Source organism: Grampus griseus, assembly GCF_964374135.1.
Source record: "Grampus griseus genome assembly, chromosome: 4".
In the NCBI taxonomy this organism is placed as follows: domain Eukaryota; kingdom Metazoa; phylum Chordata; class Mammalia; order Artiodactyla; family Delphinidae; genus Grampus; species Grampus griseus.
In genome coordinates, this window is record NC_138997.1 from 63,084,722 (window position 1) to 64,238,154 (window position 1,153,433).

Below are 1,153,433 nucleotides of genomic sequence, written 5' to 3' on the forward strand. Positions count from 1 at the left end.
AGACAATGAATGACTCAACAGAAGTCAGCCTGGACAAAGCACACTTAGGAGTAGATGCCCAGCCAACCCTCCAATGACTTGGGACTATGTAAGGACTGTGGAACCTTGATACAGAACCTAGAAAAGGAATGGAGAGGCTGAGAAATAATTTGGATTACAAGTTTTGACACTGTGCTGGAATAGGGCTCCAAATAAAAAATAGTTTTATAAAAATAAATTTCTATTTATTACACACCTGAATTAATAAAATGAGATTTCTACCTGTGACTTAGCAAATAAAAATAATTGAAGATTCTTACAAATTTTCAACTCATGTCAGGAAAGTAAGCTCATGCTATGGGAAATTTTATAAAGTACTGCATTGAGGATATGAATGAATCTATTTTTGGTAAAAGTAGCCAAGCTGGAAAAAAGTATCCTTATTTTATAATGCTTAAGGAATATTTTGAATAATTGGTTGAAAGACTGAAATCAACCAGAATGTTCCCTTGAACTTTTATGAATGAATAGTCAGCACTTTGGATATTTTGTTTTGTTTTATTTTTGTTTTCCCACACACAAAAATTATATGTGTGAAGACAGATTTAATTGTGAAATTACTTGTAAAGAATTTTTCAAATATTAATTTTTTCAACTGGGAAGAAATAGAAATATATGCTTATATGGCACAAAAACTTTAACACGTAAAATGCAAGACTGGGAGTTCACACTGCACCCATCGTTTATCCTGAAAATCTTTCAGTGTGATTTCTCAGCTGGTTTTCTCACCTGATTTTCTCAGTATCTTCATTCGGTGCTCAAATGGTAAGTTAAAATAATAATTTAAACCCTTTTGGCCATACTTATAATGGAATTTGAAGTGACTTATAAGTTTTCTTCAGGTACAGTGATAAATTCTTACTTGGCATGTAGAATGCATTAGCCAAAATTTATTTGCTGCTTTTCTTAAATAAGAAAAATAATGATGCCCTGGCAAAGGATAAGGTGAAATGATTCATTGTTTACCTAACAAGTTGCTCACAAATTCAGATTATTTAGCAGCTCTTCTTCTAGCCTGAGCATTCACGTACCACAAGTGTAAGCTTAACTTCGAATTGTTGTAAGGTACTTGACAATATCCATAAAATTGAAATACAGTTGGAACTGGAAAGGGAGACTTGATTATTGGTAATACAAGTAATTCTTTATCTTTCATTACATGTGACAAAAATTGTAGTGTTAGTGGTTAAAAAGAATGCATGAGTTATCTTTCTTTACTAAACATGTCTAGTCTAGTAAAATAGACTGAAGAATAAGTCAGTGACACTTTCACTGACATATGACACAATTAACTAAGCTCCCCAGTAATAAGATTCATTTACTGAAAATTTCAGCATTGGATGGAGTCTCCTCTTTGAAAATATTATTCCAGCACTTCTCTTCAGGGATTCCTCATTCAGCTGGGGAATATCAGTTCACATTTGTATCTATCTCTCTTTCTCTCTCTATATATATATTTCTAAATATTTTTTTTTTTACAAAAGAAAATTGCCCAGATAAGGAAGCTGGTATGCCATGATGTTTCTCCATTCAACCTAGATTTTTAATAAATAGACATTTATTTTAGCCATTAAGCAAAAGAGAAATCAAAACATCTCATATAGTGAGTAATATATCTTTTTTTTGCGATAAAAATCTGATGCTTTATAGAGTTGAATGTAAACTTCCCATGAACTTTTAAGAATGGGGCAGGCAGTGGGACACCAAGCAGTCCACAAGGTGTCCCTGGTTTATTACCCTATGCCACTAAAGACACTCTGCAAAAGCTTTGAGAAACAGCTATGACTTCAAGACTTCGGTCATTGATATTTTACATCCTTTCGATGACTTTGTCCATCAGCAAACAGTACCTCCTTGAGGAACCACCAGCCCTTACCCCTCATAATGATCCTCTTACTCTAAAAATAGGGACCCTTGTCCTGGTCCCAGATCCCAGTGAAAAGGACCAGAAACTCTGGCAGCTGTGTCAACTACTAACTAATAAAGGCCTTAGTGGGCACTTTGGAAAAACCAACAGAGACTATCTAGGACTCTTTTTCCCATTGCTGTCAGTAATCTGGCTCTCACGGAAAACAGAAAAAAGTCTTCAAAAATGTCTGTCTGCAGTATAACAATAATAGTGTGGAGTCAGTAGTTTACCTCAAAACACTGATAAATGGTGAAAATATAAAGATGATAGTAATCATAAAGGGCAAAGAGAGAGAAAAAAACAAGACTGAGGATGGCTTTTACTTTCCAATGAAAAGCAAGGAATATTAAATATTTCTTCTCCAAGAACCTCGAATACAGAAATAACTTAGAAGGTTTTTTTTATCTTGTTTCTCTGACCTATGCTTCCATAAAAGGTTAATATTTGGAACATTTGACTGGCTTTTTTGAAACCTAATACTAAGCACTTCTACAGACTTAACAATTCCCTGGATATGGAAAAACAGCCTGGCCTGTCTAGCCATCTCCTTATATTCCTGCAGCCGAGCTTGGTATTTCAGGCCTGTTTTGCATTCATCCCCATAGCATTTGGTGAAGCCTGTTCATGAAAGAGAGCAGTACAGGATTTCCTGCAGATTTCAGTGTCATTGATTTATTAACTGATTTCTATACAAGGGTTGTTCTAATACACGCATCACTAGTGATGACACAGAGAATAATTACCATCCCGTAAATGATCAGAAAAGTCCTTTTCAATATGAAAGTAATAATCTTTTATTATTAAAAGTTTACACAGACCAGTTCTCTCTTTTCTAGGATACTGCGCTAACAGACTTTATGAAGCAGTATCTTACTCTTTCAGGGTGTTGAATGTTATTGAAATCAGTGAGAGGATCAAAGCAAGTGCACATTTTATAGGGCTAATTTTTTTCTTAAGTTTCTTTGATGCACAGCTGAAAGAATATCACCAGATCTTGCAACACAAATGACAAAAATATTCATTATAAGGCAATTCTAATAAGTTGTATATTTTTAAGAATGCATTAGGGCTAAACAGAGACATATTAAACTATAGTTTCAGTGAAATAGTCTTAATTGGTGCTATAAATAAAACAATATAAAAATACTACCTAAAATCAATTTTGAATCACTTCATGGGTAGATGAACTCAAATTAGTATTGGCATTGTGTGCTTCACTCTTAACTAAAAGAAAAATAACATTTCTAGAAAATGTTCATATAATGATGTTGCTCTGATTGGCTTTCTGCCATTTAAGCAAATAACAGTGGCTTTTTGTTGGGCTGTTAAAATTATATTTTGGTGTGCAAAATTATATTCTTTAATAACTAGTTTCATTATACAGAATTTTCTAATAGGTCAAAGTACATTTGAAGCTTCTTCTGTAATTTTTTTCCTGGATTAATAATATGTCTGGAAATTAGATATTCTCAACAGAGACTTTTTCTGTCTCTTGATTTTTCTTTAACATATTATAAATACCTTCTTTTTCTCTTTGGTGGTATAAAGGAATGATACATGTAATATGTATTTGCATTTTCCAATTCAGCATTCTAAAACAGTTATCTGCCAAATCATATAAAGTTAAGAATGTTCACTATTCCTACATCACCATGATATTATCATCTACACCTCTCTGTCCATTTTCTTGAATATGGCCACTGTGACAGCATGGACCTTTTAATGGCAACACTGCTGTTCACACCATCATGGTACACCCTGAACCACACAGAGTTCTTCCCTCACTAACAGGACATTTTAATAGTTTTCACTTTTGTAATTCATTTTATCATGAATCCTTTGTTTGGATATTTTAGTCATTTGGACAGTTGAAAAAACAATTTTCTTCTGTAAGAATAAAAGAGCTCTATAAGAATATAAGAGCTCTATTTCTTTTTCCAAATTGAATTAGAATTTATAGATTTCTGTTCCCTTTTTCTTTTTCTTTCTTTCTCTTTCTTTCTTTCCCTTTCTTTCTTTTTTGACAAAATCCTCAGAGAAGCAACAAATAATTGCATTATATTCTAGTTCACTAAATATTAATTTAGTTATGTTGTGTGAAAATTCTTTCTTCTATTTGTATATCCTCAATGAATGCTTTTATACTTCTTTAAGTAAATAGCATCTTTTGTGCAAGTATAATATGGATGAACTATAATAGTATACTTTAATTTTACCCACTGTATCAGTCAGGGGTCACCAGAGAAACAAAACCAATAGGATTGGCTCACATAATTATGGAGGTTAAGTCCCTCAATCTGTTGTCTGCAAGTTGGAGACCCAGGAAAGCTGGTGGTATAGATCAAGTCCAACTCCAAAGACCTAAGAAGCAAGAGATCTGATGGTATAAGACCCAGACCAAGGGCAGGAAAGACCAATGGCTCAGCTCAACAGTCAGGCAGAAAGAGTAAATTCTCCCTTTCTCTACATTTTTGTTCTATTCAGCCCCTCAATGAATTAGATGATGCCCACCCACACTGGGAAGGGCAATCTATTTTACTCAGTCTGCCAATTCAAATGTTAATCTCATTCAGAAACAACCTCACAAACACACTCAGAAATAATGTTTAACCAAATATCTGACCACCCTATGACCCAGTCAAGTTGACACATTAAAATTAACTATAATATTCACATATAATTGTTCTATTTGACTCTTTTCCCTTTGCTAGTACTGGTAAAATATATTACCTCATAAAATTATGTCAAAATACACTTTTCATAATTATTTTCTTCCCAAACTATGACATGTGTCTTATTTGCTTCCCTTACACTTTTTTTTATATTGGAATTTAATAATTAGGTATATTATAGGAACTCAAAAGTAATGCCTTGCCAAAGCAGGAGGAGGTGGGAGGAGATCAAGATGGCAGAGTGGGGGACACTGACCACGTCTCCCCCCATGAACACATCAAAAATAGAGCTACATGTGGAGCAATTCTCACAGAAAGCAAACTGGAGACTGTCAGAAAGACTCTTCTACAACAGAAGCTATAAAGAAAGAACCACATGGAGTCAGGTAGGAGGGAAATAGATGCAATCAGCTCGGAACCTGGACCCCTAGGAGAGGACACAGAAGAGGAGGATTACATGGGCTTGGAGATCCTCCCTGGTGAGCGAGCTTTTTGAACCATGTTTTGGGCACCATAGCCCTGGCAACTGGGAAAGTGAGTCCCCTAGCTGGTTTGAGAACCAGTGGGACTAGCAGAAGGGCTGAAAGAAACTAGACTCTACTCATGTACAGTGTGCATATGCTTGTTTACTCCCAGGAACAAGGTGGAGGAAGCAGACTGAAACAGCCTGGGACTCTGGCTGGCTTCCCACAACTACCCCAGCACATGCTCTGTCCCATACCAAGTGCCCCTTCTGGCACTTCTAGCTCCAGTGCAGCTCTCTACTAGGGCAAAAGCTGTTGTAGCTGGGAAGGATGCACAGTTGGGGGGAATGGAGCTGGCTCAGACCTGGCAAAGCATCTAAGTGGGGCAAGGTTGGCCATTCGGATGTTCACAGATTGGAAGAAGTCTAGAGCTCTGACTAGGCAGTCAAGACCATCCCAGCACATGCACTGCCTTACACTGGGCACCCGCTCCAGGCCCTCTTGCTCTAGCACTACTCCCCTCTGGGGAGAAGATGCTGTTGCTACGAGCGCACACACTTAGAGAGAACAGAACCAGCTTGGACCCTACCCTTAGGGCTTCTGCTATAGCACCTTGGGACAAGACCCCCACCCCTGATAGAGCAGGGACAGCCACTGAGAATATGAGAAGCCCTAGCTCACACCTGGCTCTGTCTCTAGATCCTCCACCTCCAGTCCCAACTCCCACCAAGGTGATAGCTGCCAGCACACCTTGATGTGACTTGTGCTCACTTCAAATCCAGCTCTCCCAACAAAGCCATGGAGCACATATAGACTGCATAGTGATGCTTACACAAAAGGACACCCCTTCAATAACAGGATAGGTAACTGTTTCACCTAATTTCACAAAGACAGAGAAAGCGAAGCAAAATGAGAAGACAGAGGAATTTGTTCAAACCAAAAGTGAGACAGAGATAAATAATTTACCAGATAAAGTGTTCAAAAACTGAAATGAAAAAACACACTAGAAGGAATTAACAGCAGACAAAGTGATACAGAAGTATGCATAAGTGATCTGGAAGATAAAATAATAGAAATTACCCAATCAGAACAGCAAAAAGAAAAACAAATTTAAAATGAGATCAGTTTAAATTACCTCTGAAACAATATCATACATACTAACATTCACATTATAGGAGTTCCAGCAGGAGAAGAGAAAGAGAAAGGGGCCAAAAATGTATTTGATGAAATTGTGGCTGAAAATGTCCCAAAGCTGAAGAAGGAAACAGATATCCAGGTACAGGAAGCACAGAGAGTACCAAATAAGATGAACCCAAAGAGAGCCACATCAAGACACATCATAATAAAAATGACAAAAGTTAAAGATAAAGAGAGGATTCTAAAGACAGTAAGAGAAAAACCAAGAGTCACATACAAGGTTATCAGCTGATATTTTTCTGCAGAAAACTTGCAGGTCAGAAGGGAGTGGCATGATATATGCAAAGTGCTGAAAGGGAAAAACCTACAACCTGGAATACTCTACCCATCAAGATTATCATTCAGAATTGAAGGAGAAATAAAGAACCTCTTAGATAAGCAAAAACTATAAGTTCATCAACACTAAACTGACCCTAAAAGAAATGTTAAAAGGTCATCTCTAAGTGGAAAAGAAAAGGCTACAACAAGAAGAACTGATAGGAAAGAAAAAATCCCACTAGTAAATACAAATGTATGGTAAAGGCTGTGGATCAACCAATAAAATAAACTACTATAGAACTTAAAAGTCAAAAATTATAAAATCAACTACAACTACAATAAACAGTTAAGGGGTAAACATGAAGATGTAAAATATGACAACAAAAAACACAAAACACTGGGAAGAGGAGTAAAAGAATGTAGATCTTTTAGAATGTGTTTGAACTTGAATGACTATCAGTTTAAAGCAAGTAGATATAGTTACAGGTCAACATACATGAACCTAAAGGTAACCACAAATCAAAAACATACAATAGATTCACCAAAGCCAGAAAGAAAGGAACTCAAGCATACCACTAAAGAAAATCGTCAAGCCACAGGGAAGAAACTAAAAGATGAAAGAGAGAACAGAGAACTACAAAAACAACCAGAAAACAATTAACAAAATGGCAATAAGTACATACCTATCAATAATCACTTTAAATGTCAATGGACTGAAATATTCTAATCAAAAGACATATAAGCACCTAATATGGGAGGATCTAAATATATAAAGCAAATATTAATAGACAAAAGGGGAGAAATCAACACAAGTGGGGGACTTTAACACCCCACTTATATCAATGGACAGATTATCCAGACAGAGAATCAATAAGGCAACTGTGGCCTTAAATGATATAATAGACCAATTGGACTTCATAGATATCTACAGGACTTCTATATAAATACAGTACAATACACATTCTTTTCAAGTGCACCTGGAACATTCTCCAGGACAGATCACATGCTAAGCCATAAAACAAGTTTCAGCAAACTTAAGAGGATAGAAATTATGTTAAGCAATTTTTCTGATGACAAGAGTATGAAACTAGAAATCAATTACAGGAAGAGGAACAGGAAAAACACAAACATATGGAGACTGAACAACATGCCACTAAAAAACCAATGGGTCAATGAATAAATTAAAGAGAAAATCAGAATATACCTTGAAACAAATAAAAATTTAAACAACTTTCCAAAATCTATGAGACAAAGAAAAAGTAGTTATAAGAGGTAAGTTTATAGTGATACAGGCTTACCTCAAGAAATGAGAAAAATCTCAAATAAACAACCTAACCTACCATGTAAAAGAATTAGAGAAAGAAGAACAAAGCCCAAAGTCAGAAGAAGAAAGGAAATAATAAAGTTCAGAGAGGAAATAAAGAGAGCACCCCACCAGAAAAATAGAAAAGATCAGTGAAACGAGAAGCTGTTTTTTGAAAGGGTAAACAAAATTGATAAGACTTAAGCTCATTAAGGAAAAAAGAGAGAGGACCCAAATAAACAAAATAAGAAATGAAAGGGAAGAAATTACTAATGATGCCACAGAGATCAAAAATATCATAAGAGACTACTATGAACAGTTATATGTTAACAAATTGGACAACCTAGAAGAAATGGATAAAATTCTAGAAACATACAATCTTTCAAGGCAGAATCAGGAAGAAATCTGAGCATACCAAAAACTAGTAGTGAAATTGAATCAGTAATCAAAAATATTCCAGCAAAAAAAGTCCAGGACCAGATGGCTTCACAGAGGAATTCTATCAAATATATAAGGAAGAGATAATACCTATCCTTTTCAAACTATTCCAAAATATCGAAGAGGAGGGAATACTCCAAAATTCACTCTAAGAGGCCACCATTACCCTGATACCAAACCAGACAAAGACACTACAAAAAAATATTATAGGACAATATGTCTGATGAAGATACATGTAAAAATCTTCAACAAAATATTAGCAAATCACATTCAACGATATATAAAAAGATCATGCACCGTAATCAAATGGGATTTATGCCAAGACTACAAGGATGCTTCAATATCTGCAAATCAATCAATGTGATGCATTGCATTAACAAGAGAAAGGATAAAAATTACATGACCATCTCAATTGACACAGAAAAAGCATTTGACAAACTTCAACATCCATTCATGATAAAAACTCTCATCAAAGTCAGGAAACGGGAAACATCTCAACAAAATAAAGGCCACATCTGACAAACCCACAGCTGAAATCATACTCAATGATGAAAAGCTGAAAGATTTTCCTCTAAAATCAGGTACAAGACCAAGATGCCCACTCTCACTACTTCTATTTAACATAGTATTGTAAGTCCCAGCCAAAACACTCAGACAAGAAAAATAAATAAAGGGCATTCAAACTGGAAGAGAAGAAGTAAAACTGTCACTACTTGCCAATGACATGATACCATATATAGAAAACTGTAATGCCTCCACCAAAAAAACCATTAGAACTACTAAATGAATTCAGTAAAGTTACAGGATACAACATTAATATACAGAAATATGTTCCTTTTCTATACACTATTAATGAACTATTATTAAAGAGATAGCAAGAAAACAATAGATCAAGATCAAGCAAGTCTATAGATACATAGATCAAGCAAGTAAACAATTTACTTCACATTAAAAAGAATAAAATACCTAGGAATAAACTTAACCAAGGAGGTGAAAGACATATACTCAGAAAACTATTAAAACATTGATGAAGGAAGTTGAAGATGATACAAAGAAATGGAAAAATATCCCATGATCTTTGTTTGGAAGAATTAATATTGTTAAAATGACCATATGACTCAAAGCAATCTAAATATTTAATGGAATCCCTATTGAAATACTCACATTTTTCACAGGACTAGAACAAATAATCCTGAAAATTATGTGGAAACACACACTCCTTGACTTCAGATATACTACAAAGCTACAGTAACCAAAACAGTGTGGTACTGACACAAAAACAGACACATAGATCAATGGAACAGAATAGAGAGCCCAGAAATAAACCGTTGTGCCTATGGCCAATTATTCTATGACAAAAGAGGCAAGATATACAATGGAGAAAAGACAGTCTCTTCAATAAGTGGTGCTGGGAACTCTGGACAGCTACATGTAAAAGAATGAAATTAGTACACTTCTTCACACCATATACAAAATAAACTCAAAATGGATTAAAAATCTAAATATAAGACCTGAAATCTTAAAACTTCTATAAGAGAACATAGGTAGAACTTTCTTTGACATAAATTGTAGAAATAGTTTTTTGGATCTGTCTACTAAGGCAAAGGAGACAAAAGCCAAAATAAACAAATTAACTTCAAAGCTTTTGAGCAGCAAAGGAAATCATTGACAAAATGAAAAGACTACCTATTGAATGGAAGAAAATGATATGACCAATAAGGGGTTGACATCCAAAATATATAAACAGCTCATAAAACTCAATATCCAAAAAACAAACAACACAATTAAAAGTGGGCAGACGATCAGAATAGACAATTTTCCAGTGAAGACATACAGATGGCCAACAGGCACATGAAAAGATGCTCAACATCACTAATCATCAGAGAAATACAAATTAAAAGCACAGAACATTCTCTAACACCATATATGAAAGTATGCTTGAAATGGATTAAAGACCTAAATGTAAGGCCAGATACTCTAAAACTCCTAGAGGAAAATATAGACAGAACAGTCTTCGACATAAATCACAGCAATATTTTTTGGGTTCATGTCCTAGAGCAGTGGAAATAAAAACAAAAATGAACTAATGAGACCTAATTAAATTTAAAAGCTTTTTCACAGCAAAGGAAACCATCAACAAAACAAAAAGACAACCTATGGACTGGGAGAAAATATTTGCAAATGATGCTACTGACAAGGGATTAATTTCCAAGATACAGAAACAGCTCATGTGGCTCAATATCAAAAAACAAAAACAAAAAATCCAATCAAATAATGGGCAGAAGACTTAAATAGACATTTCTCCAAAGAAGACATACAGATGGCTAAAAAGCACATGAAAAGATGCTCAATATTGCTAATTATTAGAGAAATGCAAATCAGAACCACAATGAGGTATCACCTCAAACCAGTCAGAAAGGTCATCATCAAAATGTCTACAAATAATAAACGCTGGAGAGGGTGTGGATAAAAAGGAACCCTCTTGCACGGTTGGTGGGGATGTAAATTGATACAGCCATATGGAGAACAGTATGGAGGTTCCTTAGAAAACTAAAAATAGAACTACCATATGACCCAGCAAACCCACTCCTAGGCATATACCCAGAGAAAACCATAATTTGAAAAGATACATGCACTCCAATGTTCATAGCAGCACTATTTACAATAGCCAAGACATGGAAGCAACCTAAATGTCCACTGACAGATGAATGGATAAAGAAGATGTGGGGGGTGTGTGTGTGTGTATATATATATATATATATAATGGAATATTAGCCATAAAAAAGAATGAAATAATGCCATTTGCAGCAACATGGATGAACCTAGAGATTACCATACTAAGTGAAGTAAATCAGAGAAAGACAAATATCATATCACTTAAATGTAAAATCTTAAAAAAAATGATACAAATGAATTTACTTACAAAACAGAAAGACTCACAGACATAGAAAACAAACTTAAGGTTACCAAAGGAAAACTGTAGAGAAGGGATAAATTATGAGTTTGGGATTAGCAAATACAAACTACTATATATAAAATAGGTAAACAACAAAGACATACTGTATAACACAGGGAACTATACTCAATATCTTGTAATAACCTATAATGGAAGAGAATCTGAAAAAGAAAAAAATAAACACAATGAGGTATTGCTTCATACCTGTCAGATGACTGTCCTCCAAAATACCACAAATAACAAATGTTGGGAAGGATGTAGAAAAGTGTACCCTAGTACACTGTTGGTGGAACTATAAATTGGTTCAGCCACTATGGAAAACAATACGGAGGTGCCTCAAAAAACTGAAAATGGAACTACCATATGATTCAGCAATTCCACTCCTGTATATATATCCAAAGAAAATGAAAACACTAATTTAAAAATATACACACACCCCAATGTTCATAGCAGCACTATTTACAATAGTTAAGATGTAGAAGCAACCTAAGTATCCATCAACAGATAAATGAATAAAGAAGATATGGTACGTATATATATATATATATACAATACAAGGAATATTACTCAGCCATAACAAAGAATGAAATTTTGCCATTTGTAACAACACAGCTGGAGCTGGAGGGTATTATGCTAATGAAATAAGTCAGACAGATAGACAAATACCGTATGCTATCACTTATATGTAGAATCTATAAAATAAAACAAACAAATGAATATAACATAATAAAGAGAGACTTACAGATATAGAGAACAAACTAGTGGTTGCCAGTGGGGAGAGAGAAGACAGAGGGACATGAAAGGGATAGGGAATTAAGAGATACAAACTACTATGTATAAAATAAATAAGTTACAAGGATATATTGTACAGCAAAGGGAATATAGCTAGTATTTTATAATAATTTTAAATGGAGTATAATCTATAAAAATATTCAATCACAAAAAAGTAATGCAAATCATATTTGTAAATTACAAATTATGTAATTGGTATATCAAGTTGGTTAATTGCACATTATAAATATTGGGCTGGCCAAAAATTTGTTCATATTTTTCCATAAGATGTTACTTATTAACTATAATCTTCTTAAATGAATGAATTATTTTTATTATTTCAATTACATATATTTCCCAGTATTCTGAGTACCACATGATGATACCTGTAATGCCAATATTGAACATGTTTTTGTTAATAAAATTGGGATTACAAAGAACTAAACATTAAAAAAATAACCTGTTCTCACCTCAATTAATATTAAATTTCCATTTCCTCCTAAGATAATTTTCTTCTTCAAAAGTAAGTTATGGGGGCTTCCCTGGTGGCGCAGTGGTTGAGAGTCCGCCTGCCGATGCAGGGGACACGGGTTCGTGCCCCGGTTCGGGAAGGTCCCACATGCCGCGGAGTGGCTGGGCCCGTGAGCCATGGCCGCTGGGCCTGTGCATCCGGAGCCTGTGCTCCGCAACGGGAGAGGCCGCGACAGTGAGAGGCCCACGTACCACAAAAAAATAAAAAATTTTTTTAAAAAGTAAGTTATGTAATATATCATATATTCATTGAATTTTTCACCACAACTCACATTCTCCTTGATTTACGAAGGAAAAAGTATAATTAGATAAAAGTAGACTTTGGTCTATTTCTCCATTTTAAGATTTTTTTGGTTGTGTGAGAGTAAACCATCATATTGTGCATTTTGGGGCATGGGGCATAAAAATAGTTACTCTGGTAAAACAACTGTTATCTATTAGAATTAACTCCTAATAATCAGTATTTATTTAGAAATATTTAATTTGAGTGACATTTGAAACCATTGTAACTTTATTTTTAAGATAGTTTCATTGTTTGATTGTTCTATGATATTAAAGTATTCAATTCTCTAACAGGTTTAATCAACTATATATCATATATATATAGACACACATATATATGCATCTTATAAGTAACTGTCATTTTTATAGAATATGTAAGGAAATTAAAAAGTTAAACCAAAAATAAAATTGTATTTTTCTACTACTAATTGGGAATTTTTAAAGGCTTTGTCATGTTATTTATGTCATAAAGGCACAGATTTTTATAAATTTAAAGAAAACTTAGACATGATATATATTGGTTGTCTTCATTATACTGCGTAATAAATGACTGAACAGTTAACACCTGGGCATTGCTTTCAGTAGGAAGACAGAAACAGAGTAATAATGATTCGGTAGGATGAGTGATTCTTTTTCAGCCTGAAATACAAGTAGCAAGTTAATGCTTCACAGTCAAGGAGATTTTAGGTGTTCTGACCTTGGTTGCAAAGGGAAGACTGTTAACTATGGCTAGGAAGAAGAGCCCAGCATAGAAAAATGGAGAGAATTCAGGGTATGGAAACAAAAGGATAAAATATTTGATGATATTGACACTCCCAAGGATTAATGTATTTGACAATATTGACACTCCTAACAGATGAATCAAGCACGAAGCTGTGCAGAGCTCCTTGGACAGAGTAGGCACAAGAGGCTCCACTAGAGGGAATTACGCAGAAGTGCGCTGAGAGTGAGATAACAGCAAGCAACTGCCCATAATGAATACAGCACAAATGGTCATAATTGAAAAATATTCAGCAAAAAAATTGAAAATCTTGACTGATTCAGAATATATATGGTTTTCCTTCATTTATTAAGAATTGTAATTTGACTATCAGAATACAGTGAACAATGATTTTATTTTGAATATTTATTCTTATAATAATGTACATTAAATAAGTATATGTCCCATCATAGAGTATAATTGGTTATTCTCTGTGAATCTATTTGTTAGAAATAAGACAAGAGTTTTTCTTTTTAAAAAATCCTTAATAGTATCTTATTATGTAGGCAATTGGATTAAATGTATTATGAGCTTTAAAGTCAAGTGAGCAAAAAGAAATGTGGCACCACTTATAAAATCCCATCACTATAAGACTCACTTCTATTTGGGTATCTTACAGCTCCTATTTTAAAAGTATGATTGATTTTGGTAAAAGAAACTGCAAATAAATGTATATACACATTGACAACAAAAAGTTTAATCATACTCAAACCTAATTATTTTTCATCTGCCCCCCCACAAAGTAATTGTGTATATATTTATTTTTTCCTTCTCCCTATGGAGTCTCTCCAAATTGATTTAGTAAGTAACACCACATTACACAAAACTGTCTGTGAAAAGAAGAAAAATAGTTTAAGGAATCTGCCTGCTACGGTGGTGAATTAACTCTTTTCACATAACTATTGACAAAGCCACCAAATATAAACTGGCTGAATGAATTGTGTTATATGATATGTAGCAAGTAATTCACTTTCCATCCTACTTGATGATCTTTTCATTCTTGCCCATAAAAACTAATGGCTTGATAATTAGCATCTCTGATACCTTCCTGGAACGAAACAATATTGTATCAATAAAAAAAAAAAAGACCTGGTGCATACCTAGCATTTAATGATCTCAATTAAATGCTCTTTCCCACCCCGCCACCCCCAAAATACATTTTTTTCTTGTTGTAGGGAAGGAAATCAAACCTAGTGTTCAGCTCTGGTAGTCAACTTCCTACATAAATTCTCACTGCGCTGAGGTTCCCACTCTGGCAAAGTAAAGTTACGATCCTTTAACCATTTTTGCTCTCCTTTCCTAACAAAAAGATACACAAAAGCTGAGTTCAGATCTCCTGCAGTTTTAGGAAAAAGAAGCATTCTCTTTATGTATGATTAAAGGAGTTCTTGAAATAGAAAACTATCATGGAAATTTTAACAGTTACTATTGTGCTACTATGGCCATTATTAAATTCAAATTATTAAAAAGTAAAGAAGAATTATTAGATAAATTAGAAAACCATGGGAATTCAAGTTTGTAAAAAAAAATTCTAGGAAGAAATTATAGAAGAGGCTTGAATATATATGTTTGAATTTATTCTAGACAAATTTATTGTAGACAAGGTTATGGAATATTAAAGTGGAAAAATAAATTATAAAGTAATGAAGCTTGACAATGTTATTTCACAGGCACTGCATGTCTCCACAACAGAGGGTCACCAAAGTGATCTGAAGTGCTTTGAAGAAGAACTGATAAGCACATCCTGTTGAGATAAGATGGGCTTTAGAACAATAGGAGGTAAAAGAGATAATCCAGAAGTTATCAAGAACAATGCAAATAAACATGCACAATATTATTTTGGAAAAATGAAATTTTGGGAAGCTATTGCATCAAACTATCCCTCATTATGTACTACTTATTGTACTAAACTTTAGCGATAAAATGTAAGCAAAAGAGAAACAGGGCTTCCCTGGTGGCGCAGTGGTTGAGAGTCCGCCTGCCGATGCAGGGGACACGGGTTCGTGCCCCGGTCCGGGAAGATCCCACATGCCGTGGAGCGGCTAGGCCCGTGAGCCATGGCCGCGGAGCCTGCACGTCTGGAGCCTGTGCTCCGCAACGGGAGAGGCCACAACAGTGAGAGGCCCGCGTACCGCAAAAAAAAAAGAGAAACAAAGTTTATTATTTGTTGTCCAGTAAAAGGAGAAAGCATATAGATAATCACTGAAATAAATAGTCATGCTTAGAAACTGATACTGTATATGAAGTAAAGGAAATTGATGCTCTGAGATTACTAAAAAAAGGAATTTATTTAGATTAAAGAATCATGGAAAGTTGGTTTGAGAAATTGACGTTTAAGCCAAAACCTCATTAAAGAGTATGAATAGCTTGGCAAAAGTATTTGGAGCACGGAGTAGAGGGAGTCAACTAATAGGTGTGCTTCAAGCAATGCGAGATGAAATTATAAAGGCCTAAAAGCCAAGGCGGCCTGAAAGCAAATGTGGAAAGAGTAAGTGATACTGAGAGTGACTGGAGATAAAACTAGAAAGGTATCATGAGGGCAAGGTGAAAGATTTTTTGTTTTCTCTTGAATGCAATGCAGAGCTATTGAAAAATTTAATCAGATAAGTGACATCACCTGATTTATATTTTATGATTATTTTGGCTGCTATTAGCAGATTGGATTGGTTAGGAGCAAGAGTAGGAGAGCAATTGCTATAGAAGATAAGGCAAAATGACTAAAACACGGTGGTGGGGTGGAGATGGAGATAAATTGTCATATTTGACGTATTATTTTTGAGGCAAAATTGGCAGGATGTGGCGTTCAGTTATATGTGAGGGTTGTCCTACTTTCTTCCTTGAGCAACTAGTGAGTGGTGGTGTCACTTACTGAAATATTGAATACTGGAAGAGGAGCAAATTTATTTGCAGAGTTAAGAAAAAATTAATTTTGGTCATCTTAGGACCAAGATGATCGAGAGATATCCAAATGTAGATGTATAGTAGATTGTTACTTATGGGTTCTGAAACTCAAAAGTGAAACCAGAGCTGGTGATACATTTTGGATAGAGGTAAGCGTATAAATGGTTTCCAAAGTCAGGGAGATGACAAGATTTAGACAAAGTAAGCGTATTTAGCCTGAGAGAAGAAACAAACAAACAACAACAACAAAAACCCCACAGTGCAAAGACCTGAGGCTCGATGAAAAAGAAATAGCCAGCAAAAGAGACATAGAAGAAAACATAATGAAGAAAGAAAAACCCAAAGTTAAAGAACATATCATGAAATTAAATTAAAGACTATTTTTAACACAAATAAATCAGTCAATTTTTAACATCACATAAATCAAATAATGCTGAGAAGTCAAGTAAGACAAAGAATGAGAAATGCCCATGGATTTGACAACAAGGAGGTCATTGGTGACTGTCACATGACCAGAGGAGTTGGAGACAATAAAACTTGCTATATTTTCCTATGAAGGGAAGGAGCTGTCTGGATAAATCAACATAATATCCCTGAATTATCTTATAGGAACAAATGAATTATGGACTTTTATGTATAAAAAGGAGGTCAAAGTATTTAATTTCTTTCTTAATAAATCAATTAAAATTAGAATCCACCTGGTTTACTTTTCCTAAACTTTTATGCCTAATATATTTTAAAATACAATCTACTTTTAATTTTGCAGTGCCATATAACTGTCCCTGGAAAACACAATTACCAATATTCCAGTAATCTTAGAGGGGAAGAAAACAAGGATAACATGAAACTGACAAGCACTGATTTCAAAAGGTAAACAGAATAAAAATCAGTAAATATTTGAACTAAAGGGATTTTAGACAGTTTGAAGTTTACCCCAAATTAAACAGATAAGAAAATTAAACCACTAAAGAAGAGCCTCTAAGTCCAGAATATTGCAAAACATAAAATTATCTGTGCTAGTCTAGTAAAAAATATGCTTTGAATTCAGTAAATACTGATAATGTTACCCAGAAATTAGACTTCAGCTCTTCAATAAACAAAGATGAAAAATAAGTATATGCCATCCAAAACAATTCTTAAAATGCTGATTTCAAAATTGGTCTATACCATAAGGAGCAATTATCTAATTACCTATTAGACTATAAAGTATAAAATACATTCTTTTTCATATTTCAGAGAAATTTCATAGCCAGCTCAGGTGACCTAGAATTTACTAGATTACTAAGCAGGACTATTCTTTTCTGATTTTCATTCATTGACCACAGGAGTGCTAGTGGTGAAACCTGATGACATTCTATGGACTGTAGCTTTTCAATAAACTGTACTTCAGTTTTAAATAAGATCATGTTCTGTGCTTTACTTGTCTGTTCTCACTGCTGATATCCAGATTGGCTACTACAGTTTGATGAGCTCTTAGATGGACTCTCAATAACCAAATGAGAAAACTTATACAAAAGTACATGCTTAGCCTCATGAAACATGTTATTTCTATACATTAATTTTCACTTTAATAATTTAATGTAAAGAGAGTCCTCAATAAAATTCTAATTTTCTAGCACACACTTGGTAGTTTTAAGAAAAAGTGCTAACAAACAAGCCTATCAATATTAAGGATAAAAGTAACACAGTTTTCACAAGAAGTTAATTTTTCATAGCTTTAGGAAGATTGCTATATTGAAATAAGAAGGAAGAAAGGAGGGAGGGAGAGAGGGAGAGAGGGAGAGAGGAAGGAAGGAGAAGGAAGGAAGGAAGGGAGGAAATGATAACGTGAAAAATACATATTTCTCAAAAAATTGTTTTCAGTGCCCCTTCCTTTTTGATCTCTTTAATGTAAACAAACAAAAAACAACCAAAACAAAAAAACTATGAGATACATATGAAGTAACCTTGATGATACTGGGAAACCTGTGTTAAAACACCTGGCCCTGCCTTGGTAGCTGGAGAGCAACTTAGAGTAACTTAGAAAATCTCTCTTCGATTCAATTTCCTTGAAGGCAAACTGTAATTAAAAATCCTTGTATTCCTCACATTGTTATGAGGAGAATAAGTACCTTATAAACTGTTATACTCGTGTAAGGTACAGTTTACCATTAATTTAAAAAAACTCTATTGATTTTAGAAAGATGGTAACAAGACTTTTTAAAGCAAACCAATTAAAACTGAATGTGAGGTAGCCCAAATATAAAATATTGTCATGTGGATTCATTATTGGTCTAATAAATTTTCAACAGTTTGGGAATTTTTTACACAGATTGAGCCAAAATTTCTGTTCCAGGCAATGTTGATATAAAACTAGATTTTTAAACTTTATTGTTGCAAATATAAGTTGATATGATTATTTTTAGCTGTATTTACTTTCAAACTATTTGATGTCTTCAAAGGTGGCTGTGGTGTGTAGACTTTCAGGTGGCACCCAAATATAGCACCACTTCCTGATATCCAGTACTTATGCCGTATATAAGCTTCTCTCCTTGAGTGTGGCTGGAACCTGTGACTTTCTTCTAATAGAATATGATAAAAGTGATGAGATATCACTTCAATGATTAAGTTACTGTGGGAAATAAAACTTTCCTAGATTTCTCAATGTTCAGATAAAAATCCCTAGTCTCCTGGTAACAAGTTGACATACTATGAGAATTAGATCTATAGCCATTTGTCTAGTTAATTGCTCTAATTCAAAAGAATAGTGGATACGGCCCAGGATCCTGGGTTAAGCCCCCAAGGTGGCAGGAAAACTGCAGAGGTTATCTTAAGTATTTTAATTTCAAGGAGGAATGAGGCCCAGGAACTTGGAGACTTCTCTAGGTTGTAAACCAGACACAAGGGTTATCTGTTTCCTGGAGAAATTTTATTTACAGAGCAAAGGGCTAGAGTAAGGAAGATACCATTCCAAGAGGGAAAGAAAAGAAAGGAAGAGAAGGTGTCTTGGCCCTTTATAAACATAGAACAATCATTTTTCCTCACCCCTCACTATGCAGGTCAAGCTCTTCTTCCCTTGGAACAATAACATGCTTCCATCTTACAGTCCCAAGGATAAAGACAGAACACATGGATGATGGATGATACTATTATTTACCATGAAACACCTAACAAAAAAATTTGTTTCTAATTCAGAACACGTTATGTGGACATGTAGGATGAAATCAGTAAAGAGGAATATCAAAAATCCAACAGTTACAATCTTACATTGTACAGCTGAACTTAATATGTTATATGTCAATTATATCTCAACTGCAAGAAAAATCTAGAGTAAAGATATTGAATAATTTCATTGGTGAAAGTTTTCTCACATACATTATTATACAATGTGAAGTGTGTCCTGTATTTTATCATTTTTTCTAATAAATTCAGGAAGTTATCTCTTGGAAAGGGTATTTATTTCTCACTTTTAAAAAAGTTTCTATGAAATGTAAGGTTTTGATATGATCATTTTTAATGCAAACCAATTTGAAAAATAATGTTTCAGAGTTGAGGTCATTAGAAAAAAGTCTGAAATACACGGGATAAAACATCAGATTTTTTAAAAATCACTACTCTAAAGAAAAAGCTTTATTAAAGTAAGAACACTTCCCCAAAAGTTGTTTATTATATTAATAACTTAAATGTAAAATACCTCCTATTAAACTAAAATAATCCACAAATTCATGAAATTGCTAAAGAAATATTAGAATACTGTGAATTGAAAAGAGGTAAAATCCTACCAGTAAATTTAGCATATCTGTCCAGTTTTTGATCCAGCAAAACCATCCAAAAAAAAAAAACCATCCACATATTGCTTAAAGGCATACATTTATGCCCTAGGTATACACAATACATGCTCTTTCAAAGTTTGGAAGAAAAATAAAAGCTGTCACTATGAAGACTGCCACTAGCAAAGGAAAAAATAAAAGAAAAATAAGCCTTTATAAAATATAAATTACACTGTTTTCAAGCTCCTTGTGTGAATTTCATTACATAAAATATGCAATGGCTAAAGAAAAAAAATGTAACAATTTAAAATTCTTGTCAAAGAAGTGTGTGGATAAATATATATAAATGTTATATATTTTGTATTATAGATTACAGATTATAGATTATATGTGAAGAGATCATTTTTATTGGGTAGAAGTACTATTGAGTGTAAGGAAAATCAAGCATGAAAAGCAGATAGAATACAAAGGATATTGAGAAATGCATTTTTAACTTATCTAAAATCCTATTACTTTTTATCCTCAGTTGATATAAAAATGTATTTTATATGAACATGAAGCTGCATAATAGAAACAGTAAATAATGTATAAACAGTCTGTGTCTTTTCAAGATGGTTGTTTGCCTTATGTAATTATATGCTGGAAACATTTAATAGATAGAAAATTAGAGCTCTAGGACCTAATCCAAAATGGTGATTAAGGAAAGAAAAAGAGTTTATGGCCCATATATTCATTTATGGGAGAAAACAATAATATACTTTTTGAGACATAAGAATAAAACATATGATGTTCTGGGAGTTTAAAAAACCACAGCTAATCTTTTCTTTATTTATCATCTCAAGGCAGAAAGCAACTGAATATAAACTCCACTAATCTTTAAACAATCAAAGGTGATTGAGACATATTTGTTACTCTTTTCCACCATACACAACTCTCACGATTGGAATGATTCATATACCCATATCATATTTCCATATAAGAAAAGTTTATGTGTGGCTGTTTTAACCAAGGAAGTGATATCAGCTAATTTCTCTTATTAAGGGTAACGAGTATATGTGGAGAAAGGATTGGGCAAGGACAAAAAAGTAGCAGGTTTTGTGTTAGGAGTTTACTGGTGAGTTTTAGGAGAAGGAAAAAATACGTTGGGATTGGTAGGGACAAAGCAAAAGGATAGGAGGAAGGGAATTCAAGATTAATGATATGGGTGATAATACCAGCTGGACTTACTGATGTGAGAGTGAAAGAAAAGAATAAAGTAATGCTGATTCCTTGGTTTGGGGTTTGAGCAGATAGAAAGATGACAGAGACATTTGCTGAAATTCGAATGACTGATAAAGGAATGGTACTTTGTTACTTGGTCAGTGTAGCAGATTATATCAATATTTTCCCCAAAAAATGGCAATGCAATATTTCTGATCCTACATCCACTTCTACCTCTAGCTAGGGAGACTATCTCCCCTCCTTTGAACCCAGCTGGATCATTTTGGCTACATTACCAAATAAGAATGCAAGGTAAGGGATGTTACCTGACTTCTGAAGCTAGGTCATAAAAGGCAATCTCACTCTCAGGAGGCTCATCCTTGGAAGCTAGCCATCAGGTTGTAAGGAACTGAAGGCTACCTAGGAAGCAAGGTGCTCTAACCAACAGCCCCAGTTAAGGTCTTAGCTGAAAGCCAGCACCAACCACCTGACATAGCGGAGGGGCCTTGAGGTCGTTCTGGATCCCAGCTGACACCAATTGCAGCAGTGACAAGCTATCACGAGCAAGCCCTACCTAAAAGGCAGACTTGTGAGAAAAATAAATGTCATTGTGCTTTAACCTACCAAGTTGTGGAGTTATTTGTTATGCAGCCACCGTAACTAGAACAGTTGCTTGATTAGTGATTTTGGTATTTGTGTGTGTGTGTTGGGGGGGGTGCTTTTGGGGGAAAGCAGTTTATCAATCTGATCAAGAGTTCAATTTTGAACATTCACCTGAGATATATGCAAGTTGATATATCAAATATGCAGTTGAATGTGAGTTTGGAACTTAAAGGAAAACTTTAGCCCTGAGATAAAAATATAAAAGCACTAGCATAGAATCATAAATAAAATCACCTAGAGATATAGTGTAAATAAGTTAATGTTTTTTAAGTAGCTAGAAAAGTTACATAGAATAATTGAACTAAGTCATCAAAATTAATGCTATGGTCTGCAAATTATCAGGCCTCAGGTGTTAGGGATTGGCACTCAGTGTATTCTGCAATGAGAATAATATAACAATAATAACAATAACCGATCATTAATTCACTATGTGCCAAGCATTATACTCTAGAACTAAGTTATCTGTACATATGATCTAATTCCATCATCAGATTAAAACCATTAATTTTTTTTATTTCCCTCATTTAAGAGATGTGGAAATTAGGTCTAAGGGAGGATGGTAACCAACACATAGTCATGTAAGCAGTGACTAGCAAAATCTTAATTTTGGCTGAATTCTGTATGACTACAGCTAAATTATGCTGATCTTTTCTTATAAAATTTTTCACATGTTCATATCTAAAATAGTTTCTATTTCTTATATATGTATATATTTTTCACTCCATAATTTTCACATATTTGAAGCTAATAAAAACAAAAAGTATTTTTAGAATATTTTATATCTGATAGCTTGCTCAGAGACTGCTGAATTTTCATTTTCTCTCACTGGATTCATCACTTTGGAACTTGAATCTCTTTAATGACTGATTTTTTTTTTTTAATTTTGAAACAATACATTTTAGGAAGTTTGGAAAAAATATATAAGCATTTTTCAGGCAATAAATAATAAAAATACTATTATTTCTTCCTTGACATTATGTTGTATTTCTCTTTAATTACTTAAAGAACAAAATGTAATCTTATATCTTGAAAACCTGAGAGTTTAACAGTGATAAAAATTATAAAATATAGGGAGAAATATAATGCTCTGAAATAAGACAAGCAATTTATGGTCCAACACAAAAATGACAAATTTGATATTCAACCACTATGTCAACTGCAGTAGTCTCTGTTGTGTTAGTTTGAGGACATTTTAAACAAAACAAACAAACATCTACATTTTTCTCATCCTTTTAAAGAATCCAATCTCTCACCACTTTAGAAGCACCGCAGCTTTGCAGATTCTGTTATATCTATCACTGTTTCCATTGCTGACCACTGAAGCTGCCAAGGACTCAAGGAAAAATATAACTGCTTTTTAAATGTAGAATTCCTTTTTATGTCTTTCTTTCTAAACCCCAGCTTCATATTTTGATTCATGGTGAGTTTTAAGAATTTATAGGCCCTATTCATGTTGTGTAAATGTAACGCTTATTGACATTCTGATGACAATCAATTTCTGCTTCAACACTTTTGCATTTCACCTCTCTTTATAAGGGAATATCAAGGTTAAGCTGTAAATTCAGCTCCAGTGGGAAGGGTTCAAACCTCGAGTTTGGGCTTCCCTGGTGGCACAGTGGTTGAGAGTCCGCCTGCCGATGCAGGGGACGCGGGTTCGTGCCCCGGTCTGGGAAGATCCCACATGCCGCGGAGCGGCTGGGCCTGTGAGCCATGGCCGCTGGGCCTGCGCGTCCGGAGCCTGTGCTCCGCAATGGGAGAGACCACAACAGTGAGAGGCCCGCGTACCGCAAAAAAAAAAAAAAGTAATGAGCTACAGGATAAACCAGGAAATAGATGATAAATGCTTTTGAAGCAATGAATCCATCAGTGTGCTGGAATGAATAAGTGCATTTTTAGGTGTATTTAAAGATAAGCCAGGAAAGGTAAGTAGTAGCCAGGTTGTGAATGATCAGGTTAAAATGTTGGGATTTTTCATTAGGTGATTGGGAACAAGAAAACATTTGAGCAGTAAAATGGAGAGTTCCAGTGGTATTATAGAGGTTAAAACTGGCAGCGGTGCATTCTATCAAACAGAGGAAAGAGAGCCTAAAGGCTGAGTTTTTGCTATACAACAAAGATCCTCAAAATATCAGTGGGTTACAACAATGGACATTTATACCTTGTCTTTCATAGTTTTGCAAATCAGTTGAAGCACTTGGCCTTCAGGTTGCCAGTTGTCTAGGCTTGCTATAGATTGCAGGTTGGATTCAGGTCCCCAGGCCCCACGATGTCTCATTCTGGGATCACGGTCTACCAGGGACATTTCTCTTGGCAATGACACAAGCACAAGCAGAAACACCTGCTGACTCTCAAGGCCTCAGCTCAGAACTAGTTTTTGTCATTCTGCCTCACATTCCACTGGCCTAAGCAAGTCAATGTCCAAGCTCAAGATCAGTAGGGTGGAAACATATACTTTGCACATTCTAGTAGTACTGCAAAGGCATGTGGCAAAGGGTGTGGCACTGTAATTGTAACTTAGGGAGGGAGTGAAGAACTGGGACCAAGGACTAAATTTACCATGTAGAAAGAGACTATTTGGGGACCTACTTGAGTAATCTAGACTTATGGTGACAACAACCTTCACTAGTGTAATAACAGAAAAATTGCTGATTATATGATGGGAAGAATTCAGGAGACATTCCTAATGAAGAAGGAAGAAGATTTGCTGACTGACCTGATATCAGGAATCCTGGAAAAAGATTCAAATCAACACAAAGGACTCAGTGGATGACACAGGATGTGTAATTTTTCATAAACACTTGAAATTTAACAATCATCATGAACTTGAAAACCAAGTAGGATCATAATAAAATTCATAATCCCCACTACCATTCTGTGTTGTTACCAGTAATATTATTTCCAGAAATAAAGCACAATATGGGTTGAATGTGTGGAGAACTGGTCAAGTCACCATTGCTCTTAACTGGATCCTTTGCTTCAGTCCCTCCCTGTACCTACTGGGATCTGAACATATCAATTTACATTTTTAAGAACGAAATTCACACATTCTCTTCAGAAATGACTGTGATCATAGATAATGCAAAATAGCTGGAGGTTATGAGAGCTTCTTCCAAGAAAATTTTGGCTTGCTCTGTTTTGGCCAAATTCTACAGCATGCATTTCAAATTAGACAACTTAACTCATTTGTTGGCTGCATGGATTATTCTTTTCTTAGAGCTTCCTTAGATTGTGATTTTGGATATATAAATTTTTTCATGACTCCAAGCTAATTGCTTCATGTGTATAACTGAGAAAAAAATTAAGGAAGGTGATAATATGTGGTATGAAAACTTATTGAAAGGATTAATGCAAATAGGAGAGTAATCTTTTTATTGAATGGATCTTAGAATATGACCATGATGTATATATAAAATAAGCTGTGGAAAAATTTTTAAATGTTAAATGGATCTTTAGACTTAATGTTTGATAAAATTTTAAAGAAAAATAAAATTGATTTGACTGAACTTTAGTTATATTTAGACATAATTATTATCAGTTAAGGATATTTACACCAGTTCTTTATAACATAGAAGCTATTATGCCTGTAAACAGAAAACAGATTATTTAGTGAAAAAAAAAGCTATCAATATTATCATGTGACATCATGTGGAGAGATCAATAGGTTTCTTGAATGTGTTACTACTTATTTTGGTGTTGTATTGCTACAACCTAGCAAAAACTTTTCTGTGTATGTTTCTCTTCTCTTTCAAGTCATGCTATCTTCCAATTATTAAAATAATAAAAGAAAAAGTGGAACATCATGTCATTTTCCCACAATATCACATCTATGACCTTTCTAAATTTACCTTTTTCTATCTCACATAAGGGAAGACTGCATATGTGATAAGCATAAATAAACCATCAAAGAATGGAAAAGAATATATTAGAATAAAAGATAATTATAAAAATACTTTGTTTAGAAAATATAATTAAATTAAATATATTTACCATTATTTGCATTATTGTCATTAAGTCAAAATTTGGAAGAATGAAATGCAGAACTCAGTGAAATTATAACTGGAAATCTAAATATTTTCTGGACAATAGAGAACTTAACTTAAGTAAAAGTAAACTTTTTAACCCTACAGAGCTGTTGAAGAGCAATAAACATTGCTGAGTGTGTGGACTTAAATTCTAAAGTCAAACTCGAGGTTTTTGTTTTTTTTTTTTGAGGTACGCGGGCCTCTCACTGTTGTGGCCTCTCCTGTTGTGGAGCACAGGCTCCGGATGCGCAGGCTCAGCAGCCATGGCTCACGGGCCCAGCCGCTCCGCGGCATGTGGGATCTTCCCGGACCGGGGCACAAACCCGTGTCCCCTGCATCGGCAGGCGGACTCTCAACCACTGTGCCACCAGGGAAGCCCCTCACCTCCTTTCTTAAAGTATTCTTCTTATTCTTTTCCTTGAGCAATAAATATTTGAAAGTTTAAAAATGTTTACAGATAATAGCTGCCTCTTGTGCAGAACATCAAAAGTATTTTGTAACCTTGTAAAAGGATTAGGCTGTTGATGTCCATATGAATGCCAGGTGAAGATGGTACCCAGTACACTTCACTCCTGAAATCCTGTAAGCCACAAATGTTAAGTGACCTTTTAATGTAATTTAAATAGCTTCCACATATCTGGCACTTTTAGGCTGCTCCAAATTTTGTTTACTATGTTAACTAAATGTTCAAAAAGCAATTGCATGGCTATAGATCTCAAGTGTAAACATAAATAAGAGAGAAGAAGACTTTGTTTTTCCTTAGCTCTGGTGATGTCAATATGATATTATATGCTTCTGTTTTGACTTATAATTTTAACTTATAATTCTAAATATTTTTTGTTGTTGTTTCTTAGTGTTGGAATCCACTCTTGAGACTTTCAGGCCAGCCCAATACTTATTACATATCTTAATTACTTCCTCCAAATCATAACTATATACTCAACTGTCCCAGTCATGAATATTTTCTCCTATGAAGTTTTCCCCCTTATTGGAATGACCTCTTTCATGGACTATCTTTAATACAAATTTGCTGTTTAAATTGAAGTATCCAAATCCCCTAACTAGACATTAAACCTTGAAGAGTCAAACAAGACCTCTGTAACTCCAAAACCTAAATGATATCTTACACACTGTAAGCAGAATATAGAGGGGAAAGAACACAGGATTTGTACCCATAAAGACCTAAGTGCGACATATGACTCTACCAATTGATAGTATAAGTTATTAAACTCTCCATACTCCATATTAATCATGTTTAAAAGAGTGGGAAATGGAGAAGTGGGTGTGTAGGTACTAGTACCTAATAAATTGGGGACAAGGTATTTACTTAACAGCTCTTAGTTCCCAATCCCACTTCAGTGACCTCAAACTCTAAACCATGAAGGTTTTCACATGAGAGATTTTTTTTCTATTCTGGGAGCTCCCATATCTATCACATTGCTTCAATTTATGATTAAGAGTCTAGAATGTTTAGTATTTTCCGGAACTGTTTTTCACCAAGATTTCAGTACCCCATTGCTATCTCCAGCAAACCCCAATCAGAACTCAAAGAACTCACATCCAGTTAGACTGTCCCTAAAAATGCAGAAAAGATAACCTAAGCATCATAGCACAGAGCTATGCCATGTATCTTCTGGACTTAGAGGGTAAATTATCTGTAACATTGGGAGAAAAACTGAAAGGGAAATGAGCACACCATTTCTGTTTGATTTTAATTTAGATGTTCTTTCCTAACACAGATTAAAATTGACAAAAGTTATATTTTATATAACTAGGTAACAGCTTAAAAGCCAAATTTAAGTATGGCTGCTTAAAGAATGCTCTGTCAAATATCAAAGCTCTGAAATTCATAGTGAGATGCCACAGTGGAGGTTTGATAACTCAGACCGCCTGGTAGGCACTCAATAAATATGTGACAACAATTGATTAAACCACAGATGCAGTTTAATGATTAAGTACTGCACACCTCTTATGTCGTATCAGTAACAAACAGCTGTTTATTTGCTTTATCAAAAATTGCCAACTTCAGCATCAATATGATGACTGTAGAATATATGTCATTGTCTGAAAATTCCATGTAAGGTTTTCAGTTTAAAAATGGAGTCTGACCAGTAGTAGTCTCTGATCCGACTTTTTAAAGTTCCTCCTAGGTGCCCATAAATGGAGAGGATAACATAGTTTTATACAATAATGTTAAAACCAAGTCATAAACTTACTGCCAAAATTAAAGAGAAACTTTAAGTAACAAAAGCCATGAAGCTACATGGACAAATTCAATTAATTTAACCATATTTTCCTCTGTCTTGCAAAACAAAGCAAACAACTGTTCTTGGAAGTAGGTGGAAAGTGGCTCCAATCCACAATCAATTTCTTAATCAAAAGGCAGCAGATCTATACTTATTAGTGTGGATACTCTTTGGTATTGCCTAGTATACTTCATTCTTATTTCCTTTTATCAGAATCTTGTTAGAAATTACACTAGAATTTTCATAATATAATTTGCCTTCTTGTCACGGCAACGAGATGGCAAATCTACCAAGATTGCAAAGAACACTTAGCAAAACTGTAGATCACACACATGCTTCCTGGGTAAATAAGTCCGTTCTAAACAAAGAATAATTTCAAAATAAACAAAATTTGCGGACAATGAAAAAAACTGTCTTACAATGCAGAATAAAAAGAACTTCAGGGCTTCCCTGGTGGTGCAGTGGTTGAGAGTCCACCTGCCAATGCAGGGGACACAGGTTCGTGCCCCGGTCCAGGAAGATCCCACATGCTGCGGAGCGGCTAGGCCCGTGAGCCATGGCCGCTGAGCCTGTGTGTCCGGAGCCTGCGCCCCGCAACGGGAGAGGCCACAACAGTGAGAGGCCCGCGTACCGCAAAAAAAAAAAAAAAAGAACATCAGCCTGAAATTCAAATGAAAACTGTATCAGGAAAGATTCTGTAGTGTAACCGTAAGAAATATTAGAAAATGTTCTTCATTGTCCTCAATAGGTTATAAAGAGATCTGCTATGAAAGAAGAGTAGGAAGCAGGAAGTGTAATACACAAAGGAGAGCCAACACCTGAGATGCTCTGGACTAAAATGTTAGCTGTCTGTCCTGAGGAAGGCCGAAAATTCAATCTTAAAATACCCATTGAAACAGTAAGAAAATTATTTGCAGGAAATAATCTGCAGAGATCTAGAGTAGATAACACGGAGGAAATGGACACGGAGAAATTATAAAAGAAAATATAAGAACTATGAAAGACAGAGAATAGAAACCTGAAATGAAAAAAATAGGTGCTTCTGGGGAAAGTACCAGAAATATTGGATTGAAGAATAATTCAAGATATAATTAGAAAGAGTTCTACTAACACTTAAGATGTGTAAATCTGCAGCAGAATGTCACTCCAACCCTAACAATGAGAAAAATCTGGATTTTTTTTTTTTTAACTCAACAGGGAGCTGAGGTTACCACGTAATAAGGTAAACCTAATTCTAATGGGAGATGAACACTTCCGTGGGCCCTAGTGATGGTGTAGATTACATGGGAGCCTCATATACAAGGTAAGTTTGCCCCTATCCAGCAGCTCTTTTCTATAGGCCTTCACCAGGTGTTCATGAGAAAGACTGGGTACAGGGCAAGAGAAATGAATGAGTTCCCCTTGTGGCACAGGCTTGGAAGGAGTATTGAGAGTGGAATATTCATACTTAGAGAAGCACATCAATGACGCAGGCTGTGTATAAATGCAAAATGATGATCAGCTGCTGGTGGGGGACAGGGCAAAAACCCACCAGATCGTTTTCTGAAACAAAACAAAAGCAAGCTGCTTCTGAGGGAGTGGCAAAAAATCCACTCTTGTCTGGGACCTAACCCTGCTTTGACAGGAAAAGCTGAACACCAACTTGGACTTCACCAGGTCCAAGGCAAAGATAGGCCTGCTACTGATTTTGGTGGAATCTAAAGCTATTTTTAGGGGGCTATATTTATGTGGGAGTAGAACAAAATCCTCTTCTATTCCCTGGTTCCAGCAAAGGTTGGATGCCTCTGAGGGAGGGACAGAAAACTTGCCACTTCCTCCCAATTCCACTCTGCAGTAACAAAGCCATCTGCCACTGGGGCAAAGGCAGGAAATCTGCTCAGGCCTAGAACATGCACTGACACAAAACTAAAAACTGTTACTACTGCAGTAAGAGCAGGACATTCACTCACAGCCAAGACTCCTTACCAACACAGGGAAGAGTTTGGTTGCCCTGTGGGTAGAGGAGGAGGAACACACCAGCCCTATAGACTCTGCACCATATATGAGATAGAATTTGTCTGTGGTGAGTGAAGGACCAGGAACTCAGAGAAAGCCTCACTCCTGAGTCTCAGAAAAACAAAGCCTGCTTAAGACTGACAAAGAAGCACATCTGCCCCCCCACCAACCCCCGGCAAAACAAGCCTTGCATTAAATAACAAGCAATAGCAGTCTGCCACAGCTAAAGGGCCAAGGCAAGTCACCCCTTTGTGATACAGGTGTACAGGATCCGGTGAAAGGAGAGGATGGAACACCAAGTAAAGCTGTTCAGCACTCTCTTATTTATTCTTATGGGTTGAATTTTGTCCCCTCAAAAATTCATAAGTTGATACCTGCATAACAAAACAATGGTGGATAAAATATCCTCAAAGTGGCCAACAAGTGCCCCTGGATTTGAAGGACAAAGACCTTCCATCAATTGCTCATGTGCAGAGACAGAAAGTATAACAACGATAAGAGGATCTTCACATTAAATAAATATGGCTGCAGGATTCTGTACAAAAAACTAACCTGTGGAACTTGGACTTCTTGGCAACCTTCTATCAAACAATCAAAACTTTAAGTACTGTATCTCTCAACTGGAGATGGCTACTGTGAGTACATCTCCCAGTGATAATGAAGACCTAAACAGAAATGTGTGCACGTGTGTACAGTAGATGTCCATATGTGTAGTCACGACATTAGATCAGAACTTTATGGCTAACAAATATTTGAATTGTCAAATAACAACACACAGAGAACTGACCAGTACACCCCTTCTAAACTGGATACTATCTTTGTTTTTTGTTGTTGTTTTAAATAAATTTATTTTATTTTTTAAACAAAAATTAAAAAATTCATAAGTTGAAAACATAATCCCCAATATCTCAAAAGTTGAACTTATTTGAAATAGGGTCATTACAGATGTATTTAGTTAATATGAATTCACACTACAGTAGGGTGTGCCCCTAATCCAATGGGAGAGGCCACAGCAGTGAGAGGCCCGCGTACCACACACCAAAAAAAAAAAGACTATTATAAAGCTGGGCATAGCAGTGGAAAGAATCACTGAACTTGAACCACTTAACCTGAGATATGTAAATAGAAATGGTCCAAACTGAAATACCAAAAACAAACAAACAACAGTAACAAGCAATTTTTAAAAAGAAGAACAGAGCATCAAAAACCTGGGAAAATATGAAAGGCCCTAAAATATATGTATGATTGGAATCCAGGAAAGAGAAGAAAAACAAAGTAAAGCAGAAGAAATATATGAAGATATAATGGCTGAGAATTTCCTAAATTAAGAAATGAAAACAAACCACAAACTCAAGAAACTCACAGGACCCCAAGCAGAATAAATACGTGTATACAAAGAAAAATGCACTAGGATACATCAAAATACTGAAAGCTAAAATAAAAAGAATACTTTAATGACAAGAAGAAGAGGGAGGGGGGGGAAGGAAGACAGAGAAAGAGAGAGAAGATGGAGGAAGGAGAAAAAAGACGTCCCAGTAATAGGAGTATACAAATTCTTTTCAATTGTACAGGAAACATTCACCATTATAGATAATAATCTGGACCACACAATAAATCTCAGTAAACATCAAAGGGTTAAAACTGTACTACGTTCTGTGAATTAGAACACAGAACCATAGAGACACCTTAAATGTCCCCAAATAGTTGGAAATTTGTCAACGTACTTCCAAATAATCCATGAGGCAAAGAACAAATCACGGCAGAATTTGGAAAATATTTTTGAAATACATTTCACTCAGTGAAAACACTACATACAAAATATGTGAGATGCAGCAAAACCACTGCCTCAAGGGAAATATATCCATTAAATGTCTGTTAGAAAATCAAATCTCAAATCAATGATCTAAGCTTCCACTTTACAAAACTAGAAAAAAACAGCAAACAAAACCAGAAATAGGCAAAAGGGAGGATAGAAAGATAAGACAAGAAATAATGAAATAGAAAAAATACAGTCAAGAAAATCAATGAAACCAAATTTGGTTTTTCTTTAATGAGTCAATAAGATTGATAAATCCCTAGCAAATTTATCCCCCCAAAATAACCAATATTGAGAATGAAAGAGAGATGGACATCACTACTTATCCTGCTGACATTACAGGAAAAATGAGGAAATATTGTGAATAAACTTATGCTAATACATTCAACACCTTAGATGATAAGGTCAAATTCCTTGACTGACACAAAGTACACTAAGTAAGAAACAGAGAATTTGAATATAACTGTATCTATTAAAGAAATTGAATTTGTAGTTTAAAAAAGAAACTTCTCATAAAGATAGAATTTGGAAAAAAAATTCTAAACCTCTCCAAACTTTCTGAGTATACATATTAAAAACATCCTTTATGGTTCATGTTAAACCATGCAAAAGATATACATTAACAAAACAGATAAAAATTTTTGCATTGCAAGTTAATAAGAAAAGGAGTGAACATAAAAATAGTTATCTAAGAGGAATAAAATCCAGGCTAGCCCTAGACTTGTCATCTGCAATACTAAATATTAGGATTATATGAAACAACTTACACAGAATTCTAAAAAGAAAATAGCTCATGGCTTAAGAATTTCACGTACAGCTGTGGCTCAGATTCCTCATTACACCCCGATACCCATTGTTTCCTTCCACTACAGTGTATTAGATGGCAAAAATAGCCCAAAGTATTCACCCCTCCCTACAGCCTTGCCCTTCACCGTGTAACTTTGTAGGGCCCTCCCACTCTTACTCTGGGGTCACCATGACTTGGGATTTTCGAGCATTGTCCAAAGAACTCAGAACTATGTCTACACAGAGTCATGTCCAAAAGAATTGTGGATATAGATTTTGGGCTCATGGGATGAATTCAAGATAAATAGGATACTACAATATTTTTGAAATAGCTATAAGGCAAAAAAAAGCATCAGCAACTTGGACTGAAAGGAACTGAGACTATTACAAATATAAGAACAATCTCGCACTCCCAACTTTCTAACAGCAGGAAGTAGACTTAGAAATCTACTCATATGCCCAAGGGAGTAATTTCTTCTAAAGTAGCCAAGGAGGGTGATAAAGAAAGGAGGATGATAAAGAAAGGAGGATATATCAGCCAGTATAGCCAAGGGCAATAGAGCACAACAGACTGGGAGGTCAATCTCAGGCAGCAGAACTAGAGGTTAATTGATAATGGTATGGTTAAAACAAAAAAGACAGTCACACATTCATTACATGGTGTGATTATGCATTTTGGCAATAAGTAACAAGACCTTTAAAAATGGTTATATCCTTTTATCCAATAATTTCATTTTTTAATATGTATGCAAAGGTAATAATCAGGTGAAGTGAATTACATGCAAGATTTTGAAACAAGATGAGTCCTATAATATGAAAATGTTTAAACTACAAATCATCCATATAATGAAATATTATTCATTTAAAACATCTTTTAAGTGGTGAAATGCTCAAAATCAATGTTAAATGATAAAAGCAAAATAGTATATGAGATATGAGCTTAACTTTCTACAAAGAACATCATAGTAAAGAAGTTCAAAGGACCAGAGAAGAGTATTTTTTATGTAGCAGCATTGAGTTGGTGATCTTTACCATGTCTATTTGTATAAGTATCTATCAGAATGATCACAACACTTGTGATGTGCTACATTTGTTTGCTTAAAATCCTATGCTTGATATGCCAGGGGCAATGAATTTTAAAAAAATTTATATTTTAACCACTTTATGGTGTGAATATCTAGAAAAAATAATTTCATATGTATCAAATATATAATCTTCTAAGAAACAATTTTAGTTCAGCTAGGATTTAACCCATTATTCTTAATCTCCTTGTTAAAAGGTTTTTAATTGTTTTTAAGAGTTATCATTAAAAGGATGGAGAAATCCACTGGAAAAAGTGGAGCTGTGGCTTACTCCACTGTCAGATAATGGGAAGAAAATGAACAAAGTCTTCTGTATATGGGAAAGGAACTCTATATACTAACTTCTCTGTAATCATATCTCATAATCATAAAAATTCAAAATTTTTACATTAAAAATTGAAATAGAGAAGAGGATTTTTAAAAAACTAATTCAAAGAGGACTGATTTTGCTTTAAGATTAAGATGAAAAGAGCAACAACAACAAAATGGTGATATATTGAAAGAAAAAGAATTGAGTAAAAATTGAAAGAAGCTTAAAGTTCTAACAATGGTAAACACAAGATAGATAAAGTTTTTAAAAAGCTAGGAAAAAATAAAGATGAGAAGCAAAAGTAATTTTGTAAAAGAAAAAGAGTTGAAGGTTTGAGATACATAGATTAAAACATGAATTAAAAGTTAAAACTAAAAGGTTACTTTTTAACTAAAAAAAGAATTGCACTCCCTCTGTCGAGAACACTGGAATCACAACTAACTGCTGAAAAATCATTGACAGGAAGACACTAGAGCTCACCAAAAAAGATACCCCACATGCAAAGACAAAGGAGAAGCAGCAATGAGATGGTAGGAGGGGCGCTATCACAATAAAATCAAATCCCATAACTGCTTGGGGGGTGACTCACAAACTGGAGAACACATACCACAGAAGTCCACCCACTGGATTGAAGGCTCTGAGCCACATGTCAGGCTTCCCAACCTGGGGTCCAGCAATGGGAGGAGGAATTCCTAGAGAATCAGACTTTGAAGGCTAGCGGGATTTGATTGCAGGACTTCAGCAGCACTGGGGGAAAAAGAGACTCCACTCTTGGAGGGCACACACAAAGTAGTGTGCATATTGGAACCCAGGGGAAGGAGCAGTGACTCCATAGGACACTGAACCAGATCTACCTGCTAGTGTTGGAGGGTCTCCTGCAGAGGCGGGGGGCAGCTGTGGCTCACCAAGGGACAAGGACGCTGGCAGCAGAAGTTCTGGGAAGTACTGCTTGCCATGAGCCCTCCCAGAGTCTGCCGTTAGCCGCACCAGAGAGCCCAGGTAGGCTCCAGTGTTGGGTCGCCTCAGGCCAAACAACCAACAGGGAGGGAACACAACCCCACTCATCAGCAGACAAGCAGGTTAAAGTTTTACTGAGCTCTGCCCAGGAGAGCAACAGCCAGCTCTACCCACCACCAGTCCCTCCCATCAGGAAACTTCCACAAGCCTCTTAGATAGCCTCATCCACCAGAGAGCAGACAGCAGAAGCAAGAAGAATACAATCCTGCAAGCTGTAGAACAAAAACCACATTCACTGAGAGATAGACAAGATGAAAAGGTAGAGAGCTATGTACCAGATACAGGAAAAAGAAAAAACCCAGAAAAACAACTAAATGAAATGGAGATAGGCCATCTTCCAGAAAAAGAAATCAGAATAATGATAGTGAAGATGATCCAGGACCTCAGAAAAAGAATGGAGGCAAAGATCGAGAAGATGCAAGAAATGATTAACAAAGACGTAGAATAATTAAAGACCAAACAGATGAAGAACACAATAACTAAAATGAAAAATATACTACAAGGAATCAATAGCAGAATAACTGAGGCAGAAGAACGGATAAGTGACCTGGAAGCAGAATGGGGAAATTCACTGCTGCGGAACAGAATAAAGAAAAAAGAATGAAAAGAAACAAAGACAGCATAAGAGACCTCTGGGGCAACATTAAATGCAACAACATTCACATTATAGGGGTCCCAGAAGGAGAAGAGAGAGAGAAAGGATGCAAGAAAATATCTGAAGAGATTAGAGTCAAAAATTTCACTAACATGGGAAAGGAAATAGCCACCCAAGTCCAGGAAGCACAGAGAGACCCAGGCAGGATAAACGCAAGGAGAAACACACTGAGACACATAGTAATCAAACTGGCAAAAATTAAAGACAAAGAAAAATTACTGAAAGCTGCAAGGGAAAAATGACAAATAACATACAAGGGAACTCCCATAAGGTTAACAGCTGATTTCTCAGCAGAAACTCTACAAGCCAGAAGGGAGTGGCATGATATATTTAAAGTGATGAAAGGGAAGAACCTACAACCAAGATAACTCTACACAGCAAGGATCTCATTCAGATTCGATGGGGAAATCAAAAGCTTTACAGACAAGCAAAAGCTAAGAGAATTCAGCACCACCAAACCAGCCCTACAACAAATGCTAAAGGAACTTCTCTAAGTAGGAAACACAAGAGAAGAAAAGACCCAACCAAAACAAACCCAAAACGATTAAGAAAATGGTCATAGGAACATACATATCGATAATTACCTTAAACATGAATGGATTAAATGCTCCAACCAAAAGACACAGGTTTGCTGAATGGATACAAAAACAAGTCCCATATATATGCTGTCTACAAGAAATCCACTTCAGACCTAGGGACACATACAGACTGAAAGTGAAGGGATGGAAAAAGATATTCCATGCAAAATGGAAATTAAAAGAAAGCTGGATTAGCAATACTCATATCAGATAAAATAGACTTTAAAATAAAGAATGTTACAAGAGACAAGGAAGGACATTATGTAATGATCCAGGGATCAATCCAAGAAGAAGATATAACAATTATAAATATATATGCACCCAACATAGGAGCACCTCAATACATAAGGCAACTGCTAACAGCTCTATAAGAGGAAGTCGACAGTAACACAATAACAGTGGCTGACTTTAACACCTCACTTGCACCAATGGACAGATCATCCAAACAGAAAATTAATAAGGAAGCATGAGCTTTAAATGGCACAACAGACAAGATAGATTTAATTGACATTTATAGGCCATTCCATCCAAAACCAGCAGATTACACTTTCTTCTCAAGCGCACATGGAACATTCTCCAGGATAGATCACATCCTGCATCACAAATCAAGCCTCAGTAAATTTAAGAAAATTGAAATCATATCAAGCATCTTTTCTGACCACAGCGCTATGAGATTAGAAATCAATTACAGGGAGAAAAACATAAAAAACACAAACACATGGAGGCTAAACAATACATTACTAAATAACCAAGAGATCACTGAAGAAATCAAAGAGGAAACCAAAAAATACCTAGAGAGATGTGACAATGAAAACACGATGATCCAAAACCTACGGGATGCAGCAAAGCACTTCTAAGAGGGAAGTTAATAGCTATACAAGCGTACCTCAAGAAACAAGAAAAATCTCAAATAAACAATGTAACCTTACACCTAAAGGAACTAGAGAAAGAAGAACAAACAAAACCCAAAACCAGCAGAAGGATAGAAATCATAAAGATAAGAGCAGAAATAAATGAAATAGAAACAAAGAAAACAATACCAAAAATCAATAAAACTAAAAGCTGGTTCTTGGAGAAGAGAAACAAAATTGATAAACCATTACCCAGACTCATCAAGAAAAAGAGGGAGAGGACTCAAATCAATAAAATTAGAAATGAAAAAGAAGTTACAACAGACACCACAGAAATACAAAGCATCCTAAGAGACTACTACAAGCAACTCTATGCCAACAAAATGGACAAACTGGAAGAAATGGACAAGTTTTTAGAAAGGTATAACCTTCCAAGACTGAACCAGGAAGGAATAGAAAATATGACCCGACAAATCACAAGTAATGAAATTGAAACTGTGATTAAAATCTTCCAACAAACAAAAGTCCAGGACCAGATGGCTTCACAGGTGAATTCTATCATACATTTAGAGAAGAGGTAACACCCATCCTTCTCAAACTCTTCCAAAAATTTGCAGACGAAGGAACACTCCCAAACTCATTCTATGAGGCCACCATCACTCTGATACCAAAACCAGACAATGATACTACAAAAAAGAAAATTACAGACCAGTATCACTCATGAACATAGATGCAAAAATCCTCAACAAAATACTAGCAAACAGAATCCAACAATATATCAAAAGGATCACACCCCATGATCAAGTGGGATTTATCCCAGGGATGCAAGGATTCTTCAATATATGCAAATCAATCAATGTGATACACCATATTAACAAACTGAAGAACAAAACCATATGATCATCTCAATAGATGCAGAAAAACCTTGGACAAAATTCAACACCCATTTATGATAAAAGCTCTCCCGAAAGTGAGCATAGAGGGAAACTACCTCAACATAATAAAAGCTATATACGACAAACCCAGAGCAAACATCATTCTCAATGGTGAAAAACTGAAAGCATTTCCTCTAAGATCAGGAATGGGACAAGGATGTGCACTCTCACCACTATTATTCAACATAGTTTTGGAAGTCCTAGCCACAGCAATCAGAGAAAAAAAAGAAATAAAAGGAATACAAATTGGAAAAGAAGAAGTAAAACTGTCACTGTTTGCCGATGACATGATACTATACATAGAGAATCTTAAAGATGCCACCAGAAAACTACTAGAGCTAATCAATGAATTAGGTAAAGTTGCAGGATACAAAATTAATGCACAGAAATCTCTTGCATTCCTATACACTAATGATGAAAAATCTGAAAGAGAAATTAAGGAAATACTCCCATTTACCATTGCAAAAAAGGAATAAAATACATAGGAATAAACCTACCTAGGGAGACAAAGACCTGTTTGCAGAAAACTGTAAGACACTGATGAAAGAAATTAAAGATGATACCAATAGATGGAGAGATATACCACGTTCTTGGATTGGAAAAATCAACATTGTGAAAATGACTATACTACCCAAAGCAATCTACAGATTCAATGCAATCCCTATGAAATTACGAATGGCATTTTTTACGGAACTAGAACAAAAAATCTTAAAATTTGTACGGAGACAGAAAAGACCCCGAATAGACAAAGCAGTCTTGAGGGAAAAAAACGGAGCTGGAGGAATCAGACTCCCTGACTTCAGACTATACTACAAAGCTACAGTAATCAAGACAATATGACACTGGCTCAAAAACAGAAATATAGATCAATGGAACAGGATAGAAAGCCCGGAGATAAACCCAGGCAACTATGGTCAACTAATCTATGACAAAGGAGGCAAGGATATACAATGGAGAAAAGACAGACTCTTCAATAAGTGGTGCTGGGAAAACTGGACAGATACATGTAAAAGAATGAAATTAGAACACTCCATAACACCACACACAAAAATAAACTCAAAATGCATTAGAGAACTGAATGTAAGGCCAGACACTATAAAACTCTTACGGGAAAACACAGACAGAACACTCTGACATAAATCACAGCAAGATCTTTCTTTATCCGCCTCCTAGAGTAATAGAAATAAAGACAAAAATAAATAAATGGGACATAATGAAATTTAAAAGCTTTTGCACAGCAAAGGAAACCATAAACAAGACGAAAAGACAACCCTCAGAATGGGAGAAAATATTTGCAAATGAATCATCGGACAAAGGATTAATCTACAAAATATATAAGCAGCTCATGCAGCTCAATATTAAAAAAAAACGAACAACCCAATCCAAAAATGGGCAGAAGACCTAAATAGACATTTCTCCAAAGAGGACATAAAGATGGCCAAGAAGCACATGAAAAGTTGCTCAACATCACTAATTATTAGAGAAATGCAAATCAAAACTACAATGAGGTATCACTTCACACCAGTTAGAATGGATATCATCAGAAAATCTACAAACAACAAATGCTAGGGAGGTTGTGGAGAAAAGGGAACACTCTCGCACTGTTGGTGGGAATATAAATTGTTACAGCCACTATGGAGAACAGTATGGAGGTTCCTTAAAGAACTAAAAGTAGAATTACCATATGACCCAGCAATCCCACTACTGGGCATAAACCCTGAGAAAACCGTAATTCAAAAAGCACATGCACCCCAATGTTCATTGCAGCACTACTTACAATAGCCAGGTCATGGAAACAACCTAAATGCCCATTGACAGACGAATGTATAACGAAGATGTGGTACATATATGCAATGGGATATTATTCAGCCATAAAAAGGAATGAAATTGGGTCATTTGTAGAGATGTGGATGCATCTAGAGACTGTCATACAGAGTGAAGTAAGTCAGAAAGAGAAAAACAAATATCATATATTAACGCATATATGTGGAACCTAGAAAATGGTACAGATGAACCGGTTTGCAGAGCAGAAACTGAGGGACAGAAGTAGAGAGAAAACGTATGGACTCCAAGGGGGGAAAGCGGCAAGGAGTGGGGGTTGTGGTGTGATGAATTGGAAGATTGGGATTGACACGTATACAATGATGTGTATAAAATGGATGACTAATACAAAAAGTAAATAAAGTAATTAAAACAAACAAACAAAAAAATAATTGCCGAAATTATTTTCAAAGAAAAATAAATGTAACATCTTAACTTGGTTGGATGTTGGGCAAGAGATAGTACTGTAACATGAGAAAGTATCAAATTGTTGGTTAAATCCTGCACTTTGCTCGGTCAAAAGTCTCTCCTTCAAGCTAAGCAGTAACTTTTTGAGTAAGGTCTCCAGGAACATTAAACCATCGAGACTTTCCTCACTTCTCTTTTGCTACCCTGAACTTTCTCATTGAAACATGATTTAGTTTCTCCTATCATCATCCCCAGACCACTCACCAAATTTCAATTAACTGTGCATCTCTTTACTCCTCTTCACCATCAGCCTTCATAACAGAGTTGTCAACAGTTGGAATTTTTACTTCCTTGATCCATCAAAATCTAACTACTTTTGCCCCCATTAATCCACAGAATTTATATTTGTTAAGTTTGCCAAGAAATAAAACATTAATAAATCCAATGGACAGTGTTGGTTTTCCTTCATTAAACTCTTAACAACTTTCAACCTAATTAAAAAATCTCATTTTTAAAATATTCTCATCTCTTGGCTCAACCTCCAGGCTTCTTTCTGTCTCTCCCTAGGATAATATTTTATCACCTTTGTTCTGCTTTCTCTTACTCCAGTAAATGTTGGAATTCCTCAACTCCTTTCTTTTCTGAATCTATATTATTTCCCTGAGCGATACCCTCCACTCCATTGGTTTGAATTATGATGTGTATGTCTATGAATCACAAACACATCATCCCCAGTCTACTACTCACATCTGTGCTCCTAAACTGTGAGAACAATTATCTTCAGTTGAATGTACCTATAATACCAAAACAGAGTATTTCTATAATTAAACTCAAGATCTCCCCTCTCCCAGTTTGCCGCTCATCCAGTTTATCCTCTGTTTATGGCCTACATGCATGCCAGGGTTTAATAGAAATCATGTTGCCCAAGCTTGTTTGCTCACTTATCTTTCCAATCACTCATGAATTCTTTTTAATTTTTCATTGGAAAATGTTCTTGAATCTATCCACTTATTTACATCTCTATTCCACTACCTTCATCCCAACCATCTCTCCTAGCCTCTGAATTTATCTCCTAATGACTTACATCTAGTTTGTTCCTCACAGGAAGGTCAAAATTACCTTTACGCTTAAAAAAAATAATAGATGAATTTCTAGGAAATCTTCTAGGTGCTCTTGGGTAGAATATAATGTTGGGCAACATCTGAAACCTTTAACATGGTTTAAGATGCCCTTCGTAGTTGCTTATCAGTTAAGGCTGTATTTTACTACTCTTTCCTCATACTCTTGTTCTTGAGACATCACAAGCATTTCCATTTCTTAAACTCACTGTGGCAGGCACAATAATTCACCCACTTGTCCACATCTTAACCCCAGAAACCTGTCAATATTTTATCTTACATGGTAAAAATTACTTCACAAATGTGACTAAGTTAAGGATCTTGAGATGGGGAGGTAAGCCCACGTTATCCCAGCAGACCCAATGTAATCCTTGTAAGTAAAAGAGGGAAGCAGGAGAGTCAGAGGAGAGTTTGGGGTGATGTGATTGCTGACTTGGAGGCACCCACAAGCCAAGAAATACAGGCAAATTCTAGAAATGTCAAAAGGCAAAGAAATGGATTTTTCTCGGAGTCTCCAAATGGAACATAGTCCTATCAACACCCTGATTTTAGCCTAGTGAGACTGATTTTGCACTTTTGACCTCCAGAACTGCTACATAATAAATCTGTTAAATCAGTATGTTTGTGGAATCTGTTATAGAAGCAGTAGGTAACTAACACACTCACCATGTTCTTTTTGGCCTCAAATTCTTTACATGCACAATATGACCCTTACCTAGAATTTTCTGCGTCTCTTTACCTGGCTAATTTTTGGTTTTTCTTTTTACCTCAGATTAAATATCATTTCCTGTGGAAAACCTTCTCTGCTTCTCACCTACAAACATTAGGTGCCTGTATTAGTTTTCTATTTAAGCCACTTAATGGCTTAAAACAAGACACATTTATTATCTTACCTGTTCTGAAGGTCAAAAGTCCAAAATCCTTTTCACTGGGCTAAAATCAGGATGTCAGCAGGGCTTGGTTTTGCTAGAGACTCTAGGGAAAAATCTGTTTTCTTTCATTTTCCAGTTTCTAAAAGCCACCTACATACTTGGCGCATGGCTCCTTCCTCCCTTTATTTCAACCTCTTGCTTCCATGGTCACATCTCCTACTAGTAACTTTGGTCTCCTGCTCTTAAAAGGGCTCTTATGATTACATCAGACACAGCATAGTAATCCAGGATAATCTCCCTGTCTCAAGATTCTGAACGTAATCACGTCTACAAAGACTACTTTGTCATAAAAGGTAATATCCAGGGCTTCCCTGGTGGTGCAGTGGTAGAGAGTCCGCCTGCCGATGCAGGGGACACAGCTTCGTGCCCCGGTCCAGGAAGACCCCACATGCCGCGGAGCGGCTGGGCCCGTGAGCCATGGCCGCTGAGCCTGCGCGTCTGGAGCTTGTGCTCCACAACGGGAGAGGCCACAACAGTGAGAGGCCCGCGTACCGCAAAAAAACAAAAACAAACAAAAAGAGGTAATATCCATAGGTTCTGGGGATTAGGATGTGGACATATTTAAGGGGCCATTATCCATTCTATCGTAGCCCCCATTGTACACTCCATATATACCCTGTATTTTCATAATCAAAAACTTTTTGTAAGTCTTTGCAGAATCAAAATTATTTATTTGTAATAACTTGTATTTATAATATTTACTTTTCCTTCTTGGCCGTATTCTTTACAATTGCATTGAAAAAATAAAAATATACACTGTTATATGCCAGACATATTTTGACAACTACGACTTCTATATTTTGAAGTCTTGACAGTATTCTCAAATGGCAAAAATAAACACTTTAAAGTATATTTTATGAAACCTGTACCTCTAGATGACCCTTGCAGATTTGTGCCTACCTTTTGAGGCTAGTCTCTGAGAGGAAGCAAGTATTTAGGTAGAGCCATGTCAAATCTAAGAGAAGGTGCAAGTTACCAGGGATGGTTTTAAGTTAGGGGTGATTTTTAGTTCACTGAGGGAGGCTAAAGTGAGACCTGGATTGCAAAATTAGACATTATCTTTTACTTCATAGAAGTTGATAGGAGTAAAGTTAAAGGCTAGAGCCCAGAATTAGGACAGGATATCAGAGAATGCTCTAGAATAGTGCTTTTCAAGCTATACTTAATGAAGGACTAGTTTTATCCTTTTTAAATTAATAATCTGTCATGGTTAGATAGCTTTATAAAATTTAACAGTAAATTACTAGCAAAAATAAAATGAAAAAATACATATACACAAGAAAAGACCAAATTTCATAGACATCGGGAAAAAGAGTTACCAGAACTACACATGTTGTTTACTGAATGTTCAAAAATGCTATGTAAGAAATAACTATTACATTCCCACATTTATGGAATTTCAAACTATAGATTACTGAAAAGTTGTGAATGAAAGGGCTATTTTCCACATGAAATCTCTTACAAACATTTTGATGAATATTATGCATGTCAATTCTTAAAGATTTAATGTGACAAATGAGCTTGCTTCTTGCTTGTTAGTTTATCTAATCTAGGTGAGATTGATGACAATGGTGCTTGCTTGGGATAATGTATATCTACATGATATTTATATTTTGTTTTGATAATATGGGTAGAGAAGCCAGTCTCAGAGGCATTTGTTGAATTGAATGAAAAATCAAATTTAAAGTGATTTCAGTCAGTCTCAGAATGTTCATTTTTAAACTTTTATCCAAAATGAAGCAAATTGTGCTGCTTTTCAAAATTCAGTTTTAATTACTCATCAATAGCAATTCCAACAACATATTCTATATAATTATGATTAAATTTAAATTATTTTATGATTAAAGTAAGGAATCCCATATTCATAGATCTGTCATATGTGAAACTTATCTTCTTGAAAAACTCAAATCAAAATTTTCCATAAAATTCTTGTTTTTCAGTGATAACTTTCCTCAGATATGTAACATGAACATCCTCTACCTAACTGATAATTATTCTTCAATTAAGAAACACGTCACAGAATCTGTGGAAATGGTTCTTCTAGACTTCTAACTTTTGTTTTTGTTCTTTGACCTTATCTGCCTTTGAGAGCCATGTTGTATTGGATCATTTGCATGCAAAAATTTTAAATATTATAAAGGCTGAATATATGCAATATGAAAACTAGCAGCCCAATTTATAGCTTTAAAAAGTTGGGACCAAACTGATAGTTATTTTGTAGAAATACTAAGTGTTCAGTAATTAAAACATTTTGAACAGAACTTTTGATTCCTGTTTATGATCTGTTCCACATTATCACATAATAATAATCACAACTTTCATGTTTTAGCCTATGTAATTAATAAACGTTACTATGTCACTGGGCACATATTTTTTCCACAGCAAGTCTTTCTCCGTGAAGCAAGAAGTGTATCAATTTATATTCTGGCACAATCTCACTCTTTAATCTATATAACTACTTCAGAAGGTTTTCTGATATCACAGCTATTTCTTCAGAACACACTTCTACCAAACTTAGACTCCAAACCACATTTTCAAACTATGTAATCTTTTATATTTTTATAAAGTATAAATTTTGTTGTGTTTCCAGCAATGAAGCTAAAAAAAATTATTCTTCCTTCCCTTCACTACTATGTTCAAATCACAGAAACATTTTTTAAATTGTCATGTTAGCCGTATCTGGGCATTTGCCAAGTTGCAATGAAAAATACCTTGAAAGCTTTGTTTTCTGAGATGGTCCTTCTTATTGCTAGCCTGTTCTGGAATACATGATATGGTATCAGAGCAAAGTGGTATTTTCACTACTTTCTCTGCTACAAATTCACCACTATTTTTAAGCCAATATAATAGCATGGCAATTGTATCTTTTTAGTCTTGGCTGTTACTTTATTAGAATCCTGCAAAGCACTAATGTTCATAGGTAAACTATGAAACATCTGTTTCTAACAGCCTTTAATTCAATGCTTTTTCTTTCAAGTATTTTTTGTTTTGAAATTGTTTCTTTATGATTTGTTCATAACTTTTGCTCGGATTTTGATGGTTTTCTTGCTTCATTAGCCATGTTATGACCACACAAATAAGATACTATTCTTTACATTCCTCCATTAATTATGTCTACAAAACTGAACTTGGCACACAAGAGATCATGCTTCTAGGTAAAATTAGTAGTACATATTTGGGATTTCTTCAGAGTTACTTCCATTGCCATCATTTGGTTTACAACCAACAGAGTTCATTTTCCTTGGGCTCCGTGCTCCTGAAACAGCAACAGTTAAGAAATCTCCCCACCCAATTGTGTTCTGAGATATGGCTTACTGCAAAGAGCCAAACTTCCGTACCACAGGAATTAGATAAGACTCAAGGATGCCCCTTGTTTACCTGTCTCAAGGCCAGACACAGATCCTCCAAAATTTCCATTCTTTGTCTCATACATGATTAGTTGAACTATTTATAGCCACTAACCAATCTGGACAAAATACCTGCTAACTTAACCTAAATGTGGTTGAACCTCTCTGCTACTTCTAAATGTGGAACAACCCTCCATAGAAGCCCAATAATTGGCTGACCACAGGGAAAGAAGTTCCCTGATCCAACGTCTGATCACATACCTGCTCAACCTGCTCCCCAAGCCCAATTCTTTCTAACCTTACTTACCTCTCCCTATAAAAGAAAATTCATTTCTGCCTGACATTTGAGACACTTTTAGATATTATGCTTGGAGAGTTTTTCCTAATGCAGTGGTCTACCTCTCCTTAGTGCAACAGTCGTTTTTAGTAAAATTTCTCCTTACCTAAGTCCCAATCTGTTTTTACTTGAAAGTTTTTGGATGCTGACACTAGAATGGAGTGCTGACCACCCTCAGACCCTCTGTCTTCCTCTGTGTTCCTTCCAGCTTCTCTGATCCTCTGTTCTTTCCTGGCTGGGCTTCTTAACCATGGTGGTAAGTCTCAACTCTTCACCCATTTTCTGGATATTTGTCTGTTGTGACACGATAAAGGGTTACTTTGATTCTCTCATGCATAGACAAATTTCTTGGCCCTTCTGTGAGGCCTTTTCTGTTTCTTCTTGGATCCTCTAGCTGAGGATCATTTGAGGGAATTTCTTTAGCTCCTTAACTGGGTATTACATGGAGAAATTTCCTTGGTTTTGTGGGGACTGTGTGAGGGAATGAATCAGGTGGGCCTTTTCCCAGCTCCCTTAAGGTTTTATCTCTGATTTAATTATCTAGTCCCATGTGTAACTTTCACCCGATTAGGCACTCTGCCTCATCTTTTCCCATTGACTACATGCTTTTCCATAATTGCACTGTCTTGACCTGCTTGAGCTGCCATAACAAAATACTATAGATTGGGGAAATTAGAATCATAAAATTATATTCTCACAGTGCTGGAAGTCTGGGATCATGGTACCAGCATAGTTACGTTCTGGTAAGAACTCTTTTCCTTGCCTGCAGATGGCTGCTTCCTTGCTGTGTACTCACATGGCTTTTCTCATGTGCATGCCCATGGAGAGAGAGAGAGAGTGCGTGAATGGGTAAGCTCTCTCGTGGCTTTACTTATAAAGGCACTAATCCTCATGTCCTTATCTAACCATCATTCCCTCCTAAAGGACCCATCCTCAAATATCTTCACATTGGTGGTTACGGCTTCAATGTATGAATTTTGGGGGCACAAATGTTCAGGCACTAATTCTGTTCAGTACCTTGAGAAATGGAAAAATTCACCATGGAACCATTTAAAACTTCAATATTCTGGACTTTTTGGAAAATTTGGGACTGCCCCAAATTTTGGGCCATTTAAAGCTTCCCTTTCCCATCACCCATTCCTTCTCTTTCTTTCTTTGTACTACCTTTGGTCTTCCTTCAGCTTCTGTGAATCTTTTATCTCTCTTCAACATCTCCAACTCCTCCACCACTCTGTCCACCTCTGCCAGACCTTTCCCTTCTCACTTTGGCCCTCAGCTCCTTATAGTAACTCCATACTCCGGCTTTACCTGGGCTCTCAAAAGGCGCAGGACCCTAAAAACAACTGCCTGAGACTGAAAAAGCTAACTGGAAACAGTCTGGGTATCATATCACTCATATGAGCTTTGGAGACCTCAAGATGGTCACTTGTTCTCCTCTTTTTCCCTTGTCCAAAATTTAGTCTATAGGCTAAATAAGATTACATACCAGAGCAAAAAAAAATTAACGCTCTCCTCCACAAACGTTAGTGGGTATCCTTTAAATCCCATATTAAACAGGCAACCTTAAATTTTCCCATCTACCAGAAACATAATCCTGGTAAAAATATAAAGGTGGGGATTAGAGCCAGACCTCTACAAACCAGTGAGTTTTGTATTTCTGTGTTTATGTCTGACTCATAGCTGAAATTTTAGAGTTGAACCTATAAGCTCTGCATTTGGGTCTGTTTGGTCTGTCTATGCATGTATGTATATGCATATATATGTGCTATGAACTGAATTATGCCTCCCCCTTAATTTATATATTGAAGTTCTAAACCCCAATATGACAATATTTGGAGATAGGGCCTTTAAGGAGGTTAAATGAAATCAAAAGGGTCTAATCTGATAAGGCTTATGTCTTTATAAGAAGAGGAAGAGACACTAGAGCATTCCCCCTCTCTCTCTCTCTCTCTCTCTCTCTGCACACACAGAAGAAAGGCTCTGTGAGAAGCAGTCATCTGCAAGCCAGCAAGAAAGCTCTCACCAGAACCTGACTATGCCAGCACCTTGAACTTGGACTTCTGGCATCCAGAACTTTGAGAAAATAAACTTCTGTTGTTTAAGCCACTCAGTCTGTGGTCTTTTGTTATGCCAGTCCCAATTGACTAATATGCAAATTCGGGTACTGTGAAGTGTGGTACTGCTGTAATGAATACTTAATAATGTGAGATTGGTTTCAGAACTTAGTGATGGGTAGAGGCCAGAAAAGTTTTGAGGTTCATGCTAGAAATAGCCTACATGATCTTTGAAAGGAGTGTTGTTAGAAATATGGATATTGAAGGTGATTTTGGTGAGGTTTCAGACGGAAATGAGGCCAACAGGTTTTTGGAAACTAGAGGAAAGACAATCCTTGTTATAAAGTAGCAAAGAACTTGACTCCTCTCTAGTGTTTGGTGGAAGGTAGAACTTGGGAATGATAAATTTATAATTTAGCTGAGGAGATTTTTAAGCAAAGTATTGAAGGAGAGGTTTAGTTTCTCTCTACTACTTATAGTAAAATGCAAAAGAAGAGATAAACTGAAGGAAAAAGGAACCAGAACTTGAAGATTTGGAAAATTCTCAGCCTATCTATACTGTAAAAAGTGAAGGAGCATGTTCTGAAGAGAACACGAAGAGTATGGCTGAACAACCATTTGATAAAGAAATCATGGGTGCAACTCATGGATCAGCCACCTCAGCAGAAGCCAGGTATAGAGATGGAATTATACCAGCAGAAATACAACTGGAACTAAAGGGGAGAGAAAACACGACAGAATGAAGGAAGGCTTTCAGACTTCTGGGATTCTACAGGACAGGATCGTAAATCTATTCAGCTGTGAATATATATACATTATGCTTCAAGAAAAGGGAAGAATAACTCCAAAGACAATTCAGAGATCATAGCGGGAGGTGGAGGTTGCCACTCCCACCATAGGCTCAGAGGATAAGGCTGATTGATTCCTCCTTGATTTCACAGGATAGAACCACCCCCTTGGTTTCACTGGACCACACTGCCCTTATAAAGAGCCACAGGGCAAGGCCCGTACAGAGAGCTATGTGGAAGGAGCCATTAGAAAGAGCCATAAGGAGTATTCTGTTCTGCTAGCTTGAGCAGACTAACATAGTATGTATATATATATGTAGGTAGGTAGGTAAGTTATGTATGTGTAATATTTTCCTAACTCTGGATGGTATTACCAAGTTACATTATAAAATTCCTCAAAGGAGCTCTATTTTGATTGGCTTAGAGACCAATAAGAGTTTATATAAGTTGAATATTCCTAAAATTGCCAGAAATTAAGACTAATACAATCTTTTTTTTTTCCTGTTTGGATATGTTCCTCCTAAACTTATATTTTACTGACTAACTTTACATTATATCTACTAGATGTTTAAGATATGAAAATGTAAATTTATGATTAATCAAATTGAATATTTTGACAAACTTTATTTCAACAGTAATTATGTTTTATAGTTCATCAATATGAAGATATAATCTCCAAGATGTTTTGATAACTTAAAATCTTAGACTCAGGAATCTAACCCCTAACCCTGGTGGTCCAGTGGTTAGGGCTCTGCACTTCCACTGCAGGGGGCATGGGCTCGATCCCTGGTCAGGGAACTAAGATCCCACATGCGGCGGCATGACCCAAAAGAAAAATCTCCTAGACTTATGTTACATTAGGTTAACTAATGACTATTCTTTCAATACCTAAACCATTTCTATGTAAGATGAAATACTGAAATATAAATTACTAAGCCTAATTTTAAGACTTTATGTATTTGGGTCTGTTAATGTTATTCATTTTTGGTCACATTTACAAGTTATATTACAAGGACATAAACGGTTATAAAAATTGGGGTATGTATATTCTTAAGCTCTAAGACAAACCCCTGATCTATGACAGAGTTCACAATTATCCACTTTATACTTTTCTCTGTGAAATGGAAGCTAATATATTTAAAATTTATAACCAATATATGTTAATGAGACTCTACCAGAAGAAACAGTGGCAGAGAAAAACAAATTTCTATACAGGGTATTCAGGAATTGTTTTCGTTAGGGGAGAAAGCAGTAATTTTGTCCCAGTGTAAAGTGATTAGTTATTCCACGTGAGAAAGAGGAAAGTGTAGAACAAAACCTGAATGGGTATAGAAAGTTGTGAAGTGCTACAGACAGGCAATTTTATTTTTTAAGTTTAAAGCTATCAAAGGTTTATTTATAAGAACTGTTTGAAAAGTGCTTTTGTGTAAAATAGTACATTGATGCAAAACTAACATCCGGTTTTCTCTCTGTTAAAATGACAAATTTTCTTGAATTATCAGTTTGTTATTAACAAGAGGTCGTAAAATGTGTATCTTTACCTTCTGAATAATCTGCCTAGGAGGCAAAAATTCTGTGTCATATTGGAATTGTTTCTTGTGTTTTGACTTTAGCATGACCATAATTAGTTAAGAAAATAAGTTTTCTCATTTTGTGCTAAGTTCTTATTACATCTTATGTATACTTTAAAAACCTCTTATTGTCACAGTGATTTTTTTTTTTTTTTTTTTTTTTTTTTTTTTTTTTTTTGCGGTACGCGGGCCTCTCACTGTTCTGGCCTCTACTGTTGCGGAGCACAGGCTCCGGACGCGCAGGCTCAGCGACCATGACTCTCGGGCCCAGTCGCTCCGCAGCATGTGGGATCTTCCCGGACCGGGGCACGAACCCGTGTCCCCTGCATCGGCAGGAGGACTCCCAACCACCACGCCACCAGGGAAGCCCTGACACAGTGATTTTTGATTGATTTTGTTTTGTGTGCCAAAAACAAGCAAATTTCCTTGTCAGTTGCATTTATATTTTAATAAACTCTCATTAGATCTTTTGCTTTTGAAAATTATCAATGATAAATTAATCACAAGTTTAAAGTCTTACATCCTCTACACAAAGTTTTTTGTTTTATTCTCATGCTTCCCTGAAAGCACTTGCAAATTAGCTATAGACCAGAATGCTGTCTTCAAAAAAGGACTGTCTTAGAGACCCTTAGAAAATGACTATGCCAGGTACTCTTGGGCATAGGTTTCTGATGGCATTGGTTAAATAACTTTGAGATCATACCATTGGACTGAGTCAGGATTTTCATAACTCTAATGTAGAAGCAAATGAGATCACAAGACAACCCTGAATCTATCAGAACAAGAATTAATTACATAGGACAGAAAGAACTCATGAAGGATGATTATGGATTTTGCTTAGAATACTGCTGATTTAACATCCTATTTTCTGGATATGAGGAACCCCTTTTTCTTTTCTCTTTTTCTCTCTATAATTCCTAACAATTTAGTAGACTATGTTCTTATAAACAGAAATGAAACATTTATCCTGATCCCTTCATATTTTGGAAAGTCTTACGGATTGAATGTTTTTATTTTATGGCAATATAACTTTGGCTTAGGTTCAATGTGTCTTCCTTTGTTAGCAGGACATAATTGGAAACACTGGTAATAAACCAAGGCTTTGACTGGAATGTCATATTTGAGAATGATGCTTTAAATCACGTATGACTAGACACTATCAAGCTAACTTTATGGAGCCAAAATTCACAAAGCCTTATTAGGAAAACTAGTGAAGTACCTAGCTTTACAGAGCTTCCAGGCTTACAGTTGATAAGGATTAGCATTTCTTTGCAGGCATAGGGAATTCAGGATATTTTAGGGACCTCTAGAAGACAGAAATTCATCCAGATTTATAGGTACTGAAGGTGAAGTATAATGATGAGTTCTTGGTTTGGCTTCCTAGCCTTAAGAGGCTTTTGAAACGCTATCTGAGATTCCTCATGAAAATTTTCAGCAAGTAAATCTTAGAAGGCCTCTAAGGGCAAATCACCATTCTTTACCTATGAAATAATGAGGCCAAATCTAATGAAAGAAACCTTAATTTATGATCTAGAATAACATTTCTTTGACATTATCTTTGATCAAAGGAAAGGTGACTACAGAAAGAAATTTTGTGTATCAGTGGACAACCATAGCACTCCATGCAGGTTATCATATTCTGGCCCTCAATTGTTTTTGAGCTATTTAGCATCACTTACCAAATTGTAAGTAACTAATGGATATGAAAAACCAGTTTTGTTACCTATATTTCAATTGGACTGGATCCTTTCATCTGTCATGCATTGTCAACCTTTACAATATTTTCAATTCTTCTGGCTTCCTTCAATATTTGACTATACCCCCAACTAATGTTTCCAATTTTTCTCCCTCCTTCCTTACTTGGTATTACCAAGAGCTAAAACTTGACTAACCAGACTCTTATATGGACTCTAGGTAGCCATGTAGCAGACCCTTTCCTCCAACATGTGAAGAAAAAATGTGAGCTAAATTCTGAAAACTTGATAACCTTGAAGGACTTATCACCACAGTAGACTATGCATGGGGCAAATTTCTTCCTGTGCTATCTGCTGACTGGGAGATAAAGTGCTCAGGTCTTGCAAGCTCTTAGAGGAGAGATAACTGGAACACTGACATCTTATTAGCTCCAAGAAGCTCAACAAGCACTGCTACATAACTGAAAGATTTTCATCCATCAAACTCTTAGAATTCACTGAATACCTTCTGGGGTTCAACTTCTGGCTTTTTACTTTAATACAATTTTTTCTATTAATAATTCTTATTTTCATTTTAAGCAACTTTCTTTTAAGATGCCTGAACCTAATGCAACTGACCTTTGCTACTATCTCTCAACAGATAGTTTAACTGATTTTACAGGAACAGAGCCAACAAGAGTCCTCAGGTGTCTACTTCTTAGAAGCTACTTTTCCCCACTCTGGTTTACAATCCCCTCTGAGTTACTCAGTAATGAATGATATTCATTTGGCTTAAGCAAATGGGGGAGCTGACAGTGTTAAACTCTACCAGATTCCTGTGCTCCTAGCAAAGAGTGACAGGTAAGAAATTCCCCCTTAATCATTTTGTATTCTATAAAACAACTTACTGCAAAGAACCCTCTTCCTCCATGACTTAGATAAGAGTCAATGATGCCTCCTACCTTACTCACCTATGACAAGGCTAGACACAGACCAAATTCTCATTCTTTGTCTCATCCATGATTAGCTAAACAATTTGTACCCGCTGACCAATCTGGACAACATATCTGCTAACTTTAGTTGAGTAAACTTTAGTTTCATTTCTTTTCTTCCTCAGAACACACAAAACTGAATTTTGACGCATGCCCAGTCTTAGCCAGTATTGGAAAGTGAACCAACTTTCATAACAACCCTGCCGGAGAATCAAGAATCAGCTGATCTTAAGGAAAGACATTTTCTGTTCAACTTTTTGTTCACACCACCCAATCATTCCCCTCTTACTCACTAAGTTCTTTTTAGCCTTGTTAGTCATCCTATAAAATAAAATACCTTTTTGCCTGATATTGAAGAGTCTTGCAGATCTTATTATGGTCAAAGTGTTCTCCCTATTACAAAAGTCTCCCTCATCCTATGGCAATAGTGCCCTTCCTCCTATTGCAACTGTCCTTTTTAATAAAGCTTCTCTTTACCTAAGACCAGAATTTTTTACACTACCATTCTGCAACAGTTAGAAAAGTTTTATCTTTTCTTGAAAAAATAGTTCAGTGAAAATGTTTCATAATCTGTAAATTAGGAGTGAAAACAAATAATATATATGTCACTTCCTTATTTTTCTAAGTCTTGTTAAACTATAAATTAAAAACCAGGCTTAATTAAAACACAAAAGACAAGAAACCAATGACACATTTTTCTGATATATCCTTTTGAGTTATACTTAACAAGCTAACTTTAAAATGCTACATGTTGTGTTGTGATCCTACTACACATAAGCATCTCACCCTACGCCAGTTTACTCTGCAAGATGAACTTTACCAAAACTAGTCTAAACCTTCTCAGTGATGTGAGTCCACTGATCACATGCTTGTATGCAGTAGGTTGTCAAATTACTGTAAAAAAACTTCCAAATTCTTCTTCTTAGTTTCTATATTTATCTTTTCATGTACCAGTACCAAATATTTTGCAGTCCAGCCCTGCAGGCCATGGATTTCATAACACTCACTATGAATTCATAGGCCTTGGGGGTTGGCTCTAAAGCAGTTCCTGGTGCTAGAGACAATTTTGTCACCTATTGCAACAATGGCTGGATTTTGGACTAAGAGTTCCCTATTGTTCAATTGTTCCTCCACTCTGCTGCTCCCCTCTGTGAAGTGTGTTGCCTTCAGCAAGACAGGAAGTCAGTGGATAAGAAATCAACATTAAGATTGAATATTAAAAGTACTCCTACTTTCAATATGGCTATAAAATTAACTAAGGACCATCGAATTTAAAAATATTAATTTTCTCAGTTAATTTTAAAGATGAGAGAAATGCACATGCACCCTGAATCTTTGAAGGTCAATGGATAAATTTCTAATCCACTCTATGTTAGATTCATTTCTAGAATTCTTTTTTGCATGTTCTCTTACCATGTTTTAAGGTGATTTTTAAGTTCACTTGATATATCTCTTGATGTATTTCTTCAACAAGCGAAAAATATAATCAACCAATAGGAAATTAATCAAAGGCAAAGAATTTGCTGCACAATTAACTTTAGAAATCTTAATGTCTAATCTTCAACATTGAATATTTTGTCATTTCAGCTCTGAAGGATAGGCTCAAGTAATTTAACATACTCAATATATATGGTTGATATGCTAGTGAGGAAATTACTTGAAATATGTGAATATTATTTAGGGACAATATTAGTGTGTAGGCAGAGCACATTAACCTGAACAAGATTTTCAAAAAGTCACGTAGGTACCTTGCCCAGCACAGAGAGAGTACATTAACACGGAAAAGCAGATTCTTGAACTCGCTGCCCACTTTTTCACTAAGCAGAAGATTCTGTGGCCACAATGGGAGTGAATTAACATTTTTACTGTTTCTTGATACACGAAATCAAAGTCAGGAAGCATATCAATGTTCACAAAATATTTACTATGAATGAAGGTGTACGTAGATTAGTATCAAAGGACACTCAGACTGGTCCACAAAGTAACCCCTTTCCCTCCTCCCAACTCTTCTTACAAGCCCACAGCTACAAAGACCAAGATCACAAAATAGGTGGTAACCAAATAAAAAATCTCTTATCCTTGTAGCATGACTTCCTCATTGATAAACAGAATAAAAAGTCATCAACTCTGATTCTCTCATATCTGTACAGTGCATGGGCCAAGAATTTATTCATAATCTGCAAAGTTGATTTCAATCAACTGATTATTAAAATATCTACAGGCACCTACCACGTCGTAATTATTTTTCTTCATTTGATACATAGTTAATGTTATGCATCATCTTGAAATATCATTCGATAAAAGATTTTTGACAATAACCTCCTCTACTTTCTCTGTTTGTAATATTTGTCATTAATATTGCAATTGGCTATATAATTTTTTAAGTAGTTTTTGCTATAAAGTCTGAAATCTTAAATGCTTCTCTTCTGTACATTTCACAAAAAAATTAATCACTTTTACTGCATAGAAATTATTTATGCATGTTATTTTTTTATTTTTTGCATGTTATTTTTTAAAAAATCTCCCTTAGTTTACTGGATCAAAAATAAAAGAATCAATGACAATTTCCAACTTATTATGTCCAGTTCTTCTGCCTCCCACTCCTGCAATGACTGAGTATCATCACCACCACCACCAGCCCACCAGACAACTCATGTCTAAGTTCCCCTCTGCTGAGGAGGTACAGAATGTATCCCGAACTATAGGATGGTGGGTTAGTCACAGATAACTCGACATTTGGGAGTGGACAAAATGAAGGTAGAGTCTTCAGGTTATAGGACAATTACAATGTAACTGCGTGTTCAAATCAAAGAGCTGCAGTTTCTCTATTTGGGGACCTCTCCATGGGAAACAAAAACAATCGCTCCACAGTTAGCCGGGATCCATGCAGACTTCTGGTACCTAACAGTGAAGGTATTTTCTACCTACTCCTCAGACAAGATAAGCCCTTCCTTTCCTGCCTCCTTTCTCTTTCCTTCCCTTCTGTGCCTACTCCTTCCTTTCTTTCATCTCCCGGCTCCGTTTCTTCCCTTACTCCTCTCTTTTCTTCTCTACCTTTATGATGTTAGACTTCCTGTGGATGATTCTGTAGTGGGTGATTTCCCTTACTCATGCGTCTGAGAAGAGTGGAATATTTCTCAGGCTATAAACTGAATATTTCACAAGGAAGCAGGGGGAACACATCAATTAATCCTTCAAGAAATGGTCTTGCCATTTCTTGTGCCATTTCTTGCCATTTCTTATGTCCTTGTTTGACAAGGCTTTATAATGGAAAATAAACTAGGGAATACTGGTAAATTAATCTCTAGTCAAATATAACTCAATTTTTTAAAGATATTCATAAATGTACTTCCTATTTGTATTTTTCTTTTCCTGCTGCATATGTGAGATCATGACACTTGCAGACTTATGTGTCCCAGCATATACAGATTTGCATTCCATATTCAGCACTGGAGACCAGTTCACTCTTTGTTTATGATGTTATCTGTGGTTATACTATTTATGTAATTCTTTCTATCACTTTTCAGGCTTCAGTGAATCACATTTCAGTCATGGGTCCATTTTTGAGAGCTGGGAATATCATGCAGCACAAGCATAAAAACAAAATTACAAATTTAATAATGTTAACAGTAGCATGAAAATATATTATTAGGTGAGACAAACGTTATCCTACCAGCTAGATATTTTCAGACAAACAAACCAATGCAGTCCTGAAAAGGACATACATAATTTTAGAGGACATGTATAACTTTAGAGGACCTAATTATCATTAACTGTATGAGTAATGGGATTTCTATACAAATAAAAATTAATCTTACATTTCAGATTTAAGTCTGTGAACAAATCATTTCAGGGATTTTGGATTTTTCCTCTTCAAACTGACGAACTTCTTCCAACATGGCCACAAACCCATACTATAACAAAGACTACTCTGTCTATCATATAAATACCACTATGACCCCCTTCACATTTCTTGTCTCTAAATTCATTATATATTACTTTTTTTTTTGCCTTTTCCTTTTGAGACATCATATGTGTACACACACACACACACACACACACACACACACACACATAATAATTAGGAAATAAATTAGTAGGACCTCTGTGTTTTGACCTCTTATCATAATTTAAAGCAGTTAATAAAGAACACAGGAGCATAAAAACTTAACTTGACCTTAGAATGCTTATCTCTAAAAAGCCAGATAAAACACAGCAGCAGCTTTCATTTGTCCGCAGCTTATGTCTTCTCCACAGAATGTACAATGACTGCATCCTTACTCAAGAGGGATGCGCTTGTAATCTCAGGAGCACAAAGAATCTGAAGGAAGGAGGCTGATACCAGAGGGAAAATAAATAAAGCATTGCTGATTATAGCAATAATGATATTGCACATCCACTTAGAAAAGAACCTTCTGGAAAGATCCAAAATTTACTTCTCTGACACACACTCAATGCTATGGTGAATAAGTATGTAGTGTGTGTGTTTATATACAAAAAAATACTTTGATGAATTTTCTAATAAATATTTGGAAAATTAATTTTGTTGCAAAAATAACTATTCACTGTGCTACTACCAATAAACTGGTTCAAATTAACTTCAAACTTCTTCTCCTTACTTGTAAAATAGAAATAATACCTAGCTTTCCTTTCTGCAGATACACTAAAGATCAAACGGGAAAATGTTTTTGAAATTAATTTGTAACCTGAAAGCAGCCACATAAATATAACGTTTTGATATAAATAGAGCTCTGTTCAAATAAATGAATAAAAGATCATAGTTGAAGATAAAAGTGATTATCCTAACTAACCCATGATTTATTATTTTTAAAAATAAGTTTAAATATATATTTAAGGGAGTACTTTCAGTAGCACTGACATGTAATCATATATATTAATACATTTGTGATTATGTAAAGATCTAAAGTGATATAACTATACATAGGTTGATTCAGTCAGCATGTATTGAACTCATACCTTGAGTAAGACCCATTCTAGAGGAACAATGCTTAGTCTTGACTCTTGCCCTCACCATGTGTGGGGCATTGGAGCACGTGCTCCTGAAATAGTCATTTCACTAAACGTTATAAAAGCAGAGGAAAAGACAGTATTAACTGAGTCCACAACATGTTGGTTTACATTTTATCATTAATTGTAAAAGTCATATTGAGTGAGATACTTTATCATGTAGAGTTTACGGAAGGATCAATTATACACTGTGAAAGTAAATGGGAGAAAGGAATAAAAATGCTGCAAGAGTTGCCTTTACAGTAGGAATGGTATAGTGAGTCTTGAGTTGCTACATATACAAAGCAATGCTGATAGCTTCTGACCTCGGTGACAGACTATTCCTAAGCAAAACTCGCTTTCTACTCATGGCCAGGTATATTTTTATAAGATATTCTCATAAAGAAATAGAGATTACCAAAAAAGACACTGATCCTAAGATCAGTTATAAGCTCGTTAGTGTGTTTAGTTTTATCCATTTCAGGCCTGGTATAAACAATGAACTTTTTAGCCCTTCTTTTATATTGACAGAACTAAGAATTCTCAGTTCTATTACGATGTTAAAATGATGTCATCTTGTCAAAAGTCAGTCATTACAACAACTATATTTCATATATCTGAGAAGAAAGCCATATTTAAAACTTCTTGGCTATTATTTTGAAGAACTAGAGGATTCCTAAGGCAGTCAGGCCAAAGAGTACATGATCTGAAAAGGTGGATAATTTTTGGAAATTCAGAAAAAAATAGCATAGAAGGAAAAAATTGCGGTACTTTTATAGGGGCAACTGAAAAATATAGACTCCCTTAACAAATCTGGACTGATAAGAAGGATGAATTATATATATATTTTAATAATCATTATATTTCTTTGCATAATATACTTGAAGTAACTTTAAGGCGTTCTCTCAAGGCTATTAGATATAAGCAGTTATGATCACTTTTGTCACCTAATATTTGGCAGATATTTTCAAATTATTCACTTGCATTCTTCACAACAGACACCAATATAAGAAGGAGATGAAGTTACATGTTACCAAATACCTCACTGGAGTTCAGCTGAAGGCTAAAACCCAGTGATCTCTTCTTGATATAAAGTCTGACCTAAAGACATGTAGATTCAAAAATAATAGGAGATTTAGAGACGACGAAAAATGGTTGAAATATGTCAACATGTTTAAAAGAAAGCAATGAGTCAAATAAAGGTTTAAAAAAAATCTAATGATCATATATGAGACAAAGTTTTGAGGAGACAAGTTATGGCTTTGCCTTGTATAAGTTGATTTCCTTAGACCAAATTTCTCCTAAAAAGAGAAAGTTGACATAAATTACCCCTAAGGTGCCTCTAAGCATGGATCCAACATGATTAGAGACAGTATAGATTTTAAGGTTATTATTTCCTGGATTTTAATCTGAAATTCACCACATATTGTCTGGGTGAGCAATGAGTCTAAATTTACTCTTAAAATAAGTATCTGCCTTTTAAGACTGTGTAGGGGAGGGACTTATATAAAATAATGGAAATTAAGTGCTTGGCACAGAACCTCACATTGTAGTCAGCACCAAAATCATCTATTCCCCTTTATTAATCTAAAATTCTATGAATTATAAGAGCCAGATTACTCACGTTATGACCTAAAGATTATTGTCTCTAGGTCTTACTAGCTAAATGAACTTGGGCCAGTAACTATGCTTCTTCCTGTGTAAAATTAGGGTGTAAATATAAGCTTTGTTTCCTTTCTGCTCATTATTATAATGAAGAAAAATAACATGAAAACATAGTCACAAAAATAGTTATACTCATGGACAGGGAAGGAATTAGCACTTCTGGGTGCTTACAGTGTTCTAGATGATTTGTTTGCAGTATCATTCAACCTTCATTACAATCCTGTGAAGTATTTCTTTATTTCACAAGTAAGACACAGCAGAAAGGGTAAGCTGGCCAAGGTTGGCCCAGGTCACCCAACTGTTAAGTCACAGAGCAGCAAAGTCAGTCCATGTATTCTCACTTACCCACTCCACACATGGCTTCTGAATAATAATAAGGCTGTTAGTAAGAGGAAAGGATTTAATTTTAAATCATAAAGCAAGAATGATGAAGGGAAGGGTGAAAAATAGGCTAATAGATGCTATGAGCAACAATTTAAGTGTTCGTTCACTTAATAGAACAAAATAAAACTCACTAAGCTGATGAGGAGACATAGATAATAAGTGAACAAATCACAAAGGAAATGGAGAATTATTAAATACAACAAGATCATTTAATGTATATGTCTAATAGTGTATTTTTCCTATTTTTATAAAACTGACAGTGATAAAAGGAAGAAAAATCCATGTTAATTTATCATATATTCTAATACACTTCAGCTGCAGATTAAAGGAACCACACCAGTTGCTGCAACTCCAGACAGAGAGTAGAGAAATCCTCTACGAGCCCCGTGAGTTTATAGAAGTCTTATCAATCACCCTGTCAGTCTTCTGGATCATTATTCAAGTTGCTATACCCAGTTTTGCTGGATATATCAGATCAACTCCAGCTCCATAGGTAATTTTTCTCCCTAATGGGTTTGGAATTTGTTCTTTTTTTTTTTTTAATTGTCTTTGGGCTAATGTGCTGCTCAAAATTTTTGAAAATGGTGGTAAGAATGTCAATCATTAGCTGTGTGTGTGTGCGCGCGCGCCTGTGCATTTATTCACAAACTATTACCTTACTATTAATACACGGGGAATTTAAAGGTATAGACAGAACAGTTATTTACTGTCAGTAATATTAACTGAATATGCTTTATAATGTTTCTATTAATATAATTATTTTCTATATTCCTTTGTTTATTTCAAGGAATCTTAAAGGACAGGGAAAAACATGTTTACATGGTTCCAGGTTGATGCAGAAATTTGGCAGATATCTAGTCATTTGATCAATAAAAACAACATCTGGGAAAATTTAACTAAATATTTACCAAAATTCAATCAGCAAACATATATATATATATATATAATTTTTATTAATTTATAATAATTATTATAGATAATATTTATTATTAATATTCACATTTTAATTAATTATAAGTAATATAATATTTATATATTTTTAAATATAAAATTAAACAAGGATAGTTCTTGGACACATTCACAAAGGAAGTTTATTCCTATGTTAAGTGTTAATAGCAGAGGCACATAGAATTGGAAATATCATCCACATGACAAGATTCAGGAAGGTTTCCTAAAAGACATGAGCGCTAAGCAGACTACTAAAGATTACCTAGGTGAAGAGGAAGGAAAGAGTACTGCAGAAATCCATAAGCATTTTACTATTTCCAATTACAATTTAATCTTCATGGGAGCAGGACTTTTCATCTTTTTTGTTCAGAGATGCATCCAGTATCTAGAATAGTTCCTGATACATAGTAACTGTTGGTTGAATGAATGATTAAATTATGATCTCCAAGTCAAGGAACAGAGAAAGGTGAATTTGGAATAGAACCAAATCACAAAGTATACTTAAGGGTTCCTTAGTGACACTTTCTGTACTACTTTTTCTCACTTAGGCCCTTACAGCCCACAGATATCTGGTAACAACACAGATATCTCAGTAATCGACACTCGTATTCACACTTGCCCTCTGGACCTTGTCCTTGTAATGTGGAATTTTCTTGGTGTAACTTCCCATCATAATCTCCCTTTGTCCATTTACCTTGGAATATATCTTTGCTGATAGAAGCTAATGTAATTTGCCTTAAATTGTTCATGGGAGAAAACCTTTCCAGATATCATTTTCAGTCATCCATAGCATTTTGAAATGACCACTATTCATTGGACTTAAAAGGACTGAGTTCATATCTCTGGTCTGACATGGACCAGGTCTACAACTTCCTTTCCCATCTATATTAAAAGTGGCATCGGGCTTCCCTGGTGGTGCAGTGGTTAGGAATCCACCTGCCAATGCAGGGGGACATTGGGTTCGAGCCTTGGTCCAGTAAGATCCCACATGCAGAGGAGCAACTAAGCCTGTGCACCACAACTACTGAGCCTGTGCTCTAGAGCCCACGAGCCACAACTACTGAGACCACGTGCTGCAACTATTGAAGCCTGAGCGCCTAGAACCTGTGCTCTGCAACAAGAGAAGCCACCGCAATGAGAAGCCTGTGCACCACAATGAAGAATAGCCCCCGCTCGCTGCAACTAGAGAAAGCCCGTGTGCAGCAATGAAGACCCAACACAGCCAAAAATAAATTAAATAAATAATTTTTTTAAAGTGGAATTAAATTATACCACAGGCATTGGAGATTATGATTTATTCTCAAATAACTCAATCTCTTTGTTCCTTAATCTCAATTTTGAGAGGAATAGCATCCTCTGATCACTATATAAATACTTTTCCAATTCATCCTCATAAAAACTAATGCCACAAGGTAGCAATTACCATCACCATCCAAACTTTATATAGAAGCAGTTATAAAACTTGTGCAAAGTTAAATATACTATGCCTGGCTCCATAACTGTTGGGCTTTCTAGTATATATTTATACATTTCTTTAAACTTGGTTAGTCAATGAATCTGAGACAAAGTTATTGAAAGATGTTACTCTTTATTATAATAAAACACTCTTTATTATAATAAAAACAAGCATATAATAACTGCTTATTTTTTTTGGCCATTGAAATAAGACAATATTTGTCTTACAGGCAAAGTGGATAATTGTTTATGTGAATTATGCTTAGTTCATTTCTCTTATACAATTAATTTGTATGTTTGCTATTCTGTGTGTATATATACATATGTAATATAACCTATATGTTTATGTATAGACATATATACACGTATGCACACATATATACATACACACACACACACACACACAAAACAAACACTCATTCCCATCCTTCACTACCCCCATGGACACTTGCATTTTTTTCTCTTTGTGAAATACAGTGCCAAATCAATCTCTTACATATCCTAAATTTACTTGTTCCTGTCCTTATGTATGTTATTAAAATGAGAAGTAGTTTTTCAAATCAGACACATAACACGTTAGATGCAACAAACATGCTAACCTTAATTAACATAATATTTGGTGGAATTGTCCTGAAGAGAAGAACAACTGTATTGGTCTGGCATAATTAGTGAGGCAGAAGAGTATCAATATAAAAAAGATACTTGTCATCTACAGATAACCTGAGGTTTGGGAGACTGTCAGAAAAGAAAGCCATTACCAGGACTTCCCTGGTGGCGCAGTGGTTAACAATCCACCTGTCAATGCAGGAGACACAGGTTCGAGCCCTGGTCCAGGAAGATTCCACATGCCGCAAAGCAACTAAGCCCGTGTGCCACAACTACTGAGCCGGCACTCTACAGCCCATGAGCCACAACTACTGAGCCCGCATGCCACAACTACTGAGCCTGCACACCTAAATCCCATGCTCCACAACAAGAGAAGCCACCTCAATGAGAAGTTCGTGCACCGCAACTAAGAGTAGCCCCCACTCACCGCAACTAGAGAAAGTCTGTGCACCGCAACAAAGACCCAATGCAACCAAAAATAAATAAATAAAATAAGTTAAAAAAAAAGAAGGCCATTACCTAAGTTGCCATGGTTTCTTACAGAAATACAGTCATAAAACCTCAAAATCATCATGTTGAGTGGTAAGTACATCTGAGATGTCATGGATTTTGCCATGAGTTTTCAGACTAGTATTATACTATAAAATACATCTTTTACTATTTTTGAACATGATAGCACCCAGTAAAAATGATTGCATTTGTTATTTCAAATTATATTTGATATTACCTTCATTATTTTTTCTTTCCAGATGGGCAGAGTGTTTTCCTTCTATTTTAAAAGACAGCAAAGTGGGAAACTGGTGAATATTATAAGGACACACTGAAAAGTGCATTGTTACTATGGCAATAAAAAAAGAGAACAAATGCCCCAATTCTTTTTGGTAAAATTCCATTTCTCTATGTGAAATGTTATAGTTCCCTGCATTAAGTGTAAGCAAATAGTCTTCATGTAACATTTTTAATTGAACTAAATATATCCATATGATTTAAATGTATTTAACACCACTATGTTCCTGGGAATTCAGGAACATGACTGAAGCACCTTTTCTGATCTCTTTGCAATCTATATGGGAAAACTGGTAAACTGTTAAGTTCAACACAAACCAACAAGTGGTACAGAGGAGGTCTGCACAGGAAGTGAAGCATCTAACACTGTCCTCTCCTTCAACTTAAAATTCCACCTTCAATAAATTTTTCTTCAAGGCAAATGTGAAAAAGTTGCTTTCTTAAAATAAAAAAACAGACTGCCAGCAATAAATCATGGCAAAAATCTTTTAAACCAGTAGAAATACAGAAGGTAGTATGAAAAATTACTGTGAGATAGACTAAAAGGAACTATCAGGTATTTTTAAAAGAGAAATGTAATTATGGTGATTCCCTTTCAAACCTAGATATAATCATGATAATTCACTGCTTAAAACCAATATTACCAGTGAGAACCAGTAACATGACTAAAAAAGCCCTTTGAGATCTAGCCCTTGCCTACCTCTGAAGTCCCATTCCATGCCATTCTCTGTTTTCTCCATACTTAGTCATTCGGATCTTCTTTCAGTTCCTTAAACATTTTTTTCCCTTCCCAACCCCTCTATATATACTATTTTCTCTGTTTGAAACATCTCCTGAATTTGAAGTATCAATTTAATATCCTTGTAAAAGTCTAAGCTGTCCCTAACCTCCACCATTGTTATCACTACCACCACTCCTGCCCCCACCAGACCAGCTCAGTTTCACTATTAAATTCATATAATCTTATCTCCATTAAGTCTATTGCATATTATAATTAAATAATTTTGTGATCTGTAAGCTCCATTAAAATAAAAAAGGTGTTGAGGTGGAGTTCTCAAGATGGCAGAGTAGAAAGACCTTGAGATCACCTCCTCACACAGACACACCAAAATCACAAATATCAGCCCCAGCTTCACCCACTGGTGGATGGGCACCAGTCCCAGGATCTCTTGGACCCTGACTCTGCCCAACAGTGAGTCAGCACTAGCCCCAAGGCCTCCTGGGCTTCCACAGTCAGCCACCTCATGACCCAGCCCCACCAACCAAGAGCCAGCAAGCTCTGCACAAAGCATATCCTGGCAACCAACCACAGTGGGGGCCAGCCACACCTACCAGACTGACCATAATTGTCAGCCTACTGCAACAAAAGGACCCACGCAGCCCACAAAAGGGATACCTTTAGAGCATATAGCCCTGGTGACCAGAGGGGAGTGCACTGCTGGGATGCATAGGACATCTTCTACAAAAAGCCATTTCTCCAAGGTCAGGAAGCAGAACCAACTTATCAGAGACATATGAATAAAAACAGAAAGTTAGATAAAATGAGGTGATAGAGGAACATGTTCCAAAAGAAGGAACAAGATAAAACCCCAGAAGAACTAAGTGAAGTGGAGGTAGACAATTTACCCAAGAAAGAGTTCAAGGTAAATATTATAAAGATAATCAAAGAACTCGGGAGAAGAATGGATGAACTGTGAGAATTTAGAAGTTTTTTAAAAAAGAGTTAGAAAAAATAAAGAACTGAACATAGATGATGAATATAATAACTGAAATGACAAATACACTAGAAGGAATCAACAGTAGAATAAATGATACAGAAGAACAGCTCAGTAAGCTGGAAGGCAGAGTAGTGGAAATCACTAAAACTTAATAGAAAAAAGAAACACAGTAAAAATAAATGAGGTCTGTATAAGAGACCTCTAGGACAACATCAAGGGCCCTAACATTCACATTATAGGGGTCCCAGAAGGAGAAGAGAAAGAAAAAGGGACAGAGAACAACTCTACCGAACATATAGAGAACAGTTAACGCCCATCCTTCTCAAACTATTCCAAAACTTTGCAGAGGAAGGAATGCTTCCTAACTCATTCTACAAGGCCAATATCACCCTGATACCAAAACCAGACAAAGATATCACATAAAAAAGACAATTAAGGCCAATATCAAAGATGAACACAGATGCAAAAATCCTCAACAAAATATGAGCAAACCAAATCCAACAATAAATTAAAGGGATCATACACCATGATCAAGTAGAATTTATCCCAAGAATGCAAGGATGAGCAAATCAATCAGTGTGATGCACCACATTAACAAACTGAAGAATAAAAATAATATGATTATCTCAGTAGATGCATGAAAAGCTTTAACAAAATGCAACATCCATTTATGGTTAAAACTTCCAAGAAAGTGGATACAGAGGGAACATACCTCAACATAGTAAAGGCCATATATGATTAGCTCACAACTAACATTATATTCAATGAAGAAAAGTTGATAGCTTTTCCTCTAAGATGAGGAACATGACAAGGATGCCCTGTCTCACCACTTTTATTCAAGATAGTATTGGAAGTCCTACACACAGCAATCACACAAGAAAAAGAAATACAGGGAATCCAAATTGGAAAGCCAGAAGTAAAACTGTCACTGTTTGCAGATGACATGATACTATACAAATAAAATCCTAAAGACTCCACCAAAAAACTACTAGAGTTCATCAGTAAATTCAGTAAAGTTGTAGGATACAAAATTAATATACATAATCTGTTGAATTTTTATTCAATAACAATGAACTATTATAAAGAGAAATTAAGAAAACAGTCTAATTTACAAGTACATCAAAAAGAATAAAATATCTAGGAATATACCTACCTAAGGATGTAAAAGACCTATACTCCAAGAACTATTAGACACTGATGAAAGAAATTGAAAACAACATAAATAGATGGAAAGATATAATATGTTCAAGGATTGGAAGATTTGATATTGTTAAAATGACCATACCACCTAAGGCAACCTACAGATTCAATTAAATTCCTATCAAAATACCAATGGCATTTTTCACAGAACTAAAACAAATAATTTTAAAATTTGTGTGGAAACACTAAAGACCCCAAATAACCAAAACAATCCTGAGAAAGAAGAGAAGAGATGGGAGTTATCAATCTTCCTGTCTTAAGACTATATTACAAAGCTACAGTAATTAAAACAGTATGGTACTGTCACAAAAAAAGACATGTTGATCAATGGAACAGAACAGAGAGGTTAGAAATAAATCCACATGCTTATGGTCAATTAATCCATGACAAAGGAGGCAAGAACATACAATGAAGAAAAATGGAGAAAAGACAGTTTCTTCAATAAGTGGTGCTGGGAAAACTGGACCACTACATGGAAAAGAATGAAATTAGAACATTTTCTCACACCATGTACAAAAATAAACTCAAAATGAATTAAAGACCTAAATGTAAGACCAGAAATCATAAAATTCCTTAAAGAGAACAGAGGCAGAACACCTTTTGACATAAATCATAGCAATATTTTTTTGGATCTCTCTCTTAAGGCAAAGGAAACAAAAGACAAAATAAATAAATGGGACCTAATTAAACTTAAAAGCTTTTGTAAAGCAAAGTAAACCATCAACAAATAAAAAGACAACTTACTTAATGGGAGAAAATATTTGCACATGATATGACCAATAACAAGTTAATACCCAAAATATATAAACAGCTTATACAATTCAATAGCAACAAAAACAATCTGATTAAAAAATGGGCAAAAGGTCTGAATAGACATTTTTCCAAAGAAGACATACAGATGGCCAACAGGGACATGAAAAGATGCACAACATCACTAATCATCAGAGAAATGCAAATCAAAACCACAATGAGACATCACCTCACACCTGTCAGAGTGGCTACCACCCAAAAAAACACAGATAATAAATGTTGGTAATGATGTGGAGAAAATGGAACCCTGTACACTGTTGGTGGGAATGTAAATTGGTGCAGCCACTGTGGAAAGCTGTATGGAGGTTCCTCAAAAAAACTAAAAGAAGTACCATATGATCCAGCAATTCTATTCTAGGTATATATCCAAAGAAAACAAAAACATTAATTCAAAAAGATACATCACCCCAGTGTTCATCACAGCATTATTTACAATAGCCAAGATATGTGAGCAACCTAAGTGCCATCAACAGATGAATGGATAAAGATGTTGTGTGTGTGTGTGTGTGTGTGTGTGTGTGTGTATGTGTGTATATATATATATATACACATATATATATGTGTATATATATATATATATATATACACACACAATGAAATGCTTTTCAGCAATTTTAAAAAATTACCATTTGTATCAACATGGATGAATCTGGAGGGTATTATGCTTAGTGAAATGACTCAGACAAAGACAATTACTGCATGATGTCACTTATATGTGGAATCTATAAAATAAAACAAACTAGTGAATACAATGAAAAAAAAAGCAGACTCACAGATGTAGAGAATAAACTATTCGTTACCAGTGAGGAGACGGAAGGTGGATGAGCAAGAAGCAGTAGGCAGTTAAGAAGTACAAACTTCAATGTACACAATAAACAAGCTACAAGGATATACTGTATAGCACAGAGAATATAGGCCACATTTTCTAATAACTATAAATTGATTATAATCTATAAATATTTTTAATCAATATGTTGTACACCTGAAACTAACATAATATTGTAAATCAACTATAACTCAATAAAAAATTAAATTAAGGGCTTCCCTAGTGGCGCAGTGGTTGAGAGTCCGCCTGCCGATGCAGGGGACACGGGTTCGTGCCCCGGTCCGGGAAGATCCCACATGCCGCAGAGCGGCTAGGCCCGTGAGCCATGGCCGCTGAGCCTGTGCGTCCGGAGCCTGTGCTCCGCAACGGGAGAGGCCAGAACAGTGAGAGGCCCGCGTACCACAAAAAAAAAAAAAAAAAAAAAAAAAAAAAAAAAAAAAATTAAATTAAATTAAAAAAAGAAGAAATTTTTAGATTTGCAGTTCTAGTCAATGGTAGATATGTTTTTAATTGTTTTCCCCAAATATTTTCCCATTCTGAACTTGGACTCATAATTCAATCATTGTCTATGTAAGCAATACATTTTATCCCCAAAAAAATAAATAAGAAAGATGTCTCTTTCGCTTACTATATTATTCTTAGTGCCTATCACAGGACTTGACATATAATAAGAGTACAGTAAATATTTGTTGAATGAATAGTATTTTCAAGATCATATTGTTATGAAAAAGAGGAAATATGATTAAAAGGAAGTAATACTAAGGAAAACAAGAAATAAAGTTTTAAGTGAGTCCAAAAATTTTAAACAAGTCAAGAAAAATAAAAACTGTATACAGGAAGGAGAAAACAAATCTTATTAAGTGGTTCAGAGATATTTCACCATGCAAGTGATATATCAGTTGAATTAAAAGGAATATGGAAGATTTAATTAGAAAAGATGAAAGCAAGGAAGCTTACTGTGGTTGAAAAAATAAAGGCTTTCCAAAGATGCTTAGGTCCTAATCCCCAGAAGCTGTAAATACGTGGCAAAAGGAACTATTAATGTGTGATTAAGTTAAGGATCTTGAGATGAGATTAACCTGAATTATCTGGGTGTGTCCAATATAACCACAGGGGAGTTTATTATAAGGGAGGCAAGAAGGTCAAATTTAGAAAAACTAGGTGCAGCAATGGAAGTAGAATTTCGATTGATGCACTTTAAATATGGAAGGCCAAGAAATATAGAAAGCTTTAGAAGCTGGAAAAAGCAAGAAAATATATTCTCCTCCTGGAAGCTCCATAATAAATAGAGGGGAACTTCTTCAACTTGATAAAGAACATATACCAAAAAACCTATGACTAACATTATATTTGATGGTTAGAAACTAGATGCTCTCCCCCTAAGATGAGGAACATGGTAAGGATATCCATTCTCAGATATCTGATTGAACATCATTCTGGAAGTCCTAGCTAATGCAATTAGACAATAAAGGAAATAAAAGCCTTATATACTGGAAAGGAAGAAATAAAACTGTCTTTGTTTGTATATGACATAATTGTCTATGTAGAAGAAATGAAGTTCTACAAGGTAAGAGAGTAGAAAATCAAGGTGACTTTCGGCTTGGCAATGAGTTTCTAGATATAACTCTAACCACATAATCCATGAAGAAAACACTTATAAGTTGTACTTCATTAAAATTTAAAACTTCTGCTCTGCAAAGACATTGTTAAGAAAATGAAAAGACAAGTCACACACTAGAAGAAAATATTTGCAAAATAGGTATTTGATAAAGGATTTATATCCCCTAAATATGCAAGAACTCTGGAAACTCAATAATAAGAAAACAAGCAACCCAGTTAAAAAGTAGACAGGCAATCTGAACAGTCACCTCATGAAAGAAAATATACAGATGGTAAATAAGCATATGAAATGATGCTCGATACCATATGTCATTAGGGAATTTCAAATTAAAATACGGAGATGTCACTACACACCTACAGAATGGCTAAAATCCAAAACACTGACAACATCAAATGCTGGGAGGATGTGGACCAACAGGAACTCTCATTCTTTGCTTGTGGGAATGCAAAATGATACAGCCACTTTGGAAGATAGTTTGGCAAGGTTTTTGTTAACAAAACTAAACATAGTTTTACCATATGATCGAGCAATCAGATGCATAAGTATTTACCCAAATAAGTTGAAAACTTACATCCACACAAAATCCTGCACACAAATGTTTATAGCAGTTTTACTCATAATTGGCAAAAATTGAATGCCACCAAGATGACTTTCAATAGATGAATGGATAAACTGTGATAAATCTATACAATGCAATGCTATTGTGATAGAAGTGACATATTAAACAAGGACAAGACATTGAGGAACCTTAAATGCATACTGCAGAGTGAAAGAAACCATCCTGAAAAGGTTACATACTATATGGTTCTAACTGTATGAGATACTGAAAAAGTAAAACTATAGAGACAGTAAAAAGATCAGTAGCTGCCAGGATTTGGGGAGGAAAGGATATATTGGTGGAGCACCAAGCGTTTGTAGGACAGTGGACCTATTCTGTATAATATTGACACTATCATTTGTCAAAACCCATTGAACTGTACAATAGGAAGAGTGAACCCTAATGTAAACTACTGACTTTTGTTCATTACAATGTATTAATATTGGCTCAACAACTGTAACAAATGTACCACATTAATGCAAGAAGTTATCGTAGAGAAACTATTGAGAGAGGGGGTATGCAGGAAGGAGAAGAAAATATACAAGAACTCGCTGTAGAGCTCATTTTTCTTTTGTAAGTCCAAAACTTCTCTAATAAATAAATTCTATAAATTAAAAGAAAAGAATTTGGGAGAAGTATGTTTAAAAGATACAAACTTGCTGCCTAGTGTTGCATTGCCACTAGGCAAAAGTAGAAAAATTAAAAATGGCTAATGTTCTACTTTTTTTTGTTTATATTTCTATTCTAGTTTATTTCTCCAATTCAAAAATGTTCTCCAAAAAGATGTATTTTGGAACAGTTGTCAACTTATTAATAGAGGTAGCACTTCTGACATCAAGTGAGAATCAGTTCTATATTTCAACAACAGAACACAAAAGGCTTGCATTCTTTAAGGATTCCACAAACTGCTTATTAAACTTTCACAGGCTACTTTAAAAAGTAGAAACTGGAGTCAGGTAAAAAAGCCTCAGAGGAAAAATCCACATAGAAGGCCAACTCCTGTCTTATTCTACACACAAACACAGCTTCTATTGAAAATGTTTTTTTCTTTTATTCAATGGCAGACCCCAAGCATTATACAGAGAAAGAAATCTATTCCCAAAGTGTACATAGCAAGTATCATCAAACAGAAGGCGATATCTAAAGGTGAAGTTGACCTCTTTATCATGAAGAAAACCGTGGAGAACCAAAAAGTCCTTTCATCTGGACACTTAGGAACAACAGTGTGGGACTTGTTAGGGTTATAACTATAGATGATACTCAAAGCCTGGATTTAAACACAGTCTTCCTGAGTACAACGTTAGCTTGGCCCAAAGTGCCCGTATTATTATTTTTTATTTTCTGAAGAGGGTCATTTATTAAGATACTGACAGCAATCGAAAACTTGGAATTTTTCTATGTGGTTATGAGAATATATAATCTTTTTTCTCTCCCAGAAGATGTTCCCAGTAATAAAATTTCCCCAAGAGCTCAATTTACATGACAAAATTTATTTATTCCCTATAATTATAGTATGTAGCGTAAAAAACAAAGTTGTATGAGGATTTACACTACTAAATCAAAAATATAGAAAGGGGCATAATATGTAATAGATTTAAATGTCAATGTACACTTTTTCATCTATATGAAATACTGCTGGTAATTTCATACAGGTACCAAAATAGAGGTGATATTTTTCATCATTACGATTTTGCTTATAACAGGAGGCTATTTCATAGCTGCAATCTTTTATAAAAAATTATATGCTTTAAATGAGTGGAAGCTCCAAATATAGCCTAGGAGAAAGGGCTACTGTACTAAGATTAAATTTATCTATGAAAGTTTTGCTCAAAAAGTCTGCAGGAAATTACTCCATGTTAATAAATGATAACTTTTCAAAATTAAATTTATCATAAAGGTTGAGAAAATGTATATAAGGAAGGTACTTTAAACGGCTGGTAGGATTTTGCCTTAGCTGGCAGATAACAGAAAAATATTTGGGAACTACTGATTTCTAACTGTACTTTCTCCTTCTCTCCTGCTAAAAGCAGTTGAAAACTCATCTCATTCAAAAGTCTTGGCTAAGTAACTCTCTCAAAATTCACATTTATCCTGCATTTTTACTCATTATTTGTAGAGCCCTAATATGAATCACATTCAGTGTATCTTCACAAATAATATTAATTCTTTATTCCACATACAGTTTTCTAGAAACCAGAGTTTTTAAATTTTATTATTTTTAGACCCCATAACATTTTACAAATGCAAAATATGCAGTGAACACTTAGTTTTAAGCCACTGGGAGGTGTCATCCTTTTCTGCATATTAATGACCTAGATTATGAGAAAATATTTGAAATAATTGTTGTATAAACACATCAGCAAAATTTATTAAAATTTAAATGTTCCTAAACTTCGATGGGGCATTTATAATTCTTGGAATCTAAACAGACAAAACAAAACAGGATAAACTTTGAATGTCCAACCATAAAAGAATGATAGAATAATGTAGTTAGCCCAGTATTATAGAAAATTATGTGATGATTTAAAAGAATGCATTTGGTCTAGATAATTTTCTTAATTATATCACTCCCTTGCTAAGAGTCATTTAGCATCCAATGGCCTAGTTTCCTTATTTGTGGAGTAGAAACATTATTCATTCTAATACAAGCAAAGTAGGAATAAGTGAATATACTAGTACACATTAAACAAATGAATGTATAGTTATATAATTTTATGTATTTTTTAACATCTTTATTGGAGTATAATTGCTTTACAATGGCGTGTTAGTTCCTGCTTTATAACAAAGTGAATCAGTTATACATATACACATGTTCCCATTTCTCTTCCCTCCTGCGACTCCCTCCCTCCCACCCTCCCTAACCCTCCCCTCTAGGTGGTCACAAACGACCTAGCTAATTTTATGTATTTTATGCAATGTATATATCATTTTTAAATGAATGTACAGTTATAAAAATTTAATGTATCCTCATTTTTAAACATTTAATATATTCCTTGAAATACTAGTTTAATAATTATTTAATAATTCAATGTGAAAGTTAAAAACTGTGGACTCTGTTTTATTAGCTTGATGTCTTTGCTGGACAAAGTGCTTCCGGTATATTGGTACTAGATGGACCTACAGGAATAGGCCATCTGTGCCTCACTTTTCCTAGTGCTTAATGGGCATATAAAAGTCTGATGTAGGAGTTACTTCAACCCTAGAAATAATTTGGTTAGAATACTTATACTTTTAACTACAGAGGAACTCTCAATTTATTTTATATATATATAATAAATTATATATATATATATACATACATACACATATACGCATATGGATTTAGATACAGGTACAAATATAGATATGTAGATACAGAGAGATAATTAGATAAGGAAATTAATGTAGGTGTAAATGTGAGTATGTATGTGTGTGTGCAGGTGAACATATCAAAACAACAGCAGATGACATTAATAAATCCAAACAATTAAGCCATGTTGATGTAGTAGCCTCAGTTTTCAGGATCTATGTGTGTATATCTATCTATCTATATATGCATATATTCCTTAGTTCCTTAACTCTGACAACTGAGATGGCCATCAAACAGTGACTCCTTATAAGCAATGAGCAAACTTAGCATCCAGATTTGTATTTCTAAGTACAGATAGTATTCTCCACTAAAACAAAGCAAGGGTTCTTGGAGAAATCTCTGATTTCTGAGCTAGGCTAGGGAAAATACAAGATGGGCCTGGACCTATATGGGAAAAGAAACTAAAAAAGAGTGAATATATGGATATGTATAACAGATTCACTTTGCTATACACCTGAAAATAACACAACATTGTAAATCAACTATACACTCATAAAAGAAAAAAAGGGCCTGGAATACTGTATGCCACAGAGCAAGTAATTGCTCAAGGAATTCTGAAGATATGTCAAAACGATATAGAAGCTCAAACTGAAGAGACTTCTACAAGACAATATGGGGCAACTGAGTATTTAATTAAATAGTGGTAGTCATCAGTTATAACCCATTGAATAAAATAGGTATCAAAGTACTTCCCAACAAAATACAGATAGTCCAGATGGTCAACTTACTATTTTTCAACTTTATAATGCTACAAAATGAAACGTATTTAGTCAAAACCAAACTTCAATTTTTAAATTTTTATCTTTTCCCAGGCCACTGATTCATGGTAATATCCTCTCTCATGGTGCTGGGCAGTAGCAACAAGCCACAGCTCCTAATCAGCTGCATGATTGCAGGGATAAACAACCCATATACTTGCAAACATCTGTACCCACACAACCACTCTGTTTTTCACTTTCAGTACAGTATTCAATAAATTACATGAGATATTCAGCACTTAGTTCTGTTCAACTGTAGGTCAATGGAAATGTTCTGAGCACATTTAAGCAAGGGTAGTCTAAACTATGATGCTTGGTAGATTAGGTGTGTTAAACTCATTTTTGACTTATGATAATTTCAGCTTAGGATGGGGTTGTGGGGGCATAAGCCCATCATAAGTTGAGGAAGATCTGTAATGATCAATTACAAAGGGGGAAAGGTTTACAATGGGAGCTGAGCAGACACCACCTTAATCAAGTTATCAAAGTAAACCTCAGCACTAAATGGTATAAATCAAAAATGTTTGTTACCTAACAGTATGCATTAAGAACACAGCATCATGTGTGTGATTGTCTTGCCAAAGATGCACAACCAAATCTAAGCATGAGTAAATGTCAGATAAATGCAAATTACAGTGCATTCTAAAAAATAACTGGCGTGTATTCCTGGTTTGTATACTTCAAGTGTCAAGTCCATGAAAGTCATGAAGAAACAGGAATTCTTCAGACTAAAGAAGTATAAAGAGTATACATGCCAACTCAAGGCAATGAGAAATTCTGGACCAAATCCCTCGGCTACAAAGAAATTTATTGGGACAGTTGTTAAAATTTGTCTGAAGAAAGTTAAGGTCTGAGGATTAGATGGTAGTAATTTCCTGATGTTGATCATTGAATTTGTCTATGTATGAGAATGTGCTCGTTTATAGGAAATATACAATAAAATATTTAGGAGTAATGTAGTAATGTCAGCAGGTTACTCTGAAAGTTTTCAGGAAAGTTATCTGGAGAAAAAGATGAAGGGAGGAAGGTAAGAAAGAAGGAAATGGAGAGTGAGAAGAAGGGATAGAGAGAGGGAGGTAGAAAGTTATTTATACTGTACTTGAAACTTTTCTGTAAGCATATAATTGTCTCAAAAATATTTCTGAAGGTTTAAAAAATCAGTAAGGATGGTATAAAGTATTTTCAGATATGCAGGAATCACTCTCCTGCCCACCCTGCATTACAGCAAAATGAGGTATAGAAGAAAGGGAGGACCATGAAATCAGAAAACAATGTTTCCTTCTTTGAGAAGGAGAGAATGGAAAGGAGTTCAAGATCAACCACAGAGGAAACTGCCTAAAGTAGATGCAGATAACCCAGAGGATGGGGGCTCTAGGAAGGAGGACTTCAGAAAAAAAAACAAACCCTCAAATATTGATATAATGTGTTTGAAACATACACACACACATGCGTACACACACGTAAAGATTATTAGAAAAGAGTAGTACAAGAATAAAGATAACTGAAAATCTCAGAATAAAACAAAAACTACATGTGGGAGAATTTCCTGTCTCCCAACATCTATTCTCATTTATGCTAATTTGGATAAAAGGTGATAGAGAAGAATGAATCAGGGAAGATAATAATCGTGATATCCATGCAGGAAGTAATTCAAAAATGTCCCAAATGAACACATCAAGTAATAGCAATAGAAAGTTAGTTAGAGATATGGAAGTAACAACCAAAAGTAAACATAGTTCAAAGTGATGGACTCTGTAAAGTAGGATGTAGAAATGAGAATGGGTGGAGGATAGCAGGGATTTTTAAAAAATATTTTATTAAAGCGCATGTATCACTGTGATTTTTAGTGAAGGGTTTTGATCCAAGTTAATTGATAATTTTATGACAAGTCATTTTATTTAGATATTCTGAGGGAAGATGTTTGAGACAGGAATCCACTAGAGGTCTGTCCCTTGAGTTTCCAAGATCCCTGTGCCAATGGTTGCTAAACTGTGATTTATAATTCATTACTAGATCATGAAGTCATTTTAGTGAGTCTAGTTTTATGTTATGCTTGCTTGAAATAGAATATAATAAAATGGCATGGCATGGCATGGCATAGCTTAGATCAGAATTAAACACACATACACAGGTGTGTGCATGTGTACACATGGTGTGTGGGTGTCATGCTACAAAAGATATTTTTTATGTTGGGTCCAGTGAAAAATTTTGAAAGCTACCTAACAGACAATTACATTTTTCCTAATTTTTGAAGCTTCTTCCTTTCCTTTCCTCCAAATCCAGAATTACATTAAAAAAGAGAGACACACTAATGTATGCAACAGTGCCAATTGATAAGACAGGTCGTCCTTTTTAAGTAAATAATTAATGTATATAGTATTTTTAAATGTTTAACTGTGCATAAGTACAAGTGATTATATGTATATATGCTGAATAACAGTAAACATCAGTGATTATTTATCAGTAATTTATATCAGGGGTAGCCAATTATGGCTCACAGGCCAAATACACCCACAGCTTGTTTTTGAAAATAAAGTTTTGTTGGAGCTCAGTCATACTTTTGGTTTACGTACTATGTGTGGCTACCTTTACGTTACAATGGTAGAGCTGAGTAGTTGTAACTGACCACATAGCCAAGGAAGTCTAAAATATTTACTTCGTTCCTTTATAGAAGAAGTTTGCTGACCCCTGAATTAGACAAATAGTATAATTCACTGGCTATTAGATTTGAGCATTTGGACAGTCTGGGAAGAATGAGATAGTGAGTTTGGAAAAATGTAATATATTTTATTTTGTTGTAAGAAAATGAGATGTATAAGAGAAAAACAAATGCAGCTTGGCCTTTGACTAAATCAAGTTTCTGAAGTTTAAAAATACTAATGGATGGGGCTTCCCTGGTGGCGCAGGGGTTGAGAGTCCGCCTGCCGATGCAGGGGACACGGGTTCGTGCCCCAGTCTGGGAAGATCCCACATGCCGCGGAGCGGCTGGGCCCGTGAGCCATGGCCACTGAGCCTGCGCGTCCGGAGCCTGTGCTCCGCAGCGGGAGAGGCCACAACAGTGAGAGGCCCGCGTATCAAAAAAAAAAAAAAAAAAAACTAATGGTACCATTAGTTAAATGCTTACCTTTTGCTAGTGTTTTCTTTAATAATACCTTTAATTATAACCGAGGTATTATTACAGCTCTTTTCCATGTGAGGAAAATGTGGTTTATATATATTAGGAAACTTAGCAAAATTTACCTAGTAACTTTACCTAGAAGTGATGTGACTGATACTTGATTTCAAGTCTGTTGAATTCCAAAGCTATATCTTAACAACTATGTTAAATTGTTGTACTTTGTTCCTGAACACTGAAGTGTCTCATGAATATGCATTACGAATACTAGGAAATAAGTTCAAACTGAATGTCCCACTAAGAATGAGTCAATGGATACTTCCTTTAGAAAAAAAAAAAAAAGTATATGTACATTTTCCTTGACAAGAAAGAAAAAATGGCTGGGAACAGAGTTCATATAGGAAGATTCATTAAATGGTTTTATACAACCATTACCTACTGTAACTAAGAACAGAAAAATGGTAACTCATCAGCAGTGAAACTCTGCCTTGCCATCCACCAGTTGTGCTTTCTTAGCCCAAACTGTTCAACTCTCTGAGCTTCGTTACTCTTCATCATTAAAACAAGACTAAGAAATTTGCACCCCAACGTTCATAGCAGCATTAATTACAACTGCCAAGATACAGAAACAATCTAAGTGCCCATCAACAGATGACTGGATAAAGAAGATGTGGTATATATCTATACAATGGAACACTATTCAGCCATAAAAAAGAATAAAACTTTTTTGCAACAACATGGATCAACTTGGAGGGTTTCATGCTCAGTGAAAAAAATCAGAGAGAAAAAGACAAATACTGTATGATGTCACCTATATGTGGAATCTAAAAATAAAACGAATGAACAAAACAGAAACAGATTCACAGGTATAGAAAACAAACTAGTAAGAAGAGGGAAGAGGGAAGGGGCAAGATAGGTGAAGGGAATGAAAAGATACAACTACTAGGTGTACAATAAATAAGTAACGAGTACAACACAGGGAATATAGTAAATGTTTTATAATAATTTGTATGGAATATACTCTACAAAAATATCAAATTACTGTGTTGTACATCTGAAACTAATATAATATTGTAAGTCAACTATACTTCAATTAAAAAAAAAGAAATTTGCTGTAAGGAGCTAATGGAATCTTGATACAAAAGTGCATAGAATGTAGTAGTTAATAAATAAGTTGTTAGTTATAAAGTATGTTGGTTCTATAGGAAGGCTGTTTTTCTTGCAACAATGTTTATTTAAAAAATTAACTAATGGTCTAAAGGTATTGAAAAACTATGTCTTTATTTCTCTAAGACATATAGATCTGGTTTTCTTGTCTGAGTAGGTAGGTTCTATGAAAGCAGGAATCAACAGTCTCTTGAGATCTTTTTACTTCCAATACCTTAAAAGTAGTATTAGTTTACTGGATACAAATTAGGGCCCAGAGCTAACCTCAGACACAGAGGATGTCAGGCATGTTTACCCTTGTCTCCCACCAAAGGAGTTTGCCTGATCCAAATATTGTCTACCTAATACTTGTAAGGACCCTTGTCACTAACCTCACCATTTCCAGAAGCCCAGTTCTCTTTCCAGTCATTTACCACTGTTCATTAGAAAGTACAATAACATGCAGAAAATAAGAGTTTTATGGCAAAGATGTTATCTTAGTTAAGCATGATCAGGAAACTGGTAAAAACTGAGAATTTTCTATTACTAATAAATCTGTGCCACATATATATTATGCACATATATAGTAAAAAAAATTCTGGCTTTCTGGTTATTCTTTCCAACCTATTTTAAATTCAAGAAAAAGATCATTTTCTAAATGACAGTAATAGGCAACAAATACTATTCTACTATTAAAGGCAAGCAACTCACTACTTTATTACTGGCAGTTTTCCTCCTGTTCACTAACATTTACTAAGTATTTACTATGTGCTACATATGCATCTTATTTAATATTCATTAAAACTGCAAGAAGTAGCTACTAAGTATATATGGAAACTGAGCCTTAGAAACCATAAGTTACTGAAAGTCTAAAAATTAGTTAAGAGGTGGAAATGGAATTCAGAGACAGCCCTTTCTAATACTGAAATGTGCTATTATTCATTAGGGAATTATACTTGCATTTCAAATTGTGGTCATTTGGGATAGTGTGTTCTTCACTTGCAAATAACTATTATTATAGTCAATATGTGAAGGATTAGAAAATATAAAAAGGCCTATTATGCTGACAGAGGGACCAAGTGCCAATGTATTTATGACTTACATTTACTTCATTAGATATGCAAAACAAAATATGGTTTTAGGATGAGATTCTTATGACAAATTCTTTTGTACATTGACAAATCTCTGGTACAAAAATGTCATTATATGAAGTGAGACTGGTTAAAAGCAAGCAAAAAAAGTTATAGCTAATAAAGATCTGTCTGTTTTGCTTCTAGAAGGCACAAATACTTTCAAGTTTGGCTTTCTATAGATCTGTTGAATTCCTATAGGAACTCAGTTGTAACTGAGTGCGACTCATCCTTTATATACCCAAGCTCTTCCTTTACGCAATTATGCCTCATTTCATGCATCCAATGTATGTCTGCCCCTCACCCCCATTTACCTTAAGCTTTGAAACAAAAATGAATCTAACACCAACCAGTACTTGTGGTTATTATCTCTGTTAAAATCAAGTTATATAAAAGTGCTATCTTTCCTGGGAGTATTTGCATTTTAAACCTGTTAACTCTCATTTACAACAAAAGACTTTTAACCTTTCGGCTGGTGAAGGAATTTTTTTACAAGGAAATGGCACATATATCAGAGAGGAGAATAAGCCATGTAACTCATGCAGTTAGTCATTTTACAATAAGACTAGTAGTATGGCCATACAGAAGATCAGTCCTGAGGAATGACCCAGGTACATTATCTAGACTCCTAATCTTAGGAGCTATTAAGAGTGGTGGAACCCTTTCACTCCTACATCCAGAGTCTAAATTGCACAGCCCTGGAACCTGTCCCTTCCCTCCAGTTTTCCTCCCTCTTTCTCTTAACCCACAATTGCATCTTTAGGTACCAAGAAGCCCAGATCTATAGATTAAATTCTTTCGATCTATAGATGATATGTAAATTTTTTTTATTAGAGTATAATTGCTTTACAGAGAATGGACATGTAGATAATATTTTTTAAATGTTGTGACAATTTATAATACGTTATGATTGATTTCTGTGTTTTCTACTTACAATTGGTTATGAGGGTTATAGTGAATAAATATAATAGCATATACTGGTACACAGTCCTTATTAATAATGTTATTATTGCTGTCTAATCTACTATGAAATGCTGCTTCTAAGAATAATCATTTCAAAACTCAAATTATTTGCTGGATGTATATTTTAATACATGGCAAAAGTAAGATTTCTATTTCATGCTTAAGTGTCATTTTGTACTTCATACTTAGAGATAAAAACAGATCAAGTTATTACTCTTCATAAATCATAACTGAACAGTTATAACCTCAAGGAGATCAGCCTGACATACATAAAATACAGAACTGCAGGCTAAGTGTGACAATCACATTGAACTCTATGAGGTCAGAGTGTAATTCTCCAAAGTAATTATTTTCTAGCCCTATTCTGAGAGAGGATTAGTGATTCAATATATCCGTCAATACTTATTTGTTTCTGTTACTTCTGATTGTGGGTTTTTTCAGAGAATTCAGATTGCTATTTAGCTCAACAGTAAAATCTCTGCATATCAAATGAAAAGGAAAATACCTAGAGAAATTGAATTCTACAAAACGTTAATTTTACCACTTAAAAACTTAGAAATAATCCCCAATTATATTCTCAAAAATACCGCTGGGTACTTCCTTTTTAAAAGATGAATCATCTTTTGCTTCTTCACTTGATTCCAATTTCTCCCTCTTCAATCCATGCCACCTCCTTAGGGCCTTGATCAAAAAAGCACCACTTCTTGACTCATTATCTTTCTCCCCACCACTCTGCTACCTCCCAACACTTGCCAAACAGAATGCTAGAGTCTCTTCAGACATTAACAAAATAGACAGTCTTAGTGTTGCCTTAACGTCCTCCCTTTTTTCATTATCAAGAATAAATATTAGTCCCAAGTTCATCACCTTCACTTCCTTGCCTTACATTTCCATCTCAGTTTTCAGAAATCTACATAGGTACATTATCCTAAAACTGTTCCCCTATGATCATCAATTATTTCCTAGTGGTCAAGTTCACTGAACCTTTCCTTGGTTGACTTCTCTTTGACTTCAATACCATGCATGATCTTCTCCATTAATAACACCTCTTCTCTTCACTTCCATGAAAAACCTTTTCTCCCTTCTACTACTTCTCTACCATTTTCTCATTCTCTACCAGTAACTTTTCCTCTAATTATTCCATGGGTCCACATCAACTGTATATAGGTGGTTCTCTTTCTCCTGAGCCCCAGATTTTGTATCCACGTTTATATTTACTTATCTATTTGAATGAAACATAGACCACTCAGTCTCCACATAAATAAACGAATCACATATACCACACCAGTTCCTCTTCTTCAAACATTCGTTGTGAAATAAAAAAGCTGAGAAGAGCAACAGTCAGCTCTACCCACCACCAGTCCCTCCCATCAGGAAACTGACACAAGTCTCTTAGATAGCCTCATCCACCAGAGGGCAGACAGCAGAAGCAATAAGAACTACAATCCTGCAGCCTGTGGAACAAAAACCACACTCACAGAAAGATAGACAAGATGAAAAGGCAGAGGGCTATGTACCAGATGAAGGAACAATATAAAACCCCAGAAAAAAAACTAAGTGAAGTGGAGATAGGCAACCTTCCAGAAAAAGAATTCAGAATAATGATAGTGAAGATGATACAGGACCTTGGAAAGAATGGACGCAAATATCGAGAAGATGCAAGAAATGTTTAACAAAGACCTAGAAGAATTAAAGAACAAACAAACAGAGATGAACAATACAATAACTGAAATGAAAACTACACATGAAGGAATCAATAGCAGAATAACTGAGGCAGAAGAACGGATAAGTAACCTGGAAGACAGAATGGTGGAATTCACTGCTGTGGAACACAATAAAGAAAAAAGAATGAAAAGAAATGAAGACAGCATAAGAGACTTCTGGGACAACATTAAATGCAATAACATTCGCATTGTAGGAGTCCCAGAAGGAGAAGAGAGAGAGAAAGGACCATAGAAAATATTTGAAGAGATTATAGTCGAACACTTCCCTAACATGAAAAAGGAAATAGCCACCCAAGTCCAGGAAGTGCAGCGAGCCCCATAAAGGATAAACCTAAGGAGAAACACGCCGAGACACATAATAATCAAATTGGCAAAAATTAAAGACACAGAAAAATTATTGAAAGCTGCAAGGGAAAAATGACAAATAACATACAAGGTAACTCCCATAGGTTAACAGCTGATTTCTCAGCAGAAACTCTACAAGCCAGAAGGGAGTGGCATGATATACTTAAAGTGATGAAATGGAAGAAACTACAACCAAGATTACTCTACCCAGCAAGGATCTCATTCAGATTCAATGGGGAAATCAAAAGCTTTACAGACAAGCAAAAGCCAGAAGAATTCAGCACCAGCAAACCAGCTCTACAACAAATGCTAAAGAAACTTCTCTAAGTGGGAAACCCAAGAGAAGAAAAGGATCTACAAAAACAAACCAAAAACAATTAAGAAAATGATCATAGGAACAGACATATCGATAATTACCTTAAACACGAATGGATTAAATGCTCCAACCAAAAGACACAGGCTTGCTGAATGGATACAAAGACCCATGTATATGCTGTCTATAAGAGACCAACTTCAGAACTAAGGACACATACAGACTGAAGGTGAGGGGGTGGAAAGAGATATTCCATGCAAATGGAAATCAAAAGAAAACTGGAGTACCAATACTCATATCAGATAAAATACTTTAAAATGAAGAATGTTACAAGAGACAAGGAAGGACACTACATAATGATCAAGGGATTGATCCAAGAAGAAGATATAACAATTATAAATATATATGCACCCAACATAGGAGCACCTCAATACATAAGGCAGCTGCTAACAGCTATAAAAGAGGAAATCGACAGTAACCCAATAATAGTGGGGGACTTTAACACCTCACTTACAGCTATGGACAGATCATCCAAAATGAAAATAAATAAGGAAACAGAAGCTTCAAATGACACAATAGACCAGATAGATTTAATTGATATTTATAGAATATTCCATCCAAAAAGAGCAGATTACACTTTCTTCTCAAGTGCACACAGAACATTCTCCAGGATAGATCACATCTTGGTTCACAAATCAAGCCTCAGTGAATTTAATAAAATTGAAATCACATCAAGCATCTTTTCTGGCCACAACTCTATGAGATTAGAAACAAATTATGGGGGAAAAAACGTAAAAAACACCAAACACGTGGAGGCTAAACAATACGTTACTAAATAACCAAGAGATCATGGAAGAAGTCAAAGAGGACCTCAAAAAATACCTAGAGAAAATGACAATGAAAACACGATGATCCAAAAGCTATGGGATGCAGCAAAAGCAGTTCTAAGAGGCAAGTTTATAGCTATACAAGCCTACCACAAGAAACAAGAAAAACCTCAAACAATCTAACCTTACATCTAAAGAAACTAGAGAAAGAAGAAAAAACAAAACCCAAAGTAAGAAGAAGGAAGGAAGTCATAAAGATCAGAGAAGAAATAAATGAAATAGAAACAAAGAAAACAATAGCAAAGATCAATAAAACTAAAAGCTGGTTCTTGGAGAAGATAAACACAATTGATAAGCCATTAGCCAGACTCATCAAGAAAAAGAGGGAGAGGACTCAAATCAATAAAATTAGAAATGAAAAAGGAGAAGTTACAACAGACACCACAGAAATACAAAGCATCCTAAGAGACTACTACAAGCAACTCTATGCCAACAAAATGGACAACCTGGAAGAAATGGACAAATTCTTAGAAAGGTATAACCTTCCAAGACTGAACCAGGAAGAAATAGAAAATATGAACAGACAAATCACAAGAAATGAAATTGAAACTGTGATGAAAAAACTTCTAACAAACAAAAGTCCAGGACCAGATGGCTTCACAGGTGAATTCTATCATACATTTAGAGAAGAGGTAACACCCATCCTTCTCAAACTCTTCCAAAAATTTGCAGGGGAAGGAACACTCCCAAACTCATTCTATGAGGACACCATCACCCTGATACCACAACCAGACAAAGATACTACCAAAAAAGAAAATTACAGACCAGTATCACTCATGAATATAGATGCAAAAATCCTCAACAAAATACTAGCAAACAGAACCTAACAACACATTAAAAAGATCCCACACCACGATCAAGTGGGATTTATCCCAGGGATGCAAGGATGCTTCAATATATGCAAATCAATCAATGTGATACACCATATTAACAAATTGAAGAATAAAAACCTCATGATCATCTCAATAGATGCAGAAAAAGCTTTTGACAAAATTCAACACCCATTTATGATAAAAACTCTCCAGAAAGTAGGCATAGAGGGAACCTACCTCAACATAATAAAGGCCATACATGACAAATCCACAGCAAACATCATTCTCAATGGTGAAAAACTGAAAGCATTTCCTCTAAGATCAGGAACGGGACAAGGATGTGCACTCTCACCACTATTATTCAACATAGTTTTGGAAGTCCTAGCCACGACAATCAGAGAAGAAAAAGAAATAAAAGGAATACAAATTGGAAAAGAAGATGTAAAATTGTCACTGTTTGCATATGACATGATACTATACATAGAGAATCCTAAAAATGCCACCAGAAAACTCCAACAGCTAAACAGTGAATTTGGTAAAGCTGCAGGATACAAAATTAATGCACAGAAATCTCTTGCATTCCTATACACTTATGATGAAAAATCTGAAAGAAAATTAAGGAAACTCTCCCATTTACCATTGCAACAAAAAGAATAAAATACCTAGGAATAAACCTGCCTAGGGAGACAAAAGTCCTGTATGCAGAAAACTATAAGACACTGATGAAAGAAATTAAAGATGATACCAACAGATGGAGAGATATGCCATTTTTTGGATTGGAAGAATCAATATTGTGAAAATGACTATACTACCCAAAGCAATCTACAGATTCAATGCAATCCCTATCAAATTACCAATGGCATTTTTTATGGAACTGGAACAAAAAAATTTTAATTTGTATGGAGACACAAAAGACCCCAAATAGACAAAGCAGTCTTGAGGGAAAAAAATGGAGCTGGAGGAATCAGACTCCCTGACTTCAGACTATACAAGACAATATAGTACTGGCACAAAAACAGAAACATAGATTAATGGAACAAGATAGAAAGCCTAGAGATAAACCCACACAACTATGGTCAACTAGTCTATGACAAAGGAAGCAAGGCTATACAATGGAGAAAATACAGTCCCTTCAATAATTGGTGCTGGGAAGACTGGACAGATACATGTAAAAGAATGAAATTAGAACACTCCCTAACACCATACACAAAAATAAACTCAGAAAGGATTAGAGACCTAAATGTAAGACCAGACAGTATAAAACTCTTAGAGGAAAACATAGGAAGAACACTCTTCGACATAAATTCCAGCAAGATCTTTTTGATCCACCTCCTAGAGTAATGGAAATAAAAATGAAAATAAACAAATGGGACCTAATGAAACTTCAAAGCTTTTGCACAGAAAATGAAACCATAAACAAGAAGAAAAGACAACCCTCAGAATAGGAGAAAATATTTGCAAATGAATCAACGGACAAAGGATTAATCTCCAAAATATATAAACAGCTCATGCAGCTGAATATTAAAAAAACAAACAACCCAATCCAAAAATGGGCAGAAGACCTAAATAGACATTTCTCCAAAGAAGACATACAGATGGCCAAGTAGCACATGAAAAGCTGCTCAACATCACTAATTATTAGAGAAATGCAAATCAAAACTACAATGAGGTATCACCTCACACCTGTTAGAATGGGCATCATCAGAAAATCTACAAACAACAAATGCTGGAGACAGTGTGGAGAAAAGGGAACCCTCTTGCACTGTTGGTGGGAATGTAAATTTATACAGCCACTATGGAGAACAGTATGGAGTTCCTTAAAAAACTAAAAATTGAACTACCATATGACCCAGCAATCCCACTACTCGGCATATACCCACAGAAAAGCATAATCCAAAAACACACACGCACCCCAATATTCATTGCAGCACTATTTACAATAGCCAGGTCATGGAAGCAACCTAAATGCCCATCGACAGATGAATGGATAAAGAAATTGTAGTACATATATAGAATGGAATACTACTCAGCCATAAAAAGGAACGAAATTGAGTCATTTGTTGAGACGTGGATGGATCTAGAGACTGTCATACAGAGTGAAGTAAGTCAGAAAGAGAAAAACAAATATCGTATATTAACACATGTATGTGGAACCTAGAAAAATGGTACAGTTGAACCGGTTTGCAGGGCAGAGGTTGAGACACAGATATAGAGAACAGATGTATGGACACCAAGGGGTGAAACCCACGTGGGGGTGGGGATGGTGGTGTGCTGAATTGGACGATTGGTATCAACATGTATACACTGATGTGTATAAAACTGATGACTAATAAGAACCTGCTGTATAAAAAAAAATAAAATTCAAAAATAAAAAAGAAACTAATACAAAAAAAAGCTGAGAATTTTTCTCCCATCCCACCCCCCTCACACCCTCAGTCAAAAAGTTCTCTCACCTCTACATTCTCATTCTCTTTCCACATTGACCTACTGACACCACTCTAATTCAGTTCATCAAAATGTCTAGATTTCCACCTTTTCCTTCAATCTCCAATATCACCTCTCTCTCCTTTCCTTTACTACCTGCAAATTCTTTATTCATCCTTAAGCTTGATACTTATTTTAATACATCATTATCTCCCCTATTATCCTCAAGGTAAAATACAAATCTCTTAACATACCTCTATCAACTCAACTCTCTACCTCTCACTTCCCCGTAGATGGGCTATAGTTCAGCCACGAAAGGTCACTTGATTTTTCCCAAATGAATGTCAAAATCTCAGGCCCCTGTGCTTTTTATACATTTTCTGTTGGAAACTCCTTGGTCCTCTGGCTAACTACTCTTTATTATTTGAGTTCAGAAAAAAATTACCATATGTACAAACCTATGTCTGGTACCCCTCACTGCCCCCAGAGCACAACACAACTAATATCACAGCACTTATTAGGCAATATTATAACTTTTCATATTCTTATCAATCTCCTTCATGGAAAAATTTTTGGACATGAAATATATCTTATTCTTTGTATCCACTATGCCTAGCAGCTTTAGCTAATCTTAAACATTTATGGAGAAAAAACGATTTTAGTCTATAATAAAATGAGATAGAAATATCAATTAATCACAGATTAATGCATGAATGATACAACCAGAATGTTATTTATCACCCAGTATGGTAACACTAAATTATTACTGACAGATATTTACGCTTTGAAGAGGAATTTTGAGAACCCCCCCAAACATTTATGGGCAGGATATTGCTCAGCCTTTAAAGGGGGCATATTCTTCAGTAAACTCCTTAGATGAGGCCAAGGGGCATAATAGAAAAGGAAAGAATTCCCAGAAGGAGAATCCAAGAGCCATGAAAAAAAATGAACTGGAAAGCTAGAGCAGATGCCAAACTGTGTCCTAAACAGGGAGTATTTGCTATCACCAGGGCAGAGGTGCAACACATTTATCCAGCAGGATTTGGGAATTACTACTGTAGGTCACTCATTCTTCCACTTTCTGAACGGTAGTGTCTTTTTCAAAGTATACTAGACGTTGTAATATATAGTGACTAAAGATTTTACAATATATTTTTAATTTATGTTATAGATATAATTATAAATATGTATTATATAAATATTGTATTTACATATTTAATCAACAAATATGCCAGGAAAAACAAGCCAAAATTCTGACTCTTCTTTCATGTTTTCTGGCAAAATGAAGGAAAAAATATATATAAAAATTACCATCCCCCACCACCACTGCATTTACACTTACAGTGGCCCTCTGCCTGGAATGTCCTTCAGATAAATATTGACTTATTTACCCCCTTATTGCCTTCTAGTTTGTGCAAAATGCCATATAATCAGAAAATTCTTGACCCAACCACTTGTATAATTTAACAAGACACACCACTTTCTATCTTATTCTCCTGCTTTATGTTTAAAATGAAGCACTTATCACCATCTGATATTTGTGGGTATTTATTTTTGTATTCCTGCCCTCACTTTGTTATATTCACTGCTATTTCCTCAGCGCCTAGAAGAGTGCTTGGCCCATAGTATGAACCTGATGTTGAATAAATTATTGAATAAATCATAGAACATTAATCTCAATAGATTTCCCATGAAATTCTTCATGTAGCAGTTAGACTCATCCTTGAAAATATACTAAATATATCATATCACTTAATACTACACTTAGAATACATCTAAACTACCTAATATGCACCACATGATCTGATCAGACATACATGATCTAACATCTGTCTACAGCTCCCCCAAGCAGACACCAGGGTAGCTTGTGCATGTCGAAGTGGGAGCTTTAAGATCCCTGTAATTTCTATCTGCCCTCTCAAAGTTGTCCCAGAGAAATTTGTAGTCAAAGTAAAAACAATGTGCTTGTAAGGCTCATGATAACCTCCCAACCTCTACTTCCAAACAGATTTATTCCTCAGGCCCCTTCCATGTAGAAAATTCTAAGCCCCACTCTTCACTGTCTTTTAACCATATTGGCCTTAATTCTATTTACTCAAACGAACCAAACTTTTAGACACCTCAGGGACTTTACGTTTTCTGAAACACTCTGATGCCAGATTTTCACATAGTGTTCTTGTTATCATTTGAGTCTCAAATATTACCTTTCCAGGGACATCTCAGTTTACAGGTCATATCCTCTGGGTGGGTCTTCCCTCAAGTATTCCACATACACCTTCATGTGTGCACACACGCACACACATTCACATCCCTTAATCTTCAGGCACTTTTCATCATTGCACTTATCAAAATATGAAATGTATCTTCATTTGTTTGTTCTCTGGCTTGTGAATTGTTTTCCCTTCCACTAAAGAATAAGCTCCATAAGAGCAGGGACCTTACCTATTTTATTTATCACCAGGCTTCCATTACGTGGAACAACATCTGACAATGGAAGGCATTTAATGAGTACTAAAAAACAAATGAACCTAGCATTCAACCTGAATTTTAATGCATTCAGACATTTATCTCAACTTTCTAGGTGGACACCATTTATATGAATAAGACCCATATTCTACTCCTAGTTCTTTGCAAATCCTCTGGGACTCAATCTTGACTTTGAACTAGTTTATAGTGACCCTTGAATTCTAAAGTTCCATAATTCTGTGGCAAATGAAATATCAAATGCCATTCTCATTATATATATTTGAAGTCTTAGCTATGCTGTAGTATTTATGCAGTTCAATTTTCCACAGATTTACTCTTTAAAGGAGAATACAGAAATATCAATGTATCTTGGCTGTAATAATTTGTTTTTGCTGAGCAAAGCATTTAAGCTCTACTGTTGTCAGCAATATCCTAAGAAAAGAAAAACTGAGTCAACTGAATATTCTTGTAAAAACAGTAGCACAGAACAGATTAAGCAATATTAAGCTATTTCTATGTTAAACTTTCCAAATGCAGGTAACACAGATCTAGGATTAGAAGTCTGCATGTATCAGTAGGCTAGTTGAGCCTATCCCAATGAAAGATGATGCCTGCATTTCTAGAAAAATCAGGAGAGCAGGAGTCAGACAAACCTGTAGTCATTTCATGTTTTGGTCACTTTGGACAAATTACATAACCTCCTCAACTCTCACTTTTGTCATATCAAAACTGAGATAATATTTGTGTTGTAAGGATTAGCAATGATATGGTTATTATGTGTAGCATAGCATTTGCAATGTATTGGGTTGGCTGAAAAGTTCATTTGGGTTTTTCCATAATGTCTTATGGAACCCAAACGAACTTTCTGGCCAACCCAATAATAGGTGCTAAATAAAATCCATCTGCTGTTAAGACAATAATAGTGATAATGGGCAAATTTCATATTTATCTTTCTTCAATAATGAGAATTGTCCTTCTTTAAAATATAAATAATGACAAGGATGGAAATATTTTTTGATGGAAATAAAGTTATGTAGAATTTTCCTTAAAATATATTAAAATCCGATGATGGCCATTCTGATCAGTGTAAGGTCATACCTCATTGTAATTTTGATTTGCATTTCTCTAATAATTAGTGATGTTGAGCATCTTTTCATGTGTTTGTTGGCCGTCTGTATGTTTTCTTTGGAGAAATGTCTATTTAGGTCTTTTGCCCACTGACTGGGTTGTTTTTTTGATATTGAGCTGCATGAGCTGTTTGTATATTTTGGAGATTAATCCCTTGTCAGTTGCTTTCTTTGCAAATATTTTCTCCCATTCTGAGGGTCGTCTTTTTGTCTTGTTTATGGTTTCCTTTGCTGTGCAAAAGCTTTTGAGTTTAATTAGATCCCAGTTGTTTAATTTTGTTTTTATTTTCATTACTCTAGGAGGTGGCTCAAAAAAGATCTTGCTGCAATTTATGTCAGAGTGTTCTGCTTATGCTTTCCTCTAAGAGTTTTATAGTGTCTGGCTTTACAATTAGGTCTTTACTCCATTGTGAGTTTATTTTTCTGTATGGTGCTAGAGAATATGCTAACTTCATTCTTTTACATGTAGCTGTCCAGTTTTCCCAGCACCACTTATTGAAGAGACTGTCTTTTCTTCATTGTATGTTCTTGCCTCCTTTGTCATAGATTAGGTGACCATAGGTCTATGGGTTTATCTCTGGGCTTTCTATCCTGTTCCATTGATCTATATTTCTGTTTTTGTGCCAGTACCATACTGTCTTGATGACTGTAGCTTTGTAGTATAGTCTGAAATCAAGGAGTCTGATTCCTCTAGCTCCATTTTTCTTTCTCAAGATTGCTTTGGCTATTCATGGTCTTTTGTGTTTCCATACAAATTGTAAGTTATTTTGCTCTAATTCTGTGAAAAATGCCATTGGTAATTAGATAGGGATTGCATTGAATCTGTAGATTGTGTTTAGTAGCATAATCATTTTCATAAACAATAAATGCTGGAGAGGGTGTGGAGAAAAGGGAACCCTCTTACACTGTTGATGGGAATGTAAATTGATACAGCCACTATGGAGAACATTATGGAGGTTCATTAAGAAACTAAAAATAGAACTACCATATGACCCAGCAATCCCACTCCTCAGCATATACCTAGAGAAAACTATAATTCAAAAAGATACATGCACCCCAATGTTCACTGCAGCACTATTTACAATAGCCAGGACATGGAAGCAACCTAAACGTCCATCAACAGAAGAATGGATAAAGAAAATGTGGTACCTATATACCATTTAATATTACTCACCCATGAAAAGGAACAAAACAGTGCAATTTGCAGAGACATGGATAGACCCAGAGACTGTCACACAAAGTAAAGTGATACATAAAGAGAAAAACAAATATATAATATCACTTATATGTGGAATCTAGAAAAATGATACAGATGAACTTATTTGCAAAACAGAAATAGAGAGACATAGAGAAAGGACATATGGATACCAGTGAGAGAAGGAGGGGTGGGATGAATTTGGAGAATGGGATTGACATATATACACTACCATGTATAAAATAGACAACTAATGAGAACCTACTATATAGCACAGGGAACTCTACTCAATGCACTGTGGTAACCTAAATGGGAAGGAAATCCAAAAAAGAGGGGATATATGTTTACATATAACTGATTCACTTTGCTGTACAGCAGAAACTAACACAACATTGTAAAGCAACTATACTCCAATAAAAATCAATTTAAAAAATATATTAAAATCTGGGTCATACTAGTTGCTATTGATATATGTACATATTTGACCTGCACATGAGATTGAGTTCCAAAGCTCATAATTAGTGATTGTCAATAAAGAAAATATTTTTGCAAAACAGCAAGAGATTTTTTTAGATAATAAATACTTTAAATGTATGTATTAATGCAACAATGACAACATAATTCTACCATTTACTGAGTCCCTGCAATTCCACCAAGAACTCTATGAGAGGATTTGTCAGCTTGATTTAACAGATGAAGAACCTGAGGGTCTCATTTTGTGACATAACATATGCTTTCTAAACATAATCATAAAACTAGTATAAAAGATAATCAAACTGGAACAGCTTGCACAGATTTTTTCCTGTTAAATATAAAAAGCAATAGATGCATACTTATGACTATGTAAGGGATTTCATAGTTCATTATAATCTGTGCACAGATTCAATATGGTACCTGAAATGGTGTTATTTAGTAAATTTTAGATGATTTGTTTAGGATGTAATGTTTGTATTGAAAAGTAATTGGAAACATATAATATGTATGTTTTGCTGTTCTCTCTACTGCTTTGGGTTAATTTCAGTACAGCAATCTGTGGGATTCATTGGCTTCCTCCTTGATCCTAAACGATTCTATTCTAAATCTGATTATAGCCCAGAAGTTCTAACTACTCAAGGATAAGAAGAAGATTAGATGCCAGCTTGATTTAGAAACACAAGGACCTCAAGGAGCTAACCTAAACTCTAAGCACCTAGAGTAAGGAGATTTGAAGTTTATCACAACCATGAAAAATATATCAAGAAAATATATGTGTCAGGATTTAGGCAAAGAGAAAAACAGACATTATCATTCCTTCTGAGATCAAAGGGTCTTCTGAATAGAATATATTACACTTGTAAGAGATGAATATCACTAAAATAAACAAATCAAATAAAAACTTGCAAATGAAATGTTAGTGTCAAAAATGAACACCTATGCTTGAGGAAATATTTTAAGCCCTAGAATACAAAATCACGCACAACTTATTTATAAGCTTATGGATATCCACTGTAACTAAAGTTATGTTAGCAAAACATACTTTTACTAAACATATCTTAATGCTTCTAAAATCACAGATTTCTAAAAGTAAAATTGTATGAACTATAGAGTAAATCCCTTTATATTTCTACTTAAAATATATAGCAAATGAGTTCGTTGCCAGGGCATTAATTGATATCATTTTATTTAAATTCCATAAATAATGAAGCAGATGCAGTATTCTTCAAGGCAGAAACAATATTCACAGGTTGTATTCCAAACAGTATTCATAGGTTGTATCATTTATATGACATTACATGTGGTCTGAACTGTATATAGAGGTGAACCAAATGTTTCCCATTTAAAGCTGGCCACAGCAAAGATTTCATCTCCATCCATGTCATATAAACATGCTATGGGCAAGAGCTCAACAAAAGCTTATAAAAGAGGCACCTGTGGTTTTTAAATTAAGTCCATTTGCTGTAATTAACCAGCTTTGTTTTTCATAAGTCAACTTTTTTCATTGTTTTTTAAATCATCCCTGTGGTGGTAATAAACACCATGCAGTTTTAACGGGGGTGGATTTTGTTTCTTACAACTCCAGGAGACTTGAAATCAAATCAGTCAGGCCACTTCTAAAAGGGAAAAAAGAAATTGAGGGCTCTGGTTAACTCAGCTCTAGTTGTAGGCAATTCAATCCAAATAAAATAAACGGGCATTAGTGCAGTTCCGTCTTGTACAGTCACAGTAGATTTACCTTTCCCTTGGAGTTTAATCCCCAGCATGGTTATTCTTGAGGCACAACTTACTTTTCTTCATGGTTAACCTTTTAAAAATAACTGTGCATCCGAAACAAAATATATTTTGAAATAAAATCTCAGGGAATTTCATAGAAAATATGTGGCTACTAAAAAAATTAAATATGTTTGAGAATAGCCAATACCATTTTAAATAAACATAGAACAACTGCAGATTTGATATATATTTGAGGACCTTTTTAGAATTATTTGAGCTTTCATTTTTATCCAGGTATACTTCAATATTGGTAGCCCTAAAGATTCACCTACAAATGCTGTGACTATTTATAAAAACGTATTTTACATCTATTGCTTTGCTTAGCTCTAGTGAGAACAGAAGTGCATGACTCTTTGGTACATCAGAACAGGATGCTCAAAAGTTTTGACATGAGCCTTTTTTCTTAAACAAAAGACACTCCCAAAAATCATGTATATATTTTTTAAAAAAGTGTTTTCAGGAACATAATTTCAGTATCCTAATGAAAAGAATTTGAGTAGGAAAAGCATTTCTACTATTCTAGGAAACACCCCTGTTTATAAGAAATAGGTGATATACATAAGAAAAGATATAAATAATATATTCGATTCTGCCACATTTATACATTATTTCTTCCTCAATGTTATTGTAAAACTGACTTTCAGTAACAGCACTACGCTTCACAAGGTGGCAAAGGAATAAAGATATATGCAAATGGTCCCAAATAAGAGTGTATTTAAGCACAAAAATTATATCAAGAACCACAAAAATTATCAACTGTTGACCAAAATAATTTCATCTGTTGATCAAAATAATTTCAAATCTAAGAATTGATTATAGGGAAAGAAATAGAAACTTTGACATAGTATGTAAAGTTCACGAAGAAATTCATTGTAGCATACGTAATCATAAAGAAAGGAAAACAACCTACATTCCAAGCTAAAGAAATGGATACACACACCACAGAGAATCTATTCAAGTAAGAACTTTCCGAGGACTACTAAGCATTGATTTGGTTTGTCCAATCTATTTGGGAAATGGTTTGGCATTCCTAATAAAGTGGAAAATATGCATACTCTGTGATACAGCAATCCCACCCGTATTATATAGTCTAGAGAAATTCACACTGTTAAGCATAATATGTATATATACAAGAATGATCAGAGCAGTTTGGTTTGTGACATCAAAGTAGTGAAAATAACCTACGTTACCCATAATAGAATAAATAAAACATTTCTGATATAGTCGTACAGTATCATTGGGTACCTTTAAGAATACTAGCTATAGCTTCCTGCAATAAAATGGATTACATATTTAATACAATGTTGGGTTAAAAATCAGGATACAAAAATAATTTGTGCAGGGCTTCCCTGGTGGCGCAGTGGTTGAGAGTCCGCCTGCCGATGCAGGGGACACGGGTTCGTGCCCCGGTCTGGGAAGATCCCACATGCCGCAGAGCGGCTGGGCCCATGGGCCATGGCCGCTGAGCCTGCGCGTCCGGAGCCTGTGCTCCGCAACGGGAGAGGCCACAACAGTGAGAGGCCTGCGTACCGGAAAAATAATAATAATAATAATAATTCGTACAGTGTAATCTCATTATATAAAGCTCAAAAAAAGCAAAACTGTACCTTTTTTTTTTTTTTTTTTTTTTTTTTTTGCGGTACACGGGCCTCTCCCCGCCACGGCCTCTCCCGTCGCGGAGCACAGGCTCCGGACCGGGACACGAACACGCGTCCCCTGCATCAGCAGGCGGACTCCCAACCACTGCGCCACCAGGGAAGCCCTGTACCATATTTTTAAGGGAAATTATATAGGTGATAAAGTGTACATAGCAGTAAGAGAATAATTTTTATAAAAGTCTGTTAGTAAATACCTAGAGTAGGGAGAGGATTATGACTAAGAAGGAATATATAGTAGGCTTCTGAAGTGTGAATTTATTCCATAACTGTATGTTTTATAATTAGTTATGTTATATTTCACAATACAAACATAATGCTTTTAAATGCATAGTTTCAAACAATTCTTGAAAAGAGAAGATAAATATGTTATAATATTAGAGTAGCAGGATTTCCTTTGTGTGTGTATGTCTGTGTGTGCATTCACATATATATATATACTTACATAATTATTTCAATAGATGTATAAACATTTAATCACATATTTTAAACTCTGCTGTGTAATGGAGCTTAAAATTTACTTATACCAATGTGATCTTCTTCCCAAGTCCCTACCCCTAAAGTAGCAGCTAAAACTATATTTACTTAATTCTGACTTAATCTTTACTCAAACCAAATATTTTTAAATGTAAAATGTAATGAATTTTAGATAATGATTCAGTTTCTCTTATTTCCGTTCCTCCCCAAATTCCTGCTCCTTTTCAAGATAATGTTTAGATAAATGTAGGCAACAAGGTGTCTTTGTTGGCTACAAGAAGCAGGTCATTGCATCAGCAGGGAGGCCAGTGGCTGCTCTGAACTCTACTGCAATACCCCTTGTGTTCTTGGCTCTTCCTGTTGGTATGTAAGGCTGATGTCAGCAGATGACACAACTCAAGACCCTTTTACTCCTTTAGTCTTATCTCAGTAGCTCTTCCTATTGGCATGGCCTCCACATAACTCTCACTGGCTACAGTCATTTTTGAAACTTTACCATATTTTCCTTCTACCTGCTGATCCATCTGTAGCCTCTGTTTTAAGTCTAGTTCATTGATACAATTGCCTGGCCCCCTTGGCATAGTGACACTCAATTCAGCACAGTACTGTATAGAAACAAAATGAATCTTATACATCAACTAACTACACTCCCTCTCTTTCTCTCTGCCTAAGTTCACAGCTCTGTCCCCTTTAAATGACCGCCTCATCTCATTTCAATTCCTTTCTGCCCTCAGTGCTTTCCTCAACTTTGTATTTGTATTCAAGTTGACCCTTGAACAATATGGGTTTGAACCTTGTGGGTCCACTTATATGTGGATTTATTTTTAATAAATATATTGGGGAAATATTTAGAGATTTGTGACAATCTGAAAAAATTCACAGACGAACCACAGAGCCTAGAAAAATTTTAAAATTAAGAAAAAGCTAGGTACGTCATGAATGCATAAAATAGATGTAGATACTACTCTGTCCTTACATAAGCAAAAGGTGAGCAATATTTAATTTAAAATTAATAATGTGTTAGTTTTCTTACTGTTTTGAACTTTGCTTTCAAAGAAGTATATTACCATACAGTACGCCTCTCTCTTGTAATTGGAGAAACTGAGTATCAGCCTATCATCACATGTGTTTTTAATGTAACAGTGTTTCCAGTACTGTACTATGAATATGACTATAATAACGTAGGCCATAAAGATTTTATAATGATCCATTCATTAGTCTATAGGCCAGGCTATCTTAAGGCAATTATATTGCTGCTTCTCTGTTATCAATGCATGAATTATACGTGTAAATAAAAGTGAACTTTTTTCATATTATCTTTTCATTTTTGATGTCTAGAGTGAGTAATATATATAACATCTACAGTATTTTGTATCATACGAGAAAATATTGATATAGGTACTGACAGAGGATTCGTCTTGTAAACAGACAACACAAACTTACAGTATTAATAAGTACAGTACAGGGCTTCCCTGGTGGCGCAGTGGTTGGGAGTCCGCCTGCCGATGCAGGGGACACGGGTTCGTGCCCCGGTCCGGGAAGATCCCACATGCCGCGGAGCGGCTGCGCCCGTGAGCCATGGCCACTGAGCCTGCGCGTTTGGAGCCTGTGCTCCGCAACGGGAGAGGCCGCGACCGTGAGAGGCCCACGTACCACAAAAAAAATAAAAATAAAAAAATAAGTACAGTACACTACTATAAAAGCATTTTCTCCTTACAATTTTCTTAACATTTTCTTTTCTCTAGCTTACTTATTGTAAGAATACAGTTTATAATACATATAACACAAACAAATATGTTAATTGACTGTTTATGTTATCAATAAGGTTTCAAGTCAAGAGTAGGCTATTAAGTTTTGGGGAGTCAAAAATTGTATGTGGATTTTTGAATCTGTGGAGGTTGGCCCCTAACCCCCCATGTTGTACAAGAGTCAACGGTATTTTTAAACCAATGCCTTCCCCCTCCCCCCACTGTCTGCCCCCATGCATTTTGAGCTTAGCCCCTGCCTTGGATCAGGGACAAGGAAATAAGGGAACATAATTATCCCTAGATTCTTACCACCTCAATCTCTCTTTTCTGTTTTCTTCCATGTCCCTCTCAGGTTTCCACATTTCCTTGGTCACATTCCCAACTTCTCCCCAATTCAAACATCTTAAGTCTTAACTGAAGACAAAGTATCTTCTCTAAATTATTAAAAACTCTACAATCTGCCCCTTGATAGGTTAAATGTAAGTTAAAATAAATTTAGAAAAATTGTTTGCTTTATGAAGACTGGCTTTGAAGATGTTCTGAAAAATCTTATTTTGAACTCAAAAGTTTGTCACTCTTTCTTTTTCTATATATATTCTGTAACAATCCATACAGTTCCCCCAGGTAAAAGAATGTGTTGGGCCAACTAAGAGAAAGATCTTATGATAAGAAAGGCATTAAAAAAAATGGTACAAATAAACTTATTTACAATACAGAAATAGAGTCACAAATGTAAAAAACAAACTTACGGTTACCAGGAAGGAAAAGGGGGGCAGATAAATTGGGAGACTGGGATTGACATATACACACTACTATATATAAAATAGGTAACTAATAAGGACCTACTGTATAGCACAGGGAACTCTACTCAATACTCTGTAATGACCTATGTGGGAAAAGAATCTAAAAAAGAGTGGATATGTGTCTGTATAACTGATTCATTCTGCTGTACAGCAGAAACTAACACAACATTGTAAATCAACTATATTCCAATAAAAAATTTTTTAAATCGTATCAATTTTCTTTCAAAATATTATCTCATTACATATGCATAATAAAAAGTCTTAAAATAAACATCACCCAAAATATTAATATTTTGATGGTGTAGTCATAGGTGATTTTTCCTGCCTTCTTCATAAAATTTTCCCCAAACTTTTTAGAATGATGATGTATTATACTTATAACTAGGTTAAAAAAATATGAGACACTTTATAAAATCTAAAAACATAAATCATAACTATTTAGTATCTGTGTGGGGCAAAGTGCTTGGTTTCTATTAACCTGAATCATGGAGTTACAGCAGGAAAGCACTAGCTCCAGTTAAGATGGAGAAATTCTAAACAATTTGTCCTGAATTAAACAGAGCAATAAATTATTTATTTATGTGTGATTTTTTTTTCTTTAATCGCTGAGATAATCAATGGTGTAAGTTCTGGAATCAACATGATATAAAACATACATATTAAAACATGAGAGTTATTCTCAAAACAAATTAGACAGACATAACCTAAGTCACTAGAATTCAGTTCAGCTTAACAATCCCTATAACTCTGTTTTTACTTAAGGTTAGGCCTGTAGCACTTTAGATTCTATGTTCGTTTCTCTTACTGTCATGTTAGAAATACAATTGCCAAAACAAAAACATTTCTATTCAACATAGTTTTAGTTATCTCAGTGTAAAAACAACAAAAAGCAGCTAATCAACAAAAAAAAAATCTAATTTAAATTCAACCAAGGAAAGAAAATACAGCCTCTACCCTAAGCTCAGCAATTTTGCTTATTATTTTCCTAAATTTCAGATGAAACTTTGTTTAGGATAGAATACTTCTTTTAGATACATTTTGCACTTTTGATATTTAAAGAACTTATTCAAAATTTAAGTGTTGCCATGTCTGTAAATATAAAACTAAACAGATTAATGGTAAAAAGAGAAAAGATGGAGTATCAACATGAGTATTGTCTTTAATTAAGCAGTTGTTTTTAATCCTCACAATTAGATCCACATGAGGGCAGTAGACCACGATAAAGCCTGGAATATGAAAAGTGACAGAAAGATATACCAAAAGGAAATGCATATTCAATGCTGGAATCCTTTCCCTTGGCAAGAGGCGTAGCCTCTTATTTTAGAAACCACAACTAACCTGAGTTACCAATATCTTTCTCATGACTAATACATCTTTTCTTTTTATATACCAGCAGGAAAAAAACTGTTTTCTCTCTTCCTTCCCTATAAAAATCCATAAAGAATAATAATCCTTTAGATTATTATCTCATAGAACTCTCATGATCTCATAGAACTCTCAAAGTAAGCAAAATTCTTGTTCCACTGTTTTCCTATAAGTATTGACTAAGATAAAAATATCCCAGTTAAATGAAAACTCTTGCTGTGGAGAGAGGGAAAATGAATAGAGTATCAATTTAATTTACCATTTTTAAAGCACTTTAAGGAATGATAACTCTTTTACTTAAAAATCAAGACAGAAAAAAGTAGAAATGTACCATTTTTAATATCAGGCTCCTGAGTAATCTGAGAAAAAGATTTTTGGAGTGTTTATATGCATCCCCATTATTGTCAGGATTTGAAGTGAGGAGTAAGGAAAACTGATAGAAATGTTACCACTACTTGCCCTTGCCTCTTCCATAGTTCAAATACAATATTCAGCATATCATCTGTATTAGTTTTCTATTACTGCTATAACAGATTACCACAAACTGGTGGGTTACAACAAAACACAGTCATTTTTTCACAGTTTCTGCAGGTCAGAAACCTGAGATGGGTCTCACTGGATGAAAACCAAGGTGTCAACAGGGCTGTGTTCCTTACTGCAGGCTCTGGGTAAGAAACCAGTCTAAGCTCATTTGCATTGTTGGCAGATTTCAGTTCTATAAATTCGTAGGATTAATTCCCTGTCTTTACTTGCTGTCAGCCAGAGACACCTTAACTCCTAGAAGCCTCTTTCTAGTCCTCACTAATGGGACACTTACATCTCAGAACCAGCAACAGCATAGTGAGTCCCTCTCAGGCTTGGGACCTCTCTGATTTCCCCTTGTGTTGCATCCCGTCTGGCTTTTGCTGCTGTTGCATCTCTCTGGTTCCAACCAGGGAAATTTTTCTGCTCCCAAGGGCTCATGTGATAAGATTGGGCCCACCCAGATAATACAAGGTAAACTGCCTATTCTGAAATGCATAATCTAAATTATATTTGCAAAGTCCCTTTTGCCATGTAACAACCTATTCAAAAGTTCCAGTTAGGATGTGGGCATCTTTGGGGAGTAATTAATAAGCCTGTCACCTCATTTAATTGAGAGGAGGCCCTGAAGGGAATAGGGAAGCATGGAAACAATAAAGAAAAGGAATGGACTTTAAAAAGATTTAAAAAAATTTTTTTCTGAGACTATTTTCATCCACGTCCTTAGTGTCCCTATGTTACAAGCTCATTGCTGCACTAGTGTCTTTACTCATGCTCTTTGCGCTGCTCAAATGCACACCTTTTATGCACTGCTTATCCAAAGCATAATCTGTTTTCAGGTTTCTAGCAAGATCCTTCTTCCTACAAGCTAGCACCAATATTTACTCTAAGCATTACTGATTTTTTTTATTTCTCAGAATCCCTAAGCATTTAAGAACTGAACCATTGGCACTTACTAATGATGTACTAATGTAAATCTCACCTCCTCCAAGTAATGTGTATGATGGTTAAGAGCATAGATTCTATAGCAGAATGCCTAGATCATATCCCATATCTGCCACTTAATAGCTGTATACTCTTAAGGAAGCTAATAAATCCCCATGTGTCTCAGTTTCCTTCTCTGTAAAATAGGAATAACAGTAACATCATGGGTTTAAGTGAGTGAATACACATACAGTGCTTAGAACAAGTGTCTAGCACATAGTAGGCGCTCAATAAATGTTAACTTTGATTACTATTGTTTTGTTTTGCTTTCCTTTCTATGCTTTTTTTTTTTTCTACTGGAGTATAGTTGCTTTACAATGTTGTATTAGTTTCTGCTGTACAGCAGAGTGAATCAGTTATATGTATACCTATATCCCCTCTTTTTTGGATTTCCTTCCCATTTAGGTCACCACAGATCACTGAGTAGAGTTCCCTCTGCTATACAGTACGTTCTCATTAGTTGTCTATTTTATACATAGTAGAGTATATATGTCAATCCCAATCTTCCAATTCGTCCCACCCCTCCTTCCCCCCTTGGTAACCATAAGTTTGTTCTCTACATCTGTGACTCTATTTCTGCTTTGCAAATAAGTTCATCTGTACCATTTTACTAGATTCCACATATAAGTGATATTATGCGATTGATTACTATTGTTAATAACTGTTTAAGTGATTTGAGTATATGTCTTATTTTTAGGTTATATTCAATAAGGCTCCAAGTTCTTTAGCTGTATATAATTTTCCCCTATATGATTTGTCTGTATATACCAGTAAAATATAGGTGAAAAGTAATAAAGGTCACACATATATTTATGTTCTAACAGTCATTATACACACTTAATTTTATGTCAATAAAATGTCCTATGTGCATTAATTACAGTTTGAATGAGAGGCTATACTTACTTGACTGTTTTAAAGTGAGGAAATTTTATTTGATTGTCCTAGACTGCTATTTTCAAACAAAATAAGTGAGAATACACACATTTTATTTTGGCTTAAATCACTGAAGCAAAAGACATGTGACTAGTGCTGCAATGTAATGCAGCATAGAAAGTCCATGAGAAAATGGAGAATAGATGGTATCCTCCCAGGGGTCTTAGGTTCATGAACATTTTAACAATTTTATTTAAATTTTAATAACTGGTTTTTAAGTGAGGCGTTCTAAAATAAATTTTGTTCTGTTCTTTTTAGAAAACTCAACTCTAAGAAAAATATGTATATCATTATTAGGAAAATGAGAAAATATACCACTTACTCATTCAACGATTATTTATTAAGGTTAGAGATTGTACCTAAATAATAAGTGATAACTGTGAAATAAAATTCATATTTTATGGTAAAACAAGAAAAATTTAAACATAAAAAATTTTCTCTGCCCTCTGGCCTCCTCTCTCCTCCTATTGTACATTGTGTATCTGTATTATGCATCGACCAAGCCTCCCCCATTGGCAGCAATACCTGCTTAACAATAAAGAGTAGCATTCTCCTAGCACCAACAAAACAACTTCTTAACAATAATAACATTCTGTCTCAATCTTGTAAGGGGCCACACGACATTTAGATCTGGATTGTGTAAACTGTCAATAATACATCATTTCATGTACAGCCCTCTGTCTCAAAAAACTTACAGAACTGTTCCTTGACTTCTAATGGGTCGAACAGCTCTTGGAGTTTTCTGAGATGCTCTTCCAGGGTTATAATACTCAAATTTGGCTAGAATAAAATTTTCCATTTCTTTCTTAGATCGACTGATTAATTTTTCGACATAACTTTAATCACCAATATATGAAGCAATGTTAGAGGTAGGGATCATTTTATCCTCATTTTTCAGAGACTCTTAAGTACTGTCCTAAAGACCATAGAGCTTGCAATTGGTAACACCCAGATTAAAACTCTGTTCTGTTGTACTTCAAAGCCCATGGCATTTCAATACCAGGTGCTGTTGCTCATTAACTATGCTAATTTGTTCAGTATCCCCCCCATCCAGTGTGTAATAAATGTTTGTTTCACTCTTTGAGCTTAAGAAACATGTGTTGAATAGGTGAATACATAAAACATATTAATTATTAGATTAATTATAAGACTTTTCATTTGAGACCTCCCAAAGAAAGAATTTAATAAAATCATGCATTTTAACTAGAGCAGCAGCCCTAAAATGCTTTTGGCTTCAACTAACAACATACCTACTATCAGTGACTTAAACATATGGTTATATTAATAAATCTTGAATAACAAGAAGTTCAGAGGTTAATTCAGCAGCCCAACCAATGTCAGCCCTCTCAATCATTTATGATTCTCCTGTCTCTTCCCTCACCATTGCCCAAAGCTGCTGCAAGCCTCACTCACATATAACTGTTGAAAGGCGAAGGTGGGAAGAAAACGAAGGGCCCCCTTATGCACCTCTCCTTTTAATTAGAGAGGAAACGTTTTTCCCAAAGTCCCTCAGCCGTGTTACTCTTATGTCTTTTTAGCCAGAACAGGGTCACATGTTCAATCCTTAACCCGACGAAAAGGATTCGTATAATTGACTACATCAATCAATAGTCATGCCCTGAACAGAGCACAATTCTTCCCCTAAATGTGAATAAAATCAGCATCCTGTTTGCAAAACTGAGAAGAATGCCTAATTGGTAGGCATCTAGCAGCAGCAGGTACTATTTCCTTAGTATACTCTCTCTGCCACATGGTAGGCAGAGTGCTGTACATTCTTTGAACACCTTAGAGACGGAACACATTTTCAATAATGTAATTGCTTACATAGACATCATGAAAAAAATACATAACAATGATAATAAGAATTCAAACAAGCAAATGTTATAGGTATTTTTGGTTTTCCCATTCATCAATGAAGAAAATAAGATTTAATTACCTTGCCCAACATCAGCAAATCTCAGCAGAGAAGCTGGGACTCAAGCTTCTGTTTCTCTGACTCTGAAGCTGGAGTTCTTAATGCCTAAGATACACTACCTAAATGTCACTGGAGGACTGCCATTTATAATAATTGAGATGAATTCTTGTTCCATGCATTTCCCTTCTTTACTTTGTAACAGTTTTAATATCAACTGCTGCTCCTTTGGAATCAGAACTAATATCTATAAGAACGTAACGCTGTGCAAAGTATTACATGTATTATAAACGCTAAAATCTAGTTTCTACCTTCTTAGAGATAGCAGTCTAATGCAAAAAGCCCACAGGGCTGTGGGGCTGGGGTAGAGGTTTTCATTTCCAAAGTCAAAAGGAAAAAGGAACTTAGCGATAAAGTTCTCTCTCTCTTTCTCTCTCTCCCCACCTCCTTCAAGCACACAGACACACACACATAGACATGCACACACGCACATTACCTTGACCAATAGACAGCCTTCATAAAAATCTCAGCAAAATGTCCTAACCACTGTCTTGGAAATGAATAAACACCCATCTCTCCAGGCTACAACTATAAATATACAAGTTTTATTAATGACAGCAAATGCCTAGAAAATGTCTAATAAAACCAAGGTATCTTTCAATCAATGATAGATTAATTGAATTTAATATGGTGGGATTGGAAAAGTCACTGTAACTAATTGTCCTTACAGTCTGTGAATGCCTCTGCCTGTAATATACAGTATCACACTTCAGTATTTCAGTTAAGGGTCTTGATATTAAATTACCTTGAAACATCGATGTTGGAGGTTACAGAGCTCATTTACTTTTCATCTGTGTTCTAAGCTGGAAGGTCACCTTTTCTTTTAACATTTAGTTTTTATATTTTGCATGTTCCTGCAGCTAATGATATCAACCTTAAAATAATGCAATGATGTTACCTAATGGAACAATAGCAATCAATCCCTACAAATACCTGAAGAAATTAAAAATATGCTCCAAAATTGACTGATTGCCTAAGCTACATTTTATCATCCAGTAGCTAATAAGCATAATTTAGCTAAGTGATGAGTGTTACCTATCATCTCGTTTCTGGTTTCAAATTTAGCAGCCTCAGAAGAAGCATTTTTCACTTGTTTGTAAAATGTCACTGACACATACATTAGCCCTTATGCAAGGATAAAAAAAAATCCATCTGGGGCTTCCCTGGTGGCGCAGTGGTTGAGAGTCCGCCTACCGATGCAGGGGACACAGGTTCGTGCCACGGTCTGGGAAGATACCACATGCCGCGGAGCGGCTGGGCCCGTGAGCCATGGCCGCTGAGCCTGCGCGTCCAGAGCCTGTGCTCCACAACGGGAGAGGCCACGTCAGTGAGAGGCCCGAGTACCACCAAAAAAAAAAAAAAAAATCCATCTGTCTTCTAAAAGCTCTGTGACTTTCACAAAGAGTTATTATTTACCAGCTTTCCCTTGAAAGCATTTCTAATATTGAAGAATTATGTCTGTCTCACACATATGTGCATGTGTGTAATTCTCTCCATGACAGTTCATTTTGGGTCAATAACAAGCATTATATTAGGGCTTTACAAATTTACAAATCCAGAGGTGGACACAAGAAGGACAAAAACCATAGAGGTAGAAAGCATACCTAATACATACCAAGTACTTACTAGACCCTTTGACATAGTCTATGTTATAGATGAGACTATCTCAGAGTAGCAGTGGTGGGGATGGTAGTAATACCTTCATGGTGTTAGAGGTAAATAAAAATAATTACAATAAAAAATACTACTATAATTATTGAATGTCTATCATGTGCCAGGCACAGGTACACCAGACATATGCAAATCATTTCAAAGCCTTACAAAACCCATACAAATGTAGTTGATATCTAAATTTGTCTAGATTGGACTCTCCTATGTACTGAATGTTAGCCAGTTACATCCACATTTTCAAACCAAATTTTGCTTTAGCTTTGGGACTTTGGTCTCAATTGTCTAATCAATTAGCAGAAAATTAAACTCAAATAAGAAATTCACTTCCTCTTGAATTTCTAATGCATAATTACATTTGGAATTATAGATTCCAACAGAGTTTAGAGGATTTTTCCGAGTTCTTTTTCCTTCCTTTTTTAGCCATTTTCAGAGGAGAGATTTTAATACTGTGTTACATACATTTCATGTTTTTCAAAAAAATACATTGGAATTATATCTGTATTAACAAAAACAAGTCCTATATGGCCATGACTTTGAACCCAATTACTATTCTCTGCAGCAATACCATGTGCACTCAGCACCCAATTAATATCATTATAGTATTTGGCACATTTTAATGACACTTTTGGTCTCCTACACCCTGAAACCCACAACTTTCACCCAACTGACAGTGACTTTGTGATTTTTAATTAGTACAGGTGTGGAAACCAGATAATCAGTATGCTAAAATCCACTCCCCCATCATCAAAAGAGGAAAATGTTCTGAATGATAGCTTAAGACAGAAGTTGGCAAACTGCTTCTGTAATAGGCTGCATAGTAACTACTTTATATTTTGTGGCCATTTCCATAAGGTCTTTGTCCCAACTACTCTATCCTGCCCTTGTAGAAGGGAAGCAGCGAGTCAATATAAACTGGTGTGGCTGTGTTTCAAAAACTTGGCAGTGGGCCACATTTTCTTATATTGTATTTTCATTTACACATGTTTGAAATATTTTATAAATTCATATGTGATTCCTTCTTTGATCTATGTATTTAGAATTAACTGTGTTATTTAATTTCTAAATGTTTTGAGGTTTTCCTAGGCATCTTACTGTTATTGATTTCTAATTTAATTCTTCTGTGATAAGAGAACATACTGTATATAATTTGAAATTATTTATTTTTATTATATGTTTCAGGTATACAGCATTATAATTCAACACCTGTATACATCACAAAATGATCACTACCGCAAGACTAATTACCATCCATCACCATATGGCTGACCCCTTTAACCCATTTCACCCAACCCCAACCCTCTTCCCTGCTGGTAATCACTAATCTGTTCTCTGTGTCTATGGATTTCCTTTTGTTTTATTTTGTTTGTTCATTTTCTTTGCTTTTTGTATTCCACATATGAGTAAAATAATATGGTATTTGTCTTTTTCTATCTGACTTATTTCACGTAGCCTAAATACTTTAAACCTATCTATGTGGCCCACTATGGTTGGATTTCATTGTTTTTTATGACTTAATAGTATTCTATTTATATATAAACCACACCTTCTTTATCCATTCATCCATTGGTAGATAGTTAGGTTGTTTCCATAACTTGGCTATTGTAAATTATGCTGCAATGAAGATAAGGGTGCATGTATCTTTTTGAATTAGCGTTTTCTTTTTCTTTTGATATACATCCAGAAGTAGAATAGCTGGGCCATATAGTACTTTTATTCTTAATTTTTTTGAGGAATCTTTATATAGTTTTTCATAGTGGCTGTCCCAATTTACAGTCTCACCAACAGTATTTGTGGGTTTCCTTTTCTCCACATTCTTGTTGTTTTGTTTTGTATTTTGTCTGGAACTTATTATTGTTATGTCTAGGAAATTCCTGTCCAATAGGAGCATTAATGGTCATAAAAATTTATTTTTTTAAATGTAAATTCAGGGCTCTACGTTTATCTTTTTAAATGTGAATTCAGGGCTCTACATTTGCCTCACTATATTTCATTTTATTGGTTTTGGACTATTGTTTATATTGATTATAACTTTTTCTCAACACATATCAAAATGCCTTGGACTCATCAATGAAATACCTAGACTTACACTGGATGAATGAGATAATTTCAAATGTTGTTTTCAATATTCATTATCTATCTCTCCCAGTTGTGTTTCTATAGAAGCAACAGCTTATAATTGTAGTCATGGCTAAAATATTTACAGAAAATTAGTAATTTAGACCTAAGATATACCATTTCAGACTTTCTCCTAGGTTGCCACTAATTCTTCTCCCATTATTTAAGCAATGCTGCAAAATAAATACATATCTGTCTCTAAGTTATATGTGTGTGTATGTGTGTGTGCATGTGCATGTGTGTGTATACTCATTGAGTTTATATTTCTTTATTTTTTTTGACTCACACTTGTATCCTTTCCTTTGAATCTCATCATCTTTGGAACTCCCATCTCTTGGGTCTTTCCTAGCCAATGACTCCCTAAGGTGGAGTTATAGCAGCCCTGCCCTCATGATGAAGTATCGGTGGGATCACACTCCAGAACACCCCATAAGATCAAGCTGAGGCTATACTTCTCTGATAGACATCTTTGCCCAACTTCTTCCTCTGCTCTACCCTGCTGTCATTATAATATTACATATTTATTCTAAGAGAACTTCCTGAATTAATCCCTTGTACAATAACCTCTTTCTCATGGTCTGCCTTTGGAGAACCTAAACTAAATTGGTCTGCTTTAGCTCCTGCCCCACCATTTGATTTTACTTTCTCTTTCCAGTGAAGGAAGTTTGAAAGAATAACTGTGGAAAACTCTGGAGATTAACCCAACAAAATCCTTCAACCTCCTTCTACTATACCTTGCTGTACACTGGAAATTAAAAAGCTAAAGATTAAAATTTTAATAACCCAGTCACAAAACAACAAATACATGATTCCACTTATATGAGGTGACTAATGTAGTCAAATTCATAGAAACAGAAAGTAGAATGGTGGTTTATCAGGTGCTGGGGGGAGAGGAGAAAGGGAGTCATTATTTAATAGAGTTTCAGTTTTGCAAGATGATAAAGTTCTGGAAATCTCTTTGATAACAATGTGAATAAACTTAGCACCATGGAACTGCAGACTCAAAAAATGGTTAAGATGGTAAAAAAGAAAAGAATAATATATACATATAAACATGGAAAATTTCCATGTAAATAAATTCCATTGAGGGTGGGCTTTTTTCTGTTTTGTTAACTAATATAGCATCAACATCTAGAAAAGTGCAAAGATATAGTAAGTGCTCAATAAACAACTTTTGAATAATAAACATATTTCTTAGCCAAGAAAAATATGCTACAAAAGAATATATGCCAATCTTTATTTAGTTTGTGTGAGTGTATCTGTGTGTGTGTATGTGTATAAATGCATACACACACATACATATACTACTCTACTATAGTCAGGATAGATTAGGTTATGCTGCTGTAACAGACAACTGTAAATAAAAATGTGCTATTTCTCAAAAGAAAAATTAAATTTTCTAGAATTTTTCTGTAGCTCAGCGTTCACAAATGACTTAGGTTCTACTAAGAAAATGTATCTACATGGGAATTAGAAGGCAAAAAGATTAGTGTAGTCAATAACCAGAGGCTCTTCTGATGAGCATTGTGGAAAGGTATTTAATTATTTTGCAACAGTTGTAACAGAGGTTCCTTTGTCCTTCCAACCTTTTCCATTTCTCCTCTCCTAGAGTCCCTCAAGACAGTAATAAGATTTTGTCTGAATAACCACTTGACAGTTGGATGCTTTCTCATATCTACACTTCTCTTGCATCTTGAATATTTGGTACCCTGATACTCCTAGAAATTTTATCAGATAACTCATGTTTTCTGGTAAATCCCTACTTGCAAAACCAGCTACAATGGATATGGCTGACTGCAAATAAAATACTAACCAAGAAGACAATTAGGAACAAAAGTGCTTGTCAACAACAGATCATCAAGCAATGAGAAAACTTGGATTATTTTTCTAACCTATTTCAGTTTGAAGATAGAATCCAGTTGACATTAGAAGATGAGGCTATTAACCAATGCCATACAAGAAATAGCTATTTAATTTCATTAAAACTGTGGGCACATAGAAATAAATGACTTAAAGGAAAGCTTTGGCAGAATGATGGCCATAATGACAGATAACTAAGAGAAACAAAGAATTCAAAAACCCTGGAGAGGCAGGCTGCTTCTAACTAAATTCAGTATACAAACTCAAGGAATAGGATTTTATCTCTTGCTTGGATGGTTGGCTGATACTTTTTAGATCTATTGTAAATGAATTTGAACACCCCAAATTCCTTGCAAGGCTCGAAGATTTAGTGATATAGAATTGTTGGAGTATATGTATCATGAACAACACACACAGACAGCCATTAATCCTTTCTCCAGAGTGGCTGTATCTGGGGCTGAAAGTCGTTATTCCCCAAAATTCATTTGTTGTAGCCCTATACCCCAGTGTGATGGTATTAGGAAGTGGGGCCTTTGGGAGATAACTACGTTTAGATGAGGTCATGAGGGTGAGACAAGAGCTCGCTCTCTCTCTCTTTTCCTTCCTTCCTTCCTTCCTTCCGTCCTTCCTTCCTTCCTTCCCTCCCTCCCTCCCTCCCTCCCTCCCTCCTCCCCACCCCCATGTGAGGATACAGTGAGAGGATAGCTGCCTGCAAACCAGGAAGAGAGCCCTCCCAGATAGTGAATCTGCCAACATCTTGATCTTGGACTTCCCAGCCTCCAAAAGTCTGAGAAATATCTACGGTTTAAGCCCCCCAGTCTACAGTATTTTATTATAGCAGCCTGAACTAAGACATATGACAGGCCATATTAGACTTTGTTTCACGAAGTCATTAAGAATCACATTGATGGCATTCTTGAAAAAATATCATGGTGGCCCTCCAGTGTAGACCATGGATAAAAATGGGAGATAACATCATTGCAATGAGTTCCATGAGGATCATGAAGTCCAGGGATGATACTAAATAGCAACACTTAGCTGGCAAGACAAAGGAGGGTACTAGTACCACAAAAGGGAGCAAGGGCAGAGTGGTAATCAGAATTGTTTGGCATTGTTTGGTGGTTTCTAAAATCATCCTAGAAAAAAAGCTCAAGAAGGTCCCACTGTTCCAAAACATACAAAAAGCCTCTAGTTCAGATGAATAAGGCCTGACTTCAGCAAACAAAATACAGAACTAGAACCTTTAGGTACGTTCAAAGACCTAGAGCTCCTTGAATGAGGAGAATGGGCACCCTTGAGAAAGAAATAAGCAATAACATCACAAGTCCCTGTTATAAGTTTTCTTTCACAAAAGAACTTGGTGCTATTAACCAAGATAACTGTGCATTTGGGAAAGAGAAATGTCCAGACTTCTTGGGATTTATTGACTCAGGCTCTGTATTACTTTTCTACTGCTACTGTAACAAGTTATACAAACATACAGTTCTGGAGGTCAGAAGACTGAAATAGGTCTTACTGGGCTGAAATCAACATGTCAGTAGGAGTTCATAATTTTCTGGAGGCTATAGGGGAGAATCTGATTTCATGCCTTTGCAGCTTCTAGAAGCTCCTACATTTTTGGTCCCTGGCCCACTTCTATCTTCAAAGCCAGTAAAAACTGGTCAAGTCTTTTACATTACTCTGACACAACTGTCTCTGCCTCCCTCTTCTATTTATTAGAACCCTTGTGATTATATTGGACCCTCTGGATAACTGAGTATAATCTTCCTATCTCAAGGTCAGTTAATTAGAAACATTTATCCGGTCTACAACTTTAATTCCCTAACACATTCACAGGTTCTAGTAAGGCAGGGGCACATTTGGGCAGGTGGTGGGGTCATTATTCTACCACCAAGCTGTAAACTTATCACATAGAATATTATGGTGATCCAGCCATGAAAGTGGGAATTTATGAGGGTCAAATAATGAATGGAGTTTGGTCTTACAGTGATCTTAGTGGATTAGCAATATCATGACATTGCTTTCCTAACCAATGAAGTGAATGTTATTTTAAAAGAAAAGGGAAAGTGAAAACTTCTGAAACCATACCTCTATGCCAGAGTAATAAAGCAAAAACAATGCCCCATTTTTGGGAGAAGTTTGAAGATCAGGGTCAACATCAAGGACTGGAAAGATACACAGATGAAGATACTTATTATGTCCCTCATTTAACTTGCTTCTTTCCCCTAAAGGAAGAAGAGTCTTACAGTTGCTGTTTCAAATTCATTCTCCCTTACTGAAACAAAGTAACACATACTTTCGTTCAATTAAAACAGACACATATATACACATTTACTTTACGTGTATATTAAATACATTTACATACATTACAGTCAGCACAAATTATATAATATATAGAATATACACTTCTTTTTTTTGAAGGTTTATTTTTATTTCACTATTAATGGTAATCCAACTGGGGAAAATAAGCACATATCACCCACATGACATTGGGGTTAGAACTTGCCCTGTTTCTAGTACAACAGAGTTGCTTTCAGTTTTATAATTTTTACTTCATTCTTTTTTTAACATCTTTATTGGAGTATAATTGCTTTAAAACGGTGTTTTAGTTTCCGCTTTATAACAAAGTGAACCAGCTATACATATACATATCTCCCCGTATCTCCTCCCTCTTACATCTCCCTCCCATCCTCCCTATCCGACCTCTATAGGTGGTAACAAAGCACTGAAATGATTTCCTTGGGCTATGTGGCTGCTTCCCACTAGCTACCTATTTTACATCTGGTAGTGTATATATGTCCATGCCACTTTCATGTCGTCCCAGCTTACCCTTCTCCCTCCCCATGTCCTCAAATCCATTCTCTATGTCTGCATCTTTATTCCTGTCCTGCCCCAGGGTTCTTCAGAAACTTTTTATTTTTTTTTAGATTCCACATATATGTATACACTTTTTTCCTTTCTTCTTTTTTGTTGGTGTTAGTAAATGATATAGTCCAGACGTTACTGGATATCAAAACTCGATTATGAAGATGAAACTTCTACAGTTCACCCCCCGTAGTTACCACCCATTTAAATTAGAAGTCTTCTTAGATAGCCTCATCCACCAGAGAGCCGACAGCGGAAGCAAGTAGAACTACAACCCTGCAGCCTGTGGAACAAAAACCACATTCACAGAAAGACAGACAAGATGAAAAAGGAGGGGCTATGTACCAGATGAAGGAAAAAGATAAAACCCCAGAAAAACAACAAAATGGACTGGAGATAGGCAACCTTTCAGAAAAAGAATTCAGAATAATGATAGTGAAGATGATCCAGGACCTTGGGAAAACAATGGAGGCAAAGATAGAGAAGATGCAAGAAATATTAACAAAGATGTAGAAGAATTAAAGAACAAACAGAGATGAACAATGCAAAAACTGAAATGAAAACCACACTAGAAGGAATCAATAGCAGAATAACTGAGGCAGAAGAAAGGATAAGTGACCTGGAAGACAGAATGGTAGAATTCACTGCTGTGGAACAGAATAAAGAAAAAAGAATGAAAAGAAATGAAGACAGCCTAAGAGACCTCTGGGACAACATTAAATGCAACAACATTCGCATTATAGGGGTCCCAGAAGGAGAAGAGAGAGAGAAGGGACCTGAGAAAATATTTGAAGAGATTATAGTCAAAAACTTCCCTAACATGGGAAAGGAAATAGCCACCCAAGTTCAGGAAGCACAGCGAGTCCCATACAGGATAAACCCAAGGAGTAACATGCTGAGAAACATAGTAATCAAATTGACAAAAATTAAAGACAAAGAAAAAATATTGAAAGCAGCAAGGGAAAAATGACAAATAACATACAAGGGAACTCCCATAAGGTTAACAGCTGATTTCTCAACAGAAACTCCACAAGCTAGAAGGAAGTGGCATGATATACTTAAAGTGATGAAAGGGAAGAACCTACAACCAAGATTACTCTACCCGGCAAGGATCTCATTCTGCTTCGATGGAGAAATCAAAAGCTTTATAGACAAGCAACAGCTAAGAGAATTCAGCATCAGCAAACCAGCTCTACAACAAATGCTAAAGGAACTTCTCTAAGTGGGAAACACAAGAGAAGAAAAGGACCTACAAAAACAAACCCAAAATGATTAAGAAAATGGTCATGGGAACAGACATATCAATAACTAACTTAAACGTGAATGGATTAAACACCCCAACCAAAAGACACAGGCTTGCTGAATGGATACAAAAACAAGACCCATGTATATGCTGTCTATAAGAGACCAACTTCAGAACTAAGGACACATACAGACTGAAGGTGAGGGGATGGAAAAAGATATTCCATGAAAATGGAAATCAAAAGAAAGCTGGAGTACCAATACTCATATCAGATAAAATAGACTTTAAAATGAAGAATGTTACAAGAGACAAGGAAGGACACTACATAATGATCAAGGGATTGATCCAAGAAGAAGATATAACAATTATAAATATATATGCACCCAACATAGGAGCACCTCAATATATAAGGCAACTGCTAACAGCTATAAAAGAGGAAATCAACAGTAATACAATAATAGTGGGGGACTTTAACAACCTCACTTACACCAATGGACAGATCATCCAAAATGAAAATAAAGAAGGAAACAGAAGCTTTAAATGACACAATAGACCAGATAGATTTAATTGATATTTTCAGGACATTCCATCCAAAAACAGCAGATTACACTTTATTCTCAAGTGCACACAGAACATTCTCCAAGATAGATCACATCTTGGTTCACAAATCAAGCCTCAGTGAATTTAATAAAATTGAAATCATATCAAGCATCTTTTCTGACCACAATGCTATGAGATCAGAAATGAATTACAGGGTAAAAAATGTAAAGAACATAAACTCATGGAGGCTAAATAATACATTACTAAATAACCAAGAGATCAGGGAAGAAATCAAAGAGGAAATCAAAAAACACCTAGAGACAAATGACAATGAAAACACAACGATCCAAAACCTATGGGATGCAGCAAAAGCAGTTCTAAGAGGGAAGTTTATAGCTATACAAGCCTACCTCAAGAAACAAGAAAAATCTCAAGTAAACAATCTAACCCTACACCTAAAGGAACTAGAGAAAGAAAAACAACCAAAATCCATAGTTAGCAGAAGGAAAGAAATCATAAAGATTAGAGAAGAAATAAATGAAGTAGAAACAAAGAAAACAATAGCAAACATCAATAAAACTAAAAGCTGGTTCTCAGAGAAGATAAACAAAATCGATAAACCATTAGCCAGACTCATCAAGAAAAAGAGGGAGAGGACTCAAATCAATAAATTTAGGAATGAAAAAGGAGAAGTTACAACAGATACCACAGAAATACAAAGCATCCTAAGAGACGACCACAAGCAACTCTATGCCAACAAAACGGACAACCTGGAAGAAATGGACAAATTCTTAGAAAGATATAACCTTCCAAGACTGAACCAGGAAGAAATACAAAATATGAACAGACCAATTCCAAGTAATGAAACTGAAACTGTGATTAAAAATCTTCCAACAAACAATAGTCCAGGACCAGTTGGCTTCACAGGTGAATTCTATCAAACATTTAGGGAAGAGTTATGACCCATCCTTCTCAAACTCTTCCAAAAAATTGCAGAGGAAGCATCACTCCCAAACTCATTCTATGAGGCCACCATCATCCTGACACCAAAACCAGACAATGATACTACAAAAAAAGCAAATTACAGACCAATATAACTGAGGAATATAGATGCAAAAATCCTCAACAAAATACTAGCAAGCAGAATCCAACAGCACATTAAAAGGATCATACACGATAATCAAATGGGATTTACCCCAGGGATGCAAGGATTCTCCAATATATGCAAATCAATCAATGTGATACACCATATTAACAAACTGAAGAATAAAACCTATATGATCAACTCAATAGATGAAGAAAAAGCTTTAGACAAAATTCAACACACATTTATGGTAAAAACTCTCCAGAAAGTGGGTACAGAGGGAACCTACCTCAACATAATAAAGGCAATATGCAACAAACCCACAGCAAACATCATTTTCAATGGAGAAAAATTGCAAGCATTTCCTCTAAGATCAGGAACAAGACAAGGATGTCCACTCTCACCACTATTATTCAACATAGTTTTGGAAGTCCTGGCCATGGCAATCAGAGAAGAAAAAGAAATAAAAGGAATGCAAATTGGCAAAAAAGAAGTAGAACTATCACTGTTTGCAGATGACTTGATACTATACATAGAGAATCCTAAAGACACCACCAGAAAACTACTAGAGCTAATCAATGAATTTGGTAAAGTTGCAGGATACAAAATTAATGCACAGAAATCTCTTGTATTCCTATATACTAATGATGAAAAATCTGAAAGAGATATTAAGGAAAAACTCCTATTTACCACTGCAACAAAAAGAATAAAATACCTAGGAATAAACCTACCTAGGGAGACAAAAGACCTGTTTGCAGAAAACTCTAAGACACTGATGAAAGAAATGAAAGATGATACCAACAGATGGAGAGATATACCATATTCTTGGATTGGAAGAATCAATATTGTGAAAATGACTATACTACCCAAAACAATCTACAGATTCAATGCAATCCCTATCAAATTACCAATGGCATTTTTTACGGAACTAGAACAAAAAATCTTAAAATTTGTATTGAGACACAAAAGACTCCGAATAGACAAAGCAGTCTTAAGGGAAAAAAATGGAGCTGGAGGAATCAGACTCCCTGACTTCAGACTATACTACAAAGCTACAGTAATCAAGACAATATGGTATTGGCACAAAAACAGAAACACAGATCAATGGAAAAAGATAGAAAGCCCAGAGATAAACCCACGCACCTATGGTCAACTAATCTATGACAAAGGAGACAAGGCTATACAATGGAGAAAAGGCAGTCTCTTCAATAAGTGGTGCTGCGAAAACTGGACAGCTCCATGTAAAAGAATGAAATTAGAACACTCCCTAACACCATACACAAAAATAAACTCAAAATGGATGAGAGACCTAAATGTAAGGCCAGACACTATACAACTCTTAGAGGAAAACATAGGAAGAACACTCTTTGACATAAATCACAACAAGATCTTTTTTGATCCACCACCTAGAGTAATGGAAATAAAATAAAAAATAAACAAATAAAATAAAAACAAAAATAAACAAATGGGACCTAATGAAAGTTCGAAGCTTTTGCACAGCAAAGGAAACCATAAACAAGACGAAAAGACAGCCCTCAGAATGGAAGAAAATATTTGCCAATGAATCAATGGACAAACTATTAATCTCCAAAATATATAAACAGCTCATGCAGCTCAATATTAAAAAAAACAAACAACCCAATCCAAAATTGGGCAGCAGACCTAAATAGACATTTCTCCAAAGACATACAGATGGCCAAGAAGCACATGAAAAGCTGCTCAACATCACTAATTATTAGAGAAATGGAAATCAAAACTACAATGAGGTATCACCTCACATCAGTTAGAATAGGCATCATCAGAAAATCTACAAACAACAAATGCTGGAGACAGTGTGTAGAGAAAAGGGAACCCTCTTGCACTGTTGGTGGGAATTTAAATTGATATAGCCACTATGGAGAACCGTATGGAGTTCCTTAAAAAACTAAAAATCGAACTACCATATGATTCAGCAATCCCACTACTGGGCGTATACCCACAGAAAACCATAATTCAAAAAGACACATGCATCTCAATGTTCATTGCAGCACTATTTACAATAGCCAGATCATGGAAGCATCCTAAATGCCCATCGACAGATGAATGGATAAAGAAGATGTGGTACATATATACAATGGAATATTACTCAGCCATAAAAAGGAACGAAATTGAGTCATTTGTTGAGACGTGGATGATCTAGAGACTGTCATACAGAGTGAAGTAAGTCAGAAAGAGAAAAACAAATATCGTATATTAACACATGTATGTGGAACCTAGAAAAATGGTACAGATGAACCAGTTTGCAGGGCAGAAATTGAGACACAGATGTAGAGAACAAACGTATGGACACCAAAGGGGGAAAGCCGCAGGGGAGTGGGTTGGTGATGTGATGAGTTGGGCGATTGGTATTGACATGTATACACTGATGTGTATAAAACTGATGACTAATAAGAACCTGCTGTACAAAGAAAAAAAAAAACAACCAAGACAATTTTGAAGAGGAAGAAGAAGATGTGGTAATAATAAGGTGTGGAGACTTATTTATGCAATAACAAGACTTTTAAAATAAAACTAGTGTAATATTTGCATGGGAATAGGCAAGTACTGTATGTCAATGTAACAGTTCAGAGTGCTCAAGAAATTACCCACATATAATGAGAACTTGGTGCTTTTATAAATTGGCATTATATTGATTAATCAATATATTATGCTAGATAATTTTGTATGAAAAAAATCAACTTAATTCTATATCTAGTACTCTTCTTGGAGTTTCAGACTCATGCTCAATGTATCCAAAACTGAACTGATTGTAACTTTTCAAACTATTCCTTTTGTATTCTGTGTATCACTAGCAAAGAAATGTGAGAGCCAGTAAATAAATAAATAAATAAATTAGAAGTCTTAAATCCAAAGCATAGTAATTCCTCAGAGTTCTGAATATGCTGGATATACTAGGCAGATTTAGCTCTCTATGTAAGCTGCAAAGTGAAGGTGGGCCTTACTCACTTCTCTCTTTTTCACCACTGGTTCTAGGAGACTCTTGGGGATGGGGATGAAGATGCAGATGGGGATGGGGATGAATTTTCATTCAAAATGGACATACGAATTTAAACTCTTAGTTATATTGTTTAACTTTCCTGCCATGTAAGTTTTTTGAAACTAAAGCATATCATCACTGATAGAAACTAATCAGTTGGCTTCATAGTTTGGGCTACTGAAACAAACAACTCATGATTAAATGGTGTGAGCATTTTCCTTGAAATGTTAAATAAAACAATTCCAGCAATGAAATTAGCAACATTTGCCAATTGTTTGCTTGAGACTATTCAATCTTGTATGTCTAAAAAGTGGAAACAATAGTAAAATTAGAGGACAACCCATAGTTTGAAACAGTTTAATATAATCCCGCTTTTAGCAGTTATTAATGCAAGTGTTAGGGTATAATATAAGCAAAGACTTGATGCCAAAGAAAGGCATTCTTACAATAATATTTAATATCTTCGTGGGGTTAAAATAAAGCAATACAAAAGGATTAGGTTTATTATTCCCCAAAACATCAACTTCTACATGATGTTTACCAAAGAATTTGCCCTCCCTTAAATCTTGAAGTTGTAGAACAAATAAACCCCCAGGATGACAAAATAAGATTGTTTCATGGTTGCAGTCTTCAGAGAATTCTTTGTACAACTTTTGAATGTGTAAGATAAATATTCCAATATTTCTCACCTTACATTGTTTTTCTTTTCCCATAAACTTTGTTACAAACGATAGTGTAATTGATATGTAACTCTTAAAATGAATGTTTAATTTCAAAGAGGCTACATCATGAAAATGATGATGTAACTCATAGAATAATTTCAAACAGCTGGGAGTAGACTTCAGTGTATTATCACAATACACTTCCACCTTGAGACAACCATTGTAATTGCATCTAGGGGTCTTTTTAAAAGAAACCTAAGTTTACAAAAGGAAACTTGAACTTTGCTAGCTTATTTTGGTGGCACTAAGAATTAAATTTCTTTAAATAAAATATATGAAACTGGTAACACTTTGCTTTTGTTCACCATACTTACCTCCTGGCATGAAATCAACTTTTGGTAATATAAGAAGTACACAGCCTAGAGAAACATATATCGTGCTGTCGAAGAGGATTAAGACAGATAAGAACCCATCCTGGCTCCTAAGGTCTACCTTCCTCACTTGTAGTAGCCAGAGGGAAAGAAATGTCTAGTTATTACCCAGGACTACTCTGATTTCTATTGTTTGTTTGTACTGTCCTCTCACACCCATGGCCACTGTAGCACTCCAAGCATTAGGCTGAGAAACAGCAGTTCTGAGCCTGCCATGAACAAACTAGAAATGCCTGGTCGTCTCTAGCTGGATGCAGGGCACAGAAAAATTCTACTCTGGGGTAGATGCAGGTTTAAACACTATTAAAGGCAAGTTTGGAAGAGAGAAAATTCACAAAATGGAACACATGGCCACAGATCAGATGAAGACTTGGCTTGGCAATAGAGAATATATTTATGAACCAGCCCTAAGTATATATACGTCAGGTCTTTTACTTTATTAGGACCAACTGGCAGAACATCTCCTTTTCCCTCCATTTCCCATCACTGCCAGATAACAGTAAAATAGTACCTTCTTCACCACCCCAAAATTGAATTTATAGTGTGAGATAATCCCCCAAGGATTGCTTTGACCAGGTTGAGAAGTGAAAACCCCCCTTCTTAATTTGGACCTGGACAAGTCACTTAAGCTTCTAAACCTCGAGTTCCTCATTTGAACAGATAATACTTACCTAAGGATTAAAATAATGTCTACCATCTGCCTAGCACAGTGTCTGGTATATGAGCTCTCCATATATGGTAACTATTTTTATCACCCCACATGTAATTTTATAAAAATAATGGCACTTGTGGTTCAAGACATATCTTTAGTGGTAACTCTAATCAAACTGATTATAACTCCCTTCCTACACATAATGCTCTCTAGTATTCCATCCTACAGCAAATCTACTAAGCATTCAATTTACACACACACACACACAACTTACAAGAAAGATCAATCTTCTAACTAAATGATATCACACATTATCCTTCTAATACAAAACTTTGTCTTAGGATGGTATAAGAATCCAATGGTTTGCTATCTTTCCCCTGAGGGTGTTGTACTCCTTAGGTGTCCATTTATTTTGTCCTATGAGGACATACTTCCCAAGGGTATGAATTATTTTATCTGGTCATATATATTGGGAAAGATCCAAAGGCCAGGCCAGTGTGTATTAGTACTGAGGAGTTTAGAAAGAGAGAAGGGATGAGTTCAGAGCAGAGAGGCCCAGGACCTATAAGACATCTTTGATCACTCCTTTTGGTTGGCACTCATGAGGCACCTCCTATATTCAAAAACTCTCTGTTAAATGCTCAGGAAAAAGCAGCATTGGGAAGAAGCAGCCTCCTTAGGTTATAATTCACCAGTAATGGAGATTTGGAGGGAGAAGTGTTGAAGACTAAATTCCCTAGGAAAACTGTTGTGATTGTACTGCTTTCATCAACTCCTCACAAATGCAGGACTTTTGTGCTATCTTGATACTATACTTGGTTATCTGAACCAGTGGTAGAACTTGTTGCAGTGGAAGCACAGTCACTGACCACTGACCATCTAAAAGAAGTTGTGAGAGTAGAGGGGAAAAGAAGAGAAATCTTAGTATGGAAACAGTTTTTCCTCCACTCATTTCCCCCACCAAGGCCACTGTCAGTTACTTTCTCTAAACCTGAAGTCAACCTTTGGTCTCCGCAGAGGTTTCTCATAGTTCTTTATGTTGTAGATTTTAATTCCCAGAGTCTACACATCTGTTTTACTTCTTTAGTTCCCCTAGTGATTTTGATGGAGGAAACCAACAGCTCATGCCAGTTTGCCATCTTGACATCACACTGCTAAATAAACATCTGATAAATATGTATAATTTGTAGAGACTTGTTTAGTTAATTAATAATCCAAATGTAAAGAATTGATTTTTTTAAGTATTGTTTTATTCTTGCACTGACACTTCTGGTATTGGCAATATGGCATATTGAGCTATCACAGTTCTTATTTCCTCCAAACAAATATAAAAATTATGGACAACAACAACAAAAGCAAAGGTTGAGTTGAGTTAAAAAAAAAAAAAAGCAGGAAAAAAGGAAGGAAAGAAAAAGAAGGGAGAGAGAGAGGGAAAGGGATGGAAGGGAGAAAGGAGGGAGTGAGAAAAGAAAGAGAGAAAATTCCCCTGTGAATAAATAAGGAAGGACTATAAATCAAGAAAGATAAGTTCACTGGGTGATGCTGCTGTAGCCTTAGGGGCCTCAAAATCTGATTCTGACCCAACAGTCTGTCTGAGGATAGATTTTAATTGCCCATGGAGGCAGAAGTTAAGGTCTTACATACAGATACCCAACAGGCACATGAAAAGATGTTCAACATCACTAATTTTTAGAGAAATGCAAATCAAAACTTCAATGAGGTACCACCTCACACCAGTCAGAATGACCATAATCAAAAAATATACAAATAACAAATGCTGGAGAGGATGTGGAGACAAGGGGACCTTCCTACATTGCTGATGGAATGTAAATTGGTGCAGCCACTCTGGAGGGCAATATAGAGGTTCCTCAAAACACTAAAAATAAAGCTGCCATATGATCCCTAAATCCCACTCCTCGGCATATATCTGGACAAAACTATAATTCAAAAAGATACATTCAACCCTATGTTCATAGAAGCATTATTCACAATAGCCAAGACATGGAAGCAACCTAAATGTCCATCGATGGATGGATGGATAAAGATGTGGTACATATATACAATGGAATATTACTCAGCCATAAAAGAAAACAATGAAATAATGCCACTTGCAGCAACATGGACGAGCCTAGAGATTATCATATTAAGTGAAGTAAGTCAGACAGAGAAATACAAATACCATATGATATCACTTATATGTAGAATCTAAAATATGACACAAATGAACTTATCTATGTAAAAGAAACAGATTCACAGACATAGAGAACAGACTTGTGGTTGTCAAGGGGGAAGGGGAGTTGGGGAGGGATAAATTGGGAGCTTGAGATTAGCAGGTGCAAACTGAGTTGCAAATTTTATAGCCTCACAGAATTAGGAGAACAAAAATTTTGATCTACTTTCTCTCTAGGGTTCATCAAGATGGGGAAATGCTAAATTATTCCTATCACTTTGGGCTGATACTGAAATAGTTATACCCTAGAAATAAGATTAACTGAAACTAAACTGGCTCTATTGTAGCCAGTCTTAAAATCATCTGGACATACCAGAAAATCTTAATATTTGAAATAAGATTAAGGAGTAACTGAAGTTTTAGTGTCCCCATGTATCTAGCATAATCCTTGAAGGGAGAAAAAAATACTCTGTCGTCAAATAATTACTATAAATAATTTTTTTTTCAAATAAGCAGTGGGGCAGGGGGAAAACACAGAAATACAAAAGACACAGAAGTACTATGACACTAAAGTTATGAGTAAAACTGTAAAACTGCTATACTTGTTATGTCCAGAAATCAAATGCTTAACTTGAATATTTAAGAAGGGGATCTGAAATTATATAAAGTGATGGGAGAGGAGGGGTCTAAAAATATGGCATTGAAAGACTCTAAGGCCACCTCCTCCCACTGACACAGTGAATCTAAACCTATACATAGAGCAGTTCTTCTTGAAGAAGACCTGAGGGCTGATTTAACAGCTTCTGCACATAGAGGAACCACATAGAAACTGGATGAAAGATGGAGAAATGGTATCCTTGGGAAACCCACCCCCTACATAGTGACCTGCAGTAGAGAGGGGTATCATTGAGGAGCCCAACCACAGACTCACCCACCCTGAAACACAGCAAAAGAACAAAGTTTAAATAGCACTTGAACTATACAGAACGATATCCAAATACTAACCTTAGAGCATCTGCCAAATGAGAGAGGAACTGCTGCAACTCTGTCTGGAGTAAGAGGCACTAGTGAGCACCAGTGTTGGAGTTCCCTTGGAACAGCCTTCAGCCCACACCAACTACAGCTCCTAAACATCCTACAGAAGCAGCCACAGTGCAGTGCCCCCTGGGACAGCTCCTGACCCACATCTGGTCTTGGTCTAGCCATCTCACCAAGACAACCACAGCATAGCATGCCCCAAGATACCTCCCTGCCCATGCCTGCTCCAGCTCCAGCCATATCATAAAGGTGACTTCTGCCAGGAGTACCCTGGGACTCCCACAGCCCACACCCACTCCAGCTCCAGGAAGCCTAACAAAAATGCCCAGCACAAACAGGTACATGGATACTTCCCTGTACCAGACCATTCCTTCAAGACTGGGAGAGGTAGCTCTTTACTTAATTCATAGGGGGAAAACAAACAAACAAACAAACAAACAAAAACAGAAAGGCAAACAAAATGAAAAGACAGAGAAATATGTTCCAAACAAAAGAACAAGATAAAACCCAAGGGGAAAAACAACAACAACAAAAACCTTAATAAGATGGAGATAAGTAAATTTCCTGATAAAGAATTTTTTTTAATGGTCTAACTAACTAAATTTGGGAGAAGAATGTGTGAAATCAGTGAGAACTTCATCAAAGTGTTAGAAAATATAGAGCTGAAGAATATAATAACTGAAATTAAAAAGTACACTAGTGAGTCAACAGCAGATTATATGATCCAGAAGACTGGAAAATCAACTTGAAAGAGGACAGAAAAATCATCCAAATCAGAACAGCAAAGAAGAAAAAAAAAGTTAATGAGGATAGTTTAAGAAACCTCTGAAATAATATCAAGCATACGAACAGAGCTAGAAAAAGAAAGAACAATCAAAGCCCAAAAGGAGTATAAGGAAGAAAATAATAGAGATCAGAACAGAAATAAATAAAATAGAGACTAAAGAAAAATAGAAAAAAAATCAATGAAACTAAGAGTAGGTTCTTTGAAAAGGTAAATAAAATTGACAAACCTTTAGCCAGACTCATCAAGAAAAAAAGAGAGGGAGGCCAAGTAAGTAAATCAAAAATGAAAGAAGAGAAATTAAAACCGACACCACAGAAATACAAAGGATGGTAAGAGAATACTGTGAACAATTATATGCCAACAAATTAGACAACCTAAAAGAAATGGATAAATTCCTAGAAACCGAAAACCTTCCAAGACTGAGTAATGAAAAAAATAGAAAATTTAAATAGATCAATTACAAATAGTGAAATTAAACCAGTAATGAAAAAATATCCAGCAAACAAAAGTCCAGGTCCAAATGGCTTCACAGGTGAATTCTACCAAACATTTAAAGAAGAGCTGATATCTATCCTTCTCAAGTTATTCCAAAAAACTGAAGAGGAAGGAATACTTCCAAACTCATTTTATAAGGCCAGTGTTACTCTGATGTCAAAATCATACAAAGACACCATAAAAAGAGAAAACTGCAGGCTATTATCCCTGATGAACATAGTTACAGATATCCTTAACAAAATATTAGCAGACCATATTCAATAATACATTAAAAGGATCATACACCACGATCAAGTGCGATTCATTCCAGAGATACATGGATGGTATGACATCTGTAAATTAGTCAATGTGAAACACTACATTAATAAAACAAAGGATTAAAATCAAATGATCATCTCCATAGATGCCGAAAAAGCATTTGACAAAATTCAACATCCATTTATGACAAAAACTCTCAATGAAGTGTGAATAGAGGGAACACACCTCAACATAATAAAGGCCATATATGAAAACTCTATAGCTAACATCATATTCAGTGGTGTAAAGCTGAAAACTTTTCTTCTAAGATCAAAAACAAGACAAGGATGCCACTCTCACCATTTTTATTCGGTATTGTATTGGAAGTCCTAGCCACAGCAATTATGTAAGAAAGGGAATAATAAAAGGCATCCAAAATTAAAATGAAGAAGTAAAACTGTCACTCTTTTCAGATGATATGATACTATATATAGAAAACCATAAAGATTCCACCAAAATTTATTAGAACTAATAAATTTTATTTAAATATTTTATTAAATAAATATTTCACTTATTTAAAGTTGCAGAATACAAAATTAATATACAGAAGTCTGTTGCATTTCTATACACTAATAACAAAGTATCAGGAAAAGAAATGAAGGAAACAATCCCATTTACAATTTCATCAAAAAGAATAAAATACCTCTGAATAAACATAACCCAGGATTTGGGTTAAGTATGGGTTAACCCTATACTCTGAAAACTATAAAACACTGATAAAGGAAATTAAAGGTGAAACAAAGAAATGGAAAGAAATCCTGTGCTCTTGGATTGGAAAAATCAATACCATTAAAATGTCTATACTAGCCAAAGCAATGTACATTTCATGCAATCTCTATCAAAATACTAGTTCACAGAACTAGAACAAATAATCCTAAAATTTGTATGGAACTACAAAAGCCATCGAATAGCCAAAGCAATCTTGAGAAATAAGAACGAAGTTGGGGTTATCATGCTCCCTGATTTCAAACTATACTATAAAGTGACAGTAATATAAAAATGGTATGGTAATGGCACAAACAGATCAATGGAACAGCATAGATAGGCCAGAAATAAACCCACACACTTGTGGTCAGTTAATCTATGACAAAGGAGCCAAGAATATAAAGTGGGGGAAAAAACATCCTCTTCAATAATTGGTGTTGGGATAACTGGACAGCTGCATGCAAAAAAAAAAAAAATCAAACTGACTACATTCTCACTCTATATATAAAAATAAACTTAAAATGGATTAAAGACTTGAATGTAATAACTGGACCCATAGCATTCTTAAAATAAAACATAATCTGTATGTTCTTTAATAGCAGTCTTAGCAATATTTTTTTGGATGTATTTTGTCAGGCAAGGGCAATAGAAGCAAAAATAAGCAAATGGGACTACAGCAACCTAAAAAGTTTTGGCACAGTGAAAGAAGCCACCAACAAAATGAAAAGGCAATGTATTAAATTAGAGAAGACATCTGTAAATGATATATATAATAAAGAGTTGATATCTAAAACATATAGAGGACTCATACAAGTCAATTTAAAAAAAAAAAAAAACCCAATTAAGGAATGGGCAGAGGACCCGAATAGACAATTTTCTAAAGAAAATATACAGATGGCCAACAGGTACATGAAAATATGCTCAACATCACTAATCATCAGTGAGATGCAAATCAAAACCAAAATGAAATACCATTTCACATCTCTCAGAATGGCTATTATCAAAAACACAGAAAACAGCAAGTTTCGGTGAGGATATGGAGAAAACAGAACCCTCAGGTATTGTTTTGAGGAATGTAAATCAGTGCAATCACTATGAAAAATATTATGGATGGCCTCAAAAAACTGAAAATAGAACTAACATATAATGCAGTAATTGCACTTCTGAATATTTATCTGAAGAAAATGAAAACACTAATTCAAAAAGATATATGTATTTCTCTGTTCATTACAGCACTATTTAAAATAGCCAAGATGTGGAAGCAACCTGTGTCCATCAACTGATTAATGGATAAAGATGTGGTGTGTATATATACATATACATATTAATGGAATATATATTCCATATATATATATAATGGAATGTTACTCAGTCATAAAAAAGAATAAAGCCAGCCATTTGCAGCAACATGGATGCACCTGAAGGGTATTAGGTAAAGTGAAATAAGTCAGACAGAAAAAGACAAATATTGTATGATTTCTTTTTTTTTTTTTTAAGAGTTTGACATACTTTATTTAAGGGAAACAATCCATGGATTAGAGAAGCACAATGCCTGCAAGCAGTGGAGCATTATTCCAGAGGGATCTTGGACAAAAGCAAGTTTTTTTTAATTTAACAATTTTTTTATTGAAGTACAGTTGATTTAGAATGTTTCAGGTGCACAGCAAAGTGACTCAGTTATACATATATATGCATGATTTCACTTATATGTGGAATCTAAAAAAAACAAAACAGAAACAGACCATAGATACAGAGAACAAACTAGTAGTTACCAGAGGAGAGTTGGGCAGAGAGACAGATGAAATAGGTAAAAGCAATTAAGAGGTAAAACTTCCAACTATAAAATAAGTAAGTCACAGGGTTATAATGCATAGCCTAGGGAATATAGTCAATAATATTGTAACAACTTTGTATGGTGAAAGATAGTAACTAGTGTTATTGTGGTGATCATTTCATAATACATAAAAATATTTAATCACCATGTTGTACACCTGAAACTACATAATATTGTATTATATTTTAACTATAATGCAATAAATAAATAAAGTCATTGGACAGATCTGAAAAACAAAAGAATCAAATAGAATTTCTAGAACTGAGATGGAAACAACTGAGAATACACAGTGAATTTAGGAGGGAAAATAAGAAATTAAATAAAATGAAGCACAAAGAGACCAAAAATAAGGCTAGAAAATATAAAAGACAGAGAAACACATAGGATAAAAAGGAGAGCTATTACAGGGGTTTAACTAGAATATCAGAATAAAATTTGGTATGCAATTTATGATGAGATTACGGATGAGAAATCTACTGCATCCCAAAAAGTTAAATGAAACAAAATCTATACTGATCACATCATAGTAATACTACAGGAAAAAAAGAGACAAAGACAATAATGTTAAAAACAATGAGAGAAAAAAATTACCTCCAAAATAAAACAGACTTGTAGATGACTTCTAAAAAGCAACAGTGGGAATCAAAGGTAGTAAAATGATACATTCAAGAGAATGAAATAAAATAACTACCAACATAAACTTCTGTATCTGGGGAAGATACTTTTCAAGGATGAAGACAGGATGAAGACATTAAAAAAAAAACATTTAAAAATTTAAAAAAGGACTTGGCGAATTTACCACCAGCAGACCCAAGCATCACAAAATATCAAAGGAAGTTTTACAGACAGGAAAACAATCAGAGAAAGAGAGAGAGAGAGAGAGAGAGAGAGAGAGAGAGAGAGGGAGGGAGGGAGGGAGGGAGGGAGAATAGTATATAGTACAATCATGTCGAGGGTTTTAATGGAAGTTAAAGTATTCTAAAGTTTTTCTATTATCTGAGAGGAGAGTAAAATAATTGATTAGCCCAAGTTTTGATGAGTCAAAAGAGCACAGGATAGTATGTGTGACAATAACTAAAGAGAAAATGATCATATAACTTTACTCCAGTAGGGAAAAAATAATAGTAGAAGGAGAAGGAGGAGGGGGGAAGGGGGAGGGGGAAGGGGAGGGGAGGAGTGGGGGAGGGGATGGGTGGGGGAGGAGAAGAAGAAGAGGAAGAAGAAAAAGAAGGGAAGTAAAAAAGCTACAATAGGCAGAACAAATGGAATCATATTGTAACAAAAACTATAAAGTCTACTATGAAAAATTACATTTTATATAAGAATTTAGTGTTCCAATTTTTTAAGATTGTCAGCTATATTAATTTCTTAAAATCTTTATTGTTTGTAGAATATTTAAATATTAAAGTAATATAAACATAAGGGATAGAGTCATACGATAAATGCTAGAAAAATATATTTTTATACAAAGAACAAAAAACAGAAAGCCAACATAGATATATTAATATCAGTACACATCTACATTAAGGCAAAGGAATTATTAGAAATCAAGAGGACCACTTCATAATGATAATAGTTTAATTCACCAAGACTATATAAACAGTTTAATTTTTTAATCTAATAACTGTCCTTGAATATTAAAAATCAAATATTGACATGACTACAAGAATAAATGGAATAAATCTATAATCATAGTAGAAGATTTTAAAGTTCCTCTCTAGGTACATAACCAAAGAACTGGAGAAAGCACATTATTTGAACAACATGATAATGGAACAAATGCAGAATATATCTGCTGTGCAAGCACACATGAAATTTTTTTTTTAAATTGACTATATACTGAGCTATAAATCAAGTTTCAGTATTTCAAAGGATTGAAATATAGAGTTTATTTTCTGACTATAACAAACTTTTGCTAGAAATCAATAACAAAAATAATAACTAAAAAGTGCCCAAATGTTTGGATGTCATAATAGAAAAATTAAAACATACTCTGAAATTATTGAAAATAAAAATACTACATATCAAAACTGTAAGATGAATCAAAACAGTACATAGAAGAAAACTCATAGTTTTAAAAGCACACATGAGGAAAAGGAAAGACTGAGAAATATGAGTTAGGTGTCCAACTCAAAATTTAAAAATGAAGAACAAAATAGACTGAAACAAATAAAAAAGAGGAAGAATAGAGTAAAAATTATAAAAAAAATTATTATAGGATCCACAAAGCCAAAGTATCTTATTTGAAAAAGAAGAAAAGCCACTAAATATAAAATTGATAACCCCTAGTGAGACTACAGGACAAGAAAAAGAGAAAAGATATACAAATATTCAGTATAGTATTGGGCTTGGAAAGTCATCACTACAGATCTCACAGACATTAAAAGATAATGAGGAAATCATCCCAAGGCAAAATTTCTAAACAAAAAAAAATTATCAAATTGAAAAAAGTAATATAAAAACTGATAATACATCACAACCAAGCTCATATAATTCCAGGAATGTGAAGTTGGATCAATAATCCATTTCCCCCATTAATAGATTAAAGAGAGAAATCATATGACCATCTCAATACATGTAGAAATATTTGGTAAAATTCTAATCTTAGCACACTGAAATAGAAGGAAACTTAATCTGATAGAATGTCTATAAAAGTAAAATCCTGCAGAAAATATCATAGAAAATCATAAAAACTTAGTGTTCCTCTTGAGATCTGGAAAAAGGCAAGGCTAATCTTTATTACCACTTCTACTTAACTTAGTTTTGAGGGTTCAAAGCAGTAAAATAAATGAGAAAAATAAAAGTTATTGAGCTTGGAAGAGGAGGAAAATATCTATTCACAGATAAAATGATTGTGTACATTGGAAATCTAGAAAAACACTCAGATAAACTATTAGTATTATTAAGAGGATTTAGCAAATCTGCAGGACATAGTTAAATACAATATAAAATCAACTGTATTTCTATATACCAGCACAAAATACAGTATTATCTTTAAAAGATTTAAATAGCATAAAAAGTCAAGTATCTAGGAATAAATATAACAAAAATGCACAAAACCTATATTAAGACAACTACAAACCTCTACTGATAGAAATAAAAGAAGAGCCTAAAACAGCAAGACACACTATGTTCGTGTACTACTAGATTTAATTTTGTAAAGCTGTCTATTCCCCCCTAGGTTTTACAGATTTAATACATTCCCAAAAATAACATAATGAATGTTTGTGTGTGTATTTGTAGAATAGGACAAACTGAATCTGACATTTAAATAGAAAGTGTAAGGGCCAAAACCAGTCAGGAAAACCTTGAAAAACACAAATGAATAGTAAAAATTATATTTCCAGATTTTAAGACTTATAAAGCTGTACAACTGAGTGTGCTATTGGCACAAGGATAGAAAAATGGAATGGAACGGAACAGAACAGAATAGAGCCTAGAAAAAGAGCCCTATGAATTTTTAAATGATCACTTGAGTTTTTATAACAGCAGCACTGCAGAGTAATGGAGAAATGATAGTCTTTTTAATGTGTGATGCTGGGAAACTGGATATTCTTAAATAGGAAAAAAATAAATGTGACCTTTACCTCTACAAAAAAAAACAAGGTTTCATGGAGACTATAGGCATAAATATGAATGAGACAAATAAAAGCCTTCTGAAAAATAATATAAAAATATCTTCAGGGCTTCCCTGGTGGCAGAGTGGTTGAGAGTCCGCCTGCCGATGCAGGGGACACCGGTTCGTGCCCCGGTCTGGGAAGATCCCACATGCCGCGGAGCAGCTAGGCCCGTGAGCCATGGCCACTGAGCCTGTGCGTCCGGAGCCTGTGCTCTGCAATGGGAGAGGCCAGGACAGTAAGAGGCTCACGTACCGCAAAAAACAAAACAAAACAAAACAAAAAAACTTCATATTCTTGTGTAGGAAATATTTAAATAATTTACAGAAAGCACTAACCATAAGGGGGAAAATGATAAATGGGTCATGTTAAAAATAAGAACATCAGTTCATCAAACTAATTAATTTATTTATTAAAAAATAATTAAGGTAATGGAATATCAAGCCATAGAATGCAAGTGTATATAGACAACACAAAATTTTAAAAGGGCTCACATTCAGAATACATAAAGAGCTCCTAGAAATCAATTAGAAAAACACACATAAATAAATAGTTACAAACCACATGAGGGAATGACCCAAACAAGGAAGAATCAAGAAACAAATAGCAGAAAGGTGGGCACTCTGAGAACTGAGTCCCTTCCTCTAAGGTCCCTGATCCCTTAGATCCTCTGGTTCCAGGTTTTCTGGAGTCTGGATTCTTTAACTAATACTCTAGCTCTATAAACTCTATAATGGGCAGAGACAGTTAGTGCCCAGTATTTCGTGTGTTCGTTTGCTCTCCCCAGCGTTTTTTTGTGTGTTTAAGTTGCAGCTATTTAACCTGTTCTGATCCATGGACCACAAGCAGAATAATGAATATTCTTTCCTGCCCAAGGCAGTTCACCACTGGTATTCCTCTTCTTTCTTTCTACAGCAACCAAGTGTTCCACATGGTGTAGTCTAAGATGAAAAAAGGCTGCTCAACTTGTATCTAACTTTTCATAAGAAGAAAAAAAACAACTGGGGTTTTGCAGTTTAAGTTTTACTATGGCTAGCCAGAGTGGGTATCTGCCCTAATTTATATGCCAAAAAAAAGTATAATAAATTTGTTAGGTCTAAATATGAGTATATAATCTTATTTTATGTAGTCCCTTAATGCTTCCTGCAAGAAAGAGGAGAGAGGTTTTTTTGTAATATATTGAAGGAAATAAAAATATTAGCTATTCTAAATAGCAAAACAAAATATTAATTTTCAGTGAAAATACTTGTCAGAATCTCATTACTTTCACAGATTAGTTCTAGTTGATCTTGTTGCTGTGCCAACTAATCTGAAAATACAAGTGTCTTCATCTATTATACATTTATGAGAAATGAAAAATTCATGCCTAATTCTCAGATAAAAGAAATAATAATTCCTTTGATTTAAGCTATGATAGTACAGTTTGTTGTCATCCACAAAGCACATTTCAAAAGGTAAACTGGAAATGTAAGATCAAAGTGTAAATTAAAATTTAAAAACTATTTGGAAGACTTCGCTTTTCTTCTTTCATATGTTAAAGCAGGTCTCATCTTGAAGTGTAACATATTTTGGGAACTAGGACTTTCATCAGAAAACTTAAGTTTCTATATATTTCCTAACAGCATTATTCTCAAAAAATGGCACAACAAAAATGATTCTACAAATAATCAATGCTGGAGAGGATGTGGAGAAAAAGGAACCCTCCTACACTGTTGGTGGGAGTGTAAATTGGTGTAGCCACTATGGAAAAAGTATGGAGGTTCCTTAAATATCTAAAGATACAGTTACCATATGATACAGCAATGCCACTCCCAGGCATATATCTGGAGAAAACTAATTCGAAAAGATACATGCACATGCGCCCCAATGTTCATTGCAGCACTATTTACAGTAGCCAAGTCACAGAAACAACCTAAATGTCCATTGACAGATGACTGGAAAAAGAAGATGTGGTATATATATATATATATATATATATATATATATATATATATATATATATATATATATATAATGGAATATTACTCAGCCATAAAAAATGAAATAATGCTATTTGCAGCAACATGGATGGGCCTAGAGATTATCATATTAAATAAGTCAGACAAAGACAAATATATGATATCACTGATACATGGAATCTAAAAAACATGATACAAATGAACTTATTTACATAACAGATAGACTCACAGACATAGAAAACAAACTTATTGTTACCAAAGGGGAAAGGAGAGGGGAGGGATAAATCAGGAGTGTGGGATTAGCATATACACACTATTATGTATAAAATGGATAAACAACAAGGATCTACAGTATACCACAGGGAATATTCAATATCTTATAATAACCTATAATGGAAAAGAATCTGAAAAAGAATATATATATTATACATATATGTATATATATAACTGAATAATTTTGCTGTACACCTGAAACTAACAAAACATTGTAAATCAACTATACTTCAATTAAAATTTTTTTTAAATGATTCTTGGGTTATGATTATTATTATTTAAAAAAAAATATATGTCACTGAAGAATGATGATTTTAAAATTCACATATTTTATGAAATTTTAGCAACAATGATAAGAGTAAAGAGCAAAAATTCCAATTTCTGTTTTACAATATTATGGTCAGATAAGGGAGAAAAGATGAAAATCTTGGTGGTCATAACTTTTAAGAAAATCATTCAACTCCTTATATAGGACTGACCAAATCTCTGAAATCTGATGCCTGATGGCTTTGCTATCATGTTCTATCATAAAAAAAAAAAGGCACAAACTCTTTAGACATTAACTACTGAAGTACTGAAACCACATCAACAGAGGTATGAAATTGATTTTGTTATATGAGAATTCCAGATTCAGTATTTATAAAAGTTCTACATAGTTTCTGAAAATATAGTACCTGTGGGAGAGGAGGACATCAAACTCATCTGCCAGGGAACCATTAGGATTATTCCTTTTAAAACATGAGTTCAGTTCATCACAACATGCTTTCTGTTCTGATCTTACATCATAGACATAAACTGATTTAGCTTATGCAATTCTGTTTCTCCCTGTCTCTAACTGATCCCTCCCTGTCTATCCCATTTGTTGCATTCTGTAGAAGTCTCACCCCATAACAAACAGATTTCTCTACATGTCCTAATTCTTCTGGAGTTTTCCATCTTCTATTTTTCATTCCACATTCTGGCTTTTCCTTTTGGAGATACACTTTTCTAAGTTAGATGTTTTCTCAAAGAAAGCTTATGCTGAGCCTTTTCTTTCTGCATACTAAGAAATCTCACTCATTCCTACAATTCCAGTTCATACTTGAAGGTTATTGTCTCTCAAAAACATAATCCTTGACCAAGAAATGCCAATAAACATCAGATCTTACATGCAAATGCTTAGATCCTATCACAAACATTTGCCTTCTACTCAGTTTTTATCTTCTCCCATAATCTTCTGCTCCAATGATTTTTACCTCATTAAAGGGCATCACAATACTGTATTCCCACTTACTTAATCAACTTGGACATTATTCTTAATTCTTCTTACTCCCTATCAGCCTCATCCAATTAATGACCAAGATCTGTCTCAACTATCCCTGAAATCTGTCAAAACTGCCTACCGCACTAATGAGTCACTACTCTTGTCTAGATTTACCTGGACCACTGAAAGCACACCCACCCCTGTCTTCATTTGCACCTTCACCTAATCCATTCTCCACAACGAATCAAAGCTATCTCTCTAAATCCCAAGTCTGATCATGCCTGGTCTTCAATAACTATCCACATTTTCTATAATAAAATTCAAATATCTATCATTGCATGATATATCAGCTATGTTTCTAACCATTCTCCTTTGAACTCTATCAAAGCAGACTTCTTTTAGTTAATACACATATTATCCTTATTACAGGTCTTTGCACGTGCCGTTAATTTTACCAGGAACTTTAACTCCTCGTCCCCTCTCTTTTAGCTTAACTCCCAGCTTTCTTTCAATTCTTCATCTAGTTATCTCTCACTGACTGGCAAACATTTCCTGACCCTCAAGCCTGAGTTAAGTAACTTTCTTATATGTTCCCATAGCACCAATAATTCCCCTTCATTATCCTTACCATGGAATACTATAATTGGCAGTGGCCTCAACTGTCTTATTCACCTCTCTATCTCCAGTGCTTCATACAGATCCAGACACTTGTAATATTTAATTAGTAGATTAATGAGGTCACAACTTTTGTCAGTCCACAATTGAGAACCGTCTGTATAATAAAAGAAAATGTGTAATCACCTTATTTTTCTTCTAAAACACTTCTTGAAAAAATGATTCTGAATTAAAATCTCCCTTACGTTCAATAAAGAAGATTTGATTCTATTTTCCCCCACTTTTTCATTCTAGGTGCTTAATAAAGGATACACATACTAATGTTACAATATTCTAAGCATGGCTAGCAGCAATGTTGTGAAATTCTGTATGCTTCTATTAGCATTAATTGGCAACATTGCCCCTGATGGACAAGCTATTATCTATTCTAGCCCCAGTTGTCTCATTTTGAATGCTTATCTTTATGCAATTGCTAGAGCCAAAATCTTTTCTATTGTTGTCTCCCTTAGAGGGTGATTTATTTGATAGCTCAGTTGCAAACACAATTTCTTCCCAAATTATCCTATCCATTCCATTATTCCCCTTCTATTATCTTGAGACTCCAAAAGACTAAGTAAAAAGATGACGTGCCAAATTCACTGTAACTTTTAGAAACAAAGAGTGACATTGGTTTTTGATGAAATTTTGGGAATGTATCTCTGTCTTTCCAATTAACTCTGATTGATGCCTAATTGATGAAGGATGGTGGTGAGAATCTCGTGTCAATGTCAATGAAGTCTCATGTAAATACACATGTAAGTGTTTAAGATACATCACTTGAAATTTTCTGGCAGAGTCGCAAAGTTTATCTTCTAAATTGTTTTCTATCATTAGTACCACTGTATGAAATGAATCCACATTTTGCTTTAGGACACAAGGACAACTGTATAAACACTCATATAATCAAAGTATACTGAACCAGTTGGTTTTGGTTAAAGAGAGACCAAACATTCAATGATTAAGGAAGTTAAATATACAATACAGTAAAGATTTCAATAAGTTTAGTGAACTCTCTGAAATTAGATACCTTTCAGCGCTTTCCAAGAATCATTAATTTACTTAGATTTATACTTTTATATTCTACTTTAATCATTTCTACTCTGAAATCCCATCGATGGTGCTTTCCATATTACACTCTCTTTATACAGCACATTAAGATCATATTCTCTACATTTAGTCTCTGAACTGATTAATGGTTTCCAAAATGTTTCTGGCCATCCTTGACGTCCTATTATGTATCAGCATTGTGTTTTATTCACGTAAGTGTTCCTTAAATTTAATTTTTAATATGTTATCTTATGCAGCCATCACCATTTAATTGGCCCCTTTTCATTTGTGAATTGAAATAATAGATGTAAAGTTCGTAGTTCTCTCAACCCTGAAAACCAATGTGAAATTAAGATCCCAGTATTAAAAGGGAAAATATACCATTAAGGCTATATTTTAAAAGGTTACTAAAAAACTGACTTGCTTAGGTTGTCAGATTTGATCCTGAGATGTTTACTGCTCATATTCAATACTGAACCTCTAGCCCAACAAACCAGATATTTTAAATGTAAATAAACATTGTATATTAGTTTGGGATCTGACATTAATCAAATTTCCCAAGTCTGTTGGAATATCAGAATCATTTAGGGTATATATATTCCTGGCCCCAATCTCAAAACATTCTGAGTTAATAGACTGGAAAAGGTGCTCAGAAATCCATACTTTTTAAATGCTCCCATAAAAATATATATTGGTTTTTTGTTTGTTTTAGTAATGTTTACAGAAATAGTATTAAACTATATGCAAATTGCTACAGTCTAACTTTTTAATATACACATAAAAATATAAATGCATACATAGGCAGGACATGTGCCAACTTCTTAATGTTTACCTCTGGGGAGGGAGGGAAGAAAATGGGACTGGGAAAGAGAATTCTTTAATTCTGTGATATTAACTTTTTCTTTTTAAGGAATAAACAAAGAAAATAATGGCAAAATGTTAACTGTCAAGTTTTGACTGTGGGTATACAGGTTACTGTTATTTTGTTATTTTTTTATATACTTAGGATATTTTATATTTTTAAAAAATTCTGTCCCCAGGTAATACAGATCACCATCCATGGTTGGGAACTATTGGAATAATGACTGAACAATGTAATTTATCATCCAAACTGGGACACTGTTGAGAATTAAAGAGAGAGCTATTAATAACTTTACCAGAATGAGAGGCAAACTAGAATGTATGGTCACCCTAGGAATAAACTATTTTAAGTCCCACTTAATGCATGGACTTCTTAACAGGAAATTTTATTTTCTATCATTTTCCCTAATCTTCTTCTTTATAAGTTATCATAGAGGTTATTGATCTAATTTGCCCAATTTATTATCCATTTTTCACTGAAGCACTTTAGGGTAATACATAATTTTCAAAAGAGTCATAATAAATAGTGGAAATACAGGACATTTTTGAAGTTAAAATATTTCTAAGATGCAATAAGACATAGTTAGTCAAAAGTATTTAACGAACACAGTATTTCAAAGTAAGACATCAGGTGATGTGAGGTTAAAAACCTAACAAAAATATAGTCTTTAATTTCAAGAAATTTCTATTTAAACTAACTCTATAGACAAAATACATAAAACAAACCAAGAATACAGATTCTATAACTGTGTAACAATCGAATGAAAAGTAACTACTATTAGAAGGCCAAGTACTAATCAATAGTAAAGTTAAACATAGTAAGTAATGTGATCATCACCAGTGCCAAGTCTGAGAGCTCAGTTTCTCTTTTCCACATGTGTGTCCTTGCTGTCACCACACACTCTTTCTGGACTCTTTCTTCTCCAGTTTGTAAATTATCTCATCATAGAAATGATCTCTGCTTTATACTATTTTGACCAAGACACAAGTCTCAATCTGTTTCAGTTAGAAAGTTTTATATAACTATGCATAAAAGCCCTCCCAAATGTACTTAATGAAAAAAAGCAATTTTTTGACTCAAGAAGGTGAATAGTCCAGATGTAGCTTAACCTAGGGCTCAGGTGATACAATCAGGACCCACTTTACTTTCTTGTGTTCTTAGTTCCTTTTTCAGTTTCGGCTTTCTTCTCAAGCCATCTTTTCTTTTAGCCACTAAATTACTTCCAGCAAACCCTAAGCTATTACCTGGGGAGTCACATCCAGAGGAAAAGAAACTGACTATTTCCTAGGCCTTTAAAAAAGAAATCCTGGAATTTCAAGCAGAAATTTCAACTGTGTCTAGCCTGACTTCAGTCAAGTACATTTCCCTGAATCAGCTATGGCTGAGGGTGGAACTTGTGGATGTCTGGATTGGTTTACCCTAAAATCCTATGCTCCACTGAATCATGTCATCCAAAGTAGACAGGTTGTTAGTACCAGTAGGTGGTTTTCAAAAGCAAAATGAACATATTGTAGCCATAAGAAAGGAAAATGAATGCTGGATGCGAAAAAAGGAAAGAAAGAGGGAACTGAAGAACAGAGAGAAAAAAAAAGGAAGGAAGGGAGGGAGGGAAGAGGAAGGCAAAATTACAAAGAGGAAAGGAGAGATGGAAGGAGGAAGGAAGGAAAAATGATAGAAAATAGTCCACTAAGACAGTGGTGTATAGGTAAATATTTAACAATCAGTTTTCAAAAAAATAAATAAGCAAACAAAACAAAATACAAGACTTTCTCTGTAGTGTCTGACAATTTTTATACTGCAAATTCTCCCACCATGATGATTTCAAGATATCAGGTCACTAAATGAAGAGTTTGGTAAAGATGCACAGTAGTATATCTATATACACATACACACACACAGATACAATCAACATCAATAACCTCAAAAACCCAATAGTACTACATAGTAAAATAATTAGAAAGTGATATGTTTTCAGTATTTATTAACTTTGTTTTTAATGTGATTTATTTGCTTATAAGTTTACATAAGATAATTTTTAATAATGGCCCTGTTTAACAACCATCTCACAAAATCACTGAAATTTTAAAAATTGGCTTTTCCAAGCTGCTACAGTCTGCCTCCAGCACATCACTGACAGAGCACCTTTCTCATTTTCTTAAAAAAAAAAAAAAAAAAAAAAATGCTCACACAAAGCAGACTGTGCTTGTTCAGTGGTCTCCACTAAAGAGCTGGTGGAGATTGAAGGATTTTTATTAAAACACAAGAACTTCAAGTCAACCATCATATATTTTGTTTTCAGAAATTCTTCATCCTCTGCACTACTGTGACTTTCACAGTTTTTTTTTTTTTCCTTTCATTTCTCCTCAGGAGGCACTCGCCCTTCTTGTATTCTCAGAGATTTCTCTTTATCCCGGTTACATTACCATAAACGTACTTTCATAGCCTCTAACCACTGCACCCCGAACAATCCTTCTCACTCTCACATGAAAACTTGTTTAACTGTACTGACCCCTACACCCCAAAAACAACCGCAGCTATATCATATTTGCAAAGCAAATGTAGAGAGCTTATAAAACTATGGTCCCTAGACCAGCTGCTTAAGAAACAACCAGGGTTGTTTAAAATGCTGATTCCTCCATCCTGATACAAATCTTTGGGGAGAGGACTTAGATACCTCCTTGCTTATTAAACACTGCAGATGTTTTTAATGGACACGACAGTGTAATACCATCAATAATAGGCTGGACAGAACTAACAGGCTATCTATCTGAAAGAAAATCCTCATTTGCACAAATAATTTTTTCATTTGTATTGTGTGCTGTAAAGCCATTCTCCCCAAGGTCTCCATGTCCACCTGAGCAGTCTATACATCCTTACAGACTCAACCTAAAAGAGAGCTCTTAGCAGCCCTTTTGACCCTCATCTAGCCTCAGGACTTTCCCTGACTCTCATTTAACCCCCTCTATTTAAATTTAGCTGTTTCCTTCCCTAGGCAATTACAGCACTCAGCCCATTACCTCAGTAAGTTAGTGATTGCTTTTTCAGTCTACTTCTCCTAAAAGACTGCAATCTCCTTGAAATTCAAGACCGTTTCCTAGTTATCTGTGAATCACCTGTACTTAGCATAATGCCTGACAAATGGTATGCGTTCCATAATCCTTGTTCACTGATGAAGCAAATGAAGACAAGAGGAGAGTAGGAAGGGGGGGACAGCTTTAGATATAAAAACAAAAAAGTAGAGAAGGAGAAAAAAATGAGGAAAGAAGAGAAGTAGAAAAAAATGAGGAAAGAAAGAATAAAATGGAAGTTTTTGTTTTAAGTTCTCATTTGGGCTTCAATTCCTGTTTCATTGAATAATATATTATTGTGTTCGCAGGTAATTCAGATCTCTAAAAATAAAAGACTCTGAACTTCTGTTAGAATAAAAAATTCTATTACTGTAGGCGTCCACCAGAGTTTCAGGTTTTAGCATTGTCTGTAACTTCTAAACTTAACAATGCCTGCTCAACAAACATACTTTTCATGTTTTCATGTGTATTTCAGAAAATATTTCATGTCAAATATGCATAAAGATTACAAATCAGGTGCAATAAAGTGCCAGGACATGGAAATGAAGAACTGAATTCCAAGCTGGCTTAGATTACACATAGCCTCTATGGATCAAGAAATAGAGCCCTGTTCTATGTCTTCTGTAGAGACGTTTACTCATATTTCTTTAAAAAAAAAAAAACAAGTTAGCTACAGGCATACCTCAGAGACATTGTGGGTTCAGTTCCAGACCACTACAATAAAATAAATATAACAATAAAGTGAATATCACAATAAAGTGAGTCACACAAATTTTGGGGGTTCCCAGTGCATATAAAAGGTATGTTTATATTTTACTGTAGTCTATTAAGCATGCAATGGCATTATGTCTAAACAAGGTACATATCTTAATTAAAAAAATACTTTATTGGTAAAAATGCTAACCATAACTGAACCTTCAGTAAACTGTAACCTTTTTGCAATAGGAACATCAAAGATCACTGATCACAGATCACCATAACAAATATAAGAATGAAAAAGTTTGAAATATTGTGAGAATTACCAAAGAAACACTGAAACACAAAGTGAGCAAATGCTGTTGGAAAAACGGCACCAACAGACTTGCTTGACACAGGGTTGCCACAATCAATCAATTTGTAAAAACAAATGCAATATCTGCAAAGTGTAATAAAGCAAAGCACTATAAAAACAAGGTACGTCTGGTTTTCTCCTGTTTTAAAGAGCCCACCCCCTAAGACATTGCTTATCAGTTTGTGGACAGGACCCTATATATCCCCAGGTATTTGTAGAAATCTGTAAGTTCTACACTAAAAAGATATTCCTAACATTTTGAGTTCTGTTAGACAGTTTCAGTGCCCATGATTGCAGTTATATTTATAATTAAGCTGCCTGCAGTCAATGCTACTTTAGAAGTCACAGGGAATAGAGACAAGACAGAGCCCAACTTAACGTGTAAATGCTGTGTTTGCACCAAAGCCACATGAAGGCCAAATGATACTAGAAAGTGCTGCATGAAAAAATGTTTCCCACTTATTCAAACAGGAAAAAATGGTAGGAAATGTGAGGCCACAGAGGGTAACCAGCACTTGAGATGTGCCAAAATCAAAGGAACAGCAACAGAGCAATCAAAATCATAGACACAATGGGAACTGCAATTTAGATTCAACAAAACAATCTTATATGTCATCTTCATGTTATTTGAATTGTATTGGTTTTGCAGATATATTTATATTTCATGTGTAAATTTTATTTTAAAGTTGAATAAGAGAAAAGCATGAAGAGTTTATCCCCCTTTTTAGGTTAGATATATAAACAACATTATAATAAAACTACACAATAAAACTGGTAAGCCCTAAGAATATTCTTTCCTTTACAAAGAAACACTGTGTCAGAACAAAGTGCAGCACTGACATGCCATCTTGTTCATTCAGAAGGACAAATACCAACCTTCAATGTTACATGTGATTTTGGTATGAGTTTGATGAGGACTTGCTAACTACTAAGTGCCCTCTTTTACTCTCCCATGTTGGTTTGGATTTTTTCTGCTTAGCTCTATTTACCACATTGCAGTATAAACATTTCTTCATAAGGAACACTTAGTGATTTAAGAGGGTGTGCCCTATAAGTCTAAGTTGAAATCTTGACTGTGCTACTTAGTAACCACGGTATAGACTTGTTAGATGTGCACCAAACCATTTCCTTCTGCGAGCACATAAGATAACTATATTATCCAGGTTTCTTTATACTAAGCTGGACCCACATGACTGGTATGGTCAATGGATATGAGGGAAGCAATGTGGCCATTTTGAGGGTTGGTCATTATCCCCCTTGTGCAATCCTTACACCCCTTAATCTCTCTATGATGACTTTGAGAGGTAGGTATTTCTGATGTTGTGACTGTAGTGTTGTAGCTGCAACATGGAAGCAACTTGGATCCCGGGGCCACCACTTTGAGGAGGGCTTCCTGAACCATATAAGACTAGAACATGGTCAAGAAATAGACCTGATAGACCTTTATTCTGTTAACCTCTAACGATTCTGGTATTTCTTTGACATGTACCATAGCCTCAACTTTCCTGACTAATAGAGTAACCAAATAGCCCTGGACAATTTAACCTCAGTGATCAGTTTCACAGTTTCCTTATATGTAAAACTGGAGTAAAATATCTCATAAAATAAGTATGAGAATCAAATCAAATAATTCAGGTAAATTTGTAAGAAAATACCTGATGCTGAGTAAGCATTACTATGAGTCTTTCTCCCCCTCCTCTTCTGTAGTTCACCTTCTATTTCCAACATCTTTTTATAGTGTTTGACACATAGTGGGTCCTAAATAAATGTTTGCTTCATTGATAAATCTAATACCTCCATAAAATTGAAAGTCTTATCAAGTTCATCTTTGGTTTGTGTTCAGTTTATATTGATGCTCTGGCTTCATAATAAGTATTATGAATTCACTGCAGCAAACATACAAGTATGTTTTTTGTAATCCCTTATCCCTTCCCCCATCTTCTTTTTCTTCATTGTTCTCTACCCTCAAGCATTTAAAATACTGATCTACATTAGAGAAAAGCCATTAAAAGAGCTGATTTAATCTTAATTTAAATACCTTAATTTAAATTAACTGTTTTTGAGAGAGGGGGAAGATGGCGGAAGAGTAAGACGCGGAGATCACCTTCCTCCCCACAGATACATCAGAAATACATCTACACATGGAACAACTCCTACAAAACCCCTACTGAACGCTGGCAGAAGACCTCAGACCTCCCAAAAGGTAAGAAACTCCCCACATACCTGGATAGGGCAAAAGAAAAAAGAATAAACAGAAACAAAAGAATAGGGACAGTACCTGCACCAGCGGGATGGAGCCGTGAAGGAGGAAAGGTTTACACACACACTAGGAAGCCCCCTCACGGGCGGAGACTGCGGGTGGCGTAGGCGGGAAGCTTCGGGGCCGCGGAGGAGAGCGCAGCAACAGGGGTGCGGGGGGCAAAGCGGAGAGATTCCCGCACGGAGGATCAGGGCCGACCAGCACTCACCAGCCCAGGAGGCTTGTCTGCTCACCCGCAGGGACGGGCGGGGCTGGGAGCTGAGGCTCCGGCTTCGGTGGGAGAGGGCTGAGGTTGGCGGCGTGAACACTGCCTAAAGGGGCTAGTGCGCCACGGCTAGCCGGGAGGGAGTCCGGGAAAAGGTCTGGAACTGCCGAAGAGACTTTTTCTTCCCTCTTTGTTTCCTGGTGCGCGAGGAGAGGGGATTAAGAGCGCTGCTTAAAGGAGCTCCAGAGACGGGCGCGAGCCGCGGCTAAAAGCGCGGACCCCAGAGACGGGCAGGAGACGCTAAAGGCTGCTGCTGCCGCCACCAAGAAGCCTATGTGCGAGCACAGGGCACTCTCCACACCCCTCTTCCGGGTAGCCTGTGAAGCCCGCCACTGAGAGGGTGCCGGGATCCACGGACAACTTCCCCAGGAGAACGCACGCACGGCGCGCCTCAGGCTCGTGCAACGTCACAACGGCCTCTGCCGCCGCAGACCCGCCCCGCACTGCGTGCCCCTCCCTCCCGCCGGCCTGAGTGAGCCAGAGCTCCCGAATCAGCTGATCCTTTAACCCCGTCCTGTCTGAGCGAAGAACAGATGCCCTCAGGCGACCTACACGCAGAGGAAGGGCCAAATCCAAAGCTGAACCCCGGGAGCTGTGCGAACAAAGAAGAAAAAGGGAAATTTCTCCCAGCAGCCTCAGGAGCAGCGGATTAAATCTCCACAATCAACTTGATGTACCCTTCATCGGTGGAATACATGAATAGACAACGAATCATCCCAAATTGAGGAGGTGGACTTTGAGAGCAAGATTTATTATTTTTTCCCCTTTTTCTCTTTTTGTGTGTATGTGTATGCTTCTGTGTGAGATTTTTGTCTGTATAGCATTTTTTTCACCATTTGGCCTAGGGTTCTGTCCGTCCGTTTTTTGTTTTTACTTTTTTAAAAATGTTTTTTCTTAATAATTGTAATTTTAATAACTTTATTTTATTTTATCTTACTTTATTTTATTTTATCCTTTCTTTCTACTTTTTCTCCCTTTTATTCTGAGCCATGTGCATGAAAGGCTCTTGGTGCTGCAGCCAGGAGTCAGTGCTGTGCCTCTGAGGTGGGAGAGCCAACTTCAGGACACTGGTCCACAAGAGACCTCCCAACTCCACGTAATATCAAACGGCGAAAATCTCCCAGAGATCTCCATCTCAACACCAACACCCAGCTTCACTCAACGACCAGCAAGCTACAGTGCTGGACACCGTATGCCAGACAACTAGAAAGACAGGAACACAACCCCACCCATTAGCAGAGAGGCTGCCTAAAATCATAATAAGGCCACAGACACCCCAAAACACACCACCAGACGTGGACCTGCCCATCAGAAAGACAAGATCCAGCCTCATCCACCAGACCACAGGCACTAGTCCCCTCCACCAGGAAGACTACACAACCCACTGAACCATCCTTAGCCACTGGGGACAGACACCAAACACAACAGAAACTACGAACCTGCAGCATGCAAAAAGGAGACCCCAAACACAGTAAGATAAGCAAAATGAGAAGACAGAAAAACACACAGCAGATGAAGGAGCAAGATAAAAACCCACCAGACCTAACAAATGAAGAGGAAATAGGCAGTCTACCTGGAAAAGAACTCAGAATAATGATAGTAAAGATGATCCAAAATCTTGGAAATAGAATAGAGAAAATGCAAGAAACATTTAACAAGGACCTAGAAGAACTAAAGATGAAACAAACAATGATGAACAACACAATAAATGAAATGCAAAATACTCTAGATGGGATCAATAGCAGAATAACTGAGGCAGAAGAACGGATAAGTGACCTGGAAGATAAAATAGTGGAAATAACTACTGCAGAGCAGAATAAAGAAAAAAGAATGGAAAGAACTGAGGACAGTCTCAGAGACCTCTGGGACAACATTAAACACACCAACATTCGAATTATAGGGGTTCCAGAAGAAGAAGAGAAAAAGAAAGGGACTGAGAAAATATTTGAAGAAATTATAGTTTAAAACTTCCCTAATATGGGAAAGGAAACAGTTAATCAAGTCCAGGAAGCACAGACAGTCCCATACAGGATAAATCCAAGGAGAAATACACCAAGACACATATTAATCAAACTATCAAAAATTAAATAAAAAGAAAGCGTATTAAAAGCAGCAAGGGAAAAACAACAAATAACATACAAGGGAATCCCCATAAGGTTAACAGCTAATCTTTCAGCAGAAACTCTGCAAGCCAGAAGGGAGTGGCAGGACATATTTAAAATGATCAAGGAGAAAAACCTACAACCAAGGTTCCTCTACCCAGCAAGGATCTCATTCAGATTTGATGGAGAGATTAAAACCTTTACAGACAAGCAAAAGCTGAGAGAATTCAACACCACCAAACCAGGTTTACAACAAATGCTAAAGGAACTTCTCTAGGCAAGAAACAAAAGAGAAGGAAAAGACCTACAATAATGAACCCAAAACAATTAAGAAAATGGGAATAGGAACATACATATCAATAATTACCTTAAATATAAATGGATTAAATGCTCCCACCAAAAGACACAGACTGGCTGAATGGATACAAAAACAAGACCCATATATATGCTGTCTACAAGAGACCCACTTCAGACCTAGGGACACATACAAACTGAAAGTGAGGGGATGGAAAAACATATTCCATGCAAATGGAAACCAAAGGAAAGCTGGGGTAGCAATTCTCATATCAGACAAAATAGACTTTAAAATAAAGACTACTACAAGAGACAAAGAAGGACACTATATAATGATCAATGGGTCGATCCAAGAAGAAGATGTAACAATTGTAAATATTTATGCACCCAACATAGGAGCACCTCTATACATAAGGCAAATACTAACAGCCATAAAAGGGGAAATCGACAGTAACACATTCATAGTAGGGGACGTTAACACCCCACTTTCACCAATGGACAGATCATCCAAAATGAAAATAAGGAAACACAAGCTTTAAATGATACATTAAATAAGTTGGACTTCATTGACATTTATAGGACATTCCATCCAAAAACAACAGAATACACATTTTTCTCAAGTGCTCATGGAACATTCTCCAGGATAGATCACATCCTGGGTCACAAATCAAGCCTTGGTAAACTTAAGAAAATTGAAATTGTATCAAGTATCTTTTCCAACCACAATGCTATGAGACTAGATATCAATTACAGGAAAGGATCTGTAAAAAATACAAACACATGGAGGCTAAACAATACACTACTTAATAACTAAGTGATCACTGAAGAAATCAAAGAGGAAATCAAAAACTACCTAGAAACAAATGACAATGGAGACACAACGACCTGAAACCTATGGGATGCAGCAAAAGCAGTTCTAAGAGGGAAGTTTATAGCAATACAATCCTACCTTAAGAAACAGGAAACATCTTGAATAAAAAACCTAACCTTGCACCTAAAGCAATTAGAGAAAGGAGAACAAAATAACCCCAAAGTTAGCAGAAGAAATCATACAGATCAGATCAGAAATAAATGAAAAAGAAATGAAGGAAATGATAGCAAAGATCAATAAAACTAAAAGCTGGTTCTTTGAGAAGATAAACAAAATTGATAAACCATTAGCCAGACTCATCAACAAAAAAAGGCAGAAGAGTCAAATCAACAGAATTATAAATGAAAAAGGAGAAGTAACAACTGACAGTGCAGAAATACAAAAGATCATGAGAGATTACTACAAGCAACTCTATGCCAATAAAACAGACAACCTGGAAGAAATGGACAAATTCTTAGAAATGCACAACCTGCCAAGACTGAATCAGGAAGAAATAGAACTAGGAACAGACCAATCACAAGCACTGAAATTGAACCTGGGATTAAAAATCTTCCAACAAACAAAAGCCCAGGACCAGATGGCTTCACAGGCAAATTCTATCAAACATTTAGAGAAGAGCTAACACCTATCCTTCTCAAACTCTTCCAAAATATAGCAGAGGGAGGAACACTCCCAAACTCATTCTATGAGGCCACCATCACCCTGATACCAAAACCAGACAAGGATATCACAAAGAAAGAAAACTACAGACCAATATCACTGATGAACATAGACGCAAAAATCCTCAACAAAATACTAGCAAACAGAATCCAACAGCACATTAAAAGGATCATACACCATGATCAAGTGGGGTTTATTCCAGGATGCAAGGATTCTTCAATATATGCAAATCAATCAACGTGATACAGCATGTTAACATATTGAAGGTGAAAAACCATATGATCATCTCAATAGATGCAGAGAAAGCTTTCAACAAAATTCAACACCAATTTATGATAAAAACCCTTCGGAAAGTAGGCATAGAGGGAACTTTCCTCAACATAAGAAAGGCCATATATGACAAACCCATAGCCAACATCATCCTCAATGGTGAAAAACTGAAACCATTTCCACTAAGATCAGGAACAAGACAAGGTTGCCCACTCTCACCACTCTTATTCAACATAGTTTTGGAAGTTTTAGCCACAGCAATCAGAGAAGAAAAGGAAATGAAAGGAATCCAAATTGGAAAAGAAGAAGTAAAACTGTCACTGTTTGCAGATGACTTGATACTATACATAGAGAATCCTAAAGATGCTACCAGAAAACTACTAGAGCTAATCAGTGAATTTGGTAAAGTAGCAGGATACAAAATTAATGCACAGAAATCTCTTGCATTCCTATATACTAATGATGAAAAATCTGAAACTGAAATTAAGAAAACACTCCCATTTACCATTGCAACAAAAAGAATAAAATATCTAGGAATAAACCTACCTAAGGAGACAAAAGACCTGTATGCAGAAAATTGTAAGACACTGATGAAAGAAATTAAAGATGATACAAATAGATGGAGAGATATACCATGTTCTTGGATTGGAAGAATCAACATTGTGAAAATGACTCTACTACCCAAAGCAATCTACAGATTCAATGCAATCCCTATCAAAATACCACTGGCATTTTTCACAGAACTAGAACAAAAAAATTCACAATTTGTATGGAAACACAAAAGAGCCCGAATAGCCAAAGCAATCTTGAGAATGTAAAATGGAGCTGGAGGAATCAGGCTCCCTGACTTCAGACTATATTACAAAGCTACAGTAATCAAGACAGTATGGTACTGGCACGAAAATAGAAAGATAGATCAATGGAACAGGATAGAAATCCCAGAGATAAACCCACACACATATGGTCACCTTATCTTTGATAAAGGAGGCAGGAATGTACAGTGGAGAAAGGACAGCCTCTTCAATAAATGGTGCTGGGAAAACTGGACAGGTACATGTAAAAGTATGAGATTAGAACACTCCCTAACACCATACACAAAAATAAGCTCAAAATGGATTAAAGACCTAAATGTAAGGCCAGAAACTATCAAAGTCTTACAGGAAAATATAGGCAGGACACTCTATGACATAAATCACAGCAAGATCCTTTTTGACCCACCTCCTAGAGAAATAAAACAATAAAAATAAACAAATGGGACCTAATGAAACTTAAAAGCTTTTGCACAGCAAAGGAAACCATAAACAAGACCAAAAGACAACCCTCAGAATGGGAGAAAATATTTGCAAATGAAGCAACTGACAAAGGAATAATCTCCAAAATTTATAAGCAGCTCATGCAACTCAATAACAAAACAACAAACAACCCAATCCAAAAATGGGCAGAAGACCTAAATAGACATTTCTCCAAAGAAGATATACAGATTGCCAACAAACACATGAAAGAATGCTCAACATCACTAATCATTAGAGAAATGCAAATCAAAACTACAATGAGATATCATCTCACACTGGTCTATATGGCCATCATCAAAAAATCTAGAAACAATAAATGCTGGAGAGGGTGTGGAGAAAAGGGAACACTCTTGCACTGCTGATGGGAATGTGAACTGGTACAGCCACTATGGTGAACAGTATGGAGGTTCACTTAAAAAACTACAAATAGAACTACCATATGACCCAGCAATCCTACTACTGGGCATATACCCTGAGAAAACCATAATTCAAAAAGAGTCATGTACCAAGATGTTCATTGCAGCTCTATTTACAATAGAAAGTAGATGGAAGCAACCTAAGTGTCCATCATCGGATGAATGGATAAAGATGTGGCACATATATACAATGGAATATTACTCAGCCATAAAAAGAAACGAAATTGAGTTATTTGTAGTGAGGTGGATGGACCTAGAGTCTGTCATACAGAGCGAAGTAAGTCAGAAAGAGAAAGACAAATACCATATGCTAACACATATATATGGAATATCAGAGGGAAAAAAATGTCATGAAGAACCTAGGGGTAAGATGGGCATAAGGACACAGACCTACTAGAGAATGGACTTGAGGATATGGGGAGGGGGAAGGGTAAGCTGTGACAAAGTGAGAGAGTGGCATGGACATATATACACTACCAAACCTAAAATAGATAGGTAGTGGGAAGCAGCCTTATAGCACAGGGAGATCAGCTCCATGCTTTGTGACCACCTAGAGGGGTGGGATAGGGAGGGTGGGAGGGAGGAAGATGCAGGAGGGAAGAGATATGGGAACATATGTATATGTATAACTGATTCACTTTGTTATAAAGCAGAAACTAACACACCATTGTAAAACAATTATACTCCAATAAAGATGTAAAATTAATTAATTATTTTTATATAGAATAGGTCTCCCTGTGTCATCTATAGGATTATTCTCAAATTATAGGAGAAATACAAAATTGAAATTTCATATATCTATAAGCTAAATACTTCTAATGAATCTTATTGTTAATCAGTTAGGGTGGAGAAAGATGAGTTTATTAGAATTAACCTTTCCTTTGCCTCGTCATCACAGACCTATGACATGCTTTTCTGTCCTACAGCTAAAGTGAGATGCATCTAGCTCTTTATTATGCATGGATGCATCTTCCGGTCAGCGGTTGCTGCTGCTCTCCTTTGGGAACTGCTCTTTTGCTTATTTACATATTAGCACCTATACCAGGTGCTTAGGGACAAAATTCAACGTTACTCTGTTAGTATCTCTAGCAAATAACTTAATCAAAGAGATACTGAATTATTGAATAAATATATTAATTCATCTGTGAATTTCCAATATGCATACCACTATCCCAGTTTCCATAGCAAGTTGAATTGAGAGTATCAAATGAACAATCTGAGATGTAAGGTGAGGGGATATTCAGATTAACTAGATAAGATTTTGCTCAACTGCTCAGGAAAGAATCACAAATACTGCAGCATATTGTCCAGACAGGAATTGCCCGAGCAAGGAAAGGGTAAAAAAAAAAAAATGACAAGCCATTAATTTGCTGTATTTACCAATAATCCCCCAAATCCACATAGAGTCCAATTCTGGAAGACATCTTTTAATAAATAATTCTATGTTTTCTGACAAGAGAGGCAAGTGGACTGCTGAAAAAAAGACTAATTTCTACTTGTAATCATAATTGGACAATGATAAAAGCATACTGCAAATATAACTTCCTACTCTGCTGCAAATTTTTGAAATAGTAACTAGTATTTAAAAATTAAATATTGTTAGTACTGTACTACTGTATTGTACATTTGAAAGTTGCTAAGAGTAAATCTTAAAAGTCCTCATCACAAGAAAAATAATTCTTTTGTAGCTATGTATGGTGACAGATGTTAACTAGACTTACTGTGTGATCATTTTGCAATGTATAAAATTATCAAAAAATAATATAAAATACATGACAATAAAAATACTAATTAAAAAAATAAAATAAGCGGAAGAGATGATGAAGGATTTTATAAATGGTTAGATTATGTTCAATTTTAAGTGTTCTCTTTAAAAGCCATGTCTTAAAATTTTTCCTTCAAACCAATTCTAATTTTAACTTTAAAGTTTATCTGAAGAAATTGTCAATAATATAAACAGAAGTATTTCCTTTTTTTGCGTTTGTAAGATAACACTAATATGAATCTATTTATTATAGTGCATTTATCAGGGATGCATTCAGATAATCAAAGATAATCTTTCATCATATTTTTTCTTGCTTATATTAATCTACCATACTGGGCACTAGGGAGTAGTGTGGAAAAAAATAGATAGGTAGGTAGTAGGTAGATAGACAGACAGACATATAGAGGATAGGGATATTCCAATTTGATAAACTTAATCCTATCCAATAACGTAAAGAGTAACTATGGATAACTCAGTCTTTTTATTTTCTTGATAAATTTTTTGTGCGTGTGTATGTGTTTAGACTCTTTATTGACTGAATTTATTCCAACGGGTGTTTATTAGTATCATAATTCAACTAACTGGAATAGTTACAATAAGGCTTTCTTATATTATTTGAAAGATAAATATACTAAGATGAACACTTTGGGGCCATAGAAAACAAGCTTTGTGCGACAACTTTTTTTTTTTAACGTCTTTATTGGAGTATAATTGCTTTACAGTGGTGTGCTACTTTCTGCTTTATAACTGATACGTTTTTAATCTTTGAGGCTTCCTTTCCGTTTCCATATTACTACCAGATGGCATCTGCAGTATATGTAGAAAGTGGGACCTTAAATAACTTCCTATGTTGGAGCACATGCATCCAATCTATATGAGTGAGACCTTGTGCTATCTTATGGCTCCTCTGATTTCCATGATGATGCCTCCTGTCACCTGGACATTAGGTGTAATGCTGGCTTTTAATTTTGAAATCTGAGTCTGGTTAACAGGTGGGATGAATCTTAGGTAGATTAGAACATGTGATCACTGGCACCCCCAGTACCCCTTGATCCAGTACTTGTTGGCACAATTTGAGTACTGGCTATAATTTTCATTTTTCCCCAGGAAAACTGGTCATCCATACAGACCTCAAGAGTAAGATTACTCCCCACCTCTCAGGGATTCCCTTTGGCCATCTACCCACTCAGATTCAGCAATTGCCTCAACTCTCCTCGGGGAGTAGAGGAATTTCCAGGTCCTTCACACTACATGGCATCCAAGGGAGGTTTGGGAGTGCTGTATCTGTGTGTGAGCTGACTGCCTCCTAAGTGCCCCAGGCTGTGAGGGAACAGAGAGCTGGTCTCTTCACAGAGCCACATATGGAAAATAAAATTTTGTCCAGATCTGAAGGATCATGACAAAAATGTCTCACTGGGTGCTTCTCCTCTGTATCCAGTTCTTCCCACAATTATAAGAAGATCAAACAGTGCCAGTTTTCTGCTCTTTCCCTCAGGCCAAGATTTCTTCTAAGTCCTGCCATTCCTTCTCATGGTGGCATATACGTACACTTCTGTTGGGGACATTACAGCCTGTTACAGAGAGAACTGCTTTCCACAGTCCAACTTCCTAAGAAAAGAAAATGAATTACATTTTCAAAAAATATTTTCAAAGTATTGAATTACTTATATTTTATCACCCATAAGTAATTTTTTTTTCCTTCAAAGACTACTTTGGATCTGTTCTCATTCCCCTTTCATCTCTCTCTCTCTCCTCTCTCTCTCTTCTCTGAAATATCAGGCCAAGACTGTTGTTTAAAATGAGGTAGATACATAAAATAAAACCTTTTATTAATCAATTAAAACTTTTGCTTTACCTAATAACCTAACACTCACCACTATAACAAACTTAAATTTAAAAATTAATTGGAATGCAATGTAGTACAAGGCATGTTAAATGAAAACACAACATCTTATAGGAACAAAACACTGTTACACACATTGTATCTCACTTGATCCTCATGCAAAATTACCTTGGAGATTTGATGCTTTCTTTTCCCTGTTTTTACAGATGATCAAATGAAATCAAGTTTTAGTTAATTAAAAAAAACTATAAAGTGGTACATAAAGAGCCACTGTACCATATTATGATGTTTTCTGCCACATTATTTGAGTGATATTAAGAGGACGGTTATAAACATACAGTGATTTATGAGATGAACATTTAACTAATGATGAGCAAGTTAGAACTCTAGTAGCATTTCCACTTAGATGCTTGCTAGGCACACTCATATCTCATCCTTCCCATTACACAGTAGTCTAATTCAGTTCTGGAAGTTTGCAGACTTGGAGAAAAAAAAAAACAACCCTAAAATTAAGTAATTTCTATCAAGATATTGAGAGAAGAAAATAAGATTTGATTATGAGGAATAAATTCTGTCTATTCCTAGACAGTTTTGTTAAGATAGTGTGGCACTTCTATGCGAAGAAAAAAAACGTGGAATTCAGTTCTACTTACACTCCCACTCCTACCCCTGTGAATAGCATTTTACTTATTGGAAGTTGAGAAGTAGGAACAAGTGGACCCTTAGAGATGCAGAAGATCCTAAGACCCTACCCAGCACTAATACCTGTGATTCTACAGTATTCTTATTAATGTCCAGCAATATTCTGGAGTGTATTCAGTCATCGAAACAACAGAAAAACCGACCTTCAGTTTTAAATTGATTTCTTTAATCTGATTCCAGAGAAGTTATTTATCAATGCCTGTTCTATTTGATAACTTAAAATATTCTATAAACTGGACTGTCCTATTGGCCAACTGTTCTGTATAAACATAAGTCTACCCTATCTAAAAATACTTAAATGTTTGACTCCATATAAAAAAATAATGTTTGATATTTTACCGATATGTTTGACATAACCTATATATGTCTAATTGAACTATCTGAAAAATAAGACACAAATTTAAAGCTACTGTGGCATAAAAATAAAGTAATGAGTTACATGTAATGGATTTTTTAAGGTCACAATCAATTTGTTTTAAAAGAAAAATAAATTCAGCTATATGATAATTTCATGTTTAATTAAAGGTTTTTGTCTTAATTCTCAATCCAGCCAAATGTACTGAGCACATAACTATGTCCCAAAGAATTCAGTGGTAAACAACCAATTTATTCACTACTCTCATGCAGTTTATAATCTGATGCAAGTCACAAACAACAGAAAGCAAACATTATAAAAAATAAGTAATCTCACATGATAAATCATATGAAGAAAATAAATCTAGTTGATGAAGTAGAGAGTGGTAGAGCAAGTCCACAGTGGGCCAGGGATAAAGAGTCTTTATGAGATAAGAGAGGTTCTAACTGAAGAGGGAAGAATTGTGGTAAGACCTGTGTGTCTAAGGAAACAGCCATGAAATCCAGGACCAAAATATATCAGGCTGGAGAAACAGTACTCTCAGCAGGAATGATCCTGGCATGTGTAAGAATGAAAAGTAAGGCAACGTGCTTAAGGAACAGGGATTGAAGGAAATGTGTCAGCGAATTGGGCAACAAGCAAAACAGATAGCCCCTATACACTATGGTCCAGGAGATTAAATTTTGTTCTAAAGGCATTAAAGGGCACTTGGAGAGTTTTGAGAGAGGATTGTCATAATCTAATTTGAGCTTTTAAAATATGACTGCTGTATGGAGAATAGATTGAAAGAGAGACAAATTTCAGCCGTAAATTTTTAAAAGAATAATTAGGGTAACAAAATTTCCTGTAACTGATGTGTTGGAATACCTGATTCATGAGATGAAATCAACACACTGTTTTTTTTTTTCTCTCTGACTCTTTAAAACTTACTCAGTGGGGGTAATCTTCTCCTCCCGTGGAGGGATGCATATTTAGTCAGATTCCATGAATTTTCTGTTTCATCTTAGTCAAGAGGCATTTCTCCAGTTGTGGTACTACTCAGCTATGACTCAAATGCTTTAATCTCCATTCAAAATTAGAACTTTTCAACAACTTCTGAACTAAGATTTATAATAGATACTGCCTGTCTTTGGGGTATGGGGTGAGGTCAGCATCTACACTCTCTCCCTGCTCTAATGTTCTATCTTTTCTTAGTCAGTGTTATGGACTTTGGCTAAGGTTGAAGGAAGCATGGAAGGGAAGTGGGAGGTTGGGAGAGATGGTAAGAAAAGGTAAAGGATGGAAAACCAATTCTTACTTCATCCTCATCATTTTACTTGTATGAGTGGCTTTATGCTCTTTGGACATGGTAGATGTTTGAATCTTACACCTTCTCTTGTGGGGTTTCTTAGGTCCTTCAGAGAGTTCCATGTTTAGGTAGGTACTCTTCTCCTGCTAATTCTTTGACCTGGGTACAGGTATCTCTATTCTAATTCTGGATGATTGTTTGTGGCTCCTTTCTAAGCCCCAAGGAATATGTGTTCACCTCCAGCAATGAAAATTTCTGAGAATGTAAGTCGCTCACAAAACTATCATTTTTATCCTACTGCCCAGGAGCCTTTGGATTTCTTTGGCTGAGTCAGCTCCAGATTTATATATTCTCCAAGTCTCATTCTGATCTTATTTCTATCACCTCTGTATGTTTGAGAAGGTTGAATGAAGTGGGAGGCCAGGTGACCAACAGCACAACTTTCCCCAAAGCAATATCTTCACAAAGTTTTCTTGCCTCCATAAAATATGACCCTTGGGGCTTCCCTGGTGGCACAGTGGTTGAGAGTCCACCTGCTGATGCAGGGGACATGGGTTCGTGCCCCGGTCCGGGAAGATCCCACATGCCGCGGAGCGGCTGGGCCCGTGAGCCATGGCCGCTGAGCCTGTGCGTCTGGAGCCTGTGCTCCGCAACGGGAGAGGCCACAACAGTGAGAGGCCCGCGTACCGCAAAAAAAAAAAAAAAAAAAAAATGACCCTTTCTTTTGTATCCTTGTCATGGACAGAGGGTCCAAAGTTGTAGACCATTTCGTTTTGTAAATTCTGTGTATGGCCTTTTATTTCACACATACTTAGGAGTATGATGTGTATCATTATTGACATCTCATTTAAAATAAAGCAGAAAGTATGATTTTATTATATACTCAACTTTTTCTAAGAAACTTACTTTCAAGAACATTTTGCTTGTCATGAATACATTGTTTTGTTTCCAGTGTTTTGTCAAGAAATATAAATATGTTCACATTTTCTGCTGAGGATGCAGCTGTGAAAAAAAAAGACAAGTTCTTTGTTCTAATGAAACATACTTCCTAGTGGGGAAAACAGACTCTATTTGAGAAAATAAATAAGCAAAATAATTTAAGATTACAATAAATAATCTGATGGAAATAAAGAGTGTACTGCAATAGAGAGAGGAGGACCACAGATGAGAAATGGGTGGTGAGGAGGCTTACTACAGCAGGATGGCCAAAGACAGCTTCTCTTAGGAGGTGAAACAGAAGTTAAGACTCAAAGGATAAGGAAAGGCAAGTCATGGGAGAAACAGGAAATTAATTTTCCAGGCCCAGTTGGAACTGGAAATATGAAGACCCTAAAATGAGGAAAATCTTGAAAAATCAAGGAACTTGGAGGCCAGTGTGACCAAAACACAAATAGCAGGGAGAATAGTACAGGATGAGATAGAATTCTAGAAACTTTTACCAGTACAAATTATTTGGAAGGTATGTAACATTCCTTTACGAAATCTAGTTTGACAGTGTGCCTCCTGTGATATTCACATTAATACGTATAAAATACATTAATTTCAATAGGAGAGCTAATTAATGTCTAGCTTGATTTGTCAATGATCATTTAAATTAAGCCTTGAAAGAAACAGATCCACTTTCAGGAATATGATTCAATTCTTTGCTGAACAAAGATACTCTAAAACCCTTAGGGTGTAAAACTCTTTTTCTAATGCAGTGTGCTGGAGAAAGAGAGCCCACTGTGCTCAGAGTGAATTTAGCTGCCAAAACTCTGAAACAAAAGAAAAAAAAAACACTTTGCAATTTGCTGAAGCAAAGATTCTACTATGAAAATTTCATATGGAAAAACTGCATAGCTCACAGTCTAAAGCAGTTAAAAACAGTCTTCCAAAAACTCTGCACATTTATTCAAACAAATAGTCATATACAATGCTTATAAAATAAAATCTATCTGGGGGAATGAGATTTTTAAAGACAATGCCTCAAACTAAGAAAGATCCCAATGCATATTAAATTTCACTATAAAATCGAATCCCAGCTTAAGTTTGCAAATATTTTGGAACTGAGCCTAGAACAAGTTCCACATTAGCCCCAAGGTAGAGATCACACATCTCTTTAGATTTCTCTCTGACTAGAGCAACTGCTCTTCTGGGCCAAATATATGGACAAGAGGAAGGCATCTTGAACATCAATGCATCTTTTTTTTTTATTCATGAAAAATTCTTCACTTCCTACTCTCAGCTCCCTTGACATTTTGTAAGTATCTGTTACTTTGCTTCTTCTATTGCAATCCAGTTAGTTAACCCTGTGCCTGTCCCTCACCTTCTTTTCCCTCCCTTCCCATCTCTACCATGAGGTTATGTACTGAACAGATTTTTAGGCTTTTTGTATTTGAAAATCAGTGATGATTAAATGTGTGTGTTAACTTGGCTAGGCTGCAGTACCTAGCTGTTTCATCAAATGCAAGTCTTGATGTTTCTGTGAAAGGTATTTTTTAGATGTGATTAACATTTAAATCAGTAGACTTTGAATAAAGCAGATTACCCTCCATAATGTGGGTGAGCCTTATCCAATCAGTTGAAGGGCTTAAGAAAAAAAGACTGAGGGCCCTCACACAGGAAGGGAGCCTACATTCAGACTGTCTTCAGACTGATGCTGAAACATCAACTCTTCTCTGGGTCTCCAGCCTGTCAGGATGCCATAAAGATTTTGAACTTGCTAGCATCCACAATTTCATGAATTACTTCCTTAAAATCTCTCTCAATAGATAGGTATATGGATGGATGGATGGATGGATAGACAGATATATAAATATAGATATATATATACACATAAATGTGTGTGTGTGTGTGTGCATCCTATTCTGTTTCTCTGGAGAACTCTGAATAATACATACAGTAAATTTTGATCTACCAGATGAATAAACAAATGAGTGAATAAGTCAGTCATCAATCTAATAAGTTATGGAGAATGTGAGTTGAAAATGGTTAATAATAAAAGGGGATATACCATGTAAACATTTATAATTTCATATTTCTCCAAACTCCACTTGCAATTTCAGATTTCTCCAATTCAAAAAAATTTTTAAACTATTATTTGCTGGGCCTAAAAATTAAACAGTGAGTTTTGTGCTTTGCTTTTAACTGAGCTCCATAGCGGCCCAGATTCCTTTGTGGTATTTGTGTTGGAGAGAGGTGGGAGGATTTAGGAAAGTCAGGGTTTCATCATCAAAGGAACCAAGCCAAGGGGCAAGTCTCTGCAGGGCCTGTCCAATTGTTTGGTTGGGAAGAAGCTGGTACAAATAGCACAATCCTCTGACAGCTTCCAGGTTTTACTTTTACACACTTCCTCTACTTTTACAGTTTTAATAACTATCCTGTCAACATATTACTTTTGAAAGTGTTGATATGTGGCACTTTGGGGAAAGGCACTCAGGAGAAGAGCAAATCAGTTCTGCTTTTATCTGTCATTCAGGCTGGATGTGACTGGGATAAAATTTTGTTGTAAAAATCTATGTTTTTCCATATTTCCCCTTTCCCCTGTCCATTTAGCATCATAGTACATGACGAGGGTGTGGGATCAGGAGGTGGTAGTGGTAGAAGCCATAATATCTCTAGGTAGGGTCCTCAACTGAACCAGCTTTAGACCTACCTGTATTGAGACTGTGACTAATGATATCCCAGGAAAGGAAGGATTCCATTTGCTTTAATACTATTTTATACTACTAAACTAGAAGATCAATAATGTCTAGACATATATTTTTTATTTTAGAAAATTCCAAGTTTCATTTAAAATCATCCTAATTGGATGAAAACATAGTTCAAAATGATAATCTATTTAAATGCTCAGCTATTCCCTAATTTGTCTGAATTGACCTTAGCAAACAGCACATTGGTAACCCTTTAATTATATATATATTTTAAATTTAATTTGAAAACTAATGTAAGAATGAATGCATTCCAGCATAGATTGGAAAAAAAAATCCTATGTAAGTTAAACATCCTTTTGTCATGTAATTTACAATAGCAGCATATGTGTTTAAATGTTGACACTCAAATAGTTCAATGGAAATGGCCAATTCATGATAGAATTGTTAACTTCCTACTTTGTGAGAATTTTTTTTTAAATAAAATGTACCAATTTAGGGACCCAAAACCATGTGTTTATAATAATGATAATTTTTAAAAAATCCTTTTTGTTTTTTCATACTTATTTACTTTGATTCCAATTGTCTTTTATTTGCACATTTCTTATATTAAATTTGTATTTAATATTTACAACAGTAGAAATCTATTCTCTGCAAACATTTAAACAATGCATAAAGTAAGTAGTTGTTCTAGAATTCCTAACCTTAAATTCCCTCTCCATCCACTAACAGATTGATATAAATATTTCCTTCCATAACATTAATACACACACTCACACTTAAGGCATTTTATTGCTATTTTACCAAAATGTAATCATACTTTTCAAATTTTTCCCATATTTTGGGGTTTTTTTAATTTATAGTATATCAAGTCAATAACTATAGAGCTACCTCTTTTTTTAATAATAGTTTTGTAGCATTATGCAATATCTTTACATGACACTAATGATTTCTTCATGGTAAATATTGATAGACATTCAATTTTTTGCCAATATCTTTTCAGTAAACCAATGCTGCAATATATTTCTATATATCTATCTGTATATATGTATACATATATTTATATCTACATCTCTCTAATTTGTATCCATATATGGATACTCCTTCTATGTAATAGATCCCCAAAAGTAGGATTTCTGGAAAAATGGTAGGTCGTGGGCTTATTCTTTTAATGTTAAAGGTAGAGGCAATTTACATTTCATAAAAGCTATAGCAACGATTGTTTCTATTAACAATGTATGAGTGTCCATTCCTCACATTCTCACCAAAATTAGAGGCTGTAGTTCTATTTTGTCTTTCAAAATGATGTATAAAATAAATCTCATTAATGCAGGCATTAATCAAAAATGGTTTAGATTCCTGTCACAATTTTTTTGGCTGTTAGGTTTCCCTCTAATTTAAATTGATTACTGAAATATTTTGTCAATTTGGGAAGGGCTTGGTCTTTTTCTGATCACTTTGAGATATTCTTTGTACTAGGTATATTAATCATCTAACGTCATATACATTTTAAATATTTACTCTATTACTTGCTATATAACATTTTATGGTAGATATTTCTGATACCAAAATAAAATAATAAAATTAGTTCTATATAGTTTGTTAATTGTGTCTACCTTCCCTAAATTGCTTTTGATTTTTCCATATTAATTCTTGTCACTTACCAAAATCATACAAATTTTCCACTAATGCTTCTAGTGCTTAAAGATATTTAATATATTTAAATCTTTAATCCAATTAATGTGAAACACTTGATTTTAAAATTATAAAGTTAATGTTAAGTCATCTTATTAACAAAAAGTATTAAATTGATTAAAATTTTAAAAAATTATAATCTATTTTGACTCTAGAGCTAATTCCAATTTAAAGTTACAATAATAGATTACAAGTCACACTTTAGTATTCCATATTTGACAATAACATTTATTGCATAATTTACTAGCAGGTAATAAGGGAATAAGTACTTTTGGGATGTTAAGGAATTCCTTATGCTTGAATAAGTCAGAATTATTGGTAAGTGAGCTACAAATAAAGTAGAGCATTATGTTTAAAGCTGTTTTGGAAATCAGAGCAAATTGAAACAAAAATAGATACAATCTTCCCACCACTCAGTGTTAAGGAAAACACAACCTATTATCTGCCTTTCCTTCTACATTACACAGAAGGAATCTCTCAATCTTTTGAATCATCCTTTTTTAGAGAAGCTTATCAACTCCTCCCTATCACAGATACTTCTGACCCCTATGTTCTTCCAAGAGTTCTTTGTTTATGCACTCTCTTTTCTGCATTTGTTTTTGGCTTTTTTAGCAGCTTAAGTTGACTCAACTTACTTCACTTTCTGCTGTCTCTGATCCATCTTCAAACATTATTCAATTTTTATAGGAAGGAAAATTTGAAAACAGTCAGGCTTAATACATCACCCCACTTCCCCATTCAATGCAGAGAAAATTGTGGGAGTAAAGAAAATGATAGCTATTGTATAATTTTGAAGTGGATAGAAAAAAAGAATTTTCTAAACCTGATGTTCTGAAGCCATAAAGAAAAACAGTAAGCAATTTAAATACATAAAATCCAAGAACAAATGCATGTTAAAGATACATAAAGAATGTTAAAAATAAAGGACAACTTAAAAAATACTATTTACATACATATGCTGAGAAGGAATAAAATTCTTCAATATAAAAGAAGTCTTTACAAATAAAGTTTTAAAAAGAAAAATAGAAAAACATGTTATAGGATATAAATATGAAATTTACAGAAGAATAGACAGATGACAGTAAATATGTGATACTTTGCTCAACCCTATAAAAATAGAATGAATAATCAACTTATCAGATGTCATAGCAGAAAAAAATCACTTAACACATTATTGTTGTGAGTATAAATTAGTGAAATTTTAGATAATCCTTGGAAATATCTATAAAAATTTTAATGTTCAAAAATATTTGGCTCAGTGATTTAAATTTTAGAAATTTAGCCTAAAGATAAAAATCACACAAATATGCAAAAATATGGCTATAAATATTTTCATTACTAATTTGTTGTAAACACAGAAATCTAAAAACAACCTAATTGTCCACTGATAGTTTAAACAAATGATGATTCATTGAGGTCTTTAAAGGAACCTAATAATTAGTTAGGTTCCTTACCCTTTCCCTCACTGTATTCCTGAACAGATGGATATTCGAGAGCAATATTGTTATCATTAACATCAATAAGGGGTAAGTTAGGACACATAGCCTAATTTGAGAGTGAAATATTCAATCCAACAGTGAATCCCAGAGTTAGATAGACATATTAGTCTACTATTAGATAACTAATCTCAGGCAAACTTCCCCCTGACGGCTTAACAGATGACCTGGGAAGACTTAGAGCATGAAGAAGTAGAAATTAACTCACATTCTCTGGAACCAGATGAGTTTTTCCCAGTTTTACCTGTATCGGGCCCTTCTTCTATTGGGGAGAACTGGGCAGGAGTGGGAGAAATGCAGAAGGAGATTGGAAAACAGTCAGATGATTTTAGGGAAAATTTCTCATCAAAATCAATATTGTGGAATCTTCCTGAATATGAAGTTTTTTCCTTTTTTAAAGAGCTCATATTTAATGAGAGTAAATACAGTTTGATAAAAGAAAAAGCAATATACTTAATAGAATGGCACATTTTTGACTTTAGAAAAAAACAGAAGAAATAGAGAAAGAAATGTAAATGTTTATGTATGCATACAGACATAAATATATCCAGAAAGACACATACAGAAATATAACAGAAGCTATTTGTAGGGAGAGAAATATGCAGGAGATGAATATGGTTAAGAGAAAACAGAGTCTATGACTAAAGATAAGAGAAAAAACTAGAAGGAAGTAAAATAAGTAAACTTTAACAGTTATTAAAGAGATCAAAACCTAAAGTAAATGGGAGGAAGTTGTAATAGTATTGAAATAGATGAGTGAAAATTAATACTTTGAGTTTTTCCTTTCCTACCTCTTTACACTTTGTCCAAACAAAATGAAAAAAAAAAAAAGCTAATGGCTTTTTTATTGTAATCCATCTTCCACAAATTCTAGTAAAAATTGAATTAATTTATACTTAAGTTTAATAGACAAATAATTTTTAGAGTGCATTAACTATTGGATTCTTAAATAAAGGGTGAATTTTAATGACATTTGTGCCTAAGACCAGGATCCTATCACTTTCCCATATGCTTATATTATAGCCACTTTAAGTGGTTATAACTTTGTATTTTTCATCCAACCATATAATTTTTAAAATATTTAGTCTGCCACATAGTTAACCTAAAATATTAGATGTATACTATGATAACACAAAAGACCAGATTGTCAAATCTCACTCACATGAATCAGAGCTCTGAGCCAGTAACACAGTTTTACTAATAGTTTTGATGACATGAATAATCTCAAGGTACAGGCCAGCAAGGAGAGATCTAGGATAATGCATGCAACTACATACCTTACACAGTAGAGAACTGTCTGGATCATAAGACATCTGCACCTTCTAATCAGATAGTTAAATAGCTTATAAGACATTTTTCTTCCAGAGAATTGCCCCATAAGTTGAAAGCTTTGAATTTTTTTTCTACCATAACATATTATAGTAACCCTGGTCCAACCTGCTAAAAGCATCCATAGATATGAACTATTCCACTAGCAAGTATCATTGGTTTGTTTGCCAAAATTTTTGTCATTAACCTGTTTAAAGGGAGATTAGACTGGGTCAGCTTCTTTCCTGACCAGAAGTTCTCCCTAAAAGGAGAGAGTTGATTGCAGACCTACTGCTTAACCATTTGTACACCAGATTGCTAGATGGATTCCATAAAAGACCTCTTTGCAAAAAGACAGATATGCAAACATCAACAACTCAGAAATAGGTATTCACAATAACTGATTTTTACCCAAATCAGTTAATAACTGATTTTAGTAGACCTCCTTTTTAATTATTAGTGTCTTAAAATATATGTATTTGCTAATTTGTAAATTTGCATCATCTTTCAGTATACTAGGGTTATAACTAAGACCAAAGAGCTGGAGTGCATTAAGTAATAACAGTCTTGTGGGCCAGATTGCAATTTCACAATTTATACAAGTTTATAATTGAGTAAAGCTATATTTCTTTCTATTCTCTCCTGTTTGGCCCAGGGCTAGAGAACTATGCTAAACAATATAAACTTTTGTGCTTAACTAAAATAATCTTTAAATGTGGTAAGTATAGTCAGATGAAAGCATATTAACCTAGCTAATGTAGCTGATGTAAGTGTAGTAAGTTGTTAATATAATTAAGCATTTTATAGTCATTTTATAGAATATTTTCTTTACTACAAATATATATCTATTACACTGCTAAGATTTTATATGTTTTCTTTGATGTATCTCCAATATAGTAAGAAAACATCTGGCAGTAGAATTGTTCACAATATTTGTTAAAAGTCAGTAAAAGGAAATCAGTATTTGAACAATTTTCGAAGTCCAGATGTAAAAACCCAATGAAAACTTTAAAAATTATAATTTCATTTACATGCCTCTGGCAGAACCAGTGCACCCTCAGCTACTACCCACCAAAAGGTATGTAAATCACTAACTGCCAGATGAAAGGACCATATTTCTACAAAGTGTTCTTTGAATATTATTAATATATTTTAATCTCTGTTTGTTCTTCTTATTAGAGGACTTAGATTATATGTCTTCAAAAGCACGATTATACATGTCTTCCAAAGCATTACTCATCTCAACTCAAACTTTGGACAATTCTGAATTCAATTACCTCTTGTTTATCCTAGTACTTTTCCTATATTTCACAGACTTGAATTGAACTGTCACATGACTTTTTACTAACTTGACATATTAAATTTAAATATAAGCTAATGATTACTATGCCAATTAGTAAAATATACGTAGGCTTTGCAAAATGGACTGAATCATCTTAATTCACATGTAATCCATTAAGTAAAAACTGCTATTCTAATTAGTATTGGTATAACAAATTAAGATATAAAGTTTGATTGGTACTTTGAAATTTAACTTAATTGGTAAGTGCTAATCTAATTAGCAAATGCAATAAACAGTGAAGTGTTTCATCAGGGAAAAGAGAAAAATGCAATAATGCCAACAAAAGGAAAGAATTATAAAGAATTTAAATTGTGTTCACCTAAACACCTAGGGCTTGATCTTATAAATAGGAAGCTCCTTCTAAGTGAGAGTTTAACCTATGGTGATTCCAAATCTGTCTTGTAGCTCATGAACTACCATGGGGGTCAGCAGTTTGTTATTTAAGAACACACCAGATATACAAATCTGTGTTTGACAGTAATAATAACTGTTAAAGTTTATAAATAAAAAAGAAAAGAGAGTAGATATTGGAGAGCAGCCATTCTCTGATAGGGAATAACTGTTGGGAAACCCTCTATAAAATTCTTTACACAGGTCTTAAAAATCCTGACACCATCATTCTCATGAAACATATGACATTAATAGTCTGTATCTAGTGTGTTAAACAAAATATAACAGCTTATGTGTGCTCTTTCCAAGTGATAGGTTGCATATCTGCAATGAAGGGGAGAAAAATGCAATGCTTACACATTCTTTTTTTTTTTAAAGCCCCTTTATTTAAACTTCAGGCTTGATTACTTGCTCTTTGATCTAGGAAGTAATACCAATTTATCAGTGTCTCAATGGTCACAGAATTGAGAAGATAAAGTTTCCAGAGCAGGAAAATATTTAGTCATTCATGCACTTATTTATTGACTGCATACTATCAACAACACATTGGTAAAGTTTCTGGGAAAGCAACACAAAGCAAAACAGATAAGGTCTCTGCCTTCAATGACCTTATGTGGCAGTGGCGAAGGAATACAATTAATAAACAATCAATTGAGGTATAATAGGATGTCAAAAAGTGACAAGTAGTAGCAGAAAGATAAAGTAGAGTGGAAGGATTGCTACTTTAGGTAGGATGGTTGTGATAAGCCTATTTGCAGAGCAGAAAACAGTGATATGAGGGAGAGAACCATATGAATTTCTGGGAAGAACTTTCCAAAGAAAGTGACTATCAAATATAAAGGCCCTATGGTAGGAGTACATTTGATTTGTTAATGGAATAAATCAGTGAGATCAGTGTGCCTATAATAGAGAAAGCAAGAGGGAGAGTGATAGATAATAAGGTTAGAAAAACAGATAGGAGCTAATCACCTGGGTTATTAATCTTACTAAAGTTTGGCATTTTTTTTTTCCTAGGTACAGTAGGGAAACATAGGAGAGTTTTGAACAGGGGAGTTATGATTTATATTTTTGAGGGATCATCTGACTGTTGTACGAAGAGACTGTTAGGGCTGGGGAGTAGACTATAAACAGTAGACTTGTTTGGAGTGTATTGTAGTAATCAAGGTAAGAGATTTTGGTGATTTTGCTCCAGAGTGGTAGCTCTGGAGGGGATTAGAAGTGGTAAAATTTGAAATATATTTTGAACTAGATCCAACAAATCTTGTTGCCTTAGGGGATTCAAGATTGAAAGCAAAGATGATAAGATTTGCTTATCAGTGTGATGAGTTGTAAAAGAAATACGTCAAGTATTTCTCTGAGTTTTTAGCCTGAGCAACAGAAAGCACAGATTATTTACTACAATAGGAAAGACTCAGGGAAGGTAAGTTCTTTTGTCAGGTGGGTGAGGGAAGATTATCAAGAGTTCATTTTGCACATGTTAATTTTGATTTGCCTCCTAGTCAAGCAAGATAATATGCTGAGTAGAGAATTAGATATATTAGCCAAAAAGTCATGGAGAGAAACCAAGGCTCAAGAGATGTATTTGAACATGATCAGTATTTGAGCGTAAGATAATGTTTGAGCCACAGGACTGAATGGATTACCTTGGCACTGCATGCAAATAACAAAGAGAAGGGTATTTGTGCTCTGACAGTCTATATACTCAAAAATACATCTTGTTGATACCCGCTAAGATTGCATATGGAAAATAAAGCTTTTCAAGTGATCCAACTCCCTCACACAAATTACATTCCCAAAAGAAAGTCATCCCTTCTATTATGTGTGTGTGTGTTTAATCCAGTCTGGATAATGTGAAACAAGTATGCACTTGTTGGTACCTATCCCTGGTATTCTTTTTCTCAGATATTTGCATGGCTCATCACTTTATAAATGCACTTCCCATTGTTCTTCAAGTTATGATAGAATAACTGGAATTAGACTTGCCCTCCTGAGGTAAAGAACTGAAATACTAAACAAAATCCGTGAGTCAACTGTTTTCAAACATTTTGCAAAAGGCAGTACAGCAAAGTGATCTTTGAAGGGAGAAGAACGTATAAGGTAAACACTACATTTGCATCAGCTTTCTGCCTGGTGGTACTTCGCACACCATGGTGCAGAGAGATGGAGTATAAGCACAGCATGGGTTTCTCATTGGGTGAAGAAGCTGGGATAGCAGAATAGGGTGGAATTTTAAGGGTAGGGTATCAGAGAGAAAGGAGATATATAGAGGGTGTGATAGAATACTACAATGGCAGCAAGATCCCTGTCCTTAGTATACATATCTCTATAGACACCAGGACTGTGAATATGATAGATTTTACTCACATGATTAGGTTATGTTATATGGCACATTTAACTTCGAAAAAAAGAAATGATCTGGGATGAGCCTGATCTGCTTAGTTGAGTCCCCTAGTTTTCTCTAGCTGGTCACAGAAGCAGCAGTCAGAGAGACAATCTTTCCAGTTGGAAAGAAAAGCCACAGCCATGTTGTAAAATGCCTATTGTGGGTACATGGTAAGGAATACGGGCAACTTCTAGCAGCGGAGGGGTCCCTGGCTGAGACAGAGCCAACAAGGAAACAGGGACCTTAGTCCTGCAACTAGTGTTTTAGTTGCAAAAAACTAAATTCTTCCAATGATATGATTGTGCTTGGAAGTGGATTCTTCTCCAGAGCTTCCAGAAAGAAATGTAGCCCTGTCAAAACATTTTGACTTCAGCCTTAGAAGACCCTGAGGAGAGAACCCAGCCACTTTGTGCCTGGTCTCCTGAACTACCGAACTGTGAACTAATAAATGGGTGTTTTTTAAGCTGCTAAATTTGTGGTAATTGGTTACCCAGCAATAGAAATGCAATACAGAAGAAAACATCAAAAATCTGTGTGGGGATTTACTGTAAGTCTTTTGACATGAGTGTAGCTATAAGCAGGGTAAGATTCTATGAGCATTAAGAGCACTAAGTAAGAAACAAAGTAAGAACTGATCTAAGGTAATGCAGTGCTGTGAGGTACTAAGTTCTGGCCCAGCCAGAGTAGAGAGAACTCCCTGAGCACCTACGCTTTCAGCTGAAACCCCAGAATGGTCACACGTCAAGAATGAGAAATGCTTCCTACTTTAACGGGCATGCTTTAGTACTAGGCCAAAACTGCAATTATCATTCACGAGGAATAAAGTCATGTCTGATGACATCAAAAGGTTCCCCTGTAAATAACTGCCTACTAGAACTAAGTTTAATACCCTTAAGAGAAGACAAAATAAGCAAGATTCCCTACAACATAACTGATAATATATAGCATACAACAAAAAAATCACTGAAGAGCAAAGAAGAATGAAAATATGACATATGATTGGGGCAGGGGTGGAGGAAGCAGCCAATAGAAACATACCAGAAGGCCCAGACATTAGAACTGGTAGAGAAGGATTTTGAATAGCAATTATCATTATCTGTAAGAAATTAAATGAACAGAAGAACATATGAATAAATGAGGAACATTGGCAAAGACATTGAAAATGTAAAAGAGAACCTAGTGGAAATCTTAAAGATGGTTAAGTGCATTATCTGAAATAAAAAACTGCACTATATGGGTTTAACAGCATATTGAAAACAATAAAATGAATGCTCAGTTAACATGAAGACAGAACCATAGCAATTATTCTATTAAAGGAGAGGAAAAAAGAGAAAAAATAAACAGGTCCTAAGTGACTTGTTGAATAATCTCAAGTGATCTAACATATACTTACTTTGTATTTCTAAAAGAGAGAAATAAAAAAATTGGGTGAAAAATTTTTGAAGAAGTAATTGTCAATTTTTTTCAAAATTTGTTTAGAAAATTCATACTACAGATACTAAAACCTAAGCATGATAAATAAAAAGAAAACCACACCTAGGTGTATCATAGGCAAATTGCTGAAGACCTATAATAAAGCAGACAGAATAAAAGCAACCAGGAAAGAAAGACCATTATATACAAAATACGACTGACTCTTTATCCAAAATAATGGAAAAACTACTTTAAAGTGTGCCAACACAGGAGTATACATCCAGTACAAATGATACTAAAATTAAAACATTTGAGATGAACAAAACAAAACAAAAAAATTGCCAAAATGCTTTAACTAAATGAATGCAAATGCTAAAGAAAGGTCTATCAAATTAAACTAAAAAAAAATAGGAAATATAAATTTGTAGATAATATAAAAATTGTTTTTCTTCTTTTAATTTAACAGTTTCAAGGAAAAACTGATAACATTTTCTTATATGGTTATACTGCACACAGAAGTGAAATTTATGATAAAAATAACAAAAAGGTTGAAAGGTATAAATGAAATTATGCTTTTATAAGGCTCTTACATTTCACATGAAGTGGTACAATGTTAACTCTAAGTAGACTTTAGAATGTTAAAGGTGTACATTGTAATAACTAGAGCAACTACTAGAAAAAGGAAATTGAAGAGTTATAGCTATAAAGGTTTTAGAAGAGTTAAAATAGAATTAAAAAGGGTTTTTTTTTTGGTTAATTTGAAATAGTGAATACAGAAAGCAAGGAAGAATCAACAAAATTAAAATTTAAAAAGATGGAACAAATAGAAAATAAATACCAACATGATATTTTCTAAACCTCAATCATAAGAATAACTGTATTAAATACAAATCTACTAAACACTACAATTTTAGGACAGAGATCATCAGATTGGATAAAAGAAAAGAAGACCTAACTATATTCTCTTGTCAGTAAACGCATTCGAAATATGAGATGAAATATAGAAAGAAAAAATATGAAAAGAAATCCAGTTTGTTTAGCTAAATTAATACTAAAGCACAGTTCAAGACAGCAAATATTTTCAGAGATAATTAAGTATATTTCAAACTATAAAAGGAAACTATCATCAGAAAAACATAAGTTTTTTAATAACATATGGACCTAAACAATAGAGTTTCAAAACACCTGAAGGAAAAGCTGACAGCACTAGAGAGAAATAAAGAAATTTAAAATCTTTATTGGAGGCATTATCATTTTCTAATAATTGTTAGATCAATTAGACAAAAAAATTCTGTAAGGATACAGAAGATTTGAATTATCAATCAACATAAGTTAATGGATAGTTCTAGAACAGTACATCCCACAACTACAGGATACACATTTACACACTTTTTACCTGCACATGTAACATTCACCAAGACAAACAATATACTGAGCCATAAAATGGATCTCAATAAATTTCAAAAGACTGAAAATGTACATAGCATGTTTTGTGATCAAACTTCAGGAAGGACAGATTTTTTTTTTAATCAACTGTTAGCAATAGCACTCAGATTTAAAATTTAAATTGTATACATGTGTGCATATATATGTATATATCGGGCAAAATTTAACATACATATGTACATATACACATATTTATATATTCACACACACATATGTAGATATCAGTCATAGTTACTATGAAACAATGCAATAGACAGTCTCCCAAACCCTAAGGATATTCAAAATTGTTCTTCTAAAGCAGAAAAAAATAACATAACACATTCGTAAGATTCTCCTACATTAAATTTTCTATAACCTATAGGTTACACTAAAATTTGTCATTTAATACGTATTTTTTCATATCTGTATAACACCAAAGCATACTATAAAACCTAACTTAGTAGAGAAACCTTTTTTTAAATAAAAAAGAAAATATAAACCCATCTTATTCATATATGGTATATTTGGATATTCAGTTATGTTTTTTAATTAAAACCACATATAGGAAAATATTGGCAATATATTATACAGAAGTCCTGTAATCATTTAGGAAAATCTTGGGTGAAAAACAAAAAGAGGTTATATAAGATTTAAGAACAACTAAGAATTAAAAGATTATTCCAAATATTCAATTTTTTTAAAAATCTTAGGGTGTGCTAGTATATAACAGAGTGACAACTTCTTTAAATGTTCAAGTTACAAGAGATTCTTCTGTCTAATGACTATTTTTTTTTGCATTTACTTGACACCAAAAATTTTATTAATTTAGTTTAAAAAATAGTCAAAAGTACTTCTTAGGATCACATAGCCTTTGTTACTAAAACAAAAATTTTACCATGTATTATGTTGGGATTGGTGGGTTAGGATTCTTTTTTTCTTTTTCCAGTTTTACTGACATATAATTGACATACAGTACTATATAAGTTTAAGTTGTACAACATAATGAGTTGACATATACATCATGAAATAATTATCACAATAGGCTTAGTGAACATTCATCACCTCATATAGATACAGAATAGAAAAAAAATTTTTTCTTGTGATGAGAACTCAGGATTTACTCTCTTAACTTTCATTTATAATGTGTAGCAGTGTTAATTATCTTTATCAATATGATATAGATAACACTGAAGTCACAGCTTTTGAAAGGAATTACTTGACTCCTGTTTTACTAACTGGAGAATCCAATTAGAAATATAACTATGAAGACAAAAGGCTCTGGATTTGAAAATGGAGGGTTAGATTATTTAGACAACCCCTCTTGATGAAAATATCCAAAAGTCTTCTATCTCCAACTTAGACAATTCAAATGGTGCCATCATTAATTCATGTATCCCAGTTTCTAATCACAAGCTCTTATTGTTTTAACATGCTTCATTACTTATCATATCACAGCTCATTTTGGACTTACTCCATTGGCCTCTGCTTTCTATACATCATCCCCCTTCTTGTCTTCACTTATTTGCCTCTGTCATTTTTCCCACCCTTCGTTCAAAATACTAACCCTATTTCATTTAATTATCATCTCCCAGGGCCTCTTGGCATTGTTGGAGTAAAAAGCCTAACCAGGAATATTAATACTTGTTCTCCAAACTCAGCTGGATCCTCAATAGCCCTGGCAGGGCAATCATCTTTTTCTAGTCTTTTCATCCTCCAATCCTCTGCAGCAATGATATTTCAAAGCTTCTCTACTCTCCTCAACGCTCTGACAAGCTTTCTTCATTTTTCAGTCTCAATAGATGACCCTTTCTACTACAGAGAAGCTAGAAGCTACCAGCTCAGAACAATTCTTAACTACATTTGCTGTTCTTTGTTACCTTTGTCTTTTTATAATGGAGTAAATATGCAATCCCGCCCACGTGCCCTAAGCTTATTTCCTTTAGAAAAATAATATATTCAGTTATCTTCTCTCTCCTATATTATTAACCTCTCCCTGTTTAATGTCTTCTTTATATCCACCTTAAAAAAATTCTTTGATCATATTTCCTCACCCAGCTACTGTCTTTTCTATTTCCCTGCATTTTGTTAAAAGTTGAGGTGTAAAGTGTAGTTGGGATTGCATAGTATTCAGAACAGGGACCCAGGATTGCTTAAATCCTAATCTGTCTGTTAACTCTCTTCAGTAGGGTATCAACAGAAAGATCTAAATATTAGGAACTATGGCAAAAAGAATCAGCATGTTACTTTATTAAGAGTAAGCAAGAATCTGATAACCTAGTTAACTCACAAGCTCCAAAGTGGTTTGGAGAATCAACTTTATTACTAAAGTTCTATGTGAGGCCACATTCGTATTTTCTGCTCAATAAGAAAAAGCAGGTATGGAGAACAGGCACTGTCCTTACCTTATATCCATTTTATGTCGTCAGAACTTAGAGAACAAATAAAGATTGAGCATGATTTGCCCTAGTATGTAGAGTCTGCCTAGGACGGACATTAGAAAAACAAGGCTCTGTACAGAGATGCTAAACTTTAAAATACAGTTTTAAAGTTAAATCATCCCCCTAGTAAAATGTAACTCAATTAATGCCCTGGGCTCTAACCAATTAAAGACCCTTCTTTACATGAGGGTGGAGAGAGAGAAAATGGTAAAAAGATGCGTAGAGGCAGATTAAGGAAAGAGAGATTCAACCGACCAGGTTAAATTCTTTCTTGTCTACATTTCTTCTCCTTCTACCACTCCTCAATTCTTGCCAGAAAATTTTCACTCTGTTTCTTTAGACTTTTATGTCAGTCCATCTAATGGTCATCTTTCAGGCCATATCTTATATGACCCTCCTCACCCCACCCCCAGTGTCATTTGATATGGTTCACAACTAGCTAATTCTTTCAATTTCAATTCCTCACCTTAGCTTTCATAACAAGCTATTTTCTTAATTTTTTTCCTATCTTTCTGGCTGTTTCCTCTCAAAGACATTTAACAACTCTATCAGTTATTAATATTAATATTCTTTGGCTAAATGTATAATTGTCCCTTAAAACTTGCTCCTATTCCAGTTTTTCCTGTTTACTGCATGTTCATACTGTCTACCAAGTTTTCAACTTAAATCCTGATCACTGTTCTTGTCCCCTCCCTTTCTAATGTTCCTTATCACTCATATCCTCTAACCAAGTCTTACTAACACACTCTTGCATATTACTTATAATCCTCCCTTTCTTTCCATTCCCATTACTTCCTGTGGAGAGAAGCCTTACTTCTTACCTAAACTCTATTTCTTTCAGGTTTCCATGAATCTACTTTTGATCCTATCTAATCCATCCTACTACCATCAGATTGAACTTCCTAAAAGGCATGTCTGATTTTGTCACTCTTTTCAGTAAATTTATAACATCTTTTGGATCAAGTTCAAGAACTAACAAAGCTCTACATGCTCTAGATGTAATTTACTCTACTGTTTCATCTCACACAATTTTCCTTTTGTTTATTATGGTGCAGTCACAATGCTTACTCAATGAATGGTGATGAACTATCTAGACCAGGGCACTATTTATCAATTAATTACTATATTATTCTATCAGGGACTCCAGTGTTTTTAAACCTTGTATTAGTGTGTTAGAGTTGCCACAACAAACTATCACAGTCTGGGTAGCTTAAAAAAGAGAAATTTATTACCTCACAATTCTGAAGGTTGGAAGTCTGAGATCAAGATGACAGCATGTTTAGTTCTTCTGAGACCTCTTTCCATGAATTGTAGATGGCCATCTTCTTCTGATGTCTTCGTATGGTCTTCTGGTGTTGGTTCATGTGTACAAATTTCCCCTTCTTTTTAGAACACCAGTCATATTAGATTAGGGTCCACTCTGAAGACCTCATTTTAATTTAATCACCCTTTATAAAAACCTTATCTCCAGATACAGTTACTAGAGCTCATCAATGAAATTGATAAAATGGAGGATACAAAATTAATACACAGAAATCTCTTGCATTCCTATACACTAACAACGAAAGATCAGAAAGAGAAATCAAGGAAACAATCCCATTTACCATCGCATCAAAAAGAAGAAAATACCTAGGAATAAACTTACTTAAGGATGAAAGACTTGTACTCAGAAAACTATAAGATACTGATGAAAGAAATAAAAGATGACACAAACAGATGGAGAGATATACCATGTCCTTGGATTGGAAGAATCAATATTGTGAAAATGACTACACCACCCAAAGCAATCTACAGATTCAATGCAATCCCTATCAAATTACCAATGGCATTTTTCACAGAATTAGAACAAAAAAAATTTACAATTTGTATGAAACACAAAAGACCCTGAATAGCCAAAACAATCTTGAGAAAGAAAACTGGAGCTGGAGGAACCAGTCTCCCTGACTTCAGACTACACTACAAAGCTATGGTCATCGAAACAGTATGGTTCTGCCACAAAAACAGAAATATAGATCAATGCAACAGGATAGAAAGTCCAGAGATAAACCCATGCACCTATGGTCACCTAATCTATGACAAAGGAGGCAAGACTCTACAATGGAAAAAAGACAGTCTCTTCAATAAGTGGGGCTGGGAAGACTGGACAACTACATGTAAACAAATGAAATTAGAACACTCCCTAACACCATACACAAAAATAAACTCAAAATGGATTAAAGACCTAAATGTAAGGCCAGATACTATAAAACTCTTAGAGGAAAACACAGAACACTTTTTGACATAAATCACAGCAAGATCTTTTTCAATCCACCTCCTAGAGTAATGAAAATAAAAACAAAAATAAACAAATGGGACCTAATTAAACTTAAAAACTTTTGCACAGCAAGGGAAACTATAAACAAAAAGAAAAGACAACCCTCAGAATGGGAGAAAATATTTGTAAATGAAGCAACCAAAAAGGGATTAACCTCCAAAATATACAAACAGCCCATTCAGCTCAATATTAAAAAAACAAAAACAAAACCCAATCAAAAAATTGTCAGAAGATCTAATAGACTTTTCTTCAAAGAAGACATACAGATGGCTGAAAAGCACGTAAAGATGCCCAGCATCACTAATTATTAGAGAAATGCAAATCAAAACTACAATGAGGTATCACCTCACACCCGTCAGAATGGCCATCACCACAAAATCTACAAACAATAAATGCTGGAGAGGGTGTGGAGGAAAAGGAACCCTCCTACACTGTTGGTGGGAATGTAAATTGGTACAGATACTGTGGGGAACAGTATGGAGGTTCCTTAAAAAACTAAAAATAGAGCTACCATATGATCCAGCAGTCCCACCCCTGGGCATATATCAGGAGAAAACCATAATTCAAAAAGATACATACACCCCAGTGTTCACTGCAGCACTATTTACAATAGTCAGAACATGGAAGCAACTTAAATGTCCATCAACAGAGGAATGGATAAAGAAGATGTGGTACATATACACAATGGAATATAATTCAGCCATAAAAAGAATGAAATAATGCCATTTGCAGCAACATGGTTGGACCTAGAGATTGTCATACTGAGTGAAGTAAGTCAGACAGAGAAAGACAAATATCATATGATATCGCTTATACATGGAATCTAAAAAAAGGGTACAAATGAACTTATCTGCAAAACAGAAATAGAGGTACAGATGTAGTAAGCAAACTTATGGTTACCAGAGGGTAAGGCATGGGGAGGGATACATTAGGAGATTGGGATAAACATATATGCACTACTATTTATAAAATAGATAAGTAATAAGGACTTGCTGCATAACACAGGGAACTCTACTCAATACTCTATAATAGCCTATATGGGAAAAGAATCTAAAAAAGAGTGGATATATGTATATGTATAACTGATTCACTTTGCTGTACACCTGAAACTAACACAATATTGTAAATCAACTATACTCCAATAAAAATTAAAAAACAAAACAAATACAGTTACATTCTAAGGTACTGGGGCTTAGGACTTTAATATGAATTTGAGAGGCTATAATTCAACCCCTAACAAACCTGATCATAACACTTCCCAAAATTCAAACTTTGCCATCTTGATTATGAAGGTTTGAGTTTCTCTCAACAAGAAAGGTAACCCTAATTTAGAATTTCACCAATATTCATGTGGCATAATTTTCTTCTCAGTTTACAAATTCACAATTAGAAATACAGACTTTGCATGAAAAATTGCCTGTCTGCTAGAAAATAATTTATTAAAAAAATATGTATGTGGAGGGAAAATGTTCATCTTCTTTGTCTGTGAATCACTGAGCTTTGGAAGATCTTTATTTGCCAAAATTAATTCATATAATACAGGTTTTATTAATGGATAAAATATATTTTCTTATTATTGATATTTTACTTGTTCCCTCTGGAACTATTTTAATATTGTTTTAAATAAAATTAACTATAAACAATCTGTTCTTTTCAGAACACTTATCTGTTCTTTATAGCAGTACTTTAGAGTATATGTCAAAGGTATTTTTAAATGAATACATAGACCGTATTTAATAGGCAATGGCATTTTAAAACGTTACCTACGTAATACAAAGGAGAATATTTGGAGCATTTAAATGTAGATAATTACTGGAAGAATTGTAATTGCTACATCATTTTCAAATATTTCTTTCTTGATGTTGGAAATCTTTTTTGCTTGGGACAATTACTGAGCTTTAAAAATATATTATATCATGTATTGAACACCCAAAAACTTCCTATTACATCTTTGTCTGTCTCAAAATCTCAATGTCCAGATCATTCTATGCCAAGTTATCTTTTTTTCAAATACTTGCGAAACTAAATATTCCCTATGATGCCATCTTTTTCTATTTGGGTCATTACGTTTTTCAACCCATTTCTTTCCTGGATCTTGCCACCAAGATGAGGGAGACTACGTGAACATCTGTTGTTTTTGCTGCCCAGAACTTTCTGATAACCACATTCTAATTTTCTTCTCAGTCCATTTGCTTCTGTTAGATTGGAATCCATCTCCCAATACTGTGTGATTTAGACCTGGAAATTTGGAGTACAGCATTTGCCTGGCCACATCAATTGTTAAGGAACAGACACATAACCTAAGCTGAGCTTGTGAGATGGAAGATGATTTTACTCTAATCTCTGGAAAGGATATTCCTACCCTTTCCTGTGAGGCCTGAAATTACATCGGAACTGGAGATCCTGCAATCATCTTGTTACCACTTGGAATCAAAAATGTAAAAGCAAGGCAAGAAATGATGGAAAATACAATGAGTTCTAATGACATTGCATTGTGAAGCCACTGGACTTCCTAGTTATGGGACCCAATAAATTTAATTTTGCTTAAGCCAATTTTGGTTGGGATTCTGTCATTTACAACATTAAGAATATCGACTAATGCAGAGAAAGATACTCTTTTAACCTAAAAATGTATAGGAGATGCTCCAGCAAATACATCTGCTTTTGGTTATATGTGTAACAGATAAAAATTCTATGATATGCAGATACAGGGTCAGAAGCTGCAAAAGGACCTTGAGTCTCACAAAAGAATTTCAGCAGACAAATGCAAATAGATCCACATTTTGTATTAGAAGAGTTAGAATTCTTTCTAGTATACCTTGTAAATTCTAAAGCCATAACTGGGAATGCTAAGGCTGTGTACAGAAATATCTTTCTACATTTTCATAAAATAGTTCAGAGGAGAATGTATGCCACCTCACAATCTGCCAATAACTGTGGCATATATAACAGATAGTGAAGGGTGTATATTGAGAAGGAAGAGAATGAGGGACCTAGAAACCTGTGAGAGGCCCTATATCCTCTCAAGCATGGATGGCAATGGAATGTTTTCTGTCTCAACATGTGCCAGGGCAAGTCCTCTTTGGTAGAATACATTCAAAGAAGCAAGTAGGAGGCTTTAAATGAAATCATTTAAAACCATTGTATCTCAGGGAAGAAAAATTAAGAATTCCGAACCACTGCAGAAGAATGAGTATATACAAAGGTGAATTTATAAAGTAGCCAGTTTACAAAGCAAAGCGATAAATGACAAGTTCCCACAGGACGTAAACCAGCTAGGTAAGTGGGCAGGGAAACTATTAACTCCTTGCTGTGCGACAAGCAGTGTTTCAAGTGAATTCTTTTTTATCTACTATGAAGAGAGGGAGTGTTCAGGACTGAAGGGATTCTACCAGGGCAGCAGGTGGTAGAGCAGATTTTGGTCCACCTCCCTGCTGTCTTCTTGGCCACAGACAGAGAAAGCCATCATTTTCCTATCATAGAGGCAACATGAAAGCAGGAATTTTCTGGATACTGAGAACTTGGATCATCTTTTATCTGTTCCACTCTGAGTCCAGTTCATGATCAGAGAACCATTTCCAACCTCCCTTCCACCTGTCATCTCCAATCAGCAATGGAAGTAGAGGGACCCTAGTGACTGAATATTGAAGCAGAAAGTAGAGCCAGTAAAAGATTCTCAATGGGACAGAAAATCATTTAAGGGGGCTGAGAGTTAATAGGGCAAGAGAGGAGAAAGGAATCTAGAAAAAAAAGCAGTTTTGCTTACTAAGAAGGTATGGCCAAGTAGGTTTGAAGGTAGAGTATAAATGTCTTAAGTTTTACGGAGAAAATGAGCCTGGTGGGGATGTGGGTGTGGGACTGTTTTATGGTGTAAGAAACTGTTCCCCCATCTCCAACACTCTGTGGACTTTATGGATAATATTTTACCATTTGCACCCAACATAAAGGAATTTTTTTCCTTTCCCACTCCAGAGCCTAAGATTCATTTTCAATTGTTGTCTATCCTTACTTACTAAATGATATATTATTCTTTTTCCTGATTGTCTTTAATAAATGGTTTTATCTGCCTATATCAGTCTTATTTAGCTTAAATTATCAGTTTCTTGAAGCTTGAAATGTTTGCCATATGACTTATATTGTCCAGATTCTAGGACCAGGGATATATAGCTGTTCTTGGTGCTAATTTTGATAAAAATTAACAAAGTAAAAATTCCTTTTAGCTTCAGGAATAAAGTGATGCTCATTCTCTAAAAGAAGAATAAAAAGAATAAGAATCAGTCTGACAAAGGTATTATAATTTCCTTTTCATTTCACCTTACTGAAAAATTATCAGATAAATTCCAGTGAAAATCATGTCTGCTTAGGATTTTGATGACTTAGTGAGGCAAGCTATTGTAAACAGATTTTGTTTCAGATATTGTTATTCCTGCTATCTTATAAAGTCAAACTCAATAAAGTATAAGGCTTTATCTCATCATACTCTGGATAAGGAACAACCAGTTTCTTTAATACAATTCACTGAATTGTATTAAATAATTTAGACTTTGCTTTTGCATAAAAATAATAACATTTATATTTGTTTAGTGTATAACAGTTAATAAAAAGCACTTGTATATAAGTAATAAGGTTACCATGAATGAGTTTTAACCCCAAGGTTATTAAATCACTGGTGAAATGAGACAAAAGGAAACTAAACTATGTCTTATTAGCCCACAGGATAAGACTGTTCATGTTTAAAACCAAATAATCTAGGCTCTGAGAAGTATACTGATGTCTTACTATTACGTTATGGTTTTTTTTGTTGAGGCCTTGGGAACAGAACAGAAAACTGTGAATGGAGATGAGGTTTCTCCTGAAGAAAAATGGACATACTTGTTATCATTCAGGCTCCAGAAATAAGTCACAAGTCAAGGGTGCAAGCCTTAATTAGGTGTGAGGAAAAAGTTTATTTTTCTTTTTCGAGTTGAAAGTAGATTTGGTCTGAATTCAAGGTGTGGAGATCTTGGTAAATTTCAGTGCAGGAGTTCAGTACTCCTGACCACATGAAGAGTGGTGGGCAATGAGGCAGGATAAGGAATTCTAAAATGACTTGGAACCCACATATTGTTGTAAATCAATTTCTGTGTTGTATTTCCCTAGAATCTGGTTCCTTAGACCTTTGGGAAAATATCCTTAAAGTTATGGACTGGTCTCAGCTGCACTTTGTAGAATTAGCCTCCCCAAATCAGATGCTGAGCTATGCATCTATTACTGTAACAGAGGTCTGAACCATAGATCACAGGGCTCTCATGGCTAGGATGGGGAAAGCAACAACCAATCCATTAGAAAATTTGTGTGTCTAAAGACAGACTATAGGTTGACCTGCAAAACAGGCAGTCATAGGGCGGCATGACAGAGGGACAAAGCAGAAGGACTTCAGGACCTTGTCCTTGAGCGCATAAGAGGCAGCACCTTGGAAATCACCTCTGGGGTGAATGTCATTTTAAGGAGGATGGATCGCTAACAATTAGAACCAGTGAGAGCTCAACACATGCTAATCTGGGCATTAAAAATAATTTTGTAACTATAGGCTTGCAAGGTCTAGGAAACTGATATTAATACATTTTCTCAGTCATATCCTATTCATTTCCAAATGCCATTTAGGCTATAACTTTATCATCTCAAATCTCTACTTCTTGCCTTATCCCAAGTTTAGGTCATCATAACCTCTTGCCCAAATTATCACAATGACCACCTAGATGGACTCCTTCTCCATCTTATGTAATATAGCCAATTAGTCTTTACAAAATATCCATCTCATTGTGCCAATGTCTTTTTAAAATTCCGCACTGGTGACTTCACATTCCACACATTATGGTGTGTAAAGTCCTTACTAATTTGGCTGCTGTTTACATGTTCATGTTCATCTCTCGAGACTCTTACCTTTGCCTCAATTAGCACATCAACTACTTACAGTCCCATTAATGATCAATGCTCTGTTATCTCCAAATTTTTCCATGTTATTCCCTCTACCCAGAATGCTGCACCCACCACCCACTTCCATTATAGAATTTTTCTTCCTACTTTACTTGCATCTTTCTCTGAACAGAACATCCCCTGGAAAAGTCTTCCTGATTCTTTCCCACCATATATACACAGAATGGGTTATGTTCTCACCTTACCCCCCAGAAGTACTAATACATTTGGTATCATCTATCGTTTCTTAAGGGAAAAGACTATTTCTTGTTTACTCTATCTCCTAGCACCATTCCAGACACAGTAGGTGATCAAGAAATGTCAGCTGAATAATTAATTTTTTCATTAGTAACACAACCACTCTATGAGTTAGAAGCAATTACTATCCCACTTTACAACCATGAAAACTGAGTGTAAGAAATAATAAATAACTTTTCCAATGTAGCAGAAATAGTCGATGACCCAGCCAGGATTCAAAATTGGATCTTCTGTCTACAAACCTCATACTTTCTCTGCTCTATTGCAAAGCCTTATAGTATTCATGTATAGTGTACTATACATTTCTCTACAAATATAATGCTTTGCTAGAGGACTATAATCTAGGTTTGAAAATTCAATATTGCAGAGATGCTATTATAGAAGAAAGAGTAGATATTTGAATAAGGTAAGTCTGTCCACATGGTTCTCACACTTAAATGTGTATTGAAATTACCTGGAAAACTTGTTAATACACAGATTGACCAAAGGTGGTAAAGAGAGGTTAAAGTGTAGCTATACAATTCTACTTATGTGAAACCTATAAGAAAGCTTCTCTACATCTTTTCTTTTTAATCTTGTTTAGTTATTTTAAATGTATTTCTGTATTTTCCTAGTACACTAGTGATAAGAAGGAAATTCTCAATCAACCAGATATTCAGAAAATTGGTCCAAACAAGGCTTAATCCTAGTACTGGAAGAACCCACCTTGGTAGTGCCAAATTTATTCTGGTAGTCCGAAGACTCTGGAAGGCATGGCCACAGTGACCACATTTCAGGCTCTGCTACATTCACTCACCATCTTGAATAGTAAATGTCCAGAAACCTTGGATGGGTGGCAATATTCCTCCCACACCCAGGCTTGCATGAGGTCTAAATGTAGGAGAAACTCAGAGCTGGAAGCTAGTAGTCTTTATGCTGATCACAGATGCCTAAAAAATGATATTTGCCAAGGAAGCTGATGGAAGACACTTCACCACACTAGATATCTCAATTTAGGAACATAGTTCCTTTTTAATTCATTTTTTAATTTAAAAATTCTGATTTCAAATGTTTGTTTGTTTTACTGGTTTTGTTTTCTTACATGCATCTGCTCATTTAAGTAAAATTGTCTTTTTTTTGCTTCTGTTTCCTCTAGTTATAATGTCACATCTGCTTACCATCTTTATTTTTAATTGATGTGTGATAAATGACAACTTCATGCCTAACCCTTTAGCTCACAGTTTGGAGTAAGTATAATCAGAAAACAAAATTGTACCCTCCTGCTTTTGTCTAAAATTCTAGGGCCACAAAAAAACTTAATATTTTTATGTGTATGTGACTTTCTTCTTTTGGCTTAGAGCCCCAACTAAGACATTTATACTGTTTACCTACCACCTAGTCTAATATAGACCTTCAATATGCATTTGTCAAATAGTATTTACAGTGTAGTAGGCTGCCATCTGTAGCCCAACTTGCAAGATGCTGGCCACAGTGGATTCAAAGTAAATTCTATTAAAAGTTGATAAAGTAAAGAAACAAATCACAGCTACCACAGTGCCTCATAAGTCAAATATTTTCCAAAATAGTCTCTGAAGAATCTTTTTCTAATAAGCGTTAGAGTCAATAATTCCCAGAGGGTCAGCTAAAATATCCTCTGCTGAGTGGTCTTCACAACGTACAATCTTATGATCTCCCCACTGGCCTGATCCATCTTTCCCCTGTACCAATGTGCTCCTCTGCTGGAAGTCCTAATTCAATGAATTCTCCCCATCCCAGTTCTCTAGAGGTTTCATAGATATTATCCAGGGAAGTCCCCTAGTTTTCTGCCTGATCTAGCCTGTGATTACAATGCCTTCAGAGAAGTGTCATCATAACAATAAGTGCCAAGTTGGAACCGCATACCCTTAATACCTATTTCCTTCTCAAAACCTGAAATAATATAATATAATGGGATAGAGAGATAATATAGTGCAAGGGGTCTCACTCTTTAGTGTGCCTCAAAATCACCTGGAGAATTTGTAATACACAGATTGCCAGGTCCCATGCCCAGAGATTATGATTCAGTAGATATAGGTTAGGGTCTGAAAAGTCTGTATTTCTTAGAAGTGGTATCAATGATGCTGGGCTGAGGACCACACTTGGAGATCCACTGTTATAATGGAAGGAGTATCAAATTTAGAAGTCTGAACTACAACTGCATTATTTGCTAGCTGTGTGACATTGAGCAAAAGCCTCAATGTCTTAAATCTTCAGAGTCCTCGTTTGTACATATGAAAGATGGCAATCAACACTACTTAGGGTCACTGTGGGGATTCACTTAAAATTAGAAACATACACACACAACATTAGGCCAGTATCTGACTAAAAGAAGTGTTCTATAAATGTTCACTCTCTTTCTTCCCCTTTTCTCTGCTCTTTCCAGCTCAGTTGGCTTCTTCACAAAGAAGCAGCAACCTCTCCACTCTGGGCTACAGCAAAGCCAGTATCACTGACTCAATCCCAAGATAGGTGCTTTTTCTCCTAAATATAGGACTACTAGTAATCCTTCCACAACCCTTCCCTTGTTTCTCTAAGAGCTGCCAAAGGGCACCAGCTGCCTCCCAATTAATTTTATTTCATTCTCTGCGAAAACAGCCAAATAACAAAAGGTTTCTTTCTAATGACAGACACTGATCACTGGCTATAAACTCACTTGAATGAGGTCTGCTTAAAAGTTCTCAAGCCCTGCCTATCTTTGAAAGTCTTCCTAAATAATGCAAAATTAACCTGAGCCAAAGGAAACTCAGATTCATTAATTCTCAGCAGAGGACAACATAGGCAAGAAAGCCTTTCTGTTAAATTCTTTTTTTCCTTTTCAGAGCAGTTTAAAATTGCATTAAGTAAAAATATGTTAACCAACAGAATTAGACCTTCTCCAAACTTTTCTTCAGATTTCCATTTTCAGTCTTAATTTGATTTAATGTTGACTGTGCGTATGCAATGCCTGAACAGTAGAAAGAGGGAGCAGTGAGGCAAGGATGGAAAGAGATGACAAGTACCTAATAAAAATTTCACTTTTTCCTGAGCACTCACTTTTTATGAGGGATTAGGCTGAAACATTTTGCTTATACTCTCTCATTTGATCTTATAGTAATTGTGTCAGGTTGAAAAGTATTTCATCCCCATTTTATGTATGACAAAACTGAGGTTATAAGAGGTAAAGCAGTTTTACATAGATAGTAAGTAGTAGGGTCAGGATCCAGACTTAGTTCTCTAATGCTTTTGCTCCTAATCATTACATCAAACTCTCTTCTAATAGACATTGAAGAGTCCCTAAAGAATCCGTTATTCCTAAACACACACACTAAAATACTCAAGGGTGAATTAGAATACACACATACATACACACATGCACACACACCAATATGGCAAACATTAACAACTGCCAAATCTAGATGAAGAGTGTCAGGGGTTTATTGTATTATTTTTTGTTGTATATTTTTATAATAGTAAGCTGGATTAAAAGAGGCTTCATAAGGTGATAGCATGGAGATGAGTTCAAGATATGGATATAAAAATAATAGAAGACAGAATGCAAACAGTATAGAGAAGAGGTCACTGAGTGAATTGATATTCTTTGAATTAATTCCCTTAATGCCCTTGGCCTTGACCATTCCATATCTCTATAGCTTTGTTGTCTAAATATCTTCCTACACTCTCCTTAGGTGTCTGCAATCATCACAAAAGTTCACTTACTCATTTCAGTAATAAAAATCATCTTCTAGCAGTCCTAAGAGAATACCCAGAGTACGTCTCTCTTTTTTTTTCTTTTATATATAGCTTTGCAATTTACATGTTCTGCCAAACTGATGATTATTTCAGAAAATATAATGAACTTTTCTGTTCCATCCAAGCAGTGATCTGCAGATATTTTTTTCTTTTTAAGTAAAGCAAAGTCAAAATAAACCAAATTTAATATTTACATAACACTATTTGGGTCCTAATTTCTCAATGGCATAATTAAGATAAAATGACCTTTATCCTGTACAGTCCCTGATTACAGAAGATCCTGGATTTAAACAGTCACTATCATAACCTACTTAAATGAATGTGAGATACATCACCCAGGAGGCTTGTTCTATAATGATTATTAAATTTAACACTAAAAACCAGGCCTGTCGTTTTCCATATCTATCAACAACATATCTTACATGTAATTGATCCACAAAATGCAATAATTCACCAGAAAATTTTAAATGCCTATAATTATACTCCAGGCTGTAGGCCCAGTCATGTAATTAGAACCAGAATTGTCTGGTTACAAAAATGTTTAGGGCAACCAGAAGGAATTCAGAATTTCTGAAGACAATGCCCAATTATTTCCTTTTGAGAGCTGGTCCTATAAGAACAGTGTGGAGGGGAGACAGGAAGCTTGAGCTTTGGAAACAGACTGTTTATGTTTAAATTATTATATCAAAATCACTCTATGCCCTTCGGGAAAGTTATTTGACCTCGAGACCTCCTCAATAATTTGACCTCCTCAAATTATTCATTGTTTAATGGAAATAATGATAGCAACTATTAGATAATGTTGTCACGAGAATAATACAAAATAATTCATCTAGGCTGCATCAAAGATGGCCTATTGATAATTAAACAGTTAATGCATGCTTCTTATTATCATTATATATCATATATATCATATATCATTATTTTCATGCAGATGTACCAGGGCATCTCAAATTCAGAATGTCCAAAACTAAACTTATTCTTATCCTCTCCACTTTCACTCTTTCTTCTCTAGTCTTCACCCTAATTAACAGAACCATAATCCACTTCATTCCCTCAAGACTGGAATCCAGGAGAAATCTGCTTATTATTGAATCACAGTATCTACTCAGCAATCACGTTGTATCAATGACTAATAGCTCTCAAATTTGCCTTCTTTCCTCCATATCCTTTGATACTGACTTAATTCAGGTCCTCATCATTTTTCATCTGATCATTGCAATAGCTCCTTTCTTGTAGTCTGGCTCCCTCCAGTATGTTCCCCACAAGGTTCCCATATAGTAACTCTTTAAAATAATTACCTTTTTACTTTCTTTTAAAAAATTATATCATGACTTCTAATGAAAAGTCTTCAGGTTTTTGTTCAGACATGACAAATCAAACGCATGGGATACTCTCTATTCCTTCTTAAAAATCTCTCTATATTTGTTACCTATGGTTATAAAATAAATAATATCAATTTAACAGTTTAAAACAACAAACATTTATTATCTCACAGTTTCTGTGGCTCAGTGTCTTAGTCTGCTCAGGCTGCTATAACAAACTACCATAAACTGGTTAGCTTAAAAACTACAGAAATTTATTTCTCACAGTTCTGGAGGTCAATAAGTCCAAGCTTAAGACACCAGCAGATTTAATGTCTGGTGAAGGCCTGTTTCCTGATTCACAGACACCTTTTCACTGTATCGTCACATGGTGGAAGGGACAAGGGATCTCTCTGGGGTCTCTTTTATAAGAGTACTAATACCATTCATGAGGGCTCTGTCTTCATGATCTAATCACCTTCCAAGGGCCCAACTCCTAATACTATCACCTTGAGTTAGGATAGCTTGGATGCAGCTTATCTGAGTACCTCTGCCTCACGGTTTCTCACAAGCCAAAAACCAAGGTGTCAAAGTGTCAAGTCTTCTTACCTGAAGACTTGAATGGGGGAGCATCTGCTTCTAAGCTCATTCATGTGGCAGAATTCACTTCCTCCCAGCCTATTGCACTGAGGGCCTACATTCCTTGATGATTATTGACTAGAGACCTCCCTTTGCTCATTGCCATGTGGGCTCCGTATAGGGCAGCTCACAGTCGGAAACTTGCTTCCCTCAGAGCTAGTGAGAGAGCAAGAATGAGAGTGAGAGCACGAGAGACAAAGTAAGACCAAAATCAAGGTCTCTTTGTAACCTAATCTTAGAGGTAAAATTACATTACATTTGTCATATACTATTCTTTATAAGTGAGTCACTAGGTCCGGCCCATATTTAAGGGGAGGAGGTTACACAAGTGCATGAATGCCAGGAGGCAGTGACTATCAGAGGCCATTTCAGAGACTACCTACCAAACCCTTTAGATAGATAATAAAAGGATAAAACAGGAATTAAGCCAGCAGGACAAAGTGAATGGAAAAAGTAACAATAGCAGACAAGAAACCAAGAAAGTAACTGGACTAATAGTACATGATTTAATAGCTCAAAAAAAGCAACAACCTAAACCCTTAAGATGATTTAGTAATTCAGAGAAACCTGAAACCTAAACCCCAGAGAGATAAAGTCGAACAGAAGCTAACCAATGGATAACTCAGGAATTTTCCCCAGAAAGCCAATAGTGAGTGTAGTCCACCAAACTAAGGGAATAAATCAGTAAAGAGGAAACAACAATTCAAAAAATAATAGATGCTGGTCAAAGAAAGGGATTTTCAAGATGATAGTGTGAGAAACAAGTTACAGAGCAAAGAGGTGAAACTAAAGCAGGAGGACAAAGTGTTCTGAGAGTCCTGTCTGCTAGAAGAAAATTAAATGGGTAGAATATCTGATGTGTTTTAACATATCCAGGAGTTATTTTCAATTCTATCAGATAACTTAGGGGTAAATTATTGATAGGGTGGACAGAAAGCTAAGCAAATGAAAATATATTATTGACTACTTTTTAAAAAATTGAAACGTAAAATAAAGGGAAAATGATCATAGTACATAGTACGTCTTGGCTGTAAAAAATATCCAGTTACTTTAATGACTATTTAACCAAAAATTGTAGTATAAGTATATTGGAACAATAGAAGGAAGTAGATTTGTATACATGAGGGAGGGAGGATGAAAGACATGATTTATTTTCTTATAGGATATTAATATCTAAAATTTTTAAAAATCATAAATAAAATTATAACAAATATTGGGAACCATATAAGCACATGCTTCAAACTCTCCTGAAATCCAATTTGAAAACTAATCTCAGAGACTGAACACTGATAAATCCACAAAAGCAAAAGTAATTTCAAATAAATTCCAGTGCAAAATATTTTGGTATTTTGTTCTTTCAAGAAGGAATTCTTTATTAGGTGCAACATATCATACTTGCAAGTTTATATAGAATTCATCATGAAACACAAATGGCACTACTGTCCTACAGAAAAACAAACACACACAAAAAAACAAGAAACTCAATGATGGTATAGTTCTCTTAGTTCTTATCATATTACCTCCTATTTGCTTTGTGTGGAAAATTACCTGGCTTTACTTAAAAGATTTGTTAAGACTTTAGGCAAATGATTTAAATTTTTTATGTCTTTATTTCTGCAAGACAAGGTGGGGGAATATGCAACTCAAACTTGGGGAAGTATTTTTAAAACATGACCAAAAACTTAAATACATAAGTTTTAAAAAGAAAGAAAAAAGCATTGATATACTCATGCTATTTAGAATAGATGTCAAAAAAACACCATAAAGTGGAAGCTTCCAGATGGAATTAGACAGAGGCCTGCTCTTTTTATAATTCTTATAGTACGAATTTTACTTTTTAAACTTGATATATTATTTTGGTGGAAATAATACTTAAATTTTGAGAGGTCCTTCAGAATTAAGCCATTAAAGAAAAGATTGACTTTCATCATTTTTTCCAACTTAACTCTTCCAACTTCACATCTTGCACCAATGTCCCAACAATACTAAATTGTATGCAGTTTCCCAAAACCTGTCTTCCTATGCCTGTGCGGCTTTTCCCGGGCCATTTCCTTCCCTGCACACTCACCTTCCCTCTGCCCTGCACCTTCTCATTTGTCTGAATCCTGCTCCATGGGCTGGACACAGCTTAGATTTCCTTTCTCCTGAACTGCAAACTGTGCAGTGGAGTTGCCCACTTATGTGTCCTGTGCATGCCACAATGGTAATATTTATCACATTATGTTGAATTATTTAACTTATTCATATTTCTTCACCTTTGTCAGAAAATGGCAATTTCTGTTGGGTTTTTTTTGGTTTGTTTTTTCCCCACATGGTTGGGGCAAAGCACTGTAGAGAGACAATCAGCTAAATGAGACGATGGGGAAAGGGATTAAGAACTGACTCAGAAGCAGGAATTCTGAGCTAGAAGTATGGACTATTAAGAGGAAAATGTAACATTATTCTGGGTTATGTGGGATGGGGTTTGTTTTATTTTATTCTATTTTATTTAGATTTGGATATCAAAGGAAAGGACAATTCCCAAATCTAGGAAGCTTCACAGAGCTCAAAAATCTCTAACTGGTTTCCCTGCCTACCTCTTGCTCCACTCTAATCTATTCTCCCACATAGTAAGTATCCTGAGTGAGCTTGCAAAAACACCAATCTGATTAAGTTACTTCCATAACATAATCACAGTTTTAATACTTCAATTGGTCCTCACTGCTCAATGATATAAAGTCTGTAACATGGTTAATTAGACCTTTTCTGCCTGGGCCTCTGCTACCCGCCTCCAGCCTCATTGTTCACATTCTTCTCTCCTACTTTATAGCTCAGTGGTACTGAACATTCAGCTCTTCTGAAGCAAGTCATTTCCCCTTGCCCCTCCCACAGTCTCATGCTCAGTCAACAAGAACATTCTTCATCATTCCCCTCCTCCATCTCTTTGAGTCTGTGAATTCTTTACCTGATTATCCTACTCCTTCAGGTCCAAGCTTACATATCATTTCTTCTGAGAAGTCTTCCCTGATACACCTGGTTTGAGATCTTGAACTTTGAACTTGTCTCATGAAAGCACTCATCACCACAAATTAATTTGTTTGCATATTTATTTATATTCTTTACTAGGCTAGAGATGCTGTGGGTAGAGGGACCTTGATTCCTAGCTTACAATGGAATCCTCAATGCCTAAAATAGAGCTTGGCATCATGCAGTCAATAAATACTGGGTTGACTGATTGTTTAACCGAATAATGGAATCACCAGAGTTTCAATTAATTACGAACATTTGAGTCATCTTAAAACTGATATTTCTATGAGGAAATATTGTTTGAGAATTAAGTGGCATCCTAAGAGATTTCACAATTCTTACTTGGCTTTTATTCTGTGATTTTTGGGGGTTTTGGCAGGAGAACCACTTTATAACTAGCTCAGAAGACCTGGATGCCAACTAGAAAGACAGGCACAAAGGAATTCATTGTCATGGGACAAATGAACAACTTCCTCCAGCAGAGAAGAACCTGGAAAACTCTAAAACAGCAGACCCAGAGGTTAATGCTCTGTGGATTTCAATTACAGCTAAGATTAATAGTCACTGGGACTATTACAATAGTCACTAATACAATCTCCTGTCTAATACTGTCAATTTTTTAGAGGACCAGAAGGAGCTCCCTCTCACTTAATTTTCATAAACCTCTTACTTGATCCAGCCACGTGCGTAGTTCTGAAGAAGGAACTCTGATCTGACATTGACTTCACCAGGAATTCTTCCCTGACCTCTTCTTTCATCTTATTCCTTGCTTATCACTCCTGGCTGAGCCAGAGTACCTCTGTTCCATGCTCTTTCCACATGCATGTTTACCTGTACCTCCCTCTCTCAGCTAGGAACTCTTTTCTCTTTTTAATATAAGTTACAGGTGTACAATAGAGTGATTCACAATTTTAAGTTATGCTCCATTTATAAAATATTGGCTATGTTCCTTGTGATGTACAATGTATCCTTGTAGCTAATTTTATACCTAATAGTTTGTACCTCTTACCCCTCTATACCTATATTACCCCTTCCCCCTTCCCTCTCCCCACTGGTAACCACTATCTTGTTTTTAATTTATTTAACTTATTGAAATTTGTTTATGAAATGATCTTTAAATATATCTATTGATACTTTAAAAAGGTACATTTAAATGTCTGAAGATCATATTTGGGCTATGTTACTTATAATTTTTATAATGTAGTAGACAAGAGTGTAAATTCTGGAGTTCAGTTGCCTAGATCAAATTCAAGCTCCATGACTATTAACAGTGTGACTTTAAGGGTGTTATCTAAACTATCTCTGTCTTAGTTTTCTTATATGAAAAACTGGGATAATATTACCTGAGAGAGCTGTTATAAGGATTAAATAAATGTATGCAGAGCACTCAAAACAGTGCATGGCATATAGGACATTTAATATTATTTTTGTTTTAATTTTACCTCTGCCAGCCATAAAAGACTAACATTCCTTAGCAGAATAGCGTTTCTACCTCTTTCTCTACTATTTCTCTTTCCCTTTATATATTTTTATATTCTATTATGTGTTGCATAGTGGTTCATAGTTTCATGAGAGATATAGCTGATTTGTGGACTGTACTGTTTATAAATATGAATGGCTGTCTTTTTTCAAGTTAACTTTTTCTATTTTAATTTCTACTTTGTCTCCTAAGAATATACTGACATCTGATTTTTTTAAGTTTTTTCTTTATTTTTCATTTTGGATTTGCTTTATGCATTCTTTGCATTTTAGCTTTCTGTATCATCTTGAATGTAGCTCTGCAAGCATCATATAGATGGATTGTGATTTTGAACCCATTCCAAGAAACTATTTGCTGTATAAACAAGTAAAACAAGCTGTACTTGCTGTTTTTTGTTGTACTTTCTTGCTATTCCTTTATTACATATATTTTATTCTGTGTACAATATTTTCTTAGATATTCTCATTCTTATAATTTATATAATGTACATACTATTTTTACTTTTACAAGGATGTTAAGGTATTAAATTTATATTTAGACTTATAATTCTCAAATCATCATCAAGATGAAAAAGCATCCTGATTCACTGGGAATTATAAAGAAATTAATAGCCACTTCTTGTTTTTTTGTGTATATTATTTAGAATTTTATTATTAACATTTTACGTATTTTTATCTCAGTAATTAGTCACTGAAATTTTAGTTTTTAGCAGATATGTTTTCTCATAACAAACTGATGTACACAAAAATGTTATTTTGAAAATATCCTTAAAACTAAAATTAGTCTCACTTCAAACTCCTGTTTCATGCAATTGCAAAAAACTGAATCTAGACATTTTCAAGTAAACTCAGTAACTTCTGAGGTTTACTAATAATTTCAACTTTAAAATATGTTAATAGAGAATTGGCCTTTACTCTTCCTTTTACCTGTGATGGCATCTAGGGGTAGAATTTGAGGAGGGCAGCAGGTTTATATAGCATCCCTGCATCAGGAACAAGCTGCCTTTGGGAGTCACTGAAATCCATTTTTTGTTGGCATCAGACCTTTTTTGTAACAAAACCACAAGCTACCATGTTTATTCTCCTGGAAGCACCATGCTAGAGCAATAAAACTCAATTCCAGAAGACTGTTCACCTTCTGTGCACCACCTGAGAAATGAGAAAATGTCTCCCTTCTGTCCTCAAATCCCCACCATCACAAAGCTGCTATCATAGACCCCAGCCCTTAGCCTGGGTGAGGATGCAAACTTCTAATGTTTGCTATCTTCTCCAATCTTCTCCTTTTCTTTATTACATCTACAGCAGGAAATCATATACTTATTAATGATGCATTTTTCCCAAATCTATTATTAAGGTATGTATTTTGACTCTGGATACTCTAAAGTCAAACTGTTACCTACACCAGAAATTTCAAAAGTCCATCTTAAAATGCAAATCTGAACATAAGAAATTTAATGGTCTGCTCTCTCCTCCACAGAGGCCTAGGTACTCAATCTTTTCTAGAAAACATGACACAATTATCACATAGAAATGTACATACTGGGAGCAAAAAATACAATTTAACATTAAAATATTAACTCAGTTACCATTTTTATAATAAATATATTTACAAACTATTGATTTAAGTCTATTTAACTATTCAGTACTTACTGTAAGGCCTTTTACACAACAATTTTTATTTTATTTTTGTTCATCTCTCAATTGACTGGAGTTTGTCTCTCATTGACTTCTTTGGAGGTGACTGAGTGCTATATTTGACTATTTAAGAATTTACTTATCTTAGAATCTTTCTCTGCTAGATTCACCCAAAACAACCATATATTTTTTTTCTTTTTTTTCCCTCCACATGATTTCTGTAGTCTGCTAATTTTGTCTTTTAGAACTATATGCAAAGTAACCAAGGTCTCTGAACCAGGTAAATTGTCACACAAAAAATGAACAGAGGTCATATAGTTTTTATGCATTTACAGGCCAAATAAAAAGATAATTTGTTTAAAAATACATTGGATAATTGTTAAGAAAAGCCGAAAATATAGACTCTTCTTAGACAATACCCCTTAATTAAGCTTGAAGTACACTTAATAATTGAATACAGTTAAAGCTTTCCCTCTGTTTGAAGAAAAAGGTTTAAAACTATATGTTGTGACTATATTAAGTTTTCAAATTAGTTCCACTTATATCCATGTACACATTTGAATTTCACACAACTGCAGAAATAAATTGCAGAGATTACAAAGTTCCTAGTGAAACTTTTGTCCAAATATTTTTTTCCATATAGTGCAATGAAAAGTATTCAGTATAACTCAGTGTATAATGTTGATAATAAAAAATAGAGATAAGCCTGCTCATTAAACCTGTCCTAAATAGAGTCATGGAGTTATGATTGAATGCTATCACTGCTATCATTTTCAAAAATGTGTCAGAACACTTTCCTCTATTTGAAGAGCACAATCATAAGCAAAAACCCATTCTTTACCTTTCACAAAGGTGAAAGCTCTGCTCAAATCCAGATCTGCTCAAATATATAAGGAAGGAAAAATGGGAAAGAAAAGGAAAAGCGTTTACAGAAAACTGAAAATAATGTGATAATGCTTCACTGTTTTTAACTTATCTGAATACTTATAATGTTTTCCTTAAAAAAAAAACCTCCAAAATAAATGTAAAATTTTAAATATAAAATGCTGTGTGATTTCCTTGTAAGAGGCTGAAATGGACATAAACATCTACTTTCCTGAGTTTCTTATGCAAATGATCAATAAAATGCAAAAAAAAAACACCCCCCAAAAAAAACACTGAAAATTCAATAATAGATCCATTCATATGTGTAACAATCAAACTATTATTTTCATATGTTGCGATTATAAAACAATTATTATTTTATAATACAATGTACTATGAGCAGACCCTTTATTTGCCACCAAAAACATACATATTGTTTTTAACAAAATAACCTGTTACTAAAAAAAAAATTAATTAATTAATGGGTCTAATATTTGAATCAGAGATGCTATTGGTTGTAAGTTATAGAATAACCTATTCAAATAATAAGTATTTATTATAAACAACAAGTCTAAAGGTAGGTACTTTAAAGGTTAGTTCAATGTCTCAGTGTCACCAAAGATCCAGATTGGCTTCTCTTTTCAGGCTGTGGTTTCGTGGTTTCAGGATTGATGTTGCATGTCTTTGTATCACATGCTCAAACAGTACTCAAAGAAGAAAGTAAGTTAAGGTTCTATTCTATCCTCCCTATTTTTTTTTAATCAAGGAAAATATCAGATACGCATTTGCATACACGCACGCACGCACACACACACACACACACACACACACACACAAACACTTCTGCTTTTTTTATCTCTTTGGCCAGAGCTATGGCCTAGCCTTACTGTAAAGGAGGCTGAAATGTCAGAATCTGACATTTTCGTTTTTTATGATGAGAGGCACACTTTGGCAGGAAGTGAAAAAGAGGAAATGCTTAAACGTCAAGGCACGGTGTCTGACACCGCTTCATTACCTCATCAAATTATAGCATTGAATCAAATTTTTAGGTTAATCACTCAAATAATTTAATGGATTAAGTGTTAAATCATCAAAATATAGATTCTTTGGGTTTTTACTTAATTTATTTGGAAGACAAGTTTAACTGAGGAAATGAAAACTAAAATACTCAAAATGATATGTAAATATATCAAATAGATTATTCCTAATAACATTAACTTTCATAGTTTAGGTGTAAAATGTATCAACTGTCACATACCCTAAAAGAACATCAAAAATCTGTCTTTCCAGTGAAGTTAAGTTTCTTAGAGTTTGGACTGTAAGAGAGAATACCACATTGACAGTCCTAGCTGCACCTCAAAAGAGAGAGATCAAGGAAAGATTCTTACAAAATTTGGGAGACTAGGTTCAAAGTTCAAGACAAGAACTTGATTGATATTCAGCATAGAATATGACATAATTTAGAACTGATGGACATAACACAGTGAGGGTTTTGATGAGTAAACTCTTACATGACATGTGAGTTTTTGCACCAGTGATCATTCTATTTTCCTGACAGGAGAGTTGTTTGCCCAGAGGAGAAAATTTTTTGCCCAGATAAATTGATTTATAGCAATTTCCTGAAGTAAACAGAAAAGTTATTTTTTGGTTTACACCCTTACCTTCCCAAGAAAGAACTTCCTGGGACAGAGTTGTGTCATATTATCATATGTAACCACAGTTCTCTATCCTCCCTTGTAATTCTTATATTTGTGCTGAACAATAAATCAGTATCATCTAGGGATGTGATCAGTCCAAGTCTAGACCATGCTTTGTGGAGTGTGATCATGTAACAAGTTCTAGTTGTGGTCATTTCAGTCTCTACAAAGTTTAGATTTTCTCATTCTTTTTGGTATATGATTGCTTGGGGCCAGTAGCTGTATAACAGCATTTAAGACTCTAGAGATCATACATTTGAGTACTGCAGCATAGTAAATACTAAGAAAAGATTATGAACAGAGTTTTTAGTTTTCTTCGAGACTAGAGGATAAAAGTGCCCAAATTAAACCAAGAGAACAATCCTTTTACCAATCTAATAGAAAGAGATACTGGGGTATTTACCAAAGCATATTTATCATCTTGTGTGTGTATGTGCATTTGTGTGTATATGTATTATGTTTGTATATGTAAATATATATTATGTGTATATGTTATGGGCTGAATTGTATCTCCCCAAAATTCATATATTGAGATCCTAACCCCTGGTACCTCAAAATGTGATTATATTTAGAGATATGGTCTTTAAAATAGTAATTAAGTAAATGAGATCATTAGAGTGGGCCCTAGTCAAAAATGACTGCTGTCCTTATAAGAAAAGGAGATTTGAACACAAACACAGAGTAAAGAACACATGAGGACACAGGGAAAAGATAGCCATCTACAAACCAAAGAGAGAGACCTCAGAAGAAACCAATCCTGCTTGACACATTGATCTTGAACTTTTTGTCTCCAGAATTGTTAGAAAATAAATTTATGTTACTTAAATCATTCAGTATGTAATAGTTTGTTATAGCCACCCTGGCAAACTAATACATTGATATTTCTCTGTAACTCTTGAACCAAGTGTTACTTAAATATAGTTTATTTTTAATTACTATCTTTATCCAAAGTAACGAAATTTTGTTTTTCCAAAGTCAAAAATAAAGGCAGAAGGCCAACAAATATTATTTCATAAGCATAAATCTATCAGATTAATAAATTTTAGGTTGATCATTCAAAGGCAATTGTATATACTTTTACTATACAACCATTCTATAATATATAAAAATAAAGGGTAAATATAGACAAGGACTAATGACCAGTGTTTTTCATCTGTTTCTTCTTAGAAATTGTCCAAGTAACCAAAGATTAAGTTATTAACTCAGTAAGATATTAGTCTAAGACCTTAAACTAACAGTCTAAAAATTACAATTAAGTGAATACATTGTCTATATCATTGGTAATATTGTAAGTATTCATAGGCTTAACCACTTTTGGCAGTTATTCATTAAAAAAGTTATTCATTATTACAAGCTCTTTTAGTTAAGTAAAATTGCATGCCTTTGTAATATTGAAACAATTTGTGGGGGACTTCCCTGGTGGTGCAGTGGTTAAGAATCTGCCTGCCAATGCAGGGGATACAGGTTTGAGCCCTGGTCTGGGAAAGATCCCACATGCCACAGAGCAACTAAGCCCATGTGCCACAACTACTGAGCCCGCATGCCACAACTACTGAAGCCTGCACACCTAGAGCCAGTGCACTGCAACAAGAGGAGCCACCAAGATGAGAAGCCCGCGCACTGCAAAAAGTAGCCCCCGCTTGCCGCAATTAGAGAGAAAGCCCGCACGCAGCAACAAAGACCCAACACAGCCATAAATAAATAGATAAATTTATTTTAAAAAAATGTGTGGAAACACTGATGGCTCAACCCATACTTTATATACAATATATAGTATAATAAATGTTACATAATACAATACAAAAATTTTTAAAGTTTAACTCATAAGAAATTAGACTCAAGGCATGTCCTAACTGAAATATTGTGCTAAGATATGGTAGTAAATCAGGGAGACGATAATAATCTTGAGTTCTATGTCTTGTTTTGGAATGTCACATGAACTCAGGATTTTACAGTGGCACTAGCAATGCAAGAGAGATTTGCTTTCTCTGCATCCTCATCAGCATTTGGTATTGTAATTATTTTTTATTTTAGCTCTTCCAATAAGTATGTCATTTTGGTTTAAATTTTTATTTCCCTAATGGCTAGTGATGTTGAACATTTTTTCACGTATTTATTGCCATTCTTACACCCTTTTCAGTGCACTATTTCTTCATGTTCTTTGCCCACTTTCTATTTGGAATGGTTTGGGTTTTTTGTTTGTTACTGTTGAGTTTTAAGAGGTCATTTTATGTTCTAGATATAAATCTTTATCAGATATGCAGTTTACAATTCTTTCCTCAGTCTGCAGCTTGTCTTTTAATCTTCTTAACCATCTTTCTCAGAGCTAATGGTTTTCATTCTGATAAAGTCCAATGATCAATTTTTTTTATCATGCTTTTGGTGTTTCTTTCTAAAGAACACTTGACCAAGCTCTAGTTTTTCTCCTATGTTATCTTCTGAAAGTTTAAATAGTTTTGAATTATCCATTTTGAGTTAGTTTGTGGATAAGGTGTGAGGTACACATTGAGGTTTATTATTTTTGTCTGTAGGTGTTTAATTACTTCAGCACCATTTGTTGAAAAGACTACTCTTTCTCTTGCTGTTGCGCCTTCATCAAAAATTAAAAATCGGTATTTGTCGGGGTCTATTTCTGAGTCTAAAGTTCTTTTAAATAAATTACTAGAATTGGTCATGTTAATTTTCCCACTAGTTTTGTGACTCTGGTATAAGTTTTTAGTGTCTGCATTTTATTCATATAACCTTTAAAAACTAGTAAAATTACAAAATATACATTTTCTAATGTAACCTATTTCACATTAATAAAAACACATTTAAGCATTTGAACTTATTTTAAATGTTTATTCAAACATTTCTTTCTTGATCATTCTCCTATCTTCTTTATCTAAATAATAAAATAGAAATTATATTCTACAACATTAGATTATATTCACAACATAAAAGTTCTGTCCTTTAATTGGATGAGATATTCCAGTGATTTAGAAAGTTTTCCTATTCTACTGGTATGATATATCATTTGGAACATCATGTAATTAAATACTAGAAATGAGCTATTGTTGAAATGAGAACACTGTCTAAAAGAATAATCTTTACTTACACAACTCTTTACAATGAAAAACATTGGCCAAAAGGTTTTGGCCTTGTTATAATGATCTAGAATATTTTTTTTTCCCATTTAACTCTCTATACAGCATGAACTTAAGAGGAAAGAGAAATTGTTTCATTGATGCTCAACATAAGGCAACTTTAACCGAATTACTCTAGGGAAACAATAGCCAGTACCATTAAAATCATCAAATTTTATCTCTATTCCTCAGTGATTTATAAAGTTTATTCTCTACAGAGAAAGAAGAGGTCGATGTGTAAGCACTGGCCTTCTCTTTTCCACCAAGTACATTCCCTGAATATATTGTTTAATTGATGTTCAGGTTTAAAATTCTCCTTATAAAGAGTTCAAACATAGCAAATAGCTGAGTCACTACAAAGCTAAATTAATAGTATATAAAACATGAGTGATATTTACATGAGTCCTTCATTTCATATGTCAGGATTAGAAATATAAATAAATTGGTACTATTCCTCCAGTTATCACCGTATTTACCTGTGATGGTTAATTTTAACTTGACTGGCCATGGTGTGCCAGATTAAATGTTCTTTCTGGATGTATCTCAAGAGTGTTCCTGGGTGAGATTATATTTGAATCTGTGGACTCAAAGTAGATTGCACTCCCCAATGTAGGTAAGCATTATCCAATCCATTGAGGGCCTAAATAGAACAAAATGTGAAGGAAGAAGGAATTTGCCTTCTTTTCTAAATTCCTGCTTGAGCTGGGACATTTCATCTCATCTTCTCCTGCCCTTGGACTGGGATTTATAAACCTCAGCTTTCCTGGTTGTCAGGCCTTCTGACTCGGACTGAATTACACTGCCAGCTGTCCTGTATAAGGCCAGCTTACAGATGGCAGAGTGTGGGAACTCACAACATCCACAATCACGAGTCAATTTCTAATAATCCTTTTCTTCTCTCTGCTCTCCTCTCCCCTCTCAGAACAGGATTCTATTTCTCTTGAGAACTCCACAAATACACTGCCCTTCTCATATCACCTCCAACTGTAGCAAGTTCCAAGCTAAGTTCTGTAAGCTATTTCTTATATTGTAAATACATATGATAAAAAAGAATTGAAGTTTTTACTTCATTAAGGGCTCAGATTCTTCAGTGTCATATGGCTAAAGAAAACCTTAGTATCTTCTTTTAAACAGACATGATTATTGTTTCATAGAATTATAGACCTGGAAGAATCTCCATTATTTCATTACAATTATGGTCATTTTAACTGTGCCAAGCACTGTCCCACACCCCTTACATATACTTGACAGATGAAGAAATGGAGTGTATAACATCACACTGTTAATAAATGACAAAGCCAATTTTGCTTAGGCAGACCATCTCAAGAGCTCACATTAGCAAACCATAGACCTCCTATATTTTTTTAACATATTTATTGAAGTACAATTGATTTACAATGTTGTGTTAGTTTCTGCTTTATAACAAAGTGAATCAGCTATATTATGTATACATATATCCCCATATCCCCTCCTTCTCGCGTCTCCCTCCCAATTTCCCTATCCTACCTCTCTAGGTGGTCACAAAGAACCGAGCTGATCTGCCTGTGCTATGTAGCTGCTTCCCACTAGCTATCTATTATACATTTGATAGTGTATACATGTCAGTGCTACTCTCTCACTTTGTTCCAGCTTGCCCTTCCCCCTCCCTGTGTCCTCAAGTCCATTCTCTACGTCTGCATCTTTATTCCTGCCCTGCCCCTAGGTTCATCAGAACCATTTTCTTTTTTTTTAGATTCCATATATACGTGTTAGCATACGGTCTTTGTTTTTCTCTTTCTGACTCACTTAACCCTGTATGACAGAGTCTAGGTCCATTCACCTCACTACAAATAATTCAATTTCATTTCTTTTTATGGCTGAGTAATATTCCATTGTATATATGTGCCACATCTTCTTTATCCATTCATCTGTCAATGGACATTTAGGTTGTTCCATGTCCTGACTATTGTAAACAGTGCTGCAATGAATATTGAGGTACATGACTCCTTTTGAATTATGGTTTTCTCAGGGTACCTGCCCAGTAGTGGGATTGCTGGGCCACATGGGAGTTCTATTTTTAGTTTTTTAAGGAACCGCCATATTGTTCTCCATAGTGGCTGTATCACTATGGAGAACATAGAATTTACATTCCCACCAACAGTGCAAGAGGGTTCCCTTTTCTCCACACCCTCTCCAGCATTTATTGTTTGTAGATTTTTTGCTGATGGCCATTCTGACGGGTGTGAGGTGATACCTCATTGTAGTTTTGATTTACATTTCTCTAATGATTAGTGATGTTGAGCATCCTTTCATGTGCTTGTTGGCAATCTGTATATCTTCTTTGGAGAAATGTCTATTTAGATCTTCTGTCCACTTTTGGATTGGGTTTTCTGGTTTTTTGATATTGAGCTGCATTAGCTGCTTGTATATGTTGGAGATTAATCCTTTGTCAGTTGCTTCGTTTGCAAATATTTTCTCCCATTCTGAGGGCTGTCTTTTTGTCTTGTTTATGGTTTCCTTTGTTGTGCAAAAGCTTTTGAGTTTCATTAGGTCCCATTTGTTTATTTTGTTTTTATTTCCATTTCTTTAGGAGGTGAGTCAAAAGGGATCTTGCTGTGATTTATGACAGAGTGTTCTTCCTATGTTTTCCTCTAAGAGTTTTATATTGTCTCCTCTTAAATTTAGGTCTTTAATCCATTTTGAGTTTATTTTTGTGTATGCTGTTAGGAAGTGGTCTAATTTCATTCTTTTACATGTAGCTGTCCAGTTTTCACAGCACCACTTAATGAAGATGGTGTCTTTTCTCCATTGTATATTCTTGCCTTCTTTATCAAAGATAACATAACCATATGTGTGTGGGTTTATCTCTGGGATTTCTATCCTGTTCCATTGATCTATATTTCTGTTTTTGTGCCAGTACCATACCGTCTTGATTACTGTAGCTTTGTAGTATAGTCTGAAGTCTGGGAGCCTGATTCCTCCAGCTCTGTTTTTCTTTCTCAAGGCTGCTTTGGCTATTCAGGGTCTTTTGTGTTTCCTAGCAAATTGCAAAATGTTTTGTTCTAGTTCTGTGAAAAATGGCATTGGTAGTTTCATAGGGCTTGCACTGAATCTGTACACTGCTTTGGGTAGTACAGTCATTTTCACAATGTTGATTCTTCGAATCCAAGAACATGGTATATCTCTCCATCTGTGTGTATTGTCTTTAATGTCTTTCATCAGTGTCTTAAAGTATTCTGCATACAGGTATTTTGTCTCTCTCGGTAGGTTTATTCCTAGGTGTTTTATTATTTTTGTTGCAATGGTAAATGGAAGTGTTTCCTTAATTTTCTTTCAGATTTTTCATCATTAGTGTATAGGAATGTAAGAGATTTCTGTGCATTAATTTTGTATCCTGCTACTTTACAAATTCATTGTTGAGCTCTAGTAGTTTTCTGGTAGCATCTTTAAGATTCTCTATGTATTGTATCATGTCATCTGAAAGAATGACACTTTTACTTCTTTTCTGATTTGGATTCCTCTTATTTCTTTTTCTTCTCTGATTGCTGTGGCTAAACTTCCAAAACTATGTTGAATAATAGTTGTGAGAGTGGGTATCCTTGTCTTGCTCCTGATTTTAGAGGAAATGGTTTCAGTTTTTCACCACTGAGAACAATGTTGACTGTGGATTTGTCATATATGGCCTTTATTATGTTGAGGTAAGTTCCCTCTATGCCTACTTTCTGAAGAGTTTATATCATAAGTGGGTGCTGAGTTTTGTTGGAAGCTATTTCTGCATCTATTATCATATGGTTTTTATCCTTCAATTTGTTAATATGGTGTATCACATTGATTGATTTGCATATATTGAAGAATCCTTGCATTCCTGGGAAAAACCTCACTTGATCATGGTGTATGATCCTTTTAATGTGCTGTTGGATTCTGTTTGCTAGTATTTTGTTGAGGATTTTTGCATCTATGTTCATCCGTGATATTGGCCTGTAGTTTTCTTTTTTCTTTTTTTTTTTTTTTTGCGGTACGTGGGCCTCCCAATGTTGTGGCCTCTTCCGTTGTGGAGCACAGGCTCCGGACGCACAGGCCCAGCGGCCATGGCTCATGGGCCCAGCCACTCTGCGGCATGTGGTATCTTCCCAGACTGGGACACGAACCCGTGTCCCCTGCATTGGCAGGCAGACTCTCAACCACTGCACCACCAGGGAAGCCCTGTAGTTTTCTTTTTTTGTGACATCTTTGTCTGGCTTTTGTATTAGGGCGATGGTGGCCTAGTAGAATGAGTTTGGGAGTGTTCCTCCCTCTGCTATATATTGGAAGATTTTGAGAAGGATAGGTGTTAGTTTTTCTCTAAATGTTTGATAGAATTCGCCTGTGAAGCCATCTGGTCCTGGGCTTTTGTTTGTTGGAAGATTTTTAATCACAGTTTCAATTTCAGTCCTTATGATTTGTCGGGTCATATTTTCTATTCCTTCCTGGTTCAGTTTCAGAATATTGTGCTTTTCTAAGAATTTGTCCATTTCTTCCAGGTTGTCCATTTTATTGGCATATAGTTGCTAGTAGTAATCTTTCATGATCCTTTGTATTTCTGCAGGGTCAATTGTTCTCTTTTTTCATTTCTAATTCTATTGATTTGAGTCTTCTCCCTTATTTTCTTGAAGAGTCTGGTTGGTGGTTTATCATTTTGTTTATCTTCTCAGAGAACCAGCTTTTAGTTTTATTGCTCTTTGCTATCATTTACGTCTTTTCTTTTTCATTAATTTCTGATCTGATCTTTATGATTTCTTTCCTTCTGCTAACTTTGTGAATTTTTTTTTCCTTCTTTCTCTAATTGCTTTAGCTGTAAGCTTAGGTTGTTTGAGATTTTTCTTGTTTCTTGAAGTAAAATTGTATTGCTATAAACTTCCCTCTTAGAACTGCTTTTGCTGCATGCCATGGGTTTGAGTCATCGTGTTTTCATTGTCATTTATTTCTAAGTATTTTTTGATTTCCTCTTTGAATTCTTCAGTGATCTCTTTATTATTTAGTAGTGTATTGTTTAGCCTCCATGTGTTTGTATTTTTTACAGTTTTCTTCCTGTAATTGATATCTAGTCTAACAGTGTTGTGGTCGGAAAAGATACTTCATATGATTTCAATTTTCTTAAATTTACCAAGGCTTGATTTGTGACCCAAGATATGATCTATCCAGAAAAATGTTCCATAAGCACTTAAGAAAATGTATCCTGTTGTTTTTGGATTGAATTGTCCTATAAATATCAATTAAGTCCATCCTTTCTTTCTTTTTTTTTTTTTTTTTTGCAGTACGCGGGCCTCTCACTGTTGTGGCCTCTCCCATTGCGGAGCACAGGCTCCAGATGTGCAGACTCAGGGGCCATGGCTCACAGACCCAGCGGCTCCGCAGCATGTGGGGTCTTCCCAGACCGGGGCACAAACCCGTGTCCCCTGCAGCAGCAGGCGGACTCTCAACCATTGCGCCACCAGGGAAGCCCAAGTCCATGTTTTTAATGTGTCATTTAAAGCTTGTGTTTCCTTATTTATTTTCATTTTGGATGATCTGTCCATTGGTGAAAGTGGGCTGTTAAAATCCCCTACTATGATTGTGTTACTGTTGATTTCCCCTTTTATGGCTGTTAGCATTTGCCTTATGTGTTGAGGTGCTCCTATGTTGGTGCTCCTATGCATATCTATTTATAATTTGTTATATCTTCTTCTTGGATTGATCCCTTCATTGTTATGTAGTGTCCTTCTTTGTCTCTTGTAATAGTCTTTATTTTAAAGTCTATTTTGCCTGATATGAGAATTGCTACTCCTGCTTTCTTTTGATTTCCATTTGCATGGAATATCTTTTTCCATCCCTTACTTTCAGTCTGTATGTGTTTGTAGGTCTGAAGTGGGTCTCTTGTAGACAGCATATATATGGGTCTTGTTTTTGTATCCATTCAGCCAGTCTGTGTCTCTTAGTTGGAGCACTTAATCCAATTATATTTAAGATAATTATTGATAGGTATTTTCCTATTCCCATTTCTTAATTGTTTGGGGTTTTTTTTTCTAGGTCTTTTCCTTCTCTTGTGTTTCTTGCCTAGAGAAGTTCCTTTAGCATTTGTCATAAAGCTGGTTTGGTAGTGCTGAATTCTCTTAGCTTTTGCTGTGTATAAAGTTTTTAATTTTCCATCGAATCTGAATGAGATCCTTGCTGGGTAGAGTAATCTTGGTTGTAGGTTTTTCCTTTCATCACTTTAAATATGTCCTGTCACTCTCCCTTTCAGCAGAGTTTCTGCTGAAATCTCAGCTTTTAACGTTATGCAGATTCCCTGTATGTTATTTGTTGCTTTTCCCTTACTGCTTTTAATATTTTCTTTGTATTTAACTTTTGATAGTTTGATTAATATGTGACGTCACATGTTTCTCCTTGGATTTATCCTGTGTCGGACTCTCTGTACTTCCTGGACTTGATTGACTATTTACTTTCCCATGTTAGGGAATTTTTCAACTATAATCTCTTCAAATATTTTCTCAGTCCCTTTCTTTTTCTCTTCTTCTTCTGGGACCCTTAAATTCAAATGTTGGTGCATTTAATGTTGTCCCAGATGTCTCTGAGATTGTCTTCTGTTCTTTTCATTCTTTTTTTCTTTATTCTGCTCTGCAGTAGTTATTTCCATTATTTTATCTTCGAGGTCACTTATCTATTCTTCTGCCTCAGTTATTCTGCTATGGATTCCCCCTAGAGAATTTTTAATTTCATGTATTGTGTTGTTCATCATTGTTTGTTTTCTCTTTAGGTCCTTGTTAAACATTTCTTGTATTTTCTCCATTCTATTTCCAAGATTTGGATCATCTTTACTATCATTACTCTGAATTATTTTTCAGGTAGACTGCCTATTTCCTCTTCATTTGTTTGGTCTGATGGGTTTTTACCTTTCTCCTTCATCGGCTGCATATTTCTCTGTCTTCCCGTTTTGCTTAAGTTACTGCATTTGGGGTCTCTCCTTTTCACAGGCTGCAGGTTTGTAGCTCCCATTATTTTTGGTGTCTGCCCTCAGTGGGTAATGTTGTTTCAGTGGTTTGTGTAGGCTTCCTGGTAGAGGGGACTGAAGCCTATGTTCTGTTGGGTGGGGCTGGATCTTGTCTTTCTGGTGGGCAGGGTAGCATCAGTTGGTGTGTTTTGGGGTGTCTGAACTTAGTATGATTTTAAGCAGCCTCTCTGCTAATGGGTGGGGTTGTGTTCCTGGTTTGCTGGTTGTTTGGCTTGGGGCTTCCTGCACTGGAGCTTGCTGGCCATTGGGTAGAGCTGGGTCTTAGCATTGAGAGGGAGATCTCTGGGAGAGCTCTCACTAATTGATATTACATGGGGCCTGGAGGTCTCTGGTGGTCCAATGTCCTGATCTTGGCTCTCCCACCTCTGAGACTCAGGCCTGACACCAGGCAGGAGAACCAAGACCCTGTCAGCCACACAGCTCAGAAGAAAAGGGAGAAAAGAAGAAAAAAATTCTAAAATAAATAATTTTTTAAATTATTAAAATTTAAAAAATTAAAAATTAATTTAAACAAAGAAGGGAGCAACCAAACCAATAAACAAATCCATCAATGTAACAAGCACTGAAAACTATACTAAGATAAACATAAAAATCAGAAACAAGTCAGTTGCAGACAGCAAACCCCAAGTCTACAGTTGCTCCCAAAGTCCACTGACTCAATTTTGGGTTGATTCGTTGTCTATGCAGGTACTCCACAGATGCAGGGTACATCAAGTTGATTGTGGAGTTTAATCCACTGCTCCTGAGGTTGCACAGAGAAATTTCCCTTTCTATTCTTTGTTCTCACAGCTCCTGGGGTTCAGCTTTGGTTTTGGCCCCACTCTGCAAGTAGGTTGCTTCTGTTCCTTTTGGGAAGTCTGAGGTCTTCTGCCAGGGTTCATAAGCTGTTCTTTAGGAGTTGTTCCACATTTTGATGTATTTTTGATGTATTTGTTGGAAGGAAGGTGATCTCCACGTCTTATTCCTCCGCCATCTTGAAGGTCCCCCCACATATTCCTCATATACTTTAAACCATACAATCTCTAGTAGAAACTTCTCCTTTTACAGATATGAACCAATCCCTATAAACATTTTCAATTTTTAGTCTTTAGTAGCAGATTTTATTAATATCAATGTCAAATGTTTGTTGTATTTTACCTCAGTATATGTTAGAAATTATTTAATATAGTTATTTGTGTTATAAACAACTATAATTATTAGAGTTCAATATCTTAAGTATTTTTGAGTCTTATGAAATTTAAGATCAGAATGTTTACTTACAGTCTACAAGTTACTGTAAATCAGAAATCTGCAATGATTTAATCATTCCACTGCTCTAAGGATAGACACACACATCATTGCCATGATTGTATCTGTCCCTGTGTATGCCATGTATGTAAACATGTGCATGTCAAATATATGTATGTGAGTCTACACATGTATATATACATGTGTGTATATGTATGTACATATATGTACATATATAATGTATATACACCAAAATACATATATATATACACACACACTTATATACACACACTCACCCACATAGAGAAGTAGTACCAATGAACCAATGGTCACATATTTTCCATTACAGTTGTCCCTCAGTATTCGTGGAGAATTGGTTCTTGGACCCCCCCTGTGGAGACCCAAATCCATAGATGTTCAAGTCCCTTGTATAAAAAAGCATAGTACAGTTGGCCTTCTGTATCTGCAGGTTCTGAAGAGATTGGCATATGTGGCAAACCCAACTGGGGTACGTTTTTTAAAGAGAATTGTTACTTCTGTAAATATAGCACTTAATCTTAAACACCCTGTGATTAACTTTAAGCTCAGTGGACTATAAACTTGAGATCTCAAATTTCCTCCCAGCCCAAGAATTAGCAATAACTGACTGCTAGGTTTTCAGTAGGTAGAGTGTACTTGGCTGTATTTGAAAATTTGTCTAAATTTCTCATATAGTAGCTTAAAATGAAGCAAAGCATATTTGTTTCAAGACTATGCATTAATGATGATGTTTCACAGATATAATGGATTTTAAAGATAAACTTCCATATTTTGTAAGTGGATAAACTAAGATCTGTAGCTAGTAAATCATCTATTTTGGATGCACAGCTAATTTGTGGCACAAAAAAGATTGTATGGCTAAACAATTGCTTATTCCACTAAGCACTGTCTTCATCTATCAAGAAAAACAGGAGTATATATGTCCGTGGACCTCTAGCAGGATGATCAGGGAAGATTATCTGCATTTAGCCTTAGGGATGGAACTGGAGATATTAGAAAAATGAAGAGCATATCCATTTTTTTTGTTTTTACAGGGGCAAATCAAAGATGAGATCTATTTTAAATAACTATACTCATATTAAGTATTCACTAGGTACAAAGTGCTATTTTAAGCATTTTACAAATATTGTCAGTTACTATTAACAATTTTCAGATGAAGTAACTGAGTTACAGTGAGGTTAAATAGCTTGCTGAAAAGTCACCCAGACTTAAGAATATAGTTCCAGAATTCACATGTTTAACCACTGTGTTCTAATGCTTCTTTGAGTAGATTACAACCTTTTTCAGAACAAAGGTCTTAACATTTTATATCCTCAGAAACTGGTTCATAACCTACCATGTGATAGGCACACGGAAGACATTAATTTTGCTTCCATTGAAAAACAACAGCTGGGAAAGCCAAAGTCTAAGCCAGCAGTCTGATACATTTTCAAGTCTTTGAGGGAGAAACACCATGCAGCCCTTTGGTCCCAGAGTGATGAGTGATATCTTAGCCTTGTGATCTTCGAGTATTCTTTTCTACCCACTGAGTTGTTCAAATTAAAGTAGGTCGAGCAATACCCTTATCTGCTTTCTCCTAGGTCAAAACCAGGCTCTGGGATCTACTACTCTATAATTTATTATAACATACTTGAACAAAGTTTTCCTAAGTTGTCAATTCTGTACCTGATTTCCACTAGGCCTCACCCTGGCTTTTCCAGGCTTCCATGGGACTTCCTAAAGGAAGGAAAGTGCAGTTTACCCTTGCCACACATGGAAAGGGGAAGAAGAGGAAAAGCCAAATCTAAAAAACATAATGTTACAAAACAAAGAGTCTTTCAGACATTTTAAGAAATACCAAAAAGGCATTCCTTTTGGAAGAGACAGCTTTTAACTTCTTAGCTTCCACTTCTGCCTTTGCCCTCTTAAATCTCAGACCCACTGTGTATATTAAGTATTCCATTTTGCCTATTTAGCCTTTCATTCTTGAGATGGGAGAAAAAGAAATACTTTCTTTGCTTTCTCACATCCTATGTTTCAAAGTGAGCCACTATTGCCAGATAATTAACGTTTGCAAAATTAAAGAAACCACAGGCCATATTAAAATATCAAGAATTAAAAAAATCTAAATTTTACTTTTTCCAAGACAGAAAAATATTTGACGGACTATGAGTGCACCTTTACCAATTTTTCCATTTATCAGATGAAAATCATTCTACAAAATACTTTCAGATATACCACAATTGATTAAGTTGCAATGTTTAGATTAAATTAGTTATTTCCACAATATTTTGTTTATCAAAATCATCTTAACATTTAATATCCAAATAAGCCACTCTAAAAGTAACTTTTTAGGCTAGCCACTGCTTTTATATTACATATATATATATATATATATATATACACACACATATATACATACATATATATAATTTTTTAGTAAAAAATTATTGCTTAATGCCCTGACAGTGCAAAGTTATCTCGTCTGTATATTTAACCTAACTTATGGTAAGATAAATGCAAAGAAAAGTTATACTTCAATGGCATTTCTCAACTATTAGGCAAAAATCCAAAAGTTTGACTACCTACTCTGTTGGCAAAGTTGTAGGGAAACAAGCATAAAACATTGCTAGTGGAAATGCAAATGGAACAACTCTAATGGCAGAGAATTTGGCAATGTCTAGTAATTTCATATGGTTTACTTTTTGACCCTATGGTTCCATGTCTAGCTACCTATATGAAATACACGATGGCAAAAATACAAACTAAGTATCCACAAAGCTAGTTATTACAGCATTATCAAAATAGTAAAGTGTGCATACCACTCAGAAGTCTATCCATAGCAAATTTGTTGAGTAATATGGCAGTATTACTCAAAGTCTAGTTTATGCTCTAAAATCAGCAAAATTCAGGCTGCAGGTAATTCTATGGGACAAACACCCTGGTCTCTTTAATAGCAAAATTATAAAGAAAAAGTGTTCGATGGAGATGAAACCCATTCATCAAAAAGACTCAAGAAACATCAGTCATTCAACTACATGAATGGAGCTTATTTCAACCTTGAATTAAGCAGACAAACTGTGTGTTCAAAACAATGATGAAAATTGGATACTAACTGGATATTTGACAATATTGAAATTATTATTATTTAGATGTGATACTTGATTTGTCATTTTTAAAGACTTTGTATTTTAAAGATCATACTGAAATATTTACAGATGAGCCAATATAATGTCGGTAATTGCTTCAAAATAACCATGTGGGAGACAAAGGATGGAGCTATAGATGAAACAAATTGGTTGTGCCCTGATAATCATTGAAAGTGGATGATGGGTATTTCATGTTCTTTTCACTACTATCTTTAATATTACATGTTTCAAATTTTCTATATTAAAAAGATTTTTATCTTATCTATAAATATTTATGCAACTCCAAAAAGTTTCTCATTATACACTTTTATTATTCTATTTTAAAAGTATGCATATATTTTCAAAACGTTGGGAATTTTTTGGTTCATTAGTTTTTTGTTTTTTCAGTTTCACATCAAAAATCCCATACCCATGAAATAATTCAGAAATACCCTGTGATGAATAAATAAACAGTACTGAGCATTCAGCCTTCAAATATTTATGATGAGATAATTGTATGACAGAATATGAGTCTTAAAGAACCCTTTGGAAAGAGAATCTTCAGCAACCTAGGAAATATCATACAAAGGACAAAAATTTTGTTTTATATTCTCTCTTGTAAGGCACAGGCGAGTATTAGAATAACTAGAGTAGATTAAATAACAGTAAGCAAGGCTGGTGGTATACCACCGACTTTTATTCTTAATGAGCTCAAACAGAGCACATAATCTAAATTTATAGAATTTAGTCGTATCTTTGCATTGTTACTGGAGAACAGGCTGGTATAGATTGCTTGAGACTAGCATTGTTTAACAAAATTATTTTGTCATAGGAAATCATGAAGTACAACTAAATCATCAATGAGGTGTAGTAAATAGTCTTGTAAATAGCTAAGTAAAGGTTACAAGCAAGCCTATCTATCTATACAGTGATCAGCTAGCAGTGGCCAAAGAAAAGTAGTTGTTAGGGACTTCCCTGGTGGTGCAGAGATTAGGAATCTGCCTGCCAGTGCAGGGGACACGAGTTTCAGCCCTGGTCCGGGAAAATCCCACATGCTGCAGAGCAACTAAGCCCATGCACCACAGCTACTGAGCCTGCGTTCTAGAACCCGTGAGCCACAACAACTGAGCCCCTGTGCCACAAATACTGAAACCCATACACCTAGAGCCCGCACTCGGCAACAAGAGAAGCCACCACAATGAGAAGTCTGCGTGCTGCAACAAAGAGTAGACGCCGCTCGCCACAACTAGAGAAAGTCCGTGCACAGCAACAAAGACCCAAAGCAGCCAAAAATAAATAAATAAATTTATAAAAAATAAAAATAAAAAAATGAAAAGTAGTTGTTTACCTTTATAGAGACAAATATATCCATGTACCTTAGATATTGCACCATCATTTTTAACAAAGAAGTCTGAATCAGCTATTTGAGGCAATAATGATAGTGTGTACAGTAGTCACTAGCTCCATGTCACTTTAAATAAAATTTTAACTATAGTTAAATAACATTAAAAGTTATGTTCTTGAGTTGCACTAGCCACATTCCATGTGCTCAGTAGACTCACATATCTAATGGCTATCATACTGGACAGCACAGATCTAGAATATTTCCCTCATTGTAGAGAAGGTTCTATTACACATTGCTCCTAGAGAGACTTCCCACTAACCAAGCACCATAGTACTTGTAAGCTACTTTTCATTCTTGAAACTAGCCTAACAGCTGAAATTACTATTTACTCCATTTTATTGTTAAAAACCTGATTTGCCAATTATAACTCAATAACAGCCATTTGGGTGAGCAGTGTACTTATTCCTTTTTCTTTTTTACAAGCATAGCATTTTATTTATAACCATTTATACCACTTTCTACATTCTGCTTCCATATATGTATGTGTGAGTGTGTTTAAAAGAAATACATATTTTTTACAAGCAAAAAATCACATCCTTGAATCTCCTTTACTGCTCTAAAATCTTCCCCATCCCAGCTGTGGTTTCCTTACCCACAAGTTAAATAAACTAACACTGTCAACTCATTATGAATCAATAGCCCTTAAAAAATTAAAGAGGTAAGAGAAAAAAAGATTATAGTTATGGAAAATTACACTGAATAGATTACTGAAGAGAATTAAATTTTGTAATTTTCTCACATAACCCGGGAAATTACTATGGCAATGGCTACTCAGTATCAGTACAGATTATTAAGGTTAAAAGATTTCCTAAAGCAACTGGACTACAGGGGATTTTAAAGGCAATTATCATCAAGTGGATTACAAATAATTATTTCCTGGTGTTTTCAATTTGCAATTGTCACAGATTCACTTTACCTTCCTCTAAACAGAATATACCTGCCCTTTAAATTCCTATCTGTGCTCTTCTTCAGCAGTTCTTAAACCATTCTGATTTCCAGAGTCAACTGGGCAACTTTAAAAAATAATTTATAGAGATTAAAAAGTTCATTCTAGAGTGGAAAGTAAAACATGCAAAAATAGCCAGGAAAACAAAAAACTAGGAGAGGTAACTAACTGCACCAGAAATTAAAGCATGCTATAAGACCTCGGTAATTAAAAGTGTGGTACTGGACTAGAAATAGAAAATAGACGAGTGTAATTGAATAGAAAGCCCATAAATTGGCTCAAGTATACACAAAAATCTTTTATATGATAAAGGTAACATCTCAAATTACTAAGGCCAAAAAACCCAACAATAATAACTTCCAATTCACCTTCCATATCTGAAAACACTCTTATTCTCTGAGGGTAGGAACCTACAATCTTTAAAACTCTTCAACAACCAACCTGACACAGCCATCCTAACACAAATCCTGTGTTAGTTTCCTATTGCTATTATAACAAATTACTACAAACTTAGTGGCTTAAAACAATAAAAACATATTATCTTACAGTTCTGGTGGTCAGAAGTCTGAAACAGGTCTCATGAAGCAAATCAAAGTCGCTTTCTTTCTGGAGGCTTTTGGCAAAAACGCATTCCTTACCTCTTCCGGCTTCTAGAAGTGGCTCACATTCCCTGACTTTGGCCAAATCACTCTGGCCTCTGATTCCATCCTCACTTCTTTGACGTTGACCCTCTGCGTCGCTCTTATAAGGATACCCGTGACTACATTGGGGCCACCTGAAAAATTTCTCCATCCTAAAACCCTTAACTTAATCACACCTACAAGTCTTTGATCCACTTAAGGTAAAACATTCACAGGTTTCAGGGATTAGGATGTAGCCATCTAGCAGGAGCGAAATTCTTTGTGATACATTGTTTTGGTTGAAATAGGTTAAAAAAGAATCTGGCCTCACACAAATATGCAGTTAAAGAAGGGACCACATTTTGAAATTCACTGGTGTAGAGGAATTTCAAAAGAATTAAGATTAGGATTTAGAATTAAGAATTAAAATTAGGAATTAAAGGATTGCTTTCATTTAGAAGGGAAAAGAACAAAAACAGGAGAAGAAGGAAGATCATAGCAGAAAATAAAAAAGGGGAAAAATATAATCAGAAACAAAAAGTAAAAATGGAAGAGTAGAGATAAGGAGAAAGAAAGTGAAGATGGAAACAACTGGTGAAAGAGAGGAAAGGGGGAATGAGAAAGGACAAATAGAAGTGACAGACAGTAGAAGATAACAATTAAGACAGTAAAGATATTGAAAAAGAAGCATGATATTGTAGGACTATATTAAAGTAATGGAGAGAGTTATGAGCAGATTTCAACAGTATTAAATGCTAAAGAAAACTCAAGTGTTTTTATGAAAGGCCAAGTGATTTGGGATAAATACACAATGACTATTACTATAATAAATATTTATTATTGGTGACCCTGAGATGTAAGTTCCTAAAATGGAATCAAAATAACAAAAAGATAAAGTTGCATTCTGCAGAGTTAAGATATAAGCGTACGTAGATTTTAAAGCTATATTTAATTATATTCTAATTCATTTAAAATCTTTAGTTTCAATTAACGAGTTATACATTGCAATTGCCCGGTGAGTTAACTGAAAATAATTTGCACAACTTCAATATCCAATAATATGGGTTTAATTGGAAAGTAAAATTAAATGTCCAGCAAGAGGAATTAATTGGAACAAACTGTTTTTCACAACTAAGCATAAAATTAAAACATAACAAACCAGCAGAAGTGAAATAATTGGTTTATAATGAATTATAATTTTTAATCACTGAGATCCCCCAAACCTACTCATTTTCCTTTTACAGGAAATTTTATTTTTAGATTAATTTTAGTTTTCCTATTACAAATGCAATACTTACTACAGAATAATTGATACAATTAAGTGAAAAAAAGTCATAGGAAAATCACATGCCTCCAGATATTTTCATGTATCCAGATACCACCACTAATAAAACCTTGATGTTTATATTTCCAAATCCTAGTCTATGTTTAAGTAAGTTTTATTGACTTTAGGCACACTATCATAGTTTACACAAGCATCCCATCAACTGTGAAACCCTAAAGGATTCCAACTAACCCATTCTTGTTAAAATTGCTCCACACAGTATATTAGGGTTAGATAATTTCAGTTTTCTAACTAATGTTCTACTGTTTGGTATTAAAATTGGCACAAGTTTTTTATGTTACAAATAGTGATATGTATATATAATTGACTTAAAGTTGATTATAAAACGTACAAAATTGAGAGAAATCTAAAAAAAACAAAGCAGAGATCCAAAATAATTTACAAAAACTACAACATGATACACCAAAATTGCCAATGCTCAAAACACTAGTAACTGAGACTCAATTCTCAACAATAATTATCATGTTGATCAATTTGTTTTCTCTTAAATTGCTTTAGGCAATTAGCAAGGGAAGGAGTTGGGAGGTTGGAAGAACAGCAAAATTAACTTCACAATACTGTTCTCTCCCCGGGACTGGAATAAATGATTTCTCCGGGAAATAGATTTATAAGGAAATAAGTTGCACTCTATCACTTCCCAGATTTTATTATTTTAACCTATGGGTCTTAACAATTAACCCTTAGTAATTAAAAGCAGGGATGTGGCCGTGCCCCTGTGTGGAGAAGATCATTATTCTCTCAGGCTGGTCCTACTCCCACTTCCTAATATCATTTCTCTATACCAAATACAGCTTTTTTGGAATATCATCCTGGGACCACTGGATGTGGGTTTAGCTTTTGCCTCAAGAAAATATTAGATTAAGTCAAAATATCACACAAAATTAATTTCAAGGCCACACTACCCCCACCGGCCAATAAAGTTGCTTTCTAGAATAATCCCCAGCCTAAATATTATATCTTGTCCCAAGGACGGATATAGCTTACTAGAAATTTGGTAGTCAGCTCAGTGATGGCAGAAATACACCTCAAAGAACACAAATATTCAAATTTCTAACATTTAAATACTATTAATTCCTCTCCCATTTATCAAAGTCCAGGAAGAAATTAAAGTCCAAAATTTAATTCTACTTCAAAATTATGAAAATCTCAAGAAATGAAATCCATAATTACCATCCTCAATTTCTTACTCAGTTAGAGGGTTCTCATGGAATCCCAGGTAATTAGTCTCATGACAGTTTTCCCAGGAATTATATATAAAAAAAAAAGCTCTTTTAGGCTTTTAGGCTTTAAGGTTGAATTAATTGGACCCTAAGGTTATTTATGTTTTAAATTAAAACTTTAGAACAGTGTCTGGCACATACTAAGAATGATCAATAAATTGTTATTATTATATGTATGCATATATGGTTGTTTAAAAGGCCCTTAATAATTACAAGGACATGTCTTGTGATTGCAAAAACAGCCAATGCCCACAAAATTTAGAGAACACAAGAAATTCCCAAGTGTCCATAAGCAATCTTTCATTCTTAGTGTTTTTGTACTCCATACTAATGTTGTAAAACCGTCCTTTTATCTGAAGGAAGTTTCAGACCACAAAGATGCTATGAGAATAAAGGAAAAATTCTCTTGGCTTCATTTCAGCAGGGTGCCAATTAGCCTGTGCAAACTGATGTAGCTTACAACCTTTAAATTTAATCTCAATGGATAAAACAAGTGGTTCATTATGTCACCATGTTTACCCTACCTCGGGAGGTAGGGAAGGAAGGTGGGGCAGCAGTCGGCACCAACCTATTCTTTCTGCCTCCTTTCCTGGCAAGTGACTACCAATTTTCATGTAAAATACAGAAATCTGCAGTGGTGATCCCCAGTCCCTGAGTCTTACATGGTAAGTTTCCTGCTAAGCCTTCTGGCATTGTAACCCACTTACTTGCCTTTGCTTCTTGCTCTGAAAATTGTCTTAGCCCTGGGAAATCTGCCTACTAAAGAAAAGCCTCTCAGCGTATTATTTTTCCCAGCTGGAAAGTTATCCTCAGCAGAATCTTGAGTCAAAAGTACAACTGATCATTTTGAAACATGTGTCTCGGAATTCTGAAGAGGGCCATAAACCTACCTCAAAAACTGTCCTTTTGAAAACTTTTCTATTTTCCATACCTTGAGTAATTCTACTACTTCGACAACAGCTGAAACATTTTGTTTTGCCAATTATGTTTTTCTGCTTTAATAGGATTACCCTCTTGTGTTGTTATCTTCGGTTTCTTCTTCTAGGCAGGCTCAGCAGATTCTAATCTTCAATTATCCCTTTTCTTCTCTCCAAAGTGTACATATTTTACTTTTTTTTTTCATTTTGCTTTTGGGTCAGGTTATTAATTTTTTCTAAATTATTGTTAGTATTGAATGCTCAACTAACTCAGGATTAGACTTCATCTGTTAATGTCTTGCTTGGTTTCCCTTTAGTATAGTTCACGTTCCCTATGCCTTTCCTTTGAGCCCTAACTACATATATTTCCCTGGTGTGCTATCTAAGGATAAATGTCCTGGTGAAACTAATCTAAAAATGATATGTCAAGGTTGTCTTCTCAGGCTCCTTTCATATCTTTTTTCTTACCACATTAATGTGTCCCATTCCTCAATGAACAATTAACCCAAGAATGTTTTAATTACTGATTTCATGTCTGAAGTTTAACAGGGAGCCTCTCAAAAGTGTACTTACTTGGATCCAGGATTTTTCAGGGGTATGACTCCAGTTTACTCCATGAGCTCATGCCTCTTGTTTTCTTTCAGGTTTCTCTGACCCCAGTCAATCTAGTAATAAGTCACATATAGCTGCCCTTATAATACCATTTTAACAGCAGTAAGTTCTGAGTATATCTGCTAAAATATGAGCTCTATAGAGCACAGGGATTTGTGGCTTCTTTTTTCCTTTTTTTTTTTTTTTCTGTGCAGTATAGCAAGTGCTTAAGTATTTTTTAAATAAGTAAATAAAACTATTTTTTTAGCCTGTCAGATGGATCTACTTTGGCTTCAATGACCTTGCCTCCTTTTAAGTATATTTCTCCAATACTCCTTGATACTTCCCCAATGTGCTTGCTGCTATTTCCAGAGTTAAAATAATTCCCCGAGCTTCATTCATCTAACATCTTGAAACTTTTCTGATGTCCAAAGTTCTTATACGCTTTTGGTGCCACCAGATTTTACACAACAAAGCACCCTACGTACAAGATTTTTTTTACTTTGATCTTGGGATGTGTAGTAATCTCAAAGTTTCTTCTACCACTTTCAAAAAGAATCAATATTACCATTAAAATGGAGCCCCCCCTATTTATCTATCTATCAATAAATATTCACCACTCCTCTGTGGTTGTATATGCTGACTGGCTCCCGAAGCCAACGTTCACAGTCAAGGCTTATATAATCAATAAATCAAACATGATTTGAAGGATGTGTTAGAGGAGGGGATTCGCCCTCCAACTAATGGACAGGCCTCATAAATACAGTAAGTTATCAGCTCTGCAATGTTTTTTTCTTTGGTCCTGAATACAGCTAATAACAAGATAAAGTAGAACAATGGTTTTGGCTATTGATTTAATATGCCAACTAATGATCAATGCTAAAATTATAAGGCAAAAACCACATACTCTAATGCTCTGTAGCCCATGTGACACATAGCTTGTCTTGAGGTTTAAAGTCACAGCCTGTAGGTTCTGTTGAGAAAATACAGGGAGGAAAAGGTCTCCCAACAACTTTTGTATATAAAGTCTGTATACTGCTCCTTTTGTGGTAAGCTTCAGTGAGACTAAAAGACTCTCTTTTCTTGGTTCTCTAATCCCTGGCTTGGTGGCACCTACTTAGGTTAGGGCTGTTATTCAAGGTCAGTCTCTGAGGTTTGAATAGTCATGCAGACTGAAGTCAGCCACCATCTTCTCTCCCATTGACTAAAATCATCTTGAATCTTACCACTTAGTACTTAGAAAAGTTGAGCAAATTTACTAACTGTTATTTATGGAATACATCCTAATGCCTGAAAATGCATAAGATGCTAGAAATCAAATGGTCCACAGAAGCCACATGGCTTTCAGTCTACTCAACAAGCAGATGTTAAATAAATAATAGCACAAAAAATTAAGTGTTATATATCATTAGTTGTTTGTTTGGTTTTTTTTTTGTGGTACGTGGGCCTCTCACTGTTGTGGCCTCTCCCATTGCAGAGCACAGGCTCCGGATACACAGGCTCAGCAGCCATGGCTCACGGGCCCAGCCACTCCGCGGCATGTGGGATCTTCCCGGACCGGGGCACGAACCCATGTCCCCTGCATCGGCAGGTGGACTCTCAACCACTGTGCCACCAGGGAAGCCCTATATCTTCAGTTTTAAAACACAAGTTTGTTTTGTTTTTTACGTTTTATTGTGCTTCACCATTCTATTGTGTCTTACAATCAATGGTGTTTTACAATTTCTGAAAGCCAGGCAGCGCCCATGGTTTAGTTGTCATTGTCAGTATGTAACCAAGCTGTCCATTGTTGTCACTTAGGTTTAATTGTGTGTATTGTTGGAAACACACTGGTGAATTTCAGTGACATTTTAAATACCTCTGAAAGATAACGCTTTGATTTGTCCTGAAATTTAAAATGTTATTTTCTACACAAAAAAAGAGAAGCAGGTAGGTCAATGTAAATGTAATATGAGGGAAGAGGTAGTCAGTAGCCAAATCATGATAGTAGCCTATAGGCTATATGAGTGAATTTTAATTTTATCCAAAGTGCAATGGTAAATTATTGACATATTTTAACCAGGTAAATAACATAATCCAGTTGGTATTCTAAAAGATCAGTATGAATTGTGTAAGCTGATTGAGAAACAATACTAGAAGGGGAACCATTTAAGAGCCTATAGTAATATAGGATGGTGGAGTGGAATAGAGATTGTCAAAAGTATACAATTTGGGATACATTTGTAGAATCCACAGGACTTGATGATGAATTGAATTTTAGGTGAGAGAAAAAGGGAAGTGTCAAGGATGACTCCCAGATTTCTAGAGAAAAGAGTTGGTCATGTGATTTTTCACATGGGTATGTTTTAATGAGATGGATAAAAGTGGAGAAATGGTTAAGACTAGAGTCCACTAACATTGAAAATTGAGACCAAGAATACTTGTAGGAAATCTTATTTCTCACTCATTGCATTGTAGCAGTTAGGAGACAGGAACTACACTGGTTATTCAAAAAGAGAAATTTCAATATAAAGAATTGTTAACTAGTAAAAAATGGTTTAACTACTAAGAGTAAATAAAATGGACTTCAAGGGATCTAGAAGCAGTGGGTTCAAAAGGGCAACTACTACCTCTAGAGGATGAGAAACAATAAAGAAACTAAGAACCAGGAGAGACCACTGTCCAGCCAATGCTGAGATTCAGACTTCAGCAAAGAGAGCATGGCTGCCACAGGGATACACAGCCTGCCAGTGGTGAAGAAACTTGTCAGAGGGCTTGGCTGACAATAGTTCGTAGAAGCAATGAACTGTTGGGGTTTGGGAGCCTTCAGAAGGGCTGCTGGTGGGGAGAACATGGCATGAGGGCACAGTTGTTGCTTGTCTGTAGAGGCCCCTGGAGTCCCCAACTCAATAATGCCATTTGCAGCAACATGGATGGACCTACAGATTGTCATACTGAGTGAAGTAAGTCAGACACAGAAAGACAAATGTCTTCATATCGCTTATGTGTGGAATCTAAAAAAAAAAAGGGTACAAATGAACATATTCACAAAACAGAAGTAGAGTAATAGATGTAGATAACAAACGTATGGTTACCAGGGGTTAAGAGGAGGGAGGCATAAATTGGGAGATTGAGACTTATGTATACACACTACTATATATAGAAATAGATAACTAATAAGAACCTGCCATATAGCCCAGGGAACTCTTCTCAGTACTCTATAATGGCCTATATGAGAAAGGAATCTAAAAAAAAAAAAAAAAACTGTGGATATATGTACGCATAACTGATTCACTTTGCTGTACACCTGAAACTAACACAAAATTGTAAATCAACTCTACTCCAATAAAGATTAAAAATGATAATAATAATAATAAATGGGGACTTTGAACCTGGAAAGAAAAGTGTCTTCCTACTGCTATCACCTTGCAGTCACTCCAGTGCCCTCTACTGATGAAGCTTAACGTTCTGCCAGCTAGCAAAGGAGATTACAGAGCACAGCTCCAATGTCAGGAAGCAAGGTAAACAAGGGTAGATTTGGAACTTAAACACAGTAAGTTGATAATTGGCACAGTCATTTATGTGTTAATTCTTTTGATAATAATCTACTGTAAATACATTAGTTACCTTATTTAATCTACCATATTTAAGGCACTAGCTGAATATAATGCTATATCATTAACTAACAAATATTTACAGATTTCAAATAACAACTCTGGACATTGCTAAGGAAAGTCTTTATTAGGAAAAATTATTGCAAGAGAGGGAAAGGGACTATTGTAATTGGGGGAGGGGACTGTTTCAGGAGGGAGAAGCTCTGACCATGAGATCAGCCAGTGTCTCAGAGGTCAGGCAGAAAACGGTTCTCTTCTTCTTTCTTTCTTTCTTTTTTTTTAAATAAAAGGGTTTTCTTTTATAAGGAGTAAATAAGGCTAAAATAGGTGGGAAAGTGAGGTGACAGGATAGTAGGTAGTAGATCAGAAAATGTTTTATCCCAAGGCCTGAAATACAGCTTGGGAGAGGCTGTTAAGGAAGGTTCTATGCTGCTCAGGCTGGGGGTGTGTTAATGTTTAGGGGCCTGAGGGAAGGAGAGAAGCTTAACCAAGGTCTAGTTAACCAGCATTTTGTTCTTATTGACCAGTGGGGCAAGCCTTTCCGCTAGTCATTTAGAAGCCAAAAAGGGGAATTTGGTGGGTCTGTGTCTGGCTTGTCATCAATAAAGTAGGAGGCCTGAGTCTTATCTATGTCACCTGGGAGGGATGGTTCTTCCAAGTAAGGCCTTTTCAGGAACACAAAAGTGTTGAGGGATTTCTTTAACCTTCACTCTTCCAGGATCACAAGGCTTAGTTCAACATTGTCACTACTGATCTGTTTGGAAAATACTGTCCTTTTCAGGATTGTTTCTATAATAAACAAGTAAGCCAGGCTAAACATCTGCCCTAGTTCTTCCCAGTACGCATATACAAAATTCTTAAAATTAGAGTAAGCAAAAGGGCTCCATTTCAAATTACTTGAAACTTATAGTTCAAAAAACGTTAAGAGAAAAAGAAAAGCTGGAACAACAAAATTATACAATCAGGCTTTCATATACAAGCACATTTTTATACCAGACTTTAACTAAAAGAACCCTAATATAAAGTATCCCAAAGTGCTTGGAAGTCAGGACAAATCCCAACATGGCTTATACGAAACAATATAAGAAAATAATTCCAGAATTAGAGCCAAGCAAAAAAAGAGAAGATAAAGTGCAAAGGTCAACAAGGATCTATTTCACTTACTGTTTCCCTAGCTCAAATTCTGAAAAACATCTCAAAGGAATGGTTGTCCTTCTGCTTTCCAGGCCTCTCTTTTTTACTGTGTTTTCACACATAGACCAGAACAGAGAAAGCCTGAACTGCAACTATTTAGAAGTGGCCTATCATATACTGTCAGTATCTGGAGAGTGTTATTAAATATTTTAGTATGAAGTGTTAATGTGACTAGTGGTGTAATAACAATGAAAATAATGATAATAATCTTGTCGTTGATGATGATGATATAAAAAGATACATGCCTTAAGAAGCCCATAACTCTAAAGGGCATTACCTTTAATAGGGAAGAAGAGATTTTTATCATCAGACCAAAAGGCCAATATAATGTTAATCTTGGTCTTTTTCTCTGTGTTAATTTATTTATTTTAACTACCATTTTAACTGCCATTTATAGGAGGACAATATTTTTCTACCGAGAAAGTCTGTTGCAAGGGAGAATTAACTTAATTTGTGAAGCCCTTTGTAATTTCCAGTTATCCTTAAATCATTCCTTTCAACTACTCCAGTAAGGAGATATATCCAATGTCATGCTTTAAGAGCCAATTAATTTTTAAAGTCAGAAAGATATAAAATAGGCATGTACCTGCCCTGAGAGAATTTTGTTTATTACTCTGCCTTATAGAAGTTTCCAAGCTTAGAATTGAAGGTATGCCTGCATTACTATCAAAATATATTTAAAGTCACAAACTACAAATTAGCCAGGAAAATGATACTACTATTTACCTGTCTTTGTCTAATCCTGGGTAGTAGGTTTTTATTTTGGGTGACCGCAACCATAAAGAACTTCTCTTCATTTTTTTTATCATTGCAATTAGCCATATAAACTCACATGCACTAATGAATCAGAAGCAAAGGCTGTGCCCTGTTCCTGTTTTCATCCACAGTGCCCAGAACATAGTCTGTCCTCAGTGACTGGACCTCTGCATACTGTATACTCACACTGACAATACTCAAACAAGAATACTGCTGGGGTCAATTTTTGAGAATCCAATTAGCTTCCACACTTCATTTACTGGTTCTCCCAGAGAACATTTCAATAACTTCTCTTAATATTATTTTTAGAGAGGCAGCACTTATTTCTTAATGCTTTCTTCACTATTCAAAACAAATCATCCTCTGAATAACACATCTTTCACATATTTTCCGTGTATTTACCCAATCCCATTTGCAACTAATTCATGTCCACACAGCAACAACACACCTTGAAGTTATTTTTAATTACAAATTCATCTTGGTTTGAATATACAGCCACTATGTAAGTTTCTATATTTGACACCTGTAGAGAAATTTATTTTTTCACAAAACAAAATGAATGAAGAGATTAGGGTGTTACTAATATAGGGAGGATGTAGGACCAGAGTGAGATCTTAGAAAAGCTGGATTTTATAAAATACAGGGACAAGAGCCCCACCAAATAACTGGAAACAACTGCAGTTTGGTGAAGAGAAAGTTACAATAACCGTATCGAATAGAAGTTCTCACACTTCTGATTGAGATAGGGGGAATGAAGGGAATTATGCTTGAAGCAAACAAAAGGTGAGGTGGTGGTAGTAGGTAAATGTGTCAAGTCGTGGTTACAAGATGGGAGATATAACAGAGGGAAAACAGTTATTTTTTGGTCCCCTAGGCCCAGTTATCGCCTTTCCAATCCCAAAGTTTTGGACATGTGCACATTGAACCACGCTGATGTAATTTAATTATCTCAAATGGATCATCCATTCTTTTATATTTCTTGCCTTAAATAATCCATAACAAACTTTATCAAACAGACGCAACATTTCATCATGAAAACAACTTCAGAGAAAGGAAAGAATATACTATGCCTTCAAGAATAGTCACAGTTGTTAAGTATCTAGTAATCTATTTGGAAGAAAGGTGCTATACACATGTTAACCCGTCATTTACATAAATAGATGACATCTACAATTGGTTTGCAAAAGTTTCTTAAGAGATTTCCATCTCTTAATTATTTTCTCTGAGCCCCTTTTTACAATAACCATTCATTATTGACAGTACTGGTATGCAATTCTTTCTGTAAATACAGGGTTTCATGGATTTAACTGGCAAAACACAGTAACTCAGAGACCCAGAGAGAAACTTCCATAATGATGAAGAAAGATAAAGCAAGCAAAAAATAAAAACTCCAGAAGATAATGAAATGCTGGGAGCACCCAAACAATCAGGCTTTCTCTAGTGTATTTTGCACAGAAAGAGAAGCCCTCCAAAAGCAGATAAACTGAGAGGAAAAAGATGTTCACTTCAATACCTCCTTTATTTTCTTTTATTTTATTCTGTATGGTACATTAGCAGGGACTACAGGCACTACTAGTAGGAGAACTGATCGGAAATGAAATCTCTTGATGGTACATGTTTGTACACATGGACTGCAACTTTGAGATTTTGAAGCATGGGGTTGTTGAGACAAAAAGCTCTCCAAGAGTATTACTGGGAAAATTACACTCTTGAACAGATCTCATTAATGGAGGAAATCAAGCCTAGCAGCTACTTCTAGTAGCAGTGACAGACTCAGAAAAAAAAGAAAGTCAGTAGTATTGATGACTAGGGTCTGTGTCTGTAGGTGTGTGTGTGTGTGAGAGAGCTTTAGATAGAAAAAAAATTTTGTATTGATATTTCAAAGCTTTCTATCAGCTTTTTTGGTTTTCTAAGAGTAAAAGCTTTTTGTTTTTCTTCTTTTACTATGAATTTTCAGTGCAAATCGGGTAAAGAAGTGGGGGGAAAGAGAGTTTTCTCTGAGAGATTCAGATTAAAGAAGGATATTTTTCACTAACGTGAGATATTCCATGAAATTTGTTTTTTGTTTGTTTTTTAAGAATACAGAAGGTAAGAGTTAAGAGAAAAACTAGATTTAAAGGAGGACAAAACCTAAATCCATTCTTCTGTTTACTATATAATTAATCTCTGTCTTACTTATTCTTATTCTGAGATCTTGTATTTAGTGTATCTGCTATTGTATAATTTCACTTCAGAATATTCACCTCTTACTGATAATTTATCATGCTAATTTGCATTTTTTCTATATTTGATGTTAGCATGCTTAATTTGTAAATAATTTGAGCATACTGATGTTTAATATTATTTGGAGAGTACCTGGATTTCAGAAAAGACCAAAACGTGGGATATCTCCTACAAAAGCTATTTATTTTGAGGTTAACAAAGTATAAGGAAATATTTTCTATACTTCTTGCTTGAAAGCCCAAGAACTAAAAGCACTCTTATATAGGAGTTAGAAGATTTCCTCTGGAGTTTAAATTGATATGCCCTACAACATAAGAATGACCTATTCAGCTTAATTGACTTTTACAGTATGCAAACAAATTTGAATGAATGTTGATGTTGAAAATCCTATGTCAGTTAAGAAACACAAATTTAGATCGCAATAAGAACAAATTTATTTAACATTGTATGCTTTGAATTGAATTTGGAAATCTTTTTTTTCCCCCAAGATTTCCATGATTGGAATTCAAAGAACATTCTTTCTAATATAACTTCATGTAAATTAGTATTGAATTTATATCATCTGTTTTTTGTTTTTGTTTTTACATCTTTATTGAAGTATTTTATTCCCTTAATTTAGGAACTATGTTGTTCAAATTCAGGGGACAACAGGACTTACTACAGTCATAAATACTGATACATTTTTTAAATTAAAAAGGAATTCAAGAGATCTATAACCTTCAAATGTAACCAAATGTGAAGTTATCATAAAAATATCTATTTAATTTGGCTATCTTTGGATATCATGTTTTCATATGAGCTTAGAAAAGAACTCAGGTCCAAATTAATATCCCTGTATTTGAAAGTATTTTTCTTAGCCCAATCCTTGTCAAAATTCAAGAAATAGATACTACTACCTGGCTGTCACGTTCTGATTAATGGAGGATTGCAAATAAAGGCTAATAAAATTTCCTAGAAGAAGCCAAATGGTACCAGGTTGCCAATGTGATTCTACTGTTGCAGCTGTAATTTTCTTGAGGACAGGGATTCTAGAAAATAGTTTTATTTACATTTAATATGGCCTTAGTACAGTACTTTGCACATAGAAAATACTCCACAAATATTAGTTGAATGAATACTTTTGATATTGCTGTAGTTTTCTATTGTTGCATAACAAATTACTGCAATCTTTGTAACTTAAACTAACACACATTTTATTATGTCACACTTTCTATGTACCAGGAGTCTGGGCAAAGCTTAGATTGGTCCTCTACTCAGCAATTCGCATGGCTGCAATCAACATTTCAGCCAGGCTGTGCTGTCATCTGGAGTCTTGACTGGGAAAGAATCTACTTGCAAGCTAATGCAAGTTGTTGACAGAATTCATTTCCTTGCAGCTGTATTACTGAGGGTCTCAGCTTTTTTCCAACAGTTGGTTAGAGGCTGCACCTAGTGGCTGTCCACAGTTCCTTCCATGTAGGTTTCTCTAATATGGCTGCTTACTTCATCAGGTCCATAAGGAGAATCTTTCACCTCAGGAAGAGCCCAGTCCCTATTTTAAGCATTTTTGTATGATTAAGTCAGGCCCACTCAAGATAATCTCTCTTTTGATTAATGCAAAACCAACTGATTTAGGACTTCTATTACATCTGCAGAAGCCCTTAATGTTTGCCATATTCTACTGACTAGTAGCAAATCATGGGTCCCACCTACACTCAAGGGACATGAACAGGGGGTAGGGAACCATGGGGGCTACCCTAGGATCTGTCTGCCACAGAGGTAATCTGATTTACAAAACATATCATGAACTTTGTAGTTACACACACATACCCTTACTGTCACTTTCTGTATGACTTAGAACACATCATTTCATCTCTTTAGCCCTCCTCTCTTTCTCTGTAAAAAGGAAGTGATAACAATAGTTTTGCATTATCAGTATGAATAAAAAATTATAAATGTGTAGGGATTCATAAATGGCTGGTAATGACATTAGTCTAGCCATTGTGTGAGGAATCAGAAAAGATCAGACTTGATTTTGTCTTCAGTAAATTCATTAAATTTGTCAGACCTAACTAAACCAAATGTATCTGTCACTGATGCATATCAACTTCTTGCTCTCCTCTCTGGGTTCAGTTCAACATTAGAGTAGGCACCTTGCACAAGCAAAGAAAAGATGAGCTAGAAGAATCAATATTGTGAAAACGACTATACTACACAAAGCAATCTACAGATTCAGTGTAATCCCTATCAAATTACCAATGGCATTTTTCACAGAATTAGGACAAAAAATTTTACAATTTGTATAGAAAAACAAAAGACCCTGAATAGCCAAAGCAATCTTGAGAAAGAAAACTGGAGCTGGATGAACCAGTCTCCCTGACTTCAGACTATACTACAAAGCTACAGTAATGAAAACAATATGGTGCTGGCACAAAAACAGAAATATAGATCAATGCAACAGGATAGAAAGTCCAAAGATAAACTCACGCACCTATGGTCACCTAATCTATAACAAAGGAGGCAATATACAATGGAGAAAAGACAGTCTCTTCCATAAGTGGCTGGGAAAACTGGACAGCTACATGTAAACAAATGAAATTAGAACACTCCCTAACACCATACATAAAAATAAACTCAAAATGAATTAAAGACCTAAATGTAAGGTCAGACACAGTAAACCTCTTAGAGGAAAACATAGGCAGAACACTCTTGGACATAAATCACAGCAAGATCTTTTTTGATTCACCTCTTAGAGTAATGAAAATAAAAACAAAAATAAACAAATGAGACCTAATTAAACTTAAATGCTTTTGCACAACAAAGGAAACCATAAACAAAATGAAAAGACAACCCTCAGAATGGGAGAAAATACTTGCAAATGAAGCAACCAACAAGGGATTAACCTCCAAAATATACAAACAGCTCATGTGGCTCAATATCAAAAAAACAAATAACACTATCAAAAAATGGGTGGAAGATCTAAACAGACATTTCTCCAAAGATGTACAGATGGCCAAAAAGCACATGAAAAGATGGTCAAGATCACTAATTATAAGAGAAGTGCAAATCAAAACTACTATGAGGTATCACCTCACACTGGTCAGAATGCCATCATCAAAAAATCTACAAACAGTAAATGCTGGAGAGGGTGTGGAGAAAAGGGAACCCTCGTACACTGTTGGTGGGAATGTAAATTGGTACAACCACTATGGGGAACAATATGAAAGTTCTTTAAAAAACTAAAAATAGAACTACCATATGATCCAGTAATCCCACTCCTGGGCATATACCCAGAGAAAACCATAATTCAAAAACATACATGCACCCCAATGTTCATTGCAGCACTATGTACAATAGCCAAGACACGGAAGCAACATAAATGTCCATCAAAAGAGGAATGAATAAAGAAGATGTGGTACATATATACAATGGAATATTACTCAGTCATAAAAAAGAACAAAATAATGCCATTTGCAGCAACATGGATGGACCTAGAAATTATCATACTGAGTGAAGTAAGTCAGACACTGAAAGAGAAATATCATATGATATCATTTATATGTGGAATTTTTAAAAAGCATACAAATGAACTTATTTACAAAACAGAAGTAGAGTAATGGATGTAGAAAACAAACTTATGGTTACCAGGGGATAAGTGGGGGTGGGATAAATTGGGAGATTGGGATTGACATACACACACACACACACACACACACACACACTACTATATATAAAATAGATAACTAACAAGAACCTACTATATAGCACAGGGAACTCTACTCAATACTCTGTAATGGCCTATATGGGAAAAGAATCCAAAACAGGGTGGATATATGTATATGTATAACTGATTCACTTCATTGTACAGCCGAAATTAACACAACATTGTAAATCAACTATACTCCAATAAAAATTTTTTAAAAAGAAGTTAATTTTAAAAATAAAAAAAAGAAAAGCTGAGCTACTGTTTATTAGCAATGTATCACTGGTCAGGCTTTGTGCTAAATGATAAGGTAGAGATAAAGTTAGAGATAGAGATAGAGAAAAAGAGATAAAGAGACAGAGACAAGAGACAGAGATAGATATGTCTCTATGAATATATATATACATATTATATATATAAAACATTCATATATGTGAGGAGGAGGAAATTATTATTATTATTATTCCTATTTTACATGAGGAAACTAAATCTAGGACTCTAAGGAAAGCTAAATAACATTGTCACACAAAGTGACTAAGAACAAGAGAATTTAAGTTAAAAAATGACCACTCTCAACTTGAACAAATTATTTAATCTCTCTGTACTAATAATAATACAGTTGGCCCTCCTGTATCCAGGGGTTCCACATCCATGGATACCAAGTGCTGACTCCACTATGTCATTTTATATAAGAGACTTGAGCCACTGAATTTGGGTATCTACGGGGGTCCTGGAACCAAATCCCCTGCAGATACCAAGAGACAATGATACTTACCTCCATGGGTTGTTACAAATATTAATTGAAATAACACATAAAGCATTTTGCACTGCCTAAAACACAATTAATATTGGCTCTTATTATCATGATTTTTATTTTTGGTAATAGTAGTATTAGAACTGTTTGGAACAATTAGAACAATATTAGAACCATTGGGATTCAACTTCAAGTTCTGACCACTAATAATTATCTTTTCTCTATGCCATTGCAGAAGGTGCTAATTCCCCTTGAAACTAAAGGTAGAGTACCTAGCCCAGAGGTGCAAGTTGCACCAGCAACTAAGTAAGCAGTAAATTGCACAGATCCACAGGGTGAGCCCACTCCATCCCAAGGGCAGCTAGGGAGTTCCAACATAGAATAGGCTGAGTTCCCAGGGTACTGTGGCCTGGAAAAGCTCATTCTTATTCACACAATGAAATAGGGAATTGCAAACAGCCTAGGGTGCTCTTTGTTTCAGCAGCTGTCACAGAGAAAAACAAGGACTTGTCAGTGGCCTTGAGGAGACCACATCTAGCCTGGCACTCATCCACTAATCCTCCCTCCCCACTAATCAAATTATATTTTCAGGTAATACATCTCCAAAAAACTATCTAATAAAGAAAATCCAAATAATAAAAAGTAAGGGATGTAGTATTATCTCAAAACTTACCATATCTCAGTACAAATCTTTACAGGAAGGAAAAAAAAACACATTAAATTAATATTAATCAGCCTCTCTCATATATGTTAAATATTTCATCATCTAGTACATTAATTAAAAATGGTAAATTTTATCTCCAGATTTTGCCCTAGAGATCCATTTTGATATCTTAAATTCCAGATTTAAATAGAAATGGAAAATACTAGGACAAGGAAGAAAAACACAGAAGTTACATCCATTGGGCCAAGCTGGTTTCTGTGTTTGGTGTGGGAATAGGTGTCTGGTTGTCCAGGTTGAACATTTGTTTTAAACTGGTAGCTGTTAATCATATAATAGAGAAGGCAATCTCCCTATGATAGGAAAGGAAAATTAGGAACTGATAGAAATACATTTGCATACATCTAGCTCATTTTACTTTCTTCATAAAACTTACCATCATGTGAGATGATTATTCCTTTATCTGTTTACTAATTTGCTAATCTATTCTTCATCATCCTCCTCTAGAATGTAAAATAGGTCAGATCAAATATCTTGCTTTTCTTGTTTATCACTTTATTATTAGAATCTAGAATAGTTCCTTGCACATAGTAGAAGCTCAGTAAATATTTACAGAGCCTACTTTAAAGACCATTAGGTCTAAGGAAAGAATTTGTTAAGAACTCCATACACATTTGCTTCATGGCCATGTGAGTACTTGAGTACATGTGAGTAAATATCTGATAGCAATTTTGATGATATTGAGTTCTTTATTTGTAAAAATGGATCATGAGAAATAACTATCAAACCAAGTGCTAGAAAAATAAGCAGCAAAAAATACATATAGAGAGAGTTGTGGCCATTTGTATTTCAATTACAATTTCTACAAGTTAAAAAAGAAAATTTTATTTTCATCTGAAGATTGTTAAGCAAGAATTTGAATTTTCTTGTCTTCTTTCTAACAACTACAAATCACTAAAAACTCATCAGATTTTGGCTTTGGAAGGAAGCTTGGAAATCATCCAGTCTGCCTCCTTATTTTCTAAATTTGTGCAGGGAAGCCTGGAGAAACTTAGCAATTTGCCTACATTACCCAGGTTTTAGCTCCCATGGAAAGAGTAGAAGTCAGGTCTCCTGACCACTAAATCCAGGCTTTTTTCCACTATATTTTTGCCTTCTTAGCAAAATTATTTTTCTAACTTCATTCCTGCTCTTCATGTTTCGGGGGTTTGGTTTTGTTTTGTTTTGCTGGCCTTTTGACAGTTTTATGCATATTTCTTTTCACAACACATCATCACGGATGCATTTTTATTACCACGTATCTTGATGTTTTATAGTTGGCCTCAAATATTTAAGGCAGATGCATTTTGTAATGCTCTGTCAGTTTTTCAATAAAGGAAAAGACAGGAGCTGAGGTATGTACCTGTTCTATTAAAAACAGGGTGGCAAGACTACCAAGTTTTTTGGTTTTTTTTTTTTTATTCTCTGCAGATTTATTGTTGAGTAATCTTATCTTCATATACTACAGAACAATTAAAGCCGACCAAGTGCGACAAATAAGCCTGCTGATTACACACATAGCTATATACCAACCATATAACGCAGCCAGTTGTCAAAATTCCCAAAACAGAACATCCAAACTTCCAACATACTAATGATCATTCAGACCAGTTAATAAACTTGAGGCAGATCAGTATTCCCAAATTGTAAAGTTATCCAATAACTTTGTTTAAAAGCATAAGAAACAAGGGCAGACAGCTGTGCCACCAGCACTAAATTTTTTTGCACCAAAAGCTTGACTAGAAAACTCAAAATTGTTACTGCCCTATGATACTTAAGATATTTAAAGTCCAAATAAAGAAACTACTGGCTCTAACATTCTAAAATTTACCAGATGCTACCAAAAAATAACTACATGAGGTGTTGCTAAACATAGGTCGGATTTACAAAACTACTTTAGTCTTTTTAACATTTCTGATTGACATCTTTAATTACTTTGCACCAGCCTGGCAGAATAAGATAAAGTGTGTTGGTGTTCGGGAACTGCAAAATCTAACTTGGGAATTAACAGATCTCTGCTCAGAGTAAGGCAATCCATTTGAAGAGACAGAGGAGAATATCTGGGCTGGAAAATTTTGCAAAGCTGGTTTACATGAAGATGTTTTGTCCCAAATTCAGACTATTCTTCAGACATGCAAAAATTTTGGCATAAAATTGGTTAGTGTTTGAAAACAAAGGAACATTGAGTATAACTTCCTAGAATGGAGAACTCTAATTTGACACCATCTTATCTAATAGGCTGAAAACCTCAATTAGTTACTATACTTAAATAGGCTTCAGAAAATTCAGTTTCTCCAGCATTAAGTCCAGCTACTCTTGCTCAGGTCCTGTTGCGTTCACTTTATAGCAAGTCAGTGGTCCCTACAGCCTGACAAAAGAGATCGTTAGCCTGATGACATCTAATAATGCCAACTCCAATAGATTAATTTAGGGACTTGTCATGATGCATTCATGCTACTAAGGGGGACTCACTCGAGTTCTTACCATCTTACCCAAAACTCTAAGCATAGAAAGGAATCTTCCAAGTGTATATATACTATTCAGTGATGTTCAAGACTTAAATAACACCATTAAACTTTGAATGTAGGTCTGTATGAATATGGTTAATATCAAGGTTGACTCTTGAAGCCTACCATATTGAGGAGCATTAATACTGAACACAAATCAAAAATCTAATTAGAAACATTTTATTTTAAATGTGCCAAATAAAACCTACATTTTCAGACCATAGGATTTAATACATTCAACAAAAATTTATATTACCTTACTGCTGTGAATTTACAGAGTAATAGTCCAGATCCGTTTTGATTAGATGGTTAAATTACCCTTCCCTAAGTTACACTTTACAGACATCACAAATCCCTTATAATAATGTAAACAAAATAACTTTTCCCTAAAAGGTGAACCTGAGTAATATTCCATTGTATATATGTGCCACATCTTCTTTATCCATTCATCCGATGATGGACACTTAGGTTGTTTCCATCTCCTGGCTATTGTAAATAGAGCTGCAATGAACATCTTGGTACATGACTCTTTTTGAATTATGGTTTTCTCAGGGTATATGCCCAGTAGTGGGATTACTGGGTCATATGGTATTTCTATTTGTAGTTTTGTAAGGAACCTCCATACTGTTCTTCATAGTGGCTGAACCAATTCACATTCCCACCAGCAGTGCAAGAGTGTTCCGTTTTCTCCACATCCTCTCCAGCATTGATTGTTTCTAGATTTTTTGATGATGGCCATTCTGACTTGTGTCAGATGATATCTCATTGTGGTTTTGATTTGCATTTCTCTAATGATTAATGATGTTGAGCATTCTTTCATGTGTTTGTTGGCAATCTGTATATCTTCTTTGGAGAAATGTCTATTTAGGTCTTCTGCCCATTTTTGGATTGGGTTGTTTGTTTTTTTGTTATTGAGTTGCATGAGCTGCTTGTAAATTTTGGAGATTAAATCTTTGTCAGTTGCTTCATTTGCAAATATCTTCTCCCATTCTGAGGGTTGCTTAGCCATAAAAAGAAATGAAATTGAGCTATTTGTAATGAGGTGGAAGGACCTAGAGTCTGTCATACAGAGTGAAGTAAGTCAGAAAGAGAAAGACAAATACCGTATGCTAACACATATGTATGGAATTTAAGAAAAAAAAATGTCATGAAGAACCTAGGGGTAAGACAGGAATAAAGACACAGACCTACTAGAGAATGGACTTGAGGATATGGGGAAGGAGAAGGGTAAGCTGTGACAAAGCGAGAGAGAGGCATGGACATATATACACTACCAAACGTAAAATAGATAGCTAGTGGGAAGCAGCCGCATAGCACAGGGAGATCAGCTCAGCGCTTTGTGATCACCTGGAGGGGTGGGATAGGGAGGGTGGGAGGGAGGGAGACGCAAGAGGGAAGAGATACGGGAACATATGTATATGTATAACTGATTCACTTTGTTATAAAGCAGAAACTAACACACCATTGTAAAGCAATTATACTCCAATAAAGATGTAAAAAAAAAAAAAAAAGATGAACTTGAGAGCTTCAGTCCACTCTTTCAGGACTTGCACTTCTTCGCGGACTTCCTGATAGGGAAGGACTTCTTTTCGGAGATAGAGATCTGGACTTCGATCAGCTGCTTCTTGGTTGTGAAAGAGACCTGGATCTTGATCTCGACCTGGATCGGGATTGGAAATACCTCGATCCTTTTATAGAACCAGACCTAGATCGTCTGAGTGAAGCTGTTCTTGATCTACAAAGAGACACAGATCTAGATCGCCGAGGCGGTGCTGATCTTGACCTCCTTCCCCTGCTCCTGCTGCGAGAGCGCGAGTATCTCCGACCTCTGGATCTTTAATGTCATCTAGACCGTGACCTGCTTCTTCTTCGGCGGCTATAGAGATGACAATCATAAGCATAATGTCCCTTTTCGCCACACTCATAGCATCTATCATTGGGATCAAAGGGACGTCGGGCAGGTGGTCTATCAAAACGAGATCTCCGAGGCATGCCTGTTGATAGTTCAACTCTCACTGGAGAACCACAAATCACTTTCCCATCCAGGCCTCGCACTGCATCTTCTGCATCTCTAGGATCTTCAAATTCCACAAAGGCAAATCCTGGAGGATTTCTGGCAATCCACACAGTTCTTAAGGGACCATAATAACTGAAAGCCCTTTCTAACTCTGCTTTGCCAGCACCAGTTCCCAGGTTACCAGCATACACCTTGGTTTCTCTTCCGTACCGCCCGTAACGTGACATGATGACTGGCCGGCGAGCTCGGCTCTTTCAGCTCGCAGCGCCCAGAGATCGATTACTACAAAACCTACAACGCAGCCACACTCACCAACGGTCCCGGCGGCACTCAAGACTACCAAGTTTTAAACTACTTTTGATGGCTTATATTAGGAAGCCTTGTCAGAATAAAGGGAACTCAAACTCTGATTGATTAGTGTTGTCTGGTACATCATAGTCAACTGCCTTAGGCCAAGGGTTGTGTTTTTTTTTTCTGTTTTGTTTTGTTTCTTTTGCGGTACGCGGGTCTCTCACTGTTGTGGCCTCTCCCGTTGCGGAGCACAGGCTCCGGACGCGCAGGCTCAGCGGCCATGGCTCACGGGCCCAGCCGCTCCGTGTCATGTGGGATCGTCCTGGAACGGGGCGTGAACCCGTGTCTCCTGCTTCGGCAGGCGGACTCTCAACCACTGCGCCACCAGGGAAGCCCATACCTTATGTTTTATTGATACATGTACATTAGGGAAATGCTGCTGGATTGATCAGAATTTATGGGATTTAAGCCATGATTTAATATAACTCAGGATGATGAAGTTATGAACATGTCATAGATGTGTCCATATTGAGAAAACCTATCAATATAATATAAAAACCTGCCAATGGTAAGTCTTATATAAATTGAAATTAAGGCTTTTCTGTAAATCCTGGTGTTTAGTTATACTATGCTATCAACAAAATACTTGCCAGATAGTTATTTCTATAACTTGTACACCATTGCCCAGTGCTGGGCTTCAGTTATGTCTCTACATCCTCTTTCTTTGTCACTTTTACTTTAAATATGTTTCCGACTGTTCAATGTTTTCTATGGTATTTTACCATCAAGATGTTTCAAAATTTTAATCTAGCAAATTTATCAGTTTTTTCCTTGTGATATAATTTTCAGGAACTAGAAGGCTCAAAAAGCCCTTTCTGATCTGAGATCAGTGTTTTCTAGATTTTTAATTCATTTGTTTATTGTTCATTTGTTTATGAATTTTACTTTCAACACTTTAATTCATCTGGAGTTTGGGTGTTTTGGATACAACCATGGTCTGATTTGATTTTTTATTTTTAAGTACACTTTTTTCATATATTTGTTGAAAAGTGTATTTCATTCCTAATAGTTTATGATATCTTTATTATATACTAAGAATATGATAAATACAATATATGTATATATTTTACTTTGTTTTGTGACAATTCGTTCTGTTTTACTGATCTGGTTTCTAAACCTTGCTCAGTACTATGATTTTTCATAATTGCATTATTTTGTTTTTATAACATGATGACATGTTTTTATGTTTGGTAGTGCAAATCTATCCTTGTTACAATTTAAAAACATCTTAATATTCTGTTCTTACTATTTGTCCTGTTAATTTTGAGAATTGAGTTGAAGATGGGAAAAAATTGGCATTTCATTGGCTTTACACTAAGCTAATAAACTAACTTGGAATTAACTGATATTTTTAAAACATTCTATTTTTATCCAAGAATATGTCATGTGTCTCCAATCATTAAAATCTTTTCTCACATATCTCAAGAAAGTTGTGTGAAGAGCTTCAAATAAATATTATGAATTTTTTAGAGTAATTTCCAAGTATTTACAGTTTATTTTGGGTAGTGACTGTTATTGTTTCTACATTTCAACTTCTGGCATACAAAAATGCATTTTGATTTTGTGTATCTGTCTTAACCACAATCCACATAGTAAATGTTCTCATTATTTCCAAGAATTTTTGGTTTCTTCTCTTTGGTTTTCTAATGTTTAATTGTGGCAGAGACTATTTTTCTCCTACCCAATGGTCATCCTCCTCTCTCTTACTAAAAATTCTCTAATGTTATTTAATATATCAATGCAGCTTTCAAAACTGTCTTTCAGCCTCACTTGGAGAGTAGAGATGATCATGGGACATAGTCTGTATAAGTAGAAAATTTTAAATGCACTTTCCAGGAAAAAATAGTTAAATAGCAGGGCAGACTCACCTAGCCATGTTTTTTTTTGTTGTTGTTCTTTCCCTTTGTCCTGATCCTTCCTGCCCATTAGCTATCTTGAAAACATTAACAACAATCACATACTAAGGAAGATGGAGCAAAAACTAGAAGAGGCCGCATTCTCTGATGATGTCAGGAAAACTCATATCAATAGTGAAGTTCCTACCCCTAGTATTCTTTTATGTGCAACAATAATAATAACAATAATAAATATTAATTTTGTGTAATCCATTGTTTTTCAGGACTCTCAGGTGAGATGCAATTTTGAACAAATATAATACCTATATTATTTGGAAATAATGACAATTTTTTTAACAACTTACTGTGTACAATCTTATTATATTGGCAGGGCTTTACAGACCCTGTTAAATAAAAATGGTGACAGCCTCTTGGATCTAGAACTCAGTTCAAACACATTTCCAAATCTATTTGAGTCTTGCTGGCCTATATACTGATCCACAATATTTAACATACTCTGGCTCACTTATTGGTGGGCATCCGTAGAACTAACAGGTCCCTGTATTTGTTGCCATACCCAAATCCCAAGCTTTGGCTCTACCTTGCAGAGGTCACTATTCAGTCATATTCAAAGCAATTGCAGTGACCTCACTTTGACCCTTCTTTCATGTGTAACTGCAGCCAGTGTGAAAGAAAGTAACAGAGAATCATGATGGAGAATGAGGTGTTATTTACAATAGCCTGATCAATGGTTTAGAAATGACATAGAATTCTACTACTATTTGAAGTTTAAAAATAACGTTGCTGAAAGAAAAGTAAAACCTGTGATAGAAATGTGAAAAATTGTATCAAGAAAGTGAGATAAAAGCTACCATTTAGCCTTTTATAAAAAGGCTTCAGGAAATTATATATGGTCATGAAAATACGGTGTTTCAAAAGACACTTTCAAAAGAAATAGTACAAAACTATTTTTGGAAGCACTTTTGTGGTTATGAAAGAGAATTATTCCCTACAGAACAATGCACCTAGCATGGATGAAATGGGAAAATTATTTTTTACATGTAACTTCTTCTATGATTATCAATAAGAGCAAATATTAAAATATAAAACAGAAAAAAACTCAATCAGATAAGTTTATTAAGAGCAATGGTCTGAAAAATATGAGTTTCAATATCTGATATGTTGAAACTCTTAATCAAATACCATAAAATAAATGTAATAGTAATTTTATGAAAGCAAAGAAATATGATAAAATTTATAAGAACTAACAGAAATTACATAAAACAGAGTAAGATATGCATGAAGCCATAGTTTGGTTAGAGGAATAATGATTAAAAGCCAATAATAATAAGAAAGTATAATGGCTAATGATATATATAAAAATATGGTACATGGATCATTCATTTGTGGCTGTTAGAAATTTGTTACTTCAAAACCTGGTTTACTTTCATTTCCATTCAATACTCTTTTCTTGTCCCTCAAAAGGACATTGGAGAAAAAGAACACTACATTGTAATCTTCAATACTGAAATAATTCTATACCTGGAATCAGAAAGAGAGAAAAAAAAAAAGACCAGCAATTATTCATGAATTAAGAAAACTGATATCTCTTTTCTCAGCTAGGGAAGAATTAAACTAGGCTGAAAATTAATGAGAAGAGCTGTAATAAAAAACAAGTGAGAGCCCATGTCTTTTGCTCAAATCTATTCTATCCCACTACCCCCCCTCAACTCCTGCCAGGGAAGGAAGGCAAGAAAGATATGCAAGGTTAGCCCAGGAAAGATATCTGCTGAGTACAGAGTGACAGAATTGACATCTGGTGATTTCCATCTTGCTATTTCTAAGTATATTTTGGCCTGTCTACAGGCTACCTCTGTGTATGGTTGAAGATGGCTACTATATTTCCATCCATCTTCAAATGCCCATTCCAGACAATGCCCACAGGAAATGTGTCTCTTTTTCAGAAATCCTCAGTCTCCTTCCTTTCATATCTCAACAGCTTGAATTTTTTCTGATGTCCAAAACTAATGCACTTGTCCTGAAGAATGAAACCATTGAGATAAGGCTTAAGCCAATGGGGCAAATGATACACTAGACACTGGCATCCCAGGGAAAGGATATTAATGGGTTTTGTTGCTTTTTTTTCAGTCAGATGTTAGTAAACAACATAATGACATTAATATTGTTTAATTCTGTGCCTACCACAAAATCTTGTAATGATGATTTGTCTTCCCATGTTGCTTGTCTACAGGGAGATAATGTATAAGACAGAAGTGTCTTGGCCCTTTCACAGTTATTCCTCACTCTAAAATAATAAATTTTCTTGTTGATTTCATTAAAAGAGAGCAAAGAATAGAGTGTCGCAGCCAAAAATTCCTAAAGCCAGCTTTCTCAGACAAACCTCCTCCAAGGAAGTTTCCCAGGAGACTATGTACAAGGTGGGAATAGAAAGAGAAATAAAAGTATGAGTTGATTAGGTGGGCCAGTATCAAATGCTTTCCAAAGCAGAGCTCGAGTAAAGCTAATACGGGGTTTCTCTCTAGGTCTAATTCTAAGTGAAAATATTGGGATTATACCATGTTCTGGTCAGCTCTGTGCTGTAAGAACTTGAAATTTGACAAGATTCTTAGAGAGAAATTGTGGATGCCATTGACTCTATTCATGGTAAGTGTAGGAATATATATTCAGATACTACATGTCATTGAATCCAAGAAGCCATTAATTTTTTAATATACCATTACTTCATGTACCACTAAGAAAATAAAGCTACCAGTCAAATCATGGCATCATTGCCAAGAACTGTAAAGGGTGCACAAGTTTACTCTATTTGGAACCTAACAAGTTAGCTTTCCACAGCTTCATGAAAGCTGGTAGAAGACATGAGATTCCTGGGTTAGAGATGAAGAGTTTATTACTCACAACATTAGCAATAGCCAGAGTACCCTCATTCTTGTGCCAATTCCCCAGCTGCCAATTCCCATAGGGCAACATAAGAGAGTCATATGACACCTGTTTACACAGTGGACTGCATTACCATAGAGGAAGATGTTGCATTCCAAAATTACAGATATTGTTAATAAGTTAAATACTTGCCTTATATAAAGTGGCTAACAAACAGCAGAACAGGTGGGTTTGAGGATGCAAGTGCCAACAGTAAATGAAGGGAATATGGACAAACAGTGAGAAAACATTCAGAAAGTGAAACTGTAGTCCCAAAAGGCAAATGTATTTTAATTTTCAACCTAGCATTTAGATGAGCCCAAACTAGTAAACAGACATATAACCTCTTTTATAAATTAAGGCATGGAAAATTTTGGTCCAAACCCAACCAGGAGCAATTAAGAAATTCCTAACTTAGACTAAACAACTAATTAATTCAATTGGCTAACCAAATGCTCTGTTAACAAGCACAATGAAATTATAAGTGAATGAAGGATCAAATAAATGAATAAGCATATAGACAATTAAGTACAGTTCTGTAATTTAGCCTGTAAATCTTTTATCACAATTGGTGAGATATGCTGTACTGCTGTCTGAATGCTACAAATCTTTTTAGTATTTTTACTTTCTATGTTTTATCAAATCCAGTAGATTTCAAATAATTATATAACATTTCAAAGTAAATATAGATCATTTATGGTTGAATTTTAAAAATTTTATAATTAAGTTATTTCTCCATAATTTCTTTAAATGTTCACCCAAAATTGGTTATATTTTGAATGCACCAGTGACACATTTCCAAGTCGTGAGCTTATTAAACCAAGAGCATTATGTTGGTTATTTGTTTTATCCTGCTTTATCATTTACATTAAATGTAAACCCAAAATATCATTGCTTAAGTTACCTTTTTCTACAATGTTTTCTTCTAAAGGAAAATATCTTTAACAGTTTTAAGTATTGCTAAAAATTATTTTTATTTTTTAAATGTCATCCAACATCCATCACAGATAGTAACCTTTTATATTAGGTGACAGCTGTATTGACAATCTTCACAGTACATTTATAAAAATATGTCACCATAACATATACCTGAACATATATAAGAGTATATACACATTGGGAAAATATTTTTAAATAAAAATTAACCCAATATTCAGTTTATCATCATACTTTATAGAATTGTTTTACAGAAATTTTAAGGACATCACTAATAGCCATAAAAAATGGCATTCATAACTATAGAAACTTTCAAAGATAAGATTATCTTTTCTAAATATAACGGTACCCTCAGCATCTGTATGTCAGCTCTTGTCTTTGGTTGTAGATATGGTCTTACTAGCAATCAAGAAAATGATGCTTCCAATTAAGGTTATTATTTAGGAAGTCAAAACCTCTTGGCATGAGTGTGTCTCAATATTTTTAATGTTTGTAACACTCAGATCTCTAGTAATTTATCATCTGTATTCCTTTTCTTTCCTACTAGTGGTTTCCATCTCCATCAATTATTCTTTTTTTATTTATTTTTATTTTTTTCTGCAGTATGTGGGCTTCTCACTGTTGTGGCCTCTCCCGTTGCGGAGCACAGGCTCCGGACGCGCAGGCTCAGCGGCCATGGCTCACGGGCCCAGCCGCTCCGCGGCATGTGGGATCTTCCCGGACTGGGGCACGAACCCGTGTCCCCTGCATCGGCAGGCGGACTCTCAACCACTGAGCCACCAGGGAAGCCCTATCAATTATTCTTTAAAACAGCCGTTTCGAAATAGATTGCTTTCTATTTCGACATTGTACAGTCCAGAAGGGCACAGTCCTGTCAATACGACAAGAAAAGAAAAGGAGCAGGAAAACAGACACACATACACACACAGACAAACACGAAACACACACATGCATCCACACAGAGTCACAAGACAATATCAAAGGTAGCCACAAGAAAAAATTTAGTTTTGCTAATTCCCCACTCCCCAATATTAAAAATTCATACTTAGCTGCCTTCCTTCCACTAACTAAATACCCTGAGGAATAAAATGATCCTTAGGCAGGGTTTTTATCAGATGGAGAAAGTGGTAAATTGACAGCTTCTAAATCAAAAGGTGAGAGAAGGCAATGTGTATACCCTGGCCTAGGGCAATAGTGAGAAACTCTTATGCCAGCCCATGTAGACATCTTCATGAAAATGCACTTAAGGTTTTCCAAATGAAATCCACACTAGCCTGACAACTCCCTGCTGTGAAAGCCACAGCCCGCACAGTCTACAATTGCTACTCACAAAGTCACTGCCTCATCTGTCTTGTCAGAAAGGCAACACTTCATTGAACATAGGCTTATTGAGCACTACACTTGAGCACAAAGACAAGTGATGCCTTTACAACCAGTTCCTTAAGGAAGCCATGGTGTTAAATATAAAAAATTCAGGAGGATAATTTCAAATGGCACTCTTGCGTGAAAGAACTTAGAAGCTGGTGGTGTAAAATAAACCACTTAGTAGCGTTTAAGGCTAATTCTTACAGCACTATCTCTGTGCATGCTATTCCCCTCCCTGGGAATACTCTTTCTTCTTTTCACCTGTTCAGAGGCCATTTTAAAGCTCGCATCCCCTATGAAGTCTTCCCAAATGTTTTTAGCGGTATCGATTTCTCTCATCCTTGAACCTGGACTGATGGCTCACAAGGTGCATTGTACTATTCAGTCTTTTTCTAGTTATTCCACTCTCTAATTAAATTATAACTTTCTATGAAGATAAAGATCTAGCTTTATAAAAAAATTTTAGGGGCTTCCCTGGTGGCACAGTGATTAAGAATCCGCCTGCCAGTGCAGAGGACACGGGTTCGTGCCCCGGTCCTGGAAGATCCCACATGCCGCGGAGCGGCTAGGCCCATGAGCCACAACTACTGAGCTTGCGCGTCTGGAGCCTGTGCTCCGCAACGGAAGAGGCCACGACAGTGAGAGGCCCGCGCACTGCGATGAAGAGTGGTCCCCGCTTGCCGCAACTGGAGAAAGCCCACGCACAGAAACGAAGACCCAACGCAGCCAAAAATAAATAAATAAATTTATATATATATAAAAAACTCAGTTATACACCAATAAAAAGTCAATTTAAAAAAAAATTTGTCTTTTCTTTAGATGCCAGTGATAGAGACTTCAAAGAAAAACAAGAACCTTGTGCACGTGGAGGTTACTTTTTATTTGAAGGAGACAACCAACATGTGATGACATAAAATATATTCAGATAGTCTCAGGTGACATACAGAAACTGAAACATGGTGATGTGATGTAAGTGATGAAGGGGCATTATTTTATATTGCGAAATTAAGAAAAGCTGCTCAAAGAAAGTAATTTATGAGCTGAGTCCTAATTTATGAGAAACAGCTGAGAAGGTATTGATCTAGAAGAGTGTGTACCAGGCAGAAGGGAGAACAAGTTATTAATTGGTGAACTGAATTTTGTTTCCTTCAGAGAGAAACACATTTAACTGTATCTCTACAATTCAGTCCCCATTAGACTTCTGGCTTCTTTAGCCCTACCCCTAGCTCTCCAGTTTATCTTTTTAATCTCTCCAGTTATGTTTGCTTACCTTTTCCTCACCTCCAGGAGCAGTGAATAATATGAGTGGAGTTGATCTAATCTAAAGAAAAATCAAGAGGGAAGAGATTAGTGGGGGAAATGGATGTTAATAATTAATGAAAAAACAAGAAAAGGAAATAAACAGATCTGACAAACAAGGGAGGTTTTCTATGAATATGGAAGAGCAAAATGATCTGAAGAAAGCTATATCTGCCCCATTTAACACACTCTATGTTCATTGTGACTTGTTGAGCCAGAAGTGCAGCAGAATGTTTGAATCATACTGTCCTATACAGACCAGAGAGTAGTTCAAACTTCTTTTTTAGCAAGAAAAACACTAAATTTTAATAGTAAAGATATTACCTAATTAATTAGGACACAAAGTTTGCTTTAAATATTTCTTTGGGGGAGGAGATACTACATTCTATTCAATTAAGAAAAAAACAAAGTCCTAACTTTTACAACTTTTACAATCTGTGAATTCATAGGGAATAGGTTCCAGCTGTTCAGGTTCCTTTCCATTGGTGCTCACAAAGTGTGCTCCTCTGGGTGGAGCAGACTGGGGCTTCAACTGAACCCAGGTACCTTTCTCCTTGGCTTCCTTCTTTTCTGATCATTTTCCTTCATGAGTTTCAGGAAGCTATCATGGCTCTTAGAGTGTATATGCCTAACACATACACTAATTCTCTTGGCAAGAATCTTCCCCTTAACTTCTTTCAATAGTGCCAACAGCCTGCTGGGTACACTTTAGACACTTCCAGTTTTGCCATGGTAATATTTGTGGCATATTCCTTTTTGAACAGTGCCCATTCCCTCGATGTCTATAGTATCATCTTTCTTGTATATTTACATGTATGTTGCCAAAAGAAAAACTCGATGTTTTCTAAAAGGCCTAGAAGACATATAGCAGGTGTCTCTCCTCTTTATCCTTGTGTTAGTCATTTTGGCAAATTACTGGAAGATGGCAGTTCCCATGAAAAGGAGCTCAAAGGTTTTTGGTTTTCTTTTTTTGAATTTTATTTATTTTTTTATACAGCAGGTCCTTATTAGTCATCAATTTTATACAAATCAGTGTATACATGTCAATCCCAATTGCCCAATTCATCACACACACACCCACTCCCCCACCACTTTCCCCCCTTGGTGTCCATATGTTTGTTCTCTACATCTGTGTCTCTATTTCTGCCCTGCAAACTGGTTCATCTGAACCATTTTTCTAGGTTCCACATATATGCGTTAATATACGATATCTGTTTTTCTATTTCTGACTTACTTCACTCTGTATGACAGTCTCTAGATCCATCCACGTCTCAAAAAAGGACCCAGTTTCGTTCGTTTTTATGGCTAATATTCCATTGTATATATGTACCACATCTTCTTTATCCATTAATCTGTCGATGGGCATTTAGGTTGCTTCCATGACTTAGCTATTGTAAATAGTGCTGCAATGGACATTGGGGTGCATGTGTCTTTTTTTTTTTTTTTTGTGGTACGCGGGCCTCTCACTGTTGTGGCCTCTCCCATTGCAGAGCACAGGCTCCAGATGCGCAGGCTCAGCGGCCATGGCTCACGGGCCCAGCCGCTCCGCGGCATGTGAGATCTTCCTGGACCGGGGCACGAACCCGTGTCTCCTGCATCGGCAGGCAGACTCTCAACCACTGCGCCACCAGGGAAGCCTGCATGTGTCTTTTTGAATTACGGTTTTTTCTGGGTATATGCCCAGTAATGGGATTGCTGGATCATATGGTAATTCTATTTTTAGTTTTTTAAGGAACGTCCATACTGTTGTCCATAGTGGCTGAATCAATTTACATTCCCACCAATAGTGGATGAGAGTTCCCTTTTCTCCACACCCTCTCCAGCATTTGTTGTTTGTAGATTTTCTGATGATGCCCATTCTAACTGGTGTGAGGTGATACCTCATTGTAGTTTTGATTTGCATTTCTCTAATGATTAGTGATGTTGAGCAGCTTTTCATGTGCCTCTTGGCCATCTGAATGTCTTCTTTGGAAAAGTGTCTATTTAGGTCTTCTGCCCATTTTTGGATTGAATTGTTTGTTTTTTTAATATTGAGCTGCATGAGCTGTTTATATATTTTGGAGATTAAACCTGTGTCCGTTGATTTGTTTGCAAATGTTTTCTCCCATTCTGAGGGTTGTCTTTTCATCTTGTTTATGGTTTCCTTTGCTGTGCAGGTCCCATTTGTTTATTTTTCGTTTTATTTCCATTACTCTAGGAGGTGGATCAAAAAAGATCTTGCTGTGACTTATGTCAAAGTGTGTTCTTCCTATGTTTTACTCTTTAACATCTTAACATCTTTATTTTAAAATCTATTTTATCTGATATGAGTATTGCTACTCTAGCTTTCTTTTGATTTCCATTTGCATGGAATATCTTTTTCCATCTCCTCACTTTCAGTTTGTATGTGTCCCTAGGTCTGAAGTGGGTCTCTCCCACAGCATATATATGGATCTTGTTTTTGTATCCATTCAGCAAGGCTGTGTCTTTTGGTTGGAGCATTTAATCCATTCACATTTAAGGTAATTATCAATATGTATGTTCCTATGACCATTTTCTTAATTGTTTTGGGTTTGTTTTTGTAGGTCCCTTTCTTCTCTTGTGTTTCCCACTTAGAGAAGTTCCTTTAGCATTTGTTATAGAGCTGGTTTGGCGGTGCTGAATTCTCTTAGCTTTTGCTTGTCTGTAAAGCTTTTGATTTCTCCATCAAATCTGAATGAGATGCTTTCCGGGTAGAGTAATCTTGGTTGTAGTTTCTTCCTTTTCATTACTTTAAATATGTCATGCCACTCCCTTTTGGCTTGTAGAGTTTCTGCTGAGAAATCAGCTGTTAACCTTTGGGCATTCCCTTGTATGTTATTTGTCATGTTTCCCTTGCTGCTTTCAATAATTTTTCTTTGTCCTTATTTTCTGTCAATTTGATTACTATGTATCTCGGCGTGTTTCTCCTTGGGTTTATCCTGTATGAGACTTGCTGTGCTTCCTGGACTTGGGTGGCTATTTCCTTTCCCATGTTAGGGAAGTTTTCGACTATAATCTCTTTAAATATTTTCTCTGGTCCTTTCTCTCTGTCTTCTCCTTCTGGGCCTCCTATAATGCGAATGTTGTTGTGTTTAATGTTGTCCCAGAGGTCTCTTAGGCTGTCTTCATTTCTTTTCATTCTTTTTTCTTTATTCTGTTCCACAGCAGTGAATTCCACCATTCTGTCTTCCAGGTCACTTCTCCGTTCTTCTGCCTCAGTTATACTGCTATTGATTCCTTCTAGTGTAGTTTTCATTTCAGTTATTGTATTGTTCATCTCTGTTGTTTGACTTTAATTTTTTTAGGTCTTTGTTAAACATTTCTTGCATCTTCCTGATCTTTGTCTCCGTTCTTTTTCCAAGGTCCTGGATCATCTTCACTATCATTATTCTGAATTCTTTTTCTGGAAGGTTGCCTATCTCCACTTCATTTAGTTGTTTTTCTGGGGTTTTATCTTGTTCCTTCATCTGGTACATAGCCCTCTGCCTTTTCATCTTGTCTATCTTTCTGTGAATGTGGTTTTTGTTCCACAGGCTGCAGGATTGTCAAGCATTTATATCAGTAGATGTAGTAAAATCCACAGTATCATTTCAGAGAGTCTGCTCCAAGATCTCTCTGCCATGAAATTTTAGCAAATAGATATTACAGCATGGTTCTTTCCATAGTCTGGTATAAGTAAAAGTGTTCTTGTCTTGGAGGCAGAAAGATGGCATCAAATCTGGTTTGTCCACTTCTGACCTGGGTGTCCTTGGTCAAATCACTTGAACTTTGGGAGCTTCACTTCCTACACCTATGAAATAAAGACAAAAACATCTATCTCCCAGCATTGGGTAGGAGGGTGGATTATAAACGTGAATCTCAAATGTTTTAATACATGTAAATGTTTCAATACATGTAAAAATACATGTAATTTTGAGGAGAGACACATGGAAATCTAGCCATGAGTGATGCCTCATTTTAGAGAGATAGGCCAAGCAAAGATGTTGAAATGAAAACCAATGCTCTTGTTTGTACAAGACAATCATACAGGTGGCCTTCATAGATTTGACTATATCCTTTGACTGATATAATTGAGGATTATCATCCACTTAACATTATGTACTGTCTCTGTAGTGCCTCAGGAGACTGACATTCTTCCAATACCAAATCATGTCTCTTTATGTGCCACTACCCCTCTTCTTGATTAATTCATTCAAGAATACTATACACACATATATTTTAACCAGCTCAGGAAAAAAAAATGAGTCTATGTTGTGCTAGCTGAATAGGGAAGTGAAGTGTCAGGAGGAGCTCCTCTGATTATAAGATTACTTATGTTTTTGGCTTTTGGTTTTTGTTTTTCCTTTGTGTAGCTTCAGATCTGGCAAGCCCTTTCAGCAAATAGTTTAAATTGCACACTTTAGTATTTATGTAGGAAAGTGCCTGCAAGATTTATAGCACAATAAAATATCAATTGGTACCATACTGTGTTGGTAATAATTATTATTAAGAACTACTTAACTAGGTATTTCACTTTTCATATCTTCATTAAACACTTGTAGTCCTTGCTCTCTCCTAACTCTCCCATGTCTCTCAGGTGGAAGAATTGGTTAATAATATTTTCATTTTATTTCCTAGAAGCATGAGGGCTATTTATAATTGAAGTTCATTGATATGATTTAAAGCTTTCTTCAAAGAACAAAAAAGACATGAAGATGTCTTTAAGAATTTAAATAAGGGTTCATGTTAAAAACAAGCCTGTTAAAAAGGTTAAATGTACACCTTAAAGAGCTTTTACCCATTATGTTTCTAGAAGTCTTGATTTTTTTTAAGTAGTCGTATCACTTATGATGTGATAGTTATATATGTAAAAGCACAATTGTATCCTAGGTAGATTCCAGCCAGTGAATTATCTATTTTTTCTGTCTTTTAACCAATTGGAAAAGTAATATGCGTCCCCTTTTCTCTTTCTTCCCTTCTTTCCTACTTACTTCCTTTTTTTATTCTTTCTTTCTTCCTTCCTCTCTCCTTTCCTCTCTTCCTTCTTTCCTTCCTTCCTTCCATCCTCTTTCTCTCTTTCTTTCTCTCTCCTTTCTTCCTTTTTCTTTCCCCAAATATATTTTATCTAAAAAACAATTCTTTATCAGTTCTTCTGAGGGATGCTGCATCCTGCAGTCTCCCACTGCACATTCATAATACATATAAGCATATTAAAATCTAGTATTTCCTGAGGTGACAACTTTTATTTCACCTTGTTTAAGCCAGCAGTTTTCAATCATATGTGACCTGAGAATTGTTAGTATATAATAAGTCAACACCTAACTAAAAATAACCCAAGAAGTGCACTTGGGGACTATTATCAGAGAACTCTAAAGATGATTTGCTTATGAAAATACCTAAACAAATAACAGCATGTTGTTGGTAAATGTTCTCCAAGGAGAAAAGTGTGGGCGTGGGCGTGGGCATGTGTGTGTTCATGTATGTATATGTGAGAGTATGTGAATAGACAACTTTCTATTATTTTCTATTTTGTGGGGACATAAAAACAGATTAATTTTAGTATAGAGTTAAGGTATTTCTGTACATTTTAATGTAAGGTGTCACCTGTTTATAGTAAAAACTATTGTAATCATTATTTTATCTACTTTATTAACTGTTACATAATTATTACACTGCATTTAGCTGGAAAAAAGAAAAATTCTTATATTTGTGTGTATGTGTGTATGATCATATGTCTGCATGTCTCTATATATATAAATGCACATTGAAGTTTAGCTATGAGAAAATGGTAGAGATAAAAATACTGATGCTCCTATATATACAGAAAGGCTGTAAAAAATTGGGAGAAAGCTGAGGCTGCAGGCTGATGCTTTGAGCCATGGAGGTGCTAGTTATATAAATAATGTTGAAAGATTTCTCCTTTTGTACAAATAAAAGGCTCAGTGATGCTAGAGGTCCCTGGTACCAGAGCCATAATATAGCAAGGCCATAAGTGAAGGATTGATATCAATGGCCTCTGACAAATGAAAACCATACCCATGTGGATGGACCAGAAGGATCAAAATATGTCATTTCAAAGGGCATTGGTATAAGCTTGGAATGTAAGGACAGCAGTCTTGAAGATCAAGGCTGCTGCCTCCTAACCAACCTGTCTACTGCTGTCATTTTGAGGCAGCCCAGATCCAAACAGAACTAAGTTTCCTCTAGGTAAACTTTCTTATGCAAGAGGGCTAGAGCAGTCACTCTGGCTTGACTGTCTGAACTTTATCACTTTAGACTAAAGTTGGGCAGGTGATTTAGGAAACTAACTTTTGAAAAGTCTAGAGTTTTAGGACAAAATTACAAAATTGACATACATTAAACATATTTGATGTGTCCAATTGGCCATTTAAGAGATTTATCACAATGCAAAATCACATTTCTCCTCAACGTGATTATTTTTACTCTTTGACTAGTGAGAATGACAACTCTCATAGTCTAATCCGATTATCCCTAGAAAAGCAGGGAGGGATTTAAGAGAGGAAAGAACTTTACAGTAATCAGTAATGTTATCCTTAGGTAACATATCCCTAGCATGATATTCCCATGATATCATGTGATAACGAACATTTATTATGTCATGGTTAGAGATTCAAGAGAACTTAGCTGAGTGTTTATGCCTCAGCATCTCTCACAATGCTGCAATCAATGTGGCAGCCAGGGCCGCTGCCACCTCAAGGGTCAACTGGGAAGAATTGTTTCCGAGTCGACACACATGGCTCTTAGCCCTGAGAAGATCTGTGTCTAAACTCACTCACATAGCTCTTGACAGAGCTCAGAAGATCTGCTTTCAAGCTCACTCATGTGGGATCCTCCACAGGGCTGCTTTGGGACATGAAACTTACTTCCCCCAGAACTGGCAAGGTATCAGAGAAAGGGAGAGCACCCGAGACAGAAGCCATAGACTTTTTATAACCTAACTTCAAAAATGACTACCCTTCATTTCTTATATTCTATTCATCAGAATTAAGTCCATTTCACAGTCAAGGGGGCAAGATTAAACACGGGTGTGAATACTAGGAGGTGAGGATAATTGAGGGCCACTGTAGTGGCTGCCTACCACATGAGAAAAACAAATTAACTGCATCCTCAAAAAGTTAACTGACTTGATCATTGGACTCCAGTTCTCTTGACAAGTTTGCATTCAAGTATCTATTTCTAGAAATAATATATGGCTGCTTACATTATCTGGACAGTATTTTTGGACAGTATTTTTGACTTGATCTTAAAACTAATTTTAGAAGCAATACCTAAATATGCGGGGACTATGGAAATGATTATAAAGCTAATTTTATAAGTAATACCTAACTAAGTGAAAACTACAGGAAAGACTAAAATGAACACAAGACAGGATTCCTTGAATTTATTAGAGTGAAGATTTTAAGGTTTGTAAATTTTAACAAGAAATGCAATTTTTAAATTCTTTGCTACATGGTATAAGATAGCAATGGTATCCTTATCCTATAAATATTGGTTGTTGAATGTATGCTATTTGTAATTACTTTGGTATTGACATTAGTGGTCTAAAATTCCCCTATCAGGAGACAAATAGACATTTTCGAAATTGACACCGTAGAACTGCATAACAGAGACAGAGTTCTTCACCTTTAAAGAGTTTTAAGAGAACATCTCGTTCAATTCCAGGTATTCCAATGCATAAATTTTTTTATAATTACAGAACTAGTTATAAAAATGATTTTGTAGAAATCATTGGGTCTAGTGGTCATTAAACTTACTTTTTAGTGCCTGCTCTGGGGCAAGGGTGGGCTAGTCATAGTGAATAGAAAATGCAAAAACCCTGAAGTTGATGAATAATTAGCATGTTTGTGCACATAGTGATGCTGAGAAGCCAGCTGAACAGAGAGAATAAGAAAGTGTGGAAAAGGATAAGATCAGAGAGATAGTAGGTAGAAGAGGGCAGCTCAAATAGGGCCTTATGATAGGAGATACATTAAGGGGCATGTCATGTAGGGCCTAAGTGATATGGGATACTGTTGAAGAGTCATGAGCACAGAAATCACCTGATTTTACTTATCTTTTTTTTTTTTTTTTCCCGGTACGTGGGCCTCTCACTGTTGTGGCCTCTCCCGTTGCGGAGCACAGGCTCCGGACGTGCAGGCTCAGCGGCCATGGCTCACAGGCCCAGCCGCTCCGCGACATGTGGGATCTTCCCGGACCGGGGCACGAACCCGTGTCCCCTGCATTGGCAGGCGGACCCTCAACCACTGCGCCACCAGGGAAGCCCTACTTATCTTTTTAAAAGGATTATTCCAGCTGCTCTGCTGAGAATAGACTACTGGGTAATACAGGTAGCAAAAGGGAACAATTTGGGAGGTGCTTGCATTAATCCAGGTGAGAAATGATGATGGTTTTGAATATGGTGATTAACAGTGGGGATAGTAGGAAATGATCAGACTTTTGAAAACAGAAGCAGTAAAACTTGTGTTGTATAGAGGCTGTGAGAAAAATAGAGGAATAAATGTTATTCTAATATCGTTGTATTAGTAGCAAAATCTTTTCTTCAATTAAACCTTTTGTAACAAGTAGGAACAGAATCAAACTGATTGAAGCAGGGGTGGTGAGCTCAGATCCCTCCCCCGCATACCCTATTGCCCCTGATGTCGCTCTGAGGACCTGTAGAACATCTCAGAAAGCAGTTTGAAAAATACGTGTAGCTGGTAACATTCCTCAATCTATATATTACTTTTTCCTTTTTAACGATCACTGAACTAAGTTTGAACTTAGTTTAAAAACATAGACAAAAACATAATCTTATTCAATCTCAGATAAACAGCCATTTCAGGTTATAATCAGTCAATTTATGCTCCTTTATCCAGGAATTTGACAGTACCATGGTGACATTAATGGACAGGGATAATAATATTTTGTTATATTGTTTACTATGCTGCCATTTGTATCTACAGCCAAATAAATTTTTACATCGTCGTAGGCACCTCTCTATTCATCTAGGTGCCCCAAGTTAAATGCAGTCTCCATATGTATACCTCGTTCAACTGTTGTGTCTCCTTAAATAGACTGGGACACAGTAAAATGCAGCTACATTCTTATTCCAATCTAGTGCCATGAGAAACTTCGTAAGGCTACTTCAAACTCTATTTGCCACTTACAGCTAGAGTGATCATCTAATTTATCATCTGAAACTGGGACATGTTGTCTGAGACAAATGCTGTTGAAAAGCAGATGTAAATCAGGACTGTCCTGGGCAAACTAGGCTATGTAATTACCCTGTGTCCAACTCCAGTAACCATCTATCTTCTCTTGTTCTCATGTCAAAATGGCATAGTGAATGCCTGTAAGGCTGCAGTTTTCCAGTTTTACAGACAAATTTGGAGAGCACAGCTCCTTTAAACTCTTAGCTGCCCAAATTTAACTGGCAGTTTTATTATCCCAAACTTGAATGGTAAGACTCAGGGGTTGAAGTGTTAGAGCACACAGCCTCTGCTTTTACTAGAGTTTACTTTTGCTTCCTCTCATTGTCATGTCTAAAATTCAGCCAGGAATTTTAATCTCTTCTAGTGTGGGAGCAACATACCCAGGGCCTTAGAGTGTTTGGGATGCTATAACAAATACCGTAGGCTGGTGGCTTACAAATAACAGAAATGTATTTCTCACAGTCTGGTGACCAGGAAGTCCAAGGTCAAAACAAATTCAATGTCTTGTGAAATCCCACTTCCTGGTTCACAGATGGCTCCTTCTAGCTGTAACCTCACCTGGCAGAAAGGACAAAGAAGCTGTCTGGTGTCTCTTTTATAAGGCCACTAAGCCCATTCATGAGGGTTCCCCTCCCATGACCTAATCTCCTCACAAAGATCTCATCTCCTAATACTATCACATTTAGAGTTAGGATTTAATATATGAATTTGGAGCATTATAAACACTCAGTTGGTAGCATTCAGGAAGTATTCTTCCAGATCTCTTAATGTCATCCATGGACTGCTACTTAAAAGTCAAGCATGTACAGTTCCTATTTACTGGTTTGGCAACTGTGACCATGTGAGCAACTGTGACATCCTAAGTCAAATGGGCTCATGTGTGGGATTAAAGCAAAGAGTGGGATGGAGTCAAAACACAGTAGCAACTTATATTACATTCACTCAATATTGATCAAATAAAATCACTTTATTGATGATAATACTTATATCTCAGATCGCATAGCTAGATAAAGCAAAGTTGGGACGACAAATCAGTTCTCCTGATGCCTCCTCTACTGGACTTAATTCTTTGATGATACTTTTAAAAGCACTGAACTGTCTTGTTTTTGTTCTGGTTGTTGTTGCCTCCAAACTCCTACCAAATAATATTGTTTCAAGGTTTTAAATCTCTAGGCTTTATATGCAGGACAACTTGAGATAAACTCAAAGTGTCTGCTTTCTCTCGGTATATGTCAACTTCTTGATTTAATGTGCTATATTTTTAAGTTATCTCACTATATTGTAAAGGCTACTATAAAATATGTAGTGAAATAATTCAATTAGTTTAAGTGAAAAAAAGGAAATTTTTATATACGTTAATATTGCTATAAAGACTATAACGATTTCAAAAATCTACTCAATTCCAAAAATTATAGAGGTTTTATAACATACTGGCTATAGTAAAACATATCTACCACCTTACACCAAGTTTTAGAAGCCTAAAAGTGCAAAAGGTTGACATTCTTTAAATGGATGGCATATTGGGATAGTTAAAGATTATACTGCTCCATTTGTAAAATGACTATTAACCAGTAGGGAGCAATTAGAAAACTGCTATGTTTCAGAGTATAGGTATATCATCATATTTAAGTTTAGAACACCCAAGATATAGGTTATCAACATAAAAAGGAAAGAACTCAGTTTGTAAATTTGGAAAAATAATCTAAGTTTAAAAATAGCTTAAACTTAGATTAATATAAACTTCTAAATTCTTACTTATGAGTTTATTTAATTTTATTCAAAATATTTTCTTGATCCTATTTGAATCTACACATACAATAAGAATAGAAAAAAGTATATGTTAAACTGAGCTACTAAATTTCCCTTTAGGAATAAGTTAACAAACTACTCAATAAAGAACAACAAAATTTAAAGGTAAATGAATGCCAACCATTTCAAATTCATTTGCTTATTCACATGAACAATTTATTGGAGTATCTACTATTACTTAGGTCCTATTCTGTCTGAGCTAAAGTAGTGAACAGCACAAAGTATCTCAGAATAGCTTAGAATCTAATTAGGGAGTTCATTTGAATACCTTTAAAAATAATTATTTAGAAATATAATGTGAAGTAGTTTTGAGGTATGTAAAAAGTAAAATAAAATGGGTGAGAGGATAGAAAACGAAAGGTGGTAGGGAATGGACGATGTTATTTCAAATATTATGGGTTCCTCCTCTTACACTGTTAGTGGGAATGTAAATTGGTATGGCCACTATGGAGAACAGTATGGAGGTTCCTTAAAAAACTAAAAATAGAGCTACCAGTTGATCCAGCAATCCCACTCCTGGGCATATATCTGGAGAAAACCATAATTCAAAAAGATACTTGCACCCCAATGTTCATTGGCTAGTTACAATAGCCAAAACGTGGAAGCAACCTAAATGTCCACTGACAGATGAATGGATAAAGAAGATGTGGTACATATATACAATGGAATATTACTCAGCCATAAAAATAATGCCATTTGTAGCAACATGGATGGACCTAGAGATTATCAAACTAAGTAAAGTAAGTCAGACAGAGCAAGACAAATATCATATGATGTCACTTACATGTAGAATCTAAAATAATGATGCAGGTGAGCTTGTTTACAGAACAGAAACAGACTCACAGACTTAGAGAGCAGGTTTGTGGTTGCCAATGGGAAAAAGTGAGGGGAGGGATGAATTGGGAGGTTGGGATTGGCATATGCACACTACTAAATGTAAAATAGATAATCAACAAGGACCTACTGAATAGCACAGGGAGCTATACTCAGTACTCTGTAATAACCTATATGGGAAAAGAATCTGAAAAAGAATAGATATAGGAACATGTATAACTAAATCACTTTGCTGTACACCTGAAACTGACACAACATTGCAAATCAACTATACTCCAATATAAAATTAAAAAATTTTTTAATCTTCCCTAGAGAAGAGCCTAAGTCTGGAATTACTGTTCAAATGACTTATTGGGAAGATCTCTCAGGAGAAAGGGAGAACTCAAAGTGGAAAGAGCAGAGGAAAAAATCATAGTAAGAATGTGGTCTCAGCCAGAGACTAGCTTCAATCTGATCCCATAGGGAAGCTTGGGGATATCATTGCCCTGCAGAGGTGGCCCTATCTCCCTGCCAGTTAGAGAATAGCCAGTGCTTTTTCATTTACTATCTTGAAAAAAGCATAGCTTTCAAGACTTCTAGTCCTTTCCTTCTAGCTGTTACTTGACAGGTCAAGAAAGAAGTATGAGGGTTGTGCCAACAGCTAAGAATATCAGTTTAAGTACCAGAGACATGAGCATAGGCTGGGCCAAAGTTGATCCAGTGGACCCACTGTGAGATGGACTTGAGCTCTATTACCTGATCTTGTTCATGCCTCCTTTAACAAGGGTGCCATGACAACACTTTGGGTCCCAAATGTCAGTGTCAACTCAGATCCTACATCCAAGGGTCCTCTAAAGATCTATTATTCCCCATTCCCCAGTGTATGGTTACCCTAACAAGTGGCCCTAGGTCCTTTCAGGGGAAGGAGTAGGAAGATCACTGCTGTTCAATCCATGATTTCTTGGTGTGAGAACTGGCTCACATCTAGGAGCTAAAAAGCAAGAGATCATAACTTTCTATGGAGGCAAGTGACCTCCACTTCTACATGCCCATTGTTGATCTTCTAATTATATATATTAAGCAGTAATCTGTGGCCACTTATTGATTTTGCTCCAAGAACAGGATAAATCCCATCATATCTCATCAAGAATCACATGCCATCTAAATTTATTGTCAATATTTTTATGTTTTACCAATAATATATAAGTAATGTTATTAAATTATATTCTTCATGTTATAATTTTAACATATCACTTGAAATTTTTAACATTAAACATATTTCTCTTTAATGTAAAAGAAATGAACATCTACCCTATTTTAGGTGCTGTACTGGGCCCTGTGTTGACTTAGAACTAGAAGTATTGCATTCAATTACTGTGGCAATTTTGGAGAACCACAGACAAATTCTCACAACGTCAGTTTTCCCAGTCTGTACTATGAAAACAAAAATATTTGCCCTATATTACCTTTCTATTTTGAAGTTCAAATTTTAAATTAAAATTTTTTTGAAAAACATAAAAGCCCTATGTAAATATCATTTACATAATTATCCTCATTTGAGCAGATGTCTCAGGTGTGTACTATTTTAGAATATATATGTGTACATATATGTATACATATATGTACATATTCAGAGAGAGGAATTAATACATAAATTATAACACAAGTTGGAACATTAAAAGAATTTGGTCTCCTGATAATTTTCTACTCATAGCCATTTTGTTAGCTCATAGAAGAATGCTACTTTTTTTTTTTCACTTTTTAACATTCACTCTACTATTCAGGTCCTAAAATAAGAATTTTTTTTTTTAGTTTGAATTTAAAGCTGGCCTTTGTAATACATGACATTTCTTGCTTCTGAAAAGGCCTCCTCGTAAAAGCTACAAAGGGCTCTCACACTTCAAATAGTTCCCTCAGACATTTCGATAAGTATAAATGAATTTTTTAATCTTCTGGCAGATTCATAATGCCCCACAGATGTGTCCCTGGCTAAGAAAATCACATAGACGTCTATAAGAGGAATGCTGTCCACTAACAGCTGCTATATTGCTTCCAGTGCCTAAAATGCTGTTCCCAGCTGCCATTTCATCCTCCCTAGAGAGATTTTATGTTGCAAACTTCAAGTTAGGAGAGCTTCTCTTATTACAGCAATTCAGGAGTGACTACCTTCTGACAAACTCCACTGCATTTGACTTGAGACTTGAATGAGAAAACAGTCATTGAGTCACTTTTAAGGTACTTGTCAGGAAGGAAGTTTGAGGAGACAGACAGACTTGGGGTGTGGGGGATGGGTAAGGAGGTGGAAAAGGGAATGAGAGAGGTTTATACAGAAGCAACTTATTTAGGTGTTATAGGTGGAATATATTTTTCCACTCAGAAGTGACTGTGTTTCTAAGGAAATATTACTGAGGTATGTTCTTCAACAACATTTGCTCTGAGGAACCTGAAGGGTAGATGGAAAATGGAAGAATTCAATCTGAAGGTTTCCCAGTGGTACAACTCAAAACTTATCATGTCCACGAATCATGTCCTCCCCAAAACTCAGTTTATAATATCAGATTTTTTAAGTTAACTCAAAGCAATCTACAAGACTACAGTTTAATCATATAAACTAAAATAACATAATTACATACAGCAAAAACCTATCTTGAGCATGACATTTACCATTTCATGTTACCTCTACTGTTATCTTTTTTTTTAATGAAGCATGACTCAAAAGGTAAATTTTACATGTTACCCAGTTTCATTTTTCCTTCAAGCATCAGGCATTTTATTTCAGTGCTTCGCCTTTCAATTTCTTTTTCTCATTATAAAATGTATTCATTTTAAATATCTTCTAGTTTAACAGGTATTCACTTCAGAGGGTTTCTCTGGAATGGATTTTCTACCAGAAAGGTAATTTATCATATTGAGTACTGTCTCTCAAGCTAAAAAGGAAACTGGTAGATAATAAACATTCTCAACGCACCCTCAGTATTTGCAAGTGCAGTCTTTAAAATAAGAGGGATGCAGTTTAAACAACATGTGGTTCAGGGCTTAACATGTGTGTACGTTTAGTCCAAATTGTTTTTTGAAATTGGCTTTCTTGACACGCTGTTGTAAAGCGTTTGTAAAGTTTGCAACCTAGCCATGCTTTAACATAACCAGAAGTGCCACTTTAATTTTACAACATATATACCTATTACAGATACATTCTATGTTAGGAAATTCTGATATGAAAACACAGCTTTCTAAATATCTACATATTTTTATAAAAATCACATTTAATATGAGATCTATCTACCAAAACTCATTACTTTCTCAAAAAATTATTTTGTAAAAACTGATTTTATAACCAAGTTTTTAGGAATATATTCAAAAATGAATGTTAAGGACTTCATCTGATGTGTAAGTTCATGGGAAAGATCTCATGTCTAGATAAGTCTTTCAGTATTGAGGTCTTAACTGAGGGGAAATTCTGCATCTCTTCCTACATCTACGTGCCAAATTATATTTTATAAACATGCATTTAAAGGGAGACTGGAGAAAACATTTTCCATAAACGTTTTGATTGGCTCCCTGAGCTTTTTCCACTGTTGCAGTTGTGTGGAAACTACTGCTGTGTGGAGGACTGTGGCGCCCTATGCTGAACTGCCAAGTCCTGTCCAGAATGTCATTCATTCGCATAACACATACTCATCAAGCACCTTCCGTGAGCCACACGTTTATACAATGTGAATTCAGCAGTTACCAAAAAGTCTTTTCCCCACGGAGCTTAATTTCATTGGGGTTTTCTTAAGGCAACCAAACATTTCAGGTAGTGATAAGTGCTATAAAGAATATTAAGCAGTGAGAGGGGATAGACACTGACTTAGCGGTGTGGAGTGGGAAGTGATTGTTAAATATCATGGTCAGGGAAAGTCTCGCTGAGGAAGAAACATATAACAGAGAATAACATTGTGAGAAGCAGTGACCATGTAAAGACCTGAAGGAGCACAGTGAGGGTTGAGGAGATGGTGGAAGAGACCAGAAACTTAGACTAGGTCAGTTGCACTGTTGTGAATCGTGGTGTCTAGTTTTAGTTTATTCCAGGCGTAAAGGATAGATATTGAAGGCTTAGAAAGAAAGGATCATGATGAGATTAAAATTTTGAAAACATAATATTATTGAGAAAAATCATGAGTTTTCCAAGTGGTTGTGAGCAAGTTGAGGACAAGAATCTTTATTTTTGCATCTCTATTGCCCTGCACAGTCCTAGACATCATGGTCATTACTCAATACATGTGTGTTTAATTACTGATATCAAAGTAGTTGTGAAAAGAGTACACACAAGGCAACCTACACCTACTCCTGGTGATGTTGTAATTCTTTGGGGAAAGATTTAAACTGTTGGTCTGTTACTTCTGACTGGATAAATATATTCTCTAGTCATTTGTACTTTGTTTACCAAAGATTTCCCTTTCTAGAAGTAAAATTCCAGTAACAGGGCATTACCTCAGTCCACATAGCCCAACTTTCCTCTCAGGAGCAACAAGGCAGTTTCTTTATACTCTCAAAAGCAGCAAGATGTATAAGTATGATTTTCTACCATTTTCACTCACAGTCCACAGAGGACTTGATATGTTCAATATATATTGAGCAATATACTCAATACTTCATTTAAAGGGATACAATAGTAATATATCATAATGGTTTCTAAAGAACTGAGGGCATGTAAGACATAAGGAACAAAGGCTACAAGCATTTCTCATAGTAATCAAATAGTCAAAGTCTTTATCAAAAGTAAAGAGTAATTTTATTCTGAAATTTATTATTTGACTAAATGTTTACAAGCCTGGACCCAATTCCTGGTGAAACTGATAGCATATACTTAGAAATGATAACGTTTTTAGCACAGTCATTGCACAGGCATTCTCTCTTCCAGGAGTGTTTTGCATGTGAGTTCCCTTTCCATGCTTCACTCACTTTCAATCACATTTCAGTTTCATTGTTTGAAGAATAAAGCTCTAATTCATTGTCACACACAATTTACAACCTTGATGTTTGGGTGGACATTTCTTCTCTTAAAATGCACATGCGCACACAGCGGCAGAGTCTCCTGTCTTTTGAAAGCAATCTAGTGATGAGAGCTACCAGCTCTGTTACCAGGCAGAAACTTGACAGCAGCAGCCTCAGCTGCCCTAAAGCATCCCCCGTGTCACACAGACTATCCTTTAACTTTCTTCCTCTTGGTTAATAAGGATGCTGGGCTTCAGTTTTTCAATTCATCCCAGTTGTCAGTTTATACACTATATCAGCATCTTTCAAGCTTCTCTTTGTAACGTGCAAAGTGAAAAAAAAAAAAAAAAAGTGATGACCTGATTCTTGGGATCAAAAATATAGAAAACGCTTCAGTACAGAAAATGATAGAAACAGAAGAAGAAAATATTGAAGACAGCAAAATCATATAATTAAAGAAAACTTATAATTTTTGAATTTTACCCTGCCATTAATCCCTGACCTATTAAAAGCTGATATATGGGGCTTCCCTGGTGGCGCAGTGGTTGAGAGTCCGCCAGCTGATGCGGGGGACACGGGTTCATGCCCTGGTCCAGGAAGATCCCACATGCCGCGGAGCGGCTGGGCCCGTGAGCCATGGCCGCTGAGCTTGCGCGTCCGGAGCCTGTGCTCCGCAACAGGAAAGGCCACAACAGTGAGAGGCCCGCGGACCACAAAAAAAAAAAAGCTGATATATGTTAGAAGAGCTTCCATAATCTAATCATTCGTTCAGTAACTTCATCCTGTTGAAGGCCTACTATATGCCAGGCTCAACAGTAATACTGGGATTAGAGCAGTGGGCAAGGCAGGATTGCTATTTCTCAAGGAGCTTATATTGTAGTAGTACATATGCTAGTAAAAAAATGTAATTTTAATGTACTGAGAGAAATATTATCATGGGAGAAGTATGGATTACTTAATGACAAAAAAAAATAGGTTTTTGTGATAGCTTAAAAGAGCATCTGACCCAGATTTGAGAGTCAATAAAGGTTTCCTGTATAAAATGCTGTGTAAACTAAGACCTTAAATATGGACAAGATTCTTGGCAGAAAGTGCTTTAGGCTAAAATTTCCACATGTACAAAGTACCAGAGGCAAGAGGGAACATGATCTTTCTCAAGAAATGCAGCTTAGTCTGGCTAAAGCATAGAATGTAAGAGGTGAGTGAGAGAAGAAAAGAGAAGGAGACAGAGGACAAGGGTAGAGAAGTAGACAGAAGCTTATTAAATCATGCAGAGAATTTCACTCAGTTCTGTGTTCATGGGGGAAACATCAAAGAGTTTATACAAAGATCACTCTGGATGTTAAATTGGGAATGAATCGGAAGGAGTTAAAATTAGGAGAATGACAGAAATACTAATGAGGAAATTTCCATAGTAATCTAGCCAGGATGTAAGTTAGCATATTCATACTGAGACTGGAGGAAAGTTGATGATCTGGACAGATCTTCAGGAGACAGAACAGATTTTATTCTCCTAAGTAACTCATTAAATATCAGGAGAGTGAGGAATAATGAATGAATCCCAGATTCTTGACTCAAGCAACTGTTGCTGTTCTTGATGGGTAAAACAAGCAGCCAGTAAATATCACATAAAGCCTCTTTTCACAGCATATACTGTTTCCTTAGTTACTCAGGGTACTTTTTAGAGCTTCTCATTGTTCAGCAAATCTAAACCCCTGTAACTCTCTTATGGACTGAACGTTGTCCCCCTCAAATTCGTATGTTAAAGCCCTAACACCCACCCACCATGGGACTATATTTGGACACAGGTCCTTTAAGGAGGTAATTACAGTTAAATGAGATCATAGGGTTGAATATGACTGGTGTCCTTATAAGAAGAGGAGATTAAGACCTACATAGAGAGACACCAGAGAAAAGGCCTTGTGAGCACGAGAAGATGGGCATTTGCAGGCCAAAAAAAGAAGTCTTAGGAGAAACCAAAACTTCTGACATCTTTGGTCTTAGACTTCCAACCTTCAGAACTATGAGAAAATGAACTGTTGCTTAAGCCACCCAGTCTCTGTTATTTTGTTATAGTAGACCTAGCAAACTAATACATGCCCCAAAGCAGAATTTGTCTAAAGAGCAAATTCACCATAAGCATGTAGGAAATGTATCACATTTATCAGAGATCATGTTAAAGTTCAGGTGAGGTGTACATATTAAAAACATACCTGTTAAGGAAGAATAGCAAATACTATGCTGTAACAAATATTTTTTTTCTGTTAATGCCATTGCATTTCAGTTGTTCAGGCCAATGGAAAATTCCCCCAAGAAACTAATCATAAGAAATTAGGTTATTTAACACAGTAAAATCTTTCAATTAATGATCTCATGGTTATGACATGGGTTGCTGTGAGGATGGGGTTTGCCACCCCCTGTTCTCTATCAGCCTCCAGCCATCCCAATATACCTACACTCTAAGGAAAATAATGTGCTTCCTAAATAAACACAGCTACAAGGTAAGTTCACTAACCAGATTTCTGGCCCTAAGACTCTACTTAATGAAACTTCTAGTATTAACATGAATCTCCTGCAGGCTTTTCAAGTTTTCTTGGTTTCTTGGTAGCTGTAGTAGTTTCAATACCATTGGGTTTCTGAAAATAAACACATGACTCAGCATCTCATCAATGAGTCATACTATTTTTCAGTGGGCTGAAATAATTTATACCAGTGATTTCTACCTTTACCAATTTATAATAATTTATGTGGAATTAAAGCTCACATATTAGAATTTTTTCAGAGTTTTGTACTGTATCTAAGATATTCTACAAGGTTTTCACTATTTGCTAAAATCAAGTAAAAGTAACTACTGCATATTCTTAAATCAGAAACACTGATTTTACAAATAACTTTTCTCCAAGAATATTTTGAAAGTAAGAACGTGGTAATTTAGTAAAATTTGAAGAGGATGACTTTAAAATGAATTGCCATACCAAAACATCAAATATTTTAGGGCTACTCATGTGTTATTACTTAGGAATAGAACAACAATGAAAAAAACTCTCCTTTCTGTACTCCTACCTTGCATTTTACCATTTTTAGAACATTTTCTATGTTTTATTTTTAATACAGTTATTTGCAATTGGCTTATATTCCCTAATACATTATAGTAACTTGAGAAAGTCACCTTATATCTTTTTGTTTTGATTCCTACAAAGCATCATTCAAAATGGCTCAAGCACAATATATACTTCTACATTGAATGACACCAAATATACTCACTATATATACTCTCTGAAAATCAAAAGATTTTCTGTACAGAGCCTGATGATTCCAGAGAGACTACAGAAACATACTTAGTATTATTCCCAACAGTTCAAAAATGAACCACAAATTCCAATTAGTCTCTATCATTGATGTAAATCTTATCAGATAGCTACTACTGAGAAAGAAATGAAGCTTAACTTACATTGAAGAAAAAATCCACAAGGAGTATTTATTCTCTTTTAATTATTAACATCAAAGGGCAAATTCAGTGGCATTAATCCAGGCTTAAAAGAAGGCACACCACCCATGGAAAAGATAGCTCCACAGGGATCGATTTATAAAGCCAGTGCAACTAAAAATGTAATAATATTCAACTAGTCTAAAGCAAAAATAGTTGAAAGCTGCTAGCATTAAATACTCTATCCTTTTTCTAAATTAGTGGTTCAAGAGGCTCATAGAAAATAAATTCAGGCTCCAAACTACGGTTCAGTGGTGGTAGGAATTTTTGTTCTCTCCTATACAGCATCATAAGGGATCCTTCCCCAGGTTTAATTCAATGAGGGATTTTGGAGATGTGCCTCTGTGTGTGTGTGTGTGTGTGTGTGTGTGTGTGTGTGTGTGTGTGTATACAAAATGATGGTGGAAATAAAAATGGGTCACAAGGCAAAAAGATAAAGATGCAAACAGTATTTTACTGTTAATGTGACAGTTGTATGACAACATGTTCAAAGTACTGAATTTACAGATATTTAATATGCAAATCATAATATAAACAGCATGTCAATCAAACCAGAACTTATGAGCGCTTTGGTTGATGGAATTTAGATCCTAAGATACAGAGCAGACTCAAATAGTGCCCCTACACATCCAGATGCCAGGTTTATTTGGTCCTGCACATTCAGTTGAAGGGAGAAGAAAGCATAAAATAGAGCAAGAGGTGGAACTGGCATGAAATGGAACACTCGATAGGTAACAAATGGGGATAATGACCCAAGCCACAGAGAAACCTGAGGTGTTTTCATGAGAGAGAAAGGAGCTCTACTGACACTGAACTAGTTACTATTAAGAAATGTGTAAAAAAGTATAACAAGGGATCAGGAGATAGAAAGCAAAATCAAGGTTATGGACTTTCAAATACCAGATTCCTCTTGCTCCAACCAAACTGGACAGACATGTTCTAGTATCATTTTAACTTGCAGACTATTTCTTGTAGCATTTCACAGAAGTTTTATATTGATGGGAAATGAATTTGTGATTTTATTTCTAAAACCAGCAGGCTCTTAGAACAACGAATGCACATACGCCCCTTATCAATAATCACTCTTATTTTTACAATTGAATATTACATAATGCATAAGATTTTCCAACATCTCAATGCACTATATTTCTTTGTCTTTTATGAGTATCAGTAGCTCACAAGAGCAATGCCACACAAGAAAATGGCAACAGATAACACTTTCAATGTAAGCAGTTAGTGTTCTAAAATAGGAGTGTTACAGATAGCTAATTAGCCAGCACATGAGCATCTAGAATAAATCAGTAGAATACATTCATGTAAAAAAAACCCAATATGGCAATGGCATTCTCTTTTTACTCTTGTATATGTGTTCAATTTAGGACTGGAGGTATGAATAGTGAATCCTTCACTAATTCAACTGTGGGTTGTTTTTAGAAAGCCAACAAATACATGACCTAAAGAAATCAAAATGAATCCCTAGTTTCTAAAATTAAGATAGTTTAATAGATTGTAATCCTTGAACTACAAAATCTCTTTATTTTTGGCTGCCATCACACAGCTGTACAATTGGCATAGATTCTTCTCAATGAAATGTGGTACCATCACAGATGGAAAAGTTTAAGGGTTTGTCTTGCACAGAGAGTAGGTGTTAGAATCACAATGCTACAACATTTCGGCTAAGCAGCATGACACTTTTCCTTCTTGCAAACAAACCACGTGATAATTTGAAATTTTTGCACCTGTCTTGGCACCTGCAGCAATATTTGTCACAAAGTTTGAATAACACTATGCTCCTACTTTGCATCTCTCTAGATGGCATGGGATGCTTGGGCTTACGGTACTTACTACATTAGTAGCAAAATCAATACAAGGTCTAGTACAAACACACACACAAACACACACACACAATACATATAAAGGAATATTTTGGTTTTCTTAAGTAGATGCTAACTTTCAGTTGTTTTCATTAGATTTTTTTCTTATAGATTCACAAAGGAGATTCACAGCTTCTATCAAATGTTTGAAAATGACTCGGAACATTTTACTTCACAAGAAAAGTTACACTTGGGATTTGTTCCTAAATAACTGTCACTTAAGTTTTATTTCAGAGGTTACATTTTTTCCAAATTCATCATCTTTAAGTTGGGAGAACTATTGGATTTTATGTAAGTGATAGGGTGTGCCACTATAGTTTCAGCTCTAGAATGGACAGAAGGCATACATTTTTATTCCTTTTGCTATGAGAGCATAATATACAAAAATGTTGCATTTTGTTGGATATCATGGCTAGCTGCAGCATCAACACACTAAATAAAAAGCTGTATGATTTCTGTGATTGCTTTAACAAACTAAAATTTTTGAACTCAATATTTCCTACTTCCCTCAGGGCAAAATTTATTTACTGACTTTAAGAATTCTCCAAAAAAATAAAATAATATAAGAATTCTCCTATCAATCCAGATGCACCTCCCATAATTCTCTAATACCCACTACTGCCTTGGCTAAGTAATTTTATCTTGCTGTCACTGAAATAAGTTCTCTTCAACGGAAAACACTACTTCAAAAAGATATATGCATCCCAAAGTTCATGGCAGCATTATTTACAATATCTGAGATATGGAAGCAACCTAAGTATCAACCAACAGGTGAATGGATAAATAAGATGTGATATACATAAACACACACGCACACACTGACAAAACACAATGGAATATTACTCATCCATAAAAAAGAATGAAATTTTGCATATGTAATAACATGGATGGACCTCCAGAGTAGTATACTTAGTAAAGTAAGTCAGAGAAAGACAAACATTGTATGTTTTCATTTATATGTAGAACCTAAAAAAAAAGGAAAGAGTATAACAAAACAGAAACAGATTCATAGATACAGAGAACAAACTAGTGATTCCTGGGTGGGGAGGGGCAAGATAGGGGAAGGAGATTAAGAGGTAATAAATAAGATATGGGAATTCCAAAACAAATAAGATATGGGAATTCCCTGGTGGTCCAGTGGTTAGGACTCAGCGATTTCACTGCCGTGGGCCCAGGTTCAACCCCTTGTTGGGGAACTGAGATCCTGCAAGCCACACAGCGTGGCCAAAAAACAAAACAAAACAAAACAAAAATAAAATAAATAAAATACAAGGATGTAATGTACAGCACAGGGACTGTAACCAATATTTTATAATAAACTTAAATTGAGTATGATCTATAAAAATATCAGACCACTATGTTGTACACCCAAAACTAATATAACATTGTAAATCAACTATACTTCAATTAAAAAAAAATAACAGGTTCTTTTCTACCTCTGACATTGACCAGTGTTCCACTTCACCTTGAGAATGTCAAAACTACCCTCTCCAAGGGCTCAAACATCATTCCTTTGATAATCCACATGTGTAAGTGATACATTTTTTCAATGAGTAGTGAATAACCAAATCAAGAAATATTATTAATGATAAATTTTGTAATTCTCTAAGCTTTCTATACTACCTGATTATAGAAAGATTAAAAGTTTATTAAATAAAATATCATGTACGTTCAAAACTTCTTAAAGAAATAGCTTAATACAAAAATTTCCTAGTATTTTACTGCATATTAATATTGTGTTAGATATTATGAAAACACAAATAACTTTACTTTAAAGGAAAACATTGGGTAAACATAAACGCATACATGTGCTTGTGTATCAGTTATCATCTCGCTAATTTAAGTTGATAGCTGCTCCAGGCTCAGTTGTTTCCTTTAACTTTAGTCCAGCACACCCAAGGCAGCCTCGGGATGAATTCCTAACTCTGGGAGAGCTGGGCTTATTAGGCTTCAGAATTCCTCGGCATGTTTATTTACCCTGACAGAAGTTCCCAGGAAATTTCCTAAGGGCAATTTTGCAGAACGTTTGATTACAGAATGTCCCTTTTTTTTAAATCTAACTTCTCCCCTTCTTCAGATGAAAGATGAACTTGGAGAGTTGGTAGGGTTGCCAGACCAGAGGGGGTCATGTAGAAATGGAACAGGTGGGAAGGAGCTTGTAGGAACTGTGTGGAGACAAATAGTTAAGGATCTGACAGTGAGAGTACCAAGTTTCAAGTGTGAAAGTGTCAGAAAAACCAAAAGTTGGGGTGGTGGGCAGCAGAGGAAAGGGAAAGAAATTCAAAAAGGGAATGGAGGTGCTGACTGATATCACACCAACTACAACAATGTGTATTTTTTGTACTTAAAAGTACCATGTTATGGCAGATATTAGAATAATGAAGGTATTATAGCAATCACTACTTCAGAAATAATCCTCATACTTGGACAAGTAGTAAAAAATGGCTTAGTTAGTGCTAGTTTTAAAGAGATGGGGCCTGGATTACAGAACTTCTCAAAGTGACTCTCTTTGAGGGTAGGTAAACTGAACCCAGATGCAAGCTGGCAGAGTAGAGGTCAAGAAGCTCCTACTTCAAAAACTCTGTGAATATATTTGAATATATGGATTTTACAAACACTTAATTCCATTAAGGAATTCACAAAAAATTACCGACCCAGCACCTTTATGTGTCAAACTCTGTGGCAGGTGCAGGAGGAACCGAGCTGATGCTGGCTTGTACTGAGAGTGGTTCTGTAGAGCATCCTTTTTAAAAGTTCTTTGTATTATATTATATATTTCTATTCTATTGTTCCCAAGTCTTCAGCAAAATCTTGTTAAATATTACAACCTGTTCTCAGGGATTCATTCCTGTGGGGAGCTGAAAAGCCAGCTCTCTGCCCAAACTTAAAATGAAGCAGTTTGGACCAACAAGAGTCACCTGAGAGAAGTAAGTCTTAAGACAAAGGGTGAGACGACAAGCCACAGAGCACATGGTAAACTGAGCAGAGTGGAGAGCTGGATTCTAGAGGCAGGTGGCTACTTGATGTGCCAACAGGGATCAGAACTTATGTACATGCATTCCCTGGAGATTGCCAGAAGTAGGGTAATCTGGTAAAAGCCTGGACATAACATAGGTGGAATTCCAGCTGTATGTACACTATGCATTAGAGGGAAAAATCATGTGACTTGTCGATTGAATTCTAGGATATTTAGCAGGCATTATCATTAGATTAGTAACTATATACATAATAATTATATATATATAATGAATATATAATTTTTTATGTTTTAAAAAGAGTAAATGGGTCCAAGACATTTTCATTCTTGTGCACTTTACCAATTAAATATCCCAGGGCTTGAAAAAATTTAAAGGATATATACCTCTCAAATTAAGTAACTTTAATTATGCATTCACCTATTAATTTCAACTTCTAAAAAGTCCTCTAATTCAGAGCTAATGCTTTTTCTTAGTAAAATCTTTAAAAATAAAATCATTATTTCCCAAATGCCTAAATAGTTTCCTGCGGTTTGCTCACTCAGTGGCAGGGAAACTGATTCAATTCAGTTGCAAACCTAGAAATGAATCTGCCCATCAGTCTTGGACTATATGTGAATCCGGGGTGTGCATCGGTAAACAAGTAAGGGAGGAAGACAAGAATCAAAGAGGAAATAAAATGAAGAAGAGAAAGAATTGTAATGACAATCTTACCCTTCTCCTTTTCTCTACTTTAGACACTAATGCAACCCTAGGTGCATTTTAAACATTAATGGATTCTACTCTGGACACCTCTTCAGATGTGTTTACACATAGGAAATAAGTTAACACATTATATCCCCCATCTATTAAAAAGAAGTTGTATCTTCTTGGACCCATGTAGCTTACACACTACTCCAGAAGGAATAGAATTTCAGAGGATATTTTTTAGTTAAGAAAAAATGATATGACAATTCTTACCTAAAATTTTTTCTTAGGTAAGGACTGTGATACCATGTATTTTTTTCCCTTTGGCCATAGGGTGTTCCAAGAAAATGCAATACATTTAAAATAAGAAAGTATATAGTCCTATCCCTATCATATATATTTACTAATTTTGTGTTTCAAGATACATTGTCTAAATTTATATTTTAGGAATCTTGAAAAGCAAGAAGCCAAGAAATTAAAAACAGATATTTCTGTGCTTGTAAAATAAAAATATGATCTACTTATAATTATTAATATAGAGTTGCTTCACAGATGCTAAAAATAAAAACTGCTGGTGACTGTTTTAATAATACCATAATTATTACACTGTGTGTAGGATCTTATATTGTGACAGCTTTACAGCTATTTTAACTTAATAGAATATAGTTATATGTTCACAGGACTGAATTTTATTCTAACTGAAAATTTTTCTAAGATTCGGTGTAATTATGATCTTTCCAAGAGTAGAATAAGTTGTAAAACTTTAAAAGTTGTGAATCTTGGGGCTTCCCTGGTGGCACAGTGGTTGAGAGTCTGCCTGCCGATGCAGGGTACACGGGTTCGTGCCCCGGTCCGGGAAGATCCCACATGCTGCGTAGCGGCCGCGCCCATGAGCCATGGCCGCTGAGCCTGCGCGTCCGGAGCCTGTGCTCCGCAACGGGAGAGGCCACAACAGTGAGAGGCCCGCGTATCGCAAAAAAAAAAAAAAAAAAAAAAAGTTGTGAATCTCACATTTAATCCTTAAATTCTTTTCATCTAATTTACCTCAGCAAGTCACAAGGTAGTTAGTTCTTTTCATTTACAGAGACTGAATCCATTAAGAAATTTGGGTCTGAGTCGGGTCAGAAGGACATGGATTCAAGCAATATGGAAAATGAATGAATGACTATTATTATTTCCAATTGACAGTGAGATTTTCTAAATCAAGAGAGATATAGAATTCTAATTTTTATCTTGTTTCATTCATTTTTTAGTGGTAACTCAGATATTTAACTTCAAAACTTTGTTGAGAACTGAAATTTATTTGCAATTTGAAACTATTTGTTGTTTATAGTCCCATTGATTCTAAATATATAATTCAACAAATAACTTATATTCTACTCTATCATTTACAAAAATGTCTTCCTTGATTCCTTGCAATTACATTCTTTTGTAATTATATAGTATTTATCATTTAATCCACAACTATTCCAAAGTCAAGCTGTGTGCTCCATTGGTTAAGAAAGAAAACATTATTATATCCAATTTCCCTTGCTTACACAAAGGTTCTTATTGAATTTGATGTTTCAAATAACACACTTGACAATTTTATTGTTGTCACTGATAAGAGTGCAGCTCAAACAAAACAAATGTCCTTTGCTGTCAAAAACAAGGATATCTCATGCCTTGAATGCCAACACAGACAGGAAATTGCTAGTACTGGTTTGAAACAGGGATTTCAGGAAGGAAAAGGGAAAGGCTTCTTGACAAACTGCATTCTTTACAAATTGCCCATCAATCAAAGAAGAAAAAATTTCTTTAGATTAGATGTTAACTTTCTTAACAGATGCATATGGTTATGCCAAATATTCTCCATGCAAGAAAAACCTAGGAACTGTAATAATCAGAAGGGCATATTCTGAAAAACTTAATGAGTTTTATTCATTTTGTTGAAATACTGCTAATTAAATTATAGGTAATAAAATGAAACTGTATGGAAACAGACATGTTAACTATAATTTTAAGTCATGTTGGTTAAATGCAATGGCAAAATGTGTGAAATTTCTGAAAAAACATAAACCTTCACTTCTAATTTTTTAAATGTATTCAGAATGTATAATACATGTATTTTAAAAGAAAAAATGCAAATGATAAACAAATCACCCAAATATGTTAAAGATCATGAACTAGGAATCAGCTTTGGGTATATGTCTTGTTCTGTTACCTAGGGTGAAATCTCAATTGACTGGCAACTTATTATCCAGGTACTTTTGCTTCCACAACACAAGGCCTTTTAATGCATTTTCTTTCCCTTGTGCACGGCCATAGTATTTTTTATCAAGATATACTATTACAAGTGGGTTCAGCACATTTTGACGAGGAAAAATCTTCCCTTTTCAATTGCCTTTGGGATGTGGCAAGAAAATTAATTAAATGTATTATATCATACTATTGACTGGAAAACTTCAATGTCATTACTTACGTTTCTCAAAATATTGCTACATTTCACAAAGGCATATCTGATTTATGAAACAAATCTTAGCCCATAAGAAATGCGGTTAAAATGTACTTGTTCACAAATGAATAGGATTTAATCAATACTCCTTGGTAACCTATCTTACCAATAAGTTATTGCAGAATTCATAAATTTCATGATAAAAAGATATAAAGTAAAAACATCACATTACTTTGTCTCTGAAATTAAGAGAACAAGAACATAAAGATTTAGGAAGCATTTGTATGTTTTGGGCTCTGTGTGAGTGAGGTATTGGATGCATTGGCTAACAAAGAGCCTATGCTTAAACCTGTAACTGAACTGGAAAAATATTTTCACTCATGGAAAAAAGGGCAAAGGCTTTACATCTTTCCTGTATTCCATCTCGCTGTGAAATCAGTGGGGTGAGAAATATAGGCAAGTACAGGACAAAGATTCATGACTGAAAACTCACAGAGAAACAGTTTAACGTCTTAGAAAGAACAGAGAAGGCATCCCTAGTCATTAATTACTGAAAAGTCACAATAAAAAGCATTGCATTACATTGTGAAAATGATTATACTACCCAAAGCAATCTACAGATTCAATGCAATCCCTATCAAATTACCAATGGCATTTTTCACAGAACTAGAACAAAAATTTTTACAATTTGTATGGAAACACAGAAGACCCCAAATAGCCAAAGCAATCTTGAGAAAGAAAAATGAAGCTGGAGGAATCTGACTCCCTGACTTCAGACTATGCTACAAAGCTACATTAATCAAGACAGTGTGGTACTGGCACTAAAACAGAAATATAAATCAATGGAACAGGATAGAAAGACCAGAGACAAAGCCACGCACATATGGGCACCTTATCTTTGACAAAGGAGGCAAAAAGATACAATAGAGAAAAGACAGCGTCTTCAATAAGTGGAAGTGGGAAGTCTGGACAACTATATGTAAAAGAAGGAAATTAGAACACTCCCTAACACCATACACAATAATAAACTCAAAATTGATTAAAGACATAAATGTAAGGCCAGACACTATAAAATTCTTAGAGGAAAACATAGGAATAACACTCTTTGACATAAATCACAGCAAGATCTTTTTGACCCACCTCCTAGAAAAATGGAAATAAAATCAAAAATAAACAAATGGACCTAATGAAACAAAAGCTTTTACACAGCAAAGGAAACTGTAAACAAGATAAAAAGACAACACTCAGAATGGGAGAAAATATTTACAAACGAAGCAACTGACAAAGGATTAATCTCCAAAATATATGAGCAGCTCAGGCAGCTCAATATCAAAAAAACAAACAACCCAATCCAAAAATGGGCAGAAGACCTAAATAGACATTTCTCCAAAGAAGACATATAGTTTGCCAACAAACACATGAAAAGATACTCAACATCATTGATCATTAGAGAAATGTAAATCAAATCCACAATGAGGTATCACCTCACACCGGTCAGAATGGCCATCATCAAAAAATCTACAAACAATAAATGCTGGAGAGGGTGTGGAGAAAAGGGAACCCTCTGGCACTGTTGGTGGGAATGCAAATTGATACAGCCATTATGGAGAACATTATGGAGGTTCCTTAAAAAACTAAAAATAGAACTACCATATGACCCAGCAATCCCACTACTGGGCATATACCCTGAGAAAACCACAATTCGAAAAGAGTCATGTACCACAATGTCCACTGCAGCAATATTTACAATTGCCAGGACATGGAAGCAACCTAAATGTCCATAGACAGATGAATGTATAAAGAAGACGTGGCACATATGTACAATGGAATATTACTCAGCCATAAAAAGGAATGAAGCTGAGTTATTTGTAAGGAGGTGAATGGACCTAGAGTCTGTCATACAGAGTGAAGTAAGTCTGAAAGAGAAAAACAAATGCTGTGTGCTAACGCACGTATATGGAATCTAAAAACCGGTACTGATGAACCTAGTGGCGGGGCAGGAATAATGATACTGACGTAGAGAACGGACTTAAAGAACACAGTGGGGGAAGGGGAAGCTGGGATGAAGTGAGAGAGTAGCACTGACATATATACACTACCAGATGTAAAATAGATAGCTAGTGGGAAGCAGCCGCATAGCACAGGGAGGTCAGCTCCGTGCTTTGTGACCACCTAGAGGGGTGGGATAGGGAGGGTGGGAGGGAGGGAGAAGCAAGAGGGAAGAGATATGGGGATATATGTATACTTATAGCTGATTCACTTTGTTGTACAACAGAAACTACACAACATTGTAAAGCAATTATACTCCAATAAAGATATAAATTTTTTTTTTTTAAAAAAGCACTGCATTGAACCTATTATCCACCAAACCAGTAACATTTAGCTGGAGGCAAAATTATGTAGGACTCTGAACTGAGATTTGGGTGTCAGACAACTCAGGCTCTTCTTCTAGTTTTGTCACTCCAATGTTTTGTAAGCTTGGCAAACCTAATTAATCTTTCTTAGCCTTCATTCTCCATTGACAAATGGAGCTAATAACTACAGTACTGAAGTACACCCATGCCTGCAAGTGAATTTCTGCTGCTTTAGCCAGTGGGCTGATGAACCTTGTATAACGACTTACTGTAACTTTCTACAAGTCATTAATGGATAAAAATCCTGTTGTACTCCATCAGTTATTGATAGTCTTAAGATCTTAAAATAAAGATCTGCTCAAAGTGATCACTTTTAAAGTTTTACAGTAAGTTAAAAAGTATATACTTGCCAATTCCTCTAGGCAAAGGAAAAGAGATATGTGATTTGACCAAAAAAAAAAAAAGAAAGAAAAATCCTACCAGATAACCACGTTAGGTGAACAAGTTCAAACTGTCCAGGATAGCTGACATGAGGAATAGATAGTATTTCCTTTTATATTCAAACAGAAGTATTTGAATGCTATTGACTCTTTCATTTCTCACTATAAAGTGCTAATAGAACTTTATATAAAATTTCTAGATATTCATGTCTATAATGAACAATATTTCTTATGAAAACAAGCCCCATTGTACATTTAGAACATATGACTCGATCTTGCAAAGAGTATCTAAGAATCATTCACAATTTTTATAATTAATTATAATAATTCAAATAAACACTGAATATAAAATTAAGATATATTTGTTATTAAATAAGAAATTGAAACACTGAAAAGGCCAAATAATTTATAGTCAGATTTATTCTAGCAAATACATTAAAATCATAATACTAACTATTCTGCTCTATGCCTCTCAGATGCCCATTGACCTTTCTGTTCTGTAACCACCTCAGACATGTTCCAACATCCTGACCTTTGCACTTGTTCCTTTGGATACTCTTCCTATGAGTATTCAGGTAGCTGAATCCATCTTATCATTCAGATCTCAGCCCAACTGTCATTTTTTCAGAGTCCCTTGTGGACCATCCTACCCAGAGTTCCTGTCGCAGTCACATTCTATCACATTCAGCATTTGTATCCTTCAGAACAACTATTGCTCTCAGAAATTACCCTTATTAAATCACTAGTTACATATTTATATTTGTCTCCAATACAGTCTAGCCAATATAGGAGACATGCCTCAAGTTTAATATCCAGGGATAAAGAGTGGGAAGCGTGGGAAGATTCTAGACTTAATTGTCAGTGGCTTGTTTTAGAAATTGGGTACTTAGAGCCCATTTATCTTTAGCGTTAAGCCTCATACTCAATTTTGAGACAGCAGAGAAGCTTCACATAGCTTACACTGACATTGCTATTTGACAAGAGTCTAACATGTAATCATGAATAGGTGAGCTAGAGGTGGGGTACAGGGCATAGTTTGCCTCGATTCACACCTGACTGAGAAAATACATCTCATTCCAATTATACATTAAGTACTGTTTGCAGAGAAAAAAATGTTTTTTCTGAACTAATGGCAAAGATTTAAAAAAATTTCAGATAAACTAAAGACAAAGATGGATGAATAACTGTATTACAATCCTGTTAATGGTTTCCTTATCTAACTTTAATGTTCAATACTATAAACATATATACATTTATATATATATAATATATATATAGCTTTTTATAGAGATATAACAAATTTCAAATCTCTGTTAATTCTTTGTGTGTTAAAATTGAACAAACTTTAATAAAATTATCCTTCTCATATGTTTATGTATTACTGATTCACTTTGTTATAAAGCAGAAACTAACACACCATTGTAAAGCAATTATACCCCAATAAAGATGTTAAAAAAAAATCAAAAAAAAAATTATCCTTCTCACTTAGTAATTAGCAGAATTACTTGTATCTTCTGTTTTTCCCCAATACCACTAGATTCATTGGCTTTTTTTTTTTCATTTTTTCTTTTTCCTTTATTTTTTTTTTCTATAGACAAGTAGAAACCCACATCTCAGGATATCAGCAACTAGAAGGTTTCAAGGGACCTGGGGAGCAAGCTCTGTAATCTTTCATATGTGCTTCTTTCTGATAACATGTTTAAATAATTTTTCTCAACATATCTACTTTCTCTACTACTCAGGTCACATGAAAGAAGGAAGATGACTGCCAACAGTTCCTTAAATTTACATGAAAGAGGTCCAGTCATAAGGAGAGAGACCAAGTTTCAATCTTTATTTTTCTCTCTCTCCATTTCTGTAGCCCAACTCCAAATTTTCTCCTCCTGTCACCCCATAAAAAGGGTTTTGGATTGTTTGCATTGTCCTTTGCCCATCTCCGGACCAACCAAATGCTACCAAGACCCTCAGTAATGGATTCTCTTTACAGTTAAGGGAATTCTTTTGGATAGCAGTGCAATCCCCAAAGATATATGGGGTCAATGGGATAAAACTTGCATGTCATCCTGAGGTATCTGGACTTCTAACGGTTGGTAATTCAGTGCCATTTGAGATTTTCTATCTAAAATTTGGAGGTATTATATCTGTGTTTTGTAGTAAAAATTAATGGAAGTGGAGAGAATAGTTCAGAGCTAGACAGATTCTGAAGATAGGCACAAGAGTCAGGAAGCTATTTTAATAGATCAGAACACAGCTGTGGAGTTTCTGACTTAAAGCAATGTTTGGGAGGTTGTGATCAGAGAGGACAAATTTGAGAGATATTTCAGGAAGAATCTTGACAAGACTCAATGAATGATTATGAAAATGAAGGGGCAGGCAAATGTTAAGGACGGCTCTCGTTTCTATATTGAGTCATAAGTTAGATGGTATTTCCATGCATTGAAACAAGAGTCAGAAGAGCAGATGTGGACTGTGGATAGGATGAGTTCAGGGACGAAGAGAGATGAAACAATAGATAAAATCTATGTAAAACTAGGTTAGCATCCTCTAGCTGTAAAATCCGGGATCCACCACAAAGAAATAAGAGTCTAGTTCTTTGCACACTGACCAGTCAGAAGCATTTGACTATAGGTTTTCTTGAAAGTGTGGCCAAGGATATCATAAACTGTGCCATCATACTGGTAAGCATTTTTAAAAGTTTTCCTTTAGACCCTCCTGCTTCCAAGTTTCATTTTCAGGGTATTAAGAATCTCTCTTTCCTTCCACTCTGTCCCAGCACTACTACACTGTCACACTGCTCACCTCTCACTACATCTCCTCCAAATCTTGACATATTTTCAACCATGACTAGTCACTGGAAAAGTGTCATCCATCATCCATTAATTGCATTTTTTTGAAATGAGCGTTTTTCCTAGAATCCTAGTAAATAAAGCCTTCTTTTTAACATGTCATTGATTTGACAGTTATTGATATATGTAACTACTATAAGAAGTAATAAAATCAATGAAAAATTGTGAGAAATGTTTACTAAGTCAAGCTGGGTCTAAGGTGGAAGGAGACAACATAAGGGCATAAATACCATGAGGCAAGGATCATTAGCAGTCACCAAAATAGGCAAACTAGAAAAATTATTCTCAAAGATTAGAGCTATGTTAAAATAAATTTGAAGAATCAATATAGCAATGTTAATATATAATAATGATAGGCTTATTTCACTCTCAGTTAAAACTGAATATTATCAAGACACATTCAACTCATTACTAAATTGCAGTGTTTTAATAAAAAGAATATTTCCAAATGACCTTGTATTTGTCAAAGATATCTTTACACATTAAAATATAAATGAAGACCATATTCACAATTATTCAAATAAACTCAGTGGAATCACATAGGCTTTGTAAACAGCCTCAGAGGATATGTTAGAAAAAAAGTCATGTAAATTATAAAACTTTGCCTATTAACAGTCAAATTAAACAGACTCCTAGTTATAAATATGTACAGTGAAATTATCTTAGGAAATTTCCATAAATTCAAACAAATTTACTTGCCATGCCAAAATTTAGCACACATTCTTGAAACTGTGTTATTTCTCCCTCTTTCTTTCTCTCTTTCTCTCATGCACAAACACACACACACAGAGCTGTTATTCATCTTTAAAGATGCTTTAAATCCTACCATTGACCTAAGAAAGAGCATATTTGCTTGTACTTTTTCCAAGTGGAGAAATAAATGAAAACAAACAAAGCAGTTTTTTTTAAAAGAAAACAGAGTTGATAGAATAACAAACATTTTCCATAAATACAAAAAAAGAACTTTTTAAAAATCTTAATCCCAACAGAAAATTAATAAAAAATGAGCACAACCTTATGGAGTTGATAAAAATAACTACACTGAGAGGAAGTATTTGTTTCAAGTGATTTTTAAAACACAGTAAATCAATTGTTCATTCTTAATAGGATATACACTAAAAGGGAGAAAACTGAAAATGAAAAAAATTCTCAAACTATTTTCAGTAATCATATTTTTGAGAGCTAGCACTGTTTCCCTGAGTGTGCTGTACAGAACAGAATAAATGAATAATAACAATGATGTCATTGAAAACTGGAATTTTGGTCATGAGGAAAGAAGGCTCACATGTAAATGGAATTTGGTTAAGTAAAAGTCCTGAATTCCTGGGCTTTCCTGGTGGCGCAGTGGTTAAGAGTCCACCTGCCAATGCAGGGGCATGGGTTCAAGCCCTGGTCCGAGGAGATCCCACATGCTGCAGAGCAACTGAGCCCATGTGCCACAGCTGCTGAGCCTATGCTCTACAGCCCGCAAGCCACAACTACTGAGCCCGTGTGCCACAACTACTGAAGCCCATGCACCTAGAGCCCGTGCTCTGCAACAAGAGAAGCCACCACAATGAGAAGCCCGTACACCGCAACAAAGAGTAGCTCCTGCTCGCCGCAACTAGAGAAAGCCCACGCGCAGCAACGAAGACCCAACGCAGCCAAAAATAAATAAATAAATAAATAAATGAAAAAATTTTTTAAAATCTTGAATTCCTAAATTTGTTTAAAATTTGAATTGGAGCATAAACATGAATATATGATTTAAAAATATATATATGTCCTACTTCTTTTCACTAAAAAGACCTACACAGGGACAATAAATATCACTTTTAACCAGATTTTGGCTTCCAGATATCATTTATCACAAAGGAAATGGAGCCCCTCAAAAAATTTTTAAATTTCAAGCTGGGGTAGAAATTATGCAAGATGAGCTGAGAACATGTTATCAAACCACACAGTAAGGAGGCAAACATTACTGAAATCATGTCAAAAGGACTCAGAAGCCAACTGGGAAACACTCCTACTATCCAAATCTGGGAAAATCCAAACATAAATAGTAATAATAATTTCAATTGTTTAAAATACATCAAATATTTAAATTAATAAGCTCTTTAAAAAATATATTCTATAGAACTAATTCATGATTTTGCAAGGATGCTAGGAAGCCAACTCATTATCTAGAAATCTGGTAAATAGGGAAAAGACTCAAGCATCTACCCTGTAGTTCTATCCCTACATGCTCTGAGTTCAGATAAACAAAACGTTGATGGGGGAGAATTTTTTATTCATCTAAGTTTTTTCAGATAATAATTGAAAAGGAATGATTGAATTAGAATATCACCCTTTTACAACCCTTTATGAAATAATGGAACTAGCAGTGATCATCTGCTAAATTCACAAAAAATAGACAAGCAGATATAATGACGCTTCTAATGGAAATATTGCATCACCCATCAAGTAGCTTTGTCCAAAAACATCAAGCCTCAATCTGATCAATTTATAGGAAAAAAAGTAGAGGACCAATTTAAATATATCACAGGATGCAATCAGCAAAATTTAGACTGTGGGAAATTCTATAACACAAGCCATAACAAATAACTGTGAGAAAATAATAGTGAGATAGAGATAGAAGCTATAGATTAAAAGAGACGAGATATATCCACCAATTGCTGTACATGGAATTTATTTGGATCATGATTTGAAGAATTAAATTGTTTAAAAAAAGTGAGATACAGTTATGGGAATTTAAACAATCTTTATATGTTCCATTATATTAAAGAATCCCTCCTAGTCTTTTATGTAATAAGAGAGGTTCTATTTTAAAATGAGCCATCTTTTAGAGATACATTGAAAATACAAACAATGTAATATGATATGTGGTGTTTTCTCCAAAATAACCCAAGAGAAAGGAAGAGGAACAGGCTAGGAATATAGATAAATCCAACTGACATGAGTTGATAATTATAGAAGCTGGGTGATGAATATATGGGGATATATTATATAATTTTCTTTCTTTTAAGTAGGTTTTTTTCATTAAAAAGACTTGCAATGCGAATTTTTTTTAAAATAAAATAAACATTTGCCTGAGTCTTGAAAGCCATATTCAATCTGAACAGAGATCAAAAGAGAGAAATACAGTAGAGGCTCTAAGGAAGTGAATGACCAAGGGCAAAGTTTCAAGGAACACTCTATTTCCTATGTCCTTCTCTAGTAGCTTCTTGGCCAGAGACCTCAAGTTCTGCTATCTCTTGTATCTTCTGCCAGGAAGAAATGATGAATTCAATGAAGCTAATGAATTGAGTGGGGAAAAAAATAAAGAAAATATGAAAGCAATCTTAAGATCATGAGCTGTATACACTCAGGCAGTTGAACTGAACCTCAGAATAGAACTTTTAACAAAATTACAAGAAGATAAGAGCAGGGATCAAATCTGTAATCATCATTTCCCTGCAACCCTGTCTGAAAAGAACTAAGCATGTCAGAAACAGACATGCTGGACTGAGTGGCTACTGGTATTGCCTCTTCATGCCTTGAATCTGGGAAGTGAGCGAGGGCGCAGCCGCTCCGCCCTTCCCACCATGGAAGCCCCCGTGAAGCTGTGGACGCTCCTTTTTCTGATGTGATTTAGCAAAACCCTCCCGCCCCCTCCCGTGCACTAGGACATGGCTGGTAGCATTTGTGAGAGAAGCAGCTCAAGAAGCAGAGAGACTCTGTTTTATAATTAAGGAAAAAACAAAGCCAGAACACGGACCTTTGTAAAAAGAGCTTTCTATGTTGGTGTTCTAATTTTGCTAAAAGGTCTTAAATCCAGAGGATTCCATGCTCAATGGATGAATGTAGACACAAAACCACAAAACTTGTATGAAGATGTAAAGTGCTGAAAATATTTTTCCTGTTTCCTTTTGTCTTTATTTTTCTATCTGAATTGTGCCCTGTACTGCAGTTTTTTAAATAAAAGTTTTATTTATTGCCTCGAAAGAAAAAAAAAAACAAAAAAAAAACCCTATCTGAAAAGAAGAATGAAGGAGGGGACACTGTGTTTCAAGAGAAAACCAGATCCACAATTGTTCTGGCTTGTATCTATTAATTCAGTAGTGTTTAATATCTATGAAAACCAACAAAACTACCAAATAACTGGAGTGGCCATAAAGAGAGATGAAGAATGATAAATGTACTATTTTAACCATTATAGTAGATAGTCAATAGAAGACACTCTCTAAAGCCTATGAATCAGTATAGATGTTTAAGCATATAATATAAATTTATAAAGTTACCTCAATGAGTACCAAAATAAAAGTATAAACCTCCAAAAATAGTAGCAATAGAATTTATAAAAAAACAAAAGTATTTAAACTAAATAGCAGAATTTATAAACAAAGCACTAAAACAGAAAATATAAATGACAGAAGTATAACATACAATCATATTGAATATAAACATACTACTATGATAGTAGAAATTATATTATATTTTCTTTTCAACAGATGGTGGAACATTTATACACATTGATCATATGAAATCCTCAATAATTTGCAAAATATATTTTAAACTACAGATTCTATTAGCTAACCATGTAATCATTCTGAAAAGTTTTAAAACTTAGAAACAAAAGTATCTAAACAATTGGAAATTTTATTTTAAATTACTCTTAAGTTAAAAACTACTTAAGAACCTCTGATTATTTAGAATATAATTGTAGTGGTAATTAGGATTCTTCATGAATATTCTATTTTTGGTGGGCACAGTGTGTATTCCCCTCCTTTTGATATTTCTATGTCAATAAGCATTTTTACAATTTCACTAACTAAATGCCCTTCAATTCTTCACTTACTGATCATGTCATGTCTGTCATAAATTGAAGTGCAATAAATGCATGTGTCTGTTTCCAAATCTTCTGTTTTGTTCTATTCTATTTTATTCCTTACAGGAGTGCCTGTTTTAATGATTGAAGCTTCAAAATAAGTCCTGATGTCTTGTAGGACTCATCTTCTATTCTTAATTTCATTCTTCAGAAACATCCTGATTATTCTTGGCCTTTTACTCTTTCATGTTAAGAAGGACATATAAAGTTTTATTTTCTGCATTTATATGTTTAGAATATATAAATGGTATTTTGCTGGGAACATTATGTTTTTCTTTCTTTTTTTTTTCCCATGCAACACTGTTCCTAAGAGCGATCAAGTTTTATGTGTATATCTAGTCATTGTTTCTAGCAGCTTCATGGTATATTTTGAAGTGTAACCACCACATCACACGCGTCCATTCTCCCAGTGAAAGACAATTGCCTCTAACTCTCTGCTACTACAAATCATCATCAATGTCTCCTTACGTCCTTTGTAGAATTTCTCTGGGATATACACTTAGGAGCTGGATTGCTGGGTTTCGGTGTGGGCATACATAATTACACCAAGTGATATAAGATATCTTGACAATGTGGTTGAACCAGTCTGTACCTTCAACATCAGTGCACAAGATTTCTTTCTATCTAAATATCTTCCAGTACTTGGAATTATAAAACTATATCATTTTTCCCCAGTCTGATGGGTACAATTTATATGAGCATCTCTTCATATAACTGTTAGCCTTTTAGGTTTCCCTTATTTGCATTTCATAAGTTGGCCTTTTTTGAGGGGGTGTGCTTTTTCTTTTAACATAGGATGCTTACAAAGAATGAGAATTGGGCTTCCCTGGTGGCACAGTGGTTGAGAGTCCGACTGCCAATGTAGGGGACACGGGTTCGTGCCCCGGTCCGGGAAGATCCCACATGCCGCGGAGCAGCTGGGCCCGTGGGCCATGGCGGCTGAGCCTGTGCGTCCGGAGCCTGTGCTCCGCAACGGGAGAGGCCACAACAGTGAGAGGCCCGCATAGAGCAAAAAAGAAAAAAAAAAAAAAAAAGAATGAGAATTATATAAATATCTTTTCATCAATAACATTGAATCTTGGAACATAACACCATAAAAGGAATGCTTTTTTTTTTTGAACTTTGAATTCAGTCAAAACAACCCCTAAATTGAAATGTTTTCAGATATACAAGAAAGGGAATTAAAAGATGCAAAAAGAAAGTAACAAATCTTAAAGCACAAATTCTGAAACTAGAAAATAAAAGAAGCATGCAAACTAAACAGAGTAAAAAACAGAAGACAATAAAACCAAATTGGCTCTTTAATGAAAATAAGTATGTATAATTAAAAAAATGAGAATTATCATTTTTATAGATGATACAATTTTCCATCTAGAAAATAAAAATATAAACTGAAACACTCTTAGATCTACTAATTATCATTTGCCATATACTAATCAGGTGAAAATCAATAGTCTTCCTATAAACAACAATAATCAGATGTAAAATAAAACATACTCTCAGATTAGCAGTTGCCACACCATCCTAACAACAAATAAAAAGCTGAACAGACCCCAGAAATCAACAACTCTTCTAGGATTCTTAAGAAAGGGGATGACACAGGGCAATCTGCAGCCCACAACATTGGCGAGACAGGTGAATACAGGAAATGGCTGCTTCCTGGAGTGGAAGACTTATGCTGCAGGAAGCAGTGCTCTGGTAGGAAAATGTGAACTATGCTTGACAAACTGCAGACAACTCTGACAACTAAAAGCCCCTAGGGGATCCTGTCACAGGGGAGTCCCACAATACTGTGAGATTTACCTCCAGGAGCTTGACCAGATTCCCATGGTATATATTGAAATATTTTAGGAAAATACCCTTGGACTTCCTGCAGAGGGAAGGGAAGGGAAGCCATTTTGAAATACACCAGAGCACTCTGTTCTTCTTAACAAGGCCTGCCCTCAGAGGAAGCTAGTTAACCAAAGCCTAACGTGATGTAGTATTATCAGAGCCTAATTGACCTGGGCAAGGAAAATTTCTAACTGCAGCAGCTCTGGACAAGCTGGAAAAGAAAAATACCCAAATCCAGTCCGCTCTAGCCATACTATCCCACCTAACAGGAAAAAAAAAACAAAAACAAAACTGAGGCACCCTTGTGAAGTACACAGTCCAGAAGTGCAGGCTCACTAAAAGACTGAGACCCAATCATAGGACTATACACTTCATGTTATATATAAACAAGAATTTAGTACATTATTGAGTTGACCTTTGAAATCAGTAGGGAATGCACAGTTTATTTAACGAATAGGTTAGAGATCACATAAATAAGGGGTTTTTATCTCTTATGTAATACTATGTAGTAATTTCAAAGAATAGTATAGCTATTCTAAATACAAGGGTTTCTCTGCATGTATTAAGTTTAAAAATCAGATTGCAGAAAAAAGATGAAAATTATTATTAATTTTATAAATAAATGAATCAGATGTGTGAGAGAGAGGCTATGTGTATGTGTGTAAACATGTTCCTTTGTGGTTAAATACAGAGGGCTATGTCTGAAATGATTCACAGCAATCTGACAAGGTTACAGATAGAGAAGAAAGGTGACTTCCTAACTTTTGCATCTATATGATTTAAATTCTTTACAATAAAATGTATTTATAAATTCTTAAATGATTCAGTAAAGCTTAATATGAGTCCATTTAAGCTATGATCTTGAACAATTCAGAAATCTTAAAAATGTTATTTCATTATATATAAAATGATAGGATTACCTAAATATTCTCCAGGTCCAAAAAGGCCTAGAATCAAGTCTAGGTCTGGTTCCCACAACCAAGGTGACCTTTAAATTCAGGTTCCACATGAGTAACTGGAATTATATAGAAGTGGCTAATTTGCAGTGTCTCTGTGAAAAAGCATATCCCTGCAAAAGCTGCAAAATTCAATGTACTGTTACTACTATAATCCTATAACCCTATAAATCTATTAGTGGCATACCATATTGTTCACAGAATAATACAGTTATATATATATAAATATATATATATATATATTTCTTTACTCTTACTATATCAACTTGCTTCTATAAGATGCTCCTCTATGCCTTTTCAACCTAAGTAAAAGAGCCTTATCTACAAAGAGGAGTCTGTACTGGTAGTATGTATAAATATAAATTAGAATGAAGTTCTGTCTCTCAAGAATCTCCATATACCTTGAAATCATCTTACATTTATTCATAAGTGGAATGTAAATTTTAACTAAAAGTACTGATTTCTCTCTTTTGACAGAAAAAAAGGAAAAAGAATCAATTTCTTGGGATAGTTTTTACACATCATGGAGTATTAAATAGATGCCAATTGATTTCCCCTCACTTGATTGTCTCCATGTCAAAGTAACTCTAGCTAGCCTCCTCTAACTTACTCATTCCCCTAAAGCTTTAAGGAACTGATTCTTCCTAATAAAACAATTATGCCTTTGTAACTAAATCAATCATTCTTCATGAGGCATGGGCTTACATTTACTTGTCTGGAGCAGGAAGGCTGAGGATACTAAGCCATTAAGAACTATGCTTTCCTAGCCACAAAAAAATCATGAGGCTTACTGGCAAAGAATGGGTTTTTAGATAAGAATGAAAATCTTAAGAGGGTCAATTTGTTTATAATTTGCTTGGAAGACTACTCCCCCTTTTTTTTGAAGTGTCACAGTGACAGAGTTGCTTATTTTTACTTCAGAACAATTATGTTAAATTAGGACCATACACTTATGGAATTACTGACACTGGAAATCTTTCATGAAAAACAAATAAAATCATCTCAGATTATAAACTTTAACATCAGATTAAATACCCCAAACTATTTTGAAACAAAGAAAATGTGTCCTTGTAAGTTAATGTTCAGTCATTTCTGAACATTAAAATCTGGAGGGCTTCCCTAGTGGCGCAGTGGTTGAGAGTCAGCCTGCCGATGCAGGGGACGCAGGTTCGTGTCCCGGTCCGGGAGGATCCCACATGCCGCGGAGCAGCTGGGCCCATGAGCCATGGCCGCTGAGCCTGCGCATCTGGAGCCTGTGCTCCACAACGGGAGAGGCCACAACAGTGAGGGACCCGCGTACCGCAAAAAAAAAAAAAAAAAAATCTGGAGAAAGAGTAACTAAATATTTCAAGGAGAAGTCTACTTGATTTTTCTCTTTCCCAAACTAAGAAGTATGTTTAAATTGATAATTCGCCGAACAACAACAACATAAAAAACAAAAAACCACTTCCACTCCCACTTAAACTCAGTCATTTGCAATATGAAAAATAAGTTCCCAAAAAAGGCAAATGTGAAAAGCTTTCTCCTCTGTAAGAGGTTCATCTCTAAGGTTCCTTATTATGAAATACTATAAACAGTGAACTTAAGATACTGCAGAGATACACAAACACTCACTGATTCCTTATCAAGAGAAAAGTGTATATGAGAACGGACACACTACTCCATTGAAGCACATAGAAATCATGCCCTTTGTTCCCCAGACCAGCACAAAGGCTCAGTCCATGGTGATAACCTATCTGGGGAACAACTTCTCTCTGATCACTTTTTCCGTGTTTGTAGGATGATGCCACTCAGAAGGAGCAGTATAACACCTAGAAGCTCTTTCTCAGAGAGGCTCTTTATTTATGGACAGGAGGGCTAATGACACCGATGGGAACAGTTGGTAAGAGATTTGCATCTACCAGGTGTATATTAGCCTGGCAGAATCATGTTTCTTTGTTTCTCAACCTGTCGTCCACCTGAAAAGTGACTCGCATTTTGACAGACATTCTTTCAATTCAAACCCTCTAGCAAAAAGCAAATGCCCTTTGAATACAAGGCAAAAAACAAAAGACATTCAAAGGTGCCACAGGATTAGCTTTCATTGTTCTTTCCATTGTATATTGAACTTGATACAGTTAAAAAGAATAAAGCATTGGATGAACTCTGTAGCAATTTAGAAGGCTTTTTGCTATTATTGGTAAAGGAGATAGCCTTTTCAATATCTCATGATTTTTTTTAATTGATAGTGATTCCTTTAAAAAATTATTAGCTAATATCAACTCTTTGTTAATGAGCTATTATTATGTCTAATGGGCCATGTCTTATCAAGAACTGCATTTCTAAGCCCAGATTTATGCTTTTAAATTATTTTCAAAAATATTTCTTTCCCAATAAATCCTTATTTTTATAATTTCATAAATATAAAGTGACACACAGATGGTAAATATAGGACCGTAATTTTGCGGGTGAGAAAGCTAAATCCTATGTGCAAGTTAGGGATTTTAGAATCCCAGCTGTTGATTCAGCTGCCACAGCAAAATCTCCCAAATATGGTATTAGTGGTAGCTACTAGGTGCTGAGCTCACTCACCACTCCTGCTTCCAAGAGTGAACTGATGTGACCCCAATTTGAAAACCAACTTATTTATAAAGTATCTGTTGCCTGAAGAACAAGATTATATCATCTTTCCACACCTTGGTCTCACTCAAACCCTGGGCCAACTCCAAGGAAAAAGCACTTTTCCAAGTCCCTCAGGAAGGCATATAAAAAATACTGCTTAAGCTAAAATCCCTTAAGAATGTATAAGGTCCCTGAGAGCAAGGACTTGTCTGTTTTGTCTGATGCTCTATCTTCTGTCTAGACTAGCAATACCTCAAAATAATCATGAGTTTTCATCAAAAAGTAAGGAAACTATATTCTGCCTGACCAGTGGGATAAAAAGGACAGTGGAAGATGAAAATAAAGTTGCATTTATGATTATACCCTATAAATTTTTCTTGTTTAATATACCCACTACACATGGAGTCAGTCCTACTTTGAAGGAAATACTAGGTTAGTTAGTTGGCTTGCATGGGTTTCCTGTGTACATAGAGGATGATGAGATAGAGATAGAGACAGAGATGGTATAAGATGATATAGACAGATGATAGATAGATAGATAGATTTTTTTCCTCTCAACCAACAACATTCCTTGAATGGGGGACACTAATTCATGGTTTCAGGTTATTGTTGGGCTGGGGCCTAGTGACAGTTTTGCCAGTAGGGTATACAGATAAAGAACCACTAGTTAGGCAACTGGAAACTCTCCTCCCCTCCAACAACATTTTACAAATTAAAGAGGGTACATAGTTTGTGGGGTTTTTTTTTGGTGGGGGGCTGCGAGGCTGAGAATAGAGGAGTCTTTTTCTTGCATTCATTGTTTAAATCTGTTTACCTCAAATTCCACTGTGCTTCTCTCTCTCTCTCTATCTCTCTGTCTCTCTCTGTCTCTCTGTCTCTCTCTGTCTCTCTGTCTCTCTCTCTCTGGACCCAGTAAATTCACCCCTGAGGCCAATGACAAACTCTTTCGAGAGCAGTTCCCTGGCTTGAGCCTAAGGGTAAAAGTCATTACTGCCAGCCTATTTATTTAAATGAGAAAGAGGCAGCTCTGTAATGAATTCGCTGTGCTGGTTGCTCCCTGACCCATTCCCACTTGTACCTGTAGATTATGACCTTGGAGTTTCTAGAGAAGATCTATGCTTCTGTCTAGTGCCCAGGGCCAGTTTTCTTTTCTTCCTCCTTCAGTCTCATCGCTTGCTTTCTAACCTCCAGGAATCCTTTTAAGCTTTTGTTGTTCTGGTAAAACCTTTCCTTGATTTTTAATGACAATATTATATCTTTGTTGTTTTTGTTAAGGTTTTTCTGTGATTTCAGAAGAATCCTCAGAGGAGAGGAAATAGTTGCCTGAGATTAATATTTAGAGACTCCTTTAAATGGTTGAATTCAGCCAGAGAGATATTTTTCAAACAATTGCAGTAATTCATAATAATATAACTGGATCTATGACAGAATTTGAATGGTTATTTTTCTAGATTCAGTTTAAATCATTTAAATACTTTAGAATTTTAAAAGTTTCTTTGGGTGGACATGTTGGAAAGAAGTAGAGCTATCTTTCCATCTTCTGAAAATTAAAAAAAAATTTAAAATGCCTTTTGAATCTATTACCTACTGGAGAACATCAGATTCTTATGTTGTTATTCTTCTTATTTCTTTCAAAAAAAAATAATAACTGTAGAGAGGAACCTCATGATTCAGGTGGGCCACAGACTGAAGCTACAAAATAGGAAACCAGGGCCACCTCCCGTCTTGTTGGAGACACTTCCTCTCAATCACTTCTCCTCTGCCATAACTTCGGTTTATGTGTGGCGCAGATTCCAGCTCTACTTAAACTTGCCACCCTCACAGACAAAATCTACCTATTTCCATATTACTCATTGTGTTTTCTTCTGTCTCTTGAAAAAGCCTAATCACATGAGGTAGTTGTGGTGCACTGGAATGAAAAATGGACCAAAAGTCAGAATATCTCAGCTTGAGAACTAACTCAGATGCTCAGCCAGTCACTATACTACTAAGACTCCTTCATTTCCGGTAAAATGAGATTAATAAGAAATTTCACGGGGAATTGTTAGGATCACATGTGTATTAAAACAAATGGGGAGGGCATTATAAAATCCATAGAAAGCTTGGTTGTTACTATTAATTGGAAAACATTATCTTTTATAGTCAGAGATGACATCATCTAGCCATCAGCTTAACTTAATGTAAATTACAAACATAAAAAAAGAAAATTTTTTCTTTCCCAGTCTGAACATAACAGGACACAGTTCAAAATAGGTATTCACCACCTTAGGAAAAAAATCTGTCATTTTCTGAAATTGATGGTTCTAGTTCCTTTGTAGTAAGCTGAGTAGAAAAGATATATACAGGTCAGATGTAGCAGGCTAGACTGTAAAAAAATATATAAATAAATCCTGACCAGACCAAAGGATTTGCTTTCACTAAAAGAGTCTTTCAAGCACTGAAGAGTAAGCTTGTTCAGAAGTTCAGAAGTTCAGATCAGCTAAGCACTCCCAAAATCTGGCAGTCGATCCAAATGTTATTTGAACCTTTAGAACACATATAATTAGACTGAAAATCTTATTAAAACAAGATCACTGTCTGGTACTATTTCCACAAGTTTTGCCTCTTGATATAGCCATAACAGAGGACTAGAAACATATGTAAATGTAATTGATGAAAATTACCCACATTTTTTTGAAATACAGGACAAGACTAAAGCTGGATCATGCTCATGTACAAAGTTCAAGTTGCTTTAAATGCATTCCCATGTGGCAGTTCAAGTGGGTGAAAAGTGAATGGTTTAGGTGATAGCTTTCTCCTAAACAAAATTGTGAAAACAGTCAACTTAAGAAAGCCACCAATTTCTTCACATACAGTGAAGCAACAATTGTTATTTCCCATGTAAGATACTGAAGAGCATTTTTTTTTTTTTAGGAATACCAGTCTTCTTATAGGCTGATAAGATCTACTTGGTCAAAGTTTACAAAATTCTTGAAAATAGAAATTGTACTTTTAAATGTCACCAGCTAATTTGATTCTTCTCTCCACTCAACTGAGGACAACATGCTTGCAAATGTAGGATATATATGTAATCCCCCCCCCTCCCCAAATATTATTCTACAGCATAATTATATGTTACTATCAGTAATTTCAGGATAAAACACATACAAGAATAACATGACCTTTAAAATGCGAAAAGTGCTCTAATCCCTATGTGAACTCTGTGAATTCTGACATTGCCTCATTTCCTAAAGGAAGGAGAAAGAAGAAACAACATTTTTTGACTGCCACTCTGTGTCAAGTTTTGTTTTCTTATCTTATTTCGTTCATCATCAGTCTAATCTTGAATAAAATAACAGCAGGGGGCTTCCCTGGTGGCGCAGCGGTTGAGAGTCCGCCTGCCGATGCAGGGGACGCGGGTTCGTGTCCCGGTCCGGGAAGATCCCACATGCCGCGGAGCAGCTGGGCCCGTGAGCCATGGCCGCTGAGCCTGTGCGTCCAGAGCCTGTGCTCCGCAACGGGAGAGGCCACAACAGTGAGAGGCCCGCATACCAAAAATAAAAAATAAATTAAAAAAAATAACAGCAGGATCATGCACATAAATGATAAATACTGTTAAAATATCTGTGCAGTAGCGAAAACAAGTGTGAATACAACTTCAAATCAAGCTTTATTTCCTCTTCATTTGAAGTGTATTTTGGCATGTGTATGACTATGACACCTCACTTCCCAACCCAAAAGGAGAGGGCACAGGAGGGAAAGTAAGAGAGAAAAACAGAGAGATTCATGCATTTTCCTCACCCCAGTTTGCTTGAATAAATATTTCAGTTAGTATTGCGTTCACCTTTATATAAAAACAAAAATAAACAGGGCTTATAGGGTTTAACAAAAAAACTGTCATTCTCTCTAACAGATAGTCCAGGGTGAAGATGGCAGCAACACAGTCATCAAGTCCTCAAGTTTCCTTTTACGGAAAGGAAACTTGAGGACTGACTGACTTACTTACTTACTTACTTATTTATTTATTTGTTTATTTATTCCAACATCCTTGCTTCTGAGATCTTGAGGCTGCATGCTTCCTGAAACCCAAAAAGTCTCAGGGACTAAAATTTCTTATTAAAATTTTTCTTTTCCATAAAGTAAGTGTATGTCTATTATTTTTTATTTCAAAGAGCTTTTCTTCACAAGCCAAGTTTTCAAGGTAAACATCCTGTATATTTTGATTACCACCTAATTCAGTAATACTTGTTATTTGAGTTGGAAACCAAAAAAACAGAACCTTGGAATGCAGATTCACAAGGTGCTTCCAACAGGAAGAGTTAAAATCTGTATTCTAATACATCAGCTTCTTAGGCAGGCAGGTGACAAACATTACCTGACTCTCAAACAATTTGCTTCTGAATCATTTTACACAACTTGGTCAAAATGCGATGTTTGTGCAATAAATTTTAAATTTAGTACCTTTTTTTACAGAAGGAAAAACCCATGAAAGAAGAAATCCAAACTAGCTTTTCCAAAATCATGGAAAACATAAAAACAAAGTAATCATGGAACACAAAGAGAAACAACCTCACACCATGTAGTCTTAATCCTGAAAGCACACACCTATAAGACCACCAGTATGCTTTCAGAAATACACCGAGGTATGTTCTCAAGGCATATATTAAATGGGCATTTGGCTCAAAATTTATGTGTAGTAGAAATCGTATTCCATTTAATAATTCCTCAATGTTTTTCCAGCTGTCAAAGTAGTTCACATTTAGTTTATATTCATAAAATTCCTTAAGAATAAGGCAATTACCTGGATGTTGTTATTCTTTGACTCATAGCATCACTGAAATTCTTAGATACAGTTGGCTGTCTCTCTCTTAACACTAACAAAAAGGACCCTAAGATTTGAGACAGTGAATATACAGCCAGAACTGGCCCTTAAGAGAATATGAGCTGTCCCATCCTGGAGGTATGTTTTTACTCATATCAATACCAAATAAAGGAATGACTTAAGAGCCAAATGCCATTTAAATTTTCCAAGTCTAATAGTCACCTTTACGTCACTGTAAGACACATCAAATGCTATATTCAAGACCCTGCTTCAAGAGACCGTGAATTTCAGTTACTTATCATTGTAAGTACAATTATTTAAACAATCATCTCACCTTAAAGCTTGCTCAATTATTTTAACTGCATTGTTTTCAAAAGAAAATTTTAAACTTCCTTAACTATTGAACACAGTCTCTGAGGAAGTCAGATAATGCTTGCGCATCTTCATTTCAAAAACTTACTTCATATTGAATTTAGCTACAAAAAGTAAAAAAAAAAAAAAAAAGCTAAGAAATTGTATGACAAAAATGATGTTTTCTTTTCTATTTTGATTATTGATGTCTTCTTTGCAGAATCCTCTGACATCCTACTGGAGTACAGGTCTTAAACTGACACCTGTCAGAGAGAGCCAGCCCCACCAATTAACAGCAAATCTTTTTTTGCTCCTAAATCCTGGCAGCAGACCTGTACTTCTATAGAAAAGAGCCTCCAGAAATCTCATGAATTGCTATTTCCTCAGAGGGCAAGAGAAATGAACCTTTATATTAGCAGAAAGACAATATTAAACAGCTGCTCACAAGTCTCTCTCCAAAAGCACTTGATTTCTATAATAAACGGAATTAAATTGTGTCCATTTCTGGTCCTAAACAACAGGGCTGGGCTTTAAAATGTAGACCAGGCACATAAAATGCCACCGTAAAATCCAGCCTCTATCATAAATAGGGTAGTCTAGGGAAATTCCAGATTGAAATTGTAAGCCAAAGCTTATTAACCAACTGCTTTAAAAGGACATAGGCAAGTTTCAATTTTTTTTTTCTTTATACCTGTAAACCAAATTAAAAAACAGAAAAAACCAGAAACGAAAAACAAACAAAAGAACCCTTTTTGTTTGACAAACAACAGGGTTTTTCCTTTTTTTTTTTTTTGCCTTTCTAATTTGGAATGAAGATAAAATTAAAATTGCCATTCTTGTTTAAACACCAACGCATGTCATTTGTGCCAAAATGGCTTTATTCTGTGGACCAGCCCCATCAATTAAAATTCACAAGTAGAAGGGACTTGGAGATTTAATGCTTTGCCTGTTGAGCAGCCAGTGAGCAGAAATTTCTTTTCTTTTACATTTAATCCCTGCTGATGACAGGAGTACACACGAACTCTGATGAAAATAGCTGGATTGTTTCCAGGCTCCTTACACCTCCCCAAAACCTTTCTAGGTTCAGTTGTTGTTTTGCTCTGTGTGCCCTCAAGACATCAGAACTGAGCTCTTGAATCTATTTACCTAGAACAGAATTCCTTTGGTCTGTTTAAGTACTTCCTCTTTAAATGCTTGAATAAAAGGAAGCACTAGAAACCAGAGGAAATAGAGATAGAAAACCCAGAAGAAATATTTAAATGGAGAGAGACCTGAAGGTAAACATTTTGGAAGCCCTCTCTATTGTTTGGAGTTTTTTCCCCTCTTTAAGTGTGAATAGATTCCACTCTAAACTGCAAAAGAAATACAACAGTACCTTAACCTTATAAACCTGCACAGACTGTGTGCCTCTCAGATTCCTAACTCAGGTGTGAGAGTCTAGTAAAGGCTGAAGAAGCAGAGCATCCTGAATGAGAACCTGGCCATTCAGAGACAAGCACCACACTGGAAAATGACCAGTTTATTAGCTTGGGCTGAACAAATGAAAAGAATGTCTTTGACATGATCTACTTGGTTAAATAGTTAAAAACTTATTGTTTTAGATGTTCCTTAATTCACTCAAAATGTGTTCAATTCAGTTACTGAGTAACTCGGGCTTGATTAGCAATGAGAAGAAATCATAGTAAACATTTACAAGAGTATTTTTTAAAAATATAAATTACTCTCATAAAATATGTATGCATGATTGGAATAAAAAAAATTAGTAAGTGCTGGGTATTTCCAAATCACTGAGCAAAGAATAAAAATAGTAGCCTCAAACTGTTAAAAATTATTTTAAATAAGTAAGAAATAATGTTCTAAAAGTTATATATCTGATATATACCCTTTCATATTATTTAGTGAAGTTGTGAATTTTCCCTTGCCACTGGATTTATATGAGTAGAAATACCTTGAAATTAAAAAAAAAATGCTGTGATACTATTTCAAAAGTTCAATTGGGTGATATTGAGAATCTCATAATCTATTTTTTTCATAATCAAGATACTTGGAAAATGAATAATTTATTACATCAAATAAATATAAACATGGGAGGTAGTCTGAAAACTTACATACTAGAAATATTCAAATTGAACTAATGCTATTTCATACACACACACGTGCACACACACATATATCCGTTGTTCATCCAGACTGCCTTTTGAGTTCCACTATGTTTAGGGAGCATATTATAAATAAATAGACACATATGGAAAAAAATGTGTATTATGTGTCTAAATGCATGTGCATTCATGTACACACATGCACACAATACACACACTCAGGTGCCATATATTTCAATGTAAGTTTCAGTCAGGATTGCAAACAATAGAAACCATTTTAGCAGGTTACGTAAAAAGTGGCCTTTAGGGGCTTCCCTGGTGGCGCGGTGGCTGAGAGTCCGCCTGCCGATGCAGGGGACACGGGTTCGTGCCCCGGTCCGGGAGGATCCCACATGCCGCGGAGCGGCTGGGCCCGTGAGCCATGGCCGCTGAGCCTGCGTGTCCGGAGCCTGTGCTCCGCAATGGGAGAGGCCACAACAGTGAGAGGCCCGCGTACCGCAAAAAAAAAAAAAAAAAGTGGCCTTTAGGGCCTCTGCTACTTATGTCCCCCCCAAAAAAGAAATGTCTCCACCAGGCTCTGCCACAATTGCCAGAAAGATCCTATGAGTACGTCCTTCTTCAAGCCACTCTCTTCCAAACAGAATTCTTGAGTGGTATGTCTGATTGGTAGCACTTAGGTCACGGATCTATATTTTAGCCATAAGAGAACCTGGGGAAGGGGACTTCCACCTTGGAGATGTGGGGTTCCTAACACTGGAAATTCAGAAATAGAGGAGGAATGTTCAAAACATGCTGATGGCCACAATAGATGACAAATATCCACTATTATCCATTTCTTGACATCCCAACATCACCACATATTTTCCTTTCATATTTAAATTTCCAACAAGAAAATGTCCCAGGCTAACATATTGCAATTTTCTTCATACAGATGAAAATACAAGTGCCCTCACTCTAAACAAGTAGCAAATCCAAAGCTCCATAGATTTCCCCATTCAATTCCAAATCTAAGGTATCTAGGTGGTAGTCATTATTTTTCTAAGTCATAAGTCCATATTTATATTCTCTTATATACTAAATTGTGAAATAAAAATATATAAATATAAAATAATAATAGAATGGGAAAGAGAGAAAATATTTTAAATTATGTAAATATGTGTAAGACACTGCAGGGAATATGAGTAGTACTATATTCTTTATTTCTGGAATGGCTTATTATGTCAAGTTTTGATTTTCTTTCTCTACTACATATTCTAGGCTTCTTTTCCCCTCGACTAGTTCCTCAACTGTTCAGGGTTCTTACCTGACATAGTACACCACATTTTATTCCTTAGATACAGGGACCTTGGTGGTCCTTCCTTTGTGTACCTATCTATGGTAGCCTTCCATTCACTTTATCACTAGCTATAATAGTACTATGAAGCCCAGCATATCCCCTATATTTTAAATATTCATCCCTGTACCCATTATGTAGTCCCCTATCACCTCTGATAATCAATCACTCTAGCAACACTTTAACCCCCATTCTTGTCCTGTTTATAAGAAGCTTGTAACGGTCATGAAGCAGTCTCTGATCCCAGTTATATGGAAACACAGTTGTGTGCCAGGGTGAAAGCAATCTTTTCTTGAGTACTGAGACTTCCAAACCAACAAAGCCAAAAGTCATGGACCATGAACTATAATTTTTGTCAATAGGTCATGAGGTCTAAAAGTGAGAGGTTATATTCTGACTCCCAATCACTTTGTTCTCAGATCTTTGAAAGAAAAAGCACTGTATATTATTGAATACTATATAACATATGCCACATTCTGCAGGATGGCATTCTAGCCTCATAAGACTGGTGCTGTAATGTGTCTTCAATAATCTTATACACAGCAAGACCAGCAACTTTTGGGTGACAGGGTACAAAGCTAGACCTCTAAATCCAGTGAGTATACACCTATGCCTTAATTTTGTCCCTGTAAAATCAGTTCCAGGATCAGAAGCACTGGTACATGGATATCATAATGGAACACAAGGCATTCAATTAGTCCACAGATATTATTCATGGAAAAGAGAGAAAGTAAATCCAAATCCAAAATAGTAATTTATTCCTGTAAGCCCAAATTATTGTCCAGTTCATGGTAACTAGTTCACACTAGTTGACTAGCTCTTGACTAGTTCATACTCTACCCACAGGTATGGATGGTATCTATATTCCTCAAAGAGCTATTTAGATAGAAAATAAAATATACCTAGAGTGTGAGTTTATTTGCCAGCCATCTACCATTCTCGTTCCTTCTAAGTAAGTCCAAGCCAATCCAGCCTAACTATTAATCAGCATCTATGAATGGGTGTGAAAGGTACCTAGTGTCATTTTTCCTTCCGAGACAAATAAACAATGAGAGGTATACCCCCTAATTCTCCCCATTAGGATATTAATTCTTCCCCACTGTCTTTTAGGAACATCCCTGAGTACTATTCTAACACTGCAGAGGTCCACATTCCTGATATACCATGCAGGACGGTCTATAATCCAAACCAAGCTCAATTTTTTTCTTCCTCCATTAATTAACTGCTCATGAAATCATAGGCATAAATTAATGGAATGGATGAACTCACGTTATGGTGGAGGTTTACCGCACATGTCCAAATATATGGTTTGGTACACCAGGTAACACCCAACGTGAAATGATAGCTCCTATTCCAAATCAAACTCTTGAATGGATGCTTCTAATTGGCAGAACCCTCTAATTCCATAGCCTAGTTTCAAGGGAGGGTGGGAAAGTAAATTCCTGGTATTTTCCTTGAGAAGACAAGACTTATAAGGAAGAAAATTCCCCCAAAGATGAAAAGGAGTGTTCAAAATGTGGCAGACAACCACTGAGTATGAAGAACAGTCATTGAAATATACTTGTAGATCCTAGATGCAAATGGAATTGGCCTTCTAATTGAAGGTAATGGAGGCTAAGAATCAAATGAGAACATGTTACCTATTTTTTTGTAGAATATAGTAGTAAACAAAACAAAACAAAACCCAAATTGTCTCATCTAGACTCTCTCAACCTAAGTTAAAAAAATCTGCTGGAGGGAGTAATTCACTTATCCATGTTATTTATTCATAACATATGACATGATGGTTTCATTGCTAAGCACTAAAGTTACAAGAGTGAGCATGCATTCCACTGGGAAAGCTTAAAGAATCACATAATTTGAAGTCAGACAGGGCTTTATGATCAGACCCTCAAAGTACAGTCCCAGCAAATGAGACAGCTCTATTGCTAACTGAATAAAAGTGAGCAATGACAGCAAAATTAGAGATAAAAAAAATTCTCTTCAAAAAAATGGAATTTTGACGTCATTACAAAAATGTTTATTCAGAAATTCAACGAGTTATATTGAGTGACCCTAATTTCTAACTAACTCATTCTCTAATAATAATTAAAGAGCTTAAGGAGATTTCTTGGTCCTTTCTAGCCTTTACTATTTTCTATGCATTGCTTCCACAGGGATTAATAGCCAGGAAAGGCAAAAGAGTAAAATGAAAATGACAGAGTCATTGATTTTCTAGTCAAAAAATTCCAAGTTGACAAATTATTTCCAGGTTAGGCTTCCAGTCAGGCTGTAAAATGTTTCTCTGGCTAAAGTTTTTTAAAAGGCACATTATGAGACATCACCTGTCTGTCTGTCTATCTATCTATCTAAGAACATTCTTTGAATCAACCATATGGAGGACTACAACTTACAAACCGTAAAAAGCACTTATTTTAAGAGAATAGCTCTATGAGTTTTGGCAAATGTTATACACACATTTAACCAACACCACGATCAAGATACAGACATGTCCATCACTCTAAAATAATCCTTTGTTCCCCTTTCCATTTGATACCTCCCCCAACTCCTAGCCATCATTTATTTTAATCTAAAAAAGCTAACATTTGGGCTTCCCTGGTGGCGCAGTGGTTGAGAGTCCGCCTGCCAATGCAGGGGACACGGGTTCGCGCCCCGGTCCGGGAAGATCTCACATGCCGCGGAGCGGCTGGGCCCATGAGCCATGGCCGCTGAGCCTGCACGTCCGGAGCCTGTGCTCCGCAACGGGAGAGGCCACAACAGTGAGAGCCCCGCGTACCGCAAAAAAAATAAATAAAATTAAAAAGCTAACATTTGAATTATTAGCTTGTAGATACGAATTTCCTGTCTCTGCTTCTCTCTAACCTTCCTGATTTTGTCTTCTGGCTGCTGACAACAGCCTTCTCAATGCACAGCCTTCATTCTGCATTTGGCCAAACTTCATGTGTATATCTGGTTGTGTACTGTTGTTAAATCTGTAAGTGTAGGTCACCTTATGTCTGTATAGGAAAAATTCACTTAAATCCTCATACTCATTGCCAGGCATTATATTTAGCATCAGTCTCAGACTATGGTGCTAAAAAAGTTAGACAAGATCCCCACTCTCATGTGGATTACAATCTAAGTAAGTTGAATAAATTTACTGTAAACCAAACCCAATATTAATTCTATTGAATCTAAAACGTCCTGTGCAATTTTAACACCACAAAAATGACAAAACTGTTTCAGCTGATAGAAACTCCATATATTTTACATGTATACAATTAAATGCATATAATCAATAAGTATTTAAACAAATAATCATTGTACACTAAATAAATAAATTTTGTACTTTTCATTCATTTATTTCATTCAATATTTGGTTGGTTTGTCTAATACATTGTAAATCAACTATATTTCAATAATCTTTTTAATTAAAAAAATATTTGGTTGGTTTGAAGAATTATATCATTATATATACATAAGACAGTTTTGAAAACTAGTTCTAAGAGTCTTTCTTTCATTAAAACTAATTAACAAAATATATTATATAGCAACAAAACTCTTCCACCAACATCTGTTTTTTTTCCCCAGTATCTATCTATCTTCAATTTGATAGTTGAAATGACTTCCAGACTCCTCTGTTATTTCCCATAATGTTCTGACATTTAAAAAAAAAAAAAAACCTTTTCTACACTAAACTTTATATGAATGGCTTTCTTCTCTGAGTAAAAAAAAAAAGTTAAAATCAATTCCATAACAAAATATAGAAATGGCTCAACTGAATGTGTGCAAGCTAGGGAGCAAAACAGGCACAGTCTATATTATGTTACTCGATGAAACAGAAATGGACAATAAACTGAATGAAAAAAATATACAAGCAAAGATGGAATACAGCCAAAGAGCTAGTAAATGGAAGGTTGTAATTAAGCAGGCACCTAGTGGATTAGAGGAAATTAGACCACTGCTGCTGTTTCTGCTGCCAGCACAGAATGCTTTTTAACTCAAAATAGTCAACAGCTTACCAAGAGGACTGTAATTATATATGTTTAATTTTATTTCACAGCTTATGATTGAAGACAAGATAAAATCAACAAAAACTGAGAAAAGTGCCTACTATCAATGACATTAAGATTAATAAGTATATCTCTGTGAGAAGAGTTATTAAATATTAAGTTTAAAAACTGGATTGCATATTTCTTTTAATTCCTGTCATGTGGCATTCAGTCAAAGCCTCCCAGATAAAGATCAAAAGGTAAATATATGAAGAATTTCATTGCCGGCATCCTGCACAAGAAACATCTGGCATCATAATCCTAAAATAACATGTATAGAGAGCAAATGCCTTGAGCTGAATAAATAGATTCAAAGCATTTCAGACTACAGAATCTACATTTTGAATTAGCCCAGTTTCCCTAGGAACTTTGATTGGGGGGCCAGCTTTCAGGGAAAATTAAAATTCAAAGGAAGTTTTCAGAGAACTTGTATATTAGCAAGTTTCTCTTCCCTCTCTGCGCCATTCTCTTCATACCAACCCTGCCACCCATCAATGTGTCTATAATTCTCATTCAGTTATCTACTTAATATGGGCTCTCCCAACTCTAGATTCCCACAGTATTCCACAAAGTTGTCTCTGTTTACTGGTCCTGATGACAGAAACAAGCAGGTTAGCTTAAATACCAATAGTTAAATGAATAATGTCTTTATGTGCTACTCATTCTAAAGAACATCTACCTACAGTGAGTTATATTACAACTGCAGATTGGGTGGTAACGGATAACTAAGGCAAAATCTATAGGAGGTTGGAGAAGAAAAATTTCTAGAAATTATTGCTTTATTTAGTGTAATCTCTGACTAACCCTTTCTTTTCCTTTTATTTTCCCCAGATTATGTTATAGATCTACCTGCTTCCTTTTCCACTGTCACCACCAGTTATAACACCAGTTGTTATAAACTGGTCATTCTGATTGAAGGTTCTTCAAAAATAGGTAGGGCAAGCCAGTCTACCTCCATCAAATGGCCTCCAGTCTACTGAGACTGTCATGTATACCTGCAGCCAGGTAGATATTAGATTAAAACTCAACCTCTCATCAAATCTATCACGATTAAAAGAATGAAGAGGTATGTAAATAAATACAGTGGAGATGTAATACTACCCCATACAGAGAAAAATCATTAAAAATCACATTCTCAGTTACTCTAAAGTATTTAGACTTGCGACTTGTTTGGTGAAACCTAGAGGTTGTGGACTATGGGCTATTGAATCACCATTTTCAAAAAAGAAAAAGGAAATACTTGCTTTTAGAAATAAAAGTACTTTTGTTATAATCCAATCAGCCAAACTGCTATTGAACACTTAAAATTATATAATTTTAGATGTGGAAGGTGATTTAGGGAAGATTTGCTAAGTACTTTCATTTAAAATATGATGAAATTGAGTCCTTCATATATGAAGCAATTTACATAGAATAATACAAGTTAAAACCAGAAGACCTACTGTAACTGAGAAGGACCCTATGGGGTCTTCCTGGGACAGACCCCTCCCCCATATCCTCTGCTTTAGCTGCTCTCTCAAATACCTAGATAACAGCTTTTACAGATGCTTTAACCAATACCAACTGGAAGATATTAACTACTTGATGACCAGGAGCACATAGCCCCCAGGCCTAATGGAACCTAGCAACTGACAATGTTAACCCCTGTGACACAGCCCTGTTACCTTGCCAACAACCAATCAGAGAATTGTGCATGAGCTGATCACATACCTCGGGATGCCCCTCTCTCACCTGGCCTTTAAAAATGCTTTCCTGAAACCCACCAGGGAGTTTGGGTATTTTTGAGCACTAGTTGCCCTGGACTCCTTGATTGGCACCCTGCAATAAATGCCGCACTTTCCTTCACCACAACCCTGTGTCAGTAGATTGGTTTTACCACACACAGGTGAGTGGACCCAAGTTTGGTCCACTGTGCCTCCCAATTTTCAAGGCAGCATCTTACCTTGAATGCAATGAAAACACAGGGGTATTTTCACACTGGTCAATTCAGGGAAATGAAAATGACTGTTGGGCACTTATTTTTCTTCCTTCAAAAGTAAAATAAGGGCTTCCCTGGTGGCGCAGTGGCTGAGAGTCCGCCTGCCGATGCAGGACACGCGGGTTCATGCCCCGGTCCGGGAAGATCCCACATGCCGCGGAGCGGCTGGGCCCGTGAGCCATAGCCGCTGAGCCTGCGCATCTGGAGCTTGTGCTCCGCAACGGGAGAGGCCACAACAGTGAGAGGCCTGCATACCGCAAAAAAAAAAAAAAAAGGAAAATAATTTTATTAAGACTATGAAAAAAAAAGTATATTCTGTACATCAAATTCACAACAAAGAGTATTTCTGAGGAGCAAGATGACTGGGATATTTCACTTTCTATGTTGCGTATATAACCAGAACATTTTGAAGTTATGCAGCCTTCCAGAGTTACCCTTTATTAATAGCCTTATAAAGTCGACCCAAGCCTCCATTCCATGAAACTGGAGCAGGTTCATTCCTCTACCAACTATTTCTGAGTCTTCCTGAGTTACCACACAGAATCAGAAAGGGCACTTGCAGAAGGGACTCTTAGACTTGCACAGACGCTTTTCTCTAAATCCCTGTTCCCGGTTCAATTTTAAGATACTTAGTAAATCTCAATGCTACCTCACGGTGCTCCAGTTCTCTGTGTGTGATTTTACACGAAAACTTGTATTTAATTTTTACACTATGCCTAGAGGTGGTATAAGAACTTCATATGCATTAACACAGGGGTCCCCAACCCACCACCCCCCCAGGCCACACAGCAGGAGGTGAGCTAGCAAAGTTTCATCTGCCACTCCCCATCGCTTGCATTACTGCCTGAACCATTCCCCACCTCTTCCCACCACCCCCCCCCATGGAAAAATTATCCCTCGTGCCGAAAAGGTTGGGGACTGCTGCATTAACAGATTTAATCCTCAAACAACTCTATGGATTAAGCACACTTTACTCCCATTTTGGAGCTAAGGTAAATGAAGCACAAAGAGGCTGGTAGTTTTAGACCTTAAAAAAATTTATCTATCCCTGATCAATGCTTCTTTTCCCTCTAAAATTAGGGTGTGAATATAGTTCAATTTTGTGAGATATTTTTTCTTCCCATTGTATGTATTTTACCAAAAATACCATTTTTTTAATTAGAAGAAATTATTCTACATTATAAAGTTTGATTTAAACTTATTTTTAAATTGTCAATATGAAAATTGACACTTTTCTAGACATTAAAATGTAATATAGGGGTATATTTGATAACTCGAATAGTAGAGGATCCTTTCTACTTTTTCTTCCTGTGTATAAGTTACGGACTCTACTATAAATTTAGGTGGATTCATGTCTGTTAAGCTGTGTGATATTAGGAGAGTAATGAAGAATCAAAAATGAAAAAAATGCTACTATGTAAATTGTTTAATGTAATCATTAGAAAATATCTACTATATAATCATTATTTGGAATACTAAAATTAATCATCTTAATTATTTAAGATGTTTTTCAGTTTTTGAATACTGACTTAGAATTAGATGAGAACTACAGACTCTTTATGGAGCAAAATACATGTACACATATACAAAAAGAATTGTGTACAAAATAACAGAAAGTTGACCCTTGAAAGGGGTCCACTGAGTTCTAGGTTTGAATTGTGAAGTATTACGTTAAATTTATTTTAAAATGTTTATTTTGTACAGTTTATTAATCTTAATTTTGCTAATGAATATCTGTATCTAAATTTAAGGCATATTACTGTATTTAATCAAAGCAAAGTTAACTTCAATTGTAACATGCCTCATTATTTTAAGTTTCATGAAGAAAAAACATTATTCAATTTTAATTGTAGGATGCCATTAATTGTAAGATGCTTCCAGGTTCCAGAGGTGTTAAGAATGTGAAAAAGTACATCTTAGAATCAATGAATTATGGTATTTCTTTTTTATTTTAGATATGAAAAATTGCTTTTACTTCAGATAAATGAATATATGAAATATTAGGTCTTAGAGGCTTTGCCATTTTTCTTTATTATTTTCCAAGAACTAAATTCACTTTCCCTCAGAAATTCATATACTTGTACCTAATTTTATCATAGAATTATTATTTTCAAAATATTATTTTAACATGTCTGACCTTATCCTGCAAGCTTCCGACCTTTCTTGCTTAAAGTGATATCTCAAGACCTGAGCCTACCCACTCTAGGAGGTAGTATAAAATGGAGCAGAGGCCAAGCAGCCTGCAATTTCTAGAATCAATCATATTCATTCTCTGATTTCTTAGATGTTCTATCTGATATATTTCAGTCTAGAACTGAGGTGTCTGCCACACCACTCCTACCTATTGTGATTTTTTTGTTCAACCTCATGTTGATGTAAAAGTTTACTATACCCTTGATCTAAACCTTTGCTTCAAATAAGTCCTAACACTATCCTTCTGATCCACCTTTGCCAGAGTTATCAACAATGCCAGCATTAACTATAGGACTGGCAAGGTTTTCCATCTGGAACTTGGTTTTTGGATCTGATAGTTATTTCTCCTCATTTCTTCATAAAATATATTTCATATTATTATCTTCATTGACATAAACCAAAGGTCAAAAGTCAGTGATCCAAGAAAAAGCTGAGAAAGATTGAAAACTTTAAGGTACTGAGAGCACTAAGCCATACTGACTTTCTGCTAATGTCCAGAAAGAAACCAAAGGTGGGAATGTTGACAGGAATTAGGCTTATTTATGTTTTGATATCTTTAATTTACCAGATGCTCAGGGAAGTCATTTGACTGATGAGGTCTATCCAACTCATCAGATGTGTAAGTAAAAAAAAAGTATTTCAATCTGAGTATCCTTGAACAAAGGAGAGCAATTAATTATTTAGATGATTACCTTTAAATGTAGTTTAGAAATTGAAAATAGTATACAGAACTTTGGTACTAGCTTTTTGTAATGGATACCTGACTAAGAGATTTTGACATAACTGAGCAAAACTAAAACCCACAAGTGATAAGCAAATTCATAGATGTAAAAAGGTTTTCAAAGTATTAGCAATTAACCTGGACAACCAAATAGAGAACAGATATATAACTTCTCACATTATCACATTTATCTAATAATAGAAATATACTAGGAATTTTAAATGTTGAAAGGTTTCAGTGCCGATACAGAATTTTCAGGTATGTTAGATGATTAACTTACACTACTATGCTTTCAGTTTTATATGCATGTGTATGATTTACAGTTTGCAAAAGCACAGCACTATTTGTTAATTCCAAATATATATATGTATACATCTTTCATATTTGTTAATTCAACTACTTGCTGAAATTTATTTGTAACCCCAAAATCAATACTTGTGGCATTTTTGCTGTCATTTGCAGACATACTCAAGCACAGAGCAGCAAAAAATTTCGGCTGCCAGCACTCACATTCCCTTTGGAAATTGAACAAGGCAACACTCTACCTTCCTGTTTTAGCTCTCATACTGTAAACAAGTGTCCTTTTCACAGTTTATTTAGCACTACACTTTTTAAATTTTTGAGCTTTTTGTTGATGATTTTGGTGTTTAAAATGGCCGCCAAGCATAGCGCCAATGTGCTATCTGGTGTTACAAAAGTCAAGAAGGCTGTGATGTGTCTTATGGAGAAAATATGTGTGTTAGACAAGCTTCATTCAGACATCAGTTGTAGTGCTGTTGGTCATAAGTCCAAGGTTAATGAATCAACAATATATGTTAAGTAAGGTGTCTTTAAACATAAACACAAATAAAACAAAGTTATACATTTGTTTTGGCTGATGAAAATGTTGTAGCCAGTGGCTCACGGGAACCTAATTCTGTACTTTTCCCTAATTGCAATGCTTAGCATTGGCTAACTCAGTGTTGAAGGAGACTTTATAGAACATAACAAACGTGAATAACAATAATCAACTGTCTATATATTATAGAATGCCTAGTTTAGAGGATATCTGTCTGTCTTTAGTTTCCTTTTATTCAAGGTTTCTTCTAATTTAAATGGAGGGTACGCTTCCATTGTTTAAACCTTGGTTGGAGTGTAAATTGTCAAGCTGAAGGGTATCAGATACTGTCTCTCCATAACCTTGGCAGTAAGGGTCAGGCACTTAAGTATTATCAGTCAAGTGAATGTTATTACCTATGACACTGAACCTCAAGATGGACGTGAAAGCTTGTGACATGAAGACAAAGGCATAATTTTTAATATATTCTCAGGGGGCAACTTTCAGCAGCAGCAGCATTTTGTCATGGAGACCAGATCAGACAACTTTGTAACGTGACCAGAGCTGGAAATCTTGATGTTGATTCTTCCTTGTTTCCTATTCATTCTCTGAGCCTGATTCTCCAGTTTTCCCATTAAGTCTGTGAGTGATGGCCTGATATACTTCCAAGAAATTTCTTTTCTGATAAGTTAGCCAGCTATTGTTAGTGTGGCTTGCAACCCAGAATCCAGACTGTTATAACCATGATATGCCAAGTGTTATGCCACGCCCTGTCAGATTATATTGAAAATATATATAAATTTGGGATTATTTTGGAAAGTAGAAAACCTATATGAAGTAAATATATCTTCCTTAAAAGGCTTATCATCTTATGTCTATCTTCTATCTAATAATTTAATATAATAGAGATAACTAGAGTTTTTAAAAGGTGTTTTAAGATATTTTAAAAGATTAATACGTACTCAATAAAACTATTAAAATATATGTTAACGACTTAGACTTAACTAAAATTAGGCTCTAGGATAAATCATTTCACTGATAAATTGATCCTAATTTTTACTTCCTTAGAAAGAACTTTCACGATATTTTACCTTTTTTCAATCTTTCTGAATTTTAGGGTGTGACATTTTCTCCTGCAGAAATATTTTGTAATTATAAAGCATAATTGAATTGCATTTCCACTCCATCAAAACGTGTAAAAATATATCTAACAAAGAATTAAAACTTAAGGAAGCCAAACAACTGTTCTATAAATATTTCTTACAAATATAAGTTTAAGAAATTTGCCAAATACTGCACATTGGTTAGATACAGATAATACAGCATTTATAGGGTTATTTTCCTGGCATATTGTCATGAAGCCATTTTCTTACACTCTCGTCCATATTGCCTTCATGTTAAGAATCTGAAGCCACCAAAAATATGCAGGCTTTAGTTAATTCTTCCATCTATTTTACAAACTATTCTGTCCCACGGTGCTTTTGGTTTTGTTTTATTTGTTTCATTTTCACATTTCAGATGTGTTGAATAATGAAACTGTTTTCACAGATTATATTTCTCCCAAATTGTTTAGATATATTTGCAATTTCTCTCACTTCTTAAAAAAGACAGTTTCTGGCCCCACATGTTGAAGTGTTGAAGGGCCCCAGGGGAAAAAAAAATAAGATTTTTGTTACTCCTAGATTAAGCCTGATACTAAAAACAATTAGAAACACTTTTTGCATACTAGAAATACAACTGTCAAGTTCTAGAAAGAACAGCCATTAACCCCACCTGAGAAGCAAAGCTGACACAGAACAAAAAGAGTCTCATGGGTGCTGAATATCTTGGCAGCTTCTAAACCCAACATCCCTGGGTGTTTGTAAACCAAGTGAGCAACTCCAGGCCATCACAGAAATATGTGCACATGACATCTATTCAAATAAAATCTGTTAAAGTTAAAAAGGAAATACACCAACAGTAACAGAGTGACCAACCAAATTGACAAGGGTCTTCTTCATGTACACTGTAGAAGATGGAAAAGCCAGATAGCCAAGAAGCTATTCTAAATTCCATTATTTACACTGTCTGGAAAATAGCCCCTTTCACTTGACGTAGATATTTTTAGAAACCTTTTCCTGAAAATATATTAACACTAAATTTTATATAATAGGATATTGGAATTATTTTTTCTAAATCTTTTTAAGCATCCCTTAAGACATTTAACAAATGTCTTACTAATTCTATATATTATTAACAAATATTGTTTAAATGGCCATACTACTCAAAGGCATCTATAGATTCGATTAAATTCCTATCAAAATTCCAATGACATTTTTCACAGTAATAGAAAAAAACAATTCTAAAATTTATGTGAAACCACAAAAGACCCCAAATAGCCAAAGCAATCCTGAGAAAGAAAAAAGCTGCAAGCATCACACTTCCTGATTTAAACTGTACTAGATACCTATAGTAATCAAAACAGTAATGGAACTGAAATAAAAATAGATACATAGACAATGGAACAGATTCAGGAGCCCAGAAATAGACCTTCATGTATATGGTCAACTAAAATTTGACAAGGGAACCAAGAATAATCAATGAGGAAAAGATAGTCCCTTCAATAAATAGTGTTGAGAAAACTGGATAATCACATGAAATGAAATCAAACCCCTACTTTATACCATGCACAAAAATTAACACAAAATTAATTAAAAATTTAAATGTAAGACCAGAAACCATAAAACTCCCAGAAGAAAACCTGAGGAAAAGCTCCTTGACATTGGTCTTAGAGATGAGTTTTTGAAACTGACATCAGAGGCACAAGCAAAAAAAATAAATAAGTGAGGCTTTTTACAAACAAAAAAGCCTCTGCACAGCAAAAGAAACAATCAACAAAATAAGACTTATGTAATGAAAGAAAATATTTGCAAATTATTTATCTGATAAGGGGTTAATATCTGAAATACATACGGAACACATATGATTCAATAGCAAAAAATAACCAATCTGATTTTAAAATGGGCAGAGGATCTGTATAGACATTTAATCAAAAAAGACATCCAAATTGCCAACATGTAAATAAAATATGCTCAACATCATTCGTCATCAGAGAAATGCAAATCAAAACCACAAGATAACATCTCACACCTGTTAGAATGGCTGTTATCAAAAAGACAAGAGATAAGAAACGTTGGCAAGGTTGAGAAGAAAAGGGAACCCTTGTGCACTGTTGATGGGAATGTATATTGGTTCAGCCACTATGGAAAACAGTACAGAGTTCTTCACAAAATTAAATTTAGAACTACCATATGATCCAGCAATCCCACTTCTGAGTATAAATCCAAAAGAAATAAAATCAGGATCCCAAAAAGATATCAGCACTCTCATGTTCATTGCAGCATTATTCACAATAGCCAAGATATGAAACAACCTAAGTGTTTATCAATGGATGAATTGATAAAGAAGATGAGGTACAGATGTACAATGGAATATTATTCAGCCAAGAGAAAGAAGGAAATCTTACTATTTGTTACAACATGGATGAATCTTGAGAGCATTATGCTAAGTGAAGTAAGTCATAAAGAGAAAGACAAATACTGCATTATATCACTCTTATGTGGAATCTAGGGGGAAAAAGTCACACTCATAGAAAAAGAAAGTAGAATGATAGTTGCCTGGGGCTGAGGGTGGAAGAAATGGCAAGATGTCAGTCAAAGGGTACAAACTCCCAGTTATAAGATGAAAAAGTTCTGGAAATCTAATGTACAGCATGGTGACAATAGTTTAAAATACTATATTATAAACCTGAAAATTGCTGAGAGAGTAGATCTTAAATGTTCTCACCACATAAAAGAAATGGTAATTATGTGAGGTGATGGCAATGTTAAGGAACGCTACTATGCTAGTTTTGCAAAATGAGTGTATCAAATCATATGTCATACACCTTAAACTTACACAAAGTTATATGTCAATTATACCTCAATAAAGCCGAAAACAACATATAAATTCAATAATATGTTAAATGACAATACCTTATATGAAGAAAATAAATCAAGGTAAGATGAATAGTGAATTTCAGGTGGTAGGTGTTGTCTCCTCTCTGTCTCCTGAAAGTTAAGAATCAACTGAGAATAAGCTGTGCAAATATCTTGGTGAAGAGCATAATGAGAACAGCACGTGCAAAGATTCTGAGGTTGGAACATGTTCTACATGTTCAAGAAACTGCACATTGGCCAGCATATCTGGACCTAAGTGAGCAAGGAGGAGCCCAGAGTTGGAAAGCATAAAAATGTCATGGAAGCCAGATAATTAGGACTTTAGATTTTAGCCCTGTGGAGATGGATAAACATTGTAGGGCTTTGTAGGGGATGACATAATCTGACATGTTAGAAAGAATCACCCTGACTGTGGGAAGAGACTAATCTGTAGTGAGAGAAGGGTGATAATGGAAACCAGTTATAAGGCTATTGCAAAAGCCCAGGCAAGAAATAATGGTGTTTTGTATGTAGACAGTAGCAATGAAGGTAGTAAGAATTAAATTCTATATTGGACTGCAAACAGAGATGATAGAATTTACTATTGGTTTGGATATAGGGTGGGAACTATAGAGAGAAATCAATGATGACTTCAAAGTTTTTGTCTGAACAGCTAGAATAATGGAATTGACTTTGACTAGGAGGTGGGATTATAGGTGAAAAAAGTTAGTTTAGGATGGGAAATCAGGAACACAATTTTTGATATATTAATTTGAGAAATCTAAGTGGAGATGTCTATGGCAGTTTAACATACATGCCTGGATTTCATGGAAATGGTTCAGGCTGGAGATATAGAGTCATCACAATATCAATGTTATTTGAAGCCATATATGTGATCTGATGAGATCACTGGAAGTGTGTAGATAGGCTGACAGGACAAAAGCTTCAAGACTGAGCCCTGAGCACTCCAACTTGGAGACATTAGGAAGAAAGAAACTGACAGAGCAGACTCAGGAGGAAGAACTCATGAGGTAGAAAAGAACCAAGAGAGAATTGTATCCCAGAATTCAGGAGAAAGTGTTTTAAGGAGACAGGAGTGATCAAATGTTTCCATTGTTGCTGCTGCTGGGTTTCAGGACATGCTACCCCCAAATTTGTCACCTTGGCATATTGAATATTTTAAGCTGAAGGAGTTTGAGAAGCAGGAAGTTCACTCTGACCTCCAGCCCCAAGCTTGCCCTTCTTCCCTGAAACAGACCATGAAATCCCTATGTGAGAGGTGTCCTCCCTATACCCGGAGGAAATGAGCATCCTTATCTCCAAAGACAAAGGGACACCAAGAAGAATCTGAACAAATAGGCCTTGCTAAGTTTCCCCAGTTTGCTATACTTACCTCATGCTCTCTGACCTATCCTATATCTACACGACTGTGCATTCTTCATCAAACCTAGCATTAAAATACTCAGGTATATTTCTTTGGGTCTTCATTTCCTTAATAAAATCTCCCATGTCACATAAAACTTATATAAATTTGTGTACTTTTCTCCTGCTAATTGCTTTTTGTTAGTTTAATTTTCAGATGCAGCCAAGGACTGCAAGAGGATTGAGTAACCCTCTGTCCTCCCCTACACTGCTGATAGATGAAGTTAGCATCTGACGGCATGAAAGTCACTGGTACTATCTAAAGCTGCCAGGAGCTCAAAACTCTATGAGGGCATCTTCTCTCCAGAGACTATAGGGTGACTTCTAGGGAAGGGTTGTCTTATGTGAAGAAGGAAGCCTCCTCTTTCCTGAGATCATGAAGCAAGGTATTCCTTCACTTCTATAGTGAAGGCAGCATGTCAATAAAATTATCTGCATATCAATAAATTATTTAAATTATTTAATTTTAAAATTAAAATTATTTTTAATTCTTCTCACATCCAAACATGGGACCACTAACTGTACCATGCAAAGCAAGTCCTGCCCCAGGTGCACCTTCCAAGAGTTAACCAAGTTCCAGCATCTGTGAAAAACTGAAATGGCATAGGGATTGGATTAAATGGCAGTGAAGGTAATCAAAGATATGCCTCCTGAATCAAGGGGATATGTTGCAGGTAGAGTGGAGGACTGGAGTGATTTCCAAATTGATTAAGTAAACAAATTATAATCACTCAAGGAACTTCATGATTTATATAGGTTTTTATAATTTAAAAATCAGTTATTTCAATGCCACCTGTTGAAGAAGGTACCTCTCCCACAAGATTTTTAATTCCCTGGTGGTTGGTTTCTGTTGTGTGTATATCTTTAGGGCCTAGCATAATGCATGGCCAATAGGTGGGTGCTCCATAAATGTGTTACCAAAACCCAGGCTCAGTTAGTATATGAATAGTTGTAATGACCTCAGTTTCCCTAGCTTGAATCCCTGCTCTGACACCTCTAAGTTCACTCCTGGTTTGGGCTCCACACTATCTCTTAATATTTATGAGATCTTAAGTTGCTTGTATTGTACCATATCTCCATAATACACTTCCTGATGCTGTGGGATTCATCTCCTGCTACCTGTCATTTAGATCAATTGCCACCCAAACAATGTGTCCTTATCATAATACCACTAAAGACGTAGGGAAAGACATATTTACCACCATTTGATGCTGGAAAGTTGAAGAAAATCTTGTTCAGCATTGTATTGAAAAGCAAAGGAGAGTGCATTCTTTTTGTTTTTTCAGGTTGACACCATTTGTTTCCAATTCAAAGGATAGGAGAATCGTGCTTTCCATAAGATTACAAGAGACCAGGGTAAGATTAACTATGAAGCTAATATAGCTTAAAATTTGGGACCCTCACTAGACCACACCCCTTCCAAGACCCTAGGAGAGGTCCCTCGTAGTTATGTGTTTACAATTTTGTACTTCATTCCTTTAAAAATTTTAGAAACTTCAGACACCACAAAATCTGTATCTGCCCTGACTAAAAGTCTTCTGTTTGATGGACCAGGAATGAAGCAAACCTAGTCACACAGTGCTTAATACCATTAATTAATATTTGTTGAATAAATCAGCCCTCATAATAGAAAGAGACTTGCTTAAAAACATAATTTAACTTTGTTGAATATGGAGAATAATCTCTTTGCAGGAGTAGAAAAAGGATGAAATTTATTATGGTCAAAATGAAAGTCAAAGCTATAGGTTTATATAAACGTTTTCAAAGTTCTTTCAGGACTGTTGTGTCATTTTAACCTATTAGTTCCCTTTGAGTAGGAAATTATATGCTTCACTTATGTGGTAACAATATATAGACTTTATGTTTTGGTATATTAGCCTTCAATCATAAAGTCTTCTTTAATATTAAGAAATTGGCATTTCTTAATATTAAAAACTTAGTATTAGTTTTTATTTATCTCTAAGCCTAAGCAAATAACATCTATGAATACCTATATGTTTTTCAATGTGTCTGCAAAGTATAGTAACTCATTTTATGGGGAACCTTTCATGGTGAAGCAATAGATTATGTGAAACCTGCATCAGCCTGCTCTGTCTGCAATGGCTTGTCAATCTTTGATGCACTCACAAATTCTCCCCTGACCATCCGGTAATTTAAAACTGGTCACTGGGATTGAGACAGAGCTTGACTAAATATTGTTCAGTTTGTTCAGGGAGGATAACTAAAATGAGTTTTAGAAAAAAGTGTTTGTGGTTTTTGTGTGTTTAAATTCAATCTCTTTTTTTCCACATTCTCCAAAACCCAAAATAAACAAGTGGAATTCAACTTGATTCTGGTTCTTTTTCCAAACATTGTCTGTCCGTGCATCTGTTTTTCTTTCTCAGTTCCACAGTTGTTAAATGAAGTAGGATTGCAAGCTCAAAATGAAGAAAATCTAATTCTTGTTTTATATGAAGCTTCAGTCCAGGAAAGTAAATATCCCATCCACATAGGGAATTAAGTGTCTGTAAAGTTTGTGTATGATGGGAGTCCTTTCTCTTCAGTTATATTTTATTGCTTCATCTATCGACTAGAGCATATTAATTCTCATGCACTTAACTTCTTGCACAGATGACAGCATTAGGCTGAAAAGAACAATGTGAAAAACTACTTGCACACATAAAGTATAATAAAACCAGGCTCTCTCACTTTCTCTCTCACCTCACCATTTTTTTTCCCAAAGCCTAAGACCAGCAATGGAAAGAAAATGTTATTAATAGGAAACATAGCACATACATGGGCTACCCCTTTGTCTTTAAACAATGTGAGACCGATGTAAGAAATAAGATTCCTATTAGTCTTCATAGACCAAAGTGTTGAACAGAGCTGAAATATTCCTTTGTATAATATTACAGAGTTTCTGGCTTTCAGTTCAATCTTCTTTTTGACTATGAACTGAATTTTTCTTGGTTATTATTCAAATTGTGAGAATATTCATATTAGTATTATTCCATATTATAAATGTAAAATTTAAAAAGAAAATTTCAATCACTCATCAAATGTATTAGTGACCATTTCCATTATCATAAATAACTGTGTATTGCAAATGACATCTGTAAATCTCTGATATCTCTGGCTCTTTCTCTTGCAATGTATCTCTGTCACTCTCTCTGCTTTCTGCAAAATCACTTAGAAATTTTAGTTTAGAAAACTAAATTTGCTCAAAGCAGCAAAAAAAATATTGGTAGAGATGGGCATATAAGATGTGCCATCTGAACTATGAAACTTAATAAATAATATCAAAACTTAGTAGGGGAAAAGATTCGAGTCAGCTATCCTGGCAATTTACACCTCATTACCCACAATGCCCAGTACTTGGAATAGTATTTAAGAAATCTTCATGATTTCATAGGAAAGAATAAAAAGTAAACCCTGACAAATATCCAATCTAACTTCTTGAAATCAAATGTGTGATAATCACCTATTAAGTTGTGCTGAGAAGTGTTTTCCATGCTGTTTGTAAATAAATTAAAAAAAAAAAGAACGTGAAACAAAGGTAATTTTGTCACACAATAAGGGATTGCATTTGAGAGCAAAAGCAGGTCTCTGCAGGGCCATCAGACAGCTTCCTGGAGTGGAATAATTAAGTTTGAGATTGCTAGAGGAGACTGCAATGGTATTTTAGTTTATAGCCTCAAGCCAAGGGGACCCATTAAAATGAAATAAGTGAAATTGTGCTAGTTCCTTGTAGGCCAAATACCTGAGTGACATCACCGTCATCAAGGTAACATACTTAAATGATGCTGGGCTACATTTAACAGTAGTGGAATCTCAGACAGCCTTTCTGCCCTATGGGTGGTGAAACAGTGCTCTAGGACCTGACAGAAAATGAGCCACTAAAGGAGAAACAATTAATTAAAGACTCATTTGGGAGCTTAGAGAGCTGATAAACGGTCATGAGAAAGTCACTAAAATCTGATATTAAATGTGATTTAGCTGAATTTGTTTAGAAGGCAGTTTCACATTATGACTTCCAGACAGTCTGTCTCTAAAAGTCAGAGTTTTCTCATCTCCAGTGAGTGAGGTGGGAGGCAAGGCTGTATGGAATCATGAGTATTGACCCTGGATGACAGACACACTCTCACTAACATAAGGGACACCCAGATTCTTCTGAGAATCACTAAGTTTGGAAATGAACTATATCATGACCTGAAATAGTATGGAAAACACATCAAGGATTAAACATGTATGACTTATCATTTTAATAGTGAAAATGATGGAGACTAAAACATATCAGTTGAAAACTAAGTACTATTAGACTCTACCCATCTATTCATCTATGGTACTGTAAAAAAAAAAATAGTATGTTGCATTAAAAAAAAAGAATCAGTTATCAGTATGAGTACTAATTGCCTGGATTCCATTTAAGCAGTATAACCAGTATAATGAACAAATAGAACTTGAGACATGAATAAAACACAACTTTCTTTTGCTCTAACACCATTCCTTTAAACTTTCTACAATAAAGACCATCTCCCTGTAGCCCTGGATGGAAGTTCAGTGGGTCCCAAGGCTTTTTTCACATTCTTGGTGGTCATTTCAGTTTGCAGATACTATTTCATTTTAGTAATTAGAATATCCACTATCAGATGCTCAAAACACTCCAGTCGATGTTGTTTGAAATCTCTTTCTTGCTCAAGTGGAAGCTCAAGGAAGGTGGACGAGGGTGGTGCCCAGGGCTTCTGCTGTCTACCAGCTTCTCTTTCTACTTGCAAGCTGCTGTTTGGTTCCTTACCAGATTTACTTGACTGGGTGGCTTTGCGCTATCTGAGCAGAGGAGATGGGTGAACCTCTGGGTGCCTTCAGTGCACCTAGCAGATAATCAAAGCTGACCCTTTCTCTCATGATCTTGATTTTATAAGCCTCAGAATCGTTCTGTGCTCCTCCTCTTGCCTGAAATGCCCTTGTCCCGGGTTGATCTGTCTCTACAACATGTGGCCTCTTGTGACTCTGCCCTAGTCCCAGAGCATCCAGAGCACACTTCCAGCCCTCATTGCTTCCTCCTGAGATCCCTAATGGACACCCCCACGCCCCCAAAATCTTCAAAGCGCATCCACGTCTGGTTCACCAGGAACAATTACACCTCTTTTTCCTTGACAGGATTTGAGAGGGTGGGTTTACCCCGGTGCAGCCACCAAAACAACAGCTTTTGGTCAGAACTTCTCTCTTCCTTTGGGTTTCCTGGGCAGGAAAAACCTCAGAATTCATTCTGCTTTACCTTGCTTTATTTTGGTCAGGCACAAATAAAGTTTCCTGACTATTTCAAAAGTCACCAATTGTGAGTCTAGAAGCCCACCCTCTTAAAGCTTGGGGTTGGAAAGTAACTCCCCTCTTAATGCCTCTTCCTCAAAAGAGGATGGAACAGCCCAGCAGGGCAACAGCTCCAAAGAAACATCTTTACTAATCCTTTTCATAAGATCCTCTCTTTACACCGTGATCCTCTGGTATAGTCTCTAAGTAAGTGAGAGTGTTCAAGAAATAAAAGAGTAGGTTCTTAATCAGTCTCTTCTAAAATCTTCCTGGGTAGATTTGTTTCACACTCACTTTGGTATCTGATATTATCAAAATAGAGTCTACATTGAAACTGAAACAGGAAGAATCCAGTCCTAACACACACCCTAGAGTCATATAAATGTCATGTTATCTTTGACTAGAGATAAGCTTATTAAGCTTACTAAATTAAATGATTAGAATGCACAAATGAAATGTACAACTTTCAGGAATGTCACTTGGATAAAGCTGAATGGCTTAAAAATGAAGTGGAACTAGTCTTTATTTGAGCAGAGCCTGTCAAAGCCAATAGTGTTAGTGGATTTTTTTTGGAGGGGTGGGGCTGTGTTGGGTCTTTGTTGCCGCGCACGGGCTTTCTCTGGTTGCAGCGAGTGGGGGCTGCTCGTCGTTGCGGTGCGGGCTTAAGGTTTTAGAATCTGATGATAATAAATGGGCCATACCCTCCCCCACCCCTCAAAAATCGCAAACACACACACACACAGAAAAATGCTTAAAATATTGCATATAATTTCAGCCATGAACTCTGGATTAAGCACCCCTCAGGGACATGACAGTTATAGGTTCCTTCAAGCTGGTTGCTACCTTGAGGAGTAATTTGTGTGTTACATAACACTGTAGTTATATCCTCTGCCAAACAATCTTCTGTTAGCAGATTCCCTTAATAATTATAGTTCAAATTAGAAACAATTATGAACAATATAAAGGTATTCCTTTTGGATTATACTACTGTTCATATATACTGTCAACCTGGGCTTTATGTCAATCTGCAAATTTAGACATTATATCACAGATATATAAAACTTTATGAAGGAAATGAAAATAATATAAAAATAATGAAAATACAAACTAGGGAAAAAGAAGATACAGAAATGCTTATCCTAAAAATCACTTTATTTTTGTCGCCCAATTTAATAAATGTAACAAATTAAAGAATATGTAAATTTTTAAAAATGTAAACTATCTTTTTCTATAATTGCAGAATGGGGAGAAATAAGAGATATAAATTGTCTCCCACACTTTCTATCCCTGACAACATCTACGCTATCTTTTAACTGTATCAGGCGCTCACCACGTTTGCAGAATGAGCAAACTTTTAGTTTAAAATTGTAGTAGAAATTGCTCTCTCACTCTCTTATTTTTTAGTGATAATTAAAGATGTGAGCAAATAGGAAGATTCATTTATGGACAAAAGGTAGTAAATAACAGAAATGGGAAAGATCAGATAAATGGCTTCTTGCAATTTTATGCCACCTGTAATTGCTATGGAAAATTTTTGTGACAAGTCACAATTATCTTGCATAATGAGAATTTTCTCTGTAACATATATACAAATATATATATATATAGGTGATAATATTTGACTTCATTCTATGAAACATCTATGAATATCTCATTAATATTTTCACCTTTTTTAGCATGTGCTTACTAATTAGATTCAATTAGAAAGGAAAAGTGTCTGAAAATAAAATGATCCATCCTCATTATAATGTTGAAAATGCTTTGCCATTTAACACTGAGTTTCCAATTTATTCGTTTGAATTTTAAAATTCCTCAGTTTCATAAATATTTTAATCATGGTAAAAAAAGAATTCTGTAAAAATCTAAAAATAACCATAGACAATATTTAGGGATCCGCACTTCTCTCATATTAAATCTACAACTGAAAACTGCCTCTATTCGGGAAATCATCAAATGAATAATTTCTCTGGAAGTTGGAGTCAGGTTGAAATTTTTACTATGTTACAATAAGACCAAACTATTTTAAACCCCTCTTGACTCTGAAAAGAATATCATAGTGTGAGGATAATGACATACTAAAAGACATTGCAGATGTATATACCAGGAAATAGGTGAAGATCCATATATGTACATACATGGGTACTCTGGAATTTTTATGAACTTTGGAATTTTATAGATCTCTGAAAGTAGGTATAGATCAGTGTTATCAAACCATCTTTCCCTTTTTATAGCAAATAATTTGTAATACATGGTTTACCACCCAAAATGAAGACCACAGATATGAAGATCTACCTACACATATTTTTTAATATCTATATAATGCCCCATCTGCTATTTAAGTATAAATAATAAGAAAGCAGTTTATTAGGGAAAAAATCTGAAGTTCAGTATGTACACTCTTAGGCATAGTTACACAAGAAGATTTCATGACATAGTCAGATGCTGGCCTCTACCCATATAATTACATAAATGCAAAACTACAAATGCTACCTGATTCAGGTGTGAAGGATTGGGGACTCAAATTCTATGAATAACTTCCTATTGCTGAAATGATTTTGTGAAAGAGTGGCTGATACTAAACAATGCTGGCTAAGACTTTAAACAAAATAAAGTGCAATAATCCCTCAATATACACAGTAATGTGTATTTCAGGAAAAATATCTCTATAAAATTATGCAAGGAATCTTTATATCTCTCTCTATAAAAAACAGAATTGAGTTTCTATTCAAATAAATAAGAACAGATTTTTTTTCGTTGCATGAATGTCCTATGTGCCATTTGAAAATCATGTGGAGCAAAGGAGAATTGCATATATAATATTTCTGGTCCCTTATAACTAAAAAGACTAGTAACACTCACTTCCAATCATTATGACAAGAAATATATGGTCTCATACTGTCTAAGTGGCATAGAGAACAGATGCATGGACCATTAAATGTGGAATAGACATTAAAGGCCATCTAGCAGAGGTTAGGAACTGGCTTCCAGAAGACTTGCTATGATTGGCTTGGCTAACAATGTCAATATCTCAGGTAAGTATTGACACTTTTAAGTTGATTGCAGCCCCCATTCACAGTGACTACTCTGCACATTTATTTTCCCTTTTATCTCCTAAAAACCAGTTACGTAAGAAATACCTGATTTTTGTCCAATTCTCTTACTTTACAAAGAATTAAATTGAAGAGTTCAGTTGGACATCATATAAATAGTAAAATTAAATCTTGCTAACTGCTTTTTCACATTAAAGATTTTAATCCACAAACTTAAAGATAACTAGTGGAGGGATTTCACATAAAGTATATGTAACGTTATTGAGTGAAATGGCTCCCAGTGCGCCCCAAATCAGTGTCCAGCATCCAAAGTTGAAGACAAAGAGGCACTAATTACCCAACATTTAAAGGAGAGCTGGTCAACAGCTAAGGGCAAACATTGTCTACCTCCACCCTGACTCCTGAGTTAATTATGGGTTTGGAGAACCAGCCTCAACTATAGCACCAGCTGCAATTCCATCTTCTTTCCCAATCTAAGAAAGAGGTTGGGTCCATGTGGAGTAAGAGAGAGAAAGACATTAGGTTATTTTTCTTGTAAAAACTGTAAGTTCTTAGAGAAAATATTATTAATCCCCCTCCCCACAGGGAAGGGGGTGCTGCTTCTCAAAAAATCTGAAACCATGCTGTACTCTTAGAAATGAGTGTCCTTCAGGAGCAAGAGCTGGCATACCCTTCCCTAAGTTAGTTGACTGTTAGGCATTAGACTCCTCAGAGCAGGACAAGAAAATTAGGGAGAGGTACAGAAGTGAAAGGACTAGAGTTACCTGTTTTCAGTATTTGTCGTGTTGAAAATGTGTGGGTTTCTCAGAGATCAGGGGAATACAACAGAATATCTGAGCTATCTTGCCAGTGAGCCATAAATGAGAATTGACCTCAAGGCAAGAGGATAACAACAGCACAAACTTTTGGATATACTGCTTGCTACAGGGGTTAAGATGAAGAGGGAAATTTGAGCTCAAGGCTGACTTTTCAGATCAGGGAAATGACAGTGGGAGACTGCCTAAGATTCTCTTAAGAACTCGAGTATACAGCCCGACAGGGCAAACATTTAGATATCTGCCACACACAGGTATCAAGAACAAGACTGTATTAGTTTCCTATAGCTGTCATAACAAATTACCACTAACTAGGTGGCTTAAACCAATAAAAACTTACTACCACACGGTTCTGGAGTCCAGAAGTCCAAAATCAAGGTGTCTGAAGTGTGGGTTCCTTTTGAAGGCTTGAGGAAGAATTCATTCCATGTCTCTCTCTCCTAGCTTCTGATGGCTGCCAGCAATGCTCGATGTTCCTTGGCTTGTAGATGTAAAACTCCAATCTCTGTCTCCATCTTCACATAACTTTCCTCTCTGTATGTCTCTGTGTTTTCTCCTTTTCTTTCTTTTATAAGGATGTTCATTGTTGGATTTGGGGACCATGCTATAAAAGCAGGAGGATCTCATCTTGAGATCCTTAATTACATCTGCAAACACCCTATTTCCAAATATGGTCACATTCACAGATACCAGGGGCTAGGACTTGGACATATCTTTTTAGGGTGACTATTCACCCAATTGCTATCTGTCCTTAGAAGCTTTGTAGCCAAAAACAGGAGATTCTATCTCTTCCCTCTGAAAAGATAAGAGTAATCTTGTCCCCTAAGCTGAACCCTCAATTCCTAATGGAAAAAATTTTGGACCTGGAAGAGAGAAGTGGTGGATGTATTCCAAAGCCATGCTCCTCAGCACTCCCTTCATGTGTTGGAGCCAGGAATCTGGTCTGTGCTAAGTAGAGGTGAGGAGATGAGATTTATAGAGTTTAAGTTTCAATGTTTTAACTGGGCTGGTTATAATAAGTGAGATTGACTGGGAATAGGGAATCTCTCAAATATTTTTTAAGGGACCAGAAATGGAGATAAGTTACAGCATAGTTAAAGGCAGTGATTGAAGAAAAATAAAACTGCTTCATTTTTTTTTTAAAGCAATTGAATTTAGACGGCTCAACAAACTGATTATTTAAACCTTGAATGGTTTTAAATATATATATTTTTAAATGTTTGAAGAGAGTAGTCAAATTGTGGGTGAAAGGGGCAAGACACAGTAATCAGATCCCCCCATCCAGAAGTTATCTTCTTTATTCAGTACTTAAATCTGATCTGATACATTATCATCTCTTTCTTGAATAATATGTTTAAAATGTTTTCAATATGTTCTTACTCCTATATCTAATGTTTTTCATAAATTTATAAATATACGGTTTCTTGTAGAACAAGGATTTATAGTAAATCTGAGCTGAGACAATTGCATGTTATATTTTATGGATAGAATTTGTAGATGATGAATAGAAAAGTGATTAGATGAAGAGCCTATGAAATGTATCTCAAGACTGCAAAGTATAACAAGTCTTAGCTCATCCTTTGGATAAGTGTGAAGGGCTAAAATTAGTAATAATAGCATATCTTTTAATGGATAAAAATCCCAAACCATCTAATTGGAAAAAAATCCATTGGAATCTACATCGAATTAAATTAAATTAAATCTTAATTACTTACATTTTACTGTGAGCAGTACCAAGAAGTCAAAAGACACAGATCTTGTCTTGATAGAGATTAAAAGCTAATTGGGGAGATTAGACTTGAACAATGAAGAATTAAAATCACAGTGAGGAATAATTTATAAAGAGTATTTGTAAAACAATAGTAATATAAGATTTCAGAGGAGAGAGGGTTAAAGAGGGTCAGTCAGGAAGTCTTCTTTGAAGAAGTGGAATTTGAAGAACAGAAGAACAATTGTAGGGAGATATTGTTGGGTGAGAGAATCACATCTGTAGATGCAGATTTATTTTTCCAAACATTGCATTAATCAAAAATTGCAGTATTTGGAAACACAAATTAATAAGATAAATACCTTGATAATATATTTGTCTCATTTTAGAGTCTGACATGTTTACCACTATTAAAAAATGTACACAACACACCATGCTTTACCTAGGAAAAAATGATTATGACCAAGTTTCCTAGAATTTTTTGTTTTCTCTTGGAAAACTATTATAAGAGAATTTCTGTTAACAAATCTCCGGAGCTATCTCAAAGGTACTGACCTCTGAGTGTTGATGAACCCTGATGAAGAAAAATTATGAAAGTCAATTTTTTCGAATAAGATGATGCCTAAGACTTCAAATAATTATATTTTTATAGATATCAAAGTATTTTTCCTGTACTAAGATTTTTCATGCAATGTGTGGCAAGTTTTGTGTACATCATACAGTGATATTCATAACACTTCCATTTTTATAGCTTTTTTCCTATTTATCTAATGACCCTAACAACTAACTTCTCTGCTAGCTGCAGTGGCCCCTTCTGTCATTTGTGAGTCAGTTAATACTTATAGGCTCACCATCACAAGCTTGATAGAAAGCTATGTCAAAAATATAACTTACATCTGGTTAAGTGACTAAGAGTTCATGCTTTTAAACAAATCTATTTTTAAAATTATGATTGCTAAATATTTATAAGGGATGGATAAAAGTTTTATGAGGTCTAAAACTCACACAATTTGGAGGACTCTACTGAAGAAAAATAAACTAACATCTTTTAAAAAACTAACATCTTTTGATTGTAGCACAAACATAAAATTGAGGGGAAAAAATATCTGTATTAGTTAACTGCCTGACACTTTTGTACACCTTTCCTGTATATTCCAAAATACATATAAAATTAATGAATCTAACACATATAAGTGCAACTTAAAATTTCTTCTAGGTCATATTGACCTACATAATTATGTAAACAATATTCTTCTATAAAGGACAGCAGAATATACACCCCAAAAATGCCTCTTTGGCATAAGCATTATTTTGAGCTGATTATTTTGAGCAACAGCACAACAGGAAAAGCTCTCAGAAAAGTAGAAGGTACCCTTTAGAAAGAGAAATTTACATTTATAAATGAAATCTTCATTTGTAAGGGTGTCTCCTTCTCTGTATCAGGAAGAGAAGGATGACTCTAAGTCACAAGAGAATCTTAATCAGTAGAGAAGGCACTCGCTTAAGTCTTCATAACAAACCTTATAGTTATTTACTAAGCTTTTCCTAGTAACCTCTTCATAACTGGCCTCTGCCAAACACACACATTTCTTTCTTTTATCTTTAGGTTAAAATGACATTCAAGCCTGAGTTCTAAGCCACGCCAGAGAGTTTTTCACGTTTTCCTGGGTATCTCCCAAGTATACCTGAGTTGTACATGTTAATAAACTAGCTTGGTTTACTTTTGTTAATCTGTCTTTTATTACAGGGATCTCAGGCAAGAACTCAGACAGATAGAGGAAAAATTATCTTTCCTCCTCTATATTCTTCATTTTTCTACATTAATATATCCAAGTGCAATTGAGTTAAACAGAGATTATCAAAAGGTCATCTTTGCCAACCCCTATGCAACCTCCCCCTCCTCCCATTCTCACTTCCCATGTTCCAATATTTAGGAGGATGTGGTGGTGTCAAAAAATACTGAAGAAAGGAGGTATGTACTATTGTGCCCACTCTGGTGTTGTCTCCCATCCTCAAATGAATGAACGAACGAATGAATGAATTCTATTCAACATTTAATCATGGTCAATACAGTCTAGGCACTGATAGGCTGGATCTCAGAGATTTCAATTGTTCTTGGTTGTTGTTTCAGATTTTATTTCTCAAGGAAGATAGTTTGTTGTTTCAGAGTCTTAACTGGGTCTTATGGTTTATTTGTAGCCCACTTCCTTACCTGGCACACTGTCTCTAGCATAATAGTTGAAGATTGCTGCTTCAACTACCCCTAAGAGCCCTTTAAAAACTCAAAGACCATAGAAATAGTATATTTTTGTGAGTACTTCTTATTCTCACCTCAGTCTTAGTGTACTAATGAATTTAATATCATTAAAGAGCTGCAACTGACAAAGTGATTTAGACTCCTCCAACCGTGGTCAGCCTTATAAGATGTTCTTATGCATGTTTCAGACATAGCAAGCCTGAAATAGCACACCAAATTAGGTATTTGCAATTATCAGAGGTCTTGGAATGTGCTGTCACATTTGAGCCACACTCTACTACCACATCACATATATTACCCGTGCCCATATCAGATTATGCTTTTCATCCTCTTACATGTTTTTGGTAATCCACATACCCACAAAGCATTCCTTTATTTGACCCATTCATCTTCTGGCTCAAGACTAAAACAATGTAGAGGGGGTATAATGAAAAGAAAATTGGATTTATAAACATAAAGTCCTAGGTCCAGGGCATTCTCCAAGTTTGATTGTTTTTCCCCTCTGCAATGACAAAAAGAGTGCTTATAATCAACATGCATACATATTGAACAAACTGAACTTGCCTAATCTGACTGTGAAGTTTAGTCAGTTTTAATGAAGACTCATGACAATAATACAGCTTCCTTTATATATCATGGACTCAAAATACTGCCAACTGCACTTTTACTGAGCCTTGAAGTCATGTGCTGAGCATGTGAAGATGAAGGATTCTATCAATTTTATTCCACTCTTCCCTTGCCCTCTCCATTGCACCTCTCTGAATAGATTTTTCAAATAATTTCACTGAAATCGAGACTCTTAGAGTTCCCTCTGGCAGACCTATAAATCACATGTTTTAATAGTGACTTCTATTTTCTGGGCCTTCTCTATTTTTCTATTAGTTTTCACATTGGGTTTTGTTGTCTACCTCTCAACTTCCATGGAATACAAAATTATATCCTTAAGCATGATGTTCTGATTTACTTCTGGATCAGCTAATTTAGCTCTTTACTTTTGTTATGAGAGTGACAGTAATTTATCTTGTACTTCTGTCCACAGCTGCTTCTCAACTTCCAAGATTTCTATTGCTGTTACAGACTGCATGTCTATAGACAACACCAGTGATCAAAAAACTTTTCTCTGAGCCGGCTGGCTAACAAAGCAGTTGCTAAGCCAAAGAATCCAATTTATGATAAATGGTTAAGTGCTTTAGAGTTGTTTTCCATATATAAAAAGATCCATTCAGATGACCTTGTACAGGTCTTGTAAGCAACTCTTTTGCTTCTTTCCTATTGGCCCATTCCTGTTCCCCTTTAACCTTAGAAGAACCTAACTACAGAAAGGAGACCATGAGGCAGTTTAACCTAACTCCTGACTTATGCTCTACTGAATGCACACCATGCCTTGTCTAACCTGTTGATTCTTTTCCTAGATTAAATAAGGATGAAGAATTAAGTAGTTAAGGAATGACTAGCTCTATACCCCCCAGGAGCTCCCTTAGCAATCCTGCAGGCAGATCACGTGGTCTAGATAAAATCTGAAGAAAGGTAATGAGAAGTCAGCCAGTCTTCACACAATGGAGAATGATGCAGAACCTAACCTCCTGCCTCGATGATTCACCGGGATTCTTTCACCCTTTTCCCTTTAAAAACTGTTATGGACAAGCCGAATTTCGGAGTTGGTTTTGGAGACATAAATCCACCTTCTCCACAGATTATTGGCCTTCTGATTAAAGCAACATTTCCTTTTTACCAACACTTCCCTCTTGAGTATTGTCTTTTGAGTGACAAACAGCCAAACCTGAGTTTGGTAACAGTCTCAACACCTGGCATAGGAACAAATAAATTTCATTTCCAAAGACTTAGGAAGATAAAGTGGGTAGAGGAGATTGAACCATACAAATAACACTACAAACTTCATTTAGTCATTGGAGTGAACCTCACTCTTATAGTTTTATCTCCTCTCCTTTTTCTACAATGAAGGTTCTGAAATGTAGTGCAGCAGGAAAAGGAAATCTGCAGGAGAGAGTGGAAGGGAAAACGAACATTTTGAATAGTCCACAGATAACATGAGTGTCTTAAAAATATATATATCGGGCTTCCCTGGTGGCGCAGTGGTTGAGAGTCCGCCTGCCGATGCAGGGGACATGGGTTCGTGCCCCGGTCCGGGAAGATCCTACATGCCGCGGAGCGACTGGGCCCGTGAGCCATGGCCGCTGAGCCTGCACATCTGGAGCCTGTGCTCCGCAACGGGAGAGGCCGCAGCAGTGAGAGGCCCACGTACCGCAAAAAAAAAAAAAAAAAAAAAATATATATATATATATATATATATAAATTGGTGGCTGGTACATAGCTTTCAGTCCTGAAATGATGGCAAAGGTCTATTGTTGTGACTGTTAAAAGCAATGAGAAATAAGTTAAAAGCAAATTTGAACTAATCCACAGCAAAGGAAATAACAACTTTTAGAATGATTTATTTGAAAGTCCATTTAAATACATGATAAATTAGAAATCTAAAGGAGTATTATTTGGCAGCATTTCTGGGGAAAAAAAAAAACGAGTATGAAGATTAAAATGTAGCCAAAAAATAAATGAACTAGAGACAAATTCATATCTAAAAATAGAACCTCACAATTTACAACTCAGAACAATTATTTCTAAATTTAAAAAATACAAGCACAAGGTCAATTTGAAAAGATACACTATCTTAGTAGTGAAATTTATGAAATGCTTCAAGAATAGGACCTGGCTTCTTTTTAAATGTTTATCCAAAAAATTTTGCACTCGAATGAGTTCAGAACAGCACACTATCACCACCCCATTATCACTGGAACAATTTCCTGTGGCTAAAGAATGTGTCCTTTTAGAATTTTCAATGCAACACAATTGTTTTAAAATAGTTAATTCTTCTCCATTCCTACTCCAACCACCTTCATTGTGTATCTAGAGGATTCATGTGGTGAAATTCTGTGTTTCAGTTTCCATCTTAGTCACAAAAGCAAGCCTTCTAATTCTGTCACCATTTAATGATAGACAGACGATTTTGCACTCATTTGACCTTTTCCATGCTTTCCACGCTCTCTTGTTTGATTAGGAGTCCATTCCTGCTTTCTTACAATAAAAGGTAGAACGGATAAACCAGTCAGAATTCAGAATATTTAAGTAGTTAAAGCATAACAACAGACTTCTGCTGGCATGTAATGCTGACGTTAAAATTCTAATGACTCATTCCCCTGCTACAGAGGAGGAAAGGAATAGAAATAGACATAACATGAATCTGTTCTTCTGAAACTAATTATAACAGGAATTTGAGATGGTAGAGACTTCATCCACTCATGTAAATAGTGTTTTTCTTTAGCTTGATGGGGAACCCCTTGGGATTTACCAAAACTCAGGCTTTTGGGGGTATAGAATCAGGTTAGTTTAGGGTTCAGTATTAAAAGATATGTTTTAAAGATAAAAGAATAGAAGGATGTGAAAGAAGGTAGAGAGAGAAGTTATAAACAAAGGTAGAACCTCTTTATTGAGGCATAATATAAAAGAAAACTTGTTTAAAAAAGAAATCAGACTCTAAGGAAAAAACTTGGAATCATTCTATGACAATAAATGAATATCTATACAAGATATTTCCTTTTTTTCCCTTGTGCTACAATAATGTAATCCCAGATACTATAAACTATCCTTATCCTACACTATAAGAAATAATAGTCAAAATAATCCAATAAATGTATTTCCTGAATTTGGGGAGGTGGTTTGCATGAAATTAGTGATATCAGTGACTGAATCCAGCATGTCTCCTGTCCTCTTGGAGCCTATATTCAAGTTCATAAGAGAGACATTAACTAAATGATCACACAAAGAAATATAACATTGCCACTGTAATAAGTAATGTGAAGGATACAGGAATATGTCACCCCAAAATATGCCTCTTTGGCGTATGGATTATTTTGAACTAAAGGCCACAGAGAACCAGCAGATGCAGAAAAAGTGTTAAAAACAGGGCACAAGTTTTCCACTTGTGAAGGAAATTTACATTTATAAATTTACATTTATAAAGGAAGTTTCTATCTGTAAAAGGTGTCTCCTTCTACCATACTAGGAAGAGGAGGACTTTTAATACCTCTTATCAATGGAGAAGGCACCTACTGACTTAAAGCTGCATAACAAACCTTATTAAACCTTTGTTTACTATGCTTTTCCAGGTTACTGTCCCCTGCCTGGAAGCCTAAAACTTCTTTTTCATTGGTTTAGCTTAAGATATTATGTTAATTTAAGTTCTAAACACCCTTTTGGGTTAGTCATCACTAGGTGTTTTTCTGTGTATATGTGTGATGCACATGTCTATAAATTTCTATTGTTTTTCTCTTGTTAATCTGTCTTTGGCCAGTCTAATTTACAGAGCCCCAGCTAAAGAACCTAAAATAGGTAGAGGAAAAGAAACTTTTCTTACCCTACAAATGTTTCAGGAAGGAACACAGTGATTATGAGAACTTGTAATGGAGGAAATGACCAAGGTGGAAAGTCCTGGAAGGCTTGACTAAGGAAGTGGTGATTGACCGAGACATGAAGGAGAGGGAGAGTTTAGTGAAGGCAAGAAAGGACTCCTGGTAGAGGAAACAGTCCCCGGAAAGGCAAGAACAGAAGGTAGTTTGACACTTTTAAGGAAATATGAGATTGATGTGGCTTTTGTAAAAAGATCAAGGGGAAGAACGTTGCAAGACATGGAGGAAAATAGGGATAAAATACAATGCAAGCCTTTGTATCTTGTATCTCATGTTAAAGATTTTGACCTTTTTAAAAACAATGAAACAATTGTTTGAAAAATAAATAAATAAATAATAAATTCAAACAAAAAATAAAAACGAGACGTGTGTGTGCGTGCACATGTGTGTATCTGTACGTATGTATGAATAAGAGTTGATTTCTATTTACAGTACCACATTAGTACACTGTGGAGTACACTGTGGAGAATGGGTTGGTGGATAGTAAGGCAACAGGAGATAGTGAGGATCCAGGTTAGGAAACTATTGAGACTCTCTAAGTCTGTGATGGTTGCAACCAGGATGGAGCAGGAGGTGGTGAGGAAGAGAAGTATTTGGAGAATACAGGTTATAAAGCACTGAAAAGTTTACAACTACTGTCTAAAACAGAAGGGAGTTGAATCGATTTTAAAAGGCATGGCAGGGCTTCCCTGGTGGCACAGTGGTTGGGAGTCTGCCTACCGATGCAGGGGATGCAGGTTCATGCCCTGGTCCAGGAGGATCCCACATGCCGCGGAGCGGCTGGGCCCATGGGCCACGGCCACTGGGCCTGCGCATCTGGAGCCTGTGCTCCGCAACGGGAGAGGCCACAACAGTGAGGGGCTCGAGTACCGCAAAAAAAAAAAAAAAAAAGAGGCATGGCAGTTGTGAAATTTAATACACAGATGATACTGGTAAAAAATAAACAAGACCATATAGAAAATAGATTATTATTTAATCATTCATATTATCTCTTTTACTCCTCACCACTTTTCAGTGAAGTAGAATCTATTATTCTTTATCTTAGGTTTGCATATGAGGAAGCTAAACTTTAGAGAAGTGGAGTGTCTCACCCATGGTCACTCAGATAAAGGATGCCACAGCTAGCATCTGACTCTGAGTTTGAAGCCTGGTTAATGACTTCATCATTACTTGTTTGAAGTAAGTTTGCTTGTTGTTGAGGTAAACCATTAGAACTTATCTCTGACCCAGTAGACAGTTTATTGTCCACTTTTTGAGAATGGTCTAGAATAACATTTCCCAAAGCACCTAGGATTTTATTACGTATTTCATTTTAATAAAAATAACTTCATGGCTATATATATATATATATATATATATATATATATATATATATATATATATATATATATATATATATATAAAGTTTGCAAAATTTTCATCAAACAATGTTATTTCAGATTAAATTGAATTATTTCCCTGATTCTTCTCCCTTACAATGCATCCACACCTTGCCATGGCCTCATCATGGGTATATTTCACCACCCCTTGACTTTGGCTTAGTCAAATGACTGACTTTGATTAAAGGTCTATGGGTAGATGTAACAATGTGCCAGTGCCAAGCCCAGACCTTAGAAGGATGCATGTTTGTGCTTATTATCTTGCACCTGTGTGCCAGTGCTATGAGAGGAAGGGACATCTCTGGCTACCTCTCTGACACAAGGAAAATAAGAGATACTGAATATGCCCACTCTGACTTCAACCTTTAATTAGAATCAGGATCTGAGGCATCACTGTCTGCAGAGTGCCACCTAGTCAAGTTCAACTGAGATCAGCCAAGCCCCACAAGACAAACAGATACACAAGAATAAATGTGTTATTTCAATCCACTGAATTTTGGGGTGGTTTGGTACAGATCATTGTTGTGATTTCTCAGAATCTTTATTATGCTGGGAGCCCGAGGATCCCTCCATTAGAAGAGTCTTTCTCTGCAGCATTAGGAAGTGCTAGATTAGAATAAGATCAATCAGAAATAATAGTTTTCCCTAAGTCTATATTAGTTTAATACTCTTTAGTTTTGGGGGGCAGCAAATGAGCATAGTAATAAATGTCATATGTTTTAGGATGTTGAATGGGACGTTTCCTATCGACTTGAAAAATTTGGTGAAATCCCCAAGCTGCAGAAAGTAGGTGATATATAACTGCCTCATCCAAAGAGAACTACAAACATTCCCACAGAACTTAATAACATGCGATTAAATTGGTTCTTTGACTATCAATGACCATCATCCACTTCCAGTCTTTGTTAAAAATGACTGGAAGATTCATAAGGAGATTACTTAAAGGAAATTCATAAGAGTAGAGAAACCTGTGCCTCACTCTTTCCTTCATCCATGGAAAGGAAAGAGTGTTTCCATTGTCCCACCACCACCAAGTGAAGAGAGGTGCCCCCCAAAATTATTAATATAAATAAGAGTTTTCTGTAAGAGGGAATATTAGCATCTCTCTCACTATTTGTATCTTATGCTTGTGAAGCTACAGATCTAATGACGTAAAGCATGAGAGAATTCTTAAGAAAAACTGATGTGAGTCTTCCGGGTTTGGGGGTAATGTGAAGAGAAGACTGTACACACTTATCTTGGGAACTTCAGAGGAGGCAATGATGCCAGCCTTGGTAACATTAACTGACAAGGTGAAGGGAGAGGACAGTACAGCAAGCAGGCAGCCATATGCCTTAGTTCTTCTGGGCAGCAAGTGAGCATAGTAACATATGCCATATGTTATGGGACATTTGATGGGATGTTGAATGGGACATTTGTTATCAACTAAAAAATTTAGCTAAATTTGGCATTTTGTAGAGCCAGGAGGCATGAGTTCCCTTGGGCCACAAGAATGCCACTATGGGTAAGTGGCTTGACCTGGAGCTGTGGACTAGGGGACAGAACCACTTGGATGAGAAAGAATTAATAAAAGAGTAGAAAGAGGTCAGCCAAAAAGTATTATCTGTTGTGTATAAGCCTACATAAACCCATGCATGCCTGACATGGCAGAGTGTATTGAGAGTCAGTTTACACCGGTATCCAACCAATGAAAATATTTGCTCTATTTCTCTGTTGAATTATTTCTCTGTTGAATATAAACCTTACCCTGGCAGTATCAGAAGGATTGGGAAGGAGGTGGAGGGAAAGAGAAAAAGAGACTAGGTCTCATCCCTACTGCAGGTACCAGGCCACAGATTCAGTGTGAGGAAAGGGAGAAGAAAAGACTTAAATTTTATTTAAGATTAAAGAAGACTGTTTTTATAGTTGACAGTGACTGTGTACAGCCACAGGATCTGCCAGAGATACTGTCATCAGGTAGGGAAAGAAAAGCCTATATCAAAACACAGAAAAAGGGAAAGAATAAAGAATAAAGCTGTTCCCTTATTGCACTTTACTAAGTTAACCTGTTTTCTTAAAAAAACTAGCCATATATATACATATATATGGCACCTGTGTGGTGAAGAATTTGACCTTGCCCCACAAGAGCTTGGCCTTTGTCCTCAGCTTCTGCCAGGTATTCTATGCCATTGTTTAAAGGTGAGGGCTCTTGCCACGCTGGACCTTAGTGTGGAGCTGGTCCTGCTAGAAAGACCAACCATGTGGATTAGAGTGGGGGCTTTGAATCCCGTGGTATCAACTGACCTGGTTTTATGGGTTGAGTGTTGGTGTCCTTCCAAAATTCATATATTGAAGCCCTAAACCACAATGTGACAGTATTTGGAGAAGGGGCTTTGGGGAGGTAACTTTGGTTAGATGAGCTCATGAGGGTGGGGCCCTGGTCTAATGAGATTGGTGCTCTTATAAGAGACACCAGATAGCTCTTTCTCTGTGAGCCCACAGAAAGATGGTGGCCATTGACAAGCCAGGAGAAGAGGCCTTAGAATAAAGTCTACCTTACCAAGACATTGATCTTGGACATCCCAGCCTCCAGAACTATAAGAAATAAATTTTTGTTGTTTAAGTCCAGTCTGTGGTATTTTGTTATGGCAGTCCAAGCAGAGTAATCTACCTGGTGATTGAGTTAAACCACATAGGCAACAAATCAATCAATTATTCCTATGTAATAAAACCTCAGTAAAAACTCTGGACACTGAAACTCAGGTGAATTTCTCTGGTTGGCAACACTTCAGGTGTATTGTCACCACCAATTCCAGGAGAGTAAATCACCCAGAAGTCAATAGAAGCTTCACATCTGGAACCCTCCCAGACTTTGCCTTATTCATCTCGTCCCTCGACTGATATTTTCATATATTGTCTTTTCCTGTAATCATCTGTAACCATGAGTATACTGGCTTTCAATGAGTTCTGTGAATACTTCTAGCTAATTGTTTAAATTTTGAGTGGTTATGGTAACCCCCAAAACTTGCAGTTGATATCAGAAGTCTTGGGCACACTTGGCAGTCTAGAGGTATGTATCCTCAAACCTCACAATCTGGCAAACTGGTAACATCTTATTATATCTGTGAGAGTAAATGTTTAAGTCTAGCTAAATTCACAATATGTGAATTAAGTCCTGCTGCTCATACAGTTGATCAAATTAATTAACATACATTAATAATGTATATATTTCTTATTTATAAAGGTAATACAAAAAGATAAAAATTAAAAAACAAAAGTAATAAATGTCATTTTAGAAGAATTTAGGAAATAGAACATGAAAAAGGAAATTAAAATCATTAGTAATAATATCAACCAAATATATGCAATATGAGTACATTAACCTTTTACTGTATTAACATATATTCTCGGTCATATGAGCTAATATTATTAACATATTGTTCTGCAGAAAGGTTGTAACTACTTTCCAAGCACAGAAGAATTTCTAGGCTCTAAACAATGTCATTCTTTCCTAGTCTCCTTATTTGTTTACTTGCTGTACTCTTCTTTCTTCTACATGTAAACTTTATTCTCAGGTACCACAGAGTGGCAGGATGGCTGCAGTAACTCCAAAGTCGTATATTCTTGGGTTCAAGTTCAGTGGGAAAGCCTCTTTACAACTAGCCCCCAGAAAGAGCCTAAGATCTGAATGGATCCTCTTTGGACACATGCCCAGCTCTGAACTACTGATTGCCTTGAGCCTAGATTACATGGTTCACCTCTGGGGTCGGAGGTGGAGTTCCCAAATGAATTTCATGGAGTTATGTCAGAAGAGAATAACTGCTGGAGAGTTCAAGGAAAAACAAATGGTCATCACAGTACACTTACAGGCTATTGGTATTTCTCTGTGAGCTATTTCCAAACTTTGTCCTAAAGTAATTAAAATTTCCTTGTGAATTTGTTTTTTTGAAAAGCAAGAGGTTAAGTTTCTAAACTATTTTTCTGTCATATTTCTTAACCATATCCGTCCAGTTTGTCATTACATTTGATTCGATTAATATTTCCATATAGATATTTTTCTAAGGGACATAAACTGTCTCTTTTGTCATTTCTTTCATTTGTTTTGTGCTTTTAAAAGTCCTCCCTGTAATACAATCCAAAGTTATCCACATATTTATTCTTGTATTGATTTTTGTTTTGTTTTGTTTTGTATTATTTTTGAACAGTAATTTTATTATTTTTGCTCATGGTCCTCCATAGAGCATACAAAGAAAAACACATTGGCATGCCAAAAGAGTACTGCATATCTTTCTGAAATTTGACCTGTCTGGTTTTCTCTTAGAAAATTCAGACAACTGTGTAAACTGTTCACATCCTTTAATAAAAAATTAAAGGATTCTGTCAAACTCTAGAAACCCACGAATTGTGCTTCTCCCACATTGTTTGCAAAGGCTAGCCAACTGTATAGAACTTTGCAACCACAGATCTTACCAATTCCTGTCATAACAGGAGATGAATTCCTAATGGCTGCATAGTGTGTATTGTGGTCATGTTGGATATGATTTGTCAGTCTAAGGTCATTTTTCAGAAGGGAGAAGAAACAATCCATTGGATAAAGTTTTTCTCCCATCTCTTAGTTATAAAAGCTTTTACTCTGCCTTATTGTTTGGATTTACTAATAATTCAGCACCTTACAACATTCTGGAATCACACTAGGAAATGACCCTAAAAATAGACAGGAGGTGAGTAGGAAAATTTTGCCTCACTGTCTCTAATAAGACCATTGCCTCTGATACCTCCTAAAGAGCAGAAGGAAACTGTCAAGATATTTCAGCTGAAAGATTCCCAGGGGCTTCATCAAAATGTCTTCGTCTCCTAAACAACAAGACTTTCTGACTAATCTGTAGCCATATGTTTCCTAACTTTTTCTTGATTTATGGGGCTTGTGAAAATCAGTTCCATCTAATTCTATGGGAAGGTCGCAGAAATGAATCCCATGCAATGGTTAAACAATAATGATTATAATAAAAAGTATATGTGCAACAGAGGCCTAGTTGAAGGGCAAAATCTGTGAGTGTGCCATGAATTCTAGCTTGTCAGTTCTTTTCATGCAAAAATGAAGTGTTTCCTTAGAAAAACTGTGAAAGGACCCTAAAGTCTGACAGTTAACCTCAGAACCAAGAATCTATACATGACAGGCACCAGGAACTCCTCCCTCTCATTTCACTCCAACATTCACGTTCAAACAAGCATAAAATACTGTGAGGTTTACCTCCTAAGTAGTTCTTAAACTTTCCACCTTATTCTGTCACGATCACCAGTTAAAATGAAGCTCAACTGTATTACTGCAATAGGTTCCACTCTGCCCTACCCAATCAATCTCCAGTCTTGCCATTTTCCCTTTTTCCACTGCAACATGAGTCAAAGAATGATCTTCCTAAACACCACTCCTAAAATACCACTCCACTTCAAGAATTCCTCTTCGTCCTTTATATAAAGTCTAAACTTCTTAAAATCACTCTCAAAGTCCTCAGGATCTGGCTAACCTCTCCAGTCTTCTCTCTTCCTATTCTCCTGTCATACCAAATGCTTCAGACATTCTGAAATCACTCAGAACTTTACACACACCAGCCTCTCTTAATCTCGAAGTATCTGCTTTAGGCTTTTCTTTTTCCTTCGAAAACTGTATTCTCCATGCAGCCATCAGTCCTATCCTCTCTTGTACTTCATTTGTCTAAGGAGTGTTGATCCTTTAAGTCTCATCCTACTGAACATTTTCTCCAGGAACCATCCTCTAACTCTCCAAATCAGAATTAATTGCCTCTCCTATGTGCTCCTGTAGCACCCTAAATGTCTAATATTCTCCAGCATATCACTCTGGAATATAATTACCTGTTTCATGTTTTTTTTTCCCATACTTAATAAACTTCTTAGGCAGAGATTGTGGCTTTCATGTTCATCAACACAGGTCTGATGCGCACTAAATTTTTAATCATTATTCACATCCTAGATCGACAGAAAACTCACTCTGTGCTTGGCAAAAAGAATGCCTTCATCTTGAACATCTTCTGTCAATGAGACAGTTGATGTTAATGTCCTCCATTTTAGCCTAGGAAAACTGCTTGAAGTGCCTTGCAAGAGAAGGCTATGAGAGACCTACAGACATCAATTAATAAAGGAGTATACAATACTCAAGTTGGTAGAAGAAAGAAAAAAGAAACCTAGGGGAAGAGAAAGGGCCCAAAATGGCCTTGAATCATCAGAGTGACAAAGAGAGAAAAGGGTGGGGCATCTCACCCATGATTGAGGATTCATGGTGAATGGAGCAACCCTGGTTGGCAGGGACAGAGCTAGGATGCATCAGCAGCAGTGTCAAAATGTCACTGACACAGGAAACGCAAAGGTGGACATCTTTGCAGCTCAAGAGTGAGAATCAGGAAAGAGGTGGAAATGCAACTGCCAACACCTTGACTTTAACCAAATGAAACTATGAGATTTGTTTAGGACTTCTAGTCTAGAACTGTAAGAAAATACATGTGTGTTGTTTTATGCCACTATGTTGTGGCAATTTGTTACAGCAACAGCAGGAAACTAATACACCACTTAGTTCTCACAACTACTCAATGTACCAACTATTATTGGAAGCACAGTTTACTTATCCAATCCAGGTAGTGTGGATCCAATCCTGGTTCCAAACCCCTTATCCTTACCTGCTACACTGTATTCCATGGGAAAGCTGACTGACTTGCCCAGTATGTATCTATGATCAATCCAACCATATTTGCATTTTTGGTTAACCAATGTCAGAAATTCAAAACTGGAAATATGCATTTTGGGAAACTGGAAATTTTTTTCAGCTTTTTTTAAGCCTCAATTTCCTGATTGTTTCCCATAATGGAATAATAATTCCTTCTATTGTATTAAAATTTTTAAAAACTCTCAAAAGACATTAATTTATTGGCTATTGTAATCACATTATTATTGTATTCACACAAATAATATGCTCAACTGTAATTAATGCAGGATTCCATTCCAGAGAGGAAAAGGTATAAAGAAAATTCATAATGTGCATAGTTGACTATTGAAGATTTGAATGTGTGCATAGTTGACTATTAAAGATTTCAACTTACAAGTTAACAGGACATAAATTTCAGCTGCAGATTTGCTCCTTAGAGTATAACCTTGAACAAGCAATTTAACCTCTCTTGATTCTCTTATCTATAAAATGTGGAGTTTTATCTGTCAGCCACCTTCCTTCTCTAAGGTTCCATGAGTCTGTGATTCAATTCATTCCTCAAACTTGTTGGTGACACTGTATTTTTCCATATAAAGTTATATTTTGCTGGTCCTGAACACTCTGCTCAAAGTTTGATTCTAAACAGAAATCCATCCCTTTGGCTTATTTACAACCACTTTGGCTTGTTGGAAACTCTGATTTTGTAGCAGACTGAGGCATTTTTAGTGCCATTACCTGTTGAGCCAAAATTTGGGGGAGCATTTACTGAGCACGTAGTATCTGTCAAATAATTTTGCATATTATCTCTTAAATCCTCACAATAACCCTTCAAAATAAGTGTATCATACTAATTTAATAGGTGAAGGATTTGTCAGAGACACTAAATAACTTAATAAGGACTTTTAAGTAGCAAAGTATTCTGATCTCAAATCCTTGCCTTTTCCACAATTCTATACTATATCATATAAAATAATAATAGCTTCTATATGTTGAGTACTGTAGAAATTTTATTTTCTAAAAATGATCAGAGAATGTATGTACCCCATCTCACATGTACTTACAATGTGACTGAAAATCTTTCCATCAAGAGGTAGGGTTCCATTGTGTCTGGGCAGGTGTTTGCAAGTGCTCTACCCAACGGAGTATGGCAGAATAATTTTACTGACTGCTTAGGTTAGGTTGCATAATGGTTGCAGCTTCCCTTGGTGCTCTCTCAGGACACTCATCCTTGCAACCCAGATACCATGCTGTGAGGAAGCCTAAACTAGCCCTCACACAGAGAGGCTTATGAGAAGAAGTACCTGTTAAGGTGAAGGACATTGTAGAGCAGATAAAAAAACATTCCCATTGTGCCCTGGCTGAATTCTGGACCCACAGAACACTTGGACAGTTGTATACCATTAACTTTTGGGTGATTTGTTATGAAGCCTTAGAAACTGAAATAAGTATATGTCATATACACAGCACCTTAAAATTATCCCATTTTACAGAAGTGAAAACAGGCTCAGATTATATGACTCACTCCGACCCACACTGTTAGTATATAAAGACATTGGGATTAAAACTCAGGCTGTTGTTTGGGGGATATTTGTTTTTCCAAAACCCATGCCCCATTCACTTTACTACAGTATCTCCTAAAATGTATCCCAATTTGGAAGTTGTTGAACTTTATGGATACTCACAAGCTTACAGAATAAACCACATTTTAATATGACATTAAATTTATGACATTTGCTAAGTCAAAGACCATTCTATGTATGTAATCTGGTTTATCAACAAACAAGGCTTTTAGGGGACCACATTATTCCTAGGTTATTTATATCTTGTACCCATATTATCAGTTTCATTGACTTTAAGGCATATTTTTATTCTGTCATTTACACTGGAAAATATAAGGATTTTTTTTTTGAGAGCTTTAGCTTTCACAAGAAATACAGCAATTAATACATTAATGTATAATGCAATAACATACTTCAAGTACATTGAATAATTTGACTACATCAAAATTGATTTCATATAAGCCCTTAGAAGCATATGTGGTTGATTGCCTATCTAAAAACCATTCTATCTTTATCCTTGTTCTCAGAAATATGATTTTGTTTGATATTTACCACCTGTTTTCCAGGCTTGTTCTAGACTATTTTTCAAAGTAAGATGAATTTTGCTAGTCTAAAGTTTTTTGTCTTTCAGGGAAAACATATTAAAAAGAAATTATGAGGCAATTGGTTTGGAGGAGGAAGCTCTAAAATAATATTATAAACAGCTCTTTCTTTTAAAAATTAAGTCACTGAAAACACTAGGTTAGCCCCAAAAGAATACTTTGTTCTGATTATTTCTTTTAAATGTTCCCCTATGTCTTTTGCATTTCCTCTCCTAAGCCAGACAATTTAATTTTTTTTAACCCTCTGTGGAAATAGGTCAATAATTTCACTGTGAGAGTAAATATTGACCTTCTTTTCTTTAAACATGAAACAATGTAAGTGGTGGTATATAGACTCTCTAAATCTTTGCTATGCCTTCTCAACTATAATACAGGTGTTGTGTTTTGGGGGTTTTTTTTAAAGAAGAGAATGTTCTCTTTAAAGTAAATCAAGTATTGATTGGTGCAACAGATATTTGAAACTAGTTTTAAGATGTTGTGCCTTTTAGCAGTAATTTAATAAATTCAAGTGCTAGCCAACTTCCTGAGAAATTTTTGTCACTGATAGAATCTGGCTCACAGTGAATGAAATGGAAGATGTTTTTAAACCAAACATATGTTTCTAATAACACACTTGTGTATGCTGTGTAGTGCTCTCAATGTAGATGAGGTACTCTGATGACATCATCCTTTAAATTCTCTTTAGGTAAACCAGATGGTTGAAGTGAATACAGTAAGAGTGCTGTTAAATTGTCCAGAGAATAGTTTAATCATCTTTAAGAATGTAACTAATACCCAACATGTGTATTTTGAAATGGGTGTTTATATTGAAAAAAATGATGTCCCAAAATCTGTTTCAGACAATACTCAATTAAATTAAATGATAAAAGTTGCAGGTTTTTAAAAAACAAAAACAATAGTCTTGAATTCTACAATTAAAATATAAAAAAGGAAAAGAGAAGCAGAACTTCAACTTCCTTGTCCACTCATGAAACCTTAGAGCTAGAGATGTGACAAATAAATCTTGTCTCTGTGGCTTTCTTATGCATTCCATATACACAATGTCATGGGAAGAGATTAGCTTCTTATGATGATGTAATGAGTGAGGTTGGAGCTGGAGGAATCAAAGTAAACTGAGTTGATCCAATGAAGAAAAAAAGTAAAAGTAAATTTTAAATTCGATGTTTGAGATTTGTATCATTGCAATTGCATCATTATTAATGGTTTGCCTTGGATCCTACCCAGTGAGCTTCCTCCCACCCTGAAACTGTTGGTATACTAGAAAAAAAGTTGGGCAGAAGGAAATGCATGAAGTTAGAAGAGGTTTAGTAAAGAAGGTGCACCCTTTAATAGTCAACGGTAAGAGGAAATCTACAGCATTTTTACAGCTTAAATTCATAGCTCCAAAGATTGGCCTAGATTTTACTTTTCTGAGGGTATCACAGATCTCTATTTAATCTTACACAAACTTAAAATGATAATACATTTAAGGTGAACAATCTATCCTTAGGTTTTGAAAACTACCCAGAATGTTAGAATGCTATTATTTACCAGTGCTTAAGATGTCTTCAGTTCCATAGTAATATTAAAGTTTTGTGTTATTTCACTGTATTACCTTGAAAAAAAAATAAAGTTCATATTACCTTGATCGTAGAAGGAGGAATGATTTTCATGATGATGATGGTGCTAGAAGAAAGAATTAAGCATAAGTCTCTTGGCAACTTCTGTGCTTCTATTTTGTCTGCAGGAGGCATCTATTCTGGTCTGTTTACTGTCTTATTTGTAAGGGGAAAAAAGTCTGGTATATCCACTCTGGGATTATACAGTTCTCCCATTAATGGGGTGAGTTAGTCTGATACAGAGATGGATTATTAGTAAGCCAATTTAGCTTTACATCTAAATTTACCTTTCCAATTACTCATGAGAGAAATGAACGTGACATTTTGGTTTTTGTCTGGTCTTCAAGTCTATCTCTCAGTTGCTTCCAAACCCGAAAAAAGATAAACCTTGAGAAATGAAAATTCAACGTGTTTTTATGTGAGATACATTCTACCTGAATTTTTCATCTCATGAAATATATGAGAAATAACAATATTGAATCAGAATAATATTATACCTAACCCTGTGTCATACAGAAATATTAAAAGGATATTTGCAAAGTTCTTCAAAATAAATTTTTATGAGATCAAGGATTGCCTTTATGATTATAGGAAAGTATAAATTTACCACAAAACTTCTAACCTGGAGGTTTCAACCTCTAAAATGTTGTATGAATTGTCTGTGGCAAATCTAATATTGAATCAGGAGGTAAGGAAGCTAGAGATCTATTTATGTTTAAAATATATATAAACATCATCAAACAATGCCTTTCATGTTGACTTTTCTCTGCTTACCTGTTTCTGACACAGTATATATACAATGGTATAAGATTACATGAAGTCAACCTAAATAAGGATCCAGTTGAAAACTCCAGTGGAGTTTATAACCAAATACAGGCAACACATAATGTATGACCAAATATAGGCAACACATACTATTTTCAAGTTCCCATTTAAAAAGGAGAGCTATTGGCCATAAATCTCTAGCCCAAATTAGCCACATCTGGCTTAGTGAAAATAATCTGACCAAAGAAGAAAATTTCTTTTTCTTAGTAGTTAGATAGAGTAAAAATGTTTCCAAAAGCAACATGAAAAAACTTCCTGTCAGGAACCAAATGAAATTAAGTAAGGGTGACTATATAAGTAAATAATAATAATAATTAATCCTTACTGAAGTATTGGGCTGCACGCCACAGGCTTGCAAGCCTTGTAGTAGCCCAGCCTCAAGACCAAAGAAAGAGCTCTGAGATGGAGACAGAGACATTGATGGCTTACCAGACAAGGAATCTTACCTGTCTGAAGCAAAATGTCCTGGAGCGACATCGCACTGTGGACAGCAAGTAGCAGAGAGGACAGACAGCCATCTTCACTACTCAGGGGAGAAGGAGGCTACCATTTACGGGAGAAATTGGCATCAGGCTGGCTCATCAGTTACCAGGGAAACCAGAGGCTGGGGCATTTCCCTCACAGCCCCTCAGGTTAATACCATCACAAGGGCTTTCCCTTTAATAACTAGCAGGTGGACCCGTTCTGGCCTAAGGATTAGGGCAATCACTAGCTGAGGCTGAGGGCAAGCATGTTCACGTGAGTAAGGCGTAGGGGAAGCAGGGACTGGTCAAGCAGGGAATGTACAGAGAGCAAAAGCACAGCCATCTTGAGTGGCCTGACCATACATGATACTATCTGCCAGGACATATACACTTTCTCTTTCAAGTCTCACAACTCTATAAAAAAATTGCAATGATTATTTCTACTTTATAGACAAGGAACTGAGCCTTAGGGAAGTGATGTAAATAGCCCCAGCACATACAACCAGTAATAAGTTGAACCTGAATTCAAATCCAATATCAGTCCAACACCATATCCCAAGCTCAAGTTAAAATGTATACTACCGTGATAAAGAGAGAAAAGAAAACGTAGCTTTTAAAAACAATGATATTCGTAAAAGTTCAATTAATGGTAGATCACAATCTGAACACCACCAAATATAAACCATAAAATCTGTGTAAATTATTTAGGAAGGTTTTTGGCATGTAATAAACATTAATAACACTCAGCTAATAATATTTTACTCCATAAGATATGCTTACATAAAAATTAAAGCATATGATAACCTAAGACCTGATGATTTCCATGATCTTAAGCATCTTCATAAAGGTTACCTGGATTTCTTCTTTCCATCTGAATTGTCCAACCAGTTATTATTTTTTTGGTAATTAATATAAATGTGTCATACTAGTAAAATTTTAAAATATTAGGAATACATTGTCAATAGATATATTATGCTATCCTTCATATGTAAAATTGGGACTATTGACCCAAATTATTAGGATCTAAATCTTAAAATGTTTGATTTTTCCATTAATGGAAATGAATTTGCAGTGATCTACACACTCTCAAGGTTACCTTTATATTATAATTAAATCTATACTTGTGTCTATATATTAAATGTATATATATCAGTTGATGGGGATTCTGCCAGGATGTAAAAGGTTAAGTTGGGAAGCTAAAGGGTTATGTCTGATTAGGAGTAAAAGATACCTTGAAATAGCATCAATTTTTATGCACCTGGTTCTGACTTTTTAACAGACTAGAACCGTGTTTAATTTTTAACCTGCATTCAAATCACCTGAGGATCTTGTTAATTGCAAATCCGAATTCATAAGAGATAGAGTGCAGCTGAGATTCTAAATTTCAATCAAGCTCCGTGATAATACCAGCATTATTATTCTATTGACCACACTTTGAGTGGCAAGCGGTTAGGGAATGCAGCCTCTAGCCAAATACAAGAGATACTACTAAACTGTTGTCCAGCATCTCTTTTCTCAGAATATTCCCTTTTCTCTCCATCAACACTGATACAGTGGAAGCCCTCAAGATTCTATTTGATTCACACCCCAGGAGTGAGCCCTGAACTCAACCAATCAGTTCCTTGTCCAATAGTGAGAACTGAGACCCAGGGAGAGTCAATTTAGTATTTCTCAATTACCTCATGACTTTACTTAAATTCCAGAGCAAGTGTTGGTGGTCATTTTCTACCCAGGGGACAGGGAAAGAGAAAAACTGTCTTTCAATGAAGAAGAAAAACAAAGCATGATATTCAGAGAAAAATAGACATAAGAGGAACCAAGAGACTAACAATGTATTCGTTAGTGTGTTCCCATTCTTGTTCTATTCCTGAGGCCCAGATATATTGTTGCCCTAATAAATTAGCTTTTTGCTCAAGCTGAGTGGGTTTCCATTTCATACAACCTGAGTGCTAACATTATACTCTGAAGTGTAATGTACTTTATCAGAATACATCTAAAAGCACATGAACTTGGGAATCATAATCACAGCCGCCTCATTTATGTGAAGTGCTAGGAATCTGTGCTAAGCAGGCACAATTATGTATATAATAATATATATTACATACATGCATATTGTTGTAATGAATTTTTGCATCAAATATATTATTTCAGTACATCTGTTGCTTTAGAATTTGGTTCTAAGTAAATAAAGAAAGAAATAATTAAACTTAAAGATGTGCAGTGATAGAAAAATCTATTAAGTGATGTATGAGTGAATATTATATCTTTATAATCTAGGCAAACTGCTTTTTAAAAATGTGTGCATTTCTCCTTTCAGAAGCTCAGTAGTTAATAACGATGATGAAAAATCTTACATTAAATACATATGCTGATTGCTAACAAAGGCACCAGAATGGTATTTTCCTTTAGATAAAGGTATTTTACTACTTTACAACTACTCTGGTGCTTACATTATTATTCATAGTATCTATTCATATTTAACTGCTTAAAAGCTTAGCCTAAGAAAAATGTTTACAAATAAGCAATGCCATAAAAACATCTCCACATTTTGGCCTCTGGCCAAATCAATTTCCTGTAAACATGCAATGATGAATTCTATAATTAAATAGCTATTAAACCCATCTAACCTTAATCTTAAACTGAATCCACACATTTATAGCAATCAGATCATTTCAGTAACACAGGTGTTATTAAGCTATCATAAACTAGGATCTGAAGGCAATATCAAATTTCCTGTTTCTCAAGTGTTTAGACTAACTGCAATGCAAACTCAAAGTATGGCTGTTAATCCTAACACAATCAATAAAATTGTTTGAATAAATCACCAATAATTAAATTCCCAGAGCAAACCTATAACATAGAACTGACTTTGTGAAGTAGTAACTCAGACTGGTCCCAAGGCGAATTTGTTGCCAAAAATTCACATTGTACTGTTAATACATGAAAACTTGTCATAAATTTACAGTAAAGTTGATGGAGATTGCTAGTACTTCCAGGGATCTGGAAGAAGCAAATAAAAATCTTTTCTAGAGGAGCAAACCTTCATCTTAGGACTCAAAGAACTCTCATGGATAATTTCCCCAAAACATAAGCAGTTATAAGAAAAATAAATCAAAAAGCATTCAAGGAAATAAGCCACTATATGTAAGAACCAGCAAAAAAGAAAAAAAATAAATCAGACCACAGAAGTAAACCATGAATGCATCAAATATTCACATTATGAAAATAAAAAGCAATTATGCTGGCTAGAATTAAAGAAACAAAATATTAGTTTGACTCTATCTTCAGGAAACTGGAAACAATAAAGAAACAAGCAGCTTTGGGAAAAAAAACAAAGAAAACTTATAAAAATTTAAAATGTTAAAACTGAAAATAGAAGCTCAGTAAATGATTATAACATCAGATTAGACACAAAAGAGGGAAAGAGTTAGTACAATGGAAGCTAGGTAAGAAGAAAGCACACAGAATGCAGAACAGAATGTAAAACTTAGAAACTATGAAAAAGGTTAAGAGATGGTGAAAATAACTGAGAAAATCTAACATAGTTCAATTACTGATCCAGCTAGAGAGAAATAAATTAATTAGTAAAAAGAGTGAGGTTGAGAACATTCTATAACTAATGGAAGAGGCCAAGCAAAAGACTCAAGAAGTCTGATGTGTCATTTATAGAATAGATTAAAGAAATCCATACATGGCAACATTTTAATGAAATTATAGACAGCAAATAAAAAGATAAAATATTAAAATGAGATAGAGGAAAAGTCAGGTTATTTTCAAAGGAATGTACGCTAGACAGTTAACTTTTTAATAACAAAAATGGAATCCAGAAGATAGGAGAGTTCTATCAATTTTTCACAGAACAGATCATGCCAAATATTATAGACAATAGAAAAAGAGAAAATCTTCCCAACTCATTCTACTATTCATGGACATGCCTGATATTAAACCCAGAAAAATAAAAGAAAGGAAACTTACAGAAATATTTCATTCATGAATATAGATGCAATATCCTAAACAGAATATTAGCAAATAGAATCCAAGTGTATTTTTCTAATAATATATTTGGCCAAAATGGTATCCCAGTTATGTGAGATTAGGTCAATATTTTCAAATTCATACATTTAATTCATCACATTAAAAGATTAAAGGGGAAAAAAGTGATCATCTACTTAGGTTGAAAAAAAACATTTAATAAAATCCAATACCCATCATAATAAATGTTATTAGTAAACAAGGAATGTAGAGTAGAACATCCTTAATCTTATAAAGAGGATAGACCTAAGGTTAATACCATCCTGAAAGGGGAAACTTTAGAAGAGTTTTCTTTATAATCAGGACTAAGACAAGGATGCACAATACCAGTGCTTTTATGCAACACTGCTTTAGAAGTCTTAGCAAGTGTAATAAGAAAAAAATGAGACATAAGGATGTGAAGTAGGAAAGATATAATTTACACAGAAAACCAAAGAGCTTATAAATTACTAAAAATAACTTAGTAAATTGGCTATATATAATTATTATTTAATTAAATAGTAATACAAAATTTACATCAGTTGCATTTCCAATTGCCAGTAATAAGCATTCTGAAAATACAATTAAATAGATATCATAATTTACAATATTATCACAGAAGATCAAGAATCTTTAAAAATGTTCAAGACTGCTAAGATGACATTTTTTAAAAGCTTTATTATCAGATATTAAAAGACATCTAAGTATACTGAGTAATGTACCATGTCTCTGGCTAGAAAGACTGATATTTGGAAATAGTATATCTTCTGATAATGATTATATCTAATACAATTCCAATGTATACCAATGTTATTCATGAAACATAATCTGATTCTAAAATGTTATGTGGAAGAGTAAAGGGCCAATAGTAGCCAGAGATGAAGGGGAAAGGAATTGCCCAAAGAGTGACCAGGAATTATTATAAACCTATAATAAGTGGGAAGTTAAACTGGTATAAGAATAAACAAAATGACAAGTGAAACAGAGAACTAAGACACATACCCACACTTGTTGATACATGACAGAGGTGACATTTCAGATCAGTTGGGAAAGGAAAGATGTTTGGGGAAAAAAATCACTATCCATATGGAAAAAAGATTTAAAAAAAGGAAAAAAAAAAAAAGGAAGCCACTTCATCTCATATATAAACATAAAGTGCAAAGATTTAAAGACTTAAATGTCAAAACTGAAATGTCTTAAGTGTCTGGTAGAAAAACCTATTTTAAAAGATTTTAGAATTAGGGACATGAAAGTTCTCTAAAATACATTTAGAAAAAAGAGTTGACCATAAATAAAAAGACATAAATTTAACTATATCAAAACTGAGAGCTGTTATTAATCAAAAGATGTATTAAAGTGAAAATGTTACAAAGTGGGAGAAAATATTTGCAATATATATAACAGTAAAGATGTAGTAAAAAATTAATATGAAAAACTTTTAAATAATAAAAGAAATGGTCAAAAGGGATGGAGACTTTTCAAAGAAAAAGAAATTCACATGGCCAATAAAAACATTAGTAGTGGGCGGGGAAATGCAAAAAAACCCAATAAACCAAGAAAACAAAAAGCAAACAAAAAACCACAGTGAAATACCATTTTATATGCACTTAATGACAAAAATTAAAATAAGCGATAGACACAAATCCAGATTTTGTAAGAATCCAGGGGTTTAATTTGGGGTTCTCTCTCTAAGAAAAAAGAAATAAAGAATAACTAATAACAAATTAGGTATACAATTTAATATTTATTTAAAAAGAGAAATCACAACAAATTACCAATTTTGAAAGCTGATAAATACCACAAACACAATAAGCCAAAATAAATAAACAAGAAAACTTAAAAAAATTTCCTTTTGGATATATCTTATAATGGTATGTCCCAGAACTTTTTGTCTGCATATTCCCTTCTACCCTTTTGTTTGTTTGTTTTGTTTGTTTTCTTTTTTGGCTGGGCCCCAAGGTATGTGGGATCCTGGTTCCTTGACCAGAGATTGAACCTGGGCCCTTGGCAGTGAGAGGACAGAGTCCTAACGACTAGACCACCTGGGAATTCCCCATGGCTGCAAATTTCTTTATTGCTCTTCATATACTGGTAATAACAATTTTGGAAAATTTTTAGTGAAGGGAATAGAAAGATAAGTCCAATTTTTAACATGATTGAAGTTTGTTTCTAATATTGTTAGTGTAGAAAAGTTTCAGCTTTATGACATATTATTAGTAATATCATTTAGATTTTTTTAAAGATTTTTGTCAAAATTAGGAAAACCTCTGTAAGTTTGTTTCATATATGAGCTAGGAGATTTCAGGGCATTTAAAATTTTCTGGTGCAGGGAAATATATTAAAGAATTATGTATTCTTTAACCAAATTTTTTTTTTTTTTTTTTTTTTGCGGTACGTGGTCCTCTCACTGTTGTGGTCTCTCCCGTTGCTGGGCACAGGCTCCGAACGCGCAGGTTCAGCGGCCATGGCTCACGGGCCCAGCCGCTCCGCGGCATGTGGGATCCTCCCGGACCGGGGCATGGACCTGTGTCCTCTGCATCGGCAGGCTGACTCTCAACCACTGTGCCACCTTAACCAAATTATTGATAGCCTTATTGTGTGGTATATTTTATGGTATATTCATCAGTGTTAGTATTTTGGGTCACATCAGCAAGAAATCTTTTTTTTTTTTTAGCATGAGCCATACATCTGGAACTTAAAAGACAAATGCATTTAATATACTAAGATGTGTTCCCATATGTTGAGATGTATAAAACAAGGTTGAACACGCTGGTGTACTTATTTGCAGTATGTCTACATGTTTGTGCCCTACAAAACATTGGAGGTTTAATAGATTCTACTGTATAATTTACTTTTTAAAAAGTGTGTATTTATAACTGTACCTGTGAATTATTGGGTGTGTATCGGACAGGACAGAGCTTCTGTTCTGAATAAGCATTGAGAATAACCACACCTTCTGCTTACCATTTTAAACCTCTTTGGAAGAATTTTCCACAAGTAAGTTCCTGCATTCATGCTTTCCAAAACTTATTTCTCCTTCACTTCACATATATTTCTGTTGCCAGGAACTGTAGGACAAGTTCATTTGGCAGCTCAGTTTCAGGGCCATAAGTTCTGTGCTGTGATGCCAGGTGAGACTGCATGATGCGCGGTTGGAGAACTCCTGGAAGGCTTTCCTACCCCAACACAGCAAACAAGAATTAAAAATCCAGGAAAGTTAACTCTATAAACCGCATAAACGCACTTCTCTACACCTAAAGAACTTATCCCCTTAGCTGAATCCCCAAAAGTTCCATGGCCACTCTATTGCCATCAACCAGGTAGGGAAGTATGACTGAGGAAAAACTGAGTGGAAAAAAAGGAGCAATCAATCAATTACAGTCAAAATATCTTTTACTGCAAATTTAACCAAAACAGATGGCCAATGAATATATTGATTAAAGCCTTTCCAAGGGCTTTGCTACTTGTGAGAGAAACATTTAGAATTGAAAAATAGAGAGTTGAAATTAAAAGCATTCTTAAAAAGTTATAACACACCATATTCTTATCAAAGAAAGCTGTTGTAGCTTTAAAAACAATAGACAAATAGACTTTACGTCAAAAAGTACGGTGAAAGATAGTTATTAAAGAGAATAAGTACAATTTCGCAGGTCAGTAGAACCCTTCTAATTTTAATGAATTTTTATATTCAGGTAAAAAAAACTTGAAATGTAATAGGAAAAAATAGACAAATACATAATGAGGCAAGTACAATTTTCTTATACACTTCTATTGGGATATAATTCATATAATATAAAACTCACCTATCTGAAATATAGAGTTGTCTTTAATGTTCATAGAATTGTGCAAACACAACCACTATCTAATTCCAAGATATTTTTATCACCCCCCCCCCCCAAAGAAACTCCATACACGTTAGCAGTCACTCCCAATTTTCTCCTTCCCCCAGTCCTTGGCAACAATTAACCTACTGTCTCTTTCTCTGGATTTGCCTATTCTGGACATTTTGTATAAATGAATGATCAAATATCTGGTCTTTCGTGAGTGGCTTCTTTTACATAGCATGCTATTTTTGAGATTCATTCAGGTTGTAGCATGTACCAGTCTTCATTTATTTTTAGAGATGAATAATATTCCACTGTATAAATATATCACATTTTGTTTATACATTTATGTTTGTGGAATTTGATTTGTTTCCATTTTTTGACTATTATGAATATGCAAGTTTTTGTGTGGACATATGTTTTTAGTTCTCTTGGGGATATCCCTAGAAGAATTGCTGCCACATATAATAGCTCTATGTTTATTTACTTTTTTGAGGAACTGCTGAACTGTCATCCTTAGTGCCTGCACATTTTACAATTTCACAAGCAGTGTTTAATGGTTTCACTTTCTACACAATTGCCAAAATTTGTTATTCTATGTTTTTTTGTTTCAGCCATTCAAGTGAGTGTGAAGGGGCATCTCACTATTGTTTTGATTTGCCTTTCCCTAATGGCTAGTGATACTGAGCATCTCTTTTCATGTGCTTATTTGTCACTTGTGTATCTTCTATGGAGAAATGTCTATTTGGTTTTTTTACCCATTATTTAATTAGGTTATTTAACTTTTCCTGGTTGAGTTGTAAATTTTGTATAGATTCTGGATACAAATCCCTTATGATTTGCAAATATTTTCTCCCATTCTGTGGTTGTCTTTTCACTTCCTTGATGGTACACATAAAAACATATTTTTATTTTTGAAGAAGTTTAATTTATCTATTTCTCTTTTGTTGTTTTTGCTTTGATCATCATAACTAAGAAACTATTTACTAATCCAAGTTCATGAAAATTGGCTACTGTGTTTTCTTCTAAGAGTTTCATATATTTAGCTTTTAAATTTAGGTCTTTGACTCATTTTGAGTTAGTTTTTACATATGATATGATTTAGAGGACCAAATTCTTTCCTTTTCATGTGGATGTCTCGTTGTTTCTATCCTCACCACCACCCCCCCCAACTAAATTGACTTGGCACCCTTGTCAAAATCAATTGACCATAAATGTAAAAGTTTATTTCTGGAACTTAAATTCTATTCCATTGATATGTATGTCAATCCTTATGCAAGTATCCTACTGTCTTGATAAGCAGCATTGTAGTAAGTTTTAAAATCAGGAAGTTTAAATTTTTTTTTTTTTTTAATCTGCTTTGGTCATTTGGGGTCCCTTGCATTTCCATATGAATATTAGAAGCAGCTTGCTAAATTCTGCAAATCAGGTCGCTGGGATTTTTGACAGGATTTGAAATAATCTTTAGATCAATTTGGAGAGTATCACCATTATATATATATGTTTTATAATCTTAAAATGTGTTGAAAAAAATCCAATAATGGGGACTTCCCTGGTGGTGCAGAGGTTGAGAGTCCACCTGCCGATGCAGGGGACACGGGTTCGTGCCCTGGTCCAGGAAGATCCCACATGCCATGGAGCAGCTGGGCCCGTGAGCCATGGCCGCTGAGCCTGCGCGTCCAGAGCCTGTGCTCCGCAACGGGAGAGGCCACAGCAGTGAGAGGGGACGTACCGCAAAAAAAAAAAAAAAAAATCCAATAGTGTGTGGACTAGCAAAAAAAAAAAAAAAAAAAATCCAATAATGTGTGGAGTAGCATTAGTCAGGAAATGTCTCTTAGGAAGGCATATAAAATCACTAGTTGAGGGGCTTCCCTGGTGGCGCAGTGGTTGAGAGTCCGCCTGCCGATGCAGGGGACACGGGTTCGTGCCCCGGTCCGGGAAGATCCCACAGGCCGCGGAGCGGCTGGGCCCGTGAGACATGGCCGCTGAGCCTGCGCGTCCGGAGCCTGTGCTCCGCAACGGGAGAAGCCACGACAGTGAGAGGCCCACATACCACAAAAAAAAAAAAAAAAAAAAAAAAAAAAAATCACTAGTTGAATGAGTTCAGGAATAGCAGTGATATACAACCTATTTTCAATGAATATTCATTTAATAAAGTGACTTGAATGACAAAATGGAGTGGTTTCGGGGCTAGAAAGAAGTTCATTTGGATAGGCAAAGAACCTGAGTATTATGTTTAACTGTTTAATTTTATTGATTAAATTTATTTCATATTAAATGTTTTAAAGTTTTCTCAATCTCATCACTCACTGAATACAAAAGTAACCTTTGACAATGTGTATTTGTTTGACTCCCCCTCACAGTTTAAAAGAGTGGGTTATCTAGTTCATTCTTGATATATATTGGAATGGATACCAAATTTGCCCAGAGAGCTCTATTGTATAATTGCTTTCTATCATCACGTCTCTTTTACTTATAGCTAGGCTAGATGCACAGGATCATCTGAAATCATTTAAAAAATTATTTTGTTTTAATAAAGCTGGTTAAGTGAATGTGTCCTTTGTGCTACACAGTGACTTCCTGCCAAAAGCATTCAATTCACCTGGGAATAAAGACACTTGACACGTCTTCCTCCTGAAGGTAGCACTCACGTACCTGGGCATGAGTACCACAAATTCAATTCTATTAAAAGTAATGAAGTAGGAATGTCAGCACAATTATCTGCAAAAGGTTTGTGTCTGTTCAGGTTTTTTCAGGGTAAGTTCAGGTAAGTTCAGGGTAATAACTGCTGCAGGCTTATAAAATTTCTGTGCAGCAAAGCCTTACTGTATGATATTTATGTGAACTTTAACTCATAGCTGACTTTTTTTTTTCAAACAAACACCCAAAGTCCTACTTAGAAGATGATTTTGGTCTCAGCATTAGTTACTAGCAATGCAGTTTACAGAATTTAGAGAGACTTTAAAAATAAATACAACTTTTGTTTACAATGTAGTGGTGGCATTCATGAAGTTGGAGATAGGCTGGCAGGTTTTTACTAGTTGTATGACTTGGGACAAGTTACGTAGATTCTCTGTGCCCCGGTTTTGTCAAATACAACAAGGGGACATAGTGATCACCTAACTTAAGATTGTGTTAGTAATCTTATGTGAATACTAGAGGAGATAAAACTTGTACAAAATTTAGTTCGGCACTGGCCATACAGTAAGTGGTTAATGGATGTTAACTATTATCAGTAAGAGTAAAAATAAAGAAAATATTGACAAAATTTTATTCCATGAATATCTAGATTTAATTTTATTGATAATAATTTGTAAATATATTTCTTTTCTTCTCTGACTCTCTATTACACAGACAAGCCAAGGTAGCAGAATCAGTACAGAAAGGAAAGTTGTAGGCAGACTTCTAAGATGACCTGTAATGACTCCTGCCTCCTGTTATCATGTCATTTTATGATCCCTTTCACTTGTATGTGGGATGAACCTAGTGACCTACTTCTAATGAATTGAACCCAGCAAAGGTGATGGGATGGTGTTACCAAGACTAGATTCAAATCTGACTGCCATTTGCTAGCACAGCTTTCTCTTGTCTTCTTGCTTGCTTGCTCTGATGAAGCAAGTTGCCATGTTGTGAGTGGCACTATAGAGAGGTCCAACTGGCAAGGAACTGAAGGCAGCTTCTGACCAACAGCCAGTGAAAACTGAGGCCCTAAATCCTGCCAAAAATTTGGTGAGTGAGCTTGGAAGTGGACCCTTAGTCAGTTGAACCTGATGATGACTGCTCTCCTGGTTGACATCTTGATTGATTGTAACTTGAAACAGAACACCCAGCCTAGCCTCACTTGGATTCCTGACCTACTGAAACTGTGAGATAATAAATATTGTTGTTTTAATGTAGTGTCAGGGTAGTATTTTATGCAGCTACAAATAACTAATATAAGGAGGAATGATTTGAAACCTGAGCCATGTTTTCCAATAGCTCAAACAATCTTTAAAGGGGAATTAGAGAACATGAATTAGGATCTTCATGTATAAACTGTAAAGCAACTGTTTTGTAGAAGAGATTATACTTACTCTGTTATTTTTTGAAATATAAAGCTTGCTTTTTTTAAAGTAGTAATCTCCTATAAAAACGAATCCAAAGAAAAATTATTTTAGAAACTGTCTCTGGGTATAAATGACATACTTATGATATTTAAAATGGCTACTTCTATGGTTTTAAAAGGCTCTGTAAAGATTCATATATGATTTTTCTTGAGGGAAATTGGCAATAAAAAAGGGTTACAATAGGATATTAGTCAATAAGCTCTCAAGTTCAAAAACAAAGTAATTTATCTTTGTAGCCTTAGTGGTTAACAGAGAATCCGGCACACAGTACACACCACAGATTTGTTTTTCTTGATGAATGAACTGAAGTTTTAAGAAAGAAGAACCATGTATATAGAGCATAAATTTTGGAGCCAGGCAGATTTTATTTCAAATGCTGCCTCTGCACACCACTAGTTATGTGTCTTCAGGCAAGCCACTTACTTCCTTAAAAAGTAAAATTTATAATTAAATTTCATCTAATAGAAAGAAAACATTAAGAAAAATGTGTTGAGAGGAAAATAGTCCTAATAGATATTAAAATATACTGTAAAGATAATAATTTTAAATGGATTGTGATAGAAAAGATAGGCAGACGCTTCAAGTGAATCAGAATTAAATGCCCATTGATCAATCCAAGTACAGTTTTGTAATTTAAGAGTGATAAATGTGGGATTTCAAATCATCGAAGAAAACAGAATATTTGGGCAACAATGTTTAAACGCCAGGCTGTTTTATGAAAGGCAAATGACATGGAATACTTAAGACACTATGAATCACTACATTAAAATTCTCTAAATAATTTCACCAATTTATTAATATATTAAAATAATAAATCAATACTAACAAGACCACCAACCCTGTTAGAAATATGTTCAAAGGATACAAAATATTAGTTCCTAGGAAAACATACATGATTGCCCAGTATATCCATGAAAACAACTCAAATCACCCTTTCTTCTTAAGCTTCTTTCATGAAAGGCAACATAAAACAGTGATCTACAACTGTTCAGTTGATAGACTGCTGAAGATGAAAAGTAATAATATCTAATGTTAGCCATGGGGTGGGGAAAGAAACTCTCATAAACTGTATGTGAGAGCACAATGACTAAGACTTTGTTGAGGGAAATTTCCCCCTACCCATCAAAATTAAAAAGCCACATACCCTGTTTTCTAGAATACTCTGAAATGATTGTTGTAGTGGTATAACGTTGGATCTTCCAAAATCCCACCATAAAAAGACATGCAGAAACTGCATAGCAAAAACCAAAACCTCACAGCTAGCAACTACAATAAAAATGGCAAAATATCTCCATGGACTCCAAAATACGAGCAGATGGGGGTAGACCACCAATAATTATAAAACTGCAATTCATAGCATTCATTGGAGGGATAAAAATGAAGCAAATGGAAATCTGAATGATCTGAAAGGAGGAGAACTCCAGAATTCCAACAGATTTTTACCAGAAAGCACAGGAGCTGAAAGTGGGAGAGTTTTTGCACATTCCAATTCTTGGGTGCACGAGTTCCATGGTAAGGTCTGACAGGATGGAGCAGTATAGTCTCTGTGAACACTCAAAACTAACCAGCCAAAGCTCCCATCTAGGACAAAGTCCCCCAATGAGAAGAAATTGTTGGGAACAGGTTGCAACTTGAGCAAGACAGGGACAATATAAAATATAAGAAAAGAGAAGTTCTGAATAAAAACAGAAGAAGGGTACCAGATCAGCAGAGTTCAGAAAATATAAAACCGTATTTTTTAACGCTTTATGAAAACAAGAAGGATTCCTAGAAATATGCTAAAAAGATATTCTGATCGACCTCTCCTTTCTAAAAGTTCAGAAAACTAAATTCAGATAGAACTGAGCTACAGAAAGTGATTGGTTTGAAACCCATACAAAGTTTTTGGAAGCAAGAAAAGAATATGGAGCAGAACTTCCTACACACATGAAAGCAGACCAGATGTCCTCAAAAAAGATAAAAATTATCAAATAAATTTTAAAATGAAATAAAAGAAATAATAAAATGATAGAAGTTATGAAAGAACAATATATATCAGAATTTTGAAAGTTTAGACAAGGTGATTGAACAAAAAAATTAGAAATAAAAGAAAAAAATTAATTCAGTAATGAAAAATTATTATAAAGAATAAGTGCTATTCCCTCTGTTGCCATTGAAATACTCAAAATGTAAAGAAAAAAAAGCCATTTGCTGAAAATAATTTCTCATAAGTGACATAAGTAACATATTAAATGTGAATATATAAAAGTGTCAGTGTAAAATATATAATTATATAAAGCGTGCCTATATATGCATATCAACATAGATATACGTGTGTGAATGTATACCCAGGCACAAATATACACTGGCATATCCCTAGAAACTTTTTAGAAGGATATGCACCAAACTGATATCAGTGGCAAATTTTATAATACGCTATTTTAAAATTTTCATTATTGCCTATCCATTCATTGACTCCTTTATTTAACAAATACTTATTTAGTGCCACTATGTGCCATATATGATTCCAGGAACTGGGAATACACTAATGAATAACACAGACATAAATCACTACTCTCATGGGTAGTGATAATATGCCAGATAAATAGGTAAAAATTTTAGCATATCACAAGAAAAATTAAACAAAGAAAGAGTGGGAGGGGGAGATTGATGAATTTTTAGATAGGTTGGCCAGCACAAGCCTCACTGAGGAACTGTGGGCAGTAACTCTGGAGATTTTCTTGGGAGGAAGCCCTGCAGCAGAGAGAATAGCAATTGCAAGGACTTTTTGCAAGAGCACACCTATCTTTGAGGACTGGCACTGAGAACAGTGTGGCTGAGGGGAGAGAATGAAGGGAAGAGTATAGGAGATGAATTCAGAGGGAACTGGGTGCCTAATCTTGCAGGTCTTAGTAAGGACTTGCTTTTTTGACACTGAGTGAGATGAGACAGGCTATCAGACATTTTTTTATTGTTTTTTGCAGTACTAGCTTTGAGGATTTTTCTTATGTAGTTATTTTGTTGTGATTTATAAGTTTGTATCATTTGCACATGAAAATACTTATAAAAAGATATCTGTGGTTGTCTTCCCTTAATTTGGAAGTATGACCATTTGCAGAAAAGGAAAGCATTAGCCTGGGTGCCAATTGGCAGTGATCTATTTGAGAGCCTATCAAATCAAACCTTGAGTCATTTTTAAATACTTATGTGTTTAGCTCTAAAAATCTTCACTATTTTTCCTCGTAACTACTTGTTGAAACTAGTTTCTTCACTTGCCACTACATCTAATTATACTCTTCCTGTTTGTTCCTCTTAATTTCAAATAATGGAGGTATCTGTATATGTGCAAAAGATGGAGAATGCAGAAATATTCAGAAATGTCCATCTAAGCAACACTTATTAAGTGTTTTACCAACCAATTGCTTATCAGCTTGATTATATTATGCTAGTCATGTGTGCCGTGTTATTTGGACAGAGAGTTGTATCTTACTGACATCATTGGGTAAAATAGCATGGCCTTATCAAGAGGAAAGTTAAATCACATACCTGGCCATCATTCCCCCTTCCCCAATAAGATACTGCAGCATTTGTTAAATAGCCATCTCATGGTGTGTTTGCCATTATGGCCCTTGCTATACCTTACCTAGTGCTCTTTTTTAATTGAGTAGTTAAGTGTTGACATAGACAGCTTTTATACATGAGTCAAGAAAGAAAAGAAGGATTTGTGTTGCTATCAGGTTTTAATTGAAGCATACTTTACTATCTTTCAACTAAATATTTCATTGCCATTTTCATAATGATTGCAACTTTGAGAGGAAACTCCTCTGATAACTGTAGGTTAGTAATGAGAAATCATGCTGTGCTGGAGCTAAATGATAGCTGAGATTTTTCCACAATAATATATAATCCATGAAGAGATTAGAATTAAATGGAATCATCCTGTTTTAAGCGGTCTAAAGTGAGACCTTGATGCAAAGCTATAGTTTAATGTTGAAGGGTAAAGCTCTGCCACTCTTTCCTTATGTTTAAAAAAAGGGGCATTATTACCTTTCCCACCCCCATCAAAAAAAGAAAATAATAATTTTAATTGATTCACTGCTCTATCAGTTAGGAATTATGTTTAGCTACATGTGCTAGTAAAGTCTAAGTAACAATGACTAAAATAATTTTGTGATTTATTTTTGCTCAGGTGAAAGATGTCTGAAGATGGACAATTCAGGGTCATACAGAAGCTGCACAGTCACCAGGGACTTATGCTCCTACAATCTCTTGCTCTGCCATCTTTAGCATATAGCTTTCTTTTTCAAGGTTGCTTAATGGTCCAAGATGGCTGCTAACATTCCAACCATCACAGTTATATTCCAACAAGGATAAGGAGGAAGAGGAAGAAGGATGAAGGACACACTGCCCAGCTGAGGCAACTCCCATTAAGGAGTCTTCTTTGAAGTAATATCAATAATTTTCAGCTATATCTCATTGATCACTTCCAGCTACAAAAAAGGATGGGCAATATTGATTTGTAGCTAAGCAAACTGCAATGGTATATAATATCAGGGTTTTATTAGTAATAGTAATAACAGTTTAGTACTTATGTACACTTTATGTGTATCAGGCATACACGTGTATCACAAGTTCTAAGTGCTTTTCCTAGATTAACTTATTTAGTTCTTATAACAACCCTATGAGGGAGGTAAAGTTATTACTCATGTTTTGCAGATGAGGTAACTGAGACAGTGAAAGGTTGTGTAACTCACCTAAGTCAGGAATAATCCAAGATTTGAAGCCTGATTTATGGTTCCAGAGTGTGTACCTCTAACTAGTAATGCCAAGGTTGACAACCTTTTTTTATTTTTTTTTCAACACTGCAAAGTCCAAGAAGTGGTCCTTCTTAAAGACCTTCTTAGACCTTTTTTTTTTTTTTTTTAACATCTTTTTTGGAGTATAATTGCTTTGCAATGTTTCTGGTGCATAACAAAATGGATCAGCTATACGTATACATATATCCCCAACTCCCCTCCCTCTTGAGCCTCCCTCCCAACCTCCTTATACCACCCCTCAGAAAGAGAAAAACAAATACCACATGCTAACGCATATATATGGAATCTAAAAAAAATAAAATAAAAATGGTCCTGATGAACCTAGTGGCAGGACAGGACAATCTTTTTTTAAAAAGGGCCGGATACTCAACATTTTAGGCTTGCCAGCCATAAGGTCTCTATGCAGTTATTGAACTCTACCCTTGTAAATCAAAAGCAGCAGCAATAGATGAAACTAAATGAATTGGCATGGCTGTGTTCCAGTAATACCTTCAAGGCGGACTTTGTTTATCCCCCCACAAATAGCTATCCCACCTCTCTCAGTGGGACAAGGATGACTGGGTAAATAACGTGCAATTGCTTATTCACCAAAGAGTGAGTCTATTCTGTCACTCCTTTCCAATATCTTCTTGCAAAATAGTGCCTGATTGGGTTTCCCTGGTGGCGCAGTGGTTGGGAGTCCGCCTGCCGATGCAGGGGACACGGGTTCGTGCCCCAGTCCGGGAGGATCCCACATGCCGCGGAGCGGCTGGGCCCGTGAGTCCTGGCCGCTGAGCCTGCGCGTCTGGAGCCTGTGCTCCGCAACGGGAGAGACCACAACAGTGAGAGGCCCGCGTATCGAAAAAAAAAAAAAAAAAATAGAGCATGATTGAGGTCCTGTTGATCAAGAACTAGGTTTAGAAATCAACGGATCATGGACTTAGTAATGGATTTCTAATGTTCTTTCTATTTTAATTTCCTTCTTTTATATCCCATCATAATCTGGAATATTATCCTCTTAGAATAACTTCTTAACGCTTCATTGCTGGAGAAATGTCATCATGATAGAGATTATTTTGAAGGCTTAATAACTTTTCCAAACTCTTTGAAAAAGAGGTGTAGTATAAAGATTCATTTACTGGAGAAACACTAAGCTTACTTTGAGATCAGTAGATTTTTTTTTTCTCTTTCTTCTTTTGCAGAACTACAACACAGAAATAATTATTCAAAGGCTTTATCTCTAGTCCTTTGTGTCTCGGTTCCTAACACAGTAAACATTCTCTTGCCAACCTGTGGTAGCTTTCGGCAGAGAAAATAACCTTAGCAGGGTGTGTTTAAAAAGTTACTTACTTGTAAGTGACCCTATACATTCTTCCATTTCTCTGTGTTACTTTCCTTCCCCAAGCCTGCTTAATGTAGTTTGAGACTCAAAGTTCTAAGGGGATCGCCATAAGGTTTATTGCAAAGGAAATCAGATAATAGCAGCCAAATAACATGCAAGTCAGGTCATCCCTCCTCCATCCTCTCATTTCCAAAAATTATTTATTAAATGCCTATTCTGGGAAGAGGATTGTTCTGGGGATATTGTTAAATATTAGTGAAATAATTGGAAATAATTATTTGGCTAAGCTGTTTCTATCTAGCAGTAGTTATGTATTTATTAGTTCACTGACTCTAATAGAGTACTGTAACTTAATACGTAGTAGTAAATAAATATCTAATGGGATAATTAAATCTCAGTAGGGACATAATTGCTGAATAGCATTCTAAAACTCTGGAGACATCAGAGCTTCAGCTCATTTAATGAGAAAGGTTTTATTATTTGCATAGACAGCTTGTATTTTCCCTTTAAAGGATGGTCTTTACAGCACCTATTTTCTGTAACAGTCACATCAGGATTTATTTGTAGCACAATGTGCTTAGTTACAATAGTCTTGTGAGTTATAATCCTTTTAAGCCCTCCCTTCTCTTGAAAGCATTTTCAAACACTTTGGGCATGTGACTCTACAAGCCCCAAGTGTGATTTAATCCTCAGTATTTTGGTTTGTTCTTGAAGTTGATATTCCTCTGAGAAAAGTGAAAGTATATGTTGATTTTTTATGTTGTTAGCACTTATGTAGGGTGACAAGAAATGGTTGAACATTCTATCATCTTAAAAAGTTTAGTGTCCTGAGATCATGCAACTGCTTTAATGTAAAGCATATATAGATAAAGGAAGAGGTCTTTTTTAGTAATCAAAATGCCATAATTCCAAAATGTAGCCTTTTAAATCTAGCAAACCTTCAATAAAGCATTAACATTCAATTGAATTTTACTTTTAAAATTGACAAAATTTAATCTTATCTGTAATTAAGTCACTATTAGACTTTAATTATTTGAATTAAAGATTTGTATCATTTTCTTATTATGGTCTCTCCTGTAGCTTGTTTTGAATTAAATCTACTCGAAATAGTAATTTCTTCTGACATAAATCCAAGTTTTTGCAGATTTGTAACACTTCGAACTTTTTTTTTAATGAGACCACTCAGTTTTTTAATTTTTGTCTAGCTTTTAACATTTCAGTAAATGCTTCAAAAGAAAAATCAAAATTTAGTAGCACTTCTAGTTTGTTTATTCACAAAAATCTCAATAACCACTTCCACTTAAAATAAAACTGAAGATACTAATAAATAAAACACAACTCTACAGTCATATGGGTCACTGCGCAGAAGATGCAGGACTGTAATTGTTTTTCACTTCTGACTTTGGAAATCCTATGGCACTATACTAAGGGCTGGATCTTCTCCTTAACTCAGAGAATGTGGAGAACCCCAGAATATGCTGTATACATATACATCTTTCGTGAAATTGGGGGAAAACTGATAGTATTCACTTTTGTTTGCTAGAATTGTATATATATATTTTTCACTTGTTTTTTCCTCCCAATAGTTGCGTGTGTGTTGAAAAGTAAGATCGGCAACCCATGTTCAAATAAAGTGCTTTTCATGCAAGGCATACCTTGGGAAAAGTTCCGACAATTTTACCTGAAAGACTTTCTGTCTGGTGGCAGCATTCTTTGTAAATATAACTGTTCTTTTATTTAGATGTACCATTGTGGTAGGGTGTATCCTCAGCTCTAAGCCTTCAGGCTTAGTAAGAATAACAGCTTTTCTGGATATCTCTTGCTAATCCTGGATTAAACCTAATAGCATTTTCATTTCTACCTTTTTTTTGAGAAAGAGTTTTCATCAAAACCAATTTAATTATCTTTTCAAGGACACATAGTATTTAGAAAAAGTAGTATTTCTCTATTTGAAAATTTCAGACTTACAGAGTGGAATTCAAGACCTTGATCTGAGAGAAGAGTGAGAAGAACAAAACATTCGTTTCTGATTTTCTAATGTTTACAATTAAGGCTTATTAAAGAGAGGAAAGAAATGAACTGTAACTGATGGAAATGTGTCACTTTGTAGTGTTGATTGAATTATTGGGTGCATTTGATTAGCAGTATACTGGTGAGATAGAACACGGAACTGAGTAAAGATAAACAGTTAAGGTCAGTCAGACGTGAAGCATGATTTAGATAAGAAAGAGTGAACTTTGCAAGGTTCATGTCTCAGATGGACTCGGTAAGACATAACACTGTAAGAACTGATTCTACTCCAAGTGTGTACTCAATCCTCTGGGCGAAACTGGTCCAGGGTAAGGTATAAGAACCAAGCATGGTGAATCTGAATGCTTCCTTGAGATTTTTCTAACCAAATGCCCTTTCATATTTTCATGGAGCTATTTGATTCAAAGTCCAAAACTGCTGCCAAACATGACTCTCTATAAAAAAGAGACTGTCTTGTTGCAACAGTAAGAAGAGGGAACAATTCTTAAGCATGTATTATGTGTAAGGCACTGTTCTAAACACTTTATTAACTCATGATTTTATCTCTATTATCTCAATAACTCTATTCAGTAGATTTTATTACCTTTTTTTTTTTTTTTAATAGAGGAGGAGACTGAGCTATAGAGAGGAACTTGCTCATAATCCCAAGACTAGAAAATAGAGAAGCAGGCTTTTAACTCAGAGTCTAGATTCAAAGTCTGGAAACTCAACCATCAGATACTGCTTCTCAGTAGGAAAAAATATCAAGCTAGCACGCAGGGAAAAACAGGAAAAATAAGACACAGAGAAAGTCTTAACTGTGTTCATTGTCCTGGTTCCTAATTAACCTTGGCCTCACACATTTTCTCCATGATTAGAGAAATTAAATGGGATTAAATCCCATTAAAATATTTGACCTAATGAAACTTAAAAGCTTTTGCACAGCAAAGGAAACCATAAACAAGACGAAAAGACAAACCTCAGAATGGGAGAAAATACTTGCTAATGAAACAACTCACAGAGATTAATCTCCAAAATATACAAGCAGCTCATGCAGCTCAATATCAAAAAAAATCAAACAGCCCAATCCCAAAATGGGAGGAAGACCTAAACAGACATTTCTCCAAAGAAGATATACAGATTGCCAACAAATACATGAAAGGATGCTCAACATCACTAATTGTTAGAGAAATGGAAATCAAAACCACAATGAGGTATCACCTCACACCAGTCAGAATGACCATCATCAAAAAATCTACAAACAGTAAATGCTGGAGAGGGTGTGGAGAAAAGGGAACCCTCTTACACTGTTGGTGGGAATGTAAATTGATACAGCCACTATGGAGAACAGTATGGAGTTCCTTAAAAAACTAAAAATAGAGCTACCATGTGACCCAGCAATCCCACTACTGGGCATATACCCCGAGAAAACCATAATTCAAAAAAAATGCATGTACCACAATGTTCATTGAAGCACTATTTACAATCGCCAGGACATGGAAGCAACCTAAATGTCCATCGACAGATGAATGGATAAAGATGTGGCACATATATACAATGGAATATTACTCAGCCATAAAAAGAAACAAAATTGAGTTATTTGTAGTGAGGTGAATGGACCTAGAGTCTGTCATACAGAGTAAAGTAAGTCAGAAAGAGAAAAACAAATACCATATGCTAACACATATATATGGAATCTAAAAATATATATATATATTATTCTGATGAACCTAGGGGCAGGACAGGAATAAAGATGTAGACACAGAGAATGGACTTGAGGATATGGGTTTGGGGGAGGTGGAGGGGGAAACTGGGATGAAGTGAGAGAGTAGAAATGACAAATACACACTACCAAGTATAAAATAGATAGCTAGTGGGAAGCAGCTGCATAGCACAGGGAGATCAGCTCAGTGCTTTGTGACCACCTAGAGGGGTGGGATAGGGAGGGTGGGAGGGAGGCACAAGAGGGAGGGGATATGGGGATATATGTATACATATATCTGATTCACTTTGTTATACAGCAGAAACTAACACAACACTGTAAAGCAATTATACTCCAGTAAAAATGTAAAAATAAAATTTGATGTTTTTCATTTGTTTAGCTTAAGCAAGTTTGAATCATGATTCTATTGCTTAAAATCAAAGGATCCTGAAATACTCATCTAGTAAGAGAGGAGAAACTAGATCACAGGTGAGGCAGACATGTTGCAGTAGAAAGGCTTAGCCAGGAAAATATTTTAAAAATAACATAGTAGAAAATATGCTGATCAGGAAGCCCTGCTTCAAGAATTAGCTCCAGCATGAATGAGCTATGACATTGAACAGTCACATGTCCTCTGTAGTCCTCAGTTTACTTATCTGTGAAGTAAAGGGATTGAACTAAATGATTTCAAGGGTTTTTTTCAGATCTGCGATTCTGTCAATTTACACTGTACATAGGAAGAACAAACGACTTAGAGTGATGAATGGAGAAGTTCAGAGAGATGGATGAAAATGACCTAGAAAAAAAAATGTGGTTGAGGGCTAAGACAAAGGTGGGTCTGGGAATTTTGAGAGAAAGAAGAAACGAAGAAAAGGACTATCTGATGAGTAAATCTCTAGACTGAGTGAGAGAAGATGCTGCTGATTTTTGGAGTTAAAGAAACATCAGATAAGATAGAAATGACTTGTGAAACACAGACATAAAAGGGGAAAATGAGTAAAACTAAGATTAAACATAAGAGGGAGACTGAGAATGAGATTGATAGGTAGGAAAAGATTAAAGAGAAAAGAGATCTCATATTCTATGACAGTAGATGGAATTTAGCCTGAATCTGAGGGAGACTGGTCAGGGATGTGGTCAGATGGAGGTGATGACTGCATAGAGGAGGGGAGGGCTTAGGTATAGCTCTGTGAAAATAATGGGAAAGAAAGCTTTCTAAACATAGCCCAATAATTTATATAAAGCAAACATGAGAAAGAAGTGGAATGAATGATAGAAATAATTTTTCTGCTCCCCTTGTAAAATATCAATATTTTCTATCATTGCATAATTGAAGTAACTATCATCCAAAAGGAGTTAGGGCACTGGATTCTTCAAAAATATATGTCAGAGGTTCTTCCCTGGTGGCTCAGTGGTTAAGAATCCACCTGCCAATGCAGGGGACACGGGTTCGAGCCCTGGTCGGTGAAGATCCCACATGCCGCGGAGCAACTAAGCCCGTGCGCCACAACTACTGAGCCCATGTGCCACAACTACTGAGACCCACGTGCCTAGAGCCCGTGCTTGGCAACAAGAGAAGCCACTGCAATGAGAAGCCTGCGCAACGCAACAAAGAGTAGCCCCTGCTTGCTGCAACTGGAGAAAGCCCTCGTGCAGCAACAAAGACCCAACACAGCCAAAATAAATAAATTTAAATAAATAAATATAAAATAAAATATGTGCCAGATATTTGTATTAACAATTTGTATACAAGAGATAAATATATATATAATTTATATGTAAATTGCATGTGAGTTGATTATTACCCCTGCGGTTCTTTTCAATGACCATAGCAGACATAAATAATCCATCATGGAATTCTTTCTTACTAATCTTAGATGCAGCCTTCTGAAGACGTGCTCCAAACAGGCATTACCATTGGATTAGCGGTCACCAGAGTAAAAACTATTTGACACCCTATCACTTTATCCATGAAAGTTATGCGATAAGTATCTTGGTAAATTAGATGTATTAATTCTATATATTATTACTAACCATTGAAGGAGAAGACTAGTGGTTGTGAGAACCCAAGAGAAGTGGTAATTTCTATCTAATGAATGGTTACTAATTTTTCTCTTACCTTCCATGGGATCCTCCATGCTATTTAGAGAAACTTTTAGGAATCAATATTAGTTGTTTACTAAAACTTAAAAAGAAGAATGTGAATTGGGTGGCCAACAGCTAAATATAAGCTGGGAGTTATCCTGAAGAAACTCGATTTACTATCATGCATCTTAAATAATAAAAAATATATATCCTTCATCAATTTACAGCTTTATTCTGTGGAATTACAGTCAATTCACTTTTACAATGAGTAGATTTTTGAATAGCTGTGACACTGTGCTAAATACCAGGTAGATATATGGTCTGATAACAGTCAAATTTCCAGGAAAAACTTGAAGAGGCTTTTGTTCCATGTAAATAATTCTGATATTTATCTGTGAATTCTGCATGATTTAAAATTAATAACTGACTTATTTCTATATGATAATATTCATGGACCCTGAAAATGGTGATAGAAATCCAGATATTCTGAACAAGAGTTTTTGTTCTATGAATTAAAAAATGAAATATATATTTAATAATCCAGTTGATTTTTATTTTGAGAAACACAATTGTTGAGTAAAAACTCTTTGTCTCCAGCTGCTTTAGCCAAGTGGATATTTGATATTGGAAGATAGGAAGCTATACTAAAATCAAGGGATTCTATGATTAGGGCAGAATACTTAAGCCATCATTCATCTTATTAATTGCTATTTCTCTACCTGAAGATTGGGACCATACATTTAGTGGAGAAACTTTTGTAACGTTATTTTATGATGAGTTATAAAACCAATTAATATTGGAGGAGTCACACCTCCAGCAACTCATTGATGTAAAATACTCGGGGAAACTCAGCTGCAACAAAAATATTTGGGGCAGTGTTTTACAAACTGAGTTCCATGGGTTAATAGTTTTAAATTATTGCTCTTCAGGTTCCTTGAGGATTTCAGGGCCAAATTAGTTTAGGAAACAGCACGATAAATACTCTTCTACTTTGCAGCTCATTCTCTGAAATCTTGTAATAAAAAAGCTATTTTACTTTAGCCTGACATCTGCCAAACGTATTTAAACTCAAAAACATTTTTTTTTGCATCAAATGAGACCTGCTGAAAAACAAGACACACACACAGAGTCTATTTAGTACTAACCAAAAATCTGTTTAAGAGTTTTCTCGAGAATTTCATGTGTGCCAAGTACATTATGTGTCACATACAAATTAGGTATTGAATTTACTTTAGAGATGAGAAGCCTTATTCTTAGAAAAGTAATTTGTTCAAAAGTATAGAATCGGTGACACTTCTCTTTTTCTCTCTCTCTTTTATTTCTCCCAACTGCCTGGTAAAATGGAGTTTGCATAAACTTCAAAAGCTCTTTAAAAGCAGGCTGCAGGTTTTTTTAAGGTTTCCTTGAATGCCTGTTTCACCCGTTTATTTAAACGAGATGGGATGGGTTAATCTCTTTTCAACTATTCATTTAGTTGATGCAATGTAACATGGTTAAAAAAGAATAAAATGGACTTTAGACTGAGAGATTTTGGTTCAAAACTTACTAGCTTTATGACTCTGAGATCTGAATTTCAACTTCCTTCATAAAGCAAGTATGAAAAAAATCTATTTCACCATATTATTGAAAAGATCAAATGAGGCAATGTAAAGTGTCAGGCACATACTAGCCACTCAGAAGCTGCTGATTTCTGTTTCCTCTTTGGAATATTCCTTACGAAAATGTGTTCTCAATATTATAAAGTAGACGCATCTAAATTAGATTACTCTAGCTGATATTTGTACTCATATCACTGATGCTAAGAGTTAGTAAACTAAATAATCAGAATCCCTGACACTACAGAATGATGGTTAAATAATGTCTACTTTTGTGATCCACGTGTATACTAATATTTATTGTGCTCTTTATTCAAAAGATAGAGTTCCTAACTCTCCTTTGGATCAAAGGTTCATTGGTGACTGACTCTCCTACTACTCAGTTTAAGATTAGGAGAAATAAATTGATCAGGCAGCAGATATAGGACTACATCTGATTATATCACATCATTGGCAAACTTTAAGGGCAAACTGTAAGTTCTTAATTTAACTTCCTATCTTCCTGGAAAGAACAAATCGACTTACAGACACCTTGGGTGGCAGCAGTTCTCTGGAAACATAAAGAAAAAAGCCTCACATTTTATTTTCAATATATGAGAGGAGGTTGAAGGGTGCGGGGATAGTAAGAAAATATACAAGGAGTCCATGTTTCAGTTATTATCCTGCAGTTTGAAACACTGTCCCCAAACCAATGTTTGAGTATTACCATATAATAACAGTGACTACATCACTTATTGTTCACTGATATTTTTTATTGAGGTTTGTAGCTCATGACTTTACATGTGATTGTACAGAAGATTTAAGGGGGAAAAAAAGAGGTTGGAAAGGTTGTACAAGGGAAAAAAATCCAATAGATTGAAATCTGGTGGGTGTATATGGTAAGAGTAATGCCATGTGTAATATATGAGAATGTAAGAGACCAAAGCTTGCAATAGCTATATTCTTGCTCCTAAAAAATGATTTTTCTTATCAATGAGAAATAGCCTAATTAGTTGTTAGTTTTTAAAGTAAACTATCATTTTTTAAAAAGATGTATCTTGAATTAGATTTAATGCTTGGCAAGTGGGAAAACAGTATGAAAAAACTTTTTCAATTATCCTTCCATTTTCCAATACATTCACAGAAGCCATTAAGGGAAATCAAGTTGACCCTTTCTACAATTCTTGTCTTTGTAGTTCATAGGCAAAGAGCAGTGTTAGAATATACAAATAAGACTTGTTTATAAATGAAAACATTCTGATTGCCCACAGCTGTTTCAAGACATATCATCTTTTATTACTTAGGATGGTAAAGGAAATCTTTATTTTCAAATGTGGCATGAAAACCAACTTTAAATGTTTTTTTCCTCATCTCTTGATTCATGATGTCATTCAAAACGTAAGATATTGTGACAAGTTGAAATTCAAGGCATTAAAAATGTTCTAGAGGACTAGGCAGTGGTCTGCATAAGAGGACACTCTGTTCTAGTCAGTGTATCCTGAGTTCCATCCCCAAAGACCTCTACCTACTATTAAAGAGTTGATGGCATTCATAAATTTTGCCATTTTTTTAGGTCAACTAATACGTTTCATTTTGAAGTCAGGACTATTTTGCCAGTTTCACATTAAGAAGAATCAGGAATTTTTAACCTTTAAAAAGCCACTTTGGGTATGGATTTTAAACACATTTCCTTGCCAATGTACTGTGAAATTCTGCAGTCTTGGGCCACTGACACAAACTTAACTTCTTTAAAATTTAGGGGCTTCCCTGGTGGCGCAGTCGTTGAGAGTCCGCCTGCCGATGCAGGGGACACGGGTTCGTGCCCCGGTACGGGAAGATCCCACATGCCTCTGAGCGGCTGGGCCCGTGAGCCATGGCCGCCGAGCCTGCGTGTCCGGAGCCTGTGCTCCGCAATGGGAGAGGCCACAACAGCGAGAGGCTCGCGTACCACCAAAAAAAAAAAAAAAATTAAAATCCTCCAATACTGGACTAAGTGTAATCTTTAATAACCTCTCCCTCAGACCACAAAGTGGAACGTTCTCATTTCAAAATTTTTCATTCTGAATGACAATATTTATCTAAATTAGATACTTAGAAGACAGCTTTACTTTCTCTTCTTTCAAGCTCTTTCCTTTAGCATTCTAGAATGAAAGAAGCATTGGAATACTTTTAGACACATTTGGATTATGGAGCACTTTGATAACATATCATGTGTACAACTGTCTGCAGAATTTTATGAATTGACTACAATAATTGAAGAGAGAGAAGGACTTGAGAGTAATATTTTCAGCAGTGTAATTATTTGTTCAGTCTCAAAGTAATATATATATATATATAATGAATTATCCTATGACTATTGCTTGGTTATGAATTATTTTGCACAACATACATAATTCCAATTTAATATTAATTTAATGTTTATTAGAAAGATTCATAGTAAAGCTTTAAAAGGTACAAAGCTACTAGTAGCATTAACTGCGTTGGCATACGACAGAGTAAGCAGATTAGAGAGTGAACGTGAATTGAGGCAACAATACTTAGACAAGAAATGCCTAAAGAGTGTTAAAAGTGTTTTAGTGTTTTCTGTGGAATCAGCAGGTTAAAATTATAATATGGTAAACTTCAATTTTATTTTTTTCAACACATCAATAGCATTGGGTACAGTGTTTAAGATTTTTATCACTCTAAGGAATTTTATTATTTTTATCCTGGATAATTTTTCTCTGTATCTCTAATTTAGGTCCAGTTACCTAACCATGAATTTGCCAACTTGGTTCTGCTCTCCTGTTCCTATTGTGATTGAAAAGACTTTGTTATCTCAATAGAGGTGTTTTCCGTGTATAGTCTTCCTAGACTTCTTCACGCAAATCAAAGTTCTCCTTTCACATGCCTTCTTAAAAATCATAGTTTGTATTTACCTAAATGCAATAAATATTCTAAAGGGACACAAATTAAGAAAAATTTGAGTGATGTAATATTAAGAGAGAGAAAGAAACATCACAACATAGTTGAAATCAAGACATTTGAATAATAACAAAGATCCTAGATGTTAAAGAAGTGCTGACTTTTAACTTTTAAAAGAGGGACTAGCAATAATTTTATTTCAAATGAGAATATGCAAAACCATAACTACCTGTTTCATTGCAAAAATCACAAAGTTTGCAATAATGTAAACAAGCTATTTCCTTTGCAGGCTGGAAATAAAAGGAATGGAGTATGTAAGTATGTGTATAGGTGAAAGTTGAAGATTGATTTCCCTTTTAAAGCAAAGAAGTAATCAGGTTAATTAGTAAACAGGAAAGATTCCTCTTACAGCCTAAGCAGGAAAGAAGCAGCTACCAACACTTTAACTTCTTCTAGTCTAGAAATGAAAATTTAGATATTTAGCAATATTTTCCAGATGCTTTAATAAGGACCTATTTGCTGATTACAAAATTGAATTTACAGTTTGGATCCACCAAATCTATTTTATAAGGTCAAAGATGCGTCTCATGTAGAATTCATTTGCACAAAAATTCTTCCATAAACTATTTTGCAAAGCTGCTGCTTCACTCTTGTGCTTCCATGTTCCTAATTTACTGATGTGCAGAAATCTAACATGAGATATATTTAAAGTATTACTTAGAAATGCGTAAGAATTATCTACGTGGTGAGTTATGAATTGCTAAACGTGAACTAATTAATTCTTAATACCTTGATACTATAATATACTGGGGAGATCATACATATTGTTATTTTATCTAAAATATTTTTGTTAGAGAAGAAAGGACATTCATGTCAATATTTTCAGAATTGGTCAAAATCAAATTAGGGTTTGGGTTCTTTTTTTTTCCTCTCTCTAAATTTCTCTCTCTCCAAATTTTAATTGACTGCATTGTAATTCTGCAGTGTTTTGTGTTTTTTGAAGAATGCCCCAAGAAGTAGCACTTTGGTACACTACTGATGGACAACTTCTAAAAATGAATTATTCTTTCACTAATAGGAGGTGATGATTGATTAATTTGCAGTTGATCCTTAGACAACCCAGAAGAAATATTTTTTCTCTCCCTTTTGGTCTCTATAATTGAGCAAAACGTCAGTCTTTGAAGTTTTTAATGCCATTTTCAAAAAATAAGCAAATTAGTCAATGGATCTGAACAAGCATGAGGGGAAAAACTGAAGATATTGCCTAAATTTATGTCTATGGGTTCTTTATAAAATTACTAATTCACTTACATGCTTATCTCCATTATTATGAAAACGTCACACCAAGTTAATATTAAAAAATTACAAGATGAAATTTTAAAGACCTTTCATCAATATGTCAACATTTTTAGATTAATGGGGAATTTAAAAATACACATAATAAACTACATTTTAAGTCATTGTGAATTTGTATTACAGGAAGTTAAGGGGTTTCCATTACCTGAATTTGATTACTACATTTTCCCCACTATTTTTATCTCAAGAAGATTGTCCTCATGTCAGTTCTTTTTTGTCATTATGATTATTTTAGCATAGCAATTATTATTTAAGTATAGTATTTTTAATTGTAGTAGAGTGAAAACAAAGAGGGATGTTCAGAAATTGAATTGGAATTCCAGCCTATTCTCCTTCACAAAATTTATATTTCTCCATAAATATTATCAGTTAGGAATGTGAGCTGTGCAACAATCCAACAGCTTCTGAATCAAATAACATGAGGTTTGTTAGCTAGTGTCCTAATAAAGTATCAGGTGAAATAGACCTCAAAGAGGGAAAAAAAAGTGTAAAATGTTATGAAAATATTATTTTACTTGGAAATAATAATTTGTTTCATTGGCATAACTTTTACTTCCAGCTATCCAAATAATGAGCTATGTATGTATAGTATATTTGATGAAAATTTACTTCTTAATGGAAAATCAGATAAACACATCAGAAATATGCAAATAAGGTCATGAATGTCACAGGGTATTGCAAATATAGAGACAGCCAAAATGGCAAAAAAATGAGAAAATTTTAAAGTTATTAATTTATCAGTTGCTACACATGAAAATGCATGTAAAAAAAAGATTCAAGTTCAGGAATTCAACCCTTGCTAGTGTAAAGAGGACTAAATGAGTACATGTTAGACATACACAAATTTCTATTGAAATGTATACATAATTAACTTTCATCCAGTTTTGTTTTCATTATAGTCACATTGAATTTGGGGGAATAATATCTTCATGTGAAAGTCTTTGGGATCTTAAGTCTTGCTGAAAGCACACCAATTACGATGTATGCGAGTTCAAAAATCTCACCCTTTCATCTTGATGTAAGAACTTGGTAGGAACTAACAGGACTGAATGGCTTTCCATACCAGTTTACGTATTCAAGTGATTTTCTTCAATTTGGACTATGTAGAGCTGGGAAGCTACTGGCTTCAAATTTCCATATAATGAAACACAAAAGATAATGGGCAGGGAGGTAGCAATAGCAGAAAATCAGAATCGGCAGCATCAGCAAGCTGAATTGAGGTAGTTTCCCCATTATTCTGTGAAACTAGCTTCTTATTGATGGCGCTGCTTTCACATAGATTACTGTTGGATTGGCAAAACTAGCATAAATACTCATAAATCCACAGACTACATTTGTGTTTCTGAAGTTACCTTAAACATGCCTAAAAAGGATTCTTTCATTACCAAATGTATTCTATGTAACAGATAGGCTAACCACCTTTCAGGTGCTAATATTGCCATATGTGGTATGAGAAAACCTAATTACTATTAAAGCTTGTGGTTCTCCTGCAACTTAGAGAAAATCTGTAGACTTAAAAAATACTTATGTCAAATGACTAAAAAGGAATGGTGCATAAGATATTTTGAGGTGATATTAATTTAAGGTTATGATGTACTCTGGCCCAGCACAGAATTTTTTCTTTTGTTATATATTTTAAAACTGTATGTATAGATTACTGGCTATTCTCTAAACTACTCCTTCTAATCTTAAGAAATTCATTTATAAGTGGTTGGTGCTTAAATTTTTTTTGAAAAAAATAAAGAAAAAGAAATTGCCAAGATATCACATAATATAACAGAAATTACAATTTGGCAAATGCATTCTAACTTTGCCCTAGGAGGATCTCCATGCTTGGACACTGCTGGTAAAGATTCTTCAGTAATTGGAGATCTAGAAAGTTTCTTTAAAAGGACTTTTTCCCTCCCATTTTATCCATATATAGAAAAACAAAGAATTAGCAAAAAACTGTCTTATAGTACCATCTTTATAAAATGGATATTCTCCTTGCCATTATTCTTGCATTTTTAGCCAATTGAGTGAATTTAATATCCAACATCAAAATGAAGCATACAAAGGAGGAAAAAATATGATCCCCCCTTCCCCAGTTCAATACTGAAATCTCTGACTGAAGCTGACTTATTTATAATAAGCCGTGTGACTGCAGTTGGCTTATAAATAAGCACATGTTAACCTAGATATTAACCTGCTCGAAAGTACGTTATGCATCTTATTTCAGCCAACATAAACATGCCCATCCCATTTTTCTGGATTACTTTGCAAAAACTGTATAATTTTGTGCTTAGTTTAAGCAGGTTGATTTCTTTTGCATGGCTCATTTGGGCCACAGAGGATTAACAAAGTTTATATATTGAGAACAGAAGGAAAGACGAGAAAAATGAAAAGAATAATTAATCATATAGTACATACATCAATACAATATCTTCTAAATCTCAATCAGTTGTTTATTGGTTGGCAAACAAGTTTCACTTTTACAACAAATATTAGTAATGAGGTCATCCAACTTTGAGACCATACAAAATGGATCATAAATTTAAAAAAAATTATATGTGCTGCTAATTTACCTCTTGTATTCCTACATTACTTAAAATCCTGTCAAATAAATAAATTTTCCTGTTAATAAACAGAAGTTTTTAAAAAAATCACTTCAAAATAATTGACCTTTCAATTCTTTCTACGAGGGAGTGAATTTCTTTTAAAAATTGGTAGTGCAGGTGCCCACTTGGGGAACAGACTGAGCATTCAGCACTTTCACACCCATGGGATACCATTTCTCACATGCAGAAGCCCCACTAGTTCTATTGACACCTCTTTACTTCTAGAATCATAGCTACTCTCTTAGTGATGAACTGCTTGCCAAATATGTTTTGCATTATAACAGATGTGCACCGTAAACAGAAAAGTTCTTCCTGCTCTAATTGCAAAAATGTTCCTGGAAATATTCTGACTGAATAAAGATATATAGTGAGGGAAGGAAGTCTAATTTTATTTATTTTATTTTTTTTGTAAAAAATAATTTGTTTGCATTACTAGAAAATGATTCTTATAAAGTGATAGCTTCATTTATTTATTTTATTTATTTATTTATTTTTTGCCATGTGAAATTTTAAAGAAAAAAAAGGCAAAAAAAAAAAAAAAAGAACGAAAGAAAGAAAGAAAAGAAAATGAAGAAAAAAAGAAGAAAGGAAGGAAACTTTGCTCTCTTACTGGTAGACAAACTTGCAAGACCAGCACGAAAGAAAAAGAAAATTTCTTTTTTTTCCACTACATTAACAGGACTCAAATTCTGGAGGAACAGAAAGCAGACTACATGTGCAATGCTAGTATCTGTACATTACATAGAATTGTTCAAATTTTTTTCTGCCATTAGTTTTATCATCAGTTAATACAGCAAATCATAAAATATGCATTTAGCATATAATTCTAGAATTCCCCTCCATTTCATTATCGATTTTGTTGTTTTATTTTGTACACCTCAGCTATTCCTGCTGTGGTGAATTCAGGTTGTGAGCGACTAAAAACCACTATGTGATAGTTTGCTTTGATTTTATGTTTGTGCAGCACTCCAATCTAGATGCAGCATTGTTACTAATTTTCAAACAAGTGTTCTGGCCTTTTAAAAAATCAGGTCCTTGTAATTATAGTAACAGAGCATCAGAGATGTTAGAACAAACACAACATAATTCAACAAGGCCACAATGAGCGCCATCTTCTTCAAATCTCGTTCATTAACATAATGAAGTCTCCATCTGAGGGGGGAAGGACAGGAAAGAAGCTGGCACAGGGGAATTTCAGCAATGATCTTTCTCCCCTGGGCTGACCTAAAAAAATCCCAGTTTAAAAAAAAAAAAAAAGAAAAAAGAAGTCTGAGAGTTTGTGTTTGTCGTTTAAGAACAGCATATTTAGGAGTACACACATTATTACCACTGCTTATATCAACTCAGAACAGTCAACCAGGTGTTAGCAGTTTTGTTGGCTTAAATTTCTGTCATCTTCTATAGGCTAGTGACCAAATGAGCAGGTCCTTTTGAACTCCCCTCTGGAGGGGTCCCATCTTTGTTTGGAGGAACTATAAATCCATCACTGCTACCGCGGCCTAGCTGGTAGTAGGTATGCAGCTGATGGATGTGGTTTCTGGAGCCTAGGTTTGGCATGCTTTTGTAGTAAACATCTTCGGCATCACCACATTTGGCCAGTGGGGGTTCGGTCTGGGTGCTGGTGGTAACGCTCTCTGCGGCGGGCACACCAGCCAGTGCCGGCATGCTGGTGTAGAGAGAGTCCCTATGGGGTGACTGGAGATCTTCTGTGTGCTCGTTGGTTAGCAAAGGGAAAAAGCTCTCACTGTGGTCTTGGGGGATCCGCCTTCTGGTGTAATGATGTGGCTGGTGGTTCTCTGTGGAGTAAACTCTTGGGGGCAGCAAAGGAGCATCAGATTCCTCATGAATAAGTTCTAGGCCCAGACTCTCCTCATGGTTAAAGGAGGTGGCATCATCCAGGACAATGGCATCATCTTCACTCCCACTGCCCAGGTTATTCACCAGCTTGTTCATCAGATTCCTGTTCTGTTCGCTGGAGCGCTCATGGTTATTCAGGTAAGACGGGATATAGTTGGAAGTGAGTTCCTTCAGAATCTTTTTCTCTAGGGCGGTCTCGTTATGGTTATAGCCACGGTCTATGATTTGCACACAGTTGCTCAAGTATTCGCCACTGGCAATGCTGTAACTATTGCCATGGTTACCATTCAGTGGTAGAGTATCCATGACACTTGTATCCCTGGCATTGTTCAGAAGCCCCTCTGAAAAAGATTACAAAACATTATGACATTTATATCCAATTGGCCATAGAACACACACACAAACACAAAAGTGAAAACACCCGACTATGAAGTATGTATAAATTGCTAGCAATTTTAATTAAGTATAAAATGTTTGGAAATAAAAAAATATTAAATCTGTATGTACATATCTATATATATATATGATACTTGGACAATTGATAGAAATCTTATAAACAGAAAAGAAGTATTTGAAGTAAATCTTTAAAAGAATTTAAAAAAACCCTATAAATTTGCAATTTCCACACAAACATTGTTTGACAGTATTTGAAACATATTTGGTTATAACTTAGGGAAAAAAACGCAAAATTTTGCTGTAGTCGTTCATAGCTTTCAATTTATACACACCAAAGTCAATCCAATAATTCATTACCTTTAATTTTATGTGCTGTCTTAAAATTGAAATAGGTATAAAATTAACATAATTCATGTGTGGTACTTTGAATATACTGGTCAAAGTAAGATTTGAGCAGGCTCTAATGATCTGATACGTAATTTATAAGATTGAAAATAATCCCTACACACAAAACCACAAAAGGATTATGTTAAATCCGTCAGAATGATATAGTCATGAAATAATGCCTAGTCAAATAAATGGCACTTCAAAGTAATTTGCACATAGGAACTTTCAAAAAAAAATATTTGGATTTACTTTCCAATTTTTTTTTCTGCTATAAGTACTTTCGTTACTATTATATATTAATCCATTAGTAATTGTTTAGGGTCATTAGATAATTCTACAAAAGACTGTGTAAAGACATGGGGGATCTGATTCCTAAAAACACAGTGTCAGTATTAAAGGTTCCATTTCATAACGAGTGATGACTTTGTGTGCATATTAAACTTTGGGTTTAAAAGAGATTAAATGTCTTATTCTGGGAAGAAACAGCTGCAGTGAAATAAATTTGACCACATGCTTCTTCAAGGTTTTTGCATTTTCTTGAACGAACAGAAATCCAAGGATCTATAATAATTCCATAAATCTCTCCAAATGCAAACACAAAAGAAAATAAAACACAAACATTTAACAAATACTGCTAAATAATAAAGGGTATTTCTTTATAGAACAATTAATTGAAGAATTCTATTAAACTTGTCAAAACATCACTAACTTGTGAAAATATAGCATTCATTCTATATCTGTGATGCAGTTATGTTTACCAAAACAACTAGTTCATTACTTGTTTAAATAAAGTATCCCAAATGTAACAATTTTTATATGGACTTCTGATGCATACTCTGTATTCAAGTAACACAGTTTTCAAAAATAGCAATGCATTAACTACATTAAAAAAGCAGCCATCACAGACATAGGGTGAAGCGATTTATTTTCATGTTATAAGATATCTTGTAGACAAATCCACAATGTTAAGAAAAAATAAAAGTAAATGCTTTTTAAAGGGCCATATGTGATGGGTGATTGCTGCTGCAGAGGCTGCTATGGTAGGCTTGATGGTTATGGTTGAGCAACTGATGCATTGAAACGTGTTTATTACTTCTGTTGTCAATGCATTGGGTATGGCTTGAAAACAGCCATAGTTAAATAAACTGGGTATGTTGCATGTATTTGTATGATGGAATGTAGTAATGAAAATTAAAAGTTTATGAATTACTTAGCAAAAATAAATGCTTAATTTAAAAACAATTTAACTCACACAAACATTACATGAGACTTAACAACTATGTTATGTGACACAATAAAAGAATCAGACAACAAAAGCGTCTAATCTCTATTAACATATATTTATATAAGTTGATTCATAGGTTCTTTAGTTTTTAAATTGTGAGATGAACTGTTTTTAATAACTACATCATCTATATGTGATGCAATAAAAGTGAACTAAAAAAAATTACATTTGATATGCAATGTTTAGCTTTACTCCCATACTTGTCTCTCTGTAGGGCTCTAAACGACAGCATGAAGAAAAGGAAAGAAAAAACAACAAGTAAGCTTACAGCGACAGTAGAAGAAACATGAGTAAAAAGCAAATTGATGATATGCAGAAAAAAGAGTCAAAGGAAATAGTTCCACTGCCCCAAAATTCATGAGTCTGTGTTACATGGTTTATCATAATTAAAAATACTGAAATGTTAGTCAGAAAATAAGAAACCCCCATAATACATGCTAATGAGTCTTTAATAAGCGTTTCTGCAGTTTGTAAATTTCAAACAAATACACACTTATTTTAAAGTTAAAATTATCACACCAACCAAAGAGAGTAAAATCTTGAGGGCAAGCTATGACTATTTCCACAACTAAAATTCAGTATTATGTATATATGTGTGTGTATAGGTTAGGACATAGTTGCTCCTAAGGAATGTCATTTAACTTTAAAATTTTTCAGCAAGATTATAAATAAATTCTTTTGTTTATATACAGAGAAAAATACCACAGTTTGAACTTTTCATAATTGTGTTTTCTCTTATGTATCTTTTTTTTCATGTACAAAGGTTATTTTTCTCCCACTGTACCTATACAAGTGCTTTTTATCATTTGTAAATTATACTGATCGATACTGTCATTTCTGGAGCTCATATTCAAAAGTTGTATAACTATGGAGAAAGAAAAAGGCTAAATGCAACCATTATTCTGTATCAAGAAAATGTGAGGGGGGAAAAAATACCACCAATCAATATCAGGTTTTCTTCTGGACTGTTGCACAATCATATGCAATCTAACATTTTAAAAGTTAATCCTTTAAAAACAATAGTAGCAAAATTATTTAAAAAAAGAAAACCCTCATATTTTAATGCTGTCAAAAAACCTGCTCTTGCTGATTTTGTTTATAAGAAGGTTAAATCATCACAAAATAAAAACCAGCGATGTCATTGGGCTGTATCATTTCAAGAGATTCCAACTTGTTATAATTTAGCCGTTGCTTTAGAGATACTGTTTTTGTACTTTAAAAGTCGACTTGCTTCTCAGCAAAAGACCAACAATATTTCAAAATGCAGAGAAAATTTCTTCTAAAGTTTCAAAACACATTTAGAAAGAGAATTGGAAATAAAAAGCCAAACTAGTATAGTAACAGATGGAAATTGCTAGTAGGCTCATTATGGCTCCTTCCGTAAATGATAACATTTTAGAACTGGAAAGCACATAAGAGATAACTGAAGTTCAGCTCCTGCTTTTTAAGATGAGGAAGCTTCAACCAAAAGAGACTGAGCCTTATCTAACGCCACTTCTGCTAACAGTGGCAGAACTGGGATCATAATGGGAATCTTCTAGATTGCCTCCGTGCACTACTGTCTACCTCCTTCTCCTCACATCTGCCTTAGGCTTTGAAAGCTATAACAGAATATTTATTTATATACTTTATACTATAACCTTGTATTCTTGACAACTATAATGTATTCTTCTCTATATCCCATCCTAGAGATATGTTTTTCTTTAAAGTTTTAGAATTGAATTCAGTTACTTTAAAATGTAAATTAACTTGTAAAAGCATGACTTCTCTATATTACATTTTGTTGACAGGTTAATCTATAATGAGATTTATCTAACAAAAACTAAATTCTCCAATACTGACAAGAAGATAATGGTCCAGAAATACTATGCATGAAGTTTTAAATATTTCCACAGATAGAATCTGAATCTAATATAACAAAATTATATTATTTATCTTTATTCCTAACTCTATATGCATTAGTAATACTGTAACATATCTTTACATATTTTAAATAAAGGCATCACAAACAAAAATGGATACTTTAAATCTGAATGCTTCTTTGCTTGAATGGCATTGGTACAACAGAATTAAAGGACCAACAGAACAGAACCAAGTGGTAATTCAACATAATCCACTCCAGTACATACCGAGCCACCTATATTTCATGTAAGATTTCACCTTGCCAGTAAGAATATAAGTGCATTCATCTGAAAGCATAAGATTAGTAGCAATATGACAATCACCAAGTTTTTTGTTCAGTGGTAAAAAAATTATTTTAAGCACTACCATAGTTTCTTAACATCTCAAAAATATTAAAACATAAAGTAGTTGAACAATTCCATTTCTGACTCTGAAAACCAATAATAAAATTATTTACTTTTGTTTTTAAGAAAAGTCAGTAGAATTTAATTTACTGGCATAAACATCAAATCCATTCTGAAGAATCCTTTGTATATTTTTTTATAATCTTAATAGCAATATTCAGTAATAGGCTCGATAGGAATAAAACTTTGGATTTATATGGTATTATTTTAAATTTTGTCGTGAGAATTTCTCTTTGATAGTGTTTATAATAGTGTTCCATCCTTAGAAAAATCTCCTAATTTAGGATACCAGAAGTAAGATAAGACAAGAAGGCAGATACTGAATTAAGGAAAACATACAGATTAATGATTGTTAGTTTTTCATTATTTAAGACATTAGAAATTATATCTGAATAATCAAAAAAGCTAAACAAAATATGATCTAAACTATTATTTATTTTAAAACAATTTCCAACAACTCTTTGTATAAGGTGAATAATGTAGAATAGATTTAATATGCAAATATGGTATAAATCTTCATTTAACATCATTCAAAACTTATTAATATGTCAGAACAATTTAAAATACTCTAATGACACACTTATGTCATTTAGCCCAATGAAAATAAAGGGAAAAACCCAAACAACTCTATAAGGTCTGCAAAATTGTTCTGACAAACCACATTTAGTGCATTATGTAATATACACATCATTGAGTGCTACAATGAAATAGGGACATTGACAAATGGTAGACAATGTAAAGGGGGACAACCATGAAGAAACGTTCTCCTCCTGATAGCACTGAGGTTGCTTTACTAGAAAATGGAGGACTAAAAGAAGCCAGATTAACGGCCTTCAAATATTTAAAGGATTGCCACAGACAGCAGAAAAATGCTCTGCTCATCTTTGTTCTAGAAGGCAAACCTAAGCATCACAGCCACAGGCAAATTTCGACTTGGTGGAAAGAAAAAATATTTATAACGAATGGAGCACTTCAACAATTGAATATATAAAATCCCGAGGTAGGAAGGGCCTCATTAGAGGAAATACTTAAGCACAGGTTGACAGAAGGTGCACAATGTGGTACAGAGGATTCAATGAGTTCTATCTCTTCTTTTGATTCTAAGTCTATGATTCTTAGGTGTAGGTCCTTAAGAAACTGGATAAAACTGACAGTTTGCTTAATTATTTAATCCTATTGAAAAACAACTTGACTATTCCTGAAGTCACTTCTGACTTACTGGCTTTGGTATTTTTGAAATAATTTAAAATTCTCCTTCGTATCTGACAAGGTGTCACCTGGGAAACTCAGATGGTTTTAGACACCCAATGACCATGTTGCAACAAACATGCTTTTCTGGAATAAGCATGCACACCAAGTTTTTCGCACTCATGCCACTAATCTTTTACCTCTGACTGAGAACACACACACACACACACACACACACACACACACAGATTCCCAAAGAGGATAATAGAAATTTTATTCAAGATTGCCTGGGAAAAATTTAAAATATTGCTAATCTGTCTCATCCAATTTGAAGGAACCACCAAAGTCTCTTTGTTATTGTGAATTTTCTTTCAAATATAATTTTAAATAGGTGTATCACTGACTAAAATTTTTCTTTTATGACACTTTTACTTGAATAAATTTTTCCTGTGGTCACTTTATTTATGATATGAATATTTTAAATTTCTTATACCCCAATACATTTTTTAGCTTAGAAAAGGTAAAAAGTCATGTAAAAATGCTTAGATTGTAAGTGGTTTTAAAGAGATTTATGCTTATGTGTTTGAGATACAATTAAATTTTTAAATCATTTAAAGTTGGAGGATATACAGAGGAACCATATTCAAAACCTTTGTTTTTAACATGCAGCCACAGTAGAAAAAGCATTTCATGAGCTTCCTGAGCCAGTTCATAGAGGCAATATCAAGCTATGGTAGAACCTGATCTGCTACTGTTCAATTCACTGTTCTTTCCACCACAGCTTATTTCAGTGTTTTCCATGGAGTTGATCTAAGTGCTTTCATCTGTAGTGATGTTTGTGCCTAGAGTGTGATTCATGGTATAACAGAGTAAGATTACTTTCTTGATCTTAAGATTGCTGAACCAAGTCTTCCTTTATCTTACTTACCTTAGGCAAATATCTCATTTCTTAAAATGAATACATAGGTATTTAATATAGAAATCAATCAACAACAAGAAAAGTACTGACAAACCACAATACACTTTACAACATTACAGAGAAACAAAAACATATTGATGAATCAAGTATTTGTTTATCAGAAGGAAGGAATCCATTTCTTACTAAGGAAAACCTAAGGAAAATGGAAAATAAAAGCACCAAGAGGGGTGGAAGGCAAAAAGAGTCTGTGCATCTGCTTCCAAAAGAAAGAGAAGGCAGGAAGAAAGAAAGAAAAATAGAATGTGGCCACAAAAGCTACATAAACTGGGACTCTCACTTGAAAAAATTAAAATAAACTCCAGCACACCTTGTGCGTTGTACATGCTGACAGAAGGGTTGTTACAGACCGCCGGTTCCCCAAGCAATGTATTATAGGGATTGTTAGTACCATGCGGACGAAGCAGAGCATTGCTTATAAGATGATTAGCCATGGCTCCTGGAGCAGCCCCATAGAAAGACAGAGAAAAAAAAAAGGTCAATCAGGCAAATGTGTTTGAAAAAAAGGAAAGGAAACATTTAGAATGACAACAGTTGATATAGTCCTGATTACAGGCAGGTAGCTAGTTAGACTCAAAAATATATGCCACTAAAGCACACGTTTCCATCAAGGCACATATCCAACTCAATGGGAAAGAAATTAAACGATTTACAATGTTGATTAAGCCACATTTAGGGTCTTCTCTTTCCCAGAGTGTAAGCAAAAATATATTCCCATGCTTGCTAAAAATGAAAAATTTTTTAAAAAAGCAAAATATAGTCTTCCGTATAAACAAAACATATAACACAAAACAAAAGCTGAAAGAAAAGTTTAAAACACAGAAAGAAAAGTTAAAATTAAACAAAACATTCCCTCAATCACGGAAACCATTGGGTTGTTTTCAATGAAATAATAAAAGGCAACATTTATGATAAAACACTCATTTGGAGAGCAGCTGTTGACACAACAGAAGATTTTGACATTACTTAAAATTCTATGAAGAAGAATTCTTTAAATTGAAATAAACTAAAATGCAATCACACTTATTAGTACACCATAGTAAGCATACTAATTAGGTGAACTTACAAATCTGATAAAATAATCATAAGGATATTATTTTTAAATATTTTAAATAAAATATTAACTTCATGGTATCAAGCAATACATATAATTCCATTTTCCATTTTCCAACTGGTTGTTTGGACTTTGGCATAGCAAAGTAACAAAGTTAAACTCTTTCATCTCTTTATGAACCGATGTACTTAATCTCTAACATACTGTCAGTATGCTTACAACCTCCCACCCTCAAGAGTCATTTAACCAAAAAAGCAAAAAATTGAGAATGACAGTTTTATTAAATATAATTAGGCCATGTATGGAAATGATAGGCAGAATGTATGTTTACATTAGGTGATAAAGAAAAGAAAAATGAAGAAAGAAAAACACAAATTATATAAGGATAGGTTGAAAACACAGGTATATATTAATTTAAATATATATATTAGAGAATAGAAATATATAGAACAGGAGAAAATACTTGCAAACAAATTTACAAATATTTGCAATCCAACAAAGGAATAGTATCTGGGATATATGGGACTTTGGACAACTCCCAAAGGTCAACAGTAAAAAACAATCAACAAGAAACAAAACCAAAAACAATCTAATTAGAAAATGGGCCAAAGGTATAAACAGACATTTTATGGAAGAGGGTATACAGGTGGCAAACAAGCTCATAATGAGAAAATAACTGTTATTAGTCATTAGGAAAATACAGGTTAAAACCATAATGAGATGTCATTACACACTTAAAAATGGTGGTGACAAAAATGCTGGCATGGATGAAGAGAAACTGGATCACTCGTACTTTGCTGGTAGGAATGTAAAATAGTACAGCTACTCTGAAAAACAGTTTGGCAGCTTCTTATAAAACTAAACGTGCAATTACCATACCACCCAACAATTGTACTCTTGAACATTTATCCCAGAGAACTGGAAATTTATGTTCACACAAAAACCTACAGATGAATGGTCATGGCAGCTTTATTTGTAATAGCCCGTAATGGGAAAGAGCCCAGATGTCCTTCAACTGGTGAACAGTTAAACAATCTGTGGCACATCCATACCATGGAATATTACTCAGGAATAAAAAGGAACAACTATCAATACACATAATGACCTGGATGAATTTCTAGAGAGTTATACTGGGTAAAAGAGACAATTCAAAAACTGAATGATTCTATAAATACATATATTCTTGAAATGACAAAATTATAGAAATGGAGAATAGATTAGTGGTTGCCAGGGTTTAAAAATGCAAACGGAAGGGAGGTGCGTATGGTAATAAAAGGGCAGCATGAGGCATCCTTGAGGTGATGGAATGACTCTGTATCTTGGCTATGGTGGTGGATACACAAACTTACTCTTGTGATAGAATTGCAGTGAACTAAACACACACACACACACACACACACACAATTAAATACAAGTAAAATAGAAGAAATCTGAACAAAATTGGAGGACTGTTTCAATGTCAATATCCTGGCTGTAACACTGTAGTACAGTTTTACAAGATATTATTGAGGGAAACTGGGTAAAAGGTACATAATCTCTGTATCATTTCATACAACTGCAAGTGAATCTACAACAAAATAAAAAGTAATCTATATTGAATGAATATGACAAGAACATTCAGTCACTCATAGAAATGTTAAAAAAATGAAAATCTTGGCCATGGCAGTTTTAATTTTTTCTTAATCATAGCTCTTTGTTTTATAGTAAATTACCAGTCAAATAAATATTTTAACCTCAAAATTGGGAAAGTGAACTATTGATTTAAAGGACAATAAAGCTTGTCTGATTGCTAGAGCTAGAAAGTTTCAGTTTTATCAGGAAATAAGCCATATGTTTGCATCCTACACATTCTGCAAAGAACTAGCATAGAACTAGCACAGAAGTTTTCCGTGTGCTCGATGAATATTTGCTGAAATTGTACTTCATATACATTTAAATGTCTTTACACAGTGAGATGACAGATCTTCAATTTATCATATAATGGGCATATCAGGTTATTGTTTCCCATTGATGACTTAAATACATGGTATATTAGTATGAAAAGCTAAAAAGAGTTGGCTACGGTGCCTTTCAGATAAAAAATGGAATATTGTTAATCTTAAACATGGATATTGTTGATGTTACACAAATTTAAGATTAATTGTTTGAGACAGGATTTGGTCTGCCCAACATTTTTAGAAAGCAAACTACCTGTAAATTGTATCTGCTACCTAATATTTATTATTGCAGCCTTTTCTCAAGTAAAAAGGAAAGTTAGTCTTCTAACACAAGTAGCTGTCTTCTAAAGTTACTCTAAATAAGCATTTAAATAAAAAATGAAAGGTGTAAGCAACTTAAAATGAACTAGGGTAAAAACCTTAAAAATATAAAATTGCTCAAACTCTTTACACTTCCTTATAGATCAAATAAGGGTAAGATCTTTATGTCTGGGACTTATATGTACATCTCTACACATTCCCTTTATTCCTACACATTATGTAATTTAAACTAACTGGAAAACAAACAGTAGGCTGGAAAGATGGCTCGTCACTTTTTTCTCTGGCTTCATATAGCTTATAAAAGAAAATATTCCTTTTTTTTTTTTTTTTTTTTTTTACCTGCTGATGTAAAAGAAGATGATCTGCTTAAAAGTTCTCATCAGAAGAAAAAAAAACTGTAATTATTTATGGTGATGAATGTGAACGAGACTCATTGTGGTGACCATTTCATAATATATACGAGTATTTAATTGTTATACACCTGAAACTAGTATAATGTTATATGTCAATTTACCTGAATTCAAAAACTAATAAATAAATGATAAAAGAATGTAATTTAAAAAAAGATGATCTATACGTTAGAATAAGGAAACAATTGAGTTGGGAAAAATCAAGCATAAGCAAGAAGAAGGTGACTCAATATTTTGGTTTCTGTTTAGCGTTCAGTTTACAAAAAAGCTAATAATGTGAGAATAAAAAAAGTTTAATCATACAAAAATGGAGCTCCATGATGGAATTCTAACAAAGCTATCACAATTTGTATAGATAATCTGGTTCTAGCTTTCTTAGCATAAAGTTCCCTTTCAGTTTTTCTTAGTGTTTTTCTAATTTTTGAATGTACTTTAAATTTAAAGTACTTATATCAGTGAAATCTACTAATACAGGAAGACTGAATTTTAAAGTTCACTTATTTACCATCAATTCCTGCTGAGCTAGAAAGGCAAGCAACAATAGCAGAAATGGATTGGTATACAGCTGTATTATGACACAATGTTGGTGAAATGGAACAATATTCAGTCCCCGCCACATGGCTTTGGTAGGGTGCTTCCTCAAATCCGGGTGCAACACAGAATCTGTTACTAATCTACAGCCCTAATGAGTGACATGATTGGAGATCTACCTGCCATTAAATCTAAAATCACACAAACACATTAAAACAATTTAAAACAAAAATAAAGTCAGTTTTCTTTTTATCCTTGGTATTAAGGACATTTTTTCCTGATAGAAAAAGAATCACTATTTAAATTAAGTTGCTTTTTAACTATCGCTCATCTTTATACTTCATATACCATTTAAAACTAACATAATTAGTGTCACTGAAACTGATTTAGTCCTGAAAGTGGAGAGTTATAACACAAGTGAGGGCTCAGTCACAGGAACTACAGAGCAGGATGTAAAGTTTGGTGATTAATGTTTTGCAAAGAATGTAAGGTTATGGGTAAGCTCTATGAGTTTGCTAGTTTGAAAGAATGAGGGAGATGTCTGAATAACTGAACAATTATCCTTCATTTGATTCACCTAGTGTAAGAAGTTAATAATTTTTAATGGACACTCAGAGTTTGCTGTGACCTCAAGAGGCCATTTTTCCTGTTGGCATGCCAAACAAGAGCAATTTTCCTAGAAAGTGTTTCCTACAGTACCCACTCACATTTAGGCATTTCAGTTATACTTTTTAAAGGTAGCACCATCTGTGCTAAAAAAACCTGCTTGTTGCCAATGCCTAGATCTTTTCCTAAAAACCTGCACAGAACCTGTCTACCTTCATCTTTTATGTGCACAGTTACTTTTGTCTTTTCTCTGTAGCTGCACTGCATTTCACTTGTCTTTGCCTAAGTCTATTCTGTTTGCTTCTAGCTGCTTCTCCAATTTAATAGGGTCACTTTGAATTCTGATACTATTTTCCAAGGTTCTGTCCATCCTGCCTCTTTCTCTTACCTCCAACTAACTTCTGATTTGTAAACTTCCCTTCTAATAGCTGTGAAATTGCTGAAGACTTCCAAGAAGATCAGTGTTTACAGACCATCTGTCACTGTTTTTCAGCTGAAAAGTTAAGCTTACTGGTTAGTCAGTTTGAAGACACAAATCAGTTGATGCTGGGAGGTAGTTACAGCCTATGTATGTGAAAAGCATGTTTATGTGCTAATTTCACTGGAATGTAAACCCCAGGAAAACAGGGAATACATAGGGTTTTTGTTTTTTCACTGCTCTATACCGCATGTCTAGGTTAGTTCTTAGAGCACAATAAATATTTCCTTAATTAAAGAAAAAATTTATGTGAAATCCATGGCATCCTGAAAATATGAAAACTAAAGTCATTTTATCAATTATGAATAGTTTTATATTTTGAGTAAATTTTTGAAGAGTGCCATTTGTCTAATTTCTAATGTGATTTATTTCCTTCTAATACTACACCAGTGGCCATAATACTGAAACTTTTAAAGCAAAGATAAACATTCATATAATTACTTGGAAATAGAAAATGCTACCTGAATACTAACTGAAGATATTAATTAGAGGGGAAAAAAACAGTACAACCTGCCATGACTCAAAAAAGCTAAAATAGGGTAAAACAGCTCAAGGTGGCTGTGAAAAATAGCTGTTCTTTAATTCTCTGAGTCCTTAAATCCTGGCTACAGTCTAGTCATACCTGCATATTTGCTATCAGAAACAAGGGTCAGCTCTTTCATAAAACCATGGAAAAGGAATTAACATTGAATTTCAACATATGCGAATCATTAACAAGGCTATCGACAGAAGACCAAGCACAAAATCTTTATTTCTGGTGAAAGCATGATAGAAAGCAAAAGAGAATTTTCATATTCCACATTGAAAAACTTAGGGAAGTTCAGTAAGTTACTGAAAAAAGACTAAGTTTAAAATCACAGATAATCATTTTAAGAAGAGTTTTTTTTTCTTTTAACTTTATACCTGAAGACTGATGTTTTTGATATAAAAGTTTTTAAATGAGTGAAATTTGAATGGAATAATGAGTACACTTTTCAAATGTGTAGTTTTTACCACAAAACTGCTACATTTCTTTCCTTATGAAAATAAAATAGGTGTTTTGACATTGGGAGGCCCTGAATGACAGCACTGCCTAGGTCAGTTCAATGTGAACATGTAATTGAGGACTGAAACTCCAAGGCAGATCTGCCTGCTTTGAAATTGTGAAGTAAAGAACAGATCTGAAACAAGGTGACAGTTGGATCTCACTTGAATCTATATTATATCATTCAGAAACATAATTCAAACAATGTTTCTTCTTGACAGCAGGCTAACAAAAGTATACTGAAAAGCTCTTAAAATAACTTGAACTATCACTCTGCTCGCCCCTCACACTTCATTTTTTAAAAAATGTAGTTACATTCTTATTTTATCATATCGAATGGCCAAAGTTTTATAAATTAAGACCTCGGTGATCTAATGAACCAAATGAATACATCATTCTCTAATAGTTACATACCAATATACGTCATTTTCAAATTTTTATGTATAAACATGTAACATGGTAAATGTTCTGTTTTATTTCAATAAAATAGCTTCACCTGGATGATTCTCTCTTTCTTAATGTACCTCATCCTCCACTTAATTCCCTCATGGTTCTCTCTCCTTTGGTTTGACATATTTTTCTTTTATGAAGTCATTTTCATTATATATATCGACTGAGCATACAAGTCAGAGTTATACACACAGCAGAGTTACTACTGAGTGATGACTTTGTGCTTTTGTTTTCAGCTTTGTGCTTGGGTTTTGTTTTGTTTTGGGCCACATTAATTTTGGCCGAAAGCAGAGACTTCATTTTGTAACAAGTAAAAATAATTTCACTAATGATGGTATTTTCTATAGAATTAGAATATTAACTTCAGTGGAAGGCAAGGAATCTTTCACCAGGAGATGGTATCTATGAAGTTGTGAAACCCTTAAAATTGTATGTAAAATGCTTTTGGTGTATGTTTGTGTGCTCCGTTGTGCACACACATGCCTGCACTTCTTTCCGGTGAAAGGGTCCTGAGGCTTTTACTTCCTTTTCAATATTTAAGAAAAGAGGTATACAGGAAAAAAGACATGTCTCTTTCTTTGGCGAGTGACCTATAATATAAACAAGAAAACTGGAAAAAATGATTCTGAATACCCAAAATATATCTTATGTATGTAAGTATCACCTAATCAATTGCAGTATAACATAATGGAGAAAGGTTATAATCCAGAATTTACAATGGAATAAGATTTTAATCTTATCTAATCTACTATCATCACTCAATATGTAAAGAAACGCAGGTCCAGAGATGTTCATAATTTATTCAAGGTCACACATGACTCTGATAGTTTTTCTTAAACATATTTATATCAGCGATTTTCAAACATTTTTTAGCACCCTCTCCCAAAAATATGTTTCAACAAAATTTTATTAGGAGCCTTATAGGAGTGCATTACATTTTTATAATATGCTTTTCTGTAATGTTCAATTATTTTATTTTCATATTCACATATTAATTCACATAACATAAATAAACAAATAAAAGTAAATAGATAAAAGAGACTTCTAGAACTGTGGAGAACTGACTCAATAGGCATTTTCTATTTTAAATATTTTGTTTCCTATTTTTTGCTTTTCTATGTAACAAAACAATATCAGCACACATGCAATCTACAGAAAGCCAGTGTAAGCAATGATTAGTTCAATTTTAAAGGGCTACTTTATAAAATAGAGACAGCCATATTAATCAAGACCAAGTTGTTTATAATAATAAACAAAGCTAAAATAATCTGCATACTATCCTTAAAAGTTATACAAGTTTTAAAGCCATAGAAACCATAATTTTATATTTTTTACTGTTTTTATTCAAACAATTAATGAAATTACAAAGTGTCAAAGAAATGCTTTATTGAAAGCCAAAATCTTTTTCATCATTTTTTTCTAAAGTCATAAATTGAAGAGCTGACATCTTGATTTATCACACTGTGCACTTTTAATAGCCAACAAGTTAGCTATTAAATTTTAATCAACCTGCCTATTAAATTTCTTTCAAATGGTTCAGGGATACTTCAGTTTCTTTTAATAGCTAATTCATTCACTGGGAATCTATTAATATGGATTTCAATGACATGTCTTCTCCAGAGTACAGATCGGGTCATTGTTAGTTCAGTATAAAATGAAATATTCTGAATGTAGAGGTGTTGCCTCTATTTCAATATGTAAATTCAAAGCTTTAGAGTTGGGAATCCTAGAAATTACGTATTCTGTTCTCCCTTATTTTGCACTAATTGGCTTTATACATGTCTTCTTCATCAGATACATGGGTTTTTCTACAATAAACATTTAGAAGTAAAATTCCTGGGTCATATGTGGTCCACATTTTCATTTTACAACATATTGCCACAATGCTGTCAAATATGTATGTATCAATTCACACTTCCCATAAGCAGTGTATATTTCTTAAATTCTTGCTAGGACATGGTATTGTCAGGCTGACATTTTGCCAATTTGATAGAGTATGAAGTATCTCATATTACTGTTATACTTTGCATTTTCCTGATTACCAGACAGATGGAATAATTTTTCATATATTTATTGGTTGTAAAGGTTTCTTATTCTGTGAATTGCCTGTTCTTATCTTTTGCCCACATACATATTAGGTTGTTGAATTTTATTTATTGATTATTTATTGATACAATATATGCATTAACATTTTGTTTTTTATATGTATTGTTTACACCTCCTTCCAGTAGCTCACCTGTTTTGAGTACTGTTTAAATTTTGAGATAGGACTCTTATCTGTCTTTTTCTTATAATTTATGATCTTTGTTTTCAAGAACTCCTTTAACCTAAAATCTAAAGTATATTTTCTTCTAAAAGCTTTAAAGTATTATTTTATGTATATACATTTTTTTTGGCCCTGAAATTCAACACAACCCGGTTGTGCTGCAGTGGAGAAACTGATACCATTAGATACTCATTATTGTTTTTTATTGAAAAAGAAGCTTCTCAGAGCTCTTATGTTTTCTGACTGCTCTAGACAACAGTGGTAGGCTTAGAAATCATAATTCTTGACGAATCTTTGCTTTACAGTATAGAGAGTGGCTGATTTGCAAGTAGAAATGATGAATCTATACTACTCAGTCATTCATCTCTAAAACTCATTTTTTGTGGTCAAAGTCATGTATTTCTGTGTGCTTTTAACTTGGACATTTTCAATATATTGGCATAGTACTCAAAACAAAGAATACTGAGCCCAAAGATAATGGGTCAAGTATGCTTATCCACAGGTAAAATAGCAGTAAATTCCATTTCTTTCTAGTAAGAATGTAGTCATTCCCACAGCTGTGTTTATTTGTAAATCACACACTGCTTTACATTTTATTTGTAAATTCACACTGCTTGTGAAGTTTTGCTGAATAAAACAAACCTCAGAACAAAGGAAAATATAACTACTTAACAATATAAAATAATTTACCAATTTGAAGAAAATATGACTTTTCATATACTTCTCTGCCCTCTATTGGTATACTTTCTTATATTGTACAAATTTTACAAACTCGTATGCAGAAAGTCTATACCAGCTAAAAATCTGAATTTTATATTTGGAAATTTATTTGAAAAAAAGTATGTGAGAGAAAAGTAGATATGAATTAAAACAAGATATCTATGAATAAAGAGATTCTTGATTATGTTGTTCAGAGAAGGCTTATTTTGTCACATAATCATAACCAGCTCTGTTCTGTTTAGACTGAGACTGTTTCAGGAAACATATTGTTTCTATTTTTCTACATCAAGACTAACTGTCTTCCTTCAATCTGTATATCCTCTTAAATCTTTCTTAGTTCTCCAGTGATTTTCTGGGGTTATAAATTACTATCTATGAATGTGATGGGTAACTTGTTTTAGTTTTTAAAGCACCCACATTCCTTATAATAATAAACTATGAGGAAAGTCTATTATGAAGATTATAGGAGAGCCTATCACATAAACACTTATTTTTAAATGGCATGCAGTATATAAGGCTGAACTATATAAAGTGTAAGCCTCAGTGTGCAATAAACAGGGGCTATCTTGGATAATACACAATTATTGGTATTTAAGTATCTTTTTTTTCTAAGACCTCCTTATGCTAAACATATATCCCATTTCCATATTTTAATTTTTCATGTAAATGAACTAACTTCTATTCACTTTCAAATAGCAGATATAGGTTAATACAATCTATTTCTTAGAAAAAAATAATCTGAACAAGTGATGACTTTTAGTTAACTTTGGTTATTATATACCGCATTTATAGCATCACAATTTTATGCTTATAATACAGTAGGAATATTTTTCCAGATGAGAGGTACAGTCCAGTTTTTTTTGCTTTTAAAATTTGAATTATAAGGCATTTCATAGTTTTTAAGAAACTGGAATTAGCACATAAAAGTAATAAGAAGTTTAATTTATAACATTACCACTACCTATTTGAAGTCAACTCAAATAAATTTCCTATCTGTTCTAGGCATTATTATATTGCCCTGACAGAGGACACAGTTTCAAGGAATATCAAATTCAGGAGTATGGAGATTTGGGAAAGTTATATCTTTGGTTCTATTACTAAATGATTATAGGCAGAAGCTATTTACCAAATTTTTTAAACACAGTCTTTGCTCTGACCAAAATATTTATCCTTTTACTGAAATATAAGAAATTAAAAATTAAAGATAAAAGGATTCTACTAATAAAATATCTTGAGATTTTTGGTATTTGAGAACTTCCAAGAGAAAAGAATGATTATAAAATTCTTGCAATCTAAGTCCTACAACTGAACAGTTATGTATAGTAATTCAGCATATTTGATATCAAATAGTTTTGTAAAAAAATGTTATTGGTCAATACATCTCCCCATATATTCACAATATTTTAAAGCTTCTCCTTCCCTAAGTAAATAGGATGAATGAATCCACTCTAAAGAATTGCACTTATAACAAAATAAAGTGGAAAGAAATGAATAGTACATCAAGGAAATTAAGAAATAAAGATGTGAATAATTGTTCTTTAAGAATATCTTATTTTCATGAGGTGATAAAAATCATTCTGAAATACATTCTTGGAAACTTAATTCTAGTCTTCAGCAAGTTTCATGTAAAACTGTCATCATAAGAAAATAACGAACATTTTTATTATTGTAAGTAGGGCTGTGTGGTCAGAAAGCCCTCGTTTGGAATTTAGATTGTGTTCTTTATTAGCCATGTGATTTTGGACAAATTGCCAGAAAACCCAGGTTCTTCATGGATATAAAGATAATGGATAATAAATAATGAACAGTGTAAAACAGGTAAATGATAGTTACACACACTAAAGGAGAAAACCCAACTTCACCAAGAGTATAAAGAGGCACATTGTGTTCTATCAGAGAAAAGAATACCACTAATTTCTGAAGATAAGTTGTAGTATTCACATTTAGTTCTCAAAAAAGATAGTTTTCTAAAAAAAATTACATTCTCAGCAACTTATACAAAACAGTAATATTTTAAAACCAATTGGAAATGTTCTATAGCACCATATTTAGAAGTTATCAAGGTAACCCACTGTGGCTTGTCTGATTTATAACAAAGAGGTAAGAGATACTGCTAACTATATATAAAGGCAGTAAGATAATAAATCATAAAAATGAGAAATCTACTCTACATAAATAAGCCTTTGTGAAGGGATCTTTGAAAACTATAATAATAATAATAATAATAAAATCATTTTTAATATTGTGTAGTTGACTGTGAGAGGCTGGATGATTTCAAGGATTCCGAACAAAGAGACAAAGTTAAGAACAAAACATAAGAAGGACTCACTGGGCAAGCATTTTAAAAGTTTTTCTTTTTCAGTTCCTGCTAAAAATTTATAGAAAGAACATTTGCCCCAGATTGACTAGAGATCAATATTTAATATATTCCATTTTACAATGAAAAGTTCATTCGGAAAGTTACTTGGTCTCCTAGAATTAGGAATCAGGGTATTAGTAGTATTGTTTAATTATCTATTTGATGCAGCAACTCACTTTTTAAAATCTTTACCTATTTTGCTTTTGTATATTAAACTGATTTTCCTGAAACAGAAGATATCCTTATTTTATTGTACATTTTCTGATTATTGAGGACACATACAAAGGAAAGAAATTAACACAGAAATCACTGTTGCCTCATTTACAATCAAGAATATAAAGGTCAAAAAATACTAGATATAAATATAATGGCGAATGTCAAATGAAAAATTTCTCCATGCCATGGGACACTTATTATATTTGTGCTCATATCATTGTAATACTTTCTCAAAACAAAAAATAATTTGTTATATAGCCTGGTCTGATTTGTTAGCTATGCAAGAAGTACTCTTAGGCATATGATTAACTGTTTCTGCAAATTTGACAAATGTCAGATTATATTAGAATCTGGTTAATATTTATAACAAATGATTTTATAATCCTTCAAAACAGCAAGGCTTTGGGGCAATATGACACTTTAGGCATATAAACCAAATTATATTTACTAACATTAATAAAATGGAGTGAATGAGTTTGCGTGTTCACCCTAGTAGCTTTAATTTATAGAAATCATTAATCGCGGTGAACACCACTTATACCTTTTCACTTGTATTTTTCTTTAAAAACATAAAAACAAGATATGTTTAGTAGCCTGAATATTAATGAGACAGCAGGTGATTTATTGTGAAGTTTCATCCGTGCCAGTGACCAGCCTCCTGGGAAAGACAATACAGGCTCTGAGAAGATATGAGTTTAAAAAGGGAATGAGTCACATCCCTACTCTGCTACATAACTGGTTATTTAGCAGGCCTGTCTAACTAGTGTTCTCTAAACCTCTGAAGGGTAGGAGGGCTTGGAGGAAAGAGAAGGCAGTGCTTGTTTATATCATTATCTAAGGTAGGGAGAAGAAATATTGTACCTTTATTTCTTCATTGCTAAAATACAGTTACAAATCAAAAATGGAAAGTACAACTACGCAGATGTAATTTGCATTTAATTTCTAATTTAAAAGAGATAATTCAGTTTTATGAGTTTATTTCCTTTTGTTAGCATCAAGGGGAGCACCATTTTAGGTAAATTATTTCTTTTACTTGACATTCAGGTAACCACTTAATTCCTCCCACCTATTATTATTAGGAAATACAAAGGAAAAGAAACCTTTGGTAGTGAATGATGAATTTTAATAACATTCTTGAGAGCACCGGCAAGGACCAGTTTTCATTTGTTAGAAAATATAAGTGAACTTCTGAATAGAATAATAATAGTACTTATTACGTCCCTGGCATGTTGTAAGCAATTAACACATATTAACTCAGTCCTCTCAGAGTCCCTCTGAAGTGGGTACTGTTTATATCCCTATTACATAGAGACTGAGAAGTTAAGCAATTTACCCAAAGTCACTGGGTTAAAACTCCTTACTCAAAACTTCTATGCAAAAAAAACTACAGATTAGACATTCTTCTGCTATATAACACTTAAATATGGCTTAAATAAATATAGCTTTACTGGTCAGATCTCCATGAATAAAAATCTATATTGCATTAACTTGTGTGGGAGGTTGGTAAGATGGAGAATGGGAGGTAGGGGAAATAAAACCCCACAATGCCGGCCAAGTCATTGTTGCAGAAGGAGAAATGCCTTTTTGCTAATTCTGCCACTCAGATGCGGCACATTTTTGCAATCCACAGCTGGGAGGGGGGCCACCTTTTGGTAATTCATATAGCAATACCATATTGGTAGCAGCTACCTAGCAAACCTTGATTTTAAACTGAAATTTCTGATGTCAATTCAACTTATTAAAAAAAAGAAAGTGGGAAATGCAATTATATTATTCATGATGATAAAGCCTAGTAAAGTCTCATTTCAGAAAAATCCCAATTTCCACATAAATCTACAGAAAGAGTGGAAATGTTTAACAATTAATTGAACTAACAGAGAAATTTCTCGCCAAATGCTTCATTTTTGGATCAAACTCAAGTTTTATAGGTATTGTTAATCTAAATCGCTCAGAATGCTGTTTGGCTAGCAGAGATTGTGGGTAGGGGATACAGGTGAAAAAGATTACCTTAGCTGCAAATCGTTTCTACTACTATCAGGAACTTAGAGCTTCCAGAAATTTGGATTAGAGTTCTATTGGCCTGGGAGGAGCTTGGGGATTGAGGACTGTCTTCGAGGTATGTGCAAATTGTATATGTTTAAATGAACAAATGAATAAACCCTCCTGTGGGGTTTGTGAAACTTGGGTTTGGATAAGAGTTAACTTTCCTTGAAACTCTCTGTAATCAACCATCACCTTAGGGCTCTCAAAAAGCTCCTTGTACCTGTGTATACAGCGGCATCGGTGAAGTTAACTTGATGGTAACCCTGGAGTATTGGGTATTGCCCTCAAGAAATTCTGGCTTCGTATGAGTGTGTAGCATTGTAGCAAACAAGTCAGCAGAAGAAAAATTTTTGAAAATATATAGAGAACACCTGGAAAACATTTTCATAAATATATTCAAAGGGCAATGTAATGAAAGTTTTTAAAGAGATGAGGTGACCAAATAACAAAATCCCAAAGAGAATATATAAGAATGATTACATAAATTGAAAATTATCAACAAATGTTCCAAGGTCTTGCTTGATTACAAGGAGTAAAATCCCAATAGTAATCAAATTTATCACATTGGGAAATCTGGACAGGTAAACTGATACATAGGATGTAACAAGCTGGTTCAAGAACAGAATATTAGAGATGATTTGAAAAAATAAAAACCACTGAGAAAGATATCTGCACTGCATGGTAGATGCTTTATTCTTAATGAATCCCAAAGATGATACCGATGGATTCTTGTTTGGAAGAATAGGTGATAAGACGTACAGAATTTTAAAATAATTATTCTTTTGATGAATTGAGCAGTGATTATGAATAGGAAAGAAAACCTGAAGTGAAAATAGGACTAATTTTTAGACAACTTCTTGTAGTTTTCAAAGGTCAGAAGTACTCTAAAAGCAAACATAAGAGATTTAATATATCTGTTAGAAAGAAAGGAAAATGGAGTTGGAATTAAAAAAAAAAAATTGCAGCTGTAAGAAACTAAGAATGAATGGGAAGTTAGAATACTGTACATGAAGATATAAAAATGCAGTGCCTAATATTTTATTTTAATAATAGGGAATATAATTTTTTGAATAAATAGATGTGAATAATTATGTTGCTGAGGTGACTGAACTGTTTATCTGGAAAGGTGAATCTTGGATGCCACCTACCTAAATATGATACACACGCCTGAATGCAGGGAGGATAGGACCCTGGGAAATAAGACAAGATTAAAGAAGGAAGTTAAAGACTAGCTTCAGAGATATAATATGAAGAAATAAAATTTTAAAATACTGCACTCATCTAAGATAAAAAATAATGAGATGAGAATAAAATGAGAAGTTTCTGACTAGGGGAACTAGGAAATTAATATAGGAGATCAGGAAGATTACTATGATGTCTACCACCATTAAAGTCACTGAGTGAAAGGAAGAATATATATGCTGAAGGAAAAGATTACTGCATGAACATACAAGTCATAAATTCAATTTAACCCCCTCCCCAAAGCCATCATCAAAGTAACTTATTGGATGTCACAAGAAATTTTATACCCTTTCTTCAATAACTTTAAGAAATATCTTTTAGAGCTAAAGATTTTAAAAACAGACTTAAACATATAATCAGACAATATAAAATATTATTTTCTATAAATATATTTCAAATTGACCTAGTCATCCTCATAGCACATATTCCAAGTTGAACTTTCTGAGAAGGAACTAAAAAGGGCACAGCAATGTTATATAATGTGATTGACCTTAAAAATCAAGGTCATAAAAATTATTCATTTAAAATAATTTTTAATAAAGCTGTATACCTTATTATCTTTACATAAATTTAGATCATAATGCTAAACCAAATAGTTATTTTACATATTTTATCTGTCTTCACAGTAGGCAAATAAACAGTGCATCATTAAAATTAAATCTCATCTTTTGTTTAAATGACACTTATCCTATGGCTGCTGTGACCGTTAGATGCAAGATACTTCTAATAATAAATCTTATTAATAAGGATAGTTTTCTTAAAGGAACATACTGTAAATTTTCTATGTATTATTTCTATGTATTATTTAAAGTAAAAAGAAAAATCTGTCACTATGAAAGCAAATTTGTTCCTAAACTTTGGAGGCATGTGTAAGTAATCTGTTCTCTGTGGTTTAGGAAGTATGTCAGAAAGTTAAAAGTATTCATATTTAAATTTTCACAAACTAACCAGTAAAACTAAACTTAAAATGAGAAGAATACTTAAGAGATATTATGTAAAATAAACTAAAAATGAAACAAAATAAAAGGTAATTGTTTTATTTTAATGTATTTTCTTCAGATTTGGAGGAATATTTGCACTCACTGTTTTAACTTAAGCAAAAGTGATGTAGAAAATTTAATATCATTACTAGCTTATAGTTAACTATATCACTACCACAAATAAAAGTATGTAAATCAATCAAAATTAAATATAATATGGATGAATCCCTATATCAAATTCAACTTAGACACTACTTGTTGTAACTTCTTTTATATAAATAAGATGCAACTTACTTGAGTAAAAGTAATTAACAGCACCAGCATCTGAATCTTTCTTAATCGTAAACCATAATTATTAAATTGTTTCTAAGTAGCATTTAATATAACAGAAAGCTCTCAGAAACAGGTTTAGAACAAACAAATAATTCTAGCTTAGAGGCTAAAAAAAATAACAATGTCAATCATAAAAATAACCACTGAATATATGCATTAAAAAATGTCTCTTTTAGGACAGTGCAATTAGAATGTGCTCATAGAAGCACCACCCCCCAGATAAAAGTGTATTCTAAAGATTTCCCTGTACAGAGTGTAGTGTACTCTAGCTCTCCACAAACATTATATCTACTCATTTTTACTGCAGTCAATTTAATTTTAATCACACACACACACACACACAGTGGGGAGGGGGAGAAGAGGGAGAAAGAGAGAGACAGAGGCAATAAAAAGATCAACCACAAACAAAATAGTAGATTAAGGGAACTTCATTTTCAAAACCAAAATGATACCCCAGAAGCATTTTAACCAGAAGCACATACACACCAAAAAATCATTTTATATATATATAAGATTTATATATAGTGGGTTTTTTCTTCTGTATCTTTAAATATCCAATATTATCTGGACACATCTTTTTGATATTAAGATTAGGTGGGATTTTTCCCCAAATACACAGGTTGCCTTAAGTATGTATTAGAGAGTATAATTTTACTTCCACAAAGACTATGAAATTGCTCTATACGTGGGGTAATGTGGAACTCTATGATGTTTAGCAGACTATATAGCTACATAATTGCCCATTTTCACTGCTTCCAATGAGGCCTGACAGCTCACCAGTTTATAACAGTGGCAGATGACTAGAGAAAGAAGTTTCTCACTTTTTAACTTACTTTCAGAAAAGATCTCCTGAAAATTCTGGATTGAAAAAACAAAAAGGCTTATGAATAATGGAACACACTACTACACTCAACCAGGTTTTATATCCTTGCAATATTCCTATCACATGGAACAAGGTCCAGAAGTTGCAAATACAGCAATGCATTTAAGAACTTCTTAAAGTAATCACAAAAAAGAGTGAATATGAAAACTTATTTCTAATTACCTCTGTTGAGTGATGCTGAACTGTTTATATCTCCAGTAATGAAGGAAGACTCTGACTGCTTTCGGACCGTGTCATTCCACATCCTACGAATTCGGCTCTGGAGGAGGGAAAGGAAAAAAAGGAAATGCGCTCACCACACTGTGAATTTTCACACATATGTTCTTTTTTGTTTCTATTACAGTATGAGGCTTATATTTCTGGCATCTGGCAAATATACAACTTCTACATGCTTGTAGTACAGTAGCATAAGAACATCAGGAACTAAATTAATGATAATAATTGGTTCTCATTAAGTGTGTTCTTAAATGCCTATGCCAGAAATAATTATAGCTATTTAAAAGGAATAAATGTAACATACTATACCAATTTAAACATGAAGATACATAGAAATGTACTCTAGATAGAATTTAATAATTTAAATTTCTAAGGTAAAACAAATTATTTTCATTGTAACTTTTATGGGAATGGGATATTTAAATATGCATTAATTTGTAAGTTTTATTAACAAAAGATTTACTTATGAATTCAGAATCTTGCAAGAAGAAACAGTTTGGTAAGAAAAGAACAGAGTATATTAAAATATTACTAAACTTAACATTTTCCATAAATTTTGTAAGACCAATGTAATTTTACAGGTTACATACTATCTCAACTTCTTTCTTTTGAAGGAGATAAAGGAAGTCGATTCATCTTCATTCATTTCTAGACAGTAGGAAGTTTTATAGAGAACTGAAAATTCTTACATCATTATATATATTCTCAAATTCAATTTTCCAAGTGTCTGATAATTCAAGAAAGCAGTGTAATATTTTTCCATTGAGGGGGGACTTTTTTCTGGTTTACTGCTTTGCTATTTTATTTGAGTTAGGGATCAAAAAGTATTAACAATCTGTGAGCAGGAAACAAAATATTTTCAGAAGCTTTTCCAAGGATGAAAAACTTCTTAGAACTATTACTAGTACTAATGGTGAAATCAAGCTCACAAATGGGTTATGTTCCAAATATATATGAATTCCTTGAATAACAGGAGTACCTAATCTTAAAATACTAGACAGTTGGTTTTATGAATATTGGGATATGTTTATCTTTTAGAAATGTCTATATTGTTATATAGGTCAGCAAATACATACATACACATACACATACAGCAAAACTAATAAAAGTACAATAAGAAAACCGGTGCAGTAAAACCTGCACTTGAAAAATGTTTCTATTGAAAAATACTTCAAAACTTCAAGCTGAAATACTGAAAACAAATCTCTCACATTTGTTTTATTAGTTAACTAATTAAAAATATTAATTACCCTTTACTGCATGCCAAATACTAATCTAGGAAATACAAAGGGGAAAGGCAAACACAAACATCTTTGCCTTCATGGAGTTGCTAGACTAGTAAGTGACAGACTAATTAAATATAAATTAACAAAAATTAATGCAAAAGTACAATGTACCCACAAATCTCCATAGAAGCATTACTTATAGCTGAAAACTGTGACCAACGCAACTGATTATCAATGGTAGAATGAGTGAATAAATTATAGAACAATATACAGCGATGAAAATAAAAGAGCAACATAGCCTCCTGAAGCAACATACATGTCCAAAGAAAGGAGGAAAACATAAAAGAATACGTATTGGATGATTTCATGTGGATAAGTATCAAACACATGCAAAACAAAAAGTACTGTTAAAAGTTAAGATAGTGACTATGTTTTGAGGTGAATGATTGAGAAGCGTTCAAATGGTTTCTGAGGCACTCTCAATATTCTAATATTTGGTCTGGGGAAGGGTAATAAATCACCGTGCCATATGCTTATATTTTGCATGCTTTTTTAATGTTTTTTATACTGCTTAATTGAAATAATTTTTAAGTGCACATAACAAGAGAACATGTTTAGGAAATCTGAGAACATTGCACTGAAGAAGTGACATCTCAGCTGAGAGTTGATGGAATTATGATCATTGTTAGGTGACATTTATTTGAGCTGCCCCATTATCTTCTATTATTATTTTCATTAGTCTCCTCTACCTGGGCTAGCCACACCTGTTTCCCTGCCATTCCTTAACACACCAAGCACAATTCTGCCTTAGGTTTTTTTTTTTTTTTTGCCGTACGCAGGCCTCTCACTGTTGTGGCCTCTCCCGTTGCGGAGCACAGGCTCCTGACGCGCAGGCTCAGCGGCCATGGCTCACGGGCCCAGCCGCTTCGCGGCATGTGGGATCTTCCCGTACCGGGGCACGAACCCGTGTCCCCTGCATCGGCAGGCGGACTCTCAACCACTGCGCCACCAGGGAAGCCCCTGCCTTAGGTTTTGTATGATTATTTCTTCTGTCTGGAGTGCTCCTTCCCCAGATACTGGTATGGATATATCTTTCACCTCTTCAACTTTCGCTCCTGAAAGAGACCTAACTTGATCACCCCATTTAGAACTGTATTGCACCCACCCACCTCTGCAATTTCTGCCCCCATAGCATTACCATCTTCTACAATATTATTATAATATAGTTTTCTTATATTTAATGTCCAATAATTAATGTCCAATGTCTGCCTTAGGTTTGAGGCTCTAGAAAAACAGAAATTTTGGGAATTCCCTGGCGGTTGAGTGGTTAGGACTCCATGCTTTCACTGCCGAGGGTCCAGGTTCAATCCCTGGTCGGGGAACTAAGATCCTGCAAGCAGCGCAGTGTGGCCCAAAGATAAAAAGAAAAACAAAAATTTTGCCTTTTTTTGTTCAGTGATGTATCACACACCTGAAATAATGCCTGGTACACAGTGATTATTATATGTGTATATACATAAAATATGTATTATAAATATAATATTTAAATATTTCAATTCTTTCTATGTTCTAGGTTTTATGCTATGTATTTTTCATGTATTCACTCTCTTATTCATTACAAAATTGAGGTTTAGAGGTTCACATGTCCAATATCACAGACCAAATAAATGGCATAACCAGTATCTGAATTCTGATCTAGGAGATTAACAACTCACTACATTATATCAAATAATTTCTGAAAAGGAAATGGAGAAAAGGGTAAAGTATTGCAGGCAGAAGAAAAGTATACAGTATGTGGCACAGAGCCAACACTTAAATGTTCATGGAACGAACCAGGACAAGCTTTAGAATATGGCAGTGAATAAAGCAAGTCACAGAAGACTACATACAATAAGGTACCATTTTAAAGAAAGATTTTAAAAAGGTGAAGTAAACAACATCTTTTCTGGAGGTGAAGAAATTATTAGAAAAGTCAAGGAAATGAAGAACAGAAGTTAGTAGCTGTCTCTGGTAGGGAGGCATAGGGATTGGTTAGGGAGAGGTTTCAACAAGGGAAAAACATATGGAAAATATTGTTTTCCTAAGTTGGTTGGTGAGTTCACGGGTATTGATTTTATTATACTATGCTTCACAATTTAATATATGCCACATATATTTTTTTATGTTTCAAATATTATGTAACAAAAGTAAATACATTTACAAAGTCAGTAAAACAAATGAAAGATAAATGACAGAACAATTAATGGAAGGTCAAAGTGGAAAGGACAATACTTCAGCTCATAGTTTTTAAAAATACACACACATACCAATCCTGTACACATCTCTGTGAATATATGTTTGTGTGTGATTATGGATATTACCACCTTTTTATAAGTGATTAGCACCAGGGGATCAACAGGTGGAGAGGATTTTTAATTTTTAGTCTTGCCAGTCACACTCTTTCATTACCTACATAGTAGCCACATGATCTTTATTACATGTGGATGATTTCCTGTCACTGCCTTTTCTAAATGATCCCATTACCTTTCTAAAGTAATCAAAATAAAATGTGAACTCCATACTCTTAAAATACCTAAGGATCTGTCTCCAGCCTTCTTTGACTTCATCTCCTACTCACTCTCTCACCACTTTAGCCAATGACATTCTTCTTATTCCCAAAGTTGCAAGGTCTCACCCAACTAAAGGGTTTTGTATTTGATGTTCTCTCACCTGGAATTCTCTTTCCCTGAACTCCCTTCATGTCTTTCCCCAAATAGTCTTTGCCTAGCACTAATCTAAGTAACTACCTGGACTTTCTGTATCACATAACCATATTTGGTTATCCACCAGCTCTCATAATCTGATATTCCCTGTTGGTTTATTTGTTAATAAATTTTCTGCCTTTCACAATTAGAATGAAAGCTCCAGATCATGGGGAAAGTTATTTGTCTTTCAACCATTTTATCACCAGAGCTTACAAGACTGCTTGGCATTTAAAGAGAAACTCAATGTTTCTCAACAAAAAATATAACAATTGTGATTTTAGAAGTTCTCTGATGTGGAAAAAGGCATCTATACTCCCAAAAGTTTACCTTAATATCAGTGACTGTTTTAGACTTTGCTCATGGAAGTTCAGAGTTAATATGAAATATTTATTATTTTTACCTAAACAGACTAGGTTTAAGTGACTATCATTTTATGTAGGGTTGGATTGTTGTAGTTAATCAGAATTAGTATTATATTAAGCATAATAAAAAACCTAATGTTGGGTTTTTGTTCCCACTATTAGAATTGTGATGTTATAACTGTAAAAGTGAAAAAAATGACACAGCTTTAAAATATATACCTGAAATTATAGTCTGCAATAATGACACTAGTAAGTGGTACCTGCTCCAGTTTATTGAGCAAGTACAGTATGTTGTGTTTGGTATACATTAGCTTGATCTTCCTAACAACATAAGAAATCAGAAACCACTTTACTTACGAAAAAACTGAGGGTCAGTGAGATTTAATAACTTGTTTTATGTCACAGCTGGTAGGTACATGGCAAGGCTAGAATTCAAACCAAGGTCTCCCCACCCACCAAGTTTATGGTTATTCTATTAAGCTGCACTGCCCTATCATGTAGCTTAGAAGTAATGCTAAACACTGCACAACTCTGTTTTAACATAATAAATGAAGCTCCAAAGTATTGTTTCATTAAGGGCATATGTCAATAAAATAACTATGGGATAATGGTTGATGCGTTCGGTTTTATGAGAAGTATGCACAAACAAGTCAAGTTAAATGACATATAGAATCTCGGCAATTTAAAAGCTGTGGAAAAGACTGTTACAAAAAAGAGAGTTAAGCATTATCAGGTTGAAAATAAAGTAATGGATTACAAGGAGGTCACGCTGGAAGCATCATCCAGGTATGCCCCAACTCTTATGTGAAACTTCAGATTTCTAACTGACAAATTTAGTAGTCCTAGGCTAAGAAATCTCAGTCCACCTAACTTGGAACATTTGCTTCCCCTAATTTACAACTTTGCAACCTCAGTAAGGCATAGAAATAATAAAATAAATTCAAATTATTAATAGCTGTATATTATAGGCAGGAATAAGTTTCATGATCATTATGATAATTAGTGCTTGTTAAGTGTTGAGATAGTCTGATAGGTTTGACAGTTACAGGTTAGTTTTAAAATTTTTAGTTGGAAATATTAGATTGATATTAGATATGTAGTTTTATTTGTAAGATAAAAGAGAACTCCTTTAGTGTGAGAAAGTGTTTATTTCTGACAATATTGTTCATTATCTTTGGTTTATAGAGTTTTTCAAGTGCTAGTTAGGTGTGTACGACAGTCCAGTCTGACAGTGAATGTGTTTGAGAGAATCAGATATATTAGATTTGTTAAATATCATTAAATGATATTTAAAGGTTACGAGGATATTTAATTTTCTAAGCCTATGAATGGAATTGTTTAGGTGAATTTAATGGATTAAATTTACAAGCTGATTGGAAATTAGTCAAAGAACAAATGTTCTTTTTTATATTATATATAAAATTACCAAGTTAAAAAAATAGATTTATAGGTTGAGCTGAGTTAAAAAAATGTTATTGATTTATAACTTTATTTAGGAATTAAAATTCAAGTCTTCTTCAGAAAATTGCTATTAACAACACTGAAAAAAATGATTGTTTTTCCCACTGAACCATACAATCTTAAAAATATTAGTATGCTAGTTGGAACCCAAACTCATTCATGTATGACCCACATATGTCTTTTATTTGACTGGCTCATTTTAGTCATCCTAGAGTTGCTGAACTTTCTACGTAATAATCTTTGGACTGACATTGTGGCCTAGGAAAAATGGCAGACAGGTTACCTAAAAGTTTAAAATTTCCTTGATGAGGGATAATGCAGCTACTATATTTAATGCTGGACTGATGGGAGTAGCAATTAGATCAGTTAAGTCAATGATGCTATTATGGTAGTCTTCACTACCTGAATTGCCCTTTGATTTACCAGCATACAATATGGTATGAGTTAGAACTGTTTTTATTAAACATACCATCTAATAAGTAAATATAGTATATGATAAAGAATTATTACACTAGTTAAGTGAAGTAATTAACTCAAGAATCATATATATGTAAAATATTACTTTCTTAGAATTTTGGGTGAAATGCAAAATTCCTTTCCTTACCTTCTATATTCATTCAACTGGGAATAATCTGAAATCATGAATTATAATGCAAACTTAGACCCTAAACTTCACTTTTTTTGCAATTTGGTTTCTTAAATTTCTGTCATAACCATTTTCATTTGAGACACACTAAAACAAAACAACAAATTTGATATGTTAAATACTTGGGATAGAAAATAGATCTCACCAAGAAAGGATAGCAACCCATAACAGAAGATAGGTAAGAGCTATTTCATTTTAGTTAACAAATATTGTTTACCTGTGAGCCTGTGGAGTACCGCCCAGGAGTTCGAGAACCAGATGTTTTCCCTGAGCCAATGGAGCTCTCTGTACTTTTGCCACTACAACAGTGTGTTCGCAGACATTTCCCATACTCTTTTCGTACCTAGCCAAAAATATTAACTTCTGTTAGCAAGTAATTCATTTCAGCTAGGAAATATAAAATGCATGTGTTTTATTTTAGATAATTAATATAAAATTTTTTTGCCCTACAGATATAAAAAAGTCTGTTCAGTATATATTTTATACATTTTTCACAATATAAAATAATATTCATACTGTCAAGATTGAAATTTTGCATAACTGGAGCCTTTTAAAACACGCAAACACACATATATCCAATCACACTATAATGATACAGTCTCAGTTGGAAAAACAAAAACTTAAGACTCTTCAAGACACTATTTTTAGCTTCATAGATTTGATATGAAGTAGCCTATCTAACTCTTTCTCCATTCCCTCTTCTCTCTAACTTCCTCACTAGAACAGTTGTACTGTTCTTTTTTTTTTTTTTTTTTGCGGTACGTGGGCCTCTGACTGTTGTGGCCTCTCCCGTTGCGGAGCACAGGCTCCTGACGCGCAGGCTCAGCGGCCATGGCTCACGGGCCCAGCCGCTCCGCGGCATGTGGGATCCTCCCGGACCGGGGCACAAACCCGTGTTCCCTAGCATCGGCAGGCGGACTCTCACCCACTGCGCCACCAGGGAAGCCCAGTTGAACTGTTCTTTAGGCAGAAGTGTTGTGAGGAAGTTAGAGAGAAGAGGGAATGGAGAAAGAAGGAGAGGGAGAAAGAGAGGAGAGAGAATATTTAAAGACAGAACAGAAAAAAAAGGAATGTGTTGGGCTAAGCACTTTTTAAAATTTTATATTTCTCTGGTTTATTTCTCTTAAAAGAGGTCAAATCTGCAACTTGAGACTATAAAATATTCTCAAAATATTTTAAATTCATTCCTTCAAAATAGTTCTATTCAATAATTACAGAGAAATATGATTGCCTTTCTATATAGCATTGTGACTACATTATTAATCCTTGCTGTAGTATAAAAATCACAGGATAAAAGGAGATAATCATTTTTAGCTGATGTTTTCAAACAGGAAAATATATCAACAATTTTGGGGAAAATTTTGATCATGTTTATTTAAAAATTTTTATTACTGCCTATTTAATCAAACAAGACATACAAAAATAAACAGTAACTGTTCTAAATCTCACCTCCACTAGCAACATCAAGAAGAATAATTACCAACTACTTGTTCATCAATTAAAAACACATTCTAGGATAACTTACTGGTTTTATACTCACAAATTTTATATTCATTATGAAATAACACTGTATATATGTTATTCTTAGCACTTTATTGATTTCACATGAGTTCATAGTTTCCAGAAATTGTGACAATGTAATATTATTTAAAACAAAGTTATAAAAACATGCTTTTTTGAGAAGTGTTATTTAGAATCAAAAACAAAAAAAAAGGAGTGTGAATGACACATCAAAATTAGTATTTGAAAAAAAACATATCTTAATATATTAACATTCATTCTATCAAAGATACAGCAAAATCAGAGACTGACTATATTCAGATTTGTTTGAAGAACTCACATTCATTAAATCCTTATTATGTGATAGGAACAATGATACAGAGTGAGGTGAATCAAAGCATGGAGGAGGAGAGCCTGATAGGAAGTGGGCAGGCAGACCAAGGAAGGCTTCTCAGAGAAGAGGACTTCTTCAAGCTATCTTTAAAAGATAGGTTGGAATGTGTTGGTTTAGAAGATCAAGTTGAAAGAATGGATAGTTAAGAGAAAAAAGGCATTCAGTGAGAACAAAACAGAGAGGCATGATGTACTAAGCTTTGAAGCCTTTCTCTGATTTGTAATGTCAAAATTACATATTATTTAATATATTTAAGTTATATTAATGTTTTCCAACCAACCTCTTCTATGCTATATTTCTCAATAATTAGAAATAATTATTTTTATTCACTATTTACAAGCCAATTCATATTTTGTTTATTTTTTAGAAGTAAGTTTGTGCCCACCTGTGTGTGTCCAAGACATGTGTAAGTTTTGGGAGGGTGAGATGAAGAAGCTTCTACTTTTTAATCACTATTTGCTAGGAACTATGCTAGGCTCCTCCCTCAAAATGATTCTGGGAAGGGCTTCCCTGGTGGCGCAGTGGTTGAGAGTCTGCCTGCTGATGCAGGGGACACGGGTTCGTGCCCCGGTCCAGGAAGATCCCACATGCCGCGGAGCGGCTGGGCCCGTGAGCCATGGCCGCTGAGCCTGCACGTCCGGAGCCTGTGCTCCGCAACGGGAGAGGCCACAACAGTGAGAGGCCTGCGTACCACAAAAAAAAAACCACCTCCTATAGGAAATATGATTGTTAAATGTCCATAAGAGCCAATACTGTCTATAGATTCAATGCAATCTCTTGAAAAAATTTCAATGATATTTTTCACAGATACAGGAAAAACAACACTAAAATTTGTACAGAACCACCAAAGACCTTAAAGAGCCATAACAATCCTGAGAAAGAACAAAGATGGAGGTTTCGTGTTTCCTGATTTCACACTATACTACAAAGCTAGAGTAATCAAAGCAGTATGGTATTGGCATAATAGACACATAGACAATGGAACAGATGGAGAGCCCAGAAATAAACCCTTGCATATATGGTCAACTAATATCTGACAAGGGAGCCATGAATAATTAATGGGGAAAAGACAAGCTCTTTAATAAATGGTATTAGCAAAACCGGTTAGCCACACGCAGAAGAATGAAATTGAACCCCTATCTTATACCACCCACAACATTTAACTCAAAATGTATTAAAGAATTAAACATAAGACCTGAAACCACAAAACTCCTAGAAGAAAACAGGGGAAAACACCTGGACATTGGCCTTGACAATAATTTTTTGGATATGACATCGAAAGCACAAGCAACAAGAGCAAAAGTAGTAAGTTGTACTACATTAAACTAAAAAGCTTCTACACAGCAAAAGAAACAACAGAATTTATTGGCAATCTACAGAATGGAATAAAATATTTGCAAATCATATATCTGAAAAGGGGTTAATACCAAAAATATATAAAGAACTCAGAAGCAAAAAACCAAACAATCCAATTTAAAAGTGGACAAAAGAAATGAATAGAAGTTTTTTACCTAAGAAGACATACAAATGGCTAACATGAAGATATGCTCAACATAACTAATTAGAAAAACGCAAATAAAATCACAATGAGATATCACTTCACATCTGTTAGAATGGGTAGCATCAAGAAGACAAGAAATAAGTATTGGTGAGGATATGGAGAAAAGAGAGCCCTTGTGCACTGTTGGTGGGAATGTAAATAAGTACAGCCATTATGGAGAACAGTATGGAGGTTCCTCATAAAATTGAAAATAGAACTACCATATGATTCAGCAATCCCACTTCTGGGTATATATCCAAAGGAAATGAAATCAGGATCTTGAAGAGATGTCTGCACTCCCATATTCATTGCAGCACTATTCACAACAGCCAAGATATGGAAGCAACCTAAGTGTCCATCAGTGAATGAATGGATAAAGAAGATGTGTTACATATATCTAGGAATATTATTCAGCCACAAGAAAGAAGGAAATCATGCCATTTGCAACAATGTTGGATGGACCTTGAAGGCATTACGCTAAGTGAAGTAAGTCAGACAGAGAAAGATGAATCCTGTATGGTATCACTTATATGTGGAATCTAAAAAAGCCAAACTCATAGAAACAGAATAGATTGGTTGTTACCAGAGGTTGGCTGTGTGGAAATGGGGAAATGTTGGTCAAAGGGTACAAACTTCTAGCCATAAGATGAATAAGTTCTAGAAATCTAAGGTACATGATGATGATTCTAGTTAACAGTACTGTATTATACAGTTGAAAGTTGCTAAGAGAGGAGATCTTAAATGTTCTCACCACAGAAAAAAAAGATGTTAGATGATAGAGGTATTAGCTATTCACACTATGGTGGTAATTATTTCACAGTACATAAGTGTATCAAATCAATACATTGTATACTTTAAACTTACACAATGTTATATCTCAATTATACCTTAATTTTGAAAAAAGGAATAAAAAAAAAATCTCCTAAGACTGTTTCTGCAATTTCAAAGAGAAGTATCTGGATTTTTTGTAGGCAAAAAAAAGGTGAATGATAATTCGATGTCCATATTCTCTGATGTTGGGCCATGTTCTTGACACCCAATAAAAATGCCACCAAAATCGAAAAATTCAAAACACAGAATGCATGAAAGAAAATATGCTTATGACTAGTTATTATTAATCATAAAAATAAGCTTCTGAATCAGGGCCTGGCACTTTTTTTCATGAAGGGCCAGACAGTCAATATTTCAGGCTTTGTGAACCAAGAAGCAAAACCAACAATGCTGTGTGTGTACTTATTTTAAATTTTAAATGTATCCATTTAAAAATGCAAAAACCATTCTTGGCTGACTGACTGCAAAAATTAAAAGCAGCTGGACAAATCTGGCCCACAAGCTGTGGTTTGCTGAACTCTGTTCTAATGAATCACAAAATTGAGCTTGATGACATATATTTTTAAAAATTTCACTTCTGTTAAATATGTTCAATATACTAAAAATTCTAGACTTGCTTTTGGATCCTGAGGTCTGGTATCTCTACCTGGACATCAAAACATTGACATGTATTTGTAATACAATAAAAATAATAATTGGGAAAACTAATAGGTACTGGCTAATAAAAAATAATTACAATCAAATTCATTCATGCACAAAGCACAAAACTATTTTCTGTTCTGTAGAAAACTTCAATATAAACATTAAAATTTAAAAATGTGTTAGTCCAATTTCCAGCTAATACATAAAATAATTGATAAAGCTGGTTCCCTATATTTGAAGATGTTAGTATGACTAAATATGATGGCCCAATATTTCCTTATTTATATGGACAAATGCCACCCTTTCCCTTAATCTCCTGATTTTGCACCCATCATTCTACATATTGCTCTTGACAATCAGTTATAGCTTTTTTCTACCAAAATCTAGAAATCCTTCCAAGTGCTTAGTCTTTCTGACTTCTCTGAAGTGTTTTATAATACTGACCAGTGTCTACTTCTGGACATTTCCCCCTTATCTTTCATTTAGGTATTACCTTCTCATTCTTCTCCTCAAACACTTTCTTCCTTCCATTTCTATTCTTACTCATTACTCATGTCTCCTACTCTTCATAATCATCAAGTGTGGTAGACTGTTAGCTGTTTGTGATACCCAATTCCTCATCTTCCTGGGGTACAAAAAGTAGAGTATGTTTCCCAGTTTTCCTTGAAGTTTAGTTGGTACTATTTATAGTGTCCTATCTGATGGAAGGTGAGTAGAAGTGATGTGAACCACTTCCTTTTTATACAAGATCCTCTCTCTCTTTCTCAGACTATCTGCTAGATGTCAACACCCAAGGTGGTTGTGGAAATCAAACAGTGAGGTTGACTGAGCTTTCATTGGGCTGTGTCCCTCCATGAGGCACCCTCATCAATTGTGCAATGAGTAAAAAAAAACCTTTATTAGGTTAAGTGACAGCAATTTGGGGTGTGTGTACACTAAGTATTTGGGAAGATTCATCCCTTCCAACACAACCTCTTTTCTAAGTTAATTCTAATCCATTAGATTAGAATCCATCCATTCTAACATCATAAACTCTTCTCTGTAACTTACATTTACAGGTCTGAGTCATAAATACTATTCTAGCCTGTATTTAAGATCATGCCAACACATTTTTAATACCTACCACCACATAAAACTGAAACAGGATAAAACTGGATGCATCTCGACAAGTGGACACCTTTCTCAACTTTTATTTGAGGTTCCCTTGGTCTCTCAAGCCAAAAATCGTAGAGGTGGATATCTTAACTCTTTATCTTCCAAAACCAATTTTAGGTCTTATAGTTTCTCTCTTAGAAAAAAAATTTCACTTCTTGCCATTTCATTTTCAGAGCCACCTCTCAATATCTCATAATTATTTTTATTACCTCCATTTTACACATGAGGAAACTGGGGCATATAAAGGTTAATTAAATGGCCCAAAGTCACATAAGCCTTTAAGTAGAGGAGCTAGGATTCGGACCCAGTCTTGGCTCAGGGGTCTATATGGTCAAGAACTACAAAGACCACATTTATAATAGAGTTAAACAGTGTAAAATGAGAAAATCACTCTTGAGATTAAAAAAAAAATGCAATGTAAGTATTTAGTTGCTAAAATTAACTTTGAAAATGAATATTTTCGTCCTTATAGATGTGAAAAATCATAAAAATAGACCAATATAAAAATTAAATATTGTCTTCTAATCATCAAAATCATAGATTTTATAAAAGATGCTTTTAAAGACATACAGAGATCTTTACTAAGTTTCCACCATTCATTTAAAAAATAAATGTTTTTATCATGAAATGTTTAGATAATTATATTTTCTAGAATATATCAATACAAATTAGTTAAAAAAAAACAAAAATATATATTTCCTATGCCATGCCATATATGTACATATATATACATATATCCCATGCCTCCATAACATCTTAGAAAATCTACTCCCTAATACACAAATTCCATGTGTCTGCCAATAAAAATATTAAAGACTATAAGGTCAAATCTATAAGAATATAGTTTTTGTACATTGTCCAAATCAAAATATTTTGATTCTGTTTTTGCTGTCAAGCACATTTGCCAACTTTTATGCTTTCATTTTATGTCTGTTTTGTCTTTACTATTATAAAAATGAAATCAAATAAGTAATATATTTATTTCTTAGAGACAAACACATCAAGAATGATTTATGTTATGGGTACTTTGCTGTCATAGAATGTATGCTATTTATTCTTGAACAGAGAATTCTAGCTTACCTTCTTTTGTAGAACACAATGGAAAATGAATATAAACATTCCCTGTAGAGAATTGAAAATGGTGAAGAGATACGCCATGATGACTGTGCTTTCATTAATATACATGAGTCCAAAGGCCCAGGTCAATCCTAATAGGCAGAGAAGAGCTATTGCACCTATAACCCATGACCTGCAGAGAGAAGAGAAAATTAAGGTTATCAAATAATTTGTCTTTAATTAACACAGTCATATTATATCAACAATACTGACACTGAAAAAAATGTTACAGTTTTATTGACAGAAAATGTAAGACAGGTGGTATAAGTACTTTAAGATTTTAATGAGAACTTACATGTTTTCAAGCTTGAGGAGATATACATGAATGGAAATGCTATAAACACAGAAATTCACTTATGCAAAAGCAGATTTGTACTATTAAATTATTCATGTATTTGCAGCACATACGCAAATGGTATGGAGATGTAATTATGGTGAATGGCAAGGGGGAAGAGTCTGTAAAGCTATGTTAGTCTCCACTGGTCTCATTGGTATGATAACATTTGTTTGATTGGACTCTTTCCATTAATCAAACACTTGTTTGATTGGACTCTTCATCTGATACACTTTTACCCCATTTTTCCAAATTTCCTCTTTTTCCATAAAAAATTTAGTGTTTACAGACAAGAACAGAAGGAACCAGTATATGGAAGATTGTATAAAATTTTAAACTTCTATTTGTCTGATTCTATAGTTAAGTAGAACAAGTGTGAGATACAGTAAATGGGAAAAAATAGTTCCCCTCTAGATCACCATCTACTCTTTCAGCCTTTGGATTGCTGTGTCTTGGGTTATGTTGGACTAGACTTTGGATATCGGGCAACTGGCAGCTTTGTTGAAAAGAAGCCCAATAGCTCAGGACACCTTCATGTCTTTGAAGTGTCTGCAAACTCACAGGAGAAAATGAAGCTGAGAATGGGATGGAGAGGGATGAACAAAGTAGTCCAGAATGGAAGACAAATTCTCACTCTCACTCCATTCCCTTAGTTTCCTCCAAGCTGCCATTCACAATAGTAATAAATGGGTGACAAAAGTCCATATATTTGTAGTTATGTATTATGTATTTACTATCAAAATAAAATGAATCTTTCCAATAGACGGGAATCCAATAATTGAAAATGGAGTCTTCTCAACTTCTCTCTAAGTATATAGAATAGGACCAAAACAGTCTAGATCTCTATACTCTTATGAGCCCACCTTTTCCTTTCCCAGTATACCTTCCTTAACATGGTAATCTAATATTTATTTTTAGCAGACTGCTATCTGCTACTTACATTGTCTAAGGAATAAATATGGGGATTGAAACTTTACAAAATGAAGGGGAAAAATCACATATGTTTACTGTAATCCGAAGCTGGGTTTAATAAATTTTTCAGAGAGAACTACGTCTTAAGAAAAATATGTCCCAAAGTAGTCAAATATTATTAAAGTCTTATTAAAATTAATCTCAAATATTTACCATTTTCCTTCTACAACCATCAGCCACTATATTTCAGATGTAAACATCCACTAAATTTAATGTGCTTAATTTAAAACTTTAATACTCTTGAATAAAGAATCCCTAAAGGAAGCTTGCCATTGTATGTGGCATGTTTGCTTATACAAATTAGAAAACATCTTAGATATTAATATCTTATTTTACAAGCAGATTCAGAAGTATGGGAACTTTCAAAGTAAAGCTCTTATTTGTTTACAGGTATTGGAATAAGGAAAAATGGGAAGAGTCGCCATTAAGTCAAAATTGCTATTTAGATTTAGAAATAAAATGATAGGATAAAATACTCAAGCCAGCTATTATCCACTAGAAAACACATGATGGGTCCAAGTGTTAATGATATAAAAGAGTGATGAGCCCAACTTCAAAAGAAAAAAATAAGCAAGAGCATGAAGAAGTAAGTGAAATGGTATTGGAGAAAATGAAAACAAAGGACTCTTCACCAGAAGAACAAACTGAAAGTCTACAGCAAGGTCACCCAAAGGTTGCCAATCTTAATTACAGGACATGTTATTTTAAAATGTACAAAGGAAAAAAAGCCCAAATATTAGCATTTGTGTTTATGCTTATAGATTAGTACAGACTTGTAGCTTTGTTTTAGAAATTTAAAAGATACGTTCATAAACAATTGGATCAACAATCAAGTGACATATTGAATTTGAAAGAGACAATTTTGCATATGTAAAGTTTAATTTTTGAAGGAGATATTTTCCCCTTTTGGATATTTAACCTAAAAATTCATTAGTTTCATTTGCAGTTGGGTAGTTTCATACCCCTGAGATCATTTGAAGATATAACACTAAATCACGAAATAATTTTAGATGAATGATGTCCAAACAAACAACAGAAATGAGGACATATGCAACACAGAGGAGCACACCGAAATGAAAGGAGAAATCTATTAAAAGCAAAACAAGTCTGTACCACATGAAATTGCTATTACTGTGGCACTAAATTCAGGTGATATCCAATTAAAAGAGGTGAAGCAGAATTTTTCCGGCAATACACCTGCAGCATATTTATTCTGCATAGAAGTTGTATGCCTGATTATTTTCCTGCACAGTTTGCTCTTCTGCCTCAATGTGAATGACAGAAGCTCTAATGATTTTTCAGTACTGATCTGACAGCTGGTTCATGGGACCACACTGATAAATGGAATTTATCAGCCATTCAGGTCATTCTTACTTGATGAAGGGTCTGTTATCCTCATAGCTAAAGAATGCATAGACATAAAGACAAGAACACCAACATTAGCATTTTATGACAAAGAATTTCATATGAAAAATATTCTCCTGGTCCCCAAAAAGGCCTCTGTCCCCCACCTCCCTAAAAGGCATCATAAACTTCCCTTTATATCTAAAAGGTAAATGCTAAAATGACCATGAGAACTTAAATAACGAGGAATAAAATCAATTTTACAATACTGCAATATCCCTTATGAGACTAAAAAAATCCATTTTTTCATCATATGCTCATATTACTTGTGACTTGACAGAGACATTTATTTCTAAGAGATCACATTTCTCTAGAGAATGAGAAATCTTATGAGCAATCTGGAAAAGGCTTGGGGGCATACTTAAAATGACAGATTTCATGTCACCTAAAGGTCTTCTTATTGTATAATATTAGTAGGTAAGATTACTTAATTATGGACAGTGCACTTCTGAGTAATGTTAACTTGCAGATGATTGACCTGAGTTAAATCTGAACATTATAGCTCTTTAAAAATAATCAACCCAACTACTTTAAAATTCTTTCTGATAGTGCACTGAGAAAAAATTTTGAATAATCTTTTGTAGTAATACGAGCAAACAGATGGCACCTGTTCATTATCACTTATATATACTAATCTATTTAGTATCATCCTGATAAAATGAGATCCAAGCACCAAATTAGTAAAGACTAGTTAGGGGATATTTTGGATATTTTTTTACAAACATAGTTGCTACTCAGTGAATTGTGATAGGACAGAAAAGAAACAGAAAACTGTGTCCTCTTTTCTCTTACCTCTTGCAAGAGGCAATAGTTTCTGATATTATGCATATACAAGTAAAGCTCTTAGAAAGGCTCCAACTGTGATGCATTTTGAACTAAGAGAACCACTGATAAAAAAAACCTTACTCTCCAGGGTGATGAAAGGGTAAAGAATACAGTGAGAGCCTGGGCTTTGAAGCCAGTTTGCCTGAGGTTTACATCCTAACTTAATTCACTTACTAGCTATTTGATCTTAGGCAAAGATTAATTAGCCTGTGGTTGTGTCATTTTATACATCTATAAAATGGTGGTAATTTTCTTGTGATAATGAAACGATATACTGTGTATCGAGTGCTCAGAACAGTGTCTGACATATTGTGTTTGATAAATATCACATAGTTATTATTAGACTATTTTCACAATGAAAATACAGAATTTCTTTCCCAAAGAATAAAACATCAAATAATAAGGGAGAGGACTGGAAGCGTGAACACAGCCTGAAGGGGCTAGTGCACCACGGCTAGCTGGGAGGGAGTCCGGGAAAAAGTCTGGACCTGCCGAAGAGGCAAGAGACATTTTCTTCCCTCTTTGTTTCCTGCTGCGCGAGGAGAGGGGATTAAGAGCGCTGTTTAAAGGAGTTCCAGAGGTGGGCGCGAGCCGCGGCTAACAGCGCGGACCGCAGAGACAGGCATGAGATGCTACGGCTGCTGCTGCCGCCACCAAGAAGCCTGTGTGAGAGCACAGGTCACAATCCACACCTCCCTTCCGGGGAGCGTGTGCAACCCACCACTGCCAGGGTCCCAGCACCCAGGGACAACTTCCTCGGGAGAACGCACGGTGCGCACGTGCAACGTCACGCCGGCCTCTGCCGCCGCAGACTCGCCCCACACTCCATACCCCTCCCTCCCCTCGGCCTGAGTGAGCCAAAGACCCCGAATCAGTGGCTCATTTAACCTCGTCCTGTCTGAGCAAAGAACAGACGCCCTCCGGTGACCTACACGCAGAGGCGGGGCCAAATCCAAAGCTGAACCCCGGGAGCTGTGCGAACAAAGAAGAGAAAGGGAGATCTCTCCCAGCAGCCACAGGAACAGCGGATTAAATCTCCACCATCAACTTGATGTCCCCTGCATCTGTGGAATACCTGAATAGACAATGAATCATCCCAAATTCAGGATGTGGACTTTGAGAGCAAGATTTATTATTTTTTCCCCTTTTCCTCTTTTTGTGAGTGTGTATGTGTATGCTTTTGTGTGAGATTTTGTCTGTATAGCTTCGCTTTCACCATTTGTCCTAGGGTACCATACGTCTGGTTTTTTGTTGTTTCTTTTTCACTTGTTAAAAATATTGTTTTCTTAATAATTTTTTATTTTAATTATTTTATTTTACCTTACTTTATTTTATTTTCTTTTATCTTCTTTCTTTCTTTCTTTTTCTTTCCCTCCCTCCCTCCCTCCCTCCCTTTCTTTCTTCCTTTCTTTCTACTTTTTCTCCCTTTTATTCTGAGCCATGTGGATGAAAGGCTCTTGGTGCCGCAGCCAGGAGTCAGTGCTGTGCCTCTGAGGTGGGAGAGCCAACTTCAGGACACTGGTCCACAACAGACCTCCCAGCTCCACGTAATATCAAACAGTGAAAATCTCCCAGAGATCTCCATCTCAACACCAACACCCAGCTTCACTCAACGACCAGCAAGCTACAGTACTGGACACCCTATACCAAACAACTAGCAAGACAGGAACACAGCCCCATCCATTAGCAGAGAGGCTGCCTAAAATCATAATAAGTCCACAGACACCCCAAAACACACCACAAGATGTGGACCTGCCCAGCAGAAAGACAAGATCCAGCTTCATCCACCAGAACACATGCACTAGTACCTCCACGAGGAAGCCTGCACAACCCACTGAACCAACTTTAGCCACTGGGGACAGACACCAAAAACAAGGGGAACTACGAACCTGCAGCCCGCAAAAAGGAGACCCCAAACACAGTAAGATAAGCAAAATGAGAAGACACAGACACACAGCAGATGAAACAGCAAGATAAAAACCCACCAGACCAAACAAATGAAGAGGAAATAGGCAGTCTACCTGGAAAAGAATTCAGAATAATGATAGTAAAGATGATCCAAAATCTTGGAAATAGAATAGATAAAATGCAAGAAACATTTAACAAGGACCTAGAAGAACGAAAGATGAAACAAGCAACGATGAACAACAGAATAAATGAGATTAAAAATACTCTAGAAGGGATCAATAGCAGATTAACTGAGGCAGAAGAACGGATAAGTGACCTGGAAGATACAATAGTGGAAATAACTACTGCAGAGCAGAATAAAGAAAAAAGAATGAAAAGAACTGAGGACAGTCTCAGAGACCTCTGGGACAACATTAAACACACCAACATTCGAATTATAGGGGTTCCAGAAGAAGAGAAAAAGAAAGGGACTGAGAAAATATTTGAAGAGATTATAGTTGAAAACTTCCCTAATATTGGGAAAGGAAATAGTTAATCAAGTCCAGGAAGCACAGAGAGTCCCATACAGGATAAATCCAAGGAGAAATATGCCAGACACATATTAATCAAACTGTCAAAAATTAAATACAAAGAAAACATATTAAAAGCAGCAAGGGAAAAACAACAAATAACACACAAGGGAATCCCCATAAGGTTAACAGCTGAACTTTCAGCAGAAACTCTGCAAGCCAGAAGGGACTGGCAGGACATATTTAAAGTGATGAAGGAGAAAAACCTGCAACCAAGATTACTCTACCCAGCAAGGATCTCATTCAGATTTGATGGAGAAATTAAAACCTTCACAGACAAGCAAAAGCGGAGAGAGTTCAGCACCACCAAACCAGCTTTACAACAAATGCTAAAGGATCTTCTCTAGGCAAGAAACACAAGAAAAGGAAAAGACCTATAATAAAAAACCCAAAACAATTAAGAAAATGGGAATAGGAAACATACATATAGATAATTACCTTAAATGTAAATGGATTAAATGCTCCCACCAAAAGACACAGACTGGCTGAATGGATACAAAAACAAGACCCATATATATGCTGTCTACAAGAGACCCACTTCAGACCTAGAGACACATACAGACTGAAAGTGAGGGGATGGAAAAAGATATTCCATGCAAATGGAAACCAAAAGAAAGCTGGAGTAGCAATTCTCATATCAGACAAAATAGACTTTAAAATAAAGACTATTAGAAGACACAAAGAAGGACACTACATAATGATCAAGGGATTGATCCAAGAAGATGTAACAATTGTAAATATTTATGCACCCAACATAGGAGCACCTCAATACATAAGGCAAATACTAACAGCCATAAAAGGGGATATCGACAGTAACATATTCATAGTAGGGGACGTTAACACCCCACTTTCACCAATGGACAGATCATCCAAAATGAAAATAAATAAGGAAACACATGCTTTAAATGAAACATTAAACAAGATGGATTTAATTGATATTTATAGGACATTCCATCTAAAAACAACAGAATACACATTTTTCTCAAGTGCTCATGGAATATTCTCCAGAATAGATCATATCTTGGGTCACAAATGAAGCCTTGGTAAACTTAGAAAAATTGAAATTGCATCAGGTATCTTTTCTGACCACAACACTATGAGACTAGATATCAATTACAGGAAAAGATCTGCAAAAAATACAAACACGTAGAGGCTAAACAATACACTACTTAATAACAAAGTGATCACTGAAGAAATCAAAGAGGGAATAAAAAAATACCTAGAAACAAATGACAATGGAGACTGTATAGCTTTCTCTGTATAGCTTTGTCTGTATACAGCAAAAGCAGTTCTAAGAGGGAAGTTTAGAGCAATACAATCCTACCTTAAGAAACAGGAAACATCTCGAATAAACAACCTAACCTTGCACCTAAAGCAAATAGAGAAAGAAGAACAAAAAAACGCCAGAGTTACCAGAAGAAAAGAAATCATAAAGATCAGATCAGAAATAAATGAAAAAGAAATGAAGGAAATGATAGCAAAGATCAATACAACTAAAATCTGGTTCTTTGAGAAGATAAACAAAATTGATAAACCATTAGCCAGACTCATCAACAAAAAAAGGGAGAAGACTCAAATCAATAGAATTAGAAATGAAAAAGGAGAAGTAACAACTGACACTGCAGAAATACAAGAGATCATGAGAGATTACTGCAAGCAACTCTATGCCAATAAAATGGACAATCTGGAAGAAATGGACAAATTCTTAGAAATGCACAACCTGCCAAGACTGAATCAGGAAGAAATAGAATATATGAACAGACCAATCACAAGCACTGAAATTGAAACTGTGATTAAAAATCTTCCAACAAACAAAAGCCCAGGACCAGATGGCTTCACAGGCGAATTCTATCAAACATTTAGAGAAGAGCTAACACCTGTCCTTCTCAAACTCCTCCAAAATATAGCAGAGGGAGGAACACTCCCAAACTCATTCTATGAGGCCACCATCACCCTGATACCAAAACCAGACAAGGATGTCACAAGGAAAGAAAACTACAGGCCAATATCACTGATGAACATAGATGCAAAAATTCCTCAACAAAATACTAGCAAACAGAATCCAACAGCACATTAAGAGGATCACACACCGTGGTCAAGTGGGGTTTATTTCAGGAATGCAAGGATTCTTCAATATATGCAAACCAATCAATGTGATACACCATATTAACAAATTGAACGAGAAAAACCATATGATCATCTCAATAGATACAGAGAAAGCTTTCGACAAAATTCAACACCCATTTATGATAAAAACCCTGCAGAAAGTAGGCATAGAGGGAACTTTCCTCAACATAATAAAGGCCATATATGACAAAGCCACAGCCAACATCGGCCTCAATGGTGAAAGACTGAAATCATTTCCACAAGTTCAGGAACAAGACAAGGTTGCCCACCCTTACCACTCTTATTCAACATAGTTTTGGAAGTTTTAGCCACAGCAATCAGAGAAGAAAAGGAAATAAAAGGAATTCAAATCGGAAAAGAAGAAGTAAAGCTGTCACTGTTTGCAGATGACATGATACTATACATAGAGAATCCTATAGAGGCTACCAGAAAACTACTAGAGCTAATCAATGAATTTGGTAAAGTAGCAGGATACAAAATTAATGCACAGAAATCTCTGGCATTCCTATACACTAAAGATGAAAAATCTGGAAGTGAAATTAAGAAAACACTCCCATTTACCACTGCAACAAAAAGAATAAAATATCTAGCAATTAACCTACCTAAGGAGACAAAAGACCTGTATGCAGAAAATTATAAGACACTGATGAAAGAAATTAAAGATGGAGAGATATAGCATGTTCTTGGATTGGAAGAATCAACATTGTGAAAATGACTCTACTACCCAAAGCAATCTGCAGATTCAATGCAATCCCTGTCAAACTACCACTGGCATTTTTCACAGAACTAGAACAAAAAATTTCACAATGTCTATGGAAAGACAAAAGAGCCCGAATAGCCAAAGCAATCTTGAGAAAGCAATCTTGAGAAAAACGGAGCTGGAGGAATCAGGCTCCCTGACTTCAGACTATACTAAAAAGCTACAGTAATCAAGACAGTATGGTACTGGCATAGAAACAGAAAGATAGATCAATGGAACAGGATAGAAATACCAGAGATAAACCCATGCACATATGGTCACCTTATCTTTGACAAAGGAGGCAGGAATGTAGAGTGGAGAAAGGACAGCCTCTTCAATAAGTGGTGCTGGGAAAACTGGACAGGTACATGTAAAAGTATGAGATTAGAACACTCCCTAACACCATACACAAAAATAAGCTCAAAATGGATTAAAGACCTAAATGTAAGGCCAGAAACTATCAAATTCTTAGAGGAAAACATAGGCAGGACACTCTATGACATAAATCACAGCAAGATCCTTTTGACCCACCTCCTAGAGAAATGGAAATAAAAACAAAAATAAACAAATGGGACCTAATGAAACTTCAAAGCTTTTGCACAGCAAAGGAAACCATAAACAAGAGCAAAAGACAACCCTCAGAATGGGAGAAAATATTTGCAAATGAAGCAACTGACAAAGGATTAATCTCCAAAATTTACAAGCAGCTCATGCAGCTCAATAACAAAAAACAAACAATCCAATCCAAAAATGGGCAGAAGACCTAAATAGACATTTCTCCAAAGAAGATATACAGACTGCCAACAAACACATGAAAGAATGCTCAACATCATTAATCATTAGAGAAATGCAAATCAAAACTACAACGAGATATCATCTCACACCAGTCAGAATGGCCATCACCAAAAAATCTACAAACAATAAATGCTGGAGAGGGTGTGGAAAAACAGGAACACTCTTGCACTGCTGGTGGGAATGTGAATTGGTACAGCCACTATGGAGAACAGTATGGAGGTTCCTTAGAAAACTACAAATAGAACTACTATATGACCCAGCAATCCCAGTACTGGGCACATACCCTGAGAAAACTACAATTCAAAGAGTCATGTACTAAAATGTTCATTGCAGCTCTATTTACAATAGCCAGGAGATGGAAACAACCTAAGTGTCCATCATCCGATGAATGGATAAAGAAGATGTGGTACATATATACAATGGAATATTACTCAGCCATAAAAAGAAACGAAATTAAGTTATTTGTAATGAGGTGGATGGACCTAGAGTCTGTCATACAGAGTGAAGTCAGTCAGAAAGAGAAAGACAAATACCGTATGCTAACACATATATATGGAATTTAAGAAAAAAAAATGTCATGAAGAACCTAGGAGTAAGACAGGAATAAAGACACAGACCTACTAGAGAATGGACTTGAGGATATGGGGAGGGGGAAGGGTAAGCTGTGACAAAGTGAGAGAGTGGCATGGACATATATACACTACCAAATGTAAAGTAGATAGCTAGTGGGAAGCAGCCGCATAGCACAGGGAGATCAGCTCGGTGCTTTGTGACCACCTAGAGGGGTGGGATAGGGAGGGTGGGAGGGAGGGAGACGCTAGAGGGAAGAGATATGGGAACATATGTATATGTATACCTGATTCACTTTGTTATAAAGCAGAAACTAACACACCATTGTAAAGCAATTATACTCCAGTAAAGATGTAAAAAAAAAAAAAAAAAACACCAAAAAATAAATGTTGGATAGTTAAATTCATTTGAGGATGTTTCAGGAGTAATATTATGCTGTAAAATAGATGTGGTAGAAATAAGTTTGTAGATGGAGCAGGGAGTGACTAACCATGATGTCTGATATGGAGTTACTGGCCACATGGGCTTGTTTAAATTTAAATTCATTAAAATGAGATAAAGTTTAAAATTCAGTTCCTTAATCACACTAGTTACGTTACAAGTACTTAAAAGCTTCAGTAGCTGCCATATTGGACAGTGTAGTTCTAGAACATTTCTGTCTTCATAGAAAGTTCAATTGGGCAGTGCCAGACTAGAGAGAGTTTTAAGCCAGGAAATGAAATTCCAAGAGAAATTTAAATAAAGCCATGGGTATGTGAAAAGATAAAGAGAGAAGAATTTCTAAGCATTGATCATATTTAACAGCTGTAAACTGTGCCAAAAAAGAAAATCCTGTACTTCTGCTAACACTGAAAAGTTACAGAACTTAATAACATGATATTTATTCCATTATATGCATTCCCATTGCATCAATATGTTCCATCTGTGATGCCAAGTTCATGATTGGAATGACTGTAACTTAATCTGTATAGTACAATGTTAAGTAAAGAAAGTTTCAGACATTAGCATGTAGGAAAACATGCAAAAATACTCTACAAAATTTTATTAAGCTATCCAAATGTTTCAAAAAATAAAATATAGAACTTGCACTGTAATTGCTGGAGTGAGATGTTTGCGTTTAATGAGAACCACTAAAGAGAGATATCAGGGTGCAATTCAGCAGTTTTGTTGGTAATTGTGGGGATCAGCCGCTTGCTCTAGTCAATAACAAAGATAGCAATTCCAGCTTTACTTAGAGTTAGCTATAGCTATGTGTTTAAGTAGTGTCCACAGGAATGTGAACAGAAGTGAACTGTGACATTTCTGGGTCTTGCCAATTAAAGGATTGGAATTGGCCTTCCTTTGACCATTTTTTTTCCTTCTCTTTTGCTAGGAGAAAGTGACAGACCTAGAAAGAAAGCTGTTTATTGATGTGGAGCCACTGTATTAGATTTAGACCACTTATTCTAGACCCATATAAGTTTAAGCAACTATAATTTAGAGTAATTTTTATAGTGTCTTAGCCTATGCAATAATTGCTAAAGCATTTAATTTGTATGTTTTAGCTATAAGAATCCCTAGTTCATATTCAGTATAGAAATTCATGCTAATGGCAAAGAACTATTCATTAATTTTACTTCCAGGATGACATGAATAATATACAATGGTTCAAAATCTAAAGATCACTAAAGATTATCTATAATATTTCAGTGCCTTCCATCATTTTGTCAGATATTCTATTGGCTTACAGTATCTAGTTTTAGAATGTCTCTCCATCAAATCTAAATTAAATTGATGATAATGTTGCCACCAGTTATGGTGCTAAAGTGTATGCTATAGATTCATTTTTTTTATTCTAAAAAACATATCTATGTAACTAGTTTCTAAAGCTGAATAATTTTCATTTTGATTTACCAATGAAAGTCCATTGAAACAAAACTTCATTCCAAGGTGTAGGACTGAAACAATTTTACTGCAATTATTTTAAGGTTTTATGAAAATATGGACACAAAGGCTTAAGATGTTCTTGGAAGACATTAATAGGAACTTACAGATTATCTTAGAATTTATAAATGGTGACACTGAAAATGAGGTAAAACATATTGTACAAACAATTTTCAAGGCACAGTAAGAAAAAAAAGACCCTCCTTTCTTTAGCATATCCACTTTTTTTTTTTTTTTTTTTTTTTTGCAGTACGTGGGCCTCTCACTGTTGTGGCCTCTCCCGTTGCAGAGCACAGGCTCTGGACACGCAGGCTCAGCGGCCATGGCTCACGGGCCCAGCCGCTCCACGGCATGTGGGATCCTCCTGGACCGGGGCACGAACCCGCGTCCCCTGCATCGGCAGACGGACTCTCAGCCACCGCGCCACCAGGGAAGCCCCCCACTTTTCTTTTATCAGACATTTTATCATTTTATTCTTACATCTAAATTTGAAAGCGTTATTTAAACATTAATGTCATAAAATTATCTTTAAAAGTGATCATTAGAATCAAGATCAGAATTGTTAGGGGCCTCTGCATAGATTGATAATAATTATGCATATGCTTATATATTCTACAATTCCAAAGAACTTTATAATCTAGCCCCATAGAAGCTTAGCAAAAAATATATCTTCAAGAGGACAGATTTCTTAATGAAAACATTAATTATAAATAAATTAATGCTATGATATAAAGACTCATAATATAGTATATCAGTATAGACAGATGATAAATGGGCAGAAACAATATGAATGAATCACATTAGTTATAGGATATTCTTTCTCTGACCTTAACAGTTCAAAGTATAATGTTTTTTGACAAAAGTTTTGAAGGAAATATTACATAAAATTCAAGATATAAAGAACATTAATTTAAAAAATAGTTTTAAACTTTCCCTTTTATTATATAAAATAGTACAGAATTGTTTAAAATAGTGGCATGGGTAAGGTTTGGTGTGAAGAAAGATGGAGTCATGAGAGCCATATTTGAGAATTTAATCCCCAAGCCAAAAGATCTGGTCATTGACAAATCACAACAGGTAAAGGAAAATGAATGCCTTTAGGCAGAATTGTTGATCTCATCAACTTCAAGACTAATACATTCTGGGATCCTCTGGAATTGTCGAATTAGCTAATTGCTGTTGGTGAGTGAACTGTATATTTAACAGTGAGAAGGAGTGCAATCATGATGTATATATACATTCTGGTTAGTGCTCCAGTATTTCCAGGTTCAGTATGCAGCTGAATTAACTTTCCCTGATATAAAACTAATTATATCAAACGAATAAAGACTTTTCCCTTGGATTTGGTTTGGGTTACTGTAGGAATGATAAAGGTAATATGAGTACGTTTCTCAAAATGAAAGTATTCTTCACTTTTCATTGAGGAAAAAAAAAAGTAATAAATACTTATGTATCTGTATGTTGAGTGGGCTTTCCCAGTTGCCCCTCATCGATAATAAGGCTCTCAAACTGAGGATAAAAAGGATTCAGTTACCCATATTCTAGCAACCCAAGCTAACAGACTTCATTTACAAGTGATCTGTGAGACACTGCTTTGTCATACTACCAAATCCAGCGGTCCCTAGTCTTTATTTAGTTAGTTTTAATTAATTTTTATTGGAGTATATTTGCTTTACAATGTTGTGTTAGTTTCTACTGTACAGCAAAATGAATCAGCTATACATATACATAATCTCCTCTCTTTTGGATTTTCTTCCCATTTAGGTCCCCACAGTGCATTAAGTAGAGATCCCTGTGCTATACAGTATGTTCTCATTAGTTATGTATTTGATACATAGTATCAATAGTGTATATGTGTCCCCAATCTTTAAAACTGGAATCGTAAAGACATGGCCTTTTAAGATTGCAATGTTCATAGAATACATAAAATAGTGCCAAGAGGAAGGAAGAAAACCCCTTTACTTATACGAATTCCCCAGCCACAAATCTTAACAGGCAATGAAGGAAGTATGTTTTAAATGGGATGTGATTTAAGTATTAAATTGGTTTAAATTTAATAACCAGAATGGACTGGCAAAGCATCAAGATCTGTCTAAGGTGGCGTAAAGATATCTGTTACCAGGTTGGTTAAGGGATATTTGAGATAGCATAGTTGGAAGAGTAGTGATCGGAGAAAAATCTAAACATATCAATGTTTATACCTCACTGTATTGAAAATGCTCAATCAGTTAGTAACTCTTATGATAGAAATCTTGACAGTTTTATATTTCTTTCAAATATACTTTATACTAGTGGGACTCTACCATCCTAGAATTACATTATTATTCAATTCTCTCTCTTGTTTTCAACCAGTCTAGGAAGATTAAAAGGAAACATCATTTAGAATGTAATTCAACATTTTTGAGTAAAATATAAGCAATGTTTCCTCATGGTCTTATGTTTAAATCACTAACTATCAAAGACATTAAAAATCCTTTCAAAATATTTAAGTTATATAATATAAATATAAAAATTATAAACAGCGAAGATGATTTTATTTCAACTGTGGATTTTACTACTATTAAAGTAGTACTACTAAAAGCTATATTTCTACATTTTGTTCATATAAAAATATTGAGGAGAATGAAATGAACCAAATAACTAAAATAAATGGTTTTGAATATATCATAAACATTTTCATTCCCATGCCTCAATTTCCTTACAATAGTATTGGAGATTTGAGAGCATACACCAATATTAAATTTTTAATCACAGATTTCACACTGCTGATGAATTGGGTAAGTTTGAAATTAGGCAGAACTGAGTATAATAAATCAGGATCAATAAATATTAAATCAATGACTAATAAAACTTTAATTATATTATCTCCACAACTCAATGTTATACAAATTTTTATAACTCAATATAATATGGTCAAAGAACTAATATATGAAAGAAATTAGGAGTATCAATTATGAGAATGAATAATGAATTAGTATATTGTACACAGACAGCTACAAACTTATTACAGTTTAGTATCTCCATCTATCAGATTTATAAAAATGAATTGGAAGATTCCATGCAAATATAATATAAAATTCTGGAATCATGTTGGAAGCAAATAAGATCACTGTATGATTACTTATTACTATTAATATATGAAAGATAGTATATCATAGTGAGTGAAAGGGGGGATTTGTGAATCAGCCTGCCTGCATTTGGATGCCAGCTGAGCATTCTACTAATGCTGCAACCTTGGGCTAATTATTCAACTTCTATGAGCCTCACATTCTTCATCTGCGAAATGCGGATAAATACAGAACTCTGTTCATAGGGCTGTTGTGTGTATTAAATAAAAAGGCTTGGAACTTTTATTTAATATACAAAAATTATTCAAATACACAAAATTTTAACATACAAAAGTACTATATACAGGGCTTCCCTGGTGGTGCAGAGGTTGAGAGTCCGCCTGCCGATGCAGAGGACACGGGTTGTGCCCCGGTCCGGGAAGATCCCACATGCCACGGAGCGGCTGGGCCGGTGGGCCATGGCCGCTGAGCCTGTGCGTCCGGAGCCTGTGCTCCGCAACGGGAGGGGCCACAACAGTGAGAGGCCCACGTACCGCAAAAAAAAAAAAAAAAAAAAAAAAGTACTATATACATATGTGCTATTACATTTACTGTTGTGTATTGACCTTCTGACCTCAAAAAACAAGCTATAGGGAAAAAACACAGTTTTCCTTTTATGTGTTTTGGAAATTCATATATTAAGTAGAAATCCAAAGAGGAAGAGGGAACCACTGTCTCTTTCTGAAATGATCTCTATTATTTGCATTTAGAAAGCTTCAGTTTATCCAATATTTCATTCTAAGATTTCTTTAGGCTTAGTAAATGCTATGAATTTTTACATTCTTATTTGAAATGGGTTATATTCAGATGCCTAATGAACATTAAAATAGAAACCCAGAGTCCTCTGGATTACATGAGAAATCCAAATTTATTTCATAAATATATTGTATCTTCAGTGTCAAAAAGTCCATTAAGTAACTGCAGTGTTTCACTAAATGTAATCATTTGATCGTAAAGTAAGAAACAAAGGACATAAAATTATGTGAAATGTTCATGAAAATTCATTGAGATATATGTTCTAAAATTGAACTTTATTAATATTTTCTTATGATTTTTTGAAAACTTGAAACTTTGAATAGGAAAGATAAAGTAAATGACAAAATATATAAAGAGAAATCTGTATTTCTAATTAGTAATTTTTATCTTGTAATCTATGAAAACTGGTTTTAGTAAGAAACATCTCAAGATCTATAAAATAATGGCAAGTTATGTATTATTTATTAATACTTACAGTTAAAATCCTGTTTCCTGGTTCACTATTGAAGGGCCAGTGTTTTTCAGACTTACATGAGTCTTAGAATTCACTGACTCTTTAGAACAAGAGAGCTGATAAAATCTGGTCATTGGAATTCAAAGAGAGGAAGTACTTTAAAGAATATATTACTTTCAGGGTTTTTTTTTTTGCAACTTAGAAGATACACAAACTTTTAACTTAAGTAAAATAAGTCAGGGAATTCATAACTTTTTGATATTCTTGCCAAATGTGTTTTGACAGGTTGAATGGCTGTTATACTCTTTCTCATACCATATGTTATCATCACCTCTCATTTCAACAACTTGCAACAGAAACATTCATCATAACCCTTCTGTGAATAAACACCTTATTATAAACTGCTTGTAAGAACAACTAAAACATAAAAAAAGCACAACTGAGTATTTAAAACATGTTTGTACTTACTAAAGAGGCCAATAAATGGAACAAAGGGAGGCCTTGAAACACAGTAGGAAGCAGACAAGTTTTATTTAATTTTGGTCAAGTAATTTAACCTTCATTACTTAGTTTACTCACCTTCACAATGAATAAAACAGTCTTACTAGGATCTTTTTAGAGTTTAATGGACCAAGAAAAGAACAGTCTATGCCCCAGCTAGTTACCTAGACAATGAGTAGACCTAGTTAATGACACAAGATCTCCACCACAATTCTGCTTCTAATACAGAAGCCCTGTAAGATGCTGTTGTTCCTAATTAAATTTATTACTAAAAATCTAAATATAATCTTAAATTTATGTCAGTGAGAAAAATTTTTTAAATGTTATAGAAAATTTAAGCAAATATAGTAAATAAATCCAATTTTATAGATACACAAACTCCAAATACCAAAATAACAATTCTTAAATCAATCACATTTTAGGCCAAAGGGAAGCCTCAATAAAGTACTAAGAATCAACATCAATCAGAATGTACTCTCTGATGATCATGATGTTAAATTAGAAATCAATAACTAATAAAATACGCATAGATGCACATGAACAATTATCCTTCTGTTGCTACATCTCCAAAAAGCCTCTAGACCCCAAACATTTTACAAATAAGTTCTATCTAATATTAAACTAACAAATAATCCTTTTTTCACATAGGACAGGCCTAAACAAAAAGGAAGAAAAACTTTATGGGACTACTATAACTTACTACGTAGGGACAGTTTAAGAGAATAAAAAATAAATAAGAACATTTTATTTAAAATCTTACATAAAAATCCTAAGTAAGCTATTAATTAACAAAATCTAATGGTGCATAAATATCTTGATCAATTATTCCAGAATGGTAAGGAATATATCAGAAGAACTTTAGAAACTGATTCTGAAATTTATGTGAAAGAAAATGAAAGTCTATGAGTAGTTAAAACAGTTTTGAAAGAAGATGATCAAAATGGGAGGGCTCATTCTACCAGATACTAAGCAAGTTTTGGTAATAATGTGGTAATGCTAGAGGAACGAAGTGTATGTCCTCAGAATAGAAGAGAGCACAGAAACAGAGATTTGATATGGAATAGTGTAGCAGCACAAATCTGGAGGAAAAGGATGGATTATTTGGCAAATGATGTTGGAAATTTGGCTCTTTATATAAGGAACACAAAATGCCCTCCAAAGACCTCAAGAGCTATAGAGGAAAAAAAAAAATGATGATTTAAATATATATATTGCTCTCTGTAACAAAGGCAAAATCAACAGAGACATGATAGGCTGGGAGAAGATACATGCAATTAGCCAAAGCATTCAAGTTGTATGTTAGCAAGCAAAAGGGAAAGTTTACCGAAAAGCTAACAGAAAAAATTCGGAAAAAATTATAACATTTTTTAAAACATTAAAAAATCTAATAGAAATAAATGAGCATAATCATTTTACCAATAGGGTGCCTGTGGGTATTAACTGAGATGTTACATTTTTATTGTTTTATTGAATGAATGAAAGTTACTGAGTGGGAGATCTGGCAATTTTAGAAATCTTTCTACACCTAACTGAGCACGATGTGGTAAATTCAAAGAAGGCAGGAAAATGAGAAAAGTGCAATGACAATGACTATTGTAAAGAACATGTGCCATTTTTTTAACTTACATCTTGGTATATGTAATATATTAATATTCAATCATGTCAATACTTTTGCTGATAAATTATTACTTTTCATACTGATTGCTTGTTTTCTTTATCTCATAATTAAACACTTTGAAATTATAACCTTACACTATCAATCTCAGTTCTGGAACTGAGAGAATTTTTGTATTAGCACGTTTCAATGTCTGAGTGAAAATGTTAACTTCTACAGACGACATTCCGTAGTATTCTAGAATACATACTCAAATAGCACATTTATAAAAGTGCCAGGGCCTTTGTTGACAGATCTTTTAAAAATACATAATTGTATGTAGCGGAAGAATCCAACAACAATTGGGATTCAGCCAAGAGGAAATCAGATTAGGAAATTTTCAAGTGTGGACTGAGTAGCTCAAGACACTTAACATTCCACTATACTGTCTACACGTTTTAATTACAAATCCAATGATTTACTACACAGTCCTTTATTTAAAATAACTATGACTTACATGCTTTCACCACTTTTAATATGAGGTAAACTTTTCTAAAACAAAGTAACACTCCTGTTAAAAAGCACTCATGGAGAGTAGGAGAATGAGAAAAGCTGAAGTCTGAAAGAGTGCTGTTTACCTTAATGTTGTTTTTATTTAAATAAGAGGTATTCCCTTGGAATTAGGGAAAACTGATATGCACCCAGAGTGTGTTCGTAAGTTTTTCAGTCCATTTATGTAGCACATAACCTTTGAGATGATTAATTTGCCAATCAGTGATCATCTATTTATTACCTTTAATCATAGAGCATTTTAGCCTTCTTTTATGTAATTGGAATATAGTTAAATAGCCTGAGATGTGATTCTTAAGATTATGTATCTTGGTATTTTCTAGAATTTGGGGAGAAAATGTATGTATGTATCTAAGGCAGAGTGTAAGTAGTGTTCTCATCTATCTAGGGGGATTTTCCATTGATACTGGGTAGGAACTCTATTGCCCAAGATTGTAAGTGACTGCAAGAAGATAGTAAGTAATGAATTTGGACAACAAAAATGGTTCCAAGCTTGTTCCATCCACTACTCTAAAATTTCTTTGTATATCCCTTAATCCAATCCAAATTTCCACATTTCTCTTCCCACCCCCAAATTCCATACTGTCCTCTGAAATTCAGGGTCCAATATCAACAAATTCCCCTACATTCTAATCTTCATCCCTGTGTGTTTTTGTCACCTTCATGCTTTAAGTAAAATTGTTGCCTGCTGACAGTGCCTTCCCTGAAGACCACACAAACTCAAATATTGGTTCTCTTACAACTCAGGCAGTAGAAGTGGCACTGCCAAACTACTATTTCTCTTCTGTCCAAACCCCCAGATCCTTTGAGGTTCTTGCCATCAAATATTTACTACCACCATTTATTTCCTCTTGTTTTTATTATCCTAGTAGCATCTCCAGACCTCCCATTTTTCTGTCTCTCCACATTTTCACTATATATCACCCCTTTTGTGTCCATCCTTTCCTGCTTGGCCAGACTAGATTCTATGACCTTTACTTTCTTACTTCCCCTTTCATCCTTAATGATTTGAAAAAATATGCAACCCTGGATAGGTGAGCATTGATGGAAAAAACACACAACCATGACTACTGAAGACATGTTAAATTCATGACAACAAATGTCTAACAGCCAATATCCAAAAGCCAACTAAACTCCCCTAGCATATATGCTTTCCCCCTTCCCCATAAGGAATATTTCACATCTTCCTTCAACCTCAAACTTCCTTTTCATCCCAACCCCCTTAGCTGAATATTGCCTCCTATTTCCTTAAAAAAAAAAAAAAAAGAAACAATCTAAAAGTTACAAATGCACTGGTACACTGTCTAGACCTCACAATCGCTTGCACAGCTCCTGAATTTATCACTCATCTGCTGCATGTTTAGCTGCTAAACACTTGCCCCTGTGACCCACAGATGACTGTTTTGGGGCACCAGAGCTGCTATGCCCATACAGCCAGTAGTGTCTGGGAGTTTACGTTCCACTCTTACAACCAACCCCCACCCCCCTTTGGCAAGCCTGTAATCAATTATTAACAGGTGTGAAGTTACAGAATTCCAGCTCCTATGCCTTATGGTTGGACAGTTCCAAAGTGTAATTTACACTCCAGAGCTCCCTTTAGGATCAGGGTCAGTCTGAGACTTCACCCAAAATGACAGCCTTGCATAGCTTCTTCCTCTTATCTATCCCCTTGCTTCCCCTTACTTTCTTACTGATTTTCTCTGAAAGCACTTCCTTAATAAATTGTTTGAGCTGAATCCTTGGCTCAGAGTCCACTTCTGGGACAACTCAAACAAGACTACTGACAGAAATATTCTCATCTTTCCAACACCACATCTATCAACTACTTTCAACAGTAGCCACACACACTGTCTTCCCTCCTATTATAATGAGAGAAGGGCCTCTGCTCTTATAAAGCCAACATATCCACTCATTCTGACGTTTCTCAAGAACTGTGCCCCTGTCTCTCCTGCTTTTATCAATATCTCCTCCTCTATTGGCTCATTCTCATCAGCAAACATACTTTAGTATTTCTTACTTTAAAAAACAAAACAACAAAACAAAACAAAACACCTTCCAGATCCCAGAGATTCTCCAAGAATCTTTTGTGTTATCCTTTCCTGAAAAATTTATCAAGAGTTTCGTAATTCATACTCAGTCACTTCTCATTTTCATAAAAGCCACTCTATTTAGGCATATGTTCCTATCTCCACAATGCCCCTGTCATTGCCAAATCCCTTGTCAACTTTTTCCATCTTATCATGTTTGAGTACTCAGCAATATTCTATAGTTGAATAGAATAGAACTATTCAACTATACTTCTTCTATTCTTGGGTTATATGACATAATTTTTTATTTACCTTATTGACTATACTTTCTAAGTTACCTTTACCAAAATAACATTCTTCTTAGGCAGTTTCATTCAGTAATTCATTTTGAATACTAGTAACTCTGAAAACTCTACCTCTAATTCTGACAAGACTGCTGTGACATTGACTCCTGAAAATTGAATGTTTCTAACCTGATTTTACAGTTCCTAACTTAAAATATTAAAATAATCACAGGATTTTAAAGACGGGGCTCTTAGGTCATGTATTCCAATCAATATTTGAATTTAAAGCTTCTTTAAGCATGTATTCAATCTAAAATTATATTTACTAAAAAACTCTTAAATGAAGCACAATTTAATTTATTTATAGAAGTACAATGTGATATAACAAGGAATATATGGTAATGAGTAAAAAAATGGACACTGAAGCCAGACTGCCTGTTGGAATCCAAGTTTTGGCACTAACTAGCTGTGAGGTCTTAAGGTGAGCTAATTACTCTTTTAGAAACCTCAAAGGGTTATTGCAAAGATTAAATTTACACATGTAGAGGATTGCAGAACTGTACCTACCACATAGCAAAGCTTCAATAAGTTAAGTATCTGTCTTGTTATTTTGCACATAGTTTCAAATAGACACAAACATGAAATCTCAAATTGATGTTGGATCAAGTGCAGCCATTATAGTTGATTTAAGGGCAGAACCAGAGAGTACAGGTTGTTTATTTCAGAATCTATGACTAAATTTTAACCTACAGTATGTGACTCAAAATAGGATATAATATTTAACTTAATATTACCCATAAAATTTTACTTTAAACATCTCCAAGAAGCATTTGAAACATGGGTTGATTAGGATTTGCAGGCTAAAAGTCTCTCAGCCCAATTTATAAACATATAATCATTGTACTAAATAAAAATTTCAATTTAAAATAATTTGTGTCATTTCAAACAGAGCTATATTAGGAAAAATGTAATTTCTAGTTGGTTCTGACTATAGCAACCAAGACAGCTCTTAAAAGCCACCAGATTATGATATCCATGAGATTTCATATGTACTTCATTCAGCCTTTGTAAGTAATCCTATTTTCCACTTTATACTTTAAAGACCTAGGACCCTAAGTATTCACTGGGGTAAAAATTGGCTTATATATTGAAAAGGAAAATTATCTGCTTGAAAATAATTCAAAAGTGATTCAAATGCCTTCATTTAGAGTTGAAATCTACAGTTCCAACTCTATTAATTCCTTGTATAATTGTTTATAAGCTGAAACTATATTAAAATAAATATCTTAAAAGTGAATGAAATCATTTTAGGATAGGATTTTTGAGTTTTCTCCAGAGTATATATAATTTAATTTTACAAGACAGAATTAAACGAGATATTGCTAAATACATGTACCTGTTTTTGAATCTTTATTCAAATGTTTAACATTCAAGGAAAATACACAGCAATTACATTTTTAAAAAATGAAGAAACGGAGATTGGTTCAAGATGGTAGAGTAGGATGTGTGCTCACTCCCTCTTGTGAGAGCAATGGAATCACAACTAACTGCTGAACAATCATCGACAGGAAGACATGGAACTCACCAAAAATGATACTCCACATCCAAAGACATAGGAGAAGCCACAATGAGACAGTAGGAGGGGCGCAATCTCAATAAGATCAATTCCCATAACAGCTGGGTGGGTGACTCACAAACTGGAGAACACTTATACCACAGAAGTCCACCCACTGGAGTGAAGATTCTGAGCCCCACGTCAGGCTTCCCAACCTGGGTGTCTGGCAATGGGAGAAGGAATTTCTAGAGAATGAGACTTTGAAGGCTAGAGGGATTTGATTGCAGAACTTTGGCAGGACTGGGGGAAACAGAGACTCCACTCTTGGAGGGCATACACAAAGTAGTGTGCACATCAGGACCCAGGGGAAGGAGAAGTGACCACATAGGAGACTGAACCAGACCTACCTGCTAGTGTTGGAGGGTCTCCTGCAGAGTTGGGGGTGGCTGTGGTTCACCATGAGGAAAAGGACAATGGAAGCAGAAGTTCTGGGAAGTATTCCTTGGTGTGAGTCCTCCCAGAGTCCACCATTAGCCCATTCAAAGAGCCAGGTAGGCTGCACTGTTGGGTTGCCTCAGTCCAAATAACCAACAGGGAGGGAACCCAGCCCCACCCATCAGCAGACAAGCAGATTAAAGTTTTACTGAGCTCTGCCCACCAGAGCAACACCCAGCTCTACCCACCACCACTCCCTCCCATCAGGAAACTTGCAGAAGTCTCGTAGACAGCTTCATCTACCTGAGACAAGACAGCAGAGCAAAAAGAACTACAATACTGCAGCCTGTAGGAAAAAAACCACATTCACAGAAAGATAGACAAGATGAAAAGGCAGAGAGCTTTGTATCAGATGAAGGAACAAGATAAAATCCCAGAAAAACAACTAAATGAAGTGAAGATAGGAAACCACCCAGAAAAAGAATTCAGAATAACGATAGTCAAGATGATCTAGGACCTCAGAAAAAGAATGGAGGCAAAGACAGAGAAGATGCAAGACATGTTTAACAAAGACCTAGAAGAGTTAAAGAAAGAACACCTACAAGAATTAAAGAACAAACAAACAGAGATGAAAAATACAATAACTGAAATGAAAAATACACTAGAAGGAATCAATAGCAGAATAACTGAGGCAGAAGAACGGATGAGTGACCTAAAAGACAGAATGGTGGAATTCACTGCTGTGAAACAGAATAAAAAAAAAAGGAGGAAAGGAAATGAAGACACCCTAAGAGACCTCTGGGACAACATTAAACACAAAAACATTCTCATTATAGGGGTTCCAGAAGGAGAAGACAGAGAGAGAAAGGACCCAAGAAAATATTTGAAGAGATTATAGTTGAAAACTTCCCTAACATGGGAAAGGAAATAGCCACTCAAGCCGAGGAAGCACAGAGAGTCCAAGACAGGATAAACCCAAGGAGAAACATGCCGAGACACATAGTAATCAGATTGGCAAAAATTAAAGACAAAGAAAAATTATTGAAAGCAGCAAGGGAAAAATGACAAATAACATACAAGGGAAGTCCCATAAGGTTAACAGCTGATTTCTCAGCAGAAACTCTACAAGCTAGAGGGAGTGGCATGATATATTTAAAGTGATGAAAGGGAAGGAACTACAACCAAGATTACTCTACCCAGCAAGGATCTCATTCAGATTCAATGGAGAAATCAAAAGCTTTACAAAAGCTAAGAGAATTCAGCACCACCAAACCAGCTCTACAACAAATGCCAAAGGAACTTTTCTAAGTGGGAAACACAAGAGAAGAAAACGACCTACAAAAACAAACCCATAACAAATAAGAAAATGGTAATAGGAACATACATATCGATAATTACCTTAAATATAAATGGATTAAATGCTCCAACAAAAAGACACAGGTTCACTGATTGGATAAAAAAACAAGACCCATATATATGCTGTCTACAAGAGACCCACTTCTGACCTAGGGACACATACAGACTGAAAGTGAGGGGATGGAAAAAGATGTTCCATGCAAATGGAAATCAAAAGGAAGTTGGAGTACCAATAATCATATAAGATTAAAAAGACTTTAAAATAAAGAATGTTACATAATGATCAAGGGATCAATCCAAGAAGAAGATATAACTATTGGAAATATTTATGCACTGAACATAGGACCACCTCAATACATAAGGCAACTGATAACAGCTATAAAAGAGGAAATCTACAATAACACAATAATAGTGGGGGACTTTAATACCTCACTTACACCAATGGACAGATCATCCAAACAGAAAATTAATAAGGAAACACAAGCTTTAAATGACACAATAGACCAGATAGATTTAATTGATATTTATAGGACATCCCATCCAAAAACAGGAGATTACACTTTCTTCTCAAGTGTGCACAGAACATTCTCCAGGATAGATCACATTTGGGTCACAAATCAATTGGTAAATTTAAGAAAAACTGAAATCATATCAAGCATCTTCTGCGACCACAATATTATGAGATTAGAAATCAATTACAGTGGGAAAAAAAGTAAAAAACACAAACACATGAAGGCTAAAGAATACATTACTAAATAACCAAGAAATCACTGAAGAAATCAAAGAGGAAGTCAAAAAATACCTAGAGACAAATTACAATGAAAACACGACAATCCAAAACCTATGGGATTCAGCAAAACCAGTTCTAAGAGGGAAGTTATAGCAATACAAGCCTACCTCAAAACACAACAAAAATCTCAAATAAACAATCTAACCTTACACCTAAAGGAACTAGAGAAAGAACAAACAAAACCCAAAGTTAGTAGAAGGAAAGAAATCATAAAGATCAGAGCAGAAAAAATGAAATAGAAACAAAGAAAACAAGAGCAAAGATCAATAAAAGTAAAAGCTGGTTCTTTGAGAAGATAAACAAAATTGATAAACCATTAGCCAGATTCCTCAAGAAAAAGAGGGAGAGGACTCAATAAAATTAGAAATGAAAAAGGAGAATTTAAAACAGACACCTCAGAAATACAAAGCATCCGGAGAGACTACTACAAGCAACTCTATGCCAATAAAATGGACAACCTGGAATAAATGGACAAATTCTTAGAAAGGTATAACCTTCCAAGACTGAACCAAGAAGAAATAGAAAATATGAACAGACCAATCACAAGTAATGAAATTGAAACTGTGATTAAAATCTTCCAAAAAACCAAAGTCCAGGACCAGATGGCTTCACAGGTGAATTGTATCCAACATTTAGAGAAGTGATAACACCCATCTTTCTCAAACTCTTCTAAAAAATTGCTGAGGAAGGAACACTCCCAAACACATTCTATGAGGCTACCATCATCCTGATACCAAAACCAGACAAAGATACTGCAAAAAAAGAAAATTACAGACCAATATCACTGATGAATATAGATGCAAAAATCCTCAACAAAATACTAGCAAACAGAACGCAACAACACATTAAAAGGATCATACACCATGATCAAGTGGGATTTATCCCAGGGATGCAAAGCTTCTTCAATATACGCAACTCAATCGATGTGATATACCATATTAACAAATTGACAAATAAAAACCGTATGATCATCTCAATAGATGCAGAAAAAGCTTTTGACAAAATTCAACACCGATTTATGATAAAAACTCTCCAAAAAGTGGGCACAGAGGGAACCTACCTCAACATAATAAAGGCCATATACAACAAACCCACAGCAAACATCAGACTCAACGGTGAAAAACTGAAAGCACTTCCTGTTAGATCAGGAAGAAGAAAAGGATGTCCACTCTCACCACTATTATTCAATATAGTTTTGGAAGTCCTAGCCATGGCAATCAGAGAAGAAAAAGAAAGAAAAGGAATACAAATTGGAAAAGAAGGAGTAAAACTGTCACTGTTTGCAGATGACATGATACTATACATACAGAATCCTAAAGATGCCACCAGAAAACTACTAGAGCTGATCAGTGAATTTGGTAAAGTTGCAGGATACAAAATTAATGCACAGAAATCTCTTGCATTCCTATATACTAATGATGAAAAATATGAAAGAGAAATTAAGGAAACACTCCCATTTACCACTGCAACAAAAAGAATAAAATACCTAGGAATAAACCTACCTAGGGAGACAAAAGACCTGTATGCAGAAAACTATAAGACAATGATGAAAGAAATTAAAGATGATACAAACAGATGGAGAGATATGCCATGGTCTTGGATTGGAAGAATCAATATTGTGAAAATGACTATACTACCCAAAGCAATCTACAGATTCAATGCAACCACTATCAAATTACCAATGGCATTTTTTACAGAACTAGAACAAAAAATCTTAAAATTTGTATAGAGACACAAAACACCCCAAATAGCCAAAGCAACCTTGAGGGAAAAAAACGGAGCTGGAGGAATCTGACTCCCTGACTTCAGACTATACTATACTACAAAGCTACAGTAATCAAGACAATATGGTACTGGCACAAAAACAAATATAGATCAATGTAACAGGATAGAAAGCCCAAAAATAACCCCACGCACCTATGGCCAACTAATCTATGACAAAGGAGGCAAGGATATACAATGGAGAAAAGACAGTCTCTTCATAAGTGATACTAGGAAAACTGGACAGCTACATGTAAAAGAATGAAATGAGAACCCTCCCTAACACCATACACAAATATAAACTCAAAATGGATTAGAGATCAAATGTAAGACTGAACACTATGAAACTGTTAGAGGAAAACATAGGAAAATACTGTTTGACATAAATCACAGTGAGATCTTTTTTGATCTACCTCCTAGAGTAATGGAAATAAAACCAAAAATAAACTAATGGGACCTAATGAAACTTAAAAGCTTTTGCAAAGAAAGGAAACTACAAATAAGATGAAAAGATAACCTCAGAATGGGAGAAAATATTTGCAAATGAATCAACAAATTATTAATCTCCAAAATATATAAACAGCACATGCAGCTCAATATTAAAAAAACAAGCAACCCAATCCAAAAATGGGCAGAAGACCTAAATAGACATTTCTCCAAAGAAGACATACAGATGGCCAAGAAGCACATGAAAAGCTGCTCAGCATCACTAATCATTAGATAAATGCAAGTCAAAACTACAATGAGGTATCACCTCACACCAGTTAGAATGGGCATCATCAGAAAATCTACAAACAACAAATGCTGGAGAGGGTGTGGAGAAAAGGGGACCCTCTTGCAGGGTTGGTGGGAATGTAAATTGATACAGCCACTATGGAGAACAGTATGGAGCTTCCTTAAAAAACTAACAATAGAACTACCATATGACCCAGCAATCCCACTACTGGGCATATACCCAGAGAAAACCATAATTCAAAAAGACACATGCACCCTGATGTTCATTGCTGCACTATTTACAATAGTCAGAACATGGAAGCAACCTAAATGCCCATCAACTGATGAATGGATAAGGAAGATGTGGTACATATATACAATGGAATATTACTCAGTCATAAATGAAATTGGGTCATTTGTAGAGACGTGGATGGATCTAGAGACTGTCATACAGAGTGAAGTAAGTCAGAAAGAGAAAAACAAATATCATATATTAACGCATATATGTGCAACCTAGAAAAATGGTACAGATGAATCAGTTTGCAGGGCACAAATAGAGACACAGTTATAGAGAACAAACATATGGGCACCAAGGGAGGGAAGTGGCGGGGGGTGGGTGGTGTTGTGATGAATTGGGAGATTAGGATTGACACAGATACACTAATATGTATAAAATGGATAACTAATAAGAACCTGCTGTACAAAAAAGTCAATAAAATTGTAAAATTCAAAAAAAATTTTTTAATTAATAATGAAGAAAAAATAAGTTAAAAAATTTCTTATCCCAAATTATAACTAGATTCTTACATTAATTTTTTCAATGGTATAAACAAAAGCAATTAAAAACCTTAAAATGAGTTCCATCTGTCAAAGAATTTGGAGATAAATGAACTACAGTAATCTAATACTCCGTTTTCATCAGACTTGATTGAATTTTCATTATGTCGCTATATCCACAGTAAACAATTAATAATAGACAATTAAACATGATTTTTTGGAAACTTTTTTCAGAGGTTAGAAATATAGAATGAGTTGCAGAAAAATGACATTTTAAGATTATTCTATTACTAATATGTTTATGGACATAATGTAGGGCAAGCAATTTTGAAGAAAAAATTGTTTATGAGTACTATATATTCATAATACCAACTTCAAAAATTCAGATTGCTGTGGTACAATAAAGAAACAAATATTTGGTCTTTGTCCTGGTTCCTAGTGCAGGGTTCCTAAAACCCTTGTAATCTTTGGAGTGGTAACGGTGTCTTTTGTATGCTCGTGAGATGATGGGGATGGGGGTGGTGCCTAGAGGTAATGGAAGACAGTAGTGGAGGCTAAGTAGCTCCTCAGTGGGAAGTGGTCTGAGAGAAACAAAGCCAAGATTAGAGGTTTGGAACTTTCAGTCCTGCTCTCACCTACAACCCCATGCCCAGGGAAGGGAGGTGGGTGGAGATTGAGTTTAACCACTAGTAGTCAATGATTTAATCAATCATGCCTTTGTAATGAAACCTCCACTAAAACTCCTAACAGATGTGGTTCAAGGAGCTTCTAGGTTTGGCAAACACTTTGAAGGGCTAGGAGGGTGGAGCCCAGAGACGCCATGGAATCTCAGTTCTCCACCTCTCCCCGTGCATTGCTTCCATTTGTTTTTTCCTAAGTTTTATCCTTTTTAATAAAGCTGCAGTTGTAAGTAGAGCAGTTTCCTGAGTTCTGTGATTTGTTCTAGTGAATTATTGAACCTGAGAGTTGGTCTTGTGAAGCCCTATATTTGTAGTTCTCCAGGCAGAAGTGTGGGTAGCCTGGGCATTCTGTTTGTGGCTGGCATTTGCAGTGGGGAGTCCTTAACTTGTGGGATCTGCTCTAATTCTATGAGTTAGTGTTAGAATTGAATTGAATTGCTGGAAATTTAGTTGGTGTTGGAGAATCAGCTGGTGTGTGTAAAAACAACATGAAACTGGTGTCAGAAGCGGTGTCAGAAAACACCACTCAAATCCATGAAAAAGAACATTTTAAAGTACACGCAATCTTGCCACTAAAAGGTGACCATTATTAACTTTTTAGTGCATTTCCATTTAGGTTTTTTTCTGCATATATAATCAGTCATTTATGAGGAATAAGAATGTTCATTTTATATCCCAAAAGGTATATTAGCACTCAGCTATCCTGTAAAGTATATTTGATAAAATTTTATAATATATATATAACTCTGTATTTTATTTTCAGGAAGATAGCTAACTAAAAGATTGTCTCAGGTATAAAAATGTGTATCTTATTATTTCTTGAAGGAAAAGGAATTTTGTTGCTTAAGTAATTTTTATTGATGATTAATCCTCTCCAAACTGTATGATCTATTGATTTTGTTTCTTAAATTAATGAAAAATACACATAAAAGTTACTAAATATGTTCAAAATATAAACTATTTTTACTTATCAACAAAGTATTTGGACATTTGCATTTTATATAAAGTATATAGGTTATATATAGTGTATGCATAGTACATAATATACATACATACACACATACCTACATATAGATATAGATTTTATAAGCAGAATATTAAATTTATAACAGTATATACATTAATATATATTAATGTAAAAGGGAAAATAGAGGATTAAAGAAATCTTGTAACAACATTGTATTTTTCAAGATGATATAACTTTCTTTCCAAGTAGATGAATGTTTCTGAACACAATGAGTCGTTACTGCGTATGAGTCATGATAACTTATTGCATTACTTTAAAGGAAAGTATCTGCTGGTCAATAAGTTAACAGAACTCAGTCATAAAATTCATCATATAAAGGATGAACTGTTTTGCCTGTATTCCTTCTTACCTTCACCTGTACACTAGAGTCCATCTTCCCTTGCCTACTCAAATGCAGAAACCACACAATTTTCCCCTCTCTTGCCTGCATCAATTAATTGTCTATTCATACCAGATTAAAAGGAAAAGGCTGTAATCTCTATCATGCTTAAAAACTAACCAATCAACAAAACAAAACAAAAAAATGCCCTTGATCCAACATTTCTCGCCAGCTACTATATTTCTTAGCTCTTATTTACAGAAAAAGATCTGAAAAGAGATGTCTTTACATGTGGTTTTTAACTCCTCTCTTCCCATCTGCCTCCAAACCATTTTAATAAGCCTTCATCAAACAACTTTTGTCAAAGACACAAGAACCTCCAAGTTGCTAAATCCAGTGGTCAAGTGTAAGTCCCCATCCTAATTGAAATGCTTCATTGCCTAGCTTCCAGGATTTCTAACTTTCTTCCTATCTCACTGGTTGCTCTTTCTAAATCTACTTTGTAGACTCTGCATTTCCAAGATCTCAAAAGTTAGAGTGACCCAGGGTTTCAGTCCTTGGTCTTCTCTTTTTATATGTCTACATCAATCCCTTTATTTTATCCAGTCACATGGGTTTAAAACAAAATCTACTGTGACCCGTTCTCCCAAGATTGTAGCCAGTACCCACACTCCTACATTTGAGGGGTGGCCAAGCACTGGCTGTTTGTGGGAGAGACAGACACAAGTTGGATGTGCTGGTTGCAGTATCCCCATGCCTGTGTGAGGCCCCACATGGTGTGGGATGGAAGTCGAGGTAGGAAGAGAAGGAAGATGGGTAGTGAGTCAATGGCCATATCCCGACATGGAACTCCAGGGAACTGAAGGATTCTAAATTCAATCCTGGCCTTCCAGGTGGTTTTCAAGGTATATCTGTTAGAGTAGGAGGTTAGGATATGTTTGATTTATCATTTTGTACTCTTGCCCTGAGCTCTGCAAATGTTGAAACTGGCCTGTTCCTGCCCACAGGGTTGATCCAGTCCCCTCTGCCAGATCCCTGCTTTCCCAGACTCTCTTGCATTAAGAGGTGGTCATGTGATATGAGCAAGGAGCTTCTGGGAAATATCTTCCATCCTGACCATGAGAGAGAAAGGCATGAGAAAAGGCTTCTGAGGAAAGCATTCTTTTCTCCCTTCATTTTTGCTTTTGAACACAATTGCTAAAGGATATGATGATGGGAGCTGAAAGAGCCATCTTTGGACCACACGTTGACACTGTGAATGACAACAGCCAACATGCTAAGGATGATAAAAGATGGAAAGAGCTTAGGTACTTACTACCATTACCGAGCTATTAAACCAACTATGGAACCACCTACCTCTGGATTTTAGTTTCTGTAAATCATCAGTATCATTATGATTTAGGCCCTATACTGGTCAGCATTTGCTACTCATAACAAAGCTATCCTAACAGAAACATACAGTGACTAAGTGACAGAAACCAGTCTGGTTGGAAAATCACTATCTCAAGTTTTTGTCATCTCTGCATACCACCTTTACATTATTTTTTTTTTCCCCCAAAATATCTCACTTTGCTTAATGTTTTAAAATGAAATATATCATTTTCATAAATAAAAATACAGGATCATTTACCATTATAGAAAGTAATAAAGATATATAAAACAAAATCAATACTGAAAATAAATAAAACCTGAAAACCATTAAATGCAAAAATAAAATAAAATAAAATCTATATACCAATGAATCCAGATTTAAATCTTCGGCTTTCATTATTTCAACTGCCTACTCAGCATCTACACTGTAATGTTTAGTAAGTCTTTCAAAGTTATGCTGTTAACCACTTCCCCCAAAGCTCCTAATCTACCCCTAATGTGATTTTTTTCTACAGTTCCATATCTCAGCACCACAAGCCAAAACCCTTGGAATCACACTCCACTCCTTTCTCTTATAGTCTACGTAAAATAAATGAGCAATTCTGTAAGTTCTATCCTCAAAACATATCCAAAATTTTAGCACTTCTTGGTTATTAAATAAATTAATGAATAATTAAAGGACAAAAAATCATATCAAAGTTTATACATTAAAAATTAAATAAAATCTGTGAATAATATGGAATACAAATATTATTTAATTATAATTATTCTCAGATTTCTTCCACTCTTACAAAAGTTTAAGTGAATATTTGCTCTGAACTATTTGGGGGGAAAAACTACAGCCTTATTATACTACTTATTTTAGATTAATTTTGCTGTTGTGTGTACGATTACTTCAGAAATTTTGGTTTCATAATACAATTCTGATTACCAAGCTTTCCCAAAGCTGACTGCACATTTCATATAGGATACAAAGGAAATCTGACTCCAGCCACATATAAAGAACACAGGAGCTGCTAAATTTTACATTTTTCTCATAAAGAAGAATTATTTTTCCCTTAGGTAGTCTCTCATCCTTAGGCTGCAATTGACTGTCCTAATTCTGATATAAACCTAATTATTTTGGGGGAAAGTGAAAGAATTATTTGATTTCAAGGTATAACACTTAACAGTTCCAGTGTGTCTGTGACAGTCATCCTTCAAACTGTTTTTTTCTCAAGTGTCAGCTCCCAGAGTATGAGGTATGCCAAATACAGTGATACATAAAACACCTGGTTCCTAGAAAGATCACATAGGGATTTGAATACATTTTAAAGAGAAAGCCTCAAAACAGAGACTAACACTTTTAACATTTCAGAAAAGTTAAAACTACAGCATAAAACGCATAATACAATGAGATTGGCAACAATACTTGGCGAATGTACAGCTTCGTGAGCCAGTGGCTACATACAGTTCATTTTCCATAGAAGTGATTGTTAGATGCTTGTTAATTGAAATTAAGTTAATCAGCAAAGGACTAACTAATACCTAAGAAAGGTCTTAACTTATTTGAAGCGACTCTAGTGGTGTCAACAATACACAGGGCTCCAAACAGTGCTGTTTAGATTGTATTACTTTTCAAATACACCTGGATCATTTATGATAATGTTATGGCACATTTCCAGTGATATTTAACCACAGAACAAGGAAATGGAGGAAAGGTGGGGAAAATGAGATAACAGATGATATTCCTTTCAGAATTTCTTAAAAAGTATTTTATAACAATGAATAAAATAAATCAATTATTAGTTCTGACTCAAGAACTAAAGTGTTCAATGTGTGTGGGTGTTGAAAAGTATATTTGATTAAAAAGGTTTGGAAGAAAACACATCTTCAGTATAGTGTGTTGGCCCTGGAATCTTTTTATAAGACGTGACAGTTTTTAAACACATCTCTAAATATTTAGAAATATTTTAAAATAATTAGAAATTTGTGATGTTTTCATTTAAATTGAGTACTTTTGGTGGTGGAAGGTAAACAACGAATAAAGTCAAGTGAATGGAGACATAACTTTTTTTTTAAAAGTCGGCATGGACGATATAAACTATACTGAGCTTCCTGTTTAAAAACCCAAAACAATATTTCAACCTTTTTACATCACTAGCTAATATTTTAAGAAGAATGAGAAAGTACTATAAATATTTTCCTCAAAACTCATCCAGAAAACATTGAAGTGGATGAATATTTTTATTAAGTATAATTCAGAACTAGGTTTACTGTTCTCATAAAGGATCAAACTCTTTTTAAGATATTGCTCTGACTACGGTATCAAAATGTTACCATTTTGAAAAGCAGGCCATATATATATATAATTCCATCTTAATATATTAATATAAAGAAGAAAAATTAAAGCATTGACAATTATTTGTGATGTTGTTGCATTTTTCAGAATTATATCATTCTGCTTTTTCACCTTCAATTTTTTAGAACCCTACCACATTTAACTCCATGAAGTACTAATGTAATACTAGTCAAGCTAAATTACTTAACTGTTTCTACCAATATCTGGAAACACAGTACAAAGCAAAAGTTACCTTCTTAAGGAATAAATAAGTTATTATGGATACTGGTAAGGCAAAACATTTTTCTATTCATCCCTGAAGCTACTCAGAAGCCTTCTTAGATTTCATTATGTATGGCAGGTGCCCAAGTTCACTGAGACACTTCTTTTTTTTAATTTAGAGCTAACTACAGAACTTCCTATTTATTAATCAAATGAGCATTTCACTCCTAGAGCCAATTCTTTCATAATAGGATAACTTTGGCTTAAGAAAAAAAAAAGGATCATATCAGGCAAATTCTTTATGACACTACATAAGAAACAAAGCCAGTCAAATTCTAATGAGATTTTGATAAGAGGTTGAGCAAATTTCACTAAGGAAAACACAGAGAACCAAAGGCAGCAATATATTTCCACGTAGAGTGGTTAAAAATAATCAAACCATACTGTATGAATACTGAATTATGAGCTGTATGCTATACATATATGATTATATTTAATTATAGCAAAACTCTACAAAGTAGAATCAATTATTCCCAATTCTGAGGAGATACTGAGACTGAGAGCCATAATGTAACTTGCAAGATTATATAACCATCACAGGACTGAACTGAAATCCAAATTGAAATTGTGTATGACACGAGTTTTTGCTCCTCTTTAGCACTACACCTTCCTTTAGCAATTAGAGCACAGGGAGGAAAGAAGGAAAGTGAAAGGTGTTTCTTTAAAAGATCTGACATTGTGTTTGCCAGCCCATCACTCATGTAAAACCCAAGTTAAGGGGAGATACCAGAAATTGGAAAACTGGGCTAGGTCAAAATCAGAATCTTGGATGTAGAAGTCTGTCCCTGGAAAAGGGCAAAGGGTCAGACATAGGAAAGGGAAGCTTAGTAGATTCCTTGTCTCTCCATACGGGCACCAATTTTCTTTCTTAGCCCTAAAAGCTTCTATTATTTCTTTTAATTCTGCAAAGTACTTGTGATGCTGTTAAATATTTTTTCAACAAGAGAAGTAGTTGATAACTACAGAAGTGATCAATTTTTATTTCTAAGTTAAATGTCAAGCGTGCTATAAATGTTCCTCAAGAATTAAAGTTCTAACTGTCATAATACTACAGCGATACTATAAATTAATTTTGTACTGATAATTCATTAACTGTTTTATTTATATTTATATTATTTTTTAAGAACTAGATTAGATTTTTGCTATGATTACTGTAAGCTCCAATTTCAACTTGTTTGAAATTAAATCAGAAAATTCAAATGACTGGAATTACTTTTTTCCTCCAAATATAATTACCTATTTTGATGAAAAGAAGACAAAGGACAAGTAAGAAAACAGCAAACCGAAATGCATTATTTAGTTTTAAGTACTTTTGTAGTTAAATCTGACACTTGGAGTACCTCAATTCCTCTGTAATCACGTTAACTATAGGAATTTACTCTATTATTATTTTTTCCCAGAGTATATCATTAATATAGTAATGAGCCAACGAAATGAATGTTTTATACTAATATCAAAAGGTGTTTATTATGATGAGTGTGAAGTAAATTTAAAATATAATTAAATTATTTAAAAATAATAATTAAATTAATTAGAGTAAATTAGAGTTAGCCATGCAGTGTTAGGGAAAAGAAAATCTGTAGAGTAGCAGCAGATAAGACCTGAAGCACAAGTGATTACACCCAGAATGGCCAGAGGGACACATGGCTTAAAAAGGGACAACTAGACCAGGAAGGCTAAGTAGGCCATGGTAGGAAGTCTGGACTTTAGTGTAAGAGTAACTGGAAATCACTGAAGAGTTTTACCCAAGAGAGTTGCATAATCAGATTTAAACTTTTCAAGAGATCACTCTAGCTAATGAAGGTAGGAGCAAGAATCAGTATGGGGAAAACTGTCAGGAGACCACTGAAGCAGCTTTGCAGAAGTTCATGGTGGCCAAAAAGGTAGTGAACATGGGGAGAAGCAAACACATTTTAGATAAAGAAGATATTTCTATGTGAAAGAATGTGTGTAATTAAAGTAACAAATATTTGATAAATGAATGGTTTTAGAAAGACACTGACCAGCAAAAGGCCTTATATGGTGAGTTTATTTTCTCAATAAACTGCCCAAGGTGGTGCATCTTATTCATCACTTTACAAAAAAAACCCCAAGAAAACATTATTAACTTTTATGCCCTTTCCCTATACTAAAAAAAGAAGACATTGCAAATAAATGATGCTATGTCTTTAAAATACTCTCACATCACCCAATATCACTTAAAAATTCATATTATACAGATCCTTATTTTTGTTAAAAACAAAAAGGATGCCAAATTTTGTGTTCTGCTTAAACCTTTCTTAAATTCTTTCCTTATCAATTATGCCCTGGTGATTTTTTTACAAGCACTTATTAAATAGTTAACATATTTTAAATGAAATAAAATGTCCTTCAGATTCTGGAAAGTTCTAAGGATTATTTTCTTGAGATTTCTCTCTTATTATCTCTCTCCTGCATACTCTCATATCCTGTAGATGATCATTTTTCCTACTTTGTAGAGGAGAGTAGGCAGAAATCCCTCAATTTACTGCTCTACCCTGGTTCCACCACATATCTACATCACGCCTATTATTTATTTTATCTAGTCTGAGTAGAAAAGGATCCTCCTAGCTGGCTTCTGTTATCTCAGAAGAAAAGTGTCCTTCATGAAATTGAATGGAGTGGAATTACTCTCCTGCTATTCTGGATCTCATTCCCTATAGTTTCTCAGGTCATGACTATAACACTGATTTCCTTTCCTCTATCTCTAACCGCTTTTTTACTGGTTCCTTCCCATCAGCATATCCATATCCCATTTTTTTTTTTTTTTTAATGGTACGCGGGCCTCTCACTGCCGCGGCCTCTCCCCTTGCGGAGCACAGGCTCCGGACGCGTAGGCTCAGCGGCCATGGCTCACGGGCCCAGTTGCTCCGTGGCACGTGGGATCCTCCCAGACCGGGACACGAACCCGCGTCTCCCGCATCGGCAGATGGACTCCCAACCACTGCGCCACCAGGGAAGCCCTATATCCCCTTTTTTTCCATCTTAAAACCACGCTCCATATTCTTTCTAATAGCTACTTAATTTCTCTCCTTGAGCCTTATTGATTTTTCCTTAAAAAGCATCATCAAAGGCTGATTACATACCTCTGTGCATTTGATGGCTGGGTATGTTTCATTATTATACCCATTTTAAAGAGGATAGGAAGCCTGAGCAAGGTTAAATAAACTTTCCAAAGGCTATAAACTATAAAGCAGTTTAGACAGAATTCAAATCAAGACAGTCTCATTTAAGGCTTTAGTTTGCTTTGTAATATAAAGTTTGATGCCATCAATATCATTAAATGTATTTATTAGCTTTTGTGTGTTTGTTTTTCTAAATAGTAATATCACAGACATTCAACCCATATTACCTAAAGAAACACATACAAATAATGAGAATACAAATCTATCTCTTAAATATGTGACTGTACTAAGTACAAGGCCTTTTTGAAATTTTTAATCTGGCAAAAGCTGTTACATAAAAAAGTATTATTCACTTCTTTCTGATAGTACTTTAAAAGCATAACAAAAATGATAATAGAGTATTATATGCATTTTGTTTTATATTACACAATAATAGACATAAGGATGCAATTTATACTAAAGTGAGTAGAAGTATGATAAGATAAAGAAATTATATTTTATGTGCCTATTTAACAATCCAAATTCAATATTATCAGGAGCAAACGGCCCAAGGAACTAATACTGCATTTTAGAAGGGCAGTCTAGTCGTACATAATTCAACAGTATAATGACTCAACAAAGCAACATTAAGAAGTACAAAAGGCTATTACTCATAGCAGATAACTTCTAGTTTGCTCCATTACATTATTTTTTCTAATTCCTTAGCTACCTTTTCAACTAATGTAGACAGATGACCCCTTAAACAAAATTAAATACCTAATGTCAATACACTTCTGTCACTACAGTCTTTAATGTATTACTTTAGTCTATAAACATTCATTGAGGGCCTACTATGGGCAAGGAACTATGTCAGGCACTGAATGTAGGAGGATGAAAAATGGGTGACATAGTTGCTATCTGAGGTAGTTCAAGGAGAATGTCAGTAGCACATGAAAGTCACAGGAGACCTCATGAAACTTCTGAAAGTGCATTCATTTAAATAAAAACATTTAACCAAGTTAACACATAGCACAGGCAAATCATATACAAATGCTACTTAATATAGAATATATATTAATGACTAAAGCACATGTTCACATTACTCTTTCTCAAGTGTCACAGCCTCTAAGGGAATAAGACAAAATTTTTGGTTACACTAAAGAACAATTTTTTTTCCCCAGAAAATGTAAATTGTCTTCTTTTTGCATATATGTAAAAGAAGTACTACTAGTGAGGAAAGGATTGTGGATATTTTCATATCTCTCCATGGTTCAGGATAAAAAGGATAAAAAAGTAGAATTTGGGTTAAAGGATAAACCTTAGGAATTAAAAGATGATGGAATAGGTAGTGACAGTCTTATGGAGAGATTTACTTCCCAAGAGGTAAATGTTAACATTTCAAAGGGGGTACAACCTGGAGCCATATATATGTATACAATAGGATTTTACATTAGGGAGCTGAGGTCTCCTTTTCTCTCTCAGGAGGAGAGGAGGGCAGCTGTACAACAGCTCCTCTGCAAACACCCAGGTTAATAATTTCAGGGTTCCTCTCTTCTGGTGTAAAAATCCCCCTTTTGGTACTTGCAGGTGCCACCATCTCACTCTCTTCACACTGCTCTGAAGGGAGAGATGGCGTGTTGAGTACTGGTGTGGTTATAGCTCTAACAAAATAGTCTGCCCAGACACAGCAACTTTGTTTCCTGGACAAAATAAATAAATGCATCTAATAAAAACTTATCATACTGTAAATAAGAATTTAGGGGGAAAAGTTTCTTTGAAGACAGAACTTCACTATACTTAGTTTCAGGCAGATCAAGTCACCTCAATAGTCAATAAATGATCTTATTCAGCAAAGACAACACACTGATCTTTATAATTTTGCCATAAGATTTCAATACAATGAAAAGTAGGGATAGTTTAGTGTATCAAAGTAAGGTAGACTAAAGAAAAGAAAAAGAAAAATCACTTACTTGATATTATCAAGACAGCCCGATTCAGGTTTCAGAATGGCAGTGTGATGAAACATTTTATATAAAGCAATCCCAAGGAAGATTACATTAAGCTGGAATGTAAAAGGTACTGTTATATTGCATAACTGGAGTAGAAAAAAAGTAAGTGTATTCTCTATGACAGATGAGTTGTTCTGGGAAATTAGCTCTCCTACACTTATAAAGGAATTGGATCATAGATGACTGCCTAGTATTTTAGTAAAAGCAAGAGGCCAGTTTGGGAACTCGGGATACCAATGAGTTACAAAGCACTGCTATGCCAAATACACACACATACAAAATCAGCAGCAGTTGGAATGATGATATGGAAACTGCAAGACAAAGCCAAGTCAAGTATATATATATTTTTTTCAAGTATATATTTTTTAAAAAGACAGTAATTATTCCAGGTATGTTACTATATCTACCCTTTAAACATGGCCCTTAATTTACTGTTCAAGTGCTACATTAAAAAACATAAATAAAAAAATCATAATATTTTTGAATAGCTAGGTCAAAAGGATTATAAAATGCTGGTTAAATTTTGATGCTACAACAAATTAGGATTAAAGTAGAGGGAACCCCCACTGACATTGTTATATCACTGGACCAAGAGAGAACATATGATTTGAAACAAAACAAAATAAAAGCTCCAGTGTACATTTCAAATATCACACATATGTAAACTGTATAGAAAAGCACATGTTGAATTGCCCTTGTCACCTGCTTCGTTTATATATTCCAGAACTTGGGGCTATTTTGTATTTTAAAATGGTAAGTATATAAATAATATACTACCAATAGTATCTCAATTAGGATAAATAATGCATATTTGAAATCAAGATATTATGCATTTAAAAATAAAAAAAAGAAAGTATGATTCCAGAATGTTTACCTAACTTACTTATCATTCTCAAGTGAAATCCTCTTAAATTTTAAAGCTTTTGAGATTTATATAAAAACAAAACTGGAAGGAACAGGAAGGTTATTTTGCCACATTTCCAATTTCTGTTTCCATTCATAATTCAAATTATCCAAATGAAAAAGAAAGAAAATGTACTCTTTGTCAAACAAAGTCATCACTGTTTAAAACCTATAAAACGAAATGGATTATGCTAGATCAGGCCCCTGAGGAGCCACAGTACTGCATAAGCTCTTGCAAATGCATGTTTTCTTCTCCCAAGGGTTTTGATTAAGTATTTTACAATATAAAAGTAGACTATAATGAGTGTCTAATTGCTTGAGTTATATAGGGTCAAATAAGTACATGCTTTCCCAAAATTACTCTATGTAAATTAAAGATAGACAGCACAAGGATAGTGAAAGTTTTATTTCTTGACCTGGGAAACACATAGTTAATTAGGAGTTCTTACCATAATTATCAAGGTCGCTGGTCCTATAAAACTCCAAATGAAGTAGGTGTCAAGTCGAAGCCAACATCTGCAATGAAACACAAGGAAGAGAAGGCATTCAAGGACTGGATATGGGACATACATCAAGAGTGAGCGAGTGACAGAGAAGAATGTGAGCTGCAAAGCATTCCACTGGGAGACAGGAAATATTACATTGCTTGTTCATTTAAATGCTGAATTATGTGCCCAATTTCTGACAGCACTATTGATGGAGTAAGATAATCACCCCTAGAGGAAGCAGGAAAAAAATGGCACTGGGCCTATTTGCTAGGGCCTTTTGTGTCTGTCATAGAAACCTTAAAAAAAAGAAAAAGAAAGAAAGAAAAAGCCATACATATAGCCATTAAATCGAGTAGCTTTAAGCTATCTTTTTCTCTCCAATTATGGTGCTACATAACCTGTCTATCAGCTGTCAGGTAAAGTGACATTTTCCTGTCAAGAAGATCTGAGGAAATTCAGGACAAAGAAGAAATAAATTTGGTATCAGAAAACTGAAGTTTAATTAGGTTGGGCAGCCAACCTTTGAGAGTTCTTAAGTCTTAAAAAGTGCATTGTTACTGCTAGTGCTTCTGGGGTTGCAAATTATCCTTAGCATCCCATGAAGTTGATTCATGACCCAAAAGTAAATTATTAATCACTTAATTTCAGTTACATTTAATACTCCCTCAATTCTTAAAGCCTCTGGGAAATTACATTTTCATTCTTCAGGATGACAGGGAGACAAAATGGAAGTGACTAGTTATGAGAAAGATTAATGTAAATTTTGAACAAATTACATTTGATGTTAAAAATCATATCTTGAATTATTTGCCATTTGGCTATATTTGAGGCATAATTAAAAAAGAAAACATCTCCAGTGGAAAACAGTAGAGTGCTTTGCTAAGTGGTCTAAAAGAGCAAATCCAAAGTATGTAAGTATTTCTGATTATTATGTAACTGTTACTTAAACCTCAGCAATAATGGAATACCAGAAAAGCTATGTAGAAAGAACTTTATATATGTCAATACAGGAATAAATAAATAAAATGTTCCCTATTCATATGATGAAATGTTATAAAATAGTCAAGAGGGAGGAAGTAGATCTTTATATGTCAATAGAATAGACCACAGTAACAAAGTTTAGTGAAAAAGTAAAGTGAAGAATCTATACATCTTTGAACTATAATACACATATTTTTGACAGATACATATATGTATGCAATTTTTTTAATGAAAAGGGAAAAATCATCAAACTCAGATTAGTGATTGCCTCTCATATGTGAGTACAGAGGACCAGAAGCAGATGAAAGAGGCTTTAGCCATGTGCTTTATTTTAGTAATTACTGAAAGCTATGTGCCAAAATACTAATAGTTTTAACATTTGAGTGATAGAGGCAGTGATGTTTGTTATGTTTTTTTTTTTACTTTTATGTAACTTGAATTTTTTTGGAAAAGGTTAGAAGCTAGATTTTTAAGTAAAGAAATAACCAAATGCCCTGAAAAAAAGTGATTTCAAAACAAGAAAATCTGGCCTTATTCTATTAAGTTAAATATATGTAAACTAATTTCAACTGGAGTATAATATTTGCAGTCCAATAAGAAACTGACTACAAGTTCATATTTTTTACATAGACATATAATTTCTCTTTATTCAAAATAAACATAATAATCCAATTTGAAAAAATGTTATTAGGGAGGCAATCAATACTTAAACTATTAACCATTAGTTTGTTTGAGTAATTGGTTATCTTTTTGTTGTGCTGTTGTTCAAAAAATTTGGTCATGGAAAATAAGAGTGTGGTATTGCCAATAAGGAGAAACAAACCAGAGAACACAAAGGTTGAAATATGAACATTGTCTTCATTCTGACCAGAGGCTAGTTTGTTACCGCCCTAATAACAAAGGAGTGTGTGTGTGTTGCGTGGAGACCAGAGAAGGGGAAATATTTGTGGGTCTCTCTGCGTCCTCAACAAAGACCACATTTTCCCTCAAGATAAGGACAATAAAGGACAAATCATGGACACATTCCCAAATTAAAACATACAAAAGCATACACATACACACAAACACATACACCAGAGTCCAAGAATGTTGCTGAAATTGTAACAGCATGATATACTAATAATACATTTAAGAATGACTGTTAATAGTACAGCCCCTGTTCTTCTGTAGGTCAGACGAGTTTTAGAGAGCTAATGTGAGAACCAAAACACATTTTCAGCAAGCTGTTTTCAAAGGAAAATGTATTTCAAGAATTTATGAAAACTGTTATTCTACAGGTTAATGACTTCTTAGACAAACAATTTTAACTACAATATTACAGAATGTCTTGGATAAAGTAGAGAATTTAAAAAATTTACATAATTTCACCAAATGTGTTGTTAAAATAAAATAATGTCATTAAATTTTAGCCTTACAAAACTTTTATATTTTTCGAAAAGGTCTTTGTTTTGCAAATGCTTTATTTGGAAATAAATGTGCTTTTGGCATAGTGATCTCTAAATGTAGAAGTGAAATGACTTTAGAAGTTATTTTTTCTGTAAGAAAATTCTTCAATATCTATTCGGTACAACAGATTTCAATTCTCTGAGGAACTGAACAGTGAGAGAGGCGATATGAAACACTTAACATGTATTAAATAAATCCTCTCTCCTTGATGGCTGCCTGGGCTTGACTACCTTCTGGACCACAGTATGGCAAGAATCCCTTTTCTAATTCAATGGCCATATGGCCATACCTGCTGTTTTTGGCCACATGCTGGCTTTCTCAAAACTGTCTGTATTTCCTCTTTCCCATTAACTACCTTAAAAGTTTGTGTGATTTGTGCCCTGAGTTTCCTGTGCCAATGTTGAAAGAATTCACCCTGGCTTTAAGGTGAGGGAGAGTACAGACCAGAAACCATGGGGAATTGTTTCCAGCATCCCCCGTGGATACCAAAATCCATGGATGCTCAAGTGCCTTACAGCTGGTCCTCCATATACATTCACGCTGAATGCATGGATCCGGAGGGCCGACTGTATTATGTGTGTGTTTTTACATGCCTGGGCACATACATCCTACCTCATAGTATTCTCTAAGTCTAGGCCATTCAATGTCACTTAGATACAATGCAAAACCACTGATTAAGGGGAAACAAATGCTATAAAGGAACAGCTTATTGTACTAAACATAATAAAGTCCAACTTGCAAATGGCCAGATAGACCTGCCATTGAAAAATACAATTTATCTGAAAATTGCCTTTATCCACTAAGCATCATTTAATTTGTGAAATCATTAATTTTAATAGGCTACTTTTGTTTAATTTTTAAGATATATCAATTCTTTTTTTAAATGAACTTCTGTCATATACATAAAATCTATAAATTATGTTTATATCAGTACTGTAATAAAAGAGATAACCCGCTGTTGAAAGAGCAAATGCATTCTGATGACACTACATGCTTATTTGAATCAAGACTGAAAAATCTTACAAGACCAGATACATTCTGGAATTCAAAGGAGAACTTGTCACATACCATAAACCTTTACTTTTTCTCCCATTTACCTATACAAAGATGTCACTGAAATTCTTTTTGTAGCAATTTTTAAAAAATCATAAAATCAGCATATATTGCCATATATTTGATAAAGTCTTAGTACATTAATTCAGGTTTATTGGTTTAATACTCTAAACAACTGATACTAATCTGCATGGATAAATTATTATGCTCTTCCAGAATTATTTTCTTCCAAAATATAAGAAACATCACTGCAAATTAAATAATAATAAAGGTGTTGAAATCTGGATCAGTCTCCTGTAAAAATGTTAATTACCAATTAAGCAAGTACTACCTTTAGGTTTACTCAGAAAACAGAAAAATAAAACAATGAAATAAATTAATTTCTCAAAACAGGACAACAGAAAACCATACTTCTAAAGCTAATTCTCTTCTCCTACTAAAATACTCCTCACCATTTTTCTATCATCAGTCATTTAAAAAAGGCATGGCTCTGTATTCTAAAAAGTAGTAAGACCAATTGCCCAACATATATAAATGTCACCTAAAACATATGTTTTATAATGTTTTTAGGTACCAGTAACACTACCAGAGTGTAGTTCCTTATTCAAAGTTAGTTTAACATTGTTCCATTAAGATGCCTTGGGATATTGTATTTTTTTGCCTGTTTAATTCACTCTTATCAAAGCGGACATCTGACCATTAACCAATTTTTTGAAGTAATGTAAATTAACAATGATATTTGCTTCATTTTCTACAGGACCTAAATCACAGACTAAACTATCCTTGTTGAGTATTAAATGTAACCAGTAAACAATCTTTGTGACTGATAGACCATGAAATTTATAGGGTTTAATTATATCAGGTTGTTTATGAGAGTTTGTAAACTACACATTCTTCTTTTCTCTGTAGCATATGTAGATCTTTCTATATTTGTACTACAAATATCTGGCAAGATTGAGAGAAAAAAGAAGGAATAAAGAGAATTGGGGCAACAAAGAAGGAAGAGAAGAGGAAAAGGGACAGATACACACTTCAAGCATAATAACTCTAGTTCTAAGCTTACTGCATAATACATCTGTTAAGGGTTTTAAAATGACATTTGTATCACAGCACACTCATGCATCTAATATTGAAATACTTTGTGAGCAAGTGCATGAACTGGAAAAAAGATTGGCAGAGTAATGCAGGAATGGAGTGTGATCACTGGTACTCAAGACTGGCATTTGTGGTTTAGCTACAATTTTGAATTTTAGAACACAAAACTAGATCTCATACATCAAATAAAGGTTAGGTTGTCTTCATGCACCCAATATGTTTTTTTTTTTTCTTTGGCCGTGCCACATGGCTTACGGGATCTTAGTTCATTGACCACGGATTGGACCTGGGCCCTCAGCAGTGAGAGCATGGAGTCCTAACCACTGGACCACCAGGGAATTCCCCCCAGTATGTTTTTAAAAAATAAGTGTTTCATTATTTCTTCAGCAAAATACATCCTATAAGTTTATGGTGGACTACAAAGGTAAGAAAAGTGCTGTGTTATAATTTATTAATATTAAATGTTGGAATAATTCCCATGGTCCCATGTTGCTTGAAATAACAGGAGGCAGTAGCATAAGAATTGTAATCACTACTCTTATAAATGAATGCTTTTAATATAATTTAATTTATAATTAAAACAATGTTGCTAATCATAAAGTTTGTATTCCTTCATTTTCATCAGCTAAATAATAGTACCAGTAATAATAATAGTTATAATTTAATAAATGCTTATACATGCCAAACATTTTACATGCATGTATACTTAAATATATATACATATTTATGCACACACATACACATACATATGTATTTACTCATACACACACAGTTTAAAATATTGCAGTAGTTTTGCAAGGTACTTATATAATAACCACCATGTTACAGATTAGAAAGTCAAACTGACTTGCCCACAGCCACATGGCTAATAATTAGTTGAGCCTGAATTTTGTTCTAGTCTACCTGACTCCAAAGTCCCTGAACCTAATATGTGTTTCTCAAAAAGAATGAACATACAAGTTATAAAATAAATAAAAGCTATAGTTTTGTTGACAATGATAAATTCTCAATGAGTAGATGAGAAATTTATATGCTGTACATAAAGCACAGATTGTTGAAATATGTCCCAAGTAAAAATATTAGATCTTTCCAAATATAAGGTGATCTCTTGAAAAGTTAGTAAAAATTTTAGTATTTTTAAACAGCTTTATTGCAGTATAATTTATATACTCTGAATCATCCATTTAAAGTATATAATTCAATGCTTTTAGTATATTTAAAAGTTGGGAAATGATCACTGTAATCTAATTTTAGAATATTTTCATGGCACCAGAATGAAAACTTGTACCTATTTACAGCCACCTTCCATTGTCTCTACCAATTTCACTCCCTTGGTATGGTAATGGCTTCCCTACCCTCTCCCCAGTCCTAGTAACCACTATACTTTTTGTCTCTAAGAATTTGTCTATTCTAGACATTTAGTACAAATGGGATCATACATGTGTAGTCTTTTGTGACTGGATTATTTCATTTAACATAATGTTTTCAAATTGTGTTCATTTTGTAGCATGTATCAATACTTCATTTTTATTTCCAAGTAATATTCTATCATACGGATATACCACATTTTGTCTATCTTCTCTTCAACTGATGGATATGGGGGTTTCCACTTTTTTGGCTAATATGAATAACGTTGCTATGAATATTCATGTGAAAGTTTTTGAATGAGCCTATGTTTTCACTTTTTCTTGGGTAAATCCCTAGGAGTGGAATTGCTAGGTCATTCGATATCTAATGTTAGCATTTTGAAGATCTGTCAAACTCTTTTCCAAAGTAGTTAGCTGCACCATTTTACATTGTCACCAGAAATATATGAGGATTCTGATTTTTCCACATCCTCACCAATATGTGTCATTAGCTGTCTTTTTGATTGTAACCTTCTAGAGGGTGAAATTATGATGAAAGGTAATCTCTAGATGTGGAAGTTATTATAAATACTTCTTTGGTTCCAGTAAGAACTTAAGTTCCATATTTGACTTCAATTATATTTTCTAAATAACAGGACAGCAGTCCTGATGTTCTCTTATATAGGCTCTGGAATGGATAACTACTTAACCAAAAAAATTATGCTCAACCCCAAATTCTTATATACGGTGATAATCTTACGCCAGTCATAGGGTTCCTGGGTGATGAAATTATGATACAATAAGCCCTCAGTCTCTGATATACATACACATAAAATGTGCTCTTGGCTTTAACGACAGAACATATAACATACAGAGCATTCCCCATACACATATTGAATGACTATCTTGATATATGTCAATGATAAATACTTCTTAATGATCTGTACTATTTCTCACTGGCCAACCTAAAGTCAAACGTGTCTGGTGATAAATATTTAGTAAGGTAAATGCTTCATGTCAACACAATGTTACAAGTAGGAATATTTTACATATAATAACATGCTTAGAGAAATATTTCAGATGAATATATAATGTTCTATGAGTTGGATGAGGTGCTTAGGCATTGCAAAATCTATTGAATAAAACTACGCATATAACTTTCAGATACTATCAAGTTTAATGTTCCTTGGCTCAGCTCCTTCTTGGATAATAATATAACCTAGTATTTTAAAAATCAATAATCACTCTTCTACCCAAATGATTATGCTGGTTAGAGAATGAAGTGGCAATAAAGAAATTGGGGGGCTTTTAACTAGCAGAGGAGAGACTACTCCTTTAGGAGCTGTTGTTAAGCTAGTGAGCTAAGAAGACAAATCTAAGACTTAGATGATTTATAATAATTTTCAGATCATAAAATTGATTTCAATTATTTTTAAAAGCTCAGTTATGCTTTTAGAACTCAAGGATGTTCTTTCTGGTCCATTATAAATGTTCATGACCTGATCAACATCTTTCAGAAAACTTTTACCAATTTTTGAGCCCACATTTTAATTTCTGGGCTATTCTCTGAGCTTTACTCCTTCCCAGCACCCTCCCTTCTCCTCTTCTTGGAACCTACTTCCAGTCCTTTTCCAATCTACCCATGACTTTAACCACTGCTTTTTCTGTCATAAAGTTAGATTTCAAGGAAAGTGCTATAAACTATAAATGCAATTTTTTCCCTTTGAATAAAAATTAACTGTTCAAACAGTTTGCATTTTTGGAGGTAATATTGCGGTAATTAAAGGTTACATGAACTAATTAGTTTCAGGTCATAAAATCAAAGTACTTAGCACAGAATTTCCGTATCAATTGTGTTTGAATTATTAAGTCAATGCCAGCCTTTATTTTTTGACAGTATCATATTGGACAGCTTCACCAAAGTCAAATGCTCTCCCTTTGAGCTATAACCCCATGGAAGGCTTCACTGAATGTTCATATGAATAACAGTATAAGAGACTAATGGTAGATAGAAAAACAGAGAGAAAATGGAAAACACCCCATAGTCAGTGCAATTTAGACCTGTGGTCCACTAGCTGAATTTTTTTTTTTTAATGACTGTATTGGACCTTTAATCTGATTTTTTAAGTGTCTGATAATTGTGACTAAATTTAATTCTAAGTAAATTATCTCGAGAATAATGTCAATACAGATAAAAAGATTTCATTCAATAACATCAGAAAATAATGAGATTCTCTTATAAATATTGCAAATTGATGGCAAACTAAGCAACTTCTCAAAATCAAATTATGTATGCTTTATGTGTGAGTATGTGTTTTCTACATAATAATCAATTCAATAGCCCTAATAACATTTCATAGAAAAACACATCATAATCCTTCAGCCAAATGGAATATGATAGTTACCTCTATCTGTATCAAAATAACATTTATTTAACCTACAAAAACAATTCTGTCTCTAATTTTATCTCCTACCATTGATACGATTCTCTACTTTTTAGAAATGTAAGCTATTATTATTATTAAAGGTTTCAGAAATAAAACCTCATTGTTATTATAATAAAATACATTAAGAGGAGAGAAAAGAAAGATAAATTTGTTATTTGGATTACTGTAATATGTATTCAATGGTTTTAGTCTTGATGTAATCCAAGTGGTTGAGACTAAGAAGTAAAAATGAAATAATAACAAAATTCCAAAAATAAGTAAAATAGACTTCCGAGAAATACAAATTTACTGTATTAAGCTTAATAAGAATTTACAGAAAATGAGTGACAATATGTCTCTGAATTCTGGCTAATTCCAGTTTATTTATGACTGTAGACTTTACGTATTTGTATTTAAAAAAATCAATGTAGCACATAAGAAGGTAACACTGACAAAAACAAGCAAACAAACCAAAAAGCCCCCAAATGTGATGAGCAGGAAGTAGGAAATGCCACTTGAAATAAAAGAAATAAACAATAGTAACAGAAACCAGAAAACAAAAACAGATTTAATAATAAGGAACAAAATACATAATTCTATATGCAGAAATCCTTCCAGTGTATAAAAATTCATTGCTTATATTTTTATTTGAGACAATATCTTGATTAAACTCCTGACGGAAACATGATCTCTTCCTTTCAGCTTATCAAGTAAATACAAATGACTGAATAATGTTTCTTTTACAACACCTGCTTCCTCAATGGGCAAAACAGCACTGTATAGATGTTGAGTTGGATGAATTCCCAAAGGAAGAAGTTAAATCTTTTTTCCATGTATTTTGAAGTTTTGTCTCTCTGGACAATTTATTGAAAATGCACAAATGAGACACTAAATGCTCTATGCCCACCTGTGAAAGAATTTTAGTGCAATTTTCCCTATCCTTTACTATCCCTCTTTCATTTACCATTTATTTTATCTGTATCTGTTTTTCTTCTCTTTGTGTTGGGAAAAATCATAATGGTGAAACTGAACCATTATTAAGGCTTGTTTTAAATCAATGCCTGGGAAAAAAATTAGCCTCCTTTCTCACAAAGTGATAATGTCAGTAAATGAGATCTTCCAGTTATGGTGCAGGAAATTAAAGCAATGATGACCGAAACTTTAAAAAAATCACAAGAGACTACATAGTATTGATTCTAAGAAAAGATAGATTCCTGCTATCCAGAAAATGACCTCTCTTTCAAAATAAATGACTATAACATAAAGCAAACAAGTTTTCAGTTCAGTAATAGGAAAATTTGCAAATATCTAAAGAGAAAAAACAACAGGAAACAAAAATAAAAGCAAGTCAAGAACTGTAAGAGAGCAAAATTGAACTATATAAGGACAATATTTATAGTATAGGTCACAAATAACAATATCAGTCAATTTAATACATTAGAGAGAAAATGCATTAATTAAAATGTAAAATCCTATGATCTAAGGGCAGTAACTGCTAATGGGCTTCTTTTAGAGGGGATAAAAATATTCTAAAATTAGATAGTGGTGATGGATGCCTAAATTGAATGTACTAAAAACAACTGAATTGTATTCTTTAAAAGAGTGAATTTTATGGTATGCAAATTGTATCAATAAAGGTGTTTTTTATTAAATTCTATGATCTAATCCCCCTCCCCTAAAATGTCTTTAGGAGCAAATACAGGCAATATTTTTACCTAATCCTAATCTGGTCCATGATTGCCACTGGGATACACAAAATGACCTCAGATTCGACCACAATTCACAAATGTTAGATTAAAAAATAATTACTATTAGTTACATTTAGACAAATTGTTTTATGTAGCTTGTCACTGTACTCAAGAAAAAAATTCAACAGAAGCGAAATGGTCTTCTTTTTTGTTTGTTTGTTTGCGGTACGCGGGCCTCTCACTGTTGTGGCCTCTCCCGTTGCGGAGCACAGGCTCCGGACGCGCAGGCTCAACGGCCATGGCTCACGGGCCTAGCCGCTCCGCGGCATGTGGGATCTTCCTGGACCGGAGCACGAACCCGTGTCCCCTGCATCAGCAGGCAGACTCTCAACCACTGCACCACCAGGGAAGCCCGAGATGGTCTTCTTTTAATCGTATTGTTGGTGCTTCTACACCAACGTATATTCTATTTTAACTATGCTCCCTATAACTCTGGAGTCCTCTTTTGGTTGCCTCCTTCTGAATCTTCTCTTCTGGGAAATGAGCTGCTTTATTGCCAGCATATTCAGGCTGCTGACTGCTGGTGAAAAGTCATGAAATTTGGCTTACTAACTTCTGTACAATTGATGTTGTCTAACCTCATCTGAGCCTACACTACTGCTTGGAAATTGTTTTATTAATGTCTAATTGGCTCCTTAACACATTTTCCATAGTGCTCATTTCAGAGCTTTTCAAATCTGTCCTCTCAGTGTGACCTCACCTATTCACTCAAAAATCAGCATCTCCTATTTGATGGAAAAATTTCTCCACTTCCAAATTTATCTTTTCTGTTATTTCCTTCACACCTCAGAAGACAGGGGTCATCTCCTATTTCAAAAACATCCTAGTTTTAGTGGAAATAAGCCTGACTTATTTCATCACATGTCTGCCACTATCTACCTCCATCACCATGGACAAGGCAATTAATTTATCTGGTTCTTGATTTTTTTTCATCTATAAAAATAATGCCTTGGGGCTTCCCTGGTGGTGCAGTGGTTGAGAGTCCGCCTGCCGATGCAGGGGACACGGGTTCGTGCCCCGGTCCGGGAAGATCCCACATGCCGCGGAGCGGCTGGGCCCGTGAGCCATGGCCGCTAAGCCTGCGCGTCCGGAGCCTGTGCTCCGCAATGGGAGAGGCCACAACAGTGAGAGGCCCGGGTACCGCAAAAATAAATAAATAAATAAATAAAATAATAATAATAATAATACCTTGGACTAGGTGAATTCTAAGGCCACTTTCAGTACTAAATCAACATTTTTCTCATCTTATGTCTAATCTTATGTCTTTCTATCCCCCTAGGACCTTTTCTTTTCATTCAGCCTATATATATATTTAATACAAATGAGGCATAAGACACTTTCTCTCTACTAATCTCCTCTTACCAACTTGAGTCTTCCCACCCTAGATATTTTGGGACTTCATTTTTAAAAATCCTTCTTCATTACTGTTACCATGAATTAATATTTTCACTATTTCTCAATCAAACTTTTTCAGGCTGTAGATAACACTTGAAGACTCTACTTCGTTGCCACTGACTTATCTCTTCACACTTTCCAATTTGGCTTCTGCTTCCAGCACTTTGCCAAAATAGTTGTTGCAAAGGATAAATGGACAGAGAATACCACCTTGAAACTTTCTTCTCACTTTCCCCATGGTTCTCTTTTAAGGCTCTGGTCATCTCTTTTCTTTATTTTTATTCTCCCTCCTCAATCTATGTTCTAAATGTGAGTATTCATCAGAGATCTATTTTGGTCTTCTTTCTAAACTTTTTCTGTTGAAACTCATTCATTCTCAGGATCCTAACTATTATATTGATGTGGATTACTGAAATATTTTTCACTGAATTTCTTTCCATAAGTATGCTGATCATCTCTATGGGTATGTTTCACCAATTTGAAGGTATGTTGAAAATAAAGGTCATCACTGTACCCCAATAGCCACCTAGGGGAAAAAAGGAAAACACAAGCTGCCCCTGCTCATATGCTCTATCTTTCTGTTAATGATACTTGTTACTTTCTAGTGACTAGAATTGACATGTCAGGAAGAAGAGAAGCCATTAAAGTCATGGACTACACTGTCCTCTGAATACACATCTTTAATACAGCTAGCTCTTCATTTGACAAATGTCTCAACGCTCTGAAAGATATTAAAAGTATCATCCTTTTATAATTACTCAAGGTTGTGATGTAGATGTTCAATCTCAGGAATATTTTTTCTCTCTTTACATCATAACAAAAGTACAAGCCATGAATTGAATTATCTCCATTTGCTTCTACAGTTCTGTTGTTTATTGCTGTGAAGTGATATAAAGACCTTAGCTTCTGAGAAAATGCAAAGTTTCAATTTCAACTAGATTTTAAAAGAGGAAGAAAAGGAAAGAAAACGTAAACTCACACTTTATCTGTTCCATAACTCCTATAGTCTACTGCAGCTGACACAGCCACAATGAGTGCAGGCATCCCATAGCCGACCAGGTAAAAGTATTTCCTTCGTGAATGTTCACTCTCAAAAACCTCCACCAGCATGATATAGAGCTGCACTCCCTCCAGGAACATCCACGTGAAGGCAGCCAAGAAGAAGAAATGTAAGAGAGCAGCAAAAACGGCACAGGCAATCTAGGGAAAGGAACAAATGAGTCAGTCAAATAACTACCAAATGAAATATCAACGGCCATAAAATTAAAATAAATATTTATCAAGACTGCAATAATAAGATAGGTCTGCAAAAAAATAATTGAGACAAGATTCTTAAAATTCAGACATTAAAACCTAATTAAATATAACTTATCTGTGAAAACTCTATTTAACATTTTATTAATAATGGCTATGGATGACAGCAGAGCATTATAATAAGAAAAAAGTATAACATATAGGGAAAAGTTCTAATAAGATTCTATTGATAATTATTACTGAGATTAGTCTAAAGGTTTTAAAATAGATCTCATGAATTTTTTTCTTGGTCATAATCCTGTGTTTATTAACATATTAAGTTCTTCAATGTAAGTGAAAGAGAAACACTAAAATCAAGGAGAATAAAAGCTCTTAAAATAAAAAAATATAATAATTAAAGTGTTTTATAATGAGATTATTAATTCATTATTATTTATTGTTTATTTCTTGCTTGCCTTATTTCAGAAAGGATTTAAGATGACATTGGGAAGTTCATACTGCATAGCTGTAAATGTAGATCTGGTTAAAATAAAGTGTTCCAGAAGTGCTTTCATTCTCTCATTTTTTTGTTATTTTACTAAATGTTGTGCTATACAAGCTTGGTCACAAAAGGCAGCTAGCCCTTACTTTGGCATATTTTCTAAGGTACTATAAGTTTCAGCTGACCATATATTAATTATCTTATGTCAGTTCCTGAAATTCTCACTCCTTTGGAGGGGAGGCCTTCATTTTTTATAAGAAGTCTTAACTAAACTCTACAGTTCCTACTAGAAAAGGCAACAAATTTATAGAAATTAACTCATTAGTATGGATTCAATGGCGAGTATGATCCTTGAGAAACGAGACAAAGGGCAGGTCTATCTCCTTGGATTAGAGAGATGACGATGAAGGGGAGATGAGGCAATCAAGTGTCAAAGGGGCTAGAAAGAGAAAGTAGAGCCTGACTGCCACATAACAGGCAGGAAGAGAACACATATACAGCAATAAGAGTAAAGACAAGTTGGGCTGAGCTGCACTCAACCCAAATTTTTGATACCAATCATTGTCCTTTATGCTACATGTCAGAAGTTTTGTGCAGTATGCAACACTTGGAGAAGTTTATCATACCATATGTAACATCAAGAAGCAAAAATAAGAATAAGGTTTCTAAATGAAAAGAAATCACAGAGCATTTGAATTGCAGGTTAAAAAGAGAATGAAATGATTTCTTCTTGGGAAATAACATCGTTTTCCATTTCTTGCTTTGTAGAGTTAGAACTTCAACTATTAATTTTTGTTATCAGAAGGCTTTACGTTTTTGGAGAAAGAATGTGTACTTTGATTGCTTATTCATCTGTATGCATTTATGGGAAAAACTGTCACATTTGTATATGATAACCAGTTAAAAGTATAATCACTATAATTGTACCCTTCACAGCCATTAATCATGAATGTGTAATCACAAACATGAATCCAACTGCATTTTCATTGTAAAATACTGTATACATATGGACACATACCAGAGAACAGCATTAAATGAATGAATTATTTATTATGCCTACAAGTCTTCTAAAAAATGAAAATTTTCATTTGCAGTTTTACTCATGAGAACCAACTTGCGTTATGTGCATAAATCTTAAGTTAGTAGAAAGGGCCTCACAAAAATTACAAATGTGCATAAAGTCTGTTTACTATATTAGATATTGTCTGTTGATCATATTTTCTGTTTGGGTTTATCAAGAACAGTTGGCTAGTGCTATTCATTTTTTCCTATTTCTTTCCTTCCCTCCTTCCTTTCCTCCCTCCCTCTCTCCCCATCTCTCTCCCTCCTTCCCTTCCTTTCTTGATATGGCTAAACGTGGTTAGTAGTAAAGTATGAAGTTAGCACTTAAAGATGTAAACAGAATTTAAGAAAATATAAAGTGTAAAACAAAATTTGGGAAGAGTATATAAATTATAAAAATGACATTGAGTTTGAACTATTTTCCAAAACAGGTCAATTAGAAAAACTCATGTTAGGAGACTTTCAAGATGGCGGAGGAGTAAGACGTGGAGATCACCTTCCTCCCCACAAATACAGCAGAAATAGATCTACATGTGGAACAACTCCTACAGAATGCCTACTGAATGCTGGCAGAAGACCTCGGACTTCCCACAAGGCAAGAAACTTCCCACATACCTGGGTAGGGTAAAAGAAAAAAGAAAAAACAGAGACAAAAGGATAGGGATAGGACCTGCACCTCTGGAAGGGAGCTGTGAAGGAGGAAAAGTTTCCACACACTAGGAAGCCCCTTCGCGGGCGGAGACTGCGGGTGGCGGAGGGGGGAAGCTTCAGAGCCGTGGAGGAGAGCACAGCAACAGGGGTGTGGAGGGCAAAGCGGAGAGATTCCTGCACAGAGGATTGCTGCCAACAAGCACTCACAAGCCTGAGAGGCTTGTCTGCTCACCTGCTGCAGTGGGTGGGGGCTGGGAGCTGAGCCTCGGGCTTTGCAGGTCAGATCCCAGGGAGAGGACTGGGGTTGGCTGCATGAACAGGGCCTGAAGGGGGCTAGTGCACCACACCTAGGCTGGAGGGAGTCTGGGAAAAAGTTTGGAACTGCCTAAGAGGCAAGAGACCATTGTTTCAGGGTGCTCAAGGAGAAGGGATTCAGAGCATCACTTAAACGAGCTCTAGAGACTGTCGTGAGCTGCAGCTACCAGCACGGATCCCAGAGACGGGCATGAAACACTAAGGCTGCTCCTGCAGCCATCAAGAAGCCTATGTGCAAGAACAGGTCACTATCCACACCTCCCCTGCCAGGAGCCACTACCAGAGTCCCAAGAAACAGGGAAAACTTCCCCAGGAGAACACATGGCACGCCTCAGGCTGTTGCAACATCATTCCAGGCTCTGTCACCTCAGGCTCGCCCCACATTCCGTACCTCTGCTCTGCCCAGCCTGAGTGAGCCAGAGCCCCCTAATCAGCTGCTCCTTTAACCCCGTCCTGTGGGTGCTAAGAACAGATGCCCTCAGGCAACTTATATGCAGAGGCGGGGCCAAATCCAAAGCTGAACCCCAGGAGCTGTGCGAACAAAGAAGAGAAAAGGAAATCTCTCCCAGCAGCCTCAGGAGAAGCAGATTAAATCTTCACAATCAACTTGATGTACCCTGCATCTGTGGAATACGTGAATAGACAACGAATCATCACAAAACTGAGGCAGTGGACTTTGGGAGCAACTGTAGACTTGGGGTTTGCTTTCTGTATCTAATTTGTTTCTGGTTTTATGTTTATCTTAGTATTTAGAGTTTATTATCATTGGTAGATTTGTTTATTGATTTGGTTGCTTTCTTCCTTTTTTTAATATATAGATTTTTTTTTCCTTTTTCTCTTTTTGTGAGCGTGTATGTGTATGCTTTTTTGTGTGATATTGTCTGTACAGCTTTGCTTTTACCATTGTCCTAGGGTTCCGTCTGTCCGTTTTTTGGTTTATTGTTTGTTTTTCTTTTTCTTTTTTTTAAGTATAGTTTTTAGTGCTTGTTATCACGGGTGGATTTGTTTTTTGGTTTGGTTGCTCTCTTCCTTCTTTCTTTCTTTTTTTTATTACCTTTTAATTTTTTTATTTTTAATAATTATTTTTATTTTAATAACGTTATTTTATTTTATTTTATTTATTTATTTTACTCCCGTTTCTTTTGAGTCGTGTGGCTGACAGGGTCTTGGTGCTCTGGCCGGGTGTCACACCTGTGCCTCTGAGGTGGGAGAGCTGACTTCAGCACATTGGTCCACCAGAGACTTCCCGGCTCCATGTAATATCAAAAGGCAAAAATCTCCCAGAGATCTCTATCTCAAAGCTAAGACCCAGATCCACTCAACAACCAGCAAGCTACAGTGCTGGACACTCTATGCCAAACAACTAGCAACACAACCCCACACATTAGCAGAGAGGCTGCCGAAAATCATAATAAGGTCACAGACACCCCAAAACACACCACCAGATGAGGTTCTGCCCATCAGAAAGACAAGATCCAGCCTCATCTACTAGAACACAGGCACTAGTCTCCTCCAACAGGAAGTCTACACAACCCACTGAACTAACCCAGACCACTGGGGGCAGACACCAAAAACAACAGGAACTACGAACCTGCAGTTTGCAAAAAGGAGACCCCAAACACATTAATTAAGCAAAATGAGAAGACAGAGAAATATGCAGCAGATAAAGAGGCAAGGTAAAAACTCACCAGACCAAACAAATGAAGAGGAAATAGGCAGTCTACCTGAAAAAGAATTCAGAGTAATGCTAGTAAAAATGATCTGAAATCTTGGAAAAAGAATGGAGAAAATACAAGAAACGTTTAACAAGGACCTGAAAGAACTAAAGGGCAAACAAACAATGATCAACAACACAATAAATGAAATTAAAAATTCTCTAGAAGGAATCAATAGCAGAATAACTGAGGCAGAAGAACTGATAAGCACCCTGGAAGATAAAATAGTGGAAATGACTACTGCAGAGCAGAATAAAGAAAAAAGAATGAACAGAATTAAGGACAGTCTTAGACAACTCTGGGACAACATTAAATGCACCAACATTCAAATTTTAGGGGTCCCAGAAGAAGAAGAGAAAAAGACAGGGACTGAGAAAATATTTGAAGAGATTATAGTTGAAAACTTCCTTAATATGGGAAATGAAATAGTCAGTCAATGCCAGGAAGTGCAGAGAGTCCCATACATGATAAACCCAAAGAGAAACAAGCCAAGACCCATATTAATCAAACTATCAAAAATTAAATACAAAGAAAAAATATTAAAAGCAGCAAGGGAAAAACAACAAATAACATACAAGGGAATTCCCATAAGGTTAACAGCTGAAACTCTGCAATCCAGAAGGGAGTGGCAGGATATATTTAAAGTGATAAAAGGGAAAAACCTACAACCAAGATTACTCTATCCAGCAAGAATCTCATTCAGATTCAATGGAGAAATTAAAACCTTTACAGACAAGCAAAAGCTAAGAGAATTCAACACCACTAAACCACCAACAAATGCTAAAGGAACTTCTCTAGGCGGGAAATGCAAGAGAAGGAAAAGACCTACAATAATAAACACAAAATAATTAAGAAAATGGTAATAGGACATACATATCAATAATTAACTTAAATGTAAATGGATTAAATGCTCCAACCAAAAGACATAGACTGGCTGAACGGATACAAAAGCAAGACCGATATATATGCTGTCTACAAGACACGCACTTTAGACCTAGGGACACTTAGCGACTGAAAGTGAGGGATGGAAAAAGATATTCCATGCAAATGGAAATCAAAAGAAAGCTGGAATAGCAATTCTCATATCAGAAAAAATAGACTTTAAAACAAAGACTATTACAAGAGACAAAGAAGGATACTACATAATGATCAAAGGATCAATCCAAGAAGATATAACAATTATAAATATTTTTGCACCCAACATAGGAGCACCTCAATAAATAAGGCAAATGCTAACAGCCATAAAAGGGGAAATTGACAGTAACACAATCATAGTACGGGACTTTAACACCCCACTTTTACCTATGGACAGATCATCCAAAATGAAAATAAATAAGGAAACACAAGCTCTAAATGATATATTAAACAAGATGGACTTAATTGATATTTATAGGACATTTCACACAAAAACAACAGAATACACTTCCTTCTCAAATGCTCATGGGACATTCTCCAGGATAGATCATATCTTGGATCACAAAAAAGCCTTGGTAAATTTAAGAAAATTGAAATCGTATCAAGTATCTTTTCTGACCACAAAGCTATGAGACTATATATCAATTACAGGAAAAAAATCTATAAAAAATACAAACACATGGAGGCTAAAAAATACACTACTTAATAACCAAGAGATCACTGAAGAAATCAAAGAGGAAATCAAAAAATACCTAGAAACAATAACAATGAAAACACAATGACCCAGAACCTATGGGATGCAGCAAAAGCAGTTCTAAGAAGGAAGTTTATAGCAATACAATCCTACCTCAAGAACCAGGAAACATCTCAAATAAACAAACTAAACTTACACCTAAAGCAATTAGAGAAAGAACAAAAAGACCCCAGAGTTAGCAGTAGGAAAGAAATCATAAAATCAGATCAGAAATAAGTGAATAAGAAATGAAGGGAACAGTAGCAAAGATCAATAAAACTAAAAGCTGGTTCTTTGAGAAGATAAACAAAATTGATAAACCATTAACCAGACTCATCAAGAAAAAAAGGGAGAAGACTCAAATCAGTAGAATTAGAAATGAAAAAGGAGAAGTAGCAACTGACACTGCAGAAATACAAAAGATCATGAGAGATTACTACAAGCAACTCTATGCCAATAAAATGGACAACCTGGAAGAAATAGACAAATTCTGAGAATGGCACAACCTTCTGAGACTGAACCAGGAAGAGATAGATAGTATAAACAGACCAATCACAAGCACTGAAATTGAGACTGTGATTAAAAATCTTCCAACAAACAAAAGCCCAGGACATGATGGCTCTACAGGCAAATTCTATCAAACATTTAGAGAAGAGCTAACACCTATCGTTCTCAAACTCTTCCAAAATATAGCAGAGGGAGGAACACTCTCAAACACATTCTATGAGGCCACCGTCACCCTGATACCAAAACCAAACAAAGATGTCACAAACAAAGAAAACTACAGGCCAATATCACTGATGAACATGGATGCAAAAATCCTCAACAAAATACTAGCAAACAGAATCCAGCAGTATATTAAAGTGTTCTACACCATGATCAAGTGGGGTTTATACCAGGAACACAAGGATTCTTCAATATTAGCAAATCAATCAGTGTGATAAACCATATTAACAAATTGAAGGGAAAAACCGTATGATCATCTCAATAGATGGAGAAAAAGCTTATGACAAAATTCAAAACCCATTTATGATAAAAACTCTCCAGAAAGTAGGCATAGAGGGAACCTACCACAACATAATTAAGGCCATATATGACAAACCCACAGCAAACTCTCCAGAAAGTAGGCATAGAGGGAACCTACCTCAACAAATTAAGGCCATATATGACAAACTCACAGCAAACATTGTTTTCAATGGTGAAAAATTGAAACCATTTCCACTAAGATCAGGAACAAGACAAGGTTGTCCACTCTCACCACTATTATTCAACATAGTTTTGGAAGATTTAGCCGCAGCAATCAGAGATGAAAAAGAAATAAAAGGAATCCAAATCAGAAAAGAAAAGTAAAGCTGTCACTGTTTGCAGATGACAAAATCCTATTCATAGAGAATTCGAAAGATGCTACCAGAAAACTACTAGAGCTAATCAATGAATTTGGTAAAGTAGCAGGTTACAAAATTAATGCACAGAAATCTCGTGCACTCCTATACACTAATAATGAAAAATCTGAATGAGAAATTAAGGAAACACTCTAATTTACCATTGCAATAAAAAGAATAAAATACCTAGGAATAAAGCTACCTAAGGAGACAAAAGACCTCTATGCAGAAAACTATGAGACACCGATGAAAGAAATTGAAGATGATACAAAGAGATGGAGAAATATACCATGTTCTTGGATTGGAAGAATCAACATTGTGAAAATGACTATACTATCCAAAGCAATCTACAGATTCAATGGAATCCCTATCAAACTACCAAGGGCACTTTTCACAGAACTAGAACAAAAATTTCACAATTTGTATGGAAACACAAAAGACCCTGAATAGCCAAAGCAATCTTGAGAAAGAAAAACAGAGCTGGAGGAATCAGGCTCCTGGACTTCAGACTATACTATGAAGCTACAGTAATCAAGACTGTACAGTATGGGCACAAAAATAGACACACAGATCAATAGAACAGGATAGAAATCCCAGAGATAAACCCATGCACATATGGTCAGCTTATTTTTGATAAAGGAGGCAAGAATATACAATGGAGAAAAGACATCCTCTTCAATAAGTGGTGCTGGGAAAACTGGACAGCTACATGTAAAAGAATGAAATTAGAACATTCTGTAACACCATACACAAAAATAAACTCAAAATGGATTAAAGACCTGAACGTAAGGTCAGACACTATAAAACTCTTAGAGGAAAACATAGGCAAATCACTCTATGACATAAATCACAGCAAGATCCTTTTTGACCAACCTCCTAGAGAAATGGAAATAAAAAACAAAAATAAACAAATGGGACCTAATGAAACTTAAAAGCTTTTGCACAGCAAAGGAAACCATAAGCAAGACGAAAAGACAAACTTTAGAATGGGAGAAAATATTTGCAAACGAAGCAACTGACAAAGGATTAATCTCCAAATATACAAGCCGCTCATGCATCTCAATATCAAAAAAACAAACAGGGCTTCCCTGGTGGTGCGGTGGTTGGGAGTCCGCCTGCCAATGCAGGGGACATGGGTTCGTGCACCGGTCCAGAAAGATCCCACATGCCGCAGAGCAGCTGGGCCCGTGAGCCATGGCCGCTGAGCCTGCACGCCTGGAGTCTGTGCTCCGCAACGGGAGAGGCCACATCAGTGAGAGGCCTGCGTACCGCAAAAAAAGAGAAAAAAACAAAACAAAACAAACAACCCAATCCAAAAATGGGCAAAAGACCTAAATAGACGTATCTGCAAAGAAGATATACAGATTGACAACAAACACATGAAAGGATGCTCACCATCACTAATCATTAGAGAAATGCAAATCAAAACTACAATTAGGTATCACCTCACAGCAGTCAGAATGGCCATCACCAAAACATCTGGAAATAATAAATGTTGGAGAGGGTGTGGAGGAAAGGGAACCCTCTTGCACTAATGGTGGGAATATAAATTGATACAGCCACTATGGAGAACAGTATGGAAGTTCCTTAAAAAAACTAAAAATATAACTACCATGTGACCCAGCAATCCCACTACTGGCATATACCCTGAGAAAACCATAATTCAAAAAGTGTCATGCTCATTCCAGCTCTATTTACAATAGACAGGACATGGAAACAATCTAAGTGTCCCTTGACAGATGAATGGATAAAGAAGATGTGGCACATATATACAAAGGAATATTACTCAGCCATAAAAAGAAATGAAATTGAGTTATCTGTAATGAGGTGGATGGACCTAGAGTCTGTCATACAGAGTGAAGTAAGTCAGAAGGAAAAACAAATACCATATGTTAACACATGTATATGGAATCTAAAAAAAAAAAAAAAGCTTCTGAATAACTTAGGGGTAGGACAGGAATAAAGATGCAGACATAGAGAATGGACTTGAGGACACAGGGAGGGGGAAGGATAATCTGGGACAAAGTGAGAAAGTGGCATGGACTTATATATACTACCAAATGTAAAATAGATAGCTAGTGGGAAGCAGCTGCATATCACAAGGAGATCAGCTCAGTGCTTTGTGACCACCTAGAGGGGTGGGATAGGGAGGGTGGGAGGGAGGGAGACGTAAGAGGGAGGAGGTATGGGGATATATGTATATGCATAGCTGATTTACTTTGTTATAAAGCAGAAACTAACACACCATTGTAAAGTAATTATACTCCAATAAAGATGTTAAAAAAAAACCCAACTAATGTTAGACATGCAGTTTTCAATATAATTTCCAGTGTTTTTTTTAAAAATATATATATTATAAATTTCAAAGAATAACAATTACATGTTAGAAAAGATACTCCTCCATTCCCCAAATGATTTAAGTTTTCTCAATATTCAGCTTTGTGATTAAAAAAATTAAAGAAAAATACTAATGAAGAAACACAGTTGTTTAGAAAGGCAAGTTTTTGAACAGAATTTCTGAAGAAATGTACATTACATCCATATATTCACTGCATCTTTATGGCAATGGATATGAAAAAGGGAATACCGAATAAGATCTCAAAATTAGTAACTATCTTAGACAACTGGAAGAGAGGATACTTTCAAACAAGAATATTTTGTGTATTGGAAAGCTGGAAGTGGAGAAATTCTTTTCTAATACCAAAATAAATTGCTTACTGGTTGATCTGTTCGGTTGATCCCAATCAAGAAGAGCAGTTCTGCTACAAAAAGGCTTATGCAGAGGTTCTTATGGATGGTGTTACGGTCACTCTGGAGCCCACGGAAAAAGCAAAATGTGAAGATGCAAATCAGGAGACAAACAAGGGACAGCAAAATTCCAACCCATGTGATCACATCCAGAAGAAGGTCATGGACCGCATCACTGTGCTGGAAACACAATAGAAAAGGCATAAGTTGCAATTATGCATAACCAATTACAAAGTTTATAAGGGCCTGGTTCTATGAAGCATGATTTTAATAATGTACTAAATATCCTCCACACATGCAATGAATAAGATAACTTAATTATTTGGGTTTTCTAATCCACAGGTAAAGCATGTTATCTTTTCTGTGAGGTGTAAATCAGTTTGTCAATAGTGTTTGCACCTTTCTTAGCTATGTACATTTTCAGTTGCACATTTTCAACTATGTACATTTTCAGTTGAAGCATATCAACTTAATTCTGGCCAAAGATTTCAAGGTAAAGCTTTTCGTTTTTCTACCCCACATCACATTTTTAGGTTAATATTTTTACAACTCTTGCTAGGGAATACTCTATATAAAAATTAAGTTATACACTTAGGAAAGTGGTATCACAACTGAAATTTATTTGAATCTCTGAAGAATTTTTATTAAAAAAATACAATTCCTCTGTCCTATAAATCCTTTATCAGAATTTCGAAGGTTGAGTTCATAAAAGTTGTAATTTTATAAAGATCCCCAGTTAATTCTGACGGACAGCCACATATGTGTACCATTTATTTAGTGGAAAATCTAAAAGAATGAGGATAGTCACTGGATTTATATTCATATTGAATGGCTTAAGGAGATCAAGAAGTTTGATCACTGAAAGGTTTTGCATGAATAGAACCTGTTATACACAGATGGAAAATAAGTATTCAGAATTACTATACCCGATAGCAGCCCAAAAGAGATAGTAGAGCCATGAAAAAGAAATACGTTCATGAAAACTTCTGCATTGAAACTACATTATGTGTCTCTGTTACAGTCCTGTGAGTTCCATACCTGCCACGTTCCTTGGTTTGTCCACTATCTCATTTCTGTCTTTGTTCTAAGATTCAAAACTCCATTTCCACTGTATGATAGTTTGCCTCCGTCGAAACCACTTTTGTGAAGCTTAGAATGTATGGTAGCCCAACACATCGGTATGCCAACATGTTGGAGCAGAATCGAGAAACTGTCTATGACTGTCAATTCCTCTTTTCTTCCTAGGTTTCTTGAAAATTCTTAAAGACCTAACTTCCAACAGTAGGGGAATACATAAATAATGGTTGATATTTATGGAATGATATTCAAAAAAGGAGTAGAAAATCAGTGTTCTAGATTTATAGTCACAAACATAGATACTTCTCAAAAATCTAATATTACGTTTAAAAAAATGCAAGTGGCAAAAGTATCTATACAGTATGATATCATTTATGTAAAAATTTAAATGACACAAATCAATGACATTGATTTTTATGGATATATGCATAAGTAGTGAAAGCATAACATGTGCATGGGAAATTTTTTAGTTGAAAACAAAGATATGTGTTTCTAATTGACATCTTTTTCAACTGTATAGATCATACACATTGATTTTTGTTTTAGGATGGAAGTTACTACATTTAGTTGTCTCCCACATTGTTAGCTCACCTTAAAAAATTCATAAATATCCAGGTTTTCTATTTTTATTCAAACTTTGTACCTTTATGTTTTATATAAACTTCATACAAAGATTATTCTGAATGTGGAAATTCTCCTTACAAGTGAACCACCATGCTGTAACCTGAATCACAGCACTTCGCATATTGCTAGATACAACTTCACAGTTGTTATCTGATAAAGAACTCTGCTAGGACACTGCCAATGAAACAGTTTCAAACTATTCCTGCATAACTCTAGATGTATTTCTCAGAAGGAGCTCAAATCATGAAAGAAAACCACATGAAATTTTGCTTTAACTGCTTTGTTCTCCAGGGGACACTGCTAAAGTACTGTTGGGTCTCTGATAGCTTAAATTACTTTTACTATCGGAAAGTGGAGAGTGGTTAGTGCTACCCGGTTCCCTGAACAGAGAGCTATTTGCTCTCTTCTTTGACTCAAAGGAAAGATGCTGTAATTGAGTATCAAGCACCAGCGTTCAGCACAGCAGTCTTCCATAATGGCAGGTATAATACATTCTCAAATATATCCTAAAGACCTAAAACACTAAAAAAGAAAGAAAAAAAAGAAACCAAATAACTCCAGCTTTTCCTGGGTAGTTGCATTATTAGAAATGTATTGACTTTACTCAGTGCCTTTGTAGGTCTTTCAAAAACCCCATGCAGAGTTATTAAGAGAAGAATACCAAATGTCAAAATAACAGTACAAAAAGTACATAACGTTCAAAGAAAGAACAAAAAAGTCTAGCAATTAATTAGCAATCATCTTTCGGGTATTACTGTCTAGTTCAGAAAACATAAACACGAACTACCTTATATGTATTATACTGTGATCAAATGTAACTCACCACTTGAATTTTATCAGTAAGATGAAAGAAAAAGAACAATGAACATTAAATGTGAACAAGACCTATGAGTTTAGCCTTCTTTATAGTAGTCTGTCATAACAGAACTTTCAGGAGGCCAAACCATGATAAAAACCAACCCCCCTTCAAGAGGATGGTCAATTGAATAAAACTCCTAGGTATAGTTTTTTTTTTTTTGCGGTACGCGGGTCTCTCACTGTTGTGGCCTTTCCCATTGCAGAGCACAGGCTCCAGACGTGCGGGCTCAGCGGCCATGGCTCACTGGCCCAGCCGCTCCTCGACATGTGGGATTCTCCCGGACCGGGGCACGAACCTGCATCCCCTGCATCAGCAGGCGGACTCTCAACCACTGCGCCACCAGGGAAGCCCTCCTAGGTAGAGTTTTAACAATGTGATAATGGAGCAAGTATTCCTATTTCCAAGGTTCCACGTTTTGAGTACTCTATAACTCAATCACCCCTGACATGAACTATATACCATTATGTGACTTGAGATCTTATTAGTCTTATATCTTATTATTATATCCTAGCACTTAGTATTGGGCTTGACACATAAAAAATGATGAATAGGGCTTCCCTGGTGGCGCAGTGGTTGAGAGTCCGCCTGCCGATGCAGGGGACAGGGGTTCATGCCCCCGTCCGGGAAGATCCCACATGCCGCGGAGCGGCTGGGCCCGTGAGCCATGGCCGCTGAGCCTGCGCGTCCGAAGCCTGTGCTCCACAACGGGAGAGGCCACAACAGTCAGAGGCCCGCGTACTCACGCCCCTCGCAAAAAAAAAAAGATGAATAAATATTTGTTTTTGAATGGTTATAATAACACTATTCCACTTAAACCAAATGTCTAAGAGCTGAACCCTCTTACATCAGTATAGTTTTAGTATCCATTTAATCCCCACTGGATTTTAAGAAGTATCAATATCAAATATTACATGTTCAAAACTGAGCCCCTTCTTATCCTGTTTCTCCCTCCGGTCCCACCCGCCACTCCCAAATCTACCCTTCCTTCTGTTTTCCTCATTTCAGTAAACAGCAACTTCATTCTTTGAAGTGTTCTGGCCAAGAACTTAAGAGTCATATTGATTCCTCTTTTTCACACATTACTCTTAATCCATCAAGAAATCTTGTAGCTCCTGTCTTCTATCTGACAGCTGCTCCTCACCTCAATTGCACTAAATTGGTTAGAGCTACCTGATTTTTTTTTTTTTTTTTTTGCGGTATGCGGGCCTCTCACTGCTGTGGCCTCTCCCGTTGCGGAGCACAGGCTCCGGACACGCAGGCTCAGCGGCCATGGCTCACGGGCCCAGCCGCTCCGCGGCATGTGGGATCCTCCCGGACCGGGGCACGAACCCGTGTCCCCTGCATCGGCAGGCGGACTCTCAACCACTGCGCCACCACGGAAGCCCCACCTGATTTTTTTTTAAACAGCCTCCTAAATGGTCTCCCTACTTTGACCCTCATCCATCCACCTTTCCTCTCTGTTCAACAACATGGAGAGATTCTCTTTAAGTACAAGCCAGATAATAAGATTCATTGATGGAGGCATCCAATGTCTCCTACCTCAATAAAAGTAAAAACCAAAGTCTTTACAAAGGTCTACAATGTCCTATAAGATCTGCACTCTTGTGAAACATTTCCTATTCTCCCCTTCATTCAGTTCACTCTACCCCAGTTGGCCTCCTCTAGCCTTTGAATACATCCAGCACATTCCAGCCTCAGAGACTTTGTACTTGATGTTCCCTTGGTCTGGAATTCTCTTCCAATAAACAGCTGTGTGACTTACTTGCTAACTTCCTTCAGTTCTTCATTCAAATGTCACCTTCTCACAGAGGTTTTCTGAATCACCTCATCTAAAATTGCAAACATCATTTACCCACTCTGACTCTCTATTGCTTTTCCTGAATTTTTTTTCCTCTTAACATTTACCTAGACTATATATTTTATTAATATATCTTATTTATGTTTTCTACATAAACAAGAAATATTAATAAAGTACATAGCCTAGAATCTATTGTATAGCACAAGGAACTCTACTCAATACTGTGTAATGGCCTATATGGGAAAAGAATCTAAAAAAGAGAGGATATATGTATACGTATAACTGATTCACTTTAATGTACCCCTGAAACTAACACAACATTGTAAATCAACTGTACTCCAATTAGAAAAAAAAAAATTTCTTGTTCATCATCTGTGGCCTTTACTAGAAAGTACACTGCAAGAGAATAAGTTGTTTAATCACCAATGTATCCCCAGGTCCTAGAAAGCTGCCTCCCATAGAGTGGATGCACAATTAATGTGTGAACTGAATAAATGAATCTCTCTTTAATTACCCCCCCTTCTGCAATGAATTTAGATTATAAACTAAAAGTTGTATCATGCTGCCCATTGCAACCTTTGGGGTTCTTTGGTTCATAAACTACTTGCTCTAAAATCTTGAGTAAAAGATAAAATTAAAGCTGGAGAATGAGAAGCTCATTACACCATAATATCTTAAAATGTGTGGAAGTAAGAGGACTGCAGAGTAAGTATGATTAGAGTCTGAAGATGTGGATTTAACCTTGTCACTCCAATTTTGCAATTGGACAATTTTAACAACTACTTACCCTTTAAAGTATCAGACACTTCATACATATAGAGATAAAGCAGATTCACTTTATCGTATACCTGAAACTAACATGATATTGTAAATCAGTTATACACCAATAAAAATTAGAAAAATAAAGAATCAAAAACTTCAAGGAAATTAATTTCTTAAAGAAGATGGGGAGCTGTGAGAGAAAATCTACAAGCAGAACGACGGAATGATTCATCAGAATATACTTTGAGGAAATTCATTGACTCTATCCACTCTAGAAAGAAATTTTTATGAAAACAATACTCATTTTTCAGGCTTTCTGTGAAGCTTACATTCACATATGAAATGCCAGATATTTTGTAAAAGCTACAGAAAGTTTCTGATTTTTCCTTTTATTTTCACCTCAATGAATCTGCTTTGTCTTATCACTGTGGGGTTACTGAGTAATTCAAATACCACAAAAGGGGTGAGTACCACAATGAAGGAAAAAAAGGTGGCTTAAACAATGATGTTTTGTGAAACTCACTCTGTCAGTATAAAACCCTCAAATATACCAATAGGTACATTTAATGAAACTAAGCCCAAATTCATGGAATAGGGAAATGTGACTTCCGCTTCATGATTTAAGAATAACTCAACCTGTGTACACTAAAATCTTCATGTAAATCTTGATATTTCTAACTTTATTGTCCAAAAAGCATCTTGTCAGCAAACAAGATGGAGAAATAGATTTTGAAATGTTTTCCATTTTTACTGCCTAAGTATTTCCAGATATATTGTATATTTCCAGATACACAAACTATATGAATTAATTCTGAACCCTCTGGATGTTTTTTTATAATTTTAGAAAGTTGCATTTTCCAGACATTGCTTGAACAATCACCCTATAATAATTATTAATTGTGGGCAGTAATTTTCAAGAACCTGTTTTACTTTCTGCATTAAAATGTATTATTTTAACGTTGAGTCGGAGTTGTTAAGGCATAATAATATGATTTTTAAATTGCCTCAAACATATCTTGTTCTGAAATACTTGTAATATAGCTAAATGAGTTTTATTTTTTCCTCTTTGCAAATGTAGGAGCACTCACTTTGCTACCAATGTATCACATCAGCATAAGGCGTTGCTTTGACTCAGGAATTTCACTGAAGCTAGTAGGGTTATGAAAGGCCTATTTTCTGATAAATATGGCAAGAACTCTGTGAAATAAGTTCCTTGCATTGCTCTAACAGATCATCAAACACATAGGTCACCACACGAATGCTTGGGAAAATAAAGGGCTCAATGGTCTGAGGAAATTAGAATTTTTTTTTGCAGTAATAGGATGAAGGTCAAAGTTGAGTAACACAGTAAGAAGAATGATATGATTGCATTTCTTATGATTTTTATAGTAAGTTAGTCAAAATAACTCAGCAATAATTTCCAAATTTGTATCAAGTTGAAAAAAAAAATCAGTCATATATTTTCAAGCTGTAATTGCTGAGAGAGAACCACTGGCAAGTAAAAGCACACAAAACTATTCATATCCAGCTATCCTTTGAATTCAAGAGAACTTATTCAGAATATCTCTTTGGTTTCAGAAGCACAGCGTTGTATACTCTAAGTTATTTGAAGTTTTCTTGCTTTGAATTGAAAAAAAAAATTTTTAACCTCACCATATTTGGTGAACCAGATTCACAACTACCTTAATAGAGGAAACAGAAAAGGAAATAGTAGAAAATGTGGAAATTAAGTATCTTACAGTAGTTGAGAATTAAATACAGATATAGGTTTTTAAAAAGTAAAGTTGATAAACAAAAAACAATTACTGACCAATTAGAAATTTTTAAAGTAAATGAAGTAATCAAGCAGTAAATAAGAAAAAGATTTTAGGAGTATCTGGGGTGAGGGTAGAAAATGAAGCTGGGAAGATAGAAAATTTCATCTTTAACATTTCTGAGTTAAATACAGTGATGATGATAATGGTGATGATGATAGCTAACACATAACTTTCAAGATATCAGTTTCTTTTAGGAGTGCTTATCTATTTTATTAGGGTTGTCACTTAGTCCTATAAAACACTGTGATGTGATACTATTATTATTTCCAATTTACAGATGAAAAAACTGAAGCACAGAGAAGTAATTTACCCCAGATCATTCAACTAGTAATGCAGTAGATATAGTATTAATGGTAATGTGACCAAGTATCCAGGTTCGCTCAGGAATGTCTTAGTTTTAGCATTAAATTTTTCTATCCTGGGAAAATCTTCTCTCAGACATGAAACTATTCCAGAGATCAGAGATGGGTTCAGAAGTTTGAAAGCAAAGTACAAAATCCATATGATAGTCTAGAAAATAGAGGCTGGAAGCAACATTATTTTTAGTATCAAATGTCTGTGGCATTGAATATCCACCTTCCTTAGTGACTCTTGCTGTCCTTTTCCCTGACTACTGATGCTGGAAACCATGATTTGCAGTTCCTAGTAGAGAATCAGACATTGTTGTATTATTCTGAGTGATGAAACCTAAGTATGCAAATTCAGGGCCTTGTGATGCTAAATTTCTCTTTGATTTTGGATTAACTGTTGCGCTTTGTACCAAGATTCTGCTAAATTAATTTTTAACATTGTTACTATTGTGACTGTTTTCTAAGAGTTCATTGATGAAACTGAGAAAAATATAATCTAATAACATGACAATACTGAAAAGGAATGCTAAACAACTGTGTTATTTTAAAGATACATGGAAGGATACATGAAGTTAGATTAGAGAGAGAACCAAAACAAAGCATACTACACAAAATGTGGAAATGAATTTGGGGCCAGGCACGAGAAAACTGTGAATGTGCGTATGGAAGCTGAATCTCACAAATCTAGGATAAGACAGGCAAGTTTTTGTAGGATAAAAAGTGGGGTTTTTTGTTTTATGTTTTTTTTAAACCTCTTCTCAAAAGGTACCAATGTTCAGTTGAAATTAATGGTAGTGGAGTAAGCCTGAGTATTCCAAAAGAATAAACATGTATTATTGCTTTCTTCCCTTTATTTGTCTTTGCACCTGAGTAAAGTTACTTTTCTTGATTCAGAGGTTGCAACTGAAATGTCCTGTGGGTAAACAAAAGGAGAAATTTTGATAACCAATGTTTTGCTTCCTCACAGTGTAGAGCTGATTCTGTCAGATCATGCTTTCTAAAGTATATAAAGTGAAGTGTTGGATCATAGCAACAAAATAATGTTTCCCCCAGCTCTTATGCATTTTGATTTGAAAAATGGAATTTCAAATTGTCTTCTTGATTTCCATAAAGGTTTTGATTAAACTTCAGAAGACACGAAACAAAAGACTGTTGATAACCTTGCCCATATATAAACTAGACTTTGCTCATCTATCTGCATATTTGATGGACAGTGCAAATGTAAATTTTGGAAAATGCCATTCAGCCTATAAACTTCTTACAAAAGAAAATGAACAGTTCTTACCCACTAAATGTGCTGTACACCTTGTAGACAAGGCTGCTAGAAAGGAAGGTGATGTGCTTACCTGCGATAATGAGGTTTCATAATGAAATTATTTGGTCACTTTTCAGTTTCTTCAAAATGTGTAGAAGTACTTAATGAGCCTTTTAACTTTCTAGAAATGGAAGGAGATAGTCTCCTGAGACATGTGCCTTCAAGATGGCTATTACAGGGGCTGGCCATAGACAAGATGTTAAAATACTGACCTGTAAAATCATATTTCCAAAGTGTGGGACAAGAAAAATGTCTTTCTCTAACTTTGAAATATATGACAGATGAGAATGGAGAAAAATATTACAATAAGACACATTTATATGTTTCTCTAAAACTGTTTGATGAGCTCTGAAGAGGCTATAGGGAACCTGGAAAAAGATGAACTTATTCTACCCGAGTTGCATGGACTTCTGCATAGGTTAGAACAAAAAAATCACTACAGTGAAAAACATGATTTATTTTGGGGATTTAAGACTGTTTCCAAAATAAAATGTCATCAGAAAAGGACAGTCATGTTAACAGGACTTTATCATTTCTTTATTAAAACTTTAACTTGCTTGGGATCCAGTCTTTACTTCATAAAGTACAACTATTTCAGTGCTCTAAAACCATTATCCTTGATAGTGTTTAAGCTTATGCTGACATCCAATGTGCTTGGAAATGTTTATAAATCATGAACATTTTGGACATGGACAGCTCATATGATGAATTCATAGATGCAAAAGAACAAATTGACAAACAGCTGGTTTACCAAAACAAGCCTGTACATACAAAGTGGATGGGCATTTCTGGAGATCTGGGAACTAATTGCCACAAGTCTAAAAAGCTACAAAGTAAAGCTATTAATTAAAATCCTAAGTACTCCGTGCTGAACACTTTTGTTGAGAAGATATTTATTTTGATGTCATCTATTGGATTGACACCAGGAATCAATGTAATATGGGCTTGATAAAATCAGAACTTCAGGTCAAAGTGAATTTTACTTTTGACTATATTCAGTTTTAACTTTATTTAAAAAAAATGAAAAATACACATAGAAAAAAAATATCATAGTTATTTTTATTAAATATAGGTCATATCTGTTTAATTACTTTGTTGTACTAACTTCTCACATTTATAAAATGTGTGATAATATAGCCTGAAATTTTAAATATTCAATAGAGACTTTTGCTGTATCAGAGGATGGAAAGAAGCATTTTAAAAATATTGTTATAGGTATTCACACTATTAGCACTACTATTAATTAGCATTAAATACTTCTAATTGTCACTTTTATGTAGTAATAACACATAGGTGCATAATTACTTATTGCATGTTAAGTATATTTTTTGATCTGGTAGTGCTGTTTCCTGGTTGGCTCTCTAAAAGGTTGATCACCCTAACTGATGGCCAAATACTCCATGCTCTTAACAATACTGCTAACAGTGGGGAGGACCACAGATCCTCTCCTATATTTCTTTTGAAGACTCAATTGTACTAAGCCCCTTAGAACTAAACAGAGGTAGGTTTCACGGGTGAAAATTTCTTGATTATCCTTTAAATACAATGATTAAATCCAGTGGTTTTGTTAAAACAAAGTTTGCTGGGGATCATTCAGCAAATTTCCTGATTCTCAGACAAAATGGGTAACTTCGTTTAAGATAGTTTTCATTAAAACACATACACACACACACACACACACAATTTTTGAAAGTACTTCTTAAAGGGTTAGGTGAAATGGAATGGGATAGAGGGGCTGAAGTATAAATGAAGGGAAACCATAGAAATGCCAGACTTGAATTACTCAGATATGTTTACTATTTTTATTTACTTGTAATTTTTTCTTTTTTTTTTTTCGATGCGGGCCTCTCACTGTTGTGGCCTCTCCCGTTGTGGAGCACAGGCCCTGGATGCGCAGGCTCAGCGGCCATGGCTCACGGGCCCAGCCGCTCCGCGGCATGTGGGATCTTCCTGGACCGGGGCACGAACCTGCGTCCCCTGCATCGGCAGGCTGACTCTCAACCACTGCGCCACCAGGGAAGTCCCTACTATTAGTATTTAAATATCATTCTTCTCATAGAGCCATTTCCTTTGGCATGTAAGGAAAGATAAATTTACCACAATGAGAAAGAAAAGTTTTAAAATAGAGACAAATAGAATTAGGCTTAACAGAGAAAGTAATTTTGCATAACTACATTATAAAAACGAAATAAATAGAAACTACACCAAGCCAAAAACATCTAATAAAATTTGGTAGTTTCATCCTAACATTGGATGCCTACAGTGTGTCAGGTACTGAATAAAACAGAATGGAAATATAAATATATACACACGTACACACACACATATATCTCATTTTTACTTCATTATTCATATTCATTTGGTTTTCTTAGCTATACCAAATTCAGGAAAAAGAAAAAGGAGATGATGGTTATTAGGCTTTCTTTTTTCCATTCTCATGAATAAGTTTATTGCATTTTAAACAGAGTAGGGGTCTTCCAAATAATAACCCTGGGGACAAATATCCCACAGGCCTCGAGTCAATAGCTTGAGCTAACATTAAATTTTACAGAATTAACAACTTAAAAGTTCCATGATTGGCTTTTTAAATCAGCAAGTAACCAACCATAGAAGATCTTTAAACCATAATGCTTATGCTGTGAGGATACACAAAGGAAACTGGCAGTCCCCTGAATGGTCTATAACAAGGTAGGAAAAATGATTTAGTTCAGCCATATTTTTGTTCACATGCTTTTAAAATCTTACACACAAGTTGACCTTACTGCCTATCTTAGAAAGCTATAAAACTCTTCTGGAAAATCTAGCCTAATTCCTCTAGAGTTCAATAGTTCTCTAGCTTTATTACTTTATTTACTAGACACAGTAGAATGAAATAGGCAGGGAAAAAGAAAAACAATCACAGAAGAGTTTGAATGTTAAAAAAGAAGGGTAAAATTTTACAACCCAGAGCAAATAGACTACAGTTAGTAAACATATCAACTAATTCTTACCAAGAACAGTATAAGCAATTAAGGATAGTTTTAGAATATTAGGATGGAGAAAGTTTTCATGCTTGCTTCTTTTGCTTGGCTGGTTGATTATACTCTCTCAAGCATGGGTAAATTGGGTGAGTAGAGCCAATATACTAAACAAATTTGACAATTTCATTGTGATAAAAAGAAGCTGTCACTGTGAACAGTGATGCAAAGTACTGGGCTAAATGTCTTTCTTTCAGGTACAGGTAGATGATTATCAGTTATTAGAAACTCAATTAACTATTTGGGTCTTGATAGTTAACTACTCCCAGGATCAAGAGCTCAAAGGTTTTGAGGACAGTTAAGCATATAGTGAATTAAAAAATTATATTTTCGGGCTTCCCTGGTGGCGCAGTGGTTGAGAGTCCGCCTGCCGATGCAGGGGACGCGGGTTCGTGCCCCGGTCCGCGAAGATCCCACATGCTGCGGAGCGGCTGGGCCCGTGAACCATGGCCGCTGAGCCTGCGTGTCCGGAGCCTGTGCTCCGCAATGGGAGAGGCCACAGCAGTGAGAGGCCCAAGCAAAAAAAAATTATATTTTCAGAAAACTTTATAATTCTCAACATGATTTTAATAGATTTTGTTATTCAATTCCCCAAAATAATCCTGAGATAACGTTAGAAATAATTTTATTACTCTCCGTTAACTGATTAATAATGGGAACAGTGAGTCCAAATGATTTGCTAAAGATACAGGCAATTACCTAAAGAACTGGAATCAGGACCCTAAGCCTCCTAACTGTTCTTATTCCAACTTCCCTGCAAATTATAAAATGGGAAAATAAATTATGATGACAATTCCTATTCTGGTTCTGTGGATCAAATGAGATAATGTATGTAGACACTAAAGAAATGATGTTAATTCCTCTATCATTGAACATGCTGGGCCTTTCTGAGAGTTAAGTCCTCACCAGATCTCTACTTTTTGCAATCTCCATAAACTTTATTACTTATATTTCTCACTAGAATTGCAGATGCATCTCCAGCTGCTATTTTTAGGCATGCTTATTTACTGAAGATGATAAAGAACCTGAAAATTGTAAGGGTAAGGATCTAGTGTGCATATGAGAAGATTGCAGGTCTCTTTCTGCTTAAAAATTCTACTGCAACTCAGAAATAAAAACAATCAGAAGAAGAGTGTAATTAATACTCTCTTGAATATAAATTTTACTGAAAATATACACTTCAAAACCACAAAAATGCAGCCTTACTTCATGTTACTTCAAGCCTGTTGCTCTCATTTTGCTTAAAGTTATGTCATTTCATCTAGAGCATCTTCTCTGACCCCTCAAGGTCAAGTTAAGGCTTTTCCCCATGTGTTTCTATAGCACTCTCTACCACAACAATAAGACATTTCTTGTAAGATACAGATTATGCTGATTACTTATCTGTATTACTAATTAGATCATAAACTTTGCCTGTCACAAAGACAGTATTTAACTATTTGAGGAACAAGTAAAGGGTAGACTTAACAGATTAAAATGAAAGAAACTGAGATTAATAAAACAAACTTTCCAGATATGTTTCCACATGTTCCTCTTAATTACAAAAACTTCAATGTTCCTGTACAATGTAACTTTAACAAATGATCAAACTTAGTAACTCCAATAAGGGGCTTCCTGATACAATGGGAAGGATACTGCATCTCCTACAGGGTATTTTTGCCAAAAATGTTTAACCTGGATCTAATTATGAGAAAACAATCAGAAAGACTGAGATTGTGAAACATTCTACAGAATGGCCTGGACTCTGGACTCTGCAAAGTGTCATTTTCATGAAAGACAAAAACAGGCAGGGATACTTCTAAAGAAGAGCAAAGAAATGTCACAACTAAAGGTACTGTGATCTTTGATCAGGCCCTAAGTGGAAATACAATGGCTGTAAAGGACATTATCAGGATAATTAGAAAATCTGTGTATGAATTATACAGTAGATGATAATACTTAGTCAAAGTTAAATTTCTTCTGTGTTTTAATGGTAGAGCATGTTCTTGGAACCTATTTGCTGGAAGATTTAGGAATTAAATATTATAAAATCAGCAATTTACTTCCAAAGAGTCAAATAATACAGCAAAATATAGATGCATGTACATACACATAAGAGTGACAGTCAAATGTGTCAAAATTTAAATATGAATTCAGAAAAAGGGGTATATGAGTGTTTATTGTAATACTCTTTCAACTTTTCTATAAAAGTTCTATAAAAAGAGTGGAGAAAATAAGTAATAAAATAATTTTTCTTTCCACTCCAGCTACACTGTTCTTGCAGTTTATCAGAATCACAGAATCACCCCTGCTTCAGGTTCTTGTTCTTGTTTCATCTGCCTGGAAGAGCCTTTCCCCAGATGATCTGCAAGACTGATTCTCAGTTCTTTCAGGTCTCTGCTCCTAACACTGAGCTTGGGTCCAGTGGAGGAGGCAGAAAATAAAACAGCAAATAAATAATTTCAGATTTTAATAAATCTAGGAAGGAAACATATCATTATAAAACTGTTTGATGAGAAGGTCCAAGAATAGTTCTTGGTTCTAAGAGGTTGTCAATTTTTTTGATAGTTAATATTTAAGATAATATAATAAAATCTTACATTTTTGATCATTTTTGAAACCATTTTGTTTTCATGGAATTTTACACATTTGGAGGGTATTCAACTTGTGAGTTATCTAGGTTTTTTTTCCCTCTAAATAAATACATTGTTTAAAGTACTATGTAATATTTATGATTTTTAATCTCTACCTTCACCTCAATCCCACTGCACTATAGATGGCAAAATACAAAAAAATACATAAAAATTTGGGAATGGAAGTGTACAACCTTTAGCATCATACATTAAACATTTTATTTTTCACTAATAAAATCATTTTTTAAACTCTTAAATTAACTTTTCTTTTGAACTTTAAAAAAGTAAAATTACTTTTTTGAAAAGCAAGTACTTTTCTTCATATGCAACTGCAGAACCTTACAGTGCATTTTCTTCTAACCTAGAAAAAGTGTAGTTATAAAATATTTGACACACAGAATCCATGGTATGAAGTTAAAAATTTCCAAATTGTCATTGTTTTAACTCAATACTAAATTTAAAAAGAAACACAATGATTTTAAATAGCAAAATAATGCCTATACTTGGACTGGGGTAAAGTTGGGGTAGGGGCAATAGGATATACTAAGCTCAAAAGAAAAGAGAGGGAGAAAGGGAGAGATGCAAGCATCTAACTAAGGAAAGTGAAGCCTTTTAAAGATAATAAAAATCAATGTCAAGTTGAACTGACAGAAATGAGTAGTGAGACTTTTTTTTTATTATCCCCAAAGAATTATAATTTGGGTAGAGGAAAAAGCTATAGGTGATATAAATTGTCAGACCATTTTCTAAAGCATTTGTTACTGTGCTCTACAAAATCATAGTAGAAATGTTAATTAGTCAATTAGTTTGAAACTTATGATCCTGCAAACTAAAATACCCCTCCCACAAAGAGTGTTCACAAAGAGAATCACTGGTATGAGAAGAGACAGACATTTGTATTTAATGTATTCAACACTCTACTGAACAACAGACAAATAAACCTGCAGGTGATTCCAATAATGGAAAAGTTTTTAAAATGCCATGCATACTACCACAGTTTGATATAAAATTATATAACTTTCCATAATTATTACTTTTGTATCTAAAAGAGAAGACAACCAAATGTTTCCTTAGACAAGAGAAGTAGAGAAAACTCGAAAGTAGTCAGTCAGCTGTGTTCCTGAAACTGAGCAGGACCCTGTGGGGCTCCTAGGCACAAAATTCTTTCTGTGCCCCCCATTTCTTGTTTGTAGGAAATAGGCTTCATTCAACCTTCATGACATTCCCCTGAGTTCCAAAGGGCAGGTTCAAACAGTTGCTAATCAGGGAAGGGAGGGGATGCAGAGACAAGGGAGAAGCAGTCAAGAAACAATAGGGACGCCTTGGGGCAGGATCCTAGTTCCTCCTCAAGAGATACATATAACAGTATCTTTGAGCTCTTCTGTAGAACCAACCCCCACCCCCCTGCCAAATGGAGGATGTTAACTACTTGATGAAGCATTCTTCATTGCAGAGAGAAGGTCATAGTTCGATAACCTGCAGAACCACAGAAGCCTATCACAAGACCACCAAATGATTTCTGGATTGAAGGAGTGCAGGCCCTGCATGCACACTGATTCTTATCAGCAACACTGCCCCTTGAACCATTACTATAAGACTCCTTACAACCCCACCCCCAGGTGGGGACACACACTTTTGAGGGCATTAGTCCACTGTGGGCCCCCATCCCTGGCAAAAGAATAAAGCTATTCCTTTCTACTTCACCCAAAACTTAGTCTCCGAAGTTTAACTTGGTGCCGGTGCACTGAGGCCAGGTTTTGGCAACACTGCCACCTTGGGGCATTCCTTTCCTTCTTTTATCTGCTCAAATTGACCTATAAAATTGACCTCAGATTGACCTCAGAGCTATGAAACCTCTCTGAGCACCCCATTCAAAAACCAGCCTGAATACTTCTCTCCATTGATAAAGTATAAATTGACTGAGGCCAGGGACATGTTTTGCCTTATTTCCCACAGTATTTTGTGGGAGTGGGATAATCTGAAATTTTAAAAGGGTGGACAGGGAAAGCCTCTTTGAGAAGGTTACACTGGAACAAAGACTTGAAGGAGATGAGAAAGCTGACCTTGTGGCTATCTGAGGGGGTGAAGGGTAGGAGAAGGGAAACTTTAAGTCTAACCTGAGCAAGCCTGATGCGTTTGTGGAAAGGCAAGGAAGCCAAGTGAGCAAGGGGAAGAGTAGTAGGAGAGTAGGTCAAGAGTTGCTAAAGGGGTCAGGATTTGGGACTTTGCTTTTATTGAAATAAGAAAGGTGTGAAGTACTTGATCTGCATTTTAAAGGGATTACATTATGGCTTTTTGAGAATAAATCAGAAGAGAGACTCACATTTTAAGAGTATCCCTCTGGCAATTACGCTGAGAATAAATTTAAGAAGGACAAGAAATAAAGCAAGGAGACTAATTAAAGGGCTGTAACAAAACAGCAGAGGAGGGCTTCCCTGGTGGCACAGTGGTTGAGAGTCCGCCTGCTGATGCAGGGGACACGGGTTCGTGCCCCGGTCCGGGAAGATCCCACATGCCACGGAGCGGTTGGGCCCGAGAGCCATGGCCGCTGAGCCTGCGTGTCCGGAGCCTGTGCTCCGCAACAGGAGAGGCCACAACAGTGAGAGGCCCGCGTACCGCAAAAAAAAAAAAAAGAAAAAAGAAAAAAAACAAACAGCAGAGGAGAGAGGATAAGGGCTGGAATCCAGGTGGTAGCAATGAAGATGCTAAATCTGGCAGGATATGCTCATGAGATTGGGTGTGCAGTGTGAGTGAAAAGAAACAAATCAAAGATGGTGTATGGTTTAGGGCTGGAGCACCTGGAAGAACAGAGTAACCATTTACTAAGAAGGAAAGGACAGATGGGAAAACACCAAAAGTGTAGTTCTAGGATTGTGACCCTTATTAGAAATCTAGGTGGATATATCAAGTTAACTGTTGAATCTAGGAGTCTGGATTTAAGAAATGGAGATAGAAGTCTGGGAATCATGAGATGATGTTTACAGCCATATGGACATATGAGATCAACTACAGAGAAAGAATGGATAGTGCCTAGACTACATCTAGGATTACGCTCCGGGTCAGAGCAACAAGAGGCTGTGGAGATGAGGAACGAGCAAAAGAAGCTAAAAAGGACCAGCTGCTGAGGAAGGAAAGAAGCAAGAGGGGATAGTGTACCCAAAGCAAAGTGAAGAAAATCTTCCAAGAATGTGCTTGATACAAATTCTCCACAGGTTACCTTACTAAATTCATCCTACTCATCCTTCAGAGAAGGTCACTTTTTTGATAAGCCCTCTCTGACCAGTCCTGCTTTAGATAGACGGTCCCCCTCTGTGTCCCTAAATCACAGCGTGGGCCTCAATTATAAGACTTATCACATTTATGACTGCAGCTCCACTTCTCTGCCCTTTCTTTCCCCTCAGAAATGCAAGTTCCATGAGGGCCAGAAGCTTCACCAGAATGCTGGAATCTAGTGATATCTCTGGCAAATCAGGAGGAAGTTACATTTATTGACAGCTTATGGTGTAGCAGGCAACATGTCAATACCTTTACTCAGGTGTTTGAAAATTGTTAGTAAAAAAAAAATGAAGGAAGTACTGAATGAATAGCAGAGGTAACAGATGATAGAAAAGGCAACTCAGTACACAGGTAGAACCCTGGAGTGAAGACCCATGCATTAGGGCACCACAGCTTAATAGCAATAGCAACAAGACTACTCAGCTAATCCTTCTTGCTCTCATCAAGCAAAACTTTTGAATATAATTTTGTTTCCTTTATAGATTTTCCTGTGGAGTTAGGAAGTGATAACTAGCAAGCACAAATATCTGTTCTAACTGGCTGTTGCATATCTCACTGTGCATGAATAAATTAGCATACATTTTTAGACATTAGTCTAATGTAAATTTGGTTGCTTTGTTTCCTTTTGGACTTCCAGGGATGATCATTCTGCTTGTTTTTCGTTTTTCAAGTGCCAAAATCATGTTGTGTGATCAAGATGGGAATGACCCAGGCAATTGCAAGAGATTGTGATACAAGAAACCCAGGGCATGCTTACTGTATGACTGACTGTCAAAGGAAAACATTGATTGCCATCTATTTTTATCTCTTGTTGACACACAGTAATGGTCACAGTCAAGATTCTTGCATGGACTGGGTAGAGATTGTTATGCAATGAACTGAGCAAAAAATTATTTTTTGTGGTTGCTTGAAATATGATCCATTTTTCTGTTTGAATTTATTCCCTAAACTGAAAAGATAGAATCCTAGAGCCATACGAATACATTCCAGGTTTAAACCTAACATTTGTTAGTGTAGCCAATCTTACTAAGCTTGATCAATGCGTGAAGCTCTGACAAATTACGGTTTGTAGTCCTTTAAAGATCAAACTTGACTGTGTTGACACAGCTAAGGTAATTTATTCCTAAGGTCCTGAGTGGGCTTGGATTTGGTCTCCCTCTAAGATACCTGCATCATCTCTGAGTTCAACAGAGTCAAAGAAAATTTTGGATGAAATTATTGGATAAATGGTATCAGGTGGATAAAACCTTTGCCATGGTTTTCATGTTTTAAAATGTATTGGACAGTGATACTTTCTCTATTTTTATTGACATCAGGAAGATGAGAATTCACAAGTATATAATTTCTTGTTACTAACCCATCTATCAATTTCTATAACCAAGCTAATAATCCCTTTGTATTTTTATGTCCTAAGTATATCCAAAATCTAAATCCTCTTCCTGCCTTCCAAGACAACCAGTCACCTGGCAAGAGACTGATGCAGCCAAGTTAGCCACGTTTCTGATTTTGGAAACAACCTATCACCTAGATTTTTCTTTAGAATAGTGTCTTCTTGAATGGACAGAACGATTACATTATGTTAGAATTTGCCAGGCTCTATGTATTACAATGCTTTGTGTACTGTGTTTAACAGCTATTTTCCCAAGACTCATTTTGAGAGTATTTGATCCCACGCACGGCTCCTTAGTCTTCAGCCTACCAGATCCCAGCTTTCTAACCCTATCACACTGGCCTTTGGTGCTGGGGTCCTACCTTGCCCTGTTCATGAGGACATGGTTTGATATTTACTCACACAAAATAAAAGCAGGGAAGAACATGGGAAGTTTTCTTAGCAAAATTTTATTTTATAAGCAAATTTCAATTTTATGAACTATATTGATAATAGAAAAAAAGGGTTCCTTGACTCATCAATAGGATATGGGTTGAACAACAGAGAGTTCTTGAATAGAATTACTGTGAAAGTAGAAACACACTCAAGTTGGACATGGAGTTAGGACTTTTTACAGTTAATGTCTTAACTGTATGCTAAGCCATTTTTATTTTATGGTATGTATCTTACCTTAACTTCCACATGTGCCATCAGTACTGCAAAATTGGTTAGGTGGTTACAAGAGCATGTAGTATGTGTCTTATTTGTTGTCAGGAGCCGACAGCCTTGGGTTGACCAATAACCTGTCATTGTGCGCTTGGAATAGCTCCAAAATGAACAGTTAGGATTGAAGTTTTCCTCAGACTGCTACAGGAAAAAAACATCAACAAAGCCAATAACTACTTTTTGATCATGTAAGTTAGGTAGGCATTTTCTTTACATCTAACACAACTTCACACTATGTTTCAATTTTTGTGGAGAGGTCTACCAGAGTTTTCATATTAAGTGGGGCTTATCAATTCTAAGCAAATTTGAATATACGTTATTTATTCCCCCTGATTAGAGGTGAATTCATTTCTCAAAAGTAATATTGAAGGAATACTAGTATCATTGTCTCAGAATCACATCAATTAATTTATACTGCAAAGCAAAGAATTGCTCTATACAATGAACTTCTGATAGCATGGTTTTAAAAAAATCTTTGTTCAATTTACAATACAATCCTTGCATATACATAAAAATATATCTACACACAAAGACATAACTACTTGTAACATCAGTTGAGCTATGCTGAGTTCCACCGAACATATTGTTAGCTCTTTTTAATTATAGAGAAGCATTTATAAATCCATCTATGAATGTTGTTACCTTAAATATATACATATACAAGAATTATTCTCCTCCCTCATTTTGGAAAAAAAATCACTAATCAGTTTATAGACAATGAATTGCTATGTGTCAAAAAATAGGGAAAAAGAAAAAGGAAATTAAGACACTTCATGCTCTTGTTATAACAAATATAGATAATGTGGACAAAAAACTTCACATGCCATTTTTTTTTACCTTGATGTGTTTAACAGTGAACACCACAGGATCAGCCAAATAAACCTTATTACTGAATTCTTTGTTTATTGCTGCTGTAATAACTGGGGAATTGACGATAACAGAATGATTGGTGGACATAGCCTCTGTTCCCAACTTCATGCTGGCATTCTCCGTGGACAAATAAGGACCCAAGTTGTTATACAGGACAAAGGCCACTCTGATCTCTCCTAAAATAAGTACATATAAATTGGGAAGAAACTGATTAGCTTGTACATCCCACTTAAATTAGAGAGTTCTAATTAGATTGTAATCAAAATGTATAATATGTATATATTCACAACAAAATTCAAATATTCATTTCAACCAAAGTGCCAAGTCATTAATGAGGAAAGTCAAATGATACTGAAACAACTAAGTATCAGTATTTTAAAAAAATATGAACCTCAATCCCTAACTTATTCCATACTCAGAACTTAATTCAAGATGGATCACAGTCCTAAATATAGAAATCAGAACCAGAGAGCCTCTGGAACAATATATAGGATACCTTTGTGATCTTGGGAAGGCAAAGGTGCCTTGGATAGGACTCAAAAAACACTAACCATAAAATAAAAAATGGTAAACTAAACTTTATCAAAATTGAAACTTTGTGCCTATCAAAATACAGCATTAAGAATATGAATAGGCAAGCCACAAACTAGGAAATATATATACACATATGACTCAAATATATAAAGCATTTCTGCTACTCAACAGTAAAATTATAAATAACATACTAAAATGGAAAAAGACATAAAAACACCCTTTAAAAATAGGTATATAAAAAGCTAAATGGGACTTCCCTGGTGGCACATTGGTTAAGAATCTGCCTGCCAATGCAGGGGACATGGGTTCGAGCCCTGGTCTGGGAAGATCCCACATGCTGTGGAGCAACTAAGCCTGTGTGCCACAACTACTGAGCCCGTGTGCCACAACTACTGAAGCCTGCATGCCTAGAGCCCATGCTCTGCAACAAGAGAAGCCACTGCAATGAGAAGCCCGCATGCTGCAATGAAGAGTAGTCCCTGCTAGCCACAACTAGAGAAAGCCCATGTGCAGCAACAAAGACCCCACACAGCCAAAAATAAGGATATAAATAAATAAATTTTTAAAAAAGCTAATAGACACATAAAAATTAACATCATTAGTAATTAGGGAAATAAAAATTAAAATCATATTGAGATACCATTTCATACCCACTAGGATCTCTGAAATCCACACTATAAAATACTAGCCACACTAATGTTAGTAAAAATGTGGAACAAATGAAATTCTGCATACTACTGGTGAGAGTGTAATATGGTTCAACTACTTGGAAAAATGTTTGGCAATTTCTTACAAAGTTAAACATATATCTACCCTTCCTAGATACATGAAAATATATATCCACAAAGAAAATATGTTGTATAAGAATGTTTATAACATCCTTATCCAAAACAGCTCCAAACTAGAAACAACTCAAAAATCTATCAATAGGAGAGTAAATAAATTATGGCTTATTAAAATAATAGAGTTACTATACATCAATAAAGAACAAACTAATGATAGATGGAGCATCATGACTGAATCACAAAAATATTATACTGAGATAAAGAATACAGACAGAAAGAGTACATACTGTATGATTCCAGTTACATGAAGTCTAAGAACAGGTAAAATTTGTCTTTAGAAATAGTAATGAGAAGAAAGTAGTTCATCAGGTGGGGAGATGGGGTGAGAAGAGTGAAAAGAGGTATCAGGACATTTTCTGGGTAATACATGAGATTTTCATCTTAGTTTATGTGGTGTCACAGAAGAATGTACAACTGTCACATTCATCAAGCTAAACACAAGATATGTGCATTTTATTTTATGCAAATTATAACCAAAACAAAACAAAGATTCAAAATCTTTACCTGTGGTTGCCAAGGGGGAGATGGTGTGAGGGAGGGATGGATTGGGAGTTTGGGATTAGCAGATGCAAACTATTATATATAGAATGGGTAAACAAGGTCCTACTGTAGAGCCCAGGGAACTATATTCAATATCCTGTGATAAACCATAATGGAAAAGAATATAAAAAGAATGTATATTATGTATAACTGAATCACTTTGCTGTACAGCAGAAATTAACACAGTATTGTAAATCAACTATACTTCAATAAAATAAATTAAAAAAAATCTTTGTCTTAAACTTCAATTATCATGCTCTTTTAAGATCACTATCTCCATACCTCCTTCTACCTTATTTTTTTTCCCTTATGGCGATCTTTTACAAGTAATCCTCTGCAAAGTTAACCTTCTTTTAGGATGTTTTTAAAATTTTGTGTCATTTCCTTTCTTAAAATAAGTCAAGCCCTATGTTTTACTTCCAGTATAAATTCATTTTGGCGGATCCCCAAGAGACAGGAACTGCACTGACCACTGTGGTAACTAAGACGAGGAAGCCCCAGTTCTTATCCCTGAATCTTAGAGTCAAGTGGGAATAAAGACAATAAATTTTTTTTACTCCATTTTTTTGAGGAGGAAGGGAGCTGTCTTGCTCTTGCTCTCATGGAGATCATCTCCTAGAGAAAGAGTCAGACAATAAGCAGGCAACTTAAAAATAATAATAATAATAAATAATAATATAATTTCATATAATGGTAAGTAAAAATGCTATGAAGAAGCGCTGGCAGAAAATGGCTAATGGGAAAATAGTGATTGGGAAAGAGTAGTCCACCTTCGAGGAGATAGGAAAAGCTTTCCTGAAGGGTTAAGATTTATAATGAGCAGTGAATGACAGAGAAGTTTCTATAAAACGAAATATAAAATATGCATTCCAGAAGCAAGAAAATGCAAACATCTGATGAAGGAACACTCTTGGTGTGTTTGAGGAATAGAATCAAGACTGAATTAGGGAACCCTGTGCACTGTAGATAAAAATATAATTGATATAGCCACTATGGAAAATAGTATGGAGAGTCCTCAAAAAATTAAAAATAGAACTGCCATATGATCAGCAATTCTACTACTGCGTATTTATCTGAAGCAAACAGAAACACTGACTTGAAAAAACCTATGCACCCTCATTTTCATTGCAGAATTATTTATAATAGCCAAGACATGTAAACAACCTAAATGTCTACTGATGGATGAATGGATAAAGAAAATGTTATATATATAATTATACATAGAGATATAAAATGGGGAATGGAATATTATTCAGCCATAAAAGGGAAATTTTGCCATTTGCTATAACTTGGATGGACCTTGAGGGCATTATGCTAAGTGAAATAAGTCAGATAAAGATAAATATCTCACTTACATGTGGAATCTTACAAACAAACAAAAAAATAAAGAAAACAGACTGCTAGTTGCTAGAGGTGAGGAGTGGGAGTAGGCAAAATGGGTGACGAAGGTAAAATGTAAAAACTTCCATTTATAAAGTAAACAAGTCATGGGGATGTAATGTGTGGCATGGTGACTACAGTTAATATTGGGTTGGTCAAAAAGTTCGTTTGGGGTTTTCTATAACATCTTACGAAAAACTCGAACAAACTTTTTGGCCAACCCAATAATACTATGTTGTCTATTATGAAAGTTGATATAAGAGTACATCTTAGGGCTTCCCTGGTGGCGCAGTGGTTGAGAGTCCGCCTGCCGATGCAGGGGACGCGGGTTCGTGCCCCGGTCCGGGAAGATCCCACATGCTGCGGAGCGGCTGGGCCCGTGAGCCATGGCCGCTGAGCCTGCGCGTCCGGAGCCTGTGCTCCGCAACGCGAGAAGCCACAACAGTGAGAGGCCCACGTATCGCAAAAAAAAAAAAAAAAAAAAAAAAAAAAAAAAAAAAAGAGTACATCTTAAAAGTTTTCCTCTCAAAAGAAAAAAAAAATGTAACTATGTATGGTGATGGATGTTAACTAGACTTACTGGAGTGATCATTTCACAATATATACAAATATCAAGTCATTATGTTGTACACCTGAAACAAACATAATGTGATATGTCAATTATATTTCAATTAAAAAAAAAGAATCAAGACTAGACTGTCTGGATCACAGAGAGCATGCTAAAAACAGACATGAGGGCTTCCCTGGTGGCGCAGTGGTTGAGAGTCCTCCTGCCGATGCAGGGGACACGGGTTCGTGCCCCTGTCCGGGAAGATCCCACACGCCGCGGAGCGGCTGGGCCCGTGAGCCATGGCCGCTGAGCCAGTGCGTCCGGAGCCTGTGCTCCGCAGCGGGAGAGGCCACAACAGTGAGAGGTCCACGTACCGCAAAAAAAAAAAAAAAAAAAAAAAACAGACGTGAGGTGGAGCAGCTGAGGCAGGAAGGAAGTGGGCTGGGGAGCATGTGGTAGGCCTGTTAAGTCACTTGATTTCATTCTAAGCATAACTGAAGGTGAACTGGTCAGACTCATGTTTCAGGAAGAACACTTTGTCAACAGGACACACTGTTGTGGGGCAAGAGTCAAAGAAGGGAAACCAGTCAGTAAGCTAATGCAGGAATCTGATTTCGTGTTACAGAAAATCTTATTCCACACTCATGTGTATAAAATTGATGACTAATAAGGACCTGCTGTATAAAAAAATTAATTAAATAAAATTCAAAATTTTAAATAAATAAATAAAGAGCAAAAAAAAAAAGGAAAATCTTACTGCTGCCTCAAAATTCACAGTTAATTTAGCAACATAGTACCATTTATAAATTCAGTCTTATAAGATTTCCAATACTTATAAAGAATTTTGTTCTGCTGGTAACAAACATAATTTGTTTTTCTTGATATTATTTAACAGTCTCTTCTTTTTTCAAAACTATTTACCTTGTAATATGAAAAATCAGCTTTCAGTTGGTTGCTACAACCTGAAGTCATCTTCCTATCGCCTAGCAGGTTAAAGGATCTCACTTCCTTAGCAAAAAATATGTTTAAAAAATTTTAGGGACTTCCCTAAAGTGGCACGGTGGTTAAGAATCTGCCTGCCAATGCAGGGGACAAGGGTTCGAGCCCTGGTCTGGGAAGATCCCACATGCCACGGAACAACTAAGCCCGTGAGCCAAAACTACTGAGCCCACAAGCCACGACTACTGAAGCCTGCACGCCTAGAGCCTGTGCTCCGCAACAAGAGAAGCCACTGCAATGAGAAGCCCGTGCACCGCAATGAAGAGTAGCCCCCCTTCACCGCAACTAGAAAAAGCCCACGTGCGGAAATGAAGTCCCAGGGCAGTCAAAATATAAATAAAGAAAATTAAAAAAAAATTAGTATTAGTGTGGCTTCAGACATACTTTCTCTGTGGGATTATTTATTTACTTAATTTTAATCATATTCAATGAATAAAACCTAGTATTAAATCAATCGATATCTACCAGTTCCATTCCCCAAAAGCATCTCCTTACATTTATATTTTTTATATGCTTTGCAAAGGAAAATCATAGAAACACCCTCAAAAAGAAGTTAATAAAGAAAAAACACATATAATTTTAAAATTACAAGTAAAATTTCCATTTGAAATTTTAGAAATAAAATCTGTCAACTTGGTGAGAGTTACTCCTTTTAAGGAAAAAAAGTCAGAACATCTGGATTTTGTTGTTTATTAATTTCCCTTACATTCAAGTTTCTGATATTTTTCTACAACTGAAAATTAACAAAAATTTCAAAATCTAATTGAGAATTTTGTAGAGCAAATATCATTGCAATATTGTTGGTGCAGGAGCTAAGAAAGAGGAGGAAGAGGAGGTGAAGAAAAAGAACAGTGTAGTGAGAGGAGAGGAGAGCTTTTAGATAGCAGATCTAAAATTTGAAGCCAAGATGCAATGAATTAATGACAAGTTCAATTCCATCAAGCTTAATAAATAAATTCTAACCTACCATTTCGGCCATTTTGTTTTAGAGTATTTGCAGAGAGCTGGATAGTGCTTCCATGACCCATGTTTTCTGGAAACTTTAGGTCTTCTAAGTTTCCTTCAGTGCTCAGCCTTGCAACCTCCAATTCTATTAATGGCAAAGACATAATCAGTGGTCGTTGAGAAACATGACAAATTTAAGATAATCTAATTATTGAAATATTTCTGAAATCAAAACACTGGAATTAATGTTCTGTCTGCCATACTTTATAGTACTTCAGTCTTCTATTTAGAAGTTTTTTTGGTGTTTTAATTTTTTTCAAAATAAAGCAAATAAAAGCTATTAAAATCAGGTAGATAAGAATACAAGGATAGCAATTATAAAGTCTAGACTTTAAAACTCAAGCTCAAATCCTTACAATTTGTCATTGACTATAAGTTTACTTTCAAAATGTCATCTTTATTTTATGAATTAAGTGAAAATCCTTTTATAATCTAGAGCTGTACTATTATGTCAATATTGACTTATCTTTAAATGTAATAAGTTTGAAATAGCTTTATCAAATGTTCTGAAATAAAACTGTCAGCTACATCCTTAGACACATTAAAAATAGATTTATACTCTTTATGAGCCAATAACACAATTATCAAAAATTGTTTTATCACCTTCATGTAAATGACTGGCTTCTTTATAGTTTATAATTCAGAGACATTCTTATTATAACTGAAGTGACTCATAAGGATAAAATTTTAAATACTACTGTACATACATAGTATGTATAGTATGTATAGTATGTATATACATACATAAAAACTGAAAAAAAAATACACGGACCTCATTGTAAGTGATCTCAGGCTAATATATTCAATATTGGAATGTCCTTAGGAGGATACATACATGATTATGAGGATACTTCTAAGCTAATGATAGGTGATACCCTCCTAATTATAGAAAAAGGATAACTTATCTCCACTGAAATAAAGTATCACTCATGATATCTGGTCCGCTATCGATGATACTTTTTTCTTTTCTCTCTTCTGCTGAACAAGATGATAGCTTTTTCTTGTCCCTCTCTGGCCCTTCTGTAGAACAAAGGCCACTTACGAATATTGTCTGTGTTCTCCCTGACGATGTCAGTCTTCAAAAGGTTATCAGCCAGCACAAAAGCACTTTCCTCCACAGTGTCAAGCAACATGGTGGCTGCACGTAGCTGATCACTTGTAGTCAGGTCTCTCCAGGCATTCAAGGCTTGTGGCTGGAGGAGGTTGTTAACTGTCTCGACCATTGCCTACGAAAGGATGAACAGAATGACTGAGGTCTCCAGTGAACCCGCAGGGCTGTCAGAAATCCAGGCATACATGTTGCCCAGCAAGTAAGGATCAGTGGTGTGCATGAGTTCAGTATTGTCCCAGCCTCCCCTGTGACATGCTGCAGTGGAAGCATTCATTATTTTGCTCTGTAAGACCCTAGCTGAGATTTTGCAAGGCAACAGGAAAAGCTGCTTTTGTTCTGAAGGACAACAAATAGATCCATGGTTGCTTCTTAAAATCAATAGCAAAGGCTTCAATAAGACTATAATTACATAGTTAAATTATTTGGTTGGTGAACTGTCGGCAAGTAATTTAAACTAATACTTTTATCACATCACCACAAAAAAAATGATTTTCTCTATACATCACCATAAAACTAGATGCTAAACATAACAGAAATCAAAAGGATGACTATAGACAGGACAATACAAGAATCTGTCGCCTATAGGTTGAAGGACTTTGAGCAAACCAATTTTTTTTCTTAGTCAGCTAGTAAAATGTCAGGATAGGGAAAATATCAAAGCATACATACTCCCAGGGGCTTTGGATGTGTTATGTGTGGAGAGAAACCTTCGTGCTGTTTATTACTAGGAAGGGGAATAAACAGTTGGAACTTGCTACCTATGGCCCTCAGGTGTTTTTCCTTAAAAAAAAAACAGCAGTAGGTACACTCACACATAGAGATAAGGCACCACGTTTCTCTTTGCTTCATCCAAAAGAATCATCTTTCTAGTTACAATTTATATATTTCCTGTGGTTAGCTCAATACTCCAGGTTACAAGAAAAGACAGTTCTTCCAATAAGGTCTTCTTAAGGTTTCACTCAAACATAGAGAATTGCAAAACAGAAAAATACAACACCGGCAGTTTGAAAGTGATCATCCTTGAACCTGTTGATTATCAAATACGCATCTAATCTGGAAATGAAGTTGAATAAACAGCCAACACAGGCAATTTCCAGGCAGCACATAGGTGTTTAGAAACAGGACTCACATTATTGACACTGTTGGCAGAGGGACAGGGAAAGACTGGAGAAATATCCATTACAGCTGCAGTGTTTTCTTCTGGCTGGTGTTTTTATAGTAACTAAGTAACAACTGTTAAAAATTCAGCTTCATAATGAAACACCTTGGCTGCCAATTAACACCAGCTTCAAAAACTAATTTGCCTTTTGATAAAAATTGTTTTTCTTGATATTTTTCCCAGCTATTCCAAGTTCTGGCCAAAAATCATCATCACTGGACTTTTATGTAAAATAGTTCTACTTGCAACTTGAGTATTTTGCATCATTTAAAAAAAAACCTCTCGAGTTTAATGACTGGTTATTTTCACATAGTATGCTTAGCTCTGTCACTTGTTCTGGGTTTAAAGCATGACCTAGAAGCCAGACAAAAGCATTTCTGGATCACAACAATCTGATCTGCTTTTCAGGAAGTTTTCTATGGGGTGATGCCAACAGGATATGCCAAAAAAAGGAGGTGCCAGATAGAAATCAAACAAAAAGAGGTTTAGGTATTTTCTGACGCCAAACAGAGGACACTGACCTCTTGAGTGTAAGGAAGTATTCTTTCTGGGATTAGATGATCCTCTGAATTCATTAGAAATGCTCTGAAAACCCCATATGAAACAGAAATTATGCCTGTGCTTTATGGAGCAGCCATTTTAATGTTAGTGAATAATCTTACATTGATTAATTTAAACCTTACCTCAGGGAAAAATTTTTGGGAATAATGCAATGTTTCTGTTCTGCTCTTTATTGCTTTTAATGTTTTAAATTTTAAAAAGGCAAAAGGAGGAAAGAAAGAAAAGAAAAAAGAAAAAGAAGCAACTATGGTCAACTCTGGGAATGTTCTAAATAGAAAACTGTTTACAACAGACTGCTTTAGCTAAAATACTGTCTTTAAATTGACAGCAAATAAATCAAACACACCCCATTATCTTAGTTTTGCAACTGAAAATGTATAAGGTGCAATATTTTTTCATAGTTAAACATTTTGTATACATTTCAACAACTGCATCTTCCCAAATAAAATATAGTCTTTAGAGAAGTTTTCTATTAAAGGCCAAAGGATTTCCAAGTTCATCACAGAAACGACAGACTTAAAATATGGCCCTAAATCCTGGGTGGCTTAAGACACAAATCTAATATTTATTTATTCATAAAACAGCACCTGTTATGATTGCCCAAGTACAACTGAAAGGAAATGTCAACACAAGAATTGAGAGAGAGAATTCTCTAGTGCTAAAATCAGTGTAGGATTTGGAACTACACCTGCTGAGTTTGTAACTGGACGCTGCCACTTTACTAATTGTGTGCTGTTGGGCAAGTTACTTCACTTCTCTGTATTCACCTATAAATTGGAGATGATAATATAATCATTTCATAAGGCTGCCTGGCTCATAATAAGTGTTTAGGTGCAATCTTTACTTCATTTGATATCGAAGTCCAGTGTGGGAAGAAAAGAGGTCTTCACTGAATAAAGCACAAGTCATACCCGATAATTGCAAAATATTCACACTGAAGTGAGATCTGGAAGGAATACCTCTTCTACAATGCAATCTTCATAAACAGACCTGTCACACAACTTTACTACTAAGGAACGGGAGGAACATGTGTATTAAATAGTTCATAATGTGTGTTCCAGAGGCTTGAACTAACTGACCCGTTTTCTGCTAGTGAGACAGCACAATTAAGTCAATCTTAATAGCTTTATAATTGATACAATTTGTGTAAGCTTTCCAAAGGTTGCTGATGTGTCCCTGTTACCAATTTAATGAAGGCCAATTAAATAGGCACAACTCTTCGATGGTAAAAGAATATATTTCGTTTTCCCTATATATTTTGCATTTATATATTTACCCATAAATAATGACATTTGGTAATTAAGTTTTCCATATTTTTTTTTCTTTTTTGGTCAAACTACTTATTTCCATTGCTTTCATTAGCTCAACAACATTTCTTTAAAAAACAGGTTGATTTTCATTGTATTTGGTTACAAAGAAATGAGCTTGACTACACTTAGAACCAAAGTTGAACAGGAAATATACAATGAATTTGATTAAAGTGAGGTGCTGTGGCATTACTTTAATGTCCAACAGCTCTCATTAATTTCTGTTTTCTGCTATAATTTTTTTTTGACCTAAAATTTACATTCTATAGTTGGACGGAAATAAGATTGGTTCTGAATATATCTTAAAAAAATTTATATTCTCACCACAATGCCTTGATCCAGAAGGAAAAAACAAACAAACAAAAAACACCTAATGGTTTTGACATGTATAGACTGAAATAATCTAAATTTTGATAAGTTAATTTAGTCAACAATATCTTTGCCAGAAGCTAAATGTTAATTCACTCCATTATCTTTTTTAAAACACTAGAAACTGAATAGGAGATGGACATTGGAAATGTACATTCTGGTTCTGCCACTAAATTTGTGTGTCTTTGAACAAATTGATGTCTTCTAACCAATCAACAACGTGTGAACTACAGAAGAAAATAAAACTCATCGTGTTTCAATTCGAGGGTGGTTAGGGGCATTCTACTATTAGATATTACTCTCCTCATTATACAGTTTATGGACTAGACTCTAAAGTCACTTTTTTTTTTAAGTCTTTATTGAATTTGTTACAATATTGCTTCTGTTTTATGTTTTGGTTTTTTGGCCAGGAGGCATGTGGGATCTTAGCTCCCTAGCCAAGGGATCGAACCTGCTCCCCCTGCGTTGGAAGGAGAAGTGTTAACCACTGGACCACCAGGGAAGCCCCTAAAGTCACTTTTGACTTTATAAAAATCAAATATAAATTAGGAAGTGTGAAAAGTCACTTAGATTCATACCAGGATCATGTACATAACATACCCTTCTGGACATATATTTGTATTACACAATATTATTGAAACTCTTAAGCAAATTCATTTGACTAATTTTACTCAGAGCATATAATTGTAGTATGTTTGTTAAAAGATGTTATAAACTGTATAATCACACTTTATATATTTCAAAAGGGAAGATGTACTTATTTGTTATAACTACTGTGAAAAATTTTGGAGAAAAACAGCTATATACCCTTCCAATAACAACTTTTGTCATTTTTCCAGGAGAATGTGCTTGTGAAATAGTCTAGGATTCCTTGGCAAGAATACATAAAAGGGAGCTTCCCTGGTGGTGCAGTGGTTGAGAGTCCATCTGCCGATGCAGGGACACGGGTTCGTGCCCCGGTCCGGGAAGATCCCACATGCCGCGGAGCAGCTGGGCCCATGAGCCATGGCCGCTGAGCCTGCGCATCCGGAGCCTGTGCTCCGCAACGGGAGAGGCCACAACAGTGAGAGGCCCGCGTACCGCACAAAAAAAAAAAGAAAGGAAAAGAATACATAAAAGCGTCCGTGGTTGAAGTAAGTCAGAAAGAGAAAAACAAACACCGTATACTAACACATATATATGGAATCTAAAAGAACCTAGGGGCAAGACAGGAATAAAGACGCAGATGTAGAGAATGGACTTGAGGACACAGGGAGGGGGAAGGGTAAGCTGGGACGAAGTGAGAGAGTGGCATGGACATATACACACTACCAAACGTAAAATAGATAGCTAGTGGGAAGCAGCCGCATAGCACAGGGAGATCAGCTTGGCGCTTTGTGACCACCTAGAGGGGTAGGATAGGGAGAGTGGGAGGGAGGGAGACGCAAGAGGGAAGAGATATGGGGATATATGTATAGCTGATTCACTTTGTTATACAGCAGAAACTAACCACACCGTTGTAAAGAAATTATACTCCAAGGATCCATGGTGAAAAACATATCAATTGCACTTCTTACTGAGGTGAGCTGTAGATCTTAAACTAGGTAAGCAGAACCACCTGGGAAACTTAGTTACCCTTCTTCCTTTGCTTGAAACCACTAGAATAAAGATCCAAATAGAACGAATGTCTTGTGAAAAGATATACAACTATACCACCATGGTATTTTTCTGAAGACAAGCTTTTTGATCATGATCTCATTCAGGTTTTAACTCAGGTATCAACTGCTCAAAGAGGTCTTCCACTATCAGCATATCTAGGCAGAGTCTCCCACTCTTAAATCCAAGATCTGTTTTGTTTTCTTTGTATCATGTATCATTATCTAAGGTATGTCAGATATTTATTTACCTACAGGACTCTCTCAGTCAAGATCTCTCACTCAAGAAAAGGCAAGCTTCATGAGGGTGGTGACTGTGTCATCTGTAAGTGCCAAAAACTCTGCCTGGAACATAGTAAGTGTTCAATAACTCTTTGCTGAATGACTGCCATCCAGTGAAGATTCACACATGAGTTTTCTCCCTTTTCACACCAGCAGAAAACAAATCTCTGATTTTATAAGAGCAAAGATTATCTAAGCACAAATGAAAAAACCTATTAGCTAGCCAATGTTATCTGAATCATTATCATTTCAGAGACTCAATGTCACAACAGGCTCCGATTTTAGTACTTATTCACCTCTAACAGAATTATCCATATTTGGGTCTGGCATTCTCACTAGCTTATGATGTCCTCAGGGGATACATCATGTTCATTTGTATTTTTCCAGGGTAAATTTTAGCGCCTTGAGACGTTTTGGGTATTCGATAAATGCCCATTAAACAAAAATAACCTACTTTTAATATCAAATCATGAATAAAATAGGGAAACTGAAAACATCTTCGTTTAGTTCTATAACTTTTTGTTGTGTCTCCCGAGAAGTCTTCTGAGTGCTCAGATATCAGCATGGTTTGGAAGGAAGGCAGGGTGAATTACAGGGAATTAAGGAGAAAAGCAGAAGCACAGGTTATTGTAGTGAATGCAGATCACTATGCATAATGACAATATATTCTATAAAAAGCTTTCCACAATGTTTTATTTATTTATTTTGGGTTTTTTTTTTTTTTTGGCTGAGCCACGTGGCCTGTGGGATCTTAGTTCCCTGACCAGGGATTGAACCCACGCCCTCTCAGTGAAAGCTCAGAGTCCTAACCACTGGACCACCAGGGAATTCCCCCAAATGTTTTAAAATGTACCAAAGCTCACTTTCAATGCAACTCAATGAGGTTTTATTAAATATGTATGATATGCAAAGAACTAGGGAAGTCACTGTTGCGTGAGGTTAGGAAAAATAAGGAAAACATGGAATCTGTTCTCAATTTGCCTATACTCCAAAGCAGAAGGTAAGCACGTCACATGGGACAAAAAGTAATGAATTCTTGCTGAGGAGGATCAAGAAAAGACCCCAGAGGTGTTTGGTTTTGAGTGGGATACTAAAAGATGAATAAACTTTCTTTAATTATGATGAGGAAATTTGAAGCTAAGGAACATAACAAGCAAGTTGATGATTAAAAAAAAAAAAAAAAAGAAGGTACCAAGGCAAGCTATTTGTTTGGTTTGAGGCGAGGAGCATGTATGGTGCATGGAAAGATAGTTTAAGAGATGAGTACAGTGAGAGAAATGGTAAGTAGAAGTCAGGTTTTAGAAGATCTGCAGTAGGATGGAAGTTTGGTTTTTATTGTGTAGAAAATGTACAGCCGTTAAAGATATTTAAGCAAAGGAGTTATAAGCTTAGATCTTAAGTTCTTCAGTTCATTTATTATATTTTTAAGTTCCCTTGTGTTAAAATAAAGGAAAGATTTATATATATGCAGATTATCATCAGGCAGCCCATTAGAAAGTTAAGAGCAAAGGTTTCCTACTAGTAGATAAATTTAAATTAATAAATTGCTGACATCCTTTTGAAAAAATGCCTAGTAACATGAAATTTTATTTTACTCTTTACTTCCACATCTTTGTTTTTTGATGTGTTCTCCTGAATGCAATATTTCTTTATCAATATATACAGTAATCATGCTGAACACTGTTATATTCTCACTATATTGTACATATGGTTATGTTTAAATATATTTCATGTATAAATTTCAGGATATATAGAGAAAGAGAAATAAGTCTTCAGGTCTTCTCTACTCTCATTTCTTGCTTTCTCACTATATATATATATATATATATACATATATATATATATAGAGAGAGAGAGAAAGAGAGAGTTTACATTGATTTATAATTAAAAAAATAAAAACAATTTTTCTTTCATTCTTCATTTTTGACTTCTTGATATAAAGTTTATTAGTTGAGAATAAAATAAAATAGAGTAAAAGTTTACAATCATTCCTGAATAATGCACATTGTACTCCAATTTATGTTTAGACATTGATTCGAATCGAAAATTTAAAGGTCAAATGTTAGAAGTCTCCAAAACAGTTTTAAACTTGCAGGTTTTTTATTAGAAGTCAAGATGAGTAACTGATAATTTACACATCTGATCAATAAACCTAAGGTTCTTTTTATAATCACTGTCATTTAATATTACTAAGCATATAAAAACCACTAATCTCTGAACTCCCTTTTACATTACAGTGAAGTGTTGGTATCTTCAAGTCTTAAATTAGATTGCATAACACAACTGACCTTAATATAGTAATAAGAACATTTAGTAGTAGAACAAGGTGAAACTAAAATTTCATAGAAATGGCTCTGCCTCTTCAAGAAACCCCTTGTTATTTAAAAATGTATTATTTTTTAGCAAACTGTAATTGTATTATTTTTAAAATCTTATTTAGAGTTAAATGATTGAACACTGTCAAATCTATGATGTTTTATAGGAATTAAATGGAGCTATAAACTTGACTCAAACTTTCTGCTAACTCAACATTCATTCAACAAATATTAACTAAGTACCTTCAATTGGGATACTGCAAGAAGGACAGATATTCTCCCTTCCCTCAAAGTGGTAACAATATAGTGAGACCGCTAAATAAAATACGACATGACAAGCATTATAATAGTGGAAACACGGGGTTCAAGCGTTGTATTAGGCTCCATGAAGTAAAATTTCAAGCTTCAATACAACATTGACCAAACAGGCAAGGGGTAAACATGTGTTTATACATACAGAAGTGAAAGAGAACAGGCATCTCAGAGGAATTGAAAAAAAATTCCTTACAGTAGAGCAGAGTGCAAAGGGTTCAGTGACAAGATTAGTAAGTGAAGGCTAGTTTTCAAAGAGGCTTGCAAACCTTGTTAAGATAATTTGCAATTCTTCCAAAAGGCACCAATAAGTCACTAAAAAATTTAAGGTAGGGGAGTGATATAAAATACAATGGTTAATATTTACTGAGTGTGTTCCAGACTGTCATCTAAATGCTTTTTATGCATCAGCTCCTTTAATTTTGAGAATAACCCAACAGGTAGATGTAGTTATTATTCTCATCTTGCAGTGAGAAAATTGAGACTCAGAGAAGTTTTTTTTTTTTCTTTCTGTCATCCTTATGCAGGGGCCATGCTAATCTTCTCTGTATTGTTCCGATTTTAGTATAATGTGCTGTCGAAGTGAGCACGAGACTCAGAGAAGTTAACTTGCTAAAGGCTAATTAGTTAACATAGGGCAGAACCAGGGTTCAAATCCATGCATTCTGGCTCTGGGAATGGAGAAAAATAGAGATTCCAAAAATATTTAAAACAATTTGTTGATTAATTTACAGTTGGAAAGGGAAATGAAGTGAAATGCACAGAATTTGGGGGTAGGCAATGAGGTGGTACTCACTTAAAATGGGAATAAAGGAAACGGAGCAAATTTTTGGTTGTTAAAAGGTAGAGGATGTAAGTACATGTTGGGGGAAAGTGTGCAAAACATGATGAATTCAGGTTTGTTTATTTTGAATGCAAAGTACTTGTATTGAATTAATTTAAAAGGTCTAGAGAAGACTTGTAGGGGAGAAAAGTAACCTTCCACTACCCTCTTAGGTTCGGTGACAAGACCTGAGAATTAAACTGACATAGAGTAACAGGAAAAAAGCACACAAGTTTTATTTAATACAAGGGATACTTCATATGAAAAATAAAGACCTGAAGAAGTAGTTAAGACTGAGAGTTTACCTGCTTTTTTAACCAGAGAATGGTAAATTTGTGATGAAGTGTAAACATAAAGGAAAAGGGATTAAGCTACTAGGGGCACTAAATTGTGGGAAAGTGACTAGGAAATACATGGGGGAAACAAGTGGAAAATAAGGGTTATTTTCATTTTTGTACATTTTTTTGCTCAGATCCATTTTGGCATTGACTCCCACTCTCTGGTGATAAGAATGTTCTGCTCTTCCTGGCACATGGAAATTTTACAATCTGCTTTTAGATAGAAAGGGGGGGGATCAGAAAGCCCTTCTTCATCTGCTGTTTCTCAATTGCCTTTAGTTCAAAATAATGTGCCAAAGTGACAGGTTTTGGGGTGGCATATTCTTAACCTCTTCAGTCTGCAGTTTACTAAGATATCTGCTCTTGGCATACAGGTTTAGGCATCATAAATTCAGGAAGCTCATTGAAGCCACTGAGATGTCTGACATTACCCAGATAAACTGAGTAGAAGGAGAAGAACTGATGACCTAGAAACACTAATGATAAAGAAGAAAATGTAGAAAGAATAGTCGACAACTGAGATGAAGCAAGAGTAAGTTGACAGAAGAGTGTGGTATCACAGAAGTCAAGGGAAGATTGTTTCCATCAATTTCAAAATGAACTCAATCATAAAAGTATCAAAAAAGTCCTTCTTGGGCTTCCCTGGTGGCGCAGTGGTTGAGAGTCCGCCTGCCGATGCAGGGGACATGGGTTCGTGCCCCGGTCCGGGAAGATCCCACATGCCGCGGAGCGGCTAGGCCCGTGAGCCATGGCCGCTGAGCCTGCGCGTCCGGAGCCTGTGCTCCGCAACGGGAGAGGCCACAACAGTGAGAGGCCCGCGTAACGCAAAAAAAAAAAAAAAAAAAAAAAAGTCCTTCTTGAAATAATAACTCTAGATTTTTTTCTGGGTAACTAGTAAAATGGTTGTACAATAAAGAGTAAAGCTATGGAGAAGCTGCTTTTGAGGGATAATCAGTTCAATTTTAAGTATCTTTACTTTGAAGTAGGACATTTATTCATTCAATAAGTATTTCTTGAGCATTTAATATGTCCCAATACTGTTCTAGACTCTTGATATACATCTTAAACAAAGCAGAAAAGGGGAAAAAAATCCTAGAACTAAATGTTCTGGCAAGGAAAGTAAACTTAAAATTAGATAGATTTATCTATCTATCTATCATCTAACTATCTAGTAAAATAAAAGTAAAATATACATGATAGGGGGATCTAGAGTCAGGGGTAGGGTTGGGGACAGGGTAGCTTGTGATTTTACCTAGGATGGTCCAGTGGGCCTCCTTGAAAGTGTAACAATTTAAAAAAGGCAAAGTTGATGAGAGAGTTACCCATGCAGATACTTGGAGGAGATATTCCAATCAGGGGGAACAAACAGAATAAAAGTCCACAAGTGGAAACATGCTCTGCATGTTCCAAAACCTTAAGGAGGCCCATATTTGGAGCTTTTTACAGAAAACAGGAGGGGTAGGACTGAACCACATCAATTGAGTAGGCAAACACTGCACAAAAATGTAGTTTTCAGGTGAAGACTGGGAATTCAGTTATAAATGGAGGTGTCAGAAAAAAAAAATGTGAAGATGTTGAGAAGTTAGCTTGAAATGAATTTTGGAGTTCAGGAAAGTGGTCTGTGCTACAGATAACATTTGTGAGTCTTAGGAACATAGGTGGTATTTAAATCAATGAGCTCACCCAGGGAGTGTGGGGACAAAGAGAAAACAAGAATAGACTGAGCTAGGAGGCACTCCAACCCAAGGGTTTGGGAGAAAAGGAACCAGCAAAGGAGACTGGAAAGAAGCATCAAGAGGAGGAAACCCAAGAGAATGAGCTGTCCTGATGAGAATGTATCAAGGAAAAGGGAGTGGGGAGTGATCAACTGTGTTGGATGTTTCTGATTGGTTAAGTACGATGGATTGACAATTGACTACTGAGTTTAGCAGCATGAAATCCTTAATGACCTCAGCAAGTGCAGTTGCAATAAGGTAGTGAGGGCAAAAGCCTGATGAGGTGAAATCAAGAGAGAATACGAGGAGAGGGATTGGTGATAGTGAGTGTAGACAAGTGTTTTGAGAATTTCTACTGCAGTGGAAATACCAGCAAGCAATAGGAAACATTAGCCAGAAGGCTCAATTGAAAGGTAAATATTTAGAAGTCACTTTTTGTGTGCTAAGTAGAATTTAAATGGTATTGGGGATATAGAAATAAAAGTGGCACTGCTCCTTTCCAAGGAGCTCCGAAATACAAAAGTGAACAGATATTAAAATATAGCTTGACAACATTTAGAGAAGAGCTAACACCCATCCTTCTCAAACTCTTCCAAAAAATTGCTGAGGAAGGAACACTCCCAAACTCATTCTATGAGGCCACCATCACCCTGATACCAAAACAAGACAAAGATACTACAAAAAAAGAAAATTACAAACCAATATCACTCATGAATATAGATGCAAAAATCCTCTACAAAATACTAGCAAACAGAATCCAACAACACATTAAAAGGATCATACACCATGATCAAGTGGGATTTAACCCAGGGATGCAAGGATTCTTCAATATACGCAAATCAATCAATGTGATACACCATATTAACAAACTGAAGAATAAAAACCATATGATCATCTCCATAGATGCAGAAAAAGCTTTTGACAAAACTCAACACCCACTGATGATAAAAACTCTGCAGAAAGTGGGCATAGGGGGAACCTACCTCAACATAATAAAGGCCATATATGACAAACCCACAACAAACATCATTCTCAGTGGTGAAAAACTGAAAGCGTTTCCTCTAAGATCAGGAACAAGACAAGGATGTCCACTCTCACCACTATTATTCAACATAGTTTTGGAAGTCCTAGCCATGGCAATCAGAGAAGAAAAAGAAATAAAAGGAATACAAATTGGAAAAGAAGTAAAACTGTCAAACTCTATACACTGTTTGCAGATGACACAATACTATACATAGAGAATCTTAAAGATGCCAGCAGAAAACTACTAGAGCTAATCAATGAATTTGGTAAAGTTGCAGGATACAAAATTAATGCACAGAAATCTCTTGCATTCCTATACACTAATGATGAAAAATCTGAAAGAGAAATTAAGGAAACACTCCCATTTACCATTGCAACAAAGAGAATAAAATACCTAGGAATAAACCTACCTAGGGAGACAAAAGACCTGTATGCAGAAAACTATAAGACACTGATGAAAGAAATTAAAGATGGTACCAACAGATGGAGAGATATACCATGCTCTTGAATTGGAAGAATCAATATTGTGAAAATGACTATACTACCCAAAGCAATCTACAGATTCAATGCAATTCTTATTAAAGGAAACCACAAAGAAGACAAAAAGACAACCCTCAAAATGGGAGAAAATATTTGCAAACAAATCAATGGACAAAGGATTAATCTCCAAAATATATAAACAGCTCATGTAGCTCAATTTTAAAAAAAAACAACCCAATCCAAAAATGGGCAGAAGACCTAAATAGATATTTCTCTAAAGAAGACATACAGATGGCCAAGAAGCACATGAAAAGCTGCTCAACATCACTAATTATTAGATAAATGCAAATCAAAACTACAATGAGATATCACCTCACACCAGTTAGAATGGGCATCATCAGAAAATCTACAAGCAACAAATGCTGGAGAGGGTGTGGAGAAAAGGGAACCCTCTTGCACTGTTGGTGGGAATGTAAATTGATACAGCCACTATGGAGAACAGTATGGAGGTTCCTTAAAAAACTAAAAATAGAATTACCATATGACCCAGCAATCCCACTACTGGGCATATACCCAGATAAAACCATCATTCAAAAAGACACGTGCACCCCAATGTTCATTGCAGCACTATTTACAATAGCCAGGTCATGGAAGCAACCTAAATGCCCATCGACAGGCAAATGGATAAAGAAGATATGGTACATATATACAATGGAATATTACTCAGCCATAAAAAGGAATGAAATTGGGTCATTTGTAGAGACGTGGATGGATCTAGAGACTGTCATACAGAGTGAAGTAAGTCAGAAAGAGAAAAACAGATATCGTATATTAACGCATATATGTGTAACCTATAAAAATGGTACAGATGAATTGGTTTGCAGGGCAGAAATTGAGACACAGATGTAGAGAACAAACGTATGGACACCAAGGGGGGAAAGCAGCGGGGTGTGGGGGTGGTGTTGTGATGAACTGGGAGATTTTGATTGATATGTATACACTGACGTGTACAAAATGGATGACTAAGAAGAACCTGCTGTATAAAAAAAAATTAAATTAAATTAAAAAGTATATATAGCTTGATAATTGCTGTAATAAGAGGAAAAGCGAGGATGTATAAGAGGGCATTTATCCAGACTAGGTGGGAGAAAGAATGCTTCTTTACAGTCACTGGCTTATAATGTAGGTGTTGGCAGATAAGTCAAAGTTACTGAGAAGAAAGGATGGAGAAAGGAGAACAAATATAGAAGTAATCCAAGCAGAACATAACTGTGCCTTAAAAGGCACAGAGACATGAACTGCAAGTACTTAGGTGGTTTGGGAGTGTAGAATCTAAGAATATGGAAGGGGTCAGCTAAAGGTATGGGAAATCAGGTATGGGAAAAGAGGAGTCAAATTCTCAAACACTGTAGTCCAAAACAGGAAATTTTTTTCTTTAGTGAAAAAGAGAGTAATGGACAGTCTTTGAGTGGGATCAAGTCTTAATCAGATTTGCATCTTTAAAACATTATTCAGCAGTAGGGAGAATGGAATGACAAATTTCTAAGTGTTTAAAGTGGTTGATTAAGGTTTTTTGAGAATTACCTACATAAAGGTGATAACTGAGCAGCAATAATGAATATCAGAGGAAAACTAAATTTGCAACCAAATTAATCTTGCAAAAATCTACTGTCACAACCCTAGTTAAAACTCTTCAATAGCATTCAGAATCTTGACTCCTTCCCATAGATTTCCTAGCCCTGTATTCTCCTTCAACCCATTGCTTCAGGCATATTATCCTTCTTTCTATTTCCAGAACTCTCCAACCTCACTTGGCCATGATGGGTGACCTCTGATTCTAGAATGCTTTTTCTCTAGATAGGCACATGGCTGATCTCTTACTGCCAGGAGTCAGCTGCACTGTCATCTCCCAGATACACACAGTCTAAAGTAACCAAGCAGTTACTTTAACTTATGATTCTGTTTTAATTCTCTGCATAGTACATCGGCCATTATCTTCTTTTATTATTTTGATTGCTTTACTGTCTATTTCCTTCCCAAACTCCAGTTTGCTAAACTAGGATGTGAGCTCTGCAAGAATAGTAATCCTGTCTGTCTTTACCTTTGAATCACTGCACCTGGTACAGCGCCTGAAGCACAGGAGCTCAACAAATATTGTCTGAGTGAGTAAATGAATGAATATTTCTATGCTCCTTTTAAGTATACACACTAATTATTTTAAATGGAAAATGTATTTTCTGACTTTAAAAAGGACAACCTTGCAGGAAAGTCTGAAAAACTGTCACAGCCTAGAGGAGCCTAAGGAGATATGATGTTTAAATGTAATGTGATATCCTGATAGGATCCTGAAACAGAAAAAGGCATACTTAAAAACTAAGTGAATCTGAACTATGCATTTTAGTTAATAATAATATATCAATATTGGTTCATTAATTATAATGAATGTACCATACTAATGTAAGGTTGTAATAGTAAAGGAAACTCTGTGTGTAGGAGGGATATATGGTATTGGAACTCGATACTAACTGACCAATTTTCTGTAAGTCTAAAACTTTTCCAATAAATACTCTGTACTAGTAAAAAAAAAAATTAAAAAGTATACGTTGTGGATTAATCTCCAAAATTTATAAGCAGCTCATGCAGCTCAATAACAAAAAAACAAACAACCCAATCCAAAAATGGGCAGAAGACCTAAATAGACATTTCTCCAAAGAAGATATACAGATTGCCAACACACACATGAAAGAATGCTCAACATCACTAATCATTAGAGAAATGCAAATCAAAACTACAACGAGATATCATCTCACACCAGTCAGAATGGCCATCATCAAAAAATCTAGAAACAATAAATGCTGGAGAGGGTGTGGAGAAAAGAGAACACTCTTGCACTGCTGGTGGGAATGTGAATTGGTACAGCCACTATGGAGAACAGTATGGAGGTGCCTTAAAAAACTACAAATAGAACTACCATATGACACAGTAATCCCACTACTGGGCATATACCCTGAGAAAATCATAATTCAAAAAGAGTCATGTACCAAAATGTTCAATTCAGCTCTATTTACAATAGCCCGGAGATGGGAACAACCTAAGTGTCCATCATCGGATGAATGGATAAAGAAGATGTGGCACATATATACAATGGAATATCACTCAGCCATAAAAAGAAATGAAATTGAGCTATTTGTAATGAGATGGATGGACCTAGAGTCTGTCATACAGAGTGAAGTAAGTCAGAAAGAGAAAGACAAATACCGTATGCTAACACATATATATGGAATTTAAGAAAAAAAAAATGTCATGAAGAACCTAGGGGTAAGACGGGAATGAAGACGCAGACCTACTAGAGAATGGACTTGAGGATATGGGGAGGGGGAAGGGTAAGCTGTGACAAAGTGAGAAAGTGGCATGGACATATATACACTACCAAACATAAAATAGATAGCTAGTGGGAAGCAGCCACATAGCACAGGGAGATCAGCTCGGTGCTTTGTGACCACCTAGAGGGGTGGGATAGGGAGGGTGGGAGGGAGGGAGACGCAAGAGGGAAGAGATATGGGAACATATGTGTATGTATAACTGATTCACTTGTTATAAAGGAGAAACTAACACATCATTGTAAAGTAATTATACTCCAATAAAGATGTAAAAAAAAAAAGTATACGTTGTGAACAGTTGAAAATACATAAGTATATACATTAAAACTGGAAAGTCTATGTATGGAATAACACCCACCTCTCCCAAAAGGAATTTCTTTGACAGTTAGTTGTGGACCCCTCCAGACTTGTAAATATTTACACATACATACAGATAGATGTGATCACCATAATAACGTTATTTGTTTGGTTTTGCTTGCTTGCCTTTTTTTTTTTTTTTAACTTGCTACTGTATTATACCCATCTTTCTAAGTCAATACGAGATCTACCTCATTCTTTCTGTGGCTAAAGATTATTCCACTATTTGGTGTAGCATTTTATTCAACTGGTTTCCTACTGATACAGTTAAGTCTTTTTGCTGATATAAACTGTGATACAAGTGTACCTTGTGATCGTCTCTATATGCTTATTCTTCTCAGTGGTGGAATGCTACCACATAATGTGGGTCTGCCACAGCTACTCCCTAAGTCCTAGTTGTAGGTAAAGAGAACAGCACTGTTTTGTGATTGTATGACAAAATTTATAAAGGAACATTACAGAAACATGGATGTGAGTAAAAATTGTCTTTCTGGTAGGATATTTAAGAGGCTGATAACAGTAAGGAAGGAGATCTGAATGACTGGGCAGAGAGGCAGGGGAGAGGCAGGGCTGCTTGCACCACACAACTCCAAGGGGGTACCACTGAAATAGGTCACAATGTCAGTGGCGTGCCCCAGAGTTAGCAATGCAGCAGGCTCAGTGGGAAGGAGCCATACCTATTATTCTACTTTTTGAATTTTAAACCATATACCTATATTAGCTATTCAGAAATAATCTGAAATAATCTATTTTTTCCTTTTAACAAAAATGATTGCTTTCATACTATAACTATAAGAGAACAATCAAAAGAACATTTTAATCTATACTTAGGGCTTAAAAGTAACTATTGGTATTGTCATAACTCTATGGTAGATTAAAAACTGGATGAATATATCAATATGTACCATTAAATGAGAAAAAGTATTTTTGGTTGCATCTAAGAACACTGTTTGCCCAATAATTCTCTTGTTTTAGATATAGAATCACTGGACATTAATAGATATAGTTATGCCCAGCTGCAAAAGTATACCTTTTAATGAAGCATTTAGCTATGCAAAGCTAAATCCCTTGGGCTATCCCTGAGTAGCCCAAGGGATATGGTCAGAAGTAGGGGAGATGGTCAAATATAGTTGGGTGAGACATTTGGAAAGTTCTAACAGAGATGAATATTTTAGTTACCTGTCCTTATGCTTCTTTCTATGTAAAAATTAGCATGGATGCTAAGTAACCATCTTGTCATTTTGAGGATGGAAACCCATGTGCTAAAGACAATAGAGCAGAAAAGCAGATGAAGCCTTGGTCTCTGATACGGAGTTTTCACGCTAATCCTGAACCGTTTCGGCTGCATTTCCTTTTTACTTAATGAAAATAAAACCCTAGTTTAAGTTGTCATAGTTAAGTTTCTGTTACTACTGGCTGATAAGGGAAAATATCAGAATTATAACTCTGTTGGGAGCAGTATTAAAAAATCATTTGTTTGGTTCCAAGCCATCAAGGAACTACTCTACTGCAAATGACACCTTAAAACTTCCATTGCTTTCCTGACCTGTACCAGAAAGTAGGACCTTAAATCTGTAATTCTATTTTAAATGTATTTTTTTCCTTCTGGTTAGGTACATGATTATAATGCTGTTAAAGAAATAGCAAAGTAGGGCTTCCCTGGTGGCACAGTGGTTGAGAGTCCGCCTGCCGATGCAGGGGACACGGGTTCGTGCCCCGTTCCGGGAGGATGCCACATGCCGCGGAGCGGCTAGGCTCATGAGCCATGGCCGCTGAGCCTGCGCGTCCGGAACCTGTGCTTCGCAACGGGAGAGGCCACAACAGTGAGAGGCCAGCGTACCACAAAAAAAAAAAAAAAAGAAATAGCAAAGTAAATTGATGTCCATTCTCTTGTGTTTGCGTAGAAAGTATATCTATTTATATTCTATGTATTTAAAACTTTTCTGAAAGTAAACTCATGCTCGGAAAGCCAAGATGCATTAGAATGGACTTTAAATAAACAATTTTACAATTAAATAGTTATCTAGGCTTTGATCAAGAAGTTATAAGACAGAAGAAAATAAAATTTGGTGAAAAGTGAGAAAATACTTTTGTTTTAAGTGAAAACATTTTATTTAAAAACAAAAGGGCTTTTTTTTTTCTCACCCTTATTAGAATTACTTCCTGAAGCATTTACAAGCCACGTATATACAAACAGCAGCTGGAACATTTTGTTTACTTATAGGAAATGTGCAAACTGGAAGAGTCAGAAATGACTTTGTAAAGTGGCCATCTCTGCCTGACCTGACACATTAGCCATGGGAATTTTGAGAGATTCCCAAAATGATGTTCTTTGCACGTCAAAGCAGGAACTCCCTCATCAACATCTGTCATTATCCTTTGGAGGTTTTCAAATTATTAGATTTATGAACTGACCTACCTATGCTCTTAAATAATAACCTGAATAATTTACACTGCTTACATTACATATGGTTTTACTATCTTTTGATTCAACAATTGCTTTACAACAGTATTTAGTGACTGCAACTTATAGAAAAGAATTCTTATATCTTCTTTATCTAAAGAAAACTACTCTGCTTTGTAGATGGAAGTTACTTTCTTTGATCTCAAAGTCTTTTAGAAATAGGTTCAGGGCACCAGAAACATGCAGGGTGCAGATTTATATTTTTTCTCTTACTGACTCAAATCAAGTGCAGATTTGTCAAGCTGTGAAATATATTAAGTTCACAAGGTTTTAACAAAGGGTTACCAAACCTGAAGAACCTGGTGTGATTCAAACTACTTTCAGATGTCCTTTTAATTATATTAAATGAAAGTTTGGGTTGGCTTTGATGCTTATGGGCAAACATCGAAATCTCCTGAAAGAGCTGCTAAAAGTACTCCCCGTTGCTGCAGTTAATATACTACATTGTATGCACACCACTAGCCAATTTATTCTAGCCACTTTAACAAGGATATCCAGCCTGACAGGCCACACAGAATAGTATCACAAGTCAAGCAAAGCACAAATCATTAGAGGACTCAGAAAGTCGTTTGACATGCACCATGGAGCTCTTTGTCACACAGCCAATTAAGTGACCAAACAAGAAACTTGAAAATACTCATTAATTTCTTCCTAGCAGTATAAATGGAGGTTAGAATCTTTCTTGTCTCATGCACCAAAGGCACACAAGTAAAACTGGCATAATTCAATCTGCACTTTGTCAAAGGTGCAAGTAGCAACTTTGGTTCACAGAAAGTCTGCATTACAGACAAAAAAATGAAAGCAATAGGTAAAAATGTTTATGCAGTACATATAATAATATAGATATCTGGGCTTTGGAATTTTAAAATTCATCAAAAGTTGACGTTACTTTTATCACTGAAAAGCTGTAACAGCATTTTCTTTCTTCTTTTTTTTTTTTTTTTTTTTTGCGGTACGCAGGCCTTTCCCTTTGCGGAGCACAGGCTCCGGACGCACAGGCTCAGCGGCCATGGCGCACGGGCCCAGCCGCTCCGCAGCATATGGGATCCTCCCGGACCAGAGCACGAACCCACGTCCCCTGCATCGGCAGGCGGACTCTCAACCACTGCGCCACCAGGGAAACCCCTGTATCAGCGTTTCTGAGCAGATTCAGCAGCACTTGACATCATTTCCTTCTCCATGAAACAAGAACTTGAGTTGACTCCCCGATGCCATACTCTCCAGGTCCTACTCCTTCTTTAAGGCTGGTCATTAGTCTCTACGGCTGGTTCCTCTTCCTCTCCCTGACCTGGGGACAGTGTCCTGGGGCTCAGCTCTAGATTCTCTTCTCTTTCTACACTCATTTCCTTGATGAATTCATCTAGTACATTGGCTGAAAATGCCACTCTAAGTGAAACATTACTAAATGATTATGTCTAGTTTGACCTCTCAGGTAAATTTCAAGCTCGTATATCTAACTGTATATTTACCATCAATATTGCATACCTAATAAGAATCTCCAACTTAACATGCCCCTGAGTGAAGTTCTTTTCGTGCTCCTCCCAAATTGGTCACAGATTGACTATCTCAATAAATGGTGACTGCATCCTTCCAGTTACTCAGTCAAAACACTTTGTGTCATCCCAACTCCTCTCTATCTCTGACACTTCACATACAACCCCTTAGCGAATCCTGTTTGTTCCACTTAAAAAAATTCCCAAAGCTGAAGAATTATCTCAGCATCCCACACTCATATCCTGTTCCAAGTGAATGTTGTTATTGCCCAAATGGTCACCCTGTTTCAGCCCTTATTTTTCCTGCTATAATCTATTCTCCAGTTTTTTTTTTTTTTCGCTATGCGGGCCTCTCACTATTGTGGCCTCTCCCGTTGTGGAGCACAGGCTCTGGACGCTCAGGCTCAGCGGCCATGGCTCACGGGCCTAGCCACTCCGCGGCATGTGGGATCTTCCCGGACCGGGGCACGAACCCGTGTCCCCTGCATCGGCAGGCGGACTCTCACCCACTGCGCCACCAGGGAAGCCCTATACTCCACTTTTAAAACACATCACGTCATGTCATCCTTCTGCTCATAAACCTGCAGTGGTTTCCTGTGTGTCTATGAGTAAAAGTTGAAGTCCTTACGATGGTCTATCAGATCTGCCCCAGAGATTAATGTCCTGTTACCCTCTTCTCTTTCACTCTCCTCCAGTTGCATTCGCTTCCTGGACAACACGGGCATATTTCCACCTCAGAAACTTTGTTTTCTCTGCTGGAATGCTTTTTCCTGCATATCTTCACAGTTCACTCCTTCAGAGTTTTTCTGAAATGTCACGTCAGTGATGCGTTTCTTGCTCTATTTTTCTCCGTAACATTTATCATCATCTCACATACCATATATTTCACATACTTAGCATACTGTTTATATTCTGCTACTGGACGTTTCACCCTAGGAGAGAGAGCAGGGATTTTGGCCTGTTATGGGCACTGCTATATTCCCAGTACTGATAAAATTACTGGGCACATGTGCTGAACTAGTAATTCTTGAATGTTTTTGTCGTTCACTACTATGTGATGTTTTTTACATAGTTTTGAATATAGAGATTGCTTTCACACTGATGGTACCTAGGATACAGATTTCTAGTGGATAATGAAGGTGAAACAAACAAAATAAATAAATAAAATAAACAAAAAAAGCAAACTATAATTCCAAACTGAAATAAAAAGAGACCTTATTACAAATACTTGGTAAGATTTAAAGAACACATAGACTATCTGCCTTTGAAAAAAAAGGAAAGAAAAATTTAAGGAAGGATGAGGAAGGATGGGAAGAGGGAGGAAACCAGGTATGCATATATATGTGTCTTTTAAAAAAAATTTGCATCTATTTACCAATTTTTTCTGATCAGTTCTCAGCCCAACTATGCAAATAATAGTAGGTTCCAAAGAATGACTCAAAAGATTCACATCAAATACTGTATGTACTTATATTTCCCATTAAGCAATCGACTGCAAACTCTAGGGAGTCCATGCCACCTCTGAGATTTGGAGGACAAAAGAAACTGCTGATAAATATCAAAACATATTTCTTAACTAGGAAAATGTCCTGCTTTTAAAGCAGTAAAAAATGAACGCTAGTAATTTTTAATAGTTCCTGCTAAAGAGAAGAACAATGTTAACAAACATTACTATTTAAAAGATGGGAACTTGGGATTGAAAAATGAGAAAAAAATATAAGTTCTGGTTACATTTATAGAACATGAAGGCAGTTGTTCTTAAGCTATTTGAGGTCACATTCTACTCTCAGATTCTCATGAAAACACAGACCTCTCTTTGGAGCCATATAATTTTTTTATTCATTCATGGATTACCCTCCTAAAACTTCCCCTGCCCCCATTCCACCACTAGAGTTAAGAACTTATGCAATTCACATGTACTTGGATGGTTATAATCAAAAAGAGAAAATAACAGTGCTGCTGTAGATGTGGAAAAACTGGAACCCTCACGTATTGCTGGTGGACATGTAAAATGGTGTGGTCACTTTGGAAAACAGTTTGACTGTTCCTCCTTTAACATAGAGTTAGAATATTTTCTACTTGCTTTTTTCTTCTCTCAATATGATAATTTTTAAATCACAGTCTCCTCTGAAAACCAAATGACCTCAAAGTAAATTATGTTTGTATTTGACCTGGCTATAGGAGTACAAAATAATCACCACACAGCCATTTGAGCTCAATCTCAAAAAAAGGAGAAATTTAGAAAAAATTGTTATACTTTATACCATTCCTGAAATACAGTACCATAAATCAATAAATATAAACCAAATAATATATCTTGACTTCTAACACCAAATAATGTCAGTTTCGCAATCACATTATTTTGGCGAATGAGAGCATGAGTTTCTGAATCAGGAAGACCTAACTTTGAATTCAGGAGCCCCTCAATTATTACTGTGTAATTTTGTGAAAGCCATTTAATGCTTCCTGTGCCACATTTTCTCTAAGTTAAGAATAGCAATAACTTATATCATAGGGTTGTTTTGAATATTAAGTAAGAATTTATGCAGAATGCTTTGCACAATTATGGCCACAGTGCCTAATGAACATATTTATTCTTCACAATAAATCACTGTTATTCCTTTTTCTTTCTTGCGGTACGCGGGCCTCTCACCATTGTGGCCTCTCCCGTTGAGGAGCACAGGCTCCGGACGCGAAGGCCCAGCAGCCATGGCTCACGGGCCTAGCCGCTCTGTACGGCATGTGGGATCTTCCTGGACTGGGGCACGAACCCGTGTCCCCTGCATCGGCAGGCGGACTCTCAACCACTGCGCCACCAGGGAAGCCCTATTCTTAATCATGGTGTTGAAGAAGCACTGGATGCACATCAGGACAGCAGCATTAGTGCCATTGGTGCTAGTTGTGTGACCTTGGTCCAGTCATTTCATCTCTCCAGATCTCAACTCACTCATCTTCATCTCTAAGGTCCCTCCTGGTAATATTACATCATGGTAGCTACTTAATATGCATATATAACACAAACCTTATTTGTTATCTCTGGCATAAAACTTAAAACCCTCTCCTAAATGAAGGTATGTATTATGCCCGCAATACGGTAACGCTATTCTTACTATGACATGTCAATATCTATCTTTTGATAGTCAACAAGGATTTTAATGTAATCTAAAATTACAACTAAATAAAGAAAAATAAAATATATTTGACCCAATTTTTTGTTTTTGTTAAAATCCTTGAGACAAAAGAATAATGGGTTTTAGGAGATTCACATATTATTTAAAAAATCAGAGCAACTATCTTTTAATTGTTCACCTATAGATGAGTTATCATAGCTGACGGCTGACAGTCCAGATTTCACTTTTTTTTTTTTTTGTGGAATAAAAAGTGAGAAGCAAGAAATAAAAAGTAGATCTAGATAATTCATAAAATAGACACTGTATTTCTTAAAAATTAAAAGCTAAATGTGTTTAGATGGTCAAAATCAAACCTAGGAGAAGCACTGCTTGTGCCCATAGAAAGGAAATTTTTTTTTTTAAGAATCTTGTGATAAATAATTATCTTTTTTCAAATTTAATGCATAAAACATTTCAAATGTATTTCATACCTATTTCATAGGTAGCTCAGAATGTGCTCTGAACATAGAAATAATAGGGAACATAAGCCTTTAAAATTCAAATAGACTAAAGTTTAAGGTATTATTCACTCTAGAATTTCATAGAATAATGACCTACAATAAAAGGAATAGAAATAATGCTGTGTTATAGTGAGCACAGCATTTCTGCTTCACCAATATTCTGTTTGTATTTGGTCTTATCAGATGTTTAGTCAATAGCTGAAACATTTATTCATAGCCAGTCAATTACAACACCAGGAAATCAGCTACTGAATAAACTGTGCTATTAATTTTCCATCAGAGATTCATGTTTGAATGACCATGCATTTCATAGATTTAAATACTGAAAGGCTAATTATCTCCAAGGCCCCATTAAAGGGATAACATAGATTACAATAAAAAACAATCTTAATATTGCTCAAAAATGATCCTCAGGGGCGTCCCTGGTGGCGCAGTGGTTGAGAGTCCGCCTGCCGATGCAGGGAACACGGGTTCGTGCCCCGGTCCGGGAAGATCCCACATGCCGCGGAGTGGCTGGTCCCCTGAGCCATGGCCGCTGAGCCTGCACGTCCGGAGCCTGTGCTCCGCAACGGGAAAGGCCACAACAGTGAGAGGCCCACGTACCGCAAAAAAAAAAAAAAAAAAAAAAGATCCTCAGCTTTCAATGCTGAAGAGTACTTCATTTCTCTGTCTATGGCACACACTAAGCAATATATATACATAACCCCCCCCAAGCAATTTCTTTCCCAAAACCTTAGAAAAATAAACCTGAATAGCTTCTTAAATACAAAGATTCATTAATTTATAAAGTTAAATGCAGATTAAAACCTTTTCTTCCTAATCTCTGTTCAATGTTCAAATTATTATTTTTTTCCTTTTAAATGACTGTCTCACAAAATGCCCTTATTGTGAATAAACTGATACTGTGTATTTTCTGGACTACTAATCTGAGAACCAGTGATTTGGGTCTTGAAGGTATCTCTCTTCATAAATGTAGTTGGTCTTCCCCTTAAAAATGCTATGATATATACACATAGGGAATAAAGTTGACAGTCACACAGTTTCATATTTTTTCTTCCTTCTGATAAAGTTACTTTGTATTTTGGGACCCACAAAATGGGGGCCACCCAAGTGGCCTGGTCCACATCACAAATCTAAATCTGTACTTATGGGAAATGACTGTCAAGGAAACCTCACATACACTGATCACAATCCTCCAACTCAGAGTTAGCTAGCTCACCTTACCTTAGAAAACAGGACCTGCTAGCCTTATAAGGAAATCCCCAACCTCCTTGCCAATCGCGCCCTGATTAGAGTTGTCTCTATAAAACTCACTCTTGTCCAACATCCCTCAGGGAGAGTGCACCACTGATGGTGAGGCACTTACTGCCTCAACCCATGGATTGTTTTCCCTTGAATATAGCACATCAAAGTCATTACTAAATAGCTTTGTCATTTGAATTTGTCATTTGACCTTGTCTGCCTTTGTTCCTACCTCCTCCCTCCCCTCCCCTCTCCTCTCCTCCCCTCCCCTCCCCTTCCCTTCTCTCCTCTCCTCTCCTCTCCTCTTCTCCCCTCCCCTCCCTTCTTTCCCTTATTCTAAAAATAACTATGAAGCTTGCTTCTGGGATTCTTTTTCACAAAGAACTCATAAACAGTAGAAATGTTTTTTATCTTGTTTAGAAACAAATTACAACATGTTAACTGGAGGAAAAATTACACTTACATTCAGATTCATGTGTTTATAATAAGTGGAAGAGTAAGATCGTTACAGCTTGTCTTGATTAATTTGGCACAGAAGCATGATATTCCAAGTATCCTGGAATTGTTGTCTTATTTGATTGAGTGTCATTTCTGGATGACTTGCTACTCAAATATTAGCTAGACCAACATAGGAATGAAATGTTTTCATACCCACCTCTCTGAAGAAATTAGAGATTTATTATATATTACACCCAACTCACCTTTCAGTGATGATCAAAATTCTCACACCCAAAGTTGCACCTCTATGCTGGTCTGTGCTCCTCTTATATGATAGAGCACTGGCACTGTCAAATTTCTTTTTAGCACATACGCTTTCATATAACTTTCCATTCCCACCCTCCATGCCCTCCCTGAAATTCTTCTAGCTCAACAGGATACATTATCATCTTTCTATCGGATGCCCATACATGCTATCACCAACAGAGACAATTCAACAACTTAACACATTTATAAAAACGCAGAAAGTACCTGGACATAGGCTCTGCAAGAGCGCTCTCTTTTCTGAAGCTGAATCCATTAAGACAGCAGATTAAACACAGAATAGAAAAAACAAGTTAGTGACAGAAGAAAACAAGAAAAATAAAAGAACACATCTACACAAACACCTTATTTTGTTGTGCACTACTTTCAAGAAGAGAATGAAAGCTAAGCAGCAGCAAAATGTCAGCAACAGTTTGAAAAATAGTAACTAACAGCTTTTCAGAACCCAAGTGATAACTGGATGGTATAAAGCTGTTAATGATGGAAAGAAATCTTAGACTAAATTTAGTAGAAATTAGTAAGAATCAATATACTTCATTCATTTGACATGATTCATTTGACATGACGTTAGTTATTAATTCATGGGCCACAAATGAACATCTATGAAGTTAAGTAAATTATGTCAAAAATTTGGAACCCATTTTTTAAAGATAGTAAATTGTCTGTGGTTTACAGATTTTTAGGTGGTTTATGTGTCCCACAAACCATTTGTTCATACATACAAAAAGTTCTATTTATTGAGAAAATAGAAGTGCCCATTCATTTGACTATTTGATTCTAAGGGACAAATACCAAGAGATAAGTAACTTCTGATTAAAAGAATGCAATCGATATTGTGATTTATCTTGTTTTTATTTCTTGAAGAATTCCTTTTGATGGTTTTGACGAAAAATTTTATACATTTTAGAAACTTCTGTGGGATAAGAAGCCTGTTTCTGTGTGTTTCTTTGTTTGCATACAGAATGATGTTTTTCTGGGCAAAGGTTAACAGCAACTCATACTCAGTCCCAAACATTTTTTCCTGGTGATAAAATGAATAATTAATACATATATTTGCTCTGTTTAAATAAATGACTACAAATTTTATAAATTAGATTGTAGTTTTCCTCCTTTTCCCTATTATTTTCCTTCAGGAGCCTCGATTGTTCAAGGAGAAAATTACCCAGTTTTAAGAAGCAGTTACTCTGATGCCTTTTGTGTGGCTAATACTCTCCCACTTTAATTCATGCATTCTTCAATAAGCATAGAGCAGTTACTCCTCTAAAGAATTAAGTGAGGAATGAGTGCAAGTAAATTGTCAGCACTGTCATTTGGATCACTGACTCTCATTTTGGTTTAGCAGGTCTCTAAACCCTCCAGAATTTCAATGTGGAGCACAATTGATTTGTACCAAGTTGACTTTGCAAATCTGATGGGTTAAAACTGCTTCAGGGAACAGTGGGAACCACAGGAAATGAGAGCAAGCCAGGAAGCATGTGAATAACCTCTGCCCTCCCATCTTCTTACCCCATCATGCAAATTAACATATAACAAACCACGTTATATAAACAGCTGAAAAGAGCCAAATAAGAAACAAAAGAGAGCATTAAAAAGCTTCACAAATGAAAATTTGTCCATTATGCAGTTATTTGATATTCAGACTAGGCAAGCTTATTAGCTGTAGCTAGTTAGAATGTGACATTAATTGCCAGGTTTACCCGATATTGTCAGACATCGACACCATTTTTAAATAAAGATACAAAGTATTGCTATAACAAGTAATGGTATGGATACGTAACATTAATAGAAATTACTATATCCAGTACATTATGATAACAATAGCTGGCAGCAATATTCATTAATAGCCTCCAGTCAGCCTGGGTAACGACACATTAAAATCACAGCATGCCCAGACTACATAGGCAGCTGTGGATTATATTCTGCCAGCGGCTTGGTTGAGATTCTATCAGGAATATGAATGACAAAAATAACTCCTTTTTGCTCAGCATGAAAAAAACTTTAGTAATAATTTATATCTAATTGATAAAACTGAATCTATTTTCTGAGGATGAAATTGCAGGAAAAACTGACAGATAAAATATCTAGCTTTTTAATGTCGAACCATTATTATTTTAAAAAGTTTCTTCCATCTCATGAGTGAGACTCCTAGTCTAATAAGACAGAAAAGAAATAAACATAATAAAGACCAGTCTGCAAAGTTATTTTTTCATTCTAAAGGGGAATGTTCATTTAGTGAATTTCATACAGGACATTAGAGGGTCACTGCCAAATTCTTGCTTTTTTAAGTAATAAGATTATCACTGATATTTGAGACCTTAAAATCAAGTTTCAATAACCGATTATCTTTACTACAAAAATGCCATTCAGGGAATACATGTTATCTGATGGCAGCATTCTAGTATCTTTTCACCATGTGATATTTTGTTACATAAATAAATGATATTCTTTATAAATATATTAAATATATTTTACATACTTATGTAAATAAAATGCTTATATGTGTATAGATTATATATAAAATGCTTATATATGAGTATATAATGTATATAAATATATAGTAGATTTATAAGTATAAATTAAAATACATAAAATTCCTTAAAATTAAAAAAATAAATTATTTTTATTAGTTACAATTCAAAGTTGCTGAAACACATTTAAATCTTTTAAGTTATAATGGTAATGATACAAAATCAGTAATTTAAAAATCAAAAGGAAATAAAAATTAAAACAAATACTTGCCCTATGAGTTTTTTAATGTAATATTAATTAGGTTAAATTATTTTTAAAAAATCTATAATGTATTACTAATATCCTTTTTCATTGTTATTTTCTAAATTTCTGCTTGTTGATTAGACATTTGTTTTACTGTTAATTATATTAATATAAAGGTTTGAAAGGGAAAAAAAAAAACCAAAAGAAATGGCATTTATCTATAGTAACCCTGTCCGAATTTAGCATACAAAAGAGTACTATGGAAAATAGAATTGTAAATTCAAAATACATATAGAGAGATCTCATTTATTGTTCCTTAGATTGAAAGTCAAATAAGGTCATTATTATACTGCAGTAATGAAGTGAATTGAATATAGCTAGCAATTCTCTTTAGAATGATCTGATTTTATGGAAAGAAAGAAATTAATCAGGGAAGTCTCACTGATTTTACAACTTTAAAGATACATGTAACAAAGGTCCTTACCTTGTTCAAACTTCGTGCAGCACTATCTTTTCCACCTGGGGTCAAGTTCCGGAGCTGTACATCTAGGAGGCCTACCAGCTGATCCATGGCCCGGACTGAATAAGTGATATCTCCAGCATTCAAATGATTTCTTGTCTGTTCAGCCAGTTCTCTAGCAATGTTGGCAGCTGTCTCTCCAGATTTCAACTACAATTTTGAAAACAGAACAAAAAGGAAAGAGATCTTAAATAAGTAATTTTATTGGTTTCTTTGGACAATTGTTTTTGCATATGTTTTAATCATTGAGGCAAGAAAGTTATTAAACCCCATCTTTACTTGGTATACATTCCTTAAGTTTTCCTGCTAATCCATTATTTTCTTCAATACCTAACTTGAAATTCATGCCTTTAGGAAGCTCCTCTTGAGGAATTTAAATTCTAGAAATTGTTCTTAGTTTACCCATCTGGGTGGTTAAGTCTAAGGTTTGCCCTATGACTTTTCTCTATGCGTTTCTAAATTGGATGCTGACAGAGGCCAGTACAAATTTTCCATTATGCCTAGTTTAGCACTTAGTTCACAACGAATACTCACTGGCTGCTAAACTCTGTGAAAATTTAATTCCAAATAAAATCCCTGCTTTTCAAAGTGCTGTTCATCTTCTTACTAAGTAAGAGATTTTGTTCCCAATGTATTAGGTAGCAAACTATTGCTTAGTTTCTAGCACTTTCCTTTTCTGAAAGTACGTGCTGCTTTTTCAAGTATATTCTACAAGAATTTTTCAAATTGTCAACAATCCAAAGATGTTAAAAGAGATAGACTAATACCCTATGATTACTTGAGCAAATTTGATAGCTCTGGGTAATAAGACAGGAATATATATTAGCTTATAAGGAAGGCCTGGGGAACTTAAAAAAAAAGTAAGTGTAATTTCCCAATTTATCATGTCCTTTATCATTTTTAAACTAATAGACTAAAATAAGATTATAAAATATTTACACAATACAGATATAGGTATGCAATGCAAAATCATGAATGTCTCTTCTTTTGCCTCTATATATTCCCACTTCCCAGAGATTGTTAATGGTTTGGCATGGATCTTTCCTGACTTTAGCCTGCTCTATTACTTCTTAAATATATAATAGTGTCATTATTTAGAAAATTTTCTTTTCTTCTCTTTTTCTATTTTTAACACAGTCTAATACAGAACTTAGGATCCTGAACAGAAAGGTCCTCTCTTTGTAAGGCTATCTTCCTAATGGATATCCAGAAAGCTATAAGGGGCACAACAAAAACTCTTAGTCAAATAGGTTATCACTATCTATTCGGGGATGCTTAATAAATGTTTGTAGCAGTATTGAGTGTTAAAGAAACATGAATAAATTGGAGAAATTGGAATAACTAAATTGTTAACGATCACATTCTCAAGTATATAGAAAAATCCTAATTCAAAAACATAAAAATAGTTTAATAACAAAGTGTTGGCAAAGATTTGTAAAAATGTATATGACCATTATAAACTACTACTGAATGTGTATATTTGCATACTTCCTATGTAGAGTAAATTACTAGTGTCTATTAAACTCTGAAATGTGAAGACTGTATAAGACAGAGATTTCTCTTATCACTATCAACCATAAAAAAATAATCCCACTGTTACGAAAGAGATATGTTCAAAGATGTTCATTCTAGCTTGCTTATAATAGAAAACAAAATGGGCTATGACTGTGGAAAACTGCTTATGTATATAAATACTATGGAATATTAATCAACAGTTTAAAAGTATGAAGGAGAACAATATTGTTAACGTTAATCTTCAACATGTAATATTGAGTTAAAATAAATGCAAGTATAAAAATTATTTATATGCTAATATATATAGGCATGTTATTTGTGAAATAACACAACTTGAGTAGCATATAAACATGTTACCTATGAAAAATAAATATTATATGTAAATATTTTACATTTATATATATATGTGTATATGTTTAAACACATAGAACAAAATCTGAAAGATGGAAATCAAAAAACAAATCCTTTTCTGCAATGTTTAAATTTTACAAGAAGAATATTAATGTATTACAAGAAGAATATGTTAAAGTATTATTATATAGTTAATTGGTACTTTTTAGAAACGCTTAAAATAAAAAAAACACTTGCACTAAATTTTTGAATTTGTAAATTATGGTCAGGACCTGAAAACCTGAGATACTTATAAGACCAAATGGAATAGATTGTAAGGTTCAAGGATAAGGGTGTAACAAAGTCAACGTAGACCCACTGATGGATCATGAAAGTACTTTTAAGTGGTCACAAAGTGACGTAAATGTGATTATAATCCATACATTTAATCATTGCGTATAATTTAGGGCTACTTACTGGTAATCTAGTAAATCAATTAATGATTTATAAAATTCGGTATTCATTAATTAAATTGGTGAAATGCTAGTACTCATGAAGTATTCAAATTCAATATTCCATCAGTAAGTCTGAACACCTGATACAATTGCTTGGCAATGTTGCACAACTCCTGTGCACGTGAGTATCCAGATAGCTGGAATTCCTATAATTTTCCAAAGGGGTATTCTTTTAATCAATGCACCACTCATAGAGTCTTTTTTTTTTTTTTATAGAAAGGCAGACTGCCAAATACAGCACTTCATTTGGATATGTCTAGAGTCTTGGAAGCTTGACTACCCTATGTTCTCCTACAAATGGACCTTGAGAGCTTGATTGGAGGTTCTAGCAGGGGAGCGTACCTACTCATATACCCTTGACTGAAGGATGGTCCTCCTCTATTGGGAAAGGTCATCCTCTTCAACCAAGCGAGCAGCTTTGGAAGGGATGCAGGTGGAGCGGTGAGGGAGGAAGGGGACACCTGCCTAGCCAGCCAGATCAGCCGAATCAACCCTGGAGATCAATGGGGTGACAGATGCCACATCCACCATCCATAGAGTCTTGCATTTGTTGTAGTTTCCCACCTACGCTATTCTTATAAAAATGAATCTATTTGTGGAATTACTATTGTTTTACTTTGTTAAGCATTATGCACTTGTATAATTGTTTTATTATCATTATTACTGTATTGTTTTCTTCTATGCCTTTATTACCACCATTACCAATACCATTATAATATTTTTTCTATGAGAAAATGTCAAGGCACATGGACCTCTGGAGTCTTTTGATTCACTTAAATGGGCGCTGTTGGAAAAAGGCTGAGATCTACTAGATAATAGGCTTTCTTTCATACATTATCTTCAAAACTAAAGATGCAAGTACTGACTTTCATTACAGCTATCAGGGAACATTATAAAAAACAAAATTACTTATCAAACAGAAAAAAATAGGTATTTTCACATTGTAATTCAATTTCTTTTCTTTTTCTGTGTAGTTGTACAAACATAGTCTTCAATTATTAATTATTATAACATTGGGGTAGGACATGATAAGATGAAAAAGGAGGCCTATGTAACTCCCTAATATAAAAATTTAAACTTTTTCTTTATGAACAGTAATGAAAAAGTTGAAAATGTAAATGACTAATAAGTCAAAATATTACTGCTCTCAACATAAAAGATAATGATGCTGCCGATATATGTGTCAAAGCAGATAGTGTAGTGTTGTAAAACCATGAGTCAAATATGAAAATCTCTAGTGGATTATCTTAAAAATAGTAACTACATTTTAGCACTCAAGTGTTTATTTATGAAGAATAAATCTAATTAACCCCACAAAAGAACTCTGGAACTCAATGTTCACCAACAAGGAAGTTGTAAGAAAAAAACTAAAGTACAAATAAGTTATAAAAATGTTTATAATAAAAATGTGATAAGCATGTTTTTAAAGTAAAATAAAAACTAATATAACCAGTTATTCATTATGGTCCTCTCTTCCTCTTAAAATTGAAGAAATCATAGTAAAATTCTTTCATTCATTCGACAATCATTTGGACACTGGTTATTTCTTAAAGAAATAAAGACAAATGTTATATGTGGCTCTTGCGCTCAGGAATCTCACGTTCTACTAGTTGGTATTGCGGGGGAGGGTGCATAAAGGCAGATAATACTAATTCAACAATGCAATCATAATAACAGAATGTATATGAGGTGTTATTGGACTATAGTACAGGGGTAATAAACACCTGGAAATTAGGTGGGAAAGCAACAGAAAGTAACAATAAGTTGAAAGTTAAAAGATAAGTTGAGGGTGACTTGGTAAGATAAAATTCTGGTGGGGACTGGCGGGGAGAGACAGCCAAGAGGATGCTATATAAAAAGCGAAGTCTAAATAATCATGGTTTGGGAAGACAGGGCACTAAAGGCAGAACAGAAAGAAAAAGCACATTTTTCTATCTTCAGAATTCAATTTGGTACCTACATAGCACAAATTGTGTGTCTGTACGTATTAAATATATATATCTAGTTTTTAAAAAATAGAATATCTCTACCTCTACTTATAATTTCAACAATTGTTCCTTCAGTCTAAATGTTCATTTGTTATTTAACCAAAATTTGAATTTCTAATAGTATTATGCTAAAGTCTGGGGATAAAATGGTTCCCAATAACAGGACCTTACGTACTAGAAAGCGAAGGGCTATTAATAAATTAACTGCACAAGAATTTGATTTCAGTTTTTTTTGAGGGCAATACAGAATCCCAGTGCGGTAGAGTAGTTTAAAGGCATTTTAACCTGGTATATGAAATTAGGGAAAAATTTAGGAAATACTTCTCTGAGAAAGAATGTGTAATCTGAGATGAAATAGAAAAGAGGGAATTAGGTTGGGATGAGGGCTGGAGTTTCCGGGCCCAGACAGCAGCTTTTAGGAGAGGGGGCGGGGGGGGGGGCAGGGAGTCTTAAGTGTGCTGCACAAAGGGCACTTGTGACTGGGGTTTAGGCAGCTGGAGAGGTAAGCAAGGAGCAGATTGAGTAGTTTCACTTTGGAAGTCATGACGACGATTTTGGAAAATTGTGTTAAGAGTGATGTGAATGGGGCTTCCCTGGTGGCGCAGTGGTTGAGAGTCCGCCTGCTGATGCAGGGGACATGGGTTTGTGCCCCGGTCCGGGAAGATCCCACATGCCGCTGAGCGGCTGAGTGGGTGAGCCATGGCCGCTGAGCCTGCGCGTCCGGAGCCTGTGCTCCGCAACGGGAGAGGCCACAACAGTGAGAGACCCGCGTACCGCAAAAAAAAAAAAAAGTGATGTGAATGTACTGAAGAGTCTAAATAGGAGTGGTCTAATCACTCTTATATTTGAAATCAAACTCAGTAGAATGGATTTAGAGGGTTCGGGAGTCAATGAAAGGAGGCCTGCTGTGAGGTCTACTGCCACAGCAGTAGAAGCAGCTGTTGTGGATTAAGGGTAGTAGCAGTGGAGAAAAGTGACAACTGGCCTGATGTGGGAGAGATTTACAAGTACTCTGACAGGCCTATTATCTGATTGGACGTGTGAGGGGAAGGAAAGGGAGGCACCAAGAGTCATCTCCAATTTTCTCGTTGTTAATGGCAGTGGTGGCATCAACTGGACTCTCTCATAGTCACTGTGACCTCAAGGTTCAAGCTCAGTTCAAAGGTTGCCTTCTCAGACCAGGCCTTCACGAACCATATTCTTTCCACGGGCATCCAGAAGCTACTCTTCTTTCTGATTATCCTATTTATTTCTCTCACCACTGTTATTATTATCTTATTTCCATACAAAAATATACACATATCTTGAATCTGCCTCAAGTCTTCTGTGCAAAGAGGCAGGATTGAAATAGTTATTTCATATATTCTAGCTTAAAGACATCATTACAATGTCTATCTCTAACATTTCTTTTATTCTGCTTAAGTTATTTCTCAGAAGTAAGTACATGCACACTGAGAAATCTTATGAGTTTTGTGAGGATTAGTAAATTAATGCCTGTATTGAAATGGTGGGATTATACCTAGGGCTTCAATAGGGGAGGGGAAACCCTGCAGTTAAAGATAATAATTATGAGAGAGATGGATACTATTTGCATTTCAAATTTTGACACAAGGAAAAACAGTTTGCTTTGAAATAAGCTTTGACATTTTATGGGATTTATTATATCAAACATTAATCAGGTGTCAAAACAATTCATGATGAAGTTACTCATATTGTTTAAGTACAAAGCTACCATTTCTTTGAAAGATCTGCCTATTTTTTCTATAAATCTGAGTCAAGTAGGTATATAAACAATAAAATGCTTCTAGCTTACAACTGAATGTAGGCTAAATGAGCCTGAAGATGTGGAAATTCCACTAACCTCTGATCAAATTAACAAGCAATTTACTTTCATTCCATAGTAGATCTACAGAGGCTAAAAGAATGGAGAAATTAAGATCTGGGTGACAGGATTCAACCAGTCTTCCAGAGCAAATCACCGGCTTATTTTATACTGTAAACAGAAACATCATTTCTAGATCTTCACATCCTTCTTTAGAAAATGCAGGAAGAATCTTACATTATCTCAAAAGCTGTCAGTAGTTTGTGTGCAAACAGACGAAAAGATATTTCAGTTTGCTAGAAATAAGAAGACTATTTCCCAGTAACAATTCAGCATATCTTTTTCATATAATAGTTGGACCAGGTAATGAAGTAGGAAGCAGACCTTACTTTACATGTAAATAAATACAGAAAGTCTTCACAACTTTAATTTCACAGTTTCCAATTGAAAAAAAGACAGGAGGGATTATAAAGTGCAATGAATTCTTTAAAGGTATGCAAAATAGAAAGTATAAACTCCTTTTTGATAACATGAGTCCAAGCTAGAGGTCAAGCTGAAGCCAGAGACTATGATTTCAGCAAACAGTCATTAAGAAATGTGAGAAAACAGGATATTTTACCACATATGTTAGAGAAGGCAAAGCTCTAAACTAATTTGTTGGCTTCCAGTATGACCAGAAACATATTTTTAAAACATTAATTTGAAGACATATGTACCTAATCTCACTATCTATTTAATCTATCTTTGTATCCAATCATCTGTTTATCTTTGTACCTACCTTTCTGTCCACCCATTCATCCACCTACCCACCCACCTACCAATCTCTCTTTCCCTCTCTGCCCCTACACTCCACCACTGCACCATTTTGTACAACTTTTGCTTTTCCCCTTCTATACAAATTATTAAATCTCATGATTATGAAAGTATTCTGGCCAGTTTGTAACAAATTTCTTCTGCCTTTAAAGGCTTAGATTTTCTCTAGTGAAATGTAATCTATTCTTTAATATCACTCAAAATTTAATCTATAATTTCACCAGTATGCAAGGGGCCTAAATTCATTTGTGAGTCAGAAACCATCAAAATTCTCTGCTTGCTTTCTCCCTCCTGGCCTGACTGTAGGGGAAAAAAACATTACTCATTTCTTAATGAAAATGAAAATTTAAGGTTTGCTTTTTCCAACTAAAGTAAGCATCCTGATCCACTTATTTGTGTATACTTGCTGTCTACAGTGGTGCCTGACATACAGTGTGTGAATAGTACCAATAACAAAATGAAAGATCCTCCCATGGGAAAGATGCAGTGACTGCGATCCAGGGTGGTCTTTTCTTTAAAGCCCTCAGGAATTCCCCACAGGCACTATAAAGCCATAAGAGATGGGCCTCATGTTCCAAGGTACGTTCACCCACAAACTTGCAGAGGGAAAACTGAATACACTGTTTAAATGAGAGAATCACCCCTTCTTTTCTTTTTTCATCTATGCTTTTATTGCGGGTAACAAGTGTTACTCTATGTTGAAAGTCTGAACCACAATGAGCAGAGGAGGGAAGGAACAAATCATTCCGGATACCTATTTCACTTTTATTTTTTCACACTGGCATTAACAAACAAATTAAAGAAAAGAAGGGAGGTCAGAACAGAGGAAGGAGGATGGAACAAGGGAAAGGGAGGAGGGGTGAGAGAAGGGAAGCAAAAACTGTGAACTCTGCTGGTTACTTTCCATTTGCTAATTCAAGGAAGGCCTCTTTCCATCCTCCTCCATCCTTCTCTCTGCCCTAGGAAGTGGACTTACATGATGTTAGTAAGAGCACCCCTCTTCTCTGGCTTTTGTTTGGGTTTGGCCAGTGGTGAGGCTGGGCAGGTGAGGAGGCTGGAAGAGGTGAGTGGGTGAGATCAGAGTATTTATTCCCCTAGATCTTTTCTGAAGAGTTGCCTGAGGCTAGGTTGTGTCTCTTGTCTGTATAGGTCATCTTTCCTCTCAAGGATACCCTGTTACCAGTTTTCCGTCATTCCACTGATCTGGCAACAGAGGCCTGGGGTTGGGAACAGCTCCATCCCTGTTACTAGCTCTGGGTTCCTCTCAAGCCCTTGCAGTTCACCTCTGCTCCCACAAATGCCACTGTAAACAAACCCTCTTCAAAGGTTCCATCTGTTTGTTTTTGGGACTCAGGTCCTGAGGGAGTAAATGAGCAAAGGGATGAATTCTGTGGAAGATGCTTTGGGGAGGAGGGAGAGAAAATAGGGACAAATAACTCTGTGGACAGTGCATACAAATTCTCTCTCAGAAGCTTACGATGTGAATAGTTAAAAGTGTTAGAGTTTTGTGGTAACCTGTTCAACTATCATTTATGTTTAATGAATAGCATAAATACTTGGAGGTATAAGTACAAGACTGGAGAAAAGTGAAGAGAGACTAGGTAAGTGGGTGTGGGATATAAAGGCCATCATGATCTATTCACAGTGTAGCCAGTGTTGTGGCTAAATGTGACATGTTGATAAAGGTAGACCCAGCTAAACACCAGCTCCAGCACTGACCTGGCAATAGTTACATAAGCCAATTCACAGGGCTCAAACACCTCCTGTTATACTTTTGACAATTCTATAAATTTATAAGTAATCAAGCTAAGGTATTATTATAAATTCCAACTCTCTAAATTGAATAATCTTAATATAATTATAATACAACATAATTTTACAGGTGCTACAGGATTACACAGAAATGCTCCAAAAGAACGGAACATACTTGCTATAAAACAAAAACATTCCATCCCTAAATCAAATGGGCAAGAGCTGTCTGCTCTTTGCAAGGAATTGTGCCTTTTGTCACAAGATTAGCAGGTCTGCAGAGGAAAGAAAAGAATTAAGCATCATTATCAGTTAAAGTCACCAGTAATTTCTGCAATGAAATAGGCCAACCATATTCAGGAATTATCATGAAAATACTCACTTTCTAGGTGAATTATTACTGAATTAATATTAACCCCCGGGCTTAGTATGTAGGGAATATCTTTTAAAAGGCGCTAATGTAAGGAGAATGCTACTGATCTTTTAATCTGATCACATCCAGGAAGAGTTACTTGCCCTGGGGTCTGAGCTACATTGTAATAAAATCAAAGGACATAAGAACTGTGGCAGGAACAGTACTGAAATTGGAGAAGCATCATTATGAATAGCAACAAGTATGGAGATGCACATGTAAGAGGGTAACTGGAGTCAATATAACCACTGTTCTTCCATGATTTAGGGTAAACAGATGGTTATGGCTCATCTGCTAAAGAATCTACTGGGTAGATATTTATGGATTATTGAACAGTATATTATTGAGGATAAGCCTGGTTAAAAACAAATAGAGAAAAGAGCAAATGGCACAGAGAGGCTTTTAGTAAGGCCATCATTTGTAATACTTCTCAGGAAAAATCTCTTTCAGAAATTCCTCAGCATAGCTAATGTAACATAGAAGGACTCTCCATTTTAAGAGTGCATAAATCCGCACAAATTGCTATAATAAGGATTCATCCCATAGCCCTTTTGGCATAAATGCACATCTGGTCTCTGTTTGCAATGAAATCAATTCAAAGCCCCACAGTGCATTAATAATAAAAATGTTCAACATATTGCAACCAAATAAGCCCTGCAAATTTGAGTCTGCAAGATTCTGTCACACGTGTGTATACTTTTAACACTGATAAATGATTAGGTTACAGAACAGTTATAAAATGGATTAAGATTCCAAAGGTAGACTTTTTTTTTGTAATTATTATTTCAACAGGAAAATCCATATGTATATATGCTAGAAGCTTCTGCTTGCTTGATTTATAATACCTCTTGGACTTTTATATCTGTAGTTCACAATACCATAAAAATTTTATTAATAATAAAATTATCATAAGCAATACTGCCTGGCTTAGAGGAAGTACATGGATTTCCCCTTTAAGAACAACAAAATTCTAGAATTAGCTCATAGCATAATAGGCTTGTCATTAAATCTTAAATTAAAATAAAATGGAGACTTTTTTCCACATTAATTTAAAAATTATTGACTATTTTGTTTTCAGCAGTTATAATCAACAACAGAGGATCTAGATCTGGCAAAGCCTTCCTTGTCAGTGACACGATTTACCTTCTGTGTTATACGGCTGACCCAAGGAGAAGAACAGTTGCTAAGGTCTGGTCCTTGGGGATCCCAGATTCCATCAGGAGCCAGGCATAGGTAAGTTGATACTCCTAAAATAATGAGAGAAATAGGTCTGTTTCAAATGTTCAAACCATCTTTCTTATAATGACTTTATATCCCTAATATGTTCAAATATGAGTAAAGGTAAGACTATTATCATTAAACTGAGGTAATGTCTATTAAAACACCATGTACAGTGCCTAGCAAGCAACTAGCATTACAGAAACATAATACAACAAACACTCAATGTTTTTAAAGCATTTGCTGACAACTATACCAGGTACAGGGAATAACTTCATGAATTAGATGAATGTGGTACCTGACTCCATGGGGCTTACTGCTTGAGTTTTCAGAGGCAAGGTAGCGGTTGAGTCTTAAAGGAATCAGTTTGCAGGTTTTTCAGGAAAACAAGGTGGGTAAGGGCATTCCAGGCAAAGGAAAAATATGCTGTCTTTGGGAATCATCAAGTGTTTTGAATTGAGGTCTACTGGGTAAGGGAGTTGTATTTAATGGAGTTGGAACGGCTGGCAGAGCCAGATCATAAACGCCCTTGTCTGTCATCTGTAGGTGATGGAAAATCAATGAAGACCATTACGGAGAGGAGACAAATGGGCTGATTTAGGCTGTAGAAAGATAACTGTGGCAGGAGCATGGAGGATGAATTTCAGGGAGTGATATGGAAGTTGTGAGGAAGCTATTGCAATAATTCAGGTGAGAAAAGACTGTGTGGGCCTTGAACAGGGGGCACAGCAGAGGGGACAGAGAAAGGGTAAAAAGAAGACCGCAGAGTAAGCACAGTCACCTGGGACGGAGGGCTTCCGAAGGTTTCCTGTAAATCCCTTTCTCAATTTTCACAGAACAAGAACAACATATTTCTGTAGTGCTTTGCAGTCTGCAAACTGCTTTCAAATAAAGTATTTCACTAACCTCTACAACAAACATCTGAAGAAAGGGGGGCTGTTGTTATTTCTCTTTTAGAGATAAAGGAACTGAGGTCCAAAACTAAGGGGACAACGCTAAGAGATAAGTTCAAAATGTTTTCTGATTCCAGTACCACAGAAAACTCTGGAACTAAGTATTGTGCCCCTTCATAAAGGGAAGGAAGATCTCAGAATATTTTTAAACACTTTGATGAAAACAAATTAAATGTGCACTTTTATATATCTTCTTATCTTCCCACCACTTCATATACCATGGAATTCAGACGGACATTTCCACATTGAAACTTTGTTAAGACAAACCTATTGAAGTAACCAAATCAATAACACCCAAAATCACAGCCCCCAACAATGCTAGTCTAGTGACGTCTATTATGCATTTGTTTTATTTACACATTTTATGCAATAATGCAAATTTTATGCAGGGTGTCAAGTATTAGTTTTATGAAGATCAATATCTGTAACAATAAGAAATCAAACTATTTCTGGCTTAAAATGGTAACTAATAATATGGTTACCATTGGTCATATTATAAATCACATCAGTGAAAAGAAAAAGGTGGGGGGGCAGAGAGCTATCTAGTTCTTGACTACCTCCTAGAGAAAACAATGCAGGATTGATCTCTCTAGTGGATGCTGTGTAAGAGGAGGTTGGCTCCTGCCAGCATCATCCCTGACTATGTATGTCAAGAGGCTCCAACTATTAAAGGACAGCTATGATAACTGGTAATAAAGGATAGTCAAATCTTCTCTTTTGTTAAATGTTAGGTAGCTTCAATGATCATCTAATACAGAAGTCCTTGATCTAGTTTTCTGCAATAAACATTTGACAGTTGGTGACAAGCATGAGAACTAGCTCCCACCAATCCAGTGATTCACTGTGGGCTGTTGCATAGGTGAGCTGGCCCTTTGGAGTAGCTGGGACATCCATAGCTTAATTGTAACTTGACCTCACAGCATGGGTGAAAACTATTGATCTCACAGGTATTCCCACCAAATTCTCACCTGTGATTTCTTCAGGTTGCATTCTCAAACTCTGAAAATACTTGGCTATAAATTGTAATTTAGCTGAGTCCAGAATTTAATCAAATGTTAAGTAACAAAACTATGTTGTGACCAAAAAAAAAAAAAAAAAAAAAAACTAGGAAAGCAAGCCAAAGTAACAATACACTTTTAGCTCAGCTTTGTAGGACAGACTTACCTATAGTTCCTGCAGGGCACGGCTGCTTTGCCATCTGTCCTTGACGGGTCTTAAACCACATGATTTCTCGAGCTTCCACAGCCTCACAGCTCTCTTCCAGAGCTGGAATTTGGGACGATCCTGACAGAAGGTGTGTGGTAATGTCGTCAGGTACCTCAGCTGCTGCAGATGGGGTGCTGGTATTCCGGTTTCTTCTTCCTGACACCGATGGGGTGGTACTCCTGCCTGGGTTCCAAGTTGTGGTCCGAAGGGTGGTACTGGTGGTGGTGCTTCCCGTGCCAAGAGGTCCTGCGGTAGAGATATCTGAAATAAAATTCAGAAGAAAACGCCTACATTGCTTGTTCACAGTAGGACCTAAAAATGTCCTAAGACTTCAGAAGTCATTTTTGTTTGACAATTCAACGAGCCTTAAACATGGGAAAAATAAGCCAATATCAAAATATCAGAGTGCTACTTGAATATCAAGACAGTCATTTGACTAATGCTAAATGTAGGCTCGTTTCTAGTTTTTCTCAACTTCAATTACAGAAAACAAAGTTACAGCACAATTCAACTCTTCAGTAAGCTTTAAGAAGCTTCAGGCCTTTTGGACAATTAGGGGATTAAAACATTTAAAGCCCTCTCCTTAGAATCTTCAAATTCGGTATAGGAAGGGAGAGAGCTATATACAATATTTTTTCCACATTAACTATAACATGAATTTCTAAAGATGTAGCAAAAAAAAAATCAGAAATTAAAGTGCTCACAAGCTAAAAGGTAAAGAGCAATTCTGAGTATAATATCCTTAACACGAATTCGAGTAGCGTGATGTACTCTGATGCTCTTAAAACAGACCCATTGTATCCAAACTTTCAAACTTCACATTAGTAACTTCCAATTAGTGTTCATAAATTATTTTCTAACTAGATTTTTAAAGTGGCATTTTCCAAGTTCCAGATAAAAGTGGTTAGGCTCATTGATCAGATATTAACAGGTTATTAAATCTATAATGTATACAAAGGAATGTCTTAATGATACTATAGAAATAATCACTGCAGAGAATTATCCTTCTGGTAAAATATATTCAGATTCCCATCATAGGAATGCAAGTGTGTACCAGGCCTCCACATACATACACTGCTTTCCTAACTGTAAGATTAGAAACTAGTCTTAACCTCACTTACTGGCAATAAACAGTGGGGGAACTGGCTCTGGTCAGATTCAAAGTAGCACAAGTTTAAGAAACTGAAGGGAGAACTGTGCTGAGCCTCCTGTTGTTTGTCATTCATGGTCTGCTTTACCATGTCATCAATTAGACTTTGCTGCCCCAGAAGAGATGGGAAATCCATCACAGTGTATTTGGTGCATAAAATAGAATAGAGATGGCAGGGGGAGGGTCTATGAATTTTTCAAACACTTATTTATTTTTTTAACATCTTTATTGGAGTATAATTGCTTTACAATGGTGTGTTAGTTTCTGCTTTATAACAAAGTGAATCAGTTATACATATACATATATCCCCATATCTCCTCCCTTTTGCATCTCCCTCCCACCCTCCCTAACCCACCCCCGTAGGTGGTCACAAAGCACCCAGCTGATCTCCCTGTGCTATGTGGCTGCTTCCCACTAGCTATCTATTTTACATATGGTAGTATATATATGTCCATGCCACTCTCTCACTTCGTCCCAGCTTACCCTTCCCATGTCCTTAAGTCCATTCTCTATGTCTGCGTCTTTATTCCTGTCCTGCCCGTAGGTTCTTCAAAACCATTTTAAACACTTATTTAATCATTGAAATTGTAGCATTTCTGAAATGATACTATTTGCTATTTTGTCTTCTTGCTTGTTCTTCTGTTTCCTCTCCCCTTCTTCCTCCATTTTCTCTCGCGTTCCCTCTCCACGTGAATGATAATGTTCATAACTACATTTACTCAAAGTTCATACAAGAAACCACAGTATCCTTCTTTCCCCTTCTTTTTTCTGTATACACCATATCACCCAAATTGCCAAATCTGGCAGATTCCGTCTCATTTAAAAAATTTCTTGGAGACCTTCAACATGGCGGAGGAGTAAGTTGTGGAGATCACCTTTCTCCCCACAAATACATCAGAAATACATCTACATGTGGAACAACTCCTACAGAACACCTACTGAATGCTGGCAAAAGTCCTCAGACCTCCCAAAAGGCAAGAAACTCCCCACATACCTGGGTAGGGCAAAAGAAAAAAGAATAAACAGAGACAAAAGAATAGAGACGGGACCTGCACCAGTGGGAGGGAGCTGTGAAGGAGGAAAGGTTTCCACACACTAGAAAGCCCGTTCACTGGCAGAGAGAGGGGTTGGCAGGTGGCGGGGAAACGCTGGAGCCACAAAGGAGTGTGCAGCCACAGGGGTGCAGAGGGCAAAGTGGAGAGATTCCTGTACAGAGGATAGGTGCCAACCAGCACTCACCAGCCCGGGAGGCTTGTCTGCTTACCCGCCGGAGCGGGCGGGGCTGGGAGCTGTGGCTTGGGCTTTGGTCACAGTGCAGGGAGAAGACTGGGGTTGGCTGCGTGAACACAGCCTGAAGGGGGCTAGTGCGCCACAGCTAGCTGGGAGGGAATCAGGAAAAAGTCTGGAACTGCCTAAGAGGCAAGAGACCATTGTTTTGGGGTGCGCGAGGAGAGGGGATTCAGGTCACTGCAAAAATGAGCTCCAGAGACAGGCGTGAGCCGCGGCTGTCAGCGCGGACCCCAGAGACGGGCATGAAAGGCTAAGGCTGTTGCTGCAGCCGCCAAGAAGCCTGTGTGCAGTCACAGGTCACTATCCACACCTCTCCTTCTGGGAGCCTGTGCAGCCTGCCACTGTCAGGGTCCCGTGATCCAGGGTCCCGTGATTCAGGGACAACTTCCCTGGGAGGACACACGGTACGCCACAGGCTGTCGCAATATCACGACAAAGAAGAGAAAGGGATATTTCTCCTAGCAGCCTCAGGAGCAGTGGATTAAATCTCCACAATCCACTTGATGTACTCCGCATCACTGGAATAGCTGAATAGACAATGAATCATCCCAAAATTGAGGCAGTGGACTTTCGGAGCAAATGTAGACATGGGGTTTGCTTTCTGCATCTAATTTGTTTCAGGTCTTATGTTTATCTTAGTTTAGTATTTAGAGTTTATTATCATTGGTAGATTTGTTTATTGATTTGGCTGCTCTCTTACTTATATATATATATATATATTTTTTTTCTTTTTCTCTTTCTTGTGAGTGTGTATGTGTATGCTTCTTTGTGTGATTTTGTCTGTATAGCTTTGCTTTTAACATTTGTCCTAGGGTTCTGTCTGTCTTTTTTTTTTTTTTTAGTATTGTTTTTAGCGTTTATTATCATTGTTGGATTTGTTTTCTGGTTTCATTGCTTTCTTTCTTATTTTTTTTATTACACTAATTTTTTTATGTTTAATAATTTATAATTTTTAAAATTTTAATAACTTTCTTTTCTTTCTTTCTCTCTCTCTCTCTCTCTGCCTCTCTCTCTCTCTCTCTCTCTCGCTCTCCCTCCCTTTTCTTCTCATCTTTGTGGCTGAGAGGGTCTTCGTGCTCCGGCCAGGTGTCAGGCCTGTGCCTCTGAGGTGGGACGAAAAGAGATCTCCCGGCTACACATGATATCAAATAACAAAAGCTCTCCCAGAGATCTCCGTCTTAACGCTAAGAGCTGGCTCCACTCAACGACCAGCAAACTCCACTGCTGGACACCCTATGCCAAACAATTAGCAACACAGGAACACAACCTCACCCATTAGCAGAGAGGCTGCCTAAAATATAAAAAGGTCACAGACACCCCAAAACACACCACTGGACATGGTCCTGCCCACAAGAAAGACAAGATCCAGTCTCACCCACCAGAACACAGGCCTCAGTCCCCTCCACAAGGAAGCCTAGATAACCCACTGAACCAACCTTCACCACTGGGGGCAGACACCAAAAACAATGGGAAACATGAACCTCCAGCCTGCAAAACGGAGACCCCAAACACAGTAAGTTAAGCAAAATGAGAAGACAGAGAAATATGCAGCAGATCAGGGAGCAAGGTAAAAACCCACCAGAACAAACAAATGAAGAGGAAATAGGCAGTCTACCTGAAATAGAATTCAGACTAATGATAGTAAAGATGATCCAAAATCTTGGACATACAATGGAGAAAATATGAGAAAAATTTAACAAGGACCTAGACAAACTAAAGAGCAAACAAACAATGAAGATAAACACAATAAATGAAATTAAAAATTCTCTAGAGAGAATCAATAGCAGAATAACTGAGGCAGAAGAACAGATAAGTGACCAAGAAGATAAAACAGTGGAAATAACAGCCACATAGCAGAATAAAGAAAAAAGAATGGAAAGAATTGAGGAAGTCTCAGAGACCTCTGGGACAACATTAAATGCACCAACATTCAAATTATAGGTGTTCCAGAAGAAGAAGAGAAAAAGAAAGGGATTGAGAAAATATTTAAGAGATTATAGTTGAAAAGTTCCCTAATATGGGAAAGGAAATAGTCAATCAAGTCCAGGAAGTGCAGAGAGTCCCATACAGGATAAATCCAAGGAGAAACATGCCAAGACACATATTAATTAAACTATCAAATTTTAAATACAAAGAAAAAACATTTAAAGCAGCAAGGGAAAAGCAACAAATAACACACAAGGGAATCCCCATAAGGTTAACAGCTGATCTTTTGGCAGAAACTCTACAAGGCAGAAGGGAGTGGCAGGACATATTTAAAGTGATGAGAGGGAAAAAACTACAACCAAGATTACTGTACCCAGCAACGATCTCATACAGATTTGACGGAGAAATTAAAACCTTTACAGACAAGCAAAAGGTAAGAGAATTCAGCACCACCAAACCAGCTTCACAACAAATGCTAAACGACCTTCTCTATTCAGGAAACACAAGAGAAGGGAAAGACCTACAATAACAAACCCAAAACAATTAAGAAAATGGTAATAGGAAACATACATATAGATAATTACCTTAAATGTAAATGGATTAACTGCTCCAACCAAAAGACATAGACTAGCTGAATGGATACAAGAACAAGACCCATACATGTGCTGTCTACAAAAGACCCACTTCAGACCTAGGGACATATACTGACTGAAAGTGGGGATGGAAAAAGATATTCCATGCAAATGGAAATCGAAAGAAAGCTGGAGTAGCAATTCTCATATCAGACAAAATAGACTTTATGATAAAGACTACTAGAAGAAACAAAGAAGGACACTATATAATAATCAATGGATCAATCCAAGAAGAAGATATAACAATTGTAAATATTTATGCACCCAACATAGGAGCACCTCAATACAGTAAGGCAAAGGCTAAAAGCCATAAAAGTGGAAATCGACAGTAACACAATCATAGTAGGGGACTTTAACACCCCACTTTCAGCAATGGACAGATCATCCAAAATGAAAATAAATAAGGAAACACAAGCTTTAAATGACACATTAAACAAGATGGACTTTATTAGTATTTAGAGGACATTACATCCAAAAGCAACAGAATACACTTTCTTCTCAAGGGCGCATGGAACATTCTCCAGGATAGATCATACCTTGGATCACAAAACAAGCCTTGGTAAATTTAAGAAAATTGAAATCGTATCACGTAACTTTTCCAACCACAATGCTATGAGACTAGATATCAATTACATGAAAAAATCTGTAAAAAATACAAATCCATGGAGGCTAAACAGTATACTACTAAATAATGAAGAGATCACTGAAGAAATCAAAGAGGAAATCAAAAAATACCTAGAAACAATGACAATGAAAACAAAATGACCAAAAATGTATGGGATGCAGCAAAAGCAGTTCTAAGAGGGAAGTTCATAGCAATACAATCCTACCTAAAGAAACAAGAAACATCTCAAATAAACAACCTAACCCTAAACCTAAAGCAATCAGAGAAAGAACAAAAAAACCCCAAAGTTAGCAGAACAAAAGAAATCATAAAGATCAGATCAGAAATAAAATAAAAAGAAATGAAGGAAACAAGAGCAAACATCAATAAAAATAAAAGCTGGTTCTTTGAGAAGATAAACAAAATTGGTAAACCATTAGTCAGACTCATAAAGAAAAAAAGGGAGAAGACTCAAATCAATAGAAATAGAAATGAAAAAGGAGAAGTAACAACTGACACTGCAGAAATACAAAGGATCATGAGGGATTACTACAAGTGACTATATGTCAATAAAATAGACAACCTGGAGAAATGGGCACATTCTTAGAAAAGCATAACCTTCCAAGAGTGAACCTGGAAGAAATAGAAAATATAAACAGGCCAATAACAAGCACTGAAATTGAAACTGTGATTAAAAATCTTCCAACAAACAAAAGCCAATAACCAAATGCCTTCACAGGTGAATTCTATCAAACATTTAGAGAAGAGCTAACATCTATCCTTCTCAAACTCTTCCAAAATAGAGCAGAGCAAGGAATGCTCCCAAACTCATTCTCTGCAGCCACCATCATCCTGATACCAAAACCAGACACAGATGTCACAAAGAAAGAAAACTACAGGCCAATAGCACTGATGAACATAGATGCAAAAATCCTCAACAAAATACTAGCAAACAGAATCCAACAGCACATTTAAAGAATCATACACCATGATCAAGTGGGGTTTATCCCAGGAATGAAAGGACTCTTCAATATACGCAAATCAATCAATGTGATACACCATATTAACAAATTGAAGGAGAAAAACCACATGATCATCTCAATCGATGCAGGGAAAGCTTTTGACAAAATTCAACACCCATTTATGATAAAAACCCTGCAGAAAGTAGGCATAGAGGGAACTTACGTCAACATAATAAAGGCCATATATGACATACCCACAGCCAATATCGTTCTCAATGGTGAAAAACTGAAACCATTTCCACTAAGATCAGGAACAAGACAAGGTTGTCCACTTTCACCACTATTATTCAACATAATTTTGGAAGTTTTAGCAACAGCAATCAGAGAAGAAAAAGAAATAAAAGGAATCCAAATTGAAAAAGAAGTAAAGCTGTCACTGTTTGCAGATGACATGATAGTATACATAGAGAATACTAAAGATGCTAATAGAAAACTACCAGAGCTAATCAATGAATTTGGTAAAGTAGCAGGATACAAAATTAATGCACAGAAATCTTGTACACTCCTATACACTAATGATGCAAAATCTGAAAGAGAAATTAAGGAAACACTCTCATTTACCATTGTAATAAAAAGAATAAAATACCTAGCAATAAACTTACCTAAGGAGACAATAGACCTGTATGCAGAAATCTATAAGACACTGATGAAAGAAATTAAAGATGATACAAATAGATGGAGAGATATACCATGTTCTTCGATTGGAAGAATCAACATTGTGAAAATGACTATATTACCCAAAGCAATCTACAGATTCAATGCAATTCCTATCAAACTACCACGGGCATTTTCACAGAAGTAGAACAAAAATTTTCACAGTTTGTATGGAAACACAAAAGAGCCCAAATAGCCAAAGCAATCTTGAGAAAGAAAAACGGAGCTGGAGGAATTAGGCTCCCTGACTTCAGACTATACTACAAAGCTACAGTAATCAAGACAGTATGGTACTGGCACAAAAACAGAAATACAAATCAATGAAACAGGATAGAAAGCCCAGAGATAAACCCACACACCTATGGTCACCTAATTTTTGATAAAGGAGGCAAGGATATACAAGGGAGAAAAGACAACCTCTTCAATCAATGTTGTTGGGAAAACTGGACAGCTACATGTAAAAGAATGAAATTAGAACACTCCCAAAAACCATGCACAAATATAAACTCAAAATGGATTAAAGACCTAAATGTAAGTACAGACACTATAAAACTCTTAGAGGAAAATATAGGAAGAACACTCTATGACATACATCACACCAGGATCCTTTTTGACCCACCTCCTAGAGAAATGGAAATAAAAACAAAAATAAACAAATGGGACCTAATGAAACTTAAAAGCTTATGCACAGCAAAGGAAAACATAAACAAGATGAAAAGACAACCTCAGAATGGGAGAAAAGATTTTCAAATGAAGCAACTGACAAAGGATTAATCTCTAAAATTTACAAGCAGCTCACGGAGCTCAATATTAAAAAAACAAACAACCCAATCCAAAAATGGGCAGAAGACCTAAAAAGACATTTCTCCAAAGAAGATATACAGATTGCCAACAAACACATGAAAGGATGATCATTACTAATCATTAGAGAAATGCAAATCAGAACTACAATGAGGTATCTCCTCACACAAGTCATAATGGCCATCATCTAAAAATCTACAAACAATAAATGTTGGAGAGGGTGTGGAGAAAAGGGAACCCTCTTGCACTGTTGGTGGGAATGTAAATTGATACAGCCACTACGGAGAACAGTACGAAGGTTACTTAAAAAACAAAAAATAGAGCTACCATGTGACCCAGCAATCCCACTACTGGGCATATACCCTGAGAAATCCATAATTCAAAAATATACCTGTAGCACAATGTTCAATGTAGCACTACTTACAATCGCCAATATATGGAAGCAACCTAAGTGTCCATCAACAGATGAATGGATAAAGAAGATGTGGCACATATATACAGTGGAATATTACTTAGCCAGAAAAAGAAAGGAAATTCAGTTAATTGTAGTGAGTTGGATGGACCTAGAGACTGTCATACAGAGTGAAGTATGTCAGAAAGAGAAAAACAAATACCATGTATAATGGAATCTTAAAAAAAAAAAAAAGGTTCCGAAGAACCTAGGGGCAGGACAGGTATAAAGACTCAGCTGTAGAGAGTGGACTTGAGGACATGGGGAGAGGGAAGGGTAAGCTGGGACGAAGTGAGAGAGTGGCATGCACATATATACACTACCAAATGTAAAATAGATTGCTAGTGTGCAGCAGCTGCATAGCACAGAGAGATCAGCTTGGTGCTTTGTGACCACCTAGAGGGATGGGATAGGGAGGGTGGGAGGGAGACGCAAGAGGGAGGAGATATGGGGATATATGTATATGTATAGCTGATTCACTTTGTTATAAAGCAGCAACTAACACACCATTGTAAAGCAATTATACTCCAATAAAGATGTTAAAAAAATATATTTCTCTTTCTTCCCAATCACCATTATCTATGTTCAACCTGCCATCATCTATGAATGAAAACAGCATCCTTTTAACATTTTTCCTAATAAAAGCAACATCAGAGCAAAATGCCAGTACTGGTATTTCAATATCTACTTTTGCAAAATAGAAATTCAAGATTTAGTAAACAAAATTTTTGACACTAAGCATTTAACACAATTCAAATATAATATTTAGCAGCACATTTTTAAACAAGTGTAATTGAATTCTTAACATTATAAACAGTAAAAATTATAATATATATTGTTTACATATAAAATTACCAGAATTTCCAAAAGGAAAACATAAAAGTAAGAAAATTTAATAATAAGTTGAAAATCAAATATTATTTATTAATGTTAATTAATGTTAAAAGTAAATAATATAATTGTATTAATATTTAGCATTGGCTTTTAAAAAATATGTGTCAACTGTGTCATTGCTGGGAATATAAGGACATTTTTTGTGCAAATTTTTCCAGGTGATGGAAAAATTATTTTTGATCTCATACTACTTGATGGAGTAGTAAGGCAATAGTTAAAAGCTAACTTCAAGTTATTTTCTCTGACTCCAATTTCAGTAATGCCATCTCTCGTTTGTACTTTTGAAGGGATGATTTTTTTTTTTTTTTTTTTTTTTTTTTTTTGCGGTATGCGGGCCTCTCACCACTGTGGCCTCTCCCGATGCGGAGCACAGGCTCCGTACGCGCAGGCTCAGCGGCCATGGCTCACGGGCCCAGCCACTCCGCGGCATGTGGGATCTTCCTGGACCGGGGCACGAACCCGTGTCCCCTGCATCGGCAGGCGGACAGTCAACCACTGCGCCACCAGGCAAGCCCAAGATATATTTTTTTAAAGTTCAATTTGTTATGAAATACATTTCAAAGACTTTATTTAGTTTAATACAGAAACACTACTGTTAAGGATCAGTATAGATCTATTTTCCTTGGAACTGTGTCGCAGAGAGATATCTACAAGCATGGTTGTACCTTTCTGTTTGACTTTATGCAGAATAAAAGTCCATTTTAAAAGCTGTCCCTGATTCTGCATCCCTTCCCTCCCATTTACGGCCATGTACGACTCCCAAGAGCTCTGCTCAATGCCAGCTTTTGGCAGAATAAGTACTACTAGTGCCATACATGTTGTCACCAGTGCCCAGGAAAGAACAGGCCTTACTTCTAGATACTGTGGAAAAAGATCTAGATTCATGAAAGAGTTCTAGCAACACACTTTGGTGAAGTTCCAGCCTATATCATATGCTATAAGGAGTTTGTCCTTCTCTATCTTCCAATAAGGTGAAGGTGATATGACACTTTTCCAGAGTACACTGTTACTGAATTTTACCTGATGACATAGCCAGCTTAATAAAACTATGTGTTTTTAGTGCCTCATATGCTTGAGGTTGTGTATCAGGGAAGGTTACTATGTAAAAGAAAGTAAGTTTGAGTGACTGTTTATATAAAACACTTTATCAAAATTGTGCAGTTTTCCTTATTATTTTGTCATTGTCATTGTGCTTATTTTGCTTATACAGATTAGTATTTGGTTATCAGAAATGTAACCAAAAAAGTCCTTCATATTAACATTTTCCCCTCATAATTAACATTTATTTCCCAAATAAATTTTTAATTCTCTTGCCCTCTGAAATTTATTGTCCATGGGTTATTTCACTCTTATGATTTATTTTGCTTAATTTTTTTTCTTCAATCTGCCTTGAAAAGAATAAATATTATTTTAATTGTTACTACAGATTATACTCTGTGGAGTACACTATGGAAAACTGAAAATAAACGACATTTGTATAGTGCTTTACATTTTGTAATGCTTTCCCTTATCTCTATTATCTCATTGAATTCTTTTTTTTTTTTTTTTTTTTTTTTGCGGTACGCAGGCCTCTCACTGTTGTGGCCTTTCCCGTTGCGGAGCACAGGTTCCAGACGCGCAGGCTCAGCGGCCATGGCTCATGGGCCCAGCCGCTCCGTGGCATGTGGGATCTTCCCAGACCAGGGCACGAACCCGTGTCCCCTGCATCGGCAGGCGGACTCTCAACCACTGTGCCACCAGGGAAGCCCTCTCATTGAATTCTTATTTTAAAATGTGCAGAGTAATTATAGCTATGAATTCCTAATTTTACAAATGAGAAAACATAGGCTCAACTGGTAAGTGAATCATAATCATGCAAGTAGTAAGTCAGTGTCCTCTAATTCCATATTCCATATTTTTCATAATATGCTTTTAAAAGTGGCAGCCTGAATTATTTCATGCCTTCTACAACTACAAGTCTTCCATAATGCTTTAAGAAGAGACTGAAGGAACTAAAATGATTCTAATAAAACATTACTATTTTTGATCACAAAACACATTTATTATTTGGGATTGACACTGTTAATGGACTTAGTTGTTTTCCCCCAAAATTCATATGTTGAAGCCCTATTCCACATATGACTATATTTGGAGATAGGGCCTTTAAAGAGGTAATTAAGATTCAATGAATTCATAAGGGTGGGGTCCTAATACAGTAGAACTGCTATCCATATGAGAAGAGAGATACCAGGGATACAGGGGTACAGAGTAAAGGCCATGTGAGGATATAGTGAGAAGGTGACCATCTTAAGTCAAGGAGAGAAGCCTCAGGAGAAACCAATCCTGCTAGCACCTTGAGCTTGAACTTGAGATGAACTTTCAGCCATCAGAACTGTGAGAAAATGAATTTCTGTTGGCTTAAGCCACCTAGTCTGTGGTATTTTGTTGTTGCAGCCCTAGCAGACTAATACAGGCATCTTCTGAAAAATGTAATACTTAAAATAGAATATAAACAATGGAATCAAAAATAGGATAAACTTCACGATAGAAGAAATGTTTTCTTTCTACTCATGAAATACATGGACCTTCTTCTTGATTCTCCATTTTTTCCTTTCCTCTTTAAAATATGTACCTCCCCTCATGGTTTTCCCTTTACAAGCCTTTCGTTTGGGCTAACTTCATCCCAACATAAAGTATTTTGGTTGACTACAGAAGCATTTCCTTCTCCCCACCTTCCAAGCATTTAATCCAAGGTCAATTATTGAAGAAATCCTCCCAAGGGCCTGATAAAGGAAATATGAAAAACAAAACCATAACAATGCTGCAAGTGGCTTTTGGTTGCTTGTGCAGTGCTCTGGGCAGAAGAAGGAAATTCTGCCTGACCTCTATGAATGTCAGCTGGTGGCAGAAGATTTGATTACATGTAGTTTTTAAAAAGAAACATTATCAGTCATGAAATCATGAAATTTTCCAATTCTTTTCAGAATCCATCTATAATATTTGGCTCCATGGCCCCTTGAAATAGTGAAATTCCACATACTATCAGCCATGTGGGGGTAAAGTTATTTTTGTAACTTGATCCATTTATATTTTCTCATTCTCTCATAGAATATATTCTTACTGTAAATAAAGAAAATTATCTGTTCCAATAAACATGAAGTTGTAATGGCCTTATCATGTAAGATATTAAGATAAAATAAAGGATTTGGGGGGCATCTTATTAGAATTATCTGCTACATATTTAGCCCTTACCATGCCAGGAACTGTGCTGTATGTATTATAAGAAATACTAATTTAATATTCCTGATAACCTTAGGGTAGTTATACTGATCTTCATTTTGGAGATGAAAGAAGTCAAATTAGGCAATTCTCCCAAGCTTATATAGCTGGAAAGTGATAGAACCAGGATTCTAATCCAAGTCTATCAAAATCTCTCCCTTTCTATTAGGATTATCCTATTGTTAAAAATTTAGACAAAATTTAATGACACGAACATATATATAAAAACTCAATAAATTTGGAAATTAATATGTCCCCAATACTGCTCACATATGCTTTCTTGGTATTGCTATGGCCTGGACCTATTGGGTAGTTTTGAGTACTTATTATGCATCTGGCACTATTCTAAGCACTTCACAGGAACTCGCCCATTTAACTCTGACAGCAAATCTGTACTGTTAATTATCATGATTTTCAGATGGTGAAACTGAAGCACCAAGAGATTCAGTAATTTTTCAAAGGTTGAAAGTTCATAACAGAGAAATAACCTAGGCACACTCTTAACCACACTACCTTGGAAGGAATATTGATAACCTGAACTTGATCCACAGGAAAGTACCTGCCCACTGATGGTGAGACTGGAGGAAGTAATCCTCTTTGAGCTCATTTCTTTCTGTTATGGCATGTCTAAGTCTCTTAACGTAAGGACCCCCAAGAAAAAACTATAAAGTCCAGAAAATTGAGTACAGTGTTGGGCACACAAGTAGGCAGTAAACAATCAGCAAACAATAATGTGAAATATAGCTGCTTTTTCATGAGCATATGTTATGTACCTGGTAGTGTGCTAATGCTTTACATGCATAATTGAGGTACAGAGAGGTGAAGAGAATTTCTTAATTTCACATAGTTCAGAAGTGGTAAATCCAGGATTTTAATACGGATAGTTTGACTCCAAAACCCATGTGTAATCCATATTATCTGACAAAGATTTGAAGTCAATTTTTAAAGTATCAAGTCTAGAATATATTATTTGTCTATAAGAGAGCTCATTTCTAGGGATTATAAGATTAATTCATCCCATCCATATTTATTAATCATCTACCATATGACAGGAGTAGTACTGGGAATAAAACATTGAATATCATTATCATGTTCCTGCCCTCATGAAGCCCTAAGAAGCTTTATAGAAAATCTACTGAAGAAGTTAGGAAATAGAAAGAGGAGAAATATACTAAAAATATTATTTATTCAGTAAATATTTATTGGTGTTTGTTTTATACTAGACATTGTGATGGGTATCAAGGATTCAGAGATTAAGCACAAGAGCACTGCCCTCAAGAAGATTTTAATATAGTGTATTTTGTGGAAGGTACAAGATCAATTAATTTTTCTTTGTGCCACTTAGAAAAATATCTCTGCCAATTAAACTGTGACATATCTTCAAGTGTTAGGTACATTCCAACTAATGAAATTTTAAGAGGTGAAATCATGATAATCCTAGAGTTGATAAAATACTGTAGTAACAGAAATGTCTCTTTATAATACAATGAGATAAGTAATCATTTAAAAGAAATGTGACTTTGGACAAATTATAATACCTTTGTACTTTAGTTTTCTTTTTGTGTTTTTCACTAAATGGAGACAATAATATATATATATATTTTGAGAAAAAAGTGTCAATATGGGTTTAAAGTACTTAGCAAAGTAAATGACAGAGAATAGATTAATAAGCATTTACTAGCAGTAATAATGTTATTTATTCCCTAATCGAACCAAGAATTATTGATTGCTTACCATGTGCCAATTGCTATTCTAAATGCAGGGGATACAGAATTGAACAATAAAAACAAGAAAAAATAAAAATCCCTGCCTTCATAGAGCTTACATTTTATTAGGATAAATAGGACAAAAATTTAAAATATATAGCATATTAGATATTAAAAAGTGCTAAGGATAAGAAGAAAAAAAAACAAACCAGGGGAAGGGAAAATAATCAGAAGTTTTAGTAGAGGAAATTGCAATTTTTAATAGGGTGTCAGGCATTGCCTAGCTGTTATGGTGACAAGGAGGACCTGAAGGAAGTGGAGGACTGAGAGATGTGAATAACTGCAGAGCATTCCAGGTAGAGGGAAGAGCATCCGCAAAGGTCTATATGCAGTGAGATGACCAGTGTTGCTGGAGCAACGTTAAGGAAAACAAGTATGGAATGAGATCAGAGATGTGGTGAGGGACTGAGCATATAGCACTTTATAGTTATAGGGAGGACTTTGGCATTTACTCTGCCTGGTGTGGGAAGCCACTGTACGGTCTGAGCAGAGGAAAGGTATGATCTGACTTAGGTTCACTTGGGTTGCTGTGTTTAAGAGTGACTGAATGGGAAGAGAATAGAAGCAGGGAGAACAAGTATCTATTTGACTAAATGTCTGAGGTGTCAGTGGTGATCATAATGACTAGAATGCTATGGGTCATGTGCATATATACAAGAGCATGGGGGTGTGAGAGAGGTGATGGCTTTTGAGTATGGAAACTATGATCCTCATTGGTACATAGTAGGCCTTGAACAATGTTGGTGGAATTGAGCTGATGTTTGATTCTTCATTTTAACAAAAGAAGAGTTAGCTCATCTAATGTCAATTCTTCTTCAGCTCCATCTCAATTACTATTATTTATTTAAAATTGAAACAACCACGTAGACATATTGACTTCAAACAGTATGAAAATATTCCCAGGATTCCTGAGTTACAACCAACAGAGTTGTGTTGGTTTTCTCATTACTGCAAAATATCTAGAAGTTTTGATTTATGAGAATATTAAGTAAACTTTGGTGGCAACAAAACCATGCAAACAAAAAAACTGGGAGAATAAATTCAACTGAATTTGAGTTTACTGGTTTCTCAACAACCAGCAAAGCATTCAAGGAGTGTAAGTAGTTAAATTGGGTTAGGATTTAGAATAATTCCTTACTTCTAGCCTTAATATTGTATTTTATTCCCCTACTTTTGACATCATTGTTATCCAGTTACTAAAATTATTGCCTAATATTTGCAGTGATATATGCTTTATTATTAACTTGTGAATTGTAGTTTACCTATGAAGACAAAGTGATTCCAAACTGTAAGGCTTACACATGATTTATTTGTAAGTATGAAGTTAAAATAAATTCAAGAAAAATAAAATTATTCTCTGTATTTAGAAATGAAATACTCAAAGTGAATAGCAAAGAAAAGCTCATAATTTAAGCTCCAAGATTTTTTTTAAAGAATGCAATTTTAGTAACTTTGATCTATTGCAGATGCTTGAAATAATATATATGTGCTCGCCCCTGTTACATATACACAAGTTTCCAAGAAACTGGTAAAATGTAAGGCCCTTTTTCAGGGTGGCTAGAGTTCTTGGTTATTTATTTTGCTGTTTACGTTTAGAGTCTGGAAAAAAGAAGGTCATTATATTGCTTTCTAAGCACTTTCTTAAAAGCAAACAGTTAAACTCAAGCATTGATTTTTATTTTGTTTAACCAATTAAACCTAACAGTGACACAAATGGGAAATCCAACTGCTAGGATCCTAGCTGCTAGGATGGGAATACAAGTTTGAATATGACGTGGCCCCTCTCCTCAAGGAGTTTACAGGGTGGGCAGGCTCACTCTATTATGGGTTGCAGAGAGTCACATCTTGGTGCTCCACTGTGCCCATCATCTTTCTAACACTGATGAGACCGCTAAACATTTCATTTTTTTCAGGTAATTTAAATTACCAAAAAGAAAGAGAGCTGTATAATTGTCATATAAATGATTCTTAATTTCAAGTAAAACCATATATATTCTTCTAGTCACTTAACAATCAGCTTATAGATTACAGACTTCATAAATTAAGTCATTCTTCTAAAACCACATTTAAACTCTACAACTCTACAGCTATTACTGAGTGAAAGGAAATTTGATATTCTACTTTGTTTTCCATGCAAATATACTACCTGACATATATTAAATACTCAATAATGCATGATGGGTGAGTGATAGAATAATTATGCTTTATTTTGAAAAGTATTTTCAGATCTATGAACATATGTTACTGAATCTTATTACATTGAGATTTTAATAAAGTTGGATTAAATAATTTAATCACCCACTCCAGATTAAATTTTGTAAGATTTAATATACAGGAGTTTCAAATTCAAATTTATATAATATCCAGCTATAATACAAGTATCAGAAAATACAGATCTAGACTCTCAAGAAACATAATATTTATAAAGATACTAGTAATTAATGATTACTTTCCTCTAAAATAAAGGTAGAGGTAGAAACTGTCTATGTTGAGAGAATTAAGTGGTTGAGTGATTAGGCCAAGGTATTTTCTGTTACACATTCAGGAATAGAATTCAGGACATTTATCTCTAAGGCAATGTTTTCTTTGTTTGTTTGTTTTGTTTTAAGGTAAAAAGTAGACAGATTTATAAATACCCTCTGTAAAGAGGTAGCAGGAAAATGGGGCTTGAGAGGATGGTCATGTCCCAGGTGTCAGGCAAGTTCCTGGGATAGGCCACCAAGTGAGGGTCCTTGGTTTCTCTCAGGAAAGAATTCAAGAGTGAGCCATAGGAAAGTGAAAACAGAAAAACACATTCCATAGGCAGAACGCAGTCCATCTCAAAAGGCCAGAGTGGCCCTGGGAGATACACACTCCACAGACAGAGTATGAGCTGTCTCAGGTGAGAGCAGCCCTGAAATATGGGGTGGACAGTTTTTATGGGCTGGGTAATTACATAATATAAAGAGTGGGAGATTTGAGCAGAAGCAAGAAGAACTACAATTCTGCAGCCTGTGGAAGGAAAACCACATTCACAGAAACATAGACAAAATGAAAAGGCAGAGGACTTTGTACCCAATGAAGGAACAAGACAAAACCCCAGAAAAACAACTAAGTGAAGTGGAGATAGGCAACCTTCAAGAAAAGGAATTCAGAATAATGATAGTGAAGATGATCCAGGACCTCAAAAAAAGAATGGAGGCAAAGATTGAGAAGATGCAAGAAATGTTTAACAAAGACCTAGAATAATTAAAAAACAAACACCTAGAAGCATTAAAGAACAAACAAACACAGGTGAAAAATACAATAACTGAAATGAAAAATATACTAGAAGGAAAAAATGGCAGAATAACTGAGGCAGAAGAACGGATAAGTGACCTGGAAGACAGAATGGTGGAATTCACTGCCATGGAACAGAATGAAGGAAATGAATGAAAAGAAATGAAGACAGCCTAAGAAACATCTGGGACAACATTAAACACAAAAACATTCACATTATAGGGGTCGCATAAGGAGAAGAGAAAGAGAATGGACCCGAGAAAATATTTGAAGAGATTATATTAGAAAACTTCCTTAACATGGGAACAGAAAGGGCTACTCAACTCCAGGAAGCGCAGAGAGTCCCAGGTAGGATAAACTCAAGGAGAAACACACGGAGACACATAGTAATCAAACTGAGAAAAACTAAAGACAAAAAAAAGTATTGAAAGCAACAAGGGAAAAACAACAAATTACCAGGGAACTCCCATAAGGTTAACAGCTGATTTCTCAGCAGAAACGCTATAAGTCAAAGGGAATGGCACTAAATATTTAAAGTGATGAAAAGGAAGAAACTACAACCAAGATTACTCTACCCGGAAAGCATCTCATTCAGATTTGATGGAGAAATCAAAAGCTTTACAGACAAGCAAAAGCTAAGAGAATTCAGCACAACCAAACCAGCTCTACAACAAATGCTAAAGGAACTTCTCTATGTGGGAAACACAAGAGAAGAAAAGGACCTACAAAACAAACCCAAAACAATTAAGAAAATGGTCATAGGAACATTAATATCGATAATTACCTTAAATGTGAATGGATTAAATGCTCCCACCAAAAGACACAGGCTTGCTGAATGGATACAAAAACAAGACCCATATATATGCTGTCTCCAAGAGACCCACTTCAGACCTAGGAACACATACCGACTGAAAGTGAGGGGATGGAAAACGATATGCCATGCAAATGAAAATCAAAAGAAAGACGGAGTAGCAATACTCACATCAGATAAAATAGATTTTAAAATAAGAATGTTACAAGAGAAAAGGAAGGACACTATATAATGATCAAGGGATCAATCCAAGAAGGAGATATGATAATTATAAATTGCACCGAACATAGGAGCACCACAATACATAAGGAAACTGCTAACAGCTATAAAAGAGGAAATCTACAGTAACACAATAATAATGGGGGACTTTAACACCTCACTTAAAACAAAGGACAGATCATCCAGACAGATAATTAATACGGAAACACAAGCTTTAAATGACACAATAGACCAGATAGATTTAATTGATATTTATAGGATATTCCATCCAAAAACAGCAGATTTCACTTTCTTCTCAAGTGCACACGGAACATTCTCCAGGATAGACCACATCTTGGGTCACAAATCAAGCCTCAGTAAATCTAAGAAAATTGAAATCATATTAAGCATCTTTTCTGACCACAATGCTATGAGATTAGAAATCAATTACAGGGTGAAAAAAAGTAAAAAAACACAAACACATGGAGGCTAAGCAATACGTTAATAAATAACTAAGAGATCACTGAAGAAATCAAAGAGGAAGTCAAAAAATACCTAGCGACAAATTACAATGAAAACACGAAGATTCAAAGCCTATGGGATTCAGCAAAAGTAGTTCTAAGAGGGAAGTTATAGCAATACAAGCCTACCTCAAGAAACAACAAATATCTCAAATAAACAATGTGACCTTACACCTAAAGAAACTAGAGAAGAAGAAAAAACAAAACCCAAGTTAGTAGAAGGAAAGAAATCATAAAGATCAGAGCAGAAAAAATGAAATAGAAACAAAGAAAACAATAGCAAAGATCAATAAAATTAAAAGCCAGTTCTTTGAGAAGATAAAGAAAATTGATAAACCATTAGCCAGGCTCATCAATAAAAAGAGGGAGAAGATTCAAATCAATAAAATTAGACATGAAAGAGGAGAATTTACAACAGACACCTCAGAAATACAAAGCATCCTAAGAGACTACTACAAGAAACTATATACCAATAAAATGGACAACATGGAAGAAATGGACAAACTCTTAGAAAGGTATAAGCTTCCAAGACCGAACCAGGAAGAAATAGAAAATATGAACAGACTAATCACAAGTAATGAAATTGAAACTGTGATTAAAATATTCCAACAAACAAAAGTCCAGGACCAGATGGCTTCACAGGTGAATTCTATCCAACATTTAGAGAAGTGATAACACCCATCTTTCTCAAACTCTTCAAAAAAATTTCTGAGGAAGGAACACTCCCAAACTCATTCTATGAGGCCACCATCACCGTGATACCAAAACCAGACAAAGTTACTACAAAAAAAGAAAATTACAGACCAATATCACTGATGAATATAGATGCAAAAATCCTCAACAAAATACTAGCAAACAGAATCCAACAACACATTAAAAGGATCATACACCATGGTCAAGTGGGATTTATCCCAGAGATGCAAGGATTCTTCAATATATGCAACTCAATCGATGTGATACACCATATTAACAAATTGAAGGATAAAAACCATATGATCATCTCAATAGATGCAGAAAAAGCTTTTGACAAAATTCAACACCATTTATGAGAAAAACTCTCCAGAAAGTGGGCATACAGGGAATATACCTCAACATAATAGAGGCCATTTATGACAAACCCACAGTAAACATTATTTTCAATGGTGAAAAACTGAAACCATTTCCTCTAAGATCAGGAACAAGACAAGGATGTCCACTCTCACCACTATTATTCAACATAGTTTTGGAAGTCCTAGCCATGGCAATCAGAGAAGAAAAAGAAATAAAAGGAATACAAATTGGAAGAAGAAGTAAAACTGTCACCGTCTGCAGATGACATGATGCTATTCACAGAGAATCCTAAAGATGCCACCAGAAAACTACTAGAGCTAATCAATGAATTTGGTAAAGTTGCAGGATACAAAATTAATGAACAGAAATCTCTTGCATTCCTATACACTAATGATGAAAAATCTGAAAGAGGAATTAAGGAAACAATCCCATTTATGATTGCAACAAAAAGAATAAAATACCTAGAAATAAACCTACCTAAGGAGATAAAAGACCTGTATACAGAAAACTATAAGACACCGATGAAAGAAATTAAGACATGATACCAACAGATGGAGAGATATACCATGTTCTTGGATTGGAAGAATCAATATTGTGAAAATGACTATACTACCCAAAGCAATCTATAGATTCAATGCAATCCCTATCAAATTATCAATGGCATTTTTTACAAAACTAGAATAAAAAATCTTAAAATTTGTATGGAGACACAAAAGACCCTGAATAGCCAAAGCAGCCTTGAGGCAAAAAGGTGGAGCTGGAGGAATCAGACTCTGTGACTTCAGACTATACTACAAAGCTACAGTAATCAAGACAATATGTATTGGCACAAAAACAGAAATATAGATCAATAGAACAAGATAGAAAGCCCAGAGATAAACCCATGCACCTTTGGTCAACTAATCTATGACAAAGGAGGCAAGGATATACAATGGAGAAAAGACAGTCTCTTCAATAAGTGGTGCTGGGAAAACTAGACAGGTCCATGTAAAAGAATGAAATTAGAACACTCCCTAACACCATACTCAAAAATAAACTCAAAAGAGATTAGAGACTTAAACGTAAGACTGGACACTGTAAAACTCTTAGAGGAAAACATAAGAAGAACAGTCTTTGACATAAATCTCAGCAAGATCTTTTTTGATTTACCTCCTAGAGTAATGGAAATAAAAACAAAAATAAACACATGGGACTTCATGAAACTTCACAGCTTTTGCACAGCAAAGGAAACCATAAACAAGACGAAAAGACAACCCTCAGATTGGGAGAAAATATTTGCAAACAAATCAATGGACAATGGATTAATCTCCAAAATATATAAACAGCTCATGCAGCTCAATATTAAAAAAACAAACAACCCAATCCGAAAATGGGCAGAAGACCTAAATAGACATTTCTCCAAAGAAGACATACAGATGGCCAAGAAGCACATGAAAAGCTGGTTAACATCAGTAATTATTAGAGAAATGCTAAAACTATAATGAGGTATCACGTCACACCAGTTAGAATGGGCATCATCAGAAAATGTACAAACAACAAATGGTGGAGAGGGTGTGGAGAAAAGGGAACCCTCTTGCAGTGTTGGTGGGAATGCAAATTGGAGAACAGCCACTATGGAGAACAGTAAGGAGGTTCCTTAAAAAACTAAAAATAGAACTACCATATGACCCAGCCATCCCACTAATGGGCAAATACCCTGAGAAAACCATAATTCAAAAAGACACGTGCACCCCAATGTTCATTGCAGCACTATTTACAATAGCCAGGTCATGGAAGCAACTTAAGTGTCCATTGACAGATGAAGGGATAAAGAAGATGTGGTACATATATACAATGGAATATTACTCAGCCATACAAAGGAATGAAATTGGGTCCTTTGTAGAGTCGTGGATGGATCTAGAGATTGTCATACACAGTGAAGTAAGTCAGAAAGAGAAAAAACAATACCGTATATTAACGCATATATGTGGAACCTAGAAAAATAGTACAGATGAACCTGTTGGCAGGGCAGAAATAGAGAGACAGATGTAGAGAAGAAACCTATGTTCACCAAGGGGGAAAAGTGGCAGGGGGTGGTGGTGGTGGGATGAATTGGGAGATTTGGATTGACATATATGCACTATTATGTATAAAACAGATAATTAATAAAACATGCTGTATAAAAAATAAATACAAAAAAATTCAAAAATTAAATAAATAAATAAAGAGTGGGAGATCTATTGCAACTACTTTGGGGAAGGGATGGGATTTCCAGGAATTGAGCCAGTGACTACTTTTTGTCCTTTTATGGCCTTGGAACTGTTGTGGTGTTGGTGAGTGTGTCATGTAGCATGCTAATGTATTACAATGAGCGTATAATGAGTCTCAAGGTCTATTGGAGGTAGAATCTTCCGCCATCTTGGGCCTAGTTGGTTCTAACCAGTTTTTGTCATATCCTCAACAGCTCCATCATTTTTTTTTTTAAATTGGAGTATAATTGCTTTACATTGCTGTGTCATTTTCTGCTGTACAGCAAAGTGAATCAGCCATACATACACATATATCCCCTCTTTTTTGGATTTTCTTCCTATTTAGGTCAGCAGAGAGCACCGAGTAGAGTTCCCTGTGCTATACAGTAGGTTCTCAGTTATCTATTTTATATGTAGTAGTGTATATATGTTAATCCCAATCTCCCAATTCATCCCACCATCCCCCTTCCCCCTTGGTATCCATACGGTTTTTGTCTACATCTGTGTCTCTATTTCTGCTCTGCAAATAAGATCATCTATACCATTTTTCTAGATTCCACATATATGCGTTAATATATATTTGTTTTTCTCTTTCTGATTTACTTCACTCTGTATGACACTCTCTAGGTCCACCCACGTCTCTGCAAATGACAGTTTTGTTCCTTTTTATGCCTGAGTAATATTCCATTGTACATATGTATCAAATCTTCTGATTTATTCCTCTGTCGATGGACACTTAGATTGCTTCCATGTCTTGGCTATTTTAAATAGTGCTGCAATGAACATTTGGATGCATGTATGTTTTTGAATTATGGTTTTCTCTGGGTATATGCCCAGTAGTGGGATTGCTGGGTCATATGGTAGTTCTATTTTTAGCTTTCTAAGGAACCTCCTGTTCTCCATAGTGGCTGTACCAATTCACATTCCCACCAACAGTGTAAGAGGGTTCCCTTTTCTCCACACCCTCTCCAGCATTTATTGTCTGTAGACTTTTTGATGATGGTCCTTCTGACCAGTATGAGGTGATAACACATTGTACTTTTGATTTCCATTTCTCTAATAATTTGTGATGTTCAGCATCTTTTCATGTGTTTGTTGGCCACCTGTATGTCTTCTTTGGAGAAATGTCTATTTACGTCTTCCACGCATTTTTTATTAGGTTTTTTTTTTTTGATATTGAGCTGCATGAGCTGTTCGTATATTTTGGAGATTAATCCTTTGTCAGTTGCTTTGTTTCCAAATATTTTCTCCTTTGTCAGTTGCTTTGTTTCCAAATATCTTCTCCCAATCTGAGGGTTGCCTTTTTGTCTTGTTTATGGTTTCTTTTGCAGTGCAAAAGCTTTTAAGTTTAATTAGGTCCCACTTGTTTATTTTATTTTCATTACTCTAGGAGGTGGGTCAAAAAAGATGTTTGTGTGATTTATGTCAAAGAGTGTTCTGCCTATCTTTTCCTGTAAGAGTTTTATGGTGTCTGGCCTTATATTTAAGTCTTTAATCCATTTTGAGTTTATTTTCATGTATGGTCTCAGGGAGTGTTCTGATTTCATTCTTTTACTTGTAGCTGTTCAGTTTTCCCAGCACCTCTTATTGAAGAGACTGTTTTTTCTCCAGTCCTCAGGCTGGGAACTTAGTAACTACTCCTCACTCAAATATGTACCGAACAATTTATTTTTTTCCTACTCTCATGCCAACCATGCCTACTCAACACCTTCCAAATTAATAGAGTAATAAAAACCTCCCCATTTTGCTTTCTCCTGATGATTTTCCTTTTAAGAAGATGGAGTCATGCATTGCACAAGTAGTAATAAATGGGTCAGGGAAGCAAATTTCTTAGGAAAAAAATCTGCCAACAGGATAATAATTTTCAGGTTTCTCTACATACACACACACACACACACACACTTATGCACACAAATATATGCATATCACATGTATATTTCAAATTGCTAGGAAAATAAGTAAATAAAATGGATACTGATTATATTGAGCTCTTCTACTCCAAAAAAATTATGTTCATTTTCAGAGACCTCTGAAGAGCCCTCAAAGGCTTCATTAAACAGTGTATTTACTGTAGTAATAATAAGATGAAAGACAGTGAGGTGTACTGGAACGAACATTTATTTTAGCTTCAAATATTAGATAATCATCTGCTAGCTGTTTGGATCTGGGCAAGTTAATTTTCCAGAAAGTAAATTTACTTATCTTTAAAAAAAATTTACTTATCTTTAAAAATATGGATTTTAAAAATGTGGATTCCTACGTTTACTTCAGTAACACTGACAAAAAACAGACATTCAGTAATAATAGCATTATTATATCAAATGCAGGTTATCCTGAGATGCCACTGACTCTGTTTCAGAGAAGTTATAAACAGCCATCTAATTTAAAAAGTTGAACTATTTCCTGAATTTATATAACAAGAACTGAAATTAGACCAGCCTGAAGTACAATTATAAAGTTTATCTTTTTCACCTCAATCTCTGAAGGATATTTAAAACACCACTAGTAATCTACCACTGACTTTATCCAAACCAGCTTTGGAATACATAAGATATTGTTACTTGCACTCCAATGGGGAATATTTTTTTAAGTAAGAATAATGTAAATAAGGTGCAAATATTTCTTCAAAATCGTTTGTCTGCTCTGTGGTATTTCAAAAGTTGAAATTTGTGGGCATACAGGATATAACAAATCTTTTTTTCCAAAAAAATTCTATATTTAGTTTTGAAAGTAAAATGGGAGGGATGGGTAAGGAAAAGGGCATTTTAAATCAATATTGAAATATATGATATGAAAAAGATGAAACTAGTATGGAATCAAAATTATAGATGGCTCACATAATTTAGGAGTCCACAAGCTATCAGTAGCTTGATCTCTTAGAAGCACTGCCTGGTCTTCATATAGTAGAGTACCAAAAATTTGTGTAACACTCTCTGCAGGCATGTTTTAGACTCTTTTGGTAGCCCCAAAGTCCCATAAGGACAGACTCTTGTTGTTTTGCTCAACAGTGGTCCTCAGTGCCTTCAATAGCCTGGGACACAGAGAGTTGCTCAATTAATATTTGTTCAATAAAAGCACTCTAACATCAACTGCCTTGCTTCCATACAAAATATTAACACTGGGACTTGCAAATTTGATTGTCATTGAGCCCAGAGAATATTGCCTTTCTCATTCTTCACCACCATTCCCATTCTAAACAAAGCCTGTTCTATTACAATAGCTTTTTAAAAATCTTTTTATTTTGAAATAAGCATAGACTCACAGCAAGTTGCAAAAATAGTACAAAGAATCCCTTCCTTTAGCTTCCCTCCAATGGTGAGATCTTATATAACTACAGTATAATATCAAAGCCAGGAAATGGGCATTGGTACATAACTTTTAGTTTGACTCCAGACTTTATTCAGTTTTCACCGTTTTTAAACTGCACTCATTTATGCATACACGCATATAGTTCTATGTGATTGTATCTCATGTATACATGTGTGTGACCACCACCACATTAATGATACAGAAATGTTCCAACAATAGAGAAGAACTGCCTGTGCAACCTGTCTGTATTCATACCCACACATCCCCATCCCTGTCTCCTGGTAGCCTCTTATCTCTTCTCCATCTCTACAGTCTCATCCTTTCAAGAATGTTGTATAAGTAGAATCATAAGCATGAAGCCTTTGGGGATTTACTTTTTTTCTCTAAGCATAACGCTCTTGAGGTCCACTTAGGTAGCTGCAGCTATCAATAGTTATCTCCCTGAATCATCACATGAATACCTATAATCTACCTTTTATTATACATATATATATATTTTTTTTTGCGGTACGTGGGCCTTTCACTGCTGTGACCTCTCCCGTTGCGGAGCACAGGCTCCGGACGCGCAGGTTCAGCGGCCATGGCCCACGGGCCCAGCCGTTCCACGGCATGTGGGATCTTCCCGGACCGGGGCACGAACCCGCGTCCCCGGCATCGGCAGATGGACTCTCAACCACGACGCCACCAGGGAAGCCCACCTATAATCTATCTTTAACCTGTAGCTGGAGTGATCTTGAAAAACACAAATCTCACGCTGTTGCTCTTTAAAAGCTCCCAACTAACCTTATTATAAATTTGACATGCTTAAACATGGTTTCAAAAGCCCTCTCATCCTCATCCTGCCTACTTCTCAAGCTTCCACTGAAGCCTCCTTGCCTTTGCTCTCTCCCTTCTAACCATCCTGGATTTATTTCCTGTGTCCCAAAAAGGCCCCATCTCATCTTCAATGATACTAACATTTGTTTCTGGGACACACTCTTCTCAGTCTTAACTATTCTTCCCACCTACATCCCACTTCCTCTACTTGGCTAAATCACTAATCTTTTTGATAGCTGTGATTTATAGTGATTGCAAGCAGAAAAGGGGAAAGAGTGAATGAAATGGTCATTTTTAGATTACTCATAATTGTATTCAATATATGTTTATTATTTTTAGAACATTAATTTAGACTAAGAATTCAAGATTTCATTCTTACTAGTTAGGTAGAGCCACATGAAGGGATGTTTGCATATGAGTACCAGCTCTTGCACTTTGTAGCTTTGAAACTTTGGTCAAGTCCATAAACCAGGATGAGTGTTAGTTCCCTTTGGTGCTTAATAAATATTTTGTGTATATGTGAGTATCCATGTAAGATATGCAAATGGTGCAAATGTCCAAGAAAGTGATTTGAAGGAAACAAAAAAATCTATTTGACTACATAATTTTCATGTCTCCCTAAATTATGCTTATGAATAAAATTTCTATAAAATAGAAACTCTGAATTCACCTATGAAAGTGAATAATACACTTGATATCTACATAATGCAATTTTATCTGTCATCACATATGTATTAAAATCCATAGAATATGTCTTACAGTATATGTAACAGATCAAACAGTATATGGAAAGAACTATAGTTATCTGTACATCTTAAAAGAACACAAATGTATAAAAGATTTACTGTAATCATAAAATTACTTCTCATTAATATTTGTGTGTTTCTTGCTTAACAATAATTTTCTTTAATATTATAACATATGTAGTATCACACTTTCACTGCTGAAATTAATTTCCAACACTAGAAATTAATCTGGCTTGTATAAAAGCCAAAGGGAAACATAGTTGCATATCAGAGAATGAACATTCAGCATAAACTTAAACAAAGAAGTTCTCCAGTAAGGATATAGTAAACAAAATTTATAATAACAAGACAAATTTATTATTATAAGTTAAGCTTAATGTACAGTGGAGAGAGATTCAATACCGATTTTTGTGTTATGTAACTCATATAACGTTCACTCATTAGTTATTCCATTTATCATATTTACAATTGTATATTTTAGATACAGACGAATCTTCACCCATCACTAGCAATGAACAAGAAGCCAAGATGGCCTTTCTACTCCCCGAACACTCAAACTCCAAGTCCCAAACAATGTGAAAAATTTTAATACAGAGAAAGAAAATGAAACAGAGGAGTGGACACTTTCACACTTTTGTGTAATTCCTTACCCTTGAATGTGGGCTAGATCTGTACTTACTTCTACCCTATAGAAATAGGCAAAGGTGGCAGGATGTATGTGATTATGTGCATGATTTACATTACACATAATATCTGTCTGTGAGAAGACTTTCCCTTCTGGCTTTCAGGAAGCATGCTGCCCATGTTGTGAACTGCCTATAGAGAGCCATGGGACAAGAAGCTGAGGACAACAGCCAGCAAGAAACTGAAACCCTCAATCTGACAGTCTACAAGGTACTGAATTCTACCAACTATTGAATGAGCTTGAAAACAGATTCTTCCCCAGTTGAGCCTTCAGATGAGGACTCTTCCCTGAGTGGCACTATGATTTCAGCTTTATAGAAGACCCACTTAAGCTGTGCCTGGACTCCTGATCCACAGAATCTCTGAGATAATAAATGTGCATGCTTTAAGCCAAGTTTGTGGTAGCATTGTTATATACCAGTAGATAATACAAGTCCTAACTGTTTTCCGAGTTTTAAACGTTTGTGAATTAGAATTTAAAGTTTAAGATATGATTTGGTTCCACAACTTTACTGACAGCAGGAATTCCTAACCTTGGTACTACTGACAACTCTTTGGTGCATGCGTGTGTATGTGTGTGTGGGTTGGGTAAGGGGGTTGTCCTGTGCATTTTAGGATGTTTAGCAACATCCTTGGATTTTATGCACTAGATACCAGTAGTACTCACTAATCCTAGTTGTGACAATCAAAAATATCTCTAGAGATTGCCAAATGCCTGTTTTGGGGAAAATCAGCTCTATTTAGGAATTTCTTCATTTACCTCTAATCTGTATTTGTTTAATGAGAGGGCCACTGCATGCTGATAATGGTTTTAGGATCTTTTAAACATATATTAATCTAAACATGAAATGGCTGGATGGTTGATTTTCAATTTGTGAAATGGTTCAAAGGCTGTAAATAAAGGAAATTGGATGGCTTTCAAAAGCACAGATTATGCATTTCAATTTCTAGTGTTTCCATGTTTCTAAGACACAATTCCACAAATCAGACATTAATATTTAAAAATTGGTTCTGTTTAACTTAAGGAGCACATGCATAACAACATACCAGGAAACTAATGAAAAACACAAAATACAAAGCATCTCAATTGTATGCTTGAATTGGGTCAAGGACTGGGGAAGTTGGTGAGAGAAAGAGAAACTGTAGTGGCTTCATGCTTTCTGATTTCAGGGATCACACTGCACAGAATAAATTCTGCTAGCCTCTTGTTTACTATATTAGATCTGCCTTCCAAAGATGTTCAAATGTCTCTAGTGTCCAGTTGCTTTCTGAGTGAGAAATCTGGGAATGAAACTTCTTACTTCAATGCCACTGCATTCGATGAGCACAAATTATCAGCTTTCACATAAGCATACCTCATAGATGTGTTCTCAAGTTAATGTTTAAGGAAGAAATCATGAAAAACAAACAAACCTGCTCTCTAAAACTAGTTTATATCTTCCCCTTCTCATTTATTATACAGTTGGATTCACATCATTAACAAGCAAATCATACTGCACTACAGTGCATTTTTAACAAAGAACTGAAAGAAACCAGGGTTTGTAATTTCCTTATGGGTTGATAAATAGATAATTGCCTTAAGAGAATAGAATAAACTCAGGTCACTTTCTGTTCACATTTTTGGCTTAAATAATAATTTAAAAACTAAACAAAAAAAGAACTACTTTTCTCACAAGTACTACTTGCCTATGGACATTTTTTAAGTTACCCTGATTTTAGTGAGAAAAATCTAAATATTGTTGTTATCAAGTTAAACTGGAAAAATACTCTGTTTCGTTTTCAGTCTTTGGGGGTGTTGTTTATTTTTTCTGAATCTCTACTCTTATTATTTTTTTTAATAAGGTTAACGTTGGGACTAAAAACTGACTTGAGACTGATTAAATAAATGTCTAATTTAAACAATGGGGAATAGTCTAAAATAATAAATAAACAAATGTAAATAATCTTATAAATTATATGTCCTTAGTGTTACCAGTACTTCCAAGTACATGACAATATATACTATTACAGAACGGGTGGGAAAATGAAAAATAAAAGAGACACCATCTTACGAAAGAGAGAGACACAGGGAGAGAGAGAGAGAGAGAGAGGGAGAGAGAAAGGGAGAGAGAGAGGGAGAGAGAGAGAGAGAGAGAGAATTCTCTGCCTCTACAAGTCAACCGAACTAATAATGATCATCACAATCCCCTGGTCATCACCTTTCCATGGTTCTCTCCTGTCTATAGGATATAAGATTAAACTCTTTAGTGTGTCTATGTAAGATCCTTAGAAACAGGGCTTTTCCTTTCTTCTACAGCCTTATTTATACCACACCCCATTGGCTATCCTCTGATCCAGCTATTTAAGAACTATTTGTAGTGTCAAAACAAACCACACTGTTTGAGACCTGGGTTTACTTGTCACTTTTTTTTTTCATGTAATACCATTCACACATTGAACAAATATCTACTATGTGCTAGAGACTAGAGATACAGCAACAAATTAAGATGCAAAAATTCTTTCCTTCATGAGAAGGCAAATAACAAACAAGATAAGTAAAATATTTATGTTAGATAGCAATATGTGCAAAGGAGAAAATTTTGAAATTTAGATTGGTAATAAAGGTGGGCCCAACTGTAAGGTAACATTTGAAGAAAATGAAGCAGTGAGCCCTACAGATAACTAGGGAAGATCATTCTACATAGAGAGAGTATATAAGTAAAGGGAACATGCCTTTCTGTACCCTTCTTTCCTTAACTTTTAAAAAGTAACAGCTGTATTGAGATATAATTCACATAACATATAATTTAACCATTTAGAGTGCACAATTCAATGGTCTTTAGTATATTCATATGAATGTGTATCCATTATCACGACCTATTTTAGAATAATTTCATCACCCCCAAAAGAAACCGAATACCCATTAGAAGTCACTCCCCATTCTCCCCAACCTCCTAGCTCTAGGAAGCAACTACTTTTCTTTGTATCCTACAGATTTGCCTATTTCAGACATTTTATATAAATGGAATCATACAATATGTGAATTTTTTGACTGTTTATTTTCTTCAGCATGATGTTTTCAAGGTTTATCCATGTCGTAGCTTGAATCAGTACTTGATTCTTTTTTATTGCTAAGTAATAGTTTACTTACAAATATACCACATCTTATTTATCCGTTCATCTGTTGATGGATATTTGGGTTGTTCCCACTTTTTGTCTATTATGAATAAATGCTGCTATAAACATTTGTGTATTTTTTTAATGTGGACATATGTTTGAATTTTCTTGAGTAGATACCTAGAAGGAAAATTACTGAGTCATATGGTGGCTCTATGTTTAACCATTTGAAAAATTATCAGACTGTCTTTCAAAGTGGCCACACCATTTTACAATCCTCAACAGTGGATGAGCGTTTCAATTTCTTCATATTCTTGTCAACACTTATAGTTATCTGTCTTTCTGATTACAGCCTGTCTAGTGGTTAGAAGTGATATACAATTGTAGTTTTTTTTTTTAATTAAATTTATTTATTTATTTTTGGCTGCGTTGGGTCTTTGTTGCTGCACACGGGCTTTCTCTAGTTGCAGCGAGCAGGGGCTACTTTTCGTTGCGGTGCTCGGGCTTCTCATTGCGGTGACTTCTCTTGCTGTGGAGCATGGGCTCTAGGAGAGCGGGCTTCAGTAGTTGTGGCACACGGGCTCAGTAGTTGTGGCTTGTGGGCTCTGGAGCGCAGGCTCAGTAATTGTGGTGCACGGGCTCAGCTGCTCTGCAGCATGTGGGATCTTCTCAGACCAGGGCGTGAACCTGTGTCCCCTGCATTGTCAGGTGGATTCTTAACCACGGCACCAACAGGGAAGTCCTCCGATTGTAGTTTTGATTTGCCTTTCCCTGATGGCTAATAATGCTGACTACCTTTGCATGTGCTTACTTAACATTTGCATATCTTCCTTAGAGAAATGTCTATTCAAATCATTTGTCCAATTTTTAATTAGTTATTTATCTTTTTATTATCAAGTTGTAAGAATGTTATATATTTTGAATACAATTCTCCTATACGATATGATTTGCAAATAATTTATCCAGTTATATGGGTGTCTTCACTTTCTTGACAGTGCCCTTTGAAGTACAGTTGGTTTTCATTTTGATGAGGTATGATATATCTATTTTTTTCTGTGTTGCTTCTGCTTTTTGGTGTCATATCTAAGAAACTATTGTCTAATCTAAGGTTGTGATGACTTTTCCTATGTTTTCTTCTAAGTTTTATAGTTTAGCTCTTATGTTTAGGTTTATGATCCATTTTTAGTTAATTTCTGTGTATGTTATAAGGCAGGAGTCTAACTCTGCTCACCGGCATGTAGATATCCAATTGTCCTAGTACAATTTGTTAAGAAGTCTACTATTCTTTTCCCACTGAATTTTCTTGTCTTTAACTTCCTGTGTCTGACGTGCACCTACTCATCATTCAAAGCAACTCATGTTCTACTCAGGCTGTCAACAATTACACCAATGTGTTGTTTTCAATCTCAAATCTGCGCAGTGAGTATTGCAAGAATAGAAACTATATATTTTGTTCTGTTTTTCTTTCATTTTTGAAACTCTCAGTGCCTTCTACATAGTAAGCACTTGGTAACTGTTTGGTAAGTCAAAGAAAGACCTTTCAGATGGATCTTGAATAACTGATAGTACTCTAATGACTATAGTACCCATGGAAGGCATCCAAATTTGGGTTGCAAAGCTACAAAAGTGGGCTGAAGTGATACTTTGCAGTAACTTGAATGTCTTGCTAAGGACTGTAATTGTCTACTAAATTAGAAATTAAAACTTCTGTTGAAGTTTATGAACAGAGAATGAAGTTCTGTTTTAGGAAGAGTAATTTGGCTATAGAACATAGAATACAAGAGAAAAAAGAAAGAAAGAAGAGTGTTAAAGAACAGTTTGGAAGTTATTATAATAAACAGTAGAGTTAAAGGACAATACGGTAATAATGGCACTGGTAATAGAAAAGGTAGTGTGTATTTTAAAATATGGTCCCATTATTAGTTTGTTAATGGAAAAGACATCATAACCCTTTCTCCTCATATTTCCATTTCAGGAACTATATCACAAGGAAATTCTACAAAAGAAATGTATATAAAATGATGTATATGTGTGCTGTATATTAGAGAGGAGATGAAGAGAATACAAATATGCAGTTTTAGAATGGCTTAAGTGGCTATAGATTATTGCCACTAAAAGTGATAAGTACGTAAGCTGCACAGATAAATCTAAGAGTTTATACAAAATCCAAGAGAAAAAGTACAAGACCCAACAATATGTGTCTATTTATTATAGCCATGTAAAAACTGAGTAACTGGCATAGCACTGGAATAGAGCACAAATACTAATACATGCTAAAAGTATAGCTTACATTTCGGGAATGACTTCTATAGATTTGCTAAGTAATCAATAGAGGGAAAAAACCCTGCTGTTCATATTGTTCTATATAGACTATCTTATGTTCTTTGATTTTTGTCTCAAACTTCTTACTTTACTGGGAATTAAATATTTGCATATATTCACAGATAAAACTATATAGCAGTGTTGTCAAGAATAATATTGCATTTACCACATCAAAATGGTGACATTTATATTATGTACATTATCACTTATTACCCTATATATTTAATCAGAAAACTTAAAGACAAAAATCAATCTGCTTGTCAAGAATAATATTGCATTTACCACATCAAAATGGTGACATTTATATTATGTACATTATCACTTATTACCCTATATATTTAATCAGAAAACTTAAAGACAAAAATCAATCTGCCATATATTACAATGACCTAATAAAAGATTGACATTTCATGTCAACCTGTATGTAGTGAAAGACACTCAGAATGTGAAAGTAATTTTGAAAGGTTCTCTGCTATACCCTTTTATAAAATAAGTTCAGTTATATTTCTTTTTTCTGGAATATGGCATATGTTCAGAGAAATAAATAACTGTCATCGAAAATACAACGGCAACATTTTGATTTAGTGACATTTCCCATAAAGAAGAAAAGGTATATAAATTCCCCTTTATCATGAAAGCAAAAATCCATTACTTCGTATCAAGTACTCCAAATGTGTTTGGTAAAACTTTAAGGGTTATTCAAATAACTTTAAAAAGTAAACATATGATACGGTTCTTTCTCAGTGGAACAACTTCAAAGAGCAAAACAAAACTCTTTGCTCATATTTTAGCATAACCATTTGACAAATTTACTAGTCTAATGTGTTGTTTAAAAGACTCTGTATACTATTAATGCCCAATTCAAGTTGCATTTTACCGCTCCTACTTTAAAGGATATACACACTATTTGATCTTAGATTCCACCAGATCCTCCTTAAAATCAACTTCACTTAAATTCATTTGTTTGGTAATGTTTTAGGGGAAAAAAAAAACCTACTGTCATTTGGAAGAGCAATGCTAGTAACTACCCAAAACAACTTCTTAAAAGTATTGCAGGGAGTCAAAATAAGATCTATCTGACTCCTATGGTGGATCTTTAGTTAATCAGGTGAAATTTTTTCATGTTTCATTCCTTACCACTGTTTTCAATTCCTGCTCCTATTTCACCCAGCTGAATACCTTCTCACACACTTACCTTCTCCACCTCTTGCCTCTCTTACCCTCACAATGGTCTTCCTCCTCTTTACCTTTTAAGTTTAATTCTTTAACTTACTATTCGGAGCTGATATGATTATCTCAAAAATTTATATTTAGCTGTAAGTTTGTTTGGTTTAATCTAACCAGTTATAATGCAAACATTCCTTAGCATATCTGTTAAAAATAGATATGGGCTAATATCGTAATCCCTTTTCTATGACTTTTAACCTAAGAAACAGAATTTGAAGGCCAAGTACATAAGAGTTTTCCATGTTGTAATCAAAAGAAACTACGACAAAGTCAATATGATTCTTATAGAGTCCGTACATAATCTCTACTGTGCCTATAGTTGACTCTCAGGGAAAACAGCTGAATGCCATGAGCTTCAAAAGAACAGAGTTTTTCTTTTGTCTTGTTTACTTTTGCTATTCTACAAGTATGTGGATGATTGATCAATGTGACACTACCTTTAATCCCTAAAACAGAATTACAACAGATATGAGAAAATAATCTTCCTTCAGAGGACTTGAGGGTGTGCTCAGGGGAGACATGCATTTTAGTTAATGCCAGGAAGTGAAAGAAGTCTTCAGTGAAAAGACTGGCTGAACAGGGAGTTCCTTAATTATAAGGTTTCAGAAGTTATACTGGAAAGCTTGGAGGCATTTTGAAATCTGAGTGTTTACTATGGACATGAAGGAAGAGAATGAAGTAGCTTTAGGCCAGTACCAATAGCATCTGAATTCCTCCTGCCACAGAGAACATATATGCTGAGGTCAGGCTGACTAGCTCCAGTGCAGAGAAATCTGATGTCATTAGATTGCAGACAGTCCTGAGGAAGTTCACTGCAGCTGGTACAAGTGATGTGACCCTGAGGAACATACTACAGTGAGAATGGTGAGATATGCCACCATCAAGTGTATTTAAGTTATTGAACGGCTGTGGCATTGTTTCCCTCATTTAAACCTAATGAGAAAGGATTCACGGGAGCTTAATATGTATTTCCCATAGTTTGGGGACAAAGCAGAGAAATAAAGACCAAGATGCATAGGGAATTAGCTATAATTCTACTCTAAAGATGACAACAAGGCTGCATAAGTTTCTCAGCAACCAGGGGAGGGTGTGGCCTGGAAGCCCAAGGTGACTTTTAGAGGTGAAAAATGATATCGGCAGAATAAGTGTACCACTGAATTTCCAGGGGCATAAGGAGGAAATGTAAGTGGTCATCCAGCTGGAAGAACATGCATCATTTGCTTTTTCACATGAAACACAGTCAAATATTTCTCAATAGGACCTTTCAGCTTTCAAATAACTGCCCAAGACATTCATTTTTATCCATCTTCCTAAGGAGAAATTATTTCTTATTCCATCTAAATCTATCACATAAGAATTTTCCTGTGCCTTACTTCTCCTCCTCTCCTCACCTGGAATGCTAAACCATTTAGGAGCTAGAGGCAGTCTGTCCCAGAGAAGACAAGTGGAACCAGCCAGTGAAAAAACAGAGAGGAAGCAGGCTAGGCACCCAGTTCACACAGCAAGCTTCCTACCTACAGCACTGAGGAGATAGAACGTTTCGAAGAAATTTTACTGTAAATAAAGTTTGGAAATTTTGCAATTGTATGGAACTGTACATGGAACTTGGAACTTCAAAAATTAGATTATTCTTTGGACTGAAATGATGATTGCGGGGAAAAAGGGGCTATAAGGGCAGGGAAGAAACTTGGTAGGATCAGAAAAAAGGTGTTTTATGACTGAACTCAGAATTCTTATTTAATGTGCTGATTACAGACTAACCATTACAAAAAGAAATGTTAATATTAGTATATTGGGCAATCTTCCTCTATGTGAAATTTCTTTCAAATAGCTAAAATGTATTAGCAGACTTATCATTTATTTTCATTAGAAAAAAGATTTTTCCTCAAATATAGTCTAGGACTTCAGTGGGTCTCGATGGTGATGATGGTGTCCTCTAGAGGTCATTTGGCAATATCTAGAGATTTTTGGTTGTAACAACAGAGAAGGATGGTATCCAGTGGATAGAGGGCAGAGATGCTGTTCAACAACCCACAATGCACAAGACAGCCTCCTACAACAAAGAATTATCCTACCCCAGATGTCAAAACACCAAATGGACACCTGCCCGAAGTGTGGAGGGTGAGAAAACTTGAAGTAGGCAAGGAGGGGAAGGAATGGGCATAAGCATTTTTGGATTAATTTTTGCTATCAAATAAAGAGTGTGTGTGTGTGTGTGTGTGTGTGTGTGTGTGTGTGTGTGTGTGTGTGTGTGTGTGTGTGTGTGTGTTTCAGGGATATTTGGCAATCTATCTGTTAACTGAAGTGGAAAAGTGTCAGATTGGTAAGAAACTATCCTCCATTACCAGGACTAATAACAATGAATTCCCACTTTGCTTTCTGTGTTGAATATTTATGTTTTGGCTTCCCAGGCTTTCACTCCTTCTGCTTGGGAAAGCATCTCAATTTTGCTTTGAGAAACTATCCAGCCTCATGTGTCTATAAACTTGTGAAATGCCATTCAAGATGCCCTGACCTTCTCTGGTCCAGAAGTGGGTCTGAGAGTCAAGCTAGGCCAGTTAGACTTCCTGAGGATCTCCATGTTGAGTGAAGTGATATCAGGATACAAGAGAGTTACACTAAGGCCCTGAAGAAACTGATTCACTCAATTTCGTTTTTTCCCCCTCCTTGGATGGTTGAAGTTTCTCATCTAAAATAATCATTTTATTCTAGATGAAAATTTTGTTTCATAGTTTTTGCTTAAATTAAACCAACCTCATTCAGAGAGATATAAGTAAATTACGAAGCAAATTACAAACATTCATACATAAATAATACTTTCTACATTTTCTCCTAACAGGCTAAAAATCGATGCAGCATACTGCATCATTATTTAGATATTTGGGCCATTCTGGATCGAAGTACCAAACATGTGATAGTGTATGGCCCCCAAATAAAACAACCACAAGATATGATTAAATGAAACATTATATACTATGCTTCTGGTGACTGCATTTTAGTTCAACAGCTTCACAACTTTATCAGTTTTTACAACCTGTTCCTTTTATGTGTCTTCAGGGCACTATTCACAGAACTTGCTCAGTTCAGTAAATGTAACACTTTTTCCCCTCAGTCAGTTCAACACCAGATTGAAAAGAATCTTGTTTGAAAATTCCATTCTTTGCTCCAGTTTCTGCTAGTGACCTCAGCTTTATTTGTTGCCTCAGCAGTATAAAGTTATTCTACCACAAATAAAAGGGAATAGTAGATCAAAATTCTTACCTTCTAAAGCCAGCATTACTATAGTTTCTTCACGCGTTTTAGGCAGTAAGTGACTGTCACAATAACATCTGAAAGCTTGGCTTTCTGGTGAGCTCAGTTTAACTTGAGTATCTGATGCTCTGGGGCTTTGAAATGTTCAAATCAAATGTAAGATAGGGAAGAAACAGGATTTTATGTTGGACATGCAAATATACACTGAGGCTCCTGAAAGGCCTTTGGCACTGAGAGGAAAACTAGTTTGCCTTCCTGCTCTGATCAGGAGCTTGAATTCAGTGGGGAAATCATTATTAGTTTAGAGAAGCTATCTTTAAAGATCAATTTCCATGGACGTTCAAGATGGCAGAGGAGTAAGACATGGAGATCACTTTCTTCCCCACAAATACATCAAAAATGAATCTACACGTGGAACAACTCCTACAGAACGCCTACTGAACGCTGGCAGAAGACCTCAGACCTCCCAAAAGGCAAGAAACCCCCCACGTACCTGGGTAGGGCAAAAGAAAAAAGAAAAAACAGAGACAGAAGAATAGGGACGGGACCTGCACCTCTGGGTGGGAGCTGTGAAGGAGAAAAAGTTTCCACACACTAGGAAGCCCCTTCACTGTGGAGACGGGGGTGGCGGAGGGGGGTAGCTTCGGGGCCACGGAGGAGAGCACAGCAGCAGGGGTGCAGAGGACAAAGCGGAGAGATTCCTGCACAGAGGATTGCTGCCAACCAGCACTCACCAGCCTGAGAGGCTTGTCTGCTCACCTGCTGGGGCGGGTGGGAGCTGGGAGCTGAGGCTCGGGCGTCAGAGGTCAGATCCCAGGGAGAGGACTGGGGTTGGCTGTGTGAAAACAGCCTGAAGGTGGCTAGTGCACCACGGCTAGCCAGGAAGGAGTCCAGGAAAAAGGCTGGAAGTGTCTAAGAGGCAAGAGACAATTGTTTTGGGGTGCACGAGGAGAGGGGATTCAGAGCACCACTAAATGAGCTCCAGAGACGGGCGTGAGCCGCGGCTATCAGCGCGGACACCAGAGATGGATATGAAACGCTAACGCTGCTGCAGCCACCAAGAAGCCTGTGTGCAAGAACAGTTCACTAGCCACACCTCCCCTCCCCGGAGCCTGTACAGCCCACCACTGCCAGGGTCCCGTAAATCAGGGACAACTTCCCCAGGAGAATAAAGGGCATGCCTCAGGCTGTTGCAATGTCATGTCGGCCTCTGCTGCCACAGGCTTGCCTCCCATTCCATACCCTTCCCTCCCCCTGGCCTGAGTGAGCCAGAGACACCTAATCAGCCACTCCTTTAACCCCTCCTGTCTGGGTGAAGAAAAGATGCCAGAGGGGGACCTACATGCAGAGGTGGGGTCAAATCCAAAGCAGAACCCCAGGAGCTGTGTGAACAAAGAAGAGAAAGGGAAATATCTCTATGCAGCCTCAGAAGCAGCGGATTAAATCACTACAATCAACTTCATGTACCCTGCATCTGTGGAATACCTGAATAGACAAGGAATCAACCCAAAATTGAGGTGGTGGACTTTGGGAGCAACTGTAGACTTGGGGTTTGCTGTATACAACTCATTAGTTTCTGATTTATATGGTTATCTTAGCTTACTTTTTAGTGCTTGTTATCATTGGTGGATTTGTTTATTGGTTTGGTTGCTCTGTTTTTTTATTCCTTTTATTTTTTTATTTTAATAATTAAAAAATTATTTTAATAACTTTATTTTATTTATTTTTCTTTCTTTCTTTTCTTTCTCCCTTTTCTTCTGAGCTGTGTGGCTGACAGAGCCTTGGTGCTCCAGCCAGGTGTCAGGCCTGAGCCTCAGAGGTGGGAGAGCCGAGTTCAAGACATTGGACCACCAGAGACCTCCTGGCCCCATATAATATCAATTGGTGAGAGCTCTTCCAGAGATCTCCGTCCGAACGCTAAGACACAGCTCCACTCAACGACCAGCAAGCTACAGTGCTGGACACCCTATGCCAAATTACTAGCAAGACAGGAGCATGACCCCACACATTAGTAGAGAGGCTGCCTAAAATCATAAAAAGGTCACAGACACCCCAAAACACACCACCAGATGTGGTCCTGCCCACCAGAAAGACAAGCTCCAGCCTCATCCACCAGAACAGAGCATCAGTCCCCTCCACCGGGAGGCCTACATAAGCCACTGAACCAACCTTACCCACTGTGGGCAGACACCAAAAACAACGGGAACAACAAACCTGCAGCCTGCAAAAAGGAGATCCCAAAACACAGTAAGTTAAGCAAAATGAGAAGACAGAGAAATATGCAGCAGATGAAGGAGCAAGGTAAAAACCCACCAGACCTAACAAATGAAGAGGAAATAGGCATTCCACCTGAAAAAGAATTCAGAGTAATGTTGGTAAAGATGATCCAAAATCTTGGAAATAGAATGGAGAAAATACAAGAAACGTTTAACAAGGATGTAAAATAACTAAAGAGAAAGCAAACAATGATGAACAACATGCAATAAATGAAATTAACAATTCTCTAGAAGGAATCAATAGTAGAATACCTGAGGGAGAAGAACGGATAAGTGATCTGGAAGATAAAATAGTGGAAATAACTACCACAGAGCACAATAAAGAAAAAAGAATGAAAAGAATTGAGGAGAGTCTCTGGGACAACATTAAATGCACCATCATTTGAATTATAGGGGTCCCAGAAGAAGAAGAGAAAAAGAAAGGGACTGAGAAAATATTTGAAGAGATTATACTTGAAAAACTTCCCTAATACGGGAAAGGAAATAGTCATTCAAGTCCAGGAAGCAGAGTCCCATAAAGGATAAATCCAAGAAGAAACATGCCAAGACACATATTGATCAAACTATCAAAAATTAAATACGAACGAAAAATATTGAAAGCATCAAGGGAAAAGTAACACATAACATACAAGGGAATGCCCATATGTTTTTTTTTTTTTTTTTTTTTGCAGTACACGGGACTCTCACTGCTGTGGCCCCTCCCGTTGCGGAGCACAGGCTCTGGACGCACAGGCTCAGCGGGCATGGCTCACAGGACTAGCCGCTCCGCGGCACGTGGGATCTTCCTGGACTGGGGCATGAACCTGTGTTCTGTGCATCAGCAGGCGGACTCTCAACCACTGTACCACCAGGGAAGCCCAACAAGACATATTTAAAGTGAAGAAAGGGAACAACCTACAACCAAGATTACCCTACCTAGCAAGGATCTCGTTCAGATTCGACAGAGATATAAAAACCTTTACATAGAAACAAAAGTTAAGAGAATTCAGCACCACCAAACCAGCCTTACAACAAATGCTAAAGGAACTTCTCTAGGCAGGAAACACAAGAGACGGAAAAGACCTACAATAACAAACCCATAACAATTAAGAAAATGGTAATAGGAACACATATATCGATAATTGCCTTAAACGTAAATGGATTAAATGCTCCAAGAAAAAGCTACAGACTGGCTGAATGTATACAAAAACAAGATTGTATATATGCTGCATACAAGAGACCCAGTTCAGACCTAGGGACACATACAGACTGAAAGTGAGGGGATGGAAAAAGATATTCCATGCAAATGGAAATCAAAAGAAAGCTGGACTAGCAATTTTCATATCAGTCAAAATAGACTTTAAAATAAAGACTATTACAAGAGACAAAGAAGGATACTACATAATGATAAAGGGATTAATACAAGAAGAAGATATAACAATTGTAAATATTTATGCAACAAATATAGGAGCACTACAGTACATAAGGAAAGGCTAACAGCTATAAAAGGGGAAATCGACAGTAACACAATCATAGTAGGGGACTTTAATGCCCCACTTTCAGCAATGGACAGATCAACCAAAATGAAAATAAATAAGGAAACACAAGCTTTAAATGATACATTAAAAAGATGACTTAATTGATATTTATAGGACATTCCATCCAAAAGCAATAGAATACACTTTCTTCTCAAGTGCTCATGGAACATTCTGCAGGATACATCATATCTTGGGTCACAAATGAAGACTTGGTAAATTTAAGAAAACTGAAATCGTAACAAGTATCTTTTCCTACCACAATGCTATGAGACTAGATATCATTTACAGGAAAAACGCTGAAAAAATACAAACAATTGGAGGCTAAACAATACACTACTAAATAATCAAGAGATCACTGAAGAAATCAAAGAGGAAATCAGGGCTTCCCTGGTGGTGCAGAGTGGTTGAGAGTCCATCTGCCGATGCAGGGGACGTGAGTTCATGCCCTGGTCTGGGAAGATCCCACAAGCCGTGGAACGGCTGGGCCCGTGAGCCATGGCCACTGAGCCTGTGCATCCGGAGCCTGTGCTCTGCAACGGGAGAGGCCACAACAGTGAGAGGCCTGTGTACCGCAAAAAAAAAAAAAAAAAAAGAGAAAATAAAAAAATACCTAGAAACAAATGAAAACACAACAATCCAAAACCTATGGGATGCAGCAAAAGCAGTTCTAAGAGGGAAGTTTACAGCAATATAATCCTACCTCAAGAAACAAGAAAAATCTCAAATAAACAATCTAAACTTACACCTAAAGCAATTTAAAAGAAGAGCAAAAAAACCCCAAAGTTAGCCAAATGAAAGAAATCATAAAGATCAATCAGAAATAAATGAAAAAGAAATGAAGGAACGATAGTAAAGATCAATAAAACTAAAAGCTGGTTCTTTGAGAAGATAAACAAAATTGATAAACCATTAGCCAGACTCATCAAGAAAGAAAGGGAGAAGACTCAGATCAACAGAATTAGAAATGAAAAAGGAGAATAACTGATACTGCAGTAATACAAAGGATCATGAGAGATTACTACAAGTGCAATATGCCAATAAAATGGACAATCTGGAAGAAATGGACACATTCTTAGAAAAGCGCAACCTTCCGAGACTGAACCAGGAAGAAATAGAAAATATAAACAGACCAATCACAAGTACTGAAATTGAAACTGTGATTAAAAATCTTCCAACAAACAAAAGCCCAGGACCAGATGGGTGAATTCTATCAAACATTTAGAGAAGAGATAACACCTACCCTTCTCAAATTCTTAAAATACAGCAGAGGGAAGAACACTCCCAAACTCATTCTATGAGGCCACCATCACCCTGATACCAAAACCAGACAAAGATATTATAACAAAAAGAAAACTACAAGCCAATATCACTGATGAACATAGATGGAAAAATTCTCAACAAAATACTAGCAAACAGAATCCAGCAGCACATTAAAAGGATCATACACCATGATCAAGTGGGGTTTACCCCAGGAATGCAAGGATTTTTCAACATACACAAATCAATCGATTTGATACACACTATTAACAAATTGAAGGGAAAAACCATATGATCATCTCAATAGATGCAGAAAAAGCTTTTGACAAAATTCAACACCCATTTTTGATAAAAACCCTGCAGAAAGCAGGCATAGAGGGAACTTACCTCAACATAATAAAGGCCATATATGACATACCCACAGCCAACATCGTTCTCAATGGTGAAAAACTGAAACCATTTCCACTAAGATCAGGAACAAGACAAGGTTGCCCACTCTCACAACTATTATTCAACATAGTTTTGGAAATTTTAGCCACAGCAATCAGAGACGAAAAAGAAATAAAAGGAATTCAAATTGGAAAAGAAGTAAATCTGCCTCTGTTTGCAGAGGACATGATACTACACATAAGGAATCCTAAAGATGCCACCAGAGAGCTACTAGAGCTAATCAATGAATTTGCTAATGTAGTAGGATACAAAATTAATGCACAGAAATTTCTTGCATTGCTATACACTAATGAAGAAAAATCTGAAAGAGACATTAAGGAAACAATCCCATTTACGATTGCAACAAAAAGAATAAAATACCCAGGAATAATCCTACCTAAGGAGACAAAAGACATGTATGCAGAAAACTATAAGACACTGATGAAAGAAATTAAAGATGATACAAACAGATGGAGAGATATACCATGTTTTTGGATTGGAAGAATCAAAATTGTGAAAATGACTATACTACCCAAAGCAATCTATAGATTCAATGTAATCCCTATCAAACTCCCAATGGCACTTTTTACAGAAGTAGAACAAAAAATCTTAAAGTTCGTATGGAAACACAAAAGAGCCCGAATAGCCAAAGCAATCTTGAGAAAGAAAAATGGAGCTGGAGGAATCAGACTCCCTGACTTCAGATTATACAAGAAAGCTACACTATTCAAGACAATATGGTGCTGGCACAACAACAGAAATACAGATCGAGGGAACAGGATAGAAAGCCCAGAGGTAAACCCAGGCACCTATGGTCAACTAATCTATGACAAAGGAGGCAAAGATATACAATGGAGAAAAGACAGTCTCTTCAGTAAGTGGTGCTGGGAAAACTGGACAGCTACATGTAAAAGAATGAAATTAGAACACCCCTAGCACCATACACAAAAATAAACTCAAAATGGATTAGAGACCTAAATGTAAGGCCAGACACTATAAAATTCTTAGACGAAAACATAGGCAGAACACTCTATGATATACATCACAGGAAGATCCTTTTGGACCCACCTCCTAGAGAAATGGAAATAAAAAAAAAAATAAACAAATGGGACCTAATGAAACTTAAATGCTTTTGCACAGCAAAGGAAACCATAAATAAGACAAAAAGACAACCCTCAGAATGGGAGAAAATATTTTCAAATGAAGCAACTGACAAAGGATTAATCTCCAAAATTTACAAGCAGCTCATGCAGCTCAATATCAAAAAAACAAACAACCCAATCTAAAAGTGGGCAGAAGACCTAAATAGACATTTCTCCAAAGAAGATATACAGATTGCCAACAAACACATGAAAGAATGCTCAACATCACTAATCATTAGAGAAATGCAAATCAAAACTATAATGAGGTATCACCTCACATCAGTTAGAATAGCCATCATCAAAAAATCTACCAACAATAAATGCTGGAGACGGTGTGGAGAAAAGGGAACCCTCTTGCACTGTTGGTGGGAATGTAAATTGATATAGCCACTATGGAGAACAGTATGGAGGTTCCTTAAAAAACTAAAAAAAGAACTACCATTTCACCCAGCAATTCTACTCCTGGACATGTACCCTGAGAAAACCATCATTCAAAAAGGGTCGTGTACAGCAATGTTCATTGCGGCAATACTTACTATAGCCAGGACATGGAAGTATAGTGTCTACTGACAGATGAATGGATAAAAAAGAATGATACATATGTACATGATACATATATACAATGGAATATTACTCAGCCATAAAAAGAAAGGAAATTGAGTTATTTGTAGTGAGGTGGATGGACCTAGAGACTGTCATACAGAGTGAAATAAGTCAGAAAGAGAAAAAGCAATATTGTATGCTAACACATATATAGGAAATCAAAAAAAAAATGCTCCTGAAGAACCTAGGGGCAGGACAAGAATAAAGATGCAGAAGAAGTAAATGGTCTTAAGGACACAGGGAGGGGGAAGGGTAAGCTGGGATGAAGTGAGAGAGTGGCTTGACATATATACAGTACCAAATGTAAAATAGATAGCTGGTGGGAAGCAGCTGCATAGCACAGGGTGATCAGCTCGGTGCTTTGTGACCACCTAGAGGGGTGGGATATGGAGAGAGGGAAGGTGGGAGAGGGAAGAGGGAGGGGATATGGGGATATATGTTTACGTACGGCAGATTCACTTTGTTATACAGCAGCAACTGACACAACAATGTAAAGCGACTTTCCTCCAATAAAGATGTTTAAGAAAAAAATAAGATCAGTTTCCAACATTTCATGCCAATTCATTGACAAATTGGAATGTATACATGGCAGTCATTCATGAGTAAACTGATTTGAAAAGAAGATCTAAATGGATTATTATTAGTTTTTAAAACTAAGTAACTTTATTTCCAAGGATAAGCAACCCAGATAGTTTGTTCCTATAACACATTAGTGTCCACTATCTTTCACTTAAATACATCAAGGCTATTTTCAATATTTGATGACAACCTCTAGTCATATAAACTATATGCTACAGGAGTTTGTCTATTTCAAATCACTTTCCTTTTTGCTCTCTTGCAAAGCTAGACATTCCAAATAATCAATGCTGACCAAACCTTCACATGGATAGCTGCAATATACCATTTCATTCCAAACACCTGTTAGAGCATAATTAAAATATCCTTTAAAAAATCAATCTTTTCTGAAACCATACTGCTCAGAAATCGATGTTTATGAAGCAATGCTTGTATGATTTCAATTGCTTCAAACTGTGCCCTCATGCTGACAGTGAGGTTTTTTGCCTTTTGTTGCCAATAATAAATTACAGCCCTGAAGTTATAAAATATCTACCTTCCTCCACAACTAATGTGATATATTTGTAAGACTAGTGTTAATGTTTGAAAATAATTTCACGTGTATCTATATGTGTGTGTCTATATGCTGCTATCAACATTAATATCCACTTTACCCCCTTTCCCTAAAAGATGTGGGACTGGAATTAGAGAATAAACGATGTCCAGACACTATGTGAAGTAGAGTATTTCCCAGTCAACAGTGTATTCGTCTGTGTTAGTGAGTTCAGGATATCATGTACATCACAGAATGTCAGAACAGAGAAAGGTCACACTGTTCATCTGGCTCAAATTGCCCTTCTCAGAGAGGAGTCACACAGTATTTAAGTGGCAAAGCTGGGCTGCAAATACTGGCTTCTGAAATCCAAGTTTTTTTGCCTATCTACTGTTTCCCTAATGTTCTAAATCAGAATCACTTTGGTGATAGAAAATAGGAAGCCTATTTTAGTCTGATTTAAAAATATACCCCCTATCACACCAAAAAATCAAAAATTGATTCAGATGCACACCCAGGATGAGAACCACTAACCTAGCAGTTGCGCTGGAGTAGTTGTGCTGGAGCCCTGCTTTCCATACTTTCTCAAACATCAGAATCACCTGGAGAGTGAGTTTAAACACAGATTCCTGGGTTACCTCCCAGTGATTCTGGTTTAGTCATTCTGAGATAGAGTCCAGGAAGTTGTAGTTTTAACAAGCTCCTGGGGAGGCTAATAGTAGTGGTCCCGGGATTACACTCCACATTGCACTGCTATGGAGAGCAAGGCCACTAGCTTATGCAGAGACTTAGAGTGGAAGTTTTCCCAAGGGTACTGTTGGCAGTGGTGCTACACATAACACCAAAGACCATGTGTGAGGGGACAACGGTCTGCTTTGTTTTCGTTCAGGGCCAGGTTACTCAATATCCCATCATAGTCAGTCTCTTTCTCTTCTAACCCACATTTGAAAATGCCAACCAAGCAACTCTAGCTAAAAGTGGGTCAGGCCAGCTGAAACATGCAAATGCCTATGCTTTGCTGATCTAGAATCTGCCTTCTCATAGTTACAGCTCTGCCCCATGGGTTTCATCTTTGGTGCAGACTATATTTTGAGCAAGTCATCTTCTTCCAAATGCTCTTTTGAATGTGAGCTTACTACAGAGAAACCAACTTATCCTGGCTATCCTGGGACATTCCCAGTTTTAAAACTGAGAGGCTCATGTCATGGTAACTCTCTAAGTCCAAGAGGGTTGGCCACTCTACCTTGTCATTCCCCCATCAAAAGGGAGAGTCTCATTCATCTCCCCTGAATCTTGGCTTTCCTTAGTGACTGCCTTGCACCAATAGAATGTTCCCGAAGTGATGCTACACAACTTGTAGGGCTAGGTCAGAAAAGGCTGTGCAAATTCTACTGTGTTTTCTGGGACATTTGCTGTCCAGAAGCTTTAATTTGGGGCACTCTCTTTCAGACAGCAGATGCCATGCTGAGAAGTCAATCCTACGTGGAAAAGCCACATGTAGGTGTTTTGGTTGTCAGTTCCAGGTAGGCTTGGGCATTAAGTAAACAAGCCCCAGCAGATAACTTGTGATAAAGAAGCTTCCAGATGATTCCATTCTTGGTCATTCAGGTCACCTGTTCAAGTTTTCTCAGCTGAGGCTATTGATATCATGGAGCAAAAGCAAACCAATTCCACCATATTAGGGATGAATTGCTGACCCCAGAATTCATGAGCAGAATAAAATGAAAGTTTATGTTATTAAATTTGGGGTGGTTTGTTATGCACCAATAGGTAATCAAAATCCCATCTAATTAAAAGGGGACCAACCTTTTTTCTATTTAGACTTGGCTTTATGAAGATTGTTGCTTAAGCATGCTGCTCCTCCGTTGAATTTAATCTTCCATCCCTTTGATTTCTTGATTTAATCCAATCTAGTAATCTAGTCTTTCAGAATATTTTTTTCCTAAACAAACTTTTATAAGCACTAACTACTCATCAGGCATTACCCTAAATTAACCACCTATATTATTTCATGTAATTTTCACAACACCTTGTGATGCTATTGTCCCCATTGCACAGATGCCCAAGTTGACATCTTACAACCACTGGATTCTGAATTCAAATACATACTTCATTCCAAAGTTCTTGCTTTTAACAATCATGATATATTCTTTTGCTCTCACCTTTCCCAGGTCTTTCCCTGATAATCCTGAAGCTGGTTTCCTTAATTTGGAACTACGCTTTTCTTTAAAACGAGAGGATGTAACTGCCCTTGTACACCTATCCTATGACACAAAGCAGCACTCTGCATCCTCACTATGCTAGGAAATAGATTTTAATATTTCATATGTGGAAATACTTGCCAATTGGACACAAAATGATGAGCGATTTAACACAGTAATATTTGGCAGCATGGCTTAGGGAAAAAAGCAGACTTAAGGATTAGGCCAAATGTGGTTCTTATCCTGGCTTTATCACTTCCTATTGTTGGATAAGCTACTTTACACTTGCTGAGCCTCAGTTTTCTTATTTGTAATAGAAGAATAATGATGATGATGATGATGGTAGTTGTCTTGTAATATTGTGATGATTATTGAATGAGAAGACATAAAGTGCTCCAAAGAGTAGTTGCCACATGGCAGGCATTCTCATAGCAGCTATTAATAACCTGAAGGAGCTCTGAGAGGTGACCGCACTGGAATCGGGCATTCAGTGACAACTCTTAGATGTAGCACCCTGGGGAAGTACCACAGATGGAGTAGAGTGGATGAGAAGATTTGTATAATGTTGGCATGAACAAAAGGGCCCAGATATTGGCATCAGCGCACTGCATTGATGCCAGCATCATTAACGTCTTCTACTCCACCCAGATTCAGAGAGATAAAAGAATTAGCTGGCAGCTGCTGTTATCCTATCTCTGCTTGTGGGTAAATTTGTTCACTTTCCGATCAGCATCATAAATAATTCCACATTTCACTCCTACTCTGATAATCTGATTTTGGACAATGCTTGTCTCACACCAGTCAGAATGGCCATCATCAAAAAATCTACAAACAAATGCTGGAGAGGGTATGGAGAAAAGGGAACCCTCTTGCACTGTTGGTGGGAATGTAAATTGATACAGCCACTATGGAGAACAGTATGGAGATTCCTTAAAAAACTACAAATAGAGCTACCATATGACCCTGCAATCCCACTACTGGGCATATACTCTGAGAAAACCATAATTCAAAAAGACACATGTACCCCAGTGTTCATTGCAGCATTGTTTACAATAGCCAGGACATGGAAACAACCTAAATGATGAATGGATAAAGAAGATATGGTACATATATACAATGGATTACTCAGCCATAGAAAGGAACAAAATTGGGCCATGTGTAGAGATGTGAATGGACCTAGAGTCTGTCACACAGAGTGAAGTAAGTCAGAAAGAGAAAAGCAAATATCGTATATTAACACATATATGTGGAATCTAGAAAAATGGTACAGATGAACCTATTTGCAGGGCAGGAGTAGACATAGAGAATGGACGTGTGGACACAGGAGGGGAAGCGGAGGGTGGAATGAATTGGGAGATTAGGTTTGACATAAATACACTACCATGTGTAAAATAGATAGCTAGTGGGAACCTACTGTATAGCACAGGGAGCTCACCTCGGTGATCTGTGATGACCTAGATGGGTGGGATGGGGGTGGGTGGGAGGGAGGTCCAAGAGGGAAGGGATATATGTATACATACAGCTGATTCACTTCATTGTACAGAAGAAACTAACACAACATTGTAAAGCAATTATACTCCAAAAAAAATGTTTTTCTGGCTTAAGTTTATCTCCATATTGTTAAGGAAAAAGACAAAAAGAGGAGAGAATGTCACTGTTCTTGGGTTGGTTGCAGGGAAGGAAGGAAACAATACACAAACCTGTATATATACACACACACACAATACAATTGTGCTTCTTACCTTTAACTTGCATGTTAAAAAGCTCCTGGGGTGCTTTTAAAAATTACAGAGCCCTGCCACCCTGAAGCTACTGAATCAAAACTCTCCACAAGTAATTCTGAAGAATACCCTGTAGTTGAAAGCTTTATTCCAAAACAATAAACATATACATACACTTTTACTTCTATTTTTTAAGGTAAGTATAAGGATTTGTACTTTGAAAAACAGCTTTTAGCATAGTGTTATTTTATTAACCTAAAAGCAATGAGACCATATTTCTCTAATCCAGACAAGCATCAGAAAAAGATTATGTCCTATATTTCTTTAATATGAATAATTAGGCACTAACTTACTTCCTTTACAACTGGTTTTACCAATGAGATAACTGGTTCTGTTTAGTAGTTGCCTCTTTAGTGAGCATAATGCCACTTTAATACTACATACTGCAGAAACAGATCATTATTGCAGATCCATAATCACAGTTATTTCCTAGCATTTTATTGGAACTGTTACAAATATCATTTAACAATGGTTTTAACTTTTCTGAAATTTGAATTTCTTCTACTTCTTACAGAACTGCAAGAGGTTACTGTTGTTTCTATGTCATGCTAAAAACAACTTACAAATTGGAAAGATAACAATAGTATTGAGAAAATACGGAGCTCTGGTTCACTAAAACCTACTTAATGATTAGGAACTTCACTAATAAATGTTTTTAGTTAATTATTTTTCACCATCAAGGAATTAGGAAAAACAAACAAAAACATTTAGCACCATCATGACTGGAGTATGAAGTAGTTAAGTGTAACCACTAATTTGCAATATTACCATTACTAATTCTTTTATTATTACTTGATCTGCAAATTATTTTAAAGTTCTAAGCATTTCACTTAGTTTCCCTACAACTTCCCCAGTTAAATCAAACAGTTCTAAATAACGGTATTTAAAATTTTTACTAACCATCTATCCTTCTTTAGATATTTTTCAAATGCAAGCTCTATTGCAGGTGGTATACTAAACACTGAAAAATACATAGAAAAATGAGCCCAGAAACAGCAGTGTAGTATATATACTCATAGTAAATAGATTCATAGTTAACACAGGTATAGAATAATGATTATGGGATTATTCATAACAATACAGGATTTGTTTTACTTCTAAAATGTCATTTATTGACTCCTATCCCATAAATTCTGGTTCCCTAACCACATACTAGCCATGCTCTTTTCTCCCTCAATCCATAGACATTATGGTATTCACAACCATCATTTCAGACTTCTTTCTATAGGTTAATAACAAAAACTTCCCATCTCTAAGCCAGATCTGTTTTTAGATCAAAGGTCAGCAAATTAAGGATCTTGGGCCAGATCTGCCCCACCGCCTGTTTTCTTATAGTCCATGAGTGCAGATTTTTTTTCCTGTTTTTTTAATAGTTAGGAAAAAAAGAATACTTCATGACATGAAAATGATATGAAATCAAATTTTAGTGTTCATAAGGTTTTATTGGAACACAGCCTCCCTCATTTGTTTACATAGTGTCTCTGGCTACTTCCCAGCTTCAACAACTGAACTGAGTAGCTGTGATAGAGACCTTATATAGCTTTCAAAGACGAAGATAGTTACTATCTAGTCCTTTACTGTAAAGGTTTGCCAGCTCCTGCTCTAGATCATTTTATTTATTACCTTTTGGGTATGTCACCTCTGCTTCCCATTGGTATCTCAAACTCAACGTGCTAAAACAGTTCATAATCTTTACTCACAAGCTGACCTCTGTTCCTTTCAATAATGAAAGGTAATTTGGGATATCTTTACTCTTACCACTTATCAGTGATTAAGTTCCAAAGGATTCTGCCTCATCAAAGTATTGGGTTGGCCAAAAAGTTCGTTTGGGTTTTTGGTGAGATGTGAAGAAAAACCCGAATGAAATTTTTGGCCAACCCAGTATCTCACATTTGTCTTCCTCTCTATCATTATTTCTGTACTGTAATTCAGATCTCTTATGTGGACTATTAAAACAGTCATTCAACACCTTTCTCGGCTGTCTACAATCTTATGCTCTTCCAAAGCTTTCCTCGATGTTCTACCAGACACATTTAATAGCTGTTGTAACGCCACTCTTAGGTGTACTTCTTCATCATTGTGGAGGAAATTAGCAGTGCTCAGGTGATAGGAAGTTACAACAAAGCCCCAAGACTTTCTGACAGGCAAGGCACCTTCACTGTCCTTGATAAACAGCTGCCAGAATAACTTGATCATCTTATTCCCTTATTTAAAACTCTAGCCATGTTCATAAAGCCTCCTATAACCTGGAGCATGCCTCTATTTCTAGGTTTTTTGCTTATAGAAGCTTTTCTACTGTAGAATTTCTACTCCCACCATGACTGAAAAGTTCTCAAACACTAGCAATTGCCTGGATTTGACATACTGCTTCAGGCTTCTGACTATGCCTTTGGTTTCCCAACTTCTTTGGCATGATGAAAGATATTTAAGCTCTGGAATCACCTGTTCTACAAAGCCTTTGTAAACTGTCTCTATCCTCTGGCATCGATGATTCCTTCTTCAGTGCTCTCAATGGACCCAGGCAAATAGTTTACTTAATTACTCTTATTGATTATATGCTCATTGCCCTCTACTAGACTGTAACTTCCTTGAAATTAGGGACTAAGTTGGTATCTCCAGAGCCTAGCAACTGGTAGGCATTCAATAAATTTGTGCTGAAAAAACTAAAGGAATTAAATCTACTGCCTTTCAGTGACTATTAGGCAAGTATTTTCTTCACTAATAACTCATAACCCTCATAAAACTACTTTAAAATGATTCAAGGTGGGTTATTAAAGTCCCAAGGTGGGCCAGTTGTACATTTTACTAGTAAGAAGTTGCTGATATCTAAGGAACAAAATTAAATCTGTCATGATCTTTGCAATAGTCCCAGGAAAATTGTTAAAACTGAAAAATAATCTTTGTTGATATTCCCTATTGCTATCTCAATATTCTTCATTGATAGTTCGCTAACTAAACAACGTCTTTTAAATCAGAACTCCTATCTGTTGAAAAGCAAGCAAATACCATATACTCTTCAGTTTCTGCATTTGATTGCTTCCAGAAAATATTCAATACAAAAACTCAATCAACTCTATAAATGTGAGACTTTCGGTTTTGTAATTTTACTTTGTTCTTATAAGTTACCTTTTTATTTTACAATTAAAAAAATGGTTTCTAGCTTACTGCATAAAATTTGCAAAGATTACTTTGCAACTGGTTTCATATATACTCAGCATTCAGTTTCCCCATTTTTAACATCTTACATTACTATAGTATACTTGTCATAGCTAATAAACCAATATTAATAAATTATTACTAACTATAGCTAATAAACCAATATTAATAAATTAATAATTAACTAAACACCATAGTTTATTAGCTTTTCCCTAATGTTCTTTTTCTGTTCTAGGATTGCATCCAGGATGTCACATTACATTTAGTTGTCATGTCTCCTTAGCTCTCAATGGACTGTGACACTTTCTTACACTTTGCTTGTTTGTGAAGATCTTGATAATTTTGAGAAGTTTTTGTCAGATAATGTGTAGAATGTCCCTACATTTGTGCTGGTCTCTTGTCCTTTTCTCATGTTTAGACTGGGAATGTAGGCTTTTGGAAAGATGGCCATAGAAGTGAAGTGCCATTTTAATCACATCATGCCAAGTGTATATGCTATTAACATGTCTGACTGATGAAGATATCAGCATTGATCATCTGACTTAGGTAGTGTTTCCCAAATTTCTCCACTGTAAACTTACTTCTTGTTTTTTATTTCCCCTTCCATATTATATTCTTTGATAGCAAGTTACTAAGTGTAACCCACACTGAAGGTGTGGGAATCAAGCTTCATTTCATTGAGGAGGGAGTATCAACACAAATTATTTGGAATATTTTTCTGCAGGAGATTTGTCTCTCCTCCTCCATTTATTTACTTATTTAATCATTTACCTGTATCAGTATGGACTCATGGATATTCATCTTATACTGTAGGTTGTAATCCAGTGTTACAAAATTTAACCTGTTGCACAAATTGTTTCTGCTTTGGCCATGGGTGCTCTTCCCTGTTAGTTACTCTCATCTCTCTTTGACACATCCTCATTGTTTTATTTTTTGAGACACTCCCACTTACTTTCTGACACTATAAGATTTTCCAGGCTCATTCTGTACACTTTCTGCCCCAGTCCCAGAGTCAGACACCCCCCTCCAAGGAGCTGGTTTCTTTGACTGGAGAATCATATTAGAAACCAAGACTTGGGTGCTACATGGCTTCTTTTATTTTTGATATTGGTTTCAGTTTTGCAAGGAAGGTATTGACTAGTCAACTTTCTGGATGCCCTCTATTATTCCATCAACCCTTCTAAGAATATGAATACAAGCATACTCACACACACGTATTTCTACCAATAAAGAGGAAATAAATTCCCAACTACTCTGGCTTATAAATAGGCTAAGATAGAAGATTTCTTAGAAAATAAACTAAACCATATCTGCAAATGATAACTGTAATGTATTAACATCCATAAGTACCCAAAAAGATAGATATGTTTTATACATCAAGTATAGATCTCAAGACCAGGCTGTAGAAAAGAGGCTATAAATAAAAACAATTATGTTCAGGAATCATTATAGTTTATACTTTCCAGTTATGGATCTCCCTTGTTGAGTTTTACAGATGAATCTGCCCCTTGGGACTGAGACTGGGGCTCCTGGAAAGTAAGAATAAATCTCAAATATTAGGAACTATATATAAACATTAATACAGGGAATGTAAATCATGTAAAGAAAAAATGCTTCAGGGCTTCCCTGGTGGCTCAGTGGTTGAGAGTCTGCCTGCTAATGCAGGGGACACAGGTTCGAGCTCTGGTCTGGGAGGATCCCACATGCCGCGGAGCGACTAGGCCCATGAGCCACAAATGCTGAGTCTGTGCGTCTGGAGCCTGTGCTCCGCAACAAGAGAGGCCGCGATAGTGAGAGGCCCGCGCACCGTGATGAAGAGTGGCCCCCGCTTGCCACAACTAGAGAAAGCCCTCGCGCAGAAACGAAGACCCAACACAGCAAAAATAAATAAATATATTAATAAACTCCTACCCCCAACATCTTAAAAAAAAAAAAAGACTAGCCCAATAATTAAAAAAAAGAAAGAAAGAAAAAATGCTTCAGCAGGTGGCTTTGAGTTTACAGGCTTGATGGGTCAAAGGCAGGGGACACAAACATGTTTCTTTAGTGTCTAAGAGAGAAATGTTCTTCAAAATAATTAAGGTAATAATAATACTTTATGGCAGAGATTACTTTTAATTTTTTCCAAGTATTTTCATAGCCATTATGCTGCAGCAAAAGTGAAATTATGTAGTAGAACATAAGAAGCAGATGATGAGACAGTAAACACACTGTGAAAGCCTACTGATGGTTTGGGAGAGGAAAATCTGGTCATAATATTCCAGTCTCTGCAGAAATCAAACCGTGGCAAAATAAAAAATGTGTTTGGTCTTTGTCTCTGGTTCCTGGCACAGAACTCCTAAAGTCTTCAGAATTTCCTAAGTATTACGAGCGTCTATTGTTATTAATAACAAATTCTGAGTTAATGCCAATGAGGTGACTCAGGGTGGGGCCTCTAGATGGTTTCAGGAGGGGGGTGGTTAACAAAAAGACCAAACACAGGATTAGAGGGTGGGAACTTTAGGTTTCACTCCCCAACTGCCTGGGAGGGGAGAGGGGTCTGGAGATTCAGTCATACAAACTCTTAAACCATAAGATTCTGAAAGTTTCTGGGTTAGTTGAACACATTAATGCACTGGGAGTTGACATCCAGCATTGAGGTTGTGCAGAACGCCACACATCATCTTACAGATCACTTCAATTTGGCTTTTCTTGAGTTGCATATAAAGTTGGAATCCTAAATAGAGCACTTGCATGAGTTCAGAGTTCCACGGGTTGTTCTACAAAATTATGGAAACTGAGATGGAGGGAGGGAGTCATGGGAACCCTCTGAGTTTGTAGTCAGGTAGGCAGAAGTGTAGGTAGCCTGGGCACTGATTTGTGGCTGGCCTCTGAGTGGAGGCAGTCTTCTTGGGACTGAGCCTTTAACCTGTGGGGTCTTCTCTTACTCTGGGAGTTTGTATCAGAAATGAATTGAATTATTGGACACCCGGTTGGTGTCAAAAAACAATAGATACAAACAATATGGAAACATACCTTAAAAAATGAAAGACATACCAGATAGTCCCTAACTATTCTAATTCCAGACTTCCTTTTCTTAGTGCCTTCAAAACAGTAGTAAGAAAAACAAAGAAATAGAAACAAAAGAACTATTGCTATTGTTTTGAAATTGCAACTGAGAACTTCTTTTTCCTTTTTTAAAGATAATATTAGGTACCAATACATTCTAAATATGTTTTTAGTCAAAAAAGGAAGTAGAAGGCTGAGCGAATAACACTAGGAATACATTTTTACAGAAATTAAAAAACTGCAGATTGCTACTCACTTAGAGAGGAAATGGTGCATCATAGCAATGATGCTACAAAATCTTAAATTCTAAATGGAATGAAAGATGGAAGCATCTTTCAAAATGGTTGAAAATTTGAAGGGGGGCCTTTTATAAGTAAGTATAAAAGTAGGGAATAACTCATGAGGAACCTCTTGAAAAAACAATATAGGTAACTGCTGACAACAGTGATTGCAAAATGCCAGCTCAGGAACATATACCAATCCATTTCCCTTCTTCCTGAAACTAAAACAATATCTTTTACTCTGAGATTATGACTTTTATTCTCCCTTTCTTCACTGGAGAAGGGTCTAAAATATTCTTTCTTCTTATGTAATGATGCCAATAATAGCTTTTAAAAATATATATAATTAATATATTTACTTGGCAAAATAAAAAAAAACTTGTCTATCTGTTTCTCATCCTTTGTTTATGTATATATGTATTTATTTGGTTAAGTTTACTAGTACAAAAAGGCCCCTTTAGGGCATGTAACCTGAATTGTTAGAATAGTTTCAGTAAACTGTGCAAAGGGTAATAATATCAACAGATTAGGTAACAAGGGTGGAACACAGAGCTGGATAAAAAAATCCTGCATTATGTACTACTGAAAAGCAATGCATTTATCACATTTCTTGAAGTTACTTAGTAACAGCTAAATCTCAATGAGGACTACTGATGACTGTGCTCATTCTTGACTGTGAAGAACGAACTAGCTACTGACACAAGAAGAAGCAATGTTGACTTAGACCAAGGAGGGTGGGGGCCTGAAGGAAAACCTGACTGAGCGGATCTTTGCTTGAATTTTGCATTAAAAATCAGTGCCATTCGGCCCTAGTTTGGAGGAGCTTCAAGATGGCAGAAGAGTAAGACATGGAGATCAGCTTCCTCCCCACAAATATATAAGAAATACATCTATGTGCGGAACAACCCCTGCAGAACACATACTGAACGCTGGCAGAAGACCTCAGACCTCCCAAAAGGCAAGAAGCTCCTCACGTACCTGGGTAGGGCAAAAGAAAAAAGAAAAAACAGAGACAAAAGAGTAGGGATGGGACATGCACCAGTGGGAGGGAGCTGTGAAGGAGGAAAGGTTTCCACACACTAGGAAGCCCCTTTGTGGGCAGAGACTGCGGGTGGTGGAGTGGGGAAGCTTTGGAGCCACAGAGGAGAGCACAGCTACAGGGGTGAGGAGGGCAAAGCAGAGAGATTCCCTTACGGAGGATCAGTGCCGACCACCACTCACTAGCCTGAGAGGCTTGTCTGCTCACCCTCCGGGGTGGGTGGGGGCTGGGAGCTGAGGTTCTGGCTTTGGAGGTTAGATCCCAGGGAGAGGACTGGGGTTGGCTGAGTGAACACAGCCTGAGCGGGGCTAGTGCACCACAGCTAGCTGGGAGGGAGTCCAGGAAAACGTCTAGACCTGCCTAAGAGGCAAGAGACCATTGTTTCGGGATGCAAGAGGAGAGGGGACTCAGAGCACCACCTGAACGAGCTCCAGAGATGGGCGGGAGCCACAGCTATCAGCGTGGAACCCAGAGACAGGCATGAGACGCTAAGGCTGCTGCTGCTGCCACCAAAAGCCTGTGTGCAACCACAGGTCACTATCCACACCTCCCCTCCTGGTAGCCTGTGCAGCCCACCACTGCCAGGGTCCTGTGATCCAGGGACAACTTCCCCTGGAGAACACACGGCGCGCCTCAGGCTGTTGCAATGTCATGTTGGCTTCTACCGCTGCAGGCTCACCCCGCATTCCATACCCCTCCCTCCCCCCGGCCTGAGTGAGCCAGAGCCCCTGAATCAGCTGCTTCTTTAACCCCATCCTGTCTGAGTGGCAACAGACACCCTCAGGCGACCTACACACAGAGACAGGGCCAAATCCAAGCTGAACCCCAGGAGCTGTGAGAACAAGGAAGAGGAAGGGAAATTTCTCCCAGCAGCCTCAGGAGCAGCACATTAAATCTCCACAATCAACCTGATGTACCCTGCATCTGTGGAACATGTGAATAGACAAAGAATCATCCCAAATTGAGGTGGTGGACTTTGGGAGCAATGATATATATATATTTTTCCCTTTTTCTCTTTTTGTGAGTGTGTATGTGTATGCTTCTGTGTGTGATTTTGTCTGTATAGCTTTGCTTTTACCATTTGTCCTAGGGTACTGTCTGTACATTTTTTGTTGGTTTGTTTTTGGTGTTTTTAGTATAGTTTTTAGTGTTTGTTATCATTGGTGGATTTGTTTTTTGGTTTGGTAGCTCTCTTCTTTCTTTCTTTCTATTTTTTTATTACTTAATTTTTTTTCACTTTTAATAATTATATTATATTTTAATAACTTTATTTTATTTTATGGTATTTTTTTTCATTTTTTTCTCCCTTTTACTCTGAGCCATGTGGATGGCAGGGTCTTGGCATTCCGGCTGGGCATCAGGGCTGTGCCTCTGAGGTGGGAGAGCGAAGTTCAGGACACTGGTCCACCAGAGATGTCCCAGCTCCATGTAATATCAAACAGCTAAATAACCCAGAGATCTCCATCTCAACAACAAGATTGAACTCCACTCAACGACCAGCAAGTTACAGTGCTGGACACCCTATGCCTGTCTTCCCAAAGACAGGAACACAATACCACCCGTTACCAGAGAGGATGCTGAAAATCATAATAAGGTTACAGACACCCCAAAACACACCACCAGACGTGGACCTGCCCATCAGAAAGACAAGATCCAGCCTCATCCACCAGAACAAGGCACTAGTCCCCTTCACCAGGAAGCCTACACAACTCACTGAACCAACCTTAGCCACTGGGAGGGAGACAACAAAAACAATGAGAACTACGAACCTGCAGCCTATGAAAAGGAGACCCCCAAAACAGTGAGTTAAGCAAAATGAGAAGACAGAGAAACACACTGCAGATGAAGGAGCAAGGTAAAAACCCACCAGACCTAACAAATGAAGAGGAAATAGGCAGTTTACCTGGAAAAGAATTCAGAATAATGATAGTAAAGATGATCCAAAATCTTACAAATAGAATGGGAAAAATACAAAAACATTTAACAAGGACCTAGAAGAACTAAAGAGCAAACAAACAATGATGAACAACACAATAAATGAAATTAAAAATTCTCTAGAAGGAATCAATAGCAGAATAACTGAGGCAGAAGAATGGATAAGTGACCTGGAAGATAAAATAGTGGAAATAACGACTGCAGAGCACAATAAAGAAAAAAGATTGAAAAGAATTGAGTACAGTCTTAGAGACCTCTGGGACAACATTAAATGCACAAACATTTGAATCATAGGGGTCCCAGAAGAAGATGAGAAAAAGAAAGGGACTGAGAAAATATTTGAAGAGATTATAGTTGAAAACATCCCGAATATGGGAAAGGAAAGAGTTAATCAAGTCCAGGAAGCGCAGAGAGTCCCATACAGGATAAATCCAAGGATAAACATGCCAAGACACGTATTAATGAAACTATCAAAAATTAAACACAAAGAAAAAATATTAAAAGCAGCAAGGGAAAAACAACAAAATAACATACAAGGGAATCCCCATAAGTTTAACAGCTGATCTTTCAGCAGAAACTCTGCAAGCCAGAAAGGAGTGGCAGGATATATTTAAAGTGATGAAAGGGAAAAACCTACAACCAAGATTATTCTACCCAGCAAGGAACTAATTCAGATTGGACAGAGAAATTATAACCTTTACAGACAAGCAAAAGCTAAGAAGAAAATTCAGCACCACAAAACCAGCTTTGCAACAAATGCTAAAGGAACTTCTCTAGGGAGGAAACAAAAGAGAAGGAAAAGACCTACAAACAAACCCAAAACAATTAAGAAAATCATAATAGGAACATACATATTGATAATTACCTTAAATGTAAATGGATTAAATGCTCCAACCAAAAGACACAGACTGGCTGAATGAATACAAAAACAAGACGCTTATCTATGCTGTCTACAAGAGACCCACTACAGACCTAGGGACACATACAGACTGAAAGTGAGGGGATGGAAAAAGATAGTCCATGCAAATGGAAATCAAAAGTGAGCTGGAGTAGTAATTCTCATATCAGACAAAATAGACTTTAAAACAAAGACTATTATAAGAGACAAAGAAGGACACTACATAATGATCAAGGGATCAATTCAAGAAGAAGATATAACAATTGTAAATATTTATGCACCCAACATAGGAGCACCTCAATACATAAGGCAAATGCTAACAGCCATAAAAGGGGAAATCAACAGTAAGACAATCAGAGTAGGGTATTTTAACACCCTACTTTAACCAATGGACAGATCATCCAAAATGAAAATAAATAAGGAAACATAAGCTTTAAATGACACATTAAACAAGATGGACTTAATTGATATTTATAGGAGATTCCATCCAAAAACAACAGAATTCACTTTCTTCTCAAGTGCTTATGGAACATTCTCTAGGATAGATCATACCTTGGGTCACATATCAATCCTTGGTAAATTTAAGAAAATGGAAATCATATCAAGTATCTTTTCTGAACACAACGCTATGAGACGAGATATCAATTACAGGAAAAAATCTGCAAAAAATACTAACACATGGCGGGTAAACAATACACTACTTAATAACCAAGAGATCACTGAGGACATCAAAAAATACCTAGAAACAAATGACAATGAAAACACAATGACCCAAAACCAATGGGATGCAGCAAAAGCAGTTCTAAGAGGGAAGTTTATAGCAATACAATCCTACCTAAAGAAACAAGAAACATCTCAAATAATCAACCTAACCTTACACCTAAAGCAATTAGAGAAGGAAGAACAAAAAAACCTCAAAGTTAGCAGAAGGAAAGAAATCATAAAGATCAGATCAGAAATAAATGAAAAAGAAATGAAAGAAATGATAGCAAAGATAAATAAAACTAAAAACTGGTTCTTTGAGACGATAAAGAAAATTTTAAACCATTAAACAGACTCATCAAGAAAAAAAGGGAGAAGACTCAAATCAATAGAATTAGAAATGAAAAAGAAGTAACGACTGACACTGCAGAAAGACAATGTATCATGAGAGATTACTATAAGCAACTATATGCCAATAAAATGGACAACCTGGAAGAAATGGACATATTCTTAGAAAAGCACAACCTTCCGAGTTTGAACAAGGAAGACATAGAAAATATAAACAGACGAATCACAAGGACTGGAATTGAAACTGTGATTAAAAATCTTCCAACAAACAAAAGCCCAGGACCAGATGGCTTCATAGGCGAATTCTATCAAACATTTGGAGAAGAGCTAACACCTGTACTTCTCAAACTCTTCCAAAATATAGCAGAGGGACGAATACTCCCAAACTCATTCTATGAGGCCACCATCACCCTGATACCAAAACCAGACAAAGACGTCACAAAGAAAGAAAACTACAGGCCAAGATCACTGATTAACATAGATGCAAAAAACCTCAACAAAATACAAGCAAACAGAATCCAACAGCAAATTAAAAGGATCATACACCATGATCAACTGGGATTTATCCCTGGAATGCAAGGATTCTTCAATATATGCAAATCAATCAATGTGATACACCATATTAACAAATTGAAGGATAAAATCCATATGATCATCTCAAAAGGTGCAGAAAATGCTTTTGACAAAATTCAACATCCATTTATGACAAAAAACCCTCCAGAAAGTAGTCATAGAGGGAACTTACCTCAACATAATAAAGGCCATATATGACAAACCCACAGCCAACATCATTTTCAATGGTGAAAAACTGAAACAATTTCCTCTAAGATCAGGAACAAGACAAGGTTGTCAACTCTCACCACTCTTATTCAACATAGTTTTGGAAGTTTTAGCCACAGCAATCAGAGACGAAAATGATATAAAAGGAATCCAAATCAGAAAAAAAGGAAAGCTGTCACTGTTTGCGACGACATGATACTATACATAGAGAATCCTAAAGACGCTACCAGAAAACTATGAGAATTAATCAATGAATTTGGTAAAGTAGCAGAATACAAAATTAATGCACAGAAATCTCTTGCATTCCTATACACTAATGATGAAAAATCTGAAAGTGAAATTAAGGAAACATTCCCATTTACCATTGCAACAAAAAGAATAAAATATCTAGGAATAAACTTACCTAAGGAGAAAAAAGACCTGTATGCATAAAACTATAAGACACTGATGAAAGAAATTAAAGATGATACAAAGAGATAGAGAGATATACCATGTTCTTGGATTGGAAGAATCAACACTGTGAAAATGACTGTGCTACCCAAAGAAATCTACAGATTCAATGCAATCCCTATCAAACTACCACTGCCATTTTTCACAGAACTAGAACAAAAAATTTCACAATTTGTATGGCAACACAAAAGACCGTGAATAGCCAAAGCAATCTTGAGAAAGAAAAATGGAGCTAGAGGAATCAGGCTCCCTGACTTCAAACTATACTACAAAGCTACAGTAATCAAGACCATATGGTACTGGCACAAAAATAGAAATATAGATCAACTGAACAGGATAGAAAGCCCAGAGTTAAACCCATGCACATATGGTTACCTCATCTTTGATAAAGGAGGCAAGAATACACAATGGAGAAAAGACAGCCTCTTCAATAAGTGGTGCTGGGAAAACTGGACAGCTACATGTAAAAGAATGAAATTAGAACACTCCCTAACACCATGCACAAAAAATAAACTCAAAATGGATTAAAGACATAAATATAAGGCCAGACACTGTAAAACTCTTAGGGGAAAACATAGGCAGAACACTCTATGACATAAATCACAGCAAGATCCTTTTTGACCCACCTCTTAGAGAAATGGAAATAAAAACAAAACTAAACAATTAGGACCTAATGAAACTTGAAAGCTTTTGAACAGCAATGGTAACCATAAACCAGATGAAAAGATCACCCTCAGGATTGGAGAAAATATTTTCAAATGAAGCAACTGACAAAGGATTAATCTCCAAATTTACAAGCAGCTCATACAGCTCAATATCAAAAAAAAACAAACAACCCAATCCAAAAATGGGCAGCAGATCTAAATAGACATTTCTCCAAAGAAGATATACAGATTGCCAACAAACACGTGAAAGAATGCTCAACATCATTAATCATTAGAGAACTGCAAATCAAAACTACAATGAGATATCATCTCACACCAGTCAGAATGGCCATTATCAAAAAATCTACAAACAATAAATGCTGGAGAGGGTGTGGAGAAAAGGGAACCCTCTTGCACTGTTGGTGGGAATGTAAATTGATCCAGCCATTATGGAGAACAGTATGGAGGTTTCTTAAGAAACTAAAAATAGAACTACCATATGACCCAGCAATCCCACTAATGGGCATATACCCTGAGGAAACCATCATTCAAAAAGAGTCTTGTACCACAATGTTCATTGCAGCTCTATTTACAATAGCCAGGACATGGAAGCAACCTAAGTGTCTATCGACAGACGAATGGATAAAGATGATGTGGCACATATATACAATGGAACATTATTTAGCCATAAAAAGGAACGAAACTGAGTTATTTGTAGTGAGGTGGATGGACCTAGAGTCTGTCATACAGAGTAAAAAGTAAGTCAGAAAGGGAAAATCAAATACCGTATGGTAAAACAAGTACATGGAATCAAAAAAAAAAAAAAAAATAGGTCATGAAAAACCTAGGGGCAGGACGGGATTAGAGACCTAGAAGACCTACTAGAGAATGGATTTGAGGATATGGGGAGGGGGAAGGGTAAGCTGTGACAAAGCGAGAGAGAGGCATGGACATATATACACTACCAAATGTAAGGCAGATAGCTAGTGGGAAGCAGCCGCATAGCACCGGGAGATCAGCTCGGTGCTTTGTGACCGCCTGGAGGGGTGGGATAGGGAGGGTGGGAGGGAGGGAGACGCAAGAGGGAAGAGATATGGGGACATATGTATATGTGTAACTCATTCACTTTGTTATAAAGCAGAAACTAACATACCATTGTAAAGCAATTATACTCCAATAAAAATGTTTAAAAAATATCAGTGCTATTCTTATGAGAGAAATTAAGTCATTGTTTAGTAGATATCATCCTGCAGATGTATAATGTGTATGTTAGAGTAGTCTGGGTTTATTGTTTTGCTTGATTCATCCATCTTGTGAAAACCACTTGGGGGCATCATTAATTGTTAAATAAATGTTACGAAATTTAAAGTGAGAGATCTCCATAAATCAACTTATTAACTTTGTAATTTTGGGCAAGTTAACCATACTCTCTGGGCTTTAGTTACCTTGTCCGTAAAATGTGCAGAAATAGTGCCTACTATATAAGGTTGTTGTAAGGATACAAAAAGAGTGTACTTTAAAAAGTACATGCAATGTTGTCACGCGCGTGACAAGTGTTTAATAAATATTAGTAACACAAGCTGTCAATAATAATAGTAGTGTTAGTGGGGTATCCCAAGATCAGAGGGATAAATGGGCTACAATTATCAAAATTTCCTAAATTTGATTGTTAACAACGCAAGTTCTGTTTCACCATCAGGAGCCTAAAGGGTTAGAATCTGGGAGATGGTTCCTGGGAATCTGCATCCCAGGTAATTCTTATGGATCTTACAATGTGAAGACCACCAGATCCTTAAGTAGATATTGGTTTACATTTATTCTTCTACATTTATTTCTTTAAGAAATAGTCATTGCATAAGACATTCAATGAATACCGGATTAGTAAATCTTGCCCCTGTGAGTCCCCATGACAGACACTGTGCGAACTAAGAACGGGAGTACAAAGAGCGATGAGCTCTGACAGGCACACACTTATAGGGCACAAAACATGTTTCTTTCTTCTACAGTCTGTAGCTGGTGATTTCAAGAGGGAAGTTAGATGTAGTTTTAAAAAGTAAGAAGCTGAGTTCTAAAACAAGATTCTTCTTCTGTGGGCAAAAATACCTAACTGGTAATTTCACACACTCTAATTAAATGCAATAAACTGAATAAATAACTATGGCATCTGCCTTTTTTAAAGTTGTTTAAAAATTGTACTAAATAATACATCAATGTAATATCAGTGCTAACTAAGCAGAGTTTAGAGAAACCAAGACAAACTTCCTTTTTTTTTTTTTAATCTTTTAAAAAACTGTCCTAAGAAGTAAGCAAAAACAGAATAATATGGTCACCCTCAAATTTGTGATTTTCCATCCTGGCGGCCTCCCAACATATAAATTTAAGATCAAAATTTTAAATTGCTTAGGAAATACTTAGACACTAACAATATATATTTTAGTTATGACAAGTTTTTCCTCCATAAACACATACATAATTATATAATCAGTTGCTGACAAACTAAAAGCTATGTCAATCTTTTTTCTAGTTTATAGCAAAACAAGTCTTTACTATTGTATGTTGACAATGTCTTTCAAGATTTAAAGAAGTAAATCCACTGCATCCATTATATTATGTCAAAAACACATAAGCAGTTTCACATGTTATTGGAGAGATTTATTCTAATACTTCAAAGGGAAAAAAATCTTTAAAATATAATTTCAGGAAACACGGGTCTAGGGTGAAATTTTTAACAAAATCTCTACCAAAGTTACTGTGTAATAACTATCCCCTAAAAGTGCCACTTGAATGCACTGAATCAAGAACCTTTATTTGTTATTCATATTATGGGTCCTTAATAAATGCTCTTGAAATGAATACATATTTTTCCTGAAATATACATCTTTGCTCACTAAAGTTAATACTAAAGATTTTCATAATTTATCTGTATAATATGACTTTTGGATAAATCACTACATTTAAAAATAAATACATAAAAGACTTGGACATTAAAATAATATATGATAAAAATAGTACATAAAGAAGATAAAATTACATCTGTTTTAGAATAAAACATACCAAGCTTTCAATTTAAATTTCTACTGTTGAGTGATTAAAAATGCCATTTGGCTCACTTTTTAATTCACTTCCATTATTAGGAAATGTGCCTTTCTTTATTTCAATGAGAAATGCCATGGGCAAAGATGATTCCATTTGGGAATAGAATTTTCAACAGCATAGCAGTATATCTTGATAGGGAATAATTTATATTTTGCTCTATCTAAAGTTATTTTTTTTCTTTTCCCTTTTGTTGCACAGAGGATACTTTCTAACAGACTATTGACAAAAAATTTTAGATTTTCCATCTATATTTAAATTTCCATTTAACTACAATCCTATATAACATGGAAGGCATTTAATGCTGTTATAAAGTAATAGCCTTGCCCAGAGTATCCATTTTAAGTGCAATATGCTGAGAAGAAAATGCCATCTAGAAAGATCCCAGAGAACTAGCATTGTTATATTGACATCTTTTCTATCAACCATACACTTTTCCTGCATAATTTGAAACTCTTTGCCTAGGACAAAATTAGAACACAGGATCTAAAATGGATCAGGACTATTCACTTAGTTACTAAAGTTAAGTTTATCATCTAATAATGGTAAGGAAAGCTAAAGTCTGATATCAAACCCATTCTACTTTTATATTTCACTGATGGTAAGTACTAGTAAACTGAATAATAGCATTTAAAACTAGGACAGAAAATGCAATTATTTTATTTCTCTAAGATTCAGTGTCTTTATTTTTCAAATAGAAAAAAAATAATAATCCACAATTGTTGTGAGGATAAAAGGAGATAATAAGCATAAAGTTAATAAGCAGAGTGAATGTGGCCCATAGCATGTACTCAATAAATATTAAGAGAATATGGATTGACCATCCAATGTTCTGAATTAAGGAACTGTTTACATCAGGACCTGGATCAGAGGATACTACATATTTATTAGGAGTTAAGATTCTGATGTCCACAACAGGTGAAATTAGGAAAATAAAATAATGCCAAAAATCTGCCTAAACATGCTGTATTTATTACGCCATTATATTTCAAGTGAATATTTTACAAGTGAATCTGTTTTGCAAAAGCATTCTGTTTACATGTAATGTGTTTATACCTAAAATACCCATGGCAATGTTTACAAGGGTATGAAAATATTTTAAGCAGTCCTCAAATTAGGAGTAAACTAAATGTGTTTGGTTATGTTCATTGCATTTTCTCTTTGTTTTTAAGAAATAAAGTCATAGCTGGCATTTAGATATTAAATGAATATAATATTTGTAAGAAATAATTGAAAATTTAACCCAAAGACAATTAAAATCAGAGATGAGAAGAAGATACAGAATTGTTTCTAAAGATTACATATATAACTTCTATATAAAATGGATAAAAAGGCCCCCCACAAGTACTGCAGAGAGAGTACGGAAAGGGTTACTAAGGAAGAGTTAAGATACACGTTTGTGCCCAATGAAAGAAGGGGGATACAGTTTTTGAACCACATCCCACAAAAATCATATAAAATATTTCTCTCTTTACAGAAAAGCAGAAAACACATTAGAATCCATCCTAATGATACAGAGAGCTTCACACTAAGTGAAGCTGTGCAATAATTACAGCAGACAGCATTTAGAAGTTTGTGCCCTAAAGAACCAATACTTCATCGGTAATACAATGCTAAATATCATTGGATTTAAAGTGAAATTTGAGCATCTCTATAAGCAGACAGGACTTTTAAAAATAGTAGTAAGTGCCCTAGTAAAGAATAGTAGGCTATGGTGAGGGGAAAAAAGTTCAAAAATAGAAAAGGATCAAAAGAACTTAAACCAGAGAAAAAAGGAAAAGACCAGCTAAAAAAGACCAGCTAAAAAAGACCAGCTAAAAATGAATATTTTTTTTTACAAAAGTGGCTAAGACTTTTCAGTAGATGAAAACTGGTTATTATTGTAACTTTACTGCATATCGCTAAAAGCTGAAATTGTTAAAACGCATATACCTCCTATTTATGCAAGTTGGTTTGGTTATTTTGAAATATTTAGACAGCTTTATAAAGCACTTCTCTAAATACTGGTATGGACAGAGGTCTGAATGGGCTGGAATCTTCTTCACTGCCTTCTGTCATAATCTAGACACCTGTGAGATCAGTGGCATGTCTCAGAAAATCCTCAGTGTATTTTAATTTTCCTATTACTTGTATACAAGAGGGTCCCTAGAACAGGAAGTAGTCACAGGATGCAAAAGTTTGGTCATTTAATTAATTTCTCCTTGCATGAGGTAATACTATTAAAATTACTGACTACAAGTAAGAACTACTATTACCTCATTATCAAAATAGATAATTTATTGGATAAATTTTAAGATATATGGGGTTATCAGTTAATATGTGTCCTCCAAAGAGAGCTTGGTTGAAGTCCTGACCTGAATGTGGCCTTACTTTATAAAACAGAATCTTTGCTGATGTGGTCAAGTTAAGATGAGGTCATACTGGAGAGGGTAGGCCCTAAATCCAACTTGACTGGTGTTTATCTTTTTATTTGACTGGTGTTTTGAGATAGAGACACACAGGGAAGACAGCATGGGAAGATGGAGGCGGAGGTTGGAATTACTCTGCCTCTAGCTAAGGAACTCCTGGGGCTAAGAGGCAAGGAAGGATCTTGTTCTAGAGGCTTTGGAGAGATTATGGTCCAGCTGACATCTTGACTTTGGACTTCTAGCTTCCAGAACTATGGAGAGAATAAATTTCTGCCGTTTGAAGCCATTAAAATATGTGGTGATTTTTTACAGCAGCCTTAGGAAACTAATACATGTGGTTTCAAAATAAGAGTATGGTTTATAAGATAAAATTTTAGATACAGTACATGATTTAAAAAATATTCTGCCCTTCTTCTATTACTATTTAAATATGTAAATATTATTTTCAGTTAACATAAATTCCTAACTGGGACTTTTAAGCAACAGAATTCTATGATAAAAATTTAATGATTCTTCACACAAAAAGTATAATATCTACTTTCAAGTGATACCTACACACACACCCCTCTCCTTAAATTGCTAAACATTTTTTTAAGTGGCTCTAAAGATTTGGTGAGATTTTGGGGAAAGCCCTATTTACACTGTATATTAGTATAACGCTTCTGCAGGACAATTGTCAATGAGTATTTAAAAAGATGGGATAGCATTTTGCTTATCCTTTAATTTAGGAAGTTCATTACCTAGGAATTTAGTCTAAGGACACTGTCATAGATGGGGACAAAACACAGAATCACACAATTTGCAAGAATATTCACTGCAGTGCTATTTATAATATGAACTAATTGGAATTATCCCAAGTATCCCATAATATTAGATTAGTTGAATATATTATACCCATACAAATGAAATATCATACCAACATTAATAATATTGTAGAAAAACCTTTGTTGATGTAAACTTTTTTCATGACTGATTTTGAAGTTAATAAAATAGATTGCAAAACAGACTATACAATAATATTCCCTGTAGAAGCGGAGCAGAAGGCTAGGTGGCTATAAGCTAAGATGACAACATTGGTAATCTCTGGGAAGTGAATATATGAGTAATTGTTAATTTTATTCTTTTTTACTTTTTAATGTGTTCTACATGAGCAAGAGTATAATTTTTAATAAAGACTTTATGTAAATATAGAATTTTGCAACCAAAGAATGAAAGAATTGCTGATGAAATAATGTCATGCCAATAAATATTGTAAAAGTGCACTGAACAGTACACATTAATAGAATAGTACTGGTGGAGGCAATTGCTGGCAAAAATTGATTTACATCTCATCTTGTAAATATCTACACTGTCTCAGTTTGTGTCTTTCTGTATCCGTATAAGCTCTTCCAATTTCCCCCCAAACTGCCACACTTCCCACAGAAGCTATTGATTTCTGTCGTTAAGGGTTAATATTACGACTAAGCAAATTCTGGGTAATTAAATAGAACACAGTGGAGAGTGATCATTGTTAATACAAGAGAAAAATATAATGGGACTCGTGACCACTAGTTATGAATAGTTTCCTCCTTTATCTCAATATAAGAAATTGTCCAAAAAAGAAGAGGTAAGGGGGCATTCCAAGAGAATTTATGCCTAAAAGAAAATTAAAATGCCAAGAATTAAACTATTAAAACACAAAATTGTAATAAAACAGTTTATTGTACACAGTAGAAATGTATATGATGACTGTACCTGTCCACATAAAATTTTTAAAATGAATATAAACAGGAAAGCTGGCTTAGAACCTAAGAACAATCCCTTCCATCTTGCCTACCCTCCATCCCTTTTTCTTTCCTAATATTTAATGAGTAGCTACTATATGCCCATTAGTCTAGATAGACAAATGCCCTTCAGGAACAAACAGTTCCATTGTTTTTGACTGCCATGTAAAGAATGACTGCAGAGCGTGGTTAAGTGTTAAAGAGATATACCGTAGCGCAGGGAGCTGGTCAGAGAAGGCAAAGAAACAGTCCAAAAGCAATGAATGTAGTTTGAGTCTCTTGGAATAACACAAACAAGAGTTGAAGGGGTTTTGCAAAAAGGCAAGGACAGTTGGAATGGATATAAAGGCTACATCAATGTGGATCTTTAAAGCAGTAATGTTCAAACTATGAAACAGTGAGTTTATTGCCATTATTCACTTTTTGCCAGTTTTTCCCCAACTTTTACAAGAATGAAGTAAATATATAGCCTTTACTTAAATTTTTTTCTGAAACTTTTTTTGACTGCAATTGCTACCAGTAAAACTAGCACAGCAAAAAAAAAAAGCAAAGATGAAAGAGAAAACACATAAAAATATAATTTTCACATTTTTATGCATTTTTGAGAAGCAGAGACCCTCATGAATTGATATAGGCACAGTCTACTAGTGAAATTATTATTGGATCTCATGCTAGAGTCTAATAGGATGAGGTTTAGCTGTTGGTGACAGAAAATTCAACAGAAGAATGGCTAACTCAAGAGATCATTTTATTTCTCTCTCAAGAGAACACAGGCTTCCAGGGTTAATATGGAAGCAGGCACCTTCTATCATGTTCTTTTCTTCCTTTAATACATAAGAGTCTACTTTGTGATCTATAGTGGCTCCTCTAGCATACTGCAACCAGCCAGTAGGAAGGATTTTAAAAAAGGGAAGGAGAATGCCACCTTCATTCAAGAACACTTCTTGGAAGTTGCACACGCCACTTCTATTTATGTACTATTGGCTAAGACATCCTTAGGTATAAGGGAAAATCTCTTTATTCCCACTAGTCAAGGGTCCAGCTAAAAATGAGGGCCCCATTACTGCAGAAGGAATGGTAAACAGATACTGGACATCTAGTTGTCTCTGCTACATGGATTTGTCATATCTATAAGTTTATATCTATACTTTTGGAAATGACATCAATTACTTCTGAGAATAAAGGAAATGGAACAATTTTGCAGCATGAACAATGATTCTGTCTCTGTCCTATCACACCCTTCCCACCTAGGCTTACATTTTGAAAGACTTAATCCCCTGTTGCTCTTTATTCTCTTTTCCCATTTGAGTCATTCAATACTTGTATAGATGAGGTAATAATCATAAGAATTATGAGTTGCTCTTTTTCTTACATTTGTTTCCTCATAGCCTCCTACTGAAAGCAATTTTTAACAGCCCTTATAGAACCAGTGCTGGAACACCTGTTTCCAATCTCCAATGTATAAACTACATCTTTAGTGTAGACTACATGCATTCATGACTAGAAGCCTCCATTTAGCTAATCTTTTCAAGAAAATTCATCAGTTACTGAAAACAGCAAGTGATGCAGCTTCATACAAAACACAAACTGCTTTCAACTACAGTTTATATAAAGTCATCCTCTAGCTTCAGGATTATAACAAAACTGATGGATTTTATTCATCTGGAAACAATACATTAATAAGATTTTGATTTTCTAAATGAAACTAAGAGCACCTGAGGAGATGGCTCTTTGGCCAGCTGCTATTTTCTCCCCTGGGAGGATGACTCACAATGTTTTTGTGCCTGTGTAACCAAATGCAAAAGAAAACCTAGTTCTCTAGCCTTTTCAGTCAACCAGTTACCTAAATCCAAACTGTGAAAGCACTAAAGCAGAATGATGAAGAATTAATAGCCTTTAGTTGTTCCAAAAGTGAATTATCTTATAGATTAAAAAATCCATTAGGTAAGAACAGAAGATAAACTTGATTATATACTTACCTATATAGAAAAATCCACAGGAAACAAGAAAGAGAGGAAATGGAGAGAGTTAAAAGAAAATCCCCCTAGCCAAAATACGATTATCTTAGCCACCTGCAAACATGTACCTTAATTCTCTAAGGTGAATAATATTTTAACCTATAGAACTTATTTTCACATTTCTATGTAAGATGTTACTTTTGGTATTAAAAGGTTTGACTGTATGGAGTTTTATTCACTGGTGCCTTTTTAACACCTCTGTATTATGAAATTCTGTCATACATGGAAAAACAGATTTACATTAGGCTTTGGGAGTTTGCCATTTCATAAAATTTTCCCTTAGGAGTTTCAGCTAATTAAACAAATCATTGTAAAATACCCACAGTGTCAATTTTGCTGGCTTTTTCCAGGTACAACTAAAGCCAAATTTCAGTCATTTATCTCTATTTTTGCTGGCCTCTTCCCAGGCCCTCTCCTTCCCCCACTACAGGTATTACTCTAATGGCAATGTGTGCAAAGATAATAGTAAAATACTTTAGGTAGCAAGGAACTAGCAAGAAAATAGCAAGCAGGTACAAATGACTTCACTATGGAAATTATTTTTTCCTTATCATAACTGATTTACTTTGTCCAAAAAACAAAAAATTTCTCCCATTCTACAATTTCAAAATTATCTCATGGTTTTAAATGATCTCACGGATGTGTTTCTTCCTCTCTGAAAAGACAATTTATCCTTCTTGTGTGAAATATTCTTAGAAACAGATCTGTTTTGCATTGTTAACCTTTTTCCTCAATTTTCATTCTCAAAATCTCTATCAGCTACTACGTGGTGCTGACGAAGTTTTGAGCCAATTAAGATGAGCAGTGAAATGAAAAGGTAGGGAGAACAGAAAATTCTAAAAGAACTTCTTTAAGGGTACTGGCTATTGTGATTTTGACTTGAAAACCACCCGAGAATATCTGTTAGGCCTGAGGATGTATATGAAAATATAAGAAACTACATAATTTATATGCAAATACATAAGTGAGCCTCCAGCATCTTGGAAAGGCCTGGTGGAGACCAACAGTTTTCAGTTATGCCAAAGAATTTTCATACTTTGAGTTTTCAAATGTTTAAAGGTTTGAACCAGGATGTTCACTGGATATTCAGTTTTCAAATGTTTAAAGGTTTGAACCAGGATGTTCACTGTTGTCATGGTTGTTTTTATTTAGGCAAAACAGAAGAGAGAAAAAGGAGAGGACCTAGTGAAAAAAGGAAAGGTGGGGGGATGGTGGTGGAAAGCCTAGCTCATGGCTGCCTTTTAGGGGGAATACGGAGTATTTGACTTTAAAAACTTATCCAATGTACATTTTTAGTTTACACTGATAAAGTTCACCTGGAATTTAGTTATTACTCTCCCTTGAGATTAGGGAAAGTTTGAGGAGGAAATCTTTATTAGGCTTGAAATAAAAGAAGAGAAGGGAGGAGGGAAGGAAGCAATTCTTAAAAAAAACATAGTCAAGGGACTTCCCTGGTGGCGCAGTGGTTAAGAATCCGTCTGCCAATGCAGGGGACACGGTTTCGATCCCTGGTCTGTGAAGATCCCATATGCCATGGAGCAACTAAGCCCGTGCACCACAACTACTGAAGCCTGCGAGCCTAGAGCCCGTGCTCCACGACAAGAGAAGCCACCACAATGAGAAGCCCGCGCACCGCAACAAAGAGTAGCCCCCGCTCGCAGCAACTAGAGAAAGCCCGCACACAGCAACGAAGACCTAAACGCAGCCAAAAAATAATAATAATCAAAAACAAACACACAAACCATCTCCTCTCTTTTGGCTGAAGAGGGAAACATTCACTTAAGTAGCATATTTTGATAGATCATCCAGAAGCATTCTTGTAACCTTTTCCTTCCTCCAATTCCAGATGTAAACTCAGGAACATGGGCTGTTTCCCAAATTATCTTACCCATTCTTTTAGGGAAAAATTCTCATTTCAAGATGGGACAGCAAGAAAACTAAACAAGCAATGAACACTTTTATTAGAATCTCCCAAAGGCACTAGCACAGTAGCTAGTAAAATAAACACTGAAAAGAGAAGCAAAAATAGAAAAGGTCAGTTAAAGGCAATACATGGAGCTGCTAATTGACTCAGAAGAGTGAACTCAGACTTAGACTCACCAAAGGGTACACTTAAAATGTGTTACTACCAGTCACAAACTGTTAGAGCTTCCCTTTCCTTATATGTGGAAAAAAAAAAAGCAAGACAACAGGCCCAAAATGGAGCTGCTTATGTTAAGTCCCAGGTCACTAAACCAACCACAACTTATTTACAGTTTTGGCTCTCCCAGAAGTGGAATCCTAAGACAGTCAGTCAGGAATTGCCTGATCAGCACTAGTTAGATAATCTGCCCCTGCTACTCCTTAAAGGAAAGTAATCTTGTAATCGCCAGTCTGCATTTTTGCCTAGTATAACTTCCTTGCTTCCACTCCCTTCTGCCTATAAAAGTCTTTCCTTTTGTACAGCTCCTCAGACATCCTTTCTACCTGCTAGATTGGCTGCTGCCTGATTTGAATCAACTTTTGCTCAAATAAGTTCTTAAAATTTTAATTTGCCTTAGTTTATCTTTTAACTATGTAAATAGGATTTTATAATCACTTCAGGTGTCTCTGTGAAAGTTAAATGATACAAACTAGTTAGTGGTTAATTCCTTTAAATAAAAAAGGTAGCATCATTCTATGCCATTACATCAGAACCATACTTTTACAGGCTGTAATTTTTTATACATCTTATCTCTAAAACCTATAACTAAATCTAAAGTAACCAACCAATTAAAAAGAAGAGAATCTGGAAAATTATGACGATTAAAAAGAAAAAAAATTACCACATGAATATATTTTCTCCTGTTAATTCAAGAGTCACACTATAACTATAAACTCTATGGTTATAAAAAAAAAAAGAATACCATGGGTGGCAACACACTTTAAAACTACTGCATAAAGTATGATACTTTTAAATAGTCCAGCACACACCCTCTTCCTTCCTGCTTCCCCCTACTCCACCCTATCTACCAAGTCTCCTTAACAGAAAATCACTGTATCAGCACAACCCTTTACATTAAGTGATTCTGAAGATCACTTCTGTACTAGTCTCACTAGCCTTCAATTCAAATTTTTAAAAGATCATTTCTAATTTCTCTAGACACTTAGACATACAAATGAATGGGAGTTAGTTATAGACAGAGGTTTTTATTTTTCATTAAATTAAACCAATCTCATTATCTCCTCCACAATAAAATATAACAAAGGGAAGAAATTAAATGAATCAGCATCTTCAGACCTTTCCTTAAAGATAAAAGGCATAGACTTTTTTTACTTCCAACCAGAGAAGGTATAGTTTTTTTTTGTGCTAAAACTTCATTCATTAATATAAACAGAGTTGGTGATTCTTCAAGATGTTCAGTACATATTTATATATTAGATATCTATATCTACATGTAACCAAAGTAACTCGATTGTACATGTTCATATGTAGTTCTAACAAAACCTGAAGTTTCAACAAATAGAAAATGGTCTTGAATTTACCTGCTTGACAATCTTACTTTAAATAAGACAAATGCTAAACTACCATGAGAAATCTGTAAAAAATTCCGTTTGTTTCCTTCTTATAGAGCTAAGTTCATATTCAAGTAATTTTAAACCACTGTAAACACAATTAAAATAGCTCTGCCTTTTTCAGAATCTGTTCACAAGATTTCTCGATTTTAAACTTGATATTTATCTTTATATATAATGAGATGGTCAATGTAGTTTATGACCACATTTCTTCCTCTTTCCCCTGTGACAGAATCCGGCAAGTGTAATTATTACTGATATCATCACAATGTGGTTTACATTTAGTTACAGCTTGGGATCTGAGTAATGTGACCCAGGATAATGAGGATTTGATGAGAAACAAACAAATTTTATCAACAACAACAAACAACACAGTTCTAAACCTTACCCCTAACTGCATATAGTATATCGTGACAAATGGAATTCAATCCAGTTCATTTCACTTTAAAACCATATTGCAATGCCATCCTCTCAACCCTCACCCCTGAGACATAACTATTAACTGGTAATAGTGTGTGATCTTTTCTTCCTAGAACGCTACCATGACTTTTTTTTTTTTAAGTTGTTTCCTAAGAGATACTAGTATTTTGCTACTTTTATCGTATCTGTCACTGACTATAAAAAATGAGGTTACTGTTTGGAATATTTTCCAGAGTCCCAGCTCTAGCACTTAATAGCTGTACAACCCTGGATGAGTTACCTCATCTTCTCTAAGCCTCAGCTTCTTATTTCTATAATGAGGATAAAGAGACCTACCTTCCCAAGTTTTCATAAGAATTAGAAATAACTTACGTGAAGTACCAAACAGTGTATAAGGCTTAAACCTGCCATTCAGTCAGTGGTGACCTTTCTTGTTCTTATTTTGTTTGCAAGTAGCATTTCTAAAGATATTTCCTACGTCTTAGATTTCAATTTTTCTTCTATTATTCAGTATTACTCCTATGGTTACAGTTGGATAGAAGCTGAGTAAAAGTCATATTTTAAATCACATGTTTATAAAGGCAAAGATTTCACATGACAGAATAAATAGAAATCACTTACTAATTTTTTTCTTAATTGAGAACACATCAAAAAGTTCCCCCAAAGTAAATTTGTTTCATGATAAATACAGTCATTTAAAAATGAAATGTTAATAAGTACTATAATAAGCATTCATGAATAATATTTTTATTCAAGGAAAAATACTAGCATAAGGAAGACATTTGGGTTTTACATGTCTCTTGATTTGAAATTATGGGTACTTCAGATTCATATAGTTTTAGAAATGCATAATGTCCTGAATATCACACATCCAGATTTGATTGGTAAAATGAACAAAAGACTGTCACATTTCATATCAATTATCTAACACTGTCTATTCTAAATCATAGAACAAAAAAAGAAAGAAAGAAAAAACTCTAGTGGATTTTATACACAAAACAATGCACTTAAGTTGTTTCCACTTGGCTTTTACAACTATATGACTCCAAGGTTTCACTTATTTGCATCGCAAATATTATTCAATAGTACAGACAATAGTGAGTTTACATACTTTGATAGGAACCTAGTTATATATTTTTTCTCAGAGAACATAGAATTTTGAAGCTTTAATGTAATGAGTAGTTTTTCTAGTTTAGAAAATGAAGAGAGATTAAGCCACAACCTATTTGAAACATAAAAAGGGAATAAAATAAGTAAAAAGTGTGAATTCTCAAAAATTTATGTCATTTTTCTTTAGACTAGGTATTCTTCAATCAATTTATGCAAATAAATCTAATTATTATTCCCAAATTCCCATCAGTTTAATGTATCTGATTTAATAATGGTTCTAATTATACCCAAGAGGGAAAGGGAGCTGCTTACATTTTGGAATTATTCCATTTCTTGCTGACTGAAAGCAATTTACATTTTGCTGCTCTATAGCCTAAAATAGATGCTATATCTTAAAGTTTTCTGTTAAATTCCATAAACATTTATCGAATGATTAGTGTTCAAGATAAGAATTGTAAATATTATAGTCTTTCATTGTGATTGTACACACCTTGAAGAAATTATAATTAGATCACAGGCTTCCTCCATGTTGCTATTACAAATTACTGTTACGCTATTTTCTACCATGTGCTATTTCATTAAAATTTTTAAAAAATATTTTCACTTTTATTAACATTTTCTCTTTTCTTGTTAAACATTTAAAATATTTGTTCATATATATTCTTGAATTTGCTTTGTGCATTAGCAGCAGTTAAGCCCAATTTCAGTATGTATGAGGACTAAAGTTACTAAAACGGATTTTACAGATTGTAATTATAGCTGGAAACAAAAAGGCAAAATATTCACCTTTACACATTTTTTTTTTTTTTTTTTTTTTTTTTTTGCGTTACGCGGGCCTCTCACTGTTGTGGCCTCTCCCGTCGCGGAGCACAGGCTCCGGACGCGCAAGCCCAGCGGCCATGGCCCACGGGCCCAGCCGCTCCGGGGCATGCGGGATCCCCCCGGACCGGGGCACGAACCCGCGTCCCCTGCATCGGCAGGCGGACTCCCAACCACTGCGCCACCAGGGAAGCCCCTGCACATTTTTTTTAAAATGTAGTATGAGCCAAGTGCCCTTGCAAGAATTATGCTAGTTATTTTACATGAAATTTCATATTTTTCCTACCACTTATACATCATGATATATGTGTCTATTCTCTATTCAGTCTTGGCATAACCAGCAAAAATAAAATGAGTCTGAGGATACAAATTCAAATAAATACATTTTTTCTTTTAATTTCCAGATGGTAATGTTTCTTAATAGTTTTCATTTTGCACACAAAAACAACTGAAGATCCTGCCTGAAGACACAGCAGGAAATAAACATGGCTCTACATAAACATGACGGTTAGAAAGGTGAGAAAAACAATGATTCTGGACCAGTCAAGTGATTATAAAACCAGGTTTTCCAATATGGTTCCAGATGATGTAAATTTTTGATACAGCAGACCCAATGAAGCTGTGAGAAAAATACATATAAGATGATGGGGAAAGGAAAGTAAATGAACAGAGGTCCCTGCCAAGTATCAGTCTGGTGGTTTAGAACAGGCACTGAGGTCTAGTCAGCTGTCTAATGCTTGGACTGGGTGAGGGCTCTCCTATGTGAAGCTTACTATGAAGGTTTTGGAATTTTTCGCCAGCCAACTAAGCCTTGATGCCAACTTCCCCTTGATTCTGGTTACACTTGCCCAAAGGTTCTGATCTGTAAAAGACAGCAGTTTTAATCTGTTCATTTGGGGAGCTTGCATCCCTGAAGAATCTCAGCCAGAATCACTCTAAGTCACCTTAGCATGAGTTTTCATCAAATAAACCCTAACAACATTATTTGGGTTAGGCGTTAAAAGATCATCTTCTACAACCTGGGTCCCTTTATGGGCTTTCCAGACATTTGAGTCAATGGAATATTCTATGGACTAATATGTCTATTGACCATTGCTGTCTATAGAAAATAGAAATAAAATGCAGCTATGTCCATGCCGATTAGAAATGTGTCAGTGTAGTGAGGTTTTGCAATTGTACTCATTCACACTACCAGAGCTTTTTGTTTCTTTAGGATATTAGAATTAAATATCCCCCACCCAGCATCTTCCCCTTATTTGTCCTTGGTGACAGTTTTCAGTTATGTCAGACATCCCTTCCAAAATGCATGGTTTAAGTTCATAACTCTAATGAAGAAGTTCATAATCTTCTGCCACCTGGTTTCCTGTGTGAGTGCTGCCACTTATCACACTGAAAGCTAGAACTGGGTAGAAGACAAGCAGGTCCATAATATACAGGTGGAACCTTCTTTTTGGCAGCTCTGGCCTTTCAAACAGGCAAAGGCAATTGTAATATGATGTTGGTACTAATGTAGATTCATCCTCATACCATCCAATTTTATTATCAGTTTGTTAATATTTTCCTGTCTGTACCATTCATTTTCTTTCTAATCTGGAAGGTCCAATAGTTGCATTGATTGTTTAATAGCCTTTGAGATTTCTTTTCCCATGTAGTGGATCCTACCATCGCCCCAGTCCTAAGGTCCTTATTAGACAGCAGTTGAGACATCTCTGAAAGAACTTTTTCATAGATAGTAATTTCAGTCTGCAGTCTTCATAAGAACTGAAGCTCTCTCTAATAGAGATCTTGAAAATAGACATAGTGAAGTTCTGGCTGTGTTTACTTAAGTCCAAAGAAAAGGGCCAGAGGGTTCTAAAGGTGCCTGTAGGAACATTAATTCTGAAAAACTACAAAGTGCTAGTTTCCTGGCTCTCTTATTTCCCTCAGCTTTTCTCTCACAAACCTAAGATTCTCTTTTCTTTTTACTGTCTGTCTTGTACATACCTTTTGGCAGTACCACAGTTGATTATGGTCCAATGGAATTATTATTATGGTAAAAAATACATAGATGAAATTTACTCTCAATGAACATTTAGATGTACAGTAAAGTATTGCTAACTATATGCACATTGTTGTATCTTTGCAGATTTCTAGGGAAACTTGTTTTTTCCTAAGAGCATTGTCACTTCTTTACCAAAATCAAATTAAAGTTCATAAGTAAAGGAAACTAAAGAATTGTACTATTATTTTAAATAGATATGTGCATTAACATATGGAATTTTATATCACATGTGATTCGTATTTATCTTCTCAAATTTCATAAATATAAACAAAACATCTTATATTTTGAAATCCCAAAAGGATATCAAATTAATTCTATGTGTTTAAAAAAGGGGCTGGTATCGGGAGAAGGAAATTTACAGTAAAAGTGACATGAGTGGACCATTCATTTGTATGGCCACTAATTCTGTAGGGCAACTGATCATAAATTAAATGTCTGACATTCAGTAATAGATGATTATATCTGACATAATGAAGCTATAATGGAAGGTGTTCACACACTGCTTGACTATTAAGTGCCCATTTATTGTCCCTGTACCAGGTGTGATAGTGATAGGTTATACAAATCATCCAGAAGAAATGTCAAAATAGGCTCCTTTGCTGATAAAGCACCACACATGTTTATTAATACAGCAGCTTGTCTTAGAACTGGTCCATCTGCTCATTCGAGACAAATCTTCTTCCTATAAATATCTGAATGTTAAGAGCATGACCACTCATCATAGTTTTAGAGTAATAGGAGTGGAAAGAGAAGAGGAGAAAAAGGAAAATAGCTGTAGCTTAAATAAAATATTATCCTCTTTCTTTTACCTTAGATACGTTTAACAGAAGAACGGGTGGGGAGGTGGCTTTTAATGTGTCATTTGCCTTAGATTACTGCTGCCTGAGTGCAGGTCATCAGAAATGGTCCAGGTTCCAGCAGCTGCTGGTGCCAGGTGGGGGATGGCAAATTTCACCAATGTTTTCAAATTACACATTTCAGTAAGGTGCAAAATGAAGTACTCCATTAAGGAATTCTCCAGAGCATTAATCCATATGCATTTAAACTTAACAGAAAATATTTTAGCTGGATAAATTTTATAAAGAAAAATAAAAACATATTTTTTTGGGGGGGTGGTTAAAAATTCTGAGGATTTGCTTCTGAAAACCCATGTTCCATAAGATAGCAACATCATGTTTTTATATAACAGGGAAAACAGAAGCAAAATTTGAGTGTTCATACCCCCCATTTTTCAACTTTAAGAAATCAGAAGTACAAGGCTAAGACATTTTCCATCTGGCATTCCAGGTTTTATGTGCTTGCAGTGCAGCCTGTACATTCTATGTTCCATCTTCAAGAATGGTTTTATCTAACAAAAAAAAACAAGTATGCCCTGAGGTGCCCCTCTCAGAGGAACACACACATTTGAAATGAAGAAGTACAATTGTTCAAAAGAGTGAAACAAAGGAAAGGCATGGACCATTTGGTGACCAGAGGTGGTTTTCACTCTATAGCCTTGCCCTCATTTATTCATTCATTAAAACGTAAATAAAGTCTGGCAGGCATGCCTTTCAGGTTCCAGGAAAGAGCTTTATCAGACTCAGTATCACATAAATCCACTAGTCATACTCTACTAAATAAATTACATCTCGGGATAACTAACCACCTGGTGACCAAAGGGCCAATTCAATTACTTCTAAAAGGCTAAAGGTCTCAGATACCCCTGAAATTATTTTTCATATCTCCCATAGACTGAAAGGAAATGAGTTCCAATCATATTTCATGTTACATGTATTTTCAAAAAATAAATAATGGGCGATCTTTAGTTTGAACATGGATTTCCCTTGTCTTCCAGGACGGTATAAATATTTACCCAAATTATCCAAATTAGAAATCAAGGAATTATTTATTTTTTTCCTCTCCAGTATATCCAAGCAATCACCACGTCCTCTTACGCTTTAACTGCATATATGAATGTCTGTGAGTCCATCACATCTTTTGTATTCCCATTGCTACTGTCTTTAAGTTTGTACTCCTAAGAATCCTTTCTTAAATAACCTACTAATTTCCTTTATTCCTAATCCATCCTAAACAGAGTAGTCAACATTTCTATGCAAAATAGTGGTATTAACGCCTGCTATACCCAAAGTCCTTTGTGGTTTCTATAGGATACACTGAATTGCTAGGTTTAGTACACAAAGATCTGCTATAATCTCAGCTACAAACCCTTTTGCCAGCTTCTTTTTTCCCATTTCACATCACACCAATTGTAGACAATGAAGCGTTTCCCAGTTTCAGAGGCAATGCAGACCAACCTGACCAATAGGTTAACAGCCTAGCAGTCACCCAGGCAAGTGACTGATACTATTGTTGCTTTAACAGGGTCAATATTCAGTGTACCCAGCCTGGGCTCAGCAAATGCAGTGTTTTCATGGGTTATCTGCTAGCACTTAATGCCCTTCTTCCCTCCAGGGACTGTAACCCCCAGGCATTTGTTGGAATCCAGGGATGTGTTCCCTCAGGTCCTACATCTAAAGGGCTCAGCACTTAGTCCCACAGACAGTTTCCAGATTTTTCTGCTACTTCTGGATCAGAGAAGTCTCACATTACCCAAAGGGCAGTAATGTGGAAAATGGAGTGAAAAGCAGGAAAGAAAATCTTCAAAAAATTTAAGTGGCAGAAGGCAATTCTCTAAATGAAATTTAAATAAAGGCCACACCAATATGACTGGATTTACCTCTTTCTATGCCATCTTCCACCCTATAGCTAGAGTCATCTTTTTAAAATCAAAATCAGATTATGCAGTATTCTGTGTAAAAATTCCTCAGGGATCCTCACAGATCTTAAAATAAAAGCCAAACTCCTTTCATGGCTTACAAGGCTGACAAATATTCCCTGCTAGATCAAACTTTAATTAGACTCCTGAACCTTTTTCTAAGTCTATCTGTGCACTTCCTTGTACAATCCAGTTTTGGCAAGGACCCTGTTAAGTCAGTTTAGTCAGAACTCCCACCCTCAATATCTGATCACCTTCCATATCTGATCAGATTCTTATCCTCCACCATCCCCTGGCTGAAGACAGGCCAGGGTGATGTCCTATCACCCTGGCCTGTCTTCAGCAAGAATTCTATTAAGGTGGTTCCAGAATCCCCCTCACCTGTGATGTTTCCTTTTAGTAATTTTTCATCCAGTGACACCCCCCCCCCACACACACACACCGTTCCTTGGCTATAAGTTCCCACTTGTTTGTGCTGTATTTGGAATTGATGTCCCTTCTATCCCAGGGTCTTTATTCCTCTACTGAATAGCTCTGGGGAAAAACACTTTTTTTTTATCCCTTTACTGTCCAGCTCTGTTTTTTCCTTGAAAAGGCCCTTCATGATCTGAGTCTTGCCTAAATACTCTGCCTGTATCCCCAGTCTCCCCTCTCATTATGTCCCAGAAATTATCATGTCCACTTATTTGTTAATTTTTCTGTTCATTTATTGTTTCTCTGTCTAAGGTGTATGTTTCATGAGAACTGAAGTCTTGGCAGACTTATAAACTGCACAGTTCCGTCAACACCTGGCACATGTGAGGCCCTAATCAGTATATGCTTAGTGAACAAATGGATTAACACACCATGACTTTTCTACTTCAGGGCCTTTGATTATACTATCCTTCAACTTTAATCATGGCTAACTCACTTTCATTCTTCATAGTTCAGCTCAATAGTCAACCTAGAATGGTTTTGGTTGACCATCCACCTTATTTATCTCCTTTATAGCTCTAACCATAACCTATTCATAACCTTGCTTGTTTAATCTGTATTTGATCTATTGTTTACCTCCTCCACTGCTAGGTAAGGTCCAGCTGTTCTCTCCTGTACATCACTGTATTGTCTGTCCCCTGTAGAGTGCTTGGCACATAGAAGGCATTCACTATAGTATAGTCACATCAAAATTAATTTGACTTAAATTCAACTATATTCACTCAAAAAGGATTTGAGGGAAGATTCCATTTGCCATTTTACTCAAGGAGCGCAAGGCCCAGAGTAACTAGAGAAGCAGAGATATGTTCCCTCGGTTCTATGTCTCTCCACAGCACTCATCACACAAGGACCTCCATTCCCAAGACAGATTTGAGGTATTTTTTATTCACATTTTCTGATATTGAGGAATAACTCACTGTTGGATAAACCATATTTTATAGACAATTTTGAGTATTTTTCAAGGTGGGTTTTATGTTTTGTTTTTTTGGCCTTACCCCCTAACTTCAAAATCTAACCCATGTATAAGATGCAGCTGCATAGAACACTGAGCACTGAATGTAAGTTAGTCTTTCAGGAGAGCACAAAGAAAAGCTGATGTAGCTTTATTGTCTGATACATGTTTGAGATTTTAAATGTATAGACATTCAGGACTTCCCTGGTTGTGCAGCAGTTAAGAATCCACCTGCCAATGCAGGGGACACAGGTTCGAGCCCTGGTCTGGGAAGATCCCACGTGCCGCAAAGTGACTAAGCCCGTGCGCCACAATTACTGAGCCTGCGTGCCACACTACTGAGGCCCGCATGCCTAGAGACTGTGCTCAGCAACAAGAGAAGCCACCGCAATGAGAAGCACGCATACTGCAGCGAAGGGCAGCCCCCGCTCACCGCAACTAGGGAAAGTCTGCGTGCAGCAACAAAGACCCAACGCAGCCAAAAATAAATAAATTAATTAATCATTTAAAAAAATAAAATAAATGTATAGACACTCACAGGAAAAATATGGTTATCTTTAATATGAAACTGTATCATAATTAAGCCAATAGGATTTAAGGAAGATAAGAACATTCAGACTCCCTTGAGGACTTATTTCCTTGATCTATATGAGCTATAATGAGTTTTAGATTAGAGCAATAAAGTATTGCTGCTAAATTATATTAAACAATATCTGTATAGCATTCTATAGGGTATGAAGCACTTTCACATATAGTATCATATTTTGTATCTAATACTTAAAAAATCTTGGGAGAGAGATTGTTGCTGTGGCTATTGGGTTTGTCCAACACTTAATACTTAATACTTAGCAAATTAAGATTATCAGGATGAAATCTGAGGATTAGAGTTGAAGCTGCATACTTCCATGTTTTTCCACCCAGGAGACTCTGATACTAAACTTAACAGGACTATCTGCTCCAGTTAGGGAAATTGTTTTTTGCTGAATTGTTAAGAACTGGAAATAATTGCTGGACCCAGAGCTATAACTAACAAAGAGAAAAGTGTTTCTTAGCATTGGGGGAGCCAAATGTCTCTTACTGTGAAGGCAATGCTGTTTGGGGTGTTATGTGATGAATAATACTCAAAGTAATGTTTCCCATACTGAAAAATACGCCTTTTAGAACTAAGAAAACAAGATCCTCACCCTCTTCATTTCTCATCATACATTGGTTGTATCTGTAATAGTCTCAACCCCTACCATCCAGGTATAAAAGATGAATCTGGAGAAAAGAGATCTTATCTAATCTCAGGCAACTGACTCTAAAAGTAAAAGATATTTTACATTTTAAGGATTTACCACACATTTTATCTTTATCATACCTATCTTCTAAACCTATTGTCAAGTAAGAATTGTTATATTAGAGAAGATACTCCTGAGTAGTGTGTGTGTGTGTGTGTGTGTGTGTGTGTGTGTGTGTGTGTGTGTGTATGCATGTGTTGTGTGGGTACAGCAAATAATTGGAACCTTATAGCTGTGTGTATTCAGCAGGTAGGGATGCAGGTGACTGCTATATTTGGAGGTCAAGCCGACTCCTTCTTCATCCCATCCCAGGCTCTAGTGGTGGCACTTAATACAACTATCAGCCTGCTGTCTGCTCCTGGTATTCAATCAATTATTTTGAGTATACAGGTAAAAAATTATTTTCTGGTGATTAAATAAATAACCATTTTGGGGAGAGAATACTGAAAAACACAGTATTAGATACCTCTTTTGAGGGAAACAGTGAGACATTTTATGAAAAGAGTAAAAAGTAACAGAGTGGCAGTAGAACAAAGATATTCTATTTTATAGAAAAAGACAACAGACACAAAAAATTTATTTGTCACTGGGTAGTAAATAGTACATAAGTGTTCAAACTACTTATATTGTGTTCTAGAGATGAATAATGGAAATGGTGAGAATTTTTAAAAAAATACTCTACTATGGATGGTCAGATCTCTCATTGCTTGCTGACAATATGTTTCATTACTAAATACTTGCTATAGTATGTAGTTTTAGAAATTAAGTCACGGTTCCTCTTGTATAAATGAAAAACTTCCATACCAGATTTTACAGATGCCTAGGTTTGAATCCTGGCTCCAACACTTAATACTTGTCTGACCTTTATGAAGTTAAAGAAAACTCTCTATGTCTCAGTTGTTTCATTCACAAAGTTGCAATAATAATACTACCTGATTCACGGTATTCGGGAAATCAGTGAAATAATAATCCATGTCAAGTGCTTAGAATAGAGCTTGGCACAAATGTTAAGTATAAATATTAAGTGTTCATACCATGTCAACTCAAAAAGGTGGTATCGATCGTAATATTCTGAAGAATAGTAAGTTTGGCTCTCTTTGGAAATTGGGAGAGAGGGGATCATATGGATAATTTTTAGTTTGAACATAGGACTTAAGGTTAATTTGCATAATCAATGTTAGCTCTTATTATTATTATTGTTATTATTAATGACTAGCAATACCTCACCATAAAGTTGTGACATTCAGAAAATACTAAATATTTTTCTCCCTCAACAAGATAAAGCAGCTCTACTCTCATTGATCTGAATGAGACAAATCAAAATAAGACAAAAAGAAGTAAGTACTGGAACCTGTGGTAGCAGTCTTAGGAGAGCTGGGCCATTGAGCAACCTTAGGAGGGGGCACAGAAAGCCGGGAGTGGTTGGGAGATGTGGGGAGTTGTGAAGTTCAGAGAACTGAACCCTGGTCATAGCTTCTTAGAGATATCTTAATCCCGGAGACTTTCCCTTGCCTTGAACAACAGCTCCAATGGAGGAATCCTCATATTCAAGTCAAGGATCATTATCACTGGATTTGCCAGTAGTAGGCACAGTGAACCTGAAGGAGAATGTTCAGATCACAACAGTATCAAGTTTCTACTGAATACCCTTCGAATACTAGGACTATCATTCCATCAGCCAATGGGAAAGAGAATTCAAACAAGCTCCCTTCTTCTCATTCAGGCTCACTGAGAGAATGCCAAGACAAGTTGACTAGGAACCTAACGTGATAAACTACTAGATCACACTACTCTCTGGAATAATTATTCTCAACACACGAATTATTTTCCACAAGGGGCCTGCAGGAGTGTGCTAAATTATTTCAAACGATAAATGTTGGCTTTTCAACAATAACTTATATTTGGAAAGTATGTTACAATTTACAAAACCCTCCTACTTATTCCTAACAATATTGAATAAAAAGTACATTTTACCATCAAGTTTAGAATTTAACTTCAATTAAATTCAACCCAAATTCAAGTATTACTTCATAGTATGATAGTACTATGCTTGATACTAGAAATAGAATGATGATGACCAAGAAGTCTGAATGAAAAAAGTGATAGGATCCTTGTAAGACTAAGAGAGGCAGTATGTATAAAATATTTTTTCCTGCGTCTGACACAAGATGCATACTTAATGAATGAGAGTGGTGTTTACCATTAATAATAACAAGCTATACTCTCTGCCTCTATCTTGTAGGTGTTCACAGTGTACTTAAACACAGCAAAAAAATGCTTGGCATTTGCAAGTGTAGGAAAAGGGTGTTTACTTAACATGGTCAAAGTACTCTGTTATATGCAAGTTTAATTTTTATTCCCTTGGGTTAAGGGTGAATAAAGCTAGGAAATTATGTTCTACCATATAATATCTGCTAACCAGGTAAGTTAGAAAAACACCATCACAGCACTTTAAAGGACAAGCCTGGAGACTCCTCAATAAGAATGCCAGATGTCTTGTTCCTATTTTATTTTAATCAACATCAAATGCTTTTATATTTCACTAAATAATATCATTTGTTAACGTCTCAAGTTTGTGATGCTGAATCTTTGGCTATAGCCTATTTTTAATATATATGCACCAGGCAGGACCATCTGTTTATTCTGAACTTAAAAAAACATTGTCAGTGTGTGGATGTGCTGAATGTAATTTATGTTTGCACATGAAACTTAATGCCTGGCATTATTCTAGTTCATTGATTATCTGCCAATGGAACCATGTTTATATTACTCATTTTATTATAGAAAAAAAGTTTAAAAAAATAGACACAGCTTTCCAAATGTGCCCAAATATTTTAGATTTTTTTCAGAGTATAAATTGTAACTGTCAACAATTAGAAACTGTATAAATTAGCATTTAGTATTAGACTTCTGATCAAACATAAGATGCTACCTAAAGGAAGACTATACACATTACTATACAGAATAAATACAGTACTGTTTTCACCAGCTTTATTACTAGTGGTTTACCATATTAGAAGGCGGAATGTATCTGGTAACTGGCAAACTTTTATGTAGCAAAATATTCAAAGTATCATCCTTAGTAATAAAATGGAGGACATTTTTCAGAAGTTAATGTCTTTTCTTGGTTATTGACAGGAACTTACCTAAATTGAATTGCTAGTGATGTTGTGAAGAATTCATAGGTAGGGTTCTATCATTAACTGCTAAGGCTGTCAACAAACTGTATAGAAAAACAATGAAAGAAAAGCAAACCAAAAATAAAACAACAGAGTTTCAACTGAAGAGTGTGCCTCAATTGGTATACTTGAGTCTCAAAATTCACCTCTGCTTAGGATTCTAATTCAGCTTCCAAAATAAATTCCCACCCAAACACCTTCATTGAGTGCTTCTGTCTGTAATACAGACATGATTTTGGGGTAGAGTATTTTGTGAGTAGTTAGAAAGCAAACTAAAGGTTAGGGACAGAGGATCCTTGGTGAGGACACATGTCCTTCAGAACTGCAACTTCTAATGAGCCCTGCTAAGAATTCCATTGTGCTGATTTACAAATCTGCTACAAAAATAACAAAGTAGACTTTCATTTCAGTTATAACACACAAAATTGGGAAATATGTCTGAAAAGCATAGAGAACTTATTTGCATACAGAAATATATAATAATCCCATTAAATTAAGTACAAAATTGTAACAAACTTGTTTTAATAATGAAAGGTTTAAAAATAATAGTGCTTCTAGATGAAACTATTTTCTTTTTAAAGTCCTGATTAATGAGATGTATGGGAAGAAAAATTACTATAATGGTGAATGCTGACTCAGGATCTTATTTTTATTAAGTAGTTTATAGTGAGGGTTGTGACTATTTTTTCTATTTATAGTGGCAGCTCTGGTTAATTACCTTGTAATGTATTGTGACATTAATGCACTAGTAAACTATTGGAATTTACACTCCTATTCAGTAATAAAATCTATAAGTTGAAGAATGCATATAAAGTTATCACAGTCATAAATTATGTGACCAAATGCCATGTATGATCACATTAAACAATAAAATCTCTCAAATTTACTCATCGGGCGTAGGTGCCACTGAATTTATTAAATACTTCAGCTATTTTGAAATATAGATTTCAACATTTTTTTCAAGGTTATTTGGTAACTTGTTACTACATTTTCCATATGGTTACTAAGAGCATGTTGGTCACAATTAAAATACACAATACCAAAAAAGAAATACATTTTGACAAACAAGTGCATCAATTTCACAAAATATTTTTTCCCTAAAAAGTGAGTGCAAAAGTGAAAGAAATCAAGAGAATAGAAAGGAGGTAGTATGGTGACATGTGGATCAAAACCAAAATGATTCCTAAGCTACATATAGAACTTAAGGGGATGAAAAAGAAATGAAAATGTCACATATACTTTTTGAAAAATAATTATATAATTATTTTTTAAAATAGAGGTTAAAAAACAATTCCAAAGTTACCAATAATTAGTTCACTATCTCAAATATTCAAAGCACAATCACTGTTAAAAAAAAAAGGTACCAAGTAATCCAAAATATTTGAGATAAGAACAGAATAAAATGGCAAAGTATCTGAAGCAATCTGATATGTAATTGTATGTTAGAAAATTCATACTTTCTACTGAAAAATTCCCTGTTCTAATATTGATAGCTATATTAATACATTTTAAACATTGTTTTGTATTGCTCTCTTGATGGATATCAAAAAGCTTAAGTATGATTTTCCTATGAAACTATAGTCAAGTCTGTAAAATACACAGGGAATTAATATATAAAGCAATAAATCCTAAAACATGAACATGCATGTACACTAGTGGAAACTGGTACAGGGAGGGAAAGAAAGAGAATACAGAGAACTGTAGGTCAGTGGGGGAAGGGGACTATCAAGACATAGCTCTCATTTTCTCAATATGTATAAAATTATAGTAGAAAAATAGAAAAAATAGATATCTAATGTGGTTTTTCAGGTAGTTCAAAGGATATTGCTATATAATCACACAAAAATTATTAGAGACAGTATTTCAAAGTATTTAAAGAACCTAATTTATCTTATTGTATAAATTCAAATCAAAACCTATAATATACATGAGAGACTCCCTCTCTGTACATAGATATAGATAATGTACAGGTCATTTGTGTAATTTAAATATCAAAAATGTACACTATAATTAGAAACAGTAAATGCAGATGAGGGGTGAGAGTTGAAAGTTGAAAGGAAATACTTCGTGGTTCCAAAGCAATGACATTGCCAACTCTTACCATTTCCAATATTTGTTTTTAAATAAAATATTAGATAGTTTTAAGAAAAAAAGCACAAGATCTTTTGCAATGTTATTTTGGTGATTTATACAAACCTCTTTATTTATTCAATTAAATGTTCTTTTTTTTTTTGAAAATTACGGGACTATGGCACATGAGCTAATGACTATAACTGCAATTGCATTAATCACAGTAGTTTAGGAGGGTCTCTGGGTCAATGCATGTAGAGGAACTATGTGAGAACTAGAAGTTATCAAGACAATTCTTCTAAGGTAGAGAGCACAATTTGAGATAGATATAAAGCAGAGATCACTGCTGGATTCTAGTAGATCATTCTTCACCAGGTCAATACCATCACTACTTTTACTAAGATGATGCCGCTTTAAAGTGAAGCTCTTAATAATGCCTACTTGCCTACTAACTCTTCAGGGTCTAGTTTATGTCAGGTTATTTGCCAGGAACTTGACACTAACTGTTTCACTTAATCATCCTTAAAAACTTGTTTTACAGTTGATAGACAGAAGCTGCCTAAGGTCCTGCAGGTCTGCCTGGCTCCAAGGCCCAGACTCTTCCCATATGTCACAACAGCAAACCCCAAAGTTCGCATCAATAGTAATAGCCACATATTATCTAGGGCTTACCAGATGCCAGACTCTATTCTGTATCATCCTTAATCCTCACAAAGACACTGTGAGGATTTCTTATTTCTGAACTTCTGTGTGGTAGTTGAGGAAATTAAAGATAAGAAAGGTCTAGAACTCCCAAGTTTAAGTTTATTGGCTATAAATTCCTTCATTTTATCACTCAATTTTTGTCTTGCTTCATTCTAAATTTATTTTACTCTTTATGTGCCTAGCCACAGTAGGTTGAAATGGCCCAAATTCCTCTCCTTCCATGGTCCTTTGGATTGTGGTTCCTCCATCAAGAGATGGAGTCCATTTCTTAAGTCTAGGGTTGGCTGTGTGACTGGCTTTGGCCAATGGGACATAACAAACACGACACAAGTAGAGTCTTAAACAATACCTGAACTTTAGGACTTTCCTACTCATTGCAGGGAATCCTGTCACAATGGGAATGAGCTGGGGCTAGCCTGCTGGAAGATGAGAGCCATATGGCCATCACTGCAGATGACATCAAGGTGACTACCAAACATGTGAATGAATTTCCTCCCCTGAAAACCCAACCAGCCTGCTAACTACTAAACATCCAGCCTCAGTCAAGTCAGCACATATGCGATTCAACCAACTCTGTGAACTATAAAAATGTTTCCTGTTTAAGCCACTAACTTTTGGAGTCGATTATTACACTGTCACACCCATGACTTTATAGTATTCTTCCCAAATCATACTGGGATCATGTCTGAAAAATTGAATTATATTAAAGTCACCAACTTGCATAAATAGGTCTCCATCTTTGGTGGGAACAACATTCTACTAAGAATTAACATGTCTAAAACAAGGCATCCATTTAAAATTCATCTCTTCCTCATGATGAGAAATTATGTCATAAGCATCCAAGTAGTTAATCAATATAGAAACCTTAGAGGCATTTCTGCTCTTTTCCCTGTATCAGTTCAGCCAATGCCATGTCTCTTCAACACACTTCTCGGACCCTACCATTGCCACCAACACACTCCTAACTAATTTCCCAATCATCTTTTACCTGGATTACCGAATGGCTTCCCTCTGTCAATCTTTCATCATCTACACTGATTTCAGAGATACTTTTCCCATATCAAGAACTGATTCTGGGGCTTCCCTGGTGGCGCAGTGGTTGAGAGTCCACCTGCCGATGCAGGGGACGCGGGTTCGTGCCCCAGTCCTGGAAGATCCCACATGCCGCGGAGCGGCTGCGCCCGTGAGCCATGGCCGCTGAGCCTGCGCATCCGGAGCCTGTGCTCCGCAACGGGAGAGGCCACAACAGTGAGAGGCCCGCGTACCGCAAAAAAAAAAAAAAAAAAAAGAACGGACTCTGTTATGATGTAACACCCCACTAACTTAGGAAAATTTTTTTAAAAATTAAAAATATTTGATGATTTTTTTCCAGGATAAAGTACAAACTCCTTGGCATGAGACACAGAATCCTTCACAATCTCCCTCATTACATCTTCCCAGTCTCTTCCTCTAAAACTGCTCCCATTTTACTGTGCACTCAAGAACATTTCCTTAAAAATATCACAACTTTCAGGCTTCCCTGGTGGTGCAGCGGTTGAGAGTCCGCCTGCCGATGCGGGGGACACGGGTTCGTGCCCTGGTCCGGGAAGATCCCACATGCCGCGGAGCGGCTGGGCCCGTGAGCCATGGCCGCTGAGCCTGCGGTCTGGAGCCTGTGCCCCGCAACGGGAGAGGCCACAACAGTCAGAGGCCCGTGTACCGAAAAAAAAAAAAAAAAAATCACAACTTTCACATATAACATATTCTGGTTCATTCTGCTTCTTCTTTGTAAGGTTCTCTTACTGTCCCTGCTCAGTTTTCTTCTTGAAAAATGAGGATACATCCTTCACAATTTAGGTTGTCACCTTCACTTTCAGTCACTTAGAAATCATTTTAGGAGTTCCTATTGTGCGCCAAGCACAGACCAGTGGCTGGAGGAGAAATAATAATTATGACACTCTTTGCCCTCAAGGATCTTACAGAAGGAAAAAGGGACATTCAAGCTGAAAAATAAAATGCAGTGTTTTAGGAATAATAATTGAGGCAAGCACAGGGGATATTTGGAGGACAGAGGCATGTACTTAGCTCCTGCCTAGTACATGGGAAGACTTAACAGAGGAACTGAAGGTAAAGCAGAGCATTGCAACACTGGTAGAAACTTACTAGGTAGAAAAGAAAAGGTAAGAGACTCCTGGCAGAAGAAATAGCATGTATAGAAAACATGTTCATAAAAGTCAGATCTAATGACTTTTGTTGTATACTATTGAAAGTATAAGAAAATATACCATGCCACTGGGACAAAGTGAGGAGAGTGGGAGGGAGGGGTGGAAGGGAGGAGATATGGAGATATGTGTGTATGTATAGCTGATTCACTCTGTTATACAGCAGAAACTAACACACCATTGTAAAGCAATTATACTCCAATAAAGATGTTAATAAAATAAAAATAAAGCTATGTTCCCCTTTGGAAAAAAAAAAGAAAATATACCATATTACTTTAAACTGAAAAATTAACCTTAGGATATTTGGTATTTATAAAATTAAAAGTTTGTCTATTATTACATTAGTTTGAACATTATAAAACATTTAAAAATCATTAATTTTTAAAAGTAGAAAGATAAATTCTGTATTTAGATTATGAGATAAATGTTACTTTTAACTTCTATATTGTATGACTAGTTATTTTTAAAAATCTTTAAACAGATGGCATCAATTTAAATACATAATTTTAATTTATATACTTTAAAACTAAATTATATTAATAATAAAATGACTTTTAAAAGGAATAATAAAATATAAGATATCACTTTGCAAGGAAATAAATCTGTCAATATGACTTAGATTAAGACATCTTAACTTATTTTAAAATAAAAAAGGATAGTAGAAGAAGAAATTTCCAATAAACAAAAGTAATGGTTATCTGGTAATCTCTAAATCTAGGTTTGTTTTCAACTAGTCTTCCACTATGGATCCTCATTTCTTATTTGGTTTACAAACATTTCTCAAAACAATATTCACATCTTATTATAAATAAGACTTACTCTTTCTGTTATTACATTCCTTACACACCATTTTCCTCCTGTTTTTTAAATAGGCACTGCATTGTAAGATACATATTTACAGTTATCTTTAATTTAATTAATTGTCTTCAACAAAGAATGCATAAGTTTCTTTTTCTTAAAACTAAAAAAAAAAGAATACAACTCACCTCTAACAGGGGGTCTTTCTAGCTCAGAGTCAAGGTGAATTGGTGGAGAGATGTACGGTACCTGTCCATGATGTGCCTGTCCTGTGGACCCAAAAATAAATGTTAAGATATTATAATTATGTCTTCTTACATTTTTTTTGGTTTTATGATGTCATACATCTCTCTTCACACTGAATTACTAACCATTACAGAGTGCAGACAGATCTATCCAAACACAGAATCATTATGTGTCATCCAAACCTCAAGCAATTAAATCATTCCTTCTTAAGCCATCTACTTTGTTGTTGTTGTTAAATCACAAGTTTATTGTTGAGTGACACTTTAAAAAATACAATAAAAATGATTGACAAGAAAAATGAAATGCAAAAACTAAAGACATAAAATACAAGTCCCCATTTTTCATTGTTAAACAGACACTAAGTACTCTATCAATTTGCTTTAAGTGTTTCTAAACATTTACTCTTATTTTTTGCATTTATTTCACTGCAGATCAGTAATAAATGGTCTGCAGACTGGCATCTATGTCAGATAACACTTTGAATAGCACTTACTTAGATAACTTTACAACCGTAATTAATTTATACCTTATTTTTATGATTACTTTTAAACTTTTTACTTATTATTTGAGTAGAAAACTACTCCTACTTGCTTATTGTACTTGATGAAAAAATAATAACTAACCACAATATAAAAAAGCAGGTAGATGGATTCATTCTCTGTTTCTTGTAAAGCATGCTGCTAGTTCACATGCATATCTGTAATACATTTTCTGTCTCATGAGTTAAAGTTGATTTGAAGGACTAGACGCTGACTGAAAAAAATTGCTAGCTTAAAAACAAAAGAGTTTTCTAATGCTCAAAGTAGCTATAGCTTGCATACTGATAATCCAGTAAAAAATTAGGATTTTAAGGCAAGAAAGCATAATTACAGAGTTCAATTTCTAAAGCTACTTTATATAAAGAAGGTTTGGGTAAAAGTACAGAACCCACAGCTTTCTTTCTATAATGGGAATATGCAGTTATATTTTATACATTTACTATAGCAATCTACAGGGTTGTTAATCTCTTTTCCTAAACAAGAGAAGTTAATGATACATAGATTATGATAACAATTAGAGTAACCTTCCTGTTTCAAGTAATATTCGACTTGTAATAAACTCTGCTGATTTCTCTTATGAGGCACATTTCAAATAATTAATATGGCTCCCTGTTGATAGTAGCTGCTATTGCTCCCAGCATTTTTCTAGCTAACAGCAGACACAGTGGAGAGGCTGTAATACACAGAGCTCCTCATAATGGTAACTAAGAATATTATGCTTTCACTGGTCATGTTTCAGTGGAATACTAAAAGCACTATTATAAAAGAAATGACAGCGATTGTGCACTGCTAGCAGTCCATGTGTAATATAGCTTATTAAAAACTTCAGATTATCTTAATTATAAAAACACCTGATGTTTACCTCTGTTGCATACTTGGTTGCAAAAACATTTTTATTTTTAAGGTCTTGTGTCATTACAAATGAATTGGTTTGAAACTTTATTGATCATGTAAATGAAAATAAGAATCTTTCACTTTATATTGGTTCAAAATAACATCAGCATATAAAATAGCATTGATTTCATGTCAAATCAAGGAACATGGCTTTTACTACATATAATAATAACCACTACGCAGTCATACATACATCATCTCCTTTTAGGCAACCAATATCACTATAAGGATTTAAAGGTAGGTAATACATTAGTACACACACATTTTTAAATCAAAGATACAAGCAAAGGAGATTAAGTAACTAACATGCAGATAGTAAACAGCAAGGCCAGTCATATTTTGACTTCAAATTTCAAGTGTTTTCATCTATATCATAATATTTTTCTCAAAGAAAGTATATTAAACCTGAAAATAATGCATATAGATTTTAGTGATTAAACTCTGACAAGTAACTGCTTTTGGGACTGTTACCTCTACATTTATAATGAAGTAAACAGTCCCTTTAAATGCCACATTTGCCTTTGTTCTTGGGATAAGCATGTAACCTCAACAGTACTCAACACAGGTACTTTAGGCAGTACAAGTTCACAGTGTGTATATCCCTAAGGGAAAATGGGGATATCAAAGAGCCAGTGGAATGGAATGGGGATTACTGATGGTCAAATTCTGAACCTGGTTTGCCACAATTTCCATTCTCTCTCCAAGGAGAAATCTAGCAAACTGCAGGATGCAGTATGGCAGGGAAAGTCACAGTGGTAGGCATTGACTGGGACTCTAAGCCTTAGAGAAAGATGAGAAATGCAGTAATGGATTCCAATCTGGTAAATGAAATTTCTGATCTACAGAATAAAAACTAGAAATTATGGAGGTTGTTGTTGATTGATTAAATTAATCAAATTCTTAAAAAGATTCCTGCCACACTTTAGATCAGTGGTATTCACACATTTATCTCCACAAAAACACATAAAAGGTAAAAAAAAACCACATTCTAGTAGGCAATACTTCTAACAAAGGATAACTAATAGATAAGAAATCTAAGGCAACAATTCTCAGGGTAGTAATCTATCATCATCAGGAAGGACATATGGAAACATGGGGAGATGCTGTGCATAGTTTGAAAAAAAATTCATTGTCTCTCAATGTCCCACCCCCCTCATAAAGAATTACTAAAAAAAGGAATTTGGCCAAGTTAGGAGAGTAGGAAGACCTTGAGCTCACCTCCTCCCATAGGCACACCAAAATCACAACTATTTTCAGAGCAACTATTGATGACAAAGAGTGGAAACCAGAAGAAAAGATCTTCTACAACTAAAGATATAAAGAAGGAACCACAACGAGATGGGTAGGAGTAGGTGGAATCACGATATAGTCAAGAGCTGTACCCTTGGATGGATGACCCACAAGGGGGATGATAATTACAATTGCAGAGGTTGTCTACAAAGAGTGAGAGGTCTGAGCCCCACATTAAGCTCCCCAGCCGGGGGGTCTTGTACCAGGAAGACAAATCCCCAGAACAGTTAGTTTTGAAGGCCAGTGGGGCTTAGTGTCCAGAGAGCCAGAGGGCTGTGGGAAATAGAGACTCCACTCTTAAAGGACATACACAAAATCTCACATGCTCCAGGACCCAAGGCAGAAGCAGTAAGTTGAAAGAAGCCTGGGTCAGACCCACCAGTTGATCTTGGAGAGCCTCAAGAAGAGGCAGAAGGCAACTGAAGCTCACTGTGGAGATAAAGACACTGGTGGCAGCCATTTTGGGGAGTTCATTCTTCCATGTGGACACTGGTACTGGTAAATGTCATTTTGGAATCTTCCCTCTAGCCTATTAGCACTGGGATCTGGTCTGCCCACCAGCTTGTTTGCACCAGTACTAGGATGCATAAGGACAAGTAACTAACTGGGTGAGGCTGCCTTAAGACCCCCTGAGCCCACAGCCATCTCAGGACATGGCCCTGTCCACCAGAGGGCCCAGGATCTGGGCCTACATACTACTGCACAGACACTAGACCTGGGACCCCCAGGTCTCTGCAGCAGAGACCCTGGGTCCCAGCCCTGCCCATCAGCAGGTAGATACCAGCCCCAGGACCACCAAAGCCCTGCAGCCTGCTTTGTCAGAACCCAGCCAACACACCAAAAGGCCAGCACTAGTCTTAAGATCACTTGAGCCCTGGCCCTGCCCACCAGCACCAGCTTTTTAAAAATTAATTAATTTATTTATTTTGGGCTGCTTTGGGTCTTCATTGCTGTGCATAGGCTTTCTCTAGTTATGGTGAGCAGGGGCTACTCTTTGTCGCAGTGCGTGGGCTTCTTATTGCGGAGGCTTCTCTTTGTCGTGGAGCACAGGCTCTAGGCACACAGGCTTCAGTAGTTGTGGCAATGTGGGCTCAGTAGTTGTGGCTCACAGGCTCTAGAGCACAGGTTCAGTAGTTGTGGCACACAGGCTTAGTTGCTCCACGGCATGTGGGATCTTCCCGGACAAGGGCTTGAACTTAAGTCCCCTGCATTGGCAGGTGGATTCTTAATCACTGCACCACGAGGGAAGTCCCCCCAACACAAGCTTTGTGACACCTTGGGCTCCTCAGCCAGTGGCCCAGGATCCAGCCCAACACCAGCCTGACACCAGATTTGGGTCACCCCAGAACCCATAGCCAGCCATGTCAGGAACCGGCCCACCTACCAGCAGGCTGATAGTAGATCTGTGAACCCCAGCCCTGAATCACCCACCCCAGAATCTGGCTCTGCCACCAGTGGGTCAGTATTAGCCCCAGGACCCTGTGGCATTCTGCAGTGAGCAGCCTCACGACCCAGCCCTGTCAACCAGCAGCTGCCAGCTTCCGCAGGGTCTGGCAACCAACTGGACCAGGGGCCAGCCACACCTACCAGACCACCCACCATAGTCAGCCCTCCATAACAGAAGGATCCATGCAGCCCACAAAGGGGACACCCCTAGAGTATATAGTTCTGGTGACCAGAGGGAAGTTTGCTGTTGGGATGCACAGGATGCCTCCTACAAAAGGCCACTTCCCAATGCTGGGAAATGTAACCAACCTACAAGATACATAGAAATAAAAACAGAAAATTAGGCAAAATGAGGCAACAGAGGAACATGTTGCAATGGAAGGAGTAAGATAAAACCTCAGAAGAAGAACTAAGTGAAGTAGAGATAGGCAATCTACCTGATAAAGTGTTTATTTTAAGGTAATGACCATAAAGATGATCAAAGAACTCAAGAGAAGAATGGATGAACACAGTGAGAAGTTGAACAAGCAGAAGATAGAAAGAACTAAACACACCTGAAGAATACAATAACTTAAATAAAAAATACACTGTTAGGAATCAACAGATTAGATGATACAGAAGAACAGTCAGTGAGCTGTAAGTTATAGTAATGGAAATCACCAAAGTTGAACTGAAAAAATAGAAAGAAATGAAGTCATTTTAAGAGGTCTCTGAGACAACTTCAAGTGTACTAACATTCTCATCACAGGAGTCTCAGAAGGAGAAGAGAGAGAGAAAGGGACAGAGAAAATATTTGAAGAAATGGCAGCTGAAAACTTCCCTAATCTGAGAAATGAAACAGACATCCATGTACAGGAAGCACAGAGACTCCCAGACAGGATCAACTGAAAGAGGATCACGCCAAGACTCATTGTAATTAAAATGACAAAAATTAAATATTAAGAGAGAATATTAAGAATTAATGCAAAATAATAGTAATAATAATAAACTCCAGTTAAAACCATAAATAAGGTTCATAAAAATTTCTCTTGGACTTTATGGTGAATAATATTCAGCAAAAAAATGCAATCAGCTCAAAAAGAGCATAGGGAGGTAAAAAGCATGACAAACACATGTTTTAAAAATATGACACATTTTCCACCATATTTGACTGTCTTATACTAGTCTCACCTGGTCCTCATAACCACAGCTTTGTATATCGAAATATGTGATGTGCTCCTTTTATTTTTGTCCTTACTTTTCCAAATTAAAAAAGATACATATCTGCTCATTTTTCTTTCTGAATTTTATTGCATTTTTTTCTAAATTTTAAAGTAAAAAATCATATTGAGATTTTATTAGAATTACATTAATTCTATAAACCAATTTGGAGAATAAATATTTTAAATAGTGTGTCTTCATGTATTTTAAATGGACTGCTTTTTGTTTGAATTGCTTTTTAATAAATAGGAATAAATTATTTTTGAAGTTTTCTATATTTTGGTTATAAGAATATTTCATTGTGTAAGTATTCTATTTTCCCCATTTTGAATAAAATCTCTAAATTTTCTTGATGACTTTCATTTAACTTTTTTGACCTTTATTGTTGTAATTATTCGTTATTGAGTCTACCTTACTAGCTCCTTAGAGCTAGACACACTGATAATAATATTTTGGTGATGCCCTGTGATCTTTGTTTCTTGTAAGAAGTGTATTCCCAGGTTAAGATTCATCTATATACCCTTGTATTTAATTATTTTGTGCTGCAGAATTTAAATTTTAAAGATTGAATTTATAGGACATGAATTTTAGGTGACAGAGTTTCCTGGTGTTGCTATTCACATGTCATTTTATCTTTAAGTCCCTACAAAGTAATTACCAAAGGAATAAGCATTGCTTAATGACAGATTTCATAAAAGAATTACAAAGAATTAAAAAGTGGGAGGAAAAAATGCTTCTTGGTTCATGGCTTAGGAGTCTAGAAGAATAATGGCAACAGGGTAATGGGTGGGTAGCTTATGAATTAGATTTTATTCAATTTTTAGTGTAGGTAAATGATACATTTGCATGAAGATGTCATATATATGCATTTATATATACATGTATGTACATACATACTTGTATATATGTGTACATTTATATGAAATATATACTTATATAATTTATATATCATACAATTCACCCATTTCAAATATACAATTCAATGTTTTTAGTACATTTATAGATTTGTGCAACCACTACCACAATCAATTGAGACTACTTTCATCACCATAAAAAGAAATTTGAAGCCTCTCAGCAGTCACTCCCCATTTCCTCCCAACCCACCCTAGTCCTGGGCAACCACTCATCCCCTTTCCACCTCTACAGATTTACCTGTTCTGGACATTTCACGTAATTGGAATCATAAAAATATATAGTCTTCTGTGATCAGTTTCCTTCATTCAATTTAATTTTTCAAGGCTCCATATGGTAGCATGAATCAGTACTTAATTCCTTTATGCTGCCAAATAATATTCCATTGTAAAAACATACCATATTTATTGTATCCATTAATCAGCTGATGGACTTTGGGGATAATTTCCACTTTTTGACTATTATGAATAATTCTGCTATGAACCTTCATTTGAAAGTTTTTGTGTGGACATATGTTGCATTTTTCTTGAATACACATACCTAGAAGTGGAATTGTTGGGTCGTATAGTAAACTCCATGTATAAACTTTTGTGGAAATGTCAGTCTGATTTCCAAAGCTATACCATTTTACTTTTCATTAGGAATGTATGAGGGTTCCACTAACACAGAGATGTTTTTCAGGGTTTTTTGCTTGTTTGCTTGTTTGTTCATTTTAAGGTGATAGTCTAGTTAATCAAGATTGACGAGACCTGAAATAATTAATATTAAGACAACTGTGAAATCTGGGAAGGGAATAATCTCCCCAAATGAACACAGAAAAGTAAAGCATAGGGTTTGGGTCAGAAGTTGTACAGTTCATCCACATTGCAAGAGTAGAAGGAAAAAAATGATCTGGCCAAAAACACGAAAACAAAGAAAGAGCTGCTCACATTCTGAAATGAAAATGTGTGAACTATCTATCCAGTGTTAGGTATGCCAAAGATGTAGAAGATTTAAGGGTGCTGGTTAGTAGAACACAAAAGGCCATTATGGATTTTGGAAAAGCCATTAGTTTTCTATTTTCAATCTCTTTTTCAACTTTCATTTAATTTCTATTTCTTTGAAGAATTCTCTGCAATTTCTACTAAAGTTCAAATATAGAAAAGACTTGACCAGCACTAAGTACAGGAAAAGGATTTTTTTTTTGTCCTCTTTCTACTGTCAATACTTTACTTGCATATCAGAGCACAGCAATACATTTTTAGAACCATAGAGTTTGGAGGGAGAAAGACATTTGATATCTTATAATCCCAAACCTACATTTTTAGAATAAGGAAGCTGACATCTTGATAAATTGGTGACTTTCAAATGTCAAATCAAGGTGGTGGTTCTCAAGAGTGATGTCAGAGGACAGTAAGAAAGGGAATGCAGCTAGCCTGCAGAAAACTGCCCTCAACCCTCTCTTACTTCTGAAGCCTTACTTAGCAAGCAATTATTTTCAAGTTGTGTGGGCCATGAGCTTTCAGGTTGTTGAGACATTAAAAGGGTTGAAAACTATTTATTTATAAAAATATGTATTTTTTTTCGATTTGGCTCTGCTTATAAACTAAAGGCAACTTAGTCTAACAGGTAAGATCATGCCCAGGAAACAGAACTGCCAGTGTTGGTATTTGGACTCTGCCACATTTTAGCCATAGAATTATTAACCATATAAGTTATGAGCCAGCAACTATCAAGCTGTTTAACTTCTATGTGCCTCAATTTCCTCATTTGTATAATGGGGATTACAATAGCACTGACTTCATAGAGGTGTTTTGAAAATTAGATAATGTATACATATGTAGTAATTAGAACAGTGCATGGTATGTAGCAAAGTACTTAGAATTTTTAGCTATATTATTATTATTATGCTAAATTCGTTCACTAATTCACCAAACAATATTAACTGAGTGCCTCATATGTGACAGGTGCCTTCTTAGGCGGGTGGCATACATCATACAACAAAATAAATGATAATCCACACTCTTATGTAAGGGAAGACAGATAGTAAGCGTTTAACACAGTAAATATTATGTGTGTGAGATGCTGAGGGCAATGGAAACAAATTAGAACAGGCTAAAGGGGATCTGAAGTAGGAGGGGCAGGTTGCAATTTTAAATAGAGTGATTGGGAAGGCCTAATTTAATTTCTATGAATAGATTTTGAAGAGTTCAAGAAAAGGCAAGAGATATTATCTGACTTTTATAGGAAATTATAAAAAGATAAAAGTATAGATAAGAGTCCAAATCTAATTCTATTAATTAAGAATGAAAGAACAAAATGTGCTGGTAGCAGATGCTTTTGCCTAACATTTATTTCAAATTTTACACATATTCATAGACATATTAATAATGACACCAATGACCAATGAGCAAAAGAAGACATAAATAAAATACGGTGATATGTAATTGGGAAAATGAACACAACTTTATTCCTAAAGTAAAAACACATTTTACTACCATAAAGTCCCCATTGGTTTCTTCAGTTATACTATCTTTCAACTCAAATTTTCCTCATTTTCTATATAGTGCTGTAAACAAGTTTAATAGTTTATGGCTCTCCAGGCAGATTTCATGCCTTCTTTTTGTTCGTTTCCTTTAAATTTTCAACTTCTGATTTTAATTATTTCCTCTAGAGATATGACATTTCCCCCTCCTTAAAAACAATAAAATAGATCTCACATTTTTGAACATGGGGTTTTTAATGATATTGCCATTTTCCTTTTACAAGCTTTAGAATGATAGCAGGTTACATTGCTGCATTTCTCTGCCCTATTATAATAATGACTCCACGTGGAATGTGGAAACCTATACTAAACTACATTGAAGAACGGCATATGGGATTTTTCTAAGTTTTTCAAATACTCTGAAAGTAAATGAGACTCCTCAAAAAAAGTTTAATTTTTTGTTGAAAATAATTTCAGCTACAAAAAAAATACCAGAGGTCAACGTGTTGGCTGTGCTGATGGAAAACTGCGTGTGCCTGACATTACATCAGCTTGCCTTTTTTGTCTTTAAATCCCAGTCTGACTATAATCATCTGGCATCCAAAAAGTCAGCTTTCAGGTGCAGATACAAACACCAATCAAAAGTAATCATCAAAAAAAACAAAACAAAACAAAAAAGTAATCATCAAAGAAAAGAGTTGTAAAGTTGTCAATTTAACACCTATCTTTTCACTCTGGTTTCCTTTTCCCCCTTCATCTTATTACTCACACTTATTTTCAGTGACTTTAGTAAAATATGAAGTAGCAGAGAAACAACTGCATGCTTGACTTCTTATTGAGGATATAAAGTCATTGATGGAGGTGCAAAGGTCACTGACTGGCTTCTCTCCAGTGGATATTTCTTGCCACAAAGGAAACAAATCGAGTAATTTGGAGCAAAGGTAACTTTCTTGTGGTGTGTGTGTGTGTGTGTGTGTGTGTGTGTGTGTGTGTGTGTGTGTGTGTGTGTGTAGTCCTTCCAGCAAATATTTCTTCAGTACCCACTCCCACTCTGTGACCAGTATTAACAATACCATATGAACAAGATAATACAATGCTCCAAAGAGAGACTTCAGCTTAGATGCAGGGTTAAGAAATTGCACTGAAGTATGATATGTACCTTGATAGAGGTGAGAGAAAAGAGTACAACAATAGCATTGAACTGAGGTAAGTGAAGTGAGGGAAGATGAGAGAAAGATGAGACTGAGGGAACAGCAATTAGTAGTCTAGTGAAAGAGTATGGCAGGCACGGGGAATCAGAAGGAATGATATGAGGGGATGCCTGCTGATCAGATAAGTGAGAGGGCTAGGAGACAGGGACCCACAAAGGAGGGTGGGTAGAAAAGATGATTAAAAATAATGTAGGGCTTCCCTGGTGGCACAGTGGTTGAGAGTCCGCCTGCCGATGCAGGGGACACGGGTTCGTGCACCGGTCCGGGAGGATCCCACATGCCGCGGAGCGGCTGGGCCCGTGAGCCATGGCCGCTGAGCCTGCGCGTCCGGAGCCTGTGCTCCGCAACGGGAGAGGCCACAACAGTGAGAGGCCCGCGTACCGCAAAAAAAAAAAAAAAAAAAAAAAAATGTAAAAATTCAAAAATGTAAAAAAAAGGAAAGAATAAAGATTACATGTGAAGGGGAACAGAATATATCACCCCAAAGCATGCCACTCTGGCATATTGATTATTTTGAATTAAAGTTACTTGAGAAACAAATGGTACAAGAAAGACACTCTGACCCTCCTTTGTCTCCCTGAAAGCAGGAAATAAATCTCCCATGTGAAAGGTATCCTCTCTGCACAAGGAGGACAGAAGGCATCATTATCCCAGATAAGGAACTCAGGGCTGAGAAAGCTGCATAAACAAGCCCTGTTACTTCTTCACTAATTTACTACCCCAAGTCCAAACCCCTTTCTTACAATGGTCAATTCTTTGAGTCATAGTTTTTTGGGCCTCCAGTACAAACAAAATCAAATCTGTTTTTCTCTTGCTAATCTTTATGTCAATTTAATTATTAGACCAGCCAAAGAATTTAGAAGGGGAAAAGGGACAAGTTTTCCACCTCTATACATGTTTATCACCCAGCTTCATCAATGGTTAATTCAGGGGCTATATTGTTTCACCGTTCTCCTCCTATGCCTCTTTCCCCATCCCAGAATACGGGGAAGCAAATCCCAAACATCATATAATTTCATCTGTAAATTATTTGAGTATGTGTCTATAAAATATGAGTTCTTTAAAAACAACCACAATACCATTATGATACCTAAGAATTAGGAAGATACATTGTGAAATGAATTTAATGTAAAATTCAATGAAGCAATTGTCAGGAAGAAATCAGCCAGTCTGAAAGAAATGAAACCTGTTGGCCTGAAAAATACCTCATTGGTCCTAGGGCTGAAATTGTGTTGGACTGAGGAATGTTTTATATCAATGATGAATTTCAGGTGCTCACAGATATAGAGGGGACTCTATCTTATAAGCCATACAAATGCTTTCCTTTCTTTCACAAGCGTGAAAAACAGACTTGGTAGTTAAAATGATAAACACTGAATTTTGGATGCATCGCTTCAAAATTATTCCTTGAAGTCTCAGAAACCTATCGTAGCAAGCCTTACAAAAATAAACTAGAAACAGAATAGAAAAAGAAAAATAAATCAGAGCATTTATCCTTCCTGAATTTCTAGTTTTTATAATTCTTCAAAAATAAACAGGAATGAACACTTTGGAAACTGAAGATCATAGTAATAAAAATAGTTATTTTCTAATTTTCTAAGAGACTAATACTAAGAAGCACCATGTGAGGTAAATATTGCTTCCATTTTAAAAATGCAGTAACTAAAGCTTTATAAGGTTAAGTGGATTTTCAAAGGTTACACAACAGTGTGTGTAGGGATCAGGTTTCAAGTCCAGAGACCATGTTCTTACTATGTAGCTTACTGCCTCCACACCCTCTAAATAGACCTACGAGGGTGGAGAGAGGCAAATATACTAAATTTCTGAAACATTAGAAATTCTTAGTCCTTTTCCAGGCTAACCTAAAATTAAGTGTTTACATTAATAAAAGACTAAATCACAGAACAATCAGGACTCTAAAATCACTTTTCTCAAACAATGAGCAAAACACTATGTTCTACTTAACCCTAGGTTAACTATATTAGCCTTCCCCGGACATTTGTTTTTAATTTCAGTGGAGGTCTTAAAAATGGTAGGGGTCGGTAATACAGATTTCCTTGAATCATTGTGATTCCAAAAGCTGGAAGAAAGAAAAAAGACACTTGAAGCAGTCCTCCTCCCCACATGCACACTCACATCTTTCCTATTGTTTATCATCATTGTACTAAGCCCATGTTTTGCATACAGTAGAATAAGGAGAAAATATTTTACTATTGAAGTAGTTAATATTCAGGCCTATTCCACTGAAGGTGTGTATTCAGGGTGAGGAGCTGTGAAAAGCTAGTTTAGAAAAAACACAGGTGAACCTAATGAGCAGAACTGTGATGTTAGCATGAACACAGGGGTCCATAACTTCAGTTGGTCAATTAGCACAGGACATACAAGAGGCTGTTCCTAAGCCTCCTTCTCTTCCAGAGCAATTCTGATTTGCGAATTATACCTTCCTCAGATATTTTGCTTATAGCTTATGGTAGGTAGAACACTGGTCCTTCCTAATCCTCAGGATCTGTAAATATGTTATTTTATATGGCAGGAGGGACTTTGCAGATGTGATTATGGTTGAGATGGGGAGATTATCCTTATGACAGTAGTTCTTGAAAGTCGAAAAGGGAGGCAGAAGAGTAAGTCAGAGTGGTGCAATGTGAGAAACACTACATAAGCTATTGCTGGCTTTGAAGATGGAGGAAGGGAACCAGAACCAAGGAATTGGGGCTGCTTCTAGAACTAAAAAAGACAAAGATCCTTTCCAGAGTCTACATAAAGAACTACTTTTAGCCTAATAAGACCTGTGTTGAACTTCTGTCTTAGAGAAATATAAAGTAATAAATTAGCATTGTTTAACCCTCTAAGTTTGTGGTACTTTGTTCCAGCAGTGATAGAAAACTAAGACACGATATAATAACTGGTATTTATTTTAATTCTAAAAATATCCTTTTCATATTAAATATACTAATTATTTGAACAGCTAATACATGGATATGGTATATATTCAATTGGGACAAAATGAAAGCATCTAATCAACCTGATGGCTATCCACAGGCAATCTCTCTTTCCGGTATCTTGTGTACATTTCTGGAGTTATTCTAAACCCTTATAACACACACATATACACACACTCTACCATATATTTATTTATTTGAATTGCTGCCATATTAAAACACACTGATATTCTGCATTTTGTCAAAACTGCTCTAGAAGACAGTTCTAGAGCTTCAACGTTTAACCACATCTTTCTAATACATACGAATTCTTGCATACATTATTAAGAATGTATCATCACCTAAAATATCAACAGTGGCACAGATAGTTCTTTTAATCAGAAAGAGGAGATTACTTCACAAGGCAATGTAATAACTTGATGACTGCAACTAAATGATAAGCACAAAACACAACTATATATAATGAGATAGACAAAACAAAAATCAAAGAGATAGAATAGTTTCCTTAGAAATCATCTAGCCCAACTGCTGTAATTTACAGGGGGAAATAGGCCTAGACAAGGTATAGGACTCACGTAAAGTCACCCTCTAGATAAGGGCAAGAGGCAGACATAGCATAATAGTTATATAACCCCTAGTTATGTGTTCTTTCCTTTATACTACTCTATCTCTTTTTTTTAATTAGGATTTTTTTAGAACATTTAAAAATTCATAGCAAAATTAAGGAGGTACAGATTTCCCATGTATCCTGTCCCCACAAAGGTATAGATAGCCATTATCAATGTCCCCGACCACAGTGGTACATTTATTACAATTGATGAACTGACACTGACACATCATAATCACCTAAAGTCCATATAGTATTAGGGCTCATTCTTGGTGTTGTATAGTCAATGGATTTGGACAAATGTATAATGACAACTGTCCATGATTATGATATCATATGAGTATTTTCACTGCCCTAAAAATTCTCTGTGCTTTGCCTATTCATCCTCTCTCCTCCTTTATTTCTCTTATTTTTATGACAGAAAATGTAGAAAGTATAGAAACTTTGTTGGCTAACGATTAGGGCTAGGAATGCTGCATTACAGGAAAATAAAAGTTTTGTATAAAAGGAAGATTTAGAGTTTATCCACTGTTATGAAATTACCTAGGTCACAGATTTACTGTGAGAATGAAATCAATAGTGACATAAAGATTACTAGTGTCTAGTACAGAATCAAGCTTCATTAAATGAGTTTAGTTCCTACCCCTTTAATAAATATTTCCTTTCAGGTTATTTTATTGCTGTGTTGTGCATTTCTGACATCTTATTCATCAGTAAACAAAAATGATAAGTATAAGTAATGAAAAATAACTTACTTTTTAAAGGTTTTTTTAACATCTAATTTTGGGGAGGAGTAAATTAAGACATGAGAATTTTGGATCAAGCTGGAATCATTCCTTGTCATGTTTTCCAAAACTCAGAATCTAATTGTGTAGTGGGATATTAAAATGTGGGCAAGCTTGGTTACTGATTCAAAGTTTCTGTTATGTATCAGCTGCATTTCTTATTAATATTCAGATACTTTGTGGTATTTTAAGAATATAGCAGATATTCTGTGCAGGATTGTGATAATGAAGTATATCTGATCTTCCTGATGATATATCTTTGTTCAAGAATGGGTCACTCTAAAATTGTAAATTTTTAAAATAAATTACCAAATGTTAGTTTTATAGCAGTTATTGATCATCGAACTTGCAAAGACTGAGTAAAATAACTCTTTAACACAAATAATGGCAAAAGAGAAAGAAACTGTGTATGAGCTTTCATTAATTTCCTTAATTACTCATTTATTCATTAGGACAATATTTAATGATTGCCTACTATTTACTGGTACCAACTACTGGAAATAAGCAAGTAAACTGTTAACTCTTGGAAGCTATAATCAGAGATATAAAATTATGGGATTTAATTGAAAAATCCACTTATTAAGGTAAAGGGAGCCCAATAAATATGTATGTGACTCAGAGTAGGTGTTCAATAAATACTTATTATTTTTGCCTATAAGAAAGGCAAAAATAACCTTGATTACTGAGAAGTAAAATCTCCTTGGGTGACTCAGGAAAGGCTGGCAGAGGACCAGCATCAGGCGCATACTGTGACTCTGTAAGACTGAAGTTGTCATGTTCACTCTCCTAATTCTCTTGTGATATTTAGAAATATGATTCACCATATTATAAAGTGCTTTTTAAGAGAGAGAAAAAGATGAGGTGTTTCCCATGGTATCTGATTTATAGCAAAAAATACATAAAGGGCATAGTCTATTAATTTACTGAATCAACGTTTTTACTTATAATTAAATTCACCTATCAAAATTTAATGTCAAAAGAAGATACCAATTAGTTAACCTTTTCAACATGCAGCCTAGATATCAAATTCCAGGAAAATAAAAAGGGTGAAGTAGGCTTTATACTCATTTTCAGTTATGAAAATTTATATAATATTTAAAAATGTGTATTCTCCAGAAACTACGTGCGATGTGGGAAAATGTGAATAGCAATTTTGTGTGTGTATTTATATTTATATATTTATATTTATAGTCACGTGAACACACACACATACACATCTTGAATACCCTCAAATTATTCTAGGATTTCTTAAACTTGTTTTAACGTTTGCTACAATTTTGTAAATATTAAAACTGAAACATCCTTTCACTTCTCTAATCTGTCTTCATTGGAAGAGTAAGCGAACTGAACACATTTATAGCAAAGACTTTACATAGGTCAATCCAGGTATAAAACTCCATGAGAGTTGGAAGCATAACAACTCCAGTTTCCATGTATTCTCTGGCATCCTAGGACTCACTCAAATGTCTTAGTCACTGTAAGAATTCAGTGTATTTCTGTGAAAATTCACATCGATGACATAAAAATTAAGATGAATGTTAAAACTGCTACACTTCAATTATAAACAAGGTAAATAGTAAAACTCTGTGAAAATTTCTTTCATAAATGGAAATAAATTTACAGTGCCACTAATTTTGTTTGAGAAATGTTACAAATTTTATAACTATTCAATTCTCTCAGCCTGTCCATTTCTACCAGAAAAGATTCGTGCGATTCTTGAAGAGGTCTTTACCAAATGAGATGCACAGTAATTCCCTAGTACAGACTTTAACCCAATGCATTTATGTAGATTAAAAAAAAAATACTCTTCTAATGTACTTTTATCAATTTTATTTTCCCCCTTATTAAGTAGGTGGCAATTACATCATTATGATAAACTGTGAAAAAAATGGATAAATTGGCACTATATTTATATTATTTATCTCTATTTAATGGAACTGAAAATGGTTAATGTCATAAAGGAAAGATTAGAATTACGTGTTTAGGATAAAGGGTTACGGTGCCTGAAAAGTGATATTAGAATTACTTCAAAGGAGAACTAGCAAATGAAAATCTGCTTCTAGAACCACAGAAGCAAGCAGCAAGAAGAAAAGTATAGACCAGGGTCTTCACAACAAAGAGGTTTGTTCCCTAGAGTACAGAGCTAAGAAGCTGGTCTGCTGTGTTTATACTTTTAAAGTTCCGCTTTAAAGACTATCCTAGCATGCTAAGAAAAGCATAACATGTTAAATTTTCTTGTCCTCCCTGCTGATAGATCAGAAAATATCCAGTAACACTAATCCACAAAGAAGAATGGTAAAGCATGTTAAATGTACCTGAGGAAAAATTCATAGGTGGATGGCAACAAAATGCTAACACCTTGCCCTTAGCCCCACCCCCAAGGAAGGGTCCAGAATATGAAGAGTAGCAGCCTGGATTTGACTGGATAAATGTTATCAGTGGAGAAGTGTGACAACATAGATCTCAAAGTAAAAGCTACTCATCAGGTGTTATTCTTAAATGATGCCCATCAGGCATTTTTCCTCTCAGCTTCTGAGTCAGTAAATCTTAGAGAAGGCATATCTATAGGAGAATTAGAATAAGACCTTTGGATACTAGAGTATAATAAACTAAATATACCGAAACTTATTTAAAGGAGGAGTAGAAAAATTCAAATATATTAATTACAGGTCCAGTGTTCAAAGTTCTTTATATGTAAAATGATATAGTTAGGCAAGATAATGAAGAATCAGGCTTCCCTGGTGGCGCAGTGGTTGAGAGTCCAACTGCCGATGCAGGGGACGCGGGTTCATGTCCCGGTCCGGGAAGATCCCACATGCTGCGGAGCGGCTGGGCCCATGAGCCATGGCCAGTGAGCCTGCGCGTCCGGAGCCTGTGCTCCGCAACGGGAGAGGTCACAACAGTGAGAGGCTCGCGTACCGCAAAAAAAAAAAAAAAAAAGATAATGAAGAATCAGAGGAGATTTTTGTTTTTACAAGAATATATATGAGGTTTGTTTATGAAATTAACTTTTTTTTCAAAGAAAAGAGAAAGGGAGATGCTTATTTCCCCCACAATTAGGTTCGAATCTCTTCTCCCTTTTCATCAATCCATGCGATCTGTGAGAGGATCTATCATGAAGAAAGCTCAGCAGGACCTGCCAGATTATTCAGTTAGTTGACAGAGATCAATATACACCCCAAAAGACCTGAATTCAGAAAATTCCATGCAAAAGGTATTGCACGCATAAGGCTTACAAAAGTGGGATCAGAGTGACCCAAGCATAATAAGACCAGATTTTCACATCGAGAATAAAAGGATATGGATATTCTTCCAGGATGACGACAGTGAATTTTACCACCTAATTCTTTCAATAAACTCTAAAATATCTCATTGTATAGAACGAAACTGCCTGTAGTGAAATTTTGACAACTCCCCTCTGTGTGCTAAAATGCTGTCAGCTGAAAAATCTGAACTCTTTGTGCAAATTGTTCATTTTTGACAGATTTATCCTACTTTTATGTTTGCAGTCTTAATCAAAGGAATTTGGAAAAGTTAGAATTTAGCTTTACACTCAAAGAATAGGAAGCACTATTAGCATAATTTGGAGGTACTAGGCATTTATATTATAGTTATCTATGAAAAGTATAAGCTGTCATAAAAGTGAAAATATTTATAAAGTAATAGTATAGAGTTTGATTGATTTTAAGATACTGTATATTTTAATAGAAATATCTTTTTCTTAGTTATACCACATTATTTCATAGTTTTATGTTTTCCTCTTTAAGAAACAGATATATTATTTTCATATTTCTAAAAAGGTCATCATACTTCATTATTGCAACTTAATGTATGATTAAATGAATCTCTCAGCTCCTATTATGTCTCAATTTTGGTGAAAATTTTGCATATTATAGTCTTAATTTTTTCCTTCAGACTTCAAGGAAACACCATCTGATAGATATTTTAGCTTTCCTCAAGTGATCTGAAAGTGTAAATTCTTATTCATAAAGGATTTTAAGATTTATATTGGGGGAAACAAGCAAAGAAGTAATAAACATAACTCCAAGGACATGCTTATAAAAAAAAAAAAAACACCTCTACTAGTGTAAATTTAGATGATATTTTTTGTTGTGTGGAATTGTATGTCTGTTTTTATTGCTGTTCAGCATCCCTTTGTTTCAGGATATATATAGCATTCAATATTAATCCTGCTCTAAATACACTGTGTAGGGCTCACCCTTTCCAGTATCCTCTAAAATCTGAGAGGTGAGTTCATCACCCAGGTTTGGTCACTCAGAGGGTTCTATCAAATATATCAGAAGACCCTATCAGAATTTTCCCTGGAACTTGCTAATGCTAATAGAGAGAAGGAATGATCTTTCTCTGAGAACCTGAGCTCCATGAAAAACATAGGCTTGAAGATGCTGGTGATCATCTTGTTACCATGTGGAAGAAGTATATCTGAAACAGGAGCCAATCAGAAGCAAGCTGAGTTTAGGGACTGAGTGAGATAGAACCTTGATAACAGAAATGAACACCTCCTTTTTAGATCTGAAGCAAGCCTCTCTGTTTGCAAGTCTAGTTACCTGAGACATCAAATGCCTTCTTTTAGCTTTAGCCAATTTGAGTTGAGTTTTTCTTACTTTAAAACAAAAGCATTTTGTGTGTGTAGACATATACCTGTATGTCTAGGAAGCAGAAGTATTTTCTTCCTTTAATAAGTGCACTCTATAAAAGGAAGCTAATCACTTCAGCTTTTTTCCCTTGACCATTCAAAAACTTGCTAACATACTTTCAGTTCAGTTAATTCAGCCACATATAACTCAATTAACACATCTTAATATATCACTTTTTTGAATGTGAATATTTGGAGGGCTAATATATAATTCTTTAAAAATTACTCATTATCAAAGTCCCTAAAATGCTTATTAACTAGGAATAAACCTTAGAGATTTTAGACAGCAGTATCTACAAAAAATAGAGAAACTTGCTAAATCACTTCATATGTTGGTGAGGGAAAAGCATGAAATCATTAAACCATTAAGGAGAATATTCAGCTCTTGAAATTAACTATGTCAATATCCAACATGTTTGAAGTAATTTTATATCTTGAAAATGCTTTTTAGGGACACTAGGCATCAATCAAGATTCTTAGCAAATCCTACTATGAGCTGCTTGTATTACATACGAATGCTAGACTTGGTACTGTACTCTCCTTTAGTATAGAATGAACAATTGATGCCTTATACCATAAGACCATGACGCATCGTAATATTTTTACTTTTCTCTTTTTGTATTTCACTGATACAGTGATACAGAATGTGATAGTCCAAGGTTCTACTTGTAACGAGAAGTTATGGTTTCAATAAAGGAATGATGCTTTTTTCACTTTATTCTACTAACCAACATCTTATTTTCATGAGATGAATGTAAGATTCTATTAAAAAAAAGCTAGAGAATGAATAGAATTCAAATAATCTCAATCTAATTGAAAATTTGTTCCATGTTATGTATATAAACCATTGTGTCTTATCATTAATATTTTACATCAGGTGCTAGTGCTGTACTCAAATAGCCTTGATGTTCTAAGTGCTCATAGAAATGTTATCTCAAGAAAAAAAAGCATATAAACCTTCCAAAAGCCATTATCCATGGCCTCCACTTCAGTGATGGCTTTACCAAGTACCCATCACTAACCTCATTTCTAAAAATAAGCATACTTTCAAGTAGATTATCTGCGCAGAAGAGCACGAGGTCTTACCTACAACTGCAAAACCAGAAAAGCAATGTTGAATACTGATGGGCTGAATCATCTGCCACTGAACATCAAAGGTGACACTGTGCTAACTCCATGGAAGGTTTGAGGCTAGTGGACCATCTCAACTATCTTTCCAACTTGATCAAATTGACAGTTAACTGTGTAGGACAGCAGTCCTATAAGCCAGGTATGAAGGAGGACATCAGTACTAGAACATGGCTGAAGAAATAAAAGCTGGTCACAAAAAAAACAATTTGACTTATCTGACATATAGTGTACTATTAAAAGAAAAAATTAAGTGGTTATTCCAGAATATTATTGTCACGTTATGTAGAAAATATTATACACATGGAGGGACGATTTTCATTAAAATCCTCCTTAGAGGATTTTTGGACTAAACTGCTCTAGAGGAGTTTAGTCCAAATCGTGCTGTTCATGATAACCCATTAAAGGAAATTACATTATTAGAAAATGACCAAAGATGTTTGAACAATATCTTCGGTTATATTTTAGGATAACTCCAGGGGAACGTCTCGATTTTGCAGGGTTACTTATCAAAACAACATGAAGGGTTTCTAGTTCTATCTTGAACCTCTGGTTTTCATTATCTCAGCTCTGAGCCAATTATTTTCAATATACCGATGGCCAGATATTATCTTTTTGTGACCATACCTGAATTTATCTCAGTTGAGGTTGGAAAGTTTATGAATAGTATCCTTATCTGAATGCCACTCTTCTTATCAAGAAACAGCCAAAAAGATGGTGCAGACAAGAAAGGATCCCGTACAGCAGAATGAAAATAACATGAAATAATATGAAACAATTAGCTAACGAATTGTGACAAATTGCTCAGTCTTCAAAGTGTCACTCAGTATCCCCAAACAACAATCATTCCTGCTGCATCCCATGGTGATAGCTTACATCTTGCTTCAACTGTACTAAGGAAATCTTAAAAAACAAATACATATACATATATGTATGTGTGTATGTGTGCATTTTTTTCCTGTTTTTGTTCTACTTCTTTGCTCACTGTTACTAAATAGTTAAGGTTAATCTTTGCTAGACCTTATTTACAAGGCAAAATGAGATCGGCTTCACTAACTCTAATCAAAGTCACGTATCCCAGAACACATGAGTTTCAGTAGTGAGGCAGTATAGTACCATGGTTAAGAACACAGGTTTTAGAGATATAAGATCTGTGGGTACTCATACAGTTACATCACTCGTGGATTCTGTGGCTTTGAGTATATTCATCTCTTAGTGTCCATCTCACCTGTAAAAAGCAAACAATAGCATTCCCATTTCACAGGATTGTGGTGAGGGCAAAAGAAATAATAAATATGAAGCAGAGTGCCTGCCACATATTAAATGTGACTGAATGTTAAAGTTTTGTCATTATAACTGTTTGCATCATCACTATCTCACACTTGTTTCCTCTGAGACAAATGAGACAGTATCAGCACAGTTCATCAAACCCCTTTGAGCAGGGGGTATATTATCAATAGCTTGGTGATTAGGAGATGGCATTAAAGGTGAGATTCTTAGCTGAAGGTCAAAGTATTGTCTTTAATTGAGGAACCCTGGGAAGGCTGGTTAGCCTCTTGGAGATTCCATTTCTCCATCTGGAACATAGGGATAGTTAAAGATATTTCATAAAGCATGAGTCAGCCAACTACAGCCTGCAGACCAAATCTAACCCATGCTCTGATGCTGCATGGTCTGTGATCTAAGAATTGTTTCTCAATTCTTAAAAGATTAGAAGAACAAAAAAAGAAGTAGAAGGAAAACGAGGAAAGAAGAAGAAAAGGAGGCGGAAGAGCATTACTAGCCGCGCTGTAGGTCATATGTAGTCTGCAAAATCTAAAATATTTATCATCCAGTCTTTTTTTTTTTTTTTTTTGCGGTACGCAGGCCTCTCACTGTTGTGGCCTCTCCCGTTGCGGAGCACAGGCTCCGGACGTGCAGGCTCAGCGGCCACGGCTCACGGACCCAACCGCTCCGCGGCATGTGGGATCTTCCCGGACCGGGGCACGAACCCGTGTCCCCTGCATCGGCAGGCAGACTCTCAACCGCTGCGCCACCAGGGAAGCCCTATCATCTAGTCTTTTAAAGAAAAATTTTGCTGATCTCTGTCTTTGAATTACTGTGAATATTAAAGGAGCTAATGTATAAGTAAATGCTAAGCAGAGGAGTTGGCATAATTATAGTTAATATTCCTGCTACTAACCTAAGCCTTCTTCTAAAAGCCATAGTAAAGGAAGCAGGAATACTTCTTGTGTCACCTCTGACTTCTGATGTGAAAATACCTGATATTCCAAACTCATTAGAAAGAATTTTCCAACAGGGTTCTTCTTTCTCTGGTTAAAGAAATATGCTAAATAAGGCAGAGACAGATTACGATATTATGCTTGCAAGGAATTATTTGGCAAATATAGTTTAGATCATTTTGGTTCATGCAGCTGCCTTTAACAGGAGTGAGTCCTACATCAAAGATTTCCATTCAGACACACACCCACAAAGTATTGTGGGTGCTGCTTTGCGTGTACCTACTGTTGGCTCAGTTTTATCATAAGGGACATTAACAAACTATTGAACTCAGAAATGATAAAAGTTCCCACTGTGATTTGGTGTGATTTTAGCTCTGAGAAGTTTTTAAACCTAGCAATTGTTGACTGTCCCTCTTGCTATTTTATTACTAATCAGTACAACACAATGGGAGTTAACGGCTTCAGAAAATGCATTCTCCCGATTTTTGTCCATAAGGTGCAAAATATGAATAATAAAGACTGCAATACATTTTCTAAACATCCCTTGATCATTCTAACTCTTCCACTTGTCAAATGTAATAGAAGGCTATGCCTTCCTATACTGAGAGATGGATGTGATCCAGTGATTTTTCTGAAGTCACAAACTAAGTCCACAAGAGATGGGTGTGGAAATAAAATAGCTAACAAAAATGACAACACATTAATTATTTAACATTTATAATGACATGGCTTCTGATATGCAAGTTGAACATGAAGGAGAAAATTAATCTATCCATTTGGAATTGAGAATTCATATATATATGGTCAAATTTAATCTAAAAAAGAATATGTGTTTTGGGTTTTTTCCCCCAATAGCATGAATATTTGGTTAAATAGTCAGACCTTTTCTTGGTTTATCAATTGGTTTGTGTAATGATAAACTGTTATAAAAGATAATATAAAAATGAGGATAATGATAACGTCGATGATATTTGTTGAATATTTAACTTGGTGCTAAATTCTCTGTTAAGGATTTTATAAACACATTTTTACCCTTACAACAGATCCATGAGGTAATTGCTCTAGTCATCACTGTTTAACAAATGAGGAAACTAAGTCTCAGTTTAAACATGTTTTTACCCCATATACTCTGCCTCAAATTTGTGGTAATTTCAGAGAAAATATGACCCTTAAATTAAAACTAAGGACTTTAATTTAGAAATACCCTTTTGTAGCGTACTTAATTTCCATATTGGTCTAAAATTAAACAACTGATATTTTGAAACATTCTTCATCACGCATCATAGAGTCTGAATATCGTTCTTAGATACCAGAGTTCTAACCAAAATTCTGATTTTCTTATGTTATAAATTTACATTGCTTAACTTCTCTGTGAATGAAAAGCTATCAGAAAACTGAAAGAAGGAAAGTATTACCAAATTTCATTTGAATTGGTCATGTAAGGAAAAAAGGCAAGAACTTCAGAGAAATCCTTTTAATTCTTTGGATAAGCAAAGGGATGCTGTGTTTGAGAAGAAAAGGTAAAGTCAGCCAGAGAGAAGAAAAAAGAAAACCGAAGGTTGTAAGTGCTGACCTTTAAAAATTCTAAAGAATAGGGGAAAACAACTCCACCACAAAATCAAATTGTTCAATTATAAAACCCAAAATACCAGAAGGGGTGCAAACTGCTTTCTTTTTTCCTTTTGAAATCTGTTTCTACTTTGTTAGAATGAAATCCATTAATGTTTAAACTATTCTAAGGAAAAAATTTAAATCATATCTGGTAAATAACTGACAATGAACTAAAACAACAAACACACGAAAAAGGAGAGACATTTAGATTTAGCATGGAAAAAAAGAGGTAAAAGAGAAATCAGTAAAGCATTTTTTCATCATAATAGATTTCATCAAGTGTTATTATTACAACAAACACCTCTTTTATTAATTCATTAATAAATGTTTATTAAATCCACATAATGTGTTACACCAGTGATTCTCTAGCCCATCTCCCTCGGAGTCACCATCAGAGCATTTTCAAATTTCATAAGAGCTCTGATTGCAGTTTCTGATTTGATCCCTTTATCTTTAAGCCAGGGAGAGATGGCCTTTCTATCTCCACCAAGAGTTACTCTGGTAATGAGACACAGACATTGATGAGAGGAGGATGTCACTCAGAAACGTTAGGGTGGAAAAAAATTGTCTCCTGTGAAGTATGTATGATGAGGATTTGAAATAATTATGGCATTAAGAACCTGCCCTAAAAGATCCCTTTCTAAGAGACAGGCATGTATACAAACAGTAAGTTTACAATGTGTTAAGTTCCATAACAGGTACAACAGCAATTAAAATAGGAAACAAGCATTTCTGTTTTGGGAGAAACCATCACAGAGGACATAATGTTTTAGATGGCTCTTAAGTAAGAGGACCATACATCCCTGTTGACACCTATTTTCACACTTCCCGTCTGGTTAGCTTTCCTTTTTACTTGTGTCCCAATTTGGGTGATAAATTCTATGATCATCCCAATCTCAAAAGATACAGAGGAATTTGCTTCTATAGTGAGGAAAGAGAGGCAGCATCAAGGTAGCAGCATGTGGGGAGGTTCATTTGCATGAAATAGCACAGGGACACAACAGTCCATTGTACCAAGTAAGGAGTAAGAAGTGGGATATGGGATAAGAGATGTAAGCAGGAGCAGATTCTGGATATATTTTCCAACATGGTCACAGAATAATCTTTTGGGGGAGTGAAATAAAAAATTATCCTTTTCTGCAAAGGATCTTTGGTTTCTGTCTGAACTTCCCATACTTCTAAGAAACAATGGAAACCCCCATGAATAGCTGAAAAGTGTTCCTTTGAAGAGATTACTTGATAAGCTGGAAAAGTGACTCATTTATTGTGAGTAGCTGAAAAGTATTCATTTCCAGGTGGTAGTTGATAAGCTGGAAAAGTGACTCATTTTCTTTATGTTTCTATATTTTATTTTCAAAATTTGCATAATATATGTACTCCCTAGCTATAGTTAAACAGAGATGAGTTCAAATGATTTCAAGGTCACATATAAACTGAAAAGAATGAAACTCGAGAATTCTAATCAGTACTTGCTCTCTAATCGTTCTTGATCTGATCTTTTTTTAATCTACGTTGAGCTCAAACTGATTTTTTTTCATTTTTAGAAAATAGCTATTATTGTTTCTGTTTGATATACAGAAAAATCCAATGAATAAGCTCTTCAATTTCTCGTCAGTGACCTGACATAAAACCATTCATGTAAAATGCATTTATTGCATAGGAATTTTTTGAGCTGCTTAGGTATAAAAAGAGGTTAAGAGATAAGAAGTTATTCATGTGGAAGTAATTGTGAATGCAACGGAGATGAGTGACTTTCTTTAGAATAATTTGCAGTTAAGATCTATGCTCAAAATGGTCATTAGTTCACAAGCAAACATGACAGAAACTGAAAGAGCCATCACCTAATAGTTTTCCTCATTTAGGTTCCATGACTTACAAATGAACAAGTGCCTCTTAAACTCTGTTACCTTATTCTTTAAGTCAGTCAATCATCACCAAGTGCATTTGAGTTCCTCTTCACTAAGAATATCTCCATAGGCAAGTGAACAATCACTTGTCTTTCCAGGAACCTCAATAACAGGAAGCTTTCATTTGTTTCAAATTGGAAGAAATAGACAACTACAAATGAATCATGGCTATTCAGCTTTACATTGTCTCTTAAACTGAATTCATGGGAAAACATCACACTCACTATTTAAGAAGAGACAGGTGTTCTCTTTTTTAGATTAATTGGTTTTAAAACCAACCAATTTGGTCTTTTCAGAAAGTATTACAAGAAGAAATTTCCATCCTGTTTAGAATATGCTAATAAAGGGCATCACAAAGGTGTGAAATCCTACAGTGGAAAAATACTAAAGACAGCATGCTGTAATAATTCATCCACTTACATCATTACCTTTGTGAGGATAAAATTACCCTCGGCTAATGTTCAGGTGACAATGAATCCACCCCTATCCCCCAATGGTAAACAAACTTATAAGCAGGAAAAATGGCTAAATGACATTTTGTGTGAGTACTGTCAACTAGAGTAGATCAACTAGAGTAGATCACATGTTTAAGACTCTTTTAACTACAAAAACATATATGATCTACCTGGTTCTCTCAAGGCATATAACCTTATCAACTATGACTGTGTCTGCAAAGTAGGTTATGACATTGTGGAAATGTCACCTAGAATCCTTCTTTGTAAAACAGATTTCCCATGAGTTAATATGCTGATCATTATCAGGGAATTATTCTAGCTTCTCCAGCTATTTAATGTATTTAAAATCTATTTTAAAAAATATTAGTTTAAATTAATATTCTTCTTAGAACTAAATATATAAAATGCATTCTCATTCATAGTACAAATTTAGGTGAAATTATGACAACACATTGTTTATGGTGCAGTCTATATATTGAGGTCGTATTTCTCATGATAGGTTTCATAGGGTTTACAATAAAATCAACAGGGAGTCAAGAAAAACTATAGGATTTAGATTATTGTTTTGAGTTTTAGAACTATCTGGTAGTTGTATGGAGGACAGACTGAGAGTGGGAATGAGGGTGGAGAGGAGTCTGCTGAGACTGGAGGCTGAGAGTTAAATCAATTACTGCAAGACGATAGGCAAGTGATGCTGGGAACCTCAACCAATATTTCTCCCACATTTCAGCCTCCAAATATGTAAAGGAAACACAAACTTCCATCAGAAACAGTGACTCACCCAGCAATCATTCTCAACAGGTGAAACTCTAGAAGATGAGGAGGTTTAGGAAGCTTAATGTGTTCAGGTGATTATAATACATAATTTGCAAGGTCCCTACCCCTCAACTGAATAGAAAATCAGTGGACTGAAGTAAAACAATGACAGTGGGGTAGAAAAGGGGATGCCAAGGTTATGTGATTTTAAAAAATATAAATAAATCCAGTATCCCAGAATTTGAAAAGAATTGATACAAGTGATGTAATTTACAGTGTCAACACTGTTTGACTTCTGTTTTTGCTTATTTTAAATAATAAGACAAATGCATGCATTCAGTGTAATCCAAGTAATTCATGATTACATAAATAAATGTATAGCCAACTATTGTCATAGGAGCTGTGAAAGTTTAATTTAGAAATATAAATGTTTGTAATGAACATATATTTTAAGTTATGGGCACTTAATTTCTCATAATATCATAGTAAAAATAACCCACTTATCTTGAAACCAGGAATTTAAATATGAAATATACGTAAGACAAGTCAAAAGCCACAAACATAATGATAAACTGGAGTGACCAAGGAAATGTTAAAAGTTAGAGTGAGTTAGCTTTGATACAGAAAAAAAGTGTGGTGAAAAAATAGAAAGTTAGTGTGTAGAAAAAATTACACAAAAGATTTCTACAAAATGATTAAAATATGTCGTAAATGTTTTAGTGCTTAAACATTCTCATTTAGAAGAATTCAGCTATTCAGAATGACTCATTTTCTAAGGGATTCAAAAAGGAAAACTTTCATTCTATTTTTAATAATAGGTGCTGAGAAAAGCGCATGGTTCAGTTATGCATTTGCACTTTATATTGTTCATTCAAGTTTTGATTATGTAACAATTTTTTGGTGTCTTTTTGGAACCGTTTCCATTGACGTTACATAATGCATATTCTAGTGTGTGAATGTATTTTGGCAAAAGTGGAAAAAATTTATAATTAATTACACCTTGCTGGAGAGCAGACAGAAGAAGCAATAAGAACTACAATCTTGCAGCCTGTGGAATGAAAACCACATTCGCATAAATACAGACAAAATGAAAAGGCAGGAGACTATGTACCGGATGAAGGAACAAGATAAAACCCCAGAAAAACAATTAAATGAAGTGGAGATAGGCAACCTTCCAGAAAAAGAATTCAGAATGATAGTGAAGATGATCCAGGACCTTGGAAAAAGAATAGAGGCAAAGATCGAGAAGACGCAAGAAATGTTTAACAAAGACCTATAAGAATTAAAGAACAAACAGAGATGAACAATACCAAAACTGAAATGAAAAATACACTAGAAGGAATCAATAGCAGAATAACTGAGGCAGAAAAATGGATAAATGACCTGGAAGACAGAATGGTGGAATTCACTGCTGCAGAAGAGAATAAAGAAAAAAGAATGAACAGAAATGAAGACAGCCCAAGAGACCTCTGGGACAACATTAAACGCAACAACATTCGCATTATAGCAGTCCCAGAAGGAGAAGAGAGAAAGGACCTGAGAAAATATCTGAAGAGATTATAGTCGAAAACTTCCCTAACATGGGAAAGGAAATAGCCACCCAAGTCCAGGGAGCACAGAGAGTCCAAGGCAGGATAAACCCAAGGAGAAACACACTGAGACACACAGTAATCAAACTGACAAAAATTAAAGACAAATTATTAAAAGCAACAAGGGAAAAATGACAAAAAACATACAAGGAACTCCCATAAGGTTAACAGCTGATTACTCAGCAGAAATTCTATAAGCCAGAAGGGAGTGGCACGATATATTTAAAGGGATGAAAGGGAAGAAACTACAACGAAGATTACTCTACCCAAGATTACTCTACCCAGCAAGGATCTCAAGCAGATTCGATGGAGAAATCGAAAGCTTTACAGACAAGCAAAAGCTAAGAGAATTCAGCACCAACAAACCAGCTCTACAACAAATGCTAAAGAAACTTCTCTAAGTGGGAAACACAAGAGGAGAAAAGGACCTACAAAAACAAACCCAAAACAACTAAGAAAATGGTAATAGGCACATACATATCGATAATTCCCTTAAATGTGAATGGATTAAATGCTCTAACTAAGAGACACAGGCTCACAGAATGGATACAAAAACAAGACCCATATATATACTGCCTACAAGAGACCCAATTGACTTAGGGACACATACAGACTGAAAGTGAGGGGATGGAAAAAGATATTCCATGCAAATGGAAACCAAAAGAAAGCTGGAGTACCAATACTCATATCAGATAAAATAAACTTTAAATTAAAGAATATTACAAGAGACAAGGAAAGACACTACATAATGATCAAAGGATCAATCCAAGAAGATATAACAATTATAAATATATATGCACCCAACATAGGAGCACCTCAATACATAAGGCAACTGCTAACAGCTATAAAAGTGGAAATCTACAGTAACATAATAATAGTGGGGGACTTTAACACCTCACTTACACCAATGGACAGATCATCCAGATAGAAAATTAACAATGAAACACAAGCTTTAAATGACACAACAGACCAGATTAATTTAACTGATATTTATAGGACATTCCATCTGCAAACAGCAGATTACACATTCTTCTCAAGTGCACGTGGAACATTCTCCAGGATAGATCACATCTTGGGCCACAAATCAAGCCTCGTTAAATTTAAGAAAACTGAAATCATATCAAGCATCTTTTCCGACCATAATACTATGAGATTAGAAATCAATTACAGGGAAAAAAACATAAAAAACACAAACACATGGAGGCTAAACAATATGTTACTAAGTAACCAAGGGATCACTGAAGAAATCAAAGAGGAAATCAAAAAATACCTAGAGACAAATGACAATGAAAACACGACAATCCAAAACCTGTGGGATGCAGCAAAGGCAATTCTAAGAGGGAAGTATATAGCAATACAATCCTACCTCAAGAAAAATCTCAAATAAACAAACTAATCTTACACCTAAAGGAACTAGAGAAGGAAGAACAAACAAAACCCAAATTTTGTAGAAGAAAGAAATGATAAAGATCAGAGCAGAAATAAATGAAATAGAAACAAAGGAAACAATAGCAGAGATCAATAAAACTAAAAGCTGGTTCTTTGAGAAGATAAGCAAAATTGATAAACCTTTAGCCAGACTCATTAAGAAAAAGAGGGAGAGGATGCAATCAATAAAATTAGAAATGAAAAAGAAGAAGTTACATGGACACTGCAGAAATACAAAGCATCATAAAAGACTACTACAAGCAACTCTATGCCAATAAAATGGACAACCTGGAAGAAATGGACACATTCGTAGAAAGGTATAACCTTCCAAGACTGAATCAGGAAGAAGTAGAAAATATGAACAGACCAATCACAAGTAATGAAATTGAAACTGTGATTAAAACTCTCCCAACAAACAAAAGTGCAGGACCAGATGGCTTCACAGGTGAATTCTAACAAACATTTAGAGAAGAGCTAACACCCATCCTTCTCAAACTCTTCCCAAAAATTGCAGAGGAAGGAACACTCCCAAACTGATTCTGTGAGGCCACCATCACCCTGATACCAAAACCAGACAATTATACTACTAAAAAAGGAAATTACAGACCCGTATCACTGATGAATATAGATGTAAAATTCCTCAATAAAATACTAGCAAACAGAATCCAACAACACATTAAAAGGATCATAGGGCTTCCTGGGTGGCGCAGTGGTTGAGAGTCCGCCTGCCGACGCAGGGAACACGGGTTCGTGCCCCGGTCTGGGAAGATCCCACATGCCGCGGAGCGGCTGGGCCCGTGAGCCATGGCCGCTGAGCCAGCGCGTCCGGAGCCTGTGCTCTGCAACGGGAGAGGCCGCAACAGTGAGAGGCCCGCGTACCGCAAAAAAAAAAAAAAAGATCATACACCATGATCAAGTGGGATTCATCCCAGAGATGCAAGGATTCTTCAATATATGCAAATTAGTCACTGTGATACACCATATTAACAAACTAAAGAATAAAAACCATATGATCATCTCAATAGATGCAGAAAAAGCTTTTGACAAAATTCAACACCCGTTTATGATAAACACTCTCCAAAAAGTGGGCACAGAGGGAACCTAACTCAACATAATAAAGGCCATATACTACAAACCCACAGCAAACATCATTCTCAATGTTGACAAAGTGAAAGCATTTCCCCTAAGATCAGGAACAAGACAAGGATGTCCACTCTTGTCACTCTCATTCAACGTAGTTTTGGAAGTCCTAGCCACAGCAATCAGAAAAGGAAAGAAAATAAAAGAAATACATATTGGAAAAGAAGAAGTAAAACTGTCACTGCTTGTAGATGACATGAAACTCTACATAGATAATCCTAAAGATGCCACCAGAAAACTACTAGAGCTAATCAATGAATTTGGTAAAGTCGCAGGATACAAAATTAATGCACAGAAATCTCTTATATTCCTATACACTAACAACAAAAGTTCAGAAAGAAAAATTAAGGAAACAATCTCATTCACCACTGCAACTAAACGAATAAAATACCCAGGAATAAACCTACCTAAGGAGACGAAAGACCTGTAGGCAGAAAACTATAAGACACTGATGAAAGAAATTGAAGAGGACACAAACAGTTGGAGAGATATACCATGTTCTTGAATTGGAAGAATCAATACTGCGAAAATGACCGTACTACCCAAAGCAATCTACAGATTCAACGCAATCCCTATCAAATTACCAATGGCATTTTTTACGGAACTAGAACAAAAAAATCTTAAAATTTCTATGGAAACATAAAAGACCCCAAATAGCCAAAGCAACCTTTAGGGAAAAAAACAGAGCTGGAGGAATCACACTCCCTGACTTCAGACTATACTACAAAGCTACAGTAGTCAAGACAATATAGTACTGGCACAAAAACAGAAACATGGATCAATGGAACCGTATAGAAAGCCCAGAGATAAACCCACGCACCTATGGTCAACTAATCTATGACAAAGAAGGCAAGGATATACAACGGAGAAAAGACAGTCTCTTCAATAGGTGGTGCTGGGAAAACTGGACAGCTACATGTAAGAGAATGAAATTAGAACACTCCCTAACACCATACACAAAAATAAACTTAAAATTGATTAAAGACCTAAATGTAAGGCCAGATACTATAAAACTCTTAGATGAAAACAGGAAGAACACTCTTTGACATAAATCACAGCAAGATCTTTTTTGACCCACCTCCCAGAGTAACAGAAATAAAAACAAAAATAAACAAATGGGACCTAATGAAATTTAAAATCTTTTGCACAGCAACGGAAACTATAAACAAGACGAAAAGACAACCCTCAGAATGGGAGAAAATATTTGCAAATGAATCAACGGACAAAGAATTAATCTCCAAAATATATAAACAGCTCATGCAGCTCAATATTAAAAAAAATGAACAAACCAATCAAAAAATGGGCAGAAGACCTAAATAGACATTTCTCCAAAGAAGACATACATATGGCCAAGAGGCACATGAAAAGGTGCTCAGCATCACTAATTATTAGGGAAATGCAAATCAAAACTACAAATGGAGAAAAGGGAACCCTCTTGCAGTCTTGGTGGGAATGTAAATTGATACAGTCACTATGGAGAACAGTATGGAGGTTCCTTAAAAAACTAAAAATAGAATTACTGTATGATCCAGCAATCCCACTACTGGGCATATACCCTGAGAAAACCATCATTCAAAAAGACACATGCACCCCAATGTTTATTGCAGCACTATTTATAACAGCCAGGTCATGGAAGCAACCTAAATGACCATCAACAGACGAATGGATATATAAGATGTGATACATATAAACAATGGAATATTACTCAGCCATAAAAAGGAACAAAACTGGGTCATTTGTAGAGATGTGGATGGACCTAGAGACTGTCATACAGAGTGAAGTAAGTTAGAAAGAGAAAAACAAATATCATATATTAACACATATATGTGAAATCTAGAAGAATGGTACATATGAACCGGTCTGCAAGGCAGAAATAGAGACTCAGATGTAGAGAACAAACGTATGGACACCAGGAGGGGAAAGCAGGAGGGGGCTGGTGGTGGTGGTGGTGGTATGAATTGGGATCTTGGGATTGACATATATACACTAATATGTATAAAATAGACAACTAATAAGAACCTGCTGTATAAAGTAAAATAAAATAAAATGCAAAAAAACAAAAAATTACACCTTGCTAGTAATGAAGACATTTCATTCCTTAGAGAATTCTTTGAAAGTTATCAGTCATTTTTATTATGGAGTATGTGTTTAATGTGTCTTATGAAGCCCTTATAGGACAGTTCTTTTGAGAGTTTCTTCTTTTCTTAATGAAGACCAACTTATATCCATATTTTTTACTTATATAATTTAGTGAAAAGTATTCCAATAAAACATAAATTCAGTATATAAACACATGCTTTTCATTCCTATAATAGATAGAACCTAAAATGTAAGACATATTTTAACAAAAATATTTTGAGAAAAAGTAAAAAATATAAACAGTCTAGATAAATAGGACAGCTTTAATGCATATCTTCATGACATAGATATATAAATTTCTAATATCCTGGCTCCAATGTTAAAATTTATTAAAATATTTCCTATTCTCTACTTAAATTTTAAAAGTGAAGAATGAATTCATTTAAGGTCTCATAATTGGGCTGAATTTAAGTTTTAAAATATGGATTGTACATGTATATATATATATAGGGTTAAGGAGACATAGTTTTATATTTTACATAAAAAAGTCATATTTTGGAAAGCTCGACTTGATTTTCTTAACCATAAATTCATCATGAATCAATAGAACGATACAGATGCTTAAACTCTGATATACTCTCAGTCTGTATTAAAATGGTTTAGTATTCTGAATAGAGTCAAATGTAGATTGAAATCTCAGCTTTTAAGCTTACTAGTTATGTGATCATAGAGATACAGTCCAATCTTTGTAACTCCCTATTTCGTCTGTAAAATGGGAAAAATAAAACCTCACAGTTCATTAGAAAAGCTCAATAAATTTTAGTGGTTACCATTGATGATAGTCAAACCACCTCTACATTGATCACATTATATCTCTATGTTGTGCCCAGTTTAGAGAATAGAAAGAGAAAAGGAGATAAGGAGTCTTAAAAACCTTGTTATGATGATACATGATGCTCAGACTGGAGAAGAAGACTGAAAAAGGGCAATTATTAAATTTGTGATGGACAATTATATTTAAGTGGAAGTTGATTTATTGCATCCTGCTCCAAAGGGAAGTGGAAAACTTTTAAAAAATTGGGTAAAAGATATTGATTTCATGTAAGGAAAAACTTATTACACTGGAATAATGGAATCAGTTCTCAACAATGGAATCCATTCTTAAAAATGGGAACCCATATCATACAAAGCAGAAAAAGGATGGTCATCGGCACATAAATTATAACAGGTATTTCCACATAGGGAGAGAAGATATATATATATATATATACATATATATATATATAAAATCTAATCATTTTTGACTGTAATATTTGATAACTGTTACATAAACACACATATACACATACATTTTTTTATCATATTCTCATCTATAGAAAAAGTTCTTTACTGTCAAAATTGTTGCCAGATATCACATTATGTAGTATGCATTTTTAGCCTCATTACTTTCTTCACTGTATTTTCTTTATTGGTTTTCTTAGTCTTTTTCAGTTTTAGTTTATGTGCTCTTACTCTATATTATGTACCAATATAAGACACGTTAAACTTTTTCTGATTTTTGGAGAACTATTCTTTACCTTGATTGTGGTAGTAAATTTATGACTACATTTGTTAAAATTTATAGAAACCTATACTAAAATGGGTGAATTTTACTGTATACAATTTATTCTTTAATTTTAAAAATTTTTTAAATTCTCTTTGAAATCAGGTAGGACCTTAATAAAAAATAAAGAAAATAACATACAAGGAGTTCTGGCAAACTTTCAATTAATGGTAAACTGCAAGAAAAATAGATTTGGAATGGGTTTGTTTTGATCTCAAATTTCACTGGCTTGTTTTCTTCTTTCACAGGCATAAGCTCAAATCCCCATAAAACTCTTTATGGTGTTACTTCATAATACTGAAGGAACATACAATAAGATTTTCAAATAACACAGTGGCAAAATATTATTTAATCAAAATTCACTATTATATGGGCCTATGCTTTTTTAAATCCATAATGTTACTTTTATATTTACTAAGATCTGGAATATTTGAAAAATAATGTGAGGATAATTGGAAATTTTCATAAAATTCTAGGATGCACAATAATGCCTGGATAACATATGCAATTAGTGGAAAACAATACTCTATCTTAGGTGACATATCAATCACAGAGAAATGATCTATTCCATTGTGAGGTTAGTGAATTATTCACAAATTATGTCATTTACAGGATATAATAACAACTCCCTTGCCTGTAACAACCTCCCAGGGCATAACTTATATGGGAAATTAAGAACGGTTAATAAATTTATTTTTAATTAATTTATATTCTAGATTTCTCCTTATCTTTTTTGTACTGGTGAATGTTATTAGAATTAGCATCACTTTGTGTGATAATTTTTCTTTTTTCTTTTTTTAATACTAAAGAAACTCTTAAATAATCAGGATAAGACTTCACAAAGATCTAATTTTTGGTATTGATACTGTAAAATGAGAGTTCTTGAATATAAAACATTTGCTTTTATTAGTAAATTAATAGGTCTATTTTGGATGTATGGCTTATCACCATCATAATATAAGGATTATTTGGGGTACCAAATGATGAATTCCATTCTAATTTTTCAGAAAGCTGAGTGGCTCTCAATAAAATCTATCAACTGAGAAATTATATTACAATAAATATATGAAAGCATAATGGGCAAACATTAGAATGTTTTTGTATCAAAAACTCACTTAGGGTAAGAATATCCTATTAGTTCATAAGCTCATCTGTGAGCAAAAACTGCAATTTTTTAAAATTCATTGTTTATACTATCCAATATAATACCCTTTTCAGATAGGTTATTGGTTAAAAAGTAAAAATAAATAAAAGCTATGAGAAATGTAATACTCTGTTGGTTAATGGCAATAGCAACTAAGGAATGGGTACCTTATCAAATACCTTATTTCTCCTTTCTTCCCCATAGTCACTCACGCCTTTTGCCTTTTTGAGTGTTATTTCATCATTTTACGAATGTTCTTCCTCTCCTTTCTCCATTTGGTTTATTCATTTAAGGTCTGTGCCTCAAATGGACTGCATTCATTTTGGGCAAAATATATATATTTTTATATATGTTAAATCCACACACAGTGTCCACCAAGTAACCTCATGAAAACAGAGTGAATGAATGAATACATGTTTAAACTGCAGGAAGATGAATAAGAGAACTATTTACTGAATGCTAAAATCTGACTGCTTACTAATCACATCTCAAACCTTACACATTTCTAGTAAGGAGAAATTGGTGTTTTTGAAAACAGCCAAAACAACATTAAATGGCTTTCTAACAGCATGAATGTTGATACGTATCAGTGAAGACACAAAACTAACATTCTACAGATGAAGTTATAATATTACATCTAGTATACATACAAGTATCTTAGGTATACAACCTCCAAGTTTATAAGGAAAACCTCCGTTGTCCAATTATACAACACTGCACAGCTAATATCACTGAGCCACAGTGTCGGTGGATGTGCTAACACTTTTATTTTTCTGGATTATTTGTGGTTGGCCTAAAAATATTGTAGGCTTAGCATACCAGGGAAAAAAGCAATTCCCTTTTAAGGAAGTCACTTTTAGAATATCATTTCAAAAGCTCCTCTGTTTCTTCATAACCATGGTTTTACTTTGAAAATGTTACATTATATTAATGTTAGCAAGAGAGGTTTCACTAAATCCATTAAGAATAGTCAAAGGAAGAAGTCACCACTGTAGGACCAGTTACTACAAGAAATCTCTGATAATGTTAGCAATAGCACTGCACTGATGAGATTTTATTTGGTTAAAGAAAAAGAGAGGCTAAGAAAATTATTTGAGTTTATTCAGCTAATCTCTGGCAGAAGCGCTGCTGGAATAGACTTTACTACCTCTGGTTACCACTGTAAGTCAGCTGTATTATCAGTCACTAGGCAGTCATGCCCTAACATGGCATGTACTCAATTAGGTGCCAAACCATTATTAGAATACATTTTGTTTTCATATTAGGAGTTGACAATATTTCTGAAATTTTTTAGACCTTAAAAACACTGCTGCCTAGTTCACACGAAAGCTGTCAAGTTGCAGGGTTGTTGAAGCTAATTTGCCAATTCTGCATCATTTTAGCAATTACCAAAATTTAGGAAGGAGAGCACTGCAGAAATACAATTGACTAAATGTAAAAATTTTAAATTATATTTTATAAAAGATTATGATTTTTCTTCACCCTGCAGTTTCTAACCACTCGCCCTTGCTCACTGTAGGAAGAATGAAGTACAAATACCTTCTCATCCACAGACTTCTCTTCAGATCTCTGAAGACACCTCTGATTTCCATACTAAACCCTTCTATTTATTTATTAATAATCTCTCTCTATCACTCTCTCTCCCTTGCTAGCCATTTATGAATTTTTAGCACTTATATGTCACATATTTCATTCATAGTTTTAAGTACTTTACAAATATTAACCAACTTTTTGTAACAAACCTGAGATGTAGCTACTATTACAATTTCCATTTTATAGGTGAGGATACTAAGGTGAAGATAGGCCAAGTAACGTGTCCTAAGTCACACAACTAGTAAGTGGAGGAGCCATTTTCAAACTCATGCAATCAGCTCTCATCTCTGTTAGCTAAATATCCTGATCCTTCAAATGGATCAAATGGATCATAGTTCCCAGAATACACAACAAACCTAGACATCCTCCACTGGACGAACTCTTATATATTAACATTGCTCCTAAAAGCTGGTGACCAGAAGTTCTGAACCAAATTCTTAGGAAATGGTCTGAAAGATTGGGAATAGCATGACATTTTCTTCTTTATTCCAGGTACTTTGTTGTTATTGTTTTTGTTATCATCAACACATTTGAAGACTGCATTCACCTTTTCTACACCATATTTCAAATTGTTGATATAAATTTCATCTGTGGTCCTCCACATCCTATAAGGGACTAACTGGGTTTGGATCATTGCATTCCCAGTATATTATGCTGTGAGTCAACTAATTTGTATTTGCTGACTGAAAATGAGCTAAACGTTTTGTTTTGTTTTTTCTTTCACATGAACAGCTGTCTAGCAGAGTCTTCTCATTTGGGTATTATATAATACACAAACAAACAAACAAACCTAAACAGAGGACTTTATACTTATCCATGTCAGATTTCATCTTTTTCATTTTAGATCATTGATACAGGCTGTCCAGATCCATTTGGTTCCTGATTTTATCACCTGGTCCATTATATTTCCTCCCAATAATCTGTCACCTATCAATGCAAATTGTCACATTTTCTATATCTTCATCAAAGTTATTCATTAAAAATATTGAGCAGGAGAGGGCCAATGACAAAGCCTGTCAACATGCCCAAAAGACCACCTTCTAGGCTTACTCTGACAAATCAACATATTTCTTTATTCTCACTTGGTGATTCAAGCCACTTATGAAGATGTTACATTAAGTCAAGTCATATGAAACTGGTAATTTGTAAATCAAAACTGCAAAAATATTGTCAATTCTATATAATGTAACCTAATCTAATCCAATCCATATTTCTTCATCTTCTCTTAAGACTATCATATAAGAGTTGGCTAAATACCTTATTTAAATAAAACTAAATCCAAGTTGAATATGACTTTTGCAAGATTTATTATTTTTTATTAAGATGTATTATTATTAATTTGGTAAGTTTTTTTAAAAACTAAAAATATTGTTTACTTGGCATGACTTGACTTTGTTCAAGTGCACTGCCCACCCAACTGACTTATATGCTTATTATTTATGGAGCCAAAGCTCTTACTTTATTTCTCACAGCATTCAGTAAAGTATTTTGCACATAATAAACACTCACAAAATGTTAAATAAATAAAATAATATTTTGAGTGTGTGCATAACTCATCCAACAAAAAAATCTTCATTGAGAGGCTTTATGTACAATTTCCTGGAACTATCTCTTTTCAAAATATCTCCTATCACCAATCTAACTTCTCTTGGCTTTAATAACTTTTGGCACTTCCCACCCATATGAGACTCATATATCTGACATTTATAAACAAGAAAAAAAATTCCTTTTCCTCATTAAAAATAACCTCTTTAGGTCTATGGGAATTGAATATATACTAAGTTATCCAATGGGTTTGGCCCAGATATGGAGACACTGCTGATGGTGCATGACAAAAGAATAATGTAACGTCACCTGCCACAATCATAATGAATTCCCAAAATGAGTCATAGTATCCACTAAGTTACAAATGGCAAGAAATGTAAGTTTAACCTCTGTTTAGGCCTCAGGCAAAATTGCTGCTGTATTAAAATACTCCAATATAAGCTTTTTCATATCACTCTGTTGAATACTACATGACATGCTACTGCATAGCCAGCAAAAGTGAATTTCTGATAACACCAGGTCTAGTAAATGGAGCCTGAGAATACTTTTCTTAGCAAGATCCAGAGCTCTTCAGTGGGCTTATGACACAATAAAGTCATTTATAATTAGAGGAAAATATCAGCAGTGATTATGGGATTCTTTCCAATTACGGACTTCCTGATCCTTGAATTAAGACTTCTTTGGCTCTAAAATGAAGCAGACTAACACACTCAGACTATGTCTATCAATATTTCTGGGCTGGAAAGCTCATGTAATTCCAGGATTCTTGGTAAGCTGTCTGACTCTTTTACTGGCAGAGTCGTCTTTCAGAGTGAATTTATTATTTATAGATGATTGCTTATATTCTATTAAAGTAATCTTCCATTTTCTACCCATGTTGTAGTTTTACGTTAAGGAAAAAAACAAAACAAAACAGGGAAATTATGGTATCTGAATGAGTATGTGTTTATCTGTGCTATTCTTTGGAAACTGAAAGCCAAAGGATTCTAATGTGATTTTTTTTTGTAATCTGACCATTTTTCCCATTTGTCTGAGGCTTATTATGTTTATCTGCGGATAACTACTATAATATTCTCAGTACTACTTATTAAAACTCATCTCCTGAAGTCTTGCTCGACATTGCTAATTAACTTCTTCATTACCATAAGCATGCTGCTAAGCCACACTACTGTCATAAAATTTTTAAATGAATAAACAAAATCATGTAATATAAACAATGATACAGCTGCTCATTGTTTATACAGCTCAGCAAATAATGGCCAAGTGCTACAGCCTGAATCAGTGAATATTATTCCTTCTCATTAATGGAAAAAGAAAGGAATCTAGTATAAGCCGAGTATGTCAAAACAGCAGGGAGCTCACATATTTAGGAGGCAGCCAGTGTTGTATCTCTGCCTATAGTACCCATAGATACCCTGCCGAATGATAACTATGTCCTACTTGTCCCATTTCAAGCAGTATAATCAGTCCACTTTAACACTAAAATGAATTGCTTTGAAATTTAAAAGGATCAATTCCATCACATATTCATTCTAATTAATTTAAGATCTTGAGTACAGAGCTGGACACAAAATTAAGAATTAAATAAGTATTTGTTAACAAAATGAATTATGTAAAATTTTTAGCCTTATTATATAAAATAATTAAGGAAATTTAAAAGGCCTCTGAATTATCTCAAAGAGAATATACTTAGAATCTAAAATCAGAAATCATGATAGCTATTAGTAAAACAAGATTTTTAGATTTTCCATCTCTTAGATTTTCCTTTTTCCTATAGTCTAGCAATGCAAAAAACCCCAAGGCTTGTGTGAGGCTTCATATTATTTTATTGCTTTTACTATTTCATATTATTTTAAACAGGAAAAATAGCAGAATTGCCTTACATACTAATCGGAATAGAGTACAGTCAAAACAAATAAATCAAACTTCATGCAACAAGAATGAATGACTGTATTTTCAGCTCTAAATCAGGGGGATGGATGGTGTAAAATTAAAATAATTAGAGGAAACTGAACAAAAAATCTTTGGAACAAACAACTACTATTTACCCTAGTCACTAAGCCAAATATTTCTAGGGATAACTCTAAATAATAGATATTTTTTTAAAAGGCAAAAGGAAAATTTAACATAAAGCTTTTCATAAAAATAGTTATTTCCTTTAGTGGAACAGCAATTACATGCACAATTTTAATTTTAAAATTAAAATGATATAAAAATTTTGAGTGCCTTTTAAGCATATCAGCATATTTAATTCAACAGGTTCACATTTGAAAACATGCTTTTAAATTTTACATTCTTATTAGGTCAAAGCCACTAGATGTTTCTGTCTTAAAAGAGAAAAATGAGAGCAGCAGGGGGCTGGACCAAACAAAGATTACACATCAGCCTGATTCAGGATGGGCACGTTTTCTGCATCCACTCAGATCTCAGCTGGCAAATCTGAGTGCCATTCATGCCAGCCTTGAATAGCCAGAATAAATGAACAGTCAGAAAGAGTGATCGGACTCAGGCAGCAAAATAGCATTTCAAAACAGCTTGTCATCTGTCCATGTTTACAAAAGTCAGTGGGAATGGACAGAAGAAGGAACTATCATGTATTCCAGACTATGTGTTAGTATACTTGTAAAATTATGAGCATAAATGAAAAATTCAGAATTCTACCTATCTCACTTTTGATTATGAAACCAAACTTAGCCTTAAATTAGAATATGGAAGTTTGAGGTATTGCTCATGGTTTAAGGATGGGATTATACTGGTTGCTACGTTCCTTCAAATACAGTGACAGGTCTAATTTGTTTTCCTGCACATTTTTCACCTTTTTTTGTTTGTTTGTTTCCCAACATACGATTAGACCATGAGTGGTTGTGAGGCACTGCATGATTGCCTAGAGTCTCATTGCTCTTCTCACTGTGTTAATTAATTCCAGCTATTCAAGGTGAAGATGAATGGCATCTTGCATTGCTAGGACAAGCCTGAGAGGGGATGTGTCCATCCTGTATCAGGCTGCTGTTCTTTGCTGTCAACCACACAGGTAGTAATTCTATGAGGACACAAAACAGGGTCATTTAATAAAACAAAGTGATGCATTTCACTGCCAGAACAGCCTTAGCCCAGAGAGGAGGTAGAAAGTATATATCGCTCCACAGATTCTTAATGCATTAAGATAACATTCCTAAGATATAAATTTTATTTAAACCTTAGGGAATCTAGAGTAGTGATTTTTTCCAAACCCAGAATCACCTTTAAAATATACTATCCCCACGCCTCACTTTGCATACTGAATCAACATTTTAGGGCTGTGATTTGAAAGAGACAGGAAATCTGCATTTTAACATGCTCCCTCAGTGATTTTTACAGCCTCATTGCAGGAGTCATCAGATAGGGGATTGGGAAACCAAGGCAATCAACAAATATCACAGAAATTTAGAAAGCAAAAAAAAAAAAAAAAAAAAAAGTTTAATGTTTTTAATTATACTCCATAGTGTATACTAACCTAGTATATACAACCTAGGCATTATGGCCTACACAGTAATTCTCAAATTTAGCAGCCTATTAAAAATAGATTACTGAGATTCACCCCCAGAGTTTCTGATTTAATCTGTAGTGAGACCTGAGAATTTGCATTTGTAACAAGTTCCTTCTGGACTATGCTTTGAGATCCATTATCCTATATAACTTAGGAATCACTTGCCTATAACCTACTTGCACACACTAAAGTTCTATTACACAAAGAAATATAAAAAGAGGCTTTAATTCACCAAGTATTTAAACCCACTGTTCACTAGAACAAAATTATTTGCCTCCCAAAATAACTACATAAAATTGCAGCAAAACACTCTAATACTTTCCCTATGAATGGTTTTTAATATAATTACACCAAGATAAAAACCATTAGTGCTTCTCCTTCATCAAAAATATTCATTGGATATCTTATTTTAATGGTTAATAGTCTATGTTTAATAAACATACTTACCTACTTCTTCCTAGAAAACATAAGCATGAACATAAAAAGGGCATAGTTGTATAAATAAAAAAGAATATTGAAAGTTTCAGATGGGCAATTTATTTGCTTTATTGTCAAAGCTAAAAGTAAAATATTTAAGTTTCATCTCTGATTAGAATTCAATGTGGGTATATTTAAACTCATGGTTGTCTTTTTATGTTTTTGCCTTTTCAATTTTTATCCTTACAAACAACTGGTGAAAACTGATGCTTTAAAAGTTTAGAAGTCAAAATTGACAGAAAATACCACTAAACCAAATAATATAATGACTCTGTACTCAAGGGGTAGAAGCAAAGTTTCTAGGAATACCCAATACTTTTAAGAACTACAAATTTTCTTCCTTAGCAAAGAGAAAAAAGCTAGAAATGGAGTAAGGCTCCTCTCTTACAGTTTCATTCTCTCAGTAAGACTATGGCAATTTCTTATTTGTGTGTCCTAGTCACAAGGGGGTGGGAATTAGGTAGTTGGGTAATTGTTCTGAACACAGTTAGAAGGCCTTTTTACATTCCATCATAGAATTCTAAATAGATTATTGTTACTCTAGTCATGTGGAATATTAGCTTAATTTTCAGAAATTTATTTCAAATATTTCAGAGACTTAACATATTCACTAAAGAAATTTGGGAAAACCCAGAAAAGCTCAAATCTGAACCATTAAGAAATTAACTATCATTAAAACTCTGGATCCTCAGCTTGTTAAAAAATGTACTAGGTATAATGAATAGGCCTATTCTACATAAATCATTTTTTAAAAACTTAAAAAAAAAATTCAAACATAAACAATAGTAAAAAAATGTATAATGACCTGAATTCCAAATCATTTAAACCTGCTTTCTAAGAAAAATTAGCAATACATAATGAATATTTCTGATATCATTAAATATTCTTAAGTCACATGACTTTGTTAGTTGTACTGCTGAAGCACTTAATAAGTGATCTAATAATTGTATATAAGTTTAATGGGAAAGTAGAAATCAATATATTCAAGAACAATACATGTGTTACTTAGGGAAAAAAGCTCTCACGGAAAGAATTTACACAGAAATAACTATGGAACTCTTTTTTTTTTTAATACAGAGTAATTGTATCACAGATATTACCTTCAATTTAAATGAATTCATGTAGTTCTTTTATGTAATTAAAATATTATAAAATTATACTCTGTAAAGGTACCTTTTATTATGCACTATATACATTGCACAATAACATATAATGCTATCTGTACTCTATACGGATATATTTTTAAAAACTCACTATATTTTATAAACTACTAAAGGAGTTTCAAAAATAAGTTTGACTATATTTAATTTTTACTTTAATAGATGATTTTAGGCTCTAACCCCAATATACAATTCAACTCCACTAGATAATTATTTTTTATATTCCTTATGTGATATTTTGTCCTGAAATTCAATACTTTCATGGCACGTATCTCTTAAGATTAACATCTTTTTCAGTTGTATAACTCAGAGAACTAAAACCTCCACCTTAATTCACATATGTCTTCTAGTTCACTATTTGGTTTAGAAAATTTTAGCTTTTCCATGCTTGCAGAAACTGGGCACTTGAACCTGTGTCATGGCATTGTAAATTCTTAATTTTGGAACATGATCAGCTAACTCAGTAGTCCTGTTCATCCCCTGAAGTACTTTGCCATGTTCCTGAAAGCTTAAAAATTATTGTTATACCAAAAGCTGTTATAGGAATCCAGAGTATATGAATCTATTCATACTCAGGGGGAAAATTCAGTGAAGGAGGTATAAAAATACTTTTAAAGCAATTAAATTCTCAAGAATTGTTTAATGTGCACAGTGGCTGAAACACATAATAGCTACTATTATGTCACACTCAATTAAAATTTCAGAGTAAAATTTTCCTTTTCTGACAAGAGAGGGCTTCTTTTACTAACAATGTAATGATTTCTGAGAAAGAGTTACAGGAGTTAAAGGTTGTTGGTACTTTGGCAAATTGTAATCCTGGCTTCTTTAAGTTATTACAGCCAGCTTGAGACCAAATGGAATGATATTAGTAGAAAGACTAAATTTCAGTATAAGAGCTTTGCTTACTTATCATTTCATGGTACCAGTACTTAACTTAGTATATTTCTTTCTAAGGAATAACTGATCAAATAATGCTTCCTTCTACCTTTAACACTGACCAGGGCTTTTAATATCTCTGTGCCAGTGAAGATAGATGTCACATTCATGTCTCCTATTTCAGCTGCTTATTAGTCACTTGGGCAACCACACACAAAGCTTGCTCTCTATGCACACATGTAAGAAAGTTTCTCCAGTGAGCAAACCTAGAAGTGGATTTGCTAGTATATAAGATATGCCAATCATGTAGACATGGGCTCTACTAAATATTGCCAAGTTTCTCTCAAAAGTGGTTAACACAATTTATATTTCAGCCAGCAAGGTATAAACATTCCATACTTTGTCTTTAATTTTATCTTTAACCACTTGAGGTTATTTCTTAAATCAATCTTGGAAAATAACATTTTTAAATGCATGCTCTTTCATCACCCTCCCTTTGAAGAAAGGGAACTCATTCATTTCTTGTCCATTTATTTTTAGGAAAAAAAATTATTTCCCTCATTCTTTGCCTAACTCCTTTCTTTTCCTTCGTTTTACTTTTTCCCTATTTTTCTAATCTTGCTCATGGAGAGTAACCATAATAGTATTTCTAGCAAAACATCTGGATTAAGAAAATGGAAATAAGTAGAAATAAATCTAACAAAGAGCCAGGCCCCAAAGCTCTAAAGTCTTTTATTTTTTTTAACATCTTTATTGGAGTATAATTGCTTTACAATGGTGTGTTAGTTTCTACTGTATAACAAACTGAATCAGTTATACATATACATAAATCCCCATATCCCCTCCCTCTTGCGTCTCCCTCCCTCCCTATCCCACCCATCTAGGTGGTCACAAAGCACGGAGCTGATCTCCCTGTGCTATGTGGCTTCTTCCCATTAGCTATCAATCTTACATTTAGTAGTGTATATGTGTCCATGCCACTCTCTCACTTTGTCCCAGCTTACCCTTCCCCCTCTCCGTGTCCTCAAGTCCATGCTCTACGTCTGCATCTTTATTCCTGTCCTGACCCTAGGTTATTCAACCTATTTTTTTTTTTTAGATTCCATACACATCTGTTAGCATACGGTCTTTTAAATTGCTCAGAATTTCCACAAAAGTTTCTAAGTCTTCTAATCCTCCAATAATTCAATCTGTTTCTTCAAGCATTTCTAGGAACAGAAACACACACACACACACACCCCACATCAAATCTATGCACCATTATATCATATTCTATTGTATGTTTGTGTGTATTATAATTTTTTTCCCCTGTAAATATAAACTGTTTCAGCTTCATGACTTAAACAAACCTGGGCTTCTTTGAAATCCACATCTACATTTATCAACTGGGTTTCTCTGGACAGATGATTTTACATTTCTGAGTCTTATTTTCCACATTTGTACTTCACAGCATTTTTTTTAAGCATTAAGGCATGTGTGTGAAACCCAGTACAATTTGGAGGGGATGTCAGGTGCTTTGTGTGTGTGTGTGTGTGTGTGTGTGTGTGTGAAAACGGAAGTGATCTGGAACCATCTCTTCAGTTCTCCAAAGTCCTCTCCAGAAACACCTGTAGCTCCTACATCCTACACCATCCTCCTGACAAGACCACTGGACCTCTACTTTACTAGAGCAGGTCTTGGCCGGGGATGGGGCGAGGGGAGTACACAGCAAAGCAGTGGAGACTGCTCTCTCTCAGTCTTCAGCCAAATGAGACCAGAGACCCAGGTGAGGAAGGCCTGCCCGTCTGCCAGCCACCCTGTTGTAATATGTTGATACTGTTTCATACACTGATACTGTTTGCCAAGCATTGGAGCGAGGCACATGCCAAGGAGGGCCCTCCACCCCACTGCCCAGATGGCCAGATGCAGGGCAGAGTGCAGTAGGTGCTTTGTAACACTAGCTGCTGTTCGCTTGTCCTTATTCTAAATGAGTTTGATGTGGCCTTGCTACTTTGCATTTGCTACTTCATTTTACCTGCTTTACTTATATTCTACCACCTGTACATTGCCTTCCTGCTTTTCCCTTGCTCCTTAGCTATGGCACCTGTATTCTTTATAATTACTGATTGGAGGCAACATGACATAGCAGAAAGTCAGACTAACATTCTAACTGTAACTCTGGACTATGTATGTGACATTTGAGTTATTTACCGTCTCAGATCCTAAATTTCTTTATCTGGAAATGAGAATAATGTTTTCTTTGCATGATTTTTATTAGGATTAAATTTGGTAATCTATGTAAAAGGCCAGAAAAGAAAGCACTCGACAAACAGTAGCTAATAAGTACTACTATTTTCTGACACCCCTCCCCCTTTCTCCTTCTGTTTCTTCTATTTGTCTTCACTATTCTGTAAACTCGACGAGGGCAGGGCCAATGCCTGCCCTGTTCACAGTTGTAACCACAGAGTATAGCACAGTGATTGGCCTCAGCTACCTAAAGTAGCTGAGTAATGAAAGGAAGTAAGGAAGGGAGAAAGAAGAGAGAAAGAGAGGAAGAAAGACCTATCAATCATTGGACTTCTGACTTAAGCCCAGTCTAGCTCCCTGCTTCTGCTTTCTGCAGCAGGTTTGATTTTGTGCCTGAATTTCACTTTTCACCTTTGACCTTATCTTAGTATTTCCAATTCCACTTTCAAGCTTCTTCTCCACAAACAGGTTGAAGGATTTATTTTTCTGTATCAAAATAAAGAATGAATTTTCAGAAACCCCTTCCCGACTATTATCACTGTTTGTCTCAGATTGCTCTCAGTGGGCTTCTCTATAAAATATAAAAGTCTCTTTTTTTTTGTTTAATATGTAAATATGTATACTATACAGCAAAATTATCATAGATTTTGAAATTTTGTTTTCACTAACTTAAAAAGTTTATGATTTTATATTTTTACTGAACGAAGTGTTTTTAAGTGCCATTTTCTCTCAAAAGCAAGTTTCTTCAAAAACATTTCTTATTTAAAAAATTAGCATAAGAGGGCTTCCCTGGTGGCGCAGTGATTGAGAGTCCGCCTGCCGATGCAGGGGACACGGGTTCGTGCCCCGGTCTGGGAAGATCCCACGTGCCGCGGAGCGGCTGGGCCCATGAGCCATGGCCGCTGAGCCTGCGCGTCTGGAGCCTGCGCTCCGCAACGGGAGAGACCACAACAGTGAGAGGCCCGCGTACCGCAAAAAAAAAAAAAAAAAAAAAAAACCCACAAAAAGTTAGCATAAGAGATAATTCTAAGTTATGAAATCAACAAATACCTAACTTCACTTGCATTTGTATATTTTTGGTAGAATTGTTTTTTCTAACATTAGTTTTAAAAATCCAGATTTTAAGGCTAAAATATTTCAGTCACATGACACTTCAAAGAGAAAGTCCTAGATAATTTTAATTTGTATTTTCATTGGGGTAAGTGGATGCATAGAGTTTGGCTATGAATTTGTACTACTGAAGGGAATGAAGAGAAACAGGCAAATTCTTATTAAGCAAACAAAAAAGATATCCATTTGTTTTCAGGGAAATCTGACATGTCTCATCCCATAAAATTATACAACATGGTAAATTATACCTGTAATTTAGGTAGCTTAAATTTTTGGTCATTAATCATTATTATCTGAGAATTTAGCCCTGTGGTGGAAAGTAGTTATTAAGAGGGAAATACTCTTCTGCTTAAATTCATATTTTTGCTTGGCAACCCTATTCTAAGGTATTTGTTCATTGTCTAAAATTTAAAAAAAAAAAAACAGAGAAATAAAGCAAATGTCAGACTTTGGTATATAATAAAGTTAATTCTCAGTTATTTATGTCAATATGGATAGAAGCAGAGTATTCTAAAGTGGAACCCCTAGATAACCAGAAATCCCATGATAATCACTATTGCCAACCCTGACAAGATGGGCTAATAATGAGCAGCCAAACTATTTCAGTTCCACCTGCCTGCCCTCTGGTGGATGTGCTAATGAGCAGTGAAATGGCTACAGCAAAGACAGCTGGTGTGAGTGGGAAGCTTATTCACAAGTCATCTTTTATGACTATGAGCTACATGTAGAAATAATCATGATTATTGTCCTAATAATTATACATTTATCAGGGACATCACTCTGTAGGAAAAAAAATTAATAAGTTAGTAACATTTGTGAACCTTGCAGCTTGTCTCCTTTATTAGGAGGGTCACCTAGATGTGGGATGAATGGCTAACACTGGGCTCAGCTGTACAAAGCCAGGTCCAGCTAGCTGTGCTTTGTACAGGACTGTGATGTTGATATTCAGAGCCCGAAAAGCAGAAGGTGTTGTTCTAGGAAAGGTTTAGCCTTCAATTATGAAGAAGAAAAATACAAGACATGTAAAAACAAACGTAAGAGAATTCAGCTGATGTTAAGTGGCAATGGAATAGCTATTGCAAATTTTGCAAGTTTTGGCTGTGCTCCCTGAAACATCACCAGCAGCAATGCCCTTCAGGCAGCAGCTGTCACTACAGGCAATGAAGAAGCATTGGAGAGAAAAAGAGGGGGCTCCTCTGCAGACAGGCAAACAGATGATGCATAAAAATACAGACCTGGATGAAATTAGCAACAAGTAGCTATTTTTTCTTTTTGTAAAGTTCACTCAGCTACTAAGATAGATGTAAATTAAACTTTAGAAACAATGTGGCATCTCAAGTGGAACTGTGAAGCAATCCTAACCCATACACTGAGGACAAGTTTGATTTAAAATCCCACTACTTTCAGGCTCTATTTTGTGACTAGGGTGCAACATATTTAACTAAATCGTTCAGGAAGCAGATTCAGCTACTTATTAAACACGTGACAGTTTCAAAATGTTCAAGATTCTCTGCCCAGCACTCACATTACTCAGCTGTCAAAGTAAAGGGCTCAGATATATGATGTGAAAATTACATTTTAACGAGGTGTCATGTGTGTTTAAAGTTCTTATTCATCACTACATAGCCACAGCTTTTACTGGAGACACAGATGCACTTAATTAGCATATTATAAGGACAGAAGGTTAACCTTATCTGCATTGTTAAACTGTTATGTGTAGGCTTTTTGTTGTGGTTTTAGAGTCTACTATCTTCAGCATATACAAGAATGATTACATTTACATAAACTCAAATGGCTTTCAAGAAAATGTGGATTGTATTTGGGAAGCAGAAGAGTAGGCACTAGACAGTAGCTACATGTCCTTATCATTTGTGGTTCATACTGACTGCTTGATGTGTTTCACTAAACCTCAACCAACAGATTTTTAGATCTGTTAGACACAATAAATTCAGAAAAATTTTGGCTCTGGGCTTCTCTGTCTATTCTTATTATCAACCTGAGCCTACTTCTTCTTCCTTCAGTAGGAAATAGTGGAAAATATTTGTATATTTGACAAGGAATGTTTGGATTATTCAGTGGACACTTTAGAAACAAAATGGAAGAGTCAAAGAAAATACCTCACATCTCCTATTTTATCAATGAATAATGAACTCAGCACAAGGTGCTTTAGCAGAAAGAACTCAAGAGTGAAAGTCATTCAACACCAGTTAACTAAAGGCAAGTAAAGCAACTATTTAATTCCCTCACACCGGATATATCAGGATATCAGGTAGAATTTTAGCATTATGATGCTGACATGAGAATCACTCAAATAACTTGTGAAATAGCTAAGTATTGTTTGGAGGTTTTTAACGTGTATCTTACAAAAGATAGCCAATTGGAGGCAATGATGAATGTATAGTTTTATCGTATTTTATAGGACAGGAAAAAGGCTCAGTTAAAAGTACATTTGAGGGCTTCCCTGGTGGCGCAGTGGTTGAGAGTCTGCCTGCCGATGCAGGGGACACGGGTTCGTGCCCCGGTCCGGGAAGATCCCACATGCCGCGGAGCGGCTGGGCCTGTGAGCCATGGCCGCTGAGCCTGTGCATCTGGAGCCTGTGCTCTGCAACGGGAGAGGCCACAGCAGTGAGAGGCCCGCGCAACGCAAAAAAAAATAATAAATAAAAGTACATTTAAGAAAAATTCTAGATTTGCTAGTTCTCTGCTCAGAAAAAAAAAAAATAGCACTTTCATATTTACTTTATCCTCAGGTGCTAATGCTTACAGGCATTTTTGATACTGGTGTCCAAAACCAAATCAATCACCTGTTCTGCACACAAAATGTATTTTCAAAGGAACACACTTATTCACTTGAATACACTTTCTATTTTCTCTAAGTTGAAAAAATTCCTGTAATTCATTAACCGAAAAATTTGAGAATAGGTTCCGAAAATAAAATTCATTGAACAGTTGTTCATTTTCTTTCCCATTGTAAATACTGACTAATTTCTCTAATTACTTCTTCTGGAAGAAAGTGCATTAGGTGTTAAAGTGCTTTGGCACTTTTTAACAGACCTAACTTCCTTTAGATTACCAAGTATCGCTACAATCTGAGTGAAGAGAAGAAGTAGGTGTGGGTGGTGTGTGGGGAATAAATGGGGTGACATAACACTTCTAGATCATAGGATTGCATGGTAAACTGTGAAGAGGACTACCTGAGAAGCATACATGTAATCTTAATAAAACAAATGTTAGGACTAATACTCCCATTCCCATAATATGCTGAAAAAGGTTTCATATATATATATATATATATATATATATATATATATATATATATATATAAAAATTCATTTATTTATTTCTTAAATTATTCAACAAATCTTGACACAGTATGATTTCACCATTGAAAAATAGAGGCAATTGTTTGGAGTGCAGATCTATGGTAATTATCTAATCATGAGAACTACAAATTAGATTTGCATCTGCAGAGTGTCTGACACATGGGGATACTGAGATCACTTCTGTCAAGTGAATGCGTCCAGACACATAGCTTCAGTAGGCATACTTTCCACTACTAGTGTCATGGAAGGGAGCATGAATCTCAAGTTGGGCTGAATTTTAATAGCTGAGTAATTTTTAAATAAATTATATGAGCTGTAGTGCCTTAAGCCCCTCAATCAGATGATATGGATAATAATGGTCCTTGTAGGGTTGGCATGTAGATTTTATGTTAATTTTGGTATGCCTATTACATATATCATAACAATAATCTTCCGAGATAGGTATTATTTTTTTTCCATTTTATAGTTGAGGAAACTAAGACCAAGAGGCTCAGTAGCCTGCCTATAGTCAAACAAGCACCTGAGGCAGAATTAAAACACAAGTCCTTCAGGCTCCCAGATCCATGTTCAGAAGCAGTATGCCACCTCCATGGATGCTTCACCTGAGGATTTTTACACATCTCAGAGAACATATTTGTCTCAACTTCCAACACCCAGATCTTTTAATTTACAGAAGAGTAATATTCAGTAGAAGTAAAACACAGATACCCCATTACATAAAAACTTCAGAAGTGTGACTTTTCAATGATTAGAGCTCAGCTGAAATCAGAGCAAAAATACTCAGCTTGCTTCCAACAGATGGCAACAGAAAATATACTGTAGATCTATGGACTTAGAATTAGTCAGAATTAGTCTTTTTGACCCTAACGCATTTATAGTTAAGTTGTTTTCCATACATAGACACATAAGAAGATCCGTAATAAGAATTCATTAAAGGAAATTTCTTTGAAAAATGTCAATGTAATTTATACTAAAGAAAAACACTCAGTTGAAACTTTGTGTAGAATAAGGTGAACAGCCTCCATTAATGCTAACTGAAATTCTCATATTCATGCATAAAATGTACACTTATTATTATTCTACACTTATTCTTTCTACCTCTAAACTGTTAAGTCCACACCAAAGTGCTAGCTTTTTAATTTGAGCATTCATGCATGAAAATTGATAATTTTTCTTGTGATTATATATACAAATTTAATACAGCTGAAATCTCACTCTTTGCAAAACATAAGAGAGCTTCACTGTCATTTAAAAAGAGTGAAAACTGAATCTCCTGGCTTAAGTTAGGAATTTGTTTCAGAAGCTGAACTTTATCATTTCTCAGTGTTTGTCACTTTAAAAACATGCTTTTAACAAATAGGAGCACTAGTACAAGTGGGCAAGATGGCTGATAATTTAACTCCCATAATCAAACAAACAAATTAAATGAGTGGTATAATTTTCCTATGTCCACAATTACAATGACATCATATATATGGATACACACATAATTTTATTAACGTACATTAGAAATATTTTTTGGCAAGTCTCTAAATACATGAGGCTATGGTATCATCTTTTTCTTTAAGGATAATTTATAAACACTAAGCTAAGAATTTGCCTCAGTCCATCAAATCAAAACCTGGAATGTTAATTAATTTTAACCTATCTATTATTCTAAACAAAAATAATGCATGATCTTTCCAATAAATAAAATGAATATATGTTACTGCTCCTTATTCACGAACATTAAAAGATGGTGAGTTATTATATATTATTTCTTTGGAGGCAATTAGAAATTACTCCAGTTACAATTAAAAGTCAAAAAAGGCTAAGAACCACTCGTCAAGAGTTTTCACTGCCAAAATATGAATTTTGGTTTAAGAACATCACAGATCTGAAAGAACTGTCTTCCCAGAATATTCCAGATGATTTGCTTAGGTTTTTAATTGAAGGATGTGCTGGATTGAGAAACCTTACCTGTACAGAGGTTAGCCAGGTCTACGAGATTTTTGAGAACTTAGTAAGGAGAAGTTGCTTTTGCTGCTGTTGTATATTAGGCTTCTCCTTCCACACAAAGCAATTCAACATAATATCAGCATTGCTGGCCATGGAAAGAATTGCTGTCACTCTTACAGGGATTAGAGAAAATGCCACCCAATTTGACATTCTATCACAGTGAGAAGTGGAAAGGCATTCATTCATTCATCCATTCATTCATTCAACAAAGAATTATTGAGCCTTTATTTTCTATATGTCATATATGACACTAGCGTCTAAGAAGGCAGAAATAATGGTCAGATGAAAAATAATAAAAAGATGGGTAAGGCAAGATTACTGGCTCTATGGCACTTAGAATCTAATTGTATAAGAAGATATGTATATAGTGAAGAAAGTTAGTAAGCAGAATGACATGCTAGTAAAAGCAAGGTAAAAGCAATGCAGAAAATAAGAAATATTAACATGTAAGCACTAGAAGAAAAAAATTAAACTATGAATTGCTACGTTACTATCAAAATTCGGACACCTATATCTTACTTTTCCATTATACTTTATCAGGAGGAACAATATTATTGCTAGTTAAAATAATTTAACTTCTAGACTAAGATAATTCTGCTCATTTGTGCAAATAGAAATGTAAAAGATAAAGCAATTTATGACTGTCTTTAAATAATATTAAAAGTAAACAGTATGTCCTAGAGAGGAAAAATACAATTTTAAAGAATGAGAATTAAAGCTTGTCTCCTTTTTTTCAAAGCTGAGTTTTGCACTGCTGTTTCTTATAAAATTGAGATCTATTTTTTTGTCTGTATCAGTTATGAACATTTTTCTGTATGTATTAATTAGATACACTCAGACATATGTACAGTCAAACCGACAATATTCCCAGTAGGGGTGGTCATATATGATGCTCTTGGTGAGTTGAATATATTGGTGCAGGCCTCCTGAAGAATTATATCAAGCCAACCCTTTGACATTTTCCAAGTAGAGAGCACTTCGCAGGGCATGTCACAATTAATTAGACGGGATGGCATTCTATTTTTGCAAAGGTTTTGTGTACTCACTACACAAAGAACTAACTAGCTGATAATGAAAATGCCCTTCAAATAAGGGCTGAAGGTTGGAGACTAGCTGCACAGAGGAGGAAGAGTCAGTTTCTTATGCCTATATTTTTTTAAAGTTGAAAGTGATTAACAGCAACAATTTTTTTAGCTGAAAAGACAATGAATAACTTTCAATACACAGGCCAGAAGACCACAAAAGGATGTCTAATCAAAATATACAATCAACTTACTAAGAGCAAGTTGTAAATATTGCCCCTTAAAGTACCATCAAAAGTCAAACTTACCTGATCTACTATCCAGAGGTCCAAAATCCAAAGAATATTTCACGACGTGATAGTTATTCCATACATAAAGAAGGTTGTCCCTGGGATTGTAATCCACAGCTGCTATGTACTGGTATGAATTGGGAAAGGGTACATCCACCAAACTATCCTTACTTTGGTCGGTGTTGTAAATGTAGTCAATCTTATTCCCTGTGGCCTCATTGTCATCATCCTCATATACAGATTTGACCACATACAGAATCCCACATATCATAAATGCGTTGGAAGCTGACCTTTTATCATATGCAGTATCCCATGTCCCTTCAATCCGCAGGGTGTAAGGGTTCAACTGACTAATGACAATTTTACCATTGTTTTGTTCTGTTGCATAGATTACCCATAGCCCATTCTCATCCACTGCCAGGTCTATGTCAGATTTGCCTCCCCAACGGTAAGGGGAGGTATCATGGTAATTGGCATTTGCTATGATAGCCTCTCCACTCTTTATCCTAGTCCGCAAATCAAACTTTACTATGTTCCTGGTGCGCTCTTTATTGAAGAACAAAGCTCCGTCATACACTACAAATCCTGTGCCATCCACCCTGTGAGGGAGCTTGTAGGTTGTAGTTGGCCTTCCAGCAATGAAGTCATCCTTGGATGAGTACTCAGTCAGGGTATCAGTTCTGTAGGGGGTCCAGGGCATATAATAAATCTTGTCAGAAGCCTGCAGAGGGTCTTTGCACCATGCCCCAGATTGGTGGTCGGACTCAAACAAATGTTCACTCTGGTATACTCCTTTTAGTAGTCCAGGACAAAGAAAAACTGTTGGAAGGGAAAGAGTCAAAATAATAAATGTATTAATTTTAATATTTTGTCATATATTCTTATTTTTCACCAAATGGAATTCAACTCTAACAAGAAATACCCACCACCACTTAATTATTTTGCTGTATTCTTCTGAGAACATAAAGTAGTTGTCCACATTAATTTTGACATTTGTTCATAATCATTTTGATTTCATTTGCTGAAAAACTTTGGCCTTTTAAAGAGTGGCTGTGCTTTCCTTTGCTCTTTACCTTTGCAAGTGTCTTACAATAATTTTGGATATGCTACATATATAATTGTGACTTATGTCTATGTATTCTATAGACATATAACAAATATAAATTTTTATATGTGATGGTTTTATATATATTAATCGGAATTTTTAAAGATATTGTTTTCATTCTGATGCTATGAACTATTCTATACTTATTAAGAAGCATATGGAAATACAATAGTAATTAAAATATAATAATAAGGGAAAAGAAAAGCCCTGTAATACAGGCCACTGAGCCTTCTAGGTAAAAAGCTCTTAAAGCTGCTATAGCACACACAGAGCATGCAACCCACACAATTAAAAATGAGTGATGGATGGATACTGGAAGGAAAAAGAGAAAGGAAGAAAAAGAAAGGAAAGAAGGAATAAGGAAAGAAGAAAAGGTGAAAGGTTACAGAGAAGAACCCAAGATCTAGATTTTAATCAGTTAAAAATGTCCTGTTAAATACAGTAGTATTGGAACTTAAAAACATGTACCTTTTACTGTTACATGAGAAGAACATTAAAAAACAAGATTACTTGCTACAATATTTTGCTGCTCATACTTCAGACTGAAAATGGGCAGGAATTATCTGATTCAGTTGATTTTTAGTATGATTCAGTAGCACATCATATGAGTGGTGGTAAAAAAAAAAAAAAAAAAAAAAAACTTGGCCGATCCATCTGTAATGAAGGGGCTAAAAAGCAATGTTTCCCAAAGGGAGGTCACTGAAGCACCTGTTTTAAGTGGTTTAGCCACATATGACACAGAAAAAATACAGGGATCCCTAGCCATCTGTGTTTAAGAAATATCATATGAAACATAATACCAAGATTCTAATAGCTGAGGTACATTAGTGAATCTCCAAGATGGAAGTGGGGAGGGTGAGAAAATTTCACAAACTAATTTGATCATGGAACCCTTTCTACAGAGCCTGATGGGGTGTAATGTTCTGCTGAACCTGTTATGGGAAACAGTGCTCCAATATTTTTGCAGAGAAAACACATTGAAAAATAATCATGTAGTCCACTGTTATGTTTGAAATGATTAGAAGTGTATTGGGAGGAGAAATTAGGAAATCACAAGAAATTTGGATGTTGACCCATATTTTAATGATTAAAGTATTATTCTCTTGGTATTAGTGATTAGCTCTTTAACAACAACTATAAACCTACATCCAATGGAAAATAATCTAAGATGAAACTCAGCTAGGGTTTACAGATTATTAAAAAGGAAAGTACATTATTAAAATGCCCAAAGTTTTAATTTTGGAAAAATGAAAAGTTTAGGGGAAAAGTTAACTATCAAAATCTTCCATAGCAAGGATAGAGGGCCATCATCAAATTATACTCGATAATAAAATTGATTATTAGAAGAATTTCTCAGGATTCTAATATGATGTCTATAATTATAAACGATTGGTAGGTATTATTGTCAAAATTGTATATAAACTTTATGCTAGTTAATAATCAGCCCTTGGTTACTAAAGCAATTTATTTTAAGGTATTTTAGAAAACCACCTCCCCTTTTCCCCTAATAGTTAAAAATTAAAGGAACAGGGGAACCACACCAGAGCTATGGAAAATTATCTAGTATAGAAATAAAAACAAATCTAAAGCAGCTACTATCCAAAACCATCTACCGTTTTTCTAACTGCTTAAATAAAGAGGAATAGAATGCACGGTTGAAAATTTTACACTATTAAACTGTTTTAGGATTAAAAAAATCAAACCAGCACTGGTCAGTACAACAGACTAAAGTGAAGTTGAGCAGCAGAAGTAGTAAATAAATTTTCATAAAATAGATAAGAATTAATAACAAAATTATTTTAACTAGATGTTAAACTGTTAAATAACTTAGCCTATAAATAGTATATAATTTATGAAAGGTATTTAATTACCTTTTTGTTCCACTTCTATTGGAGAGAGAGAAGTAAAGAGAGAGAGGAGAAAAGAGAATAGATTAATGGTACGATATTGGCCAAGCACTTTTTATTCACCTCTTCCAAACTGAAAGTAAATAATTTATTTCACTCATACTTGCTTTATTGAACATTATGTTTTTTTAAAAAACCCATTCCTCTATAAAATTATTTTTAAGAAACAATTACATTATAAGCTTAAAAATACAGTACAAACTTGGAAAAAATAAGGCAAAAGTTAATCAAGCTAAGACTGAATAAACATACCATTCCAAATTATAGACATAGGGAATACAATATTCATAATAATAACACAAATATTTTCCATGTGAAAGACAGGTTGGTAACTATACATAGAAAGCTTTCAGATAGCTGGGATAGTCTCATTTATTAAATATTATAGTTTATATCACTATTTAACATAATAGTCTTGCTTTTTACCCATCTCAAAAATTGATGTCTTCAGAAGAAACTACTCTGTAATTCATTTCCTAAGGCCTAATATTTTCTATAAGTTGTCAGTATTATGAGAAATGTACTTCATGGGGTGACACATTAACAGGGAATGATCTCATTCTGAATAAACATATTTAGAATCTTTATTGAAGAAAGTTCTATTCCTCACACTCAACAATATTTTATATTATTGTGGAAAAATACCGTCTTTCAGAAAAATCTGTATCTGAAGGTTGATATAAATAATAAGCCACCTGCCCTGGGCTTTTCTGAAATTCCTAAGTGAGCCTTTCAATGAACTCTTAAAAGAATAAATTGGTATCCTCAAACACGTTATGGTTATGTATCTTTCAAATTAGATTCCATTATTATTTTAAGATATTGACTAATACAAGTCAGGGAAAATTCAGGGAAATTATAACATATTCATGAAACTCATCAGGCAGCATCTTCTTTATCTTATAAACATTTGTCTCATTGGAGACAATTTGCCTAGATCACAACAAGAAAAAAAAAAAGAATCAATGGGAAAAAAGAGTCAGGAAAGAATGGGTTCATAATACAAACTTTGAAAAAAAATCACAGATTTCAAGTGATACAAATCTAAGATAATTTCAGTGGAAGGGATAAATTGAGCTACTATGCACAATAAATAAAACTACAGGAAATTTTTAAAACAAGGGAGAAATACCATTTTGGATAGTTACTTTTAGGTGAGATTTTTGTGCATTGACCTAAGCTCATGTCTTCAATTGTTGGCAAAATCACACTCATTTCTTTCCATTGACTTTTTTTGAAAGCTCAGTATCACACGTGTTAGAAGACAAAAATGGAATATATGAAAAGTTATGCTTAGGAAGTTGTAAATGGGGTTCTCTTTTTAAGATTCCTTATCTCATTAATTTACAAATCTTATTTTTAGCAATATTTCTAGGACTCTTAAGAGCTCTATGATACTTATACTGTTAAAATTTATCATCATCCTCAATTATGGATCTTTATCAAGTAACTGTAGTGTTCACTGGACTGTATGCCTCATTATAGGTCAGTTAAAAGCTTTACCTAAGAGATGCACTTCATGCTATGGCTAGATTACTAACAAACCTGAGTTCAGACTGACAACTAGAAGAACCATAACTAAGCACCTTAAAAATTATTTAATCAAAGAGCTTCAAGATGGCGGAAGAGGAAGACGTGGAGATCACAGGACATATTTAGAGTGATGAAAGGGAAAAACCTACAACCAAGATTACTCTACCCAGCAAGGATCTCATTCACATTCCACGAAGAAACTAAAACATTTACAAAGCAAAAGCTAAGACAATTCAGCACCAGCAAACCAGCTTTACAACAAATGCTAAAGGAACTTCTCTAGGCAGGAAACACAAGAGAAGGAAAAGACCTACAATAACAAACCCAAAACAATTAAGAAAATGGTAATAGGAACATACATATAGATAATTACCTTAAGTATAAATGGATTAAATGCTCCAACTAAAAGACACAGACTGGCTGAATGGATATAAAACAAGACCCATACATATGCTGACTACAAGAGACCCAGTTCAGACCTAGGGACACAGACAGACTGAAAGTGAGGAGACGGAAAAAGATATTACATGCCAAAGAAAATCAAAAGAAAGCTGGAGTAGCAATCCTCATATCAGACAAGTAGACTTTAAAATAAAGACTATTAGAAGAGACAAAGAAGGACACTCCATAATGATCAAGGGATCAATCCAAGAAGAAGATAAAAAAATAGTAAATATTTATGTTCCCAACATAGGAGCACCCAGTACATAAGGCAAATATTAACAGCTATAAAAGGGGAAATCAACAGTAACACAATCATAGTAGGGGACTTTAAAACCCCACTTTCACCAATGGACAGATCATCCAAAATGAAAATAAATAGGAAACACAAGCTTTTAATGATACATTAAACAAGATGGACTTAATTGACATTTATACGACATTCCATCCAAAAGTAACCAATACACTTTCTTCGCAAGTGCTCATGGAACATTCTCCAGGATAGATCATATCTTGGGTAACATATCAAGCCTTGGTAAATTTAATAAAATTGAAATCGCATCAAGTATCTTTTCTGACCACAACATTATGAGACTAGATGTCAATTATAGGAAAAAAAATCTGTAAAAAATATAAACATATGGAGGCTAAGCAATTCACTACTTAATAACCAAGATATCACTGAAGAAATCAAAGAGGAAATCAAAATATACCTAGAAACAAATGACAGTGAAAACACAACGACCCAAAACCTATGGGATGCAGCAAAAGCAGGTCTGAGAGGGAAGTATACATCAATAAAATCCTAACTCAAGAAACAAGAAACATCTCAAATAAACAATCAAATGTTACACCTAAAGAAATTAGAGAACAACAACAACAAAAAAAAACAAAGTTAGCAGAAGGACAAACATCATAGAGATCAGATCAGAAATAAATGAAAAAGAAATGAAGGAAATGAGAGCAAAGATCAATAAAACTAAAAGCTGGTTCTTTGAGAAGGTAAACAAAATTGATAAACCATTAGCCAGACTCATCAAGAAAAAAAGGGAGAAGACTCAAATCAATAGAGTTAGAAATGAAAAAGGAGAATAACAACTGACACTGCAGAAATACAAAGGATCATGAGAGATTACTACAAGCAACTCTATGCCAATAAAATGGACAACCTGGAAGAAATGGACACATTCTTAGAAATGCACAACCTTCTGAGACTGAACCAGGAAGCAATAGAAAATATACACAGACCAATCACAAGCACTAAAATAGAAACTGTGATTAAAAATCTTCCAACAGACAAAACCCCAGGAGCAGATGGCTTCACAGGTGAATTCTATCAAATATTTAGAGAAGAGCTAACAGCTATCCTTCTCAAACTCTTTCAAAATATAGCAAAGGAAGGAGCACTCCCAAATTCATTCTAAGAAGTCACCATCACCCTGATATCAAAACCAGAGAGAGATGTCACAAAGAAAGAAAACTACAGGTCAATATTACTGATGAACATAGATGCAAATATCCTCAACAAAATACTAGCAAACAGAATCCAAGAGCACATTAAAAGGATCGTACACCATGATCAAATGGGGTTTATCCCAGGAATGCAAGGATTCTTCAGTATATGCAAATCAATCAATGTGATACACCATATTAACAAATTGAAGGAGAAAAACCATACGATCATCTCAATAGATGCAGAAAAAGCTTCTGACAAAATTCAACATCCATTTATGATAAAAACCCTTCAGAAAGTAGACTTAGAGGGAACTTACCTCAACAAAATAAAGGCCGTATATGGCAAACCCACAGCCAACATCATCCTCAATGGTGAAAAATTGAAACCATTTCCTCTAAGATCAGGAACAAACCAGGATTGCCCAGTCTCACCACTATTATTCAACATAGTTTTGGAAGTTTTAGCCACAGCAATCAGAGAAGAGAAAGAAATAAAACAAATCCAAAACGGAAAAGAAGAAGTAAAGCTGTCACTGTTTGCAGATGACATGATACTATACATAGAGAATCCTAAAGATGCTACCAGAAAACTACTAGAGCTAATCAATGAATTTGCTAAAGTAGCAAGATACAAAATTAATGCACAGAAATCTCTTGCATTCCTATACACTAATGATGAAAAATCTGAAAGTGAAATTAAGAAAACACTCCCATTTACCATTGCAACAAAAAGAATAAAATACCTAGCAATAAAGTTACCTAAGGAGACAATAACCTGTATGCAGAAATCTATAAGACACTGATGAAAGAAATTAAAGATGATACAAATAGATGGAGAGATATACTATGTTCTTGGATTGGAAGAATTAACATTGTGAAAATGACTATACTACTTAAAGCAACCTACAGATTCAATGCAATCTCTATCAAACTACCACTGGCAGTTTTCTCAGAACTAGAACAAAAAATTGCACAATTTGTATGGAAACATAAATCACCCTGAATAGCCAAAGCAATCTTGAGAAAGCAAAAGAGAGCTGGAGGAATCAGCCTCCCTGACTTCAGACTAAACTACAAAGCTATAGTAATCAAGTAAGTATGGTACTGGCACAAAAATAAAAATATAGATTAATTGAACAGGATAGAAAGCCCAGAGTTAAACCCATGCACATATGGTCACCGTATCTTTGATAAAGGAGGTAAGAATATACAATGGAGAAGAGACACCCTCTTCAATAAGTGGTGCTGGGAAAACTGGACAGGTACATCTAAAAGAATGAAATGAGAACACTCCCTAACACCATACACAAAAATAAACTCAAAATGGAATAAAGATCTAATTGTTAGGCCAGACACTATAAAACTCTTAGAGAAAAACATAGGCAAAACACTCTATGACATAAATCACAGCAAGATCCTTTTTGATCCACCTCCTAGAGAAATGGAAATAAAAACAAAAATAAACAATGGGACCTAATGAAACTTAAAATCTTATGCACAGCAAAGGAAACCATAAACAAAACGAAAAGACAACCCTCAAAATGGGAGAAAATATTTGCAAATGAAGCAACTGATAAAGGATTAATCTCCAAAATCTACAAGCAGCTCATGCAGCTCAATATCAAAAAAACAAACAACCCAATCCATAAATGGGCAGCAGACTTAAATAGACATTTCTCCAAAGAAGATATACAGATAGCCAACAAACAAATGAAAGAATGCTTAACATCACTAATCATTAGAGAAATGCAAATCAAAACTACAGTAAGATATCACGTCACACTGGTCAGAATGGCCATCATCAAAAAATCTACTAACAATAAATGCTGGAGAGGGTGTGGAGAAAAGGGAACCCTCTTGCACTGTTGGTGGGAATGTAAATTGATACAGCCACCATGGAGAACAGTATGGAGGTTCCTGAGAAAACTAAAACTAGAACTACCATACGACCCAGCAATCCCACTACTGGGCATATACCCTGAGAAAACCATCATTCAAAACGAGTCATGTACCACAATGTTCATTGAAGCTCTATTTACAATACCAGGACATGGAAGCAACCTATGTGTCCATCGACAAATGAATGGATAATGAAGGTTAGGCACATACATACAATGGCATATTACTCAGCCATAAAAAGAAACGAAATTGAGTTATTTGTAGTGAGGTGGATGGACCTAGATTCTATCATACAGAGTGAAGTAAGTGAGAAAGAGAAAAACAAATACCATATGCTAACACATATATATGGAATCTAAAAAAAAAAGGTTCTGAAGAACCTAGCGGCAGGACAGGAATAAAGACGCAGATGTAGAGAATGGACTTGCGGACACGGGGAGGGGGAAGGGTAAGCTGGGACGAAGTGAGAGAGTGTTATGGATATATGTACACTACCAAATATAAAATAGATAGCTAGTGGTAAGCAGCTGCACAGCACCAGGAGATCAGCTCGGTGCTTTGTGACCACCTGGAGGGGTGGGATAGGGAGGGTGGGAGGGAGGGAGACACAAGAGGGTAGAGATATGGGGATATATGTATATGTATAACTGATTCACTTTGTTATAAAGCAGAAACTAACACACCATTGTAAAGCAATTAAATTATACTCCAGTAAAGATGTTAAAAAAATTATTTAATCAAAAGCCAAATGTTAAAAAAGGTAACATAAAAGATTATACTAATGCCCATTAAAATAATGAATTAAATGTGATTTCAAAAGTGCAAAAATTTTTTTAATCAATAGTCTCAAAAGTTTGGACTTGAGGCCCATTTTACAATGAAGTTGGAAGTTCGGAGTGGAATCTTACACTAAAGTTGACATTTTTCAAGCACTAGCCTATAAAGGGATTTCTAGAACTAATTTCATTCCTTGAAATTGCTCTAAATATATATCCTTTGAATTATATATGAAGGTATTTATATTCTACAACATAAAATGTACACTCACACAACTTTAGTCTTATTCCACATAAAATTCTTCAACTTAGATTGCAATTGCCCTAGCTTCTTGGTGATTAGTATTTCTCTCTCCAAGAAATATTTAATGAGGAAGATGGCATATATGGTAAAAAGTATTGATAAGGTATTTATTATAGTCTATAAATACTATTTTACAATTCAATGGACATTTTTATTTTTCCAACAACTTTTACCTCTTTTTTTCTAAATTGTCATTAGGTAAAATTTAACTTTTAATTCTCTGGTCCTGGTCTAATGTGAAGAAATTGGCAGGAACTATAGCATAAGTAAAGTGTGCCTCTGGTACTGCAGGTGACTCAAAATTAAGATTTATTAGGCAGTTGTACTTCGGAGAAAATTATTATGGTCTTTCCTATGTCGTGACTGGCTGTAGCCCATTCATCATTTATTTGCTAGTTTCAAGACTAAAGTAAAATATCCTATAATTTTAGTTGAAGTAAGTACACACAAATCAAACTGCCATAACAAAAACTGGCAAGGCAAACATGATTCGTCACTGAAAAGCTTAGTAACATTTAGGATTGGCCAGTCATTGCCCATCATCTAATTCTGATGCTAGAAGCTTCCCTCACCTGAAAAAAATAAACAAAAAACATGCAAACAAATTGCCTGCATACAGAAAACATGCTTACCACTGCATCCTTCACAAGTTCACAATGCCTGGCACATAATACATACTTGATGAACAGCTATTGAATTAATACAAAATCCACAGAGGTGATTAATTCTGCTTCTCGATATTTTAAGCATGTAGTAAAAAGAAAAACGTGGCAAAAGAGAATCTGGACTTGCTATATAGACTCATACGTGCAATGCATATCTGCATGATGTCTTTCAATATTTTAATGCATGGGGAGGAAAGTAAAATTTATAAGCAGTTTGTTTCTTCAACTCATTAAATGTAAAACCAGAGCAAAAAAAAAAAAAAAAAAAGGCAAAGAGGAAAAAGTATATGAATGGTTCCGAGGGTTATATTGGCAAGAAAAATTTGTTGCTATAAAACAGCCTGTGACAATCTAAAAACACAAGTGGAAAATACTCCCTTTACTCCTCTCTGTTATGAGATCATAAATAAATGAATTGTATGACAACTCTGCTAGGCCTTCTTTAGGACCTCTTGTCTTTACCCTGGTCCAATATCCTGAATTCCACATTATAGCTGTCGTTGTTCATGTCCAAATTTCCTTGGAACTAGTTTCTCTCCTTTTCTCTCTTCACTTTTAACTCCCAAACTATTTTCATTGTCCATTCAACCTCCATAAATATATTTATGTATTTCCTTAAAGTGATTTCCTTGTTGTCCTTTGTCCTCCTTAACATCTCAAGCTATATCCTGTGGTTAGAGTAAATGACAAATTCAGACTAAGCGTAATTGTATACTGTATAAAAGGAAGAAACAGGGAAAAAAAAGAAGAGTAAATTTTCCCTTCATTCCCCAACAGTTCATAAAATAGATATAGTCATGTTATTGTTTAGAAAAATAAGATGTTATTAGTTCTATATTAGCTCTGTCCATATTTGTACCATATGCAATACTTTTGAATTGTGTTCCTTAATTAGAAAAGGTATAGATGAGAGAGCATATGCATGCATTGCCAAGTTTTTTTTAAGTTGTATTGCAAATTACAGAGAAATAAAATTGTTGCACGCCAAAAATTGTTAGAACTAAATTGCTATAACTAAGAACTATGAAATTGTCTCTAATTCTAATGTAGCTTAAAATTTCTTTTCTTTTAAACTGCAAGTCATACAACACATTTTCTATCTATGATTTAAAGGTTCCAAATGAGTAGAATGTTATAATACAATGATGCCTCTGGATCTCTGTAATATATAAATAAAAAGATACTTATGAGTAGCATAGGATAGTAATGAAATATTAAATAATTTATAAACAAATATTTTCATCATTGAAATGTAGTAGTTTTGTTTTTGTTTTTGTTTTTGTTTTTGCGGTACGCAGGCCTCTCACCGCTGTGGCCTCTCCCGTTGCACTCCGGACGCGCAGGCTCAGCGGCCATGGCTCATGGGCCCAGCCGCTTCGCGGCACACGGGATCCTCCCGGACCGGGACACGAACCCGCGTCCCCTGCATCGGTAGGTGGACCCCCCAACCACTGCGCCACCAGGGAAGACCATGTAGTAGTATTTTGAACAGAATTATTTTCTTGGTTACATTTGGCTTAGACTATGAAAATACATTTGGGTACACTTATCACAGGCCAGCTGGGCAGTTAAGGAGATGGCAGAAAGCCAAACTAAGTAAGTAATAAGCAAATCAGTCTTTGATGAAAATTTGCCAGTGCATTACCTACAAACAAAATCATCTATAAGTGGATAACCAGAAGTTCACAGTAATATTTTATATCAGTATAGTACTAAGTAAACAAAATGTTTTCATATGAATCACTTGCTTTAATTCTTTAAACAACACTGTGATATGGTGCTAGTTACTACCATATCAGAGATAAGTCAACTGAAACTCAAAAGGATTTGACCCAGGTCAACACTGGTAGGTGGCAGAGTCCTATCATTTGTCTAATATCATACACTGGTTCTCACAACATGTAAACTCAATGAAACACAGTTTGTTGCATTCTTGCTCTCCGTTTCCTTTCTGTCACCAAATCCAAGCAGGAGTGTACTTTAGAGGAGATAAATAACATAAATGGAAACTCCCTAAGCTCAGGCACTGTGTCTGTTATAAAAACTAACAATAATTAAGTATGTACTACATGCCACATATTGCATATGATACTAATTTAATCATCTCACAACAACATTATGAGGTAGATATTCTCATTATCTTAAGTTTTCAAATGACAAAACAGGCACAAAGATGCATGGATCTTTTGCTAATAAGTAGCAGAGCTGGAATTCAAATCCAAGTTTTGATCTTATTCATCACTGCATCTTCAATGCCCAGCACACAGAAAAAGCTCAATTAATATTTCTTACGCCTCCATGCAATGATGAATTGTGCTGTGGTATTTTCAAAGAAAGGAACTGAATGTCATACTTTTCAGTGCTATCAAGCCTGAGAATGGTGATGCAATCCATATCTCCAGAGAAGATAAAATAATAGAAAAAATGGGTTCCTCATTTCTTGGTCAAGGAAACGAGATATTTCTTATCACCAGAAACAAACCAGTTCTGAATACCTCATGTCCTGTTAATTATTATTCTGAAGCAGAGAAAATTCTCTCTTCTTCCATTTCACATCCACCAAGAAAATACAGAAGCACTTCAATAAACAGAAATAAAAAGATCTATGAAGTTCATTAATTTTTTGGTATATTACATATCAAAAATTCTGACAGACATCTGTCTCTTTCAGTAAACAAAGTGCTAATCCTTTATTTAATGAAAGACAAGGGTAATCTCTGCAGCTCAGCTTCTAAATTATGTTTTTCAAATGATACCCATGCATCAGTGAAGAAAAGTGCCGCTCAAGCACCTTGTATTACAATGGCTTTACATAATGTGTTTCCAAAATTATCACCTCCTAATGAATTTCATCCTGGAGTGTGTAGACTGAAAATGTCAATAATTCATAAAATGCTTTCACTAGTCCCATTATAATTTAAGCACTTAAATACAATATCTATAGATGCTGCAGAAAATGACACTGCCTTTTATTTTGTATTAACTTTCCATTCCATTGATGTATCTGTAAAATCTTTCAAACTGTTAATTTAGCCTTTTAAAAGAAAATGGTGCTATTAGTTGACTCCTTTGTGAATCTATTGGTAATAGCTTCTAGTGAAAATAGTAATTTTCAAAGTTATTATTGGTAACAGTTAAAGTCAACAACACATTTGGTTCATCTAAGATGTACCCTTGTCATAATGATTTGTCACCACTATGTAAAAACCATGTGGCATTTAGAGTTGCTAAATAAAAACAAAGGCAGAGTCCCCTCACAGTACTAGACTATATATGCATATTTATGTATTAGATCTGCTGACTGCATTTTTTATGTGCGAGGCCCTCAGAGCTGTGAATATAGAGATAACTAATAACAATCATAATACCTAACAGTTACTGAACATATACTCTGTGAATAGTCATCCAGTAGATCATTTTCTTTAATCCTCAAAGAAACTGGATTTGCTGGTACTATTATGAATATGTTACAAGGGAGGAACTGATCTCTGCCTTAGGGAAGCTTATAATAAGTGGTGATTTTCAGTTTACCAATAAGTGGTATTCAGTTTACCACCAGTAAGTTCCTTTTAAATGCTTTCAAAGGAGCTAGTATAAAAAGATTAAAAATAGACAAGAGGGCTTCCCTGGTGGCACAGTGGTTGAGAGTCCGCCTGCCGATGCAGGGGACACGGGTTCGTGACCCGGTCTGGGAAGATCTCACATGCCGCGGAGCGGCTAGGCCTGTGAGCCATAGACGCTGAGCCTGCGCATCCGGAACCTGTGCTCTGCAACGGGAGAGGCCACAACAGTGAGAGGCCTGCGTACCGCAAAAAAAAAAAAAAAAAAAAAGACAAGAATAGAAGTGAAAGGCAGAGAAAGGGGAATTGTTAAGAGAAGCTGAAGTTAGAAACACAAAGCATAACAGTTTGACTACCATCAAATTTCTTGTGGAAAATGTTATCCATTTGCTCTTGAGAAATATAGTTTTCACTGATGCCTATTACTAGGTTGTATGGATCCAGCTCTGCATATCAAAAAAAATAAAATACTCAAAATGAATCTAAATAAAGTCCCAGATATTTAGTAAATACCTTATAATTAATGCTCCCAGGGTTCTAGGGCTGAAAGTTCTTTTTAGGTTTCTAGTCCCAGCCAGTATTTTACAAATTAGAAAAATGAAGCCAGAGAATTAATATAATAGCCCCAAATCAGTTTAATTTTTGAATTATGTTTTTTTTTTTTTTTTGCCGTACGTGGGCCTCGCACTGTTGTGGCCTCTCCTGTTGCGGAGCACAGGCTCCAGACGCACAGGCTCAGCGGCCATGGCTCACGGGCACAGCCGCTCCACGGCATGTGGGATCTTCCCGGACCGGGGCACGAACCAGTGTTCCCTACATCGGCGGGTGGACTCTCAACCACTGCGGCACCAGGGAAGCCCTGAATTATGGTTTCAATAGTATTAAAAACAAATTATTAAGTAATGTGAATATTTTGAGACACTTAACAACTTTATGCATTGTGAGGGCAGAAATGGCTATCCTAATTTTATTGTTGAGAAAAACCAGAAGCTGAAAGAAGTCAAGTTACTTTACTTTTGACTAAACATTATTCTTTCAGTCTTCACCAGAGCTCTTAAGATCTTGTGAATTATTCTTGGAAATGAAAATTTTTATCATCACTTGGTGCAAGAGAAAGGGACAACAAAACCCACAGTGACATTCAGTAAGGAAAAAAAGAAAACATTTTGAAGAATAGCTTAGGAATCTGAGGAGCTACTACGTGCTAGGGTACTTTGTAGAACTCTTCCAAATATCCCAACCAACCTGAACTAGATTCACTAGCCAAAGAGCAGAAAATATTTTGTATTCAGTAATAGCATAGATAATAATATAAATATGATTTTTGGAACTATAAACAAAAAACAAAATTAATCTCAGAATTCATTAGTAGAAAATATACACCAAAAATATCATATAGAAAAAGTGCTTCAGATGATTCTAATGTGCAGCCAAATTTAGGTGCCACTGCTTAAGCTTTTGAACCGCTGCTACATATTTTCACCTCATCTTCCTATGAGAATATCCAACTGTAGTTGTTTTTTTTTCTTTTTCTTTTTTTTTAACTGTCTTATTATAAGATTTACTGTCTTAAATAAGATTGAGAAATTAATGCTGAGCCGGACGAGGGGAAGATGGCGGGACGAGAGGAAGATGGTGGAACGAGGGGAAGATGGCGGAAGAGTAAGATGTGGAGATCACCTTCCTCCGCACAAATACACCAGAAATACATCTACATGTGGAACAACTCCCACAGAACACCTACTGAACGCTGGCAGAAGACCTGAGACCTCCGCAAAGGCAAGAAACTCCCCACGTACCTAGGTAGGGCAAAAGAATAAAGTATAAACAGAGACAAAAGGATAGGGACGGGACCTGCACCAGTGGGAGGGAGCTGTGAAGGAGGAAAGGTTTCTACACACTAGGAAGCCCCTTCGCGAGCGGAGACTGTGGGTGGTGGAGGGGGGAAGCTTCGGAGCCGCGGAGGAGAGCGCAGCCACAGGGGTGAGGAGGGAAAAGCGGAGAGATTCCCGCACAGAGGATCGGTGCCGACCAGCACACACCAGCCCAAAGGGCTTGTCTGCTCACCCGCCGGGACGGGCGGGGCTGGGAGCTGAGGCTCGGGCTTCTGTCAGAGCGCCGGGAGAGGACTGGGGTTGGCAGCGTGAACACAGCCTGCAGGGGGCTAGTGCACCACGGCTAGCCGGGAGGGAGTCCGGGGCAAAGTCTGGACCTGCCGAAGAGGCAAGAGACTTTTTCTTCCCTCATTGTTTCCTGGTGCGCGAGGAGAAGGGATGAAGAGCGCTGCTTAAACGAGCTCCAGAGACGGGAGCGAGCCGCGGCTAAAGCACGGACCCCAGAGACAGTCATGAGACACTAAGGCTGCTGCTGCCGCCACCAAGAAGCCTGTGTGCGAGCACAGGTCACTATCCACACCCCCATTCCGGGGAGCCTGTGCAGCCCGCCACTGCCAGGGTCCTGGGATCCAGGGACAACTTCCCTGGGAGGACGCACGGCGCGCCTCAGGCTGGTGCGACGTCACAGAGGCCTCTGCCGCTGCAGGCCCGCCCCGCACTCTGTGCCCCTCCCTCTCCCCCGGCGTGAGTCAGCCAGAGCCCCCAAAGCAGCTGCTCTTTTAACCCTGTCCTGTCTGAGCTAAGAACAGACGCCCTCCGGTGACCTACACACAGAGGCGGGGCCAAATCCAAAGCTGAACCCCGGGAGCTGTGAGAACAAAGAAGAGGAAGGGAAATCTCTCCCAGCAGCCTCAGAAGCAGCGGATTAAAGCTCCCGCAATCAACTTGATGTACTCTGCATCTGTGGAATACATGAATAGACAACGTATCATCCCAAACTGAGGAGGTGGACTTTGAGAGCAAGATTTATGATTTTTTCCCCTTTTCCTCTTTTTGTGAGTGTGTATGTGTATGCTTCTGTGTGAGATTTTGTCTGTATAGCTTCACTTCCACCATTTGTCCTAGGGTTCCATCAGTCCATTTAAAAAAATTTTTTTTTCTTAATAATTTTTTATTTTAATAACTTTATTATATTTTATCTTACTTTATTTTACTTTATCTTCTTTCTTTTTCTCTTTCCTTCCTTCCTTCCTCCCTCCCCCCTCCCTCCTTTCTTTCTTTCTACTTCTGCTAATTCTTTCCTTCTACTTTTTCTCCCTTTTATTCTGAGCCATGTGGATGAAAGGCTCTTGGTGCTGCAGCCAGGAGTCAGTGCTGTGCCTCTGAGGTGGGAGAGCCAACTTCAGGACACTGGTCCACAAGAGACCTCCGAGCTCCACATAATATCAAAAGGAGAAAAGTTCCCAGAGATCTCCATCTCAACACAAGCACCCAGCTTCACTCAACGACCAGCAAGCTACAATGCTGGACACCCTATGCCAAACAACTAGCAGGACAGGAACACAGCCCCATCCATTAGCAGAGAGGCTGCCTAAAATCATAATAAGCCCACAGACACCCCAAAACACACCACCAGACGTGGACCTGCCCACCAGACAGAAAAGATCCAGCCCCATCCACCAGAACACAGGCACTAGTCCCCTCGACCAGGAAGCCTACACAACCCACTGAACCAACTTTAGCCACTGGGGACAGACACCAAAAACAACGAGAACTATGAACCTGCAGCCTGCAAAAAGGAGACTCCAAACACAGTAAGCTAAGCAAAATGAGAAGACACAGAAACACACAGCAGATGAAACAGCAAGATAAAAACCCACCAGACCTAACAAATGAAGAGGAAATAGGCAGTCTACCTGAAAAAGAACTCAGAATAATGATAGTGAAGATGATCCAAAATCTTGGAAATAGAACAGACAAAATGCAAGAAACATTTAACAAGGACCTAGAAGAACGAAAGGTGAAACAAACAATGATGAACACCACAATAAACGAAATTAAAAATACTCTAGATGGGATCAATAGCAGAGTTACTGAGGCAGAAGAACGGATAAGTGACCTGGAAGATAAAGTAGTGGAAATAACGACTGCAGAGCAGAATAAAGAAAAAAAAATGAAAAGAACTGAGGACAGTCTCAGAGACCTCTGGGACAACATTAAACACACCAACATTCGAATTATAGGGGTTCCAGAAGAAGAAGAGAAAAAGAAAGGGACTGAGAAAATATTTGAAGAGATTATAGTTGAAAACATCCCTAATATGGGAAAGGAAATAGTTAATCAAGTCCAGGAAGCACAGAGAGTCCCATACAGGATAAATCCAACGAGAAATATGCCAAGAAACATATTAATCAAACTGTCAAAAATTGAAAACATATTAAAAGCAACAAGGGAAAAATAACACACAAGGGAATCCCCATAAGGTTAACAGCTGAACTTTCAGCAGAAACTCTGCAAGCCAGAAAGGGCTGGCAGGACATATTTAAAGTGATGAAGGAGAAAAACCTGCAACCAAGATTACTCTACCCAGCACGGATCTCATTCAGATTTGATGGAGAAATTAAAACCTTTACAGGCAAGCAAAAGCTGAGAGAGTTCAGCACCACCAAACCAGCTTTACAACAAATGCTAAAGGAACTTCTCTAGGCAAGAAACACAAGAGAAGGAAAAGACCTACAATAACGAACACAAAACAATTAAGAAAATGATAATAGGAACATACGTATCGATAACTACCTTAAATGTAAATGGACAAAATGCTCCCACCAAAAAACACAGATTGGCTGAATGGATAAAAAAACAAGACCCATATATTTGCTGTCTACAAGAGACCCACTTCAGACCTAGAGACACATACAGACTGAAAGTAAGGGGATGGAAAAAGATATTCCATGAAAATGGAAATCAAAAGAAAGCTGGAGTAGCAATTCTCATATCAGAAAAAACAGACCTTAAAATAAAGAATATTAGAAGACACAAAGAAGGACACTACATAATGGTCAAGGGATCAATCCAAGAAGAAGATATAACAATTGTAAATATTTATGTACCCAACATAGGAGCACCTCAATACATAAGGCAAATGCTAACAGCCATAAAAGGGGAAATCGACAGTAACACATTCATAGTAGGGGACTCTAACACCCCACTTTCACCATTGGACAGATCATCCAAAATGAAAATAAATAAGGAAACACAAGCTTTAAATGATACATTAAACAATATGGACTTAATTGATATTTATAGGACATTCCATCCAAAAACAACAGAATACACATTTTTCTCAAGTGCTCATGGAACATTCTCCAGGATAGATCATATCTTGGGTCAAAAATCAAGCCTCAGTAAATTTAAGAAAATTGAAATTGTATCAAGTATCTTTTCCAAGCACAATGCTATGAGACTAGATATCAATTACAGGAAAAGCTCTGTAAAAAATACAAACACATGGAGGCTAAACAATAAACTTAATAAGGAAGTGATCACTGAAGAAATCAAAGAGGAAATAAAAAAATACCTAGAAAGAAATGACAATGCAGACATGACGACCCAAAACCTATGGGATGTAGCAAAAAGAGTTCTAAGAGGGAAGTTTATAGGAATACAATCCTACCTTAAGAAATAGGAAACATCTCGAATAAACAACCTAACCTGGCACCTAGAGCAATTAGAGAAAGAAGAACAAAAAAACCCAAAGTTAGTGGAAGGAAACAAATCATAAAACTCAGATCATAAATAAATGAAAAAGAAATGAAGGAAACAATAGCAAAGATCAATAAAACTAAAAGCTGGTTCTTTGAGAAGATAAACAAAATTGATAAACCATTAGCCAGACTCATCAAGAAAAAAAGGGAGAAGACTCAAATCAATAGAATTAGAAATGAAAAAGGAGAAGTAACAACTGACACTGCAGAAATACAAAAGATCATGAGGGGCTTCCCTGGTGGTGCAGTGGTTGAGAGTCCGCCTGCCTAGCAGGCAACACGTGTTCGTGCCCCGGTCCTGGAAGATCCCACATACCGCAGAGCAGCTAGGCCCATGAGCTATGGCCGCTGCGCCTGCACGTCCAGAGTCTGTGCTCCACAACGGGAGAGACCACAACAGTGATAGGCCCGCGTGTCGCAAGAAAAAAAAAAAGATCATGAGAGATTACTACAAGAAACTGTATGCAAATAAAATGGACAACCTGGAAGAAATGGACAAATTCTTAGAAATGCACAACCTGTCAAGACTGAACCAGGAAGAAATAGAAAATATGAACAGACCAATCACAAGCACTGAAATTGAAACTGTGATTAAAAATCTTCCAACAAACAAAAGCCCAGGACCAGATGGCTTCACAGGTGAATTCTATCAAACATTTAGAGACGAGCTAACATCTATCATTCTCAAACTCTTCCAAAATATAGCAGAGGGAGGAACACTCACAAACTCATTCTATGAGGCCACCATCACCTTGATACCAAAACCAGATAAGGATGTCACAAAGAAAGAAAACTACAGGCCAATATCACTGATTAACATAGATGCAAAAATCCTCAACAAAATACTAGCAAACAGAATCCAAGAGCACATTAAAAGGAACATACACCACGATCAGGTGGGCTTTATTCCAGGAATGCAAGGATTCTTCAATATACGCAAATCAATCAATATGATAAACCATATTAACAAATTGAAGGAGAAAAACCATATGATCATCTCAATAGATGCAGAGAAAGCTTTTGACAAAAATTCAACACCCATTTATGATAAAAACCCTGCAGTAAGTAGGCATAGAGGGAACTTTCCTCAACATAATAAAGGCCATATATGACAAACCCACAGCCAACATCGTCCTCAACGGTGAAAAACTGAAAGCATTTCCACTAAGATCAGGAACAAGACAAGGTTTCCCACTCTCACCACTCTTATTCAACATTGTTTTGGAAGTTTTAGCCATATCAATCAGAGAAGAAAAGTAAATAAAAGGAATCCAAATCGGAAAAGAAGAAGTAAAGCTGTCACTGTTTGCAGATGACATGATACTATACATAGAGAATCCTAAAGATGCTACCAGAAAACTACTAGAGCTAATCAATGAATTTGGTAAAGTAGCAGGATACAAAATTAATGCACAGAAATCTTGTGCCCTCCTATACAACAATAATGAAAAATCTGAAAGTGAAATCAAGAAAACACTCCCATTTATCACTGCAACAAAAAGAATAAAATATCTAGGAATAAACCTACCTAAGGAGACAAAAGACCTGTATACAGAAAATTGTAAGACACTGATGAAAGAAATTAAAGATGATACAAATAGATGGAGAGATATACCATGTTCTTGGATTGGAAGAATCAACATTGTGAAAATGACTCTACTACCCAAAGCAATCTACAGATTCAATGCAATCCCTATCAAACTACCACTGGCATTTTTCACAGAACTAGAACAAAAAAATTCACAATTTGTATGGAAACACAAAAGAGTCCAAATAGCCAAAGCAATCTTGAGAAAGAAAAACAGAGCTGGAGGAATCAGACTTCCTGACTTCAGACTATACTACAAAGCTACAGTAATCAAGACAGTATGGTACTGGCACAAAAACAGAAATATAGATCAATGGAACAGAATAGAAATCCCAGAGATAAACCCACACACATATGGTCACCTTATCGTTGATAAAGGAGGCAGGAATGTACAGTGGAGAAAGGACAGTCTCTTCAATAAGTGGTGCTGGGAAAACTGGACAGCTACATGTAAAAGTATGAGATTAGAACACTCCCTAACACCATACACAAAAATAAGCTCAAAATGGATTAAAGACCTAAATGTAAGGCCAGAAACTATCAAACTCTTAGAGGAAAACATGGGCAGAACACTCTATGACATAAATCACAGCAAGATCCTTTTGACCCACCTCTTAGAGAAATGGAAATAAAAAGAAAAATAAACAAATGGGACCTAATGAAACTTCAAAGCTTTTGCACAACAAAGGAAACCATAAACAAGACCAAAAGATAACCCTCAGAATGGGAGAAAGTATTTGCAAATGAAGCATCTGACAAGGGATTCATCTCCAAAATTTACAAGCAGCTCATGCAGCTCAATAACAAAAAAACAAAGAACCCAATCCAAAAATGGGCAGAAGACCTAAATAGACATTTCTCCAAAGAAGATATACAGACTGCCAACAAACACATGAAAGAGTTCTCAACATCATTAATAATTAGAGAAATGCAAATCAAAACTACAATGAGATATCATCTCACACCAGTCAGAATGGCCATCATCAAAAAATCTAGAAACAATAAATGCTGGAGAGGGTGAGGAGAAAAGGGAACACTCTTGCACTGCTGGTGGGAATGTGAACTGGTACAGCCACTATGGAGAACAGTATGCAGGTTCCTTAAAAAACTACAAATAGAACTACCATATGACCCAGCAATCCCACTACTAGGCATATACCCGGAGAAAACCATAATTCAAAAAGAGTCATGTACCAAAATGTTCATTGCAGCTCTATTTACAATAGCCCAGATATGGAAACAACCTAAGTGTCCATCATCGGATGAATGGATAAAGAAGATGTGGCACATATATACAATGGAATATTACTCAGCCATAAAAAGAAACGAAATTGAGCTATTTGTAATGAGGTGGATAGACCTAGAGTCTGTCATAAAGAGTGAAGTAAGTCAGAAGGAGAAAGACAAATACCGTATGCTAACACATATATATGGAATTTAAGAAAAAAAAAATGTCTTGAAGAACCTAGGGGTAAAACAGGAATAAAGACACAGACCTACTAGAGAATGGACTTGAGGATACGTGGAGGGGGAAGGGTAAGCTGTGACAAAGCGAGAGAGAGGCATGGACATATATACACTACCAAATGTAAGGCAGATAGCTAGTGGGAAGCAGCCGCATAGCACCGGGAGATCAGCTCGGTGCTTTGTGACCGCCTGGAGGGGTGGGATAGGGAGGGTGGGAGGGAGGGAGACGCAAGAGGGAAGAGATATGGGGACATATGTATATGTGTAACTCATTCACTTTGTTATAAAGCAGAAACTAACATACCATTGTAAAGCAATTATACTCTAATAAAGATGTAAAAATAATTAATTAATTAATGCTGAAAAAAAAAAAGATTGAATGTACAGAAAATCCTGCTAGTTCATCTGGTATAGCTGGATACTTAGAATAATATCTTTAAGATATATACCATTTAAGTATTGTGACTGGACTTTTTAAAATAATATATATATATATATCATATACACGTCAATTGAATTTCTTGAAAGTAGATTTAAGATCCTTACTTATTTAGATTTTGGCATTTGATAAAGTTAAGATGCTAATACCAATTCATCTGAATAAATTTCAGGTGTTTAGATGCATTGCTATAAATTTCCAAAAATGTGTTCTTTTTTAAAAAAATTTTATTGGTATACAGTTAATTTGCAATGTTGTGTTAGTTTCAGGTGTACAGCAAAGTCAATCAGTTATACATATTCATATATCCACTCTTTTTTAGATTCTTTTCTCCTATAGGATATGATAGATTATTGAGTAGAGTTCCCTGTAATATACAGTAGTTCCTTATTAGTTATGTATTTTATATATAGTAGTGTGTATATGTCAATCCCAGTCTCCCAATTTATCCCTCCCCCTCTTACCCCCTGGTAACCATAAGTTTGTTTTCTACATCTGTAACTCTATTTCTGATTTGTATATAAGTTCATTTGTACCTTATTATTTTTTAAGATTTCACATATAAGCAATATCATATGATATTTATCTTTCTCTGGCTGACTTCCTTCACTCAGTATCACAATCTCTAGATCATGTTGCTGTAAATGGCATTATTTCATTTTTTTTAATGGCTAAGTAATATTCCATTGTATATATGTATCATATCTTCTTTATCCATTCCTCTGTCAATGGATATTTAGGCTGCTTCCATGTCCTGGCTATTGCAAATAGTGCTGCAATGAACATTGGGGTGCATGTATCTTTTCGAATTATGATTTTCTCTGGATATATGCCTAGGAGTGGAATTGCCTGATCATATGGTATCTGTATTTTTAGTTTTTAAGGAACCTTCATACTGTTCTCCATAGTGGCTGTACCAATTTACATTCTCACCAACAGTGTAGGAAGGTTCCCTTTTCTCCACATCGTTTTCAGCACTTATTGTTTGTAGATTTTTTGATGATGGCCATTCTGAAGTGTGTGAGGTGATACCTCCTTGTAAGTTTGATTTGCATTTCTCTAAGAATTAGTGATGTTGAGCATTTTTTCATGTGCTTTTTAGCCATCTGTATGTCTTCTTTGGAGAAATGCCTATTTAGATCTTCTGCCCATTTTTTGATTGGGTTATTTGTTTTTTTGGTATTGAGCTTCATGAGCTGTTTGTATGTTTTGTGTCACGTCAAAAACAATAAAATACCTACGAATAAACTTGTCTAAGGACCAAAAGACCTGTACTCAGAAAACTATAAGACACTGATGAAAGAAATCAAAGATGACACAGAGAGATATACCATGTTCTTGGATTGGAAGAATCAATATTATGAAAATGACTATCCTACCCAAAGCAGTATACAGATTCATTGCAATCCCTATCAAATTACCAATGGCATTTTTCACAGAATTAGAATAAAAAATCTTACAATTTGCATGGAAACGCAAAAGACCACAAATAGGCAAAACAATCTTGAGAAGTAAAATCAGAGCTGGAGGAATCAGGCTCCTTGACTTAAGACTATACTACAAAGCCACAGTCATCAAAACTAGTACTGGCACAAAAACAGAAATATAGATCAGTGGAACAGGATAGAAAGCCCAGAGATAAACCCACACACCTATGGTCACCTAATCTATGACAAAGGAGGCAAGAATATACAGTGAGGAAAAGACAGTCTCTTCAGTAAGTGGTGCTGGGAAAACTGGACAGCTACATGTAAATGGATGAAATTAGAACACTCCCTAACACCATACACAAAAATAAACTCAAAATGGATTAAAGACCTAAATGTAAGGCCAGATACTATAAAACTCTTAGAGGAAAACACATGCAGAACACCCTTTGACATAAATCTCAGCAAGATCTTTTTCCATCCACCTCCCAGAGTAACAGAAATAAAAACAAAAATAAACAAATGGGACCTAATGAAACTTAAAAGCTTTTGCACAGCAAAGGAAACCATAAACAAAACGAAAGGACAACCCTAGAATGGGAGAAAATATTTGCAAATGAAGCAAGTAACAAGGGATTAACCTCCAAAAATGTGTTCTTTATAACATTTTTCCAATTTTGTGTCTTACTGATTCTACATGTTAACCATATTCTTCACAGTGTTTTATTCATTTTACTTCATATACTCCACACCTACATTTATTTTTCAACTTTTACTCACTCTGTAGCCCCTACTTAGAATGCCTCACACCTTATATCCCAGTTAAGCCAAACCCTATCTTTAGGTTCTAAATTATTCCTTCATGAACACTACTTTATTTTCCAGCTCCATAATGAATAACTGCATAATTCCAACACAGTTTATGGAGGAGGGGGATTTCCACAATGTCCCAGTCCAGAGATTGGCAAACTTTCTGCAAAGGCCAGATAGTAAATAATTTAGGTTTTGTGAGCCACATACAAGCTGTGTCACACAGTTGTCTTCTTCTCTCTCTCTTTTTAAACAACTCTTTAAGAATGTAAAAGATACTCTTAGCTCATGGGCCAATACATAAACAACCCACTGGATGTTTATCCCTTGGCCATAGTTTGCTAATATCTATTCTAGTTAATTACATTTATATGGTCTCATTTACTATTCTCCTGAACCTTGGTATTTTAACCTTCTATCCTTCTTCTGGAAGCACAGTTGTCCCTTGAACAATGTGAGTTTGAACTGTGCAGGTCCACTTATACACAGATATATTTCAATAGTAAATACTACAGTACTACACGGTCCATGGTTGGTTGAATCAGTGGATACGGAGGAACAACTATAAGTTATACTCAGAGTAACCCTTAAGTTGTTCAAGGATCAACTGTACTGAGAGGTTCTTGAAGGCAAGGAAATCTGTGTCATTCATTCAGGCATTATAAGATTCTAAATGTCTTGTATAACTGCTGGTCAATAAATGTTGGCACTGACATGTTTTTAAAATCACAGGCAAATGGCTCCAAATATGAACTTGGTATGGTTTATTTCATAACGTGAACAAAAGAGAAGGTGACAAATCTTACAGATGGCAAAGTACTTTTGGTAAACAGGCACATAAAATCCCACTTAGGTACTACTTCTAATCTCTCTATAATGGAGTCCATTGTAGCTCTCACTATCTACTTAAACAACTGTACACTGCAAAATATTTCTTCTATGATCAATTGCTAAGAAAGATTTTGTAATCCCTGTGGAATTTCTCAAGAATGTTGAAACTTACGTTATTTTTAGATTTTTTATGTTTAGTTAACATTTATGCTATGTCAGGCTACTTGCTGAATACTTTATCTATATTATCTTATTTAATCCTCACAACAACCCTGTTGAGAATGTTATCACTGCTATACAGACGAGGAGTTCAGAGTCCATATAATTAGCAATTAGTAGAGCTGCTATTTGAACTTCTGAGCCTGCACTCTTAACCTCTGTGCTACACTCTCTGGCAAACAAGAAGGTGATGATGAAAATAATGAGTACAACTAATATTATCTGAGTGCTTACTAATTACTAGGTGGTCTACTGTTTAAAATAATTTACATATACTATTCACATAATAGTCACATTACCATTATAAAGTGGACAGTATTATTATTTCCATATTACAGAAAAGGAAACTAGATGCAGATAAGTTAAATAAATAGTAAATGGCAGACCTAGGATCCAATGCCAGGCCTCTGACACAAGAACCCAAGTGCTAAACCAGTATCTTTCAAGTGCAAGCTACTATTGTTGAATAATTTCATCAGCTGAGTGAGGAATAGAGTCTCAGCTATCCCTATTACTTTCTAAATGCCAATAGTGCTTTATCCACTAAATTATATTTATCAGGCATAGGAAATGAGTTGATGGCATGATCACAAGGAAAATATCTGATTGTGATTTCAACAAACAAAACCTTCTAAAAGTTAGTAATAACAACTACCAATAACTTAACTTGAAAAAAAGTGCTACACTGATTTCTGCTAAAGAATCTCTTCTCAGAGCCATCTATTTAAGATCTCTTTCCAGACAATAGCCTTTCTTTTCTGACACTTTTTTTGACTCACAAGACATACACTGGTCACCTGTAAAGGCAGGAGCTAGCATCTGACTTAAATCAATAATGTTGGACAGAGCTGGAAGAAATGCAGGGGTAGAAGAATTAGGTATAACAAAATAAAGGTGACATACATAAAACTATTTGCTACTTTTTTCCTACTTGAAGGAAAAACACATGTTTTATTAATTATGCATCCTAGAGTAAACTGTAGACGTAGCAGATTTCTTATGGGAGTCTCCTGTTTCTTAATTCCTCAGTATCCATCATAGCGTGTCTATAACAATTTAGTAGCAAGATTTCATTGGCCTAGCCAAACATAGTTAATTGTATAGTGAAAGGGTTCTACTTTTTTCTCACTCATAGGTGAGAGCATTCATAATGGAATTTAGCTCTGCAATGTTATAATATTTGACATAAAAAGTATATGCTCCTAAGAACGGGAGCATATTCTTCCCTCCTTTCCTTGTGAATTTACGTTCTTCTTTTGAGAGACAGTAACAGAAGGAATAAATATTCCTTAAAAGATGGTTGTAAATTAGCTAGATGAAAGTTGAGAAAGGAAATAATGAACAGGCAGCCTTTCAAATGTATATAGTGTGGTACGACACTCAAAGCTGAAATATTAAATTTAAAGTTAAAACAAAACATAAAGAGTGCTGTCCCTTCCATTCTTTATAATACTCAGCCAACATCTGTTCAGTAATTCACTAAATGTATTGTTTTGTTTTAGTAAAATATGTCAAATTAGAGGAAAAGCAAGTTTTAGAGAATGAAATAAACGATCACTTCATTCTTTGCTCTAGTGGACACTGGCAAGATACTTTACAGTCTGCTTAAACTAACTAGGCTCCAACTGTTTGTTTGTTTGTTTGTTAATTTTGCCTTAAAAGCTATCTGTAGGAGGATCATAAAAACGAATTTGCTGGTTAGAGCATGAAGGAACGAACTATCATCAGTGTAACATTATTATATATAATTTTCTCACTTTTTAACTAAAAAAGTCCTATAAACAAACAAAAAAGCAATTAACATCTAGTAAACTGATGTAGATGGTATTTATTTAAATTTTTAATTTCACGTTTACAGGTGTAATTGTAAGTACTACATAAATGTTATTATTACATCTACCACATTACATCTACCACATATCATTACATCTACTACATAAATGCTATCATTATATCTACCACATAAGGTGATTTAAAAAATCCAACATTAAAGACCAAATAAATTTCAAATAGAAACTATGTATTTCCTCAAGAACACTCATATTATGACCTGCTCTATTAATCTACTAGAATGTTAGTTGTATATATTCAAGGATGCTCACCATTTTATTCACCACTGTATCTCAGCAGCTAGAAAAGTGCCTGGAATATAGAAGCTACTCAATAAATATACTGAATTTGTTAAATCAGTATAAAGCGTCTCTATCTATTATGGTCTTGAATAACTGGTACAACTTTACTCATATTTCAAAGGCAAAATAAAAGGAAAAAATTTTAAATAATATGTGTATGTGGATTGCATAACTGCTATACTGAAGTAAAAGTTTTCTGCATATGATGTTTAATTAATAAACTCATTTGCTATTTTAGGTTAATATCTAATTACTTAAAAAAAAACAAGTACTATACTCTATTCCATCATGCTCCATTTTAAAATAATGAACATTGAAACAAAATCATTTGCATTTTTTGGCATGTTAAAACATGAAAATAAATGCATAATTTTGAAACAAGAAGCATGTATAGCAACAACAGCCAACAGTTAATGAATGTTCACTATGTGGAAACCCTTACTATTAACTCATTTAATTATCAAAACAACTCTTTAAGGTAAGTATACTATCACCATTTTACAGGTGAAGAAAGTGTAAGGAGGAGAAATTAAGTTAATTACTTAAAGTCACAAATTTAGTAAGAAACAGAGGCAGGATTTGAAAAAAGACAATCTGGCTCCAAAAGCTTATGCTCATCAGATGGTCTACATCATCTTTTAAGAAGATTACTTATCAGTTTATACTGACTAATTTTTCTCACTCAGAAAATAGAGTAACACAACAGTTTGATGCCCTATTTTAAATGTCAATAAATTTGAAAAATAGATTCAAAAGTATGATGTTTTGAATGAAATCTCAAGTTGTGAATTTTGGCTGGTTTGCTACATATATGAAAACTACGTGGCCCACAGAATCTGGTATCCACTTGCAAATAAATGACACATACATTTGGAAAGAGAGTGTGAGGTAAGTTTTAGATTTCTTAGATTTCTCGAGTTGATATTTTCTAGTCACAAGCAATAGCATCTTAACTCACAAGTCTTCTCTTAGCATCAGTTCTTTGGTTACACACGTAGCATGGATTCATCAGACCACGGTGAGGATCTATGCTCTACTGTGCCTACCAATTTTAGAGAAGGGGAGAGATTTGTGATGGAAAATTACAACTCCTTAGCAGCAAAAGTAAAAGTCAAATGCTTATACTATGAAAGGAAGAACAGAGTGCAAAATTCTAGTGCGCAGCAGTGCTAAGAAAATGGATTTTCCTTATTTTTGAAATCAAATATAGTTTCTTCTACCACTGTAAAATTTCATGTCCAAGTTAAGTTTATGCATTTGGAGAAGGCAGCAGTCTTTTATGAATCTTCTCTCTCAGCTTAGTAAACTATATATTGCCTATTTGAATTCAGGGCCATTAAATATTTGAAAAGTATTTGCTGCACTATATATATTATTGGTTCTGTCTCTGAACAGTGCCCTCTTTCTGTTTTATAGCTAATGTAGCATTTCTCCATGGCATCCATAGATTAAAACATTCACTACCAGAAAGCAAGTGAAAACAGAGCAAGCTCATTTTGCTACAAGCTAAATTAATAAATCTGTCTAGTTTACTGATGTTCACTTTCACTTAAAACTAGTACATATTTATCTTGCAAACTTCAAGAAGGCAGAGAGGTTAAGTTTCCTTTTTTGTCCCTGGCAGCAATGCTACTTTGTTAATGTTAATAAATGGCAGTTTAATAGGACCAGATCTATATTTCTGATATATATTATACTTGGGAATACTTATAAGAGGGTCAATGAGGGGTATATTAAGACTTTAAAAGATTCTATCTATTGTTTCTAGAGCCATACAACTCTTCAGTATAGAAAGAGGCGAGAGAGCTTAAGTTAACTGGCTGAATTTTATAATGTTAGTTTGATGCCTTTTTAAAATTTAGTACAGAAAAATAGCTTATTGATGAACCTAGTTTATTTCCATTTGGACAAATAAAAACAAAACAAAAGCAAATTTAGTCCAATATTCTTAAGCTGATAATTGAGGGATAAAACAAAATATTGGAAATGATCAGCATTTTTCTTGACAGTATTGTAGAGGAAAAGATTTTTTACTTTAAAGACAGATAAACTCTTCCTTTTTACAGTTCCTTACTTCCCACAGAAGACGGTTATAGATACAGCTTATATAATCAGTCCCCTAGAGCGATTCTTACCAATTGGTCAAGCATGCAACAGTCAGAATAGATGCTCACTGATAATACAACCTGCTCTCTCCCAGTTCTATATGGCAATCACTTTATCCTTGGTTATGACAATACAATGGAAGAAAAACATTGATGTTTATTAAATCAGATCATGCCCACAGCTGTAAACTAGATATACTGTATCTTTTATGCACCTACCACAAGTACAAAATATCTCTCAGTAGATAAATCCCAGAATTTTTATTATTATACACTTGATTTTATTTCTGAAAAGCTGTGTGTGAATTAATGCCTTGCTTTCATTTTTATATATTGATACTATTTTCTTGCACACAAACTTCCCTTTTACACAAGAAAAAACAAGTTGGTTGTAGGGCCACTCTCTCCCAAACCATCTCTTTTGCAATGAAACACAGTAATTCTCCTATATCTGTGCCCTTGCACATACCACTTATCATTTAATACTGACTTTCACAATCTCCAATACATTTATCTAAGATTTGTTGAAATCCCACCTCTTTTATGAAGTTTTGAACAACTTCCCACGTGAACCACCGCTTTCAGGAAGGCCTGCTTTCGAAAGATAAGGCTTAGGAAGAAAGTTTTGCAGAAATTGATCACTTTGGTAGATATGGAGTAAGACATCACTCCAATTAGTATGTTAACAAGAAATTCAGTAATCAGTAGAATCCCAGAAAGGAGCAGATTCTCTACATTATTGGCCAACTGTTTCAAACATATAAATCTTACTTCATCAACAAGATTATAGCTGCTTTCCAAGAAAGTAGATAATATGTTAAATGTTATAAGAGGTGATAAGATGATTAATGTTCTGTCAAATCAGATTTACAAGAGGCTATGTAATATTTTTATAATAACACTAAATAATTACATAATGGTTGGTAGATACTTATTGACTGATGATGCCTACAAATGCTTTGAGTTACTCAAACATAATAAATCCAAACAATCTTATGTGGTATAGTGTCCTAATTTCAGATTCCTGGAAAGTAGACCCTGAGACAAGTATTTTGATGTAGGTAGTTTATTTGGGAGGTGATACCAGGAAACAAGTATGAAGGAACAGGGAGAGAGAAACTGAAAAGGAAGAAAAGTCACAATATGCATTTTTATTGGAGTTGCCACTGTTGGAAAGGAGGACCAAATTCTGCCCAGATCTCTAAGATATTTCCCTGAGTAACATATATCTGGAGTAATGATACACAGGCCCTTCCTCCCCAGTGGTTGAGGACAATTTCACCAGATGAAAGCCCTTCATACAAGTGAATGGCTGGATGCCAGCCAAACAAGTTTCTGGGCTTGGGGAAAGTCTTATGGCAGAATGCTAAAAGACAAAGGCATTTGAGGTGAGAACCGGGTAACTGAGGTGGGCCTGAGTGCCCACAAAATAGTTTATTGTGGGTCTGGGTAAAATCAGAGTAGAGCCAAGGGGATGCTATATGTATGCCAGAGGCATCTGCTGTGTGTGTGTGTGTGTGTGTGTGTGTGTACATGCGGACATGAACAAAACATTACAATTAAGGTTTAAGGTACCTAAACCTTAATCTTTAACTTCTATTCTCTCATGATACCGAGTTTCACATTTATTTAGCAGTCACTTCAATTTTGGAAACAGCAATAGGTATTGTTACTCATATGGTTCTTTACATAGCAGTTTTTCTTCACTCTCCAACAACAACCAAAAAATCTTTACTACTGTAATATTACTAGCTTATTTTTGTAATATCCTTTACGGTTACACACAGCTGAGAGTGAAAAGTTCAGAAAAGAATTGTCGCTAGAGGTCTAAAATTTACACATTCCACAGAATTCCTCCTGCAAGCACAGAAAGGGAAAAACAGAACTTGCTGTGACTGATTCTGTCTATTCTCATGTCAATTCTGGGAATGAAGAAAGAGAAAGATAAATCACTTAGATCACAAATCCTAAATTCACAAGCAGTTAAGACCCAGCTGACAAGTGGGGCTTCGGGAGAAGTAATAATTCTTTTCTGCCACTTTATACGGTAACAGTCACTTAAATTTAGGCTTTTGATACCCCTTCCTATTTTCACTTAAATTGAGGCTTTTGATAGCCCTTCCTATTTTCATAAGAGAAAATGTGTTTAGATAGACCTCATAATAAGAAACTATTAAAATACTTCCTATGTAGAAAACATTATTCATTTTGGGAGGTCTAATTTTTGGCCTTTTAAAATACAGCATTGAGGGCTTCCCTGGTGGCGCAGTGGTTGAGAGTCCGCCTGCCAATTCAGGGGACACGGGTTCATGCCCCGGTCCAGGAAGATCCCACATGCCGCGGAGCGGCTGGGCCCGTGAGCCATGGCCGCTGAGCCTGCGCGTCTCGAGCCTGTGCTCCGCAACGGGAGAGGCCACAACAGTGAGAGGCCTGCGTACCGCAAAATAAATAAATAAAATAAAATAAAATACAGCATTGAATTTAATAAATCACCTGTAGCTCAGTACAGTTACAGGGTGGTCTAAAATTCTTGAAGAATGAAATGATGGTCAATGCTTGCAATTTTAACTCAAATATTTTCATTTACTAACTCACATACAGAAAAGTGAACCCCTGCAAATTTTAAGATTCTGAGAAGATGTAATTTAAACCTAGAAGTAGATCAAGGTCAATTAACCTAACACAGTAAATTAGCAAGCAACCTGAAATATTTATAAGCAATTTAAAGGCAACAAAATGTATGCTTTGTTGAGCACTGTGTACATAATAAATACTTGCTGATTTATCGACTTAATGAAGATAATGATGAGTTAATAAGAACTAATTTCTAGATGGAGGAAGAACATACAGAAAAAAAAAATGAGTACCCTCAGTGCTCGCCATACAAGCATAATTGGCTCCAAAATGTTTTCTCATTGGAGGAAATGAGCACAAACGACCATTAACTACTCATATAATTAATATAAAATGACAGTATGTTTATTAATGTAAAAGTAGCTACAGAATCAAGCTAGTAATGTAGTAATATGCATTCATACTTACATACTAAAATAATAATAAAGTCTTATCATTACACATAAATATAATTACTTTTTAATGAGCAGGGTACTTGGAAGTAGCTGCAATATCAGTCCTCATCGTTTTCCACGTATCTGGGTGTTGTGCAACTCAGATACCCAGGTTTAACTTATAGACAATTTTGAAAGCATATGATAGTCATTTTTGTCAAAAAGGGCAATTTTAATTTTAAACCAACACTTTTCAAGAAGAAACACAGAAGATAAGTGTATACAGAGAGTGCTACATCAAGAGACAAAGGCAACCAAAATCTCAGTGAAGAATAAGGCATAGTTTGCCTTCGTGCAGATGGCAGCCATCACTTGAATTCAAATAGGTGGCAAGTATGCTCACATAGTGATATCAGCCATGTAACTGTATGGACATGAAAGGGATCAGAATATGCCACCCTAAGATATGGCGCCTTGGCATATTAAATAATATTTTTACGGTGAAGAAATGTGAGAAACAGCAGATACAAGAAGGACTCTCTAACCTTCCCCTTCTCCCCTGAAGCACGTCATTAAGACCCTCTTGTAAGAGGTGCCCTCCCTATACCCAAAAGACAGAGGGATGCTGAGAGGAATCCAAAAGAACAGTTTCTCCCAGCTTACGAACCTTCACTCATACCTTTAGTCCTCTTGTGTTTTCGTACTCTTTATCAACTTCCGTATAAAAACGCTCAGGTTAAGGTCTTCATTTCCCTATGAAGGCTCAGTGAACTGGATAGTCCAGGACACAAATCACACAAGTGTGATGGAAAAGCCTGGGATTTCAATCCAGATTTGTAAGATTACAAAACCTACATTCTAACCAAAATGCTATACTTCTGTTTGTGGATATAACAGAGTATAGAATGAAATACAAATGTAAAATATAATTTTATTTGCGATGATGCTGAAAACTCTCAAAAATGTTTTTCCCTGATACTGTTCAAAGCTAGTGGTATTCTAACTGACTTACTGAAATAGTTGCATCTATTATTTCTATAATTAAACTATTACAGCAAAATCTCTGAAGCATATGTTTTAAGACAGCACTGTTAGGTTCATAGCATTCCCTGTTGCCAAATGGATCCTAACTTTAGTAACAGACAAAAAGGACAGAAAGAAGCATCAGCCATCATTGCATACTCCTTATTTAAGAGCAATCAATACTGCAAACTAAATATCATGTATAGCCTGTGCAGTGAAATGTATTTTCCATTAAAATTATAACAGGCAAATAACATTGCTCACATTGTTTGTGAATGCTGACAGTCGTGCTACAATATGTGTTTTATAAGCAAAGACATATCTTCTGATATAAAAAGAGGCTGTATTTTTTAAAAAACGTGTCTAATTAGGTCACTGAAATCTTGGCATTGGTCTTTCCCCGAGACATAATGTCCAGCTGTGGCTGACTTTGCTGGACAGTCTGAAAAAGTCTATAGAATTCATAATATACCACAAACCCTTCACAGATGTGGTGCCAAATTTTGATCAATGTGCAAAATCATTATCATAAATACAACTGAGAAGAATAATGTCTGCTGGATGAAATGTTAAATTAAGTGGAGTCATGGTAACATGTGGGGTGCAACTTAGAGTACAGCCAATGCCAGGACAACTCCTCCGAAATAAACAGATTTACAAAAACCCAAATCAGTGATATTTAGTTGAAACCTATGAACTTTGTTTGACAAGTATATAAGGGTAGTAAGTCAGAAAACGTTTATGTTGAGAGGGCAACACACCAAAATGAATATACAGTGTATTTGTGAATGAAATTTAATTCATTCAAAAGAACCACAAAGACTCTGGTATTTGGAGGTGTTTTAATATACACATGTACATACACAGGTTCAGAACCATTGATATATACTCTAAGCATAATCTGCAATAACCTTAGTTTAATTCTTTCCAAATACTATCTGGGAATTCAGGTATTCAACAAATTGCTATATTCCTGTTGGCCTGTCACTTGGCCAGAAGAATCACAGAATCCTCCAGTCAAGGCAAAGAGAGTGGCATCCTGCAGGTGAGGATCTCCAGGAGAGTAAAGGGACATTGTGAAGAGAGACCTCCCGTAGTATAAATTTAAGGATATTTTAAAGCTCAAGATTGGATCCATTGGCCATTCCACAGACTAATCCATTGGCTTTTCTTTCTGTAAATATAATCTTTTTTTTTTTCTGAACAACAAAGGCATGAATAATCTTTCTTTTATAAATATGGAAATCTAGAATATCATAAAAGCTTTGACTCAAAGCCTTGGGTAAACCTACCATCCAGCCACTGGCTTCAGAACCGATTTTAATGCCATTGTTTAGACATTTGGGTAAGATAAAGAACCCATCTCATTTTAAACATCTGTAAGAGTAGCTTCCATTACCAAGTTCAGTTTAAGAAATAATAAGCATGTTTTCTATGTTAATTATTTCAAAGCTTTAGCCATAGAAAAACCAACTTGGCTACCATAAAAACATATGCTGCTTTGAATAACTTTTGCCTAGGAAATAGCATGCCCACACCCTGATAAAGGTCACTAGGACCTAGGACTCTCAAGTCACTCCAGGAAATTAGCTGCATTTGCCTACGCCAATTCTATTATTATATCATGTGTACTCCTCTATACCCAAGTATTAACTTCCCTGAATATAACAGAAATTTGATTGCAATCATTAATAAAGTATATACTAACCACTACTGGCAGAATTTGGATTGGTCCACTAAAAATAATTAATCAACGAATAGTTCATTGCATGGTACTTTTTTATTGGGCAGAGTATTGCAGTGGTGAAGAGAAGAGGTTTTGAGTCACATAGTTTCAAACAGATTCAAATCCTGGCTCTACCACTGGATAGCTATGTATCACTGGGTGAATAACATGTTTCTGTGCTTCAGTTTCCTTGTTGTTAAAAAAAAAAAGTATAATAAAAGTCTCTATCTCTCTGGTTTATTATGAAGCTTAAACAGTGCTTGGCACAGAATAAATGCTTGGTAACTACTAGGTATTATTATTACTGTTTTAAATTGTTATTAAAATGAAAGAAGGGTCACTGGTAAACAGAAGACAAGCAAACACATGGTTTCCCTGCTTTTATGGTTTTCATAATTTTGCTACTAAAGATATGACTTCTACTGATTGAATAATTAGAAAATTAAATACATGAGCAAATTAGATAACATTTAAATATGAAATAAATTACCAGATTAGATATAAATTGGACTAAAATAAAATGGACTAAAATAACGGGCTAAATTTAAGAAGTAGATACAATGAGCTACAAATCGTTCTATGGATAAGGTGGGGCTTAAACTGAAAGATTAAGAATTGTTAAAAATGGAAAAAGTGATCTTTTAACTTTAATAAATTTTCATTTATAACTTAAAAAAATATAAGTAGAAAACATCATGTGTTTCTTGAACTTTCATTGCGTTTTCTAGTTCTTACTTTAAACAACTAGATCTAAGAAATTCTGAATTTTCAACTTGGAAACTTTGTATTAAAAAAAGCCTAAGACCTTAAGAGTTTAAACAACCAGTAACTTAGTAAAAATAAGTACCATTAAAAACTTGTTCTAAACCATCTTTAAAGATATTAAGAATAATCAAATCTTTCTTGCTAGTGGTGTAGGAAAAAAAAACTGCAATTAAAGAAAGGCATTTGGTAGGTAAGATTTATGACTCTGATACATTACTTTACTTAGAATGAGACAATTTATTATGGCTCTAAATCCCTCTACATCCCAAATGACACTTATTGTTGGCACTGCAGTCACTTTCTCCCAGTGCCAGTGTAAATTCACATGATATTTTTCATGAATAAACATGAAAATGTCAGCAATCCTAAACAAAAGGGAGATGGCAAGTTTGGAAATAAGCCAATAACTGTGCCAAATGACCCAAGAAAGCTGATTTTAAGAAAAGAACGTCTGAAATTTGGGTAAGTTGAATGCAACTGAAGAAGACATAGTTAAATTACACATTATAGCCACAAAAGAAGGGAAAGAGTAGAAGTAAGATGGGGTGATCCACAGCTGAATTTGAAATAAAGTAGTGCAGGCAGTGACATGGTGAGTTAAGCCCTCCACTGTTCTCATATTGGAGTCCTGGTAGACTTGCAGCCAATATGCAAGTACATATGGGCCTTTCATCAGGGGGTTAGAACAGCAGACAATCTTACACACCAAGGAGTATATGCTGGGATACATATGAAGAGAGACAAACACATGAAGCTCGAGGGTTTTCATTTCTTTTCCATAGTTCTTCTTCATTGGCTTAAAAAAATTCAAAGTACGCTTACACACACTGAAAAGTATTTCTAAGATCCGATTAGACAGCTAAAAACGTTTGCATGTTTGAACAAGGCTAAACTAATACAGCTTAAAAAAAAAATCAAGGTCAAGCAAATACCTTTAAAATCATTGAAAAGATAGTAATATTAACACATTAAAAATAAATCAACAAACTGCTATTTATTTTATATTGCTATAGTTTACCTTTCTTTCCAAGTATTTGTACTTCCAAGTATTTGTACTCCTATGGAAATGTTTACTTATTGGTAAGTGAAGAGACTTTGATACATATTTTCTAGTCAATCTTGGACTTGATGTGATATCAAATAACAAAGCCTGGGCAAACTTACCTTCTTTAGCAATTATACATTTTTATGTTCCCATTAAAATCCTTCAGCTAGTAATAGTGTTGCCCCATGAAGCACTATTAATTAAATTTTACTGTTAAACATCTTCTAGAGAGCATAGATGCTACCCCAAAGAAGCTGTCTCCTGCTCAGCACTTTTGAAGCAAGTGATTCTGAGCTCCAATGACAAGTGACCACCTCCCTAGGGTGCAGATACTACTCCTTAACTTTTCTCCATTCAGCTCTCCAAACAAACCTTGTTATGTAAAAATAACAATGGTTAAAATAACATCAAAGCAAACAATAGAAGAAATACATCATAAAGGAACATTCTATAGCCCGGTGGAGGAAGGGGATGTAAATTCGGTGGTGACAGGGTTTGGTCTTTTTATAGCACCCATTTTCTCTGTCATCTGCCTCTCTGAGTCACTGCCCAGCAAGACCATCCTAATTTTCTATCCCTAACAATAGAAATAACAGTCTTGATGACTATTTTATAAATTGATCCATTTTTCCTAAAACCGTACCCTATTTTTCTAATACTTGGCATTGTAACTTCAAATTCGGAAAGTTATTTTCAGATGTTGAATGGATAAACAGCACCCTTCATTATTACATATTTTTAACTGGATAGATGTCTCCCAGAAGCTGTTTATGTAGAAATAATTAAATACTAAGTTTCCAGCATAAGACTTGCACTCACTCCTCAAGCTTAGTAATTGAAAGAAACTTTGTATTTATTCAAAGACTTACAGTTCCCAAAAACACTTTAACTCTAGGGTTGTAAATAGATCATGCTTCTTCAAAAAGACTAGTGTGCTGAAAAAAATAACCACCAAGATTTGTTGAGCATTTACTGTGTAAAGTATATTCTCAGCACTTAAGTTTATTTAATTTTCACAATGATGAGGAAACTAAGGTACAAAGAATTTGAGGGCATTACTCAAGAATGCAAAGCCATTATGATAAACTACTTCACAAATAAAATAATAAAATACAAATGAAAGTTGTGGGGAAGCAAGAGGAAAGACACATACCTTTTGCAGAAAGGGAGGGAATGTATGTTTAGAGAAACACATTCGTGATACTGAGTTAGGACACAAGCTAGATTCTAGAATGATTGAAGAGATGGGTTCTAAATACATGAAAATGGAATCACTTACAAATTATATCAAAGTAACATCACCTTTTTCATAGAAAATCAGGAAATGCAGGAATAAAGATTTTACAGGACACCAAATGGCTTTGACAAATTTTATCCTGATATATAAGTGAATAGACTGTAGAAATAAAAACAACAATGATGATTCATTTACAAGGACTTAAAGCTGTACCCAATGAGCTGGATGCAATTAATAACTGTACTCAGAGGATACCTGGGTAAGTTAAAGTTGGACAATGATTTATAGCAGCTTTCAGCAAACCTCTGTCCTTCATACTGATCACTCAAATATTAACATTCAGTTGGAGAAGGAAAGAAATCATAAAGATCAGATCAGAAATAAATGAAAAAGAAATGAAGGAAACAAGAGCAAAGATCAATAAAACTAAAAGCTGGTTCTTTGAGAAGGTAAACAAAATTGATAAACCATTAGCCAGACTCATCAAGAAAAAAAGGGAGAAGACTAAGATCAGTAGAATTAGAAATGAAAAAGGAGAAGTAACAACTGACACTGCAGAAATACAAAGGATCATGAGAGATTACTACAAGCAACTATACGTCAATAAAATGGACAACCTGGAAGAAATGGACAAATTATTAGAAAAGCACAACCTTCCAAAGACTGAACCAGGAAGAAATAGAAAATATGAACAACCAATCACAAGTACTGAAATTCAGACTTTGATTAAAAATCTTCCAACAAACAAAAGCCCAGGACCAGACAGCTTCACAGGTGAATTCTATCAAACGTTTAGAGACGAGCTAACACCTATCCTTCTCAAATTCTTCCAAAATATAGCAGAGGGAGGAACACTCACAAACTCATTCTACGAGGCCACCATCACCCTGATACCAAAACCAGACAAAGATGTCACAAAGAAAGAAAACCACAGGCCAATATCACTGATGAACATAGATGCAAAAATCCTCAACAAAATACAAGCAAACAGAATCCAACAGCACATTAAAAGGATCATACACTATGATCAAGTGGGGTTTACCCCAGGAAAGCAAGGATTCCTCAATATACACAAGTCAATCAATGTGATACATGATATTAACAAATTGAAGGAGAAAAACCATATGCTCATTTCTAGAGATGCAGAAAAAGCTTTTGACAAAATTCAGCACCGATTTATGATAAAAACCCTGCAGAGAGTAGGCATAGAGGGAACTTTCCTCAACATAATAAAGGCCATATATGACAAACCCACAGCCAACATTGTTCTCAATGGTGAAAAACTGAAACCATTTCTTCTAAGATCAGGAACAAAACAAGGTTGTCCACTAACACCACTATTATTCAACATAGTTTTGGAAGTTTTAGCAACAGCAATCAGAGGAGAAAAAAAAATAGAAGGAATCCAAATTGGAAAAGAAGAAGGAAAGCTGGCACTGTTTGCAGATGACATGATAATATACACAGAGAATCCTAAAGATGCTACCAGAAAACTACCAGAGCTAATCAATGAATTTGGTAAAGTAACAGGATACGAAATTAATGCACAGAAATCTTGGGCACTCCTCTACACTAATGATGAAAAATCTGAAAGAGAAATTAAGGAAACACTCTCATTTACCACTGCAACAGAAAGAATAAAATAAACCTACCTAAGGAGACAGGAGACCTGTATGCAGAAAACTATAAGACACTTATGAAAGAAATTAAAGATGATACAAATAGATGGAGAGATATACCATGGTCTTGGATTGGAAGAATCAACATTGTGAAAATGACTATATGACCCAAAACAATCTATAGATTCAACGCAATCCCTATCAAACTACCAAGGGCATTTTTCACAGAACTAGAACAAAAAATTTCACAATTTGTATGGAAACACAAAAGACCACGAATAGCCAAAGCAATCTTGGGAAAGAAAAACAGAGCTGGAGGAATCAGGCTCCCTGACTTCAGACTATACTACAAAGCTACAGTAATCAAGACAGTCTGGTACTGGCACAAAAACAAAAATATAGATCAATGGAACAGGATAGAAAGCCCAGAGATAAACCCACGCACATATGGTCACCTTATCTTTGATAAAGGAGGCAAGAATATACAGTGGAGAAAAGACAGCTTCTTCAATAAGTGATGCTGGGAAAACTGGACAGCTACATGTAAAAGAATGAAATTAGAACACTCCCTAAGACCATACACAAAAATAAACTCAAAATGGATTAAAGACCTAAATGTAAGTCCAGACACTATAAAACTCTTAGAGGAAAACACATGCAGAACACTCTTTGACATAAATCTCAGCAAGATCTTTTTCGATCCACCTCCTAGAGTAATGAAAATAAAAGCAAAAATAAACATATGGGACCTAATGAAACTTAAAACCTTTTTCACAGCAAAGGAAACCATAAACAAGACAAGAAGACAACCCTCCAAATGGAGGAAAATATTTACAAATGAAGCAACTGACAAAGGATTAATCTCCAAAATTTACCAGCAGCTCATGCAGCTCAATATCAAAAAGCAAACAACCCAATACAAAAATGGGCAGAAGACCTAAATAGACATTTCTCCAAAGAAGATATACAGTTTGCCAACAAACACGTGAAAGAATGCTCAACATCACTAATCATCAGAGAAATGCAAATCAAAACTACAATGAGGTATCACTTCACACCAGTCAGAATGTTCATCATCAAAAAATCTACAAACAATAAATGCTGGAAACAGTGTGGAGAAGAAGGAACCCTCTTGCACTGTTGGTGGGAATGTAAATTGATACAGCCACTATGGAGAACAGTATGGAGGTTCCTTAAAAAAGTAAAAATAGAACTACCATGTGACCTAGCAATCCCACTCCTAGGCATATACCCTGAGAAAACCATCATTCAAAAAGAGTCATGTACCACAATGTTCATTCCAGCTCTATTACAATAGCCAGGACATGGAAGCAACCTAAGTGTCCATCGACAGATGAATGGATAAAGAAGATGTGTCACATATATACAATGGAATATTACTCAGCCATAGAAAGAAAGGAAACTGAGCTATTTGTAGTGAGGTGGATGGATCTAGAGTCTGTCATACAGAGTGAAGTAAGTTAGAAAGAGAATAACAAATACTGTACGCTAACACATATGTATAGAATGTAAAAAAAAAAAAAAGGTTCTGAAGAACCTAGGGGCAGGACAGGAATAAAGACGCAGACGTAGAGAATGGACTTGAGGACACAGGGAGTGGGAAGGGTAAGCTGGGACAAAGTGAGAGAGTGGCATGGACATATATACACTACCAAATGTAAAATACATAGCTAGTGGGAAGCAGCCGCATAGCACACGGAGATCAGCTCGGTGCTTTGTGACCACCTAGTGGGGTGGGATTGGGAGGGTGGGAGGGAGACACAAGAGGGAGGAGATATGGGGATATATGTATATGTATAACTGATCCACTTTGTTATAAAACAGAAACTAACACACCATTGTAAAGCAATTATACTCCAATAAAGATGTTTGAAAAAAATAAAAACCACAGTGCCTTAGAAAAGGCAACAAACTCCTGTTTTCAGTTCTGAGCAACACTTTTTGAGATCAATATAATCAAGGTGGACTAGTTCAAAGATTGAAACTCGAAAGGACTGGGGTCTAGAAACCATGAAAAAAGAACGTGGAGTCATTAGCAGGACAAGATAATTCAGGGCCTGGTATTCCCATCATGCTTTGTACATCCTAGATACCCTGTTGTGAGCTCTGTAACCAACCTGTCTCCAGGGTAATTCTAACACACAGTCATTAAACTAGTGGGCCTCACCCTTTCATCCTAATTCTACAATTCCACAATTCTCTTCCATTTTCTACCCCTAATCCTCCATCCAGATTTAAACTGTTCTTTTATCTCTGCACCACCTCTTTTAACATTCTTTAGATCTTAGTAACTCAAGAGCCTCCTCTTTTAGAACCTTCATCCTACCCCTAAATATGATTCTTTTGTTAAAATATATTCAAATATGTAATTTCTAGGTTCAAAAAATAAAAAAGAAGATGTCTTCTAAGCTACCATGAAGTGAGCTTCCTCTAATTATTTCTCTGTAGCTTTAATGTGTTAATTTACACTGTGATTCTAGAGGATGAGGGGAAAGAGGGTAGTGACAGCCTGTTATTTTGTGTCTTAACAAACTTACTTGGTGTTGGATGGACTCCTTCCTCCGCCCCTCTCAAATATGGTGTATGGCTAATATTCCATAGAACATACTTTGAGAAATGTTGCTCTACAGAATTCTACAAGCTAATGCACTTCTTTTACTTTAAACTTCTTTCTCCTACTTTTTGTGACAATAGCTTTTTTTCCTGGATTCTGGATTAGCGTCTTTCAATTTTGACAAATCTTCTCCATATGTATCTCCATCCTGTTTTCCAAATTTTTGTTATCTATCTTTTTTCTTTGGTGTGTTTCAGATATTTGCACCACTCTCAAAATTCCAATTGTACCTCTCTACAAATGATTCTCAAATGTTTAGTTCCTTCCTAAGTGGCAGCATAGTCGTTTGGTTCAGTGAAATGACCGTGAAGGAGTTCAAACTTCAGGTCTGCTTATTAGCTGTATGATCTTGGGTTTCAGTAGTATTTGCTCAGCAAGTTTTGAGAATTAAGTTAGAGTTCAAAAAAAAAAACACCTCAAATACTTACTAAAAAAAGCTATTCTTTTTTTTTTGGCTGCACTGCATGGCATGCAGAATCTTAGTTCCCCGACCAGGGATTGAACCCATGCCCCCAGAAGTGGAAGTGCGGAGTCTTAACCACTGGACCGCCAGGGAAGTCCCACTATTAGCTATTCTTTTTCTTTCCTAATCCATGCTCTTTTTTGGCCCTAAGGCTATCATCACTGCTGAGGGCTATAAATTTCAGCAGCGCCTCAAACTTTAGATGTTTAAGACTTGCTTCCAACTCCACTTCACTGAACTCTACACATCAACATTTCTTCATTTTCCTATTGTAAATAATGGCAATATTACCACATGCACAATCACTATGGCTCAAAACTCAGCTCTTGGTTGTTGTTTTTTTTTCCACCACATTTAAGAATTTGTTAGTTTCTGTCAAATTTTCTTTACCATGTCACCCCAATCTCATTTATCCCCATCACCATCATTGGCATATTAGTTCAGTTGGAATCACTCAGCGTCTAGACTGTGGAATTCATCTCCTTACCTATTCTTTCTGGAATCTAAGGCACCTGAATGCAACTGTCATAACATTTTCTAAAATTCTCTGATACATTTGTCTTCTTTTAAACTGGTATTTAAGGTAAGATCTGTTCTCTCTTGAATTAAAACTTGCTATTTTATTGTGTACTATTCTCAAATTCAAAATCTGCTTGGGTTTTGGGGTAGTATTAAATTTCTTCTTTCATATTCCATTTTATGGTACTTATGACACTTTGTCTAGTATTAGCGCTTTAGGCAAGTATTATTTCTTCCAATAGACTATAAGCACTATGAATACAAATACAATGTCTTATTCACATCCATATCCTCTTAATAACTTTCCATAGTGTTTGGAAAATGACATGGCTTTTTGTGAATTTTTTATATACATTTTCATGGATTGACATATAATATACAGCTTCTTTCTCCCTCACTGGTCATTTTCCCCTCAAGTAACTGTTTTCTTTTTAGAATTCCTACAATACCTTATCTAGCCCAAATGACAGATAGATAGATGATAGATAAATAGATCCTTGTTATCTGAGCACAGATCTAAACTTTTCTATTAGACTGTAACTTCTTAAAAGCATGATTTATCCATAATACTTTCTTCCAAGTTAAGCAATTTTCAAGTAGCTCCTGAATAAACAAAATAGCGTATTTTATTAGAAAATTCAATACATTCAACATTACTTATTCCTGTATAATTGCACAGATTCCTAGAAGTTATTATTATGTGTTTAGGAACCATTGAACACGTGGTTAAGAGACAAGAGCAAAAACAGCCAATATACAATATTAGAAATAAAAATCCTAATGGGTTTTCTCTGCTCCCTGTCTTAAATCCCCTATTTCACATTTCACTGAGAGTGATTTTTTTTAAACCTAAAACATGCTTTAAGCCCTTCAACAAACTTAGACCATGTCTAAAACCTTTCCCTGGCCCACAGGCCTTGCAGGGTCTGAACCCTGTGTCTTCCTCTCCACCCTGGTTCTATTTTGCTTCCTGCTGTACTCAGTGCATAGCATACCAGAGGGCCCAGAGTAGCCAGTTAATAAATGATTAGCAGAAAATGTTTTTTAAAATTAAATATTATAATTGATTATAAGTATATTTCTAAAAAAATTTTATATTCTCCTGGAGTAACTCTGATATGCAACTTTCATTTTTAAATGCACATTACATCACATTAGATTTCCCTCTTAAAATCACATTTGGAGAACACTTTTCTCCTTCACCCCATTCTTCCATCTGTAAAACTGAAGAAATTCTTCTCACCTAGTGGCTCCATCTCAGGGATGCTGCAAACATTAACAAGGTCATATTTAAAAGTGCTCAAGATGCCTTTGGATGAAAGATGTTACTAAGTATAAAGTATTACTACCATTTCTGATAGGATTATATTCTGAATGGGAAAGTATAAATGGGAGTCCCTAGAGGAAGAAGCACACTAATGGTTTAAGTGAGATGCTGAAGCCTCAAGATAAACTAATTTAAGTCAAAGCTCCAGAGTTAAAAAGAAAGTAATTTTAACTGGATTAAATAATGCCACCCACTGCAAAAGAACAGTCTGCCATTTACATAAGATATAATTTTAAAGTGGATTTTCTGGAAGTCTATGTAATATGCAATTATCTCAGTTTATAAGCAGGGGCTGGAATCAAAGATTGCAATACACTGTGATTGAATGAAGAATCACAAACCAAAATGAATATAATACTTAATCACATATTTTTCTTAAGATAATCTCACATACTACTAAAATTTCTGTAAATAATTTATTTAATGTATAATTAGTGGAATTTTAGAACTAAGTATTTGAGAATGTCACAAGAACTTGAATGTGTGTAACCTCTTTTCACTCTGTAAGGTCAGTGACCAACTATTTTTTCACTTTTGGCCTCAGCTTTTTATCCAGTGCCTGGCATATAGCACTGAAGCTCAATAAATGTTTTTTGAATAAATCATAAAATTCACAATCATTAATATTTTATAACTTTGTATAGCCAAATAAGTTTTGATACTAGTGCCTCAAAGGAAGAGTCAGAAATCCAACAGAGAAAATTAAGATGAGTGATATTCTCCTCTATGGCTCCCGATTCCTAATGGTGGGAAGCCCCTTGAATAGTATTTAGTAATTCTAAATATTACTCTATAGCTGAGAGATAATGGTATAGATCAGAATGATCTACTCTAGTCCAATAATCTCTCTTGGCCTTCATGTGGCAGAAATTTCTCTGTGGTTAAGAGATGAATAAAACAGACTAACTTGAGATTAGTAAATGAGGTTCCATGCTAACAGCAGAGAACTGGTGCAGAAGCTCTGTGGGTTTCCAAAGTGGGCACTGGTTCAAATTCAAAGACACAGCAAAGTTCCCTATGCATAACCACAGTATGGTACAATTATTAGGCCAGCTCCTGGAGAATTCAGAAATGGACAGAATAAGGTTGATAGTGTTTTCTTGGAAACACCCGTCACTTACACCACATGTACAGGGTCCTCTGATGTTTCACTGAGCTTTTGCATGTTTCCACCTATTTTTATCAATTTTCTAATAATATCAAATATGTTTGATTTAAAAAATTATTGAGGCTTATCTTTTAATTCACTTCATCATGAGTATTTCTTCTACCTTGAAATCTTTGCTTATTTTTGTTTCTGAATATTTCTTTCTACTTCTATAGAACCTGGTACATGATAATTTTTATTTTATACATATAGCACTATAGCAGTCATTCGTGAATTTGTATTTTCTCACCTATTTGGAGATAAGCTTTTAAAGGATATTAAGGTTATTTTGTATTTAGTCTTCAGTTGATCATTGAAAAAATACTACTAAGTATCTTCTATATATTGAGCAATGCAATTCATAACAGGATATAAACATGGACAAGAAATATATAGTTCCTGACCACGTGGGACCTGGTGAATATATCACTTATCATTTAGATAGAAGGCATTCAGTAAATATTTGTTGGAAGTATATGACAAAATTTTTTCTGTGGTTGGTGGGATTTTAAAATATAGTATCTGTTGCAATTAAAACTAAAATATAAGCTAGTAGGACTTCAAGTATCTTAATTAAAATAATAAATCATCACTTAAATCCATGATAATAGTGATAGAAAACAAACAAAGTAAACCTATAATGGAAAATAATTTGAAAAACAACGATGTAAATCAACTATGCTTCAATAAAAAATAATTAATTTAAAAAGGAAACAGAGGAGACCTTCAAGATGGCAGAAGAGTAAGACGCGGAGATCACCTTCCTCCCCACAAATACATCAGAAATACATCTACATGTGGAACAACTCCTACAGAACACCTACTGAACGCTGGCAGAAGACCTCAGACTTCCCAAAAGGCAAGAAACTCCCCACGTACCTGGGTAGGGCAAAAGAAAAAAGAAAAAACAGAGACAAAAGAGTAGGGATGGGACCTGCACCTCTGGGAGGGAGCCATGAAGGAGGAAAAGTTTCCACACACTAGGAAGCCCCTTCACTGTCAGAGATGGGGGATGGCTGGTGGGGAAGCTTCAGAGCCACGGAGGAGAGTGTAGCAACAGGGCTGCGGAGGGCAAAGCAGAGAGATTCCCACACACAGGATCGCTGCGGACCAGCATTCACCAGCCTGAGAGGCTTGTCTGCTCACCCATCGGGGCACGTGGGGGCTGGGAGCTGAGGCTCAGTATTCAGAGGTCAGATCCCAGGGAGAGGACTGGGGTTGGCTGAGTGAACACAGCCTTAAGGGGGCTAGTGCACCACAGCTAGCCGGGAGGGAGGCCAGGAAAACGTCTGGACCTGCCTAAGAGGCAAGAGACCATTGATTCAGGGTGCACGAGGAGACAGGATTCAGAGCACAGCCTAAACGAGCTCCAGAGACTGGCGCGAGCCACAGCTTTTAGCGCAGACACCAGAGACGGGCATGAGACACTAAGGCTGCTGCTGCAGCCACCAAGAAGCCGGTGTGCAAGCACAGGTCACTAGCCACAGCTCCCCTCCCGGGAGCCTGTGCAGCCCACCACTGCCAGGGTCCCACAATCCAGGGACAACTTCCCTGGGAGAACACATGGCATGCCTCAGGCTGGTGCAACATCACGCCGGCCTCTGCCGCCACAGGCTTGCCCCGCATTCCTTACCCCTCCCTCCCACCGGCCTGAGTGAGTCAAAGTCCCCTAATCAGCTGCTCCTTTAACACCATCCTGCCTGGGCTAAGAACAGAGGCTCTCAGGCAAGCTACATGCAGAGGGGGGGCCAAATCCAAAGCTGAACCCCAAGAGCTGTGCGAACAAAGAAGAGGAACAGAAATATCTCCCAGCAGCCTCAGGGGCAGTGGATTAAACCTCCACAATCAACTTAATGTACCCTGCATCTGTGGAATACCAGAATAGACAACGAATCATCCCAAAATTGAGGCGGTGGACTTCGGGAGCAATTATATATATACTTTCTTCATTTTTCTCTTTTTGTGAGTGTGTATGTGTATACTTCTTGGTGTGATATTGTCTGTAGAGCTTTGCTTTTACCATTTGACCTAGGTTTCACTCAGTTGTTTTTTTTTTTAGTATAGTTTTTAGCACTTGTTATAATTGGTGGATTTTTTTTGGTTTGGTTGCTCTCTTCTTTCTTTCTTTTTTTATTACTTTTATATATATTTTTTGATTTTTAATAATTACTTTTAACTTTAATAACTTTATTTTATTTTATTATTTTATTTATTTATTTTCTTTCTTTTCTTCTGAGCCATGTGGCTGACAGGGTTTTGGTACTCCGGGCGGATGTCAGGCCTGTGCCTCTGAGGTAGGAGAGCTGAGTTCAGGACATTGGTCCACCAGAGACCTCCTGGCTCCACATAATATCAAACGGTGAAAGCTCTCCATCTCAACAATAAGACCCAGCTCCACTCAACGACCAGCAAGATACAGTGCTGGACACCCTATGCCAAACAACTAGCAAGACAGGCACACAACCTCACCCATTAGCAGAGAGGCTGCCTAAAATCATAATAAGGTCACAGACACTCCAAAACACACCACTGGACGTGTACCTGCCCACCAGGAAGACAACATCCAGCCTCATCCAACAGAAAACAGGCACTAGTCCCCTCCACCAGGAAGCTTACACAACCCACTGAACCAGCCTTAGCCACTGGGGGCAGACACCAAAAAAAAAAGGAACTACGAACCTGCAGCCTAAGAAAAGAAGACACCAAGTACAGTAAGTTAAGCAAAATGAGAAGACAGAGAAAAACACAGCAGATAAAGGAGCAAGGTAAAAACCTACCAGAGCAAACAAATGAAGAGGAAATAGGCAGTCTACCTGAAAAAGAATTCAGAGTAATGATAGTGAAGATGATCCAAATTCTTAGATATAGAATGGAGAGAATACAAGAAACATTTAACAAGGACCTTGAAGAACTAAAGAGCAAACAAACAATGATGAACAACACAATATATGAAATTAAAAAGTCTCTAGAAGGAATCAAGAGCAGTATAACAGAGGCAGAAGAACAGATAAGTGACCTATAAGATAAAATACTGGAAATAACTACCGCAGAGCAGTATAAAGAAAAAAGAATGAATTGAGGACAGCCTCAGAGACCTCTGGGACAACATTAATGCACCAACATTAAAATTATAGGGGTCCCAGAAGTAGAAGCGAAAAAGAAAGGGACTGACAAAATATTTGAAGGGATTATAGTTGAAAACTTCCCTAATATGCGAAAGGAAATAGTTAATCAAGTCCAGGAAGTGCAGAGTCCCATACAGGATAAATCCAAGGAGAAACATAGCAAGACACATATTAATCAAACTATCAAAAATTAAATACGAAGAAAAAATATTAAAAGCAGCAAGGGAAAAACAACAAATAACATACAAGGGAATCTCTATAAGGCTAACAGATGGTCTTTCAGCAGAAACTCTGCAAGCCAGAAGGGAGCGGCAGGACATATTTAAACTGATGAAAGGGAAAAACCTACAACCAAGGTTACTCTACTCAGCAAGGACCTCATTCACATTTGACGGAGAAATTAAAACTTTTACAAACAAGCAAAAGTTAAGAGAATTCAGCACCACCAAACCAGCTTTACAAGAAATGTTGAAGGAACTTCTCTAGGCAGGAAACACAAGAGAAGGAAAAGACCTACAATAACAAACTAAAACAATTAAGAAAATGGTAATAGAAACATACATATAGATAATTACCTTAAATGTAAATGGATTAAATGCTCCAACCGAAAGACACAGACTGGCTGAATGGCTACAAAACAAGACACATACATATGCTGACTACAAGAGATGCACTTCAGACCTAGGGACACATACAGACTGAAAGTGAGGGGATGGAAAAAGATATTCCATGCAAATGGAAACCAAAAGAAAGCTGGAGTAGCAATTCTCATATCAGACAAGTAGACTTTAAAATAAAGACTACTACAAGAGACAAAGAAGGACACTCCATAATGATCAAGGGATCGATCCAAGAAGAAGATATAACAATTGTAAATATTTACACACCCAACATAGGAGCACCTCAATACATAAGGCAAATACTAACAGCCATAAAAGGGGAAATCGACAGTAACACAATCATAGTAGGGGACTTTTAACACCACACTTTCACCAATGGACAGATCATCCAAAATGAAAATAAATAAGAAACACAAGCTTTAAATGATACATTAAACAAGATGGACTTAATTGATATTATAAGACATTTCATCCAAAAACAACAGAATACACTTTCTTTTCAAGGGCTCATGGAACAATCTCCAGGACAGATCACATCTTGGGTCACAAATCAAGCCTTGGTAAATTTAAGAAAATTGAAATCATATCTTTTCCAACCACAACGCTATGAGACTAGATATCAATTACAGGAAAAAATCTGTAAAAATACAAACACATGGAGGCTAAGCAACACACTACTTAATCACCAAGAGATCACTGAAGAAATCAAACAAGAAATCAAAACATACACAGAAACAAGTGACAATGAAAACACAATGACCCAAACCTATGGGATGCAGCAAAAGCAGTTCTGAGAGGGAAGTTTATAGCAATACAATCCTACCTCAAGAAACAAGCAAAATCTCAAACAACCTAACCTTACACCTAAAGCAATTAGAGAAAGAAGAACAAAAAACCCCCCAAAGTTAGCAGAAGGAAAGAAATCATAAAGATCAGATCAGAAATAAATGAAAAAGAAATGAAGGAAATGATGGCAAAGATCAATAAAGCTAAAAGCTGGTTCTTTGAGAAGATAAACAAAATTGATAAACTATTAGCCAGACTCATCAAGAACAAAAGAGAGAAGATTCAAATCAATAGAATTAGAAATGAAAAAGAAGAAACAACTGACAGTGCAGAAATAAAAAGGATCGTGAGAGATTACTACAAGCAACTGTATGCAAATAAAATAGACAACCTGGAAGAAATGGAAAAATTCTTAGAAAAGCACAACCTTCTGAGACTGAACCAGGAAGAAATAGAAAATATAAAGAGACCAATCACAAGTACTGAAATAGAGATGCTGATTAAAAATCTTCCAACAAAAAAAAAGCCCTGGACCAGATGGCTTCACAGGCAAATTCTATCAAATATTTAGGGAAGAGCTAATACCTATCCTTCTCAAACTCTTTCAAAATATAGCAAAGAGAGGAACACTCTAAAACTCATTCTATAAGGCCACCATCACCCTGATAACAAAACCAGACAAAGCTGTCACAAAGAAAGAAAACTACAGGCCAATATCACTGTTGAACATGCAAATATCCTCAAGAAAATACTAGCAAACAGAATCCAACAGCACATTAAAAAGATCATACACCATGATCAAGTGGGGTTTATCCCAGGAATGCAAGGAATCTTCAAGATAGGCAAATCAATCAATGTGATACACCATATTAACAAACTGAAAGAGAAAAACCATATGATAATCTCAATAGATGCAGAAAAAGCTTTTGACAAAATTCAACACCCATTTATGATAAAAACCCTCCAGAAGGTAGGCATAGAGGGAACTTACCTCAACATAATTAAGGACATATACAACAAACCCACAGCCAACATCATTCTCAATGGTGAAAAACTGAAACCATTTCCACTAAGATCAGGAAAAAGACATGGTTGCCCACTCTCACCACTATTATTCAACATAGTTTTTGAAGTTTTAGCCACCACAATCAGAGAAGAAAAAGAAATAAAAGGAATACTAATTGGAAAAGATGAAGGAAAGCTGTCACCGTTTGCAGATGACATGATACTATACATAGAGAATCCTAAAGATGCTACCAGAAAACTACTAGAGGTAATCAGTGAATTTGGTAAAGTAGCAAGATACAAAATTAATGCACAAAATCTCTTGCATTCCTATACATTAATGATGAAATATCTGTAAGAGAAATTAAGGAAACAATCTCATTTACCATTGCAACAAAAAGAATAAAATACATAGGAATAAACCTACCTAAGGAGACAAAAGACCTGTATGCAAAAAACTATAAGACACTGATGAAAGAAACTAAAGATTATACAAACAGATGGAGAAATATACCATGTTCTTGGATTGCAAGAATCAACACTGTGAAAATGACTATACGACCCAAAGCAATCTACAGATTCACTACAATCCCTATCAAACTACCAAGGGCATTTTTCACAGAACTAGAACAAAACGTTTCAAAATTTGTATGATACACAAAAGATCCCAAATAGCCAAAACAATCTTGAGAAAGAAAAATGGAGCTGGATGAATCAGGCTTCTTGTCTTTAGACCATACTACAAAGCTACAATAATCAAGAGAGTATGGTACCAGCACAAAAACAGAAATATAGATCAATGGAACAGGATAGAAAGCCCAGAGATAAACCTAGGCACATATGGTCAGCCTATTTTTGATAAAGGATGCAAGAATATACAATGGAGAAAACACAGCCTCTTCAATAAGTGGTGCTGGAAAAACTGGACAGCTCCATGTAAAAGAATGAAATTAGAACACATCCTAACACCATACACAAAAATAAACTCAAAATGGAATAAAAACCTAAGTGTAAGCCCAGACACTATAAAACTCTTAGAGGAAAACATAGGCAGAACTCTGCATGACATAAATCACACCAAGATCGTTTTTGACCCACCTCCTAGAGAAATGGGAATAAAATCAAAAGTAAACAAATGGGACCTAATGAAATTTAAATGCTTTTGCACAGCAAAGGAAACCATAAATGAGACGAATAGAAAACCCTCAGACTGGGAGAAAATAATTGCAAATGAAGCAACTGACAAAGGATTAACCTCCAAAATTTACAAGCAGCTCATGCAGCTCAATATCAAAAAAACAAACAACTCAATCCAAAAATGGGCAGAAGACCTAAACAGATATTTCTCCAAAGAACACAGATTGCCCAGAAACACATGAAAGAATGCTCAACATCTTAATCATTAGAGAAATGCAAATCAAAACTACAGTGAAAATGCAGTGAAAATGCAAATCAAAACTACCTCACACCAGTTAGAATAGCCATCATCAAAAAATCTACAAACAATAAATGCTGAAGAGGGTGTGGAGAAAAGGGAACCCTCTTACACTGTTGGTGGGAATGTAAATTGATACAGTCACTATGGAGAACAGTATGGAGGTTCTTTAAAAAACTAAAAGTAGAACGACCATACGACCCAGCGATCACACTAGTGGGCATATACCCTGGGAAAAGAATAATTCAAAAAGAGTCATGTACCACAATGTTCACTGCAGCGCTATTTACAGTAGCCAGGTCATGGAAGCAACCTAAGTGTCCATCGACAGATGAATGGATAAAGAAGATGTGGCACATATATACTGTGGAATATTACTCAGCCATAAAAAGAAACAAAATTGAGTTATTTGTAGTGCGGTTGATGGACCTAGAGACTGTCATACAGAGTGAAGTAAGTCAGAAAGAGAATAACAGATACCGTACACTAACACATATATATACAGAATCTTAAAAAAAACAAATCTTTATGAAGAATCTAGGTACAGAAAAGGAATATAGACACAGATGTAGAGAATGGACTTGAGAACTCGGGGAGGGGTAACGGTAAGCTGGGATGAAGTGAGAGAGTGCCATGGACTTATATATACTAGCAAATATAAAATAGATAGCTAGTCGGAAGCAGCCACATAGCAAAGGGAGATCAGGTCCATGCTTTGTGACCACCTAGAGGGGTGGGATAGGGAGGGAGGGAGAGAGACGCAAGAGGGAGGGGATATGGGGATATATGTATATGTATATCTGATTCCCTTTGTTATAAAGCAGAAACTAACACAACATTGTAAAGCAATTATACTCCAATAAAGATGTTAAAAAACAAACAAACAAAATGAAATAAAGTAGATACTTAAAATCACAGTCATTCTACTATTTTTTTATGGAAGGAAAACTACCATGAAGATTAAGTATGACCTGCAGGTAACTTGTAAAATACACTGGCAGTCAAAACCCTGTCCTGGGAAGCACACTCCTTTCTGGAATAGGATATTCCCCCTGACTTTGTGGGTTCAAGTCAGATGTAGAGTCAGAAATCTACATGTAATAAATTTGAAGAAGAAATTCTACCCTCAAGAATTTACCACTAGACTCACATGTTTTGTTAGAGGGATTTTTTTTTGTAATATTTATTATAAATGTAGTTAACAGCTATATTTAATGACTATATGCTACAGTAGAAAGAAAACATGATAAGGGCCAGAATCTATCCATCTTATTCACTGGTGCATGCTGACTGCTTAACATGGTACCTATATTAATTGCATACAAGATTCAACTGTTGAGTAAATTTTGTAATTTTTTTGAGTTAAACTAAAAACATTGTTGAGGAAATAAAATGTTAATGCCTCAAATGCAGCCATATTTTTCATAAATTAAACTTCTATTTTTTTCTTCTTTGTATATGTCATCAGCATATTAAAAAAGCAACTATACATTTTCAAAAGGGCATGAGATGATTATATGATAGGTGCCTGGATTAGAAATAAAATGTAGAAGACATACTGTTTTGAAGTCATTATCATCTCTTGGTTCAGAAACAATTTTGTGAATTACATAGTATATATACTTTTTGCTCAATATCTGAAGAAACAGAATACTACATATTACTAAGCCAGTTAGAAAATGAATATCATACTTAAAACTTGCAGATGTAATACAAACTTTTAGCATTAGGAGACTCTTAGAAGTTATTAACTACCTTGAAAAAGAATTTGGACCTCCTGATTCTCTTCTAAGTAGACTCCAAGTGTATCTGTTTCATGTTACTGTAGATAGTCTCTATCAAATTTCACAACATGCTATTCAATATCAAGCTGAATAGGATAATTATAATTTTTGTAACTTTCTGTTTGAATAAAAAAAAGTTAATAAAAAAAAAAGAGCCAATGCAAGAGGGACAGTTTGTCTCTCCTTTCTGTCTCCCTAAAGCAGGAAATAAATCTCTCATATGACAGGTACACTCCCTGCATCTGGAAGTAGGACACTCTTATCACCAGAGATAGGGAATTTGGGGCCAAGAAGCCTGCGTAAACAAACCTTGTTACCTCTTTAATTTACTACCCTAAGCCCAAACTCTGTTTAGATTCTTCTCTGATTAAGCACCCAAAGGCTATCTTTCTTTGTCCTGTCCACTCTTCACAAATGTATTGTTTCTTTGTCTAAAAAATATAAAAGCTTCCTGCTTTGGCCACTTCCTAGGTCCTATATCTATGAGACCTCCAGACACATAAATTAAAATGCGTTTCTTCTTCTCCTGTTTAAAAAAAAAAAAAAACAATCAAGCTGAAGAAAGCTGACATGACCAGTCCTTTCTTGCCAAATTTTCGAAAATTTAATTAGACATTTGACTTCAAGAAGGCAATGTTAAAAACTAAATAAACTTTATCCTTTTAACCTTATTGACTGACCAAAGTAACATGAAAACATCAATACTTCATCTGCAGTGAGAACTCATATTGGATGAACTTTGTCTCTGTCAAGGATATGACTACTTATGGAGGTGATGGAGCCAGACTTAAAATCAAATTACTCTGATGTGACAGCTTAATCTCAGACTTAACATAATCTTTATTCTACCACTGTGAACCTTCTTGGTGATTTAATAATACTCAATTTAAGGGTATAACATTATAAGCTTTAGGCATGCCAGTTAGAATTCTGGCATGCTAAATCTTTGGTTTGCCTAAAACTCTCATTAAAAATAGAATACATTTTGGTTGGAACTAAAGTGATCCATTTCCTTTGAAGCTTTAGAAAAGTGAACATGGCAGTTTAAAGGTTAATCTGGTTACTTTATGTAAGAAACTAAATAAACAGTGGTAATATTGAGTTAAAGTCTGATAATAGAAGAGCGCAAAACAAAAGGATACATTTTCTGTTATTATTCCAATTATTGCTTTTCTTTTCACAAAAGTGAAGATAATTAAGCCTCACAAGACTAAGAATAAAAGAAAAAAAAACTGTCCTTAACTTTAAGTACTTTCGTTCATGGATTTTGGCATTTTTCCCTGAGTTCTAAATTACTTTCACACAGGGAAGTTTTATAAAAAATAAAATTATACAATAGTTTCGGGACATGAAGAAATCGCTAAGGAGCAAAAGGATTGGAGCATGTTAATTTTCAAGAAAAGAACTCACATTTTTCCATGAATAGTCAAGAACACACTGAAGCTACCCACTACGTGTTTGTGGAAGGATTAGGGTCACTGAATTCTTCAAAGTATAAGAAATTCAACAAACTAAAATAATAATTGTAGTATGAGATTGAACTGGCGATGGTTCTTCAAAATTTAAAAACAGTTCTCCGTGTGTGTGTGAGAGAGAGCGAGACAGATAGACAGACCGAATGACTAACAGATAGAAGGCAAACGAAACTCAACCAGTACCTTGATTGCACAGTTCTTTACATGGAGTTTGAAAAATAGAGAGGGACAAAAGAAGCGTAGAGACGAGGGAAGGAAAGGAATGCCAAAACGAATTAAGAAGAAAACTGAGAGGATGGGATTAGATATTATGTAAAAGATATTTTCACATAAGTCAGAGGAAGAGCTTAGTAAAGGAGGAGATAGTAAATAGTCACAACTACTGCAGAGATATTGAAGAATAAGTTCTGAGAAAATAAAGTTTGACTCAAAAGAAAGTTTCAGATGGTTTTTGATAAAATGTTACCAGTAAATCGGTGGAGGAAAAAGATGGCGAGGAGGTAGCTACTAAATGCTTAAGGAATATCATTAAGTTAAGAAACAAAAACAAAAACAAAAACCCTCCCAGCCTTGTGTCACTACAGAAATTAGTTCACATGTGTAGTAGTCCCTCTGTTTCTGAGTAGTTCAAAGTTATTTTGGTTCTCTTGCCATAGGTATTTTGATTAAGGTAGTTGCACTCCCTGTCACAGATAATTCTAAAGTTTATTTAATGAAAACTCTCCAAATCAAGTGACTATACAGATTCATAGAACACATGCCTCAAACATTAGCAAAGGCTAAGATTTGTCAGTGGTGTTGGGTCAGTCATTTTGGTGGAGAATTAAAAGTCACAGGTTCAATCCCATTCAGCTTGAAAGTGTCTCACTGCTGTTTGAAAAGTTAGATAACACAAATGATTCTTAGTAAACCAACCGAGATCATCTTACTGGTAAAGATCATTCATCTTATCACATATGAAGCAAGATAAAAATTTCCATCAATAGGGGAATGACTGAATACATTGTCTACATCAACCCATGAAATACTATAAAGCCCTTAAAAAGAATCAAAGTTATACCAGCTGACCCTGGCTAACTTCACAAGATATCATATAATGAGAAAAGCAAGATGCATGTATGATATGATCCCATATACACACACCCAGACACACACATATATAAATCTATATTCATGTAAAAATCTCCAAAGGATACCTGAGTATAGGAAGAACTGTCAAGAACATACACTAAATTGTATGTTTATATATATGTGTGTGCTTATATGTGTGTGTGTGTGTGTGTGTGTATATAACTTCCATCCTTGTAAAATCATGCATGTGTGTATATATGCATAAAGCAATGCCTAAAATAATGGTAATTACAAAGTTAGTTGAATTTATCTCCAGTTAAAGAAACTGAAGTAAACTTTACTTTCATCTTCCTTTATATTTTTGTACTATTTTTATTATTTGATCATTTATTCTTTATTTATGTAACCAGAAAAAAAGACATTTTATTGTAGAAGAAAAAAGGCAAGTGGATTGGTTTCAATGTAATCCATCAGTCTTAAATTAGCCATGGACTGCCCATTTTCTCCTAGATATTGATACTATGAGCATTCTGCAATTGTTGATACTCAATAATCAGGTATACTTGGTCTTTAAGAAACAGAGCAATAGAACTTCACATGTGTTCTATACTGAATTGTACTCTTTTTAAAATAAAAATTCGCACTTTAATTAAAACAAATTTGTAGAAGGCTGAATAATGACCCCTCCTCAATCGTCCATGCCCTAATCCCCAGAACCTGTGAATATTTTACCTTTCATCATAAAGTGAACTTTTATGGATGTGATTAAGTTAAGGATTTTGAGATATTAAGATAATCCTGAATCATCTAGGTGAGCCCATGATGAGTCTTTATGAAAGAAAGGCAAGAGATTCAATGTCAGAGAAGAGACCTGAGGACAGAAGTACAGGTTAGAGTGATGTGCCTTGATGGATGAAGGGGTCACAAGCCATAGAATGCATGTGGCTTTTAGAAGATGGAAAAGTCAAGGAATCAGATTCCCCCAAAAGGAACAGACTCCTACAAATACCCTTATTTTAGACTTCTGACCTCTACACCTGTAAGAGGATAAAATTATCACCATGTTGTGATATAGTAGCAGTAGAAAACTAATGCAAAAGTTTAACAATTATTAACAGCAACAAAGCATTATAAATCAGATTCAGTTCAGAGCAAGACTTACAGAATCAGTGATAGTGATCACCCCACTCACTAACTGCAGTTTCTCTCCCTCCTTGTATTAACACAGGTTCCTACCAATGATTCCTACCTCCTGACAGAAATTCTTTTCAAGTCAAGCTAACTTCAGCACACACAACTCTAATTTTTAGGCATCAGGCTAGACGGTAGTAAAATATTTTGTAAAAGGTAGCTGGTTAGGCTTCTCAATTCTCAGACAAGAAGATATTTTTACCAGCCTTTAACAAAATGAACAAAATCACATGAGTCAAAGGGACCTGTATTCAAATACCCACCCTCTCTCCCCACCAATCTACTAGGCATGGGAATTTGGACAAACTAAGGACTTAATTTATATTCTTGTGTTCCTTATTTTTAAAATGGGAATTATACAACATAAATAAACTGCTATGAGGATAAAATGATATTGGATACAAAGTATTTAGCATAGTGTTAGCACTTGGTACTTGCTCAGAGAACAATATCTATTATTAGGGGAAAAAAAAAAAACCTCATTTTTGTCCAGCAATTTTTCTTCTTTATATTTTAATTTTGACAAAGAGGAAGAAAATCAAGTAGAGGAATTATAGTTTATTTTTATTAAACACTCTAAGATATTCTTTCTCAATCATTTCCTGGGCCGTCAGCTTCTAAGTCACTCCAGTTTCCACCCCAATCAGAGAACGAGCTGCTAAATGTTTAATGAACTATTTGCATCAAATGGTTACCTGGCAACCATCACTAATACAAAATTGGACTTGAGTTTCTGTAAAAGTCGACAATCTACTGAAAGCATTCGAAGATAGATAAATACTAGTCCATGTCAGAATTTTAACTCTTAAAAACACACCCAGGTGGGCTCTCAAGAGCCTAAATTGGGAATGTGCAATATTATTTATAGCTTGGTATTCAGAATTTCATTATTTAGTGTTTTCAACAATAGGCTAAACACTCTATCCATATTGTATGAAAGACTAAAATAATAATACCAAACTTTTATCAAGCACTAATTACATGCCACAAACTATTTTAATTCTGATGTGTGTATTAGTTATTTGAAGAGTCAAAATAACTTTGATGTAGTGCTTACATTGAAGAGGTAAATCATATTTCTAAAGCATTAGATTCATTTGGATATTTCTGGTACACAATGAGACTCTTTGTCTCTATTATCCGTCAATGAGGCAAAAAAGATTCTGGCTTTCATTACTTAGGTAAAATAAAATGGCCTTTGTAGGTTGGTCCCTATTAGGTCTGAATCTTGAGCACTTTTAGAACCAATGATAAATGGGATTTTTAGTGAACAGCTCCTCCAGTGTTCAAGCTACTGCCTGATGATAAAGATAAGGTATTTCAACATTTTAGAAAATACCATCTGATACCCCCAAGGAGCAGCAGCTGGTGAAATTCAGTCAAGTAATATAACTCATCATAAACTCTTGAATTTTGTATTAGAAACAGTGTTAATCACAAATGTAGGCCATCATTGATAAATGACAGAAGGATTGCCAGTCCTAAAGACAAAGAATAGCTTATGTTTTTCACTTTACACTTATCATTCATTCTTAAAAAGAATAACACATGCCATCTGTTGCAGGGCAGTCATTCATAATTTATGAGATCTGAGCTTGATATTTGAAAACATTTAATATGAGTATTAGTGAGTGCATGATAAAGTAGAATCAGGAATTCTTAGAGCTTTGCCTTGATAATCTCCCCAATAATATTCTTTTACTAGGCAAGCATTTTTCTTGAAGTTAAGCCTTGATGAGTCTGGGTAGATAGCTCAATAAGTAACAGATCAGGATAAAACCAAAATATGGCCATAAGAACAATTTCTGTTAGATTCTGATACACACAAGTAGCCAGCTACCAGTTCTATTGATGCCTGAGCAATCAGAATGAATACAGAAGAAAAAAAAAAGAAAGCATTGTTGTAGAAATAAATGCATTTTATTTCCAACGAATTTGAATATGATCTTCCTTCTGAGCCTTCCCTGTTGTCTTGATAAACTTAACAGCAAAGATTTCTCTAAGTATAAGAAGAATAGGGGAGAGAACAAGTCAAGAAAAATCACATTAAAGGAAATCCTGTGTTCTGCCTTTTAAGAGATATGCATTCTTCTATTTTCTCCATAAGTACATTAGCTGGGGTTTTTGTTTGTTTGTTTTTAACTGCAGATGGTTTTTAGCAACTATGAAATCTCAATGTAACTGAGTACTGAACTTATTTCAAGCTGCTTTAAAAACTAAAACGAGAAAGGATTTGCCACAGAAATTTGGATACATATCTGACAAAGGCTCCCAAAAGTAAATAGTTAGCTTATAGTGAACATAAAAGCAAATTGCACACCCCAAAAATGTTCACTTATTGGCTTTCTCCAGGTAATTTTGAAATAAATTTATGAGAAAGGCCATGAGGCTTGAAATCTAGCTGTATGCACAGAAAAGACTGTTCTTTCATAATATTGAGAAAGTTGGGTTTTTTGATAACTCAATATGCTATTGTATGTATGTAATTGTATTAATTACAGGCTATACTGAAGGCAAAAAAAGACAAAATAATCCAGTAGTCACATGAGGGCCATTTTGAATTTTGAAATCTTCCTGGAAGAATGTGAATTAAAATGAGGAACTAAATTAGAATGACAAATATCAACTAAAGGGGATATATTTGAATCTTTTATATTTTTGAGACTATGCCTTAATCACTGCTTCTGTCTCTAGGCTATAGAAACCTATTCTGAAATTTAAAGAAACAGAGTAGGATGATGGATTGACAACTCAGCTTACAATCAGGTGTCAATGAGTTATAACTATATAATCATTAACTATTTCACTTATTCTGAGTCTTAGGTTGTTCACCTACAAAAAAAAAACTAACAGATAGGTTTAGTTTGCTTTATGATTAAATTCCACTGTGAACAGTATAGATCCAGTGGATCCTAGATCCAGTATATGAAAACTCATATGATAAAGGCTGAACCAATATTTGTTGAATGAAATAAATGAACATGGCCAGGCTCCACCTGGAGGTATTTGAGGACATTGACACCTCTTTATCTATTGTTATCTATGGGGAGAAATGGGTCTGGAGGTAAATAATCTAGTACTAAAAGCTAACAGCAGTGAGGAAAGCATGAAACTAAAAGACGCAATGCTCAAACTCCATAGCAAGCTTGGGTGTGATTCATGCAATTTCTAGTACCAGCAGGTTAAGTCCGAAGGGGACGCAGAGCAGGAAATACGTGATAAAAGAACCCACAGAGACAACTGAGCTGAGGGTAGACTCAGAAAATCTGCTTGCTTGATGTGTCGTAGTATCACTTTTAGGTGAAAGAGAGCAACCCCATAAAAGAGAACTGGTTCAAGAACTAAATCAGATGACAGATGCCCTTGTAACTAGCTCTAAGAAAGACTAAAAATCCAGAGGTGATCTGAAATAAAAAATGAGGAACTAAGACAAAAGTCTTATCTGTGAAATTATACCAATAGTCAAGAGCAAAAGAGAAGGCTATAACTCTATGATGCCTGGGGCTCCCTGGGATAAGTTAACAGCATAACATAATTCTAAGCCCCAGTACATGATAGTATTGATCGTCAAAAAACTTCAGAAATGGATGAGATGCCAGAGCCATATTAATTTTAATAGCTATGATATACTGAGAATTTCTAACATGGCCATCACTGTACAACCTTTTTACATACATTTGATTTTAATTTTCATAGACACTGTGTGAATTATCATCCCTATTTTCTATGTGAAGAGACTCATTCACAGAGGAGTAAAACAATTTCACTAGAAAACAGCTATTAATTAGCAAAATCAGAACATAAATTCTAAGGCTCTTACTCTTAACCACTATGTTATGCTCTTGTGCTTGAGAGAACTTGATAAGGCAAAAATAGGGAAAATGTGATAGGACCTGCCACCTGCCTAAGTAATAATTAGAAATATATCATTGCCATGAAGAATACCTGAAAACAGCCACTTAACGTTTGTCTCCATATCACTTACTATTCTATTCTGCATTGGTTTCTGTTTTAATTGAAGTAGAAAGCAGTTAGCACAGAGAGGAGGAAATATATTTATAAAATATATTAATAAAAACTAAGCTGTAAGGCCAGACACCATCAAACCCTTAGAGGAAAACATAGGCAGAACACTCTATGACATAAATCACAGCAAGATCCTTTTTGACCCACCTCCTAGAGAAATGGAAATAAAAACAAAAATAAATAAATGGGACCTAATGAAACTTAAAAGCTTTTGCACAGCAAAGGAAAACATAAACAAGACGAAAAGACAACCCTCAAAATGGAAGAAAATATTTGCAAATGAAGCAACTGACAAAGTAATAATCTCCAAAACATACAAGCAACTCATGCAGCTCAATATCAAAAAAACAAACAGCCCAATCCAAAACTGGGCAGAAGACCTAAATAGATATTTCTCCAAAGAAGATATACAGATTGCCAACAAACATATGAAAGAATGCTCAACATCACTAATCATTAGAGAAATGCAAATCAAAACTACAATGAGGTAAAACCTCTTACCGGTCAGAATGGCCATCATCAAAGAATCTAAAAACAATAAATGCTGAAGAGGGTGTGGAGAAAAGGGAACCCTCTTGCACTGTTGGTGGGAATGTAAATTGATACAGCCACTATGGAGAACAGTATGGAGGTTCCTTAAAAAACTATAAATAGAACTACCAAACGACCCAGCAATCCCACTCCTGGGCATATACCCTGAGAAAACCATAATTCAAAAAGAGTCATGTACCAAAATGTTCATTGTAGCTCTATCCACAATAGCCAGGACATGGAAGCAACCTAAGTGTCCATCAACAGATGAATGGATAAAGAAGATGTGGCACATATATACAATGGAACATTATTTAGCCATAAAAAGGAATGAAACTGAGTTATTTGTAGTCAGGTGGATAGACCTAGAGACTGTTATACAGAGTGAAGTAAGTCAGAAAGAGAAAAACAAATACCATATGCTAACACATATATATGGAATCTTAAAAAAAAAGAAAATGGTCAGAAGAAGCTAGGAGCAAGATGGGAATAAAGACACAGACCTACTAGAGAATGGACTTGAGGATATGGGGAGGGGGAAGGGTAAACTGTGACAAAGTGAGAGAATGGCATGGACATATATACACTACCAAATGTAAAATAGATAGCTAGTGGGAAGCAGCCGCATAGCACAGGGAGATCAGCTTGGTGCTTTGTGACCACCTAGAGGGGTGGGATAGGGAGGGTGGGAGGGAGGGAGACGCAAGAGGGAAGAGATATGGGGACATATGTATATGTGTAACTCATTCACTTTGTTATAAAGCAGAAACTAACACACCATTGTAAAGCAATTATACTCTAATAAAGATGTTAAAAAATTAACAAAATAAAACAAAACAAAAACTAAGCAATATTAGCTCCTTCCCTGTCTGATTCTATGTTGATATGATTACTCTAAGGATTACAGAATAATGAGAAGATTATGGTTTCCTGGAAGTTAGAAAACAGTCATATTTATATTATAGGGGGCATGTAGACATTGTGCAATGTTTTAAGAAACAAGTAGGTTTTCATTAAGGGCTGATAAAACTAAATTAAATTAGTACATACAGAGTAGAATTGGAAGTCCATAAATATGGATTTAATTCAAGTACTACAAGTCAGTTATTGTGAAAATTTCCTGTTTGTTTAAAGTATAAGAAAATTTAAACAGAAATTCACTATATTTATTCATCTTGTCCATCTAGCTCATATATTTATAATCAACCACTTATTTACCCATTCACTATTTCTGCTGCCTCATGTAAATAGTAGATAGGTGTAATACAGTAAAACTGATTTTACTAAACACTAACTTGACTTCAGTTTGCCTTAGGTTTTGTATATTTATAGAATTAAAATGACTTTTGTCTATAACAACATGCTGTGCATCCCACATCCAGTCAATCCATGACAGGGAAGGTTTCTATGTTTACATTTTAAAAATATTGTTACAGAAATACACCATAATCTTTATTTAGAAAACAAAACTATGTCTTTACTACTCCATGTCCTAAGTAAAAAAATGAATTTTTAAACTATATTAATCATTTCAGAAAAAAATATTATAGCAAGTTGTATTAGTATTCTACTGCTGCTATAACAAATTACTACAAACTTAGTGGTTTTAAACAACACAAATTGTCAGAAGTTCAAAATGGGTCTTAAGGGCTAAAATTAAGAGGTCAGCAGAGTTGTGCTCATTCTGGATGCTCTAGAGAACATTTATGTCCTTGCTCTTTCCAGCTTCTTAGAGGATACCTGCATTCCTTGGCTAGTGGCCCCTTCCTCCATCTTCAATGTTCATCACTCTAATCTCTGCTTCTGTTGTCATAGCTCCTGTTTCGAACATTAACCTCTTGCCTCCTTTTCATAAGGATATTTATGATTAGATTGGGTCTCCATGGATAATCCAGGATAATCTCCCCAACTCAAGATCCTTAATTCAATCAAATCTGCAAAGTCTCTTTGCCATTTATAATAACATATTATGGATTTCTTTGAGGGACCATTAATGAACCTACCATATAAGTATTTAATTGGGTAAAAGAATTTGGGTTTTATAGCAGGATTTTGAAAAAGTTTAAGCAATTTAAAAATTGACAACGTTCACAGGAATTGTGATCTCCTACCATTTGAGAAATTCCTCAAAAATAAAACAAAAACATTAAAGTTTATGTAGATTTTTCCCTATACTAACTAATCATTTTAACGAAGTACTATTATGTTAAAACTGCAAAATCTGAATGAAGTACTTTCCAAGCAAATTGATTGCTTTTTTTCTAGCTTCATAAGATTAATGACTATAATACAAGAAAATTAACAATGCTCTTTCATAGTATTTCAATTGATTTTACAAGAATTTAGAAAAATTTTATCTGGAAAATTAACTCTTTAGATCTCATACATCAAGTTTGCTATAAGATCTTTTTAGCAATAAACACTTTGGGGAAAAAAAAAAACCTTCACATTTTCACTACTTCTCTTCCCATACAGATGCAGTATATTTTAAAAACAAAATGTTATATTCCATGTCTCTTTAAACCTCACATGTTTATGCTATTCAATTTGAGGATCTTATAAAAATTTATTTGAATTAAGTTTAAGTGCATTAGTTCTATAATCTTACTATTTCAAATAAAGCAAGTGAGCATGGGTAAACTAATCCCCCAACTTTATGTCTGTAATAACATTTTACTTCCTAAATCAAATATTTTCCTAACTTTGCCAATCCAATTAATTTTTTAATACTCTCAATTCATCTTGTTTCCTTACAATTAGCATCATGTGTACACTTACATATTATTAATCCACTATAAATATATGTATTTATTCTTTCTAGCTGTTGATGCCATTTGATATTTGGTTTATTTGATATAAGTTTACCTTTATGTTATTGTAGAATGTAATATTTTCAAAAATATATATTTTAAAAGAAATATCACTTTATTAAATTTCATTCTGCAAACATATTTTGATTCTTAATAAATCCTAGAAACTTGAAAGAAATTGCTGCTTCATTATTAATGGTATTAATAGTACTAATTGCTGGTTGGTAATTAGATTGGGTCTAAGTCACTCTCCCCCATGTTGACTGCAAACACACTGACTTTCTATCAGTTATTAGGACAAGCCAACCTCTTCCCAACCTCACACTTTTTGGAGCTAATGATCTCTCTGCTTTGAAAGCTATTTCCCAGGCTGTTTGCCTGACTGTCTCGTTCTCATTCTTCAGGTTTCAAGTACCCTCTCTTGAGAGCAGTCTTTTATCACACCTATATAAGCTAGCCCTTTTATTGTTTTCTATTATACAACTGTGTTTATTTTCTTCTTGCATTTTATCATTTATGATTATATGTATTGGTTAATGTGTTTATTATTTGCCTTATCCACGGGACCACCAGATCCATAAGGCCGAACTCTACTTTACTGAAAACTGATTAACCCATAATACATACTGATAAACTTCTATTGGTAGAATTATTGTTGGTGCAAGAACTTAATACTACATATTTTGAAAATAAAAAATATATATATGGTAACTATTTAGAGTGCTTTTACACCTATTAGCATTGATTAGATACAAACTCTAGAACAAGAGTTGTAAATTTAAGTATATTCAGAAGCCAGGAGATATTTTAAAAGAGTATAATGAACTAAGTACAATAAAATAAGAAATGGAAATGACAGGAAATAGCAAAGAGCAGACCCTATTTAAAAGGTGCAGCAACTACTCAGCTCTAGTTTCATGCAGTCCTGATGTCCTAGCCCAGATCATTACAGGACTTAGATCAGATGGACCATTTTTGTAACTGATTCATCCAAACGCAGAGTACTTAAGAGACTGTCCACTAACTCTTGTTCACTAGATCACTGGATCTTATTTTTTCAGACCTGTTTTTCACCTTTCTTCTTTTGATTCTGGAACTATTACTTTGTATTTCCCACCCTCCCTCCCGCCACAAAAGGCTTCATTTTTCAACTTAAATTAGTCAAAATTGGTTTTTGCAGATTTTCAAACAAGTATTTCTTATTAATGTATTAATTACATTAAAAATAGTTTATTATCTTTATGCTCCACACTGTGATGAGTATTAGGGCTCAGAAGAATCCCAGCATACAGGAGAGTCATGATTTCTACCCTGCCCATCTATGGGTTCATCTCCTGTCACTCTTGTGTTTTGTTTTTCATGCAAACACCAAAGTGTTTTGGTTTTATATTAACGGTAACAGTTACTTATCTTACATTGTCCCATCTGCCAAAAATTATTGCCCTTCTCATTAAAGTCTACTCATTCTTTAAGATTCAGCTCAAGAGTCATCTCCTCTAGAAAACCTTCCCTGAAGATACACACCCCCACACACCCCCTACAAACATCAGCCGCTATGGGATGGGCATGTTTTCTAGGTGCACTGCTAACATGAAGTGCTCAGTTGCTTTGCTGAGCTAGGAACAGTGTAACTTTGGGGACCTTGAGCCTCATTTGGCTAAATTCCTCTATGGCAGAATTTTTATCCTAGCATTCTACCTAGTGTTTAGCATAGTGCCTGGTCTGCAATAGATGTTGTGTGATGAAAGGAAGATAAAAGAGGGAGGTCTTGAAAGCAAATGATATAAACTAGTTGAGAATAATTTCCATAAACATATGAAGCAGCTAGACAAGAATAGGAGAGAATTTAGGGTGAAAACTTCTAAGAAAGTATATAGTCCACCTACGCTTCCTGTTTTCCAAACTTATAATAGCAATTTCTATGAATATTTCATATTTGGGACATACAATAAAAGTTTAAATTAACTATTAATTACTGATTCACTTGAAAAAGTTTTATGAATTATATGTTAGGTGCAAGATACTGTCAAGTAGAAACTATTTAAGAAAGAAACTGGCCCCTGGCCTCCGCACCAAGCGGGCCTCCGCTCCGTTCCGTCTGCGCTTGGAGCAGGCGTGAGCCTGGCCCTGGGGGCTGGGGGAGCCGGACAGGGGAGCAGCGCCCCAGACGCTGTCTCCATGGCGCACCCTCGCAGCCCCCGCCCGCGTTAACATCACGATGGCTGCCCAAGGAGAACCCCAACTTCAGTTCAAACTTACATTGGTTGGTGATGGTGGTACTGGTAAAACTACATTCGTGAAACGTCATCTGACTGGTGAATTTGAGTAGAAGTATGTAGCTACCTTGGGTGTTGAGGTCCATCCCCTTGTGTTCCATACCAACAGAGGACCTATTAAGTTCAATGTATGGGATACAGCTGGTCAGGAGAAACTTGGTGGACTGAGAGATGGCTATTATATCCAAGCTCAGGGTGCCATTATAATGTTTGATGTAACATCGAGAGTTACTTACAAGAACGTGCCTAACTGGCATAGAGATCTGGTACCAGTGTGTGAGAATATCCCCATCTTGTTGTGTGGCAACAAAGTGGATATTAAGGACAGAAAGGTTAAGTCAAAGTCAATTGTCTTCCACCAAAAGAAGAATCTTCAGTACTATGACATTTCTGCCAAAAGTAACTACAACTTTGAAAAGCCCTTCCTCTGGCTAGAAAACTGATGGGAGACCCTAACTTGGAGTTCATTGCCATGCCTGCTCTCGCCCCACCAGAGGTGATCATGGACCCAGCGTTGGCAGCGCAGTAAGAGCACGATCTAGAGGTTGCTCAGCCAACTGCCCTCCCGGATGAAGATGATGACCTGTGAGAAAGTGAAGCTGGAGCCCAGCATCAGAAGTCTAGTTTTATAGGCAACTGTCCTGTGATAACAGTGGTGCAGCATGTTTGTCACTTTATTATATAGCTAAGCAGAACATGTGCTTAATCTTTGGGATGCTGAAGGAGATGAATGGGCTTCGGAGTGAATGTAGCAGTTAAAAAAAAAAAAAAACCTTCATTTTTTTGGACCTACATATTTAGGTGTTTTGGAACACAGTTGTTTCCTCCTTGAGTTCCAAATATAAGACTGCTACAGTCACATCACAATATTCAGTGGTGGAATCTTATTTGTTACTGTCATTCCCATTTCTTTTTGTTTAGAATCAGAATAAAATTGTATTTCAAATATCTAAAAAAAAAAGAAAAGAAAAGAAAAAAGAAAGAAACTTTGGTGGCAAGAAAAAGGAGAAAGAAAGGAAGAATTTTATTGTTCTTGTTATAACTATCATTCTAAAAAAGAGAATTTAGATAACTGACATTCCTCTTATAAAGGGACAATACTTGATACATTATATGGAGGCATACAGAAGAATAATATGAAAAACAAGTTGGTTGCTAGGACCATTCTAGCATTCTTGAGGAATACAATTACAACATCAAACAATTTGGAAAAACTAAAATTCATATAATCTATATTTTTTACCATAGATCTTCCCTTTGAATTAATAAGGTCTTGTGTGTAGACAAGAGTTTCTTTTTTTTATCATTTTAGCAATGAACATAATGATTTTAGAGGATTAAATTTTGACCATATTTCCTTTTTTCTTTCAATCATTCAATATGCCTTAACTGAATGTCTCCTATGTATCAGAAACTGGAAAAGGTACTGAGGCATTGGGAATCAATTTATATCTTGACATTCTGTGATATTTTTAAAATTTAACATATGGGTTAATTTCAGCATGAGTTTTAAAATATGTAATTATTTATTTACATAATAGGAGCCAGAGTGTGAACATATTAAAATATGCACTCAGTTGAATATTAGTTGCAAAATGTATTTAGTTATTTATAACTAAATATTTAAAGGCTTTTGTTCATTTTAAATGCTGAAAGATAGTACTTTTTTCTTTTAGTAAAAAAAGACAAAATAGCAGATTATATAATTAATTGTAAATATTAATTTCCAACATTACTTGTTTTGCATGTCTTTCCATAAAGACAATCACATACATAACTTCAGATGGTTAATATGAATGGTGAGAAAGTCTGTAAGTGCTATAAAATAAGATTGGTTTAACCAAACACTCATTTCTTTTTTTTTTTTTTTAATCTTTATTGGAGTATAATTGCTTTACAATGGTGTGTTAGTTTCTGCTTTATAACAAAGTGAATCAGTTATACATATACATATGTTCCCATATCTCTTCCCTCTTGTGTCTCCCTCCCTCCCACCCTCCCTATCCCACCCCTCTAAGTGGTCACAAAGCACCGAGCTGATCTCCCTGTGCTATGCGGCTGCTTCCCACTACCAAACACTCATTTCTAGTGGCTCTCCAATTGTGTGCTTCCCCCATCTATTTCAAAGAAAATCTACCAGCAGAGAAGATTACTGAATAAGTAATATGTACTTTGTATTTTTAAAAAGAAGAAACAAAGAACTGAAGAGAAATGCTGGACTGTGAGAGAAGACAAACACTTTTGAGTGTAATGTGTGTGAAACTGTATGCCTTGGAAAAAAGACAAATTATCAGCAGGATACAAAGTAAAGCTAAAGTAAAGATTTTTTGCTCAGAAATACTCTATATAGGTGGTTAGTTGTTTTACTGTTTTCTCTCTAACACAAGTCATCCCCGTAAACTGGCTAAATGAAGGAAGCTCTACTTAAAGATGCCACAATTTCCATCCCAAATCAGGCTAGAAGTGATGGGGTGGGGTGAGAAGAAGGAAGCTGCAAAAACAAAACTGTGGCATTGGTAAATGCTGAGGTTTAACCTCTTGAATATTTGGGTCATCTCCTAGGGAGGAAATATCATGAAGGAAGAAAATCAAACCTCAAAAGAAAAGGCAAAGGCTATAAAAGTCATACTGGAACTAAGGTGTCACAGGAACAGAGAAAAGTATTGATTCAACTGTCCCCAAAACAGGCTATCTGTTGAACCCAAACAAGAAATTACAGACAGTAGAAAGAAAAGATTAAATACAACTTTAGTGATTTTGAAAAAACTGTGTACAAGACACTCAAAAAACTGAGTATAAGACAAATTCAGTAGCCTCACTAAATTGTTTAAAATTCCTAATTTTCCTTATTTTATTTCCCACTGTCATCTTTTCAAAACAAGCCACACCATTTGGTTGATTTAGGTTAAAGTCCTCTTAAAAATTTCAGTGTTCATTTATACACCAATTTACTGACTCCTAAAACTCTGCAAAAATTATTGCAAGCTTATCTTAGATGTTTTTAATTTTCCTTCTCCTGTGTGATACAATAAACTTTGTTGAATTTTTCTATATTACCTCTTATATACTTATATATCATTAATATTGATGTTTTTCTATATATTTTTGTTTTTCTATATTTCTATATTTTCTTTCGATATTTTCCATGAAAATGTATCACCTTAAAAATCAATATTACCATAGAAACATATATACACAGAGCATATATAAAAAAAGAAAATATCAATAATATTTTTCCACATATCAATATTAAGAAAACATTCATAACAAAGTATATACACTGCAGTTTGTCATCTTAAATTCAAAATGAAAATGGATATTGTTAAATTATATAACAAACAGAACCTAAGAGTATTTGTTGTTTGGTTGTTTATTCAGTTGTTCAGTTAGAAAATTTTCAAATATTAATATTGAATCCTAAATATGAAGTCTGTCTGCTACTAACACAATAGGGTCTTTTAACAAGCATATTAATTAAGTACAAGGATTTTCTCCTATAATACAGGTAATTTAAACAACTTTTTAAGTTACTACTTAGATAAGAGCCTCATTCTAAATTGTCGGTGGTGTTTTTATAGCACAAATTAGTCTTTGCCATAAAGCTTCATTAGGTGTTTGGGAAAATAAAAGTTGCAGTGATTCAGCTGTTTTAAGAAAAGAATACAAACCTCTTAAAAGTAAGTAGCAAAAGAAAGAAGAAAAAGGGTCCGGGCCCTTGAAGCATTTGCTTTCACTATGTACCTTTACTGTACCGATGAAAGTTAAATATTGAACACCACTGAATAACTCTTGAAAATATAAAGGGTAAAATCTAGGGGGAGAACTATAGCTGCGTCCTTAAGAACAGGTATTACAGACAAACTCAACTCTTGGCTCTGCCATTTCCTAGCTATTCTACATTTTACATGAAACATTTTACTAATCCTATTGAGTATGTTTCCTCTTCAGTAAAGTGCTGACACTCATACCTAACAGGGAGGAGAGTGTGAGAATTAAATAAAATAATGTATGTAAACATATAAGCCATGTAGTAAATGTTAATAAATGAAAGCTATTTTAATAAGTGAATATTTTCAGCAATGGAAAAATCAGTGTTTTTTTATGCTGGAGAAAAGAAAAAGAGCTTATTATTAACTAAATCAGAAGTTGTAGTAGCCCACCCCTTATCCACAGGGAGTACATTCTAAGACGCACAGTGGATTCCTGAAACTGCAGATAGCACCAAACCCTATATATACTGTTTTTCTTCCTATACATACATATCTATGATAAAGTTTAATTTATAAATTAGGCACAGTAAGAAAATATCCAAATTTCCAGCATGACTCCTCTTGCGTTTTGGGGCCATTAAAATATGGGTTACTTGAACACAAGCACTATGATAGTGTGACAGCTGAAGTGTTACAGATGACTGACTAACAAGTGGGTAGCATATATAGTGGATACACGAAACAGGGGGATGATTCACGTCTCGAGTAGGATGGCATATTTCATCATGCTACTCAGAATGGCACATGATTTAAAACTTATGAATTGTTTATTTCTGGAAAGTTCCATTTAATATTTTCAGACTGAGGTTGACCATGGATAACTGAAACCAAGGAAAGTGAAATCACAGATAACAGGGGACTACTGTACTATAGATGAGGGAAAGTCTATAAGGTGAGATCCAGAAAATTTTAATAGCTTACCTGAGGCTAAAGGATCCAGAATTTTTGTTAAGTAACCAGGCTTCCTGATATCTGGCCATTTTTCTACTAAACCAGCTTACCTTTCAAATGAGTCACTATAGTTTATGTTACGGTTTTTACTTTCTTTTGGATTATTTTCTTTTAAGTTCATGTTAAATTTTCTAAATGAGTTTCCAGTTACGCATTACACTTTTAACTGAAACATACTGAAGATAATTTAAACAAATGCAATTATACTATATCATATAAATTAAACTGTGTATAAACTGGAAAGTGGTTGCACCTGTGTTTATAATTCTTATTTAATGAAACAATCAGTTAAATATTTTAATATAATATGAACATACTTCTAAGGCAATCAGTACATTTTCAGGATTACCAGAAACCTGAAAATGTAGGATATTCAGGAATCAAATTGCCCAACTCTAAAAATTTATGAGAGACGAAATCTGTGGTAAACCATAATCCTTTTATACAAAAGTGTATGAGCAAGTTCTTATCTACATTGAAATGATTTAAGATGATTTTTCAGAATGAGTTTGGCAGAGGAATTTGGAGTAGTTATCCTTAAAGGAACTCTGAAGAAATATAGAAAACTGAAGAAAGAGCTGTGAAATTCTTTTAATTTTAAAAATTGTGAAAAAAATATTTGACAAAACTTCTTCAGCTTTCATGTTGCAATGATTGTAAGTTTCTTAAAACTGTCTTTAAAAATGAGGCATACCTTATTTAATATATTTTTTAAATGCCTTTGGAAATAGCTATTCTACATATTTCACAAAGATCTTATTATGCAACCTACGTATAACTGTCACAGTTCTAAAGTGGACTACAAATTTTATTTCTTTAAAGTATCACTCATGAACAATAAATGGTCATTTAGCTTTATATGTTTATAGACGGGTTCCTGGAGATAACAATATTAGAAGCATAACCTCAATTGAGATTTCAATAAAACCTATACACTTATGCTTTTTCACAACAAAGAAAGTAAGCTTATAAAACTTCCCTAGATAAACTTTCTCTAATCAATCACACTGTAAATAAAGGAACAATGAAATTTTCTCTTGATTGCTTTCATTATTACTTTTAAATTTCAATTCATTTCTTGCTGGCCAAATTTCTCTATTGTTATTGGAGTACACACACTTACAGCTCATGAGCAATGTGCTGCTTTTTAAATAAACATCAATGAGGCAAACCTAGAACTACCTCTTGACACAGTAAACTTGCTGACCCCCAGATGCTTTGTTTCTTCTGAGATATCAAGGGAAGTTGGAACCTGGGATTTGTTTATGAGGAGTTTTCTACCTCTGGGATGAGCTGCATATGTAATACAAGAATACAGGATTTCCTGAGTGATCTTCACTAAGGTATCCCATGAATAATTAACTAGTCAGATCAAAAATATTTCTTTTGAGATGACGATTCTACCTTTGGATAAAAAAGTCAAGAAAGGGCTTCCCTGGTGGCGCAGGGGTTGAGAGTCCGCCTGCCGATGCAGGGGACATGGGTTCGTGCCCCGGTCCGGGAAGATCCCACATGCCGCAGAGCGGCAGGGCCCGTGAGCCATGGCCACTGGGCCTGCGTGTCCGGAGCCTGTGCTCCGCAACGGGAGAGGCCACAACAGTGAGAGGCCCGCGTACCACCAAAAAAAAAAAAAAAAAAGGGTCATTTTTGATTGTTTGATTTTTCATTATTCCTGAAGAAAAAAGAAAAGTTGTTGGTATATATCATTTCTGACATAAAGGTTGCAAAGACACAGTTCTTGAGACTGTAAAAGATACATTCTCTAAAGAGTGCTTTAGTCCATGTAATCCTTGTATTTTCTTTCCAATCTGCTCTCTCTGGGTGAATATATTTCTACTTCTCAATATCTTGGCAGCACAGGAAGCTTAGGTATAATTGTTCCTATCAAATTCAAGATTTATCATTTTCTATACTACTATATATACAAGTATATTATTCACTTTCATTTCTGTTTGCTTGGACCTGGAGGGATATAGTACTGGCATACCACTCTTTCATCATTTTTCTAAATATTTTATATTCTTGCATTAAGAAAAGAGCTTTAGAATAGATACTGATATACAGAAATATATAGTCAAAATTAAATGCTGCAGGATCATGCAGGCAACACCTAATTCTTCCAAGGGTGGGGAAAATGTAAGACCCTGAAAAGTTAAAATTAGCCAGTTTTTAAATATAATTTATGTGATTATTTTTATGTTTTCATAGAGACTATGTTGTCAATGCATGCAAAACAAAGCTTAATATCTTTCCTTTTTATAAGAAAAGTACAGGAATATACATACTGTAAGGGACACATTCATACTGCACTTCAAGGTATTTATAGGTTCCCGGACATGGGTCTGGAAAAACATCAGGACCTGCCACCACTGCACACTGGGTTCTGTTATTGCACCTGAAGTCAAAAGAGAAGAAAAGAAAAAAATAATAAGTTTCTACATAGTTAAATCATTATTAACACCAATACCAATTTTATTTTAGTTCCTAATTACACAGATTTAAATAAGGTTTTGGTCAATTTAGGGTTTTAGACTTGTTAAGGAAATATCTACAGTATACCTAAAAAAAAACTAGACATTAAAAAATTCATTCAGTTTATTCATATTAACTAATTTAATATTTGATTGAACACAGCATGATTTTGAGTTAGGAGTTAAATACTGCTTAAGCAACATTAACTGGCCCATAGGATATTGCCAATGTGAAGACAGGATGATTTGGTAGGAAAAACTCACTCTCTTATAAAAAAAATAATTAAGAAAATAAAACCACAGAGCTTTACTTAGGCAGTAGTAAAATAAATTCACTGATTATCATATTATTTATTTTACAGGCAATGAACATATGGTGTTGAAATGCTTTTAGCCAAACCTAAAAAAATAAAATCAGTAAAAACTTTAAATATTAAAATATATCTAAAAATTTAATTTATATAAATTAATATAATAATAAACTAATCCCATAAGTAAAACCATTTTTAAGAATGGACTCATATTCCTTATGTACAGCCAAATAACGACACTAACCTTAAAGATTGCTATTCACAAATGCCAATATCCTATAATTTAGAATAACTTTAAATCTCCAAAGAGAATAATCAGACATCACTATTGAAACAGAAACACAGACTAGGCATATTTTGTGGCAATTGGGCTAAATAGATCTGGGTTAGCAGATTTACTCATGGGTAAATAAATATACATATAATGAAATTGATTCCTACTCTGAAAAAGACACCCAAGGTCAGAATGGCCTCCTTACAGTAAATTTTACTCCGAAACTTTCTAGACCCAATAGAGTTCCTCCCTTCCTTCCTTCCTTCCTCCCTTCCTCTCCCTCCCTCTCTTCCTTTCTTCCTTCCTTCTGTCTTTTCTTTTCTTTCTTTTTCTTTCCGCCCTTCCTTCCTTCCTTCTTTCCTTCCCTTCTTTCTTTCCTTCCTTTCTTAAAAAGATGCTTCCTTTTTTGATATGACCAATACCTCTGAATCCTTGCAAGGCTACTAGTTGGATAAGGAGCATTCAGGGCAGAACTCATTTTGATTTAGAGTGAAAATGCTTTGAGTTTACTCAAGGCTATCATTTGCCAGGCTTACTGAGAATTTTATTTAGTCCCTAAATTAAAACTGATTCATTAGTAAATGTCTTAAACTGAAAAACACATTTCGTGTTATCAGTGGAAGATTAATAAAAGCCAATATTCCATTCTCATCAATCAGTTTAGCATAACAGCTAATCTTGAGGGTCAGCATGTTCTAAAGTTCTCTTGTGTAGATTTAGTGTCTAAAGATGATTATCAGACAATTGTATAATAACATTAATGTAAATGTGGCTGTCCTCAACATGCATTACAAATAGGTAGTGCAAATATTTTAGTGTATTGACACTTTTTAAAAATAACAGTACTTTCCTATTACATAGAAAACCCTTAAGAGGAAGCTGTCTCAAGTTAAAAGACATGTTTTTGCAGTTAAAGCAATACAATTTTCACATCATGCCTTGAAAAAATAAACTCATAAATCTATCTCAGGATTTTATACAATGAGCAGCTATATAAACTCAGTTATATCCATAATTGTTACAGAATCAGCTATTATCAAAAATGCATTCAAAGTAGAAATAATGAAAAATGAAAGTATACATTATAAAATTTGATATTTAAATATTTTGTAAATATAATATTATTGCTGATCTCAAATCATTAAATTATAATGTTTAAAATAAATATATATATATATACACATATTATATATATTATGTTTTGTCTCTTGGCCTACTGTTGTTTTACTGCCTACTATCGTCCTTTTTTCTAATTACTACAGCTCTTATAATAATAAAATTAATTTACCATCTGTGTCTATTCTTACAATTTTCAGATGTAAATGGGCAATTACAAATCTTTTATTATTTAAACAATCAATGTTTGATATCAACAAACCAAATTACTAGTCATTTTTGAGTAAGGCATAAAGGTTAAAATTTACAATTATGGAAGTGTTTGTTTCACAGAAAATTGTCTTGAATCAAAAAGAATTTCCTATGGTTATATATGTGTAGATCAGATATTAAAATATAATATGGACATTAGACACATCCACCCATCCATTTAGTTATCTAAACATGTGAACTGATCATTTGCATATTATATACTATTTAATTTGCAAAAATACTATTTATATGTATGTAAAAAAACTGAAATAAGCGACATTTGTTATAAACATTAGACACTGTAATGAGTCCCAAATATCTTACTTAATGTTAACCAAAGAAGAATCAAGAAAGCCTTCTACCTGGTGAGATAGTGTATGTGAAGAGGTATATAAACAAACACATTCTACACAAATAATATACTGCAATCATTGTCATCATTGTTCTGTAGAAAACAATGCTTTACAGCATTTACTTTTCAAAATAATTTACATTCTAATATGATTTCTATATCAAATGCTTTTTATAAATTAAGATACTGAAAAATCAAAAGGTAGGCAACATCTGGAATATTATTTTTGTATAAGATATAATACTGATTGTTTAAAGACTAGCTACACTTCAAAAACAGGAGTTTAAAAGTCTGTCTTCTTTTTTATGATTTCAGTCGCTGTGAGTCAAAATTAAATTAACCTTAATATTAGATTAAAGATTATTGATCAATTTACACCAGTAAGAGTACTTTTATAATTATATCAAAGTCGTCAAAAGTAAATTCATCCTAAATACGCTTGATGATAAAAGGGAAATAAAATAATTGAATGTTCCAATGTGCTTTACACTCAGATTTTTCTTTATATTTACTTTTAATTTAAATATAAAAAATGATTTTCAGTAACCCTGATACTAAGGATATTCTTAAAACCCATAGTAAAGGATGAGAAAAGACTACAATGATATGGTCAAATGTATCCTAATCTACTAATATCCACAGAAAAAAATGCCATAATCTTATAAAAGCATTAAGGCTTCAACTTTTCATAAAAGTTTCACTATTTTTTCACTGGAAAATTTATACAATAAAATTTTTCTACCCCAACAACAATTTTCAAATAAAGTATTTGATTAAAAAAAAAAAGCAGATGACAATAACAAATACCAGATAGAATTCTCAAAGGAATCTATTGGAGTTTCGATTTTTACATATATAACACGGAGGTCAGTTATTTTACTACCTCACCTCACAGAGTTGACGTGCTTATAAAAATGCATTAAAAATTTGTAAAGTATCACATAAATGCACACGGTATACTATATGTTGCTGTAACTATCCACATTGTTATCATTATTAACATCAGTCATTTGCTTTGGGATGGGTTAATAACACTTCATTCCAGATAGACTGAGTCTTTTGAGAGAAACCTACAACACAGAAGAAGTGACACACAGACAAGCACATAGATGCTTTGGATTAAGAGTAGAAACAGGAAAAAACAGATTCACGTTTTTTTAAAAAAGAAAGCCAAATAAATTAGTTGTATGCAAAGTACATTACCCGGGATACCATAAGTTTGAGATTTATACTAACGCTTTAAACTTATCAAACATATTCACATATATCCTACTTGTCACTTCTTTTGAGATGAAGTTACTAGTACCAATTTCACAGAGGAGGGAATAGGTATGGTGATGTTGAATAACTTTTCAGACTCTCAGTAATCAAATAATAGTCACTGGACTCCAGAACAGTGACCTAAAAACCACTATCCTATTGTCTCCTGAGCGTGTGAGTCATACATCTCATGGTCGCTCTGGGAAACTAATTTAATTCACTCTTATATGTTGTCAGGAGTACTATGATGATCTGATGAGGTAAAGATCAGCTGTGAAATATCTAACTGGCCCAGGATTCATTCAGTTGTGGTGTGAATCAGGCATTCCAAGGAAGCTCTGAATTTAACATTACATAACCAGGCCCTCCCAATTCAAATTGGAATGCAGCAATCAGAAAGATCAGTCTCTGAACATAAGGTGGAAGGAGTAATAAGATAAATGAGTATTTCTTTATATATAGACTATTCCAAAAGAAAAAAAGAAACATAAAAACATGTCATTTTAATTCAACCTACATTCAAAGCTCCAACTTAAGTATATTTGCCATCTATTGATAAAGTTTATTTAATAAATATTATGTAATATGTTGAATGCTACTGGTTATTCGCACTAATTTTAAAGTAGTATTATTTAACTTAAAAAGAGGTCTTATGATGACTGCCAGGGAAGATAAACATAATTACAGGATTATAAATTAGATACAGAATTATTTGATGCTAACTTATTCACTCCAATATGATTTATAGCAGTATAAGAACAAAACTGGTTAAGAACGATAATGAAAAAGTCACCTCTGGGGCAAAGAAGTTCCTTTATTTGCCACAACATACTGCAGCATATAATAAAAATGATATTGCTAGGTTTATGCACATATCATCTATTCAGTAAGTTCTTATTATATATAAAATAAATGAACCAACCACTTTTCTGCTAAATTTAGGAAAGTGATGTTTGTTTTAACTTCCATATCTAGATAAAAAGTAGCAGCCATTTTCTCCCGTTTAGTTACAACAAATTTACAGATGAAGCATATAAAATGAATCTTAAGTATAACTGTTTTAAAACATTCTTACATAAGAGACATATAAGGATTGTATTGGTTGGTTCCATAACTCTAGTAATCTAATATGGTACAATTAAAATAATTTAAATAAAATATTGTTGTATTTCTCTACTAGGAGGGTAATTCATAGGGTTCTCCCTTAAAAAATCCAATTACATATTCTTATTATGCTCTTAAATCAGTGTGTACAAAAAAGTCATTCCTATGAATGCTCAGAAACGTCTCAATGCTTCAGTCATGCAAATATATAAAACTCCATTTAAAATAATTGGAATAACAAGATATGATGGTGTAAAAAAACATACTTTGTGGGTGTCTCTTTGTTAGCAAAATTAGTCATATGAATTTATATTAGTATTTATCAAATGACTGATGAAGAAATACATACACTGAGTATACCAAGTAATTCACAGCATCTAAAATATGGCAAATCAGTGTTTAAATCATATAAGAATAAGGCATTATGTTCCAAGAGAAAAATGTTTTAAAGATAACTATTCATGCAAAAAACAAGGCACTACCATCATGACACATTAATATTTAAAATCTAAAAATGTTTCTCAAGATTTCTGTGGCTATTTGGGGTCTTTTGTGTCTCCATACAAGTGTTAAAGATATTTCGTTCTGGTTCTGTGAAAAATGCCATTGGTAATTTGATAGGGATTGCATTGAATCTGTAGATTTCCTTGGGTAGTATAGTCATTTTGACAATATGGATTCTTCCAATCCAAGAACATGGTATATCTTTCCATCTGTTTGTGTCATCTTTAATTTCTTTCATCAGCGTCTTATAGTTTTCAGAGTACAGTTTTTTGTCACCTTAGGTAGGTTTATTCCTAGGTATTTTATTCTTTTAGATGTGATGGTAAATGGGATTGTTTCTTGAATTTCTCTTTCAAATCTTTGTTAGTGTATAGAAATGCAACAGATTTCTGTGTATTAATTTTGTAACCTGCAACCTTACCAAATTCATTGATGAGCTCTAATAGTTTTCTGGTAGCATCTTTAGGATTTTCTATGTGTAGTATCATGTCATCTGTATACAGTGACAGTTTAACTTCTTTTCCAATTTTGATTCCTTTTATTTCTTTTCCTTCTCTGACTGGCGTAGCTAGGACTTCCAAAACTATGTTGAATAAAAGTGGCGAGAGTGGACATCCTTGTCTTGTTCCTGATCTTAGAGGAAATACTTTCAGCTTTTCACCACTGAGTATGATGTTAGCTGTAGGTCTGTCATATATGGCCTTTACTATGTTGAGGTATGTTCTCTCTATGCCCACTTTCTGGAGAATTTTTATCATAAATAGGTGTTGATTTTTGTCAAAAGCTTTTTCTGCATCTATTGAGATGATTATATTGTTTTTATTCTTCAATTTGTTGATGTGGGGTATCACACTGATTGATACTGAAAAATCCCTGCATCCCTGGGATAAATCACACTTGATCATGGTGTATGATCCTTTTAATGTATTATTCGATTTGGTTTGCTGGTATTTTGTTGAGGATTTTTGTGTCTATGTTCATCAGTGATATTGGCCTGTAATTTTCTTTTTTTCTGGTATCTTTGTCTGGTTTTGGTATCAGGGTGGCCTCATAGAATGTGTTTGGGAGTGTTCCTTCCTCTGCAATTTTCTTGGAACACTTCAGAAGGATAGATGTTAGCTCTCCTCTAAATGTTTGATAGAATTTGCCTGTGAAGTCATCTGGTCCTTTAAGTAACCAGGGTAACTAGGAGTTTTTAATTCTCAGGATAGAATGTAGCAATATAAAAAACCCCATAAATTCATATGTGAATATCAAGAGTATTTTGCTCAATGTCCATAAACAGAACAGAACAACTCTCTTTTCCTCAAGACAGTACTTTCCCTATGTGCCACTCCCTGTCTCTCTGAGACCTGCAAATACGTCATTCATTTTGGACTTGCCTGGGAAGAATAAGGCAAATATCCCATGGTAGAGTATGAATATATATATATATATATATATATATATATATATCATAAAGGAATCATGTAGATCTCAATTAGTAAGAGAACGAAATGGTCAGAAAAAACGAAATCAATCATCATCATAAATATTAAAATTTTTCTCTAATTCTTATATTGTATATCTACACCTAGCATTCACACAGGAATTTGCCAGTGTTGTCCACATACACTTTAAGTGGCAATTTAAGAAGAGTAACAGAAGTGATAAAGCCCTTGTTTGCTGTTTTTATTTTTGAGAACATTGATTCTAAATCATAAACTAAAAATATAGTAAGATCTTACAGAACACATCGTGACAATGTATTTAAACCAGTTCTATGATTCACAAGGTGATTCTTTAGCCTCAAGTCTTTCATTTTCTATATTCTTTTATATTTCATTTCACAAACATTCTTTACATTAGAAAAATGTGATGTGACACAAGCAAGTGAAAACGTGACCAAAATGATAAGTGGGGAGAACCACAGAAACTAGGATACTAAGTTAGTTTTCTTATTGCTTCTGGAACAAATTACCACAAACTTAGTGGCTTAAAACAATGCAAATCTATTCTCTTATAGGTCTGGAGGTAGAAGTCCAAAATGAGTCTTCTACGGCTAAGAGAAAGGTGTTGGCAGAGTTTGTCCCACATGGAGGCTCTGAGGAGAATCTGTTTTCTTGCCTTTTTTCGGTTTCTAGAGGCTGTGCCCTCATTTGTTGGCTGTGACCCCACAGCACATCATCTTTTTTCACCCTGATGCTGACATGGCACTGCCTTCTTCCTTCTTTGCCCTTCTTGCTTCCCTCTTATAAGAACCCTTGTGATCACGTTTAAGGCCCACCTCCATAATCCAGGATAATGTGCCCACCTCAAGAACCTTAACATTGTCACATAATTAAAGTTCTTTTAGCCATATAAAGTACAATTCACAGATTATGGGGGTAAGGATGCCAATATCATTGGGGGCCATTATTTGGCCCACCACAAGTGCTTAAGCAAAAAGACATATTGAGACTGTCTCCTGAGGTGGTCACTTTGTAGAAGTCTTACATGGGAAGATGCATATCATTACAGTGGAGCATGGCTAAGGTGTTTAATGTCTCCCTAATATACAGTTTTATTTATTAAAAGGATGCATAGGCCTCCACTTACATACACTATCTTTCAGTACAAACAAATGGTTTGATTATAGTTTGGCTAAAAGGCATCATATTATATGTTTGTTTTGTTGGATCACAATGGAATTTTCAGTGCATAAAGCTTATTGTGATAGATGTGAGAAACTGAGCTAGATTTGCCTGACCCATATAGGTTACTTTTAGAGCATTTTACAGAAACTGGGTCATTGTTTCAATTTGGAACTTCATAAAGTTTAAAATATCAAACATAAAACTTCATAAAATGTGAAATATCAAACATTAAGAAATTATTAATGAAACCCAACTGACTCATATTAAACTGAATTCATGTTTCAGTGTCATTGCACCTTTCTATGAATAAATAAAAGGTGACTATTTCACATTTACAGATTTAAATAATTTTATTTTGACAAAATTCAATTTAAAATACTAATTCTGTACTGCACTAAAAAGATATTATTTGTCTATGCTCTAAACTATTTCAGTAGCAATTTGAAAAATAGGAAACCTTTCAGATTCTCTTATTATAGAATAAATTTACAAGTTTATGAACCTTAAGGGTTTATTATTGGGAATTTTTCAAACTGACTTAATAATATTTTGAAAACATTGAAATATGTTTGAAAATGAGTAACCTTGCAAGGAAGTCCAATTTCCAAATATTCCACATATCTCTGGGTAATGTTTGATAGAATAAATTATAATCATCAGTCAGCATCCACAGAATATTTATGGAGCTCATTCCAAAAATAAAATGATTAGCTATGTTAGACATGAATACAATTCATAGAAGCACGCGTTCACAATAAATGGAAATGTGCATTTAAAATAAACATGTTCACAAACATTGCTTGGAAAAGTATTTCAGTCCTGAGTTATGTGTCAGTGATTTCTAAGCTGTAATCTTCTAGTAGTAGCTGAATGCTATAACAATAGTTACATAGAATTATGAGAAACTTTACATTTAAAAATAATTGGAATTGCATCTGTATTAGTTTATTACTGTCTACTTTCAGTAGCATATCAGAGCTGAACATTCTTTACTTGCATGTATGGTTAACCAAATAAATCTCTGTGTGTGTATGAATTCATTATCTGAAAGTATAGCAGCAAATGGAGGTATTACTTGTTTTCTTCTAAATAAAAAGGAACAATATTTTATATGTCTGTATTTTTCTTAAGTGAAGACAATGTTCACTTTGCAGAGAATTAGATTTTTTTTTAAGTCAGAGACAGACATAATTGATTACACTTCCTAAGGGTGCTGCAAGACATTCTTTTCTTCCCTGAGCTACAAGAATATCCTATCTGCCAAGACACAGCTAAAACAGAGATGTCATACTGATTCATTTGGTTAAGTCTTTTTTCTTGTCAATGTGTAAAATTTCCAAATCAAACTATGTATGTATGAGAAAAATAAAAAGAAATAAATTCAAACCTTGAGAAAGAGAATTGCAACGGAAAAGGAATTTTACTAATGTTGGCTACTGAAGTCAGTTAACATTAAAACCAAGGAACAACATAAGATGAGCTCGGAAAAATGTCTTTGGCTTCCTCACATTTGCTTTCAATAAAGTGCTAAATGAAAGCAAATGAATAACTCTGTGTTTGTGTGTGCGTGTGTGCATGTGTGTGTGTGTGTGTGTATGTACCCATGTATGCACAAGCACACACTCATATATACACATTTATATACATATAGAAAGACTTCCAAAGCAGAATATACAGCAGAAATAAACTTTGTCTGTGTCCTCATACATAAATTTTTTGAAGAGTGCAGTAGTAAGATTCATATTACACAAAAATAATTTTAGTCGTCTTCATGCTTTGTAAGTATAATGTACCTGGTGCAGCACAACAAAATATGAAAGAAAGCCCCCATGTGCCAGTGACTGAAGATCAATAATTCTCATGGTCCCCTCTCCTCTAAGATGCTTCATCTCTCACTTCTGGTACTTGGCCTTGATGGGCTACCTCTGTTGAATTACCTCTGTTGAATTAAGTCCAGTCATGACCTCAGACAGAGACTCATCTCAAGCATATATCCTACCTGCTTTGAATTATGGTATCACCAGGAAGCAATAAGTACAAGAGAAATGCAGAGACATTTCTATTGGTATCAGAATGCTTTAGGCTTCAAAAAACAGCAAGTACAAATTAAAGTGGCTGAAAAATAAGGGTTGTATTATCTCACATATTAAAAATTGGAAGATGAGTTGATTCAAGTTGGTTAATTCAGAGATTTACAAAGTCACGATTGTGACTTGGAGTCTGTGAAATTTTACTGGGTTTATGTCCTATAGTCCTAAGATGGCCACTGCATTTGTAGATGTTACTTGAAGATAAAATCCAGAAAAAGTAAAGTTCCTATCTTGTGTCTCATTTTAAGAGTAAGGATATTCTACACATAAGCCACTCAGCAGACTACCCTTAAAGAACAGTGATCAAAATGAGCCAATGCCTACTCCTAAAACAATCACACAAGGGGAAGACATCCACATGACTGGTTTTACCCAGTGAAGTTTCATTATCACAGGTCCAGAGAGGCACCTGGTCTCCTCTGAAGCACTAGCCACTTATAGGAGAGTGAATAAATCATGGCTTTGCTAGTGAGGATGGGTTTGTCGTAGGCAAACATATTTGATACACCATTCTCTCAAGTTCCCTTCTCTAGCAAAAAGCACCTCATATTTAAGATATTACAAAGTTTTCAGCACAGCTACCAAAAAAATATTGGGACATATAAAATAAGTCGTTTCAAATTTAAACCACAATATTTTACTTTGAAAGTATGTATATGCTATGTGCATTCTAATGTATAGAGTCTGGTTAAATACATTAAAATGAGTCTCTACTATGTGATGCTAGACAGCCGTTAAAAATGATGAAGTAACTCTTCCTTTATTAACCTGAAAAAAACACTTCATATTGAAATTTTAAATAAAAACATTAAAAAACTGTATAGCTGAATACACGCATAAATGTACGGAATATCTATGAATGATTAGTACCAACTGATTATCACTGCGATATAGAATAAGTGTGAGTTGTCAGTTTCTTAATAGTTTTTCCCCCCTTTTAAAACAAAGTGAACATTTACTATTTCATGATCATTCCAAAGTGTACATAAAATTCAAAGAGAATGATAATTCTTTCAGGACTATCCATATTAACTACTTCATATTCTGATAACCTTTTAACTCTTTAAAAATTTTACATAATATCTATAGAATGCAGCTTTCATAGAAGTTATACTTCTGTAAAACAAAGTTTCTCCTGTATTTATTGCACATCTCTCTGCCTCTAAAACATTACATTTATTTTTAATATTGAGTTGAGAAATAGCCTCTTTCTAGAGATAATATACAGGTGCAGATCACCTAGCAATTCTGGCATAAAGAAAATCTAGATCGTCACATGTCCAGAAAGCTGATGCATATCATTCACAACTGAATAACCTCTGTTACAGTTGCTAAGGGCCTTAAGATGATAACAGTATTAGTTGATTCATCTTAGAATGACTCTGATGACAACTTATGACAATTTATAATGACACTGTGTTCAGGGAGTGTTTCACATTTGTCTATTTGCAAGTGGTGGTCCTTATTCCATATACGAGAGAAATATATTGAAGGGATACTATAATGCTCAATCCAACACAGTGATTATCTGAGACATATGCTTCATAATTTATGCATGGTTGGGAAAGCCACCAATATTTTTTTATACATCTTTATTGGAGTATAATTGCTTCACAATGCTGTGTTAGTTTCTGTTGTACAACAAGTGAATTAGCCATATGCATACATATATCCTCATATCCCCTCCCTCTTGAGCCTCCCTCCCACCCTCACTATGCCATCCCTCTAGGTCATCGCAAAGTATGAAGCTGATCTCCCTGTGCCATACTGCTGCTTCCTACTAGCTATCTATTTTATATTTGCTAGTGTATATATGTTGATGCTTCTCTCACTTCGCCCCAGCTTCCCCCTCCTCCACCCCGTGTCCTCAAGTCCACTCTCTATGTCTGTGTATTTATTACTGCCTGCCCCTAGGTTCATCAGTACCAGTTTGTTTTAGATTCCATATATACGCGTTAGCATATGGTATTTGTTTTTCTCTTTCTGACTCACTTCGCTCTGTATGACAGACTCTAGGTCCATCCACCTCACTACAGATAACTCAATTTCATTTCTTTTTGTTTAAGAAAACTTAAGCAATTTAAAGTTTGTGGTAAAAGAGAAAAGGGCAGAAAAAAAATCTGTTATCACAACTTGCCTTTACAGAGAATAAGCAATAGTTAGGTAAATACGATATATTTATTTTCTTGGTTGCCAGGTTGCCAATTTCAACGATTGGCACTTGGTGTTTCCTTTTGCATTTGGAATCATAGATAGATAAATAGATAGATAGATAGATATTTAATAACTAATCTATACAACTTGAAGTTTAAGTGGAAGAACTTTGTTTTACTGAACCTTAACAAGCTTAAACACTTATGTTTTATTAACATTTCCTTTATTATTATGAAATCACATATATGAAATAGAAATAAAATATTTAATATAATGCATAATGCACTGTTCTAAAAACTTCATAATGAAATACACACAATTATTACTTTATGTCAAACTTGAGAGAAAAAATATCAATATAATTCAATGGTCATTAAATTTGCTCTTTAAGAATTGCATTCTTTAGAGAAAGAAAAGTTTCATAAATATTTATAACAACTAACAAACACAATAAAAAAACAAAGTTTTTTTATGAATACCTACTATATGCTTACTATGTACTAGACTTTTTGTTATTCACATAAAACACTTAACTAGAAGAATGCCCTGATATAAGCCAATGGTTTCCAATCTTTTCAAGAATATAGAATTCCTTTTTAAGAAAAATACTATTCTATTACAGAATAGTAGTTGTATTCTTGTTGTTTTTTGATTAAAAAGTCTAGAATGGAAAGTGATCATTTTATTCTTACTATTTTTAAATGGATTTATATTGTATTATTCAAATAATTTTAAACACACTTGAAAAATATGCAAAATGTGCAGAGGTAGTTTTCAGGTTACTGACAATGCTTGAAATGTAGAATAATTTTAAGGTACTTAAAAAATCCACAGCCAAAAGTTTAGATACCATTAGTAATACAGAAAGTATCCTAGAATTAAGCTCAGAAGCCTACATTTGAACCTATATTATGTTGTAAACAAGACAAGATATGTAACCCCTCAGGGCCTCAATTTCTGTGTATGTGTAATTATAATCTGTGATTATTTTAAGACTCAAAAGCAATAATATACAGGATAATACAACATATAACCCAGGATGGTGTAGGTACTCAATAAATGCTGGGTTACTGAATCAAGATATATGATAATTAATTCCAAAAAAGGTAAGAATTAATTAAAAGGTAAAAATAAAATAAATGCATTCTAAAAAGTCTTTAATTTGGCATTCCAAATAAAATGAAACAATTCATAGACAACGAAGTAAAGCATTGTACATCCAAAGCTCACGGTTTCATTTTTTTTTTTTTTTTTTTTTTTTTTGGTGGTATGCGGGCCTCTCACTGTTGTGGCCTCTCCCGTTGCAGAGCACAGGCTCCGGACGCTCAGGCTCAGCGGCCATGGCTCATGGGCCCAGCCGCTCTGCGGCATGTGGGATCTTCCCGGACCGGGGCATGAACCCATGTCCCCTGCATCAGCAGGCGGACTCCCAACCACCGCACCACCAGGGAAGCCCACGGTTTCATTTTTGAACAACTGGGTTCAATGTAGAAAGGTTACTCAGTAGAAAGAAGCCACTTAGCACTGTGCACTTTGCTTTTCTTCCTTCACACAGGATTGCCATCAACTAAAATTATTAATATATGGTGATCTTCATATCACTATGCTATTAGATCTTATTCATGAACAGTTTAATTAAAATACTCTTGATTAATGGAGACAAAATTAGGAAACCATTTAGTTTGGGTTTGGGAAAATTGTTCTGCACTTTAAGACCATGCCCATTTCCAAATACACACGATATTTTCAACTATTACAGGAGACCTCCCTGATGATAGATAATGACTAAGAAACATTTGTTTTTAGTAGCTAAGGGAATGAATACATGTTGATGTAGTCAGAGAAAGCAGACTAAAATTACATATATGCTTCACTTTAAGAAAAAAATTCTGAATCAAAAGACCATTTTCAAAGTAACAATTATCCAACCAAACCATTTATCCTTCTGAGTTTTACTCTACTCATGTGTAAAACAACTGTAACAGGGCTTTGCCTCCCTACATCAAAGGTAATATGAAGTGGGAACAGTGAGGGAAATGTAAATACTTTATAATTACAAGGTATAATAACTTCAGTATAGGTCTCATTGAAGCACGCATATACAGAGAAAGACACTTAAAGCCTCCAATATTTTCAAAAATATCATTCTACTGAATTCTAAAATTTTAGATTCCAGCATCCATAGCATCATATGTGGCATCTGAGAACGGGTTCAAAGATTCATTCAACAGTGCTTCCTGAACCTCCTTCTCTTCCTTCCCAGTGTATAATCAGCCCCATACCTGTGTGTCCGCCCTCATCTCCAGTATCCCTTCTTAACCAGATTCTCTACTGCTGTTTTAGCTCAGCTTTTCTCAGAATCCTCACTTGATTCTCATGACCCTTCATTTCTTCCAGATGAGAAGCTAAACATGACATACCAGGCTCTTCATACGTAGCGTCTATTTTCTGATTAAATTATCTGATGGTTCTAGAAGGGAAAGTGCATGATGCTGAAAACGAATCAGTAAGTTATAACTTCTTTTATTTATAATTTATAGATAAGCATGAAGGAATTAAGTAATTTCCCCAAAGCGGTACTAACAATGAGGAGCCTGGGGAAATAACTATATTCTCTTTGCCCCTGATTCAAGGTATTTCTATTTCCTTTCTCTTTGTAGTAATGGGAAAACAAAAATCAGATTATTAGGTATTATGTGACATTATCAACTCTTGTAATCTTTTGTATCCCAAGACCTGTTTTTTAAATAGTGAACAATGATATGTTCGCTTAATTGACATGTATTAAAAGCTTACCTTGTGTCCTGTGCTAGGAAGATAGATTACACTTGGCACATGCTCTAGAGAGGTTGATATCTACTATAGGAGATACACGAACAGGTTATTAACATATGATGAGTTAAGTGCAATGATAGCTGCATTACAGGTGATATAAAAATACACGAGAGTCACTGTTATTGGTTGAATTGTGTCCTCAAAAATATGTTTAAGTTTTAACCCCCGGTACCTCAGAATGTAACCTTATTTGGAATTAGACTTGTTGCAGATGTAACTAGGTAAGACGAGGTCAGCATGGAGTAGTGTGGGCTCTTAATCCAATATGATAGTATAGGGAACTGTGGACACACAGGGAGAACACCATATTATAACTGAGGCAGAGATCAGAGTGATGCAGCTGCAAACCAAGGAGTACCAAGTATTGAGGGCCAAGGAAGGATTCTATCCAGAGGCTCAGAGGCAGCATGGCCCTAAGACATCTTAGCACATCTGACTTTCAGAACTGTGATAGAATAAATTTTGTTGTTCTAAGCCACCTAGTTTGTGGTACTTTGTTTTGGCAGCCCTAGAAAAATAATACAGATACCTAACCTGGACAGAATAAGGGATATCAGGGCAGGTTTCCTGGAAATGACATCAGAATTGAGTGTTGAGAGATGAATAACAGTCACCTTGGTGAAATTACTGGAAGAAGAGAGAAGGTACTTCAGGCAGATGAAACGAGAAAGAAAATTGAAACAGCATGGTTACATAGAGACCCAGAAGCCATTTGGTGCTCTTGGAGTAGAAGACAGGCTGACAAGAGGAGAGGTCAAAGAGGCAAGCAGAGGCTCAGACACAGAGATTTTGTATAACATGTTAATAAAGATAGTAGCTAACATGTATCGATCACTTGCTCTGTGTTCAGCGCTGCGCAAAGTGCTTCATGTGCATTATCTTGCCTAATCTTCACAATGACCCTAATAGTGCTGTATACATGTATACATGAGAAAAGCAAGGCTTTGAGAAATTGTGATTTATGTAAAGGTTATCCAGTTATGAAAGGAGTCTGGACTTGACCTACTTGGTTAAGTAAGATCATAGAATGTGTTATAAGCAAGGAAGTAATAGCTCTCACTGCTTTTGATATACATTAATCTGCCATTTCTATAGAAAATGAATCTGTGAAGCAAAGGCCTACAGGCATAGGGGTTGTATAACAGAGATGGAGAAAAAAAGTGAATTCAAAATATATGTAATATATATTTTAAGTAATTCAAAATGTATTTATGTAAAACTGAAAGGTCTTGATAATTGGTTAGAATGTCAAGAATTAAAATGAGGGAGGAACCAAGGCAGACTCTAGCTTTGGAAACTGAATGTTTGGTGGTGAAATCCAAGAAGGCAGAGAATACAAGAGGGGGCAAAAGTTACAGTAGATCTACATTAGGAAAATGATGCATGAAGCACTGGTTCTGGGTTGATGTGTACATAACAGGAGCTCTGAATGACTGCTGGTAAAGCCCCAATGTCCTTCGACAAGCACTGCTCCTCTGCTATATCGTGCTATAAGGCGGCAGAGTGGCAGATAGCAGCACTGTTAAACAGACTCCAAACAGACTCTCTTGCTCTCCAATGTTTATTGTTGTCCTTAAAGAGATTAAGATATAAACCTAAATCTCATATGTCAAAAGAAATATCTTGGGTATCCATCCTTTGGTTTTCTAATATATAATCTGAAATATTTAGCAATTTCCAATGCAATATACACATTCAAATAACCAGATTTTGTTGTTGTTGTTTATTCTTTCTCCAAAGAAAGAAACATTTTCAAAATTAGTCAGAAAGACTCAAATTTCCCAGAAGAGCAAATATAAGAAGTGGTTGAAGCAGTTGGTTAGCTACAGAATTAAAAGGACAACCTTGTTTCTTGGCTTTGGTGTTGATTCGAAATTTTTACAACACATTTTAAAGAATTGAGTCTCCAGAGAGAATAATACCTCTGTGAATATAATTCCCATACTGTCAGAGATTGATTAGAGTTACTATCAGGTGGCAAAATATTTTTGAACATATGCAATTATAAATAAACATTTATTTATCTAAGGCATATATGTATCTCTGTAGAATTAGCTCTGTAGAATTAGCTCTTGAGGGTTATAAAGTTTGAGTGTGTTGCAGAGTTGATAGTCCCTAAAGCCAGGGAAGAAGGTGGCTGTTTCCTTCTGCAGCATTCCCTATGGTCTAATTACAGAGCGATACTTGCGTCAGCTTGAGGGAAAGCCACTCTCATGGCTTCTCAGCAGGAAGCAAGTTACATAAAAATGATGGAAAGTAAATGGAGAAGCCTGAAAGGGAAGTACAAGAATGGACAGGAGGAAAGGTGAAAAAACACATATGCTTTTTACTGCTTACCATATTTCAAGCATTTTAATCCACTTGATAAGTAAACACATTTTACAAATAAAACATATCAAGAGGGTAGAGATTTGGCAAATGTATGCAAACTGCAGGATGTGTTTGCTGCTTTTACAAGGTGAAAAGAATACTGGGAGACTGCCATTAATAGCACATCAACTTAGAAAATCAGCGGAAGTTTAGCAAAGAGAGAAATAGCAGGGGATAAAAACTAAGTAGCTGCAATGGCTAACTGAATTTGAAATGTCTAAGTGGACATGAACAAGTAGTCAACTAGTAAGCAAGATGGTATATGCTAGGTGAGGAGGCTGATAAAGTTAGGAAATTCATTGTTTCAATTCTCTAAATCATGCATTGGCTGTTTTCCCCCTTCAGTGGAGACCCACTCTAGAAGTGTAGCACACAACTACTGCATCTCAACTTGCCAAAATTTACAAAATAGATAAAAATATAAAAAAAAAAAACAACTTGACTTGTATTTTACCTAGGAGCTAAATAACTCATGTATATAGTCATTTATAACACGCAGTTTTAAAATTTAGATTCCACAATTAAGGGATATGGGTTCCAATATATATTTATCCTGATCTTCAAGGACTTCTTGAGTTCACTGCACACAGCAATGAAAAAAAGTGTAACAGAATACACTTTTTGTATGTTTCAACCAATTTATATGTACATTTATTGCAAGATTTTTTTAACTCAGCAAATGGTCATATGTAAGTTTAATTTCATAGAGGAAAACTAAACTACTGATTCATACTAATATTTTAAAGATATTTTAAGATGCAGACTTATAGCTATACAAGTGGTGGCATCAAAAGAGAGCACTAAGGGACATTCATGAAATTTGTATCGCTGTCTGCTGAAAGATGGAATGTATGCCTCACTAAAACAATAAACGTCCTTTTGGCAATAAAGTGGGCACTTAATGCTTTATTTCAACATTAAGAACCTGATTAAGAAAATACATCAAAAGTTACTAGAGAAAATCAAACAGCTGGGGCCAAGTCAACTACTGATCTTGAATTTTAACATTGACAAGGAAGCAGGTATTTTTCTTTTATACCAGTTAGTATATTCCACATATATCTAGAATCTCATAAATCCAAAGGAAATACATGTTTTTACTCAAAATCTAAATCTATGGTAACATTACATTTGTTTTATTTGAATTAAATTCAAGTCAACTGTGTACTTAGAGTTCCATAAGAAGAAAAGTATAATAAATCTTTTTTAGAAACTTGACTTACGCAGAAGTCAAATTTGCCAGTTTTTGTGCCATAATTTATCATAGTGGCCAGCATATAGAAATCACTGATTTAAAAAGTGTTCTGAATGAATCTATCGAAGGAAAAATGAAGGTCTCAGTTGTTACTAACCACCACCACAATCTTGAGCCAAAAATGCTTTAACTAGGAAAGACAAGCATTTGCATAAAAGCAACTCAAACTTTAGGTTATTGTTTTTTTCCTAATGTAAAGTATTGATTATTTAAACTGTTTTCTCATTTTAAAATTTTATTTCCTTTATCTTAGTTACTACTGACTTGACTTAATGGCAAGCCTGAGGAAGCACATTACTATTAAATGCAATCACAACAAATTTGCTAATGAAGATTTTATGTATATACTATTGTTTTTATTATAATGCTTTTCAAATGTATGATTTTCAAATTACATGATAGAGGTAATTGGAGGTAGCCTTGCATAAATTAAAAACATTTGCTTAAAAATTATGCAAACCTGAGAATAAATCCTGGGTCAGTCAATTATCAGCTATTATATTTTATAAGTTACTTAACCTTTCTAAGCCTTAAACACCTCATCTATATGATGGAGATAATTGTACCCATGCTTCATAGGGCTCCTGTATGAATCATAAAGTATATGTAAATATAATACTGGTCACCAAGAAGACACTTTCATTTAGGTATTAATAGTGCTGATAACAGGAGCCATACCAAAAAAATAAAAAAATAATAATAACAATGAAAGGCAGCTCACTTAAAAAGGTCAGATTCCTGGAGAACTGCATTCTCAAAACACTGTTTCCTTTCCATTTTTTTTTTATATACTTATATATACAATAATTAAAGAATAACATTTTCTTTAGACTCAGGTCTTTTACTATATAATAAAAATTTCATAATCTTTTTTTTTGAGTTTTTTTTTTTTTTACATCTTTATTGGAGTATAATTGCTTTACAATGGTGTGTTAGTTTCTGCTTTATAACAAAGTGAATCAGTTATACATATACATATGTTCCCGTATCTCTTCCCTCTTGCATCTCCCTCCCTCTCACCCTCCCTATCCCACCCCTCCAGGCTGTCACAAAGCACTGAGCTGATCTCCCTGTGCTATGTGGCTGCTTCTCACTAGCTATCTACCTTACGTTTGGTAGTGTATATATGTCCATGCCACTCTCTCGCTTTGTCCATAATCATTTTTATTTCAGGAAATAATAGAACATGGAATAGAATTTTAAGAAATACAAGTGTTAAAATCATTTTCATATTTAATTTTCAAGTTGGTACTTATCTTACAGCATATGAACAATTTTATATATTCATCTGGAAACATTTCAAACTCACCTTATAGATAATGAAAAAGAGAATCCAATTTAATATAATAACCATGCTGTATTTTTATTCATATCTAAATTTTGGGTGCTAAGAGAAAGTTCAAACATACATATATATTTTTTTCTTAATGAAATAAATCACATTCATTACAAAAATTTTCATTATTAGGGATATAAAAAAATCAGAAACTTTTTAAAAAGTTTCAAATTTCTAAATTAACTAATCACCAGGATATACATAAGAAATACAAACTTTTACCAAAAAAAAAAAAAAGTCACTGTAGTCTTCTCCCATACTTTTTCATTGTACATCACCAAAGACAAAAGTCATATTCTTTTTAGCCCAAAATATCACAAAGAAAGATTAATGTAGAAAATCCTAAATACATGGAATTACACATTATTGAAAAGTTTCCCTAGAAGAGGTTTTCAGGTTAACTGAAGGTAGTCAATATCGATTTGTCTACCTAGCACCCACTCCTATAAGTGCATCTGGATTTTGCCCTGAAGAATCATTTGCTCATATGTTCAATCTATTTGGGCATGTGAGCCTCACCTGCCTAATGCCGCTCCCTGGTCACACTGACTGAATCAGGGATGGGCTTGCAATCCAACAGAAGTCAATAGTATCCAAACTTGGAATTTTTGCTGAGAACACTGGAAAAAAGATTGCTGGTAACCTAAAACTCCGATTGAAAGGTCACGTACATAAGTCTGCTGCTCCTGGAGCCAATATGCTAACACTTAAAAATGAAGCCCAACACAAAGGACAAGAGAAGTGGAGAAAGACAGACTTCTGATCACATCTCTTGAGCACCTACATGAAGAGAGACCTAAAGTCAATTAAACCTGGGGCTTTTCAGGTAAAAGAGTAATTTCTTGCTCTGTAAGTCATTTTAAGTTAGACTTGAGCTCTCTGCAATTTAGAGTCCTGAATAGCTGAGTTTCCTCCAGGCCTGACTACATCTTGTTTAGTGCCTATAATGCATGTGTTGATTTAGATTATCTCTGACTCTCCCAGTGGATTGTGAACAAAATTATTCACTTTTATATCATTAGTACTTACTTTTTCTGTGCCTACCAAGTACTCAGTAATTGATTAAGGCATTAAGTAATTATTCTATTGGCAGCCATTATATAAAAAATTCTCTTACAAGAAAAATAAAAGGTGGTTATAATTATGATAGAAATACAAGTATTGTAGGTGAGGGAAGCAAAAACTGATAAACTTGGAAGAGTTTATAGATTCTATACCCAAACATTTTTCTTCAAAACGGTTTCTAAAATGACTATAATATGGTGATGATCTACGTATGGTATATATGTATGTATTCCTTTGAGAGGTCAGCATAAGTTTTCTTTAAAAGTCAGGTAGTAAATGTTTTAGGCCTCACTGAACTGATGGGCTCTGTCACAAATATTCAAATCTGTCATTGTAGCAAGAAAGCCTCCACAGACAAAAAAACAAATAAATAAGCTGTGTTACAATAGGCCTAGTTTGGTATGAGGGCCATTGCTTGCTCTCCCCTGATTTATTTAATCAATCAATCCAAAGAAACCTCTATTTTGATTTCAACAATAATAGCTACCTTTAACTTTGAGATTGGGTAAAAAATAAAATGAAAAATACTTATTAAAGTCCTATGGTTACCAGGGGATAAGGGAGGGGGAGGGATAAACTGGGAGATTGGGATTAACATATTCATACTGCTATATATAAAGTAGATAACTAATAAGAACCTGCTGTATAGCACAGGGAACTCTACTCAAACTCGGTAATGCCCTATATAGGAAAGGAATCTTAAAAAAAAAAAAAAAATAGTGTATATATGTACATGTAGAACTGATTCGCTTTGCTGAACACCTGAAACTAACACAACACTGTAAATCGACTATATTCCAATAAAAATTTTTTAAAAATCCTATGCATTCCATCATCAAGTAATACAAAAAATTTTCCCCAATTTAAAATTATATAGCTTTGAATTCCATGCATATGTTGATATCTAAAACAAAACACACAAAAAACAAACAAACAAAACAAAACTACCACCACCAACAGCAACAACAAAAAGATTCCAGTATTCTGCAATATTCTGTTGAAGTTATCTATACTAAGGCCATCCCTTAGATGCTTGGCAAAACACAGAGAATAAATTATGCTTTCTCCAATTTTGTTAGAGGGTATTAAGGAAATTCTTTTTAAATATGCATATGCAAACTTCTCAGAAAGATTGAAAAATAATAATTCAATTATATTTCCTTCTTTGGCATAAATATTTTTAATGGAATTTTTATTTTTTAAAACATTATTAAAATTATCTTAAAAAGAAATTTATTTTGAAAACATTACTCAATAAAAGTTTTAAGCCTGCCCCTGAAAGTAAAACTGGTCTCTGTATGAAAAGCTTTCATTCCAAATCTCAAAAACACTACAACTTGAAATATATTTTCAAAATTGCAACTGGTAGATCAGGCTACTGTATATTAGAAGTGCTCTCATATAGCAATTAATGACAAGAAATGTTAATAATTTAGTGAATTGTTTTTACTGACTCAATAAACAGTATAAATATATTTAGTGGTATTTTAGTGATTTAGGAAACAGTATAAATACAAAGAATTTATAATCATTGTACACATTTATCAGTTTATTTATCAGTTTTCATCACCCCATTTGTATTTGTTTGGGGATTGCAATTACCCTTGTAATATGATCCAAAAAAAGAATCATTTCTGCTTTCTAATGGACCAATAATGATTTGCTAAGATTTCTAACCTCATTCTCATATGGAAATGCCTCCATAAGCTAAAAACTTTCCTCCCAACATTTTAAAACTACCAAATTAATAGGAAAAAAAAATCATTTTGTTCAAGAATCACAATGATTGAAGTTGATTATATTATTCAAATCTCTTTGCCCTTTAGTTGATCCCTGTCTGTATTATTTTATTACTCCATTTTATTTTTCTTCAGCAGGCAAACATATTCAAAGAACACCCTTCTAAAAATTATTTATTGCTTATTGTCCACTATCACTTCATATATAAATACAGGGGCCACGTTAATTTTCACTGGTTTCATATTTTATATACTATGGTTAAGGTGAAGGATGATCTCCATCATGACCTTGTAGTCAGAAGTCAAGTTATCTTCTTCAACTGATAAGGATCCAGGTCAAATTAATATCATTTATTCATTTAGTTCACTTGGTAGTCACTTTTGGTCAAAAGTTTCCAAAACAACAAAACAAAAAAATTAACAGAAAAACCCAGAAAACCTATTAAAATAAAAATACCAAAAAATTACAAAAACATGAAGGATAGTAGTCATAACTTTTAAAATAAATATTGTTATAAAAACATTACAATTGGAATTTAATATTTAAGTTTTAGGAATATATCATTACAAAAATATACAATAGAGAAACTTCATGCAACATAGACAGTGCTAATAATATAGTTGCATACTAAATCTGGTAAAACTTTTGGAAGCCTTAGAATATGCTTCCATTCAATACATCATTTCTAATGTTATTGAGTATGTATTACCAACAATTATAATTTACTTCTTAGAAAGTAATGAGTATTTTGAGATTGAATCAAGTCCAAGTTTGATTATACTTTATAAAATGGTGTTGTATTTTATTGATTATCCTCCTTAATAAATTTCCACTGTAAATCCTGATAATATAAGAGGATATATGAATACATTTACTATTGTTCAAGACAAAGATTAAAAGTCTTTATTTCTCTTGGTAGATTTAGTTGCCCTAAATTGCTTCTCCACTTTAACACCTTTAGCTGGTTACAATATACATGTGTTATTGTTAACTGGATACGATACTCTTCTAAAAGGGCAGAAAAGATGCCAGACAATGGATTGCAGCTTCAGTTCCAACTGCCCATCCTGAAAAAGGTCATAATGAAGCCTAGACAAGGCTAGATCAGTAAATCTTTGTCACCTTTACTGTAACAAGAATTACAATCCCCTTCTAAAATATGAAGGATCTCTATAATAGGAAAACAAAGTGAGATGTGGACTCAAATCCATATATGCGAGTGTGAGTGTGTGTGTGTGTGTGTAAATGGGTATCTTCTAGAAATAATAACTAGAGAGGGCTTGGTTCTGGTTCTAACTTTGCTATTTACAGGTCAAAGAAAAATAGTATTGATACATTAATTTTCTCATCTTTAAAAAAGTGATTGGACTCTAAAACTTTCATCTTAAACAACAAGGGTGTAAAATGATGATAACCGATCATTAGGATCAACCTAAAAGACGTTCTGTGTTTTGCTTAGTACTTAAAAAAAAAGTATAGATCATTAAAATAAAGAGATGTGACAAAAGGTTAAACCCTGGTACAAAGTATATAAATAACCTATAAATCTAGTAAAACAAAATAAAGGACCTCTAAAAAATAAACGATAATATAAAAAGACAAAGCAAAGTTCAACCTATCAATTTCCTGAGAACTGAAGGCATACAAATAAAAGATAAACATGCCTGAGAATAAAAAGAGGCCTAAAGCCTTAAAAATTTATTTGGTAAATTTAGATATTGCCACTATTAAGGATGAATTAATTATAGACCTTCATCTTATTAATAAAATACAAAATACTAGAAGGATACATATCTTGTTATCATATTATCAAAAAAATTTATGAGCTTGATTTTTTCATTAATTAGTACGTGATGTTACCTTTATATATAACTATTTAAAAAGAATGAGATAGCACTGTTTTTACTAGCATTCTTTTCCAAAATGTATTTTAACTTCAAGTACCTATTTTAACTGCTCTATATTTAGAGCAATATATAGAGTAAGATCCCCTTTTCTTATATGTAGTTCATATATGTAGCATCAAAATATGATTGTTTAAAAGTGGTTACTTATAAGGACTAGAATGTGTGTTTTTTTTGGAAAATATTATTTCTGTAATTTAAAGAACTTAAAAGAGAGAAAGATAGTATATAGAATACTAGAAAGAGATGGCTGAAGTCATAGGAAACTGTGTTCTTATTATGTCCATAGTACTTTTTTTTTTTTTTTTTTGCGGTATGCGGGCCTCTCACTGTTGTGGCCTCTCCCATTGCGGAGCACAGGCTCCGGACGTGCAGGCTCAGCGTCCATGGCTCACGGGCCCAGCCGCTCCGCAGCATGTGGGATCTTCCTGGACCGGGGCACGAACCCGTGTTCCCTGCATCGGCAGGACGACTCTCAACCACTGCGCCACCAGGGAAGCCCCGTCCCTAGTACTTTTAAGATGAAAAGCTATTTTTAAAAATTACCACATCCCATGGGACTCAATTTCTTCATCAATAAAACTGAAACAATATCTAAATGCCTGAATTAGATGAGAAGTAATTGAAATGATACATGCAAGGTGCTTAACAGTGTCTGGCACATAGCAGTTACTACATGAATGCCAGTTTGCTCATTTTCCTCCCTTGTTCATTAGTGAAAGGCAATGATGTTTCATATTCTAGACTGTTCTTTCTCCCCTAATGAGAATAGAAACATAGCTTATTAGACATTTAGCTTCACAGACTTGAAAGAGGATTACTCAACATAGGAAAAGACTTTTTTAAAACCAAAAATACCCCCAAAACCCTCCTAGTACCAATGATACCTGTAACCAATAGGATTGGCAATGGTGACAAATCCTTAACTTGATTAACTTAGTGACCTAGAAAGGAATGTGTATCATTCCAACATTGCTGAACAGAAAATCGCTCACTAAGAGCTGTTTTCAACTTAAAAGTATATGCAGATTTCATTCCCCAATTCTTCAAGCCTACTCACTAAAATCCTAGATTAAAAACTCTTGCTCTGCAAAAGACAGTGTCAAGAGAATGAGAAGATAGTCCACAGACTGGGAGAAAATATTTGCAAAAGAAACATCTGATAAAGGACTGTTATCCCAAATATAAAAGAACTCTTGAACAAACACGATTTAAGAAATGAGCCAAAGATCTTAACAGACATCTCACCAAAGACGATATACAGATGGTAAACAAGCAAATGAAAAGATGCTCCACATCGTATGTTATTAGAGAAATGCAAAATAAAACTAGATACTACTACACACATATTAGAATGACCAACAACCAGAACATATACAACACTAAATGCTGGCATGAATGTGGAACAACAGGAACTCTGATACATTGCTGGTAGGAATGTAAGATGTACAACCACCTTTGGAAGACAGTTTGGCAGCTTCTTACAAAACTAAACATATTCTTACCATAGGATCCAGCAATTGCATTCCTTGATATTTACCCAAAGGAGCTGAAAACTTATGTCCACATAAAAATCTGCACACAGATGTTTATAGCAGCTTTACTCATAACTGCCAAGACTTAGAAGCACCCAAGGTGGCTTTCGTTAGATGAATGGATAAATAAACTCTGGTACATCCAGACAATGGATATTATTCAGCTCTAAAAAGAAATAAGCTATCAAACCATGAAAAGATATGGAAATACCTTAACAGCATATTACTAAGTAAAATAAGCCAATCTGAAAAGGCTACATACTGTACGATTCCAACTATATAACATTCTGTAAAAGGTAAAACTATAAAGACAATAAAAAAAGATCAGTGGTTGTTGGCAGGTGGGGTGTGAAGATCACAGAGGATTTTTAGGGCAGTGAAAATATTCCATATGATACTATAATGATGGACATATGCCACTATACTTTTATCGAAACCCATAGAATGTATAACACTGAAACTAAACTCTAAAGCACATTCTGGACTTTGGATAATAATGATGTGCCTATGTAGCTTCGTCCTTGGTAGAAAAAAAAAAAAAGTATCATTCTGGTGAATGAGGCTGATAATGGGGGAGGCAAGGGGTATAAAGGGGTGTAAGGGAAATCTCTGTACCTTCCTCTCAATTTTGTTGTTAACCTAAAACTGCTTTTTAAAAATTCTTTTAAAAAATTGAAAGGTGTATCCATTAATCCAAAGCACTAAATAGTTAAAGAAAATTAAACAGCTTTGTCAAACTTTGGTTAATTACAAAGGAAAACAAGTTTATTCTAGAAAAATAAATCATTTTTGTTTCTTTAAAACAAACAAAAAACGAAGCCCATCCAAGCAGAACTCCAGAATGATAATGAGCCCCAATGACCTGTAAAAAATGATTAAAAATGGTCTATTTTTCTAAGTACTGACTGGTGGAAATCAATAATTTTCTTAAAGAAAAAGTGTTACGTACAAATAAAAACTACCTATTGAGTGTCTAGTATGTGTCAAGACCTGACAGGGATCACTATCACTGATAGATAAATTAATAAAATGGAGTTTCCACACCCAGAGTTATCCTATGGAGAAGAGATGGATATGGACAAATAGATCAGAAAGTATGATGGAAATGTGTCACAACTATAAGGTCATATGGAGAGTACAGTGAATCACAGTTTGCTCACAAAATCCCACATAATGAGACTGTGTGTCCTAAAAAGGCAATTACAGCTAACTATGTAACAGCGATCTTCTGTGGGGTACCATTAACAGTCTTAGTTTACACTACAGAAGGCAAAAGTAGCCTCCAATGGATACTGTCAGAGGCAGAACAATGTGTTATGTAACTCATTCTCAAAAGATGACATCTGTTGAAAACATGGTATTGTATTTAATTACTATTTTTCTTGCTTTTTTCTGTTCAAAATGAAGACACACTCAATTATTTCCTCTTGCCATAGTCCGCTTTCTGAACAGATTTAGTTGGGCAGCAGCATGATCCAATCTGATTATTCGATCACAGCAGTTTAAATGATTCTAAGTTGTAAGTCTGCAGAAAGTAAAAAGAGGCATCAACTATGCTGACCACTTCTTGCTTAGGGAGATAAGGATATTATACTCTGAACTGTTCTCTAAATTCCAGCTGTCAGCAGTAAAGTCAGAAGTAATTTACTCAGACATTTCCATTCTCTTTTAATGAGTGTGAGTATTGGTTAGCCTCTGTGAAATATAGATGGTCTCAACTGTTTTTCCATGTAATCTGTAACATGAAGGACTAAGTAGAAATCTAGATAGATACTAAAATTATTTGAAAAGATGGTCAATATTAATTAGAACTTAATATGGGCTCTATGACTGAAGTTTAAAAATTATGGTTATGAACACATAATTCTGAATGAGAAATATGTGCACTCATTTTCTTTAATTTAACCCACTACTGAGACTACAATTTTAAAATCCTTTTTAATGAGATTTTATGACCTCTCTGCTACTTCAGTTTATACTTGCTGTAGTCGTGTCTTCAGCAGGATATCATATTTTATTAATTGAGTAAAATAAATTCCCCTAATGAATCAGTCCTATTTTGCATGATAAACCTACTTTCCAGAGAGATTCTAATTTATATTCACCCTTTCCTATTTGAGTTGTAAATGTAACTCTTGAAATGTCCTTCCTAAGATCTCACAAGTATGTAAGTTTTGATGACCAATTTCAGAACATAGCAGTAATGTTTCATACTATTTTGGGAGATACATTTTCTAATTTTTTAAAAAGAATTTGAGCATATCATTTTATTTATTAAGATGTTGCTTTATTCACATACTGTGTTAAATATTATTCCAAAGTCTTATCTTCCTCATAAGAAAGTACCTAATGCCTCAACAACCTAAGATCTTTTAATAATCACCACAACACATCTCACAGCCTTGGAGAGGTGGAGGAAGGAGGATGGCAGAAGTATATGGTTAAAACAAATAGGTTTTCTACTTTAGAGTACAAAGACATTTTGAGTTGGCATTTCTTCTACTTCTAAACCTACTATATGCACAAAGGAAATAATCTCACTCTTGTCATTGGCTGTTTTCAATAACTAGGTTTTATTCAGGGACATGGAAGTACAATATGACTGGCTTAGAACATAGGGTCAATTCAACAAGCCACCAAGCTTTATGCCACCTAATGCTCAAAGAGAACCACTTAACATAAACGAGACATAAGCAAGCAGGTTAAGTGAGGGGGAGGGGGGGAGGAACTAAATTTATATACTATTGAGCTTTCAGTAGAAGACATTCACTGAAATGAGTCAGAGTCAAAATACTGTCATTTAAGATTTGTCTTGGCCACTGATCACCTCACTGATTCTGGATAAATAAACATGAGTGACACCATCCCCTCTATGAAACAGAGATAATCATACTGAGCCTTTCCTGTTTAACTCAGAGTAATTTTGAAGGCTGAATATAGTATATATGCAGTATACTTTGTAAACTGAAACTCAGTATGAACATTAATATTAAATATTTGTGGTAGTAGTATACTAGTAGATTAAAACATGGTGTACAATGTTCACTAAAGATAGATAAATTCAGATAAAAGGCGACCACATGCCAGTATAAGTAAATGTGTTTCTTATTCCAATTTTTTCCCAAGTTACATACATAAAATAAAGAGATCTTAAACATATTTTGATCAATTTTGGCAAATGCCTAGATTCACCTAACCCACCCTATGCAGCATGGGTTAGTCCCATTACCCCACGATTCATATATGCCCTTCTCACTGAATCGCTACTCTGCTGGAACACACACACACAAAACAACTCATCTGATTTCCATTACCAAGTAATCAAACAGTATATATTTACTTAGTAGTGTCTAGTTTCCTTCACTCAACAATGTTTTTGAGAGTTTCCCTTTTTGTGGCATACATCAGTGGTTTGTTCTTTTTTACTGGGGAGTAATGTCATATTGTATTAGCAATATACCACAGTTTGTTTATCCAGTCACATATGGATAAACATGCAGGCTATTTCCTGGTTTGGGCTATTATCAATAAAGCTAGTATGAACATCCTTGTACAAATATTTTTGTGGATATATGTTTTCATTTCTCATAGATAAACGTTTAGGATTGGAATTACTCAGACATAAAGTTGATGTATGTTCATTTGTATGAGAATCTGACAAAGTTATTATCCAGTCTGACAATTTCTGCCTTTTAATTGGAGTGTTTGGTCCATTTATCTTCAACGCAATTACTGCAATGTTTGAGTTTAATTCACTATTCAGGTGTTTGATTTCATTTCATGAAATCTGTATCTTGTTTCGTCCTCTTTCTGCCTTATTTTGGACATGTTAACCAAGTACTTTTAGTATTCCATTTTTTCTTTGCTACTGACTTTTTATTTGTGCCTGCATTAGTTTGCTAGGGCAGCTGTAACAAAGTATCACAGGTTGGATGGCTTAACAACAGAAATTAATTGTCTCACAGTTTTAGAGGCTAGAGGTATAAGATGTGAAGGAGAAATCTGTCCTATGTCTTTCCCTTGCTTTCTAGCAGTTTGTTGTCAATCTTTGGTGTTCTTGGCTTATTGAAATATCACCATGATCTCCGCCTTCATCTTCACTTGGCATTCTCCCTGGGTTCCTGTATGTGTCCAAATTTCTCCTTTTTATATAAGGATACCAGTCACATTGAATTAGGGGTCCACTCTACTCCAATAGAACCTCATCTTAACTCCAGTAGAACTCATCTTAATTACACCTGCAATGATACTATTTCCAAGAAGGACACATTCTGAGGTACTGGGGTTAGGACTTAATATATGAATTTAGGGGGAGAGGAAAAAATTCAATCCATAACAATGCCTCTTTTGTTGACTTCAGTTATTGCTCAAAACATAACTATATGCGTATTTAACTTATCATCCTCTACTTAAAAAAAATTCTATTAGTTCATAAGAAACATAAAAACCTTACAACAGTATATTTCCAATTATCATCCTCCCATCTTTTTTTTTTTTTTTTTTTTTGCGGTATTCGGGCCTCTCACTGTTGTGGCCTCTCCTGTTACGGAGCACAGGCTCCGGACGCGCAGGCTCAGCGGCCATGGCTCACCGACCCAGCCGCTCCGCGGCATGTGGATCTTCCCGGACCGGGGCACGAACCCACGTCCCCTACATTGGCAGGCGGACTCTCAACCACTGCGCCACCAGGGAAGCCCCATCCTCCCATCCTTTGTGCTCTTATTATCGTGTTTTACTTCTATATATGCTATAAACATATTATACTGCTATTATTTTTCCTTAATCACACAAATGAATTTAACTAGATTGATAATATATTTAATGTGTATATTTATTATAAAAATATATGTATATACTATATATACATATTCCCATATATGTAAGTATATTCATATGTATATATTCCATATCTTTGAAGTATTCTTTACCTCAAAGATCACAGATACATATTTGCTATAATTTCCCTAGAGCCTGAAGAAGCTTTCCTTTTTATTTTTAATTTTAACATATCTGTAATGGAGAATGCAGAGAAGAATTCATCTTTTTTAATTTAGAAAAAATGTCTTCATTTCACGCTCTTTTTTGAAAAATATTTTTTTGCAGGATATCAATTCTAGGTTGACAGATATATCTTTCAGAACTTTAAAGATGCTATTCTGTTATCTCATGGCTTTCATTGCCTCTGATGAAAAACTGGGTATCATTTACATCACTTGCCCTATATTTAATGTGTCTTTCTCTGGTTGCTTCCTTGAGTTTTCTTTATCTTTGATTTTCTGTGTGTGATTAGGATATTCTAGGTATGTTTTTCTTTGTATTTACACTGATTGAAGTTCTCTGGGGTTTTGATCTGCAGTCGATGTTTTTCATTAATGTTGGAAAATTATCAATTATTATTCAAGTATTTCTTCTCTCATTCTTTCTCTTCACCTCCTGGGACTCTACTTAAACATAGTCTTACAGAAATCAGTTACTCTGTTATAATTCTTCCTGTGTTTCAAGTTAGAAAATTTCTATTGCTCTATGTTGGCCAGGTTCACTGATATTTCCTTTCATGTGTTAGATTACTGATAAGATCATGAGAACTATTCATCTCCAATGCAGTATTTTTCATCTCTAGCATTCACATTTGATTCTTTTTCATAGTTTCTATCTGCTGAAATTCCCCATCTGCTCACACATGTTGTCCATCTTTTCAAGAAAATCCCTTAATGCATTAGAGGTATTTTAAAATCCAATCTGATAATTGCAACATCTTGGATCTGGTTCTATTGATTATTTCCTCTTTTGGCAAAGAATCACATTTTCTTGTCTTCTTGTGTACTGTAATTTTTTGATTGAATATGAACATTGTATGAAAGAATAATAAGGGTTGAGGTGAATAATATTTACACACAGAAAAACGGTACAACTCTTGTTTGGACCAGATGTTAGTACAGTTTACATAGGAATTATAAGCTACACCGTGTAACTTCAAAATTCATATGTTGAAGTTCTAACTCCCAGTACCTCAGAATATGATTGTGATTGAAGAAACGGTCTTTAAATAGTTAATTAATATTGTATGTACTCATTAGGGTGAATCTCAGTCTTCCAGCTTCCAAAATCACGAGAAAATAAATTTCTGTTGTTTAAGTCACTCAGGCTGTAGTTGTTTGTTATGGCATACCTAGCAAACTAATACAGTGGCCCGGGGCTTTGCTGTTGTTTGAATTAAATTCAGTTCACCACAGGCTTAAATGCTGAGGGTGGAATTAGAAACTTCACTTTAGAGTCTAAGTGACAGAAGGTTTTGTCTTAGTTGTCATACTCTGCCTTCAGATGCCCCAGAGGCGTGTCTCAGCAATACTTTTCCTGTCCCAGTGCTATAGGGCCACTTCCTGGTACTCTTTCAAGAGCCCGGAGTGCCTTGATCTGGTTTTGATCTCAACCCCCCAGTGCACTGGTGGCACCTATTCCTGCTCCATCCTGCGACTTCATTCAACAGGGTCTCTGCACCTGTTATTTAGGCGGTTTCTCTCTCAACTCTCTTCTCCCTCCCCTAATGGAAGACAGACACTGACTCAGGAGAGACAGCTTGTGGGCTTCTCTCTGTTCTGCCTGCCCTCAAACTTGAGCAGTCTGTATGGGAGGTCTCAGCTCTCCTAGCCCTCCCCACTCCCACCCCAGAGCAGGAGCAGTGGGGATCTCTCCTGCCCCCCTCCTGTGGCAGATTGATTCTGCCACTTGTTCAACGTAAGTCCCACAATGCAGAAGCATTTCTCTTAGTTCTCATTTATCACACTGAGACTACAGCAGACTTGGTGTACCTGCTCCTTACAGGATGCACTTCTCAGTTCTCTTGCCCTTATCCTGTCCTGTCTCATGAGCTCTCAAATGAAAGCCAATGGGAAAAAGATGAGGAGAGAGTAAAGATTCCCCTAGTATCTAGGACTCCTAGGAATTCTGAGCTCCTACACCAGCCCACATACAGCATTTAAAACATTTAAAAGTTCAGCTGCTTTATTTTTACTTTAGTGACTTCCTCCTCCCACATTTCAAAAATGAAAGCAGCTATATATGCTAAGAGAGGTTTGTCAAATTTTGGATTTTAATTTATTCAATTGCTTTGGGCCTGATTCTTTGATGGGCTAAAGTAACTGATTTTCTAGTTTATTCAGCTTGTTTTTATTGTTAGGTTGGGAGGAACATTCTCTCACAACATTGTACCTCCTGAATCGAAATAGCAGCCCCATCACATTTCTTTTTAATTACCCTTTCTCATTCCCCTGTTTCCTTCCTTTTCATTTCTCTCTTCTTCATGCCTGTGTGTTTTGATGTTCCAGTGGTCTCAATATAGTTTGAAGTTTCCATTCCATTAGTTTTTTTCATAGCTAAAAATTAGCAAGTGTTTGTACTAAGGGCATTACACATATTATGCCATTTAATTTTCAGAACAATTCTACAAGGAAAATACTTTAATGGTATTCCCTTTACACATAAGAAAATGAGTCTTAAGTAACTTAGGCCAGATCACACAGCTTGGAAGGAGTGAATTAAAACCCATGTGGTCTGACTTTATAGGATATCTAGACTGGTATACTGCTTTTACTTCCCAGCACCCTAATATTTGCTTCTTTCTGTGCCTTTAGAATATGTGAAATCATATGCTTACAGAGTACAGTAACACAGAAGTGATTTGCAATTAGCATTAATGCTGAGCTACTGCCCACTTTATTTTTGCATTGTAAAAGGAGCACACAAAAGATAAAATAAACTTAGGACTGTACATGAAGTAGATGTTAAGCCTAAGTGTGTATGCCAAACAATAACCATTCTTTAAAACCAAAAATTGCAACATGGGTCGAATGTTATCAAATTACTACTTCAGGAACAAAGAAGTAAGAAAAACTGGCTTTGGAATCCCAGTTCCAAAACTTCCTATGTGTATGAGGACACAGTGAAATTGACTCTACAATATACACTTCATCCCTTCATTATATGGAATAATAATATCTATGATCTTAACAAGGTTGCTGCAAGGATAAAATAATATATGTGAAGGCACATCTGCAAATGTGTAAATTACTTTCAAATATAAGCTATGAACATCACTGTTATTATTGGGAAGCTCCAAACTTTAAAAGTTATCAATGTTATTTCCTAAAAATAAAGTTAATGAACCTTGTAAATTGTTAATAATGTGAATTCACATACAGTACAACAATGCCAGACATATATGGTAGATCAACTAAGGAGAAAACATTCTGGAAACCCAAAAAGGTCAATTACCTCAGCCAACAATTACACTGTATTGATAATTTATATTTACACCATTAAGAAAAGCAATAAGAACTATATGCAATTATCCTTAGCAAGAGAAAATAAAATAAGTATGAGCACAGAAAAGTTGTTTGGGGGTAATGAGGTTCTGAAAAGGGAAACAAGAATTACCTTCCAGGTATAAAACATCAAGGACCAGTATCTAGGTTAGACTGGGACACTAGTTCATTTTTATCATGGAGTTAACAGGCATGACACCAGACTGTACATCTAAAGGCTCAACAAGGACTCTTCCTAAGCTTCTAGGTACAGGGAAAAATAATTAGAGTGTAAAGAGCACAATAGAAGGCAGTTCCCTCATTGATTTTTAAACAATACATGCTTTTATGATGACTACTGCTTCCTTTCATTAACTTAAAAGAACAAGCTAGGAGGACCTTAAAGATGGCGGAGGAGTAAGATGCGGAGATCACCTTCCTCCCCACAAATACATCAGAAATACATCTACATGTGGAACAACTCCTACAGAACACCTACTGAATGCTGGCAGAAGACCTCAGACTTCCCAAAAGGCAAGAAACTCCCCACGTACCTGGGTAGGGCAAAAGAAAAAAGAATAAACAGAGACAAAAGAATAGGGACGGGACCTGCACCAGTGGGAGGGAGCCGTGAAGGAGGAAAAGTTTCCACACACTAGGAAGCCCCTTCGCGGGCGGAGACTGCGGGTGGCGGAGGGGGTAAGCTTCGGAGCCAAGGAGGAGAGCGCAGCCACAGGGATGCGGCGGGCAAAGCGAAGAGATTCCCACACAGAGGATCGGTGCCGGCCCGCACTCACCAGCCGGAGAGGCTTGTCTGCTCACCCGCCGGGGCGGGCGGGGGCTGAGAGCTGAGGCTCGGGCTTTGGTCGGAGATTAGGGAGAGAACTGGGGTTGGCGGAGTAACACAGCCTGAACGGGGCTAGTGCGCCACGGCTAGCCGGCAGGGAGTCCGGGAAAAAGTCTGGACCTGCCAAAGAGGCAAGAGACCATTGTTGTGGGGTGCACCAGGAGAGGGTATTCAGAGCACCGTCTAAATGAGCTGCAGAGACAGGCACGAGCCATGGCTATCAGTGCGGACACCAGAGATGGGCATGAAATGCTAACACTGCTGCTGCAGCCACCAAGAAGCCTGTGTGCAAGCACAGGTCACTATTCACACCTCCCCTCGCGGGAGCCTGTTTTCAATTTTTTTTTTTTTTTTTTGACAAACAGATTGCCAACAAACACGTGAAAGGATGCTCAACATCACTAATCATTAGAGAAATGCAAATCAAAACTACAACGAGGTATCACCTCACACCAGTCAGAATGGCCATCATCAAAAAATCTACAAACAATAAATGCTGGAGAGGGTGTGCAGAAAAGGGAACCCTCTTGCACTGTTGCTGGGAATGTAAATTGATACAGCCACTATGGAGAACAGTATGGAGGTTCCTGAAAAAACTAAAAATAGAACTACCATATAACCCAACAATCCCACTACTGGGCATATACCCTGAGAAAACCATAATTCAAGAAGAGACATGTACCACAATGTTCATTGCAGCAGTATTTACAGTAGCCAGGACATGGAAGCAACCTAAGTGTCCATCAACAGATGAATGGGTAAAGAAGATGTGGCACATATATACAATGGAACGTTACTCAGCCATAGTAAGAAACGAAATTGAGTTATTTGTAGTGAGGTGGATGGACCTAGAATCTGTCATACAGAGTGAAGTAAGTCAGAAAGAGAAAAACAAATACCGTATGCTAACACATATATGTAGAATCTTACCAAAAAAAATGGTACTGAAGAACCTAGGGGCAGGACAGGGATAAAGACACAAACATAGAGAATGGACTTAAGGACACGGGGAGAGGGAATGGTAAGCTGGGACAAAGTGAAAGAGTGGCATGGACATATATACACTAACAAATGTAAAACAGATAGCTAGTGGGAAGCAGTCCCATAGCCCAGGGAGATTCGCTCCATGTTTTGTGACCACCTAGAGGGGTGGCATATGGAGGGTGGGAGGGAGATGCAAGAGGGAAGGGATATGGGGATATCAGTAGACGTATAGCTGGTTCACTTTGTTATACAGCAGAAACTAATACAACAATGTAAAGCAATTATACTACAATAAAGATGCTAAAAAAAGAAAAAGAACAAGCTAATACTCATGGAGATTTAAAGACTCAATAACACATTCTCACTCTCATTCTGACTTTCAAAATATTTAGATAAACATTTTACTTTACATGGAAAAATTATTATGATCTTAAGATTTCTAGTACACCAAAATAAATAATATATTTCTGGTTAGGAATTTTAAAATGTAAAATGTTTCCCAGTATCACCATTTAAAAGAAAATAATATATAACAGGCAAATAAAAGTTAAGGAAGCAATGATCAAAATTAATACAGTTTGATTTGTCCTATTATCAATTATTACCTTTGAGTTGGTATGTATGTTATGAGAAGCTATCTAGATATTTTGTTTCATAGTTCCCTTATAGGGGCCCTGCTGATATAGATATGTAAACAGTAGTTAGTTTTTAAGTAAAACAATACTAGTTATATTACTCTTTTTGAAATTACCTTAAGCTTATTTTAAGTAACTAACATATGTTACATTCTAGTAAGTAATACCTGATTTTAATTAAACTCATTTTCTTTTTTCTCTAGGAAGTAAATCTAGTCAACAGGATTAGTAATCACTTTCTATATGCCCATTACGTGGTGGTATTTCATAATTATTGTTTCAACGGCAATGTATAGGATGCAGAGACTCAGAAAGATAAGAAATAGAGAAAGTGGTTAAGAATTCCTTCTAATACTTAACAGCTCAGCATTTTTCAATCATTGATCTATAGAACACCATCTCACGAGATTCTAACAGAAACTCCACGATAAAATAATTCACTGGGGCTTCCCTGGTGGCGCAGTGGTTGAGGGTCTGCCTGCGGATGCAGGGGACATGGGTTCCTGCCCCGTCAGGGAAGATCCCACATGCCACGGAGCCGCTGGGCCAGTGAGCCATGGCCGCTGAGCCTGCACGTCCGGAGCCTGTGCTCCGCAGCGGGAGAGGCCACAACAGTGAGAGGCCCGCATACCGCAAAAAAAAAAAGAATTCATTGGTTAAATGTTTTAAAGAAATGCTAGGATAATCAACATTAAACAGGTTTCTTTACTGGAGAACTTCTCAAAGCACTAATGTACACTGTGAATCTCCAAGGGGTGATAGAGTATGCAGCTTTCCCAAATTTATTTGAAAGCAGAAATGTTTTATTATTTTTTCCCAGGACTTCCATTAATATCTCACTGGATATGATATTCCACAAAACTGAATTTAGAAAGTGCTGATTTGGCGAAGTCAGGATTAGGCAGATGCCATTGGAAATATTGAGAAAGGTACAAATTCATTAAGCATAGTGAAGGAACAACAAGAAGAACCTCTGAGAGTGTACTAAAGATGAATAAAAGGAAGGTTTAGTCAAAGATAACTGTCATGGTTTTTAGCTTGGAATATTGGAAAATAATGGAATTATCAACATAAATTGAGATACCAATAGGTATGCCTGCCAACCATTACTTCACTCATTTAATTATGCAATAAATATTTATTTGGCATTCTGAATTATTTAGGCTAGGAAGGTGGCCAGTGAAGAAAAAATTATCATCCAGTTTCAACCATCATAGTTTAATGACTGAATACAATATCCTCTAAAAGATAATATAAGTGGACATCTTTCAGGGTGTCTGCCCACCTCTTCTTTGAGAACTACCACCTATATCTCTGTCCATAAAAAATGCTCCATATTTATATACGCACTTTTCACTCACCTCATATATTTACTCTGTGACCAAGATTTACAACCTAACTCAAATGTTCTTTCCTGGGTACTTGGCTAGCCAGCTTGGGCTGGTTTCTTGAACTGCAGACATGTAAACATGATTTCTATAGGATTTTTTTTTTTTTTTTGGCCATTTGTACACATTAGCTGTAAGAAACATTTAACAGTGAGAAAATAAGTGAAAAAAAGAGAATTATAAAGAGAGTAAGGGAGAAAAAAAGAATGACAAAGTAAGTGGAAGAGAGAAAGACACAGAGCTTACTGAGTCCCTGAAGTCTTTTTTTTTATATATTAATTTAATTTATTTATTTGGTTGCACCAGGTCTTAGTTGCGACCGGCGGGCTCCTTAGTTGTGGCTTGTGGGCTCCTTAGTTGTAGCATGCACACTCTTAGTTGTGGCATGCATGTGGGATCTAATTCCCTGCCCATGGATAGAACCCGGGCCCCCTGCATTGGGAGCACAGAGTCTTAACCACTGCGCCACCAGGGAAGTCCCGCTGAAGTCTTCATAGTTCTTTGTTCCAGAAAAATGTAATGTCAGTAGACAACACAATATATTTCTAAAAAAATTTCTTTCTCAAACTATTTTTACTAAGATCCTATTACTTGCAGTAAAGAGACCTATGATTAAAAGAGAAATGTCATGAATAATATTATATACATATGAAATTATAATAATGTCAACAGTGAAAAAATTACACCTTTTGAATAGCATTATATTAGTTAGAAGGGTTAAAATATGTCTGAGTATTACACGTGTATAAACATACCCTAATAATTCAATTGCCAATTCAGTTCAGAAAACTGGGGTAATATACTGTTCCAATATATACAGTACAATAAAATCCATGAAAAGTATAATACCCTTGAAGTAGAGATTTCACAGGAGTAATCTTTCACATTTAAATAAGGTGGGTATGCAAAATACATAGATGAAGAGAACTGTCATGTTGCTCTCACTCTGGAGCATTAAAATGGCAGTGCTGGGAAGCATTTGCCCAAAGATTGGCAGGAATTCTGTCAACGACTTAGCATAGTAATTTATGGAAATCCAGAATGTTTAGACAGAACTGATTAGAATTAGTCTCTACAGAATATCATGCCAGCACATGGATACAATTAGGACACATGTTCAATGCAAATGACTATGATTCTAGCAATCTGCATTATGATTTTTAGATCAATCCAAATTAGCTGGACTTTTTTAAAGATGGAGGAAAAATATGTAGTACAACTTTAGATACTAATAGCGTATGGCCCTGAATAACTATGAAAGATGTATGTTGTTGAACTACAAATGCAAGTTCACAAAGTAAGTAACAATGGGGACAGAAATAACTAATGTCACTACATCACCATAAAAATATACATTTAGCCCTACAAATTTCTAATAGTTTCAGCATCAATTGTTTGTGAATATTACGAGTTGTCCTTTTAGAAAATGAAAACAAATCTTTTCTACCTCCATAGCACTTCTGAGGCAAAAAGGTTCCTAAAGAGAATCTCTATCTATATATGGTAAGTTTCACTCATTCTCACCTTGCTGATCTGCAAATCATATCATTCTCACCAAAGTCTCACTTGTCTTTTCAGCATTGATTTGTTAGTCAAGTGAGGTAGCAAGATCTCACATTTCAGAAACTCAGAGGCTCTCATGCAGGCAAGGTTGTATTTGCTTTGCAGGAATAGGTGCTATGTAAGCAGAAAGTACCACTGCTATGCTGTGGCAGCACTTATTCTCCAGGTATTTTATATACTATCAAAAAGAACAAGGTCCAATTTTATTTTCTTTAATACTGAGATTCTTAAACAGGACTCTCCCTAAACTATATTTTGAAGCAGGAAACATTGAGTTTGGCAAAGCAGTTCTCAACCTCCCTACAGCCATCTCTTTGAGGAATGAACACTGCCCTCAAAACTTTAATAAGAACAACAACAAAAAATGGAAAGAATATGTGAGAGAAAAGAAGCAACCATCTTTCATGCTAGAGAGCCATACCAAAATTTTCCAAGTAGGCAGGTTAAGATGTCAAACTGTGATTTAAGCTTTTATCCTTCATTTATAATTAAATTCCAGTTATCAGTGAGATGCATAATGTTAAATGAAACTGCTTAACGAACTCAGTCATGAGTAAACCACATTATAAATATTAATTATTCTCTACAAACTCCTTTGTTTTAAAACAAATAATTTGTCAAAGAATCTGAAACATGCACTATTTTTGTCCTACTAATCATTAAGCTGTACATAGCTATGTTATGCATTAGCTGCTATTATTATTATCATTATTATTATATTCTTTCTACCATGCTATCAAGTTAACTCCAAGGGGAGTTACCATGAAATATACAACAATTTGGTCCAAGAGTCGCTGTTACCCAGGTTTACTTCCTACCTGTATATCCTTGCTTTTTTGCATCTCCTCCTTTCGTCTCTTCCATCACTATCCCACCCAATCACAAAATATATGATAGTGACTCAAAGATAATCTATAAAGTAATGTGTTGACATCTCAAAAGAAACTTTAATGCAAAAAAATGAGTTTAAATGATTGGGAAATTAAGGCACTATAAGCAAGCAGAGGGGGCTTAGTAGGGTACTGTCCCCTTGAAGTAGCCAAACACTGCCACTTACTCTACTTTTTTGAATCAATCTGGTATTATAATTCCAATATACTGAGAGTTAGGATTTGTTATTAATACTTAAATGTACCAGCTCTAAAGGAAAATGTGTGAACACTTAGGGAAAGATGACTATTATTTTTCACAAGGTACAAGTAGAAAAGACAAATTTTAAATAAGGTAAAATGAATATAGGGTCTAGTAAAGAGGAAAAATTCTGTGGAATATCAGAATTACCATGTCCCTTGATACATGAAGGAAATACTAAAAATGTTAGTATCAGAAGGAAAAAAGGGTAGAGAGGTTTTCCAATTTCTTTGGAAAAGGGGATATCCAGACTAAAATCATAAACTGATGCAAAATATTATTGTTTTAGGTGCTCAAATATAATAGTAGATGTCTAACTTAATAAATGGGGATGAAAAGTCAAAAAGATATACAATTGTGCATTACATCTATGTCAGATACATTCCAAGAGTGACTAGTATATATTTCCTTTAATTTTCATAAAACAGTATATTTGGTATAATTGTTCCCATTTTAGAGATTAAGATAGTAACAATCATGAAGATTAAGTAAAGGTAATTTCACGGATAAACAAAAATTGTTATTAACCTTAGGTCTTTATCACTTTAAAGCCTGTGATCATCAGCACCAAACTATTTCCAGAATTTTCTTTCACAACGGTATAATAAAAATGGAATTAGAAATTATGCAATTAATAAGCATAAATTAGGAAACATCCTTGGACCTGGAATACAATTTTTAATTAATGATTAATTTTAGTTGTTGTATTTGATCCCTCTTGAGGAAGAAAAAGTTTTACTTCTTCAACCTTGCCAGACGGTAGACAATACTATCAGGATAATACAACAGAGATCAAAAGAAAAAAAAAAATTATCTTTTAAAAAAGTTTGAGGAGAATGTAAGTAGCATACAGTCTATGACTCCAACTTGGTTCCTATCAAGCTTTTCTGTTTGAAGATATGCTGAATCATGAATTGTATGAAAATACGAATACTTGATAAGTGGTTTAATCTAAATAAACAGGTATTTGGAGGAGAGGAAATGAAGCTGAAGACAAACACAGACAAAAGTTATTCTGTGTAAAACATTCACTTAATCACTAAAACAGTAATATTTCTGAATAAAATAAATCGTTAAATCATGTAAAAAATAAATCAGTCCTTAGATTCTTACAGACTTTTAAAGTGAGAAATTATTTAACATCTCTACCTATAGTTTTCTCATTTGATATGAAGATGAAATAAAAGGCTCTGTAAAATTCATTCTACACTGTGAAATGGTGAGAAAATATACAGTCATCCCTCGGTATTCATGGGTGATTGGTTCTAGGACCCATCTCAGATACCAAAATCTGCAGATGATCAACTCCCATAGTCAGCCCTCCATATCCACGGGGTTTGTGTCCATGAATTCAACCAATAATAAATATACACATATTTATTGAAAAACTTGCATGTATAAGTGGATTCATGCACTTCAAACCTTTGTTACTCAAAGGTCAACTGTAATTTAATGGCATTTAATTTACTCTACACGTACTTAAGAGTTCTATTTAATAAATAGTTGTCACTTGCAGAACCACTTGATCTTTGTTCTGTGGTATACAAAAATATATAAAATAGAGCAAAAGAAAATATTGTCAATTGATGCAATGCTTCCCATTATGTACTCACTGTTAAAAATTAGTTTTAGTGATATGCCTACAGTGCCCACAGCCACACCAATAATTAACTTTATTCTTCCTTCAAGTAGCAAACATCTTCTCTGTGAAGTCTCCTTCACCATCCCCATGCTGAATCAAGACCCCATCCAAGTTCTTAGCTTTGCATTATTCATCTTTATATGTCTGCCTGACCTTCATTAGGACTATCAGGTCTGTAAATGGACAAATGATCAAATTCAAAAATATTCAAATGAAGAAGTGGAAAACACCTAAGTTAGGGTCAGCATAAACAGATTTTTAAAAAATTTTAAATATGTATTATAACCAATATATATAGGTCTCTACATACTAATTAATATATATAGGCTTTATTCCCTCTAACACTTAAGTTTATAATCCAAAAAAGAACAAAATAATAGCAGAAAATACCGAAAGTTTATAAACTAAGTCCATATGCTTTTTGTAACAAATACTCTTAATCTTGCTTATGATTTTTTCACAAGAACTTTTCTGAACATCTTATATAAATAGCAATCTGGCCTATCCCACCCACAAACGTTTATTTTATCTAGTGTGTTCACTGATTTTTCCAGTGCCATAAATACTGCTTGGCATATACCAAGCACTAAATAAATAACACTGAATGACTGGATGAAAAATAATACTTTACCTTAATGTAATTACATCTAAAGTTCAAAGTTCAGATGCCATTGTTTCATTTTCTACATTTCATTTTCAACATTCTAGTCTCTTTTGGGGTCTTTATCACCATTCAGGCAATTTTTCAAAATAATTTCCAGTTTTCTACTTCAAAATAAGGAGGTATGCATACTTCAAAAAGAACTGTAAATATGCAGCATTTGCATTTTTAATAGAAAGCAAAAATTTTATCTCTAAAGCATCCGAGAAAGGGTACATTAATGATGCATATCTACTATTACAGTGTAATTTTTAAGGACATGTTTTATGAGTTTTTAAAAGGTATTTCTTAACTATATATAACAAAATATATAAGCTGTTTCTGAGGTACCTTAACTATTAAATACAGTTGTTATAGTTAATCTCATCATGACAATGATTTTGCTTCACTTAAAATGCTTAAAGATATCCCATATTCATTACATTCATGACATAGGTAAAACCATATCTGGCATGAAGCAAACCAGTCTTTCTCAACTAGTGTTCTGCAAGATAATTAAACCCTACATAAAAAGACTGAGATGACTATTTTCTCAATTCTTCCAAGGATGTTACAAGACTGGTATCATTTTAGATACATAGGAAAGGAGTAAATTTCTAGCCTCACTCGCCTTGTACTGCAAGCACCAGCCACACTACAAGTGGAACCTTTAAGTTCCCTGAAGAGCATTTGGCCATACTTTCCCTCTCCTTAGAACCTATTCCTATCTCAGCTCCATACGCCTCCTGACTCTTCTCCAGTGTTTCAGCTCATGTCTCTTTTAGAGTGATTTCCCATGACATGCCCACTCAGACTAGCTCAGATTTCTTTGTTAAACACTCTTCAGAACCGTGTTCCTATCCTTCAGGGCACTTCTATCAGACTAATAATATACTCATTGGGGTTATTGTTCGAATGTTTGTCTTCTTCAATAGACACTATCTTCTCCCTATCCCCTAGCATAGTGCCTAACACATATCAGAAACACAGTAAATATTTGCTGAAATTATTACAATCAGGGACAAGCTGAATACCAATTACTGACAAGTACAGATAATGATGGAAGAAACTGTATCAGTTTCTGAAGGATGAATATGTTTTATCTTTGGAAAAATCTACAAAGAAGTATTTCTAGAAGGATTACATTCTAAGATTCAAACATGAAAGAAGATAATAGAGGATTTTTGTGTTGACAATTAATTCATATTAAAATCTTTTTAAATTATAGGGTTGTGACCACACAGTTCTGCTTGAACACCATCTCTCTTCTTTTTCAGTTTTTAAAGTTACCTTTTGTTTTGAAACGGCTAACGCACATTTACTGGGATGGCTTCTAGGAAAATCAAGATTGCTGAGTAAGGACTGGTTTTATTAGGAAGATGTGAATGTATAAAATGAGTCAGAGAAGAAAAAGTTAGGACCTTAAGTTAGAGAAGACTTGTGGCAAAGACAAAATAGGACAGCAGAATAAGGTTTGAAGAAGATGAGACTTGGTCATTTTCTGAAATTGCAGAAATGTTACTCTAGGTCACAATGGGAAAGAATGATACCCGGTTAAATAGCCAATTTCAGGTTATCTTTTAAAACATTTTCCTATTCACTAGCCTATTAATATGACCGTTATAATAAACATTTATCTTTCAATCTTTTTTTTTTTTCCTTCTGAGATGTAAAGACAAAACTCAACAGCTGGTTTTCTCAATTTTTGCATAATTCTTACTGAGAAGAATGTCATCATCATAGTTACTTTATGATATGACTACACTTAACCACTAAGGAGGAAGATGCAGTAGAATGTTATGGTTATAGTGAATCCTTGAAAATGACTGCTTAGATTTCAATCTCAGCTCCTTTGCTTATTCACTGTATGACTTTGGGAAATATATATTTTTAAATTTTCCCTGCTCCAGTCTTTTTTTATTTTTTAATTTATTTATTTTTGTCTATGCCACACCTCATTTATTGTTTTTCTTAACATCTTCATTGGAGTATAATTGATTTACAATGGTGTGTTAGTTGCTGCTGCATAACAAAGTGAATCAGCTATACATATACATATATCTCCATATCTCCTCCCTTTTGCATCTCCCTCCCACCCTCCCTATCCCACCGCTCTAGGTGGTCACAAAGCACCAAGCTGATCTCCCTGTGCTATGTGGTTGCTTCCCACTATAGTCTGTTTTACATTTGGTAGTGTATATATGTCCATGCCACTCTCTCACTTTGTCCCAGCTTACCCTTCTCCCTTCCCCATGTCCCCAAGTCCATTCTCTGTGTCTGCCTCAGTTTTTTAAATGGAAGCAAAGTTTTTATCTACTTAATAGTGATGATTAAACGAGATAACCCACATTAAGCACCCACCAGAATGCCTGCACAGAGCAAATATTTAATAAATGCTAACTATTCTTTTCTTCATCATATTATTACTAATCTGTTTTTTTTCATTTTTATTATTTTCATTTTTACTTTATTATGATCCTGCCACATGTATAAAAATATACCTTAACAGATCAGACTGAATTTGTAAGAAAAGCTTTGGGGAAATGGGAGGTAATGATGAGCATGTTAAGATAGAAGCTTTTATAATGGACAGTGAGAATTTTATATGGACATTTTTTAATCCCACAGACAGAATATCAATATTGGTTTGGATTACTGTTCTCTCTTACTTTAACAGACTGTCCTCAATCTGAATACAAGAAAATTTATGGAATCTTTTGAATGAAACTGAGGAGATTTGGCTCACTGATGTTAGGTCAATGATTATAGATCACTTTCCTTTAAAAGACGGGGTTTTTTGCAATGTATAGAAGAGATGCAGTTCCAAAGTTTTCATTGTTTTGTACATATGCCTCAGACTTGGTTTTGTAAACTCTCAGAAAATGCTGAAAGCAGTACTGACTGGTTTGATATAAGTATACCAACAGCAGCCACAGACATACAGGCAATCTCTTGATGAATAATTACTGTGGTCTAACTGTCTGACTAAAATTTTGCTTACAAGTACAGACAAAGATGAAAACAGCAATTTCTTCTATCCTTAGTCTTGATTTGAATAAATTATGAAGTAGAAATTAATTGCCTTTTTCCCTTTTTAAGACAGGAAATGAAAGATATAACTATTTTTCTTCTTTAATACTAAATTTCACAGCAAAAATTAAAAGCACTCAAAAAACCCCTAAAAACTGCCTTTTTTTGTACTCAAATTAATTAGCTCTGCTGTCCTTGTGACAGTAAGTAAAGGAAAATTAGCTGTTTGGAAGAATTAACGAAGCACACTGAGCAATAAAGTGTAATGTTGGTTTTACTGAGAACAGTTAATATACTTAAAAAAGGTTTTTATTAATATTAAGAGCATAATATTTTTAAACATTTGAGCGAAGAGAAGCAGAATGTTAACACATATGATAAAATCCCAACATCGAAGACATTTTAAAATGAAAAAAATTCAAGATTAATGAAATTTCCTTGCTTCATTCAGATTTTACTAATTTACCATAAAAAGTATTTTCACAATTATAAACGCTAAGAAATTTCCAGCAAGCCAACTACATCTTGAGGTCCACTAGGGGAATGGGGGCGGGGGGGGGGGCGGGTGAAACATCTTTCTTAGAAATTACTGTGTGTTTGTCATCATTGTTATTATTTAAATTCCAGATAAGACTTTAACCTCTGATAATTTCATTATAATTGCCAGGCTTCAACTCATCCATGTTATTAAAATAAACTATATAATAGAGAAAAGATATAGGCAAAGAAGAAGCTAGGAAAAAAGTTATAATAAATATGAAAAAAAGATTAAAAAGCATTAATACTAAATAAAGCCATAAGACTGTTCATTATCAACATACACTTCAGTGAGGGAATTCCTCCACAGTCCTATGGAGGCTTTATTGTTTAAAACGAAACAAACAAAAAACAAAAAGGAAAAACAGAAACAAAGAACCAAATAAACCCATAAAATTTGTTACAGAAATGAACTACAGGAAGGCATAATTTACACTACATATACTATACACAAGAGTAGAAAATAAGTCTGCCAAACTTTTTCTTTGTCTACTACTGCATAAGAGATAAGGGAAAGAATACAAGGCACACTAGAGATACTTGTGTAGATTCAAGTGTTCAGGCTTCTCTGCGAGTGTGGCTTATTAAATAACTTTATTTTTATTTTATTTTCCACCTCCAGAAGGACCTGGTACCATCAATCCCTTAGACCTTTGGATGGGCTTGGTTTTAGGCTTTCTGCAATGTCAGTTTAGAACGGAAATTTCTCAGCTATGCTCAAATAGTTACCATTCATCCACCTACTTTCCAGCTTCCAAAATTGCCTAGCTATTGTTTCCTTTATTAGTCTTCCCATTGTTGTAGAATTTATGTCTTAAAAATCTCTTTACTGTCATTAGTATGGGTTTCAGAAAGGAGAGAAATTCATTTGCATGAGTTAAATCTGCTACACTTATTGGAAAATGTTCTTGTTTGTACTTTTCTACATTATTAAAGAACCCCCCAACATTTTTTTTAGAAAGAAGCCTAAAGCCAGCCTTATTTTATTTATATATTTATACATACATCTATATGTGTATATACATCTATATAAATACATGTGTATATATATCTAAAATATGAAAAAGTATCCTAAATTATCTCAGAACAGATTTTAAATATTTTATTTATAATTTTACTCTGCTCTATTCTTTCTACTAGTAAAAACTCCACCAGAAACTTGATGCAGAGAAATTTTAACTATTTGTTCTTACCAGGATGAGTAGCAGCACATTTTTGCTTAATCAGCAGTAATCTCCAGAAATTAAATTTGCTCTCTCCAGAATGTAAAGTCCTTTGGTAGGATATGTTTCCTTGGAAACAGCTGATATATTTTGAGTGAAGAAAGAAAGAAAAATGTGAGAGAAGTTGCAGTCTCTAGAACTTTCAAGGGTGAACTGCAGTAGCTACAGTGGATCTGCTCTGAATGGCACCCAGGTAGCCAGAGAGCAGCAATGAGCCTTGTGAGTTTTAATTACTAGCTAAGAGTACTTTGGACACCAGGGAAAAACTGGATCTAAAATATCATAAAAGTTGCTATATATCCAAAAGCATGACAAAAAATGTATATCTACAACACACTCTGCAAAAGCCTAGTAATAAAGCTACCAAACAGAGTATTTCAAATGCGGGTACTGAGTAGCAAAGAAGTATCTTTTAAAAATAATTTCAATATCTCCTTCCAGAGAAAATAATTATTTTCTTGCTTTGATTTCTAGAAAGAAAAATATTTGGGGGAATTTCTTTACGGAAGATTACATTAAAAAAAGATCAAGTAGAAAGAACAAAGGAGATCTGTGAGGAAACAAATGTACTAAATTAACAGTAACAAAAGCAAACAAACAAAAAACACATCAGCTCTTCTTACTGTAAATTTATAATAATTGGTCCCAGGACAAATTGGAATGTGCTTTTTAACATGAAAACAACACAATGAAGGAAGAAAAAGAATGAAATGATAAAATTTTACAAGGTCTACAGGGTGGCTGGTAAATTACAAAGATAGACACAGATTGTTCCTATCCCTATACAAATAATCTGTTTGAAACCTGAATTGCAACTATTTTCTTATAAAGAGGTGACGTTTCTTTCTCCCCAGTTGTCTCTGGGATCGGCCATGTGGCTTGCTTTGGTTAATGGTTCACTTAAAAAAAAAAAAAAAAAGAAATGTGACTCAGGCAGAGATTTGAAAAGCACTAGCATACTGGACCTTGCTCTTGCTTGCAGTTTCTTGGAACCTTGAGACCACCTTTTAAAGAAGCCTGGAGAACTGGAGATCAAGGAAAGCTCAGACAGCCAGTTCCATCTGATCCCTCCAACTCTCCTCTAACCAAAGGAATCACTCTGCCAACCACTAGAAATATGGGTGAGGCTATCCTAGGCCATCAAGCCTCAGCCTAGCAGGCCAAAATCTGATCAGAAAAATCACACAGTTGACCAACAGAACTGTGAATGTGATCACCATTTATTGTTTTAAGACCCCAAGTTTTGGGGTGATTTGTTAAATAGAAACAGCTGATACAGCAATTTTATGCACTGTCTTACTTTAAAATTCACAGTATGAAAAAATAACATTTTGAAACTATTAAAAATAATACAACAGTATTTTATTAAATAAAAATTTAAAACTTATAGTCTTCCTCACATTCATTCTGTTTCATATCTGGGCTTCTGCTGTTAGAAATATCTTCCCATTTTGCTTACTTTTACAAGATAGAATCTTTCTCAAGAAGCTCTCCTTCAATTCTAAGATCGAGCCAAGAATTTATTTCTAGATTCCAACAGAATCCTGATTATACCCTCAATTTCACAGCTTAAAATATTAGGCTGAAATTATCTATTTATGTAACTTTTTCTCTTACTAGACTTTTAACTCTTCAAAGTCAGGAAGATGTCTTATTGTCAGTGAAGCCCTAATACTCAGGCCAAATAAAGGTTTTAAAGTGGTAGATATTCAAACTATGTTACTGAGCTGAATTTACTAGAACTTGACTGATACAGAATTTGATTGATACAGAGCAGTCAGAGAGACCCTAGGTAGATAATAGAGTAGATACTCAAGTAGGATTTATAACAAAAGTTAACAGAAAAGATAGGTCAAGGTTTTTGCTTAGGGAAGGAAATATTAAGCATGTCTTCAGAATTCAAGCTATGTCAATAAGATTGATAGTTGAAGAAATAAAAAAAATAGAGCTGTTGAACAAGAAACATTGAAGTGACCTGAGATGGGGTTAGATGCTGTTTGAATTCTTGGCTGCCTCTTGCCTGCGCATTTTATATATGGAGCAGCTTTGAAGAAGGAGGTTCTTTTTGACTGAGCAGCAGAGGTGCCAGCCTTAATGGAAGCACTCAAAGTAATTTTGGGAAAAAAGCAAGAGGTGGAAGAACCAATTAGTGATCACCAAAAATAATGAGAGGCATTAAACACCTGGAAAGAAAGTGCTCATTTAAAAGGCTTAGAGAAAGCAAGTGCTTTGGGGTTTTGAAGCTTAAGAAAATACAAATGCTAGAATGGAAAGAAAAGTTTAAAAGAAGAAAGAAGTATAAAAAGGAAAATATGAATGTACTCAAGCAATCATGAAAAATTCTAAAGGCCAGCATTTGTCCTGAATAGCATAAACATCAAAATTGATAACCCCCATATTAAATTAAAATGCAATGTGTTTATATGTAAGTTTGTATTTTCACACATTTAAAATACAGGGAAAATCATTCTAATGAACAACACAGACCATTCGCATCTGTGATCAAATTAGTTAGGAATCAAAATTAATCCTATGCCTATGAAAGTTCCCATGCAAGTCCAGATTTTCATGAAATGGAATTAACAAAATAAATATTCACTGTACCATAAAGATAAAATTTTATTATAGGAAGAAATCATAAATTATAGGATCATGTTTAAATATTAAGAATCCACTCATTAATATTTTTTTTCTAATTTTGGATACCAACATAAAAGAACATAAAATACTTACAAAAGCTTATTTTTAAATCATTGGTCACACTGTATAGTATGGATAACAGACATGAAATTCACAAAGTAGTATCAGAAATCTAGCCTTTCCTTCCAGGTACCAATCAAAATTATAAAGAAAAAAATTAAAAAGAAAAAAAAATCTTTGTCAACATGGGAAGGTTGTAGTCCATAGTTGGGTAGAGACTATCTCACTGGCAAGACAGCACTACTTAGAAAAAAGAAAGAAACCTTCCATCAATCAAGCTGTTTGTGAAAAACAAGCCTTCTCGTGTGGTCTTTGTGTTGCTTCAAATTCTACATGACATCTTTTAAGGATAGAAAAATTTAAACTCCTTTCCATGATTACTGAAGTAAAAATTAATCTACAGTAGTGATAAAATTGTTTTGCCCACTAAACTATTTAACAGCTTTCATTCTGAAACTAAAAATATAAATGGCCTTAAATTATACTTTAAAATGTCAATTGCATGAAGTTTAGTCATCTGCCATGTAAATTTCCATATTTTCAGTAAGACACTGCTTTTAAAAACTTTTATTTCTAATAACGTTTTAGTTTCCAACATACCCCTATGTCACAGCTATTCTGTAACAACTTATCATTCTGATCAAATAACTTAAGTCTTTGTTTTCTTTTCCTACCACTTATATTGTCAACCTTTAAAAATAAATATTTTGGACCATTTTCTCTCAGTGTCTAATTTCCTCATAATTTTCAATAATTTTCAACAAAATGGTCAGTTTTGTTGAAACATATGTTCCCAGACTCTTTGAGATGCAAATGTTCCCTACCCATTATTTTCTATAGAAGAAGTTTGTTCCTTATATTAAGGTGTCTCTAAATCATTTTGAATAGAACTCTGCCTTGCTGTCATGTAATTATGAGGAGGAAAAAGTCAGACTTTTAAATTCAAACATATATGTATTGAGATTCTTTTTGGCGTATTTATTTATCTTCAATAAAGAAAATCTATGATAACAGCTGTCTATCCAAACCATAAATTCCCCCCCAAATCAAAATAACTCACTAAAGTGTTTGGGGCAGTCTCTTCATTAACACTCCTATTGCTTTAACTCAAGCCCTCAAAGTGTGTTCCTTTCAGTTGGGGCTCCATTAAAGAACTGATTTCTAATATCCAAGTGCATTCACTGTATGTAAGAAATCAGCTTCTCTTTTATGCATCTGGAATGGTATTACCTATGAACCATGCTTGGGAGAACTGCCAAGAGGCTCACTCAAATAATTTTCATTAAGGGCTTAATTTCTCATAGAAGCCCAGTTGAGAAAGTCCACCGAAATGCTAGCCCTACTAAGGATTCAAGAGTGTCATATATAAAATTGGCAGTTGACCAGGAGGAGGGAAGGTACATGGTTCCATGGCCAATCATGTTTGGAAAACACAACATAACGTTCCCCCAACTTAGAGATTCATGATGCACATAAATGTACTGAATTTGATAAAAAGTTCTGTAGCAATAATAAAATAATAGAAATAATAAACCTTTTATCTGTGCTTAACTTAATATTGCCAAACCATAGCTGATCATGTGATCCTTTTTTCACACACTCTCAATGGACATCCCCTAAAACCAGTGTTCCATTGAACAAAATTTGGGGAACACTGGAGGTCTCAGATATCAATCTCCTACCTTGCAATATTGTCTCCCTCCAATGTACTAACCACATTCTAGACACAGAAATCACTTTTTAAAAACACAAACTTGTTCAAGCTATATTCCCTTGCTTAAAATTCTTTGGCAGCTTCCTATCACCTAGAGAATAAAATTAAAATGTATTCTCTAATCTGATATTCAGAACCATAATTTGCTCCCTCTTTCTCTATCAGTCTCCTTCCATTCTGTCACATAACACATGTACACACATACACATGATTCTGACCAGAACATACAAATTATTTCTCACATCTTTGCTCCTTTTTGTCTAACCAACCAACAAATCTCTATCATATTTCAAAATTAAATTTAAATAGTACCTCTTTCTCAAAGCCTTCCCTCAACATTGCAAGGCATTTCCCCTCTTTGTTCCCACAGATCCTTGGGCTTCTATTTTAACACATACATTATTGATTTAAATATACTGTAGTTGTTTGCAACTCTCTCCAGACTGTGAACCTTTGAAGGGCAGGACATATGCTCTATTAATCTTTTTACGCATAATGTCTAGTGTAATGTCAGGCATAGTAAGTATAATTTAATAATTATTAAAAAACAATTTATAGCACTCATAATTCAAGATGTTAGACTTCTTAAAATCTTCATCCTTATGCATACCTCATATAAATATTAATTTTTGTTTCCTTTCAAACTGTACTTTTTTCTTACCATTATCTTATAAATTAATAGCTTCCTTTCCATTATAAAAGGTTCTCTGTAAAACTCTTTCTATATTCTGAGATAGTTTATTAAAAAATTCCTTACTTTGGTTCTAGTGAGAAAAAAAGGATAGTACATTCCTTTTTACTACACATCATTCATTTATTTTTTTAAAAGGTCTTTTATACTCCAGGCACTGTCTTAGACACCGGCATATTGCAGTGATCTAAAAAAGACAAAGTCCTTACCCTCATAAAGATGATATTCTAATTGGGTGAGACATACACACATACATGCATACATACATACATACATACATACATACATTTAAATAGATTTATATGGATTGGTAGTCATGTTTGAAGAAAAATAAATGAGAAGAAGGAAATAAAGTAAATGTGTCTGGGAGTAGGGGGTCACAACCGTTCTTTCAGACATGGAGGTCAAGAAAGGATTCTTTAAGAGGTGAGTCTTAAGCACAGACTAAATAAAGTGAGCATCATTCCACGTGCAGTATGTTATCTCTTGGCACCCTGGATTTTCTTTCTCTATTAGACCTGATGAATTTATCTTAATTCTCTTAGCACTAGGGTGGTTACTATGCTGAAAGGTGTTTTAAATCTAGTGTGGCTTATTTAAACTATCAGAAGCTAGCCTTTATATTTTAGCCATCAGGATCCCAATTGATTGCTCACATCCTCCAGTGCAAATATTCTCAGTAGGGATAAATGGTGCACAGAATAAGTAGTGACCTTAAGCATCACTGCCTCATAGCAGACAACAGCAGCTGCTTAATAAGATCAATCAGTTTCTGAACTGCATGCTATGAAGCTTGGAAAGAGATCCTTCTGAAGTTTGCCACTTGGTATAAATTCAATGTTTCTGAGATCATTTTCAGTGTAAGCATGCATAATGCTATTAGTGAGAGTACTGTGTTGAGTAGTATGCTGGCAGCCTTTGAATCTTCCAGTGACAACTTTCGCTTCTGTGCTGGCTGGTGACTGTGAGTATTGCAAATACAGTTAGCAGTAGTACCTTTTTACTTTGTAATATTTTTCTTGAGATCTAGATATTTCACTTCCTTTGTAAAAATACTACTTTTTCAACTTTATTAAAAATTAAACGTGAGGAATAAATTCATTATCCGTAAAGCATCTCTACCAATAAATGCTGGACAAATTCACACTGATGATTTTGATGCATATACCATTTAGGAATTTAACAAGTGCCTCTGTCTTCACAATTGGAATCCTGCACTCAACAGTATCAAGCTGCAGCATTGCCATCACATTTTCATTTTTACACATGATATATTTCCATATTTGTACCTTAGTGTATATATTTCATTTACAATTGAATCTACTACTACAACATGTCTGCAGGACCCACTCTAGATCAATTTTTTAAACATACAACAATTCTTAGAAAATATCAGTGAAACTAGGCCTCAAATATATCATTCTTTGTAGCAAAATATGCAAAACAAGAAAAATAGAGAAGAGAAATTGAAATTATGCTCTCATTTAAGTCAGTTTCAAAACTTCCCCAGACCAATATAAAGAAAATGTTAAAGGAATGAATCCAGAGTCATAAACAACATCTGGGTGGAATTTGGTGAAAATGGGGAACATGGTAGGAGATAAGATCAGACAGGAGTTGGGGTTCACATCATATTCAGTCTTGAGGGCCATGGTAAGGCACAAAATATGATTATTTAAGGGATAATCTGTTCCTTTAAATTTTTTGTTAAATTACTTCAGATGTATGAGGGTAGGAACTTTGCCTAAATTGCACATAGATGTCCTATAAAATGATTTAGGATGATTAAAAAAAATAAATAAATTAACCCTCTTGAGACTTAAAGAAGCTTTAGGATTTCCTCTTCTCCTTTTCTCCCTTGAAGTAGACAGCAGCTCCCAGTCATGCCCTTGAGCTTTTTTAACATGGGACTGCCAATTTCATGTTCACATTGGCTAGACTAAACTGGCGAGCACACCATTCCAGACATCCCAAGTATAATGATAAATAATTTAGCAGTGCTCAGAGTAGTGAAATCTATAAATGGTCCTTTATTCTGCATACTAGGTTGCAAAAGCCTAAATCCATCACCTTTTTGTAGCTAGTAATATAATCCACTTTCCCAATGGCAAAAGAGACTGCTCTTTGCATTTAAGGATTTTTCTTGAGTGCCTTTTTAAAAAAAAAAAAAAATTATTTATTTATTTATTTATTTATTTATATTTTTGGCTGCATTGGGTCTTCATTGCTGCGCGTGGGCTTGCTCTAGTTGCAGCAAGCCGGATGCCGTGCATGGGCTTCTTATTGCGGTGGCTTCTCTTCTTGCCACGGGCTCTAGGCTCATGGGCTTCAGTAGTTGTGCCACGCAGGCTCAGTAGTTGTGGCTTGTGGGCTCTAGAGCACAGGCTCAGTTGATGTGGTGCACGGGCTTAGTTGCTTTGCGGCATGTGGGATCCGGAACCAGGGATTGAACCTGTGTCCCCTGCATTGGCAGGCAGATTCTTAACCACTTGGCCACCAAGGAAGTCCCGCCTTCATTTTTTAATTCTCCCTCAAAGTGTATTACCATCTCTATCAAGGGTAATAATCCTCTTATAAAAGTAAGGAAAAGGTCATTATTGTAAGGTGAACCCTTTAGAACTAGTTAAAAGACTCTTCATATTTTTGGTTGATCCACAAATAAATAAAGGTGTATATTTTCAGGACAAAACACAGGGATAATTATGATTCCTTCCACCGTCTAATGTCTAGGGAGCCTTTAGACTATCGTTTCTGTTTTCTCATGAGTCTTTTAGCAGAATGAATCACTTGGAGATTTTTCAGAAGTGAAGAGAGCAGGCTTCCCACCAGTAAATGCTTCAATTGATAAAATTCACAATAACCTCATGGCTGAAAGAGTGAAAGATATCAAAATCATGCCAATTATATTGTGCTATATCTGCTTTTTTCTCTAAAGTACTCATCATATGCTTAAGCTGGCCAGATGTCAATCTGACTAGAATAAAGGGATTATTTTTTCTTTCATCATGTGAACTAGTGGGAATGTTTTCCAACAGGAAAATTAAGCAAACCCTATTTCATCTTTTTAACTTTTATTCTCTTTAAATGATCAAGTCCCCATTTTGTAATGTGCTAAGTAAATAGAAGATGTATATGGTTTACAGTAAAACACTAGGGTAGATGAGTTACTGATTACTAAAATTCTTTTCCATTAAATTTACATAGACAATTTAATCAATTCACGCACATGGTATTAATTCAAACTGTAAAATGATATTAACTGAAGATATTTTTCCCCTTGGGGACACAGCTCACCCTTTTAGAGGTACCACTCTAATGGCTTGTTAATACTCATCTTTTGAATGAACTTTCACTATCAAATTAAATTTACCATAATTACTTTGATAGAGATAGTTAGTCAACAAAAATGTGTGTTCTTTACTCCAGAGTGTAGGAAGTAGCCACATATAGAAACTATAGACCAGCAGAACACTTTTCTTTTTTTTTCTTGGCTGTGCCACAGGGCATGAGGGATCTTAGTTCCCCGACCAGGGATCAAACGCAGGCCCCCTGCAGTGGAAGCATAGAGCCCTAGCCACTGGAATGCCAGGGAATTCCCAGAACACCTTTATCAGGTGTGGCTATGTGACTAGCTCTTGCCAGTGGATCATGACTGGAAGCAAGAGGTGACCTTTCCAGGCCAGGGTTTTGAAGATCTGTTGGGGTTCCTCTGTATCTAGTCCATGTCCCCTGTCTGCCCTGCCACTGGATGCACGGAAATCCTAGGCCCTAGGGAAGATGGGATCACAGGCTAGAGGGATTCTAGGTTCTTTGCTAACCATATGAAAGAAAATCACCCGTCAAAGAATCACCTCTGAAGTCTTATAAGCAGGGGTCCCCAACCCCCAGGCCACAGACTGGTGCCGGTCCGCAGCCTGTTAGGAACCGGGCCACACAGCAGGAGGTGAGCGGTGGGCAAGCGAGCAAAGCTTCATGGGCTGCTCCCCCTCACTCACATTACTGCCTGAAACATCTCCCCACATCCATAGAAAAACTGTCTTCCACGAAACCAGTCCCTTGTGCCAAAAAGGTTGGGGACCGCTGTGATAAGGACAAGAAATCAACTTCAATGTTTTCCTGAAATTCTGGGGTTTATGAGAGCATCTAGCATCTCCCTAAAACAGAATGGCCCTGCATATATTGACATTTTGACATAATGGACTTGAGGGGAACAAAAAGAAAAAGAATATTTTCCCTATGCATAAAAATATTAAAAGATTTTGATAAGTAGTTGTCACTTTTTAGTCAAATTGCTAATGCTGATTATATGCAAACATTCTTCACTATCTCTTCAGTATTTATTCTTTGACCTCTAAAAAATGAATTTCTAATCTAAAAGAAATAAAAGATTTCATCTTTCAAAGTATCCATGTAGTGTTCGGTTCACCATGGTCAAAACCTTTTTCTTTTCTTTTTCCACTGACAAGCAGATAACATGTTAGAAGAATAAATTGAATATTTGAATGTTTGCCTATATTCTTGCTAAAACTCAAGGAAAAATATGATAAGCTCTAATCACCAGACCATCTCACTATTATCTCTGTGAAGTTATTTCTAGAGGATTTCTTTTCAACAAATACTTAGACTACGGTTATTTTTTTTAATCTGCCAGATCACTTACAGTATAAAACATTAAATGGTATTTTTCCAAGGTCCATCACATCCTTTAAAGATCAGTTCTGATATAAGAAGGTGACCTACCATGTCTAAATTTGAAATTACACATCTTCTAAAATGTAGTTTGCTGACTTATCCCCAGGCAATCTTTGGAAATAGGGCCCATTAGAGGTGAAGAATCAACGCATTACTCACATACATTTAAAATTAAGAATGGATTTTAGTAAAGACGCAGACATAGAGAATGGACTTGAGGACACGGGGAGGGGGAAGGGTAAGCTGGGACGAAGTGAGAGAGTGGCATGGATATATATATACACAACCAAATGTAAAATAGATAGCTAGTGGGAAGCAGCCACATAGCACAGGGAGATCAGCTCAGTGCTTTTTGACCACCTAGAGGGGTGGGATAGAGAGGGTGGGAGGCAGACGCAAGAAGGAGGAGATATGGGGATATATGTATATGTACAGCTGATTCGCTTTGTTATGCAGCAGAAACTAACACACCATTGTAAAGCAATCATACTCCAATAAAGATGTTTAAAAAAAATGGATTTTAGGAACGTGACACTTGTCTTAAAGAAAAGTACTGTTAGAGAGTTAGTAAATCTATAATTAAATGTTTGCAGCATAGATTTCCTTGCATTAAAAATGAAATCATGGGCTTCCCTGGTGGCGCAGTGGTTGAGAGTCCGCCTGCTGATGCAGGGGACACGGGTTCGTGCCCCAGTCCGGGAGGATCCCACATACCGCGGAGCAGCTGGGCCCGTGAGCCGTAGCCGCTGAGCCTGCGCGTCTGGAGCCTGTGCTCCGCAATGGGAAAGGCCACAACAGTGAGAGGCCCGCGTACCACACAAAAAAAAAAAAAGAAAAAAAGAAAATAAAAAGGAAATCAGTTCCTTTTATAAAAGAGGTATATGTATAACTTCTTATTTTAATATGAAATGCTCATAAAAATATAAATAATTCTGGGAGATAGATTTCATACACATGGTCTCGTTAGTACAGGGCTCTTCTTGTATACCCCTACTATCCTGACATAATTACTAACACTGCCCACTTTGACTTTCAGAAGTGTCTCTCTTTAAACAAAAATTCGTATCTGCCTACATATGACATATCTTTGGTAACTATTATATATTTGTTTTGTTTCAGTTTCTTTTGGTGGAAAGTTTATTGAAGGTAGCAAAAATAACCATTGATAATTTATGCCCATTTTATTCTGCATATTAAAACCAAGTACTCATAGGCAATTTAAAAAATTCATATCAGAAGCTGGAGGGTTCTAATTTGAAATATTTGTTATCATAATATTACACATTTGAAAATAACATTGGGCATGCCAAAGGGATGGAAGGATTAAGACGTAATTATATTAGGTGAAGCTGGGTTGCATAATCAGGATTGTACATATAAATACAGGAAAGAAAATTCAGAAGGAAGAGTTCTCAAATACTCAAAATACAGAGAAACTGAACTAAGTAATACGTTAAAATATAAAATGATTCTTTAAAAATGAGTCCCATATATTCTGGGTGTTTTCCCCATGAACCATGTTTACTTCTTTAAATTTAAGAGCTATGCCATTAAATATTAATAGCTATGAAAATTAATCAGGCACATTCTTACTCATAAATGACTTTATGAAACCCAACAAAGGTTTTAAAATCGTCTTTAGGGTGTAGTCCAATATAGTATATACAGCGGATTTTACCTTGCTTATTAATTATGTATTTGCACGAGTCTGCAGAGTTAGAATTTATTATTTCAGAAGGTGTGGAATAACACATGAATGTAGATGTCTCTGGGAATACTGATGAGTAAATTTTAATTAATTTCAAAATTAAACAATTTGGAACTCAGATTTCCTTTTCCACATAAAATTGGCAAACAGACTAACCAATAAGAATATTGTTGGCAAGGATTTTCCCGCTTCACGCCTGCTGTGACTTCCTCTAGATAGTTAATAGCTTCACAGTTGATAAGCCTTATCTACATAAACACAAACAAATAAGCATTATCACATACTTAACAGAATGTTAAACTGTAAAATATAAAATAGACAACTTTAATACAAAAAATAATTCTTATTTTTTCTCATTGTAATCTTAAGCAAGGAATTACAAATAATTTCATGGGTAAGTGAATTATTAATTTTCAAAAAAAGATTATAAACTTGTTTCAAAATATTGCCACATGATCGAGCTGTTGGAGGTCTCTAACAATACCCTCAGGTGTATTTCTAATCTAAGTCATCTCCTTATGCTATTGCATATATCAATGATTTAGACTATTCTCAATTAATAGTGTAAATAAAGGTATAGTAAATTCCATATACCCATGACCTTGTAGTGCTTCCCATAAGAGACTTAACTCATGAAATTAAAACAGACACATGTTTAAAAGATAATATTAATAGATGAAAATTTCACCTCCTTCTCACCCTTACACTTACGTACAATTAGGGTAAAGTAGGTGGAAATGCCAGCAAAAGAGCCAAATCAATAAAAGAATATCTCTGTAACAAATCTGAGGTGTTTTGTCCCTGAATAACTAAGTTATATTTGGAAATAGTTATGTTTCCATATTTTTCAACTATGAAAATCAAAGATAATTTGTCCCACCTCATTTGCTGTACTTAGGCAACATCTTCTCAAATTACAAATAAGTGAAGGCATACCATTTCTAATGACATCATGTCTGAGGGAAAACATTTCTAATAAGCTTATAATCATTTATTATTTTACTATCTGGCTCTGGCCCAATGTAATTATGAAAACCTAGCTTTGACATAACTCCAGTTTGTGTTGCAAAGCTATACCCTGATGGTCTTTAGCTCCTCCTTTCATTACCACCACCAGAAGAATCTTGGAATGTAAGTGCATGCTGTGAATTTGAAAGTAAACTGAAACAAACCCTGAGATTGTCAGTTTTGTGAACTTAAGAGATTGTCTACACTAATTAAGATCCTTGAATGATTGAAATGCATTTTAAACAGAAGATTAAATAGAGCCCTATTCATTGACTTCTTGAAGTAATAATCAACATTCATGATAATTCATATTTGAATCCCCAGATTCTAGTAGACACCAAATACAAGCTAAATCTCTTCTTCAGATATACTTTGTTCAACCCACCTAATGTATTTTTTAAGTGATCCAATAGAATTTAGGAGATTTTTATAAAACTCCAATTTCTGACTTCTCCTTAATAAAAAAGGCCTAACTGCACATGGCTAGCGTTCCAATGGCAAACCTCTAGACAGTGTACATATCTCTAGTTTAACATTTCTTATCATTATCACCCAAAAACCACCAGAGTTTGTCTTTATATTTCAATACACAAACAAATACTGATTGAATGAGTCTGCAAAATGCTACTTCTTTCCCTTTTACATTTCTAATTTTGCCTCACTTTTTGTTTGTTTTGGGATTTTTGTTTTGTTTTGTTTTTTTTCTCAGTTTATTTATAATGCTGACTGTACTTAGGAGGTTTTTTCTATTTTTCTGTATGTACTTTTGTCTACAGCATTCCACAGCAAGGCAATGAGAACAATGCTTCTGCTGTTACCTTTATCAACTCATAGCATTGTTAGGTGGTGGGTGTCTGTCATGTTCAAGGACACACCATCGTGGCTGGATTAGAAGAAGCAAGACTGGGAGTACAAAGAGACAAGATCAAAGAGGCAAAGCTGTGTGGGCAACTGTGGGAGACAGGCAGTGGAGGCAGATTGGTCCAGTGCTGAAGGTCGGTTTTTATTCCCTTTCTATGTCAGCCTGTACCCACTACCTATTTTCCTAAGACAGAAGTTGGGACTTTTATTTTTTTATCCCCTTACCCTCTGTATCCCATTAATGATAGATTTCTCTCAACTCAGTCTCCCCTTCTCCATTCATTCTACAATTGCCCTAGATCAAGCCTCTCACAGTGAAAAACTTGTTATATGTTTCTAACTAGTCCTCAGGCCTCCATTATTTTTCCCCTTCAAATCTATCTTCATTACGCATCTAGACACAAATTTTCCTAACGCAGAAATTTACTTCTTCACTTAAAACCCTTCAGGGGACCCTCTTCATAATTACTGTTACAGACAGATCTGTGTCCCTCCAAATCATATGTTGAAGCCCTAACCTCCACAGTTGGAGAGAAACGCTCTAAAGAAGTAATTAAAATTAAATGAGCTATAGGACGGGTCCTAATCCAATAGAACTGATGTCTTTATATAAAGAAGAGATCAGGGATGCATATGCACAGAGAAAAGGCCATGTGAGGACACACAGAAGCCATCTGAAAGTCAAGGAGAGAGGCCTCAGGAGAAAACAAATCTCCCAACACTTTAATCTTAAACTTCTAAATTCCAGAACTGTTAGAAATTAAATATCTGTTGTTTAAGCTATACTGTCTGTGGTATTTTGTTATGGCAGCCCTAGCAAACTACTACAGTCATTATAAAATCCAATATTCTGAACATGATAGTCAAGGCCATTATTTTGCCTCTATATACCTCATGTTTTCCTAGTCTCTGGTTTATAGTTTAACTTCCAGTGTCACTGAACTACATTAGTTCCCTTCACATCTGTGCAATCCCATCTCTCTCCTTAGCCCTGAATACCCTTCTGATGCCTTTCTCATGTCCACTTTAAGACTTAGCTAAGACTTTACCCCTTAGCTTCCCAGTCCACTTCAGGCTACATTAGGAGCCCTTTCATTTAATCCTTTAGTTATCTGTATCATTCTTACTGTATCTACCACATTTTATTCAATGTAATTGCTTATGTAATCTTTTCCTTTAAACTTCCTTATAGTGAGGAACGATTTTAGTCATGTTTAAGTTCCTGGCAGTTATCAGGATTCGTGGCAAAGGTGCATTAAGTGGAAGTATCTTTAGTAATAGCTTATCTCTGTGGTTAATTTGAGTCTATTTGTGCCATCAAGCCTGGACTTGCTTACCAACAGCTTTCAATACTCATTTCACATATATAAGCTTTTATTAAAGGTCGACTGCAATATAGAAACTGTGGGTATTTGTTGGATGTTTGAGAAGTAAAACTTGTACTTTTTGTATTGAAGTAATTTTATTGACAAAACAGAGTAGGCTTCTGGTTTTTCTTATGCTTTTAGTTTGAAATCAAGGATCTTGAACTACCAATAATATAATCATATCCCTAGATTATAAGTATTTGAACTACTTGTACCTCATAGTGTTTGTATAGAATATGGAATGATTAATGAGAGTACATATCATTGCATTCATTACAAATGACTCAAGTGGAGCTGCCAGATCCTTCTAAGAAGTAGCATCACATTATTTACTATTGTTGCAGACACATGTTTGCTATCGACAATTCTTATGAAACATCAAGGTCTCTTTCACAAAACAAAATTAACAGTCTTCTTTACTCAATGCATATACACAAAAAGTGAAAAAGACTACTTTTCAACCATCAAATTCTTCAAAAGTTACTTCCTTCTTTTCTTCCTTTTTTTCCCTCCACTTCAGTGGATCCTTTGTTCCAAATTATGTTTTACCAACCAAAGCATCTTGCCACAAAGGACCACAGTCAAGGCACAAAGGTAAAAGCAGAGCCTGGACAAAGTTCTGCTGAGATAGTACAAGGAACTAAAATGTCCTCAATAATGTGCAGTTTCTTTTCCCAATCTTCTGTGAACCCCTGATGACCCAAGAAGTAGACAATCCAAGCGATTTTAGTTCGGTTGGCATGCATCGCTTTACCTTTTTTGAGATGTATATACCATATAGGTTTTTTATTTGGGCCTACTATTAAAATGATTTACATTCTCTGATAGGGGAAATGGCAACGGTGAAGGATGGTACAAACAAGCTAAAGACTGGCTGTTGTGAACACTAGTTACAGGCCAGATGCACACAGACCAAGGGAAGCTGTCTATCTATGGTTTTTCCCTATGCATGCCACCTTCCTCTACCCTGCCCTCAGGGTGAAGAAGGCTCCATTACCTTCCTCCCTTTCTGGTTTGGAAACCTTAGCCAGGTAACAAGGCTGACAACTTGGAAGCAGCTAATTAGTTACATTCTTGAAGGCCGGGGATTTAAATAGTAATACCTTTCTCTTTCCTCTAATATCTGACTCTCTCCTTTCCTGTCTTTTCAAATAAGACAACTTTAAAGGTTTCCAAAAAACCAGAAGAGTGAACTTTTGATTTGCATTTTAGTACACAGTAGTTTCTTCCTATAATGAATAAGTTTCCTAATTTTTGGTCGATTAATAGACCTCATATGTTTATAATAGACTTTTTATTTATTTTTTTATTCAGACTGAAATGGAAAATGATTTTCAAGTGTTTGGTTGCTGCTAAAAGCAGTATATATATTTTTTGTTTGTTTGTTTTTTCTGTTACAAATGAATTATACCATTTACTATGCAATATCTAACAATGGTTCATTTAGTATATGTGTTAACAAGAGAAGTTAGGATGCTGTAAAAACTGCAGCAATTATTTTTATGGTAGAACATATAGAATTGTTTTATCAAATTTAAAAGTGCAATTTGAACTAAAGAAAGGGGAAGAAGAAATCATTTGAGATTTTACATTGTTTTAAGACTTTTTTTCTGTTGTCAAAATACAAAATTTTAAACATTAGAAACTTTCATTACTGAATTTGTTAGTTATTTCATCCTAAGAGCAAAATGTGATGGCATTTCTTTTTTAACTTGGACAAACATTTTATTTCCGAGCAAAAATACCACTGATTTTTAAATTTTTAAGTAATTTTAGAGGTTGCAGTTAGTGTGAAGCCTGACCAGTGCTTCCCACATCCAGTTTCTTTCAGCAGTTTGACCTTGACAAGCTGGAGTGGAAGGCTGATGCCAACATAAAGGGGGCATCCAGGTCTCAGGTCAGAAGCACCAGCACACACTCAGGGGTGTATGCCAGCCCAGGGCTTCATTATTGGTCTCCTCAGATCAGTGATGAAAAGAGAGGGAGGGCTTCCCTGGTGGCGCAGTGGTTAAGAATCCACCTGCCAATGCAGGGGACACGGGTTCAAGCCCTGGTCAGGGAAGATCCCACATGCCGTGGAGCAACTAAGCCTGTGCGCCACAACTACTGAGCCTGTGCTCTAGAGCCCGCGAGCCACAGCTACTGAGCCCACGTGCCACAACTAGTGAGCCCACGTGCCACAACTACTGAAGTCCACGTGCCTAGAGCCCGTGCTCCGCAACGAGAGAAGCCACCGCAATGAGAAGCCCGTGCACCACAATAAAGAGTAGCCCCCTCTCGCCGAAACTATAGAGAAAGCCGGCGTGCAGCAACAGAGACCCAATACAGCCAAACATAAATAAAATAATTTATTAAAAAAAAATTAAAGAGAGGGAGAATTCGCAAAGGCCTATGTAAAACTTGCAACAAAACTAAAATTTGAATTCAAATTTAATTAGTGCCAAAAATCTCTTCTTTCAGGCAGGATCTCCAATCAGATCATAAGGCATCCAGTGCTCTGAGACTGAAACAGAGGCACTGCTTCTCTTTCTTTCAAAAGTGAAGTACTACCATGTGGGAACAACGTTTATCTTCTTTGGCTTGGTTTGGTTCATGTGGGGGAGGTGGTACTGCAGAGACCTGAAAGATTCTGAGATTCTGAGTCTTTGTGATTAGCATTGTTATTTCCAGTAAAGGGAAAATCGTTTTATGATATTCCACATAAAATACTGAATTGTATTTGGAGTTGGGGATGGATAGTGTTGATTATCTCCCCAGCAACTGCATCTCTCATTTTCTCTCAAGAACATACAGATTTACTTTTGGTGAGCATTCTTCCCTTATTTTTAGGCCTGTGCCTCCCTGGGATCGGAACCATTCTTAGCCATTGGTTCCATTAACCCAAAGGCCAGAGGTCAGGAAAAGGCGGGAAAAAATCTAAGAGGAATGGGAGTTAGTATGTTTAGTTTTTCAAACAGCTGCTTTTTCCTTTTTCAATTTTTCCTTCTGAAAATATCAATACCTCAGTGCTGAGAGACAACTGCTTTATTCCCAAACCTATAGGTATATGTAAAAGAGCCTACTTAAATAATTCTGGATCTAGTCTTAGGGAGAAAGGCCTTCACAAGCCAGAGAATTCTGATCCTATTTAGGCTTTGTGGCCTTGGCCTACGAAATGTCCAGCTATACTAGAAAATGTATGGCAACATGTATTTGGAAAGAGCCCTGAAGTTTTCTAAGCTCCTAGACTGGACTGTCTAAGAGGCATTTCCTTACAAGAGAGCTTCTTATCATTTTCAGTAGTAGCAAATGTTATATTCAAACCCTTCCTTCCGACACTTAATAGTTTCTATTTCACAATCTTGCCTGCTGGGTTTAAAAATGCAGCTGGCCGCCCACTGTGCTAGTTACTTCATTAAGAGGAAAATTCTGGAGTGATGACACTGCCTAAAATCCCTCCTAAAATTCTCTCTCTGTTAATTACTGATGTAAACAGTGTGTGGGTGACTCTTCCTTATGTGGTCTATCAAGATGTTTCCAACAATAATGACAGAATGAAATGACACTGGTGAGACGGAATTCACAAGTATAAGGCTTCCTTTAAAATTCCACGAAGATTATTATTTGAAATCACTACCTTAACTAGAAGAGAGAAAATCTACAAAATTTGATTATTCAATGCCAAGACTAAAGAAATGATGTGTGGAGACATTCCCAAGCCACATTTCTTGCCAAGCTAGTGACATTTTCATAGCTCGAAATATAGCCTCTTGTAAGTATGTAGATGAACTCCTAAGAGGGAAGCAAACACTTTCAAGAAATAATAATAGCTTTGTAATATACAGTATTACACCTGGCATTATTCCTATTTAAGGGTAAATCGTTTTGTGACATTCCACATAAAATTCTGAATTGCCTTTGGAGCAGGAGTGGATAGTTTTGATTACCTCCCCAGCATCTATTTCTCTCATTCTCTGTCAGGACCATACAGATATAACTTTGGTAGGTCTTCTTCCCTCATTTTGAGGCATGTGCTTCACCTGAAATTAGAACAATTCTTAGCTTCAGAGATTTTTTTTTTTTTTTTTTTTTTTTTTGTGGTATGTGGTCCCCTCACTGCTGTGGCCTCCCGTCGCGGAGCACAGGCTCCGGACGCGCAGGCTCAGCGGCCATGGCTCACGGGTCCAGCCACTCCGCGGCATGTGGGATCCTCACGGACTGGGGCACGAACCCGTGTCCCTTGCATCGGCAGGCGGACTCTCAACCACTGCGCCACCAGGGAAGCCCCAGAGATAATTTTAAAGTAAGAAAGTAATGGCATTCTTTATAGGACTATAAAGCAAGGACTAGGATAGGGAAGAGACTATACACACTAAAAAAATGAGGCCTGAGGTCCCAGAACATAAAGAAGTGAAAGCCTCCAACCCTGCCCCCGCAAAAAAACCTTTCTGGCTTCAAAGATAAACTTCATGTGCTTTAAGGATTTTCCCAGAGCCAGAACTCTTTATACAGAAATCATAAAATTTTTTAAAAATTAAAATAAGTACAGCCAGACAAACATTTACAAGTATAAATAAATCCTATCATATTTCTTTGGAATATGAACTTGATGTATTGCTAAAGACAAAATGGAGAGTCTTTCCAAGACAGGAATTCTTTAAGCACTTCTCTTTTGACTTACATAGGAAAACAAACATTAAAATCCAGACTGACACCTCTTATTCAATGATAGACAATAATACAGAAACATTTACCTCTAGTCATAATAATAACCACTTTAACATTGTGCTATTATACATGTGAAAAAACATAAACTTTTCTATCCTCATTATGGCCCTTCAAGGCAAGTATATTACTTCTAACTTGCTCAGAGAAGCAATGTGCACCAGGACACATGTCTTGAATTTCAAACCAAAGTCTGCTGCAAAGATTTCAAAGCACATACGCTGAACCTATAAGATGAGGCATACATGTCCGAGGAGGAAGGGGGTGGTTTCTAAACATCTTCCTAAAGCTAATATTTTTGGAGCTCTAAGAGACAGCTTTTTCTTAAAAAGTCTCTACACCTTTGTTGAATATCTCATTTCCAATTTGCTTCCACTTATAATTAGGAAATTTTATTTTTGAATTGTAAAGTCTAAGAATTTAAACTGTTTTTTTCATTTTGCTAATAAATGAAAGACATACTTTTATTTCATAAAACCAAATATGAGTCAATCTGTTTTCCAAATAAACTAGTTTTAAAAGTAGATTAGTGAATCTATAAATAAACTTAAAGGCACAGGTTCACATTTAACCTTGGATTAATCATTTTATCTGTTTAAGCATCAGTACCATCAACAGTAAAATAAAATAAATATATCTGCTCTACCACCTAACACAAATAAAAAATATTTTAAAATAATCAAATAAATGGAATGAGAAACATATCCCTCTACTTAATAAATGATAGAAAAAAGAAAATCATCTGAAATCTTGACCCATTAGATAATGATGTAACTATGTGATTATAGGGCAAATACATTTTTTCTTAACATTAATCTGCATTCAAGAAATACATATCGTAAATGCTCTATACTTATACCTCAGAAGTTATGTTCTCTTTTATTTGTGTTTGTGTACATGTGTCTGTATACACATGGAATGCCAACACTGCTGACATAACAGTTTCAAAGCTGCCACTCTAAGGATACACTGAGTTCATGCTATAACCATCAAAACAACATGCTTTTCAATTGTTTCCCACAAGAAATTGTGGTACAACAGACTAAAAGTATCTGGGGGATAAAATTTATGTTGCAGCTCCTTTTTGTCATTTGTTGCTGACCTTCTTTTATAATGCAATTACAGCTATAAAATATGTATTCAATTATATCACATAGATAATTATCTTTTCCTTTACATATAATAATGTAACATTTTAGATACATGTTATGCACCTCACAACTTATTCTGAGACATTTTTTCTGTTAATTTGCATAATGAGGCTAATATTCCATTCCAATATCCATGTGGGCTTGTGTTGTTTTTATTAATTTATGCTTTTCCATGTCTTTTATTGAAAGATTATATATAATTTTTGTTGTTATAGTTGTATTTTTTTTTATGTCACAGCAGGGAAATGCTATTGGAGGAAATAATTGAATGTAAAGTCATTTGAAAGACTCTAGTTATTGTTTTGTTTTATTTTGTTTTGTTTTTTAAGACCTGAACTTGGAAATAATTCAGAATCTTATCTCCTCAGGCAAGAATGATCTACTTGAATTTCTTGGAAAGGTGAAAGGCCTTTTAATGTGACAAATTTTGCAGAGACTAATTTGTGAAAAAGGAGTACATTTTTGTGAACCTAATTTCTAAAATACCTTCAGAGAAATAATTCACACTCTCTAGAAGATTGTAAGCAATGAAACTGGTTTCAGGTACTTTTATAGCATATTCTAATGGAAAGACAAAAAGTTGTGGTTTGGGGAGAGAAATAAGATAATAAAAAATAGTATCTAAATAAAATTAGAAACATTTAGGTATATATCAGAATCACATATATAAATATTCATATATAACAGAAATGCTCAAGGATGTAGCATGTTGTCTGGCCTTAGTGGGCACAATTCTGAAAATAAAACAAAAACTACTATTACTATGAAATAAAAAAGTCAATGCCCTTAAATCAGGAGATAATATTAGAATATTATCTTTAATAAGATGTTCATATTGGTAGAGGACTCATAAATCTTTCACATAACATTACTATATTGTTACCTTTGAAGGTTTGAACCCATAGCCATTTAATTTCTCTTTTTGTCTTTTATAATACTCTTGAAGTATGTTTTTCTCTTTTTTATATGGCAATATTTTTGTAGAATTATATTCTTTTCCTAATATTACTTCCTCAATACACTAACAAGTCCAAGAAAGAGCTCCAAATGTTTATTTTCACAAGGTTGATAGTACTAATAGTCATGGGTACTAGCATTTTTGGAAAGATCAAAGTCTTTTTGAGCCAAAGCTAACAAACATATATTTATATATAGAAATAAGCCCATATGAATGAAGAAACATATTTCGCTTTTACCATTTGGTAAACCAAGTTACAAATAAATATGATTTACATATCTTCCTGCAACACACGTGACAAAGTAAATATCTAATTTTACAGAAACTGGTATCAATAAATTCATTTCTTCATATTAACAAATGGTAGAGTAATGGTTATTCCTCAATGACTTGGGAAATACCATTTTTCTTAGAGTTAAACTAATCAGATCACATAATGAGAAATTGAAAATGTATTATGCAGAATGATTTATTAACTATATTTTATTTAGTCATATTCTTAATAATAAAGAAAAAATAAATCAGTTAAAGCTTGTGTCTAATAGAGTATTCATGGAGGCAAATTTACCAATATGTTTTCAGCATAACCTGGCAGAAAATGAAAAATAAAATGGAAAATATCAAATAAGAATAAACTGACCTCTATAATAAAGCAAAGTTACCATAGTGTGGTACAAATAAAGATCCACTTTCATTTTTATAACTATTATCAAAAACTTTGTGGAGTTTAATGCTGTTTAAAATCTCATTATATAAAACATTAGAAATTTTAATGCACACTGTTACTTACATTCAAGTTTGATTAAAAAAGGCTGGCATGACACATTTTCTCATTTACAAGTATTTCAAAGTGCCCACATGATATATTTAGCTTCTCTCATGAGTCCTCATTGTTCTGAAGTTTGCACATTAACTGATACCTATTTTCTTTTATTTCCATACACATATAGAAACTGGTGTATTATTCCCATTATCACCCATAAGTTCACCTTTACTGAAGTATTTCTATAGATAAGTGTTTCCCTATAAACTGTAAAATGTTAAAAACAATAACAAAATCTGATTTCATAGTTTTTCTTATGAAAAATTTTATCACAAGTACTTGAGTGATTTTTCCTGAAAACTTATCCGAAGGCAGAAAATAAATGTCATATAATTTAATAAGTTTCATGTCATGTTTTCATTATTTGTATGTGAATATGACAACAAACCACTTAATCGTGTACATATGTGTGTGGGTGAACATGCACACACGCACACACGTGTGTTTTCTTTTCAGGAACAGTGACTGGTTCATACTTGTTTCCTGGGTTAGACCTTTTGTTAAAAATAGATAATTTAGACAGAGCACACCAGCCAAGAGACTGTAGTAGTTATCCTGGATTTTGAAGCTGGATTTCCTAGGTTAAAATTGCAGCTTTGCCATGTAACTGTGTAACTTTGGGATGTTAATCAAACTCTTTAGTTCCCCCAACAGTAAAGTAAGGATAACAATAGTATCCATTTCATAGGAGTGAACAAAGAATTAAATGAGTTAATTCATATAAAGTACTTAGAACACTGCCTGGCTCATACAACGTTGTCAATAAATATTGCTTTATATACGGTTATAGCTGGAAATATTTAGTAATACAATTGGCTCTGTTATATCAATGCATGTTTTTCCAAGAAACATGACATCATACAAAACATTTTGTAAACATAATTGATTCAAATAAAAAAGGGGTTGGGAGGCTGGAGAGTTTCAGATTCACAATAATTTAATCATTTCTATCAAAAACTTCAATAATAAAAATCTCTGTATGGCTGTAATTGAACATTAATCAAACCTGAGACAAACCAATCCAATATTTGGTTGAATGTTTCCATGAGATGGAATGAGGTCCTTTTCTCACCATCATGATCATAATCAGGAGCACTGTTCTTAACTAATCTTAACATTTTATCATTTTATCATCTTTGTTACAATTAAACAAAACCCCAAATCCTCAAATAAGGCAGTAGTACATTGGCTTAAAATAAATTCTTCAGCAAGTTAATTTCTATGTGCTTTAATTATTTATTTGTATAATGGAAGTGATAACAATATGTATCTCTTAGTGTTATTGAGAGGAATAAATGAGATAATGAAAGGTAAATTCATTACCAGAGTTTATGGCAAATAAAAAGCACACAATAAATGTTAACAGGTATTATTATTATCAATAACAACTGAATATGCTTTCTATTTATTCAAGCACATAATATCCTAAATATTAAGGATATTTTCCTGAAGATGAAACTAAATGGCTACACTGATCAATTTTGTAAGGTTGGTTTTATTAAAACCCTTCTCTTGTTTGACCAACAGATGGAATTATATAAAATGTGGATGGATTTGACTATCTGACTTGCTTTTTCTGATGTACTAAAAAAGGGAAAAGACCTTTCCTTGTGACAAAAATTATTCTTAGTGTATCACTAGTTATCAGAGAAATGCAAATCAAAACCACAATGAGGTATCACCTCATACCTGTCAGACTGGCTATCATCAAAAAGTCTACAAATAATAACTCTCCTATACTGTTAAGTAGGAATGTAAATTGGGCAGCCACTATGGAAAACAGTATGGTGTTTCCTTAAAAAACTAAAAATAGAGCTACCATACGTATGACCCAGCATTCCCACTCCTGGGCATATATCCAGAAAAAAAACCCTCTAATTCAAAAAGATACTTGTACCCCAATGTTCATAGCAGCACTATTTATTTACAAGAGCCAAGACATAGAAGCAACCTAAGTGTCCATCACCAGATGAATGGGTAAAGAAGATATGGTATATAAACACAATGGAATATTACTCAGTCATAAAAAAGAATGAAATATTACTATTTGCAGCAATTAGTATGAGGTTACCATACTGAGGGAAGTCAGATGAAGATAAATATTATATCACTTATATCTGGAATCTAAAAAATAGTACAAATGATTCTATATACAAAACAGAAACAGACTCACAGAATTAGAACTCAAACTTATGGTTACAAAGGGGAAAGGGGGGATAAATTAGGAGTATGGGATTAACAGATACAACCTACTCTACATAAAACAGATGAGTAACAAGGATTTACTGTATAACACAGGGAACAATATTCGATATAATAACTTATAGTAGAAAAATAATTGGAAAAATATATATATATATATATAACTGAATCACTTTGCTGTACACCTAAAACTAACACAATATTGTAAATCAACTACACTCAAAGTTAAAAAAAGAGAAAAAAAAGTATTCTTAGCGTCTTAGAAGAAGAAAAAAGAGCACAGTAAAAAAATCACAGGCCTTGTGCCCAAAGAGAGCAGGTATGTTTGCACCATACAGTAAGTTAAGTAATTTCAGGTAAATTTCTTAACTCTGTGTAACTTAGCCTTCTCATCAGTAAAACGAAAACTGAAAGGCAGAGTACTTCAAAAGCCACTGCCCCAATATCCTCAGCAATCTTTAAAATCATTGTAATGATAGAGAAACTGAGGTATTCATTCTAAATATCTGCTACATATCACTGTAAATTATTTTCCTCCAGAGTCCAGTGACATCCCATTAATCAGTGACAGAATTTATGTTCATAATCTGTTTAGTTCTTTTCTATTTGGATTTAAGCTATACTCAAGATAATTGCTTCGGTGTTTTTATCCTATATTCTCTAATTTTCAGAAACTACTTATGTTTCTTCTCTTGGTAATATCTTCTAACACTTTACACAAGATGTCAAGTTCTACATAGTGACCACAGAGTAAAAAATTTCTAAAAAGCTAGAGGTGGGGAAACGATTATGATTGTCATTTACTATGAATGAAAAAAAAGTGATTCTTATGTTTTATAAATCTATGAGAAACAGGGCAAATTCCAGGTAAATCTATCATTGTCATTCTACCTGTATTTCTAGGTCCTTTCTAGGTTTATTTTGTTTAGTTTGTTTGCCAATGCATTTACTAATGGCTACAAGCATTGGAATAACCATTAACACTGCTAAATTAAAAAGAACTCAGAAAATTTAAAGAGTGCCTGGAAACAAAGAGTGCCCAAAACTTCTTAAACTCTGTCTTTACAAGGTTGACTCTTTTTAAAAAAGAAAATTGACATCAACAATACATTAAATTGAAAAATATTTTTCCCAGTATACATACTTATAAATTTACTTCTTCCAACATATTTGTGTTTAGAATAATATCATGGCAGGGCTCTCCCTCCCCTCCTACAAAATCATACAGTTAACCTGTGCAGTACTTTTTATTTAAAAATTAGCTATTCTAAGTTTCTATTGTTTTAATCATTTTATTTTTAATTTAAGGAGGTTTTCATAATTTTATGAGAATTATGAGTGTCTGAACAGAAAATTATGTTAGTAATTTTCAGGCAATGAGTCTAATTCTCATTTGATTCTGTATTAGCAGAATATATATATAATATATATATAACATGCAGATATTCTTCCCTTCAAAAATAATTCACTCATAGAAAATGTCTAGATGATTTTAAAGCAAATAGAATGACTATTACGCAATGTAAAAACAATGAAAACAAAACACAAATCACTAATTTTCAGCCAATAAGTAGAAATGAAAAAATAGTTGTGTTTGATGAATCATCGATTTTCCTAAGTTTTTGTGTCATGACCTTTTTAACTCTCAAAATAATTAAGATTCTCAAAGACTATCAGTTTATATGAGTTATAGCTATCAATATTTATCATATTAGAAATTAAAATAACTGACATATTTTTAAAAGTACACTGTTGCTGCTACCTTGATCCCTGCTAAGATGCCCACAGTTACCTACCATTGCTTTTGCACCATCAGTGCCTATGTCAAATACAATCAAAATGGCAAATTTTATGTCAGAATTTTTATGAAAATAGTTTGGACCCTGTGGAATCCCAAGAAAGGACTCAGGGATTCCACGTTTCCATGAACAGTGCTTAGAAAATGGCTGCACAAAGGGTTAATACTCCCCAAGACCTGTAAGAGACAGCCAACACAACTCCCTTTAACTTTTATCCTAAGCTATCCTGAAATACTTGAATCATTTACTAACTTTCTGAATTTCAAACTACACATACCTAACATATAATTTCATTCAAAATTAAGTTAATATTAGTAAAGATTACTAGGAAGCATTTTAGTAGAATATTATCAAATATGTATTCTCAGAATCAAAATGGGACAAAATATTAGAGAAGAGATAAATGCTTTCCAGATAGAAACTTTCCAGTTTCTTCATATTCTCTACATTTGGGCTTTGGGAATGGGAGTTTTCTTCCTTCCTTCCTTCATTTCCTTCCCTCCTTTTTTCCCTTCTGTTTCTAGGCCTATCTGTTCTTTTGTTCATTTTACTGCATTAGAATATGGATTCAATGGAAAAGTCCCTGATATGCGGGATTGTTTTTGATCTGTTATAATTCATAAGAGAAATACAAGACATGATGTAATGAATCTGTCAAGGAAGCAAAGGAGAATACTCAAATTGAAAAACTCATGTCTACATACACAGTTATTGCAGAACATGTATTCAGCAATGTACATACAAAAACTGCCACTGGCGTTTCTTCTTCTACTGCTATTGAAAGAGTTCTTAACTTCACCAGGATTAAACACAACAAAAACAAAGGCCTTTTTGTATACTGTAAAATCCCCTGAAGTGATACTGATATAAACTGAAACACAACTTTTCCAGAAAGGTGAGAAACAATTCTCCCTCCCTGCCTCTTTTTCTTTTTTTTTTTCCGCATGTTCTTGATGTGACTATGACATGTGAAAATATAATATTGCTAAAATGGTGCCGGAAGATTAAAAGTAAAACTTAAATCACTCAATTAATCAGAAAAAAATTACTACTACTTTATACATTTAACATCTCTCCTTGATAGAAAATTCTAAAGAGGGTACTTCTTAAATGTGTAGATTCATGATCTTTGATTCTAACATAATTCAAAAGGCAAGCAACATATTTATGTCCATGCCTCCAGGAATAACTGCTAGTATTTCTTTGATAATGTCCCCATTGAAACACCCACTAAATCTAACTTGACTTCAAATATTCAGGTTTTAGCTTAAAAAAGTAATGCATGAAGGATGGACACAAAGACAGAAAATAGACTAGTCATTGCATGGGGTGGAGAAGAAGACGGGAATTAACAACAATGGGTGTGAAGAATCTTACTGTGGTGATGTAAATGATCTAAAACTGACTTATGGTGATGATTGTATCACTTGGTAAATTTACTAAAAAAAAAAAAAATCATTGTACACTCAAAATGTGTGAATTTGATATATAAAAATGCTTCAATAAAGTTATATTTAAAACTGAATACACTGAATGAAAGAAGCTAGACACCAAAAAGCATATACTATATGAATCCATTTATTTAAATTACAAAATGAGCAAAATAATTTAAGATGATAGAAGTCCCAATAGCAGCAATTCTTGGTTGAGGGGAGGATGGCTGATATAAAGCACAAGGTGTGGTGTCTGAGCTACCCTTAACGTTCTGTCTTTACTTAGTTGTTGTTAGATAAGCTTGGTTTGTGAAAATTCACTGAGTTGTACACTTATCATGTGTGCAATTTTCAGTATATATATTATACCTCAATAAATCACTGTACTTCATATACATATATACATGCTTGTTCAAAATTCCTTTTCAACTAAAAAAATATGGGCAACTTTATGCAGAATAAGGCTGTTATGCCACATGTTTAAAATATTTGTTATAAAAAGCTGGCATGAAGATATCATTACATATGATATTCAAACTTCCCACATTTAGATGGAATCTATGTCCAATTTTAAGAAGGACTCCATTCGGAGCTTTTAATGACAAGGGAATAGCATCCAGGCTAGTTTATCATCGAATTGTCAAGGTGTACTGGGTCTATAGGGATGGATGATGGTGGAGGGCTGGCTTCAGGCATGTTTGGAAGAGGGCCTAGAGAGAGTAAGCTGTGCACAGCAGACACCAATAAGCTTGTGAAGCCATGACAGAAAAGGATGGGTGAAGGGTTACTGAAGAGAAGCTGTTTCCCACGATCTTTTTTGGCATTCATCCACTTATATATCTAATATCACTTTGGTCTCTTCCGGTTCCACTAACGCTGCAATCCTTCAAGGGACGAGCCTAACACTTTCTCTTCAGTGAATACTCCCTAATATCATCTAGGTAAAAGAGTATTCCTTCTTGTTTTGAACTCTTCAATGAATGTAACTGAGATAAAAATAAATTACTGAACAAATGATATAGCTATTTGTTTTTTATTGGCCAAAAAACTACAGTTTTGTGGACAGGAACTATGCCAGACTTATTTAACCACCAAACTGCAGAGTAATTGTCATAGTGAACGGCATATCATGGACTTTCAGGTATTGGTGGAATTAGTAAATGCAAGTTTTATCAACCAGACTTCAATAAAAAAGATTGAAGAGAAAAAAATGCAAGTATTTCCATTAATAGCTGAAGAAAACATAAACACCTCAGCTGCATTAAAAATGTAAAATTTCTGTAGTTATCTGTAGTCATTTTCACATTTATATTCAAAAGCTATATGTACTATCTTTTTAAACTTTTAAGTATATAAAGTAAAAAGAAACAAAAATGACTCAGAAAATAAAGATAAGAAAGTTTTTAAATGGCATGACAAAATTGGACGGTGTATTTCTAAATTTATACATATATTTGATTTGATTTGAAATATATACATATTTGGTTTGATTTGAAATATATACATATATATGCATATATTTGATTATTACATATGAAAAGTTAGTTTTAGGTAAGGTAACAGAAACTCTGCCCTCTAGAAGCCTACAGTTTACACAAGAAAACTGTCTAAAATATGATACTACACATTTATTGTTTGGATGCAAAAATGATGGATGTAGATGATAACAGGTGAGTGGCCTCAGAAGTTCTGAGAAGGATAAATAAATGTGTTCCAGTAGTATAATGAAAAAGTCTTCTGGTAGTATAATGCAAAAAGTAAAGCACAGAACACTCAGAGAAATCGGGGACAGAATGGCATGAGAACACACTTAGATTTGAGAACACCAGGCTCAATCTGAAAGGCAGCGAGGAAACTGACTTCTCTAGAGCAGATATCAGATTGTATAGTTCTACTGGGGAACAAAAATGTGGAAATCACATGTCATACCCTTTCTGATTCAAGTCCCCAATTTTTCACACCTAACTAACATGTTAGTATACAGTTTATTTATGCATTCATTCAATGTGTATTCAAACATCTGCATGAATAGAAGTCCCAATAGCCTGTGACATCTGTCTAATTTATGAGGCTGAAGTAAGTTAGGAAGCATTTTTAACAAGGTTATGCAAAGACACACAAATAAATTTTTGAGTTTAGTGATAATCCTCCCATGTAGAGACATGCTTAAAACTTTTAGGCTGATATAATATCTTTCTAGAAGTTCAAATGAAAGAAAACACAATAATCTAAAACACCTTTTGGAAAAGATTTTTTCTACTATTATTTTAATTCAAACACATTATTTAAACTGTTGACATCATAATATTATGTGCTCATATCATAATTAGTAATTATGAACATTATTTAACATGCTGTCATTGGCGTGACAGTGAGAGTTCATTATAAAGCAGCTTAAGTGGACGTGATCATCCCATATCTTGGTAGCTTACAAAATGGGACTAGATTTCTTCTCTCCATTTATTTTGGACAAGTGTAAATGTAGTACATTTAATGGTCTAAATACAAGCAAGAAACTTGCCTCCATGGAGAATCAACCACAGCTATTTTAACTGACAATTCTTAGTTGAGAACCCCCCAGGAAGGCTTCTACAAATGATTTACTCAGGGTGCTTAAAGCAATTTTACTCTGCCGATTTGTCACTTTACAGATGCATCCCATATAATTCAGTAGCTCCAGAGGATCCACTGTAACTATTTTTTGCAATAATTATAAGATTAAGGGCTTATTTTGGGAGCCATTAATAATATCAATGAAAGGATTAAGACAATTCTGGTGAAAATCATATAGAGATCAAAAAGCTAGTGAAGTTAATGCTTCTGCTACATTTTAAATGAAAACCTAATCACAGAAAAGCAGAAAATCCTCCTCAACCCACTTCCCGAATGGATTGTGAAGAATCCTGTGTTTGGTTTTCTGACTGAAACAAATAAAATAACAATTTAGTCATGGTGCCCATTCCATACTACTTATGGAATAACCACTACTGAAAGATGATTATAACACCTACAGGCAACAAAATGATTAGATTTCTTTTAGGCATAACATCAGAGAATTTAGCCATAGTTGGAGGTATGTCAATATATAACAACAAGAGACAACAAGAAGAACCAAATGCAACCAAACTTAAATCAAATGGAATCACTAATTTTAAAATCTTATTTCTCATTAACATTCACCTTAGCACGAGCCAGCATTTTAGAAACAGACAAATAAAAGCTCTCAGATTTGCCCAGAGACCACTATCCTTCAAGTATACCTCAGATGCTCTGATCATCAAAATCCTGGCATGTGATAATTTCTTTGAATAATTTATACGACAGAAATTTATAAAAATATTGACTATCAATGTAAATATCAGAATTTTAAGTATCAAGAAGGTTAAAAATAAGGCAGGCTTTCTTAAGTACAAGAAAGATAATCCTTAAAATCCACTGTCTTTGCTTTTATAATTCAATTCATTTTTACATGTGTTTGATCTCCCCCATATTTTAAGAAGTCCTTAAACAAAAGAAAGAGATGCCTAAATAGAAATCCTAATGAAAAACAAATTTACTAAGTAAATCATATATTGATTAAGTTTTTAAAAATTACTTTGTGAGCAAGTAGTCAGAAAGTATGAAGGCTTTTCGTAAATGAATGACTCTGTCACTGATTTCTGAGAAATCATAATAAGTGAACAAATATTTGAGATATATTTAATATTTAACTAATTTATCAAGAAATTTTAATATAAACTTTCTATAGTATAGATTCTAATTGACCAGTCTCTTTAGAATTGAAGATTTTTTTTACTTATCCAGTGATATTCTATGGTACTTTATACTATTTTACTATGGTAATATTTCAGATAGTTTAAATGTATTAAATAAATTAATTTATATACTAGATATCAAAGTAATATTTTTATTGTTTTCCAAGGCCAAATAATCATTACTCAATAGTCTTTATTATTTTTTGATTAATAGTTATAAAATTGCCTCTGAATTTAAATTTTACTCTTTTTCCCACACTAATGGAAATCAATGTTAGCAGTAAAATAATTTTTCTGTAATTTCTGGAGAAAATTACATAATTCTGTTTATGAAAACTGAAAAATAAATTTAGTTTCTCAACTAATGAACTCAGTTCTAGAGAATACAGAATAGAACACATGAAACAATAACTAATCTAATACATTCTAATATTTTCCAAATGCCATTTACAATTTCTAGCACTAGCATTTTAGTGATATGGGGAATAGTTTGATATTGAAAAAGTAGTTCAAAGTATCCTAAAGTACACAATTTTATGTGTACCTATGCTCAGTATGTCACACAGATGCATGTTGAGAGTTTATATTAAATGCACAAAGAATATTAGAAATATCATACCTTTGAGACATAATCTTATAGGCATCAGGCAGATAGCATCGTATATTCTCCATCTGAGCAGGGTCAGAGTCACAAATTTTGTCATCAGTCCTCCCATAGTTGGCACTTTCAATCATGATGACATCTGTTCCTGGACAGCGGAGTTCTATGGGGTAGCTCTCACAGGAGAGCTCTCTGCGGACCACAGCCATCGGAATTGGGGCACGGCTGAAAGCTACCAGGAGGAGGAAGAAAAATAAGTCATCATTGTTACATAGAAAGGAAAAGTACCCATTTCTGATATACTAATATAAAGGAATAAAGCAGTTGCAATTCATAATTTTAACTAAAAGTAGACTATCTCTCATGTCAGTAACGTGACAGAATTTTTAAAAATCTAGCTATAACAATTATTTCTTAGAAACCTTATCTCACAGGTATTTTTCTTATAAATGGAACAAGGCACTCTGGATTTTCTAAAACACTGGCTGGTATGTGAGGTAAAGACTATACAGAAATATCATGCAGTTTGTAAAACAAGATTCTCAGATTAACCTCAGGAATACTGTGTGTATTTGTTTTGTTTTTTAATAGAAACCATGAACAACAACAAAAAACGTACTGCTCTTGAGTTTATATATACTTATTTAAATAATCTATTTCAATTTTGAAACAGTTTCATTGTTTCAGGTAATAACATAATCAGTATATTTTTTGAGTTAATTATAGAAATAGTGAATGTTCTTTAAGAAAATAGAGATTTGTAAGGAGACAAATTAAATTTTCCTTCAGCTCCCTTCCCACACCGTCAAGAGGTAAGCAGTTAAAAATGTGGTGACTTTTCTATTAGAACTGTCTACAGAAAAAAAACAAACATTGTCTATTTCTTCCCATCCCTCTTTTAATTTTCTTAAGTAATTTTTAATCGGGTAGTGTCACACTACACACATTGTTTCATATCTTGATTTATTTTACTTATTAATTTAACAATATATGGTGGAAGTCTTTTCATTCCTATGTTGTATCCCTCATTTTTAATGGCTACATTACATATACATATAAAACATTATTTAATTGGTCTTATGTTAATGGACACTTAGAAATGATTGACATGTATACACTGATGTGTATAAAATGGATGACTACAAAGAACCTGCGTATAAAAAAATAAATAAAATAAAATTCAAAAAACAAGAAATGTCCCAGTGTTTTTGTGTCATAATACTACAAGAAGTATAAACTTACCTGTGTACCTTGGCTATAATATTTTAGAAAAAATATAACTATCCAAATATATTTTACAGTATATGTTAACAAATGAAATTGATGAAGGCATAAATATATTTGAAATTTGGCAAATATCAACAACTAGATGTCCAAAAATCTTAATAAAAATGTATACTTCCACCAGCAGTACTTTCCTCTTCAAAACTACACATTACCAATTCCTTTATATTTTGCCAATGTGATAGACAAAGAATGATATAACGTCCTTATTTGAATTTTCACCACTTTATTTATACAATGAAATATATTTCCATGTTTCTTGACCCTTCATCTTTTTTTTATTATACATTGTTATTGTAAAAGTTGTTTGGATAGAAGAAAATTGAAAAGTTGTCCTTTATACTTGTGGCAAATATGTTTTTCTAGTTTGTTGTTTGGTTTCATGTTTGCTGAATATATATATTTCATTTTTATACAGCAACCTGTCTATCTTTTCACATCAGATTTAACAGTTTCACAATCCAAGACTGTGAATATAATCAGTACATTATTGGAAAACAGTCAAATGTTTAATTGTAAAAACTCAACAAGTCTTCGTTTAAAAGCACATAATTGAAATTCTTAAATTCTTTACCAACCAGCTAGTAAGGTGATTTTCACATAAGAGAATTAATTATAGAGATAAATACATGATAGCTATAAATTTGCATTGATAGTTGATTAACTCACTAATGCTGGCACATACATAAAAATGTATTTAAATAAATACATTCACCTTTTCTTATGGCTTTTTTAGTAAGCATGAAATGTGGAAAGCAAAGAAGGGAGGAGAGAAGCAGGAAAGTGTAAAAAGAGTGGGAATAGGGAAAAAGAGATTTTATTACTATAAATATTTTCACTTGAAACTCTACAGAAAATATTGATTTGGTTTATGAAACCATACCTATTATTTCAAAATAGAAAATGACATTAGTTTTTATACCATTTCTATACCATTTTGGAAAAACTATACATGTACCAAAGACCACACGCATAACTTCCGAATAGGTCACTCAAGCTGCACTGCACAGTTAATTCCATTCTGGTTGTCATTCAACATCTTTCTTGTTTTGTCCTCAATCCCCCTCAAACACAGACAGACAGATACACACACGCAAACACACACACCTGAATCTAGCACATCCACAGCACTGATCAAAGAGAGTTAACACAAAGATTGGTGGTAATAATTATTTTTTTTAATTAATTTATTTTATTTTTGGCTGCATTGGGTCTTCGTTGCTGCAAGCGGGCTTTCTCTAGCTGTGGTGAGCGGGGACTACTCTTTGTTGTGGTGCACAGGCTTCTCATTGCGGTGGCTTCTCTTGTTGAAGGGCACGGGCTCTAAAGCGCAGGCTCAATAGTTGTGGCACACAGGCATAGTTGCTCCGCGGCATGTGGGATCTTCTCGGAGCAGGGCTCGAACCCATGTCCCCTGCATTGGCAGGCAGATTCTTAACCACTGCGCCACCAGGCAAGCCCGGTAACAATATTTTTAAAGTTTGTTCTTGAGTCAACATTTTGACAGGGTAGTCTCACGATAGACACTGAATTTCTGAAATGTGTGTTTCTATGGTTCCTAAAATATATGTATTTATCACTTAGAAATTAGATGGCTGTTTAAACATGAAGTCCTTTTTAACACTCAGATTCTATTTTAATGGAAAAAGATATTTTCATTACTGTATATAGCATTTTAAGCAATAAAATCATTGAACAATTAAAAATGTTCCAATTTGGGAATCCAGTTTCACATTTTCAATCAGTTTAAATAGAATAATAGATATTTTTTGCTTACTTTTTTAATAAAATGTTCTTGAAATCAGAATTTTTCAGAATGCTTTACAGTAAATTTTTGAGCATTTGCTGAGACAATTTTTTTCTTAACTTTGGTATAGCCATTTTTTAAAAATCAGATTGAAACTGCTTCCAAACATTGAGTTGATCTTGCTATATTTTGTTAACCTAACCTATTAAGTCATATTGTTAAAAAACAAGTTAATTTAACAAAGAAATAAAAATAAGCAAATAATAAAGTCAAAGCATTGTTTGACTAAGTGGACAATTTAGTTGATTAAACTCATCAGTCCATTTTGCTAAAACGCGTACACAGACATAGCTTTAATTTGGGTCTTAACTGTCAAAAACATGATTTAGAACCAGACAGTGGCAAAGTCAACTAAAATGTCGAGGGCAATGTATCTCGTTTGAGCCTATAAGGATTATTCAAAAGTTATAGATATGGAAATTTTTACAGGGTACTGGGGTTGATTTGTGGATGCTTTCTTCCATTTAACATATAATTGCATTAGTATCAGTAACTCAGTGATAAATTGCATTCCTGAATAATGAATGCTTTGTTTAAAGGAATGTATTACTGGAAACTATTCTATAACATATCTAATTAGCTATTTAAATTATTTTAATTACATTGCTAAATGCTTTAATCAGCAACTAAAGTCCAATGGAAAAATATGCTTAAGTTAAAAGATTTTTGTTGTTGTTTTGTCTTTCTTACCATTCAGTTACCATGCTAACAACGGAGAGACTTTGGTTACTAGAGAAAACAACTAAGACACGGAAAATGTCAACAATTCAATGCAAGTTAGCCAGTGAAATAATACGGGGAAAAAATGGCATATTCTTTTTTTTTTTCTTTTTGTTTTTTGGTACGCGGGCCTCTCACTGTTGTGGCCTCTCCCGTTGCGGAGCACAGGCTCCGGACGCGCAGGCTCAGCGGCCATGGCTCACGGGCCCAGCCGCTGCGCGGCACGTGGGATCTTCCCGGACCGGGGCACGAACCCACGTCCCCTGCATCGGCAGGCGGACTCTCAACCACTGCGCCACCAGGGAAGCCCAGATGGCATATTCTTGAGGTCCTTCTCATTTTCATACCATGAGTTAATTTGTGGTAACAAAGAACAGAGTGTCACCTATTAGGTGTGTAATAGACATTGGCTGAATAAATGGGAAAAGCTTCAGATGTGAAATCTGGTAGACTTCCGTTAAGATGCTGCACTTTGGAACTACCCACTGACCATGGGACTAAGAGGACGCAAATGAAACTAAGCTTCTCTGCTAAGGACGTCCAGAACCTCAGGAATTGCCCAAGTTCCATGCAGAACACAGCCCTAATTAAAAGTGCTCCTGACCAAGGATTAAACAACCAGAGAATTAGCTCTCGGTTCTTGCTCACTTGTTTCTGCACAAATCACTCTTTTTTTTTTTTTTTTTTTTTACATGAAATGTCTTTCCATTTATTTACATCTTCTTTCAGCAATGGTTTTGCTGTTTTCAGTGTACAAGTCTTTCACCTCCTTAATTAATTCCTAAGTATTTTATTCTTTTTGATGATATTGTAGGTGGAACTCTTTTCCTAATTTCCTCTTTGGATTGTTCATTATTAGAAATGCAACTGATTTCTGTGTTGATTCCATACTACTACATTGCTCAATTCGTCTATTGCTTCTAACAGGTTGTGTGTGTGTGTGTGTGTGTGTGTGTGTGTGGTGGGGGGAATCCTTAGGGTTTTCTACATATAAGATCATATCAGCTTCAAACAGATAATTTTACTCCTTCCTTTTCAGTTTGGATGGCTTTTCCTTTTCTCGCCTAGTTGCTCTAACTAGAACTTCCAATACTACATTGAATAGAACTGGCAAAAACAGTCATCCTTGTCTTCTTTTTTTAGCAGATAAGCTTTTAATCTTTCACAAATCACTCTTATTCTTCCTTTTCTGAGACCTCAGCCAATCTGTTGTTAAAGCTTCTTGTTTTTTGTTACTCTCTTCTTGGGCTTTCCTACTGCAATCCTGCTTGGTGACTTTTGACTCAAAATGCTTTAAATTCTTGGTGGATGTGGGTTATGATAACTAAAGATACCAGTCTAAAGATGGAGTGAGGGCGGGAGCAGGGTGCTAAAAGCTGATGACCAGAGTCAATTGATTCCTCCTGGACTCAAGGACAGGGGTCAGAGATTTGCTAGGATAACCCTAGGGCTTTACAGGGTAGCATTCAAAGAAGGGAGTGCTACTTGAGACATAGGATTTTAGGACAAAGGATATCAATAAGTAAAAGACTAAACACAGATTAAGAGGTAAGCAGCCAGTTAGTTGGTTGAGGGCATTAACCCAGTATAATTAATTAAGTTTTTAAACATGTTGAATTTAAGGTGTCAGGATAACACTCAGGAACGTTTAATTTTCATTAGGGTTCATGAGTCTAGAATGTATGAGTAGACTATAGTCTAAAACCATGGTAATAACAGTAAGTAGCTGAAGAGGATAGATGTAGAGGAGAATAAATGCAGAAGGTGGAGTATCAGTAGCCACTGAAGAAATGTAGAAGAGCGTACTACTTAGTTGATGATCATATACATAACATAGAGAAAAGCACTGTGTATCTATTTAAGGAAGATTTTCACTTAGATTTTCACTAAATGGACAATATGCCTGCCACTGCTACTTAGTTTTAGGACAGATGAATCAAGCACTTATATATATCTCTCCCTGGGCCAAGCCTTCAATGCACTGTTCAAATCTCGTTTTCCATGGATTGTTTTACATATTCAATGACCCACTCAAAAATAAATGGTGCAGTCTATTCTCTATTAGGCAGAAACTAAAATCTTCAGCCTGCCCTATGTGTCTGTTTGTTGTGATATTAAAAACTATTAGCAATACAGCTTATATTTTTATTTATTTTTCATTTCCTTACTTTTATACTTCGTTTACCCCAAATCCCATGTATTAAATAAAATTAAATTTACTAAGAAAAAATTTTAAGCATAGATAAGAAAATGCAAATTAAAAGGCTATTTTGCAGCGGTAAAGATAAAACAGTTGCTTTAAATGGGTAATGACAGAGAACATATTTGACCTATGTTTAGGGACAAAAAAAATTACATGATTTGATGATTGGTTGAACATGAAGGGTAAAAGTGAGGGTACAAGGATGACTACCAGGTTTCTGGCATAAGCAAGTGATTAGATTGTAGTGCCATGAACAAAATCTAGTAGGAAGTCGAATACAGGTCAGTGATTTAGAAGAGAGATCTTCATAAATTTGAGAATTGTAAGGTAGTACTCAAACCAAAGCAGTAGATAAGATAACCCATGGAGGGAGAAAGATTGTATTAAACATGTCCACGTGGCAGTTTTAAAATACGTTCATCATTCCTTGCTACTCCTCCATTTTTTTTCCCTTTCCTCTTGAATGTGGGCTTTACTTAGTGACTCACTTCTAATGGACACAGCCTGGTAGAAAGTGTGTGATTTCCAAGAGCAGTTCATTAACAAGACATTGCAGCTTTAACCTCTCTTGAATCACTCACTTTGTATAAAGCCGGTCACCAAATCTTGAGCACATTCAAGCAGCCCCAAGGAGAGGTCCAGAAAAGGAACTGAACACTATGCTGACAGCCAGAATGAACTTGCAAGGCCGGCAAGTGAGGCATCTTGGAGGCTGACGCTCCAGCCACAAGAAACCCTTCCTTTGGGTAACTACAACCCTATGAGAGACCTGGAGTCAGAACCAGCAAATTAAACTATTCCCAGATTCCTAACCTAAAAAAACCACAGAAGATAATAAACCTTTACTGTTTTAAGCCACTAAGTTTTGGGCTATATATTACTAATACAGTGCAGAATCAATTATGAAGGAATGTTTAAAGAGTGGACATTGAAACTGTTGGATGATACTGAAGAATTACCAAATCAATAAAAGAAAAATACTATGAATGACCCACACAGAGTCTAATATTACCACCCCTTTGCTTAAACATAGTTTGGGCTGTTAATTTAAAAAATATAACATTCCATATATATATAATTTATTATACACATATTTTATATTATGCATTATATATAATACATAAATAATCCAGGTTCAGCACTAAAAACAGATTACTAATAGGTGTTAAGTTTTTTTTCCCCCCCTGTATCCCAATGATCATAAGAAGGGGAAAAAAAGCCTCTTTTGAAAACTTTAAAATAAAAAGAAAATAGATCTGGTTCCTTATGAGAAAGAAGTAAATTAAACTATTTGTAGGTCAAGGCTAATGATTTTAAAGGTGTTTCTTAATTATAGAGAAGGACACTTACATATCTGGAAGTGGGTTACTGCCTATAATAAAGTATTGGCAATGCCTTTTAAAAATTCTTCATTACTTAAATGCTGCCAAAAAGCAAATATTCCCAATTTTAAGTTTCAGCAGAACCTATGACATAATTTTCTTAAATATAAGTATTTTCTCTGTGCTGTTTTACATGCCAACACACTTATCCAAATTTTAAAAAATGTGCTCTGAAAATCTAGTCTGAAATGTTTGGCAGCAAAAATAACACTGGAAATCCAGTGAAATATCAAACTATCATCTACTTTCTATAAAAGTACATCTACTACCAGTAAGCATCTAATATACTGAATTTCAAAAGTCTATTTCGACAAAGAATACATATAATTTAAATACTTTAGTATTTAATTAAGTGTAACACAGTGACAATTAAAATTGACACCATAAAGAAATAACCAAAGGCAATTATGTTCTGAGGTCAGAAAGAAAAGCATGAAATTTAGAATTTCTGAAATTACAGGGAAAAAATGTCCTAATGAGAGGAATGTCATAAAACAATTACTGTAAAGCTATCCTTCTGACTTATGGAGCTTCAGCACGAGGGTAACATTAATCATTCTTTTTGAGGATATATATACGAAATGGTGACCTTTAAGTGACATTATCCACATGGAGGGTGCCTAAAAAATGTAGCAAGTGTTTGAATAAATGAACTCATATCTACTTGTTATAAGTTTTCAACATTTAATAAAATTATACTCTACATTGTCTTCCAATTATATTCATGAGGGACAAAAATTTTTAAAACTGAGTCAAACTTCACATATCACTATTATCACAGCCTTTTCCTAAATGTCAAAAACACCAAACTGGCTGTTCGAAGTGTTCTTAAGAGTAAAATTATAATTTCAAGATAAACAAGAATCCAGTAAAAAGAATTATACAATTCAAAAGAAATTTTAAAAGATATGCCAATTTAACTCTAAATGTATATTTATCAGTTACAATGTGGCTGCTGGGAGTTACTAAACACAAGACATGGATATTGTTTAAATTCTCCATCCACATTGGTGATTATCTCAGGCCTCGGAGTGGTCCTATACAGAATGGGATTCCAAAAGTCTGGCAGAAGGAGCTTCAGAGGTATCATATGAAATCAAGAAAATGATAAACATTCGTGTGCGATGGTTAATTTTATGTGTCATTGTGACTGGGCTAAGGGATGCCCAGGTAGCTGCTAAACCATTATTTTTGAGCACCTCTCTGAGGGCATCTCTGGAAAAGATTAACAAAGATTAGCATTTGATTCTGTAGACTAACAGAGATCACCCTCACCAATTTAAGGTGGTCTGGTGAGGGCCTGAATACAACAAAAAGGCAGAGGAAGTGTAAATTTTCTCTCTGCTTGAACTGGGATAACTATCTTCTGCCCTCTAACATTGATGCTCTCAGGCCTTCAGACATAGGCCAGAGCCTACACCAGTGGCCCTCTGATTTTCAGGTTTTTGAGTACGGGTTGGAACTACATCACTGGTTTTCCTGGGCTGCCAGCTTGCAAACAGCAAATCATGGGACTTCTCAGTCTTCATAATTGTGAGTCAATCCCTCATAATAAATCACTTCATATTGACCTAGATAGATAGATAGATAGATAGATAGATAGATAGATAGATAGATATAGATAATATAGATAACTGTGATATGTGAAAATTGACAGTTTAGAAATTTCATGTCATGAATATAACTGGAAAACAATCTAGAGAACCCTAATAATGTGAGTGTAGCAAAATCCCCAAAGGCAAAAGATAGCATCGATGATTACTAAAACCCAAAGATTATAGAATAATGCCAACAAGATCAGATGGGTGAAAGCTCACAGCAGGGGAGAGCAGATGGACAGATGATCCAGAGCAAAAGTACTGAGAATCTTCCTAAGTGTCTCCATTTCACTCTAGAATCTTAGAGTTGAAGAGAGAGTGCACAACCTATGTAAGGTTTAACCATCATAAAGTACAATGAAAATGTGAAACAGATTACAAAGTAATGAAGTGATAAATTTGTTTAGTTTCTTAAGACAGATTTCTTGAAGGAAGCAAACTTGAGATGTCCTTTAAAGACGAAATAATATATGAATATAGTAGAAAAGATAACAAAATATTCCAGGCAGAAATTCTGAGCAAAGAGAGCTATATTCAGCATTTTGAGTGAGGATCTCAAAGAGATACCTGTACCCCCTTGTTCATTACAGCACTACTCTCAATAGCCAAGATATGGAAACAACCTAAGTATACATTGATGGATAAATGGATAGAGCAGCTGTGGTGTATATATATATATATATATATATATATATACACACAATGGAATATTATTAAGTCATGTGAAAAAAGGAAATCCTGCCATCTGTAACAAACAATGATGAACCTTCAGGAAATTATGCTAAGTAAGGTAAGTCAGACCAGAGAAAGACAAATACTGTAAGATACCACTTATATATGGAATCTAAAATAGCCAAACTTATAGAAACAGAGAACAAAATAGTGGTTTCTGGGGGTTGGGGGTTAAGGGAAATGGGGAGATGTTGGTCAAAGGGTTTAAATTTCCAGTAGTTGTAATATGGATAAGTTCTGAACATCTAATGTACAGCATGGTGATTATAGCTAACAAAACTGTATTATATACTTGAAAGTTACTAAGAACACTTAAATGTTCCCATCACAAAAAAATAAATGGTAATTATGTGAGGTGATGAAGGTGTGAATTACTTCTAATGTGGTAATCATTTCACAACATACATGGGTATCAAATCAACACGTTGTACACCTTAAACAAACACGATATTCTATGTCAATTATAACTCAATAAGTATGGGGAAAAGAAATTATATTCACAAGAGATTTGGGAGTAGATGGCAGACAGGAACTAAACAGCAGTCAAATCAGAAAGAGGCTTCAAATTAGATTCAGAATATAGTCCAAATACAGGGTAGTGGAAGATTACAGCATAAAAGAATAACGTAATAATAATATTAATGAAATTAATCTTAAAAAGCACTAACAAATAATTATTCAAACAGATTAGGTGAAAGATAAAAGAGTCTGGAAATTGATGACACAAAAGGCAATATGATGATGGTAATTGCTAATACATATTGGGTGTTTTAATTTTAAAAGTATCATTTTATTTTTTTTAAAGTATCATTGCTAATGAGAACATACTGTGTAGCACAGGAAACTCTACTCAATGTACTGCGGTGACCTAAATGGGAAGGAAATCCAAAAAGAGGGAATATATGTATATGTTTAGCTGATTCATTTTGCTGTACAGTAGAAACTAACACAACATTGCAAAGCAACTATACTCCAATAAAAATTAATTTTAAAAAAAGTATCATTGTATTTCAAACTCCAAACTATAAAAGCTTGTCAATATTATCATCCCCATTTAGTGTACACCAGGAAAATATGGTTTAGCCCAAAATGCTAAGAATGTGAGGCATGAACTAGAAAGTCATACAAGTGAGAGAAAAGATGCAATGACTCTTCTTGTGTGTCACACAAACAGAAAGAACAAAGGAAGGGGAGTTCTGTCAGGAAATACATAAGGCAATGTGACAATATCACACTAGTTATCAATAATATAAAGTTTATGGATTGCCAGTCCTTTGATGAAATGAAGCCTTATTTCCAAATATGAAATGCAAGTTAAATATTCCAATTACTGTGTCTGACAGGGGCCTTTTTTTTAATAGCACAAAACATAACAGCATAATATTATTATTTTAAGAATTTTAAGATTTCTTTCCTAACATTTTAATACATTTTAATATTGTATCACAAAAACTAATATGAAAATTTCCTTTGTGTGAAAATCTACTGCAGTTAAGATGGAAAATCACTACTTTACTTTTAAAATGTGACATAAATTCTCAAATGTAGTCATTATACTTTTACTGAAGTATATAAATATATGATTTTCTTTATTGCAAATAGCCAAATTTAAAGTTTATGTTATTCTTGTCATATAACAGAGAAAATCTGTAGTCATATAGATTTTAACAAGAAATATACAGTAAATTTAGAGAAGGATATATAAAAGTTTTGAATAAACAGTGATGTCTCAAGTTAAGACTAAATGACATTTAATTTTGAAGGGAAGGAATTCCTGAACAGTGAATGAACTCTCTACTGCACTGCAAACGCGATTCAGAAATATACAAGCAGTACCTACTTACATTCATCCCCTCCTCTCTCCCCGCAAACACACTATATTCCTTGGAAAGGATAAAGAGCTTTCAGTGGCTTAAAAGTTTTTGTTTTGTTTTATCCTTAAGGAAAGCAATGCTAAGACATTTTCTAATTCAGCAGGGTAAATCTTCTGCAGAAAAGACCTTGTAATAACCTCTTTGGTAATCTTCAATATTGAAAAACATATACAACAGAGTTTATAAATCCTTTATCCACAAGCTTTACAACAGCTTTCACATATATAAACTCACCCAGTCAGTGCTGAACACTAGTGTCTGTGTAATGCATCCGAAATTAGAAAATAAATCTAATCATAAAGACCCTGACCAAATTCTCATCTCCACATTGGTACAGTTTCTAGCCAAAGTTTCCTACTACCTGGTTGCAGAAGCTAAAAGTTAAAATTCATTCCACTAGAATGTATTTGTTAGGAGTAAGTTTCCAAATTGATGATGCTGCTTGCAAAATGAAATGCTTATTCTTTTTTTTACTCCCAGTGAAAACTTTTATTAGCAATGTTTTAAAACAAATATATTTTCATTAAGAAGTTAACTAAACACTAAATATTGAATGTAAGTCCTGGCTTTAAATACAGTGAAATCTCTATTTGGTGATATCGGTAAATGAGGAATGTATTAACCAATCAAATCTCTCAGCCTAGGAAAGTCCAGATACTTGCTAAATATGCAAACTGTAGGATAGGAAGAGTAGCCAGATAGTTTTTTTTTCATAAATACTGATGACAATTTTTCCTACAAAGTAGGAAAAATAAGCAGTCAGAATGTGAAAAAAGGGACTTCCCTGGTGGCCCAGTGGTTAAGAATCCGCCTGCCAATGCAGGGGACACGGGCTCAAGCACTGGTCCGGGAAGATCCCACATGCCACGGAGCAACTAAGCCCGTGCGCCACAACTACTGAGCCTGTGCTCTAGAGCCCACGTGCCACAACTACTGAAGCCCACGTGCCTAGAGCCTGTGCTCCGCAAAAAGAGAAGCCTCAGCAATTGCAACGAAGAGTAGCCCCTGCTCACCGCAACTAGAGAAAGCCCGCTCGCAACGAAGACCCAAGGCAGCCAAAAAAAAGGAATGTGAAAAAAGTTAGCCAAAATGAAAACATAAACCCTAGGCAAAACAAACAAAAAACCTGAGCACACACTGGATAATTCTGGACACTAGTGAATATTGAAAGTGAAATATGTTGGGCTGGGTCAGAAGTGAACTCTCACCTTTCCCCAACTTTGAGGCAAAGCCACCAGAAGGATTCTGAATAAACAGATTTTTCTCTTCTCTCTAACAACAATAAAAACAATAAAATATTCTGAAAGGCAGAAAAGTACCTCACACACTTAAGTTTCAAAGCCTTATGAACTGACCTCAAAAACCACATTAAAAAAAAATCACAGGAAACAGGTGATAAAGGCTATACCCAGGATTATTTGTATACATGGGAAAACTGTCGTGAAATGACATAGGGCATGTCCAGCACTCTATTTTATTTGTTCAGCTCAACTACAAAATATACCACTGAGGTTAGTAAAATTTTCCCACCTACAAAAATATTTAATGGAAAGTTTTTATATAATACGTTTTCAGGATCACATAGCAAGTTTCTTGAAATAGATTAAAATCAAAGTTCTAAACATCTACCCTGATTCTTCCTCAAATCATTAAAAAAAAGTCATGAAATAAAAACCAGTTTTCAAAATGATGGTTGAGAAATACATATTCTGACATGCCTGAATAATAAATATCAATCAATGATTAACTTCATCTATTCATTCAACAAATAAAAATAGATCATTAAAGGAAGTGTCCAACACTGTTCCAGGCTGTGGGTATTCAATGGTCAATAAAGCATTGATTCATGACCTTATGGAATTTACAACATAAATGGAGGCAGGGGATAAACATTAAAAACAATTAAATATACAAATGATTAAATAACCCCAAAATAATCATGAAGACTATGATGGAAAAACAAAACAAAATATGACACTATGAAAGAAAACAGCACAGCTTCACCAGCTGAGGTTTGAACAGCATGTCTGTCTCTGGTTTACCCAAGAAAGTTGGGAGTATCTAAAATGATTTTAACGAGGGTTTATAAAATTACTATAACAGAAGTTTAAAATCTTATAATGCTCAATGTTATTCAAAATGAATTATCTCATTAAGTCTTGCTCAAACTCTTAGTAGAGGAAGCGCTCGAAATGTATTATTACAAACAGACATTTACTTGAATCAATAAGTTGTTGAAGGGGAGAGCAGAAAGGATGATTACACTCATAATTAGCTTTCTGTGATTCATACCAAAAAAGAATGAAGGGATAAACTGCATTATTTTTCACACTTCAATCAAACCATATCACTTTATAAGTATATTTAAACAGATGTGATAAAAAGAAAATGCTGACATTTGTAAAGAGATTTTCAGATCTTTGATTTAACTGGCATAGAATGTAATACATATTCTTTGAATGCAGCTATAAAAAAGATGTATGCAACTTTTAATAAATAATATAGAGAGCCTTCTAATATTAATAATAATATACTGAGTTAATCTAATATGAATTTTCCAATCTCTCTATTTCTAAAAGAGTTTATGGGAGCAAAGATATCTTACAGATTTTAATAAGTTTCCAAATTATAATTTCAGGATTACAAGGTAAAATGTAAGTTGTTTTTAGTGAAAGAATCATTTTAATGCCTAGAAATCTGCCCAACTCCAAGAAACAAATCCATCACTAAAAATACATAAATCCAAAATTATTTCCACAGTTGACACATCTTCCTGTCAATGATATTGGAGTCATTGAATTGAATTTTAATTATATCCTGCTGATCATCTAATTTCATATTTATTTATCACTTGGAATGCTCTAGTATTTCCAAGATCCTTGTTAATGTTGACTATGGCTGATACATTTCCCTGTTATTTAAACAGGATTCTGTTCCTAATATTTGAGGAAGTTTTTTTTTTAATTACCTTGTTTACTGAATTGATAATGATTTCAGAAGGCATTTTGCCAAGTTTATTATTTAAAAACTAAAATTTGAACTTAATTATTAAAGTTCTAAAGTGACACACTGATATTTACAAATGATGACTATATGCATATACCTTACTGCAATTATTACATTTATTTATGCTTGCTTTTTCAATATATACAAGGATTACAAATCACACAGACATACCATACATACATACACCCGTAAGGCTGCTTTATGAAAATGTCAATTTTTAAGTTATTTTTCTAGTACTGCTGATGGTGTAGGTATGATGGAGTTATTCTCTTTCTCTTGGTTTGAAGTATGCTTTCAACCTATCTGTTTATCAGTAAATGCCCAATTCAGAAAACAGAATTAGGTTGAATGACAGAGGCCACTTGGTTTGAGAATGAAAGTATTTCACTTTAAACAAACAGTTTAAAAATAACCATTAATGCAGTTTTCAATGTTTCTTCATTCTTCTTGTTTGTACACTTATTTGGCCAAAGTTTCGTATTGGTTTTTTTCCCTCACATGAACATCCAAGAAAAAGAGACCAGTTATTATTTTTTTAAAAATCAACTGTCATTCTATAATAAAGTGTAAATAATATCTAGCTTTCCGTAATTAGTAAGCTTTCTCTAGTTATGTTTTACATCTGTCCAAGTGAATGCAATTTAGCAGGCTTTTTATAAGTATTTGTTGAATGCAAGTCAGTAGAGGTATTTAAAAATATTCTTTATATATATCAATTTTAATTGAACAGACTTTTTGTCCAAAGTCTCTGCAAAAAAGAGATTCTATTCTAGTTCATACATTTATGGGAAAATATTAATCATTTGATTTCTATTTTACCAAAGCATAATATCATATGAATATTAATTTAGGAAAAAACTCACATCATGTTGTGAATATAAGGGGTTTCCCTGAAAAAAACAGTAGAGAAATTGGAAGAACTAGGAATCAGATGCAGGTTCACTCAATCACTCACTCATTCAATATGCATTAAATGTCTATTTACCATGTATGAAATATGTTTAGGCACTTGAAAGTTTAAAAATGAAAATAAAATGTTTCCTCTCCAGGGAGCCAGGATGCAGATATATTTAAAATCTGTGTACTATAATGATAACATTTAAATCTAAGGTAACGAATTGATCGTTCCTATGTGGAAAAAAGTTATTGAGAGAAAATCTGAATCTTCAGGGTATTCAAGGTTATAAAATTCTAGGGTCAATACAAGCAATTTATACATCATATTTATTTTATGGGGTTATTTTTTCAAATACAACAGAACAGATCCCACCAGATCCCAATACCTAACACTATGCTTAGCATGTATTTATTGAATAAGTGCCTTTCTATCTCTAGTTTGCTGCACTAATAAACAATTTATTTTGGTCCTACAATTTTGCTTGGATCACCCATAAATCTTATTTCAGAAATGCACTAAGAATTCATCACAAAAAGCCTGAACTTTTGGCAAAAGATGATCATTTACATAAAGATGCTTGGAGACTCAAAGCGTCAAAAGCATTTCTTTATTTGGGTGGTCTCAAAGATGAGGTCATATCACAGAAGGGGGCCTTGAGAACACATGGAATTTTCACATCTATAATACTTATAAGTCTCTGCAGTATTTAATTTCACATGACACAAATTAATGCAGTGATATTCATGGAGAAAACGAATTGTGACATAAGTGAGGTTTTTATTAATCACAAGTTGCTGGTATGTTATTTAATTTATAGTATTCTGAGATACCACATTGCCATAAATATCACAAGTCACATAGTTTAAATTTTCTAATATTGGGAAATATATTTTTAAACATATATTAAAAAAGGATTCATCTATAGTCTCTTAGATAATTCACACTTTCTCATAAATTGCTCTTTTTACAAACATACGCATTTAAATTATATTTCTTTTCTCACATTACAACATCTGGATAAACTAAGAATTTTAACTTCTCCGTCTAAGGACAGACTGGGCTATAAATTTGTTCACAAGACAAAATAGGAGACCATGTGAAGCTGAAGTAATTGTGGTTTTCACTGAAGCAAAAAATGACACAAGGAAGAATAACTGCACAGATAGGATTTACGAAGAGTTGAAGTTTCTTCTGTACCTGTGGTCCCCTGATCAGTTTCTGTAGAGGAAACATAAGCCCACAGAATAATATTTGCACTTTTAAAAAAGTGGTGAATTACATAATTATAGTGTTTTGTATGGTTTATGTGCTTGTTTACCGTAACACTAAATCTATTAAAGCAAGTTTTGCCAAGAAAAAGGATTTAAAACAAGCCAAGAGAATTTTCGAAAACTCTCTAACAAATATTATTAAAATCTTCAAAAACACTCAAACAGTTCATTTGGGAAATATCATCTGATGTGAACCTCTTATTACTATTTGTAAGTTAATACAATTTATTTATCTATCTACTCAGCCATTCATTCAACAAACAGCTGTTGAGTTTTATTATATGCCAAAAAATAAGCTTTATTCTCTAGGAGATGAATATGAATGTAATGAATATAAATGTTATGGTTCCTATCCAAAAGCTATTTATTCATGAGCAACTTTCTCAAACTTTTTAAGTAGTTTTCGTCTTCTTTATGAAATAAGGATAATAATTTGAACCTCCTTCATAGGAACTAAATCAATTGTCAAGCATAGTGCCAGGCACATAAGTGCTTGATCAAAGTTACACATCTAGTATATTTCAATACTGCCAGAGTTTTAAGTCAATATGAGAATTATATACAAAACCATTCCTAGTAGATGCAATGGTATAAATAAAGCCATAGAGAGTCATCTGGGAGGCCGAAGTACACACAGACAACCAATAAAACAACTATCTGCCTCCATGCTGCCCAAAACCTCCACATTCTGCTGATCTGAGCTCTCTAACTGCCTCGATGTCTACAATGTAGATCTCATGTTGTTGGTCTCCACTATAAATCTCATTTGGTTTTTATGCTTTTTTTCAGATCATATTTTATGTCCTTTTCTGTGTCTCCACTGCTTTAAGATGCCTTTTGAGATAACCCTGATTTCAGAACTACTTTGACCAACCCTTCTCCATAATCCTGAGCCATACCACTCTAGCCTCAGTCATTTCCATTCTCACCCATTTCTCCATTTTGTTCAAATTGAAATTAACACAGAAGTTAATTTAGGAAGTGGCAAGAAATCTACTTTTGCTATAGCTACAGGTATAAAACAAGAAATAATATGTGTTACTAATGAAAATATATATTAGGTTATGTTCAAGAGAGGTCTGGGTTTGACTTTTAGTTAATTCAACAAATAATTATCGAGCTCCTACACACAGTCCAAAGAGCTGGAGCATAGCAGTAAACTAACAGAAAAAAAACTCTACCCTCATGGAGCCTAACTTCTGATTGGGGGAGACATAAAATGAACCATCAATTTATGTTGTGTTCATTGGTGGTAAGTATTATGGCAAAAAAAATGTAACAGACTGTAGTGTATGTTCCTGACATTAAGCTTTCTGATTAAAAGTACCTGATATTAAACTTTTGATTGCTGAGGTGTCCATTTCAAAAGACATCCATATTGAATAAACATATTTCCAGCTGTATGACACAGTTAATAGTGAAACAATCAGATAAGGAACTAGGCCACCCCCACCCATGAAGTTCCCTCTTTCAGAAAGCCCTTGATAACCTAGAAAACAGACCACTTGAGTGGTCCTGCTTCTCCTTTCATGAACCCCAACTCCCACCCTTATGCTTCAACTTAGCCAATAAAGAGTGAACCCACAGATACTAATAAAGGCAGAACCCCAGGTCTGTATTTGCTCTCTATCTACAACCTTCCTGTGTGGCCCTTGTGCATGCTGTGTGCCCTGCAGGACCTGTGAGTAATATATCTTGTTCCTCAAAGTTCCTTGGTAGTTTCTGCCAAAGTGAGTCCTGAGATCACAGTAAGAACCAGCCACTACAATGGCCTCAGTGGCAGAAATGTCTGTGGAGCTTACTACAAGTAATACAGGCTCGAGTGAATGTGTCTGGTGTTCCTAGCTGAGAGCACTGCCATCAGTAGGCTCAGGACCCAGGAAACACAGGCCATGAGGGATAGGGAAGGGCTTCAGAGACAAGGCACTGATATCTTTGAGTGGAGTCTGGATTTGGTTATAACTTCACAGTAGGAAACGTAGTCTGCCTGAGATGATCAAAATGGATTTGAGAGAATTTAGAGAGAAAAAATAGTAGAAAGAATAACAAGATAACAATAGTACTCACCCAAATAAGAAGAAATTATGATGTTAATAAAGAAAATAGAGAGTGTGACTGTAAGAGACTTGTGGAAATTAATCAAAATTCTGTTGACTTTCAGGATGTGGGAAGAAAGGGTAGGATGGTATTAAAGTTGACAAGAATGGCTGTATTAGTAGCAGAAAAAGGGAAAGTCAGGAGTATTCTAATTGGTGGGAAGGGAGACAAAGATAAGCTCACTTTAAGGTAAGTCTTTACACAGAAAAAGACTCAAAAACTATCTAGCCCTTAAACCTGAAGTACTCATATAAATCAATCTTGGGGAACATAAGTGATAATTACCTGAATTTAAAATGATACATGAACTCCATGAATTTTAAAAGGTTGACAATAAAAATGTGTATACAAATGTTCACAGCAGCAATATTCATAATAGCCAAAAATGAAAACAAGCCAAATGTCCATCAACTGATGAATGATAAACAAAATGTGGTATATTCACACAATGGAAGATCTTTAGGCAATAATAAAGAATGAAGGAGGTGACAAAAAGGTTTTAGAAATTGATATATGTGGTTACTGCATATCATTGTGAATGTATGGAATGCCATATAAGTGTACAATTTTAAATGGCTGATTTTATGCTATGTGACTTTCACCTCAATAGAAAAATTAAAATAAAAAACTGAAGTACTGATACATGCTGTAAGTTATATGAACTTTGAAAACATTGTGCCAAGCAAAAGAAGCCAGTCATAAGCTACAATATATTGTATTATTCTATCTATATTAAATCTCTAGATAGGCACATCTATAGACAGAAAGTAGATTAGTGGTTGCCTAGGGCTTGGGAATTTGAAAAGAAATAGTGAATGAGTGTTAACAGGTATAGTTATTCTTTCTGTGATGATGAAAATATTCTAAATTCTAGATTGTGATGATAGTTGCTCAATTCTGCAAACATACCATAAACCACTGAATTGTATATTATAGGAGGATAGATTTTATGGCATACGAACTACATCTAAATAAAGATTTTTTTTTTGATTGCCAAGGAAGACAATCTAGACAGGGAGGTATTTCTGAAACTTTTTTGACCATGACCCTATCGAAATAAATTTTATATATTTTTATTAAAAAATTTTATATTTATCCAATACAAAGCTCATACACACACACACAATGGAAACAAGTCTCTGCAACTGGTACCAATGCTCACTATATGAGGTTCATTCTATTCTATTGTGGTTCATTAGAATATTCTAATCTCAATCCAGTAAATTGATTTTCTAACTCAATCATCATAATCCATAGATTGAAAAAAAAAACCTATTCTGCAGAACATAAGAGAGCTGAGGATTATCCTAAGGATTACACTCATTTTTGGAAGAAGGGGTAAAAATAAAAGAAGGAATCATAAAGGGAAAAGAAAAGAGAGTTAAAGAAGCAAGAGGAGAACCATGATTATGCTCTACAGAATCAAATGGAGTGAAGGGGATCATGAAGGAACTAGCAATTAATATCGAGTAATGTAGAATTTTCACTGATGATGAAGAGCATAAAAGACGATTAACTTAGTGCTATAGACTGAATGTTTGTGTTCCCCTCCCCCCAAAATCCATATGGTGAAACTGAACCCCCAATATGATGGTATTTGGAGATGGGGCCCTTTGTAAGGTGATTAAATCATGAGGTCAGAGCCCTCATAAATGGGACTAATTCCCTAATAAAAATGACCCCAGAGGGGCTTCCCTGGTGGCGCAGTGGTTGAGAGTCTGCCTGCCGATGCAGGGGACACGGGTTTGTGCCCCGGTCTGGGAAGATCCCACATGCCACGGAACGACTGGGCCCGTGAGCCATGGCCACTGAGCCTGCGCGTCCAGAGCCTGTGCTCCACAACGGGAGAGGCCACAACAGTGCGAGGCCCGCGTATCGCAAAAAAAAAAAAAAAAAAAAAAAACCCAGAGAGATTCCTTCCCACTACGACCATGAGAGAATTCAGCAAAAAGATGGCCACCTATGAATCAGAAAGCCTCCTCATCAAACAACAAATGTTCTAGCTCCTTGATCTTGGGCTCCCCACCTGCCAGAACTGTGAGAAATAAATTTTTGTTTAAAAGTCACCCAGTCAGTGGTATAACTGTTATAGCATCCCAGACTAAGAATTCAGTTAATGCCTTTGCATTAATACATTATAGTGGGACTAAGAAAAACTTTGGAAAAATTATTTGTTAAGAGTTCTGATTTCATCACTTGTTAAGTGTATAACCATTGTAAAATTTCTCAATTCCTCACAGTCTCAACTATGAATGTAAGCAATTATTTCACAATGCCTCTTCTACTGCTTCCACTTAGCAAGAATTGGTTCTATAGTAGTCAGAAAGAAAGGAAAACATGAATTTGAGCCCACTAAAGATAAAGAATAAATTTAGTTACAAATTATTAGTATGATTTGATAAAAAAAGTATCAGAAGAGAACAGGTTGAAGGGTAGTATGATGTACAGGCTTTTAGAAATTATTATTGTTATTATTTTGTTTGTTTGCTTGTTTGAGCATGTCTTGCTGGAGAAGCCTTAAAAGTGTTTATAAATATTTGATATGGGGCCATGCGAAAAGATTAAAAATGAAAGGAGAAATTTCCTGATAGAAAAGGAAGTTTTCAAATAAAGTCAGATAATACACTAATATAATTAGGTAGATTAAAAGATAAATGAAAATTGAATAAGGAAAAATATAAGGCACCATAATAATTAGAAAAACCACACCAAAACTAATTGACAGTTAGACTTAATTTCCTTTCTGCCTTGACAAGAATTGTGTATGGGACACATCAGTGAATTCACCAGAGGCTCCAGAAGGGGCTAAAGAATAGCAATCTAGTTGGGGAATTAGATGGTAGGAGGACAGAGGGTCTTGTCCTTAAATTTTAATATACTTTTCTTCCTAATGACTGGCTACTTATTCCAACAGTAGTACAAATTGAGCTGTGACTTCAATAGTCTGAAGATTGCAGACATTCTCCCTATTTTTCCTACCTATGTATGTATTTGCTTAACTATATTTAGCAGTTACATGTAGGGTTATTTGGAGGAAGGGGTGATGAAGATCAGTGTAGGCTACCTAATGGCCCCTAAAACATCCCATGACACTGACCTTGCTTGAACTGATTTCTAAATAGTGCAGCAATTAAATGTGCATTTTAATATTTACTCTGCCACTGAGCTAACTGTATGACTTTGACAAATTATTTAACTTCTCTGAGCCTTAATTCCCTCATCTAGAAAATTACAAAGCTGTTGAACTCAAAGGTCATTTAAAGTTGTAAAATTTGTTGAATTTTTATTCTGTAATTTTTGGGTTCCTGCCCTACATTTTCTACTAATTGCATAGCATTTGGCAAGTTTCTTCTCTGCTTCAGGCATCTATTTCCTTATCATAAGACATAGGAAGTAAATGATTAATAATGTTCTTCAAGCTTAGAGTCCAAGTTGAATAGGTGATTGATGATACAATGTGGGCAATCCCATGTTCTATAAGTTAGGATGCTATATTTTTGTTGGGCAAATAGATGAGATTTACTCAAAAAGACAGGAACTCTTTTTTTTAAATAAAAATGGGCACACATGTATTGCTAATGATAGTAAAATTGTATAAATTTTATACTAAATTATTCAATTATTATTTATTATTCAATTATTTATACTTTAAGAACAAAATTCCTTGTATAAACCATCAAAATTGCACTGATATGTAATATTTAATTTTATTTTTTAACCATACGCGTCTTACCTTCATCAGACACATTAAAACTATTAAGTATATGTCAAAACATATTTTGTTAAATCTCCTCTAACAGATGCCAAGAGAAACAGTTCATATTTTAAAAATTAACTTTAAATAGCAGATAAAGGCTTACTAGTAAAAAAAAATTACAGATTGCTTTTTCCAAAGTGCAACTTTTCCTTCCCGTTATGAGTTTAATTGTGTCCTCCACCAAAATTTCTATGTTGAAGTCCTAACCCCCAGTACCTCAGAATGTGACCTTATTTGGAGATAGGAACTTTACAAAGATAATCAAGTTAAAATGAGGTTATTAGGATAGAGTGAAATCCAGTTTGACTGATGCCCTCCTAAGAGAAAATCTAGACATAGAGACAAAACATAGAGGGAAGATTGCATGAAGAGACACGGAGAGAAGACTGCTATCTATAAGCCAAAGAGAGAGGCCTGGAACAGTTCCTTCCCTCACAGACCTTAGAAGGAACAAATGTGTGGATACCTTGATCTCAGACTTGTCTTGAGAGATAAAGAGACAATAAATTTGTTGTTTAAGCCACCCACATTGAGGTACTTTGTTACAGCAGCGCTGACAAACTAATAAACTTCCTACAGCTCAGTGTTCTTGGGCAAAACCTCTCTTCTCCTTTTCTCAGAATCAATATACTTTTAGACTTTTCTCTTCAAAACTATGACTTGGAAATCATAAATCTCAAGTAAGCTCATAAATCCATATAAAATCAAGCAAGTGAGGGGAAGAAAGGATCATTTCAGCAGTATCATAGCTAATAATAGATCCCCAAGTCAAAGAAAATTGAAGACAACACATACCTAAACTGATATATCTAAGTACCATTGATTTGGCTTTCTATTTTGGTTCCAGTGTATTGGCAATTAGACAAGATTTATTATCCTATATCATCATCAACAGTGCCAACATAATATGTGATTAAATATAAATTGTAAGTCTACTTAAAACACTAATAGAGTTAGAGCCATCTTACAAGTAATAAATAAATTCTCAAGATGGCAAGCTTGAGCTTAGAATTAGTAATCCATAGTATAGATAGTATGACAAGATAAGAGCAAACATTATGATATACAGCTAAAAATAATTTCTGAAGTCAACCTTACTGAGAATTAAAATAATTCATATTTATTTGGAAGGTTTTTATGAGATTTATAGGTTGTAATTTTCTATGAAATAGAAATGGAACAACTGTTAGTGTGTTTCATAATAGAGAGAAACATATGCAGAAACCATTTGCTTTCTCTACAAGGACTTGACTAATATTTACTTAGCATAAGGCTATGAAAATTTCAGGTATTCAAAAATTCACTCAAAGTAGATCAAATATCCTGAAAAGATTTTTCTCTTTCCCCACCTCCTTGAATCATCTGTTTTAAAAAACAAACAAACAAACAAACAGTAAATTACTTATTTTTCTTTCTGGAGAAGGGAAGAGAGAACAGGAAACCTAAGATACCTAGAGTTAAATGAGATTACAAATGATACAGGTTGAAATAATTAAATATTGAAAATTAAAAGGTCTATTGTCATCCAAAACATGTATTACTTTCTTGACAATTTTCCTCAGTCAGAAGATTGGCAATGGAACATGTTTTTTTTTAAATTATTTTAAAATGGCACTGTTAAATAATGTAAGATAAGCAGAATTAACTCCTGTTTTATCTACTGCCAAATAAGGTATTCAACATGGAGCACTGCATCCTAATAGAAATGAGTCTTGAATGGCAGAATTAATTTTCCCTGGATGGCGAAAAATTTGATATAAAAGCTTACAGTGTAAGTACTGATCAGTATTATTAATAAAGCATACTCATACTCTTTAAGCAATTAGAGAGAAAGTTAAAACATACCATGTTTATTTATCTATACAGTACTATATCTTTCTCAACATTTTTCAAGTTCCTAGCAACCCAAGTTATCATATTTCACCTAAAGAAAATGGCTACAACCATAAATAAATAAATAAATAAATCAGAGAATCTGTATTTTAGTGACAATGAAAACAAACCTATGACTGGAGAACAATTAGGCATATCTTTCTCACACTGTCTTACTGCCATTAAGTTCGCCATAAGGAATCAGCCAGATGGAGATAAAAGACTTCTTTAGGTTGTTATGAAGGGGTAGATTATCCTTCCTTTTTTAAAGTAAGGTTAAAAAAAAAAGGCAAATTCAATGGGATCTGGAATATTTGGACATATTTGGCAGGACTGGGTTTCTCTATCCCAACACACTTAGTGACTTACAAAGGCAGGTATCCACCATAATTACTTTAGGTGCTCAAATTATCACACCATTTCCCAAAAGACAAACAACAACCATCACAACAATTTCAGGATATAATAATTTGACCCTTGGAAATTTAGATTCTCCTGGTCACTTAACGGTCAAATGTAGTCAGTTTACCGTTAGTTTTTACAATTTCTACTTTGAAATGTAGGGAAATTATGTTATATACAAGTGATTTCTGGATACATAAAAGATACCTTATTAACTATTACAGTTAGCATGCATTATTTCATGAAATAAACAATTATTTATTGTACATCACAAGCTAGTCACCACCATGCTAGGCATCAGAGATTTAAAACAACAACAACAAGACACATCCAGCATTCCTCCCCAGTTTGTACTTTTATTTTGCTTCAGGCAAATAATCAATAACAATATATAATAGGCTAAATGTCATAATAGAACTCTGGAAGGCAGGACATAGGAGCAAAGAGGGGGTCTCTCTAATTCTACCTGGCCAGGGGAGGAGTAATAGCACAGAAGGACTTCTTTACGATGTAATGAGTCTTGAAGCTGAATCTTGAAAGATAATTAGGAGTTTGCCATGTCAATCAGAGGGGTATGGTTAAGGATCAAACAGAAAGAAGATAATTACATATAGAGGGAATAGGAATGAATGAATATAGCATATGCAGGGGGGTAACAAGTGAACCGAATACCATATTTAGTTCCTCAATTCCTTCAAAGCTGATTTTTGTTCTATAAAACATATATAACACTAGAATAAAAAATAACATGATTATGACTATGCATAAATGCCCTATTATTTCCTCTTTTGGTCAGTGGACTATACACACTAATATGGACATCAGCAAATAGGGAAGAAAGACACAAATATTTTACTCATACTTTTCTCATTTCCTACATTTTTAGTTATACTTTCATCCCCTTATGGTACTGCCAGAAAAAAAGTAACACATAACAAATATGTCCACACACTAAGTACAAAATATTACAATGCATGAACATGTGTGCTGGAAAAACCTTCTGCCAATGTGTCAGATGTACTGACTATCAGTAGACAAGCAAGAGACAAATTCAGACTAATCACACTAAATGCCATGGTGGGTGCAATCCAAGGTTTTATTTTTAAACTTTTTCATTTTCTAATTTTTATTTAAGTCTTTAGCCAGGCCATAAACAAAAGCAACTTATATTGACAAAGGGAGGGCAACTGACAGAAGACTTTCAAGTCACCACGCAAAAATTAAAGGGAACTGAAAACCAGTTGTAATTACTCATTTCTCTGCAGACAGATTGTTTTATTTATCATTCAAAAAATAAAATTTGGAATTTTATGTACTGAGAAAGTGTCAGTGGTTAGGGATGGTGATGGTGGTGATAATGATAAGAAGCTACCATTGCAGAGAGCTTACTCTGTGACAAACACAGCATTGAATATATTATGTAACCTGGCTCATTTATTCCTTACATAGCACAGTATGTGATGATAATAATAATCCCGAAGTATGACTAAGCACTTACTGCACCAGAACCTGTGCTAATCATTATTCTTTTAATTCTCAGTACAACTGTTGTGTATACATAATATTCTCCTTTAATTCTTATGATAACCCAAGGAGCATTATAATCCGCATTTCCCAATGAGAAAAAAAGACTCAGAAAATTCAAGTCATTCACCCATTGTTCAACAGCACTTTGAAACTTTATAAGAGATTTGGATATGTCCAATATGTTCTAGAAATAGTACCCATTTTGGCCAGAAGTTTAATAGCATCCCTCTTTAAAATAAAATGGTTCCATTCTAGGAATCTTAAGATAATTTTTGAAAAACTATTGAATAGTAACAATAATTTCTTCAAGCAACTTTACAGGCAGCGAATCTAGGTAGATAGAGAGGTAGGTAGGTAAATATCTGGAAAGAAAAAGAGAGATCTATCTTATCTCCGATACTGGTAAAAGAGAGTAGAACCAAAAGCAATATGGTGCGTCAGATGTTTACCAAAGGGCTAAACACCAATTTCACAGTGCTACTTTTTTTTTTACTCAGCCCCTAAAATGGGCATCCAATGCAGACTGGAATAGTCCATGAGGAAAGGAGCCAGGAACACATAAGAAAAATGATTTAAAAGTATTACAATTCTATCAAAGCTCCATTCAACTAGACTGTCATCAGATTTTGTAGCCAAAAAATTAAAGATATTGTGATGGGAAAGAATATAAATCAATAACCTCAAAAATCTGAGCTAACTCAATAGGAGTACTTTAATAAAATGCAAGATATACATTGTGACTTTCCCAAAACTTGGGACACTTTTTAAATATTTCACAAGCCACTATATCAAAGGTGCCATTTTTACCCATAAGTTTTGCACCAGCTTTTAAGATAAAGACGCATATTACCTCAACTGTTTTGTAACAATTCTCATCCAGGCAACCTGTTATTCCCTTCTCATGAAAAATTGGTGGAGTCAATCACAGTTCTTTAATATTTTTTTATAAAATAAAAAGCAAATAAAAAACTACAGAAAATCTGATCAATGATTTAAGGCAAAATAGCCAAAGTATATATATACATACATTCATTCTAAAGAAACCACACCCTGTGAGAGATTCTTAAAGTTGGTTTTTGAGTGCTCTTATTAACTGCAACTCTGGGGACCTACAGCACTTTAGCATTACAGAGTAAAAGACAGGCACTTAGCCTGCTGGATAATTTTACATTAGTAATGACTTATAAATGCCTGTTAGATAGATCTACCCACTGGAACAGGCAGTGCATCATTAAAATACCCAGTTCTGTAGAGGGTACACATTAATAATAAATGGGTTATCAACTTTTACCACCTTATTTTTAACAAAACCACACAGTGAGTCTATGGATTCCAGCAGTTCCTGGTGTCTCATGTCTGTCAATCAATGATGTATTTATAATTTTGTACCAGGTGTACAAAATTATACAAAATGGCTGTACCAGGCGTCCATTAAGGGTCCATAATGAAAATCTGTTTTAGATAATATATACCAGCTCCTGCTATTCAAGGATAGAGTATTCTAGCATATGAATGTGTTAAGGATCATTTTATTCTGCTAAGCAAATTGAAAATCATTAAGGCATAATAATTTGTCATACTCACTATTGGGTTATGACTAAATATTTTTCTGAAGAAAATTTTGATAAGACTTTTACCTGAAAAGATCAGAATATAAGGACTGATCTCTCTCCCTTCATCTTTATCTCATCTCTTATTTATCAGAGTTGAATCTACCGGCTTTATCGTGCTGTATGTAGATTAGAGAATGCAAACTGGAACCTTTCTGCTATATCTTACCCTCAGAAATCCTTTAATCAACCCAGACAGTATTGGGCTATTGAGTGTTTTAAATATGAGCTGGTGGCCATACTTATATAGATTGGCAGATTTAACATAAAAATTCATATTGTTGGCTTCTCATAAAAAATCTGAAGACCTAGCAACACCTGGACCCATGTTATCACATTGTAAAAACTGGAGATGAGCAATGACCGCACCTCCACAATGTGCACCCTCATTCTGATTTGTCTCAGCCTTCACCACTCCCTAAAATCCTCAACACTGAGGCTAAATACCTACTGCCTTTAACCTCTTAACACCCAGCTGCTTTCAATCTTTAGCTTTACTCTTTGACATTATCTCCTGGCCCTGTAGGCACATATGTTTGTTGAGTGGAGCTTTAGTTGTTTAGGAAAACCTTTCATTTCAAAATGAGCAAGGTCCTTCCCCACTGTTATCTATAAAGTAGGCAGGATGATCCCTGGATACAGGGAAGTCAAGTCCTGTTACTCAAAGCCACATTTTCCTCAGATCCAAAGTCCTTACTCTGGCCCAACTAACCCCCTGAACACACACCTCCCACTTCCATAACACTGCCATTCCCCAATACTCATCCCTTTGCTTATTCTGCCTTAGCCACACCAATCTCCTTGCTGTTCTTCAAATACACTCCTATCTCACAGCCTTCTTTTACTGTTTGTTCTTTCTGTTTGGAATGTTCTTCCCCAAGGTATCGATCAGAAGTCACTTTTTCATTGCATTCTTTTCTGACTATATTCTTTATATTTGAAACCTTTTTCATCCACCCTGCCTTATGTTTCTTTATATCACTTTCTGATATATAGCATGCTTTTTGATCTATGATATTGCAGGGCTTTAAAACAGGCCTCCCCAAAATGTGCCATCTTGGCATGTGGATTATTTTAAGCTAAAAGCAATGGAGACCCAGAGGTTCAAGAGAAATAACTGCCCCCTTTAACAACCTAGAAGAAATTAGTTTTTTTTTCTGGAAAAAAAAAAAAAAAAAGAGTTATTACCAGAGAGAAATTTTATCTAAGTGATTCCATCTGTATGGCAGGGAAACATCTAGTTACCCAGTATCTGTTCTTTTTATCGTCCTGTGAATGATGTTCCTGTCCTTGGGAGTCCTAGGCCCTTATCCCATTTCTTAGCCCAAGATGTCATATATAGTTCATTTTACTTTTCTGTCTCTGAGCCTCTCATGTATATGGGGTAACTACATGTATGAAATTAAATTCAATTTTCTCCTGTTAATCTGTCTCATGTCAATTTAATCCTTAGACCAGCCAGTGAAACAGAGTCCCCCTAAAACCAAGTTCTCCTGTCAAGTTTATGATTAACTTCTCTATTCAAAACTTTATTCCCGGGGCTTCCCTGGTGGTGCAGTGGTTGAGAGTCCGCCTGCCGATGCAGGGGACACGGGTTCGTGCCCGGGTCCGGGAAGATCCCACATGCTGTGGAACGGCTAGGCCCGTGAGCCATGGCCGCTGAACCTGCACGTCCAGAGCCTGTGCTTCGCAACGGGAGAGGCCACAACAGTGAGAGGCCCACGTACCGCAAAGAAACAGACAAACAAAAAAAACCTTTATTCCCTTTCTTGTCCCACCTCTGTTCCCCTTAGGATTGAGGAGTATCAAAAAAGAAGGGATTCAAACCAAGCAGGTCCCTGTGGAGGCCTCTCAGGTACAGAATCCCCTCCACGTCCCTCATTTCTTTTTTGTAGAAAAAGGTTTTAATCTCCTAGGCTTTTGCTAAGTTCCAAACAGCAGACTCAGGCAGTTACTAATTAGAGAAATGATGGAATGCAGAAACAAAGGAAAAGAAGTTAAGCAAGGTAACTTGAACAATAGTTCAGCCATAAAACAGAGTCCTAGTTCCTCCTCAAAAGATATACATAACACTCTGATGCATATCTTTGAGTTGTTAGGCAAAACCTAAGACCTCTACCCAGGTGGCAGATGGTGCCTAAATGCTGACCACAAGCATGTAGACCCCAAACTTGCTGGAACTAGAAGATTGATGACTGAGATTCCCAAAATAGTACCTGTTACCTCACCACCAACCAATCAGAAGAAAGTCATGTACCCTGCAAACTTAACCCAAGATGTTGCCTTTAAAAATCCTTCCCTGAAAGCCATCAGGGAATTCAGGTCTTTTGAGAAGAGCTGCCCATTCTCCCTGTTTGGTGCCCTGTATAAACACTGTACTTTCCTTCACTACAACTTAGTATCAGTAAATAGGCTTTGCTGCACATCAGGCGAGTGGACCAAAGTTAGGTTCAGTAACACCGGAAGAAGCTAGAATGGTAGAAGATTATTTTCCTTTGATACAGTATACCAATGAATTATATTCTCATTCTTTTTTTCTCTACCTGTTACCCCCAGACTGCCTATCCAAGAAAGCAGAATATTGTCTATTGCTCATTTCTATCCCGCTGCTGTGTTCTCAGTATCTAGCACAGTTCCTAGAGCACAGTGATAGTCAATTAATATTTATTGAAAAAAAGGTAGAATGTATATAACCCGAACTTTGTTTTTTGAAGTCTCATTTGTAATTTGAATTCACTATAGATTTCTTCTACCTTTTAGGTAGGAAATAAAGAGCTAAGGTATACAGTATGTTAAAATTTAAACGCCTATATTAATTGCAAGAAAATTCTCTTATTAGACATTCAATGGCATTCTAAAGCAGATAAAAAGGATCAGAACTTGTTACCCCAAAATATGGCACATTGGTGCAAGGATTATTTTGAGCTAAAAGCAATTAAGAAATAGCAAATTCAAGAGAAGCTCTCTGCCCTTCCACTTGCTACCTAAAAGCAGTATATAAATTTCCTTTCTGTAAAGGAAATTTCCATTTGTAAAGGTGTTCTCCTCCCCCTACCAGGTATGAGAGAACTACTCTGGAGACAACTCTTATCACCTGAGATGACTGGATTCTGCACAACAAATGTGTTTACAGGACCCTTATTACCTTACCTTTCCACAATTCCTTCCCTCCCCGAGAAGCCCCAAAACATTCCCTACAAAATGTGTCCAATCCACACTTTTTCACGCTTTGTTAAAATGGTATGTAAGGCCCCAAGTATAACTCATTTTTGGGGATTTCACTTCCTTTCCGTGTTGCTCCTCATAAGCATACAAAATAAAACTTCTCTCCTGGCTAATCTGTCTTGCATCACTTTAATTTGGAGGCTCCAAAGAAACAAGAAAGGAAAGTTTTAGCTGCCTTATGTTGACATACAATTTAATTCAGTGTGCCTCTGAAATTAAAGTGTAGAAATGCCATAAAATTTAAAACCTGTAATTATTGTTTAAACACTTAGATACATAATCAATTTTCTTCTCTCTCTGTCTCTGTCTCTCTTCTTTCAGTTTCTCTCTCTCATGAATACACATACACACACACAGACTCACACACACACACAGATGGTGGGTTAGGAAACATATAGCAGAAAATATGAATATAAATGACAGAACTAAAAACCTAAAATTAGGAGAGAAATTTTTTACAAGTAAACAGCATCAAACATTTTAAAGGTCCAAGTAATTTACAGTAAAAGTCTGTACTTAATATGACTTTGAGATCCTTATTAAAGAGCTATCATTCCAAACTGGACTAAAAGTATTTCTTAATAATCTTACGAGTTAATGAGGATTACAATGAATTCCTAAAACAAAGACTGACAAAATGGACACTTTTTTTTTTTCCTTTTAATAGCTTTCACACAAAAACTTTCTCCTGGGTCCTCCAACATGTAGAGGCACTGCCCTAGCACTAATTTAAAGAAAATTCCACATAACATTGATATGTAAATTCTGATTGCTTCAGCTCAAATACTCTTCATTTGCATAAACTAATTTAAAAATGGGCTGTTAACCCTGTTTCAAGCTTGAGAATCTGAAAGCCCAAAGATGTCAATTGTAGGAGTTAATTGAGAAGTTTAGAAAATTTCCACCAAGTCTACAAAACATCCTGTTGCCTAGCCACCAATTAACCAAATACTTCCACTGGGTGAGGTGTTTAGAACAACATACTGTGAAAATTAATAAACAGACAAGTCATTAAATAGGGTTGGAAGACCAGAAGGAGGAGCTCTCATGCCCTATAATGATAACAGAGCCCAACAGAAAGAAAAAAGACTCCTCTTCTTTCCTGGCGAAGATTCAGCTAATGAAAAGCCATGGACTCTTTTACTAGAGCCCTCCCAACTTCCTTTTCCCCTCTATAAAAGTGTTTTCCTTCCCTTGTAGTGTAAAGACTTACATGTGGCTCACCATGGTTACAGATTCCAAATTATAATTCTCTGCTGATCCCAAATAAACCCATCTTTGCTGGAGAAATATCTGGTGATCTATTTATTTCAGAGCACTTGATAGAAAAATGTGCAATGAATTAGAATTATTGTGATTTCTTTTTATGCTTATACTCTTAATACCTAAAAATAATTCCTTTTATTATATTGTAAGGTCAGCCAATAATTAAGAAGTCCATATGGGAAAAAAATAAAGCTAAATAACGGTTAAAAATCACACAACCAACCAGTTATATAATCAACTGGGGAGGCTGAATCTATTTTAATGCTAAATCATTTATACTGTTTAGCTTTCTTTATTTAGCATTCTGGAAAGTATTTTGTATGTTTGTGGGAGCATAATTCACAGTTGTGCTATTTTATCCAGCTAAAAACAATTCTTTCTCCCCTGCCTAAAAATCTAAATCTATTTTTCCATTTTGCCTACTGCACTAAAGACTTATTTATTCTTATTTTTATTGTTATTTTTGATCTCGATTATATATTTTAGGTACAGCAATGCTTAGGTACATAGACATGCTTTCTTTGGCTTTGGAATTTCAAACAAAAAGAGAGTGGAAATACAAAAATAACAGCTGTTTCACTTTTGTCACAGACCATTTATATAAAATTTAATTAAGAGAGATCTGGCCAGCCAACTTAGTAACATATCCAAATGTAATACATGCACCTATAAACTATCCCCATTTCTAAAAATGACTGGAGACATCGTATAACTTAAATGGTGCAGGTGCAATAAACCAAATACCTTTAACATAAGTTGAAACTACCTGTTAGCGTGTGTTGCTTCTCACATATAGCAATGATTGATAGTATACATCTTTGTTTCCCAGAACTTGCCATGGCATTGGACACACTGCAGCCTCTCAAAACATTTAGGGAAATAGGTAAGGAGTTGAATGTAGGACAGAATGTGAAAAACAAACAAGAACACAGGGAAAGAAGCTAGACGGAGAAATAATTTCTGATATTTTTAGCATACAAGGTCTAATAATGTAGTCTTGGGCTGATATAACAAAGTCAAATACAAAAGGCCTTCAACAAATAGAAGAAAAATATGATTCAGTTTGGTAGTGGTACCCTGTGATGCAAAGTTTGGCAATCTTCTGAGGAGTTCCTTTTTATTAAACAAGGAAAGAATACTTTTAAATTAAAAAGTATAAATCAAGTGTTTGTAACCAGTTACCTAAACTACAGATTAGAAAGTAAAGAAAGCACACCTAAAATTATCACACATCAACATTACTTCAATTTAAAAAAAGAAAAGTAAAGAAAGCAATCGGTAATAAACTCTGAGACAGTAGACTATGATGGAACAGTACATAATTTGATACAATAGTAGGTGTTCAATAAATTTTATTGAATTAAATAGTGAGTAAATTACATATATGAGACTTATATTGTGTAAAAAATTAATAAACAGAAACCTCACTTAAATAGAGTTGGGAAACTAGAAGGAGGAGCTTTCATACTTCATGATGATGGCAGAAGCCAACAAGAAGGATTCACTCTTCTTTCCTGGCAAGGACACAGCCAATGAAAAGCCAGGGATTCTGTTTACTAGAGGCCTCCCAACTCCCCTTTGCTCTTTCTAAAATTGTTCTACTTCCCTTGTTGTGTGGGGGCTTGTAACTGGCATGTTACAGTTGCAGACCTGGAAATGCAACTCTCTGCTGATTCTGAATAAATGACCTTTGCTGGAGTAATACCTAGCAGTCAATTTGTTTCAGGTCAACAATTGTCATGAAGCTGTCCTGTATTTATTGAGTCTATTCCCTAGATAATAATTTACTCCATACCTATAATCAATATGTGTCATAAACGAAGCTTGCACAAGCCCCTTAGATAGCCTCATCCACCAGAGGGCAGACAGCAGAAACAAGAACTACAATGCTGCAGCCTGTGGAACGAAAACCACATTCACAGAAAGACAGACAAAATGAAAAGGCAGAGGAATATGTACCAGATGAAGAAACAAGACAAAACCCCAGAAAAACAATTAAATGAAGTGGAGATAGGCAACCTGCCAGAAAAAGAATTCAGAATAATGATAGTGAAGATGATCCAGGACCTCGGAAAAAGAATGGAGGCAAAGATCGAGAAGATGCAACAAATGTTTGACAAAGACCTAGAAGAATTAAACAAACACCTAGAAGAATTAAAGAACAAACAAACAGAGATGAATAACACAGTAAGTGAAATGAAAACTACACTAGGAGGAATCAATAGCAGAATAACTGAGGCAGAGGAACGGCAAACAGAGATGAATAACACAGTAAGTGAAATGAAAACTACACTAGGAGGAATCAATAGCAGAATAACTGAGGCAGAGGAACGGATAAGTGACCTGGAAGACAGAATGGTGGAATTCACTGCCCTGGAAAAGAATAAAGAAAAAAGAAGGAAAAGAAATGAAGACAGCCTAAGAGACCTCTGGGACAACATCAAATGCACCAACATTTGCATTAGATGGGCCCCAGAAAGAGGACAGAGAGAGAAAGGACCCAAGAAAATATGTGAAGAGATTATAGTCGAAAATTTCCCTAACATGGGAAAGGAAATAGCCACCCAAGTCCAAGAAGTACAGAGAGTCCCAGGCAGGATAAACTCAAGGAGAAACACACCAAGACACATAGTAATCAAACTGACAAAAATTAAAGGCAAAAAAAAAATTATTAAAAGAAACAAGGGAAAAACAACAAATAACATACAAGGGAACTCCCAAAAGGTTAACAGCTGATTTCTCAGCAGAAACTCTACAAGCCAGAAGGGAGTGGCACAACATATTTAAAGTGATGAAAAGGAAGAACCTACAAAGAAGATTACTCTACCCAAGATTACTATACCAGGCAAGGATCTCATTCAGATTTGATGGAGAAATCAAAAACTTTATAGACAAGCAAAAGCTAAGAGAATTCAGCACCAGCAAACCAGCTCTGAAAGAAATGCTAAAGGAACTTCTCTAAGTGGGAAACACAAGAGAAGAAAAGGACCTACAAAAATAAACCCAAAACAATTAAGAAAACGGTAATAGGAACATACATATTGATAATTACCTTAAAGGTGAATGGATTAGATGCTGCAACCAAAAGACACAGGCTTGCTGAATGGATACAAAAACAAGACCCGTATACATGCTGTCTACAAGAGACCCACTTCAGACCTAGGGACACATACAGACTGAAGGTGAGGGGATGGAAAAAGATATTCCATGCAAATGGAAATCAAAAGAAAGCTGGAGTAACAATACTCATACCAAATAAAATAGACTTTAAAATAAAGAATGTTACAAGAGACAAGGAAGGATACTATGTAATGATCAAGGGATCAATCCAAGAAGAAGATATAACAAGTGTAGATATTTATGCACCCAACATAGGAGCACCTCAATACATAAGGCAGCTGCTAACAGCTATAAAAGAGGAAATTGACAGTAACACAATAATAGTGGGGGACTTTAACACCTCACTTACACCAATGGACAGATCATCCAAACAGAAAATTAATAAGGAAACACAAACTTTAAATGATACAATAGACCAGATCAATTTAATTGATATTTATAGGACATTCCATCCAAAAGCAGCACATTACAGTTTCTTCTCAAGTTCACACAGAACATTCTCCAGGAAAGATCACATCTTGGGTCATAAATCAAGCCTTGGTAAATTTAAGAAAATTGAAATCATATCAAGCATGTTTTCTGACCACAATGCTCTAACATTAGAAACCAATTACAGGTAAAAAAATGCAAAAAACACAAACACATGGAGGCTAAACAATACATTACTAAATAACCATGAGATCACTAAAAAAATCAAAGAGAAAATCAAAAAATACCTAGAGACAAATGACAAGCAAAACACGATGATCCAAAACCTCTGGAATGCAGCAAAAGCAGTTTTAAGAGGGAAGTTTATAGCAATACAATCCTACCTCAAGAAACAAGAAAAATCTCAAATAAACAATCTAACCTTACACCTATGAGAACTAGAGAAAGAAGAACAAACAAAACCCAAAGTTAGTAGAAGGAAAGAAGTCATAAAGATCAGAGCAGAAATAAATGAAATAGAAACAAAGAAAACTATAGCAAAGATCAATAAAACTAACATCTGGTTCTCTGAGAAGATAAATAAAATTCACAAACCTTTAGCCAGACGCATCAAGAAAAAAAGGGAAAGGACTCAAATCAATAAAATCAGAAGTGAAAAAGAAGTTACAACGGACACTGTAGACACAAAGCATCAAGAGACTACTACAAGCAACTCTATGCCAATAAAATGGACAACCTGGACGAAATGGACACATTCTTAGAAAGGTTCAACCTTCCAAGACTTAACCAGGAAGAAACAGAAAATATGAACAGACCAATCACAAGTAATGAAATTCAAACTGTAATTAAAAACCTCCCAACAAATAAAAGTCCAGGAAAAGATGGCCTCACAGATGAATTCTATCAAACATTTAGAGAAGAGCTAACACCCATCCTTCTCAAACTCTTGCCAGAAATTGCAGAGGAAGAAACACTTCCAAACTCATTCTATGAGGCCACCATCACCCTGATACCAAAACCAGACAAAGAAACTACAAAAAAAGAAAATTACACAGAAATATCACTGATGAATATAGATACAAAAATCCTCAACAAAATACTAGCAAACATAATCCAACAACACATTAAAGGGATCATACACCATGATCAAGTGGTATTTATCCCAGAGATGCAAGGATTCTTCAATATACGCAAATCGATCAGTGTGATACACCATATTAAGAAATTGAAGAATAAAACCATATGATCATCTCAGTAGATACAGAAAAAGCTTTTGACAAAATTTAACACCATTTATGATAAAAGCTCTCCAGACAGTGGGCATAGAGGGAACCTACCTCAACATAATAAAAGCCATACATGACAAACCCACAGAAAACATCATTCTCAATGGTGAAAAGCTGAAAGCATTTCCTCTAAGATCAGGAACAAGACAAGGATGTACACTCTCACCACTATTATTCAACACAGTTTTGGAAGTCCTAGCCACGGCAATCAGAGAAGAAAAAGAAATAAAAGAAATACAGATCAGAAAAGAAGAAGTAAAGCTGTCACTGTTTGCAGATGACATGGTACTATACATAGATAATCCTAAAGATGCCACGAGAGAACTAATAGAGCTAATCAATGAATTTGGTAAAGTTGCAGGATACAAAATTAATGCACAGAACTCTCTTGCATTCCTATACACTAACAACAAAAGACCAGAAAGAGAAATTAAGGATACAATCCCATTCACCATTGCAAGAAAAAGAATAGAATACCTCGAATATACCTAACTAGAAGGTAAAAGACCTGTGCTCAGAAAACTATAAGACACTGATGAAAGAAATCAAAGATGACACAAACATATGGAGAGATATACCATGTTCTTGGATTGGAAAAGTCAATATTGTCAAAATGACTATACTATCCAAAGCAATCTACAGATTCAATGCAATCTCTATCAAATTACCAATGGCATTTTTTACAGAACTAGAACAAAAAATCTTAAAATTTGCATAGAGACACCAAAGACCCCAAATAGCTAAAGCAATCTTGAGGGAAAAAATGGAGCTAGAGGAATCAGACTCCCTGACTTCAGTCTATACTACAAAGCTACAGTAATGAAGACAATGTGGTACTGGCACAAAAACAGAAATATAGATCAATGGAACAGGATAGAAAGCCCAGAGATAAACCCACACACCTATGGTCAACTAATCTATGACAAAGGAGGCAAGGATATACAATAGAGAAAAGACAGTCTCTTCAATAAGTGGTGCTGTGAAAACTGAACAGCTACATGTAAATGAATGAAATTAGAACACTCCCTAACACCATACAGAAAAATAAACTCAAAACGGATTAAAGACCTAAATGTAAGACCAAACACTATAAAACTCTTAGAGGAAAACTTAGGAAGAACACTCTTTGACATAAAGCATAGCAAAATCTTTTTTGACCCACCTCCCAGAGTAATGGAAATAAAAACAAAAATAAACAAATAGGATCTAATGAAACTTAAAAGCTTTTGCACAGCAAAGGAGATTATAAACACAAAAAGACAATCCCAAGAATGGGAGAAAACATTTGCAAATGAATCAGTGGACAAAGGATTAATCTCCAAAATATATAAACAGCTCATGCAGCTCAATATTTAAAAACAAACAATCCAATCCATAAATGGGCAGAAGACCTAAATAGACATTTCTCTAAAGAAGACATACAGATGGCCAAGAGGCACATGAAAAGCTGCTCAACATCACTAATCATTAGAGACATCACCAAATCAAAAGTACAATGAGGTATCACTTCACACCAGTTAGAATGGGCATCATCAGAAAATCTACAAACAAAAAATGCTGGATAGAGTGTGGAGAAAAGGGAACCCTCTTGCACTGTTGGTGGCAATGTAAATTGATACAGCCACTATGGAGAACAGTATGGAGGCTCCTTAAAAAACTAAAATTAGAATTACCATATTACCCAGCAATCTGACTACTGGGCATATACCCAGAGAAAAATCATAATTCAAAAAGACACATGCACCCCAGTGTTTATTGCAGCACTATTTACAATAGCCAGGTCACGGAAGCAACCTAAATGCCCCTCAACAGACGCAAGGATAAAGAAGATGTGGCACATATATGCAATGGAATATTACTCAGCCATAAAAAGAACAAAATTCGGTCATTTGTGGAGACATGGCTGGACCTAGAGACTGTCATGCAGAGTGAAGTAAGTCAGAAAGAGAAAAACAAATATTGTATATTAACGCATATATGTGGAATCTAGAAAAATGGTACAGATGAACTGGTTTGCAAGGCAGAAATGGAGACACAGATGTAGAGAACAAACATATGGACACCAGGGGGAAAGCGGCGGGGCGGTGGGGTGGGGGCAGGGGGTGATGGGATGATTGGTATTGCCATATATGCACTAATATGTATAAAATAGATAGCTAATACAAACCTGCTGTATAAAAAAATTCAATAAAATTCAAAAAAAATTATATAACAATAACCTAAAATTTGAACATAATCTCACTTCATTATATAGGTTTGCTAAAGCTGCATTCTTTTAAAATGATACCAAGCATGAATTTAATCAATCATATAAAAAAATGTATCATAAACACTTAAAATAATAGCCCCCAAATTCATATTATTAAATAAATGTAATCCACCCAACAAAAAAGTGGTGTTTCCCCTTCTCCCTTACTGGGCTGGTAATGTCTAGATTTGGGGCAAAGTTGTGAAGGGTAACAGAATAAGCTACCACAAAATACATGCTTCTTTGCTATGAAGATTATTTAGAGAAACAGCAATTGCAAAAGATGCTCTAAAAACAGAAGTCACTTTTTTGTAAGGGACATTTACATTTATAAAAGAAATCTTCGTTTGTAAGAGTGTCTCCTTCTCTATACCAGGAAGAGAAGGATCCCTAAATCACAAGAGAATCTTATCAGTGGAAAGTCACCAACCAAAATCTGCATAGCACACTCTACCTTTCTTTATCTTGCTTTACCTGGTAACATCCCTTAAAGGACCTCCTCTCCCCCTCCCCTCCTACCAACTCCCCATCTACTCCAACCCTCACCCCTCACACAACCGTTTTTCTTTAGCTGAGGATGGTATTAAGGTGGTGGCTTAGCCCACCTCAAGGAATTGCTTATTTGTTTCTATTTCCCATATGCATATGAGGTATACACGTTAAAAACTTCAGTTTGTTTGTTATATAATCTGTACAAATTACCCTAGAATCAGGGATTTACTAACCCAAGGGGTAAAAATAAGATCTTGATTATCTTAACAAAAGGAGTCATGTCCAAGTCTATATACAGTTGACTCCTGAACAACGTGGAGGTTAGGGGCACCAACCCTCCATGCCTTCGAATATCTGTGTATAACTTATAGTTGGCCCTCTATATGCATAGTTTCTCCGATGCCACTGTTCTACATCTTTGAATTCAACCAACCATAGATCATGTGGTACTGTAGCATTTACTACCGAAAAAAATCTGCATATAAGTGGACTTGAGCATTTAAACCCATGTTGATCAAGGGTCAACTGTGATGAGTTATATATAAGTGCAATCACAGCTTGTATAAATGCTGACAGTACATCCTATGAATAAAATTTTCTAGTGTTTAGCAGTTATTACAGTTCCTTCCGTCTCCTCCAGAGTTATTACTCTTAATTTTCATATGTGATGAAAGTAAAATAAGAAGAAAAGACCAAAATCTTTTTTAACATTCAAATATCCATAGTGTCATGATTTTGTGAATACTTTCAACTCTACCTAAAATGAAGAATTCTGATTAATTATGACCTTTGAGGTATACCTTTTTTTTTCATTGAGCATGAAGGTGTGTAGATTTTGTCACCCCCTGCCTGATATGTCACTTTCGCATGAGGATTATTATAAGCTAATCAAAAACCCAACAGATTGAGGGACAGCTCTTTACCTCCCCCTCAACAGCCTTAATTTCTATTGGAAAAGGGGCTTGTACCAGGAAGACAGCTGTTACCAGAAATATCTTTTTACCTAAGAAACTGATAACTTATAACAGGGCAACCTTTGTTTTCTAAACATCTCCTCTGCCTTCCTGTGTATGGCCTTTGACTCTTTTGAATCCCCACACCCCTACCCCTTTCTTTAGCTCAGGATGTTACATAAGCTTTAATTACCTGGCTGCCTTTTGAGTCTTCATTTTTATGGGGCTCCTACATATACACGCCATTTTGTTTGCTTTTCTCCCGTTATTCTGTTTTATATCAACTTAATTATTAGACCAGCCAAAGAACACAGAAGGGAAGAAGGGAAATTTTTTCTCCCCCCACAAGCACATACCTGGTTTTATAATTACACAAAACATCACTAGGAATTTGCTAATACTTGATAGGCAAGTTTCTAACTAATTAAACTTAGAAGCCAGGATCTACTATATAATTTCAAACAGTTACACCTGTCTCCAGGCCTGGTGCTGGAAAAATATCCATAGAATCCTTAGTTTAATCTCAAAGGAATATGTACAGTGACTCTTGGATCGGATGTTTAGCTACAGTCTACTAACTGTGGAGCTGATATGAGAAAGGACCATGAAGCTACAATGTGATTAATATTTTCAATGTAAAAATATACAAGTGTCTAATCACACACAGAGACACACACACATACGAGCTGACAGTTGAGAACTGAACGGTCCTATGACTAGCTCAATTTATAATATAAATAGTGAGATATTTAGGAATTACCTGGATTTATAGTGCCATTATTTAATAGGGTAACTACTTAGTTGGCCACCTCCCTAGATTAATGACCCATAAATTAATAAATATATCATAACTCTTAGTCAGCCCCTCAAAATCAATTAGCCTCACAAGTAAGAATACTTCTGGAATCATATTTATACTTGTTCCTTTGTTATCCCTAGACTAGTGCTTTTATCACTGATTCACCATTCACCACAGCAAAATAGCCAAAATATTGATAGTTTGTCTGTTGCTTCATAAAGTGAATCAACAAAGATTATAGGGCACTGAAGTAATCCCTATTCCCTTAATATTTTATTGACATACCTAGTTAGAACATATACACATGTGTGCATGCATATATGAATTACTATACAAATAAGGCATGCCTCTTTCTGAGAAAGTGTCACCAGCAAAGTCCATTAACAATTCCTGGGAAATAAAAATAGAATCTGGGTAATGAGATAAAGTCTACCTTTTTTTCTTTTTCCTTTTCCTTTCCTTTGTGCTCATAGGGTGTCACGTGCAGAGGCCTCTAGCCTGTCACTTCAGACCAGAATTCCTCCGGCCAAAGGGCTGCTCCCAATACCTCAGGGGGCGGGCGCGGGCAGAAGCTCCACACGACACTTGGACTCAAGATGGCGGCAGCGGGCCGTGAGCAGAGCCACTGCGCATGGCACTGGCGTCTGGAGCGTGAGCAGCGCAGCTGTGCCGGCCCCAAGCGAACTCCCTCCCCAGTTAAGAGAGCCCTATAAAAGCAGCCCCACCCACAGCCTGTCGGGAGAGCTCGCACTGGAGATGATGAGCTCCCACCTCTCCATTCTCTGATCGAAGAATAAAGCTTTCCTTTACTTCTGAACTGAACTCAGTCTCGTCCTATTGGCTTGAACAATACCAGGCAGAAGGACCCTTGCAGGGGCCAACTTGGGAGAGTCGGCAACAAAAGTACACAAATTCAAAATTCTCTGTCATTATTAACAATATTGTCTTTTTTAGCACTCTTCAGTTCGTTTTCTTATACCAGAAACCACAGCAGAAGAAAAACAATCTAGTTCTCTGAACTTATCTTCTGGACTTCGACTGAATCCCAAAGTAAAATGATTCTGATCAAAAAATATTGCTTGCAAAGATGAAGATACTGTATGAATTTTAAAAAGCAAACATATTTGATATATTTAAAGCCCAGCATCAGTCTCTAGGGTGGTATATTTCCTCTATAACAGATATACTAGATAATTCCTGAGGATTAAGACACAATAAAATTTCAAGTGGTATATTTCATGATATTTCTGTATTTTTCCAGTAAGGTAAATAATTTAAATTTTTCCTGCATCATTTCAATAAGATAAAATTATATTCTACAATTACTCTCAAGTCCAATCAACATTAGTTTCAATACATATAACCATATTTGAGTATTTAAAATGTAATTTAATAATCAAGCTGCAATCTTTAAATGTAACATTTCTATGATAAACAAAAAGAGAAAATAAGCCAAGTAATGCCTAGTGTTTAATAAATGCTAGATATTGTTCAAGGCCCTCTGAATAAAATGATTAAGCCAGATACCAAATCTCATGATACCCTATATTTTAGAGGGATAAGGGTAGAATTTGGGAGGCAGATAATAAACAAAAATAATAATGATAATATCTAATCTTCTGCAGAGAATTAAAATAGGATGCTGTGATAAAAAGAAACTATTTTACTGTGTTGTCAGAGAAGGTCTCTACAAAGGTGACAATTAATCTGAAGATTGCAGAAGAAATATCCAAGCAAAAATGAAGAGGAAGAAAAATCTAGGCAGGGGGCATAACTAAGGCAAAGGCCCTGAAGTGAGAGCTTAATGGATAGGGGTGGAGAGCAGTGATATGCTGACAAGTGTTTAACTGGCTTTCTAGAAAAACGTGTGTATATAGAAACATTAAGCTTATTTTAAATTTTACTAATATAAAAGATGTCTAGCATACAATTTGTAAACAATAATAACATATACAATACCCTATGTTGTAAATTCCATACAGCCAATTGATTCTCATGGTATGCTGTCATTGACTTGCTGAACTCTTTTATCTGTAGCCAAAGTAAGGTTGTAACTGATGAACAAGTGTAGTTCCAAAGTTAATGCTGATTGATATTTCTGTTTAATGAGCAAGATGAAACTAAAACAACAAATGTTGAAATTTTACTGGTTCATCAGTAATGTGAGTAACTTCTTTGTTATATTGCATTATAGTTCCTAAATTCTGGAGTATCTCCTCAAAATTTTGTGCTATTCATAATGTAACAGCTAGGTACAACTCACTGTTAAGTTTACTCTGCATTACTAATTTTCTCCAACACTTACTTCTGTCCAGACAATCAACAAAACATTAAGTAAGCACCGATTTATAACATTTGCCCTTTTCTATGGTGTAAATTCTCCCTCCATAGCTGATATCAAGCTATCAACATGACTTCACTATACATGAAGTTGGGAAGAGATGTGCAAAAACAAAACCATTATATAGTATTTCAACTATACACATACCATATACTTGAAAAGATCCCAAGAGCATAAATAATACTAAAAGGTAATAAAATAATTAGGAAGTGATGAGCTTGGAGTATTTATTACATTTGCTTGCCATGTAATTTAGTTAATTGTAAGATTATATACTATTTTTAATAGTTGGTTTTAACAGCTGGCTTGCAAATTTTATGAAAATTTTACCAATTCGGTCTCACAGGTCAATGCAAGCCGACTCCAGCACACTGGTTCAATATACATATAAGGTGATATAAATGAGACTGCAGATGTAAACAGGGACAGAGCAGGTAAGGGTCTTATAAACCAATGAAGGGAGTTTTTATTTCATTGAAAGAATAAGGAAAAACCCCTAGAGGGTTGAAATCAGGAGAGAGATAGGACTCAATTTGTGTTCTAAAATGATCCTTCTCAGGAGAGTTAATTTCAAGAAGGTGAAAACAGAAACAGGGAGACCAGACAGAAGCTACGGTAGAAGCCTGGGTGAGAGATAATAACGGCTTAAAAAAGGTACTCATTACAATGATGTTTTCAAGGTAGCCTGACTAGACTTATTGATGGATTGAGGTAGAGGCAGCCCTTAGATCAGACTAAGACCCACAAATCACATTCACAGAAACTCTTTTGTAGGTCATATGAAAGTTTTTTGATAGATCAATAATCAAGAAGAATTACTGGGAGAGATCCAGGAGCTGAACTGTCTCCAAAGTGCTGGCAAGTCTGACAGCTGGCGGAAGGAGGAAGGGTGGTGGTAGAAGGTGAGAACTGAAGAAAAACTATGCAGTAGAAAATCAGAGAAAAGAGCGGCTGCTTTCGCCTAAAGTTGTCTTTCTCAAACTAGCTTTAGTCAATGTCTAGGGAGACAGAGTTCCCTCTCTCTTCCTCACTGCTTGGAAGGGCCTAAAACTGCCTAGAAATCCTGAGTTGGAAAAGTGAGATACAGAGGACAGGCATTGCCCACCCTTGTCTCCCTGGAGAGTTTGATTATGTCAGTCCCGCCTCTGGGTAGATCCTGAGTAAACCCAGTTTCTACCATTTCCTACCAGCAGAACAGTACAAGTTTCAGGTTTATTAGCGTTTGTTTCACAAGGAGGGAAACTCCTTCAGCCTCCATATTTCAGGATGATAACACGGGCAGGGTATTGAGGATAGCTTGATTTATAACTTTTAACTACGATGTATGATATGCAGGCTTCCATTGAAGCTCCTGTTCTAGCCCCACAAATAGTAAAGGCAATGTAGTAGGAGGGGGAGGTAAACAAAAAAGAGAAATGGAAGAGGACTTCTAGATTTTTGACTATGTTATTAATATGATTCACTTTATTTATTAACCTCCTACTAATCAATCTAAACTCAATGAATTTCTAATGAAAACTCAATCATAAAATTTGGGACAAACTTGACAATCTGGTTTAAAATTTTTTAAGCCAATTTTGAAAAAGGAGTAAAAAAAAAAGGGACTTGTTCCTGCAGGTATTAAGCAATATTGCAAAACCATAGTGGTATACTGGATTAGATGCAGGCTAATGACCAGTGAAAGAGAATAAAGAGTAAGAGTACAGGAGAATTTGTTATACAGAAATAGCATCAGAAACCACTGAAGAGAGCTTGCATTATTTGGTAATGTGAATTGAAAAAAATGACTCACTACATCCAAAAAACGTTTTAATTCTAATTCATAACGTATAAAAACTTAAAGTTAACCTACTTGAATTCTAAGAGTGACTCTAAATGTGAAAGGTAAAATATGTATGATATTGGGTGAGGAATGGTTTTTCAAACACCTGCAAATCTCAAACCGAAAGGGAGAAAATGGCATGTTGTGACTATATTTCAATGAAAGATTTCTGCCCAAACTTATCTAAAGGGCAACAGAGAGGAAGAAGATATTTGCACAATTAAAAATGTCAAAGGCTTACTATCAAGAATTCTTACAAACTAGGGGGAGAAAACAACAAAGAGAAAAATAGGCAATGACTACGAAGAGTCAGTTTACAGAAGAAACTATCCAAATGGTTAGTTAGTATTGAAAATGGATATTCAATCTCACTAGTAATCAGAGAAATGCAAATTAAAACAATGAGACACCACTTAATATCTATCCAACAGACAAAAATCAAAAAGCTGGCTTCTACTATTAAGCTGTGGAGAAGCTAAGAAGAATGGGAAGCTCTAGCCCAAGTGAAAACTGTGACAGCCATTCTGAAAAGCAACCTGTCATTGCTTAGCAAAGTTACTTATCTATGTGTGTGACCTACTCTGGAATGTATTCCCAAGGAAACTCTCATACTGATACACAAAGAGACATTTAGGATGTTTGGCACATTGTTTTTGATCATAAAGAGTTAGAAGCATCCTAAGTACCCATCACTGGGTAAGTAAAATGCAAACCACACATATGATGGACTAGATAAGCAGACAGAATCACTAGAAGACTAGATGGGTAATATGTGGTACATGCATATGATGAAATATGATACAGCAGTGGAATACTCAATAATGTAGTATGTCAGAATCACTGAACAAACATAGCAATATGGACAGCGTTCAGTGACAGCACTGAGTGAAAAAAGTAATTAAAAGATAAGATGAATAGCATGATACCACCTATGCATTCATGTGTATTAAAAAACATTCAAAATATTTTCTAATTGTTTAAGGATACAGGTATAGGTATGACCAGAAGAATATATATTAAATACACTAGAGTAGGGACAGGGAATGAGCTTGAGCAAGGAGGATGAAAAGTAGGTATTAGTTTTCTGTTGCTGCAGTAACAAACTTATATAAACTAAATCGCTCACAACAACACAAATTTTATTATTATACATTTCTAGCAGTCAGAAATTTGATGTGGTTGTCACTAGGCTAAACTCAAGTAGTTGGTAGGGCCGTGTTCCTTTCTGACGCCAGCCACTAGGGGAGAATTCTAGATTCTAGAGGCCCCTTTCTCCATTTTCAAAGCCAACATATGGTGCGTCCCTTGTGCCTTTCTTCCCTCTCCCTCTGTCTCTCCCTTTCTCCTCCTAAGTTCACTTTTAAGGATCCTTGTGATTACACTGGACCCAACTGGATAATCCAGAATATTCTTTCTACAGCAACGTCCTTAACTTAATCACACCTGCAGTCCTTTTTGCCAGACACGGTAACATATTCACAGGTTCGAGGGATTAGAATGGCGACACCTTTGGGAGGCCATTATTTGCCCACCACAGGGAAAGATAAAAATAAATAAATAAAAACAAAGATTGAACAAGCTGGGAAGAGTGATGATAGTGTGACACCAGTGTGGAACAAATCAACTCAATTCTGTGTGCCCAAGGTCCTAAAATAGCATAGGAAAAAGAGGAATATGAGACTGTGGTGTTATCAGCTGTGTCAAATGATGCTGTGAAGTCAATTAAGATAAGGATAGAGGAAACAAACACTGAATTTGGCAAAATGGTATTACTTGGTGAACTTAATAAAAGCAATCTGACTATAGTGTTGGCAAATAATGCAGCATTAAAGTGAATTGAGGAGAGAATGTGAGGTGAGGAAATGGTGAGAGAGCACAATGTCACTTCTCTAAGATGTATTTGTATTATGCAAAAATCTCCTATTAGTAAAAATGAAATGCCAAAAAATAGAGAGCACATAAATTATTCTATTTCTTAATGGAGTATCATGCAAATGCAACTGTTGTAAACACTTTAAAAGAGTCCAATGTTTTCAAAATCTTAGTTAAAAAAAGATAAAAAATATTATAGTATAATCACAACTGCATTAAATATATCGATACATAGCTAGCATAAATAAAAAGATAAAATACATAAAACTCGTCATAGCAGTTGCCTTTAGCAGCTCGATATATGATTTTTTTCTTTAAAAGTTTCCTATGTTTTTCCAGTATTCTATTATGAACATGAATTATTTTTTAATTTCCAGAAATAATGTAAATATTTAGAAATAAGAAGATTCCTCAGAAATGTTTTTGTTTGAACAACTAAAATCAAAATATAAATTTCACTTAAAAAATGTATACGTGTTCACAATAAAGAAACTGTAAAACTTGTTTGGAAATGGAACTGGGTCCATAACTGGCGTCAGCCCATTAACTATGGGGAAGTTACTTGAAACTTCCAGGCAACACTTTCCTCATTTACAAATCAATAGATTGTAGATATGATCTCGAATGGTCCCTTCTAAGCTTAAACATTTTATGAGACTATCCAGATTCAAACTGCATTCCTACTTTCACATAATCATCTTTATTTATATAAAAATCTATATAATTTACTTAGGTTAAAAAATTATCAGAAAAAAGAAACTTTCCTGGGCTACTTCTAGTAATCAGAGTTTGTTAAAGTTTGGACGCATTTGCTATAACCCCACAGCTCTATGTCACTAAATATGGTCACAGGCAAGGACAGACTAAACCAATTTAAAATAGGTTTAAAACTCAACCAGCACTGCCACTGAAAGATTAGTGTGTGTATGTGTGTGTGTGTGTGTGTGTGTGTGTATATATATATATATATTTGTCTCAATATATCCATTTGCCTGGTTGGTTGCCTTTCTTTACATATTGTTTGCTTTGACAGGAGAGAGAAGGGAAGAACACACTTACAGGCTCAAGGGAACTTTGGGTAATCATCTAGTTCTTTCAGTAGAGGGCTCCCTCTGGAAATGTCCAGAGGAACTGCTCTCCAGGTAATCCAGCTGAATAGAGCTGACATTCCTTCTGGATTTCTAGGGAGCATTCTTCCTCTTTCCAATGACAGCTTTCCTATCAAGATGACTTTGGAGTTTAGCTATGAGATGGAAGCAAATCAACCTTACTGAAGAATATCAATACTTCATTCCCAATCCTTTCTTTATATTTCCTTAGCTACATCAGCCTTCAAGCATATAAGAATGGCAGACGTGTGTGCATGGGATTATAAGAAGAACCATTACAATGTCTAGCTAAAAGAGTAAACTACATGTGACTTGCCCAGTTGTCAGGGAAAAAAAAAAAAACTCTACCAGAAAACAGCATCTGCTCTACCCCCGCCCTCACTAACAGCCAGCTGTTTTCAGTTATTCTCACCTGCTGACCAGGTTCTCTCAGGATGAATTCTCACTGGGGGTGAAACAAATAAAGACAGCCAAGACTGAGCAAATCAAGCTGCTTCAGAACTTTATTTTGTTGCTGGGGCCACGAACTCCTGCCTATTTTGCCCCGGACCTTTCATTTCCTATGGCTCTCCAGGCCACCAGCAGTTTCTATGAACTTGGAATGCTTCTCTTACTCTGCCTCCGAAAACAATGTCCTCGAGGTTTCTGCTTACCAAGCCTGTGTCATTACCTTCCCAGCTTAATCCAGCTGATCCTAATTATTTGTGAAAGGTGTATGGCTAATTTTCTTCCTTTTGGGGAATATTTCCCTTTTTATTATATATAACCTTTGATAAAAGTCGAGTGAGATGAATGTTGTATATTTTAACTTCTTTTCTACACCCAAAGATGCCCCTGTATGTCCATGATCAGCTGTAATTAATCAGTGGTAGAATTCCAATATGCACAGATATAATATTTTTTAAAATGTCCCTTTGAAATGTCAACCTGGGTATTAAGTTCAGGTTAATCTTCAAGCACAATGAATTCAAGCTGACAATTCTGCTGTATTCTCAAATCTTCTCCCCCAAGATTTTACTATATTTAATCCAGTTTTAGGAATGTGTTTCATAATTCTAATGTCTAAAACATGTGGCAATGTTATATTCCTGGAAGAAAATCCACTGTATTTCACTCAGTATTAAAGTGGTTACAGAGGTAAAGATTTCAGACTTTGTGACAGACTGCCTGGGTTCAAATCCTACTTCTGCCACGACTTTGAACAAGTCATTTAATTTCTTTGTGCTTCAATTTCTTTATCTGTAAAAGGAATAATAATAGTTCCTACATCAGAGGTTCATTATGAAGAGTAAATAAGTTAATATATGTGAAGTACATATATTAATGTGAAGTACTTAACAAAAAGTACTCGGTACACAGTACATTTTTAATAAGTAAGTTATTACTATTGCTATTGTTTATCTGTATCTTCTTTTGGCTAAAAGTATCAATAATAGTTTCAATTTCATCATTAATATGTTATGTTTTGGAGGAAACTTAGACATTTGAATGCAAAGCTATGCTTTAGAAATCATAATATTAGAAAATTCATGAATATGGACATTTCAAAAAATAGAAATTAGATAACCTAACCATTTGACATTAGACATGGCAAAGAAATTACAGTGTTGTGGTAGAAAGGCTAATGTCGGAAAACAAAAGAAAAGACCTCCAAAATGTATTTAAATTTTATTCAAGGATTCTTTCAGTCACTCAAGCTAGTAATAGTGAAACCAGGGCAGATGGTTAAAATGAAGGTGATAGAGAAATACAAATGCTCTCAGAGAGATTACAATGCCGAGAATTGCAGTTCCCCAAGAACTTTACATATCATTCAAGTCTAACCCAGTCCCCTCATCTTCTCAACTGAGAACTAAGCAGCACACAGGTCAGAGGTGCTGTCTTGGATCTCATGGTTTGGAAGGAAATGAGTCAGAACTAGAAACCAGACCATCTCGTCCTATCCAGAGATCCCCATATAGAGTCCCAATGACTTCACATGTTTGAGATCTCAGGTTGAAATTGCCAAGGCTGCATGTTCACAAGCTTCATTATATATACATTTTATTGACCAAACTCCCCAAAGAGTAAAAGATATAAATCTGAGTCTTAATTAGCCAGAAAAGTCCTTTTCAGTAACAAATTCTATCAACCTTCTTGTCGATTTGCTTATTCTTTGTTTTATGACAGATAGCTTTTCCCTAATTAAGCGTCCTTTCAGAACATAGAGATTAGGCACTACACCTTGAGAAAGTAAATCCCTTTTTCCTAAGAGCCCCATGTTCTTAATATCCAAAGGAACTGAGGCAAAGAAGCTGAACATAATCCAGTCCTCCTTTTCCAGCTGAGCTTTCATTTCATACTTCACTACAGTTTCTCTAATCCCCACTTTCTCTTTGGGTTGCAGGGTACGCCAAATACACAGCGTGTTTAAAATCCCTGCTGATCCGCTGAGATGCTACACAGTGCGTGACAGAGTTTGGCAAGCATGTGCATTGAGACTTAAAAAAAAAAAAACCTAAATAAAATGGAGTCTATGTTACCATCAATTTTACTCTGTTTTTGAGGCCACTAAATCTCGCTACTCCCAGGAGTGCCCCTTCTTGCAACAGGCATCATACTAATTGAGATCCGACCAAACAGCCGGATTTACAATGAAGCATTAACTGTCGGCTGAATTCCTTAGACACACACACACACACACACACACACACACACACACACACACACACAGAGCATCCTGCAGAACCAAGACTTACAAATGAGTGCCTGAAGACTCATTTCTCACTCTGACCCCTGGGGTCAATGATGTCAGAGAAACTATTTCGGAAAAGAGCTCTAGAGTGGGAGTGAACAATCAGAACCAACAATAATGAGTAATTCTTGAAGGTCACAGCTGTTGAGCAGCTAATTGTAACTTGAAAAGCTGAGTACCAAGTTATTAATGATCTTGCTGATAAACTTTCTTCCCCACTCCAAGTCATACAAGCTTTTATTCTAACTTTGAAGATCAAGAAAGAGCTACCCTGGCTATAAATGCAAAACTTTTCCTGTCTAGATGCAGCCGCACATATCTGACTGCCTGCTTTCCTCACATACTCAGTATAAACAGGTGACCTTCATATAAATTGAGGTATGATTTCCGATTCCAAAATCTCTCCTAAGGAAAGGGATCGTCAACCCTGCCAAGTATTTTGTTTTAGCTTATTAACTACTCAGTATTATAAAAGAGACGGAATGGAATCAAATAAGTAATTTACTCAGAGAGCCAAAATGATCCTTTCCTTATTTTATATGCATGTGGTAGAAAACACACCACCTTCATTTGAAACACAGACACTATTTTATGGGAGGTAAAAATAATACTTCTACAGGCTAACAGAAAGTATACTAGAGGATAAAAAGAACTGTCTGCTTTTCTTAAGTAGTACTAAGGGCAAAGTCATGCAGGCAGGAGGAAACACAAGGCATACTATTAGAAAATTAGAGAGCACATCATGTATGGGAATTCTATTCCAACAATTATCCCCTATCCTTCAATGATTTAAAACAGGGTTGCTCTCCTCTCTACTTCATCTTCTATCTTATCTATTGGGTTATTATTTCTTCCCAAGCAGGAGTTAAATTTTCAGATTCCTATTGTTTATCTAAACAGAGTCACTCATTTACACACTGTAGGTTCATAGTAAATGCTTGCTGAATGAAGGAAATGAAATGCCTTAATTATAATGTCTTTCCAACTGGAGGGCTGTTCATTGCTCTCACCACAGCAAGCCACAAAGGTTCTTGAATGAACCCCTGAGGCTATCACAGAATGATGCAAGGTACTCACCTTTCCTCCCCTCCACAACCCCAAAGGAATTAATGAGCAGCTTCCACAAAGCCCAGAAGCAAACGACTGAAATCTGAACTGCAGCCTGTTAGTACAAAACAAGTGAAACTAGGAGAAAAATGTGTCTCCTGCAGGGTAGAGGTGGGAGCAAAGCACTTAATTATTTTAGTGAGATTCAGGTCTGTGAAAGAACATGTGTGCAAACATGCACACTCATTTTATTTGCTTTAATAGGCTTGTCAGTGATATGTCATAGAAGCATGCCAATATTTTATCAGCTACATCCTGCTTTCAGAGGTGGTATTCTACAGAGGACAAATATTGTGCTATTTGCATTATAATTAATACACCATTAAATAAATATTTATTGGGTAAATACCATAAGCCACAGATAATATTAAGAACCCTGGCAAATACATTATAAATAAAATAGTTCCTCATCTCAAGACTTTTATAATCAAGTAAGGAGGAAAAGGTACATATATACATAACTATAACATGATAGTGTGATAAATTCTCTACTACATTTAAGGGTCAAGTGTTGCCATCTAACCTATGCTAATTCCTATAAACTGCCAGTTATACACAGATCAATACATTTCCATCACTCTTGCTTCTCCATCCACCTACAAAAATGAGAAAGTTTCCACTAAGCTAAAGTCATTTAATCATCCATCAAATCTCCTGGTATTTTCAAAATTAATGTGTTACCAGAGCATGCTGTTAGAATCATTTTTTAGTCGTGTCAGATCATCACCTAAGCAGGGGTGCAGGGAGACTTGAATAATGAATGAATGTATTACCCCCAGCCCATTCAAAGTGGAATAACGATACGAGTGCAAAATTCCAAAAGGCGAAATCTATCTCCCTATGGTCTGTGTTCAACAAACTCATTGCTGGGCCATGGGATTTTCTACCCATGACAAAAACTAAAATAAGCAATGTTGCATTAAAATGAAATAATACAGATATATATTCTAGGAAGATTTTTTCTGGAGGGCAGAGCAAATCCAGTTACTATATGGTATGGTTTTTAGTTGTCAATCTTGAAAGACCCACAAAACAAGAATTAACTGACCTGCAAAAAAAAAGTCAGAAATGCTATCCAGATTTTCTCCACTTCCCTTCTATGTCTACACTAACCCTTCTGGGACAGTTCATACATTTATGTGATTTCCTCTCTGTAGGTAATATCCAAATCCATTGCTAAAGATCTGATTTACTTTAATTCCCATTATTCTCAAAATCCCTATAGAACTGGCTATGGACATCTGAAAATATAACATAGTGAAAACTAAAATTATTATCTTCCTCAAAAACCAGTATTCCTTGCCAACTATTTAATTCAATATTCAGATAAGGAATATAAGCATAGGTTGAACTCACAGCCATAAAGTATTTTAAAAACCACAAAGAGTGATTTCAAAAACTTTTATTTAATACACTCAATTTTTAAAGAAATTAATAAAAGTGCTTTTAGTTTTTCAACTTTAAAGTCCATGGTTACAATATCTCAAATATTTCACCCCAAGTATAAATTAAAACTAATTTTTCACATTTCAAAGTAGTTAATGCATACATTTATATGCAACTTGTATTTAGATCCAGTTCTAATGGATGAATGTACTTGTCTTCAGGGTAGTAGTCATATGAATAGACTCAATGAAGTAAAATGCTTTATATTTTTTTCTATAAATATCAAAGGTTTTTTGGACTTGGCAAGGGCTTTACAAATAATAGCCAATCCACAAATTTTATAGATGGGATATTATATAATTTACCACAATTTACATAGTTTTACAAGTAGCAGATGGTACATTAATACTAAGGTGGCAATATACATTATCACCCAAATCAGAACACTTCTGAGAATGGGAAAGGACGCTATTAAGGACTATTACTATTACTATTACTAATACTGGAGGACAACAGGTATAAACTGGGTCTCTCTGGGAAAACCAGAACATATGGTTAGCCTAACTATAACACATGCAATATGTATTTGCTATTTTAATTGAGAATATTCAATCTGCTATAGATACAAGAAACAAATGGGATAGGTAAGACTTATGTGTTAAATATACATAATGTACAGGCAAGTAACTTGGGAGACAGGCAAAATTCATAAGATGTACTAAGAATAGAAAGTAAGTTAGTAACCCATACACATATTACAGAATTAATGGAACAATTACAAGAATGAAACAAATAGAGTGTTACTTAGAAAGGGATATAAAGACCATAAATCTTAAGTATTCATAAAGCCCAGATTATATCACCTCTATATTGATAGCTATATCCCTCTAAATCTGCCTCCCTTAGTGACATCTATTATGGTCCGTTTCTGACCCCATGTGTTCTCCACTTGAGAAAGACAGATATAAGCCACAGCAGCTCAACACGTTAAACAGTGAGGGTACAGCTGTGGTCAGGTGTACGAGTCTCTGCATCTCTCCAACAAACTGAGCTTGTGTTACCTGAAGATACCTCCCAACCACTGAGCTTCCTTGTTTATCTGGTCTTTGTAACCACACCATCAGCAGAAATAGCAGATGAAGTGGAAAGTGAATCAGGATACTCCAACATTACATTAAACAGAATTAAGAAACTGTGAACCTTTCAACCATCCAATGGAACCCTATCCTAACAGTGTAAACGTATCCTATAGCTTTGTTCTTGGCTTCCCCCGACAGAATAAATAAAGCATGCGATTCCAGAATCTTGGCATCTTGGTCTGTAAGCCTTGCAGTCCTGACTTCTATTATAGCTTGCCTGGTAGTTCATGTAGAGGCTTTTATTGCACTGATATAAATTCCCACACAACAGCACATATCCCCCAAATCCCATTGATTTATTTACTCATTCAACAAATTTGAGTACCTACCACACAGCATGCTCAATTCTGGGTGCCTGGAATATAAAAATGAAAGACACAACCTCCGTTCTTTCTTTTTTTTTTTGGCCACGCAGTGTGGCATGAGGGACCAGTCAGGGATCAAACCCATGCCCCCTGCATTGGGAGCGCAGTCTTAACCACTGGACCACCAGGGAATTCTCAACAGCCTCTGTTCTCAAACAGAGTCCAAGGAGGAAAACAGATGAGTAAACAGACAAGGTATGATAGTGTTGTCATATCCTAGTCTCCAGGGATCAAAGAAGGCTTCCCAGAGGAAGTGACAGCAATGAACATAGAATAGGACAAAACAGACCAAAAGAGAAAAATAGACTTACTAACATGTATTGCTTACTGCATACCACAACAATTTTCTAACTCATTTAATACTCATAACAACCCTATGAGTCATTATTGTTATTATTCCTATTTGAAAAATAAGAGAAGGAAGGCATAGAAAGGTCATATATCTAGCAAGTGAAGGAGTCAGGATTGAATGCCAAGCATTCTGGCCCAAGAAACCAACCACTTAATCACTAAATTACACTACATCATATCCCAGGTGCCAAGAACTAAAATATGAATGGGAGTTAGAAAGGCAAAAAAGGGAGAGAAGGGCATGGTAACGTGAGAACCCAAACCAAGACAACCATCATACTTCAAGAGTTAAAACATGGCATGCATATGAGGAATTGTAAGAGATGAAGCTGTTAAATTAGGCAGGGCCCGGAAAATGAGATTACCAAAGGCCTTATCAAAATACCTCATCACCTTCCTTGTCACATGACCCCGTAACTCAAAGTCTACATCACAATGTTATAGGGGAAAACAAGTGAATACATCATGTAGCATGAAATGGAAAAAATGAAACAAGCCTTGAAAATTTCAATTAGTGATAACTTTCTTTCAATTTAAGGCAGTATCTTATAAAAAAATTCAACATTCTCTGAACTACAATGCAATACAAATAAAGATTTTAACAGAACTGACATCTAATCTCTAGTACAGTTCTACCCATAGGTTATATAACCGTTTTTATTTTGTTTAGATTTCACACATGTAATTATTATATGTAATTCTACGGATACGCACTTATGTATATGTATATGTCAACTAAAAATGTGCGAAATGCAAAAATAGATCTCATACAAGTAGCTTTTCAACAATAATATGTTGTCATAGATGTTAACATGGTAAACAAATCTGTATAACAGGACAAATGAAATATAGGTAAGAAGTAAACCAACAAGACACACATCGTCATAGGTTATTCAAATAATTATCGTAGAATATCTTCCCATTATAAACACATTATTTTTCTAATGCTATAAACAATCACATTACTTAATATAAATGAAACAAGATTTATAAATGTCAGATGAACAAATGGAACAGTTTTCCTTTCAGATGTGAAACTGTGGGAATAAATTACTTTTACAAGACCAGTAGTTTCAAATAAAATTGAGAAGTCAATCTGTTTGCTATAATTCTTTTTTTTTTTTTTTTTCCACTGTTGTGGCCTCTCCCATTGCAGAGCACAGGCTCCGGACACACAGGCTCGGCGGCCATGGCTCACGGGCCCAGCCGCTCCGCGGCATGTGGGATCTTCCCAGACCGGGGCACGAACCCGTGTCCCCTGCATCGGCAGGCAGACTCTCAACCACTGCGCTACCAAGGAAGCCCATATTTGGTATAATTCTTAAATTTTAAAGTGATTTAAGTATTTTAAAAAGTCTTCACTTTTTTTTGCTATTGACTGCATATATTTAGATTCAACCAGTTAGAACATATTACAATACATAATATTTAGTTTAATTATTAATTTCCAAATCTCATCGAAAAATATCCCAGTGTTTTTCTATTAATCTCAAACAGTATTACAGCATTCCAGAAGTTAACATTTTAAAAACTTTCATATACTTTTAATATATGTTCACACCAGCACTACTTTAGCCCGACGATTCACAAGTAACCAATGATCAAAAACAAATAAACAGGGAACTACATTTCCAAAATAGAAGAAAATCACTAGACATAGTCATATTTCCCCAATTCCATCATATATACTCATAAATCTAATCTATTATTTGCTCCACTGCTAGAGGGTATTTGAAAAAGATCAGCACACGTCACAAACCTTTCAGTGAGAATCAAAAACACTTTCATTTTCTCATCCATTTAGCTCATGCTCTGGCATCATCTTATCATGCATTTATGAACTTTCTGTGGATTAGCATTAGCCGAGGCTACCAGAGGGGCAAAGCATAAGAAAAGTTTGGGACTTTTATTTACCAGTTGTATCAACCCATGATATGATCACCTCCATTGGCTTATAATTTTCCCTTCTCTAAATCAAAGTGTGTCCCCCAGTTCTCCCCTTGCCCATTCTCTTCTGTGCTTTGATGATCTCCTAAACCCCAGTGACCTTAACTATCACCTTTATGTTGAAAATGTCTAACTTCTGTTACTAGCAATAACTTCTCCCTTGATATTTAGATTAATGTTTCAGAGTTTACTTCACATTTACACCTCTAACTCAGTATTTCTAAGACCAGATTCATCTTTTTTTTCCCTGAAAACCAAAGCTTCCTCTTGACATTCTATTCTACGAATGGGAGCACACAGTCACCTAGGCTCCTACATCCAGTTAGTAGCCAAGCACTGCAGATTCGATCTCTGTGCATCTCTCACATCGTTCCTCTTCTTTCCATCCCGATTACTCTCTCTCCAGTTCAGACACTCATTACCTTCTGCCCTATGGCAACAACCTAACTGATCTCTCCATGTTCAAGTCTCTCTCCATACTAAACTTTCCCACACAATCCTGACAGGCTCTAAACTGCAACTCTGTTCAAGAGCTTCCAAAGAATCCCCACTACAGACAAAATTATGTACACGTGGGCATTTAAAATGCCCTACAAGATGGCTACAAACTACCTTTCAAACTTCCTGCCCCACCACTTCGTTCCTCATGCTCTTACTGTTGATTAAACTAGACTATTAACTGTTTGATGAAAATGTCATAATTTTCTCCAACTATAACTTTGTTCACATGATTCACTTCTCTGGAAGTGAATCCCTCTGGAAGTCCTCCCTCTGCCAGCACTTCCCAAATGATCCTAGGGATTTTTTTAATAGTAAAAATACCACATTATCTAAGGAAGATTTACCTGCCCTCCTTTCTCCGCTACCCCCACATACCAGGGATGCCATTTCCTCCTTCTTTAAAATACTATAGCACTTAAAGAAAACCATAATTCAAAAAGACACATGCACCCCAATGTTCATTGCAGCACTATTTACAATAGCCAGGACATGGAAGCAACCTAAATGTCCATCAACAGAGGAATGGATAAAGAAGATGTGGTACATATATACAATGGAATATTACTCAGCCATAAAAAGGAATGAAATTGTGCCATTTGCAGAGATGTGGATGTACCTAGAGACTGTCATACAGAGTGATGTAAGTCAGAAGGAGAAAAAACAAATATATAATATCGCTTATATATGGAATCCAGAAAAGTAATACAGATGAACTTATCTGCAAAGGAGAGAGACACAGATGTAGAGAAAAAAACATATGGATACTAAGGAGGGGAGGGGGAGATGGGATGAATTGGGAGATTGGGATTGACATATATATACTATTATGTATAAAATAGATAACTAATGAGATTATACTGTATAGCACAGGGAACTCTACTCAGTACTCTGTGGTGACCTAAATTGGAAGGAAATCCAAAAAAGAGGGATATATATATATATACCTAGAGCTGATTCACTTTGCTGTACAGCAGAAACTAAGAAAACATTGTAAAGCAACTATACGCCAATAAAAATTAATAAAAAATAAAATAAAATACTTCAGCATTTGTATGATACCACATTTCACCAAATCATTGAGTCAAATGCCTACTGGTTTTTCTATTCTCTCTGTTACCAGCAACAGACTGTAAGTCCTTGAAGAAAAAACAGCATTATGGAGGGTTCTATGTGCATTATAGGCACAGGAAATATGTAAAGTAAATTAAATTAAGTTATTTTCTCTCCTAAACATTTATACTCAATGTTCAGTTCCCTAAGCTAGAAACCCATGATTGTGACAAAAATATAAAGCCAGTATTTTATTACAGAACTTTGTCTCTTCCCAAACCTAAACAAAAATATTAACAAGTAACTAAATAAATTCAGTGAAAATTCTTCATGGATCTTCCATTACATATCTCTGATATGATTACTACAAAACAGAAAGCCAAAAAAAAGGGTAAATAGTAGTAGGTAACACATACTAGGTTTCAAAAACTATGAGTTTAATCATTTTAATATATTCACATATGCTTAATCATCACAACAATGCATGTACTTTTATTATCACACTCTACAGATGAGTTAACAAAGTTTTTTAAATGTAAGTCCTTAGCCTTGGTTAAGACAGTTAATAAACAGTAAAGCTGAGAATGAACCCAAATCTGTCAGACTCCAAAGCTCACGGAGTAACAATAATTCTATACTACTACCTTCTCTGTAGCAATTAAAACAAAAAAAATGAAGAGTTAAAGATATGTCTATAGCCAAGAAAAAGAAATTGCTTCTTTAGGAAGTAATAGCTGGGGGAGAGGGAGAATCATCAATTTTCTTAACTATACATATGAAAGAGAGAAAGTATAAATTAGAGTGCCTGGCCAAATTTTTGCACTACTGTACTGGAGACCTATATGAATAATGCAAAATCTGAAAACACAGACGTAAACCAGTCTATGAAAGTAAGATGTTCTATGCAAAACAACACCTGCTCTGCTCTCCCCTTTCATCTTAATTTGAGGTTAAGGCTTCTATAAATATAATGGAAGTTTCCTCTCTGTATCTGGGATATACTTCAGATCTCTTTTACTACCACACATTGTTTGAGTTGAAGGGAAACAAAAGAAAAAGGAAAAGATTTTCTAGTAATTAACTAATTTATTCTGAAAAGCATCTGTGACTGGTAGGGTAAAATTTGGTTCTTTGGAACATATACACAATTATTATTATGTGGCAGACACACAAATAATGAATTAATGAAACGACTTATATATTCCTAATTAAATCATTTTTTGGCCAGAATGTTAAGGTTTAGCATCCATTTTCCATTAGTAATATCCTTTGTAACAAGAAAAATGTAATGGTGAAAAATATAATTTCCATAAGCATTTTGAAAAGCTACTCAAATTTTACTTCTCAGATGGAAAGGGAAAATAATTTGTAATTTATGCCAATAGAAACAAAAGAGTTTATCACATTTTCCTGAAAATACCTGAAGGCCAAACTCACTAACACATTTATTTTCAACTGGATACATCATTCTGGTGTTTATACCATTTGGGAAAGGAACAAGATCCTAAAAAAATGTTTTAAAATCATGTTTAGAGCTGAAAAGTTTATTATTGTCTTTTAACCTCAATACTTTACCTATTTCCCTAAATGCCTATTAACCTATTATCCTTCTTCCCACATAAACATATAATTTTTTCCCTTTTTTTTTTTTGCTGACAAACAAGAGTCTTTAATGGGAAGGGGTGCCCTAGCGGACAGCAGCAGGGTAAGGGAACCCAGGAGAACTGCTCTGCCACATGGCTTGAAGTCTCGGGTTTTATGGTGATGGGATTAGTTTCCGGGTTGTCTCTGGCCAATCACTGACTAAGGGTCCTTCCTGGTGGCACGCATATCGCTCAGCCAAGATGGATTCCAGCGAGAAGGATTCTGGGAGGTTGGTAGGACATATGGACTGGCGTCTCCTCTCTCCTTTTGACCCTTCCTGAATAACATATAATATTAAGTATATAAAGATTCAAAAGGGTGATGTCCAAATAATTTATTTTGCGTATCAATTAGACCTGACATTTTGTCTAAACTGGCAAACCTCACTGAAAGACACAAATAAATGTGAACGGGTTTTTATCTGAAACAATATTATATTGTCATATAAAACAAGAAGCTAACAGTACTTCGAAGGCCATATTATATTATTCTCTTGCAGTAAGTTATATCCAAAAGGCTGAGCTTGTGAAACAGAGGGTTCCCATTGCTGTAGAAACAATAATCTCTGTTCTTCTGTTACAAGTTCTTTCATCTCTCTACTTCCCCATGAATTCCTGGACTTTACCTATACACGTCAGACTGTAATGTAATAACAAAATTAAAACCAGCTTTTCCAAAAATCTGGGAGTAAGGGGAATAAGAACATGAGAACATGCCAGAAGGATAACTCATCAAAGTCAATATAAATAACACTATTAAAAACATATTGAGTAAAAAAGTCTCAGGTTTTCCTATGATCATTAGTTATATCAAATGAAAATATAAAAGCCAGAAGGAAGTAAAGAGAAATTGTTTACCAAATGCACACACACAACTTTCAGGCCACTGTAATTCAGAATCAGAGGGAGGATAGAAATTGTTTGGTCAAGAATAGAGCTAATGGGCTTCCCTGGTGGCGCAGTGGTTGAGCATCTGCCTGCCGATGCAAGGGACACGGGTTCGTGCCCTGGTCCGGGAAGATCCCACATACCGCGAAGCGGCTAGGCCCGTGAGCCATGGCCGCTGAGCCTGCGCATCCGGAGCCTGTGCTCCGCAACGGGAGAGGCTACAACAGTGAGAGGCCCGCGTACCGCAAAAAAAAAAAAAAAAAAAAAAAAAAGAATAGAGCTAAGGATGAATGCAGGCAGAGGAAAATCAATTCAAGTCAACCCTACATCAAATTTTTAGCTGAGCTGAGGAGGACTCAGGTGGTACAGGACATTCCAACCGGCAAAGATATTATCACTTGCCAAAGATGTGGAAGGAAGGGGGGGCATGGTTTGTTTAATAAACTGTTAGAACTTCCATGTGGCTGAAGGATAAGGCATGTGGAGAGGTAGTTTGAAGCAAGAGAAGAATGTGTTGTCTACTAATCTTATTTACTGGATGTATGTGTTTTGGCTCATAGGTTTTAAAGGGTTCCTGCTCCTTATTTAGTCCAGTGTCCATGACCTGCCCTATCATGTCGGTAAATTCATGGTATACTAAAGACTTGGCTCCATTCCCAAATCACTGTCTTACAATTATTCCAATAAATGAGCTTTTGCCACCCTTTCCCTGCCTCTATCAGCTTATTATAATGCCTTCATATGTACAATTAGGTGGGTTCCGCAACTGTGGCCTTGGATCTATGAATTTAAAAGTGTTTATTTTTTGGAATGCAGCTTTTATTTTCCTAGACTCTTAACCAATGAGGACATTCAACATTTCCTTAAGATAAAGTATCACTTAACAATGGCATCAAGTGATATTCTATTTTAATAATCAGTTTGAATTGGGCAAGAGTATTAATAAAGATTCATTTCTGAGGCATTCTCAAAAGACATATGAAGATTATTTTTGTTATTATTTTATTAAACTGTGTGCTATGTTACACTGTTAATGAGCCCAAATATGAGCAGACTAGTCTCCTACTTCTTTCCAAATTTTGACATGGAACATCGTACTAAGAACTGAATGAATGCCCAGTATACTTAGGCCTGCAGATCAACTGTCTTAACCTCATTCAATTTGTCTCCTTGCCATAGTACTGAAAAATATACATTGGAAAAAAACATATATAGTAAGAATTCTTTCAGCTGTTTCGTGGGAACACAGGAGAGCTCAAAATCAAATCTAATCTTGGCTGCACTACAGCCCTGCTAGGTATTTTTGGGAAGTAGAAGGAAGGACTGAATGAAAAGCCTAGCAGATGATCTTTTGTGGCAGAATCTTATCACACCTAAGCCAAAACAGAATCCTAACAATGAATGATAATAATTTTTGTTCTTTCTAATGAGAATAACATGCTCAACAAACATCATTTTTAACTATGTTTTTACAGATTTATATATTATATTTAAGTTAAGTGTTCTTAAATTTGGGACCAGAAAGTTGGGTTTCTATTCAAAGGAGTATGTTGAAGAAATCATTTGTAAATGTTTGGGTAACACCACCATCATTCCTTACCAATACTCTGTGCCTCTTCTTGTCTTTCTTATCTCAGTGAGACGATCATTCTTCATACAACCTTTCAAGTCAGAAACTCGGTGGTACTCTTTGGGTTTTCCCTTTGTCTTACTCACTTATCCAATGAATCTCTAACTCCTGTCAATTGGTCCTCATTATCACTAATGTCACTCACTCCTAGAGTCAGTGCCACCATCATTTTTTATCTGAATCAAAAGAATAACCTCCCATTTCCAGTCTTGAAGCCTCTAGTTTATTCTTCAAATGGAGGTGGCAGGTCATTCCTCCCTTAATTCCTCTAAGATTAACTTAATTTTTCCCTTACTGCCATCAGAGAAATTCTGAACTCCTCATAACATTGTATCATGCCACCCTGATCTTCTCCAGATGATTTCTGGACTGACAACTAGAAATTATCCTTTGGACACGTTAAGTTCCAATCATACTGAACTAGGCCTTTGTGCTACTGTTTCCTATCTATAATAGTATCTTTCTTCTACCTCTATGCTTGGCTAACTAATACTTGACTGTTGGGTCCCAGCTTAAATGCACTTTTCTTCAAAAGCATCTTCTCTGATCCTCCAAGACAGGGTTGACAATCTCTCTACATGCTCCATAGTACTTTATACTCACTTTTATAAAAGGTATTCTCAGTATTGCTTCTTTGTTACACAAACTTGCTTCTATGTGGGCCTAGGTCATGAGATGGCCAGTGACATGAATAATTAAATCAGGGACATTGGCCTTACCCAATGAGGATTAAATTCTCTTTTTGGAAATTCAAACCTAAAGGCAAGACAACAAGTGCCAGTCGCTGGTTAGTGCTGTGGCTAAGAGCAGTGGTATACAATTCAGGTTAGTGGTCACTTACAATGTTAATGAGCAAAGAAAGCTGTTGGGAAGTAAGAGAAGAATCAGAGAAGAACTAGGCCCACAGGAGACAAACCAAGGTCCAATACTCAAGGGTGTCCTTAGATTTCCATAAGAATTATGTATTCTTAAAATAGTGCTCTTACAGTTAGTATTCCCCCTCAAATACACACACACACACCCCTAGGCATATGTTAATCACCATTTTACAAACAAAGCTCTTGTCTCCTTGGGTGCAGGGAAGAGGTATCCTCTAGCAAATGTTTGCCACACTGTACAATTTTTGACTCCCAATGCTGACTGAGAGATCGAAGATTATAAGTTCTCCATCATTGCCTTCCTGCCACTTAGTGTAGTACCCAGCATGCATCGGCACTCAATTAAAGTTGAAAAAATAAGTGAGGGCAAGGATGAATGAAAGAACCACCAGTATTTAATAATTCAGACTAATTTTAAAGGCTGATATTTGTGTAATGCAACAAAAAAATCAAATGGAGTTTCTCCTTGCTTTAATTACCAAAAAAGCATTCTAATTTATAAATACAAAACCCCAAGAATGGGAGAAAATGAAAAAAAAAAGTGATGGCAGAGTTGGACGTGATTCACCAATAGGATTGAGAGAATACACAAGCCCCTTGTAAAAGCATTTTGGCTCTTGCAAAAGGTACACTTAAAAATGAGCACAGGGGGCTTCCCTGGTGGCGCAGTGGTTGAGAGTCCGCCTGCCGATGCAGGGGACACGGGTTCGTGCCCCAGTCCGGGAAGATCCCACATGCCGCGGAGTGGCTGGGCCCGTGAGCCATGGCCGCTGAGCCTGCGCGTCCGGAGCCTGTGCTCCGCAACGGGAGACACCATAACAGTGAGAGGCCCGTGTACCGCAAAAAAAAAAAAAAAAATGAGCACAGGGTCTTCCCTGGTGGCTCAGTGGTTGGGGGTCCGACTGCCGATGCAGGGGACACGGGTTCATGCCCCAGTCCGGGAGGGTCCCACATGCCACAGAGCCGCTGGGCCAGTGGGCCGTGGCCGCTGGGCCTGCGCTCCATGGCGGCGCGGTGGGAGGGGCACAGCAGTGAGAGCCCCGAGTACCGCAAACAAAAAAAAAAAAAAAAAAACAATGAGCCCAGGGCTAGCGGGCAGCACCATTGAAAGAGACAGGACCAAAGCCATGAGCTTTGCAGCGGTGAAGCCCTCGGACAGAGGCGGAAATGGCTACTGTAAACGGCATGAGAAGATGTTTGGTCAGTGAGAATAGCTGGAGACCTTCAAGATGGAGGACGAGTAAGACATGGAGATCACCTTCCTCCACACAAACACATCAGAAATACATCTACATATGGAACAACTCCTACAGAACACCTACTGAATGCTGGCAGAAGACCTCAGACTTACCAAAAGGCAAAAAACTCGCCACGTAGCTGGCCTTGTGGGTGACAGGATCTTGTAGTTCTGGCCAGGTGTCAGGCCTGTGCCTCTAAGGTGGGAGAGCTGAGTTCAGGACATTGGTTGACAAGTGACCTCCCAGATCCACGTAATATCAAACGGCAAAACCTCTCCCAGAGATCTCCATCTCAACAATAAGACCCAGCTCCACTCAACGACCAGCAAGCTACAATGCTGGACACCCTATGTGAAACAACTAGCAAAACAGGAACACAACCCCACCCATTACCAGAGAGGCTGCCGAAAATCATAACGAGGTCAGAGACACCCCAAAACACACCACCGGATGTGGTCCTGCTCACGAGAAAGACAAGGTCCAGTCTCATCCACCAGAACACAGGCACCAGTCTCATCCACCAGAACACAGGCACCAGTCCCCTCCACCAGGAAGCCTACATAAGCCACTGAACCAACTTTAGCCACTGGGGGCACACACCAAAAACAAAGGGAACTACGAACCTGCAGCCTGCGCAAAGGAGACCCCAAACACAGTAAGTTAAGCAAAACGAGAAAACAGAAAAACACACAAGATGAAGGAGCAAGGTAAAAACCCACCAGACCAAATAAATGAAGAGGAAACAGGAAGTCTACATGAAAAAGAATTCAGAGTAATGATAGTGAAGTTGATCCAAAATCTTGGAAATAGAATGGAGAAAAATGTAAGAAATGTTTGACAAGGATCTGGAAGAACTATAGAGCAAACAATGATGAACAACACAGTAAATAAAATTAAAAATTCTCCACAAGGAATCAATAGCAGAATAACTGAGGCAGAAGAACAGATAAATGACCTGGAAGATAAAATAGTGGAAATAACTACCACACAGCAGAATCAACAAAAAAGAATGAAAAACATTGAGGACAGTCTCAGAGACATCTGGAACAACATTAAATGCACCAACATTCGAATTATACAGGTTCCAGAAGAAGAAGAGAAAAAGAAAGGGACTGAGAAAATATTTGAAGATATTATAGTTGAACACTTCCCTAATACAGGAAAGGAAATAGTCAATCAAGTCCAGGAAGCACAGAGAGCCCCATACAGGATAAATCCAAAGAAAAACACACCAAGACACATGTTAATCAAAGTATCAAAAATTAAATACAAAGAAAAAATATTAAAACCAAAAAGGGAAAAGCAATAAATAACATACAAGGGAATCCCCATGAGGGTAATAGCTGATCTTTCAGCAGAAACTCTGCAAGCCAGAAGGGACTGGCAGGACATATTTAAAGTGCTGAAAGGGAAAAAGCCTACAACCAAGATTACTCTACCCAGCAAGGATCTCATTCAATTCGACGGAGAAATTAAAACCTTTACAGACAAGCAAAAGCTAAGAGAATTCAGCACCACCAAACCGGCTTTACAACAGATGCTAAAGGAACTTCTCTAGGCAGGAAATACAAGAGAAGGAAAAGAACTACAACAACAAACCCAAAACAATTAAGAAAATGGTAATAGGAACATAAATATCGATAACTACCTTAAATGTAAATGGACTGAATGCTCCAACCAAAAGACATAGACTGGCTGAATGGATACAAAAACAAGACCCGTATATATATGCTGTCTACAAGAGATCCACTTAAGACCTACGGACACATACAGACTGAAAATGAGGGGATGGAAAAAGATAGCCGATGCAAGTGTAAATCAAAAGAAAGCTGGAGTAGCAATTCTCATAGCAGACAAAATAGACTTTAAAATAAAGACTATTACAAGAAACAAAGAAGGACACTACGTAATGATCAAGGGATCAATCCAAGAAGAAGATATAACAATTGTAAATATTTATGCACCCAATATAGGAGTACCTCAATAGAGAAGGCAAATGCTAACAGCCATAAAAGGGGAAATCGACAGCAACACAATCATAGTAGGGGACTCTCACACCCCACTTTCACGATTGGACAGATTATCCAAAATGAAAATAAATAAGGAAACAAAAGCTTTAAATGATACATTAAAGCAGAGGGACTTAATTGATATTTATAGGACATTCCATCCAAAAACAATAGAATACACTTTCCTCTCAAGTGCTCATCAAACATTCTCCAGGATACATCATAACTTGGGTCATATATCAAGCCTCGGTAAATTTAAAAAAACTGAAATCATACCCAGAATCTTTCCAAGCACAACGCTATGAGACTAGATATCAATAACAGGAAAAAAATCTGTAAAAAATACAAACACATGGAGGCTAAACAATAAACTACTAAATAACCAAGATCACTGAAGTAAACAATGAGGAAATCAAAAAATACCAAGAAAAAAATGAAAATGAAAACACGATGACCCAAAACCTATAGGATGCAGCAAAAGCAGTCCTAAGAGGGAAGGTTATAGCAACACAATCTTACCTCAAGAAAAAAGAAACATCTCAAATAAACAACCTAACCTTACATCTAAGGCAATCAGAGAAAGAAGAACAAACATCCCCAAAGTTAGCAGAAGGAAAGAAATCATAAACACCAGTAAAGAATATGCAAAAAATACAAAGGATCATGAGAGATTACTACAAGCAACTATATGCCAATAAAATGGACAACGTGGAAGAAATGGACTCATTCTTAGAAAAGCACAACCTTCCAATACTGAACCAGGAAGACACAGAAAATATAAACAGACCAATAACAAGCACTGAAATTGAAACTGTGATTAAAAATTTTCCAACAAACAAAAGCCAAGGAACAGACGGATTCACAGGCGAATACTATCAAACATTTAAAGAAGGGGTAACACCTATCCTTCTCAAACTCTTCCAAAATATAGCAGAGGCAGAAACACTTCCAAACTCATTCTACGAGGCCACCATCACCCTGATATCAAAACCAAAGATGTCACAAAGAAAGAAAACTACAGGCCAATATCACTGATGAAGATAGATGCAAAAATCCTCAACAAAATACTAGCAAACAGAATCCAACAACACATTGAAAGGATCATACACCATGATCAAGTGGGGTTTAACCCCAGAATGCAAGGATTCTTCAATATACACAAATAAAGTGATACCCCATATTAACAAATTGAAGGAGAAAAACCATATGTTCATCTCAATAAATGCAGAAAAAGCTTTTGACAAAATTCAACACCAATTAATGATAAAAACTCTCCAGAAAGTAGGCATAGAGGGAACTTACCTTAACATAATAAAGGCCATATATGATAAACCCACAGCCAACATCGTTCTCAATGGTAAAAAACTGAAGCCATTTCCTCTAAGATCAGGAACAAGACAGGGTTGTCCACTCTCACTACTATTATTCAACATAGTTTTGGAAGTTTTAGCCACAGCCATCAGAGAAGAAAAAGAAATAAAAGAAATCTAAATTGGAAAAGAAAAACTAAAGCTGTCACTGTCTGCAGACGACATGATTCTATACATAGAGAATCCTAAAGAGGCTACTAGAAAACTACTAGAGCTAATCAATGAATTTTGTAAAGTAGCAGGACACAAAATTAATGCATAGAAATCTCTTGTTCCTATACACTAATGATGAAAAATCTGAGAGAAATTAAGGAAACACTTCCATTTACCATTGCAACAAACAGAATAACATACCTAGGAATAAACTTACCTAAGGAGACAAAAGACCTGTATGCAAAAAACAATAAGGCACTGATGAAAGAAATTAAAGATGATACAAAGAGATGGAGAGATATACCATGTTCTTGGATTGGAAGAACCAACATTGTGAAAATGACTATACTTCCCAAAGTGATCTACAGATTCAATGCAATCCCTATCAAACTACCAATGGCATTTTTCACAGAAATAGAACAAAAAAATTGCACCATTTGTATGGAAACACAAAACACCCCAAGTAGACAAAGCAATCTTGAGAAAGAAAAATGGAGCTGGAGGAATCTGCCTCCCAGACTTCAGACTATACTACAAAGCTACAGTAATCAAGACAGTATGGTACTGGCACAAAAACAGAAATATAGATCAATGGAACAGGATAGAAAGCCCAGAGATAAACCCATGCACATATTGTCACCTTATTTTTGATAAAGGAGGCAAGAATATACAATGGAGAAAAGACAGCCTGTTCAATAAGTGGTGATGGGAAAACTGGACAGCTACATGTAAAAGAATGAAATTAGAAAACTCCCTAACACCAGGAACAAAAATAAACTCAAAATGGATTAAAGACGTAAATATAAGGCCAGACACTGTAAAGCTCTTAGAGGAAAACATAGGTAGAACACTCTACGACATAAATTACAGCAAGATCCGTTTTGACCCACCTCCTAGAGAAATGGAAATTAAAAAAAAATAAAATAAATAATTGGGACCTAATGAAACTTAAAAGCTTTTGCACAGCAAAGGAAACCATAAACCAGACGAAAAGACCACCCTCAGAATCGGAGAAAATATTTACAAATGAAGCAACTGACAAAGGATTAATCTCCAAAATTTACAAGCAGCTCATGCAGCTCAATATCAAAAAAACAAACAACCGTATCCAAAAATGGGCAGAAGACCTAAATTGACATTTCTCCAAAGAAGATATACAGACTGCCAACAAACACACGAAAGGATTCTCAATATCACTAACCATTAGAGAAATGCAAATCAAAACCAGAATTAGGTATCACCTCACACCTGTCAAAATGGCCATCATCAAAATATCTACAAACAATAAATGCTGGAGAGGGTGTGGAGAAAAGGGAACCCTCATGCACTGTTGGTGGGAATGTAAATTGATACAGCCACTATAGAGAACAGTATGCAGGTTCCTTAAAAAACTAAAAATAGAGCTACCATACGACCCAGCGATCACACTACTGGGCATATACCCTGAGAAAACCATCATTCAAAAAAAGTCACGTACCACAATGTTCATTGCAGCTCTATTTACAGTAGCCAGGACACGGAAGCAACCTAAGTGTCCATCAACAGACGAATGGATAAAGAAGATGTGGCATATATATACAATAGAATATTACTCAGCCATAAAAAGAAACGAAATTGAGTTATTTGTAGTGAGGTGGATGGACCTAGAGTCTCTCCTACAGAGTGAAGTAAGTCAGAAAGAGAAAAACAAATATGGTATGCTAACACATATATATGGAATCTAAAAAATAAATCGTTCTGAAGAACCTAGGTCAGGACAGGAATAAAGATGCAGACGTAGAGCACGGACTTGAGGACATGGGGAGGGGGAAGGGTAAGCTGGGCCGAAGTGAGAGAGTGGCATGGACTTATATGTAATATCAAATGTAAAACAGATAGCTAGTGGGAAGCAGCCACATCTCAAAGGTAGATCAGCTCAGTGCTTTGTGACCACCTACAGGGGTGGGATAGGGAGGGTGGGAGGGAGACGCAAGAGGGAGGAGATATGGGGATATATGTATATGTATAGCTGATTCACTTTGTTATAAAGCAGAAACTAACACATCATTGTAAACAATTATACTCCAATAAAGATGTTAAAAAAAAAAATGAGCACAGGGTAGATGGAGTTTTTATGACTTGTCAGGATTGAAATGCTTTAGCTGTACTCTGAGAGAACACTTGTATGAGCCCTGCATACTGTACGTATGGCTTTCAGGAGGGTTATTTGTAGATCATCTCAATGAACTTTTTAAGCATCTGCATGAAAATCACAATTAAAGCAAGGAAAATGCTGATAAAAAACACATCAACATTCCTTTAGCTTCAAGGAAATGTCGTGATATCTAGTCATTAACTGTGCAATCTGCCCTCAGACTTTCTTCTGCCTTAGTACGCTAAACAGAAAAAGGTCTTCTGAGAACAATGTTTTTTAATTCTTCATGCTTTGCTGCTCTACTGTGAAGTCCTAATTCCTGTGAATCCAAACACTCATTAACTCTCAAGAACTGCTATTAGCTATCTGAAGTCAAATGAATGTAAAGGGGAAAAAAGGGGCAAAGTTTAATTTCAAACAAATAAAAGGGTTTTTGTTATATTGTTAAGGCTGTGTGTATTGGGTTTCTATTTGCTTGTTTGGCTATCGATAGAACAAATAGAGGTTAACTGTTTTTTTTTTTTTTTTTTTTTTGCGGTACGCGGGCCTCTCACTGTTGTGGCCTCTCCCGTTGCGGAGCACAGGCTCCGGACGCGCAGGCTCAGCGGCCATGGCTCACGGGCCCAGCCACTCCGCTGCATGTGGGATCTTCCCGGACCGGGACACGAACCCGTGTTCCCTGAATCAGCATGCGGACTCTCAACCACTGCGCCACCAGGGAAGCCCGATTAACTTTTTCAAAGTAATCACAATTTTATTTTCCAATCAAAGACTGCATTAGTATCCGTCTTCGTTATTTCCATTTTTTTCTAAATCTTAAATTATCTTGTTTCTATAACATACTGTTGCTTTTGTTTTAGAAAGACAGAGGGAGGAAGGAAGGAAGCTGGAGTTCATTGACATTTTCTAGTTTGAATTCTTCATGTCTTTTCAATTTGAAGAACTCAAGGTAATGTGGTATCTCCCATTTTAATTTCATTTTTAATAACGGTCCAAGTGTTCTAGCCGTATGTACTATCGTCTATATCAAAAAAGAGTATGCCCCTGTAATATTTACTTCACTTTCTTTATTCTTTCTATAGGGAACATTTAAGATGACCTTCAGTTGTTCTCTATCTCACTGATAAAATTACTTTTGCACAAAAGCAACTTTCAAAAAGTATGGCCTCATCATAACAGATTAACATGATTCTGTAGGCTCCTTTTAAATCACATGACATTTACATCAGTCTTCATTTACAAGATCACGTAAAGGTTACCTTGTACCCTCATTTTTGTCTTTGTCCAAAACAGAATAGAATACAATTTTCCTATTTATAAGTTGATAGAAAACCTGACTTAATCCCATTACTACACTGTAATCTGCCACATATGTGGCAAAAAGTAAAAGCCCGTAATATAGAAAAATCTTATTAAGCTATAAAAGTGGGGGAATGTAAAAATTCAGCCAACATCTTAGTAAAAGTACTATAGGAAAAACTATTCTAATTGACTGCTATTCTAAATTTTTGTCACAAGACAGAATTGCCAGCAGGTGTTTGTGTGTGTGTGTGTGTGTGTGTGTGTGTGTTTATGTTATAGTTGCTGATTTAAACATTTATAACATCTACTCAAAAATTAAAATTCATTTCTAGATTTCTTCTTCAATAGTACTAGAAACTGATGAACATATATGCATTGGGTAAATTAAATAATATTAATTTCATATTACTATTTTACAATATAAATTAAAAGCCAATATTATGAAAACTTTGTGATTGCTGAAGCACATTTTGTGAAAAATGTAACTGCACCCAATTTACAGAATTTCAGGTTTGAAATGGTAATGCAAAGCAAAACAGAAAAGAAAAAAATGTAGTTCTTAAGGAATGTTTACCATACATTTTACCTGATTTTTCCAAACACACTGGAGTCAATTCTACATGCTTCTGTAGAAACATATGCACTTACCCACCACCACTGCCCCCCAATCATCACCACTAGGGAAGAAATGCTAATCTGAACTGAAAGATTCTAGGCCACTGATTGAACAATGTGACTGAGTGGACAGAGCCACTGTGAGTGTGAAAGTCACCACACACTTACTCTTTTTATGTGGCTGCAGTAATTGAAGAGTTAGGTTTAAATTTCACAGGTCTCTTAAATCTCAAATTGATCAAAGGGTGATGCATTAACCTTAGTCCCTGAACTAAAACACAGTATTCCAACTTATTTTACCAGGGATTTCTATAATGGGGCTTAGAAGATAAGCTCAGCTAATATAGTGGCATTTCATGTTCCTTTGCCAGTATTTCCTGTATAATTATTAAATTATGCTATAGGAGAGGTGAGTGTGTTTTGGAACAAGGCTTGATACTCATGGTTCCACCTGCCAAATGCTTCTCAGCCTTTTTCATGCTGCAGACACAAAGAAAATTACAAATATAATATTTATATAATTATATACTTAATAAGCATATAAATATTATATAATGCTTGTATATTATGATGTTATATTATATTACATTATACATATTATATTCCCTGAGGGAAATTAGAGGGATAAGAGTGCCTGTATTGAGTTTGGTGAGTAAAAAGAAAAATTATATTGCCTAAATATTACATAAAGGTAAAAAGTATATACACAAAGTAGAGGAAAAGAACAGTATTGAATTTTGTACAAATATTGTATAATATTCCTCACTGGAACTTCAAGGGCTGGATGTCACTCACTGTACTTGCCAGCTGCAGAGATAATATTATAAATAAAGCACTTTCCAACATTTTCATAAGAAAATTAGGTTGCTTGTGTAAAAATCACTTTTCTATCAGGTTTTATGCTTTAGATGACTATACACAATTCCTAACCAAGATGTTTTCACCATAATCTCCTCAAAAATCTTGGTAGTTTCCACTGATGTGAATTTTATTTCAAACAAGCAGATGATCAGAAATGTTAAAACATGTCTTTTACAACCATTCAAATTTTACAACCATTGACATTGTCACTAAGAGTAATTGTAAACTTCCTGTGATAATGCAAAAATATTTCAAATCCAATCAGAAATTTAAAGTCAAACGTTCTGAGATAGTGATGAGGCTCTAATGTAGAACAGGCATGCATTGTTCAACAGATCAGGATATCAGTGGGTGCAAACATCAGCCACTATGAGTGGATGCAGAGACTAAGTAGATGAGAAGACACACTTGGGCCACTGCCTGAGGCTGCGCCTCCCAGGAGCCCCTGCCCAGCCACCCGCAGCCCTCTTTTCCCACCGCTGGCCGCACCTTGGGCTGAGATCTGAGCTCCTTGGGCACCTGGACCACGAACTCCTCTGGCAGCTCCACGGGGCCCTTGTCCACGATGAGCAGTGGCGCGCTCCGCAGCTGGCTGCTGAAGGAGATGTCTGGGAGGTAGAGCGCCTCCTGGGCTGCGCTCAGCATGTCGCAGTGGAGCAGCAAGGGCTGGATGTCGCTCACTGTGCTTGCCACCTGCGGGGACCGCAGGGCGCACCATCAGACTCCGCTCAGCTCAGGCCGGCCTCAGAGGAGCCCTGCTAGGGGCTATTCCCAGGCTGCTCTCTGCTGCAGGCCATAGGCCCAGGACTCCACCACCCCAGGTCCCACAGACAACCCCGGAGCTGAGGACATCGTATCTCCTAGTCGCTAGTGTGATATTGACTGTATAACTCTGTCCTAGTTAATCACAATCTTAAGTAAGCAAAAAACCTCATCCTAATTCCTAACAATAATTTAAAAATTAAATATAATTATTGAAAGCAGAGAGAGCTACCTGAAAAAATATAAAGATTATTTATATTTGTTAAAGATTCACAGCATTCTGTTATAATTTATGGGCACTAATATCTGTGTCAATAAAAATACTGGTTATTGAACTAAATATTTACACATGAAAAGCTTGATAAAGTAATGGGTGAAGAAAGTTTCAGAGAGGTTTTCTTTTTATTAGTTTCGTTTGCTGTACTGTTAACACTTACATGGATTGTTTTATATTTATTTATATGTTTCAGGTCACTTAACCTTTTTGGAAAGATGCTATATTAAGGTCTGTGATGGACATTAGGGTGAAAAGGATATACATACATTTTTGCCATTTACATACACAGTGATTTTACTGACAAATGGTACATATTACATAAATGAATAAATATGGAAGACCAAGACAATAATGAAAAAATAAAATTGCACAAACATGACTATTTTTTAATATTCACAAAACAGTCATACATTATACGATATGAAAAACAGAACAATATAAGTACAGGATTTTGATTTTTTGGTGAATTGGTACAGATACATATTCCTCTACACTAATTGCAACTAGTGTAATAAATAGGAGTGATAATGAAAATGTTCCTATTAACAGAAAGAAAAAGACTTTACAAGGAAGAAGATTTTGCTTTACATAATTATTTTTAACATTATAACATGCATATTAAAAACATGATAATAATGCTATAGGGCTACCATTCAACAGTCAGGAGAGAAACTAAGAAATTCGATAAAGTAAGAGAATTTTAGATCATCTTTCTAACACGGGAAGTTTATAAAGTACCGCTACAATTTCTTGATATATAAAATATTTGCAAATTAAGAGTGAAAAATATGTTCTCCTCCAAATCACAACAAATGATACAGCTCTTACAGAAAACAAAAATTATATTAAGAAATCTGTCAAACAATCCATCTACAATAAAAAAGTTTAGAATATAACTTTAAGGCATCACCCTTAAACAACATTTTTATTTAAACTCATTATAAAGTGTACTAAAATATCTAGGCAAGAGGTAATCTGAGTGCTATTTTGATAGTTCATGTGAATGAAAAGGTGTCAAAGAAGGAAACAAGTTTTAAGACCAAAAAAACTGTGAAAATTAAAATCTCTAAATAATTACCTCCAGTGGCATCTTTTCTGATCTTTTAACTTCCAAAATATCATTCTCTTTGTTATCCAAAATGACAATGTGACTAATTTTTTATTATTTTTACATGAATATATACAGGTATGTTTTTGCTAACACCTTTTTTACTGCTCTATGGAAGGAAATTAGGAAAAGATTATAAAGCTATTATTTATCTTGCAAGCTTCAGCTATAATAAAGTTGAAAGATTTCACCCTCAGCCAAATTAACATATAAGGACATTCGGAGTGATGGAACATGCATTTACTTGTTCATTCATTTAACAAATATGCTTTGATTTCCCATTATATGCCAGGTCCTTTTCTAGGTGCTCGAGATTTTGGTGAACAAAACAGATAACATACCTACTTTAATGAATCACCCATTCTTGTGTGGGAGATGGAGAATAATGCAAATACATAAATAATTTTAATACAATATAGATATGAGTAAACCATAGAAAGTTTAAGTAGGGTAATATGTAAAGGCTACTCTGTTTAGGTTTTTATGGAAGACATATCTATGGGAGTAAAATTTAAACTGAGATATCAAAATATTGGTAGTTGCTAGTCATACAAAAATCAGGAGTAAAGAGCATTGCAGCCTGCTGCAAAGGCCTCAGGCTGGAACCACCTTGGTCTGATCAAGAAATTGCACAATGGCCAATGAAGCTGTATATAGTTGACTGGGAGAAGAGTAATCTGGAATGAGATCAGAAAGGTAAGCAACAGCCAGATCATGGGCTTTGTAAACCTGGGTAAGGCTTTTAGTTTGGGGACAATCAACCATCTGTTTAGGATACTGAATAAAGCTCCTGGGAAAAAAAGACTAGGGCAGGATAGGGAAAAAGACATAGGAATAATGATCTCTACTGAATTAGAGATTATTTCAGGAAAGGTCAATTGCTAGAGTAGGCAGAGAATTATAATTGATTTAAAATGTATAAAGTGGAATCACCATCAGTTGAAAAATATAATAGTGCCTGCATTAAATGAAAGAATCTCAGCTTAAACAAGAAATAGACAAAAATGTTTGAACTATAACCAGAAAGCAAAGTCTAGGGACCTAGAAAGAATAAATCTGGATCAAAGAACAAAATAATTCCATGTGGTAAGACTGAGGAAAATAAAAATACCAGGAAGTTAAGTAGACTTTTACTCATAAGTTAAAGGAGATGAGACTCCAAGGTGTTCCCTGAAGCTGGATTATCTTATATGTCTATAGATCAGCCTCTCCTTTAAACTGACCATCTCTATTAAAGGAAACCAGAGTCACAGACCACTGGAAGCAAAAGTGGAGGGGACGTTACACTGCCCACATGGAGAAGGGTTGTTAGAACAGAGCCAAAATCTTAATTTTTGTTTTAAAAAATATTGTATATGTTATACTAAAGGTATTATATAAATTCTGGGGAAATACTTACTCAAGTATAAATATAAATCTAATTTTTCTTCCTGAAGCTATTATAAAAATAAATCTTCAAGATAAACATCACTGTTGTAAGTCTGGTATTCCATTAAAAGCACTGAATCTCAAGTCTGGAAAGAATTATTCAACTCACACAATAGATAACCCTTAGAGAATCCCTGCTAAAAATCTCCAAGTTTCACACAAGGAGACAGTGATCACAAACTCACTCTGTTCTTGGGCCACCCAATCCCATTTGAAGCAGCAGGTTCTTCCTCATGTTGAAAAAGGTGTGATATCTATACTCTGGCTTCTCCATCCACTTGTCTAAATTTGATACAAATGGGCTATGTGCAAAACATATCAAGCTACTCCTAGAAGGCATTTGTCTTCAGATATTTGAAGATAGCCTTCACATCCTGAATGTCTCTTTTCTTCTCCAGATTCATAAGGGAAAGGTTTTTTTCAAATTAACTATGAAAAAATACCCCACAATGTTGTAACATTATCTGTACTTGGAAGGTATCCCTCTTATGCTCCACACCCATCTCTACTTGAGACCACATTTTCAAACTTTGTTGTATGTAATTTTAGGATGTCTCAAAGGTAATTTTGGTTCCAGGGCAGGAAGTAACGATGAGGCCAATACATCTTGTTCTTCTTTCTTTCTATCCTTCTTCAAAGAGAGAAAAACTTCATTCTTAACTTCTTTAAAAATTACATATCTGATTCAGATTTCATTTTTTTAAAAGAGGGACACACTAATTTTTTTAAAATGTGAGTTGCTTTTATCATTAATAATATTAAAAGTTCATCATAAGTAATGTAAATTATTGCCATACTTAAATTGTCCACATAATTAATTCATATTCAGATATTTTTACTATTTAAACACTTTGATTCTGCTTTCCTAGTGGGCAAGAATGAAATATAAACATTAATATTTTACAACCTACTGAAATGATCAAAATATTTCCACTATGTTTAAGTGTAGTCTCCAAACATCAAAGGCCATCAGAGTATCAAAGTTCCTGAATATTGGCTGTGGGTAAATATGAGGCAAGAAGAAAAGGAAAAATAATGAGCATGTAAGAGGTAAAGTATTCATGATGGTAGTACCAGAGTTTTCATATTATCTGTGGAGCTTATAATTGAAATAAATATTAAAATATCAGATTTCAATAATATATGCCTTCAGAGATCAAAACTGATTTATAATTAATAAAAATGCTAAATAAGCATAGTTTCTAACCAATTTCAACTGCTTCTATTTTCTTGTTCACCTTAGGTGAGTAGCGATGTAATTCAATTATTCAGCTTCTTCCTCCAAACATCTATTGATCATAATAGGAGCCTGGAATCTAGACATAGCAATGGGCTGCAGTACTAAGATATTTCTAAGGAGAGAGAAATGCTTACAACAAGACCTCATCAGAGTGTTATTTATCAGAGTTACATGTGATTTAACATTCATATTCACGAGTCATTCGTCTTTGTGTTTTGGGGTAATAGTTTACCATATCTTTTTAATAATTAGCTAATTATGAGCCTTACAGGGTTTAACTGTACTGTAATGTATGTACTGTAATTATAGCTATGATCCTAACCTACATATTCAATTCTGCCTTTCACTATTATCTCTTGAATACAAAACTTATTCTCTATATGTACCTGCCAAATCCTTTGTTCAAATTATCCTTCTTAACAGGAAATTCTTTCCCCCACTGCTCAGGCTTTCCAAATGACATTCCCGGTATCATGCTTCCCATGATTATTCTAAACTATTCACTATGTATATAATCAGCACCAAATTTCACACTATTTCCCTTCTGTTCTCTACTAAAATCTAAAATTTTATATCTACTTTTAAATTAAAATTTAAATCTTCTAAACATTTAAAATCTTGATTTCTTTTTTATTTCCAAGGTTTAAGCAAATACAATACTGCTTTCCTTAAATCAAACTTTACAAACTTTACTTCTTTTGTTTTCTTCTTTTGTTTCTAGCTCATTCTCCTATATGCTGATTTGGTTGGTTTATTTCTAATTTAAATCACAGGTCTACAAAATAAGGCAATTCTCAGTAGGTTATTAAAATGCCTTTGGAAGAAGTCTCCATGAGCTGGTTAAGGAATTTTGATTTGAGTTTCTCTTCTAACAACTATTTGAAATGTCACTGCGTCATTAGATTGACGGTTCCAAGTATATTTGTTCATCTTAAAATTACTGAGCCTACTACCCATGATTCAAGGGATTGTTGTGAGTATTCGCTGAGCTATTGTGTGCAAAAGTGTTCAGCTAACCGCAAAGTGCTACATAAATGCTAGAAATCATATTGAAATACTTATAACAACAAATGATTGATACAGAATATCTAATCCAATTCAGTCCCATATCTATAACTATATCTATTTATGTATAGAGAGAGGGAGGAAGGGGTGGGAGGAAGCAGGAGGGAAAAGAGAGAGAAAGAGAGACAGACTACTGCTTTCATTTCTTTTCTTATAAGTAAAGGTCATTTTCCAATTCTGCTTCCTTTTGCATACCTGAAAGGCTCTACCTTTCTCCCAGCACCTTCATTTTGGCCATATAAATAAATTACTACTCTCCTGATTTCTCCCTAGAAGTGCATGTGAACAGCTGCAAAATTCCTTTCTAGGCTGGGTAGTAATCTCTAACAACTGTCATAAAAGTTCCAATTCAAGCACCTGACTAAGGATGCCACCAAGTAGAAATTACATCATGGAAGTTCTAACACAGAGAAAAATCTGACTTAATTCTGGGTCTTACAAGAAAATGGCTCCGAAGTGATGAATTGTCTACCTATGTATGATGAAGCAACCTTCATAGTATACGCGAATATTATTCAATTTAACTCAACAGATTCCTTCTCTGGGCTGAACTGTTTTATGAAGCGTTGGTATGTCCCGTGCGGGCAAGCAATTTTCCCTTCAGACTGGGTTCCTCGCTCTCCTTTTCTACATAGCTGTTTCAGTAAAAGAAAATATAATATGGCTAAACTTTCACCAGAAGACTGAACAGTCAAGTTATGAAAGCTATATAAGACATCCTGAGACTAGTGGAAGAAGCAAACACTTGTTATGAATAAAGCTAAAGGGAAACTTAATTCCTAGTGTTAAAAAACAAAAGAAACATTAAAAGATTATTTTTATTTTTATTTTTTTATTTTGCGGTACGCGGGCCTTTCACTGTTGTGGCCTCTCCCATTGCGGAGCACAGGCTCCGGACGCACAGGCTCAGCGGCCATGGCTCACGGGCCCAGCCGCTCCGCGGCATGTGGGATCTTCCCGGACCGGGGCACGAACCCGTGTCCCCTGCATCGGCAGGCCGACTCTCAACCACTGTGCCACCAGGAAAGCCCTAAAAGATTTTTTTAAATTGTCTTTCATGTATGGCATCTTCCATGTTTTAAACACAGAAGAAAAATTGTGGCTTATTCATTGTAATGGTTGCCTAGATTGCAATATTGTAATGTAAATATCTCAAACATTTCTTAAAATGAGTAAGCAGAGTAAGATTTTTGCTATTGATGTAAATTTGTAAAAAAAAAAAATCAGTTTCTGACAAAAAGACATTATTTTCGTTCGAATTAAATAAAATGCCTATTACATATCTTGTTCCTCAGAAGAGTGATAACTAATAGCTTTTTTTTTCAAACTAAAAACACCTGCCTCTTTGTAAACATAATGCAAACAGATTTCAATTCATAATAACAAAAGAAAAATTCTGGAATTTATTCTTTGGAAAATACGGATTTTCTTTTAACTTCCCTCCCTCTACTCCCCTCTTAAAGGATATTAAAATTTTAATGGTATAGAAAATGTGCTTTCAGAATGTTGTAAATAATTTCTTTAAAAATCTTTATAACTGTAGTAATGGGGCACTTTTCTTAATCACGTTGCCAATTGTACTCGACATGTGGGAAAAGAACAGCAAAACCATACATATTTTGACAGAGATCTGTCTCATTAGCGAGTTCTTTCCCCCCATCCTAAGTTAACCATAACTGGCATCTCTGAAAGTAGTTGAGAAAATGAAAACTTTTTATCTACTTTTTTTTTGGTAATAAGAGACTTTTACCCCTCCACCTCCTCTTCAATACACATACTAAATGAAGGCCTAAATGCTGGTTCCCAAGAAAGCTGATATGTTAACAGGCTCACAGGTCAAAACGATCGATTATATTATGTTGGTGATATATACACAGAGTGTAATTATTATTGGACACCTACTTTTAAAAATCGGCATAGTGGTTTTTAATCTTTGTGCAGAGCCACGACAACAAGCCTGCCTCTAACAACAGCCTGTAACCCATAAAACATCTGGGCTATCACAGCTCTTCCCACCGGCCTGAGCCATTGTGACTAATATAAAAGGCATCCTTTTAAGCAAATATGTAGTGTTCCTTGGAGGGAGCATCATACCAGCCTGTTGCTTTGAATTTTATGTATTATCTGTCTGCATTATTAAATCATGTGCCCTTAAAGTTTGCATGGTTTCACCAACTTCACTATCAAAAGGAATTTTTTTGAAAAGGATCATTGCTAAATAGTCACCACGATGTTGATTTGTAACAAGTGCTACAGAAAAGAATAGTCGTAATCTAATTCAGGTAGTGTCTATGATCACTACTCTCCTAGTATCTCTAACAGCCTGGAGAGAAGTAAGGTGTGAAAGCTGTTTTTTCTTTTATAAATATAGAGGGGTTTTTTTTCCTCTACATGGTCTAATCATATCTGGATATTTTTTCCTCATGTCATCTGTTATTTCTTAATGCAACAACAAAATTAATCGGTTTTGAAGTCATCTGGGTCCAAGAAAAAAATGAATCGTAAAATGCTATTTTAATTTTGCATATTATTTTATCTTTGTATTTAATAAGCAATGATTTCTCTAATTTAGCTCAATGTATTTATCCCCTTTAACTTCACATTAAACTAATAATATCAAAGTAAGGGTACATCTGTCACTCGTTATTCAATTCCTTCAAACCTGGGAAGAATAGTGAAGACAGGAAATTTGATTGGGCTTATAGTCTAATTAAAAGCAACAGGCTTAACTATGAATAGCTTTTCAACACTCTAACTTTTTTATTTTTTGCTGATCTAAGCTTAAGATGTTCATTAGTAACTCATTAAAGACTTAGTTACAGTCCAGTGGGTAAGTCCTGAACATAATGATGGAATGTGTGTACAAATGTGTAGGCTCATAATTAGAGAAACTGTCACATTTGGGGATTAAGAATATACAATGCAGTCTTTGAAAACCACTATGGAAAGTAAGTGACCCAAGATGGTGTTGTATTTTAAATTTTGCTTACTATCCAGGTCATTTGGTTTTTAGTTCTAATTCCTAAAGGTATGTTTTAATGACCACATTTTCACAGGATTAAATGTGTGAGGCTTTGGGCCTTTCTATACATTATTTTACTTAATCCTCATACTATAACAAGTAGGCCTAATTACCCCTTTAATAAATAAAGAAACTGTGATTCAAATTGGTTAAGGTCATGTTTCTTGGAAGTAATAGAATTGGAATTAGACTCTAAGGCTTGAAATCCTTCTACTTCATTCAATAGAACCATGCAAATTAGGATTCTAAAGCAGTTTAGATTGAATAATACTCTAAATTTCAGTTTCTGGGCTTCGTTTAAGTATTACTTTCTAAATACTGACATCTTCCTTTATTCAGGGTTCCTTGAAACTGTAGGAGCTGTTCACAGTATTAACATTTATAAATCATTATCTTTATTTAGTTTTCTCTTAATCTTTTCTCCCCAAATAGTACTATTTCAGATATGCCCAATGGGCTGAAATAGTGCAAGTTTACTAGGATCCTTTCCATATAGAACCTCAGGTCCTTTTCCATTTCTCATCTTCTTCTGTTTGTTTGTTTAAAGATGTGATATGAGTGAGTCCAGAGGACACTAATTAAAATATGTAGATTTGATAGAGAGACACAACAAATTGCCTAAATTTCTTGAGATGAATTAAAAGAGGTATTGAGTTGTTTGTAGAACATATCAGAGAAAACGAGTCTATGGAAATAAAATACTCAATATTTATAATATAACTTGAGCAATGATACAAAAAAAATGTAAAAAGGGGGGATTTCCAGAATCTGGAAGGACAAGAATTCAGACTAGAACAAAAACAGAAACATTTCTGGCCACTACAATTAAAGTTTAATGTTCTTTACTATTTTCTTAAGGAGGAGTAATTGGAAACTAAATAGAAGAACCCAATGAATTACCTTGCTGTTTTGTGTATAATTCACCACTATACAGTTCACATCTCAGAATAAAGTTTCAATCATTGTCAATTACTAGTTTTTGCCATCATAAAAAGAAAGCAGATTAATGAACTATTTTTAGGAATCAAATATGTAAGCAAAAGAGGAGATGGAGTGGGGCTAGACAAGCGATATATGATTTCAAAGTGAATTTAAAATAGATGAGATTTAAGTGGCTAAATCCAGGCAAAAAGCCTCTTTTAAAAAATGCAGTCTAAAGCATTCTTAAATCTAAATGTATTATAACTTTGATATCCTGTGGTATTTTCTAAAAACGATATTTAAGAAAGCTTACAAATCAACAATAAAAATTGAGAAATGATTAAATAATATTTCTTCAAGTAAGTAATACAAATGGCCAATGAGTACATGAAAAGAAGCTCAACATTATTCATTAAAGAAATACAAATCAAGACTGGGAGTTTAGGACTGACGTGTACACACTACTATATTTAAAACAGATAAACAAAAAGGACCTACTATATAGCAAAAATAAAAAAAAATTTAATTCAGTTTGTCAAAAAAAAGAAAAAACTACAATGAGATACTACTTCATCTTTACTAGAATGGCTAAAAGAAAAAGGACAGACAATAACAAGTGCGAGTGAGAATGCGAGAACCCTCATACTGCCGTTTGGAATGTATAACTGTGCAACTACTCTGGAATATAGTTTAGCAGTTCCTCAAAATGCTAAATATAGTTATCATGACTCAGCAATCCAATTCCTAGGTGTATACCCAAGAAGTGAAAACATGTCCACACAAAAACTTGTACATGAGTTTTCATAACAGCAACACACAAATTAGCCAAAAAGTAGGAATAATCTAAATTTCCATCAACTAATAAATATGATGTGGTATATTCATACAATAGATTGTTATTTGGAAACAAAAAAAGAATTAACTACTGATACATGCTATGATATAAATAAATTTTAAAATTATTATGTTAAATGAAAGAAGCAAGTTGCAAAAGATAAAAAATTGTATGATTCCATTTATACAAAATGTCTACAATAGGCAAACCCATAGAGACACTGATGAGTGGTTGCCAGGGACTGGGGAGAAGGGGAAACTGGGTATGACTATTAATGGGTACAGAATTTCTTTTTGGAGGACTGATAACATTCTAAAATTGATTCAGTGATGGGTGCACAACTATGCATACACTAAAATTCACTGAAGTAAACACTTTAAGTGGGTAAATTTTATGGTATGTGAAATATAAATCAATAAAGATATTTTTAAATCCCCATTTACACATTAAAAAAGATATTGGTGCATCAGATCTAGTTTTTTTTAAAAAACCACATGGCATCTTTTATAAATATTTTCTTCTTCCTTTATCACAAGAGGACTATGCTTTTCTGACTCATTTATAGATGTGGCTATGAGGAAGAGTTTTAATTAATGAAAATGGAAGCAAAAGTAAAGTGCACTATTTCCAAGCATATCCATAAAATTCTTCCATTGGAATCTTCCCAATGCTTGTTCTTCCTTCCTGTAGACAGGAATGGCAATGAGCCTCAGAAAGATTTTGGAACCCTTGTTCCAAAATCAGACTGGGTCGCTGAATAACTGTGAGAACAAGAAAAGGGCATCCTCGCAGCCCCTACCATACACACACACACACACACACACACACACACACATATCCAACCAGAAACACTTACCTGCCTTGGAATTCTTGGTGAACAAGAAAATATTCTCTAGAATCCATTATTCATTTTGGAATCTACTGTGACTACAGCCGAAGTTTACCCTATCTAATACATTGTTCAAGAATGGAAATTAGGGCTTCCCTGGTGGCACAGTGGTTGGGAGTCCGCCTGCCGATGCGACTCCAGGGGACGCGGGTTCGTGCCCCGGTGGTCCGGGAAGATCCCACATGCGGCGGAGCGGCTGGGCCCCTGAGCCATAGCCGCTGAGCCTGTGCGTCCAGAGCCTGTGCTCTGCAACGGGAGAGGCCACAACAGTGAGAGGCCCGCGTACCGCAAAAAAAAATAAAAATAAAAAAAAGAATGGAAATTAAAGTAGGTAACTCAAATTTCTTTCTCCAGAAATTTCATAATATCTAATTGGAAACACACACATACACACACACACACACACACATACACATATACACACACACTTGATTGGATCCCTATTTGACTACTTCTTGTCTTAGATATTTTCTGAGGGCTCATTCCTATCAAATTACACCACAAACATACAGAGTGCAGTAATGTTTCAGGGATCTCTTTTACAATTGATCAATTCGCCTAATTTTGAGACTTTATCTTAATTACTGTACTTTCATAATACATATATTTATGTTCAATTTATGTCATCCTATTACTCTTTTCATTTCTTATTAACTTTTGTTTAATATTCTATATATATATTTTTAGAATAATTTTGTTGAATTTCTACATAGAAAAGCTCACATCAGTACTCTGAATGCAGTGTGCGAAAATATATATGAATTAACTTGAAAATAACTTACAATTTTGCTATTCCTAGTCTTTTCATCTAAGAACATGGTATATTGCATGTCTTCTTTTATAACTCCCAGTAAGTTTCACATTTTTCATAGGTTCCATGTAGTTCCTGCTATGATACTTCCTAAGTAACTCAGGCATTTCATTGCTGTTTTGATGGAATCATATATGTATGTTTGAATCATACACCTGAAATCAGTGCTCCCATTAATTCTGGGAAAGTTATTATTTCTTGAATTTTCTGAGTACATCATTATACTCCTACAAATAGTAATTATATCTTAATATTTGAATATTTACTCTTCTTATTTATATTTTGCTAATTATTATAGTAGCCAAAATTTGTGGAATTGTTTTAAACAAACTGTCATGATAACAAGCAAGGCTGTATTGATCATTTACTACCATTCATTTTAGATAGTATTAAGTTATTCATTATCAATTATTAAGTAATTATTAATTAACCTAAAAATGAATCATTCTTTTCTTTTACTTTCCATATCTCGAGATTTTCTTCTAGGGGTACAAAGATGCAGTCAAATTTTATATACAACCGTGTTCCATTTTACTGCTATTTGTAATGGCAATGTATCAATGACCTTCAATGCTGAGCCCTCAACATATGGTTAAACAATGGTTCATTCATATGACAGGTTATCATAATTTTTTGAAACTTTAATAAGATGCTAGAAATGTCTGAATTTTAAGGTTAAGTCAAAATTTAAAATATAACTTTTATTTCTAGCATTCCAATTTTTTAAAAAATGTGCATATACATAACTGCAAAAAAAATCTAACAAGCATTAATATTAATTATACCACTGAGTCATGGGATTATTGGATTTTTTCTTTCTGATCTAAATTTGTATGAGGAGAATTACTTTGACAATAAAGTAGGAGACACTGGTAATGACAAACAAAAAAATACATGAGACTATGTTCTTGTGCTCTAACAGTAAGCTACAACCTTGACTTCTGGACAGTCAAATCACCGCAAACTATAATATGTGTAAATGAAATAAACACTGGAAGCTTATCAAATGTCATTGTGAGAATCTATTTTTGTACAAAGATGTCTATCTATTACTTTTGTAAGTACAACTAGCATATTTCTCTTGCAAATCCTTAGCTAGCCTAGCTTATTTGATCAAATCCTTTATATATATTTTTTCTGATAGGAATACAATTTTCTTTATTTAAAGAAACTAATTCTGCCATGATGGTAATATAGGGCAAATATAGATTCAAATAAAACAAAAATATAAGTATTAAAATGTAAATAGTTTATTTTCAATTTATCAATTAAAAACATGAAATAGAGAATGAATTAATCCTATGTTTCAATAGGGCCTTATTCTATACTGTCGAACTAAAACAGATCACAATATAATATATACTGTCTTATTTGCATGACAAATCAATGAGACTCTTTCTTATTGCATTTCAATTTTTTATTTGGTCATTAAGTAATCATTTCCCAATCAGAATGGAGGAAATAAATGTATGAAAAATGCACTATGGCTATTTATATTAAATTATAAATATAAGAGAACTATTCTTAACGTTGAGAATGAAAGTAAATAGCAATGCAAAGAAGAGGAAAACAGATAATTAGTTATTTATATATTATATATCAAAATACTTTGAAATTCATTCAACATCAAGTGTATGATGACCATCCTAGTGCAGTCACAGTCTACCCCAAAGTCAAGAAATACAAAAAAATATGATCCTAAACCCTCCAAATAGTCACAGTACATAAAATCTGAAAATAAAAAATGTTATTTTATTCTCAAGGTATACCCGTGTTACTCATAGAGTATCACTACAATAAAATTCACATATAACATGTTTTGCAAGGGCAAAGGCAAAATAAAACTATTTTCCAATTGCCAACCTGCATACCAAATGCGTAGGGAAGGCTCCTAAACACATTCTTACAAAGGAAAGCTGTCAGGCATGCATAGTAAATCTTGTGATATTAGAGACTGCAGAGTTAACTTTTGAAATATATATTTTGAATTTCAGTACCGAGTGGCTAATGTAGATGGTGTTGGATGCGTTCGCAGTAACCTCATATAACATGATAATGACAAAGATTTTTCTGTATAACATATTTGACCATAAAAACAGTGATATTACTGCAAGTATGACAAATTGCCTAGGTTGGCAAACATTATAAACATTTAAAGGATGATTAATTTCTAAAAATAACAAAGTTAAGCAGAGCTTAGAAGTCAACCTGTCTTTTTCACAATTAATAAAACATGACTTCATAAAAAATTATGAGGTAATACGTTGTGTTATAAAATGTAATTTTGTACTTTCTCAAGCTTTACATTTTATTAGAGGTTAAAAAATATTTTAAATTATTATTTTAAACCATTGACACATTAAATATTATAATTGTAAAAATAGTTAATAATAAAATGCAAATTACATAAAAACATATAGTACGAAATATATATGCCTTTGACCATTGTTTTGTCCCTGCTAAGAACTATTTATAATAATTAACTTCTTGGACATAATAAAGAGCAGGTTTGCCTGTAAAGTCCATTAATATATAAATATTCATTCAACTTTAATGACAAAAAAATAGACTTGCAGAAAAAAGTACACATATGGTGGTCACAGAAGAATTTTTTTAAATTCTACTTTTTTCTGCAAAGGTACCATAAAAAGTATTGTTCCTTTTAGCACACAGTAAGCTCCAATGATCCTGTTTTCTATCTTTTTTTTTTTTTTTTTTCCTGTTTTCTATCTTTTTAATTGTGACAGTTTCTAAACACAGTTTAATTAAGATGAGATGCAGTTAAAATATCTGAGCACCCCAATCACCTTCTCAACTCCCAACCCATTGTGGCTTGTGTGACATCCCTCCCAGGACCAGATGTCCTAGTCCAGGTCCTACAATGAAGCATATTGCTTTACTGCCAATAAGGATGAGTCCCAGGTGCCCATGTTATCACTTGATTTTTGTTCTCTGATTCCCCCTTTTTCTCTTGCTCCCAACAAGATCAATAGAACAAAAAAACTTTTATCTTCATGCAACACTACATTAGTTAACAGCAAAGAACTGGCCACCTGCTTTAGCTGCTTCTCTTTACTTCTGCCAGGTCTCATTGCATTATAGATAAGGATTTTATGGCTGTACAAGAAGGGGGCACAGTCATGGTAAACAGAAAAAGAGAAATACAGAGGTACACAGAGACATAAAATATGGACAGATAAACACAGACCTAGAGACATTTCTTAATTTAAAACTTGTGTGTGTGTGTGTGTGTATATATACACACACACACACAATGCGGATATACTAATTAATTTTGTTTTCCTATAAAAAACACTGGCTAGACTTTCTAGGATGATGTGGGAGATTATTCAACTAATGTAAACATTATTCAGAATTAATTCTTCAGCTTAGTTTCTAATTTTACCCATGTAGAAATCATGCAAAAAATGCTTCTCTGACAATTATATACTACCAATTATATACTACTACCACTGACAATTGACAACTATATACTATATTATTATATACTGACAATTATATACTAAGCCTTTATATATATATACATATATATATATATATCAGTTTGATAATAATTTTGTTTAGATACTAGTTTTAAAATTTTCTGGCAAAACTTAAATGCTGAGGTCCAAGTAGCAAAAGATTTCAATTATCAGGGTAAGAATAATGATAATTATGCATTTTCCTTATGTAATGCTGAGAGGTTTAGTTCTATTTCAAGGTAGTTAGGGCTAGGAAAATAAAATATAAAGATTTATTGAATGCCAAGCACTATGTTAGAAACTATTCACATATCATTCCATCAATTTCTTAAAATAACCGCACATGGAGTAAGTGTTCATTCTTGCGGATGAGAAGTAGGTTTACAAATGTTTAAGTTACTGTAAGCTTGAGGGAAAAATTAAGAATCTTTTGTTCACTACCTTACCTTTAGCAACTAGCACAGTTTTCTGGCTCATAGTCTATGATAAATGACATGTGTTAACTAGTTTACCAGGTAACAGTGTTACAGTGCTTGTAAGCAGTAGAGCTGAAATTTTATCTCAGGTCTGTTAGACTTCAAATCCCAGTCTGTCTGTGCCCAGAACATGGAAGAAGCAGGTAATCTACTTTTCTGCCTTATCTGCTCCCAAAGGACCAGGAGAGTTGAGGTGGGATTTCTTCTGTAGGGAAGAATGGCCTTGATAGTAACTGATTATCTACTGGCATTAAGACCAGAGCTTAAGAAGCTAAGTCCTTTGTTTTAAAACCTCTCTGGGTCTCATGTGCAACTTTAGTCAAGTTCTTTTGCCACTTGGTACCTCACGGATTTTACTATAAGAAGTTAATGATAATAATAACATTAAACCCATGAGAATGTTGTGATAATTAATTGTACCAATACCTCTAAAGTTTATGGCTACAGAATTTATAGTCATCATTATTATTTACTCTGGAGAAAAGGCCAGCAATTCGGGTGATACCCAGAAAAGTTAATTCTCTATGGTCTCAAGGACAAATGAAGCTAGGCATCTCAACAGCAGTAGGCAAAGAGATGCTATCAGGGGATGTTTTGGAAACAAGAGTACTTCTATAACTGAGACATCCACTTTACCTCAGTCCTCTAAGTTTTCGAGCTATATGGTATTCCTTTAAGCCAGGACTGGGACTCTAAGCTATATGGGACTCTAAAAATGCCTATCCTATTAGATTTCATCACTGCTCAAAGGTACACACACTCCTCTGTTTATGAGTATGCTGGATTCCAAAAGGCTGCTCAAGTGAAGCCCTTTATTTACAAGCCCGAAGTGGTATCACAAAGGCAATAGAGAAAGCATCCTATGGAAGGCAGACAAAACTGATTTGCATTTTCTCTGGTGTGAAGTTTTAAAATACTTACACAAGGTAATAAGAATAAAGTTTATAAGTGGAATGCTTCTATATTGTTTATCCTGATATGGTTCAAAGTCAAGATAATATAAGGTAGTTCACATCCAATGGAAAGAATTACTTTAGTTTTTAGCCAAAATGTTTTACATTTTTTTATATACCAGGCTCAATATTCTCTGTGCCCTATTAGGAGTTTTTAAATACTTCTCAGAGTTACTTGGAGAGATTGTGTGTGTGTGTTTGTGTGTGTGTGTATGTGTGTTCAGTACAGGCCTTAACTCAAGACCTATGATCTAGGGCTCAGCCATGTTTGGGGCCCACTGAAATACACAGTAGGTGTCAGTTTTTGGAGACCAGAAATTTCACCTCTGAAAAGGGAGTCTTTCTTACAATATCTATTTCTGCTATTTTTAACCTATCTTGCTCTAACAGTGCAATTTTAGACTGACTTTTTAAACTTGACTTGTACATAGAGTTTTTTTTTGTTTTTTTTTTTCTGAATATCAACATCAAATGAAAAAGCTCTCAGGGTTAGCTAATTCCTAGTTGTTACAACTTACTGGCACAAAAACAGACTGGAGGGGCATATAGTATGATAAAGGAAATTAATGTGTTCAGTCACAATATCTGTCAGGCACTGTGCTAGATTCTTTACATATACTATTTATTTAATCTTCAAAGTAACCTTATGAGTGAGGTGTTTTTATAACATCTAAAAACCTAATTAAAATCATCTTTAGATATACAGATAATCAGAAAAGCACTCGTTTAAAGCTGTATAATTCTTATACTGTCCCATATCACAAAATGTTATATGTGCCCAAGTATGTGAGTATGTAAGTGCTACATCAATATAAGAATTAAGGAAAAATTTTGAAATATCTGACAAATTTACATTGTTTAAAAGTAGGTGGTTGTATAATTTTACTTTCATTTTTTAAAAAAACACTATCATATAGCAATTTGTTAGAAATAAAGGTGTTAAATCAGGGGAACTTTAGGGAAAATGTCAAGAGAGAAGTGATAATATCCAGTTTTTATACTGACAGCAGAATGCAGAATTCATGTTGAAACTTATATATGAGCCAAATTCGGATTCACATCACTGACGAACTACAATAGATCCCTGTAGTCAATTAAAAACCAAAAGTGAGCTGAAGAGGCTAAAAATGCTTTTCAGCTGCTTGCTAAACTATAATATTCTGAGACCTTCTAAGCAGTGGCAAATACAGCTGTGTCCCTTTTTCTTTGTTCTGATTACCATTAATGTATGAGATAGTGACTATATTATGCCATTTTCATCTTAGTGCAAAACCAATGATAATTAGTAGAAAACTTTAAATTGTGAAAAAGGAACATATATATAGACTTTAATTTGCCAATTTTTAGAGCGATCCTGTGAATATTGTACTAAGTGGTACAGAATTTGTCTTGCTTATTTATTGAATAATTATGTTTTATAAAATTTGCAAAGGGAGATCATTTCTTAACTATCATACTCATGTTATAAATACCAAGCTGTCTAAATGAACAAAGAACACAGTCTTTTATGAGTATGTTAGCATGTTTCAAGAAAAATACCTTTCTGCATATGTTGATATCATTTTGATGTTGTTGGTTTTTTCCCTTTTTTTGCATTGAAAGGGATGTGAGAATTTTGCTTTAATGAGAGGTTTAATTTTTATTCTGTTTGTTAAAGGTTGAGGAGAGTAGTAAACACTCAGAAACAAATGATTACTTGGTTCAGGAAGGTAGATTTTTGAAGTGTTTTCCTTCAAATGTGCATACTTACTGTATTAAAAGTTATTTTACCTACAAAAATATGTAAATAAAAATAATTCACAATAAATGACATAGTTAATAATTCAGATGATATTCCTTAAGTGTGGTAAAACAAAGAATAAAACATGCATTTTTTTTTTAAACTTTGGTTAGATATACATTTTAAATGGTATTTTAAGAAATCAAACTCGAAATCCTATTTATTGCAGCTTAAGGTACATTACTTACTGCTATTAATATATGGTAGGCAAAAGCTGCAAAATCATAGAGCAAAAATTTAGAAGAAAGGGTCTAGTGTAAACAACTAAGACAACATTAAGCATCACACAAAAATATACTCAAAGGTCTTACCATGAATTATCGGTGCGAAGAGCATCATGAAGACTAGTAGCTGTGATGGCCACATGGTCATGTTCTCAGGCATGAGAGCGCCTCAAGAGTGAGTGTTCCAAACTTGAAACAAAATAAGTGTCTTTCTGATTCTTCTGTAGTCCAAGACCGATGATTAAAAAAAAAAAAAAAAAGCTCAAAAGGAAATATTCTTCAAAACAGAAACACCAATATCCCAAATCTGAATCCTGCAAATAAGAAAAAAAAAGGGTTATCAAATATAGGTTTTCTCATTTCCTTGAAAATTTCCTTCCTGAATAGAACACCTGTATACTGTCTCCCTTCTTCATTTTAATGAATACATGCATCATGTATAAAAATAAGTAAGTAACCTAAGGTACATTATTTATGCATGTATTAGCACAGTGTTTACTTCCCAGCCCCCAAACTGACTGAAACAAATAATTCAGTCTCACTGGACAAAGCAGTATAAATATTACTATACTCATTTGTATAATAATTAATGATTAGTTTGTATAATTTGTTAATGTGTTTAAATAGACTTGGTACTTAACTCTGTGTAAACATTTTCCACAAATATAATTTTTACTAATAATAGAAAAGTATAAAAAAAAGAAATCATTCATTACCATTACTGTGTGTTTAAACAAAGTTAAATGCATGAGCCGTACTTTATTTCCAGGCCCTAATAATCATTCAGAAATCATTCCACATATTAACTATATTACTTTTCTAAATATTTTTATAATTAAATTTGTGAAAATTATAGATTTGTGTTAATTAATTATGCTCAACCATAATCAATTCATTCAACAGAAGTTTATTGAGTGTCCGCTGAAATACAAAGCACTGTGCTAGGAACATAGAATAGAATACTGAGTAAAACATGCAACCTATCCTCCAGGATCTTACAACTTAAAATAAGGAATCTGGCTTAAAAGTGTTAAGTGCATATGGAAGACATTAAAAATTGTTAGCATTGTAAAGTTATTTTACTGAACCAAACTGATATAGCTGCTCCCTCTTTAAAGTTTGCACAGACTTATCTTAGGAAGTGAAAATACTAAAGGAACATGACTCAAATTTTGAAGATGTTTATCACAGTGAGCATTTTTAAAACTGATCAAATGCAAACTGGATCTTCCTTTTCTTTCCTTCTTTCCTACTCTCTCTCTCTTTCTCTTTCTATTTTCTATTCAAGTGAATGGTATATATTTAAAATCATTTCACATTTTGAGTATAAGTTTAAAATATTTCTGGAAAGGAATATTCAAAATAGAGATAGATTACTGAGGATTGTATTAAGCCTCATTCTTCCAAAACACATTCCAAAGTATTTTTGAAGTACTTGCCTTTGCTATAAGGCAAAATTACACAGATTTATCTGAATCTCTGGCACCACTATTCATAGCATGGTAATTAAGAGCACAGATTCTGAAGCAAGACAACCCAATTTCAATTACTAGCTCTACCAGAACTAAGACCTTGGGCAAGTCATTTAAGCCCTCGGTTCCTTGGCTTCCTATCTGCTAATGGTGGGGGAGTAATATTAATTCATATGGTTATATGAACATTAAATAAGCTAAAAACTGTCATTTTAGTTATATACAATACATAAAAATATGTATTGCCCAGAACAGTGTCTAGTATGTAATAAGTGCTATATATCTTAACAGTTATTATACATCTCATTACTTTTCAGTTTTATCCTACTCATACTTTTTAATGTGGTTGTGTAAGAAGCAAGACCATTTGATAAATCAAGCCAAAAATATTTATTGAGTCACTATTGTACAGACAGTCTCGGAGAACGCTAAATCTGGAAATAACAGATATAATAATTTTCTTTCTAAACTCACAGACATTATAGAAAAATGAAGCTCATAATAAACACTCTCATAACATTTTACTTTTACAAACAGAGAAAGCATTGACAACAAAAAAATGTGGCTGAGATAAAATAAATTATGTAAAAAGGAATCATGTTTAACATTTTTCTTTTGTTTTCCTTATTCACACTCTGACTTATAAGAAAACATTTAGAACTTTTCCTTAATTACCATAAGTGCCATAAGTATTTAACTTTTTCTGAAAATAAACTTGAAAGCAGGTGCTAATTTAAAATTGCATTCTTTTACATGCATGTAATAATTAACGGATACTTAAAGGAGGATACTTAAATTGACTGATGCATCAACAAGTAAGCAATTACCCCCTCACACTCAGTTGTCTTTTTTTCCCCTCTATAACTATGGCATCAAGATATGTATATACACACAGACATGTACACACAAACACCTACACACATATACGTAAGATAAATATATACAGTACTGTTTTGCAACTGAAAAAAAGATTGAGGGCAGCCATCTAGGCGAGTTATTTATACATTATTTCAAAAATATACACTAAATATCTACCATGGTGGATATTATTGAGATCACAAATAAAGTAGAACAATTTTTCTCACAACTCCCACTGTAATGGAAAAGACGTAGTAAATGAAGTCTCAACATAAAGAGAAGCAGTAACATTTTATAGTTCCTATCATATTCCAAGCAATGTTCTAGATTATTATACAATTATATGATTTAATTCTCCATACAAATCTATCAGACAGATAATATTGTCTCATGTTGACTGAGAAGTAAAATCAGACAATGTTACTCAGCAAGAATTTCATACCAAATGTCTGACTCCAACATCAGTGCTCTTTCCTCTCCCTATGGTAGAATAAACAAGAAGATGTATGAGCATAACCAGGGGTAGTAATTGTGCAAAGGAAGGGGGACAATGTAGCAAGTTTCCAAGGAAGACTTAGGCCTTGCTTAAATGTGTTATCCAATTGCGACAAGTAGAGAAAAAGGGAACAGCATGGATATATGAGGTAGAAGTGGAAGGACAAAGAGAAAGGAGAAAAAGGACATGTTAAAGAAGGAAACCAGCCTAATTATAACATTGTACCTTTTGGAGGAGCCGGGAAATTATTTCCATAGTGAAGTATGAGTATTGCAATTATTAAGTCTAGCTTTAGTGAAAACCAGAATAGTTTATTTCATATGACATAGTATATATTCACCTTGATGAAGCAATGAGAGTTACTTTATAGAAAGGATAAGAAAGTGTTATCTATTATTTATAATAAGGGCTTATTTTAAGACATCACAGCAGGGCATAAAGCCACGTCTACTAAGATTATTTTGCATTTGATTTGAGCATAAGAATTTGTTTTCATGATTACTCTGTAAACAGAGGTGGGGAAAGGAATTTAGATGAATAGAAGATATTACTTGAGGAGGGTAATATGTTTTCACACCCTAGCCTCACAACCCATGGACCCACAAGCCCCACAATAATGTGCTAATTTGGGCATATATATAATAAAATTGCAATAGTAAACTATATAAATTTTAATAGATAATGTTACAGACAAGTATGCTTATAATCTACAGAAAGATAAACTACCACTCTTTAAATACTAACTTTAAAAAAAAAAAAAAAAAAGAAAGAAAACTTTCTGGGATGATTTTTTTTTTCCAATTTATGTGTTGTCATTAACTTAACCAAACCAGTTTTCACATAAAAGGGATTTTCACTCAAGTCATTTCTGAAACATAGCTCTTCAAAAACACATAGAGAAGAAAAACCAAGAAAAGACATTAGGGGCTCATTAAGTCATATATAGACAAAATAATTACTCATAAAAAAGATTTACTAATGATAAAAAGCATTTGAAAAGTCAATTTCAACATGTATTTCCATCTCCAGTGAAATTTCTTTAGCCTTTTCTTTGTACAAAGCTCTGTGTTAACACTATGGGTCAAATGACGGGAGTGTGTCTACAATCACCGTTTTAAAACAACTTGCAGTAAAATAGGAATGCTAGAAGGTATACTCACCAATAATTAAAGCTGTGCAAAATGTGATATGTGTTATGTGAGATAATCTAGAAACACACACACACACAAACGGCCAAATTTTCTTTTGTATGTAACAGCAAGGGACTTAAAAGCATGCAAACAATATTCTGGTGCTAGGCAAGTTTACAAACCTCTCTGACTCTCAGTTTCTTCAACTACAAAAGAGAAAACAATATTCACCTTGTAGGTTGGTTGAGAAGATTAGCGATAGCATAAATTATTGTCTGATGCAGAGAGGTCATGTCATTGTGCATGTCTATCAGTGCATGTCTGTCATTCGCCGATTCCTTTGTTTCCTTAATTCTTTCAAAACTGAGGAAGAGACCACAAGCCCAACTCCCACACCTTTCACTTACATGTTTAGGAAACTAAAAACAGACTCTCCTTGAGTGAGATGCACACTCAAGAATTCTATGGCTGAATGGTGGCTACTAAAACAATGTGAGATTTTGTTTTTTAAAAAAAGGATTTTCAGTATGCTTCTCTTGTTTGAAATATACTTTGTTACTTAGGCTACTAATTTCCAGTAACAAATCAACACATAAAATGCTTTAAAAATTCTTATTGAAAGACAGTGTTTCTAACTTTTACCATAGATTATCACAATATGGCAGTTTTGCCTGTTACCCTATCTAAAACTTGGAAGGTATATATTTCTAATGCAGACTTTGATTAGGTAAGTGAAGTTTATATGTCTTCCAACAAGCTACCTAACTTCACTACACTTCACAATATTCAAAATTAAAAAGTGAGGTTGATTAAAAGGGTCCTAATTTATATCATTAATATTTAAGATTATAATTATGTAACTGTGTGATCTGACTCATGTTCCACTAAGTATTTTTTTAAATCACATGTAAAAACAGTCTACAAATGCTTTATGTAAATAAAGTCTTTCCTCATAAACTGCATGGAAAATTCCTTATTTTTTACATTTAGACTAAATTTTGTTCATATCTAGCACAATTATACTCTGAAACTATTTGAATTTTTTTCACTATTGCTGAAACAAAAGTTCTTCTAAACTTAAGACATTGATTTTACTTTGAGGAAACTGGCACCTTAAATTCTGATGTCATAACTTTTTTCCCATTTAATTTTTTCATGTATCCTTTTTCTCAAATCATATTTGAAAGCTATTTTTACTTTATATTAGCTTTCTTTCTACCCTCTAAATAAAGGTTAGGATTAGAATCTGAATGTCACTCATCTTGGAATTGTTACTTCTATTTTAGCTACTCTTAATCACATATGTATAACTTACTCTCAATCTTTTCCCAAATTAAATTGCATGTTATAATTATACCTTTCCCCTCATAATGGCCTAGAAAAGACACTATAATATCTTCTTTATAATATTTTTACATCTCCCCACCTATTAAATGTTCACTTATTACAAATTCTGCTAACTACAAATTTTACTCCATATCAACTTTACAAATTTTTACTAATCTACATTTCGTGTATTTACATGTTTTGTCATTTAAGTCCTTTTAGAGCTTGATGGCTTTTGCATGTTTGGCATGTACTTTCTCAATATTTTGACTCTGAAAACTGAAGCACTGCAATGAGGTTCAAGGATCTTTCCTTTCTTTCAATATTTATGGAGTCAAAGAACTTTATATTAAATAACTATTAAAAAGTATTTAACTATCGAGTCTGATAACAATAAAGAGCTGAATGTTCTAGCAGTGAATACTTTTTTAAATAGTACTAGATCCCTTTGGAGATTCATAGAAAACAAATTCTCCATCATCTTGTTTAATATTTTCAAGAAATATTAAATTTGATCAACCCACGTATGTTTTTTTCATCACTGTGTTCCAAGAGATCATCACTGAATACAAACAATGTAAACTGTGGTCATAGAAGATATGTGAGATATATATGGCATGATCCTTGCATTAAAGAAGGAAGAGGAGGAAAAGGAGTAGCAGGAGGACAATAATGGGACAGAAAAGAGGAGGAGAAGAGATAATGCAAAAAACTAAAAATAATAAAATTTAAATCCAAATATGATAAAGAAGGGGGTTAAAAAATAAAGGAGGGGCTTCCCTGCTGGCGCAGTGGTTGAGAGTCCACCTGCCAATGCAGGGGACACGGGTTCGTTCCCTGGTCCGGGAAGATCCCACATGCCGCAGAGCGTCTGGGCCCATGAGCCATGGCCACTGAGCCTGCGCGTCCGGAGCCTGTGCTCCGCAAAGGGAGAGGCCACAACAGTGAGAGGCCTGCATACAGCAAAAAAAATAAAAAAAATAAAGGAGATAACATAGCTTGGAAGGTCTGGAAGACCTGCAAGAAGAGAATGATACTTGTATCATTCAGGATACAAGGATATGAATAGATGAAATTTCACTAAACAGTGGTTGGAGAAAGATTATTCTAAGTTAAGCGTTGTTATGAAAAAAGTTAAGAGCAGGAAAAAGAAACAGCATATTACAGAACTGCAAGTTATCTGGTATGTCACGTCTACTGTGCAAGTAAGGAACAAGAGAAAATCATATAGACAATGCATTTGGGTAAAACAGGAAAGGTTCTGAGGGCTATACAAAGGAATCTGAATTCAATTTGCTTAGTTTCCAACTATGAATTATGAAAATTTAAATAATATTATTTTTTTTAATTTTTAAAAGCACAAATTACAGTAATAAATAAAAATCACGGCAAACAGAAGATACAGGAAAAAATTAAATCAGATTAGAAGTAGGGAGAATAGTTCAGAAATAAAACTACGTTTCCACTAGAACTTTCACTCAAGTTTTCATTCTTCCCTCATTCCTTTCCTACTATCTCAAAGCGATCAGAGCAAAGAAAGACCTATTTGTATACAATTAAATTTTTTTAAAGATTACTTACTACACTTTTCAAGCAATGAAATGCTAAATCTCTACACATTGTCTGAAACGTTAACAAACAATATTTTTTATTGCTTAAGTAAAACACATATTGCCTTATAATTGTATTTCAAACATAATCTGATGCTACGTTAGAAAACAAGTAATCTAGAAAGGTAATTTTAATAAGGAAGTTCTCTAGAGTAAAAGTCCCATCTAATTGTCTTTCAAATAATGTTACGATCTAACAAGTGTCTATAATGTTTAGGAACAAATTTGGATTTAATGAACAATGCTATTTTTAGCTTTAGGGCAACATATCATTTAACCATAAAATAGACTGATGTTTTACTGAGGATCATTTTCTTGCCAAGTGTCCTTGAGTTAACCTTCTCCCTGAGATCCCACAAAGCATCTGATTGGAGTTTGTTTCCAATGGACTTTGGATAAGACAATATTTTCCTCCATTGATATGTTCAATAGGAAATAAAAATCAATGAGTCTGAAATTAAGCTAACTATAAATAATTGCATTAAAGCAACTAGTTTGGGAAATAATTCTGTTTGAAATGAGATAACTTAAAACTAAAAACTGAATCTCACACTCTTTCATGTATATGATTTGTAAAATAGATACTTTGCTCTTCACAAATGAAAATACTCAGAAAATCTCAAATTTTTATTGTCAATATTAGCTGTGAAAAATAAGCTTGAATGAATATAGCCATTATTTAAAAGGATATTCAAAAAATTAACAATTGCTTTAAAATACATCATTTACGGGCTTCCCTGGTGGCGCAGTGGTTGAGAGTCCGCCTGCCGATGCAGGGGACACGGGTTCGTGCCCCGGTCCGGGAAGATCCCACATGCCGCGGAGCAGCTGGGCCTGTGAGCCATGGCCGCTGGGCCTGCGTGTCCGGAGCCTGTGCTCCGCAAAGGGAGAGGCCACAACAGTGAGAGGCCCGCGTATGGCAAAAACAAACAAACAAACAAAAAACATCATTTATGATAATAATCAAGGATTGATTTCTGTTTCCAAGGGAAGTAGAAATTAGGAAAGGCAAGCAAGCTATAGTTAAAACGTGCAGATATAACAGGTTTCTACTTCAAAGTAAATAATTCCATTTCTAACAGAAGCATGTGAATCTATTCCAAAATCTAGAGCACGAGGCAAAATATAGTCTTCTTCGTAACAACAGCTAACATTTATTGAGCCCTTACTATCAGGCACTGTTGTAAGAGCTTCCCACATATTAAATAATTTAATTGATTTTAAATATAAACATTATTGTTAATCCTATAACAACTCCAAAGGAAGGGGCTATTATTATTACTAACTGGCCATTGAGGAAACTATGGGAACAAGAAGTTAAAAGAGCTCGCTGAGGTCACATGGCTGAAAATAAAGAGCCCAGATTTGCACCTAAACAGTCTAGACCCATGGATTGTGCTTGTCCCTCCCCAAGGATTCATATGTTGAATACAAATCCCAATGTGCTGGAATTTGTAGGTGAGGCCTTTGCGAAGTGATTAGGTCAGGAGAGCTGAATCCTCATGAATGAGTTTAGTACCTTAGAAAAGAAACCCCAGAGAGTTTTCTAGCTCCTTCTACCATGTGAGCTCACAGCAAGAGGACAGCTGTCTATAACCCAAGAAGTGGGCTCTCTCTAAAACTCAACCATGCTGGTACCCTGATCTTGGAATCCCAGTCTACAGAACTGTGAAAAATAAATTTCTGTTGTTTATTTAGATATCCAGCCTATGGTATTTTTCTTAGAGCAGCCTGTGATAAAACAATACTTTATATAAATGTAAGGAGCTTTAAGCTAGTTATGATAGTGATTATGGGTTGAATGAAGTGAGATGAAGATCTAGGATATCGTTGTACACTGAAATATTCAAACAAACTTCAGACTGAGAGATTCATGCCATAAACAGAAGGCCTTCATTATCTTCACTTCTGAAAATCTACTAGCTGGCATCATATATCTTGTATCTCTGCATATCTGAATAGATGCCAATGATCCATTTTACTCATGCTTGTTTTGGGTGAGTGAGGGACAGGACCACAGACTTTATTAGGTGAGTAGCCCAGAAATGATGATCTCTGAGGTTCTTAAGAGCCAAGCAAGTGCTTCTTAAATTATATAAAAAGTTGAAAGCAGTCAGGAAAAAAATAATTATCTCCCAAGTGAAATTCTGAAAAAGCTTCAAAACGTTATCAGTTTAATTCCAATCAGCATGACTAATTCTGTTAGTAATTTTTCTAAAAAGGGAACTGAGATTACTTGGAACATTACTGAGAAGAAGAAAATATATCTTCAAAGTATTAAAATTATTTGTGACTTTATCATACTTATTTTAAATTCAAGAATCAAATTAACAAATGATCAGTAAAGCTGACCTCAAATGTTTCTAATATTTATTGGATTTTCTTTTATCTGCTGAGGCTGTATGATTGGGATAAACTAGTACTGCCTTATGTCACTTCCTTTTTGACAATTTTATAACTGAAATCACCTGAGTACTTCATAACTGACAACTATGACAATATATTATATCTACTCTAAGTTTCATTTACAAGTGAAGTTGCAGGTTTTGATTTAAAACCAACATAACCACCTTTTCTCCAGCAAAACTGTAGAAAATATCATTACAGATAGCACTACAGTTGAGACTGGTGAAAAAGTTATTTCCATAGCTGGGAACAATAAACTTTAAAAGTCAAATTATCATATCAAGCTACAGCATGGGTTTAGGGGGCTGAATTGGGGGGAAAGTCTTAACACTATTTCTCTGAAAGCAATGACAGTTACTAAATAACTGACTTAAAAATAAAGCCTAGGATAGAAAAGCTATAAGAAATGAGGTAGTAATGTCAAATTCATTCTATTCCAACAAGTCTCTTTTTCAAAATTAAATTAAACAAGTATTAATAAGAATTAAACAAGTATTAATAAGAAAGAGATTACTGTAAAATAGTGGAAATATTTTTAAATGTATAGCAGACAAGGTCTAAAAATAATTCCTTTAGAACCTCCTGACATACAATATCTATATATTTTAAATACCTTGTTCCTGAGATTATGAAAGAAATACATTGTCTTTTGTGATTCATAAAGGTAACTTTGCTATATTTCATTCCTTGTAGTTAGTGTATCAGTAGTAACCAGGCAGGAGAAAAAATACACATTTTGAAATTATCTCATCTCAGTAGGGTGCACCTGGATAGGTCTCAAATTAAACATCTTCCTTAATGGCCCATTATGGAGTATCATGCCTAAAATACCCAAAGGTAGTCAGGGACCATTACTGTCAAGGGAGAGTTGTAGCATATGATGCAATATTTCTGCTGTAACTTTAGCCTGACTGGGAGTTTATTTAAATACATATTTATGGTCAACAGTTACCATAGTGAGGTTTAGCACAACACCAAGACACAGATTAAAACTATGAATGATGTATCAATACATTTTATATTAATGCTTTGATGATTAGCATTTATAGGTAGCTACCAAATTATGAAATGGGTCACTTTACAAAACTTAACTTTTAAGATAGCTGGTTAGATGTCAAAGTATTTTTCTTCATTGGGAAGAAAAATATATCTAAAATATATTTAATCTTTATAGTAAAATGTATATAATTTAGTAAAAATAATGATCATCATAATATCAATTCTTCAGGAGCTATAAAACAAGTATATGATGGAGATATTGGCATTGCTGCTTAAGGTAAAGAAGCCTATTTTCACATTAAAAACATTTCCTCAACTTCTGGGGTTTTAACTGGTAGGCAAAATGGCAAACAGGAAGTAAAGTGAAATCAGAATGAAAACATCTTTATGTTTCATTCATCTTGTTTCTGGTCCTATCACTACAGAAGCTGATGTGGAGCAGCATTAGGAAAAACTAAAAAGCACCAATTAGGGGCTTCCCTGGTGGCGCAGTGGTTGAGAGTCAGCCTGCCGATGCAAGGGGCATGGGCTCGTGCCCCGGTCCAGGAGGATCCCACATGCCGCGGAGCGGCTGGACCCGTGAGCCATGGCCGCTGAGCCTGCGCGTCCGGAGCCTGTGCTCCGCAACGGGAGAGGCCACAACAGTGAGAGGCCCGTGTACGGCAAAAAAAAAAAAAAAAAAAAAGCACCAATTAGGTCTGGGGATAAGTAAGCAAAAGCTTGGGAAATAAAATATCAAAAAAAGAAATTTAAGTGGAAATTTCCACTTAAAGGTAGTACCTCAGCGGAAAAGGAATAACTAAACTGGTTTGGCTAATGTATTTAAATACAGGATAATAAAGGATGTATTTAGAAAAGGAACATGTAAGTCAGGTCCTGTTCAGATTCCCATAATTAGAGAATTTTATAACAGAACTTTTATAGTTATTAATATATGAATTTATTCATTTGTATATATGTAATATATAATTTATATAAATGTACATATAACTACAATAATAACATAATATTTTATCATACCATTCATATTTTTATCCAATAAATATTGCCACTCACAATTTTTGTGAATTTAGAAACCTAGTACAACATGAGAATGTATATGAATACATAATCCAAAGTTATCATTCAAATAGTCAATTTCTATTTCTCAGTGTACCGTCCGTGTATCTGGTTATTTTATAATACTAAAACTAAGTGGCACCTCAAATTATAATAATGTCAAACACTTGCCATTTAAAAAAATTACACCAAATGACTCCTAAAGATGTCCACACAAATAATAGTACACGTTTTCTGATGTAAAAAGATAATTAAACCAATCAAATACAGTGACTTAAGACAACTGGTAAAACCAAAACAAAACAAAACAAAAGAGTCTTGGTTAATGGGAAGAATAACCAAGTTGTTTTTTTGGTCTTGAAAAGGAACAGCCCCATTAAGAAATATGAAAACGTATGAAAACCTAACCACACAAACAGGCATACACATCTCACCTAGAGGTGTTTACACTGCATCCTCTGGGTGTTCGTACTTTCCAAAGTGTTCAAAAACTGGACACATCAATGAAACCATCTCACTGATTTGAGCAAGATACTATTCTGTAGGGTGACTGTTTTTTATTTACCATTAGGTAAGAGGATATGTTATACAATTATCTCCAAGTTATATTTAAATGAATTTAGACCAAAAGCAATCCATTCTAGAGACTATGCAAATAAAAAGCATAAGGAAAGAAACTTGAAAAAGAGCAGTACAAAAGTGGCTATCCAAAATTACTTTGATAAAGATTATTATTTAAGGTAAATGCCTGTAAGAAGGTTTTCTCATGAAATTTGATTTTCTTAATAATTAAGACATCTAAAATGGCTTAATGGCTCCTATTTATTTAAAGATACCACTGTTTTGATTCCCTACAAAAAGCCCTTCTCCCCATCTTTGGTAAAAATATCTTTGAGTTATGTAGTTTCAAAATCACATTGATGTTTCAGTACCTAAATCATTTCTTTGTTCAGTCCTTTCTCTGTAGAATGGTGATTCACAAGGACAATTCAGGAGCACCTAGGTTCTAAAATAACCAAAATTGGCAAATTGTACAAAAAGATATATAGTGTCATTGTTACTTGGCTCTAGCTAGAAATAAAGTAAGGGAACACAGATCAACTGTGATGGAAAATCCATCAGAAACAACAAAGCTGGCAGATTATTATACACAGTGATATCTGGATCAATTTTAACTAACATTTTATTTAAATATTCTTCTAATATATTTCACAGTGATGGCAGATAAAGAGCCAAAGCAGATAACTGCCTACCATGGAAACTGTGGAAACAACTTTAGGTTAAAAATATTTTTTTAAAAAACAGTAACTATATTTGTGTTAAGTTTGTAGTTAATTTTTTTGTGAATTAGAATAATTATGAATCTCTTTTATGTTTTTTTTTAGAATCAAGAGATATCTATGTTTTCTGGTTTTGCTTTTTCTACCATGTCTGTATTACTGAATAAGATATAGTTGAAAGCACCCCAAAGATTATTTCTCCTTGCATTTGAGACATTAATTTATCTTTCAGAAAAATAAGGTATTCCATGAAATATCTCAGGAACATGCATTTCCAAAGAAACACAGTCTTGCTTTTATGAAGATTTACCATAGCAATAATTTTTTAATGCTATGCATGAAACATAACATGGTTTAAACACAAAGCTTATATCCTTTACTTTTTTTCCTAAAACTGTTAAAATAAAAGGGAGATTATTTTTCTCTGTGAAACGATAAGATTATTTAGTCAATTAAAATCATGGCCTTTTGAAAGGGCTTCTTTCTTTTTTTCTTTATGATAAGGCTTATTTTTTACTTTTAATGAAAATGTATACTTTAATAACTGGTTTTTCTAGTTATAAAATAAATGAGTTACAAGGATGAAATGTACAGAGTGGGAGGGCTTCCCTGGTGGCGCAGTGGTTGAGAGTCCGCCTGCCGATGCAGGGGACACGGGTTCGTGCCCCGGTCCGGGAAGATCCCACATGCCGCGGAGCGGCTGGGCCCGTGAGCCATGGCCGCTGAGCCTGCGCGTCCGGAGCCTGTGCTCTGCAACGGGAGAGGCCACAACAGTGAAAGGCCAGTGTACCGCAAAAAAAAAAAAAAAAAAGTAGAGTGGGGAATATAGGTAATAATAATGTAGTATCTTTGTGTAGTGACAAAGGTGGTCAAGAGGTACAAGCTTCCAGTTATAAGATAAATAAATACTAGCGATGTAATGTACAATCAATATAATTAACACTGTTGTATGGTTTCTATGAAAGTTATTAACAGAGTAAATCCTAAGAGTTCTCATTGTGAGGAAAAATTGTTTTCTTTGTTTTAAATTTTGTACCTGTATAAGGAGACAGATGTTCACTAAATTTCTTATGGCAATCTTTTTATGATGTATATCATATATAAGTCAAATCATTATGCTGTACACCTTAAACTTATACAGTGCTGTATGTCAATTATATCTCAATAAAACTGGAAGAAAAAAATAAAACACAGATAAATATACTCTCAAACTTCCCCGTGGTCTTGATAAAAGAACCTAATTAATATATAAAATTCCAATTATTCCTAACATAAACATCTCAATAGATTAATTATATTTATTGGCTTTTCATAATCTTGTCATGAGTGGCTTTTTTTATTCTAATAAACTGCATCAGTTTTGCCCACATGAAGAACAGGTCCGTTTCTGGTGGGTCTTGTTCACCTGTTGGAGTTGGGTAACTCCAAAGCCCATCTTCCTCTAGCTCCCTCACTGCACCTGAGGAAGCTGAGAAAGCCAAGGTCTACACAGTGTCATCGTTAATCAGTATACGCTATCTACAGAGCATCATCCTACCTTTTTTCATCTTCTTTGCCTTTTTATTGCTATTCTTTGTAGTTGTACAAAGAAAACTTTGCGATCACCAAGTCATTTTAGTCAGATGAAGAAGTGCATGAAATTCTTTGATTAAATCTCATCACTGAACATACTACTGTTTATTAATTAGATCGCTAACAATTATATTGTTTCAGATTCTGGCTGTTTGGAATAAATGTTCATTATCACAGCCAGTATATTACTAGAGGTGTGTTAAGCATAGTTTAATTTTATAATTATATATAAAATATCAGTACTGACCATTATAAACTGTTCAGGGGATAAGTTAATGTCTTCTAGAGTAATTCATTATGATTTAAAATTAAATCATAATGCATCCTTGGAATGTAACAACAATGCTAACTTTAAAAAAGGAGGAATTATATCATTGGGAGCAATATTAATATGGATCTCAAATATTTAAAAAATCATGTAAACACTATATGGTAATTTCACCTTTGACGTACATGTTTCCAGTGAATTTACACTGTATTTTTACCCCTCAAAATTCCTTTATTACCTTAATCAAGACTTATGCACCATGGTGTTTTCTCCAGTGGTGGGCTCAATAAATAGTTTCTGATTTAAATCGTCTCTAATTTCCTAAACTTTTTAATATTTACTTAAAAGATATTTCTTAAAAATTTCCAAAGAATAGCTCCCTTTAAGAATCACTCCTATCAGTCAGCAGAAAGAATGACATCCTACATTTTATATTTTTACAGAACTGAGGAATGCCTTATGGTCCTAACGTATTTTTCACCAAGGAACTCTATAGGAAGACAGGTAGGTAATATAACTAAATATTTTTGAATATCCGTTCTTCCACCAGCGTGTGCATTTGTGCATGTGCGTGTATTCCACATGTGTTTAGTTTATAAAGCTTATGTGTTAAGTTTATTTTAAATATCCTCTCATAAGGTCCTTTTATAAATATGGAAGTTTTCTAGCATGGGTAGTTGATTTATACTGAGGGATTTGTGGCTTATTAATGTTAATTTTCTTCTAATAGAAAGAAAAATTTGAATCTGGTTGGGAGCCTGGTGTCAAAACATGAAAGAAGTTTGAGAATCAAGATGTCAAAGAGGCATCTCTTTGACAATTTTGTCTAGAGTTAATCTGCTAATAAGTAATATCAAAAAAAAAAAAAAGGAAAAAGGGTTCCCTTTTCTCCACACTGTTTCCAGCATTTATTGTTTGTAAATTTTTTGATGATGGCCATTCTGACTGGTGTGAGGTGATACCTCATTGTAGTTTTGATTTGCATTTCTCTAATGATTAGTGATACTGAGCATCCTTTCATGTGTTTATTGGCAATCTGTATATCTTCTTTGGAGAAATATCTATTTAGGTTTTCTGCCCATTTTTGGATTGGGTTGCTTGTTTTTTTGATATTTTTTGATTACAAGCAGCATGAGCTGCTTGTAAATTTTGGAGATTAATGGGAATGTAAACTGATACAGCCACTATGGAGAACCGTATGGAGGTTCCTTAAACAACTAAAATAGAACTACCATACAACCCAGTAATCCCACTACTGGGAATATACCCTGAGAAAACCATAATTCATAAAGAGTCATGTACCACAATGTTCATTGCAGCACTATTTACAATAGCCAGGACATGGAAGCAACCTAAGTGTCCATCAACAGAGGAAAAGAAGATGTGGCACATATATACAATGGAATATTACTCAGCCATGAAAAGAAGTGAAATTGAGTTATTTGTAGTGAGGTGGATGGACCTAGAGTCTGTCATACAGAGTGAAGTAAGTCAGAAAGACAAAAATAAATACCATATGCTAACACATATATATGGAATCTAAAAAAAAGGTTCTGAAGAACCTAGGGGCATGACAGGAATAAAGATGCAGATGTAGAGAATGGACGTGAGGACACCAGGAGGGGGAAGGGTTAGCTGGGACGAACTGAGAGAGTGGCATGGACATATATACACTAACAAATGTAAAACAGATAGCTAGTGGGAAGCAGCCACATAGCCCAGAGACATCAGCTGGGTGCTTTGTGACCACCTAGAGGGGTGGGATAGGGAGGGTGGGAGGGAGATGCAAGAGGGAGGAGATATGGGGATATATGTATATTTATAGCTGATTCATTTTGTTATAAAGCAGAAACTAACACACCATTGTAAAGCAATTATACTCCAATAAAGATGTTAAAAAGAAAAAAAGGAAAAACTTTGTTAGTTCAGCTGAAGTACAGCAACAAATGTTAACCAATCAAACAACAAAAATACATTGAGTAATTCCTATGTGACAAATGCTATAGAAAAAATGAGCTCTTTTTACGATGTATCTATACATTCTTTTTTTTCACTGTGTAAATATTCCCTGAAATAATTATTTTATTATTTCATATGAATATAAATAAAACATATACACATGTGCAGACACAGGCACATTTAAAAATTTTAGATAGAAACAGATGTATTATTATAAATTAATAGATAAGGGGAAATTTGCCAGTAAACATCCACTGTAAAACATCATCATCCAAATGCAAGACACAGATACTACAATGGTTCTCTTTATCTCAAACAGAGAAGAGTCAAATAGCCCCACACTGGATTCCTTAATTTTTTTAAGGATTCAGAAATGAAGATATATAGCAGAAGCAAAAAGAAATGGGATGGGCAGTCTGGAGAACATCAGTGTTCCCAAGGATTAAAACAGTTACTGTAATGGAAAACTTTCTTTGAAATCTAAGGAACATTAAAAAATATATTTCAGGTATCATTATACCAAAAGCATCCATTAGCTCCTCTCAGACATGACGCCCTATGTTTCCCTCTTTTTTTTCTTTCTCTTTTGCTTTGTTGACTTACAGTGGTCCAGCCAAGAATGCAAAGAATCACCCTGCTATCAATGCAGATGGTTTTATGCAAACATGTATCTCAATGTGAGCATATGCGTCTTAAAATTAACCAGAATATACAAAATTATCTAGAAAGAAATGTAGCATTAATCCTCTTAGCACAGAGTTAATCCTAGATAACTATAAAAATTACTCTGACAGAGATCAACATTTTATTGGCCTTGGGAGATTTTATTCCAAATGAAGTAATTATTATTTTATGTTCTATTCTCCAAGAAAATTTATAAGGAAATAAAAATGAAACATGTGACTCAAGACATTTTATGGAGAAATTATCTAAAATAGTTTAATATATGTAAAAAGTATAAAGTCCATATTTGGGTAATTATGGCATATCAGAACTAAGGAAATCTCTCAAAATCATCTTCTTCAAGCCTTTTTTTTAAAGAGGAGAAATGCAATGCATTGAACATTAAAATTGACTAGTTTCTTTTATGAATATTAGTAATATATTTTTCTGCCAAAATAATTAAAGCTTTTTAAAATAATAAAGATAAAGGACTATAATAGTAAGGTAGAAAGTAGTAATTCCAACCCTAAACCACAAAATAAATTTAATTTTCTTTTTTTTAACTGAAGTACAGTTGATTTACAATGTTGTGTTATTTTCAGGTGTACAGCAAAGTGATTCAGTTTTAGACACACATACACACACACACACATATATCTATTCTTTTGAGTCTTTTCCATTATAGGTTACTACAAGACATTGAATATAGTTCCCTGTGCTATACAGTAGGTCCTTGTTGTTTATCTATTTTAGATACAGTAGTGTGTATGCACAGACTTTTTTTTTTTTTTTTTTTGTGGTACGCGGGCCTCTCACTGTTGTGGCCTCTCCCGTTGCAGAGCACAGGCTCCGGACGCGCAGGCTCAGCGGCCATGGCTCAAGGGCCCAGCTGCTCTGAGGCATGTGGGATCTTCCCGGACCGGGGCACGAACCCATGTCCCCTGCATCGCCAGGCGGACTCTCAACCACTGCGCCACCAGGGAAGCCCTGCACAGACTTTTAAATCCCTTAAGCCAAGTGAGGAGGAGTTAAGGTTGTATACTTCCCTAAGCTGTCTGCATCCTTCCCCTATACACACTTTAGTACTGGGATGCATTTACAAATGTCTTAGAGAAACTGAAGAAAATGTAAAATACAGTTGGGGGTAACGTCTGTTTACAAGGAGCTAAAGGGTACAGTTCAAATTCTTGATTCCACACATTTTTGTACGAAGCAGTTTTGTCCAGAGAATTCACTGATTCTTGGAACATTAATATTTTTACAAAAAAAAAAAAAAAGCAAGCAGGCTTTTTTGGTTCAACTCTTTTTTTATAATTTTTGATGTGGATCATTGCTATTTTAAATAAACTATCACCATTTCTTAAAAAAATACTACTACAGCTTAATAATAACAAAACATAAATGACCACCACACCAAAGCTTGACCATACTGCCAGATAAAAATTCTGGCCATGAATACTCTAACCTAATAATGAGAAATTTTATTAACTTCTCTATTGCAGTTCACTGTTTTGATTTTATACTATTCATATGGAGACTGAAACTATAGTTGAAATTAGTTTAGATGTACTGAACAAAAAATTATTGAAAAGCTATGAAAGAAAGATTTCTTAAAATTATGTATCAGACATATTACAGTACAGTGCTTTTTCAAACCACAAAGATTAAGATTTGGTGCAATGCCTTTTCATTTATTTCTGTATATTTCATCAATGTTTTCACATGACTGAGTTCAAGTCTTTTGTTTAATAAACAAATAAAATGGGAAGTAAGATGTGGGACAAAAGCTCCCCAGCAGTAATAATTATCCTTATAAATTACTGATACGCAAGGATATTTGTTGAATACTTGATTATGGTAACAAAGGTTTTCGAATACTTAATTTAGAAAGGAATTAGCCAGACGATAGAACAGTAGCTATAGCACAACAGAAAATGTGACTTATAAATACAAAGATAAATAATAGAACTCTTATGACCCAAACTGAGCACAGCCCAAAAAATGCCCCTAGGCCAGTACAGATTGTGACTCTGCTAATCCACCCATATTTTTCTGAGAAGCCACTTTATCTTTTAAGAGCAAAGTCTAAATTCTTAACTAAAATGTTTGTGTAACATCATGTACTTTTTGAAATTAAAGGTTGTCATTATTTGTTCATCAGTACAGGATCTACAGATTTGATCTTTACAATGAATAAGATGATGTCTATAGATTTCAATACTAAATGCACATAGTCTATAAATCTACTGAGGTAACAGAATTTAGAAGTTTCATTTTTCCGTGATTTAATATTCTTGAATTGAAGTTTAAAGCCTTGAAATATTATCAAGGCTTGAGGAATCTCTGTGGCCGCAGCAGTTAACACAAGGTCTTAGCAGGTATTTTGACAAAACAAAGAAAATGTAAGATCTATTTTATGACTATTAATCAAGACCTATACTTGGTAGTCATAATTCATCATGGTTTCAAAAAATCAGAGTTGCTTTGCTAACATTCCCCAAATCTACCATTAAAATACACCTTCATAGAAAATATCTTGCCGTTAGCACTAACCGTTTCTTACGTACTTCAAGAAAGAACTAGTACCATGGCAACTAAGCAGGACTGACAGAAAAGAAACTATAAATCTTTGTCACTTTCAGAAACGAGCCCAGAATTCAATCAGAATGGACTGTATTCTTCTTCTCTTGGCTGAGGTAACACAGTAGTTTTGTTAATAGTACCCCAACTTATTTCACCTCCCTCAGGTTCTGATAAAACATGCTTAAAATTTCATGATTCAAATACCACTATTTTTAATACAGAGAATCAAGGGACCCTATGACATTCGACATGCAATAAATACTACTATAGAACAAATCAATAATAAACAAAGAAGCACAAGAAAATGCCCCAGCTTGTGAAAACTCTGTTCAGAATGTTCAATTAGAGCACAGTGAGAAGACATTTATTTTACATTTTCCCTCACGTTCTAAAATAGTTTGTTACATTAGTCTAAAATAGTTTAATTGATTGTTATGAAGTGCACATATTCTTTGGTGAGCAATTAATCATTTTAAAGTAAAAACGTAACTTTGTGCAATTGGGCAATAGTGATTTAATGAGAGTTGGACAGTAAGTTATATTAATTTAACCAGCAACAAAATCTTGTGGGGGAAAAGGATTTATCTTTGGAGGAAATACACTACATTTGGATAAATAGATGAAGTATAATAGCACTCAAGTGAAATAAATTTATGCTTTAGATACTAAAAAAGCTGGTAATTCCTTAGTGCTAAAGCTTTGAGATATGCAGGTCTTTTCATGTTAATAAAATCTGTAATGGTGCTGATGATGTTAACATACTCTTTACTGTTTAGGGTGAGAAAAATTATAAAAGTAACACAATAAGGACATTTCTCAGTTTTTGTTTCTTTTGCTATTTGAAGTGTTCTCACTGTTCCTTCTTGCTCGACAAATGGTTTTCACATGTTCTCCCTCAGAAAATTATCAAGGGCTTCCCTGGTGGTGCAGTGGTTGAGAGTCCACCTGCCGATGCTGGGGACGCGGGTTCGTGCCCCGGTCCCGGAAGATCCCACATGCCACGGAGCGGCTGGGCCCGTGAGCCATGGCCGCTGAGCCTGCGCGTCCGGAGCCTGTGCTCCGCAACGGGAGAGGCCCGCGTACCGAAAAAAAAAAAAAAAAATTATCAACACTTAAGGGCAATGGTATCACTTTGGTTCTATGAATTTGGCAACTAATAATAATCTATAAAACCACTGTGTTCAACGAATGATGTACATAAATTATCTCAGTATCCCAAAAGTGCTATTTACCATAACACTCAGTTAGACTTGTTTGTTACATGTCCTTAACTTTTAGAACCTCATGTGGTAGGGAGGCAAAACAAAGCCTCCCATAGAAAAGACTCGAATTAACTGTTTTTACTGTCATTCACTAAAAGTGATAGGATATTCATATTCTTTTCCTTATTTAAAAGTTATTCATATAAGAGAGTTGTACCTACATTCTGAATATTTCAGAGGGATTTTGCACAAGTTGTCCTAACCTTCTTATTGTACACTGAAACTTAGCCTTGCAAAATATTTTGTCTGCTGGCACTATTGTAAAAGTATTTTTACAATATTGTAAAAGTAAGGATTTTTACTATTGTAAAAATAAATTCAAGCATGAGCTCTGTAAACAGAGCTAATTGTCAGTATTGATAATATATCCATTAATCTCTTCTATCACAAAATAAACCCTACTTCTATAATATTCACAATTTTTTATTCTGCAAATGTTTTCCTGACAAATTCCCTAAAATGTCTATTCACATTTCTATCACAAGGTCAAGAATACTTTACTACTCTCATTTGTTCACATAGGTGTATCTCCTCCTGGACAATAAGGCCCAAAAGTACAAGATCATATTTTATTCATTTTTATGTTCACATCAACTAGCACAAAGGCTTGGCATCTAATAGAAGGTCAATAAATGTCTGCTTCACTAAACTGTAACAGAATAAACCAATGACTAAGGTTCCAGATGATGAGAAATTAGAGTTTATTAGGTCAAAGAGAAAATGACTGAAAATATTTTTTCCTAAATAAAACTAGTTAATAATAAAGGTTAACATACATCAAGCTCTTAGCATGTCTCATGCCCTATTATAAACAGTATATATGTTTCTGGTTTGTCTTGGTTTTTTGTTCATTTATTTCTTGTTCAGTCTGGAATTATACCCATTTTACATATAGAAAAGCTGAGCCACGAAAACCTTAAGGAACTTGCTCAAATACTGTCACCAAACTAAAATGTGTGGGATCCAGGCTTCAGTCCAATTAGTTTCAATCTAGTGCCTGCTCTTAGCTGTATAGCTCTGCCTCTGATGATGGGAGAAGGAAAAGCTGCTTTCATTCATCTATCAGATCCTTGCCCTGCATTTGCTTTGCTCCAGGCACTGCACAAAGTACCTAAGGTACAAAGGTGAATAAGGCTGAGGCTCCCTTTTACCCCTTGTCTCTGTCTTTCTCAGAAATATATAAAAGTCTCTAAAGCTTTAAAAAAACACATACATACACTCAAAAACATACAAAGAGGTGTCTTTTTCATTTCACTGCCAAAATTCTCACCTTAGCAAATAAATGTTGGCTCTATTACCTCACAGCCACTTCAACCTCTAATTACTTCCAGTCCAGGTCTGTCTCCTTCACTCACTGAAAAGTCTCTCAAAAAATTCCCTAATGGCTAATTGTCAAATCCAGTAGCCTCTTCATAGTTTTCAATCTACTTAATTCATCTGTAGCACTGATGATCCTTATACCAATCAGATTCCTTGGCTCCTAAAATTCAATCATATGCAAAGGATAAAAGGAAATAACACCAAATAATAATGAAACCGTAGGTATAATTGAGCTCAACACCTCACTTTACAAATGGGAAATCTATGGCCTAAAGAAGATAAGTTAGTTCTCTCAAGATCATATCTTGAGTTAGACACAGAGCCATGGTTAAAATTTAGGGCTATCTTTCCAAAGTTCATCAATACTTTCTTCAGTGTAGATCTTTTTTTCTACTTCTACCAAATCTACATCTCAGGCTTTCATCTCTTTGGTGGGCAGCCTCAAGATGGACCTCAATGATTCCTGCCTGCTGGTGTCTACCTTCACATGTAATCCATCCCCCTTGAGGCTGGAATGGACTTACTGACTCCCTTCAAACAAACAGAATAGGGCAGAAGGATGTCACTTCCAATATTAGATAATAAATATATTGTGGCTTCTATTGTAGGTACTCTCTATTTTGTATGGTTCACTCTGGAGGAACCCAGCTGCTATATCATGATGTAGCCAGTAGTGAGGCCCATGTTGAGTAAGGTTGGAAGTGGATTCTCCTCCAGTTGAATCTACAGATGAGACTGCAGCCTAGGCCAACATCTTGACTGCAACCTCCCAAATCAGACAGAGCCAGAGGCACTCAACTAAGTAACACTTAGACTCATAATCCCCCAAAATTATGAGAAAATGCTTTTTTAAGATAATTTGAGCAATTTTTATCATGCAACAAAGATAATACATCTTATCCTGAAACTACTTGTAATAGTTAAAATATCTCTTCAACCCAAAGCATTTTGTATTGTTCTACTCCATTATCCCTCCAACACCATTACATTGACCATGTTTTTTTGTTAATCAATGTCCCTTAAGCAATGTCATAAACGTAGTAACATACCAGGAATATGTTAAAAATACTGAATCTAGTACCCAAAGTCAACCACAATCTTCCACTTTGTGTTAACTGGTTTACTGTTTCTTAGATATATATAGTGGTTTCCTTCTGCTATTTGTGGTTGGGACAAGTTTGCAGCCTTAGAATAGGTATTGAAATATTACTTAAAAAGTTCAGACTTAGCAAAAATTCTGTTCAATAACATCTATATTGACCACTTCTGCAATTCTAAAAGATCACTGTTATCTAAATGCTTTTGTCAATCAGATAAGAACCTCTCTGTCTTATTGGTTCTATTGTTATTTTCAGTTGTTACTTAAGTGTTTTAAGACAATATTTTTCAAACTCAGGTATGCCTACTCTGGGAATATGTAAAGACTCTCTAAAAGGTATGGGATACAGATAATTTTAATGTAATCAATTTCCAGATCCTAAAATTCAACCTATTCTCTTTTTAAAATGAATCTGCCTCAGAAGGTACTTACGATCAAGATTTTCCTCCCCATTCAAAATCATAGTTTTTCCAATTATATGAAAAAAGACTTTCCTCTCAGCTGTCTAGAATCTTACTATGATGTACCATCTAAAAGTGTGACAAAGTGATTAGAATGGAAAAGCAGAATTTAAATTAGCTTTATATAATCAGTGTATATAGTCAATAATGACAAATAAAGAACCCACCTGGTAGAAAGCACACCCATTTCTTTAGGGTATTTTTTTCTTTAAACAAGACACAGTGAAACAAATTCTTACTGGGGGCACAACAGTGATAAGAATATCATGTCTTCTTTTTCTTCCTAGGCACATACAGTTAGGGCTCTTGGAGTTGTATCTGACTTTTCAAAACAATTCATATATGTAACTATATCCTAAATTAATTTCCATATTATATATTCTCTTGGCACTTGCATTCCGTGCAATATTCTCATGTGGTAAACTACAATTTGCCTTGAAATTGGATAATGTTTAAAAATTATGAATCTTCATATGGCCAAATCTATCTCTTTTTCTATGCAAATTCAATCTCAAAAGAGTAACTAAAAATATTTTACATGGGATAAAATGTTATTAGGATGATCTAAAAACAAGTTTTAATATAAAACAAGTTTTTAAATGTCCAAGAGCATAGCTTTCAAATGAAGAGACAAACTTGAATCACACACACACATACGCACACGCGCGCACACACACACACACACACACGCACAAAGGTAAAACTGCAACTCTATCCATTGCTTCTAAAGAGAAATTTACGGGGCTGTGTGAGAGCTTTTAAACAGAGGTCTTTACTTAGGAAAGCCTTCTCCATCTGAACACCTACGATGTACTCAGCTTCTTCAAAATACTTGGCAAAGGTTCATTTATTTCTCAGGATAATTCTTTAAGTTACACGCTATTATTTCCATCACTTTTACCGATGAGGAAACTGAGGTACAAAACAATTAAGAATTTCCCAAGAAGCCATCTCTGTTCACAAAGTCACACAGTGGCCAAAAAGGGATTCAAACCAAGCAGGCTGACTACAGAGCCTAAACTCAGAACCACAAGGCAGTGTATTGCCTTTCCTTCTAAGATCTGAGGGCTGACTGGGAGTCAATTAGAAATAATGGTAGCTGGACCTCCCATTAAGAACAGAGAAAAATTCCATGCTCCCTGGAGTTAGGACAGGATTAGATGACAAAGCCCAGCCAAACTGAGCACACAGTCCAGAACTCTTGAGTCTGGCTCCAGGGACACAAAGAAGTACGAAGAGTTTAATTATAACATTTTTATACTTTAGTAATCTATTTTACTTTTATCTTTCATTTTACCTATTACTTGAGAAATGAGAAGCTGTCAGTACGACAAGGTGATTGGGTTGATAGTCAATGACTAAAGTACAGAAGTTAGGTGTCCTTCTTTCTGTGGTCGAGTCTGCAGCGTAGGCTCTGCTAAATGACATTCCCTCTCTTGACGCCAGCCACTGTAACAGAGCTGGCGTCCATTAAGTTATTAAGTCCATTAAACAAGAAACAAGGACTTCTCACAGTTGTTAATCATTATCCTAGTCCTACTTGCAGCCTGTATTGCTAGAGTCTCAGATCGCTCTCTCCACTATTTCCAACATGCGGCTACATAAGACACTATTATTCTGGACAAAAAGAAAGAATTTTTAACTCAGTTGAGGCTAAGGTTTTGATCAAGTAAAATCTTCTCTAAACTCTAATCATCCTGTATATTACAGAATATTTGGGACACTCTGAAAAAGTCTTTTAGAGAAAAATGGTTCCTTTCAGGGTCATTTGACAAAGGCAGACCTTTTTGACAAAAGAGATCTCTCTCTAGCCCTCTAGCATTAGTATCCCAGCTGCACCTTATAATGATTCACCAAAGCCACGAAGTCAGGAAAACAGTTGCTGAAGCCGAGCTACCTGGTATTTATATGCCAGGCAGTAAAACACATACACGGTTTCACAAAGTTACCTGACTGATATTGCTTAAAAGATGGTGGCCACTATATGGGCAGGGGCTCAGGAGAAGGGACGGAAGAAATTATGCCTGTGGTAATAACTGTTTTTCAACAATGGGGTTTTTACTCTGTTTTATTCCCTTTTATGCATAATTCCTTTGCAGCACCTGTTGCAATATATGCTGCCATGATTTAGAGAGCTGTTAGCTTAAAGTGATTTTTGTAACTATAAAGACTACAGGGGAAAACCTGTTACAGCCTGGCTATTTATTGCTTCCCTAGCACAAAAGGAAAGGAAAGGGCTTCCCTGGTGGCGCAGTGGTTGAGAGTCCGCCTGCCGATGCAGGGGACACGGGTTCGTGCTCTGGTCCGGGAGGATCCCGCGTGCCGCGGAGCAGCTGGGCCCGTGAGCCATGGCCGCTGAGCCTGCAACGTCCGGAGCCTGTGCTCCGCAACGGGAGAGGCCACAACAGTGAGAGGCCCGTGTACCGCAAAAAGAAAAAAAAGGAAAGCAATATGTGTATGACTGTGTCAGAACATAAGTTCATGTATGTTAAATTACTTAATCCTAAATTATTGTACATGGCATAGAACTATTACATGTGGACTTTTACAAAGCAATATTTTGTGAGGATGGCAACAGACATTTAAAGAAACAAAGACAAATAATCTGATATCATTAGAACTTTGCATCGATAGTCAATGCTGCCGTTTTAAAGTTTCCTTAAGGTTTTTCGTTGGCTTGTTTCCACAGTTCTGGCTTATTCATATAAAAGAGGCATTTTGACCAGCTAAATTATTCCAAAGTTTAAAACGTGGGCATTTGTCTCACCCTAGTTTACTGACTAATGCTTGATAAACGACATCTAAGTTAGCTACTTCTTTCTCTAATTCATCCCCTTCCCCCCAGCACACAAAGAGAAATTCATTCTCTTCTCTGGACACCTGTGTTCTTCTCCATGTCCCCTTCTATCTATATTACCTGAGATATAATGGTATACTTGCCTTACCCAAGGCCTAATCTATCCTTCCCCTGACAGAGGCCAAAGGTGTGACAAAACACATTTAGGTAGCAAGAACATAATTTTCTACAATAATTACAATATTTTCCCTGGTGTACATATCAATTCAGTGATTAAAAAGACAGAAAAATACAGACATGCCGCCATAGTCATGCACAGAGAAGAGAATATATGTGGTTATTCATAACTATTTTCAATGTTCCAGAAATCAAACATAGATGAAAGGAAAGGAGAGAGAGAGGGAGGGAGGGAGGGAGAGAGAAAGAGAAAGGTGGAGAATAATGAAAAATAATCAAAGATTTTTTTTTAATGAAAAAGGGAAATTGTTGAAGGAAAGCAAGAACTGCAAAATTACAAATGATATAATGAGGTGTCAAATAATTAGGAGATGATTTAGCTACATTCACACAAACTGTGACAAGGAAACTAGAGATCACTTTTACTCCTGAGTGTTTCAACTTGAAATGAGGTGCCTTTCACTGCCACACTTCTTAAAGAAATAATTGTTCTCCAACTACATCTACCTCAATCTTCATCTATTTCACATATACATATGTCCACACTTGAAATGCAATCAAACTTCTCATTAATGTGTCCATTCACTCATCCATTATTTTTAGAGTAGCAGACACTGAATTTCTTTAACTAAATGTATGTCAAGCATTGAAATTCCTTAGCTAAATGTATGGTCTACAACACCATAAAAATAATTTCAAGACTAGAGCAGAGATGTCAAAGGTAACAGGAATACTCTCAAGTGCTTTAAGCAACTACCAAACTTTCACACTGATATGCGAGAGAGACTGGGAACAAAACATACCTAAAGACAAAATGCATGTCTCCATTAACACTGTAATGTCCATACCACTATTATGGACATTAAAATTTTATTGTAATTATTTGCTTTTATAACTGTTGCTTCTCCTTGACTTTGAACACATCCAGGCTGTGTCTTACTCATTTCTGCATCCCCAGGACCTAAACCAAAGCTTGGCACAGCAAGTGATAATCACATGGTTAATGAATAAACCAGTCCATAGACATAGTTTTTAAAAATAATTACTTTTTAAAATATGTACCACGCATCTTATGCATTGTGCTAAGTGCCTTAAATGCATTTATTTGGTCCTTATAATAGTTTTATAATTTAGGTATCATCATCCATATTTTATTAATGTGGCCAGTCAGGTGCTTTTCTAAACTCAACAAAGCTGACATTCAAGCTGGGTTCTGTTTGATTTTAAACTTACTTCCTTAATTTTTATATAATAAATTTTCCAAAACGATTATTGGTTTAATTGAACTCTCATTGGTTTAACAAACACAGGAAAACATCCTTTATTCAACAAATATTTATTCAGTGTCTACTTTGTAACCAGACATTCTAAGTCTGGGGATAGAGCAGGGAACAAAGCCAGCAGACTCTGATTTTATGGAACATATAATCCCTTGAGGATATTTAATTCTCTAAATAGTACTGGATCCACTGTTTGGCAATTTAATGGCATGAAGAAGGTAATGTAAAACACACTCATCCATAAGCTGATTTTTGTATCCTCCCTGCTTTACCAGACTAAACCAACTGTAACTTCAATAGAATTATCCAGTGGACATTTTGCTCTTGGCACCCATACGAAATGCTAACGATACGAAATGTTTAGGGATTTTTAAAATCATCTTTCATATAAGAAAATAATATGGTGAACTGAAATGTATTTTACAGTCATTTTTAGAGATGACAAATTTCTCCAAGGCTTTGTTTTCTGATACTGGCTAATGTATGAGATAATCTAGAAATAAGATCGAAAGGGATCAGTTAGTGGAAATTGTTTTAAATGTAATTATCAACTGTTAAATCCTTTCAGTTTTCACATTAAAAATGAGTTGGCTTATTTGTATTGAATTATGATTATATAACAAAAATACGTATCCCACATAAAATTTATGTATATTACTTTACCATTCAAGAACCAGCCCCCAAGTCCAAAACAAACCACAGTTTTATATTCCACAATCATGTTGGACTAACTTACCAATAGAAAAAATAAATTTTGGCAAAATCATTTGTCAGTTAGAAATACATAATTCATATTCAAGTAATTATTGGATTTTTTGAACATTCAATTTTAAAATTATAAGAAATATAAGTAGAAAGCATAATATTTGTTTTTCTTTCAATAAAATACAATATAAATTCATCTCGATTATTTATAGAATAGACAACCATATGTCTTTGCAATTGTATCCCGATTATATTTAAACATAATATTATGTATTGTGTTAGAGCTGATTAATCTGCTTGTTTAGGACAAAAATGTAGCTATTTGTAGGTTGTATTTATACTACTTAAAAACTTCTTACAATTATTTCCTAAAATCCTTCCTATCTTCCTCTGGACAAGCTTTTCTAACTTTAAATCAGAAAAAATATTTACTATAAAATGAAATATATTTGCAGTCTTGCAGCTAATTGTATTTTTATATTTGCATATATATACCTATAAATAAATACATTTGCAGATACATTTATTATTGATATTTTATTGATATACAAAATACTCTAAATGTAGCATGTCTACATGGGTCTTCTAAAATAATCACATATTTTAACATTTACTTAAATGTATGTTCCCAAAACACGCACTGACATCAGGATCCCAGTGCTGAGGATCAGTTGATGACAACAATTTATAAAGAACAATTCTAAAGGCCTTTTGTTTCAGTCGGAGATTCAGAAGATACAGATATCAGAGGAACAATCATATTGTTATGCAGACTAATATGCTTATAGTACTATTTGAGGCATTCACCAATTATATATACCATAAACACAAACTGGTTGCCTGCATTAGAGAAGGTTGTAAAGAATGTATTTATATGCTCCAACCTTTGTAGGTTTTCTAGGGAAACATATAACTAATAAATACACTATCTAAAATTTAAAGCAATTTTAAATCAAGTTGTCAAGAAAGGATACCTTCCATATCAATTACAAGTAATGCATATTCCTAGTTCTAATATTAAAATGTGTATTGCATAGTGTAAATTCTTTAGGAATTATAATATTAGTTATATGTTATTTTAAAAGAATAGACATATATATTTAAATGTTTGGATTTCAGAACTTCAGTTAAAACATTTTCTAAAAGTCTAAATTAAATGCAAAAGGCACTATAGCAATTGCTGGACTAAATGGATATTTTTAAATACCATATAAACAGTGCAAACCAAAAGTTAAATTTAAGAAATTAAAGAAATGAAAATATGAAAACACCTTGGCAGAGAATGTGAACCTGACTTAGCATGTCCCAGCTAACAAATTTGCATTTTTATATTCCCAGGACAGGCATTAATTACTCTTTATTTAAGTTTCACCCTCTTGCTATATATATGTCCATGTACCCCAATATGCCAAACTTAAGAATGACTTGTTTTGAAAATATAAATTTGTTCCAATGCAATTGGTGTGGTTGGGAAACTATGTGAACATAATGCAACTTGTGTATTTGCTTATGTGAGACTTTGTAGGCAAGAAAACTTTAAGCCATGGGTCTGCAAACCCATGCAAAACCAGCAGGTAGCCTGTTTTTGTATAATAAAGCTTTATTGGAAGACAGCCATGCCCATCCTTTTATGTATTGTCTGACTGCTTTCAGGCTTCAAATGTCAAGTAATTGTAACAGACCATCTCTAGCCCCTTAGGAAAATGCTGTACTCAACTGAATCCAGATGCAGAGTGACACACAAAATGCACAGACACACATTCAAAGGTCCACTGGTGACTTCAGTTTGTCCACTCTGGCATTGAAACTTTCCATCCAATTTCAGATAACCTTCATATCCACTCCTTCCTCACAATAACTCACAATCTCACACACACTTCTACAATAAACTTGAAATATTTTTCAAGGTAAAGCAACATATGCATCGTATTTATTATGTTCATTTGTTTCTTTTTAATGTGTCTGCTAAACAAGGACTGCCAGATTAAAGTAAAAAATGCAGGATGCTAGGTGAAATTTGAATTTCAAATGAACAGCATATGCTTGTATATGCTGTATATCTGTATGTCTGTAGAATTGCAAGTCATTATGCATACCCTACCCGCCCCTTTAACCATACCTAGGAACAAGGAAAATTTAAATGGCCCGTGTCTGCTCCTTTTGTGATTTCCTTTCTACATTCACTTTACTTTTAAACTATTCCACCTTTGGAAGAATATTAGCTCTGTAACTGAGGCTTATGTTTTTCTACTAAACACTCTGGAGGTGGGAACAAGCAAACATCTGAGAAGGGGGCCACTGAAGCCGTTCTGATTAGGCCCAAATGTGACTAAGTCTTAATCTTGTTGGTGTGCCCAAATGTGACTAAGTCTTAATCTTGTTGGTGTAGGAGTTGTGCTACTTGGCTTTGACCCTCTATCTTCTGTCAAGTAGCAGGTACTGTACAACCATTATACTCATTGAACAATGGCTGTGTATCCTGGGTAACACCGTAACACCTGGCTAGGCTGATTGGCCCACTGTACTCGGCCAAGGTGAAAACAGAACTCAACAGAACTTTCTATCTCTTTTTCTCTTTTTTTATTTCTCTCAAATACTCAGATCTATTACTTCCTTCTGTTAAATGACATTTAAGACATAGTTTACCAAGGGACAATGGCACTATCAAGTCATCATATTCTTTGCTAATTATGTTTCAGTACATAACAAATTTTTCTACTGATTCAGTGAACTGGACCAAACCAAGCCCAAAGCATCCAGGACAGCCTCCCAGTCTCCTCTATTTTGAAACTATTTTCCCCACACTGTTTCCTTTTCCCTTCAGAGGCACCCTTTTCTCAAATTCTCTCTCCTTCTTACTTGCCTTACTTAGAAAACAATGTGATAAGCTCCCTTACCTAAAGTTCTGCTAGGGCTCAAGTTATCCTTCCCAAGAACACCTGCATTTCAATAAAAGCCAAGAACTGATCTTACTGGAGATTTAATTCATTAGCAAAGTAAGAGGTTAGTTGATCCAAGGACTTTCTGGAACGCTTGAAATAACAATATATAGACAACAATTTACTATGCCTGTTATTAAGTTCAGCTCAAATTAGAAATACTTGTTGAAATCATATTTCTTCCTATCTCTATTTATGCATTTAATGGAGATAACCAGATTCCTAAAAAGGCTATAAAAATGAAAGGTCAAGTATAAATTTTACAACAAGATGCTCCTTAATTACATATATAAATATTATATTTTATTATACCTCATGCAGTTAATAATACATGCCTTAGGCATTTATGATGTTTTTGTCTGTTTGATTTTTTTAATTACTGTTTTTTATTATTAGGAAAAATAATTCATCCTCTCTGAACAGATGAGTAACAGAAAATAAAGGATGCACTTTTGAGCTGACTCACACCAGCTATGAGGCATGGAACTGGAACTAGCTGTAATCCTGAGGTAAATCAATTTGTTACCATACAGTGTTTATATAAATCCATTCAATATGGTGTCTACTAAGATCCGTACTGGTGACTTAGAAAGATGAAACAATTCAGTTTCTAATGACTTTTTAAATTATTACTGGTTTTTAAGATAAGTGCCTAAAAAGTTAGTGTCAATGAATGAGAATGGGTTTAAAACTTAAGATTAAATAGTTGTCCTTAATATCTAATGAGACAAATTTATAAAGATAATTCACATACAGTAGAACATGAGCTAAATAAGATAAACTAAAATATATTTTTGACTGTGATATAAAGTTCATCCTTAAAAAATCACCATCAGTTATGTCATTAAATATTAACATGTTTTTGAACAAACACCTTATTGGTGATATTTTAAATGTACCAAATCCTTTAAAAGAAAATGTGACAAATAGGAATTAGAAAAATAAATGGAACTGAAATTCTAAGATACTAGTGTCATGCTAATCACACTGCAGTTTTGCTATTTTGAAAAATAAAATATCTCAAGAACATCTAGGGATAACAGGTTTCCAAAAAGGAAATAAATAAATGCTTCATAATTTAAAATGTATTTCTATATAATTTTAAATTAATTTTGGTCAGTAATGTTAGATGACCTGAATAATTTGTGTTGGATAATTTGATGTGGTAAATTCAATTACTTGGCAAGAAAGCATTATATTTTCTTATTTATAAGTTAGAATAAATTGGTATTCAAGATCAAAATTTAGGAATTTACCTATTTCTATTCCTATTATTTTTACAAATTCATTTCTTCTAAGACAAATCACTATTTGAGAGCTAACAAGAGTATTATTAGATCATACTCATATCTTAAGTACATTTATAAATCATGTATCTAGTACCTATTTAGTACATAAAGAACCATTACTGGAGGTGATATTTCTAGTCTTAAAATAATATTATCCTTCTGACCAAACAATTATTAATGAAGATTTTATTTATTACGTTTTTAGAAATCTCCTTGAAAATTAGTAAGGTAATTAATTAACTCAGATTTATTAGTAAGTTAATCAATTTATTAGTAAGTTAATCAATTAACTCAGATTTAAAAAATAAAGAAAATTTGAATTTTTATAGGTGAACTAAAGATATTTAACAGTTGTTTCATCATACTTTTATGAACTAAAACACTACTATTCATATCTATGGACATATCCAATTAGTTATTTTCACTTCCCATGAAACAAATACAAATCAAATAGCAGTGGTCCAAAAGCATAATGCAAAGTACCCCACCTATTATGACAAAAAGAAGAATACTATCACATGCAATCTATTTTTATATAGTTACTATCTACAGACACGTTAACTCATTGACAAAGCATCTTGACAAATTTATGGCAAAAAGCATTTCATGAAATCTGAAGACTTCCAGAAAGACTGAATTCTATATTTGCAAGAGGCCTTAAAAATCAATGGTTGTTTATATACTTTTGGAGATTAGGAACTCCAAGCAAAATCTGCATTCATACACACACACACACACACACACACACACACACACACACACACACACACACACACACACATGAATTTATACAGAAACTCAAGGTCTTCAGGAATAACTAAGAAACTCCAACCTTGTCCAATCTAATCATTTTATAAGTCAGTAAAATAAGAGATGTTAAATGACTTTCCTAAAATTCACTCATATAGTAGCAGACCTTAAAAGCCAACTCATGAATCTTAATTGCCAGTGTAGGTCTCATTCTAAAATATACTGAATCTGACCAGTCACAAAGAACAAGAAACACGTCAGAAGGAATTAAAAATGTAAATTAAAGCTCCATTAATTTGATTAAATTCCCATTATTCAACTGTCTGTAATTTGCATTTTAACAGAGGTTTTCAAACTAAGCTACTTCAGGAACATGACTATTACATGATTTAAGCTGAGATCTCTGCTATCAAAACTGTATTCACAGAAAAGAATAAGCCAATGGACAGAATTTTCTGTATTTTAAATTTTTCTTGATTTTTTCTTAATATATGACATGGTAAGTGATTTAATGAAAATCATATTTTTATTACTTTATATTTAATAATCAATTTCCCATCATCTTCCAAATTAAGCAATATGACTACCAGGTGCCAACCCCTAAGTATTTGACGATAACTACATACAACCTAGTGAAATAACTTGCTTAATGACTAAATACCAATTTTATATCTGGAAAAATTATTATTAACTTGGGCAGTTATATATTTTCAAACCATGGTTTAATAAAGGGAGACTAGTTTCTTGGAAACAATGTAAACAGTCACTGAATCACATTCTGAGAAGTATTTAAGAGCAAGGAGAGTACCTCATGATGTATTAATTTAAGTAAAAGACACAAACTGTACATACATCTGGTCCATAAAGACTCTATATCAGAAAAAACATCATAGGTACATTTTTTCAGAAGACTAAAAAGAAATATATCAAAATATGAATAAATGATATTAACTGGTAGAAAAACATCTAAAAGTAATTTAGAAGAGAAACTGAGTTATATAACTCCCTACATTTTACCATGTAATGAAATTTGTATGACTAAATGTTAACCAATAAATGGGAGGTCATTTCCCATCTTCTCCTTCTGACAACCGCTTATGCATATTTTGAGACTTACCTCAATACACCACATTTCAAAACTCTCATTTACCTCTTCTGGACTCAAAAGTAAACCAACATAGTTTTATCTGAGTCACATATCATTTTGTTTGTTCTTACTTGTTCCCAAAACTCTAGGGACTGTGTTTTTCTTTACATTTGATCAGCCTAAGTAACAAAGCAAAGACAAGCAGTAGGTATGGAATAAAGTCTGCTTAAATAACTCATTGAATTCCTTTAGGAATGTTTTGTAACATTCCGTTCAAATATCTGCTTTGTTTTATTATTAAATACACATGAAACTAAGAGACAATTTGGCAGAGATCAAATGAATAAAACAGATACAACTCCGTACCTGTGTGAAAATTATTTTTTTCTGTGTGTGTGTAACAAATAACTAAACACATATCTCTATGTTGTTATTGATCAAAGGTCCTTTACATACATCTAATGATGAAGTAACAGGTTTATTCAATTTCAAATATCTCAATGATGTAAAAGAGTGTGTTTCTTTAAGTAGAGTAGGGCTATTATCTGGAAATATTTCTTCTTAATTCAGAATCAAGAACAGAATGTAGTAGAGTAGGATAGACTAGAATAGAGAATAGCTGAGTTAGTTACAGACTATTACTATATTACTATTATTATATTACTATAGTAAAATAGTAATAGTTACAGAAAAACAATGTTTTCTGTCTATTTTGTTCACACCTACAATTTCTAGGCCAGGCACAAAGCTGATGCTCAGTAAATTTGTTAAATAAACGAATTTATTATTTAGAATACTTTAGCCTCACCATCCAGCCTCAAATATAGACAGCTAAGCTTTGACCATATTTTTACCTTTTCTAGTTATAAATATTCTCAACTGTAATCCCTGTCATAGGAAAACATTTTCAACTTTGAAAACATTCCAAAGTTATGATTAATTCTTCTTTTTCATTTTTAATAATAATGCTTTGATGTTTTTCTCTGCCTTGTCCACTCTTCCAGCCTTCATACGATATTCTTTCTGCTTCAATTGTCATCATTAGTCAGAAAATAACCTCTTTGAAGTGTTTCAAATCTAAAACATGTCTTTTCCCACCCCACCACCACTGTTAGAGTGATTACATTTAGGTACATAAAAGGAAAACCAACTAAATTTCAGCCCAAGATCATGAAGTCGTTTTTTAAGAGTTTTGTTTTGTTTTGCTTTAACAAACAGGTAAAATATATTACTAGCCACATTATTAAATTTCTCATCTTTAATCTATAATACCATTGTCACGGAGGAAGGATTTCCAGTGTGAAAGGCATTCAGGCCTTCCTAGTAAAGTAAGCTCTAAACAAAAGAAATTCCAAAGATAAAGACTTCTCTCACAGATTAAGGGGGAAAAAAAAATCTTCCATTCTGTCAAATCACATATTTCTATGTTTAGTTTGTGATTAAAAACAAAATATTTGTATATGAGTCTACAGGGACAAAAAAACTAAAGACCATAGCTGTGTATACATATATACATCTGTCCATGTACATGTATATATATATATATGCACACAAACAAAAAGCTAACACTTGTTCAGCCAAATTCATTCTGACTATATGCAAATACTGTATTCTAAATCTCAGAAGAGGCTCACTGTTGTAATGTATGATTTATTCATATTAACTATCCATGGTTATAAATCAAGCTCTTCATACTCCAGTACAATGTAATAATATATTTTATTTTTCACCGAAATAATTCTATTTGCATACATTCTCACTGTTTACTTTTAAATATAAGTCTTTGTTTTGAAGTAAATTTAAAATGCAAAATATTTGTGTCATATTATAATTTATCTGAGTACTATGCCAAAAGAAAGGTAGGAATGAAAAACAACTCAAACAGAAAAAAAAAGAAAAGAAAAACAAAATCAATGAGCAAAACCACTTATTTTTCCTAAATAAACCCTTTTCTTTTCTCAGTGAAATCTGTATTCAGAAAGCAGAAGTACTAATTTTCTTAATTTTTCTTTTGTTTTTTTCTTTTTGGCTGCACAACAGGAACAAACAGGGATTGAACTTGTGCCCCCTGCAGTGGAAGCACAGGGTCCTAACCACTGGACTGCCAGGGAATTCCCTTAGCTTCTTTTCTAAGGCCACTAAGTTAAGGTGAAACTTAGTTATAGGAGCTGTTCAACTGAAACCTCATGGGGAGTCAGAGCTACAGGAAGAATTGTAATTCAAGAAGAGGCAACCAAGATAGCTGAAGCTTTCCTTTCTAATAGGCACTGTGCTAAGCACTTTACATATGTTAATCAACTTAATATGTACCACAACCTTACAAAGTAAGGACTCTTAGTACCCCTAATCTGTATGTAAATAAGGTAAGGAACAGAGACTATAAGTGACTTGCCTGAGGCCACTCACCAAGTAGGTGGCAGGGCCAGTATTTGAAACCTGACTGGCCCACATCCATTCTCTTCACCACTACACTTTACTCCTCCATTATAAGTATGTCTGACAAAATATATATTAGTTTAAACTTTACGTGGTCCTGCATATTCAGCTCCTTTTCAAGAATATCTTATTTTAATTGCTCTTCACAATAAATTGATATGTCTAGAGGACCTTCAAGGTGGCGGAGGAGTAAGACGTGGCGATCACCTTCCTCCCCACAAATACATCAAAAATATATCCACATGTGAAACAGTTCCTACAGAACACCGAATAAACGCTGGCAGAAGACCTCAGACTTCTTAAACGGCAAAAAAACTCCCTACGTACCTGGGTAGGGCAAAAGAAAAAAAAGAAAACACAAAGACAAAAGAATAGGGATGGGACCTGCACCAGTGGGAGGGAGCTGTGAAGGAGGAAAAGTTTCCACACTGTAGGAAGCCCCTTCACTGGCAGAGACAAGGGGTGGGTGGAGGGGGAAGCTTCGGAACCACAGAGGAGAGCACAAAAAAAGGGGTGCAGAGGGCAAAGCGGAGGATCACAGAGGATCGGTGCCGACCAGCACTCACCAGCCTGAGAGGCTGGTCTGCTCACCCACTGGGACGGGTCGGGGCTGGGAGCTGAGGCTCGGGCTTGAGATGTCATATCCCAGGGAGAGGACAGGGGTTGGCTACATGAACACAACCTGAAAGGGCTAGTACACCACAGCTAGCCGGGAGGGAGTCCAGGAAAAATTCTGGACCTGCCTAAGAGGCAAGAGACCATTGTTTCAGGGTGCGCGAGGAGAGGAGATTCAGAGCACTGCCTAAATGAGCTTCAGAGACGGGCACGAGCCGCAGCTATCAGTGTGGACAACACAGATGGGCATGAAATGCTAAGGCTGCTGCTGCAGCCCAAAAGAAGCCTGTGTGTAAACACAGGTCACTATCCACACCTCCCCTCCCAGGAGCCTGTGCAGCCCGTCACCGCCAGGGTCCAGTGATCCAGGGACAAATTCCCCGGGCGAACACATGGCACACCTCAGGCTGTTGCAATGTCACGCCGGCCTCTGCCACCAAAGGCTTGCCCTGCATTCTGTACCCTGCCCTCCCCTCAGCCTGAGTGAGCCAGAGCCCCTAATGAGCTGCTCCTTTAACCCCATCCTGTCTGGGCAAAGAACAGATGCCAGAAGGCAACCTACATACAGAGGTGGAGCCATGTCAATCCAAAGCTGAACCGCAGGAGCTGTGTGAACAAAGAAGAAAAAGGGAAATTTCTCCATGCAACCTCAGGAGCAGCAGTCTAAATATCGAAAATCAACTTGATGTACCCTGCATCTGTGGAACACCTGAATAGACAAAAAGTCATCCCAAAATTGAGGCAGTGGACATTCGGAGCAAGTGTACTTGGGGTTTCCTGTATGCAACTAACTAGTTTCTGATTTATATGTTTATCTTACTTTAGTTTTTAGTGCTTCTTATCATTGGTGGATTTGTTTATTAGCAGGTTTGCTCTCTTCTTTTTTTTTAATTTTTGATTTTTTACATAAATAATATATTTTTTAAATTTTTTATTTTAATTATTTTATTTTATTTTATTTATTTATTTTCTTTCCTTCTTTTTTTTTTTTTTCCCTTTGCTTCTGAGCCATGTGGCTGACAGGGTCTTGGTGCTCATCCGGGGGTCAGGTCTGAGCCTCGGAGGTGGGAGAGCTGAGTTCAGGACATTGGACCACCAGAGACCTCCTGGCCCCATGTAATATCAGTCAGCGAGAGCTCTCCCAGAGAATGCTAATACCCAGCTCCACTGAACGACCAGCAAGCTCCAGTGCTGTACATCCCATGCCAAACAACTACCAAGACAGGCATGCAATCACACCCATTAGCAGAGAGGCAGCCTAAAATCATAATACTTTCAGAGACACTCCAAAACAAACCAACGGACTTGGTATAGCACACCAGAAAGACAAGATCCAGCCTCATACACCAGAACACAGGCACCAGTTCCCTCCACCAGGAAGCCTACACAACCCACTGAACCAACCTCACCCACTGGTGGCAGACACCAAAAACAATAGGAACTATGAACCTGCAGCCTGTGAAAAGAAGACCCCAAACACAGTAAGTTAAGCAAACTGAGATGACAAAGAAATAGGCAGCAGATGAAGTAGCAAGGTAAAAACCCACCAGACCAAATACACGAAGAGAAAATAGGCAGTCTACCTGAAAAAGAATTCAGACTAATGACAGTAAAGATGATCCAAAATCTTGGAAATAGAATAGAAAAAATAAAAGAACTGTGTAAAAGGACCTAGAAGAACTAAACAGCAAACAAACAATAATGAACAAGACAATGAATGAAATTAAAAATTCTCAAAAAGGAATAAATTGCAAAAAAACTGAGGCAGAAGAATGGATGAGTAACCTGGAAGATAAAATACTGGAAAAAACTACTGCAGAGCAGAATAAAGAAAAAAGAATGAAAAGAAGGAGGACATTCTTAGAGACCTCTGGAATGCACCAACATTCGAATTATAGGGGTCCCAGAAGAAGAGAAAAAGAAAGGGACTGAGAAAATACTTGAAGAGATTAGAGTTGAAAACTTCTCTAATATGGGAAAGGAAATAGTCAATCAAGTCCAGGAAGCACAGAGAGTCCATTCAGGTTAAATCCAAGGAGAAGCACCCCAAGAACATATTAATCAAACTATCAAAAATTAGATACAAAGAAAAAATATGGAAAGCAGCAAGGGAAAAGCAACAAATAGCATACAAGTGAACCACCATAAACTTAACAGCTGATCTTTCAGCTGAAACTCTGCAAGCCAGAAGGGACTGGTAGGACATATTTAAAGTGATGAAAGGGAAAAAACTACAACCAAGATTACTCTACCCAGCAAGGGTCTCATTCAGATTCAACGGAGATATTAAAATCTTTACAGACAAGCAAAAGCTAAGAGAATTCTGCACCAGCAAACCAGCTTTACAACAAATGCTACAGGAACTTCTCTAGGCAGGAAACACAAGAGAAAGAAAAGACCTACAATAACAAACCCAAAACAATTAACAAAGTGGTAATAGGACCATACATATTGATAATTAAATTAAGTGTAAATGGATTAAATACACCAACCAAAAGACATAAACTGGCTGAATGGATAAAAAAACAAGACCCATATATATGCTGTGTACAAGAGACCCACTTCAGGTCTAGGGACACAAACAGACTGAAAGTGAGGAGATGGAAAAAGATATCCCATGAAAATGGAAATCCAAAAAAAAAAATGGAAATCAAAAGAAAGCTGGAGTAGTAATTCTCATATCAGACAAAATAGACTTAAAAATAAAGACTATTACAAGAGACAAAGAAGAACAATATATAATGATCAAAGGATCAATCCAAGAGGAAGATATAACAATTGTAAATATTTATGCACCCAACATAGGAGCATCTCAATAGAGAAGGCAAATGCTAACAGCCATAGGAGTAACACAATCATAGTAGGGGCTTTAACACCCCACATTCACCAATGAACAGATCAACCAAAATGAAAATAAATAAGGAAACACAAGCTTTAAATGACAAATTAAACAAGATGGACTTAATTGATATTTATAGAGCATTCCATCAAAAAAAAAACAGAATATACTTTCTTCTCAAGTGCTCATCGAACATTCTCCAGGATAGATCATATCTTGGGGCACAATATCAAGCCTTGGTAAATTTATGAAAATTGAAATTGTTTCAAGTACCTTTTCCAACCACAATGCTATGAGACTAGATATCAATTACATGAAAACATGAAAATTAAATGAAAACAACTGTAAAAAATGCAAACACATAGAGGCTAAACAATATGCTACTAAATTACCAAGAGATCACTGAAGAAATCAAATAGGAAATCAAAAAATACCTAAAAACAAATGACAATGAAATGTCGATGGCCCCAAACCTATGGGATGCAGCAAAAGCAGTTATAAGAGGGAAGTTTATAGCAATACAATCCTACATCAAGAAACAAGAAAAATCTCAAATAAACAAACTAAACTTACACCTAAAGTAATCAGAGAAAGAAGAACAAAAATACCCCAAAGGTAGCAGAAGGAAAGAAATCATAAAGATCAGATCAGAAATAAATGAAAAGGAAATGAAGGAAACAAAAGCAAAGATCAATAAAACTAAAAGCTGGTTCTTGAGAAGAAAAAACAAAATTGATAAGCCATTAGCCAGACTCATCATGAAAAAAAGAGAGAAGACTCAGCTCTACAGAATGAGAAATGAAAAAGGTGTAGTAACAACTGACACTGCAGAAATACAAAGGATCATGAGAGATTTACTACAAGCAGCTATATGCCAATACAATGGACAACCTGGAAGAAACGGACAAAATCTTAGAAAAGCACAACCTTCCAAGACTGAACCAGGAAGAAATAGAAAATACAAAAAGACCAATCACAAGCACTGAAATTGAGACTGTGATTAAAAATCTTCCAACAAAAAAAAGTCCAGGACCAGATGGATATACAGGCGAATTCTATCAAACATTTAGAGAAGAGCTAGCACCTATCCTTCTCAAACTCTTCCAAAATATAGCAGAGGGAGAAACACTTCCAAACTCATTCTACGAGGCCACTATCACCCTGATACCAAAACCAGACAAAGATGTCACAAAGAAAGAAAACTACAGGCCAATATCACTGATGAACATAGATGTTAAAATTCTCAACAAAATACTAGCAAACAGAATCCAGCAGCATAATAAAAGAATCATACACCACAATCAAGTGGGGTTTATCCCAGAAATGCAAGGATTCCTCCATATATGCAAATCTATCAATGTGATAAACGATATTAACAAACTGCAGGATAAAAACCATATGATAATCTGAATAGATGCAGAAAAAGCTTTCAACAAAATTCAACACCCATTTAAGATAAAAACTCTCCAGAAAGTAGGCACAGAGGGAACTTACCTCAACATAATAAAGGCCATATATGACAAACCCACAGCCAACATTGTTCTAGATGGTAAAAAAATGAAACCATTTCCACTAAGATCAGGAACAAGACAAGATTGTCCACTCGCACAACTATTATTCAACATAATTTTGGAACTTTTAGCCTCAGCAATCAGAGATGAAAAAGAAATAAAAGGAATCCAAATTGGAAAAGAAGAAGTAAAACTGTCACTGTTTGCAGATGACATGATACTATACATAGAGAATCCTAAAGATGCTACCAGAAAACTACTAGAGCTAATCAATGAATTTGGTAAAGTAGCAGTATACAAAATTAATGTACAGAAATCTCTGGCATTCCTATGCACTGATGATGAAAAAATTGAAAGAGAAATTAAGGAAACACCATTTACCACTGCAAAAAAACGAATGAAATATGTAGTAATAAACCTACCTAAAGAGGGAAAAGACCTGTATGCAGAAAACTGTAAGACACTGATGACAGAAATTAAAGATGATACAGATGGAGAGATATGCCATGTTCTTGGATTGTAAGAATTAATATTGTGAAAATGACTATACTACCCAAAGTGATCTACAGATTCAATGCAATCCCTATCAAACTACCAAGGCCATTTTTCATAGGAATAGAACAAAAAATTGCAGAATTTTATGGAAACACAAAAGACCCCAAATAGTCAAAGCAATCTTGAGAAAGAAAACTGAGCTGGAGGAATCAGACTCCCTGACTTCAGACTATTCTACAAAGCTACAGTAATCAAGATAGTATGTTACTGGCACAAAAACAGAAATGTAGATCAGTGGAACAGGACAGAAAGCCCAGAGATAAACCGATGCACATATGGTCACCTTATCTTTGATAAAGGAAGCAAGAATGAACAGTGGAGAAAAGACAGTCTCTTCAATAAGTGGTGCTGGGAAAACTGGACAGCTACATGTAAAAGAATGAAATTAGAACACTCCCTAAGACCATACACAAAAATAAACTCAAAATGGATTAAAGACCTAAATGTAAGGCCAGAAACTATCAAACTCTTAGAGGAAAACATAGGCAGAACACTCTATGACATAAATCACAGCAACATCCTTTTTGACCCACCTCCTAGGGAAATGGAGGTATAATCAAAAATAAACAAATGGGACCTAATGAAACTTAAAAGCTTTTGCACAGCAAAGGAAACCATAAACAAGACCAAAAGACAACCCTCAGAATGGGAGAAAATATTTGCAAACGAAGCAACTAACAAAGGATTAATCTCCAAAATTTACAAGCAGCTCATGCAGCTCAATATCAAAACAAAAAACAACCCAATCCAAAAATGGGCAGAAGACCTCCATAGACATTTCTCCAAAGAAGATATACAGATTGCCAACAAACACATGAAAGGATGCTCAACATCACTTATCATTAGAGAAATGTAAATCAAAACTACAATGAGGTATCACCTCACACCGGTCAGAATGGCTATCAGCAAAAAATCTACAAACAATAAATGTGGAGAAAGAGGCACTCTCTTGCACTGTTGGTGGGAACATAAATTGATACAGCTTCTATGGAGAACAGTATGGAGGTTCCTTAAAAAACTAAAAACAGAACTACCATAAGACCCAGAAATCCCACTACTGGGTATATACCCTGAGAAAACCATAATTCAAAAAGAGTCATGCACCCCAATGTTCATTGCAGCTCTATTTACAATAGCCAGGACATGGAAGCAACCTAAGTGTCCATCAACAGATGAATGGATAAAGAAGATGTGGCACATATATACAATGAAATATTACTCAGCCATAAAAATAAACAAAATTGAGTTATTTGTAGTGAGGTGGATGGACCTAGCGTGTGTCATACAGAGTGAAGTAAGTCAGAAAGAGAAAAACAAATACCGTATGCTAACACATATATATGGAAATCTAAAAAAAAAAGAATGGTTCAGAAGAACCTAGGGGCAGACAGGAATAAAGATGCAGTTGTAGAGAATGGACTTGAGGACACGAAGAGGGGGAAGGGTAAGCTGGGACGAAGTGAGAGAGTGATATGTACTTATATATACTACCAAAATGTAAAATAGATAGCTAGTGGGAAGCAGCGCATAGCACAGAGAGATCAGCTAGGTGCTTTGTGACCACCTAGATGAATGGGATAGGGAGGGTGGGAGGGAGAAGCAAGAGGGAAGGGATATGGGGATATATGTACACATAGCTGATTCACATAAAGGAATTACACTCCAATAAAGATGTTAAAAAAAATTAAAAGGAAAAGAAAATATACAAATGGCCAGTAAGGAGATAAAAAGATATTCAACATTACCAGTCATTAGTGAAATGCAAATCAAAACGATAATAAGATATCTCTTCACACCCATTAGAATGGCTATTATCAAAAACACAGAAAATAACAAGTGTTGTCGAGGATGTGGAGAAATTAGAACCCTTGTGCATTTCTAGTGAGAACGTAAAATGGGGCAGCTTCTTTCGAAAATGGTGGTGATTCCTCAAAAAATTAAACACAGAATTCCCCTATTATGCAGCAATTCTACTTCCGGGTATATACCCAAAATAAATGAAAGCAGAGGCTTGAGTAGATATTTGTATACTTATATTCATAGCAGCATTATTCACAATAGTCAAAAAGTGGAAGCAACCCAAGTGTCCATCAATGGATTAATGGATAAACAAAATGTGATCTGTATATACAATATATTATTCAGCCTTAAAATGGAAGGACATTCTGACACATGCTTCGAAATGCATGAACCTCGAAGACATCATGGTAAGTGAAATAAGTCACAAAAGGCCATGTGTTGTATGTTTCCATTTATAGGAAATATCAATGATAGGCAATTCCATAGAGACAGAAAGCAGATTAATGGTTGCCAGGGCCTGGGGTGAATGATGAGCGGGAAATACTGCTCAGAGTGATGAAAATGTTCTTGAAGTAGATAGTGCTGGTGGTTGCACAACACTGTGGTTGTACTAAATAGCACAAAATTGTATACTTAAAAATAGTGAAAATGGTAAATTTTGTCTTATGTGTATTTTATCACCAAAAAATCATATTACTAACCTGAATAGAAATTCTACAAATTATATATATATGTGTGTGTGTATGTGTATGTGTATATATATATGTATATATTTCTAGTACATGTTGAAATAAATATAAAAGCATTAAAACCTAAAAGCTAAAACAAAAATACAATAAAATAAAAAGAGTCATGTACCACAATGTTCATTGCAGCACTATTTACAATAGCCAGGACATGGAAGCAACCTAAGTGGCTATCGACACATGAATGGATAAAGAATATGTGGCACATATATACAATGGAATATTACCTAGCCATAAAAAGAAACGAAATTGAGTTACTTGTAGTGAGGTGGATGCACCTAGAATCTGTCATACAGAGTGAAGTATGTCAGAAAGAGAAAAACAAATACCATGTGCTAATACATATATATGGAATCTAAAAAAAAAAAAATGGTTCTGAAGAACCTAGGGGCAGGACAGGAATAAAGACACAGACATAGAGAATGGACTTGAGGACACGGGGAGGGGAAAGGGTAAGCTGGGACAAAGTGAGAGAGTGGCATGGACATATATACACTACCAAATGTAAAATAGATAGCTAGTGGGAAGCAGCCACATAGTACAGGGAGATCAGCTCGGTGCCTTGTGACCACCTAGAGGGGTGGGATAGGGAGGGTAGGAGAGAGAGACAAGAGGGAGGGGATATGGAGATATATGTATATGTATAACTGATTCACTTTGTTATACAGCATAAAGTAACACAACAATGTAAAGTAATTATACTCCAATAAAGATGTTAAAAAAAATTCATATGTCTAGACATGGGTTTTTAGGTCTTTTCATGTCCAAGTACTTTCTTCCCCAGAAAAATGTAGCAATAATAGATTTTTTACCACTAGAAGCTTCAAAACATTTTAATGTCTACATATCAGCTGCTATTCCAAAATGATCTATAAATTGCAAGGAGAAAGCTATTACTACATCTAAGAGCAATTTTAAATCCTGGCAGTTTCCTAAGAACTTTTATTAATGTCAAATCATAGAATTGCTACTTAGAATATTCTGTTAAAAATCATTAGCATTAATAACTGTATTTTTTTTGCGGTATGCGGGCCTCTCACTGTTGTGGCCTCTCCCGTTGCGGAGCACAGGCTCCGGACGTGCAGGCTCAGCGGCCATGGCTCACGGGCCCAGCCGCTCCTTGGCATGTGGGATCTTCCCGGACCGGGGCACGAACCCGTGTCCCCTGCATCGGCAGGCAGACTCTCAACCACTGCGCCATCAGGGAAGCCCAATAACTGTATTTTTAATAAAAATATTAGCTAGCTTAGTGTTGTATACATTAAATTAAGGGTAATTGACAGTTCAGAAAAAATAGTATAAAATGTGCTGCTTTGTTTTTAGGTGAAGCTGTGGAAAACAGCAAGCCACTACAGAATCACAACAAGCCTGATAGTTGCCTCTCTGCCCATTAGCACTACCTCTAGGGTCTGCCATTCACAATTGGAATTCGGTGTGCATGGAGGGCCCGGGTGGAAAGAATCACCCACATATGATCCTCGAAACAGTTGAGTTTATTTATCTTAGGTTACCAATTTTAAAATACATTAACATCATCTACATTTTCTATTTTTGCTATTAGAATTGATAATTCAGAGAGAGAAAGGAGCCTCCATCTTCACCTAGGTTAAAACTCCAAATCTCACTCCAGGAAGAAAAAACAATCGACTATATAACACTCTATCAATGAATATTTTCATGATGTCTAACAACCTTTCTGCCTTGCAGGTAGGAAGAGAGGAAGAAAGGATTCAAGATAAAATTTTACAAATAAACACCATTTGTATGGATTCACAGTAAAATATATGTGACACGTTTGGCCAATAGATTCAAAATCACTTATCAAGATGTTGTAGTATAAACAATATGTATAAATAAATATTATCTCTTAAATCTCAAATACTTCAGAGAAAGTTTGCTTCAAAAAGCCACATTAATAAGTAAAGAAGCAAACAAAGAGTAATCTAATTTACAGATTGAACAGTGAATGATTCAATTTCAGCTTGTCTTGAAGATTTAGAAGCATATGCTTTTAAATTTTTATCACTTACATTTAAACATTTGGCTCATGGAACAAATTCACACCTGAAAACAATATATATTATCATGTAAATATCAATATTTAAGTATATGTGTACAATTGTTAAAAATTCAGCATAGGAGGAATGTTATACATATAGATACTACTATAGTCATGTGTGTGATAGACGTTAACTATGTACTATTTCTATTATATTCATTAGATTTAAACTGAAAGTAATGAAAATTAACAATGCTCATTTGAAAAATTCATTAACCAAACCCAGAATGAAAGTCTACTGCATGCTCAGTATAGGGAAAATAATATCCAAATTGCAGAAAGTTATTCGATATAATTTTTCAAGGTAAAAAAAATAGATTTGAAAATAAAAATAAATACAAGATATATGAAAGCAAAAGTTTGCACATAAACAGTCACTACTTATGTATTTGCAGAAATCAATCGTATATTTTGTTTTATTCTTTCTTTTATGACTTCTACATAAGAATCCTATTTCTCACTGATAACTAACCTTATAGTAATTTCTACCAAGGTCATCTATGCAACTTTTTCTTACCTCACACTCTAAATACAGCAAAGGCCCTAAAGAATATTACTAAAGAAAAGAACAGGAATATGAAAAAAGGAAAGGAAAGCTGAAGCAATAAAATAATTAAAAAATAATAATATTCTTAATGTGTAATATCTTCCAAAATATAAATAAAATCAAGCAAAGTCACTGTTATTAATAGATGGAATGGATAAGTTTTCTTAAAATTTCTTTATATATATATATACGTATACATACATATGTATATATATCTTTCATAGTTTTGCTACCTGCTTGTAAAATTCCTGAACAGTATTGAATATAACAGAAATTATTTCTCTATGATAAATCTAAAAATAAAATGATTCAATCAACATAATTTATCTGAAATTTTCGTTCTTCTGCCAACTTTACACTTCGAGTTTTTACTTTTTAGTCACCTCTTCATGAAACCTCTGTTAACATAAACAGGATCTCTTCTTACATAAGTCACATAGCTTTTAATAATGTCATATTTACAATTAAGTTAAATAGCTGGAAATCAGGAAGATACAAGTTTGTTTTAGAGTAATGCTTATCTTAGTTTGAAAGGTGATACTACTTACTTCCATAAACCACATGGAAAACAGGGAACTTTCTTAGCAAATGTGAAGTTCATAGAATCTAAAACAAGTGAAATATAAATGCAGATACCAAACAATTTCCTCAGTTTTGAAATACTGGCTATCTGAATCACCAATACTAATTCAATTAAAAGGGACAATCGAAAAATGACAGCCATTTGAAAGCAAGTCAAGTAAATATATATATAAATACCTATTTATATATCAATGTATCTGTGTGTGTGTGTATATATATCTTTGTGCATATATGTAAAAAATGTGTATGTATACAGGTATTTATGCAACTTTTAGGTAATATTATTTCTAGGGCTACTACCTAGTATAATGTTTTTTAAATGAAATAACCAAGTTAGTGGAGACAACAGAGGTCTAGATATAATCTAAGTGTTTGTATAAAACACGGACAATAATTCTAAGTATAGATTAATGTATACCTGTAAGTTCAAATCAATTTTCCATTATCTGCAGACGTGTGAGATACTAGGTAGATCCAACATGGCTTTGTAAAGTATAAATGCTTCCAAACCAATTAAATTTTCTCCTAGGATAAACTTAGAGGCAATGAGATAAGGAGGAAGCAATATATTTAATCTGTGGACTTCAGTGACTGTTCTGATTTTAATCAATACAATACACATTATAAACCAAAATGACAATTTTGGGACTAAACACACCAATACCCCACTGCCTAAGAGGGGTTTGTCAGCTATACAATTATCCGAGATAATCCATGTCAATAGTAAGGAATCAACCCAAGGGATATGTAACATAAACATACTTGTAAGATTTCTGAATAATGGAACTGAGAATATGATAAGTAGATCTGTGTCCTTCCTTATTGAGATCACTTCCTAAATAGGGCCCTTCCACCACTCTCTTCCTTTACCAATTCATTTTACATATCACTTTTTCATCTGTAATATATTTCTTACATTTCACCTATCCCTTGAATCGTTTAAAACTTCATACTGCCTAAAAAGTAAAGTTCAATGTCCTTAGACTAACATTCAAAATCTTTTACAACTTACCTCCATCTTACTTGACTTTACTCACACTGAGAATGTTCTCCCATTGCTATACCCAAATCTTTCACCATTGACCTAGTCTCTTCTCTTTTATAAATCCTTTCCAATCACACTATGATACTTCTGAACTACAGCAGCACTTACGGACTTAATCACTTAATTATAATTTAGTATTATGATTCCTAAAAATGCAATCTATGCATGTCTCTCTGAAGCATAGCAAAATTAACATTAAACTTCTGGGGAATTTCTCCTAAGTAATCTGTACAACAGAATTTCAAAAATTAAGAAAATAATAATAATAAATTGTCCATAAACTGCCAAGCTATTTTACATGCTGGTGTTTTTGTTTCAGGCATTTTGTGAAATAAGAGCTGTGTCATTTGCCTATTCCATTATCTAGTGAAGGTACATCATGAGATTTCATGTCACAAATGCTCCAAATTTCAAAATGGATGGTGAACACATCATATTTATTATAGTTATACCTACAGTTTTAGTGACAGTGAGGAGAATACAGAATTAGTCTTAACATGTCTTGTGCCTTAAAGCCCTGTTAACGATTTAAAAGATGCTAAAGAAAATTTCAAACACCAAGCAAGGTCCATTTGAAAGATTCTCAAACATTATCACAAGTTCAACTAAGAACAAATTCGTCTTCCTGTTTCAGGAATCAATAAAAACTGAGACAATATCTGCAAGATTTGGAATATTATCATGAATATGACTAGCGTTCTAGGTCAGATTCCCTGGGAAGCAGACTCTGAGTCCAAGATACTTTGCAGGAAGATTATTGAGAACAACACCCAAGAGGAGTAAGGAAAGCACAGCTGAGCAGAGGGCAAGGTTGAACTGTGATAGAAGTCAGAGGCCTTACCCTATTAATGAGGAGACTGCAAGGCAAGATTGCCTCCTGAGGGTAGTCGTGCAAGGCAATGAAGAGGGTTTGAGTTCCCTCGCACTGACCATTCATTGGAGGAAGACTTCCTTAGGACAGAGACATAACCTTGATCAAGGCAACTCCCTGCCTAAGGGAAATTCCTACAGAGAAATTTGGATGTCAGCCCAAAGCAGCCACAATCCAGGCAATTGGGGGAATCAGCTCTAAAGGAGGGGAATCTGGACACTGTATAAAATACCCATCACGAACCAGTGATTTCTTTTGTGTAGGTAGAAGGAAAAGGATTTGAAAATAAAGTAATGCAAAATCAGAGTTCAGTACATATTAAGCTTAGTATACTATAGCAAAAACTCTTTAGCTGGTCTTCTTGTTATGGAGACTTCCTGTGACTTCTGGGAAACTGACCCCTGTTCCCTTCTATGTAGATCAGAAGTGATTAAGGAGGACTACTGGCCAGCTGAAGTGGTGTCCAGAATATGTCCAGATTAGGCTATGAGTTGGACTACTCCAAACATACGGACATTTGTATACAGATAGAAAGAGAGTCTGAGGATTACAATTGGTCTTCCAGAAGATATAAAGTAATCCTCACTCAATCAAATGTTATTTTCTGCACCTCTGTATCCTCTGGTTAGGAACATGAGCTCCAAATTTGAAGGTCCATTTATATTAGAAAATATTGCTCATGTCTGCCATGTATCCAGACTGCTCTGAGATTTTTAAAAACATATTATGTAAGTAAACTCTTCTCTTTACTTTAATGGTATCTGAACTGGCCTATCCATCAATCTGGAAATTGTTGAATATACTGACATTCAACACAGTGGTTGTACAGCCTTGTAGAGTATTTTTCATTACCTGAGAGTTAAAAAAATCCTTCACCTTTCAGAGTAAGTTGTACTTTGCCCTTTTCTTTCATTAAAATGTTATATATTGGGGCTTCCCTGGTGACGCAGCGGTTGAGAATCCTCCTGCCAATGCAGGGGACATGGGTTTGAGCCCTGGTCCAGGAAGATCCCACATGCCAAGGAGCAACTAAGCCCGTGCACCACAACTACCGGGCCTGCGCTCTAGAGCCCGTGAGCCACAACTACTGAAGCCTGCATGCCTAGAGCCCATGATCCGCAATGGGAGAGGCCACCACAATGAGAAGCCCGCACACCGCAACGAAGGGTAGCCCCTGCTCACCACAACTAGAGAAAAGCCTGGACGCAGCAACGAAGACCCAACACGGCCCAAAATAAATAAATAAATAAATTTACTTTTTAAAAAAAGAATGATCGTATTTCATAGAATAATTACATATTTTTTTAAAATGTTATATATTTTACACTGATGTCTTTAATCATCTATAATTTATTAGTCATGTGGTATGTAAGAGGGGAAATGGATTTTTATGGAAGTATCTAAGAAATTAACAAAGGAACAGTTCTTAAATATTTCAGTCTCTTTTCTGTTTGTGTGAATTATCTATTTTATCACATAATCAGGTCATATATATACACCAGGAATTGTTTCTAGGCTATCTATTCTATTCTAATGACTTGTCTGACTATTCTTATATTAAATTTACTCCTTTAAGAATATTTAAACTGTTAGATAAAAAATGAAATAGTCAGCAAACAATAAGTACTCACTAAATGGTTGTCAAATATTTCTTATTAGGGTTATTCATAGATGTTTGAAATGTTTAAGCCTGTAGTGTACAGAAATTTCTTCAGCAAAATTTCAAATTTCTTTTGCTTATGCATAAGAAAGCTATGTATAAGAAAAATTTTTATCTTTATTTTTTACCACTTTATTTTTTACCACTTTATTAAACATAGATTTCAATAATAAACAATTGCATTTAAAATGAGCTGAAAGAACAAAAAAGCAGATGGGGCAAACGAGATGAATCATAGTCTCATAGCAAACATATAAATAATTATAGTAGATATAAGTAGACTCAATATGCCAACTAGGGCTTCCCTGGTGGCGCAGTGGTTGAGAGTCCGCCTGCCGATGCAGGGGACACGGGTTCATGCCCCGGTCCCGGAAGATCCCACATGCCGTGAAGCAGCTAGGCCCGTGAGCCATGGCCGCTGAGCCTGTGCGTCCGGAGCCTGTGCTCCGCAATGGGAGAAGCCACGGCAGTGAGAGGCCCGCGTACCGCAAAAAAAAAAAAAAAAAAATGCCAACTAAACAGGCAGAGAATGATAGTCTAGATAAAATGTAAGACTAAACTAAATATTGTCACTTATAACTGTGTTACGTAACTAGAAGAAACATTTTTTAAAAAAAGAAACATACAAAAAGACACAAATAATCTAAAGTAAAATAATACTTAAAAAAAGATATAACTTGTAATATGAGTTGTAAAGCTTCCAACGGCTATCTAGCTTCATAAAAAACAGGACTAACAGCAAAGACTAATGAAGTAAATAATCAGTAGACTTTTTTGGAGAAAACTATGTTCGTAGTAGAGATTTATGTTTCCTCCCTTTTTAAATAAGGCACCAAATAAATTGTTGAGACAAAATAATTTATTTAGAGCACTCAGAGTTTAAAGACAGGGGAACCTGAACAGATCTTCTAATTCAGGGATTGTCCTTTTTTTTTTTTAGCAGTACGCGGGCCTCTCACTGTTGTGGCCTCTCCCGCTGCGGAGCACAGGCTCCGGACGCACAGGCCCAGTGGCCATGGCTCACAGGCCCAGCCGCTCCGCGGCATGTGGGAGCCTCCCGGACTGGGGCACGAACCTGTGTCCCCTACATCGGCAAGCGGACTCTCAACCATTGGGCCACCAGGGAAGCCCCTTTTCTTTATTTTAGTGACATAATATGTGGATGAAAAAAATAAATAACTACAGGACTGTGTGACTAGGAAGATACAGTTTGAAAACTCTAAGCCTCATCTATTTATTCAAAGCATAACTAGACCCAATAAAGTGATATGACTTGCTCCAAATCACAAACTTCTTAGATGCCCAGTCTGGACTATGAACATTGCACTCTGTTGTATGTAACATTCTCTAACTTAGGGTTACTTACTTAAAGTATGTTCACACAACAAGTTATCATCTAGAGAACGGAACCTTAATTTCTTTAGCTAAATTTTTTTTTCTTACCTAATTTCTAGTTGACTAAATAAGGACCCTTGAAACTAACAAAAGGTAAAGTGCTCATATTCAGCATTTTCACTGAATACAATTAATGCCAGCCTATGGCTAATGAGTTTCTCCATCACACTTAATAATCATATTAGAATATGTAGTCTTACAAAATAAAGAACGTAATAGTGTTTTCTAGGCATGATGTCTGCTAGAAAAAGCAATGTAGTATTCAACTACTGTAAAATAATAAGAATTGTCTTATTTAGATTTTTGTTTTTTACGGCTCATCAATAACCAATCTGCTGGGGCCAACAAAGAATAACAGCAAGAGCTCAGAAGCCCAACAGACTTGTGTCTGCAGTCTTGCCGAGGAACAATGTGGTACATAGTCACTGTATCAGAGAATGCTCTGAATAGAATAAACATTTACGTTTTTAACAGGCTATAATGTAACCCTGGTCAACCATTTTTTAACTTCCCTGAATTGTCTAATTACCACCAGATCTTTTTAAAACATTAATTTTGATATAGCTTTAGAAAATCTCTAAAAATATAAGACTTAAAATAGTTCTGTATTGGTAGAATAAGCACCATTACAAATTACTAATCGATTATGATGAAGGTAGTGATAATGCAATAATGTCTTTTTAAAGAATGAATTCTTTGGTGGCTATCTGTCACACATCTATCCATTTGTCATTTAAACATCCAAAAAATCCAATACTGTCATTAAATTGAAAGTGACACTAAAGTGAAAATATATATATATTTCTATCATATTACTATACGAAATGGTATTAAAATGCTAAAATGGGTATTGATTTGAATTTTAACCAGCACTGTTCTTATTTCTTTATGTACATTATGATATTTAAACCTTACAAAAATCCAAATGGTACCCACAGTTATCACCCTCTTTTCATAATCTGTAAAACCAAGGAACAAAGTAAATATACAACCACCAAGTAGTGAGCCAGAAATCAAACCCCAGCAGTGGTATAAAAGGGCTGGAAATCTCAGTATATCCACAGTAAGGTAAAGGAAGCTATAGGATTCTTATTCCTTCGAGAAAGTTTGATTTAAAAAAATAAAAAACACTCCTTCATATTTTCCATATTTGATTAAATTCCCTTTGCTTCTTTTGTAATGCAAAGAAACCATACATGAAAGATTTCCATTTTCTCACCAATTACATATTAATGCCTGCCATTTTCTCTTAATACTCTACTAGGGCCTTTATTATTATTTGTTTGAATATTTTATCAATCTAAAGCAATAAAGAGAAATAACCTGATCTTAACATTCAACTCTAGGTCTACGTTACAATGCTGAACGCTAGTCACGATTACAATTGCATTGTCCGACTTCATTTGTTCAAGTTAATAGAAGGAGAATAATAAAATGTCTAAGAGGAGTTTTTCCACAGAGTTAAAAGGTGAGTATAAGGATGTGCCATATTCTTTTGGAATATCTCTGTAGAATAATTAAAACTGCCATTGAATGACTCTAGGACGCAGGACATCTGTGACAGAGAATTCAATTATATTATCTAATGCTTACTGTCACTTGTACATTAGATGAATGTCAAAACCAAATATTCAGGGCTGCTGTTAGCCTATAGGGTAACTCTGTGCAAATTCATTCAAAAACGACGCCCGATCTGTGCATACTCAGCCCATACTAGAGCATATACCTTGGAAAGTAAAGCAGAGTCTGCGTTTCAGGCTTTATTTGTCTCCTTGACTTGTACAGTACACAAACCATACATCATACATGACAACCTTGTAAGTATCAGCAAGCAATGCATATGAAAAAGTTGTCCAGTGTACCCATGAATAGTTGAAAGGTACATTTCTACCTCGACATGTCTTTTCTGTCTGAGAAATACACACATTTTATCCAATTTGATATAAATAAAACACTCAAAAATGCAAAAAAAAAAGTCCAAAATATCATGCAATTAAATATTTTGTTTATTGGCTTTGAAAATTGTACTGCTATAAGAAAAATCAAATGGAACACCAGCAGAGAGAAAGAGAAAAAAAAATAACATTATTCTATAGGTTTTCAAATCTTTTCTTTTTGTTTCATTTAGGGAAAGTAAAAGCAGCTTATCAGTTCATACACCATTATTCTTAGCACGCTATACACTCTACAGATTATAAATACCTGTAGTAAAAGACTCCAAAACACTGGAAAAACAATAGATTATTTTTTCCCTACATGTACATTATTCTCTGGCCTGACACATTCAAACAAAATTACTCCAAATTCTAAAACAATTTATCAAGGGGTCTCACTAAATATTTATCAAGATGAGTTAAGATTCTAGGTCTAACGAAAAACTTAACTAAATATATTTCCAATTTCAACCTCCCTACAACCTTCAATGCCATTCTTGCCCTTTAAAGCTGCTAATGAAATGCATTTGAATGACATTTCAACTTAATTATTTGACGTTCACAGGATGTAAGGTGTAACACTGATAAAATGATGCATATGCTGAGAAGTGTTCTAAGCACTTTTAATATTTTCTCATTTAAACCTAACAATAATCTATGGAGTACTTTTATTATTTTCATTCCACAAATAAGGACAGAAACTGAAGCACAGACAGGTAAAATCACTTCCCTAAAATTCCCCAAGAGAGGCTCATCCTTAACAGCTAGGTTGCTTAGAATTATTTCCCCAAGTCTCTTATCTCTCACTATTTTCCCTGTGTCCACTTCTCCTTAATAGGTATATTTTCAGCTTTGTAGCAGCAAACCATTTGCTAGAAAATACATTTTTTGTTCTAGGCGAGGCCTACAAGCAATTAAATAAATATACACCTGGCTGCCAACAACTGAGAAGGAAGCAGGGGAAGATTTTATCAGCACACTATTACTGATTTCAACCAATGTGTATTACTGCTCTGTTCCTGCCACGGAGGAAAATTCTGGGGATTTCATGGAAACAAGATTGCCTTTGCCTTTATATGAATCTTTTCTGACTTTTGGTATTCTCATCTATATTTTCTCCAACTACCCTAGCCAGGGCATCCAGAATACATCTTTTCCTACGGGCAGTGTTATCAGCATTAAGCCTGGCATAGGGCCTAGATTTTCTTCCAAGATGCAGAACGTACAAACATGAAAGGAAATCCCACATAGAAGTGGCATGTTTTAATAATTTGTCAGTTGTCAATCCTGTATCATAGGTTCAAGAAACCTAATCTAAACTGTTTGTTCTAAGGATACAGGGATTACTGAGGGGAGAAAAAAAAAAAAAAACAACTATGATACCTGGTTCATGATTAGCTTGTAACCATGGTATGGCCTGTGGCAATACAGGCCACGCTGGGTTGGTTGAAAGCCAGTAATGGATTACAAAAAACAAAGTGCAAGTTCAGTGAATTGAGAAATACTGACCCAACGGGACATCAATAATAAGAGATCAAACTGCAAATGTAAATGATATACAGAATGCAAGAATCACCATAAAGTAAGATCTAGTGCCAAGACCAAGATCCCTGGAATTTATTAGAAGATTACAAAAGAGACAAACATCAGGGATCCAGGCATACAAAAACTAGAGTAAGGGAACAAAAAGCAGGTTTAGGCAAACTGAGCTTAAATCAGAGGCTGCGTTCACATATCAAGACAAAAGCCACTTACTGAATTTGGTGCCTAGAGAGGATGGGGGAGGCGTCCATACACCAATCCAAAGGTTTGGAAAGGAGACAAGGCTAAGGATTCAAGAATTGATAACCTAGGAAAACAGAATCAAAGGCTTACGACCAGAGACAAAGCTCCAGTATTCCTAAAAACTGTTCATCTGAAAGAATTAATCACATTAAAGTAACAGATACACCAAGTGATAAGCAATGCAAATGTGCCCTCTTAAACAGGATGTCATTCCACCCCGAAATGTTATGATTATTAAATGCATAAAACAGATCTGATACTGTGAACAAAGTGCCTATTTATTCCAGCAAATAGAGTCCCTTTACCTATACTACATAATATAAAATAAATTCCTGTCACTGTTTTTCATCTAATAGCACACACTGATTCAAGAATCAGAATCAAATACGTCTGCAATGTACTTAAAGTGACACCCAAGGAGAATGAAGCCATCTAAATCTAGTGTTAGTTAATTAATAAGTTTTTCATATAAAATCTCACATAATTTACAGTGCAATTTGTCCTTGTACCTATGATCACACTCACTGAGTAACAACAAAAGGATTTCATATTGGAAGTTAGTTATGGCTTATATCCATCCTGTTTTTCCTTTGAAATATTGATCTGTGGTCTTTCAGTGAGGAATACAGAGTATAGAGGGCCAAAATGTGTGAATGAATTTTTACATTGCTTACACACCATTGGTCTAGAGAAGGAAAACCATGATCACATAAGTGTACAAAACATGATCAGCAATATCTTCAAATTTAAAGAAATATTTTTAAATAACAGAATGAGAGAAAAAGAGTATGAGCCATTGAATATCAGGGGAAGAGCATTCCAGGCAAGTGGGAACTGCAAATGCAAAATCCTGGTGTGTTCAACATTCAGCAAGAAAATTACAAGACTAGAAAGGAGTGAGAAGGTGGGAGTACAATAGGAGACAAGCTGAGTGGCTGAAAGGGTCTTGGTGCTCCAGCGAGGTGTCAGGCCTGTGGCTCTGAAGTGGGAGAGCCGAGTTCAGGACGTTGGTCCGTCAGAGACCTCCCAGCTCCATGTAATATCAAACAGTGAAGTTCTCCCAGAGATCTCCAACTAAACACTAAGACCCAGCTCCACTGAATGACCAGCAAGTTCCACTGATGGACACCCTATGCCAAACAACTAACAAGACAGGAACACAACCCCACACATTAGCAGAGAGGCTGCCTACAATCATAATAAGGTCACAGAAACCCCAAAACACACCACCAGACACGGTCATGCCAACCAGAAAGACAAGATCCAGGGTCATCCACTAGAACACAGGCACAAGTCCCCTCCACCAGGAAGCCTAAACAACCCACTGAACCAAGCTTAGCCACTGGGGGCAGACACCAAAAACAATGGGAACAACAAACCCGTAGCCTGCAAAAAGGAGACCCCAAACACAGTAAATTAAGCTAACTGAGAAGACAGAGAAACACACAGCAGATGAAGAAGCAAGGCAAAAACCACCAGACCAAACAAATGAAGAGGAAATAGGCAGTCTACATGAAAAAGAATTCAGAATAATGAGAGTAAAAATGACCCAAAATCCTGGAAACAGAATGGAGAAAGTGTAAGAAATGTTTAACAAGCGCCTACAAGAACTAAAGAGCAAACAAACAATGATGAACAACACAATAAATGAAATTTAAAATTCTCTAGAAGAAATCAAAGTCACAATAAATGAGGCACAAGAACAGATAGGTGACCTGGAAGATAAAATAGTGGAAATAACTACCACAGAGCAGAATAAAGAAAGAAGAATGAAAACAATTGAGGACACTCTCAGAGACCTCTGGGACAACATTAAATGCACCAACATTCGAATTATAGGAGTCCCAGAAGAAGAAGAGAAAAAGAAAGGGACTGAGAAAATATTTGAAGAGATTATAGTTGAAAACTTCCCTAATATGGGAAAGGAAATAGTTAATCAAGTCCAGGAAGCACAGAGAGTCCCACAGAGGATAAATCCAAGAAGAAACACACCAAGACACATATTAATCAAACCATCAAAAATTAAATATAAAGAGAAAATATAAAAAGCAGAAAGGGAAAAATAACATACAAGGGAATCCCCATAAGGTTAACACCTGATTTTTCAGTAGAAACACTGCAAGCCAAAAGGGAGTGGCAGGATATACTTAAAATGATGAAAGGGACAAACCTACAATCAAGATTCCGCTAGGCAGCAATGATCTCACTGAGATTCGACAGAGATATTAAAACCCTTACAGACAAGGAAAAGTTAAGAGAATTCAGCACCACCAAACCAGCTTTATAAAAAATGCTAAAGGAACTTCTCTAGGCAGGAAACACAAGAGAAGGAAAAGACCTACAATAACAAACTGAAAACATTAAGAAAATAGTAATAGTAACATAAATATCGATAACTACCTTAAATGTAAATGTATTATGTGCTCCAACCAAAAGACATACACTGGCTAAATGGATACAAAAGCAAGACCCATATATATGCTCTCTACAAGAGACCCACTTCAGACCTACAGACACATACAGACTGAAAGTGAGAGGATGGAAAAGGATATTCTATGCAATGGAAATCAAAAGAAAGCTGGAGTAGCAATTCTCATATCAGACAAAATAGAATTTCAAATAAAGACTACTACAAGAGACAAAGAAGGACACTACATAATGATCAAGGGATCAATCCAAGAAGAAGATATAAAAATCTTTAATATTTATGCACCCAACTTAGGAGCACCTCAATTTTTAAGGCAAATGCTAACAGCCATTAAAGGGGAAATAGACAGTAACACAATCATGGTAGGGGACTTTAACATCCCACTTTCACCAATGGACAGATAAACCAAAATAAAAACAAATAAGGAAACACAAGCTTTAAATGACACATTAAAAAAGATGGACTTAATTGATATATATAGGACATTCCATCCAAAAACAACAGAATACTCTTTCTTCTCAAGTGCTCATCGAACATTCTCCAGAATAGATAATATCTTGGGTCACAAATCAAGGTTTGGTAAATTTAAGGAAATTCAAATCACACCAAGTATCTTTTCCAACCACAATGCTATGAGACTAGATATCAATTACAGGGAAAAATCTGTGAAAAATACAAACACATGGAGGCTAAACAATACACTGCTAAATGACCAAGAGATAACTGAAGAAATCAAAGAGGAAATCAAAAATACCTAAAAACAAATGACAATGAATACACAATGAGGCAAAACCTATGGGATGCAGCAAAGCAGTTCTAACAGGGAAGTTTACAGCAATACAATCCTCCATCAAGAAACAAGAAAAATCTCAAATAAACAACCTAACCTTACACCTAAAGCAATTAGAGAAAAAAGAACAAAAAAACCCCAAAGTTAACAGAAGGAAAGAAATCATAAAGATCAGATCAGAAATAAATGAAAAAGAAATGAAGAAAACAATAGCAAAGATCAATAAAACTAAAGCCTGGTTATTTGAGAAGGTAAACAAAATTGATAAATGATTAGCCAGCCTCATCAAGAAAAAAAGGGAGAAGACTCAGATCAATAGAATTAGAAATAAAAAAAGGAGAAGTAACAACTGACACTGCAGAAATACAAAGGATCATGACAGATTACTACAAGCAACTATATGCCAGTAAAATGGACAACCTGGAAGAAATGGACACATTCTTAGAAAAGCACAACCTTCTGAGACTGAACCAGGAAGAAATAGAAACTATAAACAGAAAAATCACAAGCACTGAAATTGAGACTGTGATTAAAAATCTTCCAACAAACAAAAGCCCAGGACCAGATGGCTTCACAGGCAAATTCTATCAAAAATTTAGAGAAGAGCTAACACATATCCTTCTCAAACTCTTCCAAAATATAGCAGAGGGAGGAGCATTCCCAAACTCATTCTATGAGGCAACCATCACCCTGCTACCAAAACCAGACAAAGATGTCACAAAGAAAGAAAACTACAGGCCAATATCACTGATGAACACAGATGCAAAAATCCTCAAAAAAATACTAGCAAACAGGGCTTCCCTGGTGGTGCAGTGGTTGAGAGTCCACCTGCCGATGCAGGGGACACGGGTTCCTGCCCCAGTCCAGGAAGATCCCACATGCCGCGGAGCAGTTAGGCCAGTGAGCCATGGCCACTGAGCCTGCGCATCCAAAGCCTGTGCTCCGCAACGTGAGAGGCCAAAACAGTGAGAGGCCCGTGTACCGCAAAAAAAAAAAAAAAATACTATCAAACAAAACCCAGCAGCACATTAAAAGGATCATACACCATGATGAAGTGGGGTTTATCCCAGGAATGCAAGGATTCTTCAATATATGTAAATCAGTCAAGGTGATACACCATATTAACGAACTGAAGGAGAAAAATCATATGATCATCTCAACAGATGCAGAAAAAGCTTTCAACAAAATTCAGCACCAATTTATGATAAAAACTCTCCGGAAAGTAGGCATAGAGGGAACTTACCTCAACATAATAAAGGCCATATACGACAAACCCACAGCCAACATTGTTCTCAACCATTGAGAACATTATCAACTGAAACCATTTCCTCTAACTACAGGAACAAGACAAGGTTGCCCACTCTCACCACTATTATTCGACATAGTTTTGGAAGTTTTAGCCACAGCCATTAGAGAAGAAAAAGAAATTAAAAAATCAAAACAGAAAAAAAGAAATAAAGCTGTCATGTTTGCAGATGACATGATACTATACCTGAATCCTAAAAAGCTACCAGAAAACTACTACAGCTAATCAATGAATTTGGTAAAGCAGCAGAATACAAAACTAATGCACAGAAATCTCTTGCATTTCTATACACTAATGATGAAAAATCTGAAAGAGAAATTAAGGAAACACTCCCATTTATCACTGCAACCAAAAGAATAAAATATGTAGGAATAAACCTACCTAAGGAGACAAAAGACCTGTATGCAGAAAACTATAAAACACTGATGAAAGAAATTAAAAATGATACAACCAGATGGAGAGATATACTATGCTCTTGGATTGGAAGAATCAACATTCTGAAAATGACTCTACTACTCAAAGCAATCTACAGATTCAATGCAATCCCTATCAAACTACCAATGGCATTTTTCACAGGACTAGAACAAAAAGTTTCACAATTTGTATGGAAACTCAAACGACCCCGAATAGCCAAAGCAATCTTGAGAAATAAAAACGGAGCTGGAGGAATCAGGCTCCTGGACTTCAGACTATACTACAAAGCTACAGTAATCAAGACAGTATGGTACGGGCACAAACACAGAAATATAGGTCAATGGAACAGGATATAAAGGCCAGAGATAAACCCATGCACATAAGGTCACCTTATTTTTGATAAAGGAGGCAGGAATATATAATGGAGAAAAGACAGCCTCTTCAAGAAGTGGTGCTGGGAAAACTGGACAGGTACATTTAAAAGTATGAGATTAGAACACTCCCTAACACCATACACAAAAATAAGCTCAAAATGGATTAAAGACCTAAATGTAAGGCCAGAAACTATCAAACTCAGAGGAAAACATAGGCAGAACACTCTATGACATAAATCACAGCAAGATCCTTTCTGACCCACCTCCTAGAGAAATGGAAATAAAAACAAAAATAAACAAATGGGGCCTAATGAAACTTAAAAGCTTTTGCACAGCAAAGGAAAACATAAACAAGATGAAAAGACAACCCTCAGAATGGGAGAAAAAAATTGCAAATGAAGCAACTAACAAAGGATTAATCTCCAAAATTTATAAGCAGCTCATGCAGCTCAATATCAAAACAACAAACAACCCAATCCAAAAATGGGCAGAAGACCTCCATAGACATTTCTCCAAAGAAGATATACAAATTGCCAACAAACACATGAAAGGATGCTCAACATCACTAATCATTAGAGAAATGCAAATCACCCCACACCAATCAGAATGGCCATCATCAAAAATTCTCCAAACAATAACTGCTGGAGACGGTGTGGAGCAAAGGGAACCCGCTTGCACTGTTGGCGCGAATGTAAATTGATACAGCCACTATGGAGAACAGTATGGAGGTTCCTTAAAAAACTAAAAATAGAACTACCATACGACCCAGCAATCCCACTCCTGGGCATATACCCTGAGAAAACCATAATTCAAAAAGAGTCATGCACCCCAATGTTCATTGCAGCTCTATTTACAATAGCCAGGACATGGAAGCAACCTAAGTGTCCATCAACAGATGAATGGATATAGAAGATGTGGCACATATATACCATGCAATATTCGTCAGCCATAAAAGAAAACGAAACTGAGTTATTTGCAGTTAGGTGGATGGACCTAGAGTCTGTCATACAGAGTGAAGTAAGTCAGAAAGAGAAAAACAAATACCGCATGCTAACACATATATATGGAATCTAAAAAAAGAAATGGTTCTGAAGAACCTAGGGTCTGGATAGGAATAAAGACACAGACGTAGAAAATGGACTTGAGGACATGGGGAGGCGGAAGGGTAAGCTGGGACTAAGTGAGAGAGTGGCATGGACATATATACACTACCAAATGTAAAATCGATAGCTAGTGGGAAGCAGCCACATAGCACAGGGAGATCAGCTCGGTGCTTTGTGACCACCTAGAGGGGTGGGATAGCGAGGGTAGCGGGGAGTTGCAAGAGGGAGGAGATATGGGGATATATGTGTATGTATGGCTGATTCACTTTGTTATAAACAGAAACTAACAGCATTGTAAAGCAATTATACTCCAATAAAGATGTTAAAAATAAAATAACAGAATGAAATGTTGGCCAGTTTATATGCTAAGATTATTTGGACTTTTTAAGGGTCTTTCTTAGAAAAGAAAATAATCATAAAAAATTGAACAGTGATAAGTAACATCCTTGTTAAACATAAAATAACACAGTCCCAACTGCTTTAAAAGGAAAAAAAATAACAAATTTTAAGTAAGATTAAATGACATGTACTGAAATATCCTTTAGAACATGAGTTCCTGTAAATCTTCATTTAATATCTAAAAATAAATGGAGTATTTGTAAAGAATGTAACTGTGTATGTTGCAATGGGATTTGGAAAATTACTTCGTTTGCTGGTAAACAGACTGTGTTGCATAAAACAAAGACTAAGTGGCCTTTAGTTGAGAAAACTACATGACTTCATTCGTATAAAACTGGCTGAATTTGGCAAGAAAGGGGTCAGAAACAGTGCACTAGATTTAGAACAAAATGGTTTTGTATCAGAGTCTTTTAACTTCTGTTTAGAATGCTGTACAGTTCATTTTGTGTTTCCAAGATACACTATATTAAACGTAATTTAGGACAAAAATGAATTCAAACTGAACAATGCCCCATAGCCATGAGTGCCTTGAACAAGAATATTTTACATTTCCTTTCTCTTTCTGGCCAATAAAAAAAATATTCCCTTGTTTTGGAATGGAGAACTAAAATAAGAAATATATGGTTATGTTGTATTTTTTGAAGTATGAATTATTAAGATGCATAAGCATGTTTTGACTTCAAGGAACCCAGATGTAAGCTTAAGTTCTTAATAAACTTGAGACAAATTCATTATGCTTTCTTCACCTCCTAAACTCTCCTGCTTTCTGTATTAAACTGGTATTATGACCCACCCAACGTTCAAGATGAACATCTAAGTAACCCTCCTCTCCTTTAAAACCCACACTCAATGGAATACTAATTTCTTTGATTTCTCACATTTGCCTCATCCCACTCTTATTCCCCATCCCAGCCCTAGCATGATATTTTCTCTGAGGTTATTGGAAGTGGTTCCTAAATGATCTCCATGACCAGTTCTTCTCCCTCTCCAATCCAGCATTTACTGTGCCATAAATATGACTGTGTCATCTCTCTGCTTAAAAGGATCCAATGGCTCTCTTTGACCTATTCCAGCCTCTTTTTAAGCCTAACCTCTTGTCATTTTTCTCCCATGTGTCTGATACTGTGCTTCATCAGCTCTTACTTTTCCTCGCACAACGCACTAGTCATTCCTCCAAAATATGTCTAAAATTCTCCCCTTTACTTGTAATATCTTTCCTATACTCAGGTTTATGCTTCAAGGTTCAACTCAGATATACCTCTTTCTGTGAAATAACCAACTGTATCTGTTTCTCAAATACTTTATTTGAACTAGCATTATAGCTATCATCAAAGGATTTTTGTTAATACCTAGTGTTCTATTTTAAACAGGGACAGGGACTGCTTTTCATCTTCCAGGCACTCAGTACACTCACCCACTAAGTGATCTAAATATTTTCTCAAACTCAAAAAAATCGAATTAATATGGTGTACAGTTGGGTAATACTTTATAAGGAATAAAATAAAATATTTACAGTTTTTATGAATAAAGCTATTTACTCCCTGCAATTCAAATTATTCCCTTAGCTGAAACCACTATTCCTAATTTTCACTGAATACCATAAAAATATTCTCAACTTTTAAGCAAGAGTTTTATGAACATCACTGTGAACCATACTATCTAGTCAAAAATGAAAGCATATTCAAACAATATATTCATAATCAGAATCAATATGATTCCAGAAAAAATAGTACTTCATGTGAACTTAGAGCTTTAAAATTATCTATATCTTAATAGCCAAGCTTAGAATTTGGATGAAGCATGGTCAATTCAATGAATGTTTATTCATTGAACATCTACAACAGAAAGGAGAACACTCAGCCAGGCACGGTCAGTTTGTTCATGGGAGAGATTACCTCCCATTGGAAAAGTTATCTAAACAGAATGAATGAAGGGTAGCATTCAGAAAGGCAGTTAATAAGGGGGTGGGGAGAACAGAACATTCCAGGGAGATAAAAGAGCCATGAACAAGGACTTGGACACACTGATAAGTAATGAAAAGTTGTCCAGCTTATTGTAGTTTATGATTTGTGAAGATTTCTGGATGTAACCAATATTTGTTGGCATGCAATAATGTAAGATAGTGAATACCAAGATGGAAATATGGCAAGTGTGCCCTAATTCTTTTTGAAAATGTGCAGGCAATGAAATGTGCAGGCTCTTTATGTTAAGAGCATAAAGAGAATCTTTTCAATAATTTCAGAAAGATTATTCAGCAGTAACATGTAGGAGTAATTTGTAGGGCTACTTGCAGGCTTTAGAACATGCTGAATAGCAATAACATTTAAAAGAATGTTATATATCTGAGAGATACTGTAGATATAGAACAATGAAGGAAACTAGGGGACAAGATAAAAATCAACATTACATGCCTCCTGCTTGTAGATAGCAACTGAAGTGAGAATAGAGACAAAAACAATGTTGTCAGTCTGAGTATTTAAAAGGATAATGATGATTTAACCAAGAAGAATCTGGGGTAAATATTGGTAGAAAGATGATGATATTTCCAGAGTATTTTCAGGAAGAGGCATTGATCAGACATCTGGAGATATAGATTAGAAGTCAGAAGAAAGAGAGGGATGGGATTATAGATATCAATTTAAGAATTATCTACAAAGAGATGAAAATTGATGGAGCAAGAATGCATCAGTTTAGCAAGAAAAAGTACAAAAAGAAGAGGAATAACAGGAAAAAAATAAAGTTTAGTCACTCTACATGCTCTCAAAGAGACATGAATTCACACATTGGTTTTGTCATTTATAGTTGCACAATACTGTACAAATAATTTAACTTAGAATGTTGTCTTAGAATGTTGTGATGATCAACTGGCATAATGTTTAAATTAATTAGCACAAGACTTATTATATAGTGGGACCGCAGTAAATTAACTGTAATTTTATCAGTATTTTTGTTGTTGTCGCTACTGTTGTTATCACCATCATCATCTCCACTACTTATTAGGTGAAAAAAGAGAAAAGTCAAGGAACAGTGAGAATCAGGACAACTCAGAACAACAGAAATCATGATAGGAAAAATGAGTGGGACATCATGGGTCAACAACATATTGTGATACATTATATATGTATTTCTATCTCAAATTTTCAAGTAGCAACTCAACTTCTACCATCTGCAGATGTTAACCTCTTATGAAATCATCCTGTCATGCTCTCCTCAGAAAAGCCACTCACAAACTGTAAGAAATCTACTGACATGGCTAATACATCTGAGAAGTCCCTTGAGACAACAGATGGTGTTTTATAAATAGGATTTGAATCACCTGTTACATGCCTTGACCCACCCAATTATAATCCCTTCTTCTAAACTTTGTCAGTTTCCAAATGAAGTGTGAAAAAATATTCTAAATGCAAGAACCATAAACTTTATATTATAAGAAATATTGGGCAGATACATCATTGATGGAAATAGCTGGTTGCAATAATTTTATTGCATATGACAGGCATACATATTAAATCAATGTGTGTACATATCCATGTATAGTGCACATGTAAAACAGGTGTTGCAATAGATAAAAAAGGGTGGGAGATATAGGATGAATGTAGGAAGAAAAAGAAAATGTAGAATATTTTTTCTGAAATGTATCCTTCTAAGGATCATCTTCTAAAGATAAAAAGGAAACCTGTTTAAAAATAAAAATTCAGCCAATATGATATTTATATGTTTCCTTCAGAAGAAAAATGTCACCTCTTATTTATAAGGGGCGGGGGGTCACTCTCAAGAATTACTTGAGACCAAATCTTGACAGAAGTTTAAGCTAAGAAAAAGTTGCTCTATCAAGTACTGTCCTTCAACCTCCTAGGGTCTGTTTTACTCATTCAATAATTTCAAAGTACAGTGACCTGAGAGTTAACACATCTCAGGCAGATTTACAGAGAACCTTCCTTATCAAATGAAGTCCAAATCAGGAAGCTAGAATTGAAGAGAATACTACAACATAATGATGTTTTCACAAGTACCTTAAATTGGCACTCAGTATCATTTATTTAGATTAATAGCTTTCTCCTGGTTTCTCTTTCCTTCAACTTACAACCCAGTGATAGAGAATAACATATAATCTGTAGGCCCCATCTTAGGGTATTAGCATGGTACGTTTTTGCTTAGTTAATTGATTAATTAATTAATTAATCTAATATTTACTACGTTCCAGGTACTATGATGATGCTGGCGACACAGCAGTGAGGACAGACAAGTATCCTATGGAGCCTAGTCTATGTATCAACTAGACAAAAATGCCACTAAATAAGTAAATAAATAAGTTCATTTCTGATGATACTTAGTACTAGGAAGGAAATGAAATAGGCTAATGTGAAGGAGAGTGATATGGTGTCTCAGATACTTACAGTTTTATATTTTTGTATGCATTTTAGCATGCAAATTCTTAAAAAGGGTATTAAAATATTCATATCTTCTTTCACTCTGTCATATTCATATTCATCATCTCACTGAGGGTACATCTGCCTTATCACTCCATCAAAAAATGCTTAAACACTATATATTGAGAAACACAACACTGAGTATAAGGAATTCCAAGAAGTACAAAATGTGCAGACAGCCCTGGTGGAGTTTTCCAGGTAGCTAGGGAAAACAAGGTACATAGGCCTGAGAAGTCAATAATGTAAATCTGTTACTAATGTTAACCATTTGTTTGGATTAAGTTCCAAGTGTGGATGGGTTTCAAAAGAATTCAGAGAAAAATATCATTGATGTCCAGTGAAGGAGAATAGGATTTGATCTGGACCTTGAAGTGAGGAAAGGGAGGGAGGAGGACAAAGAAAATTGTAAGCAGAGAAAAGAGGATGAACTAAGTATGGAAGAAGTCTGTCGGAGGTGGGGCTTATAGAGAAGAAGAAACTTGTACTGAAAAGGAAGTTTACTTAAGGAGAAACTTGTTCATGGATTTTTATCTGTATTCATCAAGTAATTCAATTATTTCTAAGGAGAATGGCATGATGAAAATGATATTTTACAAATGAGATTCTGAGACCAGTATGCACTTTTAAAAGGAAGATGACAGGAAATTTACAAATAGAAGGTGACAAGTTTAACATAAACACAGCTGCGGTAAGAAAGTACATATATAAAACTGTTACAGATCCAATAGACAAGACATCATGACTGACGAGGTGAGGAGGTAAAGAGCATGGAAAAAGGGAGTTGTCAAATTTATTATCATTGCCAGGAAACAAACGCAAAGTGTCTGCCTCACTGCCAGTAATATTATGGTATATTAAAGACTACTGTTGAATAAACTTAGCAGTCACAAAAATGCAATGGATAGTTTTTAGGATGTCTTTACATTTTTAACATAAACCCTAAAGATTTATAAAGTATCCATTACATTGCATATGTTTTATATGAGAGTATACTCACCTTTTCAAATCAATGAATAAAATTTAATTATAAACATACTGAATTTTTGGTTTTAGATCAATGGTGTAACAGTCATTATACTCTTTACCTCAAATATGTTTTTTCTATATTCATATACAACAACAGTTTTATAAATTCACCTTCTGTCTTCCCACTTTTAGGTTCCTATCGACATTATTTAATCCAGTATTACTTGTGATCTTTAGATATTTATGCATTAACAAGAAACAAAGTTGGTCAGTGCTGAAGGTCTATCAAGTTCAAGGCCCCTGGAAATTTCAGGCAAGTCCACGTTTTCTCTGAACCTATATGCTGACCAATCCAAATGTTTGTCTCCAGCCTAGACCTCTCTCTTCAATGACAAATATTACAAATTCAAAAGTATTATTCTAACAGTCTTTCATATGGACAACGGCTTTGGTTCCACCCTGCATTTTATATGAGGTGTTAATTTTCTCATCTATAAACTTTACCACTAGAGTTTTCAGAAGACTGGCCTCAACAGTTACAGGGAGGCAGCTCTACTGCTGTCCTTTAACTTTGGGTACCACTGCACTGTCTCACACCACTGTGCCTTTGAACATATTCTCTCTACTTGGAGTGGACAGCTGTCAGTGCTAGGTCTCATAATCTCCTAGTACTTCCTTCTTTTCTCTGGGAACTTTGGCAGAGTTCCCTGCTGTCCTAAATTCCTGCAATGCCCCTTGCACATACATCTCTTAAGAAACTCATTACATTTTCCTGTAACTGTTTATTTATGTTGGTCTTCCCAAATCAACTATGACATATTCAACTATGAGCTCCTTGAGAGAAGAAACTGTCCAGCCAGACGTGTATCACAAGTACTAACACAGAAAACAGACTGACACTCAGGGACTGTCCATGGATGAATAAGTGAATGAACATGTAAGAATCAGAATGAGTTTATCCACAGATAAGTGATCTATTAATCATGGTCTTTTATAGGATGAGGTGCTCATCAAATTGCATATCCATAAACATTTATCCCATAAATAAAATCAAAATACAAAAATATTTTAAAATTCAAGTAGAAGCCAAAAATGAACTAGAGTTGTCATCTTTAATTTTTCTAAGAAACAAAAAAATATATTTTAAACAAACAATAAATAGATGCCAAAGATGATGAATTAACCAGTACTGACAAAAGTATTATTATACAAAAGCTGCTCACATTTGGAATCATGAGCTTAAATTCAGTACTAATCATCTCTTACTCTTGATTTCATGTAAAATGAAATCAATTCTTTTTGTCCTTTCATACTAATGAAGTTGTTCAGAGTACATCAGGTCTGCAAGCATTACATACTAATTGAATTTTTAGAATAAACCCCAAATTTGTAAAAAGTGTCTATTATGCAAGGTTCATATTTATTATGAACACATATTACATATTAGGAACTACTTTTATTTTTAATACATTCTTTGAAATATGCTAGATTATATAAAACTGAGACATTTCTTTTGGTTTTGTATTTTAAGAAAAATAGGACAAAAAATCACTTAACTGTGGAGAGAGATGTAAAGAAAGGTGATGAGTAAGGACAAGAAAACATACTAGAACTAGAAAAGAGGAAAATATTCATAAAATGAGATGCATTCTCTCAATTTGTCTCAATCTGATAGATCGTATCTATTATGTCTCCTAAAAATAAATGTACTCTCTCTCCTTTAACTGACCTGCCACCAGCAAGCAATAACTAAAATAGTATGTATATTCATCAATATACATGAAAAACCTCAAAATATAATTTTTTTACAGCTTTATTGGAGTATGATTGCTTTACAATGGTGTGTTAGTTTCTGCTTTATAACAAAGTGAATCAGTTATACATATACATATGTACCCATATCTCTTCCCTCTTGCGTCTCCTTCCCTCCCACCCTCCCTATCCCACCACTCTAGGTGGTCACAAAGCACCGAGCTGATCTCCCTGTGCTATGCAGCCGCTTCCCACTAGCTATCTGTTTTACGCTTGGAGTGTATATATATCCATGCTACTCTCTCGCTTTGTCACAGCTTACCCTTCCCCATCTCCATATCCTCAAGTCCATTCTCTAGTAGGTCTGTGTCTTTATTCCTATCTTACCCCTAGGTTCTTCATGACATTTTTTTTCTTGAATTCCATATATATGTGTTAGCATACAGTATTTGTCTTTCTCTTTCTGACTTACTTCACTCTGTATGACAGACTCTGGGTCCAACCACCTCATCACAAATACCTCAATTTCGTTTCTTTTTATGGCTGAGTAATATTCCATTGTATATATGTACCACATCTTCTTTATCCATTCATCCAATGATGGACACTTAGGTTGTTCCCATCTCCGGGCTATTGTAAATAGAGCTGCTATGAACATTGTGGTACATGACTCTTTTTGAATTATGGTTTTCTCAGGGTATATGCCCAATAGTGGGATTGCTGGGTCGTATGGTAGTTCTATTTGTAGTTTTTTAAGGAACCTCCATACTGTTCTCCATAGTGGCTGTACCAATTCACATTCCCATCAGCAGTGCAAGAGTGTTCCCTTTTCTCCACACTCTCTCCAGAATTTACTGTTTCTAGATTTTTTGATGATGGCCATTCTGACTGGTGTGAGATGATATCTCATTGTAGTTCTGATTTGCATTTCTCTAATGATTAATGATGTTGAGCATTCTTTCATGTGCTTGTTGGCAATCTGTATATCTTCTTTGGAGAAATGTCTATTTAGGTCCTCTGCCCATTTTTGGATTGGGTTGTTTGTTTTTTTGTTATTGAGCTGCATGAGCTGTTTGTAAATTTTGGAGATGAATCCTTTGTCAGTTGCTTCATTTGCAAATATTTTCTCGCATTCTGAGGGTTGTCTTTTGGTCTTGTTTATGGTTTCCTTTGCTGTGCATCAAAATATAATTTTATATATTTATTACCAAAAGAGTAGATGCACAAGAATGAACACAGGCACAACACCACACACACAATCTCCTTGTCCTTATTAAAACTGAGGCACTTGTAAAGAAGAATAAATACTATTAAGCTGGTATAGATCCATATTCACTTGTGAGCTAATGCAAAAGTGCATGTTTTCTTCAAATGAAGTGTCGCAAATGTAAATAATCTTTTCAAATAATTCTTGAGCTTCTCTCCCCTCTAATTTTGCCTAAGATTGAATTTCTCCAATTTAGCAAAGATATTTCCTATATTTTGTATAAACCATATTTTATAACCTTTTTAGAAATAAATGACCTAAGAATAGACTCAACATTTTATAATATACCTACTACTAATACACATATACATAAGACTATAGTCTAGACATAAGAATAGCCTGCAAAGGGAAATATGTAATACATAGGCAATAAATGGTTATGTAAACATGGAAAGGAATATTAAAGGGTTCAGTGTTCCAAAGGTTTTTAACTTGAATCCTGAAATATTCCTAAAAATGTCTGACATAGTCTAACATGAAAAGTGACTATCTTGAGATCTTTAAAATTTTATAATGTTGACTATCACAAAAGTGATTACTAATAAAGGTCTAGTAGGAATACTAACTCTAAAAATGAAACTGACACAATGAAGATTAATTTCCCATTTATAACTTTAATTCATACCTCCCAAAATAACCAAATATCAATGTTTAATTTGAAAGTTTTAATTAGCAAAGTGATGAGATTTAATTTATCTTTTGGGATGATTTCACTTACTGTTTTATGGAAAAAGGACTGTCAGGGAACAAGGTAGAAGACCAGAAAGAAGACTGTTCAGGTGAGGGATAAAACATTTGGATTATGCATTGATTAAAGGAGATGGTGAAAAGTAATCAGATTAATACATATTTTAGAATGAGACAATATTATGTAGACAATACAACACAGACAAAAATAGCTTTCTGAGCCTATACGTAGAGACCCAAACCAACCTTTCTATTTTCACATTGAAAATGGGCACATATACATTTATCAAGAAATGCATTGATATGGAAAACTTAAGATATGATGAATCCATAAGTGTCTGGTGGGAGTTGAAATTTAAGCAGAGGATTGGAAAGGAACCTCTACTTTTTACTCTCTACATCTGTTGTTATTTTTTCTTTCAGTTTTATTAGTAAGCATGAACTCTTTTTTGAAACAATGACAAACAATTCTAATCATGAAAAAAAATGAAATAAATGGCAAAATCAATGATTCACTTTTATTTCAGGGGCTACAGTACCATAAAAAACAACAGTCATCTGCATAAAGCATATCAAATTTAAATGGTCACATCACACAAAAATTCACCAAAAATATCATAATTGCATATGACCAAATATATTACTGAAAAATATTTTCAACATAAATAGCAAGTCAAATTGCTCTGGCATTTAAAAAATATGGGTTACATTATTTTTATTTCATCATTTACAATAAAGAGAATTATGAATTCTATCTTCTTCAATTTAATGTTTGAAAGCTTTCTCTTCACAGAACTTGAGTGATATTTTTAATCTTAGTGGCCATATAAACAAATTAATTAGTTTTTTTTAATAAATGTAAATTATGATTAATATTAAAAATATCTGCAGAGTCCATTTGAATTAAAAAAATGAGAGTGATGACATGTACATTTTCAGTTTTACAGATCTTCATTTTACAAGTTATGTCAGTTAAAACCAAGCTGTGATTATGTTTTAAAATCAGCTCTAATCAAAAACTAAAAAAAAAGGAAAAAACCAGCATAGGTGAAGTACCTTGGTTAATTTTGAAATCACTCAATGAATAAGAAGCTAAATATTCACTAAATATTGAAGTATAAAGTACTTTTTCTGCTTCAAAATTATTACATCTCAGTAATAATTTTAAAATAGCAGGATTCAGGATAATCATTAAGCTTTCATTAATGCTAAAGAAGGAAACTATTTTGTGTGTGTCCATTACCTATTCTGAGTACAGAAACAAAGGATTAAAATCAGAATATCATTTGATTTTATAAATATTTAAATGTATGGAATTTCTTAGTTAGATACCATATATTTTGAGTTAAAGATATATGTGCACATGGCATTCACAACACTGCTTTTATGTAAATCACGAATCACTCTGTCAAAACTTATCACTGCATCAAAGTTCTAGAAAGATTTCACCAAAAAGGCACTAGAATTTACCTCGAATAATATCAGGGTCAATTAATGCAGGATTTGCCAGCAATCTTCCCACCATGACTGTGGCAGACCTCTCTATCAAGATATCATTATCAGTGATTATAGAAGAGCCTCCTCCAGGAAGCCCCAATCAATCCATTTATTCCACAGATATCTTCCAATACCTCCTGTGAGGCAGCTGCTAGGTTAGTCACTTGAAAAATAGCAAGAACCAAAACATATCTAATTACTGTCCTTAAGAGGTCACATTCTAGTAGACTAAATCAGAAAACTAAGTGGCTTGGACTAAGCAGATAGCCTTTAGGAGTATAATGAAAACTGGCTCCATTTGAGAGATATTTGGGGGGGTCCAATCAAAAGGAGCAGCTTCTGGAGTGAGTAAGACAGAGGTATCATGGATGATTCAAAAGTCCTTGGCATAATGGAAGTCTTACTTATTGATATGGGGAAGATTGGTAGGTAGGTAGAACAGTTGTGGAAGGCAAGAGAGATTTTTTTTTAATATTTTTGAAAATGTTAATTTGAGAAGCCTATAAGACACCCAAGTTGAGATGTCAAGAGGCAGCTGAATATATATGAGTCTGGAATCAAGTCCATACAGATAAAAATTTGTGAGTCAGCAATACAGAATCACTATTTACAGAATAGGAATATAAGAAGACAAGTAGGCTAGAAAACCCAAAGAAAGAACTCAGTAAACAGGGAAAGGAGGAAAATCAAATGGCATTGCCTACAACTGAAAAGGAAGTGCCAGAGACGTGATATAGTTCATCACATAAAAAAAAAAAAAAGTGTCAGAAAAAAGTGAGTCATTAAGTGCTTTGAATGCTACTGAGACTTAAGTAAGATGATACTGGAAATTATCCATCGTATTTAGTAACACAGAAGTTATAGCATTAGTGAGCAGCGAGGTGGCCTGATAGGTTAATTTTAAAAAGAAAAAACTATTCACAATCCTGACACTGTAAAGTATCAAAAGTCACACCTTTGTAAACTTTCACTAATACAATATCTAGATATCTTATACAAGATATCTTATTATGTATACATTCATAAATTAAATTTAACAAACTTTTATTAAATTTCTACTGACAAGCAATCTACTGTGAGCTGACAATTCAAAGAGGAATAATACACAAGATGCAATCTTTATATGTAATGAGCCCAGAATATAATGATAAAAATATACATAAGAAACACTGAAAATACCAGATAGAAACAGTGCATAGTGAAGTTCCGGGATCATTGGAATGCAGGAAAATAATCATTTAATTTCTCTATTTTATGCATTTTTATTCTAGAACTGCTACTTCTAAATGTTAAAAGAGCTCTTATAAGGCTATTGGTTTTGTAGCATACCCTGATCCTTTGCTTTAGGAAATTAGTAACTTCATGCCTAAATGAAGCACTAGAAACACAGAAAACACCAATCATGAGTAAGAAAAGTATTATAATTAATGAGACACTTGCAACAATAATTCAGGATTAGCAGAGAGTCCAATGTACTTGTTACCTATCAGGCTTCTCTTGTCTTTTAAAAGTTAAAGCCTGCCTTATATTATAATCTAATTGCATAACAGGTAATACAGAAATGTGAAATGGACTAAAAATGGATGAGCATGGATGAAATATGTCATGGCAGAACAGTCATAATCAGGTTAATATACAACATAATAACTTGATTTAAAAGAGTCAACTTTTTATATGTACAATTACTACAAACAAAATTTATGGCATTTACAGAATCATAAAAGTGACAGTGAAATTTCAATTATATCTTGAAATAAACCAGTTTCAAGAACTTGGTCTTACACTAATTCTTCAGGGTAAAAGATCAATTGGTTTACATACTTCATAACAAAGCAAGTGATTCTGCAAAAGGGTAAAGGAAAGCCCAGTAAGTCCAGTTTGCTCTTAGTAATTCTTAAAAATAATAGCAAATATTTAACTTATTCTGTCCTAGAACCCTTCTGAATACTCAACATATATTGGCTCAATCACTGTAACAAAACTATAAAGTACCTATTAGTATCCCCATTTTACTTATGAGGAAATTGAAACAGAGATAAATTAATTAGCTTATCTATGGTTACTGGGACAGGGCATGTTATTGCTATTAATTTATTAAGAACTTAAGTTATTTTTTTAAATACTGACCCTATTAGACAAGTACATTATAAGCTATTATTGACATTAATAATATGACTTAAAATAGCTTCCTTCCTGAGGCAGATTTAATATTAAAATCTATCTTTCCAGATTTTCTTGCTTTCATTCTTTCCTAATCATTTCTTCTTACATGGTGATTTTACAACAGAACTTTGTTATATTCCAATTCATTTTTGTTGATACAGTTAAATTTTGAACAATGCAAGGGTTAATCCTCTTATAATTTATATTCAGCCCGGGGAGCCTCCCTTCCCCCACATCCGCAGTTTCAGCCAACCAAGGACTGTAGTACTGTAGTATTTACTGTTGAAAAATATACATGTGTAAGTGGACCTGCACAGTTCAAATGGGTGTTGTTCAAGGGTCAACTATATTTAGTTTGCTCTCTGTGCAACACAAAAATATTTAGAACAGTTTAATGTCAATGGAACTTGTTATAGGTGGTGACAAACAGGTCCAGTTACCTGAGACTGAGTATTCCTACAAAAAATAGTTGTCTTCTATCTCAGTAGGCTATCTTCTGTTGAGTGTTCAGTCTCTAAAGGGACAACAACTTCCCGGGACAAAGGAAGGGTACCTACTGTGGAATGAGAACAGCCATTGAGGAAGGGACAACGGAGGACAGCTGCTACTGCCAGATGACCCTCACATCTACTGGTTTTGTTTTATACAGGGATTGGTTAAGCACCTTAAAGATCCTATTTCATGGTTGGTGCAATTTACCTCAGATTCCTAACAAAGACAGACTGTTTCCATTAAAATGACAGAAACTATACATAGACTGCATTGCCAATCCACCTCTTTTCTTTGGTTACAAGTGATAATAATGATTACAATGACAAGTAATTTAAAATTAAAGAGAAAGGCAGTTTATCTTACCCTCGCTGTGGCTCAAACTTTTGAGGAAAAAACCAGACTTACGGAAGGAGAATGGATATTAGTAGCATTCAATGACTATTGGAACATCAAAGACACTGAGTTTGAAACTACTGTTTAACACTCATTATTCTTTGTAAAATCACCCTGAGGCTCTCCTGAGCTCAAGGTTTTAATGTTGCCACTAAACGTCTGCTATACTTAATATCAAAATACTAGGTGGAGTATATTCTGATATGATATCAACATATCAGATATGTGCTGCATTCACAAGAAAAAATTTAATTCTCTCCATAGTCAGTTACTGGCAGATTCAATTTCTTAATTCCATATTTACTAAGGGGCATTGAGAAACACCACCTTTATAAGGGACCAACAAAGAATGAAATTAAGAACATAATTTTTTTCAAGCTTTATTTACTTATTTTTGTATCTTGGTTTTATTGATTGTGGGTTTTAAGTACAAGCAATGTTCAAATGTACATTTCAGTAGGAATAAAATATCTTGGCTAAAAGATGAATGAGAAATAGGAATAAATGTTCATTTGAATTCAATATCGTTAATGCAAGTTGCATGTACAGTCTTATTCTCCCTACAGAGGTTGCACTCGAAATTGAAATGTCATTGATATACTTTTATAAATCAGAAGTGCTAGTTCATGTATATTTTATTCTCTATAGCAATCCTTTTAGGACATAATTAAATGCAAACAAGCAGAAAAGAACTAACTTGAATCAATGTGTCCTTCTGAATGACATATTCTTCATACCTGTGAAGCCATCTCAACAGCTACACTATTGTACTTGTGTTCATAAATTTGACTAGGTTGGTTGACTTGCTTCCAATCCCATTTACATTTAGAAATATGTAGCCATATAACTTATTTTTCTATTAATTTATAAAGTGCTGCAGTTATGATGAAAGGCAAAATTACCTGTTTGTTTCCAAAGTACAGGTTAATATTTTGATTATCTTTGTACCTCACTGTTGGTGTAGAGCTTTTGAACATAAATGTAAGACAGATTTTGTTGTGTTTTAGAAGACAAAGCATTCAGTTAGGATATGCCAAATCTATCAATGGGATCACCTTTCACTAGGGCCAGGATATGGATAAAATGATTCATCACTTCAACTCTAAAAAACATTATTTCTAGTTAAAAACTACCCCATAAATACCTATTTCATAGTGACGTCTGTGTGGTAAATAAATTCAAGTGATCAGTAAAACACTCACCAAGGAAATTACCTTAAAAAAATTACTTCATTTCCAAGTGTATCTTCCTAATTAAAATGACTATTTCCCATTCATATTTCTGAACTGTAATTTATAATAACTTGAGAGTCTCTTAAATATCCAGCACTCAGGCAAGCTACTGCCCCAATTTCTCAAATCATACTGCCTACAAAACAGGAACTTTTTAAAAACCATTTATTGGTCTTTTTGAAATGTGTACATGAGAATGTATAGAGCTACCTCTTATGTTCAAAGAAGGAATAACCTGATAAAAACTGTAATCATTTTCCCCAACTCTAAACAAGAGAAGTGAGGGTAAAAATCAATTCAACTACACTGAGTGTAAAATTACCATGTGTAGAACTTTAGAATATATTAAAAGATATATGATACATGAACCTACTTACTCCTGAAAATGGTAGTCCAAAGTGTCTTGTCTCTCCAACTGTTTACTTAGTATATGCTTTATTTTCCTTCAGCTTTAACTTTTCAGCTTGCTTTCTACCCATGTTCTCTTTTCTGGAGAGACAACAGGGTGTAATGGAAATAACTTGAGGGTCATGTTTCTTTCTACACTGATGTGAGTCTTTAATTTGCTATTGCTGGAAGTACTTCTTTAGGCAACAAAATTTCCTTTGCTAAATCTCAGTTTAAATTACTCAATCTTCAATTCCCTTTATTTCCTGTACTCCTGAGATGACTCTCACCCAATATGCAATTATATACTTCTCAATATCTGAATACAAACTACATTTTCAGACCCCACGGTCTTTTCAGACCTAACTTTCGTAACCTTTGACACTGTTGATTTCCTTGAAATTTTCTTCAGTATTAACTCTGTGACATTGTCCTCCCCCTCTGTGTTTCTTTCTGAATCTCTAATGTTAACCCTTCTCAGCTTCCTTCACTAACTTCTCATCCTCTACTTCATCTTTAAATGGAGGTGTTCATCAAAGTTCCATTTTTAAACATGTTCTTAGCCTAAAATCCACCCTTGGCTTATGACTACTATAAACATTCTGTCCCATTCTTCATATCTCAATTGAACCGTGGCCTTGCTTCTAAGTTCCAAAACAATGCATTTCCAACCGCAAAATGAACAACACAACCAAGATTTTTGGCAATTCTGAAACATCCCCCAACCATTACCCTCTCCTGGTAGTCCAGCTCTTTCACTTCTTGTGATTTCAATATATTAAAATAACATCACTGGTCTTCCAGTCAGTCACGTTACAAATCCTGCTACTAAGGTGGAGACTCCCTCTTCCACATTCTGCTCCCCACATAAGCCTGTGAATTCCTTTAAACCAAATCCATAATACCTCTTTCAACACCATCCCCTTCATTCTGTTTCTGTCATTCCACAAGTTCAGGGCCCTGTGAATTCTTTGTCTGAATCCTAACTTACCTTCCACACTGCTGCCAGACAGGTCTATTTGAGAAGGCCTTTCCCTATCTCTTCATCAAGTCTCAGATGACTTCATGTTGCTGTAGCATGAAATTCAAACTCCCTACCATAACACTCAGTAACTCTTGAAATTCAACCTCATTATACCTTTCCAGCTCATCTCTTGCTAATCTTCTCCACACCGGATTCAACATACCCTGGAATATAACGAAAGTTCATGGCCTCTTGCTTTATCCATGCTGTTCCCTAAGTCCTCTTCCCACCTGTTACTTCTCTACCTAGCAGAACTTTAATAACTCAGTTTCTTTAGTGAAATGATCAGTGCCTTTCTTGTTGTTTTATTAGGGTAGTTGACTGTCAACTCCAAGGTTTATCTGCAACACAAATACTATGTAAGACAGATAAGTAGAACTGTAAAACTTTGGGTGTAGTCAAGATGTAACCAACTCAGACAAACTATATAGTTTTATCTCAAAACAAAATCTAGTTCCTCTCAATTTTAAAAAGTATCTGTCATGCTCCCCCACACCAAAATTAATGTCAAAACTCATATAACACAGTCCCCTTAGAACTCTCAGAAATACCTCTTCATTATATTTAGGCTAGGATTTAATGTTTTATCTATTTTTATATTCATCAAAATTTCACCATGAAAATTCTTACTTTTTCTGTTATCTGTTTAACATAATACTTTAGGCAAAAGCAAGGCAGTGACTTTTAATTTCTTTCTTTCTATCAATCTATATAATCTATCTATTCTTAAGTATATGTAATCTTACACGTATGGTTTATATTTTAAGAATATATAAGTTCTTAAAATTATTTATAAAAAAATAAAATCGCATAACCAAAAATTTACTAATTAATAAGACAGTGTGATACCATACCCCCATGCCAGACTTTATCAACATTTATAATACCAATGAATTAGATATTCTGCAGCATTTATATTAGCCTTAAAATTACTTACTTGCATATACTACATAGAAAAATATCTTGGACCAGTTTTGGTTATATCATGTTTACAAAAAATGTCTTGGAAACCTCAGTACATATAATACAACCAAGTATATAATAAGATGCTCCATAATACTTAACCATAAACCATTTTGTCTTATCTTTGTATAGACATAAACATGATATGTTTGTGAATGTTTGTGTATATTGACAAGCATAATAATGACATATGTTTGTCACAGTCTTAGCTGAAAATATGTGATGAGAAATCAAATAAACTAGAAATCAAAGAAGCATTTAAAAAGACAAAATTTTGAAGAATGTTTTAAGGAGGATGTTCTAAAGAGGATACTCTAGTTGGTAAACTTTTCAGAGATACTAAAGTTAACATTTGCATAAAAAGGTTATATATTCATTTGAATTCTAAGGCTCAAAGGTTACCTTAAATGAAAGATTCTCAAGACTTTCTACCCTCAAAATACACACATTGAAATCTGCTGACTATTCTCTTTAAAACATGGAAAGACCTGAAAATGCAAAGCAGTAACTCTTTACATGCCTTTTGGGGACAAATTTTCATAGTACATCCTTTACACGTTATAAAAGTTATATAAATTAATAGATAAATTAGGAGAAGATTCACAAAGGTGGTAGTATCAGATTGGGACTTGAAGGATGAATGGATGTTTTCAAGGACAAGAAAGAATGACGGAAAAAATTAATGATGTTTAAAGAAAATTCCTATCTAATTATAAACACTGTGAATGGTATTAAGCCACAGACATACTAGGGATGCTTCTCCTAGTAGCCAGGTGTATTTTTGTTTCCTTGAAAATAGATAGTAAAATCAGCACCATCAAGGAGTTCTGGCTCCTGGTACTAATCACATCTATGGAACTATTATCAGATGAACTCATTAAAGTTCCTAATATTTAGTTATTTGATACTATAGATCACATTTATATACATTAACTTTAAATAATTTGTAAAAATTATAAATTAATAAATTTAATCCTGCTGAAATCATGAGAGAAATTTTCCTACTTGTATTTAGCATCACAGCATGTAGAAATATTTTTCATGATTTCTCTGTATAAAATGAAAGAAAAATAAGCAGGTCAAATGAATTAGGCACTAGAGCAATAATAAATAGTACTTCCTAAAAGTGCCATAGAGATATAAATTATTCTTGTTGGTGGTACTATTATTAGACTTCTAGTGCTTTTCACATGCATCTTATTTGATCTTCACAGCAATTGTGTGAATAAATTTGTTAGTAAGACGGCATTTGCCAGTTTTACAGAAAACTGATGACAGGCAAGTATTTTGTTCCAAGTTATGCAGTTCTTAAGAGACAGAGCTAAAACTTGAATATATCTTCCACTAGTATTCCAAAATAACTAGAATGGCATTTCTCATCTGGTATGCAGATTTCTTCTTTGAGTCAGGTGATAGAAAAATAAAGATTTAGAGAATGAAGTTCTAATTCACCTTACCTAATAAGTGGCTTTTTTTGAACTTGGGTATGATTCTGAATTACTCTATGCTTTAGTTTCTTCATCTATAAAAAATGAGACTTTGAACTAGTCTCTAAACTTTTATCCAGTGGAAATATTTTATTATTATTTAGAATTTATCATGATAAAAATATGTATGAAGTACTAACCCATGAGTACATTTACAGAAACCAAAATATTTTAAAATTACTGATTAGTATATCTAATGTACATTCACAGAGACATGCTCCCTAATGTAAAAGCTACCATGTAAGAAAAAAAGGGAAGAAAATAAAAAGGTGTGCCTTAAAATTTTTAACTTTTTAGTCATGCACAACCAGATCTACCTAGAGTTGTAAAAAAATAGATTATTTAAAATATATAAATATATTCTACTTCTCTGAAAACACCAAAATAAAATATAGTCATAACGATACAAAAAATCTACTTGCATGTATCATACATGTATTATACATAAATTCTTTTTTTTTTTTTTTTCTTTTTGGCGGTACGCAGGCCTCTCACTGTTGTGGCCTCTCCCACTGCGGAGCACAGGCTCCGGACGCACAGGCTCAGGGGCCATGGCTCAAAGGCCCAGCTGCTCCACGGCATGTGGGATCTTCCCAGACCGGGGCACCAACCCACGTCCCCTGCATTGGCAGGCGGACTCTCAACCACTGCACCACCAGGGAAGCCCTATACATACATTTTTAATACAACAATTGTCATCTATGAATTTGTAAAACTGTAAAGCCATAAAAACCACTCTGAATCAAGTAAACTATTGAAATGTATGACAGGATTTCTATTTATAATCAGTAACATGTAGATAATATCTGAATTAAATTCACATATGTTTTCTTCCTAAATATTACAGAGCTTTTAAATTTTACTCTGTGCTACCTGTATATCCAATCGAGTATCTCCTCTTAAACTCCACTCATAGAATAATGAATATTCAACACAGTTAATAAAATTAGGTATTGAGCCATATTATATGAATGCATATTAATGATGAATAGAGCATTTTACTAGAAAATGAACAAAACAAACATTGGGCCTTACTGAGAATTTTCTGAACAGAATGCCGTTTCCCTATTCAAATGGTCTCTTTTCATTGAAAGTGGTTTTCTTTTGCAGAACTTATCAATGTGTACCATTTTATCAAAGAACAGAGCTCTTACCGAGAGCAAAAAAAAAAAAGAAAAAGAAAGAATATCAATAGGAAGACTGTCAGGAAGAATAAAATACTGTAAGAACATAAAAAATCAGACAGTACTCAAGACACTGAAGTAATGAACAGAGATGACCCCAAACAGAATTTGATCTAAATTTACTGCCATTCTGAAGACAAAAGCAGGTCAGATGTTCAGAGCTTGAAATATGCTCAGCTGTGGAATATCAGACCATTGCTATAGCAGAGACTGCCAGGTGATTACCCAATATCCATTCTCTAATGCCGCCTTACTATAATTTCATTAATCTTGGCAGAAGCTGTTCTCACCTTAAAAAGGAATTACACTTCCACTCTTTCAGATATGAGAGAATACGTGGCATCATTTTGCCAAATGAAATATAACAAAGTTATTAAGTGCGACATGTAGAAAAATCTCCAAAATGAAGGGCAGTGTTAGATGAAATGTGCCTTTTGCTTCTGGCCCTTCTCTTTTTTAGCCAGAACATGGTGACCGGCACTCTAGTTAGAAACCATTTTGCAAGGGTGAAAATGAAGGTTACACATAAGTACAACAGAAAAGCTTAGTCCTAGGAAACCACACCAGTCTCTGTTCCCTGTGTCTGGATAACTCATCTTAGGAAAAATTAAAAATCCTATCTTTAATCAATTTGGACCAAGCTCAACTGCTAACTGATACACTTTTGCCTAAAATGTGTAGCTCATTAAAAAAAAAAATTGAACAAATGTTTACCAAAAATCTTCACTGTTCCACCACCAACATACAATGAATCTGATCCCTTTGGGCTTATTACTTCAGCAGTAAAAGGTTTCCCCCTAAAATTGTCTCCCTCACCAAAGTTCATAACCCATATGTCTCATTCATGGAGCAGACACAATTTAAGCACAAAGTTGGATCCTCAATTATATTTATAGACACTTCCTCTAAAAGTGAAAAAATATAAAATTTGACAAACTATTCTAAAACATCTATTATCATAATATTTACCACTTAGGAAAACTTTTCTAAATTTTCTAAAAAATAGCCATACATAAAACAATCAAACCAGATGAGAAGATTGTTTTTCCAAGCCATTGCTTTACAGACTATCTGTGGTAAAAGACTTTTTTTTCCAATACAATGTGTCACAGACCAATTCTTTCATGAAATATATCCCTCTCAACAAAACAAGCCCATTGATCATGTTTGGATGTTGCAACAAATAACAAATTGCTATAAAATTTCCCCAAAATGAATCTCAACTTTTCCTTGCTTTGTTGCACACTGGAAACAAGCAGTTATTAGCACATTGGAATTTATCCACAGCCTGTACTTTTTTACCATCTTTCTAAATCATTTATATTGCAATCCAAAAATGTAGGTAAAAATATTTTTCTAAACTTTGCTCTTACATACTCTGACTCAGTTTAGTACTCAACCACACTTTACCACAACTTGAAACTGAATAAAATAACATCATTTTGAGGAATCTGGGGAAGTTTTTGATGAAAAAGATAATGAGGTTCAATGACTTTTGATAGAAGTTTAAAAGTTATTTCATTTTTACCAATAGGTATATAACTATTACAAATACTTGAAATTTTAGCTTTTACTGAAGAAGTAGAGTTTCTTACCTCCCGTCATGTTTTCAGCCAAAACTGAGACAGATATAAGTCAATATTATGCTTGTGAAAATATACTAACAATAACTTCAAATAACACATTATAATATTTTGCATATTTCACCTATTCTAAAAATGAGGACATAGAAAAATATAACTGAAAAATGTATTTTTTGTATTCCAAAAATTACACTCTATAATAACTAAACTTCTTAACAATAAGATTGCAGAATTTTGAGGAATGTCTAACTCACTAAACCACAGAAGAGACAGAGGGAGGGAAGAGCTAGGCTTAAAAAGGCATAGTCTACTATTAAGTTCTAAAATGCTTTATTGGAAGAATAGCTCAAACAAGAATAATATGTTAGTGTCAGAACTTGGGGAAAAAATGTCCTCATCTAGATTCCCTACACTGAGATATCACTTGCCATATTATTGAAATGTATGTGCCTGGCTCTATCAAGTGATTATTTGAAAAGCTGAAAATACGTACTATATTGAAAAAGAAAAAAAAAATACTTTAAATAAACTTTTTTTTAATGAGAAGAAGAGAAGGAAAAAGGAGAGAAAGAAAAGAGATTTGTAAGAGGAAGTAGAGAAAAAGATAGAATAGAGGAAAATGAGATAAACTAAAAATGGTCAATTTTATGTGTTACCATTTCTCATTAGAAGCTTATTATTTTTATAATAAGCATCTCAATCTTAGGCAAACAATGATGTGCTAGATGGTACAACTTTAAAACTGTTTCCTTCATGCAATAAATTTCTAGATTTAGAGTTTTCCTAACTATTTAGTATTAATATTCTACAAAAATTGTTTTGGATACACTACTTTGGAAAAAAAAAAAAACTCTGTCTTTCCTCAATAACTCTTCAGTTCCTCAGTAAAAAAACAACTTCTTAAAATAAAAAGGATTCATGGAAATAAGGCAATTATTTACAAATAAATAAAATTTTCAATAATGAATTACCAATACCAAAGGCAAACTAATATAACTGTAAATTTCTTGTATATGACTTCTAACAAATAGGCTTTTCCTAGTTTTATTAAGATATAATTGACATATAACTTTGTATTAAAGTGTACAACATAATGATTTGATATGTGTGTACACTGAGAAATAATTACTACAATAAGCTTAATTAGCATTCAGCAATATATCTTAATAAGTCTTTTTTTTGTTTGGCTGCGCCACATGGCACATGGGATCTTAGTTCCCCAACCAGGGATGGAACCATGCCCCCTGCAGTGGAAGGGTGGCGTCTTAACCACCGCCAGGGAAGTCCCTTAACAAGCCTATCTTTAAAGGTTCGTATCTTTGTATTCAAGACTATTTCCATTGAAACATATAAAACATTTTCTAATGTCAAAGAAAAGAATAAGAAATAGCTGTAAATAAAAATGTAGCATCTCCTTCCATTCAGATTCAATCCAGAAACCTACTTAGAATTTGCACATTTCCGATTATTTTTACAACAACCAGAAACCTACAATGTAGATTAAGTAAATATAGTATTTTTGCTTAAGATCTCCATGAAAGGTTGAAGAATTTAAGCTGAGATGATAATATAAAAGATTTCTTTTTATTTTGATGACTAAAATTGGAAAAACAAATTTTTATGTCTTTTACAAGAAACTAAGTGAAAAATCACTTTTACAGTATATGACAAATATCAACTCCTGTAAAAACCAGAGAAAAAAACAAAAGAAAATAACCAGAAATATAACTCTTAGATTTAATATACTATTGCAAAAGACAAACCAATTCTCATATTTTTTGTCTCTGTCTCCTCTCCACCATTTCCCTTAATGTAACTGCAAAAACACAGGTTAACTAATAACTATTCAAAGAGCTAAGCAACCATCAACAAAACAAAAAGACAACCTACCAAATGGGAGAAGATATTTGCAAATGACATATCCAGTATGGGTTTAATATCCAAAGTGTATAAAGAACTCATACAACTCAACAACAACAAAAAACAATTTTAAAAAGGGCAGAGGAGCTGAATAGACATTTTTTCCAAAGAAGACATACAGATGACTAACAGGTACATAAAAAGTTATTAAAATCACTAATTATTAGGGAAATGAAAATCTAAACCACAATGAGGCATCATGCCTGTTAAAATGGCTACTATCAAAATGGCAAGGGCTTCCCTGGTGGCGCAGTGGTTGAGAGTCCGCCTGCCGATGCAGGGGACACGGGTTCGTGCCCCAGTCTGGGAAGATCCCACATGCCACAGAGCGGCTAAGCCCGTGAGCCATGGCCACTGAGCCTGTGCGTCCAGAGCCTGTGCTCCGCAACGGGAGAGGCCACAATAGTGAGAGGCCTGCGTACCGCAAAAAAAAAAAAAAAAAAAAAGGGCAAGAAAACAAATGTTGGCAAGGATGTAGAGAAAAGGGAACACTCATATGCTGTTGGTGACAATGCAAATTGCTACAGCCACTGTGGAAAACAGTATAGAGTTTCCTCAAAAAATTAAAAACAGAACTACCATATGATCCAGCATTTCCCCTTTTGGCTACTTATCCAAAGAATATGAAAACATTAACTGAAAAGGATAAATACACCCCTATGTTCATCACAGCATTATTTACAATAGCCAAGATATGAAAGCAACCTAAGTACCCATCAATAGATAAATGGATAAAAAATGTGGTATATATACACAAAGGAATATTACTTAGCCATAAAAAAGATGAAATCCTGCCCTTTGTGACAGCACAGATGGAGTTAGAGGGTGTTACGCTAAGTAAAATAAGTCAGACAGGGAAAGACAAACACCATATGATTTCACTCATACATGGACTATAAAAAAAACAAACAAAAAATCAAAATAAAAGAACAAACCAAACCAAAAAAAAAAAAAAAAACAACCCACAGAAACAAAAACAAACAGTTAGATACAGAGCACAGATTAATGGTGAAAGAGTTAAGCAAAATAACAAGCATAATAATACAATTGTTGAAAATATTCATTTGGATCATGTTACCTTAAATAAGTCATCTCTTTACCAGAGAGAAGAAGAAAAGATTCAAGCAATTAAAATCCTTCTCTGGAAATAAGAGTGGTATATACTTATTATATAAAAGAATAAATAAAATCTTCAATTATCAGCTCCAATGTCCAAAAATAATTAACATGCACTGAGTAGTAGAAACAATAGTCTTGGCAGTTCCTCTTTATATTACATACAAGGGACCATGTATCTTGAATTAGTGAAACATTTTCATTGCAGAATTTATTAAACTTCACAGATTTTAATTAAACCCAACCAGAGGCAGGTGAAAAGCCTTTGATATTATTATTCCCATTTTTCCAGATGAGTTAGCTCCTGGGTTCCTGTTTTTATTTAATGCTTTCTGCCCTTCAAAATTATATGAGACAGCCTAAGAGTGACTTCTGAGATGATTTTCTGACTTTTTTTCTCACAAAGCTGATGAATTCAAGTCATAACAATACGGTTTAACTTAATATTAGAAATGGGACTTTGGAGCATAAATATTTACAATAACTACAGGAAAATCACACAGCTGCCAAATATGCATATACTATTTGAAAATGCGTATTTTTAATAAACTGGTTTCCAAACAGTAAGACCCAAGACATGCCACGTCAACATTTGACTCTTGTTTGGCTTCTTATTCTAAGGTACCAAGACATAAAATAAGGGAAATAACAAAGGAAAAGAATAGGAGGAAATGAAGGTTAAATATGTTCTCATATTTCAAAAAGAAAAACCACAATAATTTCTCATTCTTCAACATATTCATCATTAAACTTTTAGTACATAAATGGTAAAGAATTTTTTTTTAACTTGGTCATACAGAAGATGTCTTTAGAATCAATTTGTCAAATGAAGGAATTAGTATGGATCACTAAAGACAATACTCTCAGAGAAAGGGAATAAGATAATAAAAATAAAATTAAAACAATAAAAAGTTAGAAGCTAATGGCAAAGTTGTGGATTGGTAACATGCAAGCATCTTATTAAATATAAACTTTCATGCTAATCTGGCTTTTTTACACAAAGATACTTCATATCAGTGGAACATGTGAGTTTAATATTTTTCCATTAATAGTCAAAAATTAGCAATAACATATTAATTCCCCTTGATCCTGAATCTACATACATTACAAAATAAATCCAAACAGATACATTTTCTGAAATCAGGTAGTATCTGGAACTGCTCTTCTGAACAACAAGGTAGAGAGAACTCTGATCCCAGGAAGAAGGTATACAATTTTTTCTTTTTTTTTCTACTTCTTCAACTAAGTAAAACTAAAAACCCTGAGCATTATACATAAAACAAACATAAGAATACCCTGAAAATTGGAGAGAATAGGCAGACAAGTTAGGGACCTTAAGATTCAAGGAACGACCTGGTGGTGAGTTCCTAGGTTTTCTTTTGGATTTACAGAAACTAGACGTAGAACACAAAAAAACTGGCAACCTGAAAACAACAACAGGTGCAGACAAAAAAGTGTCCAACTAAAGCTTCCTCTCTTGAGCCAAAGAACCAGGAAAGAGGCATCACAGTAATTCAGGAAACTTTTAACAAAACCACTTTTCCCAAGGCAAACAACACAGAAAACACTGTACCCAACCACAATCCATGCCATCAAATGCCAAGAAATGCCTAGAGTTCTGCCCCCAGTAGGTTATAACAAGACAGCTTAATATTCCCCCCAGAAGGATGGTATCAGAGAAGGCATAGCAGGGACCTAAGACTTCCATCCCCTCTAGGCAATAATAAGAACCCCCAACTCCATATTATCAATAAAGATTACATGGGGAGCTTGGATACCCACACCCAACCAATAGTAATGAAGCACCTCTTATAAGGTAGTGTGAGCAGAGGCCAAGTGGAGACTTTCACCACTGCCCAGTTAGGATGCTCCCCTGCCCTGTGGTGTCAGTGGAGGCCACACAGGAAGTAGTAACAAAGCACTCTTACTCCTACAAATCAGGGAGGCATCAGTAGAGGACTGGTGAGAACTGGAGGTCCCAGCCTCACCCAGCAGTGATAAGGAGCCCCCTTATTAAGAGCGGCCAAATGGGAAACGTGAACTTCTATCTCCATACGACAGTAACAAGGCAGCACTCAAGCTCCCCCGTTGGGGCAGTGACAAAAGAAATCAGCTAAAACAGAAGATTTAAATAAAATCCAGAGATTCATAACATAATACACAAATGTCCAGGTTTCAACTGAAAATTATTCATCATCCAATAAGACTCAAAGAAATGAAAAATTGAATAATGTCCATACTGAGATGACAGAAGTGTCACGATTATCTAAGATTTTAAAGGGACTATCACAAAAATGTCCCAAAGAGTAATTACAAAAACACTTGAAACAAATAAAACAGATAATCTTAGCAAAGAAATAGAAAGTCTCAGTAAAGACATATATGATGTAAAGAAGAGCCAAATGGAAAATTTAGGGCAGAAAATTACAATAACCAAAATTAAAAACTCAGTGTATAGCCTCAAGAGCCAAATGGAAAGGACAGATAATAGAATTAGTTAACTTTATATACAAAAAAAAAAATTATCCAATTTAAACCACAGAGAAGAAAAAATGAAAAAAAAAAATTTGAAAAAAGCCACAGAAGCTATAATAAAAGATCTACCATTCCTGTTCTGACAGGCACAACATGCCACCCCCCACAAGATGTCCACATACTAATCGCTGGAACCTGTGAACATGTTGCATTATATGTCAAGGAAAATATCCTTCAGGAATCATAGGGAATAAAGATATCCTCAGATGAAGGAAAACTAAGAAAATGTGTTGCCAAAAACCTATTCTAAAAGAATGTCTGAAAGTAGTCCTCTAAATCGAATGGAAATAATAAAAGTAGGAATCATTATCAGGAAAAAAAAAGAATATAGTAAGAAAAAATAAAGGTTAATACAACAGACTTTCCTTCTCTTCTTAAATTATATTTGACATTAGAAGCAAAATTTTGACACTGGTGTGGTTCTGAATATATGTAGAGAAAATAAGACAACTATATTATAAATGAGGGAGGGTGAAGAGACGATAAGGGAGACATACTGGTGAAATGTTGACAATAGTTGACTGTGATGTCATTTATACATAATGTAATACCTAAAGCAACCATATAAAAAGACATTAAAAACACTAAAGGGCTTCCCTGGTGGCGCAGTGGTTGAGAGTCCGCCTGCCGATGCAGGGGACATGGGTTCGTGCCCCCGTCCGGGTGGATCCCACATGTCGCAGAGCAGCTGGGCCCGTGAGCCCTGACCGCTGAGCCTGCGCGTCCGGAGCCTGTGCTCCGCAACGGGAGAGGCCGCAACAGTGAGGGGCCCGCGTACCGCAAAAAAAAAACAAAAAAAACTAAAAAACCCCACTAAAGATGAAAGCCTTAACATTAAATTAACATATTCAATAACTATATTCTATATTATATAAATTTATACCAAATAAAAGACAAAGATTGGCAGATACGGTATCTACAAGAAACTCACTTCAAATATAAGAATATAGGCCGATTGAAAGTAAAGTATTTTCACTATTTCAATGTCATACCCTGTTTGTAATATTCTACTGCAGTTCTGCCATATATCACCATTGGGGAAAACTTAGTAAAATGTAAAAGAAATCTCTCTGTAATATTTCTTACATGTCAATCTACATCTATTTATAAATTTTATATATAAAAAGTTTAATTCAAAACAAAGTAAAAAATTCAATATTAAAATTTGTTTTGAAATAATGTTTGCTTATAATCCTTTACTACAGGGCCTTAATTAGGAATTGTAATATGGAATAATGAGGCATTATAATTATGCATATTTTTAAATTAATACCAATATGATTAAGTTATTCCAATAATTTTCACAAATACATCAAAACTTTGATCTAAATAATAAAATGTCCAAAGATTTACTAAAGTGATTAGTATAGTAAATCCTAGGGAAATTGTGTAATTTAACTTCCAATATTTGCATACATATTCAACTGTGTTTATTAGATATGCACATAAACTATAAACTTTCAAAATAGAAACATTTTATAATTTTGAGTTGAGAGTAATTGTATATTTATTAGACAATCATTTCTAGTAGATTATTTTAAATGGACAAATTTCATACCATTAATTGGTTTGTAAGTTGCAAAACTAAAAGTGTTTCATATCATTTCTTAGGATATAGTTATAACTTCAGGAATTACTTCCGTCTCTTCCTGTTTACATACTACTGGATTGGCAAAAAAGTTTGTTCGGGTTTTTTGGTAAGATATTATGGAAAAACCCGAATGAAAATTTTTGGCCACCCCAATACTAAAAATTCTATGAAAATTATAAAATTGATGTAATTTAATAAAAAATATTTTATTTTTTAGTACATAGTAGATTCCAAACATTGTACACTATGGAAATATTAAGCGTCAGTACATAAATTTAATACATTTAATGTATTTGAAATTCCTCAGTATGAAGTTAATATACCAAAGTGTTCAGTTAATATATGAGAATATTTTAATGTGGGTATTTTTATCAGGTTTTATATTTATTATTTTACAATACATTATCAGACCCAAGCCTCTTTTCATAGGTTGCAATTTGTAATATAACAAAATATTTTTCAAATTATTCACTGTATAAAACATTTTATGTACCTCTTAAATTGTACAGAAATTTTTTTCCCCAAGATAGTATAAAAAAGCTTATTTAGAATATCGCAAAGTTTGCTGTCAAAGCTTAGTTGCAATAATGTTACATCTTCTTTTAAATCATTTTCCTTGAAAACCTAAGACACATGAGAGATTTCATTGGAGATTAACGAATAAATAAAAAAGACTACCTTAAAGAAAATCTTTCACCTTAATATATAGTAGAGTGAAATAAGAATGTAAAAGCCCACTAATCATCAGGGAAATGCAAATCAAAACTGCAATGAACTATCAACTCACACTGGTTAGAATGGCTATTGTCAAAGAGACAAGAAATAACAAGTGCTAGTGAGGATGTGGGGAAAAGGGAACCCTTGGGCACTTTTGGTGGGAATGTATTTTGGTGCAGCCACAATGGAAAACAAAATGGAGGACGTTGTTCAAAAAATTAAAAACAGAACTAATACATAATCCAGCAATTCCACTTATGGATATTTACCCAAATAATACAAAAACACTAATTCAAAAAGATACGTGTCCCATGTTCATTGCAGCATTAGTTACAGATTCAGTTTAGCTAAATAATTATTAATGCTGTGTTTCCACTCCTGTTTGTGGTAGGTGGGATACTTTCAGGGAATTATGGAACCTCTTTGGGGGAATCAACAAAACAAAACCAAATTTACTAAGAAAGCATTATAAAATGAATAACCATTAAAGGTAATATAAGCAAAACAGCTCTAATTTATTTCCTCCATTTAGAATGCTGTTCCTAGTCTCTAGTCATCTTTCAAAATTTATCATATATTCGGGCAAGCTTACTGGGAAACATAACACTTCAATAAATTTCTAAGGTGAGTCAGGCACCCACATCAGAGCTCCCAGAACATCCTCTCCCTGCCCTTTTCATAGGACTTAGCCCCACTGAACTGAAATTATTGAGTTACCTGTCTGTGACTCGGGCCAAACAGTGAGCTTTTAGAGACAAGCTATCACAGCAGTTGGTGGGCTGGAGTGGAGATTTGAGAGGTGATGTATTACCCAGAACTCAATTCGTGCTTATTAAAGTGAATGAATGAGGGTTAACATTCATATTAATACATTCTTAATATTTAGTCTAAAAAAAAAAGTTTTAATGACTTTAAATCCTTTCAAAAACTGGTTCTCATCTTAAAATAGAATTATCACTTCATTCACTGAATTTTTAAAGTGATTTTCTCAGAAATATCACTACATTTGAAAGTGTTTGGGAAATATCTCAAATCTCCCAAGTATTTCCTGACATCCAGTAAGTAAAATATAAGTAGTCGGTCCAGCAACTCAGCTTAAGATGTACTTGAAATTTCTGACAAGTCACAAATGTGGAGAAAACAAAATTTCAAGATAAAGTAATTGATCATTTTTCTAACAAAAGATAAACACTGAAAGAGCTATTAGCCAAAATTGCATGTGAAAGAATGGAAATATCATTAATAAATCAAACCTAGAAGTTAAATATTGCTCTTAAGTATTAGTATGCATATCAGTGTGGAACAGCCAGTTATCCATATAAGAGGTGAACAAAAATGTGAAAGCTAGTATTTAAGAAAGAATCCTGCTTATTCTGTTAACAATAATCTCTACAGAGGAAGGAGGGCTGGCAAATTATTATTACTGACATCACTTGCCTCCTGATATGACGCACTGAGAACACCGTATCATTTTTGTGGTATTCTTGTCAAAAACGTCTAACGTGAATCTAATCTTGAGAAAACATCAGAAAAATTCAAACTGAGGGACATTTGTAAAATAACTTCCTATACTATTCATAAATGTCAATGTTATGAGATGCAAAGAAAGACTGAGAAACGCCTAAAAAAAAAAAAAGGAAAAAAGAAACTAGAGAGGCACAATCACTGAACGTAATGCATGATTAGGGATTTTCTCTTGCTATAATGGACATTATTGGTACAACTGACGACACGTGAATAATGTTTATAAACAGGGCTGGCTTCGTGGGCATGTAACCAGTGTAGTCACACGAATGCCATGCGCAAAAGGATCAGCACTTTGGGTTAAATGCACTTCATTAACCATGTTGACATTCTTCATAATTTTATCTTTGCATCTGTGTTTGCATATGAAGCCCAATGATACGACAGAACACGTATATCACTGTGCTAAAAAAGGTAGTTTTTTTTTTTTTTAGCAACTGTGGTTACAGGTAAAAGTTTAATATTTTGGGTAATGTGGTTGAAGGATATACAGAAATTCTTTGTATAATTCTTGCAATATGTCAAATTAAAAGAAGAAAAAATATCCTGTTCTATCTAGCTCACCTCTCAACACTACGCATTTTTATAACCTAGGCTTAAAGAATTACGAAAATAAAGTTATGGAAAAACATGTTATTTTAAAGTGTCCAACACCAATTCTTTTAAAGTAATGAGTAACTGAAAACAACTTTTAGAGTTTTAATTTTTCTTCCCTTACATTTGCCAAAATGCTGATTTAAGCAATTATTTTTCAAAAAGAACATTACACACATACACACACATGCACACACATTCATCTGAATTATTGTAAGAATCTAGTATATCTATACTCATAGACAAAAATGTAACTATAATGTGTTACCTTTATTCTAAACTTCCCTTTCTGTGATCCCTTAATTAAACTCTGGATTAAGTTTTAGTTCTACGAAAGGCTAAATATTCAAAAAGTTCATTTTAAAATGTCAGAATAACACTTCTTTAAAAGTAAGGCACAGCAAAACCCATTCTTCTTTTGGACTAACCTTACAGATCAAATCATTGTCAATAATTTTTATTTTAATAATAATATAAATCAAACATAAAAATCAATGCAATCATTTTTAGAGTCCCAGTAAAGGTATATTATCTAATGCTTACAAGTCACTTTAAAAAGAAAGTATTGATATAACATTTTATTTTCTGGTTCAAATTTTGGTTAAAAGGGCTTATGGTAATATTCTTTTTTTAGATATTGCTTAAAAAGAATAAAAAATGAATGAGGTGACTTTTTGTATAACGGAAACATTTAGACCTCTACACAATCTGGTTTTTTTGGATGGCTTCCTTTCATTTAGTTCAACTGGTCTAGGGTTTTGGAATTGTGAATTAATTAAGGTTATCACAGTGCCTAATTTTTTAGACATATCAAAAAAGAAAATAAATGATATTTTTCCTGCTTGATAAATACGAAAAGGAAAAGTTTGGGATGAGACGGACACAGTTATCATAAAATTTTTCAACAAAACTGGAATTTTCAGTGATTTTTCTCAAAACATATCTTTGCTTTTATTAAAAGACAACTGGAAAAACAAACTAATAAAACAAGCAGAGCTAGTCCTGGGGCATAAAATGCCAGTATCAGATTTCCACAGCCAAAATCATTGTTCTTATGACGTGTTAAGAGTCAAGACAAAATTAATAAGTAAATTGTACTATTTAGACTTAAAAGTCAATATATGTAAGCTGAAGATTCAACAGCTTTCTTTATTACTAATGACTCTTAAATTAATCTATAAGAATAATTTTAAAACTGTCAGAAATAAGCTTAATAGCTTGTTAGATTTAGCAAGAGGAAATACACTTTGGCATCATATAAACTCAGTGTTTTCTTATTGAAATTCCAGAAAAAAAATAAAAATCAGGCTATCACTGAATTTAGGTTTGAACCTCAGTCTATCTAAAATCATACGTATTAGTTTCAAGAATTTTAAAATTCATCATTACTGACTCTTTTGTAGTTTATACAAATAAAATAATCCACGTTAAAAAAGCAATTTCCAAGTTAAATACTGGTAAGCAGGGGACGTTTTCACAAGGTTTAAGCAAGAAAACCAAGCTTCAGTCCAAAATCAGTCCTCCACACCAGTAAGAGCTGGAAGATAGATGTGGGGCTTCTGGTAACCTATTCTCACAAGCAGGGAATGATCAAATTAATCTCTGTACAGTCTACAACCAGGCAAGTCTTTACAAGCAGCAGAGAAAGGGGAACAAATGGACAGCAGCTAATACTCCCATGAGCTACAAATACCCAGGTGCAGGGTCAGTAGTTTAAAACAGCCTTCTCATTGGCCAACTGGGGCCCAGCAAGAGAAGTAAGGGCCAAACTAATAAGCCTGGCACATTTGGAATTCATTGTCGGCAAAGAGAAGGGAAAATACCCACAAGAAGAAAGCATACAGAAGAGTATAATAGTCAATTTAATGCAGTGTTCACAAGAATCTTGCTGGAAGTTAAATTTTGTAAAATTTCTCTGAGAATCACAGATCCATCTTATAAATAGTAATAAGACTTTAATTTTTTTTATCTTATTTTCCTTTCCTTCTCCCTCTTCCCCCTGCCCTCTACGTCACAAAATATGATATAATGTAGACTCACCATCATGTGTACTTGGACTAGATGGTTATTTTTCCAGATGCATTCCTCATAAATAGTCCACAAAATGTTTGTTATGGAGAACTAATTTATAATTTTGAGTCTACGATTTACAAAAGAATCCCTTCATTTACTAATCTATTCTCTCATTCTCTAATGAATTCATTAATTCTGTTACAGAGTACACACACATATACATAAGAATGCAAGCCAAAAGAATTTTTATAGCTTTAAATACAGGCATTTGTGAAATTAATGGCAAAGTATGTACATTACATATGAGCTAATCCAGTCTCCACCTCTTGGGATTTGACTCTCTTTGCCTTTTCCCAATCCTTTAAGATGTTCTATAATAATGACAGAGAAACTTATTACAGAGCTTTGTCTGGAAGGTAAAACTTTGTCTGGAAGATGCAATGTAAACTAAAAATTGGTTTACAAAGCTGGCGTTTTCTTTTTTTTTTTGTGGACAACTCTAAGACATCATCAAGGTGTTACAAATAAAGAAAGATTGTGAGAACCTCAAACCTTGAAGTTTGAGGGTTTCATAGAACATAAAGGAAGGAAATTAAAGGATTAACTACTGTTTTTATTGAATTATGCTTTCAGACTCTGTTCAAATCTTAAGGGGCTGGGAGTATTCTCTCATTATGGATTTGCACAAAAAGAAAATTAATATGTGAAAGACTAATGACATATCCTCTTCTGCAATGTCAAAGCAAATTATTTTTTAAGCGTATTACTTTAGGATAATTCTTCAACAGTTTTTTTCCATATGGCTCTAACCTTGGCTTCCAGTTAGAAAAAAATTACCTGAAATTATCTTTATTAATTCTGCAGAAGTACAATAAAGTACTATAAGGTTTCATTGTATCAGATTTAGGCACTGAATACAAATTTTATCACTGAAATCCAAGTACAGAAGTCCTGCTGAATTACTTATACAATTACTTGCCTAAATTGAATGCCATAGGAATGAAATAAAACCTATACAAATCTGACTAAAGTAATCATATCCATAACATTCATAAGGTTATTTTTATCCTTAGTTGTAATATAAAACCTTACACCCCATTTTATGACAGTTGGTTCCATGGAATGATTTGTGGCATACAGCATACTGTTCTAAGCTAAAGGAAATACCAATGACATCATTTAGCCATTACAGGAGATAAGCTCACCTATTAAAGAACAATACTAACAGTGTTTTATTTTACTAACCTGACATGTCGAGTAAGTTGCACAGAATATTTTCTTCTACAAACACATTATAGTTAAAATATTTGAACTACTCTTGCCTCTCCCAACATGAATACATAATATTGCAAAGGTTTAATAATTGCAATGATTTATCAGCCACATTACCTATCCTGTTGTATTTTGATAAATAAGAAAAGGACAAATTTAAAATATACAAATCTGGAAAATGACTTTTTAAAAATAAAAGTGGATTATCTATTAACACAGACATATTAAAAATAATTTTAAACACAAAAAAATCTGTAAGTTCACCAGAGAAAAACATCTTAATAAAATGCCTTCTCTATCTCCGTCAGTAATATATATCATCTTTAAAATGTACTACTAATTCATAGAAGTGGCACGTAGTCCTCACTAACATTACAAAAAGTAAGTCATTTGACCTTGAAATTTAACCACTCGTTATTCTTATAGGCAGGGTCAAAAGTCACAAAAGAAACTATAGCAGCATAGATGGAGGTTGTATTGTATAGCATTTTGGTCTCAGCTTGGATTCAAAGCTTGCCTTTCCACATGTTAGCTGTGTAATCAACCACAACTTTTTTCTCCTTAGTTTTCTCAGCAATACCATAAAGAACAAATAGAATCTGTTCTCACAGAGTTAGTGTGAAAACTGAACAAGGTTTTATATACGCAAATAGCAGGTGTGCAAGTCCTTCTCAATAAATGTTAACTATTTTCATTACGAATATTTTTACCATTTCAGTGAATGAACGAATAAACTGCTTAGGTTTGTTTGTTCCTGGTAATGTCTTTGACTTCTTTTCAAATACATTTTGCTGCACTGAATAAAATACAATGTAACCATAAGTCACATCTGGCAAAGAGCATTTCTGTAGGCTTAGCATTATAGTGACAATCAGATGTTGAATTATACAGAATAAAATGCATTCTTTTTCTGCTGTGGCTTACCACTACACTGAGTAAGGGTAATTATCAATACTTAGAAAGCTTAGCATTTGGCAATGTGAAAAACATGTGTTGCATTTACTACAAAGAAGCCTCTCAACATAAGAATTTGGTAAAGTTAGGATCAAATCTAAATTTCACTTTGCATCCCTAAATTTTAAAAAATCTATGTCTTACAGCCAGTACTAATATTTACTTATAATTTTATATTGTATATATTTTACTTCAGAATTAAGAGGAATTTGAATCACAATAAGTGATATATACCAGAATACAACCTGGTGTTCCATTGGGCTTAATGAATAGTTCTCATGCCATAGGAATGCTTCAGTCTTAACAAAACTTAACTCTTAACAAAAGTTTTTATTGTCATCATAAATCTCAAGTTAAAGTATCCCTTTGGGTATTACTACAGATATGTATCAGGACTAGGTAGATCATAACTAATACAATTAAGATTAAGTGCTAGGAGTCTACAAATAGTACCACTTACAGAACTGTGCCCTTCTATTATACATATAATAATAAGAAATGTAAATAGTTACTATAATACTAAGTGCAATTAAGACTGAGTTCCTGTCACACATGGAAAAACTTATCAAAGCCTATGAAATTTTTGTTTCCTTTCCAAGTGGAATTGTTCATTCACTGTAAAATCAAGTCGTTTTTTAATTTGCCAATATTTTTGTATTCTCCATGATGAACAAGTAGCAATGTTTCCAAAGACTTGACATCTACATTCCCTCCTCAATTAATCCCATCTCTTTTCAAAGAGGTAAGTAGTTACTATGAAAAGTATTCAAGCCCCAGTCTGGGAGAGGGTTTAGCAAAAAACTTCTGGTCAAGTGGAGTGCATTGTAAGCATACGCACCTCATCTTTATTTGCATCTCAGTTGTCTATATATGTATATATCATCACTTTCTATTTTATTCTCATGAGTATTTCAAATATTTTTAATATTCTTTTGTAGTATTAGGACACTACTAACATACTAGAGTTCTAAAAAGACAAAAAGCTTTTTATTTAAGGCATTATTTAATCATGATTCTGATACTTTTTGAAAAAATTATTGAAAACATGAATAGATTTTCCCTTTGACTGATATTAACCAAACATTTTTTGCCAAGTAAAAAGGTAAACATGTTATCAATTTAGACCAAACTACTTATATACACTATCAGGATTTTTAAATTTCATTCAGAGTGATGATAAAAAATTGATGGATTGAAAGTTTCCACTTCTTAGCAGTAACACCTAGTTGAGGCATCCTCTATTAATAAATATTAAAGCCAGGATAAAGAAATGTCAAATGATATGATTCTAAACTTTTTCAGATAAGTTGTTTTAAATGTAAGTAAATAATTTTTTACAGACTACGGGTTTATTCTTGTATTTCTGCAGACCAAAAAGTTAGCTGCAATTGGAAAAAAGCAAGGTACTATTCCCCTCATAGTAGCTGAACAGGAAAGACTACAGATGCATGTACCCCACAATGACAAGGTTTTTTGGGGGGTTTTTTCCCACAAAGCTGCTTCCTTTCTCTAGAACATTCCTCTTCAGTCCCCAGGGAGGCCTTCTCTGAACCTACCTAGGTTAGGCTTTATATTATATATTACATATATACTCTTTATTATTATAATGGCCTCAAAAATATTTTTCTTTTCCTTAGAGAAGTTATTTCAGTTTGCTATTACACATTAATTAGTGAAATTACTTGAGTGATGTCTATCTCTGCCAATAGACTATAAACACCATGGTACCAGGAACTTGCTGACTAATACATATACATTAACTAAAACAGAGCACAGAGTAGATGTTATGGAGTAAATTGCTCCCTTCCAAAATTCATACATGATTGTGTTTGGAGATGGGGCCTCTAAGAAAGCAATTAAGGTTAAATATCATGAGGATGAAGCCCTGATCTGATAGGATTAGTGTCCCTACAAAAAGAGATACCAGCGACCTCCCTCCCTCTCTCTCTCTCCGTGAAAATGTAGGGAGGAAAGGTCATGTGAGGACAGTAAGAGGGCAGCCACCTACCAGCCAGGAAGAGAGTCCACACCAGGAACCAAATAGACAGGCACTGTGAGATGGGACTTCTAGCTTACAAAATTATGAAAAAATAATTTTTTGTTGTTTAACCCACACAGACTATGGTATTTTGTTATGGCAGCCTGAGCTAATACAGTGGATAACCAAAAAGATGTATTGAATGATTGACTGAATAAGTGAATGAATAAAAGATAGGAAAAACAAAAACCTTTTCTCTAAATTCATGAGAAAGAACAGCATTTAATGTAACTTTTGGCACTTGCCAGCCTTTATTCACTCTACCAAAGGTAAAAAATGTTACTTATCTAACTGATGAGTTTAGGAAAGAACCTGGCATACCTGGCTAAATTATTTTCCCTCTTCCATCTGTGGGCAGCCAGGCACACAAAGGAAACACAGATTCTAGTGTATTATTCCATACCATAAATTTTACAGTGGCATCACCCTACATGGGGAAGCCTGTATGTATCCCTCTGAGCTTGACACCGCTTAATTCCGGGATGCAATGTTAGGCAGCTAACATTGCAGTTATATGCATAAGCTACCTTCTCCAGTCACTTTAATCAACATTTTGACCCCCATCTACACAAATATTCGCCTAGCTCTCACCCTGATTAAACCTCACATGTGGAAAAAAACACGCTACTTTGGGGGCATATCAAATCCATGTAGATGATATTACTATTGTTTCAAAATAGAATGGGTCATCAAATATTCACATCATCAATGAGAACTGATACAGAATTTAAAAAACTAATTTTTTAATTAGTTAAAACACATAAGTGTTTAGCTGTTGAAGTACTAATTTTTGTCATGCAGGTAGACATTATACTTTGCATTTCAATAAACAAACAACCCCCCAATAAAAATAAAAAAACAAAAATCAGAAAATAAAAAAGGTCAGGGTTTGGCAAACTACAGCCCACAAGATTAATCTGCCACACTGCCTGTTTTTGTACAACCCACAAGCTCAGAATGTTTTTTTATATTTTATAATAGCTAAAAGAAGAATATTTCATGACATGTGAAAATTATATGAACCTCAAATTTCAACGTCTACTTAAGTTTTATTGGAACACAGCTATGCTCATTTTTTAGCATACTGACTACAGCTGTCATTGCACTATGACAGCAGAGTTCAGCAGTTAGGACAGACACCACATGTCCTGCAAAGCCTAAAATGTTTACTATCTGGCCCTTTATAGAAAAAGTTTGTTGATATCTGCAACAGACCAATGGTCTGTAAAATGATGTTTAATTTTAAAATCTGATCCATTGGCATTCTTACATGACTAAGTATTCATAGAGAAGTACTTAATCTATGTTATTGATTCAAATATACGTTACAAGTTTTTGAACTATTTCATGAGAAGTATTAGCCTAATTAGCATTTTCTGTATTTAGAGATGAAGATGTAGAAAAATATTTGTTCTTATTTTTACTTATTCTTGTCAAAAATGTCACCAGATCACATGCTCCTTAAAGCATATAAATTCAGACAGTGACAAATTTAGCATAACTAAGCCTATAATAGGTGCTCAATAAAGCACCACTACCATCATACAAGAAAAATTCCTTACCTGAGCAGGTCTTTACTGTTTCTACAGCACAAACATTACCCGGTCATGCCTATATATATGTAACACATTTGTTTTCCAGCATATGCTAAATATTACATTTCTATAAAAAATGAGACAGGAATGTAGCATAACAGTTTAATGATTATTATCCCCATTTGTGACCAAAGTGTATTCTTCAAAAATAAATCTGCAAATACATTTTATCTTTAGTGATCAGTGTCTTCAACTACTTTTTACTGTACCAATTTTTTTATGTGTCCAATGTTTTGTGTTTTGGGTTTTTTTTTTGCTTTTTGGCCGTGCCGTGTGGCTTTCAGGATCTTAGCTCCCCCAGGGATCGAACCCAGGGCTCCGACAGTGAAAGCCCAGAATCCTAACCACTGGACCGCCAGGGAATTATCTTTATGGGTCCAGTGTTCTTAAACACCTTGAATTACTCAGTTTCATTTCTTCCTTGAGACTCTTTTCATGTTGATGATAAAAATTAACTTAACAAAAATGGAATTTTAAACAGTTGTCCTAACCTAAATATTCAAAATGAAACCTTATAAGCAAAAGTCCAGTACTACAATTCTATCTACACATTTTCTAAAAAATTTTCAGTGAAAAAAAAATCTTCTTCCATATGCATTATCATGAGTTCCCTAAAGTCAGATTCTGCAGATGTGTTAAAAATGAAAATCATAAATAAATTTTAAAAACGTAGAAGGTACTATAAAAATAATCATTTAAAACCTAATGAAAACACAGCATCCACATGAGAATTACAACAGACCTTTCAGTGTACTGCACAAACATGTGACATACTATTAAGCAAATATAATTAAGGACAAGGGAGCTGGACCTTTTTTTTTTTTTTTTTTTTTTGGGTAACTTTAGCTGCACATATGGAGCATTTTGTTTCACTTCTGGTTTACTTTCTTTTAATCAAAGACCCCCACTGTAATGCCTTCACACAGGGCTCAGTGTTGTGGTTACCATGGAAACCATAATTCTGAATGTCCTAACTTGTGTGATTAAAATTTAACACAAAGTAACATTGATAGTCTCCCTCATTTCCACTACCACCAATATCCAATTCTAATTAGTAGCACAATAACTGGTTTGGAAGGAATAAAGAGCTCTGACTACTATAGCCTCACATCGCCAGTTATTCACAGGGAATCTCATGGACAATCTATAGTGATGGCTCTCTTTTACAAAATGCCAGGTTTAAACAGGAATTATTTCTAGTTGACTTTCTAGTCTTCTGTACAAAACAAAGTATATCATTTTTCTTCTTTCTTATACTGTGAGTTTTTTTAATTCTATATTTATTTCATTTGACTATTCCACTGAAGCAGAAGCTTTTTATAATAATTGTATTCATTTCTATAATTATTACACTGCTTTCAGCATGGAATTAACTCTTCCAGCTATATTAATTATTAAGATACCACATATGCAAAACCTTTTTATTTAACTGAGGTTTAAAAATTCAACTAGATCTTTCCCCTTTTCTTCATTTTTAAAATGAACACTCTAATAGAAGCTGATAAACTCTCAGTACTCCATTAAGGAAATATATGCTCTCTTGCTGATTATTTTGATTTGCAGAAAATTATATTGTCTCAGGGGCACACTTGCACTGATCATGTGCCCTGGTACTCATCGCCTCTACTTAAAACTAAGTACAAATTTACTGCATTCGTCAACACAACATTTTATATCTGGAAATTATACCCTGCCATCCTGACTGAGCTTCTTGTCTACCTTACCATATATAAGAGCAAACATGAATGACATTCTTTCTCACTTCTAAAATCCCAAAGGAAAGAGTCTAAGTTTGTAAAGCAAGTGGGAAGATTTAAATACGAAACATTTAGCACCAGTAAGATACCTCAGTCATTTAGTTCAATGATCTCAGATTTTAGGGTAGAAATTCAAGTCCATGGAAGTAAAATCCTATCTTTAATATGTACTAATAGAACCAGTACTAGTAGTTTTAAGTACTCATTTAGTACTTTTATTCATTACAAAGAGTGACATTTCTCTTATTATTAGTTGATGACTTTTTCTACTTTTATTTACAAACCTAAATACATTAAAAATATAAAGTATATATAATATTTGTAAAATAGATCTTGAAAATTAATGAGATTAGCCCAGAAGATGAAATAGAAATAAATTAATAATTCTGTTATACATTATTGTCTAATATATGATTTATGTCATTTAAAAATTGGATTTCGTACGGAAAATAATCCACTTTAAAGATTGCATCTTTAACCATAAAAACACATTCAACATCAATGCCAAACTAGTCAGCAGTGCCCTTTTCTAAATTATATTAACTCCTATTATGAAAAATATAAAAAATCATCTCTATTCCTGTTTCACACAGTTCATTTAATGTTATTTATCTATTAGTAAAGATCTGAATACTAATTGAAGTAAGCAATTTTCATTTCAGATATCATGACATTTGAATAAAAAATAATTTTAGTATCATTGAATTCTATGGACAATTTCTATTTCCGTATACTTTCTACTTACAAGTAAGGGATTGTCCTGTCCTATAAATGGTCCATTCAGTACTTTTATTTCTAATTAGAATACGTGAATAAATTCAAGTAACCCTAGTATACATTATTCTTTCCTTTGCAATAAGAAAGAAAAAAGGACTGGTGTTGGGCGGGGGGGGCGGTCAGGGAGACAGTTGTAGAAGGAGAAAAAGCACATGCAAAAGAGAAGAAGGGAAAAAGAAAGAGAGGTTTCCTTTATTTAAATGTTCTCTACATCAGATATGATTTGCTAATTTAAATGAATATTCGATTTTCACAGATCCTTTGAATATGCTGGTTCATATTTCAAGGGTATACTAAGGAAGTCAAACATGTGTTTTTAAAAAAAAAGGTGTTCTGTACCAGTGGTTCCATATATGGTGTGAGAGGACAAAAGTACAGAGGAAGCCAAAAAGGTGGAGTGGCCAGCCAACCTAGGGAAGCCAGGAAAGGCAGAAGAGAAGATGCTACTTTACCAGGTATTAACTGAATCAGACTAAGGTTGACGGATAGGATTATCATGAATTAAACTTGCTAACCAAGTCCAGATGATGACTTTAAATATGAAATCCTTTGCCATGTTTTAAATGTTAAGAGACAAGAAAAAAGATAACTTATCTCAATGAAAAAACTACGCTGTTCAAGTTGAGCTGTGGTGCCATTTACTGTCAATACATTTACAGAAACTAATAATTCTCACCCTCTGATATCTAATGAAGGGTCTGCTTAAATGGGTATTTTCAATCGATCAAAATCCAAATTCAAAGCTAAAATCTCATATTTTATAAGGAATTTTAGATTTCCAAAGTCTGATTTCTTACTTAATAAATTATCTCATTCAACTATTTCTTAATTTTAACTCTTAGACATTTCACAAAGGACGCTGACAAATTTTCAGGATTGTAGTTTGAGTGAAACATTGTTCAATGAATTTTTTCTCAAGGCAAAATAAAATATAGCAAAACTAACATTACCTTGTTATTTCACCATTCAGAATCTAACCTGCTGGGTGTGATAAAGTCTTCTAAAATACTATGAAGAATGGTTCATTCCAGAGCTTCCAACAGTTCCAGACTTACTTACCTGTTCAAAATATGGTTTGCTATGGTTCTCCAGCGACTGATTTATTACTCATCCATTCTATTTCTACAACTATACACTCAAAGGATCTTTGGAGTACAATACAGGGAAGAAGTAGAATCTTTAAGTTTTAAAATCCCTTCTTTGAAGAAATGATCCTTAAGAGATAAGAGATTCAACATAGCCCTCTGGAGCCTGAAAAGACCAGTTACTATTTTTACAAAAGATTAGCAACTCCTGCAGTTATTCAAATTTTCCCAAGATAGGTACTCATATGTGGCACTTACAAAACATAAGGAACAGAACAGGACTAATCTCAACCAGCATCTTAGAAACAGTGGTGTTCCAGCTCTACAGTGCAAAGGAAGAAAAAAAAGTTTGGTGAGGAAATAGACAACATAGCTAACTAGGAATTGAGAGGTAGGAAGATGCTGTGAAATTCACAATTTTCTGGAGGATTCAGGTGGTCTCTGAAGGAGTTTTAAAAAGCAAAATCTCCAGAGATCATGTGCTTTCATATTTTCATATCCCCACATTTGCACCCATTTCCCTTTTGGATATCTTTTTTTTTTACTGTTTGGTTTTTAATGCTGACCAGACCACAGAAATGGAGGGTAATTCTGCTTCAATCACATTGGTCCTATTCCTTAATTTCTTTTGTAAAATTATTTAAAATTTGAAATTGAGAAAGTTCTGTGAGAAGAACAAGAAGACAAAATTGTTACGGGGAAAAACACAGAAGTTATACTAACATGCAAAAAAGAAAAAGTTTGTTGCTTTAAAATCCTAACTTTATACAATTTTGTAATAACTGGTAAATGACGATGCAATGATTTGATGATAATTTTTATATAAGTGAACTCCTAGAAACTGCACTATTGCTGTTGTTGTTATACATTATTTTATACTTTTAACATATCTTTATTATATTGGAAACTATGAAATATAAAACCTTATTCTACTAAATCAAATTTCCATTCATCTCAGTGGGTAGTCTCTTCTTCACTAGGTCAATGGATTATTAAAAATTTCATGAAAATATGTTTCCTAGTACCTGGGACATAACAGACACTCAGTGATGTGAATTTGAATGTGAGAAGCATCAAAAACACCAGTCAGGGACTTCCCTGGTGGTCCAGAGGTTAAGACTTCACCTTCCAATGGAGGGTGTGCAGGTTCAATCCCTGGTCAGGGAGATAAGATCCTACATGCCTTGCAGCCAAAAAAAACAAAACATAAAACAGAAGCAATATTGTAAATTCAACAAAGACTTTTAGAACGGGCCACATCAAAAAAAATCTTAAAAAAAAAAAAAAACACCAGTCAAAGCGCTGCATGAATACATGTTATTGGTGTCAATTTATAAACTAATTTAGTAGCTGGAAAATACGTAAATTTATAGTTAATTTATAGTAACTACATTATACATTAATATAACAACAATAAAATTTTCCTCCTAGATAAGTTAAAAGTTGGATGTTATAAAAAAGTCAGTGACGGGGGAAAGCCAAAAGTGTCTTGGTTACTTTTCATATTTACCTATATTATACAATATGTTGTCAGAGATCAAAGCCCTTCAAATGATAAAATACTCAAGAATTCAGTTCAGAGTCAAGATGGCAATGATTTTCCAATATAAGTCAAAATAAGAAACCTCTCCTTCCAGATTAGTATAATAGATGTTTTAATGTAACTTGATATATGTACATTCTTTAAAAAGTTTCAAAGTACCCAATTTTTGTCGCTCTATGGCATTACCAAAGATAGTAAAAAATGTGGTTTTTTTACTTTAAAGACTTTACCATCATTAACGGCAGAAATGGGCCAGCACTTTGAGCTTGCATTCTAAATGTATTAACGATGAATATGCATAATCGGAAAAAATCTAATGCTATTTAATTCATTTAAACTTTTTTAGAAGTTTACTTTCTGCTATAACTAAAGTTAAAAGAATTTTGTTACTGGATATCACATACGTACAGGAAATGTGGCAAGCATTTGAGTGAAAGGCACAATGTAAGTAGTCTTTCACAAATAAATCCTTTCCCTCTTTAGCTAACATAGGCTATAAGTAAATGCAATTTGGAAATAATCTCAGTTCAGATGTGATCTTCAATTTATCGCGAATATAGTTTAGTGGAGACTCCATTAGCTCATTATTCCTTGTTTGTCTATTAGCATTAGCCCAAGGTGCTCTCTTAGAAGAAGGGATAAAAAAGCAATTAGTGTTACTCTTTCTAAACCAACAGTTGAGCTATTCCCCACCATATCAATGTTTTCTAAATTATATTAAATTTATTCCTTGGATTCTATTGAAGTTCATACCAATTAAAATATTTTCAGCTATCACTTTCTTATCTATTACAAATGGGTTGCAATTGGCTATTTCTTAAATGAAAGCTCTAATTCATTGTGATATTTTGCTGAGTGGGTTTAACCTATTATAGCCCTCATTTTTTTTTTTTTTTTTTTTTTGGTACACGGGCCTCTCACAGTTGTGGCCTCTCCCGTTGCAGAGCACAGGCTCCAGACGCGCAGGCTCAGCGACCATGGCTCACAGGCCTAGCCACTCCGCGGCATGTGGGATCTTCCCGGACCCAGGCACGAACCCGTGTCCCCTGCATCGGCAGGCTGACTCTCAACCACTGTGCCACCAGGGAAGCACCAATAGCCCTCATATTTTTATTATATTTATTGCATAGGATTAACCTAATAGTATATTTTAACTGCAGCTAGAAACAGTCCAGTTGAGATAGAAAGCAGCTGAAATAACATAATACAATAAAGCAAAATTGTTAGAAGTGATTTGTATAGGATTTTGCCCAGGGATAACTTTTCAGAAGCTATATATTCAGCAAAGGTTTTATAATACACTTCCTCTGCTCTTTCTCTATTAGCAATTCTTTTCGAAGGTAGTATCAGAGGGAATTATTGCTACTATATTTACTGATACAGGTATAATGATAAGAAGCATTCATTGTCTTTGGATATTTATTTGTGCCCAGAATAAATATCCAAACTTTCATTTTCAACTACTTATCACTAGATTATCCATAAAATGACAATCCAAAATATTACTAATTCAGTGTATTTAATCAGGGATAAAATTAAATTGAAATGAAAAAGAACTCTATTAAAAACTGCATTTGTGGAATAATTAATAACATCAAGGATTTCTTCACTCATGGCTGAGAACACTGAGACACAATATAAGAAAAAGTGTCTACAAAATTCAGTTTCTTCATTCAAATTGACAATGGAGAGTTTACATGATTATACATGCATTACCACCAAGTTTTAAGAAACTCTAGCCATTCACAATTTTTGGCAACAAAGCAGCAAACAACTGCCTGCTTCCATTACACTTTTAAGAGGCAATTTGAGAAGCTACTCCCCAGGAATTAAATTTTGTGGATAAACATTTTAGCTTATTGCATTATTGTTCTCAGAATATTGAAGGCAGCACTAAGCCAAACCAAGAAATCTAATTTCTTTATTTCTTTTTTTTCTTAAACAATTAAATTTTCCTCCACTAACACATCTTACGACTCAAGAAAAAAATGCATATAATGTGTATGAGATGAACTAGAAAGATATAAAAGAAACTTTTATTTAAGTGTAAGATTTATAATGTTTTAAAGAAGAAAAATGTAGTCCTGAGCTAAATAAGTTCTAAAGGTATATATTTCAAAGGTTCGTATAAAAATTCAGTGGAGAAAGTTCAGTATTTGGAATTTCATCAATGCTGAGAGCACTGGTGTTTGCAAAAAGTTCACAGAAGATGGTAGCTATCAGTTCTAACCCTCTATTTCATGTTTCTTATCTGATGGTTTTATCCCACCTTTAATGAAACTCTCACACTTCCAAGAGATGTTGTTCTTTAAAAAAAACCAGTATCACAATAATAGCTATATTATTAGGTCTCTACTAAATATATAATAATATTAAAAGGGTCTCTTAATGTACTTAAATTTCCTCAAGTATCTTTACCTAATATTCTATCACCCAGGAAAATTATACTCCCCAGAACAAAATATTCACTATTTTCTAATGAATACTCTAAGAATATCTGTTCTCTTAGAATGTCCATTCTCTGTTCTCCAGTAGTAAAATCCTTCCCATATGCTACCAATTCTGCAAAGCTTTACTAAGGCTTTTTATTCAGAATTACTTCCTTTTTCTCATGTTTCTATTATAGTATTTAGGACATTATAATGTATCTAGTTTTACATGTTTCTGTATCCCCAGCTAGACTTGTGATTTTCTCTATGTCAGGACAGCACCATCATTCCAGAACACAGCAGAGGTCTTACGCACACTAGACACTAATATAATATGTACTAAATTTTTTAAAAGCAAATTAAAATTAATGTTTTAATCTTCATTCCTCTTCAAGATTTACGATGACATTCTTTAGCATTTGAAACATGTTACTTAATGTAGTAGTTATTCTGCATTAAGCAAATGTAACCAAAGATGATGTTTTTAACCAGTCTCCTTTTCTTGTGATTATATAAGCTTGAAATTGTTTAGAAAAAAATGCATATTTATTCTGAAAAAAGTTGAGAATTTATTATGAAGCCTGTGTTTCATAATTAATGGGAGGCACTAATTCAATAAGTTTTTATTGACATTAGAAATTCTGGAAAAATCTTAAAATACAATTTTCAATAAAGATCTCTAACACTAAAAAATGGGGATATCAATTTATATTTACTCATGTAAATACTTAATATAAAACAAAATCCAGAATTTTTCAAATTACTTAACTTTTTAAAAATAATAGGGAAATTAATGATTCTATAATAGCCAAGCTTTCTAGAATACCTAGTGGATTTCTTCCAAGCACCAAAACTGTTTTTCAAAGTTACATGTATTTTTTAAAAGTCTTTTAAAATGTACCGTATATATCCGTGCTTTCTGACAAAGTATATTAAACACACACAAATGAACTTTTCTTTCTCAATGACCCAATATCGCCACAGAATTGCAGTATCCTATTTTTTTAAGAGCAAGAAGGTCCTTTATGGATAATCTAGTACTACCCTCACTAACTGGACAAATGAGAATACTATAATCCAGAGAGATTATATGATGTGCCCTAGGTCTCACAGCAAGTTAATGGCAAGACCAGGCCTAGAGGGAAGGTAACCTGATCCAGAGGTGTTCCTAATAGAAACCACATTTGTAAAATATGTATAATTCAAAGGCTCTTAGATACATATGGCAACTTTGCTCTGACATATAATAGATCCAGACTGCTACGTTTACCAAATTTTTTATGATGACTTTCAGTGGTTATTTGGTCCCCATCCTTAATATACAGATTCATGTTTAGTTTTTAGTATTTCTACTTTTTATAATTTTTATTTTCATCTCCTGGGTCTTGGATGCTAGACGACCAAATTTCTTAGAACATATTGTAAACTATTTTCTCAATGAGGGTCTTTTCTATGTAAAAAGTGCTTTAGTTAGAATAAAACAGTTCATGTTGTATCCAGTGCAGAAACAGTTAAGCTGCAGTTCCTGTGGTTAGTTGTTTGGGGATCACTTACTAACGGAAACAAGACACATTCCTAAAGAAAAGTGAAAAATATCATGGAAGGAAAAATCATGAAAGCAGCATTTTCCACTTGGATGATATAATTTTTCCTACTTAAATTCAGAGACCAATAAAAGTAGGTCCTGCCATAGTCAAGCTAGTGTTAAAAAACTAACAGCTTAACTTAGCATTTGAAGATTAATGTTTCTGCACAACAATTTATATGATAACAATATCACATAAAATACAAATAAAATAGAAACAAAATACAGATAGAAATATGAACAATAAAAAATTAATATATACACTTATCACGATCCAGCAACCCAAATTTTAGGTATTTACCGTAGAGAAATGAAAATTTATGTGCACACACACACACACACACCCCGCATATGAATGTTTATAGAAACTTTATTTTCACCAAAAATTAGAAACAACCCAAATGTCTTCAACAAGTGGATGGATAGTTGAACCGTGAGTCATCTATACAACAGAATTCTGCCCAGCAATAATAAATGAATGAATTATTGATATACTCCAAAACAAGTAAAAAAGGCATTATGATGAGTGAAAGAAGTTAGTTTCAAAAGGTTACTTACTGTATGATTCATTTATATGATATTCTGAAAAATTTGAAAATATAAGAATGAAGAACAGAATTGTGGTTGCTAGGGGTTAGAGACACAGGCAGAAAATGACCACAAAGGGGCAGCATGGGGGAATTTTTAGGTGATAGAACTATTTTGTATCCTACCTGTGGTGATAAAAACACAGTTCTATACAAGTCTTAAATCTCGTAGAATTGCATGCAAAAGACAAAACAAAACAAATACTATAAGCATAGATACCCAAATCTATAAAGACAGACAAATAACACTCATTATTTGCATGGGTATACACATTTAATAAAATTCCTCCAGTATTTACAAATTCCTAAGTATTTTAAACACATACAGGCAATGAAAATTTTTAAATGTATATATTCAATTTAAAAATTATAAAAAAAATCCCTCTCCTGCAAAAAACAAATAAAATCAATAGTCAATAATGAACTATTTTTAGCTTTTTAGCTGTGGCACAAAACCCCAATCTATAAATATTTATGGCCTAGAGCAGATCTCTCTATATTCAACATAGCATCCCTGATTTAGGTAGAAAAGACCAGTCTTTTTGAACCATCATATTATTTTCAATGCCATAAATTAGAGGCAGCACTGGATAGTTTAAGGTAAAGAAGGTCTGGTCAAGTATAAGGTTCAGGACACAAGATTCTGTCCAGGGCACTGCCGGCTCAGGGTTTACCCATCAAAATAAGAAATAATGGAAAGTCAACATACAATTGTCCTAGAGGTTTGACTAAACTAGTATACTTCCCACATAATGTCCAAACTTAAGATTAACTATTATGTCAGGAAAAAACTGTATATCCATTTATAGTTTATTCTCAACTAGTCTTTTTGTTTTATTTTTAATGTACTGAGTTTAAAAAAAAAAAAAAAACATGTTCAGGTATTTTCAAGATGAAAAAAACTAAAGGAGGTCTGGTTGCATTCCAGTATTATAGTGGACACTACCTTGTTTGCCAAAGCAGGAAAAGTCATAGGTGTCCAAAAAAGAGGAGATGAAGAATAAACTTTGCTTGCTCAGCTAGTCAGTCTCTCTTATCACACAATTTATGTATAATTATTTTGAATGCTCAAAGTTTTTGAATTTTGTTTTCATTATATTTTACTTTCATTTTAGAGATTCAGCACTATTCTGAAATATGAATGTTTCAGGTTTAGGGTGATGAGTGTGGTAAGTTATAAAGTGACATGCTACTATATATAGAAATTGAAATTTGTAACAATTATCAAAGAAAATATATTTTTAATTGAAAATGATTTTCTACCTTACAAAGATTTTAATACATTTCCTAAATGGCAGGCTTTTATCAGACATTTAAAATATAACATTTGGGGCTTCCCTGGTGGTGCAGTGGTTGAGAGTCCACTTGCCAATGCAGGGGACACGGGTTCGTGTCCCGGTTCGGGAAGATCCCACATGCCACGGAGCGGCTGGGCCCCTGAGCCATGGCTGCTGAGCCTGCGCGTCCGGAGCCTGTGCTCCACAACGGGAGAGGCCACAACAGTGAGAGGCCTGTGTACCGCAAAAAATAAATAAATAAATATATATATATATATATATATATATATATATATATATATATATAACATTTGAAAATGACTAAGTAAAGAAGGTCAGTATTTAGGTAAATTGAGAGCTTATGGCAATGAGACCTTCTGGAAGGAAATTTTAACAATATGTATCAAAAGCTTTAAAAAGAGTCATAAACTTAAACCCAATAATTCCACTGCTAAAAATCTATTCAAGGAAATAATCACTTATATACCAAAAGATTTATATAAATATACGTTTATCTCAGTTTCTCTCAGTAGTATTTATGTTGAGTAAAATACAGTACAATGCTAGTAAGAAGGTACTTGCCCACTTATGAGGCTATGAATATGTTTATGTATATTTATTTATTTAAAAAGATAACTAAAAATTTACACGAAAACATTAACCACTGCTTCCTCTGGGTATGGGGTTATGGATAATAAACTCTTTCTTTGAAATATTTCTAAATTTTCTATAATGAGTATACCTTGATTTTATAATATCTAATAAACATTTTAATGATTAAATTTTTGATATTTTAGAACAAAAGTTTTAACAAAAATGTTTAGTGAGAAAAGCAAAAATACTGATTGAAGGATATTCAGTAATTGGTTATAACTTCTGTAACCATTATAAACCTTTATTAAAAATAGGTTGTATAGGGCTTCCCTGGTGGCGCAGTGGTTGAGAGTCTGCCTGCCGATGCAGGGGACACGGGTTCGTGCCCCAGTCAGGGAAGATCCCACATGCCACACAGTGGCTGGGCCCATGAGCCATGGCCGCTGAGCCTGCGCGTCCGGAGCCCGTGCTCCGCAACCGGAGAGGCCACAACACTGAGAGGCCCGCGTACCGCAAAAAAAAAAAAAAAAAAAAATAGGTTGTATTTTTGTTTTGGTGAAATAAGTATTATTGTTGTTTTGTATAGACTCCATTTGCTATTCTTGCTTCACTGCTCATTCTATGGTTTAGATGGTGGCTGACTTTTGCCTTGCAAAACTGACTGGCAGCTATCTTTCCAATGCCAGACATATTTATGCAAATTTCCAAAGGTCACCATTTATGCATGTAAATTCTGAAGGGCACTAACTATACAGCTGACAGATTCTGACAGCCACTTTATCTCCAAGAATGGGATAAGCAGGGATGACTGTCTGAATAATTAATGTGCTTTTGCTCTGCCCATGGTCAGTTTCTACATCCTGCACTTTCTGACTGTGGTTTTGAAATTAATTAGAAAATGTAAATTCATAGCAAGTCAAAATATTTTTTAATTCCTATAAACAATTGGGTAAAGAAGTGAGACATTAATGACCTTCAGTTTAAGGTGTTGTATTTTTAGAGATCATTTCTACCTAAAGATAAAAATTAACATCTAGCTCTGGACTTTATTTCTGTAAAACACAAGCATTATTATTTCTGTGAAACCATTAATTATTTCTGTAAAAAAACACACACAAAGAACCCTGCTCCCTAAAGCTCAGTAAAAGGCGTCACTATCCATGGGGTTGCCAGTTTCAAGCCTGAGACTTGTCCCACTGAGACTTCAACTCTCACTAATCAAATACAGTCACTAAGACTTGTCAGTTTTACTTTTTAAACACATAGTCTCGAATGTGTTACTACCACTCGATCCCCGGTGGTGTTGCCTTAAACCAGATCTTTATAATTCCTTACATGAGATATTGCAAATATTTCCCAGATAATCCTCCTTTCCTCTAGTCACACGGCCCCCCACACTGCCTGCTTCCAGAATTAACTTTCTAATATCCAAATCCATGAGCAAGGCCAGTGGTACAATATAAAAGACACAGAAAAGTAGAAATTAAAAGGATGCCGTAAAGAGGAAATATTTAAAATCCATTAACTAATGGGATGAGACAATAAACAGAATTGTGTGTAATGTGGTATTATATGATTTGGAAAAAAATAAAGCAAGAGAGGAGGGCAGGGAGTGCCCCCAGACAGTTTCAATTTTAAGTAGGTTGTTCAAGGAAGGCTGCCATGAGAAGAGGATATTTGAAGCCTAGGAAATAAGCCATGGATGTAACTTGGGAGCGTGTGATTGGTAGAAGGAGCTAAGGCTCCTTTGTAGAGCGGCCTCTTGTGTTCAGCAAACGGAAATGGTGTCTGGAGGGCAGGGTAGGTTGAAGGTAGAAAGAGGCTCTCAGGGCTGTACAGTGAAAACAGTGGAGCAAGAAAAACAGGAGAATGTTGTAATTCTCCGGCCAAGAGGGGATTGCAATTTGGACCAAGGTAGTAGCCGAAGAGGTGCTCAGTAGCTAATGAATGTGCAATGTAGGTGAAAGAAAATTCAAGGTGCACTTCAAGCATTTGTGCTTAAGGAATTGGAAGAATGGAGCCATTAACCAAAACTTGTGTGGGCATGATGTTCCTGAATTGGTTTTACTATTTTGAAAACTTGCTTTGATGCTCTGTGGTTGAATCCATACTAAGAGGTCATTTACTGTGGAGAATATATCTTCTCCAGTATATCTTTCCTTAAAGGTTCAAAAAATTATAGTTTATTTTAAAAACATTAAGTGTTTATAAGTGCTTAAATATACCTAGCTCTATCCTAAATGATATGTGGTAGACGGTTTTGTTAATCCCATATTTCTAATAAAGAAATGGAAAGAGCGAGAGGATAAGTAACATCCTGAAGGTCATATATAGAATCTGTTTTCAAAACCTGACCTCTTAGGTTTCCCTGGTGGCGCAGTGGTTGAGAGTCCACCTGCCGATGCAGGGGAAACGGGTTCGTGCCCCGGTCTGGGAAGATCCCACATGCCACGGAGCATCTGGGCCCGTGAGCCATGGCCGCTGAGCTTGAGCGTCCGGAGCCTGTGCTCCGCAACGGGAGAGGCCACAGCAGTGAGAGGCCCGCTTACCACAAAAAAATTAAAAAAAAAAAATTAAAAAAAAAAAAAAAAAACTGACCTCTTTAGTCTGCTTCCTCTCGGGTGTTTTTGTTTTTTTTGTATTTTGTTTCTAAAGAAGAATCTAGAGTTTCCCGGGGCTGATAGTGGTGGAGGGAATGACTACAAAGGGGCACAAGAGAACTGGGGGTGAAGGATATATTCTATATCTTGATTTTGGTGGTACGTTCTCACACAACTTTATGCATCAAAATAGAATTGTACATTACATAATTATATATCAATAAACCTATTTTAAAAAATAATCTAACAAATAGCATAAATTAATGCATGTTGGAAAAACGTATATTTTGTCCAAAGGCAAAACAAATCCCTCATACTACATAATTTGTTCTAACACTTTTTTTTCCTGGTTAAAATAATGTTTTTCATGTCATCTTCCAACAGTATTTGGTGATAAAGTAATACAATTTTATTTGTTGCCATATAATTTATCTTGTGTGATTTCAACCATTTTTACCACAGCAGGAAGAACTAGGGTTTTTTCCAATGATTTCATTCCTTCCCCCCAGGAAATCTCAAATAAGGCTTCTAAACATTTATCATAAATTTAGTGAAAATTTGTAAATGATTAGATTGAGCATGACTTCAAACTTTGCTGAAAAACCCAGAGAGGTGTGCACTTGCGTTCCAGATGTTATTAAAAATCTTGCTATTAATGATGCTGTGTACTATATATACTATATTAATGATGTACTATAGTACATCAGTACTATAGTACATATAGTACTATATGTACTATATATACTATATTAATGATGCTGTGTACTTATACCGCAAGACAAATATGTCCTTAGGCCAAGTTTAATCACATATGGTATGAGATTATTTTGTTTTTGCTATCCTTAATAAATCTGAGTAGCTTATCAATGTTTATCATATAATAACTCTGAAAATATCCCTTAATAGGAATAGAGAAAACACCAGCTCTACCATTTTTTATTGTTGACTTATGCATGTATTGTTTAAATATGAGAACCAGTCTAGTTTAAATTTGGCAATAATTACATTTAATGCACTTATCCAAACTCATGTAACATCAGTACACTAAAATACTCTTAAAAACAAACACTGCTAGGGCTTCCCTGGTGGCGCAGTGGTTGAGAGTCCGCCTGCCGATGCAGGGGACGTGGGTTCGTGTCCCAGTCCGGGAGGATACCACATGACGCGGAGCGGCTGGGCCCGTGAGCCATGGTCGCTGAGCCTGCGCGTCCGGAGCCTGTGCTCCGCAACGGGAGAAGCCACAACAGTGAGAGGCCCGCGTACCGCAAAAACAAAAACAAGAAAAAAATATATATATACTGCTATCAAAATCCAATTAGATATCACTTGACATCCATCAGAATGGCTATAATTCAAAATGACAATAACTTTTGGCTAGAATATGATGAAATTAGAACACTCAAACATTTTGGTGGGCATGTAAAATGGTATAGCCACTTTGGAAAGCAATTTGGAAGTTCCTCAAATGATAAAACATGCAGTTACCATATGACCCAGCAATTCCACCCCAGGTATATACCTATGAGAAATGAATACATATGTCTACACAAAAACTTGGATATAAATGTTCATAGTAGCATTAGTCATAATAGCCAAGAAGTATAAAAAAAACCCAATGTCTGTCAACTGATGAATGGATCAGCAAAATGTGATATTATTGCTATTATCCATGCATAAAAATTAAGTCCTGATTCACACAAGGGTGAAACTTGAAAACATTACGTTAAGTGAAAAGGGCAGATACAAAAATATTGTATGATTCCATTTATATGGTAAATTCATAGCAGCCGAAGGTATATTAGTGGCTGCCAGGGGATGGGATGAGGGAGGAATAAGGAGTAACTGCTCGTGAGTACAAAGTTTCTTTTAGGAATGAAAAAAATTTCTAGATTAGATAGTGGTGACAATTACACAACTTTGTGAATATACTAAAAACCACTGAATTGTATACTTTAAAAGGATGAACTTACAGTACATGTATTATATTTCAATTAAAAAACAAGGAAGCAAACATTGTCAATCATTTAACACTGTAAAAATTCCTACAATTTTCCAGAAACGTCATATGTGGGGCCAGTAGTAGTCATTACATTAAATATCATAAGGCCTTTCTTTCTTATATTTCTTAATGAAAACAAGCATCAGGAGAGGTTCTGAAAATTTCTTCTCACAACCTTACAGATACCCTTGAGCACTCCATAGAGACAGCTTAATGGAAAATTAAGCATTCGTCTGGCAAACATGATATATTACATGGGCTGCTCCAAATCTACTTTTCCAGACTCATATCTTAACATTGTTCTACCACGTGTGTAACCCTTCAGCAACAAAGTAAATATCAATCCTTCAGTGGCCATCCCTTGCTCTATATGCTCTTTCACAAGCTGTTATGTTCGTCTGGAATGCATGACCTCACCTTCTCTGTCTCAACAACCTCCTCAGTGAATTTCACAGCCTCCATGAAGGTTTCAAGAGCCTCCAGCAAAAGTGAGCTGCTCCCACGTTTGTTTCCTTAGCAGTTTGCCACTGACCCTTTTAAAATGTATACAGTCATTTCTATAGAGCTTCATATCTTTCCCACCAGCATTTAATTTTTCCAAAGCAAGATGTCTAAGTTTTGATTGGCTTAATTTTTTTTAAAAAATGATTCAATCAGCCTAAATTTATTTCTTTCACTAAGTACCAAAAAACCCATTTTATTCAAGTCAGTAAAAGAATGTCTGTAAACTTTATCTGCCAACATATAGATAGCTAGCAAATACAAATAGATTCAATCATATCTATTCTAGAAAAGAGGGATAATATTATTTGTTTGCATTTGTGAATGTGTGCAGAAGAAAGCAGTGACAAAGAAATTAAAACAAAAATATCTAAAAGAAGGGACATCAAGGGGAAATTTTAGGATCTACAAAGGTGAGTGTAATGTTTTTATACTCTTAAGTTAGTACTCTTAGAGTAAAAAGGAAAATACAGAATCTTTGAAAATAGGTTTATAATGATTTATAGTACATACAAATTATATTACAATTCAAAATTAAATGAACATGATTTTAATATAAAGAAAATAAAAAAGTTATTTCTACTTTTAAGCTGCATATTTATAAGAATTTACATTCTAGAAATTACAAAATTGCTTTAAGGAAGTTAACTTTAGTAACTTTAAGAAGAAAGGAAATTCCAATTTATTGTTGATTGATTAATATAAAAGCCTGTTTAGCCTTCAAATGATTGCTGAAGAAGATGCAAATATGTGTTCTGGCCTAAGGTTATACTCCTTTAAGTCTCTTAGGCTGTACTCTATATATATATTTGTGATAAATAAAAACACTTTTGAAAAGGACGTGCTTTATGTTAAACAGCTTGGTCTATAAAATGCATACATTTTATTTCCTAATATTGACATTCACTATCACAGATATGTAATTGAGAGCAAATCGAATGAATTAAGCAAAAACGGCTTTAATGAACTGTGTCATATACATGTACTAATTTCTTAAAAATCTGAATAGTTATTCCATATTAGTTAAGAGAGTAAGACAGTGATGTGTCTTTTAAAAGAGGTAGAAAGCTACTGAAATTATTTATTTTTAGTAGCTCATTTATTTTTCATATAGCTGGAGTACACTTCCCCACAACAGCAAATACTTTGAAGTATATTATTTACATTTTTGTTCACAAGAAATGTCTATTTTCCAAAAATATGTAAAATTTCATTTCAGTAGCCCATTAAATATGTTAAATTTTCAATATGATACTTATAAAACCAGATACTAACTTGAATATAAACATATTAAGTACACTTTGAAATTACTAACAATCATGATTCCCAACAATAATTTAATAATTACCTTAATTTGCTCTTCAGTTGCTAAAAATCCATGTTTTTTTCCTCCGATTTACTGAACATTTAAACATTTCTGTAAAAAAAAGTTAATTAGATAATGAGAAAAAATATACATTTTATTTTATGGTTATAGTTGTAGGACTACTTGAATAGACTTGTGTATTTCTTATTGTTTGTCAAGTGTATTTTTTCCCACAATGCGTGGTGTGTAGCCGCAGAACCATGTGTAAAAACGAATTTCAATTTACATGTGACCTATATTTGTACACCATCACATTACTATAATGTTCACTGGGAAAAGTGAATGAATTTGATAGGCATGGAATTTAAATATTTTCCTAATTCAATGAACACACAAGGTTTTAAAATAAATTCTGAGATTTCCAAGAAATGTTCTGGTTTCTTGCAACAGGCACTTCTAGCTAAGATCCTGGGTGTGTTTAACCACTTTTATTACTAGAACTGCTGTGAGAAAAAAATTGGAGGAAGATCTTACTATATCTCCCTACTCCATCATACATATACACACAAACACAAAAAATACACATGCTCTGTGTATTCATGTATAAATACAGAAGCTATGATTACAATAATTTAGACAATTTCAGATTTTAAAAATATTAGAAAGGAATAAACAATGAGAGTTTACTTAAATGGTAGATTTTGGTCTTCATTTTCTGTAAATTACCATAGCATTTTCTATTTTTGTTATTATTAAAATAATATCAATGTCAGACATTTTACAAAAAAAGGAATAATGTAAAGACATATATATATAAAGTATATATATATACTCTCTCTATATAGTATACTTTATATATACATATAAAGTAAATTGTAAAAAGGAGTAATGTCCTTCAAGGTATTCTCTGAAATTTCAGTGTTTTCTAAGTGTTATGCAACTGGTCCTATCAACTTTTGAACTTTCCAGTGAGTCCACTTAATGCTTTATACAAGCATCACCTGTATTAATTATTATGATACTTAGTATTTATTACACTATTTAGTAGTATTATAGTAGTATTATGCTATTAGCAGAAGGTTAAGAAATCATGTACATGCCAAAACAATGACAAAATCTATTATCTATTCTAGAATCTTGTCCCCCAAATGGATAAGGAATTAGATACAGGTAGAAAGTCATTAGCATAAAACTAAAATTGAGTTCTCCTTTACAAAATCACTATTGATTACCATCAGATATGTATGAAAACAAATTAGTGGAAAAATATTCACTAGTAGAATCATTATATTTTGTTTGAGCATTTTAAAACATTACAGCAATAGAACTCGCTGTATTTTTTCCAGTGAATATCTACCCATATTTGGCCAATCAGTGAGGTTTGGTACAAGAGCAATCCAAGTCCATGTTTGAATGGCACATTTGACCACTTGAACAGGAACCTGAGAGCAATTTTTTCATCAACTTCTTGAATTTCCCTGTACAACTCTTCTTTCAACAAATTGAATATGTTCCTTGAATAATTATTGGCTAAAATACCAATAAGGTATTTTTCCCTGTTTTTTGAAGAAAAACCATGTCCCACCTTGTAAATATTCTACATATCTGGGCAATCATGGGTAATGACAGCACAGGTTCTCCTCCAAATATCCTCGTGCTTTAGATCTTTTTTTCTCCCATTTAGGAAATACATCCTGAAATCCAAACATAACTTATTCCACAACATTCTCCCTGATAGCACCAGAACGACTACGCCACAGACAGAGCCAAGCAGATTTTCACTGATGCTCCGTTACCTCTTTGTGTATTCTTCTATTTTGCTGAACCCTACATTGTAATGTGGATTGTTTGAGAACAGGGGCTGTGACTACTTATTCAATTTCCATTACCCCTCCCTAAAGAACAAAGCCCCTAATACAGCCTCAAAAATGCTGACTGGATGAACAAAACAATTTTTTTAGTTAAAAATTAAAATTATTAATTGGAAACTGTCTGTATTGACCTTACATAAATTGAGACCAAGAACAAAAGTGCACCATTATAGGTGCCTTTGATTTTGTTTGCATAACTATCTCTGTAGGTCATATTTCTATTGATACAGAAGAATAGAGATTCTCCAACTTACAGTATGGCTATTCAACGTCTCAGTACTTCACTCAATTACAGCCACTTAAGGGACTTACGAGTTGTAGACAACTCAGAGGAAAGAACAAGCGCACACACGGTCACTTAGCCTCCTAAGAGGAGGAAGGTCAGGTCTGAGGTAAAACACAGAAAGGAAAAGAGGAGTGGACAGGTAAAGGGAATAGAAAAGCAGAGAAGGGCAAGAAAAGGTATATCAAATGACACTGTTCTATCAGTATAAAGTAATAAGGCTTTTCTAATTAGTAAACTTTCTTTCTAATTAGTAAATTAGAATTTACTAATTTCTTTTCTAGTTAGTAAACTTGCCTAAAAGGGATTTTTAAAAGAAAAGTCACTGGAATTATTTTTGAGCAATGTGACTACATCGAAGGAAAACACTCATGGAAGACATAAGAATTTGATGAGTTTATATTTTCATGTTTTCGTTACTGTTCAAAAGTTATATAAAAAGCAATTCACAAGCAATTACTGCAATTCACTCTAGGTTTTAAGAATTAGATGGAAATACTTTGAATATGAATACCAGACTGCTTTAATTAAAAATTAAAAGTTAAATCAGTCCATGCTTTAGATAAAATGTAAGCAAACACATATATATCAAAAATGGAAATTAGTATAACAATAAAGTTTGACTCTCCAATTTAAAAAAAATACATGATAAATATGAATGTTCAAGGTAAATTTTCTAATCCTGAGCTAGCAAGTGTAAAAAGTAAAGCAGCTTCCTCCCTTCCTTCCTTCCTTCCTTCACTTAGCAATTAAATATTTACCCTGTGTCAAGGCACTGTTCTAGGTACTATGGATTCAGAAGTGAAGTGAACAGACAAAAAATATCACTTATAGAGTTTACACATCATTCTCAATGGGGATTAAGACAAAATGAAAAAAAGAGAAAAAGAGAAAGTCTGATTTTGTATTCTTAAGACTTTTAAAAAAATAATTTTTAAGTTTTAAACACTATTTTCTGAACAATTTATATTCTCATTTAACTTAAAAAATTTCAAGGACTAAAACACTTTATTTATATTCTCATTTAACCTTTACAAAAATCTTCTGAGATTGGTATGAATGCTATCTTCTAGTTTACAAATAAATATTCTAAGACACTAAGTGGTAAAATCAGAATTTGATCACAAGTAGTCCAAATTCAGAGTCTATACCCTCAAGCTTCTCAATAGCATTATACTGACTATTACTGTCCATATATGTTACGAGGATGTTTACATTGGAAGGAACACAAGCTTCCTTAAACGAATTTTTCAGGAAACAGTCATCTCAGAATTTCCTAACATTGATGACTATTAGGAGGCACATTCACATTCTGATATTTAAATGAGATTCCCCAGGAAATCTCAGTAAAAATTAGTCTGGAGTTAAGAGGAAAAGACATTTTATTGTCTTTGTCTGTATGGCATTAATTCCAAAAGTATCTGACATCTTGTACTGAACTGTCCAGGAAAGGTTCATGAAGCAATAAAGAAGCAACATGTACAAACATATTTTTGAAAGATCATTCTGCTATCAGTTAATAGATGGTCTGCAACCTAAGATGACAGTGATATTTTTAATGATCAATGAGAACTGAGATTTTATAAAAATACAATGAATCAAAGAAGTCATTATAAGGCAACATTTTTGTCTATGAGAGCTAGTCTTTCAATCATTTTCAGAATTAAACAAATAAATACTGGGTGCCACAATTTATTATCTGTGAAAGGAAGTATATGGCCTTCATACTATCATTTCAAACTATTTGGAAGTTAAGAAAATACAAGACAAAGCTCTATAAATAGATACATTAACAGCATTATTGACATTCCATCTCCATATCTTCAACTTGTCTTCAAGTGTTACCTCTTTAGTTGTGATGTTCAAATCATTTTTCCAACTACCCCCTTTCAGTCTTCCAATCTACTAGTCTATGAGTTATCTTCAAATATTTTCTACTTTAATTCCTTATTGATAACCGTCACCATGTACCACCATATTAGTCTCTCTGCAGTGTTTAGATTCGTTTTTCATCTCTATTTCCATTAACATAATCATCTTAGCCACGTGAAGCAGGCAGAGGCAAAAATATTCCTATTTTACAGATTAGAAAGCTGCAACTCATAAAGATTATCACGGTTATCAAGTAATAGTGCCAAAACAAGAATCCAAAGCATCTGACACTTAGTTTGGCCACCTGCTACTACATGTTGTCACCACTGGCCCCCATAACTGCCATACTGCAACAGCACCTTGGTACTCTTAGAGCACCATTCTATCCCCTTTTAAATCTACCTTGAAAACAGTTAACAGAATAATCTAAGACCTCGTTTTCCTCAGTAATCCAAAAATGCATCCTATTGCTTACCACAGAGTCTGGCTTTCAAGACCCTCTATAGGATGAATACATTCTTTTCCATTATAAACATTTTTTGACACTACTCTACTCCATTAAACTGAATTTCCCCATCAGCCAGCTTGGGCTGCTGGCTGGTTCCTCAGACAGATTACAGCTCAGATAGAGTAGCTTGTTAAGGTAAACTCCATGAATTTAGCCTCAACACTTTGAGCTCAAAAAAATCTCTAAAGATCCTGGTGCTTTTTTTTTTTTTTTTTTTTTTTTGGCGTCTCACTGTTGTGGCCTCTCCCATTGCGGAACACAGGCTCCGGACGCGCAGGCTCAGCAGCCATAGCTCACGGGCCTAGCCGCTCCGCGGCATGTGGGATCTTCCAGGACCGGGGCACGAATCCGCGTCCCCTGCATCGGCAGGAGGACTCTCAACCACTGAGCCACCAGGGAAGCCCTGCTGGTGCATTTTAAATCAAGAGGCAAAGTTTAATTCTAAATGCACCATATTTTTCACATGTGATAATTTAGAGGCCCCAAGAATGTATGCTATTTTATAAAGGAGAATACCTTAGGGTAGATTCTAAATCAATTATAAAACTAGACAAAATTGCCAAAAACAACTATTTCAGAACAATGGAAATTGACTAGTCATATAATAAATTAAGTGCTTATGCCAGAAAAACTACTCTGCTTTTGGTAAGAACAGTAGGGATGCTGTGGCATTTTTACCTAGGAATTATACCATCTTTCTCGCAATTTAAAAGAACTGAAATCATACAGAGTGAGTTTTCTAACCAATACAGAATTAAATTTAAAATAAAAAAGACAGAGGTTTTGAAAATCCCTAAATATTTGGACTTTAGGCTCTGGACGCACAGGCTTGGCGGCCATGGCTCACGGGCCCAGCCGCTCCGCGGCATGTGGGATCCTCCAGACCGGGGCACGAACCCGCGTCCCCTGCATCGGCAGGCGGACTCCCAACCACTGCGCCACCAGGGAAGCCCTGGACTTTTTTAAAATGTTTTTTCTAAATATCCCATTCATCAAAGAAGAAATCACTTAAAATATTTTCAACTTAAGAAAAAGTAAAGCACAACATAACAAAATTTATGAAATGCAGCTAAAGTAGTGCTTAAAAGCAAATGTATAGCTTTCAACATCTATATTAGCAGAGAAGTTCCCAAATCAATAACTAAAGCTTCTACCTTAAACGGAAGTAAGAAAAGAAGAGCAAACTCAATGCCAAGTTAACAAAAACAAGGGAATAATAAAGGAAAGAATGTGTAATGTTGACTGAAGACCAATGTTAAAATGAAAACACTCCCGCTAATTATTTATTTTATGTTATGAAAAATCCCATCCCTTTTCTAGCCCTTAGTATCTTCATTTTTAATGTGGATAAATTAGAATAAATTACTTATAAACTTCCTCCTCATGGAAAAAATATAACATATTATTTGGAACAGCCAACAGATCTACAAAGGATATAAATAATATACAGTACATGGACAACTCATAGTTCATTGGGGGAAAGGACTGCACACAATCCAAAACAGGGAATAATCCTCAGAGCTCAATCAATGTATTACCCAACATTTTTACTTATAAAAATGCTGAACTAAAAAAAAAAAAAAAAAAAAAAAAAAAAATGCTGAACTTCTTACATTTTTTTAAATGAATATGAAAATAAGTTATAATTAACACAAGACAAGGGAAGAAATTTCTTATGGTGACAGTCAGTTTGGCTGCCTGCATACAGAGGATAGGACTGGGTAGGACAGGATAAGATAAAGTAGAATAGGATAGGACGTGGTAGACAAACAGAAGGGAAGGGGAAAACCCTTAATTAGTGTCTCCTGTATACCCAGCCTCTGTAGTTAATAACAAGGATTAGAATAGTGTACACAAAGTTCTTACTTTCACAGGAAACAGTTATTTATTAAAATCAAAACCAAAAATAGGTCTTTTACTTCATTTGTAATTCAATTACATAAAGATTGTTTCTGCCCCACAGATATGGTAATTTCCTGATTAATCAGAAGTTCATGGCATATGTAACACCAAAACTCTCATCTTGGTTAAGGCATTGTACTTGAGTGGTAATTCCTTCAGGAGTCTGTTTCTGCTGTACTCTTTTGGCCTTGATATCAAGATACTGAAAGGCAAGAACATTATTTTCTCCCAAGTTTTTGTACCCACAAGCACCTCTTTCTTCGGGCTTGGCCTTAGAATGGAGTCACAGATGCTTTAGCTTGTTCCTATGTAAGGACCTCTGCAGCTACTGCCCTATGGCATAATAAGGAAAAAAAATGTGACCTGCTGTGAATAATTCACCATCAAAAGGAGTTCAAGCACTCTGTCACTTACAGGAAAACGAGAAGCTTCCTATGATGGGAGAAAAGATGGTAAAATATACAACAGATGTGACTATGGAAAGTTAGGACCGATACTTACAAAAAGACTCAGTTCATAATGGAAACTCTGTGTGGGGAAGATGGATTAATGGCTGAGGGCAGGAGGGTTTCCTGCTTTCCCTTTAACATTTCTGCATTACAAGTAGTCATCAGCCCATTGCTCTAACCCTAAGAGTTGGTGGGATTCCAGGAAGATTATTTCCTAGGCAATGTATGCTCTTTTCTTTCCAATTCTTTCTTTTCATCCAATTTAATGTGTTTTTAACCCTCAAAAATGGTTATGTTTTAACTATAACAACACATATTTACATACTAATCATGATTTCTAAGTTCTACAATAAAAGGAGTTACCTAGCTTCTTTCATTTATAATAAAAAGTACCTGCCTATTCTCTATACTTTTAAACATTTTCTGGTAGAACACACTGAAATCCACTTCATTACTTATATCATAAAGTATTAATTGTTAAAAAAATACACATTTATATATTCTATGACAGAACAGTTCAAAATAATTTGAACAGTTTGCTTTATAAGTAATGAAAATATAACAGTAATTGAGTACCCAAGAAGTTTTATTAAAAAGAGGATTATTTAGATCAATATCCATTTGTTTCAACTTCAGTAGCAATATAGCAAATTTTGAGTAATAAACATTTTTTTTTCAAATACAGGAGTTAGAAAAAATGTGGTCTCAGAATTCCTGTTAAAATACAAAACTATGATTCACAAATTATATAGAATTAATTTAGTATATACATCAACCAAGTGATATTGACTGCTATTGCTCCTTTGAATATACATTTTAAAGCTCATAATGTTTCCTTTTTTTTAAGGTGGACTGCAAAAAGAAAAAAAGTACAGTTATCTTGTTTTTTATAAGATATGTATTTTTGAAAGGTTGCATATGAATTAATTCATTTTGTATGTATTGCAGATATTTGCTATTTAAATGACCTCTAAATAATTTTTAAATACAATGTATAGTAATTTTTAAATACAATGCATAATAATCAACTTTCAGTGTATATTATTTAAACACTCTACAATCAATCCATCTTGTTTTCTTTGACACCAGTCAGACACCAGAGCCTAGCCTGAAACATGCGTGCTAGAACAGTATCAACCAAAATAACTTGGGGAGTACACTCACTGATTCATATGAGAATTATCTCAGAATTAAGGATGTAGGAAATCTTGTCAAGTTTTATCTCATGTTCAAAATTTAAACAAGAAACTTTAAAATACACTGAAGCAGAAATCCTAAAATATGAAAAGATATTTTTCTTTAAACATTATCCTATCCTTAATTATCAGGTTTTCAGTTGACAGAAATGTACTTTCTCTTCATGGCTAATTTACACAATTAAAACGGTTTAATCTCAAATGATTACAAATAAGGAAAAGAGCCTAAGAACAAGTTATTGTGCCAACTCATGCTACCAAATACTTTCAACAGACGCATGACCGAATTTTTTAAAAAGAGTTAATGAACTTTTAAATACTTATGCAGTTTCTGTCAGTTCCAGAAAAATGTTTATCATCTCCGGTATCTGTGAGGCCAAATTGTCAGCTGATATCAATCCCAAGGAAAATCCAATATGCCAGAATCCTCTCAGAGTTTTACTAACGATGAGGACCCGGCATCTGATGAAGTGTTCTCAAAGGTTTAAAAGAGTTCGGATTGCCAAGTCAGACAGTGAATCGCAGATGAGCTTTTTCCAAAAATCCTCATTCCACTGGTCATTAAAAATTTTTTTTAATAATTTAATAAATAAATCAATAAAATTTAATAATTTTAAGCAAAGCCACATGACAAAATTCATTCTTATTGCTTCTTCTAGGGGCTTCCCTGGTGGCGCAGTGGTTGAGAGTCCACCTGCCGATGCAGGGGACACGGGTTCGTGCCCCGGTCCGGGAAGATCCCACATGCCGCGGAGCGGCTGGGCCCGTGAACCATGGCCGCTGAGCCTGCGCGTCCGGAGCCTGTGCTCCGCAACGGGAGAGGACACAACAGTGAGAGGCCCGCGTACGGCACAAAAAAAAAAAAAAAAAAAAAATCAATAAATGTATTCTAACTAAAGTTTAAAAAGCCTCTGAGAAGTGACCTCTGCCAAAGTCTTCTGGGGACATTCCAACTGTGCAGGGGGCAGGGTGTGGGATCAAAAAGCAGAAAGAAAGAAAGAAATGCTTCTGCACAAGTGAAAAAAAAAAATCTGGCTGCAGGACTAAAAGGGAATAGCTTACATATCAAATATCAGATTTCCATTGCACTGCTACTCTGCTTTCTCCTTTTTTCTGTTCCATTCTTACACTTCCTGTAGTTCATTGCATGCAGCTTTATTTCTCACTTTGTATAAGATTTCAAGCAGAAAATCTTGAGTACTGAGATCTTTAAAACGATGTGCTTTATATGCCACAGTAAAATGTCCCTTATCACGAGACTCCACCATCTGGAAATCAGATCAATCTAACATACAGTCCTTAATCAAGAAATATGTTTAAAAAAGAAAATAGTCACACTGCACTAAAACTCAATGCACTTGACTCACAGACAGGCCCTCAGTCAACACTTAGTTATTCTTTATTTTCTATAGAGTTCTATCAAGTAAAAAATCAGAAGTAGAGGCATCACAATGACATACTGACAGACTAACCACCACCACGAATACCTGAAGCTCTGAGGAAAAATGAAATCTACCTAAAAAGAACCTTGGAAACTGTTTTAGTCAAATTATCAAACATTTGGAGTTTTGCCACATTAATCGGGTAGGTGTTTGCTTCAATTTTTCGGAAGTTTTTCTCTATGCAAAGAACACATTGCCCAAACAAGATTCTATATAACTGAATTTTTACTTTTGTGCAGTTCAATAAGGTCAAACTATGTTGGTATTATAGACAATTAAAAGTTAACGCCCGGGCTTCCCTGGTGGCACAGTGGTTGAGAGTCCACCTGCCGATGCAGGGGACACGGGTTCGTGCCCCGGTCCGGGAAGATCCCACATGCCGCAGAGCGGCTGGGCCCGTGAGCCATGGCCACTGAGCCTGCGCGTCCGGAGCCTGTGCTCCTCAACAGAGAGGCCACAACAGTGAGAGGCCCGCGTACGGTTAATGCCCTTGATAAAGTTTAAAGGATATGTATATATGTGTGTGTTTTACACATTCCCTTTGAGGATGTTACTTTTAAATATGTCTATTTTATTTCTATAAATTATGTACATCAAAAGAAGAGCACAGGGGGCTTCCCTGGTGGCGCACTGGTTGGGAGTCCGCCTGCCGATTCAGGGGACACGGGTTCGTGCCCCGATCCGGGAAGATCCCACATGCCGCGGAGCGGCTGGGCCCGTGAGCCATGGCCGCTGAGCCTGCGCGTCCGGAGCCTGTGCTCCGCAATGAGAGAGGCCACAACGGTGAGAGGCCCGTGTACTGCAAAAAAAAAAAAGAGTACATAAATCCACAGTTTAAGCTATTTATTTTTTAATATTTATTTATTTATTTGGTTGCACCGGGTCTTAGTTGCAGCTCGCTAGCTCCTTAGTTGCAGCAGGCGGGCTCCTTAGTTGAGGCATGCAGGCTCCTTAGATGTGGCATGCAAACTCTTAGTTGTGGCATGCATATGGGATCTAATTCCCTGAACAGGGATTGAACCCGGGTCCCCTGCATTGGAAGTGCAGAGTCTTAAGCACTATGCCACCAGGGAAGTCCCTAAGCTTTTTAAATATCACATACTCATGAGGGGGGAAATTCATATCTCTCCTTCTAAACAATGTCCAATAGAATATTTTTAATTAGTTGGGGGTTTGGGGGGGGGGGTTGGGGAACCATATTTATTCACAGGTCTTTTAACAGTAATAAATATTGCTTGCAAGCAAACAACACAAATCTTTAAAAAGTAAGGTCTATCAAAATGAAACAGTACTTTTCAGAATAACAAGTCAAGGAACATAACACAAGGGAAATCACTGAATTAAAATACTGAGATTTTTAAATTTACTTGGTACTGCAATTTAGTTTCCTTTGTTACTAAATATAACCAATTTACTTTAAAGTATGCTTTCAGGAGATGTAAAGGAAATACTAATGGTTAAAATAAAATGTTTTTTTCTATTTTTTTCTACTTTTCCTCTTAACAAATAAAGTTAAATTCTCAAATTCATGAGATAAAATATGCAAATATAAAGTTACCTATAACTATAAATGAAAATAAAATTTTGCATGTTTCTTATTCCTTCAAATAGCATTTAGAACTAAATGACCATGCTTTATAGAAAACACAGTCATATATCCCCTCTTACATGATTATTACATACCTATTATAACCGTAAACACAGCAAGCTATGGTTATTATAGTTACGAATCAAGATCAAAGATGAACAAGTTATTTCTGGAAGGGTAAGACAGAAAGGGTTTGAAAAACTTGGCTAAAATCATTTTTTCACCCCCAAAATTAATTTTTTTCTTCTAATGCTTGGCAAAATTCCTACTGATAGGCAACAGCTTTTAAATTCTATATTTCAACTTGTAATTTTAACCTTCGTTCTATTAAAAAGGATGAAAATTTTAAACATATTAAAAAAGCAAACCTATTTATATATTTAGATTTCAAGGAAGAAAACTATTCATAGCCATTTTCATTCAGTAATCAATCCAATAAACAAAGCCACAGAAAACCTGAAGCTGGGTTAGCTAACAGAGCTGAAAAACTGAAGTAAACATTATTCCTGCTCCCAGGACACTCAGATCCAATTCTTAACAATGTACAACACCTTTCTTTGGAGCTATTTAATTACCAGCATCAGGAATAAGAATAATAATAGTAACAAAACAACAACAAAAATAGCTTAAGAGGTCAACTACCTTAATCAAAGTGCAATTTACATTACAATCTGGGCAAACTGTGTTAATAGCACAGTGCAGTACAAAGGAAAATATACTGAAAATATTACCTAAACAACAAATAAAAATAAAATCTTTCTCTACTTCACTGCAGTCAAATGCAACCTGATCCAATTAAGCCAATTTAGGATACACAACTACTTAAAAGCCTGAGCTACACTAAGTGATGAAGGCAAAATGGATTCAGTCCAAATCTGCTTTATTAGCTTAGATGCTATTTATTATGGCTATATTTTATTATACAGTAGTTATAAAAAAAAAAAAACTACAAGGCGACATCCTGTTATTTTCCACTGGGAAAAATGATGCAGATGCACTATTAAAACTCAGCATAGACGGCAGCATGCCAGGCTGCATTCCACTTGTGCCTTTACAATGTCTCAATAGAAACTGATGTTTACATGGCTAATGGTAAAGCTAGCGGAACTACTGCCACTTAAATGTTCCATAAGACTGTGGCTTTGCAGAAACCTAGAGCCTTTTCAGCATCTCTAGTGACTCTATACACATTGGAAGGAGAAGAGTTGTTTTAAAATAAAGCTACTAAGTACCATTACTCCTTTTTTAAAAAAGTAGTGTTAAAAAAAGTAGTTTTAAAAAAGTAGTTTTAAAAAAACTACTACCTTATTTTCAGGGAAAGTAGCTGTCATTTCATCAGAGTATAAATTGTAAACCCTAGTTCAAATCAGTTATTCAATATGTAGTCTAATTTGTTGGAAAATTGAATGAACTTCACAACAGAATTAAGATAATAACTTTCCTAAGCCCAACAAATATCTTTCCTCCTTTCATCATTATTCTCATCAATCTATACTCATCGTGTGTTGAAAATGTTGTAGGCATTATGTAGAATTCTTACTATACAAAACAGAAATACAAATTTTTTAGTGTTATTTGGGAAGGGGAGAAAAAAAAGAAGGAAAATTAGTTTTTTGGTTGATATTTGCAGGTCCTAAGGGTACTAACTGGTGTTCTACCATTCTATACACTTTAGACAAGAAAATATTTGTGGTGCAAAACTTGAGGAGTTCCAAGAATTACTTTTAGTTTTGAAGCAGAACCAACTTTAGATTTGCTACCATGATGCATCCCGTCAAAATTTCTGCTGATCCAAAAACTGAGAGTTCCTGACATGCAACAGGAGCACTGCAAACTACCCCTGGACCACTTGAAAATGTACAACAAGGATGGCACCAAGGATACTTTTACCTTGTCTCCATCATATGGAAGGTGTAATTCTTTTTGAGATAGTTTAGCTCAAACAATCTTAAACATCTAGTTGTCTATGTTTGCTGAGAATCTCTACACCTTTTTATTTCCCAAAGTATTGGTCTCTTCAGCAGTTTCTGTAGAGCTAAAATGTAGATTTTACAATTTAGAAAAATCAGTTAAACTTCTGAGTGGTAGTTGGATTGAAGTTTTTTGGTTTTTGGCATTGTCATCTTTAAAGTTAAGTAGTCAAGTAAACTCAACAGTAAAAGTTTCTTTTATTTTTTTTTCCCTTCCCTGTTTACAGCAACCAACTTCAGTTAGAAGGATACCCAGGCAGTGGCATCTGCATGATAGTGATAATATCCTAACCATTCATTGTTTCATGGCTTGGGTATAATGATAGTAGCCTACAACACCTATCTCATCTTCCATTTCCTTTACCAGACAAGCATTTTTTTTTTGTCATTTAGAGAATATCCTACTGTTTAGTGTTCCATCTAGAAATTCAACCTAAGGCAAAAGTAAGTTTTATCATAATTGCTAGAATAGTTTTAAGAACATGCGTGCAGAATTATTTTTTATTACATCTATTACAACATCATACAAAACACAGCTGTTCAAAATTTGATGACATTAAAGTATGGTTATTATTGAAAAGACTACTGCAAGTCACATTACTGTAACCATTACTATCATTACTGCATTTTGGTGATCTCTCAAATGCCCTGTTTCCATTTCTGACTCCAACCTGTTGTACATATTGTGACCAACATTTAGAATGTCCCTCTTTGATCCTCCATTTATGTTAACGGCTTCATTTATTTATTCATTCATCCTACAAAATTTATTCAAAATCTACTGTGCTCTAATCTCTACACTGTTATGTGTGATACAAAAAAAAAACAACCATGAGATCCCTGCCTACTAAGAAGCTTTATACCCTATGGAGAAAACAGGTGTGTAAATAAATATTCAAAAAACATGAGGTAAGTACTTTAAAAAAAAAAAGAACAGAAAGAAGTGAAGATGCATAATAGGGTTTTATACAAGATAAATATAATTTTGCCTTATATACTCTATTTCACATTTCATATATCACCCACCACATAATAAACCTATAGAAGACAGGCTATATCATTGAGTGGTTCTCTCACACCTCTCATTATTTATCATAAATTATGCATATAACATATAAAACATCTATGTAATAAGAGCAAAAGAAAAAAAAACCCATAAAGTGTATGCTCTGGAACCAGGCTGCTTGATTACAAATTATAACTCTGACACTAACTGTATGAACTTAAATTACCTCAATTGTTTGTGATTCAGTTTGCTCATCTGTAAAACTGGGTCTATGAGCTATCTTAAAATATTATTGAGAAGATATTAAAAGTAGACCACGTGAAAAAACTAGAACTGTTTTTAGCACATAATAGGCACATTTTTTTTTTAGCTATTAAGGCTGTAAATGTTACACTTGATGCTTTACATGCATAATTTTTAAAATCTTAACTTATAAAGTAAATAACATTATCACCATTCAACAGATGATGAATCTGCAGTATAAAGAATGTAAAACGTTCTCAACATGAAAGAGGTATTAAATGGCAGAGTCATAAGACAATATTCAAAAAGGACAGAAATAAATGGCATGCTTATATTATGCTGGGCGTCATAACTTACGTGCTCACATTTCTAGCCATTTCAAGAAATAAGTGAGTATCACTACAAGAAAGAGTAAACAAAGGGCAAAATTTCAAACATTAAAAAAATCCTCAACAGCCAAATATTACTAGCATTTAATTTGAGGATTTTTTAAAAACTGGGACACTTGTCTCAGGAATCCTGACAAAATGAAGTATAGATATCATTGCATTCTTTATTAATAAACAAAAAGGAACATCAAATAATCACTTCTGATATTTTATATTATGCCCATTAAAAAATACTTAAATGAAATTATATCTTCAAGTCTTTTGGAGTAAGACTATATCATAAAAAATTTAGATATAAAAATGCATGGCATTTTAGATGAAATTATGTACTTGCTTTTGTTTCTTATCAAGTTTATATTAATCATTTAATTAATTCATTAATTTAGTTAATGAAATTTACACTAATAGCTTTCTCCTATAGACTTAGAAAAAATAATTACAATAATTTTCAACAATACAACACAATAATTTCAACACTATAATTGTTTCAACAACTGAAACAAATTTCCCCTCCCAGGACTAGGAAGCTAGAACACATCTAAGAGTTTCACTCGGCTTACATGATGATTATTACAATAATCTCCTCTAATATTAATGTTAGTTAGGACAAATGCTACTCATATCAACAGATTGCTTAAACAAAGAAGTTGCCATTCTAACAGGCATCCAATATAAAGTTCTAAAATAAACATTTTAAATTCCTCAAGCTAGACAGCTGTAGCAACAATACAGAATTTAAAATCAGAGAAAAAGTAGTTAAGGGCTAGTCATGGGACATTGGTGTCAACATGTTATGCTCTGAATTAAAATACAGGAAGATGGTTCTTATTAGTTCCTGCTGTATAAAAAAATAAATAAAATAAAATTCAAAAAATAAATAAATAAGTAAATAAAATACAGGAAGATGAGCTTGTCATTGGTAAATGGCTACACAAAGCTTTGAAAAATAGACATTAACAATAGGCATTGGAATATACTATAGCAGAAGTATCTAGGAAGTAATCATTTTTTCTTACATATATATACATATATATATATATATCATAAAAATAGCACTTTCAAATATATCCTTGCAGCATAAAATAAAATGCATCCTTCCTCAGAGAACTTCTGTACTTCAGCTCACACACAATTTCATAATTCCTTTAACTGTTTCTGTATATTTGTCTTCAAATTTATGACTGGATAGGTATGTTTCACATTTTATGCTTATTTCTAAAGAACACTAGGCTCTGTGGTATGCTGATAACTTTTTTTGCTAATTATTATTTACAGAAGTCTATCATAGTTTTCTACGTCTCCCATTTTCTTTCTGCTAATTCATACTGTTTATTGCTTCCAGAGTATCTGTCCTAAAATACAGGTAAATTCATAAAGAAAATAGCTAACTTTATTATATGCCAGGCCCCATTATAAGTCCTTTTGCATACACGGACTCATCTAATCTTCCCAATATCATGAGGGTAGCTATCATTACTGTTCTGATTTTAAGATGTAGCCATGGAGGTCTAGAAATTTGTTACTAATTGGCAGGGCCTAGACTAGGTATCAAGCCTATTTAATCCCAAAGCCCACAGTCTTAACCATTTCATTTTGCTCTCTACTTTCTTTGACTGGTTTAATGTTATTTATACTTCAAGGCTCAAATCAAAAGCAGATTATTTCAGGGCTTCCCTGGTGGCACAGTGGTTGAGAGTCCGCCTGCCGATGCAGGGGACACGGGTTCGTGCCCCGGTCCAGGAGGATCCCACATGCCGCGGAGCGGCTGGGCCCGTGAGCCATGGCCGCTGAGCCTGCGCGTCCGGAGCCTGTGCTCCGCAATGGGAGAGGCCACAACACTGAGAGGCCCGCGTACCGCAAAAAAAAAAAAAAAAAAAGCACATTATTTCAAAAAAGCTTTTTACAATCAGGCAATCAGTCAAAACGAAGCTTCCCTCTCTCTCCCCATCCCATGTACCTGTTCTTCTCTGATCCCTTATACTTATTAATATTCACTATACGCTAGGCACTATTCCTATACATGAGTCACCTCACAAATGATATAGGTAATATAATTATCCCCACTTTATAAACGTAAGAAATGAAGACCAAAGGCATTTTAAATGTCACAGGAAGTCACATGGCTGGTAAAAATTCAACCTTGGAAGCTGTGCTCCCCACATAATGCACAGCACACAGCATTCTATTGCTACTGGAGAGAAGAGAACAGTATGAGGAGCCCTGGGCTCATATCTGGGTCTCCTACTTACTAGATTCACAGCCTTTGGGTTGTGGTACGTACCAGCCTCAATTTCTTCACTGGTATCAATATCTATATAAAAACAGTCTCTACCAAAGGGAACACTCTTGCACTGCTGGTGGGAATGTGAATTGGTACAGTCACTATGGAGAACAGTATGGAGGTTCCTTAAAAAACTACAAATAGAACTACCATACGACCCAGCAATCCCACTATTGGGCATATACCCTGAGAAAACCATAATTCAAAAAGAGTCATGTACCAAAATGTTCATTGCAGCTCTATTTACAATAGCCAGGTTATGGAAACAACCTAAGTGTCCATCATCGGATGAATGGATAAAGAAGATGTGGCACATATATACAATGGAATATTACTCAGCCATAAAAAGAAACGAAATTGAGCTATTTGTAATGAGGTGGATGGACCTAGAGTCTGTCATACAGAGTGAAGTAAGTCAGAAAGAGAAAGACAAATACCGTATGCTAACACATATATATGGAATTTAAGGAAAAAAATGTCATGAAGAACCTAGGGGTAAGATAGGAATAAAGACACAGACCTACTAGAGAATGGACTTGAGGATATGGGGAGGGGGAAGGGTAAGCTGTGACAAAGCGAGAGAGAGGCATGGACATATATACACTACCAAACGTAAAATAGATAGCTAGTGGGAAGCAGCTGCATAGCACAGGGAGATCAGCTAGGTGCTTTGTGACCACCTAGAGGGGTGGGATAGGGAAGGTGGGAGGGAGGGAGATGCAGGAGGGAAGAGATATGGGAACATATGTATATGTATAACTGATTCACTTTGTTATAAAGCAGAAACTAACACACCATTGTAAAGCAATTATACTCCAATAAAGATGTAAAAAAAAAAAAAAAATAGTGTCTACCTCACAGTACTGTTTGAAGACCTAAATGAAATAACACAGGCACATGCTCACTGAGAGAGCCTGATATATAAAATTTAGCTGCTATTATTATTATTATTGCTATTTACATTGTCAAAATGTAAATAATTGTATTATAAATGTATTATAATTGCTATGACATTGTCACCTAGTAGGGAAAGAGCTATTTGAAAGTTCACTTCCTCAAAAATCTCAGTATTCAGTAGGCAATGAAAAGATGCTCGTTAAATATCTGAAGGGTTTTAGCCTTCACTATCTTTTACTGTAAGAGAGAAAGTGCACCGAAGTATGTTGCACTAAGCAGCTATTTTTAGGCACCTATAATCCAAATCCTTCTTAGAGTTTAGTTTATAGATCCATTTCAGAGAAAGGGTTTTTCTTTTTTAAAAAAAAACTATCATAGAAAGATAATTTTATTACTAATATATCCTCTTATTCAACAACTTTAACTTAAAGAAAATTTTTACAATTAGGGCCAAAGATCATTTTTTAATCTACTTTGTCTGTTTTGGTAGTTATAGAAACTTTTTGGACAATAACCTTGGTCATATACATAAAGCCTGCCATTTCTCTTCTTCAGTCTGAATAATCTCAATTTCTTTAGAAATTTTACATATACCATCTTTTCTAATGATTTGGTTCAGTTTTAGGATTCCTACATCTAATAAATTGCCCCTTTTACATTGGACTGAATATTATAAACTGTATTCAAATTTACAGTTAGAAATATTTATGATCCTTAAAATCACAACATGGAATTGTCTAGGTCCCAAATATCATCAGTTGGTAAACCAATATTACAGATAAAGACTAATCCATACTATATATAATACTATGTATGATAATGAAAACAATAACATGATACTAATAATACACAGTGTAAACTGAATATGTACTAAGTGATTTTAAATTCATTCCTTCAAAAAATATTTAATTATTTCAATAAATGTATTGAGCTTTTCCTATGTGCTAGAAATTTTTTTTCTAAGAGAGAATAAAGTAATGAACAAAACCATTATTCCTACCTTTTTCCTTCTTATGATTAATGATAAAATGCATTTGCAAACCACTTTGTTTATGAAGAAAAACTACAAGAAAAATTTTAATGTTTGTTTTTAATTTAAAATGAGACCAAGCAAAAAAAATTAAGAAGCAAAAATTGAAGAAGCCATTTAATGCAATGAACTTGTCAAATATCACATGGAATGAGTTGTGTTTGCTTCACTAGAGTATTAAAAAATGCTTGCAAAAATGAAATAAAAACTATGATTAGTATTATAGAAATTTTAAAAAAGCTATTTTGTATGGTCATTAGTTACATAACATTTTTTTTTTCCTCTTTGAGGAAAAATACTCTTGGATTCTTCCTCTTAATATGTGGATACATTTTTTCTGCATTAACAGAAACAATGTACCATTTTACTAATGAGGTGCCAGAACACAGTGCATTTGGTATAGTCTTAACTGTTTTGCAGAAAAACATTCTACGTAACATATTTTTTAGGGCTTAAATGCACTCTTTTCCAACATCACTGCTTTAGAATGCAGAAATCTATAACCTTACCTAGACACCAATGAGAATACCAGTAAGTGGGTAATCTGCCTAAGTAGTGGCAAATGTTCTATTTTTAGAGAAAAGAAAAGGAATTTAACACAGATAAAAGGAACAAAACTGTGGTCAAATGTGTATAATCTCCTCTATCCACCAGTCATAAATATCGCATTCTATATACAAGGATCTAGCGTCAAAACTTCCCTACAGAAATAGCATCTATTTATCTATCTATCTAACTACATACCTATCCTTGTGTGGCTCAAATAATAAATTATTATTATCACTAAAGCTAAATTAAAAAGAACAAATTAATACCACATTAACTAATAGATTCAGGATTACACTTCAAAACTTGAATATCACCATAAACATTATCTCCGAAGCCAAAAGACTATCCTTGAAACATAAACTTGAATTTATTCTTCATTCATTTAACCAACATTTATTGAAAATCTTTCATCCCTTTAATTCTCTGCTAGATGCATAACTCCCATAGGAAGGTTAGCACAGCTGTGCTGAGAAGTGAAATGGTCAGCAACTAAAAGCTACATATATATACATATACATTTAAGGAGAGTAAGTCAATGTCTGCTCTGACTGCCAAGGCATATTTTGTCAAGATAGACATGGCCAAAAAGGACTCAGTTGCATGCCCTCCGCAAATTGAAAACGCCCAATTTAATTTTCAAATGACCACTTTTAGAAAGATATTACCTATCTATTACCTTTCTATTTTACCAGTAGATGTTTCCATATTTTGATATGTACCTTCTTCACTCGAGAACTTAGAAATGCATTTAAACCAAGCACAATAGCTGTGCTTATATAACAGGAACCAAATTAATTTATGTAGAGTGAATAATGCATCACTATTATTTAAGGATTAAGAAATCATCAAAAAAGATGGACTATGGATACACATGTGTATATTCTAAGAGTAAAATATGTCTCTGAGAGGAAGCCTTTTTGGAAGAGGCTTAAAAAATTAACACGAGAATATTAAAAATAATCAGTTATAATAATAATATAATGTGGGATCTGTTTGTAGCAGATGAAAATGTTTTATCTTACTTGACTTTTACATTTCTGAACAGTAAACACGTTATACTTCATCTTACCAGATTTTCAGATGAAAATATCCAACTACTTAGTTAAGTGTCTCCTCTAATATTACCTACCAGGCAGTTAAAGAATTGGTAACAGAAAAGAGATCTCTATGCTACTATTTTTATAAAATGAATCTAATCTTTCTATTCCTACCTTTAAGGAACTCAAGAAAGGACCAAGGACAAATTATTCTGGTCCACTGACCTTAAATATTCCAATCAATTCAGACTGTGACAGAAGGAAAAGTTGAAATCAGAGACTGACTTGCTCTAGCAAGTATATAACTATACCACTGTTCAAACCTAGGCAGAACAGAGACTCAAGGTGAACACTAGAAGCTTTTTAAAGAGTCTTAGCAAGGTCGTGCTGATAAATCGAAATGAATACGAATTGGAACTACTAATAAATCATGCTAATTTCTTCGGAAACCACTGTCCTGGCCTCTCTGAACCCAGAGGTAATGGGTAGATCATTCACATTCCTGATTAATAATTTTGAAAATGTTATATATCTTACAATAGCTTATTGAGTCAGAGTTCAAAGTCTGAATTTTATTTGGGTCACTAAAGCACCAAAAAAACAGTCTTATCAACTCCAAGTAGTAGAGGACTTTATATGAAATTTGTAATATAGGCCATCATGCTTTATTACCCAAATAAATAACCCCGACCATTATCATTTCTTCTTAAATTCTTCCTTCATTTCTACAATTATTTGTATTGCCCATGACATATTTTTTTTCTTAAAACAATTTTGTTTCTGAATGTAAATTTTATATTGTAACATAGTATACTTAGAACTTCCAGGTATTTGGAATAAACTATTTTATAAGCAGCGGCATAGTTCAGTGGTTAATAACATAAGCAATGAAGACAAATGGCTAAGGATTCCATCCCTGATGCTCCAATGACTAGATGTGAGACCTAAGACAAGCCACTTGACTTGTCCATACCTCAGTGTGCTCCCCTATGAAAAGGCAGTATATCATTACTTATATCATAGGGCTGTTATAAGGATTTAAAAATTTAAGAGAAATCACTTAGACCATACATGGTACATAGTTAGCAACCAATTAGTATTTGGTATTACAGTTATTATTTATATAGTATATGTTTCTGTCAGAAAAGAAGAGAGACATAAATACAAAATATGGCTGGGTATAGGTTCTACCTAGAAAATGAAAATGGCACTATTAAACCCATTTGTGGAATTAGAAAGAAAAGTAGGAAACCATACTGGTAAACTTTATCACTTCAAAAAAAACTAATTCCAATTAGAAAAGTGAAGAGAAAAATGCAAGGCATGAATTTTATACACATCCATCCACATATTGAAAGCTGCTAAGTATTTCTCCTCTTCATCTCTTTTCAGATGGTAGTTAGAGGCCGAATATTTTAAAATTAACTACACACAGAATGCTTTCCATTGCCAATTATTAAAAATAATAATATTTTCTATTTAACCACCATTCTGTTTTCACACCTGATTTAACAATCACTATTTAATATCACCCACTATCCAATTTATCATTTTTTACTGCTGATTTGTTCAAAAAGGATTTAATAATGGTTTATATCCAATATTTAAATATGGCTTTTAATGATTTTTTAATCTAGAAGAGACCACCTCCCGTAGTGGTACATTTTTAAGTCGCACCTTTCCTACGTTAATATTAACTAGTTTAGTAATATACCACAACCACCAACTATTATTTTTGAGTTATACAACATTTTTTCAGACTTATTAATCTAATCATAAATACTTTTCAAAATTTTCCCAAGTTTTTAACTTCTTTCAATACACCCACCAAAAGAACCACAACTTCTCAAAACAGGATCTGAACACAGTTTCACGTTTTTACCTGTAACTTAAATTTTGCAGCTCTCCCCTAATTATATCCAGTAATGTCACATATCAAACTCCTTCTATGTCTATCATCCTTTAACAAATTTAACATCAAATACTAAATACAGTGACTTCCCTGGTGGTGCAGTGGTTAAGAATCAACCTGCCAACGCAGGGGACACGGGTTCAAGCCCTGGTCTGGGAAGAGCCCACATGCCGCAAAGCAACTAAGCCCATGAGCCACAGATACCGAGCCTGCGCTCTAGAGTCCATGAGCCACAACTACTGAAGCCCGCGCTCCTAGAGCCCGTGCTCTGCAACAAGAGAAGCCACTGCAATGAGAAGCTCACGCACCACAAGGAAGAGTAGCCCCCACTCACCACAACTAGAGAAAGCCCGCGCATAGCAATGAAGACCCAAAGCAGCCAAAAATAAAATAAAATAAAAATAGCTAAGGAGAATTTATTTTTTAAAAAAAAGGCACACGAATAAATTGTACCTTAGATCACCTGGATCACTTTGCCCAGAACATCAGCAAACTCCTCCTTCTTGGAAGTGCTATGGTCTCCCTAAGCTAGAGTAGCTAGACAGAAAAGACTCCTCTCTTGGGATTTTTGAACCAGGAGTTAAAGAGATGGAGAGACTCAGGTCCTTTCTATTCATGCTGAACTGCAAGTGTAGGAACTAACAGGTATTGAATATTTTCAAATTCATAACATCACTCAAATCATTAGGTGCCTGAATGTACTAAAGTGGTAATTATGAATAACAGAAAGAACACCACATCACTGCTTTTAATTTTATATTTCTGACAGAACAGTTATTATGAAGGTATAGATTTGCCTAGGCAGAAAGAAAATATTCTATATGAGAATATTTGGGGGGAGGCACACCTTTTCATAAAAATTACACTTTCTACTTCATAATTACTCTTCAGTATAGAATTCAAAATCCAAAAAGGAAAATGAAGACTGTATTAACTGAAAATAGTACACATATTGGTTCATGCTCCACTGATGTCAGATCTTAAATAATGTTTTCTGATTGTTATCAATATCATGTTTGAACCTGTTTCCTTGCTTCTAATTTGAGCCCCTTCTGAAATAATCTCTACAACACCTGGCCCATACCTACAGTAAGTGCTCAGTATGTATTTGTGAAACTAAGGAACTTTTAAAATAACTAAGTACATCCTAATCTACTGACAGCCTCAGAGAGTGTCCTGGTTCTGAGTGATTACTCAATAAATATTTGTAGAATAAATGAAAGAAGTAATAGATGTTTTTAAATTTCCAATGGCTAACTCAAAAATGAGTAGGAGTGAGGTATAGCGTGAAAAGGCAATCCACGAAACATTCATTCATTTATTTACTGATTCATTTAACATATATTGACAGTGGGAAGGCACAGTTTGAGGAGCCATGGATAAATATTACAGAAAACAAAGTCCTATGGACCCCACAGTTTAATGGAAAATAATGACATCTAACATTTTTGACAGGTTATTTTATATAAAGGTACTTGCACTTGTTAAGCCATATTTCATTGATCCCCACTACAACCTATAAGACAAGTACTAATACTATGCCATTTAACAGATGGTAAAAGAGGTAAGTTGTTACACCCTTGTGTGCGATGAAGCCAGGGGGCTGGACTTGATCAATTTTTATAAAGGGACACTGTGTCTTATTGTATGGTGAGCCTAATACAGAGAATACAGATAACTGTGGTGTAGCATTTTAGGAAAAGGAAGAGATTTACTGCTAAAATAACCACAGGTTGTTATTGTTGTGTTGTATTTTCTGTAATCACTGGCAGAAAAGCAATAACCAAATGCTTAATTACCTTTAAAGTAAAAACGTATCATAAATGGTTCTCAGTGGAATGAAAATATTTAAAAATTGTTACTGTTTTCTGCTATTCAGGAAAGGAATCCACATATTGACGGAACACATCTCTAAATACCAAAATTAAAAGTCTGTTTATTTATCAATTTTCACTACTTCTTAAGATTCAAAATGTCCTGTTATTTTTAAAAATAGCACTGCCTGTTTTTTACATGAAACTAGTAACATGATAAAAATGTTTTACTTAGCATTCAAACATAATCAGTTCTTACAGAAATAAAATAAATACTTTAAGGCAGTTAAATGAAATGTATATATCTTAAATAACTACCCTTCCAACCCATTCACCTTCACTACAAAATTCTCTTCTGAAATTACATCAAGAACTTGGTTAAAATAATAGTTTTGGATTTAAGTTCAGAACTTTTTACTTACATTTGCATTATTACTCTGCCATGCCTGCAGATTTCCACATTCCTTAAGACAGATTTAGCTAACTACTGCATTAGAAGACAAAGGAATAATTTATTTAAAAAGTTAACCACTGAATATTAAAAGGCAGATTTATCAGATTGTCAGAACTTCCAGTTTATGAAACAACGTCTAATAAAATGGCACAGTCATGATTTACAAAGGTTTTTAAATTCATTATTATAGCTACCATATTTTATAACTTGACTAGTCCTTTCCTCACATTTAAGCTTTCTGTATTACAGAAATTTATTTTCACCCATTAAATAACCTTAATTCTGTCTTGTAAAAGTTTAATTTGAGAATTATGCTTCCACGTTCCAAAGAATACAAGTTTTGTTAACGTATTTTAAGAACATACATTTATTCTGGCAGTACTACTAGGATACTCGTTTGAGTATCCATGGTTTTTTCCACAACTCTGCTTTGCAATAATAAGGAGTATTTATTACATGATCTCATTGAAGTACTCCAGGAAGAATAATTATAAAATGTTGAAGGACCAGCTGTGACTTATTTTTTAAATAAAAAGATTAACAAATGTCTTGATGCACATTCAAAAATTACCCTCCAAGTAATTTCAAATTCTATGATATAAATATATGTAAAATAGAGAATCAATTACACAGGAAAATAATTATTTTGTAATCATTTTGATTAAAACATTCACATGTCCATTAAGGAATAAAAAATGTCTGTCTTTGGGGGTTTGATTTGATTTGGTTCCTTCTCTTTGGTAATCATGTTTTCTATTTTTCCAATAATATTTGTTTTTATTACAAGTCTAGAAAAAGTGCTAAAATTATCCAAGAGTGCTCTCTGGTGGTTTAGATGATGAAGAAATGTTAACAAGGCAGCTTATCTGATTTTAATAAATGATAGACAAGAAATTATCCATTAGGAGTAGAATAATTCACTAACAGAATCTTTTTGAGAAATAAGAAAAATTCTGAATATAGTTTATTTGGATAGATAAATGCAAACTCTCTATACATAAGATGTACAAAATATGAGTTAGTGAAGAAACATACCATGAGTCAAACTGGTGAAGCCATCTATCTCTTCATCCTGGTTTTGAGCAAGTACAAAACTTCAACAAATTTTTTCTCACAATATCCAAGATTTTCAAGTACCTGTGATAGGTCCTTTCATCTGAATAAAGGCATTACCTTCCCTGAGACTCTATTTTATATTGGAGTATAGTTGATTAATAATGTGTTAGTTTCAGGTGTACAACAAAGTGATTCAGTTACACATATACATGTATCTATTCTTTTTCAAATTCTTTTCCCAATTAGGTTGTTACAGAATATTGAGCAGAGTTCCCTGTGCTATACAGTGGGTCCTTGTTGGTTATCCATATGTACATGTCAATCCTAAACTCCCTAGCTATCCCTCCCCCACCCCACCCTTCCCCCCTGGTAACCATAAGTTCGTTCTCTGAGGCTGTGAGTCTGTTTCTGTTCTGTAAATAAGTTCATTTGTATCATTTCTTTTTAGATTCTGTATATAAGGGATATAATACGATATTTCTCTTTCTCTGTCTGACTTACTTCACTCAGCATTGACAATCTCTAGGTCCATCCATCATGCTGCAAATGGCATTATTTCATTCTTTTTAATGGCTGAGTAATATTCCATTGTATATATGTACCACATCTTCTTTATCCATTTCTCTGTCAATGGACATTTAGGTTGCTTCCATGTCTTGGGTATTGGAAACAGTACTGCAATGAATACTGGGGTGCATGTATCCTTTCGGACCATATTCTTCTCTGGGTATATGCCCAGGAGTGGGATTGCAGAACCATATGGTAGCTCTATTTTTAGCTTCTTAAGGAACTTCCATACTGTTCTCCATAGTGACTGCACCAATTTATATTCCCACCAACTGTGTAGAAGGGTTCCCTTCTCTCTACACCCTCTCTAGCATTTACTGTTTGTGGATTTTTTGATGATGGACATTCTGACTGGTGTGAGGTGATATCTCTGGTAGTTTTGATTTGCATTTCCTAACAATTAGCAATGTTGAACATCTTTTCATGTGCCTCTTGTAATAAAAACTATATGATCATCTCAACAGATGCAGAAAAAGCTTTTGACAAAACTCAACAACCATTTATGATAAAAATTCTCCAGAAAGTGGGCACAGAGGGAACATACCTCAACATAATAAAAGCCATATATGACAAACCTGCTGCTAACATCATATTCAACAGTGAAAAGCTAAAGCATTTCCTCTAAGATCAGGAGTAAGACAAGGATGTCCACTCTCGCCACTTTTATTCAACATAGTTTTTGAAGTCTTAGCTACAGCATTAAGAGAAGAAAAAGAAATAAAAGGAATCTAAATTGGAAAAGAAGAAGTTAACTGTCACTGTTTGCAGATGACATGATATACTATAAAGAGAAAATCCTAAAGATGCTACCAGAAAACTACTAGAGCTCATCAAATGAATTTGGTAACATTGCAGGTTACAAAACTAATACACAGAAATCTGTTGCATTTCTATATACTAACAACGAAAGATCAGAAAGAGAAATTCAAGAAACAATCCCATTTATGATTGCATCAAAAAGAATAAAATACCTAGGAATAAACCTACCTAAGGAGACAAAAGACCTGTACTCTGAAAACTATAAGACGCTGATGAAAGAAATCGAAAATGACACAGATGGAGAGATATACCATGTTCTTGACTGGGAAGAATCAGTACTGTCAGAATGACTCTACTACCCAAGGCAATCTACAGATTCAGTACAATCCCTATCAAATTACCAATGGCATTTTTCACAGAACTAGAACAAAAAAATCTTACAATTTATATGGATACACAAAAGACCCCGAATAGCCAAAGCCATCCTGAGAAAGAAAAACAGAGCTGGAGGTATCAGGCTCCATGACTTCAGACTATACTGCAAAGCTATAGTCATCCCTGGGACCTTAAACATAAATCAGGTTTAATATATGCATACAATACATTGGCTTTTTTGTTTGGTGAACTCAAACATCATACTGTAGGACTATAATTCAAAACACCATTCTAAGCAGTTGTGGTTATATACTAAAAACCAGACTGGTGTATTAATAACACAATGAGCTCTATTATTTGAATAATGATACCTGCTGGCCTGAAAAACCTAATGCATCTTCCTATAGCTATAGGAAGAGACTTAGTTACCAGGATGAATCAAATTGAATATACCTTCTTCCTACTTAATAGCAGGAAGTATATATCTTTTCTTTCTTCTTATAGTTGGAAAGATTAACTTTGGTGTAAGGAAAGGTACATAAAGAACTTAAAGCAATTCTCCTCATAACCATTTTAAGGAAGTTTCACATACCAGTAGAGAAGCTTAAGGTTCCTTATACCCTTCACTGTATATAATTTAGGGTACTCTGAAACGTGTTTTAAATCTCACAAATATTCTGGACACTTATAGTAGGGCAAATAATAGTAAAAGCATGTATTATGGTATTTGCAGGCATCAGTACAAAGCTGTCATATCCCTAAATATTCTCTTCCTTAGGCTAAATAGTCTTTCAATATTTCTTTATATAATATGGTCTGGACCTTCTTCACTACCATAATTTATCGTAACTAGGGTATGTAAGAATGGCCCTAATTCTTAAGTTTCTTTCTTTTCAATACTACATATAACTGCCTTATTCTGGATAATATTAATTGTCACTAATGATACCACCACAATGTCAAACTGTGGTAAGGTAACTGAAACCTCAAACATCTGAAGCAATGCCCACATTAAAATGACTTTAATTTTGTTTCTGCGCAAACCTTCTACTTCTGACAGAGCATCTATACTATTGAACATCACTAATTTGTGTATATCTATTTCAGCAGTTACTATAAGTTCCTTGGAGGCACAGCAGCAGCTGAACCTAGCATGTAGTCAGCCCTCAGACAGGTTTGACAAATGAATAAAAATCCCTCAGTCTTATCCCACTGAGCAGCTCCTAACCCACTTCATCCTGACAGAGTATTTCCTCAGATGGTTTCTTAAAGAAAATAAGATACCATAAACCTCTTCTATAACTCATGCAAATTTTATAGCCTATAGAGACCAATTTTGGAATTTATTTCTGAAATGTAATATTTTGCTACCGAATAAGTGTCCTCTGCAAATCTGGAGAAATTCCTTTTGATGTCTTTTTTCAAGTCATTAAAAAAATGTTGAACATTTCATAAGAGGACAAAAGAAACAGAAAAGTGTAGTATGCCACTAAGGACTTCCTTTCAGAAAATATCAATGACCATCCTCTTGGTATAGTTCGTGAATCAGTAATACGCGGAACTGCTCTTGTATCTGGACCACAGTTTTTATTCCTGCCAGTATAATAAACACATAGAGATTTTGCCATCCTGTATCATGGGCTTTTTCTTTGACTTGCAAAACATTTCCTATAAAACAAAAATCAATAAATTGAAAACTCAATCAACATCACAGCCAATAAAACAATTAATTTTTAGAAATAACAAAATATGTAATTATTTAATCATAACAGTTATCAAAATTAAACATAACTTAATTGCTTATGCAGAGTCATTAATTATGTAGAAGTGAAAAATTACACTACTGAAGCAATCATTTAATCATTAGAGCTAGAAAAATGTCTAAGTATTGATATTAATTATTTCTGCTATGATCTTGGGGAACTATTCCCCATATTTATAATAAAACCAACATAATTATTTTAAAATGCATAACTAATAACATTTGCATGAATCGTCTATATGCTAACTTAATATTTGAAAAAGGTCAAATTTAGAAATATTTTCTCAAAAAAATAAATTTAAGACAATGAAACATGGAAGCAAAAAACAGGGGGATATATACAATTTAAAGAGCTCTGATTCACACGTAGTACATTTAGTTAAGTTAATCAAAAGCTAAATCTCTTATTACTTAATGACTGGAAAAGGCTCAGCTGTCATTCCCACCACTCTCATGTTGTTTTAACATATAAAAAATATTTTTAAAAACATATTTTCAAGCTCTCTTGTATTTTACGATGCCAGGAAATACCTAAATCTGAGAATTCTCTTCAAGGAACAGTAGACAGAAGCAGGACTTTTGGCTGACCTTTTAGGGGACATTTTACTAGGATTCATATGCTGCAGAATTACAATTAGTCTCTGACAGTGACTTCTGTTCATCAAGTTTGCATTTCCTTTGAACTTTACAATCCTGTACTTGCATGCATCTGTTTAGCTTGTACTTACTCAATCAACCTAACAGAATCACTAAATTATGCAAAGCAAGTACTGGCAATTCTTACATATATGCATTCCCTCCCCCCCAAAAATGTATCTACTTTTTCATTTAAGTGACTTTGAAGGAAGGTCCTAAGAAACCTTCATTTTCACTGAGTGATGACTGTGGAATAAGGGGTTACTTGTCACAGCATAGCTAATAAGTCACAGGAATTGTTTTTCTCTCTGTCTCTGATACGGCATACAAAATACTGCTGATCTCAAAAGAATACCTCTTAAAAAAGGACCACCGTCAATGTACTATTTGTCGATGATATGTAGCATAAATCCATCTCACTGAACTATGGAGATGCTGAATTGTATCTATCCTAGATGTGCTTAGTGACTAAAACAAGCACATAAAATAAATTACAGAATCATAAAAGATCAAAAATAAATAATGCCAAAGATAATCTGACCCAGCAATCCCCAAAGTGTGTTCAATTTGACCCAAATTCTACAGGTATAAATTAAGCGTGTGAGGCTCCACAGTTAAACAGTTTGAGAAATGCTAGGCTAAATAAGGTTAAATTGCTTTTTTCTATAGGAATTCTCAGAGCCTTTAAGATGTTATCATGCACTGTGAATTTGTAAAAGGGAATAATATGCTATGTTTGCCAAACATATTTGACTGTGGAACTCTTTTTTTTTTTTTTTTTTACATATAACATCTGGGTCTAGTATCTTATATTTTAGAAAATGATGATCTAGTCCAAACACTACAATTTTATATAGCCTAGATTAGTGAAATGACTTGCCAAGGTTATATTGCTAGTCAGCACGAGAGCAAGGACTAAGCCTGACGTGGCCAGGGTCCTTCCAACACATCATTTTCGACACAGGGTAAGGCATCTTGCCAGGCTACCGTGATGGAGAGAGGGGAGCAAGGCTTCTGAGAGTATCTGCAAGGCTGTAAGAAAAATGATGGTCAAGGAATCGAACATGGATAAGGATGAAAATCAATGTGTTAATGGTACTGATGTTATGAGAGTACCTGAGAAAGTTAACTGGAAGAAGAGAGGACTGTAATCAGAGGTAGGTCTGATTTCTGTGGTTTTGAAAACTGAAATACCTAGTGATGATAAGATTTAGGATAATCATGGCAGATACATAAATGTATAAGAGATGGTTAGTCTTCAAAACTGAGCTGTATTAAAACCATGGCTGTTTGAAGTTAGAGGTTTGGTGAGAGGAAAGCTATGAGACTGACCCTAGAAGCTTCCCTGAACGAGAAACTGATGAGGGAATCAGTCATGTCAACGATAAAAGGGAAGAAGGTGGTAAAGCCTGGTGACAAAGCTTCAAAAGAATATGGCTTGTCACAAAAAGAAGATAAATATGAAAGAGAAGATGGCAACCAAAGAAGATATGGACCCGCTTTTTCCTTCTCTGAGGTACACAGGGTGTGCGAGAAATGGATGCAGATGACATGGTCTCCTAAGGGATCACCAAGAAATATACAAAGTTGAAAGGAAATTTTATGTATATGGCATTTCTCTGGAGAGTCTAGGTTTTCATTATCACCATTAAACATTTATATAATTTGATGGTTCATCACTGCTTACCCCTCCACACACAATGCATGTAAAACTACACAATAAGGAAACAGTCATAAAGTGTTTAATAATTTGGCCAACTGGCAGGCTCAACAGGTTTAACCCAAGTTGTAACTTTCAGCCAAAACTATAAAGAAGTGCTTGTAACAAATAAGAAATAATACTCTAAGACTCAAAGAAGTTATGGATCATAGCCTTCCAAGCATCATAAAAACCCTTCAGCAGCAGCATGGGAGTGCTGAAATAGGCATACTTAAACTATACAGAAGGGGCTGCAATTGAAACAGTCTCTGTGGGAAATAATTTGACATCTAAATACATTTGTCATCTAAATGCGTTATACTATTACTACTATTTAACCTAATTATTTATATGACTTTCAATATGCTCTAAGAGACATACGAAATACAGAGAAAGCTTTACATGAAAGATACTTCTTACAATTTATGACTGCTGAAAATGGAGATATATTAGGTATCAATACAAAATAGAGGCATTAAGTATCATGCTAGTGCTATATAATAAACAATGAGTGAATCAGTTTCTAATGATACAGGTATAAATGCACTATAACATTTAATTAAAAAATCTGAGGTATCAACACAGTAAAAATTATTCACAGGAAAATATGGACTGGAACTAAATGTATCAAAAGAGCAACAGCACTTGCTTCTAGATGGTAGGATTTTAAAGCTTTTCTTTTTATTCTTTAACATTTCAATAATTCTAAATTTTCTACAATGAATATACATTATTTTATAATTAGAAAAAAATGTACTAACTAAAATACCAAGATCCTGTTTTTAAAATAACCCTATAAAGGAAAGAACTCCTGCAATTGCATTGTGTTTTGGCAATATTTAGCAAAACACTTATTATGTATTTCATAATTTCCCCTATAATTTCACTTCTACAAATATAATCTCCCAAAATACTTGCACTGGTGCACCAATAAGTATGACCATGATGTCTGCTACAGCAGTATTCAAAGAAGGAAAAAACTGAAAAGGCCAAGAAAAGGAGATTGAATCACTATACTGTGGGCCTTGTATATGTAAGAATTGCTATAGAACTGATAAAAAGGAAAGAAAGAAATTTATACACACTAAGAGAGAAAGATTTCTACAATAAGTTTTGCAGAGACAAAAATATCTGAGAATGTTATGTATAACGGCTACATTTCCATTTTTAATGAATATTCCATGTACTTTATATGTGTATACCATATATATACATAAACATATATTGCATATATAAATACACTATCCTATATATGACTGTATATACAGAGAAAAGTCTAGAAAAATACAAACTAAATCATTTACCATATTTACTTATGGGCAATAGGAGGGGTTGGGGATTTTTACTCTTAATACATCTCTGTAGTCCTTAATTTTTTATAAGAATTCATAAATTAATTTTGTAATTATTTTGTAATATAGTAAGATGAGATTTACCCAAAGGGAAATAGTAACTAATATCTCCATGTTAATAGATATCTTCCTAGATTAAGAGTTTTGAAAATCTCAAAGTAGCTATTCCTCAAAATTGTACTGATTTCAATGGATTATACATTTAACAAAATGGTTTTACAATAAAAACAAGAACAACAACAAAAATAAAAAACACACACACAACCCATTATACCAAACATAAGACAAAACATATATACATTTTAAAAACCTCAACGTTATTTTGGCATAATTGCATCTAGAGGGTGCATTTAAAGCAAATTCTTTTAAAAGAACTGTTATTAAATGTTTCACTTCAAAGTTGCCTTGATTCATCAGACTAATACAACTGTCACACCTACCCATCCTACCCGACCCCTTGCACGCAGACACACTGCAAAAGGGACAGAAAAAGAAAACTATAAAAACCAGCAAACAAACCTAAAGAAAGTCCTTTGACTCTTGATGTAGCATTATTTATTATTACTGCTGTTAAATACTAGTGAAAAACAGCTTTGTAAAAGTGTCCTTAAAGGAGAAAGTTGAGCGGAATTCTCCAGATCAGTAGTAGTATGTCAGAGAAAGATCATTTAAGAGAGATGGAATGGTATACATTACATTTAGTTACACTGGACAACAGCAACCCTGTTGACTCAGGTCCAGTGATACCTATTAAAGTCTACCTTACAAGGAGATATCCAAACGACATATTCATTCATTCCACTTTTATTAAGCACTTACTATGTGCCTGACATTATACTGGGGACTTGAAACAAATAAAGCTGTACAGAAAGAGTATGAGACTGCCATCTCACTCTCCCTGCCCTCCAAAAGTGAGACAAAAAAGTTAGAAGTCACTAACTGCTATAATAGAGAGTAGCATGAAAGATATGGTAGAAAAGAGGAAGGTGAGAAAGGATTTACTGAGAAGGTACTATTTTGGCCTGGACTTTAAAATGAGGATTAATAGGGCCAGCCGGGCCACCCTCTGGTAAGCAGCAAGCAGTCAGATGTGAGTAGAGCAGAACTGTTCCCTAGAGCACAATGTCCAACTTAGTTTGAATCTGAGAGCTGATGGCTTGAGATGCATGGCCTGTCTAAAATACGAACCTAATCACCACATCATGGCTACCAAAATAAAGCACTCCATCCTCAGATGGAGTTACTTTATGAAGTGCAGCACAAGTACAGTCAGATATCCACTCTAACTTTGTACTCCTCTTTACATGGCAGCCAGGGCCAACTGTAAAGGAATTATCCTGATTCCAATAACATTGGTTCTCAATTATTTTGACCAATCTGACTGCTTCTATCTGCCTGAAGAGTTACTGCCAGAGCAACTCCTCTCAGAATAAGCCAGCTGGCAGCAGACTGGACCCAAAACACCTGAGCTTCACAAACCCAAGGACCAAGAAATCTAAGACTGTCCCCCTAGGCTCCATCATCATGCAGAACCACTGCCAAACTATGGAAACAGCTTTGCCAATTTATGTTAATATACAAAGTGCAAGACAATTTTAGTTACAAGGCTGTTTAATGTCAGCTGTATGTTGTAACTAGATCCAACTCAAACGGAGAAAATGTTAAAAATTTAGTATAAAAAGTTTCATTTTCCTGCTAATATTTAAAATACATACAAAATATCTTACAGAGTGTAAATGGTACTCAAATGGTTACTATTTGATGACAATAACTCAACTTCTGTGAGTTAAGGCACCATAATTTAATATTCAAAGGTACAGTGAGGCTAGAGGATGCGTATTGCATAGCTGGAGCAAATAAACCAATTCCAACGCCAACCTATTCACTATTCTGTATACATTTCTTCAGTGTCTGAAATGAAAGATGGTGGCATGGGTGTTTATTTAAAAACCTCTAAGATCTCTTTTAGTATAAAATAAACCAATCTAACTGCCTTGTTGAGTTTAACAAACATCTAAGTAAAACAAAACTGCCGATACAATCAACAACTCTGGAGATTGTATGTGTTTCCTAGACACTCCTGACCGCCTAGCTAAACATTTATGGAAGGTTTAGTATGTGTGAAGCATTGTGCTAATGGTTGTGCATATATGCTTTCATCAAGTCTCAAAATAAACCTATGAATTAGAACTATTCTTATAATTGCTTAATAGCAAGTACTAAGAAGGTAAGGATCTAAGCAAAGACTAGAAAAGAATGAGCTTGGGTCAATCACTACTAGAGTCAGTCTGATAAGAAAGCACTTAAATACTGTATTGGTGGGCGTACAAAGAGCAAAATCTTCCCAACACTACCATAGTACTCATTAATGAGAGAGGCAGCAGGAATTAGGAATCACATATATGTATGAAATGGAATGATCATGAGTCAAGTTTGCAGACACATGAAAACAGGATTACCTGATAAGCTCTACTGAATGTAAAATATACTTTCATAATACTGTGACAATCTTCTAGTTTACCTAAAATTTGTCAAAGACTAGAATAATGCACGTACATATAAAATGTTCATTATGATTTACACACCGACTTTCACTATAGTAATTCAATAATTTTGGATTATGAATGGAAAACATAGGGTGTTATCCAAAATATAAATATTGAAATACATATGTACAAAAATGACTATATATAGATTAAACTCTTCTTCTGATCAAATTTAGAAATTAATATTTAAACTAGCTCAGTTGATGAGCAGAGCCTCACACAGAATGATTCATTTATAAATCAGATGGCTTCTCTCAGTGGTCCTCAAACTATGGCTTCTGAGCCTCTGTATGAAAATCAGAATGTTTATTTAATATACATAATTTAATTTATTTAATATACATAATTTAATTTATTTAATATACATAATCTCTGTGCCACCACAACACCTGCTAAATCAAATCAGTCTCTTCTCAATCTCTGTCACACACACCAAAACACCAGTGAATCATATGCACACTAAGTTTTGAGAACCACCTACAAAGATGAAGAAGTTTCCATCATTTTATACTGTCACGGAAGTCCTGAAAATACTACACTAAAGATGCACTAAAAGTCAATGTTAGAGAGACCACCGTATAACAAGGACTTTTTTATTCTTTTAATGACAGCAGCTAAAAGACCTAGGACCTGCCCTGTATTCATCTGTACTGATTAAGACCTTAGCAGACACTGCTATTATTAGTGTGTGTGTGTGTGTGTGTGTGTGTGTGTATGAATTTATTCAAATCAATGCTCTGTCCAAACAAGGTACAGTAATATGAATAAATTTATGATTCTTAAAAAGCCAAAGAATCTCCAAAGGAAGCTCTGAATTCCATGGGCATATATAAGTTCACTAGTTAAATGAGAAAATACACGTGAAGCAGAGCACTTGGCAAGTGTTCAATATTTTAATGCAACAACTTAAGTATCAGTTTACACTGATTTTTCACAAAAAGGGTAAACATATCATTTCCATCTACATCAAGTACTTCAACAAAAACAAAACAGAAAAGACGACGAAAGGAAAAGAGTACCCTGACCCCCTCAAAGCCTGTGCCAGCCCCCAAGAGGGGCAGAAAGGACAGAGGCAGAATCACAGAATTTCTCTCAGTTTACTGTAGCAACCTGATTGCGGCGCTTTTCCTCATAACTCAGGGCTGGAATTCTGTCTTTAAAGTAATGGGTGGGGGTGTGGAGGAAAGAAAAACAAGCCTTCCTGGTTTCCTTTGTAACTGTCACTTGTCTGCTGATTGAAGATTCGGTTATTCTTTATTCTCAAAACCACCTCTCACACCCACAGACAAGAGAGGATAAACAAGAGATTCAGAGGAGGTAACCACACAGAGGTCAGAGGCACATCTTCCTCTGAGAAGGGAGTTCAGGGTTAAGAACTGTCTAGGACTGCGGAGGACAAAGCAGGAGCTCACAAGGATCAGAGAGGCACTTCTAAAGCACATGCCAAGAATAAGCAATGTAGCCACCTGCTAGGCAAGGTAACAGCAAGAAGACAAAGGACAATTCACCCACACCTCCGCAAGCAGAAAATGACCCTCAAGTGCAGCCCACTTTAGCCAAAGAAACAAATCTGGTTTTAAAATTAGAAACTTCCCCCTGTCCCCAAACACTGTATTATGAAAGTATGGAACAGCGTGGTGAAAGCATAGCTTCCTTCCTACTCCCAGAAAATCCCCTCTTCAAAGCTGGTTTGGGGTTTGTTTTGTTTAGTTTTGTTTTAAGGGATTATAGGAAGACTGAGAAATACAAAGGATGCCTTTGTGGCTCAGCACACTGTCTATATACCGAGATACCATGAAGCTTTGCATTCAAACCCCAGTTGTAATGGAGTTCCACAGTAGAATGAGTACAGTGAAAGCAACCACCATGAATGTTGGCAGATTATGATACAAAGGGCAGTTATCCCACAGAGAGGACTGGCAGGTTGACAGGGGACCAACAAACGAATAAACCGAAAGGCATAATGAGCCCAATTTCCACCCTCACACTTCCCCACACACTTACACACTGAGGCAGGCAAGCTTCCAAAATAACATGCTACCCTCCGTCCTCTTTACTTTCCTTTCAGGGAGAAAAACCCTCAACAGATAGACCTGCTCAGGACAGCACAGTCCCATCCAGAGAAAGAAAATAAAAGGAGCAGAGGCTCAGCTTCACAGGGCTGCATGGACTTGTAGGAATCCCACAACACAGGCATACAGCAAGGTATTTTCAAACCATGTGGAATGTGGGTAACAACCACATGATTCCTCAGGTCCAACTCATTTTTCAAATGGAAAAGAAAAATAGCCACCCCAATCCATACTCTCACAAAAGCAGAATTTTCAGAGATGTGAGGGGAAGCTTATTGTTTGGATTTGCCTGCCAACTTGAAAACTGTGCACTTGTGTAGTCTTTCATTGATCTGAATACTGTTTGCCAAATGATCACCACAATTAAGTTAACATTTATATTTACAGTATTTTTAAAGCAATTTCAGTGGTGTACATTATGCATTCTATATATTACAATTAAGTACTTATAGGATACATCATATATATTCTACATTACCATATAGAATCTTTGTTCTCTATCTAACTTCTTTTCGACATCCATATGCTATCCTTGGTTTCCTCGTTACCAATATACATACAATAAATAAAATTCTAATTATCAATGAAAAGCATTCAATCACAGTTCTAAGTATTTAGATATAAAAAACAGTTAACTGAAAACTTCTTTATATACACTGGAGAAAAGACAGCCTCTTCAATTAGTGGTGCTGGGAAAACTGGACAGCTACATGTAAAAGAATGAAATGAGAACACTCCTTAACACCGTACACAAAAATAAACTAAAAATGGATTAAAGACCTAAATGTAAGGCCAGACATTATAAAACTCTTATAGGAAAACATAGGCAGAACACTCTCTGACATAAATCACAGCGAGATTCTTTTTGACCCACCTTCTAGAGAAATGGAAATAAAAACAAAAATAAACAAATGGGATCTAACGAAACTTAAAAGCTTTTGCACAGCAAAGGAAACCATAAACAAGACCAAACGACAACCCTGAATGGGAGAAAATATTTTCAAATGGAGCAACTGACAAAGGATTAATCTCCAAAATATACAAGCAGCTCATGCAGCTCAATATCAAAACAACAAACAACCCAATCCAAAAATGGGCAGAAGACCTAAATAGACATTTCTCCAAAGAAGATATACAGATTGCCAACAAACACATGAAAGGATGCTCACCATCACTAATAATTAGAGAAATGCAAATCAAAACTATAATGAGGTATCACCCCACACCAGTCAGAATAGCCATCATCAAAAAATCTAGAAACAATAAATGCTGGAGAGGGTGTGGAGAAAAAGAAACACTCTTGCACTGTTGGTGGGAATGTAAATTGATACAGCCACTATGGAGAACAGTATGGAGGTTCCTTAAAAAACTAAAAATAGAACTACCATACGACCCAGCAATCCCACTACTGGGCATATACCCTGAGAAAACCGTAATTCAACATGAACCACAATGTTCATTGCAGCACTATTTACAATAGCCAGGACATGGAAGCAACCTAAGTGTCCATCAACAGATGAATGGATAAAGAAGATGTGGCACATATATACGATGGAATATTACTCAGCCATAGAAAGAAATGAAATTGAATTATTTGTAGTGAGGTGGATGGACCTAGAGTCTGTCATACAGAGTGAAGTAAGTCAGAAAGAGAAAAACAAATACAGTATGCTAACACATATATATGGAATCTAAAAAAAAAACTGGTTCTGAAGAACCTAGGGGCAGAAACAGGAATAAAGACGCAGATGTAGATGACGGACTTGAGGACACGGGGAGGGGGAGGGGTAAGCTGGGACGAAGTGAGAGAGTGGCATGGACATATATACACTACCAAATGTAAAATAAATAGCTAGTGGGAAGCAACCACATAGCACGGAGATCAGCTCCATGCTTTGTGACTACCTAGTGGGGTGGGGTTGGGAGGGTGGGAGAGAAACACAAGAAGGAGGGGATATGGGGATATATGTATATGTATAGCTGATTCACTTTGTTATGCAGCAGCAACTAACACACCATTGTAAAGCAATTATACTCCAATAAAGATGTAAAAAAAAAAAACAAAATTTTCATGCAATCTCAATGATACCCTGGGTTGCAATTCAAAAGTCACTTAAGAGTCTGAAATCAAGAGCTTATAGGAGTGAAGAAATAGTTCTCAAACCTGAAATTTACAAACGAGATGCAGCTTTTTATATACACAGGCACAGGTTATTCTGATCTGTGCTTACCTTTTACCTCATGCACTGTCCTAAAAACATATAAACTTCGGGCACCCTGATACATTTTTGAACATTTACTCCTATCTCCTCAAATCATCAGCCAGTCTTTGCCCTGATGGCTACAACTGTCAAATCTCTTGCTTTTCTACTGGGTAAATAACTCTAAGTAAAAAAGAAAATGACATTCTACTCTTCAAAAATGAAGCTTTTGACATTTCAGCATGTTAAAAGATGGATAAACTGTACAACAGGAACATCAGTCCTGAAAAAGAATTTGACCTGAATAGCCATACACTGCACTCATGCATTTATAATTGCACTAGGAGATGAATGAGAAAAGATGAAGTGGAACCATTTTTCAAGATGCACGCTGTGATTTCTCATTACAGGGATAATCTCAAGTAGTAATGATATTTCTTTAAAAGCTGAATAACTTTAAGAGTACAACAGAATGAAAAGGAATCTGTGCATTAAGCACTGCTTTTCTAGGTATTTTCTGGAAATGTGAGACAAGTCCATTCTCCTAATCCCAGATGCAAATGCTCTAAGGTTCTTCTAAATGTCTCTTCTTCAAACAAAAACAAAAATAATTGGTTATTAACTGAACATTGCATTAGTTTTTCAATAAACCAGTTTTATCATTTTAAACAATCTCTTCCAAGGAAAGGCAGCAATCATTCTACTTTTTTTCATAGAAATAGTTTATAAATGTGTTTTTAAAAGGAAGAGTTAAGAATTTAAGTCATATGGATTATAACAGACATTCTTTTATGTTTAATAAGGAAGCAAATATTGTACCTACTATATAAATTTGAGAAATTTTATTCAATGGATACAACTTAAGACTAGATTTTGTCCCCATTTAACCGAACAGGATGACAAATCTCTTTCTAAATCCAATTTGATGCATAGACAAATCCTACCAAAGCTGTCTCACAAATCTAATTCAACTGAATTTGAAAAAGACGTATTTTTTAGTCTGGTCTAGGAGTCTTTTTAAAATATATAACATTCTATTCTTGTTTGTTGTTCCTAACCAAAAAAAAGGAGATTAACGTAGTAAAACGCAAGTGAAGACATCTGCAGAAGTCTCCCCAGTGTCCTAAAATGTGACTAGAAAAACCTTGCTTCTAAGGCACATTTTCTAGAGCTGTGGGAACAGATAGCAGTTTGTGTGAGGAAAGGAAGGTTGTCCCTGACAACACTTACTGATGGCTCTTAATAGTAACCACTCTGGTTTTTTCTCTGAATGCATTAAGTATCTAAGGTTTAAAATGCTTCCTCTCACTTTCATTTCATGACAAATACACCCTTTTAAGTTTTGCTGCATGTAATTAATACCTGTCCACAACACAGTTATTTTTCTCAGTTTCTTTCCTGATAACACCAGAGGAAGGGGAGCAACTACAAAAAGTTCCGAGGGTGGAACTTCTCTCCCCAGTGCCCCAGAAATTCTATTCCAGTCCTCAAATAGAGAAATAAATTTAAATTATCTGCAAACTATGGAAATTTTTTAAATTTTTTTGCAAGTGAAATTTATGTTAAAGAATATTTTGAAAATAATAAGATCAGGAAGTTAGTAAACTTCACAGGTTAAACAAGAATTCAACATATCCAGATTAAATAAAACACATTTAAGTGACATTCCCAAGTAAAATTAGGCAGCTTCTAATTTAGTACATTTCCAAGATATTATACTACACATTTTGTGATGTTTTACCTGTACCCTGAACAATACAACCAAAAATAAAGTAGGATTCCATTAGTTCATAATTACAAGGATTGAAATGTTCCAGAGTTCAAACTGTGTCCCCAAGTTATTATAGCTCTATGTATTAAAGACATATAATATACCTAGTTTATAATGAACGTGTTAGTTCTGTCAGCAATATTAGTATTATTCACATCAGAGTTAAAATTTCACAATGTATTATTTTTCATTTAATTCACAAAAGAGTCCAAGTAGTATAAAATTTCAATAAATATTTCCATGTGCTTATGACTTGTACTCAAACAAGCCATTTTTATTTGTGGTTTATTGATAAGGAGACAGCTTTTTCAGTCAAGATAACCTTATGCACCTGCCTCATTTCCCTGAAGCAGAGGAAATAAATCTCATTATTTTACTTCTTTGTAAAGTACACTATTTATCACATGGGTGAAAAGTTCACCCATTATTGGAATACAGGTTCTTTTGCCATGCCAGCAACCCAATTGTCAGAGCCTTCAAAGACAGTAAGTTCTTTAACCTTGATCTAACATGCTAATTATATGTTTTTCAAGACAAAATCCACAAAGCTTGAGATGACAGCTTTATTTTCATTGAAGTTTAGTTTATACATATTTTTTCAATTTAATTGTATGAAAGGCAGAATGAAATAATACACCATTTTTAACAGAATTATGGAATAGTTTGATTTTCTTCACTACTATACGTAACTATACCTATTTATAAACTAAAAACAAGCTCAGATATATATCATAATAGGAAAGAGCACTTCATTAATTTTAGTGTTTTTTTATTTTATCTCTCAACCTCTAACCATTTACTTATTTGTTTCCGTAATTCATTTTGGTCATTAGCATTGATCAGCAAAAGAGCTTACATGTAACAGACACATTAAAACCTTAATTATCAACATAACCCCATCTAAGTTAAACCCTTTCTTATTGTATGTAGTTTTTAAGAAAAAGATAAATCACAAGAAAACATATTATAAATTATTATTCTTAGAACATTATTACCCAGAGTACATTCTAGACTCAAGAGCTATGTCACATAATTTCATTCATAACCCATAATTACAATTAAAAACTTCGTATTTCAAAAAATGATCCTTAAACACTGTAAGAGCCTATATCAAAGAGGATGTATCATTTTTATAATGCACTACCCATAAATTAATGTGCTAAAGCATTATAGAAATATTTTTAATACAACTGAAAAATTGAGGTAACTAGTTCACACTTTATAAATTTGAAGCTCCTTTAAATCAGAATACTTAATTACCTAAGAATTCCATTTATTATGATTTCTTATAAGTTTGAATTTCAAATATTTGCATTCTTAATAGTGGCACAGGCCCACTAAAGATTTCCTTTTCAGGATTTAATCAAGATATAGTTTGCTTTTAAGTCAATTTGTGATGGTAGTACAAAATAGAAATAATAAATTCCCAAGTGTTCTCTCCTATTCATAGGTGTTAATCCCTGTTCCTACTTTACTTGCAAAATATATGTGATTATCTCCTACTCTGGTTAAATGCTTATTTAAAGCAAATGATTTAAATTTTTTTGGAATGAAGCCTTTACAGAGAGTAAATTTTAACAAAAATTTAGCCTTATTAAGCCAAAGAAAAATGTTTCTACTGCCAAACTTGAGGATAGATTTAGAAATCCATGATGGATTTAAAGCCATATAAGTATCTCTTCTGTGAAGAGGACATTTACTAAGAGTTTTACAAGATTCATTCCAATAAAAAGAATGCCAAGACATAATCCAATGTTTGGATAGTCTGAACTGGTGGAAGGACAGCTTGTTCGAAAACTGCTCTCAAGCTTCTTACCTTGGTGGTATATTCATCAAGAATATTTCAAATTACAGGGAAAGTAATGTAAAATCTTTAATCTGCTGAGCTTACAGGCTAGAGGGGAAACAAGAACAGAAATCTAAAATACAATATACTGTGGTAAACACCTTAATAGCACTATGCACAGCGTATTCTGCAATTACAGAAGAGGAACACTTACATACTTGAACTGAATAATGAAAAGTGAGTTAGATCTACTGAGGTAAAGAAAAATGGGAATTGCATTTCTAGTAGAGAAAAGAACAACACCCAAGAGAGAGTTACATGAAAGAGCAGAGAGCAGGATTCATTTGGTAGTTTACTATTAACAGAATATAAGTGTGAGGAAGGAAGTAACCAGTGACATATTCTGACAGAGAACAATTCAGATCATACTAACAGATTACGATGTATTGGGTTGGCCAAAAAGTGCCTTTGGGTTTTAAGTAAAAATAAAAGACACATTTTTCATTTTTACCAAGAACTTTACTGAACAATCTATTCACCCTTTTGTTCCACTATCTTCTGCCATTTTTCAGGCAACTTCATAATTCCATCTTCCCAAAACTTTTTATCTTTTTGAGCAAAGAACTGTTCCAGGTGCCTTTTAAAGTCTCCAGGGAATTGAAATATTTTCCATTAAGAGAATTTTGTAAAGACCAAAATAAATGGAAATCCGAAGGTGCAAGGTCTGTTGAATACAGCAGATGAATGAGAACTTCCCAGCCAAACTGTAGCAGTTTTTGCCTGGTCATCAAAGAAACATGCGGTCTCGCGTTATCCTCATGGAAGATTATGCGTCTTCTGTTGACTAATTCTGGGCGCTTTTCGTAGAGTGCTGCTTTCAGTTGGTCTAATTGGGAGCAGTACTTGTTGGAATTAATCGTTTGGTTTTCCGGAAGGAGCTCATAATAGAGGACTCCATTCCAATCCTACCATATACACAACATCACCTTCTTTGGATGAAGACTGGCCTTTGGTGTCTGGTGTTGATTCATTTCACTTGCCCCACAGTATTTTCTGATCCACATTATTGTACAGTATCCACTTTTCATCGCCCATCACAATTTGTTTTAAAAACAGAAAGTTTTTGCTATGTTTAAGTAGAGAATCGCATGAGGAAATATGGTCAAGAAGGTTTTTTTCACTTAGCTTATGTGGAGCCCAAACATCAAAGCGATTAACATAACCAAGCTGGTGCAAATGATTTTCAATGCCTGATTTGGATATTTTGAGTATGTCAGCTATCTCCTGAGTGGTATAACATCGATTGTTCTCAATGAATGTCTCAATTTGCTCGCTATCAACTTCAACTGGTCTACCCGACCATGGAGCATCGTCCAGCAAGAAATCTCCAGCACGAAACTTCGCAAACCACTTTTGAAACGTTCTATCAGTCACAGCACCTTCTCCTACACTGCACAAATCTTTTTGTGCATTTCAGTTGTGTTTTTACCTTTCTTGAAATAATAAAACATAATATGTCGAAAATGTTGCTTTTATTCTTCCATCTTCAATATTAAAATGGCTACACAAAAGCTCACCAATTTTGATGTTTTTTAAATGCACGCTGATATGACAGCTGTCACATACAATCTAACAAAGTTGTTTTGAATGAAGTTAAAGACAACTAAGTGCTACTAGAGCCATCTTATGGAAAAAAACAAACGAAGCCTCTGGCCAACCCAATAAAATCTATAATACCATGAAGGCTCTGGATATTCTCTTAGTAAACAAAGGTGCTCAGTATTGAAACTCTGGGTTGGATGGTAAGTGGCAGTAATAACTTCTGTCCTATTAGTATGGCTGCTCCTATTTGCGGCTATGACTCTAGGACATTTTCAGTACATGCAACAAGAGCCTGAAGCTAAATGGCATTATACCTTCTACCAGGCAGTAATAATACAAGAAGAAGAAATGTCCCCTGAGCTCATGGATATCACAGGAAAAAAAACTGTTTCCCAGTGGGGGCACCAAGGGCAAATGTGGTGGGAAATTCTTTGTTCTAGGAGCCTGAAGTAGGCATTGCAATATGTTTAGCATTCCTGTGCCTCAATCACTAAATGTCAGTATCAACTCCCAGTCAATGTGACAAATGAAAATGTTCTCCCATGTTTTCAAATGCTCCAGAGGTGGTACCATTTTCTACTTAAGAGTCATTGATCTAGATGGCAAATACTCACTAAATATATCCTCTTCCCAATTAGAAACTAAGTTTCTGGAGCACAGGGTCTATATCACATTAATATAAATATATGATATAATCAGGAAAATGACAAGTTTTAAATTCTGAAAGCTAAATTCACATTTCAGTTCTATCATACATTAACTACGTGATGATAAGAAAGTTTAGTTCATTTCTCTGAACCTCAGATTCTCAACACGTAAGAAGCAGGCAATAATACCTATCTTACAGGGTTGAAATGATGAATAAAGAGCACATGTAAATAGGCTGATAAATTATAGATGCTCAATACACACTGATAGAAATTACAGTTCCAAATGCCTTACTTTACAACAGATGAAAAGAAACCCGTGAGGGCTTCCCTGGTGGCGCAGTGGTTGGGAGTCCGCCTGCCGATGCAGGGGACACGGGTTCGTGCCCAGGTCCGGGAAGATCCCACATGCCACGGAGCGGCTGGGCCCGTGGGCCGTGGCCACTAGGCCTGCGCGTTCGGAGCCTGTGCTCCGCAACGGGAGAGGCCACAGCAGTGAGAGGCCCGCGTACCGGAAAAAAAAAAGAAGCCCGTGATATCTAAGAGACTTATCCACTCCTAAAGAGCAGTAAATGTGCTCACTTTTTTAAGTAACAGTACCATGAGAGAGCTTCAAACTTTGTGCTCCTATTTCCCCAAATCAAAAAGGGAAAGACTGATCTGAAATTGCAATGCATACATTCAAGTCAGAAAAATGACTAAACTCTGCAAGTAAGTATATACATTTTTATATTTGCACTAGCAATTTATACCTAGCAATGTTAGAAGCAATTATTTACAGCTAAAGTTACTTTTATTTGCAATGTATATTCCTCTAACCCAAAATTCTGTCATGCTTAATAATTGTCTAAATAAAAATTTAAATGTCTGTATAGCAAAATCATCATAAACAAGGTTGAAAGTTTAAGTGGGAAAATAATTTCTAATCAATGATAGACAAAGTATTAATACCCCAAATGTTAAGAAAAAGCTCCTACAAATTGAGCCAAAGGTGATCAAAGAAAAATTCATCTATGAAAATTTAAACAGAAGAAAAAAACACTGGGAAAATATGTAAAATAGTTTTAACTTCACTTTTAAATAAATTTTACTGAAACATAATTGGTCATAATTGTTGGACTATCATACAGGTTCACAGTTAAAAGATTGAGAATTAAGTACTGCTGGAGTAAGCATCAAGGAAGAAAAACATTTCAGGTACAGCTGGAAGGAATGTCTACTGGAAGAACCTTTCCAATAAACAAGCTGGCGGGATATGTTAAAATCTACAATAAGTGCTTTTTATCTTGAAATTTTACTTCAATGTATTTATCCTAGGGTATCGGATGACTACAAAAGTACATGCAAAATTGTTCCCTCCATCATCACATTGTCTCTTTAGAAAACTGGCACACATATTATCTCCACTGTCCCTGCTGAGTGCAGTCTACTTTACCCCTCACCTTGAACCTAACTAATCAGAAAAGCAGAAGCCACTTGACTCATGCTGGCCAAATAGAGCTCCTCTCCATGAAATTTGAAAATAAAAATGACAACTTTAATCAGCCTTAAATTGTGAGCATATGTAAGACTGGAACAACCATTTTCCACCATATACACAGATGTAAAGTCTGACAGCAGATGCCAAAAAGAAGCTAAGACAATTAAATGTGCCCAAGAGTGACCCCAATTTATCTGATTCCAGGCTTTACAGGAGACCCAACTGAATGTCCTTAGGTTCTCTGAGGTGCACCTTTTCCCTGCTAACTCATCCCAATGTGCTCAGATAGCTTGAATAGCTCTCTCCTGACACCAAATAATGAATAACACAAAGTTTTTCCTCTGCTTTGTTTATGATTTTAGAAAACTGAAGACACCTCCATATGCCCACCTTTAGAAAGTCAGTTAAATATCTGAATCCTGTATAGTCATACAGAGAGAACACAGATCTATATTTATTGTCCTAGAAAACGGTCACAACATACTGTTAAGTAAAAAAAACAAAAAAAACCAGTTTACAGAACACCATCAATTCAATATATGGGCACAGAAGGATAGTGACTAAATGTAACAAAATTAATTTTTGTAGAGATGTCAGGTGGTTTCATTCTCCTCTATAATTTTCTGTATTGTTGACTTTTCATTGAGCATTTATCTTTGTTTATATAAATGGAAAAATTAAACTTTTACATTTTAAACAAATCAGAATAGAATCAAAAAAAAAAAAGAGAAGAAAGAAAAGAGCAAAGAGGAAGAAAAGGCTCAAGGAAACATCAAAAGACTAACTTTTAATTTCAAACAAAGGATGGTTTGATCCCTATAGGAAGGAAACCAGGGCATTACTATCAGCTTTCAAGAGCAGGTATAAGCAATGATACAATATTGTCAAAGAGTTCTTCGAATTTCTATTAGCCAGCTAAATGTTTTTCCAATTATAAAACTTGTTTTATTTTATAAAGTTATTTGAAACCACATCAGGAAGATTTACAAGAGTAGAGGAGTATTTTACTTAAATGCTAAGGGAATGGCTTTTAAATTTGTATCCTGTCATCTAAGCTGTTCAGAAGCAAGGAGGGGAAAAAAAAATCAATAAACACCAGTCCTTCATCTCTGTTCAATTTAGCTCCTATGGTGAGCAAAGAACTCCTTACAGCAAATGTCCAAAGCATCCAAATTTCAGGCAGCTTGACAGGGCTTTCAACCAGGTCAGTCCTAACAGAGATAGTAATCAAGTCTCCCACGATGAATTTCATTCACAGAGCAGGACTGATTACAGAGCAGGTCGAATCGCTGCACACTATTGACTGGAGATCAATTTTCAGCTTGAGGGACTATGGGGAACAGTACACAATAGGGCAGGAGGAGGACCAGGAGAATTCAATAGTGTAACAAACCAAACCAAATAAGATCCGCTTAGTTTAAAGAGAGGGCAATCATATCACCTAACATTCCTAGCATATTTATCAAGAAAATATTCTGCTTTAGAAAAAAAAAAAAACTTAAAACTACGCAAAAAAAGTTTCATCTAAATCTCATATGGTCCCATTTAATATATCTCAAAAACGTTAACCTGAACTTAAAAACACATAGACAGGGCTTCTCTGGCGGCGCAGTGGTTGAGAGTCCGCCTGCCGATGCAGGGGACACGGGTTCGTGCCCCGGTCCAGGAAGATCCCACATGCCGCGGAGCGGCTGGGCCCGTGAGCCATGGCCGCTGAGCCTGCGCGTCCAGGGCCTGTGCTCCGCAACGGGAGAGGCCACAACAGTGAGAGGCCCGCGTACCGCAAAAAAAAAAACAAAAACACATAGACAAAAAAACAACTATGCAAATCTGGCTATTTTCTTTTGTAATGGGTGGTATTCTCTTTGTCATATTCCTTTATACCTTGTGTCTACATGCATCTGTAAAAACTGTTTAGAGGGTCATATGCTGTTCTGTCTTTCCCTTTCATTGCAAGGAAGATGCTCTTTGATATATTATGAAACAATTGGCATAGGGCTTACAAGTTTTGCCTCTGCTTTATAGCCAATCATTGGGAAAGTGTCACTGGATCCAATTATCTCAGGAATGAATGTGGCAGTGTTTCTGCTCTCTATATCACCCAGAACCCTAAAAGCTTTTTATGCTACCCCAGCCTGTCCAGATTAGAACTGAAAATTATTAGGCTTAATTCCCTCTACCTGTAAACCGGGTATCTATTTTTTTTTTTATTGGAGTATAATTGCTTTACGATGTTGTGTTAGTTTCTGCTGACAGCAAAGGGAATCAGGAATACGTACATATATATCCCCTCCCTCTTGAACCTCCCTCCCACCCATCCCGCCCATCTACATCATCACAGCACACCGACCTGAGCTCCCTGTGCTATACCACAGGTTCCCACTAGCTACCTATTTTACACATGGTAGTGTACTTATTATATCCTACTTTGCTAGGCATAGTTCCTGTGTATGCCTGTTATCCTAGAGCAAATACTAATAGCCTCTTTTCACTATCAGAGGAGACCCAGTTTGTACTATAAATTAACACATTTTCCTAGTGAAAAATGGATGCAAATCCTACCCAAGCAAGAGAAACAAATCAACAACAAAACAGCCTCCCACAACTTCTGCTCCGTATCATACCACCCTCATACTTGATTTCTTCTTCTCATGGCCAGCGTACTGAAACAATTTTTGACAGTCTTAATGGCAGCTTCCATTTTATTTTCCATTCAGGCCTCAATAATTTAGAACGCAAGTTCTATCTTTTTAAAACTAGTGAACATACCCATGGATTAATAAGTTAAATTGCCTTTTCTCGATCTGCCAATAACAATGTGAAACATTAGGTAGTTGAGCTCTTCATCTTTCTTAAAATTTTTTCTTCCTTGTCTATCATTTTCACAATCTCTTCTTTACTCTTCAAATTCTCCTTGTCTTTCTCTGTTTCTCTTTCTCTTGATTTGCATGATTTCTCCAGACTTTTCATCTCTTATTCTACCTCCTTTTCTTTAGTGATCTACTCTAATCCTAGAATTTCAGCTACCACCTCTATGATCATGACGCCAAAATCTGTCCCTTGAATTGACCTCTCCCCCAAACCCCAGACGTTCAGTTTTAATCAGACGGGATGATACTTATTTATGGCATCTAGAGGCACGATGAACTCAGGAAGTCCAAACTCATTTTCATCACTCTTAAATGTGTAATCTCACTCCAGTTCCAAGTGCTTTAGTCATCTTTCTAACATGGAGAGTATCTCATGGTGCTTTAGTCCTAGATTGTAATATTCAATAACCTCAGTAAAGTGAATGAAAGAGAAAGTATTCTTGACATGGGTAAAGCCAGATTTTAAAATTAGACATGTTGTGGAATTAGTTTGATTCTTCTACCAAAGGCAAAAAACTACCGTCAGTACAATCCACTTCCTTTTCCTTAATTTAAATATGCTACATCACTATGATATATATATACATATTGCTTAATACAGGTATATTTTCAGATTACATTTCCTTCTTGTATTTCTTCTGAAACTTCCTATATCAAGCTTTCTTCAAACCAACACTAAACACTAACAAAGCAAAACTTAGGATGTTTCTTACTTGAACCCTGCTAACCAGAAAGTTCCAGGTAAGAAATGTTCTATAATCATTCTTCAATGATCAAAAAAAAATTATTTTTTGTTTTACTATTTAAAGAGTCACAAGGTTCTACAAGTACATAATACCATTCAAAAGCAGCATAAAATACAGTAAGTATCTGATAAATTAGCTTTACAGTAGGTTTGAATTTCTCTAAATTGATCATTTTAAGAAGATGCAAGGCAAAGCACTTTAATGATAAAGCATCTACTTGTACTTAAATAGAAAAAGAAAGCAAGCTAGGAACATATTTTATAGGAAATACTTGTGTACTGTGCCTCAACCAGCAAAATGAAGAAAAAAATACCAAAATTCAATGTGTAGCTTACACTAGATAGAATGTTTTTGAAGCCTTGGATGTACTTATATTAAAAATAAGGACAGGGCTTCCCTGGTGGCGCAGTGGTTGGGAGTCCACCTGCCGATGCAGGGGACACGGGTTCGTGCCCAGGTCCGGGAAGATCCCACATGCCGCGGAAAGCCCGTGAGCCATGGCCGCTGAGCCTGCGCGTCCGGAGCCTGTGCTCCGCAACGGGGTAGGCCACGGCGGTGAGAGGCCCGCGTACCACAAAAAAAAAAAATAATAATAAGGACCAAGGGGAAAGAGGGGGAAACTCTAATAATACTCCTAGAATATGGCATTCCATAAACGAATCCACTGGGTGCTCTCACTCTGTACCACAGTGGCTTCTGTTCAGAATCACAGCAAGAAGTAAAATGAAGTCAAAATGAAGCAGAGCATTCCTATCTTGGTTGAAGTAAAATGTATAGTTTAGTTCATTGAACACCACTATTTTCAATATTAAGTAGTATTAGATTGGAGCTCTATGTAACTATTCACATAACCCTACATCAAATAAATACTTTAAAACTATCTAAATATATATTTATACTGTGGAGTATAATCACTATTTTAGCATTTATGATAGCCAGAAAAGTACTCAAACGTTAGGGGGTACATTTTCAGCAGAGCATGAGCAGATTTAGCCTAGAGATTCCCATTAATGTCAGTGAGAGTTGTGTGGTTCAATCTTAACACACATTGCATTGAAAATTTACCCCAAAAGCTCCCCAAAAGAAAGGAATTTAAAATTTTCCAACACAAATCTGTCTTTGTTGGTATAATTACCCATTCACCATTCTTAAACTCAGAACATAAAGTCTTTCCCCTAACAACAGTTGTTCTATCTTCAAAGCAAAAACAAAGTAGTATAGTAAGTTTTAATAACGATAGGTCTGTACTCCATTAAGATTAACCTCCTAGAGAAACTCTTCCAAATATTTTAATCAGAGATTTCACTCAAAATTCGCTGTTAGATGGCTTAGTAGTCTTGTGCTTACCAAAATATGCTACTTTACCTAAATGGCTTTCTGTTGACTGTGGATAACCTTCAGTACAAAAAGACTATTAATATTAAATATGTTTCTGTGCCTTATTTCTTTAAATTTCTGTTTTAAATATTTTCCCAAAGTTTTGGCTCATATAAATCTAAATTCATGTTTGAATTTAGAGCTTATTGTATAAAATATGAAAATAGTTTGGCAAAAAATACCATTCTCAGACAATACCAATTCTCAGATAATTCTTGGCTAAATATATTCTAATATCAAACTTTGAATTCTTTTTTTTTTCTAATAACATTTTTAAACTGGAATAACTGGCTAGCTGGATATCAATAACACTGAAAAAAATCATAATTAAAAGTAAATTCTTCTAAATAAAATCTAATAAAAGTTCACGGATTTTGCCACATTAAACAAATAATTATAGCTACTATTAGGAGTAATATTAGTTGGCTACCTAAATTTTTCTATATTTTACAATGCTTTTAAAATAACAAAATAGTTATGATTATAAATAATTTCTCTGTTAAAAATACCTAATAAAAACATAGCAAATGACCAGATATGTCCTTATGTGTCTCAGACAGCATTTAAATGAAGTGACTATGCCTCTAATTATTTCACGCCTGAGAAAAGAGATTGGCAAATTCATCCTCTTACACCCAGCACACAGCAAATAGTAACTACTCAAGAAATGCTTATTATAAGATCTTGTTTAATATGTAGTATTTTTTATATCAACAAAATAAACTTTTTTATTACATTGACAAAAATTTTCCATGTATGTGAAAATTAAGGAGAAAAAATAGAGGTAAATTTCAACTATAGAAAATGATTTAATGCTTATGGAGATTCAAATTTAAATTTCTTGATTAAAAAAACAGTTTATAGAGGATTTATTTTTCTGCAACAATTAGACAATAAATGTTTATTTTCCTATACAATTCTCAAATATTTAAGTGCTCATTTGAAACCTATATGCAAATCATGTATTTCCTAGAATTCCCATTGATGTGTAGATAAGTGAGTCTTTTTTATTACCTGCATGTGGATTCCAATTATAATGGTTCTAAAGTCAGAGGATTCCTTCTGTGTGAGAATACATACAAACAATGTGACCAAAGAGACTTCAAATTACTCATAACAAAGTACATATTAACATCTAGAAACATCCCACTCAAGAGAATGAGTAATTTACAAACCAAACTGTTGGTGGGAATGTAAACTGGTGCAGCCAATATGGAAAACAGCATGCAGGTTCCTCAAAAATCTAAAAATAAGAGTTGCCATATGAACCAGTAATCCCACTCCTGGACATATACCCAGACAAAACTTAATTCGAAAAGATACATGCACTTTCCGTAGCAGCACTATTCACAATAGCCAAGACATGGAAACAACCTAAATGTCCACTGACAGATGAATGGATAAAGAAGATATGGTGTATATATATATACAATGGAATATTACTCAGCCACAAATAAAGAATGAAATAATGCCATTTGCAGCAACATGCATGGACCTAGAGATTATCATACTAAGCAAAGTAAGTCAGAAATAGAAAGACAAATATCATATATCATTTACATGTGGAATCTAAAATACAACACAAATGAACATATCTACAAAACAGAAACAGATGGTTGCCAACAGGGAGAGGGAGTGGGGCAGGGAAGGAGTGGGAGTTTGGGATTAGCAGGTGCAAACTATTATATAGAGCATGAATAAGCAACAAGGTCCTACTGTACAGCATAAGGAACTATATTCAATATCCTGTGATAAACCATAAAGGAAAAGAACATGAAAAAGAATATATACATATATAACTGAATATCTTTGCTGTACAGCAGAAATTAACACAACACTGTAAATCAACTATACTTTAATAAATTCTTTTTAAAAATTTGCAAACCAAGATGCCACATTTCATTTGGGTTAAGAGTATTTATGTTGGAATGAAATATACCTGGTTTCCAGACTCAGCTGAGGGCCCTGCTTCCTCACCTGTACAACCATAGCAAACCAACTCTCTAAGGTCCCAGTTTCCGTATGGCCCCATTTCCTCATTTGCTAAAAGGAAGTTATACTGTTCAGTGTAATAATAGGTTCTAGTTCCTAAAGGAACATAATTCTCTGCAATATGCAAGTAATCAATAACTATTTACTCAATGACCCCCTTCTCTTTCTACTTCACAATAATCTATTTAATCCTATTAGTTCAAAATTAAATTTTTATGTAATAACTTATATTAAATATACTTTTACTCCTCTAATTTATTTCATATATCCAGTGACCAAAAAATACTACCATAAATTACCAGAAAAGATAAAAATTATCACATTATTTATTTAAAGAAGGCTAGAATATAAGATGCATAGGAAAAGAATCTCTTATGTCTTGTTAACTTGTCCGCAACAGCTAGCATCGGTATTGGAACATGTTCAACAAATATTTTTTAAATGAAAAAATTTTTAAGGAAAAAGCCTGTTAAATGAGAATTCATATGCAACTTTCAAAGTGATAGTTTTCTATTAAGCTACTAAAAAAGTTATTTCTACTCACATTTCAATAGTACTTCCACCTTAGCAGATGAGCATATGTTAATATCCAAATATTGCACTACAACATAAATAAAAATAACAGTACGAAATCTGTTATAAATTTTCTATACACTATTCTTAAGCAATGCATTCAGTACAGTAATCTTTAAAGTGAGAGTCCCACACAATAAGAACTCTATTATAAGTATGATAATAAGGTTATTATTTGAGGCTTTCAGAACTTAACATTCTATTTCATGTATGATTTAGTGGATTATATTACCCATGTACTTGGTTAAAATTTAGCTTCTCCCTATCTATGCCAATGTAAGTACTAAATTCACAATATTTATCATAGACAGGATTTGTCGAAACCAAGAAAAATGCAGAAAAGTTTAGTATGTGGTCATTGGTGTCAAAACTCTTAAATATAAAAAGTACATAACAAAATGTCTGTAATTATTTTAAAATTCAATGTAAAGAAGATATATCATCTTGCTGCTACCATATTTGCCTGTTGAGCTGCCAGGCCCTAAGAGGTAAACTATTTGGCAGATTTTCTCATTTCCAACAATAAAAATCACAAACAAACACATATCTATGCCTGATGTCGATTTTGTAACCTAATCTGGTTTTGCTTTTGATTTTCTACAGAGAATATTTAATATTTAATTACAGGGTTATTACGTGTTCTTAAAAATAATCAAGCCTACCTCACTCTTTTTCTAAAACCCCCACCTCCTTCTTCAAATCAAGAGAAAGTCAGAAAACAATCAACCCCTCTTTCAAATTCTTATTTTAATATGCTCATTCACTTCTTTGGTGATGTTTTGTTTATTTGTTTCCATTCTCAGGCATGAAGTATTTTTTTATTTAGTAGGTACATATGTATATGTAGAAAATACCACTGTGTCTCCAAATTTCAAGATAACTTCAAAGAGAAAAAGTAATCTTAGGTTACACAGAACCTGAAGAAAAGCTATGGAACAAACTGATTTATTATATCTCTCTCCTTTCCCCTAACCAATTTATATTAGTTTTAATTGAAACAACCACATTTGAAATCTGTAATCAAAATAATAACAGATAAATGAGTTGATTTCTTGATTATGTGCTAATCACTCTTCTAGGTGCTTTACAAGTATCAACCCACTTAACCCTTCCAAAAACTCTCAGTTCAATTTATAGATGAGTAAACTGGGGCAAAATGAAGTCACCTACCAGATGAATTTGGTTAGTCAGAGGAAGAGCTAGGACTGCCAACTCAGGTGGTTTTACTTAAAGGTCTGGTTTCAACAATTACCATATGCTTCTTTGGCCACAAAGATCAGCTAGTGAAGTAGGCAGAAGAATGCCACTCCACTCCAAGATGTCCATGTCCCAAACCCCAGAAATTTGGGAATATCTTATGTTACATGGCAAAGGGGAGTTAAGATGACAAATGGAATTAAGGATGCTAATCTGCTGACCTTTAGATGAGGAGAGTAGCCAGGATTATCCACGTGGGGCCAATGTAACCACAAAGGCCCTTATAAATGGAAGAAAAAGGTAGATGAGAGAGAGACCTAGGGAGATGACACTATAAGAAGGACTTGGCTTTGAAGATGGAGGAATGAAACCAAGAGGCAAGAAATGGGGGCAGCCTCTAGAAGCTGGAAAAGACAAAGAAGTATATTTTCTCCTAGAACTTTCAGAAGAAGCTCAGTCTTTCAACATCTTGGTTTTAAGCCACTGAGAACCATTTCAGACTTCTGATCTCCAGACTGTGAGGTAATAAATTCGTGAATTTTTTAGGCTACTAAATTTGTAGTAATTTGTTACAGCAATATAATAGTAATTTTACATGTTAACTTGGCTAGACTATAATGACCAATTGTTTGGTCAAACACTAGTCTAGATTTCCTGTAAAGTTATTTTATAGATGTAATTTACATTTCAATCAGTTGACTTTAAGTAAAGCAGAATACTCTTCATAACATGAGTGGGCCTTATATAATAAGTTGAAGCCCTTTAGAGCAAACACCAAGGTTTCCCAAGGAATAAAATATTCTACCTCCAGGCTGCAACACAGAAATTCTGAGTGACCAGCCTTGGAATTCAAGACTACAACATCAACTCTTGCCTGACTCTCCTGACTGAGCCAATTCCTTAAAGTCAATCTATCCCCCCACCCCCACATCCCGTCCCACATAACCTATTACTAGGTTGGTGTAACTTGCTACTAGTTCTTTTTATTACAACTATCCTTAGGTATATTAGGTATATTAGTATACTGAAGAAAGTAAATTAGTGAGCTTGGGCTGCCAAAACAAAATACCACAGACAGGGTGGCTTAAAGAGCATACATTTATTTCTCACAGCTCTGGAGGCTAGTAAATCCAAGATCAAGGTGCCAGCCAATTTGGTTCCTGGTGAGACTCTCTTCCTGGCTTGCAGACAGCTGGCTTCTCACTGTGTCCTCACACGGAGGAGAGAACTCTGGTATCTCTCCCCCTTCTTATAAGGGCACTAGTACCATTTGATTAGGGCCCCACACTTTTGATCTCCTTTAACCTTTATCACTCCTTCACAGGTCCTATCTCCAAATGCAGTCACATTATTAGGGTTAGGACTTCAACATATGAATAAACAGGGGGGAGGAACTCAGTCCATAGCAGAGGAGAAAGAGTTCAAGCATATGCACATATTTTAGTAGCTTTCATACTTAAAATTTAAGAAAGTTACACAGATATGAGTACCTTAGTTGCTAGAGATCTGTAGTTTGTTACATAATACAATTATTTATATAGCATTTGATAGTTTATAAAATGCTCTCAAACAGATCAGAAAAACTTTAATAGTTATTCTCATGTTATGATGATCAAATTATAGCTCAGTGAGATACACTGAATCTCAATACTACAGTCTCACAAATAGTGAGCCGGGATCAAACCTATATCTGTTGATTCTAAATGTTACAGGCTTAGATATTCAGAACTGCTCATCAACTGTGACACATAGTAGAAGAGGGAAAAATTTATAGACTAACACAATATGTTCAAGTCAATTTTCAGGATTTAGCCATACTTTTCCATCCTTTTCTTAGCTCTAAGTATAAACATGTAAATATACCCAGGGTTCTTTTTTAAAAAATAAATTTATTTTATTTATTTATTTTTGGCTGCATTGAGTCTTCATTGCTGGGCATGGGCTTTCTCTTATCCAGGGTTCTTAATAGAATAAAAAATAAACTTTAAATATCTTGGGCATATAGGACTGAAAGTATTACTGATGTGGAGATTTTTATCAAACTACTTAGTAATTTATTCCAAGTGGTTGTAGAGAGAACTGAAATTTTCTTTCCCCAGAATGAAACAAAAGTGAAGGACTGTCACGTGTTTTCCTTAAGTGGTGTTTTTTGAGTTTCTGAAAATGCTGCATTTCTATCTAAAATTTTTCTGAAAGCTTTTCAGCAAAAAATGACCCTGGGAAGGTAGTACAAGGTAGTATTTCAGTGCACGTTTTAAAACTAGGCAGCCTGTTGCAGGACAGAAATAGAGATACAGATGTAGAGAACAAATGTGTGGACACCAAGGGGGGAAAGTGGCGCGGGGGGAGGGGGGCCGGTGTGATGAATTGGGAGATTGGGGTTGACATGTATACACTGATATGTATAAAATGGATAACTAATAAGAACCTGCTGTATAAAAAAAAAAAATTAAATAAAATTCAAAAGTTTTAAAAAATAAAACCAGGCAGCCTGGTTCTTAATTACATCACTTAGCAGTTGTAACCTGCACAAGTATCTCTAAGTTTCAGATTTCCTTTAGCTAAAATGGGCATAATAATGCAAGATGGCTGTAAGGACTAAATTCGAGAATTTATAGAACTTGACAAATATCTGACAATGAATAATTGCTAAATAAATATGACATTTAATTGGCATTGTGACTGTCAACATAATAATTCTATTTAAAATATTTAAAATTCTCTGGAACATTAAATTTGCCAAGAAAAACACAGAAATTTTAACTGAGGGGGTTCTCATATTTTGCAAAATCTGACAGGGTTTATAACTGGACAAAACTGTGCACTATAACTGTACTTGCAGTGTACTGGGATGATGCAGAGCTATTATCCTGATGAGGCACTGTGATGCTTATCTGAAGGCTGTATTCATAACACCTTTGTTATTTTGCCAACTAGCATGGGTTAACTCCACAGAACAGAGTGACAAAACTTCAGCAGACAGTGTGTGTAGCCAATTCTTCTGAAAAGGAGTGATGACGCAAATCATAAAAACTATAATGATATTATACTACTTCATGATTCACAAACTTTTCCGAGCATTACCTCATTTGATCCTCAAAACATCTTAACATGAAGGCAAGGCAAATACTACGGACCTTTTGCTGCTAGGGGAACTGGATTTCTGAGAAGGTATAATTGTGGACCATTAACAAAGCCAGAGCTAAAATCCTTATCTTGAGTCTCCTTGGGCAGTGTTGTTTGTAACAATCTTCTTCCAAAGTTGAGTACATTGAATTTGAAAAAATCATTTATTTACAATAATACCTATTCTTACAAGGCACAGAGATAACAGCTCTCTTTTTAGCATTTACATCAGGATGGAGAATAGTAAAAATTATTTTAAGAAGATATTTTGCTATTTAAATTGTTAGTGTGGCAGATTGGAAGGATAATATAGTCCCTGGTTATTCTATAAAGATAGAAGCTACACTTTTCACTTCTGCCTTTTTTTCCTCCAGTCAAAAACTATGACTGGGAAATAAGCTCCTTTGCTCTCCACTAATCTGCACTCACATTTCACAATTCATTCTTACTGGGCCCTTCAAAAAAGTACCAAACTCAATGGATTAAAAATAGTCTACTAATGTATGCCTTATGTAAGAAGGAAAAAACAAGTTAATAATGTTTGATATAGGGAGATCCATATCTAGCCCTACAGAAAACCCCTTAAGGATCCTGGCAGTACGTAATGAATGTACTCTAACCACTGTTAGAATTACAACCTGGTGAAAGACTTTGTAAGGATCCCATTAATATTTGGGTCAAAAGTGCCTTCCATTCAGTAGGGTACTTGCATATGTGTCCACCAAAAATCTGCTTCATATTTTAAAAAGTGAAAATAATTGTTACTTCTTTAGCAATATCAGTAGCTAGGATGTTGGTCCGCCAGATCCTCTCCCAGATTTAGCTCTAAGAAATGTACTAACATGCTTGAAGAACATATAATCCAGCCTCATGGTTTATACCACAACAATCACACAATCAGAAAGTGACCAAAGTTTTCAGAGCTGTAAGGGAATTTAGAAATCAGTAGTTATTTCATTTCTATAAGTTTCAGAGTTTACTTCCCTCTTACATCTTTCTGGATAATAAAATAAATAATCTCAAAAGGTAAGTCTGGGTGGACACTTAAAAGTTTCAAATCCTTAAGAAAAAAATTTCAAAAGAAATCCATTTACACTGCTCAATTTCTATATTATCAGGAATTTTACTACTAGTATCTTTAACAAAATAAATCTTGAAAAAAAGACATGAAGAAAATGGCCTAAAATTCTCTTCTTCCCTTTATATAGTTCCCAGAAATATAAAAAACAGAGAGAGCAAGAGGCCACTAAGCCACTTTAAATATATATATATACACACACACATATGTATATATATTTGTATATCTTGTATATCATATATATATATATGATACTTTAGGACTCTCCCAAGGTAAAGAGTCCTAAAACATGAAAATGACACAGAACTGAATGGAACAATTCCAAATCATTGTCTGCATTTAGACTAGCTCTTTCTATAGTTCACTACCACAATTCTGGCAACTTACCATCCTCTCTAACCTAGCAAACTACAAAGGCCTTGTAACTGATCTCCTGCCTTCTACTCTTACCCCCAACCCACCCCCACTTCATTATCCATCCAGTAACCAGAATGATCTTTTACAAGATAAATCAGATATAGCATTCTTCCTTCTAAAAACTCTCTAAAGTGGTGTGTAAGAAAGTAGAAGAAAAAACAAATTTCTTACTGCGGCATTTTAGAGACCTACATAATTTAGACCCTGCCTATCTTTCTGATTTTATATTTTATCCCACTTGGCCTGGCACACTAAATGCCAGTCATATTAGCCTCTTCTGCCCCTGAAATAAGGCAAATTTGTTCGTGTGTCAGGGCGCTTGCTTTCGTTATTCCCTCAGATCCTCAAGAAACTTCTTCTTATCATTTGAGTCTCATCCCAATGGAACCTAGGTTAGCCTCATTCTCAGAACATTCTATGTTTCTTTACCCTGTACTATTTTAAGTGTATTCAACACTATCTGAAATCATTCTTTAGATTATTTAAAAATATTTTTCATAGTCTGTCTCCCTCAAGTAGAATTAAGTTTCATGACAGCAGGGATAAACTTTCATTTACTGTTATATCCCAGTGCCTCAAACAAATTTGGTCTATAGTAGATACTCAATAAATATCTATGAAAAGTGCAAATTATGATACTTCAAAACTATTTTTACGCATGGTACATATGTGGAAAATGGGGAGAAAATGAGACAAACTTATTCTGTAAGTTCATTTGGCATTTAACTTGCTGCCAAAAAGCAGTGTCATCTTGAGGACTCTTTAATATCTAGACTGAGATCTGAAAATGGTTTTATGCTGGTTTAGAAAACGGCAGTCAAAAGCCCCACAAAATCCAACCAAGTCTGACTCCTTTTATGTCTCTGGGTCCTTAGCCCTCTTTCATGGTTTCCAGAAGTTGCTGGTAGGAGGAAGGTACCTGTTAATCTATACATCCAAGACTTAAAATCAAGACCAGCCTGGTTCCTTGCCTCTGCAGCCCCTCCAAGATCACTTGAACTACACTTTTAACACTGCCATTGGAGACTTAGTCTCTGTCCTCATAGAAGAGGGCTTTATACAGAGCCCTTGCCTAACATCCTGAGGCTCACCACCAGGGTGTTTGTGGCTAGTCTAGGTTAGACAGAACTTCCACTCAACTCCTGTGAGTGGGTTGGGGGGACTTATAAAGAACAGTCATTCAATCTGTGTCCTGGAATTGGGATAAAGGAACAAACATTGTCCATAGCCAACCTAGGGACTAGATATCCTATCAGAAGTAAGGGAAGGGATCCACAGACAAGGTACCTGTGAGTTAAGACCTTGGGCAGGAATTGAGCAGTTCCTCCTCTTGAGAAGTCTAACCTGATTCTTATCAATCCTTGGAAGTGTTAGCTTTGCTTGGGATACTCTTTGCTCTCCACACTTTTCCCCATCTCGCACTTAGAATTTTCACTCTTAAAACTTATACGTATATAGTGACGTATCCAACAATACAGTGTCCTACAGAATAGTTTCTCTGCCCTAAAACTCTCCTGTGCTCTACCTGTTCATCCTTCTCCCATTCTCCTGAGTCCCTGGCAACGACTGATCTTTTTGCTGTTAAGTTTTGCATTTTCAAACGTGTCATATTGTTGGAATCTTACAGTATGGAATTAGACTGCTTCTTTATTCGACAACATGCATTTACCATTCTCCATGTCTTTTTGTGCCTTGATAGCTCATTTCTCTTTATTTGTGAATAATATTCCATTGTCTGGATGTATCACAGTTTGTTTATACATACATCTATTGAAGGACATCTTCTAAGTTTTAGCAATTATGAATGAAGCTTCTGTTAACTTGTGTGCAGGTTTTTGTGAAACGTGTTTTCAACTCATTTGGGTAAATACCAAGGAGCATGACTGCTGTATCATACAGTAATACAGTTAAAAAAAAAAACAGTTAAACTGTCTTCCAAAGTAGTTGTATCATTTTGCATTCTCATCAGCAATGAATTAGAGTTCCTGTTGCTCCATAGCCTTGTCAGCAACTGGTGTTGTCAGTGTTCTAGATTTTAGTCATTCTAATAGGTGTGTAGTAGCATCTCATTGTTTTAATTTACAATTTCCTAGTGACAAATGATGCTCAGCATATTTTCACAGGCTTACTTGCCAACTGACTATCATCTTTGGTGAACTGTCTGTTTAAATTTCTTGGCCACTTTTTAACTGGACTGTTTTTTAAGAATTTACTGTATTTTAAGAGTTCTTTGTATATATTGGATACCAGTCTTTTATAAGATATGGGTTTTGCAGATTTTTCTCCCAGATATGACTTCTCTTTTCATTTCCCGTAACAGTTACATTTTACAGGGCAGACTTTTTTTAATTTTAATGAAGTCCTACTTATCAATGTTTTTCATTCATATACTGTTCTTTAGTTGTTGTATAAAAATTCTTCACCAAGCCCATGGCCACCTAGACTTCATGCTATGTTATCACCTAGGAGTTTTATAGTTTTGTGTTTTATATTTAAGTCTTTGATCCATTTTCAAGCTAATTTTTGTTAAAGGTTTAAGGGCTGTTTCTAGTTTCATATTTTTTGCATGTGGATATACAGTTGCTGTACTACCATTTGTTGAAAAATTATCCTTTCTCCATTAAATTGCCTCTGCTCCTTTGTGGATGATGAGTTAACTATATTTGTATGGGTCTATTTCCGGATTCTTTTTTCTGTTCCATTAATCTTTTGACAAAAACAATCTGTCTACTCTTTCACCAAATACCATATATTCTTAATTCCTGTAGCTTTACAGAAAATCTTGAAGTCGGGCAGTGTTGGTCTTAAGTTCTGGTTTTCTCTTAGTGTTTTATGAACACTGAGATATATAATATATCTAGGTGTGGCTAACATAATTTGAAAGTGATTCTAATGGCAATAGCATAGGTTGTGTTATATGAATTTATAAGAGCACTACCTATGGGCAAAGACAATGAAGCCTAGTCACCCATTACTACTTCTTCCTAGACATACTGAAAGAGTGCTTTCCCTGTTCTTCTTGCAGTGAGGTTGTAGGCTAAGTAAGTTCTAGATTATGAAATGTGGGCAGACCTGGCCCTCAAAATATAGCTCTTGGTCTTCTACTTCTCTTTATACTACTATAGCAATGTTAGAAGCCACATATTCCAGAAAGAGTAACAACAAAATGGAAGCAACCTGGGTCTACAAATCATGACTTAGAGAAGAAGTGCCCAAGAAAATCACCTACTACGCACTGGATATAAGCAAGAAACAAATCTTTATAGTGTTAAAACCTTTATTTGTCACTGTAACATAGCCTATACTATCCTGAATAATACACTAAAAATAGTAGGTTGTTTTTTGGGGTTTTTGGTCAGCATCGTTTAGTCAGCATGAGAAACTCAGAACACAGAAGACATATTTTACCTTTAGTTGAAATTAGGCACAAAATAGAATGTCCTTTCCTAAGATCTGGATATCCTTTTTTATCCCCTCTCTATCAACATTCATACAAAACTCCTAAGATATTAACTACTCACCTGAAATCACAACCTAGACTGGAATATACCCATTTCATTCTTTCTAACTGCTATATAACATGCATAATTTATTTAGAGGCATTGAATTCTTAGGGTCCACTAGCACTCATCCTGAGGTGATTCAATTATCTTCCCCTGAAGTGGGACAAGCGAAAAACAGGAGATGAAAGAAAAGGGAAGAAAGGAAATCTAAAAAAAAATAAGCTGATCTTAGAGGGCATGGAAAAAGCTTTCTGAGAAAGTAGTAACTGTAATAAGGATGTTCATCATTTTCACATGCTATCTTTATTCCAAAAAAGCTCAAAGGATTTTGGATTTGATCTTGCTATTTCAATACACGTGTGACTGTTTGAGAAAACTAATAATCCTCTCAAAATATTCTCTTTGAAGTCACCGAAGAGCAGGATATAATTATGTGTCCCTATGGATTGATCACTTGACTTCACCCTGGAATAACCCATGCCCTTGGCAAAGAATGGAAAATTAGTATTGTTCTTGACAGAGAGAAAACAGATTCTGCATTTAAGCAGTCATTCTATAAAGTCAGAAGAGACAGCAAAACTATCTGCACGTATATCAAAAGTCAATACCAGGAGTAAAGTTTACCAAGAAGCTAAGCGATGTATTCCTCTACAAATCTGGTCATTTAATAAATAATCTTTGAATGTTTAATCAGAGTAAGAGTTGGTCCATTTTATATATTTTTTTATTAGGTTTTAGCCAGGGAAAAGAAAATCTCTCCTTTTGTAAGCGCTCTCATATTCTGCACATCTTAGAAACTGGGCAGCAAGAGACTACCTGGAAAGTTTTCTAGACCTTAACCTTCCCATGACTTTTTGAAATTCAACAAGCAGAAGATCCTTTAACAGTACATTGCATTTATATCTGTTTAAAGATTAACCAGTGCCTATACATACATTCAGCACACAATTTGTGTTATGTACCAAGTGCCAAAAATAATAACTTAGATCTCAAAATGAGTGAGCTTCTTATACACATAAAATTGCTTGCAAAGGAGAAAAACAGATAAATTAACATAATTCCTTCTTTCCTCAATATCCTTGGCAGCAGAGAACAAAACCCCCCACTGGTAAAAAGCTGTTCCATCTGCCATCCTATTGCAAGAACAGCTCGCTTTCTTGGAAAGATGATTTATGGGACAACCAAATCATATGTTTCATTTTTTTGGGTAGAAGATTGGGTAGTTAGGTTTTTGTGGAGAATGTCCACTGATGAAAACACCTAAAAACCAATACTCTGAACCAATGAATCATCAGCAATCTACCTTTCTTTTGCTTCTAACCTCTTTAAAGCATGAGGTTATTCTTATCTGAAGACAATGCTATTCTAAACATGATTTATTAGAGTTGTACACATAAAGAAGAGATTGTTTTAGTATGATAAATTATCACTGCTATATAGCAATAAGAAAGCATTATGGTGGAAGTAACTGTCTTGCTAATTTTCACACACAGACAAGGAGTAGATAAGATGCTAGTATCATACCCAGCCTTTACTCTCCAGCATTTTAATTTGTAGAGGCTAGTAGAGGGGAAAAAAAAATGGGGGGGGGGGGGAAGGGTTAAATGATTTGACCAAATCCCCACTGTAAACTGCAGTAGAGCCAAATCAGGATACCAGTTGTCCTGACCTCAGATACTGAATCACGCAGTAAGACCAAGCCATCTCTTTATTTACTGAATTCAAATAGACATCCAGAAAAGTAATTGACAGATGTGACTTTCTTTCTTCCTTCCTGTCTTTCTCCCCTCTGGAAAATCAATTCGAAATGAGCAATATTTACAACTTTACATTTTCATGACTCAAAATATTTTGATCTCTTAATTTACTTTGAGGCCATATAATTTGGAGTATCCTTTTGTCTATATGTACAGCAAAAATATAATTAAAGAACTTGCCAAACAAATATATATTTTACTTTGTTTTAAAGAAAACTAAAATGAAAAGGTAAAATAGTATTGTTTTCTACCGTATTACCTTTGACAGTAAACTGTAATACCTATCATCAATCCAGTAATGATGATTGTGCAAATTCCTCCTTCCTTGGCTTCATGAGCTTCAGAATTGCAATCTAATGATAAAAGGAAGGTTTCAGAAACCATTTTAAAACAAGGTAAATCTTCAGAACTATTATTCCATTCAGTTTTACATATGCATTTTAATTTTTCTACTTTATGACTCCATTAATCTCTCATTTTCAACAGCCCCCATTTTTAATTAAAGTACGAGTTTTGCAGGCTTTATTTTTATTACTGACTCATACCTTCACTAATGGGTTTTATTTTATTGTGAATTTCAAATCCACTTATGGTGCCAGGATGAATTAACACGCTAGCAGCTGACTGAAGTGAATGAACAGGTTAAGCAAAGTAAGTGTCCTCTAAGGAAGTCTTAAAACATTAAAGGATGAATACACAAATATTTTACTGTCATTCACAGTGAAAACTCAAGGTGCATGAAAAAATTGAGCAACAGTTAATAAAGTTGGAACTTCTCCCTCACTCCCTCCCTCTCTTCTCACTGCCGTCCTTCCAGGGAGGTGCTCATGTGTCCCCACCCTCCCCGCACCTTTCCACTCTCCGGAGCAGAGTCAGTGGAAGATCCTGCCACCCCTCCATCCCATATTTGTTCCCTCAAAAGGAGACAAAGAATTGCTAAGAGGCTAGCTTTCAGTGAGTCATAGACTCAACTTCAGCACAGGTAAAACTGTTAAGGTCACACTCTTACGTGGGTCCCTCCCTGGGCTCTTTCCCTTTTTCAGAGACCACTATGCCCTTAAGCATCTTTTTCTTCCCACTGGGAAGAAAGTCACTAGGACAAGGCTTGAGCTTGCTTTCAGGGAGATCTTGATTCTCCAGCTTCTCCCTCTACAAATGGGTAGGTGAGACCATTTCAGGGGGATAGTTTGAAACACCACATTTTACTCAAGCTACCCTCACTTCAATTAGCCTTGATGATTCTAAAAATAGTTTGATCTTAATTTCCCAATTGGTTCCTAAATGATACAGAACAAAGGGTGGATTAATGTGTACTATTAACCCCCAACCAATGGGACAAAACATTAAATTGCTAATTATCCAATTTCTGGACTTCAGATCTCACCCTTCAGTAAAATATTGTATATATATTAACTGTACTTTAAACACTGTTTTTTTTTACTATTATATTAGGTTTATATATAAAAATATCATTTTTCATCCATATTGTTTCCACACTTTTGGAAACACCTATATTGTTTGTATACTTTCACACTTCATATCCATTAATGATATCTGTAATCCATAAACATTTGTCACAGAATAACTAATCAAGTTTTCTTTCCAAATAAAAATCAGTAATATTAAAACAGTAAAATATAACAAATAGCAAAATAGTTTTATAAAAAGCACAATCCTGGGCTTCCCTGGTAGCGCAGTGGTTGAGAGTCCGCCTTCCCATGCAGGGGACACGGGTTCGTGCCCGGGTCCGGGAAGATCCCACGTGCCGCGGAGCCGCTGGGCCCGTGAGCCACGGCCGCTGAGCCTGCGCGTCCGGAGCCTGTGCTCCGCAACGGGAGAGGCCACAACAGTGAGAGGCCCGCGTACCGCAAAAAAAAAAAAAAAAAGCACAATCCTTAAAGTTAGATTCCTGTTTAAATTCTGGCTCAGTGATTCATTTGATATGTGAATTTGGGCAAGGTAATTAATATCTCTGTTGGCTACAGGGCCCGCACTTGCCCAGCTTTAAGACCTAAGAAAAAGCCTGGAGTCAGCAACAGAGAGATCAATGGTTTAATGGATTGGGGAGCTTACATGTCTGAAGCAAGGTCCTGCAGTGACACCCCACCGCGTCCAGCACACGGCAGGCAGGATATGGTGGCAGTCTTGGGTGGGGGAGGGGGGATTACTAGTTAGAGGAGAATTGACCTCAGGTGGACTCATTAGTTACCAGGGAAACCAGTAGACTGGCAGGAACGCCCCTTCACCGCCCCTTTGATAAGAACAATCACTAGCTGGGGCCTGGGGCAAATGTCAGTCACGTGAGTAGGGTATAGGTGAAGCAGTCAGTGGTCGGGCAGAGGATGTACAAAGAGAACAGCCACCTTGAGTGGCCTGACCGTATTATCTCTTATTGTATGGTCCTTATTTTCCCAATCTGTGAAATAGGAATAAAAGTGCTACTTCTTAAATTTGAAAGTGAGGTTGAAAACAGTATGTCAGAATAGTGTCAGGCAATTAATAAATGAATATATTTTAAATGTCATCACCATGTGGTAATCATATAGAAAACCATTTTTCATTATTATATTAATGTTCAAAAATACATTTCCAAGCTAATGGTAGTAAGAAATCTTTAATACTATGATTCTGTTTTTTCTTTCTCCCCTTAGCTACTAATTGTTTGACATTTGGGCAAGTCACCATTTCATTTATGAACGTCAGTCCCTGCAACTAGATGCTTTAAAAATCGCAGAATTTTGCACACGGGGATTCAATAATGGATATAAAGTGGTCAACACAGAGTAAGCATTAAATAAATATTATTTCCCTTCCCTCCTTCCCTTGACTAAAGGAAGTTCATTTTGAGTTCATTTTGTTTTCTTTATAGCAGGAGATTGCCAATGGTAGTTGTAGCCCTTGGGCTTCATCCCATATAGAGACAGAATTTCTTTGCCCTTTAAAGTTCCAGAAGATGGTTGCACACATGGGGCATGGAGAATTGACTGCAAAGGGGCACCAGGGAACCTTCTGGGAGGATGAGAATGTTCTGAATCTTGTTTTAGGTGGTGGTTATGCAGTTGTATATAACTCAAAAATCATTGAAGAGAACACTTAAAGAGGTGTGCATATTTCATGTTAATTATGTCTCAATTTTTTAAAACCCAGGCTAATCTGAGAGAAAACCAAAAGAGTTTATGGAAAGATACTGTACATCTTTTCTTCTATGAACCATATATTTTTCAATAATTTTAGAAAAAAGTTTGAATTAGTAGGCAACATTTAAAAACTAGGAAAATTCACATGGAAATCTAGATGCCCTACTTCTCTTTAAAAATCAGACCTGGTAAGAGTGAACCCGCATTTTCTCAAGAAAACATTCACTAAAGGTGAATAAAAGATAACCTTTCAGAAAGAGTTTGCCACAGACCCTACCAACTCTAGCATTTCCTCCACCAACTTCATATACTTATGTAAACACAAGCCTCATTGATGTTATAATCCATTTGATGACACCATATATAATACAGTTGTTTTGTTACTTTAAACTTGAACTCTCCTCAGGAGGGGCACAAGATACTTTATAAGTTCTGTAACAATATAATAATATAGAAATTCTAATACATGTGTCCTACTACTGAAAGCCCAAATGTAGATTAAAACTCATTTTTCCAAGGAAGATATTCACAATTTAAGTGTTGTAACTAAAGTATGTCTTTTTTAATAGACTTAAAGTAAAATAGGTGGAAAAAAATCATTTGCATAATCTGCTGTTTCAAAGAATTAAGTGTTTCAAATTATTCCTGCAAATGGTTTATGCAAGGCACAAGGCTTATGACTGATAACAAACACTAGTTGTTTGATCTTGAGTAATAGAATCTGTCTTCATAATTTAATAATTTAATCTTGTTTCATAACTTAATAAATATGACCCAGAACTCTGCTTTCTTTGACTGCAACTTGAGCCGTATCCAAAGACAAAGGATTCTAAGGTAGGCAATGGTATGCATTGTTGCAACTGATACTTCCAAGACTGCCAGAATCACTTCAGGTGATTCTTATCTTAAAATGGGAAGAACCTTCCTATCAAAGGTCCATAATGCTCTGAGATTTCAGTAAGCAGTCACTATTTTAGTAATATTCATTTATGAGATTTAAATCAATAAGAAGATACCCAGGAGAAGTTATACCAAGGTCCTTTGGAGCTTGCTAAAAGCTGCAAATGTTTCAGACATAATCAGAAACATGTTATTGCAAGGAAGCCACACACACACACACACACACACACACACACACACACACACACACAATTAACTTCTAAAATGAAAATCTGAAAATTATAACAAACGCAAGAAGAGAAAGCACTCATTAGCATACAAAAGCCAAAAACATTTATAACTACTAAGTGTGAGAACACACAAAGTAAAAAACCTCAGGTATAAAGCTTAAAAATGAATTTAAAAAAAAATAAGACCTCCTCACTGCGTGTCACAATTCAGGAGTTTTTTTCTCAGTAGCATAACCCAAAGGTGGGGTGGGGTATTTAATCACTTTACCCAATAATATAAAGAAACAAGCTGGAAGTCTCAAGACCTGAAGTGCACAGGGAGAATTTCATCTACGATAGTAAAATGGTATTCCCTTGAGAGTCACACAACTATTGGATTAAAATCAAATGCATTTCACTACAAAATGAGAAACAAGGAGTGAATCAATTACCTGAAGGCAAAACCAATCACAAAATGAGGTCTTTACCGCTATGAATGCGGCAGAAGAGCCAGGCAGCAGGGCTACTGCACAAATATTCTACAATTATCAGCAGCAGCTACACAAACAACATTGTAGCTCTCATTTACCTGGAGAGTCTGTCACATCTGTGCACAGCAGCCGCAGCTGCTACCCAAGGCACAGAATGAACATGTTCACAACCTTGAAAAAACAAGCTATCTATTATCATCTGCTAATACTGAACATGATGCCTTGTGAATAGAGCAGATTCTGTGTTGTGGTTAAATTGTGATCTCTGCAAGACTTAACATATCTTTATTTTTCTATCACATCCATGTTTTATACAGCCATTCAAAAGTGGTGTGTACTCTTTAGTATTTACTCAATTAAATGTGGGAATCAAAATATACTAGGTAGTCTGTGGAACCATTCATAAAATTCACACGTTTAAGAATACAGAATCACTTACTTTAAAACCCTGAGAAAGAAAGTTGTGCTAACATTAAAAATCCCACATTTCAGACATTTAATGATGCCACCTGAAATGTAAAATGTATAAACATCTAATTAATCGGTTTTTATGGTAAAAGTGTTAAGACAGAACAATTAATCAAAGAAAATGACAGATTTTGTTATATAACACTACTTTTCGAGAAACTGTTTTTTCAGGTGAAAATCACAAATAGGAACGTTTAATGTTAAATTTGATGATGAAGAAAAAAAAGACTGGATAAATTCAAATTTATCAGTATCAACTTAGTAACTGTCAACATTAGATAACATTCTTCATGTTCATGGCATCATTCTAAGCACTTCACATGCACTCAGTTATTAATCTTTAAAACAACCTATAAGGGAGACACTATTATTATTCCCAATATACAGATGAGGGAACTGAGTTACAGGAAGATGAACAGATTTTTTTCCCCCTAAGACCACACAGCTGGTAAAAGCTGAAGCTGGGCTTTCAAAGTAGGCATTCTATCTCCCAGGCTCTGAGAGCCTAACTACCACGCAACTAGTATCTGAATTACTCTCCCAAGATTCGAGTGTTTGGTGTTTTAACTCCATAAAGGAAAGTTATAAATATGGATAGTCACATGAGTTGATGTTATAAAATTAACTTTTTAAAAGTTTGTTAGAATTTATACATGCTAAGGAATGTGATTCCTTCTTTATAACTCACCTTAAAATTTTATGCAATAATACAGTGAATTTTTCATTAATTAAAAAAAAGATATATTGGAACCCCTTTTTCAACTTAGCACCTCTGTTAGAATTCATATTCATTACTCACTAATGTTTTGGGGGTACTGATGAGGTCTGTATTAAATTTCATAGTATTTGTGAAAAGTGGATTTCATTTTTTAAAAAGCCAAATATATTTTGAGCCAAGCCAGATGAGTGATGTGAAAGAAAGAAATAGTTCACAAGTTTTTGACAAAGCAGTGGTTCTTCCTTTCTTATCCATTACTGGTTATAAAGACAATTCCAATGAGAAGTTTCAAAAATGATTTAGCAGTATCCTTATCACTGGAGTAAGAGTATAGTTTTCAAAATGACTATTTTAAAAGATTGCCTTAGTTACATTAATTGCAGTAATTCTGAAAGTTTGGTTTTTAAAATCACATTACCTTGTAGTTATATCTCATAATCTAACATGAATAATGAGTCAGGATTTTGCTTTATGTATATTTTTAACCATTATCAATGTGCATAATGATATATGTTAGCAGGTTTTGAACCTGAATAATAAAAACTTAACATTAGAGGTGAAAGTAAATCTTATAAAAACTACCCATGACTAAAGAAATTTTTTTCAGTGCTAAGCAAAAAGAAAAAAAAGAAAAGAAAGGGTTGTTCAAGAAGTGAACAATGCTCAGTTCCACAAACTACTCAACTTTTAATAAAAAATTCCCAATGACTACTTGTTAGATAAAAGCATACAAGGACAGGATGGAATTTAACCATTTGCTTCAAAGTCTCCACTTGTAGGCTTCGCTTCACCATCTTTACTCTGGACAAATCCTCACTCTCCAAGCAAACAAGTGGCCTCACCTTGCTGTTCCTTCATCTCTTCCCCTCATTATTCTCACCCTACTATTATTCACCATCACATTTTTAATAAAACCCTCATACTCTAGGAAACAAAGATGCATCCAATCTTATCTCAAGCACAATGTTCTGCCAATTTTTTCCTCTCAACTTACATCTGCAATAATATCAGGCACTTTACCTACTTTAAAGAAAACTCCTTTAGACCATGGATTATGATATAATCTTTATATTGTAATCCAAGAGTCAAGCAGATAACTATTCTCCAGTGTTTAATAGATATCTTCAAATTAATTTCTAGGCATTTATTTTTTGCTTCTGCCAAGCTTTATCTGTAAGTTTCTGAAGGTCAAATTCTGGACGGTCCTTCTTAAAAAAAAAAAAAAACTCAAACAATAAGCACTAAATAAATCAGCAAATACACTAGTATTTGCTGAACTACTCCTAGAGTACAATTTTTAACACTTTTCGTATTATTGTTATTTTTTGTTGTAATTTCAGATTTATCCTCATCAACAGACAAAATGAGATTTGTCCTTACTCCTAATACTCAAAGAAATCTCTCTTTCTCTACCAAAACTGCTTATTTAGCTATTTCACCACTAGGGGAATAAAAGGAGGCAAAGCATGAGAAAGAATTATCTGTTGGCCCTTTTGGGGGAAAGAGACATTTTTACACCAGTTAAGATGGTTTAAGTGAATTTAAAATATTGACACAAGATTGGCAGCTGCTCACATTCTGCCTGAAAGGTTTACTACTGGCATGAACTCCCAGCAGCTGCTTGTTTGAAACGTGAGAAAACATTTGGACAGTTAGGATAGCCTGATTTTCCCCTTAAAATCTGTTTGGCAAAACTTCCTGGCAGATAATTTGATCCTGTGAAAAAGCTTTCTTTAAAAAAAAGTGTTCACATCTCTTCATAAAACTTGTTTTGCCAGTATAGACAATATTTTAAAAAGTGGTGTTTTAAACTCATAATCTTTTTATTGCTGGCTAATACTTCTCATTTAGTCAATACAAATGTAAAGTGGATGGCAAAGTAAGTTTTTATAATAAAATGATTAGATGGTCCATAGTGAAATATTTTTAAGCGATTACCAGTATGCTCCATGGAAGTTAATTTTCTTACACAAAATTGAGATGAGAACAGAGACCATGATCTACAGCTTTATCAATAAGTACAAAATATTAAGAAACTACTTTAATAATGCTAAGATTTGAGAACTCATTCTCAAGCATTAGGGCAAATTTGCAGGAACGGTTCAAACATCTTAATTCTGTAACAGTCACAGAGTGAAAACCAGCATGAGCCATCTCATTCATCCGTGCACTCTGCATAAAATAACCAGTGCCCAGGGATGTGTAATTGGTGTACTCAACTTTTATAATAATTTTCTAAGTATTTCCTTTCCTTAATGGGTGTTCCTCTCTTACTTTGACTGCTTTCCTCTCATTCACTTTCAAGGATGTCATGGCCTCTGCAGTGCTACCCGTTATCTAAGGCAGAGCAATCTAAAGGATATTGATTTATGATGGCTATGTAATTTACACACTTTGCAATTTTCCTGTATAATTTATTCAAAAAATAGATTGTACATTAAGCTTGGCATTCATTAGGCTGGCCCATTCCAGTTTCAAAATTAATCCTGTATCAGATTTGTTTGGAAGATTTATGTATTTAGAGCATGTATATGTATTTGGCAGATTTTTAAATATTTGCAAAATCACAGTAACCCTTTAGAAGCATTTGCATTGGAACACCGAATGAAGGCTATGACACCAGTAACCTGAGATTACATGGAGATAAAATACTGGTATTATATAGGAGAATGAGTTTCTTGGTGAACATGACTTTTAAGAAGCTGTTAAATTTCAACTAATAAGTTCTTTCTTTCATTGAAATAAATATAAGAAAATCATGAGAATTATTCAGTATCGATAAGTGTAAGCTAAATATATTCTTAAACCTATTTTAAAAATCCACTCTTCAGCAAGCTGCTATATTTGTCTAAAAAAGAGAAAACTGGATCTCAATATTTGATGATGAATGAGACAAGTGAAAATCTGAAAGGTAAAAATAATAATAAATAATAATAAAAGATACCATATACACTTTCTACTATAAACATCAAAATTTTCTTGGTAACCTTTTAAGAAATCACATCTATTACACTGGATTTGCTAATGAACAGTGAAATTGTTAATTACTAGCTTTTGCCAATAGTTGAGAAAATATACAACATAAATCTTTAAGTAAAGTTATCCAGATTCTTAATAATAGCCCTCACATACATCAAAGAAAAAGAAACAAGTCTTCAGGTCATCTGACATATGCATCTTTTTTTTAATAAAACAAAAACTGAATTTAAATTCACATTCACATACAGCCCTTCATTTTTTTCAAGTTGATACTGACAAAAGTAAAACAGATCTTTGCAAAGATATAAAGTTTCCAGCAAAAGGTGGCAACATTGTGCACAGAATGATGCCTCTAATTGCATATGTGACTTAAAAGCAAATTGCCAGCAAACTGACCATCCGAGTCAGTTCTTAGACCTTATTTCCTTTATTTCTAGAATAAGAAGGAAATTAAGTGAGGATGCTGACAAAAACATGGGCTTTCATTGAAGACACTAATAGAGAAGAACATGATCAAGGACATTTAAAATAAAGAGAACCTGATATTACACAAGTGAGTTCTGTGAAAGTGTCCCTGACACAGCCTCACAATGATACTGTATAAATTAATATTTATATTTATGCTTTGATTGCAATATATGAAGTGTTACTTCAGTGTTCTGAACAGTGATAAGCCATGAGTTTCCAAAAGTGACACATCACAGAAAAGAAGATAAGAAAGAAGGGAGCGAGGGTTTCCCTGGTGGCGCAGTGGTTGAGAATCTGCCTGCCAATACAGGGGACACGGGTTCGAGTCCTGGTCTGGGAAGATCCCACATGCTGCGGAGCAACTAGGCCCGTGAGCCACAACTACTGAGCCTGCGCGTCTGGAGCTTGTGCTCCGCAACAAGAGAGGCCGCGACAGTGAGAAGACAGCGCACCACGATGAAGAGTGGCCCCAGCTCGCCGCAACTGGAGAAAACCCTCGCATAGAAACGAAGACCCAACACAGCCAAAAATAAATTAATTAATTAAATAAAAGAGAAGGGGAGGGTGTACAGGGTAGGAGAAAGACAGAGAAGAACACTCAAGTTGTAATTTAAAATAATTATTTTCTTAATAACTTAATCACAAACAGATTATATCACATATTCAAAAGCCAGCTAAATGTTCAATATGTAATGTGCCTATTATCACTAACGGAGGAAAATACACACGATATGTGGAGATGTGTGTGCACTAAAGTTACTTCAAAATTTATAATTATTGGGCTTCCCTGGTGGCACAGTGGTTGAGAGTCCGCCTGCCGATGCAGGGGACGCGGATTCGTGCCCCGGTCTGGGAAGATCCCACGTGCCGCGGAGCGGCTGGGCCCGTGAGCCATGGCCGCTGAGCCTGCGCGTCCAGAGCCTGTGCTCCGCAACGGGAGAGGCCACAACAGTGAGAGGCACGCGTACGGCGAAAAAAAAAAAAAAATTTATAATTATTCAAATGGTTACAGATTTTTGATTGCTCACTCACTGAACTACAAAAACAAAAGCCAAAATCTGATTAAGTTATGGTAGCCTGTAATAAATCATTTGAAGTTATTTATTTTGAAATGGTACCCTTTATAACCTTTCCTATTATTAAAACATATCAATCTAATCAATTTAATTTTCAACACAGGTATTACTTTTCCTTTCCTGTCAAAATGTACAGTGGGATTTCTACTGAATATAGGTAATTAATTTTTAACTACAGAAGTAAAGAACTCTGCTATTTAAGGACTTGATTTTATTATTATTTTTAATGTAGCGATGGTTGTCCTGATGGTTTTTAATTGGCTGAATGAATTGAAGTGAGGCTCCCTGGGCGGCAGCTGACATGATGACTGATTGTGTGCAGAGCTGAGAATGTGAATGATAAACTTTGAAAGGCTCTGGAATTTGTGAATAACAAAAGTAGCTACAGTTCATAAAATCTAACCATTTGTTCTCAACAAAAGAAGACTTGGAAGGCTTTTGTTTAATGAAATGATTCAAAAACAGGATACAGAAGAATTAAGAGTTATCTCTACCAGCAAAATATAGCAAGCAGCTTGTGTGCCCAAGTAGAGGCACCACAAATGTAGGCCGGTCAGCACAGTATAAATGGAATTAATCTGATTTTATCCCCCTTAATATTATTAAGATATTCTCATGACAGCTTCTTAATATTTTTATTAAAAAAAAAGGAGAACATAGAAATAGGAACCATTTAAATAACTTTTGCATGGACAGGTTAATGATGAATTCCAGAATATTTAATAATTAAAACATATACTCAAATTAGTTTGCAACAAACATGTCATAAATCATTAAAAATGTTTTTAAAAATAGCTGGAATTCTTGGCTATAATATGTACTAACTATGTAATCTTGAGGAGCTGATTCTTCTTATACCTGTTTCCATACATCTACAGTGACTATTTGGCAGACTATACAAGGTTCTAAAACACATAACAGGAAGCCTGGCAAACAAGTAAGTGTTTTAATGATTGGGTGGTTGTGGTGCTGGTAACAGTGATATGAGTACTAAGGACCCTTCCACAGGGGGTCTTACTTAACCCTCAAGAGAGTCTCCTGAGATAATCAAAACAAACCCTTGAAGGGCATCAAAATACACCACCCTAAAATATATAAGAGTTCAAGACATCTTACCCCAAATTATGCTGCTCTGAAATACTGATTATTTTAAGCTGTAGACATCTGAAAAATGGCAAATGCAGGGAGAGGCTCTCTCTGAATTTCCCTTATCTACATAATGATAGATCCTCCAAAAGGAACTCAATGTCATAAATCATTTCCCGGGAGTTTCATCACCAAGAAAGATTGACACTTGTCACAGGAGAGAAGCCTAGAAGTTGACACCACACCCAGACAAATTCTGTCACAAACTATCATACCTCCCATCTTTTTTTCTAAAGGCCCATTCATCTTTCCTGAAAATCATCTATTCTCCCCTAACTTGGAGGCCTACATCCCCCTACCCTTTCTCTATTAAGATGGCATTTAAGACAATTCTAAACCACCTCAGGGAGTTACTACTCAGTTTTCCCTGGGTATGTCCCATATATACATGAGGTACACATATTAATAAACTTCTTTTGTTTTTCTCTTGTTAATCTGTCTTTCATTACAGGGGCCTCGGCTAAGAACTCACAAGTGTAGAGGGAAAATTATTTTTCCTTTCTTACACGCCTACAACAGAAATGAAAGAATGGGATAATGTGATTGAGGTAAAAAAATAAGGTGGGAATTTAGTAAGTTCTGTCTCATTCAAAAGCCCCCCTTTTCCCCAGGCTACCATGTGCCTTCAATTATAGAAACATGATTCAAGTAAAAAACAGAAGGGAAAAGAATCTTCTGTTAGGAATAAGAACTGTACTCTAATGCTTTACAAAAATTCAAGGTAGAAACTAAAAATGCAGCAGATTTTTATCAACACTATTAATAAATTAGAAATTAACTTCCAGTGTTTTCGTGTTTCCTATAGTTTTTCAAAGTACATATAAACATCCCCATTCTACAGACAAAGGCTTGAAATCTGTAATTTGGCATATATTATAGAAGGCCTAGGGCCAAGCACATAAACTGATTAGGTGGCAGTCCATTCAATGCAATTAAAGGGACACCAAAAACATCTCAGGTATCCAGTAACGGTTTTCAATGTATCCATTGAGAGATGAGAATTATCCATTTTATCCAGGAAATAAAACAGAACAGTTTTAAAATAAACAGTTACCTATGCAATCAAAGAGTTCAACAGATAATATCAATTATGGTGCTATACACTGATCCACTGTTTTTATGTTGTTTATAGATTCTTAAGGAGGTGTGAGGGTATGTCAACTGCTATAAAACCGATGTTATCGTTGTGAAATACCTTAGTGAGAGTTTTCAAATAACATAAATATGTCAAATATACCATAGTAACACATTTTTAATTACATAGCTATAATTAATGTAACTTTAAAGTAGTGAGCCAAAGAATAGAGATATATATATTTCAGCATTGCTACTTTCACAAACTAATATTTTATAAACATAATTTAACAAGCTTTGCTTTGTGTAAAGCAAGTTACTTTCAGAAATACAGGTACACAAAATCATATCTTATAATGATAATATATTTTGGAAATATGAGAGTCTTCATTTCCAAATGAAGTTTTGAGTAAAGCCTTCTGCTATTTACACTTTCTCAAGACACTGTTCTGACATGAAGTAATCTTGGTTTTCTGGGAAAAGAAGACCAAATAAATCCCTTAATTCTAATCCAGTATGTCTCATCCTTACTGTGGATGGATTTTAAATCCTTAAGCAATTTAACTATCAAAATATAAGGCAAGGCACTGACTCCCAACTGCTGATTTTTATTTCATATATCGACTGAATTTACAAATCTGCTGAAAGGCACACACCAGAGCATCAAAAGCTCCCTCGTAACTGGGTTTGCAGACATTTACCATGAAAGGGCAATGAGTCTGTCTATGTTCCCAGCCCCAGACTTTGAGTTAAACTGAGATTTATTCTGAGTAAAGAGTCAGTCTACCTTCTGTTTCATTTCCTATAACTCTCAACCTGTCACGTTCTGGTTGGTCCTGGTCTTTCATCACTGCACTCAGGTCTCATTCATCACATCATTTGCCCAAGCAGCACAAAAAAACCCAGTGTTAATAAGATAGCTTTGCTTTTGTTTCTTATCAGAAAAATTCAATAGCCTCTATTTCACAGCATCCTTTTCGTACTGCACATAGTAGTAACACACATTCATACTATACAGCCACAAAAATCAGTCTATCTTAGATGAGAAACTATGGGAAAGTCCATTTAAAAACATATAACATATACTATCAATTCCATACTGGATGGAGTTTTAGTTTTTTAACCCCTATGAATTATGTAGAGATCAATTGTTTTATCAGAAACTTGGTGTTGTGTGAAAATATCTTTAGCTAAATCACAGTAGTTATTAACTTGTTCAGTTACAAAAATTTCAACACTTTTATTATTTGCTTTATATTTGTGATGTCTATATTTTATTAATCAAAAATAACATATATATATTTAATTTGAAAAATCACAAAAGGAGCCTAGATTGAGACTTAGATTAGCCATTAGTATTGAACAATGGCTGATAACACCAAATAATAGCTCCATGGAAAAGCAAAGGGAACTAAAAGTTTGGGAACACCCATTCCCATATTTGTAAGATATTAAGACACCTTTCATTAAAGGGCAGACTTATTTTAGATGCCATTTTATGAATCATATTTCAAAAAAAACACAAGATGCCACTGATTATAAGAATATAATTTTAGGTACCATTAAGGTAAAAAGCATGTTGCCAATTACACTGATAGGCTATCAAATATTATGACGCATCCATTTTCAGATATGTTAAAATATGAATATAATGTAGCCTTGGAGTGGATAAATTATAGTATGTTCCATTCACTGTGCAAAACTCTTAAGTTCCTTACCTCTTTTACCCCTAAAAACCACAAGAGAGGGCTTCCCTGGTGGCGCAGTGGTTAAGAATCCGCCTGCCAATGCAGGGGACGCGGGTTCGAGCCCTGGTCCAGGAAGATCCCACATGCCATGGAACAACTAAGCCAGTGCACCACAACTACTGAGCCTGCATTCTAGAGCCCACGAGCCACAACTACTGAGCCCGTGAGCCACAACTACTGAAGCCCACATGCCTAGAGCCCGTGCTCCACGACTAGAGAAGCCGTGGCAATAAGAAGCCTGCACACAGCAACGAAGACCCAACGCAACCAAAAATAAATAAAAATAAATAAATTTATTAAAAAAAAACCACAAGAGAGGTTTTCATATCTATGAAGTGGAGAAACTGACAGAGAGAGATTGAGTTACTTGCTCTAGTAAGACAACTAAGAAGGTCAGAGTAGGATGTAAAATTAATCCCACATTGGCTGAACCCTCCTCAATTCTTACTGTTTGCTAGATCTGAATTCTTATCCACAGACTTGAAATTAGATTCACTTATTAAAAAGTGGGTAAACAAATATCTGGGTCCAATAGAATATGCTTCTCTATTTTGTCACTTTCTTCTAAGTACTGTCAATCAGTATAGAATTAATTAGAACATTCTTATTCTTAGTTTACTAATTTCTGATTAACAAATGCAGTTGTGATGCACACACATAGGTAAGGTATTTGTTAATATTATATTCAGCACTACTGTGTATATTGTAACAAGTAAAATTAAGTCATAAGTCTAAATTCTGAGTACCTCAGCTATCTATATACTTCCATTTACAGGAAAAGGTAGAGTTTCAATATCATTGTGAGGAAATGAAAATAAATCCATTTGGAAATGTCTAAGCAACTGCTTTAAATCATATGGTTAGCAAGTGAATCAAGATGGCTTTATTCAACAATCATACTTAATATAAACCTATCAGAAATCATGTCTTATGCAGCTCCCTTGGTAATAATGGCTTAAAAGGCAAAAGAGGAAGGGGAATGCATCTGTTCTCTCCATTCCAGAGATCTTCACTCTTCCTTCTGATGAGTCAGCACCACGGTTTCTCTCCCTCAATATAACCAGTGCTTGGGCTTGACTTTCGTGTCTTAAACTTCACAAAACCCCCAGCTGCTACACAATGTGTCTCAGCAATTCACCAACTCTGTTTCCTGTGTATCGCTGGCTGTGCTGAGGCAAGTGTTCGGTGTCTGATAACTAGCTGTGTTTGGGACTGAAACAGCGGAAACAAAATAGTCTGTAAAATCCCTCCTTACTGTTCCACTGGGGCCTCAAATTGGACAGGTGATCTCAGGAAATTACAGGTCAAAAGATATAGTCGAGCCACTCAGGTACATATTTTGTTAAAATGAGTCTTGGTTGTTGGTCAAGAAGGTTCTATTTGCCTTCCCAGTGGTACAATCTGAACAAAGGGGAGCATTTTGAGAATAGGCATCTAAGAGAACATAGAAAAGCATCTAAAATTCTCCTTCCTTGTCAACTAGATTATTTCCTGCCTTCCAGCTACCTCCCAGCTTTCATGATTTTCTCAGACTCCCGGGCTCTAACTTTGCTGTTAACAAAGAAAAGCCCCCAGGCAGACCTTCTGCATTTGCATGATTCACTCCAATACCACCCTGCACTCACTGGATGTACAGCATAGTCATGACGCACTATGCAGTCTTCAGATTCACAGGCTTTTTTTTTTTAATGTTCAAATTATGAATACACAGTTACACATACACACACAAGCATGTTTCCATATAAACAAAAGGTAATTACAAACACTTACAAGTGCTCTATCTAGTTGAACAATAATCTGATTCCCAAACACTATCAGTGCCTTCCAGATGAACTGTAGTAAATGTTACTAGTCTTATAACTATAGCCTCAAAACTCCCAGAGATTGTTTTATGTTATTATATTCCTTTTTGGCATCAAATTTAGAAGGCTTTCTCTTTGAACCAAACAAACTGGATTAAATATACAGAATAATATGTTATACTTGAGCCGTAATGAAAAATAAGTATATTTCAGTAAGCATAAGGTAGTTTTGATTATGAAGAGACCTTGGCCTCTCTATAAGTTATACCTGTTTATTTATTTATTTTTTTGCGGTACGCGGGCCTCTCACTGCTGTGGCCTCTCCCGTTGCGGAGCACAGGCTCCGGACGCGCAGGCTCAGCAGCCATGGCTCACGGGCCCAGCCGTTCCGCGGCATGTGGGTTCTTCCCGGACTGGGGCATGAACCCATGTCCCCTGATCGGCAGGCGTACTCTCAACCACTGCGCCACCAGGGAAGCCCTTATACCTGTTTATTTACTGTGGTTTGTGCTGACTCCATTATTAGTTGTGGCTCTATACTTTTGACCCTACAAACTCTATACCAGTCAACAGACACTGGAAAACACC

General features: G+C 35.0%; 2 protein-coding genes and 2 pseudogenes across 36 annotated transcripts; 1 reads left to right on the forward strand and 3 right to left on the reverse strand.

Annotated features, from left to right (window-relative positions):
- Positions 1 to 234,826: 234,826 nt before the first annotated feature.
- On the reverse strand, positions 234,827 to 236,753 carry LOC309822078 (serine/arginine-rich splicing factor 7-like; the record flags this gene model as incomplete). Its single annotated transcript, XM_082653738.1, is given in 4 exon segments — positions 234,827 to 234,908; positions 236,028 to 236,345; positions 236,349 to 236,351; positions 236,355 to 236,753. Coding segments are annotated over 3 exon segments (624 nt in total). The 3' UTR covers positions 234,827 to 234,908; positions 236,028 to 236,123.
- Positions 236,754 to 245,664: 8,911 nt separating this feature from the next.
- Positions 245,665 to 246,155, reverse strand: LOC309822282 (large ribosomal subunit protein eL21-like; annotated as a pseudogene). Its single transcript has one exon. The product of its transcript is annotated as a large ribosomal subunit protein eL21-like (transcript).
- Positions 246,156 to 377,482: 131,327 nt separating this feature from the next.
- ADGRL3 (adhesion G protein-coupled receptor L3) lies at positions 377,483 to 949,692 on the reverse strand (the record flags this gene model as incomplete). 33 transcript variants are annotated; one of them, XM_082653308.1, is made up of 26 exons in its annotated part: positions 377,483 to 378,282; positions 380,210 to 380,227; positions 384,790 to 384,918; positions 402,495 to 402,591; positions 409,205 to 409,330; positions 416,130 to 416,298; positions 418,846 to 418,872; positions 456,104 to 456,195; positions 457,495 to 457,561; positions 470,003 to 470,223; positions 480,250 to 480,459; positions 499,846 to 500,022; positions 500,719 to 500,927; positions 506,567 to 506,689; positions 507,647 to 507,830; positions 533,570 to 533,608; positions 536,559 to 536,744; positions 546,882 to 546,985; positions 549,074 to 549,376; positions 644,485 to 644,565; positions 699,713 to 700,513; positions 702,671 to 702,685; positions 775,612 to 775,721; positions 855,975 to 856,188; positions 930,749 to 930,952; positions 949,620 to 949,692. In XM_082653308.1, the coding sequence occupies 26 exons, from the start codon at positions 949,690 to 949,692 to the stop codon at positions 377,483 to 377,485; spliced, it is 4,779 nt and encodes a 1,592-aa protein (XP_082509434.1). The 33 variants fall into 33 exon arrangements, with proteins under 33 accessions (XP_082509434.1, XP_082509465.1, XP_082509445.1 ...); XM_082653339.1 differs by lacking the exon at positions 384,790 to 384,918 and having other exon boundaries at positions 949,620 to 949,674; XM_082653319.1 differs by lacking the exon at positions 380,210 to 380,227 and having other exon boundaries at positions 949,620 to 949,674.
- Positions 768,545 to 769,194, forward strand: LOC309821708 (GTP-binding nuclear protein Ran-like; annotated as a pseudogene). The gene has a single exon. The product of its transcript is annotated as a GTP-binding nuclear protein Ran-like (transcript).
- Positions 949,693 to 1,153,433: the final 203,741 nt, after the last annotated feature.